The 1,153,433-nt window shown below is 45.2% G+C and overlaps 1 protein-coding gene across 7 annotated transcripts; it reads right to left on the bottom strand.

Moving 5' to 3' along the window:
- Positions 1 to 547,109: 547,109 nt before the first annotated feature.
- On the bottom strand, positions 547,110 to 1,063,655 carry CYLD (CYLD lysine 63 deubiquitinase). Of its 7 annotated transcripts, none has more exons than XM_086945164.1 (17): positions 1,063,583 to 1,063,655; positions 965,171 to 965,815; positions 901,019 to 901,321; positions 891,665 to 891,770; positions 857,407 to 857,505; positions 824,457 to 824,567; positions 797,127 to 797,506; positions 772,218 to 772,383; positions 739,202 to 739,343; positions 710,329 to 710,451; positions 677,298 to 677,389; positions 631,198 to 631,264; positions 625,519 to 625,651; positions 624,512 to 624,620; positions 596,214 to 596,332; positions 579,608 to 579,824; positions 547,110 to 548,081 (listed from the first exon to the last, which is right to left on the bottom strand). In XM_086945164.1, the coding sequence occupies exons 2-17, from the start codon at positions 965,744 to 965,746 to the stop codon at positions 547,897 to 547,899; spliced, it is 2,928 nt and encodes a 975-aa protein (XP_086801290.1). In that variant the 5' UTR covers positions 965,747 to 965,815; positions 1,063,583 to 1,063,655; the 3' UTR covers positions 547,110 to 547,896. The 7 variants fall into 7 exon arrangements, with proteins under 7 accessions (XP_086801290.1, XP_086801292.1, XP_086801293.1 ...); XM_086945166.1 differs by having other exon boundaries at positions 857,407 to 857,502; positions 1,063,583 to 1,063,646; XM_086945167.1 differs by having other exon boundaries at positions 797,157 to 797,506; positions 857,407 to 857,502; positions 1,063,583 to 1,063,646.
- Positions 1,063,656 to 1,153,433: the final 89,778 nt, after the last annotated feature.

Genomic DNA, 1,153,433 nt, shown 5'->3' with positions numbered 1-1,153,433 from the left:
CAAACACTTTCCCTACTGTTGCACTGACTGGAGTGGGAATAGTGAATTATTTACCCCTCCGCTATCCACCACTTTCCCTACTGTTGCACTCTTTGGAGTGGGAATAGGAATTTTTGACCCTCCGCTATCCAACACTTTCCCTACTGTTGCTCGGACTGGAGTGGGAATAGTCACTTTTACCCCTCAGCTATCCAACACTTTACCTATTGTTGCACTCACTGGAGTTGGAATAGTAAATTTAATTACTCTGCTATCCAACACTTACCCTACTGTTGCACCTGCTGGAGTGTGAATAGTTATTTGTACTCCTATTTTTTAATAGTTTGACATTTTAATTTATTATAGAAGTCTGTTTTTTCATAACTTAAATCATTGATATATATGTTTTTATGTTTCAAATAATTCAAAATTTTTAACATACATTAACAATGTATCAACTGTTTTAAAGTAAATATATATGTATAAATAGTTATGTCTGTTTGTTCTTTTATTATTAAAAGTATTTTTTATATTTTAGTAAAATGTATTTCAAATGTATTTTATTTTGTTAGAATTAAATGCAATATTTAATATATATTATTTTATTTTTATGTAAAACATCAATATTTTATACAGCTATATCTTTTAAATCGATATTTTTTAGTCAATATTTTTGTACTTACCTGTTTAAGTATACGAATCAATATTTTTTACATCGATTTTGTAACAGTGAATCATCAAAGAGGTAAAGAATTGAAGCACTGAGTTATTTAACTCTTAAATAAAAGTGCTCTGAGAATAAAATTATGTTTCTGAATGCTTTTAACTGGGAGAAAATCAAAATGAAAAGTTACATTAATGATTAAATTAACTCCTCATTTTATTTCTCCAATTTCAAAATGTTGCATTTATAAACAGAAAGCCTCTTGCTCCCAGTGGTCAGGAGACACTGTGCCATATTAAGAACTGAATGACACAGTAATTTTTTTAATGGGAGAAAATTAAAGTGAGGAAAATATTTCCATTAAACAATCAAGTCTTAATTGTTTTCCCCCTTTCAATTAAGCCAGTTCCACCTCATTGTTTTAAGAACTAAGGGGTTGATTACGATAGCGGACAGACTGTAGTCTGTCCATCATCGTGATGGAGACCGGGATCCTCCGCAATACATGCGGCGGTCCCGTACGCCAAATCAGGCTGTGACCGCCTCCATGGCGGTCGCATTTTAGCAATGCAGTAGGTGCTGCTGACAGCAGCACCCACAGCGAAGTTAAAATGGCATGTTATGCATTTCACTGCACTACGTGGCAGGCACCACATGGTGCAGTGAAATGTAGGGGTTACCATAGGTAACCCCCTAGTGCACCCACACCTCCCCCCAACACAAGGGCGGCTTGCAACGAGCTCCTGAAACCAATCTCTACAAGCCTTTTAATGACGGTTTACTCGCCATGGAAAGGCTGTCTGGAGACAGCACCGTGATCTGGCGGACAGTGCCTGCTAGGCACCACCACCATTTCAGTGATGCAAACCGCTCTGCCAGGCAATCGCAATGATTGCCTGTGGCGGGTGCATGGTGGACGGTCTTTCTGTCCGCCGCGGGCCAAAAATGATTCCCTCCCCCATGGTAATGTGGCGGGGGAAAATCACAGTACGATTGCGGATTGACTGCCACCGCATGACTGGTGGTGACGGGCCTTCTGCAATCGTAATCGGCCCCTATGTTTCTCCACTTTAAATTCCTCCCATTTAAACAAATGGCCATATTTGACTGTTAGAAATATGCCACTGTGTCTACAGGGCACTGTGAGTAAGATACCTGCTGTTTGTAAATGTGGCACTTGCAAATAGGAGAAAATATAAATGATGAGTTTTAAGGAACCCACGTAAACATAAAGTTAACTCTTCCGTTAAATGTTCTACCTGTGTTGCCTTTACACACAGCGGGCATCTTGCTCCCAGTGACTGCTGGACACAGTGCCATATTTACAGCTGAAAAGTACAGCCATTATTTTTAGTGAGGCAATTTAAAGAGCAGAAACATTTTCTACATTCTGAAGATTTTTGCAGAACATTTTTCTGCACTTTCAATTCCTACCATTTAAAAAAATGTTTGTATTGTACATGTAATTGTGGCACATTTGGTCCTGTACCACAAGTACATACAACACCGGCTTTCAGTCACCCATACACCTATATCCCATTCATACACACACATGTTTATATATCCCTAAAAACCACGTTCTCACTGACACATATGGCATCTATGTCATAGTGTCCCAGTCAAAGTATTTTGTTCAAATCATAGGATCTGGCTCAAGGGGCATTAGCTTGAAGACAATGAAGCTTGTTGTGTGTGTGGTAACAATTCATGGGTTTCTTACTCTTCCGTAGCTCACAATGACTTCACTGATCAGAAGTAGCTCTCAATTCTATTCAATTCAATTAGTTTATTTGTTACAGCACTCCAACGGAGGTCCACAAAAATACACCAATACAATAAAAAAGACATACTTTATAACAAATACAATTCTTAAGAAATATCCAGGAATGTTTTAAAAAATTGAAATATTCTATAATAAGTCATTTCATTTGGAGGGGACAACACAAAAGATTGTGCCTCCTGAGCAGAATGAATATTACATTTAATAAATAAGGGTCTCAAAAACGTTCGCCTTGCCCTTAGAAGTTCTAGGCACGCAAATAACACATGATTAAGATCCTGTATTTGGGAACAACAAAGTTCACAGATTCTCTCCTCTCTGGGAATTTTTTCCCAAGTGCCCGTTACTCCTCTCAAGGGCAGCAAGTTAGTTCTTAAAAGTAGTATTAGCCTTCTAATTCCATGTGGGATATTCCATGAGAGATAGGACTGAGGTCTGCTCCCCAGCTCTCACCACAGAAAATATTGGGGATCTCTGGTCTAACGTGTACCTTTCGTGTATTCTGTGTATAAACATGTTGTGTATTATGATTTTTAAAATCATACTGTAATAGACCCTCCTCTGATGACGATTTAAATCATCATTTTATCTACCATATCATATCTCATCACAGATTACTGGTGTGTTGTCTTTAACCTCTTTCTTCTACTCTACTCTAAAACATTTATTTAGAAAATTTGCCTTCTGCATCCTCCATTTCAAGATCAGCTCTTGTTCTTTTCACACAATGATTTTTACGCTTTTTATATCTGGATAATTTGATTGACAATATCAGCAGCATTATGCACAGAGAGATCACCACTACAGGTATCAAAATGGAAATCACTAATCCATTTCCTAAATTTCCCAACCAGCTGGAAACACTTGACAATCTCTTACCTATGGTTTCCCAGACAGCATTTGTTTTTAAATCGTTCAGGTCTTTGTTCAAATCTGTAATGTTTGTAATATAACGTTGCAAGTCTTTGTTCCTTGCAGGTATGTTCATACAACAGTGTTGGACTTTCAATATTCGGCAGTGTCCACCCACCTTCACAAGAAGGATATCAAGTGTAATTTGGTTTATTTTGAATCACCATTGATCTTACCAATATCATCTCTTCATTCACAACAAAAAAACATCCAGCTGTACTGGTGGCAAATGTATCAACAATAGTAGACCTGAGAGTTATACTACTCCTTTTGAAGGTATCATAACTCTAAATATATCACCTGCTATTTCAATTGCACTAGCACTTCTCTTTGTTACCTCCTTTCTATAAACTCTTCCTTAATCCTTTTAACATGATACATTTTAGGAAAATCTATTCCCATTTTACACCTTCGACACCATCTTTTTGGTAACTTATAGTAGCCACTCCTCCCCCCAAACTTAATATATTCCAAGAAAAATGGGATCTATTCCTTCAAACTATCTTCCCCAGGTTTCATACAATTCACATCTGTGTTTGTATTCAATAAATCCTACAAATACAATGTTTGATTTCTTTCGATATATACAAAGTTTGAATTTGTGTTGCCAATCTAAAGCTTATGACACCATTCCCTCCATGATTTAGTTTTCTTCTTTTTGTAGACTCCGAGGAGGTAATTTAGACTATATACTAATATTGCTCATTGTATGGCTTCGTCTACTTTCCAGTAAATCTATACAGTTATTTTCAGTTCTCACTAATTTTTGTGTCAGGTTATTTCTAAGTCCATAGGCCATATCTAAAGATTGTGTCAGTCTGAATATGTAACCCATAGTTTAAATTATTGAAACATCAGGATGCGGATTTAAATGTCAAAGCACAGAAATTTCAGAGAAGATCTGATATTGATTTGAGTAATAATATTGATTTGAGTAATAATTGTATTGTATTGTATTGTATGTTGGATTTATATAGCGCTTATCACCCAGGGGTCTCTAAGCGCTTGCCTTGGGAACCCGTCCTGGCTTTTCCCTGTGAGATAGCCCCTACAGGGCATCCCCAAGGTGAAAGCCAGGCATCCCGCTGCGGGGGCCGTTGTGGAGATTAAGCAAGCTTAATGCCCAGAGTTGCAGAGTGTGAACCCTTGATTAGGTCAGACACCGAAGCGAGAATTATCGAGTCCGTGGACATTTGAGCTCAAGACCCTGCCGCGTCGGGAATTGAACCCTGGTCCCGGGTCTGACGTCTGCTTCAGGGTCTGCCTGCTCTAACCTGTGAGCCACACTGTTGATCAGCACCGTAAAACAAGCTAGCAAACACACTGCCCAAAATTCCATATGTTAGAGATAAGCTATGGTAGGTTACACCCTCAGTAACTGATGAATGTATTTGCATACAAACGTAGCAATCACTAACATCCATAGTATCTACATACTAATTGTGAAAAACAGCATAAACATTTTAACTAAAACCTATTTTCAAGGCATTATTGTTTAAAGAATTGTCATTCCTGTCATCAGAATCTGAAACATTTCTTTTAGTAGCTCCAGAAGAAATAGTACATTTTAAGCCTTTCACGGAAACATTGTGGCAGATTTAACTCAAGATTCAGACCTTTTAACTAAAGAAAATAGCAGCAGTGGTTTGAGCAATTCCGCAGGGTCGTGGCACTAAAAGGTTTTATGTCAAAGGTAGAAATCTTCTCATGTAAGGAGAAACTCTCATATCAGTTTTGTTAAAGAATAAAGTCAGGAAAAACTTCCAGTCCATTAGTTGGTACATCCAGGTTATAATTCAAATCAGTAACACTGTTTGCTTCAGGGAGGTTCAGGTGGACAGGTATTGTTAGCAAAAAACTTGTACATCTCATGTTCCCACTCATTAGCAGCCAAATAAGTCCATCCAGGAGATATGTACCTTTAACTTGGTACTTTTGCTCTTTTTCATCTCCTCACAGCTATTTCCTCATCATTTATGTCACTTTAATCTGATGACTCACAGCTTCAAGGAATAGTTGGTGGCATATGTCCTGATGTCAGGCAGCTTCTCAGAATGTCACCTCTTTTAGGGCAGTAGTCTCCAGGCATGAATCGAATTCTTACTGTACTATGCCCTTTGTTTGAGTTTGTACCTCTCCTAGTCAACTCTCTCGACTGTGACCCTTCGGTACTTCCAGTTGACTGTCTAGAACCCACCCTCAGACTAAACAAGAGCTGTCCCAGTAGCTTGTTGGTTCCCAACAGCTTGGCTAACCTGATCCCTCGGTCACTGTTACCATCAGCACATCAGGAACAGGTGCTGTTGCATCATTCAGGGGACTTGGGACTGTGCAAGTGTGTGCTGCATGCACCCACTTTGGGAGTCCTCACACTTAACAGCAGTGTTGGTGACTAGGATTACATGGATAGGACCCTTCCAGCACGGCTCCACGTTCCTCGTGCATGCTTTTTCACCATTACCCAGTCACCCGGACTGACGTCATGGCACTCCGTCTTGTCTTCCCATATGAATTGGGCTATTGCCATCCATATTGTTCCAAACTGTATCCTATGATTGAGATATATAATTGTTTATTCTATGTACTTTTATGTATATATATCAGAAAGTATTTTTATGATTTTATCTTGAATTTATTAAATTGAATACTTTTGCTACTTTCAGTGCATATATTGTTTCTTTCACTCACATTGCCTTCTTTAAATATTTTGCCTGGGCCTGTTACTTCACACAAACTGCTCCTGTTAGACCACAAAGGCAGCTTTTCCAACCTGGTGAGAGACAGAACATACCATGTCAGCGAGGCCCTTGCCATAGTCCAATATAAAATCATCTGTAATTTTGACTAATGCATTAGCGGTAACAGCTGGCAGCCTCATCACACGTCCCATGATCACTTCCTGAGTCGACAATCCTGTCCTCCTATCTGGAGTACTTCTGAAGCTCATCAACACAAGCGGCAGTGCATCTGGCCACTTCAGAGATGTAGAAGCAAACACTGTTGCCAATCTGGATTTCAATGTGCCATTATCTTGTTCCACCAACCCGGAAGGCTCCGGTCGGTAACTAAAATGAAGCTTCTGCTCAACCTGTTGTGCAGCACTCAGCAGTCAGTCAGTCAGTCAGTCAAGTAATCTTTATTCGATTTAGTTAAAAATCATACAAAGAGCATAAAAAAAACATTTATGTACAAGTAAAATACAATTAAACAATTTAATTTCAATCGAATTCATGTGACGAGGTATATCAATTAAAACAAGATTAAAAAGAGAATATAAAAGACAGTTCATAGGGGAAGTTTTATAGTATCTTGCGTGATCTTGATCTAGCCGCCGCCACTAAAAAGTTAGCCATACAGAATGTGATGTGAATGTTACTCAGTGATTGAAGATAAAACATGGCTGGTCTCACCTGGGAGAAACCAGCTTCCCTTAGGACCGGTAACAATTTATTTCCTCTGTTCAGAAAAGAAATCACAAAACATAATAAAGTGCATGGTGTCTTGTACAGAAATATTATCGCAAGTACAGGACGGTGCTGACTCTGGTTTCACCCAAGTGTTGAAACTTCCCAAATAAAAATGGATAAGAATAAATCTAAATTTAGTTAAAAGGAACCTGTGAAATGGCTTGGTGACAAAACATGAATAGGGTTCTAGTGCAATTGAGTTTACTAACAAATAGTGTTGTCTTACTGTAGGTTTAAGCAGTTCCTTTTCCTCTCGGCACATTCTTGCCCTTAGCATAAATTGTTTTTTAATGGTAACTACGTCTTGATTTGTTATGCCAGAGGGGTCTATAAAGAGCTCCGGCCGGCCCAGATCCGTAAAGGACTTCTTCAAGTAGGCCAGCCACGTAATTCTACTGCTATAATCCAAAGACATGACTTCCTTCATTATCAAATGGTTACGAGATAATTCTGTGTTCAGCCATGTCTTAAGCCAATAGATTAAGGGCGCCAAATTTAACCTGTCATAAACATAATCCATGCCCACCTCTGCATGTATGGAAAAGGTTGGTGTTGACTTGGGTTACGGACAAGAGGGAGCGTAAGAATCTATTTTCCGCCTTTTTAATGTTTTCCAAACATACATAACCCCATAAAGGTGCGCCATACAGTGCCACAGAAAAACATTTGCTATTGTAAACCTTTAAAAGGGCTTCCATCGGTCTATGACCCAACCTTTTAGCAAAGCTCAAAAGGGCCATTGATGTCCTGGTCACCGCCAGGCTTTTGGCCCTTACCTGCGGGCCCCAGGTACCCCTATTGTCGAAAAGCCCCCCTAGGTAGGGAAAAACGGAAACACTAGACACAACATCTCTCTTACATCTGAAGGTTTTTACCTTGGCCATTTTCTTCTGGGGACCAACAACCATGGTGTGGGACTTGTTTGAGTTGACCTTCAAGTCTAGTTGGTCCATCAAGGTACCAAATGCGTCCAAGAGCTGTTGGAGACAGACGCCGGTGCAAGCTATCAGCAACGCGTCGTCCGCGTAAAGGAGAGCGGGGATCTTAACTTCTCCTACACGCGGAACGTCTTTGGCAGCTCCGTCTAGATGGGTGCCTAGGCCATTGATATAGATTGTGAAAAGCAGGGGGGCCAATATGCAACCCTGCCTAACCCCTCGCATAGATTTAAAACGGGACGTGCATCTACCTTCTTTTGTGACCCGCACCACTGCAAAAAGCTCTTGATGAAGTGAGGCCATGAACCTAACCAGTGCCTCATCGATCCCAATCTTTAGGAGGATGTCCCAGAGCTTGGACCTATTCACCAGGTCGAATGCCGAGGAGAGGTCCATGAACGCTAGGTACAGAGACCCCTCCTTGGCCACCGTGTACTTTGATATCAGCAGGTGTAGATTGGAGAACTGCTCTATTGTGCCTCTCTTCTCTCTAAAACCGTATTGAATGTCGGCCAAACCACCACAGCTCTTCAGACTGTCCCTTAACCTAGCCAAGAGGACTCTGCCTAGGATCTTAATAGCAGAGTCCAAAAGGGATATAGGCCTGTAACACCCTGGATCATCCCGTTGCCCCTTCTTAAATATGGGGACTATTGTGGAGGTTGCCCATGTGGTTGGGGGGGGTTGATGTTTGCAGCTGTAAATACATTGGCTAGGATGCCTGCCCATATCTCTGGAGAGTGTATGTAAAAATCAGCCGGCACCCCGTCTGGCCCAGGGGCTTTGTTCCTAGTAGTAGCCCGAATAGCTTTTTCAACCTCGGCCCTGTTAAAACACATGGGGATAGCCTTGGGGACAGTCATATTGAGTGGCTGAATAACCGTTCCATTATCTCCATAAACGGAGCTGAAATGTGCCAACCACTTATCATCCGGGATGACGCAGTCCGTGTCTAGGTTAGGCGAATCAGAGAAGTAAGGCTGGTTAATTACGGCCCAGAATTGCCTACTGTCCCGCAAGATATCAATAGAGAGTAGGTTCTCCCAAGCCTCATTTTTGATTTTATCCTGTCTAATCTTGATGGCTCGTTTATAATCTTTTCTTAGGATTGCGATATCTGTCCTAACCCTTGGGTTAGCTTTAAGCGCCATTTTTAAAGATTTATGGGCTTTTGAACATGGGGCATCAAACCATCGACAGTGTTTATTTTCCCCCTTCCTCAGTTTTACCGTGAGGTTTGAGGAAATTTTACTACATATGGTTTGGAAGGCGTCCATTATTTCGCTGCCTTGGGAAACTGGGTTCTGACAGATCGTAACCTGGTCCTCAATTTGCGGGCAAATGTCAGCATAGAAATTGTTAGGGACCACATTTGCCCACTTAAGCCTTCTTCCCATATCTATTGTGCGTAGAGCAGGCCCTGTGATGGCCTGCCCCGGCATCGGGCCCATAAAATCCCCCCACGCCACCTCCTGGAGGACAGGATTGTGGTCACTAAGGGGAGAAGGGACTGTGTAGTAAGAAGTAACACAGTTGAGAATGACTGGGGTCACAAATATATAGTCAATTATAGTACCCGGGACTGACCCCTTCAAGGTAGGTGTTCTGGACTCCCCCTCCATATTCGTTGGTTCAAAAAAGTTAAAGTTGGCCAAAAGTTCTTCTAGATCTTCACCTGATTTGGTATGCTCAAAGTGGGGCCCCTCCTGTCCCGTGGACACCATAGGATCAGTTAAACCACACCCAGATTCACAGGGATGAATATTAACATCGCCCATGAGTACATATTCATAATTTTTGTGAATATTGTGACTGACTAAATTTAAGAAGGAATCGAGGGCGACAATGTTATCGCCACAACCATCCCTATTACCTGAATTATAAAAATGTATAAACAGGGTACTCTTAGTGGGACTAATTTCCCTTTCAACAATTAAGAAATTCGGGGAATCATATTCAATCTGCCTAAAGGCGCTTTAAGGTCAAGTGAGAATAGGGTCAGAAGACCTCCCCTAGCTCTGCCTGCATTACTAGGGGTTGCGGCTACAGCGAAACCTGCAAACCCATCCAGGCAAAAGCAGGATGAGGTATCCCAGGTTTCCGGAAGGGCAATAACTTTGTGTTCGGAGACAAATCTAACCCAATCAGTGTCGCCAATTTTAGATCTAATTCCTGCGACATTCCAACAGAGGATTTTACATGCTGCAGCCTCATTTGGCTTGCTACTCCCCACAGTCGGTGTTGTTGCTGTGTTTAGTGGTCAATCTGAGTCGTCTAAGCCAGACAGGGGGGCATAATGGTTACTCATAACCAGCCCACCATCCTCTACCAAACCCTGTGGAGCCTGGGGGCGGATTGTCAGCGGGGCACTGGAGTCCATAACGAAATGTGTCTTTATACTGTCTTGGACTTTGACCGCCCCGATGCTACCCTCAGGCCCTGCCATCTAGCTTGGTAGTTGGTTGTGTGTTTAGTGCGGGATGGGGGTTGGTAAAAAAAGCCCAAGGGAACGGGTCTCAGGTGGTCCCTACTAGAAATCACTGAGCCGTCCCAAAACAGCCTATCGGCTAAGTCGGCCCTACAAAAAATTATTACCACGCAATCCCCATGCGTAGTTTTCGGTTGTTTGCCAATCCAGCCCATCCTCTTTGCATGGATAATCATATCTGCAATGTTCTCCCCACAACATTTCTCAGAGCACCACTTGTACACCTTAGCCATAAGATCCCGGGTTGATTCCCTCTCCTCCTCCATAAGTGGTGGGACCCCAATAAACACTGCTACCAGAGGGGACGCCTCTGGGGGTAGATTAAGTTTGTAAGTGCTTGGGGTACCCTTCCTTTCGGGGGTGGGCTCTTCTGGGGTAGGGAGGATGTCAGGTCCCCCATGTTGGAAACACAAGCCATCAAGCGGGGGGGCAGGTTTAGGCACCTGCGGGCTAACATCCTCATTCATAGCCCTACTTGGGGGGAGTGTAATTATCGTGTTGCCTGCTGATATCAAGCTCCCTACACCATACCCAGTCAAGCCCTTACTAAGTAAAGCAATATTGGGGGGAAAAGAGTTTACAAGTCTATCTATGAGAGAGCATTTCTTTAAAAGGCCTTCCAGGCAGGTGTTTAAAGTGTCCACGATGTCTTTAGCAATTCCCACCAAAAGGGGTTCAATCCTGGCCACAAACAGTTCCTCAAGTTTTTCTCCTAATAAGTCCGCATTTTCACTAGTGGTGATCGTCGTATTGGTACTTTTCCCCTTCTTCCGTCTAGCTGGTTCAGATCCCATCTTGGGGTTCAGTCTAATGGGATTTGTAGGCAAGGCAGGGGTGATATCTTTGCTCATTTGACCCGAAGGGGGGGGGGGATTAACTATGGTGACAACAGGATCCAGGGGAAGTGCGGGTATGTTAGTAGAGCCTGAAACATCGTCCACCAAAGGTTGGGATGGTACAGTATTGAGGGGGAAGGAAGATGAGATGCCCAGTTCATGCTCAGCATTAGCAATCTCATTAGTTAGGGCCCCCACAGCAGAGGAGAGGTAGGTCATAATAGAGTTGGAGTGTCTTGGTACTTTAGCGTTTTTTCTGCCCTCCTCCATAGTCAGATTTTTCTTTCTCTTACCCATTTGTAGCAGCAGATGTTAGCGGAGTGGCCCTGCCCTGCCTCTTCCTGCCCCTGACGGCCACAGACGGCTTGTCCTCTGCCCGGGCTCCACCCGGCACCGCCCGCGCGCGTCCGCGACACGGAGGAAGCGTCCGTTGTTTAAGCATCTCAGGGCGCGTTGCAGGGCGGAAGTGGGCGGTGCAGTGTTGTTGCCTGGGAGCTGTAGTCTCCCCCTGCAGCGGCCGTTCTGCGGTGTTCGAAACGGCGGCAGGGAGACCAACAGCGTGTGCAGCCCAGGGGATAGGTCCAGCAGGTAAGGGTGTGCTCCGCTAGCTGCCCCGTCAAGATATGGCCCCCGCTCCACCGAGGGAGCGTCCGTTGTTTAAGCACCTCCGGGCGCGTTGCAGGGCCGAAGTGGGCGGTGCAGTGTTGTTGCCTGGGAGCTGTAGTCTCCCCCTGCAGCAGCCGTTCTGCGGTGTTCGAGACGGCGGCAGGGAGACCAACAGCGTGTGCAGCCCAGGGGATAGATCCAGCAGGTAAGGGTGTGCTCCGCTAGCTGCCCCGTCAAGATATGGCCCCCCACTCAGCATTTTTAGGACCTCATTCTTAAAATGAGTTCCGCGGTCTGACTTAAGAGAAGCAGCAAAACCAAATCTCAAAATCAGTTCCCTTAACAGCAGTTTTGCCACTGTAGAACTAATTTTTCTGCGAGTAGGATAAGCTTAAACTCATTTTGAGAAAATGCACACAATAACCACAACATATCTTAGACCATTGCAAAGGGGCATCCCTATGAAGTTCCTATGCATCCGGTTGAAAGGACCTGCAGACTTACCAATGTGACTCATGACAACCTGGTGGATTTTGTTGCTGACATATTACTCAACAATGGCATAGTGTCTCTGCACTTGCTATAAATCTGGGATTGTACCACACCTGTTGGAAAAGGTGAATTTTTGCATCTCTCACAACATGCGCAGGACCATGGCAGCGCCTTGCCATTGATGACAATAAGCTTTCAGGCAATACCGGTCTGCCATCAGCATAAATCCAGACATCATCGTCCCTCATGGTACAGCCTGCTCGTACCCAGCGCTGCCATTCTGCTTCTGTAACCTCATCCTGTAATTTCCTAACCTCCCCCATGTGTCTTAGGCTGACAACATCATAGTACAATCTGTACCGTCAGATGATTTTTTCAAGATCTCTTCATTAAATGTGTGGCAATTCAAGGCACAATATCGTGCCTCTTCATCTGTATAATGTTTGCTGACTGTGACATAGTCAGTACCTTGTTGATATGCAACACATTTCACAACAGCAATTTGGGCAGGCAATTGTAGGGATGGCAAAAGGTTCCTCATGCATTCCCCATTTCTAATGGACGAACCTGAGGGTGTCATGAATCCATCCTGTGACTAAAATTGTCCAAAGTCATATACGTCTCCACAGCCATACTGACTATCAATGTATATTGTCACTCAAAGCTAATCTGAAATGGCTCTGCAACTTGGGCAGAAGATACTCCTTGATACCATGGTGCTTCCACAACACCTCCAACAGCATACGCAGCTTTCAGATTAACTTCATTGTCTCTAACACAGGAACCATAACAAAAAACACATGACAAGATTCAGGCAGTGGTTCATCAGAGATATCAGGTCAGGGCTTGGTACACAAATCAGTCATCTCTAAGCAATCATGCTCGACTTCATCCACTACTCTCTCATTTCCAGGCAAGGGCATCAATGTAGCTGGATTAATCACAGTACATCTCTTTAGACTCACATTGTCTGCACCCAACAATACTTGCTCATACTTTGGAAGATGACTATTGGTCAGATACTTTGTTTGCGTTCAAGTGAACAGTATCTACACTGAATGGGGCATGAACACTGACAGTGGATGACCCATTAAAATACTTTCACACTGCTCAAGACTCACACACGTAGACGCAGCCACTTTCAGAAATCCAAGCAAGGCAGTCGCAACAAGATCAAGTGTTGCTGATAAGCAGGCAATAGGCCTAGGGTTGCTTCCTTGCATTCGTGTCAACACTGAAAGAGCGCAACCTTCTATCTCACTTCAAAATAACACAAAGCTCTTATTGTAATCAGGCATTCCCAAAGCTGGTGCCCTGCAAAGGCATCCTCGCAGCACTGCGAAGGCACACATGCAATCGTCATCCCAGGGTACATGATCCGACATGTCTTTGTGGGTCAACCTCCGAAGAGGTTTTGCTGTCAAAGAGAAATTTGGAATCCACTGTCTGCAATAGCCCATCAATCCTAAGAACATACAGACTTCCTTTTGGGTATCTGGACTATTAATTTTAAGAATTGTAGAGATTCTTTCTTGCAACACGTTCCTTGCTTCTTTCTCAATGTGCCGTCCTAAGTAAAGGACTTATGCAAGCTGTAAATTTGTTGGGGAAACTTGATGTCTGTTTTCTTACAGATGATTTACCAATGCAATAGCATCAACCCTGCAACCTCTCTCGTAGTTGATGCCACCAGTAGGTCATAAATGTACTGCACATACACTGAATTATTCAGCATTTTCAAAGATTTGAGATTCTTTTTGAGTATCTGGTAAAATATTAAAAGGCTTTCCGTATACCTCTGTGGGACTCTGCATCATGCCAAGACATGACTGCTGAAATGCAAAGCGAATACATATTGGCTATCTTTATGCAATGGAATTGATAAGAAAGCCTGCCACAAGTCAATAACTGAAAACCATTCAGCCTCACATGGAATTGGAAATAAAATCACAGCAAGATGTGGTACCACAGAACAACATTGGCATTCACCTTGCACAAATCCTGCACAATGTGATACTTGCCATTCAGCTTTTGCAAGTGCATAATGGGAGAGTTACATGGACTTCCCATTATCTCTTTCAGAATCCCTTGCTTGATCATTGAGTCAATTACAGGCTTATGCTTTTATGGTTTTAATGTTAACCGAATAAAATACTTTTGACTGACTGACTGAGTCAACTACAGGAGTAATTCCAGCAATGGTTTCTGAAGGAAAATTGGATTGTGGGATTCTTGGGACTCTGCATTTGGTTTGATTGTGATTTTGACTGGATCAACACCTTTGATTAGTCTGATAACTTTACCTGAAAAGTCCCAGACTTCATGTAGAATAGGTGTCTCTCCGTTCTTTGGGCAATTCCTCACAACAGGAGAGGATACATTCTCACATTTGATTTCTGTTGGGCAAGCTTGTAAACAATATCCTCACCATTCATATGGAATTAAATTCATCTGAGTGTACAATAGATTAAACAGTTCACTTTACAAAGGAAATCACATTCAAGCAGGTCACACACCACATAACGATGTCCATCCTCAAAGGAACCTATTTTAACAATCACTGGTTCTGAAACGGGGGTAGACATTTTTCTGTTTGTAACTCCAATAACTTGGATACTTTCTCTCGAATGGTGTAGGTTTGGATCCTCTGCTGTTCTTACAGTAGAACGGGTAGCACCAGTGTCGACAAGAAATGAGATAGGATTCCCATCCACTTCTCCAGACACATACAGACCACTCTGGACTACCACTAGGGCTGCGCCAAGCATGCAGTCCTAATCCCCCCTCAGGCAGCATGATGCAGTGGAATCTTGGTCACTACATCCAATTCAATAAAATATTGCTGTGCTACATTTTGATTTTGGTAGGTATTTTGATTCACATTGTATCTTTGCACCTGAACATTCTGTTGTGGCATAGGAGCTTGTGGCATCTGCATTTGGTGTGTTACATTTGAATTCTGCATTCTCTGTCAGTGCATCTGCTGAGTCTGTCCCAGATTATTCCCTTGAGACTGTGCGTAATACACATAATAATATTAAAAACAGACACACTCACATCTCCAATGTCCAAGCTTTCTGCACATTTGACAAGGATTTGTCTTTTTCATAAGCAACACCTCAATACCCATTGTAGGTCCCACAGGATTAGCATGAACTCTACCTTGCAATGGGAAATTCTGCTGTTGAAAACCATTAACACCCACATCATTGTAACCTGATTCTAACCTTTCTGTACCTGTCCTGAATTCTCAAATCCCATCTGATTTTGGCCTTTCTGCACTGCCTTTATTTTAGTAATCAATATTTTTCCTTGAGTTTCCTTTGCCTCAGGTCAATATCGTCTGCGCAATATTTAGCAAAATGCAATATTTCATCCACTGATTTACTCTGCCTACAAAGTATCTGCTGTTGAATCCTTTAAATAAATCTCATGTCTCAAACATATGACAAACTTATAAACGAATTGTCGCACCTCTCTTTCCACAATAGTAGGTGGTCTGATTTACTACTTGAAAATCTGTACTAACCTCTCATAAAAAGCATGCGCTGACTCTTTCAGCTCTTGGTTGTCCTGTCAATCTGCATCCGATCAATTTCTTTAGGGGAAACCTTAGTCTTCAGGTGAGTTATCACCTGACAATATTTCCTCATTACCTCTGGAGATGGTGCACCTGTTCTAGAACCCTAGGAGGTTCTCCCTCTGGCCAATCCACAGCAATTTTACATTCGGCCCACAAATCCGGTGGACCCATAATTTGAAACAAAGTATTTAAATTAATCCGCAGACCTTCAAGATTTTCACAAATCGTTCGGCCTGTCTGTACCATTCCACTGGCTTCTCTCTCAATCCAGGGAACTCATTTGTAATTGACAAAATATCATGAATATCTTGTCTATTCCATGATACATGAACATACCCTCCTCCAGGTACTTCCCTCATAGGGAGCATTTGCACATCCCCTTTACTGCCACCATAACAATCAGGTAGTGACTGCACTTGACCTCGCTTTGTTTCTTTCTTTTTCGAACATCTGTCTTCCCATTATTCTCTGTCAACCCATTTTCTGATTAATGCCTTTACCTCTTTTATCTGCAATCTTCTTCCTGGTTCTCTTATGTTCTCATTGTCTTTGTTGGTAAAATTCAACCTATAAGGTCTCTGCAAACCCTTTGAAGTTTGAATATCTACATCACTTGTCTGAGCCAATGTAAACAATCTCTCATAAGTCACATTTGCTCGCCGAGTAACATTTTTACAGGGAAACAATAGTTCCACCTCTATATTAGTCTCTAATCTAACAGGGCTAAGTGTCCATACAATCATTTATTCTAGTTCAATGTTTAATCTGCTCACATCCATGAGCTTTTTTTCCTGAACTGAATTTTGAGCTGAACTTGGACCTGCAGCCACATCTGAAATATGGGCTGAACTAGAAACTGAAGGTTGAGATTAAACAGAATTCATAGTTGGAGCTGGAACTGAAACAGGAACCACTGCAGAACTCTGATTTTTTGAGGTACTATATCCCTTAAGCCGTTCATCACATTACTGAGAAGTAATCCCTTAGTGCTCTGCTGTATTTAAATTTAAACTTCCACTAGCAAAATTTACATTTGTTCCAGGTTGTACATTTAGTACAGATGAATCTGGAAATGAAACACCCATTGGCCACAGTCATGTTGGTCTCGGACAATAAAAAGATGGAAACCTCTGAAACATTCTTTGTGTCACATCAGCTTGCATCTGATTAGGGACAATATTCATAGCAGCAGCATTAATAGCCTGCATCGAAACATGTGAATCAGTGATTTCACTCTCATATCTAAGGAACTTCAAAGTACTGCACTTACTTGAGTAGGTACAGCCAAATTATGAATAGTATTTACCTGTACCCAAGACCTATAAAGGGGCACAGCAGCTCCAATAATAATGGAAACAGTAAAAGTATCTGGAGTATTTGAATCAATCAGGTTTATTGGAGCTGAAATTTCTCTCCTCCCACTGATAGGAGAAATAAACATTGATTCCATTTGGTATTTCAGGCATCAAAGAAGCATTAGGTCCCTCTGGTGTATTCATTTGCATCAGGGATCTATTCAGCAACTCGCGGGTGACTTAGTGATAAATCATTCAAAAGTTCACCATCTATGTCACTCTCTTTGCACTCTTTCCCTGTTTCAGGTTTGTCTATCTATAAATGCTTCTTGTTCTCCTTTCTCTTGCCCCCAACTCCTTCCTCAGCCTCTAACACCAGATACAATTGTGTTACGTGTATTATATCTGCTCTCCACATTTTCTGTTGAGTATCCCATTTAGCTTCTGCATAATGATCCATTGTTCTCCTCTATCTTCATTGGTATTTCTCTCTCTCTTTCTGTTGAGCAATATGCTCCCAGGTATTTGGTCTCAAAGGCTCTTTCCTTTTGTATATTCTTTACCTTAAATTCTCCAAAATCCTCAAATTAAATGTCCCATGATAAGGGAACTGTAAGTCCTCATCCTTCTCAGTATGTGTGTGCCAAAACTCGAGCCACAGACATGGATGTAACCCTTTGTCTGTCATATTTTTTCCCGGTGTACCCTCGGGTGGTACCTCTACCTTCGTTTTGGTGAGCGCGGTCCCATCTTTCTTTACTAGTTTTTGCAATGACAGGAAAAAATTTAATTATAATCAATTCTGTATTCACAAAAGACTTCAGTAAATTCATGAAATGTTACTCTCCCACAATCCGCATGTTCTGCATCCTCAACCAATAATAGCGCAGCTCTTATGATGTAGCCAACCAATCCCAGCATGGCTTTACACCAACCAACTTATCACAGCGCGGCACACTGTGACATCAATCTCGCTCTTCGCAGCAGCTCACCCTACTTCACAATTTCTTCTGCATGTTTTTCTCAAGACAAAATCTGACAATAGAATTCAAGCAACAAATAAAACTGCCTGCTCCACTAAAGGATATCCATACACACAAGGTAACTAAACTTTCTATACTCATTCACTGTACTGAAACCTTGACCAACACATTTTCACCCTTGATATAGTTAGTCCATGTGCACCTGACATCAACCATACCAATCGTTTACCATTAACACACGGAGAGAACATTTACAATGGGGTTTTTGACGAGGACCCATGATCAACACCACAACCCAGGCGACAACTTACTAAGTGTCTTTTACACTGAGACAACCCATTGGCAAATATCTCGAGATCTTAGGCCATGAAGGACCCCTATACACTTCATCTTTGCTCAAAAGCGCAACATTCATACATTGACCTTAACCATGTGAACTTTAAACACTTAGCTACGCTCAAAAGCACACTTCTTATTTGCTCAACAAGTACTCCTGCACACAAGTTACCTTTTTCTTAGTAAAAGCCTTCAAATTCAGAAAAACACTGCAAAGACACAATGGCATAACTCATGGCTATCTAGAGTATCATCAGTAGGCATTGTGTTTGTCCCTCATTATGAGTGGCCCGCTAAGTCCAATGGGCCCCGTGACTGGAGTTACTGCGCAAAAAGTGTGGGCCAAGCACATAAGACACATTAATCTATAACTCATCACATGCTACCCATAAAACAGAAAGCAAAACAAACCTCACGGCATTGCGGAGTACTGCACCTTAATACCAATGAAGAATTAAAACAGTTCATATTTAGGCAATTGCTCTTAAACTTAAACCTTAGAATTTAAGAACTTTTTCAGCTTCACCATACATATCAGAGTCCACAACATACAACTAAAATGCATTTCCATAGCATTAGGCACAGACCAAGAGCACCATTAAAAAAAGTATTTATAAGTAAATTGCTATCAGTCTTGAGATCTATCCCATCACATTTTATAACTAAAACGACCCAACAAAAACACTAGGATATAGCAATAAACGGTTTACATAAAATTTTACATACACAAAAATGGGCAATTCTCATTGTCTGACAAAACTTTAGGAGGCGATCAGCATGTAACAGACAGCTTCTACGTGCCTTTCCTGTTTCATAAAGAAAAAAGAATAGATTGCAATGAGGATTGGGAGTAGATTGGGAAAGTACAAACCACAAACAATCTGGAAAAAGAATGCATGCTTACTTTACCATATGTCCACTCGCAACTGGACCCTGTCTTTGTAATACAAAGTTTGAAAAATAGACATGATCCCAGAAGAATTGTCCCAATCTTGCAAGTTTATCTATAGTGGCACTTGCATCTATAAATATGAAAAGTAAACAACCTTAGGTCCCCAAATTCAAAGAGCTATTGCTGAGAAGGCAGGACTGACTGGAAGTCACCCTTATGACTAAGGGTTGGCGGCGCAGGTGTTGTGTCTCTACGCAAAGTTCCAATGGAGTTGGAAAACAACTCTGTGGAACTTCACTCTGCACCCTCCCAAAGTAATTATAAAGTAATACAAAAGGCTCTTACCTGCTGTGGCTGCCTCCTCCTCGCCATGGCCGCTCTCCTTCATTGTCCTCACCGTCCTTCTTCTTAGATAACCCCTACATTGTACGTCTTGCGTGGAGTAGACAAAACTACGGAAACTACGCTGGCAGAGCATAGTTACCCACCAGGGCTTACTTATGACAGTGAGGCCAGGTGGCACCTCTGTGCACCATGTCATAAGACCCTCCACGAAATAGGCCCACCAAAACATCTGACCTGCATACCTTAACTCCTTCCATGCTGATGACGAACCCCAGCCATCATGCACTACGGTGCTCGTGTGCTGATGACGGCTGGGGTTCGTCACGGCCAGCCCCTGTTCGTGTTGTTTACAGCACACCAGGGGAATCGCGGCCGCATGGAAGGGGTTAACCACTCTTCTCCTTCTACACTCCTACCAGACACCACCGCTTTGTCAACCTGGCCCTGGCCACTATTCCACAGATCCACAAGACCACAGCCAGAGGAAGATCCCTTCTCCTACCACGCTGCAAAGACCTTGAACTCTGTTCCTCTACAGCTCAGGCAATCACCCTCACTGCCTCAATTCAGGAAGGACCTCAAGACCTGGCTCTTTGACTGAACTGGCTCTACAACTAAACTGCAGAACACCCCCCCCCCCCCCCCCCCCCCCCCAGCGCCTTGAGACCCTAATGGGTTATTAACCGTGCTCTACAAAAACCCTGATTGAAGGGTCCACTTTAAGCTAGTCTTTGTTTGTGGGCCAGCAGCACTAACATGTGTGTTTGGTGTTTGGGTATTAACTCTAGAATGATGTTTTAAGTCCTTTCAGAGTATTTAATCCTCATTCGCTTAAAATCATTCACAGGATATTTAAAGAATACCTTTGAAACAGCAAACGTATTTGATCTGTAATGAGTTGGTTTCCTCATTTAGATCACAGATGTAATGCTATGGCAGCATTCACGTCAAAAGTAGTCTCCAATGAGGGAAGTTCTCTCTGTTTTTTTTTATGTTAAACCTTTATTGAGCAGCTCTTTTGTTAATTACCGTTGCTACACGCTGCGATATTGAAGTGCCCAGCTCTGAAACATATTCTTATTTATTCTGGCCCTTTTTTCCAGGTAATGAAATGTCACAGGCCTACTTTTTCGGGTTTTGTAGTATGTTGATCAAAGTGACCTTTGCTTTGCGGCAGACACAAATCAATATACAGCTCTGCAGCGTTTGACAGATAAAGGTGTTACATACAATAAATGACAATCGCCGACAAGGAGAGCAAGGAAACACCTGACAGCTCCTGTTCACGGTGGCAATATTCAGGCAATGCACTGTTATGTTCCAAGTCAAATGCATTTGTCTATCTAATAACAGAGATGGGGATATTAAATGACTCCTTTTTGTTCAGAACTGCTTCATATGAAAACAATAATTCAGAACACAGTCAGGTTCCACACTGGTTGGCTGAGAGTAAAGTTATTACTTTTTGAAAAGAGGTTAAAAGAGCAATTTTTCCCTAGTGTGGGAGAATACACTTGTAAAAGGAAAGCATGAGATACATTTCTTAGGCAGGATAATGACGTTTTAAGATGTTACTGTACTGACTGCAAAGATGCCTTTTCTGATCTTGCTCCTTGTTTTTTTAGGTTTGGTGGATAGCAACCAATCAGAAAGAGAAATCAAATGATGGATGCGGTTGAATTGTTCCAATATATAGTATAAAACATGTATTCATATATAATTTAATATGTTTAATGATCTGTAGAAAATGTGAATTACCTTCTAATGTTTTTGTACAAATTCCAAAGACATTGCCAGGATATAATTTCCAGGATTTTTGCAACATTTTTAGGGAGGTGAGGGATGAGTTTTTTGTATACCTGCATTTTTTGTCCTTTTTCCTATTTTGTTATAGTTATGTGAATAGTTAAAATGATTTGGAACATAAGTTTAGGGAATAAAAGCACTGACGTTCTTAAAAATGAAGTAAAGCAAGCATTGTCAAAGCCAATAGCTCAGGACTTGCCAAACTGGAAAGATGAGTAATCTTATTATTTTGTATTGCAACATATGTTATAAAAATACACAAAAGAAAACAAAGAAAACTTTGCTGCTTCCCAAAGTAGCATTCATATGCTTGGAATGAAACAACTATGATAACATCTTCTCAGTTTATTGTTTATTGCTTTTAGTTAATAAAAACCATCACAATACAAATACAACTTAAATACATGTTAAAAGGATTTTACTCGATTTTCATTAAAACGTTAATAAATATTGGTATAACACAATAATATCATAGATTTGCAAAAATAGAATATTATAAGATACATTCAGTACATAATTGCAGGGGCTTTTCAGTTTTCACCAGATTATTCATGTGGGGTATGCATCTGTTGTAGCAAACAGGATTCGTCAGTTCAAGATATCGTCATCCTGCTACAATTTTGTCCTCCTAACAGTGTCATACAGTCTTGTAACTTGTGGTGTTAAATACTACTTGCAAGCCTGTTTTACTGCTCTGTCATGAGATTGCAAAAACTTCACAAGTTTACAATTTGGCTGAGGGTCTGTAGAATTCAAGCTTCTCATGATGGCTGTTCTGCAAGTGCGGATCCCTCGCTCATTAAATAAGTACTTTAAATATAATCGACACGCATTGTTAATTTCGGGGCATATACAAACCAAATGCACAAAGTCCTCATCTGGGGCATCACATAGTCTGCACATTTTTGGCCCTTTGTAGCGCCAAAGTGGGTTGTCTGACAGAGACGGCAGATCACCTAGGCGCATGACCAATAGTTGTTTCTTGAAGTGCACCGGATAGGTTAGCTGAAGGTAAGTTGCAGGTTGCAATGTGGCATACGTTTGGATTGTCATCCATGCATGACCTCATTGCGAAAAAATTTTTTTATCATCTATTAGCGAGTTAATTTTTGCCGCTTTGTTAATGGCCTGGCAAAACGTGGGATGTGACAAGTTCAAGTCCCACAGATCACCCTCATTAGTTAATTGTAATGATGAAAACAAGTATTTATTGTAAGTTGAATTGTCATAGTTGACCAATAACTACATTTAAATATGAATTAACCATGGCATAACATTTTAATAGAACATTACAGGTATTTCCTGGTTGGGCAGATGTTCTTAGAACAGGTATACGAACCTTCTTCAATTTTAATGCCCATGACAGAAAAATATTGAGTGACTTAAAAACATTTAAAAAGATAAAGAATGGAAAGAATAAAGCATTTGCTAAGTAAGGTATTGCTCCACTAGCCGTGGCACTGGAGGTCACTTCTTAGGCTGTTGTGTTTTCAAGAAAAAATCCTGTTCCTCCCAACTAAAGTCACCTGACCCCTTGCCCTATGGTGTGCTTCTGGATGTCAGAAGCAACATATGAATAACGGCTCTAAAGACCAATGGAAGAGTGCTGACCAAATCATGTGGAAGGCGAGCAAGCTAAAGCTGTTTCTAGATCAGATCTAAACAAGTACTTGCAAAGCTCGTAGATATCGGTAGTGAGACCTATTGGCTTCAGTAAAGTTTTATTTGGCTTAGACAGGCACAGGAATTGGCATACAATGACAGTCGCCATCTTGCAATGTGTTATAAAACATCACAAATGTGTAAAAGGTAGCCACCGCAGATGTGCGCCTATCCATAGCGCCCATTTTTTAATGCATTTGTAATGTTTTAACAAATGCCTCTCTAAGATGGCTGTCAAAGAAAGACAAGCATCCAGGGAAGTCATTTTCTGATGCATTTGTAATGTTTTAATAAATGCTATTCACAGAAGGCCACTGTAGAAATATGCACATCCACGGCAGCCACCTTTGAATGGAATGTATTAAATAACAACAAACTAATTCATATGTGCCTGCAATCCATCTGTGCTCAAAGTACGGGCTCCCATCTTGAAATGTTCAAAAACAATTTTAGGATGGCTGGCTGCTAATAATGTGTTGAGAGGCAAAAAGGGAATATAAAATAGGTAAAAAGAACAACATGGTTGGGGATCCTGGGTTCACTGGCTGGTGGGTGAGATGGGGAGACAGAGAGGGAGGGTGAAGCAAGGAAAGAAAATAGTCCCTCTCAGCCACTAAAGAGCAAAGTATGACATTAGCAGTTTAAGTAAACATCATTCAATCAGAGCCCTATGAGACTGAAATGATCCTGGGTGGGACGAACACAAGAAGAAACTCATCAAATCAGGAACTGGTTATTGATATAGAGAACAAAGCAGACAGAGCATGAGGCTCACCTAAAGCCAACTCTAAGTATACGTACTGTGTTGGAAATAGTAAATGTTGCCAACATACAGCTAGAGCTGTCTGAGGCCAATACCTAAAAGGATTATGCAGCTGATTATGCTTTCAAAAGTCTTGCCCTGCCGCAAATACCGTGCCAAAGGCACATCATGGGAAACCCCAGTAGGAAGGTTCTGAGGTGCAGGGGTACCACCAGCACATTTGCTACCCCAGACTCAGCAACATTAGGCTCGCTATAAAGGAGACCATTCACCCAGTAAATCAAATGTGACCTGGCCTCTTTGCCAGCTGCCTGGTCCTCAGCCTGCTGCCTAAGACACACACGAGTAGGGCATGCCTTCTGCTCACGCAGAACTTTTGCCTGGTTCAATCCCCTTCTTGCTGCCAATGGGTCAACTCAGACAAGGCTCCCGTTCAGCTACCTTTTCCCCTGTACGTATTGAGGGGTCCACATCATTTTCAGCCTCCTCCAGGTCCATGAGAATTTCTGGCAGACACCTGGGGCACTGCTTTAGTGTCTAGGTTTTCTTGATTTACTCTGGATTGCCATGAACTGTGTGGTCATGTAGGCCCACTCAGGCAACCCTAACATCTCCAAGTGCAACCTGAGCTCTGCCTCCTTCCAGGCAGAATGCTCCAGGTCATTCCCCAGCAAACAATCCACAGGCATGGATGGGCTCACTGCTACTCTCAAGTAACCTGAGACTCCCCCTCCAGTCAAAGGGAACCTAAGCCACTGTATAGAAGTGCTCACTATTGTCTACTGCCACAACTTGGTGAAGTACATCACAGACCACGTGCTCTTCAGACACCAGGTGACACCTGACAGTATTCACACGGGCTTCTATGTCTCTCAGAGCCTCTACCCTCTGTACATTTTAGTGTTATCTGGCCTTATGTTTCTCTGGACCATCTCACTGTCCCCTAGTGAGACATGGGTCATATAAGCTAGGTCCCCACACCCTCCTGGGACCAACTCTTCCCCAAGCTCTACATTAGCCATCACCTGTGACTTCCCACTGATGGGGGCTGTGCCCACTTGGGACACTTGGGGACTCCTCTCATGTGACTCTCCTGATCATAAGCACAACATTTCCTGGGACCCCTCTCTCCAGGCTTCCCTGAAGAGTTCCATGCTTTTTATCACTTGAGGGATGGGAATCTTTACCCTGGGCACTAGTTTGGGGCCCTTTAGAGAACCTCTGCCGTTACTCTTGTCCCTCGCACTAAGCATGGGCGGAAAATCCGTTTCGCTCGCGGATTTTGCGGATTTTCGGTAAATTCGCAATCCGCGAGATACGCGAATCTCCCGCAAAATCCGCAAATCCGCGAGCAGCGGATTTTGCTCGCACAGTTCGCGTGAGTTCGCGGCTTGCCAGTACAACTTCGCACCCCGCGAGTAAGTGCTAAATTGCAGAAATACGATTTTAGCAAAACTGAAACTACTTACCAGGTTCAAAAGTTCAGGCTCATCATTAGTAGCCATTTCCTGTAGTGCTTCCTGAGGGGCCCCTCCAGAGTTCAGTTGCCAGTTGCAACTATTATGTGACCCTGCTCTGAACCTCAGAATAGTTACACATATGCCACAAAGGTCCTGAATTACAGCTAAGGGAGACAAGCAGGAGCCAGGCTGGAAGTTAAAATCCATTAATCAGCCCCTAATTCATTATTGTCAGTTGGGGCAGGGCAGGTGTTGTAACTAATTTTGCAACAATGAAAGCACTTAGCAAGTGCAAAAGATCACTAATCAGGAAGCACTAAGGAAGCAGGTGCCAGCTAAAAAAATATTCTGTGACACATTAATCAGCCCCAAATTAATTCAGGTCACTTGAGGCAGGGAAGGTGTGCTTTGCTTTGCCGAAAATAATGTACACTGGACAACCAGAGGGTGTGGTGATGAAACAGAGGGTGGCATGGGTGGGCCAGAGGGTGGCATGAGTAGTCAGAGAGTGGCAGTGGTGACAGAGAGTGGCAGTGATGAAGAAGAGTGTCCCAAACAGGCTGGACACGTAGAAACAACAAGTTCGCAAAACTTGCGACCCGACAGGTAAGTTCGCAAATTGCGAAATTGTAAAAACCCTCGCGAACTGGCAGAAACACGCGCGAACACAAAAAAAATAATCCGCAAATTCGCGGGAATTCACGGATTTTGCGGATTGCGAGTTCGCAAATCCGCAAAATTCGCGAACGCGAGATTCGCAAAATTCGCCCATGCTTACCTCGCACTCTCCTGTTAGGGACCCTTCCCAACCTTGGCAGAGTCTTCCATGTACAACCTTTTTTTGGACCCTGGTGGTGAGCTAGCAGTACACCTCATTGGCAAGCTGCCTGGGGTCAGTAAGCTTGCTATCAATCAGGTGCTGGTGCAAATCGGGAAAACAACGTTTTGGACAAGTATTCCCATACAATGAAATTGTAGAGCCCTTGATAATATGTTACCCCACTGCCCTTCACCCAACCATCCAGTGCTCTGCAGTAGAAATCCACATACTCAACCCACGTTTGTGAACCAAATTTAGTACTCTCCCTAAACTTTACCCTGTAACTCTCTGGGGTGAGACCACACCTCCTGACCAAGGCTTCCTTCATCTCATGGTACCTCATCTGATCCTCTAGGACAAAGGCCAACAATGTGTCACTCCCCTCAACAGTGAAGTGGTTCCACTGACCTTTCCCCACCTATCTCTCTAAAGGACTCTGTGTGCATGTAAAACTACCTCATAGCCCCTAACCAACTGGTCAGTGTCATACCCCACAATATAATCCTTCACTACCCCCTTGGGTATATGTATCTTTCCCTCTGAATCTACTGAAGAAACGCTGCCACAACGGTGCTGGACTTGGACTACAAATCCAGCTCCCTTAGATCCAATTATTGATCCAAAATAATCTTTTTCTCTTCTATTTTAAGCGTGGCGCCCTCCAACTGGAGCTCCCTTTCCAATTTGAGCTTGTTCAGCTCCAACTCATGCCTTGGCCTCCAACCTGTCATCCACCTCCTCTAGGGACAGACCCTTAGATGAGACACTGATTCCTGCACTGGAGGGCACCTTCCCCCCAGGCAGATGATGAGTCATCAGTACGTCCTCATGCAAGCTTTCTTCTTCCACCTCCCCAACAGGCTCCTCAGAGCACCCACTGGCTTTCAGCGCCTTTTGTAGAACCTCCTTTTTGGGGATGGCTTTGAAATGGACCTTCCGGTCCCTGCAACTTTGCTTAAACTGCTGCATATTGTAGAACTTCAACCTGTCCTCCTCAAAAATTAAATCTGCAGGGGCAACTAATGATTTTCTAGACTGAGACACGCTTGTGGTAGAAAGCTCAAAATGTATGCAAACTCAACGAGGTAAAAGTAAAAACAGCATGTGTTTGCGTAATGGTCTGCACTCCGGTAGTAGCGTACACCAATCAGTTTATGCACAAACACAAGTCCTATCTTCACCGCTGAACACCAATGTTAGCAATGGGCACCTCTAGTTGGCAGTGGCTTGCACCCTGTCCAAGTATGGACCCTTATTCTAGTCAGGATAAGGGAGTTACACACCTAAGATAACCACTGCTCACCCCCTTATTTGCTTGACATGGCAGTCAGGCTTATCTCAGAGGCATGTGTGAAGCATTTGCCCATAAACAAACAGTTACACAGTGAAAACTCTTCAAATGAACACTACACCAGTTTAGAAAAATTACCAATCTTTATCTGAATGAAACAAGACCAATATGACAAAAAAAATTCAACATATGCAAGCAAAGATATCACTTTTAAAAGGTTCAAAACAGTTCAGCACATAGGAATCTATGGATGCGTCACTTTTAAAAAAAAGTTCCTGGAATGCGTCAAAATCAAAGATGAAAACCGACGCGGTGGAGATGAAGCGCTCGAAAACTAAGCAATGCATCAATTTCTTACTGTCAGGGGAGGTGATGCGTCGATTCCTTACTGTCAGGGGATGTGATGTGTTGATTTCTAACTGCAACATAGGGGAGGTGATGCGTTGATTCCTTAATGCCAAGGGAGGTGATGCGTTGATTCCATACTGCGACAGGAGGTGATGAGTCGGTTTCCATACACACGCCCTTGGTTCTTTACTGCTGGACTATGTTGATGAACAACTTGGCGCACAGGTGCGATGCGTTTAAAATCCAGATGCGCTGGGGTCGATATGGTGAAATAGACGCTGCATCTAATTTCCAGCCACGAGTAGCCGATGGGTCAATTTCTTCCGCTGTTCAGCAGGGCCTGCGTCGGAGTCAGTGCGGGTGCTTCAGTCTTTGGAGACACAGTGCTCAGGACTCGTGCTGCAGTGATCTTTTCAGATGCACAAATGCAAAAAGAACAATTGATGGACAGAATGTTGAACAATGTCAAACATTTACCCCAGTACAGAGATCTGGGTCCCCTGGGACTGGTTTCGAGGTTTCACCCCTCATCAGCCATGCTAGCTTGACTCCAGTGGCATGGAGAGCACATGACCTACATCTGGGCATATCCGTCCCATTCAGGGTGACAAATGCACAAAGAACAATTGACGGACAGAATGTTGAACAATGTCAAACATTCACACCAGTGTGGAAATCTGGGCCTAAATCCATTGTTTGCTTGCTCCCCATTTCATTCCAGTTTAAACCCAGTCATATGCAAATCAGTCTTGACCTTGCTCCCCATGGGAACAGTCCAGCCCGAACCGCCAGGCCAGGTCTTCCCTGGACTGAAAACAAGCATCCTGGGGCCAGTTTCGGGGTTTCACCCCTCATCATTCGTCAAGCTATCCTGGCTGATATGGGGTAATACCCCCAAACCGGTCCAAGGATGTTTGTTTCCCATAGAGGGCACATTTATTGTACCTATTAGTCCGTAGTAGAGTGCACTTCATGTGCCCAGGGCCTGTAATGTAATGTTACTGGTGGGCCTGCAGCACTGATTGTGCAACCCACACAAGTAGCCCTTTAAACATGTCTCATGCCTGCCACTGCAAAAGCTGTGTGTGCAGTGTACACTGCCATGTCAACTTGGCATTTAAAACCTTTTTGTAGCTTTAAACACTACTTTTCTTTCATATAGGTCACCACTAAGGTAGGCCCTAGGTAGCCCATAGGGCAGGGTGCTGTGAAATCAAAAGGGAGGCCATGCACTTTTACATTTTGCATGTCCTAATAGTGAAAAACATCCAAATTTGTTTTCACTAATCATAGGTTAACATTTGCAATTCCTTATTACACTTTGTTAGAACTGGGGGTCTCTAGTTGGCAGAGGTAGGTACCAATGTCCAAATAGGGACCCTTGCTTCTAGTCAGGACGAGGAGATAACCCTCTTAGATAACCCCTGCTCGCCCTCAAGGTAGCTTGGCCTGAGCAGTCTAGGCTAACCAGAGGCAATGCGTCAAGTATTTGTACCAACACTCACAGTAACACAGTGAAAACACCACAAACTGATTCCACAACAGTTTAGGAAAATAAAGATATTTATTCTAAACTAGACAAGACCAAAACGGCAGAAATCCAACATACACAATGCAAGGTTATGGTTTCAAATGAGTTCTTCAGGTTGTAATCAAAGTTCTTTAAGTTACGATCAAATAATCCACAGATGTGTGAAAAGTTCACAGTTGCGTCACGTCGACTCACAGTACCTTTTAGATGCAACAAAGTTCCACAAGCAGGAAGCTGGTGCGGTGGAAACAAGCGATGCGTTACTCCTGAGACCCTGGGGAGGCGATGCGACAGCCCCGCTGCAGCAGCGGGTGTGCGGCGACGAATCCGCTCTGTAAGGGGAGGAAGGCAGCTTGCGTAGATTCCGGTGCGTAGGTTGCGTGGGAAGTCTGTTCTAGCAAAGGCACGATGCGATCTCGTGGGGGCTGCGACGATGTCCGGGGCGGCGATGCGCAGTCCAGCGGTGACCCTCTCTCTCGCAGCTCCTCGATGGGATGTTTCTGCGACGATGTTCGCAGCGACGTGATGCGGTCCGCAAGCAAGCGGTGCGGTGATCTCACCCAGGCGACAGGCTCTGCGACGACACTCGCAGCGATGTTCGATTCCCCTGCACCGGCCTGGTGCGTCCCGCAAACGAAGGGTGCGACGGCCTCGGCAGCGATGTCAGGTGCTGCGCCGATCTTGACCTTCGTAGCGGCGGGGAACTTCTCGCACTGTCGGGGTTGCGCTCCGCAAGCAAGCGATGCAACACTTTTCAGCTTCACAAGTTTCTCAGCTTAGTCTCAAGCTTCCCAGCTCAGGTTCGACTTCTAGAGGCCCCACAACTGGATCAAGCACTCTACGAAGGACAGAACTCTCTCAGCAGAGTTCAGGGAGACTGGGGGTGAAGTCCTTTTGTTCCTGGGACTTCGGAAACAGGGAGCCAGCTCTTCTCAGGCCCTTGGAGATTCCTTACAAGACAGGGGACACAGCTCACAGCAAAGTCCTTCCCCTCTCCTTGGCAGCAAAGCAACAGCAGGTCAGTCCAGCAGAGCAACAGCAGGACAGTCTTCCTTCTTCCACGTCAGCTTTCTCCTCGGCAGAGGTTCCTTCTTGATTTCCAGGATGATCTAATTTTCTGTTGTCAGGGGTCCTGTACTTATACCCCTAAAGTCTTTGTTCTCTCGGTGCATGTGGGCCCTGAGCCCGGTCTGAACCAGTTCTGGGTGGATCCTGAGCACCTTGATGTGCTGGCTGCATCTTTCCTTTCAGAGTGAGGGGCAGAGTCCTCAGCCGCCCAGCAGGAGGTGGAGCCAGCCTTGTGGCAGGCAGGCACAGCCCTATTCAGCCCAGGTGCTAACTCCTTCCACCACTCAGGTAGCAATTGCTCCACTCAGCCTAGTGCTGACTCATCCAGCCTCTGGGGCATTCCCCAGCCCCTGTCACTCACAAACCAGACAGTCAATACACAAACAGTCTCAGGCACACAGAAGGGTCCGACAACAGAACAGCAACTTTCTAAAAGTGCTGTTCTCAAACACAGGATCTAAAAACCACCTTTCCTAAAAGATGCGTTATTAAATTCTGAGTTCAGGGATACTAGATACTTATGTCCTATCTTGTTCCTATGGGAAGAAATGCCGTTAACCACTGTAGCCAGCATCCCCCATGTTAACCTATGGAGCAAGATAGCCTTACAATAGTGAAAAACGAAAATGGCTGTAATTCACTACCAGAGCATGTCACCTGCACCAGTACATGCTCTACCTTTCACATACACGGCACCCTGCCCAGGGGGGTACCTTGGGCCTTCCATAGGGGTGACTGATGTGCACGAAAAGGGAAGGGTTAGGCTTGGTCAGCGGGGACGCGGACCAGGAGGACATGGCAGTTCTAAACTGCCCGTAGGCGCTGCAGTGGCAGGCCCGAGACACCATGTTAGGGCTACTCCTGTGGGTGGCACAATCAGTGCTGCAGGCCCACGAGTAGCATTTGTCATCACCGGCCCTGGCACACCCAGTGCACTTTACGAGGGACTTCATGGTGATACAAATATGCCAAACATGTATATCCAATCAGAATAACAATTTATATAGGGAGCACTTACACTCTGGCACTGATCAGCAGTGGCAGAGTGTCCAAAGCATCTAAACCAGCAAAAACGAATCCAGCACAGCATCGAAAAATACAGGAGGCAGAGGCAAAAAGATAGGGGTAATCACGCCAAAAGATGTCAGGTCTAACACGTGTCCCCTCCAGCTGAAAGTGGGGAGAACTACCCACCCTCTTGGGAGTTCTCTTCACTAAGGCGGAAAAACCTGGACAGACCATCAGCGTTGGCGTGTTCTGTACCAGGGCGGTGTTCCACCGTAAAGCCCATTCCCTGTAGGGAGATGGACCACCTCAACAGTTTTGGATTTTCACCCCTCATGTGCATTAACCACCTGAGGGGCCTGTGGTCGGTCTGAACACGAAAGTGAGTCCCAAACAGGTAGGGCCTCAACTTTTTCAGAGCCCAGACCACAGCAAAAGCCTCCCTTTCAATCGCACTCCACTTCTGTTCCCTGGGGAGTAGCCTCCGACTAATGAAAGCTACTGGCTGGTCTCCATTCTCCTCAGTGGCTTGTGAGAGTACTGCTCCCACACCATGCTCTGAAGCGTCCGTCTGAACTATGAACTCACTGGAAAAGTCAGGTGCCTTGAGCACCGGTGCTGTGCACATCGCAGTCTTCAGGGCCTCAAAATCAGTTTGGCAGGCGTCAGTCCAGTCAACTCTTTTGGGCAACTTCTTGGAAGTGAGTTCTGTCAAGGGGGCGACAATGGTGCCATATCCCTTGACAAACCGTCTGTAATACCCGGTGAGTCCTAAAAAGGCTCTCACCTCTGTCTGGGTCTTGGGGGGCTCCCAAGCCAGAATGGTATCAATCTTTGCCTGTAGGGGCGCCACCTGGCCGCTCCCCACCTGGTGTCCCAAATACACCACAGATCCCTGCCCTATCTGGCACTTACTGGCCTTGATAGTGAGGCCTGCCTTCTGCAGAGCCTTCAACACTTCGCAGAGGTGTTGCAAGTGTTCTTCCCACGTGGAGCTGAACACCGCAATGTCATCCAGGTATGCGGCGCTGAATTCCTCCAGCCCGGACAGTACCTGGTTAACCAGTCTCTGGAACGTGGCAGGGGCATTCTTCAACCCAAAGGGCATGACACGGAACTGGAAGTGCCCCTCTGGCGTTGAAAATGCTGACCTCTCTTTGGCCCCGTCAGTTAAGGCAATCTGCCAGTACCCCGAAGTCAAATCAAACGTACTGAGGTACTTGGCAGCTCCCAACCGATCCACGAGCTCATCAGCTCTGGGGATAGGGTGTGCGTCAGTCTTCGTGACCGCATTGAGCCCACGGTAGTCCACGCCAATCCGGAGTTCTGGCGGGCCACCGGGGGTAGCAGCTTTCTTGGGGACCAAGACCACTGGGCTAGCCCAGGGGCTGCTGGAGGGCTCAATCACCCCTAGCTCCAGCATCTTGGAAACCTCTTCCTTGATGCTGGCCCTGACCTTGTCAGCTACCCTGTAAAACTTTTGCTTCACAGGCAGACTGTCTCCAGTGTCCACGTCATGGACGCACCAGTTGGTGACTCCTGGGGTCAGGGAGAACAGAGAGGAGAACTAACCCAACACTTGGCGACAGTCATTCTGCTGTTCTGGGGTCAGGGTGGGCGAGAGGACCACACCATCCACTGACCCATCGTGCTCCTTAACTGACAGGAGGTCAGGGAGAGGATCGCTATCCTCTTCCATCCCTGCATCTGTAGCCATAAGCATGGTTACTTCAGACCTCTCAAAGTGTGGTTTGAGGCGGTTCACCTGCAAAACTCTCAGGGGCTGCCTGGGAGTCTTCAGGTTAACCAGGTAGGTTACCTCACTCTTCCTTTCCACCACCTCGTATGGCCCAGACCACTTGTCTTGGAGCGTGCAAGGCTCCACTGGTGCCATCACCCACACTTTCTGCCCAGGTTGAAACTCGACCAGAGTGGTATTCTGGTCGTACCATCTTTTCATTTCTTCCTGGCTTGCTTCCAGGTTCGCCTGAGCGAGTTTCCTGAAGCGTTGTGTCTGGTTGCGGATGGCCAGCACATAGCTGAACACATCCTTGGGGGTTTTCCCACGGGACTTTTCCCAACCCTCCTTCACCAGCGAGAGAGGTTCTCTGACAGGGTGGCCATACAGGAGTTCGAAGGGACTGAACCCTAAGGACTTCTGAGGCAACTCCCTGTAGGCAAACAAAAGACATGGTAACAAGACGTCCCACTTCCGTCTCATGGGCTCCGCGAGGCCCATAATCATACCTTTCAGGGTCCGGTTGAACCTTTCAACCAGCCCATTTCCTTGGGGGTGGTAAGGAGTGGTGAACTTATAAGTTACTCCACACTCCTCCCACAGAGACTTCATGTACCTAGAGATGAAGTTGGTACCCCGGTCGGAGACCACCTCTCTGGGGAACCCCACACGGGAAAAGATCCCCATCAATGCACGGCCCACCACGGGTGCTGTGATTGTCCTGAGAGGGACTGCTTCCGGGTACCGGGAGGCATGGTCCACCAAGACCAGGATGAACCTGTTGCCTAAGGCTGTCTTGGGGTCCAGGGGCCCTACGATATCGATGCCCACCCGCTCGAAAGGGGTGCTCACCACTGGGAAGGGTTGAAGGGGGGCCTTCAACTTCATTCCAGTCTTGCCACTAGCTTGACAGGTTTGGCAAGATCTGCAAAAGGAACCGACGTGCTTCCTCATCTGGGGCCAGTGGAAGTGGGTGACAAGCCGGTTTAGGGTCTTGTCTTGCCCCAGATGTCCTGCGAGAGGCACGTCATGAGCCAGACCCATCAGGAAGTTTCTGAAGCGCTCGGGTACCACCAGCACACGGGCTGCACCGGGCTCAGCAAACTTAGGCTCGCTATAGAGTAGGTCACCTTCCCAGTAGACATAGTGATCTTTGACTGCTCCACCTGCTGCCTGATCTACAGCCTGTTGCCGCAGACCAATGAGGGAAGGGCATTCCTTCTGCGCCTGGCAGAACTCCTCCCTGGAGGGACCACCCTCTTGCTGCCAATGGGTCAGCTCAGGTAGGTCTCCCAGTTCGGCTACCTGTTCCCCTGTAGGTTCCAGGGCATCCCCCTCAGGTTCTGCTTCCTCCTGGACCGTGGGAACGGCTGGGGCTGGTTTCCCGCGCCCTCTGCCTCTTCCTCTCCTGGCAGTTCTCTGGGCCACTGTTTCAGGCTCCAGTTCTGCTGATTCACCCTTACTGGCTGCCATAGCACGCGTGGTCACGCAGATCCACGCAGGCAGACCCAACATCTCCAAGTGAGTTCGGTGTTCTATGTCCTTCCATGGAGAACTCTCCAGGTCGTTACCTAACAGACAGTCCACAGGCAAGGCATCACTGACAACTACCTCCAAAAGACCAGAGACTCCTCCCCATTCAAAGGAAACCTTCGCTAACTTGCAGAGGCGCACTGAGCTGTCAGCGGCCACTACAGGGCGGAGCACGCCAGGGATGATTTGCTCGTCAGACACCCACTGACACCTCACGGATGTCACACTGGCTCCGGTGTCTCTCAGTGCTTCAACCTCCCTCCCATTGATGGTCACCTTCTGCCCATATTTCTTAGTGTTTGAGGGCAGTAAGGTTTCCGGGACCATCTCTCGGTCTCCTAGCGAGACAAGGGTCATGACCGCTAGCTCTCCCCAATCACTAGAAACCAAATCCCCACCCAAAGCTACACTAGCTAACGCTGGGGCGGGAGCACCAGTGGGTGCGGGCTTCTTCTTGGGACATTTCGGAGCAATATGGCCCACCTCGTTGCAGTGATAGCAGGTAGGGGGACCCTGGTTATTTCTCTTGTCCCGCCTACCCTTAGAGGGCCATGGCTGTTTAGGCTTGGGGGTTTGGGAATCCTTTTCCGGGGAACTACTTTGGGGCCCTTGCGAGAACTCCTTTTGGTTACCCTTGTCCCCCCCACTCTTCTGCTGGGGACCCTGCCCACCTTTGGCTGTGGTACCCACAATTCCTTTGTGGACCCTGGTACTGGTCCAGCGGTCCGCCTCCTTAGCAAGCTCAATGGGGTCGGTCAGCTTGCTGTCTAAAAGATGCTGGCGCAGCTCTGGAACACAAAGACTACTCAAGTGCTCCCAACTGATTAAATGCAACAACCCCTTCAAATCAGTTACTTTACTGCCCTTCATCCAACCGCCCAGTGCACGCGAGTCCCCATTCACACACTCCATCCAAGTCTCAGACTCTTTCTTCTTGGAGTTTCTAAACTGCAGTCTGTACTGCTCTGGAGTAAGGCCATACCTGAGACATAAGGCCTCCTTCATATTGGGGTAGGTCATGGCACCTGTCAACTCTAAGGGCTCTAGAGCACTCCTCCCAGACGCCTCAAAATGTTTCCACAGGCCCGCCCCCCAATACTTGTCAGGCACATCATTCATCTTCAATGCAATTTCATACGAAGTGAACCAGGCATAAATATCCTCACTCCTATGGTAATTCTGTACCAGGTCTTTGGGAATATATACTTTACCCCCATGCACTGGCTGCGCGCTGCCACCATTTGAGCTGGCATCCGCCTCCTTGTTTTTCAGATCCAGCTCTCTCATTCTCAACTCGTGAGCCAAAAGCAATTTCTTCTCCTCTAAGGCACGGGCATTCTTGCTCTCCTCCGCCGCCTTCTCGACTTCCAATTGCTTCATTTTCATTTTCATGACCTCCAGGTCATATTCTCTTATTCTTTGATTTTCCTGTAACTCTTCTGGGGTGAGGCCCCTACTGGAGTGGTTGCTGCCAGCTCCTGAGCCTACTCTGCCCACTGGCAGGTCTTTGCCTTGAAAAGCACTGTCTACATCCACTACCTCATTTCCTTCCTGTGCTTCCCAATAGGTTTTCAAGATTTTCTGCAGCTCCTCCTTCCTGTAGGCGCTCTTTATGGGGCACTCAAACTGCTGGCAGAAGTACCTAAGATGCTTTACCGGGTAGGAGTACAGATCTTCAATCGAGAATTCCAAATCTAGCTCTGCCTCCCCACTGGGCGCTTTCCCATTCAGAGACATGATGCTTTCCGAAGAGTTAATCAACAACAGAATGCAAAAACTCAAACCAGTAGTATGCGGTGGCGTAATGGTCTGCACTCACTAGTGATGTACACCAATTACTGTGGGTCAAGTACAAATACAAGTTCAAATCCCACCGCCTGACCACCAATGTTAGAACTGGGGGTCTCTAGTTGGCAGAGGTAGGTACCAATGTCCAAATAGGGACCCTTGCTTCTAGTCAGGACGAGGAGATAACCCTCTTAGATAACCCCTGCTCGCCCTCAAGGTAGCTTGGCCTGAGCAGTCTAGGCTAACCAGAGGCAATGCGTTAAGTATTTGTACCAACACTCACAGTAACACAGTGAAAACACCACAAACTGATTCCACAACAGTTTAGGAAAATAAAGATATTTATTCTAAACTACACAAGACCAAAACGGCAGAAATGCAACATACACAATGCAAGGTTATGGTTTCAAATGAGTTCTTCAGGTTGTAATCAAAGTTCTTTAAGTTACGATCAAATAATCCACAGATGTGTGAAAAGTTCACAGTTGCGTCACGTCGACTCACAGTACCTTTTAGATGCAACAAAGTTCCACAAGCAGGAAGCTGGTGCGGTGGAAACAAGCGATGCGTTACTCCTGAGACCCTGGGGAGGCGATGCGACAGCCCGGCTGCTGCAGCGGGCGTGCGGCGACGAATCCGGTCTGTAAGGGGAGGAAGGCAGCTTGCGTAGATTCCGGTGCGTAGGTTCCGTGGGAAGTCTGTTCTCGCAAAGGCACTGTAGAAAAAGGTAGGGCTAGGACCTTTCTCAAGATTTGCCCGGCGCTAACCGCCCTTGTACCATTCAAATTACCAAGCAATGAGGCAGGCGCCAGAGACCAGAAGGCAGGAAACAGAAGTTTATTCCGACGGAGCAGAACACATCAGATCGGACAACAAGGTATCGTCTCGAGGTGCTCTAACAGCCTCTCGGAGGCCTGGCCTCTTATACACTGGTTTATGGCATGTGACCTTTCTTTATTACAATCAGAACATTGTGAACAACAAGGAAAGACACATCCCCGTAATCCTCGTGTCAATCCCACCCCCATATACCTTCACAATAGAGGTCCTCAACCTGCTGATAAGAGGAGGGGGGGTCATCATGCAGCTGAGTGTTTCGCCAAGTCTTAGGATGTGTGTGCCTGATCATATCCCAGGGGGTGGGGAGGCCCTGATCAACAGTGTGTCCTTTGAAGAGGGGCGATTCCATACAATAAGGGGCAGTAAATGATATCTCCCGGCTTAGGCGATGGCCTCGGACCTGTGTGGACAGCTGGACACGGGGTGAGGGGTCATCAAAGGAGCGGTATTCATGCCGCGTGGACAATCCAGTGTGGAGGGAAGGGTTATCAACAGAGGGGCATTCATGGGAGGAGAGGAGGTGCTGGTCAGGCGCTGGCGTGACTCCCAGGGACAGGGCCATGCGGAAGGGTCATGCTCATGAGAGGGAGGGAGGGGGAGTCAGGGTGCGCGGAGGATGCTTGCTGGGTCAGAGGGGCGCGCTGGCAACCGATCGTGGACAGGGAGACCGTGATACCTAAAGTGGTTGTCGTGCACGTTGTACATAGGTGACAAGCTGGCGCAGATGATGTTCAGTTCGTAAACTAAAATTCCACAGTCCTCCCTTTTAACATGTCTCGCCAACTTGTCAGTTCGGATTTATCCCCATAAGGCCACGTACTTCTACTTCATAGAGGGGACTCATGTGCTCCTTTCGGAAGTCCAAAGTCTTTGGGCACATACAGTTAGAAACAAGGCCGCACAAAGATGGCAGACATTGGATACCTAAGCAACACCCACATAATATCACAACAGGTATCAGCACGAAGGAAAACAACTTCCAACCCCATCCCTTCAAAGTGTCCCAAAACCAACTTCCAAGCGACCATCCTTCTTGTTCTTGGTGAACCTCCGAGGAAAGTCTGTGGAGGTGTTCAATGGCTTTGTAGACTGAAGGCGAGTTGTCAGGCACGTTTGTGCAGCAGCTGGATCCGATGATGCGGCATGCTCCTCCTCGGTCGGCTAGGACCACGTCTAAGACAAGGCGGTTTTGAAGGGTCACAAGGCGGACCGCCTGAAGCTCAGCCGTGTTGTTGGCGAGGATGCCAGCCGTGATGTTGATCGTTGTTTCCACTGCCTGGGTCAGGTGTTGGATAGCGCGGCTGTTTGCCATTGGGCCCCACAGGGGAACAAGTCCTTTTGCTGCATCTAGGAACTGTGCTCCGGTGGAGTCGGTTTGTCCAATGTCATCTGCACGCCTCTGCCGGTGATGGTTGGCAGGGGCTACATATGTGGGTGGAAGAACGAAGGCAATGTAACAGGCGCCCTTCCAACCTCTCGGGAGCCAGGTGTAAGCTTTGGTGCCACACACAAAGTACATATTCGGAGAAGCAACAAAGGAAGGGGGGTCAACTGAGTCCAATGTTCTGGTGATTCGGCAGGCACTGTGACCCACCAGCTGCGTTCCATGGCCTTCGAGACACACAAGACCTGTGACATTGATAACAGACAGGGCCACAGTCAGAGTAGCTGTAGTTTGTTTTTGCAGATGAGAGAAGGTGGTCCTGGCTGGATTGTGGAGCACCTGTACTTCGACTCGTTCTTTGGCTGGAATGTCTTTAAGGAAGGTGGCGCCCGTTAGCGCAGGACACAGGGCAGCAGAAGTCTTTCCGGTTTTGTTCAGCCAGAAACCAGAGTAGAAGTGTGACACCGTCTGGCTGGAGGTGGCGTTGTCCTTGTGGCTCTCTTGCATGAGGATCAACCAGGCGAGGCAGGAGCCGTGAACTGAGAAAGGAGAAGGGATGAAGGGGATGGAGTGTCCAGTGGCATGCGGGAGCAACCCGTAGATCCAGCAGTTCGTAGCATTTGCAGCAAGGTTGTGTTGGTGCAACAGTTGCACGAAAGAATTGTTCCAGAATTCTCTGCGCCTCTCTCGGAGCTGAGGTGACAGAGAGATTAGGTGATGCTCTTTCAGGGGTGTTGGCTGTGCAGTAGGGAGCAATGCCTCATGAGCCGGTGTACTTTCCTCCAGAATCCAGAAGGAGGTCATGAGGAGGAGGCAGAAGAGGAAGACGATGAAGAGTGCGATTGTCCTTGATTTGTGCAAGTTGTCAGTCTTGGGATTTCTATACTGGGTATTTCCTGTTGCTTCCATCATCTTCTTATCTGGCGCTTCCATCATCTTCTTATCTGGCGCTTCCATCACCTTCAAGGGGGCTCGGTAGCGGGCAGAACCACAGACTTCGTTTAGCTTCTCTCCCGGTAACTCTTGATTGTGCTTAGGTCACCGTTCTGAGATTCAACTTAGTCCGTGGCCTACTTAGCCGAAACTCCCTCCTTTCGACGCAGGAAATACCCTTCTCTGGATGGCACAGTGGGATCAGAGAATTTTGCAAGTTCGAGTGCCTCAGTATCGGGATAACAGTCCAATATCGGTCGGTCTTTGCTCAGGAGCTCTTCTTGGGTGCTGACGTTTTCTGTCGTGGCCAGGTTCGCAGAGACCTTCCGACAATGATGCGCGTGCAGCCAGTGCTTCTTCCCCTCCACTCGAAGCGCCGTTCGGGTGGTAATCAGCACTTGCCAGGGGCCCGTCCACCGCGGTTCCAGACTCTTGGTCCGCTGGAAATTTCATATCAACACGAAATCTCCCGGTTGGATGTCATGGCCGGGGCCCCTGGAAGCATCGGGGATGGCCTGCTGCACCTGTTGATGAATGACAGACAACGTTTTAGTTAACTTGCACAAATAATCAGATAGTAGGACGTCTGGGACGTCATGAATGGAGGTAGGTTTGGGAGCAGTCCAGAGGTTCATCGGTCGCCCGAATATGACCTCATATGGGGTCAAATGGTGCTTGGTGGGAGTGGAGCGCATTGATAACAAGGCCAGTGGGAGGGCATCCGGCCAGTTAAGTCCGGTGGTGGCCACTATTTTTGACAATTTCAGCTTCAGTGTGGCATTATGGCGTTCCACCAGACCGGCGGATTGGGGGTGGAAGACCGCATGAAACCTTTGCTTCACCCCCAACCCCTTTAGGATTAGTTGGATAACCTCAGCTATGAAGTGGGGACCATTGTCGCTCCATAAAATTCGACAAAGGCCATAGCGAGGGAAGAATTCTTTCAGTAGTACTTTGGCAGTAGTCATGGCAGTGTTGTCACGGGTTGGATAGGCCTCTACCCATTTGCTGAAGGCACATACGATGACTAGTACATACTTCAGGTTTTGGCATCTCTCTAGTTGGATGTAGTCCATCTGAAGGACCTCAAAGGGGTGATTGGGGGTCCCAAACCCTCCCCGGGGTACCACAGTTCCTTTCCCGGGGTTGTGTTGCAGACAGATAAGGCACTGCTGAACTAGGCGTCTGGCTGAGTCGGGGATTTTGTCATTGTGCCAGACTTTGGAAATGAGTTCGATCATGGGTGCAGATCCTATGTGTGCGGGGGAATGTGCCATTGTCAGTATGGGGATCAGATATGAGTCGGGCAGCAACCACTTGTTTGCATCCTTCGTTCGCCAGCAACCCTCTTTGTCCTTCAAACCCACCCTTGCCCACTTAGTCAGTTCGTGAGGGGTGCTGGCCGACTGTATGTCTCTGATCATTTCCCTTGTGTCACTCCATTTTTCTGCTTGTGACCTGGTCACATATATGCGTGTCACCGTCCTATTCTCAGCTGTGGTTCGTGCAGTGATGTCGGCCAATGCATTCCCTTGTCCGACTAAGTCTGTCACCCTTTTGTGTGCCTGACATTTGATCACCGCTAATCGTTTGGGGAGGAGAACTGCCTCAATCAGAGCGGATACTAAATCTCCGTGGAGGATTGGGGTGCCGTGGGACGTCAGGAATCCCCTCTCCCTCCACAGGAGCCCAAAATGGTGGACCACTCCGAAGGCATACTGGCTGTCCGTATATACGTTCGCGGTGGTCCCTGCGGCTATGATGCATGCTCGGGTGAGGGCTATCAGCTCTGCTGCCTGGGCAGATCGTTGTGTGATGCGGGCTGTCTCAACTACTGTTCGGGCTGTCGTTACGGCATAGGCAGCTGAAGTGGTGCCATCTGGGAGTTTGATGCATGAGCCGTCTACCCATAGCTCTCCATCGGGGTCAGTAAAAGCAGTGTCTCGGAGGTCAACCCTACTCCTAGTTTGTTCGTCCGTGAGGGTCACACAGTCGTGGATGGGAGGAACGTCGGGGTCATTTTCAGGCAGGGGCAACAATGTGGCAGGATTCAAAGTTGTGCATCTCTTTAGTGTGATGTGGGGTGCAAGTAGCGTCAGTTCGTACCCTGTCAGTCGTGCGCTAGTCAGGTGTTGAGTCTTGGTTTGGTTCAGGAGGGTGTCGACAGCATGGGGTACTAGTACAGTGAGGGAGTTGGAAAGCACGATTCCCTCGCTCTGACGGATAGAGACAGCAGCGGCAGCTACTGCTCGAAGGCAGGCAGGTAAAGCTCTGGCTACAGGATCAAGAGTGGCGGAGAAGTAGGCACAAGGGCGCTGCTTAGGACCAATCGATTGAGTTAGGACAGACAATGCGCATCCCTCCCTTTCGTGGGTGAAGAGGGAGAAGGGTTTGGAGTAATCCGGCGTTCCGAGGACGGGTGCTGAGCAGAGTGCATCCCGTAATTCCTTAAAGGAGGCTTGACACTCAGTGGTCCAAGGAAGCGGGGAGGGGACATCTTTGGTCAGCAGGGCAAGTAATGGTTTCACAATGAGGCTGTAATTAGGCAACCACTGTCTGCAAAAAGAGGTTAGGCCAACCAAAGAGCGGACCTGTTTTTGTGTTTTTGGGATGGGGGTGTCTAGGATGGTTTGGATTCGGTCGGGTGTAAGTTTCCTCCCTTCTTTGGACAGAAGATGGCCTAGGTAAGTCACTTGTGGCTGGCAGAACTGTAACTTCTTTTTGGAGACTTTATGGCCATTTTCTGCAAGAAAGTGTAGGAGTTGGACGGTGGCTGTCGTTGCAAGCGGGGTGGTGTCGGCCGCCAAAAGGATATCATCCACATATTGGATCAACACCACTCCATCTGGTAGCTGGAAGGCATCCAGCTGTCTTTTGAGGGCCTGGCTGTAAATGCTGGGACTTTCAGTGTACCCCTGGGGAGCTCTACAAAATCGGTACGAGCGGGATTTTAAAGTGAAGCCGAAGAGATAACGGCTGTCTGGATGAATGGGGATAGAGAAAAACGCGTTCTTAAGGTCGATAACAGTGAAGGTGGTGGCAGTGGACGGGATGAGGGTCAGAATGGTGGTGATATCAGAGACACAGGATATTGGGGTACAACCACTTTGTTAATCTCTCGCAAGTCGATGATGAAGCGGTACGCTTTCTCATCTCCTTCACCTTGCTTCTTAACAATAGGTAGGATTGGGCTGTTGCAGACGTTGCTAACCACCTCTTCAACCACTCCTGCATCTACCAGAGACTGAATGATCGCTACCAGTGCCTTCTCACCCTCTGGGGATATCCGATATTGCGGGAGTTTCGGGAGCATAGCGTCCTGTCGTACAGTTATGTGAATAGGATCAATCATCATTCGCCCCACATCAGAGTCATTTCTGGCCCACAGGTACGGAGGCAGGGTGTCAAGCAAGGACATGTCCGCGTCAGTTATGGAGCACATGTGTTGTGGGGGACGGGATCTGGGCATGTCTGGGTTGTCGTACAGGATGACTCGTATTCCATCTGGGGAACACCTAATGGTAGCTCGAAAATGTTTCAGTAAGTCAATGCCCATAATGGCGTCAGGGGAGTTGGAGGAGAGCAGAAATGTCGCGTCAGTGGTGTTGTTTTCTAGATCAAAGGAAATAGGCACGGACAGGGGGTTAGTGGAGGGCGTTCCATCGAAACCTATCGACGTTATGTGTGAGCCAGACAAGGGTGCCCTTGGAATCAGTCGTTTTGATAACACACTACGTGTCGCCCCAGTGTCTACCAAGAATGGAGACTCTGTACCCAGGACCTTAGCGGTGACATAAGGACCTTGCTGGTCAACACAGAGCTCGACTGGATCCCTCCCTTGCCCCTGGCAGTCCTATGCAAAGTCGGGGGCACTTTCACCTTTGGACAGCTGATATTGGTTCTGTCGAGGACGGTCAAATGTGTTCAGTCTCCCTGATCTGTCATTGTTGGTGTCGTTGGTGTGCCCTCGTCCTCTATTTTTCGGACCACCTGCCACATCCCTGGAGTCCCTATTTCTATTCATCTCTAGCATAACCGGACACTGGAATTTCCAATGGCCGAACCCTTTGCAGAAGGCGCATTGGTCATTGCTAATGTCTCTACGTCCAGGGTGGGGTGTGGGAGTGTGATCTTTAGGAGGTAGATCTCTGGGGGTGGTTGATTGGTAGTTCCCCCTTTAATGTTCCCGTCCTATCGTTATACCTTGTATCTGGGCTATCATTACCCTTTCTTTTAAATCTTTCTTCTTTTTCTCGGACGCCCTATCATTCTCATTCTTTTGGTGCTCGTAATACTGAGCCATCTGAAGGATAGCTGCAGGTTTGGAGGCCCCCCAACTACTCTCACTCGTCTGCAGCTTTTGGGAGACCTCTTGTGTTAGGCCTTTTGCGTAATTTTGTACAAACAGGTGCTGTCCGGTTGCGGTGGTCATGTCTTGGCCACTGTAGTCGGAGAACACTGTCTCGAACCGGGAGAAGTATTCTGACACATCTTCTTGGGGTTTCTGTCGACAGGCCGTGACTATCGACCAGTCTACCTTTCTTTCTGGGATCAGTGTCTTTAATTTCTGAACTATTTTGTCTGGGAGTTCTAGTATGTCTTTCACTGGTTTCCTTCCAGGTTCTCGTTGTCTATCTAATTTACCGAGTTGGTCCCAGGTATGTCCAAACAGATCCGTGTGGTCAGCCTTCCGGATTTGCTTCCACACGTCAGCTGGCAGGCATAACCCGAAGAACAAGTCAATGTCTGCTAAAGTCATTATCGTCGAACCCTAGGCTGTGCCTAATTCGGTATATAATGCTGTCGGGTTCTTTCTTAAATCGGGCAGAGTTTGCTTAAAGGTTAGGATATCTTGTCGGTCCCATGGTTGGTAAACCCAATTGTACACAACCCTCCCTTTTGCATTTTCATTATTGATATCATCGCTTGTTCCCTGGCCCCGTGGCGGGATCCAGTAAGGGGCCGCCTCTCTGATGGGCATCATAGTATTGGCTACTGCTACCGAGGTCGTTTCAGGGACTGTAACCTTGGTTTCTGGTTTTTGTTCCGTGAGGTGGCGGAAGACCTCAAGTATCTGCATGAAGAGTTCCGTCGCCTCACATTCAGTCCCATCTCCAACATCAATCTTCCTATACAGCGTTGTTAGTTTAGCGGGGCCCTTACTTCGATACCTATCTTCATATGCGTTCAGGGTGTGGTAGCTGAATCGCAAAATGAAATGCCGCCTGTGGCTGTCGGCATGTGAATTATATATGTTCATTGTGTACTCTTCGCTCTCCCTTCGTTCTACTAAGGTCTTTGCTATTTTGTCGATCCCATCCCGCTCATCTTTGCTCAACCTATTTGGTCTGGCTGGCGGTTGTTTGCTAGCCTCAGGGTCGTCTGACGATGTTGTTAATGTGGCTGGTGCGGAGGCCGTGAGGGCCGGTGCACTAGCACTAAGATCGCTTTCGCTCACACTCGGAGCGTGAAAGCTTTGTCGGCAGGGGGCATATGGAGGGGGCATGTAGATGATTGGGGGACCTAGCAGTAACTCATCGTTCGCCCGTTGTTTGGAGGGCAATTCAGGGTAGAGCGCAGAGGGGGTCCTAACAGGACATTGGCCTGTCGACCCTGATTCTTGGTTTCGCGTGGTTTCCTTTCTTTCTTTTATTTCTTCTTCTAGTTGCTTTGCGGCTAGGTGGGCTGCCTTTCGTAATTCTTTCCCTATTTTTGCTTCTTCTCTTTTCTTTCGTTGTTCCGTTTCTTTGCGCCACATGCCGATACTATCGAGCATAGTGGGCGTAGTCTTATTTTCCTGTAGCGCTATTTCTAATGTTTTTATTTTATGATCGTCAAAGGAACCTATCAGTGGCCACTGACTTTCAGGGTTCTTCTTTGTATATTTATGCCATAACTTAGTATAAGCTATAGCGACTAGTCCATGCTTAGTGAACATGTCCTTATTAGGGGTGCCCTCCAGTGGAGCTGGATGGTTCATCTCTAATAAGCGGTCCGGGCTAAACAGGCTACCAACCAGTGGGGAGAAGATAGGCATGACGGATTACAACGGGGACAAAAGTTTGCACTACCTATCTTATCACGGCAGACAAAGACTAGACAGAATATTTCTATTCTACGTTGTTTGGAGGCCGTGAATACCTCAAAAGAACCAATACCGAATAATCGGTCAATCAAACAATCCAGTGGGGAGAATAAGTGGGCACGAAAAGTTATTGTTACCCACTCTTTCTCTACCTGGAAAGAGAGACCTTGTTCTTCCCTGTTTGCAGACAAAGAATCTCCAGACAATAATCCACGAACGACAGTTCGGGAAACAGTGGGGGAGGAAGATAGGCACGACGGATTACAACGGGGACAAAAGTCTGCGTTACCTATCCTTCACTGCTTGCAAAGAGAGAGCCTGTTTGTTTTTCCCCGTTTGCAGACAGTGAATCTCCAGAGGTTTCAACAAAGCGTAATACTAGTATTATCCAAACAAAACAATATATTTTTTTTTTTCAATTGTAGAAAAAGGTAGGGCTAGGACCTTTCTCAAGATTTGCCCGGCGCTAACCGCCCTTGTACCATTCAAATTACCAAGCAATGAGGCAGGCGCCAGAGACCAGAAGGCAGGAAACAGAAGTTTATTCCGACGGAGCAGAACACATCAGATCGGACAACAAGGTATCGTCTCGAGGTGCTCTAACAGCCTCTCGGAGGCCTGGCCTCTTATACACTGGTTTATGGCATGTGACCTTTCTTTATTACAATCAGAACATTGTGAACAACAAGGAAAGACACATCCCCGTAATCCTCGTGTCAATCCCACCCCCATATACCTTCACAATAGAGGTCCTCAACCTGCTGATAAGAGGAGGGGGGTCATCATGCAGCTGAGTGTTTCGCCAAGTCTTAGGATGTGTGCGCCTGATCATATCCCAGGGGGTGGGGAGGCCCTGATCAACAGTGTGCCCTTTGAAGAGGGGCGATTCCATACAATAAGGGGCAGTAAATGATATCTCCCGGCTTAGGCGATGGCCTCGGACCTGTGTGGACAGCTGGACACGGGGTGAGGGGTCATCAAAGGAGCGGTATTCATGCCGTGTGGACAATCCAGTGTGGAGGGAAGGGTTATCAACAGAGGGGCATTCATGGGAGGAGAGGAGGTGCTGGTCAGGCGCTGGCGTGACTCCCAGGGACAGGGCCATGCGGAAGGGTCATGCTCATGAGAGGGAGGGAGGGGGAGTCAGGGTGCGCGGAGGATGCTTGCTGGGTCAGAGGGGCGCGCTGGCAACCGATCGTGGACAGGGAGACCGTGATACCTAAAGTGGTTGTCGTGCACGTTGTACATAGGTGACAAGCTGGCGCAGATGATGTTCAGTTCGTAAACTAAAATTCCACAGCACGATGCGATCTCATGGGGGCTGCGACGATCTCTGGGGCGACGATACGCAGTCCAGCGGTGACCCTCTCTCTCGCAGCTCCTCGATGGGATGTTTCTGCGACGATGTTCGCAGCGACGTGATGCGGTCCGCAAGCAAGCGGTGCGGTGATCTCGCCCAGGCGACAGGCTCTGCGACGACACTCGCAGCGATGTTCGATTCCCCTGCACCGGCCTGGTGCGTCCCGCAAACGAAGGGTGCGACGGCCTCGGCAGCGATGTCAGGTGCTGCGCCGATCTCGACCTTCGTAGCGGCGGGGAACTTCTCGCACTGTCGGGGTTGCGCTCCGCAAGCGAGCGATGCAACACTTTTCAGCTTCACAAGTTTCTCAGCTTAGTCTCAAGCTTCCCAGCTCAGGTTCGACTTCTAGAGGCCCCACAACTGGATCAAGCACTCTACGAAGGACAGAACTCTCTCAGCAGAGTTCAGGGAGACTGGGGGTGAAGTCCTTTTGTTCCTGGGACTTCGGAAACAGGGAGCCAGCTCTTCTCAGGCCCTTGGAGATTGCTTGCAAGACAGGGGACACAGCTCACAGCAAAGTCCTTCCCCTCTCCTTGGCAGCAAAGCAACAGCAGGTCAGTCCAGCAGAGCAACAGCAGGACAGTCTTCCTTCTTCCACGTCAGCTTTCTCCTCGGCAGAGGTTCCTTCTTGATTTCCAGGATGATCTAATTTTCTGTTGTCAGGGGTCCTGTACTTATACCCCTAAAGTCTTTGTTCTCTCGGTGCATGTGGGCCCTGAGCCCGGTCTGAACCAGTTCTGGGTGGATCCTGAGCACCTTGATGTGCTGGCTGCATCTTTCCTTTCAGAGTGAGGGGCAGAGTCCTCAGCCGCCCAGCAGGAGGTGGAGCCAGCCTTGTGGCAGGCAGGCACAGCCCTATTCAGCCCAGGTGCTAACTCCTCCCACCACTCAGGTAGCAATTGCTCCACTCAGCCTAGTGCTGACTCATCCAGCCTCTGGGGCATTCCCCAGCCCCTGTCACTCACAAACCAGACAGTCAATACACAAACAGTCTCAGGCACACAGAAGGGTCCGACAAGAGAACAGCAACTTTCTAAAAGTGCTGTTCTCAAACACAGGATCTAAAAACCACCTTTCCTAAAAGATGCGTTATTAAATTCTGAGTTCAGGGATACTAGATACTTATGTCCTATCTTGTTCCTATGGGAAGAAATGCCGTTAACCACTGTAGCCAGCATCCCCCATGTTAACCTATGGAGCAAGATAGCCTTACAATAGTGAAAAACGAAAATGGCTGTAATTCACTACCAGAGCATGTCACCTGCACCAGTACATGCTCTACCTTTCACATACACGGCACCCTGCCCAGGGGGGTACCTTGGGCCTTCCATAGGGGTGACTGATGTGCACGAAAAGGGAAGGGTTAGGCCTGGTCAGCGGGGACGCGGACCAGGAGGACATGGCAGTTCTAAACTGCCCGTAGGCGCTGCAGTGGCAGGCCCGAGACACCATTTTAGGGCTACTCCTGTGGGTGGCACAATCAGTGCTGCAGGCCCACGAGTAGCATTTGTCATCACCGGCCCTGGCACACCCAGTGCACTTTACGAGGGACTTCATGGTGATACAAATATGCCAAACATGTATATCCAATCAGAATAACAATTTATATAGGGAGCACTTACACTCTGGCACTGATCAGCAGTGGCAGAGTGTCCAAAGCATCTAAACCAGCAAAAACGAATCCAGCACAGCATCGAAAAATACAGGAGGCAGAGGCAAAAAGATAGGGGTAATCACGCCAAAAGATGTCAGGTCTAACACACTTTATAAGCTGTAATTGCTGATTTAAAAGGATTATTAAGTTTTATATCATTGGAATGGTAATGATAAATCCTCTTTACTGGTAAAGTCAAATTTATCATTAACCTTTTAAAAATGCCACTTTTTGAAAGATGATACAAAAGGGGATGATGAACGGAGCGTTCGAAAGATGGCATTTTTCAGCTCTTAGGTCTTTGTGCCTTCAGCCTGTCTGCAAGATACTTCTGTGGTGGTTGACAGCTAAACCTTGTGCTTTCCCTCTAGACAGCCAAACGCAAAGGGAGTTTAGGTGTAGCAGAGTGGCCATCCACATCCTGAGGGGTCAACCTGGGCAGGATGGGAGGGAGGAGCTAACACATCTGAATGGGTTATGTCCTGTTCCCACACAAAGAGCTGCATACCCCCATGCTGCTTGCTACCCTCTGTCCTAACTGAGAAAGGACTGGATCCATCCCACTTGAACCCAAGGGCATGCTGGCTTGCCCCCTGTTCTAAGTTTCAGGGACATGAAATACTTCACCTCATCCTGCAGCAGTACCTGGACTTTGCTTGCTGCAAGTCCTGCTCTGCCAAGTAAGGCTAAACCAGTCCTGGGCCCCCATGGAAGTGAGTATAAAGTGCTGCTACAACCAGAACCCATGCATTGACGCCATTGCACCAATAGGAACCAGTGCCTCTCCCTCAACGCTGATTCATCACCTCTGATGCGAAGACCATGAACACTGCATCGTCAACTGTACGGCACATTGTCTCCAGTTTCCAATGCATATATGACTCTGTGTGGCTCAGCGCCAACCCATCGCCTTCAATCCTGTGCTTCAACGATAATGCATCACCTTTTGCTTCCCGCATTCTGCTCCGTCTGTGACACATGTAATGTGCTTTTTAGCGGGCCAATGCTGGTCCCGGTATCCAACCCATGCTCCATGATGGTCGGCCTGAACTTTTGGATTCACCCCAGTCTAACATGACCAGATAGCCCCGGTAGATGCTTTAAACTTCTAACACTACAGATTTATTTAATCTTTAATACTTCATAATTCTGATTATACTTATTGGATTGTTGTAGCTTTGGTCTTGTTTTGTTCATAAAAATATAAACTTTTTCTCTAAACTAGTGTGGAGATCTTTTGTGGTGTTTTCATTGTGTTACTGTTTGATGTATTGCACAAATACTTTACATATTGCCTCTTAAGTTAAGCATGACAGCTCTGTGCTAAGCTACCAGAGGGTGAGCACAGGCCATCCCCCAAGGATACAAGATCTACAGGAAGGACCGCCCCACCCACCCAGGAGGAGGAATCGCCATCGTCCACAAATCCAGCCTCCGCCTGAGCACACTCCCTGACGAGTCCACTTCACTTCAAGATACTGGCCAGCCCCACTGCCGCCCTCCAAGGAACCCTCATCTACCGACCCCCTGGACCCCGCGGACCCTTCGCCAACTTCATCACGGACATTACCTCCCCACAGGCCATCGCATCCACCAACTACACCCTGCTGGGAGACCTCAACTACCACCTCGACAATCAACTGGACCCCAACACCACATGCCTCCCGGACAACCTCCACAACATTGGACTCTGCCAGATCGTGACCGAGCCCACACACTCAGCAGGACACACCCTCGGCCCCCTCTTCCCTACAGGAAACTCCATCACCTTCAGCCACACCACTGAACTCCCATGGACCGACCATCGCTGCGTCCACTTCACCTTCAGAACACCCACCATCCACAGACATCAGCACCTGCTTCCACAAAGAAACTGGACCAAAATCACCGACGACCAGCTCATCTCCTCACTCAACAACTCCACCCCAACCATCGCGGAAAACGACGATCCCAACACCGCAGCCCGAACTCTGCATAGATGGATCTCAGACAGCACCAACACCATAGCCCCCCTCAAGAAAAAAACAATACCCTTGCCAAGAAAGCCAGATGGTTTACCACTGAACTTCGAGAGTCCAGGCGCACATGCCGCTGCCTCCAAAAGGCCTGGAGAAACACCAAATCCACAGAAGCCTACAACAACTTCAGAGCCGCCACCAACGCTCACCATCAACTCATCAGAGAAACGAGGAAAAAAGCGATTGAAGACAGAATCTCCACCCACGCACACAACAGCAAGGAACTCTTCAGCATCATCAAGGAGTTCGCCCAACCCACCAGCGAGTCTACCGACATCCCTCCCTCACAAGACCTCTGCAACAAACTCAGCACCTTTTTCCACCACAAAATCAAGAGCATCTACGACAACTTCGACAAAGACAACCAACACACTGAACCCTCACCAACCACCCCCGATACCCGGAAACCAGCGATTGATGACTGGACAGCCCTCACCACCAAAAAGACACTGAAGACAATGAAGTCAATCCACTCAGGAGCCCCCACGGACCCCTGCCCCTACCACATCTTCAACAGAGCCGCTGACACCATCGCACCCACTCCCTGGCGACCGCCTCGTTCCCCGACGACTGGAAACACGCCAAGGTCAACCCCCTCCTGAAGAAACCCTCAGTGGACCCCACTGACCTCAAAAACTACAGACCCATCTCCCTGCTCCCTTTCCCAGCGAAAGTCATCGAGAAAGCCATCAACAGCCAACTCGCCACATTCATTGAAGAACACAACATTCTTGATTCCTCCCAATCCGGCTTCAGAAAAAAACACAGTACGGAAACCGCCCTCCTAACCGCAACAGACGACATCCGCACCCTACTGGACAAAGGAGAAACAGTAGCCCTCATCCTCCTAGACCTATCAGCGGCGTTCGACACAGTCTCCCACCGCACCCTAATACGCAGACTCTACGACGCAGGAATCCAGGACAAGGCCCTCGACTGGATCTGCTCATTCCTCTCCGACAGGACGCAACGGGTCAGACTTAAGCATGGGCGAATTTTGCGAATCTGGCGTTCGCGAATTTGCGTATTTGCGAACTCGCAATCCACAAAATCCGCGAATTCTCGCAAATTTGCAGATTTTTTTTGTGTTTGCAAGGGTTTCTGCAAGTTCGCGAGGGTTTTATACCAGTTCGCAATTGCGAACTTACTTGTCGGCTCGCAGCGGTCGCGACTATGTTGTTTCTACGTCTGGTTCATCATCACAGGTTCCCAGCACCCTCTGTTTCACCACTGTTTCACCACTGCCACCCTCTGTTTCACCCATGCCACCCTCTGGTACATCAATGCCACCCTCTAGTTCATCATCATTGTAGATCATGGGGGGGAAAAGAAAGCACACCTGCCCTGCTTCAACTGACATGAATTAATTTGGGGTTGATTTATTAATGTGTCACTGTTTTAAAATTCCAGTCTGGCACCTGCTTCCTTATCTGCAATTTGCTTTCTGCTGCAGTGCAATTTTTTTTCCAGGGCCTTTGTGGCCTACTTGTAGCTATTCTATGAGCCTGCTGTGAGGGTCAGAGCAGGGTCATACAATTGTTGCAACTAGCAACTGAACTCTGGAGGGGCCCCAGTCAGGAAGCACTACAGGGAATGGTTACTAATGATGAGTTTGAAGTTGAACTTTTGCACCTGCTGAGTGCTTTGAGTTTTGCAAAACTTGTTTTTCTGCAGAACAGCAACTGTAATGCCCCAAACAAACATAGGCAACTGAACTCTGGAGGGGCCCCTCAGGAAGTACTACAGGGAATGGTTACTAATGATGAGTGAACTTTTGCACCTGCTGAGTGCTTTCAGTTTTGCAAAACTTGTTTTTCTGCAGAACAGCAACTGTAATGCCCCAAACAAACTTACTTGTGAAAGTTGATTTCTAATCCAAAAGTGATCCAAAGAAAGTCAAAAGGCCTCAAATCCAAAAAAGTGCAGGCAAATGTCAACCTGAGGAGTTATTCTGATAAAAATCATCATTTTCAGAAGGTCTATGCTGCTTGCTAGTGGATTTCTTGTGCAGAATTGCACATTTTGTAATTTCGCGAGTGCGAGATTGTTGCTGCCCGCCGCACCAACATGTTCGCAATTGCGAACTCTCGCGATGCATCGCCAAACTCCCGCGGGATCCCGCAGCAAGATCCAAAATGGCTCAGCACTCGCAAAATATCGAGAAAAACAACTCGGCAAACGCTGAAGTGAACGCCGCATGCTGTAATATTGTATCACCAAGAAAAAAAAATCTGCTGCGTGCGAATTTGCGGATTTTGCGGGAAATTCGCGGATTGCGCATTTACCGAAAATCCGCAAAATCCACGAGTGGAACGGATTTTCCGCCCATGCTTAGTCAGACTCCCCCCTTTCCTCTCAGACCCCACACCTACCACCTGCGGAGTCCCCCAGGGCTCCTCCGTCAGCCCGACGCTCTTCAACGTCTACATGGCTCCACTTGCCTCCATCGTCAGAACCTACGGACTCAACATCGTGTCATACGCAGACGACACCCAGCTCATCCTCTCCCTATCCAACGAGCCCAACACCGCCAGACGCAACTTTTGAGAAGGCATGGAAGCCGTTGCCAAATGGATGAAAAACAGCTGCCTACAACTAAACACCAACAAAACAGAAGTACTCATCATGGGCCCAAACCCCGACGCCTGGAGCGACACCTGGTGGCCCGCCGCCCTAGGAAACCCGCCAACCCCCACAGACCACGCACGCAACCTGGGAATCATCCTGGACTCCGAGCTCAAAATGGACCGCCAGATCAACTCTGTCTCATCTTCCTGCTTCCACAACCTCCGCCTTCTTCGTAAGACCTTCAAATGGATCCCCCTCGAACACCGAAAGACAGTCACTCACGCCCTGGTCACCAGCAGACTCGACTACGGCAACGCACTCTACGCCGGAATAAACAAAAACCTCATCCGCAAGCTACAGAACATCCAGAACGCCGCCGCAAGACTGGTCCTCAACCTGCCATAACACTGCCACATCTCCCAGCACCTGCGCACACTCCACTGGCTCCCCGTCGAGGCGAGAATCACCTTTAAGATGCTCACCCACGCACACAAGGCCCTCCACGGCACCGGACCAGCATACCTGAACAGCCGGCTCAAATTCCACGCAAGCCAAAGGACCCTACGATCAGCCCAGCTCTCCTACGCCGAGGTCCCCCACACCAGAAAGACCAGATCAGGAGGCCGCTCCTTCTCCTTCCTCATGGCCAAAGCATGGAACGCCCTTCCGCTCCACCTCAGACAGATAACATCGCTCCCCATCTTCGCAAGAAACCTCAAAACCTGGCTCTTCGACAGACCCCCTCCTTGATGGAATGGAACCTGCTCCCCCCCCACCCCTAGCACCTTGAGACCCTTACGGGTGAGTAGTTGCGCTTTAACAAACTCCTGATTGATTGATTGATAATTTATGGTGTGTTGTTTTTTTACGCTGTTTCGGACTGTGGTTCCTCCGTGGATGAGGTCCATACCTCAGCCACCAGAAACCCAATTTCTAATACTTCTGAAATGTTAATGGTACGGGTTGTATGCTCAGGCTGAGAGGGGTATATTTTGATGAGGGGATTAGGATTTGTGAATAAAATAGGGCTATCTTCACTTGCCACTGACAAAAGATGTAGTCAATGGTTTTTAACCTTGAACTCTGTAAGCAAATAGGACCTAACCGTGATTTCAATGTTTCTTTCCATGCACGCATAGACATTGTTATATATTTTGTATTCACTAAAACAAAAGAATCTCTAAAGAATAAAAACATTTTATTTGCAAAACCTTTAAACCTAGGTGCTGGTGTTTTTACAACCCAACTTACTTTGTCTCGAATATTTTTTCCAATAGACATCTTTCTTTGTAAGCTTATTTTATTGGCATTTTATTGTACCTGTATCCTTGAACTCCCAGTCCATTTCCTCCTCACAAATTGTTGAAATTATTGCAAGCATCACTTACACTTTTTATGCAAGTACGGTATGCTTCATTCATTGCCGTATTTCAAATTATTTCCATTTAATTAGTATTGTATTTATCACTGATTGTCCACAATTCAAAGAAGGTGCCTTGCTCTTTGTCACACATTCCCAAAGGAGACAAGTAGTTTAGTGACTTTGGAAACCTCTTTGTACAGCTATGTCAAATCTGTCAGATACAAAAATACTGGCGTTTGTGTGCCAGATATCCCTCCTGGGTCTTGTATTTATACAGAAGGCCAGAAAATCTTGCTGCAGGGAAGGAAGATCCATAGGTAAAGCACTCACTGGAGAAATCAATGTTTATTCCATTGAGCATAACAAGGGTCAACTCAGCCTTATATATTTTGAAGTAAATAAAAGGAGACATATATCAAGAATGGACACTCTTATTTATGTGGTGCATTCATTAATACATATATTATATTTTTTATAGGGTCTAGTTTGTAGTTCCAATATGCCTCTAGGATTTCATTCTCAAGAAAACATGTCAATAGGAAATTGATATGACCTGAAGTGCACTAAATACTCAGGGGCTTATTACGATGGCATTCGCTTTAAATTCTGACTAGCTGATTATGAATTGGCCAGTCGGAACTGAAAACAGACAGTCATTCCAACTGGCTTACGATGGGCTCAAGGAGCCCATCAGCCAGTAGGAGGCCGTCCCTTAATCCCAAAGGGCGGCCTTTTCGCCCTTGGGATTATGATACTCAGTCTCTGACAGGCTTTCCATGCCGGGCTTTCCGACATGGAAAGCCTGTCGGAGAGCAGTTATGGAGGCCCCTAGCAGGGCCCTCTTTTCTTGGCGGCCTTTGGTTGGTGATCTGCTAATCCCTGCACCCTGTGGCAGACACCTAGAGAGGCCTGCCATGGGGTGCAGGGATTAACACCACCTCACATTTCTCTATGGGAGCATGTACTATGGCTGGTATTTTTTTTTAGGTTCTTGTAGTTAGTAGGAGTAGCTATTCTGCACCTGCAGATAAACATCATAAATTCATGTGAATCAGTTAGAGCTCAGTTACAAATCATCAATTTCATTATATATTTTTGTAACTCTTTTTATTATAGACAGAAAGCAGAGCTGCAGCATTTAATTTTTACAGGTGGACAACCATGGCAATACTAAATAACAATTGGCAGGAATTAGGCTCTGCCATCTCCACACAGAGTCATTCCTCTTCCTGCTTAGTTGGTACCTGGACGGGGGGGACACATCATCCCTCTGTCAGTAATACAGTCTCCCCAGACTTTGGAACACTTGTGGAGGCACCCCCTACTCTCATTGAAAACCCGCTCCTCTTGCATACACCTATCCATATTCTCTTCCCAGTCCCTCAGGATTGGTTTAGAATCTGTACCTCATTTTCTTGCTAAATTGCGTTTCGCGACCATCAATCAATCAATCAATCAATCATAGCATTTGTAAAGCGCACTACTTACCCATGAGGGTCTCAAGGCACTGGGGGGTGGGGAATGCTGCTACTGCATGAATAGCCAGGTCTTGAGGAGTCTTCTGAAGGTCAGCAGGTCTTGGGTCTGCCGTAGGTGAATGGGGAGGGTGTTCCAGGTCTTGGCGGCGAGGTGGGAGACCGATCTGCAAGCGGAGGTCACTCTTTGGATGTGGCAAGGGCAAGGTTGGTGGAGCGGAGCTGGTGTGTGGGGGTGTAGAAGCTGAGTCGTCTGTTGAGGTACGCTGGTCCGGTGTTGTGGAGTGCCAGTGCAGGTCTCTCAGGTGGGGTGTGATGTGGCTGTAGCAAGGGATGTTGAGGATCAGGCGAGCAGAGGCGTTCTGGATTTGTTGAAGCTGTTTCAGGAGTTTGGACGAGGCTCCTGCATAGAGGGCTTTTCCGTAGTCCAACCTGCTGCTGACGAGGACCTGGGCGACCGTTCTTCTCATTTTGGTGGGGATCCACTTGTAGATCTTGCAGAGCATGCGGAGGGTGTTGTAGCAGGAAGAAGAAACGGCGTTGACCTGCTTGGTCATGGAGAGGGTGGAGTCAAGGATGACCCCTAGGTTGCGTGCGTGGTTGGTGAGTGTTGGAGCTGTTCCCAGTGCAGTCGGCCACCAGGAGTCGTCCCAGGCAGAAGGGGTGGATCCGAGGATGAGGACCTCCGTCTTGTCCGAATTCAGCTTCAGTCGGCTGTTCCTTATTCATTTGCGACGGCCTTCATTCCTTCATGGAGGTTGGTTTTGGTGGTGTGAGGGTCCTTGGTGAGGTAGAGGATCAGCTGGGTGTCATCGGCATAAGAGATGATGTTGAGGTTGTGCTGTCGGGTGACGTGGGCAAGCGGTCCCATGTAGATGTTAAACAGCTTTGGGCTGAGGGATGAGCCCTGGGGTACTTGGCAGAAGATCTCAGTGGCATCGGAGCCGAAGGGGGGAAGGCGGACGCTCTGTGTTCTGCCGGTGAGAAAGGAGGTGGTCCAGTCCAGGGCCTTCTCTTGGATCCCAGCATCGTGGAGACGTGTTCTTAGTGTGTGGTGGCAGACCTTGTCAAAGGTGGCTGACAGGTCTAGGAGGATAAGGGCCGCGGTTTCTCCGTTGTCTAGCAGGGTTCTGATGTCATCGGTGGTGGCGATGAGGGCAGTTTCGGTGCTCTGGTTGCTGCGTAACCCAGACTGGCCGTGTCCAGGATGCTGTTCTCCTCGAGGTAGCAGGTAATTTCTTTGTTGACGGTCTTCTTGATGACCTTCGCCGGGAACGGGAGCAGGGAGATGGTCCGGAAGTTCTTGAGGTCCTTGGGGTCTGCCTTGGGTTTCTTGAGTAAGGCGTTGATGTAAGCGTGCTACCAGTCTCCGGGAAGGTAGCTGTCTCTAAGGAAATGTTGATGGTTTTCAGGAGATTAGGTGCGATGGCGGTGCTGGCTTTGTTGAAGATGTTGTGTGGGCATGGGTCTGACGGAGATCCTGAACGGATGGTGTTCATGATCTTGATTGTGTTATCGTTGTTGATGTTGGTCCAGGAGAGCAGGCAGTTGGTGCAGATAGCGGTCGTGGGGGCGGAGGTCTCAGTGATTGTTGGGTCTGTCCTGGCGTTGAAGCTGTCATAAATGTCTGCGATCTTCTGATGGAAGAAGGTGGCCAGAGAGTCGCACAGGTCTTGGGAAGGTGGGATGTCATTGGTGTTGGAGCTGGGGTTGGAGAGTTCCTTCACGATGTTGAAGAGCTCTTTGCTGTTGTGTGCGTTGTTGTCTAGGCGGTCTTTGAAGGAGGCCCTTTTGGTGGATCTGGTGGGGTGATGGTGTCTGTGGGTGGCGTTCTTGTGGAATGCGTAGCTGTCCGGTCTTCGTTCATGGAGCCAGTTCTTCTCTAGCTTTCGGCTGGTTTGCTTGGAGGCCTGGAGGTCATCAGTGAACCAGCTGGCTTTCTTGCTGGTCTGACTGTTGGAGGGTTTCTTGAACGGGCGAGGACGATGTTGCAGTCGTCGATCCACTGTCTCAGGTTGCGGGCAGCAGTGTCCGGGTCGGTGGGGGCGGCGGGTTGGCTCTGGGCGAGGGTGTGGTTAGCTGGTCTTCCGCGGCTTGGCTCCTGCAGCGGTGAGGAATGTGTTGGGTGGGGTCTTGCCTGGGGGTTTTTTGGAAGGTGAAGTGGATGCAGCGATGGTCGGTCCAGTAGAGTTTGGTGATGTGGTTGAAGGAGACGTGGGGGCTTGCAGAGAAGATAGGGTCAAGCGTGTGGCCGGTGGAGTGGGTGGGTGTTGTGACGAGTTGTCTGAGTCTGAGGTTTGGCTAGGTTGTGGATCAGGGTGGTGGAGTTGGTGTTGTTGTGGTTCTCGAGTCGGAAGCTCAGCGATCCTAGATGCTATTAATTTATATAATTCAATGGGAGGGTCATTGGGGCCCATTGCTTTACCTGAGTTCAAGGATCTGATGGCCTGCGTCACTTCGTCCTAGGTGAGGTCTGATTCAAGTAGGGCCCTGTCTTCCAGTGTAACGTTGGGAGATTGAGGGTGGTCAATAGTTCAAAAGCTGAGTCTGCCTTTACGCTTGGTGAGGGTATATATAATTCCGCACAGTATGCCACAAAGTTGTCTGCTATGCCCTGCCTGTTCTGAGTAGGAGTTCCCTCTTTCATGGAAATTTCAAGTATCCACCTAGGCGCTGCCTCCCGCTTGTCTAACCAGGCTAGCAGCTTTCCTTATTTAGCTCCCACTTCATATAGGCAATGCAGGGTTGCTTTATATCTGAGTTTCGCTGCATCCTCAAGAGTGTCCCTGTATTCTTTCCTTTTGATACTTAGATTATGTCTAACTGCCTGCGGATCTGTAGCTATCAGGTCAGATTCAAGGCAGTGGAGTTCCTTCTCTAGTTCCTCCAAGCGCGCCACCTTTTCTTTTTTGAGACCTGCAATTGAAGCAATGAACTGACCTCATAGCACCGCCTTAAAGGCCTCCCAGGGGATTTGAGTTGACTCCACAGTACCTTCGATTTCCCAAAAGTATTGCTCTGTGGTCTTTTCTAAGTCAGTTCTTATGAGCTTATATCTTTAGGAACTAAGGATCAAGCTGGACAACGAGGCCCAAATGGGCCCAATCTCTCACCAGAGACCGCCAATATGGGGGAATGATCCGAGATTCCCTGTTGTGGGGGACCAGACCACTAAACGATTGAGATTACTCTGCCAGTCCGAATATATAGTCTATGTGCGAGAGACTACTGTGTGCTCCAGAGTGGAAAGTAAATGGTATAATGCTTTGGTTGTGTGTTAGCCAAATGTATATAAGGTCAAGTGCTGCTAATAATTTCCCTGAGGGATCACAGTCCCGAGCAGGCCATCTATCACTCTCCCCATCGATTGCTGCATTGCAGTCACCTCCAATGACTAGGTCCCTCTGCAGCAGTTTAACAATAGGTGAACGCATATCTTCCAATGCCGCTGCATTGTGTCCAGGGGGATGTAAAGAGAAATAATGTTAAATAGACGCACCTCCCAGTATCCAGAGATCACCACGAAACGTCCCTGTGGGTCATGTGTGATGTGTTGAATAATAAAGGGGAATGTGTTTCGGAGGAGGATGCCCACTTCCCTCAACCCTCTAGTATAGCCTGTGTGTGTGACTAGATAGCATCCCTGTCTGTTCAGCACACCATATGATGTCCCCTGCCAATGAGTCTCCTGTAGATAGATTATGTCCGGTAGTTGTCGTTTCAAGTAGTGTAGTACCATCCCTCTCTTAATCTTATCACCCAATATGTTCAAATCCGAGGTCAAAATTCTGAAACTGGGAGTGTTCTGATGTGAAGTCATTAAGTATCTGTTCTATTTTTAATTATGGCACAACTGGGCAGGGCCACGCTGCTCAGCGCAAGGGGTGTGTGCTTACATCACCAGGGGACTCCTCACCGGCTACATCGTCTGGTAGCATGTACCACAATGCCACCTGTCAACGTAAGGTATTGCGACCTGTGTGCTGTATCATGCTCACTAGCCCACAACAACATACATGCCAGTACTGATACTTATTCACTCATCGCTTCATAAGATCACATGTGACACTCAAGTTGATCAAACTTTTTTTTAATTGAATTTCTTTTAATTTAAGAATTTAATTTTAGTAGAAACTCCATTTTTGAGGGTTTCAACGGTTTACACAAAAACACCATATCGGACACATTTTTGATGGTCCACACACAAAATTTGACACATATTACATGTATTTCACATCCTAAATATAGGACAACACCAAACATGAAGTAGACAACAAATTCAACATTTCAAATGTAAAAGCTCGAGTTCGCTCAAGTTCAGTGCTTCAAAAAGTGTAAACACATAGAAAAACTGAAAGAATAATAAGTGAAACAGAAATATGGAGCCCAAATAGATTGATGCTTTTTAACCCCTTCGATGCTCATGACGAGCTCAGCTCGTCATGAGGTACACCTCTCGTGTGCTCATGACGAGCTGAGCTCGTCATGTAAAAGGGCATTCTGAAATTTTCAGCACAGGAGGGAAATATGCTTAGCAGCCAAGGTGTTAATCTGAATTTCATTTCTTCTTTTTCATTTTTTTACAACCTTGGTATGGGCAGAGACCAGAGAGTGTACTTTTCAGTGTACCTAACAAATTTAACAATGTTTCTCAAAAATTTCAAAAAAAGAGAGGGGGTTAGCCTGATAGTGTACTTTCACACACTTGTATGGTCATATTGTGGTCAACGCGTTTCGAACCCAAATGTGATTTGATAGGGTTCTCATCAGGATCTAGAACTCATAAAAAGCTTTTATCGAGATCCACCAATCTCTGCCATCGAATGACTCCTAAATCAGTCCTAATGGCCCTTATTTATGAGGCCTTGCGTCAGTTTTGCGCCGCCAGTGCGTCACTTTTTATGACGCACCAGCGGCGTAAAATATGCGCCTTGTTGCGCCATATTTAAAAAGTGACGCATCTAGGTAGATGCGTCACTTTTTAAACCCCTGCGCCACATTTTACCTGCGTCAGGTATAATGTATGCAGAGGGGGCGTTCCTCGGCAAAAAGCCTTGTAATAGTGACGCAGTGAAATCTATGAGATTTCACTGCGTCACTTTTAGGATGCTGTTGCGTCAAAATCTTGCGCCTGCCTCACAGCAGGCGTAAGACTGACGCAAGCCCTTTCACATGGGGCTTTCCCCATGTGAAAAGACGCATTGCTGGAGTTGCGTCACTTTTGTGACACACTCCAGCAATGTGTCACTTTTGCGCTTACAGATACGTCAGAAATACTGACGTATCTGTAAGTCCTTGCGACATGATGCGTCATACATTAAATATGACGCATCATTTGTGTTGCAAGGAGTGCGCAGTGAAAAGTGACGCATCACTGTTTTCACGCAGCGATGCGTCACTTTTCATAAATGAGGCCCAATGTTTTTAGTTCAAATATTGTGTGATGAGAGATGATCTTTTGTTGTCTATTATCCTGGGCAAGATGTCAACTTTGTCTTGGGCAATTGAGTTGGTTATATGGTGTCAATACGAGGGGAGCTGCTCTTTTGTTGGTTTTTGGATGGCTTTATCAGTAAGTCTTTTTGAGAGAGTGGGCGCAACTTTTTCATCCTGCATTATCCCTTGATTATCCTTTGTTGTGCTGCCACGCCCTGGTCCGTTCGGTATAAAGCTCACAGCCATTTCTACAAACTACAGCAGTAAACATTTTCAAAGCAACAAAGTGTTGAAATATCCACTTCCCCCCACCCCCCTCCCTGCCTCCCTGCATTGTGGACTCAGCACCGCCCACCCTCCTAAATGCAAAAGACACAAAATTGATGGATGGAATGCAGAATAAATCAAAACATTCACCCCCAGTCAAGAGATCTGGGTTAAATCCGTCATTCTTTTGCTGAAATGAGCAGAGTGCCTGTGTACCCCATTCCCAACAACCCATTATGGGGGGAAAAACAAAAGGCGACCCAGCCTGTGGTGGCCACCCTCCTCCCCCTTCAGATCAATCAGTTCTTTATATCGCATGAAACCAAATTAGCTAGGCTCTTTGGGATCTCAGGTCCACAGACTAATATAGTTGGGCTGAGATGAGTCAAGCTTTAGTTGCACCAGCTTCACAGTTTCTAGGAAGCTGCAGTCTTGGAGGAATTGTGTTCCGTCGTCTTGGCCCTCGGGTTTTGATGTGGTTCAGTATTTGCAGGGTCTTTATCATTTCTCCGATAATCTGTTTGCGTTTTCCGGTTCCCAACTTTGCACCACCCCTCCAACCAGGCCCATGTATCATCAGGAGTCTTAGACAAACAGGTCTTGTCCTCTGCCGCCACTCGGAGCCTGTCAGGGAATAGCATGGCATATTTCTATTCGCTTTCCCTTAGGGCCATCGTAACTTCTTTAAATGAGCGTCGCAACTTCTGTACTTTAATTTTAAAGTCCGGAAAAAAGGTTGATCATTCCATTTTCGAACTTGAGAGGTCTGTAGTATGTCTCTATCCCTATAATGGAACATGTGTGCCACTATTGAGAGGGGCGGGGGACTAGGCTTCAGAGCCCCCCCAGGACCTGATGTGCCCTCTCCACTGTGAAGAAGGCAGAAAGACGACGGGGGTTAAGCTGCTTAGTGATTAGGTCATTCATGAAGAGATCAACTGCCTGTCCCTTCGCCTGCTCCAGCACCTCCACAATTCTGATGTTGTTTCTCCTGGAACACCCTTCGAAATCCTCTACTCTAGCTTCCAGTGCAGCCATAGTGGCTAGCAGAGTGTGGACCTGCCCTTCCAATGTTTTGTTAGAGGTCTGCAAGGTGACTATGGAATCTTCAGCAGATTTGATGCGGGAGCCAAGGTTTCGAAGATCTGCGTGCATCAGGGGGACTTCTGATGCTACTTTATCTATTTTTGCCTCCAGCGCTTTGCGAACCCTGGACAGCTGTCATTATATCCTGCAACGTAGGGGTATCAACGGGGTCTGGAGAAGGTGCCATCTGTTCCTCTGGTGATGTTCCCTGGGGGTCTGACTTAGCATGGGCAAACATGTCTAGCTGTGATTAGTGCGTAGCGTGCGCACCTTTGCTCCCCGACATCTTCTTGCTGGATTGGTTACCCTTTAACCTTAGGGAAGGGTGAGGCCCTCGGCCCGGGGGGGGAGACGATGCTGGTATTCGTACCCTGTGGACTGGGCCCAATCTTAAAGACACAAAGGATGTGGACAAATTGAGGCTTCACTTTCAAATGTCCCAGACACACTCTGAAGTGCAAGCCAGGGCCAGCTCCTGCCTCAATGTTTCAATTGGGGAGGCCCTTTAGGTGAGTCAGGCACCCAGGGGAGAGAACAGGACAGGGGAAAGTCCAGGCCGCGGCCAAGGCCCCAGCCAGGAAGAGAGACAATGATATTATTCAGGCTGTGTGGGCTGGGTTGGCTCTTGAGGCACAAAGAACATATCGGTGTTGAGGCTTCACCCCTATCCACCCCAAATATGCTCCAGGGTGCAACTCAGGGCGAGTCTTTGCCTCATTCCAACAATTGAGGCTGTCTCACAGATGAATCAAGCATCCAGGGGAGAGGAAAGAGCATGGGGATCCAAGCCTGATGACTAAGCAGCACCTCAAATCGGCCTCATTGTCCTGAAAAAGCCACTTATTGCCTCGAGTTTAGGGTCTCCCCCATCCAGTACCTTCAAGTCATGTTAGGAGGTCACCGCCACCCTCTTCCTCTCAGCAGTGCCCCTCTCAATCGCTCAGGTACCTTTCAGGCGAGCAGTGGTTCGTCTCATCTCACTGCAGCTGACTCTCCCACCTCCGCGCCTGCCTCCGTTGCAGAGCCGCTCCCTCACCAGAGACTTATCCAGAGCTCCCGAGCCAAAGCAGCTATTTCGGTCTTCTCGCTTGTTCCCTCATCACCAGGCCTTGCCAGGGAGCAGCCCACGCATGCAGGCCTCACCTCGTCGCTACTGCCTTCGGTGCCTATCTCGCACCATAAGGCTAGTATCTCCTCACAGTCAGTTGTTGGCCATGCCCTCCCATCAATTTTATTATTGGTCTTTGAATCTCTCTATATTACTATATGTTCCACAGATCATCTTGGTTAAAAATAGAAGACCCTTCATTGAAACTCTTCAGTGTCAATGGTTCTAAATCCACCAGACCATCTCAATCCACCAGACTGCTCTTTACAATAAGTAGTATTCATAATTGCATATCTTTTCTTGCTTTCTACCCTGATTGCTGTTTTCCCTCTTCATTCCCCTGCCTTAATCTCCATTCTTTTGCCTGAACTCCACAGAGCTTCCAGCTGGTCCTTTGCTTCCCATGCCCCTCCTTCTCTCTTTAATCTCTTAAAAAATTCCTCCTGCTCTATTGTTCTCCCATTCATCCCTGCTTGGAATACTCTCCACTTTATGTATTTACATATATATTCTGCATGTAGGAAAGTAACCTTTGTGAATGATCACCTCCCCCCCCTCCCACCCCATTGAAAAACTGCAGGAGTAACCCTGGGCATAGGACTACGCTACGCTTGCGGAGCGTGCGTAGTTTGAGCTACTATGCACTACGCGAATTGCACAGTGCAAAAATGCGCAGCGTAACTGGCATTTCTTGCTTGCTCGCGGTCCTCAAAGCCAATTTGGCGACGGCGAGCGAGTGAAATCAACATCCCGGCAAGTCTTTTTCCTCGTTCGCGATTAGCAATGTCAAGTTGCCAATCGTAAGCGTGGAAACTAAACCTCCCGGCGAGATTCTAAACGCAGGGAGGTCAAGTTTCTCATTGAGAGTGGTTGCGTATGCTCGCGACCGCTCGTGTTGAGAAACTAACAGTACGCGTTGAGAAAGCTGCTGCTCGAGTACAAATCTACTCGAGCGGCAGAAAATAACCACTTGCACTGTGCATGATGCTGTTTACAATGATTGCACAGTGCGGACAAGCATCCGGCACTATGCAATCAGTTCGAACAGCATTTCCCCTACCCCCACTTTGCAGTTGGCGTAGCTTGCGTAGTGCGAAGTGCAGTTCGCGTAGCTACGCGTAGCGCTTCTACGCATACTACGCCCAGGGTTATGCAGGAGCAGGGTAAACTGCCCAAATTCTACTTTGCCCTCACCATGTATGGCAAAGTCAATGCACTATTTCTGATATGTGCCAGTTACTCCTAAGGAAGGCCTCCTAAAGCCCATGAGCTAGGGTGTCTTATATCAAAGATGTTTAAATGTAAGTGCAAGCTTATATGACCCTACAGTGCCCTATGCCATTAAAGGAAATTATAAGTGATAAGAGACTCGTCATAGGTTATCTCTCAGTTCCCAAATACAGAGGGACCCCTGTGGAAGCCTGAAGCACCCTCGGACTCCCCTCAACTAGTGGGACTAGTCCTCTGCAGACTGCAGGTAAACCATCGCTCCAGATTTGAAGAATCGCTGCCTATTCAGGCCTCAGAGGGATGAACCAAATCCAGATGGTATTGTGCATTGTGGAAACTGTAGTCCTGCCTTCCATATAGTTAAAGGCAGCTACTGCGTCCCCCTGGAACACTGGACGTCGAAGTTACTTTCTGCACCACTTTCCGCTGAAAAGGCTTGTTGCTTGCCAATCCAGCAATGACCCTACATTCAAAGCTGCACCCAGAAGGTTCAACTGACATCAACAGTGGCCCCATTGTTGTGTTTTTGCATCTTTATCCCTTGCAGAACCGCTTCTGCAGTAAAATCAGCTCCTCTATGGCTCCCATTCAACACAAGAGACAACCAGGACTACTCTGCAGTGGGCTCCACAGGCCAAGTAAAATTTAAATTACTTCTCATGGCTTGGTCCTGGGACCCGCATCACCTTTACCCAACAAGGTTACAAAGTAACTCGACTTGCAAGTGACCAATTGTCACTAGTGTTTTTTTCCATTTACCACAATGTTACACTTTCACTGTATTATTTGGCACTGATTTTATATTACTTCAAAAATCTATAACTCCGGTTATATGTATGCTATACTGTTAATTTTGATCTCTAAATTAAGATAAAATACACTCTGTGAACATAAATTGATATTAGATTTCTTTTAATTGTCTCAATTACTTACTGTCGATGTTGGTACTCTGAAATGCTTAACACATGTTCCTTTAGTAAAGCCTGACTGCTCTTTTCTATTCTAGCAGGACTGAGCTAAAGATTTAGTAGTGTGAATCCAAGGATCATCTTTGGGGTATTCTGATAGTATTACATGGTGAGGTCTAACCACCACACCACATTATACTCCGCTTTCCTACACTGCACTACCCGCTGGCTTCCATCTTAAAATGTTTCTGCCTATTTGGAGAGAGCCGCCTGCAAGACTGCATGCAGATGCAAGGGAAGAGTTACCTCTAAATGCGTCTGTATTATTTTAACCCCATTCGAAGCCCTTCAAAGATGAATGCCACAGATGCCCTTGCATCACTGGTGGCCTTCTTGAATGAGTTTGTTAAAATGAGAATGAAAATATTATGCATACAAGTAGGTGGTCCCCCAGCTTAACTAGGATGTGACTGCCACCACGGCGATTGCAGTGTCTTTTTTTGAATTGCGGTGGGTGCTGCGGTCTGCAACACACGCTGCTGTACAAAAAATGGACATTCCACATACCCCGACCTTTGTAGCAGGCACCCTGCCACATGGTGCAGGGATACGTAGGGGTGCACCACCATCTATACCCGAAACTGCGGGCTAGGGAGCAAGGGGGGCCCGCTACAGGCCCCCAATGTCCCTTTCCACCAGCCTTGAAACACCCAGAGGGGAGGAACATCATAATCCCTAAATCGGTACCTGGTAGGCACCGCCAACATTGTAGGGATTGAAATTCCCTCCAATGGTCCGAAGGGGCTCCCTGAGACCGTTGGATCTGTGACAATCGGTCTCTCCAATGACCCACTCATCCGCCCGCCATCTTAATATGTCAGGTGGGAATCTTCATTACGATGGCGGTGGGAACACCATCGATGGGCTGTCTGTGGCAGTTCCACCATCATCGTAAGTAGGCACTTGGTTCCAATAGGACCACCGCAGATGTGTGTGCATTCAAGGCGTCTATGATAGAACATTTCTTTCGAGATATATAATCTTCTTTATATGAATTTCAATATTTAGGCCTTGATATAAAGTTTGGTTAGATGTGTTCTCTGTCACAAATGTGATGGATATCCCATCCATCTTATTACAAGTGTGTTACATTGTGATAAATTTGTAATAAGGCAGATCAGAAATCCATCACGTTTGTTATGGAGTCCCCACCCACCAAACTCTAAATCAGGGCCTTAGTCATGTTACTGAGCATTTTAAGTCAGCAACACATAGCAGAAAATGCAGACACATACAATCACTAGATATATCCCCATGTAATTTGTCACGTACCTCTGGTGGATCTCATGCATTAGTTATCCCCACAACGAGAAGCCACATATAACAAAGCAACAGAAAGACCTCCTTTTGGGTGGACATTTGATGGGCAATGATGTACTCTTCTTAAAGAAATGAATAAGTAGGGAAATGTAATAATATAACAAATAAATATATCTAGGCATGGATGTCACTGTGCTAATCCAATGCTTAAATACTTTGATCGAAAAGCAGGGGTACACGGTCTCCCCTGGGACCACCATCTCCCCGGGGCTCTGCTTTAAAATAAAAAATATGTGTGTGGGGGGAAGATGCCCCACACGCACCGGGGACCACCACCACCCCGGGGCACTTAGAATTGAAATTCGGGTGTCCGTTATGGACCCTCAAGCCCCAGGGACCACCCCCGGCCCGGAGCTTAAGAAAGGTTGAAAGGGGGCCTGCGCTGCCCCCCTCCTGGAGCCCATTGTGGCCCTGGGGACCTCCACCCACCAGGGCCAGGTCCTGCAATGTTCAGGGGTGCCCACCCCCGGGACTCTGCTATCGGCTATGGCATAGCGAGAGCCGCATGGCTCACTCCCCTTCCATAGCAAACTCTGCTTTGCTTCATTGAATCAATAGCAGGGAAATCTGCTCTTGCTTCAATGAAGGAAAACAGGATTGTTTTTCCATAAGGGGAACTGCATGTCAGCAGCTTCCCTTGTGGAAAAGCAATGCCGGCTCCCGCAGGAGGCAGGGAGCCGGCAGGACTGTGGGGGCATTAGGGTTCCCCTCACAGTCTCCAATGAGTTGCCATGCCCCGGGTGATGGGGTCCCCGGGGTCAAAATGGCCCAGGAGGGGGGCCACTCGGCCCCACTCCTTTTTTAAAACAAGTAAAACATTTGGGGATGTCCTGGGGATGGGGTCCCCGGGGCGAATATAAATTAATGGAAGTAAACAATTATTTTTCACCAAAGTTTGGAGTCGTGACCCGAGCGTGGCGCTCAGCGTGGCCCCCCAGTGTGAGCGTGATAGATGCATGGCTTCAAGCAAAAATAATTACGTTTTTTTTTTAAAGCTTGGTTAAATGTTGGGTTATTGGGTGACTCTAAAAACAGCCCTTGTTTTTATTGGGAGATTGTTGTAACTACATGTAAATGCGAATGCAGAGCTTCAGGTTGTTGAGAAACATTCTGTGACTTGATCAGTGAAGTGTACTCCATTACTTCTGTAGATGCCATCCATATGGAAACATAGATTGTTGTTATAGATGGAGCCCATCCTATGGTCTCTGAGGTAAGCAGAAACAGCTTTATTGACATTTTTTTTAGCTTTCTCAATCTGAGGACACCATTAATTGGACCCATTCCATTTCTGTCTTTGGCATATGTTAGAGTATACAAAGACAGTTTGGGGGAAAAGCAACATCAATTCTGCAAAGGTCTCCTTCATTAGCATTTCCAGACCTACCCCAATCTATGTGTGTAGGTCATTGCCACCACAGTGCACAATCATGAGGTCAGGGGGTTGGGGATGTAAAAGGGTTTTAACCAAAGGCATTGATTGATGCCACGGTAATCCTCTCTGTCCAATCCATTTAATGTCTACATTTTGCAAAGCTAGGTCTTTGTCAATACCTCTGCTTTCAGCATACCTTTTGTACCCGAAAACATAGCCGAGCCCAACAATTCACACTGAAAGCATCTTGAAGGGATGACTGGAAGTATGGAAAAGATGTCTGTAGCTGAAGTGGTCAGTTAGTAGAATGAGAGGTATCTAAAAGGGTAAACCAGATGCTGTTTTTAAGAAAGTAGAGAATTGATTGGCTGTTTAAGGACTTTGCACATTCAAAAATAGTGTGCATTTTACTTTCTTTAAAAACAGGTTTCTTATTGGTTAGTAAAAAATGTTTGAAAGGTACAGTAGAAAGGACAAGGTCATATTTTGCAAAGTCAACCACACCTGCTGTTTGCATTTGCAAAATTGTGTGGTGAACTTGAAAATATGGTGAACTTGTTACCTGTCAGTTTAGTTGAATGTTCCATGAACTGTTACTAAGGAAACTGGCATTAAACAGGATGGGGGTAGAAGTCAGTTGGTAAGGGTCATTATGTGTAACCAATAGATGTGCTCCTGCCTAATAGTTCAGACAAAGGAGCGTTCAACCCTAATGTTAGTTTGCCATCTGCTTGTATTCAGGCAATGTGATGTGGCTTGTTCGGGGTGGGGTAGGATGTGTGCGACTTTGGGATTCATGTTTGCCATCTCTTGCATGTGGCAAATGTGCTGCATCACTGTGTGTTACGTGGTACAAAAGGGGGTGGTAATGGACAGAGCATCTGAACCAATCAAACACTCACACCCAGTCAAAAGATCTGGGTTTAATCCATCACCTCCTTTTGTACCGCTTTTGGCCGCCAGAAGTGTGGCAGGGTATGCTCAGACGTGAGTCTCTTGCTCACTTTGCCACTGGATTCAAGCAAGCCGGGCTGAAGACGGCTGGAATGCCAGAAACCGGTACTCAGAAGGTTGTTTCTGGTCCAGGGAAGACATGGCTTGGCAGTTCGGGCTGGACTGTTCACATGAGGCACAGGGTCAGACTGATTTGCATATAGCCATGTCTGAACTGGGGTGGCAGAGTGGGCTAAAGAACGGTGATGGATTAAACCCAGATCTTTTGACTGGGTATGAGTGTTTGATTGGTTCAGATGCTCCGTCCATTACCACCCCCATTTGTACCGTGAGTATGGCTAGGCATGTGGCTCATGCTGCAGCAACACACAACACTTGGCATGTATGAGCCAAGACCCCGAGCGGTCTTGCGCTCCTTCATTTCTCCGTTAGTGCGAGCCCGCCTTTCGGGTGCATGCTACATTGCAACATTGTCGATTGTGTTCCAGGCAGCGCCAACACTAAAACACAGACACATGCATTAGTTACTTCCTTGTCGAGTCCAGAACTGAACCAAAGCCAGAGCCCTGGGCAAATTCTGCACACCCCGACACTGTACTGGCGTATGCTGGCTCTGCCCACTCAGCTTACACTTACAGGGGGGGGGGAAAGCTACACAACCAAGGTCTTCGCCACTGCCAGAGGTAACATGGTTGCGTTTGCTGTCCACAGCACAATGTAATGTGGTAGGGCCCGGGGCCATCATGCATACATAATGAACCCACAGAGACAGTTAGATAGAGAGTGGAACTGGCTACGGTCACGTGCGCCTGGCCCCTTTTTATTACCAGAATCACATGTCCAGTGACACCTGTGCTGGATGCGTGTGGGGTGAGTTTAAGCCAGCCGTCAGGGAATGGTTGGTGCAGGTAACAACTACAACAGTGATCTTTGGATTACACACAGAGCTTCTATCATAAAGGGTCCATGACTTGTGGTACACTAAGGTAGGGGCACCTGATCTGAAATCACAGACAAAAGATTCTATCATAAAGGGTCCATGACGTGTGGTGCATTGAGGAAGGGGCACTAGAGATGAGAGTGCTCATGTGAAGCAAATGGTAATGTCCCTCCGGGATATTTCTGCTGCCTGAAGTGACATTGTTGCACCCGGTGTCTACAGCACAAAAGTCAATCATAAAGGGTTCATGAGTTGTGATGCACATAGTTAGTGGCACCTGAAGAGGTGAGCGTGTTTGCAGCCAGAGATGATCGCGTGTTCTTGCAAGTGAGGATTGGATTGGATACGTGTGAGGCCTGCTGACCGCAGTGTAGGCCAGAGGCAGCAGTCAGCAAGGGCCCACAACCATATATCGTTGACTTGAGCTGCACAGAGTTGGTGACAGCTGAAGCACTCAGTGTGTGCGGAGCCAGTGATGATGCATCGTCTGGGCGGGCCACACTGGATGCCATGTCTGAAAATAGCATGTATGACACACAAAGCCATGCATCACAATGCACCTAGCTACCTGGCACAGAAATTGACGATCTCTGGTGGGATCAGATCCTCAAGAAGTGCAGAAAACCCACTATTGAAGCCACAAAAATTCAATAAGAAAATAACGTATAACCGAACTTTCACTGGAATGGTGCCTAGAATATGGAATGCCTTACCACCAGGAACCAGACTTAACCCCTCCACTGTTTCTTGTACAAAGTAAGTAAAATCGATTCTCATGGCCAAATTCACATAAGTATGGTCTATACAAATCTCGAGACGAACCGCAACTTGACTTTGATAAAGAACCATTTAAGCAACCTAGAAATTATTTTGTCCTTCTGTCTCACTCTACGAGATAGATTTTATGTGGCATCTTACTATGTTGATTTTTGCGATACGTTTTATATATGTGCTTTGATTTGCTTTTATTTGTTGCATAAGTAACTTTACTGACTGTATAGCGCTTTGATATCCCCCAGGATCTTGTTCACACTCTATAAAACTTTCAAAATAAAATTAATAAATGAACTACAAATATTCCTTGGGAAAATAGATTGATGTGATACAATACACATGAAATGGAAATCTTGCTTGTCAGTACAGTATAGTAAAGAATCTGAAATCCCCAAACTTGGGACATCTTTACTTAAATATGTGATGCACTGTACTACATAGTAGTTGATAACATTTAAGGACCACGTGCTAACAATCCAGCTGTACTGTGAGTACACCAATATTTGCCATTGTAGGAAAAGAGGGTTGAACTCAAATAAACCAGCAATCACAAATGCCTTTTATGTGTAAAACTCTAGTGAGGCAATGTTTCAGTAGCTTTCTTTTTATATATTTTTCTGTTTTATTGTGGTCGTTGCTGTCATTATAAATGTAATTATTGTACCCTCACTGTTTACATATATTCCCTGGTGATTGATGGTAACAGACTAAGGGAGACATTCCTTTGTAAAATTGTCTTTTAGAGGGTTAAGGTGCTGGGGGGTTAAAGCAGTTTGACTGAGGAACTGAATGAAAAATCAGCACTCGGTACTTACTAGAGTTTCCAGAAGAGATTGAAAGAAGGTGATATATGAGAAATCACATGTATAACATTAAAAGTACAGAATTTGAGGAAAAATTATGTTAAAATGCAATCATTCACAAATTCATATTTATGACAATAATCATGCTGCTATTGGAATTAAATTGAAAAAATGTCAGAGGAGCATCATCTCACTGGAGACTCCTGCCTGAAACAAATTTGGCATTGCTTCTTTGTTTCAGTGAGGCTGTAGGGGGCTGAAAATTGTCCTAACATTTAAACAAGCAATACATTAGATGTGAGCTTTATGGATTGGTTGAGATCTGCATGGAGAATGTGCAAATTGTTGGACTCTCACTAGTAAATGGGGGGGTTTATGAAAGCTACAGATTGCAAAAGTGCTTTTAAATATCTGTGGACCAAACTTTGTGACCTGTAAGGCATAGTATAAAAAATAAAAATACAATAAACTCCACACGGTCACCCATTAAAGGCATCCTCCAAGTCACAGCAAGTCTCCTTGAGGGCCTGAGGAAATATGATCACACCACCCCCATCCTGATGAAACTCCATTGGCTCCCCTTGCTGTTGAGTACCATTTTCAAAATGAGCTGCTTCATTTTTAAAACCGATTCAGAAAAGGGGGTGGTGATGAACAGAGTGTCTGAATTAAGCAGACCACTCTTACCCAGTCCAAAGATCAGGGCTTGATCCATCACCGTTTTTTAGCTCACTGCACCATCCCAGCTCAGAACTTGGCTATATGCAAATTAGTCTGACCCTAGCCCAGTGCATCATGGGAACAGGGCAGACCAAACTACCAAGCCAATTCTTATACTGGGAAGAAAACAAGCTACCGGGGACCGGTTTCTGGCATTTCAGCCGTCTTCGGCCCGGCTTACTTGAATCCTGATCGTGCAATGAGCAAGGGACTCACATCTGAGTATACCCTTCCACGCTTATGGTGGACTAAAATGATTCAGAAAAGGGGGTGGTGATGAACAGAGTGTCTGAATTAAGCAGACCACTCTTACCCAGTCCAAAGATCAGGGCTTGATCCATCACCGTTTTTTAGCTCACTGCACCATCCCAGCTCAGAACTTGGCTATATGCTAATTAGTCTGACCCTGGCCCAGTGCATCATGGGAATAGGGCAGACCAAACTACCAAGCCAATTCTTATACTGGGAAGGAAACAAGCTACCGGGGACCGGTTTCTGGCATTTCAGCCGTCTTCGGCCCGGCTTGCTTGAATCCTGATGGTGCAATGAGCTAGGGACTCACATCTGAGTATACCCTTCCACGCTTATGGTGGACTAAAATGATTCAGAAAAGGGGGATGGTGCAGTGAGATAAATAACGGTGATGGATCAAGCCCTGATCTTTGGACTGGGTAAGAGTGGTCTGCTTAATTCAGATACTCTGTTCATCACCACCCCCTTTTCTGAATCGTTTTTGGCCACTATAGGTGTGGCAGGGTATACTCAGACATGAGTCCCTTTCTCACTGCACCATCAGGATTCAAGCAAGCCGGGCCGAAGACGGCTGAAATGCCAGAAACTGGTCCCCGGTAGCTTGTCTCCTTTCTGGTGAAGAATTGGCTTGGTAGTTTGGTCTGCCCTGTTCCCATGATGCACTGGGCCAGGGACAGACTGATTTGCATATAGCCAGGTTCTGAGCTGGGATGGTGCAGTGAGATAAATAACGGTGATGGATCAAGCCCTGATCTTTGGACTGGGTAAGAGTGGTCTGCTTAATTCAGACACTCTGTTCATCACCACCCCCTTTTCTGAATCGTTTTTGGCCACTATAGTTGTGGCAGGGTATACTCAGACATGAGTCCCTTTCTCACTGCACCATCAGGATTCAAGCAAGCCGGGCCGAAGACGGCTGAAATGCCAGAAACCGGTCCCCGGTAGCTTGTCTCCTTTCTGGTGAAGAATTGGCTTGGTAGTTTGGTCTGCCCTGCTCCCATGATGCACTGGGCCAGGGACAGACTGATTTGCAAATAGCCAGGTTCTGAGCTGGGATGGTGCAGTGAGATAAATAACGGTGATGGATCAAGCCCTGATCTTTGGACTGGGTAAGAGTGGTCTGCTTAATTCAGACACTCTGTTCATCACCACCCCCTTTTCTGAATCGTTTTTGGCCACTATAGGTGTGGCAGGGTATACTCAGACATGAGTCCCTTTCTCACTGCACCATCAGGATTCAAGCAAGCCGGGCCGAAGACGGCTGAAATGCCAGAAACCGGTCCCCGGTAGCTTGTCTCCTTTCTGGTGAAGAATTGGCTTGGTAGTTTGGTCTGCCCTGTTCCCATGATGCACTGGGCCAGGGACAGACTGATTTGCATATAGCCAGGTTCTGAGCTGGGATGGTGCAGTGAGATAAATAACGGTGATGGATCAAGCCCTGATCTTTGGACTGGGTAAGAGTGGTCTGCTTAATTCAGACACTCTGTTCATCACCACCCCCTTTTCTGAATCGTTTTTGGCCACTATAGGTGTGGCAGTGTATACTCAGACATGAGTCCCTTTCTCACTGCACCATCAGGATTCAAGCAAGCCGGGCCGAAGACGGCTGAAATGCCAGAAACCGGTCCCCGGTAGCTTGTCTCCTTTCTGGTGAAGAATTGGCTTGGTAGTTTGGTCTGCCCTGTTCCCATGATGCACTGGGCCAGGGACAGACTGATTTGCATATAGCCAGGTTCTGAGCTGGGATGGTGCAGTGAGATAAATAACGGTGATGGATCAAGCCCTGATCTTTGGACTGGGTAAGAGTGGTCTGCTTAATTCAGACACTCTGTTCATCACCACCCCCTTTTCTGAATAATTTTTAAAACCATCACAACCAGCGTTTCAGGAACATATCAGAAATAGTGCATTGACTTTGCCATACATGGTGAGGGCAAAGTAGAGTTTGGGCAGTTTACCCTGCTCCTGCATAACCCTGGGCGTAGTATGCGTAGAAGTGCTACGCATAGCTACGCGAAGTGCACTTCGCACTACGCAAGCTATGCCAACTGCATAGTGCGGTAGGGAAAATGCTGTTTGAACTGATTGCACAGTGCCGGATGCTTGTCCGCACTGTGCAATCATTGTAAACAGCATCATGCACAGTGCAAGTGGTTATTTTCTGCTGCTCGAGTAGATTTGTACTCGAGCAGCAGCTTTCTCAATGCCAGGATGGCTACACCTAGTGATTATGTACTTATTTAGATATTAGATAATATTCAACAACATGGCTGTCACGTTTTGTTATAAGTGTACGTATTTAAACAGTACAGTTCCTCTATGCATTTTCTCTCCATAATTGATTAAATCCACCACTACGTCTTGGGATCAATATGATCAGTACCTTCTTGTGTATCCGATGTACATACCGGAAAAATACAATGATATTTGAAAATCTAACATGTAGAGACTTTGTACGCCACACACCACCCTTACATTTGTGATGTAGGCAATTGATGATTCTTTACTCCACAGGATAATTTTGACTGTACTCTGTATGCTTAGATTGCCTGTGATTTGCAGCTGGTCACAATTTTGAACACCAACCATGTAGAGGCACTGCATGCCACATACCAGCCATACTTTAGCAATGTAAACAATTGATGATTTGTATTTTTCGTGCTTTCTCCCTTTCATTCCTCAGGACACATTCAAATGTATTTTGAGTCATTGCAGCATATGTCTCACCTTTCTTGTAATCACCTTCTCTAAAAGCCTATGAGGTACACAGGACTTTTGCTCAGCAGCTTGTTCCTTAAAACTCTGTTGTCTATCTTCTACATTTATAAACTCAATCTCTTCCTGACGCAAACTACGAGGTAGATTATTACGATCTGCATATACAGTATGTATTGTTTTAGTTGAGTGGAAAAATTCTCCTATATACTCAGCATTTTTCGAACTATTTACTCTGTTCATATTTTTTCTAATCAATACTTCAGAAAATACTAAATCATAACTCGAGTCGAAGTACAGCAGATTTCCCTTCTCATAGATCAAACTTGTTAGTACACTACATGAAACGCCATATGTTAAAGGAAGGTGATGATAAGTCACCCCCTCAGACACAGATGAAGGTAATTGCCTGCACACATAACAATCTCTCACATCCATACTGTCACCATACTCATATAACAATTTTGTAAAAACATTTAACGAAAAATCATTAATTGAGTTGTCCGGGTGATATATATCATCACCAGTTATTTTATCAATATTAGTTTGTGGTTCTTCTTTAAGATTTTCCACATCTACTTTTTTAATCAACACACTATTAGTAACATTATTTTTAGTAGGGTAGGTAAAATAAGGCACAACAACAATTAGCGTTACCAAACAATCATAAGTTACACTTATAAAGCAAGCATTAATACATCTACGTTTAAAACTTTGGTTTTGATATCCAGTCTCTGATAAATCTGCTTTTGCCATTTTCTATCGTAAGAATCAAAAATAACAAAACTTTGAAAACAAAATTAGAGCAAAACCTTTAAAAAACACTTTTTTTCACAACAAAATACACTGGTATAGTGTATTCATCCAAGCACTTCTTTTAAGCCTTCTTGCTTCACCCCTTCTTTTGTTTATCTTCACAGCCTTTGACTCAATTCCATCTTTGGTTTTCTGCACTCCTCAGAGTTATTTTTCAATTTTCTGCAACCTTATTTTAACACAGTTTACCTAGGGTGGTTCATAACAGGTTCTATGACTCGATTCTGCAACAGTCTTATATTCATCCTGATCTGTGTGTTCAGCTTCTTCAGTCACCACATATGTCCATTCAGGTGCTAAATATTTCTTGTTCGGAACTCTTGCTCCTTTTGTTCTCTGAACTGTAACCTCTTTAGAGTATCTTTGTTCAGTTTGGCTCGATACTTCTATTATTGTGTTTGGAACTTGTCAGTCTTTTCACACCCTTTGGCCATATCTCTCATTTTCTTCCCTTTTTCACTTGCCCAGTTTCACCAGATTCAAGACTAAGTTCTTTTGTTTGCTTCTTTTCTTGCTTGTACTAGTTCTTCAATCAAACTTTCTCCATCATTAGTATTGACAACAGTCTCTTGAGACCCAGTAGCTGGTGCCTACTTTATTTGCCTTTGCTCAGACTCAGGCACATCCTTCCCATCATTCTCAGCGTGTTCTTGCTCTTGCTCTTCTTCTTCTGGTATTTCTAGTGGACGTGGGACTTTTCTTGTATGGCTAGCATGAAATCATTTAGGCAAGCCACAACACTTCACTGCTGTTATTGTCACCAGTATCACTTGATATGGCCAATCCAACATGGTTCTAAACACGACTTTCTCACATGTTTGTTCACCAGATTCCACTCTCCTGGACTTAGGTCATAAGCTTTTAATTGCTGTGTTGTGGTTGTGACTTTTCCAACCTGATGAGGCACAGAACGCACCACATCAGTCAATCCTTTGCAATAGCGAGCACTAGATCATCGGTTATATTCATCATTTGATTTCATGGGACTATTGGCTGCCTCATTGCTCTCTCCATAATCACTTCATGGGGCGACAATCCAGTCTTTTTTATCAGGAATACTTCTCAGACTCATCAAAACCACATGTAAAGCATCTGGCCATTTCAGTGCTGTGGATGCACATACTTTTGACAACCTCGACTTAATAATGCCATTAATTTGCTAGACCACGCCTGAAGCTTCTGGTTGATAGGCACAGTGTCGTTTTTGCTCAATTTGCAATGCTGCACAAATCATCCAAATTATTTCATTATTGAAAGGAGTTCCTCTATCTGTTTCTAAAAAGACTGGTAACCAAACCTAGGTATTATCTCTCTTAGTAGCAATTTAGCAACTGTTAGACTATCATTTAGTCTTGTTGGATATGCTTCTATCCAACGAGATAACAAACAAATCACAACTAACATATATTTCAGACCATTACATAGGGGCAACTCTATAAAATCTGCTTGTAGTTGGGTAAATGGACCTGTTGCTTTCCTAAATCGTCCCCAACTGACAACTGTCCTTCTCCATGCATTTTGCTGCTGGCGGCAAGTTATACACCTCTGGCAAAGACTTTCTGCAATGACCCTGAACTTTGGGTTAAACCAAGACTGCTTAAAAAGCCTGATCATAGTATCTCTCCCGACATGTGTTAAGCCATGATACAGTTTTTCCATCTATAATAGCAGGCTATCTGCCATTAATGGTCTCCCATCTGTGTACACCCACACCTCATCCTCTGCTCTTCGTGTACAGCCTGCTTTAATCCACGTTTCTTTTTCTTCCTCTGTAGCTTCTTCTGGCAACTGTCTAACTTCTTCCCATGTCTCAACAGAAGAGAACACTAGATGACAATTTGTATCAGATTTTTGTGTTTCTTTGTTTATTGAGATTGAATTTTGAGCACAAAATCGTGCAGCATGGTCAGTGTATGTTCCCACACATAATATAGTTGTTTCCAGATTTATGTGCCGAGCATTTAACCACTGCAATTTCTTTGGGCAATTGTAGTGCAACTAACAACTCCTTCACGCTTTTACTGTTTCTAATTGGTGAACTTGATGATGTTAAGAATCTACGTTTCATTCACAATTGTCCAAAATCATGCACCAACCCGAAACCATTTTGACTATCAGTGAATATGGTTATTCCTAGATTTTTGCCAGTTAAACATTCTCTGGTCAAAGGAACCAGCTCAGAAATCTGGGTGGAAGTTATCCCCTCTAAGCATAAAGCTTCAAGTACCATAGCCACTGTAGAAACTCCATAGGAAACACGAAGAGTGCCCTTCTCATCTCTCAAGCAAGATCCACCCACAAATATCACACAATAAGATTCTGACAATGGTGTGTCTTTTATATCTGGCCTTGATTTTGTACACAGTTCAGTCACATCCAAACAATCATGATCAGCTATGCCCACCACTTCCTCACAATTTGGACTTGGTAGCAATGTAGCTGGATTCAGATGTGTACATCTTGTCACAGTCACCTTCTCTGCTCCCAGTATTAATCATTCATACCATGTCAATCGACTACTTGTAAGATGCTGAGTTCAAGTTTGTGTCAACAAAATCTCAACAGAATGTGGCACATACGCTCTCAATTGTCCCATCACAATCAATTCAATCTGCTCCAAACTCGGGCAAGTAGCAGCCACTGATTTGATATAGCCTAGTAATGCTGCAGCCACTGAATCCAAAGTGGCAGAGAAGTATGCCACTGGACAGCATGCTATTCCATGTGTTTGCGTTAGGACCGAAAGTGCACAACCATCTTTTTCACAACAGACTAGTGCAAAGTCCTTACTGTAGTCTGGCATTCCTAGTGTAGGTGCTTGACAAAGGCTGTCTTGCAACACTACAAATGCCTTCATACATTCTTTATCCAACTCAATTGGATCAACCACATCCTTATGTGTCAACCTCTGTAATGGCTTGGCTGTCTGTGAAAAGCTACTGATCCATTGTCTGCAGTATCTGACCATCCCAGGACATCCAAACTTCTTTATGTGTTCTGGGAGTACCCATTTGCAGGATCACAGCTATTCGATCTTGTGATACTTTCCTGACTCATTTTTCAAATTTGGGTCCCAAACATTGAATTTCTTTTTGACAAAATTGCAATTTAGAAGGTGGCACTTTATGCCCACATTAATTTCTCTTTCAACTTCTTGTGTCTTGATTCAATATCATCACTACAATATTTTGCTTATCATAGTATTTCATTTACACTTTTATTTTGCCAACAAAGCAAATGCTGTTGAATCACTTTACTAATTTCTGCTTTCAAACCAAACACAAACTTATATACAAAATGTCCCATATCTTTGTCAGTTATGCTCTCAAAACCACTATACTGTTTAAACACCTGTAAAAGCTTTTCATAATAAGCATGTAGTGATTATTTTTTCTTCTGAGATGGTCTATCAATGTTTAACCAATCTGTCTCTTTTGGTGAAATCTTTCCCTTCAAGTAGGTAATTACTTGATTATACTTATTCATCACGTCATCTGACGGGGCTCCAGTCTTTGCATCTCTTGGATATTCCTCTTTTGGCCAATCTATTGCAATCTTAACTCCAGTCCACAAATCAGCTGGACCCACAGTATCAAACAACCTATCCAAGTATTTCAACAAAACTTTTGAAACTTTTACAAACCTCTCTTCTTGTATCTACCATTCAATTGGTTTTTCTCTCAGTGTGGGAAACTCATTTGTAAAAGACAATATATCCTGTCTTGACCCTGGAACATGAACCTATCCACCTCCTGGTAGCTCTCTCATTGGATATATCATTTCAGTCATTACTGACCCTGTCCCTGTCTCCCTCACAGGATACATAGGTGATGCCCCTTTATTTGCAAGCATTTCTTCTTAGAGCATCAGCGTTTCTCACTTTCTATACTAATTTTCTAGGTTCTATCTGTACATTTCGCTTTGGGGTTTCCACTGCTCTCTCTGTAATATCAATCAACGTTCCTGTCTCATTTACTTCAGTACCACCATTAACTCTATCATTATTAATCAGTACCATCAAAGTATGCACTTGTAAAATATTTTGTCCTTCACTATATAATGGAACTATGGGACCAATTGTCACTGGAACTAATAAAGATTCTGCATTTAAATTCAACTGAGTAATCCATTGTGTCAAATATCTTTCGCTTTACACATTTCATTTGTATTTCTCATTTGGGAAGGCTGAGGAACCTCAATTTGAGGGAGCATTTGGAGTAGTTCTTTCCTGACACGATGATGGTCTGTTTAACAATTACTCATCTAATAACTCATCATCAATTTCATTTTGATCTGGATCTGTACATTCTAAATTATTCTTTTTCTCCTTACATTTTCCTCAAGTCTGATCTCAACTATAACAACCGGATATAAACCTTCACCTCCTGCGATCACATCTCTTCTCCATCTTATCATCTGAGCATCTAATTTTGCCTCAGAAGATCTACTCACAGTATTTCTATATTTGTTTGCAGATCTGTCTCTTTCTCTCTTATACACTTCATGTTCCCAATGCTCAAGTGCTTCATACTGCATAGGTCTAATATTTGGTCTCAACTGGTTCATCTGATATCTCAAGTTCTCTAAAATCCTCACATTAAAAGTACCATATTCTGGAAATACCATATTCCCATCTCATTCTAATTCTGTCACTACGGTAAAAAAAACTCAAAGAAACCCAGAGAAAACTATTCCTTATTTCTACACACACTATTCGTTCACACTGCCCAATACCAGTGCGACTCACACCAACCAACCAATAGTAACACAGCACCTATTCATGATGATTCACACTAGCTGACCAATGTCAGTGCAGTTTTCCGTGACGTCAGTAAAACTCCTACTACTGACCCTCCCTTTACAAAATATTTTGGCAGTAGATGACCAAAAAAACCTTTTTCAAAAGGGAAACCTGATCATAAATAACATCAAACAAACCGGCTTTGTCTGCCCCACTAAAAAAGAGATAGATTTAATCAGAAAAAGAAATTCTTCCTTTACTAGCGGAATGTTGACCAGTGTTACTCCACTTTCAATCCAGTGAAAAATTTGCGGGACTTCTCCAGCTGCGCTTTCTAAAGGTACCCAAATAAATCTCTACCTTTCTAGCTTCAGCGTTCCCTATGCAATATTAACAACCTCTTTCCTTGCTTAATATCACACCAGCAGACAATGCAATACTTAGTATATGCCACACTATTCCTTGCCCATTAGGCTAATACCATCCCAGGATCCTAGGCCACTCCGTGCCCGTCTTTTCTTAAGGTCAACGACGGACCACTACATTTAACAATAGCACGATATGTTAATAACCAAAATTAATTATTCTAGCCTATTAATTTACCAAATTGATTATTCTAACCATCTGGTCTTCTACCAAACACTGATCCAGCATTTCAGGAACTAACAAATGTTATCTTCTGGACCCAAATTCAATACCGTACAATCCTTTTCATGCAGGGTTAGTTTAAACCAAACTTACCAATTGGTTCATCATTGATTGTCCTTTTCATTCGGCGATGAGATCTTTATAAATTAATCAGGGTTTGGCAAAATAATATTAGAATCACAAAATAACCATTGAATCAATATCACTAATAATGACAACCTCATTTGCGAATCAATATGCTTTATACAAATAATGTAATTGCTCATAAAGTACATCACAGCTTGAATCATAGATCACCACACAAGAGAAACATTAGCAAATGAAAAAAATGTACAACTCAAATGTCAGTGAAATGAGTGAGTGGATAGGTGTAGAGACAAAAGAATAAAGAATAAGACACTTGCAAATAAGTTATGCAAATTCAGAATATTACACTAACCAATCTCACAAGGTTTAAGAAATCTGAAAAGCTACACTCAAGCCATGAAACTAAACTAGGCTCCTCAAGAAGAATTAAGGAGCAAAGTCAAAGAGTCAGGATCAGCGGAACATCAGCCAGCTCATACAATTTAGGAAACAGCAGAATAGCTCTCGCAAAGTAAGAAACGCGTCTTGCTAACCCCACCCTTTAGTAGTATAAGTTTTACCTCAAATTCACTAAAAGTCCAACCCTCATTGTGTCAGCTCACACAAATTCGCACTTTGTGACTGGTGAAAAACAAGGGGTGTTAAATCACACCACTCACAATGTGCCTATCTTTATAATGTCCTATTATTTTATCTTCACACACTATAATCAGTTCCAGCATAGGAAACTCTAGTATCGGGCTTCCGTGTTTGTATGTTTCTCCATCTCACTCATGTAACTTTTTATTATAACAAATGTCCTCATGCTCTGCTCGGCAAGGAAGTTTCACTTCTTTTTTATTATCGAGTCCTTCTCTGCACAGCCTTGGTCATCATTCACTTTCTCCCTTTCTGCATTTCTAGTATCCTGTGTTAACTCGAAAATGTCTCTCAACCTTTTTCTGCAGGGCAGCAGACAACACTTCTACGAAACACAAATATATGCATTAATTATCACTTTATAAAACTCTACTATCAAACGCACTTTAATGCTTTACGTGCTATACATGTATTTTCTAACTGTTAGTGAAAATAAACTCTCGACAGTTTACTTTTTTTCTATATTAGTCATGTGCATTTGCGGCCTTCGCTAACACTCCCAGCATGCTCTTGTGGAGTTTTCATCTTTCCCCTTTAGTCTTGTTTTATTAGTTTCACACGTCTTTTGATTAAAATTTAAGACATTGAAGCAGTCAATCCAAGCAGGTTTTATTTTCCAGAAAACCCTGCTCATCAATACAGTAGACTAAGAAGTGCAAAAAAGGAAAAACATGACAACAGGCCTTTTCCACCTATGCACCCAGGATCTGGAACAACAACCCCATGTCCATCAGAACCATGGCAACTGTGCTACAATTTAGGAAGGAGTAGAATACTCCCCCTTTAAAGAGCACTACTTCACAATGCAATAACTGTCCACAACTCAGCTTCCTCTACTCTTACTCATTGACATTAAGGTTGTCTTTGACCATGTACATTGCTCTGCTGCCTTCTGACTGGGTTTACACAGAGACATACCACATACATACATACATAAATCTGGGGCCTACAATTACCACAAGGCCAATGACTATCTGTGACATACGGGGAGACTCAGCTGCCCTTATCACAGTTTGCAGGAGTGGGCAACTTTTTGTGCTACATCATTGCTTCACCCAACTGCAGTCCCTAAGTGCGAAGCAAATTCAAAGCAAATCCCAACAAAGACATGACACTAAGGGGCTGATTACGATATGACCAGTAAAGGCGGGAGGAGCCTTTAGGGATGCGTAGTAATGTGTCGCTCGGTTTCCTTTCCCACTGCCTAATTATGTTGGAGGCAGTAGGCAAGGAAACTGGACGGTCATTCTGGCTGACTTCCGACAGGCGCGGAAAGCCAGTCCGCCAGCCATAAACTGGCAAGTAATCTCAAGGCTAGGTCTTTCCGCCCTTGAGATTACAATCCTGGTTTCCGACATGGTCTCCATGCCGGTCTGTCCGACATAGAAACCACGTCAGAAAGCATGTTTGGGGGACCCTAGCAGGGCCCCCTTTGGTGTACAGCCTCCGGTTGAGAGGGCACCATAGTGCCCCTTGTTGATCCCTGCACCTTGTGGCAGGCACCTTGAGGTGCCTGCACAGGGTGCAGGGATGAACCGCATCTCCCATTTCACTATGGGAGTATGCATTACAACCGTCTTACAGTTTTAGTGCATGCTCCCTTAGTAAAATATAGGAATGCAACAGAACAGTGTTCGGTCACTTCCTAATGAGGCGGTCTGGGCCGCCACCCAGGTGTCCGTTGGTCCCAGGACTTGGTCCCGCCCGACATCATAAGGAGCCCCTAAATGTAGCTTCTATGAAAAGGACACGCTTTTACATTATTGCCTGGGTTGCAAAGATATATACCTACAATGTGCTTTCTGCGCGGCATTCATTTTTTTTCTTTCTGTATATGGAAACTGCATGCCATTCCAAGCCGCGCGCAGCCGGTCTTTAAAATGACATAATTAATTGCCTGGATAGTGACATTTCCCATACTATAGACAATTGTGAATTATGAGTTCAGCTGTTAGCCTTCTCATTCACCGAAATCGGTTGACAAATATGTTTATTTGGGGTCAGCCTGGCCTCATCCATTAGAAATATTGTTTTTTTCTAAACATAGCATTGATTTAATTTAACTCCAATCAATTGGAATTGTTCTGACAATTAACAAAAGCTTCAAATATGACCTTAGCGTAATAGGATTCATTAGCTATGTTTAGGGTTAAACTTTTCCTAATAGGGCTATTTTTCTTCTCGGGGCATTTGTTGAGCTGACCGGTGGTCAGTCAAAGTGAAATCAATTATTATAAATTATACAGTTTAAGTTGATTATGTAGTGCTTGCTAATTTGGATAATTAACGACCTGAAACAAAAGAGGAAATTTATTAATAAGCACCAGTATATCCGCGGTATGTATCACACTTTATGTTACAGCTGCGGGGTCATCTGTTCGCCGCAAAGTATTACATTCAGAGCTGCCAGACATGTATGTTAATTAAACTCGTAATTAATTGTAACAGTTATAGTTAAAGTCAAAACGCTGACAGCCTCTGCGCCCTGTTATTCACGGTAATCAACTCATTCAAAAGGCAAATCTAATCAGCGATTCATATGCTGGCCTAGGGATCATAATACAGCCAAAATACCCCTGACAGCTGGCACCCAGAGAGTTTGTGAAACAATAGGAAATGCAAGCCTGGGGAGCCATAACGCTGCTGCGCGAGGAGCTCTTTTGTGCGGTGTCATGGGCACAGCTAATATTTAACTTCAGAATGGAGCTGTAACGGAGAACAAATTCTCATCACAAAGGCGCCCCCTCCCCTCTGCCCCCTTCCGGGGCGAAACATGGATCTCTCCGGGCTTTGCTGAAAAGCCTCAAATCTTCCGCATTAATCTACTGTAGCTGTTATGACAAGCCTGTGGCGGCCATTGTTCGCCACAGACTTGAGGCCTTTGCCTCGCGCGGTTCTTTCCCAGAAGCCTCTATGGCTGGTGAGGGGAGCTGTTTGAAGTGCGGCACATTGAGCCCTGGCAAAGCAGGTCCTGGAGGCATCTTCAATTAGCAGAAGAACAACATCTATTTTAGAAAATGGACGCATGAAATATTTACGCATTGTAAATAATCAGCTGGTATCCGATGGCCCTCCATAATTCATGTTTCCGCTCGATTTTATCAACTCACAGTGGAGTGTTGTTTAATATTCAGACGGCCCTTCCCAAACACTTCTTGGTTTCACTCGGCTCTTTTGGGCCAGTGGGCAGTCTGACCAACTTTGCTGATTATGGATAAGGCTACACGTTTTCTGTGTTTACTGATTTTCACAGATATACACTGACAGAAAGCCATCAGCTTCCCTGGCTGTTTTTAATTTTTAAATATGGCTATAAACAGAAACAAATTAATTATTTTCACTGCTGTCAGCTAATAATGACAAGCTAATATCTGTGCAGACTGATTCGTAAGGGGGGTTAACAATGAAGAAAGTTATCTAATGAATTTAAAAGCTGCACACGATGCATCATGTACGTGGTAATTGAGACCAAGAGGAGGCTGTCTTTCTCTTGTATCAAGACGTGATCAAGTTGAGGAGTCAATTTTCTGTAAAAAAAAAAAAAGTAAACCTATTACCTAAGGGTCCTTCTTTTTCATCCTAGTCCTTACTTTAAAGGGGAATCAAATCTCTGAGACAAGAACTTTGGGCTAAAATACATTATACTGCTATTGCAAACCCAGGTTCCTCCTGTTTTTCCTGTCTTCGTTAGGAGGAAGGCTATTTGGTCACTGGTTTCTGTAAGGCAGCTATCTCTATGCCTACCCTTAAAGTACCACTTTCTGTGCTGACACAGATGACCCAACTGAGAGCATAAATATGGAATCACTCCACCACTGCAGAGTAGCTCATATATTTGGCACAGAGCCTGAGATCCCGTGCAGCACTGTGCCATGGGACCCGGTATTCAGGCAAGACCATAAGAATGGCTTTTCCCAGACATATATGTGATTGAGCAGACCGTAAGGAGGATGAGCCTCTTCTTTTTGATTCTAGTTTATGACTTTCATGTCTCACTGAGGTACTCTGCAGCTCTGTATTGGCTGTACAGGCCTCCAAGTTGGGAGGAGAAGTGTCCTTGTGTAATGGTCAGTTCTCTTGTCATGTTTCTGCTTCCTTGACTAACGGAACTGGGTCAAAGGCAGGAATCAAGGTTCCCCGCGCATAGCTGCAGACACACATTCAGTTATCAGCAGGCAGTCAGAGCCCAAGACACATTTTTTATTTCATTTGTAAGTCCCAAAGGAGGCAGGTAAGGCTAATTTCACTGGCGTTTATGAAACATGTAGGTGGTCACGGTGGGCAGTCCTTACTAAAAAATTGCTGAGAAAAAAAATGTAAAGAAGACTTCCTTTACACTTTCTCTTCTCCTTTGTCTACCAAATAAGAACAATCATTGTCAATGCCAATAGGTCTGACATACAAGTGAAAGTGCCTCTTCGGTCACTGGTGAGTTTAAGAACTCAATAACTCATCAGGCATGCCCTCTCACTTATGCTTGCAATCATGCACCAATTCATTCACCCACTGACTCATTCTTCCAATCTCCCAATCACCCTTCCACAATAAAACACACACAAACACAACAAGCATATGCTAGATATATTAAAAGTAGAATTGTGAAAAGACGGCACAGCATAAATAAAAACTATGAGCTTGCAATGGAGAGTAAGTAAAAAAAATTAAACACAGCAGTGACACTCTTTGTTGAAATGCTTGTGCATAGTGTGTCATTGTTTAAAGTTCCAAGATGTTTGACACATTTGAAAGCATTGTGTTTGACTTCTTGAAAGTAAACAACGTTAGAGGCTTTAATATAGTGAAATAGCAATGCACCCCTTAAGGTCTATTGCTTTTTACTGCCTTTATAATTAGTTTATGTAATAAAGAGATCAAATCTGTGGCATCTGCCATAACGTTTTACCTCTGCCCACCAAATAGTCCAAAAATTGCACATATATAAACATGACAGTTGGTAATATAGTTTACAACCCCTCCTAATATCGCAAATCTTATACTCCTAGTATTTGTGAATAGTGAAAACCAACACAAAAAATCTTGTCTATAGCCTGTACCAATTGCTTGTGACTATGAACAACGTAGGGCCTGATTTACATCTTGGAGGAGGGGTTACTCCCTTACAACAATGACGTATATGCCGTCCACCGAAATATAAATCCAGTTATATCCTATGGGATTTATATTTCGGCAGACAGGATATCTGTCACCGTTCTGACGAAGTAACCTGTCCGCCAAGATCTAAATAAAACTCTTGGTCCTACTGTGATAATAAGCTTTTCCACATGGCAACCATCAGGCGTACAGTCATAACATTATTAATATGTGCAGAATTACTGCTGCTGCACTACTCCTGCATGTAAAGCCACAAGCACACATCTCCTCTGTCTTGAGGGCCCTAAACTGGTCAACAATTGCCAGAAGATCCATTTTCAAGATGCTTTGTATTATCCACAATGCAATACATGGCAAAGAACCACTTTTCGACCAGAGAGAAAAACACCAAATCCATAAAACAAAGGAGCCTACACTCTATAATAGTACACCAACTCAAAATTCCAGCATTCACGAACACAACATGGGTGATTCTCTCCTCAAACAGACCCATTACAGAACTTGCCACCTGCAAACATAAGATCCACTAACAGTCATCTCGGATTCAGAAGATTAGACAAGAGTTGGCTGTTACCTACATGATCCATTATACTCACAATACAATAGTATGTCCAAAACATTAAAACTCTGTTTTATGCATGTGTGTGTGTGTATAACATGTGAGTGTGTTCAAATGTGTGTATACCTCTGTTTCGACCCAGCCATACACAAATCAGTCTTGCCACTGCAACATGAACAGTCCAGCCTGAACTGCCAGGTCAGGTCCTCCCTGGTCCGATGTAGCAGGCCAAAAATACCCGTGCACAGATTAAACCCGGGTATCGTTTGGCCAAGGCCAGACTATACCCAGGGTGCTAAAGTGTCCCTGTCTAAAGTATACCCAGGGGTCTAAAATACACTGGGCCAGACCATACTCCACCAGACCAGAATATGCCCCATCTGAAAGATGATGCAGAGCACCATACCCTTTAATTATAATTACACTTTTAATTATAATTAATTGCTCCATGACAATTATCAATACAGAGAACAGCTGACTTTTGGTAAGGCTGTATACTTTGGAAGTACAAGTAATCTTGGCCAACCACGGCATGTATATAAAACCAAAGGTGATGGAAACTGCTACTACTGGGCCATCAGCTACATCTTGACAGGATCAGAAAACAACCACTCCCTTCTCAGAGCTAAAGTCATCCACCAAATGAAGACTGCTTTGAAAAAAGAACTACAGGACTACTTGAACCAAGATTTGAATAAAAATGTAAACACATCTGGCTTCTCTGGTGATAGAGTCTGGGAAACGGATGCCGAGATCATGGCCACAGCAATTCTTTTGAGCTGTGACATCGTCATTCACACAAAAGTCGGTGACTTCATGGATTGGTTGACCTATCTTGCAAGCTTCAATCTGCATTCAACAAAACATCTTGCAAACAAGCATGTTCATTTTGATGTTGTTATCAGCGTTGAACTTTGAACATTTACACTAGAGCGAGCATTATAGAGTGTTAGATATGTGCTTTTATTTTAATGTGTTTACACTACAGAGAAGTATGGTACTAATCTTTTATCTTTGTGGAAGTTTAGTATTTTTTCTGATTAAAGTTTTTCTAGTTGAAGCAATCAAATTCTATGTGTTTACAGTTTTAAATAAAAGGTTGAAAAATGTAGTAATTCATGTGTATATCGCTCAACACTATTGATATAATGGGGTTATAATTTGGCCTAGAGGTGTATGTTTTGGCCTAGGCCATAATATACCCCAGCGTATAAATTGACCCAGGCCATAATATACCCGGGTATATTCTAGTGTAGGCCGTTTTAACCCTGGCTATACTCCGGCCTGGGAGTATACTACGGCCTGTTACACCAGAACAAAAGCAAATCAGGACCAATTTTATTAGAGCTCATCAGTCAGGTAAAGCTTGATTCCAGTGGCACAGTGTGTATGGGACCCATGCCTGGACATACTCATCATGACACACTAAAGTATACAAAAAAGTGATGAATGGATTGCTTGAGTTAATCTCAGCTGAGAGGGGTCTCAGAAAAAGGGGGGTCCTCCACCCCTTTTTCCCATTAATTTCCATATGATATATGACAACAATACAGGAAAAATGACTGAGCAGAATTAAATCAAATTTTGCTTTACTCAGAAAGCATGCTTTTTTGTGAGTTAGTGTAATTCAGGGCAGCCGTTATAGATACATTAATGTTCAAAATCTGTAAAGATCTGTTGCTGATAGACTCCCGCTGGAAGCCCGCGCCAAGAAACGTCAAAACACACATGCTAATTGGTTGGGTCTATGAGACTTCCACGGAACAGAACAATCTGAATCCCTGCGTCCTGTGTTGGCACCCACAATATTTTTCTTCATGCTGCGGCCTCCATTACAAAGCTCAGGGACCACAACCAGTTCCCACACTAGGGTGACCAGGTTTTGAGAAGGAAAAACTAGGACTGACGAGATTATAGCCTTCAACCTTACTTTTATGTCTGACCTTTCCTGATATTGTGTAATGGTGTAAAAACACACATACGAATGCACATGCACACACACAAATAGATAGATCAATAGTAAATTTGTGTGTGTGTATATATGCCACACATTTACAAGCTACACATAAATAAGATTAGCTATGGTACCGCCTCTACCCTGAGCATCTCTGCTCTCCATCCCCACTATCTCCCTAGCTGCTGCAGTTGTGCTGCCTGGAAGAAAGAAACAATTTACTTAAGAACATACTTTTCAGTTCTCATTTCAGGATGAACTGACCTTTGTTCCAAAAATTGGGAGATGGGTTTAAAATAAGGAAAACGTCAGGACACTGAGACAGGCTTTTGAAAATCAGGAATGTCTGTGGAAATCCAGGACATCTGGTACCTCTACCCCACACTCCAGCTGACAAGCACACAACTTCAGCTAAGAGTGCTTTAAAAATTATGGTAAGGTCTCCTGTGGTCCTGCATTCAATGATCCAGGAGACTTAAGGTGTTTTTTTCAAATATTTCTGGGTGCTGCTGTGCTCTTTGCAGTTCCCTACAGCACTTTCAGGAATCATTGGTGGTCCCCCAACCCCTCCATGGTGCACCACAAGAACTAGAGAATTTTAAACAAAGCTGTTGCAGGGCATTATGCAGTGCTGCTAAGAGGGAGCGATGACTATTAAATGAGGGGCCTCGCCACGTCTATACTGAAGCAGCAAGGTCACAAGAAAATGTCTTTATTTGTTTAATATGGGATTCCCAGTTCCACCTGCGGGACCCACAACATTAGCAAATATTTGGGGTTATTTAGGAAGGCTAAAGGTCACCACATCCATTCCGTCTTTCCAGCCAGTATTCATCTTGTGTGCTGGTGGGAACCAGCTATGTTGTTTGTGTGAATGGAAGCACTAGTCCCTCCCAGGGCACCCACTACATTAGCAAATGTTGAGGACTGGGGAAGCTCATGGCCTCCTCAACCCTGCCAGCTCCCCAGCCAGCACCCATCCCTGCTGCCAGAGGGAGCTGGGCTTGTTATGTTTTGTGGGTGAGTGTTCCAAGCTCACCAGGAGCACCTACACCATTTCCAAAGATGGAAGCCACAGGAGTGATATTGGGACCAACATTGGCCTGCTGTAAGGTACCTTGGTTGCTTCGTTGTCCAAGATGAGATGTGGAGTGCGGGCAAAGCGATGTTTTGTTGTCGAACACGAGATGTGAGGTGCAGTTGAGGTGATGTGTTACTGTTGATCCACCAAGTGAGGTGAGGCGTCGGTTCCGGGCCACGCAGCGATGAGTATGCATTGAGAATGGAGTTAAAGCCCCACGCAGTCTGTAATGCATCAGAGGCGATCCTCACAATGGCAGCAGTGAGTCCGTAGCAGAGGAGTTGTGCAAGTTCAGACTCCTTTGCATCAACTGCAGTGCATGATTTCTGCTGGAGCAGCACCTCAAAGCCACTTCCAAGACTCCAGGACTGGATTGGCACCACTTGGCAGGGCAGTGTTTAGGTGCTGTAGCAGGTGAGTTGAAAGTTTTTTATGTCCCTGAGACTTCAATCAGGAGGCAAGCCAGCAAGCTAGCAAGCCCTTGGAGTCACACTGGTTCTGGGTTCAAGTGATGGGGTCCAGTCCTTCTCACCCAGGCAAGGAAGGCAGCAGGTCAGCACAGCAAGAAAGAAGTTCTTCCTGAGCAGCAGTGCAGAAGAGTGGCAGTCCTTCAGCAGCACAGCAGCCCTTCTTCCTGGTAGAGTTTCCACAGGTCCAGAAGTGTACTGAAGTGGTAGGGTTAGAAATCTAGTTCTTATTTCCAGTGTTGCCTTTGAAGTTGGGGTAACGTCAAAGAAGGGCTTTGAAGTGCAGAGGTCCTCCCTCCTTGCCCTGTCCAGACTCACTACAGGAGGTTAAGCAGTCATTTGTGTTGGGACAGGACACAGCCTATTCAGTTGTAACTGTGAGGTTGTGTCCAGCTCCTTCCTCCCATCCTGCCCTGGAAGGCCTATCAGGATGTGGAAGGCCCATCAGGCCCATCAAGTCACACCTAAGCTCCCTTTGTGTGTGACTGTCTAGAAGGAATGCACAAAGCCCAGCTGTCACCTACCCAAGACATGTATTGGAGACAGGCTGCAGGCACACAGGGCTAAGAGCAGAAAAATGCAGTATTTCTAAAAGTGACACTTTCAGAATTGTAATGATGAATTCGACTTTACCAGTATAGAGGATTTAGCATTACAATTGAACAGGTACTAAACATGATAGCCCTACCACCTTCAAATTGGGAATTAGGGCGTATTAGTTGTAACAAGGAATCCCCAGTGAAAAACACATTTTGGAGTTTTTTACTACCAGGACATGTAATGCTTAAAAGTACATGTCCGCCCTTTTAATTACACAGCACCCTGCCATATGGGCTACCCTGGGCCCACCTTAGGGGTGAAATATAATTAAAAGGGAAGTTTAAGGCTTGGCAAGGTTTTTTTAATGCCAAGTCTACATTGCAGTGTAAACTGCACATTAAGGTTTTGCAGTTGCAGGCCTGAGACATGTTTAAAATGCTTCTTAAGTGGGTGGCACAATCAGTGCTGCAGGCCCACTAGTAGAATTTAATTTACAGGCCCTGGGTAGATGTAGTGCACTTAATTTGGAATTTATAGGTAAATTAGGTATGCCAATTGTGGATAATCCAATCAAGCCATGTTTAGGGGAGAGAGCACCATCACTTTAGCACTGGTCAGCTGTGGTAAAGTGCATAGAGTCCTAAGGCTAAAAAAACGAGATCACCAAAATTAGACACAAGCAGGCAGCTTCAGGGAAGACCACTCTATTGCTCTCAGGTCTAAAAATCACTGTCTACCTCACTCTTACACCCCCTGCATTTTCAAAAACAGAGCAGGAGAATGATCCTTTCTCTACATTGCACCCAAAATATGGAACAACGTCCCCCAGCACATTAGGGCCTATTTGTCACTTCTTGAGTTCCGCAAGAGGCTGAAGATTTGGCTCTTCAGATAACTCAGCAGAGATCATTCCCCCACTCATCTGCCTAAGTGCCTAATGAAGTGTTCACTGCCCTGCTCTTAGATGGGATCCCTGGGAGGGACACTGTTCTGCATGGAGTCCCCAGGATGCGGTCCCTCGAACTATAGTAGGGATCAGGGAGGGGGGCCCCATACCGGTCTTACAAAAATACACAATGTGGCGTGCACTGTGCAATAGGGTCCCCAGGGCCATAAGATCACTTAGGGAGGAGGGACCCATGTCCCCATCCCCCCAAAAAAACAATGCAAGAGGTCCCAAAAGATGGGGTATATGGGGTATTAAGTGGCTTGTGGGGGGCACGCTCTGTCCAAAATGTTTTTTAAAAAAGAATTCAGTTATCCCTGGGCCTGGACCCCCCTCAGAGATACTAAGTGAAAAGGACGGTGACCCACCGTTTAAAAAAAAACTAATTTTACAATGGTATGGCAATACTACTGCGGTACAACAGTGCCACTTAAAAAAATATTTTTGTGGCCTCAGGACTTAAGGAGTCGGAGTACCCCTACCCTACTCCCTATATATTATTTTTCTTTTTTCAGGACATCGGGACTGTGTCTGCAAGTCCTAAAATAGCTGCAAAACATCTGTTGATGTGAGGTAGCCAATCAGATTTTTTGTTTTGATCTGCAGGTCCCCCGTTACTACAGCGTCATTAGATAGCTATACCTTTTGAACCTTAGTTTCTCGAAAATGAATTAACTGATTTATGGCAAATCACAAAAAGCTCACTTTCAGGGCACAGATGTAGCTTTCTGCCAAATTTGGTGTCATTCTGTCAGTCATTTTGGCTGCAGCTGTGTTTATAGCTCTTATGGGAAATTGCATGGTGAAATACATTTTGACGCCCACCTCATTTCTAAGCCTCCACTTGATGATCTCTCCCGAAACTTTCCTGGAAGAAGCTAGGTAGATGAAGCTTTTTTTAGGAAAGTTTTGCAAATATTTGTAAATGGCACCAAAGTTAATAGCAAACCGAAAACTCCATTCCCTTTGGAAACCTGTTCATAACCATAACTAAACATCATATTTTACTATGTTTAAACATGGCAAAATATGCATGTCAAGGTATGGAGGTGAGTTTGTCATTATGCATGTGTCCATGTACCCACAGCTATGCTTCTATTTATAAGCAAAGTAGAAACATTAATATACTGGGTGGAAAAAACCTTTGTAAAGTTATCCAAAACATTCATGCATAGATAGACCATGTAAATATTGCTGCTTCTATGTACATATTGTTGTGTACATGGACAAGCCTATGCCTGGTACTAAAACGTTGCTAAGTGGCATGTGCATTTATGTATATGCATGCATGAAAATCAGAACATATTTAGGTGTGTGGGTATGTTGTTATACATATATATGTTAAATTCAGTTATTTGTTAAAATGAAATTGAAAAAAATAAAAAAGTGTAGATTTCTTCAACCTTTACCCCATCCCTTCTCTCTGACTTATCTCAAAACCTTTGGACTACTATGAACTACCAAACATATTTTTCAAACTTCTCCCTCCTTTTCATACAATTCACCCAGCAAGCAGGCACATATGTTCTACTACTCCAATAATAACACACAACTTCACCTTTCTAATCTACTTCCATTATTGTATCCCTATTAAAAATACTACTAAACTCATGAGAACTTGAGAGCACAAATGTACCACAACTATTGTAACCATATGTGCGTCACGTCTGTATGCTGTTGTCAGACAGTTCTGGTGGAGCTAGAGAGCAGAACGAGTAGAGTGAGCAGAGTGCAGCCAGGAGGAGGAGCGGCGGAGGTGGCGGCGGTGAACGCGAACGCGAGCCAGCAAAGCGCCGAAGCCTCGGGAAAAAGCCGCGAAAAAGCAGCAAATACCCAAAACACCCACCACCTAAATACAAGAATCAGCAGTGAAGTGGCGATGAAGAGCCGCGGAGAGAGTGGAGGGAGAGAGGACGAGGGACCTGGTGAATTCGGGCAGTTCCGGACGCTTTGGGAGACGCCGTTATTCCAACCATCGTTGTACCTGTGCCTGTCCCGTGCCAGTCCCATGCCTGTCCCGTGCCTGTCCCGTGCCCTATGATCCTCAGGGGCGGACAAGCTTCCCAAGTTTTTTTTGTTTCTGCCTCGCCTCACCTCACCTTTTCTGACAAGCATGTTAGTAACCAAGCAGGCAACCAGGCAGGCAGGAGCCCAGAGTCCAGAAGCGAGGTGCACGGGACAGAGCATAGAGAGGAGAGGAGAGCTGCTTCAAGCCTGCCTGCCCGTACAGTGAGAGAGCACGAGCAAAGACGTGGTCGCTGTGGACACTGTGGACGTTCTGGACACGTGCCACAGAGTCGAGGCACTGTGGCACCATGGCCCCCGACCAATCTTTGGCCTCGATAACCGCTTCACAGTTGAACCACAGTTGAACCATTCAACCGTCTCCACCCCAGCATCGCGGGACTGCCTGTTCTGTAAGTGTTACGCAACGCAACACAACGCAGCGCAGCACAGCGCTTAAAGCATAAAAAGCACAAAAGCACAAGTGACGTTCTTTAAAGGTCGCAAAATCACAGTCGTGAATAACTGGCATTTGCACATCGGGTGAGGGGCATCGGAGGGGTGATCTCCATTGAAAAGACAGAGCAGGGTTTACTGGACCCCCTCGCCCCTCTTGGCTGACATCAGCTTTCTAGCTATCATGAGATCAAGCAAAGAAAGAAGAAGCATTTCTACAGTAGTGAGTAACCGGAAGAAGAAAAATAAGTTACTTAACGCCTCCTCTGACAGCCATGAAAAATTAACAAGGCCAACAAAATCTGGTACAAGCACAGAGGACAACACTTTAGTTACCCTTGAGCATGAAGCAGTGGGTTCAGTTCTAGGTCAAACAGATCAACAAATTTATAACCAACAAAATTTAAAAAAACCTCTTGTACAACCTAAAATTTTCTCCAAGTGTGCCTTTGTGAAAGATGCTGGGGCCGTGCTAAACCATATGAGCCCCACTCAGAAGGGCCTTCCCTCCCCTTTGCTTCCGGAAATATTCATCTTAACAAAACACGACGTCGCAGACTCGGCAAGAGCCTTAGAACCGGCATCGGTATCGGCGAGTCATTTGGTCCATGAAAGTCCACCTAAACCTTACAGAGACTCAACGCCCACCTCAATTACAGTAGCAAACAGTTTTCAATGTTCTGAAACCGATGGAAATAACCCCAGGTGGCAAACTAAAAGTTTTGAAGCGAACAAGGACGAAAGCGTGATAAGAGAACATAGACTAGACGAGCCAGCAGGTGAGTCCGACGATCAAGCAAAAGAGCGTTCTCTCAATGAGTACTTAGAACATCCATCATCTCCAAACTACTCATTCCACTCCATCTCAGCAAAAAAATCACATCGGGAGTCTCCTGATCTGGCTTCGGAGTTAAATAGCTTACACCAAACAAATCAACCTGGTCCAAATATGACCCACCATGTGCTAGCAAGATCTGCACACGCCGCTGCTTTGGAGTCAAACATCTCACCCAGAGTCAGACCTTCAGTTTCAACCATTAGTCAGCACTCAGGGTCAGCATTAGTAAACAGCGCATTCCCCTTGACAACTGAAGAATGGGAGAAAGAGGCGGACATACCTGCCCATGGAAAAGGTATCACACTATCTCATGACACAGAAATCAAAACGGTTGATTCCCCAAAGACTCTAAACAGAGAAGAGAGCGGTCTCTGGGCATCACTGTTAAACACCATGAACCTGACGACAAAAGCAATGGAATACCACTCAGACAAGATGGATATCCAATTAAATCTGCTAACCCGCTTAACGACCCACGTCATCAACATCGACACCAAGCTATTAGACTTGAACGAGTTGATCAAAAAAGTTCAATCAAAACCCACAATCAACCCACCAAACTGCACTTGTTACTCAATCATTGATAAATTAACATCTTTACCAGATGTAATGAGTGAGCTCTTAACTGACATAAAATCTGCAAATAACTCCCACAGAGCAGCATGGGCAGAAGCAAGCAAGGAAAGAAAAAACCCAGATTGCGAGATAACGGAAAAAATTCAATCGGTGGTTATTCCCAATGTCATAATGGCCTCAAACCACTTACCTAATTACCCTAAGCAATCGAACGAACAGAACTCACAAAAAAAGGGAGGGGCACCCAATCTCCGGCACGATGAAAACCAGCAGACTTCAACCAGAGAGCCGTCCGCCATTCCAGAAAGCGGGGAATATACATGTAACAAACAACAGACTGCTAAACAAAGAAGGAAAATGAAGAGAAAAGGGAGAAACAAGTTGGGCTCTATAAGAACATGCTTCCCACAAGCAAGCAAATTGCTGCCAGAACTAGAGAAAGAACAAAAAGGCACTAAGGATGATCCAAGCAAAAGGTCAAGGGAAAGCCCTCCAATCTCCCCTGCTCTTATAAGCTCAGAGGCAATATCTGCCAAGAATAAAGCAACAGATGCTGATTTTATAAGGGGATCAGCCGAAGAAGCTTGTGAACAAGAAGACTTGGGGGAGATAAGCAAGTGTATAAAAAAACCCTGTTATATCAAGTCAATGAGGCTACAAACTGCGGACAACCTGGTGGTACAATCGACTGGAGGAACTAATCCTTGGAATTCCGCCATCTGTATCTCCTCATTAGAAAGAAAAAATGAACCCAACACAAATTTGGACAAGGAACCCCTGATCCAGGGAGAGCACAACCCAGGATCAACCCTAAGCACAGCCCTAGAATTAACACCGGGCCAAAGGCAGGAAAACAACAAGCACGAACCCCGTGACCCAAATGCCAACTTGGGTCAACTGAGGCAAAGTGATCAAGCTCCCTTAGACTACAGCAATTACAAGAATACAGCACGGGTACCAAAAGCTAACTCGGGTCCGCCTACCCAAAGAGAGCTAAACTCTCAAGAAAGCTCTCAAGAATACAGCAACTGCAAGAGCATAGAATGGGCATTAAATCCCGAACATCGGCAGGAGGCCACCAACCACGAGGAGCCCAAAACAATACTTTTCTTTCCAGACTACAGATCCAAAGGCCGCGAGGATATTTTAAATCGAAGGAATATCTTACGAGTTCTGAACTCTATTACATCTTTAGCTACGCTTACTACTCAAGGTTTGGAGGCTGTCGAATTCGTCACTCTCAAACATCTATCAGAGCAGGAAATAATAAAACCAATCTGGAACTCTGGAGAATCGGCGAAAAAAATCTTAAGAGAGGAAAACCAATTAAAAGCATGAGAGATTCGAATCAAACCATTCCTCAACCCAGGCTACCCATCTCCATTACTTCGCAATCTCCAAGAAAATGCTAACTTGATTTTGAGCAAACGCCATCCAGATATTCCCATAAAATCTATACTGAGAGGAGCACGAGGAAGCTCAATTGAACGAAAGGTCGGTACACCCCCTCTGCAAAAAATCAATGGTCTTCCGACCCAAAATCAAGAATGGGACTGGATCGCAAAAACAATTAACTTCAAACAGTGCAGCCAATGACAATCTGCAGAGCGAATCGGTACCCCCTCAAACACAAATCGGTCGCTTAAATTGTGTTCTTGGAACATAAACAGACTAAGAGCAAAAACTACCAACAAGGATCTATTATTTTATTTTCAGCAGTATGACTTAATACTGTTACAAGAAACCTAGTCAGCAGAACCGTTCCATCTTCAAGGCTTTAAAACATACCACCATATGAAAATCGAAGTCCAGACAAAGACAGACTGAAAAAAGATCAGGGACACTCCCAATCTGTACCTTATCGCTGAGGATACTAAACCCCTTTTGACTGGAAATACTGAAACAGATTACAATAACTTCTGTAAATGGGTCACAGAATTCTGTGGGCCAGTGGATTCAAGTAAAGCGAGCAAAAAGCGGAACAAAAGGTCCGCTCCTTGGTTCTCCCTCCCCTTAAAGGAAAAACAAAAAGAGGTTAGAACCCTGGAAAGGAAATGGTGTCGTACCTATGAAAAAGAAGAACTCAACATCTATAAAACATCTAGGAGACAGTACCATACAATGATTAAAACTGCTAAAAAAGACTACTTTCTGGAAGCTATAAACTCCTCTAACATCAAACAGAAAGAAATCTTTAAAATAGTTGATGACTTTATGAATCCTAAGATTCTTAGACAAGAGATCCCTCCTTCGCTTTCACTATGTAACTCAATAGCGAACTACTTTGAACAGAAAATAACCGATCTTACCAAAGATTTTCCTGACCCACCAGAGTCCCCCCTCGCAGAAACCATAAGACCCAACAATGATAAAATTCAGTTAAATGAATTTACTCCAGTTAGTCTGGAAGAAACCCGTCAGGCTATCCTATCCAGCAAATCCGGTTCCCCATTCGATCCCTGTCCTCCTCTGCTGCTACATACTCTTGTGGACACCGTAAACCCGAGTATTAATGCCATCATTAATTCATCCCTGGCCACTGTCGCCATTCCATCTGAATGGAAACTAGCCGCTGTCAAACCTCTGCAAAAGAAACCCCTAGCAGACCCCACTACGCTTTCAAACCTCCGCCCTATTTCGCTGCTCCCAATTCTTCTCAAACTTACGGAAACAGCAGTGAACTAACAATTGACGAGGTATTTGGAGGAAAACGAAATCCTACATCCCAACCAAGCGGGCTTCAGAGCCAAACACTCCACGGAGTCAGCACTATTACACACGGTGGAGACACTGAAGACTGCTGTGAACCAAGGTAAAAAGGCTGTTCTGGTTCTGCTCGATCTATCGGCGGCCTTTGATACGGTTTCGCACTCCGTATTAATTGGCCGCCTAGCAGAATCAGGAATAGCAGGAGTTGCTCTTGAATGGCTGGAAAACATTCTCAGCCACAGGAAGCAAGTCACGATACTAGGGAACCACTGCTCAGAGGAAAAAGCATTGAAAACAGGGGTACCACAGGGCTCCAGTTTGAGCCCACTACTCTTTAATCTTTATATGACCCCTCTGATAGAACTCATCACATCTTTCCACATCAGCACTATATCTTATGCTGATGATACTCAGCTCATCCTCGTATTGGACAACAACACAACAAAGGCAGAGGAAAATCTGAGAGATTGTCTTACCTCCACATTTGACTGGATGAGAAAACACCATCTCAAATGCAACTCAGGCAAGACTGAAATCCTTCCATTTGGACAACAAAACCTTTTCTCCCCAAAATCATGGTGGCCTCAAGATGCTGAAGTCCCCCCAAACACCATTACGACGGCCCGCAACCTTGGGATTAGGTTTGACGAGACTTTGTCATTCAGACAACAAGCAGGCACTGTGGCAGGGTCCTGCTTTAGTATAATCAAGGGCCTCAGAAGGTTCTTTGACCTTCTCCCTCTGACAGCCAGAAAGACGGTAGCGGTGGCTCTCATTACTTCCCGTCTGGACTACTGCAACAGTCTATATGCAGGCTCCAGTAAAGCAGTACTGCATAGACTGCAGATGGTCCAGAACGCCACCGCCCGCCTCGTGCTGAGATGGCCCAGGAAGTCATCTGCATCAGCAGCACTTAAGATCCTGCACTGGCTGCCCATCCACAAGAGGGTGTTGTTTAAAATCCTAGTAATCAATTTCAGGGCCTACCATCAGCTGGGCCCCAACTACCTGTCAAAAAGGTTTGGAAGATATGCTCCCTCTCGCTCACTCAGATCCTTCAACCTAAACCTACTGGTGACCCCCAAATTCAGACTAGCTACAAAAGGAGGAAAATCCCTTGGAGTGCTAGGTGCCAGAGCCTGGAATAAACTCCCACTCCAACTGTGTCAGATTCCATCAGAGAACCTCTTTCGGAAGGCTCTAAAAACATGGATTTTTAAACTCACAGATACAGCCTGTTTAGCCCTAGTCTAAACCCTATCCCCAGAGACACCAGACACTATCCCACTGAGACCTCACTGGCTCACTGGTTTAACACCTCTTGGACACAAGTGGTCAGCGCCAAGATGCTCTGTGAAAGGTAAGTTGTGCTTTATAAAAATAAAATTACATTACATTACATTACCTCCCAGCAAGGAGAACCTCAAAATTCGGCCATGAGAAAGGTGGTTTACACCATACACCCGATACAAACAATAAACCATGTAAAAGAACTGCTAAATAAAAATATTTCGGGAACTGAAAACGGGATCACTGCAGTCCAGCTGGAAATATCAACACCGGGATCCAATAGGCAAGAACTTATCCTGGTTAATACCTATTTGCACCCAAAGGGAAAAAAAAAACGGAGCCACCGCCCTGGTGACAGAACTGAACAAACTAATAACGGAAGTGGACAATCCGAACCTTATTGTGTCAGGAGACTTTAACATGTTCCTTTCGAAATCACCAGGGAAGAACTATCCAATGGAAGATTACTTGTATGTCAGGGGGATCCCACCTCTGGAAGTGAGCCCTTGGGGCAAACAAACACATTTATCAAAAAGCTTAACAGAAGACCTAACTAATTTGGATCTGATTTCGGCAAATGGGCGATCGCTGGGGGATCGTCCCCAAGCAGCAACCTTCCACAATTCAATCACATCATCGGCGATCGACTACACCTTCTTGTCTTTTTCACTGTTTGCATTAGTACAAGACTTCAAAATCGGAATATCTGACTGTAGCGACCACCTCCCGCAAGAACTGTCATTGAGGGCACAAGGGACAGCGCTAACATTTCTAGCAAATGGCCCAAAACTAACCACCTCAGCAAAATGCAATAGAATTAAGTGCAACACTAACGACCCAGTTCGATTAATGCAAGAAGCAAAGATGTGCTGGGAAAGTGCTGCTGAGCTGAACGATAACAAAATACACGCCTGGGAGTCCTTCATGATATCCTTTGGCCTAAAGAACACTAAGCTCAATGTCGCTAAAGAAACTGACGCACGGACATGTCAAAATAAAACATCGTCTAGCCCGATAAGCAACCCAAAAAACTACCCTCAATCCTCTCTAATGCCTAATTTAAGGGCAGTAAAAACAGCCATCAACAGAACACTTCGCGAGCTGCGGAAAGATGGGAGTGACGGCCCTAAAACCCCTAGCTGAGGACACCAACTTCCCAAGTTCGATTGAACAACTGAAGGGACGAATTGCGAAAGGACGGAAGGAGGGAGCCCCAGGCCCAAATGGAATCCCTCACATTGTCTATAAACAAGATCCAACCTATTGGGCCGAGCAACTCCTCCCTCTCTTTGCAGAAACCTGGAAGGCTGAACAATTTCCGTCCTCCTGGAGGGGTTCAAAATTAGCTCCAATCTATAAAAAAGGCAACAAGAATGAGGCCAAGAACTCCAGACTCATAGCTCTTATAGATATAGATGCAAAATATTTTTCAGGGCTACTCTTGGAAGAACTAACCTCCTGGGCATCAAATAAAAAATGAATCCCTATCAACCAGACTAGATTCCAAGAAAATCTAGGTGCCTCGACAAACATCCTAGCCCTCTCCCTGCTGATAGATGCTGCCATTAAACATAAAAAAACATTATATGCGTGCTACATCGACTTCTCAGCCGCTTTTGATAGCATTGACAGAGGGAAACTGTGGTCAAAACTTTTAAAGTGGGAGGTGGACACCAAACTGCTCAACCTATTGATCCTGCTACATTCAGACACCTGGATCCAAATAAAACTGGGGGCCGGCAATTGTTTATCAAAAGAAATTCCGACCACAAAAGGGCTGAAACAGGGGTGCGTCCTCGCACCGACCCTGTTCAGCCTTTTTATGTCTGATCTTTCTAAAGATCTGGACAACTGCAACCATCATGCCCCAAAGCTAGGGGGTCTTGCACTGTCGAACTTATTATATGCATACGATCTGATACTAATCAGCCACACCCCAGTAGGCCTGCAACATCTTATTAACACAACAAGTACATTCTCCGATAAAAAAGGCCTGACCATAAACATGGAAAAATCAAAGGTGATGGTTTTTAACCAAAAATCAAAAAAGCACACATTTCAATGGTCTCTGCATGACCTCAAAATGGAAACAGTTAAAGAATACAAATATCTGGGGATAATTTTTTATTCCAACGGCTCATTCCAGTGATATGTAACAACAATAAAAAACAGAGGGATTTCACTGGCCATCGCTTTAAAAAATATCAAGAACAAAACAGCGGGCCCAAACTTAATCCCCTTGCTGGACATATTTCGCGCAAAACTGCTACCATCAATAACATATGGCAGTGAATGCATGAGGTGGAGAGACGAGGACACTCTAGATAATGTGGTCAGTAAAACACTCCGAATACTCTTCTCACTCCCTCCCTACACCTCCCCAGCACAGTTAAGGCTGGAGTTTGGTTTACAGAAGCAACAAATCGCACGTAAAGGCGCATATGCAAAATGCTGGCACAAAATAAAGAATGCTGAACCAGACTCCTTGAACGCCTACCTTTGGAAAGAGCAGGAGACAAACAAGGGATCCCCTGCAACGGTCTACCTTCAAGCAGCTATAAAATCCCTTGCATTAAAAGACCTTTGGCACTAGAGCTATTCACACAAGTGCTTCAAGCGCCTTGTCAACAAGTCAGTGAAAATTCTTTTCATGGAAGAAGACAAAGCAGCACTAACCAGGAGATCACACGGGTGGTTCGTGATCCAAGGCTACACTAGCGCCCTACTTCAGCCATACCTCAGTACCAGCTTCTCAAGGAAAGTGAAGGAAGATGGGGGTAATTCCGTCCAAAGTACATCTTCCCCCATGGAAACGCCTGGAATCGAATTCCAATTGCAGGCTTTGCGATAACCCAAAGGAGGACGTTCTGCACTTGTTATGCAGCTGCAAAGCTCTAGACCGTGCCCGAAGGGGCCAACTATCACAACTCTGGAATCAAAATGGTGTGCGAACCCGCAGACAAGCCCTGTTGATTAGCTTCAAGGGAGAAGATATCCAATTAGCCTGCAGTCTAGTGCGCTTCATGAAAACAGTTAACACGATCCAAAATCCAGAGGCCAGCGATTGCACTTGACTCAAAAAGACCTGCTTTTGCATCTTAAGAAAACTCTCTTTTGACTAACAAAGACTCAGTAAATCTTACACTGCTCTTTTTTTTTTTACAAACATAATGTATTCCATCAGTTTGCACGGATCTTTCGTCCATATTTTTAACTCTCTTTTATTGTTTTTACTGTTTGTAAAACTCTTGATCATGTATCTACTCCAATGTTTTTTAAAGAGTCATTGCAAAGATTTTTATTAATCACGCAATAAAGTTTATTATTATTATTATTAACAACTATTCCACAAGGAAACCAGGAAGCACATATCACTAATCTACTAGCTATTTGACTCTAATCTTTGGTTGTGGAGTAGCTTTTTACTCGTTGAAAAGCAATTAAACTCCTCACCAGGGGGACTAAGCACTATAGAAATACAATCTACAATTGCAATGACAAAATTACACTTGACAAAACAATAAACAGTCTATCATACGAGGACCTAAGAAAGATGATGTTCTAGCCCTAGGGTTTGCCAGAGGGGGTAACCAACACCCAAACTCTTCCTACTACAGTGATCTGTGAGATGTAACAACATGCCTGTTTATAGGCTTTAATATAGTACAACAATAATTAACCTTGGCTTTCACTTATACTTTTCATAATTAATGAGTTAGTCCTTCCATGTTTTCCATAACGTTTAATCATAAAGATTTCGACTTATGGTTTCTGATGTAACGTTTCTTACTAAAGCATGCAGGACTATAGACTCTATGATCAGCTTGTGACCAACCAACTCAAGCTGAATGCATTAAGCATACACTTTCTCAATAAGGCAGCTAATAAGCACGCAGTCATAAAAATATAAATATATGAAAACTACAGATTGAAAAGCAATGTTCAACTCTTCTTAAAAGGGCTTAACAAGGATGATCTTAGCACAATGTACCTTCCCCTATGGTGGCCAGAAGGGAAAACCAACACCAAGAGCCTTGCTCACTATGGTATTCTGTCAAAATCCATATATCAAAATACATATCCACAGCTTTTCACCCTGTGTAATAGGAATCCACCCTTATCATCTACTGACTTTGACCTATGCTATTAACAATATATTAGTCAAGCTTAACTCCGCTGTCATAATGTTTCATAATACATGGATCAGATCTATGAGATCTGACATATGGCTTTAATGATTGTCACCATAACAAACTCAGGCCTACCTTATTGAGCATAAGCTCGCCAAGGGATATTGTGAGCAAAAAATTGACAATAGCATTAGGCTCTGCTATAACGTGCTGCACCCTGCACTCTCACAGGCACAGAGCTCATCCTGCACTCACACTGGCAGAGTCGTTTACCTCTGGTTCACTCAAATGAAGAACAGAAACTATGAAAGATTGCCTGTGTGATCTGGTGCAATGGAATATTGGTACAATCACGATTGCATAAGAGAAATGAAGCTTATGAAAGGGCACATAGGGCTGAGGCAGAGAACTGAGATACTGGGGCATGTGCTTTGTGCACCATGCAAAATATACTAAGCAATATCTGTTTATTCACCTATAACTTATGGAGGATTTCAACCTGTGATTTAACAGAGGAGGGCTCAACTAAATTAATTCACAGTCATGGCAGCTACATTTTGTACAATCTGAAGGCGACAGACAATATATTTAGGTAATTGAAGCAAGACTTTATTTCCATAACCCTAACAGGAGGAGATAGCTGCCAGGAACATCAACCTTCTACCTAAAGCTCAGAGACAAGCAAGAATTTCCAGTAAGATCTTCAATAGACGTTAACAAGTAGCAGAGATCTTATTGACATGCAGACACGTGCTAATAACAGTGCAGATAGTAATACCAAGATTTTTGAACATAGTGGCAGGGTGATTGCCAGTAGCAAGAAACAGTGACTGTCAAGCGCAATCTAGGTCTAAGGATAATCACCTAGAACCAACACCTCCAATTTATCTGCCGTGCATTTCAAAAGTATAATAGTCACCAATCTTGGCTGAAAGTAGGCAACCCTGAAGTCAAAGGGGAAAGTCTGAGCTACTATCTGTTTGTTGGAAAAGGAATTGAAAATCAACAGTGTAGTTTAAACAAGTAAAGCCAAAAAACGAATTAAAATACTAAAGGAGTCAAACCAAAAAGATATCAGTCGTCTGTTTTAATGTTTGTAGAAAAATTGCCATTTCTGCAGGGTCACTGTGAATTGTTTGCCTTTTTGCTGAATCCTGCTCCCAGTTTCAAAATGGCCAGATTGGCTTACAAATGATTGGTATATTTATTTTACCTTAAAGTCCCTAGTATATAGTACAAAGCGTACCCAGGGCCTGTAAGTTAAATGTCACCAGTGGACTGCAGCTTCCAATGTGCCACTCACTGCAGTGACAGTGCAAACATGACCACAGGACTATCATGTGTAGGCTTGCTTGGCAGTGTTTAAACTGCAAATTTGTCTTACTAGGGCTGAATGCTATTCCCTCCAGGAACATAAATATAGTTGCATGTTGCCCTCAAATCGATGGAGAAGTGAATGAACACACAGTTGATACCTTTTTCAACAAGTCCTTTGTCCATCACCTGGAAGACAACCGCAAAATTCTTGCTGATTGGGAATTAGAAAACTTATCAAAGACCTTTCTAAATATCCTACCATCTCCGCAAACATCTCCCCATTTTCCATGGACATTATTGCAAGGTGGGCGCACCATTTATACATGCAACAGTGCAACTTCTTCTATATGATATAGTGCCAAAGGTACATATATAGGGAGTCATGGTGAAGCCTTGCCTCCTTCACTGGGACATCAAGGACATCCTTCTCTTAAAATTTACAATAGACAGGAATGGAGAAGGGAAAGCTAAGTTTTTGTTTATTTGTAATGCCTACCTGAATCCTAGCCAAGTAAAAAAAGAACATAATGTGGGGCTTTAACTCCAATTTCCTTTCTATGTCTACACCAGTTGGCATAACATGGTAACCAATATTGAAGCCTACCTCAGAAAATCATAAGGTTTCAGAAGAGGGACAAAAAGGGTGAAGCTCTTGCTTGTAACCTAAAACACCTAGGACTGCATCCGATCACCTAGCTGCTGACACACACTTTTCTGCCCAGCATCTGGCCACCCTTGATCGCACCTGGGCTGCAATCTCTGACTTCCATTGCTTGATGGATTTCACAATTGTTCTCACAGTTGAAAGTAATCATACTTTCCAGGAAATAACCCTATCCAGTAGCGTGGAGTGTCTTCACAGCCACACCTTATTGTTTCAGAATATTGGGAAAGTCGAATTGCATTTATAGGGCTCAGACTGTGTGACTGAGGCAGTGAAGCAAAATAAGAAGAAAAACTACTCCCTCATCAACAATAACGTATCCTTCACAGCTCATTGGCTCGCCTCTTTGGAAGGCTTGGTTATGATATTTATCGAGGAGTCCTCTATAAAAACCTAGTCTCATGGAACATCTGGGAATGTTAACCAGCAGCGCACATGAATAAAGAGCTGATTTCCCTAACAACCGCTTCAACAGATTATTATGAGGAAGAAGACACCATCAGGGTAACTCAGCTTTAAAAGTGGATCTCTCTAAAATAAGAGCTCATTATAGGATAAACCTCAGGGAACTCCAGAAAGAACAAGAAGACAAATATTGGGTTCTACTACATAAGGTTGCCGAACTTAAAGACCCTCTTCTTCTAGCCATATCTCTTTATAATTTGCCCTCCACACAACCGTACTTAACACAACCAATGACAACTGAGAAAAAGAAGAAGTTAATGAGATTTAGGCAGCGCCTGATTTCTCCTGGAGCCTATTGGTATAAAAAAATTGGTAGCAACAACAATAATCATGTAAAGTCTCTGTGGAGACCCTGCTACACATTGTCTGCATCTGTCTCAAACTGGCATTGAGATAATTTTGGCTTAAACCACTTTTTAGAGTATTGAATATCCACTCTTGCAAGGCCACATTGGAAATGTGCCTAAGATGTCAATGTAGTCAGATGATGGCTTAATTCTTAAATTCTATGAAGCAAGTAACATATGAGCTGTGTAGGGTTGACCGTGGAGAAGCGTTTTAAAAATATTAAGAAAATGTCCATTAATATGCAAAGCTAATGAGATTTAAAACACAAATTTAATGTAAAAATCACAATAGGCAATCATACTTAAATCTGCTAGGCCTAATACGCTGAAGCACTGCCATATTGAAGTTAACTGAACTAAATAATTTGAAAATTCAGCATTAAAACTTGAACTTAAACTTTTTAAAGGACTTTTTTTTCCAATTAATCATTGCTGTGGAAAAGTGTTTTTCAAGGACACAGTCAAAAGCATAATAAAAGTCCAATCTGTACTTAGTGATACAAGATGGAAGGCTTCCTTCCTTTGAACATAAGAGGAGCCTGGCCAAGCCTGCACTGGCAGACACTTTGTACACTTTGTACTTTATCAACTTTATCAACTTGTCTTGGAAAGAGTGCAGACATTGTCACTCTGATACCACCATTTTCTGTACCAAGACAATGCTTTAACACATGTATATGTAAGTCCACTGTAATGGCGCCAGCCCACTTTGTTTTTGAAAATTGCTCATAAAAACTGACTTTTACTTCTTCTGGATTTTAAATGAATTAATCATACGCTAAAGTTATCTATCTATCTAGCTATCAATCTATGAGGAAATGCATCTTTTTGCATGTTCACCCCCGCTTTTTGGGATTGATTCTGCTGGTTTTGCAACTCTGAGAGTGCACTGAGGCCTGCCAACCAGACCTCCGTGTCAGTGTTTAACTCAAGTCAAAATGTTGGGGGTTGGGGAGGCAGCCCCTTGGCCCCAGAAGCCTCTGCCAGCTCCTAAGCTGGTGCCCATCATGGTGACAGGTGGGAGCAGACTATAACTTCACTGTGGATGCCCTGGTGCCACACCAAGGGGACCCACATGCTTCTTGCCAAACAGGTGGGGCTTCGGGACAGGCCCCAAGGCGCCCACTGGCTCCTCAACCAGCAACCATCGTGGTTCTGGCAGTAGCCGACTCCATTACTTTGCTCCTGCCGAGGCGGGAGCAGCATTTTTCAAAGTTGTGTTTCCTGCCCAGGAGAGTGTGGGCAGGTATGTCTGCACTCTTCCAGGCAGGAAAAAGCGGTGCCTCAGGGGATGGCGTCCTCAGGACACAGCTTGGATCAGGTCCCGAGGGTTGGGGTCGCTGGGGGTAGTCTGTGGCTCAGGGAGTTGGACCCAATGCCCCCTCCCCCTATAATAAACTGGCCTCAGAGAATGGGATTCTGTAGCATCCCAGAGGCTTGGGGATGGGCATTGCATGCCAGGGGATGGGGTCCTGAGGGTCTCATAGACCCACGTCCACCCCCCAAAAATACTAAACTGAGCTGACTCCCAAGCCCCTGGGCAAAGGCCCGCCACAGGGATTTTTATTCAGACTGGATGAGAGCCCGCCATTTTTTTTATCACGTCAGCAGATCTGTGAATCCTCCAGAAATCAAAAATATACATTTTTGGCCCCAACCAGGCCTATGTTCCCAGGGTACCCCTACTTTGCCACCCTATATGTTTTTTAAATTAATTTTAGGACAGGGACTGAGTACTCATCCTAAAATGCTGGCGCAGCACCTTTGTTGATGTGAAGTAAGCCAATCAGGTCTTATCTCAAGATTTGTTGATTTTGCTGGTCCTCTGAGGATTGAACTATTCATACATTTTGAGCCTTAAATTCTTAAAAGCTACTGAATAGATTTACACGAAACACTTTCTGGACCAAGATCTAGCTTTCTGCCAAATTTGGTGTAATTTCGTTCAACTGTTTTGACTTTAGCTGTGTCTACTTTTTCTGTAGAAAATTGCATGGGGAATAAGCAATTTTCCACCCCCTCACACTTTTTCTCAGCCTCATCTTGATGGTTTACCTAGAAACCTTTCAGGAAGGAGCTGCGTTAGATGAGACTTTTTTATTGAAAATGTTCATGCCATGCAGCGCCATATTTATAAGAAAACACAAAAATCTGTTTCCTATGGAAACATGGTCCTAACTATAACTACCCAGTGGCGTTGTATATGTATAATCAAGTTGTAAGTGAGGTCTTCGGCTGTCAATTTTATTGTACACCAAAAAAAGGTAAACATTCATTAGTACGCGGCTGTTACGCTGTGTACCATTATTTCACAAGCGTTACAACGCATGCGATGTTACAAAGGTAACCTTTACTACACAACGCAAGTTGATATATCGCATGCATTGTAACCTTGTGAAGTAAAGGCTATCCAAATAGTTATTTGGAAACGGATGACGATGACGCAGGACGCTGGAGAAGACAGGAACCGAGGGGAGAGAGGTAAGAGGGGCTGTGCAGTATTTAAGGGTTTAGGGTAGGGGAGGATCGTGCAGGGAATAGTCTTTTTGGTTTAAGGGAATTGTAGTTGTGTTTCTGTAGTGTAGAGTAGTGTATTTGGAATTAGGGTAGTGTTTGGGAGTAGGGACAGGAATGGGGGTAGGGGCAGTGTCATGATGGAGATAGTGTTTTAGGGTTTAGGGTAGTGTTGTAGTGTTAGTGTAGTGTAGTGTTTTAGGGGTAGGGAAGTGTTGTGGTGTTAGTGTAGTGTAGGGTAGTGCTTTAGGGTTTAGGGTAGTGTTGTGGTATTAGTGTAGGGTAGTGTTTTAGGGTTTAGGGTAAAAGCTAAAACATGGCTCCTCCCGAAGATTTAATACATGTTGTAGTGTGGCCTCGTAGTGCGTATTTCTGAAAGGTTTAGCGCCAGGATGCCTGCAAGGTGACAGATGCGCTTTAGAAGTACAATAAATAAATAAATAAATAAATATGGTAGTGTCGGGTGTTGTGCAGGGTAGTGTTTAAGTGTAGGGACAGCCTTGGGTGTAGGGGCAGGGTCATGATGGGGTAGTGCTTTAAGATTTAGGGTAGTGTCAGGAGGTCGTGCAGGGTTGTGTTTCAGTGTAGGGACCATCTTGTGGGTAGGGTCAGGGTCGTGCTAGAGGTAGTGTTTTAGGGTTTAGGGCAGTGTTCTGGTTTTTGTGTAGTGTAAGGTAGTGTTTTAGGGTTTAGGGTAGTGTTGGGGTGCGTGCAGGGTAGTGTTTGGGAGTAGGGACAGGAATGGGGGTAGGGGCAGTGTCTTGCTGGGGGTAGTGATTTTGGCTTTAGGGTAGTGTTGTGGTATTTGTGTAGTGTAGGGTAGTGTTTTAGGGTTTAGGGTGGTGTTGGGGGTGCGTACAGGGTAGTGTGTGAGTGTAGGTAGTGGGCTGGGGAAGGGAGAGGGTCGTCCGGGGGGTAGTGATTTATGATTTAGGGTAGTGTAGTGGTGTTTGAGTAGGGTAGGGTAGTGTAGTGTTTGATGGTTTGGGTAGTCTTTTAGGGTTTGTGATGTGTAGGGTAGTGTATTTGTATTTAGTATTTAGTGTTGTGTTGTTTTTTTTTACATTCGTCTGTTTTTATTTCTAGGCAAGTTTTGTTTTGCATACATTAACACTTGCAATGTAAAGGTATGCGAACTAAAAACTTGCGAAGTAACGGTATTTGCTAAGTAAAAATATCGCAGTAAAAAGCTGCGAAGTAATGGTATGCGAAATAACGAGTCATATCCCAAAAAAAGGGTTTGCCAGATGACTCCAGGTCAGCAGGTAGGCAAACGAGTTTCCGGTAGTGAACTTCATCCAGCAAGCTACTGCATTTTGAGAGTAGTAGTCTTTGTTGGCGTCAATGGATCTCCTTGAATTAAATAAGTAGTTGGCAGTGATTAATTAAACAGCAGTGTTTGACTGTGCTAATTAGAAACCCTAGCTGCAAAATATCAATTATGAGTATGATTTATCCAAACTTTTTTGCCACAGGCGTTGGAAGGAACAGTAGCCGATAAAAACGTAAATAATGTGTTCAGCTAATCGCCCCTTTTTTCACCGTTGTCGAATTCCTCCACGGTTCCTCATTGACAGCAAAACCCTGTTTGAACAGTGCAGCCAGTAGGCAGTTTTCTGTCTGGATTTGTATCATTGAGCTTTACGTCAACAAGGGAGCCCGAGGCCTCACAGCCACAGATAATACCCTCATGTGTGTCTCCTAAGTGCTCAGCCTTGCTGCCAAACCGTTCAAACAACAAGTCTTTACCAATACAATTAAAGAGACAAGTGGGACTCTTGGACTGGGTCTTCACTGTATTGTAATGCTATAATTACCACCACCCTATTAATGCCAAGGCCCTCGCTGAATCTACAAACACGCGCAGTTTGCCAGGCCCCAAGCGAAGGCCTTTGTCTTCCAATAAGGTGCTCTTTCAATTCTGAAGACTAATAAACTAAAATGCCTGAAATCACCCAACAGCCTCTCCACCTCCCTCCTTTCTCAGGTTACCGAGCTGAAGTTAATGACTGGCTGAAGAGTGTTTGTCAACACAGCAGCTGGCAAGCAACATTTTTTCTCTCTGTTTTATTTCGAAGCATATGCCAGCCACTCAGAACATGTGATAATTCAACTGGAGCTTGTACTACAAAAGCAGATGGGTGCCAGCATTGTTATTCTCACTCCAGCAAGCAGGCCTTGGGGGATCACTAAATAAAATCCAAGCAGATGGACTCTTACAAGTTCATTTGTGTTCACTGCAAGCACCTCTCCCCTACCTGTGCATGCAATATAGGACGCCCTTTCAAGACATGACGTGTGCGGTGGCATGACATAATGAAAACAGCACCAGGGATGGTAAATGAATACATTAAAAACATGATACAGATTCATTTATTTTAGTACTTTTTGCTTTGTTACTGCTTTTGCTGGGAAGCACAGAGGTATCGTATGGTTTGCAGCTCGTGGGAAGTCAAAATTGCATTTATTTTTTTACATTCAGTACTTGCCTTCCAAAGTGCTCTCTGGCGCCTAAATATTAACTTAAATTGTTCTGCTGCTTTGTCCTTTATCTAAATGTAGCATACACTCTATTGTCTCTGTCACCCCCTTAAGTCCCCTCATCTTCAGAATTTGCATTATTCTGCACTGCACATATCTGGTGTGTGAACTGTTACTGTTTGCAAACACCAAATACCACTGCTTTATTTAAGTCAAGAAAAAGACAGTTTAAGGTCTAACAAGACCTGTTATCACCACTTGATGACAACATACATGTAGAGAAAGTGGATTTGGCTCAGTCCTCGTGATCCTTCGGCATTTTTTTAATGATTCCCTCTCACGAATGGATTCAATGAATATGCATCCCAAAAAAGAAAACCATCAAGGTAACAAAAAGTTTTTATGACCGGAAAATGCATTTCAGTTGTATTTCTAACAAAGCACAACAAGGGTGCTGCATTAAGAAATGGAGTTTGTGCATGTCTGTGCATTTTTATGTAAGCTTATGAAAGTCAAATCATTTGGCTTTGCCCATGCTTGTTTTAAGTTTGTGTTTTAGGTCCTGTTTGCCCGTGGCATTCTTACAGTTTGTGTACATTTTAGAGTGATCTGGGTTTACAAATGTATAAAATGTCCAATGTTTCTTCTTAAGTAGAAAATGGAATGAGTGGTGTCCTTTGAGTTCAGAAATAATGCTAAATGTATCTATTTGTTAGATATGCTTCTTTTTCCCTTTTTAAACACATGGATTACAGTTGCACAATTAATATTTCACAAAGTCGCAGATTTCAGCCGAGAATTGAATAAAACTTCAACCATTAAATTACCTCCGGCAACAACAAGTAATACATGATATCATGCAATTTGCTGCTAATGACAAACACTGCCATCTACCATTGACAAATTCAAACGCAACTGTTGTAAAAATGCTCTTTTTACAGGGTCATCTCAGAATTTGTTTCGCATTTTGCTGGACTCTATAATTGTTGGCAGTAATACTCTGTATACTTTACACCTGCTAAAAAGTGGTAAAGTGTGTGTACTCCTTTTCAACATGATGAAAATGGCATACCCTTTATTGGTATATTTAACTTACCTGTACATCTCCAGTATATGGTGTAAAGTGTACACAGGGTCTGTACATTGAATGTCTCAAGTAGACTGCAGCACCCATTGTGCCTTACCCTACAGTACTAGGGTAAACATGGCTTAAGGCCTGCGATTTACAACTTGACGGTGCAGGTTTAAAATACACATTTGTTCTGTTAAAGTAACCCCTTTTGAGAGGCCTAAACCATCCTTTAATATATTAACAAGTGACCCGTAAGTAGGTCTTACTGCCCATATGGCAGAATGCATGATATTTAAAAGTAGGACATGTAATAATGTAATGGTAACAATTTCCTCACAGTGAAAATGCCCTCAACGCTATTTTCACAGTGTTGGTTGTTTCATGGGAAATCATCAGGGTCCAATATTACATTTAATATTGTTATCTCCAGCTAGAAACCAGCTAACAAGTTACATTTTTTATTATTTGAAATATTTCTTACGAGTGCAATTCATTTGTGAAGTCGGAGTTGTATTAAATATTTTGGAAAAGGTACTTTTAGAAAGTTATCTATTCCCTACTCAAAGCCTCTGGAGGTCCATTTGTATGAGCTTCAGATGCCACCTTGGAGATGACTAGCCCTCTTGATGAGGTGTAAACTGGAACCCAGAGCTGATACAAAGGCCTTTTGTGAGGGTAGGTATTCTGCTCCTCTTGCAAGGTGACCACCTGAGCTGTACCCAGAAACTTAATTAACTTCAAAGAGGCCTATCCTATCACAGACAAATGTTAGGACACTCTTTTGCCCTATTGTTCCCCCAGCCAGACAATCTTTAATCCCAAAACCCGATTTGAGTGACCACAAAATGGGTTGCTCATTTCCCTGTCCACACCTCTTGGGTGGGCACACAGGCTCTGCACAAGGAGAGAAGAGGGCCATCAACTTGGATTTAGGCAGGGGAGGAACCGTGGGATGTTTGCAGTAGGGCACACAGGAAGTGCTACAAAAGTAGGTAGGGTTGCTCCATAGAACTTATACCCTATTGGTTAGAGAGGGGCCTGAAGTCACCCCAACCACAGGGTGGTGCCAGGCATAAATGTGGCACCCACAGTACCCTCCTCAGAACACTTTCTGTACCTGTGAAAAAACAGAAAAGGACTGGACCTGCTGTCTGTGACCTGAGAAGAGCCTAAAAGTCTGGACTTGCTCTCCCTCTTTTAACCAAACATGTGGCCTACAAGTGCCATAAGGCTGACCGCTTGTTCATGCTACAGGGACACAACAAGCTTCAACTGGCCTTTTCTGCAACTTCCAAGTCCACCAGTTCCAAATGGACCAGCCATGGCGCATGCTGCTGGTCTCTGTTGAATTGAGTCTTGACCTCCACATACTGTCTTCAAGGTCCTGGTCCCTTGGCTGTAGTCAAAGTATACTCCTCCTTTTTTCCTGAAGCCTGGTACTTTGAAACATTTTAGCTAAAATGGCCTCCAGAGGACCAGGACCAACCTGCCAAGCTGATCTGATGAAGGGGTGATGCCTCTGGGCCAAAGATTCAGGTTGCTCCTGCTTGGAGCTTTTTCACAGCAGCAAATCCAATTCAGCAGGATGTCGTGGAGAATGTATCCAGCCTTGTGGATTCTTCCTCAGTGACAGTCTGAAACATTGCCCCACTGGATGATTCCAAGCTCCAAAAAAGTGACTGACAGTAGAAATCTTCACCGGATGAAAGCACAAAAATTATTCCGTTGTCAAGAGCCCTTCTCTGGGTGTGAAATTCAAATTTGTCCCACTCAGAGCTTTCCCCCAAAAAGTCAACGGCTTCACCAAGACCTTGTGCAGCTACTATCGAAATGACAGAGTCCTCTTCAGTCACAGGTAGTTGCATTGCAACAGTGAGGGTTTTTGAATTCTAATTCAGAGACTAAGGGACAGATTAACTGAAAAGTCATGCAAAACAGCACAGCAAGACAACTTGCTGCACTGCAGCGCGTGACAGGTAGAGGGTAGGAATGTGCCACATCTACTAAGCTATAGCGCATTTCTGTTCTCTCTCTGCACTGGTGCACTGAGTTCAGCCTAGTCCCAACTCAGGCCCCCTTGCACCATCGTGCAAGGGTGCATGAGTTACAGCAGTATTGGTTTTGTGCAGCAAGAGACACCTTCCAGCACAAAAGCAATCCCCTGAGGCTTTTAGCTCTTTCTATGTGTGCTGCAGAATACAGCAAACAGAGAAAGAGGAATGCCTCGCCTGGTAAGGCGTAGCATTTTGTTTGTCCTCATTTGTGCAATAAAAGGTCAATAGAGCTCACTTTCCGAAAATACAAGTTATCATCTCCCACCTCTCACCGGAAAAGGAGAAGAAAGAGCCCATGCGCCTCATAAGCAACCTTATCACCAAATGGAGATTCCTGCATAGTTTCGCCAAAGAGCTCCCATTTAAGGTTTATTGTTTGAATGCATAATCACTGGACAAATGCTTTCCACAATTTCATGATCACACTTGTTATTTTGTCGCAATGTATGCCATTGGTTCCATATATCCCATAGTGTTTCCTCTTGATTATGAGACAACTACGATCCAATCTATTAATCCTTTGAACTGATGCTAACCATTTCCATACCACCGGGGGCATTGAAGAACCCACTTCAAACATATCTCTTGTCATGCCAACAGTATCAGTACAAAAAGTAAGTACTTTTGTTTTTATTCAGTTTAATCAGTTGCCCTTCACAATGTGTGACCCTAAAACTCACCAGTGCTAAGCTTTCCTTAACTTCTTGACCCTTGACGCCTGGTACCACCGTACCAACTTCTTGTCAGTAGTTCTGGATCTGGGCAAGGCGTAGCATTTTGACACATAACCAAGTTTACTAGTCTTAGTAAATCTGAGAATGCACCAAAATCCATTGGTAGGTGTATGGAAACACCCATGCTCCACCCCTGGAACGCCTTCCTAGGGCAGAGTAACGCTAGGCAGTGATTTGCTCTGCCTTGTGTGACTCCAGATTTACAAAGCCAAGAAGAGCCACACAAGGTGGCTTTACATGGCTCAGTAAATCTCACTGAAGCCCTTGTGTTGCATGCACCACCTTTCATGACACAATGACAACGCAAGGGCTGTGCACTACATAAATACTTTCCACATTGCCTCTATGTTTAATACTGTGTGCTCTGTGCCACAGTTACCAGGTGGCGGAGCACGGGTTGATTAACAGGTAGATTCATCAAGCATTTTTGCGAGCGCAAACAGTGCGAATCGCAAAATTCAGGCGTTTGCGCCCGCAAAAATGGCATTTGAGATTCATCAATGGTTCATGAACTCGCAATTTGAAAAATCGCAAATATTTGCGATTTCCCAAATTGCGATTGCATTAAGGGAATCGCAATTTGCGATTCCTTAAATGCAATTCATTAACCATTCTAAAATTGCGAATTCGCAATCTGGGGCCGCTATTTACCGAGAAGTCAAACCTCGTGGTAAATAGCGGAAACTTCGAAAAATGCACTTAAGTGATTTTTCTAAGTTGTATGTTACACACACACATGTCCTTGGGACATGTGTGTGCGTAACACCAGCATCCAATATCATTTCAGGGGTGCAACAGGGTGTCCTTTGGACACCCCTGCACCCTTGAAATCGCAAACTCAAAATGTGAATCGCTTATAGCGATTCGCACATTGATATGTCTTTTCATTCATTCCTATGGGTCTTTAGGCCCATAGGATTGAATGGGGAGTTATTCCTTATTTGCGATTAGCAATTAGCTAATCACAAATAAGGAAGCTGTAGGAATTGCAATAAATATTGCCATTTCTACATAAATCCCGTTTTGCGAGTCTGTAATAGCGATTCCTTAATAATCGCTATTACAGACTCGCAAAACATGCCGATGATGAATCTATGTCTTAGTGACTTATGGGTTCATCCTGAGAAGGGTTATGCTTATTACTTTAAGTTGGTAATCTTCCTCTCAACTAATACCCCAATTTCTTAGAACAGCCAACAACGTGTTTTTGAGATCAGGGCGACACTCTGCCAAGATTATCTTTATAAATACATTTCCTTTCAGGTGGTCGCACATCACTTCGTATGATAAAAACCACTACCACATTATATCACACTAGCTGACACACCAACATTCATTTGGTCTCGGGTCCAGTACAATCACTACAGTGTTTCTACAATGGTGCATTGGATGATTAATTTGATTTTTTTTAAATTGTTTCTCCAGTTCCGTTATTTTAAACAGCTGTGACAATCGCCTTTTGGCCACTCAAGAAGACTAAGATAGACGTATACATTAAGTTAGGGCAATGTGGCCATACATAGTAGAACGAATATGAGCAGAGCTATCAAGCTTCCTTGTGCATGAGTGTCTCATCTTGTCTATGTGTTTTTTTTAGCTCTGCATTTTAGAACTTGTTGTCCTGTTCATCACATTATGAAATCAGACTACAAGTCCCAGAATGCAATGGGGAAACATCTCCACTGGATTAGATACTCAGACTTAGGAATCTTGGGAGCTCTATATGAGGACTTGATTAGATACGTAGCAGCAAACAGGCACTATGTCATGATGGGGACTTTTAGCCAGCCGTTCATTTTAATTCGACAGCACTAACCATGCTAAGATTTACTGATGCACGTTTGCCATTATAAACATGTGTGAAAACGTCCCAGAACGACAGATCATATCTCTTGGTATGTGTGGCTACGTGGCAGCTATATTTATGAAGTCATGGTTGCCAGGTCACCACATATCAGCTGGACACCACTCTTTCTTGATCTTTCATTTAACAAACTAGTGTGTAGAAAGACCCGCAAGCAGGCCAGGGGGCTGGTCGGACATTGTGTGGACGTGAGATGCGGCTTACTTCACGCAGTGCCAAGGCAGAGGGTTTCTCAGCTGCAAACTAGTTTCAAAGCGAATCACCCCAGGTAATGTTTGATGCCTTTTAGAAAAAAAAACGTTTCTATTAGGCATTTCTGTTGCAAGCTTTATAAACAGAATCCATGCAGCATTTAAAGCATCATAAAAAGTAAGAGACACTAAAATGCTTGATACCTCAGTATTAGTAGTAAGGCAATCCCAAGGACATTTTCAGAGAAAGAATAACGGAAAATAGAAAAGGGAAACAAAAGTTAAAACAAATTAATACTTTTGTATTGTATACAAAAATGTAAAGGTATTGTTTGAATAACAAACCAGAATTGGAAAAATACCCTAAAAATGTTTATGTGTTCTGCACAAGTCCAACCATCAACTAAAGGACAAAAGCAGCGAACCATACAGACTGCACCTGACCTGTGTTCCAAAAGTACAACACAACACAATTACATACAAATTTGTGCACACAATACAAGCGCCTGCTGCCAAGGTGCATGCTCCAACACAGGTTTCAAATTACAATATAGAGCGTAGAGGTGCACCACAACTATAACCCAAACAAGGATGCAGTTCTTTTCTTTGTTTTCTTTTCTTTAAAAAAGCATCACACATATGGAGTGAAGAAAGCCAACAGACGAAACGTGTTGGTTGTCTTCACTGCATAGGTCCACCTATCACCTCAAATCCTCAAGTGGTTGATCAACACAGTCCCATTCAAGCAGACAGTTGATCCTGGTCAAGATTTATACCTTTGCACTTTAAAGTATTTTTAAAGTTAAAACGTGATGTGTAGCAGTCCTGGTGGATGCACCATGGCTGGGCTAAAGGGATGTTGAATTAGCCATGTGAGTACTCAGTAGGCCCAGTGGAATTTAAATTATGCTGGAGTAACTGGAGTAATTTCAGCAGTACAGTATTACTCTTTTGATTTTCGGGGGCATTTTGATCTAAGACAATAGACCTAAATGCTGCGAGTACATTCAGGGAAAATCATACCCCAAGAGCACATTTGAGGAGTGAAAGCTCGCTCTCGCTATTTGTGTTCCATTGCATTATGTACTACCATTGCATTATGCACTATTTCCTAGCGCAAAATACATTCTTGTGCTCATTTTGGTGGCAAACGGGCCTTTTTTTGTGCATAGCTTTGCTAACTCACTTCATTCTTATGGAATCAAAAAAACATTACTTTTATTCCACAAACCAGAAATGTGCTCAAAATCATTTTAAGATAAAGCAATAAGTTTCTAAAATTGATAGACTCTTCTGGATTCAGGCCCTCCATAATTTTCAAATCAGTTGTTGGGGAATCCCTCCAGGGGTGCTGATTTTACACTGTCTCAACAGCAACAATCCAGTTAACTAGTGACCATTAAAATTGCAGAGTGCTCTCTGGATCATTAGAGACTTGTTATGCCTTCAGGTATTCTAACATGGGCTGGACTAAAAAGACATGAGGACCAGGTCAGGATAGTGGTTTTCCTAGATCTTGGAATCAGATCTTAGAGCGCAAACATTCAAGAAATTGTATGAACTTCTCTACCTGCACAAAAGGTATGGGAAGTCTTTTCTTTTTAAGTCTGGTTTAGAAGTGCCAGTGGTCTAAGCTGGAGTTTTATTGTGAGGAACTATAGAGGCAGAGGTAGATGATCCTGAACCAAAGGCTAACATTTTCATCAATTGGACACTCCAGCCCTTACTATAAAGTGATGTAGTTCCTTTTTTGGGAGTGTGTCTAGTGGCTCCCAAGTTCTCCTTGCATCCTTATATATAAATGCAATTTTTGCAGGGCTGTCTATTATAGCGAGATCTCTGCTTTGACCTGTCTCCACCCATCATAAATTAATTCTGCCCGTTTTACTTCACAAATATTCAAGCATTTTCTAACGCACTATTCTATGGTGCCTGCAGAGAAAATACAGGTTGGCCCATCCCTGAAAGGGTCAATGTGATAACATTGACATTTATTAACATATGCCCAGACAGCAAATGCCACAACTCCCTCCTGCACCCTCTCTGTAATGGCCCCTTCCTGCACCCCCTGCGTAGTGGTCAGGGCTCATTTTGTCTTACCCCTGTGGTGCTTTATGGCATGCTATGACACCATGAATGTTGTTCCCCAAGGTCCATAATTCCATTGCGCTTGAATCCCTGCAAGAATCCCACAAAATTCCTGAATCCAGATTGTCTGTGCCTCCTGTTACTAAGGCCTTGGTGTGGTTTTCCATTGAATCCCTGCAAGCTTCCCCCTGAATCCTGTGACCCACTGGCAAGCCTTGCTCCTGCTGTTACTGGGGCCTTAGTGTTGTTTTCCATTATGAACGTTCAAGCGATAACAATACATTTATTTCCTGTTATTTAGTACCGACCATCAAGTTGCACCTGCCCATTCTGTAAGGTCAAAGCAAGTGTACTTACATGTATTTTGTTTGAGGTTTGAGAACCTTCCAGACAGCCATGTGCCCCAAGTGATCTAGCGACATCCGTTGGGCCTTCATGAGGGTATATAAACCCCACCCAACCTCTAGTCCTGGCTTGGCCTCGCTCCCTGCTGGACAAGCTTCACCCTCTCCGCTCACCTCAAGATTCCTGCCAGAACCGCGAAGTGCTTCCATAGCCTTCAAGTCCAAGATAACTAGTGGTTCCTGTGGTTCCAGCTCCCTTAACGTCTCCCTCTTCGTGCCCTCCAACACAGCTACTCAGGACCCTCCGGCGACTCCCTTAGTCAAAGCTTTGAGACCTTCATTAACTTCAGTCAAGTCGAAGAACTAGGCTAAGTACTTGATATCAGGTTAGTGAGTACTAATCCTCCTATAGTATTAATCAGGACCGAGTACCAGTGTTTTCAAATACTATAGATTCTTTCTCCATGCCCTCTCTGTGAATTACTCCAGCGCTTCTAGTGTGTTTATATTCCGGACCCTTCCTGCAACCATTGCGCCAGAACTGACACGGCACAAGAATTAAAGACTTTAGCTCCGAATTTCTATGATGAACAGTAGTGCCAAGAGAAAGCACTTTTGAGTATTTGATCCAAGCAGAGCATGTACGAAGGATACACGGACCCTTGGCGAATGTGTGACTACAGGGTGTGGTCCCCACAATAATCCCGGGTTTGGAGATTATTTTAAGAAACTCGGATATTAAATTAGCATCAGGTAACCTTCTTGTGTAAAAAGAAGCTAAACTAGAGGAACTCTGAAAGCATTATTGTTACAGGCACTTATTGCAGTGCAGCAACTCGGGCCCGGAGGTGTATCTCGGCACTTTGCTACTCCAAGCCGTGTAATGCAATTAGAACAACCATGTCTTTAGGAGTCTTTTGAACATGGCAGTTTCTGAGCACATACACATTTGCAGAAGAAGTTTCTTCCAGTGCAGTGGGGCAAGATATGAGAAGGATCTACCTCCGAATATGGAAGTCCAAATGTGATGGATCCTTAAAAAAGTTTTGATTGTGGACCTGAACAGTCTAGTGGGCTGGTGATGGCATAGTCTGGAGTGCAGATAGATGGTGACAAGCTGATTAGCCCATTGTGAGTCAAAGCGGCACAGCTTAAAGATTGCCTGGCAGCCGGTGCAAGGCTTTCAAGAAGGGTGCAGAAGAGGAGTGGTACGAGATATGGCAAGTTATCTTAGCTGCCGTATTCTGCACATCTTGAAGCTTAGACAGCAGAGTGTAATTTGATGCCACCAGCAGTGCATTCCCATAGCCCAGGTGATTTGTGATCAAGGCCTGGAATTTGTTTTTTTTTAGGTAGAGGGGAGCCATGGAAAGGCCTATATTAGAAGGCACATTGTGGTAAAGCAAGAGCCACAGGTTGGGCTAACCTGATCTTTCATTGATAGAGTCTGATCCAGTTTGATGCCGAAGTTTTTTGCCGTCTGTTTTGGACATGGGGCTGGGCCTAATTCAACCGGCCATTAGTTCAACAACCAGAGCTCCTAACCCTTTCCAAATAGAACTATTTTGGTCTTATCACCATTTAATTGAGATGTTACATTAACCTGGCCCTTTCCAAAGGAGATGATGAGTAGGGTATCGTCGGTGTACGATGCGATCTTGAATACGCACATCTGACGATTTACACAAGAGGGACCACATAGATATTAAATAGTGTCAGGCTCAGGGAAAAACGCTGCAGGGCTCCATTGTTGACAAGCGTCATTCTTGAAGAAGTCTAGAGAGGTTGTATGGCTTCAGTGTTCAAGAAAGTCCATGAGCCAGTGTAGCGCTTTGCCATATTTGCCTGCATCATACAGTCTGTGGTTAAGGTTGTATGAGAGACAGTATCTATAGATCCAGTAATACCAACATGACCAATGTGCCAGCATCTAGTGACAGTCTGATTGTGTCAGTGACTTTCACTAGTGCGGTCTCAGTACCAAGCATCACTCTAAAATCTGATTTTGAGGAGTCTAGGATCTTATGCTCTCCAAGAAACATGGCGAGTTGTTTATTTATGTGGCTTTATGAGCTTTTTCTAACAAAGAAAAAGTGAAATAGGTTGATAGTTGGAAAGAATTTCTGGGTTGGCAGTGTGCATTTTTAGGATTGGAGACACGTAGACAGATTTCCACTCTGCAGGAGGTTTAGCTGAATCCAAAGAGAGGTTGTATAGAGCCGCAACTGAGGGTGCAGTGGCATTGGATAGGCAGGAAGTGATCCTAGGGGGGCAGTGGGGAGCCTGATGTGGCGCATGCCATCATCTCCTGTACCTGCTCAAGGGAGTATGGCTCAAATTTGTCTAAAGCAAAACTCTGAAGCCTTTATCCTCCATCTGTCTGTGGTTGATAGGAAATACATTTGAATAAACTGTAAAGCACACTTCTTCCAAAGTTCAACAAAATGATTTTGCTAAACCAGGGTTGAGGAAGATGAGCAACTCTGAGTCCCGACTTTTTGGATAAAGCCATCATGGACATCCGAAAAGCAATCCAGTCGCTTAAAATACAAAAAGCACCAGGCCCAGGTGGCTAATTTAAGGATATATTCATACTTCCTAAGACCCAAGCTGACAAACCTATTTTAAATCTTCACAGACTTTGGAATGATTTCAACTTCAATGACAGATACCACTATATCTGATAAAACCCATTGTACTGCTCCTCCTAAAGGCCCATTGTTTTACTAAACATTAATGCCAAACTATACGCTAAAATTCGGACCTCTGGGCTTGAACAAAAACTCTTAGGGGCAGATGCATCAAGGCAGGCTTTTGCGTTTCCTTAATTGCGATTATTAAGACATTGCAAAAGCCTATGCATGTAGGAATCGCTAAAAAAAAGCGATTCCTAAACATTTCCTAATTGTGACCCACAAACTGCGAGTCACAATTAAGGAATGGCTTCCCATTCATTCCTATGGGCCTACAGGCCCATAGGAATGAATGGAAATTGCATGTGCACTTTGCGAGTACCCAATAGGTACTCGCAAATTGTGCATGCAATTTCAAGAGTGCAAGAGTGCCAAAAGGACACCCTGTTGCAACCCTGAAATTGTAATGTGAACACAAGGGCATGTGTGTGTACCCTGGAACCTTGAAAAATTCACTTTTTCCATTTTCTATCCCTCCACTATCCTTCTCACTCCAAATTACTGACTAATATCCACCACTCAAATTACTTTCATATTTTACTATACCAATTCAACACTAATACTTTATGGGTTCCAGAGTAGCGTGCTACACACCAAAACGATATTTGACACCTCTTCAGGGATAGTAAGCGCTATATAAATGCAAATACAATACAATAAAAAGACCCGAAGTCTCACCATTTGTTTTCGCTACTATTATGCAACCTTATTGCTGGTGATAGAGAAATGGTTCTAAGTAGAAACAGATAAATTAAGTGCTCATATGGAGAGGGTATTTATCAATATTAGGATGTGGAATGTACACTAGATAAAGAAGAGACTTTGATCCAAGAATGTTTATTAAAGTACCACATTCTGCACAATGCTAGAAATCTGGGATAAATTAGCTTATAAAGGGGGTGACATTTCCCCACCCCTTTAACTCAGTTACTTTAAATGGAGGATTCACACTGGCTTAAGTAGCTGGAACATGTGATAAATGGTGAGAGCGTTTGTAGAACAATCTCAGACATATTTGAATCCATAGAAATAGCATTTTTTAACAATGTAAGATTAGTTTATAGTAGACAAAAGATAGCAACCACGTTGTATTCCGCTTAGGCACTTGGTCCTATATCTGTCCATAAATGAGGAGGCTAACATGGGTAATACAGACTTCAAAACATTTCTGCTAGTTACAGATATTACTGAACCTCTTGGTTATAATATATGTGCCATTGTATCATAGCTAGAGGGTTCATTCACCTGGTTGTACATGGGGAACTGTGACAAGACTCTAGTTGGTAGAATGGAGAAACAGGAATTGAAACAAATCTGGAGGGACGGTGAAGAGTTCATATATTTTCAAAACAGGGAAATACATTATAAGATACTTTCAAACTAGTACTATATACCTGCTAAGTTGCAAAACAGTGCCAAACAAGAATCCAAACTGCGGGAGAGTGTAGTCGGAATGGAGAAATACTTCACATTTAGGTACACTGCCACAAATTAACGTTCTTTTGAAAGGATATTAAGTACCATAAATACATTGTAGGCCACCCCATTCCAACAACCCAGGGACAGCAGTCTTTAGCTAAAGGCTAGATGGAGACCATAGTATTCACAGAAGGTCCATGATCTTGATCTAGCATTGCTTTGGTGCATCAAAAAAGAATATTGCCCTTAATTGGAGAGGGAGACCCCTCCCCATCTAGTGTACCTTGGTTCTCTAGATTTTGGAACATTTTGGCAATGGAAAGGTTGGTTAGTAATATGTTATGTTATGTAATGTAATGTTATGTTATGTTATGTTATGTAATGTAATGTTATGTTATGTTATGTTATGTTATGTTATGTTATGTTATGTTATGTTATGGTATGGTATGGTATGGTATGGTATGGTATGTTATGTTAAAATGGTTTTATAAAGTGCTCATACACCAGTTGGTTTCTTGGCTCTAATACTAGGAGGTGCCGAACCGGAGCAGTCATTCATAGACTTGGGTGAACAGCCAAGTTTTAAGAGATTTCCTGAATCTCAGTAGATCAGTGATTTCCAGGGGGATGGAATTCCACAATCTGGGTGCCAGAATTTCGAACCTACAGCCCCCTTTCAACTTGAAAGTTGGGACAGTCAGAAGTTGAAGATGAGCCGAGCGGATGTTGTGTGAGGGGGTGCAGCGAGAAATGAGGCTGTCTATGAATTTGGGTCACCGGCCATTCAGGGATTTAAACACCAGGCAGCCGATTTTGAAGGCACAGCTTTGGGAAATAGGAAGCCAGTGCAGCTTCCTTAAGAGACGGGAGGCATGTTGGCATCTGGGTTGTTTGTGAATCAATCCTGTTGCTTGGTTCTGCGCCAGCTGTAGCCATTTTGTAAGGCAAAGTGGCATACCAAGATAGATTGCATTGGCGTTGTCTAGTCGTGATAAGACCATGGATATCACAACTTGGATCATAGCTGCTTGTGTGAGTAGCCTGCTTATCATCCTAATTTTACGCAGCTGAGAGAAGCAGGTAGAGCTCACAGAGCCAACATGAGTTTTTATGGTGAGGTCATTGTTTATAGTGACCCCTAAGCTTTTTACTGAGGAGGAAGGAATTGGGAGGGGGTTCTAAATCATTTGGCCAGTAGTGTGGGCCCCACAAATTGCGACTGCCACCTGTCAGGACTTGTTCTGTATTGCCTGGATTTAATTTTAGGTGGTTGTGCTCCATCAAGTGACGAATGAATTGCATGGTAGACTGAAACTCAGATATTGACAGGGGAGAGTTTTCAATTGTGTACAATAGTTACAGGTCATCAGCATAGTTAAAGGTGACCACTTTCCTGTCCTTTAAGGATCTAATCAGCGGGAGAAGGTAAAGGTTAAACAGGTGCGGGGAAAGCGAAGAGCCCTGTGGGACCCTAAACGTAGTTTATAATTTAGGGGCCGTAAACTGGCCACTCCGGACTGTCAGGGAGCGGTCGTTCAGGAAAGAGTAGATCCAGATAAGGACTGGGCCCTGAATGCCTACCTCTCTGACACAGTCGACCAATATACCGTGGCCAACTATGTCAAAGGCAGCTGAGAGGTCTAACAGCACAAAGGCCTGGGGAGTACCTATGTCAGCCTTTTCACATAGAGAGTCCAGTACTGCTAGGATCACCGTTTCTCTGGAGTGAGCTGGACGAAATCCAGCTTGCAGTGGATCAAGGAATTTGGATTGTTTCAAGAAGCTGGACAGACATTTCACCACATGGGTCTCCAGCACCTTGGCTAAGTATGGGAGCAGGGAGATGGGGCAATAGTTTGACAGTGTTTGGGATCAGCCCCAGGTTTCTTCAATAGGGGGACCACTATTGCCTCTTTGAAGGCTTTAAGGACACTACCCTGGGGTAAGGAATTGTTCAAGAGGGCAAGAATAGGTTCCGGTGAGGTGGTGAAAGCAGCTTTTAGAAGGTGTGGGGGACAGTGATCCAAGGGAGATCCAGATCTGACTTTAGATAGCAAATCATGAAAGGTATTGGTGTTGATGGGCGGGAAATATTCAAGGGAGTAGGGATTTGTGGGCATCGGAGGAAAGATTTCTTGAAGAGTATGTGTGCGAATGCTGTCTGTAACTGAGGTGATTTTATCAATGAAGAAATGGTTCAGAGGGTCGCAGAGGGCCTGAGACGGTGTGGGCTTACTTAGGTCTCTATCTGGGTTAGACACTTCATCTACAATTGCAAATATTTCCTTGGTTTTGTTGTTAGAGGTTAAGATTCTGGAGGTGAAATTAGCTTCTTTAGCTGTGAGAATCGCCTTTTTATATTCCCTCATAGCCGTTAGGTATGTGGTTTTCTCTTCTTGTGAGTAATTCCGTTTCCACTTTCTTTCCAATAGACTGAGGTGAGTTTTTGTTGTTTTAATTCAGGAGAGAACCACCTCTGTGCCTCGAAACAGCGGTTTAGTCTACGTTTTTCAAGTGGGGTGTGTTTATTGACATTGGATGTGGAGCTGGGAGCTATGTTTGCCAGTGTGGTATGGAAGTCATTTGTATCAATAGAATTAAATTTTCTCACAAGTACCCCCCTATTGGTGGGAATTTTACTGGTGATAGGGTTCTTTAAGATGAATTTTAGCAGGTGGTGGTCTGACCATAAACAAGGTGAGATGGACATTGCGGATACCACCAAGTTGATGGACCAGATTTGGTTGAGAATATGCCCTTTTATATGTGTGGCTGAGGAGACCTGTTGAGTGAAGATTATGTTGTTCAATAACTCAGTCAGCTTCAGCAGAAGACGGCCCTCCTTGAGTGCTGTGAGCCCAGTAATTGAAGTTGCTTACCAGCAGGATTCTGGCATGATTAGTTACCAGGTTTGCTACTTGTTCCCCCAACAAGTGAGGAAATAGGGGCATGTGCTGTGGGGGCCTATAAAGTAGAACAAATATGAAGGGGGCCAGGTCAGACTCAAGTTTTATTGCAACGTTATCTACTGTGGGGAGGCAGAGTGGGATAAGAGCAATACATTTAAGATCCTGGTGGATGATGGCCGCAACTCCGCCACTCATTTTGCCTGGTGGGCGATTAGTTTGTAGAATATAATATTCATTGGGTAGTGCCGCCAGGTTGTCGGGTGAGGATTCGAGAGTAAGCCAGGTTTCTGTGAGCAAGAGAATGTCAGGCTTTTCTGAGTCTAAGAGAGTAAAACTTTCTAACTGATGTCTGACTAAGGATCGTGTATTAAGATAGAAAATTTTGGGTTGGTTGGTTGATATGCTTTATTTCGATACATAAAAATATCTTAAAAGCAGTGCATACAATAAATATTTAAAAAAGGCATTCACCAAATGTACATAACAATGCATCCAAAGAGATAAAAAGGACAATAAAACATTAGTATATGTACAGTTAAAAAAGAATTAAATTGGTATGTACAGTTAAAAATGAATTAAATTGATACAGAAAGCCCATTTGATCGAATCAACCAAGACCATTTTAAAAATTTTGAGATGCCACAAACTACAAGGGGGGAAGTGTCTGTTAGTAGAATGCGTAGGGCCACTGAATATTGGCGGCGCCAAATGATCTGCACACAGGTTTGAGCCAACGCTTTCTTGGGTTACAATAGTCTGGACATTCAAAAAGGATGTGGGCAACCGTCTCCACCCTCGAAGAACATAGGGCACAATAGGGGAAGTGCTGGGAGGTCGATTTCCATCTCGATATCAAATAGCCTACTGGTAGGGTACCCACCCTAAACCTAAAGTACAAAGCCCTATCAACTGCGATGGAAACCAAGTCAAGATAGGGTTCGTAAGCCACCACGTCTTTGATTCGTAAGAAAGCTGCAGTGGAATTGCAGTGTCATGGGTTGCTAATGAGTTTGAAAGAGACCCAGTCCCAGTACAGTTTCTTCAGGGTGGCTTTGGGTGGGGCAGAGCGAGTAACCCATGCTTCGCCCAATCCCAACTCCCCCAAAAGGCTTTTGACATCCCTCAACCACTTTATCCCATGCCAACCCCCCATGGCCATCACCTCGGACAGGCCCTCAGCGTATGAGGCGAGTTCTGGGATGCTCCACAAACGAGCCCACAGCAACAGGGGCCGTAGTCGTGCCTGATCCGCGATCGATCTACATCCCAGATCCAGTAGTACAGGGACTGTGGGTGTGCTTAAGGGGAGAGCCATTAGGTCTTTCAAAAATTTGCTCTCCACTTTGGCTAATACCTCCAAATTACAAGAGCCCCACAGCTCAGCCCCATATAGTGCAGCGGTGACCCCTCTAGCTTTATAAATATCAACCAGCAGCCCGCCCCGACCTTGTCCGGGAGCAATCAGGCTTTCCCGACCCCCGCCCGCCCCGACATAGCAGCCCGTCCCGAAATGAGTGTTCAGGGACCCCGCCCGCCCCGTCCCCCGCCATGAGTGTTCAGGGTTAATATGCGGGGCCCAGCTCATGGAGTCACTAAGCCGGATTCCCAGGTAGTCAAACTCTGCTACCTTCTCCAGTGGACAGTTATTCAGGACCGGTGGACGCCCTCGTTTCCTGGGGGGATTCATGACCAGATATTTGGTCTTATCGATATTGATCACCAGTCCCATCAGGGAGCAGAACTCCTGGAAGCGGTCGAGAAGCTTTTGCAGACCTTGGGGGGTCTTTGAAATGAGGAGAGTATCATCCGCAAAAAGCAGAGTAGGGATTCGGATGACCGCCAGGGAGGGTACATCGGCCGGTTCTTGTCGTAAGTACTCCACCACCCCATTCACATACAAAGAGAATAAGGTGGGGGCTAGCACACATCCCTGGCGGACTCCCCTACACACCGGGATCCTGTTGGTCTTTTCCCCCCCTGTGCCCCACCGCACCTGTGCATAGTTCCCTGAGTGTAGTTTAATTAGGAACGACAAAAGGTAGGGGGGCAACCCCATGTTCTGCAGGACCCTCCACAATTCCTCCCCAGGTACCAGGTCAAAGGCAGTCTTCAGGTCTATGAAGGCCAAGTAAAGACTGCCCTTGCCCAGCACCACCACCTTCCAGTGCAGGAGCATTAATCTAAAGGCCTGTTCAATAGTTCCAGTTCCTGACCGGAAGCCTGCCTGGAGGTCTGACAGAATCTTATTATCATCTACCCATTGGAGAAGCCTCCCCAGGATCGCCTTCCCTGCCACCTTCTGGGAGGAGTCAATGAGACTTATGGGCCTATAGTTGGCGGGGCTGTCCCGACATCCCTTTTTGAATATCGGGACAACCTCCGCCCCTTTCCAGGAATCTGGTACAGGACCTCAACCCATCCTTTTGCTGTTGCTGAGTGGAGTGGAATGTGGGCTGGATGACTTCAGGGAATGATTTCCGAGGCTGGAGTATGATACTGTTGTGCAAGCTTGCAATAGTTGATGGGTTAAGATTAAATGAGGCCGAGTGGAGCAGTCTAAATTCACGGGAGAAATATTTGCAAAAATGGGCATGGTGACTGGCCCCTGGGCACGGCCGGGTGCAGACTGGCTTGCCTTAGGCGCGCCTTCGGCGTGCCCGCTGAGCGCGTCCGCTGCGCTCCCACTCTACAGCTGGCAATTGTGCCTAGAGCTGACTAAGCTCCTCCCCCGACTAGCGTGATTGGCCTCCCCAGAGTGGAGCGACCAGGAGACAGGGAGTAGCTGCAGCACCTGAGACTGCGAGTGCATGGTACGTTGCTGTGGTTAATCACACAGATTCAAATTCATACAATTGTCAAAGTTTTAAAATATTAAAAAAGTTAAGAAGGTCCGTTGCAGTGAAGAATTCACTGCTACCGGGTAGTGGCCTCTTCCTAGATTGCCTGCTCCCGCACTACAGCCAGCATTTGTGCCTGGAATTGACTACGCTCCTCCCCCCCACTATCGCGATTGGCAGCCCCAAAGGGGAGAGACAAGGAGGCAGGGAGCAGCTGCAGCGCCTGAGGCTGTGAGTGCGCGGTACATTGCTGTAGTGTAGGAGAGTAGGGTCTGCTATCCTATGGTCACCCCAATTTTTGCTTTTTGCTTCACTGGTTTTCGACTTAATGTGGCTGTGGGCCTGCTAATCAGACCCACAGCCTTCTGTTCTCTCTCTAAATTCACAGACATGTACTATAGGTACATAACCAAATTGGTACTGGACACCTTGTCAGCCCCTGTACAGTGTACCATAGGTGCCAAGGGCATAGGTGCATCCAAGGCCTACCCGGGGCTGCAGCATAGCTTTGCCACCCCTGGCTGGTTCTTAAATTGACACAACTGGCTGATCACTCAGCTGTGGCATGTTGGTGTAATCACCTCTTGCTTAGATATAGCATACCTATATCTAAACCTATATCTGGACACATAATAACCTATAAGTCACTACTATGGCAGGCCTTATCAATCCTGGAGGCAGAGGGCTTGGTTTAACGTGAGATGGTGCTCGAGCATGATCTGAGCCTGTCTGCAGCTGTCGGGAACAACTCCCTAAACTGTTCCGGGATAATGCCATACCATATACTCTTAAGTGCATTATAATCCATTGCGGTTATGTGCTAACTTTGGTTTGGCTTTATCAAAACATGTCGTGTAAGGTGTCATACGATTTGGAATACTATCCCCTCAACAGTCCTGTCGACTGGGATGGCATTCCACCCTTCTAGAGGGAGAAAACATGTCACTTTACTGAAACGCGGTTAATCCTAACCAGAGCCTCAGCATCACAAAATGGAGAATGTCTGACATAATATCGACAGACAGAATATCGAAATGCAAAAATATCAGAGCAAAAATATCGACAGCAAAAATATCGGAATCCTATCTTCATTAAGGTAAGTACAAAAATATCGAAAAAATAATATCGTAGTACAAAAATATCGGAATCAAAAATATCGTTTTTTTAAATGTATTAATAATAATGTAAAAATAATTTTAAAATACATATAATTTTACAAATATTAAATAAAAATATTAAAACAAAATTAAAACTAATACATATACATTTAAAATAAATAAAACACTTAATAATTTAATGTAATTTTAATTTTTATCATGTAATTTATTTGATTTAATGTAATATTTTTTTGTTTTTACCCTGTACGCCTGTACCCCAAAAACCCAAAACTGACCCTGAACCCTAAAAATATCCCTGTACCCCAAAAACCCAAAACTGACCCTGAAACCTAAAAATACCCCTTTACCCATGAACTGAAAACTGACCCAGAACCCTAAAAATACCCCTTTACCCAAAAACTGAAAACTGACCCAGAACCCTAAAAATACCCCTTTACCCAAAAACTGAAAACTGACCCAGAACCCTAAAAATACCCCTTTACCGAAAAACTGAAAACTGACCCTGAACCCTAAAAATACCCCTTTACCCATGAACTGAAAACTGACCCAGAACCCTAAAAATATCCCTTTACCCAAAAACTGAAAACTGACCCTGAACCCTAAAAATACTCCTTTACCCAAAATTAATTAATATAATTTAATTACCAATTAATTATTAATTAACAATAACAATAAAGTAAATATATTAGCACATTTGCTGTAATTAATTTAATGTAATAATTAATATTATTTTTCCCAATTAATTAATTAATAATAACAATAAATTATATATTAAAAAAATACTATAATTAATGTAATGAAATAATTAATATTAATTATTTACCAACTAATTAATAATTATAAATATGTACAAAATTATATTAATTATTTAACTAATTAATAGAAATTAATTACCAATTAATTATTAATTAAAATATGTACAAACATATATCAATTAATTAATTATTATTAAATTACTTCCCACCCTATTCCCCTATAAACCCATAACCCGCTACAGAACATATTTATCAATTAATCAATTAATTAAAAATAATTAAAAATTATTTCTCAATTAATTAATTAATAATTCCTATTAATTAAAAATTAATTTAACATAATTAAATTACTTCCCACCCTATTCCCCCATAAACCCACAACCCGCTACAGTAGTAAAAGACAATATTTAATTAAATTACATTAAAAATAAATAATAAAACATAATAAATACAATATAATATACACTAAATGTATTTAAAAATTGATATTAGTAACATCGAAGTTATTAATTTCGATATTATTGACATCGATATTTACAACTTCGATATTACTGATATCATACCAATATCGATATTAAGACTGTCGATATTACTTACCTTCGATATTTTGTCCCATCGATATTTAAACTTCGATATTTTTGTATATCGATATTTAAAAATCGATATTTTGTCTGTGTACCCAAAATGGATGCTGCTACCACCGATACAAGTCTGACCTCCTGCTGCTGACCGAAACTTGGCAGAGGAGGCCTGGACAAAGGGTTTCCTGTCGTGGGGAGGTGCTACACCACCCCAGACAGGAGATAGTGTATTGGGGCAGGGAGGGCAGAAAGAAATTAGACAGTGCCTGGGGCACACAAGGCTTTCCCTTGCATAATCCGGTCAAACCGGTTCTGTGGCACACCAGCCCCAGTCCCAGCGCGACCCTGGACAAAGGGAAAGGGGTGTAACCACCCCCTTCCTGGGTCCCACCCATAGGAGGGACCTAGCAGGTAATTCAGCCCCCATAAGAACCCATACTTGATAGGGCCTTCCTTTGAGGACTATATGAATGAAGTATATTTGCCAAAAATAACGTAATGCATTTAGCACAATTGAATTGTCACAGGTATTATTTACTATGGTTTTGCTTGGGTGCTCACAAAACCACAACACAGTGCACCAAATGACTTCTCATTAGTGCAAAACTCTGCAGCATCAAACAAACACCCTTTAGTTAATAACCACTAAAGTTTCAAGCTCAGCAGTGGTGAATTTTGGCGAAGGGGAATGGACATTTCTTTATATTTACATGAAGAGGTGTTTAATGGAAACTGAACTTCTACCTGATGAGTCACAGAGGAATCTGCTTGTATAATTATATGCACAAATAATACAAATTGTTGTAATAAAATCATTCTAAAGGTTTTTGAATTTGAATTTTGTATTCAGTGTTATATCATATATATGCTATTGATTCTATATTTCTAACAGTTTGTGGCCTAGTCACAAAGGTAAATTTGATTGTAAATGTATGTTTATAACCAAATGTAATGTACTTATGCCTGCAAGTAATTCACAAAGGGATATCTGGCAGACATATGCCTGTTCATGGATGCATAGATCTTCACATCCCTATATCCCCCTCAAAGGGTGAATATCAGGTATCTCGCAAAGTTACGGACAATCAGGACAAAAGCTGTGTTCAGGACAAGACAAGGTAATGGGGTGCTTGCACTATGCAGCGACAAAGGCTATTCTAGAGAAGAGGTTACTTATAAACAAAAGAGTACCAGAAGGCTAGGAGGGATGTAGGACTGAAGCAGATTGGAACAGGTAGTGCATAGGGAATTGGATGCCTGAAGGGGAAACTATGAAGCTAACACAAGTACAAATCAACAGGAAGGTAAAAGCAGGGAAAAATATTGACAAACTATCCTAAATCATATGGTGATCTCTCTGTGAGGTGATATCCCTGTGAGGTGAAAAGCATCTTGCAAGAAGGCAAGGAGAAAATTAATCTCAGAGTTCAGAGAGAGTCCCAGCAGCTCCTATGGAGAAGGAGCGCTGGGTGGTTCTCTGCCCCAAAGGCACAAGCCTTGGATTCTGCCTGCCACTCATATAAGCAATGACAATCATGATAAACATATAAAGGCACAAGACAAAGGAGAACAGTGAATGGTACACAAAAACAGGAACTGGGCTCAGGGAAAATCTGGACTGGAATAAGGGTCAGGAATATGACTGGAACACACAAAACTGAATAAACTGAGAACACACAAACTAGGGCAGGAAAATGCAGTCAGAACAGGACCGCAGGAAAAAAAGACAAGGAATTTGCATATACAAGACACATATGTTGTGTGTAGTCAGAACTAGAAACAAGGCCACACAGGAACAAAGAGGCAGGATAAACAAGAGGAAGGCAACAGACACAATGACTAATAGGAACTTGGAATCAAATATCAATTAAAAACAGAAATCAAATGGCAAGCCCAAAGTATAGATGCAAGATCAAACATATAGCAATGAGTCTCAGCAGCAAGGTGAGTTGTGAGCCACTGTACTCTCAACTCACCAGGCAGAAATAGCAGGAGGCTCAGGGGAGGAGCACAGGTGCAGGGATGGAGCCAGGTTCAATGAATTAACTGGGTGCTAGAAATCAGGGAAACAGCAATGAAGAGAAGGCAGAACTGGAACTTGGAAAAGGGAAACCAGGGAAGCCAGTAGACACAAGACAGGACATGGGAATTCCAGGAACAGAGTACAGGTCGTCGCCAAGAGAATTGATAGTCCAGACTTAGGTATAATGTCAGAAGAACTGTGGGACCCAGGCATCAAGAAGGAGAGTAGAGCACTGCCACCAGGACATGATCAGGGCAGAGTTTGGAGACAGAAAGGACTACGGAGACCATGATGCATCAGGAAAGTGTATCTGGGAAAGTAAGGTGTAGAAGTGCACGTAATCTTATTCAGGAATAAAGGCAGGACCCAAGAGCGCCTTTTGTAAGTATCTCCTAATGGCTGGATGGTAAAATAATAACAGCCTAATGTAGAATGTTTCTGCCCATTTCAAGGGCTAGTTAGCCTTGAATGTTTGTGAAAGCCCCAAACAGCTGTTGTTCTCATGTTTCTGTTTCCACGCTCAGAAGGATCATATAAAGGACTGGTGTTAATCCCTTTTACACAGTGGAAAGGACAATACATCAACCCATAAATTGTTGGGGGCATATGGGAAGGGGTTTCTCCTTGCAGAATTTTTTTTTCCTTGTGGAACAATTTTCCCTTTTAAAAATGTTCATTTGCACAGGGGTTTTTACCTTGCAGTTTTCACCCCATGGTGATCTCCATACAGGGGAAATGGACTCCTCATTTGGAAATTATGTGATACTTCAAGGAATCCATATGAAAACTTGTGTCAGGCGAAAGCTTTCCACATGAAATCCGTGGGAGAATTTGAAATTCCAAAAGTAATAAATACACGGAAATGTAGATGAAACTTTCTTATTGTATATTTGCTACTTTCTTTGTGAAACAGTGCCTTAATTTAAAGTTTCTATTCATTTTCTACTTCATAATGGGTACTGATGTTATCCCCATTTTCATTTGTCTCCATAGTATTTTAATTGAATTGCATTTGCATTTATTTATTTTCACTTCACTTTTCATCGTTTTCAATGATGAACATAACTTGAGACCAGGTCAGACCAGCCACCCGATACCTCTTTTATTGATAAGGTTGAAAAACCTTTTTGGTAACATTATTTTGAGCTTTTCCTAAAAGAAACGTTTTCAATTTAAAAGTAATATTTTAAGCATGAGCCTGTATTTTAATGTGTGACCTGTGCAACTGTGCAGTTTTAATTAGAAATACATTTGGAGAAGGTGGTTAGGTCTAATATTTATTTCGATTCCTGAATTTCACATAAGTTGCTCCTTGTGTCGGAAGCAGTGACAAAGTACATTTGGGAATAACTTTAGTGCATTATAATTGTTCATCTAAAATGTATTGCAGGGAGGGGAACTCAACCTGTCATCAACTGAACCACCCCTCTTCCTTCATTGACAAATGTTTGCTTCCTGCACAGTATTTGATATGTTCAGTTGAATTATTCAGAGAGTGTATTACACCATTATTTTTTATTTTATCGCAGTAGCTATGCAAAAGTATTTGGCCCTCATTAAAAGCAGCCCGGTTAATTGCTGTATGTGTGAAAACTGCTGTTGCTGCATGCACCTCAGTTGTGTGCTTTGTCATAAATAGTCGCAGGTCAAACTTGCTGATATATCTATGGAGGTGGTAAACCCAAGATTTAACAGAGCATGCAGATTTTGGTGGGTGGGCATCAAAATCTGTTATGTTATTGCCCCAAAACATGTAGTTGGGTGGTATGTATGGCACCTAATAAATTCCGATTCAGTGGCACACATTTACAGGAATCACCGCTTGTCCTGCCTCAAAACCAAACCATGAAAATACCAACATATTTCCTTAGTGCCCTTTTAGAGTATTCTTTTCAGACCCATGGCTTTTTCATAAATCATATATTTAAGCGAATGTGTGCTGTAAAATACACTTTTTGACCCCCTTTTGTAAGGGGAACTCACCCAAAATATATAAGGGAAGGAGAGCTTGCTTGACTCGGTCGCTACAATGCAGGTCAGGGATCACACCCCACCACTTTCAAAGATGACGAGCTGCCACTGGTGCAGCATACTAGATTTCGTTTACCGCAGCAGAGCCTGCGGGCGCCTCGTGGGTTGATTCTTGTCCGATTTGAAAGGTATTTGTCTGTTGTTTGATCTAACAGTACAACATTCAGACTCTAAGCTAAACATTAGCCCCCCATGCCACATATACCCTTGGCCCCCATCTGCCTTCACCCACCCACATACAGAAGGCTTCAGCAAGACGGTGCCTTGCGGGTGCAGACTGTACCAGTCAGTGGTGGGAGTGAGCCACAGCAGTGGTGGGAGTGAGCAGTGACCTCCTAAGAAAAAGAACGGGCATTGGGACTTATGCTTTTTTTTCAAATGAAACGCTGCTCAGAACCTATGATTATTTATGAAACGCTGCCCTGCCTACGAGTGTCCACAGCCCCATGTCTGTGTTTTTCCCGTCCCTGTGCCTGGTCTCGTCTTTCCTTTATTTGTGACTTTCTGACCGTGATGCCTTCGCCATTCCATAAGATGCGCTTATCTTAGGTGACGAGGTTAACAAGGCGAACAATGCTCATCGTTTGTTAGGGTGTGGCCTAACGGCTAGAGCGGTTGACCTCGAAGCTGGGAAACTGGTTCGAGTCTCGGCAGGGACGCTCAACATCCTGTGATTCTCGGCAAATCCCTTAATCTCCCCGTGCCTAGCAAAATGAATGGGTTCGTCTGTAACACAACTGGTGATGGTGTAAAGTGCTCTGATACCTTCGAGTCAAGTTCGTGCCATACAACCCCCCCCCCCCAAAAAAAAGTCCCCAGCATTAATTTTTCTAGAAAATCTGCAGAAGTTCTAGAAATTTTAATGATCTTAAAACTGCAGTTGACGAACAATTTTTAAAACAATGAGGTAGATAAAATAAATATGATTATCTTAAAATATGACGGCTCTCTGCTTCAAGTTGACATCGAGTAACAAACTCCTGGCTTTTAAGTATTCTGCGGAACATCACAGACGAGCTGAGAGCCACATGAGCTAGACTGAAGAGAAGTATTAATTAGAGCTCAGATTTAATGCATTGTAAATCAGCAGTGTGAATCCATATGATCTCTCGGTTTCATTTGCATGTATACCAGCTGTTTGTTTTTCCAAGCAGAATTGTCACCTGGCTGCAAAGGGGAGAGAAGCCTGCTCACCTTTTGGGCAAATAACTCTGCATTCATCAGTTCATCTCACATAGCCTCATACTGTATATCTCCTGACACGTTATTGCCTCAATTCTCATTAATATATTATAATATATTTTTGAAGCCAAGATTAGGCATGCAAATAAAGTGCGCATCTTAAAAATGCTGCATAGCAACTCAAATATTTTAAGATCAGAACAATATATGGTAATCTTGTATGCTGTTTTCTTAATTTCTATGTAGCAATTTAGAATACTGGATCTAATTAGCAGCACAACAAATGACATAATACTTTTTTAACACGAAATTATTGTAAAGAATATTAAACTGGTTTATACGTTACATTTTATCAGCAACTTATTCAGTTGATTTAGAGCTTCGATGGATAAAAATGTATGCTTTTGGGGGAAAATATAAATCCGGGGGGGGCACCATGTTGTGCATTCCTTTCTGTGCCGGAACTGGGGGTGCAAAAATACAAGAGGGTACAACATGTCCCCACCGGCAATCACCCCGTGCACAGGGGCAAGAGGGGGCCCTATAGAGCCCCCTTTCTTTTCTCTCTGCCAGCAGTTTCGTGGAGGAAGAACCTCCATGAGACCGCTGCGGTGACAAAAGTCTTAATATGCTTGGCAGTTCCTCAGGGCACCACCAAGTATATTGCGGCCCTCAGACAACTGCGCCACTGCCATGGATGTTTGATCCCTGGCGGTTGCAGCAGGGCAATGGCTGTCCAACTGCCCTAGTCATGGTAGGGTGGTTGGACCACCCATGCGCCGGTGACCGGACCTTTATCGCGATCCGTGGAGCGCCAGGCTCATTATCAGGCCCTAATCAGTGAGGAACAGCCTAGTCCGCACACTAAGGGGAGTTTGCACACAGATTGTGTTTTCTTGTTGTGTAGAATGCACCTCACATGCAATGTTTTTCTTAGACATGTTTCACCAGGGTAAAACGTAGCAGAATGGATCCTTGGAAAATGCCCGGATGAAAGTTGTGCCCCTCAACAGGCACAGAGGTGGAAGGCACTTTCTGGTACCACAATCACTTGGGATATAGATGTCAGTTCGGTACCAAGCATAAATGGAATCCTAAACCCCTAAATTGGTTGGAACAGATTTCTATTGAAATTGGCTAGGTGGCAGGGAGACATGGCGATTGGTCGAGTCCATTAGCAAAATATTAACTATGCATTATGGGAAATTGAGGTCAGTTGGAAGCAGAACCTGACTGTCTCCCAGGGACCTTCTGTAGGGGGGGGGAGGGGCTCAATTTCATTTTCACCCGTGTGGAAAGAGAGAGTGTCCTGTTCTACATGGTGTTAGACTAATCAGAGCACTTGTGATGGCGGACCATGACCCTGAGACTTTCAAACATTGTTTACATCAAGCTACCCAAGAAAATTGCTGACATTAGAGAATGCAAAATAGGGCAGATAGAAAATGCATAGCCTGCCACAAGCAAGATGCTCCCCATGAATTCAAGAATTATGTATAATTCACAAAGCATAGTGAATAAAGTCCCTTGCTGCTTAAGTAAACCAGTATCCCATAGTATGCCATCCAGAGGCCGTGTTATACATACAACACATATTCCTTCATTGCGCTGGGTGCAACTTTTAAAAGGTGTGCCCAGCGCAATAAAAGAAAATGTATCTTATTATGGTAAATGCGCTGCCCCCAGGGCAGCTGCGTACTTATGCTGCCCTCAGGGCAGCGCATTCATGTGAAAAACAGAGCAGCTACTTTGATGCCGCTCTGTGTTTACGCAGTGTAGCCAGCAACCTGCCTGCATTTTTAAAGGGGATTAGAGATCCCATTGCAAGTGGGTCCAGTCAGTTACTGCACCTGCCGGCAAGAGGATGTCTGGGGGGTCCATGGGAGCCCCTTCACCAACTCCAGATGGCTGCCATCAGGGAGCGCACTGACAGTGTGCCTTCTGAGAGCTTCTTTCCCTCTGTGCCCACATCTGTAATGTGGCACAGAGGCAAAGGGATTCCCTCATTTTCATGGGGCACGCCCTTGTCCAAATGAGGGAACGCCCTCCGAAGATAGCTTTGGCGCTTCATGTGTGCCATGCTATCAATATTACAGAAGGGGCCACATAAGCGTCTGCGTCCCTTATGTAATACCAAAGTGCCGCTGGGGCGCGCAAAGAGGACGTAAACGTCCATTGAGTATCTGAGGCACTTGTATAATATGGCCCCAGGAGTCCGCTCAGACATATCGAACCTGAATGGGGGTCAAAAGATGGAACACAGAAGACAGTCCCTAATAACTGACTAACTTTGAAACCTAACATGAAAACTCAACATAACAAATTGCAGTTCAGAAACTCAATAAAGCAGAGTTGTTTCAATAGACGTTTAGCTAAGTTCTAACACATCGATGATAGTAATCAAAGAATACCAGATAAGAGATCCTTCTTGTACTTGATTAGACTCTAAATATCCTCAGGTAGTTTTCTTTTAGGATCGAAATCCCAGTGCTTTCGGGTAACTGTGAGGACATGATGAAATTTTTATATAAAATTAGTATTAAATAAGCACCTGGGACCCAATTTACAAACTGTATTTTGTAAAATGTAAAATCGTACTATAGTACGATTACTCACATATTACAAAATGCAATTCCCAAACCCAAAGGAAATAATTACTAAAAAACATAGGAGAGGCTTAGAGAAATTTAAGGAAAGATTTGAGAGGGACATGCTAATACAAAAGATACAACCACAAAAGGGTAAGACCATTGTAATTCACAAGATATACTCCAAAAGATACTAGAGCCCTAAGGGTCAAATGTATGCCAGCCCAGCCTTTGAGTAAGTTATGCACCACACAGGGCCAACCACTTGTATTGCAAAACACTCCCATAGGAAACAGTAGACTCAGGAAAATAAAATAACACCTCATAGGAACTAAAGTTAAATAAACTTTTTTGTGAACTTTTTAAACATTTTAAACAATTTTTAAACTAACGAAGCATATGAATTTTAATCAAGTTTATTAAATATGAAAAAGCTCTTAGTGAGTGTGTGTATTTTAAAAATATCCTTTGGAAAATAATGTATACACTTTAGATTGTTTTTAGATTATTCCAGTATTTATTTTACTATTTAATACACATTTAATTTGATGAGTTAAAATGCTGTAAAAGTATATTTTATTATAGCCAGGTTAACAATCAATATTTTAAATGAATGTGCATTTATATTACACATTAAAATATGTGTATTTCTTTTTCCCATAAATAATATACTTTATTAGTTTACCTTAAGCTTTCAAACAGCTAGAGGACCACTTTTGGTGAAGATCTCCACCAACAGGTGAAAAGCTACTATTCGTAACTTTACCTTTGTAAATTCAACTGTATGAGACTCACTTTGAGGAGGCGGTGACATATAAGTCTACATTTAGGTATTAGTTACTACTCACAAATGGCGGATATCCAAAAGTACAGATTTATGACTAGGGGCCTGATTACGATTTGGAAAGCCTCTGACTGACAGTCGGAATCTCCTGGACCGTGTTGAAATCCATCCGCCTCACTCGGTCGGAAACATTTCTCACAGTAAGAAAGGGAACCGGTTGGTCATTCTGAATTGGTTCCGACCGGCATTCGGAGAATCCGAGTTGGTCTGAGCTGATTCACACAGCTCAATAGATAGTGCTTCCGACCAACAGATTACGAAGTCAGATTCCGACAACCTTTCCGACTCGGTCTGTCAGACACGAAAAGGCTGTCAGAAACTGACTTTGGGAGCCTCTAGGAGGCCCCCTTCATCCTGAGTCTTCCGATTTGGGTTTGAGTGGGTATCCAAGGGACCCTCCTGTAAAACCATGCACAGTGTGGCAGGCCCCAAAGAGTGCTAGCCACAGAGTGCAAAGTTTTCCACAGATACCCATTTTCCCCACAGGAGCCTGTGCTCTCAGTCGGAACACATCTCACATAGGAATCATTGGAAGTCCTTCCGAACGGTACTCGGAAGTATCATAATCGGTCGGGAGGAACAGCGAACGGTGAGTCGGTCAGAAACGAATCAGACAAGGAGTCGTGTGGTTTAGTTTCCAACCAACATTGTAATGAGGCCCTAAGTGTAGTAGTAAATGTACAAGAGTAAAGAATCATGTGTTTATTTACCTTTTAAAACCAGGTCTCTGATTATTTTAGCTATTGTACACAAGTATACACTGAAATGGATGGATGATAGTCCTGATCCATAAGCTGGTGGCAATGCCTGAAGGTAGCACTGTTTAACAAAGTTGTTGTAATAGTAATGGATAAAGAAGAACTGCTATAAGCCTTTCCACACAACAGCATTCGCAGTATTGTAACAGTGGAAGAGAACTTTGTGGTCAACAGTTTAGCGAATGATGGGTATCAGTGTTCAGGCCAAACATGAACAGTTCCTCATGAAAATGTTTTAAAAGTCTGTAGGTGATGAGTCTATGAGTAGAATGGGCAATTTTATTGATGAAGTCCACGTCTTTGAAGGCTGTTTGTAGGGTACATCAGTTGGAAGGTCAATGAGCCTCTGGGTTTAGGGCGCTGCAGTGTTTAACAGAAGCATTTGTCTTATCTTGAGGTGCCTGAAGAGGAACTCCCAGGTCTTCTGAAATGGGAGTCAAGAATATCTATGTCTGAGTTATTTTCCTATGACACTACAGATGAGTTCCTTGGGGAGTTATCCATGTTACAGAAAAGAGTTCAAAGTAGAACTACTGAGATGTCTTTGTGATATTAAAAATGGATAAAGTCTACACCTTTATTTAGGAGTAATTAAGATTTCAATCACTGCATTTCCAGTGCTCAGCAACCACTTTTCGCATTGCAAAGCTAAACCATGAACAATATATTTGACAGCACTTTTTAGATTGTTTTGGGTTTATCATTTTGTCCAATAGCTGCATCACAATGAGATCTAGATGCAAGTCAAATTCCACTAGGAAACTATCCAGAGAACAATTAATAATTGAATGAATATTTTTGACGCCGTTTATCCATCAAATTTACATTTACCTCCAATTTGCAATACCTCAGCTGGCTCCTTTTTTCCCTCTAAAGATCCAACGGCACTCTAGATTAATCATGGAAAGACATGAAAGGGGTTGTAGCTCAGATTCCAACAGAGAGACAGAAAACAAAAGAAAAATGAGACCTAACAATAAAGGTCTGTCAGGAATTTTAAGCTGGCACTTTCAGTCATTAGAGTTGTTACACATTTGGTCAGCATGTCCATAGAAAAGGGATTTTTAGCTTTGTTATTACCTTTGGTGTTGTTCAACAAATCTGCATGACACTTTCCAAGAAGAGTTCATTCACTTTGGCTCATACATGTAAAGTATGGTGCTGATGCATCAATTTTCCATTTGAATTCCCATAGGAAAGTTTGTTCTCCAATGCAGAAAAATGTATGCCATAGTTAAAGCAAATTTAGCACAAAGTTAGAACTTTATTTTAAAAAATATGCACTTTTCATTATTTGGTGTAAATTGGTTCAGCAGCTTAAAACAAATGTGCATTTAAAGACACGCTCAGGTTGAGAATCAAGTAATTAATCTCCAGAAAAGGCTAGTGGTATACGAACCATTAGTGTCCAGATAGGCTTTGACTGGTCAATATAAAAAGGATTGGTCAATCCATATTGGCTGGCCAAACCAAGAACTATTTGTTGTGGCAGCCATGACATGAGTGGGGAGCATAGTGTCTGCACCCTGAAACGGAATAAACAAAAATATAAGGGGCAAGGTGAGCACACGCTGACCACCAGGGGCAAGTGGGGGATCTCAAAGGGATCCCCTTGATTGGCTGGCTGCAGCATGGACATGTTGTAGCGGGCATAGCAGGACTTGTGGATATTGTCCCCATTGGAATGCATTCAAGTTGAAGACTGATTTTGAAGGTCACCAAAAGTAACATAGGATTTTAGTCACAATATAAATCGTTTCTTGGTGGTACCATGCTACTAATTTTAGGAATTGTGGTGTGTTCTAAGGTGATTTTACCATACAGAACTGCTGATCCTCTGCTGTGTTTTGATGAACCTTGTTTGAGAGAAAACAGTTTTTAATCATGCTTTTCTCGTAGAGGTTATGTGAGGAGCACCACAAAACGAAATGAGAATACTTTTTCTATAAGCACTCATTATCTTCATCAGCCATGTGGCAAAACAGTTTTGATATTCTGAGTAAAACCTGAATGTCCAACAGCAGTAGTAGGCTTTTCAGCTGATTCTCCAGTGTTTGACTGCTGTCTCACGTTAATAGTCCAATGAACAACTAGAGCACTAACATAATGTATTTATGGCAAAAGTGTGGGTCACGGCTGAATGCCATCTTGATTGAATCAAAGCTGTAAATCTGACAGCGTTTTCTTTAGAAATAATTAAATAAGGGGATTCATTTTGTCATAGAATTATGGGTAATGATCTAAAACGCAAAAATGAGGGCACATTCTCTATAAATTCTCTATCTTCCTCATCAATTTCAGAAAAAAATATGGTATGCTGAGTGAAACCTGTTACTTCCACCACCAGCAGCAGCCTGTCAGATGATTTCCCAGAAATCTACTACAGCTTCACCACAGTGAAAATGCATGTGTGCAATATTGCTGCTCCTGCTATTGCCCATGAGTCAGAATCAGCCGCTATAAAAAAAATCCCGAAAAAGCTGTTATTCATCAGGACTTTTAAACATTTTGTGTAGTGCAGAAAATGTTGCAGTACCAATGATAGAGCTCTTTACACAACATGCCTGTCAGCAATGCCCGATTGACTAACACATTGCCATTTGTTCTGTGCAACAGGGTCGCCGACTAGCAGCTGGAAGCTCCATCTCTATTTCAGTGATTTAATGTGGGATTGTTCTGTTTTCTCTCTCCTCTGTGCTTGGTCTCACAGGGAATAAAAATGGCCATGCCTAACTAGAAAGGGAAACGTTGGAAAAATGATTTTTTCCTATGTGCTATAGTTCCCCTGTTCTTATGCAGTCATCCAAACTCCTTTCAGTATCCTCAGCCTTCCTCCCACCCTCAATAATGAAATGTCTCTCTGCACCTCCTTTTGGTGTCTAAGAACCCCTTTGATTGGTGACAGTGCTTGGACCCTCCCAGTACTCTAGCCATGAATAACTAGTGGCTATTGCACCCAACCTTCCCTTCTGGGTCTCAGTTCAGCCATGTTCTCCTTTCACTTTGATCTTGGGAATTAGAGAATGCTGTATTTTTTCTGAGATAAGTGTACAGAGGTTCCCTCTGACATTTGTTGGTCTATTAGTTCCTCAAAGCTGGACATTGTCTCTCTGCTCCGTGCCTATCCTCTGCCCTCCCTGGTGGGTGGACTATTCACAATGTCTCCATTGGGTGCTGTTGCTGCTTTCCTCATTCACCATGGGTTCCCAGAAGCAAGGGACAATTCTAATGCTGCTGGTTTCTTCTTAGCTCTATGTTACCAACGGCTTACAGATAAGGCTAGCCTCTGTCTTACTCCTCCAGGACCGGCTCCTAGTTCAATGTCACAGCTACCCTTTAAACTGCTCCCAAGCGATTGGTGCCAGCCTCACATCAGTGGAAAGTCAAATTCTCACCAGAAGTATGAAATAATGGCAATCTCAGCCTCATTTTGAGATTGTTTCCAGTGATATTAGCAAATCCTTTTAACATAATCTTATTTGGTGAATTCCTGTGGTCACCAATTCACTGTTGGGACCTCATAACAAGGTCTGAGGAAATTAGTATATGCATGCAAACTCCCATTTACACCTAAATTGAGATTAAAAGAGTTGAGTGTACAACCCATCAGAGTTTTGGCAACTGAATATTGACCCCAAAGTGACGAAATATTGGGGGTTTGAATATCCATTGTAGGTATATATTTTTGTTTGTAGAGAATCTAGAAGTTTAAAATATAGTATATTAAAATTTAATTATGTAAAATATCATTTTTATGCATTATGGGCCAGATGTAGGAACCCTAATACCGGTCGGTAACGGCTGAAATTACCGAATTTCGGCCGTTGCCGACCGGTATTAGGCATTTGGGATGCAAGGCCCAGATGTAGGTAAATCCCATTTACCGAATTAGAAATACCGAATTTTACCGATTCGGTATTTCAAAATCGGTAAATGGGATGTAGATCCCAACATCTGGATATGTTACCGATTCGTTGCAAATTCGGTATTTACCGATTCGGTAAATACCGAATCGGTATTTGCTATTGAATCCTATGGGCCTCTAAAGCCCATAGGATTCAATTCAAATACCGATTCGGTAATTACCGAATCGGTAAATACCGAATTTGTCAAGGTTGCAGGGGGTGTCACTTTGACACCCTCTAGCACCCCAAAACGGGCATGTGTGCAATGTGGCACACAGACATGCCCTAAGGGCACGTCTGTCTGTCACATGGCACATGTGTACATGCACAGATGTGCATGTACACAGGAATCGGTATTTTACCATGGATTTGTATTCCATGGTAAAATACCGATTCTGTAAGCCATGTGGTGATGGTACATTGCCTACCTACATTCCATTTTCGGTAATTTTACCGAATCGGTAAATATTACCGAATCTGTAAAATTACCGAATCGGTAATAATACCGATTCGGTAAAATTACCGAATGTGCCCCTACATCTCCATAGCCCTTTACAGATCGGAAACGGCCGAAAATCGGTATTTTCGGCCAATTCCAATCGGTAAAGGGCTACCTACATCTGGCCCCAAGTGGCTACATTTTAGATTCGGTAATTTACCGAATCGGTATTTAAGAATTCGGTAAATTACCGAATTCTTAAATACCGATTCAGTAAATTACCGAATCTGAAATGTAGGAAGCACTCAAGTGAGTGCTTTTCACCTGTAAGGATTCGCTATTTACCACCAACTACAAGTTGGTGGTAAATTACGAAAACCCTAAAAAAAGCAATTTTTTGCATTTAATAACAGTGCCATGTGGCAGGCATGTATGTGTGCCACATGTGCACCCATGCACAATTCAGGGGTGCAACAGGGTGTCAAAGTGACACCCTGCCACCCTTGAATGTTTCCCCCCGTAATTCCCATTCATTCCTATTGGCCTACAGGCCCATAGGAATAAATGGGAATTACCGAATCGGTATTTACCGATTCAGTAAATACCGAATCCTACCGATTCAGTAATACTTACCGAGTAATTACCTACATAGCATTTACCGATTCTAAAATACCAAATCGGTAAAATTCGGTATTTTAGATTCGGTAAATGTAGTTTACCTACATCTAGCCCCATATTCTTTGTCTATTTGGAAAAAATGTATATATCAATATATGTTAAATCATTCTTTAATTTTGTATCTTTTTGCAATTTTAATTTGATTTAGGTTGTTTGGTTTATTGGGAGTTTGGCTGGTTAGTATTTCATTTTCAAATGGTGTTTACATATAATCCATATTAATTACATTTAAGCACTACTCACTCAATACCCCAGGAAACCCCATAACCAAATATAAATACAGAAAAATAAAAAATATTATTGATAACAAATTTAAATATATTAAATTTGTTATCAATAATATTTTTTATTTTTCTGTATTTATATTTGGTTATGGCGTTTCCTGGGGTATTGAGTGAGTAGTGCTTAAATGTAATGATATAATAAAACCATCAACCTAATAATTATTAAATATTTTAATGTATGTGATTATATTTCATTTAAAATTTAAACATTCATTATAAAATTATTTAAATAAATATCAAGTTTCATTATTTCTTTATATAAAATGGAAAAAGAAAATAACAAAACAGATTTCATTTTTCTGTTTTTTGAGTAGTCGTTATTTATTAGGGAAATTCTTTTTTTAACTTTTAATCTTTTTATTGAAAAGCATTTTCACAGATCAACATAGCGATCAAGACATGAGAATTGTTCAGGCATATTGACATCAATCTCATTGCAAGTAAGAATCCAGAGGAATAGAAGTCCTGTAATAAGCAGATAAATGTGCAACAGTTTATCCCACAAGTATGACAAAAAAGAGCAATAGTATAACTGAACAGCAAATAATAAAATACAAACAACAGAATGTAAATAGTCAAGTAGGTTAGATGTATAAAGGCCCGTGGTCAGGGAGGTCCCATTTCTGCATGAAAAGTTAGGAGTTTATAGGTTAGGGTCAGTTGACAAGAGTGGGGGGGAGGACAAAAAGGAAGCAAAAGTCATACCCATCCCTCCAGGATTGCACCTTATCCAACCCAGGCTCACTCAATCAAAGAGCTGGAGGGCCTTAAGCTTGGTGGGGTTGAAGCAAGTCTATTCCAAGCCCATGAAATAATTGATCACAGGTTGCCAGATACAGAAAAAATTTGCATCGGTGTGTGCAATTCTATGGGTCAAAAGCTCCATGACCATAACGTGCCACAATTGATTGACCATAAATTCACAGGCGGGGCGGTTGGCTGTTTCCAGTGAAGGGCAAATCCCTGTTTAGTTGCACCCAGCATTTGGCCTGCTCTGCATCAAACCATGTGTGTCATGGCCTCAATCTTCGTAGGTCATCTACTCAAGATAATGGTGATTTAAGAAGCAGGTAGGGGAAAGCCCAGCACACCCTTGATATGGCCCAGAATTTCTTTCCAATAAATGGAAATAACCAACTATGACCACCATATGTGTTGGAAATCGCCTGGATCTGCAATACAGCACCAGCAAAGATCAGATGTGGTTTGATAAATAGTACAAAAGCGGAACTGTGTATAGTACCACCTTGTCATCATTTTATATGCCGTCTCAGGCTGTTGCCTACTGTGATGTATTTAGGTGGTATCTCGTCAGAGCATCTCCCACTGCTTCTGTGAGATACCCTCAGTGGTGTCTGCTTGCAATTTTGATTGAATTGTATGTAGACGTGTTGGACAAGAATGTTGAAGGACCTTATTGGGTCAGGAGATCAGACCTCTTGTGCCATCATAAGCCCAGATTAGCGCTTCAAAAGGAGTAAATTGCCTGGTATCTCCCTGAGTGTTTGAGGGGTTTAGTGCCCAGTGGTGTAACTGACAATATAGCAATCAAGACATTTTGGGTAGTTGGAATTCCTATTTAGAGAGATCGAATGTCGAAATGGAAGTGCAGATGAACAGATCACACAAAGTATGACAATCTCCCATCTCCCAACTATGGAATGAGTGAGGCTCCAGAGCCAGAGTAAACTCTGGGTTGTGAGCCAAAGGGGTGTTATGGAGAGGGGGAACATGATAAGTCCACGTTTAAGCGCAATATTGTACCAGATCTCAAGCACAGTCCTAGTGGGGGATGCGAGGTAGGCACTCCATGGTCGTGCATGCTTAGGGAGCCAAGCGAGGTCCCAAAGAGGCCTGCAAGTGACATCCTGATCCATATGGAACCTGTGCTTCTTGCTTTCCCATTACCCACTCGGATGTCAAGCGAAGGTGCGACGCCCAATAATATTCCAGGAGATTGGGACATGCCTGGCCTGCCCGATCCCTAGGGAGCATAAGAAAAGAGTTTGAGAACCTGGGACGCCTCCTCCCATAAAAAGGTGCAAATGTCTCGCGGGAGGTGTATGATATCCTTATGTGGAATGGAGGTGGGGAGAGTTTGGAACAAATGTAAAATCCTGGAGCGCATGAACATTTTGACAGCATTAAGCTATCCAAGCCAAGACACATGCAAAGTCTGCCATTGACGAAGGTCATTTAAGATAGATTTTCGATATGGCGCCCAATTAGCTCTTGTCCAAATTGATAGGGTAGGGGTCAACTTGAGTCCCAAATTTTAGATTTTGTGTGGGGCCCATTGAAAGGGGGACAGAGCCTGTATGGCAGGGAGATCCTGTTTGGGTATTGTAAGATTTAAGGCTTGGGCCTTGGACATGTAGACCCTAAAGTCAGCCGAAAACCCGTTGAAGGGCCATCTGAGCAAAAACGACTGCTGGGAGAGAAGTCGTTAGGTGAGTGAGTGTGAGCAGAAGATCATCTGCGAACATACTTAATTTGTGGGCATGGCCGCCAAAGGGTATGCCAGCGATAGAGCCTGTCTGCCATACAGTGATTGCCAGGGGTTCTACTGCTAGGTCAAACAGTAGGGGTGAGAGGAGGCATCCGTTGGGAGTACCTCTCATACGACATATTGGCCTTGTATGAAGGTCATTAATATGAATGGCAGTGGTGGGAGCAAGATAGGAAGCCATGATTCAGGATATCATGCCCTGTCCAAGACCAATCTTCACAAGCACCGTTCTGAGTAATGAGCAGCTGACCCAGCCAAAAGCCTTCTCTGCGTCAAATGAGAGAAGGCAGGAGGGGTTACCATGGCACTGGGATTTCTCCAGTAGATGTGTGACCCAACTTAAATTATCTGCCCCTTGCCGATTATGGATGAATCCAACCTGGTCAGGATTGATCAAGCCAGGGAGATATGGTTACAGGTGGTTTACCAGGATCTTGGTGTAAAGCTTGGCATCCATGTTCAAAAGTACAATGAGGCGATAAATAGCACACAGAGAAGGGTCCTTGTCAGGCTTAGGGATGAGAGCAATCTCTGCCATTGCTATTGTCTGTGTAAGGACAGAATCAGAGGTGAATACATTAAAAGGCCCCAGAAGACAATTCTGAATAAGAGGGAGAAAGGCTCGGTAGAAAGCAACCGGAAGCTCATCAGGTCCAGGTGTCTTACACATAGGCAGGTTCTTTAGAGCCCACTATAGTTCAACAAGAGTGATAGGGGCCTCTTGGAGCTCCGCATGTTTCGGGTCTATGGGGGTTCCAAGGACAAGAGCCAAGATAAGAGTCTATGAGCATGCTAGGAAGCCTGTCCCCTGAGTAAGGAGCCTGTTAAAAGCATAAAAGGCCTTTTGCTTTGCCGTCTCCATAGTGGCCCAGTCTCCAGTGTCAGTCTTAATCTTGGCTATATGTGAGCGGGCATGCTGTTGGAGCAGTCTACATGCTCAGAGTGCTCCAACCTTATCCCACCCCCGTAGTAACTCTGTTTTAAAGCAAGTAAGGCACTTTCAGCTTTGTTCATTCTATGCATGCATAACTGGCCTTGCAACATAGCCAGCTGTCTTTAATTGCATCCGAGGGGGTAGACTGGTCAAGACGCTGAAGAGTTTCAATCTCTGTGGTTAAACCTGTCTCCACCAGCCAGGATTCTCGTGCGTGGACAATTGCGATGGAGGATCTGGCTCCCCCGCTAGTGGCCTTGAAACCACCCCAGAGAGTATGACCGAAAGACCCTTGAAGATCATTAAGCTCAAAATAATTGGTGTTTTCCTTTCATAAGGATCCAAGTCCTGTTTCCGCAGGAGTGCCAGGAACCAAAGCTAAGCCCAACCAGTCCCCCCCACACCTCTTGTGTCTATCAAACTCTAGAACACAATGGTGACAAGGAGGGAAAGGAGGGAACAAAACAAGGAACGAAAGGGGAAAAACTCTTTGGACAGGATACTCCAGAAGGTTGGACACAGGTGCTAAAAGGAAAGATATTGGTCAAAAAACAACAAGAGAAATATCACAACAAACTAATATGTGATTTATGTGTATTTATCTAAGGAAGCTCTTGAAGTCTCCTACAAGTCTGGTAACTAAGAGTACTCCCCGGTGCGTGCAAAAGACTGGACCACAACCACACCGACCCTTTAGCAGCCTATATGGGTGACGACAAAAATGTATACTAGGTGTGCCTATTCAATGCTACTTGAACTAGAGCTACAGTATTACTCTTACCCTATCTTGATCTGCTTTGTCAGAGGAGGTTGTAAGATCCTAGTATGGGTCTGCAAGCCTGTAGGTTCTAAAACATATTAACACAAATCAACATACCGCGGTCTTCATCTAGACTTAAATAGGAAGATAGCGCAAAGCGCTTTTACCAGTTCTTCAAGCCTTCCAGTCTGTGATGCGTGCCAGGAGCCAATACCCAATGGATGTCCAAAAAATGGTTCGTAAATGAATAGGGGAGAATAAAAGGACCCAGGCGGACCACAACTACCACAATGCCCCTGGAGAGTTAGACCACCCGTCCAACCCAAGTCCGGCCGACCGACGAAACGTGAAGTCCGGCCTGCGGGCGGAACCGGGAGTAACAGACAGTTCAACCCCAGTGAGCAGAGGAGAGGATAGCCGGCGCTGAGTCTCCAAGAGGAGGGGAATCTTCGAGTCCGCCCAGAGGGCAAACGACGGAGGCGAAGAGATGGAGTGACAAGGCTCTAACGTAAAAGAGAGTGACACTCGAGGGGCAGGGTGCTCTAAGGGGGCTCAGAACGGGAGACAGAACCGGTCCCGTAAATTGTTGCATAAATATACCGGAATGTAAGGAGCTCTGTAGAAACAGTGAGGAAATGCGGCTAGGCACAAGTGACGCGAAGCAAAGGCCAAAACACTAGAGCGCGAAGAACCGCTCTCAGGGGAAGTCTGGCTTTTGACTGTTGCCTGACCTCCTTGCACATGCGCGATGCGGGGCGGCCATCTTTGGTGGTAAACGCGACCTGGCAGGCGTGACAATTTCATCCACATCTACTGGATCTCAGAGGAGGTGCAGGGGAAATTGCCAATGTGCCAACGTGGCTGAATCTGACGCGAATGATCGTCCCAGCGCCAAAAGACAGGCACCACAGCTCCCAAAATGGCAGTCCTCCCAGTCCGGTGCATCTGGAGTGAAAGGAGCATTGCACCATTGCTCCAGACATAGGGGAAAGCCTGAGCGCTGTCACAGGCCCCCCGGGATCTGGAGGGTCCGGTGTATACCAGGTGCAGTGTGTGTGTCTGATGGGGCTGATATCATCCCATGGGTCAAGATGGCAGAGCTGGCAACACCGCCAAGGCCGACTCCAACTCAGCACAGCAGCCCCAAAGGGCAGCCCTGGGGCCATCAGCACACCCTTGCAGGCAGAAGCAAAGTTTTGCTCCCCCTACAAAATCTAGACTGTGTTGGGCTGGTTCTGATGCTTTAAAAAGCATATGAAATGTCACGGTAGTCCGGAGATGCAACAGAGCATATCCTAATCCATACGCTCCCAGGCGACGCCCCCTATGGAATTCCATTTACATATATGATGGGGGATTTTTTGATAATCTTTAAATTCCGTTCAATATTGTAATTATAACAAGTTAATATCACATCTGCCACTTTGCTGCACATTTCCATGTGGCATGTAAGGATCAAAATCATAAATTCTGCTCAACTGAAACATTCACTGACAAAAGGCCCCAGTGCACAAGATGGCAGAATACACAATGAGACAATATTATTCTACAACCCAATATTGATCTATGTATCATCAATAAATCTTAATTTGATAATGCTGTAACATTTCTTCTGTTGGATGTTGAAAGTCAAGAACATGCTTTCAAGGTATAGTAAAGCCACAGTGGGCACCCACCTTCCTCTATGAAATTTTCAATGGAGAACTGATGCTGAGTAGCCACATGTGACGCCCTTCTATAAAAGCAAGGTGAGGAGAAAGGTATTTCACTACCTCACGGTTACTCACATAAAAATCATATAAAAGAAACAAAGAATATTATTTAACCCCAATCAAAATGAATAGTATTGTGCATGATATGTGGTGCTACTATGACAGGTGAGACAGAAATAAAAATCTCACTGACCTACAGGGTCTGGGTGTCCCATCAGTTGTACATCATGAGTCCTTACTGTGTGCTCACTGCCAGGTGGGTGATATTTGGGACAGGCTGAATCGTTTGACTAAGTGTGAATACCAGCAACTATTACACCAGGAGCGTGACAAATCCGGGAGACAGTTGGTGTGGTTGCTGAAGCAGGAACTCCCTCCCCCTCTCATATTAGTGTTCAAACTTCCTAACAGGATGGAGGCTACCACCCAGGGCAGCATTAACACTTGGTTGCAAGACCATTTAGCAGAGGATTATAAAAAGGGCCCATAAATTGACTAAACTGTGATTGAGAGTTATTTGAATGACATGCGGACCCCGCGCCTCACTGACGCACAGAGTGGGGGTCACAGAGAGGCACTCATACATACAGGAAGTTGTGACAAGCAAGGCCAATTGCAGGGCCCTGGGCCAAGATGGTATCCTGGTCGAGGTATATCATGCATTTACTCACCCCTTGTTGCCTCACCTATTGGAGGCCCTACGGGAGGAAAAACAAATGGGTTTTTTACCACGTTTCATTCGAGACTCCCAGATTGTCATGTTCCCTATGCCCGGTAAACATCCACTGGATCCCAGCTCCTTCCATCCCTTGGGAGTGGACACTAAAATATTGGCTAAGATCTTGGCGATGCACCTAGGCAGTGGTGGAAGCCATCTGGTCCATCAAGACCAATGTGGGTTTATACCAGGCAGAAGGAACATATGAATCTGAGGCGACTTTCCCACATCGTTCACCGGATGCCAGTTGTCAGTATGCTGGTGGCCATGGACGCCTTACACATCAAAAAAGCATTTGATACTCTAAGCTGGGACTACCTTCGGGAGGTTCTGAAGTGGATGAGACTGCCACCTAGGTTCAACTACATTATGACAAATCGAAATGGAGCCACTGGCGATACGGTTGCGCCGTAATATGGCCTGGTGGGGCGTCTCCTGGGAGATGTACTCATGTTGTCTCCATACATGCCTTTGGGATGGTCTCAGACTTACTTATCAACTGTCATAAGTCAATTCTCTTACCGCAGGTGGGACTGGTCAGGGTGGATGTTGCTGCTCTCTCTATGATAGATGTGAGTGAGAACACTTTCAATATATGGGTTTGCACTACAGGTCACCTGTACAGCAGAGGCTAATTATACACTAAACATGGGAGCGGTCATTACAGATCTACACGCCTCAGTCTGATTCTGGAACAACCACCCCCTTTCTAGTATGGGGAGAGTGGCCCTCAGCAAAATGGTTCTACTTCTGCTTTGCCTCTATGTCCTTCAAAACTCCCTTTGCTACATTCTGCGTACTTCACAGCTTTGACTAGTCTCCTGATTTCTTTGGTCTGGGGACCAGGCAGCACGATAGGGTGAAGTTGGAGGTGCTGAAACTGGACATGGAGTCTGGAGGGCTGGGTCTACCAGACCTTCACTTCTATTATTTTGCAGGATTATTACAGTATGTGGCACATTGATATGCTGAGGGTCCAAATACTGAGAAAGCCTTGTGGGCGGAATGGGGAGAGAGGCCAGACCTCTCGAGATGTTTGATGATGGGATCAAAGGTCTCCCATGATTACCCCTTCATAGTCCAAGTCGTGGGTTTTTGGGTGCAGGCAGTTAGTTTGGTGCTCCGCATTGCTCCGCACGCTCGGAAGCTTCCCCTTGAGTGGCTACGCAGTTTCTGTTAGATACAGGACGTGATGGATATTATGCAGTGGTATGCTTGGGGATGCTTCACAGCTGGGGATTTGTATAACAATGGCCCCTTCCTCTCATTTGAAGGTAGCTCCCACCTAGTTAATTCCTTCAATATGAAAAGGTTTCCCGCACCACCCTCAAACTGTGGATGACTTTCCCAGATGAGCCCGAAAAATCGCAAACATTGCAGTTATTGCTTGTCTTGGGTTCCTACAGGGGCCTGATTCCCGCATATATAAAGCTCTCAAGGCAGACTGCACAGACGACGTGACGGAGATCTGTGACAGATGGTTGACAGACCTACCACTTGCCCTCACAGACGGGGAGCTGCAGCAAGCATTTTGCGCAGGTCAGTGAGGTCATCAGCAATGCCCACTTTGAGCTCCCACAGTTCCATTGTCTGCATTGCACCTATCTTACACCTCAGCAATTGCTTTGTTTCAATGCGGTGCACACTTCAATGTGCTCTCGGTGTGGTCAGGATCCAATGACGCTCTTTCATATGTCCTGGACCAGCCTGAGACTACAGGATTATTGGACTGAGGTATTTTGGAGGCTGCGGGAGGTTACAGAGATCCATATTGAGCCTTTAATTAAGCGCTGTCTTATGAGTGTACTTCCAAACCCAAAAACTGGACCACGAATGTGACATAGATTTGCCCTGCTGGGGCTTGTATTAGCCATATGCTGCATTGTAAAACATTGGACACAACTCTGCTTCCCCCAGCCAGATAAGTGGAGGGCTGACTTGAGTGAATGGGGAATCAATAAGTAGCAATGATTCCACCAGGTTCGCACTGATGAGAATGCAGAACATGACTTAGAGGTCTGGGGGGACATCTTGGGTAGACAATGATGCATGAAGATCCAGGGGCTACGCCATATGCTCACTCTCAGTGTGTGGAATACACCACACCTCTGACATCACTTGAGATTGTTTCCCCAAATGTTAAATAGTAGAGTTTTTAGGTGTAGAGTATGTGAGGAGAAAGGGGTTACCCACAAAGGTAATGCAGGCAGGTACACCAGCACTCCCCCTCTGGTTCGGGGGAGACACACGCTGGATGGGATGGCTTCCTGTGGTTGTGGGGCCCACTTGATTCTAGACGAATGGTAAGTTTGTGAAAAACGGTTGGGCCCTACATCTCTGGCCCCCTGTTCCTCTGCCCCCACCATGTAATGCTGTTTCACTTTTTGTTCTGGCTACTGCAATGGATGTTCACGACCCTCAATGTTTGCTGTCACCACTGTAGATGGAGTTTACGTTTCTCTTTGTGTGGTTCCATCCCAGATATAATGCACTGTCTGTTTCTAAGCTGTTGTGACAGTGTACATCTTATTTCATGATCCTATTGAATTGGGATCCCTGATATGTAACATTGGTCCAAAGCAGGGCTCTTAGACATTAAATTGCTGAATACTACATGTCCCTTATTACTGTACAGTTAGCATATTTCATAGTATGTAATGTACAATAGTGCACATTCTTAATAAAAACAAGTTGGGAAAAAAACAAATGCTGAGAATATTCTTTGAGCAGTGTTGTTTGGCGCTATGTTAGAGATAGATAAAGAAAATAAACATTCTCTGATGTGATATCTCCCATGCAGTAAGCCCAAGAGTTGAAATAATTGTAGGCCTAAATGATTTCTTCCCAGGAACTGATTTCTTTGGATGTTTCCTCATGTCTTTTGTCTATCTTTGTGATTGTATCCATAAGCAACTTTGTATCAACCAATTTTGAGTATGAGTTCTGCCTAAACACATTAACTGTCTATTTTTGCTTTTTAGCCTAAATACATATATAATTTATGCATAATATCCCCTTTGGAGTGCCAACACTTTTTTTCTTCTGAGGAGTTTGATTCAAATTAATATTTAATATCCTATTTATATTATTTTTAAATAAAAAACATATGATATTTGATACAACTGATGTCTAAATATTTAACACATGGTTGATATGCTTGGCAGTATATTTATCTAAATGTGTTAAACTGTCCTAATTTTGACTTAAGACAGTGAATCAGACCACCATCCTCCCAAAAGTAGAATAATATGTGTGATTCCATCTACCTCCACTAAGGGGCTGATTCCGATCTCGCTGGGAGAAGGCTCCGTCTGTCTCGGATCCGGAGGGCTTTACGACCGACTCGTGCCCTGGGGTGCAGAGCGCCTGAGTACGATGCAAACAAGCACTGACTGACATGGGTCACTCGAAGCCCCATTGAACTCAATGAGAGCCTGTTGTACGACGCGTACATAGGCGCCCATTGATGAAAAGGGTACATTGTGCACAAGGGGGCCCCCTGTAATGGGGTCACATCTGTGCCACCCGCACATGCATGTGTAGGGGGGACCCGTGGGTCCCCCCCGGTGATCGACTCGTATGACTATGGAGGAAGTGGGGTCCGGCGCGGACCCCCAAAGTCCGCTTCCTGGAGCGTTTACATGTCGGAGGCTCCGACTCGATCTGGGTGTCCGAATCGTGCATTATACTGGCTTGATCGGAAATCGCCTCCATTGCACAGCACGGTTTGCTTACGGACGAGACATACGAAGTGGTTTGGACCCTGAAACAATTCGGTAGGCTATTTTGCAGTTGGTTGGAAAACACACGTATGGCTCGTACTTTTTCCGGTTGGATCACATTCGGAGCCCTTCTGAGCGAGATCGAAATCGGCCCCTAAATATATGCATTTCCCCAATGCTAATAGGACTGCAACTAGAACAGTAAATCACTCCCCACCCCAATATGTCCATTTTGCCTAAAGGTTACAGGATTTGAGTTAGGATGGTAAGCATGGCCCACATTAATATATGCCTGTTGGACTTGGCCCTTTTTGCAGGGTCATCCCTGAAATGTTTGCCTTCCTCCTGTATTTTGTCTGACCTGTTTTTGTTGGTTTTATGACTCTAGGCACTTTACCACTGCTGATCAGGGCGAAAGTGCATATGCTCTCCCTATTGTAAATTGATGTATGGATTAGTGATTCCATGATTGGCTGGTTTGGTTTACCTGCCAGACCCTAGTACAGTGCACCAGGAGTACCCAGGGCTGGTAATCCAAATGCTGCCAGTGAGCTTGAAGCACTGGTTGTGCCACCCACAGAAGCAGCCTGTAAAAATGTGTTTAAGGCCTTCCATTGCAGAGCCTGTGTGCAGTCTGGTACTGCCATGCTGACTGAGCAAGTGCACCCACTTGCCAGTCCCTAAACCTTCCCTTTTCTTCAGATCAGACACCCCTATGGTAGGCCCAAGAGCAGGGTGCATTGTAAGTATAAGGTAGGACATGCCCTGGTGTGTGTGGCATGTCCTAATAGTGAATTCCAGCCATTTTCGTGTTTCACTGTTGCAAGGCTACCTGTTCTCCATTGATCAGAATAGTGGGCAGTTAGATGATTACATTTTATAATCCTAATTGACTCAGGGAACATGGTAGAAATTCGAGTTCAGTATGCCTGAACTCAGAATGAAAAAATACATCTTTTAGTGAAGTTGATTTTAACATTCTGTGTTTGAAAATACTACTTTCAGAAAGTAGGTATTTTCTTGTCTAACTATCCAAGCCTGACTCTGCTAGGTTGTGTATTCCTTGTCTGGAGTTTGAGTGACAGGGCTGGGTCGATTCCAGGAGAGAGGACGAGTCAGCCCAGTGGTGAATAGAGAGATCTGCCTCTATATGGGAGGGAGGAGTTGCACCTGGGACCTGAATAGGGCTGTGCCTGCCTTCCACAATGCCGGCTCCACCCCATGTGGTGTGTCTGATGTCTCTGCCCTGCACTGTGAAAGGAGAGAAGGAATCATGTCAACAGAGTGCTCCAGGGCTGTGCCTTTCGTCCACAATGCTGGATCCACCTCGTGTGGGGCGTCTGATGTTTCTGCCCTGCACTGTGAATGGAAAGCATGTAAACTGAGTGCTCCAGAACTGGTTTGGACTGGGCAAAGGCCCCTCTGCCCTCCGAGGACAGAGGATTTTGGGGTATAAGTATTGGGACCTTGATCCCAAGAATTTAGATCACTTTTGGACTACAAGAAGAAACCTTTGCTGAGGAGAGACTATCCCTAAGCTGAAGTGCTGCTTGGGGCATTGGCCTGCAGTGGTTGCCTGACTGCCAAAGAAAGGAGAAAGGAGTTTGTGTGCACTGTATTCAACTTGCGGAGGATCTCCAAGGGCTTGAGAAAAGACCTTGCCTCCTGCTGAAGTCTCAGGGACATCAGACTTCAACCCCCAGCTCCCCAAGAGTTATTTGGAAGTGCCTGCTGGTGTTTGGGGCCTTCTGAGGGACTGCGTGTCGCAAGGAGTTGGAAGAGCGACTCAAGAGAAAGAAGCGTGTCGCCGCTGCAGCCACTGCCATTGCATCTCTGAACAAGGGTGTCGCCGCTGTAGCTGACGCATTGCACTGCATCGAGAGAAGCGTTTTGTGCCCAAGAAGAAGCATGTCGCAGCTGCTGCATTTCTGAACAAGGATGTCGCCCCTTTAGCTAACGCATTACACCGTATCGAGAAAAGTGCCTCGCATCCACAGAGAAGCGTGCCGCCGTCGGAGCCGCTGTCATCGCATCTCTGAACAAGGGTGTCACCACTGCAGAAGACACATCGAGCCGAGACTTCTCGCATCGAGGGAGAAGAGTGTCGCCGCCAAAGCCGCTGTCATCCCATCTCTGAACAAGGGTCTTGCCGCAGCAGCTGACGCATCGAGCCGAGAATTCCCGCAACATCGGAGAAGCGTGCCGCATCAGGAAGAACTTGACGTCTTTATTTCTTTGCACCGGATTTTGTCGCATTTCAACCGTTGCAACACTTTCGTTGCCCTGTGTGTCGCATCTTAAGGTACATTGACTCAAAGTGTTGCATTTTAAGAACTAAAGAGAACTAAGCTAAAACTACAGTTTTAAGTACAGTATTGTTGATTTTTGTCGTTTGTGGTCTTGTGTTAAATCTATACAAAGAATACTGGTTTTTGATATAAAACCTGTGTGGTGTCCAACTGTAGTGTTGTCACTTGATTACTGTATGTGTTCACAAATGCTTTACACACTGCCTCTGAGAAAAAAGCCTGTATGCTCATGCCAAGCTACCAAGGGGGTGAGCAGGGATTATTTTAGGAGTTTACCCCTCACCCTGACTAGAGGCAAGGGTCCCTATTTGTCACAAGTACCTGCCTGTGCCAACTAGAGACCCCCAAATCTAACAATGCCTATCCCCAATGTTTGTGGATTTGTAGTTAGAACATTGATATTACCTTCATGGCTTCTTTCTTTGCCCGCCTGGGTCTGTATTACAGAGAATGCCCTGGGGCCGCAATGGGCATGTATGCCCACTGTGTGTGACCCCGAGGCACAGAAGGGGTTGCAGGTGCCTGTGCAGCTCCTTCTGTAATACAGGTAGCCTTGGGGGCGTGGCTTGGACACCGATCGGGATGGCGGCGTGAGCTCGCAGCTCCGCGCGGAATCCCGCTAATTCTCCTGTTTTCGGTACCCTGGGCGGCCCGGAGGCGACGCACCTGCCCTCTGAAGTGTAAGGGGACAGCCGGGCACGATCGGCGAGTCGCTGGGGGACTGCTGGCCCCGAGGAGATTGAGTTGAGGAGACGGCCGAGGTGTTGCCGAGAGTGAGAAGAAAATGGCGGCAATGAGGCCGGGCGGCCCCGGACTTCAGTGTTGAGCCGAGCTGTCGCCGACTGGCAGGAGATCCTGCAACTGATAGACCGGGACACTAGGGACAACGGTGCTGTGTCCAAAGACCAGGGGACGTTGACCCGTCCCGCCCAGTCCTTGGGAATCCTCGCTGGCCGCCGTCCCGAGATCTCTCCTTCCCCCTCAGGCTCCCGAGGGGGTCGGTTGAACAGGGCTCGCCAAGCTGGTCATTGCTCCTGAGGGCATCGGCGGCGACATTGGACACTACCCGGTGCCGGGGATCCGGCACGGACCACGAGCGCAGACACTAGACGGGCACTTGGGCCTGTGACGCAGCACCCTGGAATGGCGGCGATCGGAGGGCTGATGGTCGAGGAGCGCGCTGAGGGGGACCCGGCGACATCGACTCGGATGGGTGAGATTCCTTCGTCGGAGTTGGACCAGGAGCAGCGTCTGAATCGACGTTTGGATGCCATACTAGATGCGATCACCTCGACCAAGGAGGCGCTGCATCAAGATATCACCAAAGTGGCCACGGGCCTGGGGCTACTACGAGCGGATCACGCAAAGCTGGCGGACAGGGTCAAGGACCATGACCAACTGTTGCTGGACCTGAAGCCGTCGGTGGTGACGGCGGAGCACAGGATCACGGATATTTTGGCCCGGCTGGACTCGCTGGAACGACGGGCGGAGGATGCCGAAGGCCGCAATAGACGGAACAACGTACGGGTCGTAGGCCTGCCGGAACGGATTGAGGGGGATGATGCGGTGGCCTACATGGAGAACTGCTTCCGCACAGTGGTGGCACCGGAGGGGCTTACTCCTTTCTTCACTCTGGAACGAGCTCACCGGGTGCCTGCTCGCCCGCCGGGGCTTGGCCGCCCCCCCCCGACCGATGGTGGTGCGGCTCCTCCACTACAAGGACCGGGATCTCCTCATCCAGCGGGCTAGGATGTCGGGCCCATATGAGGTGGAGAACAGTAAGGTCACAATTTTCCCGGACTACACCCAAGCGGTCCAGAAGAACAGGGCGTCGTTCCTAGTGGTGAAGAAGGAGCTCCGGGAGGAGGGCATCCAATACTCCCTGCTCTACCCGGCCAAGCTGCGGATCATACTGGATGGCACTACGCACTTTTTTCAGACTCCGGACGAAGTTTGGCAATGGCTGGAGTCGTACAGAGCGGGGACAGACAGGTCGCATAAAAGTAGGCGAGATCAGCCTAAGCCGCCCCGGATCAGGCAATCGCAGCGCATCAGGTCCCGCAACAGGCGCCAGCGGGAGAAGCGAGAGGCTCAAATCGAGGCGGAGAAGAGGGATGCACTCGCAGCGACGGCGGCCATTACAGGGTCGCAACAGACTAGTGAACTGGCAGAATCGGACTCGGGCGGGGAAGGCAGCAGGACGGGAGAAGAACTCTCAGAGGCGGAAAGCTTGAAGGGGCCGATAGTGACCCCACAAACATCGGATGGAATATTTTGCGGCTGAGAATGTTTTGGGACTTGAACGATACTTCATGGTAGGGTGGTATCCTGTTGGTGAAGAGCGGGTTGCTGGGTGTGGGGGCTGAGTGACTGGCAGGGAATGAAGGCGCGGGACGCGGGCTCCGCTAGCTGGGGTCGGCGGTGACTCACCCCCCTTGGGCCCTTAAGGCCTGCTGTGGTGGAGACCACAGGGTAAGAGTGTGGGAAGTTGGTTCAAGGTTTGGATGGGGGCGGCCATTGGGTTCGTGTGCTCTGTCCTGGGGAGTGGGGTTTGGGGAGTTTTTCTGTTCCGGGTGTGTTTGGGGGGGGGGGCAACTGCATTGGGGGAGTTATGAACCTTTATTATTTGAATCGGACTGGTCGATGTTGGAATGGGGACATTACCTAATTTGAAATGCCTGACGTGGAATGTCCGGGGGCTGCGTACTATGGTGAAACGTCACAAAGTTCATGCATACCTGGTGCGTAGGGGGGTTCAGATCGCTATGCTACAGGAGACTCATCTCACCAAAAAAGAGTGCGCTGCATTGCAAAAAAGATGGCGGGCCTGGTAATTGGCACCACTTACTCAGCGTATGCCAGGGGGGTGTTGATCTGGGTGAGGGCGGGGATACCCTTTCAAGTGCTGAACCAAGTGGTGGACCCGGATGGCCGGTTCGTGGCGGTGGAGGAGAGGTTGTATGGAAGGGATGTGGTTCTCTGCTGTGTGTATGCACCGAACACTGATCAAGCTCGATACTTTGATGGCCTCTCGGGGTCCTTGGCCTCTTTCCTGGCAGGCCCGATAGTGTTAGGGGGGGACTTCAATTCAATCACGGATGTCGCTCTGGATAGGTCCCATCCCCCCCTGGTGGACTCCCCGGTACGCAGGTTGGCCTTGCACAGGACGGACTGGCAGGATAGATGGGGGTTGTTGGATGTTTGGCGGGAACAGCACAGAGACGCCAGGGATTACTCCTTTTACTCTGCTCTCCACGATCTGCATGTCAGGATAGATTCGGTGCTCTGCGGAGGGTCCCTAGCCCCCTTGATTTCTCATACGGAGTACCTGGCTAGGACCATCTCGGATCATAACCCCCTACTGGTGCACATTCAGTGGCAGCGGGAGCGCTCAGCGATACCAACATGGCTGCTTCGGCCGGAGACGCTAGAGGATTCTGTGTTCAGAGACGCGGTCCAGCAAGGCATTGATAGTTATTTCGGCGTGAATGAGGGCACGGCTACGAGTAGGTCCATGGAATGGGATGCAATGAAAGTGGTGGTGAGAGGGGTGTGTCTGGGTAGGTTCTCGAATGCTCGCACGACTGTGTTGAATGCGCTCATGAAAGCGGAGGAGACTTTGAGGGACTTGGAGCGCCGTAGGCCGGCTAGGCCGGACTTGCAGACCCAGTTATTGGAGGCGAAGGAAGTGGTTGCCACCGAGACAGAACGTTTGAGGTGTTACGATTACAGGCAGTATATCGTCAGAGCACATGCGGAACGGGACAAGGTGGGCACCCTCTTGGCCAGATTAGCTAACCCGGAACTTAGGGGCTGCCCGGTCCTCAGCATTAGTACTGCGCGGGGGGAGATGGTGCACTCCCAGGCAGCGGTGTTGGAATGTTTCAGGGTGTACTATGAGGGTTTATACCAGAGTCAGCTGGGAGTGGAGGTTCAGGACATTGCAGACTACCTGGGGGAGAGGCAGCTTCCGGTCCTGGACGAAGAGGACGCGAAGGAGCTGGGTGGCCCGATCACGCTCACTGGAATACGGGTGGCCATTAAACACATGGCCCGTAATAAAACACCCGGGGTGGACGGATTGCCAATTGAATTTTACCAACAATATGTCGACAGTTTGGCTCCCAGGCTTCTGGTGGTGTATACGGAAGCTTTTAAGGCCGGGGAACTGCCTGGATCCATGCGAGAGGCCTTGATTATACCGCTCCTAAAGCCTGGCAGGGATGCGGCGGATGTACGGTCCTATCGCCCGCTATCCATGTTGACGGTGGATTATAAGATTCTGAGCCGAATCCTAGCCACCAGACTGGCCCCGCACATGACGAGCTTGGTGCACAGGGATCAGGCCGGGTTTATACCCACGAGGAGCACGGCGCTGAACATTCGCCACCTGGTGGGTATAATGGACGCCATCTTGGACGGGGAAGGAGCCCCGGCGGTCCTATCCGTGGACATCGAGAAGGCTTTTGATAGTTTAGAATGGTCTTTTCTGGATGGAGTGTTAGAGAGGTTTGGCATGGGAGAGGGGTTCCGCCAGTGGACAAAGGTCTTATATGCCTCGGCGACGGCGAGGGTGCGCTTGGGCGGTCTGGTGTCAGCGGCATACCCAGTGGGTAGGGGCACGCGACAGGGGTGCTCCCATTCCCCCCTATTGTTTGCTCTGGCGATGGAACCTTTGGCGGTCCATGCGAGGTCGGGCGACAGATACGCAGGGATAGCCAGCGGTGAGCAGCGGCATTATATATCGTTATATGCGGATGACCTCCTCCTGTACCTCGACAACACGGCGCGGGCCCTGGACGGAGCGATGGACCTGTTGTCGGAGTTTGGCCAGCTATCGGGCCTTAAGGTCAATTGGGCAAAGACTTGTTTCCGCTTAGAGCGGGATCGCCCGACCCTGGTAGCGATCTGGGTGTGGTCTGGGAGCCATCTTGTTTCACCTATCTAGGAGTCCGCATCTACCACGCGACTGCGGACCTATTGGAGGGCAACATTGGCCGATGTGTCCGGGCACTGAGGGGCAGCTTGTCCTTCTGGTCGACCCTCCCGCTGACGGTTCTGGGTAGGATCGCGCTTTTAAAAATGGTGGCGCTCCCCCGCTTTCTCTACTACTTCCGGACGTTGCCTGTCTGGATTCCTCAGGGGATCTTCAAAGACCTGAGGACAATGATCATTGGCTTCCTATGGGGGCATGGTCGCCGTAGAGTGGCGTTGAGCACGCTACTTCGCCCCAAGATAGAGGGGGGCATGGCTGTGCCCGATTTTGAGCTGTATTATTTAGCGGCGCAGTTACAGGTCCTCACGCAGAACGTGGCTAGGGTGTTCAGGGGCCCGGAGGAGGACCGGAACCGGGGGATACCACGCCATGTGCTATCCTATATTATCATGCAACAGAGGCTCGAGTTGCGAGGCCTCACTATGGAGGAGCGGACGCTCTGGCTGTGCTGGCAGAGGAGCCTTCGGAGAGCGAAGGCGACGTGGCCTTATGCACCGGAGATCCCGATCGGCATGCTGACGGCCTTGCCGCACGGAGGAGATTGGTCCCCATTGCTGGACTGGGAGGAGGCGGGCCTACAGGTAGTGGGCGACCTATACATAGATGGGGCCTTAGCACCGTTTGATGCGCTCCGGGAGCAGTTTGGGTTGCCCGACGGGGGGTTCCTTCTGCACGCGGCAGTGGTGGCTGCTATACAGAAGCACTGGAAAGGGGGGCTCATAGAACCGACGACGACTATGGCGTGCCAGTATGTGGTGATGGCGGCGGGTACGTTCAAGGCAGTGACATGCCTCCATAATAGGATGCTGAATGAGGGACTGGAACCGCTCCAGAGGCTCAAGACTAAATGGGAGGAGAGTGTGGGCCGGCCCATACCGGACACGGCATGGGGCCACATCTTGCGGCGCACGTGGAAAGGCACGAGAAATGCGCGCTTCCAGCAAGTGCATTTCTACGTGCTTCATAGGGCCTACTTAACCCCTGAGAAAATACAGCGGCACTTTCAGGTACCGGATGCCCGATGCCCACGGTGCTCGTCTCCGGGAGCGGACATGGACCATTTGTTCTGGGTGTGCTCGCACTTGGAGGCCTACTGGGCGGAGGTGGGGGACCTCCTAAACGAAGTGACTGACAGGGAGGTGGACTTCGATATGGCGGCATGCCTGTTGCTCTGGTTCCCGCACACCAAACACACCAAGGTGACGAGCAAATTTATTGATCTGGGCCTGATACTGGCGCAAAGGGAAATATCGTGGCACTGGAAGTCCAGGGGGGGACCCTCACTTACTAGGTGGAAGAATGAATTGCTGCGGTGGTCAGACTGCAAGAGTGTGCTCCGGATGAAACAGGCTGTCAAGACTGGGAATGAGAAGGCTTTGGACACGGCGCGTGCATGGGAGTTAGTGGTGCAGGCCTTGCGTGATTCTTTGGTGGAGGATGAGGACGGTGGGAATTAGGCCAGCGGACACTGCGGGGCGAACACAACAGACTTATAATCCGCACTGTAGTGGATCCATCCAACACGTCGGAACGAGGCATACACCTTTCGCAGTTGCCAGGGGGGGGGGTTTCGGGGGGGGGTTGGTTAATGGGAGTTTGGGGTGGGTCGGAAGCCAAATAGATGGCTGCCCAATAGGGCACCTAGATTCCAATAGGATGGCGGAGTACTGTGCGGAGTGAGGAATGGCTGGGGGGCGCGGCCAGGCATGATAGACCTACAGGGTTCGGGGCGGGACCCGACATGGGCGGTACCACCGATAACCACTGGGAAGGCTGACGGAGTGTTGTTGAGGGTGGGGGGGTAAAAGCAGATACGTAAAACGATATATCAACCTTGGTCCCTATGGGACGTGCACAGTGATGTTTTCCTATTGAGTGGAGTATCATGCCGCCCGGCCTCCGGGATGCGGGCTGAATGGCTGTGTACGATATGTGTTCTACTATTGACCGGGGGGAGGTCACGAGTGCACTGGCTGACTACTTGTATTCTGTGGTTTCTAACTCTGCAATAAAAATATATTTAAAAAAAAAATAAAATACAGTTAGCCTTAGTGCACATGCAGCACCAACGCTGTTATTAGAGGGTGTTTGCTCATTTTGCGGGGGCGTGGCAAATGAGAGAATCACTTTGCTTCTGCACCTGCACTTTATTATGCATGCAGGCGCACATGCCTTTAGGAGGTGAACTGAAAGTGTGCCACAAAAAGGTGATGCACTTTCATTGTGTCTCTTAAAGGTAGCCCTCTGGAGGGGAGAAATGGGGTCCCATGGATGCCCCGCACATCCCCTTGCAGGTGGGTGCAGTCACTCACTGCACATGCCTGCAAGGGGATGCTTCTCTCCCATATTCAAAGCACAGGTGGCATGCCAACTGCATTGTGAATCACAGAACAGCTTTGAAGAAGCCACTCCATATTCCACTTGAATGCATGCCATCCAGGGCAGCACAAGTGTGTGGCTGTCCCATGGGGGCTGTACATTCACAGTAATACAGCGCACTTTCCCTGTTTTTGCACTGCACGCCTATGTGAAGGTGAGCCGTGCACAAAGAGGGAAAGTGCCCCGTACATGTAATACGACCCCGTATTGTTTCGTTTTTTAATGTTTGTTCAATTGGAATTAGTATATTACGTGAATACCCTTTAATTTTATTTTTTATTGTATCTGACTTATCAGCTCAATTTTTACAATTATTTATTATATGTTTGTAAAACTAGTCAACAATGTTTAATGTGATGAGAAATTATTTAAAAAAATATTTCAAAATCTATAAATGTTTAGAGAAATGCAAATGTAAACATTTTACAAATATTATATCTGTACACTTCTTTTCCTGGTGCAAGCTCCCCCTGCAACACTTCTGTTCAACTTGCTCTCTACCTGCTGCCCTGTGTTTGTGCCTCCTCTGCTCATTTCTTGCTCTGTTTTGCCTTTCTGCTCGTTTTCTGCTCTCTGTGTTGCCTTTTCTGATATTTTTTCTGCCCTTTGTTTTGCCTTTCTGGTTTGTTTTTCTGCCCTCTGGTTTGCCTTTTGTGCTCATTTGTCTGCCCACTGGTTTACCCTCTTCTGCTCTGTTTTGCCTTTTCTTCTCTCTGTTTTCTCTTTATGCTCGTTGTTCTGCCCTCAGTTTTGCCCTCATCTGCTCTGTTTTTCCTGTTCTGCTTGGTTTTCTATCCTCTGTGTTGCCTTTTCTGCAAATTTTTCTGCCTTCTGTTTTGCATTTTTCTGCTTTTTCCTTCCTTCTTCCCGCTGTTTCCTCAAGACCTGGCTTTTCGACTGAGACCTCACACCCCAGTGCCCAGATACCCACAGGAGTGACAGTGCAGCTCTCTACAAATGCTGATTCATTGATTTTTATTAAATGAGTTACTTAAATTGTAATTTTGTGTTCCTTTTTTCAAAAGGCAGTGTATATATATTGTAGATCTATTTTTGACTTTATTCATTATCTATTGTAATATAAATTACTTTCTTTTAATGTGATTGCAATATAGCAGTTTACAATGTTACACATTTAGATATTTAAATATAATGTATTTATATATGTATTTATGTTTTTTATTGTTTCTTTCATTCAAAGTAGTGCAGCAGCCAAAAATGCTGCACTGCATTGGGTAAGAAGGAGTAAGCAGTAGAGCGCTATTTTTACAGTGAAATGGCTCCCTCCTCCCCTCTCACTAGTGCTGACGCAGACTTTTGCTGTTGAGTGCAACGACATAGTGCAAGGGTTTGTGCATGGGCCTTACAGTAAAAACAATATGCCTAGACAACTATTAAAATGTTCCCTACTTTGTATGTGTGTTGTACAGAGCAGCAAACATGCTAAGTCCGAAAAAAAGGAGAAGTGAAAGCATTTCTGCTTTAGGCTCCTGCTTTCAAGTGCTGTTAATTTTTTATGCAAAACCCTATCTCAAATGTTTGATAGATAGTGTTTTCCATCAAACAGCATGGGTGGTTGCAGGGGAAAGCCCATGTAACGCACCTTTGATGCAAAGTAAGGCAAAGCAGGACTTTTTCCTGCTTTGCCTTTCTTTTAGGCAACTTTCCAGCTCTTAACAAAGTTTGGACTAGAAAGTAAATAACCCAAAAAATAATTGTGCTGGTTTGCATTCCATTTGTGACAGAAACACAGCACAACATTTTTGTAAATCTGGCCTTACAAGTCAATATTTTGGCCTATGATATTTGTAACACTATATTATTATATTGCAATATTTCAAAAGTTGATATTCCTGCATGCCACACACGTGTGACAATAACCATCAACTTTTGTCCCTCATTATGAAAGGCCTGGAATTTCTGATCTTAACAGCCACACTAGAAATCTGAAGTAATTCAGAATTAGCACACCTGGTATTCAAGGGCACTGTGATCCCACATTTTTATTACCAAGGACCAAACCACCTGTTTATACCTGAACTGCCTTGTCCTTAGACTGATTTCCTACTTTATTTTCCATTCCATACAGTTACAGACCAAGGCCCATATTTTTCTAGGTTTTGCGTCATCCTTGTGCCACACGAAGGATGGCAAAACCAAAATGAGATTTATCAAACTACACAAGGCCACCTTGCATGGCCCTTCCTGGCTTGATACATCTAGAGTAACGCAAGGCACTGTAAATTGCTACCCTGAGTTTCTCTACTGCAGGGAGGCATGCCATGGTTGGAGCATGGGTGTTCCCACCAGTAGTTACCAACACATACAAAACGTAGTGGCAGAGCGCGCAGGGGAGCATAATAAAAAAGAAAAAACAAACCTTCAGTTGCTGGCCACGTCACGCCGGGTGTTTCCTCTTTTGTGTCCCAACAGGCACTGGGGCTGCATCAGACTCCCTGTCCAAGACTGGCCTGAGCAGGCTGCAAAGACGCTCCGCTCAGGGAGTCTGCATGCTCATGCAGCCAGGCTGAAGAAACCTAAGTGCGCATGTGTGTTTTGGTCAGCCTGAACCGGCCGGACAAACACATATGCACATTTAGAAAGTGCACATAGCACTCCTCCTACTCCCTCCCAATGCCCCAGCCCTTCCCCCTCCCTGCACACGCTGGATGAGCCAGCTGCTCAAAAATAAAATGACAATCAAATATCGTTTGTTTTTTTTTAGCTTCCCGTGGCTCGAAACTTCTCTGACAATGTGGAGGAGTCGCCCCTGATTCCCACGCATCCACCTGTGCATTCTGATACTTTCCCACATTTACCAACACTAATAGACCTGGGAATGTGTCAGAGTTGTAAGCCTCCCCACCAGATGCACAAGGAGGAAAAATATCTTAATTTCTCCTTGTTGTTTCCCCTTCCTAAGTGCACTCCATTCTGCAGGACATTTAAAAAGAGAAAAAAGTGTCCCCGCCTACACAAAAACAACCCTGAAAACAAAGTAGGCACCCTTGCACGATGGTGTGTACACAAGCAGAGAACTGGTATGAAACTATGAAAGTGATTTGTAAGGCGTAGGGCTACTCCTGGCATTGTCCCGCTGCTGTGTCAAAGGACACCTGCCAACCGTAGCAAGAATATTGCTCTTGTTGGAAAAGCCAGGTTTCTAACTTTTTCCTAAAAGCAATGCACCATACAATGTAAAATATGGCGCACTCCTGTCCTCTTTCTTTCACGCACCGCAGCATGGTGCTGGCTGCGTTGCGCTTTATATCGATAATTATGGCCCCAAGTATTTACCCATTATGCCCAGTATCAGCATCACAGATTGAAGCATAAATATCCTTAAATTTCAGGTGAGACGTACTGAGGATGTTTGTGAGATAAAACGTGATGAAATGTGCATAGAGAAACTCGCTCAGTTTTAGTGTACAAACACCAATTCCTCTTCTCCATTGTTCCTTCAGTCCCGGCCATCCTGTTTTATTTTTTGCTCTTGTTTTTCGGAATGCTATGCCGCTGCAATTTGTTGCTGGTCCTTTTCGTAATACATATTCTGCTTGTCTACAATTTAATGTTTTGTATTTACCACTCAAAGAGGGAAGTCAATCAACTTGGAATGGTAAATTAAAAGTAGAGCATACGGCTCCCACCTCATCGTGATGAATAGGTGCGCATGTGTGATGAATAGTCATCCCACTGTGAATATAATTTTCTTTTTTTTGCTTTTTATTGCCAATGCTGTTCAGTATTGTCAACAAGCATTGGCACAGCTAAATGCAAATGGCAAGACCGACTTATTTATTTATACAGGATTTATAATGCGCATGGCTGCCTCAGCGACGATGCTTTTACCAACGCTAATATTTATGAGGAGACAGTCCTATGTAAGGGCAAACACTGTGGGGCATATTCACAAGCCCCTATCGCTGCCACAACGTCACTGTCAGTGACACTGTGGTGCCAATAGGGGCCTCACCTTATTCACAAGTCAGCGGTAAGCCACTTAGCGTGGCTTAACGCTGCCTTGTGAATATGCCCCCTTTCATGCTGAGTTTAGCGTGAAAGGGGGCTGCAGTGGGTGTTGTGGTGGGCGTTCCACCACAACACCCATTGATATTTACGCTGCACCCTATTCACAAGATTCAGAAAAGGGGGGTGGTGATGGACAGAGTATCTGAATTAAGCAGAACACTCCTACCCAGTCAAGAGATCAGGGCTTGATCCATCACCGTTTTTTAGCTCACTGCACCATCCCAGCTCAGAACCTGGCTACATGCAAATTAGTCTGTCCCTGGCCCAGTGCATCATGGGAACAGGGCAGACCAAACTACCAAGACAATTCTTTTACTGGAAAGGAAACAAGCTTCCGGGGACCGGTTTCTGGCATTACAGCCATCTTTGGCCCGGCTTGCTTGAATCCTGATGGTGCAGTGAGCAAGGGACTCACATCTGAGCATACCCTTCCAAGCTTATGGTGGACAAAAGGATTCAGAAAAGGGGGGTGGTGATGGACAGAGTATCTGAATTAAGCAGAACACTCCTACCCAGTCAAGAGATCAGGGCTTGATCCATCACCGCTTTTTAGCTCACTGCACCATCCCAGCTCAGAACCTGGCTACATGCAAATTAGTCTGTCCCTGGCCCAGTGCATCATGGGAACAGGGCAGACCAAACTACCAAGCCAATTCTTTTACTGGAAAGGAAACAAGCTTCCGGGGACCGGTTTCTGGCATTACAGCCGTCTTTGGCCCGTCTTGCTTGAATCCTGATGGTGCAGTGAGCAAGGGACTCACATCTGAGCATACCCTTCCACGCTTATGGTGGACAAAACGATTCAGAAAAGGGGGGTGGTGATGGACAGAGTATCTGAAATAAGCAGAACACTCCTACCCAGTCAACAGATCAGGGCTTGATCCATCACCGTTTTTTAGCTCACTGCACCATCCCAGCTCAGAACCTGGCTACATGCAAATTAGTCTGTCCCTGGCCCGGTGCATCATGGGAACAGGGCAGACCAAACTACCAAGCCAATTCTTTTACTGGAAAGGAAACAAGCTTCCGGGGACCGGTTTCTGGCATTACAGCCGTCTTCAGCCCGACTTGCTTGAATCCTGATGGTGCAGTGAGCAAGGGACTCACATCTGAGCATACCCTTCCACGCTTATGGTGGACAAAAGGATTCAGAAAAGGGGGGTGGTGATGGACAGAGTATCTGAATTAAGCAGAACACTCCTGCCCAGTCAAGAGATCAGGGCTTGATCCATCACCGTTTTTTAGCTCACTGCACCATCCCAGCTCAGAACCTGGCTACATGCAAATTAGTCTGTCCCTGGCCCAGTGCATCATGGTAACAGGGCAGACCAAACTACCAAGCCAATTCTTTTACTGGAAGGGAAACAAGCTTCCGGGGACCGGTTTCTGGCATTACAGCCGTCTTCAGCCCGGCTTGCTTGAATCCTGATGGTGCAGTGAGCAAGGGACTCACATCTGAGCATACCCTTCCACGCTTATGGTGGACAAAACGATTCAGAAAAGGGGGGTGGTGATGGACAGAGTATCTGAATTAAGCAGAACACTCCGACCCAGCCAACAGATCAGGGCTTGATCCATCACCGTTTTTTAGCTCACTGCACCATCCCAGCTCAGAACCTGGCTACATGCAAATTAGTCTGTCCCTGGCCCAGTGCATCATGGGAACAGGGCAGACCAAACTACCAAGCCATTTCTTTTACTGGAAAGGAAACAAGCTTCCGGGGACCGGTTTCTGGCATTGCAGACATCTTCGGCCCGGCTTGCTTGAATCCTGATGGTGCAGTGAGCAAGGGACTCACATCTGAGCATACCCTTCCATGCTTATGGGGGACAAAACGATTCAGAAAAGGGGGGTGGTGATGGACAGAGTATCTGAATTAAGCAGAACACTCCTACCCAGTCAACAGATCAGGGCCTGATCCATCACCGTTTTTTAGCTCACTGCACCATCCCAGCTCAGAACCTGGCTACATGCAAATTAGTCTGTCCCTGGCCCAGTGCATCATGGGAACAGGGCAGACCAAACCACCAAGCCCATTTTTTTACTGGAAAGGAAACAAGCTTCCGGGGACCGGTTTCTGGCATTACAGCCGTCTTCGGCCCGGCTTGCTTGAATCCTGATGATGCAGTGAGCAAGGGACTCACATCTGAGCATACCCTTCCACGCTTATGGTGGACAAAACGATTCAGAAAAGGGGGGTGGTGATGGTCAGAGTATCTGAATTAAGCAGAACACTCCTACCCAGTCAACAGATCAGGGCTTGATCCATCACCGTTTTTTAGCTCACTGCACCATCCCAGCTCAGAACCTGGCTACATGCAAATTAGTCTGTCCCTGGCCCAGTGCATCATGGGAACAGGGCAGACCAAACTACCAAGCAAATTCTTTTACTGGAAAGGAAACAAGCTTCCAGGGACCGGTTTCTGGCATTACAGCCGTCTTCGGCCCGGCTTGCTTGAATCCTGATGGTGCAGTGAGCAAGGGACTCACATCTGAGCATACCCTTCCACGCTTACGGTGGACAAATGATTCAGAAAAGGGGGGTGGTGATGGACAGAGTATCTGAATTAAGCAGAACACTCCTACCCAGTCAACAGGGCAGACCAAACTACCAAGTCATGATGCAAACGATTCAGAAAAGGGGGTGGTCCATCACCACCCCCTTTTCTGATTCGTTTTGTCCACCACAAGTGTGGAAGGGTATGCTCAGACATGAGTCCCTTGCTCACTGCACCATCAGGATTCAAGCAAGCCGGGCCGAAGACGGCTGTAATGCCAGAAACCGGTCCTCGGAAGCTTGCTTCCTTTCCAGTAAAAGAATTGGCTTGGTAGTTTGGTCTGCCCTGTTCCCATGATGCACTGGGCCAGGCACAGACTAATTTGCATGTAGCCAGGTTCTGAGCTGGGATGGTGCAGTGAGCTAAAAAACAGTGATGATCAAGCCCTGATCTGTTGACTGGGTAGGAGTGTTCTGCTTAATTCAGATACTCTGTCCATCACCACCCCCTTTTCTGAATCCCTATTCACAAGGGCAGTATAAATAGGAGCTAACGCCACACTTAAGACCAGGAAAACCCTGGTGTTAAGTTGGCGATGCGAGGAGAAATGCTTTATTTTGCCTCGTTTTTGTATTTTCTATGTGTGCTGCTTGTGCTGCACACATGGAAAATGCAAAATGCCATGGTTTATTTATGTACAGGAAGGTGTACCTTCCTGTACATAAACAAACCTTTTTTTCCAACTGCGTTTTGTAAATTGCATGTGTATTGCATGAAACCGTGCACATGTAAGTTACAAACTCACACTTTGGGTTTGTTTATTTGCAGGAAGGGACACCTTCCTGTAGATAAACAAACCTCCCAGTTTGCAGACACCCTTGCACTCTGGTGCAAGGGTGCCTGCGTTGGCGCTAAGTTGTGAAACTTAGCGCCATTGCAGGGGGAAAAGCAAGGCTGCACCATGTCCTTGTGAATATGGTGCAGCCTTGCATTTCTGAAGTGGTGGAGAGAGGCTTTAAGCCAAGAAGGCTACCGGCTCTCTCCGCCACTTCCTTGTGAATATCCCCCTGTGTTAAATTGCTAGGCGCTATTTGTAGGTAACTTTGCACAGCATCCTAAACGGTGCTATAATTACTTGACATTGTGCAGTCCCTTCTACAGGCTTATGCTGTTCTACTGTGTGCAAATACTGCCACGGGACAACCTGTTCCATGAGATTATCCACTCAGTAGACAGCTGAATCCCAATTACATGTCAATTATGGTTTTAATGTCATGTTTAATATTTGCTAGTTACATAGCAATTACAAGAGCTATTTCATGGGTCATAGATAAACTTTAGGATCTCATCTATTTGCAGTTGGCAAGGCATCCTATTTTTCACAAACGCGGTGAAGTATAATTTTTCTCTACACTTGGGCGCATTCTTGCTTTTCCAATCAAATCAGTGTCTAAATGATCGTTTTTTGTTTTTTTAGAACTGGATTGTGCTTGTCACATGGACAATTCCCCTACTTTGTGACACATTCTTTAAGGGAAAATCCCAGAGGCTCCTGATCTTTTTCGACAGCCACTTATTGAAACCACCACGGTATTTATTTGTTCTTATATGTATGCCTGACTTTATTTATTTGCAAAGTTGACAGCATTTTAAAGTTTGGAATAGGTGTGCTGGGCGCTTGTTTTCATAATGTGTATGTTAATCACCTGAGCCAATGAAATATTTGTCCTCTACACAAATATTAGTAGTTATGGTCTGATCAATATGTTTAGTTCCAAATTACAAAAAAAGAATACTTTTAATGCCAGTGTTTTTATGTTTGAGCAAGGAACTTGAGCATCCTTCTGAAAATTAGAACTCCCCGACATCACTAATGATTACGTTTGCGCTTAATATTGTATTAGATTTGGAGAACACTTGCCCTTCTGTCTAATATTTTAATATTAGAACATGCCCGTAGGTCCTCCAAGGAAATCCGAAATTTGTTAAAACAAAAATGTCGGACTCTGTTTATGAGAGATTTGAGGCAGCTTCTAAGGATTTCTAGGGTTGAAGGTGTGAGGAAATCTTACTTTAAATGTAGTGGAAGGTAAGATTTAAATGAAAATGATTTTCGATGGAAAGGAAAAAAAGATAAAGAAAGATATTCCGAAAATGTGTAATTTACCAATCCTGCGGGTTTGTGTAAATGCTAACTGATGCCCGGATTTAGCTGCTAATTTGCTGATTAAAAGGAGGACGGAAATGGGCTCTCTGCTAAAAACTGGTGCCAATGCTGTGCCCCTCTTAGGCATTTCTCTGGCTTTTTTCGAGGGCACTCTACAGATGTGTAATCGAGGCTGAGCAATTACTGTCTCCATCAGTAACATCATGTGGTTGGTGTGTAGACCCTGCTAGACATGGGGTCAGATTAGGCTGGTCAGTCAGCACCATTTGCAGCAGCTACTCAAAGAAGTGGGTTATAGAAACATTATTGGCCTTTCTTCGAATAGTCTACAAGTGGCTTGGCTTATCAAGGGCACTTGGACCATGGCATGGTTGTTGAATGTTGTGAAGACTGTTATTTAAAACGTCTGCCAGCTTTGGAAAGCGTGAAGCTGGTGCAGTATTTTAAAAACACAGTTGAGAAAAAAAGGGAGCCATACATAGTAAAAGTATGACCATGCTTCTTTTCTGTTCCTTGATCTCAGAAGTTCCATGGGATATGGCAACAAAGAAGATAGTGCAGCCATCAAATTCATGCAGTGTGATGCCTTGCCATGTTGGGTGGGACATTTAGGGTGCAGCAGTTGTCAGACTTCTTTAAGCGCAAAATTATTCGAATTCGGACATGATTTGCATGGCCCTTTAAAATGTAGCTTCTCTTTTGCTGGTACTATTCAATTCCCGCACATGCAGGCTACAATTTTGCTGTGTCACATGTGAACACTCCAATTACTGCCCAGGAGTTTTTCCTGAGTGATTGCTTCAATCATGGCACCCGAGCTGCCTTAGTGGGAAATCCCCTCCTACTATTAAGCATGAAAAACCTCCTCAATGTATAGATGAATGAGGAATATCTAGGGCACAACTTTCACCCACAAAGGAATCTTGGTGCTTTACAGATTCAAAACCAGGAAAACAGAAGTAATTGAGAGGTGGCAAAATGAACAATTAACAAGAAAATATGGAATTTTAAGGCTGTTCTAGAGTTCAGGTGGGAACACTGATCAAGAGTGTGGTCCATAACTGAAGGTTGCATACAGACAGTGATCTACCACCTATCTAGAATCTCCTAAATGTGGGCTCTCAGAAGAGCCTAAAACTGCCTTCCTTTGCCTGAGTAGAGGATGGAGGGCATCTACAGCACATTCGGCGATTGAAAGCCTGCTGTACCAACCTTAAAACAAGCCCATAGACCTAAGTCTAATATTAACATGGTTGCACAAACTGCCAGGTCCTCTAATTGCAACAGAGTGGAGTTGGGGATTCTTTCAACTAGATGGAAGAATTGCCGAATTCGTCAGTAGCCTGCTTGACTCCCACCATAATGGAATGTGGAAACAATACTGGTTTCCCAAAACCAGCATTGACAAGTGATCAGGTAAGATGGCAGTGGAGAGGGGGTGAGATTCATTACCTCTGACCTTATAGTAGCCTCCATTTCTTATGCCATGCAGCTGAAGGAGTACCTAGGCTATCCCTCTTGCCTGGTATGCATTGCACTTCAGGCCCTACTCCTTGCATTGCACAGAAGTTATATCTCTACTACAATGCGGTAAAGCACAGTCATTTGGCAAACGGAGTATCCCGCGAGTTTCTTTTTTAATATTTCGATCCATTAATTACTCTGTCTCTTATTCTCAGAAGATTAATTTAAAAAATGTGTTTCAAGACCTTATGTTAATTTATTAAATTAGGATAAACATTTAATCAAAATATTTGCTTTAATGCAATGTTTATTTCACTTTTTTTAACCATAAATGGAAGTGTTGTCATTCGTTAGTAACATTACTTCTGACACTAGGAGAAGACTCACATTGGGAGGTTTTTTTTCAGAAAACAAAAAAAAAATTCTGAGTGACTGCCTATCACGTAGCAGCTACTTTCCAGACTTTTAGTGGCTTTCACAGGAGCTGACATGGTGACAGCTGCTCTGAAGTCATTAAGATCTCTGCAGAGCCAGTGATAGTTTTGAAATATGATGGACAGCAGTTCAGTCAGTGTGGTGGTGAAAAGGACCAGTGCCACCCTGACAGACAGAGGGTGGACATCATCACAGGTGATTAGCATGCTCTACAACTTAGCATACTTAAAATGGGATTTTTAAATTTTTCTTTCAGGATTTTGGATTCATGGATAAATCACCTGGAACCCCAGATCCAGGACAACCTTCGTTGTGGATTCCTCTCCAGATTCCAGGATCAGCAGATTCAAAAATTAAACAAAAATAATAAGAAGGGTTTGGTCATAGGCCCAACCCTGCGGCCAATCAGTGTTGCACACAACCAAAGATCATGGTCATAGTTGAATGGCTACAAACTGAGGGGTGGGTGCAGGATCTGACTAGAGCTCAGGCCCTTCTTCAAAATCCTGCTTTGCAGAACAGAAGAACTTCAGTGTTATCAGCATTCTGGAGAAAATTCTCCATCATTCAGTAGGAGAGAGCTCGCATACCGTCTGCAAAGAACTGTTTTGTCGCCACCGTATTATTATCGAACGAAAGAAGTAGTGTATCATCCACATATGAAAAGGAAACAAAGCTATGATCTCAGATGATATTTGCAAGCGGGGCCACATATATGTTAAATAATGTAGGACTGAGGCATGTGCCCTGAGGAACCCCCGTCATAAGGGATTTACCACCAGAGCGAAAGGGACCCAAATTGACGATTTGTGTGTGCTGCCCTCAAAAGCTAAAAAACCATTGAAGAGCCAGCCCCACCATACCAATTTCCATCTGTCTTTGCAGTAGCCCATAATGGGCTACAGTATCAAAGTCCAGCAGCACTAATGATACTGCCTTGTTATTATCTAGTGAAAGTTTAATGAAGTCCGTAGCATCTACAAGGGTAGTTTTGGTAGAGTATCTTGGTCTAAAACCAGTCTGTGAGAGGCCAAGACATGCTTGGGATTCAATATGTTCCATAAACTGTGAGTTGATATATCGCTCCAAAAGTTTGCTCATGAGCAGAAGGAGCGAAATAGGATGGTAATTAGATAGCTCTTTAGAAGGCATGTTAACCTTTTTACAATTTGGAAGACTTTGAGCAGATTTCCAAACCAGGGCCACTTTCCTCTTGCATAAGGAGTGGTTAAATAAAGTGTATATTGAAGGGGCAAGATGCTTTGCTAATAGGGCAAATAGTCTGGCTGGCATGATATCAGTAGGGGAACCTGATTTAGCCGTTCTTAACATCTCTTCTACTTTAGAAACCTGCAGGGGTGGAAAACCTGCTAAGATGATCTCTTTCTTTCTGGAAGCTGTAGAAGAAGGAATGGGAGGTGTCTAAGGTACAATGAGATGTTGTCAATTTTTTCATCTAAAAAATTGGAGATATTATCACATAAAATCTGAGAGACAGGGATAATATTAGAGCAGACAGTTGGAGATGTAAATCATTTAAGAATCTTATAGAGTTCCTTTGTAGAATTGCCTGCTACTCTTAATTGTGCATAAATATGTCCTTTCCATGTTAACTTAATGTTTTTATGGTAGGAAGTTACAGCCAATTTGAATATTTCTTTCTCTGCCTGTGGTTGAGTTTTACGCCATATTTTTTCCAACTTTTTACTCTAAGATATCTCCCAACGTAGATCTGGAGTGAACCAGACTGCATGCTTTCTTTGGGATTTGGGATGTTGTATCTTCAGTGGCGCCAAAATGTCTAAGGCTCCCACTATAGCTTGATGGAGTTCATTAAGTTTAATATTGATATCCCCGGGCTTGACAAAAGTAGTGTAAGTGTGTATGTGGATATATTGATATGTGCCAGGGTGTGTCAGTGACGGTGTTGGTTTGTGAATGAAGTATCAGGCTCTGTATCAGAGTGTGGCTGGGTGTGTCAGTAGCTGTAGCAGTGAGTGCCTAGGTGTGTCAGTGTCTAACAATGTGTACCTGGAAGTGTCACGTACTGTATCAGTGTGTGGCTGAGTGTGTCTGTAGACTTATTGTGAGTTGCTATTTGAGAAGCTGTATCAGTGTTTGGGTGGGTATATCAATAGCTGTTTTGATGTGCAGTTGGGTGTGGCAGTGCCTGTATTGATGTGTGCCTGGTTGTGTGAGTGGCTGTATTAGTGTTTATCTGGGTGTTTACCCTGAGGAGGCAATCTTATGAAACAGTGCTGAAAAACATCATTAGTAAAATATATTATTCCAAAAGATGATGCAATACATCTGTATGAAAAGAAAATAAACACACATATTAGTTAGTATCAAAATTTATAAAATGACACAATATAGTTACAATTTTAATAATGTATAATTTCATAATAAACAAATTACTACTAATTTTGTGTGCTGTCATGCTATGTTACATTAAAATTAATCATTTAATTTTCCCTTTTTTACTGTTCTCAATTTCATTACATAAACACCATAAATGATGCACTACTGAAAGAGTCATCATTGAACAGTGGGGAAAAAAACGATTATAAAGATTGTAGAAAAAACTGCACACTATGTAACTACAATTAAGGTACAGTGTACATTGCACTCCATTTAATATTGTTAAACGTTTGCTTTATCTGCGCTTGCACTACTAGTTTCAGAAATATTGTGCTGAAAATGAGACCCTCATTATCAGAAATACTAATAGATATTTAAGGGACACCAGCATATGGTAAGCCTTATAAGGACATCACCCCTGGTTGGCTGAATGATGTAATAAATACTGATAATAGATGTAGAACAAATACAGTAATACCACTTTCAATACTCTAACCCTCCTTTGAACTTCGGTTCCAAAATCAAAAGATAAGAATTTAGTACCTTAAATGGCAGATTTCGGTTGAATTTGAGGTTGCTATCATTACATTCTGCCCATTCACTTTTACTTTTTATATTGACAATGTTGTGACCAGATGTAACAGTAACTCCTTCATGAAATATGATAGCCATATTAGTATATATTCCTCCAGAAATAGATATATGTCCTGCTTTGAAATTTTCAATTTCTCTTTCCATTTTACTTCCATGTGCTCTGCATCGCTGTAGTATTCAAATAAGATATTTCCCACTTCTTCAAGCACATCATGTTGACATGACATCTGATCAACAATTTGGGGAGGTATTGCTTTGTGTAGCTTGTTTGAACAATCTGTCAAAAGACACGGTTTTGCAATCTGGTAGTATTAAATGAAGAAATCTTTTTTCTGTACTTGATGTGAATGAGCAATCTTCACACTGATGGTTCCTTGAATAAGTAAGTCCAAAGAACTCATCAATACATATTTCTTCTTCTTCTTATAATAATTCAAAGATCAACATTATAATCTCCTGTACATCCAGTCACATGTTTGGAGTAAACTGTACAGATCCACTACATATATCTATAGGGTCTCGAATGTGTGAAGTACAATGTTTTATAGTCCTATCAGTAAGTAAACATTGCAACAAAGCACACAGTGCAGAACACAATATCTTCTGTGGTCTCTGTTCAATTACATACACAAGATAAGGAATTTGAGAGAGTACATTTAGAACAACATTTGACACCAGTGGCGTTTGACACCTGTTAACCAAGAATATCTCCTTCATTGTCATTTCCTTTTCCTAACAACTTGTTTCTTCTCTATCATTTTTTTCTTTCCAACTTCATCACTACACTCTTTTGGAAGCTTTCCCTTTGCTATTAATTTGATCTGATCAAAGTTAATTGCTAGGTACTCTATCTCACTCCTGTTACGAAAACTAATGAAATCAATAATTTTACCCATAGCACCATTAACTAATCCTTCCTCAACATTTACATTTTGACGCAAATTACTCTACAGATTTTGCAAATAATTAAACATTTCTCCAATCCTGCAGTTTTTAAAACAGATTTTTCCTACAAATACAATTTTGTTTGCAATCTTTAATTTAGGAATACTGTGACATCCTGGTGTTTTATTTTGTCTATGGGCATCAGTTCCAAAATTTCTTCTTTCCCCAATTGCAGCAATTCTTTGTTTAAAGAGGAGCACTCCACTAGCATCGGCATTAGGCACACAATTGGTTTCCCTTCTTGAATGAAATTGAACATTACCTCTATTGCTGTCCTGTTTGTTGGAAACCCTTTTTTAAGAAGACGACTTTCTAGCAGATGCTCCCCTCTTTAGAAAAACACCTACTCTAATATCCTTTATAGGTGACCCTTCTTCCCCGGAGTACCTGTGCAGACGTGGGATCCTGCTGGGACGCCTCTGACCTCCGTGGACTGCTCGCCGCTCCCGCTGCGCGGGAGCCGCTTCGCATGTGGGTGGACCCACCAACGCGAACCTAACTTTGCCTGGCTGCTGGCTGCCGAGGGAGACCGTCAACTGAGGAGGCTACAGGGGTAAGCGCAGCAGGGACTCGCTATCCCAGGAGTCCCTGCATGACCACGAGTCATCGGTCAGCGCCCCCCTGCGTGCCCCGCCCCCACCGCCACTCTACAAGATCAGAGGAGAGCCCGTCTTGCGGGACGCAAGCGGGACGCCGGGCGAAGCCCGGGCAAAGGGCGGGCCGTCTGTGGCCGTCCGGGGCCGGTAGAGGCTGGGCTGGGCCACCCCCTTTCCATCGAATCCTACGGCTCCAATCCCTCTGAGCCCAACTGTAGGTCTTGAACCCATTATGTCCACCAGATCTGGTAAAGCCCTGAGGGGCGGCGGAGCAAGCACTTTAGGGGCTTCCACGATGATTGGCACCATGGACAAATTTATCACTCGGGTGGCTAACGTCATTGAAAAGGAGATCGCAATGACGGAACGCCGCCTCTTACTTGACCTCCTTCCATCCAAGCGCTCATCCTTGGGTGCTGCGGCACACGCCTTGTCGCCGCCTACTTCCATTTCCAACTCACTTCCGCCTGGGCCCCCATCCGACGAGCAACACATTGTAGCGCTAGAGGCAGGATTAGATAGGATAGAAAGCCTCATATTACTCCCTTCCCCAAGCAGTCGCTGTACTGAGGCTATAGCTTCTGGACCATCCCACTGCTCAGTCAGCTTTCCTGATAACAGGTCTCATTCGGATCCTATTGTCCCCTCACCTGACCCACAACTATTTCCCCAGACTAGACCTTCACGGGCACATAGGAAAAGGAAAAGAGGGTTTAACATTCGGAGGGGAAATCACTCCATGCTCTACAAGCGCTCTAGGACTCAGCTCCATAGGGGTACCACACACACAGACGCTGGAGAGCTGGAACTCCCCAGGATTTCTAGCTCCCCCCAGCACGCAGCTGAGTCCCGGATACCGTCCCCCCTGCCTCCAGCAACACCGGCCCTACCAAAACAGGGTACCTCTCTCGAGTCTCTCGAGAAACTGGTAAGATCTCTGTTTAATCCACTACTCGACCAAGTTAAGAACCTGGGGGTCAGACTGGACAACTTTGAACAGGCCACCAGGGACAACTTTTTTTCCCTGAAAACCCTGTTGAAAGTGTATCCTAAGCCTAGTGAGATCAACCCAGATAGGAATGTTGCTAAAGAGGTCCCAGTAAGCCAAACAACCAGAGTTCAGTCGTCATTGCCGGCCAAAACACTGGCTACAGGGAAAGCTTCTACCCCAGCCCCTCTAGCCAGTGCGAAGCAGGTAAGGCCGAGTGATCCCACTCATGTCGTTCAGGTGCACGGCATTCCCCCCACAGCAGTGACGGCATTCGCGCCGAACCCTGCTCAAAAGATTTCCCAGAAGAAAGGGGCTGGTCCAAATGTGCATTCGGCTTCCGCTGCGCCTGTTAAAACCAATGGAGCAGCACCAATCTCTAGGGCTACCCATTCCACCTCTTTGCCTAAAAATTCCCCTTTGTCTAAAAATTCCTCCTTGCCAAAAACCCCCCCCCCAGTGGCCACCCAGCAGATTCCGCCACGCAAGTGCCCCCCGGTAAATCTCCCTCCCGAATGCCACCCGTATGTTGTTGTCCTCACCAAAGTCCCCCCCCTAAAAGAATCACAGCAGGAAACCCATCAGGCGCTAAAAAACAAAGTCATCCACTGGATGAAAACCAATAGACCACTTCCATTGGGTGTAGATGGCCTGATCCTTGGGGTGCGTAGGGTGGGTTGGATTGGGCATGGGAAGAAACCTTTCGAGGGAGATTGCGTAGTGGTCAACTTCCAAGATATAAGAGCCGCCCACTCAATATGTTCCCAAGGCCGAACGGCCGGCACGGGGGTCGATGCTGTCGACCTAACTTTTTTCTATCCAAGGCCGGTACTGACCACCCCGCTCTGCCTTGCCGGGCCCCCTCCTCTAAACACAGTCCATGGTCATCTTTCCCCGGGAATCTTCCCACAGCAGTTATACCCAGCTCCAGTTACGCAGAATTGGGGTCCCTGGGGTCGCTGACTCTGTGACGCTTCCGGGGAGGCCCTTGTGGTTTTGAGTCCCGCTGCCGAGCCTACCCCCTTATCTAAAATCCGTAGCCCCTCGATTACACCACAAAGCCAGGCCACTGCCGAGTTTGTCAGGGAGCAAGGGGAGACTAGGGCATCGCCTGACCCACTGGTTAGCCTCCCTGGTGTGGGTGTTGTGGACACGCTGCCTCCTGTCGAGAATCGTAGCATTGCGGCTGTGACGGACCCCTCGTTTAGGGTTTTCAGCTGGAATGTGGCGGGCCTCGAGAGGAAGCTAGCGCTGCCGGACTGGAACTCGCTAGTGGAGCAACACTCCATATGCCTGTTCCAGGAAACCTGGAGCAGGGTGCCCCTGCACAAGGCAGGATAGTCCACCCATTTTTTGCCAGCAGTCCATAGTGTAACTGGCAGGGGCCGCCCCTCGGGTGGCCTCTTAATTTGGGTGGCTTCAGAACTTAATTGTAGGGTGGTGGAGCGGGATACCAAATGCCCGGATCTCCTTAATATATTGCTGAAAAACCCCCAGGGCCGAGTTATCCTAAATATTTTTAACATTTACGCCCGAGGCACAAAGGGGGGTAGAGAATCCCCAGTAATATCTTGCTTAGAAGCCCAGCTTCGCTCGTCACCTCACAGGTTTTGCACCTTGGTGGCGGGCGATCTCAATTGTACATTCGAGCCCCTGGACCTCGAAATTCTAACTGACCAAGAGGAACACGACTCTAGGTGGGGGATTCCGTCCCTTGAACTGAGTCCTATTAAAAAGTGGACGGAAGTGGCCCTCCAGATCAACTCAATAGCAATGGAGTTTGGTCTGAGGGCTGCCAATGGCAGGACTGGGTCCGACAAAGCAGGGGTCCATACCTACAACAGGCCAGGGCATACGTCACGAATTGATTACTTTCTCCTTAACGTACACCTGTGGAGTATGGTTGAGGACATGGTGATTATACCATCTGTTGAGAGTGACCACAACCTCCTCTCTCTCACCTTGTCTCACAGATGGTTAACTAGCACTGCGACCAGAACTTCTCGTAACCCCGCCCCGGACCTGTCAGCAGTCTCCAACTGTGGACGGCGGCTAAAGTGGGCGAAGTTGTCACTTTCAGAGGAAAAAACTTCAGCCCTAGTCAATCTCGACCCCCAAGAGGATGGGTTGCTGGAGGTGGCCTCTAGGTTCTGCATCATAACCCAGGCTATCAGTGACCTCTTTGTAGTCCCAGCTAATTCGAATAGAAGGAAACCAAGCTCACGAGCCAGACAGGGCTGGTACAATCAGAAGTGTAGGGAGGCGAAGTCACTTCTCATTGAAGCAGTCAAGTCTAAACTACCATCCAGGACTAGGGTGGCCAGGAGGCACTACGCACTCTGCCAAAAAAACGCCAAGATGGAGTGGGAGGATAACTTCTGGCAGGACCTCCTGGCTGCCAGTCGTGGGAAAGATGCCAAAGGTTTTTGGGACTTGGTGGGCAATAGGAACCGTCCCGACGACACTCTGAGGACCTGTACCATCAATGCCCAGACATGGTTCTCCCACTTCCAAAAACTCTATTCTGCCGCGGAAGGCCCACTAAATGATCCTTTCAACCTCCCGCCCTATACCCCAGTTCAAGACCTGGAACTCTTTTCTGTTTTGGAGGTCACAAAGTAGATTAAAACCTTGGTACCATTAAAAGCAGCTGGTCCGGATGGCCTACCAGGCGATATCCTCCGAGCATATCCGGAAGAATGGGGGGTACTAATCTCCGCACTCCTTAATGCAATCGCTGTGGGAGGCCCTGTGCCAGATTTCTGGAGAGGTGCGGAGGTAGTCCCCATCTACAAAAAGGGCAGCCGGGATCTACCTGGGAATTATAGGCCCATAAGCCTAATAGATTTGAGCCAGAAACTGGCGGGGAAAGCCATTTTGGGGAGGATCTCACAATGGGTGGACGAAAACCACATCCTGTCCGATATGCAAGCCGGGTTCCGTTCAGGCACCGGAACTATCGAACAGGTCTTTAGGCTCCTGCTATTGCACTGGAAGGTGGTGGAGCTAGGCAAAGGCAGTCTCTACTTGGCCTTTATTGACCTAAAGGCTGCCTTTGACCTGGTTCCTAGGGAGGAACTTTGGAGGGTGCTACACGGTCTAGGGATGCCCCCGTATTTACTAAACCTCCTTATTAAACTGCATTATAACACCTATGCCCAGGTTAGATGGGGGTTGAACGGGGAAAAGACCGACAAGATCAGGGTCGAGAGGGGAGTAAGGCAGGGCTGTGTCCTGGCCCCCACCCTATTCTCCCTCTATATCAATGGGGTGGTAGACCATCTACTCGGCGAACCAGCAGACGCTCCCACTCTGGGAGGCGTAAAAATTCCAACTTTGCTGTTCGCCGACGACACCCTCCTCATCTCTAAAACCCCCCAAGGTCTCCAGACACTACTGAATCGCTTCCAGGACTTTTGCACCACCAGGGGACTTGTCATCAATGTGGAAAAAACCAAGTACCTAGTTATGCACCCACCCCGCAAACTTGGCCGCCCTCCAATTCTGAACTCTACACCCCTTGAAAGAGTGGCAGAATTCGACTACTTGGGAATTCGACTTAACGACGCGATGAGCTGGACCGCCCACATCAATAAAATGACAATGGCCCACAAAAGGGTGGGGGGGGGCCCTCCTTAAGGAGTTTAACAACTCAACAAAACATTGCGTTGCCCCTCTACTAGATATATATAAAGCACGTGCGGTCTCTGCGTCACTTTACGGAGCCGAATTGTGGGGCCTGGGCAAAGTGGATTTACTGAGCAAGGCTGAAAACAAATTCATCAAAGACCTCCTTGCCATCCCATCGAGTAGTCCGAGTATCCCAGTGCTCATGGATGCTGGCTGTAAAGCAATAGGGGATCAGGCTCGTCTTCGACCCCTCTTGCTCTGGGCTCGCCTGTGGAGGGTACCAGAGCTAAAACCTTATGCTGATGGCCTAGCTGAGGTGATGCATTCCGACGGTTGGCATAGCATTAAATGGCTAAAGGACATTAAACATCTCTTAGGGGACCTAGGCCTGGACTCCTGCTGGCATAGCCAATCCGCTCCCCCGAAGGAGACCTTAAAAAAACTTTTTTGGGAGTGGGTTCGTGTGAAGCGCATCAGTAATCAGCAGCACTGCAAAACCACCGCAGCCTTTCTGCTGATAAAAGATGTCGTCGCCTACGAGCCGTACATGGACATAATAACAATCGCCATGGACAGGTCCTTGTACATCAAATTCCGGTTGGGAACCCTACCCTTGGCCGACCGATGCTCCAGGTGGACTAAATCCCAGTCCTCACCACGCTATTGTGCCCTTTGTCCGGATAAACCTGAGACGGTGCCACACTTTCTTTTCGAATGCCCGGACTACAGTCGCCCCAGATCACGTTGGCTTGGACCTATCTGCAGAGAATTGGGTACCCGCCAGTACTCTGTTGCCCTTCGGATTCTTTTAACCAGCACAGCCCCCCCTATTGTCTGTGCTATTGCCAAGTTTTTAAAATGGGCTTGGTTGTTTAGACTTAGAAGACTGTCCATATCAATTTAATTCTCTTTTTAATTAATTTATGCTGATCAAATGTATTTTACTCTTTTATCTAATGTACAGTCACACTTTTTTCGACATGCTGTTTTTATCTTTTGTACCGCTTTTATGATATATGCATATCGAAATAAAGCAATCAACCAACAGTATTCCCGTAGTCAATGTCAGATGCTAGACGAATATTCCTAAGTATGTCTTTGCATTGGAAGTTTAACCAAATATTGACATTTCCAATGCTTCCCAAAGAATTCAGAGTTTCATCACAGAGCAGTGTTTTGAACACAGGCTGTCCATTTTACAGGTTTAAGTTTCAGTAGAGCTCGAAAAACAATCAAGTGATTTCCTGAAAATAGGACATTGCAGTCTGTTTTTAGAATCTGATGCTTTCTTAAATGCACAAGGGCAAGCATTAAGTTTGAGACCATGCTCACCTCATGAAAGAATGAAATCTATAACTTTTTTAGTTCTCTCGACACTTCATGGCAAGCTTCACTAGATAATTTTTGATTTTCTACTTTGCTCTATCTTCCGGCAACAAGAAGCACCAAATACGGTCATAATAAGGGAGGCCTAGCAACAGACAGCTCCATAAGCAGCATTTATGCCGCAGAACTATTGCCATACAACCTAGTTCCACCCAATGCAATGCAAGTAATTTGTATTACTTTACAGGGAAAGACAAATAAAGAGTATGTAATACTTGTAAACCTTTATCTGCACCCACGTGATAAAACCAGATGGAGCCAACAACTAAAGGAAGAACTGGTAAAAATGATAACAGAAGAGAAAGTAAACAGCTGGATAATCACAGAGGACTTTAATCTAAACATGCTCAGCAAAAGAGCTGAGGACACCCATTCAGAAGAGGATCCATTTGTATGGGAGAAAATACCTCTAGATAACAACACAGATGGAAGACCCACAAAAACCTCAAAAAAGCTATTGGCGTTTCTAGAGCAACTGGGCTCTCGTGCACTAAACTGTAGATTTCCCGGATATCACCCACTGGCAGCAACATTTAACAATGCAGTAGCAAGGTCAACAATTGACTATACTTTCTGCTCTTGATGTATGTTCTCAAAAGTAAAGGACTACCGCATTGGGAGAATGGATTCTAGCGACCACCTTCCCAGGAAATCACGATTCAAGAGCTATCAACATGCAAATTGCCCCCAGCAAATACACTCTGCTCAAAATTTACCAATAATGAGAAAAGACTAAAATGCAGAACCAACGACCCCGAAGGCCTCCATTCCTTTGCAAAACAACTCCTGGTAGAAGCAGAAGTAGCCGACCCAGATAAAATAGCAGGATGGGAGGTGTTTAAAAAACCCTACGGAACAGCTATAGAGACACAAAGGAACGCTCTCCAAATAGGAGAACAACTTGCCCCCAAAATCAACGGTCAGACTACAACCTATGGAACAACGACAAAATAAAAAAGTTAAAAGCACTGATAAATCAAACACTAAGGAAGCTGAAGAAAGACCCCACAGCATTGCAAGAATTGAGGCAACTAAAAGCCACCGGCAAAAAACTAATTTGGCAAAACAAAAAGGAAGCAGAAGAATCTCTTAGGGCTAGACTCCTGCATGACATTAAAAACAACAATAGCGCACAATTTTGGAAGAAGATTAATGCTCTGTCTAATCCGCAAGGCAAGCGCATCAACTCCAACGTCACAGAAGAGGCTCGGACAACTTATCTTGAATTACACTTTAATGAAGAACAGGCCCCCAAATCTCCTTAACTAACCTTTCGTCCACCCTGGAAACTCAATCACCCCAATTTAACTCTAATGCAGAACTGGGACAGGATCTCATAATTACTAACACACGAGTTCATAAAAGAATCTTGAAAGGCAGACGTGAGGGAGCTCCTGGCCCAAACGGGATCCCGGCCATATTATTTAAACAAGATCCAGAATTTTGGGCTTCACTTCTAAAACCGAACTTCGACACAATTCTTCAAACGTCAACTGTACTACCATCTTGGAGGGGCTCGATAATTTCTCCCATCTATAAAAAAAGCAAAAGGCTGGTAGCTCTTCTGAACAATGAAGCCAAATATTATGCCGGTGTACTCCTCCAAGAACTAACAACATGGGCCACAGATATCAAAGCAATACCTTACAATCAAACCGGTTTCTGTAAAGATATGGGCAATGTCTGCTACTAACATCACCGCCCTCTCATTAATGATAGATGCTGCACTTGTAATTAGACAGCCCTTGTACATGTGCTTCATTGATTACAGCTCAACGTTTGACTATATAAACAGAAATATTCTGTGGCAAAACTAAAAAGGCTAAGTATTTCAACACTGCTCCTAAAACAACTAATTGCGTTGCATAGTAACACCTGGGTACAAGTAAGGTTGGGGGCTGGAGACCATCCAACGAAAAACACAACCTCAGGTTTAAAACAAGGCTGTGTGCTTGCCCCTATACTTTTTAATCTCTTCATGGCCAAGCTTTCAGTTCAACTCAATGGAAGCAACTCGCAGGCCTCAAACCTAGAAGGCCGTCAGCTATCCAATCTCCTATACGTAGATCATCTGGTACTCATCAGCTGGACACCTATAGGTCTACAAAGCTTGCTTGACATCACATCTCAATACTCGGAGTCCAACAAATTAAGTATTAATCAAGAAAAAATAAAAGTCATGTGTGTAAATTACCAGAAAACAAAAACAAAGTACAACTGGCACCTGGCAAAAGTCAAGCTGGAAGTTGTACAAGACTACAAATACTTGGGAGTCGTGATCGATAACAAAGGTCACTACAAAGCGTAATGTGAGGCAATAAAAAAGAGGGGACTAATGACAGCGGTGGCATTAAGAAATCTGAAAAAACATGACTGCTGGACCAAGCTTACTCCCCCTGACCAGGGTGATACAGGCTAAATTAATTCCATCAATCACCTATGGAAGTGAAGCCATGAGAGGAAGAGACACAGAAACATTGAATGGCCTTATTTCAAGAGCCCTGAGAATAAAATATGGGTTGCCTTGACATACATCTCCGGTTCAAATGAGGCTTGAAATTGGGATGCAAAGACAAGAGCTGGCCCGTAAAGGAGCTATCATTAAAACCTGGTATAAAATCAAAAAAGGGAAGCCAGAAATGTTAAACTTCTACTTGTGGAGGGAACTAGAAGCCTCAGAGATCTGTCCAGCTAGACAATTTTTGGACAGTGCACTGGACCAGCTGGGGTTACAGAAACTCTGGAAATCGTCAGGGTCCATGGCAAGCTTCAAAAAAATCGTAAACAACACTGTCAAAAATTAATCTATTATACAAGACAAAGCGGTCTTGACAGAACGCGCACATGGCTGGCTCACTGTACAGTCCTACAGCAAAGCGACCCCTCAAGCATTCCTCCTATTTAACTTCTCCACAACCACCAAAGAGAAGTTTCTGAAATTTCGGTTAGGCTTACTGCCGTCTGCTTTTCACCTGCTGCCATGGTTATACCCTCCGAAGCCAGCATTTTGCCGTCTCTATGGGGAAGGAGAGGAGGACATAGTCCACATCATAACCATATGCTGAGAACTGATGCAGGAGCGCCGGTCACTACTTAGACCAATCTTTAACAAGTAACAAATACGGTTGTGCAGACAAGTGGTGCTCGCAAGTTTCTCCGGTGAAGATATACAGCTAAGCTGCTGCCTGGTAACATTTTTAACTGCTTCGGGTCTCAGACTAAAACGGATATCGCTAGATCATCAAAGAAGTAGCACTGGAACCGGGACGGAGCCGGCCCGCTAACCGATCATGTAATAGCCTTAACAGCACTTTTTACATCAAGCACTAAGTATTTCTGTGCAGCCAAGCCTCAAGGAAAAGCATCAACAGGATAACCTCAGCCTTTTTCTGTATTCAGCAACAAAAGTTGATGCAGCACCATGCACTTCAAACTGGTACCCATTCGCCCACACTAATTTTGCAGCCAAGACCCTGACCGGGGGAGCAATCCTACCTCGCGAACTGCTGCTAAATTTGTGCAAACAAAAAAGACATTAACTGGACTATGGGTAACCAAGGCCGGAGGAGCGGTCCTCTTTTTTAATTTTAAGTGTGTTCTTAACTGTGGCTAATTACCTTTTAAATTGATGTTTTACTGTTTTATAAAAGATGGCCAACTTTTGTAAAGGTTTTAATTAATTGTACAATAAACATACATTACATACTTTGTTTTCATGGTTGACAGGCAGCATCAAAAGTCATTGCAAAGTATTCCTTTGATATTATGTGCAGCTAATCCAGTGGGTGTTATTATTACACATGACAAATTACACTCTGCAGTCTTCTGTGGGAACCAGTGAGAACTTGTATTCGAAAGCTTTTGCCGGTGCCAGCTTGACCACTGACAAACAACAGTATAGGCTTAAATGACATGCATACACACTCTTTCTTGTCAAGGGGGGATCTATGCACAACTTTGTATTTCAGCTCCATATATACTTCTTTTTGCTCGTCATTTAGTTGTGGAATGAACTCTTCCACATCTACAGTTTCCATCTTGCTAGTTGCTTTGCAATCTTCACCTCATTCATTCAAATGGCATCTTCCTTTTCAATTATTGGCTGGCCAAGAGGATCTTGACTTAGAGGACCTGAGCATTGGCAGCTTTGTGAAATTCCTTAGCTATCTTAGCAGCAATTGTTTCTTCCTGTTCAATTTCATCATGTAACATGTTCAAATAGCTAGGAAATAACAAACACTCAATGCTATCCTCTGCAGCATTGAAAGAGGTTTTGTAGCATTCAAACTCTCCTAGTAATTCTGATTCAGAACGCCAAGTCTTAAAGAGCTGTAGAAGTGCAGTTTTCTATGATTGATTAGATTTCCTTTGCTATCTCATACCAAGCAACCATCACAATCCACTACTGCACACTTACTGTCCTCTACCTTTTTTGTCATGTTGCTTCTTTATCTGTAGTTTTGACGCATTTTGTAAAAACATCCATTTTTAAAATATGGACTCCTTTTTTGGATAGTAGGTGTCCAGCATGTTTGTTTTGACAATAGCTGCACTTTCTGGGTCAAATTCTGCAAGGAACTCAATTTCAGGAAAATACTTCAACACTCTATTTTGCATGTATGCTAGGCCTAGCCTCACCCCAACAACTCCTCTCAACGTAGAGTATAAACAGCTGAACTCAACTAATCACAGCATTCATAAGATCCAATTTCCCTGTGTGAAAGCATCTTTAAACTGAAGCTGTATTTTTTTTTATTTAAGACTTTTCAGCAGAAATCTCTCCTCACACATCTCCATCTTTTCAGATTTAGTTATGTATGAAGTAACATAACGTGAACAGCTATGGAGCTGTCTGCCACAAACTGAATATCCATATCAGCATTCCACATTTTAAGAATGACAAGATTGTAGTCATTGAAATATTTTGAACTTTCTGTTCTAGTCAGGTTATAGGTGTTTTGGGGTGATGTTCCAGTAAGTGCATGTTTGACTGCAGACAAAAAGCTATCTGCTCCAAAACAACATTTAGTGTAAAATATTCCTTTTGCTCTGTACTTCCGCTGACAGCACTTCCCACATCTTTGAGATTGAAAATGCAGGACTTGCTGTTTTTTAGCCTTTTTCATCACTGTATTTTGGTATGGTACATGTAACATAGCACTGTATGAAAGAAAGTACAGACTCAGCTGTGTCTTTTACAAATGTTGGTGCATCTTTAATCCACAACAATTTATGAATATGAGGAGCACCTCTTGCTTGGTAGTCTTTATGCCAAAACAAATCAGTGACTTCTCCAAGAGGTGTATATTTTTTGATGAAGGCTAGCATGGCTTCTAATGTGTTGTTAAAGTGCATACACGCATTTGCAGGATGCAAAGAGCAAAGTACTCCTGGGGCCTTCAGATTGATACTCTTACTATTATAGTTTGCTTCTCTCAAAACGTCATGTGAGTCGTCCCATGCGTACTCTACACACCTGAAGGTCACAAACAAAGTTTGTGCACCTACAGTTCATAATAAACATTTTAGTTCACAATGACAACAATCCCCATATTTTTTGGCATGCCATTAAATTTTACAAGTTCATATTTTCCATAAATTTTTTTGACAAAGTCTCTTGCGGACATATTTTGGAGATTAACTACTGTTTTAAGAATAAGTTTAACAGCGTATGATAGTCCAGACAAATTACTTTCAAATAACAGATGGATATATATGGAATACCTTGATGAAATCTAGGGTCCTCTGAATATAATCTGGTTGATCTATACTCAGCTGCTGGTATTTGTACTGGGCGGGCATCATACAAACTACCTACCCCACTTGAAAATAGTTATAGAAAACAGTGCACTTCTAAACATTTCTCACAGACACTCAATGTAACTCCTATAGCTTGTGTCAACTGGTACAGTTCAATGTCATCCCCATTAACCGCCCAAAATAATTACGGGAACCGCTGGGCTGAACCTAATCGGTCCGGAGCGGCACAAGAAACTATGCAAAATTAACCGGGCAAATGACACCTGTGGCCCACTGGAGGGCAACATTCTAACTTTAAAAAAAATAATTCTACAAACTCACCGGACTATGCACAGCCCACGATAGGGATAAACAAACCCCACTGGAGGGGGACAAAAGACACTAAAGCTCCCGGCGTGCAACTCACCAGGGAGTGCGTGTCAAAGGGAAAACAACAGCTGCAGCGTTTCCTGTGCTGGTTTCATGAAATCCCCATGAAGAAGGAGCAGCTACTCCGAAACGCATCAGGAAAGTATTAATTGGATGGCGTATGTGCCGGTTTTCAATAAAGAGTCAGAGGAATCGTTGCCTAGGGAGTAGCGTCCTAAATGATCTGGGACAAACTTGGAATCACGTTTTACACGGCACAGTCCTTTGCCGTGATGGATGCACCGCCCAAAATAATTACGGGAATCCCTGGGCTGAACCTAATCGGTCCGGAGCGGCACAAGCAACTATGCAAAATTAACCAGGCAAATGACATCTGTGGCACTCTGGAGGGCAACTGACATTCTAACTTCAGATTCAGATCTGGGACAAACTTGGAAATATAAATATATAGTTACAGGGACATTATAGTTAGGCCCAGATTTCACTCATACAAATCCATAAAAATTCAACAGCTATACTTACCTGAGCTAACTATAACTTACGCCCCCACAATTTACTGCTTATGACTTCACATATTAAATCACTCATGATGGTCAATGTTGGAAATGGCCCTTTTTTCAGGGTTATTCCCAAACTTTTTTCTTCTTCCTCTGTTGTTTTTCCTGACCTGTGGTTGTTGGCAATAGGACTCTGGGCACTTTACCACTGCTGATCAGTAATAAAGTGCATATGCTCTCTGTATACATTTGTTATTGTGATTGGTTGTCCATGATTGGCATATTTGTTTTACCAGGAAGTCCCTAGTAAAATGCACCTAGTGTGCCAGGGCTGGTGATTGAAATGCTACTAGTGGGGCTGCAGCACTGATTGTGCCACCCACAGGAGTAGCCCAAAAATGGTGTGTCAGGCCTGCCACCGCAGTGCCTGTGTGCAGTTGCTGACTGCCATGCTGACCTGACCAGTTTCCACACTGGCCAGGCATAACCCTTCCCTTTCTGTACACATTGGACACCCCTATGGAAGGCCCTAGGTACCCCCCTGGGCAGGGTGCAATGTATGTGAAAGGTAGAGCATGTACTAATGTGGGTGACATGCTCTAATAGTGAAATACTGCCAATTTCGTTGTCCACTATTGAAAGGCTATCTTGCCCATAGGCCATAATGGGGAATGCTGTGTATAATATTTACCTCATATCTTCCCATAGGAGCAAGATAGAAAATCAAAGTCTGTTATCCCTGAACTTAGATTTTAATAAAACATCTTTTATGAAGGATGTTTTTTAAATCCTGTGTTTGAAAACCGCACTTTTAGAGTTGCTTTGTTCTTGTCTGACTTTTCTGTGTGCCTTTGCCTGTTTGTGAATTGACTGTCTGGTTTGTGAGTGCCAGGGGCTGGGGTGGCACCAGGAAGCTGGCTGGGTCAGCCAGGGCTGAATAGCTCCATCTGCATCTTGAGTGGTGGGAAGAAATAGCACCTGGGCCTGAATAGGGCTGTGCCAGCCTTCCACAATGCTGGCTCCACCTCCTGCTGGGCGGCTGACGACCCTGCCCCTCTCTCTGAAAGGAAAGAAGAAGTCAAGTAAAAAACGTGCTCCAGGGCTGACCAGAACTGGTTGGGACAAAGGTCTGTCTGCCTTCAGAGACCAAAGGAAATATGATTATAAAAAGGGATACCCAGACCTCTGAACTTTAGATCATCCTGGAATCAAGAAGGAACCTCTGCCAAGGAGAAAGCTGGAAGACTAAGGAGGAAGGACTGTCCTGCTGTGTGCTTGTTGACTGACCTGCAGTTGCTTTGCTGCCAAGGAGAGGGGAACGACTTTGCTGTGTGCTGTGTCCCCTTGCTTTAAGACATCTCTAAGGGCCTGAGCAGAGCTGGCCTCCTGTTAAGAAGTCCCAGGAACAAAAGGACTTCACCCCCAGCTTCCCCCCTGAACTCTGGTGAGGGAGTTCTGCCCTTTCTAGAGTGCTTGATCCAATTGTGGGGCATCTGAAAGTTGTTGACTGCTGTTTGGGAAGATGGAAAAGGAGAAAAGAAGACAATCTGCTATTTTAATGCATTGCTTGCTTGCAGAGCGCATCGTCGACAGAGCGAGGAAATTCCCGTTGCCGCGAGGATCGAGATTGTCACAGCGCCTGTTGCCTCTGTGAGAACCGACGCATCTTTCGCTTGCGGAACGCATCATCCCGGTGTGGGAAGATTCCTGTTGCTGCGAGTATCGTTGCAGAGCCTCTCGTCGCTGGGTGAGATCGCCGCACCGCTTGCTTGTGGACTGCATCACGTAGCTGTGAATATCGTGGCAGAGCCATCGCATCGAGGGGCCGCGGGAGGAGAAGATCGGCACTGCGCCGCGAATCGCCGCCGCACCTGAGATCGTTGCCATCCCGAATATCGTCGCATCGTGTCTGTGCAAGCCGCTTTCTAGCGAACCTGCGCACCGGAATCCATACAAGGTATCGCATCCCTTCCCATACAGACTGGATTGGTTGCAACACGCCCGCTGCGTGCAGCAGGGCTGTCACATTGCCTCCCCAGGGTCTCAGGAGTGACACATCGCTTGTTTTTCAACGCTGAAGCTTCCATTTGGAACTTTTGTCGCATCTACAGGTACTTTCACACACCCACACATCCACTCACATACCCACTCATTGACCCATACCGGTACTCACACACCAACCCACTCCTTCATAGACCCATTAACTCACACACCCAGTTGTTCACTCAAACAGCCACTCACACAACAATTCACTCACCCATAGAGCCATTCATACATTCAGTCACTCACCCACACAGCCACTCACACAGCCATACACTCACACCCACAGACCTCTTCACCTATAAATTCACTCACCCAACCACTCACTCACCCATACAGTCACTTGCATACCCACTTAGCCACCCTAACCGCTACTCATATACCTACTTACACAACCAGGCACACATCCACACAGCCACTCCCACACCCACACCCACAAAACCACTCACACACTCACTCCCATACCGATACAACCACTCTGATACCTACTCACACACCCATACAACCACTAACACAACCACTCACACACATACCAACCTAGTCAGAAATCCACTCACTCACCCATACAGTCACTAATGCATGCAGCCCCCCTCCCAGCCCCCCAGCCAGCCATGAATCCTGGGTGCCCTCAGGGCATCCAGTGTGCTACAGCACTACGAGGAAAGCCTGAAGGCCCGCACAGTTCCAGCCCGCTCCCCACCTCCTTTGGGAGCTGGCATTGCTTTCAGACACAGGGAACTGCTAAATATGCAGCTCCCTGAGTCTGAAAGCTATTCTTCTGTTACCCTGCTCACTTGTCACTGGGCAGGGAAAAAGACGAATTCTCCGCTTCCAGCAAGTGAAAGCATTTCCCCGCTCTCGCTTGCTGGAAATGGAGTGTTTGCTGTGGCTTGGTGGGAGCGGTTAAAGCTCCTGCCAAGCCACAGCAAACAGCTATGTACCGGGGGGAGGGCACTGGTCAATCAGTAATTCACCACGCTTTCTTCCCTGGTGAACAATGTGATCACACAGGGTTAAAACCGGAAGCCTTCAATTCTCTCAGCAGTCACAGTGAAAGAAAGGCACTGCTCAGCAAGTTATCGCCTAATCTCAAATCTACAGCCTATAATATAAGAGAGAGTTTGTTCAGTTTTGAGATAAAGGTGTGCTTCATGCCTGACATAAGGATATCTAATAAAAGGGCCTTATGGAAAGCGAGATCTCTGCGTTGCACATGTATCACGAAGCGCTACTGCCTTCTATTGGTGGTATTTACCACTGTTACTTTCAAACTCAGCAATTATGGACCTGAGCCAAGGGTTAAGAATCTGAACCAGAGGAAAATGCAACTAACAGCAGTTAATTCTAGTCAGCGTATGGGCAATAACACTATCCCCGTGTCACGCCTCGATGCACAAGCACTGTCCCTGCCTTGGTCATGTGCCTTCTTCACACTTCATTCAGAATGGAGGCAAACAGTACATAAAGCCTTTTTCTAAGCAGTCTGATTGGCTGATGCAATTTCAGCAATCCATAATGGGTACTGATCACAATTTGCAATGAAAGAAAATGATATATTTCTTTCAGAGGAGGGATATACAATAGAGCCCCCTCGCAAATTTAATTAACCAAAATATTGCAAAATGCAGGAACAAATTTTCCTTATGGACAACTAACTCAACAAACTCCCACTGTAGTTTGCCACAATTTGTTATCATGGTTGCGCATTATTTATTTTAGAAACGACTACATTTCTAATATTAGATTGTAATAAAAAGTTGTTGTTCGGTTCAAAATCTTGAGGAAATATGGATGTGATTCTCTCTTTTTCTTGGCCTTCATCCTCAGTTATGACTGATAATGCAATGCAGTATCGAGTGTTCAGAAATTCACATATCTCTCGGTTCCTGGGGCAGTGACCTGCTGCTGTACTCTCTTCACACAAAAAACACAATCCATTCCACTGGAAAGGAGAAGCCCCAGGGGCCATTATTGCATGCTTAATGATGAGTAACAATGTTGAGCCTGTGCAAAGCGTGAGATCTGTCTGAACGCAAATTAATTTGGTATGATCTATCTGTGCTCAATGGGCACACTGCGCAATAATTGGGCAATTAAAGTGCTTCCATAGAAGCGATGCAGTGCTTTAATAGCCCATTATGTACACTAAAGCGTTCCAGAAACATCTCAATATTATGAGAAGTCTATCTCTTCCTTGTAGCAGTGACTACTGCCCTCCCAATAATGGCAGAATTACGTATTAAATGAACTCATTTAGTTACTCTTTAATTGAGGGTTTAATTACATTTATTAAATAGCCACTCAACAGATTCACTCCAGAGTAAGCAACTGCTTGATCATACCCTGGAAATAAAGATTATATTGAGATTCAAGCAATTATTAGCTAAAGAGAATCTTTGCTCATTTGGGAACATTTAATTATTATTAACAGGGTTTATTTCTAACTCAAATGGCGCCAACTGAACTTTAGACATACAAGAAACAGGGCGAGAGTGATTTATTTAATTTTCAACTGCGTTTATGAAAGAGGTGGGATTTTGGCTTAGCCTGTAATGCTTTAGACTCTACTTTTTCAAGCCATGATCTCAAAGGCCATGAAGGCAGTAAAGGGGATCTTTAAAGTCTATTGTAACTGTTATTTTGGGGTTTTACGTCCAACTAGTCCATAGCATCCCAATAGCAGATAAGAGACTGTTGTAGGGCTAATCGAGGAGTAAGGGGTCAACCCCGCAATGTTATTGGTGGTCAAAGAACACATGATGCCACTTTAGGCAAGTTGGTGAATCAACCACTATCAGAAGAAGCAATGGCAGTGCCAACCTTCTCATTCAGGTTAACCTTCCAGTGGTTGTTGCAAATGAATAATTCCAGGTGGGTGCATACCTGTTGAGTTCCCATGCTGTAAGTGGGCAGAGGGAGAGGAGACACAAAGGGGCCGATTATGATAGCAGGTGGACTGACCGCTGCCTGCTATCATGGTAGTTAGCCCGACAGGCAGGCAGTGGTCCAACCACCCATTTACGATTTGACCACTGTGCTGGTTGCCAGAAAAGTGATCGTTAACCCTGCGGCTTGTGCTGAAGGCCAGGTAAAGGGCCGCAGCACAAGCCACAGTGTAAAAAATCACTTTGTGCACATCCATGCCCAGTGTGCCATGCAGCACGTGCTGCATGGCACACCTTGCATGGATGTGCGTGGGGGCACTCCATGAGCCCCCTGGGCAACTTTGCGGTGGCCCACGAGGGATGGGACCCTGTTTCGGGCCCCCAAAGTCCCTTACCGATGGCCTTTTCATGGCAGTGGGACCGCCATGAAAAGGCTGTCGGAAAGGGACATTGTAACCCCAACAGTGGTGCCTACCTTGGCACCACCTCTTGTCAGAACTACGATTCCGATCACCACCCTATCGAGATCAGATGATCCTGCCAGAGGTGGCAGTCTTTCCCCGTGACCTCTGAGGTCCTCCCGCCTGCAATGTAATGCGGAGGTCAGACCAATGGCCTGTCTGTCGGGCGGACCTGTTGGTGGCGGTCCACCCGATATTGTAATCAGGCCCAAAGTTGCGAATTACTGTACAATTTATTTGTAGTCTGGAAATAAAGCAATAATGCCTTATGGTAAGGGGAAGGTTAGATATTGTATCTAGGTGTTAATTTTCTGATGGTACTCTTTCTTATTGAGTATACACAGTTATGAAAATTTCGGTATTTCCGAAGTCTCTATTCAGAGTTCCTTTTTTTTCTTCAGGAATGTCTTCCAGAATTTAGCTTTCTTTGAACATCTGTTGTGAGTTGACTGTTGAAATCACAGACTGACTGAATGCAACGATCTGCATACTCGGACAGCATTTGTGGTGAATATTTTAAGTTGATATGGAACATCAAGGATCTTGATATTGCAGCAAGACCTGAGTCCTATTTCAGGAGTGACTCGCTATTACCAAACAGTGAGACAGCTGTACAATACTACATGAAGATTTAGGGAAGTACCCCAGAACTGAGGATCCGCTACCCCAAATAGCTATAGGTGTTCACCGCAACCTTAAAAAAAAGAGCCTGATTTACAGCACAGGGGTTTACATTTTTATGACTGCGAACACTGTAGAGAATGAATTTGTAGAGCCTTCATTTTTAATGCTGGACAAAGTGAACTGATGAGTGTTCAACTTACATACATTTCGAGTGAAACAGATTTTCAGTTGCCCGGTTGCCTTTTAAAACTTTATCAACATTGGATGTTGCATGGATTTGCTTGTTTTAACTTATGGAAGATACATTCATATATTAGTCGTGAAGAAGGGAGATTCTATCAATTACTCCGCCGTAATGCATCAATGAACTATATAAACACAGATATGCAGCCTCTGGTTGTCATTATATTCAGTTAATTAAAATTAATGGACACTCAATGATACACACAGTAGAGGTGTACAAATTAGAAGACAGATTGCTTTATGTTAGAATTATATTTCTTGGTTTTGTGATATGTGGTATATGTTTTTTAGATATCTATATGTGATTTTAAGTATTTTTAATCACATCTCAAGAATAAAGGTGTTTCTAAGCTTTTGTGGTATTCAATGTTGCCATGTTTGTGAGTATGTGTTCATGGATATGATTGATGTGATATTGAACGTTTGTGGAGTACTGATTGCGTTATGTTTTACTAGCCACTAAGGGGAGCATTTAGTAATTTGGTTTATACAACCCAGTCCCCTTGGTTTGAGGTGTTATTCTCTATTTTGTTTGGGTTAGAGGCCGCCGCCCTCCCCTCCTTGGCTCATCACCCACCCATTAGGCTGCGGCAGGGTAAGATGCTCATCTCTAATGTCAGAAGGTTTCTCTCCCTGCTTTGGTGGACCTTTATTGGGTTCAGATTTGGGTGATTTCTGTGTGGTCTTCCTTTGCTGGACCTTGGGTCCCAGCCTCCTCCTCGGGTGATTGTTTTCTACTAGTCTCTGGGCTAGGCCTTTCCCAGTACAGTCATCCTTTGCTGGGTTTCAGCTTGTGCTTCTTAGATGGTCCTCTGCTGGGATCTGGACTGGGTAGCACCTGGTACAATCATTCATACTCTGCTGGGCTGTGAACTGGGCTATGACTGGTGCAATCAGTCATCTTCTCCAGTCTGGGCTACTCCAGAGGCAATTCTCATCTGCATGGCTGTGTTTCATGCTATTCAAGGTGCCGCAGTGCTCTTCTCCAGGGCTTTGGTCCTGGAAGTACCTGTTACAGTCATTCTCTTCCTCTGGGATCCTGGTTTGAGCTGTGACTGAAGTTTAGATTAAACATGTATTGGGCAGCACCTCGGGCAATACTTCAGTCAGTTCTTCCAGGGCATCTCTTTACATCATCCATATGAAATCACTGATAAGAGGTTACACAGTTATTTTTCCCTAAACCAATTGAGTGTTTGCAGGTGTCTTTGGAATACCTAGGTCTAGCAGCTTGAAAGATGCAAGCCCTTGCTCCTGATTCTTGTCTTCTCCTGTCAGATACCTTCTGACAGTGGTGAGTTTTTGGATACCGAGGCAGTAGCCTCATTACTCCATATTCATTTAGAATTTTGTAGTCGCTGTTTAGGTTGTCTTATTGGTGTGTGACGCTTTGTCACAGTTGAGGTTGTATCACATGGTCAGCTCAGTGATGGGCTGCTCTTCTTGATTTAATGGCTTCAAGAGATTCTTTTGTTTTTCATTGAGGATGTTTCCTACATTGATTGTGGCTGTCTGCACACCATGTCGATGCACATAGGAAGGTCACACAACAGGGTGATGCTCACCAAAAGGCCAATTAAAAACACTTGTCTGTAAGTGCTCAACACTGTTAAAAATTCCAATTTCACAATTTTATTCAACCATTTGTAACCGATAGCCAAAACAATATGCATATGTCAGTTTTTCATACTTTTTACTGTGTGGGTGTGTGTAAAGCTCATAGACATCATTAATTTCACTGATCATTATCAGGCCCTATAGGGCTGACAAAGGTCTTGGGTTGGTTGAGGTACCATTCAGAGGGGAATTGGCAGGGCAGCTTGGATAGACTGTTATAGGGATGGACTATTCCTACTGGAGTAGGATGAAATGTTATTTACATGAGGTTGATCCCTGTACGATGTGCATTGTGGGTGAAAAACAATCGATGGGAATGTAGCCACATGCCATTATAAATAGCTGAGACTTTCGTTAGATTCCACCATGCCGAGACCAAAATGGGGTGGGTATGCCTAGGATGTGTCCTGGTCTCATTGTGTCACAGGACTCAGGTTATGAACGAACTACAGTTGCTATTTAAATGGTTGAATTAATTATTCTTTATGAAGTATAAGATGTACAAACTGTACAATACATCTTTTTGAAGCAGACATACACCTTCTGGGGGGGGATTAGAAAACATGCAGTTTAATCTGTTCCCTCATTTAGTGCTTTGCGGGCCTGGGCGGAAAACTACGCTACGCTCGGGTAGTTTGCATAGTTTTCACATCTACGCGCTACGCGAATTGTATGTAGCACAGTGCAAAAACGAGTAGCGGGCATTTTTTGGTTGCCCGCGGTCCTCAATGTCAAGTTGGCGACCGTGAGCGAGCAAAATGACATCCCGGCGAGATGTTTTCCTCGTTCGCGATCAATAACATCAAGTTGCTGATTGCGAGAGTGGAAAAAAACCTCCCGGCGAGATTCTCAACGCAGGGAGGTCAGGTTTCTCATTGCGAGTGGTCGCGTATACTCGCGACCGCTAGCGATGAGAAATCTCCAGTCTGCGTTGAGAAAACTGCCGCTCGAGTACAAATCTACTCAAGCCACAGAAAACGACTGCTTGCAATGTGCAATATGCCGTTTGCAATGATTGCACAGTGCGGACAAGCATCCGGCACTGAGCAATCATTGCGAACAGCATTTCCTACCACACTACGCAGTTCGCATAGTGCTACCCGTAGCTCACGTAGTGCGAAGTGCACTTCGCGGAGCTACGCGTAGTGCCACTACGCAAACTACGCCCAGGGTTAGTGACCTCTGAATGAGGATGTAAAACATCCATACTGCAGTATTGATATCTAGGGTTTAGAGGGGTTTTTCAAGCTTCTCCAGCCTCTTTGCATGCTTCCATTTAGCCCTCAGGTCCTTATCAATGAATTGAGAGACATTTGATAACTTTGATTTTTGATTGTGGCAGTGCCTTTTACAAGGTTTTACTCATCTATCAATCTTGATTAGAGAAGCAGGTTCAGAACAGGTTTGACCTTCAGTTGGAAGAAGAGCTACCCAGTGTCTGTGCTGCCTGCTCACTACACTGGTTCCAGCAGAATGTAGGATGAACTTTAAGTTCCCCATTTTGGTAGCATATGCTTTTAAGGATCACCATGAGATTCTGCAGAGATAAAAGGATACCTGCATCAACCATGCTAGTGCTCATGGTCAGAAGCAGAGGTTCCCCTGACAGGCCTTATAACCAGATGATGGTCCAGAAGTGGCAGCAAGTTCTCGGTATTAGCAATTCATTTATGGAACTCATAATGGGACTTCTAGATTTCAGGGAGACAGTTAATGCCCTGGTTTAAGTACATTACTTTCTTGTTGCCAATGAAGTTTGTGGTTCGGTAGCACCTGGGTGTGATTCAGTTTGTGGTTCCACACTTCACAAATAATATTTTTTATTGAGCTACTTTAATATTTCAGAACACACGCACCAGTCTATCAAAACTCTCTCATCACATAGTGCTCATGCACTCACATACCTGTCAACTTGAAGAACAATATCACTGTGTGAGGAAAGGGCGGGGCCTTGAAGGGGCGGGGCCTCGTGCCGAGAAGGACCTACGTCCTGGGGTGTTTTCACACCTCTTAATGGACTTGGGCAGTTCAATGTCTCGGAAAACGAGCTGGAATCCGCTATATACAGTGGTTTTCAGCTCATTTCCCTGCCACCGTGTGATATCAGCTCCTCACCAGGAGACGATGTTACGGATCCGATATCGTGTGTCACACAGTGGCACCATGTGAGTTGGCAGGTATGCACTCACCATGGTCCAAATTACACATAGTGCCCCGTTGACGAACAGGAACTGGTGCCCTTTTGTGTACCCTTGAGGGACTTTTGTTTTACAGAAGGCAATGCAGATGCTTGGTTCAATATGTGCCTGGTGAGCCCTCACACAAAACAGGGTATGGGTAACTTAACACTGGCTTACAGATTCAGCTGCAGGAGCAAAAATTGTCAGGAAGCAGACAGACTGTGGCCACATAGGAGTCATATTATGGCACGAGGACGTCCCAGGTATCCCCCGCAGACGGGTGCAGACACACTCTGCACCCACCTGTGGAAAGGATCCCTGTCTTGCACTTCACCCCACCGAAGCTGAGGCCAAATCTGACACCTACAGTACAAGGCAGACTCGTGAGTTCAAACAGTCAGGCCGCCGTGCAGTAATGCTCTTTCCCAGGGCAGGGTCGAGTTTGTACCTGCACTGGGAGCATTACATTTTTTGAAACTGGTCTAAAGTTGCAGCCTCCACAAGGCGTGAGCCATATTTTCTTCTTTTACATAACAAGTCAAACGTGCTGAGATATTTATTAACCCTTTCATCATCTACGAGTCATACATTGCAATCTGCCTGTACAGTCTTTGGAGAGGGTATATTTCCCATTTAAAAAGAAAATAAAAAATGAAAATATAAGAAAAACAAACCAGGATTGGTCAATGGTGTTATGCTGCTCCCCTTTTAGTTTGAAAGATTTCTGAACACACATGTGAAGATCAATTTAAATGAAGTGACACACATTTAGTATATCAGAAACAAATGTATGTAGATGAGCCTTGGTTTCACATCGTTAGTAGGCCTTTAAAACAAAATGTCAGTTTAGTTCATTAAACTTTATTCGATTTTATGGTAAAATCATAAATGTGTACAGCACATACAACAGTAGATCTAAAAAATAGACAGCTCAGTGTATAGCAGCAACAGTACCTAATAAAACCTCAGATAAATATAATCAAATGTTAATTGATCTAACATAGTTTCAATCAATCAATCAATCACGTCATTTGTATAGCGCACTACTCACCCGGGAGAGTCTCAAGGCGCTGGGGGAGGGGAAAGTTACTGCTCGAACAGCCAGGTCTTGAGCTGCTTCCTGAAGGCGAGATGGTCTTGGGTTCGCCGAAGGTGGGTGGGGAGGGAGTTCCATGTCTTGGCTGCCAGGTAGGAGAATGATCTTCCTCCGGCGGTGGCTCTGCGGATGAGTGGTACGGTGGCGAGTGCGTGGCCGGTCGATCGTAGCTAGCGGGTGGACGTGTAGAAGGTCATGCGGTCGTTGAGGTACCTGGGGCCCAGGTCGTGGAGAGCCTTGTGTGCGTGGGTGAGGAGTCTGAGCGTGACTCTCTTGCTGATGGGGAGCCAGTGCAGGTCTCTCAGATGTCCGGTGATGTGGCTGTGTCGGGGGATGTCGAGGATGAGTAGAGCGGAGGCGTTATGGATGCGTTGGAGTCTTTTTTGAAGTTTCGCTGTGGTTCCGGCGTAGAGGGTGTTCCCGTAGTCCAGTCGGCTGGTGAGGAGTGCCTGGGTGACGGTCTTCCTGGTTTCCGTGGGGATCCATCTGAAGATCTTGCGGAGCATGCGCAGGGTGTTGAAGCACGAGGATGAGACGGCGTTGACTTGTCTGGTCATTGACAGGGAGGAGTCCAGGATGAAGCCCAGGTTGCGTGCGTGGTCCGTCTGTTTGGGAGCGGTGCCCAGGGCCGGGGGCACCAGGAGTCGTCCCAGGCGGAGGGTGATGATCCCAGGATGAGGACTTCCATCTTGTCCGAGATCAGTTTAAGATGGCTGTTCCTCATCCAGTCGGCGACGTCTTTCATCCCTTCGTGTAGGTTGGCTCTGGCAGTAGTGGGGTCGCTGGTGAGGGAGAGGATGAGCTGGGTGTCGTCGGCGTAGGAGATGATGTTGAGGTTGTGCTGGCGTGCGATGGCTGCGAGGGGACTCATGTAGACGTTGAAGAGGGTTGGGCTGAGTGAAGATCCTTGTGGTATGCCACAGATGACTTTGGAGGCCTCGGATCTGAACGGAGGGAGTAGGACTCTCTAGGTTCTTCCGGTGAGGAATGAGATGATCCACTCCAGCGCTTTTTCTCGAATTCCGATGTTGCTGAGGCGCTTCACTAGAGTTCGGTGGCAGACGGTGTCGAATGCCGCAGAGAGGTCCAGGAGGATGAGGGCCGCTGTTTCCCCGTTGTCGATCAGGGTTCTGATGTCGTCGGTGGCTGCGATCAGGGCGGTCTCGGTGCTGTGGTTGGCCTGAAACCCGGACTGCGAGGGGTCGAGGGATCCGTTCGTCTCGAGGAAGGCGGCCAGCTGTTTGTTGACGGTCTTCTCGATGACTTTGGCCGGAAAAGGAAGGAGCGAGATGGGACGGTAGTTCTTGAGGTCGGTGGGGTCCACCGTTGGTTTCTTCAGGAGGGCGGTCAGCTCGGCGTGCTTCCAGCTCTCCGGGAAGGTGGTGGTGTGGAAGGAGGAGTTGATGGTGTCTCGGAGATGGGGTGCAATGGTGGCGTCGGCTTTGTTGAAGACGTGGTGTGGGCACGGGTCGGTTGGTGATCAGGAGTGGATGGAGTTCATCGTGCAGGTGGTGTCTTCGGTGCTGATCGGGGTCCAGTTGCAGAGGGTGGTGGTAGCGGGTGTTGGTTCGGTGGTAGGGTGTGTGGTCTGTGCGTCGAAGCTGTTGTGTATGTCGGCGATCTTGCGGTGGAAGAACGAGGCGAGTGAGTTGCAGAGGTCTTGCGAGGGAGTGATGTCGTTGTTTCCGGCGCTGGGGTTGGAGAACTCTTTGACGATGCTGAAGAGTTCCTTGCTGTCGTGGGTGTTGTTGTCCAGTCGTTCTTTGAGTGCCGTCTTCTTGGTGGCGCGGATCAGCTGATGGTGTTTGCGGATGGCGTGCTTGAGGGCGGTCCTGTTGTCTGTGGTGTGGTCGAGCCGCCAGGCTTTTTCGAGGGTGCGGCAGTTCTTCTTGGATTCCTTGAGTTCGTCGGTGAACCAGGGGGTTTTCTTGCTGCAGTGTCTGCTGGGAGGGTTCTTTAGTGGTGCGAGGTCATCGGCACAGGCGGTCAGCCACTTGGTGAGGTTGCTGGCTGCTTCGTTGGGGTCCGTTGTGCTGGTGGGAGTGTTCTGGCTGAGGGAAGCGGTGAGCTGCTCGGCGGTGATCTTGCTCCAGCATCGGCGGGGGACCTGTTGCGGGTGGTGTTAAACACAGTTAAGATATATAGAGCTTAAAGAACCTGCATTATCCCAATGATAGCTAACTCCGTATATTGCAGACTTATTGGGTAATCGAGAGGACACCAGAAAGGCAACAAGAAACAAAGAAACATACCTTTTGTGTCCCTAGCAGCTATAAATAAAGATATACTGGTCTGATTTGCCTAAAGTGCGCTGGAACCAACAGAGGCCTGATATACTTGTGACATAAATTGGAAAACATGGACACACAAGTACAATATGCATGGAGTCACAGATCAAAATATTATCACAACTACAAACACGCAGATTGGGCAATCTATACCAGGCCCCCTTTGGGAGCAAAAGCTAGTGAAAGATACCCAGCCTTAAAAATGTGAGAAGGAGTTGTTGCTTATCAGACATAGTCAAGAGGAGCAAGAGCCATAATCCACTTACAGATTTAACCATGAATGCTTTGTCAAGGCAAAATTTCTCCCTTTCAGTAGTGACCTTTTGGAAAAAGTCTGTTTAACCCATGCAAGGTCCTTTTTTGTTATTCCTCTAGCGTTAGAATATAGACCTGGACTTCCTAATTCCTCAAAATTTTTTTTAGATATTGTAACCATGTAATATGAGCCTTATTGTCTAAAAGCAAACAATCCTGGAATATACTCCTATTAAAATGCAAATATTCTTTATACCAAACACCACATTAAAAGAGGGCGAACCCAAATAAAATCCGCAATATATGGAATACCTAACTCTTCATGTGCAATTTCGGCAGGGATTCCTTGACCAATAGCTAGTAAGTTTCTCAGGAATTTGATCTCTATCACCTGAATGCATTCAGTATTGGCATACCCCCAAATTTCACCGCCAAAGGTAGTCATTGGTACACATTTAGCCATATATTCATCAAGTAATAATTATATGCTCATTGCACCTTGTAGACCCTTGAAGCCCAGAAATCCCATATGGCTGAGATACCCGCCACCCCCTCTCAACACAATCCCCAAGAATTGGGAAACCGGAAACAGTTCTTGAACTTTTGGAAGGCGGGAAGGGAGTTACCCTTCCCGGCCGTATTTATTAAAATATGAAACAAAATAAAAACATTAAAATAACAGTTTCATATTATGTACAATTTCATTTCCACATTACGATGTTTGGCTAACCTTAACAGATCTCTAATACAAAGGTTCTCCTAGCCGAACTAACATCCTACAAAACATTTGACTTGAAATTGTACATCCTAACGTTAAGGGCCAACGGCAAGGTCGTAACCGGTGTCAGATCCCTAAACCAGAAATACCCCCCTCACTTGTGAGAGGAGCGACCGCACAGAGGCGTACCTCAAGTGCATCTACCAATTTCCCTTTGTACTTGACGGGGGCCCCAATAAACTCGACGCCATTTAACGGTCGTTCGAGGACTCGTGTGAGGTGTCTAAAAGGTAGCGTAAACCCCCTCCCGCACCCCACACAACTTACCCATCTGCCGTCGCAGATGTCCTGGCCCCGGGAAATTCCCCAGGAAGGGCCGTAGCCCCTCCTATCCAGGAAGGGGCCTTGACCACCTTTCCTTTCCTTCCGGCGGCCTCTCCTTAGACGGGACCGCCTCCCCGTTGAGGGGCCAATTGGCCACCTCCCCCGAGCGCTCCCATCCGTAATGGGTGACGCCCCCTCATAGGGATCTTCCAACTACTGCTCACCGATCATGACCTTACCGCCACAGGCCGGATAGTTGACCGGCTATCCGGACCCCCCACAAAACTCCTACCTAAAGGTCATGCTGTAAACTCCTTAACCAGGCTACAAAGTCTCCTATGAGTAGCTCATTCCCCACCCGGGACAAATGAACCCCTTCCCCCAAATACATACTGTCCCCTTTGATACAACCATGCGAAACAGAATGTAGTGTATTTGAACGAAACAATCTACTCACTTTGTTATTTATCTTCCTTACTGAATGATTCAGAGCAGTAACCGAAATAGCCCCCCGCCACACTTTCCGTGGGATCATATGGGACCATGCAATTGTGCACCCTGGAACTCTTCTTGCCAACCAACTTACTGTGGAAAGCATTGCCTCAAGAAGAAGTCGTCTACCAGTGGCCACCAGATCGTTACCCCCAAGATGGACTATGATTATAGACGGCGGTGACCTTGTCCGCTCTAACAAACCCTCAAAAAAGAATTGAAACTGGTCAACACAGAGCCCGCCCTTTCCGTAGAAGGACACCCTGTACCCGTATTCCCCAGCCACGTGAATCATATCACCTACGTCCGCGGCACGCCTCACATATGAGTGGCCAACGACCCACACCTCCTTATTCGCAGACGGTGATTTCTGACCGCTGGTCCCCAGGAGTCGGGTCGACTGTACAGTCCGCCCCGCTTCGTAAGCTTGCGTAACTGAAAATCAAACAGAAACAAAAAGCGTGAGTATATCATTACAGCTTCACAACATGTGCAACCGCACATACCTTTTATAACAGTTCGAGGACCAACGCCCCACACGTTTTACTTGTTCCACACTCAGACCCCTGGCTGTAGCCTCAGTAGAAGCCCCTATCCGAAAGGAATGGGTCCCGAACTCGCCGGGGTTCAAGCCCGCGGCCGAAATCGACATCGCAAGCACCCTCTGGAACTGAAACCTCGTCAGTGGGGTGGCGTCAGCGTGTCTCAAGAAGGTCCCCCCCCATGCTGCAACCCTCTGTGCCAAATATTCCTCTACGCATACCACAGGGCACATGGAAGACCCGGGGATCCTCTGAATGATTACGCAGTCCCCGATTGCTCCTTGATCGGATTTGGACCTAACAAATGAGACCGTCATCGTCTCCCCCCTGACCTGAATGTGCTCCCGGCACAATCCCCCCATCGTATCCCGCTTGTTCTTTGCCACTAATTCGCTTACCCGCATAGCCCCATGGAATGCTAGTGCAAATGCGGCTCGGAACAACACTGCTTCATACTGGGATGAACACGTTGCCGGGAGCACAGACAATAACCGGGTCAGCCTGTCCAAACCTATCGGGTGCCTCTCATCTACTCTGCGACCCTCAAGGCGTTGCCACCCACGTAGCGCTTTCTGCACAACGAAAGACGCTGTCGGGTCCTGGATCCCATGAGCCTTTGCCATAAAGGAAATGGCAGCCCGATGCCTCTGGGCCGTAGCTACTGATTTGCCTGCCTGATGTAAAGAGAGCAGAAATTTCACTACAAACTCTTCCTGACCCCAAAGCTCCCCCCTAGCAGTACCCAAAAAGGCCCAATAGGAACGGAACGCCCCTTCATATGCCTTCCTCGTCCTGGGTGCTAAACTCTCTCCCACGAGGTTTTGTAGTTCGGGGCACCGAGAGACCAGAGAGCTTCGGGAAAGGGTGCCGCCACCGGGTCCGCTGGGGGCAGAAAACCCCAGAAGGCCTGCATACGGAAACGAGAAAGCGCATCAGCCGCTTGGTTCATCACCCCCGGCACATGTCTTGCCCTAAACAGTACATTCAGTTGCATGCATAACAACACAATTTCCTTGAGCAGTCTCAGAATCAATATGCATCGTGCTGCCTGACTATTGATACACTCAACCACGGTCATGTTATCAGACCAGAACACCACAGAGTGATCACGGAAACCCCCGGGCCACGTTTTCAGGGCCACCAAAATAGGAAAAAGTTCGAGAAAAGCAATGTTACTTGTCAACCCGCACTCATGCCACCATGACGGCCATTTTTGAGCCGACCATTGTGTACCAAATATGGCACCAAAACCTATACTCCCCGCCGAATCTGTCCAAAGCCCCAGCTCCTCGGAGGACACCGCTGGTTTGTTCCAGACAATTCGACCATTGAAATCCGCCAGAAATGCCAACCAAATGCGCATGTCCTGGCGAACCTCTGCCGAGAGTCTCGTGCGGTGATGTCCTTCCTTCAGGCCGACCATGGCTTGTGCAATCGAGCGGGAAAAGGGGCGCGCCATTGGTATCACTCTTAGGGCAAAATTCAACTGACCCACCACCTGTTGCAATTTATGCAGGTTTACTTTTGTTGCACGAATACATGTCTCAAGGGATAACCTGAATTTCAACACTTTTTCCTTGGGTAATCGAAAACAACCTTCTACCGAGTCGAGCACGATCCCCAGAAACTCGATCAAGGTCGAGGGACCCACAGTCTTACCTGGCGCCAATGGCACACCAAATCGATTCATTAAGACACAAAATTCATGTAAAGCCTGTCCACACTCAGGATCCCCGGCTGCCCCCAAAAACAGAAAGTCATCGAGATAGTGCATAACATGTTGAAAACCTGTCTTCCTTGTGAATACCCACTGCAGAAAACAACTGAACTTCTCGAAATAGGCACATGAAATCGAGCACCCCATTGGCATACATCTATCCATGTAATAGCGACCCTGAAACATGAAACCAAGAAGACGCTGATCGTCTGGGTGTACCGGGAGCAACCGGAACGCTGACTCGATGTCTGATTTTGCCATCAGCGCCCCGGGCCCCAGGCGATTCAACATGGCTACGGCCTCATCGAAAGATGCGTACCGCACTGAACACACTTCCGGGTCTATCGCGTCATTCACGGAAAGACCACGTGGGGCTGACAAGTTATGTATCAGCCGAAACTCACCCGGGTCCTTCTTGGGGACCACCCCTAGAGGGGAACAAACAAAGTTAGCAACCGGTGGCAAATCGAATGGACCGGCAACACGACCTCGAGTCACCTCCTTCCCAATCTTTACCTGTACCACCGCCGCGTGCTGCAAGACCGACAGTTGATTTTTACAGTTTGCTACACCCTGAAAATCCCCCACTGGGATGCGGAAACCATATGAGAACCCGTTTCGCAACACCCCAGCGGAAGCATGATCCGGGTATTCGTTGAGCCAAGGAATCATTGCCATGGTATCAATCGGGGTAGGTAAAGGCGCCCCTCGGACTATATCAGCCCTGTTTGGTGCCTCCCTTACCACCGTTATCACCCGTTTTGGCTCTGCACAAGGACTCAGGATGGGATGGCTGCCCACACCCCCCACACTCATGTCTGAATTTGCATGACCCCTGGGGCCTCGTACATTTCCCTCTGTTAAAATTCCAACAGATCCCCCTTTTCCCTGTGTTGCCACTCGGCTTCGAGTGGTACTCGTTACCTGCAACCGTCCGAAAGGGTGCCCCAGAGTTTTGGCGGGAAGATTCCCCTCCGTTACTCCCTACTAATGGTACCTTCAACATTCCTGTACTCTCCATTTTTTGCCATGACACGGAGTCGTAACAATCCCAAGTCAACAATGGGTCGTGTTCCTTAGCTTTTCTAAAAAGATTGTCATAGCAGAACCACTGATTGCCCCCATATGCCACAGAATACTCCATAATACGTGACTGATAAATAGGTAACTCGGTCAGCAACTCTGGCCTGCGCTCGCCCATGATGGAGGTAAATATGCCCCACGCTCTGCCCCAAGTACCAATGTTCTCGTCAACCTTAAAGGCGGCCATTTTTGCGCGCCAAACACTCGGATGCATGAGCTCCTTTTGGCTCTTCACATGCTCTATCTCGTAATGGTCGGTAAGCAATGAAAACATGTTTACATACTTATCCGCCCAAATCAATTCCTTAATTTCTAGTGGAACATGCTGGGCAATCTTCTCCCTTCGAGAAGGTACAGACCCCTCCCCCGCAATCGGCAATGGCCGCTTACCTGAAGTAGACCCTGCGCTTGTCGCCGAACTTGGGCCTGCTGCACTTTCAGCCGCCGGAACCTGTGGGGGAACAGAAGATGTTGCCTTCGCAGCCTCCCTAGATTCCCGCAATTGCCTCATTACTGCCCGGGCGTCGTCAGCCGTGGCGCCCTCGCTATCTTTTCCCAACCACGCTGCCAATTGTGCCGCTAACTCGGGGGCATATCCTCCCTGTTCACGGGGGTGACCACCACAGGGATTGGATTCCCCTCTTTCGGCACCGGGATTGGCTCCTCACGTGGGGTATCGGGAACCGGGGTGTCCCCCCCTAGTGCCCCCCTTCTGGGCCTCTTGCTTCTTCCACCGGGGACTGCTCCCTGCAAAGGCCGTTTCGGTCCTCCCTCCCCGTCCTTAGACTCCACCTTTTTCTTCAAATCGGCTATCTCCTTCATGAGCATGCGGAGCATCTGCTCGGTACCGACCCGCTTTCCGACTTTCTTGGGCATTCTCAGACGGGATATCTGTAAGACAAAAGAAAGATTAGAACGCTCAAAATTGGCTCTTCGTTCCGTCTCGAGCTCACGTGCAGCGGGGAGGTGCAGCTTCAGAGCACAGGAACAAGAGGATGCTTTCTTGGCTTCCGCTCCTTTTATCCGTCTTCAGGGCGGGCGTAAACCCGCCCCCGCCTGCCTCCGAGGGCGTGGCCGGCCGCGTCAGTGTCTAGGACAGCCCATTCTAGGGCGGGAAAAAGGCGCGCCCCGGCTACGCCGCTTCGGGCATACCAGCCGAGACTCGCCTCCCGCCCAAGATGGCTTCCCGGGGGGATCGTGGTACTCCACCATACGTTCGGGGGGACCGAATGGTCGCCCCTTTCCACATTTGAGGGTCCCTCTCTTTTCAGATAAAAGAGATTTCCAGCTGAGGCCTGAATCGAGGAGTAAACCCAGGTAGGAGAAATGTTTCACCCTGTATAAAACCTGACCCTTAGCTGAGGGGGTTACAGCATTTGACATTCCTGGGACCCAACACCATAGAGTGCGATTTTTAAAAATATGTGGATAGGTCCAATCTACATACAAAATTAGCAAATGCATCTAGTAAATGTTGCAGGCTCCTTGATGTATGGCCAATTAAAAACGCATTGTTGGCTTATAATAAAACTTATATGGCGCTGCCCCCTGCTTTAGGGAAGTCAGCTTCAATTTCAATTAAGACCTCCTCTAGAGGATTAGTATACATAATAAACTAGAGGGCTGAAAGAATACAGCCCTGACCAACTCCTTTACTTATTTTAACTGGCTGAGTAAATTCCCAATGTCAGCCAAATTTAACCACCCCTATGAGCTCTCTGTGTAATACAGAGAGTGGGGTCCACCCCAAGGGACTTCAGCTTAGCAACAGCCTACAGCCTGTTTCTATTGACACAGTCAAAGGCTAGGTTGAGATCCTTGAAGGCTAGATAAAAAGCATATGTATATTGATACTTATTGACTTACTATAGATTATTTTGGGTTTCACCTGAGCTACCGTCCCAGAGCATGTCCCTACTGACTCAGAAGAATACCCTCCCTGAAGCATATGTAAGCATAGGCTTTAAGCAATACAGACATCTTCAAAATCCCTTGCCAATGTAAAATGAAATAACGTACTATGGGTAATCCAAAATGTGCAAGTCTATTATTTGTGCCCCAGAAAAGTTATAGATGTGAATACAAGTGATATGCAAATGTGTAGCATTGTAAAAACGCATAGACTCTATAATTGTGGTTTTTAACTTAAGTATCAGTCATGACCATTCGAAGGAGGGTTTCAGGGTAGCTGTCATAGAAATTATGCGCAAGCGTGCTGAGCACTCATTCATTTCTAAATTAGTTAGGTTCACAAACATCAGCACGTTTCTTTACATATATGTTACACCTGAGAAATGCAGGTGTAGGTTTAGCAACAAATGTTGGAGTGCACCACGTAACACAGTCAACACAGTCTTCACAGAGCAGTGGCGGGATAATCAGGTTGAGGAAAAAAGTTACACCTGTAAAGAAAAGAATAAAAAGTTAAGAGGGAAGATGTTCACGTTTTAAAAACTTAGGTTGGGAAAGCCAATGCGAATGTAACTACAGGAAAAGATGGCTAAATGAAATTTAACTGTGATCTGATTCCAAATAACTTAGACTACAGAAAGTTTTGTGAGTTAAGTTGACAGATGTAACTTATCACCATGCGTAGGTGAAACTTATATATGTTGTACGTTACATCTATTTTAAGATAGGCATCAACCTGTTCACTTTTAAAAATTGACTTACTGCATTCCTAATTGTATAATTCCTATAGCTGGAATGATACAATCATTAAGCCATGTATCATAGCTAATACTAGCTTTCCACTACTTTACAAGTTTTATATTAACACCTGTTAGTCGAATCTTACAAACATATTCCGATGTTTACAGTTGCATTCTGAACATTTCACTAGGCATATCTCTTTAAAATTAAATCCTTATTTGAAACATGTATGTTGACTGTACGATTGTTAGAAATTGGGTTTCTGGTTGACTGGGGTATACGCCCTGGTCAAGCAGTAACCACACTCCTAGTCAGAGTAGGGCACAAGCACACCCTAAATTAACCTGTGCTCACCCTTTGGAAGCTAGGCACAGAGCTGTCAGGCCTAACGTTAGAGGCAATAATTAAAGTATTTCTGCAACACTTCAAACAGTAAAACAGTGAAGAAATCCCACACAAAAAATCCCACACCATGTTAGAAAGATAGAGCTTACATTCATGAACAAAACAAGACAAAAATGACAATAATCCAATAAATAAAACCAGGGTTAGGAATTTGTAAATAGAGTGCTGTAGTTATTCCCTTTCTGGGCCCACTTTGGTTCTCCTTTGGTTACACCTATTAGCATCTTTAGGCTGCCTTTGCTTTGCGCAGTCACACATAATATACCTGTTTTTTTTACATTACATTATTTTAGCAAGCTGTGCAAATTATTTGTTATTCTGTGACTTTTCCTAGGATTTAGCCTGAACATTTCGTACAAGGTCAACAGCATTATGTCCTGTGCCCTGTAAGGAACATCTCCTAACGTTTTTAGACACACCATGGAAGCACACCTGCAGGTTTTCCAACACAACAGTTTCTATAATATAGATTTTATCTCAATCCCTTGGAGGTTAGAGGAGAGAATTCCAGTAGAAGGATCAGTCTTGAAACAGAGGCAGCAGCCTTGAGAAAAATGAGTTGACACCCATGACACGGACAACCTAACTGCACACACCAGGTATGGGGTTCGGCGCTAATCCCAGTGATCACTAATATATACCCTATGCTCACATACTAAAAATAGGCTAAGATAGATATATTAGTTGCCATGGTCGGGCTGTTCATAGTTGACAGTCTGGTAGTAATGTTAACCCTTTCGCTGCTAGGCCTTCCACCCCCTGGTGTTAAGCCTCTTATTAGCTACTTGCGGTAGTTTGCACTTAGGCCCCATAACATTTTGTCCACATGGGAAACATCCATTACAACGCAGTCATTACATCGCACTGCATTTACAATGCACCTGTTACAAAGCAACTACCTTTACATTGCATGCCATTTCAAAGCATGCCATTACAACGCATGTCACTACAATGCATGCCTTTACAACACATACCATTACAACACATGTCATTACATCACATTATAAGGTAAGTAATAGAGATTGTTTACTTTTAGGGTGGGTATGGGCTTTGGGTTAGATGGGACTAGTAATTTTTACCCCTACACTATCCAACACTTACCCTACTGTTGCACTCACTGTAGTAGGAATAGTAATTTTTACCCCTACACTATCCAATACTTACCCTACTGTTGCACTCACTGGAGTGGAAATAGTAAAGTTTACCCCTACGCTATCCAACCCCTACCCTACTGTTGCCCTAAAAGTATTATGCGTTGTAATGGTGTGCGTTGTAATGGTATGCATTGTAATAGAATGTATTGCAATGGTAGTTTTTAAAAATGTGTTGTAGTGGCATGCGTTGTAAAATCATGCGATGTAAAGGTACTTGCAATGTAAAAACTGCATTATAAAAGCATGCATTGTAATTGTTTGCGTTGTATCATCATGCGTCCTGTTCTTCCAACATCCTGAGGTTTCTAAAGATACCCAGGGTTTTTGGATTACATTAGAGGGGACCGAGAAATTAGACGAAATACAGCTAAATTTAGTTTTGAGGGGAAACATTTCTGCAGAAGAAAGCATGTTTTTTCCTTGTAAACAGTATCAACACTGGCATTTCGGTGCTAAAATCACCATCTTCCAGCTTTCAGGCAGACTTTTGTCAGAAAACCAAAATTTCTACACAGTTTTGGCATTTTACTGGGACATAGCCTATTTTTCCTGTGTTGTTGTACTTTCAACCTCCTTTCAGTTAGTGGTAGAAATGGGCATGAAACCAATATTGGATCCTGGGAAGCTATACATTTGTGAAAAGTAGACAAAATTCTTTGTTTAGCAAGAGTTTAGCAAGAGGTCATTTATGTAGATGCTTCAAGGTTTTCATATAGAAAGTAACAGTTACAATAAAAAAAAATATTGAAATCGAGTTGAAAACCCCCTTTTTGTGCCTACGTTTTCACTTTTAAATTCTTCTAAGTATGGCAGATGTTTGAAAACAATATAGTGTTACATTTGCTGGACCCTTCTGGTTTCAGGGATATATAGGACTTGTAGGTGCACCAAGAACCCGAGGTACCCAGAGCCAATAACTGAGCTGCGCCTTACAAAGGTTTTTAATTGTGTACAGAGTATTCACCAATTCATTTGGTAAAATATAAAGAGTGAAAAATAGGTATCAAGGAAACCTATGAATTTCTGACATTGAAACAACATATGGATTTTAGAAGCATTGGTTATTTGCACATCTCAAAATTTGTGGGTACCCATTAACCCTGGGCAGAGTTCCGCTACGTAGGCTTCACAGGAGGAAGATGGATGGACTTTTACTGGAAGCAGAGAAATTCCTTGCTTCTAACTATCATATTATATAGTCATGGTGCAAAAACACCTTGTTCTAAGAAGCTTTACCTTTTGATGAAATCCTAAGAGCTTTCTACAGTTTATTGATTTCTATGGATTTGACCACTTTATTATGGTTGGATCCCTCCCCCCTTTTTCAAGGATTGGAGTTGAAACTCTTGTCTGCTGTAAATAGGCTACACTTGGTCGCTGATCCTGTCTGGCTAGGCCACCTCACCAACATTAGACCTTCTCTTCCTGGATATCTGGGGGAAGTTGCTCCTGCTTTATTCAGGTCCATACAGGAGCGTATTGGTCCTTTGAAGAGGCTCTCCGATCTTAACAGCAACAAATTTTACCTACTTTTGCCGACATTTGTTCTACAGTGCACTCTTATTTGGGACACTTTGTCTGCCCTGAGGAAGTTCCCTATATGGGAATGAAACGCGTTGGCTGGATTGTCTGAAAACTCAATGTTTTTTAAGAGGAATATTTTGTGAATAAAGAAGTTCTCTTTCTGCCTACATTGGGCCAGTGGACTTCTCGAAGCTGTGCACCCCCAATTTGTTATATGATTCTTTGATCTGGAGCACAGTGACACCACTCAACGGCTGGTGTAGGGGTAGTCTACACAGCGATTGTATACTTAGGCACTGGCACGAGGTGCGGCATAGGAGGTCCGCCGTTGTTGCTTCGGAACTCTAATTCCGCTACGTGGAACTTCGCTATGTGACAAAAACTCTGCAAACTACGCGGAGTTCCACGAGCGGAGGAGTGGGTTACCTTGCACAGTTTGCCTGATTTTTAGTGTAAGGTGCAAGCGAGGCAGAGTTCACCGCTCAGGCTTAGTAGCCATACTAGCAGGTGAATTAGAGGACATTTATCAAAATGACTTCTTTTTTACACACTGTCTCAAATTTGGAAGGCAGAAATGCATAGAAAGTCAATTGATAATAAGACTTCTACTACTATTCTGTGTACCTCTAAGACTCCCAATAAAAATGGCACCTCAATTGTGTGGGTAGGCTTAATGCTCCAAACAGGAAATAGCCCAAAAAGCAACGTGGACACATCACATTTTTCCGATCAAAACTGCACCTTTTTTTACAATCTGCCCAGCTGTGGATTTGGGACCCTAGCTCAGCCAGGACCTAATTTTATTTATTTATTTATTTTAGCGATTTGTAAAGCACCTGGTGACCCGAGGGCATCCCCGCGCTATAATATTTATGGAAACCAGAGGACAAAAAAAGGAGGGGCTTTATTTAGGGAACAACAGCGTTTTTAGTTTTTTCCTAAAAATCAAATGATTGGGTTCCAGCCGAAGGGTGCGGGGGAGTGCATTCCATCTGGTGGATGCTTTAACAGAAAAGCGACGGCCGCCAGTACGTGTCTTCCTGTGTCTGGGGACATTGGCCAGGTTCTCAATCTCCGAACGAAGGGACCTGGGAGCTTTGTAGGGAGTAACCAGGTCTCTCAGAATAGCAGGACCAGAGCCATTAAGCAGTTTGTGTGCAGTGCACAGGGCCTTAAATTCGACCCTTTGGCGTATTGGAAGCCAGTGTAGAGCCTGAATTGCTGGTTTGGCTGATACTCTGGAAGGGAGATTGAAAAGTAACCGGGCGGCTGCGTTCTGCGTGCGTTGGAGTTTAGCCATGGTAGCTTCTGGAGCTCCGAGGTAAACCATGTTGCTGTAGTCCAGCCGCGCAAGTACCAGGCCCTGGACCAGGAGTTTCCTGGATAGGGGCGGAAGTAGAGGGAGGATCTTCCGAATGGAGCGCATTAGGCAAAAGCAGGTCCCTGCTGTCTTGGTAGCTTGAGTTTTCATCGACAGCTCGGGTTCTAGCCATACTCCTAAGGTTTTAATTTCTTGTTTCGGGGCGGGGATTTCCCCGAATACGTCTGGCCAGACCGATGGAGGGATGGTGGTCCATTGCTTGCCCAGAAGCATGACTTCAGTCTTTGAGCCATTTAATTTGAGCGATGACTCACACATCCAGTTGTGGATATTTTTTAGGCAGTTTTGTAGATTGTCCGGGTGTTTATCCAGTTGGGAAAGTGAGACGACTAATTGGGTGTCTTCCGCGTAGCTTACTATTTTAATCCCGAAGGGGGTAACCACGTCTTCGAGAGGAGCCATGTAAGCATTAAATAGAGTTGGGCTTAATGATGACCCCTGGGGGACCCCACTCATGAGGGGGAGGGTGGCAGAATGGAAATTACCATCCCACACCTGGAACGAGCGCCCTGAGAGGAAAGATTCTATCCACCTGAGCGCCGAACCTGCAATCCCTGCCGCAGCCAGCCGATGGAGTAAGACACCATGGTTGACTGTGTCAAAGGCTGCGCTTAGATCCAGGAGGATCACTGCCACTGATCCTCCTGAATCCAGGATGCACCTAGCCTCCTCAATGACGGCGAGAAGGGCGGAGTCCGTGCTATGGCCCAGGCGGAACCCAGTCTGGGACTGCCGTAAGATGTTGTTGGCTTCTAGATACTGTGACAGTTGGCCATTGACCAAATTCTCGGCCATTTTACTGATACAAGGGAGGAGTGAGATTGGCCGGTAGTTCGCTATGTCGGCTGGGTCCAGCTGGGGTTTCTTTAGGTGTGCTTTTACGACTGCACTTTTCCAGCTGGGGGGGACCGAACCTTGAGAGAGCGATATGTTTATGAGCTCCGTGATTGTGGGCACGATGACCGGGCTACAGTTTTAAGGAATCTGATAGGGGCGGGATCTAAAGGGGAGCCGCTTTTCATTTTGGCCATAGTAGTGTCTACCTCGTTCCTTGTTACTGCTCTAAAGGTATTGAGCTGAGGAAGCGAACTGCTTCCTTTGTGATTAGTGGATGCCTCATTGTCCCTATGGTTCGACAGGCTGGGAGGGGGCAGAGAAGTTAAGATGAGGTCGATTTTAGCATTAAAATAGTTGGCCAGCTCGTTGCTTCTGTCCGCCGGGGGTGTGTTGGATGATGGTGGAGCAGGTATTTTCAATAACTCTTTTAAGATGAGAAAAGATTCCCTTGCCGAGTTAGTGGAGTTTTTAATTCTTGTGTCATAATGAGAGGCTTTCGCAAGCTTCAGGGTAGATTTGTATATCCTCACCGACCGCTGATAGGCCTCTTTGCTGGCGTGCTGCCAGTCTTTCCTCCATAGCCGTTCTGCTTTCTTGCAGTGTTTACGGAGAGTCCGGAGTTCCGGAGTGTACCATGGGGCAGATCCTAAGGAAACCTAGCACACCTGTACATTTTTGAAAGCTAGATATGCAGGGGAATCCAGGATGGGGTGACTTGTGGGGCTCTCACCAGGTTCTGTTACCCAGAATCCCATGCAAACCTCAAACTTTGTAAAAGAAAAAGAAAAAAACAATTCCTCATATTTCTTTGATGGAAAGTTTTGGAATCTGTGGAGAGCCACAAACTTAGACCCAGCCGCAATTTCCTCAAGTCTCTCGATACAAATGGTACCTCACTTGTGTAGGTAGGCCTAGGTGTCCTAGACTGGAAACGGCCCAAAACGCAACTAGGACACATCCCATTTTCCCACTGAATAGACATCCCCCCTCAATCCCTACATATATTTGTCCCTTCCTTGTCACAGGCACTTGGCCACCTCATTTAACTTGGGAGACCAGAGGGAATGCTGGGTGGTAGGAAACGTGTGCAGGTGCAGTAATCCCACACAGAAATATGAAGAAATATGATTTCTTTAAGCTAATTATGAGGTTTGCATGGGATTCTGGGTGGTATGTTTTGGCCCTTCCCTGTGGCGGGCACTTGGCCCACCCACATAAATGAGATAGCATTTTTAGCGGGAGACCTGAGGGAACAGTAGGTAGTGGGAAATTTGTGCAAGCCTGGTGATCCCACATATTTCCCACACAGTAATGTGAGGAAAAAGTTTTTTTTGCTAGCTGTTAGGTTTGTGTATTCTGGGTAAGAAAACGTTGAGGGATCCACACAAACCACATCCCTCTGGACTTTCCCAGGTGTCTCATTTCCAGAAATGTCTCGGTGTGGTAGGTTTCCCTAGATGGCCTCAGAGCCCGGGACCAAAAATGCAGGTGTCCCCCTTGCAAAACCTGGTTGGTTTGTGATCAATACTTTTGATGCCTTCACAATACATTTGGGGCCCTTCCCTGTTGCAGGCACTTGGCCCACCGACCCAAGTGATGCAGCATTTTTATTGGGAGACCTGGGGGAACACTGGATGGTAGGAAATTTGTGGTTTCTTTCTGATTCTGGAAGAATTTGGCACAGTAATACAAGGAAAATATGTGACTTTAGTCACATTTTGAGGTTTGCAAGGCATTGTAGGGATCCACAAGGGGCACACCACTCTGTACTCCCCTGGGTGTTTAGTTTATGAACATATCTAGAGTTATTGACTTTCCCTTGAGACAATGTACACCTTGGCAGAGAAAGACAGAACATACTATTATTACTGCACAACCATCTATTCCTCAAGTACACACACATACTGGCTGGATTCGGCCTGAGGGTGACAGAAAGTCTCAAAATGTATGTTTTAATAACAAGAGATTTCACTAAAATGAAATGCACTGTTAATCATCCAACAGTCAAAAAAATTAACCAATGACACACAGCTTGTGAGCTGTAAAGCTGTGACAAGGCATCGATCCCTTTACAGGCCATTCACATACCTTTCATACCGGTCACACACAAGACCATTCATGCTGGCAGCTGCGGGCCCAGCACATTACAAACTCACATCAACAGACAACGCTATTTAAGGGCCCTTCACTTTCGTACTCTCACTGGCTGATGGAGTGTGTGGACAGGTATTTGGCTAGCAGTGTGTGTAGTGACCAGCAGCAAGTCACTACTTATTTGGCTGTCAATCAATACACACCATGAGCCAAGCACCAGTCCACACACACTGCCAGCCAAGCACCAGTCCATGCACACTGCCAGCCAAGTGCCAGTCAAAACACACTGACAGCCATGTACCAGTCGACGCACACTGCCAGCCAAGCACCAGTCCACACACACCACCAGCCAAGTGCTTGTCCACGCACACTGCAAGCCAATAGCCAGTCAAGCGCTAGACCATGCACACCGCCATAACATTTTGTTTTACAAAAAAGAAAACTACAGACACAAAAGCTCTAACTAAATACATCACACTAATGCCAATCGTAAAAATGAACAAAAAATATAACACAATACAGACCAGGAAGTTCACTTTTACACTCATGGTTGCTCCCGATAACTCTTTTGCCTTTGGTACATTCTAAAACATGCAGGCACACACAGCACAGGTTTAGAAGGACACTCAGGCAGTACATACAAGTCTCCTTCCATGCACCTCTTCACATACATATTCAACATCTCCAACTGAGAAAGTCTTTTTTGGCCGTGGGAGGAATGTGATCAGCAACGTGGTGATTTTCAATCTAGCCACATCCTCTACCACTCCAACTCTAGGAACATTTGCATGCCTCATTACAAGAAGTCTGCTTTTCACAGACTCCTGAAACTTAACAAATGTGGTATTTTGCTCTGGTGAAATTCCTAAAATACAACAAAAGCATTAAAGGATGCTGAGTGGAAAAGATGGATAGGCAACTTTGTATACCAAATATAAACCTTACAAAGAGTAGTGCAAGGTTCCAACCTCTGATCTACTCTATCAAATCACCCAGGTGGCTATAAAAGTCTAAATTGCACACAGATGTGCGTACTTCTGTAACCAGACCCCAAACAGTCAGAGGTGAAGTACTTTAATCATGAATGGTAGTCAACATGTAGATATCTCTCCTGTCAGAAAATGTAACAGTTAGAAGTTCATCTCTATGCAAAGCACTACGTTGTCTCTTCTCAAGTTTTTTTTACAAACAAGCTCTTTTGGGTAACCTTTACGGTTAGAGAGGACTGTGCCACAAGCAACAGTGTCCATTTTGACCAATTCCTTGAACAATTGCACACCAGTGTAGAGGTTATCTATATGTAAATGGTGACCTTTTAAAAAAAATCTTCTTCGAAGTTCTCACACAATTTTCTCACTAACTCCGAAAGTGGACAGACAACCAGGGGGGGCAATACTGGAATCCTTACCTGTGTTCACACTGGAATTATAGACATACCCAGTCCTACTCTCAGACAGCATAGACATCTTAATTCTTAATTCCAAAATGTGCCCTCATGCTAGGAATGCACTGCCTAAAATTCAAATGACCCTTGAACAGGACCAAAGACTCATCCACAACTATTTCTTTTCCTGGAACATAGATCTCTTAAAACTGATCTTAAAAGTAATCAAGGATAGGGAGAATCGTAAAAAGATGGTCTCAATCAGGGTGATCTCATGGCAACGCTAAACCATTATCTACAAAATGTAACATCCAAAGCAGAAGCAAATTCTGAATATGACTCATGACTAGGAAATATAGCTGTTGCAATCAAGACAAAAAACTAGACCAATATGAAGACAGCGACAGCTTCCTTATCAAGCCATTCAAAAAGGTTAAACCCCAAAACTTCTTCAACTCAGCCAGATTTATGGGAGTCCACTGCCTAGCTCTAGAGTGGAGCTCAAGTCTGGCACTGTGGCCCTCAAATACTGTTCGGCATACACATTAAGTCTGCTCAACAATCTTATCCAAAAATACATCATTTATAAGCAAATAAAAAAAAATGTATAGGCAAAACTTGTTAGTATTCACGATATACTCTGTGATACCAGTGAGAGTGGCTTCATCATCAGATGATTCCTCTTGGACAGAAAATTCACTGACAGAACCTTTAACTCCCTCCTCTACCTCAGATGCAAAGTTAGTCTCAAAATCTTGGTCCGAGGAAGACTTCAAAAGCATACCAACAACCTGCTGATCAGTTATCCTGCAGCTAGTCATAATCCTTACTATGAAAAGCAACTTCACAAACAAGTCAACAACACTCAACACTGTGTAAAGTAAGTAATAAATACAGTGTGGCTTTAGTACAAGATCTGTATACTCAGAAACAATACTAATCACTTGCCAGACGCAGCTAGACTCACCAGGACCTACTCTGCACAGACACAGTAAAAACAAATGATATCCCTCTCGAAAGAAAAAAGAATACTCAAAAGACAACACAATACAAATCATGCACAAATGCAAAAATATTTTTCACACATTTAACAGAAGTGAAACATGCTGCAATAACATGTTGTTATTACACCATTTACAAAAAAACGCATTCATACAGGGAAATTATACTCATTTAAAGTAAATAGTACAAAAAACGTGTTCTTACTAAGCACATGCAACTGCACAAATGGCATAACTAATAGTGATGAAACCGCAAGCAGGAATAACAGCAAAAAAAAGCAAAAGCTTTTAACTAGAATAAAAAGGAGAAATAAAACAAAACAGTACAATCACTGCAAATGACAAAAAATAAAACAGATGACATTATAAAACACTATGTCACTATCCAAATGCCAGTCCATACATACCGCCAGCCAAGCAATATTCAAACACACCACCAGCCTAACTCCACCCACACAAAACTTTCCATGGAGTCTAGTGGTTTTACACGACCCTAAAAATATGCTAGTAGGTTTCCTTGCCCAAGGTACTGCCCCTAAACATAAATTGACAATAACCCTGGTGAGCCCCCGAGGGGCATCAAACGGGGTTGGTCCGCCCTGGGGATGCAGAAAATGGCCAAAAGTGATTTAAAAACGTATATTCCCAATGTGTCCGATCCTTGCTGATGGGACTGCTCCTAAAACATAATATAATAATATCTCTGGTGCTAGTGGGCTTTCTGTAACCCCTGGGGGAAGAAGGGTCTCCACATCCGATCAATCTGCCCCCGGGAGGCAAAAAATTGGCCAAACAAATTTCCCAAGTTTGGAATTGACCCTTGCCAAAGCGGTCGCGTCCATCATCAAAAACAATTCCCTGGTGCTAGTGGCGGCATTCCTGCTGTGCCAACGTCATTGGATTGCCGAGTGGGGGGGTTGGGTTAGGGGGAAGCAGAAGTGCTTCCTCTGCCATCCTTGTTTGGGGTGGTTGCATGGATGGCCCATTGGGGGAGCGCCAGCACTTCTCCCATGGGCTGATGCGAGGACGGAACGGTTCGACCCTCAGCACATACCCACTGTGGCCGAGGTCGGAACTGTTCCGTCCTCAGCATGGAAGGGGTTAATTACTTAAATCTACTTCAAATTAGACTTCAATGGTTTCAATAAATATATTGTAAACTTCCACTGTTTCTTTCTTCTGCTTACAAGGGACATGCATGAGTGAGAATGAAAAGGGATGATCTGTTTCCAGGGCTCCCTTGGGTACCAGAGGTTCATGTTCTAGGTTTACCAAAATCACCTGTTACTCTGGAAGTTTAAGAGTTCAGATGAGGCACTGTGGGCTAGTTGGATTTGGACCTACAGTTACTGAGGTACTAGTGAAACTCAGTCCCTACAATTTGACATACTTAATCAGCTGTAACAGTGCTTAAAAGCATAAGGATCCAACCATGGATATCTGGTTGCATCAGACTAGGTCACGGAGGTCCATGGAGGTCCCCAACTCCATGGACCTCCGTGTAGTGCCTCTCCGCCAGCTCCGCCCAGGGTTACCTTTCAGGAGCACAGCAGTCCTCCTTCCTGGCAGAGTATCCACAGGTCGAGAATTGTACTGAAGTGATTTTGTCGGAGGACCAGTACTTATACTCAGTTGTGCCTTTGAAGTGGGATTGACTTCAAAGAGATGCTGTGAAGCACACAGAGACCCTGCCCGTCCTGCCCTGGCTCTAAACTCACTATAGGGGGTTATGCAGCCCTGTAGGGGGGACATAACACAGCCTATTTAGGTGTAAGTGTGACTGTGTCTAGCGTCTCCCTCCCTTTCTGCCCAGGATGGCCCATAAGGACACAGATGGGCCATCAAGTTACACCTAAGCTCCTTTTCTGTGTGGCTATCTAGAGTGAATACAAAGCCCAGTTTTCACCCACCCCAGACAAATGATCAGAGGCAGGCAGCTGGCACCAAATGACGAAGGCAAGCTAAGGCCAATTTTTTAAAAGTGGCATTTTCAGAACTGTAATTTAAAATCCATCTCCATTATAAGTTAGGATTTCAATGTAGGAGTCCAGAGACGCCAAACATGGACCACTTCTATTTTTTCATTTGGAATTTACACTTATAAAATGTAAAAAGGTCATCTCAATGTTATTATATGGGAGACATAGGCCTAGAAGTAGGAAAAAACAAATTTGAGAGTTTTTCACTACCAGGACATATGAAACCTAAAAGCACATGTCAACATTTGTAAGTACATTGCACCCTGCACTCCGGGTTGTCCAGGGCCTACCCTAAGGGTAACTTACATGTTTTTAAAAGGAAAGTCTGGGCTTGGCAAGAAGTTCAACTTTCCAAGGCGACATGGCAGTTTAAATCTGCATGGCAGGCCCAAGACATGGTTAAGGGGCTACTTAATTGGGTGGCACAATCAGTGCTGCAGACCCACTAAATGGTCTAAATGAACTTTCTGAGATTTATAAATTAAACTGACAACACATCGTGTATAATCATGCCCCCCACAAATACCAAGATTTGAAATACACCTTGAGACTCCCTATAGAATGACAACACAGTCAAGTGCTTAGAACTGATCAGAACAATTTTAGTGTGCCCAACAATTTCCATCAGTGCACCAGCTCTACTTTTAAACCATAACCAGGATTTCAATGTAGGAGTCCAGAGACGCCAAACATGGACCACTTCTATTTTTTCATTTGGAATTTACACTTATAAAATGTAAAAAGGTCATCTCAATGTTATTATATGGGAGACATAGGCCTAGAAGTAGGAAAAAACAAATTTGAGAGTTTTTCACTACCAGGACATATGAAACCTAAAAGCACATGTCAACATTTGTAAGTACATTGCACCCTGCACTCCGGGTTGTCCAGGGCCTACCCTAAGGGTAACTTACATGTTTTTAAAAGGAAAGTCTGGGCTTGGCAAGAAGTTCAACTTTCCAAGGCGACATGGCAGTTTAAATCTGCATGGCAGGCCCAAGACATGGTTAAGGGGCTACTTAATTGGGTGGCACAATCAGTGCTGCAGACCCACTAAATGGTCTAAATGAACTTTCTGAGATTTATAAATTAAACTGACAACACATCGTGTATAATCATGCCCCCCACAAATACCAAGATTTGAAATACACCTTGAGACTCCCTATAGAATGACAACACAGTCAAGTGCTTAGAACTGATCAGAACAATTTTAGTGTGCCCAACAATTTCCATCAGTGCACCAGCACTACTTTTAAACCATAACCAGGAATAGGACCTATCTTTTTACTAATACTAACGTATGGTCTGTTCATCACTCGGAATTGACAGCAAAAACTACTAAACAACAGTGATGTCCCAAACTACAATTCCCAGATATCACTCCAAACCAGAAAGTAATGCATGTGATGAAGCGCACTTTCAGAATAAGTTTGGAATTAAAGCGCGTTGAATTAAAACTCCCATAATTTGAATCCACTAATGAATGTTGCATGTTTTTGTATACTGATTCAACCTAGAATAATGTGCACCTACACGAACACGCGGATTTAATTATATGTGCTCTTGTCATGTTTGTCATTCTGTTTTAAATAATACATTTACTTTGTCTTTCGTTTTCTCAAACATTAATTTGCGGCTGATTCAAATAATAGCATGTGCATTCTTTAAAATGTGCTTTTGTTTATGTTGTGTCTTTTTATGTGACTGTGCTATGTTTGTCTTTTGTATGCAAAGCTAGGTAACATAGACTAATGGGTTAATATTAGCAAAGGGGTTGGGTAACAGAATAATTATCATTTCCTGAATTAATTATTGTCTTGTGTTTCCTAGCATACTAGAGTCTTGCTAAAAGAAGCCTGTGGCCTATTTCTAAAATGGATGTCCGAAGTCCTGTCAAAGTTGGGCCTTTCACAGCAGCGTTTGAAAAGGAAAATATTTTCTGCAATAATTCTTTGAAAGTCGCTCGTAAAAGCAAGGCTGTGTGGAAGTGATGAATGTTCTTTTAACAAAGCTTTCATGGTCAAGGACAGGATGTGCAGCGGCGGAAAAGCTTTGACGGAGGAAGCATTGGATAACTTTACCTAATGTTGCGAGTCACGGAAGTGCCTGTGACACTCTTAGTCTATGAACAATGCCGCTCTTGAAGAAACGTGGTTTTTGCTATGTGAAAGGCAAATGACTTCATCGGACGACATTTCTCGTCCAATCATACTTCGTGTTGCTCGAATACTTGTATTCTTTTAGTTAGTTTTAGATAGGAAAATTGTATAAAAATTGCCCCCTTCGAAAGAGCACTGCTGGCTCGTTCCTGTGCTCCAGAGATGCTGACGGACTTTCGTTTCACGTAAGATCCAATTGAAGCTTTACTTTGTCCCTTTAGGCTCTCTTTAGTTTAAGTTAGGGAAATAGGATTTAGGGAATTTTCCTAAATGTTTGAGCACTTCTCATGCCGATTTTGATTTGAGCTGACAGTCAAATGTGCCTTTCTAATAAATAATTTTGTTTAATAAAATTGCTAATAAAGAATTTATGCTTCAAAATGCATTCTGCTCTATAATAAAGTTAATAAAATAGATTTTGAAATGATAAGCTGGTCTTGTTTGTTTCCTTGAGTTACCATTAGTTAATCCATTGCCTATGATACTGACTTAATTAAATGTATTATAAAGTGTATCTGATTAATTAGGTTATATGATTCAGTTGGTCAAATCATGTCTCAGTCATTTATGGGCCTAGTGTTAGATTTATTAAATATGGTGAGTATCGTGGTGTGAAGTAGTTCAAATGAGACCGAATTTCTCTTGGCCCGCTGGATCAAATCCTTGGTAGCAGAGGATGGTTACTATGGTAACTGACATGTTACATGGTAATTACATAGGATGCATGTTTAACACATGTTAAGTTTTGTCTAGTTGTTATTTTGTTGTCGAAAGTTTTTTCCAGCAGTGTAAAAATCCTATGTGCCGGCAGAATAGTGTGACAGGTGAAGTTACACATTTCATTTGTTCTGTTTCAAATTAGTGGTACTGAAATATCACTAAGTGTGTAGACGTACAACACAGGTTTAGGGATTTTAGGTATGACAGGTTGCATGAATAGTGAGGTTTGCCTATGAAATCGTACCTCTGAGTATAGGGACTAGGATCCCGTTTTAAAACTCATTGCGAAAAGAGTAGTAGGATTTTTCCGAGCTTGTGTGAAGGGTGAGGTAGCGTTGTCTATTCTTACTGGCGTTTCTGGATTTCTATTGGTTGGTTAAAGTCCTGCCGAAGATTTCATGTATGCATGAATAGGTTTCCATATGAGAGTTGTAAAACTGTTATTGTGAAAATAGCGTTGTCTATTTCACGAAAGTGGATTCTTGAATGTCTGGTAAAACTATCACTTTATTAGCGAAACGGACAAATGGTTTGTTTTTCTGTAGTTATTAACTGAAATCCATTGAAAAGAATTGTTTTAAAATGGCGCTATGAAAATATTTTGTAAAGGAGTGGTGAGTTTACGGTGTGACACTGACACGCGCAGCTTCGCTGCAGCGGCAGTATACATCACAGGGTCCGCGCTGCGATTGGTTGACATACGTCACAGCGAGCGCGTTGATTGGTTCACGTGACCAAAACGAGCTGTTAGCTGATTGGTCATTTCTGAAAACTGGTTTCTCATTGGTTGAGCAAGGTGGTGACGTGGCTTAACCTGATTGGCTTGTTGGTGAGTTTCGCTCACGGATTGGTCAGAGTAGCGGAACAACAGAAAAATATTTATGATCTTTTCTAAATTGTACGGAATAGTTTAAAAACATGAGTTATTGGAATAAAGAAGAGAAAAAGCCTTCATGGTTTCAGAAAATTAAAAATGTATTCAACCCTGATAAGAATATTGAAGCGCGTGGTGGAAAATTACTTCATAAGTACAAAACGCCAGCAGCATATGTGGAAGGAGAATATGGTTATCATGCTGTTCTCTGGTTTGAAAATTGGATGCAATATACTAAAAATTATGGTGTTTTAGCCTGGCCAGAAGATGGATCGTTTAATGTTAAAGTTTTAAGAAACTTAAGAGATTAAATGATGGCTCTTTCACCAAGACCCAGACCCACTCAATTTGAAGCTTTAGTTGAATGGGAAGTTGAAATGATGGAACTTGAGCGAGAAAATTGGGGAAAACCGAGAGGCATAGATAGGGAAACCCACCAAGATAAAGTGCGTCGTTGGAGGAAAGGAGACATGTATGAAGGATTATATCCGGTTTTAGAAATGGTTATAGAAACAAGTCAAAACAATTCTCAGAAAAAAGGTCATCTTGATCAAGAATTAGATGATGCAGTTTTAGAGGATATGTTAAATAGTCCTCCACCTTATCAGCCAGGTTGTTCAGATTCTACCCCAAGGAGTCTTTCAGGTGTTTCTCCTAGTGCACCTAGGGAGGTTGAAGATTCACCCAGATTTATGAGATTACCTGATAGGGCGAGATCAAGAAGCTAAACAAATACCCCAAGAGAAAGTTCTAATTCGAGAAATAATTTCCAGAGAAATGATAAAAGGACAGAGTTGCCTGGAGATATACCAAATATTACAGAATATTTCAAAGCAAAGGGAGAATTAATTCAACAGTTAACAAAAGGCATGGAAGCAGTAACAGTTCCAGTCACAATTGGTCCTGTTGTACCAGTTTTTGACCAGAATGAAAATAGACATTCTGTTATAGCAAACCCCTTAAATGCAGAAATTCAAAAAGTGGCTGAAAATTTTTATTCCGAGTTAACAGAAATCCACAAAGATAAGACAATGCCGAATTTAACTTTAAATCAAGGTTTGTCAAATGTCACACCATCAGCTGCAGAATCAGATTCTGGTTCCATAAATAGAACAGATTTAACACAAGTTCCTGAGTCTAAACAACTTGATGTTGCAAAATTAAAAGCAGATTTAGAAGAATGAATTATTGGCACAATTGGTACTGACTGTTTAAAGCAATATCAGGATGATGAATTGCTATTCATTTGCAAGAGCATTCAGTGGAAAACTAAAAATAAATATGAACAGTTTGAAGAGGTGGCTGCTGAATTGCAAATAGATTTGACTCGCCAGAAACAATTGCAAAAGCATTACAGAGTGGGTTTTTCTGAGAAAGATATAGAGAACCTAAATACCACAGGCAGAATAACCCATATAAAAGAATTAACTGTGTTTCTAAAAAGATTGGGTGATTTAAGTACATTGAGAGTTAAGTGGACAAAGAAAAGAGAAGAAGAAAAGAGAGACAGAGGAGAAGTCTTTGGTGAATTTCCTATGAGGGAAATAGCTGGTGGGGGTTATGTTCACGTTCCATGGACAAGACAGGATATCCTACTCTTTACAAATGATTTTCCTCGGCTGAGAGAAAAGCCGGTGGAATGGTATCGTCAAGTTGACAGATTCATTAAAGTTTCAAAAGTTCTGTGGATTGATCTTGATGGTTTCTTTGATATTGTTGTCCCGTCAGATCTTTGGACAGAATGTAAAATTTCTGTTAGTTGGCCTAAAGAGGAACCGCCTCGACATAAAGTAACAGGCGCTCCTTCAGATATTGTCATGGATTTCTATGACAAAGTAATTGTCTGGCTGAAAGATAAGATTCCTGCAAAAGAAGTAGATTGGGTTAAAATAGACAGAACAAATCAAGAACCAAAAGAATCAGTTCATTCCTATTATGAAAGGTTACTCCTAGTATTTAAACAATACAGTGGCTATGAAAAATTAAGTGAAAGTGACATGAGTCACTTCATTTACAGGTTTGTTTATGGCCTGAGACCTGAGATTGGGGATATGATTAGAACTGGAATAGTCGGTTGGCAATCACTCTCAGTTGATGACATCCTGAGAAAGGCAAAATACTGCAGTGATGAGTTAGATGCAAAACAGAAGAAACTCAAGGAAAAGGCAATGTGGGCACAAGTGAAGGTAGCTGAGCAGCAGATAGCAACATTGGAAAATAAAAATTTTCAGCGGAATCCAGGGAAGTTCAAAGGGAACTTTGCAAATAAGCCAAAATGTAATATAAATATTGAAGAGCTAAAACAAAAGCTACCTTATTTTAATTGCGGCGAAATTGGACACTGAAAGCGTGAGTGTAAAAATCCACCCAGAAATTAAAAAAATTCATCATTGAATCGACAGATGCAGAGTGAGGTAAATCAGCAGCTACAGCTACAGCGACAGTTAAATTAAATAAGTCAGCAGCAACAGCTACAGCGACAGTTAGTGAATCAGCAGAACCAATTGATTCAGCAGAAACAAATTCCACAGCCACCCTTGCCAAATTGCATGAATACACAAAGATACAGTCCAGAGACGGGTTTCTGTGGAGCTGAACAGGTAAAAAGATCGCAAAAAGTAAATGTATCAAATGTCTCTCAGCAATTTTGGCTAAAAGAAAATGGGAGCAGTGACTCAGAGGATTTCTCATGACGGTGCCTGAAGGAGGAAGAAGAGTGCGTGCTTTGAGACACACTTGAGGTAGATCAGTCTGGTCCATTTGTAAATGGTAAAGTGAACGATAAAGGTGATAGCGGATAAAAATGAGGACCTTGAAGCAAGGTCCAGAAGAAACAATGTGCGCATCCTAGGCCTGGCAGAATCAACCAACACAGGCCACATGGAAGACTTTGTTGACAAAACTGGTTGTGGACCTCTTCGGGCGCGACTCTTTCTCGGCGCACCTCATAGTGTAGCGGGCACATAGATCCTTGGCAGCCAGACCCCCACCGGGAGCGCCACCCAGGCCCATTACAGCACGCTTTTTAAACTACAGAGACCGAGACGCTGTGCTACGTTTAGCCTGGGAAAAGAGACAAATACCTTACGAAAACACAACGCTGGCGTTCTTTCCTGATTTTACACCGGCAGTACAAGAGGCAAGGCGCAACTTTGCTACAGTGAAAAAGAAACTCCAGACACAGGAAATCCCCTACGCTATGCTTTATCCTGCCAAACTAAAGATAACACATCGTGGGAAGCAGTACTTCTTTACCACCACGCAGCAGGTGGAAGACTACCTTAAGCGGCATAGGAGAGCATCCTCCAAAGAAAGAGCGTCCAGGGAACGCTCAAGATCGCATTCTCCGCTCTCCCAACAGGACTGATGCAGATTGAAAGAAGACGCAACAAAGAGACAACGTGCACTCAAGTCATGAACTGGCACACTGACTTTCACCGTTGATGTATAAAAATGTTTTGGACTTGTTTTTGTTATGCAATTATACCCTGCTCGACTACCCAAATTCGTCCCACACTTGCTTGACCTGCTTCACAGCAGGGGCGCTTGTGGGTGCAAGTAGGGAGGTGTATGGGCGGGTCCACTGCCCCTAGCGATTCCTTCCCCTAAAGGGCGATTCCCCCTATCTCCATTCCCTGTTGGGAGTGGGCTTTTGTTTTTCTGTCATAAGGATTTACGGAATGGGTGGGACTTTAATACCCGGCAAGTTGGGGTCACCGGTGTGGGTGAGGGGACACTGTGCTATTGCATATCTGATATTTTATGTCGAAGAGACAATGGTACCTATCCAATATGTGATGTTTGGCATACACTGTAATGGGTTCTGTAGGTGAGCAGCAGCCAATCCGCGCCATTAAGGCGTCACATGGAATGTCAGGGGCCTAAATGACCCGAGGAAACGCAGGCAGATACTGGGCAACCTTGACAGACATGGCATAGCCATCGCCCTCCTACAGGAGACGCATTTGGCACCCAACACCACTTTGAATTTTGCATCTAAGTGGGCCTCATGCCGAACCTTCTCGTCCTACTTCAATTATTCTAGGGGTGTCACTATTTTGGTCAAATGAGGGGTGGCTTTTACACCTAAAGGAATGGACTCAGACTTAGAGGGCAGATTCTGCTTGCTATGGGGACGCCTACTCACTCAGGAGATGTTATTTGCAAACTATTATGGCCCCAATACTGATAGCCCTAATGCTCTGCTCTTACTGTGGGGGGGTAGATGCAGACGCTAGGCATCGCATATGTTGTCCTAGGGGGAGACGTCAACACTGTGCTGCGACCACAGATAGATCGGTCCCGGACTCTCCCAGCACACTATACGACCACACAAAGGACTTTATACGACATAGTAGACAGTAACGGTTTGATAGACGCTTGGAGACATGTACACCCCACGCTTAGGGAAGGCACGCACTACTCAAATCAAATCAAATCAAAATAAGTCGTTATTCCGACTACAAGTCATAAAAGACACCAAATTTAAAAACCGAACATAGAATAAAGATAAAACACAGCATTGAATCCATAGTGCGGCAAAGGAAGATTCTTTCATCTGCTATTTTACAGGATCTAAAGGATGTTCATATTTACACTACTGAATTAATCCAGTTCACTGATTATTCCATACACATTAATTAAGAAACTAAATATTAAAAAAATAGAATTAAAAACACACTATTTCAATACATTTCCACTTTTATGCAATCAAAATTTAAAACCGGATTAAATTGATGGAGTATTCAATAATTTTTTTATTTATTCCTGCGAATTACCCACGTCCATTTAAAAAAATGTGGCCATGGCGATTACCAAGCTTTCAGAACCATCTGTTCTTAGTATCCTTAGCGCTTCAGTACCTCTTTTGATGCCTTTCTGTATACATATTGGCCTCAGCCATTTGGAGCGTGGAAATTTGTACTCAGGGCATATGAAAAGGACGTGGCCAGGCTTTCCGGTTGTGTAGTGCAGAAGGGGCACAGAACATCATTGTTGTTAGTTGTCCATTTACTGGTAAATGTGTTGATTGGGAGAGTTCCCACCCTGTACTGATTGAACAATTTCCTATCATCAGAGATGGTAATAACATCCCAATATGGTTCGTAGACCGGTATATGTTTATGCTCCAAGAAATCCCTGGTTATTGAGGGGGCAATACATTTTTGGAAGTCTCTTTGAATTACCATATCCCAGTAGAGCTCTTTTAGGGTCTTGCTTGGCGGGAAATAATTTTGTGATGGGTTATCCCATGAATCCCCCAGTCCCATAGCTTTGTAAATCAGCCTGACTTCTCTGAACCAGGGTATTCTACTCCCTTTGTCCATGTCTCTAGTTTCTAATAGAGCTTGAGCATAGTGAGAAAGTTCAGGGGTGACCCAGATCCTCCGCCAGTATGCGATCGATCTGAATCGTGCAACATTCCTGAATTCTCTGACAGCCCAGGTCTAGGTAGAGGGGTATCAACGGTGTGGATGGGGGAAGCCTCACAAGGCCCCTCATGAACTTATTCTGAGCTATTGTCAGGGCCGAGATGTTAAATGCCCCCATAATTCTTCCCCATATAGCACAGAGGCCCGATTGAGGCCACGCCCCTTTTGTGAGGCCACGCCCCCTTCACTACATCTCCCGCCACTATAAATTATGTGCATATTCCGGAGGCGCAGCGGACGGGCGCAGCGGGAGCGCCGTTTGCGCGCCGAAGGCGCGCCTAAGGCAAGCCCGTCTGCGCCCGTCCGCGACGGGACCGCGACCAGCGCCAGCCACGCTGCAGGTAAGAGTAGGGACGCTACGCGGATCGTTTGGTCTAGGTCTGCATTATTAGCTCTGAATTCAGACAATCACTGTCATGCGGTCAGGTATGACCTGGCCAACGATACACCACCGCGATCATGTCCGGTGTGCTACAAGACACTTCGCGACGCTCCACCCCCTAAAACAGCATTTTTAAATTCCAAAACAGGCTCCCCGATCAACCACCCTGATATCACTATTAAAGCCGCCCTACTTAATTGCAGATCCCTCCCTAGGCATGCGGATGATATCTGGCTGCTACTGGAGGACTCCGATTGGGACGCCCTATTTCTTACAGAAACATGGCTGTCTGTGGATAGTGTAGCTTCTATCTCACTGGCTGTCCCACCAGGCTACAAAATGAGCTTCTCAAACAGAGAAAATGAAAAAAAGGGCGGTGGGGTAGCGATTATTTTTAAGGACAAATATACGCTGTCATCCTCAACGCCTACCACCATCCCAGGCATTGAGGGGCTTCATTTCTGCTTTCAAATAAACCCCCATTTGTCCCTAGCCGGCCTGATTATCTATCGGCCTCCGGACTGCCATACCAACTATACCTCCGAACTGATGGACCTTATAGTCCAAAGCTCAATAGTTCACCCCCATTTTATTGCAGTTGGCGATTTTAATGTTCACGTTGACAGTCCAGACTGCCCCCTAGCCACCCAACTTATTTCTACACTGGAAGCTGCGAACCTATTCCAAATTATCTCGCAACCAACGCACAAGGCAGGCCACACGTTGGACCTGATATTTTCCAATATTCCAGACTGGTCAGCTAAAACCGCACAACCATTGCTTTGGACGGATCACTTTTTAATCCCTTTTTCTCTCTCCCTCCCCTCCCACCACCAGACAAAAGGGAGACGATCCTATGTCCGCAGAAACTGGGCTAATATATCAGCAGAGACTCTCTGCCCTGCTCTCTCAGCTACTACTCCAGCTCTGTCACTAGATGTGAACACAGACGCTGTAGCTCTAAATCTTTGGATAGGTAATACGTTGGATACCATCGCGCCTGCAAAAATCGCTACATCACGCAGAGAATCCCCTTCGGCCCCATGGTTCTCGACTGAGCTACTGGCTGAAAAAAGTCATTGCAAAAAACTAGAGCGTCTCTGGCGGATAAACTATTCCATATCAGCAAAAATTCGCTATAAAGAAGCGCTGCGTGTTTTCCACAAATCCATAAAAAAAGCAAAACAATTGTTCTTTGTGTCCTCCATTCAGCAAGCTGAGCAATCTAGCAAAGAAGTTTTTAAAATTGTTCAATCCTTCTTTAAACCTCGGGCAATCGAAACTGAAGTGACTCCGTCGGAGAAACTCTGCGAGGACATCTCGGTCTTTTTTGATAAAAAGATCGAGAAAGTCTACGACACCTTCACCAGTCCCGAGCCCACTATCATGTCCGACACAAATGATAATGTGGCACCCCTCCCCGTCTTAGCTCAATTCCATCTTATTTCCCTCGCCGAGGCCAAAAGGGAACTACAAAAATGTAAATCAGGGGCTCCTGACGACCCATGCCCGCCCAAGCTCTGGAAAATGATGTTGGACTCAATTACCACCTCACTGTTACATATCTGGAACACATCCATTGCAACAGGTCTATTCCCCGAATGTTGGAAACATGCCACACTCCTGCCTTTAAAAAAGAAACCAAACGGTGCCCCGGATGATCTTAGCAATCTCCGCCCAATCTCCCTGTTGGCAGCCCCCGGCAAGATGCTCGAAAAACTGATACAACGCCAACTAAACAGGTTCATAGAAGAAAGAGACATACTGCATGAAACCCAGTCAGGTTTCAGGGCGGGCTTTAGCACCGAGACCGCTCTGATAGAAGTGGCTGAGTCGATCAGGTGGTCCTTAGATTCAGGAGCATCGGCTATGTTGGTGCTCCTGGATCTATCTGCCGCTTTCGATACTGTGGATCATGGGAGGCTACTGTTAAGGCTAAAAAACACAGGCCTGGAAGATAAGGCTTTGGGCTGGCTACAGTCTTATCTCACTGATCGTACCCAGAAAGTAGCCTTGGGCCCCCTTTCCTCAAAACCCAAACCCCTCTGGTGTGGTGTCCCTCAGGGCTCGGCCCTCAGTCCATTACTTTTTAATATTTATCTGGCCCCACTCTTTTCTCTTATTGCTAAATGGGGCGTCAAGGCGATTTCATACGCCGATGACACGCAACTAATTTTTCCCTTCTCGGATGTTTCAGAGGCAGCCTTCAGCAATATGAAGGGATGCTTGCGAGATGTTGCCAATTGGATGAATGCAAACAAACTCAAACTGAATGCGAGTAAGACGGAGGTCGTCTTCTTTGGCAAACATACTCGGCCCCCCCCAAGCCTGTGGTGGCCCTCCGAAATGGGTTCCCCTCCTCTACCCAGCACCAATGCGAAAAATCTGGGAGTAAGGTGGGATGAGAGTCTTTCCTTCTCTTCACATATACAGCAGGTCTCTGCGTGCTGTCTCCATAAACTAAGAAACCTACGCAAATTTCTGTCCCTTCTGCCTGAAGACTGTCGCAAGACGGTGGTCCATGCTACAGTCACTTCCAGACTGGATTACGCAAACGGCCTCTACCTTGGCCTACCCAAATATCTGGTGCAACGATTGCAGATCGTGCAGAATGCGGCTGCGAGACTGCTAAAAAACATCCCTTTTAAACAGCATGTCTCTCCGCACCTGCGCGATCTGCATTGGCTCCCTGTAGCCTGCAGAATCAAGTTTAAAGCCCTAACTCTGGCGTTTAGAGCTCAAAAGGGGACCTGTCCCTACTATTTAAAGCTCAGACTCCCCAGATACTATCAGGAGAGATGCTTGCGCTCTAATTCACGACACCTGCTTTCTATCCCCCGCGCCAGGAGAGCCAGACTTGGAGGCAGGTCCTTCTCTGCCTGCACGGCGACACTCTGGAACGCCTTACCGGCCAACATCCAATTGGCTCCAACGGAAGCCAGCTTTAAGAGGCAGCTAAAGACCTGGCTCTTTTCCCAGAATAACTAAGCACTCCCTCCCCTTTTTCTGCCCATTCTGCCTGGAAAAATGATCACTCAGCGCCGGGACACCTCCTTGCGAGGTAGCTGTTCGCGCTATATAAATATCGGTATTATTTTGGTGTCATATATTTTTAGGGCCGGAGCTATTGGTTGTGTAGGCGAGGATCGTAGTTCTCTTAGGAGGACTCCTGCCAGCTCTGCATGTTTAGTAGATAAATAATTCATATGAGGTTTCCATTCCAGTCTGGACCCCAGGGTGATTCCAAGATAGCTAAAACATTGGTTCTGTTCAAGGAGCTCTCCATTCATTAACACCCTGCCTTTCATGGTCTTGTGTCTGTGCATAACCATAAATTTTGTTTTTGATACATTAATGGTTAAGTCATAATCTGTACAGAAGGCCTCAAAACACCCTATTGCTCTCTCGAGCCCTTGTTGTGTTTTAGAAATTAAAAGGGTGTCGTCGGCGAACATCAGCAGAGGTATCGGGACTCCATTTAGCTTAGGAGCATCAGTAGGTGAGTCTTTATAGTATTCAATAACCCTGTTGATGTAGAGTGTAAACAATGTCGGTGCCAAGACACACCTTTGTCTTACTCCTCTCTCAGTTGGGAATTTGTCAGTGACCCGGCCTAACTCCTCCCATCTAACCTGAGGGTAATTGTTTTCGTGGAATTTTACTCGAACATCCATTCGTCTTGGGCTCTTCTTGACTATATTTTTGTGTCAGCGGGTATGGCACACTGGTTAACACAGGCGACCCACTTAGCCCGTACATTTTCAGACCATTCCCCGGTCACCATTAGCCTCCAGATTCCACTAGACTGCTCCCCATATCTGGGCTGGCGGCTTAACCCCTCTCACCTCAGAGATACTGTGTTTAAGGCAGAACTGGAGCAAGACATTCAAGACTTCTTTGACCATAACTTGTCATCAGTATCTAGCATCACAACAGTATGGGAGGCATTCAAAATCACGATAAGAGGTTGGTGTATAGCTAAGGGAGGAGGTATACTCAAATCTATGTGGAATGACCTCCACATGCTAGAGACTGAATTGCGCACACTAGAGACTACTCTCAACCTTAGCCCGAATGACAATGCGACCAAGTCCCACATGCGCGACAAATTAACTGAATATGAAGTAGTCGCTGATAGAGAGTGCACATTTTGGGGGAAATAACTGACAGGGCGCGTCTACGGGAGGGTGACCGTCCAGGGATGGCATTAGCAAACGCAATCAAATCCCCTAAATTCGCCAATTACCTCATTGAAATACAAGACACTCAGGGGAACAGGCACAGAAATCTACCGGACCAGCTCCGCATCTTTCAAGAACACTATAGCACACTTTACTCCTCACACAGAGCAGAGCCTCTAGATCTGGCCACTTATCTCGAGGATGTAGCACTAGCGTGGCTAGTTGACACCCAACAAAAATTCCTTCATTTAGAACTAGAACTAGACGAGATCACGGAAGCTATCATGACGATGAAATCTGGTAAAGCCCCGGGATGTGAAGGCCTCCCGATCGAATTCTACAAAACCTTTGCTTCCCTACTGGCCCCCATATTAAAGAAGGTTTTCTATGCAGTAAGGGAGGAGGGATGCCTCCCTACCACCATGCGCGAGGCTCTTATAACCTCCCTCCTCAAACCTGGCAAACCCCCCACCCAATGCGATTGCTATCGCCCCCTATCACTGTTAAACTGTGATACAAAAATATTAGCTAACAGTGAAGCAGTGGCGGTATTTCTGGACGCCACAAAAGCTTTTGATTCCCTGGAGTGGGACTACCTGCTGGGTAGGCTGGAACACATGGGAATGCCTTTCAGCTTCCTAGATTGGATACGTTTGTTATAGAGCCAACCAACGGTGACGGTGTTGTTAAATGGCTCTAGGTCCACTCCGTTTAATATTCAAAGGGGTATGCGTCAGGGTTGTCCCCTATCCCCCATCCTTTTTGCGATCGCTATTGAACCCCTAGCTGCGAAGCTCCGACAGCGTCATAACCACAGCGCCATCATTTACCCTGCCCGCCAACTGCTCATCTCGCTTTACGTGGATGACATGACGCTGTATATTAAGAAGCCCCAAGATAACCTTAATCCAGTGTTACGCGAGATTACGAAATTTGAAGGGATCGCTGGAGTGCAGATAAATTGGGCCAAATCCGTGATATTCCCGCTGACGGACAAAACACAGCCGCACCAGCTGCACTATCCCCTTGAGAACTTGACAAACTGCAATACCTGGGGATACGAATCACTAGGCAGAAGAAAACCCTTATGAGAGCTTACTATGGGACGGTGATAGACAAAATTACTGACAGCATCACCAAATGGCTACGCCTCCCTATGTCAATGGTTGGACGAATCGCCCTCATTAAGATGGTGCTGCTACCAAAGTTGCTGTACCTCTTTATTAATATCCCGTACCACCCGGGGAGCTTCTTCTTTCGCACACTGAGAACCCAGTTAATGAGACTCATATGGGGGGGTAAACAAGCAAGACTTAGCCTCAACACACTCATGCTGCCATACCACCAGGGTAGATTTGAAGTTCCTAACTTCGAACGATACTTTGACTGCGCACAGGCCCACTATGCCTTATTTTGGTTTCACCCACCACCATACATGGCGCATTTGTCGGTAGAAGACGGTTACATGGCCCCCGTGGTCAAGTCTGGCTATATACATATGCAAGTGGGAGCCAGGGAACGCGACCCGTCCACAGTAGACTGTACGGTAGCGGCTTGGAACCGCATAGCTCGTACCATGGACAGCCCATTCCTATACTCGCCCAAGATGTCATTGTTGAATGATCCCAGACTACAGGTCACATGCAAGGAAATTGGACGCAAAATGCTGGCTGGGCTCAGGTACAACCTGTGGGGGGACCTATATATACAGGGACAGTTTCGCACCAAGGAGCAGTTCTTTGGGGACCATGCACCCACTATAATGGACACCTTCTTATACACTCGTGTGCGGCAGAGCGTCCGTGCTATTGCCCCTACATTCTCTGATGAACCTGACACCCTTGCACCCTTGCATGCAATGCTGCAGACAGAGGTCCCGCATCATGTTATCTCGCTAATCTATAAACATGTACAAAACGCGCCGCTAACAGCCACCTTGCGAGCTAAGCTAGACTGGGAACAAGATCTAGACACACCGCTTACAGACGAACAATGGGAAATTAGCTGCACACAGACGAACGCTATCACAAGTAATAACAGGTCACGTCTTATACACTATAAATTTCTGCACCAACTGTATCACACCCCTGCCAGGCTGCATAGATTTCACCTTCGCGAGACGGACTGCTGCCTTCGCTGTGGAACGGCTGGGGCAGACTTCATACACCTCGCTTGGACTTGCCCCAGAGTCGCTGACTACTGAACACTAGTCTTTGCAGGAATTTCTGACATGCTGGGCACAGTTATAGATTCATGCCAACTGATGGCGCTACTGGGACTGACGCAAAGTACTATAACTATACCCAAAACATTTTTGGCAATGGGCTTATTGCCAGCCAAGAGATTAGTAGCATGCAGGTGGGGAAGAGGTCGGGCCCCCAAGTACAAAGAATGAATACAGACCATGACCACATGGCAAGACCAATTACATACATATGCGGAGCTCTTACCAATGCAATCACGGCCGAAAGACATCTGGGGCCCTTTCACATCTTACCTCCTGCGGCAACAGGCAAGGGAGGAGGAGGACAGAGAAGAAGGGGAGGGAGAGGGAAGAGATAATCCTGAATCTACTGACTAGTAATACTGCTATAGATTGGAACAATGTGCTACCTCCTATGAACTGCTTGAATCACATAAGCTTAGTTGAGGGCGCGGCTTCCACGAGAAGCACAGGTGGTGCTCGACTGAAATTGTGACTCCGAAGAGAAATGCTGTAGAGACCTACCAGATGCGGCGGAGCATCACACGTGTCATATTGAACTGAGCGGGCTGCTACACAAGACTTTGTCACAATGAATACCATGGTTGATAACTTGAGATCTGGAACTAACTGCGGCAAGTTATGCGAAGAGCACAGTGGGCGGGTGGGGAGGGAGTTAATGTTTCTTTTTTCTTTCAATTTCACTGTATATGTTCTAATCGACAACATGTACACCATAAGGCATGGGAAGGTGCTAATGATCTGCATGACTACTTAATGTGGTATGGCCCGATTCTATTGCACTGATGTACAGTGCTCTATACGAAATAAAGGTTTTTGAAACTTTAAAAAAAAACAACATTGTGATTTTTATGTTTACATCTGGTTTGAAAGTAGTCAATGTGGGAGCATCTTCCGGGCCGTATTGAGATTCATTATGGATATTCTGGGGGGTTACCAGACTCACAGAAGAGCCTGCTTTCATCGAATACAGTGCCCGGAAGTGCTCCATCCATCTCTCGGGTGCTATACTCAGATCAACTGCTACATATCCGTAACTGCTGCCAGTTCTCACAATTGCTCAAAACTCCTGCATATTCCTATTGCCCAGGGCGCTTTTTATACTGTCCCATCTATTGTTTTCCCATTGTTGCTTGGCCTCTGCAATAGCCTGCTTGCATTCCTGTCTCCTCAATTTTACTAGGCTCCTGGCTGGGGCTCTAATTGACTCAATTAAAAGTGACTTTGCTATTTTACATTTATCATCAAACCATGACTGAGTCTTGTGGTTTGGCCTATGTCTAGTCACTACTGGATTAAGTAAATCAGCCAATACTGCCACCAACCCCAGATGTAGCTTAGCGATTTGATTTGCCACCTCTTCTTGTCCGAGCTCGATACAACCACTAATCTCCATAAAGATCTTCTAGACAGCTGAATACAAGGCATTCATTTTATCTAAAGATTGATTGACCACAGGCCATTTAAGCCTTCTTCTATTGTTGCAAAGATTCAGCTCACTATTCTGGCTTGGTTTACTCCCGTCGTAAATGCCTGTGTCAGGTAGTCTCAGATTTAGGACCAAAGCGTTATGGTCACTATCATATCCGGATAAGATAAAAGATCCACAATCGGGGCAAGGAGTTTTGTTGGTTAGGCCTGCCACGTTCCAGGACAGAATTTTAATTTTTTTCTCCTGCAGAATTTCCCTCCCCGGAGAATCCAAATTGGCAGGGGCTAAAGCAACATAGGTAGACATGTGAGAACCACCAGATTTGTGTGGCCTCTCACATAGGAGAGTGTCCTGTTGTTGTAACTCCATACCCTCCCCCATACGTACTAGAGCCTGTCTATGGACCTGGATTAGACCAGACAAAGGTTCGGATGCCCACCATCCAGATTTACGATTATTAAAAGCTTCCGGGCCTCTCAGTCAGTCTACATCCTCCAGAGGGGTGAACTGATTGGACACCGGGGTATTAAATATGGACAGAACGTTGGGGGGAGTCATGTAAGAGTCCTTAAGCTAACTGACACAGACCGGGGGAAATAAACTTCATCAGCGTTTCAGGAAGAGGGGTAAAAAGAGTCCAAAGGGAGTGCTCTAATGGCAGTTTGTTGGCCCAAAAAGCGGGAGGGATGGGTTATCAGTCTAAGGACAGCTTCAGGGTACTTAAAATTAATAATCACACAGTCCCCAGGGATTGTTTTTTTTGTGGGACCCACCCAAGCCACCCTGCGCACCATCAAGATCTCACCAGCCCTATTATAGGGGAATTGTTTATATGTAGCCAACCAGAACAGTATCTTATTTCTGAGATCTAGGTGAGACTCATTTTGGCCATATTTAAGTTCAGGAATTCCAGCCAAGATAAGTACATATGGCGCTGCCGCTGGAGGTAGATTGATAGTTGGAAGGGACAATTTTTGTGTTTCCCTATGTGGGAGGGTCCCCCCTCTATTCCCCTCTGTAGAGGTGTTACCCATTTCCACTTTACAAGTTGGCTTTGCCCCTATACACTGATTTTGTTTTCGGACCTCCCTCCCTATTTTAGAATGGGACTCTATCGGGGCATACTCAGCCAACTGAGGAATAGACTTATCTACTGTTTCAGTAGTAGAGGCTGCCTTTTTAGAATTTGCCAAAGCCGGGCCAAAATAATTTCTGGATAGGATTGAATTTGTTGGGTCTCAGAAGGATTCTTGTGGATCTCAGCCCTTATTTGATGTCTAGATAGTGGGTTGGTATTAACGCTCTGTTGCAAGGTGGCCTGGATTTTGCCCACACTAGCTACTAGGTTTTGAATATGATCAAAAAGTGGGGCAATCTCTTCCTTCACAATATTTCTACATTGGGTGACGAGATATGATAATAATGTTTGGGCCAAAGGTGGATATGGGTGGGATACCAAAGACACATGATTATTGCCTAAACAAATCTCTGGTCTGGGACCATTTAAAGTGCCTTTTGCATTGCCATCCCCTGCCTTTTTCCCCTTAGACCCCCTAATTTTGCCCTTCCTTCTCTTCCTGTCTCTCTTAGATGTTTTGACAATACCCTCTCTAGCAGGTTCTGCTTTAGGTGAGAGAGTAAGCACAGAGTCTTGCAAAGGGGGTATAGCGTGGGGGTGGGAGGGTACTCGATGTTGTCAGTGGGCTGCTCAAGAACAGGCTGGACACTGGTTCTGCGTAAAGAGGGCTTTATTCGGATAAATGTTTTTCTGGTGCGCAAGGTCAAACGTTCACGTGCGAACTCTGCTCGGTCCGTATTGGCGTCCGTTGTGAGTGGGGATGGTACTGCCTTTCCTCTGTTGGTGGCGACGTCGTGGGACGCTTCGGTCTGGTCAGCTCCGGAAAGAGAAAAACCAACAGAGAGGAAACCGGTCAGGAAATCGGTCTGATACGAGTTGCACCGGGGACCAAGTGAGTGTGAGGGTTCACCTGTGCTAGGTACTTGAAGACAGTGCTCAGTGGTTCTAGGGGTGAGTGAGGGTCGGAAGGGTCAGAAAGGAGGGTAAAGGGGGGGTCTGGAAAGCGGGGGACGGAATGCGAGAGGATACTATATACACTATTACACACGGGCCCCTTTACTCCCGACCCAAGCTGCCCAATACCGCCATACCTGGGAAAGCCACACTCCTCCCTTGGGAGTGTGGCACGGCAGTTCACCGGGTCGTTGGCCTCCTGGCTCTCCACTGCCGTCTTCTGCAGGTTTTCTTCTGTCCTCTCCTCGCACGACGTCAGCCTCGCGTTCCACCTTCTCGTCCTCGCTTCCTTCTTCCCGGGTGTCGACACACCCCCAGTAAAGGGCTTCCGCTCCTTTGGCCAGTCGGGATCCTCCTACGTCATGCGGGGGCGTGGCCACATCACAGTGAAGATCCCAATGAAAGGCGCCTTCCTCTAATTCTTCTTCGTCGTTCGAAAGCAGGGGACGGGTGTCCCAGTATGACTGGAGTGAAGGAGGGGAAGTAGAATTAGGTTTCCACCAGTCACTAGGGGCTTCCGCTCCCACCCCGTTACAGGGAGGCATTCAAGTACAGATGATTCAGAGAGGTTTACAGCGTTAGATGGAGTCAATGCTACCAGGGGGGGAAAGTCCGGGGTAATTGATAGACTTCTTTCCGTAAGTTCAATTTCCGTGGTAACTACCCCAATCGCCTTTTGTAACATTAAGTCAATTGCTGTAGGCAGGGTAACTGTGGAGGTGTCTGGGTAAGTACGAGGCCCTTTAACAGTACATATGCACTTTCTTTGAGTACGAACAGGAGCATTAGTTGTAGGCACCGTAAGAAAGTTACCTTACTCCCAAGAAACGAAGCCAAGAGGCGTGGCCCAGCCCAGCCACCTCTGGTCAGTGACGGGCAAGGACGGGCTCGCCCTTGGCCTGGGCTTCGCCCGGGCACACCTGCGCGCTTGCTGCGCCGCAGGCGCCCTACCGTTCTTTTAGGCGCCTCCTGGCGCTGTCCTCGGCCGTCAGCCTAATGAGAACGAAGCAAGTGTCAGGGGTTGCTTTTATTCATTTCAGGTTGGCTTGGATGGTATTTTACCAATCCAAAGATGTAATGTTGTGCCTCGAGTGGTAAAAGGCTTTCGCCATTTTACATCTCTGCATGGCTCTATACTAGAGCAGCTTTCCACCTAATCTTGAGAACTACCCTGAGTTCTCTGCTTCTTTTTTGTATATATATATATATATATATATATATATATATATATATATATATATATATATATATATATATATATATATTACCTACTGGCGGTCGCCAGTAGGTATATATAGTCAGGATTTTTTTGAATAGGGATTTCTGAAAATTCTATGTTGAATAACTTTGGCGTTGATGGACGGAATTGGCTGAAATTTTCAGGAAAAAGGCACATTTTGTTTCTGAGCGTCCCCTTAAAGTTTAGGGGGGTTTCGTCAAGCGGGGGCTGAGAAAAAAGGGGGGTCCCAAAACGTGTTTTTAACATTGAGTTTTCCATAGGGCGGTTGGACTAACTTTTAGCCCGAACGGCTGAATGGATTTCCACCAAACTTGGCAAAATTGTAGGGACTGGTACCCCGATGTGCCTTTGCTATGTCTCAAGATATATGCTCCAGTGGTTTTTCCGAAAATTAACTTTGAAAAATATATATTGGGCTACATTGGGCTATATATATGTTAGAGCCCAAATGTAGCCCAATGTAGCCCAATGTAGCCCAAAGATGGCCACCAGAGACAAAAAAACAAATGTAGCCCAAATATCAGCCAGATGTAGCCCAACTATAGCCCAATGACAGAATGTCCCAGAGTGTCCTAAAGAATAACTAGAGCGCTAACAGTCTTACTTATGACAAAAGTATGGCACACCTGAAGTCATCTTGATTGGAATAAAGTGTTAACACTTAAAACATTTAATTTGCAAAGGAACAAAATGAGGGAGTTCATTTTGTCATAGAAATTATGATTATTGCTCAAGAAAGAAAAATTAGGGCACATTTTGAGTGACTTCTTAAATCCTCTTATATTTCATTAAAAAAATTCTGATATGCAGTCTCCCAAGATGGCCACCAGAGACAAAAGAGCCCAAATGTAGCCCAAATATCAGCCAGATGTAGCCCAACTATAGCCCAATGACAGAATGTCCCAGAGTGTTCTAAAGAACAACTAGAACGCTAACAGTCTTACTTATGACAAAAGTATGGCACACCTGAAGTCATCTTGATTGGAATAAAGTGGTAACACTTAATACATTTAATATGAAAAGGAACAAAATGAGGGGTTTAATTTTGCCATAGAAATGATATATATATATATATTCACTGAAAAAAACATAGGTTATAGACCATATATAGTTAGGAATTAGCATTTACAAAACCTTGAAAATTCACTGAAAAAATCATAGGTTATAGACCATATATAGTTAGGAATTAGCATTTACAAAACCTTATTTTACTCACACAAAACCATTGAAATTCGCATATATAGTTAGTTGCACTAACTATATATCGCGCACCCGCAATCCACTGCTGATGATGTCACATATTACATCATTCATGGCATGGTCAGTGACATCACTGATGACATCACTGATGACATCTCATCTTAATTTGTCTTAAGAAATCACTTGTGTCGCGAACAAATGATGGAAGTGCTTGTACCAAAGGTTGTAGAAAATAGTCTACGTATTTGGACGTATTTTCTAAAGCACTTCCACAAGAAGATACTATTGGCCTTCCCGGAGGCTTTTTGGCATCTTTATGTAACTTTGGCAGCAAGTACATTACAGGGAGTTTGGGATATTTACACGCCAAGTATGAAAACTCGTCAATACTTAATATGCCACAATCCCTCCATTCAGTGATTTGGTTAGCTACACCTTGCATTGCTTGGTCATACTCGCTTCTAGTGGTTTTGCAGTACCTATTGGTGTCAGATAGTTGTGAGTGTCCTTCTAGTTTGTACATTTCTATCGGCCAAATAACAACATTTCCCCATTTATCACTTTGTTTAATAACAAATTCATGATTAGATTCTAATGCCATGAGTGCTTTCCGTTGTTGAGTAGTTAAATTGTTTCTAATCAGTTTTTTGTTTGATTTGAGTCTCTTAAGCTCATTAATCATGCCTTTTTCAAAACAATTTATTGCTTCGCAATTCACTTGGGGTAGAAAAACCGATTTGGGTTTAAATGGGGTAGGAGCCATCAAATCAGTGTTGGCCAAGTTATCAATCACACTCCATCGAAAATGCACCGCGACCAATGCAACTTTGGAAGCCACGAGCTTCCACCACCAATCATTGATATCAAGCATCCCCTATGGGGAATTTCTTCGCTTAAGAAGAATTTGCAGCGAAGAAACTGAGTGGTACAAACAGAGCAAGAACTCAATGAAACGGTTCCAAAAAAGGAAATATAACAATCATATTGTACAACAATGCTGGGAGAAGGCAAATCAAACAACAAGAATTGATTGTTTGAAGAAGAAACAAGTTCCACCCTCCACAGCGGAAGAACCAATCAGGTTAATTTTGAACTATAGCCAAGAATCCAAGCAAATAAATCAGATCTTGAGAAAAAACTGGAAAATCTTACAATTAGACCCAATCATAGGCCAAAAAATGGGCAAACACCCCGTAATAACATACAGAAGGGCCAGAAATTTGCAGGACCAACTGGTTCATAGTCACTTTCAAAAAACTGCCAAAAAGAAACAATGGTTGCAAACGAAAGGCTTCATAAAATGCTACAACTGCAAAGTGTGCGACATTGCCAAACCAACAACAGAAATAACTATGCCCAACAAAAAGATCTGGCAAATTAAAGAATGCATAACATGTAACAGCAAATATACTATATACATGATCGAATGCCCTTACAAATTAAGATATATTGGCAGCACCATTTGCGAGCTAAAAAAGCGTATTTTGGAACATGTACGTGCAACGGTACACAAGGACAGGGGCAATGCCGTTGCCACACATATGGAAGCCAACCACAGTGGTGACTGGAAACAACTACGTTTCTGGGGTCTGGAAACAATGAGCCTATCAGATAGGGGTGGTCACAATGAAAAACTTTTAAGGCGCAAAGAGTCCAGACACATATTGAATTTCAGAACAATGACTCCGTATGGATTAAATCAATTGGAAGAACTGTACATACATCTCTGAGAAACTGAAATGACTATTGACTAATACCTGATTTCCTTATACCATCCCGTTTGACATTTTATTTAAATTGTTCACCCATTATGTTCATTCCTCTCACTTTTCTCACTTTTGATAAAATTATGCTCACACTCCGCCTACATCGTGATGTCATGAGTGATGTCACTGACCATGTCATGAGTGATGTAATATGTGACATCATCAGTAGTGCATTGCACGCGCAAGTTATAGTGAGTTCAACTAACTATAACGTGGGAATTTCAATGGTTTTATGAGAGTAAAATTTCCACCTAACTATAACTGGTGTGAAACCTATGTTTTTTTCAGTGAATATATATATATATAGATATACCTCTTATGTTAGCAACTTTGGCAAAAAAAAGAAAATTACCATATAGAGCACTCTCAACACCAGCAACACTCTTAATTTGCTCACCTGAAATGTCTGCTTTTCTATCAAAGTCTTTGAGCGTAGAATTAGCACAGTGCCCTCCACGCCGAGATAGTCTGGACAAAGCTATACCTCTCTGAAGTGCTCTTATGAGACTGAAACACGTGTTGGGGTTGCTTTTATTCATTTCAGGTTGGCTTTGAGGGTCTTTTACCAATCCAAAGCTGTAATATTGTGCCCGAAGTGGTAAAAGGCTTTGGGCATTTAACAGTTCGGCATGGCTCTATCCTGGAGCTGCTTACCGCCTAATCTTGAGAACTACCCAGAGTTCTCTACTTCATTTTGTTGCATATACATATATATATTTAAATAATATTTAAAAATATATATACATATATACTTATTTAAACAAACACACATATAAATGTATGTATGTATGTATGTATGTATGTTTGTTGATATGCACCTAAAACATGTAAAACTATTTTAAAAAGCATTATTTTACAGTTATTTTGTAATTTTCAATTTTTTTCAAAGTTAGTAATATAAGAAGCATATATATATATATAGGCCAAGTGTGAAAACAAAACCAGACAGGAACTCATATTCCCTCCCAAAGACAAGAATAGTCCTGTAATAAAGGAACAACAGCCACCAAGGCTAATAACAGGATACAACAGGTATCACGCAAATCTCCGCAAAATTCTCAGGAGACATTGGCCACTAGTACACAACGATCCTACCATTGGCCAGTTGGTGGGTAAAAGTCCCCTGGTAACCTATAGAAAAGCCAAATCCATGCGCAGTGAACTGGTATGCAATGCCCCAGCAATCATAAAACAGAAAAATTGGTTACAGAACCAAAAAGGCTTCAAAAAATGCAGTAAATGCAAAGCCTGCAACCACGGGATAAATACCACTACAGTCAGTATACCATTCAGACACAAACCATACACCATAAGAGCACAACACTCGTGCAAAACCGAATTTGCGGTGTATGTGCTGACATGTGTCTGTGGCAAGAGATATGTAGGTTCCACCATCCACCCAGCACATGTCAGAATATTGCAGCACTTGAGGGCAATAGTGAACAAAGACCCTACTTACCCGGTAGCAAGGCACATCAACCAGCTACATGAAGGTAATGCCCAGAATCTCACTTACTATGTCATTGATAGTGTACCTAAAAATGCGAGAGGAGGCAACCGTATTATAGCCCTACGCCGACTGGAGTCCAGATATATAATCCTTCTGAACTCCAAAATCCCGTTCGGATTGAACGCGGATGAAGCCCTGAACGTACACTTATGAATCAGTATGTACTCTTCCCATCCCTCTAAACCCATTCTTTAACATCTGCTGTTCTACTACTACTTAGAACTGTTTTTAAACCACAAGCACAGTAACAAAGTCACCTTCCACGTAACTAATCACAAGTAGCCCTAGTTATCACCTTTAATTTGTGAACCTTTTATTACCCCACTAATCACACTAAAACAAGTCACAAGCCATTACTCCACTTGGAGAAGAGAGAAAGCCAACTTGTTAAGTACTGCATTAATGAGCTGCGCCGGCATGTATATGTTTAACATGAATAACATATAGCACTTGACTTAGCTGACGCTATAGTTGGGAAATGAATATTTGTAATTGACAGAGTAATTACTGCTGTACATATATATCATCAAACGTATAATACCTTAAGTATGGCACATGCACTAGGGAGCAGCATAACCTACCTGGGTCTGTACTCCTCATATTGGTCCTACAAGCATGTCCATCCACGGGTGGTCACGGAGGGATAATTCCAGCATCACCATCACTAATCGCTAGCGCAACCATCAGTTACCACTAAAACTAATGGCAAACTTATGGCAGACAGTGCACGTGTGCATAAGACTTGTAATAAGTGTGGACGCACGTTTATTTAATTTACTTTATTTCATTTATTTATTTTATGAAATGTAATTTAAAGTGTTCTCAAATTCATGAATTATACAAGTGTGAAGTTAACACATGTAACAATGAATATAAGGGACCTTTTAGTATTGTGGTTCAATTGAGCGTTACCAAGTTGCATAAACATAGGTGAAAGACTGACATGATGTTTCACATGCAAGTCATGAAACTTTTCTATGTCCACACATGAGGGTTAAACATGTAACCATACCAACCCTGGGCCAATGAAAACGTGTAACACATCAAACGCCTCAGCAACCATGTAACATTCATGTATATTTAAAGTGTAACATAATGACAATGCAGATGTAGTGAGCAAGGCGGGGCAAGCCGCCGAAACGCGTCTATGCAGCAAATGAGCCATTAAAAATCGTTTGGATTTTGATTCACGGAGTCAGCGCCTTATTTTGATGGAAAGTTTGGTTTGGTGTCGATATATATATATATATATATATATATATATACTTCTTATATTAGTAACTTTGGAAAAAAATGGAAAATTACAAAATAAATTTAAAATAATACTTTTTTAAAATAGTTTTACATGATTTAGGTGCATATCAACAAACATACATACATACATTTATATGTGTGTTTGTTTAAATAAGTAAATATGTATATATATTTTTAAATATTATTCAAACATATTTCATTTAGATTATATTAATGTTGTACGATAACATATTTAAGATTTATAATGTTTAACTATATATAGGTTAAAAAACAATATTTTGTATATTTTCTTTTTGATATTAGTGTAAAACAATAGTTTTTCAAATATTTTTATACGTATCACTATATGTAGAGCAAACTGATATTTTGTGTTCGATTTTTTGACATATTTCTGAAGCATAATATTTATGGTTTCAATATTATGTCAGTGAACGGGCATTTCAATGTTAATGGAGATGCATAAATATGAAATGCAATTCTGGGTCAAATCTTAGTCTGTCTTTGGACAGGAAGTGGGCACACTGCCAGTGATAGAGCGCACAGTTCACCCGTGTCACCTGATTCACCAATTACCTACACGCACTGGGCCCTGGCGTGCATAAGATTTAATATACCATTGACATTTGGGGTGAACTGGGTGATGGCATTCGCTGCCCGCTTCTATGAGTAATTAAGGTTTGGGTTACACCTCTGCTTACCATGTACCTGACTTACCACAGGCACAAATTTCCGACGGACCTGGAGCTATAAGGGAAAATAGTAGACAGGGAACCTAGATAAAATATATTCTTTATACTTCAATACATACTTATCCACAATTTCTGTAAAATGACCACAAACACCTGATGAAGTTTAAAACTTTATAAGAGTTCAAAGAGAAGATGTCAAGACAATAAGCGATATGCAGAATAATATATCAAACATCAAAATCAACACCAGTAAGTAACTTTGTATTAGAATTATAACCATTAGAATATATGGGAAGACTAAGGTATGGATTTTAGAACAGGACTAGTCACTGCAACTTTATACTAGGAACAATAGGACGGGGATGGGACCTAGAACAAGTACTTAACCTAAGTGCTTAAACTATTCTTACTAAATTCACTGCAATCAGCTAAAGGAAAGGGAAACATTGGAACACACTAATACAATATAACAGTTTGGCAATTTCCTAAAGGTGGGGAGAGAAATGGAACAATTCTACAACAATTGCATATAACTTGTTCTCAAGGTGATGGAGCAATATCACAGGCAAGAGTGCTTTATTAAGAGAAATAGAGAAAAAGAGAGAGAGAGAGAGAGAGACGCAAACCCACAGGTTTATATTTACCTAGGTCTGAGAGAAGACTAACCCTGGCCACGGGTCAGTTAGAAGGACGGGGACAAGGACCCTCAGGAAGGAATGCCAGAATGTGAGCAGGTACAGCTCACGGACAGTAAGGACAGGATACCCCTCAGGATTTGGATCAGGACTGGGCTCACCAAGGTACGACCAACACCCACAGCTTCGGACAGCAACGCCAGCGTTACCCCTTTCTGCAAGTAATCCGCCAGTAACCCCGCTTGGGCTTTCGAATTTCCCAGCAAAGTGCTTCACCAGCACTTAGGATTTTTCCACCCCTTAGGAGTTTGTGGAAAGTATGGACAGAGTGCTCCGCAGCACTTCAGATTGAGCACCTATAGAGTTCGTAGGGTCAGTGACAGGTCTGCTACTCGGACAAGTCGGACAATTTTCCTAAGCTAAACTGGGGCAATTATACCATTCTGGGGTCCCTCAGACCACCCACTAATGTTGCAAGTGACAGTTTCCCACATTTTGATTGGTCAGGAGAGGTGGTGCGGTCATTACCACCTCCTAAAATTCAACGTTCCCACCATGGAATTTAAATTTTTCTATCCGCCCATTAGGTTCATGTTCCCATCCATAGAATACAATAGAAAATCTGAGTGCACAGGACATCGCAACAAAGTCAGTTATTCTCAAGGTGAGTGTCCTCATCATGTGCTGGTTTTCTCAGGCGCATTTGGCTTCGGGAGCCAGCTGGCTGATTTCAGCTTCTGCGCAGTTGGGTTTCTCCCAGGTCACATGGAAATACCCAGAGGAGCTTCAAAGATGGCGTAGCTTACGCACTCCCAGCCCCCAGAGACGCGGTACATGGAAAGTAAGCGAGAACAAATTAAAATCACATATAAAATGATCACACTGTATACCATGATAAAATCTAACCAACCCTTATCCTATAATGACTATAGCATTATTGTTTAGTGCGAAAAGACAGATAGGCTGAAGCAGCAGTAGCAAGCGGAGAGCGTGGTGAGAGTCAAGCGGCCATTTTTGCAACAGTGCGCATGAGCACAAACTCCCTCCAGAATGCGAGTGCGTCACATCACATGGGTATGACCGACGCATGCGCAGACTGAATTTCAGCGAGGCAGCCGATTCTTTAGTGCAAGCTTCGTTAATATGGAAAAAGACATACGAGCAAGCATCCTGGGGACACCCGCGTATATGGGAAAACGTATAATAAATGACAAACAACAGTGTTAATATGATTATACAGTTTAGGCAAGGGTTTTGTTTACGAGCAGGGCGCTTTACATGCGAATCCCTGCTCCATCAATCCCCTCTTTGATGATATTTACTATCATCACTACATAGAAGGAAACAGATGCCAACTTTTCTCATTCATCCACATCACTCATCTCAATTTCAACGAATTTATTGTTGAGTTTCCTTTCAGCTTCTCTATGAGAGTGGTGATTTTTCGCCTTTTTGTAAATTGCACTTTTTAATTCTTCTAATTCTAGTTCATCAATGTTTCTTTTCACCCCCCTCTGATTCACTGTATACTTCTTTTTGCACTTCTGGCATTTGCAGCAGATAAAAATGATCAATACAATTATACCTATTACAACTATTGGCATCAGTATTTTTCACAAAAGATTTCTACCTAGGTTAGTAAACCAACTACCGATAGAGGAGAGACCTCCAGTCAGTCTCGTCCAGGCACTGTCAACCTCCAATGGTTTGAGTTCTTTTTCCAAATTGGTTATATTTTTCACATATTGTTTTAGTTCGATACTTTTATCGGGAATGTAAGTGCAACAATGTTGCGCTTTCAGCATTCTACAGACTCCGCCCTCTTTTGCTAATAGGGTGTCAAGGGCAAGACGGTTTTGTAAAACCATTGATCTGATCGCAACCATTTCGGTATTGACCATCAGGAATCCAGCAGCAGTGTCCGTTGAGAGCCGGTCCACTACTGTAGACAATTTGCAGATTCTATGGGTGTTCAGAACTACCCCCATTCCAGGTATCAGTGCACTAAAAATATCACCTATAATTTCACCTACACTTTCGCGTTTACTACGCACTAAGCCATTAGTTTCTTCATCGCTTCCAGCTGCATTATTCACATGGTATATTTTCGGGAAAACAATGCCAAAGTAGCAGCTTCCATACCAGTGATCCGGCAATTTGAAATAAGCCTTGTTCCCACATATATAATATATTCCGGGAAACACAGGTTCTGACCCATTTTTGAAACCCCAACCTCCAATTACCTTGTAATTATGTTCACACTCGCTGGAACCGATGAATACATTGTTATAGTACTCTGTCTTTTCCCTATGGATACAAAGTTTCCCCTTTCGTTCAAAATCCAGCAACAAGGCAGGACTAGCTTCGCTTTGCGAGGTGTTATCCATGTGCTCAGCCCACCTAGGGACTCTATCCTTTTCGTCATTTGCCTTTTTCTGGAACTTTTCTCTCCTTCTGTCTGCCATCTTTATAAACATCTTTTCCTGCTCTTGCAGAGAACAGGTCAGATTAGATTGTCTAGCTTCGTCTAAATCTATGTTCCCTATAGTCAGAAAATATTCTCCCATATAACGGGTCACGTCACTGGTAGTATGTACACGGTTCAAATGTCCTCTAATAGGAAGTTCAGAAAATACTACGTCATCATTTGAATAATAGTACTGCAAAGTGCTTCTATAGAACAAGCTAGCTAATATACTACAGGAGATTCCATATGTTAAAGGTAGATGATGGTATGTCACGCCTTCAGCCACTGAGGTAGGTAGCTTCATGCAGACATAACAGTCTTCTATTTCCATAGCTTCTACGTAATGCACCAACAAGTTAGCAAACACATTCAAATGCGTCCTGTTTCTCATTTTGTGAAAGTGTAGTCCATCCTCATCTGATGCTTCTAAATTAGGTCGTGTGTGAGTCAAGCCTACTTGTTTGTCGCGTCTTTCTTAATTTTCTTGGTGTTTCTACAGTCTGTACAACCCCTACGTCTACTGCTTCTGGTTCAGTAGGGGACAAATTTGGATTTTTGCTTATCATAAAAGGTAGGAAAACTGTTAGTGCTATCCACATTATTATTAGCATGGCTATACTACACAAGCATATTTTACAGCAGGTTTTAAGACACCCACATCTGGACCTTCCAGAGACACTCGGATCAGACATTTTTAGCTTACAGGTGGCTTTTGCTACCCCTCTTCGTTTCTTTGCACCAAAGGCTCACTTCGAGATTCTCTCAAGGAGGGTCTTCGTCAGAACTCCGATCAGCGATGGACTCTTCGTCACTGTTGCCACTGTGGTGTGGTTCGTCTATTTCCTCCAACACAAAGTAAGTCCACTCAGGGCTTCGATACAGTCGGTTCTGTTTCTTTAGTCTGTCGCTTTTTCTCAGCGATTTTCCTTGGGCCGCCCTTCTTTCACTTTCAGCCCTTTTTCGGTCTTTCAGTTTTTCTTCGACTGTCTTTAGTCTGAGCCTTAGTCTCTTGACGTATCGGGGTGCACTTCTCCCTCCTTTCCTCCCAGTAGTTGAGGAGACTTGGCCTTCTTCGTGCACTCTCTTTACTTTTTGTTGTGGCACCTCTGTTTTCCTGCCTGTCTGACTAGTTCCAGGTCTTTCATCTACTTCTTCTGCCTGGTCCCTATTCTGACCCTGCTCAGATTCAAATCGCACTTGCTTTTTATTTCCGGTTACTGTCGTTTCCGTTGTCTGAGCACTTTGATCTAGTTCTATCTGTTCCTGTTCATGCTCTTCGATCTCTTCGCTTTCTTCTGCATGAACGTCAGCTCCAGTTTCTAACTGTCCCTCTCCACTTTCTGGAGTCTCAGGAGGAGTTTCGGTGTCCTTATCTGACCCTACTTGGCCTAATTCCTGATCAGGTGTGATGTGATTCTCGTTGACCTGATCTGCTTCGTCTATTTCTAGCTCACCTGGACTATCCCACTCACTGTCTAAGTAGGAATATTTCCTGGTTCGTATTGGATCATGAACCTGGTCGTCGGCAGGGAACCACTCAACGTCTCGACTTGTGCTCGGCAGTTCGATGTCAGCTAGTTCTGGACTCTCCTCCTCTGGAGCTTCCTCAGCTGCGCTGCCTTCAGCTTCAGTCGCGTTTTCTCCAGTTACCCGCTTGGTGTGGCTGGCGTGGATCCACTTCGGTACGCCCGCACACTTTACAGCAGTTGTAGTGACGAGGATCACTTGTCGTGGCTTTCCCCACCTGGGTTTCAGGCAACTGCTCCGGGTGTGTTTCTTTAACGCCACCCAATCTCCTGGTTGCAGTTTGTGTGCTGGAGTCTTTGGCCACTCGTCTTCTGTCTCTCCAATCTGCTGAGAGAGAGAACGCACTTGGTCACCCAGCTGCTTGCAGTATTCTAGCACCATATCATCAGAAATGCTTAGCAGTTTGTGTCCGGGTACCCATGCCTGTCGCATCACTCTTCCCATCAACTCTTCATGGGGGCTCAGGCCAGTCTTTCTGTTCGGGATACTTCTCAAACTCATCAGCACAAGGGGTAAAGCCTCTATCCAGTTCATTTTTGTGGAATCACACATTTTGGCCAATCTGGATTTCAGGGTGCCATTTATTTGTTCCACTACTCCAGAAGCCTCTGGATGGTAGGCACAATGCAGTCTTTGCTTCATTTTGAATGCCTTACAGAGTTCCTCTAGGACATCGTTGGCAAAATGCCCACCTTGGTCCGTTTCGATTGTCTCTGGGATTCCATACCTAGGTATCAACTCCCTGAGTAACAATTTTGCAGTAGTTATGGCATCATTTTTCTTAGCGGGATAAGCTTCCACCCACCGGGAAAATAGGCAAACTATGACTAAAATGTATCTATACCCCTTGCACCTAGGCATGGTTACAAAGTCTGCCTGCATTCTGACAAAGGGACCTACTGCCTTTCCAACCGTACTTTGTTCTACCACAGTCTTTTTCCCTGCATTGAACTGCTGACACACTAGGCACCTCTGGCAAAGCCTTTCCGCCTGGTTCCTGAATTTTGAATTACAGAACACCTTGTCAAACACTCGACACATCGCGTCTCTTCCCATATGTGTTGGTTCATGTATCATTCTGATCATGGGGTCGATCAAGCTATCAGGCAGTACAGGCACCCCAGTCGGATTTACCACCACACCATCATCTCTCAACTTGCACCCATTTGCGGCCCACCTTCCTTTTTCTTGTCTGTCTGTTGCCTGTTGCAAATCTTTTAATTCTTCCCACGTTGACACATTCTCAAACAACATAAGTTGGCAGCTGGTTCCACTCCACAACGCAATTTGGAGTGACATGTGATGTCGGGCACAGAACTGGGCAATTTGGTCAGCGTACCTATTACCGGCAGTCACATCATCATTTCCAGATCTGTGAGCCGCGCATTTGACCACAGCCAATTCTTTGGGCAATTGGATAGCTTCCAGTAAGTTATGCACCACCTTTCCGTTTCTGATAGGGGTGCCTGAGGAAGTCATGAATTCTCTTTGCAACCACAATTGGCCGAAGTCATGAACAACCCCAAAACAATACTGGCTATCTGTGTAAACAGTTATTCTCTTGTTCTTACCCCTCTTACATGCTCTAGTTAACGCGATGAGCTCTGCCACTTGTGCAGATTTCACCTCGCTCAGGTAAGATGCTTCTATGGTTTCTGTCAACGTAACCACAGCATAGGCAGCACTCAGGCCCCCACTCTCATGTCTCAAACACGAGCCATCCACAAACATTGTCCTGTCCCCATCAAGTAGTGCTATTTCACGAATGTCTGGACGGGGCTTTGTACTGAACTCAGTCAAATCGATGCAATTATGTTCCCCTTCCTCTTCTAGTTCTACATCCAGAGGGACAGGCAACAGTGTCGCTGGGTTTAAGACATTGCACCGGGAAATGGTTACGTTTTCAGCACCAATCAAAATTCTTTCATACTTAGTCAGCCGACTAGGTGTGAGGTACTGGGTCTTGGTTCTAGTCAGCAGGATTACAACAGAGTGAGGAACATATACAGTGACGTGATGTCCCATGACAATGTTCTCACTCTGTTCCAGACTGACGCAAGTAGCAGCAACTGCTTTCAGACACCCCGGTAATCCAGCAGCCACCGGATCTAGGGTGGCTGAAAAATAGGCCACCGGTCTTCTAATGGATCCGTGCTCCTGGGTCAGGACTGAAAGAGCACAATTTTCTCTTGTGTCACAGAAAAGCTCAAAAGACTTTGAGTAATCAGGCATACCCAATGCAGGAGCAGTACATAGACAGTTTCTCAATGTTACCCAAGCATTCATGCTTTCACTGTCCCAGCTGACGGGGTCTTCCACTCCTTTCTTGGTCATTTTTATCAGGGGTCTTGCTAGCGCGGCAAATCCTACAATCCATTGTCTGCAGTAGCCCACTACCCCTAAGAACATTCTCACTTCTTTCTGAGTTCTGGGCAGTTCCATGGCTTTAATGATTTTGATCCTTTCGGTAGTGACTCTCCTGATTCCTTTTTCTATCTGGTGCCCCAGATACTTCACAGAATTTTTGCAAAATTGTAACTTGTCAGGTGACACTTTATGTCCTCCCTTTCCTAGGTGATTCAGCAAGGCAATGGTGTCGGTGACACAGTCTGTCTGGGTCTTAGATGCCACCAATAGGTCATCTATGTACTGCACCAGGACAGATTCTCTCGGCAGCACCAGAGTTTCAAGGCACTTCTTTAGTATCTGGTTGAAAATCGATGGACTTTCGGTGTACCCCTGGGGGACACGATTCCAGACATAGATATGGCTGTCAAATTCAAAACTGAAAAGGAACTTGCTTTCTGGATGCAACGGGATGGAAAAGAATGCATGACACAGATCGATGACAGTGAACCATTCTGCATTCCAGGGAATCTGATATAGTATCACTGCAGGGTTGGGCACAATAGGACAGCAAGGCACGACAATCTGGTTTACCTTGCGCAAATCTTGCACTACCCGGTACTTTCCACTAGGCTTTTTGATCCCAATGATAGGCGAATTACAGGGGCTGCTCATCACTTCTTCTATTATTTCCGCTTCGAGCAGCCTGGTAATTTCAGTCGCTACTCCTGCTTTCACTTCTGCACTCATTTTGTACTGTCTGGTTTTGGGGTATACAGCATTCGTTTTTATCGTTATTTTAACTGGGTCTACATTCGCCATCAAGCCTACATCTTTTCCTGTGAAATCCCACACTTCTGGAACTACCCTTAACTGGAGTTCTTCAAGTAAATCCTCAACTGTTAACGGCTTGATATCTGCATCTTGTCTGACCAGCATCAATTTGTACAGGCCATCTTCATCGGGGGTCTGAATTTCGACGCCTTTTGGTGTGCAATAGATGGTACAATGCATCTTGCACAACAAATCACGTCCTAGCAGGTTCACAGGACTAGAATCACAGACCACAAATCTGTGCATTTCCTTGAAATTACCTATGGAGATTTCCATTGGTTCAGTTACTGGGGTACTTATTATTTGATTTGAGACGCCCACTACTTGGATCGCTTCTCCCGAGAGAGGTAGGTTAGGAACATCCACTGTTCTTACAGTAGATCTGGTAGCACCAGTGTCCAACAGAAAGGTGACGTCTTTTCCCTCAACCTTTCCTTCAATGTATGGTCCAGTCTGGTCTACCGGTAAGGAGGCGCCAAGTACGCACCCCTCATCCTCCCCTCTCAGGCCCCGTCAATCTTGATCTTCACAGAGGAAGGTATCATTTAACAAATACTGTGGAATGACTGCGTTTCTTTCACTCTCGACTTCCCATACTTCCGCCCTCTCATTCTGCTGACCCTGACTCTTAAAATTCTGTCTTGGAGCGCGAGGCACTGGAGGTAATTTTACCTGTTGCTGGTTCTTTCTCGTCCCTTCTTTCGGCACCTGTGGATTTAAACCATTTACAGGGGCATTACCGGCCTGCAGGTGTGGACACTCGTCTCTCCAATGCCCTATCTGGCCGCACCCGTGGCAAGGGAATTTTTTCATAGCCTCTTCTCTACTCATTTTAGTTCGGGGCTTTCCTCCTCCCCCACTAGTGGTATTCGGTGAGTTCTTATTAGAATTCAAGTTACTTAACTGCTGTTCTTGTTGTTCAGCCAACTTCACCTGAGCCCACATTACCTTTTCCTTGAGGGCCTTCCTTTTGTTTTCGATTTCATCTTCACAGTATTTTGCGTATTTCAGGACATCATCTATTGGTTTTCCCTGCCAACTGATTTTATTGTCTCTAATCCATTGGGAGATTTCGGGCCTTAATCCTAGCACAAATCTGTAACTGAAATGTGTCATGTCTTTCATGTCCACATTATCTATTCCGCTGTACGTTTTAAACACTTGCAGTAACCTTTCATAATAGGAGTGAACAGTTTCATCACGTTCTTGGGTGGTTCTATCTATTCGGGTCCAATCTGTTTCTTTTGCGGGAACCTTTTTCTTGAGATATTGTATGACTTGCTCATACTTTCTCATTACTTCAGGTGCAGGCGCTCCTGTTTTCTCATCTCTGGGAAATTCCTCACTGGGCCAGTCAATTTCAATTTTACAGTCGGTCCACAGATCTACAGGGACCACAATGTCGAAAAACCCATCCAGGTCTTTCAGCAGACATTTCTGAACTTTTATGAAGCGTTCTACCTGCCTGTACCAATCAACAGGCTTCTCCCGTAATTTCGGGAAGTCATTTGTAAATGACACAATATCTTGTCGGGACCAAGGGACATGGACATATTTCCCTCCCGGGACCTCTCTCATGGGACACAATTTTTCTGCGGGTTTTACTTCTTTCAGCATATATTCTGACGTTTGTGATTTCGCTCTACTGTCTTCCTTTTTCTTTGCCCACCGGGTTCTCCATTTTCCCACCTCTCCCCACTTTTGCAAAAGTTTTAACAACTCCTTTACTTGGATCTGTTTTCCTATCACATTCAGGTTTTCTAAATCTTTGTCTGAAAAGTCTACTCTGTAGGGTTTCTGAAGAATTTTGGAGCGACTAACATCAATTCCCATTTCTGTGGCTGTATCCATTATCCTTTCATGGAGCATTCTAGCATTTCGGGTAAGATTTTTACTGATAAACAATAATTCCTCTTCATTGTATGAGCTTAGGCGCTCAACTCCTACATTTCCAGCCATCATTTCTTCTATCTCTATTCTCAATTTATATATCTCTAATGCTTTGGGTTGGGGAGTGGTCTCTTTCTCCAGTTCCTTGGTCCATCTGTCTAATTCTTCTGGGGATACTACAGTAGCACTCCTAACCCCAGATGCACCTTCAATCAACACCTCTTTGGGTCTAGTCTGACTTTTTGCCCCCGCTGTACTAGCCCTAGGCTCTCTAATGGGCAAATCCATCAACACCACAGATTCACATTCACTTTCTTGATCTTCATCTATGAATACTTCTTTCCTCGGGGAAGGGACGCTAGGAGTAGGCAGCACTGGGGTGATAACAGGAGGACGGGGACTAGTCAGGTCATTTCTATACAGTGGAATAGCTGGGCCAATAGTTACTGGAATAGTCAGAGAATCAGGATGGGGATGTATCTGGGCAATAGTTCGAACCAAATCCTCTCGCTGTCTAGCCAGGGCTTCCTTTTCCTTTTCTCTTAGAGCCTTTTCTGCAGAATTGTCGTGCAATACCTGAGGTACCAAGGGAGGGTAAATACTTGGAGCAGTCGGAGTGACCAATCGGGGTGGACCTTCTCCGAACGGCTGATAATTTGGGACCGCAGATTTAGGTCTGCAAAACCCATCCCTGTCACTGGTTTTACTGTCTGTACCTGTTCCATCTGTATCACTATCCCTCCTACATCGGGGATATTTTGAAAAAGGGTTTGGAGAATGCACAGGTTCTGACTCTGCAACATAGGGAGGTGGATTTTTCATTAACAAGTCTTCCAGGTGCTCATCTTCTGAGTCCCCTGCGGGCATTATGTGATGGGTCTTTTCTTTACATTTTCCTTTCTTTTCTTCTAATACCCCCATCATGGGAAATAATCCTTCAGTCAACATAGATTGCCTCCACTGTTTCATTTTCTGCTCTTTGGTTGGCGTTGGAAGCCTGGGATACCATTTACTCACTCCCTTATCCATCCGGGGTTTATCTCGCTCTGCAGCCTCAATCTCCCATTCCTCCAGGGCTTCGTACTGGGTCAGCCTAGGTCTAGGGTGTAATTCATTCATGCGGGTCCTTAAGTTAAACAAAATCCGACCATTAAATGTACCTTCAACAGGGAATGCTAAGACTCCGTCCTCGGCAGTATACTTTGCCCAATTTTCTAACCAGACACAAGTGTGATACCCTTTATCAAACAACATGAAAGAAGCAGGGGTGTTTGGCGGGGGAATGAGAACGCCTTCCCTCGTTCTAATGGGCTTGTCAGTTTTGAAAAAATTCTTTATTTTATCAGAGAATGACATTTTCCTCTTTACTCCATACATCATGTGCGGTCTACCTCGTATAAGCTGATCCTTATGAAATCCTAGGTACTTTGGATTCGGTATGAAATCTGGATACCACATGCAACTCTCCAGACTCGCTTCTAACTCGGCTTGATTAATTTTGTTTACCTTTGTGCTTCCAATGCTAGCGCGACTTATATTTCGCACTACCCAATCAGGTCAGATATTACAAACAATCCTTAGCCAATGGGTGCGCGGCCTTTTCGCGAGACAGCGTCTCACGCTTCGGCACTCACCCCTCCTTCACAAATTCAGCTCCGCTACACACCCGCTGTCTTGACCAATACCAGCGCGGCACGGAGTGACGTCAGAGCAGCTCTCCGACTGACTCCCTCCTTCACAAGGTAACGGAAACTTTTTATCTCTCTAAAGTGCAAACGTAAAACTTGGTTACTAACACACAACGTCTGCCACTATGTCTGAGCGTTCTAAAGAGATAGAAAAACTTCCTTTCACTGCAAGTAAACCACTTCTGTCTACTTCTCATTCACTCTGGATAGACTTCTTTGCCTAACCTCACACGCGAGTAATATAGAACCCGTTATTCTTCCGACTCATCCACTTTCGTCAGGGATATGTACCGAGCCGGGATTTCACCAGTGAACTATTTTACTTACCAGTCAAGCCTCGGAGACCCTACTACTCCTTCCGTATGCGACCCTTACTAGGTGATATCGCAATGAAAGTTTTATACCGGACTCGTAGCTATCATTTACTCAGATGCAACAAAAGATCCTAATTAGTGCTTCCAGTTATTCTTAACCCTGCACTAATGACTCAAACCCTAGTGACTTCAACAGCTAACCGGATTCTGCTCACCGTTAGCCAAATACTTCCCCGGGGATTCGGACTACACTGAACACTTACAAACAGTTCTAGGTTAATCCAACATGCAATATCTATAGCAGCAATGCAAAATCATATACATTTACATATAAATCTTAAAACATTTCAAAAGCATTTAAACCAATACAGAAAAAAAAATCAGCAGCACATTTTGTTTTTACGGTTTGTTTATCAATTATCCTGTCTACCTAATCTAACTAGTCCAAACCATCCTCTGGTTGCCAGAAAATTACTGATAGAGCGCACAGTTCACCCGTGTCACCTGATTCACCAATTACCTACACGCACTGGGCCCTGGCGTGCATAAGATTTAATATACCATTGACATTTGGGGTGAACTGGGTGATGGCATTCGCTGCCCGCTTCTATGAGTAATTAAGGTTTGGGTTACACCTCTGCTTACCATGTACCTGACTTACCACAGGCACAAATTTCCGACGGACCTGGAGCTATAAGGGAAAATAGTAGACAGGGAACCTAGATAAAATATATTCTTTATACTTCAATACATACTTATCCACAATTTCTGTAAAATGACCACAAACACCTGATGAAGTTTAAAACTTTATAAGAGTTCAAAGAGAAGATGTCAAGACAATAAGCGATATGCAGAATAATATATCAAACATCAAAATCAACACCAGTAAGTAACTTTGTATTAGAATTATAACCATTAGAATATATGGGAAGACTAAGGTATGGATTTTAGAACAGGACTAGTCACTGCAACTTTATACTAGGAACAATAGGACGGGGATGGGACCTAGAACAAGTACTTAACCTAAGTGCTTAAACTATTCTTACTAAATTCACTGCAATCAGCTAAAGGAAAGGGAAAAATTGGAACACACTAATACAATATAACAGTTTGGCAATTTCCTAAAGGTGGGGAGAGAAATGGAACAATTCTACAACAATTGCATATAACTTGTTCTCAAGGTGATGGAGCAATATCACAGGCAAGAGTGCTTTATTAAGAGAAATAGAGAAAAAGAGAGAGAGAGAGAGAGAGACGCAAACCCACAGGTTTATATTTACCTAGGTCTGAGAGAAGACTAACCCTGGCCACGGGTCAGTTAGAAGGACGGGGACAAGGACCCTCAGGAAGGAATGCCAGAATGTGAGCAGGTACAGCTCACGGACAGTAAGGACAGGATACCCCTCAGGATTTGGATCAGGACTGGGCTCACCAAGGTACGACCAACACCCACAGCTTCGGAGAGCAACGCCAGCGTTACCCCTTTCTGCAAGTAATCCGCCAGTAACCCCGCTTGGGCTTTCGAATTTCCCAGCAAAGTGCTTCACCAGCACTTAGGATTTTTCCACCCCTTAGGAGTTTGTGGAAAGTATGGACAGAGTGCTCCGCAGCACTTCAGATTGAGCACCTATAGAGTTCGTAGGGTCAGTGACAGGTCTGCTACTCGGACAAGTCGGACAATTTTCCTAAGCTAAACTGGGGCAATTATACCATTCTGGGGTCCCTCAGACCACCCACTAATGTTGCAAGTGACAGTTTCCCACATTTTGATTGGTCAGGAGAGGTGGTGCGGTCATTACCACCTCCTAAAATTCAACGTTCCCACCATGGAATTTAAATTTTTCTATCCGCCCATTAGGTTCATGTTCCCATCCATAGAATACAATAGAAAATCTGAGTGCACAGGACATCGCAACAAAGTCAGTTATTCTCAAGGTGAGTGTCCTCATCATGTGCTGGTTTTCTCAGGCGCATTTGGCTTCGGGAGCCAGCTGGCTGATTTCAGCTTCTGCGCAGTTGGGTTTCTCCCAGGTCACATGGAAATACCCAGAGGAGCTTCAAAGATGGCGTAGCTTACGCACTCCCAGCCCCCAGAGACGCGGTACATGGAAAGTAAGCGAGAACAAATTAAAATCACATATAAAATTATCACACTGTATACCATGATAAAATCTAACCAACCCTTATCCTATAATGACTATAGCATTATTGTTTAGTGCGAAAAGACAGATAGGCTGAAGCAGCAGTAGCAAGCGGAGAGCGTGGTGAGAGTCAAGCGGCCATTTTTGCAACAGTGCGCATGAGCACAAACTCCCTCCAGAATGCGAGTGCGTCACATCACATGGGTATGACCGACGCATGCGCAGACTGAATTTCAGCGAGGCAGCCGATTCTTTAGTGCAAGCTTCGTTAATATGGAAAAAGACATACGAGCAAGCATCCTGGGGACACCCGCGTATATGGGAAAACGTATAATAAATGACAAACAACAGTGTTAATATGATTGTACAGTTTAGGCAAGGGTTTTGTTTACGAGCAGGGCGCTTTACATGCGAATCCCTGCTCCATCACCAGTGATAGTTCTATTTTTGAAGGTGTGCAATTGAAAAGTGCATACATCAAGACAGCACAATAAACCAGAGAAGTTTTGTGGAAAATGTTTGTAAATATAAAGTTGAGTGCACGCAAGGAACATTGTTCCATTACTGTAGGAACTAGGTCAAATGAGATTGCCTTGTTGGGTAAATGAACATCACATAGCTACGCATTATCATACTCCTCTGTGCATAACATGTGTTCAAGGCTGAAATTTAGATTCTTCACCTGGTACATAGGCTCCTGGGTTGTGGATGTACAGCTGTTGGCGAGAACACTTTCCAGATTCACTATCAATAATTGACTGTCCCTAAACTGATACACCATGAATATTTTTCAAAATACAGCCCAAAAGGGTCAATATCTTTGAGACCTCATTTTACAGAGACCAATTAGAGAAATGAACTACCATACACAGACCTTTCATCCACAGAAAAAAAGTGTGAGAAGGAAAGAAGGCAACTCACGGTAGCAACACCAAAGGGGAAAACTGACTGGTACTCGCCAGAAACCCACCTATCAGCATTGGTTACCTTCTTTCCGGCAATGAAATGTGCAAGTGTATTAAGACAAAACCTCAGACCAATGAAAACAAACAGAAGAAACCTAAATGTGAGTGTACTTTCTATGTGTATAAGAATCATCAACGTGTTCAAGGATCCCGTGAGAACAAAAACATAATCCTCATCAATAAAAATTGGTAAAGCTTACTTGCTACTGATACTCTTTATTCCTTGCTGAAGCTTTTCCACATTAAAACATGACTCCTATCAAGTCATAATCAAATAACAACTAGCCAAAGAACACTTTCCAGCCAAAACAATACATGGCGGCTGTCACCAGGGTCGGCTTTAGCGATGCAGGCGCCCAGTGTGACAATATTATTTAGCACCCCTCCCCCCCAAAGAACACCTCCTCAGATTCCCTCAGTAACACCAGGCAAAAGGGTCCCTCATCTCTTCATAGCCCCTCTTTGGCCTGCATTTAATTTTGCTAGTAAAGGCTGGATTTTCTAATCTTATCAGCTGTCCACTTTAAATACCGGCAAGCTAGTTCAAAACTGCCACTAGACAAAACTCTCAGTTCTCTCTCTACCAGGAACATTAATCACAAGAGTTATCTCGACATTTTTATTGGTGACTGAAATCTGAGCGCACAATGAACTCTGCATCAGTTGTTTTTTTTGTGGTTTTTTTGTGCATCAGTTGTTTTTAATACACAGCGCCCCCACTTCAGTTAAGCACCCTCCTCCAGGTCAGTGGCCAGTGTGGCCGCACCTGTCGCACTACCCTAAATCCGGCCCTGGCTGTCACCGAGGAATTTAAGAGATAGTGTATTCTGTACCGAAATTCATCAAGAAATACTGAGCTATTTTAAATACAATGCTGGCAGTGTGCCAGACGTGGACACTGTTTGGGAAGCATTCTTGGTGGTCCAGGGACTATGCATTACAAAACACAATGGTGTGCTCAAATCCACAAGAGAAACCACATAAAATCTGTTGAACAAAATATTAAAGATCTTGAGGTCAAAGTTATATCTTAGAGTGACTCTGCGGTGTTAGCAAATGTTCAAGTGACAATCACTGAAATTAGGAGGTATTGGAATGAGAGATTAATTTCCTAGGAAAATGTGCCGCAGTACGAAAGTTTGGGGAGGGAGACGTCTTTAGCAAGTCCTTAGATAACCTCATAAAACTGACAACCTTATAAAACCATATAAAATGTGCCCCGACTTCTTCCTGATTGCCAACATCACTAACCCAATCCCAGAATCAAGCCTGGCTCTGCAACTTAAACCTATGAGGATTCACTCCCCAGCTGACAGGCAATGCAAATTCTTTGGGATTCGCAATTGGCACCAAGTTTATGTTCAAGCAACACATTACAAGAAAGATCAAGACTACTTGGTTCCAACTCTCCCTCTTGAAGAAAGTGCTGCTGGTTCTTCCAGAAGATGACTTCATAACAACTGCACAAGTAGTTGTCCACTCCTATCGGGAAATAGTCAGTGCCCTGCTCAGGCTCTCCCTGATGCCACCCTGGCACCCTTGAAAGGTATCCTAGACCATCAGCATAGCTCATCAAGGGCTTAAGGAAACCTGTCCACATCACTCCCAAATGAAAAGACCTCCATTGCCTCCCCCTTCCTACCCGGATCATTTTCTAGACGAGCTGCATCATAAAGTCCTCAACAAGAAGACCCCGGCTTAACTGGCAAACAAGCTAGCCACATCTTGCAGCAATGCCAGGCTAAAAACGCCAATATCGCCAGACTGAAGACAAAACTTTGCAAGAATGAAAAAAATTAGAAGACAAGCCTTCACTTTTTGTGCTCCGGCATCTGGGAAAGCATCTCTATCGCCATCAAATCAGCACCAGCTCTCCTACAATTCAGAATAAAGCTGAAGGCACACCTGTGATTCTGGGCAAATCACTTAATCTCCCAGTGCCTAACAAAAATGAATGTGTCCTCATGTAATGCAACTGGTGCTATGTAAAGATCTCTGATACCCGATTCGGGTCAAGTTTGCTCTATATAAAACTCAGTAAAAATAAAAAATAAAACACTACCTCTGACCGGACAGTCTACCATTGAGCTACCCCTGACTTCCTTCTATAATAGTATCTTCCTGGGCCCATAGACTTTGGCCAGCTCTCCATTGCAGTCTCTACGTTCACAATCTACAAATACCAACATACATATACATACATGCCAATTTGTGGAAGGCACATTTTATAAAATATTCTCCACCATGAAAAAACAAATTTTTCATCATATTTACAGTATGCATAAAAGAATAGCACCATTAGAGGCGTGGTCTTTCTTCAGGGACAATTCGAACATAATTTTGTGCTCCTTTCCATATTTGATCAGCAACGTGTAAAATTCTGATCGATCAGAAATACTGAAAGAACCTTGAGCCTGCATTTCTTCATTCCAGGTATTCAACATTTACAGGTGAAGGCTTTTGGTCCAGTGGATGTCAGAATAAATAACATGTACAAAGTATGAAGGGGACCTGGACTGTTATCTTCAAACAATACACATTTCCAATACCTTCTGCGTTCATAGCTAAGATAATAGGAGTGAATAATGCATTTTCGGGTGAAATGAACGTATGCAAAGCAGCCAATTAACACGTATATTAATTAGATTCTATTTGCTAATTTCTTTTAATTGCTGGGGGTTTTCGTACAGAGATGGAGGCAGGTAAGAATTTGAGAAAATCAAGCCTCAAGCTGTTCAAAAACAAACTATTCCTCTCCATTTTCCTTGGAATGTTTTATCACCTTTACATCCACCCCTCCCCCGACCTCATTCACTTCATCTTCACTTTCTTCCTTCTCTAATCAGTTATAAAATGATGAAGCTATTTGCAGAAAGTTGCAACGTCTGTTATAGCAGGGAGCCACTTAAATTCTAAAAGGCAAAAATGTCGTGAATATTGCTAAGAGCATAATATTGGCACTTTTACCCAATATGCAATATCACCCAATAAATGACCAATTCTTTTTATGGGTGCAACTGTTCGTTGAGTGCCCGTTATAGTAATGTATGGCTCCAACATGTGCAATAGGGCTACGCTATGTGTATGGAGAGTACCAGCACATCCCAGCAATGGCACTATAGTTTAGTCAATCAATCAATCATTGTTTATAAAGTGCTGCAAATCACCTGGGTGGGTCTCAAGCTGCTGGAGTTGCAAGCTGCTGCGTGGAGATCTGATCATACGAGCCAACAAGCTTTGAACTCAATCTAAATTGCTGGAGCGATGAGGCAGGGGCAGGTTATTCCAAACTTTGGCCGCCAGATGTGAGAAAGAGCCTCCTCCGCTGTTGGCTCAGCGGATCCGAGAGATATCTGCAAAAAACAGGTAGGTGAATCATATGTGTCTGGTTGGTTGGTGGAAGATCATGCATTTGTTGATGTATGCTGGTCTTTCATTGTGCAGGGCTTTGTATGCTTGAGTCAACATTCCTGAACTGGCATCTCTTCTTAATGTGGAGCCAGTGTAGTGGGACAGTGCCAGCACTTCTCAGCAGTGGTCCTACCCTACATGTGCAATACAGTGTGCAGCACTAGGGCTGCCCTACAGGTAAGACTAGTACCAGCACATCTCAGCAGAGGTGGGATAACTTAATGGGATAGTACCAGTGCGTCTCAGCAAACTGCCATACCACAAAAGGATGGTAACGCCACCTATCATCAGGACTTGCGTAGGACAAAAAGACAATGCCAATACTTCTCAGCAGGAATCCTTTACTTCTAGAGGCATTCTACCAACAGTTATATGCAGGACTGTTGTGCTTTTAGGTGGAAAACAGTATACTTCTTCAGGGTAGTTATATTTTAGTGTGATAGTACTGGCACTTTTCTGTTATGACTGCCACACTACAGTACTACAGTACCTGTGCTTCTGAGCAGAACTGCCCCTCTTTAATGGCACCGTAGCAGGAACCATTTGGTGATAACTTATTTTGTCTCTGCACCCTATTTTAAATACATGTAATGGTTAAACATAAACAAATAATGACAATCTTCTTTGAATCAAAAACTAATACAGCATGGTTGCATTGGAGACCCCACCAGTTTTAAGAAAACCTGCAATACAATATTCTTGTGATTCCTTCTGTGAAAAAATGAGAACACAGAAGATTCAAAATATGGCCCATATTTATTATATTTTCATGCAGTGCAATGCAGCAAGCCACCTTGTTGTGCTGAGTGAAAGGGAAAGGGCAGGCATGCACCATATTTAACATCATATGTTATGTTATGTTATTTTATTTTGTATAGCGCACAGATGCCGCAGCCAAGAGGCGTCCCGGCGCTTTGGAGATGAAACACACAACACAACAGAGAGGACCAGGTAACACTGAAGCTAAGCAGAGGAGAATAAATGAGTTTTTAATGATTTCCTGAACTGAAACAAATCAGGGATGGAACGAAGTGATGCAGGCAAAGAGTTCCATAGTGTAGCCGCCATCACCGAAAAGGAACGTCCACCCATTCTGGACTTTTTAAAGCGAGGAATAATGGCTAAATTAGACCCTGCAGACCGAAGGGCTCTTGAGGGGACATAGTGGAGAATAGTCTGGGTGAGAATAGGAGGGGAGGCCAAATTGAGAATTTTGAAAGTAAGGCACAAAGCCTTGAACTTAATTCTTTGGCCTACTGGGAGCCAGTGGAGGTCGTAAATAGTGCGGCGAGCAGAAACAAATTTAGGGAGGCCGACCAGCATCCTGGCCGCCGCGTTTTGTACCCGCTGAAGGCGGGCTAGCTCAGCTTGATTCACACCCAGAAACAGGGAGCTGGCATAGTCCAATCTGGTCAATACCAGAGCTTGGACTATGATCTGCCTGGTGTCCGCGTCAAAGAATTTAAAAATAGGCCGTAGGCACTGTAGAGCGCCAAAACAAGTTCCAGCGACACGCTTGATGTGAGGAATAAAAGACAGTTGATCATCAAGCCATATGCCCAGATTTCTGACTTCGGCTACAGGGGTGGGAGCAGGACCCAATTCAGAAGGCCACCATTGGTCTCCCCAGAGCCCGCTGTCCCTACCGAAGATAATGACCTCCGTCTTGGTGGCGTTAAGCTGTAAACGATTATTCGCCATCCAGCCGGCCACAGCTTTGAGGGCTGCCTGAAAGGTGGGGGCGTTCATATTGGAGTCGTCATTAAGTGACACAGCCAACTGTGTGTCATCGGCGTATGACACCATTGTAAGACCAAAACTGGCAGTTACCTGCGCCAGCAGTGCAACATACAAATTAAAAAGGGTGGGGCTAAGAGCCAAACCCTGTGGGACTCCCTGCAGAATGGGGCGTGGGGCAGAAATATAGGGAGGTGTGGAAACTTTAAAGGTTCGATCGGTAAGAAATGATCGAAACCATTCAAGTGCTTGTTCTCCAACTCCTGCCTCCACGAGGCGGTGTAAAAGAATCTGGTGAGAGACCGTGTCGAAGGCGGCACTTAGATCCAATAGGATCAGTGCCGCCGTCTGACCTTGCTCTAATATTTTCCTGATGTGTTCCACCACCGCCAAGAGGGCGGTCTCGGTACTATGGCCGGCTCGAAACCCATTCTGGGAGTTGTCCAGTATGTTTGCTTCTTGCAGGTGGGAGGATAAAATCCTATTGGCGTGAGCTTTGGCTATTTTAGCCATCCAAGGAAGGAGGGAAATAGGTCGGTAATGCTCTGATTTGGAAGGGTCAAGAGAAGGTTTTTTAAGGATTGGTATAATAGTAGCCTGCTTCCAAGCAGTAGGAACACTACCAGTTCTGAAAGAAAGATCAATTAAGCTCTGCATCGCCGGGTAACAGCAATCGGCGAAATCGCGGAATTGCATGGGTCTCATAGGGTCATCCGGAGAACCAGATTTAACTTTGATCGTCAGAGTTAGAAACTCCTCTTGGGTGGGACCTGGAATGGCTAACAGGGATTTGGAGACCAGAGGGACACTGTTAATTTCCCTGACAAAAGGCAGAGCAAACGACCTGTATATGGCCTCCACTTTTTCAACGAAGAACGAGGCCAGATCTTCGCAGTGTGTCATAGAAGCAATGAACGTGGAGGCAGTTCTTTTATTAGTGAGGTCTTTGCACACCCTAAAGATGGTCTTGGTAGGGTTCGTACTGTTTTTTATCTCCTGTGAATAAAAAGCGCCCTAGCTGAACATATGGCCCTATGGTACGTCCTGGTGCAGGATCTGTAGGCTGCTTTAAGATCAGTATCATAGTTTCTGCGCCAAGCACGTTCTGCTTTTTTACAAGATGATTTCAATAACCTAAGGGATTCATCATACCAGGGACTGGGGGAGCTAGACATGGCCTTGCTCCACCTAGCTGGTATAAGGGTATCCAGAGACTGCTCAAGCCATTTGCAAAAGTCGTCATAACCACGGGAAACCTCCTCAGGAGGTTGGGGATGATGCTGCAACAAAAGATGGTGAAAGTGCTCTAGGTTCAAGTTTCTCCAAGGACGCTTGAGAATCTTAGGCAAGTTATTATTGGCTGGAGGGATATTGATAGTAATGTACGTTTCGATCAGATAGTGATCAGTCCAGGCCATAGGCTTTGGCTGGAGCACTTCAATATTAGGGGAGATGTTCGTCAGAAAAGGATCCAACAGGTGTCCGCCGATATGGGTCGGGAGATCAACCAGTTGGACTAATTGAAAAGCCTCGAGATCAAAGAGCAAGCTTTGGACTGAGTTGGAAAGTGGAACATCCATGTGAAGGTTAAGATCACCAATGATCGTAAAATTATTGTTTTTCAAAACTAAAGAGGAGACCACTTCCGGAAGACTCCATCGGGACCAGGAGGTCTATAGATTAAGAGTCCCGCAAAAGTGAAATGGGGACTGACAGTGATGTTGAAGTGCGCACTCTCGCATCCAGCTATAGTGGTGGGAGACCAGGCACACGAATAACAAGTTTTTACCGCGACTGAGATGCCTCCACCTCTACCATGACGATGGGATGAGTGCATGGTGTAGCCTACTGGTAGGGCTAAGTTAATCACAGCCATAGAATTGTCATGAAGCCACGTTTCGGTAAAAAAGAAAATGTCTGGATTTTCATCAGTAATCAGTGAGAAAACTTCTTGCGAGTGGCAGGCCAATGACCTTACATTCAAATGAAAAATTTTAAGAGGCGAACTGATACCTGAGCCCCGTACAGAGCCAGAGATACGAGCTCATTACTGATATAGCTCATTACTGTTCTTTCCTAGTGCTGTTGCACTTTTGACTGTCTAGTGCCACATCCACCACACTTGTGTCATGGTGCAAGGGTGCCTGTGTTGTAGGCAAGATTGTTTTTGTGCAGGAAGGAACACTTTCCTGCACAGAAACAATCCTGAGAGGCATGTTCCTCTTTCTATGTGTGCTGCAGAATGCAGCATGCATAGAAGGAGGAAAAACAAGGCGAAATAAACATACTTCTCATTATGCCTCACCTGGGGAGGAGTAGCATTTTGACGCATTCCCATATCTACCACTAATGATAAAATTGGAAATGCATCGAAATGGGAACACCCACGCTCCACCCTTGGAAGGCCACCCTGGGCCAGATTAACGCAAAGCAGAGATTCGTGCTGCCTTGCGTTACTCTACATTTATCAAGCCACGTGGGGCCAGGCACGGTAGCCTTGCATGACTTAATATATCTGACTTAGGTTTTGCATCTCCTTTGCGCTCCCTTGCATGGTGCAAAGATGGCTTAAAACCTTCATAGATATGCCCCTCTTTGTCTTGAGATATTGTTATGACTTCAGCCTAAAAACGAAAAATACCACTAATGCCAATAAATGCCTCACACAGAAGCAAAGTAATGGGCCGTGTCACCCACGTCAAACTCGGAAGGTCACATTATCACATGTCAGTGATCAGGTGTGAATTAAAAAAATAAGAATTTCTCCATTACAAAATGTCTGGGAGATGGCTTTTACATGATTAGGTGGATATACAGTTAATCAGTCCAAAACTGAGTTGCTTCTGTTTAATTTTATGGATTCCCAGTTGCCAGCGGGTATACGGAGTCTACCACAATAGCCTATACGATATTTAGGTATTTCTTTAACAAACAATTATAAACAATTGTTCCAATTAAATTATGGGAATACCCTTATAAAGGTAAAAAGGTTATTAGACAAGTGGACTTTATTACCTTTATCATTAGTGGGATGCGTCGCTTTAGTTTAAATGTCAATACTCCCCTTGTTTGTATTCTTGTTCTTGAACTTACCTTTGGAAGAGCATAACTCCTACTTTAGTGAATTAGATAAGGTTATTCATGATTTTATATGGGCCAAAAAACAATCTTGGGTAAAATTATCTACCCTTAAACTAGACACAGAACAGGGGGTGGGGGGTTAGCAGTTTTTCGCCCTAGGATGAGGATGACCATGACATTTACATAGAGTGTGTTCATGCTATTATGTGTGTCATGTGCAGGGATATTTCTAAGAATCCTCAAACATAATAAATGAGGCTAGCTTCCAAGAAAATGATCAACATTTATTCAGCACATAACTGGGTATAAGGTCAGTGTTGGAACCGTTATGCAGAGCAAGGTAGGGCAAATGTAGGTAAAAGGTTGTGTAGCTACCTAGGCCTAGATTGAGGTACATTGGGGTACATAACACCTTTGCTGTTTTACCTTCTAGCCCTTTTGTTTTCTCTGAGGCACAGTGCTGTTTGATGTAGCCACTTCTGCATGCATTAAGTTTCTAGTTAGTGCACATCGGATGTGATTAGATGAGGGCACGCCTGGATGCTCCAATTTCTGTCTGGGCCCCAATTGCCAAACAAGGCATCAAGGACTTAAACATGATATTATGGCAATTGCATTCAAAATGGCCAGTGAGACTTGCTGTTCTTGTGAGAGTTCATATTCTATGAGAAAATCAACTTCCAGCAATATCTTGAGAGAAGCCTCCATGACTCCACATCCATGCCCGTGAGCTAATCATCCACAATCCAGCCCCTCTAAGAACATGCAGTGAATTCCATTTGGTATCCTTGGGATTGTGTGCAGAAATCAGGCATTTGCCACATACCCTGACAGCAGATGTGAGCCAAGATGAGGTACGCACAGAATGACAGTGTACACCATGTGTAAGTGGTGGAGGCAATGTGCTGCTGGAAGTGGGGACCTACAGTGGACAATTGCAGTGAACTGATACTGCAGGTGTAGGACATGCTATGAGCAGGAGGGCATATCTGTGAATACTAATAGGATGGGTTTGAATGAATGATCAGCAGACGTGTTGAGGGCAGCTGGATTCCATGCAGCCTATAATCTTACTTTGAAGATGACAGGAAGGATACAAAAAGTGATAAGAAGGATATCTTGTAAGGCCAATAAGCCAGCTTCTCAGTTGAGAATAGTGGAGTGCTGTCCACGAGAAAGCTGTGACAAAATCAGTATTGGTGTAGGCTGGATATATTGAATCCCCAATATCGATGGGACAGTATATCATTCCAACAATATTGAGGCACAAGGTACCGAAAAGTCAATTTCTATGTGTAATAACGAAGAATCAGGCACCAGTAAGGTTTATGTAAGAGGTCTTTGTTATACAACCTCATCCAACAGCCAACAGAGGTAACTACCAAAGTTAGAACATTCATTATAGAACTTAACACTGACCTGGTTCTATGTTGGAACACTCCTCATAGAACCAAGTCACATCATCACACTCCTTCCCCTTTACATTTCAAAAGATACATCTGAATAAATGACAAGATAAAAGGATACACATCAGGTTGTAGTGCAGCAAAGAATTAGAAAGAAGGTTATATACTACTTTCTCACGTAATCATGCAAGTAACTAGGAGGTTTGCTAACTCTCACACTCCTGCGTGAGAACTCAGGTTTCAAACCAGCAACTGGAGACAACTCACTAGAAATTACTTGGTCCGGGTCAGACCCATTCCCACCCCCATAATGTACAACACGACTATGGTTCCAAATACGACCATCATTTGTTTTTAAAGCATTCTTAAACAGTTTAACAGTTTTAGGTGAAGTAAATTTAGACCAATTCTGGCATCCAACAGGAGCCTTAATATTGACCATATCACCAACCTTGAAGTGTGAAACTTTACTTGACCTATGAAGATCAACATAAACTTTTCTCTTCTTCTGAAGCGCTAACTCTTTATCTCTCCATTCCCCAATGGCATTATTTTTCAAACCCTTGTCTAAACTCATCCACCCAGGACACAAACTTGTGATACCTGACCTCCCTTTAAACAGTTCAAAAGGAGATTTAACCATGGAAGAATGAGGAGTGAATCTATAGGCCGTAATACGATTCTGCAGCTCTTTCCTCCTATCTAGAGAGTTAACTTTTGCTAACTGAATACTCTCTTTCAAAGTTTTGTTGAGTCTCTCCAAAGCACCATTGGCCTCAGGGTGATACAAATAATTTTTTTTATGAACACCACCACACTTAAGTAGATAGTCTTCCATCACCCCTGAACAGTACCCGGGGGCCATTATCCGAAAGAATAGAATTCGGAAAGGTTTCATGTTTAAAAACAGAATCCAAAAATGTAATAACAGATTGGGCCATGATTTCCCTTACAGAACTAACTTCCACCCACCGAGAGTACAAATCCAACGACACAATTAAATAAGGTGTTTGTTGTTCACCGTGCAAAGGTCCTACAATGTCACTGGCTATCTCATCGCAAGGACATTTTGGAAGATTCCTGCAAACCATTGGTGGATTCCTAGGTTTAAGCACCTTATCACTTAACTGACAAGACACACACTCACGCACAGCACGTTCCACCATTAAATCTAAACCTGGCCACCAAAAATCCTGTTGGATGCGTGCTTTTGTTTTTGAAATTCCCAAGTAGCCTTCATGTGCCAAATCAACTAATTTTTTCCTTAAACTCACCAGTGGAACCATTCTTGTACCCCTGACAAGTACATGATCAACAATGGCTAATTCATGCGCAATTAAGTACCATGGTTTACTCAGATTTTGAGACTTATTTTGAGTTAATGAACTCATGACCTCCAATAACTCTTCATCCTTGTTTACTTCCTCTCTCCAAACATCCTCTTTTATAGCCCCTAAAGTTACTTCACAAACTTTTACCTCTAACTCATCCTCATACTGACCATCCTCATGACAATTGTCAGTGACTACTACATCTACTAAGCGTGACAAACAATCTGCTGACACGTTCATACTTCCAGGAATGTATTAAAATTTAAAATTAATCTCTTGTAAGGAAATGTCCCATCTTCTTATTCTGGAGGAGATAGCATCAAGACCTTTTCTTTAAAAAATCTCCTGAAGCGGTTTATGATCTGACTTAACAACAAAGGAGGCACCCCACACACATTTTCTAAATTTGTTGACCGCCCAGAAGATTGCCAATGCCTCCTTCTCGATCACAGAATAATTTGTTTCTGCACCCCTTAAACATCTCAAAGCACAAGCATTTAATTCATCATGGCCATTATTAACCTGGTAAAGAAAAGCTCCTAGTCCCTTCATACTCGCATCTGTGACTATGAAAGTGGCATTCCCTGGTATAAAAGCCTGCAAATTAGGTGCATTTTTTAAATCATTCTTAATTTGTTTGAACTCCTCAGTACATTCATCAGACCAGAGAAACTCTGAATTCTTACACATTAAATTTCGTAGATGAAAAGTTTTGTCTGCAAAATTCTTAACAAACTTATTATAAAACTCTGCCATGCCCAAAAATGAAGAAACTTCTTCTTTTGAACATGGTTCTTTTAACATTTCAATGGTTTCAACAAGTTCTTTTTTTGGACTAACACCTTGTCTAGAAATATGATGACCTAAATAATCAAGTTCAGTAACAGCAAACTTGCACTTATCACGATGTAAAGACAAACCAGCTTCAAGCATTCTTTTAAGAACACGAGTAACTCTTTCATCATGCTCTTTTACATCCTTCCCAAAAATTAACACATCATCCTGATAGCATCTTACACCTGGAATACCTTTCAACAGATCATTCATGATTCTTTGGAACACCGATGCTGCAGAAAGCAGCCCAAATGGCATCCTCAAAAACTTGAATGCACCCATGGGTGTTATAAAAGCTGTCAATTCTTGGGAATCTTTGCTGAGTGGAACCTGATGATAAGCTGACGCCATGTCCAAAGTGGTGAAATACCTGGCACAATCCAGTGATGACACTAATTCCTCAATATTAGGAAGAGGGAATTTATCAACAACCACCTCTTTGTTTAGCGCCCTGAGATCCACACACAAACAAATTTCATTATTGGGCTTCCACGCTACAACAATTGGAGCCAACCATTCTGTTGCTTCCACGGGCTGAATGACTCCAGTGGATAACAATTTGTCAATTTCCTTTTGCACCGCCTCTTGAACACAATGGGAATACGTCTAACTTTACCTGCAACTGGTATCGCACCAAGTTTTAATTTAATGTGGTGATTATAACCCTTTAAACAACCCAACTTGTCACTGAACAGCCCTCCAAATTTCTCCACAAATTGACTCTCACCACCCCCTACTGACTGTACTTGTACTGAAGGTTCTGCATTGGGATTAAGAATGATACCTAAATGTGCTTGATGAGTCCAGCTTAACAAATTATCACCCCTTGCTTCAACATAAATTTTTGCATCCGTAAATCTTCCATTACATTCTATACAATCAACAAAATAACCTAACAACTTAATGGGTAAACCACCATTACCCGTGGGACGAATATCTGGTTTAAACAATTTAGTCTGGTTCGAAAACTCTTTTTTAAACATTTCTTAATAAATAAAAGTAATGTGAGGGCAAGAGTCGAATTTCATTTTAACACCAACATCACCCACTTTGACCCATTTAGAAGGATGTTCCACCTCACTTTCATTCACCTGAAAACGAACTTCTTTTGTTTCAGTCCCAACATCTCTTCTGTTCCGTAATCAGCAATTCTTCCCATAATGTCCTCTCTTACCACAAACACTGCAAATGACTTTGAGTACCGGACATTCTTTCGCATTTGCCATATGCCCAAACCTGCCACATCTGTAATAATTACCTTGAAAGGACATCATGCTTTTCCTCCCTTGTTGTGAGTTAGAAGCCTTATTATCTTCCTCAACAGTTCTCCCTTGAGTTTTCTCTTCACTTTTCTCTTTTGTTCCCAACTTTTTGTACAACCTGACACTCAGCTTCCTCTACCTTACTACTGGAAGAATTTTCTTTAACCGCCTTGCTCAACTGTCCCACACACTTTAACATATGTTAAACCTCATCCAAAGGTGGCTCATCTTTCAGCCAGGGTTCCTCTCTAATCTTATCACTAGAACACCTCAAAACAAATTGGTCTCTTATCCTCTCCTCTACCAACTCACCAAATTTACAACTTGATGCTAGTTTGCGTAAGGAAGTAATAAACTCTTCAACACTCTCTTCCTTGCCTTGTTCCCGAAGTCCAAAATAATACCTCTCCATAATGGTACTAACTTTAGGTAAGTAGTGTAAATCTAACTGTTTAATACAAATTTCATATTCATTAAGTCCCCTTTGAACTGCCTGCGCAAGTTGTGGCAAATTCTCCAGCACTTCCTGACCTTTGCCACCTAAGCAATGTAGTAAAAGTGCCCGTTTCCTTTCTGCACTCAGATTAGTCCCACACACCCTTGCATAATTTTCAAAAATCTTTTTCCATTTTTTCCCTTTAATTTGTTGGCTCTCCTGGGTCAAACCAAAAAAAATGGAGGAGATGTTACATTTTGCATTTTTGACATTACTCTTAAAAAAACAATCCCAGAGAATCCACCTACAATCTAAACTAAAAATGGAAACAACACCAAAGTAAGTAAAATATGAAGAAACCCTTTTCTGCAACTTAGAGAACAGGTGTGCTTGTCACCGTGTAATCAAGCACTTCAAAAGATGAAGAATAAATAAACAAAATTAAAACAGTTATCACACCATGCCTATTGACAGTTTCTAATATGTCAAATCTTGTATTATTGCCACTTAAACGACTTGCAACTGCCAACTTTAATGGTGTGCTTGTCACCGAAACAACAAGCTCAAATTGTCTTTTAAATCCAAGGTGACTGCTCCATGTTATCCACCAAAAATTAAGCCTCTGTGATCTCGAGCACCTTCAGTCTTAAAAGTACTCCTTTAATAATCACCAAAGGTGTGATTCTCACCGTGAGGATGAAACTTCAAAAGACATCTTGAATGACTTCTTCTCCTTTGAATGACGATTTTAAACAGCCTTCCTTTACAGAGAAAACAGCTCAGTTCGTTCTCATTTTTTTCATCTAAAATGGCCGACGCGTGACGACAACAAACAATTGAATCTGTTTCCTTAGAAGATTGGGCTTGTTTTCTATAAGACACTCTTCTTCACACCTAAGATGGCCGCCAAGTGACATCAACAAAACAATAGAGTCTATTACTTTGGGCGAATGGGCATGTTCTCACCATACGAGTGTTTTTCACACCTAAGACGGCCGCCACGTAATGTCACAAACACACGGTGCTATTTCCTAAAGCGATTGAGCTTACTTTCCAGCAAACAGTGTTTTTTTCTAAAGGAGCGTACTGCTTGTTTTTCCTTTCTCACAGCAGTGGAACGCAGACGGGCCTTTTGCGATTCACGACATACCTCCACTACACAAACGAGCCGCTCAAAGCACTTCACCGCTCCTACAGCGCTCCGCTACTTATTAACTCTCCGATACGCTGTTTTCTGCTCAGAGCCCTCCGTCGTGCATCCAACACCACACGCTGATTACCACTGCCAGGTAATACCTCTTTTGATGCCCTTTGATTTCCAATCTGTTGTTGTTGAGGTTGTAATCCAATGCGAGTCCGCCTCTCCACCAAGCGTCGCCAGTGTTTAAAAACGAAGACTACGTGAGTGGCCCCGCCCACTATGACGCCCAGGTAAATATAAGTGCAGGAAACACGGTTTGGTGTTTGACATATACTTGTGCCATTGAGGAAGGGAAATTGGCTTTCCCGAAACGCGTCTGGCTGGCTGAGATATGAAGAGGTGCACGGACTTTGCCTTTTGCCTGCTCGATAGCTGTCACCATTAAAGAATCGATAATCAACGTTGCTGTTGGCTGTTCTTCATTGGGGCTTTCCTGTTGTGATGAATGTTTAGCGGCTGTGGCCCAGCCCCGAGGAACAGCCCACTGCATAGAAGCGGGTCCGTGTTGGAACTATGAAGGTTTCATCGACATGACGGAAGCAGCGCTCGAGGTGGCAGCTTGGAATAGTAGCAGACTTGTGAGCATGCTGATGGACCACCCCACTTGGGAAATATTTGTCTTATAAGTTGCACACTGAACCGGCTCACTTGAATATTTTAAAAGTTTGCACTTCCGGGACCAGAAGGCTACATGAGTGGCCCCACCCACTATGACGCTCAGGGAAATATAAGTGCAGGAAACACGGTTTGGTCTTTGACATGAACTTGTGCCATTGAGGAAGGGAAATTGGCTTTCCCGAAACGCGTCTGGCTGGCTGAGATAGGAAGAGGTGCACGGACTTTGCCTTTTGCCTGCTCGATAGCTGTCACCAATAAAGAATCGATAATCAACGTTGCTGTTGGCTGTTCTTCATTGGGGTTTTCCTGTTGTGATGAATATATATATATATATATATATATATATATATATATATATATATATATATATATATATATATATATATTACCTACTGGCGGTCGCCAGTAGGTAGTTATAGTTAGGATATTTTTCAATGCAAAATCTCAACATTCTATTGGGAATAACTTTGGCGCCGGTTGAGGAATCTGCCTAAAATTTGGGGGGGATTCGTCAAGCGGGGGCCGAGATAAAAGGGGAGTCCGAAAACGTGTTTTCCCCATGTTAATTTCCATAGGGCGGTCGACCTCACTTTTAGCCCGAACGGCTGAATGGATTTCCACCGAACTTGGCAAAATTGTAGGGACTGGTAGCCCAATGTGCCTTTGCTATGTCTCAAGATATGTGCTCCAGTGGTTTTTGAGTAATTTAGGTTAAAAAAAATATATATATCTATAGGCGCGCCCAGGTACGCGCATCGGGGAGCGCACCGGACGTGCTATGCAACTTGCGCGGAAAGCTGATTGGCTCTCGGGTGTCTGTAAACATTCGAAACAGTCCGGAGCGGCCGCCATCTTGTGTCTCGGTAAGATCGAGACACAAGAGGTGACATAAACAAAGGGGGAAATGACCATAAGGGGGCAGAGTAGACCCCCCTGACTCCCTAGGTATGATGTGGGGGCTATAAAAGGGCCCCGCGCGAAAAGAAAAAAAAATTTGATTTGCGCGGGGGGAGCGCCGGTACGCGCACCGGAGAGCGGGCCGGGGAACGTAGCATGGGGAAAACCCAGTTTATTCACTGCGTCATTTCTACGACTCTTTCTTGCATCAATACGCCCCTTTTGCATACATTACACCTGTCGTAGGTATAATGTGGCGCAGGGGTTTACAAAGTGACGCATCTACCTAGATGCGTCACTTTGTAAATATAACTCAATAAGGTGCATGTTTTACGCTGCTGATGCGTCACAAAAAGTGACATGCAGGTGGCGTAAAAGTGACGCATGGCCTCATAAATGAGGCCTTCAGTCTTCTAGTCATGCGTCATATTAAATATATGACGTATTATGTCGGAAGTACTTACAGATACGTCAGTATTTCAGACGTATCTGTAAGCGCAAAAGTGCTGCATTGCTGGAGTGTGTCACAAAAATGATGCAACTCCAGCAATGCATACTTTCACATGGGGCCAGGCCCCATGTGAAAGGGCCTGCATCAGTCTTACGCCTGCTGTGATACAGGTGCAAGATTTGGACGCAACAGCGTCATAAAAGTGACGCAGTGATATCTCATAGATTTCACTGCGTCACCTCTACGACCCTTTCTTGCGTCAATACGTCCCTTTTGCATACATTACACCTGATGTAGGTATAATGTGGCGCAGGGGCTTACAAAGTGACGCATCTATCTAGATGCGTCACTTTGTAAATATGACTGAATAAGGTGCATTTTTTACAGCACTGGTGCGTCACAAAAAAATATATGACGTATTATGTCGGAAGTACTTATAGATACGTCAGTATTTCAGACGTATCTGTAAGCGCTAAAGTGATGCATTGCTGGAGTGTGTCACAAAAATGATGCAACTCCAGCAATGCATCCTTTCACATGGGGCCAGGCCCCATGTGAAAGGGCCTGCATCAGTCTTACACCTGCTGTGATACAGGAGCAAGATTTGGACGCAACAGCCGTCTCAACTATAAGATGGTCTGCTTGTTTATTGTTTGTCGGTCTAAACCTGTACTAAGGTTCGACAGGAAGTTCCTATCGATTAAACCGACTCATATGGACTTCAAAGGACACTGTTTAAACCGTTTGTCAGTCTCGAATTGGACTTTTAGTGATCCATAGAATTGTAAAATGTTTCAAAATTGTTGTTTTACAAACGATTCAGTTTCCAATTGTTATCAAAAACTGCCTATCCCAGAATGCACCGTTATATGCTGATGGGCGGTAAGGTATATAAATTAAAAAGAGAAAATGGACTAGTGGCAACACTGTGAACAGGACCTGTGGTCGAAACGCGTAGGTGAAGGGGCTGTATGTGAGTCTCTGGTTTAATAAACCCAAACTAACGTACTGAGCGGGTGCGGACAATAACTTATTTTGTTGGTCAATTAAATAGTAGGGGGACGTTCATCCCTACTGTCTGGCACCAACCGTGCAAAGTGTGCACCTCCCGGTGAACAAATTGGTGGATATATATATAAATATTCACTGAAAAAACCATAGGTTATAGACCATATATAGTTAGGAATTAGCATTTACAAAACCTTAATTTACTCGCACAAAACCATAGAAATTCGAATATATAGTTAGTTGCAATAACTATATATCGCCCACCCGCAATCCACTGCTGATGATGTCACATATTACATCATTCATGACATGGTCAGTGACATCACTGATGACATCTCAAATGACATCACTGATGACATCTCAAATGACATCACTGATGACATCACTGATGACAACATCCAGTGACTGTATGTTTCTGTAAAGTTAAAATATGTCTTACATATTGGAGAATGAGTGAATGTATAAGTGTCTGGATGAAGGATTTAGTAGGTGCATGACTGACTGTATGAGTGAGTGATTAAATGTGTCTCACTGAGTGCATGGGTTAGTGACTAAACTGTCTTAATTTGTGCATCTTTATATCTGTTGTTCTGTAAACTGCTGCATGTGTTGATCAGTAGCTATATGAGTAACTATATGGGTTATTGATTGGTTGCCCAAATATTTGTATGGGAGAGTGAGTGTGTGTGTGGGGGTGGCTGGGAGGTATGTGACTCTGTGCATAGATGTGTGAGCAGTTGATTTAGTAGATGTATGGGTTCAAAAGTGCATGTATAAACAGCTGTATGGGCGGATGACTGTCTGCATGAGTGTATTGGTGAGTGATTGGATTTCTCAGTGCTACATGTCAAAGTAAGTACATATGTAAAACACAGTACATGTAAGAGTTGACATATATAAATAACTGTGCATAAGAGCCAGTGAATGTGTGAGTGGCTGTATGGATCATTGTGAACTTGTATCACTGATTGTATAAGAGAGTAAATATGTGTTAGTATATGTTTGATTAAGTAAGGTGTGTATAACTGTATGTTGAGGAAATGGAGGTGTGATTGATTCTTTGCATGACTGACTAGGTGTGTGAGTAACTCCATGGATGAGTGACAGTCTGTGAGTGTCTGTTTACACTGATTGTATCTAAGGTTATATTAGAGTCTGAAGAGGTTCATCGTATTATCACATGAATGATATCATCAGTGATGTGATCAGTAATGTCAAATGAGATGTTATCAGTGATGTCATCAGTGATGTCATTTGAGATGTCATCAGTGATGTCATTTGAGATGTCATCAGTGATGTCATTTGAGATGTCGTCAGTGATGTCATCAGTGATGTCACTGACCATGTCATGAATGATGTAATATGTGACATCATCAGCAGTGGATTGCGGGTGCGCGATATATAGTTATTGCAACTAACTATATATTCGAATTTCTATGGTTTTGTGCGAGTAAATTAAGGTTTTGTAAATGCTAATTCCTAACTATATATGGTCTATAACCTATGGTTTTTTCAGTGAATTTTCTAGGTTTTGTAAATGCTAATTCCTAACTATATATGGTCTATAACCTATGGTTTTTTCAGTGAATTTCAATGGTTTTTTAATAGCAAATATCAAAAGCTGTCAAATGTCAAGTACGTGATAGGTAAAAACATTTTCGTGTTTATGCACGCTGATGTGCTTTGAACGCTGCCCCCCTCCCCCCCGCTTTTCTCTTAGGAGTACTCTCTCTTTGCAGATAGTGAAGGGTAGTTAACGCAGGCCTTTGCCCCCGTTGTAATCCGTCGTGCCTGCTTCTCTCTCCATTTGATTGATTGTTATCCAAGCATTAGTTTTAGAATTGGTTCTCTTTGGTTCATTCTCTATTTACAAACAAGCACAGAGTCGCAATACTCTGTTTAGTCTTTGCAGATAGTGAAAAATCGTTTAAAAAAACAAAAGGAATCGAGCAAAATCAGTAGGCCACTAATGGGATCTCTTTTTGACCTCGCTAAAATAGAAACATTATGAACAACCCCTCATGAGAAATACGAAACTAGTGAGATGAACTGAGCTCCACACGATGATGGCTGCAAGACAGCTCGGCTCCGCCACCCACACCACCCAAAATAACGACAAACCCTATGCAAATATTATAAATATATACAACACACCAGCAAAGTAACAGGGTAAAACATTTTATTAAATAACTATTTACATAACTATTTTATACTTTTAGTTGCCCGATCCGGCTAGCTCAATCGATCGAGCATGAGACTCATGCACTCTGATCTCCTTGGCCTCAGTCAAGCATCAATAGTAAGATTTTCATACATGAGTGTATGTTCATGGTTTTGGTCCCTGAGTTGCTTCGATGTCACTGCCTTGCACAAATGGCATAAGTCCTGGATGTTGGGTGCCATAGTTCAGAGTTCTGAGCAGCGCTTGTAACACTGTCTAAAGCTTATTTTCACCTGCTGCAGCTTCACTATTCTCAAAGTAAGTGGGGGCCGTTTGTGGACCTGACAGCATTTGAAAACAATGTGATACGTTACCTCCCTAAACCGCTTGACGGAGGCCCCCGAGGGGCGGTGAGATGGCGCGGACTCGGAGAAGGCGCTTGGCTCCGACCCCCTCCCCAAGTCTTGTTACCCTGGTGTGGCCTGAGATCGCACCCGACATAGGCGGCCGGCTCCCGGGGTCAAGCAGAACTTTTTGCCTTTTGGTGACTCTTCCATTCTGAACATTGTCCCACAATCCGTTTGACCTGAAACGATTACACAAATAAAACATTTGTGAGTTTTAAATTTCCGGAGAAGTATAATTCACCAATACCTTTCTCTGTAGATCTTTTTCCAATAACAATCCCAGTTCCATCACCCGCCCAGGATATCACTACTGTTAGTTGTCATTGTTGTTTCTGTTTTAATAAAAAATGTTTTAAGATGTTTACTGTTTTTGTTGCGATGTATATATTTATAAGTTATTAAAGTGTTATAATCCTACTAATTTTTTATCGATTATTGCTCTTTGAGATATTCCCTGTCTACAAACAGAGAAGAATAGGAATATTCTGTCTCCCTTTGCAGATAGTGAAGAATAGGTAATGCGGACTTTTGTCCCCCGTTGTAATCTGTCATGCCTGTTTTTCTCCCCACTGATTGATTGATTGGCTGGACATTTATTGTTCAAGGAATAGTTCTCTCGAGGTATTCTCTGTTTGCAAATAACGTGGAATAGAAATATTCTGTCTAGTCTTTGCAAGTAGTGAAGGGTGCGTAATGCGGACCTTTGTCCCCCGTTTTAATCTGTCATGCCCATCTACTCCCCACTGATTGAGAAACTAGTTCCACCCGGACCATTTATTAGAGGTACATCATCTGGCTCAACCGGAGAGTACCCCTAATAAAGAAGACATATGTAAAAAACGAAGTAATCACTGTATCCTGTTAAACAGAAACTTTAGCATGAAACACACTTGAAAAGGAAGGGAAAGAAATCGAACAAAATCAGTAGGCCACTGATGAGTTTTTGACTTCGCTAGAAATAAGAAACATGAAAGTAGTGAAAGAAGCCAAGCTTGACGTTACGGCAGCCACGAGGTAGCTAAGCTCTGCCACCTCCCCACTGCTCCAAGCATGTCTGTCCCACCGCCCGCCACGCCCATTAACGGTAACATGAAATAGATACAAATCAGCAGATACCTACCCCCATTCCGGAAACTCCCGAAGTGCAACAGGGCCACGGTTACGCCCATCCGGAAAATGAGGCCTCGACACGTGCAGGGCGGGGCCCAGCTAACCGCCATCAGCCGTGGCGTGGATGGCCCGAAATGTACTGGTCTCCCAATTCCCTTCTTCTGCCGCCTTGCAGGCCACGGGGGGGATGTCTTGACTCTGCCTCCGACCCCCCCCTTCTTATCGCCTGGTCCGGACATCACGGATATCAACGCCAGGTGTCGGCGTGGGGTGCCCTGGGAGGGAGAGGCGGCGCGAACGAGCCTCTCCCACCCCCCCAGGTGGCGGCCCCTCAGCTGCACCCCCAACGCTCCACTCACCCAACAAAAGGGTCGTCGCGTAAGGTGCACCAGGAGAGGAGCCGAGGCCGACGGTATCTTCTTCTTTCTTCAATAATGGCTGCAACAACACTGGGGGGGATGTCTTGCACATGCCACCGACCCCCCCCCTCTTATCGCCTGGTCCGGACATCACGGATATCAACGCCAGGTGTCGGCGTGGGGTGCGCTGGGAGGGAGAGGCGGCGCCAACGAGCCTCTCCCACCGCCCCTCAGCTGCACCCCCAACGCTCCACTCACCCGACAAGGGTTCCTCCACTCTTGCGATGCAGCGGCGCTGCACTCACCCGACAAAAGGTCTCGTCCACTATTGCGAGGCAATGATGCTCCGCTAACCCAGCGGGGGTCTCGTCCACTGTTGCGGTGCAACGACGCTTCTGAGTTCAACTAGAAAATGAGTCCTGCGTCCAGAAACGTTTTCCTCAACTTTGAAGATTATATAAGAGCCACGGGGGCCCCCGACCCCCGCAGACACCCCCGATGGGAAATGACTGCCATGATCACCCACGGAACGACCACGACGTAGCCGCGGGACGTCGGCGCGCTTATGCCAGCGCCGGCATCAGTCTTGAAATGACCAAAATCCTGCAAGACTACCAACTTGATCAGTTCCGGTGGTACACCAGTATGACCCGGTAGGAGAGATTGTTGCCTCCCACCCCACTTTGACTGATGGTTCATGTCGGCAGTCCCCTCTGCTACCCTTCAACGAAAACTTTTGGACTGCCGAAAGAGGTCCCGGTCCAACCACGAGTTGGTGGAGACATTTTGACTATACTTGGACCTTCCTGACCTCACCCAAAATAGCGCTGGTACAAATGAAACTCTCAACTCCTTGTTGTGCCCCGATTGCTCAGCCTTGATATCATGAGATATGTATGCAGTTTTTAGCACATGAATTGATATGGAATAAGACTGATTATATGTTCGGACAATGAATTGATCCAGGATGGGTATTGATTATACGTTCGAACAATGAATTGACATGGGACGGGTACTGATTACACGTTCGAACAATGAATTGATATTAAGTTCTAATGCATCATTGATTACTGTATTTATTATTGAAGGTTCGAATTGTCGACACTTTTGGTACTTGCTCACAATGAATTATCGATATGATTTTATTACACTTGTCGCACTTTTTACTATGAAATCAACGACCACTGACTCTCTGTTATGTTTTCCACAAATAAATACCCCCCCCCCCCATTTACAGTTCCAGCCTGCTCCGTGGCCGGCCCACGGGGTTGTAGGCCCGTATTTGGGCACCAACATTTTTATTAAAGGTTTTTGAAAAAGCAAACGTAGTTGTAACGCGTAGATTGGTAAGTTTCGAATAAATGGCCACTGTTTCCGATTTTTTTTTTTTTTTAAAAAGCAGGTGAAATGAAGCAGCTCAATCAGTTAAGGGTTAAAAAGTATAGTACGCAGAAACATTGAAAATATGAATGGTCCAGGTTTGTTGTATGTGTTTTTCATTTTTGTACAGCATAAAGCAATCGATAAAGATCCTGGTATTTAGCCTCTACTTTATATGCTACCTGTATCAGGGAAGTTGTTTTAAATGCCCCTAAGCCACCCCGAACGAATGTCACCTGGCCCCCGTAGTACGAACGAAAACGACCCAGTACCACTGTAGGTTATCTCTCTTCCTCAAAAATGACAAAAATTACTTTCTAGGACGTTTTGGACATTGATGATTTTCATATGATCTATTTAATAAAGTTATACTCATCTCTCCGCATGAAATTAATTTTCCACATGCTACACAAGTCAATCTCATCTGCCTAAAGTTCTTTTACAGATTTGGGACCGTTTCCCTTGCCTCTGACTCACTTATTGCTAAGTCATTGGTGGATGTTTTTGCCGGTCGGGGATTATCCACCAAATCTCGAAGTTGTGCTTTAGAATAATTAAGAGGGTGCCACCTCTCCATGTGCCGATGCATGGTATGATTACCATAGCTATATTTTTTTTCGGTCCCTCTCGAGAGTTTTTTTTTTGCAGATGAGGCAGGTAACGAACCTGGCATTAACTTTCTTTTCATGAGAAGGAAAAGAAAAAAATTGCCAGATAAAATTCACTTTCACATGGGACGTTCTTGGCATTTCTTTCAGAAACTTTTACATCACTGTGTCATTTCTTTGTCTATCCTGGTTAAAGCAATGTCATGTAAATAGTTCTTTAAAAAGTTTTTTTTTAACGTGTTTACTTTGTTGGAGCGTTGTATATATTTATAAGTTATTAAAGTGTTATAATACTACTACTTTGTTGGAGTGCTATATATTTGTAATGTGACACATAATTGTGAAGACTTTGATGTACAAAAAGGCATCCCTGGAATCTTCCGCTTCAGGCTCGGTCCCACACACCCTTACAGTGAGAATCCCCTCCCCAATCACAATACAGGATCGTTATCAGATAGTAGGAACGCGTGTGGTGTGACGGATCTCATGAGGTGGGGGCCTTGATCTACTGTAACTCCTTTGAACAGGGGTGATTCTTTACAGTTGGGGCCATAAACTACATCCGCAGGGCTAGGTGATAGCCTGGGACCGGCCTGGACAATCAGACACAAAGGAAGAGGAATGTCAGAGGGTGCGGTAGTGAATAGGGTGAAAGGGTGGTGTCGGGCGGGCACAGGGTGTGATTCTCAGGGAAGAGCAGCGCAGATGGGGGGAGGTTTATGGCCCATGCATAAGACAGAGAGCGGGGGTGACCAGTGCGTGGGGGAGATGCTTGCGAGGGTGGGGAGCCATGCTGAGGATCGGCGGCGTGCTGAGAGTGGGTCTGGTCAAGGCATCTAAAATGGCTGCCGTGCACGACAAAAGTGTGGCATTGGAAAAAAAGCAAGATGGCGCAGACAATGTTTATCAATACGAATTAATTTATAACAATTATATTTAACAATATATTTACTCGCAGTGTCAAAATGGCGGTCACACTTCCTGATTTCCTTCTAATCGAACGTTAACAGAAGTCAAGCGGCAAAAAAAAAAAACAAAACGCTCACGCGCAACCGCCGGAAGACAAGTATCAACATATATGAGCCTCCTCAACCACCCTCAGAAAACATAGGGGGTCAGGATACGTCTCCCATACCCCCTTATACCCAATACTCACATTGCTTTTCCTCCATCTTGTAATTTAATTAAATCGAAACACAAAATGACAAAATTCCCGTTTCGCTACCAGTTTGCGACCCGGTTCGCGAACCGATAAGCGCTTCTACCGCGAAAAATCTAATTTTTTTTATTTGCCCCACGGGACCCTTTAATAACCCCAACATCATTCCTAGGGGGTCAAGAGGAGACTACCTTGCCCCCTTTCATTAAATTCCCCCTTCGTTTTTCTCCTCCTCTTGTCTCTCGATCCTACCGAGAGACAAGATGGCGGCCGCACCGGACTGTTTAGAATGTTGACAGACACCGGAGAGCCAATCAGCTTTGCTTCGCAAAGCTCCGTTACGCGAAAAGTACGCGATCTGGAGCGATATCCGGGACGCTGTCACAGATATATCTGTTTATTTAAACGTTAATTTCTCAAAATCCACTGGAGCACATATATTGAGACCCAGCAAAGGCACATCGGGCTAACAGTCCCTACAATTTTGCCAAGTTTTGTGTAAATCCATTCAGCCGTTCGAGCTAAAAGTGAGGCTAAACGCCCTATGGAAAAATGAATGGGAAAAACGTGTTTTGGGACCCCCCTTTTTTCTCGGCCCCCCCTTAACGAAACCCCCCCAAATTTTCAGGGGCTGCTCAGAAACAAAATGTGCCATTTTCCTGAAAATTTCAGCCGATGCCGTCCACAAACGCCAAAGTAATTAGACATAGAATTTTCAAAAGTTCCATAGAGAAAAAATCCTAACTATATATATATACTGGCGACCGCCAGTAGGTAATATATATATATATATACATATATATATATATATATATATATATATATATATATATATATATATATATATATATATATATATATATATATATCCTTCACGGTGCAAGCAGCCACCGCACCTCGCTATGACCCCTCCACTTGCAACAGCGGTCCGTACTGGTCAGCGAGCCCAAATTATCAAAAGTGTTCACACTCCCGTCCTAAGCTCCAAGGACAGTATGAAGTACGGACTCCAAATGGCGTATTTCAAAGATTCATTTATTTAGCGTTTTTGGCAGCAAAACATTAGTCACTCAACGCATTTCGGGGCTCCTCCCCTTAGTCACGAGTCAGTGAATGCTTATTGGTATACACATGATATAGTCATAGTCACATGGTTTTAAATAAAAATAAACAAAATACTTATCGTGCTGTGAGCACGAACAAACTTTCAAACCTTCAAAGTGGACGGGATACATTTCATTAGCTGACAACAAGAGAAAAATCATGCTTATTCTCTTGAACCGTTTTAAAACAATATAAATCAGCGAGTGTTAAACTCATGGGTTGCACTTCATCATTGTCGGACATAAAAATAAATGACAGACTCAAGACTCATTGCATTCTCATGTCGTCGGACCATCCCAAATTATGTACATTAACTGAATCATATTAATTCAAGCCCCAGTGGGCAAATCAATCTTATAATGCATTGCAATTCATGAATTGAATTAAATGAAATCATTCCCATGTGGGCAAAGTACATTCTATTATCCCAACATCAGCTGTTATATGTTGTATTAATTGAATCACATAAATGACAAATCACGCCGAAAGTGGGCCAATAGATGCAATCACATGTACTAACTCTATACTTGATGCATATTAGCCATAAGGTCCTTTTGGTGGTCAAGTTCAATACTCCGGCTACAACTTATCCGGACTGGAACTTCCATCCGGTGTGAAGTAAATTCAGCTTTTGAAATGAATCGTCCCTATAAACAAAAGAAAATGTGCAAACCTGTGACTATCAATTTAGAAAATTCTAAAACCATTCACATCTCAACAGTAAAGACATGAGAAGTTAAAAACAATTAGGGCAATAACTATGTATAATTTACCAAAGTTGATTCCCAGTAGACTACAACTGCGATAGCTCATCTAAAACTGGAAACATATAACTCTGCTCATACATCATCCTAGGTGTACTTCCATTTCTTCATCACAATTATGCCCTCCCGGGGTCATGGTTTTGTGCTGAATAATCATTCTGGATTCTAATCTGCGTAGGTTTTGCAAACGGTTTCTGCCTCTCTCATTGAATTTCACTGTACATAAAAAACAAAAACTTAATAGGTTCGCATTTTGGTAATGATGACTGTGAAAATGGCGAGCTATAGGATATGTCTTATCCATATTACTAATAGCACGTAAATGCTCGAGCACCCTTAGTTTTGCCTGCTTGATGGTACTGCCTATATAGGCCTTGTTATATATATATATACATATATATATATACATATATATATATATATATATATATATATATATATATATATATATATGTGTGTGAAGGTAGTTATAGTTAGGACCTATTTTCTATAGGAAATCCGCAACATTCTATTTGGAATAACTTTGGTGCCAGTTGACGAATCTTCATGAAATTTTCAAAACTGGCAAGGCACTCCGGTCCACTCCTATCCTGAAAGTCCTGAGGTGATTCATTGTTAACATTCGATACCAGGAATTGTTGGCAGCCATTCTGTGCCTCGGAAGAAGCGAGGATCTAGAAAATAGTGGGACAAGTGTTCAAAAGGTATAAGGGGGGACTGAGAAATGTGCATTGGGTGCATGGATCCACCGTAATAAAAATTAAAATGAAGCGGGGTCTCCTGTACTTGTTTAAGTACTTGCTACCTAGGAGGGCTCAAATCCCGGGGCTAAAATATTACATTTGATGGGGGTCCAGAGGGGCCCTGAAACCCAGGGACCGCTATTCCTTGGTGCTGCAAAATAAATGGGCGAGGGAGCTCAAAGGTCCGTCTAAGCACCGGGGATTACCACCTTCTGGGGTTTTTTATATTTTGGGAGGGGGGCCGCGTGGTCTTCATTTTGGAGCAGTTGAAAGCCTTGGGAAACACACCCCCCAGGAGCGGTTCCTGCTGTATCTCGGAGTGTCTACCCCCGGGACACTGCTGTTTGCTATGGCACAGCGGGAGTCGAGGTTCCCGCTCTGCCATAGCAAATTTAAGGGCATATTAACAAGTGCCATTTCGCCCGCAATTTTTGTAAAAAGGCCAAATATGCAGTGAAAATTATATTGCCCTATTTACTAGGTGAAGCTAAGATGCATTAATGCATGTTAGCAGCCGGTTAGCTAAGGGCTCGCCTCGTATCTCCAATGAGTTGCAATGTAGGTGTTCTCAGTGGGAAGTTAGGTGTTTCTATGAGAATATAAAAAGGAAGAGGTAGTTATGACAATAGCGTTGTATTTACAAGGTGGCCCTGGATTTGAGGACCGATAGGAAAACTCTCACTAATTGCGGTTTATGTCGGATCCTAACATCTATTCTGAAGTAGACTTAAGCATGTTTAATATGCAAGGTGGCAGATTTACAAGTTCCTTATGTCACTATTGCATCACTTTTAACATGGGAAAAGTGGCACGAAAGTGGTGCAAGGGGCTTGTAAATCTGCTAAACAGTGTTCTGTCTTAGTTAGCTTTCCTTTCTGTCATGTAGAGGATCCTGGGTAAATACAAATGTTTCTGTACAGCCAGTACCTTTCAACCTTACCTCCAAACTGCTTACTGCCTGTTACCATAGTAACAGTTCATGGAACACTTAAGTGAGCACACAGGCTACAGGTTCACCACACAATGTTGCTAATTGAAACAGTTACTGTGCTGGAGTTTTTAAAATTTTCCAAAGGAACCGTTAATCCCAGGTACAGACTCTGGTAAAGAGCTGGTAAAGAGTTAGCCTCAGTAATATACTTCTAGTTATAAACATAATTTCTATTTTAATTGTTTAATGGTTTGTAAGCATATGATTGTCATACTAAATAGCAGTGAAATGTTGTCAGAAAAAGAAGACGTATATACTTTTTTTAATTGACTTTTATTAAAACTACAATAAATAACTAGAAACATAACTTTAAAATAACAATATAATAAATAACTAGAAACATAACTTTAACATAACAATATAATAAACAAAATGTTTGATGGACTCCAATGCAAGGAGGGTAGGTAACCTGAAAAACAAAAATGAAAATAAGTGTTTAAAATTAGATTGATGTGACTGAATGAGGTCAAAGATCACAAATTAAGGTAACACTTGGCAATATTTGTTAATTTGCACGTCTGTAGTGTGCCTGATACATTCCACCTCTCTTATAGGCCCACGTTTAAGAGGTGTCCGTACAGAAGTGCCTACTACGTCAGAGTTACAGTATGGACCAACAGGTCTTTAAAATGATTCAGAGATGAGACAGAATTAGGTGAGAGATCACGTCATTATGCAGGACAATATTCTTTATTTGGAACGCATTTAATCGGAGGCATTGGGTATCTATGCCGCTCTGCTTACCTTGTGTAAACACTGTGGCGAACAGAGTTCACAACTTGAACTCAGCTTTGGTTCTTTACTGCAGACTGTATTAAATTCAGCCTTGATTTTTTTATCGGCAGAGTGGACAGCGGCGTCCATAACTTTAAAAGGGAAAGAGAAACAATGTGAGAGAGAGTGAGAGAGAGAAAGAAAGAAAGAAAAAAAAAAAAACATTAAAAGTGTGAGAGAGGGAAAGTAATAGATGGAGCAGTTAATACTGGAGAAAATCTTTGTAGCTCACCGTTTTGCCTCCGTTGTGTGTTCAAGCATGTGCTGGTTCATAGTGCACCCTCCAGTTTAGTGATCTGAAAGATAGTATAGAGTTAGTAATAGCATAGTACATACAACTGCACAAGCATATTTTTGCTTTATGTCTTTGTACACTCAGGATACTGTATTTCATCAGCATCCACTGCTTTTGATCCCACGTTAAAATCGCTGTACTTTGCCCAGCTTAAGTCCTACCACAGAGCTATTTGTCAAACCCGGGCCGCATACTATGCAGCTGAGTTTTCCAACAGCCCCAACCCCTCTAAGTTAATCTTCAAGGTACTTAAAGACCTGATGGGGAAACGGGCCACCTCGCAAGAAATCTGTACGGACTCGCACTGTGAAAGCTTGGCATCCTTTTTCGTGGAGAAAGTGCAGAAAATCTACCGAGGATTCACACCAGCTGCCCCCGGGGATGCTCTTAGCGATGTAGAGGTCTTGGTGTCCGAAACCCTGTCAACCCTGCCGACCATGTCTAATGAGGTATTCGACACTCTGAGCCTCAAAATTAAATCAGGCTCCCCCTTAGACCCTCTGAAGCCGGAGCTTTTCGCCTCTCTCCCACCTCTCTGTCGTGAGCCCATTTTGGAGTTGATCAATCTCTCCCTCAGTGAGGGCATGGTCCCGCCATCCTGGAAGCAAGCTGTGGTCAAGCCCATTTTGAAGAAATCTAATTCTGACCCCTTGCTCCCGGAGAACTATCGGCCCATCTCCCTCCTACCTTGGACCACCAAGGTCATGGAGGCGCACGTGAACACCATTCTGTCTGCCCACCTCTCGCGTAATAATATTCTTGACGAGAGTCAAAATGGGTTTCGCGCTCAACACAGCACTGAAACTGCTCTGCTCTTTATGATCGAGCATTTGCGGTCAGTGCTAGATGCGGGGCAGACCGCGGCGCTCCTATTGTTAGACCTGAGCGCCGCGTTTGACACGGTGTCTCATGACATTTTGCTGCGGCGTCTGGAGGAAGTGGGGATCATAGGGAAGGCTCTTCAGTGGTTCCGCTCATTCCTCTCGGACCGGTTTTTTAAAGTAGCCATTCCACCTGGCCAGTCCTCGTACCATTCTCAGGAACTGGGAGTCCCTCAGGGTTCTGCCCTTAGCCCCACATTATTTAACTTGTATGTGAAACCGCTGGCTGCCGTCGTCAGGCAATATGGCCTTACTATGACATCGTATGCCGACGACACGCAGCTGGCGGTGACACTCAGTGGGGACCCTGAGGTGACTGCGCCCAGATTCCGGGCAGGACTCATAGCTGTGGCTAGCTGGATGCGTAACAACTGCCTACAGCTTAATGCCAAGAAAACCGAGGTCCTGATTGTAGGGAAGCAGGCGGAACTCTGGGGAGACCAGTGGTGGCCTCTCGAATTGGGGGCGATGCCCATTCCAGTGGCCGAAGTCAAAAATCTGGGGGTATGGCTGGATTCCAATCTTTCTTTTACCAGCCACACAAAGAAGACAGCAGCTACCTGCTATGGTATTCTGCGAGGACTCAGGCCAGTACTCAAATTTTTCGACCCTCCCACGCGACAACTGGTGGTTCAGGCCTCTATCCTCTCCCGGATAGACTACGGGAGTGCCTTGCTCCTTGGAGTCAACCAGGCTGAGGCGACTAGGCTTCAGAGGGTGCAGAACGCTGCTGCATGGGCCATTGTAGGTCTTCCGAGACGATGTTCTGTCTCTCCTGTCCTGGCCTCTCTGCACTGGCTTCCGGTCAGACAGAGAATCAAATTTAAGGCTCTCTGTCTGACATTCAAGATTCTGAAGCTTTCTTCTCCCCCGGCCTTGACGGGCCTTATTTCTTCGTATGTCCCCACGCGGTCCCTCAGATCCGAAGCTCAGCATCTGGCGAACAAACCTAGGTTCAGGCTTAGCAGGATGGGAGGACGTTCCTTCCGTGTTCTGGCGGCGGATCTATGGAATTCCCTTCCTGTTCAGACGGGCCATCAAAACCCACCTGTTCATCTCTGCTATCTAATGTCCCCACTTCTCAGCTCTGATCTGTTGTGTTGTACATGTGATCAGGCGCCAGGACGCCCCTTCGCTGGGGCAGCTGTTGCGCCTAATAAATGTTATTAACATAACATAACATAACTGCAAGGAGGTGTTTGTGCGATGTTTTCTTCCCAAGTACTATACCCCATGCACTCCCTCTGCATAGCGGTGAGTTCTCATTACTGCGTACCCAGACTATTGCACCCCATTGACTCCCAGAGTCCAGAGGTAAGTGCTTCTTCTTGCGCACTCAGGGGCAGATTTATAACCTCCCATGTTAAAAGTGATGCAAAAGTGGCGCAAGGGGCTTGTAAATCTGCCGCTCAGACTGTTGCAACCTATACACTCCCACTGCCTGGAGGTTATTGTACATTTGTACGGAGTCAAGCTGCTGCACACTACCCACTCTCTCCGCCCACAGGTGACTTCTTGTTGCTTCGGAAACAAGCTTTGCTCACCTCATGCCATTGGTGTGATTCAAAGAGGGTGTACCACGTGTTGAAGCAACCTTCTCAGACGTTGTTTCGATGCCCACGCATCATTGCAGAATGCTCGAACGTTGAGCTTTGGAGGTGTTGGGGGAGGGACGCCAATTTGTGAAACACAATCTGTAGGATAAAAAGGAAGTTAATATTGTACGTCATTTCATTATCAAATGAGTGGGGAAGTGAAAGAGTGACTGAAAAGAATATTCACAGCTCACCTTTCTGTCACCGGTGTGTCATTCACCACGTGCCGGGACATAATGCACCCTGAAGCTTTACATCCAAAAGATAGTAAAAGAAAGATGTTATGATTGGTAATTGTTACCATCTTAATGTGGAGTAGAATTACATCGCCCTTTCACACACCTTCCCTCCCGCATTTAAAAAAAACTATTTATACAGTTCCAACTTGTTTAAAAGGCTTTGATTTTTGTAACATTACTAAGTAGTAATGTTTTTTATCTGGTTGTGAAAGCAAGTGGTGCACAGTGATACACGTGCTTTCAATCATCACAAGCGACAGACATTTGACCGATCATAAATACTTTCCTGTTATTGGAAAAAAATGCATTAAGATTCAGTATATACGACTGCGTATGCCTAAATCGCTGTTTCGCCTTTTTGTATCCAGTCTGCTGCACCCCATCTACTCCCTCCGCTGTACACTCAGGCCTGACTGCTCACCTTTTCGTGCACAGGGCAAATTCTACATCATGCAGTCCCGCTCTGCTACCAAGAAGTCTCACATATGGTGCTGAGTGTTGATTTCGCTATGGCTAAGGACATACTTGTTCTCCCATCATCATCGCAGGTTACTCACATACTCAGTTCTTGCGGTACCACTAACTCAGTGACCAAAGAGGCCACGCACGTAGTGGTGGGCCCCCCTGCTCTGTGGTTCGGGCCTACATGAGGCGTCTGAACCACTAGGACGGCCCATCACAGCGCTTGCGATGGTAGCAACACAAAAATGGTGTAGAGCACGTACGCCCCATATTTTTTATTGGTAAGGTCACGTGTGTAGTGACGTATGTGCTGGATGGATGTGGTGTGGGTGTATACCAGCCATGAGGGAGTGTGTGTGTGCCGTTCTGACAACTAGACCTGGAAGTAAGAAATCACTACAATGGAAATCTGGGCCATGTACGTACCGTTGCTGGGTTTTCCTGGAAGCGTAAGCAGAGTGGGCTGGACTAACATATGCTAGTGCTGCGCGAGGCTGTGAATGATGACCCCGGAGCTATGGGCGTGGTTCAGTTGTGAGCTATATGAAAAATCTACTGATTTGGGTGTCTGTGTTGTAGTGCTGCCGTCACCCAGGTCTTACATGCAAATGTGTCAATATGTCTGTAAAGTCCCACAATATGGCTAACATGGAAGGTACGGGGTATCACTGACCCTATATTCATCCATAGTTGCAAACGTAAAAGATGGTGGACATGACGCATTTCTGCAATTATGAATGTTTGTTGTACATTCAGTGGAATGTTGTAGCTGTAGTAATACAGGGCTGTGAGAGGTTTAGATTGCAGTTTTTGGCACATGAAGGACAGATAATATATATACATATGTGGTCATTCAGGTTTACTGTTGAACTTGGTGCTGGAAAGCATTGTGCGAGGTTCGGAGTCGCGTCCACATCCTGTAATTGTACAGTAATGACGTAATCAATGCGTGCCTGAAAATATACTGTAAATACGATGCTCATGTAAATTGTTGATATAGTTTTAGGTCAACTTTGTGCTATATAAATATGCTAAAAAAAAAAAACAAGAAATAGAACACATTTATAAATTGACTGTACAGTTTCTTTGCAGTATTGTAATGATCCAATTTGTACGTTCGTATTTGTAGAATGAGCGAGAGAAAGTTATATAATCAAATTTTTGTGTTACTGCCAGAGGTAAGATGGTTGCAAACTTTATTTACAGCACAATATAATGTGGTAGAGCGCAGGAGCAGCATTTTACAAACATAATAAGTACACAAACACAGATAGATAGTTGAAGTGGGTACAGTCACGTGTGCTCGACTCCATTTTATTACGTTGCTGTTGGTAACAAGTAGAATAGTAATCATGAAATCATACACAGATATTCAATCATAAACGGTTTATGCTGTACAAAGGTAGGAGCAGTATATGTGAAATTATACACAGAAGATTCTATCGTAAAGGGTTCATGATTTGTGTTGCACTGAGGTAGGGGCGGTTTGTGTGGAGTCTCCGATGGTGTGTGGATGGTGTGTGTGGCAGAGCGCACTGGTAAGAATGTCTTTTGGCAAAAGAAATTTGCCTTAATAAGGCCACCTGGCGATAATTTATGGTGCACTGAGTTAGTGGTACATATGGTGCTCAGTGTGTTGCCTTCTGGGCTGCATCATTTGTAATCAGGATTGAAATAAAAGATTAAACATGTATGGAATACATTGTCGAAATATGTATGTTTCAGGGTCATTACAGTTCAAGTTGTGGCCTGTGGTGTCCGCAGTGTAAACTACCATTGAGTGTGCCTTTGCACTTGCAGAGTGAATTTTGTTTTTCAACTAAACCTAGGACTGATATAAAAGAAGTTTTCGAAGGAAGGCTACTAAAGGGATATTGTACAGGGTTTGATAGACATTTTACTTTGTTTGGTACTGCACTCTGTAAATAATGAATGAAGAGTCCGTTGAATTCTGCCTAAATACGGCCATGTGGTGATGAATTATGGTGCACTGAGCTAGTAGTACCTTTGGGACTGAGCGTGTACGTAACCTACGATGATGCATGGTCTGGGCAGGCCGCACTGGGGGTAATGTTTTTTGACTACTGCATTTTGCCTTAATAAAGCCTTGTGGCGATTAATTATGGTGTACTGAGTTAGTGGTACGTCTGGTGTTTAGCGTGTGCTCACCCTGCGATGATGCATGGCTAAACGGGCTGCACTCAAAGCATTGACTGTTGCATACTGGATTGCATGTACTTTCAGGAGATAAAAAAAAGTACCATCAATGGTTATCGATTCTTCAGCAACAAAATGATCAGAATCAGATGATTCTTTCAGTGGTGTAGCTGTTTTTGTCTCCAAAAAAGAAATTCAGGTTTCCAATGAAGAAAAAGTGAGGTTCAAATTGTGATCTGTGCTGTCAGCAGTATAGATTGCCATTAAGTGTGCCTTTGCACTTGCAGCGTGAATTTTATTATTCAACTAAATCTATAACTGATATAAAAGAAGTTTTTGAAGGAAGCATACTAAAGGGATATTGTATTGGTTTGATAGGTGTTATACTTAGTTTGGTATTGTACTCAGCAAATAATGAATAAATAGTCTATTTAATTGTGAGTTCTGATGACCGCAGCGTAGGCAAGAGGCAGCGGTTAGCAAGAGCCCACGCCCATGTGGCGTTGAGTAGAGCTGCACAGTATTGGTAATTTAGCATGTGTGCAACCAGCAATGATAAGTGGTACACAAAGTTAGTGACACCTGAAGCAACACTGTTAATAATATCAAGTGTTCTTATAAATACTTTTTTTCCTTTTACAGGACTAAGTTGCAGTAGATCTCCAAAAACTATGATATGTTTTTCTATAAATAAGACATCTGAGTCAATGGCTATAGTATAGATTCAAAGCTGAATTGAAGTTGTGAACCCTGCTGTCCACACTGTAGATCGAAAGCAGTAGTCAGCAGAGATATCGACGAATGATTTTTGTCACTTATTTTAACAAAATCAGAACACATACAGTACAATTGTCTTTGCATTAAATAAATCAAGGTTGAATTCCCTACTGTACGTAGTGTACATGCAAAGCTGAATTCAAGTTGTGAACCCTGCTGCTCGCACTGTATATGGAAAGCAGAAGTCAGCACAGATATCGATGAATGATTATTGTAACTTATTTTAACAAAATTTAAATACATACAGTACAATTGTCTCTGCCTTAAATAAATCAAGGCTGAATTTTCTACTGTCCATAGTCTAGATGCAAAGCTGAATTCAAGTTGTGAACCCTGCTGTTCGTAGTGTAGATTTTAGGCTGCACCTCATTATCTGTAATGTACTCCATATATTGACCGTTGCATACGGGACTGCATGAAATGGTATCAAGTGGTGAACTCTGTTGATCGCAGTGTACATTTGAAGGCAGTACTCAGTACAGACATTGAGAAATGTTTTTTGTCAGATCATTTAACAAAATTGTCTCTGCATTACATAAATCAAGGCTAACTTCAATGCTGTCCGTAGTGTAGATGCAAAGCTGAATTCAAGTTGTGAACCTTGCTGTCCGCAGTGTAGAACGAAGGCAGTAGTCAGCAGTTATAGACAAATGCTTTTTGTCACATCCTTTTACAAAATCGGAAGACTAGAGTACAATTGTCTCTACCTCAAATAAAGCAAGGCTTAATTCAATGCTGTCCGTAGTGTAGATGGAAAGCTAAATTCAAGTTGTGAACCCTGCTGTCTGCAGTGTAGATCGAAGGCAGTAGTTGACATAGACATTGAGGAGTGCTTTTTTTGTCGCATACTTTAACAAAATCGGAGGACTTAGTACAATTGTCTCTGCCTTAAATAAATCCAGACTGAATTCAATGTTGTCTGTAGTGCTAATGCGCCACTGGTATCAAGTTGTAAACACTACTGACCGCATTGTCGATCGAAGGCAGTAGTCAGCACAGATATCGACGAATAATTGTTATCACTTATTTTAACAAAGTCTGAGGACATAGAATAGAATTGTCTCTGCCTTACATAAATCAAGGATAACTTCAATGCTGTGCGTAGTGTAGATGCAAAGCTAAATTCAAGTTGTGAACCCTGCTGTCCGCGGTGTAGATCGGAGGCAGTAGTCGATACAGACATAAGTCTACGGTGCTGTGGCGTTGAATTTGGAATGGGCCTGTATCGAGGAGGGACATGGTCATTGCGGAAGCCATGTGGCAGGGTGAGGACCTTTGCTGTGCCAGAGTCTTTTCTCTTTGCAGAAGAGAACCACGCCCAAGGTGTAGGCTAATTATTTATACTCTTATGCTGGAGTTGCGAAAGGTTGGACCAGCCCACTCCGCTTCTGCTTGAAAGGGGGGGAGACAACACAGCTACATGATCGAGATCTTCCCCAGTGTCTGAGGTAATATGGTTGCGTCCACTGTGCAGTACACTACAGGTATCAATACTATATTTTCACATGGAACAGTTTTTTGTTTCTATAGTGAGTTGTGTATAGCATATCAACAGTACACTTGGGATTCTGTAAATTATTGTTGATGTGCAAATTTACTCCCTTATACATAGTTGGTTGCCACATCTCTGAAAATTCAGCTATGGTGTGTTTGAGAGGTTTTGGTATCTTGGGAAGGTCCGTTGTCCTGTTTTGCGTTGCCTCTGAGGTAGTAGGGGGGAGTGGTCCGGGGGGTGGTTGAAGTGATTGTTGAAGTGATTGGGTGTTTTGATTTTGTTGGGTGTCGGAGTTGCATGTTAGTATGTCTATCACATATTCGTCTTTAAATATGGGTGTGAGTTGGGTGTAATTTACGCAGTAGATATTCGATGTCCTTACACTAGTTTAATGTTGATATTAATTTGTTAGTGGTAAATGGAACTATCGCCTGTTTTTTCGTGGTTTGTGGCCATTTTGTTGGCGGAAGGAATCAATTGAAGAGGGGTGATATTTGCAGTTTTTACTTGGTTAAGATTGGGATGATAATTAAAAAAGATAGAAAAAAACAGATATGCTTAATCAACATTATAATTAAGAATTATCATTTAAAAAACCTTTGAAATTCACTGAAAAAACCCATAGATTTCAAGCAGGTTATAATTAGGAATTATCATTTTAAAAACTTTGAAATTCACAGTAAAAACCATAGGTTTCAGGCAGGTTATAGTTAGGAATTCTCATTTAAAAAACCTGAGAAATTCATTGAAAAAACCTTAGGTTTAAGGGGTGTTATAGTTAGCTGGATATTTCACTCATACAAAGCCATTGAAATTCCACCGTTATAGTTAGTTGTACTAACTGTAACTCTTGTGCCCGCAATCCACTGGCGATGATGTCACATATTACATCATTCATGACATAGTCAGTGACATCACTGATGACATCACTGATGACATCTCAAATGACATCACTGATGATTTGTTTTTGCACAGTTTGATTGGAAATTCTGCAAGTAGGAACGTGATCAGTGGGTCACCAGCAAAAAAACTGACCCCCACAGCAGTGAAACCAGCCCCACCCTGCCAGCCCTCTGAAACGTCCGGTAGCCAGTCCGGACTTGGCCCCTGGAAATCTGCATCTAAAAACATATGCAAAAGACCAGGTTTGGCTATAAAGAAAATATTGGAGACACTGGCAACCAGAGCAGGAGGGATAGTGACAAACTGATTCTTAGTAACCAAAATATTTGCCTTTAAGGAGAGCACAAAATCCTCTACAGCAGCCCAGGTTGTTTTAAAAGATTGTCAGAGCTCTACTTTGGTTGCTTTATTTCAGCATTAAGGGAAAGGGGATCTGTTGATGAATACATTTAGGTTGGGAAATCTGATATCCATAGGGTCTAGTCAAAATTGATTTGCACCAGCTGGTACACTTTGCACAAACACTACTGGGCAAAAACATGGAAATGAAGAATCCTCAATCTAAAATTCAGATTTTTTACTAGAGGCCCAAAGGCTGTAAAAGAAGAAATTAGTCTAATACTAGATAAACCTAGACACCAGGAGCTGAGATGATTGATCTCTTATGCAGGAGCTAAGAAGAAACATTTTGTAGAAGCAGGCCAATGAACCATAATGTTCTCTGATGTATGGTACAAGACCTTGCAGACAAGGCAGTCTACAGTATGAGTAATGAAGGAATTTGAAAAGATGGAGATCCAGGCACTCGGAAAAATGAAGGGTTGCACAAGGGGAAGATATTTATGACCACACAGTGCAACTGGGTTACCTGGTGGAGGTAACAAAAAAATCACAAAAACGACACAATAGAAAACTATGAGTTTCAAATGGATCTACTTGTTTGTTGTCCTGTGTCTGTTTACTTATTCAGGCTTCCACATACTAACCTCCTGAACAGTTAAGAAGACAGAGCAGTGGAGATTGAGAGGCTTACTCAGTGGGCGGTTTCCTTATCTAGCAGGAGATGCCATCCCATGTTCTCCCTTGATTTGTTCGACAATGATAATTAGAAGAAATGGTTCTGTATGTTAAGATGAGGCTTTCATTATATATACGGGGTTGAATACAAATTCTGGAAAATCTGCTCACAAGATGTATGCTATTCTTTCCTTTCTTCTAAATAAAATATGTGGGACCTCATTTATGAGGCCATGCGTCACTTTTACTCTGCCGGAGCGTCACTTTTTGTGATGCACCAGCAGTGTAAAAAATGTGCCTTGTTGCACGATATTTACAAAGTGACGCATCTAGGTAGATGCGTCACTTTGTAAACCCCTGCGCTACATTATACCTATGCCAGGTATAATGTATGCAGGGGGGGCGTTCTGACGCAAGAAAGGGTCATGGAAGTGATGCAGTAAAATCTATAAGATTTCACTGCGCCACTTCTAGGACACAAATGCGTGAGGCAGGCGTAAGACTGACACAGGCCATGTGAAAGGATACAGTGCTGAAGTTGTGTCATTTTTGTAACACACTCCAGCAATGCGTCACTTTTACGCCATACAGATACATCAGAAATACTGAAGTATCTGTAACTCCTTGCGCCATGATGCGTCATACTGTTAATATGACACATCATTGGTGTCGCAAGGAGGACGCAGTGAAAAGTGACACATTGCTGTTTTCACGCAGAGATGCTTCACTTTTCATAAATGAGGCCCGTGTTTTTTATCCACTATACCTCTTTGGTTTCTTTGTGTATATGTAGGTCAGAGTCAAGATATTCTCCAGATGTGACATGGAAACTGAGGCCCAGATTTATCAAACTATTGCGTTACCCTTGTGTCCCGCAAGTTAACACAAGGGCAACACAATCCATAAGTCAGATTTACCAAGTCATGCAAGGCCATCTCGCATGGCCCTGCATTGCTTGATAAATCTCGAGTAGTGCAAGTCAACGCAAGTCACTGCCGGGATGTAATTCCATGTGTGGAGTGTGGGAATCCTCATGCATGCTCACATGCTTTTTGGAGCATTCCCAGGTCTACCAAGACAAGTAAACCTGGGAATCTGTCAAAATTGAATGCCATCCCGATAGAGGTGCAACAAAGATCTTTATTTCTCCTCGTTGTTTCTTCCAAGGATTGTTTTGTACAGGAAAGTTTCCCTTCCTGCCCAAAACAATCCTGTCTGTAATGAAGGCACCCTTGCACCAGGGTGCAGGGGAGCCTGCATTGGAGTTAGGCAGCACACAGTGCACCAGTGCAGTGAGAGAGCAGGAATCAATCAATCAATCATAACACTTGTAAAGCGCACTACTCACCCGGAAGGGTCTCAAGGCGCTTGGGGGAAGGGGTCCGCTACTGAACCATATCTTGGTATACATGGCACATTCCTGGCCTCTACATTTGATGTAGAACAGCGCCTAGACACCTGCGGGTATTAGTGCGCTTTAGAAATCTTCATTTCATTTAATTTCATTTCAAGTTGTCTTGCTGTGCTGTACTGTACTGCGTCAAATACCGTGAAATATGGCCCTGAATACAGTTAATGTGGAAAGAAGCAACAATCCAGAAGCAAGTGAGGTGGCAGGTGACTCGAATTTTTTCAACACATATTTTGCATCTAATTTCTTGCTTTTCCCAACCATCCGATGCTTGTTCAAACTGCAATACTGCAACCACATAACCACCCTAGGCAACGGAAGCTGGTGTGAGAAGCATTTATTATTAAAATCGGAACGTGTCTGTCCACACCAGTTTAAGAGCCATGTCAAGCTGTGGAAAACATGTTTTATCACCCCAATGCGTCTGAAAGACAACAGACAACGAACTGACATCCATGGCTAACACAACATGTCACTTCATAATTCCATGTTCATGTTGTTGTCAGTCAAAGCCGAACCCTGGATATATAGGTTCACCTAGGTCACACAAGCAGGAAAGTCAGAACTGCAGTTATTGAAACTCGTTTTGCCTGGGAAGCGATGCACCCGAGGAAAAGTTACTTGTTTCATTTTGAGTTTATCATACACAATTAATTTCGCGCAGTGCATATATATATATTTTTTTTTAAAGTGTTGGGGTCCAAAGCTTTTCTATGGAGCCCGACGTCAGAACAAACTAATGCTGGGATTGGGGAACTCTAAGGCTGAATAGTTTGAAACCATTATCCCCACATCTTGTCCTCCTCGTCTCAGTCCTTACTTTGTGATGTGGCTCTGCCTCCAACAGAAAGTGAACCATGCCTGGGGTCTACCTCCCTGCTGTTAGTATATTTAATTGATATCTAATGATGCACTATAAATGCTCCTCTCCCCACACCTCCTTCCGTGTTTTCTCTGTTCTCGCGGATGAAAGGTAAGCCATGCAGATGTGTATGCATTTTAAACCTTTATCGCTGGGCGCATATGAAACAAGCATTGGCATAGCCAAAAGGTCCCGGCAATGACCGAGGTATTGCTGGTGCCACTGTATGTTAGCCCTGTATACACATTTTCGTTTCAAATACACAATTTATTTTTTTAATTTTGGTATACATATAGTAATTCAACCAAACAAAAGCTTTTAATTTAGTACACTGGACTCCACATAGAAAAGCTACTGAAAGGTGGGTAGCTGGAGAGCTACCAGTAGCTCACGAACTACTGGGAAAAACCTGAAACAGACTGTTTCCTACAGCGAAACTCGAAGAAATGCATGCAGACTTCTTCTACAACGCATCGGAAAATGAACGTTGGACAGCGCTTTCATGGTTAGAAGCCATTTTCAATCAATAACAAAAAGTAGTGTCTGGGTTGAAGACCGGCTCACCTGGTAATGTTACTATTGCATACATACCTAGTCACAAAAGAAAATGTCACTTTCGGCTCCGTAAATGAAAATAACATGTAGTGCAAGGTACACCAAGTGCATATAGGCACAGGGCGCGGCGCAGTAGCCCCAGAACTCCGCAGCAATCACTCTCCAATGTCAGAGACATGCAGACGAATCCGGGAAACGGTGATGGGGATCATAATGCAATGTCCAGAACACCATAGAGCAGCTGCGAGCCTGCAGGGTCAAGGCAGTGACCAGCACTAACCTCTGTGAAGCACCGATACCCAGATCAGGGTGCAAAAAAAGAACTTTAATCCCCATAATAGTCAACACTACAACCCTGCATGCAACAGGTGATTTACGTGAGACTAAGCCACGTGACATCCACTTTCACGCCCCTTTACATACTAAAGCATTGGCACAGGAGCCCTAGTTGTTCACTGGAAAGTCCAGGGGTCTCATTTATGAGGCTGTGCGTCACTTTTACGCTGCAGGTGCGTCACTTTTTGTAACGCACCAGTGGCGTAAAAAAATGCACCATGTTGCGCCATATTTACAAAGTGACACATTTAGATGCGTCACTTTGTAAATCCCTGCGCCACATTATATCTGCGCCAGGTATAATGTATGCAAGGGGGTTCAGACGCAAGAAAGGCTCATAGAAGTGACGCAGTGACATCTAAAAGATTTCACTGCGCCACTTCTAGGACACAAATGCGTCAATTTCTTACGCCTGCCTCACAGCGGCGTCAGCAGGCGTAAGACTGACGCAGGCCCTTTCACATGGGGCTTGCCCCATGTGAAAGGACACATTGCGATGGATTGAAATGATTGTGACATCTGACAAAGAACAAAGACTAGTCTCATACCAGTGACCTAAAAGACATACTTAATAGAATTTAAAAAAAAATGTTTTTTTAGAGGAAGTGCACTTTGCGATATTGGTCAATATTTTGTAAGAAGCTCTATTGCCTCAAAAATGCCCAATATTGTTCTTTCAAATCAATTGCATTACCAGCAGAACACTGGTTGTGTATTAACACAAGAAGTGACATGTCATGGGTTTTTGAGTTTCTCAAAGTAAACTGCAAGGGGTCGGTCATGATAGTCCAATTGAAACATATACCAAGCATTATCTATCCCGGTCACCATCTTAAAGTGGGGCACTTTTCAAAATAGCAGGCCTGCTAGAACAGTTTTCATCTAAGTCGGCACATCAAATTCCACTCATTATATGATGTAAGTAATACATTTAGTAATTACTGTTCCAGTCTAACTAAAATTATTTACATCTTTACCAGACTGCATGCCTGAGTTCTATCAAACACATGCTTAGGCTCAGCAGGTCATAAGTACTAGATATTACAATCCCTGTTATTTTCCATACCTTGGCGAGGTTTCTGAAGTTAAAACACTTGTATTATCCTCGCTCAAGGTTTTATTTGAAGTAGAAATGACCCGCCTTTTCTGAGTTATTGGAAGCAGGTTGTGTGTACTTCTCAGAGATTTAACAAGGTACAGAAAGAGGAACCCTCACCAACAATTAAGTCATGGGAAGTAGCATGGTGTATTCGCTATGGTGCATGGAGAATCTGCGCGAGTGCTTATGCACAAAGCGAAGTAGTGATGATTTTTGGGGGTTGGGGAAATGTAGCTTGGAGCGCTGGTAAAGAAGCTCAAAGCAAGTTGACATCCTGGCAAAAAAATAACCAAAACAAGCACTATTCCTCACAATGACAACAAGAGTTATACAAAAATACACAGACACATCGATTATTCAGCGTGATCTAGAAAATGTCAAGGAGCAATCTTGCAAAACCTAGACACCATTTAATGTGGAAAAGAACCAGAAGAGAAATCTACCTGACTGTTCCAAGTTGTAAATGCAAATAAAGGGACCGGAGTCACGTTAAAGTGGTAAGGGCTCATTTTCAAGGGCATATTAATATTAGTGTGAACGTAATGCAACTTGCATAAAAATAATCTACTGCTTTGCATGCTGCCTGGGTGACGACATAGAGAGTGGGAAGTCAAATCATCTTTGTGTCAATTCTAGGAGGGGAATAAATGAAATTAAAAGGCTATTAATATGTCTGTGGTGTATGCAATCGCTGCCTCCCAAATCTGTCAACTGGCACTTTGGGACCCTAGCTCTCTACTTGATCACCACTGCCCCACTTCAGTAAATGATGTAAGAAACATGAATGTGGACAGCAATTTTAACCCAAACCTATGTTACACTGTCAGTGGGTGTTAAAATGCTCCATAAATACTATTATTGCAACCCCATACTCACCTGTTTGTGATTGGTAATTGCCATACTGTAATATGTACACCCTTAAATGCACCAATATGATGTTGCATACAATTGGCAACCCTCGTATTGGGCTATACATTATCTACCACAATGTAATTTACATAGAAAAGGTAGTGTGCAATTTTCAGCCATCCCAATAACTGCTACATACCATTCGCACCCCAAAGAAAATACAGTGGTCGACCTTGGTCAATCAAAGTCACCTTTGCATATCAATGTTCGGTAAGCACCTTGTTCTGAGCCCTTCATCAATTCTAAATACCTTGACCTGGCCACTCACAGATTTGAAACACCTTGGTTGTGTGGAGTCCCACAGGGATTCTAATCAAAACACCTTGTCCTAATCCCTTCAGGAAATCCATATACCTTATTCTAAGCCCTTCAGTAGTTCCCCCTTTCTTGTTCTAAGATCTTCAGGGATTAAACAAGACCTTATCATGAGCAGTTCATCAACTCTAAACACCTTGTCCTGAGCCATTCACAATTCCACATTCATTGTCCTTAGCCCTTCATCGATTCTAAACACCTTGTCCTGAACCCTTCATCGATTCCAAACACCTTGTTCTGAGCCCTTCATGGATTCCAAACACCTTCTTCTAAGCCGCTCACAGATTCTAAACACCTTGTGCTGAGCCCCACAGTGATTTTAAACACCTTTCCTAATCTCTTCAGGAATTCCACACACCTTGTCCTTAGCCCCTTCAGGTATTCCGCACACCTTGTCCCGAGCCCTTCAGGAATTCCAAATACTTTGAACTGAGCCCATCATCGATTCTAAACACCTTGTCCTAATGCCTTAATCAACCCTAGACACCTTGTTCTAAGCCCTTCGTCGATTCTAAACACCTTATCCTTAGCCCTTCAGGGACTCCAAACACCTTGACTTGAGCCCTAATGGGATTTCAAACACCTTGACCTGAGCAGTTCAGGGATTCTAAACACCATGTCTTGAGCCCTTCGGGGATTTCAAACACCTTGACTTGAGCCCTAAAGAGATTCTAAACACCATGTCCTCAGCCCTTCAGAGATTCCAAACACATTGTACGGAGCCATTCAGGGATTCCAAACACCTTGACCTGAGCCCTTCAGGGATTCCAAACACCTTGTCCCTAGCCCTTCATAGGTTCTAAACACCATGTCCTGAGCCCTTCAGGGATTCCAAACACATTGTCCAGAGCACTTCAGGGATTCCAAACACTATGTCTTGAGCCCTTCAGGGATTCCAAACACCTTGACTTGAGCCCTAAAGAGATTCTAAACACCATGTCCTCAGCCCTTCAGAGATTCCAAACACATTGTACTGAGCCATTCAGGGATTCCAAACACTATGTCTTGAGCCCTTCAGGGATTCCAAACACCTTGACTTGAGCCCTAAAGAGATTCTAAACACCATGTCCTCAGCCCTTCAGAGATTCCAAACACATTGTACTGAGCCATTCAGGGATTCCAAACACCTTGACCTGAGCCCTTCAGGGATTCCAAACACTTTGTTCCTAGCCCTTCATAGGTTCTAAACACCATCTCCTGAGCCCTTTAGGGATTCCAAACACATTGTCCAGAGCACTTCAGGGATTCCAAACACTATGTCTTGAGCCCTTCAGGGATTCCAAACACCTTGACTTGAGCCCTAAAGGGATTCTAAACACCATGTCCTCAGCCCTTCAGAGATTCCAAACACATTGTACTGAGCCATTCAGGGATTCCAAACACTATGTCTTGAGCCCTTCAGGGATTCCAAACACCTTGACTTGAGCCCTAAAGAGATTCTAAACACCATGTCCTCAGCCCTTTAGAGATTCCAAACACATTGTACTGAGCCATTCAGGGATTCCAAACACCTTGGCCTGAGCCCTTCAGGGATCCCAAATACCTTGTCATAAGGCCTTCAGGGATTCCAAATACCTTGTCATAAGCCCTTCAGGGATTCCAAATACCTTGTCATAAGCCCTTCAGGGATTTCAAATGCCTTGTCACAAGTCCTACAGGGATTCAAATTAAAAATACATGCATTATTTGTGTAGACTTCTAATTCCTTCAGCCAGGAATTATACCTTTCGAGTGTCCCACTCCCATTTCTTTGAATTTGTGTGTTTCAATAACACTGGATGAGCACTGATTCAAGTACATGCCATATTCAACAAAATACTTTTAATGTTATGCATGGGTTCTGTTGTGTTTCACTGTTCTTCCAACTGTGAAGCTATTTTCGGTATTTCTTAGGAATAGCTTGATGAGCTGAACATTTATGCTTTGAACAATGTGTTGACCACCAGTCAAGAGATCGGATCTTTGGATTTTGACTCTTCTGAAGATCAGAAAATGGCGTGCCATGAATTGTTATTTTCAGAGCATGAAGAGCTGTACAAATTACAAGTTATTGCTATATGCAGATTATTAGGAGTCACTGACATTTTTCATCTGAAACTGCAGCTCAGAAATGTTTTTACCCAATAGCAAGGCAGGTTGAGTTATTCAACGCATCCAATGATTATCAAATGTGTTAAATACCTACCAGGTGTGCAACACCCATTGATCATAACGAGCTTCAGCCCTCCACCCCGTCACCTGCCGTCGGCTGGGCTGCACGGGCTGGAGTTGGTGCCTGTCAGCCTGACCTTCAAGCAGGGTGACCAACCGTCTGTAAATTTCACTGATCGTCCCTGATTTGGATCTCACGTCCGTTGTCCATGATGATCCCTTTTATGGACGCCTTTTGGCCGTAATTTTGAGCATTGCAGGGAGCAGTGCTGTTCGCCTGTGAGAAGCCTCAGCTCCCTGCTGGTGCCGCCTCACTCTCATCGTCTGAGCACAACAGCAGCTGCACCCCACCGATTGTCTTTCTATATGCAGCTGATGAGTGCCACATACAGAATGATAATGGGCCAGTCTGGGCTGTTAAAGAATGTGGTGAGTCTCCTCCTGTCTTGGTCTAGGGCAGGGCATTCAGTTTAAACAGTACATATAGAAAAATGTTGCACCTCACCAGATGGAAGACATGTACAGAACCCACTTCATGAAAAGAAGCCAGCGAAAGAAGTTAAAAAGAAAAGGTTATAGTTCTTTTGCAGTCTCATCATTTCAGAACTGGAGCATTTTCACTATTATATACAACAAAGCCTTAGTTGCTCCTTTTTTATTTCATGCAGGTAACAACCATTGACAAAGCCAATAGCCCTGGCTTGTTGAAGGTGTAATGTTACTTTTTGCATTATATATCTGGATGCAATAACAGAAGTAGCAGAATACCAATCGGGCAGCACACTATGCTTAGCACAGATTTTTAGCTTCTGTGTTTTAAGCCCAGCCCTTAATTACATCGGACATGCCATTTGGAGAGACCACCAAGTTTTTCAACCCACTTAAAGCCCTGGAAACTACACCATGTCACAGTCACCTCACATCCTGGCACTGTGAATCATGCAAGACTCGTGACTTCCAAGTTTTAAGATTGCATATTTGCAGGGGCATAGTGAATGCTCCCTACCCCATCCCTTGCTTTAGGAACTACTGTGAGGGTGGAGCTCTTGATGCGCTTCTTCTGTCTGCAACTCTGCAGATGAAGTCTCAGCTCATAATTAATGTGAAAAGGGGGTGAGTACATAAGTGAAGGAATAGGTGAATGGCTGGATAGATTAGTGAAGGGATGAATGAATGAGTGAAAGGGTGAGTGGATGGATAATAAGAGAAATGATTGACGGATGAGTGGGTAGAAGGATGCATGAGAGAAAGGGTTAACAAATAGATGTATGGGTGGAATGGTGGATATATGGGTGAAATGGTGGATGTATGGGTAAAAGGGTGAATGGATGGGCAAAAAGGTGAATGGATGGGGAAAAGGGTAAACAGAGGGGTAAAAGGGTGGATGGATGAGTGAAAGGATGGATAGATGAGTGAAAGGGTGGATGATGGATGAGTGAATGGGTGGATGCATGAGTGAAATGATGGATGGATGGATTGATGAATTGATAAGTGAGAGGGTGAATGGATTGATGAGTGAAAGGGTGGATGTGAGGATGGATGTGTAGTGTAGTTCCTATATTCCCAATAGGCTATGCGCATTGGAATAATATATCCTACAGATTTGACGAAGGACTTATGTGATCTAGGTCTCTATCAAATATACAAATTTTAATTGTAAGTGCCAGCTAGCTCAGAGGTCACTAGAAACTTTCTCGAATCCACAAGAAGGAATTAGTTTCTCACAACCGCATAAACATGACAACTTTGTTTCCCCCAGAATAAACGTATCTTCGGAGTCGTGGAAACAATAGATAAATATTCTACTCAGTCAATCGTGCATGCTTCGTTTCATCAGAGGTGCAGAGATATAGAGAGACTGGCGTTTTCAATAAAAGGATTTATTGAACAGTCTTCTTTCTCATGCATGTAAAGTGAACTGCTACAATCATAATGCAGGTTGCAAAGTATTACACGTACAGCGAGAATGGAATTATAAAATAATACTGTAAAAGCATTGTATGGTTTCTAAACCATGTATAAATGCATACATAAATAACAAAGGCTAAAAGTACTCAACTGATGCTTCTAAAATACGCCTACCCCAATGTACCTAACCTAAGTCTAGTACGAGGGAAGATGTAAGTGTGGTGTAGCATAGGTTTAGTTTTCTTTGCCAAGAATCTATCCAAGATTTCTCTCAGGGTCTAATCAGCTCCATACCTTAGTTTAGAATGAAGGAGGTCTGGTATCTCTGTCTCTGGACACGATTTCCCAACACCCCGCAAGGGGAACTTGGAAACACTGGAGCTGGATTCTCAGTGAGAGAAAGGACAGCTTCTCGATCAGTGCGTCAGCTGGAGGGTCGGCTTCCTTCGGCACTTGCTGTAGCGAACTGCGTTGGGCAAGTAGAAAGTCGAACTGCTCTGAACCACTGTGTCTTGCTAGAGCAAGTGAAGGCCTATTTATACCTTGAAGGTGCCTAGTTTGACATAGTCAGGCATAATAACGTCAGTAAAGAAACCCAAGGGAATGGTAGTTCTTTGTAAACTCCAGGAGTTCTTGGACAAATCAATATTCAAGCAAGGGGAGGTCCCTGACTGCTTAAGCCGATTTGCCAAGAAATCGTTGTGACGTTTTGGTTACGGGTGGAAGTAGCCATGCCTGTATTTGGACTGCATGGGCTATATATATATATATATAGTGGAGAAGTGTGGCTCAATGCTTAGAGCGGCAGACCTTGATGCAGAACGCTGGCCAGGGACCAGGGTTCGATTCCTGCCTCGGCGGGTTTCGGGCTTAAATTCCTCTGACCTGGTATTCTCGCCTCAGTGCCGATTCTAAGCATGGGTCCCACGCTGCAACTCTGGGCAATAGCTTGCTTAGTCTCCACAAAGGCCCCCTGATACACAAGGGATGCCTGGTTTCACCATGGGATGCCCAGGAGTGGACACCCCACAAGGAAAAGCCAGGAGGGGTTCCCTTGTGGTAGGAGCACAAGCGCCGGGATGCCTCCGGGTCACTGTTCGCGCTATACAAATATGCCACATTTACATTTACACATTATATCTAAATATGGGTATGATTTCCATGCCTATATTAGGGCAATGTGAATTGTACCTATATAAGGGCATAAATCGGGAAATGTTGCTTGGATCCTAAAACGCCTTACAACAGATGAGTGAGTGAAAGGGTGGATGGATGACCACCACAAATGTTTTCCGTATGCTTCACAAGATGATGCATAACGACGAGAAATATGTTCATGTCTCCTCATTGGTTCTTCTTTCTATGTGTGGTGCAGAATGCAGCACACATAGGAAAAGGAAAACACCTATTAGCATTGTTTTTTATGAAGGAGGGTACCCCTTCATTCATAAAAACAATCCTGCATGCAACAGAGGCACCCTTACACCATGGTGCAAGAGTGCCTGTGTTGGCGCTAGGCTGCAGAAACGGCAACAGTGTAGGGTGAAAGGACAGGAATGCACCATTTTGCAAAAATATGATTCATTCCTCCTGCCCTTTCACTTTGTCTTAGGCAGCACAGCAAGGCATCTTGTTCCACTTCCCTATGTCAGAAATCGCACAAATAAGCCACTAAGAGGCAAGACAGTTGTCAAGTGTGGCCTAGATTCTTATTATGCATTTAGAAGCATTATAGACTATTAAATCAAATGCAAGACGTTTTTATGCAGTGCTCACCTATTTCAAGGTACTGCCATGTGCAATAATAAAAGGAGGTATGGTGAAATTAATTTTTGCCTAGGATGACACCATTTAGTCAAGCAAGGAAGATAGGATTGAACTCAGTTTTTCTTCTTTCTCATTGTGAATTTCAGACACTAGATGGCTATTACCTTTGCCTGGTTTACATCACAGATCAATGTTTTCTTTCTAATTCTTGCTGCATCAGGTTAGAGTGTGAGTAGCAGTAGCAGTGAAAAGCCTCAAGAAAATTGTCTCTTTTTGGTCTTGAGAGTCTTAGAGGACCTCAAGGTGAGAAAGAGCAACGCATCTGTCTGAAGCCTGGCTTGAACCTTCAGTCACTCAACAAACTCCAAAGCATGCCGAACATGGATTTGAATTTGAATTCCAACAAAGACATCTTACCTTTTCATCCATCTGGGATTGATAAAATAGCTAACCCAATCCTCCAAAACTATAAAATATCCTGAAGCCTGTGTAATGTAGAACACAAATGTATATATTTGTATACTAGAACCCCTATAAATAAAAGTCTCAAAAGTACACAAGGGCATTAGTTATGTTGCTTTTTTTAAATCATGGCACTTGCAGATATCTTAATTAGGTTGTATGCTGTGGACAATGGCAGTGCGTCCATTGGCGCGTTGGGGTTTGCCCCATTAATGCCACGGCCTCATTCATTGTCTTAATAAATTACGAATAACAAACTGTTTTTTCTTCTTCTGACGCTAATTCCAATCAGGACTCCTGATTGGAATTAGCGCCAGAAGTAGAAAGAGGAACGCTGAAGGGGGTGGGGCTGCAGTAGCACTCAGGGTTTGAGTGGCAGTGCATTGGACAGCAATAGTGCGCATGTTCTGTTTTCGGCTGGTCATTTTTAAGACCAGCCCAAACATGCGCACTAGCCTTCCCCTTAGGAGAGCGAGGGTTGCTTCATGCCGCAGCCCCCGGTCTCCTAATGGGCGGGGAGTATCCCTGCTCAAGCCAATCCTGGTGCTGCTGGAGCAAGGTCTAGATTGGCTGAGAGGGGTTGCCAGCCACTCCTGTGACTCAGAAGACATTGAAGGCGCCAACGCCGGACCCCAGCAGCAGAGGAGGCGTGGGTCAGGTAAGTTTTCTTACTTTATTTTTTTAATCCCCTCTCCCCGCGCAAACCACCGGAGGTATTGCGAACCACGACTGCCTTTAATTGTTTCTGGTAACGCTCCGTTCTGTGCTTCGATGCTACAAAATGTTGGCTCTTGGTTTCCACATTTGTGACCTTGGATGTACTTTCGTTAGCACAAACCGTATATGGAATTTTGGCCTGCTGCAGCCGGCATCTCACCAGTGTGAATCCCAGTTTGCCTGGCACATACATTCCACAGCTGGTACCCCGGTCCATTAGTGGGGGGATGGGAAGCTGTGGCGTTTGCAGCTTTACGATGCTGCCGGATTGGGTGCCAAAGATGGCTCTACCAAGCAAATACACCAATCTTCAAAGTCCTATGGAAATGAGTGAAAAGCCAATATTCCGTCACCACATGGACCCCACCGTCCGCAGGCAAATATTTATGTAGGCCCTTATGCATAGCGCTTTGAGGCAGCTGACAGCAGCTGCTGCGCTTTACAAAGAAAAGCTGTTCCAGTTGTCCCATGGCATGAGTGTTAAAACACCCTTCCAAAAATATGACAGCCTGGGTTGCCACTGTCAGACCCTGCTTGCCACAGCTATAGCCCCACCTCGGACCCTCTTTTGCTGCCACCCGTTGCTCTTTGTAAAGGGATTTAAAAAATATAATGTAAAGAGCATGTTACTACCACTCAAATAATGGGATAGAAAAGAGGCAATCAATATCAGTTTCTGTTATTGGTCCAATTTTCGCCGTCACCATCTGTTTGTAGCTGATGGCTACTCAAAGGGCATAAATTGAGCGAGCGCAGTTTGCATCAACTTGCAAAAGGAACAAAGCGCTGACGTAGGCTCCAAAATAGTCCATGTCTGCATTTTGCACAGTGCTCTGGGACCTAAAAGCGTCTCCATGTCCTGTCTTAGAGACACCGCCATTGCAATGGTTTGTTTTTTTACAAAGAATCCCTGTTAGAAACACAACTTTAAATAGTTACTCTCTTTTTATATGGTGTTTAGGTGAAGGCAAATGTACCAAACGTGTACGGAGAAACTATCACTTAATTAACAACTAATTATTTAAAATCAGCTTTAAAAATCCAAGAAGGTGAGCTCTTTTTTACAAACTGTCTCTGGTGAGCGTTTTTTACACACTGCCTTTGGTTCGCCAGTGCTAGTTTCCCCCCCAAAAAAATTTGAAATAAAAAAAAATAAACGCTGCTGCTTTTGTGTGAAGATTTGTTATTGAGCTGGAAACAGGTAATAGACAGCTGGCGCAATTTAAGGGGGGCGGACAGTGCAATGGCTGAAGACGGGGATTCGGGAAGGGCACAGGTTCAGTCGTGCAGAGGTGTGCACAGGAGGGCGTACATCCAGGCGTGCTGAAAAGAGGGTGCAGAGCTTTTGGAGTGCATGAGGAGTCAGGATTCATGGAGTACGAGGAGAAGGCCATAGACACTGCTCAGCAGAGAGCGCACAGCACAGGTTCAGGGGTGTAGAAGAGAGGGCCCGGGTGCAGTGGTGACGATCGGGTACCAAGGCGAGAAGATGCGGGCAGTCCAGTGTGTGTGTGTAGTAGTGTATAAGAAGAGAGAGGTACCCCTTAAACAAGTCAAGGGAAATGAGGTTATCCAACCACAATGTTAGAAATTCCCTTGAGGCAACATTAAAAACAGGTGTACATAAATATATCACCCAAATATCACAAATACAATATCATACAACAAAGAAATTGAAAATGTAAAAATTCATTTTATTTTTGAATAAACTCTAAAAAAGACAATTATAGGGCTGACTAATCTAGATCCCTAGTCTAAAAACATCAAATAAAACAATGCAATCAATTGCGGCCTGCACAATTGCAAAAAAAGGGACAGGACAAGTACAATATAAAATTTGGTGAATACAAATTGTACATTCGGGCTCCGTTGTTGTTACACCGATATTATGTTGCTAAATTGTCAGCACATCAACTTTGGTGTTGGAGACTTAAATTATACCAGAAGGGGCGTCAACGCGTTTCGGTGGGTTCTCGTGATACTAACCACCTCTGTCAAGACATACATTTATCTGTCACAATCAGGGGGTATTTCAAATTGCCCTGTAAATAGATTATATACAAACAATTAAAATCATTCTTATCTATTAATCAGTAGGTCATGCACTACACATCAATTATTAACTTTAATCACTCATTTGCTCTCTTTTTCGGACACTTACCGGCTCCAGGAGGGGCCGTTTCACTTCACTCTTGCAGCGCCTCTGGGTCCCTGACGTTGTGGCCGCCCCCGCCGCTGTGCAGCGCCATCGCACGGCCGCGGAGCGGAGCGGACCACAACTCCCAGCGTGCTCTGGGAAATCCACCGCCCACTTTCTGCTGAAGCGCGCCAGGAGGCGCAACAAAAGGCGGCAGCACCCGGAGAGCGGGGCTCTCTTTTTCGGACACTTACCGGCTCCAGGAGGGGCCGTTTCACTTCACTCTTGCAGCGCCTCTGGGTCCCTGACGTTGTGGCCGCCCCCGCCGCTGTGCAGCGCCATCGCACGGCCGCGGAGCGGAGCGGACCACAACTCCCAGCGTGCTCTGGGAAATCCACCGCCCACTTTCTGCTGAAGCGCGCCAGGAGGCGCAACAAAAGGCGGCAGCACCCGGAGAGCGGGGCTCTCTTTTTCGGACACTTACCGGCTCCAGGAGGGGCCGTTTCACTTCACTCTTGCAGCGCCTCTGGGTCCCTGACGTTGTGGCCGCCCCCGCCGCTGTGCAGCGCCATCGCACGGCCGCGGAGCGGAGCGGACCACAACTCCCAGCGTGCTCTGGGAAATCCACCGCCCACTTTCTGCTGAAGCGCGCCAGGAGGCGCAACAAAAGGCGGCAGCACCCGGAGAGCGGGGCTCTCTTTTTCGGACACTTACCGGCTCCAGGAGGGGCCGTTTCACTTCACTCTTGCAGCGCCTCTGGGTCCCTGACGTTGTGGCCGCCCCCGCCGCTGTGCAGCGCCATCGCACGGCCGCGGAGCGGAGCGGACCACAACTCCCAGCGTGCTCTGGGAAATCCACCGCCCACTTTCTGCTGAAGCGCGCCAGGAGGCGCAACAAAAGGCGGCAGCACCCGGAGAGCGGGGCTCTCTTTTTCGGACACTTACCGGCTCCAGGAGGGGCCGTTTCACTTCACTCTTGCAGCGCCTCTGGGTCCCTGACGTTGTGGCCGCCCCCGCCGCTGTGCAGCGCCATCGCACGGCCGCGGAGCGGAGCGGACCACAACTCCCAGCGTGCTCTGGGAAATCCACCGCCCACTTTCTGCTGAAGCGCGCCAGGAGGCGCAACAAAAGGCGACAGCCCCCTCCGCCTCGCGGACGCGCGCGGGCGGTGCCGGGCGGAGCCCGGGCAGAGGGCGGGCCGTCTGTGGCCGTCCGTGGACGACTGTGGTCGGGCGGGCCACCCCCCTAAGATCTCCTCAACCGTAAGTGTCATACCCAAGCACAAACATGGGCGATTCCACTACTATAAACACCCATATTGATATATCTTCCCAGGGTGCTGATACCTCTGCCTCAGTCTCTCTTATTACATCTTTTGAAACACTAATTGAAACTGCCTTCAATGAAATTGTAGAGACGGAGAGGAGGTTTTCAATGGGCTCTTATACTACTACTAACAACATATCGAGTGCTCCTGGAAACATCCATATTATCCCCGAGATTACTGTGGTTAAGCCACCACTTCCATCTGTAGATGTGCCCATTGTTTTGGAAGATGAAAACACTGTTACATACATAGCTACAGATTCTGTCCTTTTAAGAACGGCGGCTGCTAGCCAACTGGTACCTCCGTCCAAAGAAACCATCCCTATTAGCATACCTGTTTCCCAGGGGGAAGTCATTACCCTGGATGTTACGGAGTCTTGCAGTAACAAACCAGGAGGGGGAAAAAGGAAAAGAGGCATTATTAAGCAAAGCGCTAATAAAAGAAAACAACCCTCACTAAACAAGAGTCAGCCTACTCCCCAAAGCCTGTGGAATAAACAAAAATCTTCGGGGGTGGTAACCGTACCTATGGAGGAAAAAGACTCAGTGGATATAGATAGCACTTCTTTTTTGCCCATAATTCACCCTGGTGGGAACTGTAACACTGTTTGGACCCAAACAACACTAATGGGAGATAATTATAACTTTTCCAAACAGAATGGGAACCTTATCGAAACTATAGTAGACACTATTTTTAACCGAGTGGAGAAACTTATGATCAACCAATTTAATAATGTTTTTAAAAGATTGGACAGATTAGACAACCTGGTTAAAAATGTTGAAGCCAAAAGGAAGGGGTCTATTAGTCTGGACCAAATTAGAGCCAACCGTCTTTTAAAGGATCTCGAATCCTTAAGCAACACTTTGCCATCTAAAATACAGGCCGCTTGCACTGCATTGAATAAGGGAACGAAAAATCTGGAATCGTCATCATCATCGCCCATTACACAACCTTTAATCCAACCGCGAACTGTTAATGCAGGGGCTAAGTGTGCAAAATCTAGTACAGCTGTTAAAACCATCCCAACCCCTGCACCAAGGAAAACTACCCCTCTGGCCACTACTAACAAAAGCGCAACCAGCGCAACCAGTAAGGATGACCGCCTTACTCAACCCATTACAACTACAACATCAGCTGTAAATGATAACATAGGTTCTACCCAAGTAAGGTTAAATAAGCCCCGCAAAAACGAAGGGCCGGCGCGTCCTCTACACTTACCACCGGATGCCTGCCCGTTTGTTTTGATTTTGGCAGGAGTACCAGTGTTGAGGGAGGATCAGGGGGAAACCTGGGTTCAATTACGAAACAAATGTATAGACTGGCTAACTAAACATAAAGGGGTTGGATATGACATATCAAGAGAAATCATATCAGCCCGCAGGGTGCCTTGGATTGGACCACTACCTAAAGACAAGGATGGAGATTGTGTAGTTCTTAATTTCAAAAATCCTGGAACTGTAAGACATTTGCTTAATATAAGTGGTAACTGCTCAACTATTCCCACGGTCGCAACTATGCTACCTCTAAGCTACTTTTACAGACAGCCACCTATGCAATTCCAACCGCCTTTAATGCATTTTTACCCTCCACCCAGGTACTCTCAGCCACCAGCTATGCATTTCCAGCCAGTTGCTTTCCCTTTCAATACATTCAATAGATTTGCACCCTTGTCAGGTTTGGACATGTTGGATTGACCCTCTCTAATTAAACCAGCCAACTCAGTTGTTTCCTTATCATCTGTCACCAACGGAAACCAGGTAGATATAAATTCCCTGATAGGGACTCCTGGAAGAGGCCAATCTATGAATCATAAGTCCTCGGATTTTGTACTTTCTGTTGTGAGTTGGAACATAGCGGGTCTTAATTCCAAATTGAAAATCAAAGAATGGCTTGACTGGGTGAATACTAATTGTGACTTATTGTTGCTCCAGGAAACTTGGTGTTTAACTAACCCCATAATGGAGGGCTTCTGCTGTTATAACTCAAAGGCCTTAGCCTCATCCATGGGACGGCCAAGCGGGGGGCTATCTATTTGGTCCAAGATAAAACCTGGGGCACAAATCAAATTGATCCCAACACCAGGCAAATGTTTTATGGCTGTAAAATACATTATTAGGATGATTTTATGTATAATTAATTTTTATAATAATGATTTTGTTAATCATCCCAACGGAAACTTTTTGTCTTTGTTTAGCTTTATTGATGATATCGTTGAGGGGTTGAAGTATGGACATTATGATGGTATTTGTATAGGGGGAGATTTTAATGCTCATATGTATCGCACTAGTGCTCCGTGTCAAAATGGCGAGGAATTGAAGAACATACTAGCCTCACGTAACCTAGTGAATGCTATGGAAATCGCTGGAACTAGTGCTGAAACTAAATTTGCACCCACCTATATAGGCCAAGGCTGCGCCTCCACGATTGATTATATATTTCTTTGTCCATCTCTGTGCAACATAATTCGGAAAGCTGAGGTTATCTGTAGTGCATATAGTGACCATTATCCGCTTAGAATACATCTAGACCATCCTCAGACAAGAAAGGCTGCATCAAAGACTGAGAGTGGGCCACAAAATTTGGTATTGTCTACCGATAGACTAAGACTAATATGGAAAGGGGCGGACAACAAAGCTATTCTAGCCAAGGTAATCAGAAAGCATCCAATGTTAATAGACATCTGTCTGTCTCCTGAGAGTACTGATGAAGTATTGATTGGGGCATTTAGTAATCTCTGTGGGGCAGTGAGAAGGGAATCCTCTAAACCATCTAGGCCCAATACAGACCACAGCCCACGCTGGTTTGATTCCGCGTGTTCTAAAGCCAATAGGGAACTGAGGGCGGCCTTACAACTAAACCCTAGGGATTTTAACCTAGTGAGAGAATTAAGAGCTAAATATAAACTCGCCCTACGGACAAGAACTGAGGCTTTAGTGGTTAATCATTGGGAGTCACTAACGCGGACTGTCTTATTAAAAGACACCGCGGGGTTCTGGAGAGAAGTCAAATCACTCAGGTCTTTTGGTTCTAACATCCAACCAATTAACTGTAACATAAATGGAGAGGACTGGGTGGAGCACTTCTCCAAAATTTACAATATAGCTGCCCCTAGCATAGATCCTATATTGTCTTTAAATAATACTGATCAACTGAACTTCTCCATATCCGAGGTGGAGGATGCAATTTCTGACAGTGCCAGCAATAAAGCCCCTGGCCCTGATGGTCTATCTATCGACCAGATCAAATCGGAAACTAACTTCTGGGCCCCCCTATTATGTAACTTATTTAATCATTTGACCGACAGCTCCATCCCCGAAACCTGGTCGAACAGCGTTATCGTACCAATATTTAAGAAAGGTGACAGGGCCGATCCGGCCTGTTACCGTCCGATCTCGCTGATCGACAATACACTAAAAGTCCTTGGTAGGGTACTATTTAAGAGAATAAGGGATTGGGCTGAGGATAATAATGTGTTACACTGTAGCCAATTGGGGTTTAGAAGCCATGTGGGTACGGTTGAGCAGTGTCTCAACTTGAACCTAATCATGGCTAAATATATCATCGTCAAAAAGTCCCCACTTTATTTAGGTTTTATGGATCTGAGTTCCGCTTTTGATTTTGTTAACCGCTCTAGGTTATGGTCACAATTGCTGGAATATGGTTTAGATGATTCATTAGTATATTTTCTTTCATATTTACACAGGGATCTTAAGGCAAAAGTACGCATCAATAATGAAGGTGAACTATCTGGTGACATTTCCATCCAAAGAGGAGTCCGGCAGGGCTGTGTACTCGCCCCTCTACTTTTTATTTTATATATTAATGGGCTGAGCCCTGCCCTGAGCAAGAACACCAAGGATGTTCCAATTATTAATGGTTCCCCTATCACCACCTTACTCTATGCGGATGACGCTGTATTGATGGGGCGTACCCCAAATGCGTTGCGCTCATTAATTACAGGGTTTGTTGTTTTTATGTCTGATTTAGGTTTAAATACCAATTTTAAAAAATCATTTATCATGAATTGTGGTTTAAAAAGATACAACATTCTTTCAATTAAAAGTGGCGAAAATGAATTAAAATGCACAAGCACTTTCCCCTATTTAGGGTTATTATTCTCCAATACTGGCTCGTGGCAACATCACACTGCCCACGCAAGAAATAAGATTGGCAAATCAATTAATTCAATTTTATCTCTTCGCCAACCGAGAACGGCAGATGTGATCACCCCCTTGTTAAATATTTATCGTACCCAATGTCTGCCAACTGGGACATATGGATCCGAAGTGTGGGGTTATTGTAATAGCCTGCCTTTGCAGCTAGAGGAAAATAGATTTTGCAGGAAGGTATTGGGTGGTATTTCTTGCACGCCCATCTTTATTTGCCACCAAGAACTTAAGTTGCCATATATAGCTGATTTTATAAGGTCAAGGCCTACGCTTTTCTGGTTAAAAACCTGGACAAATCCAGCGGCTTCCTTGACCCGTAGCATAATCTTAGATTGTTTATCTCATGAACGATCCAACCTCATACCTTGGCTTAATGCGGTCAGGAATAGCCTAATTAGTGTTGGTCATGGTTCCCTGTTTAGCTCCCCAAACACCATTGTGCCCGCCCATAAGAATAATGTAAAACGGGCATTGTATGAGTTATACAAAGAGGAACGCATGAGAATTGAAATAATGAAACCAGCTATTACTAAATATCTTCCACTAACTGTGACTAGTAATGCTGTTTTTAATGAACCCTACAAACCCTGTAGATATCTGTCATTACCGATAGGAAGATGGAACCGGAGCCTCTTATTTAGGTTCCGCGATGGCAGTATTGTAAATTTACTGAGCTTCCCACTCGGCTATAATAAGAATCTAGAAGAGCTTGAATGCCCGTGTTCTGTCGGTGGGAAACAAAGTTTACTGCATTATTTTATCTTCTGTGGCCACTATAAATTGTACATCCATCACTACCTATTGCCAATTTTCAGAAAATACAATTTAAGAGACTTTAAACTGGCATTGAAATTCTTACAAATGTTACCAACCGATGATGTTATATTCACCATAAGCTGCTTTATAAAAGCCTGTGTAAAATCGAGGGCAAGTATGGAACATGCATAATGGTCTCTGGATGCATAACGCACTTTAAACTCTAAATATAAATTGTATAGAGGTTTAATTATCTGTTGGAAACATTGTTACTAGTATTATCTAAACAGAAATTTACGAATGCTTTCCTAAACTGTTTATGATACTACATCATGTAATATGCACTTTATGCCATATATGCTGCTCATGTCTAATTGGGATGTATTTTAACTCTTAACTTTTAATTTTTGTATATGTTTTTATGTATTTTAAATGATTCATCCTGTATGTACTTTTATGGATTTTTTCAGAATCCGAATAAAGATCATTTCATTTCATTCATTTCATTTCATAATCACTCATATAAGCCTAGGATCCCATGGTTAGGGTGACATATCTAACAATACTAGTGTTCTAGTCCTCCACATGCTACATTCTGGTATACATGCTCAGTTTTTTGAAACAGTAAAATTACGTACACACATTTGTTTCAATGTCTAGATGATAAAAGGAATCTTCAAAGAAAACATTTGTACCATATTACTCACAAGTTGCTATATGTAAGTTATCACATCTCCACATTAGATTCCAATTTTATTCAACTCTAAATATTCACAGTTAATACCCTCTCCTTTATTGGTGTAATACTCTTTGTCCACCACTCTCTATACGTACGGTGTAAGAGAGCTTGTAGTAAGGCGGACATCTATAATAAAGCTTGTGTGCTCAGTTTCTATCCTAATGTATGTTAGAGTAAATCTTATAAAAAACGGGTCATGTTCCTTGCTAAATGACTACCCAAGCATTTCCAAATCAAAAATATTTGGTGGGAGTTGTCGCAAAGTACCCAATAATATATATTCAACATTCTTTGTGCTATAGAGCTAAGATATGTGGCTGCTCCCCCCCCCCCACAAAGCTGTTCACTATACTAACATCATATTCATAAAATGACATAAAAGTATTGTGTGCAGGTAAATGAAGCATGAACAGAGCAGTAACTAAATAAATGGTCTTAAACTGCATTTGCTTCCAATTTTTAAAGCCTTCCTTTGGTGGAAGGATGCTGAAATATCTTGTAAAAGTCTTTTTTTAAGACTAGGTAGGTTGACACAACTGGTCCAGAGTGTTTGGAGTGTACGATTTTACCAAGACTGTGATTTAAAATAGAATCTGGTGTTTCACATTGAACCAGGTTTACTGGCCTAATGTGTATTAACATAGAACTTTTGTCATTCACTGTGCTAAAACTCCTTGAGAATCCCAAAATCATGTTACGCCGAGAATAATCCATCTGATTTAAAATGCACCATTTGCCACATGTAGTCTCAAAGACTAACTTGATGTTATTTACAGGCTACATCGGAAAAGCGAAGGGAGCCCCCCACACATAATTTTGATTGTGCTCTTAAGATGTCTGATGGAAATGACAGGAGCCACACTCTGAAAACCACTGGCTGCAATCAGGAGCAGAAGCCATAGTCCAGCTATAGGCATAATTGGCTACTAGCAGCATGGCAAGCACAGGGATTCTAACTCAAAGCCAGCCAGGGAATAGGTTCCTCGCTGAAAACGTCAGAGATGCAGCATCTGACTTCACATAATAGACGAGATGCAGAAGAACAATGTATAATACATTCCAAGCAACCTGGCTGCCTATGATCGAACACAGACCACCTAAATTTAGCAAAATAATACGCCTAACACGACTGCGGGTGAGCATCTAACCGGAGGTGTCGTCACACATGTATAATGGAAATGCAAAATGGTATTAACATGTCTGATTTTAAAGAAAAACATGTCAGTTTTGTCTGTTTCCTGAACTGAGCAAAAGATAACCACACAATATGGCCATTACATTAATCAGTAACGAATCAGTTACTTGTGCGATAACTAGAACATATAGTTCAGATACCTTTAAAAAACAAAACTTAAGACGAAAACAGGACTTCTTAAAATAAGGTTTTATATGAGAGGGGGGATACCTTGATATTTAAGGTGTGTTTAGGTTTGAAATGTTGTAATGAATGTGCAGGTTCTCCATGAAACAATTAGCTTACAACTCAGTAACTTAAAACGTTCCAACCACTCCCATCTTTAGCGGCGTCTCGCGTAAGGAATAAAATAAATGTGTCATTAGTCTGTTTATAGATCTCTGCTCATCACAGCAAAGTATATTCCCTCAAAAACACGCGCGGGATTAGTTGCTTCGCCGAGTGAGTCAAATCAATAAGGTAATGATCTCAAACAGCAGCATTGAGCAAGCTTCTCCACACGATGGCGATGCATGATAAGTTTAGCAATTGATGTTTAAAACAGGCACCTCACTAAAGAGAAATCTATTTAAAACGCGGTTTGACAGTGTAAATGGTCACAAACGTTGCCAGACATCACTTTCATCATAAACATTTTCAAATGCGCAGCATGTACAAACCGTTTCTTATTGAAATGGATTGTACTATGGTGGCGGAAGTGTGTGGTACCACACACAACAAAGTCGCATCTCTAAAGATAGGGCTTGATGCACAAATGGACATATACATGCGTATATTACTCACGAGTGAATTTATTCCTACACGAAGTCGTAACTCTCCACTTTTTTGATACTCACCAATTCAGAGTGGATATTTACACCTAGTTATAGACGTACATGTCTCAATCCCAAACAGAATATACAAGTGTAAAGTCACTATTTGTAACTTGTCACCTGTTGGTGGAACTGTTAGCCACTGGGGTCGAACTCGCCTACGAGAAAGCATAGTGAAATTGAATTAACTTTAATGCTAAAATGGGCATTTTTCAAGAAAGTCGCAAATTACCACCAACTTTAAGTTGGTGGTAATTTGCGATTCCTTAAGGAAAATTAGCAAATTGTTTTTGCTTCATACATTGCATTTAAGGAATCGCAAATTTTGAGATTCCTTATTTTGCACTGAAATTTGCAACATACATGCGAATTTCAGCGTTTGCGAACCCATTTCAGCTTCATACTTCTAGTCCCAATATATATATATATATATATATATATATTTTTTTTTTTTTTACATATTACGGAGCTGCCTTGTGTAGTAATAGTTAGGCCCTAGTTACCATAGGAAGACAATTTTTTGATTTGCTAATAACTTTGCCATTGTTTGATTAAGCCCCCCAAAAAGAGTTCACCCACCTCTGCTCCCTCCTGGAAGTTTTTGGGGTGATCTGTCAAGTGGCAGCTGAGAAAATAGGAGGATCCCAAAATGCAATTTCCCCCTGCAGTTTTCCATAGGAAAATTTAACAGTGTTACAGCAAAATCGGCTGAATGAAATTACACAAAATTTGGCAGAAAGCTTGATCTTGGTTCAGAAAGTGTGCTTTTCGTGAATTGTGTAAATTCGATCAGTAGTTTTTGAGAAATTAAGGTTCAAACACGTTGTATATCTGGACGGTTGGGTTTGCGGGAGCCTCACTCAGAGAGTCTTGCAATCATTGCCTGGGAGATTTTTTTCCCTGTCAGCCACCTCACTTGTGAGAGCAAAAGACTCCTGCGATCTCCCAAGGGAGCTCCTGCTCTAATTTACTAGCATGAAGAGAATTGTTGCAGCCACCATTTCAGGACATGGGGACTAGGTAACTGTGTCCTGAAAATAAGAAAAGAACAAAGTATAATGGGGCTGGGTAGGGGTACCCTGACCCCCTAAACCTTGTAGGGAAGTCCCAGAGGGAGTTATTTCAAGTAACTATAAATCGCACCATCGTTATGCAGTGCTTATGACCTCACATATTACAGTACTCATGGCATGTCCTGTGACATCATTGATAAAATTACTGATGAGAGCTTAACTGACATCATTGAGGACAACACTGTGAATGGCAGTGGTATTCGTTTTAGGTACTTCAAATAACTATAAATGTTGAATTTCAGTGTTTATTTTAGATGTTCACCTAATTATAACCTCACTTTAACCTTTCACCTTTTTGTGAATATATAGATATACATTCACTGTTAGAAATGGGGGTCTCTAGTTGGCAATGGTTTGCACCTTAGTCCAAGTAGGGACCCTTCTTCCAGTCACTGTAAAGGGGATACACTTCTAAAATAAGCCCTGCTCACCCCCTTTGGTACCTTGGCACAAGCAAGCAGGCAGGCTTACCTCAGAGACAGTGTGTAAAGCATTTGTACATGCATACAGTAACACAGGGAAAGCACTACAAATGGACACCACACCAGTTTAGAAAAATAAGCAAACTTTACCCAAACCAACAAGACCAAATACGACAAAAATCCAACATACAATACCGTAAAAATTGTTTTTTTGCAAGATAAACTTTAAATTGCAGAAATATCTCAAAAACACTGTTCTTCTGAGTTGATAACTCTGTCTGGGGCTACCACGATGCTGAAAACGACAGAGTCTAACAATTCAAGCTGACCGTGTCGGTACGGGCCAGCTAAATCATTGACAGACTCATAGACAGTACCTTTGTCGTTGCAGCCGATCATGTTGGTACGAGTCGATCGGGGCAACCATCGCAGTTACGATGTGAAGTGGAAGCGGTGCGGCGTACAGTGCTCTCACGGCATTGTGCAGGCAGCGGCGTGGTGATGGTCGTCCAATAGCATTGGTGAGACCAAGGCTTACAATGCGGAGTGAGGCTGTGCTCCATGGGGTGCTGGCAGGTCACGGTGCAGGCAACAGAGCCAATCGATGTTCAGGTCGGGCAGCGACGTGTCGTTGACGTCTGGGCAGAGTCAAAGAGAGGCGGTGCGGAGTGCGGTGCCCAAGGACGTGGTGCAAGCAACGGCTTGGTTACGGTCACCCAGTGGTGTCGTGAGACCAAAGATGCGGTGCAAAGTGCGGCGGTGCCTTCTACAGTGCCTTCAGGGCAGGGAACCAGTGACGGACTCAGTGACACAGTCGGCTGCTCTTTTCTTCTGCAGCAACTGAAACCACGGTTCCAGAGATGGGTCGAAGAAGGAGGGCGAAGTCTTTGCTGTTCCTGAGACTTCTTAAACAGGGGGCAGGCTCTACCTCAAGCCCTTGGAGCTACATTGCCAAGCAGGATACACACTCAGTTCCTCTCCTTGGCAGAAACAGCTACTGCAGACTAACCCCAGACAGCACGCAGCAAAGGGGTAGTACATCTCCTCCAGCTTCTTCCAGCTCTCTCCTTGGCAGAGGTTCCACTTGAAGTCCAAAAGTGATCTGAAGTTCAGTAGTCTGGGTCCCACTTTTTATAGCACAAATTCCTTTGTTCTCTGGTGGCAGAAAAGCTCTTTGCCCAGCCAAAACCAGTTCTGTCCTCTCTGGTGCAGATGCCTGGCAGGAGGAGGAAACAGCATTGCCCAAGGCAGACCAGGCCCACTCAGGTGTGAAAGAAATCTCCTCCCCCTACTCTGAATGCAACCCAGGTCTATTCAGCCCAGCCATGACTCACCCTGGAAAGGCAGGACACATCTCACCCCCCAAGTGGCTGTCTGAACAGAATGCACATCGCCGCCTCTCTTACTCTAAAGCCAGACAGCCAATACACAAACCTAGAAGAGGCACACTGGAAGGCTAAGCAAGAAAATATCTACTTTCTAAAAGTTTTTTTTTCAAACCCAGAATGTCAAAAGCACTCTTCCTAAAAGATGCATCTTTATATTCTGAGTTCAGGGGTACTAAACTAAATGTTTCCATCTTGTTCCCATGGGCAGTTATACTTAGAAGATGTTATAAGTAAACTCCCCATTCTATCCTTGGAACAGTAAGCCTTTCAATAGTGAAAAACAAAATTGGCAGTATTTCACCATCAGCACTTGCCAGGTCAATATGGCAGTAATAGCCTGCACACAGACACTGCAGTGGCAGGTCTGAGTTACATTTAAAGGCTGCTCATGTGGGTGGCACAATAAGTGCTGCAGGCCCACTAGCTAAAGAACAACACAAATGCCAGTACTGGACATTACTTATATGTATTTTTGCCGACCTATTATGAAGAAAGCATAACGGTCCGTTTTTTACTTACGTCACTAGTTTATTGATTCATTTTTTCACTAGCGGAACATTATTTTAATAAACAAATCGACAAAATGTTTTTGTGCATGTACAAATATACAATATTACATTACATCAAAGTCACGATGAACAATACAATTTACAAATTTACAACACATCCAACTCACACACTGGCCAATACATTCACCCTTTTCCTAACATACCAAAATACACACTTAGGTCCTAATGTCAATAGTGAATTCTCATTAAATGTCAAGCTCTAGTTGTTGAGGTTACTCAGAATAATCTGTCTCAAGTATTTCTTTAACAAAAATATCTACACCCCGGCAGCAGCATCCACCCCGTTCAGACCCCCTTCCACTTTCACACCCAGCTCATATTGAATGAGCAAGAAGATATTAGCCTACGAAAAAATTGTCCTGCAGGAAACCATGGAGCTGATGGAGGAAAAAAGATTCCTGAGTCAACCAGAGAGTGACTTTCTAAACAGAAAAGAAGCCAGGATTCCAACAATATACACTCTGCCCAAAATACACAAGCGCCTGGAGGAACCACCCAGTAGACCCATCGTATCTGGTTGTGGGTCGATCTTGGAACCCCTCAATCAGTTTATAGATCACTTCTTACAATCATGGATACCAGAAACCAAGTCATTTGTGCGAGATACCATGCACATTATCCAACTACTTGAAGGACAACCATATGACATCCACACCCAATTATTGGTCACACTAGACGTGTCCTCACTCTATACTTCCATTCCCCAGGGCAAGGCTATGGATGTCATCAGAACTACGTTGGACAAAAGGACGAGGCCACATTGGATCCCTACCGATTTCTTAATCGACCTTTTGGAAATCGCAATGAAGCATAACTACTTCGGTTTCAGGAAGAAATTCTACTACTAGTGCAAAGGCGTCGCAATGGGAGCCACCTACGCACCTAGTCTGGCGAATATCTTTATGGACGCATATAAGGAGAAACACCTATATAGCCACAACAATCCCATCACTCACGCAGCCTGAGGGATAACCTACCATATGGTCAGTACCTGAGACTTAGAAGGAACTGTACCAAAAGAACAGAAACGGATACCCTTACCACCCACCTGAGAGAAAGAGGCTATCCAACGGGTCTGTTGAAACACGCACGCAAACAGGCTTGGTATTACCCACGGGACCAACTGCTACAAGTAAAAGAAAAAACTGCAAAAACTGAGAACATCGTGTGTGTGACGACATTTAACACCAAAAGTAACGACATCAAAAAGATTGTGAAGAAATATTGGAACCTGATCTCTAGTGAACGCCATACCACAGAGGACACACTTTTCGCTTTCAAAAGGGGCAGGAGTATAAAAGACAATGTGGTCAAAGCATACCTTGAACCGCCCAAACCCCCGGATTTGAGAAACCAACTGGGCCTACCACCTAGAACCGTTCACCGCAAGTGTGGTCAAATCAAAGCCTGCTCACTGACTGTTGAAGGCTCTACTTTCGGACATAGTAACAGAACATATAAATCACTGTGCTTCACGAACTGCAACAGCAATAGCCTAATATATGACATTCGCTGTCCCTGTAATTTACTTTACGTGGGTCAGTCCACCCAAAAAAATCAAGGCCAAAATATTACAACACATGAGCTGCATTGGATGTAAAGTCCGGAGTGCCCCAGTAGTTGACCATTTCCTGTCAAAGAACCACGAGCCAGAGAATCTGAAATGGTGGGTGGCTGAGAAGGTTTACCCTGCTCCGCGAGGTGGTCCCATCTGTATGGCACTTAACCGAAAGGAATGCAGGGATTAAATTAATTCGAAGAAACATCTAGACAAATGGGCTAATTGTATTTTCTGTCTGCTGAAATCCCCTGTCACCACACCCACTGAAGCACTTAGGATTCTATTGCTGCCCTCATTAATGTTAATATGGATATATAATACTACCGGGACATGTAGTCTGAGTATCACCAAATGAAGCATCCCCATCACCTTATGTACCCTGTTTTCATTGAGGTCCTCCTCAACCATAATCAGTGTATACAACACTATTGTAAATTTTAATTTAGTCAAATGAAGCAATCCCATCGCCTCATGTACCCTGATTCATGGATGTTTACACTCACTGTATATATTTTTCAGCAAAATAACCACGGGTATAATTGAGTTATCCGCTCCTCGTTAAACGATGTATACATTAATATATTGTACCTAACGAATTGCAATTGGCAACTGTATGCAATGATCTATGTTGTCACAACCTGACACTGTAAATATGCACGTTTATTTTCATGTTTGATTATTGCTCACTATCTGAGATGCGTAAAACATTGTCTTAACTTGCCCTTGCCTTGGTAATGACTGCACCTCTGTAAATACAGCGATGGTCATCACAACCCATGGTGGAGGCTAACGTAAAAATGGCTGAGTTGGTTGCTCCCCAACTTAGCAGGATGAGCTTTGATGTTAACTTCAAACAACATATGTGGTCTCACTAACATGCACCTCCTGATGCGTGCGCCGCATCAACATCGGTTGCCACGCAACGACCACTGCGGACATCTAGCTGCTGCACGCGACACGTCAGTACCAGGCGTGCATGTTGATGGCCCCAAGTGCGCTCACTGCCTTATCTACTGCAGGTCAGCCTGAGACTTTGCCGCTGGCCACGCGACACGGAGGTGAGCATGGGCGAGACAGCGTCTTAGTCCCATACGTCGCGCGAGAGGAGCCTGCAGCGCGCCAACCTGCCCCCCCCCCGTGAGCCGCCCTCCTCGCCAACGGCCAATGGGAGGGCTCTTCTAGGGATGGGGGCGTTCCCGGGGGTATACAGCAGGCCCAACAACTTTGCTCGGCCTCTCCTTCCCGCGTCGGTTCCTTGGGCTGCTCTGCGCTGTTAGTTTCGTCGTGGCGTATCTCGTCTGCTAAAACCAGGTATGTGCCGCTCTCTTCTCTCCCCCCCAGCCTTGTCCCTGGGCATGACCAGGTTGTACGAGGCCCCGGTGTTGAACATATGGGGGGAGGAAGAGGTGGCCACGCTGATTGTGCGTGCGGGCGTGCGCACCGTTGGAGAGCACGGGGCGGTGGGGGGAGGTTCAGTTATCCCGGGCTAGCATGCAAGGCCTCGCACGTGGTCGGGACGCCGTGTGGCTGAGTGGAGGGCCAGCTTATCTATAGGCTTCTTTCATTGCAGGGTGTGAGTGTTTGCTCGGGCTTTTGTCCCGGCGTTCACTGGTCTCCGTGACAACGGGCCCCGTTCTAAGCGTTGTTGTACAGTTAAAAGTTGCACAGGTGTTCCTGGAGATTGCGTGGGGGAACCCTGCGGGAAAACGTCTGCATTCTCAGCGGTTTCTCCTCTCATCATAGCGTCGGTTTGTCCGTTCGCGGGACGCTGTCTCCACCGCCCAGCCGGTGCTTGGAAGCCCGAGTCCCCAGGCGCTACACAGGCCCTCGTCTTCTCCGCCAGTCACTCACCGCACCTGCTTGGGTCACTATCAGCGGATGGGGGTTGTTTGGCTTTGGGCAGGGGCGGCAGCGAGGAGGGCTGTGTGTTCAACGAGCAGGGCATGTTTGGGTCCTATCGGGCCGATCCGGTCTTTCATTCTTCCGAAGTCCACAGAACTGGCCGTAATGGGTTGCTTGCGGAAGGACCTATTTAAGTGCTTTAAAAGAGCGAATATTGTTAGGTATGCACTCACGTACCACAGAATAATGTGTGTAAAAATGTTTCTTGTGTGTGCCGCATAATGGGATGCTTTATTGGTGCCTCTGTGCATGGACACCTTGGCACCCGGTGAATTGAGTTTCAACCGTTGTTCGCGCCATGGCGACCCCTACAGGTCTCATAGGGCTCTGTGAACAGGCGCCTCCCTGCTCCGAAGCGCCAAGAAGCCTTTGTGCCCCGTTCATTTCCAGGCACTTCTACCCGTCGTGCAAGCCTCCATGTTGTTTGCTCCTGGGGAGGCCTCGGGCTCTCACCATAAACCATAGATCGCGACTCAGTTTAAATGTGCATTCGGCAGCCAGCAGTGCAAAGATATAAAGTATACGTTTAAAGTGACGTTTCTTATCCTCGTCATAACCTGAGAGTGGGGTTTCCTGCTCGAAGTCTCGCTTTCATTGAGTGTCCAACACAAGCATAGCGTCAAGGCAACCTTATACAATAAGCGAAGATAAATAAATAGAACACAAAACATAAGCACCACTTAACATATAGCAAATGTGTTATTGATGCGCGTGTGCACCGCGAAGCATTTTAAAAATGAAGAATGTATGAAATATGCATTGAGCCCAAACGAGAGGGATTCACTCTGTGTTTACACTTAATACCCTCACACATGGGAGCCCGGCCGCAGGGACCAGGATTAGAACTATATATATCTGTGAATTCAACTTCGGAATGATCCCTGGGGTTGAGTCCGAGTGACGCTCTGTGCCAAAGTCCCCAGTTATCACTGTAAACCTATGAGTGCCACCGGGGTTGGCACCACCCAGGGTGTGTCCTACTGAAAACAGACAAACTCTGCCCACGTGTCCGCCACCAGCTGCTGCCAGGCCCTTTCCTGAGCTCGCAGGTTTCACATTCTGTGCATGAGTTTTTTTTTTGTTTTTTTTTTAAATATGTATTTTTATTAGAAATGAGGTAGCCCCTGTCACCGCTGTACATTCCATCCTACATTTTTATATCCTTTTTTTGTATTTTCATTCATTCACTCACACTCCTTTACATTAACTTAGCCATAGCTATAGTGTAGAGTTGCTATAAAAGCGTATGCTATAGCATAATGTGCACTTTTTTCTTTCAATAATCACTCCACTACAAACAACAAGCATTTACAATGCAATAGGTCTCGTAGTATTAAAGTTTGAGTTACTGGCATTGTAAATGACAATGCTTTGCATTATTTATTTTTTTTAATTTGCAATTGGTATATCAACATTGTTTGTATTTTGTAGTAACTTCTATGTCGTTTCCGCTCGGTGCCTTGTAAATACTTATGCGATTTAGTTAGAATATTCGAGGCACTTGGTAGTCAGTAACTGTACCCCCCCCCCCCTGCTAAACACTGCTCTGTTGTGTGGAGTCTGCTTCGGCGGGAGTGAAAGCGGCTCAAAACAAAAGGGGCAATGAAAGAGACGGAAGATCGTTATTGCCGCTGTAAATATTCCTCCTGTGCAGCGACCGGCCCAGGCAAAATGTTTGTTATGCCGACACAACTTTGCAGAGTTTCTGTAAATGTGTGTTCCACGTTGTGATGCAAAATTTCATAATTAAGACAGCACCAATAAGTGGTGTTGAATTTTGCATAATAAACCATAATTCTGTCGCATTTCACCGCAATTTCTCATAATTGCGTAAATGCAGATCGCGAGACGTCCAAGCATTCCTTACTGTGGGTTCCAACCCCTTACTTCTACATGACGCATTTGAGTTCCAGTCTTACTTCCCCAAGGTTGCCTTATGACTGGGAGCAAGCGAGTACAATACCTCCATGCTTTCCACGGGAAAGGGTGTGTCGCATTGTGTTTCAGACATTGGAAGCCCCTGGATTCAAAGTTTCTATACGTTCGTAAAGCGCGCTTTCACTCAAATGGGGTGACAGAGGGGGATGTTTTCAGCGACTATGATACGATACGGGTTTGTATATTTATTTAATGCGATTTTATATAGCGCGAACATTACTCGAAGGTGTCAGAGCCCTTTACAAAAGAACCAGTTGTAATACTATGCTCCCTCCTCGCTTCTTTTGTTAAGAGTTCTCGAAGTAACCTACTGTATTCTGCAGCGCGTTCAATGGGGGTTAACTAGGGCTCCCTCCGCGCTTCTGTTGGTAATACTATGCTCCCTCCTCGCTTCTTTTGTTAAGAGTTCTCGAAGTAACCTACTGTATTCTGCAGCGCGTTCAATGGGGGTTAACTAGGGCTCCCTCCGCGCTTCTTTTGGTAATACTATGCTCCCTCCTCGCTTCTTTTGTTAAGAGTTCTCGAAGTAACCTACTGTATTCTGCAGCGCGTTCAATGGGGGTTAACTAGGGCTCCCTCCGCGCTTCTTTTGGTAATACTATGCTCCCTCCTCGCTTCTTTTGTTAAGAGTTCTCGAAGTAACCTACTGTATTCTGCAGCGCGTTCAATGGGGGTTAACTAGGGCTCCCTCCGCGCTTCTTTTGTTAGGAGATCTCAAGTCTTGCGATCTCTACCTGCATGAGGAATCGATAGAGATGCTAATGCGTCGCACTTTGTGCGCCTGGCGGTGTGGTGGTTTGGAAGAATGGGACTGCAGTGGAAGTGGATGGAGCGAGACAGGACTGCCGAACACCCGCCATCCTTTGAAAAGGGAAGGGCCGCATCCGCCTGCCTCCATTGGCCTATTCGAATCTGCTTCGGCCAATCCTAATTGCGTGATTTCCCTTGCGTACCAAGCCTTTGTGCACCTAGTTTAGTTCTGCACAGGGTTAAACTACTGCTCGAATAGCAGCTGCCGCAAAATGCTTTAAAAGCAACAGGGCGCCATGGCTTCGGATTGCTTCGCTAAATTACGGGCCCCAGGCCAGATATGCACTCGGGCACATTGGGCGCGTTTGGGCAAACGAGACCTGGCTAATCCTACAGGCGGTTAACTCCATCCAGTCCCCCGGCTAAGCACGTTACCCATCTCTAAGGGGGGATTAGGCCCTCGTACACCACTATTCATAGTAAGTGGGTAGTAGAGCGGCAATTGCAGAACTAACTTGATCAGCTCTGTTTGCCTGACCTGCAAACAATGAGCCTGGTCCTACAAAGCAAATCACGGGATAGCCGCCATTGGCTGAACGCCACCACCGTGTAAACGATCTCATCGCGGCTTTTGCGCACACATGCGAAGCTTAGGTGCACACGTGACTTTGAGAATCAGACCCCACACCTGTTTCTTATAGGAAGAAACTCCCTCACTGAGACAGGCATAAACAGGAGCGTAGCTTCCTTGGGTGCAGCGGGTGCAGTGGCACCGAGGACACTAGAACCCTGATTGTTGCTGTAGTTGATCATTGCTGTATTTTATCATTCTAACACCATCCCGGGGCCCATTTCCTTTCTTGAAATAGTGCCTATGACACACTAACTACACTATTAGGCGTGCACTCCGCACCCACACCTTGCGATTCCCGCTCAAAGTAAACAAGGCAAAACGCAGCTATAGATCATGCTGCACTCCGGGCAATGTTACAAAAAGCAACCAGACGTCTTGGAAACGCACGACTACTCCAATTTGATAATTTTGTCTTGCAACTGACACGCAGGTATTCTCAAAGGAAACTCCAGTATCGTTTTATGTTCATTATTTTAAAGTACTTACGTTATAACTTGGTTCAATTTACCACAAAAGAGGTCATTATCTATCTTACTAAATAGGCACGACTGCCGAACTGCCGGTCTCTATTCAGTCAGACATTTATATGTCACACGTAAAAAGACTGGATATATGGCTATGTCACACATACCTAGTCTCAAACTTTGACAGCTATGTATAGGTCACTGCAATTACTCCAGTAAGCTAAACAAGAGGCATGCTATTCTTTGGAATACCAGGGGTTAACTTGATTCGCAGTTAAAATAAATATTGTGTATGTGTGTGAATGATGGGTGAATATGCAAGCCTACAAACGGTGTATACGCTATGGCACAAGTCATAATGATCAGATAAATACGATCCCTTGCTGAGCAGCTGCTGTTTCCCTCGCCTTCATTGCTTGATTTTACGTACGAGAAAGCGTCACTCATAGCTATTGAACTGTCACTCATAATTACACTCAAATTATAAAATGTCACACATAGCAACCTGAAACCTTGGCAGTATGCGGACTGGCGTAGACACCCCTGAATCGGAGTTAGGATTAATGCTAAACAAGTGAGTGTTCATGTAAATAAGCCAATGCCATATTGAACTGCCTTGGCGTGTCCCTGTAGACAAAGTTAGCGCTAGCAAAGGTGTATTGTTTCCAAATGTTTTGTTTACATACTAACCAACCAATTTCTTTCAACATATAATCTACTAGAACTGTAGGCAGACACTTCCCCCTGGGACGAAAACAGCTACCCAGGCTGTACTTAAGCACACAATGGGTGGGTATGATTTTCCTGACCTCAACACATATCAAATCCGCTTTATCAATCACCAGGCTAAGCACTGTGTTACACCAGAGAATTCTGAATGGATCCACAATAAAGACTCCTACCCCAATTATATATCATTCCAAATAAGCCTTTATACCAACAAAATCAAACCAAAATCATCCCCGTTAGACATGATCACAAATGCCAGACGATTTTTAGTGGTGTGGCAAAACACAGTCTACTTCTGAGAAGAACCAGAAAGCGAATTTCTGAGGGTTAAATTTCAAACTGGGGTAATCATAAATGTTTAGAACCCCGGGAGTTGACAGTACCCCTATTATTTTAGGCAGGCGAAGGAAGCGCAGCAAAATCGATTATGCCATGCATGGTCGGCAAACACGTCACCCTGAGTGGGGCTCAATAGGTACAGAAAATGAGGGGCAAGAAACTTTGCAGTAAATGACAGGGGAAAACCTACAAAAACAGACAAGTTACATGAGGTAAGACTGACAATTGTGAGTAAATGAACTGCAGGAGGTAGCAAACAGTACAACAGTGTGCAGGTTGCAAGGGAACATACAGTATAATTAGAGGTATAGTACGCAATACATACCAGACACCCAGGCACAAGAACAAACGTTACGTAGGCAATGATGGCACTTGTGCAAGTGCAAAGGTAAGCAACACGTGAGAAATAGCAAACAGTGTGTTTTAAGAGAGAAGTGGCATGGCATGCACCACAGAGTACCAAACACAGGTACAAGGAGAGCACTGCAATAATGGCAAACACTTTAAACTGAGAACTGGGAATGACATTGACGGTTACGGGCATCTGCTAATTGGCTCTAACCAATCGCAAATAATGATCTTGCAGTGATTTTCCAGGACAATCACTGTCATGATTATTGCAGCACTGTGCCCACGCAGCAAGTAAATGATTTGACTACAGGTTAACTGTCATAATCCCACCTCTTTGCGGGGACGAATATCACTGGTTTTCCATTCTCAGCAAATACAATAACGCAAATAGTCACTTGCCGATCCCCCGTATAATATGTCCGGACAGTGACTAAGGGGTGAGGCTCATGTAACTAAGGGCGTGTCCTAAGACCCGTTCTAAGAAATATCCATAAGTGGTGTGGCCTATGTAATTGAGAGCATGACCTGAGAACCATAGCAAGAAATCTTCATTGGCAGGTACCAATACGGAGAGAAAACGGAAGGGTACTATGATAAAGGTGCACTAAACAGCGACCGAAAGTAGCTAGGTGGTGGGGGGCTCTGTCATCGACGGGGGCCTCCTCCAGAGCTGTGGCGGAGTACAGGGCGATCTGGAAGCAGATAGACAGTAGGGGTTCCTCTGCGGCAGAAGGATACAGTCTAAATACCTCTGCCTGGCACAGTAAGGGTGCCTGAGCCAAGAACCTGGAGCCGAGGGGGTTCCAGGAAACAGCGTCGGCGCCCCGTTAGTCCTTCGGGTGGTCAGGGGGCCTGAACCGACCCGGGGTGTGCCTCATCACTCCGCCCTGACAGGGGGGGCGGGAGTATAACGAAATAAAGTGATAATTTACTGCACTGTCAGAGCATCGACTCGCCATGCAAGATGGCTCCTTAGGCATGCGGGTCAGCGAGGGGCTGCCGCATTGGATCGCCTGTAAGATGACCCACCTTATCAGCTACTTGTTGTACGTAATAAACCTGCACCACTGCTTTCCCACAAATATGTCTCATGAGTCTCCTTGGTATATAAGTGTTAACGTGCGCAATGCGGAGCGAGCACTGGCGGTGTGGGCACTAGCAGACCGACTTTCAGCGGTAACGTGACAGGAGGATCGACAACCTGCATACAGACTATCTCAGATTTGTTCCACTTTTTCGAAAAGGTTGAGCTTGACATGGCCGCATGGTACATACCCCCCCCCCCCCTTCCCCCCCTCATTCAGACTTATTGAGCGCTATTAACCAGCACTCATAAATCTTGATTACAGGCACCCGTGAACACTTGCTTCCGGATTTGACTCATAATGACAACTGCCCCAGTGAGCATTCTCTATGTATTATTTGTTTTAAAGGGATGCCCGTTTATCACAGCCAGTATGTAGATTTTCACTAAGCCAGCCATTCACTCACCATATGGTCTTTCGCATGGCATGCGCCTGCCGCCTGCGTGTGTTTTTGGAAATCTTTTTAACTACCTAGACGTTTCACTCACACTAGTTTCAACACATGGGCCACTTTGAGATGGCAGTTTCTTTCCATTTCGTTGGCTCTCTTTACTTAGATAGGGTAAGGCGGTATCCTCACGACTCATGACTAAAATGCGCAACTACTTTGTTGGCGGGGTTTGTCACTACAATATGGGGCACTGTTGCAAACCACGAGGCCCGTGGTATTGAGGTAGTACCACATAGAATAGCTACAGAGTCTCACCTTTTTAATCACCTTTGGGCTGCTCCTCACATTGCCAGTAATGCACGTACCTGTCAGTACACCAGCAATGAGTTTCCCTATCAGTAGGCCGTGACTGCATGAACAACCCAATTTGTCACCAGCAGTTCACGATTTTGACAAGTAACTTTTCACCCCCAGATTGTGACCAGATGGGCCATCCTACCCTGACTTGAGCTTTACCTTCATCGCTCTGGTTATTGTTAGGTGAGTTTTCACCACCTTTACTTTCGTGACCTGAAGAACACATGACACCTTTAGAAATGTAGACATTAACGTGCGCTTTAATTAACCCTACAGGCTGCCACTCCCCAACTCCAGTCCTGATGAAGACCCGCCTGACTCTTTAATACCGCGCATATAGGGTCAAAACGTCAATGATCTCCTGGTCCAGTTCAAGGCCTTGCTTGCAAAACATTGAAAGCAATTATAGCAAGAGGGCTATTGTTTTGGTGTTTACCCTGGCCTCTCACAAACCTGTACATATCTTAACCACCTTGTATATATTACACACTCACGTTGCCCCTGCTCAGGCAATGTCACTTGATCACAATTCACTTTGATTTTCACACCGTTGGCAGCCTTGGGTGGCATAATTATCTTGTATATATGTGAAAACAAAATGTTGGAATTAGCATAAAACATGCAAACCTAATTCAATTGTGGTTTTTGAATCCTGTTGAATACTTTTTGCACTAAATAACTTATCTTTGAAATTAAATTGTGATGAAAAGAAATGTTTGTGGTTATACTGGATTCAAGCTAGCATGGCTGATGAAGGGTGTTACCCAGAAACCGGTCCCAGGTTTGGACGTTCGGCTGGACTGTTCTCATGAGGCACAGATTCAAAGACTGATTTGCATATAGCTGGGTCTGAACTGAGGTGGCGAAGTGAACTAATGAATGCCGATGGATTCAACCCATATCTTTGACTGAGGGTGAGTGTCTGAAAGGTTTCGGGGCTCAGTCCATCATCTCCTAGTGTTTGTCCAGCCCAGACTGTGACAAGTGTGAATGGCCCAGGTAGAGTGTTAAATTCTCCAGTCAGAATATGCATCCACAGGCTGCAATGATCAACAACGGCCCATGAAAGTTACAAGGATCAATGACACCACAGTACTTAGGGCGAAGCTTGGCTTGTCTGGTAGGATGGATTCTGAGGCAATGACATTTATGTGTCGTACACAGCTGTCATGGCCCATTATTTGCAAACATTTTAGGCCTCAAGGAGCGCCTTACCCAGTCTGAGCAACATCACTCATGCCCAAGTACTGTTGTGCATCGTGTGACTGCCCACTGTGTAAGGCAATAGTGGGCACTGACACTTGCCAAATCTTTTCATTGTGAGCTTAGTTGGAACCTCTGTCTACCGTGCAGCAACTTCAATGGCACTCTCCCATGACCACGGAATGCAGTAAGAAGAAACAACAGATTGCAGTCTATTATACACAGACTTTCTAGAGAAATACTGGATAGGTGGCCAGTGCTGCTGCACTGTACACAGAACACATGGAACACTCTCTCTCTTATATCAACTGTACCAATGTATGTCAGTACATAATGAATGTTATATAAAACAACCAACAGTTACAACACACAATTGCATTATGGGGACTGATCAGCATGTGAATAACACAACAGCCAGTGGCTTTAAGAAGATGGTCTATTTACACTCTTTCTGATTAATGATGTTGTAAGCTCTTGGACAAAGCTAAAACCTTGTGACACAGATAAAGCTGTCTATATCCAGGCCCCTTAGACACCAACGCAAGAACCTAGTTGGCAGAACCTGGTTTCAGAAAACAGCATTTTTGTGTAAGAAAATCCCCAGTTTGAAAACCAAATTCATTGTGTGCTGTATTTCTCCCATGCCTGGACTAGGAACAAACATGTAGTTCTGTTTTCAGCCCTCATCTACACAGCTCACCTAAATATTCACCTTTTTGATTTCCCAGGTATGTACGCAGAACACTTATGAAACAAAGGTCTCTGAATTTATATTTTGGAAATGCAGGCCGAAGAATGCCAAGATATCTTTGGAGTCCAATGGTCTGTGGGTTGAGAAGAGGGGGAGTCAGAGATGATCATTTTTATTAAACAATGACATGCTCATTGCAACTTGACAATCCTCTCATATATGACTTGCACAGCAGCAAGGTTGTAGTTTGTGCTGACTGGACATCATAAGAGGCTCCCGCATAATAAAAAAAGAACCACACATTTCTAGTTTCTGATCCCCAATTAACACATTCATTGCCCAGTCATTGATCTTGTTTGACAGATAACTATCCTGGTTTTAATTCTCACTACACGCAGCGTTAACTTTGTTTTCAGGGCTCTTGTTATTAATACAGCAAATGTTAGTATAAAGAGGCGCATCCAGAGAGTGGGCTTGAAGTTAGCCCCCTTCAACCACTGGCTTTCATGAATTTTTCACGCATCGACATTGCTTGGATAAGCTGTCCATCAAAGCCGTTGCACATTGAGGATGGTTACATTTTCCCATTTGTGCTTCCGTTACATTGAAAATCTGGAATCTTGTATTTGTATTTGTATTTGTATTTGGATATTTGTAGAGCGCAACCGATCGCTCCGAAAGGAGCATCTTGGCGCTATGCAGATGTGTCCCGTAACGATGAATATCTAGATTGCTGCCATTGCGATACTGTCTGGTAAATTATAAACCCAGGTTTTAAGATGTTTCCTGAAAGCACTTTCTTTGTCGAGCATTCTGAGGTCCTTGGGCATAGTGTTCCATGCCCTCGAAGCCAGTACCGTAAGTGTTTTACCTCCCTTAGTTTTGTACTTGTATCTGGGAATGTTAATTAGGTTGCCTCTGGAAGATCTCAGGCAACGTGGAGGGTCATAGCGTACAAAACGCTTCCTGAGGTATTTTGGGCCAATGTTATTAAGAGCTCTGAAAGAGGTCAGTAAAAGTTTGTACAAGATCCTCTTATGAAGAGGTAACCAGTGTAAGGTCTGAAGAGCGGCAGAGTCCTTTTATTAAGCTGCAGATGAAACATGCCATGTAGCTTGAATCTGAGGCCCTGATATCATCTTTGATGCATTTACTTCGCTGGCACCACATGTAGATCAACTGATTAATATCTTTACTGCCTGCTGCTCGGATGCCTAATCATATCATAAAATAATGGCCCTATATAATAATCATCCTTGTGCTTTTGTTTCACATTGCTGTCAGGATAACGTTGTTGCATCTAAAGCATTTTTGGTTCTTAGAGTAAAGATGTGCAGGCAGGCTTTCTAAAGATACCACAGAAATACTGGCACTTTGTCAAAAATATCTATCATGCAATATTTTAAGGTGTATGCCTGTTATGTTCAACTCTTTCAACGCAAATATCTTCTGTCTCGCTGTCATAACACTTACTTGTGGATTGTCCTTAACTGTGTTAATGAAGCCTGTTCAGCTTTGGCTGTCTTTTGTAGACCCATAGCTTGCACTACATTACATATACTTAGAGTCAGTGCTTAATTTGTGAACGAAAGAGAGACAGTGCTTGAAGCCCTGCTCAGAAGCCGGTGGCAAGTGAAACTAAACTTCAGCACTGAATACCTAGGCCAGTAGGCTTTCATCTGCTTCCAATCACTCCCCGTCCCTTATTCTCGCTCTTGCTTTCTGTTTGTGACGGTTTTGCAGTCTTTTTCTTCCTCCATCTTCCCAATCCATGTGTTTTTTCGTCTCAAGCACTCGGAAAAATAAATGCTGTGCAACCACCGGCTCAAATGAAACACTGCTTAGATTGGGCTCTGGGTCAACCCTCTTCTCCTGATTTGATGGGTTTGCTGTCTACCTTTGATCTCTGCTGCTTATTTGATGGCTCACCTGTCTATTCATATGTTTGCCCAGCCCAGAAGAAATGTGGGTATTGCAGAGTTTAGATCTTTTGATTTGTATCCTTCCACTATTGGTGTTGCTTATAATCAGGGAACTACTTTCTCTTTTTGTTTCAACACTCTACAGGAGTGCACTTTTCCTTACTTTCTCGAGTGCAGTTTCTAAGTGCCACCTTTGAAACCTTCCCTTCAGCTCACATCAAGTTGCTTTCTTTCACCTTCTCCCTTTCCCCATTACTCTGTACCCTTGCTCATTTTTACAAGCATTTGCAATGCAATAGATCTTGCATTACTAAAAGTTTGATGTATTGGCATTGCATTATTATTTGCAGCGCCAATAGGTCAAACTTTCAGTAATGCGAGACCTATTGCATTGCAAATGCTTGTTTAATCTTGTCTAATCTTGATCTTACCTCCAGGATCACATGACATTCTTGAGCAAGCCAGTGGCCTGTAGAAAAGGGCATAAATGTTTCCCCTCCAGATGACCACATGGATGGACCCTGCTTTGCTTGTGACAGGAGGAGGGAGGGGGTATGCCAGCGAGGAGACAAGGGATGGCCAGAGCTGGCCAACCAAAAGAATCAATTGGTGATATCCGCTGTGAGGAAACCAAGCACTGAAAGGCGGGCCAGATGCACAATATTAACCAACCAGAGAAAAGTATTTTTAAAAAGCAGCCCAACTAAACAATCAAAAGTGGTGGGCGTGTCCAAAGTCCCCGGTAGTCCATATACCGAATACAGCATGCGTCTCAGAGCAGCGCATGCGCTGCCCATGTTCGACCTAAAAATGTTCCTATCCCTCCTCCATGCTATTCGTATTGCATTCCATAGCCCCACTCTTTTTTCACACTTCCCCAACCACTCATCCAACAACTGCTCCATTGCTGTTCCGTGCCCGGCTCCTTCTCGTGTTGGCCATTTGCCCTCAGCTTCCCAGTTGACATTATGCTCTTCAGTCACTCTGGGGTACACTGAAGTGCGCCTTTCTGAGGAAAACTGTGTGTCCTGGTGTCAGTGGTGGCTGGTAAGTACAACTGAAGGGGTGCACAAACACACACTCACAACCATGAAGACACACGCACACACAACCATTCACAACACTCACTCACAAATACACATACATTCATTAATACACGCATGCATGTACCAGTCAACACAAAACAACACTTACCTGCTGTAGCTCTCGAGGAGAGAAGTCTCCCACGTTGCCAAGAGGGTTGAGACTGCTGCCTGCCCTCATTGGCTGACCTTAGGTCAGCCAATGAGGACAGGCAGCAGTCCCTACCTCGTCAGAGTAGGATGAGATTAGAGAGACTGCTGACCCCACCCACTCTTAGATCAGGTGTCAGTGATAGACACTCGCCCTGGGCACTTCAGAGTCTAAAACTGAAGTGCCCAGGTATGAGGATATCATTGATGCTCCCACTCGTCATGAGGGGGAGGGCCTCTGGGACCTTTGCCGAGCTGCGGCGGTCATGCCCACAGGAGCTGCGACATCCTCAGCACAGTAAAGTTTAGCTCAGGCAGCCAGGAGCCTGCGCATTTAGAGCATCCCTAGCTCCTGGCTGCCTGACCTGAAAATAGAGTGTGTCTATCAGGCCGACCATTGCTCAGCCTAACAGACACTCTTCGTGTCCAAAAGGTACAGACGTGACCTCTCCGCCCTTAAGGATGGGCTGCCGACTCCCGACATAGAGTATCAGTACCTGTGAGCGACTATGTCCCATACAAAGGGTACCCATGTCTCTTGCAGAAGAAGTCTCACCATAAGCAACGTAGCAAATGCAGTCACATACAGGCAACGAAATACATGTTCATACACTTGGGTACACTTATTCAGTCACATACAGATGCATAAGCACATAGGATAGAGGTATGCTCAGAGGCACACACAGGTTTAGAGAACACTCACAGAGATGCATACAGAAACATACAAGTACTTATAAAAAGACAAACAATCACAAGCTCAGGCACATACATGTACACCATGACACGGTACATGTGCACGCATGCACACGGGTACACGTTAAGACAACCGTCCAGACACTTCAGCACACATAGGCACAGGCACATGGATACATGTAGAAGACGCAAGGCACACAGAAAGCAACATTTTAAATACACACTCTGACCTTTCCATAAACCAACTACCCACCCACAAATGCATACAAGCACAAAAGCCTCAAATGCACACACAAGCTTGCTCACAAGCGCATGAAGACAGACTCAGTCACATGGAGGCGCACACTTATACAGACACCTACAGGCATATATCCTAACATTTATGCAGCCACGCACTCCAGCAGCCACCTATGCTCATACTTAAACATAAAGGTATATAAACATACACAGTCACAGACACATGGTAAGACACGCACTTAACGCGCATGGATACATCCAAATATCCAAACAGACAAAGTCCCCACACAAGCGCATACAGATACATTTAGTCACACAGAAACAGAAATGGCAAAACATCCGCACACACAGACACTACAGACCAATGCAAATAATGCTGGATTCAGTGAAGTAATAAACGTAAAAAGGTGTTGCTTCGTCCAGCAGTTTCCTCTATTTGTGTGAAAGAAGTCATGAGTTCAAAGGCACAAGATAGATCCGTGGAAAGTTCAGGAAGAGGTTTCCATTCAAAAAAGTTTTCTCTAATCACGGCAAGTCCCCCTCAGAACCATGGTTCTCAGAGCGTCTAAGAACTCAGAAAAAGCTGTGTAGGAAAATGGAGCGAATCTGGAGATTTAAGTAGGACTCACGAGATAGAGGTATACAAACAATAAAATGCAGAATTCAATAAAGGAGTTTTTCTACATCGTGAAAAATCTAGCAAAATTGCTTGTGCCTAGCAACAGTAGTTGCAGTCAGATGTTTTGCAATACTCTAGCAAAAATTTTCCAGAAAAAAGTAAAGGAAGTCTTTGAGACTTTCATATCCAAAAAACCAACAATGTTTATACCTTTGATGAATATAACACTATTCTCACCTAATATGTTTGATAAGTTCTTCTCACTTACACAGATCAAGTTTTAAACTTAATTGGATGTATCAAATCAGGATCCCCATTAGATATATGCCCTCTAAAAAATGTCACCTTGACCCTGACCTCTTTAGGACTCAACTGACTATGATTTTTAATAAAATCATCAGTACAGGATATCTTCTTTTGGAGTGGAAGAAAGTCTCCATTCTACCTTTGCTGAAGAAAAATGACTTGGATCCTCAAGAGCCCAGTAGTTACTGACCCATCTTCAGACAGCATTTCCTAGCTAAACTATTAGAGAAGGCTTTGGATATGGAGCTCATGCCATTCATTGACAGTAACAGCCTTCTGGATTCTACCAAGATGGTTTTAGGAAAGCACACAGTACTTAGACAGCACTGATAGTCCCAGAGGAACTGAAGCTCATATTAGATAGAGGAGGTCAGGCTGCATTGATATTATTAGATCTCTCAGCGGCCTTTGATACAGTCAACCACAATATCTTAATTGACCGACTCGCTGAGCACAGAATAAGCTGCCTTGCCGTCAAGTTGTTAACCTCCTTTCTATGGATAGAACAAACATGTTGCTAAAGGCAATTTCATCTCTGAACAGTTGTTTGCCATGTGGGTTACCCCAGGCCTCATTATTGAGCCCTACTCTTTTTAACCTGTACGTTACCTCACTGGCAGGACTGATAACATCTTTTCGCTTTTTGGTGCTGTCTTACACTGATGATACCCAAATAGTGGTATCCATCTCAAGCAACCATGAGAACACAGTACAAAAGTTCAGCTCTTATGTGTCCCAGGTAAACTGCTGGATGGGTTTAAAATTGCATGAAGCTCAACTCTAGGAAGAAAGAGGTTTGTCTTTTTGGCAAAGACAATTCCTTTTGGTCACCAAGTTGGTGGCCAACAACATGGTGGCTCCACCCTCACCAGTGCGGAAAGTGAAGAACTTAGGAATCCTGTTTGATGATCAAGTCAATTTGGAAGACCAGGTCAACACTCTTGCCTCTTCAGTATACTTTACTTTAAGAATAAAAAGAAAGATCTGTCCTTTCAACCCCTCTGACCTTCAAAACTGTGCAGTTACCACTTTAGTACTTGCCAACTTGGATTAGAAAAATGTCCTTTTCATAGGCATCCAGAAAAAATCCCTTTTTGTTCAAAAAAACTTTATTTTGGTTAGTTTTAACCATAAAAGCACATAAAAATACATGTACAGTTTTTGAGGAATTCATTGGTATTTTTATGTACAAAAATACATCATCTAAAATATCAGAGGGGAGGAGACAGTATATTAAAACCATAAAACTTTAAATAATTTCCAAATATTTAAAAAATTTAAGAATAACATTTGTTGATCCACTTAGTTCCCTAGTCTCTAGAGATGTTACATATGTGCCATCCTTAGCTAAGCAATTTCCTTTGAATAATCCACATAGAGAATAAAAACTTAGTTACAACGGACAATATCACTGGATTTGTATCAGACTTCAAAATTCTGAAGAAAGCTAGATAGTTCCTAATGCCCAGGTTATTGCATAGCTGTATTATCCATATTTTCCGTATAGATGAGTAGGCCGGACAGAAAAGAATAACGTGAAGAATCGTTTCAACTTCCGTTCTACAGCCTGAGCAAGGGGGAAACAACCGTTACAACGCAACTATTACAACGCACACCGTTACAATGCACACCATTACAATGCAGGATCCGTTACATCGCATGGCTTTACAACGCATGACATTACATAGCAGATGCTATTACAACGCATGCCATTACAACGTAAGTATAGGTAAGTAATTTATTTTATTTAACCTTTTTTTAATTCCTAAAATATTTAAAATAAATAAAATAATTTAATTTAAGTAATTTTATATATATAGTTTGGATTTTGGGGTACAGGGGTATTTTTAGGTTTTAGGGCTGGGTTTGGGTTTTGGGGTACAGGGGTATTTTTAGGCTTTAGGGCTGGGTGTGGGTTTTGGGGTACAGGGGTATTTTTAGGTTTTAGGGCTGGGTTTGGGTTTTGGGGTACAGGGGTATTTTTAGGTTTTAGGGGTGGGTTTGGGTTTTGGGGTACAGGGGTATTTTTAGATTTTAGGGCTGGGTTTGGGTTTAGGGGTACAGGGGTATTTTTAGGTTTTAGGGGTGGGTTTGGGTTTTGGGGTACAGGGGTATTTTTAGGTTTTAGGGATGGGTTTGGGTTTAGGGGTACAGGGTTTTTTTAGGTTTTAGGGCTGGGTTTGGGTTTAGGGGTGCAGGGGTATTTTTAGGTTTTAGGGCTGGGTTTGGGTTTTGGGGTACAGAGGTATTTTTAGGTTTTAGGGCTGGGTTTGGGTTTTGGGGTACAGGGGTATTTTTAGGTTTTAGGGTTGGGTTTGGGTTTAGGGGTACAGGGGTATTTTTAGGGTTCAGGGCTGGGTTTGAGTTTTGGGGTACAGGGGTATTTTTAGGGTTCAGGGTTGGGTTTTGTGTTTTGGGGTACAGGGGTATTTTTAGGGTTCAGGGTTGGGTTTGGATTTTGGGGTACAGGGGTATTGTTAGGGTTCAGGGTTGGGTTTGGGTTTTGGGGTACAGGGGTATTTTTAGGGTTCAGGGCTGGGTTTGGGTTTTGGGGTACAGGGGTATTTTTAGGGTTCAGGGTTGGGTTTGGGTTTTGGGGTACAGGGGTATTTTTAGGGTTCAGGGTTGGGTTTTGGGGTACAGGGGTATTTTTAGGGTTCTGTTTTTAAATAAATAATTTTAAATAATTAAAAACAAATATTTGATTAATTTTATTATTTATTAATTATGGTTCTTTAATAATAATAGTTCTTTAAAAAAAAAACTATTTTTTAAAATATATATATATAAGTACAAATTAATTATTTAAAAATAATTTATTTTGGAGGACTTCAGGCAAGATGGCTGCCGACAGTCCGTAGGGGGTAGCAGCACCCGGCAACTCTCCTGCAATTATGGTTTCTTGTATTCAAACCCATACTGGTCTGGCTCAGTTTTGATCAAAAACCTCAGCAATTGATTTTCGAGAGGCTGGAGGACTCCCTGGGCGGCCTATACACAGTGGAATATATATGGAATATAGATCGGAATATACATCGGCTTGGTTGGTTGTGGCAGAGGAGGCAGAGACACTCACATGGTATAGCTGGAAGCTAGAGTGGAGTTTGCTAGGCACATCAAGCACAACAAGCACATTAAGTACACCAAGAGGTATTTGGCGGGCTGTGCTGTCTAAAGCACTGTCTAATGCGCTCTCAGACGTCAAGGAGAGGTTAACTTCGTGTCAAGCGATTTGGAGGGCTTTCAAAGAATACCCAGAAGCAGGAAGAGTTGGAAACACTTAGCGACCCTGATACACCAACATCGAAGCTGAAAACAAAGGCACAGCAAAGGGCACAGACTCGGAGAGAAGCAGCTAAAAAACGTGAAGAGGAGCGCCTCCTGGCTAGTCAGAAGAGGAGAGAGAGAGGAGCGACGCAAAGACTTACCTGCACTGGATCTTGCCACGGAAGCAATTCTGCGTCAGCCTCTGATCTTCGAGTCATTCCAGGCAAGGGGGTCGTCACCATCTACATTATCATCAACGGCAAAAGGTTTGCAGAGTGCTGAAATGGAGCCAGCTGTGTCGAGCGGCGAGACGGGAGCAGAAGCGGGACAAGTGCAGAGGGGGCAAGGATGCTGCTCTGCTATAGTTGATGGCGTAGGGGCTGGCGTAGGGGCCGGCCCACTGTCCCAGCAACTGCTAGAAGTCGGAGCAATTGTCGGAGAAACAGTGGTGATCCCGGAGTTTAGAAGACATGCTGGTGCGGCGGAATTGGAGGAGGAGTTGGTGTCTGCGGGGCGCATATCGAGTGAGGAAAGGGGAGTGACTCGGGAGCCTGGAGCCGCGGTTGCAGAGGCAGAGGATTTCTCTGAGCGTCCTGCTCTGACGGAGGTTACAGAGCGTCTGCTCCAAGAGGCTTTAGTAGGCGGAAAGCCTGGTGGGGGCGGAGAGCCTGGAGGGGGCGGGGCCAAACTCATGGAGGCAAAGAATGCGGATGCGAGCCCTCGTGAGGAAGGAGGAGGAGCTGGAGTTGGAGACACTGACACAGGTACAGCAAGAAGTGCAACGCCATGTACTGGGGGAGAAGGGCATCCGCGTGCAGATAGCGCATATAGTGCTAACAATGGAATGGAACCAAAAGGGGGCAATGTCGATAATTCTATATTGGAAGACAGTGGCAGCAAGAGAAATGGAGAGAAAGATATACAAATTGTAACGATTACGGATATTCATGAGATAGGCATGTTCCCTAAAATCACGGCTATGGAAACGAATGGGGTTCTGGGATCAGGCACTCTACAGGGGGACAACTTATCCGTGGGGCAGGATCAGCGGTATTTGCAACACACTCTCACAAAGGAGATAGAAATATCTACGCAAATAGGTGCTCTGGCTGATGATCTAAGCAAAAACTTAAATGAATCTATATTGGTGACCAAAGCTGTAAAAGGTGGAGATACAGGCGCAAATACATGTGCTGTTGCTGAGACTACTATTAGTACAGAAGAAGGACTGAATAGCCTCAATACAGTTAACCCACAAGGGGCAATAGTAGTCGCAGAGTCTGGAGCTAAGAAAGCACCATTACCTAATCAAGGAGCAATTCCTAAGAATAAGGATAAGGACAGAAGCAAGAGTGAAATAAAAACTGTATCTCTGTCTAAAAGCCCACTGTACAGGAGGATAGTGACTATAGTGAGTTGTTGGAGGAGGAGGAGGAGGATGAGGATGAGGAGAGAGAGGGGTCGGAATCATCACCCATTTCTTCTGTAGAGCTGGAGGATTCTTCAATTAGTGATGCCCAAGAGTCTGAGGCTGACTCTCTACGCCCAAAAAAGACGAAAGAGAAAAGCAACTTGAAATCAAAAATTAAAGGTAAAACTCACAAGGTTAGGGGTAAATCTCAAGGAAGATCTCGAATAAGCAATAATAAGAGCAAGAGTAAGAGCAGGAGCAAGAAGGGAACGATTGCGCAAAAAGAAATATCAAACATACCGGAGGGGGCCGAAGCTGACCCGCACAAGGATAAATTCGACCTTTTACTCGCTACAATGAAACAAATACAAGGAGAAGCACGGCTGGAAAGCCAAAGAGCCAAGCGGGCTAATAAAAAAATACAGAAATCTCTCCATAATTTACAGGACATGTACTCTGAAGTAACAGGCAGATTGTCAGAGGTAGAACAGAGAACTGGCAAAATGGCGGATGAGATGGCAGAGATTCAGGAATTTAGGCAGACCCAGGGAAAAACTGAATCTGACATATTATGGAAGCTGGAAGATTTTGAAAATCGCCAGAGGAGAAATAATATAAGACTGTTAGGAGTGGAAGAAGGCAAAGAAGGGGGAGATACAAGAGCCTTTGTCGTAGAACTGTTAAAAGGTGCGTTCCCAGAGATGGGTGCATGGGATTGGGATAAGGAAGTGCAACGAGCGCACCGTTTTCCCCTCGTACAGAAAAAAGGCAATGCGGGCGCAAGATCAAGGGCAATTCTTGTTTATGTAGGAAACTATCTGCTAAGGGAGGAAGTGATAATGAAAGCTAAACCTACGAAGAAACGCACATACAAAGACATCACTTTCTTTGCCCGTCCAGACTTTTGTCATACAACAGTCGAGAGAAGATGGCGGATGCGGCAACTTATAGTACCATTTCAGAATTTAGGTTGCGAAGTCTACTTGCTGTTTCCTTCCCGTCTCAAAGTGGGCTTCAATAGGCAGTTCAGAATCTTCTTTTCTGAAATCGTCGCACAAGAATACCTGACTTATCTTCGAGAAGAGAGAAGACATAGGGACCGAAATGGACAATCGGATCGCACAGAGAGTATAAAACAAGTAGCTTCTATCACAAAGAGATAACTGAGCCTTTCTTGTTCTTCTTCATCTTTTTTTTTTTTTTTTTGGAGTAAATGGGATTATATTTTCAAAATGTTGTAACATGGGGAGTGGCTGGGGAAAACTCCCCTGGGAGGGCGCGGCTGTCACATATAGGTCAGGATTGACCTATTTGCCAGTAAGGGAAAGGGGGGGAGGGAGGGGAAAGAGAAGGGGGTATGGGGTGGGATGTACAGGGGGAACAGGGCACGGCACGACAAATAATAGAGAGAGGGAGCTTAAAAAAGACATCTTCTAGTCAAAGGGAACAGGTGGGGTTGAGAAAAAGTAAAGGACGCAACGCAAGAAACAACGTTAATCTAGTGATAATGAAATTTTGGATTACTAAATGGTTAATTGACAGAAGAGAGCGTAGGAGGGAAATGAGACTCGAGAATGAGGATGATGGGGGTTAGAGTTGCAACTTGGAATGTTTGTGGGCTAAATGATCCCCAAAAGAGAGCAAAAATAGCATTAATGCTGAAACAAATGAATCTGGACTTTGCATACCTTCAGGAAACTCATATTATGATATCACAAGCTTACGCTCTGTCGCAGTTAGGATTTAAGGTACTAGTTCACTCAAGTCAAGGGGTTAAAAAAAGAGGGGTAGCTGTTCTAGCCAGGAAAAATAATATAATAACCAGAAAGAAAGCACAAGACAAATGGGGAAGATGGGCTATGATTGAGTGTTTTATTGATGGAGAGTGGATATCATTGGTAAACGTATACGGCTCAACAGAGGACGACCCTGATATTTTTCAATTTTTAGACGTTGAGTTAGCAACATGGGCACCAAAAATTATACTGGGAGGTGATTTCAATATTAATGGAGCAGATGGATTAGGACTGGGTTCTTTTGGAAAGTATAATGGCAGGGAAAAAAAAGTATTTCAGGCATTACATAGTCTGGTGTTAAACAATGCTCTCTCAGATGTATGGGGGAAAAAGAGAATGGACAATAAAGGTTTCACATACTATTCTGCCCCGCACCAAACATGTGCAAGATTAGATTATTTTTTTATTTCAAGTACTAATATCTCTAGCTCAAAGATCGAAAGGCTGCCACGGATCCTTAGTGATCATAACCCTCTAGTACTAACTATAACAACGAAAACAAGTACTAGACAGCATACAAACTGGACCTTTGAAAGAGAGTTATTGAAAGATGAAAAGTATATAGAACACATGAATAAATGGATTATTGATTTTTTTTCTTTTAATAGAGATACAGCAGAAATGGGAGTGGTTTGGGACACCTTTAAAGCTGGAATACGAGGGGAAACAAAGAGTTTTAATTCTTATAAAAGGAAACAAATCCAACTGAGGAATTCAGAATTAGCTCTGAATGTTCTGAAGGCAGAAGAAAGCTTAGAAAATAGCGTGGTGTCGGGGCGGGATCTGGAAAAGGCTTGGTTAGAGTTAGTCAAAGCTAAAGGTGAGGCAGAGGGTGAAATTGCTAGTAAAGCAGCAAAAATGTATAATACTAAAAGAGAGAAGTGCTATGAGCTGAGCGAGTCAGTAGGCAGGATATTGGCTACGCAAACAAGGCAACAAGAAGCCGCAGGTATAGTGAGAGAAATCAGGGATACTTCGGGCACGGTTCATTCAGAGTCGAATAAAATAAGAGAAGTCTTTAGGATATTCTACGAGAAGCTATACGACGATGAATTACAGGGTCATGATCCTCAAAAAGATAAGGAAGAAATGATGGAGTATCTCCGAGGGACTCCTATAGACCTAATAGAGGAAGAGGAAGCAGATGGGTTAGAGGGAGAGCTGCAGCTAGAAGAAATTAAGGAGGCAATGTGGAATCTACCTTCTGGTAAAGCAGCAGGCCCTGATCAGATACCTATAGAATTCTACAAAGTATTCTGGGATTGTTTGAGAGAAGAAATGATAGAGGTGATGCAAGGGGCACAGCTGGGCAAAAAACCACCTAAGTCATGGGGGGGCGCAGAGGTGGTTGTAATACTAAAAAAAGGGAAAAATCCGGAAGAACCAGGTTCGTATAGGCCTATAACTCTACTTAATGCGGACGTAAAAGCCTTTTCTAAAGCATTGGCATCAAGGCTGGCAAAAGTTATAGATAAAATTGTCAGTAGTAGCCAACATGGTTTTATACCAGGGAGAGGAACCACCCACCATATACGGAAAGCAATAACGTTGTTTGATGTATCGTCAGTCACAGGAGACCCGATTGCAGTGATGTTACTTGATGCAGAAAAAGCATTCGACCGGGTCTCCTGGGGCTACCTCTGGTATGCTTTAGCTAGAACAGGAATAAAACATGGCTTTATTAAAGCTTTACAAACTCTCTACCTAGAACCAGTAGCGACTCTACGAGTGAATGGTGGAAACACAGGTCAATTCCATATAAAAAGAGGGACTAGACAGGGGTGCCCTTGCTCACCTTTATTGTTCGCTATATATATGGACCCACTTATACGTAGAATAGAGGCATCTGAGATGATAACTCCGGTAACAACAGTCATTGGGCAGTGTAAAATCTTAGCCTACGCGGATGATATCGCTGTTATCTCTCCAAATCCATCTGAAACCATAGAACATCTTGAACTTGAGGCGCTGAACTTTGGAAAGATATCGGGATATAAACTAAACACATCAAAAACACAGATAATAAAAAATTCATACACCCCATGTTTAGACAATCGAGTGGTGCAAGAAGGCATATATCTAGGGGTGATCATAATGGCAGAGTTGGATATCTTAGTGGAAAGGAATATTACCCCTTTAATCAAGAAAGTGGAGAAAGACTTGGATAGATGGGATAATCTGCACCTGTCAATAGTGGGAAGGTCTAATATAGTAAAAATGATCATTCTTCCAAAATTTTTATATTTATTTAGGGCAATACCGCTATTTTTTGATGGTAAAATATTTAAAAAACTTGAGAGTATACTAAATAGATTCATCTGGGCAAAGGGGAAAACGAGAAGGGCCCTTAGATTTATGACATTGCCGAGAGAAAGGGGGGGCTGGGGAGTCGCAGATTTAAAATCTTATTATTGGGCGGCGGCTTTACAGAACATGACTGGTTTAATGGGAGGTGAACAGTGTCGTGGATCAGAGGAGTGGAGCAAATTCGGATCATTGGCAATCTATGGAGTAACTTTGGGAAGGGAAGCGAAGGATGTTCTCCTGACATTTACAGAGGCTAGTTATTATAAGAGGACAAAGTTTAAGACAATAATAGCAGCATTTGAAATTTGGAAAAGTTTTGCTAAAAAAATTGGCCTAGGAAAATATAACTCATATACAAGACTTTTACACAACCCATCCCTCCCACAAGATATTTTCTCGGGACCTATAATTGCAGAGTGGGAAAACAGAGGAATTAGAACTATTGGAGATATAAAGGGGGATCAGGGTGTTCTCCAATTTAAAGATTTACAAGACAGATTCAACCTAGAAACTAGGCAATTCTTTAAATATCTCCAAATTAGGAGTTTTCTCCTGAACAAAAAAGGCGGCGTTCTAGGATTTAGGCGCAACGCTATTATGGAGATTATCCAAAGGGGGCAAGATTGCACAATCAAAAGATTATACGCTGAACTGATTAAAGTAAAACAAGATGATCACCAAAAATGGAGTGAAAAATGGAAGGATAATCTTAATATCAGCTCTGAAAGTTTTGGTATCTCCTTAGAAAAGGGGGATTCATTGCTATGTTCAGCACCATTACAGGCTCAACACTACAAAACACTCTATCATCTGTATTATACACTGGCTAAAATAGCACAATGGGGAGGCTTAGTGGGCATTACGTGCTATAGGTGTGGAAGTTCGGATGCTGATTTACAACATGTATTTGCTCTATGCCCCCGTCTAGATTTATTAAAAAAAGAAATTGAAAGTTTTATAAACAAAATTTTAGAAATCGAGATTGTATTAACCCCTGGAACTATTCTACTAGGAGTCAATGTGGAGGATGTACGACCTTTTTGTGGGAGGGAATTTTTGTTTGTCGCTATGTCTATTATGAGATTATGTATAGCCTCTGCATGGTTAGATCCCGTACCACCTACTTTTCACAAATGGTTGGCTAAGTTACTAATAATACATAAAGTGGAGAAAGAGATATATGCAAGGAAGGGAAAAAGAGGAAGGAAGGTAGGTAAGATAATATGGGATCCCATTACACGATGGAAGGAGGAATAACTGTATGAAATGTAGGCTTGCCTAAAGATAAGGAAATAATAACTCGGTGTAATTATAATAATGTTGTCACACAGTATGGAAGAATACTATGCCCCAATGTATTCTATATTTGTGCTCTAAAATGTTTGTTGCAATATCTACCTCGCCTATTGATGACTCATTGATTGGTTTTTACTTCGGTTTATGAATGTTTTGTATATACTTTTTCCTTTGCTCTATCTGTATTAATGATGCCGTGCCTTGTATATAATTGCAAAATACTTTAATAAAAAAATATCAAAAAAAATAAATAAATAATTTATTTTATTTAATTAATTAAATTTTATTAAATTACATTTTTAAATAAAATAATATACTTACCTATACTTACGTTGTAATGGCATGCGTTGTAATAGCATCTGCTATGTAATGTCTTGCGTTGTAAAGGTATTCGTTGTAAATGTATCTGCGTTGTAAAAATTGCGTTGTAACGGTGTGCGGTGCAAAAGTTCGCGTTGTAACGTCATACATCCGGGCAAGGATGTACAGAACCCCCCTTCCACCTGTCGGTCATAGAGTAAAGGGGTAGTGTTCCGTATGTAAACTGAAGGTACAGCTTCTTCGCTAGGGTGGGTTGAATTGCATCGATTTCATGTTCAAAGCTATAGAATGACTTATAATTCAGGAAGGCACCAGTCAAGCTCTTTGGAGCAACTGAACAAAATGTCCTCCTGAGGTTAAAGTCCTTTATAGTGTTTGACAAAGATTTTTTAGAAATAGCTGAACAAGATGCCTCGGGGTTTGACCATAGATTTTCAAGTCCGATCAGAGCGAAGGACTGCCTTACAAAACACAGCCATGGAATCCTGCCAGCTCCTAAGGAAGCCAGCACCACCTTTAATTCCTCCTTATAACATTCCAACTCAGGAGTACTCCATAACCTCCTCCAATAAAGGAGTGGGCGGGAGGCGATGGCATTAGCAATAGGGCTGATATCCAACCTGAGTGGAACAAGTGGGGTGTTCCTGGGCAAAGATAAAATTTGCCTAATAAAATTGTTTTTTGTAGTGTTTAATTCGGGTGAGGGAACATGCCCCCAAAGTTCCACCCCGTAAAGGGAGGATGACCTTGCTTGAACTTTAAAAATCTCAAGTGGGGCACTAACTATTTTATAAGTGCAATTCTTTTGAACTTTTAAGATCCCCCCAGTAGTCTGAATTAATTTTAAGTTGGCCTTGGCCATTTGGGCGCCCCACTTAATTCTGTCGTTAAGAGTGAAACCTCTCAACATCTTCACTAATAAGGAATCTTTAGGCACATCAGGATTAGTCTGGCAAAACAATCACATCAAATATCTAGGTATAGAATTTGGAAGCTCCATCATAGAGACCTTACAGCACAATGAAAAACTCACGCTAGAAAAAATAAAAACCCACCTAGACAGATGGTCACCCCGTTTCATTACTTGGTGGGGCAGGCTAGATACCATCAAGAAGATGATTACACCGCTAGTAAATTACCTAATTACCATGCTCCCCTTGTTACTGTCCCAAGATTTCCATAACAGATTAGATAAAATGATTAACAACTTCATCTGGAAAGGGAAAAAAGCACGCATCAGCCTACAAAACCTGAGATTGGATAAATCCATTGGTGGAGTCAATCTCCCCGACTTTAAGAGATATCAAATAGCCTTTTTAGCGAAACAAGGATCCTATTGGCTGTCCCCACCTGTGGACTATTCACTGGTGTGGCTGGACATCGAAAAGGCGCTCCTGGACGGCATTCCTCCCATCTCGATCCTATCAATGAAAGCAAATCAGCTCCCAGGTTCTAAGCCCATATTTATCAACACCAAGATAGCTTTGCTAAAAATAGATAAACTGCTAGACTCATCAATAAGAAAATCTAGGTGGGAAGTGATTTGGAAAAATCCCTCAATCACTTACAAAGGTAAACCACTATTCAACCCAACTTGGATCAAGAAGGGAATTGTTTTCCCCCACCAATTCTACGATAATGGCTACCCTCTGTCCTTTACAAAGTTCCAATCGTCCTTTGGGTTAGATAGTTCCGACTTTTACATATTCCTTAACATTAAAACAGCCCTTACTAAAGCAGATTTGTCATCCAAACAACCGGCTCTTCCTTCCCTCCTCTCCTCCCTAAACAAAATTGGTCACCAGGTCTCAAGGCTGTACAAACTGCTGAGCCCGCAATCATCCACATTAAATACCAACACATCACAGTTCTGGTCGTCAATTGCCTCCTTCTCCATATCAGAGCTGGAGTGGTCCACGGCGTGGAGATCTTGCACGAGCCATAAAATAAGCCCTACCTTATCACAAGCCAAGTTCTGGCTCATGCATAAAGTCTTCTGGACGCCGGCTCGCCTATACGCACACAAACTCAGCCCTGACGCATTTTGCTGGAACTGTAAGAGGGCGGATGGAGATCTGGACCACCTCATCCTCCAATGTGACTGCGTCTCAACGTTTTGGGATAGGGTATTTGACTTCATCCACAAAGTATTTAATATCTCACCTGCCAAAGAACTTCCCTACCTAATTTTCGGTTTTACAAAAGAAACCCAAATCCCGGAAACAGACAGGGCCCTACTTGACCCCCTACTCACGGCGGCTGTGAAAGTCGTTCTAAACAACTGGAAAGATACAAAAAAGACAAGCTATGCCTGTTGGCTAAACTGGGTGATTAACCTACGAGGTGCAGATAACATTTCTCTACAAAACACACCAGAGCGACCCTCACAAAGGAAACTTTGGAACTCACTGGATATCTACTTCAAAACCCATAAACCCCCGTGATCACCCACAGCCTGAACTGCTATGCCACATCAAGGTGTCCCATATATCATCTAACATAATACATATATCATCTAACATAATACATATCACATCTCGCATCTCACCTCTTACCTCTATACTTTGCTCTCTCTTTCTACTCTTTTCCTCTTCCTCCTACCTACTTCGATCCTCTCCACCTCCTTGTGATATCTATCCTCTCATGAGCCCAGCCTAGAAAGGCTTCATGGCTGATTACCACATTACCTTCGTGACCGTACCGAACAACATGTATACCATCATGGGACTTAATGCCTTTCCCTGCACAATTCATGTCTTATCCTCTTTTGAATGATGTATAATCACATGTATTGGTTTTATATACATTGCAACTTCTGATTTCTTATGCTACATAACCCTGAAATTTCCAATAAAAACTTTTGAAATAAAAAAAAAAGAGTTAGGCCTAAATAGTCAAATGCTGGGACTCTTTCTAGTGGTCTTCCTTCCATCATAGGATGGGGACAGTTAGTGGTATAGGCATTAAATACCATGTACTTGGTTTTATCAATGTTAACTACCAGGTTTCTTTGGTTGCAGAATTTGATGAACTGATTTAAGACCCTCAGCATGCCTATGGGGGATTTTGAGAGCAGCAGGGTGTCGTCCGCAAACATTAGTGCGGGGAATCGCTGGGAGGCCAATTTCAGGGAGTTGATGTCTTTTATGGATAGTAGATCTTCTATTAGCCCATTGAGAAAGAGGGAAAAGAGGGTTGGGGCGAGCACACAACCCTGTCTAACCCCCTTCTCAACTGGGAAGGGCCCCGTTAGTTGGCCATGCTTTCCATAACGTACTCTGGCAAACGTGCCATCGTGGAGGAGTTTGAATTGGTGACATAGGTATGGTGGAACCCCCATGGATAATAGAATAGACCAAAGTTGGTTTCGATCCACCAAGTCAAATGCTGACTTTAGGTCCACGAACGTTAGGTATAAGCTTCCCCGATCCAACACAACGTGCTTCCAGTAGAGAACCTGGAGCCGAAATAGTTGGTCGGTTGTGGACGTTTTGGCCCTAAACCCTTAGAGGAGTAGCCTTGCGTAGATTTTCTAGCTAACATCGATAAGGCTGATCGGCCTATAATTTGAGGATTCAAGCGGAGAACCCTTCTTATAAATGGGTATAATCTCCGCTCCCAGCCAAGTACTTGGGAGAGGTAGGCCCTGCAGGATTGCGTTATATAGTAGTAATAAATAAGGGGCCCAAACAACCGGTTCTTCTTTAAAAAGATCGCCTGGAATCCTATCTAGCCCGGGGGCTTAATTGGAATGCAAGCCATGCACAGCAAATTAGTACCTCATCCATAGTAAATATCGGTGTAGACCACATAGGGTCCATGGCAAACAGGGTTGGGTGGACTGCGCTTTTTAGCGTTGGGGCGATAGAGTAGAGTTCTTTAAAATGGAGAGACCATGATTCTTCAGGAATATTTGGATCAATCGAGGTACTGCCTTCTGGTTTCCCTGTATGAACAAGGTTCCAGAAGGTCGGAGAATCTATAGCCTTGAGTGCAAATCTGATGGCGAGCCTTCGTTCTTCTTCCCACTCTGTTTTTGCGTTAAAAATCATATGTTTATATGCGTGCCTGGCTTCAATTACTGCCACCTGCGTGCCTTCTTTCAATGCCCTAAGCAATGCGTGCTTCAAGACTCTACAACCTCCATTAAACCAAGGATGTTTGACAACCTGTGTCTTGGGTCTGATGGGGGCTATTTTATAAAAGGAATTCGCCAATAGTGCAGTAAGTTCCTCATGTAATCCTAACAGGAGCCTTTGCGCACTATCTTTGAATGGGAGAGCCATGATAGAATTTGCCCTTTCTAGCAGAGGAATTAAACTCAGATACAGGTTACCCATATCTTCGATAGATTTCTTCAGGTTTGCCCATAGGATTCGCCTCCCACCTTGGATAATTCTAAGGTCACTGTTTTCATACAATTCACTGCCCTCAGTAGCCAAATTAAAGTTCAACTCTATTGACAAGGGGTTGTGGTCGCTTTCCATGCGACTGGAAATATGAAAGTTATGGATCTTAGACCAAAGGGACATACTAACCATAAAGTAGTCGATTACATAGATGCGCCCCATTCCACTATAGGTTAAGTGCCCTGGGCTAACCCCCTAGAATCGCCCATTGCACGCTCTTATGGAAAAGGAATAGGTAATGGAGATTAACTGGAGTACCAGGGGTGACTAATGCTTAGCTGGATATATATTCGGGTAGGGAACTAGCCAGGCTTCATCCTCTTCAGTTGAGAGCTGAGAAGCACCAATGAGAGGCTCGTAGTGACAATTAAAGTCACCACCAATCATCAGTGCAACATCTCCCGGGAGAGAGTGAAGAGGGTGGTCAAATAATTCTTTGACCACCCTCTTCACTCTCCTGAGTGAAGAGGGTGGTCAGCTGGTTGTGAACTAATTTTGATGAGTGCCAGTTTAGGTGTTCGAGTATGTGACAGTAGAATACATGTAAAATCGGGGCTATTGGTGTCTATTCTTTTCATAGTGAACCCAAGGTAAGCACCTACCCATATACACAGTCCCCCCGATGGTCTGCCTCTGGGTCCCTTCGTAGCTGGCTCCATATAGGTAACATAACCCAATCTGTGTTTGGGAGTGAGGGCCCATGTTTCCTGGAATAAGCAAATCCCGTGAAGGTCTACAAATGCTCACCAATCGGAAATTACTAGATTGGTAGCGAGACCCGCTACATTCCAGGATAAGATTTTTAGAGTTACGTTTTGGTTGGAATTCCTAAGGCCGAATTGCCGCAGATAACCAAACTATTAGACCCCCAGGAGCTTTGGAAAGCCTGTGTTGGGCTGGGGCGGGTTGTAGAGGCGGACATTGGGCAGATGGTACAGTGGAATGTACGATAGTACAGGGGATTGTTGAGATGGCTACAGTTATCCTCTGCAATAGACCCCATCAAAGGGAAAATCTTCATTAGATGGTAGCGATTCGATAGGACCTACTACCCCCTTCTCCCCTGCCCTCCCATGATCTGCTATAGATAACTGACTAGAAGCCTAGCCTGCCCGCCTTAATATATCCACCACTTTTCCCAGGGCTATACTGTTCTGGAATAGGCTTTGGGATGCATACAGTCAGTCACAGTCACCCAGTCCTGACAAGGCGTCGAATCTATTGAACAGCCTAATATTTCCCAAAGAACATAGGTTTGGTGCTTCTCCCAATGTAGAAGTTGCAGACATTATGAAATGCGGGGGTCCATAAAAGTAGGATAGGGGCAGTGTATGAATTCCGGGCAACAGATCGTTTTGGGGCCAATTACAGATAAAATAGACACACCTCTGATCTCTAAACTTGATTATGACACAGTCCCCCACCATGGATTTAGTACTCCTGCCTATCCAGTCCACTCTCCTAGCGAACAGAATTTCTGCTCGTATATAAGTTGGCAGTGCTCGATACTCGTTGAGCCAGAAGGTGCACTTATTTTTTAGATCTGTATATGTCTCCCATTTTCCCTGTGCCAAAGGGGGGACCCCCACCAAAACTACCACGTAAGGGGCTGATTCTGGTGGGAGATCAATAGTGGGCAGGGTAGCTACACTGTGAGCTTGAGTCGTCACAAGCGATTTTTGACGTGTAGCTACAGATCTACTAGCAATTACTTGATGAGCCCTGTCCCTTGGAACTGTGTTTATACCCACTGGAAGATTAGAAGTCAAAGTAATGTCTGTGGGCAAAGTAGGAGCTTTTTGAATAGGGGCAGAACATTCATTTGATGCGTCAGCAATGTTGGAATCAGCAGTGATTTGTCCTGTGGGTTTTATCTGCTTGCAAGTTGGATCGCTTTTCCAAGTCCCCACCTGTTTCTGGACTGATGCGAGAGAGAGAGAGAGACACACCAGTCTATTCTCGATTGAGTCCAGCCGGTCGGAAATTGGGTTACATAACTTTTTAAAAGTGCTTTCCAGTTTCTTCCAAAACCAAGGGCCCAAGACGGGTTGTACGTCTCCCCCCACAGTAGAGTTGTGGCTACTCTGGCCCTCTGTAGGATTTACTTTGGGATGTGCAGAACAAGGAGGGGGCCTAATGGCTAGATCTTCATTTGGCACAACCGTTTTGCCAGTTTTAGCCTTTTTACCCAGTGCAAGTGAATGGGCCCCAGTATACTTTCTTTTGGCTGTTGCTCCCACCTCCCTCTGGACAGGACCTGTTTTTGCATGAGAGGCTGAACGGGTTTTAATATTAGGAGAGGGAACCCTCCTTGCAGCATTATGTGCGACTGTCCCATTGGGGGAGTTCAAGCTTATTTCAAGGGTGGCAGCTGGCTGCGACAGAAGGGTTCTCTCCTCAACTCCCGAAGGGGGCACCATGTTCTGGGAGTCAACCTGGTGGTAAATTGGGGATCTAACCCTCGCCAGGCGCCCCAGTGAGGATCTTTTATCGAATGGGATATCCAAGGATAGTCTCTGCTCTGTAAGTTTGATATCCTTAGCCAATGCTGATATAACCATGACAAGAAAATTGTCCAGGATGCCCATTATTGATCCTCCTGTGGACTTCCTAGCGTTCACTCCTTCAGTTGGTACAGTAAACATGTTTACTATGTAGAGCTGAGGTTCTGTGACAATTGTAAGCAGTGTTTTCGACTCGCACGAATATGGTCGAGTCTGGTATTTATGAACCACAAATGACGAGTTTAGTGGGTGTACGCAGTTTCGCTGTGCTAACCTAAACCGTTCGTCTGTTACGTGGGATTTTTCTATCTGTACCCACGGGTTCCATCTTAGATACGGCATCCATTTTGTCTCTTGCCCTCAAGTAGCCAGCGAACGGACGTTGTCCGTTTCGCGACCCTGGGATTCCCAAGATATCTGCGGAAGACACGTGTCCTTTGAAAGTGTCTTTATGACGAGGGGGATGATATTGTAAGGCAGATGGCCCCGCACGAGGCTCATCTTACCGTGCCAGTTTATTGTCTCAGCCGTGCATCTCATTAGGCACGTCCCTTTGATGCCTGTAGCTCGTGTTTCCCGATACCTCCCCTTTTACACCCTTTCCGATTCCACCACTGTCTCCATCTTCCTCTGCACCTGTCCTTGTTCCTTCTTCGATCTGTTTTACTGCTGATTGGAATGTACTAATGGTGGGAAGATGGGTTTTTACAGTTGGGAACCACCAAATGTTTCCGTACTTATGTTCCGGACCTCGAATGTATCAAAGTGACCAAAGCGACCCCTCTCGGGGATAATTATGGGAACCGAGTCGTAAACCTTTGTGTACCATGTAAACCTATGGGAGAAATATGTATAAAAGGAGCGATCCACAGTAGCAATTTGAAGCAGTCTCCCCAAGTTGCATGTGTTGTACTTGCTGTGACTTCTGTGTTCCCTGCAGTAATAAAACTCGAATCTTTGACGCCGAAGGAAGTGTCCCGTGTCTCTGTCATTCGTACGCCGGAGCAGGTTACCCACGAAGGTTTCAGGTGTTGTCCCCTGGCACCGCTGGGTCTTAAATAACCAAGTCCTTCAGTTGGCGCCCAACGTGGGGCTGCATCAGTGGTACCGGTCCAAGCCCGACGATCGTGAGGAACTTCGTGTGAAATCTCCGAGGGAAGGTGCACTCCGCTTCATCGATCCTGTTGTCGAAACAAGTGGCCCGAAGACTTTTCCCGCGAAGATTCCCGCCTCCTGACGGCTGCGACGGACTGCTGCCCTGACTGTAGACCTGTTTTGGCGCCTGGCGTAGACCTTGGTATAGCGAGACGATTGACGGGCCTTCCTGGTGACGCCATCGATCTTTGAGTTAAGTATTTGTGGGTCGCTCCCAGAGTTCTTGGTTGTGGTTACTTAGTTGTTGCATGGTTCCATTGCATTTGTGGTTCTTGGTATTTTGTTGTGATATTTGACGACTGCAGCCGCCAAAAACCGAGGGTTTTTGCTCTTTGCTGGGACTTGGTAAATCCCGTAACCCTTGACCTTTGTGAAACTCGGCTAGTGTGCAAGATGCCTGGTCGCAGTACTTTGTTTAGTTGTTTCAGACGTTGTGGTACGGATTCCCGACTGGAGGACTCGTGTCCGATACCTCCGGTTGGAACTCCCACTTATGAGCTCTACAGCAAACACGGGCTAGGCCCGATTACTTTCAATGAATATTGTATTCGTTACACTAAAAAGGATGGTGTCCTTAGTTGGCCACCTCATGGTAGCTTTGAGACTCCGATCTTAGATAATCTAGAGGCTAAATTGTTTGCGAAAAAGTCAAGGCCGGCCATGTTTGATGCCTTTCGGTTGTGGCGTAAAGAAGCCCGACAGAAAGAGATCAGACAGACTAAACGTAATCAGAGAGATGGTGTTGCTGCCATTGTAAAGAAAGCAGAGCAGTTTCAGCGTGATAAGGAGGAAAAGAAAAAGGAAGTGTTTGATAGGCTACAGCGTATGTCCATAGATAAATGCTATCCTGCTTTGCCTACGGAATCGGATAAGAAGGAAGAATCAGTTGAGGACCCCTTAATGTCTTATCTCATGAAGTCGCCACCTCCGTATGTACAGGGTACCGCAGTTCCTGTGGTTCCCCCTGTACCTGCTCCTGTACCTGCTCCTCAACCTGTTCCTCAACCTGCACCCATTCTTCCGACTGTTCCTGCTCCCTTGCCTATTGCTATTCCTAATGCTCCTCCGCTTCCACATACTCCTGCTCCCGCTACTGCTCCTGCTCTATTAACTCCTGTTGTTGCTTCTGTCTCTACTCCTTCTCTTGTTAGTCCCTTGTGCTATAATTCTCCATCTACTCGTAGTCGTACTTCTCCTGTTGTGGCTAGTTTCTTTCATTCTCTCGGACCTGTTCTTGGGTCCGCTGGTTTAGATGGTCCTCAGAGACGTAGTCAGCTTCCCGGTAACAGGGAACGTGCTTCGCTATACAATATGGCGATGGGTTGGATGACGCATCCTCTTAGAAATCCTCCACGCGCTGTACTTGATACGATCTGTCAATTCAATGTACCGACACAAAGATTTGTGTTCGAAGAAATGTGCAAGGTTTTGCGCGATCAGATATCGGCCGATGCACCTGACGAGGTGTTGACCGCTTTGTCTGATCTACAGCTTCAGTTCTCGAACGGACTGATAGTGGATACTAACGTTCGACGTGCTGTTGAGCGGTTGTTATCTTTCCGTCCCACTCCTATACCTCAAGCCTTGTTTGTTGAGGACGTTGAGAGGCAGTTAGATGCGTCTGGTCAGTTTCCCATGCGGGAAGTTCCACCAGTGTGGATGCCAGGCGATCCTAATGCTAACCACATTATTCCACCCTATTTCCAGAGAGTGTGGATACATCTCCCATGGAAACGATCAGAAGTGTTACAGGTGAAGCAATCTTTGCCTGACCCCCGCAAAAATCCTGCAGGGTATTATAAAGAATTGTCGCAGCTTGTAGATGCTACGGTGATGAATCTTGCCGACATTGATATGCTGTTTGGTAATGTCGTACCGCAACCGGTATGGGCTAAGATTCGTCAGGAAAACCATCCAAATGAATTAGGTGGTGATTGGGCTGCCATTATAGCGGCGGATGGGTTGCAAACTGGTGGTGCTAAACCCGAGCAGTTGATTGCTGCTCTCCCTCAGAGAATAATTACGCTAATGAAAACTCTTATGCCTGCTATGAGGGTAAATTGGGACAAATTGTCAGCTTGTAAGCAGAAAAAGGATGAGAGTGTCTCTGATTTCTTTACGAGATTTGAGGAGGCATTCATCGATCATAGTGGGCAGGATATGGGCACTGAGGGTGGTCAACGGTTGTTCGTGGACAAATTTGTCTCTAACTTATTGCCTGACTTGAGCAATAAGTTGAAAAACTCTGAAAGTGCGTGGGCCGTTTCTACCTCGGCTCAAATATTGGCTACGGCACAGTATTATGAAAACAGAGAAAAAGAGGAGAACGACCGCGCTGATAAAAAGATGAAAGAACTTAAAACTAAAGTGTTGTTACAGCAAGCGTATCCTCCGCGTTCGAATCAGAATACTTCACAGCAAAATAGGTCGCAGCCACAATCGAATAGATCACAATCTCGAAATGACTCCTCTTCTCAAAGATCTTCGTTAGGGTACAATCAGTGTGCCTATTGTAGACAGGAGGGTCATTTAAAATTCAATTGTCCTGTTCTAAACGATCGTAATAGTGGTAATTCATCTAGAGGAGGTTGTGGTGGTTCGCAGCAGACATCACGCGGTAGAGGTCGTGGTGCTCAAAATGACCGATCAGATAACTCATCAAATTCCAATAATTGTTTCGATCAGCGTGGATCATCGCAAGGACGATCTGCGCAGTACAATGTAGACGATTATTACGTCGATCAGGGAACTGACGACAGTAATTACTAGGACAGCCGTAGACAAGGAGAGGGAGTGGTATCAGTTCCGGTTGATCAGAGAGGGCCTTACGTCGCAGTTGCTACATCGGGCATCGTTGAGCCTTTTCTGTTGGACACTGGTGCAGCGAAAAGTTCCATAATGCATTCGAAACTCCCTGGCGCACCTTTGTCTGGCTTAACAAATGTTTCCGTTGGATTCTCTGGCGCCCCCGTTAGCAATCCAGTTTCACGCCCTTTGCCCCTTACAATTGGGCCACGTGAGCTTGAAGCTCCGTTGATTTTGACTACTGGTTGTGGTGAAAATCTTTTGGGCCTGGATTTGCTAAAACGTTTATATGCAACTCTGTATTGTTCTCCTGCGGGTGTAAAGCTTACGTTAGGAGAGAGGGTTGTCTCTCCTATGTACTTGTCTCTCGATAAGCTTCCACCGGAATTGAGTTCTCTTCCTGCATCTCTGTGGGCAACAGGTCCCAATGATGTGGGCCTGCTTGACATCTCCCCTTACGTTGTTCAGCTGAAATCTAATGTGCGATTGCCACGTATTCCGCAGTATCGTATCTCTCTTGATGGTGAACGAGCACTGTTAGCGATCATCTATGATTTGATCGAGAAAGACGTTATTGAAGAAACGCGGGGAAACGTGTGCAACAGCCCTGTATTGCCCATTCTAAAACATACTGATCCTTCGAAGCCGCCTGTTTATCGTTTTGTTATCGATTTACGGGAGGTAAATAAAATTGTGATTCCTCAGTTCCCCGTTGTGCCTGACATCACGGCGCTACTGACTCTGATTCCAGCTTCTGCATCTTGGTTTTCGGTGATCGATCTGAAGAATGCGTTCTTCAGCATTCCAATTGCAGAAGAGAGCAGAGACCTTTTCGGTTTCTCTCTTGGTGGACGTAGCTTCCGGTTTAAACGCGCTCCTCAGGGCTACTGTGAGAGTCCATCGATTTACAGTCAAGCCTTGAAGGGTCAACTGGATGCGTTTACGTTGCCGGCTGGTGCGGCTTTAATCCAATATGTCGATGACTTATTGGTAGCTGCAGATACTCAGGACATTTGCAAAATTGCTACGGTGTCGTTGCTGCAACATCTCTGTGACTTACATCACAAGGTGTCCCCTTCTAAACTCCAATATTGCTGTCAAGAAGTAACCTACCTAGGTCACTTATTGTCAAAGGAGGGAAGGCGGTTGACCCCAGAGAGAATTGCAGCAATTGCGCGAATGACTGTGCCAACAACCCAAAGAGATGTGCGTGCCTTTTTAGGTATCACGTCATACTGCAGGCAATGGATTCCAAATTTTTCATTGCTAGCGAAACCATTGGTGGCTCTTACGTGCAAGGATGTTTCAACTCCCTTACCATGGACGGAAGAATGTCAGAAGAGTTTTTCTGAATTGCGTGATTCATTGTGTTCGGCTCCTGTGTTAGGTATTCCTGACTACAGTAAGCCGTTCACATTATATGTTCACGAGAGGGAAGGTTGTGCTTTGAGTGTTTTAACGCAACCTTTTGGTGGTAAGCAACGTCCATGTGCATATTTTTCCTCGACCTTGGACCCGGTAGCTAGAGCATTGCCGAGTTGTTTGAGAGCAACAGCTGCGGTGTCCATCCGACAATCAGCAGGATTCGTCATGGATAATATGCTTACGGTGATGGTTCCGCATGCAGTCGACACTCTTTTAAATCGTACGAAAACTCAGCACTTGACGAGTGCGAGGTTGTCTGGTTATGAGCTAACGCTGTTGGCAAGTCATATTCAGATAAAACGTTGCAATGTTCTGAACCCGGCAACTTTGTTACCAATTAGCATGGAGTCAGATGAAATAGCAGAACATGACTGGTATTTGAGGACTGAAGAGGAAACGAAAGGTCGTGTGGACCTTAAAAACACTCCTTTAGAAAATCCGGATGGAACTTTGTATGTGGATGGTTCATGTTTTAAATTGCCGAATGGTGATGTGACTACTGCATATGCTGTTGTAACGTTGAATACTGTTGTTGAAGCTGCAAGATTGAATCAGAATTCTGCCCAGGCTGCGGAACTGATTGCTCTCACTAGAGCATGTGTGTTAGCGAAAGGGAAACGTGTGAATGTGTTTACCGACAGCCAATATGCATTTGGCGTCGCCCATAGTTTTGGACGGTTGTGGAGAGAGAGAGGTTTTATGACATCGCATGGTACGAAGATTCAGCATGGTCAGCTTGTGAATGATCTTTTGGATGCACTTACGTTGCCTAAGCAGGTAGCGATTGTCAAATGTAGTGCGCATCGTAAGGTGACGGATGATGTTGGACGTGGTAATGCGTTTGCAGATGAGACTGCTAAGGAGACTGCCCGGAACCTTAGCACTCGAATGTATGTGACGAGTTCGGTTAGGTGGCCTACAGAGTCTAGTATGTGTGAGGACACTATCGAGAGTGTGAAAGCAATTCAGAATGAGGCCACCGAGACTGAAAAGACGAAGTGGAAAGAAAGTACGGGAAAGTTGGATGCGAATGGTTGTTGGGTTGATTTGTCGGAACATAAGAGATGGATGTTGCCAGATGCGTATGTGCTGGCTGTTGTGACAATGGCACATGGGTTAGCACATATTAGTGTGAAAGGTATTTGTAAGTTGCTGTCCCCTGTGTGGAAGAATGATGGTATCACGAAATGTGCAGAACGTTTGGTTAAGAATTGTATGGTATGTATGTTGTACAATCCTGGTAAGGGAACCCCAACTCCTCCTGGTAGTTTTGCTCCCCCTTCATGTCCCTTTGAGGTGATTCAATTAGACTTCATCCATATGGAGCGATGCAATAACCTGAAATACGTTTTAGTTGTGGTTTGCGCGTTCTCTCGATGGATTGAAGCCTATCCTCTCAAAGACAACACTGCTTTGTCAACTGCGAAAATACTACTGAAGGAATACTTTCCTCGGTACGGAATGCCTCGGGTTGTATGGTCTGATAACGGAAGTGAGTTTGTGGGGAGTGTGATGAAGAGTGTGTGCAAAGGCCTTGGAATTAATCAAAAATTCCACAGCGCCAATCATCCCCAGTCAGCTGGTTTGGTTGAAGGGTATAACGGCACCCTTAAACTAAAGCTAGCGAAGATTCAGGCTACGACTGGTCTTTCGTGGCCTGACGCCTTACCCTTAGCTTTACGGTCAACAAGGGCAACCGTACACTCCCGAGTAGGGCTTAGCCCCTATGAAATAGTGTTCGGTCGTCCTGCGAATGTTTGGGGGGTCCCTAGACCGGGTGTGTTCTGCGATCTTGAGTACCCAATGTTGATTGACTATCTTCATGATCTGACTGCTAAACTGAGGTTAATTCACCAACAGGTTTACGAAGCATTGCCGACGCAGACGGAGGGTCCAGGCCACCAGCTCCAGCCCGGAGACTGGGTGGTAACCAGAAACTTTGCCCGTAAGAAGAATTTGGAGCCCAGGTTCACTGGACCCTACCAGGTCCTCCTTGCCACGAGAACTGCCATTCGTCTAGAGGGCCGGAAAAATTGGGTGCATGCCACCCATACGAAGAAAGTTCCTATACCGTTACTGGCAGACTCGTGGGTGAGGAGGGGCATTGCTTCAGCTGAATCCGAAGGATTGCCGGCGTTTGTACCTTTTAGCGACGCACAACCTGTCGGAGAATCCTCAGTGCAGCAGAAAGACACTGTTGAACATTTGTTACCAAAGGACTCAAGACCAGAACATTCGACTGATCAACAGAACTCTGTTCCTTCAACGGATCCTTTGTTTGACGAACAGACACGTCCTGGGAAAACTCGATACTTTTTGCGATCCAGCACTAAGGACAAATAAAAAGATTTCGTTCTGTCCCTTGACAATTGCATTATCCCGTTTTCCACAATCAGTCTGAACACCCGTATCATTGTAATTATTTCTGTATATATTGAGTTTCGTTCTACATGCATTTTTGCTTCCACAGCTGAGAGATATTTTTGCATATAAATAAAGGCCGTAGGGCCGCGCGTGTACTTCCTTCTGGTTAGTAGGTCTTGACGCTAGGTTAAAGACCGTCGGTTCCTGGGAACTCCTAGGGATTGACTACTGCTACACAGAACGAAGTGCGTCAAGAAACGTTGCGGACGGTCGTAGGGGATGGCGTTTTCAAAGCTGATGGACTTGGAAGAAGCTCAGGCGCAAAGGTTTAAGCTACAACAACTTAGTCGTACCAAACGTTTTATGTTTCAAATATTTGTATTGCTTTTGACTGTTTCTGCACTATTGGCGGGTGGGGTGTATTACACGATGTCTTACTTCTTACCTTCTGCCATACCTACTCCTACTTCTGACCCTAAACTTACCTCCACTGCATCTCCCCATTCTTTCCATATCTTACCCGAACACGAGCAGGCTAGACGTGCAGAATTCCGCAATAATTCCTTTATTCAGCTCCTTCACCAGCACCAATTAGTGGTTAACACTACTAATTGTTGGGTGTGTGGGTTGATGCCACATACCACGGATAAGGGAATTCCATATCTGGTTTTACCGTATAGTTCCCAGGGTTCCGCTCGAGCATTTCAAACAATGTTTCGAAGCGCACTAGATTCTTACCCCAGTCGAGAGCCACGTTCTCCCTACTTTGGCCCTGGCTCGTATCACAAGCATTTGTCAATAGCGATAGAAGACTTAGATAGAGATATCTATGAGCCGTCGCTCATCCCAGAGGAAGAGGTACAAGCCTATAGGGTCCTGAGTAAGGTCGAGTATAGTGCGCTCACGAGTGATAAACAGCTTAAGAGCTCGCCTCCGATATGGGTCGTACCCCACATTGGTAATTTTTGTTTAATGGGTCGTGGCCGAAGATCGAAAGCCCGACTTGGAGAGAGTGCTTGCACTGAAAATTACATTCTGCCAATGGTCTCGTCCCCTGTGTTCCTGGCTGCCAAGGGTACATACTTTGTCTGCCATGATCGTGCGTATGCATGGTTGCCTTCCGACTTTGTGGGCTCATGTTTTATCGCAAATCTGTTGCCTTTGATGTTCACTGTAGACGCAGACTATCACAAGACTAGAGTTGTGAGAGGCGTAATTAGCGAAGAGGACACTGCCGGTCAAGAGGCAGGAGACTTTTTCAAGGGTTTCCTCCCGTTTTGGGGGCCTATGGCTAATAGTAGGAACCTGAGACAGTTGACTCGAGTGGTAGAATCGACAGCTAATATTACTGCCAGTGCCCTTGGTAATATCACCACAGAACTTCAGGCGGATAGACTTATGACGTTACAAAACCGTATGGTTTTAGACGTGATCTTAGCAGATCGAGGTGGGGTATGTAAGGTGATCCATTCGAGCTGCTGTATTTTCATTCCAGATAACGCTCCGACTGTCTATCAAGCCATCTCAAAGTTGCATAAGATCTCTGAGTCCATACACGTGGACGTAGGGGATTGGACGCTACTTGGGTGGTTTTGGGGCCTGATGTCGACTTGGGGTTGGAAGATTCTGATGATTATCGGAGTTGTCGTGGCGTTCCTGTTCACGTGTTGCCTTTGTGTGCAGTGTGGTCCTGCCTTATGTGGCCTCTGTGCTACAACGTGTATAAGACAGCCGCCTGTTACCAAAGGAGCTCGATTGGACAGAGCTATGTTACAGCAACATCTCGATGGTCTGATGAATATCGAGTATGATTCCGACTAGTGCTTGCCTACATGAGGGCAAAAGGAGCGTCTGAGGTTCTGTGACAATTGTAAGCGGTGTTTTCGACTCGCACGAATATGGTCAAGTCTGGTATTTATGAACCACAAATGACGAGTTTAGTGGGTGTACGCAGTTTCGCTGTGCTAACCTAAACCGTTCGTCTGTTACGTGGGTTTTTCTATCTGTACCCACGGGTTCCATCTTAGATACGGCATCCATTTTGTCTCTTGCCCTCAAGTAGCCAGCGAACGGACGTTGTCCGTTTCGCGACCCTGGGATTCCCAAGATATCTGCGGAAGACACGTGTCCTTTGAAAGTGTCTTTATGACGAGGGGGATGATATTGTAAGGCAGATGGCCCCGCACGAGGCTCATCTTACCGTGCCAGTTTATTGTCTCAGCCGTGCATCTCATTAGGCACGTCCCTTTGATGCCTGTAGCTCGTGTTTCCCGATACCTCCCCTTTTACACCCTTTCCGATTCCACCACTGTCTCCATCTTCCTCTGCACCTGTCCTTGTTCCTTCTTCGATCTGTTTTACTGCTGATTGGAATGTACTAATGGTGGGAAGATGGGTTTTTACAGTTGGGAACCACCAAATGTTTTCGTACTTATGTTCCGGACCTCGAATGTATCAAAGTGACCAAAGCGACCCCTCTCGGGGATAATTATGGGAACCGAGTCGTAAACCTTTGTGTACCATGTAAACCTATGGGAGAAATATGTATAAAAGGAGCGATCCACAGTAGCAATTTGAAGCAGACTCCCCAAGTTGCACGTGTTGTACTTGCTGTGACTTCTGTGTTCCCTGCAGTAATAAAACTCGAATCTTTGACGCCGAAGGAAGTGTCCCGTGTCTCTGTCATTCGTACGCAGGAGCAGGTTACCCACGAAGGTTTCAGGTGTTGTCCCCTGGCACCGCTGGGTCTTAAATAACCCAGTCCTTCAGAGCCTGTCTCTTGTCCACCTCTATTGCAGATTGTAACACAGCCAAACGACGGAGAATGACACTAACCTTTTGGCATTGTGGCAGATGTTAGGGGGGTGGCCCGTCCCGTCCTTGGCCGGTCTTGAACGGGCTTAAATGGGCCCGCCCTTGTCCCGGGCTTGTCCCGGGACGCTCCCGCGTCGCGGAAGCTCAGCCTGGCTTTCTAGCGCCTCCGGGCACGGAAGTGGGCATGTGCACATGCGCCAGAGCGCAGGGAATCCTAGTGCCTGTGGTCCCCCCTCTCAGCGGCAGTGCAGGTGTCAGAAGCAGCGGCAGCGGAGGGGACCAACAGGTGATGCTGCCGTGTAGTGGGGGAAGCCTGGGGCAAAGTTCGAAATCCCCGCGATGTTGCCTTTATTCCTAGTAAGCCTTGTTCAGTTCAAAAAGCACCCTCACGAAATTCGGTGTTGCTTTACAGGGAGCCCCGCTCCACCGAAGCTCAGCCTGGCTTTCTAGCGCCTCCGGGTGCGGAAGTGGGAGTGTGCGCCTGCGCCACAGCGCAGGGAATCCTGGTGCCTGTGGTCCCCCCTCTCAGCGGCCGTGCAGGTGTCAGAAGCAGCAGCAGCAGAGGGGACCAACAGGTGATGCTGCCGTGTAGTGGGAGAAGCCTGGGGCAAAGTTCGAAATCCCTGCGATGTTGCCTTTATTCCTAGTAATCCTTGTTCAGTTCATAAAGCACCCTCACGAAATTCGGTGTTGCTTTACAGGGAGCCCTGAGCCACCGAAGCTCAGCCTGGCTTTCTAGCGACCTCCAGGCACGGAAGTGGGCTTGTGCGCCTGCGCCAGAGTGCAGGGAATCCTGGTGCCTGTGGTCCCCCCTCTCAGCGGCCGTGCAGGTGTCAGAAGCAGCGGCGGCGGAAGGGACCAACAGGTGACGCTACCGTGTAGTGGGTGAAGCCTGGGGCAAAGTTCGCAATCCCCGGGATGTTGCCTTTATTCCTAGTAAGCCTAAAAATCCCTTTTTATAATCAAGATGCTGCAAAATGCCTCAGCTAGGCTTTTCACTGGAATACCAAAATACCAATCAGACTCACAGGCCTGATTAAGCTACATTGGGTTCCTATAGCAAAAAGGATTGAATTTAAGGTGACCTATGTTGCCTTTAAGGCACTACATATTATTGGTCCATAGCATCTTTTTGAGAAATGTGTCTGGTACAAACCTCCTAGGAGACTGGGATCCTCAGAAGCAAAATACTTAGTAATGCCCAAAGTTAAACAAGCTGCAATGAGAGGCAGGATTTTTGCTTGGAAAGCCGCAAAATTATGGAACTGCTGCCCCATGAATTTAAGGAACAACCCAGATCTGATGTCCTTTACAAAACTCCCGAAGACTTGACTCTTCAAGCAGTAGAGTAGCACTTTATCTCCCTGGTTTTATTCCTCGTTCTTTCGCTCATGATTGTAGCAGCATCAAGACGCCCATTCGAGCGCTACATAAACTTAAAAATTTATCAAATAAGCAAATTTAAGTAAGTGTTCCTGAGCGTCGTTTAAGAAATGCTGTTTAATTCACAATTAAGTTGGACAATTCCCGTATTTCCCAGATCAATACTGATTTTCATGTTTCCTCGTTGAGATGAACAGAACACTCTATTCATTGCTTCTTTCTGCCTTCTTTCGACCTTCACATGTTGACTATGTGCAATACAATATTTCACACCTCATACTGCTTTTTCACCAATAACTTTAACACTGGGGATGTTGAAATATATGGGCAGATTTATGACCCACTTTGCGCAACGTGGTACATGTGAAATGCAAACCTTAAGTAGGATTTATGAAGCCATGCAAGGACACTTTGCGTGGCCCGGAGTGGTTCCTTAAATCTAGAGTAAAGCAACGCAGTACAAATCACCACGTTGTCTTACTTGCCCTTGCAATGCATTCCATGGGCGTTGCACGCTTGTTCCTACGCAACTCCCATGGATTTTGACGCATTCCCAGATTTACCAGAATTGGTAAACCTGGAAATACACCAAAAAGATAGGCCTTCCTATGGGAGACAAACCTAGGAGAAATATCTTTATTTTTCCTTGTTACATCCTCTTTCTATGTGCGCTGCAAACTGCCTCTCAGTATTGTTTTTATGCAGGGAGGCGCCCCTTTCTGCACACAAACAATCCTGCATACAACGGAGGCACCCTTGCACCATGGTGCAAGGGTGGCTTCATTAACGCTTGGCTGTCAAAAGGGTGCCAGCACAGGGGAACAGGCAGAAATGCCCGGTCTTGACTTAAATATGGCACGATCCAGCCCTCTCCCTTTCACACAGTGCAGCGCAGCAAGGTGACTTGCTGCGCTGCACTGTGACAAGTTCGCAAATCTACCCCATTATGTATTTAACATAGTTAGAATGTAATATCTCTAAGTTGCACTTTATGGACTTTTCATTTCTATTAAAAAAAAGTGAAAACTGTAGTTTAGAACATTCCCGTGTGTTAACAGGTGGAGGTTTTGTAAAAAAAAAATAGCAAGTTACGCCCATGGGGCCACGAGTAGCCGCTTAAGGGACTGCACCCTTCTAGAGATAGGACTTGTGTCTAAGTCCTGGAGACTCAGGTAACAGCAAGAGGATCTAGGGACTGCATTAGAGAAGTGCTAACTCCAACTTTTGAAGGGTATGAAAATGGGAATGCTATTTTTTTCTTTAAAAATAGCACAGCATTTTGGCTTTTCTAATGCTTTCTTACTCTGCTTGTAACTGAATAATTGATCGCTATGCTCTAATCGGATTCAATTCTAAAGCCATGTTGTTATCATGAGATAATAGTTCCACAATGTTCGAAGCCAGTATGTTATATTTAAACAAAATCAGAAAATCAATAAAATGTGGTTTTGAAATATAAACAAGAGGAGGGCGTGACCGGACCACCCGCAAGATGGCCACCAAAGTTTATAGAGTTCCTGGACCCTCTGGGCTGATAAACACCATCATTATTATTTTTTCCTCACCTCTGACCACGAGACCGGGCAGTGGCAGCACCAGAATCCTTGAGGAGCAGACTTGTGAGTTTCTAGACCTGTGTGCATTTTATGGAGCTTATTTCAACAGTGCACCACCATTCCAAATATTGAGCTGCCCCAGCTGCCATATTAGGCCTCGAAGTGCTCCTGCATCTATTGACGTGAACAATACATTCTTTTAAGTCCTGAGGAAGCATCCCCACTGAGAACTTTTCCTGCAGAAAGCACCACACCTCACTTTGTGCCACCTGGGAATCATTACAATTTTATGATACATTATCCTGTGAGCAATATGAGGACTGTCATCTCTTCTTTATAAATAGGTTTTCATTTCCTTCAGTCAGCCTGACGTGTTTTAGTTTAGCTCTTAGGGCACCCAGTCAAGACACCCACACCTTAGAAAGGAACCCTCACTATTTTCCTTACTCTTTATATTTACATAGAGGGTCCTGCTGAAGCCCTTGTGTTTTATTTTCAATGTATGCTTATTGACGTTTTCTTGCTGAGTGGGATATTACTTCTCAGGTAGTGATATATCCTGCATTCCTCCGGTACTCCTCTTAGAAACAACGCTCACTCACTACCCAGAACTTCGGATAACCTCTAGCACAGAAATAGATTTTCACTGCATGAGGAAGAGTATTGCTCTGTTCTACTCTTTTGAAGCTTCAAATAGATCAACCTAACTTACCTTACAAAAGTGTTCAAACCTGTCAAATCTGAAATCTATCAACTCAACCACAACTCTGCTAACTTCTCGTAAAGAACCAACAGATAATGTGAAGAAACAAATAAAAAGGACCCAGTGCATCCGCAAAAACTCCTCTTCTGCTAACCTTGGAAGATTTAAAGGATGAAATCAAGATCCTAAAATCTTTTGTTGAAGAACCAAACACCACCCTCTAAAGGATTGAAGCAAAATAGCAAAATCTTGACTCTAGAGTTTCTGAGATGTAACAACGACTAAGCGATGTTCTGGATGTGGTGAATAAAATTGAGTCAATGTCCAAGAAAATGTATTTTCTTAAGCAACATACAGAAGATATGGAAAATTGCCACTTGCGCAACAACTTGAGAATTCATGGAATCCCTGTGGGTGCAGAGGGTCCGGATATGGTCTCCTTCCTCAAACTGAACATCCCTACGATCGTAGGCCTTAAGGAGTGCCTCGGTCTTAATTTACAAGAAGCTCATCATGTGGGCACTAGGCCTTCAGCAATGTCGTCTTCAGCCTGACCTTGTGGTATTATGGTCCTCTTTCTTCAATATTCCTATCTCATGAAGGTATTGTCAACAGCCATACAATAGAAACAAATGTTGTGGTGAGGCCAACAGTGTTTCTTTTCACAGGATGTGGCTAGAGTGACAGCTAAGGAAGGAGTTTCATGCACTATGTCCTACGTTAAGATCCATGAATGGTAATTATGGCCTTATTCATCCTTTAAGGTCACAGGTTCATATATATTCACAAAGTAGAGGAGATGGACCTTGGCAAAACGTGAAATTTGTTTTTTTATTTGTATGCTATTTATTTTATTTTGGATTGTTGTAATTATTTCATCTTCATACATTTTTTCAAGATTTTTATTCTATTGTTCTCAGATTTAACAGGAGTCATGTGTGCTATCAACTTGGAACCCTGCCCCCACATGTTGCCATTTTGCCCATTTTCCTTTACCAAGCATTCCTTAGAGTAGGTTTCTTCAGTGTTGGTAAGTATTTTCATTTACAGTCCCCTCAGTGCATTGTTGGTATTATTCTCTGCATTGTTTTAGTTCTTTCTTTTTTCTTGTCATATGTAGCTTCAGATGCTTTTTCTTCAAATGATCTCCATCTCTATGTTTCATCGGCTCTCTATTACACTGCAGCTTTCCATTTTGTTTCCCTGCACCATCGTTAAAGCTTTCTGTGCTTTTACCATCGCCTCTTTTCCTCATAGTAAGTTTTCTCTTTTTCCTTTCTCTATCTGTTCTTTGTCTTTGTACTTTTTTTTAATAACTTTCTCTATTGCGTTACTATATGTTTTCTTCAGATGCTGTCCTGGTTCATTATCTGTCCCTTTCCATAGTCTAAATTCTATCTACGTTACTATCCTTTTAATCATTTCAATACATGATGAATAATCTTCGTATTGTCTAATTGACCATCAAAGGTTTATGTAATTCTATTAAAATAGTGTTCTCGCACATCTTTCCAGGTTAAAATGTCAAGTCGCACTAATGCAGAAAACTCATCTGATGGACAAAGAACTTAACTCTCTTTAACAAAATAAAAAACGGTATTGGGCATGATTTTTGTTTTTCAGCAAAGAATCGTAAGAATGGTGTCATTGTCGAATTCCACAAGTCCAAGTCCCTCAATTTGGGTATTGAGAAGGAAACTACAGATGAGGAGAGTAAGATGGCTTTTCCTCCAACTTACCATTAATAATAATGGTCCCTCTTGTGTGGCTGTTCATTTCTGGGAACATATCTCTACTGGCCTAATGCAATGTCCTGATGCAAACTTATTGTTGGAGGAGATTGTAATCAACTCATTTACCACTTTCTAGATACTAGTACTATAGTTAAATATGTACCTGATAAAATGTGAAAAGCTTAAAAAAAATCTATACTTCCTAGAGGGTTAATTGATGTATGGAGACCTATTAAATCAGATGGACTGCAATATACTACTCTCCTGTTCACCATTCCAACTCGAGCAATGATTATGTTTTTTTGACTCATAATCTACTAAAATCCTGAATCAAAGCTGACTTAGGGACAATTTTAATTTCCGACCATGCACCAGTTATTCCAATAGATACCATTTTAATAATAGTTTAAGTGCTATGTTTTTTTTGGAAAAGTTCAAACAGTTCTAAAGGATTTTTTTACAATACTAATATACTTTCAGATACTAGTTTTAATTTTGTGTGGGAGGCATTAATAGCAACTGTCAGAGGTTATATTATTGATTATGTTGCAGTTAAAAAAGGAGAGTACATGTGAAATCTTCCACTTTCTTGAATTCTATCAAAAAGCATGAGCATGAATACTACACTTCCACACAAGAAACCACTTTCAGGTGGCCCCTTCAGGCAAAACTAGACTACAATAAGAAGTGTATCGAAAGTGACTTTGGTACATTATTAAAAATGAAAGTGAAATACTAAGGAGGTCACTATAAGGCAGGTAAACACTATTTGAAAGTAAAGAAAGAGAAATCAAACATTGACTTTATAAGGGATCAAGTGGGCAAAAAGCACTATACAAATTCTGTAATCTCCCTTGATATCTCAGTGCAAATGTTGGACCTTACAAAGGACATTTTAATCCCCATGAGATTATACAAATTAGGTTTGGTTGCTTCAAACCCTTATTGGTACTGATGCTGTAGGACCACCTCCTTTTCTACTGCAGATACTCTTGTTCCTTTTGGGACCAGCATGAGTGCACTTTAAACTCAATTTTCCATATCACCCTTAACCTTAATTTTATACCAGTTGCATTGGGTCCCTCAACAATTGTACCATATCTCCCCCTCAACAAATGGGGATTTGATTTATTAGACTTTTTTCTCATACTTGGCATAAAAACCATCCTTTGAGGTTGGAACAATCACAACAATGTTGTGCATCATGCATGGTGAGCTTGGGCTTGCTATGTGAGGAAAATATAATGTGTAATAACAAGTTTAACATGTCTTCCTGAAGGTCCCTTTAGAACCACCTGGATGTGTAACTGCAAAAACAATCAACCCCCCATGACCATTGTTTACATGTTTTAATTAATCAGTATTCAGTATGCTTCCAAGTTTGCTAAATTTAGCTTGCGATTCCACCTTTGTGAGCATTCCCCATTTCTCTATATCTCTCACTATCTACTGTCTTTATATCTCACTGTTTACTGTTGTTTTCCCTAAATTCTCTTCCATGTTATATCAGTGCCATCTGTTTTGCTTACATCAGAATAATAAAATAATTATATGCATGTATCTGGCCATGCACTTTCTTCCCGGTTTATTTTGTTCTTAATAAATGTTAATAAAAAAAGTACTGAAATAAAAAAAGATAAGCTGAAAATACATCCTGGATGTTTATATACCATTATTATCTGCTGATTTAATTGTTACTAGAGGTGTTAAACTATTGTCTAAATATACCATTATGTATACACTAAAGGGTTCTTTGTAGGACAAAACTTATGCCAACTGATGTTCTTTGATGTGGCTACAACTTTAATCAAAGAACCAGATTAAATAAACATAGGACAACAAGAAAGAAAAGTGAATCAACTTCATTTGGTATGCAACTTAAATATTAAAATATTGAAGATGGTGTGCAGCTCTCCGGTGTTAATATTAAGGACTGAGTTGCATCACATCTGTGGGCAAAATGAATGCATGTAGCCTCAATTAATAAACACAATGTTTGGAAACTTGCAAGCATATTTATTAGAGCTGACTAGTGTGCAAAGAAATTACATCATTGTGGCACTGGTTTAATGTGTAGCGATGCATTTTGGAAACCTGATTTAAAATTGGTGTTATTGAGAGTCAGTCAACCTGATTTGAGGGTTTTGTTGATTTTATTTAAGTGTAATAATCTGCAATGACAAGTGAGTTGAGTGGTCAGTAGGTTAAATACATCTGTGAGCATTAGTGTGTTTCTGTTTACCAATACAATACCAAACTCACCTTCAAAGCTAAGGCAGGTAGGGGTTGCAACCTAAAGCTTTGGATGCCTTGTAGGTTAGGATGGCTTCTGGCTGAAATTAGATTGCCTACTTCGTCACTACTTCCACTGACTTATGCACTCATTGCTATTAAGAAGGCATTATTTTGCAGAAGTGGATTGATCATGTATCCTTTAGCTAGGCTTCTATAATGGTCAGGATGTTAAGTTGCAGGTTGAAGCTAAGATCAAACAAACTCTCAAAGAGAATTCATCCACTCTTGACACTCAGCAAAGATCTCTGTATGAAGATGGTTTCTATGTGTCTGGCTCAAAGCTAGCAGTCCCCTTGCCAAGCGCAAGGGCAAGATCTTTCAATAATATTAACTGTCCCAAATGTATGTATGTGGGATGGTTTAGAATGAATGTAGCTGAAGGGCATTGGAGTTTTGTTGTGGGTCAATGGCAAAGATAAGATCAGCAACTGATTGTAGGGGTCTTGCTAGTCATTTGATTAATTTTGTTTATCATCTTGTTGCCCTTGTCAATACATTTTGATGGGTGATGACCTTCTAAGACGCGGACACCCCGCCTAGCAGAGGGACATATACTGCACACAATCAGATGTAGTTTAGGAGTTAGGTTGACCTTGGATCCAAATAACCTGGGTTATAGCTTTCTGTCAGCATTTTGTGATTCTTAGTTAATTATACAATATTGCTGTCCCTCAGTGACCCTAACTTCCAAAAGTGGGAGTACTTAGAAACAAACTAAATGGTAATATTTAGCTCCATATAACACCAAATGAATTGGTATAATCTGTCGCACATCTGTCTATAAATACATAGCAGTGCAGCTATGATATGACAACTGGGTTGGTGCAAAATGTGCATACTTTGCTTCTACATAATTATGCACAATTTCAGGGAAATTTCGCAAAATGAAAACCCATCATTAAGGGCTACATTTTAGCATGGAATGGGTCCTCTCTCAACAAAAGCACAGTGACCACCAGCCGCTTATGTTCCGTTGTGCCCGTGCCTTTTCAGCAAATGTTTAATGAAAAAAGTAGTAAAATGGCCTAAACTCCACGAGCAAAGCCACACACACCGTACCAGAGCAAGCGCAACCACGAGTGCCTTAACCATGCATATGCCTTGACCATGCATATGCGTGCTTAAGGCAAGGTGAGATCTAGATGCTGAGATGGGTGGGCCCAGGAACAGGAAGGATCAGGGAAGGACACAGTAAGGTAAGAGGGGTTGGGCCCGGGGGGTGATTTTTAAGGTTTGGGTAGTTTTTACAGCTCAGGATTAGGGCTGGGAGGGCAAGGTTGTTTTTAAGGGTGGGGTCGGGGTTGCTTTTAGGGCTCATGGAGGGTCAGGGTCATTTTTAGGGTTTAAGGGGGTCAGGGTAGCTCTTAGGGTTTGGAGGAATTGGGGTGATTTGTAGGGCTCAGGGTAGTTTTTAGAGGTCAGAGTGAGGTTCAGGTACTTTTTAAGGGTTGGGGTTAGGGCGAGTCGGGGTAGTTTTAAGGGCTCGGTGGTCGGAGACGTTTCTAGGGCTTGGGGGATGGGTTAGTTTTAAGGGCTCACAGTGGTGGGGTAATTTGTAGGGGTTGGGGTAGTTGTTAGGGCTAAGGGCAGGTGGCATAGGGTGTGATCTTTACCACACATCCCTATATTAGTCATGCCGTTGCCACAAAATTGTACAGTAAACAAATGCGTTGTTCAGGGGCATTCATGGTTTAGGCAGTGTAGTAGAGGCATGAGTGGTTTGCCATGGACGCCTCTGTCATACAACCCAAATGGCATGCTCACAGTAAATGTTTATAACGAATAGTGTGCAATTAAGCAAAGTGGCATGATGGCAGAATACTGTGTATCAAGTGTAACATGAAATTCCCAAAGTTATGCTGGCATATTCTAAATTTCGGCCACGCCTAATCACGGCTATACAGTTACCACAATAATGAAAGAGTAGTCAGTTATCAAAAGCAGTAACGGAATGACAGAAGAGAGGAGTTGGCCTAATGCTTGGGAGGTCAACCTTGAATCTGGGGAACTGGGTTTGAGTCTCGGCAATGATGCTGAACATCCTGTGATTCCGGGCAAATCACTTAATCTACACGTGCCTAACAAAAATGAATGTGTCCTTGTGTAATGCAACTGATGCTATGTAAAGCGTTCTAATACCCGATGCGGGTCAAGTTCGCGCTAAATAGAACTCTGTAAAAAAGAAAATTACATTATTCCGCTTATAGAAGAATCTTTTTGGCTGATCCTTTTCTCTTTATAAAATATGGGATTAAACATCTTTTTCATTTTTTGTTTTACACAGGTATTGCTAATGTAAAGTTTTAAAATATAACGGAGGGTAATGTAAATATTTTTAATGTTATTTGCACTGCAGATCATGGGAATTGCTAGTCGTATGTCCTCCTTGAGTGTTTGCAAGTTCATTTTTGGAAGATCTAAATGTTGAGGGTGTGCTCTGCAACATGCTCCAGGACCCTAGATATGTCCACGTTCCCTCCCCTCCCCTCTATTTCCTCCTTCTCCTATTTCTCAGTCTTTCCCTCTCATTCCCCCCTTCTATTATTTTCTGATGTTTGATCTCCCGCTGTATCAACTGTTTAAACCATACCACCCTAACACAGTGTGTGTATGTAAGCCATTTTGTTTATTCTCAATGATGTATCACACCCCCCTTTTAGTGATTGGGTTTGTTATTTTGATTGGTCCTTGCTTGAGGTTCATGTGCATATCTCCATCATGGGGCTGCAATGGTATTGGAGATCACTTGTATTTGTATTTCTCTCACAAATATAAATAACGATTAAAAAAAATTAAGGGAGAAATTTTCTCCCAAGAATAGCAGGCTCGACGGGCCATTAAAAACCTGCTCCAGCATTAAAGGCCTGAGCCGAAGGCAAGGGCCTTTAACCAGGGAGTGGGCATTTAATGCCAGTAGCTAAGGCTATTAGAACATTCCGCTCCTAGAGGGCAGAATGTTTTAATTTGGAAAAACAAGGCCTCACGATGCCTGAGTGTGTTGAAATCCTATTGGGCACCGTGAGACCTTTGTTCCCCAGCAACAGCTGTGAACAAACATTGGAATGTTGATGCCCCGGGCTTCTACTAGCCATAAGAAGCCTGAAGCACTCCATTTGTTGTTTGCTATAGGTACCCTAATATAGGCCTACATTACCTCCCCTACACTACACAGTAACGTTCCTTTTTAGGATTGAACCTTTTACCTAGTTCTAGTCCTGGGTGCAGAAGGAGGGCTTCTCCTGAACAATAAAGTCCTATAACTTAATCAATAGACTTGCACAGTATGAATGAATATAAATAAGAAATCCTAGAAACCAGGCTTGGGCTACACCACCTTCCTTCCCATATCTACGTACACGGTTCATCCCATATGTCATCCTCAAATCTAACAATGGCTAATACAATTAACAAGGGACAAGGGAACCATAGATACTTTCGGTATAAATACAGCACCTCTTGCTAGTGTTAGACACAGGGAACCGAGACTTCCAGGCCAACACACTGACCAGAGACGATTAGGCTCCTGCATGCAGATGCTCCAGCTGACAGTGGTCTGAACATCCCTAGCGGGGTGTCCAACTCGAGACCAAGAAGGGTTTCTACATTCTCACATTTGAGGTAATGGGGTTCGACTAAATCCTAGAGGGATTCTTGGCTTCACACCTACTTACATACTAGGTACACTTAGGTACATCTAGATAGGCATCGTAGGAGTCGGCGCACTTTTACCATGCATTTTATATTCATGGATTTATTCATGATTATTGCAAGATGATAGAACTGTACTATCCTTTTATATTCACTGTACTGCTAATCATATATCTCTGCTACTGTCTAATAGTTGTTGCAGCTCATATATTTTATACAAGAGTAACAACTGTTAAATAAACCCTTATTAAAACACCCAAACTGTTTATTCTGTGTATCGCTGAGATAAACTAAATGAGCACGAGTGACTGAGCGAAAAGTAGTACATTGTTTCCACAATCCTGAGGGGTCAAGGTTGTCATGTTCTAAGGTTGCCAGAAACCAATCTCTCCCCAATAAGAGGAGACACTAGTGGCACTGTAAGCTAGCTAAATGCAAATAGGTTAACATTTCTCAGTGGGGGTGTATGGAACCAGTCAGCCACCAATCTCACAGTTTATATTATCCAAACGCACAGGTCCTGCATGGGTACTATAGGAACTACACGACATGGCTCCGCCAACATTGGTTTGGTACGTATTTAACCATAGCATCTGAGTAGTTCAGTCATGCTTAATCTCAGAGACCCAACTCACAAACACCAGAGACGTCTGGAGTGGGTGGGCACAAACTCCGCCACAGCTGAGTAGGTGAAATATCCTATTTATTGTCTGCTGGTTAATCAAGCTTGAAGGAGATAGTGTTCCTAAATTGTGCGTAACACCTTATCTTAGTTCCCTTGAACAAACGTCTTTGTTTCAAAATGACAGACGTACTATCACCCTGAAACTACTAAAACATTGTTTATCGTCTAGGGGTGGCTTAGTAGCCTTTGTAATTGAGGCTATCAAATCAAACAAAACAGAGGTATTCTATTTGTGGGTTACATTCCCAGAAGCAGATGCTAGAACACACACATTTCACTCTTACACAGAGGGAGATGCAACAGAGGGAGATGCACCAGTGGAATATGGCCCTTGTGAGGACATAGAAGTTTCACTCATGTACCAGGTACTTTTTTACAGGTTTAAAGGCTCCCTACCCCACTTAAGACACAGAGTAAGATTAGGCCCGCTAGGAGGAGACGGGGCAACATGGCCGATATTAGCGGCCTACACACCACATCCTGACATTGATACAATGCCACAACCAGAATTACTCATACAACACAAAGATTGAATTAGAATCTACAGAAACCTGATGCAATTTGTCATGAGAACGTTTACAGTCCAGCCAACAACAGTTGCAACAAATGGTACTCAATCCCAAGGTACAGCAACTAAAACAACTCCACAAACATTACACGCGGTAATGGGCAAAATGCCCATGAAACTTGAACAGATACCATTCTGGGTAGCTCAGAAAATAACTCAGCTTGAGGCAGTATTCCCGGATACTGCTCCATTTGAAAAACACAGAATGTTAATAATCTGTTTGCCCATGGGGATAACACCACAATTAGAGGATTGTACCACTTGTGGTACAGTCTTTGCTGCCATATATACCAGAACACATGGTATTCCTTCATTAGCGGTGATACCCAATTTTTGAGACAAATACAGAATGAGTATGGGGCAGAGCCTGCTCTAAACTTGGGGATGAAGTTATGAATAACTACAACCAGGTATCAGCCATTATACTAGCTAATTTTAAAGGGGAAGCAGCGTCAGTGGCAATCAGCCAACGCCTAAGGGGGTTCGTTCTATTGGATCAACAACACAAACTACCCAAAATAATTGAAACTGCGTACGCAGAATAAGGCAGAGACAGTTTGGGTGGGAAAGGTTTAAAATCACAACTGATGATACCTTGCTCTTCTTCTAAAAAGAAGTCTGATAATAAAAACAACATAGCTCTACAGAAAAAAATCTCAATCCAGTGTTAGATCTCCTGCACATGAGCACTCTGAAAATAGGTATAATCTCAGGAATAGGGATAACATTAGGAAACCTGGCCGGTATCAGGATACTGATACTCATTCCTCTTGTTTCTTTCAGGGCTCAACAAAAACCTCAGAGAGAGAAGGATGGTCAGAACACATGGAAGAGACTATACGTCCAAAAAAGAAGACAAACCAAAATTAAAACCTCAATTTAAGAAAATGAAAGTTGAAGGTCTGAAGATCAGACATGCCCAGAATACTGAGGCCGCAGCATATGAACGGGGAATGGGCTCCGACAATGCTAGACAGTGCAGCAGAAGTAGCAATAGCTCGCCAGAACCTGATGGAATTTCTGGTGACAGTGGACTTGAATGATAACATCACAGTGGAAATACCAGACCCAAGGGTGAGCATCCCACATAAGTTTCACAAGATAAAACTCCAAATGTAGGGGGAAAAACCAGGAAAGTTAAGGGTCTCTTTTGGGAAAATCTGTCATCTGGGTATGACATCCTATTAGCAGAACAAGATTGGCCGCGAGCATTCGTTATGGAGTGCCCTAGGGGGAAAACGTAATTTTTCCAGTATTCTCCGACCTCGTTTCCATACACTTTAAACATACATATGCATGGAAGTGGGCAGTAGCCCTGGCTCCAGCATTGTATAAAAACCATGCAGGGTGCGATTAGTCAACCCACCGTGTAATCCAGTTAAAAGTTTCACCAAATGCACAAAGGCAATATCCTATAAATTAAGAAGCTAAAAAACAGGTCAGGGAGATCTTAGATCAACCTGAATACCAAGGGGTGATTGAAAATTGCAACTCACCAATGAACAATCCTTTTTTCCCCTATCAAAACCAGATAATTCATATTGTCTAGTTTTAGATTACAGACATTTAAACACTTGCACAAAGACATTTGCTGTCCAAAGCGCACACAGTGCTGCATTAATGAATAACATTGTGCAGAAAAAATACAAAACTACAATTGATATCTCAAATGGATTTTTCTGCTAAAATATAGCACCTGAAAGCAGGTATTTGACTGCATTCTCGGCGTTTGGGTTCCAGAGACAAATTTGTTGTCTCCCTCAAGGGTATAAGAACAACCCGGGGTATTTTCAGCAAGGGTAACTGAGTTACTCCAAAAGTTTGATGAAGAAGCTATGTGGATGATATTTATCTAACGGATGATGACTTAAAGAGGCACTTGACCAGGGTGAGCACTATTATTATGGGATTTGCCTCTGAGGGCTACAAATTTAACTTTAAAAAGTCAAAAATAGCCCACCTGAGCATCCTGTTTTTAGGATATGAGCTTTCAAGTGAAGGAAAAAGCCTGGCAGCTAACTTTTTAGAAAAGTGTGTGCTGCTCCAAACTCCAAAAACATTAAAAAATGTACAAGTAATACTCGGATTTCCTAAATTTGGTAGAACATAAATTTTGGATTACGCAGCAAGAGTAAAACCTTTCTACGACTTAATAAAACCTGACTTTTCAGTTAGACATTAGACATAGGAACACTACAACATCTACGTTCATTACAAGAAGACATGATTGCTTCCAAACACTTACAGACACAAGTAAATGTATGCAACTTGGTGATCCATGTAAAAGCGGGTCAATGCAGGTACACTTACCTAACCTTCAATGAAGGCGAAACAGTACCAATCACATACAAATCACACCTGTACGCAAACGCAGAAATGCGTTTCACTTCAACAGAAAAAATCCTGACAGAACTTCAGACCGCTGTAGCAAGAGAAAGAGCACTGGTTCGGGGGAAACGCATAATTGTTGGAACCCTGGTACCGGTTTTAGAAGCCATTACTAAGGCTAGTATTCCAAATGCAAAAGCCTTACATCCGGGATGGATACAATGGGCTGATTCTCTTACTGCAACGGACGTTGAATACAGATTTGATCCAAGTCTAAAAACACAAGCATTCCTGCAATACGAACAAGAATATCCTCTACCAAATTAACTCTTGCCTCTAGATCAGTATAAATATATTATTTACACTGACGAATCTGCTCAACCGGCCATAGGGAGAAGGCAACAATACAGCACGGCATGTGCTATCATGAAAGGTTGCATGCAGGATGGAAAGTTCCATCCAAGTTGTACTAAACGCAATCTCTAGGAGACTGCACGGCTCAATTGGCAGAACTAAAAGCACTTATACTGGCACTTGTAAATACGGATCATGAATTCCCCACACTAATTGTGTGTGACTCCTTTTACTGTGTACAGTCTTACAATGAGCACTTACATCATTGGGAACTAAACACGTTTAAAGATGCGAATGGTGGCACATTTAAGCATAAAATGCTATGGGAACATGTAGTTGAGTTGAAAAAGAAACTACCACGGGCTCACTTGATACACACATTGAGTTATCAGTGTGATGGCATTTGCATTGAAGGGAATTCATTGGCTGATGAAGCTGCAAAGGGGGCTGTACGAGCGGCTTCCGTAGCTCCAATCACTCTCTCTAAAACGAGAATAGAAGGTGATATTATGGTGGCTGTCATTGCTTCCCACAAAGGCAGCTCAGCAGTACCTAAATGTTTCCACTCAAGTACTCCTACAAGTTAGATGCACACAACATTCCATATGCTCAGATTCCTGGAGCGGGGGATAAAGTAATACCAAATATGAATCGTAGGCAATGTTTAATACTAGCAGCACACAAGGGTTTGGGCTCTGCGCACACAGGCCTTACAGCAACTATTTCTTTATTGAAACAGAGCTATTGGTGGCCAGGTCTAACAAAACAAACTAAGGACTATGGCCCAGATGTAGGTCGCCAAATAACGGTCAGTAACGGATGATTTTGGCCATTACCGACCGGTATTTGACATGTAGGTGGCCTTATATTTACAGAATCAGTGTATTTACCGATTCGGTAAATTTACCGATTCTGTAAAATACCGAATCGGTAAATTTGCCGAATCGGTAAATCTAGATGTAGGTGGCACTTCAAACAGTGCCACAGGCCATTACCGATTCGTTATTTACTATGTAATACTATTGCATGGTAAATAACGAATTCCTGTGTACATGCACATCTGTGCATGTACACCTGTGCCAAGTGGCACACATACATGCCCTAAGGGCATGTATGCGTGTCACATGGCACACAAGCCAAAATCAGGGGTGCAACAGGGTGTCAAAGTAACACCCTGTCCCCCTTGTAAATTCGGTAATTTTACCGAATCGATATTTACCAAATCGGTAAATATCGATTCGGTAATTAACCGAATGTTACAGATTCGGTAAACAAATCGGTAAAAATACCTACATAGCATTTACCGATTTGTACATACCGAATCGGTAAAATTCGGTATTTACGAATCGGTAAATGCCATTTTCCTACATCTGGCCCTATGTCTTGAAATGCGACATCTGTCAGTCAGATGAAGGGGTCGACCATAACAAACCTGGCACAGACACACACCACTATTAAAATCAGACAAACCTCTTGCATTTGTGTATTTGGATCACTGCGACCCCTTACAATCTGATGGGGCTAAAAAGTAAATCATGGTTGCAGTGGAGTCATGCTCCAGATTGCTATGGGTTTGGCCTCAGCGCTTGGCTGATGCTCGAACTGTTATGAAAGATGTGCGTGTATTTATAGGGACATATGCAGTTGGCACGTTACATTCTGACTGTGGCCTCGCGTTTAGCTCTCGGGCCTACAAAGAGGCCATGGAAAGTATGGGTGTGCATTGCGGTACTCCTTTCTGTACCATCCTGAGGGAAATTCAGTTTTGAAGAGAAAAAACTGAGACTTAAAGCAATCTTTAACTGCTAGGGTACTAGGCAAGGGTGGTAGTTGGGTCACTCACTTATATGGGGTACAGAGAGCCCATAATAACCAGCCAGGAAATTCTCTAGGGGGTGTCACTACATATGCGGTCCTATTTGGGACCAGAATGTGGGTACCTGATCTTGATTGTAAAGGCACAGTGCTGGATGGAAAACCATTTGATATACATGATCGTTTGGCTGTTTTACAGGATCTAAATGAATCCAGGCTGGGACAAAGTAACGTCCTTACAAAACAGACCGCCACTGGGGAAGTCAAGGCAGTCACCGCAAGACCTCTCTGGATCCCAAAGGTCGGGATCTGGTCAGAGAGAAAATAGTGGACAAAAAAGAATTCAGGCCATCCTACAGAAAGCCTGTACCGGTCCTAGCAGTACAAGGAACAAGAACGGTGCTGCTCTCACCTCTTGACGGAAAAAAGGAGAAAATATTTGTCTCAATTGCCTTAATCAAACCACACTATGTAGGTCTCATGGACTCCACAGTAGCAGATGCTCTCCTCTTGCTACAATCCAAGATGTTCAAACAGAAAGACTCATCAAGTTTGAATAGCCACCTGTACAGAATAAAGGACTATGCAACAATACTATGGAACGTGTTCCCCTTGAACCCATAGTTCAACTTCAAACTCAAAGCAACACCCAAGTTGCAATTAGACCAAATACAGATGTCTACATCAACATGCCTCGACAAGAGCAAAATACAATTAAAAATAATCCAGATGCAATTCCAACAATTGATCGAACTGCTGCTGGCTACTTCATGAACTTTGATAAATTTTCTTTGGATCCAAGTGAACCGGAAATGATACCAGCTAAACAATCACTCACGCAACAAATCTAGAACTTTCTTCACTTTCTTCAAAAGACATACCTGGTATCGCCTTGGGTAGAGCTCTGGGTAATTACTGGAATACCTTTTTTTCTTTTTTGGCTAGGCTTTGTTATAACTTTTAGCATGCTTATCAATGGAAGATACCTTCAGCAAGGCACTACAGCCCAAAAGGTAAACTTGATTTTGTTGTGTAGCGTTTTAGGACCCTAGTGTAATTTTCCTGATTCATGCCCATATATAGGTATATATCACCCTATCCTTATATAGGCATAGACATCATAACCATATTTAGACTTAGCCTATGTAGTCCAAATACGGCATGGCTACTTCCACTAGTTCCGAAAATCCACAACAATTTCTTGGAAAAACCTGCCTTCAGCAGTCAGGGACTTCCCCTTGGTTGAATATTAATTTATCCAAGAAATCATGGAGTTTTTGATGACGTCATTATGTCCAACCTTACGTCAATCTCGGCACCTTTAAGGTATAAATATGCCCACATTTGCCCAGGCAAACACACAGTGGTTTGGAGCAGTTCAACTATCTACTTGCCCGCGCATCTCCCCTTAGCAAGACCCTCCAGCAGACGCACTGAGAGAGATGCTGTCTTTTGTCTTTTCTCTTGCCGAGAAATCCAGCTCCAGTGTCTCCAGGCTACCCTTGCGGGTTGCTGGGAAATCGAGTCCTGCGAAACAGATACAAGACCTCCTTCATTCTAAAACCAAGGTACGTAGATGATTAGACCCTTAGAGAATTCTTGGATAGATTCTTGGCAAAAAATACTAAACTTAAGCTACACCTCACTTACTTCTCCCCTCGTACTAGACCTAGGTTAGGTACACCGGGGTAGGCGTATTTTACAAGCACCAGTTGAGTACTTTTAGTCTTTATTTATTAATGTTGTATTATATGTACTTTATGGCTTAGAAACCATATCATGCTTTTAAAGTATTATTTTATAATACTCTTCATACTGTACGCATTGTACTTTGCAACTAGTATTACGATTGTGGCAGTTCATTTTTTCTGCATGAGAAAGAAGACTGTTCAATAAATACTTTTTATTGAAAACGCCCGTCTCTCTATTTCTCTGCACCTCTTGTGAAACGAAGCATGCACGATTGACTGAGTAAAATAACTATCTATTGTTTCCACGACTCTAGAGATACATTTCTTATTCTTGGGAAACAAAGTTGTCATGTTTATTCGGTTATCAGAAAACGAATCCCTTCTTGTGTATTCGAGAAAGTTTCTAGTGATCTCTGAGCTAGCTGGCAATCACAATTAAGTCTATCATATTCGATAGAGACCCAGTTGACCTCAGTCCTACGTCTAATCTATAGTATATGTTATTCCAATGTGCAGAACCTATTGGGAATATAGGAACTACACTACATGGCGCCCAATGTTTGGTAAGGCGATAATTTAACGCTAGATAATAGAGTAACTCAGTCGAACTTTTCACACAGACCCCTTTTTCCCGTAAAAAACTCCAATAGACGTCTGGAGTGGGTAAAAGGTTAATATCTGCCAAAACTGAGTAGGAAGGAAAATCCTATGTATTAGTTTTTGGTTTGTTCAACGTTGAAGGATACAGTGTTCCAAAAATATCATGCACCTAATCTTTGTTTGCTTGATACTTGCTCTGCAAACTTTCAGTCAAAAAAATGACAGAGAGTGACGACGAAAGGGAGAGAGCTGCAGCAGCAGCTCAGGCAGTTTTAGATGACACAAGTCTCCAACAAAATAACCCGGATGCTATACTCATCCCGATAAATGTAAGAAAAACTATAACTATAAAACTTATAGAAAATGTCCTATCACCCAGAGGTGGTAGAGTTATATTTGTCATAGAGGCACATGAATATCGGCAGACAGAGGTCTTCTATTCATGGATTACTTTTCCACAAGCAAATCCAACAACACATGAGATCCACTACTACAAAGTAGAGGAACCTCCAGCGGAATACGTTCCTTTCGAGGACATTGAAATTCCACTAACTTACCAAGAGTATGTACTCTGGTTTAAAGGCACCCTACAACATCAAAATCACATTACCAGGCTCGGTCCACTAGGTAGACCAGGAGCAACATGGCCGGTACTAGCCAGCTATACAACACATCCTGTTAGCTCAGCTAAAACAGCTAATTAAAATACATAGACAGTTGGTTCAATATGTAATGCGGACTTATAACAGTCCAACCTGCTGTAAGGATTCCACAGCACACCCCTCACCAGGGGAACACAAGCAAAATTACACCACAGACTATACAATCAGTCATTGGTAAAATGCCTGCAAAGAGGGAACAAATTCCGTTCTGGTTAGCTCAAAAAATTACTCAAATAGAGGCAGTATGGCGGTAATACCAGACGTTCTAAGACAGATTCAAAATGAATATGGACCTGAACCTGCTTTAAATCTTTGAATGAAATAACTAAAAGATTTCAAACAGGTTTCGGCTATACTATTAGCTAACATAAAAGGTGAAGCAGCGTCCATGGCAATCCGCCAAAAACTAAAAGAAACTGATATAACAGAGCAACCGTATGAACTTGCAAGAATTATTGAAAAATCATAGGTAGAGATAGTTTGGGTGGGAAACCAGTAAAGCCCCAACTAACTTAAAATTCTGAAAAAGTTTTTATTAAAAATAATCTCACCACTCCTAAAAAGAAGTGGGATAAAACTAAATAGACACTACATAAAGAGAAGCGCTCTAAGTCCCGAGGTAGGTCTCCCCAACAGGAGCCCTCTGAAAAGAGGTATAAGCTCAGAAATAGGGATAATTTGAAAAAACCTGATAGATATCAAGATACTGACACACGTTCCTCTTGTACCTTTAAGACTTCCTCGCAGAAATCCGAAAGAAGAGGACAATCAGAACAAAAGGAAGAACGCGTGAAGTCCAAAGACGAACAGCACGTTTCAAAAAATAAGAAAACTCAATTCACCAAAAAGAAGGCAGCAAGTGTAAAGATCAGACATGCCGAGGATCTTGAGGACACAACTCAAGAATGGGGAGTGGGCCCAGACAATGCTAGACAGCGCAGCAAAGGTCACCATAGCTCGCAAGATCCTGAAGGATCGTCTGGAGACAGTGGACTTGAATGAATGCATTCAAGTTGAAACTGCCGACCCCAGGGTTAGTGTACCACATAAGTTATATGAAGTAATACTCCGGATAGAGGGGGACATAACTAGAAAAATAAAAGCACTCTTTTGGGAGAAGCTATCAAAAGGTTATGACATTCTTCTAGCTGAACAAGACTGGCCACCTGAATTTGTCAGGGAGTGCCCACATGGCGAAGAAATCCTTATGCCAGCCTTCTCAAATCACATTCCAAATCATAAAAAATATACCTATGCCAGAATATGGGCTTGTAGACCAGGCTCCAGCATTATATAAAAATCATGTGGGATGGGATGAGGATTCTCCTCACCATAAAATCCAGTTAAAAGCTCAACCTAGTATGCTATATCCTGTTAAACAGGAAGTTAGAAAACAGGTCAGGGAGATTCTAAATCAACTTGAATATCAAGGGGAAATTGAAACAAGCACCTCATCTATGAACAATCCTTTGTTTCCGGTCTTCAAGCCAGACAATACATATCGTCTAGTTTTGGACTACAGACACTTAAACTCTTGTTGCAAAAGTTATGCAGTACAAAATGCACACAAAATATAAAACCACATTAGATATTTCTAACGGTTTCTTCTGTCAAAATATTGCACCAGAAAGCAGGTACTTGACCGCTTTCTCAATTATGGGGACACAGCGACAATGTTGCCTTCTCCCCCAGGGATTCAAGAATAGTCCAGGGTTATTTTCAGCCAGAGTAACTGAGTTACTACAAACGTACGATAATGAGGCATTATCATATGTTGATGATATCTATCTTACAGATGACGATTTGGACGTGCACTTGAAAAGAGTGAACATCATAATACTTGGGTTAGCTTCTGAAGAGTATAAATTCAATTTTAAGAAATCACGAATTGCCCACCTCAACGTCCTATTCTTAAGCTACGAGTTATCAAGTGAAGGCAAAAGCCTTGCAGTTAACTTTCTAGAGAAATGTGCGCTTCTCCAACCTCCAAAAACGCTGAAAAACTTACAGTCAATTCTAGGTTTCCTGAATTTTGGAAGAACTTACATTCTAAATTACGCAGAAAGGGTTAAACCTCTCTACAAACGAATCAAACCTGATTTCAAACCAACCAATTGGACTCAAACATATACAGAAATTTTGCGTTCAGTACAAACAGACATATTAGCAAAAACACAATTACAAACACGCGACAAAGTGCCCAACCTTGTGATCCGAATCATCCCAGGTAGATGCAGATTCACATACCTAACCTTTAATGAAGGTGAAAAGGTACCAATAGCATACAAATCACACTTGTACACAAAAGCTGAAATTAAATTCACTTCTACAGAAAAGATTCTGACCGCGGTTCAAACTGCAGTACCAAAAGAAAGAGCCCTCGCTCAGGGAAAACGCATAATGATCGTTACACCTGTAAGTGAAGTAGTGTGGCTCACTGGTTAGAGGCGGCAGACCCGAGAGCAGAGGACGGCCCGGGACCAGGGTTCGATTCCCGGCGCGGCAGGTTTCTGGACCAGGGTCAGCGGACTCGATAATTCTCTTGCCTCGGTGCCCACTCTGATCAGCGATCACACTCGGCAACTCTGGGCATTAGCTTGCCTCATCTTCACTAACGGCCCCACCAGACCGCCGGGGATGCCTGGTCTCACCCTGGAGATACCCATTAAGGGACCATCCCTCAGGGAAACCAGGAAGGGTTTCGCAGCGGTCGAAGCGCCTTGGGACCCTACGGGTAAGTAGTGCGCTATATAAATGCCTATACATTTACAAAAATGCCTATACATTTACCTGCCTTAGAGGCAGTGACAAAAGCGAGCATTCAGAATGCAAAAGCTTTACATCCGAGATGGACAATGGGTTAATTCTCTTGCTGCAACAGACGTTGAATAAGTCTTTGACCCCTACTTGAAAACACAAGAATTTCTACAATACGAATGTCCTCTGCCGACCGAGATTCTACCTCTAGAACATTACAGCTGTATAATCTATACAGACGGATCAGCACAGCCCGCAATTGGGGGTAAACAAGCCTATAGTGCTGCATGCGTGATTGTTAAAGGTCGCTGGCATGAAGGTATATTTAGACCTATGGTCACTAAAACTCAATCACTCGGAGACTGTAACGCTCAGCGAGCTGAACTCAAAGGTTTGAAGATGGCGCTTGAAAATTCCGATCGCGAATTCCCCACACTCATAGTGTGCAATTCATACTGCTGCGTCCAGTCTTACAATGAATATCTGCAGAACTGGGTTCAAAACGGTTTCAAAGACGCAAAAGGGGGCACAATTAAGCATAAAATGCTTTGGGGAAAAGTAGTTCTTTTGCAAAAAGAACTACAAAAGACTCATGTGATCCATACACTGAGTCATCAGTGTGACGGCGTTCACGTTGCAGGGAATTCATTGGCTGATGAAGCCTCAAAGGCTGCTGTGCAAACGGCTTCCATAGCTACAATCACTTGTTCAAAAAGAGTAATAGACGGAGAAACCTTGCTAGCAGTAAAAGCCTCAATGAAAGGTAGCTATGCAGCATTACCTCTAAACTATCCACTCACATATACCCACATAATAGATGCAAACTCCGTCCCTTTTGCTCCAATCCCTGGAGTGGGGGACAGAGTAATTCCAAACAGGAACCAGAGAGGAGCTTTGGTTCACAAAGCACATATGGGAGAGGGTCTGACACATCATGGGATCTTAAAATCACTAATAGAATTAGAAGAGGTGTACTCATGGCTAGGAATGAGCGTCGCAGTTTACAAATTCGGTATTAACTGTGATACCTGTTACAGAGATCACAGCTTTGAAAGCCACCATGTACCTGACTACAGTGTAGCCAGCCCAGTACAGACACCATTGTTAGACAGCATTATACTTTATACACCAGACGTCACCATGGACAGATGCGGTCCCACAACTATTAGGACAAGATTCATTTGGATGTGGCCTCAGTGCTCGGCTGACACCCGAACTGTTATATAAGATTTCTGAGTCTTTATCGGCACATACGCAATCGGCACGCTACATTCTGACCAGGGTCTTGCATTTAGCTCTTGGGCTTACAAGGAGTCCATGGCCAGTTTGGGCGTTGCATTGTGGTACTCGAGTCCATTCCATCCTGAGGGAAATGCGGTAATGGAAAGAAAAAACTGTGACATAAAGAAATCTATAACAGCTAGGGTATTAGGTTTGGGTGGGTCAAACATCTAATAAGTGTCCAACGTAGTCTTAATAGTCTGCCAAGAAATTGTCTGGGTGGAATCACTCCATGTGAAATACTCTTTGGTACTAGAATGCTCTTCCAGGATCTTGATTGTCAAACTTCAGTGGTGGAACAAAAACCCTTTGATATCAAAGATCGTTTGGCTGTTTTACAGGACTTAAATGAAACAAGAAGAAGTCTGAGTAACACAATACAGAAGCAAATGACCACTGAAGAAAAACCACCTGCCCCAGCAAGACCTGCCTGAATTCCAAAGATTGGGGATCTGGTCAGGGAAAAGATCGCGGTGAAGAAGGAATTTGGCCCTTTTACAGAAAAGCAGTACCTGTCTTAGCTATCCACAGAACAAGATAAATGGTGCTACCGTCCCTTGCTGGTAAAAACGAGAACCGAGTCGTGTCCATCGACCTGGTAAAACCACATTATGTGGCCGATAATAAGTAGTAGGCCCAGTGGACTCCCAAGATGTAGCAGATGACCGAATCTGGCTACAATCCAAGAGGTTCAAACTGAAAGACTTATCACCTTTGATAAACCGACAGTGAGAAAGGAAGGACTATGCAACAAAGCCATGGAACTTTTGCCTCTTGAAACCCAAATAACAGTTCGTCAAGAAACACCTGTCTACAATGATATAGCCTCTGACTATACTGATATGACAAAGGAAGAAAAAGCCCCAGCGATTTCAAACAATCCTGATGCTATTCCAACAATTGACAGAACCGCCACAGGCTATTTTATCAACTTTGATACATTTTCTGAGGATCCCAGTGAACCTGAAACTATGCCAGCAAATAAAACTTTCAAAGAAAAAATCACAGAGATCATTCATCAGCTTGAACATACATATCTGGTTTCACCATAGGTTGAATTTTGGATTGTATTCGGTGTACTTTTTTATCCTACTCTGGCTCATTCTTGTTTTAAGTTTGGGAAAAATGATAGATGGAAAACACAGTACAATGGGCACAGCAAGTAAGAACATCAACTTGCTTCTGAAACCTCACAAATCTCATCGTGAGCAAAGAGACCTGTCATCAGTAAACATCACAGCCATTCCTATACCTCGTGGTATAGCATGGGACACAACTGATTATGACATTTATGGCCCGGTGGAACTGTTTAGGATTCCACACCAGTTTAAGGTTTCTTTGAGTGACTTTGTTTCACCCAGCACATTTTCTGATGATTGGGACATTGAAACTGTTAATAATATGCTGACAGATTTAGAAATGTCAGCTAAATTCACAAAACATGAATATTTAGAAGGTTCATCAGATTATGAACAAATGTATTGTTTTATTCATTATGGTCACCATTATTTGCACAAATCGGCAAATCCTAGAAATGTTTTTAGTTAAAATCAATGGAAACATTGTCCAACGGCACCAAAGGGCAGCTCGAAAAAATTTTATGAAAAGTTTCCATACTTCCCAGGTTCTAATGTCACAAATCCAGAAACGTTTTATTACAAAAATTTAAATAAGACAGGAATGAAAAACATGTTGACCAATACTAAACAAATGTATTCTGCAAACATTTATGCTCAGCTGTCTACATTAGGTTTTAACTTTTGGAAGGACAACATTGAGACAAAAATGAGCTGGGGCACAAAAGATTGGCAGGTGCAAGGTTTAGAAGTCTTATTCAGAGCCTGCATTATCCCAGAACAAATAATGTTTTTAAATGATACAATTCAACAAACATCTTGTCTTGGCTTGGCTAAGATAAAAGATTTAAACAAACCGTCCATACCTAAGCCCTCACCTAACGGTAATAACACTGCGGATGAGGAGGTAGACGTATCCCATGTTTTAAAACAGAACAGAACTAATCCTGATTGGAAAAAATAGTTAATCTGGCCCACAGACGCGAATCACTGTCAAGATATATTCCTGAACAAAACACAAGGGTTCAAAGTGAATAGGCCAGATCCAAGATATTCCCAGAGACAACATCCAGGGATTGTAACAACTTATAGTGTAGGAAAGCTATGCCTTGAGTGGCTACAGAAATACACACTTCCAGAAATTAAACAACACTAAACTTGACTTAAAGAAGGTGTTGATTTACGAGACTTCTTACTTGGACCTCGTAAACTGCATCAAAAACGTTTCATATACGCGGGTATATACGCTGCTTACAAAGAAGCATGGAAAGTCAAGCAAATGGAAACTGCAGAAAGAATACGAGAAAGTGATCGTATTAATTTAGAGAAAGCTCTCTCTGTAGTGGACAATGGGTTAACGACTCTGTCCTCCAGAAAATATTCTTTAGGCGACATTGTTTCTTCTGTGCTATAGACATCCTAGAATAAGATTTGGCTATATTACAACACGGGCAATCTCTATTACATTCTATCATGTTATTGAGCTGGACGCTGCAATCATTGTGTGCAGGCTTTGTGCTTTGGTGTTTTATAAACAGTACGTCTCTGTTTTCTGAATATAATCTTACAGATAAAGAGGTTGAAATGGCATAAAGGGGAGCTAAATATACAATGCTGTGTATTAAAAAGCTGGACCGACTACCATTTACAGTAGCGGAGGCTCTGTCTACTGAGTGGCTTATCCATGACCACATAACTCTACCAGTCAAGGATTACATTAAGGAATCCTGGGATTTACCATATAGATTTTGATGCCGGAGTGGGGATCTAGAAGTGTTTCTGGTGGTACAAACTTCAAGAACGCTTTGAGCGGTTCTCTCATGTGCCAGGACATTTCATTGCACGGGGCTTGTAATGGGTCAGTAGCAAACTTGTCCTGCCACTTGAAAGGGGCTTCAGCTGCAGTGAATAAACCGGTGTTCGAGCTGCTCTTGAATGGGAGTTACTTGATGCTGAACGATCAAGGTTGCTCTGGTATGCTTTCGGGCATTGCCTATCTGGTCACTGTGAACTCCAGGGTCACTTGCTGTATGCAAGTATTGCTTCCCCCGACAAGTACAGCCAGAGAGGCCCGTTATGGCCTTCGTTGAATGTTTCTTTTATACATTTTGATGCTTTGAGCAGACCGAAAGCCATGCTTTTACAGCAAACAGTACCCTTAACCTCTGCTCGAGAGACCTTTGATCTTCAAATCGCAAAGACTTCGACTGAGATACAGGCAATTATACGTACAAACTGCCCCATTCATTTCGTAGAAATGGTGGGTTGAATATATTTATTTGTCAAAAGTGTGTTTATTAGCATTTTTAGAATTTAAAAAAAAACATGCGACAATCCCGCACAACTTCCCATGCAGGGCGCAGATGAGGAACCCAGACCATATATAGTTCATGACCTCTAGAGGTAACCTAGGACAAGGCCAGTGGTGGCCATGGCGCAGAGGGAACCACGGAGTGTGGCACGGCCCCAACTTCGATTAGTCAATCAGCAGCGTTTAAGCATCATTAGAAATGTGGCTCGTCGCTGAACAATGGTCTCAAGGGGCCTGGTCTGTCCTGCCCCTCACGTTAACAATAGAATCACAGCGGCAGTGTCGGAACGTCATTGAAACATAACTAGAAAAATCGCCCCCTTGGGGTAACCCCCAATCTACCCCCCCCACCTCCCAGTGGTGGTAGCACTTCCTGTGGGTAGGATCCAGTCTGGATAGAGCATTAATCACAGTTGGAACAAATGGAGAGATCGAACATTGGGTGGGCACACCGCAGACAGTAGCCCGGAGGAAAGAAACCGAACCAGTGGGCCCCAGTGAAATTCAAAATTTTTAAAATCATCTAAGAAGATGTCAGCCATTCTCTCCACACTCAACAAGCGCCAGAGTCTCGCATGCCATAGGGAGATCGCTGGGGCATCTTTCTGTTTCCAAGCCGCAGCCAGGGTCGTCTTGGCTGCCCCTATTCAGAGCCACAGTATCTTCTTATCTGCTTTGGTCTGGAACTCAAGGGCCGGGTCTCTAAGGCCCAGCAGGATATGCGCCATGAATCCGCTATCGGGTAGCCCAAAATCTCTTTGGTGTGAGATAATATCTCATCCCAGTATGGACGGATAACAGGGCAGGCCCACCAAATGTGACGGAAGTCCCCCAGCAGGCCGCATCCCCTCCAACACCTGTCGGTAGAACCATGGAAGATCCGCTGTAGCTTGGCTGGGTACATGTACCAGTCCATCATCGTTTTGAGATGGGCCTCCCGGAGTTCCACCGAGTGGTTGTGTTTTGCTATGTCAGACCACAGGTGAGACCACTCAGAGTCAGTGATATCTCGGACCAGTAACCCCTCCCATAAGGACATGTAGCGAGGTCTAGGGGATATGGCAGTAGACAGGAGGAGACCATAGATAAAGGAAATGACTCCTCACATCGCAGAGGTCTTTTACAAGAAGGTTTCAAAAGGCGTGGGGGGGCCTAGTAGCTAAGTCTCTCACCAAAGGGGACAAAGCCCAGTGCAGGAGCTGGGTATGGCGGAATTGTTCAGTCCTCTGTACCCCATAGTCCCTCATACAATTATCAAAAGTAAGTGGGGCAGAGCCATGAAAAAAGCGCGTAAGCGCTAGGCAGCCCCCTATCTCCAAGCATCAAAGGGGCCCTCGAGCGCAGCGGGTGTGAAAGCAGGGTTAAAATGTATAGGTGTAAAAGGGGAAGGGAATGTTGTCCATCGATCATCACCTGAAATCGAGTCCCAGACTCTCAGGGTAGTGCTAGTGGGGGTACTAATGTAGGCGTTCTTGGGCCTGTCCCCTTTGGGCTTCCATACTAAGTCCCAGATTGCCCTCCCCGCTACACTCCTGTCCATATGAAGCCAGTCCTTTTCCGAGGCGGGCTGGGACCATTCTACTAAGACTCGTAGTTGAGCCGCCTTATAATATAGATGCATGTCGGGTAAGCCGAACCCGCCCTCTCTCCTCGGACGTTGTAATGTGGTAAAGGAGAACCGCGCTCGACCCCCCTTGCCAAATGAAGCAGAGCAACATCGTTTTAACTCGCCGAAAAAATTCCCCTTCAAGGGTAATGGGTAAGGCCTGAAAGAGGTAAGTAGCTTGGGGAGTATAGTCATCTTGATTGCGTTGATCCGACCCAACCAAGAGATGAACATTGGCTTCCATCGGGCCAGAGATCGTTGAATTTCGGCGAGCAGCGGGGGGAAATTTGCAGAGTACAATTTACCCAACATGGGGGTTAGCTGGATTCCTAGGTATTTTATAGAAGAGAGGGACCACGGTAAGGGTGTGAGCGGCTGGAGGCGGGCGACGTCGGCCAAGGGAAGAGTAAGATTAAGGACAAAAGATTTCTCATAATTGATCTTAAATCCCGCCACCCCTTCGAATCGTTCCAGAGTTGCCTGCATTCGAGGAAGAGAGCGAGCAGGGTCTGCAAGCGAGAGTAGGACGTCGTCCGCAAACAAGGTGACTTTGTGCTCCTCCCCAGTGAAGGGGATCCCTCTAATATCCGGGTCTTCCCTTATTGCCACAGCTAGCGGCTCGATGCTCAGGGCAAAAAGCAAGGGGGAGAGGGGGCAACCCTGTCGCGTGCCCCGGGAGTGCAGAAAGAAAGCGGAGAAATGCCCATTGACCGCTACTCTGGACCGGGGGGAGCTGTAGTTGGCTTTGAGCATTGTCAAAAATTTGGCTGAGAAGCCGAATGCTGTTAAGGTCCGGAACAGAAACCCCCAATCAACCCTGTCGAATGCCTTCCCGGCATCTAGGCCTACAAGCACCGCCGGGATTTTGAATCTGTTGGCCTTCTTAATCAGGTGTACAATTCTTCTGGTGTTGTTGTGTGTCTGTCTGCCCTTTATAAACCCGGACTGGTCCGGGTGTATAAGCATTGGCATTAAATCTTTGAGCCTGGTGGCAAGGATGGACGAGTAGAGTTTAGTGTGAAGATTGAGCAGGGCAATTGGCCTGTACGAGGAGCATTTAGATGGGTCTCCCGGGCTTGGGAATGACCGATATGGTAGCCTCTGCAATGGAAACCGAGGTCACTCCTTCCTCTGCCATGCTATTAAATAGTTGTGATAGAAAGCCAACCAATTCAGAGGCTAAGGTCTTGTGAAATATGGCTGTATAGCCATCCGCCCCGGGGGCATTGTGGGGTTTCAAGGCCTTAATGGCAGCAAGGACCTCCTCTCTAGTGAAGGGGGCAGTGAGTGTCTCGTTCCATTCCTTAGATACCTCGGGTAGCGGTGGCGAGGACATGTAGTCCCCTTGTACCTCGTTATTCAGGGCGTCTCCCACGTACAGTGCCTCGTAGAAGTCATAAAAGAGGCCCGCTTTGGCCTCATCATTCTGCGTTAGAACCCCAGCTGCGTTCTTTATCCCCCCGATATATTCCCTCTCCCTTTTGTCCCGAAGTTGTCGGGCCAAGTGTTTCCCTACTTTGTTCCCTTGGGAGTAAGAGAGGCGTCGTAATTTCAGTAGTGTGTATTCTGCCCTATTGTTGTAGTGAGCCCTGAGTTTGCCCCGTACCACCGTTAGTTGCAGGAAGATCAGCCTGGAGGGGGTTTGCTTATGAGCCTACTCAATGGGTAGAAAGCTCCTCTTCCAATCTCTCCCTTTCTTGGCTTCGTAGTTTGTTAAGGGCTACATTAAGCGCTATACAGCTGCCGCGTATGGAAGCCTTGAAGGCGTCCCATGTGTTGAGTACCGAGGTATCGCCAGTGGGATTGAGGTCGAAGAATTCACTGATGGTCTTTCGGAGGTCGATGCATGAGGCCTGTCTCGGACCAGGGGGGCCGGAAAATACCATCTATGGTGGATCGTGGTGGCTATCTCCCATTGTAGGCAGATAGCGAGCAGACTATGGTCAGAGACCGATGAGGGAAAGATTTTGGCCTCACGGAGGTCTCCCCTAAGAGATTGGCTCAGGAAAAAATGATCCAGGCGCGAGTAAGCATGGTGGACATGGGAGAAAAAGGTATAGTTCCGTGAATGTGGGTAGAGAGAGCGCCAACCATCTATTAGCCCCATATCTGCCATCATCTGCCGTGTATCGGCGGAAAACAGGCCTGTGTCGGACCTCTGGTGAGGAGTACAGTCTATGTCCTTATTCCAAACCAGGTTGAAATCTCCCATTGCTATCAGTGGCCCCTCGACAAAGTCTAACACTGTCCTCAACACTCCCTGGAGAAACCCATTCTGACCCACATTGGGAGCATACAGAACCAGGAATGTGCACATCTTGCCCCGTAGCTTGCCTTTAACCATGAGCCAACGACCCTCTTTATCACCCCCATACCTCTAGAGGCTGGAAATGTAGGGTTGAGCGGAACAGAAGGGCAACTCCTTTGTGTTTTGTAGTGGCTGAGGATTTGTAAATAAGGGGAAATTGCTTATGTTTAAGGCGAGATTCTTCCGATCTTGCTAGGTGAGTCTCCTGCAGCCCCACTATGTCTAGGTGGTGGCCAAGTATGTATTTCCAGACCTTCTGGCGCTTATGGGGGGAGTTCAATCCTTTCACTTTCCGGGACCCCAGTGTGATTGACATCATAGACAGAACAACAGGTCCTGCTCAGCAGTGGGGCATTCTCCAGCTCCCCTCTCAATCGCTGACCAATCCTGCCCCTCTCCAGTCATGCCCCGCCCCAGTGTGTGTGCCCCATATTGGCAAGCGTTCAGCCCCTCCATCAGCCAAACAGAATTTTCTCCGTACGCATGTCTAACTCTCATACATGGCCTCATCCATTCATCAAGGAGTGTTTGTAAACAATCCTCCGCTACCACCACTGCCCTCCCTCCCCCTCCCTTCCCCCTAAACTGCACTCTCCACCCCCTCCCCCTCCCCAACTCCCAGCAAACTCAGGCATAGCCAGAAAAAGCAAATGAAAACAACATAAGGACCCCCAGAAGGGGAATCCGAGTGCGACCATAAGGGTTGAAGTCTGTGGATGTGGTCAATGTCCACCCATATCCCGCCCTGGGGTCCCTCCTCCGGGAAGGGCATAGACCACCTGTGATGTCCAGTGGGGTTGCGACCCTCCGGCGCCTGCGGTATCCCCTCCTAGGGACTCAATCAGCAGGAGGATCATCTTGCTTTGCCGCCTCTGTCACCAGTGCTAAAGAGGCCACTGCTGACCCCATCTCATGAAGGCTAGTAGACGGGTCTGGCCTCTTCGTTGCCTTGGTCAGGCCCACCCTCTGCCAGGCCGGAGAGCGCTGTCGTCGCCTCTCAGGGGAGCGCTCGTCTATAGGTGCTGCAGTAGACTCTTCTAGGACGAGGATGTCCATGGTCGCTGCGAGGGATCTGACTTACACCAGCTTGTTCGTCAAGCAAGAGATAATGCGAAAGGGGTGGCCCCAAGAGTAGGCCACATTCTGGTCACGTAGGAAATTGGTGACTGTCCGGAGCTCTCTACGTTTTTGCAGAGTCGAAGCTGCTAGGGCATGGAATAGCTGAGGATGATGGTCTCGAAACTGCAAGGGGCCGGCATCATGCGCCTTCTTGAGTATTCGCTCTTTCAGTTGGAAGTCAAGGACGCAGACCAATATGTCGGGGGGAGGTGCCTTCGAGCCCCGTGGCAGACCAACTCGGTGGACCCTGTCCATGCGTATCTCTCGGAGGTCTTCCTCGCCCAAGACTTGTTTAAAGAGGGCTTCCACATACCCTCTTAGGTCCTTGCCTTCTCCGGCCCAAGGCACCGCCCAATTTCTAATGTTGTTGCGGCGCGACCGGTTTTCCAGGTCTTCAGCATGGGCCTGGAGGTCTAGGTTCTGCTCCGTGAGTCGGATGACATCCTGTTGCAGTTGATGAACGTCCTCTGCCATTCCCACGTCGTGCTCCTCTAGTGTCGCCACACGTTCTCCCACTTCGTCCATATCTCTCCTCACCTTGCGTAGATCTGACGTCAGCTGCGATCTGAGTTCCGATATGTCTTCCTTAATTGCCTTGAACAGTTCGACCATGAAGGCCTTAGTGGCCGGTACGTCATCATCTCCCCGTGGAGGCGATATGCTGGGCCCAGGTGGCGGCGTCGGTGGTGCTCCTTTAGGCAGGCCCTCCTTGCTGGGTTTGTCCTTACGTAGTTTACCGCCATGCTTTCAGCCCCAGAGCCCCCGGGATCCGGGCCAGGCAACGTGGTACCTTTCTGTCTGGCTTGGTTTCTCTGTGACTTAGACAAGATCTTCTCTGGCCCACCACAGCCGCACAGTCTCCTCCCCCATCTACGCAGTTCGAGGGGGTCTCCCGCCTGGTCGCTGCCCCATCGCGTCGACTCCAATCTCTGTCGCTCTGTCTGCATATTGCCCATCAGGGGGAGCTGTAGGACGAGACCCTGCTAGGCCCAGGAGCTCCGGGCTCGCTTCTGCGAGAGGACAGGTGTAACGGTGCGCCCTGGGTGTCCGCTCCTCTCCACTGTAATCGAATCTTAGAATCGACCCGGGGTCAGTCCCCCATATGAGGGTATTTCTGAGCCGAAGTCTATGGCTTCTCTCCGGCCGGGAGAAGGGCAATCCCAGCAAGATGAACCGTGGCGTAGATCCGTTCTAAGTGGGCCACCGCCGCCGCTCCGCTCCTCTCTAGCGCTCCCGGCTCCTTACCGCTTTTTACCACCACGGACGCCCCTTCAGGCCAGCACAGGAGTCAGGGGAGGACGACGCCTCCCAAGTTCCAGCCACGGGCACCACCTCGCTCCCCCTCCTCAGCGGAACCGGGCAGCTGCATTGGATCCGTGCAAGGGTGCTTCCCCCACTCGTTTAGAAGAGCCCCACTCCATACCGCTGGGCCAGGATGCCTCTCCATGGCAGTGGAACTGCCTCATAGTATTTGCCCCCTCCGGCTGCACTGTCGGGCAGGGGGGGGGGGGCTCACGCTGGGCCTGTCGACTCGTCCCGAGGTGCAGATCCCAGGCCTCGCGAGTCCGCTACTCGCTCCTGCCCCCGCAGTCTTCTCAGGCTCCTCGTCTGTTCTCTGCGGGCCAGGGCCCGCCATCACTACGGCTCGCGGGTCACTGTCCACAGGCAGGGGTGGCGAGGGCGGCCGTTCCACGGCCGCCATGTCCGGAGCCTCCAAGCTGTATGATCGGAGCTTCTACGCTGCGGCATCTGCTTACATCAGTGGTCCCGGCCTTGGCACTCACTTTAGCGCCCGGTTTCTCCAGGCCTCTTCGCGCCGCGGGCCCTCCAGTCGTTGGGAGTGGGAACAGCGCTCCAGTAGGACAGCGAGAGCCCCTAAATGCCCCCACTCGCTTCAGGGCCACGTCCGGCGGAGCTCTCGGCCTGCTCCAAGTATTATGCCAGGTAGTTCGGGACTCCCTCTCAGCTATCCTGTTCCTTCCGCCACTTTCGCGGTGCAGACTTCACGAGTCACCGGCCCTCCTTCGCCTCACCAGGGCCCACAGTTGCCGCTAGCAGGGACTGGGCCGCAGGAGCTCCTCCCGCTTTGCCGGGACACCAGGCCCACCCAGGCCCCAGAGCCCCGTCCTCAAGTGGGCCACTCAGCTGGCTCGCCCCTCCCTGCGTCCGGATCCTGCTCACAGTGCCTCAGGTCGGCGGGCACCAGGGGTCACCGCAATCTCACGACCCGGCACCTCCTCCGGCCGCGCGGGGTATGCCAAGGCTCCGACCCCGCCGGCTCTTCCGCCTGACGGCTCTTCCGCCGCTCCGCCTCCCCTGTCTCAGGCACTCCTGCTACTGGGGCACACTCCGCACTCCAGCGCCCGGCTTCTGGCGCGCTTTAGGCCGCTCCTACAGCCACGGCGAAATGGTGCCCCGATGGGCGAAACCGGACTTCCAGCTGATCCGCCGCTGCAACGGGGTGTCCGGAGGCCAATAATCCCCGCTGGGGGTGAGTCCTAAGAAGGTGCTAAACAAAGCTACAGAACTTGTGGCGCCGGAGGGACCAAGGACACGTCCTACTCCACCGCAATCTCGGCCACGCCCCTGGGTCGTATCTTTAATATGTCTAGTACGAGTGGTATTGTACACTTATTGAGGACCATAGGGTCTGGATTTCCTAGCACCTTTTACAAAATCCTAAGAGTTATTCCGAACTTTGTACACTCCGGATTTGGAAGCCTTTTTGGAGGTCTAACTCTAATCCTGCTGTCAATAGCAGGAATCCTGATTGTCATTTACCTACTACGCAATGGCTGGCCCAATCAGCAACAAGATGGCAAAAGTGCTCCTGGAGTGGAGATAGTGTGAACGCATGGTACAGCATCTGGGGACACCTCGCCTACGGGAACTGAGTGCCTCTTGGTTCCTATTGGTTAGACCAGTCTGGATGAACTGCATCTTACCTGTTCTTCGATGCCTGTTTTGCGGTGATGTATGCGTGTTGGACCTCTGTCTGACACTTGCAACTGACACACCTGCGGGCTTAAACCCTTGAGGTCTCATGCTCGGCAATATCCCCAGCGTATTCCTACATTGATTAATGCATTCCTTGAGAATCTGCAGGTGCCTTTTACAACTGGGGTGAGCTTTAGCTCCACCACTAGCACCCAGGTATCAACTACAGCACCGGCTGCCTCTACACCAGTTATTGGCAGTACTGAATATCATCTATGCTCGATTGAGGTACTCTGCGAGGTGTTACAAGGACCGTCCCCTGCAACAGCAAGTAGCGATGATGTTGCGTCTCCCCGCCAGGACATTTAATCTATAATTGGGTCATCGTGTGCTGGGAAAGGATTTGGATTTTCCCTTTTTCTAAACTTAATTAACTTTGGAACATTCCCTTCAAATTTACACTTTCTCGTTGAAAAAGCATGGCCTTTTTGACGCTTGTAGAAATTCAACTTATATAAACGAACTCAATTAGGACTGTGGTCTAAGAGGCAATTCAAACAAACTAATTTCGTAGGAAAATTATTTTTTCTCCCACCTATTCTTTTTTATTTTTAAATGATTTCAAAAAATTATTTTACGAACCTCATTGAAAAATGTTTTATGCACTACTATCTAGTACAGAGAATAGTTCACTAGCATTTTTATCATTGTTAACTGTTCAGAAGAGGAGTGGGTGTTATGTTTCATATAGGTACCCTAGTATAGGCCCAGGTAACATCATACACCTTCATCTACATTACCTCCCCTACACTACACAATATCAAGCCTTTTTAGGATTGAACCTTTTACCTAGTTCTAGTCCTGGGTGCAGAAGGAGGGTTTCTCCTAAACAATAGAGTCCTATAACTCCATCAATACACTCACACAGTATGAATGAATATTCATAAGAGTTCCTAGAAACCAGGCTGGGGCTACACCACCTTCCTCCCCATATCTACGTTCCCGGTTCATCCGGTACATCATCCTCAAATCCAACAAAGGCTAATACAAGTAACAAGGGACAAAGGAGCCTTAGATACTTTTGCTAGTAATAGACAGAGGAAACAGAGACTTCCAGATGACACTCTGACCAGAGACGATGAAGCTCCTGCATGCAGACGCTCCAGCTTACAGTGGTATGAACATCCCTTACGGGGTGTCCAACTTGAGACCAAGAAGGGCTTCTACGTTCTCACACTTCAGGTAATGGGGTTCAACTAAATCTTAGAGGGATTCTTGACTTCACACCTACTCCCATGCTAGGTACACTTAGGTATATCTAGATAGGCATCATAGGAGTATGCACACTTTTATCATGCATTTTATATTCATGTATGTATTCATGCTTATTGCAAGATGATAGAACTGTACTATCCTTTTATATTCACTGTACTGCTAATAATATATCTCTGCTACTGTCTAATGGTTGTTGTGCAAAATATATGAGCTGCAAGAGTAAAGACTGTTCATTAAACCCTTATTGAAATGCCCAGACTGTTTATTCTGTGCATCTCTTTGATAAACTAAAGCGAGAATGACTGTGCGAAAAGTAGTGCATTGTTTCCACGATCCTGAGGGGTCAAGGTTGTCATGTTCTGAGGTTGCCATAAAGAAATCTCTCCCCGATAAGAGGAGACACTAGTGGCACTGTGAGCTAGCTAAATGCAAATAGGCTAACATTTCTCGGAGGGGATGTACGGAACCAGTCTGCTACCAATCCCACACTTTATATTATCCAAACGCACAGGTCCTGCATGGGTACTACAGGAACTACATGACACATTGTCTTAGTGAAGTTCTCAACATTACAATGTTCTAATACAGGTTAATCATTGTGTGATATGTAGAATATGAACTTGTCATTTTTTTTACTTAATGGAAAGAAACATGGATGATACAAGCTGAGAGCACATAATAAATACATGCATAAGAACAGGAAGGATAACCACAAGCAAAGAGGTAAACCAGAGCGTCACTATAGCACTACCAGAGGAGCCAAGGGTTCCGGGCCTGGAGTGAATCCAGCAGGAGGGATCTGTGCAAGCATCATGGTGATGTGTCAGGGCCCAGGAAGAAGATGACAGATGACCCGTTTAGCCCCTGGACACCTAGAGTGGGGGATTGATCAGTGGGGGGGTCGGGTGGAGAGAAGGATTCCCTTGGAGCGGGTTCCAAGGAGGGGTGGGAAATGGGGGAAAAGTGAGGCAAGTACCGAAATGACAGTCCGTTGGGGCATCAAGAAGTCGGGGGCGCCATGCAGCCCAGGGAAATTCCAAGCATCCCACATCAAGACAACCCATCAGTCGGGCGGGGCTGCAATAAGTCTGTACGATCCAGCAAAGCATCCAAGGCACTACCCCTGCATGGTATCCCCTCAATGATCACCCCAGGGAGTGGGCATGGAGATGTTGAGGAAATGAGGCAGGACAGGTGGCTTGAGTGTTGGGCCAGGAGGGCGACCGTGGATGAGGGGGCCAAGACAATGGAGATGGTGAGAGTCAGGGATCTTGGAAAAAGGTTTCCCTTGTGTCCAGGAATCTATCATATTGGTCAATGAGTCTAGCAATTATCCCTTCAAAAGCATCCACTTTAAACAATTATTTCAGCCAATCCTCTGGCATCAGACAGACTGGAGATCTCTAGAGTCTCATGATGCAGATCTTGGCGGTGGCAAGAGCCGAGGCCAGCTCCCTGGACTGCTGGTTCAAGATTGCTGGAGATTGGGCAAAGTCATGGAGGAGGGCAGTCTGTACTTTCAACACACCAGTGAAAGGCACTGTCTGTTTAATTGTCATAGCGACATAGTGCCAGTAGGTTGACAGACTACGGCAGTCCCGGAGGTGAACAATGTCCCCTTCTTTCAGCCACACCTCCAACACATTGCATACAGAAGGAAGGGCCTATGGAACCGAAGAGGCAACCAATGCCAGCGATGCAATACACTGAAATAGCTGAATTTGTGATGTACCTCCCTGAGGCACCGATTATGGTCGGCAAACAGATGTCCCCAGTCGGCCTCAGAGTATGCAACCACCAGCCTGTCCATCCGTCCACCAGTACCGCAGAGAGCGAGCCAGCGGAATAGAGTATAGACGGTCCACCAAGATCCCCTACAATCCATATACCATCCCTTTATAGGTGTCCCACTTCCATAGATAGTCTATCAGTGGTGAGGAAAGTAGGTCTAGCGGGAACGGCCCAAAGCGAGACGAAGGCATTGCTGCAGGTGTTGATTGTCTCAAAAGCTGCTCACGAGGAGGCCATACAGTTTGAGACTCTGCAAAAGTTTGTAGTCCTCAGAGAGGTGGCAGAGACCCTTGGAAACAAACATTGGCCAGTTGGGCTTCGATTTTCTCCCGATAAACAAAGAGCTGTTACACCACAAAGTGTCCTAGGCATAAACGGTGGGGCTGATCTTCCATAACAGATATGGGTTCTGCCATACCTGGATTGTGGTAGCAAGAACAAGATGGGATACAAGCAGTCCAGGTGTGGATCTAGTGTGCAACATTTTAACATCCCTCAGATGTCACAAGAGTGATGACTCCAGTTGAACCCAACAGGGTGTGTCCTGAGAGGAGTGTATAATGTATTTAAGGGTCCCCAAGTGGCAACCCAGCCGAGTACCCCTGCAGACCACAAAGGGGCAGAGACATGGCCGTTGCAGGTAACTATGGCTGCTGATGATAATACAGCCTCCAGATCCGTTTCAGAAACACCGGCACCATCCCAAAGCAATTAGGAGGCTATGGGGCGACTGTAGCTTTTTTGGACTCTGCTTGTTGGGCGTGCTTCTGTCCTAGTAAGTCTTACCACTCAATTGAGCTAAATATCAGCTTGAATGGAGAGGGACTGGAGGAATAGTGTTCGACATATTGGTGCCAGAATCTGCCCCACGGCCTTAGGATGAAACGGTTTCTTTGGGTGCGTGGCGGACTTCCTTTTTATTGTTGATTTTATTGACCCAGCCATCTTTACGCTCCTTCTTGCTGTTCTCTCTGCCTTTCACCCTCAAATTGGCAGACGCCTGTGCTACTGTGCTACACCTTTACCTTAGCAATGGAGCGAGGACTTGGCCACCACTACTCATGGAAATAAAGATAGGACTACTAATAGGTGGTCATCTTGTAGCATTGTCTTTGAGCTTCCTTTGAACAGAGCATTCTGAGGTAAAGGGCTGCTCTTAGGTTTTTTTTTTATGTATTTATTGGCATTTTCTTAATTGCATTACAAAAACAATATTCAGCATTAGAGCACATAAGCTTTTTCATTATAGCGTCAACATTATAGCAGTTAGCAGTGGCAGTGGCAAACGGGCAAATAGCAGTACTATGGTCCTAGATATCACCGTGGGCCCCTTCCCTTCCCTTCCCTTCCCTCCTCCCCCTTCTCCAACACCCCCCTTGGGAGATCATTGTGAGTCAACGAACGTGAGTCCGTAGTGTGTGAGCCACAGCTTCCATATTTTCCAGAACTTTTTAGGACAGCCCGTGCTTTATAAGTCGTGTTCTCTCCCAACATATACATATCCATACTTTTTTCCCACTTGGCCAGAGATGGACACGGCACAGCCCCGCATGCCTTAGCCAGGTCGCGCTTTGGCACCACTAAGCCTAATTGAAGTAGGGTTAACTGTTCTGGGGAGGTCAATTTCTGTGGATATTCCTAACAGAACAGACAGGGGACTCAATGGAATCGTCTCCTCCAAGATAGCTCCCAAATCCTCCAACAGGGTTGCCCAGTACATTTGAATCTGTGAACACTCCCAAACTGTGTGGAAAAATGTACTCTCTGTCGCGTTACATCGGCAACAGTTGGGTGTTTCCGTCCTCCCTATGAGGTGCAGTCGAGCTCTGTCATAGTATGCTCCTTGCAGGTATTTGAATTGAATCAATCTAAGTCGTGACTTGATGGCCACCTCCCGGGGATGCATCAACGCCATTTCCCAATCCAGATCCTCGATCTCTCCCAACTCTGGCTCCCTTTTCGCCCTCAAATTCTGCAGGGAATCTGGCTTATTATTGATTATTGTTCTATATGTCCAGGAAACTGCCTTTTCCCCGATCTCCCATTCAGGAGTCGTCCCTCTAAAGGTGCATATTTAGGGATGTCACTAGAGTCTATGTGTTGTGCTCGCCACCCATGCGCCAACTGTACTTTTAGCATTGGGTTTGATTCATGTCATACTCAGTCTGGAGATGCGAGAAAGTAAACAGCTCCTTACGATACAATATGTCTGTACGTTGTGAGAAGCCCCACAGATCCCGTTTCCAGAAACCTTGCAGTTTAGTGATTTCTTTAAGCCGATTACCCACCCAGAGCGGGGGTTTCCCTGGTCACCCGGACATCCCATTTCATCTGCCTTTTTCCATGCCGCTATAAAGATCTGTGTGGCTTTTAGGAGCTGCGCCTCCCTCCTCCTCCCATAGATGTAGTGAGTACAGTGCTTAATTTGAGCAGGTGCTTTCAGGTGCTCAGCACTTGCACTTCTTTCACAAGGCCAGGGCTACAATTTCTGAACCTGCAGGTGGTGGTCTCGATATTAATTGTTCAATTCAAAATAAAAAGAATAACATACATTGCATGGTGACTGGATGGTAAATGTTCATAGGCATGCCGGCATACACTTGTCCAGGCAGGCATGATTGTGTACCACCACGTTAGTGATGATGTCATCATACTGATCACAAATCCTAGAAGTCATCGACAAACTATGGCATGCATTCTATTCATCTAGTCTGCTGCACCCTGCCACTGCCTGAGCCTAAACCTCCAATTGAATAATTGTAGCTGAGGCAAGGAAGCTGCAAGAGCGCATTTGGAACTTGGGAGTGAGGACTCTTGGAGAAGACTAAATGAAAGTAAGTGTGGACTTTCCACTTGTTGCGTAGCCATAGTAGCATATCCGGCAGCCCTGCATTGCTGCTATCCTCAATGTGCTTGATGCGGCTGTGGCCAACACAACTTTTGTGCGACATGGCGTCACCAGTAGAATCTGTGCGCTGCACCCCAGCATGGTAATTGCTTAGCGTGAGTGAGTCCAGTAGGCATCAGAGCCATACTTACCGGCATTTGCAGCATTACTGCTGGGGACAATGCCTGTGCTGTAGCAGGCACGTTCACAGCAAGCTGAGCAGTGGATGCTGATGCCATTGCCATCCCTGGACCTACTAATTACAGGCAGCACTAGCAGTGACATTACCTGCTGTGCTCAAGCAGCCGGCTGTTCCACAATAAACCCAGTCATACCACACTGATTAATATATGCAAAAAAGCATTTTCATTTGGTGTACATTTTGTTTTTGCACTCAGTGTAGGTAAGAAAGTAAAATACGTAATCTTCCACTTCTTTAGGAATGACAACAGGAAAACACAGAGTTCAAAATAGCAGAGTCATGTACAGGCTGACGACAGGGGTCACAGGCAGCAGCAGTGTTCGAGATGAGGGACAGCAAGAGTTATGAGGAGAAGAAACAACAAGAGAGAAGAGAGATAAAATGGAGCAAAGTAGAAGAAAAGGAGGGGAGCAACTCTGATACAAAGAGAAAGCAGCCATGATGTGAAGAATAGAGCATTAAGAAGAGAGAAGATAGCATGAAAGGATGTGGAGCACAGGACAGAGGAAAAAAAGCAGACAAATGATAAAATGGAGACATAGCTAATCACTGCTTCCCTCTCCCTTATACTTCCCTTTCCCTCTCCCCCCTCCCCTTTCTCTATTCACCCTCTTTTTAATTTCAGGTTGGGATTGTTTGAATTGTTTTAATTTTGATAGGGGACCTTCTGCCTACTAGCTAATCTTTGACAACAGCAGCTCGAGGGCCCAACCATCGGATAGCCTAGTTAAGGCCAGTAGATCCGATAGGGGGGTGGCTGGAGGGACAGGGAGCAGCTTGAAGAGGCAGGTTTGGGGGTGGGCCAGAGACCTCTCCAATCTGATCATGACACAGTTGGTCCTGTTGGCCCTCAGAGGCAGTTGTTTGGAGACTGGGAGAGTGTGGGGGGGGGCAGGATGGGGGGTTGGGGTCATTACACAGTTACGTGGCATTATACAAAGAAAACAGGCATTATGAGACTACAGAAACTGCAGCAGTGGGGTTGGGAAGGCGGTCCTGATAACAGGACGGGCACATCACATCAATAGAATGGCTACACCTAATCAAGGGACGTACTCTGTCCTCTCCTGAAATGTGAATGTGATGGGAAATAAGGTTAAGAGGGTACTGGTGGCCGCATATTTCAAAAGACTAAAGCCAGATGTCATCCTTCTGCAGGAGACACAATTAAAGGGCACACATTGCGGGTTTTTAGGCTGAGGAGCATTTAAGACACTAGCCCATGCCAGGTTCTCCACCTGGGCGAGGGGTGTGGCAATACTAATCAGGGAAAGTCCACCTTTCAGACTAGAGCGCACATGGATAGATCCCAATGGTACATATGTCGTGGTTAAGGAAGTGTGGGACAGATAAAACATTACTTTTCAGTGTATATGCACCCCTCAGGTGACGGGCCGGCTCTGACATACGCATTATTGGGGGAGACTTCAATTACGTAAAGGACCCCACGCTGTACCGTACGACTGTCCTAACGGGAGGCCCCAAAGAGACACCGCTTAAACAGTTTGCAGACACACTGACACTCACGGACATATGGCATAGGCAACATTCCCAAACTAGAGCTTATTCCTTTTACTCAGGTGCCTGCAAAGCCTTTTTTTACAGATAGATTACCTACTGACCTCAGTGGGAGAACTAGGGGAGATACAAAAGGTAGAATACCTGGTGAGAGGCCTTTCGGATCACTCGCCCTTGTGGTTCACAGCGGGTACACGTACAAAAAGCCAGGCCGGGGAATGGAAGCTCAACTCGTGGGACCGAAGGGACCCACAGGTTGCTAAGGAAATCAGGGTGGACACTGAACTATATTTTAATGATTCAGTGGAATCCCCCATCACCTTATGGGAGGCATACAAACCCGTACTGCGAGATAGGGCCAGAACATTATAGACCATAAAAAACGGAAAGAAAGTGAGGAGATTTCAGGACTTGAATCTACACTATTGCAGATAGAAGCACAAGCCATTACGAGTAATGATCCCTCCTTGCTGCGCATCTTGCAACTCCTATGACCGGAATACTTTGCGCTGGCCAAAAAAGACGCACAACACGCGCTACAAGCCATGCACTGACGTTTGTACGAAGCAGGTAACAAGACAGGTAGACTGCTTACATGGCTTAGCAAAAAAGAGCTTTTCAGTAGGTGGGTGGCTCAGATACATACGGAGGACGGTCAGACCCATGTAACTCCTGTTGCAATAGCTAACGCTTTCGCAGAATATTATGAGACCTTCTACATGCAACTTGCTCTGGCAGAGCCGCCACAGATCCAGGCCTATTTTCAGACAATACAGTTCCCCAAGTTGACATCTAGCGAGTCACAGACATTAGACAACAAGATTATGAAGGAGGAAATTATAGCAGCCATTGGTCAGTGGAAAACTGGGGCGGTCTCTGGTCCTAAGGGGCTCCCTCCTGAATTTATTAAACAAAACGTGATGCTATTTAGCCCCCACCTCCTCTAACTATATTTGGAGGCACACGAGGTGGGCAGTCTCCCCAGAGAACTGCGGACAGCCACGATTGTGGTAATTCCCAAGAAGGACAGACCACCACAGAACTGTAGCTCGTACTGACCTATCTCCCTTATCAACATGGAGACCAAAATATTGGCCAGAATAGTAGCCAACAGGCTCACAGTGGTAAATACTGGTCTTATCCATCAAGATCAGTCCGGCTTTATGCCAAAGAGGTCGACGAGGCACAACCTTCGGAGATTGTATAATTGGTTAGAGGTGGTGACCAGGAAAATGAAGTACAAATGGGGAAACAGAACACGTGGATTGACATGAAGTACTCTGTCAGTCCACTGCCTCTGTGACTCTCCAGGCCGATTATCGCTCATCATTCTTTGTCTGCATGCTGAGTCCGAGTGTCCGTGCCACTCTCAATGCATGCCCCTCCCAAGTTTTCCAGGAGATTGATGTTTTGCAAAAATGGGTGATCTTCCTCTGAATCCGTTGTAATGTCCTGATCGGTGCAGTCCGCCGAGCGCTGTGTAGCAGATTCCTCCGTCCGCTCTATGCCTCTAGGTCTATCCGTGCAATGTGTGCTTGCAGGGTCCGAGGCTCGTGGCGTGGACCCTGCCACTCTCCTGCTCCGATATGGTGTTGGCCTTAGTGTTGCGCTCGTCGCAGTCTCAGTTTTTCTCCATTTAAGTTGTTGTGATCTGGGTCTATTACTGCGTGTTGACGCTGCTTTGCCAGAGTGCTGCCGAGCCCCGGGACGCTCTCAGGAGAGGGCTCTCCTCCAGCCAATGCCAGGCCTCCTGTGGAGTATTAAAAACCAGTGTCTTGGCTCGATAGATCACCTTAAGCTTGGCAAGAAATAGGAGCATGTACGTGATTTGCAACTGTCGTAGTTTATCTTTCACAGAATCAAAAGTTTTGGTTGCTTCTGTACCTCTCCGGACCAGTCCGGAAACACCATGATCTTCGCATTGTCCATCTGGATTTCCCCCTTTTGCCGGAATACCCTGAGGATTAGGTCTCTGTCCTGGTAGTTGAGGAACCTTGTGATCGGCGGGCGTGGCGGGGCTCCTATTGGAGGTCAGGTCCCCGGTATTCTATGTGTTCTCTCGATAACAAAGCTTGGCGAGTAGTGGGCATCTGGGAATGAATCTAGCAGCCACTTCCGCAGGTAGGCACCCACGTCTGTTCCTTCAAGGGTCTCCGGAAAGTCCAGAAAGCGAATATTGTTTCTTCAGGCTCGGTTTTTTGCATCATCCAGAGCACATCTTTCCTGGCTACCGTTAGGGCCGTGACCTCACCCCGAAGCATATGAGGGGTGTTCTCAACTTCCGATATACGGTGCTCCGCTTGCGTGACTTTCTCAGAGACATTCTGCAGGTCCTGGCGGAGCAGGTTAACATCAATTTTGGTTTCATAAATTTTACTCTCCAACACCTCTCTGGAGGACTGGATCGCTTGAAGGATGACATTATTATCGGGTGCATCTGCTGCGGCGGAGGCGGGGGTCCTCCACAGACAATGGTTTGGCAAATTTGTCCATCTTCCCCTGTCTCTATGGTTTGGGGTCCTTGTCCCGTGCCATCTGTTGCCACCACCCATGTGGGCAGCAAGAAGCTAGTATCCAAAGAACCGCGGGGCCACCCGCCTCCGCAGGCCGTTCACCCTTTGCATCCCTCTCCCCTCGGCTAATTCAGCGATGGTGTCCTGCAAGAGCTTTCCTCCCAAGGGGAGGTCATAAGCCCCACCTAGATCGTCGGTGATGGGGGGAGTCCAACTGCCACAAGACTATTGTGTTGCTGATGCACCACTTTGATGATTGTTGCCCCCACTCTATGGTCGCCTTCCGTTAGGCAAGATCCTTACAGTTCCTGCCCTGTCCCACTGAGATATGCATGTCAGGCCCAGGCAATCTGTTGTGTCAGGCACCTCAATGTTCTGCCCCTGTGGTCAGGCGGGGTCCTCCTGCCGTGCTTTTTGTCCGATTTGACCGCCTCCAGAGCGCGGGGGTGCTCCAGCAGCCCTCAGTCACTTCTTTGTCGTGCTCCCCGACCCCACACCGGCTCACCTGACGTTCTTGCCGCCTCCAGTCTGTGGTCCTAAAGCGATCACCGACTCGTCCCGGTTCGGACGGGCTGCGCGGTGTCTCTTGCCCTTTATTGATCAGCCTCTGGGCTCAGCACAAGTCTGGGCCCCTCCTCATGGCTGCACCCAACACGATGCAGCCGGGCTCATTTCCTTGTCCGTGGGCAAATCTACTGCCTTGTGGGCAGCCAAGCAATGCAGGAGCCCCTCGATCTCTCCGGGTCCCGGCCAACAGTTCTCGTGTTGGCGCCGGAGGCTCCCCCAGGTTACAGCCTCTGCAACGGTGTACCCGTGTCCTTGGGCACACCAGTCACGGCTCCACCAGTCCTCCCGCCGATCACTCTCTCTGGTGGGCAGAAAACACAACTGCGGGCGCTGACAACGCCCTGTATTCACTCTCGACTCAAGGGCAGCCCGCATCCCCCCGGCGACGCCTCCTTCACTGCTCGGAGCTCAGACCGTCGACATTTTGATCACGGCTTGGCCTACGCTTCTCATTGCGTTTATGGCCGTAACAGGTCATTATTCGACAAAACAAACTGATCTGGGCACAGAGAATGTCTTCTGACACTCAGCCTGCGATTTTGGCACAGGGTCATACCGGTGAGCAGAGGATTAAAGCAGGATCAGTTATCCGCCATCGGAGCTCCGGTCAGACACGTCTAGTCTGCCATGCTGCTGGCCCGCCCCCCTGCTGGTTTTTGACCCAAACCACTTTCTACGTTATAGAAAACAAAGGTGCCTAGCTTATTCAACATAAATGCAATACAGTATACGAACACAATGGAATACTATACGATTTAAGGTTTCCTGACCCAGCCGGGAAAGGAATTTATTCTCATGAAACAATGTCCAATATACAATACAAATGAAATAACATGACACAAGCCTGTGCCGTACCAAAAGAGGAAAAGGAAAAATAGAAGTAGGGTGAAAGGGGTGCTTTTCAGGCAAAGGAAGGGAGCAAGAACAGGGCACTGTAGATAAATTAAAGATCAATGGCAGTGTCGCCTGGAGTGGAGTGTACACAATCTAATTTGACAATATTGTGAGTGTAAACCCACTCATGGGTGTCGACGTTTCGATCCCTATTGCTCAACTAAATACATGGGATCATCATCAGGACTTTAACAATAAACAAAGCATGCCTGAATGAAAATAAAGCCTGTTAGGAGAAACAAAAAGATAAAGATTTTTAAGAAAGAAACCACTAAGGAGTAGTTTACACATGTCTGCCAACGTTGTAACACAGTCGAAATCGCAGTGTGTGAACAGGTGCAGGGTGTTTGTGTCAGGTACGAGAACACAACAATGCTATTTTGACAGTACTCGGAATCGCAGTGGCATGCGTGATAAGCTGCGTTAGCGGGCTGTGCAGTGATTGTGATTGTTCCAGTTCGTCTCATGATGTGATAGTGAGATGGGGTGATAGTGCATGTTTTCAATCGTTGCGATTGTTAAGTGGCTACAAGTGGAAAAGTGGCTGGGGGTGACTCTATGAGCCCTTTTATTGGACTGGTCAAAAATTGGTTCATACCTCTGTTGTTCGAGGTAAGAAGCCTCACATGGGAGGTTTCCTGCACTTCTAGGTTTTGGCGGAAGGTGTCGCGCCAGGCTGGGGGTACAATCAAAAGTCAGGAATTTTAGTTGCGAATCCACCTGTTTATTTAAGTAGTGAAAAGTGAGCTGTACATACTAAAAACATACCACGGGGTTGTATGTCCTGGAGGTCCTTGTTAGGTTCCAGTCGCAATGTTAGTTTTTAACAATTGAAAATAAAGACTCGTTGACCGTTTTCGGTTTTGTCTGGTGGCCGCACTGAAAACAATTTAGAAGGGAAATCCTTGTAAGTGTTTTAAGGGTTGGGTTTAATTCAAATTGTTAAAACCAGGGCCGGGAGGCTCCGAACAATAGTAGTAGGGTGTGGAGGGACCTACCTTTCTCCACTCCGCGTGAGAGCGAGGTACGGGATTTAAGTGTAGGCATCAATGGCCATACACGCAGGGCGCCAACAATGTGGCGTTCAGGCGCTGAAAAGAATAAGGGAGGTCAAATCAGTGCGCGGCTCCAAAAAGGGGTCATGACTAGAAACAGCTCTCTAGTTCATGAGTACTTACTCAGTCTGAATGACGACTCGCCTCTGCCGGGGGTGCTCGGTCAATGCCGGTTTCCATACAGCGACCAGTGTTTGGGAGCGGATTGTATACTCCCTCACCGGTCACGTGATTACTGCTGCGGAGGCCATCTTGGAAAGGCCAAAATACATTGGTAGCAGCCATCTTGGAGTGGATTGCTAAGCGGGCTGACCATAGGGGTGTGGGGGTGCAGGCGCATATTAAAAGTGATAGTGAAAATGTGACAGTAAAAAAGTGACTGGTGTTAAAACAAACATTAAAATAGTTTCGCCCCAAATGTCCAGTTCCATTTTTTCTTTTTACATTTCAGTTATCTCTTCATCATGCTGCAACCATTTAAGGATTTCGTCTTAACGCATTTGGTTTTTGTAACAAAACAGTTTTTACCATAACGACAGCTCTCTCTCTGTTTCGGGATAATGTTTCCATAGATCATTAGTTCAATAACAGTAGTGTAGTCCAGTCCTCACTCCGATTGAGACCTGTATGGATGGTGTTGAATTGTATAATGGATTTCAATTCCTCCCGGTTTAGCAGTTGTTGCAAATTGCCACCTCTCTGTGGTAATTTGACGGACTTCAGGATGGTCCACTTCAGGTCATCTGCTGTGTGATTCATGCTGGCAAAATGTTCAACCAAGGGGGCGTTAAGGGTTCCACATCTTATGCGGCTCCGATGTTGGCTTATCCTTGTCTTTATTTTCTGTGTCGTTTGCCCCACATACATACGAGGGCATGGGCAGAGAATCGCAAAAATTACATTGCAACTGTTGCAGTTCGTTAAATCTTTCATGTGGATTGTGATGTTATTGTGACTGAAAGTGCGCCCCTCTAGTGTCAAATCACACACAATACATTGTCCACATTTAACATGACCTCTCAACGGTGGCAACCCCCAGTTTGACTCAATTGTATTGTTTGGAGGTGGGGCTGGTAGGGCAGCCCGAACAAGATGGTCTTTTATGTTTTTACTTTTTTTGAAAGCAAACAAGGGTTTGTCAAACGTTAGTTGACCTGAATTCAAGGTTGACCAGTGCCGCAGAATTGTTTTTCGGATTTTATTTGAGATTGGAGAGAAGGTTGTGACACAGGCTATTCTCTCTGAGCGTGGCCTAGTCTTTGGTTCGAGCAGGGCCTCCCTAGGACAGTACCATGCTCGTTTTGAGGCGTTTCTTACTATTCTGCTAGGATATCCTCGTGTTTTAAGTTTTGAACACAGGATACCTGCCTCCCTGAAATAATCAGTTTTTGAAGAGCAATTCCGTCTGATCCGGAGGAACTGCGAGTAGGGGAGTGAGTCTTTGAGAGCTTTGGGGTGGTTACTGTCATATCTGAGTAAGGTATTGCGTTCAGTTGGTTTCCTATATAGGCAAGTTAGTAACTCGCCCGCCTCATGATAAATCGTGAGATCCAGAAATGGTATCTCAGTTTTGTGATGTGAGAGAGTGAACTGTAGGTTGTCACAGTTATTGTTCAGCCAATGTAGGAATGAATTTAGAATTTCTCTGTCTGAGTTCCAAATTAGAAAGATGTCATCTATATAACGGCGCCAAATCCCGATGCTGGTTCTAAATGGGTTGGTGTCAGCTAGGATTGTGCCCGTCTCTAGTGCATCCATGTACAGAATGGCCAGATGGGGAGCAAAAATCGCTCCCATCGAAGTGCCTTTTATCTGCTGGAAGAACGCTCCGTCAAAGACAAAATAATTTTTTGTGAGACATAGTTCTAGTAATTGTAGTATGAACATTGTCGGTACTCTGTGTGGTCGTGGTCTAGAGTCAAGTATTCCCTCAATGACCCGTAGAGCCGCTCCCTGGGGTATATTAGTGTAGAGCGACTCTACATCAAGTGTACAGAGTGTTTGAGTGTTGGGGTCAAAGGGCTGATGTTCGACAAGATTGATCATTTCCATGCTGTCACGGACATAACAGCACGTGGAAGGCACAAAGTCCTTAATGAAAAAATCCACATAGGACCCTAATGGTTCCAAAATTGAACCACACGCCGATAATATCGGTCGGCCTGGCGGGTTCTCAATGCTCTTATGAACTTTTGGGAGGGTGTAGATAACCGGGAGCCGTGGACACTTAACATTAAGGAAGTTGCATTCCTTTTTGCTGAGGAAACCCTCGTCTCTGGCATCTGTGGTGATTTTTTTAATTAGAGTTTGGATTTCAATCGTTGGATTGCGGCCCAGTCTCAGGTAATGTTCCCTGTTACTCAACTGGCGGTTGATTTCATCTTTGTATGTGTCAATATTTTTCAAACCGATGCCACCACCAGGCGACACTGCCATTGATCTTTAATTTATCTACAGTGCCCTGTTCTTTAATTTATCTACAGTGCCCTGTTCTTGCTCCCTTCCTTTGCCTGAAAAGCACCCCTTTCACCCTACTTCTATTTTTCCTTTTCCTCTTTTGGTACGGCACAGGCTTGTGTCATGTTATTTCATTTGTATTGTATATTGGACATTGTTTCATGAGAATAAATTCCTTTCCCGGCTGGGTCAGGAAACCTTAAATCGTATAGTATTCCATTGTGTTCCTATACTGTATTGCATTTATGTTGAATAAGCTAGGCACCTTTGTTTTCTATAACGCAGTTATAAACCCATGGTCCTTAGCTATCCGTTGGGTCCCCCTTGTTTCTAAAAAACGCCAAACCACTTTCTAGGCATTCTTTTAGTTTGATCCTCTTGTACCTCTTAGTTGGAACTTCCTTTGTTTTCGCATTGTCTTTCTTGATGACTGTCTATATTTAGTTGTGAAAGCTGAGTTTTCTATTTGTAGGGCATGCTCTGGTTTGTACCTTTGCCTGACTTGACAGACTCTGTTTGCTGGTAATTTCGGTCCAAGCGAAGGATCCCTTCGAAATTCTGCTATTTTTCCGTGACTACCATGTGAGTGATTTTTATATTTTTTACACTTACCCAAACATGCCTGGAACTAACTTGACACCAGCAGGTACCAACCCTTACTCCATAACATACCCCTCCAACCTTTCCTGGACGGCAGCCAGAAACTTCAAACACAACTTAGTAAGGCACTGATCTCGGATCTTTCCTTCAACCTTAATGATCTGATATTTTATATCAAAAAAATTACAAAATGCCATGACCAAAATATTCAACACACGAGAAATGAGAAACATTCCTTATGGTACTAAAATCTGTGTCATTCCTTCAAAATGATTAGGAGCTGATCTATCTATTACCACCTACAAAAATGGCACAGTTCTTTTTCAAGCTTCCAATAATGACTTGAAGAAATTAGATAACTGCTTTTCCACCCTAAAAGATAACATGCTCAACAACCCTATCACTAGATCTGCTATTATACAAATGGTCCCTCAGCCCATCAAACTGCCAACCAGGACAGACCTTTCTATCTTGGAAGAGTGCCAGCAGCCTTACCCTACCCCCAAGTTACTTCGGTACACCCGACAGTAGCCATCACTACATTTTAGCTCAAGCACTACAACACGCTAATTGCTATCCCTCACTTATCCCCATTTATGGGCCCAATATGGTTCTCCCTAAATTGATCACTCCCCACACTGCCCATATACCTTCCTCAAAGGCTCCTCACTCGCCCCTTCGACGAAGGAAAGAAACTAACAACGGAGCGATATCTGATCCTTCTCACATTGATCCTGAGCTACCTAACTCTCCGAAACCAGGGTTTTCGTACTACCCCTTTCCATCGGAATCTCTTCTTATTTTTACAGATATACTTAAATCACAAACCGACAGTTTAGCTCAAGACTTTCAAAAAGCTCTAATTTAATTGAAGAAAATTATTCATCTCACAGAAAACTCTCACTCCAAAATCAAGCTTTTTCAAGAATCTGTTACTAATAGGCTTCATTGCCCACGCAATCAGCTTAAATATCTTTCGGATGATGAAACTCAAGCCTTATTACTCTCCTATGAATCGGTATTTAGTCTCCTCAGCACTGGAGATGGAACAATTAGATCCGCCCCAATCAATTCTAATAGAACCTTGGCTCCAAATAATGGAAAGCTCAACTTTAATAATCTAAAAAGAGTTACTTTAACCTGCTGCAATAAAGACACATACCATGGCAATACTATAAAACCACTAATATGCCTGTTAAGCAATTGTCGCTCAGCTGTGAAACATGCCTCTGACATTGCTGATCTCATCACTAACGATGAGGTTGATGTGGAAATTCTAAGCGAATCTTGCTTACAAATTGTCTTCCCCTTGCATGGATCTACTTGTCCCTCATAAATACTACATCTTAAGGCTTGATGGGTTAAACAAAAAAGCGGGAGGTATTGCCTAAATGTATTTCTCTGACCTCTATGTTATGTCTTTCCATTAGAACTGCTGACAATCAAAATTGCAAACTACATGTATTTTACCATTACCCTGGAAGGAACTCTCAATTCATGGACCATTTAATGGAGATGATTACAGCTAATTTGTCCCTTCATTCTAATAATATTTTCCTTGGTGACTTCATTACATTGGGATGATTCTAATGATAATCTAATCAATGTCGTTAAATATTTCCTGGAATACCTATACTTTACAAAAGTTTACTCTCTCCCAACTCATGTAAATGGTGGTACTTTAGACTGGAACATCACCAGAGACAATGTTGGTAAAATAAGCTCAATTGATCCTTGCAATTGTCGCTCAGCTGTGAAACATGCCTCTGACATTGCTGATCTCATCATTAACCATGTGGCTGATGTGGCAATTATAACCGAATCTTTCTTACAAATTGTCTTCCCCTTGCATGGATCTACTTGTCCCCCCCAACTACTACATTGTAAGGCTTCACAGGTTAAACATAATAGGGGGAGGTATTGCCTGCAATTATTGCTCTGACCTCTATGTTATTTCTTTACATATCAACCCTCTCGACTCTTGTGAATACCTCTGTCTTTCCAGTAAAACTGCTGACAATCAAAATTGCAAACTACATGTACTTTATCATTCCCCTGGAAGGAAATCTCGGATCATGGACAATTTAATGGAGATGATTACAGCTAATTTGTCCCTTCATTCTAATGATATTTTCCTTGGTGACTTCACCTTACAGTGCGATGATTCTAATGAGATTCTAATCAATGTCGTTAAAGATTTCCTGGAAGCCCTATACTTTACAAAAGTTCACTCTCTCCCAACTCATGTAAAAGGTGCTACCTTAGAATGGAACATCGCCAGAGACAATGTTCTTAAAATAAACTCGATCCTTGCAATTGGTCGAACCACCACATCATAACCTTCCAAATGTCGTTTATAAAAAAGAAAAAACCTTGTAACCCATCATAATCAAACACCGTGTACGGGACACGAAAAGTGGAAACAATGAGAATCTAGTTGCACACTGTGAGAGGGAGCTACACCCTCCAATCAATTAAGGTAATGGGAGTGATCTTACTGATCACTATAACTAAACCATGACAAACATAATCAATTCAATTGTGCCTTTAACACTGAAAAAGAACTCAGGATAAAGATAAAAATCTTTGGCTCAATGGATCACTAAACAATGGAAAGCAAAACCTGAGACTAGCTGAAAGGAGATGATACAACACCCCACATCCTCCCAGTTACAGCTATCAAGAAAGACTAGAAGCGCTTACAGCAAAATTCAATAGATCACTAAACAATGGAAGGCAAAACCTGAGACTAGCTTAAAGGAGATGATACAACACCCCACATCCTCCCAGTCACAGCTACCAAGAAAGACTAGAAACGCTTACAGCAAAAGCATTCACAGATCAAAAAATATTTTATTAGCACCAACTCGATAATGCCAAAAACAGAAAGCATAAACTCTTTGAATTGATAAAACAACAAGCTAACAGACTGGCCAAAACCTCACCTGAATCAACAAGAGCCCAACTAAGCTGCGAGGTATTCTCCACCTTTTTTACATTCAAAGCCAACTCCTTGGAAAGTGAGCTCTTGACAGCCGCTTATTCACTCACTAACCCACGGATATTCCAACCTGGACCATTACACTCCCAATTGGCAAAGCCTAAAAATAAAGCACAATGGTTGGATTTTAAGCTATATGTCCACCCTTTCGGCTATATATATCGAAATATTCACTACAATGATCCTCTCCCTTCTAAATGCCTTCCTTTAGTCTACCAATGAATCATCACAATTTGGACTAGCATAATCAATGCTTCCTTGTCTCAAGGTTCCTTACCTGACTGCCTCAAAACAGGACAAGTCCTTCCCATATTAATAAAACCGACAGAGAAGCCGGATAACCAAAATAACCTTTAGCTAACGTACTAGAAAAAAATGTGCAACAACAGTTGAGCCAACACAGTCTGAAATGTAATTTTCTTGACAACTGTCAATCTGGGTTTAGACCAGGTCACAATACCAAATCTCCAATTCTTCATATAGTGGATGATGCTCTACAGGCACTGGATGAAAATGAAACCGGTCTACTAGCACTTCTTGACTTGTCATCTGCATTTGACACTGTGAACCATAAAAAACTGCTTGCTCGACTTGAAACAGAACAAGATTATTGGGTACAGTACTAGATTGGTTTAAATCCTTCTTGCTGAACAGAACCCAAAGATCTTTGGTTAACCATGATGTGTCATTGCCTTCCACTATTTTGACTGGAGTTCTTCAAGGCTCAACTTTGTCCCCTTCACTTTTTAACTTTTATGTCAAACCACTAACTGAAATTCTACAGCACACTAACACTTCTTTCCACATGTACACTGATGATACTCAGATATATATGATGATCTCATCACTGGAGGAGATTGTGCCAATGAATGATGCCTTAAAGTTGACCTTACAATGGCTAACCTGCAATCATCTTAAGCTCAATCTGCAAAAAAACAGAATTCCTTTTAATTGCTATGCCCAAAAGCTCATCTGATGGTTAGGAATGGTCCAAGTCTATCACTGCTCTAAATTGTACCCCTGTCCTGTACCCCTGTCCTGGTTGACTCATCGAAATAACTTCAAATTACTCTTGATAAGAACCTAAGCACTCAATCTCAAATCAACTCATGGCAAAAAGATCCTGCTTTCACTTGAGCTACCTAAGGCAACTGAAACCTTTCATTTCAACTACAGACCTTAAATTGGCAGTACATGCCTTAGTCATTTCTAGGATTGAATATGGATGCTCAACTCTATCAGGCTTACTCAAGATCTCCACAGCCCCACTAAAAACATGTCTTAATGCTGCATCAAGACTCTTAACAGGGTCTAAAAAATGTTACGAGGGGGGCCTGGACAAGATGGTGGCGGAGTAGGACGTGGTTTCAATCCCTCCGACGCCACAATTCACATTGCCTTGTAAAGCACCCTCTTTCGGGCCCATCCATCTGTAATCCTACATTGCATGGTACCCTGTGACGATCTGGAGCCGATTGCGGGCTTCAGTTTTGACTGGGGTGGCGATCCACCGCAGACTGTGGTGCGGCCTACACACGGACGGCCCCTGGGGCCCAGCGCGAGGTCTAGTGGCAAGACTGAGTACGATCGGAGCGGTGACTGGAGCGGTCACTGCCCTCTGACTTGACAGCGCTTGGAGACCCGGTCGAGGACCGGCGGTGGGTGCACCGTTGTCCGCTGAGTGCCAGACGGGGCAAAAAGTATGATAGGGTGAAGGTACCTTCAAGGGATTTTAGTAAACAAAAGAGTTTTAAAGTCACTTAGAGAATGAAATCACGTGGGCTTACTAATTTGAACCCACTAATGCTGGTTATGCAACAACAGATATTATATGAATTCAAAACTGTCACTTACTAGTGATCAGTAAAGGGAGAGAGCAAAATAGAGATTAAAAGAAGGGTGTATATAGAAAAAAAGTAAACATTGAATCTTTTTTCAAATCAAGTTAAAATGTTGGTGGGTACATGATAAACAACAATGACGTAGAAGGGTAAATACAATAATCTATACAGCCCTTACTACATCAATTGGTTAAGCTTTTCTACCTATAACAAAATCAATTATGCATTCAATGGTAGATAAAGCCACAGTCGACGTTTTGGTCTCTATTCTTTCGTGTAGGAGACCATCCTCAGGACATGGATTTCATATCTTGAGTACCCTCGTTCATATAAGCGCCCGGATCAAAGACTCGGTTGCCTAGCGCCGCAGCTGGTTAAATGATTAGCGTTTTTCGGTGGAGTAACCTTTTGGGAGCCAAAAGGTGTCCCAGACAGGTAGATTGATTTGCACCACAGGGAATAAAAGTTCCCGTAAGGTCACCTGTTTAGTCGATGGCTTTCAAAGACCACAGGTTTAAAAAGGTCCTCAGTAATTTTGGAGGGCTCCCTTTCAAATTAGAAGGTATAACGCCTTCTTGCCAGTGTTTCTCGGTCAAGCAGTATGCTCTGAATTCAATAAATCAGAGCCGATCCTCACGCTATAGTTACTTCAGCAGCAGATGCAAGAAGAACAACCGAAAAACTCCATTGAATGCATAATTGAATTTGTTATAGGTAGAAAAGCTTGACCAATTGATGTAGTAAGGGCTGTATAGATTATTGTATTTACCCTTCTACGTCATTGTTGTTTATCATGTACACACCAACACCCGTCTTTTAATCTCTTTTTGCTCTCTCCCTTTACTGATCACTAGTAGGTGACAGTTTTGAATTCATATAATATCTGTTGTTGCATAACCAGCATTAGTGGGTTCAAATTAGTAAGCCCACATGATTTCATTCTCTAAGTGACTTTAAAACTCTTTTGTTTACTAAAATCCCTTGAAGGTACCTTCACCCTATCATACTTTTTGCCCAAACCCTCAAGGGTATACTGGGTTGCCCACTATCAATTACCATAACTGAGAGCGGGGCATTGTGGCCTGATCGAAGCCTGGAGAGGGACGTGTCCCGTGGCTCCCTGGATGAGCTGCTGTCACCGCCGGCGGTTACTGGTGAAGAGCGGTAAGAATTGCCGGCAGCGGGAGCGGCGGAGAGGAGGTGGCGGAGAGCGAGTCCTGACCCCCCACGGTGGAGAGACACGAAGGCGACTAAGAGGCCTGGACTTGAGTGCCTGTCAGTGGACTGAGCTGGAGTGGGGTGCGGCCTAGTGAAGCGCAGCGGCTGAGGAAGGGAAGCTTGCCCGGCCTCACCGAGGCCCAACTGCAGGGGCGGTTGTGATCAGCGGTCCACGACGCAGTGGGCAGTGCTCGCCCGGTGCGTGGGGCAGAGAGTGAGGTGTCGGCCCCAGCCATCCCCCAGATACAGCAGGCCTTGCGTCACAAATTGAGTGCGGATCCAGCCAAACACTGATGGCCCAGGGGGTCATAAGAAGCACTGGATCTCCACGCCGCTTCAGGAGTGTCCCCTACCTGCAACGTACGTGCAGTAAAGGATTCTGTCTGATATACCAGAGTTGATGTGTGAGCAGCTGACCGGGTGAGGCCTCAGAGTGGTTATACAGGGCCTAGCTGTTTCCAGCGTTCTTGTGTGGTGAGCGAGGCGACATTGAGCTGGTGTGGTGCCCTCCCTTGTCCCCCACTGTGCTGTAGCGTCAGTACATTAGGATGACGACAACTAGACAGAGGAAAGATAAACCCGTAAAGGATGGGACCCATAAAGGGACGGCGCAGCCAGCTTCTCCGATGTCGGATACGTCCCTGTGGTGGGGCAAGAAAGAGGAGTCAGCAATCAAGGCCTTCATGATTGAGCTCTTTGCGACCATTAAGGAAGACATTTTGGAACTGCGCTCCCAATTGGCCTCTGACCTGCGTGAGGTGCGGAGAGATGTCGACGGAGTGGGGGAGCGCGTCGCGACGCTGGAGGAGCATGACCTGGGGACGGAGGAGGACATCCATCGGCTTCAGCAAGGTGTGATTCGTTTGACGGAGCAGAACCTGGACCTACAAGCGCATGCCGAGGACCTGGAGAATAGGTCCTGGTGCAACAACATTAGGATTCGAGCGGTGACCTGGAAAAGTGAGGGGGCGGACTTGAGGGAGTATGTGGAGGCCCTTTTCTGGCACGTCCTCAATGAAGAAGACCTGCAAGAAATTCTGATGGACCGTGTACACCGAGTCGGTTTGCCGCGGGGTCCCAAGGCCCCCCCGCCTGATGTATTGCTCTGCGTACATGATTTTCAGTTGAAAGAGCGGATCCTCCGTAAAGCACGCAACTTTCATCCCCTTCAGTTTCGGGATCACCGCCCCCTGCTATTTCAGGACCTAGCGGCTTCCACACTGCTGAAACGACAAGAATTCAAGTTTGTCACCGCCCATCTACGTGAGAAAAATGTGCCCTACTCCTGGGGGCACCAGTTTCGGCTCATCTTCAGAAGGCAGAATAAGTTGGTCCAAGTACGGTCCCTGGAAGTGGCCCTGGACCTTTTGGGCCTGGAACGGCCTGACTCACCTTCCGGCAGTGGCGATTCCTCTACCAGAAGGCGGTGCCGCTCGGCAGACTGGCAGAGAGTGGACAGGCCAGCGCCTGCAAGGAAGCCCGACTTGTCCGCAAGTCTGCAGGAGAGAAGAGCTGCGGTGGCTTCCGTGGCGTTGGTGACTGAAGCAACGCCGGTAGTGGGCGATGCAGGCGAGTGAGGTCCTGAGTGGGCTACTGGCTGGCATCGGATGGGGCTGCCCCAATGAGGTAACACTTGAAATTTATGACCGTGCCCGCGAGGGAGTCCTGTATCAGGAACTGTAAGACTGGTGAATGGTGCCATGTCCCCTTGCCTTTGGGGCCTATCTTACGAACTGTTATTTGTTGCTTTCTCTTTGTCCAATTATGTTTAAGTTGTGGGGTTTTTGTTGCTTGTTCCTGGAGGATGGGTGGGTTAGGAGGGTGGGGGTGGGACTCCACGTCAGCTGCAGAAGGTTGTCTGATGAGGCCATGAAGAAGACGTTCTTCCCCCGCCATGGTGAGGATGGGATGCTGAGGGTTACGCCGGCCTGTCATAAGGGGAATGCTGGGGGCAGATTCGATCTCCTGGTACTGAGTGTGTTATTCTGTTTGATTCTAGCGGAGACTGGTGCAATCGCCTTCCCCCCTGTGTGGTGTGCAATGCCTAGGGAATTGAAGGTAGTGAAACTTAACGTTCGTGGGCTCAATAATCCTGTAAAGCGAGCTGCAGTTTTGCCCCTTCTTGAGAACACAAACAGCGATGTGTGCATTTTGCAAGAAACCCATCTTCTTGCTAGGGATACATGGCGCATGCAAGACAAGCGTTTTCCCTTACAGCTCTGGTCCTCGGGCCCGAACAAGAAAAATGGTGTAGCGCTGCTGTTTAGCTGTTGAATACGCTGTAAGGTCTTGGCCCACGTGGTAGATATCAGAGGGAGGTTCCTGGCGGTGCGAGTTCAGTGGGAGGACACCATTTTTACGATAGGATCACTGTATGCCCCGAATGCACAGCAAGAACCCTTCCTACGCACTGCATTGGCGCAGGTTATGGCATCCCCTGACGCGTTAATCTTGGTGGGTGGGGACTTTAATCTTGTGATGGATGGGGGGTTAGACAGGTCGGCACACAGGACGCCCCAAGCAGGTGCATGGACGCGGGAGGGGAAGCAATGACTAGCTGAAGGTGGGCTTCATGATGTGTGGCATGTACAACATCCACAAGAGCGTGACTTTACCTATAATTCTGCTGCGCATCTCTCTGAAGCAGACATTACACCACGCTCTCTCTCCGACCATGCCCTCATATCAGTGAAGTTCTCCCTGACTGGCGCCTGGCCGCCTTCAGCCGGCTGGCGGCTTAGGGACTCTATTTGCACTCTGACTCTGTGGTTACGAAGATCCGGGACATAATCACTCACTACCTAGTTGAAAATATGGTAGAAGACACTGTGCTAGCGTCAATATGGGAGGCCCTGAAGTTAGTGGTCAGAGGGGAGTTCATAGCGCTTGCGGCTGCATACTCCTGGTTGCTCAGGGAGAAGCGAGAGGAATTGGAGGGAGAAGTGCGAGGCTTAGAAGCGATACATAAAAGGACGGGTGCGCCTAGGGTATGGAGAGAGCTGGAAACAAAGAGATACATGCTCAAGCACCTGGACCTAGACATAGCAGCTTATGCCCTACTGCGCCTCAAACACAAATTTTACTTATACGTAGACAAAGGGGGTAAGATGCTGGCACACAGGTTGCGGGCACGGGCTCAGGCTTATGCAGTCACCGAAATCAATGACAATGGGCTACTATATAGTTCACAGTCCCTTGTCCAGCCGGACAGGGAATTTTTTATTGATTTGGTAGGTTGTTTGATATAAAGATACAGCACATAACCAAAACAATAGGGTTACAGTAGGGCACAGTCCTGTGCCGTACGTAGGGAGGAAGTGAAAGGGACAGTAAGTGAAAGGAATATCCGGCAAACAGGGTGAGCTTGCAGGTCACTGATGTGAATTTAAATTGGCAGTGTATCCTGGAGTTAATCATACATACAATAATACAGTAGGGTCACATGTATGGATTACTCAAAAAGGAGTCGACGTTTCGATCCCAAGCTCGGTTATAAGGGGATCATCTTCAGGACTTGAAAATAATTTTGCCTGAATAAAGCTTTTTAACCGCCTGTTAGAAAAAAGCAAGGGAGAAAACAAAAACATACTCAATTTAGACATAAAACAGGCAATGGTCAGCACTAGCTTTTCAATTACAGTATTCAGAATCGCAGTGAAGGGTGTAGCCATAAGGCGTGGGCATTCTGTGCAATCCTTTTGGAAAATCATACTGCTGTAGAGATAAACAATATGTGAGCATTCACATGTTTTAACAGCTTTTTGTGGTGGCGGCAGTTTTTAGGTTAGGATAGGCACGTGCAGGGGATCCAGGTTCTAATATTCTACGCAGAGGTAGTGAGGCGTGATGCCGTGGTAAGGATGTGAAACGAAGTGAATGTGAAGGTTTAGTGAAGGGGCATGGTGGGGTAGTTGCCGTAATTTAGGTGCATCAATCGACCCTGATATTAGATTTGTGAGCAGTAGCTGGGAGGACCTACCAAGTATGCGTCCGTGATTGAAGTCTCTTCAATTGGAATGGCCTCAATGCTAGAACTGCAAAGCAGTGCCCTGTAGGGAATGAGGGATTATTTTAATAATCATTATATTGACAACAACAGGGTTGAGGGAAGGGGTTAGGCCAAGGCATCTCATTTTACCATGTCTGAGGTGTCCCTCTAGTATGGGGCAATATTAAAGGCGATGCTTGCGAGCACTGTGCAGGTACAGAGGTTTGGTCTGCAGTAAGGGCGTTACTGTTGATACAAAATGATACAGAAATGACTGAGTCACTCATGGACAAGGGGAATTTTTTGGTATAATACGTACGTTGAAAATTTCGCATTAACCTTTAATTTGCTTGAAAAAATGGTAAATGGCACATCAGAGTCGATGCTTGCGTGCACTATGTCAGTGCCACGGTGCGGCACGCGTTCATTGCGTCGCTGTTGGTACAAAATAGACTGTATCAGTCATGGACAGGGGGAAAAAAGGGGTTTCTTTTGTGAGGTAACAATTCCGCATTACCGTATGGTTTAAAGGATGGTAACTTGGTGAATTGCGTCCTCGACAGATGCGCTATTTCTGAGGGATGACTGGTGCCTTATAGTTGTGAATTCTTGGGCTGCAAGATGCCGGATGGCATCGCTGTGAGAGTGATTTAAAAGGCAGAATTAAAATTGGGATATTGAGGAGTTATGACAGGGGGTACAGTGGGGCAAAAACTGTTTTACCGTGAGGTTTTTGGTTGGAATGATGAAGTTCCGATTTCAGCCGTGGTTATGGGCGCCGTCTAGGTCGCGGTCTAAGAGGTGAATAATCTCTGTGGGGGAAAGGGGCCGAGATTAGTCAAGAATTAAGAGAAAGTGAGCAAGCGAGAGGTGAACGTTACTTTACCGGATTGTTTTCTTTCGGTCAGGGGAAATCCAGTGATTCGGCGTAATCAATGGCGCCGTGTGAGCTTTGCGGCCAGAATGGTGACTGATCCGCTGCGGAGCAAAAATAGGCAAAAAGGGGGTTAGGGAGCAAGTTAGGATTGTACTGGTTCAAAGGGCAGTGGTGTGGCGAACTTACCGAGGAGTTTGAGGATACTCTGGATAAGCTGGTAACCGTCTGTGTCTGGCAGGATCGCTTCCGTGTTGTGGAACATGGAGCTAGTTATTGGCTATACGGAAGTCACGTGACAAGGGACTAGTGCGGTCCCGAGCGGCTTCACTTTTTCGGGGCAGCCATTTTGGAATGGTCTAAGATAGCGCTATGACTAGGAGGAAATATTGCAAATCAAAGTTATGGGGATGAACTTCATATACCCCCGAGTGAAGGATGCTGCTGCATGTATTTAGAGCTGGGGCATGACATTAGTAATCGGAATAGGAGTGCAGTTAAAAGTGCTTGAATTGTGATCATGTGCAGGAAACAAGGTGACAGCAACTCACAATTACATGTAAACTTCATGAACTTTCAACACAGGAATACATCAAGATTACAAAGGAAAGGAAAAACCTTAGAAATGATGCAACTATGTTTGGAGCCAAGTTTTTGATTTTTGGACAACCTGTAGTAGGGAAGTAACGCCAATGTTTTGTCCAGTATAGTAGAGGGTTGTCCAATCCTCACTTCTGTTCAGTCCTGTGTGGATAGTGTTAAATTGAATGATTGTCTTTAGTTCCTCTCGGTTGAGTAGTTGGGCCAGGTTGCCTCCTCTTTGTGGGAGTTTCACAGTCTTTAGAATTGTCCATTTATTATCATCAGCAGTGTGTTTCAGTTCTGCAAAATGTTCGACAAGAGGAGCGTTAGGAGTCCCACATCTGATGCGACTTCGGTGCTGGCATATGCGAGTCTTTGCTTTTTGAGTGGTCTGGCCAACGTACATTTTTGGGCAAGGGCACAGGATAGCGTAGATGACATTATGGCTATTACAATTAGTAAAGCTTTCCATTGCCACTGTCACACCATTATGGCTGAAATTCCGTGCCTCAATCGTAAACTCACACACCGTGCAACAGCCACACTTAACGTGCCCCAGGATAGGTGGGAGGCCCCAGTTGGATTCAATTGTTGTCATGGTAGCAGGGGCAGGTAAGGCCGCTCTGACTAGATGGTCCCTTAAGTTCTTACTTTTCTTAAAAGCAAAAACTGGTCTTTCTAGGTGTATTGGGCCTGCATTTAGTGTGGGCCAATGTTTGAGAATGGATTTGCGGATTTTGTTGGATATGGGGGAGAAGGTGGTTACACACGCTATTCTCTCAGTTTTGTCCCTTGTCTTTGGTGTCAGAAGGGCTTCACGAGGGCAATACCAAGCCCTTTTGGAGGCCATTTTGATTAGTTTTCTAGGGTAGCCACGAGCTTTTAGTTTATTGGCAAGTACGTCAGCTTCCCTGAAGTAGTCTGCTTTAGCTGAACAGTTCCTCCCGATTCTCAGGAACTGAGAGTATGGTAAAGAATCTTTTAGAGCCCTGGGATGATTACTATCATAGCTCAAGAGAGTATTACGTTCCGTGGACTTCCTATAAAGGCGTGTTAGTAATTCATTGTCATGATGAAAGATTGTCAGGTCTAGGAAAGCTATTTGATTTTTGTCATAGACAAGAGTAAAATTCAGGTCAGTGCAATTGTTGTTTAGCCAATGATTGAAGGAGTGCAATGTAGGAATATCAAGGATCCAAATGAGGAAAATGTCGTCTATGTAGCGACGCCATAGGGAAATTCCTGCATAGAAAGGATTACTTTCTGTTAAGATGTTGCCAGTTTCAAGGGCATCCATGAATAAAATTCCCAGGTTGGGGGGCAAAAATAGCCCCCATGGAAGTGCCCTTTATTTGTTGGTAATAGATGTTATCAAACACAAAATAATTCCTGGTGAGGTACAGTTCAAGGAGCTGTAGGATGAAGATGGTGGGAACCCTGTGTGGGCGTGGTCGTGAGTCTAGGGTTATCTGAATGACCAAAAGAGCCGCTGTCTGTGGGATATTTGTATAGAGCGACTCTACGTCCATAGTACATAGGGTGTGGGATGCAGGGTCAAAGGGGTAATGTTCCACTAGATTGATCATCTCCATACTGTCCCTCACGTAGCAGTTTGTGGATGGTACAAATTCCTTAATGAAGAAGTCCACAAATGCTCCCAGAGGCTCAAGGATAGAGCCACAGGCAGAGACTATTGGTCTACCTGGGGGAGTGTTGATGTTCTTATGAACCTTTGGGAGGGTGTAGATAACTGGCTGACATGGGCTTTTTACATTGAGGAATAGATGTTCCTTTTTGCTCAGAAAGCCTTCAGAGACGGCATCTGTTGTGAGTTTTAATATAGTCTATACTTTTGGTGGGATTCCCTGGTAATCTTTGGTAGTGATTTGTGTTTCCTAGCTGACGTTGGATTTCAGTTTTGTATGAACCAATATCCTGGAGGACAATTCCTCCCCGCTTATCGGCACTTTTTATGACAAGTGAGGGGTTATTTTTAAGAGAGTTAATGACGTCTTTTTCAACTCGTGAGATATTGTAAGGAACATAAAGTTTTTTCTTTTCAAGATCACAGAGGTCTTTACGTACCAGTTTTTCAAAGGTTCTTATCTCCGAAGGGATCATACTGGCAGATGGAAGGAATGTGGAGGGTGGTCGAAATGGGGTGTTTGCATTGGTTATGGAAGGAGGGTGAAGTTGAAAGAAAGCTTTCAGACGAATTAGTCTGAAAAATCTGAGTAGTTCAGTTTGTAACCCCATAAAGTTAGGACGAATGGTGGGTACAAAAGAAAGGCCTTTCTTTAATAATGCTATTTCAGGGTCCTGTAGTAAATGTTGGTATAAATTGAAAATCGGTATTAGCTCGGGCGGCATGTTTGAGGTGGTAGAGGGGAGCGAGGAGTCAATCACATCAGTGTAGCTTACCACTGGTAAAAGTTGTTCCTGATCTTGCGCTCGCCTGGGGCATTGAACCATCGTTGTGGTTTCTTTACACGTCCCCTTTGGGGAGTGCCTGGTTGGCCCCTGGATAAAAAATTGGACTGGGCCCCTCCTCCTCGTCTTTGATTGCTAGCTCCTTCGCCTGGGTCCGAGCTGTCGGAAGATTCCTCTGACGTGTCAGAGAAACCAACTATGTTCTGACGTCTATTGTATCTGCCCCAAGGTCTACTATTGGGGTTGAATTAGGGCCTATTGGTGTAAAAGTCTTTGTGAAGGTAGGGGTAGGTATTCTCAACGTTCTAGTTTTTGATATCTTTTTTGATTTTGTTGGATTTCTTGTTCTGTTCGATGCGATGGAATTCGGCTACCGTTTTTTCTACCTGGTCAAGTAACTTTTTGCACTCTGCGGTAGGGTCCGAGTCATTAATTTGTTTTAATAGGTCACTGATTTCTATTTCTAGTGATTTAAGGGTTTCACTGGCTATATCAATACCGGGCGCCAGCCAGTGTCTAGAGCACGTAGTGCCTATGTAGCTGAAGTTAGAAAATATACTTAGGATTATCTGTGAAAATGCCAGGAATGTTACGGACCTGTAGTCCAACTGGTATGACATCAGCCTTTAAATAGTCTGTCAACATTAAAACCATAAGCTGTAGTCGAACCTGTTTCTTTTTAAGTTTTTCTAATTGTTCGGGTAAAGAGGAGTTGGTGACTGTTGGTACATCAGGAGTGTCGGATAGTAAGGAGGGTCCAGAACAAAGTTGTTTTAGGTATTCTGCAGTATATAAAGGAGCATGGGCTGACATTACTTTTAGAAGTAAAAGATAAAGATGGAAGAGAAAAGATAACAGTACAGTGGCACTAGGGTGGCCGACCTCGTAAAACGAGGGTTAAGGTTTAAAGAAAACCCCTGCAATTGTGCGATTGCGCTAAGTTCTTTGAAGAAAGACAAGGGGAACCCAGTAAATGGCTCAGGACCATGGGTATCAAGTATTTATCAAGGAAACAAGTGGTCCTTAGCATATAAGAATAAGGGTAAACGAAGATATTATATAGACCACAATGGGCTACTATATAGTTCACAGTCCCTTGTCCAGACGGACAGGGAATTTTTTATTGATTTGGTAGGTTGTTTGATATAAAGATACAGCACATAACCTAAACAATAGGGTTACAGTAGGGCACAGTCCAGTGCCGTACGTAGGGAGGAAGTGAAAGGAACAGTAAGTGAATGGAATCTCAGGCAAACAGGGTGAGCTTGCAGGTCACTGATGTGAATTTAAATTGGCAGTGTATCCTGGAGTTAATCATACATACAATAATACAGTAGGGTCACATGTATGGATTACTCAAAAAGGAGTCGACGTTTCGATCCCAAGCTCGTTTATAAGGGGATCATCTTCAGGACTTGAAAATAATTTTGCCTGAATAAAGCTTTTTAACCGCCTGTTACAAAAAAGCAAGGGAGAAAACAAAAACATACGTGCAGTCAATTTAGACATAAAACAGGCAATGGTCAGCACTAGCTTTTCAATTACAGTATTCGGAATCGCAGTGAAGGGTGTAGCCATAAGGCGTGGGCATTCTGTGCAATCCTTTTGGAAAATCATACTGCTGTAGAGATAAACAATATGTGAGCATTCACATGTTTTAACAGCTTTTTGTGGCGGCGGCAGTTTTTAGGCTAGGAGTGGCATGTGCAGGGGATCCAGGTTCTAATATTCTATGCAGAGGTAGTGAGGCGTGATGCCGATATTCCTTTCGCTTACTGTTCCTTTCACTTCCTCCCTACGTACGGCACAGGACTGTGCCCTACTGTAACCCTATTGTTTTGGTTATGTGCTCTATATTTATATCAAACAACCTACCAAATCAATAAAAAATTCCCTGTCCGGCTGGACAAGGGACTGTGAACTATATAGTAGCCCATTGTGTTCTATATAATATCTTTGTTTACCCTTATTCTTATATGCTAAGGACCACTTGTTTCCTTGATAAATACTTGATACCCATGGTCCTGAGCCATTTACTGGGTTCCCCTTGTCTTTCTTCAAAGTCACCAAAATCAAGGCTCATCGAGCGACACCCCATACCAATGATGCGGACATTGTTAAGTCCTTCCGCCATTTTTATCAATCTCTGTACACAAGGGAGGGTGCGTCCCCTGAAGATATAACACAATACCTTGCGCAGGCCAACATCACACCTATCCTTCCTGAATCGGCTGAGACGCTGGATGCGGAGATTCGAGTGGAGGAGGTAATCTCTGCCATCTCCAGACTCAATTTAGCTAAGTCGCCCGGACCAGACGGGTTCTCCGCCATCTTTTATAAGACTTTCTGTCCAAAACTAGCCCCATTTTTAACACAGCTCTTCAATTCCTTCCTTGACACTGGAGCGGTCACCCCCTCCATGTCAGAAGCGGCAATTACAGACATTCTTAAACCTGGTACTGAATGCGGCTCTTATAGGCCGATCTCGCTCCTTAACATAGATGCTAAACTGTTCGCAGGGATACTTGCAGCACGGCTTAGTCCTCTAATGAATGGCGTGATCGACCCTGATCAGGCGGGTTTAATCCACACCAGAGAGGGGGCAGACAACATTAAGAGGTAGCTTCATCTGCTTGATCTGGTACATCGCTCTAAGACACAGGCCTTTCTGCTGTCTATTGACGCGGAGAAAGCATTTGATCGTGTAGACTGGGGCTTCCTTTTTGCGGTGCTGAGGGCTTTGGCATGGGTGACAACTTTTTGCTCTGGGTACGGTGCCTTTATGCAGCTCCCTCAGCGGTGGTTAGATTTAATGGACGCAAATCGGCCCCCTTCCCCATCACTAGGGGGACACGGCAAGGGTGCCCCCTTTCGCCGCTCCTTTTTGCGTTATATATGGAGCAGTTTGCCCAGCGTGTCAGGCCTCACCCCGATATATCGGGTATCCGCTTTGGTGCTGATGTGCATAAAATAAGCATATACGCGGATGATGTCATTCTGGTGCTGCAGGATCCCTGCTCCTCCCTACGGTGCTTGTCGTCAGAGCTGCGTGCTTTTCATGCGGCAGCGGGATTTAAAGTCAATTTTTCTAAATCTCAAAACCTCAACATTTCGATCCCATCCGCTGACGTAGCAGATTTGAGGAGGGTCTTTGAGTATCAATGGGTGCAGTCGGACATCACGTACCTTGGTGTACGTCTTGCCTCGACCCTGCCCAGAATGCTATCCGTGAATTATACTGTGCTAAAGGAACAGGTTACTAAGTCCCTTTCGGACTGGTCCCGCCTCCACTTAGCATGGTTTGGTAGGCTGGCCGCCATTAAGATGACCATCCTTCCTAGAATACTCTACCTGTTTCAGATGTTGCCCCTAACGCCACCACTTGGCATGCTGAAGAAACTCCAGGGGATGCTTAACATATTCCTATGGAACAACAAAAGACCACGCGCCCCGTTCACTACGACCACCTCACCGAAGGCTGTTGGGGGTTTGGGTTTCCCTCACCTTTCGGCTTATTTTCAGGCTTCCTGTCTACGATATATTGTGGAGTAAGGACTGGTTTTTCATGGACTAATCTGTTGCAGGATGTAACATCTGGCGAGAGCTTTGGTTGCCGCGTAAATGCAGAGCATGGGGCTTGTACTCCTACCCGGTGACATCTCCAAAGCTGAAAGCCTGGGATCAATTGGCGCTTCGTAAGGAGTGGACCTCCATCCCTTCTCCGATGACGCCGATAGTAGACAACCCAGACTTCCCTCCAGGTTGTTCTTCGCCGATCTTCCATCGCTGGAGAGGGAAAGGCTGCAAGAGGGTGGGTATGCTCTTTGACTTAGACGGGCAAATCCCATTCCCGAGTTGCGGGCGGACTATTACCCCCTAGCTGAGGAGGATGCATTCCATCATGCTCAAGTAGCACACTGGGTGACCCGTCCAACCAATGTGGCCCTTATGTCACGACCGCTTATGACTTTTGAACGGTGGCTCCTTGGTAAAAAGGATGATCGAAGCCTAATATCGGAGCTGTATGCCATGATCCTAGGTTGCTCCCGGAAGCAGCGCACGAAAGCGCAGGTTCGTTGGGAGGTAGACCTAGGACGTCCCCTCTCGACTAAAGAATGGGAGCAAGTGTTCTACCGAGCGCACCACACGACTTCTAACACAGCGGGAACTGAGTCAGTATATAAAACGGCGACGTATTGGTATTATACTCCAGCGCGGGTTGCACGTTGGGATAAGGCTAAATCAGGCCTCTGTTGGCGGGGTTGTGGGATGTCTGGGAACCTGACACAAGTACTTTGGCGCTGCCCGAAGTTAGAACGCTATTGGACGACGGTGCTCGACGAGTGAGACGCGGCATTTCAGATCACACTGCCTCGGCTTCCTGAACACACCTTATTGGGACTTCCCATCCTAAATTCTTTCCCTTGCGCTGGCTACCTGGCAGGCAAATTGTGCTGGCCCTACTAGCAGCGAGGCAAGTGCTTTTAGCGCAGTGGGGCTCCCCAGCGACTCCTGAATTCCAGGACTCACTCCAACGTCTGTGGCACACCCTCGCTATGGAGCGACTTTCCCTTGGCATGGATGGGAAGGGTTCGGAATATGCTACCCTATGGGCACCTTTCCTTAGGCTTCGGTCTAAAGACCTCCAGGAGGTGACATGCCCGAAGTTGTTACAAATTCTATAACTTATTCCTCTAGAACCGGTAGGGGCCACGCAACGTACCTGAGACTTAGAGGGTCTTCATTCAAAGAGGCGGGCGACACCAGGGATCAGGGGGTGTCAGACAGAGCGTATACGGAGTGGGGTAAGGGTAGGGGTGGGCGGGAAAGGGTGGGAGGTTGGGGGGAGTGGGGAGGGTAGGGGGGGTTGCATTGTTTTCACTGTTTCCTTGTTTGTCTGGACTCTCTTTCACTTAAATGGCGTTTGTGTTGCACCCGGTGGGGTGGCAGTGCTGTCACGAATACGCGGGGTCGACCTCCGGTTTGTAGACCCATACGCTGTGTATGATTAACATTGTCCTGCGCCCTGCCAGCGAGTAGATGTAGGCAGCTGGGCTGTGTATAAAGGTGTTTGGTCCGCTTAATAAAAATATTTGATTCTAAAAAATGTTACAACATCCTTCCTCATTTGAAGGCTTTTAACTGGCTGCCGTTTGAAGCCAGAATTCAACTCAAACTGGCATATATCACACACAAAGCACTCCACCACAAAACACTGATGTATCATGCTAACCAAATTGAGCTTTCTGGGAGAGGCAGATCATTTTGGAGTGCCAGGGACCTGGTGCAGCAACCGCACATCTTCAAGAAGACGAAAACCTAGGGCAGAGTCATCTCCAGTGCTGCCCGAGAATGGTGAGTCTCCAAGCATAGTGTAATGAGAATCAAGATTTCATTAAAGATTTGTAGACTAACGCTATGCCAAACAAATTTTAATGGCACTCCAGCAGCACCTTTAAAGAATCCACAACAGTTAAAACACTAGAACACACAAGTCCATGAATATTCTTTCCTCCAAATACTCGTCTTTTAATGCAGTGAACCGTATCCTCTTCCGAAAATTCTTCTTCTTAAATATTCCAAAAACTTCTTCCTCTTAACCGGCATCAAAACAGAACAAAAGAACCATAAATCTGACCACTTTTTTAATTACCTTTTTCCAACGTTCCATAATCTTGCTATTCACTTAACAACAATAATTCTATCATGTATATAATATTAACTGTAACCATACAAAAAATGACTCCCTCCACTCCTACCCAAACTGGGCTGCGGAGTGCAGGATAATATTAGCCTCTGAGTCTTTAATGAAATCTTTACTCTCATTGCAATATGCTTGGAGAATCACAATTTCATTATAAAACGGGAGGCTACCATTATGCATGTTCAAAGCCGTTGAACACTTGAAACATGTCTACTGGGTCTAAAGTAATGCCTGGCAAAAAGTTCCTGCATGTGTCCAGTCTGCCGCGTTTAAAATTTCCTCCAAGCGACCTCCTGACAAATGCATCTTACTTGCCATTGCACCACTTATAGAGTGAGATTTAAATCTGTCCACATCAACCCCACTCTCTCTCATCACGTTTTTGACCCACCTTGCAATCGTAGCTGTGCTTACTGCATGAAAGGGTTTTACAAATGAAATCAGCAATTGATAATCTCCATCTCTCCTATCGTCCAACACTCTGCTCTCATATTCTTGTATACAATTTACTACACATTATTTATTTTCCTCACTACAGATAGGATAAAAGACAGACGTAAACATGGTCTTTGTCCTTTTTCAAATCTCAAAATGCACTCCTTCTGGTCTTATGGTCTTATTAATTTTTCACTCATCTCCAAATCCGAAATCCTTTTACATGAAACTAGGCATAACAAACATGCTAATTTCTCAGAAAGTTTTCAAGTCCAAATACCTATATGGAAGGCATTGCAAAAAAAAAAACAATAGCATGGAATTCACTTCCCACAGCACACTATAACAAGCTTTTGGAGGGTTCCTCATCCTTATACTCTTTATAATCCTACACACCATAACATTCCTTCCTACAGATCTACCATCTATCTGAGAATTCCCTGCTGAGATTGCCAACCTGTAACAATTCAGTGTTCGATTTTCCAAACCCTCTTGAAATTTCTCTGCCAAAAAATTAACCACTTCCACTACAGAAGCCTCCACCGGATCCAAACTCCTTTCCAGGCACCAACCAGACTATATTCTCTAAGGGGCATATGTATCAAACGATTTTTAATTCGCAAACTCTGCGATTCGAAAAATACAGCGTTTGCGAATGAAAAATCATTAAACGCTATGTATGACCTGTTTTCTTATCGCAAAATTAAGGAATCGCAAACTTTGCCATTCCTTAATTTTGCGTAAGCATTTAAGGAATCGCAAATTGCAATTCCTTAAATGCTATGTATCAAGCACCCAAGTTGTGCGATTTCTCATTAAGAAATCGCAAATTACCATCAACTTCAAGTTGGTGGTAATTTGCGATTTCTTTCACAAATGCACTTTTTTGCATTTGTAATGGTGCCGTATGGCGCACACATGTTCATTTGAGGGGTGCATCAGGGTGTCCTTATGACACTCTTGCACCCTTGAAATTATTCTCAATTTGAGATTCTCAAATTGCGAATCGCAAATTGAGAATTACTTCATATTCATTCCTATGGGCCTCCTGTCCTGTAGGAATGAATGGGAAAGTATTCCTTAATTGCGATTTCGCAATTTGCGAATCGTAATTAAGGAAAACTAAGAAATCGCAAAAAAATGCGATTTTCTACATACATCCCTTTTTGCAATTCTCAAAAAATCGCTATTTGAGAATCGCAAATGGGGATTTTCATACATATGCCCCCAAATACCTTAGTACCCACTCCAGGTTCCTGAAGCCCAGGACTTGTCCAGTAATTCAGCAGCCCTTGGCGAAAGTCCTTTGAACCGACAGATCTCCTGACACTTTCCAAACAAGAATGTTCAAAACTTGGTTTAGTACTAAAGGATGTTCCTCCTACTCTGCATTCCTGAGAAGACCTTCTCTTGCAGGAATCAAAAAAGGTTCTGCACATGCTTATTCCTTTACTGACGGGAACCAGACCTGCGAGACCCAAAAAGGTGTCACTACCAATTTCTGATTCCTCTCCTGTCTCAACTTCATCAGTACTCTCTGTATCATAGCGAAAGGAGGAAAAGCATAATCTTTTCTCCCCTTCCACACCTGCCGGAATGCGTCCACTGCAGCCGCCATAGGATCTGCTCTCCAGCTGAAAAACTCCGTTAACTGGTACGTTACTTGACTTGCAAGAACATCCACCTTTAGAGGACACCACACATTGTCTATCTTGCAAAAACATTTCCTGGCCAATTTCCAATCACTGAAATCCCTCAAATGTCTCAAATTCCAACCCACAGTTACATTCAATACCCCAGGTAAGTACTTCCCTTTCACCACCACCTTGTGTTCTAAACAAAAATTCCAAAAATCCTTTGCTAGATCTACTAACTTTTAAGATTTTGTTCCCCCTTATTTATATATATATAGGTCACTACTGAAACCTTTCCATCCTCATCAGGACAGTCTGTCCCTTTAGATTCTTCCTGAAACTCTGCAAAGCATATAAACCTGCTGTTATTTTAAGCAATTTATCTGACCTAACTTCGCCTTTCTTGTCCATACACCACCTGTTTTTACTTTTCCTAAACGTACTCCCCAGCCAATCAAACTCACATCCGTCTCCAACACAAAGTCTGGTGTTTCTCCAAATATCGCTCTCCCATTGTCATGATCTAGGAAGTTACTAGAGAGAGCATGCAAAACTCCAATGATCGGGACACAAAGCATTGGACCCTCTGATCTAAAAGCAAATATTAAAGATACTATGCCAAATAATAGTATAACTCCACTTTGGATTATGATAAGAAAAGACACTTGTTATGATGATTCAATAAGAACAAACTAGTTGAACTAGAGAACAACTCATTAGGGAACATGGTATCTTGTTGCTCTCAAAACATTGTGTGTTGAAAAATGACAGTGCGCTTTTAACCCCTTCGCTGCGGCGGCTATTCCGCCACAGCGCTAAGGGGGTGGGGTGGCCGCGCGGCGGCCGCATGCTGGTGATGGAGCCGCTCCGTCACCAGCCTCAGTTGAGCTGTGCTGATGACGGAGCGGTTCCGTCATGGCCCACCCCGCTCAATAGAACGTTCAGCGCAGGCGAAATTTGCGCCGCGCATGAGCAGCGAGTTGGCCATGACGGAACCGCTCCGTCATCAGCACAGCGCACCCGCAGCTGATGACGGAGCGGTTCCGTCATCAGCGTGCAAGGGGTTAAGCTGTCAGGACACTCAAAGCTATGTGCACTGTCCTTTGCAATACGTTTTGTACCTAACCATGTCCTTACCTAGTTGCAGGTCTTTCCGTGGTAAAAGATGTCAGTCGCTGCAGCTCTATAAAAACAGCCAAGCCCTCTTCTGACAGGCAGATTATTCTCACTATCGGAGCAGCAGGAGTTATCGAACCTTCATTGGAGTTAAGCTACTTCAGAAGGTTTGCCAGCATTTTGCCACGTTTATTCTATGCAGGTAGGAGATTCTGATTCTTCCTCTTAGCTGAAGCCAGTCAAGAACTACTATTACAGTGTAGTAATTTTTAAAGTGGAAATCCACGATTTGAAATGACAGTTGAGGATTGTTTGCCTTGATTAAAACCCGGAAATTGTTTACGATTTTTGAAATAAGCATTGAAAACCCGAAGATGCAGTAAAGACTGTAGGTGTAGTGGAACACTTGTGTTATTTGAAACTCTATAGTGAAACTTTCGAACCTTTTTGAAATTTGGAATGGAACAATACCTGAACTAAAACATAACTTAAACTTGAAAAATTCCTGCTTACTATTTGATTATATATATATATATATTACCTACTGGCGGTCGCCAGTAGGTAGTTATAGTTAGGACCTATTATCCATAGGAAAACCGCAACATTCTATTGGCAATAACTTTGGCGTCGATTGATGAATCTTCTCAGAATTTTCCAAACTTCTGAACAGCTCAGTCCGCTCCTTCCCTAACAATTTTGGGGTGATTGGTCAAGCGGGGGCTGAGAAAAAAGGGGGGTCCCAAAACATGTTTTCCCCATGCAATTTCCCAGAGGACCTTTAGCCACTGCTACAGCCCGAACAGCTAAACGGAATTACACCAAATTTGGCAGAGCGGTAGTCCTCAGTTCCGACTTGTGCCTTTGGCTTATCTGGTGTCAATCTGTACAGTAGTTTTTGAGAAAATTAGGGTTCATGTCATTTATATATCTATGGGCGCGACGGATCCGCGGATTGTACGAGTATTGTCATCATAGCATAAGCGCACTGTCCTGATCACGCGCTCCATTCTAATTGGCTGTCAAGCGGTTATAAACATTCGAAACCAGGAACTGTTGGCAGCCATTCTGTGCAGTGATAGAAGCGAGGGTGAAGAAGTCTGTGAAATATGTGCTGAAAACGTGAACAGTGCTAGGGTAGACACACCCTGACTCCCTAGGCTATTTCAGGGGGTCTCATAAGGACCCGTAGGGCAAATAAAGTACACATTTATTTTACAAAAAAAAGTCGCGGGATGCAGTTAGGATCCGCGCATTTCGCCGCTGAAAAAAAGGAAGCATGTATTTTTGAGATATATATCATGCTTATGTGTATAGATGTTGGGTGGCTTTAAAAGGAGCCCTTGTGTTAATAGAGAGATTTTAGTACCACAAGTAAGTACCGATGCAGAGTCTAAAGTTTATGAGGAAAACTCTTTTACCCTCATCTGTAAAATGTGCATCATCTCTTCTATAGATGCCATGCATATTGAAACGCAGATTGTTCTGGTATATGGACACCATTCTATAGTTTCGTAGAAAAGTAGAAACAGATTTATTCACATGTTTCCTAGCTTTCTCAATTTGTGGACAAAATTTATTGAACTAGTTGCATTTCTGGCCTTGGCATATGTTAGAATAGTTATAGGGAGTTTGGGGGAAAAGTGAAATTAAAACAGAAAATAAATGATTGGTTGTTTGACAACATTCTACACAGAATACTACGGTGCATGTTTCTGTTTTTTAAAAACATGATTCTTATTGGTTATCATAATGTGCTTGAAAATAATATTATGTAGGATAAGGTTGTATATTGAGAAGTCGAGCACACTTGCTGTTTTATTTAGCAACATTGTGTGATGAACTTTTCAGAATTTTTTTCGGGAGCCGGCATTGCTTTTTTGCATGGGGAGGTGCTAATTTGTATGTGGAAATGCAATCTGCTTTGGATTTTGAAAGTGAGAACAGATTTCACTGCTCTGTCTTTCAAAATGCAAACTAAGTTTGCTAGGGGAGGGCTGGAGTCATGAGAGTTTCGCACAGTGAAAACAAACAGCAGTATACCAGAGGTAGGCTCCTCGGGACACTGCAGGAACCAGTTGTGGTAGTTCCCAGGAACTTGGAGGGCACCAGACAGAGGGTCATGCAGTCTGCCTCCCGTAATACACAAACAGATTGAGGGGGGTCTTTGAGGCCCACATACTTGTAATTTTGTAAGGGGGGTTGGATGCGAAAGTGGTGCAAGGAGGTTTTAAATCTGGTACACAGTGTTTTGTTTTACTTTGTTTTCCTTTCTGTCATGTAGAGGATCCTGGGTAAATATAACGGTTTTTGTACAGCCGTAACTTTTAACCCTACCCCCAAACGGCGTACTGCCTGTTACCATAGTAACAGTTCATGGAACACTTACGTGAGCAGAGAGGTTAGAGGTTCACCACACTATGTTGCTAATGGCATTGTAGTTTAAAAACTTTTGAATTGGAACCATTAGTTGTAGGTATAGACTCTGGTAAAGATCTGGTAAAGAATTAGCCTTAGAATTATACTAATTATTATAATTAGTTGCCCGCAGGATTCTGTTTAAAATCCTAGTGCTGGCGTATCGAGCAATCCATCACACTGGGCCTGTCTACCTGAGAAATAGGTTCTCCCTGTATATTCCCAATCGCCCTTTGCGCTCGGCCAATTTGTGCCAAATGACTGTCCCCAAATTTAAATATTGCAGACTTGGCGGTCAATCGATCTCAGTGAGAGCAGCGAAATCCTGGAATACTTTACCTCTTCATCTAAAAACTGCACCGACTCTTTTTTTCTTTAAGAAGAGTCTTAAAACCCATCTTTTTAATATTATAGCCTAAACCTCCTCACTCCCTGTATTCCTAGCTATTTACGCTCACCTAGTCTGCTCTGCCCTCACCGCGCCAGGATACTATTTTTTTAGTAATAGAGCGCGATATAAAAGCCTTTAATAATAATAATAATAAATATTTCAATTGACGACTGCTACCCCCACAAAAAAAAGACGTATGTACTTTTTTAATTAGCTTTTATTAAAACAATAAATAACTGGAAAAATAACTAATGATAACAATACAATACATAACTAGAACCATAACATTAACAAAACAATATAATAAATAACATATAATATGAACTCCAATAGATGTACTGTAGTTAATGTGAAAAAACAAAAAAGAAAATTAGTGTTTAAAATTAGATCGATGTGACTAAATGAGATCAAAGATTACAAGTCAAAGTAACACTTGACGATATTTACTGTTTTTTAATGTGTGCAGTGTGCCTGATAGATTTCACTTATCTTATAGGCTTGTTTTCAAACGGTGTCTGTACAGAAGTGCCTACTGCGTCATATTTATATTACAGATGAACAGTTCTTTAAAATGATTCAGAGATGAGACAGAATTAGGTGAGAGATCAAGTCATAATGCAGGACAATATTTTTTAGGGCTTATTTACAAAACTCTTGTGCCAATTTTGTGTTAATTTTCTCATGTTGAAAGTGACGCAAAAGTGGCGCAAGTTGTTTGTAAATAAGCTCTTATTTCTAATGCATTTAATCGGAGGCATTGTATATCTAGGCTGCTCTGCTTACTTTGCGGAAACACTGTGAACAGTAGAGTTCACAACTTCAACTCAGCTTTGCTTCTACACGTCAGAGTGGACAGCAGTGTCCATAACTTTAAAAAAGAAAGAGAAACAATGTGAGAGAGAGAAAGAGAGAGAAAACGGAATTAAAACTGTGAGAGAGAGAAAGTTATAGATGGAGCAGATTTACAAACCCAGTCTACACCACCCATGGACCTTCCGCCCCGTCGTTGCCAACTCCTTTGCTATGCCTTATCAATCAAATCTCTTCACTTGTCCTTGGATGTACTCGCTCTCAAAACACTTCCACTGGCCATTGCACATGCAGACTTTGGTCCATCCTTTTTATCCATTTTTGCACTTTTAGATATAATGTCCTACTTCTTTATCTCCTACTTTCTCCTTTCAAATTCTCTTGGAAAGATCTTTTCAAGCCTTCAAGAGAAAAAGTAAGAAGGCTGGGAAACCATTTTGTATGTGAGTTTTGTATGCCATCCTAATACCCAATCATATAATTTCATTCTTACTACCTTTGTGTAATGCACTTCAGTTGCAGTGTTCATTCTTATCTGGCTGTGTGCATTATGACAATTAAAGGTACCATTTTTCTGCATATTTTTAATAAAGCATTTGACACAATGCATAGTGACACCGTATTTATTGAATGTTTTGAAATTAATTTCCACAAGTCTTAAAAAAAGGTGAATGCAAGAAAAGTTACTTGCCGCATATGCAAGACTGCTTTCAAGAGGAGACCCCAATAAAGAGTACTGGTGTGGAAGTGCAAGTATGCAGAAGCACTTGCAGACTAAGAATCTGGTCAACCTTGCTAGGGAAGAGTAAAGAAGATTGAGAGAGGCCCCTTCTGCTTCATGAGAAGGCCCAATTACCAGTAGAGCAACACCGTCAACCTCTACTGCACAGCCTAATATTCGTCCCCAATTTGGAACCTTTTAATAGAACAAGTAAGAAGTTTGGGAGCTCTGTATGCCATTCTAATACCTAAGTGTCTATTAGTTATATAGAGATCAACCCTGTATCAGACCCCTCCATTCAAGTGTGAATTGGAGATTATCTGCTACCAAAAACCCCTGAAGTACTTATATCCGTTGCTTTTTAACTTCGTCGACTAGTCATATTGAGAGTATTTACCTTAACGTTATCCGCTAAAAAATTGGTGAATCTTTCTGGTTTCATACAACTAATTCATGCCATATTTGAGACATCGGTTTTATGAACTGGAACAGGAGGATATACTTTCTTCAATGTCGGTAACATGCTGCTGACTTGTGTAACATTATGCTAACTGAAAAAAGAGTTCAAAATGTATATGTTGTACATATGTCCAAGGTTAATTTTAATGTTCATAAAAACAATTGTTCTCAATAGGATTGGGGATGAAAAGCAATCATCAGAGGTTATATTTGGGCAGCAAAATAGGAAATAGCAGTGCATTATACAAATGTTAGGCCGAGATTGGTCACTCACTTCATTCACAAACTCCTGGGCTTGATCCGATGGAACCCTTTTTGGACTTCCATGATCTAGAAATTGAGAAATAAACATCAAGGAAAATTAAAAGACACGTTTTCAAATAAAAAAATTCAAAAGAACATTTTCACTTTGTATCTGAAGTACAGGCTGAAAACGTGTAACGAGCATTTAAATGAGAAATGGGTTTCAGAAACAAACGTCTACAAGACTATCACAATGGAGATTTATATTTTATAAAAATATTTATATAAGCAAGAAAAATTATAACTCATACATTGATCTATTTTAAGTGACATATTTGGCCAAGAAAATCAGGAGGACATGCTTTTTTACGTTTGGTTGATTTCAGAATGCCTACTAATTCTAGTAAAACATGACAATAACACAGTTATCTGTCTGCAAACACATGAAATACACAAATGCTTATCTCAGAATTCTATTCTATCATGAAATGTTGAAGTCAAACCTGATAACTCCATTAGGTCCATTGCAATTTTCAGCTGATAACATATGGAGAGCAGTCAGTGGATCTGGTGTATAGGCAGGAATAAACAGCTTGTGGCAACCAGTACGTCTCATGGTTAAGATATCTGTATAATGAGATAGAACAGGGGGCAAATCAAGTTTAAGGTTATTAAAAAACATGGAGAGCCTGCTAAAATACAATATTGGCCAATCGATTACATTTGCATTACATGGGGAGGAAGCAACACGTGGCGCACTATTTAAAAAATTAAAGGCGGCAAGATTATGTGATTTGCCCAGAAACAGCAGCCACCAAGGTAAGTTAATTGACATATAAAAGCTGGAAATCCTGTTAAACTACACTATTGGTGAAAACATTACTTTTGCAAAGCATGGGGCAAGTGAAGCACTACTTACATGAGAAAAACGACATCACAATAACTTGAACATCACGTAGCACACTGCTGCGGGAACGGCCACGTGGCGCTTGGCAAATTAAACAAACGCACCAGGATTACATGATTTGCACAGAACAAAGGATAAGGAATCAAGTTTAACGTTATTAAAAAACACGGAGAGCGTGCTAAAATACAACATTGACCAATCGATTACCTGTGCAGTGCATGGGGAGGAAGCAGCACGTGGTGTACTACTTAAATAATGAAAGGCGGCAGGATTAAGTGATTTGCCCAGAAACAAAGTTTTGCTTACTTAAGCAGGACACTTGGGCGAAAGCTGTGAATGTTTGGCAGCGGAGTGAGGGACTCGTTAATCTGCAACACCGCCCTCCTGTAAGAACTCGGTGAGCATGGTTGGGAATAGGGCAGACACAGCCCAGTGCATGGGGAGGAAGCAGCACGTGGCGCACTACTTAGAAAAATTATATGCGGCAGGAATAAGTGATTTGCCCAGAAACATCGCCTACCAAGGCAAGATATTTGAGGTATAAGAGCTGGAAACCGTGCTAAAACACAGTATTGCAGAAAACATTACTTTAACAATGCATAGGGAACGTGACGCACTACTTACACGAGAAAAACTACATGGCATTAACCTGAACAGCACGTGGCACACTGCTGCGGGAACGGCCACGTGGCGCTTGCAAATTAAAGAAACACAGCAGGATTACGTGATTTGCACAGAAGAAAGGATAGCAAATTAAGTTTAACGACATTAAAAAACATGGAGATTGTGCTAAAATACAACATTGACCAACATTGACCAAATCGATTACCTGTGCAGTGCATGGGGAGGAAGCAGCACGTGGTGCACTACTTAAATAATGAAAGGCGGCAGGATTAAGTGATTTGCCCAGAAACAAAGTTTTGCTTACTTAAGAAGGACACTTGGGCGAAAGCTGTGAATGTTTGGCAGCGTAGTGAGGGACACGTTAATCTGCAACACCGCCCTCCCGTAAGAACTCGGTGAGCATGGGTGGGAATAGGGCAGACACAGCCCACTGGGGACTGCACTGGCGCATGGATGTCTGCTCCGTGAGAATCCATTTCGGGTTTTCATTTCCACCATGCTACTTTCACCTGGAGGGTCCTGTCTAATCGTAGCAGGACTACTGAATTTAAATGAGGGCGGGAGACTCACCTGGGCTAGAACCTCGGCAGCACTGATGAAGTTTGAAATAAACGAAATACGCCTGCATATGCTAAAAACAAAGGGTTTTGTGTGCTGATTTCCCTGGAGTCCAGCTGGTGTTCCTCTCTTTGATTATTAAGGGGGATTGGACTTGATGTTTAGGGTACTGCCACGAATACCCTTTGGAACACCCATTCCACAAGGCGTCCCATTTTAATTGGTGGCAACTCTTTTTGGTTCACTACAGAACTCTGTGGTAAAAATGGGACACTCCGTTCGTTCACAACTCGTCTTGACACATCTTGTGCACAGAAACACTACGTGGGAGAAGTTTTGCTTACTTAAGCAGGACACTTGGGCGAAAGCTGTGAATGTTTGGAGGCAGAGTGAGGGACACGTTAATCTGCAACACTGCCCTCCTGTAAGAACTCGGTGAGCATGGTTGGGACTAGGGAAGACACAGCCCACTGGGGACTGCACTGGCGCATGGATATCTGCTCCGTGAGAATCCATTTCGGGTTTTCATTTCCACCATGCTACTATCACCTGGAGGGTCCTGTCCAATCGTAGCAGGACTACGGACTTTAAACGAGGGCGGGAGACTAACATGGGCTAGAACCTTGGCAGCACTGATGAAGTTTGGAATAAACAAAACGTGTCTGCACATGCCGGAAACAAAGGGTTTGGTGTGCTGATTTCCCTAGTGTTCCTCTCCTTGATTATTCAGGGGGATTGGACTTGATAGATATATATATATATATATATATATATATATATATATATATATATATATATATATATATATATATATTCACTGAAAAAACCATAGGTTTTACACAGGTTATAGTTAGGAAGTAGCATTTAAAAAACCTATGAAATTCACTGAAAAAACCATAGGTTTGACACCAGTTATAGTTAGCTGGAAATTTTACTGACATAAAACCAATGAAATTCCACGTTATAGTTAGTTGGACTCACTATAACTTGCGCGTGTAATGCACTGCTGATGACATTACATATTACATCACTCATGACATGGTCAGTGACATCACTTATGACATCACTGATGACAGACCTCCTTTAAGTGTAATGTAACCCTTAAAACACATATTGGAAAACAGAAATTAACATTTTCCAAAAAATGGAGATACCCATACCAGTTACAGCAACCAATTCAGTAATTCCACCATCTATATACACATTCTGTCATTCACCAACAGTTCTATATAGTCACTCATACATATACTCACTCATCATATGTAGTGATACACCTATACATTCTGTTACACACCGACAGTCATCGAAAAGTTACTCACACACATACTCACACATGCAAATAAACTATTGAACATCCATTTATTTGCATATACAACTATACACACACTACCACGTTACTTCTAAGGAAACTTATACATACTTACTCTCTTAAACAATCACTTATAGAAACACATACTTATTTAAACAGAAACTCTTTCAATCTCTCACTCTCACATATACTCACTTATATACATCAATAATCACATATACTAGATTAAAACATATGTAGTTACTGATAAACACAATAATAAGACAGTCATTTACTTACTAAAACAAACATATACACACTCATCCACCCATACAGTCCTGCACATATGTTGTCTTCAAAAAACATAGAAACAGTGAGTCAGTCATTGATAGATCTATATCATAAGTAACACCCCCACCAAACCATAGAGACACTCATACAGATACTAGAAAAACATCTAATACCCCATATACACACATGTAGGTACTCATCAACCCATGCAGCCACTTAATCACAAAGTGAAACACTGATACATATATTGAAATATTTAAACATTACTCGCTAATATATGTATTCAGTAAGATACACTTAATAAGCCAGTTATCCAATCATTTCTTTTAAATAAAAACATTCATTAAGACAATAATTTAAACATTTATTCTTCCCTCCACCTTTACATATACATATATAAAACATATTTATTTGTTAGAAAGACACACATTCACTGGATGGTGTCATAGGTGATGTCACTGACCATGTCATGAGTGATGTAATATGTAATGTCATCAGCAGTGCATTACACGCGCAAGTTATAGTGAGTCCAACTAACTATAACGTGGAATTTCATTGGTTTTATGCCAGTAAAATTTCCAGCTAACTATAACTGGTGTCAAACCTATGGTTTTTTCAGTGAATTTCATAGGTTTTTTAAATGCTACTTCCTAACTATAACCTGTGTAAAACCTATGGTTTTTTCAGTGAATTTCAAAGGTTTTTTGAATGCTAGTTCCTAAGTATGAAATCACGTTCGTAACTAGATAGTGTCACCGCCTACACGTCCTAAGAAGCGCATGTAAAGTCATGTGACTTGAAAACAACACTTGCAATTGGTTCTTAGTAGTTTCTGTTCTGGAATTTACACGAAGCACTCCACCCACTTTCCTCACAATCTTTTCTACTCTGAAGAGACAACAATGTTGAGCATCTTCCGGAAAACTTTGATGAAATGGCTGCCCTTCCGCATTCATCTTCCGAATCTGAAGGAAATGAGCGACCACCGTTAAGAAGAAAAAAGGAATCTTTCATTTGGCAATTTTTTACTTATCCTGAAGATCAAAAGAAAGTGAATGCGCCAAAAGTAACCTGCACGATATGCAATTCGGAGCTCTCAAGGGGAAATCCAAATAAAAAATATTCCTTTTCTATACACACCACAGCGGCATGTTAAACAAAGGCATCCTGAGCATTATGCAAAAGCATCGACAAGAGCCCTGGCCACGCTATTACCATCAGAGGTGGCCAGCACATCTTCTGGTGGACAACCTGTATCCCCATCGAGTGCTGAGATGGACTTGAGACCATATCTTGCGTAGGTGCATATGAAATGCAACGAGTGTGGAGAAATTCTTTTGTATGCAGAGCCTCATTCTTATTAAACTCAAAATTGAAAGTCACAAATGCCCCAAGAAAAGATAAATTTCTTCACTTCATTTTCATAGTACTACATACTGAAAAATGTAGTAGCAACTTTAAGAAATCGAAAGCATCATAACACTTCTTTCCAAACTAACTCTTTCTACCAAAACGTGCTCCAAGAGCATATTATGAGATGTTTTTTCGCCGCTTTATTTTAGTACGAGACCGGGTGCGCGCACCCTCCTATCGCGTACAGGACCTGACACTTGCATGTGAAGTCATGTGACTTCTAAACAACACTTCTAATTGGTTCTTGGTAGTTTCTATTCTGGAATTTACACGCAGCACTCCACCCACTTCCATCACTTTCTTTTCTACTCTCAAGAGAGAACAACGTCGAACATCTTCCCGAAGACTTCGCTGCAATGGCTACTGTTCCGCATTCATCTTCCGAATCTGAAGGAAATGAGCGACCACCTTTGACAAGAAAAACGGAGGCCACGCTATTACCATCAGAAGTAACCAGCACATCTTCCGGTGGACGACCTGTATCTCCATCGAGTGCTGAAATGGACTTGAAACCATGTCTGGCGAACGTGCACATAAAATGCAACAACTGTGGAGAAGTTCTTGTATACGGAGAGCAAAGCTTTACTCTAATTAAACACAAAATTGAGAGTCATAAACGCTCCAAGAAAAGTTAAATTTCTTCACTTTATTTGGATAGTATAATATACTGAAAAATGTCGTAGCAACTTTAAGAAATCAAAAGCATCATAACACTTGTTTCCAAAAAAAAAAAAAAAAAAAGTTCTTTTCAGAACTAACTCTTTCTACCAGAACGTGCTTCAAGAGCATATTATGAGATATTTTTTCGCCGCTTTCTTATAGTGCGCGACCGGATGCGCGCACCCACCCATCGCGTACAGGCGTCGAGACACGCATGTGCAGTCATGTGACTTTAAAACAACACTTCCAATTGGTTCTTACTAGTTTCTATTCTGCAATTTACACGGAACACTCCACCCACTTTCCTAGAAAACCAGTTTATCGAAAAACTTTTAAAGCCTCCTCTTATGAAATATTCGACATCAATCACATAGCAGAGTACTAAATAGCACTATATACACTCCGTCCCTTAATTATAAGAGACTTATTGCTATGTAAAAGCAACTTTTGTTTTCACGCGATAATGTGAAATGCTGAGCCTGTTACACAATTTGCTTTCACATATATGTTACTATTCTCCTTCGAGCACTAACACCGTAGAAAATACCACCAATAGCGGTGATATTTTTTACACCGAGAACGGGCGATTTGTATCGCTTAGAGCCCTTACAATTATAAAGTTTTATTTCCTAAGTCTCTGATCTCCAACTGTGCAACGTAGCTCCCCTGTGTGTCGTAATAAGGTCCATAAACAAAAACTACAGGGCCAGCATTATAAACATGCACAGAACCACAAAACGACAAGAGCCACCATGTTGATATATATCCTTAATATAATAAACCTCTGAGAATAAATACATATTTCCGTGGCACCCCATAACACAAATGTGGCGTCCTCTGACTCTGCTCCATTACCAAACACCGTAACTCCCCGCCCCCCTCACTTTTCACTAAACTCCGCACTCCACCCCACCCGGACCCCCTATTACAAACCCCCAACCTACCCTCCCTGCCCAAACCCACCATGAACTTCAAACCGCCCCTAGAAAACTTATAAGACACAGGATTACTAAAACTCAAAGAATACGCAACAGGCAGATAATGTAAATAGTACATAAAGGCACATATTTTTTCCATAATACTATTTAAAAACATGTTCTATTTTTTATAAATCTATCATGCATCTGACCCTCTAGAACTGCTTTCAAAACGTGAACTATAAACCTCTACTTTTCATTTTCAAACCTTACACTTTCATCTGACCCTCTAGAACTGCTTTCAAAACGTGAACTATAAACCTCTACTTTTCATTTTCAAACCATACACTTTCAATTACATTATTTTTTTTTTCACAATTCATGTAATGTTACACACCTTTTCTAAAATACACCAGTCCCTATCATTTATAAGGATTTATTTTCAGTCTTCATCAGTGACACTTTCTTAACATATAATAGAAATCACTGTAACTTTTTAAACGACAATGCTAACGCGGTAAAAATAACCCTTCATTTGCTTTCCTTTAAGAATGCAGACTATGTACCCCACGCATGCGTTTCTTGATCTTTGTATTTGGCAGCGAATACCGACCTTGAATCGGAAGACATGAACAAGACCGCCATTGTCACATTTAAAACTGAACGTTGCATCTGCTCACACACATATCTTTCACTAAGCTAACATTCACAGAAAACAGCATTGATGTAAAAAAAAATTGACCTTGCTTTACAACTCCCTCAAATCACTCCCTTATTTTTTAACGCATCCTCCAGTTAAAAAAAAGCTACTTTTTTGATAACTACTAAGCAATATATAAGTGACTAGACTCCTAGAAAATGTGTCAAGTCATTCTGCGCCTCTCCACTGCATAGCCGGCGACCTAATTCTGTGGAGTTGCTATACAACCAGCGGTGCTGCGCCGTTTCCTTTACCATCTTGGGAAATTCAAAATGGATGTCCCTCCTGCCTTCGCAAACGAGCCGGGCCACTTAGAACTATTTCGACAGAGAATGCTTCTGTACTACGGCACCTTACCACTCTCAACTTTGAATACTTCATATCGATTATCATTTCGATATTCGTATTTCACCTGTGTGCAGCCTGTATTTCATTGCCTGAGCTGTGATTTCACGTGGGCCCTGGATTTATGTCTCTGCAATTTGGTACCTCCTGAACCGAATTACAATCACCTCATGAATCCGTTACTTGATCATGAACAGCTTTGTTACAACGGAGGGTTTATGGCCTTTGCAGCGATACAAGGAGTTCTGGGTCATTGGAATATATTCGCAGCGGCGCAAGATTTCCTAACAGAGAGCTACATCGAAAACCCACTGAGCTGCCCAATGATGGTAAAAGACGCTCCAATAATGACAGATCATGAATGCTCCTTTGATCTTCTCAATTGGATGGCTGACATGTTTTCAGATGATAACAATGATTTCCTGTTAGAAGCACTTGCTGCATACTTTGCCTACACAATGGACGGTTAACTCTTTCCTAACAGCGAGCTACATCGAAAACCCACCGACCTGCACTCTGATGGTAAAAGAGGCTCCGATTATAACAGATTATCAGTACTGCTTTACTCTTTTCCATTGGATAGCTGACATACTTTCAAATGATAAAACTGATTTCCTGTTACAAGCAGAAGCTACCTATTTTGCCTAAACAATGCTTCAATAACTCTCATACAAGCCATTGACGTCCTCATTTCCTTTTGGTTTTCTATATTCTTCACGTTCTTTTCCATATTTTCTTTTGAAGAACAGACCTATTTGTTTTACTAACAGTGGACATTATGATTTTGTGTTGTTTGACAGCTGATTCATAAAGTAATGATGTATAACCACTTGCATTTTCATATATCGTTCCTAAACTGAAAGGCCAGAGACCTCCTTCCATTTATTAAAATATAATATACTTCCTTATAAAAGTGTACAATGTTTTTTTCCAACTATATTCATTTTTCTTCAACTATAGCGTTTGTATTCCATGTACTACTGACAATACCAATTACTGTGTTTTTTGCAATTTCTGTACTCATATTACATAATGATTTGCCTTTAAAACAGTACATTTCTAAATAAACATTTCAAATATTCACGGTTTCTCTTTTAATCCATAATCTCAACTGAAATGATTTCATATTGAAAAACTATTCATGGGCTCCACATAACCTTAACTGCAGACACTGAAGACCTTATTCATAAAGACCTTCCGCCGCCAGTGCCTCATTTTTTAAAATGGGAAAAAGTAACGCACCGGTGGCACAAGGCCTTCATAAATAAAGTCCTGAATGTTTTCTTTTCTCGACCTCACTTACTGATACTAGAACCTGCAAGCCGATTACGGCCCGTGAACTCTTTCTTAGTAGGTCGCGCACCGTAAAGACAGTTATACCACTGTTAACATTTTTTTTTTACTGTTACTAAGTACCGACACAGTTCCGCTTTACTCAGAGTTAATCACTGCTCCCACGCTTCTACAGGCCAGACGCTATGTCGTATTTCTCTCCTTATCACCCTTTCATCTCCACAATAACAAACAGTTCTCCGCCTGCCACCAGAGAACGGACTCAGATGCAGAGGCACCAAAGAGTGAACCCATCACCAACTGCCATCTCCGGCTGTTTCCATGGTTACACCTCATTCTGCACCTTGCTGAAGGCACAGGTCAAAAGTTCATGTCTTAACGTTCTACAACAAACTAAGAACACTATTTTCCCTCCAGAAACACCTGCCAATACACAGCTCTGTTACATATCTTGTTTTTTCACACCCAATAGTACTTTTCGTTTAACAAAAACATTAACATGGAACGTACTGTTCAATCTCCACTTGTTACAATCAACCAATCATTTTTATTTTTTAAACCACACCCAGCCTCTTCCTTTTTCTTTATTTAGAATTTCAACTTCTAACTACCATTCCACTTCCAGAACCGATCGGAGGACGACTACAAATCCCTTGAAAATGAAGGTCTGGCTAATAGGACACAGTTATATTCACTGGAGTGAAAAATATGCAGTAAGCAGACGAATTTGCAACCTCGGCTTACCAAATGTACACATAACATGGATTGCCAAAAGAGCATTGAAATGTCACCAATTGATTCCATTGGTGAAAACTTTTATGCATCTCCCAGAACCAGACCTTATAATTGTGCACTGTGGTGGGAACGATCTAGGCACAATCACTGGGGTAGGTCTGGAAATGCTTCTAAAAGACACCTTTCGACAATTGATGACACTTTTTCCTGCCTTGGTATATTCCAATATATGCCAAAGACAGAAATGGAATTGGTCCAATCAACTTTGTGCACAATTTGAGAAAGCAAGGAGACATGTAAATAAATCTGTTTCTGCGTTCCTCAGAGATTATAGCATGGGTTCTATTTACCACAACAACTTGTGATACCACATGCAAGACGTCTATAGGAGAGACGGTGTTCATTTCACGAATGAGGGAAACAGAATCTTCCTCTGCAACATCAGGCTCTGCATCGGTACTTACTTATAAATGCAGAAAACACTCAATTAACACAAGGGCTCTTTTCAGAGCCACCTTATATCTAAGCACTCAAACTTCTGATTTATCTCCATTTTCACACTCTTGTGAATAGGTGTGCGCGACCGGGTGCGCGCACCCCGTTATTTTTTTCCCGAAAAAAATATATCTTTTCGCGTTTAAGGGCCTTACTGCACACCCCGAGAAAACCTACGCAGCAAGACAATCTCTACCTTCTCCCCTTTCCATGTTTCAACGCTTTGAAATGAACAATATATTTACTCGCAGTGACAAAACGGCAGACAAAACTTCCTGATTGCCTTCGAATCGAACGTTAACAGACATCACGCAACAACAAAAAAATTCCGCTCACGCGCAACCGCTTGGGTGCGCGCCTATAGATATATAATTGACTTTAACTTTAATTTTCTCAACAACTACTGAACGGATTTTCACCATTCCAAAAAAAGCGTAATCTGCGAACAAGACTCTCTAGTTTGGCAAATTTCTTATAAATCCATTCAGCCGTTCGACCTGTAGCCGAGTCTAAAGGTCCTATGGAAAATAACATGGAGAAAACACGTTTTGGGACCCCCCTTATATCTCAGCCCCCACTTGACCAATCCCCCCCAAACTTTCAGGGAAGGAGCGCAGCGGACCGAGCCATCTTCTTTGAGAAATTCGCAAAGACTCATCCACCAGGGCCAAAGTTATTCCAAATAGAATGTTGAGGATTTCCTATGGAAAGTAGGTCCTAACTATAACTACCTACTGGCGACCGCCAGTAGGTAATATATATATATATATATATATATATATATATATATATATATATATATATATATATATATACCTACTGGCGGTCGCCAGTAGGTATATATAGTTAGGATTTTTTCTCTATGGGATTTATGAAAATTCTATGTCTAATAACTTTGGCGTTTGTGGGCGGAATTGGCTGAAATTTTCAGGAAAATGGAACATTTTGTTCCTGAGCAGCCCCTGACAATTTGGGGGGGTTTCATCAAGGGGGGGCCGAGAAAAAAGAAGGGTCTCAAAACGCTTTTTTCCCATGTTAATTTCCATAGGGCGGTTGGCCTCACTTTTAGCTCGAACGGCTGAATGGATTTGCACGAAACTTGGCAAAATTGTAGGGACTGTTAGCCCGATGTGCCTTTGCTAGGTCTCAATATATGTGCTCCAGTGGATTTTGAGTAATTTAGGTTCAAAAAAGATATATATCTGGGCGGAGCCTAACCACACATCTGATCTGATTGGCTGTCAGCACTTCATCCAAGAAGTGTTGGCAGCCATCTTGGGACCAATATACATGATAGCACCTCATTAAAAAGCATTGTAGTTAATAGAGGGTTTTAGGACTTTAGTTACATTATAAATCATTTGTTGGTGGTACCATACTCGTTTTAGGAATTGTGGTGGGTTCTAAGGTGATTTTACCATGTGAAAAAACCTTCTGCTGTGATATCATGAATATTGTTTGAAAGAAAACTAATATCTCATGATTTTCCCACAGTGGTTTGGAAGGGGATCTATAAGCTAAACTGAAAGCATATTTTCTGTAAATTCACATTATCTTTCTCAGTCATGTGAAAATGAAGTCTGACATTCTCAGTAAAACATGTACATCCAACAAGGACAGAGACTGCCAGTTGATTCCTTTGTGTTCTACTGCAGCCTCCTAGAGTGTTCTAAAGAAAAACTAGAGCGCTAACAGTCCTACTTATTACAAAGGTATGGCACACCTGAAGCCATCTTGATTGGAATAAAGTGGTAACTCTTATAACATTTAATTTAAAAAGAAACAACATGAGGGGGTATATTTTGCCACAGAAAGTATGATTAGTGCTGCAGAATGAAAAATTAGGGCACATTTTGAGTGACTTCTCAAATCCTTTTCTATTTCATTAAAACATTCTGACATGCAGTCTCCCAAAATGGCCACCAGAGACAAAAGAGCCCAAATGTAGCCCAAATATCACCCAGATGTAGCCCAAGTATAGCCCAATGACAGAATGTCCCAGAGTGTTCTAAAGAACAACTAGAGCGCTAACAGTCCTACTTATTACAAAGGTATAGCACACCTGGAGCCATCGTGATGGGAATAAAGTGGTAACTCTTAAAACATTTCATTTAAAAAGGAACAAAATGAGGGGGTATATTATGCAATAGAAGGTATTATTAGTGCTGCAGAAAGAAAAATTAGGGCACATTTTGAGTGACTTTTCAAATCCTCTTCTATTTCATTAAAAAATTCTGACATGCAGTCTCCCAAAATGGCCACCAGAGACAAAAGAGCCCAAATCTAGCCCAAATATCACCCAGATGTAGCCCAAGTATAGCCCAATGACAGAATGTCCCAGAGTGTTCTAAAGAACAACTAGAGCGCTAACAGTCCTACTTATTACAAAGGTATGGCACACCTGAAGCCATCTTGATTGGAATAAAGTGGTAACTCTTAAAACATTTAATTTAAAAAGGAACAAAATGAGGGGGTATATTTTGCCATATGAATTATGATTAGTGCTGCAGAAAGAAAAATTAGGGCACATTTTGAGTGACTTCTCAAACCCTCTTCAATTTCATTAAACAATTCTGACATACAGTCTCCCAAGATGGCCACCAGAGACAAAAGAGCCTAAATGTAGCCCAAATATCACCCAGATGTACCCCAAGTATAGCCCAATGACAGAATGTCCCAGAGTGTTCTAAAGAACAACTAGAGCGCTAACAGTCTTACTTATGACAAAAGTATGGCACACCAGAAGCCATCTTGATTGGAATTAAGTGGTAAGTCTGAAAACATTCAATTTAAAAAGGAACAACATGAGGGGGTTAATTTTGCCATAGAAAGTATGATTAGTGCTTCAGAAAGAAAAATTAGGGATCATTTTGAGTGACTTCCCAAATCCTCTTCTATTTCATTAAAAAAATTCTGACATGCAGACTGAAACATGCACTTTGAATACCAGCAGCAGACGTCCCTGGTGAGCAGTAGCTTTACTACATTGATCTAATGTGCAACTAGAGTGCTAACATTCAGAATTTATGGCAAATGTGTGACACATCTGAATGCCTTCTTGATGGAACCAAAGTAAACAAGCATTGAAAATGCAATAGATCTCGCCCTCGTTTAAGTTAAAGCCATTCTGTTTGTAATGAGGTGGCTTTTTAGCTTTGCTTTTATTAGTGTTTTTTCAACTTTCATGTAAATAACATGCATCTGTATGCATATAAGTATATGTATGCATGCATTTATGTTTGTATTTATATAGACATACAGATGATATATGTTTATATATGTATGTATATATATATATTCACTGAAAAAACCATAGGCTATAGACCATATATAGTTAGGAATTAGCATTTACAAAACCTTGAAAATTCACTGAAAAAACCATAGGTTATAGACCATATATAGTTAGGAATTAGCATTTACAAAACCTTGAAAATTCACTGAAAAAACCATAGGTTATAGACCATATATAGTTAGGAATTCGCATTTACAAAACCTTATTTTACTCACACAAAACCATTGAAATTCCATATATAGTTAGTTGCACTAACTATATATCGCGCACCCGCAATCCACTGCTGATGATGTCACATATTACATCATTCATGACATGGTCAGTGACATCACTGATGACATCACTGATGACATCTCAAATGACATCACTGATGACAACATCCAGTGACTGTATGTTTCTGTAAAGTTAAAATATGTCTTACATATTGAAGAATGAGTGGATGTATAAGTGTCTGGATGAAGGATTTAGTAGGTGCATGACTGACTGTATGAGTGAGTGATTAAATGTGTCCCACTGAGTGCATGGGTTAGTGACTAAACTGTCTTAATTTGTGTATCATTATGTCTGTTGTTCTGTAAACTGTTGCATGTGTTGATAAGTAGCTATATGAGTAACTATATGGGTTATTGATTGGTTGCCCAAGTATTTGTATGGGAGACTGAGTGTGTGTGTGGGTGGCTGGGAGGTGTATGACTCTGTGCATAGATGTGTGAGCAGTTGATTCACTATATGTATGGTTTCAAAAGTGCATGTGGAAACAGCTGTATGGGCGGTTGACTGTGTGCATGAGTGTATTGGTGAGTGAATGGATATCTCAGTGCTACATGTCAAAGTAAGTACATATGTAAAACACAGTACATGTGAGAGTTGACATATATAAATAACTGTGCATAAGAGCCAGTGAATGTGTGAGTGGCTGTATGGATCATTGTGAACTTGTATCAGGGATTGTATAAGAGAGTAAATATGTGTTAGTATATGTTTGAATAAGTAAAGTTTGTATAACTGTATAGTTGAGGAAATGGAGGTGTGATTGATTCTTTGCATGACTGACTAGGTGTGTGAGTAACTCCATGGATGAGTGACAGTCTGTGAGTGTCTGTTTACACTGATTGTATCTAAGGTTATATTAGAGTCTGAAGAGGTTCATCGTATTATCACATGAATGATATCATCAGTGATGTGATCAGTAACGTCAAATGAGATGTCATCAGTGATGTCATCAGTGATGTCATTTGAGATGTCATCAGTGATGTCATTTGAGATGTCATCAGTGATGTCATCAGTGATGTCACTGACCATGTCATGAATGATGTAATATGTGACATCATCAGCAGTGGATTGCGGGTGCGCGATATATAGTTAGTGCAACTAACTATATATGGAATTTCAATGGTTTTGTGTGAGTAAAATAAGGTTTTGTAAATGCGAATTCCTAACTATATATGGTCTATAACCTATGGTTTTTTCAGTGAATATATATATATATATATATATATATATATATATATATATATATATATATATATATATATATATATATATATATCGCTGCACGTTCCTCCTCTCACCCGTTGTTTAGGAAAGAATACGGCTGGCACTCTGGTATCCGTTTCAAAAATGTATTATACCAAACCCCCCTCAACCCAAACAGACGCGTTTCGCCTTTGCAGGCTTCGTCAGTGTTACGTTTGTGCCACGTATGAGTCACCATTTTAAACCTTTAGCCAGTCTGACATAATCATGGAGCCAGTCTGACATAATCATGGACATAGAAGACGGCTACTGACATTCAAAAAGATGGTGGCCATCTTGTAACGTGCAAATTGCATTGAAATATACATGGCTTTAAATGGTGACATTGAATAAGGTGCGTAGTGCTCATTTAAAAACATATAACACAAAACTTTCATTAAAAAAGTTTGTAAACACAGTACATTCTGTAAATGCAATCATTTCAACTATTTCATATATCTATATAAATTCTATTTTTGGCATCTTTCATAGATATTTACCAATAAAGTGCAGAATTGATAGGATAAGTCTTTCCTATAATGCATTACATTAGTTGTGCAGCCCTGAATGGGCGATTGTGTTACAGCACAAGTTCCCAAAGGGGAATCCTGGTTCAGCAGAGGAGTATTGTTATTATCCCTAGGGTATGTTAGATGGATACATTTGACCCTGGTGCCCCATGTGTCAGACTATATGTGAACTAAAGGTGAACCCACAGTTCTTCATTGTTATTGAGGCCCCACGGAGTCATGGTTTTGAGACTGATGATGCACTTTGACTCAAGAATGCGTAGGGCCTTGTCTCTGTCCCGTCCCCGTTCCAATTTGGGGGCCTGATCTATACAGTAAAAACTAAGTTTCTCCCAGTCACTTTGATGGTGTTCGGCAAAGTGGCGGGCAACGGGATATGTCTTGTCGTTATTAGTAATTGCCCGCATATGCTCCAGGACTCTTAGTTTGGCAGGTTTCATGGTGCTGCTGATGTATCGCAGCTTACAGGGGCAGGTTAAACAATAAATGGTGTATTCTGAGTTGCAATTTAGCAACTGTTTGATTTTTATGTTGGGTTTCTTTTCACCAGTATGGTTAGGATAGTCCGACACTTTGCTGCTGAATCTACATGCCTTGCATTTTAGACATGGAAAAAAGCCCATTGATTTAGACAGTTTGATGGGTTGGACCATTGTTCTGAAATGGCTGCGGACTAGATGATCGGCCAGAGACGGACATCTTTTATATGTAATTAATGGCCGCTGTGTCATGTGGTTTTTTAATGTTTTGTCTGTGGTATGTGCCAGTGCTTCTTAAAGATGTTCACAATTTCCCCCGATTTTATATTAAATTCGGTAATCATTCTCACCTCATCAGGCACATCTACTTTTAATTTTGGTGTCAGGAGATCCCTCCTGTTGATGCCTGAGGCTTTCACACTGGCCTGTTGTAAGATGTTCTTATTGTACCCTCTTGTCTCAAACCTCTTTGGCATCCTTGCTGGCCTGCATGTAGTCTTGTTCTAAGGAACAATTCGTCTTTAGGCGGAGAAATTCGCCGTAGGGCACGTTCTTCACCAGGCTCTCAAGGTGGTAAGAGCCAGCATGCAGTATCGCATTGCCCGCCGTCGGCTTTCTATATAGGCGGGTTTGTAAGGTGTTATTGTGTACAAATATTTCAAGATCTAAATAGTTGATGCTGCTAGCACTAATGGTGCTGGTGAATCTTAGATTGAGGTTATTTGTATTGAGGGTGGCATTGTAATTTTCCGCAGACAGACGATCACCATGCCAGATAATAAACAAATCGTCTATATATCTGGTCCACATTAAAATTCTTTCAAAAAAAAAAAAACAAATATATATATATATATATATATATATATATATATATATATATATATATATATATATATATATATATATATATATATATATATATATATATATATATATATATATATATATATATATATATATATATATATATATATATATATATATATATATATATATATATATATAATGTATGGCGACCACAATATATCATGGATGATGCAAGCACCCGACTGGGTGGAATCTTCCTAATTTGATGGATTAGGCATGAGAGATTTAACATGAGATATTTTGATAAAAGAATGATCTATTGGTTAAATGAACTGAAAAGTTTGTATATATGTATATAGTGTATATATTACAAACCAAATGAATTGTGCATCTTCCAATGGATTGGTATATGAAGAACTTCTAAATATGACCCACTAAGATGGCCGCCACAGTTACTTGAGAAAAACAGGCATTAAGCTCCTCATTTATGTTGCCATTCGAAAGAATTGTGTAGTCCTCTCTTGATTATTACGATCTTGTTAATATGTTTTTGTATAAAGTTCCATCACTGTGAATTGAAACTTTATGAGATTGAGGAAGGCGTAGCCGAAACGCATCTGTCTGAGCGAGTAACGATTAAACATTTCTAAAACTTACGCTGTTAGTGCGCGCCTCAATTGGTGGCCTGGAGAATTGGTCACACGCTGGGAATGGATTTCACATTTCACAACACCGAGGAAAAAGCACCCATGCTGTGTGGAGCAACCGAAGGTGAACGGGCAGGAATTGGATATTTCGGTCTGCCCCGCAATGCGCTGTGTTTGTGTGGAAACTACGAACGCCATCTGGAGTAAAGAACTAACAAGGAAAGCGGAAGGACTGTATGAACTGCTGGAGGACGCCGGAAGCTTCAGTCAGAGGACGCAGAGCGATCGACGGAGCCCCGCCGGTGAGTACATGCCCATGAAGAAATCCTGTTAAACTTTTGCGCAATAAGTGGCAGGCACGTAAACAGGCACAAAGTGAAAATTACCGAGTTACCAGATTGCTAGAAATATCGAGTGATGTTTACAGATCGAGAGAGAGAGGAGGCAGCAGAGGGGCTATTTGCAATGTGAACACTGAACCAAAGGGAGCCTCTGGAAGCTCTGCAACAGACAACAATTTAAAAAGTCTACATAACAAGTTGGAAAAAACGTAAAAAATTTTATTCACAGGTGAACTGTTTCAACAACGCAGGGTACCGCAATGGGAACGTGCTTCGCCCCCAGTTACGCGAACTTGTTTGTTGGCTGGTGGGAGAAGCACGTGGCCTGGGCGGGGGAAAACGAAGTCTGGTTAAACAAAGTGATCCTATGGTCAAAATACATTGACGACCTCTTCATAGTTTGGAGAGGGTCAATGGAGGAAGCCAGAGAATGCATAACTGACTTAAACAACGAGGTCAACCTGAAATTTATAGAATGTATAAGTAAAAATAGTGTGCCTTACCTAGACTTAATGGTGTTCATCAAAAATAATAAAATTAAGACAACATTGTATAGGAAGCCCACAGCGGGAAATAGTATTATTCACGCAAACAATTTCCACCCCCAAAGTGTAATCAATGGAATCCCCTATGGGGAATCAATTAGACTGAGACAGAACTGTTCACTTGACGAAGACTTTAAAAATGAGAACATTAAAGCATTCGATCGCTTTACTAAGAGAGGATATAAGAGAGGAATCCTCCAGAAAGCCAGTGACAAAATGAAGCAGGTAGTGAGGGAAACCCTTATTTCCTCTACTAATGACACTAAGGAGAGAGAAGGTGCAGGACAAATAAGGATGATTACTGAATATTCAACAGGGCCCACTGAGTTGTTTAAGATATTCCTGAGAAATTGGAAAGTCTTGAGGGCAGACCATACCATAGGATCACTTATTCAAGAACCCCCCTTAATCACTTACAGGAGAGGCCCAGCATTTAAAGAGCAGCTGGTGATAAGCCTTTTTTCTAAAACAGCAAGAAAAAAGGACATGGTCACTGGTTTCTATCTCTGTATGGCCTGCAAGGCATGCAAGAATAGCGCTAAAGTAAAATAATTTGCAGTACCATGGAGAATTAAAATTAATAAAATCAACAAACTCATGAATTGCAATTCAGACTACAACGTGTACTGTCTCATATGTCCCTGCAACAAGAAATATGTGGGGACTACTATTAATCCCACCAAAAAAAGGATTTTGGAACATATGCACGCTATAAAAAATCATGATGCAGCATATCCCGTGGCGAGGCATTTCGAAGAACAACACAAATCGAATGCCAATCTACTGAAATTTGTCTGTCTTGACCAGGTCATCAAAAATGAAAGGGGAAGGGATAGAGTTAAAGCACTACGCAAACTCGAATCCCGTTATATTGTTGAGTTGCAAACTAAAGCCCCGCGGGGCCTAAATAACGATGAAGAGCTCTGGGTTACCTAGAGTAAAGGTAAATTAATAATTCATACAGTACTAAGAAAATGATAAGAGGTCCCCTTAAGTGTCTGTGATCACAATAGCCCATTCAGGTCACAATTATGTAAGGCGACCACCATAAATCATGGATGATGCAAGCACCCGACTGGGTGGAATCTTCCTAATTTGATGGATTAGGCATGTGAGATTTAACATGAAATATTTTGATAAAAGAATGATCTATTGGTTAAATGAATTGAATTTTTTTTATATGTATATAGTGTATATTGTGCATCTTCCAATGGATTGGTATATGAAGAACTTCTAAATAAGACCCACTAAGATGGCCGCCACAGTTACTTGAGAAAAAAAGGCATTAAGCCGTTCATTTATGTTGTCATTCGAAGAATTGTGTAGTCCTCTCTTGAGTATTATGATTTTGTTAATATGTTTTTGGATAAAGTTCCATCACTGTGAATTGAATATATGACATTGAGGGAAGCGTAGACTAAACGAGTCTGTCTGAGCGAGTAACGATTAAAAATGTCTAAAACTTGCGGTGTTAGTGTGCGCCTCAATTGGTGGCCAGGAGAATTAGTCACAAGCTGGGAATATATATATATATATATATATATATATATATATATATATATATATATATTTATATCATGCTAGAGGTTGCCCAACAGTAGGAAAGCACTCTGACAACAGTGCGATGCTGTAACCTTTTTATAAGGTACGAATGTCATGGCGCGCTGGATTGTCCCGGTATCTTGGCCTAACGCGTTTCAAAGTGTGTGACTTCTTCATCAGAGGCATACCGGAAACAAGCCTTTCATCCGGCACACCCTCTTCTTCATACAATCCAATTGTCCGCCCACAGATGGGCCACTCCCAAGAGACAAGGCATTATGGGAGTTGTAGTGCCGAACATAGGCCAATGCAAAGTCCTCAGATGGACCCCAGCGGGTCGTTCCATCCATAATCCTGCGGCCATCGGACTTCACAACTTGACTTGAACTCTTCTTCTATACGTCAAAGTATATTCAATACGTTGCAGAGAATTCCATTACGGCTGCTCGATAGGCCGTGATTGCTTCTAAAGGATGTTTGGTGAAGGAAACAACGGGACATTTTGATTAATCATCGTAAACTGAGTTGCGAAACTACTGCCAAGAGTGAATTTTAATATGGTTTTTAATATTCCGTACTTATACTGTTGCAGCCCATTGAGTCTCAGAGTTTGGAGTTGAGAGTTTTTCTTGAAAAGTCGGACGCAGATTTACAAGCTCCTTGCGTCACTTTCCCCATGTTAAAAGTGATAGAAAAGTGGCGTAATAAGGTTGTAGATCTGTTTGTCAGACTGTTGTAACCTATCTGTTGGTTGTCACTTGTCGGAGGTAATTATACATTTCTACACTGTGAAGCTGCTGCAGACTACCAAGACTTTCCTTTCACAAATAATTTGTTGTTGTTTTGGAAAGAAAGGGCCATATTATCAAGCAAGGGCGATACATTATCGCCTCTTTTATCGGGAGGAAACTGTCGATAAAGCGGCAATAATGGGCTTGGTGATAAGCCCTTGTGAATTCTCATAGCAGCCCAGGTTAACACAAGATTCTGGGCTGCTATGGGAATCCACAAGGGCATAATATCAAGCCCATTATCGCCGCTTTATCTGCAGTTTCCTGACAATAAAAGTGGCGATAATGTATCACCATTGCTTGATAATATGGCCCTCAATTCTTTGTTACCTAGTGCCATCGGGGTGATTGAAAGATGGTGCTGTACGTGTGGAAGAAGTATTCACTTTAATCAAGATAGTTAACTACTTGAATTCAGATAAGGTTGTATACAGCAGAGTGGAGATAATATCGTCGAAAACTTTAAAAAAGGAAGAGAAAAAATGCGAGAGAGTAAGAAAGAGAAAGAGAAAAAAGGACTTCAAAACGTGAGAGACACACACACGACAGGGGGGTGTACGTGAAGCCAGAGGCGCAACCACAGTCAAAATTCGCGGGGGCTTAAGTTCAAACAAAAAGAAGAGTGGAGCTGCAGGTGCTGTAATCGGGGGGAGATCATCAAAGCCTCATTAACAAGCAAAATGTCTTTAAAAGACCTGTGACGTACTCGGGTGCGACTGTGTGTGGGCGCAGGAAGGTATGTCATTCTGACAGGGGGGTGTACGTGAAGCCAGAGGCGCAACCACAGTCAAAATTTTCGTGGGGGGGCTTAAGTTCAAACAAAAAGAAGAGTGGAGCTGAAGGGGCTGTAAGTGGGGGGATCATCAAAGCCTCATTAACAAGCAAAATGTCTTTAAAAGACCTGTGACGTAATTGGGTGCAACTGTGTGTGGGCGCAGGAAGGTATGTCATCCTAGCTGAAGACTCGTTAGTTCAATGTGTGTTTTGCGCCTGCTGCGTACCATAGATTGTCTCCTTTTACAGATAAGTTGTTGTTTCGGAAACAAGCTTCCTTGCTCACCTTGTGCTATAGCCATCGTCATTGTTACATGATCCATTGTGAAGTTGTACATCTAAAAGGAATTAAAAGAAAGATGTTATGATTTATAATTGTTGCTAAATTAATTTTGAGTTAGATAATATCACGATTTTATAGACGTTCATTTTCATATTTGTATGTACCAGGGGGCATATTAAAGAGAACCGGTGATAAAATTATCTCTGTTTTATCGGCAAGAAACTGCTGATCAAATGTCGACAATGGGCTTGATAATTCGCCCTTGTTAATTCCCATAGAAGCCCATGTTCTGGTGTTAACATGGGCTTCTATGGGAATTAACAAGGGCAAATTATCAAGCCGATTATTGCCATTTTATTGGCAGTTTCCTGCCAATAAAACGGCGATAACTTTAACAGCGGTTCTTGATAATATGTCCCTGTTTGTATTGTGAATATATTCCGGACATTTCAGCGATTATAAAAACGTTAGTGCTATTGCGAAAAAAAATTATACATGTAAATTAATACATTATATAGGAGTGGGTTCGTCTAAAACATTAAGTCGCATTTTTGTATGTAGTCAGCTACAACCCTTTGACTCGTTCTGATGCGTACTCAAGTGTCACTGCTCACCTTTTGGGGAAACAACAGTTTCTTCATGATGTAGTCACGATCTCCACCAAAGACGTCTCATATATGGTGCAGAGTCTTGATATCTCTATGGCTAACGACATACTCGTGCTCCCATCATCATCGCAGGTTCTTGACCCGCTCAGTGCTTCGGGCACTACTAACTCAGTGACCAAAGAGGCCACGCATGTAGTAGTGGGCCCCTAGTTCGGTGCTTTGGGAACAACTCTAAAATGCGTACAGCACGTGCGCTCCGTATTTTTTATAGATAGGGTCACGTGTGTAGGGACGAATGCGCTGGATGGGTGTTGTATGGGTGTATACCAGCCATGAGGGAGTGTGTGTGTCGATCTGACAACTAGACCTGCAACTAAGAAATCACTACAATGGAAGTTTGGGACTTGTACTTTTGTTGTGTTTTCCTAGTACTGTAAGAGTGGCCTTCTTTTTTTATGTGACGGTATAGAGTCAGCATGTATGTAGCCTATTTTGTGACGCATTTTATTGTACAATGCATTTCAAAAACTAGTTGTGGTAGGGTGCTTTTAAATTAAACTGTGTACTCTGCTTACGAGTTTGTTGAGTGTAGAAGTATATATTTTTTTCTATTTTGTATTCTATCATAATTGTGATGATTTTTCTGCTTTAGTGTGCAGTACTATATTATTTTATAAATAAGAAACTGTTGAAATCATGTTTGAAATTAGAATTGAAGCATGTAAGCTGCTCTCTGTGAGGAATAGCAATGTCGGCTCCCGCAGAAAGTGGGGAGCCGGCTGGGATCGTGGAGGCCTTGGGGCTGTTTCCACGATCCGAAACCTTAGATTTGAGCCCCGGGAGATGGGGTTCTCAGGAATTATAGAAAATTAGCGATAAAGGCTATTTTTTTATATGGTAGATTTATCTTACGCGTACCAAGCACGTATGGACGACGTTCAGCTGGAATATTGGAAGTCGTCCAGTAAGCGTACGTAAGAAATAAAAATAAAAATCATTGTAGATATTTATCAAGTTTATGTTTTAAACACTGGGTGGCTCTAAAAAGAGCCCTTGTGTTTATTGGGAGATTTTAGTACCTACAAGTAAGTGCCGATGCAGAGTCTTAAGTTTATGAGGAAGACTCTGTTCCACTCATCTGTAAAATGTACACCATCTCTCCTATAGATTTCATGCATATTGAAACGCACAATGTTGTGGTAGATGGACCCCATTCGATAGTCTCGGAGAAAGGCAGAAACAGATTTATTCACATGTTTCCTAGCTTTTTCAATCTGTGGACAATAATGGTTGGACTAGTTCCATTTCTGCCTTTGGCATATATTAGAATAGAGAAAGGCAGTTTGGGGGAAAAGTGCCATCAATTCTCTAAAGGTGTCCTTCATAAGCATTTCCAGACCTACCCCAGTCAAAGTGCCTAGGTCATTGCCACCACAGTGCACAATTATGAGGTCAGGGTGTTGGAGATATAAAAAGGATTTCACCAATAGCATCAATTGATGCCTTTAATCCTCTCTGTCCAATCCATTTAATGTCTACATTTGGTAAACGTAGGTCTTTGTGGATTATTTTCTGTTGTGCGTGACTCCAGAAAATATAGCTGTGTCTCACAATCCACACTGTAAGCATTTTGAGAGGTCTGGATGCACTCTGATGGTCTCTGTAAATGAAATGGCAGTTTGAAAAGTAACATTTTTCTAAAATGGTGGACAACATGCAGTTTTGAAAAAAGAAAAGAAATGATTGGTTGTTTGACAACATTTTACAGAAAACTAGGGTGCATATTTCTGTTTTTTAAAAGCCTTATTTTAATTGGTTAAGAAAAACTGATAGAACAGAATGTTACATAAGATAAGCTGGTATATTCTCAAGTCAAGCATACTTGCTGTTTTAATTTGCAACAATGTATTATGAACTTTTCACCTGTGTGCTGAGTTAGGTGTTCCCTGAAGTGTTTCTTTGGTAACTGGCATATTGTGGAATGGTCGAAGGGTTGAAAGTTTTGTCAGTTGGAAAGGGTTCAAAAGTTCAAGCAATATAAAGTGTGTTTCTTTTTTAATTTAATGTGGGAATAAATGTGATTTTTTATTTATTTGTATACGTGTGTAGGTTGAGTGTGTAGATTGATCGGGAAAGTTTGCTATTTGCTATAGGACTTTCTGATCCCGTAGGACTGCTTAGGGGAATTTACAATGATCCCCAAGGTCAAAATCTTTGATGGCCTTTGTTGAGCCTTTGATGCAGGGCACGGAACAAAATTAATTTTATTAATTTAATTGTTTACTTACCTGCAATCATTCAGATTCCGTTGTTTTTCACCCCCACCCTGACCCTCCCCCGCCCCGCCTGCCTGCCCCACCGCAACTCCCTGCACGGGCCACTGCTGAAAGACGCGGTAGCGATCTCGTCATTTAACAGAGACTTGTGGGGAATCCTTGGTGATGCGTGCGCTCACTAACGAGTGCGCACTTCACCGAAGACGTTCCGGAGTTCAAACTCATTTTCAATTGCTACTTAGACATTCCTGAAGAGAAAGTGCAAATATTTCTGAGAGAGTTAAAGAACGTTGTATGACAAGTTAGTGAGTAAGTAAACTTACCTGACATTATAGACAATATTGAAAGTATTCAGTCAATGTATTTTCTATAACTTAAAACAAGAAACGATAACATTCATGTTAAGCAAGGTCTTAAGGGAAAAGAACACATTGATTAAGGAATACTAGACAGACTTTTGAATTAAGAAGGAACATTAGTGAAAAGCACAAGATATTCAAGGATTGATAGAATAGATAACAAGCAACTGCATAAAGAAAGGTTAGTAGAAGAACACAAGGAATTTAATAGTATAAAAATTAGACAATAAACTGAGAGGGCTAGGTTAATGAATGTTAGGTAATTATAGGTTATAAGCAGTGAGAAAAATAAAGAACCACAGCTACAAGGTTGCAGATAAATATTAGAGGGGAGGCTAGTTCGAAAGTGGAAGGGGTAGATAATTAGTAGGTTTAGACTAAGTTATAGATGAGGAATAGAGATAAAGTAAACACATGAAGTATTCACAAAGAAGTGTGATACTGAGGTCTAAATATACACAGATACACAGTGTTATTCTGGACAATGAATTTTGCATTTTAGTAAAACATGTTTAGTGTTTTGGAATGGGTAAGGTGAATAGACATATTCTACATTTTTTAGTTGTGTATTTTACTATAACAGCCTCAGTCTTTTCCTATAGTCATAAGGAGTGACTTGTTTCAAAATTTAAGAAAAGCTAAGAACAGGTTATCCTTATAAGTAATTATATTTATATAACTTTGCAAAGGACTAAAACTCTACCAATTGAATGTTATTAGATAATAGTATTTATATAGTATTTTTTGGACACCAAAATAGGTGAAAACTGTAGTTTTGTATTATATATTACGAAAAGTGATAAAGTTAACTGTTTATATTTTTATACAAGGAGCGAGAACATAAAGGAAAAATTATGGGAAGAGAACAGCCTCATACTGAGGACATTTTGGATATTTCCTTCAGTATAATTGAAGAACTAATCATATCTGTCACAGGCAATGAGAGTAAAGAAGGGGAAATTAGTGCTGGAGACATGAGGTGTGATTTCGAAGAGGAAAGCTTGGATGGAGAACTTCTGGAAGTATTAAATTATGTCAAAAGTTTAGAACAAATTAATTCAGAAACTGCTAACGAGGGAATTGATCTGTATGACATATCTGATGAACTTCTATTGGAATGTGTGTTAAATTATGAGATGTTAATATAATAAATGTATTGTTTAAAAATAATGAAGGTTTGAGCACTATCTACTAATGTATTTATTGTACTAAAAGTGAAGCACTTACAGATTCAGTTATATATTCTTTAAATGTTTGTATTGATTAAAAATATGCAAAGAGGGTCTGAGGGTATGGATTGCTTAAAATCCGTATGGAGTATACATGCAGTCTTGTATGCACCTGTAAACTTGTGTTTTATGCCTTCAATTCCCCAGTCTGTATCCTTAGACTTCCAAACACTCTGACACTGCTGTTTTAGTATTGTAGTGAGCCAGTCAGTAGTATGTTCTTTTCCATTGTACCGTGGTAAAACTGAAGCTGTAATAAATTTAGTGAGGAACTTTCTTTGCAGAAGTGTAATGATCCAGTCAGTATCTAGATACTCATGGATTAAAAGAGGCCTTAGTTCATAGGCTGTTTTAAACCTCTATAGATTGTGCATGCATTGTTCTATGCACCAGCAAACTTATGTTTTATACATTCAATTCCTCACTGTGTATCCTTATACTTCCAGCAAACATTCTCACACTTTTGTTTCCATATTGTAGTGAGCCATTCAGCAGTATGTGTTTATCTGTATACTGTGGTAAAACTGAGGCTGTTATAAATTCAATCAGATTCTTTCCTTGCAAAACTGTAATCATCCAGTCATTACCTAAGTAGTCATGCATTAAAATAGGCCCTAGGGCATAGACTGCTTCAAACCCTTATAGACGATGTATGCCGTCTTCTATGTACTTGCAAATTTGTCTTTTATACGTTCAAATTACCAGTTTGTATCCTTACACTTCCACTAAACACTCTGTCACTGTTGTTTTAGTTTTGTAGTGACTCATTCATCGGTATGTAGTAATCCATTCACTACATTAAAACACTAATGGGCACATATACAATAACAGGAATATGTCAGTTATTGTGCTCCTTGACACCACCACCACCATGGATGTGCTGTATTTACAATGCGGTGTACCATGGGACAAAAATGGCACATATATGTGATGTATCTGTCCTGTAAAGGTGGTGCTTTGTTTGAGCTATGTTGCAAGTGGAACGTATCTCCAGCAATGCTCTGGGGGCCCTATGCTCAGACTCATGTGTCAATCCTTACACCTGCTTCAAGGTAGTGCAGGGTTTTGACACAGTATGAGCCCAAAAGTGACAAAGTGAAATCAGTGATGTCATGAGTGATGTCACTGACCATGTCATGAGTGATGTAATATGTGACGTCATCAGCAGTGCATTGCGGGCGCGTGACTTATAGTTAGCTGAACTAACTATAACGGAGGAATTTCAATGGTTTTGTATGAGAGAAATGTGCAGCTAACTATAACATGGGTGAAACCTATGTTTTTTTCAGTGAATTTCTAAGGTTTTTTAAATGCTAATTCCTAACTATAACGTGGCTGAAACCTATGTTTTTTTCCCCCGATTTGATATTAAATTCGGTAATCATTCTCACCTCATCAGGCACATCTACTTTTAATTTTGGTGTCAGGAGATCCCTCCTGTTGATGCCTGAGGCTTTCACACTGGCCTGTTGTAAGATGTTCTTATTGTACCCTCTTGTCTCAAACCTCTCTTTGGCATCCTTGCTGGCCTGCATGTAGTCTTGTTCTAAGGAACAATTCCTCTTTAGGCGGAGAAATTCGCCGTAGGGCACGTTCTTCACCAGGCTCTTAAGGTGGTAAGAGCCAGCATGCAGTATCGCATTGCCCGCCGTCGGCTTTCTATATAGGCGGGTTTGTAAGGTGTTATTGTGTACAAATATTTCAAGATCTAAATAGTTGATGCTGCTAGCACTAATGGTGCTGGTGAATCTTAGATTGAGGTTATTTGTATTGAGGGTGGCAATGTAATTTTCCGCAGACAGACGATCACCATGCCAGATAATAAACAAATCGTCTATATATCTGGTCCACATTAAAATTCTTTCAAAAAAAAATATATATATATATATATATATATATATATATATATATATATATATATATATATATATATATATATCTACAGTACTTAGTTGGGGAATCCTGTACCTTTATTTTACAGGGCCATTTTGGTCAGAAACAGTAACCTTAAGTTTGATATAGTTTTATGTAAGGTAAATATTCATTAGAAGCTTGAACCTTGTGAATTTCTAGTTCAAATCTTCCTCCCCGCAGGACTGTCCCTAATTTCCCTTCCCCTCATCTGGCCATTCTGATTCTCTGTGTTTACATCATCAGAGTCGGAGCTACCAGAAGGTGGGTCTCTTGAGGGTACTGCTCCTGAAGAACATTGTGGATCGTGACACCTATTCCATGCCTCCATATTGTCCAACCACCAAAGAAGTTCATCTCTTGCTTCTGTATTCCAGGCTATGTTGTCTCCATCCCATAAGTCCCCTTGTAATGCCTCTCCTGTCTATCTCTGTAATGCATGGTAATGGAGAGGTCCTGGGAAATTAGCCTGAATGAAAGAAGACAAAAGCCCTATAATCTTTGCCAATTGTCTCAATGTTACAAACTCTCTTTTCAAACTTTGCTGAATCTCCCACATGATCATATTTATCTTCTTCTCTGGAAGATGCAAAAGAGAATCTACCATATCCACCTGAAATCCCCAAAGTGCCAATCTTTCTGTTGGTTCCAAAATGGATCCTTATTCAAATTAAATCTCAACTCTTCAAACTTGTGCACCACATCCTGCATCTCCCTCTTCAAATCCTCCTGATTGTGTAGCAATATCAGAGTATCGTCTAAGTAGACAATCATCCTTATCCCTGTCTGTTGAAAAAAGGCCACAACCACTCTCATTACCTTTGTGAAACACAAAGGTACTAAGGATAGGCCGAAAGGTAAACAACAAAATTGGTATATTCTTGCCCTCCATCTGAATTGCCAATCTTTGGCAGTCAACAAATCCCTTAGGTAATGAATGCCCTCCATTGTGAAGTGTTGATAAACTAAAAATCTGTTTAATTCCCTGAGATTTATGACTGTACGCCAACCTTTGTCCTTTTTCCCCCAGTAGAAACAAATTGTTCACAAAAACGTTTGCTGACTCTTCCACTTCTTTTTTTTTTCTTTTCCCCTCGAAAAGGGCTTTATTTTGTTCCCCGGCCCTGGAATACTTGTTTACAATGTTTTCATGACAAACAAAAACATAAATAAAAATACCTGCTGTTTTTCATTTATCGGCTCATGATAAAATGTGGGTGTGAAACTGTCCTACAGAGATGAGACCCTGGAAGCTGGGGATAGACTTGTGTGCCCTGAATGGCTTTCTAACAAAACTATGAGCCAGTAGTCTTATTGTCTTCACCTGAATGTTCCAATAAGTGTTGAATATAATTTACTATTCATATGATTTTTATCACAAAATCATTTGTTTCTGGAGGAAAAAAATATTACTTTGCAATTCTCAGAAAGTTGAAAAAAATCCAACAAGTCTATTTTTTTGTGAATCAGACCTGTCTTGGTATTGTATGAGAGATGTCAATTGACCTCTCATACAATAACTTTCTTTCTGTGGGTTTTTTCTCTTTCCGCACAACAAATCAAATAATTTTACACATAGTACAAACACTCATCTGAGATTAAAAAAATATAATCAAACTCAATAAGAAGGGATTAACATAAATTCAATTCAATATTTTACACATTCTCCGTTCTAACTCATGATAGGTTCCCAGATGCGTTTCCCAAGAATCCTGCCCTTTTTACCCTTCCTGTCATAAATCCCTTTTTATAAATTATACACAGAAAGAAACCTAGCCAACCACTGATGGAAGGTTGGGTCTACCTTATCTAGCCATGCTGTTGCCACACACATTCGCAGAACCGACATGGCCATAAATAGAAAATAATGTAGCGTGCATTGCTCATCCCCCTGCTAGCCCAGAGGATAATCCAAGCTGGCGTAAGGTTAACGCTAATTCCTAAAGCTTTGTCCAGAAAGGATTGAATAGCTCTATGTAGTGACTGAAATTCAGGACAGGATGCAAAGATATGGATTACGTCAGCCTCTACACTATCGCACCCGGAACACATAGTACATGCGGTCCCCCTCACCACTGAGCTATCCTAGCTGGTGTATGATACAAAGAGTAGATCGATTTAAATTGTTGGGCCTGTAGCCCTGCAGAGGAAAGTATAGTGCGTCCCAACTCAAGAGAGTCTTGAAAACAATCCTGGTCCACCCCGAGCTTATCCGCCCACTTCCTCCCATATTTTTCCAAATCATCGCACTTTGAAGCAGAAAGCTCAGAGTAAAACCTTCTAATAGAACACTCTGCACCAACCTCAATGATATCAAGTATCCTGTTCTTACAAAACCCGGTAGAGCCTCCCTGTTTGTTTTCTAAATACCTCCGGAACTGTAGAAACTTAAAGAAATTATTTTTATCAATACCATACGCCCCCGGATATCAGAGAACTGAAGGACTCCGTTAGCTCCCATCAGATCACCAAATTTCCGGAGTCTCCGTCGTCCCCAATCAGCCATAACAGAATCTGCAAATATTTTGCCCAGGAGAGAAACATTCCTATCAATCCGAGTATAAGCATTGAATCTGCCCAGCCCAAATTTTTTACAAAATGACGCCCGGATTTTATAAGCTGCCGTCAGTGTCTTAAATCTAGTTCTTTTAAAAACACTGGGATCAGTATATTTAAGAAAACAATTCTCTGCCTCCTCACCGATAAGTATCTCATACATATCGGTAGTGCCTAACTTAACCTGTGGATCGGAGGCATCTCCCCCCAGCAGCCCACCCATATACTGGAGGGCTGCTGCCCAGTAGTACATCTTAAAATCAGGAACCGCCCACCCTCCCCTGTCCCTAGAAAGAGTCATAAAAGGAAGGACCCTCCTGGTCTTCCCGTGCGCCCAAATAAATCTATTAAGTAAGTGCTACAATGCCATAAACCATTTAACATCAAAAATCAAAGAAATTGTCCTAAATAAATAAAGAAACTTGGGCAAAATGATCATTTTCACAACATTGGAGCACTCTACTTAGGAAAGATGAAGATTGTACATTCTGTCAAGGTCTTTTTTGGCTTTGACAATTGCAGGTTCGATATTTCTTTCAACGATCTTATCCAGATCTGCCGATATTCTAATCCCCAAGTACACAGTGGAGTTAACGACATGTACATCGTCACATACCACTTGAATATTCTTAATATTCTGGGTCTTAGGACCATATAATGCATAGCCTGAGATACGGCCAAATGTCGCAGCCTCCCGTTCCACTTCCAGTATAGCGCTAGTAGGAGAGAGTCACTATCGCCACGTCGTCCATATATGCCAGGGTTTTAAAAACTTGGCCCTGAACCCTTACGGGAGGGATCTTATCATTTGCCTCCAATGTGCGGATCAGCGGGTCAATATATACCGCAAGTAACAGGGGCGAACACAGACACCCTTGGCGAATGCAACTATTGATCTGCAAAGCCGACGTATACCCTCCATCAATTCTAAGTTGGGCTGTTGGGATTGATAAAGAGCCTGGGTCACTTTAATAAATTCCACCCCAATACCGCACCAAGTCAGGGCCATCCAGAGATAGTCCCAGGAGACCCGATCGAATGCTTTTTCTGCATCCAAAAGCATGACCACCATAGGGTCTCCTGAGACTTCCATGGCGTCGAAGAGGGTGATAATCTTACGAACATGCTCTGCAGCATCCCTCCCTGGGATGAAACCATGTTGAGTAGGATTAACCAACTGCCCTATAATCTTACACAACCTAAGAGCCATTGCCTTAGAAAAAATCTTTCAATCAATCAATGACATTTATAGAGCGCGCTACATACCCGTAGGGTCTCAAGGCGCTGGGGGGGGGGGCGCTACTGCTCGAACAGCCAGGTCTTCAGCTTCTTCCTGAAGGAGAGGTGGTCTTGGGTCAGGCGCAGGTCGGGAGGGAGGGAGTTCCAGGTCTTGGCGGCCAGGTGGGAGAAGGACCTTCCTCCTGTAGTCGCTCTTCGGATGCGGGGGACGGCGGCGAGGGCGTAGTTGGCTGATCGGAGGTGGCGTTTGGGAGCGTAGAAGTTGATCCGGCTGTTGAGGTAGCGCGGGCCTTGGTCGTGTAGGGCTTTGTGTGCGTGGGTGAGGAGGCGGAAGGTGATTCTTTTGTTGACGGGGAGCCAGTGAAGGTCTCTCAGATGTCGGGTGATGTGGCTGGTTCGTGGGATGTCGAGGATGAGTCTGGCTGAGGCATTCTGGATCCGCTGGAGTCTCTTCTGGAGCTTGGCGGTGGTACCGGCGTAGAGGGCGTTGCCGTAGACCAGTCGGCTGGTGACGAGGGCCTGGGTGACGGTCTTCCTGGTCTCGGTGGGGATCCACCGGAAGATCTTCCGTAGCATGCGTAGGATGTTGAAGCACGCCGAGGAGACGTTGTTGACCTGCCTGGTCATGGAGAGGGAGGAGTCCAGGATGAAGCCCAGGTTGCGTGCATGGTCTGTCGGTTTGGGTGCGGTGCCCAGGGCGGGAGGCCACCAGGAGTTGTCCCAGGCGGAGGGGGAAGAGCCCAGGATGAGGACCTCCGTCTTGTCTGAGTTCAGTTTCAGGCGGCTGGTCGTCATCCACTCGGCTACCTCTTTCATCCCTTCGTGCAGGTTGGCTCTGGCGGAGGCGGGTCGTTGGTCAGGGAGAGGATCAGCTGGGTGTCGTCGGCGTAGGAGATTATGCTGAGGTTGTGTTTGCGTACGATGGCCGCGAGGGGGCTCATGTAGACGTTGAAGAGGGTGGGGCTCAGAGATGATCCTTGAGGGACGCCGCAGATGACTTCGGAGGCCTCTGACTTGTACGGTGGTAGGCGGACTCTCTGTGTTCTTCCGTCGAGGAAGGAGGTGATCCATTCCAGCGCCTTGTCCTGAATTCCGATGTTGCTGAGGCGCTGTACTAGGGTGCGGTGGCAGACCGTGTCGAATGCCGCGGAGAGGTCTAGGAGGATGAGGGCCGCTGTTTCTCCATTGTCCATCATGGCTCGGATGTCATCGGTGGCGGCGATGAGGGCGGTCTCGGTGCTGTGATTGGCTCGGAAGCCGGACTGTGAGGGGTCGAGGGATCCGTTCGTCTCGAGGAAGGCGGCCATCTGCTTGTTGACGGTCTTCTCGATGACTTTGGCTGGAAACGGGAGGAGCGAGATGGGGCGGTAGTTCTTGAGTTCGGTGGGGTCCGCTGTTGGTTTCTTGAGTAGAGCGCTGAGTTCGGCGTGTTTCCAGCTCTCAGGGGAGGTGGCGGTGTCGAAGGATGTGTTGATGATGTCTCGCAGGTGGGGAGCGATGACAGCGTCGGCCTTGTTGAAGACGTGGTGAGGGCAGGGGTCGGTCGGTGATCCGGAGTGGATGGAGTTCATCGTGCGGATGGTGTCTTCGGTGCTGATCGGGGTCCAGGCGTGGAGGGTGGTGGTGGGGGGTGATTGTTCGGTCATGGTGTGCGTTGGTTGGTTGTTGAAGCTGTTGTGTATGTCCGCAATCTTGTTGTGGAAGTATGAAGCGAGTGAGTTGCAGAGGTCTTGCGATGGGGTGATGTCGTTGTTTCCTGCGCTGGGGTTGGAAAGCTCTTTCACGATGTTGAAGAGTTCCTTGCAGTTGTGTGCGTTGTTGTCCAGCCGTTCCTTGAATGCTGTTTTCTTGGCGGCGCGGATCAGCTGGTGGTGCTTCCGGGTGGCAAGCTTGAAGGAGGTCCTGTTGTCCGGTGTAGGTTCCCTTCTCCAGACTTTCTCGAGGGCTCGGCAGTTCTTCTTGGAGCTCTTGAGTTCGTCGGTGAACCATGGGGCTTTCTTGCTGCCGGGTCTGCTGGGCGGGGTCCTCAGCGGGGCGAGCTCATCCGCGCAGCTGCTGATCCACTTTGTGAGGTTGTCGGCGGCCTGGCTGGGGTCCTCTGAGCTGGCAGGAGGGTGCTGGCTCAGGGAGGTGGCGAGCTGGTCTGCTGTGACCTTGTTCCAGCTTCTGCGGGCGGTCTGTTGCTGGTGGTGGTGGGTCGTCGTTCTCTTGAAGGTGAAGTGGACGCAGCTGTGGTCCGTCCATTGAAGCTCTGTGGCGTGGCTGAAGTCGATGTCTGTGCTGGAAGAGAAGACTGCGTCGAGTGTGTGTCTGGCGAGGTGGGTGGGGGTGCTCACCAGCTGCTTGAGTCCAAGGTTGGCGAGGTTGTCCAGCTGGGTGCTGGTGTTGCGGTCGTTGTTGTTCTCCAGGTGGAAGTTGAGGTCCCCCAGGAGGATGTAGTCAGAGGAGGGGAGGGCAAGCGGGCTGACGAAGTCGGCGATGTCCTCGCTGAATTGTGTGCGTGGTCCAGGGGGTCGGTAGAAACAACAACGGTCCCATGCCTAAGAAATATATGTGAAGCAATGAATGTAGACAAAATCAATTCTATATTTGGAGCGACATGTCCAGCCGGACAGAGGTCTTCAATATTTACTCAATTGAAAGTTTTATATACAAAAGGAATACCTTCAACAAATCACCAGTGTGGGGCACAAGCCTGTACCCAGACGCAATCAGACAAGTACAGAAGGTTGACAGAAAACAAAACAGGGCTTTTTAAGGCAAAAGCAGCGATTTCTGTAAAAATGTGAGTTTACAGAAATATCAGGCGAGCACCATTTTATAGTAAGATAGAGAATAATTTGCAGAGCAACAATATGTACATCTGAAAAGCCAGGAGCAGAGGGTTGAGGTTAAGCAACCAATTGTTCAGTGAGTCAGAAATTAAATCAGGGTGGTCCAGTCCTCTTGAAGGTTGAGTCAAGAGTTTAGGCTGTCCGTTTTTAATATCCATTTAAGCTCTTCCTTGTTGAGCATCCGTGAGTTTAGGCTGTCCGTTTTTAATATCCATTGAAGCTTTTCCTCGTTGAGCATCCGTGTCAGGTCACCACCTCTTGGTGGTATGATCACTTGACTAATAACAGTCCAACATATTTCATTTTCTGTATGTCCTTTGTTGGGGAAATGTTCGACTAAGGGGGCACTGGGTGTACCACAACAAATCTGGCTCCGGTGTTGGGAGATTCGTAGTTTGATTTTTTGTTTGGTCTGGCCCACGTAAATTAGATCATAAGGACAAAAGATTGCATAAATAACGTTACAGCTATTGCAATTAGTGAAAGTCTTCAGTTTATTTTTCACATCTTTGAACACAAACTCCTTACAATCAATGGAAAAGTCACAAACAACACATGACCCACACTTAGAGTGGCCTCGCAGGGGTGGTAATGACCAATGATCATTAAATGTGGTGCTATCTCTGGCTGAGGACGGGAGGGCTGCCCTGACAAACTGGTCCTTGAGGTTTTTGCTTTTTTTTTAAAGCAAATAGAGGGGATTCCCACTGCAGCTGTCCAGAGTTCAATATGTGCCAGTTCTTTCTTATACTTTGTTTAACACGATTGGAAATGGTTGAGAAAGTAGTGACACAAACCGTTTTATCAGTTGTTTGTTCGGGTTTGGGCTCCAATAGAGTCTCACGAGGGCAGTACCATGCCCTTTTCATTGAGTTCTTAACTAGGCGCTGTGGGTAGCCTCTGGTTCTTAATTTAGCTGAGAGGATGTTGGCCTCAACAAAATAATCTTCTTTTTGGAAGCAGTTTCTCCTAAGTCTTAGGAATTGGGAGTATGGTAAGCTGTCTCTCAGGGCCCTGGGATGACAACTCCCATAGCTTAGTAACATATTTCTTTTGGTGGGCTTGCGGAACAGGGATGTGTAGAGTAACCCATCATTCTGTTGGATAGTTAAGTCAAGAAATGGGACGTGAGTCTTGCTATGGGTCAGAGTGAATGTGAGGCCTTTACAGTTGTTATTGAGCCAGTGTAGGAGGGCCGGAAATGCATCAGACGAGCCACCCCATATGAGGAAAATTTCGTCAATATAACGTTTCCATGTGAGCAACCCCAGGTGGAACGGGTTACAATCTGTGAGAATGGTATTGCATTCTAGCCAATCCATGTATAGAATGGCTAGTCGGTGCGAAAATAGCACCCATGGATGTGCCACAGACCTGTTGGTAATACTGGGTGTCAAACATAAAGAAGTTCTGGGTGAGGCAGATCTCAAGGAGTTGTACTATAAATAAGGTGGGTACTATGTGAGGGCATGATCTAGTATTTAGTATGGTCTCCATAACTAGAAGCGATTCTCTCGGGGGTATATTTGTATAGAGAGACTCTACGTCCAGGGTACATAGAGTCTCATTTTCGGGATTGAAGGGGTGGTTCTCAATCAGATAGATCATATGCATGCTGTCTCGGATAAAGCACTAAATTTCAGGCACAAAATCTTTTAAGAAAAAATTGACATAGTGTCCTAAAGGTTCTAAGACAGAACCGCAACCAGACACAATCGATCTACCTCAGGAATTGTCCAGTCGTTTATGAATCTTGGGGAGGGTATAAATGACTGGAGTTCTTGGGTTGGTCATGTTCAGAAAATTAAATTCGTGTTTACTCAGATAGGCACTTTAGAGGGCATCCGTGGTAAGTTGTTTAATCAATGTCTGTAAGCCTTTGGTTGGATTACAGGGGAGTCTGCAATAATGGTCGGTATTTGAGACTTGGCGTAGTAGCTCATCTTTGTAGCTTTCAATATTTTGTAACACTATTCCACCCCCCTTATCCGCTGGTTTATTAATCAGGTTGGTGTTGTTTTTTAAGGAGGAGATGGCAGATTTTTCTTCCAGGGAGATATTGTATGGTATAAACAGGTGTGTTTTTGCCAAGTCTGAGGTCTCTTTAAGGATGACCTTTTCAAAGGCAACAATCTCTTTGGGGATCATGTTCGAATTTGGCGAAAAGGTGGATGGGGGTCTGAAAGGTGTAACTACTGTTTTAAGCTCCGAGGGGTTAAGTTAAAAAAATGCCCGGAGTCTGATTTTGCGGAAAAAACCCATCAATTCAGACTGGAGATCAAGGAAGTTTGCATAGGTGCTTGGGACAAACGACAAGCCTTTACTCAGGATAGAGATTTCTTGGCTGGACAGGGTGTGATTGGATATATTAAACACAGGGATGGTCTCTGTGTTGACACTTTCAGCTACCATTGGTAAAACTTGTGTCTGGTTTTCCTCTCTCCTGGAGGGTTGTACCATCTCGGTTGCTGTTTCACTCGTCCTCTCTTTGAAGGTTCAGAGTTGCCTCCGGCTAAAAAATGATTATTCTGATTACGTGTGGGGCCACTTGATCCTTCACCAGGGTCTGAACTGTCAGATGATTCAGCCGAGGAATCGGTGAAACCCACCATAGTGTTTCTTTTATTAAAACGGCCCCAAGGTCTCGGGGTCTGTTGATGGGGGTTGAAGTTACGGTTGGTATAGAAGTCTTTTTGCAGATATGGGTAGGTACTTTCAAGAGTGAAAGATTTGATGTCTTTCTTTACTTTGTTTGCCTTTTTGTTTTGTTCGATACGGTGGAATTCTTGCACCGTTTTCTCAACTTTATCAAGGAGTTTTTTACTGTCAGGCACTGTGTTGTTATCAGTTATTTGTTTCTCGAGGTCTTTAATGGTGTCACCCAGTTTTTTTAGTTCTTCACTTGCAGTTTCTATTCCTAGGACTAACCAGTGCCTAGAGCAAGTGGTTCCTATACTACTAAATCCTGTAATGTACTTGGGATTATCAGTGAATACCCCAGGGATATTCCTGACTTGTAATCCTAATGGAATGGTGTTAGATTTCAGGTATTGGGTGAGCATGAGAGTCATTAATTCTAGTCGGACATATTTTTTCTTTTGCTTTTCTAAATCATCGGATAAACTCGAGCTTCCAGTTGTGGTGTGCTCTTCTTGGTCGGTGAACAAAGAGGGACCTTCACAAATCTTTTTAATGTACTCAACTGAATATAAGGGGGCAGAGTCAGACATAACAATGTGTCGCCAAGTGTGGGGGATAAGAGGGAGAGGGTGTATAACTGTGTACGAACCCAAAGACTGACCCGGTAAGTCAAGCAGCGCTTGCACCGTGGAAACCTTCTCTTCCAAATGTAATATTTTCCCTGCTTCCCTCATTGCCCTAACCACCCGCTTTCCCTTGCAGGTAAACTCCTGGCACCTCGTAATTATTCTATTGTAACGCGGTCATATAGAATTGCTCCCGATACTGGTAAGAGTCCTCCCGCGCTCGCACAACACACCATCTGTGATATGGCCCCCTTTTTAACGCTGGTCTCCTCCCTCCTTCATTCACAGGGCAGCTTCGCCTTCATTAGGCATCCTCCCATCCCGCTCGCAGCAAGAGCCTACCGGGGCAATTCCCCCTCGGTAAGCCTTCCTTAAGCTTCCCCCACTGCGCCGTGAATCTCCACACTTGCCCCCATTTAAAATTTCGCCGATAACCCGAATGTACTGGTTTAATTCACAGCATGTTTAATTTGTCACTCCGGATTCCGTTTTAGTGCGCCGCCTATACTATTGGTTCTTCAATAGCATAGGAACCTAGACACAGGTGATTACTGCCCTGTCACTCCTCGCTGTACCAACGTAGAACCAAGTATTAAACTCCACCCCTACAGGAATTCTCCTGGTCCTCTGGTTCTGGCTTTTTCCAACTCACCCAGAGGTAGAATTGAGTAGCAAACTCTACTCCTACAGGATACCTTATTCACCACTTTGTATCTGGGATTTTGAGATACACAGTCCACCCACCTTCATAATTAACCACCAGATGCCACCCACACCTTGTTGTGCATTTTTTAATCTTAGTTAGGTTCACCTTTCACTTAGCCACTTATAAAACAATGTAAACATTGCTATGTATATGTCCACAACTAAATGTATGTATGCCTTCTCTCTTCCTCCCTTCCTTAGGCATTAGAGGCTTATAACCTTAAGGCATTTACTAAATGTCCTGATGATGGTCCCCATGATTAAGTAGTGGGACCGAATCGCCGTCGACCTGTTGTGCACCTTATACAAAAACTTGATTTATATGTTATGTATATGTAATGGTGCTCGCCTGATATTTCTGTACACTCGAATTTTTACAGATATCGACGCTTTTGCCTTAAAAAGCCCTGTTTTGTCTTCTGTCAACCTTCTGTACTGATCTGATTGTGTCTGGGTACAGGCTTGTGCCCCACACTGGTGATTTGTTGAAGGTATTCCTTTTGTATATAAAACTTTCAATTGAGGAAAAATTGAAGACCTCTGTCCGGCTGGACATGTCGCTCCAAATATAGAATTGATTTAGTCTATATTCATTGCTTCGCATATATTTCTTATGCATGGGACCGTTGTTGTTTTACAAAGTATGCTCCCCGAGGTCCTATGCTGACTCACTTGGGGCCCCTTGTTGACCTTAATATTAGAAAAAATCTTAGCATCCGAGTTCATAAGGGTTATAGGTCTGAAAGACCCTGGTTCTAAAGGTGGTTTACCTTTTTTCTGTATCACCACAATATCAGCGCTTGCCCAAGAACTTGGCACAGAATTTCCTGATTGGGCCTGTAAAATTGTATCCACAAGTTCAGAGCAAATTACCCCTTGAAATGTTTTATAACATTCAATGGGGATCTGATCAGGTCCCGCAGCTTTACCCGGTGGAAGACTATTGAATGCTGTAGAAATCTCTTCGGGGGTCAAGGGTGCATCGAGTGCCTCCCTGTCCCCTTCGGATAGTAAAGGAGCAGAGATATCCCTGAGATATCCTTGAATATCTAAGCGGTCCCCTGGCTGATCCTCCCTATATAACCTGGCATAAAACGGTCTCAGAATTCACAACCGTGCCTCCCTTGCCATCCGAGATCTCTTTAATTTCTTCTGAAGCCGATCTCTTTCTTGTACCGACCGCAAGTATATGTCCTATGCGCTTGCTCAGTTTGTGACATTGCTCCCTTTTTGTTAAATAGGTTGCAGCCACCTTAATAGCAATGCTTTCATTCACCTCTGCTTTGGCACATATAATTTTCCAAGTGCCTGATCCAGAGAGGCCCTGGAGAGGATTGCCAAATTCAGTTCTTCCTCTTCGTCCGAAACTGCTTTAAACAGCTTTTTGACTCTAATCTCCTCTTGTTTTTGTTTGTGTAGACTAAAGCTAAGTGTCTTCGCCTGAATGCATCCCAAATTACCAGAGGAAGTACTACCTCGATTAATCTCCCAAAAGGTTACTATCCAGTCATTCATGCGCTTAAGATAGCCATCATCCTTAAGTGACCCTCTTTCAAAGTCCATATCCGCTCCCGCCTGCCCACTCCTGTGATTTTTAATGTTAACACCAGCGGATTATGGTCAGAGACAATCCGAAGAAATTTCACAATCTGACTTTTTGACAATAAAGAATTTGAGATGAAAAAAGAATCCAATCTGACACAGACCTTGTGTGGAGCAGAATAGTAAGTGACACCATCATCAGATGAGCTCTACGTGCCCACACATCCACTAAAGAATTATAACGAGCCAGTTGGACTATTGCTCGACATGTTTTTTTTTTTACGGCCCCCAACCCCGTTTATATTAAAATCCCCTCACAAGATGACCGGCTCGGGCCAGGGGGCCAACTCCAAGTCTAAAAATGCAAAAATATCTGTATCATCCTCGGGAGACCCATATACCGATCCTATGGTAAATACTTCATCATTAATTATGCATTCCAAAAGGATCCATCTACCCCATTTCTCTTATATCTTTAACATTGTTTCTTTTAGACAGTATAGCCACCCCTCTAGTCTTAGTCCCCAGTTTTGAGTGAGCAAGCAGAGAAAAACCCAACTGCTCCGATAAATAGCCCTTTGTCCCTTCTACATGTGTCTCTTGTAGACAAACAAAATCGAGGCGCATTGATCTCTGGGTGGCCGCGACACGTTGCCTTTTCAGATGATCATTCGGCCCGCACACATTGACAGAAGCAATCCTTACACTCATTAGAACACATCGAATACATGTCCCATCCAATTAACCAATACGTCAATATGCAATTTTCTCATCCCTTCTAGAAATCTTTCTTTTATTTCTACACCTCAAATGACTACCCAACCATCTCAGATGTTGTGCTGTGCTATACTGTGTGAACCCCCCCACCTCACAGTTAAAACTACCGCCCCTCCCCGGTCCTCCCCACCCCCCTTACAGGCAAATAGTTCACTCATGACCTATTTTTGATAGCTTAGACCGCAGCAGTCACATCCCCCCTTCCCAATACTTCCACCCTTTGTGTCCCTTTATACAACATGATCCTGGGGAATCTAGATAGGGAGATCCCCTCTAACAAAAGCAAGCATCCCGAAAAAACAGACCTCCCCTTATCCTCCCTTCTGCTCCTTCAATTCTGCCAAATGCTGTTGTGCCTTAGTTTCTGAAAAGATCATTCTAACATGCCCTTTAACTATAACCTTAAGCCGTGCTGGATACAGTAGGTAGGCCTCACACCTGAGGCTCTTAAAAGGAGCAATCAACTGCCTTAGCCTCCACCTTCTTTCCACCGTGGCGTGGCAGAAGTTTGGACGGGCAAAGAATGTAACCCCGTCAAATGTACATCTGGCCTCTGGTTTTGCTTCATACATAATTTCCTGCCTAAGAAGAAAATTACCAACATAGACAAGAATTGCCCGGGGTCTTGCAACCTGAGATGCCCCATAAATGTTTTTTGGGTCAAAGGGAATCGGTGAGCTCTCTGCACCTCACTCTCCCAGCTCTAGGACGTCATCTCAGGAAAGGCCCCCTTCAACAAGTTAATAAACAGCCGAACATCCTACCCTTCGGCCCCCTCCGCAACCCCCAAAAGTCTTATGTTAATCTGCCTCTGGCGGTTCTCAAAATCCTCCAAATTCCATTGGACATCCTCTGCCGCCTTCTTCTGTGCCTCCTTGAATGAGTGCCACCTACGGACGTCATCTTCCAATCTTCCAGTTCTTTCCTCAACATGGGCAACCCTAACTGCCATGACTTCATACAACTTGTTCATTTTTCTCATAGAGGCCTGCATCTTCTTTGCTGCCTGCTTTGCTCTCTGGCTCTCTGACCTGGCTTCACCCTGCATTAGCTTCAGGGTGGTGTAAAGGAGATCCAGTGAGGGGGCCTGAGGTGGGCTGCTTGAGTTGTTCTGCCCCAACTGCGCATCAGTTCCCCCACCCTCCTGATAAAGTTGCGATGTGGCAGAATAGTCCCAGGGAAGTTTCCTGTTGGCCCCAGTATTTGATGGACTGAGTGGGGGTTTAGATTTTGATTTAGTCCATTTCTTCTGCTGAAAGACCCTATGAGGCGCGGGCGCCTTCTACACTGATGAATTCACCACTGAATCAGAGTCAGAGCTACTGGATAGACTTCCTTCACTGGATAAAAGGGAGTCCGAATCATCTTGGTGAGCCTAGATTTCCCTTATCCTGGGTTAGCCTGTGTGCCTGTCTTGTAGCCCCCACATCAACAGTTGCAGAAGAGGTTGCAAGGGTGGTCTTTACAAGGCTATTCCTGTTATCACTCGGTAAAGCATCTCCCTCCCCCCCTCCCCGGCGGCTTCCCCAGCTATCTCGGGGTTAGAACAATCAGCTTCAGTCACCACCTCCATCGTGATCAAACTCATGTCCCCACCAGCAGACTTTCCTTCCTCCGTGATCCGTGTCTCCTGAACACTGACTAATGGCCCCGTAAGCACAGAGTTCAGCTTGCTTTGCATCTCGCCGGGAAGTACCGGCAACATTGTTTCCGTTTGTTACCCAGCAACAACACTTCCAGCGTCGTCAGGCCGCACAGCTCCAGACCCATTTTCGACCGTCCCTGCCGCCTACGTGAAAAAAGACTCCTGTAAGGTAGGCTGCCGAAATACAGATTCTTTGGGTTCCTTAGACTTAGCCCCATCTGTCCCAGCTTTCGCCACTGCAGATTCTGGAGTGGATCCAGTCGGATCTTTACTACCGCTGGTCACCGCGGATCCACCACCGCCATTACCGTGCGGCTCATCAGGTTTTTTTGTGGTTATTCTGCACGGCTGTGTCATGCCACGCTGGGTAGGAGCCGGAGCTGCCGGGTCCTTAGAAGTTTCCTTCACGCTTCCACTCTCCTTTTGCCCTTTCTGGTCATTCAGGGCTTTTGGCTGCTTGGGCCTCCTTGGTGCCATGCTGTGCTTGCCTCTCAGCCACTGTAGCCACCTAGACTGCCAATCAGGGTTGTGATGTGCCAAAGATGCCGCTATCTGCCGCAGATAGAAATCCCGAGCCCAGGCAGCCAACCGATAATTTACTTGAAAAGGGACCTCCAGCATTCCTTACAGCTCAATTAGAGCATAGGAAGGGGAGAGAGAACTGCGACCTTTCGCTGCAGTCAGTCAGCGGCCATCTTGCCTCTTCCACTTCTTCTATTGCATTTGTTAGAATCAGAGAAACTATTTCTGAATCTACGACTTCTTCCTGCTCTTTTGACATCTTTATCTCCCTTTGTTGTTATTTTTTAAATGGACAACTTAAGAATTCTATTGTATATCCTTGAACTGTGTCTAAGACCCAAGGATCCCAGTCAAATGTTCCCATTCTTTTTTTTAAAAACTTCTATCATCAACCTTCTCCTGAGAAGAACCAAAAATAATCCCCCTACTCACCTTGTCCTCCATTACTGAGCAGACCCTATCATCTCAAATATCTCCTGCCTTGTCTTCCTGTCCTTCCTCTGCTACGGTAAAATCATACATTGGCTTGATAACCTCTTCCTCTATGCTTTATTCCATATTGCGAGTTGTATTGCGTTCCATATTGGGACCTCTGCAATCCACGGCCAGTATAGGATCCCCTTCTACAAGCCCTTCCAAAAACTTCAAACACCTTTCTCATATTTCCTTGTGCCTTATCTAATGCCCAAATGTATTTATATATTTTTCAATTCCTTTCACTAATCCTTCCTCAAACAGTAATCTTTTTGTATCCTCAACTGTCTCTTTCTGAGCCATATTTCATAACTTCAGGTTTATTTTCATAAGTATAGAATGTCTTCTCTCTTGTAATAACCCTGCATTTGCATTTCCTAAGAGTACCACAGCCCCTTAGCTCCCTCCTCTTAACAATTTTAAATCTACTTGCTCTTCATTTGCATATGCTTCTGCCATATCCAAAATTCTTCCCAGGGGGCCTAATACATCTAGGGCCCAATGTAGGTGGCCCAAATACCGGTCAGTAAGGGTGAACATCTGTAAATTTCACCGTTACCGACCGGTATTTAGGAATTTGTGATATAGGGATGGACTCGGTATTAAGGAATAGGTAAATACCGATTCCTTAATACCGATTCCTAATTGGCCTTGCATTTAAGGAATCGGTAATACTGATTCCTTAAATGCAATGTAGAAAGCACATAAAAGAGTGCTATTGGGCCTTAAGGTATCAGTAATTACCACCAACTTCAAGTTTGTGGTAATTACCGAATTCCTTTTAAAAAAAGCATTTTCTTGCTTATTTTTATGTGCCATGTGGTACACATCCATGCCCTTAGGGCATGCATGTATGCCACATGTGCATACATGCACATTTCACGGACACCCTGTCACCCTTGAAATACCTCCCGGTAATACCGAATCGGTAATACCGAATCGGTAATATCGAATGTCTTCACATTCATTCCTATGGGCCTCCAAGCCCATAGGAATTAATGGGAAGGTATTCGTCATTACCGAATCTCAATTACCGATTCAGAAATAAAGAATATTAAGATTTCGGTATTTTTTACCAAATTCTTACCTACATCTGAAATACCGATTTCTAAATACCAAATCGGTAAAATGCAGTATTTAGAATTCGGAATTTCACTATTACCTACATCGGGCCCTTAGTAATTTGTCTTGGCAAATCTTGAAGGAACTTTCTAAACCTTTCCTTGGGTCTTTTCCCATGTGAAATAAGTAACTTATCAGATCCGGGTCCAAATTAGGAGTAGCGAAAACATTCTCTTCAATTCTAGGTCTTGCGCATTCTGCCCACATCAGTCTACTCATTTCCCTATCCAAAGGTTTCTTTATACAAGTCTTTATAAATGTTGCCATGTGTTCCATTGGCCACCACACTCCACTTCTAGGATGTTTAATATTAAGTGAAGTAAACATATCTCCCGGGAAAAGGATCCCTAATAATTTCATTTGAAAGATCCACCTCCATCTCTTCCAAATCATCATACTCATCGTCCTCCTGCAAGTCCAATACATATTCATCTATATTTTCCAAATTCTTTCCAGACATTACATTTTCTATATGATTCTCAAAATACTCCTCCTGCTCTTACGTGCTGCCAAGGGCATCCTTTCCATGTGTGCCGCCAAGGACACCCGTTCTACTTGTGCCACCAGGGACACCTTCCTTCAAGGTTGCCTTCTGGTCAACCTTATTATTTTTTGACATATCAACCTGCTTAATTTGTTAACTATATCTTCGTTTGCTACATTAGCGGTAACCTGAAAATCACCAACCTATTCATCCTCCAGATCTTAATATCCTTTAAAAATCCAATTTCTAATCAAAAAAGCACAAACTTCTGTAATACAATCCCATTACTCCACAAACAATCCTCTCTTCAATTGATTCTGAGCTCCCCCAACATAAATTGTATTAATTTGTTTGACTTTGTCACCACCCTAGGGGATTCGAATGACTTCGATAAAACAGCAGGTATCTGGCCTGAGGGTGTTTTTAATGCTAAGTTGTTCCATGAAGTCTCTGCTGTCCAAAGGCCTAGCAGTAGAAGTCAAACCTGCCATAGGTGTGTTGAGCTTATGGAGCATTTGCAAACCTATGATTTGAGTAATGTTATGGACATTGCTGCTGTTACTAATAATGATAATCTATCTGAACCAACATTCAGAGGCATAGGCAGTGCTACTACAATTGATTACATTTTAATCACCTCTGGGTTAGAGGACTTTTTGTTGTAAACTGAGGCTGTTCTCACACACCAGGCGATCATAATCCGATGAAAGTGGTGTTGAGATTGTCGCCCTGGCCCGTGTATAAAACAGAATGCGGTATTATGAACTTGGAACCTTCAACAGACAAACTAAAACTGGTTTGGCGAGGGATTAATGGTTCAGACTTGTTTTTAAGGGTGGTGAAGGAAAATCTAAGACTGTGATTTCTGCTTGATAGAGCAGGAACCTAATCCTGAGGTAATTTATGCATTTATTAAACTTTGTGAAGCCATAAAATCTGCATTATAGAAACCAACTGCCACCACACCTCATGGGCCCTGATGGTTTAATAGGGAGTGTTCAGCGATAAATAGTCAGTTACACAAGGCCCTTTCAACAAAACTGAGGTTTCATCTCTCAGTCTAGTTGTTAAGAAAGAAGTATAAGTTAGCTATCTAGAAGAATTATTAAATGAACCATGGGATGCACTCGCTACTGACGCTAGTTTAAAGAATAGAAAAATGTTTTGGGTCGCTGTTAAAGACATGAGAGCAATGGGACAAACATTATGATCAGCTGCAATATAACCAATGAGGCGTGGGAAGCTCACTTTTCTACAATATATAAAGCCCCCACACATGATAACTTTTTGTCTGAGTTCCCAGCCCCTACAGGAATATCAATATCCCTGTCCGAAGTTGAGGAAGCTAAACATCAGAGACCGGGCAATAAAGGCCCAGGCCCTGATGGATTACCTATTGACCTCATTAAGAACAAACCAGACTTTTGGGCCTTGCTTTTGTTAAATGTTTTTAATAACCAATGCCCATTACCAAGCACCTGGTCAACCAGTATTATCGTCCCTATTTTTAAAAAGGGCGACAGTTCTCAGCCTGGTAGTTACAGACCCATCTCCCTGATTGACATCACATTGAAAATTCTAGGGAGGGTTTTATACAACAAGATTAAAATCTGGACAGAAGAGAACTCTATTTTACAACCCCATCAACTTGGTTTTAGGAGTAAGGTAGGAACTATGGAACAATGCCTAAACCGTAACCTAATAATCGGTCACCAATATACTTGGCTTTTATGGACTTGACTTTAGCCTTTGATTATGTTAATCAGTCTCGACCGTGGTCCATTTTATTGGAATATGGGTTGGATGAGGTTTTAGTAAATTTTTAGCATATCTGCATAGGGATCTGAAAGCTCGGGTCAGAAGTCTGCAGATGGTCAGACAGGGATGTGTTTTGGCCCTGATACTTCATATTTTATATATTAACCCCTTCGCTGCTAGGCCGTTTCCCCTCCTGTGCTAAGCCCTTTTTTGGCGATTTGGGGTAGTGCGCGCTTAGGCCCTTGTAACTTTTTGACCACATGAGGTATCCACGCCAAATTTGCGTCCTTTTCTTCCAACATCAGGTGGATTCTAAAGGCGCCCAGGGTTTGTGGATTCCCTTGGAGGGGTCCCGGAAATTAACCAAAATATAGTGTTTTTTTTTTTTTTTCAGAAAAATGGGGAAAACGGGCTGCAAATGAAAGCCTCTGGGTTTTTCCCTGAAAATGTTATCAAAAAAGGGTTTGTGGGGCTGAAATCTCCATTTTCTCAGCTTTTAGGAAATGACAGTCTTTTGTCAGAGAACCGACATTTTTCACACAGTTATGGCATTTTTCTGGGACATAGCCTATTTTTGCTATTTTTAGAGCTTTCCACCTCCTTCCAGTTAATGGTAGAAATGAGTTTGAAAGCAATAATGGATCCTAGAAAGCTGTACATTTTCAAAAAGTAGACAAAATTCTGAATTCAGAAAGGGGTCATTTGTCTAAATCCATGAAGGTTTCTTTATAGAAACTAACAGTTAAATATTGGAATAATTGAAAATTTGTTGAAAAAAATAGTCTTTTGTCTCAACGTTTTCACCTATAACTTTTTCTAATTTTGACAGCTCTTGGAAAGCAATATACCGTTACATCCGTTAGACCTTCCTGGTTGTGGGGATATATAGGACTTGTAGTTTTAACAAGAGCCCGACGAACCCTGATCCAAAAACTGAGCAGCAACTTGCAATGGTATTTTTTCATTTACTGGGTATAGAGCACTTTGTCTTGGAAAATGTATACATGGAAAAATCTGTATGAAAGACACCTATGTATTTCTGAATTGGGTACAAATTATAGAGTTCAGAAACAGTATATAATTGCTGATTTTCAAAATTGGGAATACTCATACTAGCATGAGAATTATTGGTCATTTTTCAATTTTTTTTTTTTTTACACAATGTCTTTCATTGAAAGGGAGAAATGCGCGAAAGCTCAATTGGTAATAACAGTTGATTTACAAATATGAATTACCCCAAGTCTCCCAATAAAAACGGTACCTCACTTGTGTGGGTCGGCCTTGTGCCTGCGACAGGACACGGCGCAAACTGCAACGTGGTGACACCTAAATTTTGCAGTTACAAATTGACCCTTTTTTAGCAAAGTGCCTACCTGTAGTTTTTGCACCCTAGCTCTGCCGGCACCTAGGGAAACCTAGCAAACCTATACATTTTTGAAAAGTAGACACCCAGGGGAATTCAGGATGGGGTGACTCAACTGCCTAGCACCAGGTCTTGTTACCCAGAATCCCTTGCAAAGCTAAAAATTTGACAAAAAAACACATTTTCCTCACATTTCTGTGGAGGAAAGTTCTGGAATCTGCGTGGATCAACAAATTTCCACCCACCCAGTGTTTCCCCAGGTCTCCCGAAAAAAATGGTACCTCACTTGCCTGGGTAGGCATAGTGGCTGAGACACGAAACAGCGCAAAACGCAACGTGGTTGCACCTCAATTTCCCAGTGAAATCTTGCGCTCTTTGGACAAAGAGACTACCTTTTGTTTTTGTGCCCTAGCTCTGCCAGCACCTAGGGAAACCTAGCAAACCTATACATTTTTGAAAACTAGACACACAGGGGAATTCAGGATGGGGTGACTCGTCTGCCTACCCCCAGGTTTTGTTACCCAGAATCCCTTGCAAAGCTAAGATTTTGACAAAAAAACACATTTTCCTCACATTTCTGTGGAGGAAAGTTCTGGAATCTGCGTGGATCAACAAATTTCCACCCACCCAGTGTTTCCCCAGGTCTCCCAAAAAAAATGGTACCTCACTTGCCTGGGTAGGCATAGTGGCTGCGACACGAAACAGCGCAAAACGCAACGTGGTTGCACGTCAATTTCCCAGTGAAATCTTGCGCTCTTTGGACAAAGAGACTACCTTTTGTTTTTGCGCCCTACCTCTGCCAGCACCTAGGGAAACCTAGCAAACCTATACATTTTTGAAAAGTAGACACCCAGGGGAATTCAGGATGGGGTGACTCCTCTGCCTACCCTCAGGTTTTGTTACCCAGAATCCCTTGCAAAGCTAAGATTTTGACCAAAAAAACACATTTTCCTAACATTTCTGTGGTGGAAAGTTCTGGAATCTGTGTGGATCAACAAATTTCCACCCACCTAGCGTTCCCCCAGGTCTCCCGGAAAAAATGGTACCTCACTTGCGTGGGTAGGCATAGTGGCTGCGACATGAAACAGCGCAAACCGCAACATGGTCGCACCTCAATTTCCCAGTAAAATTATGCACTTTTTGGACAAAAAGACTACCTTTTGTTTTTGCGCCCTAGCTCTGCCAGCACCTAAGGAAACCTAGCAAGCCTATACCTTTTTGAAAAGTAGACACCCAGGGGAATTCAGGATGGGGTGACTCCTCTGCCTACCCTCAGGTTTTGTTACCCAGAATCCCTTTCAAAGCTAAGATTTTGACCAAAAAAACACATTTTCCTAACATTTCTGTGGTGGAAAGTTCTGGAATCTGCGTGGATCAACAAATTTCCACCCACCCAGCGTTCCCCCAGGTCTCCCGGAAAAAATGTTACCTCACTTGCGTGGGTAGGCATAGTGGCTGCGACATGAAACAGCGCAAAACACAACATGGTCGCACCTCAATTTCCCAGTAAAATTTTGCACTTTTTGGACAAAAAGACTACCTTTTGTTTTTGCGCCCTAGCTCTGCCAGCACCTAAGGAAACCTAGCAAACCTATACCTTTTTGAAAAGTAGACACCCAGGGGAATTCAGGATGGGGTGACTCCTCTGCCTACCCTCAGGTTTTGTTACCCAGAATCCCTTGCAAAGCTAAGATTTTGACAAAAAAAACACATTTTCCTAACATTTCTGTGGTGGAAAGTTCTGGAATCTGCGTGGATCAACAAATTTCCACCCACCTAGCGTTCCCCCAGGTCTCCCGAAAAAAATGGTACCTCACTTGCGTGGGTAGGCATAGTAGCTGCAACAGGAAACGGTCCAAATCGTACGGTGGAGAATTAAATTTGCAATTTGAGAGCGTGTGATTCAAGGAAATTGTGACAGACAATTTCAAGTTTGCAGGAGATTCTGAATAAAAATCAACAATAGAATTCACCAGAAAGACATGACCATATACTTCCATGGTTTAACAATAATAACTACATTTAGTAAGTTATTTATAGCTATAATGTACACCGTAACAGAGTTACTCAAAAGTCAAACATTCAAGGCACGGCTAACTATTCCTCAAAGACACACACATACAGGTTGGATTTGGCACGAGGGCGAGTGATGGTTCAGTACATAAAATTTTATTAACAAGATATTTCAAAAAATGAAATGCTCTGTCAATAAATAAATGTATAAAAACCGAACCAGTGACTCGCAACTCGTGAGCTGTAAAGCCACGACAAGGCACCAACCATTTTACAGGCCATTCACGCGCCTTTCATACCGGATACAAACCAGACCATTGACACCATCCGGAAAGAACAGCAACACATTACAACAATCACAATAAGGGACAAGGTACACCCTACTTCAGAAAGAGATAAAAGACAAACATTACTGCACAGCCATCTAATCCGCAAGCACACACACATTCTGGTTGGATTTGGCACAAGGGTGAGTGATGATTCAGTACATACAATTGTATTCGCAAGTAATTTCAAAAAAATGAAATACACTGCGTATAATTGAAAGTATGATAAACTGAACCACTGACTCACAGCTCGTGAGCTGTAAAGCCACGTCAAGGCACCAACCTCTTTACAGGCCATTCATACACCTTTCGTACGTGTGACACATACAAAACATTCACACTGCCAGCCGCGGACCCATCACATTTCAACACTCACACCAGCAGACAGCGCCATTCAAGGGCCCATCACTTTCAAACGCCCACATTTCTGACATTGCAACAACACAAAATGATGGACTGCGTGGAGTGTCACTCACCTAGCAGTGTGTGTAGTGACCAACAGAAAGTAACTACTCACACACCGCCAGCCGAGCGCCAGTCCACCGACACCACCATCCAAGCACCAGACCATGCACACCACTAGCCAAACACCACTCAGCGCACACCGACAGCCAAGTACCACTCCACACACACCACCAGCCAAGCAACACTCCACGCACACTGCAAGCCAAGCGGCACTCCACACACAACGCCAGCCAAGCACCACTCCGTGCACAGACAGCCAAGTACCACTCCACACACACCGCCAGCCAAGCGCCACTCCACGCGCACCACCATCCAAGCACCGGACCATGCACACCGACAGCCAAACACCACTCAGCGCACACCGACAGGCAAGTACCACTCCACACACACCACCAGCCAAGCACCACTCCACGCACACCCCAAGCCAAGTGCCACTCCACAAACACCGCCAGGCAAGCACCACTCCGTGCACAGACAGCCAAGTAGCACTCCACGCACACCACCAGCCAAGCGCCACTCCACACACACCACCAGCCAAGCGCCACTCCACACACACCACCAGCCAAGCGCCACTCCACACACACCGCCAGCCAAGCACCACTTCGTGCACAGACAGCCAAGTATCACTCCACGCACACCACCAGCCAAGCGCCACTCCACGCACACCACCAGCCAAGGACAAATCCAAACACAACACCAGGCAAGCGCAAGAGCACGCACACGGCCAACAAAACACCAGACCACGCACACCGCCAGCCAAGCACCAGTCCACAGACACCGCCAGACAAGCACCAGTCCACAGACACCGGCAGCCAAGCGCCAAACCATGCACACCGTCAGACAATGGACACTACACGCAAACCAACATCATACTTTAGTTTTTTTTTAAAATAAACGAAAAACAAAAACAAATTGCAAATTGATACAAATCTACTAACTCAACAACTACACTAAAAAGACTACACAAATGCAAACTTTGAAACTGAACAATAAGACCAACCAGTTCACTTTACCACTCATTGATACTCCCAAAAATTCTTTTGCGTGTGGTACAATCTAAAACAAGCAGGTACACACAGCCTGGGGTTTGAAGGGCAGTCAGGGCAGTACAAACAAACCTCCTTCCGCAAACCTCTTCGCCAACAGACTCTACATCTCCGACTGGGAAAGTCTTTTGAGGTTGTAAGAGGAATTTGACCAGGAAAGTGGTGATCTTTCAATCTGGCAATATCCTCCACCACTCCAACTCTAGGAACACTTGCCTGTTGCACTAAAACAAGGCTGCCTATTACAGACTCCTGAAACTTTTCAAAAGACAACTTTGACTGGGGACAAGATTTCTGGAACACAACAAAAGCATTAAAGGTTGCCAAGTGGAAAAGATGGATAGCCAACTTCTTGTACCAAATGTAAGACTTACGAAGAGCAGCATACGGTTCCAACCTCTGATCTACTCTGTCAACACCACCCATGTACATATTGTAGTGCATTATGCACACAGGTTTGCGCACTTCTGCAACCTGACCCCAAACAGTCACCGGTTCAGTGCTTTCATCATGTATTGTAGTCAACATGTAGACATCTCTCCTGTCTGAAAACTTCACAGCTAGAAGCTCCTCACAACGCAATGCACTACACTGTCCCCGAGCAAGCTTCTGACACACAAGTTCTTTTGGGAAACCTTTACGGTTTGAGCGGATTGTGCCACAAGCAACAGAGTCCACTTTGCCCAATTCCCTGAACAGCCGCACACCAGTGTAGAAGTTATCGACATACAAATGATGGCCTTTGTTAAAAAATCCACGACCAAGTTCCCACACAATTTTCTCAGTCACTCCAAAAGTCGACGGACAACCAGGGGGGTTAATCCTGGATTCGTTACCAGTGTACACCCTGAAATTAGAGACATATCCAGTCTCACTGTCACACAGCATATACAGTTTGATTCCATAGCGTGCCCTCCTACTAGGAATGTATTGCCGAAATACCAAGCGGCCTTTGAACAACAGCAAAGACTCGTCCACTGCAATTTCTTTCCCAGGATAAAAGATCTCAGAAAATCGATCAACGAAATGATCAATGACAGGCCGAATCTTGAAAAGACGGTCACAATCAGGGTGATCTCGTGGCAAAGCAAGACTATTGTCAACAAAATGCATCATCCGAAGCAGAAGCAAATACCGATCACGACTCATGACTGCCGGAAATATAGCTGTTGCCATCAAGGGACTAGTAGACCAATATGAAGCCATTGATGGTTTCCTAAGCAAGCCCATCAAAAAAGTTAAACCCAAAATCTTTTTCATCTCCTCCAAATTTGTGGGAGTCCACCGGGTAGCTCTAGCGTGGGGCTTAAGGTTGGCACTGTTCACCCTCAAAAAAATTTCAGCATACAAATTAGTCTGCTCTACAATCTCTGCCACAAACACATCATCCATAAACAACTTGAAAAAATCAATAGGCAAAAAGTTTTCAGTGTTCACCCTACACCCTGGAACACCAGTAAATTCAGGCAATGCCGGCTGCACCATGCCTGGTGCAACCCAGAGGTCAGAACTTTCAACATCAAGTCTTGCAGCCACAGGCTGCCGCCCAGCTTCCTCTCGTCTCACTGCACCAACTGGAAGACAAGCAACCCCAGGCTGCAGCCCAGATGTCTCTTGCCAAACTATTGGCACAGGAATGTCCTCCGCAACCACAGGCACAACAATGTCCTCTGCAACCACAGGCGCAGCAATGTCCTCCACAGGCACATCATCCACACCAAAAGTAGCTTCATCAGCACTCAGAGTGTCTTCATCATCAGATGAAGCCATGTGTAGAGAAAACTCACTACCTGAATCTTCACCTCCCATCTCTGGATCAGAATCAGAGTCAGACTCGGGACCATGGTCAGAGGAAGAATCAAAAAGCAATCCAACAACTTGCTGAGCAGTAATCCGGCGGCTAGCCATTATCCTTACAAATAAAGGAGTCTGCACAAACAACTCAACAACCCCAACACTGCGCAAAGTAAGATAAAAAATGTAAGCCTTTTTCAAAAAAAACTAATTTAGAAAATATATACAATTCACTTACAAGACACAACTACACTCACCAGCACCTACTCTGCAAAGACACAGCAAAGAGGCAACGATATCCCACTAGAAAGAAGAAGAAAAAAAACTTACATCTACAGAAGGACACATCAAAAACAAATGCAAAGCATGTTTTACAATCACAACAAACAGAAACCAAACATACTCGTATTTTACTACACACTTTGCAAAAAAATACAATTACAGTACAATTGAACAAAAAAGAGGTCTCTTACCAAACACATACAACTACAGAAACAGCAGAACAACAGAACCACCAGTAACGGAACCGCACACTGCAACACTCTAAAGAGAAAAAAAACAATACACATTAGAAGAAACAAAAACAACACACATTACAACAGGCTATGTCACAAATGGGGGGTCTGTCCCCAAGGGGGGAAGATTATAAATCATTATAAACGTGGGCCCCCTGGAAGCAACCCTACGGAGGGCAGAGAGCCCAAATACAAACACGGCAGAACATACTTTTGAAATGGGCACAAGGAAGCAACCCTTGGCCAAGAGGTCGCTCCCTATAAAAAAAAAACCCTGAAGTCTAGTGGGCTTTTCTATCCCCCCCCCCTGGGTCCAGAAACGGTAAAAAACAGTCGAGGGTGGGCAGAACAGTCTACAATATTTATAATGCCCCCAGGAAGCGACCCTTCCCCAAGGGGTCACTTCCTTTTCAAAATACAAACAAATCCCTGGTGACTAGTGGGCTTTTCTGCCCCCCCCCCCCTGGGTGCAGATCGGCCAAAAAACAGCCAATCTGCCCCAGGGGGGGGGGCAGAAAAGTCTGAAAAAATATGTTATCCCCTAAGGAAGCGACCCTTGCCCAAGGGGTCGCTTCCTTTATAAATATAACCCAATCCCTGGTGTCTAGTGGGCTTTTCTGCCCCCCCCCGGGTCCAGATGCAGCCCAAAAAACAGCCAATCTGCCCCCAAGGGGGGCAGAAAAGTCTAAAAAAATATTAGGGCCACTAGGAAGCGACCCTTCCCCAAGGGGTCGCTTCCTTTTCAAATCAAAACAAATCCCTGGTGACTAGTGGGCTTTTCTGCTCCCCCTGGGTGCAGATCGGCTGAAAAAAACAGCCGATCTGCCCCAGGGGGGGGCAGAAAAGTCTAAAAATTATTGAATGCCCCTAAGGAAGCGACCCTTGCCCAAGGGGTCGCTTCCTTTATAAATAAAAATCAATCCCTGGTGTCTAGTGGGCTTTTCTGCCCCCCCCCCCCCTGGGTCCAGATGCAGCCCAAAAAACGGCCGATCTGCCCCAGGGGGGGCAGAAAAGTCTGAAACATTATTTGCCCCCAAAAGGAAGCGACCCTTGCCCAAGGGGTCGCTTCTGATTTCAAACAAAAAAATAATCCCTGGCTCTAGTGGGCTTTTCTGCCCACCCTGGGTGTAGATCGGCCAAAAAAACGGCCGATCTGCCCCAGGGGGGGCAGAAAAGTCTAAAACATGATTAGGCCCCCAAAGGAAGCGACCCTTGCCCAAGGGGTCGTTCCTGCACACACACACACAATCCCTGGTGTCTAGTGGGGCATTCCTGGTGCACGATCTCGACGCTGTGCGCGATCGTGCACCGGGAATGCCCTGCATTGGGACATCAGGGGAGAGGAAACACCGTTTCCTCCCCCCGATGCCTCAAGGCACCGAAAACCGCCCCCCCGCCCCAAACACGCACCTTGCTCCTGGACGCGCTGGAAACAAATGGCTTCCAGCGCGTCCAGCGCTTCCTGATGACGTCGGCGCGCGCTGTGCGCGCTGACGTCACCAGGAAGCGTGGGGGGGCCAGGGGGTGGCAGCGGAAAGTCTTCCGCTGCCACCCCTGCTAAAGGGACCACGATCGATGCTCCCCCCCAGGGCTGTACTGATGACGGAACGGTTCCGTCATCAGCACAGCTCACCCGTAGCTGATGACGGAACCGCTCCGTCATCAGCACGCAAGGGGTTAACAACCTACACACATCCCTAAGAGAGCTTACTAAACACATCCCTAGAGTTAACGGTTATACACTCCCAGCTCTGCTTTACGCTGACGACGCAGTTTTAATTGGTCGTACACTTAACGCACTGCGCCTTTTGATGCGGGGCTTTGTTGATTTTATGGCTTCTTTAGACCTATGCACTAATTAAAATATATATTTTAAAGTGGCTTGCGGGCAGAGAAAGCGCCTTTTTTAAATATTATCTCTGTGGGTAGCCAACGTTTACAATACACTAGCACTTTTCCCTACTTGGGGCTGGTCTTTGCTGCTAATGGTTCATGGTATGAACACCAAAATACAAACGTCCTAGTGTTCAAGGCAGTTCGCGTCTAATGATCTACAGACATCACTAGTTGTACATGAATTACAACAGACCTCTCTTCTTACAGAGATTTAGAGTAGGGGATGTCTCAGTCTGCTGCCGTTATTAAAAACAGCCCAACTCTGATCAACAAACTTAGACAAACACAAAACCCACATACACCTAAAATGACAACAGAAAAAGGTGAGAAAGGCGAGATGGCACCTCACGGGCGCACCACCAATGGGACCCCTGGCTGGTACTCACCCGGATGGCCCTGTTCTCATCATTGGTGCCATCAAGCCGTAACGGAAACGTGTCCTAAACCCAAAGAAAAGACAGTGAGTGGTGCAGTGAACACAAATTATATGTAACAAAACGTACAACACTTAACACTTAACATATAATCCACTGTGCAACCAGGACAAAAACTTTACTAGTGTTCCTTTCTTGTTGCATACAGTACACATATAAACAATAAAAAGAAGGATGTGAATACGACCAATCGATTCACACCCTACTTACAGCCGACATGTTTCATTGCCTTGGTTTCTATCAGGCAATTTCCTCAGGGCAAACCAATTTAAATGCCACTGCAAAGGACACTGGGCTTTGCTTGCCTTCAGTTAGCCTTGCCTCTCATACCAGCCAAGAGGAATTTAAAAGGAATACAGCCCCCATAGGTGAGCTGGGTCCAGTCTCCCTTCGTTTCTGTTGCGGTGGAGAATAACTGTCCGGCGTCTTCTCAGCACTTGAACCGAGTGCTGAGAAGACGCCGGACAGTTATTCTCCGGACAGTTATTCTCCACCGCAACAGAAACGAAGGGAGACTGGACCCAGCTCACCTATGGGGGCTGTATTCCTTTTAAATTCCTCTCGGACTGGACACACTACACTACATTTTGTATTATTCTGCAAGTTTCATGTATAGTACACCAAGTTGTTTTTATTCCCTTTTTTAAAAAAAACACTCACTTGTTGATTTTGAGGTAGCATATAGGAATTTCTTGAACTTAGAAGAAGATGAATTAGTATTTCACGTGGGTGCTTTCTTTAAAACTTCAGTTCGCTCACGCAACATGATGTGCAATTTATAAATAACATCTTCATTGCATTGGTTTTATATAATGGTATTATGATCAATGAAAATGTGTCTATTTTATGTACTATGTGCAAACTGCTCTTGTATGGATATGTTTTTATACAAATAAAGTAATTGAATTGATTGAGTCTGGGCGTTAATACCAGAAAATACAGTAGACAGTTAAACCTTTTATTGCACTTGCACATTTCCTATTCAAACTAATCTCCATTAGCCCAATTTAAAATTGCCACCTCTCTCTTGCGAGATTTAACATCAAATAACTCGTTCTCCTGACCCAGTGCGGCACCTTCGATCTCCTTCTGGAGTGCCCACGAGGTGTAGAACACTTAAAACCATAAGCCCTCAATGACGCTTAGAGGAAATGTCACAATGCAAAATGCCCATGTGAGCACGCATCAAAGAAAGAACCTTTTTTCAAAATTCAATAAAAATGAAAAGCTATAGTTTTGAACTACAAATGCATTTCACTCAAAGAACAACTTTTAACTCGCACTTATTTTCTCCCTACAACACAGTATGTTCAAGTATATATCCATTCCCATTTTTTTGTAAGGTTTTCCCACTCAAACTACACTTAAACCTCCCAAATCATTAACTCTAGAGCATGCTTCCATAAATTAGAAGCTAGCTCCCTGCATATAAATAACCTCATATACAAATAAAACTCCTCAAACCAAAATCACTCACAGATATAAATTATGAACTTATCTGTACAGGAGCAGCAATTAAAAGAAGAGGAATGTTTTGAGGATAGAATATTCATGGACTTGTGTGTTCTAGTTCTAGTGTGTTAACTGTTGTGGATTCTTTAAAGGTGATGCAGGAGTAGCATTAAAAGTTTTTATGCATAAGGGTAGCCTCCGGTCTTGTAATGAAATCTGGAATTCACTTCTTCCCTACATTAGAAGAATTCAGTCTACTTCTTCCTTCAAGAAGAAAGCTAAGAACTTCCTTAAGAGCAAATTCATACCATAGCTGACGGCTGTTTAACATAAGTTGCCCTCCATCCCTGGTTATGGAATCTCCTCTCTTTATCTAGTGCTACCATAACTACATTGTTCCTTGTTTTAGAGCATAACAAAAATTACTATCTTGCTGAGAGTTTTCACACAATGACCACTCTGATCTATTTGCCTATGATGTCCTCAATGTTGTTTATCATTTCTAAGTACATCTTAATGACTTTGTTGTTATTATCTACATTGTTGTCAACATGTCTCTTGGTGACAGTTGTGTTTTTTGTATTTGTTTTTTTACTCAGACTACTCAAGCTATTTGTTTTGTGATGTGTTGATGCCTCGCTCTTGTACTGTCGTACATTTGGTACTATGTAATTGTTAAGCGCTTTGATACCCTTTGGGTCATGTTCATGCTATATAAAACCCTGAATAAATAAATGGAAATCATCATGTCGAACTATCAAGAGATTCACAGTAAGAAACTTTATTGCATGATTTAAAAAACCTTTGCAAGTTACAAAAGATTAAAATGTACATATTAAAAAGAAAGTGGAAGCCCAAGTCCTTGTAGTAAAAGACCCCGCACCCCCTCTTTTTTGTCCTAGAGTAGTCCAGCCTGGGTGCCGGGCCCCTTTAGTCAGTTGGTATAATGGCTCTAACAGGTTGACCTTTTCTGAGTGACTGCAGGGGGACTTGCCAAATTATTGTTCTGATGAAGGATCCTATTCTTGGATCCCCTCCCCTAGTTTTTTACGGCTCGATCCATAAACCTTACTACAGCACAGTTTAAATTGGTGTTCCATGGGTCAAAGTAGGCCAATACTGCGGCTCTGCATGATCTGACCTCATTGAAGTTCCAGCCTTTCCGTAAGAGGGACCGTCTTTCCTTCAACAGGTTTGGACAAAGGCATAGGATATGTATTATGTCTTCCTTATGGTTTCCACAAAGTTGACAATGTTCCTGGCCATGGTCTCTTTTCCATTTAGGCAGATGACACAACAAGTTGTTAACTCCCATTCTCTATTTTAAAAAACTTAATTTGGTACGTGCGGTAAACGGCAGGGTTAGGTACCTCTGAGGTGTCAGCTGGACGTATGATAACAGGGTCATCCAGCCGTGGCTTTTTTTTGCTAGAAGTGTCTTCCAGTGAAAATAATTTTTTTACGCTTATTTTTGCTAGCCGTTTAAATTCGTTATGGCTGACTTGAAGGTTCCAAACTTCATTCAAGCCTAGAGTTTTTAGACCTCTTTTCCAGTATTCGTGCCCTGCTCGCCATAGTTTCGTGTTAAGGCAAGACCAAAGGTGTTGCGCTAGGCTGCCTTCCTTCGACGACCTTAATTTGCGACAGCACATTAAGGAACTTATTGATCCGGCCAGTGATTTGTTACAAATGCCCAGTTCCAGCCTGATTTGGGCTGGTGACGTTTGTGTAGGTAACTTGAACACTGTTCGATAGATTTTTGCAATAATTTTGTCTAAATGGCCACATTCCAATCTTTTTAGGACCTCACTTCCATAAGTTAATGTAGGAATGACTTTTGCCTGTGCTGCTTGCAGTGTTGGAGCAAATGAAGGGCCGAGTAACTTCTTATGAATAGAACTAATTGCAAAAGCTAGCGCTGCACCCTTCTTTTTTGTTCTTCAAAGTGAGTTTTGTATCTTCCGTTGTTGTTGAAGAGAACACCTAGATACTTGTGGCAATTGGATTCTGCAATGCTTTCACTATTTAGGACCCCAGCCAACTTCTTTGGCCTTCCTGGACGTACCGCCAAGATTTTTGTTTTCTTGTTATTTATCAGGAGCTCGTTCTTCTTTGAGTATTCTGAGGTAGCGTCCATGAGTCTTTGCAGGCCAATCTTTGTTTTACTTAGAAGAACCACGTCATCGGCGTAAAAAAGATTTGACAGCGGGAACCCAGCTAGTTTGGGAGTATGAGAGTTTACCTTGTTTAAGGCTTCAGGAAAGTCTGATAAAAATAAGTTAAAAAGTGTGGGTGCCAGGACGCATCCTTGTTTGAGACCTTTCGTCGTTAGGATTGGGCGTGACAGTCTGGAGCCGTCCCCGATCTTGATCCTGACCCATGTGTCCTGATGCAGGAGCTGTATGGCTCTTAAAAGGCCATTTGGGATGTTCAATTTGGAAAGCTTCTGCCAGAGCTTGGCCCTATTGATGTTGTCAAATGCGACTTTATAGTCTATGAATCCCATGTAGAACAAGCTAGTACTAATCTCTGCCTTACCTATCAAGCAGGAGAGAGTCATGAGATTGACCGAGGTGCCAGTGTCGCTTATAAAACCGGTTTGATTTTGAGGAATTACGGAGTGGTCATCAGCCCATGCCCGAAGTGAGTTCAGCAATATCCCGGCAAAATACTTTGCATCATTGTCAATAAGGGCAATTAGGCGGTAATTCCCAGGAGATTTTTTGTCCCCACCTTTGAAAATTGGTGCAAGAATCTATCCCTGCCAAGAGAGTGGAATGATATTATTTTGTAGGATAAGAGTTGAAAAGTGGAGATAGTTTAGAAGCCCAAAAGGCTGAATCCTCCTTGAACAAAGCCTGAGGGATGCCTCCTGGACCTGGGGAACCATCCTTCCGACCCTTTTTGATCTGGTTTTCAATTTGGTACTTCTGGACTGTTCTATGTTCGATACTGCTTTAATGGATTAGGCTCTCTGTTAGTTTTTCACTTGTTTGGCATGTGTTGGGAAATTCATCCTTTGTGAGTGTTTTAAAATTTCGATCTGAGGGCCAAAATGCCTCTTTTTGAGCATTGCTGGCTTCTTCGCTGATGTTCTGATAAGAAATATTATCTTGATGGTCATTGAAATGAATTTGCAGAAAAGGAACCCACTCAGGCTCCAGTATATTTGACGACGCAACTTTCGGGACACGCCCTCCAAGGCTATTGATGGTATGCCAGAACCTCACGGAATTATTTGTTTTATGTCTTGGTGTAATTTTGCCTAGAAGGAGTTCCAGTGAGCTCTGCGTTGTTCTCTTTTTACCTTCTTCAGGTGGCTGCGGGCCGCTCTCAGTTTTGCTATTATTGGAGGGTCCATTGTTTTTTTTTTTTTTTATTCCCGCCATAGCCGATTCATAGTTCTTTTTGCAGATTGTATCACGGAATTCCAGGAGGTTGGCTGTTGTGCCCCGTTTGGGTGTGCATACATTATTGGTTTTGCGTGTCGGTCTGTCAATTTAGTTGCGAATGTTGTCCAGTTGGCAATATGGTCGTCAGTAGACCAACTTTTGTTTTGCCTCTATTGCAACTTGTTGCAGATTACTAACCGAGCACTTGATTCGTTTTAAATTGATCGTGTAGCTGTCAGATGCCGGTGCCCTTACTTCTTCGTGTTGCGTTAGTCTGGTGCTAAGTGATATTTCTTTGGGACTATGATCGCTTTCTGTTCTATTTCCGAGTTCAAAACCTGATATTTGGTGCAGGAGAGAGAGGCTGACAAAGGTGTAGTCGATCAGGGAAGCACTTGTGTCAAACAAGGGCTCCCTGTTTACGTAAAGTATAAACAACACCCCTAGGTCAGGGAAATTACACAATGGAAGAAACAACCTAGGCGGAAGTTTTTAAATTGCCTACACAATGGTCACAGGACAACAAAATGGAGACGAACAGTTTCCCAAAAAAGAGTATGAACTTTTTTTGTAAAAAGTATACTGAATACATTTATTATAAAGAGAGACAATCAAAAATTCATTTATCATAGAACAAAATGAGAATACATTTCAAAATCATAAATTACATTAAAAAAAACACATTTTGGTTCCTTTCACAAAATTTAAAATTAGGGGAGTGGTGTATCAAGTTGTGTGTCGACGCGTTTCGGCGGCCAGCGCCTTTCTCAAGACAGGGGACAACTTTCTAAAAAATATAGAAACATATTTTAGTACAACATTTAAAAACAGTGGTTACTTCATATAAGAATAGAAAAAGTTCACATTCTCCTATTTGTATAGTTAGCATATCAGTTGTTAAAGCCAGGGAAACTGAGCAAACACAAATTTTATCCTGTTTTATAAGGCAATATAAATGCTCAGGAGATAAGAGCAGGAATCAAAAGTCGCCTCTACTGTAGCTCAATGATTCAAACAATCAGTATTGCACAACGAAAAGGCAATCTGCAAAATATATTATTCCGGAATGCATAATTATATTGACGAGTTCAGATACAAATGTACCACTCTTAGGAGCTGATGCTTTGAAGTGCATAGGGCCCATCTAATACGGATCATTGATTTCATGTTTCTGACAATTGCATAGAGTATAAACAATGTCCATTTGTTTCCAATCAGAAGAGCACAATTTGTGGATTATGTAATAATTATACACTGTTGGCTCGACACAAAATAATGTACATAGATAAACGGGTTTCAAATGTACATTTTCTGCTTTATACCTAATAACATAGAACTTATAAAGTCTAAAACATGATGCGGGAGGAATTGATTTATTAAATAATTCGAAACAATGTACAGAGTAAAACAAGGGAAAGTAGAAACAGAAATAAAGGATCTATAAATTCTGCAAGAAGGAGTCATATTCTAAATGACTGAAAGAAGTGACAAGGGGGGATAAGAACGAAAAGAGGAAAAAGAGGAATAGATCAGCGAATGATAGGAAACAGGAGTTGAAATAAGTGATAAATGAATATTCTTTGTATTTTAAGGCATTGTTTGCATCTTAATCTTCTTAAAAGACAGAGGATTGTACTAGTTTTTATTGGTTCCCAAACGCATTAGTGCTTGAAAACTGTAATAACGGTTATTTATAGAGCTATTATCACTTACCTACAAATACACGCTCTTATCGGCGAAGCACTTCTATACAGATCTTTAGGCGGTAGAAGGAATCACTGTAATTGCATAGCTATTGAGCACGGGGATTCTGCAGAGTATAATATTAAAACAGAAAGGATTGTTGTCAAACTCTATATTTATTTACTAATACGGAGAGTCTAAAGTAGTGATTTGAAAGTAACGTACCTATTCACAATATTATTTCACTTATTATATATAGCTGATGTAAATTTTCATTTCATTTTTTAATTCAGTATCTGATAATTAAAGCAACCTTTGAGGGGTACATAAGAGGGAGATATTATGAAAACTCTTCACTAATTTACTCTCCTTATGCTATGCAAGTAGCTTGTTTTAAGCTTATAAATTACCTGTTTTTAATTGAAGTGTTGCATCGCCTCCACGGGGTATGATGATTAAAATTGCAGCGCAATGAAAGATGGCTTCGCGGATTAAAAACAATTCCTACATTAAATAAACACATTATTCACTTATTTTTGTTTAGATATATGCCGATTCCTATCATTCGCTGATCTATTCCTATTTTTCCTCTTTTCGTTCTTATCCCCCCCTTGTCACTTCTTTCAGTCATTAAGAATATGACTCCTTCTTGCAGAATTTATAGATCCTTTATTTCTGTTTCTACTTTCCCTTGTTTTACTCTGTACATTGTTTCGAATTATTTAATAAATCAATTCCTCCCGCATCATGTTTTAGACTTTATAAGTTCTATGTTATTAGGTATAAAGCAGAAAATGTACATTTGAAACCCGTTTATCTATGTACATTATTTTGTGTCGAGCCAACAGTGTATAATTATTACATAATCCACAAATTGTGCTCTTCTGATTGGAAACAAATGGACATTGTTTATACTCTATGCAATTGTCAGAAACATGAAATCAATGATCCGTATTAGATGGGCCCTATGCACTTCAAAGCATCAGCTCCTAAGAGTGGTACATTTGTATCTGAACTCGTCAATATAATTATGCATTCCGGAATAATATATTTTGCAGATTGCCTTATCGTTGTGCAATACTGATTGTTTGAATCATTGAGCTACAGTAGAGGCGACTTTTGATTCCTGCTCTTATCTCCTGAGCATTTATATTGCCTTATAAAACAGGATAAAATTTGTGTTTGCTCAGTTTCCCTGGCTTTAACAACTGATATGCTAACTATACAAATAGGAGAATGTGAACTTTTTCTATTCTTATATGAAGTAACCAATGTTTTTAAATGTTGTACTAAAATATGTTTCTATATTTTTTAGAAAGTTGTCCCCTGTCTTGAGAAAGGCGCTGGCCGCCGAAACGCGTCGACACACAACTTGATACACCACTCCCCTAATTTTAAATTTTGTGAAAGGAACCAAAATGTGTTTTTTTTAATGTAATTTATGATTTTGAAATGTATTCTCATTTTGTTCTATGATAAATGAATTTTTGATTGTCTCTCTTTATAATAAATTTATTCAGTATACTTTTTACAAAAAAAGTTCATACTCTTTTTTGGGAAACTGTTCGTCTCCATTTTGTTGTCCTGTGACCATTGTGTAGGCAATTTAAAAACTTCTGCCTAGGTTTTTTCTTCCATTGTGTCGATCAGGGAAGCGCCATTTTTCGATAGGTATGAAAGGCCGGGTGGCTTGTCTGGGAAAAAACGCCCATTTAGGGCTCTAAGGCCTAGATGTTCAAGGTTGCCTTGTAAGTAGCGTCCCTTCGGGTCTTCCTTGTGCCATCCTGGAGGCTCCTGCGGTGGTATGACCCAAATGCTTTCCTGTGATTTGGTCACCTCGTTTTTATGTAGGTCAGACATTAGCCACATGTTGAAGTCGCCAGATAGTATTAGATCTACGTTCGGGGATCTAGATTTCGTTCTTAATACTGTCGCTGTCACCTCTTCTGAGAAGGATTGCCTAGACACTAAATTTGGGCGAACATAGGCGTTCATGATGGACCTGGGCTGTCCTTTGTTTGTGGTAAAGAAGATTCCCACGGACTGGAGGAAGTGTGATGAGCTCACTAAATCCCATGAAGCAATTGCGTTATTTTTTGATATATATATATTGCTAAGCCGCCACTGCCTCTTCCCAAAGATTTCAGTTTCTGGTTTGGAATATGGTGAGTTTTGAAACCTTCTATTTGCTGCGGCTCCACAAGCCATGTCTCTTGTAGTAGTATTATCTTGAACGATCGAAAATAAGAGATTAATGCTTTGTCCTCCAGTTTGTTTGTTAGCCCATTGATGCTCCAGGAGCAAATCCTTAAGGGGCACTTGTTATTTCCCTTTTCGCTGTTGTGATGTCAGCGTAGTAGCCGGGTTGAGTTTAAGGAGCCCGCCAGCCATGACCATGTTCCGGCCACTTCCCGATCCCTGTTTAGTGTGATCCGGTCATCTCTTACTTTTCTTGCTTTAGGGTCGAAAGTGGGATTTTTATTGCAAGCACTCCTCAGGACTGAATATACTGCTCCTTTCTTTGCACGTGTGCGCTCAGTGCCTCGACTTGTCTGCAGAACATGTGTAGCCTGATTCCCTTCCGGGTAGAATAAGTATGCCGCACTGCTTGAAGGTTTCTGTATGCCCTAGGATGTTGCTCATTGCCTCTTTCGAGCTCCAAGTGACCTTTGTGGTTTCATTTATTTGGCCCTGGCCCGGTGCGATAAATTCTATTGATGAGATGTCTTGTGAGGTTATAACGTTTGACAGGCTTATCGCTTTTATCAATTTTATGATGTTCCCGCGATTTAATATATCGCAGCTGCCTTTAGACTTGTACTCTGGGTAGAAAAGCATAAAGGTTGGATCACCATGAGAAGGGGCCATTGTCGGCCTTGAATTTGGCTCTAGACTTAGTAGTATTTGATCTATTCCTGTTGAAGGTCCTAATGTATGTTCATTTATTGCTATGTGAATGGGTGTATTAGGAGCCTCGTTCCGTGCACTGGGGCTCTTCTGTTTTTTTTCCGCGGGCTATTGGTGCTTCGGCTCCTTTGTCCTTCGCCGGTGTTTTTAAAACTGGCCGGATGATTTCGAACTGTGCTGCTGGTATGTGCCTGGTTGAATGAGTTGGTGCTGCCGAGCAGGTTGATGGACCCGCTGGAACTTTGACCCTCTGCGTTTTGCAGAGGAGTTGGCCAGAAAGAGCTATTTGAGTGATAGTAGTTGGCTCAGTTTTCCCCCTGTATGCCCGGTGGGCCTTCGCTGCCCCTGCTACATACTTTTCTGTTGCTGGTAGCGGAGTGCTATTCTTCTTTTGTTTGCTGCTTTCCAGCAAGGTTAGTTGGTCCTCTGATTGCATTTTTGGGTCGTCGGTTCTTTTTGAGTCGTAGCACTCTAACTGCTGGTCGTCTAAAGGTGTTAAACATCGGGTAGGTCAGGTCTTGTTTGCGCCTACCCATCTTGTTGCGGCCTTTTCGCTTCCTTTGTCTTTTCCCCTTGCCTACCTGGTCTTCCATGTCTTGTTCGGTTGAGGGTGGTAGAGTGGACTTTGCTCTGCCTGCAGTAGGTGATTTTTGTTGATCACTCACTGGACTGCCGGTGGCCGATGAGTCCTGGGGTAAAGCGAGTCGTTTACCTCAGCCCCTCGTGTCCCTGAGTTTACTACAACTTTAGCTTTGTTTCTGTGACTTGAGTCGCTGTCTCTATCTTTTGCAGGGAAAGACTTTGTGTTTGTGATTTCTTTTAAGTCTACCATTAGTTTTTCCATCATCACTGGGAGCGTGCTGAGTTTCTCGACTATTGATGTGCAATCACATCCTTATTGCGGGCGGTCTGCTGGCGCTTGGGCCCGTCTAATCAAACTGTTCAGATTTGCGATCTTATTGTCTATTTTGACTGCATACACAGCCAGTCTGTTCAGGAGGCTGATTTGTATGTCCATTTGTTGGCTTGATAAGTCATTGCATCGGCTGACCTTTTGTAGAATGTCCAGGGCTGTAGCCCATGCCTTCTCTTGCGTGAAATCCTCCTCTTTCTCCTCCATTGGGGAAGATGATGGCCGAGGGTGGCCTGGGGCGTCATTGCCATATGAAAACAGAATTGTTTCCCATTCCTTTGACTCTAGAAAGGAAAGATCTTTTTCTGTTGATATCGTGGGCGCAGACCCTCTTGGGGCGTGTTGCACCCGTTGGGCAGATTCTATTCCTCTGTCCCCCAAAGGAGGTGAGTGCTCTCGTAGTACAGATGGTGTAAGGGCTAAGGTGTCTACTTCCTCCTCCTTCATTTTGATTGGGCTGTCCTTTTCGGAAGGTTTTGCTGATTGTCCATTTTGATTGCACAATATGTTCAGGCTGGCGTCGTGAGGGACAGAGTTAGTCGCTGCAGGGTCGCTCGTTGTCACTCTGTTAGATTCTATTAAGGGATCGATGTTGTTAAGATATAATTTGGTCTAGCGATGGGAGTGGCTATGAAGTTACACCAGTACACTAAATGAGTTGGAGAGGGCTTTGTGTTTGGACTTCCCAAAGTCGTAGCTGCGGGAACCCCTATGTTACTCTGCGTGGAGGGGTTTCCCACCTGTGTTGGAGTTGGCTCTTCAAATTTGCTGGTGACTAACATTTGGTTGCTTTGGGATTTGCCTATCTCATTGTTGCCGCCTGAGCTTCCCTTAGTGATATTCACTATGGGGTTCAAAGGAATGGGCAGACCCACAATCTTCATATTGCTTGAAGTTGAGTTGAGTTGCGGAATGAGTTTCGGTCCACCGGGTCTGATCCCTTCAAGAGTAATTGGGACATGCTGGCTGTGGTGCTTCCTAAATCACTTGGCGACAGGTTTAGTATCTGGTCAGTGTCCACGGTTGGCCAGGTAACAGAAAGGCAAAGAGGGGAGAGGAGTGCGTTTAAAGAGATTGAAGTAGAATTGAAATGAAATTGAGATGGAAATCGCGGCTCCTTGCTTTGCCCAAATTTGCCCAGCACATTTGAGATGACCACACTCTCTTATTCTTTCTCTTTTTCACTTTGCCTGTTGTGGTGTCTTTGGTAATTTCTTTCCTCTTTGCGTTATCATCCCAAACCCTGGTGTCCCAAATGCTAATGCAAATCTGCCTCTTGGCTGCCACTAGTGTGAATTCAGGTTGTGAATGGTGACTGAGTTGAAGCGGGCCGTAGCAGGACTGCCTGTGGCACCCTGTAGCTGGCCACTCCACTCCTGTGTGCTCTCTGCTTTCCAGTAAGGTTATATGGTCGCCATCGTCTCCGCCACACGTGGGCACCAAACTCCAGCTCCAAGGTGGACAGCAAGCACTCAGCGTCCGACCCCAGAAAGACAATGTGCAGACCAGGACCAAGAACCAAGGACCTCCAATGGACCTCCAATTGGTGGCGGGTGTGAGAGTGAGCTTGGAGTGGTTAAAGCCCTGAAGCCCTGATGTCCTGATAAGCTAACGGGAGGTCAATAAGAAGGGTGAAGCAGACGCTCAACTTCCCTTGGCTCCTTTGACCCCCCCAGATATCAATGTCAGATGGCGATTTGCTAACTGTGCAAGTCTCGCAAACCTTGTTGCTCACCATCACCAGCAAACGCAAACTCCACCCCGCAGCGCTCACCTCCTCATTCCCACCAGCTTTCCTGGCACTCCGGACCAGGCTGCTCCAGTTGGGAATTTGTTTTGTGTTCCGTGGCAAGACTGCAGCCCAGGTTACACGGCGACCTGCGGGGGCCTGGCAGCGCCTGACCGAAGCTGCAACAAGAGCAGCAGGCACACTGGAAAACCAGGGGGCTCAAGACTCAAGTGGTGGACCGCCTTCCGCAAGCAGCACCAGCAACAACTGCGATGAGAGCAGCTTTGGCGATACGGGACTCCTCCTCTTTACTTTGCCAGAATGCGGTTCCTGCCGCGTTGGGCACTACCGCGGTGCGGGGATCCGGTGCTGCTGGCAAGGGGAGGGGAGGGTGGAGTCTCCTGTCTCGTCTCACGTCCTGCGGCTACCGTTGCAGCACAGTGTTTTCGGCTCGGCGTTCGCGGCCGACCCAGCTCGCAGCTGCTCACAACTCTGTTCAGTCCCTCCTTCCAAACATGAACTATCTAGAGATGTGTAACAGAATATGAAGGAAGGACATCGACGTTTGATGAGGGACAAACCCAACTTGGTCCTTTAGTAATGAGGAGATTACCCACTAAGCCTATTAGATAACTGTTGGACTTGGCCCTTTGTGCAGGGTCATCCCTGAACTTTTTGTCTTCCTCCTAGCCTTTTTCTCTGACATGGTGTTGGTGGTTTTAGATCTCTGGGCACTTTAGCACTGCTGTCCAGTGTAAAGTGTGTGTGCTCTCTGTGGTGTACACGGTAAGATTGGTCTACACTGGTTTGGCATATTTAATTTACCTGTCAGTCCCTTGTAAAGTGGTATCTCAGATACCCAGGGCCGGTAAATTAAGTGCTACTGGAGGCCTTGCAGCGCTGATTGCGCCACCCACCAAAGTAGCCTTTCAAACCAGTCTCAGGCCTCTGCCATTGCAGGGCCTGTGCGCACAGTGTTACTGTCGCTGTGACTTGACACCTAATTCCGGATATGAGAGGAGCAGCGTGGTCAAGTTTGGTGTGTTTGGAATACTGATAATAAATGCTACGCAATGTTGTGGGCAGATTTATTATACCTATTTTAGAAATGCCACTTCTAGTAATTGGTATTTCTGTGTGCTATGTGTCTGCCTGCCTGATGTGGATTGCATGTCTGGCTTTGGAGTGACAGAGGCTGTGCAGTGTATGTGGCTCCAGGGAGGGCAGTGTGAGTCAGCGCTAGGCTGAATGGGAAATCTGCATTTGGAGTCGTGGGAGGAGTAGTCCCCTGACCCTGAATAGGTCTGTGCCTGCCTAGGTGAATGCTGGCTCTGCCCCCTGTGATGTGTCTGATAACAGAGCCCCAACCTGACAAAGGAGGGTGGGAGCCCTGTAAACTAAGTGCTCCACACCCCCAAGAACCAGCTGAGGCAGGATTTCCCCAAGTCCTGTGACAGGGCAAAGAAAAAGTGGTGTATAAATATTGGGGCTGTGACCCCATTAAAGTGTGACTTGGGGGGGTCCTGCTGCTGCTGGGCCTCAGAAGGAACCGCCACAAGGTACTTTCTCCCTGCTGGAGGGCCCTGTGAGCTGCCCTGCCTCGGCCCAGCCTTGTCTCCCTGAAACTTTGGGATCCAAAGTGCTCATGAGTGCTGCCCAGTTTTCCTTCTGGAGCCCCAAGACAAGGAGGGTGCTGGGGCTTCGCAGCACTGAGTTTCCCATCGTTGAGAGGGAATTCCCGGCATAGGGATTCCCCAATGCTTAGGAGAGAAGTGGGAGCCCACCCTGCATTTGTATTTATTTAGAGCGGGAGCCTACCACGCATTGCCGACACCAGGAGAATCCGCCTAGATCTACGAGAGTCACAGAGGTCGGTGACCCGGAAGCCAGGTGGCAGTGCCTGGTTGGGGTTGTGGCCAGCCAGCAGAGAGGAAGGTAGGTCGAGAAGTCGGGCACCAATGTACAATGGGAGCTCCACGTGTTGCCGCAGAGTCTGCATATTGGCGGAAGCCCACCCCTCCTTTGTGGATGCTGGAGAGAGAGGCGCAAGTTACTACTTGTGTAACGATATATCTGTAAGAGACATTAGTTAGTGATAGATTCCTTACCTTAGAATATCCCCAGGCGTCAGACAGGATCTGGAAACTTTTGCGTAGAAGTACCCTTGCGCGTCGGTAGGCATCGTGGGCACCGTGATGACGTCGTCGGAGTACTTAGACGCCGCCTCCACGTGCTGACGTCAGTTCTTAGACACAGCTTTTCCGCGCCAGAAGTGCAGAGCCATGCCAAAAAACAACACTGGTGCCATGAAACTAGGGCCCTGAAAGGGGATGACCTTAACCCTAGATATTGGTTCGCAGAACGGGGAGGATGGGTGGGTAGGTAAGGAATCTATCACTAACTAATGTCTCTTACAGATATATTGTTACACAAGTAGTAACTTGTACATCTGAAAGAGACACAGTGATAGATTCCTTACCTTAGAATAGATACCCCAGCAATACCATCCCCATGGTGGTGGGTCTGCGAACCAATAATCACACCAGAAAGTCCTGGAGGACGGAACGGCCAAAGTAGCCGTCCCTCCGGACTTGACTGTCCAGGCAATAGTGTCTTGCAAACGTGTGCAGCGAGGCCCACGTAACCGCCTGGCAAATGTCCTGCAAGGGCACACCTCGGCCCAAGGCAGTTGTAGTGGCCGTGGCTCGAGTGGAATGAGCCCTCAGCCAAACAGGGGGTTCCTTCTTAGCCAAGGAGTAACACGCCTGGATGCACAAGATAATCCACCGGGAGATGGTCCGCTTGTGCACCCCTTTCCCTTTCTTAGCGCCCGCGTATCCAACGAAGAGTTGATCATCCACCCGGAACTGTTGTGTGCGATTCAGATAAAATGAGAGCGCACGTTTTGGGTCCAGACGGTGGAGCCTCTCTTCCTCTCTCTCGGGGTGCGGAGGTGGAAAGAAGGTGAGCAACGTGATGGATTGCCCAATGTGGAAGGCCGTGACTACCTTGGGAAGGAAGGAGGGCCTTGTCCGTAACACAACCTTGTCCGGGTGGACTGCCAGGAGGCTTACAAGATAGAGCCTGGAGCTCACTCACTCTCCTGGCAGAGGTGATGGCTACCAGGAAGGCAGTCTTCAAAGAAAGAAGGCGAAGAGGACAGTTGTGAAGTGGCTCAAAGGGAGCGCACATCAGAAACGTAAGAACCAGGTTCAAGTCCCACTGGGGCATCACGAAGGGAAAAGGAGGAAAGGTATGAGTGATGCCCTTCAGGAATCGATTAACGATAGGGGACTTGAACAAAGAAGGTTGTTCAGCCAGCCTCAGAAAGGCTGAAAGAGCTGAAAGATAGCCCTTGACAGTGCCCAGAGCAGAGCCCTGCTGGGCAAGAGAGAGAAGAAAGAGGAGAACCTCAGAAAGAGGGGCATTGAGGGGATCCACAGCCTTTGCTGTGCACCATGCCAAAAATCTGTTCCACCTGCAGGCGTATACCGACTTTGTGGAGGGACACCCGGCTGCCAGAATGATGTTACAGACTTCAGGAGGGAAGTCAAATGGCCTCAACTGTCGCCGCTCAATCTCCAAGCATGGAGGTGGAGACTGGACAGGTTCGGGTGGAGGACCGCCCCCTGCTGCTGCGACAGAAGGTCCTCCTGAAGAGGCAGACGAACTGGGGGATCGACTGACATACTGAGTAGCTCGGGATACCAGTACCTTCGTGCCCAGTCTGGAGCCACAAGGATGACTTGTGCCCGGTCGCGCTTGATCTCCTTCAGCACTCTGGGCAGAAGTGGTATAGGCGGAAAGGCGTACAACAGACCGCAGCTCCACTGGCGCCGAAAAGCGTCTCCGAGCGAGTGCCGCCTTGGAAATTCCAACGCGCAGAACTGATGACATTGCGCGTTCTCTTCAGTGGCGAATAGATCTAACCAAGGCTCTCCCCACTGCTAAAAGAGGCCTTGCGCCACGTCCGAGTACAGACGCCATTTGTGATCCATCGAGCACCGTCGGCTGAGTTCGTCAGCCCTGGCGTTCAGAGAACCTGCCAGGTGTTGAACCATCAGAGTCACGCCCTGATGTTCCAGCCATTGCCAGAGGCGCAGAGCCTCCTGGCAGAGGGTCCACGACCCCACCCTGCCCTGTTTGTTGCAGTACCACATGGCGGTGGTGTTGTCCGTGAACACTTGCACTACACTCCCTCGGACAGACGGGGGGAATGCCTTCAGTGCTAGACGAATCGCCCGCAGCTCCAACAGGTTGATATGGAGCCGGGACTCCGCCGAAGACCAGAGGCCTCTGATCTCCGCCTCTCCCAAGTGGCCTCCAAAGTCCTGGAGGGACGCGTCCGTCACAACTACGTGCTCCGGTTGGGGAAGGGAGAGGGATCTGCCGTTGACCCAATCGCGGTCCGTGAGCCACCACTGCAGCTGTCTCGTAGTGCCCTCCGAGATCAGGACATGGTCGGACAGGTTGCCCTGATGCTGGGCCCACTGAAACTTCAGGTCCTACTGCAGAGCCCGCATCCGCCACCGTGCGTGATGCACCAGAAGGATGCAGGAGGCCATCAGCCCCAGAAGCCGCAGCGTCAACCTGACCGAAAGCCGGGATAAAGGCCGGAAGATCGGAATCAGAGCCTGTATATCCCGAACCCGCTGTTCGGGCGGGTAAACCCGAAACTGCGCCGAGTCGAGAACCGCTCCGATGAACAGGAGCTTCTGAGAGGGGCACAGGTGTGACTTCGGCACATTGATGGAAAATCCTAGCTGGCGCAGGAGATCCGCCGTAGTCTGGAGTTGGCTGACGAGTCGACTGCCTGGGGCGAGCCCGCCTTCAACAACCAGTCGTCTAGGTAGGGGAAGACTGACACCCCTAACCTGCGCAGATGAGCTGAGACCACCGCCATCACCTTCGTGAACACCCGTGGGGCGCTGGTAAGGCCGAAGGGGAGCACGGTAAACTGAAAGTGCTCGTGGCCTACCGTGAACCGCAGGTAACGCCAGTGGGCCGGCAGGACGGGGATGTGGAAATATGCGTCCTGCAAATCCAACGCTACCATCCAGTCTCCTGGGTCTAGGGCAGCTAAGACCTGAGCCAGAGTCAGCATTTGGAACTTCTCCTTCCGGAGAAAGCCGTTGACGTTCCTCAGATCCAAGATAGGGCGTAGGCCCCCTTTGCCCTTCTTGGGTACCAGAAAGTAGTGGGAGTAGCAACCACGTCCTACTTCTGGCCCAGGAACGCGCTCGATGGCCCCCTTGGCCAAGAGGGCCGAAACTTCCTCCTGCAGGAGCCCCAAATGATCCCCCGATACGCGGTGGTGTTGCGGTGGCATGGCTTGCGGAGTCGTCTCGAAGAGGAGGGAGTAGCCCATCCGGATGATCTGCAGCACCCACCTGTCCGAAGTGACAGTGCGCCAGTGAGAGTGGTGATGGCGAACCCTGCCTCCCACTGGCGTCACATGGGCCGAAAAGCACGGACTAGGAGGGTTTAGAGGTGGATGCCGCGGGGGTAGGTGTGGACTGACTCCGCCTGGTTCCCCGACCGCCACCGCGGAGGTTTCCACGTCCGCCGCCGCGCTGGACGACAGTCTGCGCCGAGTGGCTGGCGGCATGTGTGGGGGCGCCCCTTCCCTGGCCACGAAAGGAGCGAAAGGCACCCGTTTGCTGGCGCGGGCCGAGAGGCCCAAGGACTTGGCCGTAGCCCTGGAGTCCTTAAAGCGCTAAAGCGCGTGGTCTGCCTTGTCGCCAAAGAGGCGACGGCCATCAAACGGCATGTCCATAAGAGTGTTCTGGACATCTGCCGAAAAATTGGCGGATCTCAGCCAGGTGTGGCATCTCACCGCCACTGTCATAGCCATCGCTCTGCCCAGTGAGTCGGTAGTATCCAGCCCACACGTGATGGATTACTTGGCTGCGTCCCGGCCCTCCACAAGGGCTTGGCCGAGTTTGGCCCGTACCTCCAACTGGCACTCTGGCAGCACTTCCGCCACCGTCTCCCACAGAGAGTGGGTGTAGCGGCCCAAGAGGCATGCAGTGTTGGAAAACCGCAGTCCCAAACTAAGGGATGAGAATATCTTTTTTCCATAATTCTCATACCTCTTGGATTCCCTGTCCGGCGGGGCCGGCGGGAATGCGGTCTGGGAATTAGAGGCCTGGATGACCAGACTCTCGGGGGGTGGGTGGGAGGACAGGAAGCATGGGTCGCCCGGAGCCGGGCGGTGGCGTCTGGCCACGTTCCTATCTACGGGCGAACCCGTAGCGGGCCTGGACCAAGTGCCCAAAAGAACGCCCGTCAAGGCCTCATTAAACGGCAGCAGAGGCTCCATTGAGCATGACTGCGGCTTAAGGACCTCTGTGAGGAGGTTAGTCCTCACGGCCGCGACGGGGAGCTCAAGGCCCAAGGCCTTGGCCGCCCTCATCAACACCACACCATAGGTAGCCCCCTCCTCCGAAGCCACGGTAGGAGGAGAGACAAATCCAGTGTCTGGAGAGGTGTCCAGGCCACTGGCCTCCCCAAGGTCTCCTGCCCAGTCCATATTAGACTGACACTCCTTGGTCAGAGGGTCCTCAGACCCCTCCCAATCCTCCTCATCACCCATCTCCTGAGATTCAGGGTTGTAATTGTATGAGGTCGGTTCATAGAAGTAAAAATCTCCAAACGGTGTTGGGTCCCGATGTCGGAACCGAAGCAAAGGAGGTATTGGGGACGGCGCCGCCCGAGGACGGCGCCGGGGGTGACACCACACGGACCGACGCCGGGGGGGTCGTAAGGTCCACCGGTGACGATCGAGAGCCCGAGGAAGGCCCAGCGGCGCCCTGCGGCGCCGGTGCCGCTGTTCCCTGCGGCGCCGGGCCCGAGGGCACCGGGCCCGAGGGCACCGGCGGTGTCGGGATCGTGGGGCCCTGCGGCGTCGGGGCCGAAGCACCCAACGGAGTTGGGGTCGAAGCCCCAGACCCACTAGGGCCCCCAGACGCGTTCGCGCTGGGCCCGAAGGCGCCGCAGAGCACGTCGGAGGAGAAAGGGACCTCATGGCCATGAGGAAACGCTCAATCTCCTCCGGCGTCGCGTTCAGCCCAGGGACCGGAGGGTATGGGGCCGGATGCGGCGCCCACGACTCCCGAGGAGCCGCGTGGGCGGTGTCACCCGAACCCCCGGCCGCATCGCACGAGCGTCGGGGGGAGTCAGAAGAGCGATGATGCCTCTTCGACTTCTTGTGTTTCTTACCTGACGAATTGGACCCGGAGGATTGGTGCCGACTCCCGGAGCTGTGACGGCTCTGTCCCCGCGACCTGTCCCTCGACCTCCCGCGGGACCGGGACCTCATGCGGCGCGCGGCCGACTACCGGAGTTCGAGCCGCCTGCGGGACCACTCCCGCCTGGCTTTCCTCGAAAGGGCCCGACAGTCGGGGCAGGCCTCGTCGTCATGGTCGACGCCCAAACATGTCAGGCACAAGCGGTGAGGATCCGTGACCGACATGGTGCGGTTACACTCGTCGCAATGCTTGAAGCCGGGCATCCCTACGGCACCGTCGGAGTCGTACAAGACTTCGAAAGGATCAAAAAGATCACTAAAAACTTAGTCAAAAATTGACTAGGGTAACTGCTCTTTCCAGATCTGCGCTGGCTGGCACGGAAAAAAGAAGAACTGACGTCAGCACGCGGAGGCGGCGTCTAAGTACTCCGACAACGTCATCACGGCGCCCACGACGCCGACGACGGACCCGGAGCCGCAGACGACACCTACTTACGCGCAAGTGTACTGCTACGCAAATGTTTCCGGATCCAGTCTGACGCCTGGGGATATTCTAAGGTAAGGAATCTATCACTAACGTGTCTCTTTCAGATCTGGTAGCGCGGCCGCACTGTGCCTATTAGATGCAGGGCTCCTGTGTGGTGAGGAGAGGCCCGTGTGCAGCCTAGATCGTGCCAGAGCCTCGTAGCCTCACCAGACAACAAGGAGCTGAGTCCCCGAATGAGCCTCGTGAGTGGCGCTCTCTGATGCATTGCGGGTGCCTATTTGGGGGCATAGGAGTCCTGTGAAAAGGTAGCCCTGGAAAGGAGGGGCTCCCGAAGGACCATGAGTGCCGATTGCTTTTTGTTGAGCATTGCGGTGGTGAAAGGAGGCACCAGGAGAAGTCCAGTGAAACGGGGCTCCCCAGGCACGGTGGTGCCAGTGTTTGTTGACCCAGCTGCACTGCCTTTTGGAGAGCAGCTGCAATGTTGGGGCCAATTTTGTGAGTAGAGTCCCCGAGTGGGACTCTCCCAGGCCCAGTGGTGTCAGCGCCAATTTCCCCAGCTGCACCGCGAGAGCGAAGGGCAGCTGCAAAGTGGGGGACAGTTCTTTTAGGTGAGATGCTCCCCTCGGCCCCCAGTGCCTGACGCACATCTTTTCCGTTGCATTGGCAGCCAGAGGGCCATTGGGAAGGTCAGATCATTTAGAGCCCTGACATTTAGGACAGAGGGCATTGGAGCCCCAGAGAAGGCCAGTTGGCCCGGGGTCATTTCTGTGTGTATGCTAAGGTGCTGTGTACACTTTATCTGGGGTACTGGGATGCAGTACTCATGTTTTAGGCATAATGTGTTTATTCCTAATGTGGTTTATTCCTAATGTGTCTATGCCTACTGTGATGCCTTTGACATGATGTGTTTATGTTTAGGATGTTTATTCATAATGTGTTTAAGCCTAAAGAGACTGCATAATACGGTTAAGCTGAGTACAGTGTTTTGCCAGTTGCGATATTTTGACTACTTGTGCTTGTAATATTTCCGACAGAGGCCGGATTGGCCCTGTCATGTATATAATGCCCTGTGAATATTGCCCACTGCCAGTTGGCACAGTGCATATGTGTGATTATGATTCTAATGTGTTTTGGATAATACAAAAGCTATTTTTATGTAACCTTGTGTGGAGTTTCTTTTGTGGTGTGCCTAGTGTGTTGCTGCTGTGTGTGTTGCACACACGCTTTACACATTGCCTTTGGGATAAGCCGGACTGCTCGTGACAAGCTACCAAGGGGGTGAGCAGGGGTTATCTTCAGTGCTTAACTTCCTTGCCCTGACTAGAGTGGTGGTTTCTGCCTGGCCCTGGTGTTTGCCCTAGCCAACCAGAAATCCCATTTCTAACACGAACACTTTACCTAGTATACTCATGTCAATGTTTAAAAAAGAGATCGGGCAGTAGATGAAAGAATTAAACAGATCTTTGCCTGGTTTAGGAAGAGGGTAGTCGAATCCCTGTTAGCTTCAGTAAGGGCAATGTGTAGAGTACACCTTGCAAAGCAGGAAACCAGCATGTTCTTGTGTTTCTTACAGTATTCAGACGGGCAACCATCCAACCGTACCATAAGGCAAACCTTCAATCTCCTCAAGGCTTTCTTCCACGATGATTTCGGCATCTAACGCCAGACTCTGATCAGCTGAGACGCTCTGGGTCACATTGCGAGTCAGAAAGGTTGCAATGTCTTCAGGGGCCATGCAGTGTTCGGGGAGTAAGGGTCTCATAATAAGTCCCGCAGGACTCTAACATGTCCAATGAGTGGGTGAGAAGCTGGCCATGATTTCATTGAATTGCCGGTATAACACAGTCCTGCTGCAGCACCAAAAGGCGGCCTACCTTCAACCCACACACGTAATGACCCTGCTTAATATGGGACAGAGACGTTTCCGCCTTAAGAGGTTTACAATGTGTTATGTTCGAGTTTGACCTGCTCCGAGGCCCACAGCATAGCCTGCTAGTGGGACTGGGAATATTGGGTAGTGAGAGAGAAAATGCCAGGTCTCCTGGAGCCACCTTATAGCGCCTTGCCACTGACCTTGAAATAGCAGGGGCAGACATCGGCTTCTGCCATACTTCCAAAATAGGATCAATGAGAGCCTCGTTGAAAGAGAGCAAAGGCTCTACTGCAGACAAAGGAGATTGCAGCACCTCTGTCAAGATCATAGATTTGACCACTGCCGTTGGTAACTAAGTCCAGGAGGTCAGCAGCCTTTCTAATGACCAATTGATAAGAGATTGGTGTGGCAGGGTATACTCAGACATGAGTCCCTTGCTCACTGCATCATCAGGATTCAAACAAGCTGGGCTGACGACGGCTGAAATGCCAGAAACCGGTCCCCGGAAGCTTGTCTCCTTTCTGGTGAAGAATTGGCTTGGTAGTTTAGTCTGCCCTGTTCCCAAGATGCACTGGGCCAGGGACAGACTGGTTTGCATATAGCCAGGTTCTGAGCTGGGATGGTGCAGTGAGCTAAATAACGGTGATGGATCAAGCCCTGATCTTTGGACTGGGTAAGAGTGGTCTGCTTAATTCAGACACTCTGTTCATCACCACCCCCTTTTCTGAATCGTTTTTGGCCACTATAGGTGTGGCAGGGTATACTCAGACATGAGTCCCTTACTCACTGCATTATCAGGATTCAAGCAAGCCGGGCTGACGACGGCTGAAATGCCAGAAACCGGTCCCCGGAAGCTTGTCTCCTTTCTTGTGAAGAATTGGCTTGGTAGTTTAGTCTGCCCTGTTCCCATGATGCACTGGGCCAGGGACAGACTGATTTGCATATAGCCAGGTTCTGAGCTGGGATGGTGCAGTGAGCAAAATAACGGTGATGGATCAAGCCCTGATCTTTGGACTGGGTAAGAGTGGTCTGCTTAATTCAGACACTCTGTTCATCACCACCCCCTTTTCTGAATCGTTTTTGGCCACTATAGGTGTGGCAGAGTATACTCAGACATGGGAGTCCCTTGCTCACTGCATCATCAGGATACAAGCAAGCCGGGCCGACGACGGCTGAAATGCCAGAAACCGGTCCCCGGAAGCTTGTCTCCTTTCTGGTGAAGAATTGGCTTGGTAGTTTAGTCTGCCCTGTTCCCATGATGCACTGGGCCAGGGACAGACTGATTTGCATATAGCCAGGTTCTGAGCTGGGATGGTGCAGTGAGCTAAATAACGGTGATGGATCACGCCCTGATCTTTGGACTGGGTAAGAGTGGTCTGCTTAATTCAGACTCTCTGTTCATCACCACCCCTTTTTCTGAATCAATTGATAAGAGGACACATCTTGAGAGGGAGGAGCGTTTGGGAGGAGAGCTCCCACTCTGAGGAAGTATCAAACCCACTGGCTTCCTGCAGTCTTGCAAAGTCATCCATGGTGTTTAAAATTTCCCCTTCCTCAACCTGCTCATGTTGCTCCTGATATTGGTCTTCTCCAGGAGTCTCAGGACCTCTCCTCTCGATCGAATATTCGGAGTTGGTGTCGGCTGAGCCAAACGCGTTGCTGGAGACCTCCGAGCCGGCGTCGACGGAGAAACTTCCGAAGCGGCTCTGACCAAAGTCGAGAAGGCACAGGAGAATAGTCCATCCTTCCCTCCTGAGAAGGCATCGGCGTCGGGAGAAGCCAAGACAGTCATTGGCATTAATGGAGCCTGAGCATAATGTTGGGGAACATCCAAATTAAATTAAAGCGGACACACGAGCCAGCTGGCACGATGGATGGGTTAGCCGCTCTGGCAAACATGCCATACATCGCATTAAGGAAATGCGACGGATACGCCACTGGAGTCGGATCCGCCTGACCTGAGGAAGATCGAGGTTGTGGAACAGACTCTGCTTGCGGCGCCGGCGGATCTGGGATTGGAGTGTCAATTGGTGCAGGCGACTCTCCTCGGGCGTCGGAGTCCCTTGTCATTGGAGAGCCCCTCAGTGTCAATGTGCGCACAGGAGACACTTGCAACGAAGGAGAAACATCATCTTTCCTATGGCGACATCGGACCGTGGACACCGGCTTCGACAAACTCTTCTTTGAGGAACGATGCTTAGAACCATGCATTCTCTTTTTCTTATGCTTCTTAGATGACCTCAAGGTGTGTGGATTTGACTACATCGACTTGGTCCTTTTCCGACCCCTCGTCTCCTTCTTCGCTCGGGCCATGAACAACTTAGCCTGCATTTCCTTTAGCGCCTTTGATTCATCCAACTGCACGAATAACACTCTTCGGCATCATGGTCCGACGACAAACACCAAAGGCAGCCTTCATGGGGGCCTGTAAACGACATATGGCCCCAAATTCCCTAAAGGGTTTAAAGCCAGGCTTCTGAGTAGCCATGATCAAAGAAGCAGTTTCTGGAAAACTGCAACAAAGTAGTCTACAAAGAAATGTAGAGACCTAGAAAACAAACGTTAAGCGTTGACAGAACGAAAAAGGGAACTGATGTCAGCATGCCGACGAGGTCTTCTTATGGCTCCGATGATGTCATACGGAGTAGCGAGCTGAGTCTTGCTATTGTGACGCCCTCGTTGACGTGGGAGAGATGAGGAAAAACTTTCAGTGAAATGCAGGCGCAGGGGTAATTCAAAAGGTGAGGAATCCATAGGCAAATGTATCCATCAGAAAGAGCGTTACCAAAAGGAAATAACTTGTTCTTCTGAAGGATACTTATATTTGAAGATTTATCACCTTGTGAATAGATACTAAAGCAGTACCTACCACAGTGTGGCTCTGTGGAATGGTTCAGGCCAAAAGGTCCTGGAGGACCGATTGGGCAAAATTTCCATCCGGACAGACCAGACTGTAAAGGCAATAATGTTTCATGAACATGCACATTGATGCCCACATAGCAGTCTGACAGATATCCGGACAGAGCATTCAGATGGTTGTTTCTTAGCTAGTGAAGATCAGATTTTAATGCAGAGGAGTTTCCATATGGATGGTTCTTTTGTGCTATGCCTTTCCTTCCTCCTGAGAATCCCACAAAGAGTTGATCAGTCACCCGAAGGTCCATGATACAATCAATGTAGAATCTGAGTGTTCTTGTGGGGAACAACCAATAGAGTCTCTCCTAGTCTTCCGAGGAAAGAGGCAGGGCAAATGATGCTGGAAGAGTTATAGCCTGCCTGACATAGAAGGATGTTACTATTTTGGCAGAAATGCAGCTCGCGTTCTCAACACCAGTTTGTATAAATGTTGGGTAAGGCAGTTGGACTGAGAGTACCTGCAGCTCAGTAACCCGACGAGCTGACGTTATCAAAACAGAAAGGCTGTATTCAGGGTCAAGAGACATACAGGACAACTATGCAGTAGCTGAAAATAGCTACACAATAGAAAAGTGAGAACCAATGTCAAGTCCCTCTCTGGCATCACAAGAATGTTAGCTGAAACATAAGTTGTAAACTTTTACGACATCTCATCACAATAGGAGATTTAAACAAAGAAGGTTGATTTGGCAATCTTAAAAAGCTGAAAGAACTTCAAATAGCCTTTAACAGTGCTCAATGCAAATCACTGCTGGGCCAATGACAAAACAAACAATACTTCACACAGTGTAGCTTGTAGCCGTCAAACTAGCGAGTGCCGCACCAAGCCATAAACTTGTCCCAGTAACCGTGGAACACTCAGTTCGTAGATGGGCAACTAGCTCCAGAATAACATCAATGACCTCAGAATGAAGATCAAAGGAAACTAGATGTTATCGCTCAATATCCTCGCATGGAGGTAAAGATTGTGACAGCATAATTACAGCAGCTTTCTCATGTCTGCTTACAGCACTAACTGAATGTGACCACAGTTATATTTTGAGTAGCCTGGTGTTTACCTTACTCTATCACCTTGCAAAGTACTAGCTCTGGAATCACCCGTCCCTGCCACAGCGAGAATACACTCAAAAACAGTTGAATTCTGCAACTGTTAGCAGCAGTCTTTATTACTGTAAACCAGCATGCTGTATCCAGAAATGCTAAATCACCCAACGCGTTTAAAAGCTGCTTGCTTCTTTTTCAAGGGCATATGCGTGTGACTGAGGCAGAGACAAACTGAGATACAAGTCACTTACTTAATCCTTTTTAATCACCCTCTGGTGGGCTGGCCATGTGATAACAACAGTCATTCTGGGTCTCGCAGTTTCTTTGTTTGATAATTAAAGCCCATCGGTGGGTTCCGCCTCAGTGACATTTCATTTGCGCAAATTAAAACTCTCAAGTGAGCCTCTAGATAACCAAGCTCCGGTTTAATTCCATTAGTACTGTTTTTCTTTCTTTATTCTTTATTTCGGTTAAAAACAAACCATAAAAGATATACACATATTTTCAGTACATATTGGATGACAAAATATAGAGGAACCTAATCTATGCCCATTTTTTTCACCGTTAATTAATGCTACTTAATTAGAAGTCAATCAAAGGTATTCGCGTAAATAAAATCATAAATACATTCATAATTAATTAAACGATTGAGAATAATAAAATCATTTATCTTACAATTTAAAAATTCATATTTAAAACATAATTAATATAAGTGGAATTACTACAGTATCATAGGACTACTTAGCTTATACCAATTGTAAACAGTATTGACACCAATTTTTATACTCCCTCCCCTTGCTCCAACAAATACAATAAAACAGATGATCGAAATATACCCCCATAGTATTAGAGTCTAAGACCCTGTCTCCTTCGTACTATCCCCCCAGAGAGTAGATATCTACGTACATTAAAAACAATGCATTGTGTAGTTTCGCTTCTTAGAACTCTCTCGGCTTCACTGAGATATCTAAATCCCAGGAGCCGGCAGATAGGTTTTATCCATTTGTTCCTTTGGTGTGTATATGCAGAGCAAAGGTGATGGTGATATTGAACTAACTTTTACTACGCACGGTTGGAAGAAGATACAAGATCCACGTTCATTTTTAGAATACTATTCGAGATTGGATACTCACCATTTCAACTTCATATGGATATGAGAATTTATGATGAATTGCCCTGAGGAAGTCCGTGGTTGATTGAACACAGGACGAAACACGTGTTGGCTAGTGGCACCTAATTCTGTTTCTCTGACGAAGTACACAAATCGTTGGAATAAAGTAGAAATTGTTGAAGATCATCTTGTCTCTATGAACTTTTTACTTGGAATTTGAGCTCAGGATATACCCTATGTCGTATCTACCAGATGCATTGTTACCGAAGGTGAGTAACTCGTACATTGCAAGCATCAAATCAACTGGCTTTGCCAATGCCAAGAGTTAATTTGAGGGATTATCCTTTATTTTATTAGAAATATAGGGCCTCATTAGGATGTCGGTCGGACCGCCACCGACAAACCATCAGTGGCATTCCGAACGACATCAAGCAGAGTGGTCCAAGCCCTGCAATATGATGCAGTCGGTCAGACAGCATCAGTCTGAGGGACCAACTGATGCTTCTGACAGGCTCAGGGAGCCCGTCGGTTGGATCGTATTCCCTACAATATGGGCCATGCCTGCTCAGGCTCTGCCGTAGGAATTCCGAGGTCCCTTTACGGCACCCCTTCCATGGCAGTCCGACTGCCACAGGAGGGCTGTCGGAGAGGGACTTTGAGGACCCATAGCAGGACCCTCTTGGTCCTCGGCTATGAGGCCTGGGGGACAGTTGTGTTGCCCACAAACATACAGGCAAATGGTGCTTGGAAGATGGTGCATGGATATTTCAAAACATCACTTCTTCCATTGCGGCTTGTGTTGTGGCCCTTTTTCGGCTGCAGCATAAGCCGCAATGGAAAATACCATGATTGCGACTGCCTTCCGTGGCAGTCGCTTCATAATTTGGTGGCTGGAACTGCCGACTAATTGTTGGTCAATCCTAATCCCGCTGCAATGGTGGTCGGACGCTGGTCCGACTGCCATCATAATTGGACCCATAGTTAAAATTTGTAGTTGTTGCTCAAATGATAGCCTTGTGCTGCACAGTGAATAGCTAAGAGTCTTTTTTTTGGTGCTCAATTTAGAGCAGAAATGTTTGGTAACAACATGGCATACATGGAGTCCTGGGGAATCTTTTTCCAAATCCTAATAAGAGCAGAAGGAATGAGGTAGACTGGAGTGGAAGGAAGAAAACAGGATGAGAAAAACAATGATGTTTGGTGAAACTAACTTAAATGAGGTAGAGTTGCATGCATATTGATTTAAGGAAGGTGCAATAATATCAAACCTGTAAACATTAACATGTATAAGACAGTTAGTTAACACCTAAGATGTCCACATTTCCACGCTGGCTTCACATCAATGTCTACTACAATTCTTCAAATCAAACCTTTAAATTACCAAGACAATGAGATGTGCTGTGACAACTATAGCAGGCGCACAATGAGTACTGTTACTTTAAATTATGAAGGGGCAGCACAGACATTATAACTAATAAAGAACATAGATTACAGAAAACATTTTAAATTATTTATCATGCTTCAGTAAAATCTTTAGCTGTTAGCCCAATATTTTATTGCTGGATTAATCAAGGTGAGTGCCTGAATAGATGCAAAAAATAAGACCTCTTCCTTTGCAGAATTTGTGAAGAACAGAAGCATGACGTAGTGCAAGAGGTACAATATATCAAATGTCAATTGAACTTTAAATGGTGAGGGAGAGTGATCTCAAAATATTTCCTTAATAATACTCATGGTTCCGCTGGTCTACAACACAAGTAAAACCAAATGCAAGCTGTGTAACTGTTTATTAGCACTGCTGCAGTAAATGTGACATCATTTTCCATCCTTCAGTAGGTTCTCTTCTGACCCAGTCTTTCATGCCAAATCTTACACAGGATTACCATGAAACAAGAAATGGCTCAATAAACTTTAATTCAAGTTTAAAAGGCACACAACTAGTAAACAATTAGCCAGCATCAAAATTTCAAGGACCACACAACGCAAAAGACACTCACTATGTACATATATTTTACATTGCCAATAAGCTGAACAGGTTTTTAAATGCTTTGTGATTTAATCAAAAATGAAAAATGTTAACAATGCACTTTAATACTTAAAGCGTCAGCATTTTTCATGTCATGGTTTATGCAATGTATGATTAGAGCAAACAATATTTTTCAGAATGCAAAAATGCTTCTTAATAAATAATTCAACCACAGAGCTGAATACATAATTTTATAAACTGCATTAAGAAAATGCAACATTAAACGGCTTCCTAGTATAGTAGAAATGTGAATCCAGAGTCTTGTCTCCCTCATTGGCGAACATGGTTCACTTGTACAAGCTCATAGTTGGGCTCTGATACATACACATGTATGCATCACAGAGGAGTCTCCGTGCAAAGCCTTGAATATTTCGAGAGTCTAGTGCATGAAGTTCTTCTGGAGACATTCGCAGGTATTCTCCAACTTCTGGACAAGGGGTAACCTGAGGGATGTTAAACCCATTCTGACCGCCTGGTGGGAACAAACATACAATTTAGTTTTTAGTTTTTCCTACTTTACAAATTCATCCATATCCGACAATGATATGAAAACATATGCCAAATGGTCTATTCATGTGTTACAGTTAGAAGGTGAACCCGGTAGTCAAGGGACCTGGGTAATCATGTGTTATATGAGAGGTGGTCCCAGACCATAGAGTTAGTCATACATTTACACAATTCATTAAACCAATTCTTTTTAGAAACACTATTGTTTATTCAGAATAGTGTATGTACGTTTTTACTGTATTTTTCTTTTAAAGTGCATATATACATGTAGTAGATCAAAACGTATTATAGCAGTGCCCACTTTACAAGGGAAGGACGGGAGTGCAGTGTGGGGAAAGTGTAGGTACAGGTGACAAGACAAATCAATTGTAAATTATTACTAACAATTGAAAGATGGCTTCACAAGGGAGCCTAAGCTGAATTAATCTCTAAGCTCAAAATCAACATTATTGCCGCATCACAAAATGACAGGTGCCCATTAATCGCACTCAAGTCATATGCTGTAGTGGGTGTTCGGTCGACGTTTCGACCCTAATTGTAGGGAGTGTTACCCCTTACATGGCGGGTCTTCTTCAGGACAAGGGGAGGGGGTGGGCGGTTCCTGGGTATAGCGATTGTTAAGTTCTATAGGGAACGGTCCTTAGTTAGATGATACCTGATAACCAGTCCTGACATAGGGCAGTTCCGTGGTGTTGTTCGATCTCGGTCGGAGGCCCGCAATATCTCATAGGCTGGTAATCTGCCGTGGGGCTGGTCGAAACACGGGGGTTTGTCTCTGTTTATATTGGTTCGCTGTGTAAGGGAGGGTTAGTCATTGCTCCGTATGTTAGCCAGGAACCTCGTGGGCTGGCAATCTGTAGTCGGGCTTAACCGAAAGGGACACGGGGGTGGCTCTCCGTTTCTACTGGATCGCTCAGGGCATGGGTCTGAATCCTACATGCACCGGCTCCATCGAAATCCGTGCATGTAGGATTCAGACCCATGCCCTGAGCGATCCAGTAGAAACTGATTTGTCTTGTCACCTGTGCCTACACTTTCCCCACACTGCACTCCCTTCCTTCCCTTGTAAAGTGGGCACTGCTATAATACGTTTTGATCTACTACATGTATATATGCACTTTAAAAGAAAAATACAGTAAAAACGTACATACACTATTCTGAATAAACAATAGTGTTTCTAAAAAGAATTGGTTTAATGAATTGTGTAAATGTATGAGTAACTCTATGGTCTGGGACCACCTCTCATATAACAAATGGTCTATTCAAGCACCTAATTAAATGAGAAATCTTTGTCAGTGTACATACAATCAACCTCGACATCATCATGCATGCTGAAGAAAGTTTATATACTAATGGGACCAGAAATTCCCCCTATATGATAAAGAAGGTGTACCCCTGCCTTGATTAATCCAACTACAAGTTAATCTGGTACCCTGACTTTAATTTGGCCTCCGTACATGCAAATTCTTGTGTGCATGCTGCAGGTCTTAAACAAAAACTGACACAGTGTCACGTCGCACTGTAAGGGCACCCGGTGAACACTGCAGAGACATGCAGATATGGAGCGCATACTCTGATATGGCACAGACTACTTTACCGATGAGTCCACAGGTACCCGACATCCGTAACGTCATCACGTTCACGGAGGCGTTGTGGAGAAAAGCACTTCCAGGGCACCGGCTTGGTGCAGCTTACTTTTAGAGCTGAGCCTGTTCCCGCGACGAGAGGAGGTCCGGTAAGGTTGCTTCATGCACAAACGAGTCCTTGTCCTTTTGGTTGGTTGCCCGTTTGCTCTGGCTTAGCCTGTTGTGGCTCCTACTTTCTTGAGCGCTGTATTTACTTTCTCGATTGCTCCGTTGGGTGAACCATCCATTTCGGTTCTTTGTGGAGCAATCCTCGAACAGCAAACCTCCTGTAACTGCGTTAAGCTGATTTATTGGGAGAACTCTTGGTTGGAACACCGTAAAGGGGTGTCAGCTGCCATCCTGTTTTCCTCTGCCTACGCCCTTGTGCAAGTGCAGCCCGCTGTTGATAAGAGTTGGCTGTCTAATTGTCTGAACAGTTCTTTTGTGGTGTTCTCTCGTGTTGGAGAGCTGAGACGCAGCTCATGCTGAGAGAACACACAGCTGACTTTTTCTCCGGCTATTTACAATAGCAAGGAGCATTGCTATCCCCATCTTTTCTGTGGTATATCGCAGTGTTTTGTTTAGAACATTAGAACATGATCATTTATAGGCATGAGGATATCTGACCAAGGTTTCATGTTGCCCTCAGTCAGCGGGATATCTTGGAGGTAATGGAGTAGAAACTCCATGTTTATGTGAGACGTGTATTCCAGCAACGTTCCAAGACTTATTGTGATATGTGCATGGATTCTTTGTGTGCCCCTTTTTCCTGTGGAAAGATCTAATCTCTATCCCTTAACTTTCATGAGCTGTGGTCAATTGTTTTGTTTCCTTGTGTTTTCACAACAGGGGTATTGAGAGCACAGGAGGACGGCTCTTTCCCCGTGTTCAAGCCCTCACATGAAAACTATTGGGAGGTCTGGTTTTCTAGAGAGATAGAGTCCTTGTTGGAAGAAGGTAGTTCATGAAAGGTTACTGATTATGCTGTCTCAACTTTGGATCATGGTGGAGCCATACCACATGCACAATTGTCGTCACGAAGATTTTTTGTCTTTTACAGGTATTGTCACACATAATAGTAGGGTAGTCTGTGGGGGTCATTGTATATGTACAGATGTATATATAGGACTGCTGTTTTCTCAACATTCTTGTTCTCATTACAGGTCTCCTTCACCGCTGTCCGCATCCTTCCCTTCCCCCACTTGATCACTCCATTAAGTCTCTTTATACCATCAGACTGTGGGGGTATCACAAGGTGGACCATATAGAGCAACGTACGATCCTGAGGATTCAAGGCCATGACACACGGACTTAGAGACTGCTACGAGGTAATGGAGGAATGCTAAAGTATACCTTTGGCTGGGCACAAGGTCTGTCGATGCTATGGACCCTTCTGTGAGGGGTAATGGCAGAGTATGTGTTTTAGCAGTCAGTAACTGAACAGACTTTTTATCTGCTTAGGTATAGGAGCAAGATGCCGACAGGCCCGTTCAATTAAAGTTCCACTAACTTACCATGGCCAGACCCCGCGCAAGACTTACCTGTGTGACTGTTGAGCGAGCATGCATGTATGGTGTGTAGCAGCAGAACTTCATATGGTTTGCGAGTGTGCATGTATGCTATTATCAGTGAGATGCATTTTAAATGGCCCCTGGTTTGACATGGCACAAGATGAAGGAAGTGAACCAGCTGCCAGACGGTGCAACTGTATTGCCTTTATTTGTGAGGAGGAAGGGGTAACTTTAGACACAGAAGTGTGGAGGGATGGAGACAAAACTGCCTTTACAAATTCCATAATTTTTTGGAAGCGATTGCTGAGAGTGTATTGATGTAAATCAGCAGAGACAGATGCTAATGAAAGAAGTTACTGAGGAGAACCTCAAACCTATTTTTGCACTTAAGTGGCCGTTCCTGGAAGGTTGATATAATTCAGAGGGCAGACCTACATAGTTATTGTGCTTATGCTGTGAGTACTCCTGCTTGGAGCTAGCACTGTCACTACCTGCTATAAGGAGCCATCCATCACCTTGCACAAAGAACATGTCTGCGCTGCAGATGAAAAATGAGCTATGAAGAGAAATCATACCAAAACAGTTACTAAACCCAGAGAGGGGATCCACATCCTTAGTTTGAAAATACCATATTAAACTGGGCCCCATGCGTTCCCACTTTATTCCAGATTGAGCTGTTTCACTGCCCAATGAGTTCTGCTGTGTTTTGGGACTGGTATTGCTGATGGCCAGTTTCCTGAAGGTAAGGGCACATTTCAAACCTTGCTGAAAGTAACAGCGGTTCTGCCAGTGACTCTGGGAGATTCCAGTCTGCTAGAAGGGGAGAGTAGAGACCCTTATCCTACAGAAGTCTGCCTGCTTGTGGAGGATAACCCATCAGTGGAGCAGGGGGTAAGAGCGGAATGAACATAAGAAGAACGGTAAATATCCCAGTGTCCCTCATTTTTCCTGCCCAACTGAAATTATGTCCAACTTGCCAGTGTAACAGCAAAGACAGCCCAGGAAGGAGACCGCTGCTGAGACAGATTCGGACATCCTGTACTAAGTCTACCTTTCAGGAAGGTCAGTGAGTACACCAATGTCTTGTACCAAAGAAGTAAGATCCATACACAGCAACTGATAAGCAAACTACTGGAATTGTCTTCATGGACCCGCTGCCAAGCTAGCTGGCTAATCATGGAGAGGAGTGGTTACCCGAACAAGCCCTGGAGAGTACGGCTGCTAGCCACTTGCGTCCACTGGCAAACCCTGGCTTGGAAATTTGGATTTTGCCCCACATAAGGTAATTCTATTTGCCTGAAAAATACCAACTGAGAACTTTTGGTTAACATAGTTGGGAGGGATAATTTATCAAACAGTGCTATCTCAATACAAGAATTGGAATAGTCATGTACTACGGGTTGACCTACAGGTCACAGAACGCTAGGAAGATGTTCCACTTTGTGCATATTGAGCGTGCACCAGAGCTTTTATTGACATTTCTTCCATGCCTTCATTCTGAAGAGAACCACGTAAAGCCCATAGTGAATCCTGCAGAACTGCTATGTACCGGAGCAGTTTCTGATGTGATTAAATTACTTTTTTTCTCCTAAAACTATTGTGTTGGACATTATATTATACCACCTGCTCTGTGAGTGTATTCCTTTGGAATCTCTACACCCCAGACTACCACCCAGAGACGCCTTGGACTGCCCATCCTTGCTACTCAGAGTCAAGTGTGGAAAGGATGCACTTGGCTCAGACAGCAGTCACACCCCAGGACATCAGTGGAAAATTATATATATGCATACATTTTGAACTTTAATTTCTCAAAAACTATTAATGGATTTACACTGAATCACATGAAGTATGGTTTTCTGGATCAATATCTAACTTTCTGTTAAATTTGGTGTAAATGCATTCACTTGCGGCTGTAGTACTGTTCAAAACCCATATGTGAAACTACATGGAGAAAACTTATTTTGGGACCCTCCAGTTTTCTCAGCCTCCCTCCGCTTGGCAGATTATCTGAAACGTTCCAAGGAAGAGCTGAGTTGAAGTAACCTTTTTTTGTGGAAGGTCCTGTGAAAATTTGTCAAACGGCACCAAAGTAATTTGGGAATCAGAAACCCCTGTCCTAATTATATCCTGCGACGACTGTAATCTGTAATATATATGCACAGCAACCTGAACAATAAATTGCATCCCGCCAGGGTTGGATTGGGCTAACAATTAGGCCCAGGCACTCCCAAAAAAGTGGCTCACATTACCAAGTCGATATTATTTTTTTGGGTACTTTAATATAGTGTGAACTTGGCCCAAAGGCACTGGAGCAAATACCATGATCACCAGCTTCACTGCAATGATTTTATGCAATTCAAAAGATTCATTTTTATTTTAGTTAGTGAGATTAAATGATTTGCCACGAATCACTGGATGTTGAGCTGATGGCAGAACTCAAACGTACTTCCCTAGTTCCAATGTCAGCAGCTTTGAGACCATAACGCTACATTCAGTTTTTTGTTTTTTTCTGGAAAAGTTGACCTCACAGTGAGGGCTTTGCAAACAATCCCCCACCCCTTCACCAAGGTTTAAAAGACACTGGGACTGAGGTGGCAACACCTGGCCCAAAGCAAGGCCACTTCTCTCACTCACCCCCATCCCAGCCCTAGGGTATGACCTGGCAGGGGAGGGGTCGTGTAAAGCACATGGCTCCAGGAAGGCTTAGGTGAGAATGGCCCCTCTGCCAGGCCCCTGTATACTACCACCCTATGGCCTGAAAGTGATGGATCGGCGGGTGAAGGACACTGCTTCTGGGCTGGGCCGGTCACACAAGGCAGGGGCTGAGGTAAAAAATGCCATAAGGGCCAGAACAACCCCTGACCACCAGCCTCAGTTAGATAGATAGATAGATAGATAGATAGATAGATAGATAGATAGATAGATAGATAGATAGATAGATAGATAGATAGATAGATAGATAGATAGATGGAGACAGTCAGAAATGGTGCGTTTGTGGCACAAAATAGTGTTATTAAAAAAATTATTTTCATAGGGAACCTTGAAATATGGAAAATGTTCATGGTTCCCTGTGAAATACTCATTTCCTTAACAAAACAGCCCTCAAATCACCATGGAGACCTTTAGTACAAATTAGGGTTATTAGGATTCAGTATTCTGGAGGACTAAATTATGCAGCAAGGTTCTCTAAATTATGCAGCAAAAAATATAAATTACGTAGCATATTCTCCAGTAGAATTATTTTCATCATTTGAGATACACTTTTTTTTCATTCTGCAAATTTTGTGTCAAATGCAGGAAATCCATAATTATGTGGTGAAACACTGCACTTCAGAATCACAATAATCCACTGACCCTTGCCATAATCTATTGATTTATGAACAATTCTTTCATGAAAGCTGAACAAAACCTAACCATTCTGATTACAATCAGCGACCACTGTTAGCTCCACTTTGGGGAAAAAGGCATTTGCATGCGAACGACCCCGAAATAAATATGTAATATAAATAATACTTGATCGGTAATATCAATTATATGGTCCTATTGGTAAAATAGTTCAATATTGCCATCTCAGGATTACAAACCCCTGGGCCTTCAGCCTTTTTATTTATGGTGTCCCTAAAACACCTTGAATGCAATATTGTACCATTTCACAGCTACCCATTATGTATCTTCTCTCTCTCTCTCTCTCTCTCTCTCTCTCATTCTCTCTCTCCACTGAAAAAGCAGTTTTGGTTTCCTTAATAACTTTGACAGTTTGACGAATTTGCACTAAACTTAAAAAGAAAAACACGACTAACTTTATTTTCATCAAGTTTTTTTCAGATTCGTCAAGTTAGGACAAAATGAAGTGGGGAATGAGGAGCCAAGATGGCCACCTGAGCGGATTTATCCTACTGTCTCTCTCACAGAGCAGTGCCTTAGACCCCCCCCCCCGCCCAGTCTATGGTTTGCCTTGATTTGCAGCATGACAGAGTGCGGAGGCACTTGTGACACCGATTTACACCTGCCCCCCTCATTTGTCAAAGTAACGGCCTGAGAATTGTGCTCTACGGCCCTGATGTGCAGTGGTGGGCTTGAATGGCATCATTGGAGGATTCACCCGCGCCCCATCAGAGGCCGTCATCCTGGCTGGGCAGCGTAGTTGTGTCGGATCCTTGACGGAGGCTATGAGGCCATAGGAGGCGAAGGGCAGAGGGCGCTTGAGTGGAGACAGCAGCCAGGCCGAGATGCTGCTGGGAGAGGAGTGAAGCCTCGGGTTGGTGGTGGTGAGTGAACAGGCTGCACGACCCCCCTACAGCTGGTAGCTTAATGGAGGAGACAGTCAAGGTTACTTTGTGGGGCCTAAATGATCAGTGAGCTTTTTCAGGAAAGTCTGCACATAGAGGTAGTTCTTTGATGCTTGTAAAGAGTTTGGGAGCATAGGGTGGATCTGGGCTACATTGGAGACTAGGCGGAGCTAGGCCCAACCTGAGAGGAGTGGGACATTGGGCTGTGGCAGTGAGTGGACAGGCGGTGAAGGCCTCTGCAGTTAGAATAATATACAGGGGCACACTGCAAAGGGAGTCCGGCTGGGTTGAGAGAGCCGGCACAGAGAGGGGACTCTTTCCTGTTCGCACAGAGTTGAGGTGTGTAGCGGTGACCTGAACTGACTTGGGGGACAGCTGATGCTGGGTTCAGCCAAAACATTAGCAGGACAATCCTCTGGTACTTCCAAGACCAGATACACCGGATAGCGCCTAAGGCATAGGGAGGCCTGGGCGCAATCTTGAAACATAATCGAGGAAGGCATTGCAAAGATGTCACAGAGTACAGTCTCTAACGATGGGCCTCAGCCCAGAGACACAGAGCCACCCTTCATGCTGGAACTGAAACAACTGATATTGGAAGGCAATAGGCTGATTACAGAAACGATAGATGGTATGATGATTACTGTGGCACTATTGTGGCAAGATGGGGACAAGATCAGAAACCTAGTCAAGGAGCTGATTACCAGAGAGGATGATACCACTGAGAAACCACTGCTGTCAACTAGCGAACCAGGAGTGACTATTACAGTTTCAGGAGGAGAAACTAGCGGAATTGGAAGGCAGGTCCCGACGCAATAATGTCTATATACTGGGTCTCCCAGAGGGAACAGACCAGGCAGGAGGCCTATGCAGGGGTCACCACCACGGATGACTAATGCAGCATTATAAAGATACATTAAAATGTTGACGGCGACCCGTCAGCATGGCTTAACTGAGTATAATTTAAAAAAATCTCCATTTATCCCGACTTTGGCATCAAAACCCCAAAAAATAAGAAAGACATTTGTTGAAGTGAAAAAGAAACTAAGGGATCACAACTGGTCTTATGTCCTGCTGCCTACAGCACAGTTAAGGTTAGATATTCAAGGGAAGCAATATTTCTTTGATCACGCAGATGAAGCTATGCAATTTGTGGAAAGCTGCTGACCACGCTATGCAGTGAGTGCTCCTAAACAGATGACAGGAATAAGGAGACGCCGATGGCACATGGCAAAGAACCGAGAGAGGGTGAATTACAGGAGAACTGAGAATATATCATACATTGGACTTGATGTGAGAGGCATCAATATATAGCTGTATTAACAGTTTTCCCTGTGAATAGGAACTACTGGTTGCGGGGGCCATGGAGACCCTTCACTGGAGCCGCTCGAGCAGTCCACTATGGGGACTTGTTATGGCATGTTTGGTCCGGGGAGGGGTGATACAGAATGTGTCGATTGTGAAGACCAGGTTGGGATTGGCCACACAGGAGGAGGGCTTGGGATGAGGTTAAGTTGGGATTTTCAGGAACGGACTCACAAATCCAGTAAACACAGAGACCACAATCATGTGAAGGGCCCTGGGGGACGTTCGCATGTAACAAGTACGAATGTGTGTGAAAGCTTGATCTTGGAACATTAACGGAATCCAAAACTCAGTTAATCGTAGGTGGATAAAGTCATATCAAATAACAGCAGGCACGTGTAGTAATGCTGCAGGAAACACATTTACTACCCAAGGAACATAAGACTTATCAGGCAAGATGGGTGGGGGGACACAAAAGAGACCCATGATGGGATTCTGGGGGAACATGGGGGCTGGCAGGCATCACTGGTCGGTTTCTCTACCTGCTCCATGGCATCCACGATACAACCCGCGATGGTGAGACTGTAGCTGTAGTGTCCTACGTGTTCTAGGAGTAAAGAGTTCCAGCGTGAATCACGTCTGCATTTTTCACATGCAAGGGGGTGCATAATGGCTTATCTCCTCCAGTGTGAAACCTGGGATTTCTCGGTGGCCGCTTCTGGCCATAGCTCTGTGTGCGGAAGCCACGTCATGCCTTGTCAGAGGCCGGCGGTGGGCAGTGAGGATTAGTTTCCGGGGCATCACCGGCAGTGTCATTGAGGGAGCCTGCAATTTCTTGCCGCCTCATCAACCTATCGCTGAAAAAACACTGAGGTCAATGCTGGCATCAAAGTGTCCATGAGTTCAGCAAAAAAGAAGATTGGGTAAGTATTCGCCCACGTGGAGCCTCCTCTGACACAGGCACAAAAGTCAAAGGTAACAAACAAGGGGTGACAGTGGTAGGAGGAGGACAAACAGAATCTGTTTCAAGCATGTTAGACTTGTAACCCAACACATACACATTGAGGAACAGACACATTTGGGAGGCAGGAGAGCCAGGGACCTTTTCTCATATAATAACTATACATTCATCAAAATAACTTCCTGTTTATCAAGGAAAACAAAGGTGAGCTCTCTCCCCCAGCCTCCGCACACTTAAACCCCAGAAACGCACCGATGAACAACCAGTATTAAAAGCAGCAGGGAGGAAAGGGGCCAAGATAGTGGGTTGTGTCCTATTTTAGGGTCCAGTCAAAAGGGGAACAGCTTGTCCCTCTCTCAGCTTCTCATCCCCCCCACTCTTTGCAGGATCATAGTTTGAGAGCTGAACTGGAACCACAAGGAAGTACGGACAAAATAGAGGATACTGGGACTAGAAATCAAATGCCAGGGGCTAAGGAGACTTTGAAACTGAAAACAGAATACAAGCTTTAGCTGGAGCTAGTGACCAAGAGAAGGAACAGGCATGGGTCCCAGCCTCCAACCCAAGTCCTTGGCACTTAATGCTCAGATAAAGAAAACTAATTAGGAGTAGAAAGGATGCTCTCTACTCGGCTAGATCAGGTCAGAGACAAATTTGCAGTATCTGAAAGGATTTAGCAAAATATTCAGGGAACACGTGAGGCCTTAGATGTTAAGATGAACTCCTTAATGGACAGAGTCGGTGTAATGGAAATGTCCCTTTTAGAACTCACTAGGGAGGTACAAGGAAATCAAAAAGAGATTCAGCTGTTGAAAACCACAGATAAGGACGTCCGGGACAAATTAGAAGCAATTGAGAACAACACAAGAAGGAACAACATTAGGACACTGATTGTACCATAAAGGTGGAGCATATTAAAAGCTTTATGACCAAATTACTGAAGGACTTTATTCCCAATACTGATGTAGCTACTGTAGAGGAGGACATACAACGGATCCACAGAAACACATCCTCTAGAGGGCCAGCTATGAAGACACCAAGAAGAATTATGGTTAACTTTAAAACATACTCCCGTAAGGATAAAATCCTCTCAGAGGCTCTCAAGCAGGAAGTTGCACGAAAAGTGATTAGTCCTTCCGAACCTGGTCGGATAATTCCAGAGCCAAACAAAACAGACAGTGGGGAGTAGGAAAAGACATCCCAGAACTTAGAGAATTTTGAGCCACAACACACATAGACTTCCCTGCTTTTATTAGAATTAAGTGGAATAATAAAATGCACAACATCAGTGAACCTAAGGAAGTAGGAACACTAATTGAGCAGTTCAAAGCGCACCCGAAATGATTGGTTTGTCAATGCCATGGAGTAAAAGAGAGCTTAAATGGGTAGATTTTTTAGAATGCCCATAGTTGTTAAGGAGGGTTCCCTGGGATGGGGAGTGTAGGGTGAAACACAAAAAAGTGTTACTTTTTATAATCACTAGGTGTGGGAACATGTGTGTGTGTGTGTGGGGGGGGGAGATTAAATGGGTGAGCCAGGCATACAGCCGTATCTAACTCAATCCATTCTATCAAACTTAATTTATAGTAGAGCCGTTGAATTATAGACCATTAAGGGTACAAACATGGATGCCAATGGCCTCAGAGTCAGCACCAGAAGGAGAAGAATGTTAGAGTATTTCAGACTTTCGGATTCTGAGGTTATAATTATACAAGAATCTCACCTGTTAAAAGAGGAATGGGAAGATATCTTAAAAGGTCAAAGATGGATATAAGAATGTATATACACTAACCAGTCATGTTATGTAAAGGGGGTGTAAGGCTCTCCTTTTCAAGAAGTCCATCAAAGACATCTTGGGTGATTGTATGGTTGATCCCGGAGGGAGATGGGCAATAACAAAGGCAAAAATACATGGCACTTGGATGGCGTTTGAAGTTTACTACAGGCCAAACAGAGATGACCCCCGAGGTTTATACAATCAGTTTCTAGATGTTAATCTCCCTATCATATTCGGAGGGGACTTTAATGTGATAATAGATCCTGTCAAATATAAATCTACCTCTAGAGAAATGGCCAACTCTCCCATTATGAGAGTCCTGGTGAAACAGTTAATGGGAGACCTAGGCCTTATTCACATCTGGAGGAAAAGGGAAGTAAAGGGAGAAGGTTCACATTTCATAATAAGAAACACGGGCACTGGCCTAGAATAGACTTTTTTTCTTGTAGATAAAATAGGTAAAAATACTAGCAAAGTGGAACATGAGGCTGACACCTGTTTGACGACTTTGCAGTGAGCTCAGAGATTACAATAGGCCTGCATCCTAGAGATGGACTGCAAGCCGAATCCTACTCTTCCACAAATAATAGAGAGTTTGAAGGAAGCTACAAACACGTTGTTCATCCTAAATAAGGCATCACCACTCCCTCCACATATCATATGGGACACCTATGAGGCCTTTTTAAAGGGTACCTTAATGGGTCTAACAGCAATAATAAAATCAAATGGAAAACAGGATCTAAGCAACCTCGATTTCTCTATACAGACCTTTATGAGAGAGATAGGAAATGCTCCTGTGACTCAAACCTGGACACTTATAAAGGAACAGCAACAGAGGGCAAACTATTTAGGGGCAATAGCAAGGAGAAAATGGTAAGCTAGCAAACTCGCCCACTACAAGTATGGCGAGGGGTGTGGGAAGCTATTGTCCCGCCACTGTTTCAGGGTTATGAAGGTCTGGAACATACATCTGGACTTTAAATAGGACCAGCTGGCCAAGAATCTTCTAGGCATATTACCTAATGCTCTATGGGCTCCATACAAGTGATCGACCCAAGTACGACCTGAACCTAATACTCTACCTGTTAAAGACTGCTCTTAGTCACTTTTTTTTGCTTTCCACTATTGAATTTCCATCCGGATGAGGGGGTATGGGGGGGTTGAAGAGGAGGGGAGGTTATAATGGACAGCAACACCCAGGGTGGCCATGGTATTCTGTTAAGCCCTAGATGCAAATGCTGGGCCTGGTCCGAGTGGAATGCTGCTACTACATATGTCCCGATAAAAACGTACTCATCTTTTTTAACAGTTCATGTGCCAGTCGATAGCTGTGGCCATTCCCACAGAAATCTAGAACATGAATCCACTGCCAATAGATTAAGTTAAAACGAACCATCCAAATTTACAGGTCCGCAGTGTTCCAGATAGATACATGTCAAGGGTTTGTTTGAACTAAGAGAGGTGTCTATGGTGGGCGAGTTGAGGTGGAACTTTTAATTTGCTGACAAATGTCAGAACTGAGGGCATATTGCTTAGTCTGTAAAGATCATGCCACCAATAGCATTTTTGTAGTAGGTAAACTGTAACCGCTAAAACTGCATGGGCAAACGCTAACCCCTCATAAGCAGCTATGCGGTCTTGATCTGGTATAACTAGATCCCCTACTCTGGGAGTGCGAGCAAAACAAATGTTTTGGGCATTCAGTAGATAGGAGTATTTTGCTGGAAAATGTTCAGGTAATTGTTTGCAACTGCGTGAAGCGCTAACAGCAACCATGATTTCACCATCCACTTGTGTGTGAACGAGTAATTGCAGCTACTACAGCAGTCTGAACCGCTGCTTTTGCGGCTTGATCAGTAGTGAATTCCCTGAAACGTATATTCCAAAGCCCCGATGACTCAGTGTATGAAATACATGAGCGCGTGGCAAACAGTCTTTAACATGTGCCAACTTTCCCCAAAGTAAATTATGTTCAATGGCGTTTCCTTTTGAATATCTGAATTCATTCCAGCGCCAATAATGTAAAAGAGCATTATAAGACTGTTCTCAGTAATACGCATCACACACGGAGTGTGGGAAATTCAGGATCTGTATCCTCTAGTGCCACAGATAAAGCTTTGATTTCAGCCAGCTGAGCGGTACCATTTCTTCAGTCTGAGCTAGGGTTTTTGTTGTGAAAGTTTCTCTTCCTTTTTTATGATAATGCCAGTTGAGTGTTGTGTCCTTTCTCGATTACATGCACCCTCTTGCCTGCACTCCGGTCGTCCCCCTCTCCCCAACCGTTTGTCAGCTGAGTGCTGAAAGGAACAAGAAGGATGTGTTTCAGAATACTGATACCCATCAGGCTGTTTAAGTGAGCCACAAGCTTATATAACTTGGAAAGTTTTCAGTATACTTGTTTTTTCTTTGTTTTTCTGTTTGTCCCAGCATTTTCTTTAGAAAACTCAAGTGACTGTTTGGTGTTATCTTTTTCAGAATTACTCTTTAAGTTGTGGCTTATCTGGTTTGGCTCCCAAATGATCATGACCTATAGATGTATATGTTTCAGCAATAATTCTTGGTAATCCGCGCTCTTACGATGCTGCCTATCCTATAATATTACTAGAGGCAACTGTGGCAAAATTGCCAATTAATTACATTAACAAATCCAGGGCAGGAGGCAGCACTGTATTCATTTTGAATCTGTTTTAGCACTTCAGGCAAACTAGTTACAGATGGTGTACCATGTGTTATGGTATAGATGGCAGTAAAGACTGTGTCCCAGGTGGTACATATATCCACTGGGGAAACGATCCCTAGTGGTAGGCACATTGTGAGAATTCTATGTTTGTCTTGGGGTACCGTATAGGGCAACACTACTTCAAGTCAATCAATCAAAAACCAAGTTTATTTAGACTCCATAGTCCCTAAACACAAACAACAGCATAAATACAATACATAGCAAAAAAAAAATCATAAACTCAACATCTTAAAATTCATGATTTAAAATACTATATCATATTTTCAGGCCTAGTAGTTCACTTTACATAGCTTCAAATGGTTTGCTTTATGTGCAAACCTGGACAGAATTTCCTCTCGTCTGGTGGGAATTTTAAGCATAATTGTGTTACTGTTCTAATTGCAGGCACAACTAAATGTGGCTGCTCAGATTGAACAGCCCTCGCTAGGGTTGCATAATGGAGGTCTGCAACATTTAATAGTGCTAATGTTGGGTATGTAGCATAGCTGGCTAGGACTGGCCAGGCCACTTCTTTATTGCTGAAGAGACCTTGTTTTTGCAGTGATGGATGTGGTAGGTCGGCCTTGGAACGAATTCTGAAGTTTCCGAAAAGTGAATTGTACTTCTAAATCTTCATAAGTCATATATTGGACTGGTAATGCTGCTAGAGTGTATGTATGAAATGTTTGTGTATTGGCATCTTCTACAGGAAAAGTGACCACTGAATAGACTGCGTCTGTTTGGTATGTTTCATTACCTCTGTGGTTAAGGCCCACATCTCCCCCTGTAAGAGGGAGCCCTTGTTATAATAGTGCTGTAACAGTTTGTCTGCAATTAATAGGAATAATTGCTGCTTGCAACATATTTAATGATTGGTATTCAAAGAAAGGAAAAATACTATTGTAGGGTGATCCTTTTAAAAGGCTTAATGTAGAACAACTTTTAAAAATCAAACACAACAACACATTTACTAATTGAAGACAATAAAGCTGAAAGTACACTGGGAACACGTTAGACACAGTGATACCAGAAAATGAGACAAAAGTAGTAGAAGGAGTAGTTTCTTACTTGTAACTCCAGCTCTGTAGTAGGGTATCTCTGTCATAGTCATAATCTAGTGAATAGTCCTGCCCATGTGCGTGGACCCCAGAGCAAGCAAAATAGTCTCTTAAGTTGTCTTCTTCTGCAGTCCTGTATAGACACTTAAGAGAAAATCAAAGACAAATAATGCAGCCTAAAACCACAAGGCTACACTGGTCAGCACTTCATCTTGATGTGAAAAAGATTTATACACTTTGTAAAGTTTCACACCTAGAGAAACTTCCCTTCACAAAAATCCCTTGTCATGATAGAGAGGAAGGGTTGGACAGACAAGCCCCATAGGCTGCCATTATGTTTCTGTAAAAGGGATACCGTGCCTTTAAGGAATTCTCCCGAGACCCTCAGTATCCCAGGATGCACAGCCAAAGGCCTTTTACTTTCAGTTCTTTTTGAAGGTGTATAAAGCTAGGCCTGTAGCATTCAGTACATTATCACCTTCAAGCCCTTTGTCAGTCCTTACCTTCCAGCTCGCTCTCTTCGTTCCTCATCTCACCATCTTTTTAATGTACCCAGGTTCAAACTTACCAGAATGGGAGGTAGTTCCTTTTCGAACTTAGGACACAGACTGTGGAATTCACTTCCACTGACCATACGGATGGAAAATAGTCACACGCGATTTCGCAGAGCAGTAAAGACCTGGCTCTTTGAACTCTAATTCTTCCGTCTCATGTTGTCGGTCTGTCTCTTAGCGCCGGGAAACCCTTACGGGTAGCTGTCGCGCTCAACAAAATCAATTAATAAATAAATAAATAAATAATCATTTCATCCACCGGGGAGGAGGGCGGGAGCTTATGACTATAACAGAGATACCCCTTCTACAGAACTGGAGTTACCGGTAAGATACTTCTCTTTCTGTAGTAGGGGATCTCTGTGTATAGTCATAATCTAGTGAATAGAATGGCAGGCCCATCCCAACAAACCAAACCAGTGGTGGAGGAAACAGATACAACTATTACTGTGCAAACAGATTTCTCAACGAAGCCTGCCCAACCTGAGCGTCTGCTCTGGCATCAGAGTCCAGGCAGTAGTGTTTGGCAAAGGTATGGACCGACTTCCAAGTGGCAGCACTGCAGATATCTGCAATGGGAACATTACGTAGCAAAGCCGTTGTAGCTGCTTTGCCCCTGGTGGAATGGGCCTTAGGCTTTCCCCCTAAGGTCTTGTTAGCCTTTTGGTAACACAATTGGATACAGGACACTATCCATCTAGAAATGGACTGTTTAGAAGTGGCAAGACCAGTCCTGACCGAACCATAATTGACAAACAATTGGTCTGACCTACTAATGTGCTTAGTCTTATCTAAGTAGAACTTCAACACCCTTCTTACATCCAGCAAATGAAGAGACCTCTCCGCCGGAGAGGAAGGATGTTGAAACAACATTGGCAAAGTTATAGTCTGATTGACATGAAAATCAGAAATCACTTTAGGCAGGAACTTAGGATGAGTCCTCATGACAACCTTAGAAGCATGAAAACACTGTATAAGGCTCGTTGCAACACAAGGCCTGAATCTCACTCACCCTGCGGGCCGATGTTATAGCCACAAGGAAGGCCGCCTTCCAGGAAAGATGCTGCAGAGAAGCCTTATGAATGGGTTCAAAAGGTTCCTTCATCAACCGAGACAGCACCACATTCAGTTCCCATGAAGGCGACGGACGCCTAACAGGAGGAAACACTTTCTTCAATCATTCCCGAAAAAAAACTTAATTACAGGAATCTGGAAGAAGGATGTTTGTGAAGGGCATATCCTATACGCAGTTAATGCTGCAAGGTGAACTTTAATAGAATGGAAATTAAGGCCAGATTGAGCCAAATGCAAGAGATAAGGAAGGATGACATCTTCCTTGCAAGAGGTAGGATCAGCATTCTTGGACGTGCACCAGATGCATAACCTCTTCCACTTATAGTCATAGGAAGTCCTGGTGGAAGGTTCAAGTGTCCATACTGTACTATCTCAGGAGCCATGTCGCCAAACTCAACGTTGAGAGGTTGGGGTGCACCATCTGCCCCCCGAACCTCGTTAGAAGGTCCGGCGACATGGAAGCCGCAGGTGGGGTTGAAGAGACCAGTGGAGCAGGTCTGTGAACCACCACTGTCGAGGTCACTCCAGAGCAATGAGGATCATTCGCGCCCTGGACAGACTGCTTGATGAGCACTGCCGGAAAGGGGGGAATGGGTGGAAAAGCATACAGAAAGCTGTTCGACCAGCTGATCCATAGCGCATTTCCCAGAGTCCCGGGTTGGTAAAACCTGGAGGCGAAGTCTCGGCATTTGCTGTTTTCGGTGGTGGCGAAAAGATCTATGTCTTGAGTGCCCCATCTTTCGAAGATGTTTCCTAGCACCTCGTCGTTTAAGACCCACTCGTGGTACTCCTGAACGAGCCTCCTGAGTGCGTCCGCATGAGCATTCTGCACACCTGGTAGGTGGTTTGCGGTTATCGTCAGTCCTCTGAGTAACAGCCTGTGCCAGATCGCCTGCGCTTCTTGGGACAGTGTGCGCGATCTCGAGCCCCCCTGCTTGTTGAGGTAATACATTGTGGTCGTATTGTCAGTCTGTACAAGCAAGGAGTTGGTCTGGAAGGACGGATGAAAGGCTTTCAGCGCCAAATGAACAGCTATGAGTTCCAGAAAGTTGATGTGGTACGTGGATTCCGCCTGGGACCAGGATACCTGGATCTGAAGATGGTCTGAATGCGCTCCCCAGCCATGGAGAGACGCATCCGCCACAATAGTCTGTGTGGGAATGTCCTTGTGGAAAGGGACCCCCTTGAGGAGATTCTCTGCCGAACACCACCTTCTCAGACTGTTGAGCGTGTAAAGATAGTTGGATCCTGTCGTCCCGGCTCCCTCGTTTCTGGTCCCATTGATCCTCCAAACATTCCTGCAGCGGTCTTATGTGAAGGCGTGCATGTGGTGTGAAGAAGATGCAAGAGGCCTTCGACCCCAGAAGAGAAGACACCGTCCTTACTGTTGTTGATGGAACCAACAGGAGAGCCTGAGCCTTCCGAAGGATCGATAAGCGTCGCTCCTCCGAAGGAGACACACTTGCTCTGATAGCATTGATGGAGGCTCCCAAGTACTGAAGGTACTGAACAGCAGTCGGAACAGACTTGGATATGTTGATGTGCAAACCCAGCTGATTCAACAGAACGGCCATCCCGTTGAAATGCAATTGAGCTTCCTGGAAGGTGGAGGCTTTGGTCACCCAGTCATCCAAGTACGGGTAGACAAACACCTTGTTCTTTCTCAGGTGCGCTGCCACCACTGCCATGCATTTTGAGAAAGTCATGGGTGCAGACTTCAGTCCAAACCGTAGTACGGTGTACTGATAGCGATTGGTGCCGACTAGGAATCGCAGGAACTTCCGGTGATTCCGTGCAATGGGAACATGGAAGTACGCATCCTGTAGATATATTGCGCAAAGCCAGTCTCCTCGCTGCAGCTGAGGATAAATCTGGTGCAAGGACAGCATGCAAACTTTCTCCCTCCGAATCCATTTGTTTGCTTATCGCAAATCCAGAATCGGCCTGAACTCGTTCTTGTCCTTTTTGCGTACCAGAAAGCAACATGAGTATAGACCCTTTCCTCTTTGAGACAAAGGGACGTCTTCTATCACCCTTTTTCTTAACAGGGTATCGGCCTCCGTTTGGAGTTCTCGCAGCTGGTAGTGCGAAGGAACCGGTGGAATAGCTGGAGGAGGGCTGACAAACCGAAGACTGTATCCATTGCAAATAATATTCAGCACCCACTTGTCCTGAGTAATTTTACTCCACTCTGCCAAGTAATTCTGTATGCTTCCCCCCACTGGAGCGGGTAACGGCGAGGGGGAAGTAACTCCTCAGGGCTTAGACCCGGCCGGGCCCTCTTTCGCCGAGGACTGCTGTCCACCTCTGCCCCTCTGACGTTTCTGGGAGGGTTGTCGCTGGTATTGCTGTTGTTGCTGCTGTTGGCCTGCTTGGGGACCTTGCCCTTGTTGATACCTCTAGGAAGAGTAACGCCTCTGGAAGGGACGGTACGACTTCCGCTGAGCCTTCAGTTTCTCTAAACCTACAGCCTTCAGCGTTTCCACTTCCGCCTTCATGATGGCCATCTCCTCGTCCGCATGAGCCCCAAAGAGAGTGGATCCTAAAAAAGGGCAAATTAGCAATCCGCTGTTGTGCCTCAGGCTTAAGCGAGGTAAGGCGCAACCAGGAATGTCTCCTCAAGTTAATGCCACAGTAGTACCCATGCGGGGCCAGGAGAGAGGCATCCGCCGTCGAACTGATGACCTGATTTGAGACCATCATGCCCTCATTCAGAATCTCCGGGAAGTCTTCCCTCCTGTCTCTTAGGACAATGAATTGTTGCAGGGACTCCCACAACGAGCGATCATATCTGCCCAAAAGTCCTGATGCACTAGCGGCCTTCATCGAAGTGGCAGCCGTACTACAGACTTTCCTTCCTGTCGAATCCATGTGCCTGCTCTCCTTGTCCAGAGAAACCGTAGATGACGGGGAAGTAGAATGCTGTTTCTTGGCGGCTGTCACAATGACAGAATCTGGTACAGGATCTGCTCTCAAGAATGCTCGATCAGAATCCGGGGGCCTGTACGTCTTTTGAAGTCTCAATGGTGCTGACTTCACCGAGGCTAGCGTCAGAAACAGCTCAATGGCCGGTTCTTCCAGTCCTGGCACCAAAGGCAGCAAAGAGTGAGAGAGGTGTCTGCGCTCCAATGTTTCAAAGCTCACGGAAGTGGTAGGGGTGGGCATAGTCAATGAGATCCCAAACTTCGCTGCCCCCCTCAGCAGCACATCTTGGAAAGTCACAATTTCATCAACTAGGGACACTCTCGTTGGGGAAGAGTCCGACAAAGTGGGAGAACATCTCCTGTCACTGGATGAGTCCGTATACCTGGACCGCGACCTGTCCCTCCGCCAACGATGGCGTGACCTTGTTGAGGATCGACTCCCACTGCGAGAGCGATGCCTCCCTCTGGATCTTGACCATGGCTTTCTGGGCCTTGCAGGAACCACAGGCCCCGGGGGCTGCAGAAGCAGAACAGGTAGTGCCGGAACCACAGGGCTTGGTAGTGGAGGCCGAGGCAGTGGTGGAAGAGGAGGAGGTGGTGGTGGAGGCGGCGGAGGAGGATGAAGAGGAGGAGCAGGAGGAGGAGGCGGAGGAAGCTGCAGAAGAGGAGAAGGAGGAGTAGGGGCTTTGAGGGCGAGTAGGTCCGGGAGTAATCAGAACTCTGTGACCTAAGGACTCGTCTCTTCTGGCGAGCAGGCCTCGGGGAGGACACTCTGGAGGCCGACCTTTCTCTCATCGGCGTCAATCTATGTGTCGACGTTGATTGCGAACGGCGGTGTCGCCTCGCCGGCAAGCGCCTACCTGTTTGGGATTCATCACGACGTCAATGGTGTGTTGACGCTGGTGAACTCCTCGAAGTCGACCTTGTCCCAGGTCTTGTTGTCCTACCCCTAGACGCCGAACGACGATGTCGCTTCGAGCCAGAACCCTGGGTCGACGGGGAGCAGATGGTAGTCATACCTCTCGACGTCGAAGCCATCGACCTCGACCGAGACCGGTGCCTTTTCTGGGCCTTTTCTTGACTGGGGAGCCCTCCAGAGGCCGATGCACAGGCAGAGGATGAAGATCGAGTTCCTCAATGCCCAGATGTCCCACCTGTTTCTTGAAGTCTCCTCTGCTCCAGGCATTGGAGACTAATCTTCTCCCTGTCACGCAGGGTCCTCCCGGAGTATAGTGACAAATATCACAGGAGACAGGGACATGGCTAGAAGGGAGACAGAGTATACACACTCTGTGGGGGCCAGATTTAGCCTTCTTCCTACCACACTCAGGGCACTTGTTGAATAAAGCTGGCATTTCGACAATATAGAGGTGACAAAACTGGTAAAAAAACACAGCAACTGGAAGAGGAAGACCCCAGACGTCGAGTGAAACACTGAAAATACTGGAAAAGTTCAAAAAATTGAAGATATACCCAAAAAGGTAGAGCTCAATGCTCCAGGCTCCTGCTAGCAGGAGCCGGAAAAAAGAACTGAAAGTAAAAGGCCTTTGGCTGTGCATCCTAGGATACCGAGGGTCTCTGGAGTGTTCCTTAAATGCACGGTATCCCTTTTCCAGACCCATAATGGCAGCCTATGGGGCTTGTCTGTCCTCTCTATCATGACAAAGGATTGTTGTGAAGGGGAGTTTCTCTAGGTGTGAAACTTTACAAAGTGTATAAAATGTAATAATATTTGGCTATCTTTTTCACTTCAAGCTGAAGTGCTGGCCAGTGTAGCCTTGTAGTTTCAGGCTGCATTATTTGTATTTGATTTTCTCTTAAGTGTCTATGCAGGACTGCAGAAGAAGACAACTTAAGAGACAATTTGGATTGCTCCGGGGTCCACGCACGTGGGCGTGACTATTCACTAGATTATGACTATACACAAAGATTCCCTACTACAGAAGCACCATAAAAGCATGGTTTTAAAGAAGATGAATAAAACTGGCATACAAGGTAATACTAATACATATAAATGAGTTGCACTAATAAGAGTTCTTGTGAAAATGTTGTTTATTAAAGTTTACTGATGCAATTAAAATGGCCTAGGGTTTCTAATGCTTTCTGTTGAGAATGCACATTTCAGAAAAGTCGGTGCAAAAATGCGTAGTAACACGATTAGATCTGAAGAGTTTGCATTGTAATACTAGACCTTCTATAATTTATGAAAAATGCTAAACTAATTTTGTAATGTGAACTTAGAAAATTATATACACATGAATGTTCAGACCATTTGTGGTAGTAGGGTATGTCTAAAGTTAGTTACTTTCATGTAATAATGACTTGTGAAAGTTCTATATATTCTTTACTTTATTTAATTACATTATATTTGATGTTGGTTTTCATTTAATCACGGGATGCTACCTAAAGGCCTTTTCAAATTGCTTTTTTTCTAGTCCTGACCTTTCCCCCGACTTAATACAATAGTTCATTTTCCACTAGTGAAATGTTGCTTTATTTTTCCTGTTCATGTGTACACCCCAACATTCCTCAATGTTTCTTTAACGTTCAGAGTGAAATATTTTTGTGGGAACAGAATTTCAGCTATTGCTATAGATGATTACTTTGTATCTTTCTTTCACCAATATTAGGCCTATGTGGACTCTCAATCTTTTTTTTCTCTTGACCAGTATGGGAAACTATCTCACTGTTGCAAGTGCTGTGTGTGACATTAAGTGAATGTCATCATACAATTGTCTTTTATTGGTGGAATGATTCCACATCACTGTAAGTTGCTGGAGACTTTATAAGGAATATGCTACTTACCAGTATGCATCTGTTCTTGGCATAGAGGGCTGCAGAGTGGTACATTATGAATAGATCGCCATCTGGTGTTGGGCTCGGATGATTGCACTTTGTTTTTCTCTTGGAGAGTCTTTTGTATCTTGGTGACTCCTCCCTTAGTTGGTAGTGCGCATGGGCATCGGCTCCATCCTTAGATTGTTTTGCCATAGTAGGGTTAGATGGAGTAGTGTAGTAGAATACAGATAAGAATGCCCATGTAAGTGTATCTAAATAAGAATAATGTTGGAACAGACACATGTTTCCGGGGAGGCTGGGAGGGCATGTACCACTCTGCAGCCCTCTATGCCAAGAACAGATGCATACTGGTAAGTAGCATATTCCGTTCGCGGCATATGGGCTGCAGATGGTACATTATGAATAGACTATACAGCAGTTCTCTCCCTAGCGGTGGTCGCCAGTGTCTGTTGCAACTGTCTGAAATAAAGTTTTTAATACTGCTTGTCCCACTCTAGCTTGTTGTGTTGTGTGCACATCTACACAATAGTGTTTTGTGAAGGTGTGTGGTGTAACCCAGGTAGCTGCTTTGCATATGTCATCTAGTGGGATGTTTCCCAAAAATGCCATAGATGCTCCTAGTTTACGTGTAGAGTGAGCTCTAGGAGGAACAGTTAATGTTTTCTTTGCTTTTAAGTAGCATATTTGAATGCATTTTACAATCCATCTTGCAATGCCCGCCTTAGAGATGGGATTGCCTTTGTGTGTTGGAGAAAACGCAACAAATAGCTATTTAGTCTTTCTGAAAGTTTGTGTTCTTTCTATATAGTACAATATGGCCCTTCTAACATCTAATGTATGTAGGGCTCTTTCTGCTACTGTTTGTGGTTTTGGAAAGAAAACCGGTAATTCCACTGACTGATTGATGTGGAATGCTGAAATTACTTTTGGTAAGAATTTTGGGTTTGTTCTAAGAACCACCTTATTTTGGTGTAACTGCATAAATGGTTCTTGAATTGTAAAAGCCTGCAGCTCACTTACTCTTCTAAGTGACGTGATAGCTATGAGGAAGGCCACCTTCCATGTGAGGAATTGTATTTCACACCTATGCATAGGTTCAAAGGGTGGCCCCATTAGTCTGGTAAGTACTATGTTGAGATTCCAGACTGGGGAAGGTGGTCTTCTTGGTGGAATGACTCTTTTGAGTCCTTCCATGAAAGCTTTAATTGCTGGTACTTTAAACAGGGAAAGATGTTGCCTGTTTTGTAGGTACGCCGCTATAGCTGCGAGATGAACTCTTATAGAGGTATATGCTAAGTTACATTGCTGTAAGTGTAGTAAATAGCAAATGATTTGTTTAGTGGATGCGTCCAAAGGGTTGATTTGCTTACTGTTACAGTGTATAGCAAACCTTTTCCATTTTGCTGCGTAGCATGCTCTGGTGGTAGGACGTCTTGCTTGTTTAAGGATTTCCATACATTCTGGTGGTAGATCTAAATATCCAAACTCTATGACCTCAGGAGCCAGATCGCTAGGTTCAGTTGTTTGGGATCTGGGTGCATTATTTCTCCATGGTTCTGTGTAAGATGCATGGGTAATAATCTTAGCTTTTGATGTGGTACTTGTGAGAGTTGTAGCAGTGTGGTGAACCACGGCTGTCTTGCCCACGTGGGTGCCACTAGTATCATTGTCATTGAGTGTTGCTGCAGCTTCCGAACCAGTAACGGAATTAGTGGTAGCGGAGGGAACGCGTAAGCAAATTTGTTGGACCAATTTATCCATAGTGCATTGCCCTGGGACCGTTGGTGTGGGTACCTGGATGCGAAGTTTTTGCATTTTGCGTTCTGATGATTGGCAAACAGATCTATCTCTGGTTGCCCCCATTTTTGGAAGAATGGCTGCAGTATTTGGTCGTGCAGCTCCCATTCGTGTACTTGCTCTGACTGTCTGCTTAGGATGTCTGCTATCTGATTTTGAACTCCTGGTAGGTGTTCTGCTAACAGATAGATCTTTTGAGGAATGGCCCATCTCCAGATGTCCTGTGCTAGTTTGGATAGTTGGAGAGAGTGTGTCCCCCCCTGTTTTTGAATATAATACATTGCAGTCATGTTGTCTGTTCTGATCAGGACTGCCTTGCCTGTTATTTGCATTTGGAAAGCTTTTAGTGCTAGAAACACTGCTAATAGTTCCAGGTAGTTGCTGTGCAGTTTCTTTTGCTGCACACTCCACTTCCCCTGCACTGTGTATTTGTCCATATGCGCTCCCCATCCTGAGAGCGATGCGTCCGCTGTTATTATTACTTGTGGAATTGGCTCTAGGAACGACCGTCCCTTGGAAATGTTTTCTGTGTTCCACCACTTCAGAGAGCGGTACGTCCGGTCGTTTACCAACACCAGATCTGTAATCTGACCTTGAGCCTGATTCCACTGTGTCGCTAGACACTCCTGTAGTGGACGCATTTGAAGTCTGGCATGTGGTATTAGCAGTATGCATGAGGACATCATGCCTAATAGTTGCATAAACACTCGTGCTGGTAGTGAGTGTTGTGGTTGAAATCTTTGTATTAACCCGACCATTGTTTGTATCCTGACTGGGTTGGGGTATGCTATTGCTTTTTCTGTGTCTACTGTAGCCCCCAGGTATTGCTGAATTTGGTTTGGTTGCAGGTGCGATTTTTTGTAGTTCACCGTGAACCCTAGGTGGTGCAGCAATTGAATTGTCTTCTGTGTGTTGTGAAGACATTCTTCTTTTGACTTGGCCTTTATTAGCCAATCGTCCAAGTATGGGAAGACATGTATTTGTTGTCTTCTTAGGTGTGCTGCCACCACAGCTAGACATTTTGTGAAAACTCTTGGTGCTGTTGTGACACCGAACGGAAGGACTTTGAACTGATAGTGTTGTCCTTCTAACACAAACCTTAGGTATTTTCTGTGGGCTTTGTGAATTGGGATATGAAAGTAAGCGTCTTTTAGATCCAGTGTAGAAAGAAAGTCCCCTTTCTTCAGTAAAGGGAGTACTTGTTGAAGCGTGACCATGTGGAAATGCTCCGAATTTATGTAAGCATTGAGAGGTCTGAGGTCTAATATTGGTCTTAGGGACCCGTCCTTTTTGGGGATCAGGAAGTATAGAGAGTATACTCCTGTTCCTTTTTGATCTTTTGGGACCTTCTCTATTGCATGCTTTTGTAGAAGTGCTAGAACTTCTTCTCTTAATAATGTCAGATGATCTTGGCTCATTGGACGCTGTTTGGGGGGGATGTTTGGTGGGGTAGCTGTGAGTTCTAGGCAATAACCATGTTGGATAATTTGTCTCACCCACTTGTCTGATGTGATGTTTTCCCAGACAGGTAGGAACTGTGATAGACGTCCCCCGACCGGTGTTATGTGGTCTGGGGGGAGTTCTATGAAGTCACTGTTTTGGTGTTGAGGCGTTGCGGTTGTTATTATTTCCGCGGCCTCTACCCTTGTTGTTGTTACCTCTGTAACTGCCTCTTGAATTACCTCTGGGTGATGTTGGTGTGAAAGAGGTGGATTGCTGATTTGTTCCTGTGTTCTTTGAGCCCCCTCTATAGGTGGATCTACGAAAGGAACCTCTGTGTGTTGGCTGTTGCAATGCTCCCATTGACTTAGCCGTTTCTGTATCTTTCTTCATTTTTTCTAAGGTCTCGTCTGTGCTTGAACCAAACAGTGTCTTCTGATCAAATGGTTTGTTCAGTAGGGCTGATTGTACTTCTTGTTTGAATCCTGAGATTCTAAGCCATGCATGTCTTCTTAGCATGACACTGGTGTTAATAGATCTTGCTGCAGTGTCTGCTGCGTCTAGTGCGCACTTAATGGAAGTATTAGTTATTATTTTACCTTCCTGTATTAATTGATCTGCCTTTTTCTGATGTTCTTTGGGGAGATGTGTGATAAGTTTCTCTAACTCATCATAATGTGCCCTGTCATAACGTGCGAGTAGTGCTTGTGTATTGGCTATACGCCAGCTATTCGCTGCCTGTGATGCTACTCTTTTGCCTGATGAATCTATTAACTTTGACTCTTTATCTGGTGGAGGAGCCTCTCCTGTAGATAATGAGTTTGCTCTTTTACGAGCGTTTGAGACCACCAGCGAGTCTAGAGGTACATGCCCTTTAATAAATATTGGGTCCTTTGGAGCCGCTTTATATTTTTTATCAATTCTTGGGTTTAACACCCTGGCTCTCACTGGGTTTTCGAATATTTCCTCTGTGTGACTAAGAAGACCCTTCAACATAGGAAGAGTACCTGATGTTCTCTGTGCATTAGGTAGAGTCTCTAACAAGAAATCCTCTATTTGAGGTTCTGTATGCATATCTAGTTTGTGATATTTTGCTGCCCTATTAATGAGCTGCACAAAACCTGTGTTATCATCAGGTGGTGAAGGCTTTGAGGGATATAGCTCTGGGTCGTTGTCCTCATCTGACCCTACATCATAATTTTCCCATGGGTCCTCCTCATCTGGGATAGTTTCGTCATCCCCTTGAGGTTCTCCCTCCCCTAGATCACTGTCTACATCTGACTGAGGTGTAGCTGGTCTTGGTGTGGAAGGTGTAGGAATATTTGGCCTATTGTGAGGAATAGGAGAAGAGGGTGTGACTTTAGGTCGAGGAGAAGCAGGAGGAGTTATATTTGTCCCCATTGTTCTCTTTTTTGAAGGAAGAGGTTTATCTTCTGACTGTTCACTCTTTCTCTTCTTCGTGACCACTTTCCCAGTTTGCGGATCAATAAACAAGATCTTTTGTTTGGGATCTGTCTGTTGCTCCTGAATCGGTACCGAAGGTCCTGGTTCCGGGAGGTGCTTTTGTTTTCGATCGTCAGATCTTGTTGTTTTCGACACCGAATGTCTGCTCGATTCCGACTTTCTGGGTATCGAGTGTATCTTGGACGATAAATCATATTTATGTTTCGACATGGAATGTTTCGATACCGAGCTTTCCCTTGTATGTAGCCTCGGTGCCGAAGTCGATGTCGCCCTTTTCTCGGATCCGACATGGTGGGGGTCCGAGTGTTTCGGTTTCAGTTTCAGTTTCGTTGCCGGGCCCGAGGGCGGGGCGTCGGAAACTTTTTTCTGCGGTTTGACCGGGCCCGAGGGCGGGGTCGTTACCGCACGGGGTCGGTTTTTCGGTAAGGGGACGTCGTCACTCACGGTTTGTTGCTCGATGAGTTCTTCAACCTCCGACTGGTCCCCTTCCGACCCCGACTGGTCCTCTTCTTCCTCGATTTGCTCGTCTCCGAACAGCTCCGGGATCGCCTCCGCCTGCATTCTGGAAACCTCGTGTCTTCGAGCTCGACGATTTCTAATCGTTAGCTTGGAGGAGAATGCTGCACAGGCTTCGCAGTCCCTGGATTCGTGTTCAGGCGATAGACAGAGGTTGCACACCTCGTGTAGGTCCTTGTGTGGGAACTTAGCACCACACGTTGGACATTTTTTGAATGGAGTCCTTTCCATGGACTCCGGGCTTGACTGCGTCGAGAAAGGCCTCCTGTTCTTCGACGTAGATCCAAGTTTTTCTCTTCGATTTTGAATTTGCAACGCGTCGGAATGGAAATGAAACGCGTTCGATAACAATACCGTCGAATTGGAAAGGGAATACGCGCCGATAAATCACTTTCTTCTGAAGTTGATCTGGAGCGTCTCGATCCTCATCCGAACCCGATGGCGGAAAAAAACAATCTAAGGATGGAGCCGATGCCCATGCGCACTACCAACTAAGGGAGGAGTCACCAAGATACAAAAGACTCTCCAAGAGAAAAACAAAGTGCAATCATCCGAGCCCAACACCAGATGGCGATCTATTCATAATGTACCATCTGCAGCCCATATGCCTCGAACAAGAAGAAACCCAAAGATGGGGAAACACCATTCTGATTTTTCCTACTCTGAGAACCGGATACTATGCTGATCAATTCTTTAATAACTTTTCTCTTACTTTTGGACTGCCTTGCTGAAGCTGCAGTTGGAGCTGATGTACTGAAACCTTCCTTGCCAAACCATTTCCATTTTGTTTTAGTTCCTTTTATTTCCTTGCTATGCTAATAGACTTGCCCTTAACAGACTTTACATTTGAACCCTTTCCCCCATTTTCATAGGATTCAGGCTCGCAGACAACAAACTATCCTTCTTCCTTAATGGTGGTGGGACTCAGTAACTCAGTAAGGTGATTTTTATTATAACCCTTTGGGAGCACCAGCTTAAATGTTTGTAACTGTTATAAAAGCTGTGATATGTTTAACTGAACTTCTCAAGAAATTGCTTGTGGCAATGAATTTTGAATCTTTAATAAAATAACCAAATTAATCAAAATATCTGTCCCAGTCTCTTTATTGAGTCCTATTGGGTATTTCATTCAAACTGTGCTTTTTACTAATGACTTAATGTGTTGTAGGGAGAATCAGCTAGGTCTGACAGAACATCAGGTGTTACTTCTTTTGTTTTGATTTGCTGTTGCAGAGCTTTTGGTCTGCATGATCCTAACTCGACTCGAGGAGAAATATTTGTCAGAGTATCATAGCCTCTGTGGTAAATGGAAATGCTGCAGGTTGTCTAATCGTAAAGGGTCCAGTACAGTTAGGGTAGTAAAGGAGAGTAAATGTATTAAACATTTTACCATGCTTACGCTACAACAGGTTTAAGCTTGAACTACCTTCAGACAGAAATATGGGTTTCCAATTTAGTTGAGGATTAATCTTCAAGACCTCAGACATCTCCCTATAAGGTGAATAAGTGCCTTGGGCACAGGCAAGACCTACTTTGGAGGCCTATTAAAAAAGTACCTGAACTAGAATGTTGGTGGTGCCATGTCATATGGTTTCTACGAATAAAATAGGAGTGTGTATCCAGACAACATAACTGTCAGAATAGGGGGACTGAGTCCACACGCTTTAGAATATGTTGACCTAATTCCAAGCTAGCTCAAAGTGCCCCATCTGAACTCCTATCAGGGTTCCAAATAGTATATGCAACCTCAGAACATGACCACTCTAATTTCCCAAGGAAATCATGGCAACAGATCTAGCCTTTCATTGTTACCCTGGAAATCCCAAAGGAGACAAAAAAAATACGAATTGGTTCAAACATTTATTGAAACAATCGTATTCTTATATAAAAGCGTGAGCTTCAATTATTACTAGGATGAAACTTAGCTTTGTAACCAGCATTACGAGACTGGCAAAAAATATATAAACAGTTCAACCATCATAACATTATCTTGTCATATATAATTATATTTCTAGTCCTATCTAATACTACCTGCTCTAGCGAGAGCAGTGCAGGTGGTGGGAGTACCATATGCCAGATCTCTTGGGAAAACCCAACCCCCTATACCTGTGTATGATGTATCAAGAAGCTTATCTGGTGTAGCACAGGCTCTCGTCCTTTACAGGAGGAAGGTTAGAGTAAACTGGGTTGCATCTCAGTCACTGTGCACAGCATTCCAGGATAATCCCAGCAGAACTGCTCCTCTACCGAATTCTCACAGAGGCAGTTTATATAATAAACGTGCTGTTCCAATGGCACTGTGTCTAAGGTGCACAGCTGATATGAATGTTTGTCTTGAGACTTGGAGCTGTCTCCAACCAGACAACCGAATGTAAGGGTGTTGTGTTCAATGTTCCTAGCTTAGAGAGAGTGTACAGGCAACCTGATAACATGCCCATCATGAAATGTACTGCATGCAAAATTATTTCTAAACATTTTATTGTGTATGTGCAAAGCATGTAGAAAGTCACCATTAGAAAAAGATGTCAAGTTAAAAAGTGTGGTTTAAAATGGTGACTTTAGTACGGGTCCTGTTGAACCTTACAAAACCCCCTGCTGTGCACAGTGAAAGACCTTGCGCAGGGGTGGGAGGTTGCATGCAGAGTTAGACACTGACCCTTGTTGCCTGTGGCCATTCCCCATTGAGTAAGGCCAAAGTGCATGTTTCGACAGGTTTGTGTGCTGAGTCTAGATGAAGGCCACATATTGCAGTGCATTCCCATATTCACTGCAAAGGACCTGTGCAGCAGAGGGTTGGGCAAAGGGCCTGGCTGCCAGTCAGTCATTGTGGGCCATCTTACTGTATACAAAGCAGGGTTGGTTGCTCGTGGTTGGTTGGGCACAAGGAACTGGTGTATGTGGTGTATGTTTAAAAAAACATAAATCATAGAAAAATATTTTAAAAAATTAAGTTTAGTTATTGTTGGCTTTGGTTACACCATGTTAAGATATGTTTAAACAAAATCTTAGAAAATGACTTTAAAACCACAGTAAAGTGCAATTAAGGTTACAAATAAAACTGAAAAAGCAGTTATTTACAAGTTATGAAAATAAGACCACAATCCACAACTAGCAAAACAGCCATGGAAACAATAACACGCACATCAAAATCAACCAGGAATTCATGGATGACCCTCATGATAGCACCACCACCAGAGTTCAGGAATTATGGCTTGGGACAAGACTGTAGACTCAAAACTATCAAACCTATCTGACTCTAGTCTCCAGTCTAGGTTAGTTTCCTTTTTGCTGCTATGAATAAAGTTTAGTTGATGAAATGTTGTTGATTTTACAGATTTTCTTTCTTGGTGGGAAACGAGGAATCTACATAGCTGCACAAACATATAAGGTTAAGTACAGAGAGGAGAGGACTTACAAAGTTAAATATAATCACATTTTGGTTTGTTGGCAAAGAAATAAACTATTATATAATAGAAGATTGCTAAAAATGATAAGATTAGGTGTAGCAATTGAACCTTTCAGTAGTCTTCTTGGATCATCAGTGAAATAAGGCTAGTTTTAGGAGGCAGATTTATTACAGCCAAATACAAATACGACAAAATCATAAATTCATTTAGGAGAGAACATTATGTATTTCAACCATTTCTGTCTAGGAAGTAAAATAATGAAAGAGATAAATACCATCTCGATCTGCCATGCTGTCAAAAAATAACCAAGCGCCATCTTCTTTCCCATACTTTACAAAAGCTACATAGTGGCTTGTTTCTATGCAGAGTACAGCAAATAAGTCCATCTTCTGGCAAGGCATACAGCCACGTCTCCAGTCACGCTCGGAGAGATCTTTTGGAAGGGACACTGGGTTGTACTTGTGACTCTGCCTTTTAGGATGTAGGTGAACCTATATAAAAGCAAAGACGGATACGTTACGAGAAACCATCTACACCATCTCTAAGCAGTTTCATCTGTATTAACTTTTATATTTAACAAAAAAGATGTGTTGGAGTCACTATTGTAGCTGAGCTTCTGATCTGCAATGTCATATCTACAGTCTCAAATCGGCACACTGTTTCAATAAGGAAAATATATTTAGAACAGAATACATAAACGCAATCTAGTTAACTATGGTCAGCAAGACAGAAAATTAAAATTTCTAATGTTGAATAATAACTACGCAAAATTCATTCAGTTTTAGAAACACCTCTAAGTAATAGAACAAGTTACTTAACTTCATTAGTACATTTTCTGTGACATACTACATATTCCCAGATATTTCTCGTCTTTAAATTTCCTCTCCAGGAGTCAGACTGCATCCACACTTTTTCCTAACTCCCTTATGGTGCTAGGTGTTGCAAATATGACTTGAGCTACACACATATTCTGTTGCATTGTATGTGATTCTCAAATCTCTAAATGCACCAGCTGTGCCCCTGGCATCAGTTCCCTCCAGTCTTCCAAGCAGCACAGAAGCAACAGGGAAGTATAAAGGGAGAAAACAGGACATCATTGCTATTTATTTATTAATGTAATTTTATTTGCTAGTTTTTACCATATTCGCTTCCCAAAGACTTGGAAATTCAGGACAATGAGAAATCTGTGGGCAGAGACAGTATCCACTAGAAAAAGGCTGACAGAACGTAACTTCTCTTTTGGTGGATAGTTATTCACAGATTCCTCATTTTTTAATTACTCTGATTCCAATGTCAATGTCCAGAGGCAAGTCTGAGGGAAACGCCACCCTTTCACATGAGAACAATTTGCAGAACAGCCTTTTTCCTTTCCTTGGTCAAATATCCAACACTACCACTACCTTTAGCCAGTGACAATACTGCAGCCTTGCTCATCAATCAATCAATCAATCAGGGTTTGTAAAGCGTGGCTACTTGAGTGTCTCAAGGCGCTGGGGGTAGAGGAGGACTGCTGTACCATCTGTGCCAGTTCTTGTGATCCTTTGTGAATAGGGCCAGCAATGGGGATTGCCCGAGGTGGAGAGAGGCAGGGTGTTCCAGGTCTTGGCTGCGAGGTAGGAGAAGGATCTTCCTCTGGTTCGAGTCTTGTGGATTTGAGGGGCGGGGGCCAGGGTCCGCTGGGCAGAGCGGAGGTGTCTAGGGAGTACGTGGAATGAGAGGTGATGGTTCAGGTATGCTTGTCCTGTGTTGTGGAGGGCTTTGTAGGCATGTGTGAGGAGCTTGAAAGTAATTCTATCATTGACTGGGAGCCAGTGGAGTTCTCGGAGGTGTTTGGTGATACTGGAGATGTCAAGAACCATTCTGGCTGCGGCATTTTGAATGTTCTGTAGTTTCCTAAGGAGTTTCTGGGTGACGCTCATGGTATAATGTGCTTTACATATAATCAGGTGGTTCTTTTTGCTGGGGGTTTGTGAATCTTACAGCAAAGGGCTATAATATGCAACAATGTATGCCTGTTTTCTTGCCTTCTTTTTGCCGAACAATAGGTCTCCAATCCTAAAGAAGAAAACTACTTCTTGTCGGTATTGATCATTATTGTGGATACTGTAGCTAGCTGCAAACACCTCAACTTTGAATATTTCCAGGCACCAGACTTGATCTGAAAACCTTTTTATTGCTCTCTTGGCATTGTATGGGGTGCTTGCTCGAACTCACGCCGGTAGCAATGCCACAGTCATGTCAAAAGAGCTTTAAAGAGTCCATCACTGTGCAACAACATTACTTGCTGATCTATTTTGCCTGTGCCCTAAGTGGCAGAGACAAGGAAACAGCATCAATTGTGGCAGTTCAATGCAGCAATCTAGAACAGAACATTTTTAAGTGGACTACAGCAATCTTTCAGAAAGGGGAGGCAGTAGGTATGGTCAGGAATCTGCTGGTAGAGTATCCACCAGAGAGACTCATCAAAAGCATTTTCTTTTCTTCTGATAAATATTCCTACCTGCAGGTTCATCACTTGTTGAATAGATTCCAAAGTACAACTCCTAGTGGTGGGTCTAAAGGAAATCATGTAGGACAGAGCGTGGGATATGGTCATCCTTTCTCACCTCTGAATCCAAACAATATTTGGAGGAAGTGTGAAGGTAATCCCAGGTTTCCACAGGACAAATCTCAGCCACAGGAACCAACTGTGACTAGCACTGAGGTGAAATATGTCTCTGATGGAGCAAGGATTTGCATGTAATGCAACTTGCTTGTAATCAGTCCTCTCGACATAACGTTAATATACTAATCAACATGTTTGTTTTATTAATATCGCATTACACGACATTTGAGGGAAACTTGCATATGTGCTTTTACTAATGTTAATCCGCTTGCAATAAAATGGTTGCTGCTATGCGGGATTTCTTGCTGCGCATGCGTCTGTCACACTCACGTGATATGACGTATCTATCGCTTGGAGGGAAACTTTTGCTTCTGCGGATTAAAACTAAGGTGGCTGCTCTGTGTTACAGCATGCATGAAGCTTGCACTGCTGCTTTTGCTAAGCTGTTCGTTCTGCTTTACACTAAGGCAATAGTTAAAAATAAAGTAATGGGAATAGAGTAGAGATAAGTGGTATACAGTGCATTCATTTATTCTGTGTTCTAAAACTGTTACTTTTCTACTTTTCATGTATCGTAATCTTTGGACCCGGGAGGTGCCATTACTCCATCTTGAAAACTCACATCGCGCATGTCTGACTCTAAAGAGAACTGAAGTCATCTAACCTTGAAGCAATGCCAAGCTACTGCGCACTGGAAGATGTGAATGAGAAAGCAAACTTTTGAACTTAAACGGAAGAGAACTTGTTAATATGTTATAAAAATGTATTTGTTAAAAGAACATTCATTGTCGGGTGGAATAAAACATACGTGGGAAAGTAATTTGATGGGCAGGAACGGTAATTTTAATATCATCAAGAAAAGTTTCATTTTGGTATGCTGTGATGACCTCTCCTTATTCTTTGTCCAATCAAAATTGGGGATCCTTACACTTGCAGCATTGGGGGTTGGTACAATGACCTGGAAAATAGCATAACTAGGGTAGGCGTTGCAAGTTAATTTGTCCGACTTGTCCGAATAGCTGACCTGTCACTGACCCAATGCACTCAATAGGTGACCAAGAACAGAGGGCTGCGGAGCACTCTGTCAGAAGATTTGCTGACCCAATCGGGGTTCCGGGAGCTGAAGTGCTGGCGAAGCACTTTGCCGGGAAAATCGATAACCCAATCGGGGTTGTGGCTGTTAGCTGCAGAGTGAGAGTAGCGCAGGCGTTGCAACTTAACTGCGGGTGCCCGTCTTAACCTTTGGTGGTCCTGTCCTGATCCAATTTGGCTTTACCTGTCCTGAATTTTGGTCTGCACCTGCTTTCCTTGCTGGCGCCTTTTTTTTCGGGGTTCTGTCCTTTGTCCAGCCCGTGGCCAGGGTTTGGTCTTCACACTATTCTAGGTAATTATAAATCCGTGTGGGTTGGTCAATGTATTATTTCCTTCTCTTTACCCTTCCTACCGTTAAAAGTTTGAAATATGTTGCCTTTCTTACCCTCCCTATTGTTGAGATCATGTGCCAGTTTTGATGACGTATTTCTTTTTTCCTTACACTCCCTTTTGTCAAATGCCCAAAATCATTTGATCACATATCATGTTCTTTTTCTTTACCCCCCTTACTGCAAACAGTTCGAAAACAGTTTAATACATCTTTTGCATAGTTACATATTGATTCTGATCTTCACAATTGAAAGTCTGCTGGTGTTTAATCTTTGGATCATGACCATTTAAAAACGTAGATAAAGATTTTAAAACTTTCCGAGTCTGTGGTTATTATATGAGTGCAAATGTTATTTTCCTATTATTCTAACACCCTTGATCCATTAGGACTTTAGGTACCGACTACAAGGATTGGTAAGTCAATGGTTTAGGTCCTAAATGAAATTCATAAATCACTGATTAGAGTGAGCGCACAGGTTATCTGATTAAACCCACAAGTATATTTTGTGTTGTTTTATGGGCACAGGTGAGTATGGTAAAACCGAGTCGGGTGACCTGCGCACTCTATCAGTATTTCTTTTGGTAGCAGCAAGATGGTTAGGGTTTAGTTAAGATAGGTAGTTAGTTAGCTATGTATTCATTATTGACCGATCAAATCTGATTTTACATTGATTATATTGATGCTGCATTGAATGTATGTATTAACCAAAATTGTTCGTACCTGTTATATGTTTTGTCTGGAATCCCCGGGGCAGAATAGCGGGTGGTAAATCGAAGCCACACTGCAGTGAGGTCACTTACCTGGAGGAAATAAGTGCATGGTTAGGTAAAACCAGAAGCACTTCTTAGGGATTTTTCTGTATAAATGAGTGATAAATGATAGCAAAGAGTTTGCTGGCAAAACTTTTTGTGTGATATCACCTAGAAAGGGTCATACGGAAGGAGTAGCAGGTTCTTCTGAGCTTGATTGATAGCAAAAGGGTCCGCTGGTGAAACTTTGGCCTTAGTATATCCCGGAGTAGATAAGTCTGAAGGAGTAGCAGGTTCTCTTATGCTTGCGTGCAGGGTAGACGGAAGGAATCTACTCAGAGTATATGAAAAGTAAGCGGAAGGGATTTACTTGTAGTGAGTGAAATGTAACTTTCCTTTGATTTAGTCACTCGGGTACAGTGGTGTATGTTTTTACGTTGTTGAATAATAAACATCTGCATTAAAAGTGAAAGAAATTAAGTTTTGTATTACCTTGCAAAGGAGGGAATCAGTTGCAGAGCTGCGGTGACGTCACTCAGAGCCGATCTGGTATTGGTCGAGACAGCGGGTGTGTAGCTGCGGTAAATTATTGTAAAGGAGGGGTGAGCACAGGAGCGTGAGAACTAGTCTCACGAGAGAAGCCGCGCAACTATTGGTTGAATTTATTTGAATTCTAAATGAGGCATTGTAGGAATGGGAAACTGAGGCTTTTGAGCGAGATAGACCCAGAAGTAATGGTAATTTGAGTAGGTTTTATCTCCGATTTCCAAAAGATACAAGAGATAAATTAATGAAACAATGGAGAGGTCTATGTTACTGGAAGGATTGTATCCTGTATTAACTTTAGAAGAGCCCACTGGAAGTAAAAAGAATGAGAAAACAAAACATTTAATAACTAGTGGTGAGTCAGATGATGATTATTTGGAGGATTTATTGATTAAAAATCCACCACCTTATAATGAGGAACCAAGCACAGTTAATCCAAATGCTCCGTTTCTGAAACAACCTCTGATTCTGCAAGTGCTACATGAGACTTTGTTAGAAAGAGTATTACAAGTCAGGGAAAGAGAAGTATTAAATAAACATAGAAGTATTAAATAAACATAGAAGTGAGTTGATTCAGAAAATTTCCCAATTAAATACAAGTCCTAAAGCCCTAACAATTCCAGTAACTATTGGCCCAGTTGTACCTTTGTACGCAGATAAGCAAGCTAGTCCTAAGACTCCCGTTCTGACTACACCTATAGTTCAGCCAAGAAAAGAACCCTTAATAGCTGATGATCAAGCAAGTGAATGTGAGTCAGTGATTTCCCTGATGTATTTGCCAATAAGAGAACCAGTGAGTGACTCGGTCAGAAAAAACACTCCTGTAAATTCGAAAGAAGTACAAATGGAGACCTCCTCAAGTGCAAGAAATGCCACAGTAGTAACCCCAGAAGAAATAGATGAACAAGTTACTTACCTTCGGTAACGCTTTTTCTGGTGGATACAGTATCTGCCTGTGGATTTCTCACCTTGTGAATATCCCCTGCGCAGCAGCTAATTGGAAACTTTTGTAGCTCTCCACGCCAGCGAGGTCATGGACAACGTCACAGAGGGTACGACTCCGCTCGCGACCCCGGTGACGCCACTGGATCCATAATAGGGCCTCGTCAGCGTGATGACATCAGTTCCGCCCTTTTTTCCGGGCCCCCGAGGCACACAGACGGACCAACATAAATAGGCACAGTATACATAGTACACAGTATTCAAACCAACACACATAGTGTGAAATCAATGCAATAAGCAAGAACAATTAAACATTTCCACTGAAAATTACAAATATACACCTATCAGGTATATAAGAGTGGACAACGGGGAGGCAGTGGGTCAGTGAGGAATCCACAGGCAGATACTGTATCCACCAGAAAAAGCGTTACCGAAGGTAAGTAACTTGTTCTTCTGATGGATACATCTGCCAGTGGATTCCTCACCTTGTGAATAGAATTCCACAGCAGTCCCCATTCCCGGAGGAGGGTGTCCACTCTCCTATACCAGAAAATCTTAGAGGACAGAACGCGCAAAGTGGCCGTCCCTCCTCACTTCCGAATCTAAGCAGTAATGCTTCGCGAAAGTGTGGAGGGAGGCCCAAGTTGCTGCTCTAAAAATGTCCTCTACAGGTACACCCCTAGACAAAGCAGATGTAGAAGACTTTGCTCTAGTAGAGTGAGCTCTTATACCCTCTGGAGGTTCCTTACCAGCCAGGGCGTAGCAGATCTTAATGCACAGGATAATCCACCTCGATAGCGTGCGCCTGTGCACCGCTTTTCCTTTCTTGCAGCCAGCAAATCCAACAAAGAGCTGGTCATCCACGTGATAGTCTTTAGTTCTATCAAGGTAGAAGCACACCGCCCTCTTAGGGTCCAGGCGATGAAGCTGTTCCTCCTCCTTGGAAGGGTGAGTGGGAGGATAGAAGGTAGGAAGGGTAACGGACTGCACCAGATTGAAGGGAATTTCCAACTTAGGTAGAAAAGCAGCTCTGGTCCTAAGTACCATTCTTTCAGCATGAATGGTCAAGAATGGGGGTTTCGAACTAAGAGCTTGAAGCTCACTTACCCTTCTTGCCGAGGTAATTGCTACAAGAAAAACAGTCTTAAAAGACAGAAGTCTCATGGGACACTTGTGTAAAGGTTGAAAAGGTGAACCCATCAAATAGGTTAAAACAAGATTCAAGTCCCATTGAGGCACAATAAATGGAGTAGGAGGGAATTTGTTGGTAAGAACCTTTATAAAACGTAACCCAATAGGTGACTTAAACAAAGACGGCTGGTCCGGCAAACAAAGGAATGCGGACAAGGCCGATGAATAACCTTTTACATTTGCAACAGCAAAACTCTGCTGGGCCAAAGAAAGAGCATACTGAAGTATGTTGGATAAACAAGCCCTTAAGGGGTCAATAGATTTCGCTCCACACTACGAAACAAATTTGGACCATCTATAAGAATAGATTGACTTGGTGGAAAGACGTCTGGCTGAAAGAATACCATCCACCACGTCAGGTGGGAGAGAAAAATAATTCAGGTTTCCCCGTTCAATCTCCAGGCATGAAGGTGTAAGCTCTGGAGGTGGGGGTGTAGAACTTGCCCCTGCAACTGTGAGAGGAGATCTGCCCTGAACGGCAGACGGAGCGGAGGGCACGAGGAGAGGTGGAGAAGATCTGTGTACCACACCCTTCTTGGCCATTCCGGGGCGATCAATATGACTTGGACTCTGTCTTGGCGAATCTTCCTCAGAACCCGAGGAATCAAGGGAATGGGAGAAAATGCGTAAAGGAGTTGTGAGCCCCATCTCAACTGAAACACGTCCCCCAAAGCTCCCTGCATCGGATACTGGAGACTGCAGAATGACAGGCAGTGAGCATTCTCGTGAGTGGCAAACAGATCCATCTGAGGAGTTCCCCCACGTCCGAAAGACGTGACGAACTACCACTGGATGAAGCCTCCACTCGTGGTCGGCTGAGAACTGCCGACTGGGACTGTCTGCACGTACGTTCAGAACACCGGCCAGATTATTTGCCATCAGACAAATCTGGTGGACATGAACCCAGGAACAGAGTCGCAGAGTCTCTCTGCAGAGACACTGCGAAACCACTCCTCACCCACTCCTCCCTGCTTGTTGACATTCCACATCGCGGTCGTGTTGTCCGTTAGGACCTGAACCGACTGACCGCGAAGGGAAGGAAGGAAGGCCTTGAGTGTAAAACGTATCGCCCGCAACTCTAGAAAGTTGATGTGAAGCAACCTTTCCTCTGGAGACCAAAGACCCTTGACCTCCAGATCCCCCAGATGAGCACCTCACCGTAGGGAGGATGCATCCGTTATCACTGTGGCAACCGATGGAGGCGGATGGAAGGGCTTTCCTTGAGACAGATTGCCCTCCACACTCCACCAAGACAGATCTGCTGCAGTTTCTCTGGAGATCTTGACTGACTCCCTGTGATCTCCATTGTGTTGATACCACTGCCTGCGGAGCGCTTGTAGGAGAGTAGGGTCTGCTATTCTATGGTCACCCCAAATTTTTGCTTTTTTTGCTTCACTGGTTTATGACTTAATGTGGATGTGGGCCTGCTAATCAGACCCACAGCCTGCTGTTCTCTCTCTAAATTACTGCCAATGCACCCTAGGTGCATTACGAATTGGAACTGGTTCACCTTATTGGCCCCTGTAACAGTGTACCCTAGGTACCCAGGGCATAGGTGTTTCCAAGGCCTACCAGGGGCTGCAGCATGTATTGTGCCACCCCTGGCCTGGCCTCCATATTTGACACAACTGGCTGATCACTCAGCTGGGGTAAGTGGTGTAATCACCTCTTACTTAGATATAGTATCCCTATATCTAACCTTAAACTTGACACATATGTTCCTATCAGCCACTCCTATGGAAGGCCTCCTCAATCCTGGAGGCAGAGTGCTTGGAAATATGTGAGATGGTGCTCTAGCATGAGCTGAGCCTGTCTGCAGCAGTCGGGAACCACTCCCTTAGCTGTTCCGGGATATTGCCATACCATATACTCTTAAGTGCATTATAATCCTCGCGGTTATATGCTAACTTTGGTTTAGCTTTATCAAAACATGTCGAGTAAGGTGTCATACGATTTGGAATACTATCCCCTCGACAGTTCTGTCGACAGGGATAGCATTCCACCCTTCTCGAGGGACACGAGTAGCCTTAACCCCGGTTAAAGTTAACCAGAGCCTCAGCGTCACAAAATGGACGCTGCCACCACAGACACAAGTCTGACCTCCTGCTGCTGGGAGTCCTTCCAGCGAGGGAGGCTTGGACAAAGGGTTTCCTGCCTTGGGAGGTGCGAGCACCACCCCAGACAGGATTTTGTGTATTGGGTAGGACAGGGCTGAATAGATTGAGACATGCCCGGGGCACACAAGGTGTCCCCGTGCATAAGCCAGTCCAAACCGGTCCTGGGACTTTCCAGCCCCAGGCCTGACGAGGAGCTGGACAAAGGAAAGGGGGTGTAACCGCCCCCCTTCCTGGTCCCACCCAGAGGAGGGACCTAGCAGGTGATCCACCCCTCAGTATGGGAATAAGAGTGGGAGCAGTGCCAGAGCACCTCAGATCATCCTGAATCAACTTTAAACGAAGAAGACGACTGGACTTCGACATTCTGCTGCACAGAAGACTGAAGAGCATCTCCCTTGTGGCCTAGGAGTGGCCACCCTGTGAACACAGGTACCAACCAGCAACTCGACGTCTGCTTTGCCGCCGCCTCCCGCCGGAGCCCGAGCCCAGAGCCTGACAAGACCCAGACTCCCAGACTTCTCCCAGCCCGATCCACAGTCCCTGCAAAGAAGGGACCCGAGGAGGCACCGAGAGACGTGGGACCGGACCTCTTGAAAGACACCCGAAGAGCTGACTGCGCAGCATCCGAGGCACCCTCGACGTAGTGCTTTTGGGACTGAGAAGCCCCACCACCGAGCAGCCCTTGCACCGAAGATCAGCCCCCCAGCATCTCCACGATCTGCGTGGGGCACTTTTGCATTGTGCCACTCGACGCGCCATCCAGGGCACTCGCCCCGTGGTCAGCGGCCATCTTGGCGACGACAGACTTGCCCTCGCTCCTGTAAAAGGGAGCACCTGCTCTGACCTTGCTGGTCCGAGTGATAAGCCTTTTTCGATTCCTGCGTAGCTTGCATTAGCCAAGGTCTGTTTGCTCCAATCAAGTTGCCGACACCGCCAACAGCGAGAAGCCTGCGTGGGACTCCTGGACGTCCTCGACCTCTTCGTGTCCAAGTGGCTGCAGAGAGAAGCTACACCTCATCGCCTGTTTGCACCCGACATCGCCTGGTTCCAATCTGGTTCCACGGTAGTCACTGGCTAGTGACTTTGAACATTGTCCCCTCTGCTTTCAGGTCCTCACAACTTCAGATCCACCCTTGGATCCACCGGAACTCTTCACATCGAGCCGCCTGCAGCATCTTCAGCTCCAAGCACCATCGACCAGCGTGACGAAACCCGACACTACTTCGACCCTATGCACCCGCTTCCTGTGGGTGAGGTAACTCCGCAACGCCGGTGTTCCCACACTGGTACACACCTCTAGGGCCTGTGTCTTAAGTTTCAGCTTTCTAGGTCACTCGGAAGGTTCCTAACTAACTACCTTTGTAACTTTTACGCACCATAGACATTGCATTGGTGAGTGCGTGCACTTTAAACACTACACCCGAGTCCCGCGGGCCTTTCCCGACTTAGTCACAGCTAGTCCCGAACAGCTCCAGCGATTCCCAAGGCCCTAGGCCTGTTTCCTTTTCGATTGGTATCTCTTATACCACTTTCTTAGTATATGGTTTAGGTGGCCCCTAGGGCTCATCCATATTGTGCAACTTTTGTGTATTTTAAACTGTGTTTTGTTTAACGCTTGTGCTTCTGTGCTCATAAAGAGTTCAGGGGATATTTGTAGTTAATAAATATATATATATATATATTTTCAATATATATCTGTGTGGTGTCCTTTCATGTGGTATTCAAGGGGGTTGTGTATGGTAATACAGCTGGCTTCACATGCCTTTCAGAGTTTAGCCTAAGACTGCTTTGTCCACGTTACCACTAGGATAACTGGTCTATAAGGTTGACTTAGAACCGATCATTATAAGGGTTGTTTGGCATGGTACAAGGTGATCACTAGAATTAGTGAGCATCACATACCAGGCCAACTTATCACAGCGCTCTCAACAGAATGCAGAAGGCAAACAGACCGAGCAGGCGAAGGACCTTCAGGACTGGAACGACCGCTCCATTGTAAAACAAGGGAATCATTTCCTGAATGTCGAAAATCCTTTGGGGTGGAGGGAATGCTCAACAAACAGTAGTGTCCATTACTGCCCCTATAAACAGGTTGCGCTGTGAGGGCACCATGTGAGATTTGGGCACATTTATCGAAAACACCAACTTGTACAACAACTGGGTTGTCTCCTGCAGATGATGACACACCTTCCCTGGTGACTCCGCTTTGATCAGGCAGTCGTCCAGATAGGGGAAAACATGAATCCCCGACCTTCTGAGATGGGCTGCCACCACTGCCCTCACCTTGGTGAAGACTCGAGGTGCAGTAGTAAGTCCAAACGGGAGAACCGCAAACTGATAATGTTGCAAACCCACCGAGAAACGGGGATACTTCCTGTGCGACTTCAGGATGGGAATATGAAAATACGCATCCTGCAAGTTGATCAAAACCATCCAATCTTCTTCCAACAGCGCCTGAAGGACCTGCGCAAGGGTGAACATCGTGAACTTCTCTTGTTTCAGATAAAGATTCAAGATCCTGAGATCCAGGATTGGACGTAACCTGCCATCCTTCTTGGGAATCAGGAAGTACCGGGAGTAGCATCCCCGACCCCTTTCCTGCTCTGGAACCACCTCTATTGCACCTTTTTTCAACAAGGTCAGAAATTCCTCCTGTAGGTGATGGAGATGTTCTTCCGAGCAAGCCCCTTGACAAGGAGGGTAATTTGGAAAGAATTCCCGAAAGGGAAGGGCATACCCATTTGCTACAAGATTGAGAACCCATTGGTCTGTAGTGACCGATTCCCAATCCTGCAGAAAATGAGTAAGCAGACCCCCACAGGACCAACGTGAATCGCAATGGGGAATCTAGGGCTGCTTTGCTGCGGTGATAGGAAGGGAGGTAGAGGAAGAGGAGGAGTAGGGTTGACGACCTCGTGGACGGCCTCTATTTGTTCCCCTATACGACTTGTACAGCGTATTTTGTTGTTGTTGTTGCTGCTGCTGACGAGGCTGTCCATATGAACGAAAGGATGATTTTCCAAATCCTCTGTACCTACGAAAGGATCCTCTAGATTGAGTCTGCAAGCCAAGTGATTTTGCTGTGGCCTTGCTATCTTTGAATCTTTCAAGAGCGGCATCCGCTTTCTTACCAAACAGTCCTGAACCATCGAATGGTAAGTCCAACAGAGTAGCCTGCACATCTGATGAAAAGTCTGTAGACTTTAACCAAGCACCCCTTCTCGTAGCTACTGCAGAGCCCATAATCCTTGCCACCGAGTCAGCCGTATCGAGACCGCTCTGAATGACTTGACGTGCAGCAGCCTGGGTATCGTCCAAAACCTCTTGAAAGTTCTTCCTGTCTTCATCAGACAGTTTAGGCAGCAACTGTTTAGAGGAATCCATCAAGCCATGGATATACCACCCAATCCAGCAGGTTGCATTCGTTGATTTCAGCGCCATGCTCGCACCAAGCTCAACCAACACCTGCAGAGGCTCAAAGGGAGAAACCATCAATAAAGTCAACAAAAGGATCACAATCCCATTGTGTCATAACTAATGTGGTAGGAGGAAACAAATTAACCAGTCCCTTTAAAGACTCCTCATGATGTGAGATCTGTTCAGGGATGGCTGTTCTGTGAAGCAGAGAAATGCCAACAAGGCTTTAATGTATGCCTTGACTGTGTCCATCGTACATCCCTGCTAGGTTAGCATGAAATTGCAAAACGAAGGTCCTCCATCAAGCAAGTCTTCAAGTGATTCACGTAATTTATAGCACACCAGGCAACACACTTATTTAATCCTGCTTAGTAGATAGTCTTGATAGGGGGTCGCAAACTGACAATATCACGTCAACCACCAATGGTGGCATTTGGAAGGAGCTCAGGTAATCAGGCTCATTCTCCAGGCATGAAGGTGGAGACTCTGGAGATTGGGGTGCTGTACGTACCCCACCAACTGGGAGAGGAGGACCACTCTGAGAGGAAGACAGGGTGTAGGACACATGGAGAAATGCAGAGGTCTGCATATCACACTTTTCTCTGCTAGTCGGAGGCGCTGAAGATGACTTGGGCTGGTCTTGGCGACTCTTCCTCGGAAGCAGACAAATGAAAGGTAGATGAGCAAAGTGGAAAGATCCACCTCAACTGAAACACATCCCCCAAAGGTCCCCACACTGTATACTGGATAGCACAGAACTGCTGACAATGGGTATTGTGGCAAAGATATCCATCTGGGCAAAAACATATTGTGCACCCTACAGATGGAGAAGCCACTAGTGGTCAGCAAGATGAAATTGACTGAGACTGTTGAGCCTGGTGTTCAGAAAGCCTGCTAGAAGGGGCCAAATAGCCATATCTCATGTTCGCCAGGCCCCACCAAGAGCCTGAGCGCTCCTTGACAGAGGAGGCATTACCCCACTCCTCCCTGGGTGTTCAAATCCCACATCGTGGTTGTACTAGCCGCAAAGATCTGGACAGAATGATCGTGATGGGAAGAATGAGGTCCTGGAGCTCCATTCTGATTGCCCTCAGTTCCACCTGGCAGATGTGCAGTACCTGCTTCTCAGGAAACTAGAGATCTGATCTCCAGGTCTTACAGATGAGCATCCTGTCAGAGGTTAGATGTATCCGTCACTACCATACACACGGCTGGTGGAGAGCAGAAGGACATTTCTTGAGGCAGGTGATCCTCCACTGACCACTATTCTAAATTATCTGCAGTATCTCTGGAGATCACAAGGGTGTCCCACAGATATCCCGTGTTAGAACTACTGCAAGCGGAGGGCCCATTGGAAGCCCTTAGGCGTCTGCCTGCGTACATGACTAGGAGGATGCAGGAACCTGACACACCCACCAGAATAGAGAATCATTGAGGCTGAGACTTGAGCCCCCCTCCCTAAACATCAGTCCTCTGAGGAGGACTGAAGGCTTGCATAGATGTGAACAGGAGGCGCTGGTGGAGCTCAAGGTGAGGTTTGGGCACGTTGATGCAGAAGCACAAGTCTAACAAAAGGGATACGGTTTGCGGCAGGTGATTCAATACCATCTGCAATGAACCACCTTTGAGCAAAGAGTCATTCAGCTAAGGGAATACAGAAACCCCTCACCTCTTGAGATGAAATGCGACCACCACTAGCAAATTTGTGAAGGCTCAAGATGCTGATGTCAATCCACACAGGACTGCAAACCGGTAGTAAGTTGACCCTACCATGAACGCCAGTCTCCTCTTGTGCAACTGCAGGATCATATATGAAAATAAAATTCCTGCAAGTCGAGGGAAACCATTCAGTCTTCCCCTTCTAATGTCAAAAAAACCTTAGACAGGGACAGCATTTTTTACTTTTTCTTGCAGAGGTAAACGTCAGGAGCATGTGTTCAAGGAACGGACAAAGACCTCCATCCTTAGGAAGCAGCAAGTACCGAAAAAAACAGCCCTGCCCAATGTCCTGCTTTGGAACCAGCTCCACTGCTCCTTTCTGTAGCAGGGCTACCAACTCCTGCTGCAGAACTGGGACTGAAAGGACTCAGGGGCAGGGGTTGTGGGGAAAAGTCTTCTGGAAGGGTAGGGCATAGCCCTTTCTACAATCTGAAGAACACAGTGGTTCGATGTTATGAACTTCCTGGCAGGTAGAAAGGCGGATAGAAGTCCCCACACTGACTGCACATCCTCCTTTGAGTAGAAACTAAAGCAGCCATTCAGCTGTTGCTGAAGAGGAGAAGGGGACGGTTGAGGCTGTTGGCCTCTACCCATGCCTCTGCTTTTGTACAATTAAATAATTTGGCTCTGTTGCTCTGAAAGCTGGAAGAGCTGATCCTGATGAAACCTGAAGCCCCTGAAGAAGTCTTGAAATTTCCTGAACTGGGCATAGTCTTTTGTCGGTGACCCAAGATGTGGGTTGTTGCTCAGCCTGCCTTGAACTTCTCCAGCATTATGATCATCTTTGTACTCAAAAGGTTTTGCCCCAACAAACAGCATGACCATTAACGCTGCTTGGACGTCACCGGATAAGCTAGTCGACCTGAGCCAGACAAGTCTTTAAAGGGCCACAGGGAGTTCTGGCCACTGAACCTGCTGCATCCAAGTTGGCTCTAATGACCTGTATAGAGACCTCCTGTCCAATACAAACCACCTTCGTCCTTGGGTTAATGCAGAAGATTTGGCATTACCAACTGATCCATATCTCTAAAGTAAAGGGAATGTCTGCATTTAGTTATCAGATTACCACACAGCCTCCAGTTTCTTTGAAGAATACAGAAAGCACTCCCTAATGTCCTTGGCTTGCATGCAGCCACACTTTTCACATGACAAGTAATAAAGTTTGGGCCCCAGGCACCACAGACAGACAATGTGGGGGTCAGAGAATTCCGTCTGTTGTCGAAATTATATTTCGTGAATTCTGAAAGTTTTGGAAAGACATTTATGACATACTGCTGAAAATCCAACCTGAATGGAAAAATGTCTGCATCCGTTTTGAAGGTAGTGGGAAAAAAAATAAACTGACTTTGAAGCTGTGGTGCATCTTTTTGGCACAAAAGACCTTTTGTAAGTTTCTGGATCAAATCTGGCACTAAGAGGGGATTCAACAGGTGAGGAATGTGCAGGTAAAAGTATCCATCAGAAGCAGATGATCCTTCTGGAGGACAAGATGTTCCTTCAAGAGCCAGGTCTTCAGTTCTTTCTAGAAGTCAGCATTATGTTCCACTTGTGAGCTTTCTTTTAACAACCTAATGCACTGTGGCAATTGTAGTCTTAGACTATAGTAACATATTGCAAAGCTTTATTAAAAGAAATGCCACAACAGGAATAGTGTCCCAGTTGACATATGATGGTGCCATATTGCTGAGATGAGAATTGTTCGATCCTGTGCTTATTTTCTAAAACAAGGTGGATGAACGTGCAAAGTATAAACTTGTTAATTGGTGTGGTATTTTAAAGAATAGGAGACATAAATGAAAAACCTGTTTTTAAAGCATTGATAATTTCTATTGCACAAATATCCCACCTTTAGAGTAAAGAAAAGCCCCAGAGACATTAGAAAGCGAGACGTTTCATAAAAATGCTCTGTATTATTTATTTCAACACAACTGACATAGTGGTGCTTGGCTCTGTAAGCTAAAAGTACTACTATGGTAGTACAGTACATATATCTAAGGTTCTTACGCTCACACATCACGGCAAACACGGTCATACCATAGCAAGGGATGGAATAATCAAGGGACAATAACAGCAGTTCATTACCTTATTTATCTATGCAAATTAATATAGCCTCTACAACCCATGGTACTCCCAGCTAGCCTTACAAACCATTTTAAATAAATGGGACATACCTGAGTGTTGCAGGTTTTACAGAACTGCTTGATTTTTCCAGTAGAAATGTCATTGTCATCATAGCACTCTCGACACTCAAATACTGCAAGTCCTCCACATATGCGGCACTGCCTAGGGGCTAAAGGATAGTTATGCTGTAAATATTTTCAGAGCATTGCCAAAAAGCAATAATAATGCTTTCAGTAGCAAATGTGTGAAAGGAACGTTTATATTGGCAGCACACAACAAAATTGGTGAACTTTTACAAAACTCTTGAAATGACCATGCAATAGTGGCAGAGGTAAAATGTCTGAAGGGATAGTGACATGATATCAGTGTTTGTCTTCGGCAAAACATTTCACTTCATGGTAGAGAGGAAAAGTAAAGAGTACTTTGTTCTTTCTCTAAAATATTAGTGGCACAAATGTATATACAAATACTTGAATTATTGCATTTAGATCTTCGACCAACTGTACACTGTATTCTGCGCCCATCAACAGCTACATTGGTGCAGCAAATACTGACAAATTGAACATGCCAGTGAGTGTAATTTCCAAGCTCCAATATGATCACTGTCAGTGAATTCAGACACATGGGCCACATTTTAGATGTGTGCCAAGTGAAGACCTCTACTTACCGAAAGGCCTTAACTCGCCCTTCTCTCTGATTAGGACTTCATCAAAGGAGCCTGAATTGCATCTCCTAGTTAAGAGTACTGAATAGCAGGCAGTGGGGTTCAGTTTCTTTGGGTGGATACCACCGTAACTCTACAAACTATGATTTTATTGAATGATGCATAATGCATTCAACTGTAATTGACAACAGCTTTCTGCCAACTCGTGCGGAAAACCTTCCAGCTGTGCCAGAACAGGTTGAAGGTTGTTTACCATTTAGATCTAACAAGGAGACCCATATTATATTGTTACAAAAACTTTGTAAAGTCTACATAACTCACCACAGTGGCAGAAATTTACTCTACTAGATAAATATTCTGGTATTATTTTATCAAAAAAAGATGGATTACTGATTCAACAAGGCCCAACTGGGTATTCTTCACAAAATGTCTCCCTGATTAACCGCATCGCTGCTGCGGTAATTTTTGCGCTACGCTGCTTTTTTCAAAAAGCCGCGTTAGATGAAGAGCTCAGCTCGTCATCCGCACACGCCCCCCGTGGCTGATGACGAGCTGAGCTCGTCACCAGCATCGAAGGGGTTAAAGAGGTAACTAAAGAGTTTAAGAAAGTGACAATGGAAGTCCATATGGAAGAATCACCTTTCAATGATTATCTAGAGAAACAGAATGTTGAACCGGAGTCGTCATTCTGAGAAAGACAGGATGTTTTTTATCAGATAGAAGAGCTTCAAAGAAACAGTTTCAAACAACTGAACATGTTTTTCCCTTTAGGTAAGTTTCCTCAACTGTGGTTGCAATTCAGCACAGAATTCCTGAATGTATACAAACTTCAATAAAAAGAATGCAGCAAATAAAAATGTCTTCTTCGGTGCTTAAAATGAGCCTTCTGTAACACATCCCCCAAAACAATAGTTTTAATTGTTTACCAAGAGGGGGGAATATGAATTGAGAAATATGTGGGGTGGGGGTCTAGATATCTTTGTTGCCTCAGGGTAACATTAATTGTGAGTAGAAGCAGTAGATAAAGAAAAAAAGAAAAAAAATATTTTTAGCTTATGCATGGAAGACGATGGTGAGAGGCTTCAATGTCATCTCTGATAACATGCGGTTTCCCAAATCTGAACGGAAGTTATTGGTGGCAAAAAACAATTGAAAAAGCACTGTCGGTCTGTGGGATTTTGCACAACTGCTTTTTTTTAATGTTGCTAAGAATAGAGACATGAGTCAAGAAAGATCCAGTCCCTTTTCTTACAAGTAGCAGTAGTACTTTGCATGAGTAAACAAGAAGCAGCCATTGGTAAAGCCCAGAACAAACGGAGAAATTTTGCAAAACTGTCATTTTCAAAATACAGATTTTGCCAATCAAACAAAATGAAGGTGGCTCCATGTCTGAATTCAGCAAACATTCTCACCAAAAAGCTTCTCAAAGTTCGCCGTAAAAGGGTTCTACATATTCTTTATCAGTTGGATCCCTAAATATGTTGCCTCATTTGCCACCACAAAGGACTCAGTTGACTAGGCCCCTTGTAGTAGCAAGCCTCAGCCAGGCCTACCAGTCCAAGGGATTCGCCCTTATCTGCTCAGAGTCCTTAGACCAATAAAAGGAAGTTGGCACAGAAGCTGGAATAGAAAAGACCGAGTTTATTAAACCTCATGAGGTGGAACTACATTCACACAACACCCTTTGGTAGTGTATGAGGTAGCGCACTGACTGGAAGGAGCTTGGTCCTTTTGTACCCACACAGGGGCTTAAAAGAAGGCGGTACAAGGTACAGAATGCTGGTTTCAAATACATACAAGGCTATACAGAGAGTGTGCTAGCAACAAGTGGGAAGGGCTGACAGTAAGCTAATTCTGGTGGACACATCCTGACAGTTACAAGTTAGGGACAGCTGTAAGCTCTACTGGGCATGTGCAAAGCATAAGAGGATAAGAAAACAAGTTACTTACCTGTAACTTCAGTTATCCAGTATTGGTATCTTTCATAGATTCACATGCCTGAATCATTCCCCGTCGTCGAGGCGGGAGTCCCACGGTAAATAAAAAAGCAGTGCCAAAAGCACTTTGTAGTAGTAGGCCCTAGAAAAGGCCTGAGGCCTATATTATAGTAGCCTATCTACATCATTATGCTAAAAAGAGCAAAGTCTTTGCTCCAACCAATCAGCTTACAGCACCCTCTAGAACCTTCCCTGCAGAGCCAGCTCTCCTCAGATTTTCATAGCACAAGTGGGAACAAGTATCCCGAACTTAGAGAACTGACTCTCCGGGGAGGAGGGTGGGTGCATGTGAATCTATGAAAGATACCAATACTGGATAACTGAAGTTACAGGTAAGTAACTTGTTTTCTTATCCAGTATTGGGGTATCTTTCATAGATTCACATGCCTGAATCAGAATAGCAAGCAGTATACCAAGTATACAGTCTGTTGCGGATGGTGGGAGACGTGTACTGATAACCTCCCAGTTGCATCCATTATTTGTTACCAGAGGCTTGAGAATGCAAACCTTCAAAGTTAAAACATGAGTTATAAGAACTAAAGAGACATGCATAGTAAAGTCCAAACATGGATATGTAAATCTCATACACATCCAATATATCTACTAAAGTACATATAAATATAACATGTTAAAATCGCAAAAACTTCATGCATATCATGAATAAAGGCAAGCATAGATAATATTTAAAAAGCCAAAGGGTAACAGAAACTGGTATTAACGAAAAAAGGTAGCGTAGGACCACCTGTCCAAGTGCCGAACCCTCTTGACATGTAGACTAAAGGCAGTAATGTCTCGTGAACGTGTGGACATTTTTCCATGTCACAGATCTACATATCTTCTGGAATTACTCCAGCCTGCAAAGCTGTGAATGTTGATACTGTTCTAGTCGGAAAGAGCTTTGACCTTCCTCTGCAAAGGTTTGTTAGTCTTGTCATGGCAGAAAAGATGCTAATCATCTGGCTATTCTTGCCTTTGTTACAGCCGTTCTAAGAGTAGCTTGACCATAAGCCACGAACAGCTGGCTGGATCATCTGATATCCCTAGTTTTCTGTAGTTAGAATCTTAAACAGCGTTAAATCTCCAGCGAGTGTATTACTCTTTCAGCTGGAGGAGACGGATCCGGAAAGAATGTCTTTAATCTTACCGGTTCGTTAGAGTGAAATTGTGTTGGTACCCTAGGAATGGACCTGGGATTTGTCCAAAGGGTTAAATAGTTCAGAGGAAAATGTAAAATTGAGGGGTTCCTTTATAGTGAAAGCTTGGATCTCACGAACCCTTTTCTCCAGAGGTAAGAGCCAGTAAAAGGGTAATTTTCCAGGTGAGGAATTTGAGATCTGGTTAATGGATCAGCTCAAATGTACACTGCATTAACTGCGCTAGCAATGCCGAGTTCCCACTCTGGGAGGGTGCTCGCACTGGAGAGAAGGCTCGGAAAAGCCCTTTCATAAACTGTTTGGCAAGTGCCGAAGAGCAGAAAAAAGAAAACTTTTAACATTTCCTAAATCTGGAAGACGCATTTTGTTCGATGAAAAAACTAAGCCCACACTTGGCTAGAAGAGCAGATAATGGAGAACTTGTTCTGCAGTAACTAATTGAGTGAATGGCATTCACCTCACACCAACCGCAAAATCGCTTCCATTTGAGGCGATAAGCCCTGATTGTGCCTTGGGTACGAGATTTGGCCAAAGTTTCACAACAGTTCTTTGAAACGTTGATGCCCTTGAACTCTAACAAATGATAAGCTGTGCGTGCAATTGTAGTGACTGTGGGTCCGGACGAACCACTTGGCCTCCGTCCCCTCGTAGGCTCAGGCCGTAGCCGAATGGGCTTGCCTGTAAACAACAGCAGAAGTTCCGAGAACCAATATCGGCCAACGGGGCGCAATCGGAATCAGATGGTAACCTTCCAGCTTCATCTTGCAGAACACTTTCGGAACCAATGGCATTGGGGGAAAAGCGTACGCACAAACTCCTGACCATAGCATGGGCAGGGCATTCCCTCTTGATCCCTGTTAAGGGAACCTGCTGGCATAATATCGGCCTTCCTTGTTCTCTCTGAATGCAAATAGATCCCGTGCCGGCTTAACCCAAACTTTGGAACACTGGGTTCACCTGTCCCTTTCCCGGCTTCCACTCGTGACAGTCCGACTGAGACATGTTCAGAGCATTGTGGAGAGCCCTGACGTGTTCAGCTCTCGAAATCTTGTGAATTGCGACACCTCACAATTCCTGAACCTCTTGCGAGAGTGTAGCCGATTCAGTTCCTCCTTGTTTATTGATATAATACAGAGGAACCCTCAATCCTCAGGAGGATTGCTTGGGGGAACAGAACAGCGTTGTGGAGATCAAGCCTGTTGATCTGCTGTTGTCTTTGTCTTTGAGACCATTTTCCTTGAATTCTGCAAATCCTGCCGATGACCTCCCCATCCTTTCATGGAGGCATCAGTCGTTAAAACTAACCTTGGAATGGTTTGCAGGAACGTGCGACCCTGGGTTATATTCTCTGTCTGCGACCAGCAATATACATAATTTATCATGCACGGCGTAACTTTGATGGTATCGTCGAACGAACCCATTGTTTGTCTTCCTGAAAAGGTCTCATTTTGAGCCATGCTAAGTGTATGAGATGTATCACTGAAGAGCACATCTTCAGGAACGAAGCAAACATTTGAACTGAGACTGCAATTTTCTGTCGTTTAGAATCCGCCCCAGAGAAAAGACGAGATGGGTACATCTACTGTGGCAATCTTGGTTTCGTGTTCTGAAGGACCTCTGAGCAGTCATTCGTCTAGATAGGGGAATACTTGCATTCCTCAAGATCTCAATGCTGCTGCCACTGGTACCAAGTACTTCATGAAAGGCTCTTGGTGACGATCTCAGCCCAAACGGGAGCACTCCACACCTATAATGGGCGCCAGCCACGTGAAAACGAAAATATTTGTGCTGTTTGGGGTAGACAGGTATGTAGAAATTTGCATCCTCTCCATCCAGAGAGGCCATAAAATATTCGTTTAAATAACTTATTTGTTGTGAAAACGAGGGGGACCCCTGGGCGGAGTAGTATATGGTTGTTTGATAAATTCCAGGGAGTGGCCATTGGTTACTAGGTATAGAACCCATTGGTCTGACATAGTTCCCTGTCACTTGTAAACAAAAACCTGAAATCTTCGGGCCCACGCGAGAAAAGGGTAAAATAATTGGAGGCCTGTGGGGATCATGGCTTCCTGTTAGCGTCTCAGCCTTGATACTTAAATCTCTTTCGACCACCCTGACGGGAGAAACTAGATAGACTATCTACAGCAAGATGCCTGGCTGCAAGGCTGTCTTGAGATTGATACTGCTCCTCCTCTTGATGAAAACCTCTTCATCTCCCTCCTCAGAAAGATCCGCGCCCATATTGAAGGGTGCTTAATGATCGTGCAGTATCAGAGCCAGGTTTTATAACTAAAAGGGCTTCTTTAAAATGTTTACCCAACCAAAAACTCTTCATCATAGGCCATGCCAAGAATCTTTGCTCAGGGTTTAAGGTAGCGGCTTTAAGCCATCCCTGGCGTCTAAGCCCTGCCTCTCCTGCTAAGTGACGGAGGTTGGTGCTGCCGATGTTCAAGGTGCAATCTAAAGTTTTAATGCGGCATGTTCACCTTCCAACAGAATCTTTCCTGCATCCCGCCTTCGGTCCTCAGTAATGAGGTCATTGAAACTCGTATTGTCCAACCATATTTGACGGTCATAACAACCAATCATGGATAAAGGATTGCCAGCTCTACTAGAGGCCGCTGCCAAAGTAGAGAATTTTTTCCCCATAAGGTCCAGACGACATCCTTCTTTGTCAGGCGGTGTGGTAATGGGCATTGCAGGATTTTAGATCGCTGTTGAGCGGGCTGTGAAATTACTGAATTTGGTCGAACAGTTGCCTATCAGACCGGATGGGCTGCTAGTAGGTACACATCATTTCTGTTCTATGCGCAGAAACACTGGAATAGACTTAGTCTATTATAGGTACTACTCTCGTAAACTTCCTGCATACCTTCTCAAAACCATGAAGGAGATATTCTGTTTGCTCGCCTGTAGCTGGCAGTCAAAATCTAGCTGCTGCCCACTACATTAAAAATATATATATAATGCTGTTACCGCTGAAGCCATCGCAGCCAATCGCATCATAGACTTTGTCGTAGACATGGTTATGTAGGCCAGGTTAATGCAGACTAGAACGACGTCATAGATAACCGTCATGAGCAACCATCCTAGACGAGGCTGTCATAAACGACAGCCATATACAATGCCATCGAAGATGAGGCAATCATAAGTGAGGGCATCCGTAGATGAGGGTAACACAAATGTGAGACCATTGGTAGAACAGGCCATCAGTAGATGAGGCCATTGGTAGATCAGGCCATCGGTGGATGAGGCCATTGGTAGATCAGGCCATTGGCAGATGAGGCCATTGGTAGACGAGGCCATTGAAAGACAAGGCATTTGATATACAAGGCCATTGTTAGAGTAGGCCATTGATAGACAAAGCCATTGGTAGACTAGGCCATTGATAGACGAAGCCATTGGTAGATTAGGCCATTGGTAAACGAGGCTATTGGTAAACGAGGCCATTGGTAAACGAGGCCATTGGTAAACGAGGCCATTGGTAAACGAGGCCATTGGTAGACTCGGCCATTGGTAGACTCGGCCATTGGTAGACTCGGCCATTGGTAGACTCGGCCATTGGTAGACTAGGCCATTGGTAGACTAGGCCATTGGTAGACTAGGCCATTGGTAGACTAGGCCATTGGTAGACTAGGCCATTGGTAGACTAGGCCATTGTTAGAGTAGGCCATTGCTAGAGAATGATGCTGTCATAGAAGACAGTCATAGCAATACCATCATAGATGAGGTTAACATAAGTGATATCATCCGTAGATGAGGCACTCATAGATGAGGCAATAGAATGATGGCCAGCCATACATGATACTATTCATAGATGGTGCCATGTGTAGTATAGGCCATTCACAAATGAGGTCATATGTATATGAGGCTACCTTGATAAGGCAGTCATAGACGACCGTCGTAGCTAGGCATTGCCATTGTAGATGACACTATCAAAGATCAGGCATAGGCGATCACCTTAGATGAGGCCGTCGTCAACGACCGTCCGTCGTAGACGAATTTTGTCATCGTCGACGACCGTCGAAGACGAGGCCCGCCGTCAACGACCGTCGAAGACGAGGCCCGTCGTCGACGACCGTCGTAGACGAGGTCCGTCGTCGACGACCGTCGTAGACGAGGCCCGTCGTCGATGACCGTCATAGACGAGGCCCGTCGTCGACGACCGTCGTAGACGAGGCCCGTCGTCGACAACCGTCATAGACGAGGCCCGTCGTCGACGACCGTCATAGACGAGGCCCGTCGTCGAAGACCGTCGCAGACGAGGCCGTCGATGACGACCGTCGCAGACGAGGCCGTCGACGACGAAGTCGCCGTCGTAGACCGTCGTAGACGAGGCCGTCGTCGACAACCACCGTAGATGAGGCGGTCGTCGACGACCATCGTAGATGAGGCCATCTCGTAGAAGAGGTCATCGTAGACGACCATCGAACATAAGGCCGTCGTCGACGATCATAATAGATGAGGATTATAAAGGTAAGGCAGTAATAGTAGACATGGAGTTAAGTTATATACTCCTAATGTCAGGTCAAGTGGACTTCCCTGATGCCGTGTCAGGGAAGAAAAGGGAGTTGAATCCTCTGCAAGAAGTGCCTATAAAGACTCAAGGCGAATCTTATGGCTTTTATGCGCGCCCTCAGAAGGCTCCTGGCGCGACTTCTCCCTTTGACCTCTCATCATCCTCATCAGAAGTGGCAGGTTGAAGTCTCTGACCCATAATAGCCTCATCTCTCAGAACGTGAGAGTTATTGAGGAAAAGGTTAGACATAAATTATAGTCTATCACCTTGTTTACTGCCATTCTGCCATATTACTGCCTTAACAGGGTCAGAGAAATGAAGTATGATCTTGAATTCCAAAAAGAAGTAAAACTGAAGAAAAAACTGAGCAGAGCTCAGGGAGACTCCCTTCACCCACGACGTGCGGTGAAAATCTGAGGAGAGCTGGCTCTGCAGGGAAGGTTCTAGAGGGTGCTGTAAGCTGATTGGTTGGAGCAAAGACTTTGGTATTTTTAGCATAATGATGTAGATAGGCTACTATAACATAGGCCTCAGGCCTTTTCTAGGGCCTACTACTACAAAGTGCTTTTGGCACTGCTTTTTTATTTACCGTGGGACTCCCGCCTCGACGACGGGGAATGATTCAGGCATGTGAATCTATGAAAGATACCCCAATACTGGATAAATATATCTCGTCTCTAGGCAGATTCCAAGAGCAGTTAACAGGAAGGTAGGACAGAGCACATGGTGAGCACATGGCAAAAAATATGGCTGCAAGAAATACAAAATGGATTCCGCAAAATGGACAAGATAGTCTCTAAATACTAGATGTCTTCTGCTAATGCTTAATCTAATCGATTCTAAATTACAACACCCTTTGACCAGAAGTTTCCTAGTTTCCCTGGCATAGTGTGTAACCTGAAAGAAAGTGATATTGTAGCAGCTAAACAGTAGCTGTGATGACATTTACACTATCACTATGACTACCGTTGGAGGTAACATGAAATGGTTATGTACAAAGAAATTCAGGCTGTGGAAGTTTCTGCTGGCTCGTGTTTTTTCCTCACTTAAAGAACAGAAGATTGGGTTTCCATAGGAGTCCTTTAGTAATTGTGAATAATGAGGTTACTGTGAAAAGGAAATAATAAGTTGATCATCCAATGAATTACAAAAGAGAAAAGTTCAGTGGGCTTTTGTAGCAAAACGTACATGAAAAAAACTTCCTTTAGTAATCTTAACTCTTTTATCAAGCCAATAATATTTGGAGGGTGTAGAATGGTGTCAATGTAGACATATATTGACACAAAATAAAACAGTGAAAAAAAAGTGGTGCAGTGACCAATGTGACAAAAGTGAGGTAAAAAGAATTGAAAAATAAACACAGAAAAAAAAATCCCAATAGTTCAGATAATCTAAGACTGTTATGGATAGATATTATCAACCGATAATCTGACAGGGTTGATGTTTCAACCCCACATTTTCATTTTATGACAGGATCATCATCAGAAGGCCTTCAAAGAAACTGCATTAAGATGACTGTGCTCATCGAGTCCCAGATATGGGTTCACCTATGGGCTAACTTGAGCTTAAAATACATGTGGAGAGCTTAACAAATCTTCACATACAGCTTGATGGGACTTATTTCAGTGCATCAATTGTTATCTTACTATGTAGACTTCACACTTGTTATCAGAACACAATATTTTTTCAGTGATGAAAGGAGTAACCCGGCCTAATCGTCCTGATGCTGACCCCACCAAAAAAATGGACATATGCGTCAAAACGTTGGCTTGTTATTGTACTAAGCACAGACTCTCGGGGACCCACATAACCACTATAGAAATTTGCTCCCTATAATTATGCATGATTCCTCCTCTCTGCCACTAATGTCCAGTAGCAGATTGCTGGTTTCAAATATGCTTAGATTTTGTTTCTATTATTGTGCTGCAGTCATGTGGAACACATTTCCTGTGACAATATGGTAGCCCATTAATCATCTCTCTTTCCACAAAGAACAGAAGATCCATTTCTTTGCGTTATAGGTCTCTTCTGTCATCTCTTCTACAAGCAGAAACATCAATTAATTAATCAATCAATCATGAATGGAGCTTTGCTGGTCCAGAATATATGTTTACTATACAGTATTGGACTGAATAAAATTTAGGCAGAAGAGAAAGGGTAAACAGAATGAAAACAGAACATTGGCATTCTATTCAGATTGCACAAATCAAGCACATTTGTTAAAATCTTGCTGTGCTAATTTGGGGGGGATTAGGTAACATGGAAGCAGTTTAAAAGCAGTGCTTATTTAATAGCCCTGAATCAAATTGGGCACCTAGACTATATTCAGGTTTTCATGTTATAATGTATTGTGCAAGAAAAGCTGATTGACTGAAGGCCCGCCTCTATGGATTTCTTATAAGTGCTAATAACCAACAGTTTCTTTCGTTCATGGTTTACTTAGAAGGATAGAACACTTGAGTTATTACAAAGCTTTTTTTTCTAGAAAAATCTAAATAATCGTTTTTACTGATGATCTACAGCTATGAAATCATCATGCTAATTTCCAGTAGTAAACCGTTGCATGGTTTTACAGATGTGATAACTTAAAAAGAAATATGCCAAGCCACACTGCATACCTCTTCTTTTAATTAGCTGGGTATCTTGCTGTGTTTTTTAGGGATATGTTAGTCATGTGCGACTTTATGAATGAATATTCAGGCATAGGCTAAAACAAATGTAATCACACAATGGATATTCATCGATGCAAGTGAAAACAGCTAATTTACAGTGACTTAACAGAAGTTTGAGACTTAATAAACTCTGCACTCCTTGGGTTTTTAACCCTAAATTTAAAAGTATAGACACAATTAACCCATTTATCCATGTTAATTAACGTGGATCATGATGATTCTGTCCATCATGCACTTGGGCAACCATGGATTTAAGCATAAGGGATTCAATCCGAGAGCCTCAATAAAATGATGTGGTAATAACACATGGGGAATTATACGTGAGCGCAGTTTGTTTTTCCTGAGTGTCTTATTACCGCATAATTCTGAATTGTGCAGTTTATAATGGGTCCTAACAGGATATAATTGTGCATATGTGAATACAGACATCAGTATATTCATGTTATAAAATAATATAGAAACTGAAATTTCAATAGAACCAAGCACAGTCAAACGTCCAGCGCAAGAAATTCATGTATTATTCTTTTCCATTGATTCTCAGTACGATATTCAAAGAGCTTGACAAAGGGTTCAGCGAAAGCATATTTCACTATTTAATGGCCAGTAGACATAGAGCTTTCGTAAGGCTTCTGGATTTTAAACGGAGGTGGTGCAAAAATTGGAATGCAGTTAAATCAGTATGAAGTCTCCTGCTATAATAGCAGATCTTTACCCTCATTCTGAACTACAAATCGTAGACTACTGCTGTCTGAAATGAGATCATTTTGGTTGATCGTAGGCGACTCGACTGGTTGCCTGCAACCAAAAGGCTCTCCATTAAAGCACTTTATACAGTACACTGGGTTGAATCTCTCCGGGCTGCAGCATTACAGCATCATTACAAGTTCTGCAGGTCCGAATGGGGAACAACGTGAAAGCACCCCATTCAGACCTGCGAATCGTTTAATACTACAATTTTTCTTTGCCCTAACTTCACCAGATTTACCTTGAAATTGTTGTACGAGGAAAAATGTGGAAGCTGTGCAACGTTTGAGCACAGCTCATAATCCAGTTTCGGGCACAAAGGATTAGTTACTTACCTGTAATCCTAGTTCTCTTCCAGGGGTATCCTCATCAAAGTCATAAGCATTAGAATATTCCCGCCCATGTGCGGGACCCCGGAAACACTATATTGTATGTGCCCCACATATATATACACATATATATATATAACCAATATATATATATAAAACAAGCAATAGCAGCCAAATCACATTAGAGCTGAAATATGCTGTGAAGAATTTCCACCATACATGAAAAATAAGCATTAGAAACAGGAGAAAACAACACCAAAGTTTGTTTAAGAATTGTTTTAATGCTCAAAAAGCAGTAGAAATTCTCAGAACTCACTGGAAGCATAGGAAGCTCCCAGGCTGCATTGCAAACACACAGTCTAACAAGACTGAAAAGCTAACCTGTAGCTCAATAGCAAAAAACTGACACTGTGCCTTTAAGGCACTCATGACCCCCTGTATCCCATCATGCCTCAGGAGTGGCAGTTAGGTCAGTTGTTCTTTTCGGAGACTGAAAACCAAACTCAAAAACACATAGGTTAACAATATCTCCTTATTAAAGAGTATCCTTTGCCCGGGGAGGCAGGAGGGTTGCTTATGACTTTGATGAGGATACCCCTGGAAGAGAACTAGGATTACAGGTAAGTAACTAATCCTTCTCTTCCAGGGGATCCTCATCAATAGTCATAAGCATTAGAATAGAATAGCGAGCCTCTCCTCATCCCTGCGGGCAAAGGAAAGATAAGACAGAAATCTCATCAATAAGCGTGAGTAGACAAAAAACAGACTACCCAAACAGATTCCTCAAGGAGGCTTGCCCCACTTGAGTGTCAGTCCTGGAATCAGAGTCGAGGCAGTAATGCCTCGTAAAGGTATGTACTGATTTCCAGGTCGCGGCCTTGCATATTTCGGACATGGGAACGTCATGCAAGAAAGCCACTGTAGCCGCCTTCCCTCTAGTGGAATGCGCCTTTGGAGACATCAACAAAGGTTTTCCTGCCAGTTGATAGGCCAACTTAATGCAAGAGACAATCCACCTGGAAATGGACCTCTTTGCTGCTGGAAAGCCAGTTCTCATTGCCCCATAGTTCACAAACAGTTGGTCCGTTTTCCTAATCCCTTTAGTCTTTTCCAAATAAAACTTAAGCACTCTTTTAAAATCTAAGGAGTGAAGGGACCGCTCAGCCGGGGTCGCAGGATTTGGAAAAAAGGAAGGAAGGGAAATAGACTGATTTATATGAAAATCAGAGATGACCTTAGGTAAGAAGGAAGGGTGAGCCCTCAGAACAACCCTGTTATGGTGGAATACAGTATAAGGTTCCTTTGCACAGAGCGCTTGTATCTCACTGACTCTGCGCGCAGAGGTAATTGCCACCAAAAAAGCTGCCTTCCAAGAGAGATGTTGTAAGGAAGCCTTGTGGATGGGCTCGAAAGGCGGAGCCATTAACCTTGATAGAACTAGGTTTAATTCCCACGGGGGAGAAGGATTTCGTACAGGGGGATACACCTTCTTCAAACCCTGAAGGAAATCCTTGACCACAGGAACCTGAAAGAAAGACACCTGGTCAGGGGACTTCCTATAGGCCACAATAGCTGACAAATGTACTCTAATGGAAGCGTACTTTAAACCAGCTGTTGCGAGGGAGAGGAGGTATGGTAGGATGACGTCCTCCTGCCCTTTAACAGGATCCAAATGATGATCCCTACACCACAAGTAAAACCTTTTCCACTTGAAGGCGTAGGATGCTCTCGTGGACGGCCTCTTAGCCTCCCTCAAAATGCTCATGCAGTCTGGAGGCAGGTTCAAATGACCGTATTGCAGGACCTCAGGAGCCATGCTGTTAGGTTCAATGATGGGAGGTTGGGATGCATTATCCTCCCGTTCATTTTGCTCAACAGGTCTGACCTGCAAGGGAGTCGTTTGTGTGGACACACAGATAGATGTAGAAGGTCCGGATACCACCACTGCCGAGGCCAGTCTGGGGCAATCAGGATCATGTCCATGTTCGTCCTGAGGAGCTTGGAAACCACCCTCGGGATCAGAGCTAGGGGAGGAAACGCGTACGCGAACATTCCTGCCCAATCCAGCAGAAGAGCGTTCCCCTGCGTCCCTGGCCTGTGGAACCTGGACGCGAAGGCGTGGCACTTGGCGTTTTCGTCGTCTGCAAACAAGTCTATGGACGGACGTCCCCAACAACGAAAAAGCTCTTCCACCACTTCGTCGTTTAGCACCCAGTCTGGCTGATCTTCGAAGTGCCTGCTAAGTGCGTCTGCTTTGACGTTCAACTCTCCCGGAAGATGCACCGCCACCACTGTGAGACCTCGAGCGAGGAGCCAATGCCATATTGTCTGAGCCTCTCGAGACAGTGGGCGAGATTTTGTGCCTCCTTGTTTGTTCCGATAGAACATGGTTGTTGTATTGTCCGTCTGAACCAGGACAGAGTTGGAGTTGATCGCTGGCAGGAAAGCCTTGAGAGCCAGGAACACCGCTCTGAGCTCCAGCATGTTGATGTGGTAAGTCTGCTCCTGTGCAGACCACCGGCCTTGAATCTGAAGCGGACCCATGTGTGCTCCCCAGCCGTGCAGGGAGGCATCTGTCACTATAGATTGCGACGGAATGGGCTGATGAAAGGGTACTCCCACCATCACATTGTGTCTCCGAGTGCACCATCTGATGGACTCTTTTGTCGCTTGGGAAAGATGGATACGGTCCTCCCAGTGACCTGTAGCCTGGTCCCACTGGTCCTCCAGGGTCTGTTGCAGAGGACGCATTCTCAGCCTGGCGTGCGGGATGAGAAAAATGCAGGACGCCATGGAACCCAGCAGGGACGCCACCTGTCGCGCCGTTGGGGGCCGAGACTCTAGCAGAACCCCACATTTCAGGTGCATGGAAGAAAGTCTCTCCTCCGAAGGAAACGCTCTTCCCACGCTTGTGTCCAGAACGGAGCCTAGGTAGTGGATGGATTGCGTAGGTCGCAGGACCGACTTCTCCAGGTTCACATGGAGGCCGAGACCGTGAAGCTGTTGCAGGCACAGATGCAGATCTTGCGCTACCCGCACCGGAGATGGACCCTTCAGGAGCCAGTCGTCCAGATATGGATAAACGAAGAGACCCTTCTTGTGAAGAAAAGCCGCCACCACTGCCATGCATTTGGTGAAGACTCGTGGTGCGGACTTGAGACCGAAGGGTAACACCTTGTACTGGTAGTGTTTGTTCCCCACGACAAACCTCAGGTACTTTCGATGTTGCTGCGCAATCGGGATGTGAAAGTACGCATCTTGTAGATCCACCGAACACATCCAATCTCCGGCTTGAAGATGAGGACATATTTGGTGAAGCGCCAACATGCGGAACTTTTCCTTGACGATAACCTTGTTTAGTAGTCGTAGGTCGAGTATGGGCCTGAACTTGTCCTCCTGATTTTTTTGGGGACAAGGAAATATCTGGAGTAGACCCCTTTGCCTCTGAGAGCGCGAGGAACTTCTTCTATCGCTCTTTTCTGCAGCAGGATTGCCACCTCTCGTCGGAGCAAGCTCAGTTGGTGAGGGCAAGAGCTTTTCGGAGGGATGCTCTTCGGAAGAGCACGGAAACGTATCCTGTATCCATTTCGCAGTATATTCAGCACCCACTGATCTTTTGTGATGCTGACCCACTCTGCCAGGTGTTGCGAAGCACTTCCTCCCACTGGAGTGGGCAACGGCGTCAGAGGAAGCCACAGTTCAGGCCTTCCCTCCTCTCGTGGTGCTGGAGGACTGCTGGTGACCCCCTCTGTCCCTGCTGGGCTTACCACGAAACTGGGGTTTTCCCTGGGCTTTGTTCTGGGACCACTGAGGGGTTTGAACCCTCTGCTGGGCACCTCTCCCCCTGTTGGACTTGAAGCGGCGCTTGAATTCCTTTTTCTTCTCCAAGCCCACCGCCTTCACCGTGTCCAGCTCAGTCTTCATTCGGGTCATCTCCTCATCCGCGTGTTCCCCGAAGAGAGTGGAACCCGAAAAGGGGAGATTCAGAATCCGATGTTGAGCATCCGGTTTTAGACCTGTGAGGCGCAACCAGGCCGATCTTCTGGCGCAAACTCCATGGGAATAGGAGTGAGCCGAAAGCACTGCCCCATCCGCGGCCGTGCTAATCATCTGGTTAGCCACCAGACACCCCTCCGTAACAGTTTCCTCAAAGTCCTGCTGGTCCTCTTTCGGCAGCTTGGATTTGAATCTGTCCATCGAGTCCCACAAGGCTCTGTCATACCGACCCAGGAGCGCAGCCGCACTGGCGACCTTAAGAGTGGAAGCCGCAGAGTTGCAAACCTTCCGACCCCAGGAGTCTTGGGTCTTGCTGTCCTTATCCGGTGGGACTGAAGACGAACCAGCCACCGCATGTGTCTTCCTCGCCGCTGCCACGATAACAGAGTCCGCCGGAGGGTCACAAACACCGGGTCAGAAGCCGCCGGTTTGTACTTCTTGGTAATGCGCGCTGGCCCTGCTCGGATTGCTGCTGGGGTTAGGAAAAATTCCTTGACAGGGTCCATAATCCCCGGAACCAACGGCAGCAGAGGTCTGGAGATGGCTTTTTTGTGCAAGGTTTCGAAAATGACTGTCGTCGTCACTTGAGGGACAGACATCTCGATGTTCAGCTTAAGCGCACCCCTCTGCAGAACGTCCAGGTACGTGCCAATATCATCCACTGGGGAGGACCTGGACGTAGGACTGTCCGTCAAAGTCGGTGAGTAGTCCCTCTTGGACGATCTGGTAGATGAAGTGGATGAGGTAGACGGGGTACGTCTATGTCGATGGTGAGAACTGCGTCTCCGCTCCCTCGACCTCCTGGAGCGCTCTTCCCGTCTAGGAGAGTGAGATCTGACCCGATCTCTTGCCCGATGTTCTCTTCTAGGGGATCGGGACGCCCTGGGGGATTTGGCCGGTGACCGCACAGGAGATCTGCCCCGGTTTCGACCTTCCAGTCTAGGATCCTTTGCAGGTGTTCTAGATCTTTCCCGATCATCCCGCCTAGCTTTCTTTGCCGGCGAACGGGACCTTCTCGGTGTCTTGGTGGGCAGCTTCGTGGGCGAGGAGCGCCTGGGAGGGCTGCACCTGTCCATCTCCTCCACCAGGTTCTGGAGGGGTGACCTGTGGTGCGGGCTGGCATACTCCTGCATCCGCCTGGTAGCCCCATCGTCTCGCCAATGGTCCAGGGATCTGTACCATCTAGGCGACAGTCTGATGCGCCCCGCTGAAGGATCTGGACGGCGTTCAGGAGTCCTGTGTATCGGGCTCCTGGATCTTGAATGTGCAGTAGAGGATCCCGAGGACCGATGAGATGAATGGTGAGAAGCTGATTCTGTCACCATGATCGTATCCGAGTGCCTCGACGTCGAGCGCTCACTTCTAGCAGCTGACCGCTTCCGAGGAGTCGGAGGGTCATACAACCTCGACCTCGAATGTCCATGAGAGTGTGTCGACGTCGAGCGGCAATGAGCAACCGTCGACGATGTCCTGTCGCCGACGCCTGCTTCTCCCTCGACGTCGAACGCCTATGCCCTGTCGTCGACAGGGCCTCCTGCCTCGACGTCGAGCGACGATGGTCAGTCGCCGACGTAGAGCCGTGTCTCGACGTCGAACGTCTGTGCGACGACGGCGGAGGGGTATTGGGCACCCTCGACGCCGAGCGCTGCTGCCGCACCGACGGAGACCGCGTCTTCGACGCCGATCGACGAGCCACCGTCGACGGCGGAGGAGTCACCCTACTTGACGCCGGTCGTCGCCCGGTTGACGACGGCGAGGTGACGTCCCTCGACGCCGGTCGTCGCCTGGTTGACGACGGCGGAGGGGTAATGGATCTCGACGCCGGCCGTCGCCCGGTTGACGGCGGCGGAGTAGCCTTCCTCGACGGCGATCGCCGCCCGGTTGACGATGGCGGCCTCGATGTCGTCGACGTACCTGGCCTTCCTCTAGACGGCGAGCCCGCCGTCGACGGCAGCTTCGAAGAGGAAAATTCCACCTGTGGATCTTTTCTCAGCGCCAAGCTCGACGCTGAAGTAGAAGGGTGTGAAGACTTCTTCTTTGAAGAGGAATGGGCCTTCTTGGAGCCCTTCTTCACTGGAGATCTCCCTCTCGAAGCTCTGTGAGCCAGGCCATAAATCCGAATCCTCTCTCTGTCCTTGAGAGTCCTTCCTGACAGGTGCTCACAATGAGGACAGGTCTCTGGATCATGGTCTTCAGGCAGGCAAACAATACAGACCTCATGGCTGTCTGTCTTGGCCTTCTTGCTGTTACAAGAAGGACATTTATCAAAGAGAGAAGGCATTTTTCTGAGGAAAATGCACTCCAAACTGCTCAAAACAAGTAGTATCTTACTTGACTAGATAAAAGACGTCGAAGTAAGAGCAAAAGTTGTCAAAAAAAAGCAATTTTTCTGTAAAAAAACAGAAAAAGTAGTGGAGCTGTGTACCAGGGTCCTTCACTGAAGGAGCCGGAAAGAACAACTGACCTAACTGCCACTCCTGAGGCATGATGGGATACAGGGGGTCATGAGTGCCTTAAAGGCACAGTGTCAGTTTTTTGCTATTTAGCTACAGGTTAGCTTTTCAGTCTTGTTAGACTGTGTGTTTGCAATGCAGCCTGGGAGCTTCCTATGCTTCCAGTGAGTTCTGAGAATTTCTACTGCTTTTTGAGCATTAAAACAATTCTTAAACAAACTTTGGTGTTGTTTTCTCCTGTTTCTAATGCTTATTTTTCATGTATGGTGGAAATTCTTCACAGCATATTTCAGCTCTAATGTGATTTGGCTGCTATTGCTTGTTTTTTATATATATATTGGTTATATATATATGTGTATATATATGTGGGGCACATATAATATAGTGTTTCCGGGGTCCCGCACATGGGCGGGAATATTCTAATGCTTATGACTATTGATGAGGATCCCCTGGAAGAGAACTCTTGTTATCAGGCAAATTGGGATCACTATTGTACCCAGAAAGAGGAACTAAGAATGGTCCCATATGCCCTTGAAATGAACACAAATTATCAGGACTGAATATAATGAGTTTTCAGCTAGATTAAAAAACAGCAGAGATATGTTTTACATTATAGTAATTTTAAGGTCTCAGCCTCTTGTCATGACCTTTACGAAACTTCCCAAGCAATAACTGTTTGATAGTTGGCAAGAGGCATAATCACGGATTATCAAAATCTTCTATTGCATTGCTTATATCGCTCATCGCCTGTCCACCCTTTGGTCGGTTTCACTAATATTTCCAATCTACAACCTTGCACTGAGTGACAGGAGAGGCTTTTTTCTTGAAACCTTGAATCTTGACAAACGTTGCGACCACTGTACCAAACTATGCTCCCTTGTTACCTTAGTCCCTCTATACCATGCGTTAGTCTCAATTTATGACTTTGTCTGCGTCAAACACACATCTGCTAATCTGTGACAAGGTATATTTAGCACAAAGGCAAGGTTTATTTTGCACAAGGGGGGCGCTAGAGGGCGTGCAAGCGGAATGGCTGCCTAACTGAGTAGCTCCCGTTCCTTGGCCTGTTATCCTACAAATATCCTCTACCACAGGCGAGAAAATCGTTAATGCCACCTACCATCTGATGCAGTAGGTCGCCCTCCACACTCGACCCGAAGCTTGGGCCTTTGGCGACATCCAAAGCGGCGGAAACAGCATTGCAAAGTTAGCCGGCGGTGCCACCGGAGACAGCGCGTTGGGGAGGCCGGCCACGAAGGACTACTTGAGACCGGTGCTTGCCACGAGGCGACAGGCCCAAACCGTGCCCGTGGTCTCGGCGCCCGAGACGTGCCTGGCTCTGATCCCCTACGCCGGCACGGGCTGCGAACATTGCAGAGAACTGCTCACTCCTTGCGGGGGCTTGACCCGTGTGCCAGGCCCTCTCTCGGCGAGCCTAGCGCCTGGGAGGCGCTGCCTCTATCCTTGCACGGACCGGCGTGCGGGCCGGCCCTCGGAAAAAACGCTGCGACTGCCGCCACGACTCTCGTTGGCACCGGGTGGAGTCGGACACCGGCGGCGCCCGCCGCTGCGCTGCGGAATGTGAGGAGTGCCCGAAACTGATAGCGGTCACTTGATTCCTGATTACCAGAAGGCGGTGGGGGGGTCGAGCCGAGACGCAGTTCCCTGGGACTATTGCTGCTAGGGACTTCGACAAGATACCGGACCTGCATGCTATCCGACCCATGGTACACACAGCGGCTCTTGGACACAATGATCCACCGGTCACCCTAAACTGTGATCGCCGCAGAGGCCCCCTGCTGCTGCTGCCTACCGGGGTTGGAGCTGATTTATATGCAAACTAAAATTACTCTTTTACTCGTGTGGTGTACTTTGCAGCGCCTACCTCTGACCTATATCATTGCCATGAACTCGTAGCCTATGCTCACACATAACATCGCTGGGATCGGAGCCACCTGCACGCGAAGTGCCTATAGACGAAAACCACTGTCAACGACTGCCTGTGCCCACCCTCTTCACGTTTTTGGCAGCGCAAGCGACGGCCGGTGATTCATGTCCCCCATGGTGTGGCTCTCGATTGCTGTGGGGATTGCTACCACCATCAACCAAAGTTAAGTGCGGGGTGGAGGGACTACGGCCTTGTGAGGTGCCAGCTGTTGCCGCCTTACCACCCCACACGTGGAGCCTAGCGGGGCTACAGTGGTGGACCAAGGAGCGGCGGGATAGAAATGATCAGAGACCATGATGGTGCGCCCCGGAAACCGCCAGACAAAAATTAGCTTTGACGGCGCTAAAAAAGGCACGAAATAGGGGCCTGCTGAACCAGGGCCCAGTGATACTAATTCGGCGGCCATTGCTTCTCCCACTAAGGAACTTGACTTGCACCGCCTGTTCCAAGAAATGAGGCAGGGATTTGCCACTGTAGTGGAAAAGGTAGACGGGATGACATCTAGGCTCGACGCCCTGGTTCACAAGGTTGACCGTCACGAAGAAAGGATAACGTCCACTGAGCAGCGAATCTCAGACAATGACGATATCACCTCGATCCATACCACACAATTGGCCCGCATGGACAACCTGCTCCGGATCATAGCAGCCAAGAACGAGGACTTGAAAGCCCGTAGCCGACGCAACAACATACGCGTCACGGGCATTCCGGAATCCACAGACACGGGCAAAATGGAACTATATGTCGAGAAGCTCCTCAAAGGATCGATAGGAGCGGATGCTTTTTCGCCTCAATTTATTATTGAGAGGGCGCACCGATCATTGGCTCCTGTCCCCAAGCCCGGATTGCCGCCTAGGCCGATCATTGCTAAATTACTGAATTACCGCGACCAGGATGTCGCGCTACGAGCAGCCCGGACTCAACAAACCCTGCAATTCAATGGTCTTACTTTCTCCATATAACCTGACTTTACCCCTCTAGTGCAAGAGGAGAGACGAAAGTTCATTCCTGTGAAAAAGAAACTGCGGGAAGCCCAGCTGGAATATGCCCTACTCTACCCGGCGAAGCTACGAGTCACACATCAGGGGAAGCATCGTTTTTTCACAAATCCCCAAAAAGCTGAAGATTTTTTGAAGACAATCCGCAAGGCTCGGAGAGGTGGCCGCAATGCTGAGGTGGACCCGGAAGATGAAGATTAATCCTCGGCAGCGGATGAGCATTGATCACATGAACTTGGCATGCCTTGATTTTTTATAGCTTTGAACTCTTATATTTGGCCCTTGCTTCGGGAACGCGAGGGACGTAAACTCACGCTGCAGAACAGAATTGCCTGCTCTCTCCAGTGGTAACATACTCCAAGGACCACAATCCCTGCCCTGGCCTCCTCCGAGGGCGGCATAATATGGGAGGCCATCGGCGGGAGAAGTGGCTGTGCGCCCTTGATGTTGTTTCCCTCACGGGTGCTCCCCATGCTAAATGTTAAGATGTTTAAGTTGAGGGGAGGGGGGAGAAGAGGGGAGGGAAAAGTGGCTGCTGGCATGATTGGGATGCTGTAGTGGGAGATTTGAGGAGGGAGGATTTACACACGGAGTGGATGGTCGAGTCACAAAGTCCTATGTTAAACTGTATCGTCTGGGTGGAGCAGTAATCGCAGCATTCCTAATACTAGGATGGGATAAATTTATACCTCGCAACCTATGGCGGTCTTAGGAACTGATGCACAATTGAATTGCATGTCATGGAATGTTAGAGGGCTTAACAATGCAAAAAGATTTCGAAATGTGATTGCTTATCTCAACAGACACCATATCCATGTTGCCATGCTACAGGAAACTCATCTGTCACCGCAAGTGCGGGCCACCTTTGCAAGTAAATGGGCTGGTGTCCGTACATTCTCCTTTTATTCCACATATGCGAGGGGAGTTACCATCCTCCTTAAACGCACAGTACCATTCCACAAGTACGGAGACGCGATAGACAGTGAAGGACGTTACGCCCTGCTGTGGGGGCGGCTGGGCCGCGACACATTTACCTTCATTAATTGCTATGCTCCTAACCTAGACATGCCCGCTTTCTTTACTACACTCTGGGGAAAAATCATGGATGTAGGATCCCGCCATGTTGTCGGGGGGGGGGGGGGGGGGACTTTAATTTGGCATCGATACATCACTTAGATAGAGCTGACGGAGCGAGCCACAACAAACCCAGGGCCAGAGAGGCATTGGAGGGCATCATCACTGAGGGCGGACTGGTGGACATATGGCGGCACCTGCACCCTAAGGTGAGGGAGGGCACAAATTTCACCCCACTGACGGGCACATGGGCACGATTGGATTACTTCCTCGTCACCACAGAGATCACTCCTGGGGTCCTGGGAGTTACACACTTGCCAAGAACATGCTCTGACCACAGCCCTGTCCTGCTGCATAAACGTATTCCTGGATGGGATAGCCCTAGGCCACAATGGAGATTACAACTAGCGGCATTATTAGATACCCTTTTCCGAGTTGGGAGAGGAAATTGCTGCTTTCTTTCCCAGGAACAAAGGGTCAGTAGACTCGGTCGAACATATCTGGGAGGCCTTCAAAGTCAGCATAAGAGGGTACTGCATATCTAAAAGTTTTGGGGTTCTACGGGACATACAGAACACTATTCATACTTTGCACAGGGAACTGAGAGCTCTGGAACTCCGAATGGTGGAAGACGACAGTCCTGATATACATGCAGAGTTCAGAGACAAATTGTCCAAATATGAGGAGGCTAATAGGGAAGCAAAATTCCGAGGTAAACATTGGCAAGACAGAAAGTATTGCGAGGGTGACAGACCAGGGAGGGCGCTTGCGGTACTGACGCGCGCCTCACTTGACCACAACACCATCCTGGAACTTACTGACGATCAGGGGCACACAATCAGGGACTCAGATGCACTGCTCGATGCCTTTACTTCTCACTACCATACACTCTACACCACTGATACTACAGCCGATACACCTTACGCGGACTTTCTGGCTGATGTAGCGCCCTGCTGGCTCAGCGATGGCGACAGAGCCTTCCTAGCGGCCCCCTTCGAGCTAGATGAGGTCCGAGAGGCCATCATATCACTGAAGAACGGCAAGGCGCCTGGACTGGATGGCATCCCCGCCGAGTTCTATAAAGCTTATATAGACATCATGGCTCCTGTCCTCCGAGAGGTATATGAAGAGTCGCTTGGCGATGGCATCCTCCCTTGCTCTATGCGGGAGGTAGTCATTACCTCGCTCTTGAAACCTTGCAAGGACCCCAGCTCTTGTAGCTCTTACCGCCCACTTTCCCTTTTAAATTGCGACGTCAAGATCCTTGCGAAAGTCCTGGCCAATCGGCTTTCCCTTCTCATGACCAGGATTGTATTGCCTGATCAATCTGGTTTTGTCTCGGGTCGATCTACCTCTCATAACCTACGCACCCTGTTCTCTCTACTTCGCACGGTTCACCCCAACTTACCAGTGGCGGCTGTCTTTCTAGACGCCACCAAGGCATTCGACTCTGTCGAATGGCCATACTTATTTTCAGTTCTGTCGAACATGGGATTCCCGAAACTCTTCATCTCCTGGGTCCAGCTACTCTACACACAACCAACAGCAAAGGTCCTCATCAACGGTCGTCTTTCACACTCCATCAATATCACCAGGGGTACGAGTCAGGGTTGTCCTTTATCCCCCCTATTGTTCACGATTGTGGTTGAGTTCCTAGCCTGCAGGCTTCGTCAGTTGCATCGAGATGGTGCGATACAGCGCCAAATTGATGTGTCCTTATATGCTGACGATATCACACTCTATGTCAAATACCCTGACCTGCACCTAAATCCCCTATTAAGAGAATTTGTAGTATTCGGCAGGATGTCGGGGTGCACATAAATTGGTCCAAGTCGCAATTCTTCCCCCTTACTGATGCGTTCACCAACTTCCCCCTTGACTGGTGTCGGACGGATCTCCGCTACCTGGGTATACAGATATCGCGCAACAAAGATGAAACACTCCGCTCCAATTATGGAGTAGCAATCATGAAACTCACGGCTGCAGTGGATCGCTGGATCACCCTACCGCTCTCCATGGCGGGTAGAGCGTCCCTTATCAAAATGGTGGTTCTACCCAAATTCCTATACCTCTTCCTCAATATCCCATACTATCCGGGTGCTTTTTTCTTTCAAACCTTAAAATCAGAACTCTGTTGATTATTCTGGGGAGGCAAAAATCCACGGTTGAAGTGGTCCACGTTGATCCAGCCTTATGATAAAGGTGGCTTCGATGTCCCTGACCTCGAGGCTTATTACCAATGCGCGCAGGTGCATTATGCATATCGGCTCCCACGCCCTTCATGCCTCAGCTTGCAGTAGAAGACTGGATTGTGCATCATATTCCGCTTAATGGCCTGCTCCAATGCCCGGAGTCATTAATTCAGAGGCTGAATACTTCTGTCTCCTGCACACTGGATGCATGGCGCCGTATAGCCACGAGGATGTCCTGCTGTTTGCCATACTCTCCTAAACTGCCACTGGCGTTTCACCCTAACCTTGCCCTGCTACAGGAACGAGGCTTTCGTATGCTTTGTGAACGACTGCAGGATAGCTTGCTGGGGCGACCTATTCGCGACCGGGAAATTTAAATCCGCAGAGTTGTTCTTTACCTCCTATGATCGCACCCTGCTAGATGTCTTTTACTACCTACGCCAAGAAATGAAGGACATCCTGCCTGAGTTCCCTGATGAACCTGAAACCCTTCTCCCACTCCACTTTTTGTTATGCTCGCAAGAAGGGGCACACTTAGTCTCTGGTCTTTATCGCCAGCTTAGGTCGGCAGCCACGATGCCTGAGGCGGGAGCTCGAGCGCAATGGAGCGCTGACCTGGTCATTGAACTCACTGACGAACAATGGCAATACTGCTGCGCCCTTACGGCTCGTATATCAGCCAGTAGTAGACTTAAGATAATACACTACAAATTCTTGCAGCGATTGTATTATACCCCGGTAAAAAAACACATGTTCCGGTTGGCTGACAACGGCAGATGTGAGCGCTGCCATGTCGAGCACGCGGGCTTCCTGCACTTAGATTGGGAGTGCCCTCCTGTTCATCTATACTGGCAGCAGGTATCTGACGCTCTCACTGCTATGACAAAGGAACCTATTTCTGTAGAGCCGTTACTCAAGCTACTCGGGCACACGCAGCACATCCCGAAATCCTGCAGAAAATTTGTAGATACCGCATTACTCTTGGCGAGGCGACTAGTTGCATGTCGTTGGGGCCGAGGCAGAGCACCTAAATTCAAAGATTGGTTGGCTGACATGACGTACTGTCAGGAACAACACATCACCTTTACTGAATTGTTACCGCTCCCTACCCGGCCTAAGGATATTTGGGGCCCGCTGGTCAGCTATCTGCTTGCCCAGGCAGATGATAGCGATGTTCCAGAGGGCGGACATGTTAGCGATTAGCTAAACTGATAACACTTAGAAACGTACAACAATGCCAGCTGGCGCATACACAACTCACTTCTAACTGTCCCGGTATGCTCCCACACAGGTTACATTATGGGTCACTACCTTGCACAGTACTCCCCCACATGCTGTCAATAGACACTGTATACGCAGACATTGCCGCTAGGCCCTCACTCACTATGGAGGTCCTTCCGCCTTGCCGACTCCATACACCCTAATCACCATACTTGACGATTTCCCGCAGTGACGCACATAGCCCTTATCCACCAGATGAATACATACCACCGTGACTACTACTATACCAATTGTAACAATGAAAGTCCATCGATACATAAGACGCTCTGTTGACCCGGAATTCCACTCCCAAGTGTGTCTGAGTGACCTCACAGTTTTGTTTAATGTTGGAAACTGATAAAAATGAAAAACTTGTTCTACTGCAGTGTATTCTTAGACGTATATTTTTGCACTATATACAGGACATTTACCGACTGCTGCTATTGTACGCCACCGGGCCTCCGGAATGCCAGTTAAAAGGCTGTGTTATACCAACTAAAACTTCCTTATTGATTTGCACGTAACGCTGCCGGCCTCAGGGTTATAGGCGCATAAAGCAGTGTACTGTATAAACCATGCAATAAAGCAGTTTGAACACCAAAAAAAAAAAAAAAAAAGGTTTATTTTGCACAACACGATATGCAGGACTTGGAAGTGAATTGTTATTGTGCCTTAAGGGGCTTCAAGAGTGTGCAGTGTTTGAAACAAACAAGTATGATTTTCTTCATGTATCCACACAATTAACAGTGCAGTGCCTTGCCCAATCACTGGCGATTTTAATCCCTATGAAATAGAATAGCAAAACAGCATAATAGTGTTGTATATTTAACATTTATTATGCAAATACTATACTATGTACATGTATCTATACAAGAAGTAACTAATCATTATTTCAATGGCTTACTGCTTATTTTATGTGCACCAGTCGGGTTGACTGTTTGAAAGACAAGTAAGGTTATAACACATATTCGACATTTAAACCTATAACCAACTCAATGATACCTGTAGACAAATGAATATCAGTGAAATACATACAACGGTCTTCATACCCTAGTGTGAGAAAGTGAATGTAGGGTTACAATAATACAACAATTCAGGTATCTAGTAGAGGGAGATTGAAAAATGGAAGAAATCAGTGGAAGAGGCATCTGAATAATTATGGAGATGCATTTTAAATGGGTGGATACTTTTGTTCTAGATGGGAAAACTTGCAACAGAAATACAAAAGAATCAAGCATTACTTGCAGGTCTTTGTTTTCAAATTGTCTCTAGGCTCACTGAAAAGACATAAATATCTTGACATTTGAAAGTATGCTCTCTGGGATGACCTTTTTTTGGCAGACTGTATAATAAGATTATACTCACAGACATCACGTCATTGTTATTTGTGATTATTTGTTGGCCTAACAAAAATCTTGAAGTGAGCTTTGATGAATTAAAAAACACACCATGCCTCCAAGGCCTTTCCTCTGCAGCTATGGTTAAGATGGGTTTATATTCGATGGAGGTTTGGGGCTAGTACTGACATTTGAAGCAATAAACAGACCCCGAAAAGGAAAACCTCTAACAACCCTGTGAGAACAATTTTACTTTGGCCAAACAGTAGAACCATTTATAGATTAGAGTTGTACTTTATCCATGAATACCGCCACCATTCAGCCGTGGTCTTTTCCCTACTAAGTCCACCCATCAAGTGCCTGGAAGCAAATCTTTCACTACTTAAATGAGCAATTTACTTCTGAAGCAAGATATGAAAACTGAGGAAGAAAGAAGAATAACGAAGAAGCAGGAAAGTCGCCCTACCTCTATCAGTGTACCTCAACCTAACTTAATTTTGAATTAAATGTTTAATTCATTCAAATATATTAAATTAAATAAACAATTTTGAAAAATTCTTGATAATCACTTCTAGCAAAGCCCCTGATCTATTTACCACACTTCTGACATGCTCTGTTCAAAAGGAGGAGCATACACTCAGCTGGTACTTCTGGTAACAGCGTTCAGCTTCTCTAGAGCTCTAGTTCTGCCATATATAGCAGCCCATGCTTCTAATGTTGAAAATGATTTTTGACACTAGTCTTAAAATTTCTCCCCAAAAAGTATTTAGCCATAGTTTAGTCAATGGTACCCATGGGCTCAAGTCATGATGGCACTGTAGAAATATAGAGCAGACAGTGCTCCAAGTGATGACATATCCACTACTCTTGGCGTTTTAGTAAAACAACATCCCTATGATGATGGTCGAAAGACAGTGATAGCAATATTGCCTCATATTGCCTAACTACCAAGTAGTGAAATATAAGTAAGAAATATTCTCGATAATGAAGGGAAGAATAACGTATACTTACTGTCTTCCAGTAAATCAGTAATGTTCAACTCCAAAGAAGGGAAAATCTTGTTGAACATTTTGAAATCTTTCCCAAATCGTGGCATCTGAATTATTAGACAAGAAGGTGCCTATGAAATCCAAAGAGAATAAGTATCAATAATGCCATTTATTATTCCATCTCTTCTCAGTATGACGGATGCCATGCTTTTGTGACCTTGATTAGAAATTGTAAAGTGCCAAAGAAATTATTGCTTTACTACAGGTCACCCACAATTAACCAATTGTCTCACAGTTCAATTGTAGTTAATGATACCAGATATTTAATTGAAAGGATGGTTTGGGAACTGAAGGCATGCTCAGTGATGACGAAAGCACTGGACAGGGAAGGGTTGCCGTAGACAAATGGTAGACATATCAAGTGGGGTATGGGAAGCAGAGGAGTTTGTAGACTCTCTTGAGCCCCCCTCCACCCACCACCACCACCACCACCACTCCTTCTCCCCCAGCACCTGCCCAGAGAAACTACATCTTTTATGATGTAATTAAATAGGTATGGCTCTCAAAAATCAGAATATTAAAAAGGGAACATTTATAAAGAAAAGTGTAGAATTAAATGAAATTTAGAAGTGACAAGGTAATAGCTAAATGGACGCATCACAGGGAAACATGAAATATCAACTTGCGGCGTTTGTAATGGTCTCAACCCCTAGGAATACAATTAGTTGCACCATTTTTTTTAACTGTATTGTGTTTAAGATATGCAAGGACGGAAGTGCAGCTCCACTCTGCAAAAGGCTCTGCATTAATCCAGAAACCAATGGCTGAAGAGACTCACCATGGTGGAAGCAGCACCATTTAACACCATCATTTGATTACATCTTCCATGCAGGGAGTTTCGAGAAGGGAATAACTACAATCGGCAATAGCAACACTACACTACAATGTACTTACGAGAAGTAAGTAGACTATTCGTTCACATCCTGTATTCTTGCAAGTTTTCATAAAGGCACTTTCATGATCACTAACCTCTGCAAATTTCAAGCTGCTGTTTATAAAAGACCACTCAAGCAACTGCTGAATTGTAGGGACTCCGATGTTCTCATTTTTCTCCATGAAGATTTGGTAGAAATAACAATCTTGAACTTTTTGACCTGCTGACCTAAAAAGAAAGAATTCCAAATGAATGAATGAGGGTAAACTAGCTTTGTTCCCATTTCACTCGTGCTTAACATTAGGAACTCATCTGTTGGTTCCTATTTTGTACCTAGAACCAGCCACAATAGTTCATCCAATCCTTATGACGATAAAGAAAAGTCACTTTAGTTTGAAAAGGCATAAACAAATTAATTTAGCCATCTTTCACTGTGGTTGGGTACAAGTTTTCTTTTTTGTGTTTTGCAAACCAACTTATACAAATTGCCAGTGAGATATAAGTGAATTAAACACTCACTGCTCATAACTTTGACTCTCAGCTTTTCAAGGTCAACGACAAACAAAACCACATCGCGCAATAATGATTGTGTTAGTATGCAGCGTTATGAAAATGCAAAACTGTGGTATAAGGTTCTATATGAATGACAAGTCAGTATCGAGCCAACTACACATTTGTTTTTGGGAAACAGCTTTAACAATGCAGGCTGAGCCATGCGTGCTGTTTCCCCCTAAGCCGAACCACACTTGCCTTAACCACACCACACATATGCTTTAAGGCAGTTCGCGGTCTAGATGCTGTAATGGGGATGCAGGAACAGGAAGGATAGGGAGATGACATGGTGAGGTAAGTGGGGTTGGGACCGGGTTTTGGAGAGTGGGGGGCATTTTTTGGGGGGTTGTAGGTCGTATTTATGGCTCATGAGGGGTTAGGTACTGTTTACATGGCCGGGAGCCAGGTTTTAGGGCTCAGGGTGGTGGTGGTGGGCGGGGGGTTGGGGGGGTGTTGGAGTAGTATATAGGGTGTAGGGTCAGTTTTCAGGGCTTAGGAAGGGATAGTTTTCAGGGTTGTGGGCAGTTTTAGGCCTAGGAGGATGGGGAGACTGCGTCGGGCAAGTGGTCAATTTTTAGGTCTTAGGGCAAGGAGGCTGCGTCAGGGGTAGCTTTTAGGGCATGGGGACAGTTTTTAGGGTCCAGAGAAAAGGGAAAGTTTTCAGGGCTGGGACAGATTTAGGCTACGGGCGGGCTGGGGGTCTGTGAGAGGGATCGTGTTTAGGGCATGGGGCCAATTTTTAGGGCTTAGGGAGGGGTGGGGGTAAAGGGACAGTTTTCAGGGCTGGGGCAGGGGGTAATCTTTACCACACGTCCTTTACCCAAATAATGTCTTTACCATGAAATTGTGTGGTAAAGACACGTCGTGGTTGAGTCTGCATGATTCAAGCATGCATTTTTGAGGCATGTGTTATACTACCATACAACGTTTTATTTCATGGGGAAATTCCCCAGGGGGCTGAAGCTGATGGAGGCAGGTTTTGAAAGCAGAGGGTCACTGTTGCTTCCTCTGTCACTTTCTCCAGCTCCCACCCGTCCTTAGTTAACAGCAGCAGGTATAGCAGGTGCTTTAGTATATAGATATGAAGGAGAGGGAGGAAGAAAAAGAGATGAGAAAGGAAGTAGGGCAGGTTTGACTATTTTGCCAGAGCTGATTTTGGTTCACAATCCATCTCTGGGCACAATTATAATTGTGATCAACCAAATGGTGTTGTAGCACCTAGTTATATAACTAGAGTGCATCTGCTCTGGGCTCATACTTAGACTACGTACAAGTTACTGGCTTGAGTTAGCCATTATTTATTAGGTCATGTTTGCCAGAGTAAGAAGCCAACACCAAGCAAGGTGCCAAGTTCTGTCCCCTGTCAGGGAAAAGTACATTTTCCTTTTTTTGGTCCAGTTTTCCTGGATGTCTGTACTAGGAAGCCCAAAACTAATCCAGATTCACATGGCCAAGACGCTTATTGATCTAAGCCAGGCAGAGCCCCCACAGAAAGTCACCACTCTATAGCGACCACTTCAAACTCAACGAGAGGAGAAATGGAGAAGCTTCAAGCCAAGCAAAGGACATCTCAATGAGCAAAGGAGGATGGAAAGTTTTTCTCCACTGAGATGTAAAGACTGGTTTGAGGGTATGGTTCCTGACTACAGGACACTTTGACTGTCTTTCACACTGCAAAATGAGGAAATCGCAATGAAAACAGCATTGTGTGCTCCCATGAACACACTGTTCAAATGAACTCCACTAGTCACTCAGTTAAAATACAACCACATACACACACACAAACTCCTCCACACACTTAATCACCAGGGCAGGCAAAAGGGATCAAGATGTATCAGGGTAACAGGGAAAAATAGTCTGCCTTTTCCCAACAGGGGTACAGTTGAAAGGGTCTGCACTCCTGGTTTCCAATTATGTTGCCATCACCAATGACCTCAATGCTACTAATGAGGGAATTGTTGACAACCTCACTCAGTTTGGGTGCTCACTTTGAGTAACCACCTTCTGTTGGATTTGAAGCCTCCTGAGTTAACAGGAGGCAGAACGATGGGGCAGGCCAGAAAAGAAACACACACAGGGCAGGCTGTCACAGCTTTTCACAGCCATGCAGTGGAACATCGCCAAAAACAATGCCCTGTTGCCTTCCGGTTAAGGTATGGCTGTCGGCTGTGGGATAGTGGGCAGAGTGTGCAAGATTTTTAAAGCTGGGTAGTCTCAGAGTAATTAAAAAGGTTCTGGTAAAAAGACTTGGACATAAAATGGTATTGTTACTGGACCAGAACAATAGCAAGCAGGGCAAAGGGTTAGCTGGAGCAATTACAGCCTGAAATTGTGCTGTAAAGCAGGAAGTAATGACAGAGATGAGCCCTACAAGAATTAGAAGCAGGGTCCGTGGAACCAGGTTTCAACTTTAAGTTGATCAGAACAGAATCTGACAGCAAGAGGCAGAGCAGCATGAGGATGAACTGGCCTCCTGAAAAGATGTGGATCTCGTCGCTCTTGGTAAGCAGTTCAGACAATAAAAAAAACTGTGGATTAAAAGGGTTAGATGAACACAAACCTCAACAGTACTTCTTCCTTTGGGTATGTGGGTAAAGCCTGGTGTCAGACTCATCACCTTTGCAAATCTGCTAAGGCAGATGAAGTTGGGGTTCATGCACTCTGTCTGTGGGAGCAGCCCTTAAAGCATAGTCCTCTAACATGCGAGGCCCTAGCCAATTAGGTTGTCCTTGTCCTCCGTTCTTACATCTATGGATGCCTAAGGGCTATCTGACTTCCTTATACTACAACAACTAAAGAGTGACTGTAACTGTGAATATTAAGAAAAATCTATTTTTTAAGTAAGCTACACAGTGTTCAAGGTGAGAAAAGCAAAGACACAGTTACAGTCACTCTTTAGTTGTTGTAGTATAATTGATAGGGGTGGAAGAGTGACTTCATAACCCTGACTCTCTTGTTGGTTAGATATATCTGACTTCCTTCACAGCTCTCATGCTGCAAAGCACTAAGTACCAGAGCTCTCCTCCTCTAGCTGCAAAGAGGAAAACTGGAAGAAAAGCCATTACTCTCCACTTTCGTGGTTATAGTGTTCATAGTGGCTGTGACTGTTCGCTGTGTTGCACTATCAAAATAATCTTCTCCGATTTTAGGGTGTCCCCATGCCTACAAACACCGAAAGATACATCACATTTAGATCATACACAATGTAGCAGACCCTGCACCTAGTTTATTTTACCAGAAAATTGAATGAGTAGTAATGAAGACCGCTTTATGGAAGGTACAACAGTCCCTATCACTCCTATTCAGGTTAGCCTCTGAACCTTTCCCAAAAGGAGGCTGCCTGAGTAACAGCTGGTCATTATAGGGCCACTGTGAATGGTATCTGTGGTGTATTATCAAAAGTACCACAGACTTTTGTTCGGTGTGAATACAATGATGGAATAAGCTTACCTTGATGCAACGTTGGACATACCTGAGTCAAGACAAGGTCAGGGAGGTGACACGGGATAAGTGTTTAGTCTGGAAATTGTTCTTGCCTTGAAAGACTTAAAGCAGTGGTTGACTAGCTCTGCTCCTTGATGGAATCCCTCTCTCAACAGCGAAAGGCACCCCCCCACCCCCCCAACACATACACACACGCGTACACACACACACGAGCAGGACTCATCAACCTCTCAGGATGACTTGCATCACCAACATCTGATGAAGAGGTAAGCTTTAATAATGCAGCAGCTGACTTGTACAGCACTGTCCATATAGTGAGTTAATTGTGTGGGGCAAGAAAAAGGCGTTCTCCATGATTTACTGCAGTTCCCACCTGGCAAATGTTCCCTCATCGGACTGTTAGGCACGATTAGGCACTACTTTCCTTGCTGAATCCCACCACAAGAAATTGTTAGGCACCAGTGTGTCTTACTAATGTCAAATAAATCTTGGCACTGAATAGTGGCTAGCTTCCACTTTGCCACTGAGAAGCTTATTACCCCCACACAGTACGAGTATATGTATTTTTGTGACGGTTCTTTCGCAAACAAAAGGCAATCTCCCTCTGCAAATGTGAGAGGGGTTCATCAGAGACCAGACTGTTTTAATAACATACAGCGCAAGAAAAGGCTACTGTAAGCTACTTGTGACAGAATGCACAAGGCTTGAACCCAGAACATTGCAAGATAATTTGAACAAAAAGAAGACAGGAGGGAAAAGAGATGAAAAACAACTAGAACTGGAAGAGTGGACCCAAGACAGGGTTGGTGGGCACTGGAGAAGCAGGTAAGGAAAAAGAGAAGAAGCAAGGATTCGCACCTGTTTGAGGGAAAGCTATGTAGCCGAGTTCTGTGAGCATAAATATATATACGTGGTAGCAACCATGAAACTCTTTTGTCATAAACTTGAAAATGTGTTTCCAGTTCTTCAACAGAGTGGCAGGCGGGGTAGGATTAGGGCATGTTAAACAATCGGTTTCAAATAAGCTACCAGCCAACTTATTTTCAATTGGTTTCCTGAGAGAAAATATTAGCTCTATGTGTTAAACAAGAGCATTTAAATTCCATCGCAAGAATATTGAAGACATTCTATGTCACTCTGAAATTAGTATTGTTCTGTTAACAATTAATCTAAATGTAATTTGTTGACAATTTTTATTTTACACTGACAGCGCAATTTAAAGTGGCAATTAATGTGAGCTAGTATCTTTTCAATTTTTTTATCTTGATAAAAGATGGGGAAATCACTATGCCCTGCAACATTAACAACCATCCATGTCGCCAATCCATCAATCTTTCACTACCACTTCGCCCTCCATTACTACTACGTCACTTAATTTTAAACAAAAGACATTCATCGAAGGTATTACCCCACTCAACCTAGTTAGTTGCATTAGACCTAATTGAGTGTTTAATTACCTGAAATTGACTAATCACGTATCACCTATTGTACAAGTATGATGATGCTGATCTGTAGCAGAATAATCTGCTGTGAATGTTATAAGAGTCTTCCTATAACAATAAAAAGTTTCACTAATGTGTACATAACATCACTGCATTGTTGTCTACAAAATGTTGTGTGTATTCAGGCCAACATGCAAGTTCCTTTAACAAAATGTTTAGTTCTCAACAATGTTATGTCTAGTATCATGCAACACAAATTGCATCCATAAATGACAAAGATCGCACACTGCTGCATCCAACATGTTTGAAGTACAATAATAAAAGTAGAGAGATTACCTTATTCGTAAAAGTGGATCCACTCTTAAAATATGATGAAACAATATGTTCAAAAACTCTTCTGGATCTAAAGATTAATACAAAAAGAATTATTGAGGATTTAATGGGAAACGATTGTTTGAGTAACTTGTTATTGCAGCCTGAACCAGCCCCTACACTTTACCTATTGCCCCTAAAGCAGAAAGGAAGACATGTAAGCCAAACAAGACATATATACTAGTTTCCTGATGTGTCCCTATTACTAAAGTGAGCTTGTACATACCCACGTGATAAAGGGTAAAGGACTATAACAAAAGAAATATCTACCACTATCCTACCAGCCACTAACTTTTTCTTTAACAAAATGGATGACAAGGTTGTCAGCAAGTAGTGAGCAAGTAAGAAAAAAATAAATAGTTTCTAACCTCTAGGTATAGTTTTGTAGGATTCACATGCAGTGCATTATTCTGCCATCTAGTGGTTGTGTCTGGAAGTCTCCTGTTTTTTTGTAGTCCTCATTTCTTTCTCTCTTTTTAGGTCGAGGACCGTAGGCTGCGCTTGCGCAGTCTCTGTCAGAGATTTAATGTTTTGTAGAGTGGGGCTTGAACCCGCCCCTCTTCTCCATTGGCTGGCCTCGTAAATGTTGGCCAGCCATTGGAGGAGAGGGGCGTCACTCCCTTTAGCCCTCTCTTTTTCCGATTCGGGGGTGTTTTTTTCTATTCTTTCTCTCCCTGACATCATCGGGAGAGAGCACGCCCCTCATCACGCTGCCTGCACGCTTAAGTCAGCTCTCTGATTGGTGTACCTTATTAACCAATCAGAGGGCCGACTGGCGGGTGCAGGCAGCGTGAGTAGACTCTGCTCCCAGACCCTTGGCCGGGCTCGTCCACGTCTACTTTTGATGAGGAGGCTTGACTGCAGCAGGGCAAAGCAGGAACACATACGGTCAGATTCCACAAGAATGGAACTCACTCTTAGATGTGACTTGACTTGGTTTTGACACGTAACAATATGTGGCTGGGGATGGTGTTCAATTTGATGAACGAGGGACTGCAGCTGATGCTTATGCAGGAGAGTTACTTCCCGTAGATCTATTTGACGCCTCCTGACTGTTTTCGGCAAGAGAGAGGCTTCTGGGCCCGCGAAAACGCCTCCCCCAGAACTGGGCTGAGGCAGCCTGGATAAAACCTCCATAAACAAGGGGGTGAGCTGGCGGTACTGCCGTGCGGGAAGGGCCATCGGGGTGACGAGGAATCTACTTCCCGATAACAGGAAGTCTTTTTTAATGTTTGAACTGTTCACACTGGACTCATTCACAGGTGGGCCTTGGGGGAGGGGCGGTGTTAGGGTCTGCCGAGACCAGACTTGGAGACTGAGCAGAAAGCACCGTATTTTCGGATGTTCACTGGACGCGAGATTGTATGTTCGAGGATCATTTGTATGTGGATTTGGTGCTCGTGAAAGATGCTATCTTTAGCATTAGAGATGCAGTGCTCCAGTAGTAGGTCTTCGCACTCAGCCCACCTCTGCTCTCCACCCTAAACTCCGAAGTCAACAGAGGCTGTACTCCGGTATGCAACCTTACACCGTAAAGCCCTTCTGTTCCATAAATGTTACGCTGACCCTTTTGAACATAGCGGAAACGGTACAGCTAGGCAGAGGATGTAAACAAATAATACTGAAAATGGTTCAGTTCTCGTTAGTGGTTAGCTCTGTATAGCGCTGAAAAAAAAGTTCTCGCCGACATGCTTTCCAGTCTTTACCATCCGGGCTGCTCTGCTCCCTTCTGTCCCCACCCACCATCACCCTCCCCGGTTTTCTGTTTACTTCTTCCATGTTGAACTCCCGACAGCTTCACTTTCTGTTTCGGAGAGGGTGAGGGCTGGGAGAACAGTCACAAAGGACACAGCTGGCTGCACGCACTTTTCATGGCCCTGTTTGATCTCTTCCAGGTGTCCAGAGACTGGACCCTGCTCCAGGACAGCAAGGAGGACGAGAGGCGACAGGAAGATGCTCGGGGGCCACATGTATCTGCCTAGGGGAATGGGGGTGAGGAGAGGTGGGGATTTCGTGGCGGGCAGGAGCTCTCGGCCAGCTGAGCTGCTGCCAGGGGGCATGGAGGACGCCCGCCCGCAGGCCTGGCTGTGTTTCTGGGATTGCAGCATGTATGTACATTGTAGAATAAGCCTTTAAATGTATATGTTTATGTTCCTGGTGCAACTGAAATGTAACACTATACACATTTAAAAGGAATTTGCGTTTGCTATGGGTTAGATTTCGAGTTGTTCTCTTCCATAATTATCGTAAAGCTTCATCTGGCTTGATTCTGAGAAATAAGCAGGGTCTGTGTGCAACCCTTTAGAAGCAGAGCCGCCTTCCAGTTACCACAGCTGGTTCCAACCTGTCAGCACCACCGCGCCATCCTTCCACAGCACCACCGCGCCATCCTTCCACAGCACCACCGCGCCATCCTTCCACAGCACCACCGCTCCATCCTTCCACAGCACCACCGCTCCATCCTTCTACAGCACCACCACGCCATCCTTCTACAGCACCACCGCGCCATCCTTCTACAGCACCACTGCGCCATCCTTCTACAGCACCACCGCGCCATCCTTCTACAGCACCACCGCGCCATCCTTTTACAGCACCACCGCGCCATCCTTTTACAGCACCACCACGCCATCCTTCTACAGCACCACTGCGTCATCCTTCTACAGCACCACTCCCCCAAGCTTCCACAGCACCACTCCCCCATGATTCCACAGCACCACCACTCCATGGTTCCATAGCACCACCACTCTATCCTTCCACAGCACAATCCTTCCACAGCACCACCTCTCCATCCTTCCACAGCACCATCACATCATCCTTTCACAGCACCACCTTTCCATCCTTCCACAGCACCACTGCGCAATCCTTGTACAGCACCACCATGCCATCCTTCCACAGCACCACCGCGCCATCCTTCCACAGCACCACCGCGCCATCCTTCCACAGCACCACCGCACCATCCTTCCACAGCACCACCGCACCATCCTACCACAGTCTGTGTGTGTGCGTGGCTCTGTCTGTGTGTGTGCATAGCTGGGCGTGTCTCTGTCTGTGTATGTGTGGCTCTGTCTGCGTGTGTGCGTGTCTCTGTGTGTGTGTGTGTGTGTGTGTGCGTGGCTCTGTCTGTGTGTGTGTGACTCTGTGTGTGTGCGTGGCTCTGTGTGTGTGTGGCTCTGTGTGTGTGCGTGGCTCTGTGTGTGTGTGTGTGTGCGCGGCTCTGTCTGTGTGTGCGTGGTTCTGTCTGTGTGTGTGCGCGGCTCTGTCTGTGTGTGCATGGTTCTGTCTATGTGTGTGCGTGGCTCTGTGTGTGTGCGTGGCTCTGTGTATGTGTGCGCGGCTCTGTCTGTGTGTGTGCGTGTGTGCGGCTCTGTCTGTGTGTGCGTGGCTCTGTCTGTGTGTGTGTGCGCGGCTCTGTCTGTGTGTGCGTGTGTGTGTGGCTCTGTGTGTGTGTGTGCGTGGTTCTGTCTGTGTGTGTGTACGTGGTTCTGTCTGTGTGTGTGTGCGTGTCTCTGTATGTGTGTGTGGGTGGCTTTGTGTGTGTGGCTCTGTGTATGGGTGCAAATGCAATAGGTCTCGCATTTGCGAGTGATTAAGCTATTGGCATTGTAAATGACAATGCCATTTATTTATATGTTTTAAAAACAAAAACATAAATAAAAATAATGTCATGAGCAATGCCAATAGTTCTAACTTAAAAAATGCCGAGACCATTGCATTGTAAATGCTTGTTCGGTTTTGAGCGTCGACAAACCCACCATTTGGTGTCCTATCCAGCCTCTTCTGATGTCAAACGCCTCAGCGGAAGTTACTCCCATCTTCAAGGGGAGGTGGGCGGGTCACCTGTGAATCCAGAAAATTCTTCAAGCATCAAAAGTTTGCAGATTGGTAAGAAGCTATTTTGTTTTGCAGCATAAGTCTTTTCTGGATTCACATGCTGTGCGCTTATTTTGTAGCAGTTTATTAAACTTGTGGATGGTTATATGTAGAGGAGTTTGAATTTGTAAATTGGTGTTATATTATTTATTATCCCGCTTGAGCTTACTTCTTCATTTGAATAGCTACACAATAATGTTTCATAAAGGTGTGCACTGATGACTAAGTTGCTGCCACGGAAATGGCTTGCACAGGTATATTTGCTAGAAAGGCTATTGTTGCTCATTTCTTGCTTGTATAGTGTGCTTTTGGTTTGGAATCTAACTGTACTCCTGCATTTGAGTGACACAGTTGTGTTGTTTTTAAAATCAATTTAGACATTGTACCCCGTCACAGTTTTCCCTATATTGTTGTCTGTAAATGACACAAATAACTACTTTGTCTGTCTTCCTACTTGCTTTTGTTTTTTCCATATAGTACATGATGGCTCTTCTTGCATGCAGAGTATGTTAAGCCCTTTCCGGTTGATCTTAGGTTCCAGGGGTGAAAACAAGGTATTTGAATCAACTGATTTATGTGGAAATGTCAAATGACTTTGGGTAGAAATGGAGGATCTGTCCTCATGACAATTCTGTCCCTGTGGATTTGTATGACTCTTTGATTGTAAGTGCCTGCAGTTCACTCACCCTGCGAAGAGATGTCACTGCAATCAGGAATGCTGTTTTCAGGGTGAGCATCTTTAGTTAGGCCTTGTGTAACGCTAAAAAGTTTTTCTCAATAGCTGTGATGATACCAAGTTTAAAGTTCCATATAAGTGCTGGCACCAGTTTAGGTGGAGCTATCCTTTTTGCTCCCTTTGGGAACCTTTTTATTACAGATGTTCTGAAGAAGCATCTTCCTAAATTACATCTTGTGTAGGCCACTAGTGCTGCTAATTGTACCTTTAATGAAGAATATGTAAGTTTTCAGGCTATGAGGTGTGTAAGCTACTTAAGGACTGTTGTGGTCCTAGTGCTGTCCTGTAATAGCCCTTTATTTTGGCACCACTTTGAGTAGCTTTCCATTTGGCTATGTATCACTTCCTTGTTCTTGGCTTTCCTGATTCTCTGAAAATGGACATTGTGTTCTCTGGTGAACCTAAGTGACCAAATTCTATCTCTACCGGATCCATGCTGTTAAGCTGAAACTTTCTGGTTGTAGATGTAGCACTCCTCCTCTGTCTGTTGACAGCAGGTCTTATTGTCTTGGTAACTTCCGAATGTTGCCTTGTGCCATTTGTATTAGATCTGAGTCCCAAGTTTGTCCCATCCATTGAGAGGCAATGAGTATTAATGTCATCTTGGAATATTTGCATGTGTTGATTACCCTGTGTAACAGAGGGATCGGGGGAAATTTGTATACAAATATCCCCGACCAGTTTATTGACAGAGCACTCTCTTGGGATTAGTGGTGTCGATGTCTGGATGCAAAGCACTGCCATTTTGCATTTGCTGGTGTTGCGAATAGATCTATTTCTGGTGTCCTCTATTGTTTGAATACCTCTTTGAGTACTGCTTGGTTGAGTTCAGACTCATGTGAGGATGAGGCCTGTTTTCGCTTCGCTTGTTCGCACCGACATTAATTTTCTCGGGATGATGAATCGCTGATAAGTTTATTTGTCTCTGATATGCCCACTTCGGATTTCCTGAGCTAGTCTTGATAGAACCAGGGATTGTGTACCCCGCTGCTTGTTGAGATAAAACATTTGTAGTTGTGTTGTCTGTTTGAACTATAGTTTTTCCTGAAAGGCTTTTAAAACTAGGAACACTGTCCTTAGTTCCAGAACACTGATATGCTGTACTGCTTCCAGCTCCTTCCAAAACCCTCTGACCTTGAGTACCCATATGCGCCCTCCAACCCATATGTGAGGAGTCTGTGGTAATGGTTACTGTAGGAGTTAGTTGTAAAAAATGGCTTTCCGCAGGTAAATGTGATCTCTATCACCACGCCATTTCCTCCTGGACTCTGCATGACAACCATTAGATCTTCCCAACTTCCATTGGCTTTGTACGCATTTTTGGATCAGTCTCATAAGTAGCTTCGCATATGAAATGAGCGGGATGCATGAGGCCATCTTCCCCAGTGTTTTCCCCACAGTCCTTGCTGTCAGAGACTTCCCCTTTCAGTAGAGGCAAGTTGCCTGAATTATGGATGCTATTCTCTTCCTGCAAGGGCAAGCCTTTCCCTCTGTTGAGTTTACTCTTGCTCCTAGAAAGATTTTTTCCTTGTCTGGTAATGTTGAGGATTTTTCCACATTTACTGAAAACCCCATTCTGTGTACCGTTGCTAACACCCTCTGTGTGCCCTTTTGACATTTGCTGAAATAGTTTGCTCCTATTAACCAACTGTCTAAGTAAGGATATGTGTGTATCCCTTGTTTTCTTAAGTTTGCTGCCACTGCTTTTAAGCACTTTGTAAACACCCCTGGTGCAGACTTTATCCTGAAGGCTAGTACCTTGAATTGATAGGGTGTGTTGCTGACTACAAAGTACAAGTATTTCTTGTGTCTGTGATTCATTTACATGTGCAAGCGAGAATATTTTAGGTCTATAGTTACCATGTAATCTAGCTTTGGTAACGGTGAGATGACTTCTTGCAGTGTTGTCATATTGAATTTTTGAGTCTCTTTTAACTTGATTATGAAATGGAGGTCAAGTACTGGACGTAGAGTTCTGTCCTGTTTTAGAATTAGGAAATATGTTGAGTAATTTCCTTGACTGATCTTTTTCTTGGGCACCCTTTCTATTGCCCTCTTTCCTAGAAATTCCTCTACTTCGAGTCAACAGGATGTTTCCTCTTATGAGTGGACGATTTCATTTGGTCCCTTTGCGGGCGGTGTTTTGATCAGTTCTATGCACTATCCAAATTTTATGATGTGTAGAATCCAATTGTCTGATGTCGATGTCCTCCACTACTGTAGGCAGTTCTTTATTCTGCGTGAGAGGGTTGATAAGCCACTTCTCAGAGCAAGCTGCTCCTTCTCTTTGTGGCTGCGCTCTTCTTTATGTACGTCCCCAAAAGGTTTGACGTCTTTGTGCCTGGTACTGACAGTGCTGTGAAGGTGCCTGACCTTGGCTTGTGCTGTGAAAACTCTGATGAGAGTTTGTTCCAGAGAGATGTCCTCTTTCTGCCGGTCTTTGGACAGGTAGTGTGTTTATCTCCATAGGCTTCCTTTGATTGCAAAGCTCCCATTGCAAAGCTCCCACTCGCTACAGAACAGTTGCTCCCCACTGAATGGTGCATTAACAATGTTCACCTGAAGTTCTGGCTTGAACCCAGATATTCTTAAAAAAGCACTGCATCTTAGTGTTGTTCCAGCCATCATTTGTCGGCTTGCAGTGTCAGCTGAATCTAGTGCTCATCTGAGGCATGTATTCGCAATGTTTTTCCCCTCTTCTGCAAGGAAAGAATCTCTTTTGTGGTACTATTCAGGCAGGTGCTTCATTAGCTCTGCCATCTCATGCCAGTGTTGGTATGAATATCTTTTGAGGAGAACGTTAGAGTTGGCTATTCTACACTGGGTAGTCGCCCCTCTCTCAAGTTTTCTGCCCACCAAATCCATTTTCTTGCTAACCTTTGTCTAGTTGTGATCCCGATGATGTCCTCTTCCTGGCTGAAGCTGCAATAACAGAATCCTCTGGGTTTGTTCCTGTACAGAGGATCCTTCCAAGAAAGCTTGTATTTTTTTATATTCCCTCTGTGTGAAAGCTCTGCACACTGCAGCTTCCCTGAAGGCCTCATTCCCTTGATCCAGAATGCTGGGCAACAGTGGCAAGAACGGCTTCTTGTTTTGAGAAGTCTGGAATATTTCAAGGAGGAAGCAGGATTGTGATTTCTTCTCCTCTAATTGAACTCCACATTTACATGCCGCCCTTTTAATTAGCTGACCATACATTGTAATATCTTCCAGAGGTGATGGATGTGTCAATTCCATCTTCTGGGGAATCTTTCTTGCCACTGTGTTTCCACATACTCGGATTTCTCAGAGTCCTGGAACATGCCCATGTCCACTGTATCGGCCCCCTCTATCTCGAGGAAGAATTCATGTTCTTCCTTCTCCTCCTGTGGCTCTGGTGTCAAAGGGGCGGGGAGGGGGGTCTAAATCTGTTACTTCCTTCTCCACCTGTTCAATGGGCATCGAGAGCTTTTGTGGGATTCAAAATTCCTAAAGAGATGCATCAAAATATTTTTTCTTTTGTATTAGTGCAGCCATTTCTGCTTCAAGACATCTCTTCTTTCTTTTGATTTCGGTGGGTTGTTCGTTAAGGTGAGCATTGTTGAAGATTTTTTTTTCAACATCGAAGTATCCTTCGACAAAGTTTTGCACACTGTCTTTTGGTTGTTCCCCGACTTTTGTCTTCTTTCGACATAGAAAGTCTTGACTCCCCATCGTCTTTCGTTTTTATTGTCTGTTCGGGTTTTGGGCTTCCTGCGATCTCCCTGGTGTGGGACCCGAGGGGTTCTTTTTGTGCCTTCTGGCATTTCGTCTGCGAATTTCTCAGCGCCGAGGTAACTTTCGGAGTTCTAAGGTCTGTACTTTTAGACTCTCGCCCTGAGGTTTTTTCGGAGTTACCGGTGTATTTCTTTCTTTTGACTTCCGATGTTTCCCTCTAGATGTTGATCATTCACATCACTGCATTCAAGCCTTCTCCTTCGGTCTCTATGGCAATGTTACCCTCGTCGTCACTCGACAAACCCAGGTCTTTAAGCAATAGAGTCTGCTTCTGCCCATGCATGGCATAGTGTGCCTTCCTCGGTCTGTCTCTTGCTCTCAGCGTCTTTGGCTTGAAAGGACACCAAATGGTGGTTTCATCAATGATCAAAAGAAAAGAAGAAAAGAAAAAAGAAAGAAAGGAAGGACTACAAAGAACAGATGCTTACTGGGATAAGTAACATAATCCATTTGAGGCATGTGTGCTGTAAATACACATGCTTTGGGGAGCATCCAGAACAACGAGGCTAGAGCCACAAGTTCCGGAGGTCCGCAAGCTGAACAATGACTTGCCTGAACAACGACTTTGCCTTAACCACGCATGTGTGATTAAGGCAAAGTCGGTCTAGTGTTCAGGATGGGCAGGGAGAGAGGAGTGTCAGAAAGAGAACAGGACAGGTAAGATGGCTTCAGGGTAGTTTTAAGGGGGTGGGGGTTCGGGTTAGTTTTTAGGAGGTGGGGGATTGGGCTAGTTTTTAAGGGGTGGGGGTTTGGATAGTTTTTAAGGGTTTGACGTCATATTTAGGGGGTAGGTAGTTTTTAGAGGGTGGGAGGGTTTGGGGTAGTATTTAGGGGTGGAGGTTCGGGGTAGTTTTTAGGAGGTGGGGATAGGAGTAGTTTTTAGGGAGTATGGGGGTTCAGGTAGTTTTTAGGAGCATAGGGGTGTATTTAGGGCTCAGAGGGAGGGGGTGGTAAGCTTAGCCATGGATAGCTGTTTACCATGCATGCCTTTACCAGAAAAAAAGTTGTGGTAAAGTAATTTGTGGTTAAAACACAGTTGTAAAGACTGCGTTGTTAAGGTAGACATTGTACAGGAACTCATTGTTCCAACATACAACCACATGCTTGGCATAGGGTATATAGCAATAATCTCCCAAAGCGGTGGCTAACCGGTAGGTGATGCAGTTGTTTGAAAAAGTGTCTTTAGCACTGCTTGCCCTACATTGGCTTGTTCATGAGCTAACACATCCACACAATAGTGCTTGGTAAATGTGTGTAGTTGGACCATGTTGCTGCCTTACAAATGTCAGCTATAGGAATGTTACCTAAAAAGGCCATAGACTCTCCAATTTTACGAGTAGAATGTGCTCTAGGAGGTATAAAGTTCTTTTAGCTTTAGCATAGCAAGTCTGAATGCATTTAACAATCCATCTTGAAATTCCAGATTTAGAGATAGTATTGCCTTTGTGAGGAGTAGCAAATGCAACTAACAGCTGTTTTGTCCTTTCAATATAGTACAATAAAGCTATTCTGACATCATGTGTGTGAGAGCTCTTTCTGCTCCTGAATTAGGTTGAGGGAAGAACACAGGTAACTCAACTGACTGGTTAATATGAAAAGCAGAAACCACTTTTGGAATGAATTTTTGGTTGGTGCGAAGAACTATTCTATCTCTATGAAGCTGAAAGAAGGGTTCTTCTAAGGTTAATGCTTTTAGCTCACCAACTCTCCTTAATGAAGTGATAGAAATGAAAAAGTCAACCTTCCATGAAAGAAACTGTAATGGAAAATTGTGTATTCAATCAATCAACAGCATTTGTAAAGCGCGCTACTCACCCGTTAGGGTCTCAAGGCGCTGAGGAGGGGGAGGGGGGGGGGGGGGGTTGTTACTGCTCAAACAGCCATGTCTTGAGTTGTTTCATGAAGGAGAGGTGGTCCAGGGTCAGCCGTATGTGAGTGGGGAGAGAGTTTCATGTCTTGGCTGCCAGGTAGGAGAAGGATCTTCCTCCGACGGATTCGTGGGACGGAGGCGAGGGCAAGGCTGGCAGATCGGAGCTGGATGTGTAGAATGTGAGGCGGTTGTTGAGGTACTTCGGGCCCGTGTCGTGGAGAGCCTTGTGTGCGTGGGTGAGGAGTCTGAACGTGATCCTCTTGTTAACAGGGAGCCAGTGAAGGTCTTTCAGGTGAGCAGAGATGTGGCTGTGGCGAGGGATGTCCAGGATGAGTCGTGCTGAGGCGTTCTGAATGCGCTGGAGTCTTTTCTGGAGTTTGGCTGTGGTTCCAGCGTAGAAGGTGTTCCCGTAGTCCAGACGGCTGGTGACGAGGGCCTGGGTGACCGTCTTCCTGGTTTCGGTGGGGATCCATCGGAAGATCTTTCGGAGCATGCGCAGGGTGTTGAAGCAGGATGACAAGACGGCGTTGACTTGCTTGGTCATCATGAGGGAGGAGTCCAGGATGAAGCCCAGGTTGCATGCGTGGTCCGTTGGCTTGGGTACGGTGCCCAGGGCAGGGGGCCACCAGGAGTCGTCCCAGGCGGAGGGAGATGGTCCGAGGATGAGGACTTCCGTCTTGTCTGAGTTCAGTTTCAGAAGGGTGATCTTCATCCATTCCGCAACGTTTTCATTCCTTCCTGGAGGTTGGTTTTGGCAGTGGCGGGGTCGTTGGCGAGGGAGAGGATCAGCTGGGTGTCGTCGGCGTATGAGATGATGTTGAGGTTGTGTTGGCGTGCGATGGCTGCGAGAGGGCACATGTAGATGTTGAAGAGGGTGGGGCTGAGTGGGGATCCTTGTGGAACGCCGCAGATGACTTCGGTGGATGCTGATCGGAACGGGGGGAGGCGGACTCTCTGGGTACTTCCGTCAAGGAACGAGATGATCCATTCCAGGGCCCCTTCCTGGATTCCGGTGTTGCAGAGGCGCTGTATCAGGGTGCGGTGGCATACGGTGTCGAAGGCTGCTGAGAGGTCCAGGAGGATGAGGGCCGCAGTTTCCCCGTTGTCGAGTAGGGACCTGATGTCGTCGGTGGCTGCGATGAGGGCGGTCTCGGTGCTGTGTTTTGCTCGGAACCCGGACTGTGAGGGGTCGAGGGACCCGTTGGTCTCGAGGAAGGCGGAGAGTTGTCTGTGTACTGTCTTCTGATTGACTTTGGCTGGGAAGGGGAGGAGCGAGATGGGGCGGAAGTTCTTCAGGTCCGTGGGGTCGCAGTGGGTTTCTTCAGGAGGGCGATCAACTCGGCGTGTTTCCAGCTCTCCAGGAAGGTGGCGGATGCGAAGGAGCTGTTGATGATGTCCCGGAGTTGGGGTGCGATGATGGAGTCGGCTTTGTTGAAGATGTGGTGTGGGCAGGGGTCGGATGGTGTTCATCAGGCGGGTGGTGTCTTCGATGCTGATCGGGGTCCAGGTGCAGAGGGTGGTGGTGGGGGGTGCTGGTGCGGTGGTTGGGTCCATGGTCAGCGCACTGAAGCTGTTGTGTATGTCGGCGATCTTGCGGTGGAAGAATGAGGCGAGTGAGTCGCTTAAAAGGTGGACCCATGAGTCTTGGAAGCACAATGTTCAGATTCCAAACTCGTGCAGGAGGTACTCTGGGTGGTATTACTCTTTTAAGGCCCTCCATAAAGGCTTTAAAACTGGAACCTTGAACAAAGATAAATGTTGTCTGGTTTGCAAATATACGGATACTGCCGTAAGGTACAATCGAATGGATGTGTAGGCTCGATCAGCGCGCTGTAGATGCACAAGGTAACAAATATTATTTTGGATAGAGGCATCTAGCGGATCAATATTGCTGTTGTTACAATATACAACAAATCTTTTCCATTTTGCTGCATAACGTGCTCTGGTGGTAGGCTTTCTTGCTTCTTTAGGAATAGTCATACAATCTGGTGGCAAATTTAAAGAATCCAAACTCTATGACTTCAGGAGCCAAATCGCTAGATTGAGCTCCTTGGGGTTTGGGTGTCTGATTACTCCATGGTTTTGAGTGAGAAGTGTGGAATTGAGATGCAGCTATTGATTTGGAACCACTGACTGTTCCAAAAGTGTGGTGAACCACAGTTGATGGGCCCATATAGAGCCACTAAAATCAGTGTGAGGGATGCTTGCCTGAACTTCTGAACCAGAAATGGAAGGAGAGGGAGATGCGGAAAAGTGTAGGCAAACATCCCTGACCAATTCATTCATAGGGCATTGCCTTTGAATAAAGAGTGTGGGAACCTGGAGGTGAAGCTTGGGCATTTTGAGTTGTCCACTGTGGCGAACAGATCTATTTGTGGAAATCCCCATTGTTGCAATTATGGAAGGAGAGCTTGGGGATGAAGTTCCCACTTATGTATTTTTTGCTGCATCATGCTGAGGAGGTCAGCAATTTGATTGTTCACTCCTGGGAGCTGCTCTGCCAGATAAATTATGTGATGGATTACCCAACCCCAAATGATCTGAGAGAGGTGTGACAGTTGCAGAGAGTGTGTCCCCCCTTTTTTGTACATAGTACAAGCTGTCATATTGTCCATGCAGACTAAGAAAAGTTTCCCTTTGAGGTGTGACTAAAAAGCTTTCAGTGCTAGATACACAACTGGAAGCTTAGACAGTTGATGTGAAGACTTTTGCACATGTTGTCCCTGAATTGTCAAATTGTGGAGATGGGCACCCTAACCTGTGAGAGATGAGTCTACTGTTAGCACGATCTGTGGAACAGGGTCAATGAAGGGCCGCCCTTTTGTTAACTTTTGTATGTTCCATCACTGCAGAGAGCGATTGGTAAGGCTGTCTACCAACACTAGATCTGTCAATTGACCTTGAGACTGATTCCACTGACGTGCTAAGCATTCTTGTAGGGGACGCATGTGAGCATGGAGCGAGATGGGGAGGAAGTTCTTCAGGTCTGTGGGGTCCACGGTGGGTTTCTTCAGGAGGGCGCTCAACTCGGCGTGTTTCCAGCTCTCCGGGAAGGTGGCGGATGCGAAGGAGCTGTTGATGATGTTCCGGAGTTGGGGTGCGATGATGGAGTCGGCTTTGTCGAAGATGTGGTGTGGGCAGGGGTCAGTAAGGGAGCCGGAGTGGATGGTGTTCATTAGACGGGTGGTGTCTTCGATGCTGATCGGGGTCCAGGTGCAGAGGGTGGTGGTGGGGGGTGCTGGTGCGGTGGTTGGGTCCATGGTCAGCGCGCCGAAGCTGTTGTGTATGTCGGCGATCTTGCGGTGGAAGAATGAGGAGAGTGAGTCGCTCAAAAGGTGGACCCATGAGTCTTGGAAGCACAATGTTCAGATTCCAAACTCGTGCAGGAGGTACTCTGGGTGGTATTACTCTTTTAAGGCCCTCCATAAAGGCTTTAATCACTGGAACCTTAACAAAGATAAATGTTGTCTGGTTTGCAAATATACGGATACTGCCGCAAGGTGCAATCGAATGGATGTGTAGGCTTGATCAGCGCGCTGTAGATGCACAAGGTAACAAATATTATTTTGGATAGAGGCATCTAGCGGATCAATATTGCTGTTGTTACAATATACAACAAATCTTTTCCATTTTGCTGCATAACTTGCTCTGGTGGTAGGCTTTCTTGCTTCTTTAAGAATAGTCATACAATCTGGTGGCAAATTTAAGAATCCAAGCTCTATGACTTAAGGAGCCAAATCGCTAGATTGAGCTCCTTGGGGTTTGGGTGTCTGATTACTCCATGGTTTTGAGTGAGACGTGTGGAATTGAGATGCAGCTATTGATGTGGAACCACTGAAAGTTCCAAAAGTGTGGTGAACCACAGTTGACGGGCCCATGTAGAGCACTAAAATCAGTGTGAGGGATGTTTGCCTGAACTTCTGAACCAGAAATGGAAGGAGAGGGAGAGGCGGAAAAGTGTAGGCACACATCCCTGACCAATTCATTCATAGGGCATTGCCTTTGAATAAAGAGTGTGGGAACCTGGAGGTGAAGCTTGGACATTTTGAGTTGTCCACTGTGGCGAACAGATCTATTTGTGGAAATCCCCATTGTTGCAATTATGGAAGGAGAGCTTGGGGATGAAGTTCCCACTTATGTATGTTTTACTGCATCATGCTGAGGAGGTCAGCAATTTGATTGTTCACTCCTGGGAGGTGCTCTGCCAGAAGATGAATTCTGTGATGGATTGCCCAACCCCAAATGATCTGAGAGTGGTGTGACAGTTGCAGAGAGTGTGTGTCCCCCCTTTTTTGTACATAGTACAAGCTGTCATATTGTCCATGCAGACTAAGAAAAGTTTCCCTTTGAGGTGTGACTAAAAAGCTTTCAGTGCTAGATACACAACTGGAAGCTTAGATAGTTGATGTGAAGACTTTTGCGCCCGTTGTCCCTGAATCGTCAAATTGTGGAGATGGGCACCTCCAACCTGTGAGAGGTGAGTCTACTGTTAGCACAATCTGTGGAACAGGGTCAATGAAGGGCCGCCTTTTTGTTAAGTTTTGTTGGTTCCATCACTGCAGAGAGCGATGGGTGCGGCTGTCTACCAACACTAGATCTGTCAATTGACCCCGAGACTGATTCCACTGACGTGCTAAGCATTCTTGTAGGGGACGCATGTGTAAACTTGCATGAGGGACTATTGCAATGCAAGATGCCATCATTCCTAACAGTTGCATGAAAGTCCTGACTGCTAAGTATTGGTTGATCTGAAACTGTAGTTAAAGGAGTATGAATATTTTGGATTCTGGCTGCATTGGGAGAGCCTAGAACTGTGAGAGTGTTTAGAGTCGCTCCCAGACAGGACTGCATATGTGAAGGCTGAAGATGAGACTTGCGTATTGACCATAAAACCCAATTGGTGGAGTAGGGCTAATGTAGTCGGAGTGTGCTGTAAAATATTTTGGTGTGTGCTGCCTTTGACAAGCCAATCCTCTAGGATTGGAAATACATGAATCTGTTGTCTTCTGAGATGCGCTGCCACTACTGCTAGACATTTTGTGAAGAATCCGGGAGCAGTAGTTACTCCAAATTGGAGTACCTTGATCTGATAGTGTTTTCCTGTTCTCACAAATCTGAGATATTTGCAATGTGCCGGGTGAACCGGAATGTGAAATTATGCGTCTTAAGTCTAGTGTCAACATAAAATCGCTTTGTTGCAAAAGTGGAAGCACTTGAAGCATAGCCATATGAAATGTTTGACAGTTTGTACAGGTTTAAGATCCAAAATTGGCCATATGGACCCGTCCTGTTTGGGGATTAGAAAGTACAGAGTAAACCCCTGAACCTTGGTACTGTAATGAAACTGGTTCTAAGGCTCCCTTTGTTAAAAGAGCTAGCACCTCTTGCTTGAGGAGCTGTAGGTGCTCTAACGAGAGCTTGTGAGTGTGAGGTGGAAAATTGGGAGGATTGCTGGCAAACTCCAGGCAATAACCATGTTAGATAATGTCTAGTGTCCATTTGCATGTTATGGATTGCCAAATGTGGAGAAATTGTGAAAGTCTTCCCCCGACAGGTGTGAAATGATTTGGCGGAAATGTAGGCAAGTCGATGCTTATTGGGAGAAGGGGAGTTAACCGTTGGCGTACTCTTACCCCTACCCTAAAAACTATTTCCTCTGTACCCACCCATATAGAAGCCTCTAGAGGGAGAGGGTTGTGTGTTTGACTTATAGGAGGAAGCTTTAGGGTCTGAGGATGTACTTTTGGACCCTCCCCTATAAAATGAGCGGCAAAAGGAGCCTCTGTTTGATGGGGACTGAAGCACTCCCATGGACTTCGCCATGTCTGGGTTATTCTTCATCTTTTCTAAGGCCTCATCTACTTGAGGTCCGAAGAGATGTTGCTTTTCAAAAGAGGTGTTTAAAATAGACTGCTGGACCTCAGGTTTATAACCTGAAATTCTAATCCAAACATGTCGATGTAGACAAATGCTAGTGGTATCTCCCCTCGCTGAAGTGTCATCCGCCTCTAAAGCACATCTATTGGAGCAATTAGATAGGAGCTTGTCTTCTTGAACTAACTCTTGTGCTTTCTTTTTGTACTCTTCTGGGAGGTGTTGAAGGAGGTCGTCCATCTCGTTCCAGTGTGCCCTGTCATACCTAGCTAGTAGGCCCGGCGTGTTGGCAATGCGTCAGTGGTTAGCGGCTAGAGCGCTACCATTTTACCAAATGCGTTGATCAATTTAGACTCTTTGTAGGGGGGAGGTGCATCTGCAGAGGTCTGGGAGTTTGCTATCTCACGAGCATTAGAGACTACTAGTGAGTCGAAGGGTAGCTGTCCTTTAATAAAAATAGGCTCAGATGGTGGGGGTTTGTGTTTTTTGTCAACCCTAGGTGTTAAAATGCAGGCACACACAGGGTCCTTAAATCTCTCATCTGCATGTCTCATCATTCCTTTTAACATGGGTAGACTCTGACTAGTCTTGTGTAAAGAGCCTAGTGTCTCAAATAAAAAGTATTCATCTAAAGACTATGTAGTGTAACTCCATGATAAATTGCTGCCTTTGAAATTAGCTCTTGATAAGCTACATTATCAACTGGAGATGATAGCTTTGCAGGTTATAAATCTGGACCATTATCCATGGGTGGATCAATATTATAGTCATCCCATGGATCTGTTGGTAAATGACCATTGTCATCGTCATCATCATCATCATCTCCAAAATCAGTCTGTGTATGAGGAGACCCCTGATTTGTTGTGTATTGGATCTGAGCCTGGCAGTAGTGGTAACGGTGAAGATGATGGAGCTTGGAGAGGATGGCAAACTAGGGAGAATGGGACTTGTAGCCATGTCGTCCCTTTTCTTGAGAAGAATCTTATAACCAGTGTCCTCTGAACTGAATTTTCTTTTGGAGGGTGTGTTAGCTAAAATGTGTCCAGTATCTGAATTAATTTATATCTTCTTCTGTTTAGGGTCTAATCTTTCTTTCATAAATTCTAAGATTGGTTCCGGGGACTTTAGAAGATCTGCTTTTCAATTTCGGCATCAAAAGGTTTCGGTGTCGAAACAGGCTTGTCCTTTTTGTCCTTCGAGGGGGAAGGTTTCGGCTCATAACTGGACTTGTGTTTCAAAGCGGAAGATTTCAATTCCGAATCAGACTTGTTTTCTGGAGCGGAATAACCGGATCTGAAGAGGATCTGTTTCGACTCCATCCCGAGCCGAAAACCTTGACCGCTTGTCTCGGTTCCGGGCCCGGTGCTGACCACAGCCCGCAGAACAGTAGGACATCAGTGGCATACATTCCAATGGTCTCCTGTGGGAGTTATCACTCTCTGTTAGGATCACTTGTGGGATAAGTTTACCCTTGTGGAAGGGGGCAGGCCTCACACACGAGTGGCTTGTATGACTCAAGCACTTTGCTACAGTGAGGGAAAGCGTTGGGATCCTCGCAGTACAACTTCTGTTGTACAGTTGGATGATACATGCAGCTGGTAGTCTGGTACCAGAGAACCAGTTACACATGAAATGCTACAAACACTACTGGATCTGAGTAGTGTCAGAAAGCAACTATTTATTTATTTTAGGAGTTTTATATAGAGCTGGCTGGAACCGAGGGTATTGGAGTGCTTCACAGCAAGTAACTTATGTGCAAATGGGCAGTACAGAGAATATAGAGGAACATAGCGAATCGGACACAAGAGTATTAAATGTTATCAGATCATGCAAACAACGAATATAATATACGTTCCTTTACAGAGACATAGAACAATTGTCACAGTATAAAAAAAAAACTCCCAAAAGCGTCTGAGCATGTTATAGTTCTTGTTGTTGGGAATATCTTCCTCTTGGCTGGAGTTGCCGATAGTACTGGTAAGGTCGTTGTGGCTGTGCGCCTCCCTATTGGCGACTCTGGTACCATGAGGAAGTGTGTCCTCTTGGAGACGGAAATGTCGCTGATAAGGCCGGAAAGATTTTCTCCACCTAGGTCTTTCTAGGCCAACAGCCTTAAGGGTCAACATTCCTTCATCAAGCAATCATGATGATACAATGTTGTAAACAGTAACACATGAGGAATACATGGAAGGGTACATCTAGCCAGTGAACAGAGAGAGGGAAGGATAGTGGCATACATACCAAATTATTTCCAGCAATGATCATTTCAAACATATTCTGTTTAATCACTCACATTGCAGTGACCCGGGTGCATTTAAATCTGCATAAAATCCTTCGACTGACACTAGACGTGTATCAGGTTTGCTTGGTTGTATCAGGGTAGAACGCTGTGTGGTCATACCAGAAAATAAGATGCTTCTGGAGGCAGGTCACAAACAGGCTTTGTTGAGAAGAATATTTAACTAAAGTTTTAAAATGGTATTTCAATATTTTGATGGGGAGAGTATGCGGGTAGGAATACAACCACTAAGGAGTTGTATAATGGACGGATTCTGCTTTCATTGAAGTGTATGAAAAATATTGATTTTTGGCACCCTTTAGGTTGTAATGCAATAGATTATGTAGAACGAAGCTGAATTAGAATTAGCCTGCATTATTAACATTGTGTTTTCCTTGGAGCACCCATTGTGCCATTCTCAGTAATAATTTGTGAACTTGTCAAAGAATATAACAAGTGATATAAAGAACAATATATAGCATATAGGATTGGGACAAAGTCAGAGGTAATTTGTACACATTTTTCTAAACAACCCACCATTAGATAAATGTTAGTTTAATCTTCACAAAGTGTCTCACATTGACTTGAGTTCATCTTTCTTAAATGCGTGATGTGCCTCACAAAGTGATTAACACGTAGTGTACTCACATTTCTAGAAATAGGCTATAGTAACTCTTTCACAAAATGACTATAATCTTTACTTATTAAAATTGTGTAAGAACTATGTTAATAAACAATCTGCAGTAACTTTCTCTGACTCTTCAGTGAGTTCAGCTGAAGACTTCAATGCAGGAGAAGGGCCTAGTTCTGGACCTCATTTTTTAGACCAGCGGGACCGGGGCAGGGGCAAAGTAAAGACCAGGCTTCAACAATGGAACTTTCAGTCAGGGGAAAGACAACCCAGCAGGAAATTTTACCAGTGGGATCCAACCAGTCCGTAAATATTGAAGAGAATGAAGTGAGTTCTTCGATTCCGATTTTAATCCGTCTAATCATGTGTTGTCCTCAGCAGAAACAACATTACTAAAGAAAGGACTAAGTCTTGTACCCCCTGAAGTGACAGATTTTTACCACATTCAAATGGAACTATTGCAATTTTTTCACAAATTGAGACTTATGGCTTTTTACCGTGATGAGTTTTTAAAAAAAACTTTTAACCCTTCTCGATTAAGCTCACCCTCTTGCTTTAACCCTCTTATTAGTTGTATGCCAGTTGAATTACTGGCATTTGAGACTATAGTGATCAATGATGTGAATATATTAAAGGATAAATTCCAATATATCCCTTACAACATTTCTTTTGAGGAACAACAATCTCTGACAACATTAAAGAAAAAGAAAAACTTGACCATCAGACCCGCTGATAAAGAGGAAGGTATTGTAATTCAACAAACCTTATCTTATAAGGCTGAGATCCAGAGGCAACTGTCGAACAGTAATCATTACAAGGTGTTGAGATCCAATTATTTGACTGAAATCCAAAAATGTATACTTGATGTGACCTCACAGGCAAAACCTCTTGGCTTTTTAACTCCTCATGAATTTGATTTCCTAAATAATAAGACTCCTAAGACCCCTGTCCTTTATACTTTACCGAAAATGCATAAGAGCTTAACAAGCCTGCCGGTAGACCGATCGTGTCTGGCGGTGGTTCAGTTCTTGAGCCTTTATGTTAATGCATTGATTTCACCAACAACACTTGCAGTTATGTACGAGACAGTGGAGACATGATGCCCAAATTGAAGACATTAGTTTCGATCCCGTGACACAATTATTGGTGTGTTTGGATATTGAATCCTTATACACCAATATTCCTCAAGTCGAAGAAATTGCAGTGATAACGGATATTTAGGACAGTAGATCAGGCCCGGTATCTGTTCCTATTGAAGTTTTGAATCCGATCTTAACAATTTAATTGACCCAAAATGATTTTGAGTTTGGAGTTTGACGGCCAATATGATCTGCAAATAAAGGGGACTTCAATGGGTGCTTCGTATGCCCCAAATTCTGCAATGCTGTTTGTAGATTATTTTGAAAAAAAGTACATCTATGATAATTTGGTCAATCCATTCTTCGATAACGTATGCCAGTGAAGTAGTGTGGCTCACTGGTTAGAGGCGGCAGACCCGAGAGCAGAGGACGGCCCGGGACCAGGGTTCGATTCCCGGCGCGGCAGGTTTCTGGACCAGGGTCAGCGGACTCGATAATTCTCTCGCCTCGGTGCCCACTCTGATCAGCGATCACACTCGGCAACTCTGGGCATTAGCTTGCCTCATCTTCACTAACGGCCCCACCAGACCGCCGGGGATGCCTGGTCTCACCCTGGAGATACCCATTAAGGGACCATCTCTCAGGGAAGCCAGGAAGGGTTTCGCAGCGGCCGAAGCGCCTTGGGACCCTACGGGTAAGTAGTGCGCTATATAAATGCCTATACATTGGCGTTATATTGATGATATCGTTTTCATTTGGCAAGAGAATGTGACATTCCTATTGGATTTTATTGGATTGTTAAACTTCTGCTCAATCGCTTTACAGTTTTCCTTCAACTATGATAAAGAATCCATTGCTTTTTGTACCTTACCATCATGTCGCCTGAGGGCAAATTGGCAACTAAACTGTATACCAACCCAACTGCTTGGAATACCTTGCTTCAATAACAAAGTAATCATCACAAAGGTTTGAAGGATGGGTTGCCTTTTGGACAGTTTCTTCGGATCAGAATTGTAAACTTAAAAACTATTATTTTAGTGAAGCTAGGATTCTAGCAAAGACATTGGAGGCCATTGGTTATCCACTGTGCTTAATAAAGTGTTTAAAAAAGAGAGCATGGTATAATTATCGGGAATTTTTAGTCACCCAACACGCTAAAAAAACTGTTGAAAGTGTGGTCTGTGTTACTATGTTTTGCACCCCGAGTAATGCAATAACTAAAATGGTCAAGAAACACTGGCCTTTGGTTAAATCGAGTGGCATTTCAGATGATCTGCCATTATTTTCTTTCAAAAGAGGTCGCAATATACAAGACCATTTGGTATGTGCAGCTATACCAAGAACAAGCTCCCCTGATTTAGCATCTGTATGGGGGCTTAATAAAATTGTCGGACACTAAATGTGGTAGTTGCAGTGCCTGTGAGTCTAAGATAAATGCTATACTATTTTCACATGCCAATATTGTTCACAATTTGAGGGATCACACAAATTGTAATTCACAAAATGTGATTTACGCTATTTGGTGTCTGTGTCATTTATGTGGGCCTGACATCATAAAAGACCAAAATGAAAATATCACAACATAAGAGCCTCATTCGATGTCGTACTTTGAATGCCACACTAGTTTCCCACTTTCTTGAATGTAACCATCATGAGGATGAGCTCAGATGACAGGTCATTGAACATGTGAAAAATCAGTAAGAGGGGGAAAACATGCAGATGCTACTGAATCGATTAGTGCTGATGGATCTTAAAATGTGACACCATTAACAGAGCTTTGAGTACACTGGAAAAGTGCAGCTCTATTGTTTATAACAAATTTTGTACTGCACATTATATGCCATTGCCAATTCTATCTTTGTTTTCCTCCGATGTTCCATTGGGATTTATTTGTTGTAAATCACTGTTGCATAATAATTCTCATACACAATGTGGAAGTTATGGATTGCCTTTGATTTGTTGATATGAACCATCTATTGTCCGGGCTTACCAAATTTTTTGTAATCGGTTGTTTGCCTTAACCTTCCTGCCAGGCACACAATTTTTACGGGAGTCCTCCATTTTGTGTATCGGTAGAATTGAGACACAAGATGGAGGACAAACAATGTTCGGAATGGGTAGAAGGGGGCACCGTAGACACTTTGTGACCCTCTAGGTTTTCTGAGGGGGGCTTAGGACGCTGATATATGCAAAAATAAAAAAAATAAAAATCTCAAATTGTGGTAAAAATTGGTTGGACCACTTCCATTTCTGTCTTTGGCATATATTGGAATATACCAAGGCAGTTTGGGGAAAAAGTGTCATCAATTGATGAAAGGTGTTCCTTTTTTTTTTTTTTTTGCGTAAGACCTTTATTCACACAAAGCAAATTACACAACATGAGCCTACAACCCTGGGGCCGGCTCGCCACAATACGTTGGATATCCAATAAGCAACAAATTAGCCATGAAGAATAGCGTAGAAGCTGCCGGCAGAGCCGTCCTTCACCCCCACCGTAGGACTCTTAGCAGACAGTCAGTATGAGTCTTACATTTTGTCATTTTATAAAGAAAGGAAATTCAACATACCCCAACTTAAGACCTTACATTGCTCTCACACACAACCTAGACAGTAAGTGACACAGTGTCCCCGGTTCCCTCCTAGGGCAGCCTCCAACAGACATGGACTCGTGCACCAAATATTACATATGCCAGTATTAAACAGAAGATAAGCTAGTCCTCCTCCCTCTCCTGCAGTGAGCTTAGGTAATCCGTTAAGAAACACCATATGTCCTTCGGTCTGGATTTCGCTGGTAAGTGCTTCTCATATGTTTGCAGTTTATCCCGGCAGGTGGACATGTCATGAAGCCACACATTTTTCGTCGGTACCTTACGGCTGTGCCAACATTGCGCCACCTGCCTTTTTGCTAACAATAAAGCGATTGCACAGAACTTGCGCTTTAGCGCTCTGAATTGGGGCACAATACCCAGCAAACAGACTTGAGGTGTGCACTGCACCTCCTCCTCCAACATGATCGTGAGTGTGGCGGTGATCTCCTCCCAGTACCCTGCTACCCTCGCACAGGCCCAGGCCAGATGTACAAAGTCCGCACCCTCCCTGCTACACCTCTTGCACCTGTCCTCCTGCAACCCAAATTTAAGCAGTTTTGTCGGTGTGTAGTAGGCTTGGTGAATAAATTTGAAATGGATAATTCTCAGATTTCCGTTTGGCGTCAGTATCTGCGTTAATGCACAAGAGCTATGCCATTCCTCATCTGTTAATGGAGTGTCCAATAGCGCATCCCACCGCCCCTTAGCCTTAAGTGTGTGCCCCGCTATTTCCGATTGTGCAGCAGTATACAGTCTGGACACCAAGTGTGATAGATCCCGTGTAGTGATCAGTAGTTGTAGAGGTGCAAGGCATTCTGGTTCCATAGGGAATGTCGGGTAATGTTCCCTCAACGCTCTGGTTAACCTATAGTACGTGAAGCGGAACATAGGAGTCTGGTTTTGGATATAAGTCAATTGGTCGAGGCCTAAAAATGTGCCGTCTTGAAACACGTCACCCAACTTGTCAATCCCAGCTCGACTCAGTAAAGACATCCCCACCTTTTCATTAGTGACGGATAGTGCCTGATGATATTGCAGTGGCATGTCCGGTGCATATAACGGGGTTTTGCGAGCCAACTGCCCAAGCTTGTTCCATGCTTTAATCGTGGTGTCTACAGTGTTTATGTCCCTTGCATGTAGTGGTGGTCTGGTGTGCGATAAGATCGCAGATAGGGGGACAGGATGGGCATCATCCTCTTCAATGGCCGCGTGGGTGAGATAGGGGACCTCATGGTACCAATACGCTGCATACTGTGCCTGGGCACAGAGGTAGTATAGGAGAAAATCAGGCACACCGAAGCCGCCCTGCGCAAACGGGAGCGTTAGTGTCTGCAGATCAACACGAGCTTGTTTACCTGCCCATATCAGGGTCAGCACCAGGGACTTTATGCGGCGGAAGACTTCGCGCGCTGGTGTGATTGGTATGTTATTAAAAAGGTATAGTAACTTGGGCAGCATGTTCATTTTGACGATCGCGATTCTATCAGCTAGTGATAGAGGTAAATGAATCCAACGGCGGATCTTGTCTTCCAACTTAGAGAGTACCACCCCATAGTTTGCCTGCATGACTTCCTCTGGATCCCTGTGAAACATGACCCCTAGGTAGCGAATCGGATCCTGCTGCCATTCCAGCGGGTAATCGACTTCAAAGGGAGTCGTAGCATCCGTGAGAGGTATGATGGAGGATTTGGACCAATTAATCGCTAACCCCGAGTGTCCTCCGAATCGGATGTACTCTCTAAGCAGCAGGTTTAGATGAACAACAGGATCACGAACGTATAGCAGCATATCGTCTGCGTAGAGCGATATGCGGAGCGGCCTGGCCATAAATTGCAGCGCCGATTCCTTGTAGTTTTGTCGCACTATGCACGCTAGGGGCTCTAACGCCAGCGCAAATAACAGGGGTGATAGGGGGCAGCCCTGCCGTGTGCCCCGCTCGATGCCAAACGGAGCTGAAACATAGCCATTGATCCGGACCCTGGCACACGGTTGCGTATATAGCAAGGAAATCCACTGAACAAACCGTTTAGGGAAACCCATCCTATTTAGGACGGTGAGCATATAACGCCATTCAATGGAGTCGAATGCTTTCGCGGCGTCAAGCATGACAGCCACCGCTTTAACCGAGGGTCGCAGGTAGTGAGAGAGTGCAAACAGGGATCTGGTATTATGTGAGGTGGACCTAGTGGGAACAAACCCTGATTGATCCGGCAGGACCAGGCGAGTCATCAAAGGGGATAGCCGAACCGCTAGCAGTTTAGCGAGGATTTTCGAGTCTACGTTTATTAGGGACAGAGGTCTGTAGGACTCGCATTCCTCCGGATCCTTGGATGGTTTTAGGAGTGCAATGACCAGTGCTACCCGCAGTGTAGGGGGGAGCAACGATTTCTCAAAGGAAGTACCATACATGTCCACTAAATAGGGGGCAATAACATCTACGAACTGTTTATAAAATTCAGACGTGTACCCGTCAGGGCCCGGTGCCTTGCCATTTGGCAGCGAGGCGATAATCTCAGTTACTTCCTCCACCGTGATGGGCCTAGCCAAGTATTCCCTTTGTGCATCCGATAGCCAGCCAATCGCCACATCATGCAAGTATTCATACGTTTCCTCCGCTGTAGCCGAGGGTTGAGACTGATATAGCGTGCTAAAGGAGTCCACAAAGCATTTCAATATGTCCGTGGAGTGTGTTCGTAAGATGCCCCCCCCGGATTTGACCCGGAGTATCGTCGATTGTCCCCGCCCCTCACATATTTTCCGCGCCAGTACGCCCCCTGGTCTACCCCCCTCTCCAAAGGCTCTAGCTACACGTTTGCGGTCTAAGTATTTAAATTCGGACTCCAAAAATTCTGCATGCTCAGTGTGTAAGTCGCGCAACTTAGGCAACAGCGAGACATCCTGCGTCGTCTCATAGAGCAGTTCTAATTCCCTCATTTGCAACTCGCAGCGGCGAATCTGACACTTGATGTCTCTGTGGACCCCTATGGTAGTGCCAATGCAGACACCTCTGATCGAGGCCTTGAATGCTTCCCAGAGGAGACATGGGTCTTCCGTAGTCTGTGAATTAATATCGAAGTAGTCTTTTATCGCCTTTGTTAAGGTATCCACATAGACTGAGTCCGTGAGGGCCTGGGAATTAAACCGCCATTGGAATGGGGGGGGGGTGTAATGCGGAAGGTCTATCTGCAACAGGACCGGGTTGTGGTCCGACAATGTGCGCGGTAGTATTTGCAACTTACGAACCCATAGAGCCATGTCTTTAGAGCCTAGCCAGTAGTCCAGCCTGGACCAACTATTGTGAGCTGCGGCTATGTGTGTGGCGCCTGGCGCGTCAGTGTGTTGTAGCCTCCAAAGATCCGCTAAGGCCAGATCTCCTATCATGTGACCTATCATCAGTCTTGACTGCTTGTGCTGCTCCAATGAATGAGAGGAGCGGTCCAGTCCGTCCTGTAATGTCACGTTCCAGTCCCCCCACATAACATGTGCGTGTTTGTATGTTTCTGCAAATGCCCCCAGATGTCCCGAAAGAATTCTGGTGCGTCAGTGTTTGGTCCATATACATTAAGGAGTGTAACATGTTGGCCCCTTAGTGTACCCGTCACCATCACGTACCTGCCAGAGGGATCATGCGTCACGTGCTGCGCCTCAAAGTTGACCCCTTTCTTAATCAAAATAAGCACCCCACGGGAATAGGAGGAGTAGGAGGCCCTGTATGACGACCCTGCCCATCTCGACCCCAATGTTGCGTGAGTGTTTGGTGCGAGGTGTGATTCCTGCAGGAATGCTATATCCACGTTCCATCTGGTAAGGCTAGCAAAAACCTGTCGAACTTTTTGAGGGTGTGAGAACCCCCTTATGTTCCAGGTAAGAACGTTTAAGCACAGTCCGCCATCATTTCTAGAACCTGGTGTCCTCAAATAATGCAATGCAACTCATCCCTGCACACTCCAGTGCCATATGTGGTGCTTGTCTATACACAGTACAATGAACATACGCAATAATGTCAGTCCCTCTCAGTGGAGAACCTAAGAAGTTGTGCATATGCAATGCTTTCGGTCTTGGTAAACATTCAAACATCCCCCCTCCCCAAACTCCACCCACTCCAGCAACCCCAACCTGCCGAAGCCATATCCCCTCAGAGCACAAATCCCACAACCACATAACCAACAACTCAGTGCCCATTCTAAGAACTCGTGGTGGGTATTACCCTCATGGAGGACCGCCAGGAGCACAACCCTTCACCCGGTGGACGGGTGCAGGCGATACTAGGAAAACTGAACATATTCGCAATACATGTGTCCACTGAACCACAATCCCCCCATCCCCACTACGACTCCTCAAACTCGCTCAAGTAGTGGCGCAGTTATAGGGGAAACGTAGCTACACCCTGATGTCATCAGATGTTTATGCTAGGGACCAGTCCCATATCGGCCCATGTCCAGCTCGCCTCACACACGGCAAGCTCGCGGTCTCAAGCAGTTAGTTAAACGGAGGCGGGCAGGTGTGAGCTCCCCTCTACAAGTCTACACCCCGTAACGTGGTTAGGAGCGCAGTGTTAAAAGCTCCCCCGCCCCACTACCTCAGTGCTCCCGACAGGAGGGTTAGCGAGCTTATGAATGGGGAAGGGTCTGACCAGTCACCCCCAGCATCAGGGAACGTGACAGTCTGATGTAGTCTTGCGACCAAACACTCCGTGGGGAGAATGTGGTAGCGAGGGTCAGTCACGGGTGTCGGCCATAGTTCAGAATAGGAGTGTATTCCAGCTCTTGCCACCCCAACGGTTCCCAACCCCTTTAATGCACCAAGTTGAGTAAAAGTGCCAAAGCCCTCCCTTTAGGAGTCTTGTATCAGGCGGATCAACCCAGCCCGGCTTAGAGCAGCCATGCAACAGTCTATTTCAGCCATCCGTATAGCAAAACTCACCGCTGTTCAACGAGGGATATCGCCAGTTGCATCAGTCCGAGTCTCTGTGCTGATCATTCTGGGACTCCGACCTCGATTCCCGCTGTATCTTTTTGACAAAGTCTTGGGCCGCTTTGGGTGTCGCCAGCACAATCGTCTTCTCCTTCCATACCACTCGAAGTCGGGCAGGATATAACATAGAGTAGCCAATGTTCAAATCACGCAGCTTAGCCTTCACAGCGGTGTATTCCTTACGTGCTTGTTGAACAGCGACCGTGTGATCCGGGTAAAACTCCAGGGAGTTGCCCTGATGGGTGATTTTGCCCTTCTCCCTTGCGAGTCTGAGGATCGTGTCCCTGTCCCGATAATTGAGTATCCGTGCCACAATCGGCCTAGGCGTTGCACCGGGCGGTGGCTTGGGGGCTAATGCCCTATGGGCCCTCTCCACTATGAAGATCGGCGACAGGGCCTCCGGTCCAAAGAGATCTTTACATAGACTTTCGACGTAGTGTTCCATTCGTCCAGTGTTGGTCGACTCCGGCAGGCCCGTGATTCTAACGTTATTGCGCCTCGAGCGCGCTTCCAAATCCTCCTCCTTTGCTTTAATCACCTCCATGATTCGTTCCATTCCCGCGCATTTGGTGGTGGAGGTTCGCGCTTCGTCTTCAACGGCCGATATTCTCGTTTCCGCCTCATCCAAACGTTCGCCATGTTTTTCCTGCCGAGCGGTCATGCTATCCATCCTGCACGTCAGGTTGTCCAGCTTACCGTTTATGTCCTGCAGATTTGATTGAATTGCCAATAGAATCTTCTCCATGTTGCTAGTCGGCAGTGGCTCAGAAGAGCCGCCGGCCTCCGCCATATCTTCTGCAGGCTTCGTCGCCTTTCTGTTGTCAAAGGAAAGTTTTGGTTGCTGCTTATCAGGTTTCCCCATTGTGGCGGCCGGCGAAGACACTTTCCGTGATGCGGGCCCAGATGCCCTTGTAATTCTGACCGCCGTCGCCGTGATTCCCGGCAATGGTAGCGATCAGCTACACGTGGTATCAACTCTGCGAATGGTCAAGTTGTCGCCAGGAGCCCTCCGTCAGGTCGTGTGGGCTATGGGAGGGACGTGGTCAGATGACGCCAGCAGCAGCGCTAACTTAGATGATAGGGTGCGCCTTTACCTCCGGGGGGGGGCCCCACTGCAGTCAGTAAGACATGGGAGAGTGACCTCCCTTGTGCGATCTACCGCTGCAGAAGCCTCCTGTGAGTCCAGGTATCCTCCCGCCGGTTCCTCAGGTCGGGTGGTGGCAGGGCCCTGGTAGAGAGTAGGCCACGAGTCCCCACGCCATGCTGTGACACATCCAGTGGCTCCCCACACTTATCCGCCGGTCGGCGAGCCCAGCACAGCCCAGCTCGTCCTTACTGGCGCGAAAGCGATGGTTCCGTTACCTCCGCAAGAAGCGCCGCCATATTGTCAGGCGCGCGGTACGGGGTGATGGTAGACGCAATCGATAGCTCCCGGGGGTGAAAGCAACTCACAACAGTCATTTGGGGCCAGGTGGTATTTTCTTACCCCTGGACTGCGAACACTGTGCTAGGAGGTCGATCTCACGCTGAAATCGCTGTGCATGTCCGAGGTCCGCAACTCGCTGTCGGCCAAGTTGTCAGGCGGGCCGGTGCTCAACACAATTGTCGCGGCTACGATCCAAAAAGCAGGGGTAGAGATCGCGTCTCCTCATGTCCGCCGATGCCCCACATCTTCTCCCACACGTCAATGTTCGTGAAACGTGGGTTGGCGGGGTTGAAGCGGCAATGGATCACATTGTGGGTGATCGCCCGGCGGAGCTGCAGTTCAGGCAGCCATTCCGCTCCCTAGCGCCTCCCCCAAAGGTGTTCTTTAAAAGCATTTCCAGACCAACCCCAGTCATAGTGCCCAAATCATTTCCACCACAGTGCACTATTAAGATGTCAGGGTTTGGCAGATGCATACATTTTTTTTATTAAAAACATAAAATATATTTTTCATTTAAAAGAATAATACATTTTACAGCTTTTGATATTTGCTATTAAAAAAACATTGAAATTCACTGAAAAAACCATAGGTTATAGACCATATATAGTTAGGAATTAGCATTTACAAAACCTTGAAAATTCACTGAAAAAACCATAGGTTATAGACCATATATAGTTAGGGATTAGCATTTACAAAACCTTATTTTACTCACACAAAACCATTGAAATTCGCATATATAGTTAGTTGCACTAACTATATATCGCGCACCCGCAATCCACTGCTGATGATGTCACATATTACATCATTCATGACATGGTCAGTGACATCACTGATGACATCACTGATGACAACTCAAATGACATCACTGACAACATCACAGATGACATCACGCCGCCATCCTCAACGCACTCAACGCCGGCCGACTCCCGGGCTGCTACCGAGCCACCCCGAGACGCACCCACGGACCCTTCTGCTGCAACTCCTGCAAGTTCACCTGCATCCGGACCAGCACTACTCCAGCACCAACCAAGACCAAGACGAGCAACAGCAGCAGCCACCTGAAATGCATCCTGCTCAACACCTGCTCCGTCCACAGGCACGCCATCGAGATCTGGAACCTGCTCGACACCACAGCCCCAGACGTCGCCTTTTTCACGGAAACCTGGATGAACGCCTCTTCAGCGCCCGACATCGTCATCCCAGACAGCTACAAGATCATCCGAAGGGACCGAATCAACCACACCGGAGGAGGCATCGCCATCGTCCACAGGAACACCATCCGCATCACGACCAACACCGACAACACCCTCACAACCGCCGAACACCTGCACTTCCAGATCCACACCGACCCCAAGACCACCCTCAGAGGCACCCTCATCTACAGACCCCCGGGACAACGCACACAATTCAGCGAAGACATTGCCGACTTCATCAGCCCGCACGCCCTCTGCTCCGCTGACTACATCCTCCTAGGGGACCTCAACTTCCACCTGGAGAACAACAACAACCGCAACACCACCACCCTGCTGGACAACCTCGCCAACCTGGGACTCAAGCAGCTGGTCACCTCCCCCACCCACTACGCCGGACACACACTCGGCCCCGTCTTCTCATCCAGCAAGGACATCGCCTTCAGAAACGCCACCGGACTCCACTGGACGGACCACAGCTGCGTCCACTTCAGCTTCGGAAGGACCACGATCCACCACCACCAGCAACAGGTTGCACGCAGGAGCTGGAACAAGATCACAGCCGACCAGCTCGCGACCTCCCTGAGCATGAACCCCCCCACCAGCACAACGAACCCAAGCCAGGCGGCCACCAACCACACAAAGTGGATCAGCGACTGCGCAGAGGAGCTCGCCCCCCTGAGGACCCCGCCTAGCAGACCCGGTAGCAAGAAAGCCCCATGGTTCACCGACAAACTCAAGAGCTCCAAGAAGAACTGCCGAGCCCTCGAGAGAACCTGGCGCAGAGACCCAACTCCGGACAATATGGCTGCCCTCAAGCTCGCCACCCGAAAGCACCACCAACTCATCCACGCCACCAAGAAAACCATTCAAGGAACGACTGGACAACAACGCACACAACAGCAAGGAACACTTCAACATCGTCAAAGAGCTCTCCAACCCCAACGCCGGAAACAACGACATCACCCCTTCGCAAGACCTCTGCAACTCCCTAGCCTCCTACTTCCACAACAAGATCGCGGACATACACAACAGCTTCAGCACTCAACCGACGCACGCCACGACCGAACCACCGCCCCCCCACCACCACCCTCCGCACCTGGACTCCGATCAGCACCGAAGGCACCGTCCACACGATGAACTCCATCCACTCCGGATCTCCGACCGACCCCTGCCCTCACCACGTCTTCAACAAGGCCGACGCTGTCATCGCACCCCACCTGCGGGACATCATCAACACCTCCTTCGACACCGCTACCTTCCCGGAGAGCTGCAAGCACGCCAAACTCAGCGCCCTACTCAAGAAGCCATCGGCCGACCCCACCGACCTCAAGAACTACCGCCCCATCTCGCTGCTCCCGTTTCCTGCAAAAGTCATCGAGAAGACTGTCAACAAGCAGCTGGCCGCCTTCCTCGAGACAAACGGATCCCTCGACCCCTCGCAGTCTGGCTTCCGGGCCAACCACAGCACCGAGACCGCCCTGATCGCAGCCACCGATGACATCCGAGCGCTGCTCGACAAGGGAGAAACAGCGGCCCTCATCCTCCTCGACCTCTCCGCGGCCTTCGACACTGTCTGCCACCGTACCCTAGAACAACGCCTCAGCAACGTCGGAGTCCAGGAGAAGGCACTGGAGTGGATCATCTCCTTCCTCGCCGGAAGGACACAGAGTCCGCCTCCCCCCGTTCAGATCTGAAGCCACCGAAGTCATCTGCGGCGTTCCTCAAGGCTCCTCGCTCAGCCCAACCCTCTTCAATGTCTACATGAGCCCCCTCGCAGACATCGCACGCCAGCACAACCTCAACATCATCTCCTACGCCGACGACACCCAGCTGATCCTCTCCCTCACCAACGACCCCGCCACCGCCAGAGCCAACCTTCACGAAGGGATGAAAGAGGTAGCCGAATGGATGAAGAACAGCCGCCTGAAACTGAACTCGGACAAGACGGAAGTCCTCATCCTGGGATCCTCACCCTCCGCTTGGGACGACTCCTGGTGGCCCCCCGCCCTAGGCAGCGCACCCAAACCAACAGACCACGCACGCAACCTGGGCTTCATCCTGGACTCCTCCCTCTCCATGACCAGACAAGTCAACGCCGTCTCCTCGTCGTGCTTCAACATCCTGCGCATGCTACGTAAGATCTTCCGGTGGATCCCCACCGAGACCAGGAAGACGGTCACCCAGGCCCTCGTCACCAGCCGTCTGGACTACGGCAACTCCCTCTACGCCGGAACCACCGCCAAACTCCAGAAGAGACTCCAGCGGATCCAGAACGCCTCAGCACGACTCATCCTGGACATCCCCCGTCGCAGCCACATCTCCGGACACCTGAGAGACCTGCACTGGCTCCCGGTCAACAAGAGAATCACCTTCCGTCTCCTCACCCACGCACACAAAGCCCTAAACAACCAAGGCCCAGGATACCTCAACAGCCGCCTCAACTTCTACGCTCCCAAACGCCAGCTTCGATCGACCGGCCACGCCCTCGCCGCCGTCCCCCGCATCCGAAGAGCCACCACAGGGAGACTGTCCTTCTCCTACCTCGCCGCCAAGACATGGAACTCCCTCCCGACTCACCTCCGCCTGACCCAGGACCACCTCGCCTTCGGGAAGCAACTCAAGACCTGGCTGTTCGAGCAGTAGCGGAGCCCCCTTCCCCCAGCGGCTTGAGACCCTCTGGGTGAGTAGTGCGCTATATAAATGCGATGATTGATTGATTCATGTGTTAATACGATGAACCTCTACAGACTCTGATATAACCTTAGATACACTCAGTGAAAACAGACACTCACAGATTGTCATTCATCCATGGAGTTACTCATACACCTAGACAGTCATGCAAAGAATCAATCACACCTCCATTTCCTCAACTATACAGTTATACACACCTTACTTATTGAAACATATTCTAACACATATTTACTCTCTTATACAATCACTGATACAAGTTTTCAATGATCCATGCACCCACTCACACATTCACTGGCTCTTAAACACAGTTATTTATATATGTCAACTCTCACATGTACTGTGTTTTACATATGTACTTACTTTGACATGTAGCATTGAGATATCCATTCACTCACCAATACACTCATGCACACAGTCAACCACCCATACAGCTGTTTCCACATGCAGTTTTGAACCTATACATCTAGTGAATCAACTGTTCACACATCTATGCACAGAGTCACACACCTCCCAGCCACCCTCACACACACACTCACTCTCCCATACAAATACTTGGGCAACCAATCAATAACCCATATAGTTACTCATATAGCTACTGATCAACACATGCAGCAGTTTACAGAACAGATATAATGATGCACAAATTAAGACAGTTTAATCACTAACCCATGCACTCAGTGAGACACATTTAATCACTCTCTCATACAATCAGTCATGCACCTATTAAATCCTTCATCCAGACATTTATACGTCCACTCATTCTTCAATATGTAAGACATATTTTAACTTTACAGAAACATACAGTCACTGGATGTTGTCATCAGTGATGTCATCAGTGATGTCACTGACCATGTCATGAATGATGTAATATGTGACATCATCAGCTTTGGATTGCGGGTGCGCGATATATAGTTAGTGCAACTAACTATATATGCGAATTTCAATGGTTTTGTGTGAGCAAAATAAGGTTTTGTAAATGCTAATTCCTAACTATATATGGTCTATAACCTATGGTTTTTTCAGTGAATGAATATATATATATATATATATATATATATATATATATATATATATATATATATATTCACTGAAAAGACCCTACGCCCGAGAATCCAGGAAGCGGTAGGAACAAAATCCGGAACGCCAAGCGATACCAGCGCCGAAAGGCCAGTTCAAGAAGAAAAAAACAAGCAGAAAAAGAAAAAGAGCACCAAGAGATGGAACAGGAAGTGAGCAGTGATTCAACAACTACAGGTACTGCCCCCTCAGTCATCAACCTTACTGACATGAAGTTGTCTCAGTCTGAATTGCGCATCCTTTCGATGGGTCTTACATTTTGTCCTCCCTGTGATTTTAATTATGTGGACACAAGGATTGATCTGTATAAGTTTGTCCGCAAAATTAAATTGCAGAAACACTTTGCGGGTGCTAAAATACGGAACACCCCTTCGAGGGCAGATACATCCAACGAGGGACTTCTAGCACGAGATGCCCCATGCTTAGAGGCTTTGGAACATCTGGGATTGGAGCAGTCTTTATCTCAGGAAGTCCCAGCGCAGACTACACGTAAGGTAGGGGGTTGGACATCTTTTAAACCACGCTCCACATATACTCCTGTGATGTTATATGACAACATAGACATCTTCCACGATGCAGCTGTAAAAGAGATCAAGGTGCTACACTCTAAATTGCTCAACTCGAAACGTAGGAAATATACTCAGAATGATCAATACTTGAAATTAATCCAAAAGATCCAACAAAATGAAAATATCATTGTTAGGCAATCAGATAAGGGAGGAAATATAGTTTTATGGCCACGGAAACTATATTTAGAAGAAGCCCTCTCCCAGCTGAATAATCCTGATTGCTATAGACACAGTGACGTGACCCTGATCAAGAAAGCACAGGCCGATTTTTATTCTTTACTGATGGGGTGGAAATCGTTTGGATTACTAAGTATGGATGAGCTCAAGTATCTGAAAAATGACAACCCGATCATGCCAGTCCTATACCTAATCCCAAAGGTTCACAAGAACCCGGTCAACCACCCGGGTAGGCCGATCATAGCAGCTTGCGGTGGACTGCTAGAGAAGACAACCATCTACGTAGACTCATTCTTGCAAGAATTTGTACAAAGCCTTCCATCTTTTGTTCAGGACTGCAATGACTTTGTGCGTAAGATTGAGGGCATAAAGTGGGATCCAGAACTATGGCTTATTACATTAGAGGTCATGTCTTTATACACTAGTATAAATCATCAAGATGGCCTATGAGCTACAGAGTTCTTCTTGGGAATGAGACCGATTATTATGGCAGATCATAACCGCATGTTGTTATCTATGATTTCATTCTGTTTACACCACAATTTCTTTATGTTTAACAACAGATATTATCAGCAAGTCAGGGGTGTAGCCATGGGGGCCTGTTTCTCTCCAAGTTATGCCTGCCTTCACATGGGCTATTGGGAGAGACAGGTCCTCTTTGGCGAACACTCTGACATTGCCATGAGATCTATTGTTTGTTGGTATCGTTTCATAGACTATGTGTTTCTTGTTTGGAGGGGAACCCGTCAAGAAGCTGAGCAATTCATTGAGACTCTTAACTGCAATAATTATGATAAACAGTTTACTTCTGACATCAGTAGGGAACAGGCACATTTCCTAGACATGACAGTATCAGCCGGACAGGACAAACTTGAAACTAGGTTATACAGAAAGCCCACGGCGGGCAATATAATACTCCATGCCAGAAGCCACCATCCGGCCCATCTTATACGCAGCATCCCCTATGGGGAGATGCTGCGTATCAGAAGGTTGAGTAGCACTGAAGCTCAATGCCACCTAGCCCAGCAGGCTAGTAAAACCAGATTCCTGGCAAGAGGATATAATCCTGGTTTGATTGACAAAGCTATCACTAAGGCCAATGCATTGTCACGCAGTGAAACTTTGCAAAGCAAGACCACTGACGTGTCAACTACCTCCCAAAATCAGCCTATCAGATTGATCTGGGCCTACAATAGGCAGCACAGGGTGCTCAGTAAGATCATTTCCAAGCACTGGGGTTTAATCAAATGTGACCCGGTCATAGGTGACACATTTCCATCCACACATCTATCACCTATAGAAAAGCATATTCGATGCAAGATGCACTGGTCAAATCAAGCCCAGAGGTTTTGTCTAGCAAGAACTGGCTTGATAAGAGCAAAGGCTTCAGGAAATGCTCTTCCTGTAAAGCGTGCCAACATGGGCTAAACGAAACAGAATATGCAATCCCGTTTACCCCCAGTCCTCGCAAGATCAAGAAACAACTGACTTGCAAGAGTGAATATGTGGTTTATGTGCTGGAGTGTCCGTGTGCCCTGCGGTATGTGGGTAGTACCAAGCTGCAGGTGCACAAGAGGATACTCCAGCACATAAGGGCCATCAACACGAGTGACCCGGCGTATCTGGTGGCCCGCCACTTCAAGGAGCACCACAACAATGACAGCACCCTGTTACGTTATTATGCTGTAGATAGTGTGGGCCCACTGAGAAGAGGAGGAGACAGGGAGGGAGCCTTAGGAGGTTGGAGACCAGGTATATACTAGAAATGGACAGCAGAGCCCCGGGGGGGGGGGGTTGAACTCCACTGAAGACTTTTACACCTGTCTCTAATATTCAAAAGTGATGAGTTTTGTCTCTGCTCTGGTTCTCCCATTCCTATTCTAGCTAGTCATAGAGTGTATCCAAGTTTGTGCCTAACCAGATATGTAAGTATGATACTTCCAGCTTTTCCTAATGTTTGGGACATGTCTAGTTATGCTTATGGCCCATTAGAGTACTGTAGCCTAGGCTTAGGCTACAATAACTGTTCAATAATGCCAAGTAGTACTCACAAAAGAAAGAAAGTATGATAAAACCAATTGAAGGCAAAAATATACAAAAAAACTACATAAGTGTTAGAAAAAAACAAAAAATTGATTCACACCTTTCACTTCACGATATAAGCCATATTCTTGTCCAACCATCAATGGAGGCATGCGACAATGGAGATAAATGGGAAGGGAGGCTGCGACATTTCTGGACCTTTCGGAATAGGATGTCTCCTCTCCTTCATTTTCTCCAAGTACACAGACTACTAAGAAGCTTGTGCATATAATCTAAAGACAGGATGCTGCGATCTTGAGGATGATTTAGTGTTTTCATGCACTTAAGTACTCGGATTACCTGAGATCTCATCTTGTGTATATAGTGTATATTCAATGTATATATATTAACTATTTATGTTTGTATATATATTTATTACACATTTATATTTTAACATTATGTTATATATGATGGTTATTTATTGAAATTCATTATATTTATATGACACTGTTTGCACTTTCCAGCGTCTGTTGCACATTGCCTAATTTTGCACTAGCTTCGTAATTCGTTACTGGGATTCATCCCGAGACTGGAAAATTGTAATGTACATGAAAAACAGCACTTTAATTTGGACTGTATTTACATCTGGTACATTACATTTCAAATACTTTGTGATCAAGGGACTTTCCCGTAATGTTAGCAGCTATAAACGCTACAATGTTGTCTGTGTCTATGAATGTGACCATCATGCATGTGACCATATTCCACCAATGGTTGGACAATGAAATAAGCATTTGCACTTTAAATACTGCCCCCTCCCCTGCTTGCGTCATGTGACCAAGGCCTCTGTGAAGGCCGAAACGTTATGCTGAGGTGTGCCGCTTTTTTAATTGAATAAAACACTGCTCACCTGCATTCTGGGTCTCCTCTCTTCATCTGCGCCGAAGGTATCCAGGACTGGGCTCCGGGCGAGAGATAGCAGAGACTGTTCCATATATATATATATATATATATATATATATATATATATATATAAAGAAAGAGTTGCCGAAACGCGCCTGGCAGGAAAGGGACTCTGTTCGCAGCTCGCGCCCTTGCGCTGGCATCAATTCCTACCTGTAAGTGCATGCCTACCTAGCCGCAACTCTATATATTCACTGAAAAAACCATAGGTTTCACACCAGTTATAGTTAGGAATTAACATTTAAAAAACCTAAGAAATTCACTGAAAATACCATAGGTTTCACACCAGTTATAGTTACCTGGAAATTTTACTGACATAAAACCATTGAAATTCCAAGTTATAGTTAGTTGGACTCACTATAACTTGCGCGTGTAATGCACTGCTGATGACATCACATATTACATCACTCATGACATGGTCAGTGACATCACTCATGACATCACTGATGACACCATCCAATGAATGTGTATCTTTCTGAAAAATAAATATTTTTTATATATGTATATGTAAAGGTCGATGGAAGAATAAATGTTTAAATAAATGTTTTAATGAATGTTTTAAAAAAAAAATTGATTGGTTAACTGGCTTATTATTAAGTGTATCTTAGTGAATACATATACTAGCGAGTAATTTATAAATATTTAAATATATGTATCAGTGTTTCACTTTGTGTATAATTGGCTACATGGGTTGGTGAGTAGCTGCATGTGTGTGTATATGGGTTATTAGATGTTTTTTTAGTATCTTTATATTTGTCGGTTTGATTTGGTGGGGGTGTTACTTAGCACCATTAATGACTGACTCACTGTTTGTATGTGTTTTGAAGACAGCATGTGTGCCGGACTGTATGGGTGAATGAGTGTGTACATGTATGTGTTATTAAGTGAATGACTGTCTCACTAGTGTCTTTATCAGTAGCTACATATGTTTTAATCTAGTATATGTGAGTATTGATGTATATGTGAGAGTGAGAGATTGAAAGAGTTCTTGTTTTAATAAGTATGTGTTTCTATAAGTGATTGTTTAAGAGAGTAAGTATGTGTAAGTTTCCTTAGAAGTAAGGTGGTAGTGTGTGTATAGCTGTATATGCAAATAAATGGATGTTCAATAGTTTATTAGCATGTGTGAGTATGTGTGTTAGCAACTTTTGGAAGACTGTCGGTGTGTTAGCGGATGTAAAGGTGTCTCACTACATATGATAAGTGAGTATATGTATGAATGACTATATAGAACTGTTGGTGAATGAGTGGATGTGTATATAGATGGTGGAATTACTGAATTGGTTGTTGTAACTGGTATAGGTATCTCCACTTTTTTGTAAATGTTAGTTTCTATTTTTGAATATGTGTTTCAAGGGTTACTTTACAGTGAAAGGAGGTCAGTCACTCTGTCACAAGGATGGTGTCATCAGGGATGTCATGAGTGATGTCACTGACCATGTCGTGAGTGATGTAATATGTGATGTCATCAGCAGTGCATTACACGCGCAAGTTATAGTGAGTCCAACTAACTATAACGTGGAATTTCAATGGTTTTATGTCAGTAAAATTTCCAGGTAACTATAACTGGTGTGAAACCGATGGTTTTTTCAGTGAATTTCTTCGGTTTTTTTAAATGCTAATTCCTAACTATAACTGGTGTGAAACCTATGGTTTTTTCAGTGAATTTCATAGGTTTTTTAAATGCTAATACCTAACTAGAAGCCTCACTTTATAAGTAAGACTGTTAACTCTCTAGTTGTTCTTTAGAACACTCTGGTACATTCTATCATTGGGCTATAGTTGGGCTACATATGGCTGATATTTGGGCTACATTTGTTTTTTTTTGTCTCTGGTGGCCATCTTTGGGCTACATTGGGCTACATTTGGGCTACATTTGGGCTCTAACATATATATAGCCCAATGTAGCACAATATATATGTTTTTCAAAGTTAATTTTCGTAAAAACCACTTGTGTATAGCAAAGGCACATCGGGCTACCAGTCCCTACAATGTTTCCCTTTTTTTTTGTTTAAATTTTTTTTTTTTGCCTTGGAGTGCTCCCGGTGCGCGCCCCGGTGAGTGCCCCGGAGAGCGTACTCATTTGAAGCGCCCCGGTGTGCGAACCGGGGAGCGTCCCGTTAGCGCCAATGTCGCAAACGAAAACATGATCGTGACGTATTGCGTAGGCGCGTCCGGGTGATACGCACGGCGTAAACGCACCCGGAAGCATTCGACGCGCTTACGCGACGTGCCCCTGGGTGCGCCCCGGGGCGCGTAGCGTAAGCGCGTCGGGTCATGTGACCTGAAAATAACACTTTTGATAGGTTCACAACAGTTTTGTTTTCCAAATGATGAAAGACTCCACCTTTTTTCCTCATTTTCACTTTGTTGTTTGAGTGAAGAAGACTGTGCAAAATGGCTTCAGTAGTAGCAGCTGCAGGTGCATCTGGACCACCACCACCTCCACCACCACCACAAAGACCACCACAAGACAACATTGGTGGTCATGAAGAAGAGGAGGACGAAGAGGAGCAGGAGGAGAGGCAATATCTGCCTGAGGACACTCCCCCATACAAACCCAAAGATCATTTTATTTGGGAGTTTTTCAAAATGCCAAGGGGTGCCAAAAAAGTTAATGCAGCAAAGGTCACTTGCCTCATCTGTGACCAAGAACTGTCATGAGGGAACCCAAACAGGAAATATTCGTTTGGGAACCACACGATGATAAGGCAAATGCAGAGGAAGCACCCAAACAATTATTCAAGAGCTGAAGTCAGGCAACTTAGCAAGAACCCTCCCCATCCTTCAACTTCAGGCACCTCCAACCAACCCACTCCATCGGGTGCAGAGGCTAGGGAGATGGTCCCTAATGTTCAAACAAAATTTTCCAAATTTAAATTTGTTTGCATATATTGCAACAAAACTATATCTTATGGTGAGCAGAGCATCACTTTACTTAATAGAGCTGCAGACAACCATCACTGCAGCAAGCAACCTTAATTTTTTTCTATTTTTTTGCTCCAGTTGAGCTGTTTGCAATTCCCTGTCTTTTGTTTCACCCCAGAAAAACTACAAAAAAATATAAAATTGTTCTGAAAATCCCCCCCAAAAAATGTTCCAAAAATCAAAAAAAATATAAAACAACAAAAAGAAAAAAAAACAGTTCTTTTCAGAACTACCTCCCATTTATATAAAATGACTTACATTTTTAAACTCTGCCATTCTCTTTTTTCCCTGGTGCGCTCCCCGGTGCTCCCCCGCGCAAATCGAAAAAAGAATGTTTTTTTTTGCCCAGCGTGTCCCTTTTATAGCCCCCACATCAAACCTAGGGGGTCAGGGGGGGGGGGGGTCTACCCTGCCCCCTTGGTCAATTCCCCCTTTGTTTTGGCCACCTCTTGTGTCTCGATCCTACCGAGACACAAGATGGCGGCCGCTCCGGACTGTTTCGAATGTTTACAGACACCCGAGAGCCAATCAGCTTTCCGCGTGCTGGTTCGCGCCCCGGTACGGGCACCGGGGAGCTTACAGATATATATATTTTTTTGAACCTAAATTACTCAAAATCCACTGGAGGACATATCTTGAGACATAGCAAAGGCACATCGGGCTACCAGTCCCTACAATTTTGCCAAGTTTGGTGGAAATCCATTCAGCCGTTCGGGCTAAAAGTGAGGTCGACCGCCCTATGAAAATTAACATGGGGAAAACGCGTTTTGGGACCCCCCTTTTATCTCGGCCCCCGCTTGACGAATCCCCCCCCAAACTTTCAGGGAAGGACCGGAGCTCAAATAGGCCATTTTGAGGAAATTTTCAGGCAGATTCGTCAACCGGCGCCAAAGGTATTCCAAATAGAATTTTGAGATTTAACATTGAAAAAAATCCTAACTATAACTACCTACTGTAGGATATATATATATATAGATATATATATATATATATATATATATATATATCTCCATCGCTCAGGAAGCACCAAACAGAGGAAATCCACAGGAAGCGCAGATAAAAAGGTATTCTTTTATTTGAGCAGGCAGTCACCTCACTCAGAAACCAGCATCCCTTGTAAAGCCAAACGTGTTTCAGGAACATATATATATTTAGTGATTTACTACCTTTTCCTTCTTTATCATTGACTCATTTAAAAGTATTTTTCCCAACATCGGCAGCAAGGCTTTAAGAAACAACGGCTTTTCTAACTCCCCAATTGTTTGAATTATTGATGCGCATTCCATACTGGGTTTGGTCAACTCTTTTCTTTTCATTGTTGGTTTTGTTGGATGTGTTATGGGAGCATATAAGCATATGTGTGGTTTATAAATCTTTCACTACCTTTGGAGAGAACATGGGGCGCTGTCTTCAGCTATGTGTCTGCGTACCAGAGAGGACTTCACGATTGACACAACTGCACGACCGTCAAGATTCTGTAATTGGGTACCTTTTCTAATATTACTCTTTTACCTTGCAATCCCAATTTAGCAGTGGCATTATTAAATGTTGCCTTTTGGCCCTCAAATATGGAAATTAGAGGCAATGAGTTTCCAAAGAAATTTGCTTGGTTTTTAAAGTAATTTAGGTCATTCCTTTCATTTTGAATTGCCACTAGTGCTCATTAAAACATGCACTACTGAACGTCGACACTCACGTAATTTGGAGTGCACTGACGAGAAGAGTGGACTGTGACACAGGTACTTGTGCATCTCTTGGATTATTTGTAGTGATTTTTTGTTAAATAAAGCTAATTTGGTTATGTTTTAATCTTTGGTCCAGTTTAGATTTGGAATTTCTTTTCTTTGTTGACAGTAATCTCAACTATACCTACAGATTGAATTCGGGAGGCACCACTTAATTTGTGACTTCGTTAGCCCTCAAGCCACACTAAATCCTCAGTGGTTTTGTGTATATTGTAAGTGACTAAGGATCTTTCGGACTTTGTATAGATTCTGTTCAAAAATTAATGGACAGAATTGATGGTTGCTCTCTACCTGTTTTTGCCCTGATGATGACCTGCTAAATTAATAAGGGCAAAAAACATAAGAGGAAATATTAAGTGTATCATGTCTTTGTGATCCCACAACATTTTTTGTTGTATATAATATTCCCTTTTTGCCATTTTTTTTCTCACTATAGTTTGTGCTCTGTTAGTTTTATTTTTTTGTGCAATCATGTGAGCACCTTATGTAATAATGTATATTTGAATTCTTCATTAATGAAAAAATATTTTTGATAACTGTTTGAGGGTACTTTATTTGATTTTTCAAAATGAATCTTTTTAAGTTATAAATGTTTTTTCATTGAACTACGAACCTGAACCACTGTAGCGCCCATATAGAACTATGTTCTTGGGTCACCACAGATCAACCTGCTTAGCTTTAGAAAGCACCAAAATAATTTGCTGTTCCCTGCGGTTTCTTAAGTAGCTCCTTCTTCATTAGTTTCTATGGGACTCTGTTTCTAGATGTGAGTCCCTTGCTCACTGCACCATCAGGATTCAAGCAAGTCGGGCCGAAGACGGCTGTAATGCCAGAAACCGGTCCCTGGAAGCTTGTTTCCTTTCCAGTATATGAATTGGCTTTGTAGTTTGGTCTGCCCTGTTCCCATGATGCACTGGGCCAGGGACAGACTAATTTGCATGTAGCCAGGTTCTGAGCTGGGATGGTGCAGTGAGCTAAAAAACGGTGATGGATCAAGCCCTGATCTGTTGACTGGGTATGAGTGTTCTGTTAAATCCAGATACTCTGTCCATCACCACCCCCTTTTCTGAATCGTTTTGTCCACCATAAGCGTGGAAGGGTATACTCAGATGTGAGTCCCTTGCTCATTGCACCATCAGGATTCAAGCAAGCCGGGCCGAAGACGGCTGTAATGCCAGAAACCGGTCCCCGGAAGCTTGTTTCCTTCCCAGTATAAGAATTGGCTTGGTAGTTTGGTCTGCCCTGTTCCCATGATGCACTGGGCCAGGGACAGACTAATTTGCAAGTAGCCAGGTTCTGAGCTGGGATGGTGCAGTGAGCTAAAAAACGGTGATGGATCAAGCCCTGATCTGTTGACTGGGTATGAGTGTTCTGTTTAATTCAGATACTCTGTCCATCACCACCCCCTTTTCTGAATCGTTTTGTCCACCATAAGCGTGGAAGCGTATACTCAGATGTGAGTTCCTTGCTCATTGCACCATCAGGATTTAGCAAACAAGGCCGAAGACGGCTGTAATGCCAGAAACCGGTCCCCGGAAGCTTGTTTCCTTCCCAGTATAAGAATTGGCTTGGTAGTTTGGTCTGCCCTGTTCCCATGATGCACTGGGCCAGGGACAGACTAATTTGCATGTAGCCAGGTTCTGAGCTGGGATGGTGCAGTGAGCTAAAAAACGGTGATGGATCAAGCCCTGATCTGTTGACTGGGTATGAGTGTTCCGTTTAATTCAGATACTCTGTCCATCACCACCCCCTTTTCTGAATCGTTTAGTCCACCATAAGCGTGGAAGGGTATACTCAGATGCGAGTCCCTCGCTCATTGCACCATCAGGATTCAAGCAAGCCGGGCCGAAGATGGCTGTAATGCCAGAAACCAGTCCCCGGAAGATTGTTTCCTTCCCAGTATAAGAATTGGCTTGGTAGTTTGGTCTGCCCTGTTCCCATGATGCACTGGGCCAGGGACAGACTAATTTGCATGTAGCCTGGTTCTGAGCTGGGATGGTGCAGTGAGCTAAAAAACGGTGATGGATCAAGCCCTGATCTGTTGACTGGGTATGAGTGTTCTGTTTAATTCAGATACTCTGTCCATCACCACCCCCTTTTCTGAATCGTTTTGTCCACCATAAGCGTGGAAGGGTATACTCAGATGCGAGTCCCTCGCTCATTGCACCATCAGGATTCAAGCAAGCCGGGCCGAAGATCGCTGTAATGCCAGAAACCAGTCCCCGGAAGATTGTTTCCTTCCCAGTATAAGAATTGGCTTGGTAGTTTGGTCTGCCCTGTTCCCATGATGCACTGGGCCAGGGACAGACTAATTTGCATGTAGCCAGGTTCTGAGCTGGGATGGGGCAGTGAGCTCAAAAACGGTGATGGATCAAGCCCTGATCTGTTGACTGGGTATGAGTATTCTGTTTAATTCAGATACTCCGTCCATCACCACCCCCTTTTCTGAACTGTTTCTAGACACAGCGCCAAGACGACTTGTTGGGTATATATGGGCACGCTACAAAATGTATTAACATAACAGGGCGAAACACCTGTTGGCTATATATCACCCTACCTCAACTATACAAGAATAAAGGCAACCATCTCCCTATCTTGTAGTACCTGTATTTGTTTTATGTTAATAACATTAAACATGTGTGATATGGAGAACCGTGTACAGGCTGATTGTACCATTTCCAAACATCGTTAAACATTATTAATCTTTGCGGGGAAATGAGGTCTTACCACTATTTTGGAAATGTGTGAAACCATTCTGGTTTGATTGGCCACAGGAAGTTCTATTGATTCCAGGGGGCCCACCACTAATACAGGCTTGGTTGGGAAATCATAAACTTGAGCTTTCCCAAGAAGGTCTTTTTCCACAACAAAAGGGTTGGGTTTAGAGGAAAGAATGGACTAGTGGGTTGGAGTTTGTTGTTATTTGGCTTATGAGTGTGTTCAAAGTATATTTGACCTGCGATTTATACTCTTATTCAATAATTCAATTTTTGTACCAAAAAAATAAGAATTGTTGAAAAAAAACGATGTTGGAAGGGACAAAAGTAGTTAATACACAATCTTTAAAAGCCTTGAAAGTCAAATGTAAGACACAAGTTTTACTTTAACTATAAACCCACCATGTACTATCTATAATTTAACACATGGCTTCAAACATACTATAACATAAATTACATCAACAGGGTTCTCATTAATGCTGCCAATTGTGACAACTGAAATCCCACTTTAAACAGAAAATATATTAAAACCACATTGTACAATGCAAAGCATAAAATTATACAGTGCAATGAAGGGGCAACTAAATGGCACAGTGTGGCACATAGTACATCAACAAACGTCTGCACCCTATATTAAAAGTCACACATTTTACAGTGACAAACAACCGTTACTTGCAGAAGATACTATGCTTTGAGTCACCCTTATCTATGGTTGTTTTCCAGGAACTTTTATAAAAAAAATCAACATAAAACAAGACTCACTTTTGTGTATCAATATTTGCTACAAGTGGATTCAACAATCCACATTCTATTGAAAAAGGAAATGTGAGTACTCTAATATCTAGAAATACACTTCAACTTTATTTGGTTTCCTTGATTACAATGTGTTCGCATAGTCACCTTTTTCTTCAGATGTGAATCCTGATGCAGCCTCCACTTTCTCTAGGATTTTTCTAAGCTTCATGATTTTTGTAGCACATACATATCCATATCTAAAGAGCAAGACAAATTTCTCTGTGAATTTCGGATCTTAAATCGCTTCATATAGCATAATTCACAGAGGTAGAATTTTTCCCCACTCCGTGCGAGACAATCTTTCTATAACAACACTTGGATATAAAATGTTATACACGGTAACAACAAGGGTGGAAAAGATACATTACGAGCGGATGATTAGTCTTTGCTACCGGTTCAAAAAACAGGTTATAAATTTGTATCACTCATTCCCTTTCCCGACTCCCTAACACCAGTCCAAATTTTGAGTGAAAGTTATGTTCTAAATATGGTTTGTAAAAAATGCTTATTCTGACGTCACCCTAAACTACAATTTTGCAAGGTGCCCTATGATGAGTGGTGATGTATGGAGACAACGGGCAGCTTTCAAGAAGAGAAATAAGACAGCAACGTTACTGTGCAGGATTAAGACAGTCCTGCATTGCTCTAAACGATAGTACGATTATTCATGTAAAGCTTCCCCCGTCATACATTTCAGAGCAATTGCAAGCTACCAAGGAGTTCTGTGGCTTTATGGTGAAACAAGGCCAAGTTCCTCTATAAGGTCATGAAATTCCAAGTTGACTTTGCCTTTCATCTTAGCTGCTCGCACTGAAAGCAGGAATTATGCCGGGACAGCTAAACTGTAAGATGGTACAACGGTTGAGCAGGTTTATAGTTAATTTGCATGTGACTGTAATAAGGAATATGGAGAAAGGTTTCTCTACTAGGACTACAGACTCAGTGTTGGCTAGGCCTGCTTCTCTTGTCTTCTCTCATAGCAGTATGGCTTTACTGAGCGGGAGTCTTCAAAAACGTTTTTACACCATCAAACAGTGATATTTCCAGGAAACCATACTGTTTACACCACTGACCAAATAAGGGAGGTAGGGAAATCCATAATAACACCTCCAATCTTTCTTTCAACGAGTTTCTGAGGGAGTTCATTACGACGATGTTGGTTTCAACATCAATACAAAATATTGAAAGACAGAAAAAAACTTACAGAAACTAAAATGTAAAAGAATTTAATATGTGGTTGAAATTGGGGAAACTAAGGAAAGCATAGCAATACCTATGTCCGTACTTTGTGGAAAAACGTAACAGTCTATAGATATCTAAGTCAGATGGAAGGCTTGATTCATTTCCAATCAGAGGGTACTGGAAACATTTGCTTCTCAAACAAGAGCCTAACAGACTCCTGTAAAGAAGCAAAACTCTTAATATCACTACACAAAGGGAGCCCATGAAGATGAAAGAGGTTTCACAGGTACCAATGCAATCTCATTGGTGTATTGAAAAGAGTTCAAATGAGGATGTACAATTCATTTTATGCTATTGTAAGGTATGGTAGTGTTTAGATGGTCTGTCCTTCACTTGGTAAAAGAAAAATAAAATAAGTCTATTCTCACAACAAATGGGAACTCCTTGTAGAAACAGAATTTTGTAGTATAGTACACATGCACAGTAGATCTGGAAATCATCCAGTTATTTCTTTTTTTTTGGAAGGCTTTAAGGTTATTTGTGCTTTTTACCGAATCAACAAAACAGCGATGCTATAAATGTTCTATATTCCACATATATCTCCTTGCCACCGCCAAAGCATTGGTAGTAGACTTGTTTGAATGGCTCACTAAGTCCAGAAGTTGTCCACATAGAGGGCAGTACTCTTGTTATCCTCATACAAATGTCATAGTTGACAAAAATTCACGAGGGCAGAGAGAAAGTATGTTATAGAGCGCATTATCATATTATAATTGTCCCTCACTAGGTTATGTGCTAGTAGGCAAGGGTGACAGTGCGTAACAAAGAAAAGGAAGAGTTTATTTTCAATAATATCCTTTAGACCATCCATTTATGGTATTACAGAACACCCACCATGGAAGGAGAGGTGTAGAAAGTATTGAGGTATTAGTTTAAAAATGTAGAATGAGTGTTGTAGTCTACATATTAGTTCTAGATATCATTCTTGCAGGCACACACCTGGAGAAAATTGCTGATGGGGTCTTAACTATATATGAGTGTGCTCAGACTACAAATAAAAGATCTGGCCTTCGCAGAAAATAAGTGGCAGGATGGTCTCAGCCAAAACTCACACCAAACATTATAAAACGTTGTTCTTGAGAAAGCACATAGCTCCAGTATTATTCAAGTAGAAAAAAAACACATTTAGGGCATCAAGTATTTGGAGCGCACTTCCAGCCAATTTAGAGTGTGGATGTAGAAACAGACTGGAACAAAATATTTAGGTCAACAACATGAGAACAAATGTGGAACAAGTCCTTCACACAAACATGTGTATTTGGCTTTCTGTGCCCTGATTTACCACTGAGGGCATCCAGGAAAGAAGCTGCATGATAAATGAGACCCTTATGTTCAAGGGCTTGTGCATTAGTTTGGTCAAGGCCAGTTTACGCTCAAACTGACATAAGACCCCTGGCAGGCGGAAAGAGGTGCAGCAAGCTAGTAAGATAAAGCCTGACCACCTTGTTAGTTGTAATGCAGAACCGTTTTATGTCTATTCCTCTAGGTCCAGTGTTCCCAAGTACATTTGACTAGTTTTCACCCTGACATACAGTACTACTAGAGGCTTACTGGTAGAGGACTACAGTCCAACCAGCAAATTAATTAGTTTATGTTCTTTGCAAGCACCAATTGAAGAACCACAGCAGTTTTCTCTTGTGCTGCTTTATGGTGAAGCAGAAACAGTTACTTATCTTTGGTAACAATCTTACTGGTGGATCCTACATCAATTCCTCACCTTTAGAACTTCCTCAGGCGTCAGAGTGGATAATAAAACTTTCAGACAGTACTGCTCCCGCTTGCCAGGAAGAATGCTTTGACTTTGTTACATCCGAAAGTGATTAACGGACCTGGATTAAGCACCACACTTGCATGCTGACAGAGTGCAAGTGTGCAAATCTCTAGCTTGGAGTAATTTTAAATTGAAAAAGGACCATTTTACAGAATGTGTAAGAAGGAGAGCACTGATGAATCTGCGATTTGATAGATTATCCACCAGAAAGATTGTTATCATATAGGTAAGTAATCTGCTCCTCTGATGGATATTTCTAACTAGAGATTCCTCACCTTTAGAATAGATATCAAAGCAGTCTCTCCCAAGGTGGAGGGTCTGTGGAATGCGCATAGACCAGAAAGTCCTGCAGGGGTGGATAGGCAATGTCGCAGCTTGACAAATGTAGAGAACAGGCACTCCTAGAGTCAACAAAATGGTAGCAGCCTTGGTCCTATTGGAATGAGCCCTCCGTCATTCCAGATGCTTCTTCTTGGCCAATGAGTAGCAGATCTTGATAGAGAGACTATCCACCTTTACAAAGTCCTTTTCTGCACTTTGCCTTATCTTGTCTTTTGGCAAAGGCTGCCTTAGTCCTCAACACCTGTTTGTCTGGGGGAAAAAAGGTGGTTATGAAAGCTGCACAGAGAGCTTTAAGCACACATGTGATGAGCTGAACTAATTGCGACAAGAAACTCAGTCCTCAGTCAGAAGACGCAGTGAGAAGGTGTACGTCCGTTCAAAGGGAATAAATGTGAGGACATTTGTGTCCTTATATAGAACCCACTGGGACATCACAAAGGTGCAAAAGAACAAATAGATCTGAGTTGTAGGTGGTGAAGTATCTATCAACAGATTCAGAAGGGAAGCAGGTGTATGGGGGTGGAAGGTACCTCACAAATAAAACAAAAGCTGCAATGACCACAGGGCAAATAGCGGAAGAGGGTAAGTCGGTGTTTGCCGCATAGTGAAATGTCTTCAAATTGTTGTAGAGGTGTGCCCTGCAGCAAGGATAACATCTACAACCTCAGGAGGGAGATAGAACGCAGTAACCTGGCACCAACCCTTCTCCATGCATTAAGATGTAGATTTTGCAGGCCCGGGAAAAGAATTTTGCCCAGCCGCTGCAACAGAAGATGCTTCTAAAGAGAAAGCATGCTCATGGTACAGATGCTTATGTATGGAGGTTTTCCAGGTACCTCACTCACATGGAACAATTTGGAGCAACTGGGATGACTGGGACCAGGTTGTTCCTGATCTTCAGAACTTGGGGCAGGAGAGGTAGGGACGGAAAGGTGTATACGAGTCCCGTGGGCCACTCTGGCTGGAACTGAATCCCAGAAGGAGCCATTGTGGACCCTCCAGCACACAAATCAGTGGCACTGCACGTTCTCAGCGGTAGTGAAAAGATCTAGCCAGGGTTGTCTCAGATGCTGGACCATGCTGTGTGCAACCGTCATTCGTAATTTGCTACGCACTGTTGGCCAAGTTTCTACACCCTGGTATTCAAAGATCCTGTAAGGTAGTTCACGGCCAAGGAAATTCCCTGATGTCCCAGCCAACGTCAGAGTAGAACAGACTCTTGGCACAGGAGCCTGGACCAGTCACCTTGCTTGTTGCAGTACAATATGACAGTGGTATGAGCCTACCTTTGATGGACAGGAGGAAAGCCTTAAGAACCAGGCAAATGGCCAGCAACTCCAGCAGATTGAAATGAAGTCAGGTTTCCGCTGGAGATCAGAGTTCTCCGATTTCCAAGTCTACCAGATGACCTCTCAAACTCCGAAGCGATGCATCTGTCACCACTGTCAGCTCTGGGTGAGGGAGCGAGAGTGGTCTGCCTGCATTCCAATAGTATTCATGCAGCCACCTCTGCAAATTGTTTGCTGTCTCCTCTGAAACCTGGATGGACTCCGACAGGTTCCCTCGGTTCGGGGCCCGCAAAAAATTCAGATTTCACTGCAAAGACCACATGTCACTTGGTATAGTCGATGAGCAGGACGCTGGAGACCAAGCAGCCTCAGAGCCCCTTTCAGTGAGACCCACGACCAAAAGCACTGGACCCGTTGTGGAGGAAGGAAGGCCCAGAACTCAACGGTATCCAAGATTACACCAACGAAAGGGAGCCTCTGCAAAAGAGTCTGATGCGACTTCGGCACAATGACTGTGAACCCTAATGATGTCAGGGGGTTCATAGTCATCTGGTAGTGGTCTCTGACTGACTTCAACAGTCAGTCTTTGAGATAGTGGAAAACTGGCATCCCCAAACTCCGAAGGTGTGCAGCGACCACGATAGGGGCACTAATGAGGCCCTATGGGACCATTGAAACTGCTCTTGGTCTATCTTGAACCGCAGGTACTGCAGGACAGGTGTATGAAATTAATGGCCCTGAAGGCACAGGGCTACGATCCAGTTGTCCAGATCCAGAGCAAACTGTCCCCGTGCCAGAGAAAACATCTTGAATGTGTTCTTCTGGAGAAAGGCGTTCAGAGGGTGAAATTCTAAAATAGGATAAAGGTGACCGTCCTTTTTCGGCATGTGGAATTAGCAGGAGTAACAACCAGTCCCTATTTCCGAGGCAATTGCACTCTATGCCCCCTTTGGACAAGGGAGCCTGTATCTCCTGTAACAAAATGACCAGGTGCTGCTCTGAAAGCGGCTATGATGTGGGTGAAAGATGTGGCAGATCAGAAAGGAATGGAAGCCTGTAGTCCCAATGAATGATCCGAAGAATACATCAGTCTGAAGTGATTTTTTTTGCCACCCTTCAAAAAAAATGATGGATCGAGCCTCCTACACCCAGAGGTCTTGTGCCACTAAGGACAAGCTTGGAGGCTGATGCTGCAGGGTTGGGGGACTGGGACAATTGTTACCCCTGGAGACCTCCATGTTGCCTGCCCAAACCCCACCCTGACCCCAAAAGGACTTAGGTGCCTGCTAAGGGGCAGGGTGGGTCTGGTGCTGCCTCTATGCAAATCTTTTGGCGTACCCTTGAAAATGAAACAGCCCGGCAGGCACTAAATGATCCAAGGAACACGCTGTGGCCGAATCTGCCTCCTCGTCAAATAGGTTAGACCTGTCAAAAGGTATATATATGTAGATTAGCGCCAGTCACTAGACTGTGAAGACCAGATTAAAGTCATCATTCAGGAGATTGCCGTTGGTTACAGACTTGACTCGCAGCTGCACCATTCTGAACCGGTATGGAGTTATCAAGACAAAATATGGCATGTCTATCTTTTAGAAACTGGAAATGTTGGTCTGTCTTGGCAAGTAGCATATATATTTTTTTTTTGGCCTGGACAGTCATGAGTTCTTCTGTTTTTTCTTTTTTAAGATGGTAGCCTTTTCTTTCTTTTGTCCTCTTGAAGCTGCACTCACCTCTCTCTTAATTTAGGCTTGGTCTGAAGATTCTGGGATGGCCCATGATAGTTTAAGCATCATGTTAATATCAGCATATATATTCCTGCCATTTGGAACACTGACATTCATTATACAAATACCCATTAATAGTACCACTTTCTATTGGCCTTCCTATCTGGTCCCCACAGGGACAACACTGAAGCTGGTCGCCAGCTTGTACCCATCTGATGTCTTGCTGGAAGTGCAATAGAAACTGGACTTTATTACTGTTATTGTGAAGAAATTTCTGCTTGTTACTTTACAAGACATATGATCTATACTGGATGTGTTTGCGCTTATCAATATCTATTACTGCTTTGGTTAAAACAACTGCTTAAGCGGGTGCTGGGTGCAGTTCGATCAAATGCTTAATCAGTGACAACTTGACACAAAGAAGTGAGTCATAGATCAAAGGCTTCTGTAAAGTGTTTAATCAGTGCATACACAATACAAAAAGTGACATGAAAAACAATGAAATTCCTCATACAATTTTAAGATAATATGAAAATTTAAATACAAGATCAAAACAACAGAAATTAAATAAAGATTTAGGTGAAAATAACGCCAAAAAGCAAAGAGCACCAGTGATTGCCTGTGGAAGAGGAAGACTGAGAACTAGGCATGGTTGAAGGCAGACTTCGATGGAGCCCTGATCAAGTGCATTGGTTTTGGTGAAAGTCTGGAAGTCAAAGTTACAAAATGCTTCAAAGCCCTACACCAAAAAGGAACTTTGTCATTTTTTTTTAAAGAAGAGGTTGTTTCCCTGTGAGACAAGTCTGAAATTGTAGCCGCTGACGAGGAACTGCCAGGCTGATACTTGCTGCAGGTTGGTCCTTTTGGCTCTTTTGAGGTTTTTTGTTTTTGCTTGAAAATAGGGACTTTCTAACTTCATTCAGCGATGTTTGTACTTTTCGGTGGGACTAATCTAAAATTCTATATGATGCAGTGGAATGGCCGGTCCAGTACTTATCACAGTAGACCCCTTACCTCTGGGGCAAAAGTTTCTTCAGGGCATTAACTTGAGTCTCTCAGGGTGCCAGGCAGAGACCACCAGCAAAGTCCAGTCCAAGTTCCAGTTGTTAATGGGCAGCTTGGAATTGTAGGATAAAGGCTTGCAGCTTTTTGTGTCCCTGTAGCCATACAGGAGTCGGGTAACTTACCCATGTGAGTCCACTTCTTTGTCCTTAGTACAAGGGGGTGCAGGTCCAGATGTTCAGAGCTCTTCACAGATCAGACCGCAGGTCCCCATCTTTTTAGGGCTCGCCTATTATATCCCGCAGGGATTAATAGGCGAGTTTATAGCAGTTGAAAAAACTCTTGAAACCAAGGGCTTTGGCAGGCCGATTACTGACAGTGCATGTTCCCGTGCACGCGCTCTTGCCATTTGCTCCCCCAAACCCCCTCAGCCGCCTCGCATCATCGCATCAGACCCGCCGAGAGCTTCAGACTTCAAAGGAATGCTCTGCCCCCCTCTGCCACTTCACGCGCTCCACATAATCAGCCCTCCTCCCAGCGCTGCCTGTCCTTCAAAAGCAATTCATGGCAACTTGTTTTGTGAGACATTGACTGTAAAGCCCTTCGATTTCTTATGACCTCTGCAATTTCATATTTCACCAGATGTTGAATGGGGTGTATTGCGACAGGGTTTCTTTTTAATGAACAGCACCACATTTTGCATGTTTACACCTTGTCTAAGCTTGTTTTATCAAAAGGAGTACATATTATGTCTGTCTGAAACGCTCAAAGGGCTGTCAGTGGATGGTACATTGTTTGCATTTTAGTATACTGTATACTTTGCTCAAAATTTGCAAAAGGCTAGTATAATTATGGCATTTTACTCCACATAAAGCAGAACTTGTTGTGCCACTGACGTTGTGCCAGCCCTTTCAGCTTTTCACACGTAATATCACGGTATCTCCTCCATTTGCTAAAGGGCCATTTGGATACTGTGATTTATTTTAAATATATGTTTGTGAAAGTGCTTAGCTGACAGGATTGAGGTTTCTAAATGTATTTATATTGTAGAATTACACATGCCCAACCATTGGAATTTTTATATAAGAAACGATTTTTGGAAATAAACACACACTGCTGATTGCATTTACAGTTTATTTTTAATACATACTTCGGACTTGCTTAGGTGGCATGATAGTGTGATAGGAATTTATTTATAATTAAGAATAAAACGTACGCAGGCAATGGAATACTTACAGGAGAAAAACACCATTTTTTACTAGGATCGTCTTTGTTTATTGAATTAGAACTTGCTGGGCTACTTAACAGTGTCTCAGCCCTTACAGCTTAAACACATTGGCTAAACCAATAACTGTAGCTAAACACTTTTTAGGCCCCAAATGCGAGACTTATTGGCTTTGCGTGCAGCACCTTTTCATTGTGTGTCTGTGTAGGTGGGGGCACAGTTTTTAGTCTCGACATTTATGGCTAAAGCGGACTAAGCAGTTTCTTTCCATCTCTCTTATAAGTGAGTTAGTAATTAGCACATTAAAAGGCAGAATGCTTCATCTTGGAGGCAAGGTTTTTCAGTGTAAGACACACAACCTTGGCCCCGTGCTCACCGCCCACCTCCTCTTCCCCAGTCACACTTCAGACGTGGTACATTTAGCTCGCATGCAGCCGGTCAGTCGCAAGAGCTGCACACGAGCCGCCCAGTGTGCACCCTCCTGTGTTCATTGTCCTGTGTGCACAGGCTTGTGTGCAACAATATGTGTGCATCGTCCTGTGTACCTTCCTGTGTGCATGGTCCTGCGTGCACTACCCCGAATGCACCACCTCTGAACACTGTCGCATGTGTACTGCCCTGTGTGCACGTCCCGTGTGCACTGCCCTGGATACACCACCTCTGTGCACTGTCCTACGTGTCCTGTCCTGTGTGCACTTTCCCCACTGATAACAAAGCCTCGCGATTGTGTTCAATCTCGGGGGTGCTACTGTGGCTAGTCGATGCTCGAGGCTACCGTCTGTGATACTCCCTGCCCCCACAGCTGGCAGCACTCCACAGGCACTTACAATATGTCCAACATACAACAACGCACACACAACCACACACACACAACCACACACATACAACCACACACATACAACCACACACAACCACACACAACCACACACACAAACACACACACAACCACACCCACAACCACACACACCCACACACACACAACCACACACCCACACAACCACACACACACCACCACACCCACACCACCACACCCACATCCACACCCACAACCAGACACATAACCACACAACCACACAATTTCACCAGACACAGACACCATCAGTCGTCATTGCACGCTTCCACCAGGCGCACAGCAGCAGACGTCAATGCACGCTTTCACCAGGCAAACACACACCACCAGCCGTCAGGGCACGCTTTCACCAGGCACACCCCACCAGCCGTCAGTGCACGCTTTCACCAGGCACACACCGCCAGCCGTCAGTGCACACTTCCACCAGGCACACACCACCAGCTGTCAGTGTACGCTTCCACCAGGCACACACACCACCAGCCGGCAGTGCACTATTTCGACAGGCACACACACCACCAGACATCAGTGCACACATCAATTGTTAACGCATCCACAATTAACTATTGAAGCGATCGCAGTATGACACATTTTACTTTTAAACATATTCATCTGAAGTGCAGCATGCCACCATTGCTACAAAAATAAATACACTTTTTGTGGCCTACAAATTATAGACTTTTGTTGCAATTGGTGTTGCAATATTTAGCAGTGCCAATAGCTCAAACTTAATTAATGCGAGACCTATTGCTTTGCAAATGCTTGTCTGTTCTTTCACGCATATAGACAGTGTTTTGAGAAAGGCTGAGTGACTGTACACCAGCCTGTGGGTGTGGAAAACTCCTGGGCACTCCCTTAACAATATGGCAAAAGTTCCCGTTGGCAACTCTCCCTACTTTTTCAGTAGTTCCTGTTTGCCCTACAGCAAACAATCTCACAGTGCACATCACCTTCAAAAATCGAAGATGGGGAACCCCTTCTCTCCTTGTGCAGAGCAGTGTGCCTACCAAGGGCCGTGGCCACTGTAATGAGCAGTCTCCTCTTTGGTCACTCAAAACCAGTAAAGGGGGTAGCTTTCCTCCCACAGTGGTTGATTCCAGTATGAATGGGAAAGGGGTGTGCAGGCAGAAGTTGGGGCTTCCCTGGTGTCACATAACATTTATTTGTGGCAAGTAAGGCACTTCTGGAGTAAATTAAGTTCCTGTCCCCACCCAACTTGTGTTCCTGCAGTTTGAAGAAAACACCTCCCCAATCCCAGACCATTGTCTCTACTCTAGAAGCAGTTTTCACACCTCCGTCACATCTAATTCCGGCCGAAGACAGGCTGTACAGTTTCTGGAGAGCAAATAAGTCTCCATAAGCTACCAGCCGGTTTAAGGTAACTTTCTAAAAGTTACAGATCCAATATATTTAATAAAATGAGACTTTACAGATTGGATAATCTATTCTCTCACTTTTTCCTATGTGCCAACTACCGCTTGATCAGTGACAATGCCATTCTGCAGCATCAATCTTTTCTGGATTCACATGCTGTGCATTATTCCACTATTTAATGACTAGGATTAGAATTCTCCTCATGTAGTCCTTTTTTTCTTCCTCTTTTTTTTCCTCATTTGTTGGTCATCTGATTTCAATTGCTGACTAGCCCATCCCTCTTCTGAAGTCAGACACTTGCCTCGGAAGCCCCCTGTGATTGGTCTCTCTCTTCAGATTCTTTTTTTCTGCCATTGGGTCTGGCAGATACTGTTGAAAGGTAAAGAGGCGGATCGTCAAACAAATCAAAAGTTTACCACCTACAATCAACGCTGTAGAGCAAAGAAGAGGAGGATAAATGATAAACACTGAGGTATCCATCATGGAAACAGCGACGAAGTAGGTGGGGCTCATGGGCGGCCAAGTAAGGGTCGGAGAACACACAATCTAAGGACCACTTCCACTGTGGGCTATGGAGAACATGCCCTTTAGATCCTCCCTAGAGTGCCATCACAAGTTTGCCTAGAGGGATGACCACCAGGCTTGTAATCTCTGCTTGCTGAGGAACCATACACCGATGACTGCAAAGTGTGTGCTGAATTCAAACTGAAGACACTCAGGGCTATAGAGGAGCAAAGCCAGGCACACTACACTGTGAAGGCCCAGAAGAACAGCTTGTCACTGAGGGTCTTCGATCTGTCAAGCAAGGAAGAAGATAACATCACCAATGGGGCCGAAAGACAGGACACTGAGGCAGAGGTTGAGATCTTCGACAGCGATCGGGAACACGCGCAGAAAAAAACACAAATAGAAACACAGGCAGGTAACGCATAAAACAATGGTTAATCAAGCCGAGGCCTTTGGACTCAAAACCTTCATAGACTGGGTAGACGTTGAATTAGATGTTGACCAAAGGTAAGTAGAAGAAAAACCCCTCTGCCCCACAAGTAGAATGCAGGAAGGCGCTTCTCTGAAAATCCATTGCGTCTGCCCACCACAGAGTAGGAGAGAGCAAAGAAGCTGGCAACTGAAACACCAGCACCGAAAAAAAGTCACTCAAGTGGGCTCAACACTGAAGAGAGCACTCAAGGTCTAGTGGAAAAAGAGGCAGTTCAAGGCAGAAATTACTGCAATCATCAACAAACTGATTTGGATGCGTCCCTTTCGAAATTTCAAATTCAGCCAAAACCTTCAATTGAAAAGCACCACGAAGAGGGAGAGATGGCTGACCTGGAATAACCAATGACACCAGAACCCCAAGAGAAGGAAGAAAATGCTCCCTCTTTCTCATCCAAACCATACTTCAGAAAAGCAGGGCTTCCTTAAGGCGCTATCATCTCACCCATGCTTTTCAACATCTACATGAAGTCCTTACCGGCAATGATCAATAAATGTCAGCTCACATCGTATAACTATGCAGATGACACATAAATACTTAAACTGGAAAGCCCCAAAGACATTGGAAACTCAAAAATCTTCAGTTGCCTCAGAACCATTTATCAGCTGATGACATTGAGCCACCTCAAATTGAATACCTACAAAACTGAAAAAAATCACATGTGGCAATTTAAAAATCAAGACACACTCCCTGCCTGATGATATAGGAGCACCTCCTAAAGTATCTAAGGAGGTAAGAAACCTTGGAATTACCATGGACTACAAATCACCAATGAATGACCAAGTGGATAAATTAGCAAGAACACGCGTCATTACTATAAAAACTCTGCAGCGCATCTTCCCGCACCTAGATTTTCCACAAAAAGTCCAAGTTACTATCTCTCTTATAACGTCTAAACTTGATTACCCCAATGGCCTCTACCATAGATCAACTTTATCAACTATGAAAAAACTACAACAAATTCAGAACTCTGCTACCAGACTACCCCTACATGTTAAGCCACAAGCCCAAGTCTGTCCTGCCTGGAGGGCTCTACATTGGTTACCGGATGCCAGAAGATCCACCATCAATCTGCTTTGTATCACCCACAAAGCAATACATGGTACAGGACCACTTATTATCAGGAAAATAAATACCAAGTACATCGAACAAAGGAACCATTGCTCAAGATTGGCATCTCATCTCAAAACCACAATATGCAAGAAAAGAAAACAAGGGTGGTACATCTTTCTCTGTTCTCTGTATACTGAAATACCACTAATCCATTGGGTTCCGGGGTAGCGTGCTACTCGCCGAAAAGCTTTCAATGGCTAGTCAGGGGTAGTAAGTGATATATGAATATATGCATACAATTACAATATCAATAGGGATGCCTGGAACATTCCCAGAGAGATGCGTCCATCTCATCCAAGGCCACACCTAATGACTAATTTGGTCACATCTTGACTATCCTAAGAGGTATGAGCCAGGGAGGCCAGCACGTCTTCAAGGACTGCTGACAAGATCTTGCTCCCCAGAGGGTGCGAGTATAACACCCAAGTAGGCAACTGGAACAGACAATCCTCAAGGCTAGGCTGGCCAATGAGAACATATGTTTCTGAATGCCTCAAATCTCTTTGACTCTCTATTGTTGTGGGAATTTAACTGGGGTTCACCTTGATGATGGAAGCTTGAACCACCAGAATGTTTGGAGTCAAACATTGAGTCAGAAGATTAGGGGCGACTGATGCTGATGTGACACCTGGCAACCTGACTATTCACTGGAGGGCAAGAACAAGGTTTCACCCAAGTATTTATCAATGTCAGTGAGGGTTTTGTTGAATGGCAGCAAAGGCTCAGAGGAAGCCTGCCGAGGTTATAATACCTCTGTGGGTACATTAGTCTTTACCTCCATAGAAGTGAGTCTTAGGTTAAAAACCTATGATGCACAACTTATCACCACAGCAAAGGAGCACCATCATTTTAATCAACTTAACTCGACCATATATCGTCAAAGGCAAATTGTTCATTTCATCAAGTGGTTGTTTAATTTTCCCCGCTATCCTGTCAAGATTCGTTTTCTGTATTTTCCCTAGTTCATCAAGCAACCCTTATCACTAAATATCGAATGGATGACTTTTATTTAAGAAAATTCGCCTCACTTTTGAAAAGAAGGCAATAAAGAAGATCCCAGTCGAGATAAGGAGTTTTATCTCAAAAGGAGTTCGAATAGCCTGGAAGAAGCTAAGGAGGAAACAAACCAAGGGGGGTTTAGGTCTACCTGATATTCAGCATTACTGATATATATATATATATATATATATATATAGTAACAGGTGCTGTATGAATGCAAACCTTTCTTACCTTTCTATCCCTCCACTATCCTTCTCACTCCAAATAACTGACTAATATCCACCACTCAAATTACTCTCATATTTAACCATACTAATTCACAACAAATCCTTTATGTGTTTCCGGAGTAGCGTGCTTCAACACCCCATCAGGTGTAACAAGCGCTATATAAATGCAAACCTTTTTTTCCTCTTCTATCCTTCTGAATCCAAATAACTGACTAACCTATCCACCACTTAAAATGTACTTTCATGTTTCACTATACTAATTTAACACTAATCCACTATGGGTCCCGGAGTAGCGTGCTACTAGTCGAAAAAGAGCTTTGACGCCTCGTCAGGGTTAGTAAGCGCTTTACAAATGAATGCAATTAAATTACTATATATATATCTATCAATATATATCAATATATATATATATATATCTCTATATATGCAACAAAAGAGTGTCCTCCTGTGAAGACGCACTTGAAGTAACAGGATGAGACTGCTCATTTTAAAAAGCTTCATTTCTTTATTTCATTACCGGACATCTCAGCGCTTGATTGTTTAAACAAAGCCCTACGCGTTTCAGAGCTCCCTGCTCCTTGTTCACGGGCTGGAGGCGATGTCATCTGGCTGGAGGGGAAGAGAAGCCAAGTCTTGCCGCTTTTTCATACTTGATCGACCACAGGTGGGTCACGCCCTCCAGTGGGCTCGTTCATGTAGACAGATTGCTGGGACTTGTAGTTTTCTCTTCCTGCAAAACTCGCATTTTAAATCCTTCAGTGGATTTCCAGTGTCCATTTAACATCCGTTTATGCCTTATTCATTCCTCTCTGGTGAGGCACAAGTTCTGGACTCCGGTGTTTTTTTCTTTACTGTTGACGACCTGCGTGCGCTAAGCAGATAGTCTGTGCGCGCAGCCCTCCATAATTTCAGAGGGAGTGCAGGCCTCTCGGCCAGGACAGGCCGAAATATATGCAACAAAAGAGTGTCCTCCTGTGAAGACGCACGCAGGTCGTCAACAGTAAAGAAAAAAACATATATATATATATATCTCTTCCAAAAGGTAACTTCTATCCAAGAAACCCAGAAGGACACAGCGGGGATTAAAAGGAAAATCGCTTTATTGCTGATTAAATGCGGCATAATGCATTTCGACGTGAGTCTTCATCAGATGCCTTCGCAAATGGAAACAAGGCATCACCTTGATTTAAACCTTCATGGCTCCTCCCAAAGCGTTGGAGTACAGCTGGCCCTAATTAACAACACAGAGTTTCTGTTGCGTAGTGCGATGTCAGAGACTACCAATCCCAGAAGACATCAGATTGAGAACTTGCTTCAGTGGAGCTCTTTTGCATGTTCGCGCTGTCAGTGCCATTTTAGAGGTAAGATGTGCTGCCAAATTAATGTCCTTGTTTAAAAAGTCGGTCTCCCTTGGGTCCCCTGACGCTCTGCCTCAAAGTGCTTTCACCAGCAGGGTCACGGAACAGTAGCTCAGTGTCTGTGCTCCCCCGTCAGATCCGGGTTGCTTCCTTGCAATAACCTTTTGCTGGGATGATCTGTGAGACGGTCCGAGGTTAAGACCAAGTTCTTTGGGAAACAAAATTTGCCAGACATACCTCGGACTCTTACGAGCGGGTCCTTCGACGCGTGACTGGCTTGTGCATTAAAACTACTTCCAAAAGGTAACTTCTATCCAAGAAACCCAAAAGGACACAGCGGGGATTAAAGGGAAAATCGCTTTATTGCTGATTAAATGCGGCATAATGCATTTCGACGTGAGTCTTCATCAGATGCGTTCACAAATGGAAACGAGGCAGCACCTTGATTTAAACCTTCATGGCTCCTCCCAAAGCGTTGGAGTACAGCTGACCCCATTTAACAACACAGAGTTTCTGTTATATATATATATATATATACAAACATTTGAATGCTGTTCATTTGACATCTGGGAAAGCAATTCTGTTAGAGAGCACTGCATACATAAAACCCCAAGCCTTATTCTGAGAAGACTCCTTGATGTGCTTCATTTTATAAAGTGAAATCCCTTTCCAGGGGTGTTGTTTAATGTGTATTGTTTTGTCATGTTTAAGCCACCGTGTGGGAGGGTGGTATTCTGTATTATCTGGGAGTACGAAGCAAGATGGGGATGGGGGCGGTTCGCCTCTCTGGGAACTGGAGGTGGCGGTAGTGGTGGGTTTGGGTAGAGGGCTGGTGGGGAGGGGAGTGGGGGAGTACTTTGGTTCATTTGAACAGAGCACTTTTTGTATTATCTATGATAATCCGATCCAGAGTAATTTTGAGCATGGTAAAATAAAAATGGCTATCTTGGAACAGAAGCATATTTATAGATATTGTCCATCTCAACATGCATGGTGGAGGAGGGTCTAGTGGATTCTATGTTAGTATGGTACTAATTAGAAACAGTGGCAGTACTAATGGGCAGCTGCATATACTAAGCTAGAATGTTAATGGGATTATGGCGCCACAGAATTGAATATTTGGCATGTGAAGAATTGAACATACTTAAGACCACAAATTATTTACCTGCAAGAGACGCACCTGTTGGAGACGGAATTCTTAAGAGAACTTGGTTACCAGGTTCTCTCCATCTTTTGTTTTACCTCTGCTCAGAGAGGGGTGGCACTCCTGGCACAGGATAGCACCTGGCTGGTTCTACGACAAATGACGGACCTGGGTGGGGGTAGAGAGTGGGGTGGATTTGTGGTGGGGGGGGGGGGGGGTGGGGTTCTTGGGAGGGGTGCAATGGCAGGTGCAACTATCCAGAAGGACAGGGATCGCTTGACTATCTGTGTAGTGTACGAACCAAATCCGGATGAACAAAAGATATTCGACTTACTACTGTCCAAGTTGTATCTTTGGGCTTCACCTCACATTGTATGTGCAGATTTTAACGGGACAATGTGTCCTATCAGGGAATCTATGTCTCAGTTCACACCCCACCTCGTGTATTCTGACCTGTTTAACAGTGATCCAGCCAGTTGCGGAGAGTACAGGCCCTGGGGGGCGGTATATCAGTTAATTTTCTCATATGCCCTGGCCGATATCTACTGCTCTCAACTCTCTAAAGAACCTGGATTTATATTCTATTCTGGTCCTCGTGAAGCCTTGTCAGGCTGGATATGTTTCTGGTCAGTAATAGTTTAGTCTCCTCTTCAAAGGTTTTACATTAACCTACAGGTTTTATCGGATCACAATTCAGTGTTGTTACTTATCCTATCTGGTGAGCCTACCCAGAAATCATGCTCCCGGGGCTGGACATTTGAGCACAGACTACTTCTAGAACCTGACTTTGTGGGTGTAATGAATACTCATTTGAGCGAATTTCTAGAATTTAATATTGGATCAGCACAGCTTCTTGTGGGTTGGGATGCCCTTAAGGCATCTGGTCGTGGACAGACCCTTCAATTTGCTTTGTGAAAGATGGTCTATTTTGAAAACAGTGAAGAAATGGGACCTATCCTTTCTTTTAAGGTTAGAGATAGAGCTAGTTACAATACTATCCAGCAGATCAGGAATGTGAATGGTGTTTTTACTACCGATACAACCTCAAAATGTGATGCCTTTCATCATTTCTACTGGGACCTTTTTTTTTTTTTTTTTTTTAGAGAGGATTGCTCCGCTTTCATCAAGATCTCTCGATATATCAGTGAAAATTCTGACCAAAAGGTGACTTAGTCAGCGGTCTAAATTGGAGGTACCAATCACTCTCTTGGGAGGTTAAAAATGCCATTCATTCTTTGTCGGGTGGGAAGGCATCTGGCCCTGACCAGTTTCCACTAGAGTTATATTCCATCTTTGCGGACATCTAGGTTCTGGTTTTAAGGGAGCTGTTTAATTCCTATGAGTCTTCTGACGGGGTTCCGGAGTTGTGGAGAGAGACTAATATTGTTATTTTCCCAAAAAAGGTGAACAACCCCACACTCTGTGGATCATACCGTCCAATCTCCTTAATCGGTGCCAATGCAAAAATCACACACATGTTCTGGCAAATCAGCTATCAGGGATTATCTTGGGGTTGGTCGACTCAAACCAGCATGGTTTCATCCCAGGCTGGGACACAACATGGCATGTCAATACAGCAATTTCAGCTCTGGAGGTTGCTTCTTCAGGTGGGGGTAAAGTCGGTATGATTTGCCTGGATGCAGAGAAGTAAGTTACTTAGCTTCGGTAACATAATATCTGGTAGAGACACAGTCTAACTACAAATTCCTTAACTTTTGAATTCTCCCCAGGAGCCAGTCTGTATCCGGACATTTTTCTGCAGTACCTCTGCGCGCCGGGGAACGTTGTCGTACAGCTCAGTGATGACGACGAATCCGGTCATGGCGTCAGTAGAGCCATAGAAGTCCCTTCCGGCGCACGGACATCAGTTTCCTCTGTGAAACCTTCCGCGTCAGAACTCGGAGCTACTATAAAAACTGGCTGCGGAAACAGTGTGCCAAAAAGATAAAAAATCTTTGAAACATTCATAAATAGGAAACATCAAATAGTATGTTATTACCAGGCATGGATTTTAAAGGAAACTCCAAAATATTTAACGAAACACAGGACTACATGAAACCATGCACCCTGGTGAATAACCATCATGTAAAGGAAGAAAACCTTACATTCTATAGAGCATTCATCAATGGTAATGAATGGCATGGTAATAGCAAAACTAAACCTATAAAAACAACACAAAGCTGTTTATTGAATCACAACATTACATCCCATAGTGATAGTGACAATAAGAGGTGTAATGATACCAAACAAAGACTTTCAAAGGAAGAACAAATAAATCAATACTGCTTACTAGTGTCTGCTCCAGTTTGAAAGAGAAGACACACCCACCCACCCTACAGACCACAAACATTTGGAAATGTATGGTGAGGCAACATCTAAACAAAACCTATGTGGCCAGACCAAGTGGTCTGTTGAGTCCCAACATAAGTTGAGACAGGGATCACCAGTATATAAAACCAGGACTGAAAAAGGGTATAACCCTTACCTCATAGGTCGTTTGCAGACTGGGGAATATGGCAGGGCATGAGAAATCTGTGGCTAGACTGTGTCTCTACCAGATGTTACATTACTGAAGGTAAGCAAGTTTAACATCTGATAGAGACATCTAGCCGCAGATTCCTTAACCTTTGAATTTAATAACATAGCTATACCCCCCCTGAAGGAGGATCAACCAACTAATACTACGAAAATGGGCTATGAAATCTTAAGACTAAGCTGCTCACCAGAGTAACATAAAAAAACAATCGGCTACACAGCTGCAAAGACAATCCGGAGATTAAAATAGCCAAATCTGAAGGCAAACACTCTTGCAGTAAGAAAAAAGTAGTGCTTAATACTTCAACACCACAAGTGCACCAACAGCAGAGGCAGAATGTAAATCCTCAAACCTAAAGATCCACGACTGTGGCTATATAAAAGATAAGCAAAAGACCTGATAAGGTCAAACTACAAGTGACCAGCCATGAGGCGTTTTATTGCTGAATCTGCTTGGCTGTCAAATAAACAAACACCATCAAAGGACATATCTTTCAACCTGAACATTATCGAGGAACTTCGACTCAAGCAACCAAGCATGTCTACGGAGAAAAACAGATTGAGACATAGCTCTGCCAATAGAACCAGTGGTGTCCATTACCGACTTAATATTAAAATTTGCCATCTCACGCCAATCTTGTACAAGCTGAAAGAGTTCAGCCCTTACCTCCTTCAGAAAGGAAGAAAGCAGATGGGTGACAGATTCCCATAAAGCATATGAAGTCCTTCCCAAGACAGGTTTAACGACCTTAAAGCTGAACTAGCCGGTCGAGAAAGGTAAGCAGGGTCATCCGGAGGAGGACAATGGTAAATGGCACGATCAAGGGAGACACCTGACACCAGCATTGCCTGAGTTACCAGAATATCACAAAGAGACTCTTCATAAGGTAGTAAAGGTTTAACACCTGTGACACCCTGGTGAAGCAGAACCAATAAGGGATCAGATGATAAAGTCATTGAACAAAGCTGCAAATCGAGGACCTCAGCAGCTCTCTTTATAAACTCAGCAAAAGCTGCACTAGCCTCTGTTGCCATACGTGGCGGAGAAAGCAGATCATAAACAGGAGAGGGTTGCAGACTACTATCCTCACCTAATGCAGCCCCAGAACCTCCATGGGCGGTCCCTCCGGCGTCGACCAACGTCAGGCGTCGTCTTATCCACCTCCAGAACCACCTCATCAGATGCCACTGCGTCACAACTGGAAGCTGCACTGGGCTGTGAACCAACACTGTAATGACTCTAGGCACGGAGTCGAGGTCTTCAACCGGCACGGAGGGTAACCTATCTGCGTGTTTCCAGTCAGCCATGTGCGGATACCTGTTTGTGGGAGTAATCGCGTCTCAATAGTTTTCCGATATAATCCTGCAGGATATCCTCGCCGTCCCATCACAAAATTGTCTACTCTATAGGCTGGATCTCCCTTGTCTGCGAAAACCCAGTCGTTTATCGCAACCATCTGGGTTAGCCAGGCCCCCCTCATAGACACTCCTCTGGAGTTTACACAATACTATCCTGGAGCTAACCCCGTCCCATAAAAACTTTCACAGACCACAGTCTACTTTGTAAAATCAAGTCGATCGTAATTTGTAGGGGGTATTCTTTAGGGCATATAACATATGTGGCAGTGTCATCATTTTGAAGTGGACGACCGTCCCCACCAAAGATACCAACAGTCGCCTCCAATGTGTCACGTCGCTTCTCAACCTTTCCAGCTGTGGTAGCAGTTTATCAGCCAGGAAGTCGCTCATTCCTTGAGATGTATATACCGAGGCATTTAAATTTGTAGGTATTCCGCTAGCTGACAGGGACGGGCCCTGTCCGTAAGGTTAGACATGAGGGACTTATCCCAGTTAACCTGGTAGCCTGAATAGCTGCAGAAGAGCTGGAATATGTGGAGTAGCCTGTGAAATGAGATCGTGTGGAGTATAGCAAACATCGTCGGCATATAAAGACACTAACGGGTCCCGCCTAATCCATACAGCTAAGGGTTCAAGAGCAAGTACAACAAGCATTTACAATGCAACGTCTCGCCTTTGCCAAAGTTAAAGCTATTGGCATTGTTAATGACAACATTTTTATTTATGTGTTGGTTTTGAAAACAGATAAATAAATGGCATTGTCATTTACAATGCCAATAGCTTACTCTCGCAAATGCGAGACCTATTGCATTTGCACACACACACAAACACACACCCACACACACACACACACACACACACACACACACACAGAGCCACACACACACACACCCTATCACCCCAAAGAAGGCACTGAGAGCTAGTGCGTGGAGACAGTAGTTTGAATGTACACTTTAGAACACAGCGGTCTCCTAAAGCACGGACTTGTGTATTAATACTGCAATTTCTCGTTTCAGTACTTACTGGACACGCAGGATGTTTAATGAATATTTTAGTTTCAGAGGCGTTCAGCAAAAACAGTTTCACTGCTAACATCCCAGAAATACTCAATAAGGTCACCCAATTTCTATCAACCACAGCTACTGCCAAATACTTGAAAAATATTCTGGTTTCTTCGCACTATTAGTCTCCGTCAAATGAAGTTTAAATCGGCTTAGCCTATTGAAGTTTTCAGTGCTCAAGCAAATGCCAAGTCTCGCAAGAGCCCCTACCTCTGCTATGGATCGACAATCAGCAGTAGGTAATTAGTGTGTTTTATCTCACGGTATCTGATCTCCACCCAGCGACAAAAGCTTCGGGCTAATCGATGCAATGGTGTCGGTCTAGTTCCCCCACAGTCTGGTGTAAGAATTCTGGGAGGATTCCAGTCCCACATCACAACAAGCATTACCTGTGATATCAAGCAAGGCTGCAACCCAGCCTACGAAAGTGCAACTTTCCCAGCAACTGCTGGGCTTATCGGGACCCACGTCTTCCCACTGCAAGACAGGTTAGATAACACTGTGCCGCGGAGAGGCCTGTGTGCTGGGGTGCAGAGTGTTATTAAAAAAAAACACAACACCGCAGCCAGTGCAGATAGCCTCAAAAGTCAAATACCACCACGCAGCACCTTACTGTGAGAAGCTGGTGCAACAGACCGTGAGGTGCCCAGGCAAAGCCTACTGTACAAAAACAAGATCTACAAGCATGTGTAGTCAGATTCAAGGACCAGGGTATCTGGTACTAATAATTACAGTGCTTCAAAACACCCTGGTACAGAAGATGCAGTTTCTATTGAGTGACTGACAGTGCCCACTCCCTTCGCTCCCCCCCCCCTCGCCCCCATTTTACAAAGAGCCTCAACTAATGTGAACACTGCTGCCTTAACACGTGACACCTGCCAGTTATTTTCTATCCAACTGCTCTTGTTCTTTTAATCAAGTACGAGATGATGCTATTGAAAGTAATTTGCATTTAAAAGTAATAAGTCTTTTGACATTATAGGATTGGCAAAATTAAAAGCCATATCAACCAATTGTTGCGTGTAATTGCAGCTTGCTTTTAAGCTCGCAGTTACCAAAAGATTGTCAGGGGAGCTTAACTTTGCAAACACGTTGCCTACTGAAAATCAAACTGTGGCCCAGGAGCCGTACAAACAGAAACCACAACTGCAGCGGGTAAAAAAAAAAAAAACAGGTAAGCTTGTCCACAAACCACCAAAAAAAAAAAGAGAGGAGGAGGGGGGGTTGTCTTGTTTGAGGAAGTAGTTGCATGGAATGGGTAGATGGGTGGGATGCATGTAGAGTGGAGGGGCCGGGGGCAAGGACACAGCAAATGGCAGAAGCGGAGAGGACGGGGGCGCCCGTGGGGAAGGTGCCAGACTCCGCACGGCAGAGCGTGTGGGCAGGCTTCACGCATGGGGTGTGGCTGTGGCCTCCGTGCACCACGGTGGGTGCGAACTGGGTGCGGGGTGCTGAGTGGGCACGTGGTGTGGGGGTGATCAGTGTGCCCTTGGCGTGGACTTGGCGGGCAACGGTGTGCACAGAAGCGTGGGCGGAGTCCTTTGTTGGAAGTGCGGGATGGGCTTGTTGTACTGGGTGTGACACCTGTGTGTGAAGGTGCTGTCATTGTGCAGCATGTTGGAGGCGACAATTGTGCAGTGTGAGGGCCCTAGTCTTCGTGCTATTGGCCTTTCGTCCGACTGAGGCCGGGGGGATCGGGGGCAGTGCGGGGTCGGATGTGGTGGAGCTCTGTTTCCTGACGGTTCCACGGATCCTCGTGTGCTGTGCGAGAGGGGTGGGTTGCAGCGCTTCAATGAGCGGGACTTGGGCGGTGACTGCATCGCACGAGCGGGGTGGTTGGTGTGCTGCGGGGGGACCACACAGGAATGGTCACGCATCCCAATTACAATGGTGATCTTAGGAAATCCGGTAAAAGACGTAAACAGTTCTCAATATATCGATACGGCGAAAGCGGGAAAAAAAAATATTTGCGCATATGAGCGGGCGCGTTCTTCTGTGAGGATAGGGTCGTTTTTTTCCGCGCTCTGGGGATGGCGCCCTCTGCCCGGGCCCCAGCGTGCCCCGCCACTTCAGAGACGCATATGTGGAGGGCCCTCGGGCGAGTGCATTGGGGGCAACTGCAGCGCCGACTGCACAGGAAGAGCCCCATAGGGGGAGGGCTGCATCTTCCTGCATGTTGTGTAGGGGGGACCTGAAGAAAAGTGCAGGAGGCAGCAGCTGCCCGGGGGAGGGAGAGAGCAAGCTGTCTGTCAAGCACTCTGGGAGAGTCCCTTACCACATGGCTGGAGGTGGAAGACGCGCCTGGTAGCTGCCATCCTTGCTGCTGTCTCGAGTTACCGCCTTACACCATCGTCAGACTCGGAGGCTGCAGTGTCCTTCCTGCCTCCGGCGGGTGCCCGTCCACACTGAGAGCCTCCCTTGCAGTCTGGAGCAGCACCACCGAAGGCAGGTTGAGGCCACACGGCCGGGACACACCCCGAGCCCCCGCCCTGGTCCTAGCGCCGCCCGCTTCCTCCCCGAGCCGGGAGGAGGAAGGCAGACAATGCAGCATTCATGCCCACCCCCTGTGCGAACAGCATCCAGCCACTAACGCGGCGGGCCCGACCCCTCACTTCAACCCGAATACTGTGTACTAATGCCCAAAACATCCATGCGTTCTGACAGACGAGGCTAGAAGTGCCACAGATGCAAATCCACACTGATGTAGCCTTTCTCTTCCCCCGATTTCCTTCTGCTGTGAAAGGTTTCAAATCTTTATGGGGCAGGCCCCATAAAGATAACAAATCTTTTACAGCAGAAGGAAGAACTTCAATATGACCTGTTCTCCAATGGCTGGCCACCGTTTAGGACGCCAGCCAATGGAGAAGAGGGGCAGGGCTTAACCCCGCTAGTGAAAGCTCCTCTATCTCATCAAGTCTCGCCAGCTCGACCGCACATGTGCACAGTCTTTCGCAGGCTGGGACCTAAAAAGCATCGGGTATAATGGGCACCCTAGCTGCATACCTTTATTACGAGTGATTGGGCGGGAGATGGCACCATTCACTCGTACCCTTACCAGGGGTTTTGTGTATAGAAGCTTTACCCAAGCACAGATTCGTGGGCCAGAACCAAACCTCTCCAGTGCAGGGAATAGGTAATGCAACTCAATGCTATTGAATGCTATTTGGGCATCTAGCAATAGCAAAACTGCTTCCTCCTCCTTCCTAGTCCTGCTGAAGTGCATCTGGCCACATAGGCATCACAAGTTTAGCCTAGTGCTTCTATGAGGCATAAACCAGGACTTATTAGGGTGTACTATAGACGTTATAATTATCGTGGAGCCTGGTCGCAAGGGCTTTTACCAATATCTTGGCCTCTATATTTAGCAGGGAAATTGGAACAATAGGAGCTGCAATCTTAGGGTGTTTTACCTGCTTTAGGAACAACCACTATTGTGATGATCCCTTGGTCCCCTGGAAGGGAGCCCACTGTTTTTGCCTCCTGAAACATGTTGAGCATAGGTTGCGCCGCCACATCTACTGTGCCCTTGTATACCTCGGCCGGTAGCCATTGGGACCCACGGCCTTGCTGGTTTGTAAGTCTTGGATGGCTACTACTATTTCCTCAACTGTGAAATCAAGTTCCAACTCATTTTTTTTTATCATCGTTCGCTAGAGTGGGAAGCTGGTCTTCCTTAAGGTGGTCAACATAGTCCTCCCCAGTTCTAGTGGGGGTAGACGTATAGTGTTTCAATAATCGTCAAGCGCTGCCGTGATTTCCTCCCCAGTTTTATGTATGCACACCCCAGACTCAAGGATTTCCAACCCCCACTTCCGTTCCCTATTCCTCTTCTCCAACCAGACTATCATCCTGTTGGCCTTATCATACAGTCGACTCTGCGACACACACGTGTGCTGTCCACTAGGTCCCTCATCTCCTGCTGCTTGAGACGGGCCTGGTGCTCACAGTAGGGTCAGACTCCCCATCACTCAGTGCCGCTGCCTCCAGCCGAATAACCTAATCCCCAAGGGCCTCATATTTCAATCGTTGCTCGTTCCTCTTCCCTCAGTCAGGGCCTGAGCATGTCCCCTAATAACACATTTAAATGTCTCCCACAGGTCACACACTGAGTCAACCGTCCCTACATTGTCCTGAAAGTATTGTTCCGTCCTCTCTCTAATCTTGCTTGTGAATTGTTTATCCTTAAAAACCCAAGGATCTATTCTGGGTGGAAGCGTGATATCCTTGACCGGACCCTGCAGCAGTACCTCTACTGGGGAGTGGTCAGAAATTCCCTGAGCCTTATGGACCACATTACGAAACAACCTCCCAATTGTAGTATGCGTCAGAACATGGTCTAATTGTGAATAGCTACCATGTACTGCTGAGTAAAATGTAAACTGCCTCGCCATGGGGTTGTGCTCCCACCACAGTCCCATGGTCTCCATAAATGCCCGTAGGGGGCTCCAGTCTCATCCCCCAAATGGACCTCAATACCCCTGTCTCTCTCTGGGTTCATGGTAACATTCAGATACCCTTCCATCAGCAGTAGGCCAAGTGGCAGCTCAAGTAGTAGGGTACTTAGTGTTGATAAAATATCTGCATGAAGGTTCGGCGTTATGCAAACCGAACACTTATTGTGGACCTGGCCATCCCACATGCCTGACAGGGCCACGTATCTACAGAGGGGATCATGCCAGACCCTATCCACAACCAGAAGGAGGGGGAAGCTCTTACCAATATCCCCACTCTTCTAGAGCCCGCAGTGGATCCCGCATGGGTGAGGAGTGTGTACCTGTATCATTCTATGTATTTATATTTACTGCCTTTCAGAGGACTCTCTTACAGCAATACTATGTCTGGGGCATGCCTAAGAAGGAACTGCAAAACTACTGTTCACTTTATCCGGTTGCCTAACCCTTTTACGTTCCATGATCTGTCTCGAAGGATGGGGCCTCTCTGGAATACTATGTGGTTTGGTCTGTATGTGGCAGGCCATAGCAGTCTATTTACATTAGACTCGGATTGTTGCATTTCTGTACTATGGTTGGAGAGGGGACCCCCATCCTCTGCTCCCTCGGCACCAAGATTTTCATCTTTGGGTTCACTGCAGCTGAGCTAAGCAAAAAGCAATCCAACAGGTTCGGACTCTACAGTAAAAATCCCGATGATATAACTCCCCCCAATCTGCAACCCTGCTCTGTGGGTTCTTAACCGCCTACCACCTCAACTTGCAGAGCACGTGTTGTCCCTGAAACAACAATAACATTAGTAGGGTGAGTCAGTGCCATCAAGAAAGTCAAGCCGAAGGTGCGCCAAAGGCAAGCCTGTCTGCGCCCGTCCGCGCCCGTCCGCCGCCAGCCGCCAGGGAATGCCGCCAGTTCCACAGCAGGGTCTCTTGGGGAGACGAATCTCCTATACACGAGATACTCTTTTGGCCTACAGCTACCCATTATCATGCATCAGGGATAAAGAGCTTCGAGCAGATGATGGTAAGAGGGCTATAACGATGGACAGGTGCAACAACAGTGGGTGGGCCCTGGTTACACACTTACCCTCCTTTCCCATCCCTCAGTTTGGGATACATCGCAATCAACCACAATAGGGGTCGCATTGTAACAACTGGGGGTAGACTAGAGGGATTGGACAGAATAGACAGAGCCTTGGCATGCAGGGATTATATTTGAATGCCAGATCTATCCCTAAGCATGTAACTGAGACATGGGACTTATTAGAGGACCGAAAAACCCGATATATGCCTTTTTACCGAAACGTGGCTCAATAATGAGGCCACCCCAGCTCTTGCAGTGGCCTTCCCGGATGACTACGCAGTCACTAGAATGGATAGGCCCGGTAAACGAGGCAGGGGATTAGCCATCGCTGCCCGACTCCCTTACTATATCAGGACGGTGGATAGAGTGTCTTCTGCCAATATGGAGCTTTTAATATTTGGAGCAGAGTGTGACCAGGTCAGAGAATGGACAGGTGCTTTGGTATATCATCCGCCTGGTGGCAGTAATAAGAAATTCTGTACCATATTACTAGACAGACTGGCACCCCATGTCCTGATTTCGGATTCCGCCAGCCTTATTGCAACAATGGAATCCCTTGGGCTATCACTGAGAGTCACCAGCCCCACTCATAGTGCAGGCCATACATTAGACGCCATCTTTTCTAATATACCGGACTTGGTAGTTGAGCCTTCGCAAGTACTTGGCTGGACGGAACATATGGCACTAAGCTTCTCGGTGTCGCCTGCTCATCCAGTACAGAGGGCGCAAGGTCAGAAGAGTTTTCGAAGACCCTGGGGGAGAGTAACCGCCTCTGCTTTTAGCCAGGCTTATAGGGACCCCTCGTTTAAGGGGGATGTGGACCCTAACTCGGCCTTGGAAAGACTGGAGGGAGCAATTCAGGTAGGCTTAGATACCTTAGCTCCCCTGAAAAGGGTTAATATTCAGGAGAGGGCAGCTCCTGCCCCCTGGTATTCGGATATTCTCAGAAAGGAGAAGTCTAAGTGCAGGGTTCTGGAGAGGAGATGGAGGAAGTCAAAGGGAAAGTCAGATGAATTATTATATCGAAAAACACACAGAGCCTACCTGAACAGCTGTAATGCAGCAAGAAGGACATCTGGGTTTACGCATTACAGAGGCCAGAATTTCCTCCAGGGAACTATATAGGATCTTGAGGGAATTTACAAACCCTAAGGCTGATAATGCGGCACCCCCTCCTAAACAGGAACTATGTGAAGATCTAGCCAGATACTTTACCAACAAGATTGACCTGATCTATCAGTCCTTTGACACGGCAATAGAGGAACAGGTGGAGGAAGACGTACTTAGAAACCCGCCAGTCTTAGCAGACGCGCTTTCTAAAATATATAACATCTCGCTGGAGACGGCTATATTGCCGAATAAGTGGAAACACGCGTGGGTCAAGCCACTGCTAAAGAAGGCGTCAGCGGACCCGCTTGAGCTGCAGAACTTTAGGCCAATCTCGCTTCTCCCTTGTTGTTCTAAAGTTCTGGAAACCCTGGTGAACCAACAGCTATCCCTCTATCTGGAACAAAATCACCTTCTAGACCCCTCGCAGTCCGGATTCCGTGCATCACATAGCACGGAGGCCGCACTGTTAGAAGTGACCGATACCATCAGGATGACATTAGATAGAGGGACCCCAGTGATCCTGGTCCTCCTTGATATGTCAGCAGCGTTCAATACTATTTCACATTGGATGCTGGTAGACAGATTGAGGGGAATTGGGGTGAAGGGTAGGGCTCTTGAGTGGATTCAGAGTTCTCTATCGGGTCGTACCCAGAGCATCCAGTTGGGTTCATTTGTTCCGCAGACTACAGGGGTGGACAGGGGCGTTCTGTGCTGAGTCCTACCCTGTTTAATGCATTTGTGACACCCCTGGCAGATATCATCAGAGGCCATGGCTTTGAGACCATCTCATACGCAGATGACACGCAGCTAATTGTTCCCATTGAGGAAGACATCATGTCAACTCAGCGGAAATTCAGGAGCTGCATGTCTAGCATCGCCATCTGGATGAGGAGGAATTTTTTACAACTCAATTCCTCAAAAACGGAAATTCTGCTATTTGGGAAGGCCGAGGAAATCTGATCCCCGGAGTGGCGGACGGCTGAGTTGGGTGAAGCCCCTCCTCCAAGGAGTTGGGCTAAGAATTTGGGCATTAGGATAGATGACAAACTATGGAGGAGCAGGTCAAGACAGTGTCAGGCACGTGTTTTGGCACAATGAGGATGCTCAGGAAGATCTTTCCCTGGATCCCCTTGTCAATGAGGAAAACCCTTGTCCAGTCACTACTGGTGAGGCAGCTGATTATGGTAATTCGCTGCTGGTGGGTGCCAGAGAGGATCTATTATCACGGCTCCAGGTAGTGCAGAACACTGCACCCCACCTGGCCCTCAACAAGCCGGCACGCACCCAGTCGGCCCCTTTGCTGAACCAACTACATTGGCTGCCGGTGAGAAAACAAGCTATTTTTAAGATGCTCTGTGTGGGCTTCAAATCACTACAGGGGAAAGGCCCTGTCTAGCTCAGTAATAAACTCAGGCGGTTTCAACCAGCTCGGCAACTAAGGTATAGCAACGCCAACCGTCTGTGTATCCAGAAGATACAGAGGGTAAGGAAAGGCGGTAGAGCCTTCTGTTATCTGGCGGCGAGCCACTGGAATAAACTGCCACAAAACATCAGGGCCTGCACTGAGCTAATCAGCTTTAAGAAGCTTCTAAAGACATGGCTGTTTTAGACGTGTGGACCCTAAATTACCTTCTCCCACAGTGCCGAGAGATCCCCTTGGGAAGGATTCGTCCGCGCTTTATAAGCCCACAAATGTAAATGTAATCCATTATTGCTTGCCTCTTCTCACCACATTATACCAGCTGTTCTTTAGTTCCTGCTAGTGTTCCTGTTTGTCCAAGCCCATCCCCCACGCACGGCCTCCCACACTGACAGCATGAAAATCAGATCATAAAGGATACATTCAAGTACCTGATTGTCCAGCTGAACAAGAGCAGTCTCTTAGGGCAGTCTACTGGTATCATAATAGTATAGGTGTAGTGTAACCGCGCTTAGTCTCCCACGGCAGTCCCTTCTCCTTCCTGTGAGGCTGTAATTCCTTTCGTAGTTTCTTCCTGACGACCTCTCAGACGTCCTTGTCGTTGGTCTCAGGGAGCTAAACAGCAAACAGTGCGCCAGCCCTCAAGCCACTCCCATGCCTCCTATGGAGTACTGAAGTTCCAAGATTTCACCTCCGACACCACTTGTAGCCAGGCCGGGTATAGCATGTATTTGACTTCTTGGCTCCGTAGCTCCCGCTTCACCGCCTCGAAGCTCTGGCGTTGGACCTGTGACGTGAATTCTGGACCAAAACATATCACTGCCCTCTCATATAGGTGGTTCCAATGTGAGCGCGCTGTCTGTAGAATTGCGTCCCTATCATGATAATTCAAGATCCTTGCTTTAATCGTCCTGGGCGGTGCCCCCGACTTCTGCTTGTAGATTGGGGACTTATGTGTGCATTCAATTGTGAAGAAATTCAAGGCACTAGGGTCAGAGGTGATTAAGTATTAAGTCTTCAAGGAAAAGGTCCATGCTCGGACCTTCGGACCCTTCTGAGACCCCCACCACTCTGATGTTATTCCTTCATGCACGGCCCTCCTGGCCCTCCAGCCGAGTTGCCATGTCCGCCTGCACCTTCGTGAGGAGCTGCACCTTTTCTTCTAGCTGCTTTGATGAAGACTGCAGCTGATTGACATTAGTTGCCGCCATGTTATGAAGGTCAGCTCTGATGAGATTCACATCCATCGTTACAGCATCCAACTCGGGTTCAATAGTTCCTTGGAGGTCATTTATGGCTGCCATTATAGCACTGAGTGACGCTTTGCTGCCTCCACCTGTTTCAGCTGCTGTCCAGGGGCCCTTGGCACTGTCCTCGCCACCGCATATTTGTCCATTTTGTTAGTTTGGGTAGACGCCAATCCCTTAGGCTTTATCTTACACTCTAGGATATGGTTAAGTGGGATAGCCAGCCAGACTTCAATTCACACCTGGCCCTGTTTCGTCTCCTTTCCGCCAGGGGGAACTCTCCTAGTCCTCAATGGGTGTAGTGTAGGGAATCGGGCACTACCCCCCAACCTCAGCACTGTTCAAATTCTACCAGTGCTTCTTATGCGGAGGGGGGGCAGCACTCCTGCCAATTGAGTCCTAAGGGTGGAGGCGTCTGATGGACTTTCAGGTAGTCTGTGTGTGTGGCTGTTCTAGTATGCGGCATTGATCTCTCTGCGAGGCTCCCGCTCACTAGCGGTCCCCGCTGTAATATTTTATTCTTGCCTATCAATTGGGGGAAAACTGCCTCATGTCTCGCCTCTTGTTCCCTCAGGGTCAGTAGATGCACTGACAGGCAAGTTTCCCCCGCCCTCTGCACAGCCCTGCAGGGGCAAGAAGTTTCTCGGCCGAGGCGCGCTCAAACCACAGCGCCTCCCAGCAGTTCCAACTCACTGTGGACTTCTGGTCACTCCTCTGTCCTCAGACATTCGGGAGGCCGTCCTCTGCCCAACTCTTCCAGTGTAGCCCACCAGTTCGGGGTTGTCTCTGGGCTCCCTCACCACGTAGAGCCCCGGCCCGGGCTTTCTCTCATTGGGCCGCTTGCCCAGGATCACAGATCCTTCCATCAGGAGTCCAGCTGTGCACAAGGCCCGAGCTCTTCCGGTACCGCCGTGGAACCCGATCCCGTCCAGATCACTCTTCCGGTAGGTCAGCAGGGGGAGGAGACTCGTCGCCCCCCCTGTCCCGGCCGTTCTCCCGGTCCACAGGTATGTGCGGCTTCACTGAAGTGTGTTGCGGTTGTCACGGCCCATAGGCCCGCTGTCCAGCCTGGCGCTTCATTCTTGATCAGGCTCTCGAACATGCTATTTTGGGTAAACAAGCCACCAATGTCTCATATATCGGTCTCCCCAACACCGTCAATAGGGTGCAATGCAAGAAGGAACGGATTTATGAGCAGATATAAGGGGCTTTTTGATGATCGAAGCTCAGAGCTTAGCTAGTGTGGGCCATCTCAATTGAGCTCAAGTCACACCCCCCACCACCTATTTTTCATTATTTAATACATGATGGTTTATTCTTCTCTTTTTTTCGCTTCTATTTCTGGGAAGGATAATTTTTTTTTGGTTAGACAATTGGTCACTCTATGGGTCAGTGCATTACTTTTCGCTTTGTCATGGACTGTGTTCTCATAGTTATATTTTTTGTATATTGTATTTGGTCCCCTATCTCTGCAATGTTGTCGTTTTCTTGTTCAGCTGGTAAAAAATGTAATTTATTTAAAAAAAAGGAAGAGGGAGAAAAAGTTGAAGATATATGGCAGTAAAGTAGGCACTGTGCCGAGGGTCAGACTATTTATTGGCGTAGGAACTATTGATTAGTAAGGGCACCAACAAAGTTTAGGGAGTGTGTGTGCACATGGAGACATGTGTTACTGAAGTCAAGGTTAGGTATGAATGCAGGGTTAGTCCTTTTTTGTATTACTTTTTGGGAAGGAAATGTGTGTAGGGTGCACTAATAGTTCTACTGTTTTCTTAGGTACTTTTAGGTACTAGCATTTCATTCTTTGTATAAAGCCTTGCCTATGTTCCAAGAGAACCCTATTCCATGGAGGTCCAGCATGACAATTTAAATGAGTCAAGACCAAGGTCTGGGGCTGTCGTGGAACAAAGCACAACAAAATAGATTCTTATTATACAATTCTTTCTCCTTTGCATATTTTGAAGAAACCGCATATAAGAGGGACCAGAAACCGAGCCGACAGTGTCGACAATATAAAATATAATTTCCTCTGAAAAACCTCCGCCCCCTACCTCCAATCATCTCCCCTTAAATAGGTTTATTTCCCAGCTCATCTCCAATTCGCCATACCCAGCTGCGTAGCCACACACTAGCTCAGTGAGTTTGCACAAATTTAGACAGTTTTTCACATGGCTGATCAGTAGTCTTAGCATTTTAGTTACAAAGATCTTGATACATACATTCGAAGAGGATTGACAATCTCGGTTCTGAGAAGGGACTGGGTCTCACTGTAGTATTCAACGTCACTTTTTTCTTTGGGTCTAAGCAGAACTGTATCAAGAACAGAACTGAAAGAAAACAAGCTGGAAGACACAAAAATAATTTAGAATCTATTCCTCTCCGACTTGCTAAAATTATTACTGTTTTCAGAAGCATAAGCACATTTTCAATGTTTTGAGCAACTAGTAAATACGCACATAATTAGGTCATCAAGACTGAAAAGACAAGCAATTGAAAATCCAAACAGTCTCGCCTTTAGAATGTAAATGGTAGTATATTAAATTTGCCAATGTTTGTTTGGAAAGCATTGTTTAAAAAACACAGTAATACAAAAAAACATTTCAAAATGTTGCAGAAAAATCAGATATCTCATAAGGCATCTTGAAACTGTTTACTGAATCCAATATTTTCAATCTTTATAAACAGCTTAGTTCATTTTTTAATTACACTAAGTGCGGGAAACTAAAAAGAGAAATTAAAAAGAATATGGACGTATCGGACTGGCTTGCACAAGCATCATTCTATTTCCACATGATTTATCTAATCATGATGCGATGTACTGCGAGCATGGGACAAATTATAAAGGGAAAAGCGTGCAACCTAACCATGCGGAGAAGGGCTATAATGTGATGACAGTATGTTATAATTCAACATGAAATACCTCCATATAAAGATAGGAGCCGCTTCGAACTTTCCTGCTACTGCTGGCGGATCTTTGGACCAACGAGGGACTCCAAGTCCCAGGAGCCTGAGTGCCTCTTCTCAACCGCCCTCACCTGTGCCTGCACATTACATCTCACCGCTCCCACTTTGTGGAACGCGCACGCCGGGCAAAGCCTGGGTCAAGGGCGGGCCCGTCTGAGCCCATCGGAGACCGGACAAGACTGGGTAGGGCACCCCTCTACACTCACTTACGGCGCAAGGCTAGTCTTGTTAAATTTAATATTTTCAATATCCGTTACCTGCTAACCCTTGTTGACTGCAGGCTTAAACATCAACGATGAGTAAGCGTGATGGAAGGAGGCTAGACACACCTAATGGCGGCAGTATAGCGGGGACACTAGATCAGTTTATAATAAGGGCAACCTCTGTGCTTGAAAAGGAGATAGCGATAACAGAGTGCCGTTTGTCCCTGGATCCACAATTAACCAAAAGATCATCTTTTTGTCTAATTGCTACAGCTCTTTCTCTGGTCAATTCTGCTGTAAATACAACGACGCCCACGATTAACAATGAAGATAGAGGTTCTGTGTCTACATCAGTGGGCTTATTGGAGGGCATAGCAAAATCTCCAGCACCCATAACAAACACTGCTACCAGTATGCCTCTACGTATGTCAGTCAGGTCTTTGCAAAAAAACAAAAATAACATTAACCAATCTATTCCTGACCCTGCAGTCAAAAGGTAAAGAGGAGGTGGCCCTCAGAGGCCTATAACAGCGAAAGCGCGCAGGATTAATAAAACGGAAGGCACGCCCTAGCAGATGAGCAAAGTATATTAGGCAATCAAGCTTCGATTCCCCGGATTTTGATTTTGTAGCTATGGGTGGCCATAGTACGAATTCTAATGAGGAAATGTGTCAACCTTACTATCTCCTATTACTTATAGACTGAGCCGGATCGAAGATCGCCTAACTACTGCTGAATCCCAGGCCAAGTCCAGCATTTCAGCTCTTGAGGGTCTTTCTGACCAACTGAAGCCCACTTCTGTGACCTTAACTAGCAAACCAGGGAATACAGTGCCAGTCGTGGTTACAGCAAAATCCAAGCCCTTAAGTCTTCAAGCAATCACACATTCAGCTCTTGGGCCTCAAATAGATTTAGCTGCAGTAACTCAGAAAAACTCAGTCCCTCTGGACAAGCAGGACGCAGTATATTAGGGAACTTGCGAGTTTGCCCAATCGATTTTGAGCCCTTCTGGTGATGGCAGAGTGGAGGCAGAAACCGCTCTAAACAAAGACTCTAATTGTGGAACCTGTCCTTTAGCTAGTCAATCTACCCTATCTACTTGCATAAAAGGATCTGGTGGCTCGGGACATAACGCTCTGCAAGCCAATCCCCGGACTCTCCATCTTCCCCCGGCAGCTGCCCCCCAAGTGGTTGTTTTGGCGAACGTCCCACCGCTACGGGCAATGCAGACTGAAACGACAGACCAACTTCTGCTAAAAACTTTGCACTGGTTTAACAACCGACTCAAGGATGTTGGGATCTGGGAGGAGGGTGTTGTTAAGCATATGATTATGGCCAGACGAACCTTGTGGATTGGCTATTAGAGGAAGGAAGGGAATGGTGATTGTGTAATTGTTAATTTTAATAATGTACATATAACTAGATTTCTATTGCACCCACTGCCTGATTTAGATCTATGTGATTGACTTCTCCCTTCCACTCTGACCTGGGACAAGCATTCCGATAGTTCTCCTACTCCCCCTCTAAGTACAATAAAGGGTCTACAACATGCAGAAGCTGAGTACCCGGCTAGCTTGGAATCTGTACCCTGTGCTGCAAAACCTAAGGGTATAACTCCCCCCAAATCTCTCGGCTATCTTGGAACATCGCCGGTCTATTGTCAAAAACTCTGTCATCTGATTGGTCATGTTTTATTGAGGGGTATGATTTAATTGCCCTTCAAGAGACCTGGTCAGTAGATACGATCCATCAACCAGGCTATCTGACTTTTGGCAAAGCGGCAATCGCAAATAGAAAGGGGAGACCAAGCGGGGATTGATTATATGGGCCAAGCAACAGACATTGTTCCAAGTAGAGGAATTGCCAATAGATAGCCCAGATATTCTTGCCATCAAAGTTCGTGTTGAGGGAGAGCTTGATTTTATATTCTTCAACATATATGCAAGAGGGATGGTGGGAGGGAAAGCATCACCAACCATCGCCCTGGATACAATTATAAACGATTTAGATGGCCCAAATGTCCTGGTGATTGCAGGTGATCTCAACTGCACATTCGAGCCCCTAGGTTTAGACGACTATTGCCTTACAATGGAGGAAGATCAGAGTTGGGGTATACCATCCCTATCGCTGCCACCAATTAACAAATGGACTGAGGCGGCGTTACAATTAAAAAGCATGTCCCTTGGGAGGGGCATAAGGGCTGTAAATGGAAGATCCCCCTCAGATATGGAAGGCATTAATACTTTTTCTAATGGGATTAGAAGCAGCAGAATAGACTACCTTCTCATTAGTTTAAAGCGTTGGCCTAGACTCGTGGATATGCTGGAACACCAAAGACCGGAGAGTGATCACGATACGCTGGTACTAACATTGGTTAGGAAGGGATTGGATCCCACAATGGCAGCTATGGAAATGTAAATGTAAATGTATGTGTAAATGTATAGGCATTTATATAGCGCACTACTTACCCGGAGGGTCTCAAGGCGCTTCGACCGTTGCGAAACCCTTCCTGGCTTCCCTAAAAGTTGGTCCCTTAATGGGTATCTCCAGGGTGAGACCAGGCATCCCCGGCGGTCTGGTGGGGCCGTTAGTGAGGATGAGGCAAGCTAATGCCCAGAGTTGCCGAGTGTGATCGCTGATCAGAGTGGGCACCGAGGCGAGAGAATTATCGAGTCCGCTGACCCTGGTCCAGAAACCTGCCGCGCCGGGAATCGAACCCTGGTCCCGGGCCGTCCTCTGCTCTCGGGTCTGCCGCCTCTAACCAGTGAGCCACACTACCTCAATGGCAGGAGAAGTGATCATGTCTCAAGATTGTCGACGGCTGAAATGGGCAGTGATTTCAGAAGATGAAGCCACTGTAGCACAGATTAAGGCAATGGTGGAAGAAACAATATTACTTTGGCTATTAGATCCCTCTGATAATTGTTCTATGGCTCACAAAAAGGCGCATGAAGAGCTATTTGTAAAACTCAAAACCCTGTTCACAAAAAACAAGAGACCAGTTAGACACACTATAAAAAAAAAATCGGCCAAATGGTACAATAAGGCTTGTAAAGCTGCATTTAAGCAACTTTCGACTGCAATCAGGGATGGGACTTTCCAAGAGGTCAAACTAGCAAGGGTAAACTTTAAAAAAGTACAACTAAAGGCAAAGAAGTATTTTGATGAGGAAAATGGGTGTCCTTAACTAATGCTAGTAACAGGAAAAACTGGACTCAATTTTGGCAATTAGTAAAGTGGGACTCTGGTACGATTGGGCCCACTCCAGTGAACAATGTACCTACTGAACTTTGGGTGGAATACTACCACACCCAATTTGCTTCCTCGCTGAGCGGCGTAATTGTTTATCCTAAGGTTATTACTGAGGCAGTTTTAACATTTAAAAGGGGGAGACAGAAAGGGTGCTGGAAGGGGTTCCAGCGGGGAGGGCTGCGGGCCCGGACTCTGTCCTGGCTGATATCTTTAAAGAAGATGAGAGGAACTGGACCGAGTATATTTTTATCATTATAAATGCCATTGCCAGGGGTGCGCAGTTACCGGATACCTGGCGTAGGGCGGAAATAATTCCCATATATAAAAAGGTGATCGTGCCAATCCTAGCAACTATAGGTCAATAGGCCTAATTGACACCATGCAGAAAATAGTTTCTAGACTTGTGCTAGGTAGAATTAACAAATGGATAGTGGACTAAGATGTATTATCTACCTATTAAGCGGGTTTTCGACCCGACGTCAGTACCTTTGACCAGGTCTTCAGATCCATGCTGATATATTAGAGTACAGTGATTCTTACGGGGGAACTCTCTACGCAGCATTTGTTGACCTAAAATCAACATTTGACTTGGTCCCCCGCCATAAGCTGTGGGACACACTAATGGAGGCTGGGATGCTCCCTGAAATCTTAAGCTTTGTGATTCGACTGCATGAGGCAAATTATGCCCATTTAGGTGGGGACAGCAGGGTGAATTGACTGATCGTTTCCTAGTAAATAAGGGTGTGCGGCAAGGATGTGTCCTTGCCCCTACCCTATTCTCCTTGTTTATAAATAAGGTATTATACCAACTTTCCTACAGAAGCTCCAACTCTTGCCGGTTCAAGGGTTCCTCTTTTAATGTTTGCAGACAACACTCTAATTTTACCTAAAACTAAATCTGGTCTGCAACGGGACCTTGACAGATTTGAGTTCTGCAACGACCATGAACTTGTAGTAAATGTCGACAAAACCAAGTTCATGGTGCTGCATAAATACAAACTCACCAAAAGCAGAGTAGTAATGAATGAAGTGCTTTTGGAGCAAACGGATACCTTTACTTATCTAGGAGTGACTATGGGTAAGAAGATGAACTGGACCCCACAGATAGACGTTCTAGGGCTCAGGCACAACCAGTTAGCAGGAGCCCCACTTAAAGAATATAGACTTTCAAATACTAAACCGGTGGGGCCGGCCTTATCAATTTATAACGGGAAGATCAGAACTTCTATAATATATGGTGCAGAACTATGGGGGTCTGAAAATGTATCACCCCTAGTCCTTGCTCAAAATAAGTTTCTAAGCTCCAATCAACCCCCATCAAGCCCCTGTTGTCAGATTTAGGCTGTCTTTCTATAGATGAGGTTGCGGTATTCAGACCCCTAGCCAACTGGAGGAGGATCTGGACCACACCAGATTTGGCGTCTTACGCCAATGCCCTTATGTATATTAGACAAGCCGACCTGTTCTCAAAGATTAAATGGTTGCAGAAGATCGAGAGTAATTTGTTTGATATGGGGCTCCACCTCTTGTGGAAAGATCCAATGGGGAATTTATTTCCCTGTAAAAATGAGTATAAAGAACTCTATTGGGTTATGATAACTAGGAAGACCCTGTCGACGGTGAGCAGTAGTTCGCTTACAGGCATCTTCCTGGAGCATAAACTTGTGACGGAAGCAGAAGCCTACTGGAACTTGATTACAAAACCTGGTGATAGGAAACTATACCACCAATTTAGAGTAGGCACTCTACTGTTAAGACCTATTACTGCAAAATGGAATAAGGCTTTAGATATCAATTGCCCTTCGTGCCAATTACATGAAGAGTCATTAACCCATGTACTATTTGTGTGTCCAGCTTACAGGGGCCCTCGTCGCAGGTGGCTTAAGCCACTGTGTTCCAATCTTAGTATCAGATCGTGTATGACAGCCTTGCATATTCTGGTATCGAACACCCGTACAGACATCGTTATCGCTGTGGTGAAATTTCTTAGTTCGTCTTGGGCATTGAGAAGGAAAAGCCAGGAGGCTGGTTCGGGAATTGCATGTGTTGCATGATTATGCTCCTGGCAAAGAAGGCTCCCCTGGCCGTATTTTATGAAATGGTTTTAAGGGTGTATAATATATTAGATTTATTCATATACTTCATATTGCTAGGAACATTCGATAATGTTGATATTAAATTTGCGAGTAATGCATATTTTTAGGATGATATTTTTTTTTATATTACACTTTTATGTTATATTGTGACTTTTATGATTGGAATTATCGAATAAAGACTAATTGAACTGAAGAACAATTATTACTTACCTGTAAACAGGGGGTTCTCCAGTATTAGTGTCTTTCATAGATTCACATGCTTGAATATTCCCTGTCGTCGAAGTAGGAGTCCCACAGTAAATAAAATAGCAATAAAAAGAATCCCAATAAAGTATGTATATAAAAACATATCACATAAATTGCAACACCAGAAATACTTATAAGTACCTGGTTAGCATAACCACATAGAAATATATGGAGAAAAGAAAAAACCTGTATAACCATATATCCATGTCATTATGTTAGTCCAAACTACGGCCAATCAGGCGCAAGCACCCCTCCAGAACCTTCTCCCCAGAGGCTCAGGCCCTCAGATTTTTGTAGCACAGGAGTGACAAAAGAGTCTAGGAGGAGAACAGAGACTCTGAGGGGAGGCGGGTGGGTCGCATGTGAATCTATGAAAGACACCAATACTGGAGAACCACCTGTTTATAGGTAAGTAACAATTGTTCTTCAGTATTAGGGTGTCTTTCATAGATTCACATGCTTGAATAGAATAGAGAGCAGCAACATCTGTCTGTAAGTGCAAATCAGCAATGCATAGTTATGAAAAATGCAAAGATAGCATAACATAGCCAGATAGCGATGTTAAAAGATAACAATAATAACAATATCATCACATAAACCATATAGGTGGAGGGAAAAAAGCAGAGGCTCACCTTAGATAAAAAGATTGCGAAGCACCGCTTGGCATACTGACGTATCGGCTTCGTTGATCGTTTCAAGGCAGAAATGTCTCGTGAAAGTGTTCCTACTGGACCACGTAGCTGCTCAGCATATTTGGTGAATCAGCACACCAGAAAACAGGGCAGTAGAGGATGACATCTCCCTGGTGGAATGAGCTCTCACTGATGATTGAAAAGGCTTGCCAGCTTTTTAATGACAGAAGGAAATTGCTGAAGAAATCCAACGAGCAATAGTTGGCTTGGTAACAGCACGCCCCTTGCGCATGCGTCCGTAAGCAACGAACAGCTGATCAGATTTGCGAAAGGGTGCCGTCCTGTCGATGTAAAATTTCAGGCATCGTTTAACGTCCAGTGAATGCAAACGTTGCTCCGCTGGAGATTAAGGATTAGGAAAGGAAGTCTTTAAGAAAACAGGTTCATTGAGGTGAAAGTCCGTGGGCACCTTAGGCATGAAAGCCGGGTTGGTGCAAAGCACAACACAGTCCGATTTAAATTGGATGAAAGGAGGTTTAATGGTAAAGGCGAGATTATCGCTGATGCAACGTGAAGATGTTAAAGCAAGGAGAAGAGCCACCTTGCAAGTCAAAAACTTTAAATCCGCTTTGTGGATAGGCTCGAATGGCACTTTCATCAATTGCGCCAAAACAATATTGAGATGCAAGGTAGGAGGACGCAGAATAGGCGGGAACTTCCTGAACAGTCCCTTGAAAAATTGACGAATGATTCTGGAGGAACATAGAGAGGAGGAGCCATCCTGCCGGAAGCGAGAGATGGCCGCCAAGAAAACCTTCAAAATGGAGTGGGAAAGTCCTGATTGTGCCAGTTGTAGAAAGAACTGCAGTAACTGAGCCGGAGTGGAATGAACTGGATGGATGTTGGCAGCTGCGCACCAGTGACAGAATCTTTTCCACTTTAGCTTGTAGGTTTTTATTGTGGACGGAGCCCTGGCATTGGCAATAATGTCCCAGCATGCTGGTGAAATGTTCAAATGGGCAAATTCAAGGTGCTCAGGTTCCAGGCCGCTAATTTGAGAGAGGAGGGGTACTGATGAAAGATCAGACCCTCGTCAATTGTGAGGAGATCCGCTCGAGGATGAAAGAGAATGGGTTCACACTGTGAGAGAAGCAGCAGTTCCGAGAACCACGCTTGGCGAGGCCACCTGGGAGCGATCAGGAGAATGTGGCGAGACTGTCTTGGCATCTTCCATAACACTCAAGGAACTAGTGGAATCGGCGGAAAAGCGTAGGCGAATAGCTCGCACCAGTCCATCAAAAGGACATTCCCGGACGATTCTGGATGGGGAAGCCAGCTTGCAAAGGACGGGCATATCCGGTTCACATGGTTCGCAAAGAGATCCATGTGCGGATAACCCAACGGCGAAAGATGAAGTCCAGAGTCCGCTGATGCAGCTCCCACTCGTGAGTCGAGGATGCGGACCTGCTGAGGGAATCCGCCAGGATGTTGGAGACGCCTGGTAGGTGAACTGCTGTCAGGGTAATGTGGTGCCGAAGTGCCAAGTCCCAAATACTCTATGCCAGACGAGACAGGAGAGGAGATTTGGTGCCACCCTGCTTGTTCACATAGTGCATACTGGTGTATTGTCGGTTTGGATGAGCACTGATTCTCCTTGAATCAGAAGATGGAATGATTTGAGCGCCAGGAAGATGGCCATTAACTCCAGCCTGTTGATGTGCCAGGAGCGTTGAGACAGAGTCCACTTGCCCTTTATGGACAGCCATTGAAGGTGTGCGCCCCATCCTTCCAAGGAGGAGTCCGTCGTCAGAATGAGGTCCGGAGCGGTGGTGAGGAAAGAACTCCCGGCGGCGACGTTGGGCAATTGCGCCCACCACTGGAGAGCCGACCTCATCCGGGCGGTCACTAGGACCAGATCATTGAAAGAGCCGGTGACCTGACACTGTCTGTCCAATTCTTCCTGACTGGGGCGACTCTTGAGCCTGCAATTTGGAAACAGAGAGATGCAGGAGGACGCCATCCTAGAAATGACTTCAATAGACAAACTGAAAAGGACTCTTTTGAACAGATAAGAGCCACCAAGTGTAGAATCCGTAGCTGACGCTCGTGCGATACGAATGCCTTGGCTAGTGACGTATCCAGAGTGGCGCCTAGAAACGTTCTGCAAGGAGCTGGGTCGACCTGAGACTTCTCGGTGTTGATGGAAAGACCGAGGGAGCGAAATAAGGTCTGACAGAGTCGAGTGTCCTGGGACAGCTGATTGCGAGATTGAGACTTGATTAGACAATCGTCCATGTATGGAAAAATTTGCACTCCTTGTAGACGGAGGTAAGCCACCACTGGAGCCAAGACCTTTGTGAAGACGCGAGGGGCAGAGCGCAGGCCGAAAGGCAGCACTCTGAACTGAAAGTCTCTCTGCCCTACCCGGAAGCGCAAGTACTTCCGGTGCCGTAGAAGAATTGGCACGTGAAAATAAGCGTCCTGGAGGACGATGGTAGTCATGAAGTCGTCCTTGGAGAGAAGACGTAAGATCTCCACGAGCGTGAGCATGCAGAACGATTGGCACTTTAGATATTTGTTCAGTGCCCGTAAATCGAGGATTGGACGCCAGCCGCCTTTCTTTTTGAGGATGAGGAAAAATCAGGAATAGAATCCCATCCCTTTCTGAGACTTCGGAACCACTTCGATGGCACCTTTTTGGATCATGATGCAAATCTGTTGGAAAAGTTCTTTGAGGTGCGCTGGAGGCGGACCAGTCGGAGGAGTGTGAAGAGGAATCTTGACGAACTCCAGGGCATGGCCCCTTGATACAATGTCCAGCACCCAACGGTCCGAGGTGATTGGGGATCCTTGAAAAAAGAACAGGGAGATTCGACCTCCAACTCTCAGCGGGGATGGCAAGCCATTGTCTCTTGGAAACAGAGCCTCTATAGGAAGCCTTTCCTCGGTACGATCTGGAATACTGCTTGCGAGAGGACTGTTGCGACTGTGAGGAGTACCGCTGATTTCCTTGACTGTAGGAACGGTACTGATTGGATCCGCCGCTAAAAGAGGAAGAGGTGGTGCCGCGTCCGCACGCACCACGAAAAGGCTGTTTGCGGAACTGTAAAGTTCCTAAGGAACGAGCTGTTTCTGTATTCTTTTTTATTGTCTGCAATGCTGACCGAAGAGCAATTCGCCGCAGGATTTTTGCCTGAACCTCCTGGCGAAAAGAGGTTGAACAAAGCCAGCCCAGACGCCGCAGAACAGCTGCCCCTGCGAGCTGACGTAAGCCAGTGCAGGCGATATTCACCGAGCAGTCAATGATCTCTTCTGACGCTCTCTACCCTCCTGAAGAATTTTTAGAGCCTCTGCTCTGAAGGACTCAGGAATGAGAGCAACAAAGGCAGACATGTCAGACCACATCTGGCGGTCGTAGCGTCCTAGTATGACCAGAGAATTTGCAGCCCTCACAGTAGTGGAAGCCATAGTAGAAAATGTTCGCCCAATGGCATGAAGGCGACAACCTTCGCGATCAGCAGGACACGTAATTGGAGAAGAGGAGTTTCTGGAAAGGTGCTGGGCAGCCTGTGTGACCACGGAATCTGGTTTAGGCTGCGCAACCAGGCAAGCTGGAGAACCATGGGGCGCCTTATACTTCTTCTCCAAACGAGGTAACTGTGCCGGGATGGAATTCGGCGTTTGCATCAACTTGACATCCTCGTTCCAAATAAAATTGATGATGGGGACTGTCCGGACCTGTTTGAAAGGTTGACTTTTAAAGTCGTAAAGAAAACAGCCTTCGTCCTTTTGGACCATAGGAAGCTTAAAGCGGAGCACCACTCTATCCATCAGCTGGTGAAAACCTGCGATGTCAACAGGAGGGGAATCTCCTGGAGTCGCAGGAAGCGGAGACGGTGTTTGGATCTGGTAATCGTCCCAATCTGCCATATTGCCATCATCATCGCCATCCTGAACCTCGCCGTCTTCTCTCTCTGGACGAGCATCATCATCATCATCCTCATACACTGTAGCGTGGACCTGAATAGAGGTCGCAACCGGAACAGATGGCGCTGCTGGTGGTGGTTGCGGAGCAGCAGCAGGAGCTGCTGCAGGAGCGGGTGCTGTAAGCAAAGGAGAGCCATGGCAAGATGGGGGAAAACGCCTGTTGTAATCTTCAAACATATATTGGAGATTGGAAAGGAGGGAAAGTGGTAGTGCCGCTGTAGGAACCTGAGTAGAAGGTTCCTCCTCTTGTAAATACGAACCATCCTGATCATCCCCATATTCTTGACTTTTTTTTACAAGTTCAGAAGGGCTTCGTGCTGCCCGGAAGTGTTCGTCCTCGTCCTCCTCAGAACTAGAGTCCTGTTCAGAACCTGTGGCAAACAGGGGTGATGGAGGCTGTGTGTCACTTGGAATATTGAGCTGGTCCAAAGGCACCTGGTGACGTTAATGCAGAGGGTCAACAGTGGAAGAACCAGATCCAGATAAAGAAAATGGCACCAAAGGCAAAGATGCGAAGGATGATGGCACCACCGTCGACGGGGTCGTCGTCGTCGACGACGACAGAACAGACGTCGGCGGAGCCACGGTCGACGGAGCACTCATCGACGGAGCCACCGACGACGAGGAGGCACTCTTCACAACCTTCGTCAACGAAGATCCTGACGACAACGATAGACTCTTCTTCGACGTTGAGGCGATCGGAATCATCGACGAGACAGTTTTAAAAATCGATGCAGACAACATCAACGCAGCCACCGTCGACGAGCTAGAAGCAGAAGTCGTCGTCACTGTCGTAGTCGACAAGCCGGAGACGGCAGATCTCGTAGTTGGGACGATCATCAATGCTCCCGTTGACGATTTTGAAAGTTTTTGACAGAAACATGCTTTGAAGAAGCCGAAGACGCCTGAGAGTCAGATCTCGGGGGCGTAGGAGGAGGAGGTAGACACACCACAGGAGCCTTCATGAGAGAAAGTTTCTTTTTCTTCACGAAGGGGGAAGGCAGATCCTTCACACTGCTACGCTTAGAAGCGGCTTTAGAAGTACCTGACGCCAGGCTTTCTGCGTCCTTGTCTTTCAATCTTTGCAACCAAAGAAGGAGACAACCCTCCCTATCTTTAAGGGTTTTTGTGGAAAAAGTCCTGCAGATTTTACATTTGCCTACCTCATGGTCAGGATAGAGGCAGTATATACACTTCTTGTGGGGGTCCTCAGAGCAGAGCCACAACTTCCCACAAGAAGAACAAGGTCTAAACAAAGACTTCTTACTTGAAGACATAGTTGAAACACTGGAAAACCAGAAGAAAGCAGAAAACTGAGCAGAGCTCAGGGAGACTCCCTTCACACGACGTGCGGTAGAAAATCTGAGGGCCTGAGCCTCTGAGGAGAAGGTTCTGGAGGGGTGTTTGCACCTGATTGGCTGTAGTTTGGACTAACATAATGACATGGATATTTTATACAGTTTTTTTCTTTTCTCCATGTATTTCTATGTGGTTATGCTAACCAGGTACTTGTAAGTATTTCTGGTGTTGCAATGTATGTGATATGTTTTTATATACATACTTTATTGGGATTCTTTTTATTGCTATTTTATTTACCGTGGGACTCCCACTTCGACGACAGGGAATATTCAAGCATGTGAATCTATGAAAGCCACCCTAATACTGGAGAACTGATGCTATGTACTGCGTACACCTTTTGTTTTTAAGACCAGCGGAGTGAATGAAGAAGGCAAGAAGTCTGTCCTTCGCCCAGCCCAACAAGTGCTTCCTTGGTGTTCCAAGGTCTGAGCTTTGATGCAAAACCCAGAAAATTATAATTGTTGCTCTGCTTTTACACAGGGGTTGCGAGGGCATAAACTGCACATGGGAGAAAATGCATACACTCCCTCTGAGTGCTCAAAGATAAAAAAAACTATGTGAGCCAGAATGATACAATCATCCAATCAAAGGATAGCAAATAACTATGTTCTGGGTTAGGGGACAAAGAGAAGAAGAGGAAGAAATGCCAAGGCATAAGAAAGAAAATCGGATTAACAAAATAGCCAGCAAATGAGAAGCGATGGGCTGACCCAAAAGCCCATCCTAAGATGGGTATTGTACACTGTAGGTCTTCGACAACACATAGCTAAAACGGTCTGTAGGTGAGATGTAATAACTACCTAATTGAAGGTATGCTTAGGCCAAGTCACTGTATTACACCAAACCCACTTTATCCTAAACTGGTAATGTGTAGACTGATTTAGGAATGTAAGGCATTTAGTTAGTGAGGCTTAACATTTGCAAGAATATAGCTTTTTTATTAAATGCTTGTTATTGCATGGTTTACATGAATAACATTCTCACCTGCCAGAGAGAAAGAACGATAAAATGCAAGCAATTTCAAGCAACAAATGTTTGCATTTAATGACGATAAATACATTTTAATCATCAGCACGAGGGATGCTGGAATGTGATCATTTAGTAGAGTTTTTATTAGTAGCGTTTCTCCAGTATGTGTGGCTTTATATTAAAAACAGTATGCATTCCATCATTTTCAGAATATTCTTTTAAGTCTTTAAATTATGGAAGGGCTCAGTCCAAATCAACTTATATGTAACCTTTTTACTTAGTTTATTTAGACTGACCCGTAACTGTACTCTTGCTAGCGCTGCGGCTCTGGTTTTCTTGGGAGATAGGTGAAATATTTTGGATATGGGCTGCCTTGGCTAACAAGCTTTAGGAATCAATATGTTCTCCTCACTTTACTCTAATCAAACCTTGCCTGTTATTTGATTGGCCCCTCACAGGTGTGTTTCAGGTTTCTCTCTTCATGCCCACCCAATTCATTTTCATACTTTTACCCTGTACCCAATCTAACGTCTGCTCTTCTTTGGGCACCTAGCCTGGGAATCCAGGTAAAGGGTGGACAGGTTATCTGTAACTCCTGCATGACTTCTGTGTTTGGACCTGTTAAGGGCAGACCAAGCCAAGGACCACAAATTCCCCTTCTCTACATTCCTTGCTCACTAAAACTTACATTCACATTGGTTTTTCCCAAATACAGTAATTATGAACTACAGTATCTCTTTTCTACCTTAATCTCCCTCTCATCCTTCCGGCACCAGAGTTACTTCAAAATCCTGTTGCACCATCCAAACAGAAGAGTGTCAGACTGACAGTTACCTGGAGCACTTCAGATACACCCATCAGTCCCCACTACGTACCGGATAGCATCTATGGGTAAGCCCACTGAATTAAATGTGTGTTGCGTATTGGCTTTCCTGGGTTGCACCTATACTGCTTAGTGGCAGTCCAGAAAAGGGTACTATTATGCTGTTTACATTTTTTTCCTGTGTAGTGTCTTACTCATAAAACCCAACCTGCCTATCCTGCATTCCTAATAGATAAGCTTATGTTGCATCAGTTTGAGTTACTGGGGCCAACCTCTAAACAACATCACTATACCAAACAGCCTACTCTCTTTTAGCAAGATCTTGCCGAATCTCCCGGAGAACCTCAGGGTCTTTTTGGACAAAGGGATACATAATGGTCAGGATGCTGCAAAGTATGTGTTCCTACCTGGCCAGAAACAACTTGAAGGATAACATACAAGGGAAAACATTTCTTTAGCAAACAAAAGCACCAAGAGGAAAGAAAACCGAAATAGTTCTGGCTGCATTACCATATCTAAGAAAGGAACGCAGCCCCTTCCATCTTAACCTCCCCCTATTTTAACCTCCCTGTTCCTCTCTAATATACTAATTTACCCACCAACAACAGAGCCCCAATGAATCCCATCAAAACTGTTAAAGGCAATCCTTTGGTGCACTCCTTCCCCCAACCCACACTCTAACAGCATCTAGCGCCTCTTCTTTCATTAAAACCACAAAATTGTCTAACCATCTCACACTTCATCCTCAATGCTTCCAAATCTTGTCCGATTTTGTATTACACTCTCTTTACAAATCTCAGAAGCAGATCGACAATGACTTTCCCCTTACTACCACTAACTTAGGTCCCTATTAGTAAAATATGGCACATACGGTGTACACCCGGAGACCTAACATACTCACCTAACTACTCAACCCTGCCAAAGACCCTTAACTACCTTCACTCACTCATTTCTTCTCCTTGCCTTCTAAAGACCGTCTTGCCTCAAGAAAAATCTAACACTGGGCATTGCTACATACCTCTTATGACACATCGATCTGAGTTGGAAACTGAGTAATATCTACATGAAGCACCAGATCTATCAACTACTTCACAACCAACTAAGAAACTTAAAAGTAAATCAACATCCCTTCTATACAACAAAAAGCTGGCCAAAACCTTGGTAAATGGCAACATCGACCAGAGAAATGTAAAAAAATAACAGCAACATCTATCCACTGAAACATTCTGACAATTAGTTGCTATCAAAATATTTCAATATCTTTCCAATACCCTGAATAATATGGCAATAGCTGGCCTATATTTCAGCAGCTAGACCAATCATTAGTTAAATACAACGAAACTGATAGAGTAACTGTCTCCGGCCATAATAACTAGCTACTGACGTGTTATAATTGCTCACAGCTCCCTAACCAAAAACAGAAACAACATATTTGATTTACTAACAGATCGTAAACCAGATCTCCCTTTCAAAGCATAAGCCTAAATGGGTGACGATGCAGTCACAGAAATTTACCAAATGGGAAAACTGGACGAGGGCTGGCTGTGGCACACAAAAACACAGTACCCTCATCCTTCACCATTCCAGAATGCGAAACGATGCACTGTGTTCCTCTCAATCTGACAATTTCTCAGCCTCCTTCCTCTAAATACACCAATCCCATCCACAAAACTTCGATTTTGCAGAGGCAACAGTGAACTCTATAGAGGACTTCTCAAAAGAGAACAAAAACCTGTGACCTCAACATCTGTTTCAGTAAACCTGAACTATGCCAGACATCTAGCCTACTGTGCATAAATTAAGACTTACATCAGGCGCTTGACCAAACATTTGGCAGGCCATACTCTTGATGCTATAACTGCTCCGAGAAGCCCGATGTCAATCACAGGAAGCAACCATCAAATCACCCAATTTACATTTAACCTGCCTTTGAGATCTCAAGCTCCCTCTGAATCTATTATAACCAGAGCAGCTAGACTCAAAGAGAATAGAAATTTGCCTACCCTTGGAGCTGGTAAGTTCCAATTCTATTAAGGACTCAGAGGCGAGGATTATGCCTTCTTCCTTTGCTTTATTCTTACACACAGCAGCAAGAAACAACAATAACAAACTACATTCCCCATGAACACTTGGGAAAGCGAAACAGTCTCATCGGGAGTCCTTCGTCTGTGACTGCACTCTTGCCAGCTCCCATCATGCACTGCTGCTGTTTCCTCTTCCTCTTTCTTCGCGCGAAGCCCATGTCTCTGCATTCTCAAACATCCTGTTTGGGACCGTCGTTTCCAGCAAAAGAGGCAGCACCTCAACCAGCAAAATATGTTGCATGGAGAGAAAACAGTGCAAACCATCAATAGTCATAAATAAGCAGAAAAAAAAACCCCATGAATGGTTTACTCCGAGTCCTTAATAGAATTGGAACTTACCAGCACCAAGGCTAGGCAAATTTCCATTCTATTGCAGGACTGGAGGCTTCGGATTATGCCAGTTCAAAGCTTGTTGACAACTAGCCTTGCCACGTCTAACACCGGCTTGAAATAGAACCTCAAAGGTGGAATCCGAGGAACAATCGGCCGCCCGCATCAGATCCTCCAGACGTGCCCCTAGGGCAAAAGCTTTAGAGGCCATCGCCCCTCTGGCAGAATGAGCACCGAATTGCTTAGTATCAATCCCCGCCTCCTGCATAACCCAACGCATTCAACTGGCTATGGTTGGGGAGGAAACTGCTTTGTACGGCCTGCGCAACGCAATGAGCAGTTGTCTTTCGCCCAGAGGGCAGGAGTCATCAGTAATTTCATCATAAGCACGAAGGCATTGCACTACACACAATTTCAGGGAGTCCGGAAAAGCCGGATAAGAGATAACCCTTGTATGGGATTTAGTTCTTATACTTACTGTGAAGGACACTCCGTCCGGTGTGAACACTCTGGCAGAGATATCTAATGCTCGCACATCTGAAACACGCCTGCAGGATACCAGGCACAGCAGTATTGCCAATTTGGCCGTTATTTCCTTCCGAGAAAGAAACCTATTCGGTTGCCATGACAGAATAAGTTTCTAAACTCTGTTCACATCCAAAAGGACTGAATAACGTGGCTCCGGGGGAAGCTAAAGGCGAATTCCTCCTAGGAGCCTGCACACCAAGGGGTGCTCCACTACCGGGGAACCCTGCACCACCATGTGACCAGCCGAGATCGCCGAACGGAAGGTAATAATAGACCTATACGCCAGACCCTCCACAGCCAAACTCGCCAGAAAATTAAGGATGTGGACTATATCTGCCCCCACGGGATCAAAACCCCGTCGCACACACGAACTACGCCATCGATGCCAGGCTGACCTATATCTCCTCGTCGTGCTATCCGCCCATGCTTTGGAGAGCAGGTCCTCAGTCTTTCCCGAAAGTCCTGTGAGCATCCAGCGACACCGGAGATCCTCCAGGCCTTCAGCCTCAGAGATCCCTCCTGGACCAGCCGATGGGGAACCAGGTCGGGATTGAGCAGAATGGGAGGAGAGTGGGGGAATAGGATTGAAAAATCCCAAGAAAGTTCCATAAGAACCGGAAACCAAACGAGACCTCCACCATGGCGTGATCAACAGCACTTCCGCCGACTGGCGCCTCAAGAGCGCCGACACTCGCGTTATCATGGAGAACGGGGGAAACGCATACCTCTGTTCCCCCGACTACTGCTGCAGGAAAGCATCTGTTGCTTCCGTCAAGGGATCCGGGCATCAGATGAAGAACCTCGGAAGTTGATGGCCCAGGCGCGACGCAAACAGGTCCACTGAGAAGGGCCCCCATTTCTCCGACAGCAGGAAGAACACCTGAGGATCCAACTTCCACACACTGGCATCCAGAAGGTGACGGGCCACCTTGTTATCCTTCCCCGGTAGCTACTCCACTGTGACTGATACCTGGTGATCCAGACAAAAGTGCCAGAACTCCCTTGCCAGATTCGCCAGCATTCTGGATTTGGTACCCCCCAGGTGGTTGATATATTGTCCATCCTGAGGAAGACACACAACTGCACCCTGTCTTTCATCCAGCATTGCACAGCAAAGGACCCCGCAAGAAACTCCAAGCAATTGATGTGTAAAGACTGCTCGTGAGTGGACCAGGCACCACCAGTGGAAAACTCTCCGCATCTGGCCCCCAACTGGAATGACTGGCATCCGACTCTATCACAATGTCTGGGGCCGAACCGAATATCGCACGGCCATTCCAGGCCTCCATGTGCGTAAGCCACCATCTCATTTTGTCCCTCATCTCCTCCGACAGTGGAATCAGTTGAGAGTACGTTAGGCTTTGCCTGAGGTGGTACGCTTTCAGGCATTGAATGGCTCGGTAATGCAAGGGTCCTGGGAATATGGCCTGAATCGATGATGAAAGCAGGCCGACCAACCGTGCCAACTGCCGGAGAGATATTTGAGGCTTTGCCAGGGTCTAACGTAGCTCGTGCCTGATCTTTGCTATTTTCTTGGCGGGAAGACTCAGGGTGGAGGCCATGGAGTCTATATTGAACCCCAAAAAGGTTGCACATTGAACCGGAACTAGGAGGGACTTCTTCTCGTTGATAACAAACCCCAACCCCTGAAGGAGGTTGACAGCCGTGTGAAACTGAAACGAAAGCCGTTCGGGACATTGGTCCAAAAACAGCATGTCGTCCAGGTAAACAATCATCCTTCCACCCGCGCCCGCAGAAACTCCACTTCCGGCCGCAGGACCTTTGTGAAGCACCACGGAGCGAAGGAGAGCCCAAGAGGGAGTGTGGTGAACTCGAAAACCTGACCGTCCCATTTGAATTGCAGAAAACGCCAATGGGGGGGAAATATAGGACCTGTCAGGTATGCGTCCTTCAGGTCGAGTCTGACCATCCAGTCTGACAGACGCAACACATCCCGAAGAAGGTGTATGCCCTCCATTTTAAAATGGCGGTACACCAGCCACTCGTTGAATTCTGTTAAATTGATGACTGGCGGACGGCCACCGTCGACCTTGTCGACCAAGAAGAGATTGCTGAGGAAACCACCTGGGTGCTCGCACGCGCAACAAATCGCCCCTTTTTGGAGGAGGGAGAAGTCCTCTTCGTGCACTAAGTCTGCATCTCGCTGCGAGTAAGAAATGGGGCCGGGGCGCTGAGGTTGAAATGGGCGGCCATGAAACTCCAACTGGAAGCCCTGGACCATCTGCAACACCCAAGCATCGTTTGTGAGGGAAACGCAAGCCGGGAAGTACTGCGCCAAGCGCCTCCCCCACCTGCAAACTCGCTGAGGGCAGAACACTCACCTCTTCCAGCACCTTACTGCTGGCCTCTCTGGCCTCCTCGGCCACGGAACCTCTGTCCTCTTGTCGGGTAGAAGCTATTGAAGCGGGCATTATCCTGGAACTACCCACGGCCAGAGCCTTACCCCCGATCGGAGCTGTTGCCACGGCCGAACGAGCGGCCCCTGCCACGTCCAGACCTTTCGAAAATACGAAGGGTAAAGACCTTTTTGATATTGGACTATTGGACTGCGCCCTGTCAAGGGAGGTAAAAGTTGCCACAAACTTGCCGAGTTCCTTGACGAAGGGGTCCCCAAAAAGGCCCCCTTGCGCCACAGCACCAGCCTCCGAAGAAACGCGCAGCAGTTGGAATTCCAGAGGAACACAATCGCCCTCTGCGCCCAGTTAGAGAGAACCTCCGCGGATATAAGATCCCCCAACACCTTGGCTTTTTCAGCCATGTCCAATATCTTGGTCATTGGCCCTACAGCGTCTAGCAATTTATCTTGGCAGTTACGCCATGAGCGATCTATTCCCTTCTTAGGGTCCCTGATAAATTTTGCTAGAAAAGTCACCATCTTCTGATCTATGTCAGGCTTCAACGACACTTAGCCTTATAAGGTGGGGCGTAGGCACTCCGCCCTAAGGCGGTTGCAAGCGTTCTTATCAACAGGCTTATGCAGGCAGCTCGCAACATAGTGGGTTACCTTGTCCCCGGGGACCCAGTCCAAAGACCGAGGGTGGACAATGTCATCCGGGTCCAACAAATCAGACGTCCCAGCAGGGGCTGGAGTTGAAGCTGGGAGCCAAGACCTAGAGGAACATGCTTCCTCACCCGTATCTGGAGAGTCTCCATCGTCCGGAGGGTCAGGAGAAGCGGTCCTAGGAGTAGGAGAGAAAATGTCAACTGGGGGCAACTGAGCCGGCTGGGGAGGCTCTTGCGCCGCAAACGCGCTTTTTAAAAGCGCAAATGCCTCAACATCAATCCCTTCAGAGCAGGGCTTCTTGCTAGGAAGAGAAGAGGGAGGGGGGTGGGGGAGGGGGCCTGAGAGGGAATAAGGGCCACCAACTTCACATAAGCCTCATCCAAACGTGCTGTGAGGCGCTGCTCCAGGGGGGACCATGGCCTCATCTACCGCTTTATAAATAGAATCGTCCACCGCTTGATAAAAGTCGTCATCCCAGGGATGTGATCAAGAGGGTCCTCCTCTTGGTACTGGCCCTGCTCTCCCTGCATAATGAGGTAACTTAGGCTCAGCAGGTACTCAAGAGCTCCAGGCAGTGGAATTTAAATGAGCCCTAACAGGCACAAAATTAACGCTGGGAGGGAGCCCAGACCAATGTGGGTAGCTCACAGACGCACAATGTATGGGCAAAAGCCCTGGGGACACTCCAGCCTTTCCCAATTTTAGGGCAACCACCCGGGACAGTGTCCCACAACACCCCTGAAGGTAGCACAAATTGCGACACCGCAGGGTGTCAGGCGATCACAATACAGACCCACCAGGACGTTCAACTGTGCGAAAAACGGGCAAACCGACCCCTCAGGGTGTCACACCGGGTGGCAGAAGGCAGCACAGCTCCCTGAGGGCAGCGAGCTCGAAAAATCGCGCCTTTCTGTGGTGAAACTCGCGCTGACCAGAGAGATCGAAGTCTCCCCTAGCGGCAGGAGGACCACACCGCGCTGCTTGCTGGGGTCAAAATCGCGTTAGGCACGCATAAAGCGTCCCGCAATTACCAGGGAATCTGAAAGTAAAGGCACACACAAGCGCTCAACCCTAACAGAGCAATGAAGCATAGAAAATCCCCAAAACGCCAGGAGAAAGGCAAAAATCGACTTAACTTGCTGCTGAGCAGCGAATAAAGAGGAAGAGGAAACAGCAGCAGTGCATGATGGGAGCTGGCCAGAGTGCAGTCACAGACGAAGGACTCCCGATAAGATTGTTTTGCTTTCCCAAGTGTTCATGGGAAATGTAATTTGTTATTGTTGTTTCTTGCTGCTGTGCGTAAGAATAAAGCGAAGGAAGAAGGCATAATCCGAAGCCTCTGGTCCTGCCATAGAATTCTGAACTAAACTCACTACAAGCAAAGCTCTACTTCCTTTCCCTCTGAAATGATAACACCAGTAAAATTGTTTCACATTTGGCTAACCGAAGCTTCTGATACGGCGATACCTTTAAAAACACAACTATAAGCCCACAAAAGGAAGGCTGTATGGTACAACAATGATGCAAAAGAGAGAGAAACTTGGTGCCTGGAAAGAAAGACGGAAAATACACACCCTTCATGATAAAAAGCAACTCCAAAGGCAATACAAAATCGACAGAAGTTTGCTCCAAAAGGCAAAACGACATTATTCACACTACATGCACTAACGACCAAAGAGCTCTTCAAAATATTCAAAGAATTTCGTACCAAGGCTAAAATGAGCAAAATACGCTCCAGAACTGTCATATATTTGCAACACACTCCCCCGAAAAAGATGCTGCGATTGAATTATACTTCAACTCAAAGGCAAGCGCAATTTCCAGTTAGTACTTCTACAACTAAGCTGTATACCCAGAATACACAACCCCTACTGTGCATATTTATCCCAGTAGCTGAAAAGTAATTTAGCGAACCAATCAAAGGCACAATCTTGTCAGGTTCCTTAAAAAGTTGCATGTCCTCCAAACCAATCAAAGACATTTATAGAGCGCGCTACCTACCCGTAGGGTCTCGAGGCACTTTGGGGGGGGGGGGGGGGGGGGGGTGCCGCTACTGCTCGAACAGCCAGGTCTTGAGCTTCTTCCTGAAGGAGAGGTGGTCTTGGGTCAGGCGCAGGTCGGCCGGGAGGGAGTTCCAGGTCTTGGCGGCCAGGTAGGAGAAGGACCTTCCTCCTGTAGTGGCTCTGCGGATGCGTGGGACGGCGGCGAGGGCGTGGCTGGCGGATCGGAGTTGGCGTTTGGGAGCGTAGAAGTTGATTCGGTTGTTGAGGTAGCTCGGGCCTTGGTCGTGGAGAGCTTTGTGTGCGTGGGTAAGGAGGCGGAAGGTGATTCTCTTGTTGACCGGGAGCCAGTGCAGGTCTCTTAGGTGTCCGGAGATGTGGCTGTGTCGTGGGATGTCGAGGATGAGTCTGGCTGAGGCGTTCTGGATGCGCTGGAGCCTCTTCTGGATCTTGGCGGGGGTTCCGGCGTAGAGTGCGTTGCCGTAGTCCAGTCGGCTGGTGACGAGGGCCTGGGTGACGGTCTTCCTGGTCTCTGTGGGGATCCACCAGAAGATCTTCCGCAGCATGCGCAGGATGTTGAAGCATGACGAGGAGACGGCGTTGACTTGCCTGGTCATGGAGAGGGAGGAGTCCAGGATGAAACCCAGGTTGCGTGCGTGGTCCGTCGGTTTGGGTGCGGTGCCCAGGGCGGGGGGCCACCAGGAGTTGTCCCAGGCGGAGGGCGAGGAGCCCAGGATGAGGACCATCGTCTTATCTGTGTTCAGCTTCAGGCGGCTCGTCGTCATCCACTCGGCTACCTCTCTCATCCCTTCGTGCAGGTTGGCTCTGGCGGTGGCGGGGTCGTTGGTCAGGGAGAGGATCAGCTGGGTGTCGTCGGCGTAGGAGATTATGTTGAGGTTGTGTTGGCGTGCGATGGCCGCGAGGGGGCTCATGTAGACGTTGAAGAGAGTCGGGCTCAGTGAGGATCCTTGAGGGACGCCGCAGATGACTTTGGTGGCCTCTGACTTGTACGGTGGTAGGCGGACTCTTTGTGTTCTTCCGTCGAGAAAGGAGACGATCCATTCCAGCGCCTTCTCCTGGATTCCGACGTTGCTGAGGCGCTGCACTAGGGTGCGGTGGCAGACCGTGTCGAAAGCCGCGGAGAGGTCTAGGAGGATGAGGGCCGCTGTTTCCCCGTTGTCCATCAGGGCTCGGATGTCGTCGGTGGCGGCGATGAGGGCGGTCTCGGTGCTGTGGTTGGCACGGAAACCGGACTGCGATGGGTCGAGGGATCCATTCGTCTCGAGGAAGGTGGCCAGCTGTTTGTTGACGGTCTTCTCGATGACTTTGGCTGGAAACGGGAGGAGCGAGATGGGGCGGTAATTCTTGAGTTCGGTGGGGTCTGCTGTAGGTTTCTTCAGTAGAGCGCTGAGTTCGGCGTGCTTCCAGCTCTCGGGGAAGGTGGCGGTGTCGAATGAGGTGTTGATGATGTCCCGCAGGTGGGGTGCGATGACAGCGTCGGCTTTGTTGAAGACGTGGTGAGGGCAGGGGTCGGTTGGGGATCCGGAGTGGACGGAGTTCATCGTGTGGACGGTGTCTTCGGTGTTGACCGGGGTCCAGGCGCGGAGGGTGGTGGTGGGTGGAGGTCCTGCGGTCGTGGCGTGCGTCGGTTGAGTGCTGAAGCTGTCGTGTATGTCTGCGATCTTGTTGTGGAAGTAGGAAGCGAGGGAGTTGCAGAGGTCTTGCGAAGGGGTGATGTCGTTGTTTCCATCGTTGGGGTTGGAGAGCTCTTTCACGATGTTGAAGAGTTCCTTGCAGTTGTGTGCGTTGTTGTCTAGTCGGTTTTTGAAAGCCGTTTTCTTGGCGATGCGGATCAGTTGGTGGTGTTTCCGGGTGGCGAGCTTGAGGGTGGTCCTGTTGTCCGGCGTGGGTTCCCTTCTCCAGGCTTTCTCGAGGGCTCGGCAGTTCTTCTTGGAGCTCTTGAGTTCGTCTGTGAACCATGGGGCTCTCTTACTGCCGGGTCTGCTGGGTGGGGTCCTTAGTGGGGCGAGTTCGTCTGCGCAGTTGCTGATCCACTTCGTGAGGTTGTCGGCGGCCTGGCTGGGGTTCGCTGAGCTGGCCGGAGGGTGCTGGCTCAGGGAGGCGGCGAGCTGGTCGGCTGTGATCTTGTTCCAGCTTCTTCGGGCAACCTGTTGCTGGTGGTGGTGGGTCGTCGTTCTTCTGAAGGTGAAGTGGATGCATCTGTGATCCGTCCAGTGGAGTTCTGTGGCGTGGCTGAAGGCGATGTCTTTGCTGGATGAGAAGATGGCGTCGAGTGTGTGTCCGGCGAGGTGGGTGGGGGAGGACACCAGCTGCTTGAGTCCAAGGTTGGCGAGGTTGTCGAGCAGGGTGCTGGTGTTGCAGTCGTTGTTGTTCTCCAGGTGGAAGTTGAAGTCCCCCAGGAGGATGTAGTCAGCGGAGGGGAGGGCGTGCGGGCTGACGAAGTCGGCGATGTCCTCGCTGAATTGAGTGCGTGGTCCCGGAGGTCGGTAGATCAGGGTGCCTCTGAGGGTGGTCTTCGGGTCGGTGTGGATCTGGAAGTGCAGATGTTCGGCGGAGGGTGGGGTGTTGTCGGTGCTGGTCGTGATGCGGATGGTGTTCTTGTGGATGATGGCGATGCCTCCTCCCACCTGGTTGGTGTTGCGGTCCGTCCGGGTGATCTTGCATCCTTCTGGGATGGCGATGGCGATGTCGGGCGCTGAGGAGGCGTTCATCCAGGTCTCCGTGATGAAGGCAACGTCAGGGGCTGTGGTGTCGAGGAGGTTCCAGAGTTCGATGGCGTGTCTGTGGACGGAGCGGGTGTTGGGCAGGATGCACTTGAGGTGGTTGCTGCTGGTGCTCGGCTTGGCGGGTGCTGGTGTCCGGCAGGTCCTGATGCAGGTGAACTTGCAGGTGTTGCAGCTGAAGGGTCCGTGGATGCGTCGTGGGGTGGCTCGGCAGCATCCCGGGACTCGGCCGGTGTTGAGTGCGGTGAGGGTGGCGGCGGTGTACGTCAGGCGGGTCGGTCGGGGTCCTCGTGGGCCAGGGGTCCTGACACTAGGCGCGGTCCAGGCGCGGACGGGCATAGACGGGCTTACCTTTGGCGCGCCTTCGGCGCACAATCGGCACGCCCGCTGCGCGTGACCGCTGCGCGTTCGCACGGTCACCATATAAGGCGAAGTGCGCGGGTGGGCGGAGCAGCTGGGAGGCGGGAGCGGGGAGGGAACAGAAGGGAAAAAGGGGCGGGGTCAGCGGTGGTGGCGGGAGCGGGGAGCGGGGAGGGAAGGCGGAGGGCGGCGAGGTAGGCGGGCAAACAGGAAGGAAAACGCTAACACGGGCACAAAAAGATTAAAATACAGGCACAAATGGAGAACACAACGCTAACACGGGCAGAAAATATAACAGAAAAACAGGCACAAATGGCGAACAAAACAAGGCAAAAACCAAAACAAACAACAGCCGAGACAACCGGCAGCGAGGCAGGCAGCGAGGCAGAGGGCAAGGCGATGGGGCACACGCAGCAGCTGGTGGCCGTGCGGCGCGGGGGTGTCCCACAAGTGGGTCACACTCACCTGCGTCGCACGGTCGCCATATAAGGCCAAGTGCGCGGGTGGGGGGAGCAGCTGGGAGGCGGGAGCGGGGAGGGAACAGAAGGAAAAAAGGGGCGGGGTCAGCGGTGGTGGCGGGAGAGCGGGGAGCGGGGAGGGAAGGCGGAGGGCGGCGAGGTAGGCGGGCAAACAGGAAGGAAAACGCTAACACGGGCACAAAAAGATTAAAATACAGGCACAAATGGAGAACACAACGCTAACACAGGCAGAAAATATAACAGAAAAACAGGCACAAATGGCGAACAAAACAAGGCAAAAACCAAAACAAACAACAGCCGAGACAACCGGCAGCGAGGCAGGCAGCGAGGCAGAGGGCAAGGCGATGGGGCACACGCAGCAGCTGGTGGCCGTGCGGCGCGGGGGTGTCCCACAAGTCTTCATAGCAAGTCTCGTACAATCACCTGTTGCTATTCCAGCATGGGAGATCATTATTCCCCTGTAAACAGCAAATTGAAAACATCTTTAATTAAACCTGTGCTAAAGAAACAAAGACTTGACCAGGCTAAACCAGCAAGCTACAGAACAATAACAAATAGACATTTCTTGGGTAAACATATTGAAATTGGAGCCTTCTCCCAGACCACATACTTCTAACTACCCAGCGTAATATTCCATCAACAGAATGGCTTCGGGGATGGAAAAAACACAGATTCTGGACTAATATCTATTTGGGACAACCTCAAGTAATCGGTTTTAATTTCTAGAGGGGCAGCTTTACTTCTGACCACCAAATTCTAACCACAAGGGACTGGCTGATATATGTATTTCTGGAATTTTGCAGAAATAGATATGACTTTAATGATAAATATCGAATGTGTCCTTACCATTGTTTAAGCCCCAATCCAACAACACACAAGTAAGCGTCCCACATAGAACAACAATTTCTGCCCTACTTTTCAATGAATGCCCAGCTCCTCCTCCTGATCTTTTGAAATCATTTAATATCACTTGCTAGAACTATGCTAATGATCCTCAGTTCTCCTTCTATGTGTAAACCCTTCTCACATCAACAAATCTGGCTTGAGCAAATATCTAATAGTGATTGAACAAAGGATGCTACTGAGCCACCTCAAAGTAAACTCCTCGAAAAGTGAAATTCTCAACTGCGAACTGTGGCAAACTCATAACTCCATATCTTACTGGCCCCTCAAAAACAGACAGCTGCTAAAATGTCAAGCAGAGTCAAAAACCTTGGAGTGATCAGGGAGTCAAAGCTTTGTCTTGAATCTCAAATCAATAAAGCGAACAGAGACATTTTCAATGCAATGAGAATATATATTGGTATCTTCACAGGCAGGTCTACAGCACAGGATACATGCTTATTTACCACTAGTGATATTCCACTTTAGACTATAAAAATGGAGCCTCCAACTGCACCCCATAGAAAACAAATTTGCAAGTTATAAAGAATCGAGAACACACAGCCAAACAAGTCAATAAATGAAATAGACAAGAACACATTACTACAGCCCTCAAAGCTCTTCATTTGTTAGCAGTAGGGAGAAGATTATTGTTCAAAGCTCTGTCCATTGCACATTGGACAATCCATTGGAAGGGGCATAACTTCACACAATCCAAACCCAGTTTATATAATCTAAGGAGAAACCTTAGATAATGTATAACTCCTTAACTGACAATCCTACCTACAACACACTCCACTTACATGATCGCTCCTTTGTGGTACAGACATGCAAACTGTAGAATACAAGAAGAACAAAGCCTATCAACAATCTGGAGGTCAGAAGAGAAATAAAGAACTGGCTTTTCACAAGTGCTAGACTCAAAGAAACCCTACACCACCATAGCAGATTGGTTTGTACATACACTGCATAAGACCCCATATTCACTTTCCTTTGCTTACAACTACAAGTCTTATTGATGGATACTTGCCACCACACCATATCTGCCGGACACCCGTCGTGCCTAACATATGACACCAAATATGAAAACTAGCAGATATCGCTGCTAACAACTCCCTTACTTCCATCAAGGCACTACAAATGTTTCCACTCTTCCTAAATACTGGACCTAACTAAACCCTTGTTGCAACTCTAATTAGTTTCCACATACTGCTTGTGTTCCTATCCTCACACCCCTTTGCAGTCACCACAAGCTTATGTCATTCTTACATGCTGCTCCAAACACTCCAAGCCTAACAAACTACACCAGAACTCTCAGTTCAATGTGAGGTACAGAGAGAAACTCCAATAAAATGTCCTTATTTTAGCACTATTGAACTAATGCTATCAGAATTTCCTTTTTCTTGGAACGTGAATCTAATGGAATCTATCTACCTGTCGGTATTAGAGCTTTCAGCGCACAAATTTCGTAGCACTGGATTTGCATTGCACTTGTGCATTGGGCACTCGCTAGTACTTGACACCCCTGCCTCCCTGGCCCTCAATACTGGTCTAGTTACAAATGGGTGGTATCAAGAAGTTTAATTGGCTTTCCAACAGCTAATCAAAATGATTTGAGCACAGGGACCAATTTTCTGTGGTTGAAGGGCGACTATACGAGTTGAACCTATTGTTAGGTCCGCAAATCTGAATAGCCCCATTTTCACCAATCATAATTTTTATATAAGTTAAAACCATGCAGGTTCAGTGCAGGGGGCTAATTAGAAAGCTGCGGCAGCACTTTCCTGGATGCTTTATAGTCCATAAAAGTGTATGTTGTCCTGTGTGGACCTGTGGGGAATATGGAAATCCATAGTTGTCTGTGCCTCCTGCAGAATTGTACGTGCAGGTTGACAACCCTTTCACTGCTACATATGTGGTTGCAAAGTCCAGAAACGTTTAATATGCTCATGTAAACAGAAATAAATGTGGGTTACATCCACCTCTACCAGTAAATACAGGTGGGAATGTGCCTAAATCATTCAGTGCACATGTAAATCACCATGAAACCTTTCCATTGAAACCTCGGCCTACCCCTCCTCCAACTCATATAAAAACTGTTAAGGATCACGTTTTTTATGTTAACTTACCAAAACAAAGTAGAATCTAGGTAACACGAGTTGTAGTGACCCTGAATTCCTTTCTTCTTTCCTATCATTACCTCCAAACCATCCTTTTCCATTCTTGGGGGTGTATTGTCTTCTACCACTTCACTTAAGTATCCTCCAAATGCTGTAAAGATAAGTTAATTAAAGTTACTTGTTTGAATTATTCAGAATTTTTACTTTCATGGTTGTATTCCAAAGCAAAAGAATATTTGTGGTCACAAACTAAAATTAATGACATGCACTCCATGTCAGAAAATGTAATATCACCTCTCCCAAATACTACCAAACTAACTGTTTCTTTTAAAATTATTATTATAAGAAAGAGAGTAATCTGTAGTGTTCGCGTACTTAGAACTGTAATTCATCCTCATTAGTTCAGTTTTTTGTCTTGGGCACATCAATATCATTAAGTAGAATTAGCCATATTATGATTTATTTGCTTTAAGCAGAACTAGCAAATCTACACAACTTTAGCATCAGTCGGACGAAATGAGAATGCTGTAAACACGACAAAGCTCCTCTGTCAAAATGCCAGAACAAAGAGGTATAGGCCAGTGCAGAAAAACCCCACTGTCCAGATATGGGGTTAAGTTGCAAAATATGAGATTCGGTTATTGGTATATTAATCAATTAACTAAAAAGCTCTAATCAAATAGATTGAGGGAGTCTGGAGAAGATACAAAATATCACTTAACCCCCAACTGTACAAGAGTATTTCTATATCCAAACATAAAACCATATTCTCAAAAAGGAAAATTTACTTTGTTACAAACTCAGTAATAATGTTGCTCAACCCCCTCCAATCAAACTTATTTACAATCATTTAAACCACACTTGCTGCAAATTTACAGCATAAAAAATTAAACTCATCCATTACGATTTTCTTCACCAAAAAATGACCACAAAAACTCAGTTTGACATGAAACGATCAGCACTCATGTTGTACTCGAGTGCGTCAATATCTACTCCTGTCAGATCACTTGTTTGAGTTCTGCAAAACTGATCTGTAGTCCGTGCTTATCACCTTTTCTTTTCACGCCATCATGACTTTTCACAAGAACCTTCTCTACAGTCAAACAAGGACAACACTAGACTATCCACACATCAACAAAAAGCAAAACCAATTATCAAGCTCTAGAAGGACAACAATTGTAGTGTACCTGTCATGACCACCAATTTCACTGCATAACTTCAGTTATAGGTAAGCTCCTATCTGCATAGTTATTATAATTAAACAATTATTAAGCGTGGTTTCTTTGTCCATCTAAATTGATTGAACTTGCTACCAGTTTCACATTACTGCCACAGAATGTTCATGATGTTTTTCTTCCTCCCGGGCCAATGGAGACTATATTAATTTTGTTTTCTAAATATAATTTTAGTCATCTTTCTTTAAGTATTTACTGTATTTATATTTATTTTTATTTATTGGGTTTTTGTAATGTGCTGCAAACCACTTGGAGGTCTTTTAGGTAGACAAATGGTAAGAAGTGATCAAAGTTATAATGTTGGAGAACAATCAAAGAACCAGCAAGCAATGGTGATTGCTGGTGTGGTCCCGGGTCCAGAAGCCTTAAGTAATTCAGCGATGTCCAGTCCTAGGATGATGAAGGTTAAAGTCAGTCTTATATGCATGTGACCAGAAGGCAACAGGGTCAGGTAGAGAAACATCTAGAAATCAAAAGAGGCTGAAAATCAAAGGTAATATTTAACAAATGGGTATTTAAGGATTTTCTAAACGTGAGAAAATCATTTTCATGTTTGAATTGATAATTAAGGACCCCCAAAGTGAGCAGGCTTAAACATGAAGGGATCTTTCACCAATTTGTTATAGTGCTATCCAAATAACAAGTCGATTTTGACAGCAAGAATGAGTTGTTGTGGCAATATTTTGAGCCACCATGCAAGGCTTTGTGAACAAAGCATAAGATTTAGAAACAAGGAATCTCTATTAGGGACCAAGTAAAAGAACATCAGTGTTGTTGTAGAGTAAACATAGAATGTTAGTCCAAAAAGGACATAACCTGCTCACTTCTGAATACACTGAAGTATTGGGTTTGATTTTTATTCGGGAGCCAAATAGAGAGGCGGTTTCAATACTGAAGATCGGACATAACAGCAGCAACAATTGGATGATTTTTCTGAGACGGGTAAGACATTTAAAAAGATTTCTTGAAACAAGTGTACTAGGAGGCTGATTTGGACACTGCATTGATTTGGAGACTGACAGGGAGACTGCTGTAAAATAAAGCGAGCACAGGGTTGTTCAACTGCATTAAATAGTCTCCACAGATTTTCACCTGAAAATTGGCAGTGAAGCTACTTTGACGGTAAAGAACCCTTTAACAAAATGTTAGTTATTTCACAGTGGAAACAGTCATTTTTTCTGAATCCAATGTGAATTAGGAACAGGCAATTAAACATATTAGGTACACAACAGCACAAGATGGGCCGGTCTATAACTAGAAACTGTGAGAATCAAGATCAGATTTCTTTATAATCGGAGTACTAATCACGTTTAAGGACCAGAGGAAAGACTCCAATGGTGAGAAAAGCACAGAAAAGCCTTGTGAAGACTAACGCAAAAGGTGTGAGATCAAAGTTAGAGACTTAATCGTTGGAGATATCTCAAGATGGGAAACATTGTTGGAGGTGTGGCTTGGAGGCAGTGTACAATTGGGGATTCGCTAGGAGGCTCAAGGCTGGGAGGATGATGTGGAGATTTGCTGCATTACTGAAATAATGGCACACCATAAGGAATGAAATGCTAGCTGCAACTGATCCCACAAGCACTCAACTGCAGTGATGACAGCCCAGCTGACTCGAGGAGATAAAGATACTGAGGGGGACACCTAGCCATATCCCACTTGCAATGCAACTTAACTCCTTCCACAGCAGCATACTGCTGACCCAGCGCTGATGGTCAAGTATGGACTGCTAGAGCACAAGCAACCTCATACGGGAGGCAGCAGTTGGGTAGGCAGGATGACTTCAGTGATCCCGGCCTATATCAAATTGGTAGCAGGACACATGGGAGCACCTGCTGCAGTGTGGCTGACTTCTTCCTTGGCATTGTTTTAGTGGTGTCTGCCAGATTTCAGTCAGGCTGGGATGCTTAAGCACATGGAGAAGGGCAAACAGGAGCACCAATCGCAGAGTAAGCACCATCGTGAGGTCGGACAACCTACATCAGTTACTGTTTTAGTAGTGGCATCCATATATGAGTCAGAGAGGTGTGGGCAGGGGTGCTGGGAGAGTGACAGCTTACAATAGGGGCTGCATGTCTGAAATTATGGGTAAAGGTAACAATATGGTTCACACTTTTGGACTACCCCTAATTCCCAGCACTAAATTCTGCAGATCACTGCTGAACCTCCTTGCTGTTCGTGAATAAACGTTATACAGGTTTCATCACCTTCCAAAAATATAAGCTTAGAAATTCTTCTAAAAATGTAAAACACTACAGAGGGGATGAATGTAAACCTGCACATGCTGAATAAAGACATCAAGAAACCGTCAATGATGGTAAATAAGACTGAGGGCTACTCCAGATAAAACCTTATAAGATCATTTTTGTGGATCTTTGAGGCATAAGATATTAGGCAACTGAACAGCAAGCTGATAAACAAAAAATGAGAACGATTAGCTGTACTGAACCAGTGGAGAACCACGACAGCATTCTGCCTCCAGATACTTTGATTGCCATAAGGGAAAGAGAAATCAGATTTTAAGGGATTTCTGGAAAAGCTTTTGGAGGCAACTGGGAGAAATACAACAAGGTTCCCCCAATTGGATATTTTAATTGCCTTAAATTTAGATTAAAAAATAGAGGATATAAGGAAGAATATTTAGGAGGCTGATGATCCTTGTCCGGCTCAAAGATAAACTGGCAGACATGTTTAACTGAAAGAGGAAAGAGAAGAGGCCCTCATGAATAGGTTACCTAAGTTCGGTAACACTCTTTGTGGAGGGTCAGGCCTCAAAACATCATAAAAATGTTGCCAGACAAATAGGTCTAGTGAATTTAATAATCTACTCGACTTAACGGTAATGTACTTGACCCATAAACTGGTCTCAAATTGTATGATCCTATGCAAATATGTTATTTTAAAGAGTAATCTTTTTCTTCATTACCACATAAAAGAGCACCTTCAAATATATATTGTTCGATTTATTAGACTTCTTACCCACATATAGGGTACACATTGCCCCTGGCTTGCCTCTTAGATCACTAACAGCATTGTCATCAGGGATGAGGCAGTAATGTTTCTCAGTTCATGTTCGAATACCTATTTTTAATAAATATATTACCAAGCATGATGTAGTAGCACACTGTCATATACAAACAGCACATTTTCCATTGAAATAGCAACAAACGTTCCCACTAACATGCAGTTTTACTGATATAGTGTATAAACAATAATGTGTGGAAATTGGGTTTCACCAAACATATTTATCATTTGCACATCCCCAAGTAAAGTGTTTTGATTTATTTTCATCCTAATAAAACTGTTTTACATCACACAAAAATACAAACAAATGTGCTTTCCTAACTACTGAACTAAATTGTGAAATATTTGTAGAGGTCATTTACAAGCTATTTAAATATTGTGCGTTAGGAAAACAAAACTGAGATCCTACAGGCTTCCATTTCACATTCGTTGTACAATTCACTTTAAAAAAGCCTCTAACTGTACAGTCGAAGAAAGAAAAGTAAATACAATCTCCAGGATAAAGTAAGCGGCAAAGAAGACATACGCTGACATTTGACGACTATCTTTGAACCCAGAGGTAATGTGACAAAATAATAACAAGATTTAAATAAATCTTTATTGCTTATTCATTTTCTGAGTGAACGGAACACCTGTTCTTTGTCATCTCAACAAAACGGACCAGTAGTCCCCAAAAATAACTTGCCCTTTTTACAAATTGTATTTTTTCCGTGCAGGTATAGATCACAAAAGAAAAAGCAGGTGAATACATGGGAAAGAATACATTTTTCCTTCCCACCAGAATGAACCAGATAAAATTGAGTGTTACATAATGTCATTCATAAATACATACTGAGCGAAGTTATAATCTGAGATGTAAGAAATATTAAAGATAAATTCATGTAATTTACACAGGGTTACCAAATCAATTAAGTACAAAAAATCTTAAAAACATAAACAGAAGCTTCTAAAGCCTCTTTCTTAATTAATTAACTACTTAACAGGCCCCCTTAAGCTCCACAAAGACCCTAGAAGGATCAAACCCCCAAGTAAATAAAGACCATTCATCAAGTACTAATCCACCAGGATTCCCCCTACCATGCTCTCTGAAATTTCAGAGCTGCCCCAAGTCGCAAACCATAGAATTCTTCTCGTGCTTTAACCTGACGCATCTTGGATAACCATTGCTCTAAAGAGGGAACTTCTCTTGATTTCCATTTTTGTAAAACCAGAGATTTGGACAACAAGGACGCAATAAAACAGAGCTGTTTCTCATGAGTCAGCAGGTTAATGAGATTGCATATCTCAAAAAGAACTCCCATAGGTTTCGGTGCCTCTGGGATCCTAAGCTTTGTCCCTAACCACTGAAATGCCCTACTTCAAAAAACGCAAAGTACTGGGCATGTAAAGTTTTTGTGAAGCCAGTCGCCCATCTCAGCCTCGCATCTAAAACAGGTTCCTGACACAGATGGAAACATCTTCTGCAGTTTGCTAGCATATAGTTTAGCATTCATATTGTATAGAAAGCCATCCGCTTAAAATTAGCTCCTCTGATTGCTTTGTGAGCCCATGGGTTATATGAATTCCAGGCTGAGGGCTCAATTCGGCAGCCAGTACATGTCGCAGTTTTCTCTAATGCAGCAGGCACTATCCTGGGGTACAGTTGTTTCAAAAGGATGTCATACCATTTACCCTCTCCAACAAGCCCTGCAACATAGAACTCCTAGATTACAGAAGGTGGTGGATCATCCCAGGGCTGGCTTTCATGAAGGTAATATAATTGAGAATATGAGAAAAACATCAGATTCGAAATTGCCGAATTGTTTTTCTGAAGCTGCCTCCAGGATCTCATAGTTCCTGCCACTAGTAAATCTTTGAGGTGTTTGATTCCTGGTATATCCCAACTCTGAATACACACTTTTCCTACATGTACACCTAGCCCTCACAATCCTTCAATGGCAGATCTGGATAAAACGGAGGGAAAACATATGCTTCCTTCAGAAGGCTAAATCTCCAGGCGCCTGTCATTGGAAATTTACACCTAGAAGGTTACAGCAGTTTTGAGATTTTGAGAAAGGGGGAAAGCTTAATAACCACTTCATTTAGCATACAATTCAAATAAAGGTTATTCACGTAGGTTTTAGAGGAAGCTGCCCGCACACACCATTCTAAAACAGAGGCCTGAAAATACTTCTTAAAAGGAAGAGTTGCTAATCCACCACCGTCAATTGATAGCAGTAGACTTTTGAGCTTCGTACGGGGCTTTTTGCCAGCCCAAATAAAATGATGCAACATATGATCAATTTCAACAAAACATTTCTGAGGGACTTTTATGATCACATTAGAAAAAAGAAAAAGAGGTAAAATCATCATTTTAATTAATGCTATTTGCTCAATAATGGATGGAGAGGGAGCTGCAGTAGTTTCTGGGCTTTCGCTAACGTGGGGAAATAAATAAGATGATAAAGATTGGAAAAGTTGTGGGATATAAAAATACCTAAATATCTAATGGGATCGAGATGCATAGATCTGAGACAGTAATTCGCTTGGAAATACATTGTTGGGGCTATTAAATAACAACATATATAATTTAGAGTGGTTACTTCTATACCCTCCACCCCCAATTCAGAAAAAAATTAGATTTTATCAAAAGCTCTTTAATGTTGGGCTGATCAGCATGCAGAAACACAGTCAAGTTGTCTACAAGTAATTCCAATGTTGGAGCACCTGCAATAGGAGGTACAATATGAAGACAATGTCGAAGAGATAAGGCCAGCGGCTCAATAAAAAGTGCAAAAGCAACAGCTAGATCGGACAACCTTGGCAAGTGCCCAGACTGCCTAATATAGTTCCTGCCAAGCGTGAGTTTATCATGACCTAAGCTTGGGCATGGTCATAAAGATTGACTAAGCATTTTCACCAGCTTCAATGGAAACCCAAATCTAGTCAGGGTAGCAAACAGGAACTCCCAGTGAACTAGATCAAATGCTTTTTCCGCGTCTATCATTATAATAGCTGCCTTAGTTTTGCTATTTGCACAGAAGCCTATCGCTCGAAGGAGAAAGTTGGGATTTGTAGAAATAGTCCACCCTGGTCAAAATCCCGATTGATCCAAATAGACTATTTCTTGAGCGAGAGGAGTTATTCTGCAAGAAATTATCCTGGCCAAGATCTTATAATTGTTATTTAGAAGGCTGATGGGGCATTAAGAGCCAGGCTGATCAGGGGGTTTACCCTTTTTCAAAAAACGATGTATTGCTACCTAAAAAAAACACTAGGAACTTCCCAGCCCTCAAATGCACAAGTTAGTACTTGTGTAACGATATATCTGTAAGAGACATTAGTTAGTGATAGATTCCTTACCTTAGAATATCCCCAGGCGTCAGACTGGGTCCGGAAAGTTTTGCGTAGCAGTACCCTTGCGCGTCGGTAGGCGTCGTCTGCAGCTCCGAGGCCGTCGTCGGCGTCGTGGGCGCCGTGATGACGTCGTCGGAGTACTTAGACGCAGCCTCCGCGTGCTGACGTCAGTTCTTAGCCACAGCTTTTCCGTGCCAGAAGCGCAGAGCCATGACAAAAACCGGCCAAAGTAGCCATCCCTCCGGACATGACTGTCCAGGCAGTAGTGCCTAGCAAACGTGTGCAACGAGGCCCACGTAGCTGCCTGACAAATGTCCTGCAAGGGCACACCTCGGCCCAGGGCAGATGTAGTGGCCGTGGCTCGAGTGGAATGAGCCCTCAGCCCAACAAAGGGGTTCCTTCTTAGCCAAGGAGTAACACGCCTGGATGCACATGATAATCCATCGAGAGATGGTCCTCTTGTGCACCGCTTTCCCTTTCTTAGCGCCCGCGTACCCAACAAAGAGTTGATGATCCACCCGGAACTGACGTGTGCGATCCAAATAGAACGAGAGCGCACGTTTTGGGCCCAGACGGTGGAGCCTCTCCTCCTCCCTCGAGGGGTGCGGAGGCGGAAAGAAGGTGGGCAATGTGATGGACTGCCCAATGTGGAAGGCCGTGACCACCTTAGGCAAGAAGGAGGGCCTAGTCCTCAAAACAACCTTGTCCGGATGGACTGAAAGGAAAGGAGGCTTACAAGAGAGAGCCTGGAGCTCACTCACTTTCCTGGCAGAGGTGATGGCTACCAGGAATGGCAGTCTTCCGAGAAAGAAGGCGAAGCGGACAGTTATGAAGTGGCTCAAAGGGAGCGCACATCAGAAATGTTAGAACCAGGTTCAAGTCCCACTGAGGCATCACGAAAGGAACAGGAGGAAAGGTATGAGTGATGCCCTTCAGGAATCTGTTTACCATAGGGGACTTGAACAAAGAAGGCTGGTCAGGCAGCCTCAGAAAGGCTGAAAGAGCCGAAAGATAGCCCTTGATAGTGCCCAGAGCAGAGCCCTGCTGGGCAAGAGAAAGAAGGAATAGAAGAACCTCAGAGAGAGGGGCATTGAGGGGATCCACAGCCTTTGCTGTGCACCATGCCACAAATCTGTTACACCTGCAGGCGTATACCGTTTTTGTGGAGGGACGCCTGGCTGCCAGAATGATGTTGCAAACCTCAGGAGGCAAGTCAAATGGCCTCAACTGTCGTCGCTCAATCTCCAAGCATGGAGGTGGAGACTGGACAGGTTCGGGTGGAGGACCGTCCCCTGCTGCTGCGACAGAAGGTCCTCCTGAAGAGGCAGACGAATCGGGGGATCGACTGACATGCTGAGTAGCTCGGGATACCATTACCTTCGTGCCCAGTCCGGAGCCACAAGGATGACTTGTGCCCGGTCGCGCTTGATCTTCTTCAGCACTCTGGGCAGAAGAGCTATAGGCGGAAAGGCGTACAAAAGACCGCAGCTCCACTCGCGACGAAAAGCGTCTCCGAGCGAGTGCCGCCTTGGAAATTCCAACGCGCAGAACTGATGACATTGCGCGTTCTCTTCGGTGGCGAATAGATCTAACCAAGGCTCTCCCCATCGCAGAAAGAGGCCTTGCGCCACGTCCGAGTGCAGACGCCATTCGTGATCCGTCGAGCACCGACGGCTGAGTTCGTCCGCCCTGGCGTTCAGAGAACCTGCCAGGTGTTGAACCACCAGAGTCACACCCTGATGTTCCAGCCATTGCCAGAGACGCAGAGCCTCCTGGCAAAGGGTCCACGACCCCACCCCGCCCTGTTTGTTGCAGTACCACATGGCGGTGGTGTTGTCTGTGAACACCTGCACTGCACTCCCTCGGACAGACGGGAGGAATGCTTTCAGTGCCAGACGAATCGCCCGCAGCTCCAACAGATTGATATGGAGCCGGGACTCCGCCGGAGACCAGAGTCCTCTGATCTCCGCCTCTCCCAAGTGGCCTCCCCAGGCCTGGAGGGACGCGTCCGTCACAACTACGTGCTCCGGTTGGGGAAGGGAGAGGGATCTGCCGTTGACCCAATCGCGGTCCGTGAGCCACCACTCCAGCTGTCTCGCAGTGCCCTCCGAGATGAGGACATGGTCGGACAGGTTGCCCCGGTGCTGGGCCCACTGAAACTTCAGGTCCCACTGCAGAGCCCGCATCCGCCACCGTGCGTGATGCACCAGAAGGATGCAGGAGGCCATCAGCCCCAGAAGCCGTAGCGTCAACCTGACCGAAACCCGGGATAACGGCCGGAAGACCGGAATCAGAGCCTGTATATCCCGGACCCGCTGTTCGGGCGGGTAAACCCGAAACTGCGCAGAGTCGAGAACCGCTCCGATGAAAAGGAGCTTCTGAGAAGGGCACAGGTGTGACTTCGCCACATTGATGGAAAATCCCAGCTGGTGCAGGAGATCCGCCGTAGTCTGGAGGTGGCTGACGACTGCCTGGGGCGAGCCCGCCTTCAACAACCAGTCGTCTAGGTAGGGGAAGACTGATACCCCTAACCTGCGCAGGTGAGCTGCGACCACCGCCATCACCTTCGTGAACACCCGTGGGGCGCTGGTAAGGCCGAAGGGGAGCACGGTAAACTGAAAGTGCTCGAGGCCTACCGTGAACCGCAGGTAACGCCGGTGGGCCGGCAGGACGGGGATGTGGAAATATGCGTCCTGCAAGTCCAACGCTACCATCCAGTCTCCTGGGTCTAGGGCAGCCAAGACCTGACCAAGTGTCAGCATTTTGAACTTCCCCTTCCGGAGGAAGCCGTTGACGTTCCTCAGATCCAAGATAGGGCGTAGGCCCCCTTTGCCCTTCTTGGGTACCAGGAAGTAGTGGGAGTAGCAACCATGACCTACTTCTGGCCCAGGAACGCGCTCGATGGCCCCCTTGGCCAAGAGGGCCGAAACTTCCTCCTGCAGGAGCCGCAAGTGATCCCCCGATACGCGGTGGTGTTGCGGTGGCATGGCTTGAGGGGTCGTCTCGAAGGGGAGGGAGTAGCCCCTTCGGACGATCTGCAGCACCCACCTGTCCGAAGTGACTGTGCGCCAGTGAGAGTGGTGATGGCGAACCCTGCCTCCCACTGGCATCACATGGGCCGAAAAGCACGGACTAGGAGGGTTTAGAGGCGGATGCTGCGGGGGCAGGTGTGGACTGGCTCCGCTTGTTCCCCCGACCGCCTCCACGGCGGTTTCCACGGCCGCCGCCGCGCTGGACGACAGTTTGCGGTGAGTGGCTGGCGGCACGTGTGGGGACGCCCCTTCCTTGGCCACGAAAGGAGCGAAAGGCACCCATTTGCTGGCGCGGGGCCGAGAGGCCCAAGGACTTGGCCGTAGCCCTGGAGTCCTTAAAGCGCTCAAGCGCGTGGTCTGCCTTGTCGCCAAAGAGGCGACGGCCATCGAACGGCATGTCCATGAGTGTATTCTGGATGTCTGCCGAGAAGTTGGCGGATCTCAGCCAGGCGTGGCGTCGTATCGCCACCGTCGTAGCCATCGCTCTGCCCAGCGAGTCAGTAGTATCCAGTCCGCACCTGATTGAATACTTCGCTGCGTCCCGGCCCTCCACTAGGGCTTGGCCGAGTTTGGCCCGTACCTCCAACGGACACTCTGGCAGCACTTCCGCCACCGTTTCCCACAGAGAGTGGGTGTAACGGCCCAAGAGGCATGCAGTGTTAGTAGACCGCAGTCCTAAGCTGAGGGACGAGAAGACCTTCTTGCCGTAGGCCTCGTACCTCTTGGATTCCCGATCGGGGGGAGCCGTCGGGAATGCGGTCCGGGAGTTAGAGGCCTGGATAACCAGACTCTCGGGGGTGGGGTGGGTGGACAGGAAACTGGGGTCGCCCGGTGCCGGGCGGTGGCGTCTGGCCACGTTCCTATCTACGGGCGAACCTGTAGCGGGCCAGGACCAAGTGCCCAAAAGAACGTCCGTCAAGGCCTCATTAAACGGCAGCAGAGGCTCCGCGGAGCATGATTGCGGCTTAAGGACCTCAGTGAGGAGGTTAGTCCTCACGGCCGCGACGGGGAGCTCAAGGCCCGAGGCCTTGGCAGCCCTCATCAACACCACACCATAAGTCACACCCTCCTCCGAAGCCACGGTAGGAGGAGAGACAAATCCAGTTTCTGGAGAGGTTTCCAGGCCACTGGCCTCCCCAAGATCTCCTGTCCAGTCCATGTTAGACTGACACTCCCTTGTCAGAGGGTCCTCAGACCCCTCCCAATACTCCTCTTCCCCCATCTCCTGAGATTCAGGGTCATAAGCGAATGAGGACGGTTCATAGAGATGAAAATCTCCGAACGGCGTCGAGAGCGGCGCCGATAGGCGTCGTCCCGACGTCGGAACCGATTGAGAGGAGGCATCGGAGACGGCGCCGGCCGAGGCCGACGCCGGAGGGGACACCATACGGACCGACGCCGGGGAGGTCGTAAGGTCCACCGGTGACGATCCATCGCCCGAGGAGGGCCCAGCAGTGCCCTGCGGCGCCGAGCCCGAAGGCGCAGACGACGCTGGGACCGCTGCACCCTGCGGCGCCGGGCCCGAGGGCGCCGGCGGTGTCGGGATCATGGAGCCCTGCGGCGCCGGGCCCGAAGGCGCCGGCGGAGTCGAGGCCGAAGCACCCGACGGCGTCGGGGTCGTAGCCCCCGACCCACTAGGGCCCCCAGACGGGTTCGCTGGGCCCGAAGGCGCCGTGGAACCCGTCGGAGAAGAAAGGGACCTCATGGCCATGAGGAAACGCTCAATCTCCTCCGGCGTCGCGTTCAGCCCAGGGACCGGGGGGTATGGGGCCGAACGCGGCGCCCGCGACTCTCGAGGAGCCGCGTGGGCGGTGTCACCCGAAAGCCCGGCCGCGTCGCGCGAGCGTCGGGGGGAGTCAGAAGAGCGATGATGTCTCTTCGACTTCTTGTGTTTCTTACCTGATGACTTGGACCCAGAGGAGTGGCGCCAACTCCCGGAGCTGTGATGGTTCCGTCCCCGCGACCTGTCCCTCAACCTCCCGTGGGACCGGGACCTCACACGGCGCGGGGCTGACTTGCGGATCTCGAGTCGCCTGCGGGACCGCTCCCGCCTGGCCTTCCTCGACAGGGCCCGACAGTGGGAGCAGGCCTGGTCGTCATGGTCGACGCCCAAACACATCAGGCACAAGCGGTGGGGATCCGTGACCGACATGGTACGGTCGCACTCGTCGCAATGCTTGAAGCCGGGCATCCCTAACGGCACTGTCGGAGTCGTTATAAGACTTCGAAAGGGGATCAAAAGATCACAAAAGTTTAGTCAAAAAGTGACTAGGGAACTGCTCTTTCCAGATCTGCGCTGGCTGGCGTGGAAAAAAGAAGAACTGACGTCAGCACGCGGAGGCGGCGTCTAAGTACTCCGACGATGTCATCACGGCGCCCACGACGGACGCGGAGCCGCAGACGACGCCTACCGACGCGCAAGGGTACTGCTACGCAAAACTTTCCGGATCCAGTCTGTCGCCTGGGGATATTCTAAGGTAAGGAATCTATCACTAACGTGTCTCTTTCAGATATTTCATTACAGAGAATAACTAAAAAAGGGGCAAGCTGTTTCTTGAAGATTTTATACAGTTCCACAGGTAAGCCATCAGTCCCTCATCTTTCCCATTCAGGGAGCTCTTAATTGCTTCTTGAACTTCTATAATCGTAATGGGAGTCACTGGACTAGCCTGCTGTACTTGGCATATCAATACCATTAAAAAACGTGTTGATCACCCCAGGCCTAGTGGAGGATGAGGATTTATAAAGTTATGTATAATGTGTTTAAAAAAACTTTTCCTATCTCCTCTGTATGCGATGCCTTTTGGCCGCTGGTTCCATGACAGATTGAGTTATTCTGTGTCTTTTTTTTTACTGACCATGCTAAGAATGGTCCGGCCTGCTCGATTTTTTTGTAGAGTTGTTGAAAGCTGGATTTCCGATTCATGGTTAATTTATAGACCCAGGTGGCTTGATACAGTTCAACCTGGAGAGCATGCTTTCTCTCTCTTCTCAATTTCAGCACTTGAGATTTAAATGCAATAGCTGCCCCCATAAAAATGCTTTACAAGCCTCCCATACAAAGAAAGAGGGGCCAAGCTTTTATTTATCTTGAAACAATCCACAAGGTTCGAGGTCATAACTTCCACCCACCCTATATTGGTCAACAGTGATTTATCAAAGACCCATCTCAGTCTTTATACCTTATAAAAATTGACATTGAGTTCAATTAACGGAACTGAGGGATCTGAGAAGGATTTAGTCCATATGCCCGCGTTCCTCCTAGCCCATAAAAACAAGAGAAAAAAGAAATCAGAGAGGCTGTATTAAATCTTTTGGGAAATTAGGTAAATTCCTGGGTATGAGGATTATCTGGGCACTAAGGCTTAACTAGGGCTAAATCCCTAGCCAATTTGGCTAAAAAGTTCACTGCTGTGGAACTATTCTGGGCCTTGTTTAAATGGGACAAGTCCAATCTAACGTCCTTCAAAATTTTAAAATCGCCCCCATTCACCAGCAGGCCAGAAAAGCCCTGATTGCATAATATATCTCATGAAGGTCTACTATGTTGGCTTCCAATTGACCATAATAGCTGACTAAACACAAAAGCTGAGCTCCGATCACCACCTTTAGGATAATCCATCTTGTTCTAGGATCTCTGAACGCTGCTAAGATTTCCCTCTTTAAAACTGTGATAATAGGATTGTCACCCCTTTGATTACTGCACCAGCCAAAGCAAAAAATGCTTGGGAGATATAACTCTGTAATTTAGGTACTGTGGATTGAGCTTTAAGGTGTGCTTGTTGTAACAGAATAACCTGCATGTGGGCTGCTGCCAGACATTCAATGGTTGAGTAAAATTTTACCTGCTTTTTAGCCCCATTGATACTGCACAGTGCTATTTTGATAAACTTATTAATCATCATAGCAAATGGATAAAACGTTTTCGGCTCAAATAAGGGACTCAATTCTCTTTGTAAAAATACGGAACAGAACTCTCACCTTTTGGAAATCTTGTTTTTAAGAAAATTCATACATACAACAAAGCTCAACTCCTGCGTGCTCTTTTACTCCATGCCACCCTTCATGACCCTTGGCCTACCCCCTCCCCTCCCTATTCTCCTGTCCCTGAGGCCCCACCCATCCTAAGCCTCACTCAGGAGTTCCCCACCACCCCATCCTCCTTTCCTGAACCACCCCTCTCACTACCAGTGTGCTTTGTCATGGCACTTTTGAACCCACCATCAGAAAGGTCACACCCCGAGAAGGTCCCCACATTGCCAACCCTTATGTAGGACACACAAAACAAGAAGGAACCTCATAAAATAGCACACAAAATACAATCCAATCAGCTCAGACATGAAAATCTAAATAGACAAATGTCTTAGGAACTGCAATTTCATGGCCCAGTTGCTCCTTGATTTTGTTTAATAGAGTACAAAAGAGTTCTAGCCGCATCAACAGAAGGAAAAAAATGGGCATGCACGTGAAAAAAAACCTTACGCTTCAAGAGCTGGACAATGCCAGCCAGGGCTCCATGTCATTTAAAGTCATCAATTAAAGCAATAAATTATTTGCAACACTGCGCAGCTAAGATAGGTATGTCAGAAAAAATACGAAGCGTAAAGTTATCAGAAACAGTAAATGATTTTGGTCTTATTGCGCAAGATAAGATTCTTTCTTTTATATGGATGTTTGCCAAAGTTGGCTAGAATCGCTCTAGGATATTTAACAGTTACAGGACAAATCGCAGAAACTCAATGGGCGCAGTTGATGGTTAAATCTGTTCCTTGAGACTCTTTATCTGTAAGAACATATTTAGAAATCAGCTCTGAAATAAGTGCCGTAACAGGTTGGGCAGCCTCTCTATCCTCCGGAATTCCTATAAATCTTAGATTTTCCCATCTGGATCTATTCTCAGCATCATCCAGCTTGAGTTGCAGTTCCTCTAGATCAGATTGCACTTTTAGGGTGGTTCCAGTATGATCGTTGCTTGAGTTTTCCAAAATGGCTGCTCTTTGCTCCACCTGTGTCATACGGAGGCGAGTAGTTGTACACGGTCGGAAATCTGGCTCAGCTGTTCGCTATTTTTCCTGCTAGCATCTTCCTGAGAATGTTTCATCTGACAAAATTTCACTTAAGATTAAATTCAGGGTTTTTTCCAGAGATGCTGAGTATGCAAGAAAGGACACCTCATCATAGGAGCTTGAAGAAAAGTGAGGGGTTGCATCTGTCTGTATAGAGCTTCCATTTGGTGAGAGAGCGACCTCACCAGTATCATTGCTATGTTCTCCTTAGATTGCACCTAGTGTTTCATTTTCGTGCTCATTCTGAGTCACCTTGGAGCCAGCCATAACAAACAAGGGGGGAGAGGGTTTCACAGATTTCACTGGAGTTTCTTACTTTTTTCCCTGTTCACTGGAGACATCCATAAGCTGAACAGGTAACTGAGAGGACAACACATAGCTTCTCAACTGGAAGGGATTCATGATAGACTAATTGGAAGACTTCAGCAACAAAGATGTAGATAGGGATTTTTCTTCCGATATCGGGGTTTGCTGCATGCCTGCTGGAGAAGAGTCACTCTTCCCTGTCACTGAAGCAAGTAACTCCCAAAGCTGGCCAGCTTTGGAGCTTTTTGCAGCACAACTTTCCATGGAAGAGTCCTGTGAAATGTGTTTCATTGAGACTTTCTAATATATTTATCATCAATTTCCATAAAAAAAATCTTTCAGCATGAATTACCCTTTGTACTTTTCTTGTCAGCTTTACTTTGCTTTGTGGAATGACCTAAGGTGCCGGATACTTGCAGGAGACCACAAGCCGCATCTGTACTATACAGACAGACTGCATCTGTAATCATACCCGCTACTCATCCTCCCTCACCTAAAGTGCCTCCATAGGTAAGACCTTCTTAATTTGGGTGCCACAAGTAGCTAGTAGTGCTGGTAATACAGGTGCTAATACAGGTGCTATTCAGACTAGATGTTAGACCATCTACTAAGATTTGGGGTCAGATGCCAGATTGGCGTGGCCACATCTTCCCCCGCCCCACAGTGAACCGGCTTCAGATGTCCAATACAGTACAGTGCCACAGCCCACAAGCCTCAGATCTCAAGCCAGAGAGTTTACCACAAAATTACCAACTAAGCTGTCCGGCTGGAAAAGAATGAGAGGAGGGAGAGCACTTGTTGCACGTTAGCCATCCAGCGTAGTCCTCTGTCCGCATCAACTTCTATTCCGATGACACAGCTCAGACTTCAGGGTTGCAGACCTTACACCTCATACTCGCCGGCAAGCCTACGGTTGCGGCTCTTTGGACGTTGCTTCAGAGTCTTGCTACGACAAAGAGCAGCTCGCTGGCAGAGCAACCATCCTTGAGTGCGTCCTCACCCGGAAGCAGATTCAGCCACGGAGCATGAGGGGAGCTCCCACACGGCCTTCGAACCTAGATAAAAAATACCTTACTTACTTTGCTTTGATAAAAGGGGACTCCTCATAGCGAGTGGATGAGTATATTTTGCGAGGCCTGCAGGGCACCCTATCTAATACCAGCTTCTTCACCTTTGCAATATTTCCCATGCACACGAATGGATCCGGACGTTTTCACAGCAATGCTCCCACTTGCTGCAAGGAGTTATTCTGGGAAAAGAACGCTGGGAGGCTGATGGCTTGCAACATCACAAAATAAAGTGATGGACAGTGTTGAAACGTTTCAAACACTCACCCTCACTCATAGATCTGGGTTTAATGTATCATTATTTTGCTTGCCACGTCACCCAAGTTTGGAGCTAGCCACATGAAAATCTGTCTTGACCCTGCTCTCCATTGGAACAGTACTCCCTGGACCGGAAACAAGCATTCTGGGACTGGTTTCAGGGTAAAACCAAAGGGGATGATTGACGGAGTGTTGAACATTGCAAGCACTCACCCCCAGTCAACTGATCTGGTTTTAATCCATCATCATTCTTTAGCTCACTCTTCCACCCCAGTTCAGACATGGCCATATGCAAATGTGAGCTAAAGAATGATGATGGATTACCCAGATCAGTTGACTGCGGGTGAGTGCTTGCAATGTTCAACACTCCCTCCATCATCGCCTTTGGTTTTGCTTTGTTCGCCCTAAGTTGGCAGGGTATGTCCAGACTTGGGTCCCTTGCTCACTTTGCCACTGGCGTCAAGCTAGCCTGGCTCATGACGGCTGATTAGCCAGATACCGGTCCCAGGATGCTTGTTTCTGGTCCAGGGAAGACATGGCTTGGCAGTTCGGGCTGGACTGTTCCCATGAGGCACAGGGTCAGCCTGATTTGCATATGGCCATGTCTGAACTGGGGTCGCGGAATGTGCTAAAGAATGATGATGGATTAAACCCAGATCAGTTGACTGGGAGTGATTGCTTGCAATGTTCAACACTCTGTCCATCATCCCCTTTGGTTTTACTGATTTCAGGGTATCATTACTCATCAGCCAGGCTAGCCTGAATCCAGTAGCGCAACGAGCAAGAGACACACATCTGGGCATACCCTTAGCCACCTAGTGCGCACATAGCAACATCACAAAATAAAATGATGGACTGAGTGCTGAAACTTCTCAAACACTCACCCCCAGTCACAGATCTGGGTTTAAACTATTGTTATTCTGCTTGCAAGTCACCCCAGTTTGGACTCAGCCAAATACAAATCAGTATTGGCCCTGCGCCCCATGCGTGATGGATTGCACAATATGAAAAGATGTGACTACTTTAGGCAAAAAGGGTAGTGATCACTGTGATATCAGCTTGATCTCATACCAGCTATGAAAGGACTGCGGTGACTGCTGCAGTGGTGGCAGGTCTGGTCGTGTCTGTAGGCCAACCTTCTGGAGTAGCCTCAGAAGCCTTGAGACGGATGGGAAAACTGTTGAGCAGGGGTGGGATGGCCCAAGGAACTATAGTTCTGCTTCCTCTAGAGCATTCAAGAGCAGAATCAATCTTTTTGCTAAATAGGCAGGACCCATCAAAAGGTAAATCCATATGTAGTGCCTGCATTCCACCAAAAAAGTCATTTAATTGTGTCCACACATGGCAACAAAGCACCACACTAGTGCCCACTGCAAGGCCCAAGCAATCAGTTTTATCCAGGCCAGAACTAATTACATACGTTGCTGCATCCAGGCCATTCAGAAAGGTTTGAGCCAAGATGAGGCTGGTCCAGGCTGCAAAGCCTCAGTTAGAAAATTTGGCTTAATTTCAACTGAAGTCAGCTGTAGATTTAGCACCTCAGCTGCACATCTAATTGCGATGAAGAAGAGGCTAGTGCAAGTCCTGGCGAAATTTAAGTCAGCATCGGAGTCGGTGTGGAAACCAAGGAAGGTTTCAGGGGCTCAGACTGATTCACCAGCAGAAACCAGACTGGAGGCACCTGCGGATGCTTGGGGACTGAAGATGTGGCAGAGGGAGAGGGCCACAAATACACAGTCTGGCCTCCTTAAAAGGTCTCGACCTGCTGCTGCGATGCTGATGGCTTGGGAAATTCAGGGCCCCAACTGGGGGATTGGGAGTGAGATCAGTTGCTACCTTGATACCTTCCCAAATTCTTCGGATAGAGGGTGGCATGATGGGGTTGAGTTCCAATTTCCCTTTGGGCAGAAAGTAGAAGAATGGGGTTGAGTGCAGCTTTGATTTCTTTTGCTTCATATTTAACTTTGACTTACAGCCTTGAGAATAGGACTGGGCCCGCCCCATCAACTTGAAAGACTTGCGCGACTTCTTGCAGTGTTTAGAAATATACAGATTTACTTCACGGTCCCACATCGCCTTTGTGTGCAGGAGGGTACATTCTTTGCATGACCTGGAGTTGTGCCCTTAGCCTACATACCAGCAGCACACCTCAGATGGGTCTGTCATCGGCATCTGTTTGCGACAGTCATGGCACACTTTGTGCCCTTAGTCTTTGGTGAGTGCATCATTTCCTTGCACACTAAAAAAATTATTTGAAATAATTTGTCAACTGATGAAAAGGGAGCGGAGATTTTAAAGGCACAGACAGAAAGAAAAGGACGTTGATACACGGGGTGGAGCTTATATGTAGCTCTGCTCCATCACTTCTGAGGTGGAACAAGACTAACAAGGACCCATAGGTCACCAAATACTCCTACAAAAACTTCAAGATCCAATCTGCGACCTGCAGAACATTCTAAAGGTGAGGAATCCGTGATTAGGGAAAACCATCAGAAATGTCAAGGAAGGGAGAAGCGGAGAATAGGGGAAAGGAAAGAATGGCAATGAAGAAAGTGCTCTTTTAGCTAAAGCATATTTAGCACAGGTGTAATGTCCAGTGATAAGTAATTAAGAACATTAGTTACTTACCTGTAAACTGTGGTTCTCCAGTATTGGTGTCTTTCATAGATTCACATGCTTGAATATTCCCCGCCGTCGAAGTGGGAGTCCCACCGTACATAAAATAGTAGTAATAGTATATATATATATACACACATATAGAAAATTATATAATTATACATATATACAAAATGTAATACTTATAAAATATAAAACATAAAGTTAAAAGTACCATAGAACTAAAGACAGGCCCATAGAAGCCTTAAAGGGAGAATTCACTTTAGTAACATATCATAGTCATTATAATGGTCCACATTCCAGCCAATCAGGCAACAGCACCCTCTAGAACCTTCTCCTCAGAAGCTCAAGCCCTCAGATTTTCTTAGCACCAAAGTGACCATAAGTGCATGAGGAGAAGAGAGTCTCTGAGGGGAGGAAGGGTGGATTGTATGTGAATCTATGAAAGACACCAATACTGGAGAACCACAGTTTACAGGTCAGTAACTAATGTTCCTCTCCAGTATTAGGGGTGTCGTTCATAGATTCACATGCTTGAATAAGAGTAGAAAGCAGTAAAGTAACATATGAGTCATAAAAGGCAGATCAAAACAGAAAGTAACACTATAGTATTATTAAAAAAGCATACAGTGAAACACAATTTAAAACCTTTTATGACAGGAGGCGGGAAGCAACAGAGGCTCACCTTAGTTAAAAAGATTTCGTAGCACAGCTTGGCCCACAGCAGCATCCGCGGCGTCAGCTGACTCCAGACAATAGTGCCTCGTAAACGTGTGTCTGCTCGACCACGTTGCAGCTCTGCAGATCTGGCGCAGAGGCACTGCAGCAAAGAGGGCGGTAGATGATGCCACAGCCCTTGTCGAATGTGCTCTCACCTGAGCAGAGAGAGGCTTTCCTGCCCGGCAATGGCAGAAAGAAATGGCAGAAGAGATCCATCTTGTGATAGATTATTTAGTGACTGCCTGTCCTTTACAAACTCGGCCATAAGCTACAAAGAGTTGGTCTGACTTTCGAAACGGAGCGGTGCGCTGGATGTAGAATTTCAGGCAACGTTTTAAATCCAAGGAGTGGAGAGAACGCTCAGCAGGAGACTGAGGGTTAGGGAAGAAAGTTCTGAGAATGACGGGCTCATTCAGGTGGAAATCCGAAGGAACTTTGGGAATGAATTTTGGATTTGTCCGTAAAGTAACAGTATCTTTAGTGAATTGAAGAAATGGAGGTTGTATCGTGAATGCTTGGATGTCACTTACTCGCCTTGATGACGTAAGCGCAAGTAAAAGAGCTATCTTCCACGTAAGGAATTTTAAGTCCGCTGAATGGATGGGCTCAAAAGGAGGTAGAAAGAGCTGAGATAAAATCAGATTGAGGCGCCAAGAAGGCAGCGGACGACGTATGGGCGGATACATTCGAAAGAGCCTCTGAAGAACTGTCGAATGACCTGAGAGGAATACAGAGAGGTGGTGCCATCATGCCGAAAGCGGGAAATCGCTGCTAGAAAGACTTTAAGAGTGGAATGAGAAAGTCCTGACTTTGAAAGAGATAAGAAGAAAGGCAGGATTTGCTCCGGCTTGGCATACAGTGGATCAAGAGCTTCCTTGTGACACCAGACACAAAAACGCTTCCATTTCAATTGATAAGTTTTGATGGTGGAGGGAGCACGTGCATGACCCAGCACTTTCCTGCACTCTGGAGTGATATTCAGACCTGAGAACTCATTGTGTTCAGGTTCCAAGCATGCAGTTGGAGATAAGCCGGAACAGAATGGCAAATCCAACCTTCGTTCATGGTGAGCAGGTGAGGCAGAGGGCGAAGAGGTATCGGATCGCATGTGACAACAGAAGGAGGTCCGAGAACCACGGGCGACGTGGCCACCTGGGCGCAATCAGAATGACGTGGCATGGTTGGATCTTTATCCTGTGCAGGAGGTGCGGAACGAGAGGGAGCGGGGGAAAAGCGTAGATGAATTCGCTCGGCCAATTGATCGAAAACGCATTCCCGCTCGACTCTCTGTGGGGATGCCGACTTGCAAACCATAGGCATTTGTTGTTGGTTGGAGTCGCAAACAGGTCCATCTGTGGATGTACCCACTGGCAAAAGATGTACTCCAGAGTGGGTTGATGGAGTTCCCACTCGTGATTGTCCGCCTGAGACCTGCTGAGACAGTCGGCAAGAGTGTTAGAAACGCCCGGCACGAGAACTGAAGTCAGGTGAACCTGGTGTTGAATCGCCCAATTCCAGATTTCTTGCACCTGTTTGGAAAGAAGGAGAGACCTTTACCTCCCTGTTTGTTGAGGTAGTGCATGCAGATGGTGTTGTCTGTCCGCACCAGCAGCGATTGGCCTTGTATCAGAATCCGGAAAGACTTCAGGGCAAGGAAGATGGCCAAGAGTTCTAGACGATTTATATGCCATCTGCGTTGAGTTGTCGTCCACTTGCCCTTGACTGACATGCCTTCGAGGTGTGCCCCCCAACCCTCTAAGGAAGCATCCGTCGTGAGGATGAGTGAAGGAGGTGTTTTCTGGAAGGGCCGACCCGAAGCGATATTTGGAAGATGAGCCCACCATTTCAAAGCTGATTGAATGCGGGGGGTCAGGAAGAGTTTGTCGTTGAACGACCCTGAAACTGGTTTCCATTGTATGTCCACCTCCTCCTGTATGACTCATGTGAAGTCTGCAGTGTGGGATCAGATGTATGCAAGAGGAGGCCATGCCCAGAAAAGATTTCAAGATCCGGACAGAAACAGACTTTTTTGATTTGAGAAAAGCGATCATCTTGAGTATGCGAAGTTGTCGCTCCTGGGACACAAACACCTGCGCCAGACGAGAATTGATTAAGGCTCCTAGAAAGATTCTCTGTTGTGTTGGGCGAAGATGGGACTTCTCGTGATTCACGGAGAGGCCTAATTCGTGAAAAAGTGACAGACAGGTCTGAGTATGCTGTCTTGCTGTTCGACGTGTCTGAACTTTTATTAGACAGTCGTCTAGATAAGGGTAAAATTGAACGCCTTGTAGGCGAAGGAAAGCCGCGACTGGAGCCATGATCTTCGTGAAGCCTCTCGGCGCTGATCGAAGGCCGAAAGGCAACACCCTGAACTGGAAGTGCTTCGATCTGACAGTGAAGCGAAGATATTTCCTGTGTTTGTGATGTATTGGCCCATTGAAATATGCATCTTGGAGGTCGATAGTGGAGAGGAACTCTCCGGGATTGACGTATTGCAAAATTTCCAGGAGGGTCAACATTCGTAAAGTTTGTGATTTGATGAATTTGTTGAGGGCTCGTAAGTCCAGAATGGGGCGCCATTCTCCCGATATCTTCCTGATTAAAAAGAAGCGGGAATAAAAGTACCTGCCCTGTTGAGCTCGAGGAACCACTTTGTCAGACCCTTTTAAAATCATGATCTTGACTTGAGCCAACAGATCTTTGAAATGAGGTGGTGGGGGACCAGAAGGTCGACGGGTGGGAGGAAATTTTGTAAACTCAAGAACATGTCCTTTCGAGATGACGTCAGGGACCCAACGATCCGAGGTGATATGAGACCAGTTGGAGAAGTTTTGGGAGATTCGACCTCCAATTTTCAGAGTTGGAGAACACTTGTTGGGGAAATCACTGCTTTTTGGAGGTGTTCCCTCCTCTGTAATTATTTTTCCTCCGATAAGGCCTTGAATCGGACTGGCGATTTTGAGCCTGATAGGTGTACCTTTGTTTGTTGTCGCTATAGGAGCGATACTGGGTGGAGCCACTAAAATTTGAGGAGCCACCTCTGCCACGTACTTCACGAAAAGGCTGTTTCCTGTACTGGAGGCTTCCTAGGGAACGAGCTGTATCAGTGTCCTTTTTAATGGATTCAAGAGCGTCATCAACATGCTTGCCAAAGAGTGAATCCCCATCATATGGCAAATCAAGTATTCTCGCCTGCACCTCGGGCCGAAAAGCTGTTGATTTGAGCCATCCCTGGCGTCGTAAAACGGCGGCTCCAGCAAGTTGTCTGAAGCCCGTTGACGAGATGTCGACAGCACAGTCTATAATTTCTGCGGAGATTTTTTCCCCCTCCTGGACTATCGTCTGGGCCTCGGCGGTCATATCTCCCGAGGATGGCCAGGGAGTTCGCCGCTCTGACCGTTGTGGCAGCCATGGTGGTAAACTTCATACCAATAGAGTCCAACCGGCGTCTCTCCTGGTCTGGAGGGGAGGTGAGAGGAGTGGCCGGATTCCTTGAATGTTTCTGGGCAGCCTGCGTTACAACGTAGTCCGCCTTGGGGTGAGACACAAGGCATACTGGAGAGTCTGCAGGCGCCTTGTACTTTTTGTCTAAACATGGCAACACAGCTGGGATGGAGTTTGGACGTGCCATAAGTTTAAGGCCTTCCTGCCAAATAAAGTCAATGATTGGGATGGTATGAGTCTGTTTAAGAGGCTGATCTTTGAAGTCGTAGAGGAAGCAATCCGTTTGCTGCATCTCTAAAGTTAAATGGAAGCATTTGGCTCCACGAACCATTAAGTTATGGAAGCCTCCAATGTCCACCGGCGGGGACGGCAAAGGCGATGTAGGTGGTGTAGATGGTGTTTGAGCTCTATAGTCGTCCCAATCCACGAGGACATCATCTTGATCTGTGTCTTGATTGACATCAGCGTCATCATCAGTATCTTGTTGTTGTTGGACTGGCGACTGCGGCATCTCCGTATGTACGGGTGTTGGCGCCGCAGGTTGAAGAGTTGGTCGCAGATGGAGGGAACCTGCGATTATAATCGTCCAACATATTTTGCAAGTTGGCCACCAGAGAAGACGGTATTTGAGTCATACCATGCACATGCGGTGCCTCAGAATGAGCAACATGGAAAGGAAAGAGAGCACCTCCTTCCTCCTCATACTCCTCATCTTCCTCCTGACACTTGATATTGAGTTCAGATGGACTATTTGCAGGACGAAAAACCTCATTGACATAGGAACCGTCATCAGAATCGTCTTCTGCAGACTCAAATAGTTTCGTTGGCAGAGTTTCCATCATAGGACTCAAAGGTACAGGCCGTTTCACCACTGAAGCTGTAACCACTGTGAAAGAAGTCGCTGTAGCGAGTGAATGTTGCGTCGTCGACGGTCCCGTCGACGAGATGGCTGCAGATGGCAATGGAGCCCTCAACGGAGATAATATCTTCTCTTAGTCGACATAGATTTCTGTGCCGTCGACAGAGTCGTCAACGAAGATGAAGCCGTCGACATAGGAGAAATCGTCGGCGTAGACGGCACCGTCAACGAGGATATTGCCGTCAATGTAATCGTCGACGAGGGTGTAGCCGTCGACGATGTCTTGGCCGTCGACGATGTCTTGGCCGTCGACGATGTCTTGGCCGTCGACGATGACTTGGCCGTCGACGAGGTCTTGGCTGTCGACTATGTCTTGGCCGTCGACTATGTCTTGGCCGTCGACTATGTCTTGGCCGTCGACTATGTCTTGGCCGTCGACTATGTCTTGGCCGTCGACTATGTCTTGGCCGTCGACTATGTCTTGGCCGTCGACTATGTCTTGGCCGTCGACGAGGTCTTGGCCGTCGACGAGGTCTTGGCCGTCGACGATGTCTTGGCCGTCGACTATGTCTTGGCCGTCGACTATGTCTTGGCCGTCGACGAGGTCTTGGCCGTCGACGAGGTCTTGGCCGTCGACGAGGTCTTGGCCGTCGACGAGGTCTTGGCCGTCGACGAGGTCTTGGCCGTCGACGAGGTCTTGGCCGTCGACGAGGTCTTGGCCGTCGACGAGGTCTTGGACGTCGACGAAGAGGTGGACGTCGACGAAGAGGTGGATGTCGACGAAGAGGTGGATGTCGACGAAGAGGTGGGCGTCGACGAAGAAGATGCCGTCGACTAAGAAGATGCCGTCGACGAAGAAGATGCCGTCGACGAAGAAGATGCCGTCGACGAAGAAGATGCCGTCGACGAAGAAGATGCCGTCGACGGAGGACGCGTCGACGGGGTCTTCCCCGATGAATGCTTCAGCACAATCGTCGATGAGACAGGTTTGACGGCCGTCGACGAAATCTTAAGAATAGATGTAATAGGCCTCACCTCTGGGAGCGTCGACGACGAGGAAGACGTCGTCGTCGTAGTCCTCGTAGACTTAGACTCGTAGTCTTAGACCCACTAACGACAGCACGTGCAATTATGTTCATGACTTAGACAGACCTTTCACTAGCTGTACACTCTGTCACCCAGTCCAGCTACAACTCACCAATCCACCCGTCTCACACCCTGGTCTTAAATTAGCCGCACTGAATTGCAGGTCACTTCCTATGCATGCTCTGCTTATTAACCACCTAATAGTAGACCACGACCTCGACATTCTGTTCCTTATGGAAACGTGGCTCACTGACCACTCGGACTCGGACGTGGTCTTAGCCCTTCCCCCGGGCTTTCTCATCCAGTCCCAACCACGCCCCTCTGAAAGAGGAGGCGGACTAGCCATTCTCCACCGGGATCACTTCTCCTGTAGAACGAACGATGCCCACATCGTGGACTCAGAAAGCTGTCATTTTACCATCCAACTGGCGCCGACAAGTTCACTGTCAGGCCTCCTAGTATATCGGCCTCCCGGCCATTTTGGCCCTTTCGCTAGCGCCCTTCTAGAATCAATATCATCCCTGGCCCTTTCTACTTCCAACTTCTCTATAATAGGAGACCTCAACATCCATTTTGACGACCCCCTAGACACAGGGGCAGCCAATTTGATCCTAGACCTGGCGGCCTACGGCCTCCAACTGACCAACTCCGGAGCCACCCACATCAAGGTTCACCTGCTAGACCCTGTGTTTACCAATATCCACACCCTTCAACCCAAAGCGTCCCTTCCCCTCCCGTGGACGGACCATTTTTTGGTCCCTCTCTTCTTGCCAGGGACATTCAGGAAGCCCCACAAGCCCGCCACCTACACCAGGGACAGGGCATGGTCCAGACTCTCTGCAGAGGACTGGGCCAGAGCCTTGAACGCTACGACCCCTAGCCTATCGGAGAACCCTGTCACAGCGGACAGAAAGTTCAGGGAGTGGATCTCCACCTCTCTCGATTCTATCCTCCCCATAAAAACCCGTGAGGATAAAAACGGGAAGATAGGATCAGCCCCATGGTTCAGCACGGAACTCAGAACTCTCCGCAAAGAATGCAAAAAAGCGGAGCGATTGTGGAGAAAGGACTGGCTTCACGCCAGCAAGGACGCCTTTCGTAGGTCGGTGAGAACGTATAAAACCACCCTGAAACTCACTAAAGCCTCATACTACGATGCCAGAATTAAAAATGCCACCAACTCGGCGAGAGAATCCTACCTCATAGCCAAAGAGCTTCTGAAAATACCAGCACCCCCCTCTTCCAATATGTCCCCTCCGGACAGAAGTGATGAACTGGCAACCTACTTTGACTCCAAAATCTCCCGTATCCTAGCCTCACTCCCACCTCCCAGTCTGTCTAACTATACGGACACTGATGCACCTGTTAACCACACAGGAAACACCCCACATCCACAGTTGACCGCATTTAGGGCGGTATCTCTGGACGAAGTAGGAAGGACTCTGGCCAAGATGAAAAGCGGCTCCCCCCGTGACCCCGCTCCCATCAGATTCCTGAAAACAGTGGCCTCTGCCATCGTGCCCACTATCACGGAGCTGATGAACATCTCGCTGTCCCAAGGCTCTGTCCCTCCGAGCTGGAAGAGTGCAGTAGTCAAAGCTCTTCTTAAAAAACCTCAACTGGACCCCATCGATCTGTCAAACTACAGGCCAATCTCGCTCCTCCCAGGCATTGGCAAAATGGCCGAGAAACTGGTCAATGTCCAACTGTCCCAGTTCTTCGAATCCAACAACCTTCTGCGTCGGTCCCAAACTGGGTTTCGTCCCGGCCACGGCACGGACACCGCCCTCCTCGCTGTCATCGAGGAGGCAAGGTGCATTTTGGATTCAGGAGGGTCAGTGGCAGTGATCCTCCTGGACCTTAGTGCAGCCGTTGACACGGTGAACCACCGTGTTTTACTCCACTGGTTGGCCGGGGCAGGACTCGGGGGCTCTGCGCTCGCCTGGATAGACTCTTTTCTATCAGGCCGCTCGTTCCAGGTATGGGACGGCAACTCCCGCTCAACCCCTCTCCCCCTCTCTAGCGGAGTCCCCCAAGGGTCTTCGCTAAATCCCACTTTGTTTAATGCCTATATGGCCCCTCTGGAGGATGTAGTTGCCCCATTCGGGATCAAGATAGTGAGCTACGTGGATGACACGCAATTGGTCGTCTCACTCTCACATCTTGACAACCACCCAGACAATCTGTTGAACTGCCTCCAGGAAATCCATCACTGGATGTGCGAGTCATCACTTAAGCTCAACGGATCTAAAACCGAAGTCATGCTCTTGGGCAAGAAATGGACTACCATCCCTCTATCGGTTTGGCCCGATGTTTTCGGCGAAGTGCCCACCCCGAAGAAGGAAATCAAGACTTTGGGAGTCTGGCTTGAACCTGAGCTGTCCATGAAGACCCAGGCAGCCAAAACAGCAGGAACCTGCTTCGGACTCATGCGTTCCATCCGCAAGATCCTTCCTCTACTCCCTCCCCTATCTAGGAAACTCTTGGTTCAAGGTCTGATCCTTGCTCGGCTGGACTATAGCAACGCTGTTTATCTAGGAGCCCCCGAATCTACCCTGGCAAAACTTCAGCGCACCCAAAATGCGGCTGCCCGGCTCCTTATGAATCTCCCCTCCAGAGCCTCTGCCAGACCAGCGCTCAAGGCCCTACACTGGCTTCCAGTGCGACAGAGGATTGAATTTAAGGCTTTGTGTACTGCCCACAAACTCCTCAACGGCCTAGGCCCTTCTATCTTGAGAGACATGGTCACCCCATACAAAGCTCCCAGACTCTTGCGCTCGGATAATGAGCGTTTGGCCAATGTCCCTAGATTCAGGAAGGTGCGCACTGGCGGTCGACGCTTCGCAGTAAAAGCCTCCTCAGGATGGAACTCGCTCCCCCGCTGCCTGCGGTTGGAACCCTGCCACCTCCTCTTCCGCAAAAAAACTGAAAACTCTCCTTTTCCCTAAATAGTCCCTCCTCCTCCTTGGTCACTACAAGTTCTTATAGCGCGGGGATGCCTCCGGGTCACCAGGCGCTCTACTAATCGTTAAAAAGAAAAAAAGACATTGAACATGTCGTCGTCAACGTTGCCACAGCATCGACAGATCTCGTGGTCGTTGACGGACGACGGTCCCGTCGACGAGCTGTCGCCCAACTTAGATGACTAGGGCACAGCTTGGGATTGCGACGCCAGAGAACCAGGTCCCGTAGGCATGGAGAATTGCAAATCCCGTGGGGAGAAAGATTTTGAAGCGTCAACGAGCTTCTTTCTCTTCAGAAAAGGAGATGGAATCTCAGTCTCTGACCCACGCTTGAGAGAGGCTTTGAAATGGAAAGAAGACACTCTTTCCACGTCAGAAACAGGGTCCTCGGAAGGCTTCAACTTCTGTAGCTACAGAAGGAGACGGGCCTCTCTATCCTTCAGTGTCTTACCAGAGAAGGTCCTACAGAACTTGCAGTTCTTAACTTCATGGTCCGGATAAAGACAGTAAATACACTTACTGTGAGAATCTTCATGAAAAAGGCAAAGCTTTCCACAGGTTGAACAAGGTCTAAATAAAGATTTTTTTAGTAGTAGACCTCTTCAGAGATGAAGTAAGCAAAAGAGTTGAAGAAACTGAGCAGAGCTCAGGAAGACTCCCTTCACACGACGTGCAGTAGAAAATCTGAGGGCTTGAGCTTCTGAGGAGAAGGTTCTAGAGGGTGCTGTTGCCTGATTGGCTGGAATGTGGACCATTAGGGGAACATCCTTTACAACGCGGATGTTACACCGCAGTTCCCTTACGACGCAACTTTTACAACGCAAGTTGTAACAACGAATTGCGCTGGGGGCGCTCCAGGATAGTAAATAGTTTAATTTACTATCCAACTCCTTCCCTACTATCCACGGGGACTGGAGTTGGAATAGTAAATTAAACTATTCACTATCCAGACCCCAACAACGCAAGTCGTGGTAACGACTTGCGTTGTAAAACATGAGTTGTAAAGTACTGCGATGTAAAACATCGCGTTGTAACAACATACATCCGGACCATTATAATGACTATATGTTACTAAAGTGAATTCTCCCTTTAAAGCTTCTATGGGCCTGTCTTTGGTTCTATGGTACTTTTAACTTGATGTTTTATATTTTATAAGTATTACATTTTGTATATATGTATAATTATATAATTTTATATATATATATATATATATATATATATATATATATATTTTACTACTATTTTATGTACCGTGGGACTCCCACTTCGACGACGTTGAATATTCATGCATGTGAATCTATGAAAGACACCCCTAATACTGGAGAATTATAAATTGTTTCTTCTCATTTACATGGTGTGTGTGGCTGGTCTGCTTCTCTTGAGCGTTCCTTTAAATATGGTATGTTTGTGTTTAACAGTAAATGTTTCCCCTGTTATCCAGTCTATATTGAGCTTCTTCTTTAGAGAACGAGTAGCCATTAGTCCTTAAATTTGCTTCCACGGCTGATGTGAGTTCCTTTTCTTTAAGTGATTGTGATCACACTGAATTTGAATACCCTGATATTATCAGGTGGATTGTTTTTTCTAGGATTACATCAGTCTAAATAACGTCATTGTAGATTCAATATGGATTGGTATAGAAATTAACATACTCAATCGACACTCGGGTGCAGTCCAAGTGTCAGAATTTCTTCAGTGGAATCAGCACCAACTTTAGCACAGATTAAAGGAATATTTTCTCTAAATCAGCAGACAATAATTACTACTCCCTTTAACATTTGACCCTGTTTCCAACTGACATAGAAACATAACATAACGTGTATTTGTAAAGCGCACGTTCACCCGTGGGCATCTTGGTGCTGAATAACAGATGCTTACTGCTACCCAACTCAATGGTACTCATGTAGGCATAGATAATGTGAAAAGTCTTATTTCTAGGTGGCCTCAATCCCAGTTTCACTTATAACGTCCTACTTTCGCAAAACACAAGCTCTACGATTTGATTAGAGAACAGGAAGACATTCTTGTTCCCACAGAAACGTCCCCTGTACTGGGGTATCAAATGTTCTTTCCTCCAACCTTCCAGTATATTTAGTTTTCCATTTTCATTGCCTGTGTCTGCAGTCTCCCCTGGGCTGCCTATTTGAGAATGTATTCAGTTGCAATGTTACAGCTGGACTGAATACCAATGAACAGCTCTGCTGTTCTATCCCTTCTACCCCTTTCCCATTCATGCTGATATCACCTAAAATACTGTTTACCTCACACAAAACTGCATCCATAAAAAAGCCACAAACTGTGACAAGACAAAACAATGATTCTTGCGCTCATACAACTGAAAATACTCCGGTCTCCTGAACCATGGTAGCTTGAATAGATAGAGGACGAATAGCATGGAATCTGTCTGTAGAACACTTTTCAAATGCCCATCTACAAAAACTAGCTGTAGGGAGAATTTTTTTTTTCAGAATTCACCGTGCACCCACTCCTCTTAGCCAGGAGTTCACAGTGGTAATTCATCCCTATACAACTGGATTTTTTCATCAACGTAAATGCTCACTGCTTGCCATTGCATATTCATTCTTTAAGATCATTCCCCACCTCCCAACAAAAAAGACGACTCCTTCACAAATGTATTCGGTTACAGGTACAAACGTGTGGCAAGAAACAAGCAGCTATACAGTACAAGCTGTATCTTTACATTTACTTTTCATTTTTGAACTGTAGACTAGCATTGTGTTATACTGTATTTACGTAACGTGTAGGGCCAAGCTACTTCTAAACTTTGTTTACCATACAAGGAATAAGTCATGTAAAAACATACCCTTGTGAACATCAGTAATACCACCCCCCCCCCCCCCCCCCCCCCCCACTGCGGGCAAATAAAGGAGACTGCGGACTACACGATTAAAATAACAACGGCTGTTGGGGATGGCTAGAATCAACCGTAATATTGTCCTTGTTGAACCCACTACATAATAATTCCTCTGCATTTTGCACAGGGAAAGCCTGCACAAGGAACAGCACGGTAGAAAGGATAAGAAGTAGGGGTGAAAGTGGCACACAGTTTTCTTTGATGGTGCTTGTGAAATGAACATGAAATGAAGAGAACATTTTGATTAAGTGTTAGGTAACATTCTTTTAAAAATCTGTGTGTTCCCTGTTGCTGTAAAGTCACCTACATAACAACTCTTTGCTCCAGCAAACACATTAGCTTTGCCTTACAATGTTGGACAATTTCAGCCTCACTATAGGTGCCCTGTAATTCCTATTGGAGGGGCCCCTACGAAATTATGAGAGCAATTGGAGCAAAGATAATCTGGTCTTTTCCACTCTAGAAAGCAGCAAAAAATCTCTAGAGGAAACTTCGTGAGAATGAGAAATAAGCATGGGACTTTGGTGTCATATGGAAAATTCCCCGTTACCCCGCAGCTTCTCAGGTAGAAACTTGTGGTTGATTGGTATTTTGTAATCCTTATCACAGTCTAGCCAAGAGCCCTGGTATCCATGAAGAAGGTGGAGTGGGGTAGAGAGATACCTGGCTAATTTACAGCCATCTTGTCCCTTTGTAATTTTTCAGCCATCTTGTCCCATTGTAATTTTTCTGACTGTAATATGTGAATGTAATTGCATTTATATATCGCCTACTACACCGGATGTGGCGCTGGAGTGCTTTTATGTGAAACTGTGAAATGTAAAACTGCCATAAGACACCACAGTTGAAATAATGTATAAAACCTTTGTACACATGAGCTGTATGCTTTCACATTTGTAGGATGGATGGTCTTTCAACAATAAATAGAACAACCGGGCGCATTATTTTAACTATGTCTTTACATTGGTGAGTAATACCCATAATAATCGTGGGTATTTTATGTTTGACTTAAGGGGAAAAAAATCGAAAAAAATATGAATAAATAAAGGGAATATGTAGATGGAATGACAGCTGGTTAAGGTGAAACTGTGTGTTGAGACAAACTGCACCTAAAAATCTCTACAGAACAATTGCTTACCTAGAGAGTTGCAACGTTCAATCTGGTTGGAAACTGGCTGCAGAGATGCAAACCTGGAATCAGGTCTGCAGCTTTTGAGCTTCACAAACAGAGCCTTCTTAGGGGCGCAGGTAAAGAAACGAGTTCCTTTAAATGTGCCATCTGTACATCCCGCACACTCGTCTTCCTAAAAGAGGGCACAGAGAAAGTAATATGATTTTTCTGACCAGTAAAAAAAAAAAAAAAAAAAAAAGAACTATATACCCATGAAGTCATAACACTAAAAATGCCCAAATTCCTTCTAAAAGAATGAAGGGGGATGTCAGGTGTTGTGGCGCTCAAGAAGCCGAATGGTGATTCGAAACTGGGCTGCTGCTTATCCTTTGCAGGTAGAGCAATCTAAATTACCAGGGTACCATGTGTTAAATTCGATTAATCATGCTGAGGTTAATCGCGGGCTAATGAATTTCAAAATCCTATCTTTAAATGTATTTTCTCCCCAAATATAAATAATTAGGTTATCACACATTATATATATATATATATATATCTATATATATATATATATATATATATATATATACATATATACAAGGGCTCTGGTAGCCCGCAACGCGTCTTACGTGAGTTGTGGTGAAATGAATTAAAAGAAACAACTTGCCTGAATAACTACTGGGGTCCGAGTCTCCTTCTTTGCCGCTGTTGAGGTTTGGAAGTGGCGGGAGTTTTGCTGTGGAGAATATATGTATATAAAGTTTCTCCTCCTCCAAGAAGACACGAAGACCACAACGCAGGATACTTCTGGATGCTTAAATAGTTTTATTAGGCAAAAAGTGGAAGCTGCCTACCGACACGTTTCACCAGTTACGGCTTGGTCACGGTAAAGCTGTTATCGTGAAGGTGCTATTTACATACAAGTTCATAAACATGGAAATAGGGCTAGGTTCCGCGGTCAATGTGATAATGGGAGACATGTTAAGCTAGTTCTTATCATATATTCAGCTGATAATCAACTTTACACTGCCTTTGCTTCACAAAAATCAATGTAATATATGCTACATCAATAACAAGCATTTGCAATACAATAGGTCTCGCATTAGTAAAGTTAGAGGTATTAGTATTGTAAATGACAAATGTTTTATTTAGGTTTTTGTTTTGAAAATAGCGAAATTAATAACTTTCTCATTTACAATGCTAATAGTGTTAACTTTTGCAAACGTGACACCTATAGCATTTGTAGTGCAATATGTGTTGTATTTACATGACTTAGATGTATTAATATTAAAAATAACAATGGGTTGTATTTTTTTCAATAATTAATACTTAAATAAAAGTTATTGTAATTTATAATGTCAATAGCTTAAACTTTTGCAAATAACTTTTTGGAAGATTATGTTTAGTGTATTTTATTCTGATGGAAATACAAGAACAGAAGTGAAATATTAACTTTTTTTGTGACATTTGTAATAAAGTTTGAAACATTGAGAGATCATATTTGAATCAGTTGTTGTTGAATGGTTGCACAGATTGATGCTGTGGTGGCTCTGAATGATGTTGTGGCGGCGACGAGTAATGCTGGGGCGTTCAGTGATGCTGTGGTAGCGCATAGTGATGTTGTGGTGCCCCTGAGTGATGCTGTGGTGATGCGATGGAGAGTGAGGATGATAGATATATAGAGGGAGGGCGAAAGATAGAGGGAGGGCGAGAGATAGAGGCAGGGTGAGAGATAGAGGCAGGGCAAGAGGGCGAGGGTTGGAGTGTGGGCGAGGGATGGAGTGTGGGTGGGGGAGGGATGGAGTGTTGGCGGAGGAGGGATGGAGTGTGGGCAGGGGAGGGATGGAGTTTGGGGCAGGGGAGGGATGGAGTGTGGGGCAGGGGAGGGATGGAGTGTGGGGCGGGGGAGGGATGGAGTGTGGGGCGGGGGAGGGATGGAGTGTGGGGCGGGGGAGGGATGGAGTGTGGGGCGGGGGAGGGATGGAGTGTGGGGCGGGGGAGGGATGGAGTGTGGGGCAGGGGAGGGATGGAGTGTGGGGCGGGGGAGGGATGGAGTGTGGGGCAGGGGAGGGATGGAGTGTGGGGCAGGGGAGGGATGGAGTGTGGGGCAGGGGAGGGATGGAGTGTGGGGCAGGGGAGGGATGGAGTGTGGGACAGGGGAGGGATGGAGTGTGGGGCAGGGGGATGGATGGAGTGTGGGGCAGGGGGATGGATGGATGGATGGATGGATGGATTGAGTGCGGGATGGATGGATGGAGTGCAGGGATGGATGGATGGAGTGGGGGGGATGGATGGATGGAGTGGGGGGGATGGATGGATGGAGTGGGGGGGATGGCTAGAAGGAGTGGGGGGAATGGATAGAAGGAGTGGGGGGATGGATGGATGGAGTGGGGGGATGGATGGATGGAGTGGGGGGATGGATGGATGGAGTGGGGGATGGATGGATGGATGGAGTGGGGTGATGGATGGATGGAGTGGGGGATGGATGGAGTGGAAGAATGGATGGATGGCGTGGGGGGATGGATGGATGGATGGAGTGAGATGGAGTGAGATGGATGGATGGAGTGGGGGGATGGATGGATGGAGTGAGATGGATGGATGGAGTGAGGGGGATGGATGGAGTGAGGGGGATGGATGGAGTGAGGGGGATGGATGGAGTGGGGGGGATGGATGGAGTGGGGGGATGGATGGAGTGGGGGGGATGGATGGAGTGGGGGGGATGGATGGAGTGGGGTCGATGGATGGATGGAGTGGGGGTGGATGGATGGATGGAGTGGGGGTGGATGGATGGATGGAGTGGGGGTGGATGGATGGATGGAGTGGGGGGATGGATGGAGTGGGGGGATGGATGGATGGAGTGGGGGGATGGATGGAGTGGGGGGATGGATGGATGGAGTGGGGGGATGGATGGATGGATGGATGGAGTGGGGGGATGGATGGAGTGGGGGGATGGATGGATGGATGGAGTGGGGGGATGGATGGATGGAGTGGAGGGATGGATGGATGGATGGAGTGGGGGGATGGATGGATGGAGTGGGGGGATGGAGTGGGGGAGCCGAAGGCAAGAAAAAACGAGTACAATCAGGGAAGCAGAAGGCAAGAAAACGAGGGCTATCAGGGGAGCAGAATGCAAGAAAAAACGAGTGCAATCGGGGAAGCAGAAGGCACGAAAAACGAGTACAATCAGAGGAGAAGAAGGCACAAAAAATGCTTGTTAAGCTATGTGACCCAACCTGTGCCTTAGAAGAAAAGGGAGCGTTTGGTGTACCCAACAATTGGAGAGCTTTTAATTGTGGATTAAATCGATAGAAAGACCTTAATGTTTTAGTTAAAAGTGTGGTGTTTTCAATATTTCAAGTTTAGAAGGCTGAGGGACTGAGTTGGTGCAAATAGCAATGTAGGCAACTTGTGCCTGAAGCAAAGTACTATGTTTTCATTGTGTAGTTTGCATGAAGGTGCGTGAGGACATGTCCAGTGCGCCCCAGGCATACATGCACTTTGCGATGCTCACTGCATGAAGGTACGTGCAGACACCGTCACACCAAGAGGCAGTGGAGTCGACAATACACTGCACCACCACTGATCCCTATAGCCATCAGCATGAGAGTCGAGTCCCGTGACTACTATCACACAACACTAACTTTGCGCTCTTGCACTAGCACCAAGAACTTGGGCCGGCTGTACAATTAACAACCAATGAGCACTGGCACCTGTGGCACATGCCAGAGACAACAAGGAGCTCAAAACAATAAAAATAACAAGGGGTGGGGGGGAATAGAAGGAAAATAGAGGGGTTAGAGAGAAAACGAGAGGAGGGAAAGAATAAAATGGACAGCAAGACAAAGAAAAGAGAGGCCGCAAGAAGGAGACAGAGAGGGGGCTCAGGGTGAAGTAAATGGGGAGGGAACGAAAGAGCGAGAGAACGAGGAGGAAGAGAGATAAGCGACAGAGGAGATTACAAAGAGCAAAAAAGTCTATGAAGTGCCAGATCAGAAACCAATTATATTTTTACCTTCATTGAGCATGCTCTGAAGTCCACACACTACCGGGAAAGCGTTCTGAACCGGATGCAGTCAGACACGTACCTTGATGCAGTCAGACACGTCCGTGCCAAGTCTATGAGAACTAGAACGTGCACCTTGATTGTCGGATGAGGTGAGAAATGCAATAACGGTCACATGTTGTGCTCGTTGTGTGTATTTTGGGAAAAAACACTGTTTATGATGTGTGATCCCGTGACAGTATACCTGGACCCTCAACCAATGTGCAGGCTATCCTCAAGGAATCGAGAGTGAAGGACAAAACTAGAAAACAGATTTTAAAAAATGATAGGTACAGAGGAATAAGAGATGGGATCATGTTTGACGGTGAAGTTTCAAGACACACAAAAAACATAGTAAAAGAGGAATTCTATAAGGAAAACTTACGAACGAGGCTGTCACCAAAAATATAAGCGGCGACCAGCAAAAACGGGTCAAAAGGAAAGCAAAACAAGTTTAATACACGTGGAGGAGAAATGCGAGACACGGCGTGGCGGCCGTGAAAGTGAAAGTACTGCCGGCCGTGGGCAGTGAATAATTAGGGGAGGAGAAATGCCTGAGGCCGAGCGCACGCTGGGGGAAGCAACAGATGGCTGGCTTTGATGTGGTGAAGCGAGGCAAGCAGGCAGGCGGATAGAAGCGCGTGCACGGGACACATAGACTTCTTGAAATCTGCATTTTTGAGAGCTTAGTTTAGCCCCAATAGTCTCGTCCTATTCATTCCTTGCGGAATGGAATAGGACGAGACCTAAAAAGGATATTATTTACATTTTGTAAGAATTTTTTAACATTCTTATTACTTCAATTCTGCTGTAACGCGAAATATACATTAGTTACTAATCTATGATTCTGTACTTCTACTTCAACATCAAGGAATACCACCTTGGGCTAGACTGCAATGGATTACAAGAACGGAATAAGTTTAGTAAATATATGTACTGCCAAATATGATGAACGTGTGCATGTAAATTTCGCGTTACAGCAGAATTGAAGTAATAAGAATGTTCAAAAATTCTTACAAAATGTAAATAATATCCTTTTTATTGATGTAGCATATATTACATTGATTGTTGTAAAGCAAAGGCAGTGTAAAGTTGATTATCAGCTGAATGTATGATAAGAACTAGCCTAACATGTCTGCCATTATCACATTGGCCGCGGAGCCTAGCCCTATTTCCATGTTTATGAACTTGTATGTAAATAGCACCTTCACGATAACAGCTTTACCGTGACCAAACCGTAACTGGTGAAACGCGTCGGTAGGCAGCTTCCACTTTTTTCCTAATAAAACTATTTAAGCATCCAGAAGTATCCTGCGTTGTTGTCTTCTTGGAGGAGGAGAAACTTCGAATATAATTGCAGGATCGCAGCTAATTCAGAGGCCAGGAGCAACCGGACAATTGTGGTGATATATATATATATATATATCTCTTAGACTCTCCTCACCTTGTCCTTCACGATGGAAGTCACGGCACAGCATAATGTGTCACTTCAACTGGACAATCCCAGCGCTTGTTTTCCATGATTTTTACATTTTGTAAAATATTATAATTTTACAAAAAATAATTGCAAGATATCTGTCAAATGATATGTAAATATTGAAAACCAAACTACCTTTGCTCCATTTATATGTGTAACATCTATTGTTTGGAAAACAGACTATCTAGGTCGGTCAAATGTAGTGTGTTCTCAGTTTTTACTCTTTTATCACATGGTGTTGCAAATGAGAAAAAAACACTAATTGAATTCGTGCAGTGTACTGTTTAAAAGGGATGTCTTTTCATTTACCTGACGATCTGTGAGAAAGGGCGGACGCCCGAAACGCGTCAGATTCGGTAAACTTTCCTTGCTAATAAATCTGCCGAATGAAGATTGGGACTCGCGTGGTTTTTCCTATTTTCTGCCTGCCTGGTAGTTACGTGGTGAGAGACTTCTGTTCCTGTATGTATGTATGTATGTATGTATGTGTATATATATATATATATATATATATATATATATATATATATATATATATATATATATATATATATATATCCGCCATTTACCAGAAAATAAAGCCTCCAACTGTTTTCCCCTCGGGTCTCTGCTCTTTTTCTTCGGGAAGGAGATTGCCTGCATATTCCTATGCGTCAGCCAGTGACGCACTACAGAGTACCCCTGCTTCATTCTGGGCTTGGACTTCACTGGCATGAACTGTTCCGGTTCTCTGTGTCGCCAAAGTTGTTTGGATGGTCCTATGTCCGCCAAGGAGCCCGGGAAGAAATTTGGTAGTTGCGAGGGTATTCCAATCTCGCTCTGGGCAGCGTGCACCGTCACTGCAGTCCCTGCCGCAAGTATCCCTGGACTCTGTGGCTGAAGCGGTATAGGGGAGCTGAGGAGGCGTTTTTTTGGACTGCAAAGCCGCTTTGTTAAAAAATCAACACACCTTGGTTTTTTATTTTTGAGGGCACACTTGGCTTCCCGCACGAACGCACAAGAAGAAAATTATTTTTTCACCCCCCCAGCAACATCGCCAAGGAACCTACCACCGGGAATCCTGAGACTTGTAGTTTCCCCCTATCATCTGGGTGCTACACAGGTGTGCTGCGGACCTGTAACCACGGGTTCAAAAGGGGCAGGACTTACCAACACAGTGTTGCATCTCCTGAGGAGGCTTTTGGGCGCTGACGAAGGCTATTACCATACTATACACAATAAACTTAGGGGTCTAAGAGCTGAACCCGATATGTATTCGCTACTGTAAGTCCTACGTCTAACAAGTACTATAGGAATACAAAAAAATGAATGACAGACCAAATCGCCAAAATATGAAACACCTGTAACCGTGAGTCACCCCAGTTGTTTGGATTCCCATCAAAGTCTTGTAAGATCAATATTATCATTTGGTAGTCCTTAACGGGTATTGTGTCTCTTGATCATTGAGATCACATGCATACCCTCTCGGATGGTTCGGGGTAGCGACCACAATCACACAGATATCTCAAATGATGTAGATTCGATGGGAAAAGTGCAGTGCGAGAAAAGTAAAAGTGGTGGTTTAAAATAGGATAGGGAACTAACAAAAAACTTTTAATGGGCGTTGGCCGCTTCCTGGTTAAAAACAAGAACAGTTTGGCAAAATCGTCGCAGTGATAACAAATAACTGCGAAGAGACCAACATGTTTCAGCCCCGGAGGAAGATGCCTCAGGCTTTCGTCAGGGTCTCTGTTCTTAGATAAGCTACTGCCTATGTATGTGTATTAACGTGTGTGAAAAATTATACAAAAAAACACACAAGTGGAAAACAACAGAAAAGGATATGTGCTTCCGGGGAGTGGACCTCACCTCTTCCTGGACCTGGCTCAGGATATGTCCCCCCTGACTCAGTCACAGCTGGAGACAACGACGGACAGAGCGGGGTCTCACATATCCTGAGCCAGGTCCAGGAAGAGGTGAGGTCCACTCCCCGGAAGCACTGGTAACAAAGTACCAGCTTCCGAAGAGGAGTCCGCACAGATGAAGGAACACTATATCCTTTTCTGTTGTTTTCCACTTGTGTGTTTTTTTGTATAATTTTTCACACACGTTAATACACATACATAGGCAGTAGCTTATCTAAGAACAGAGACCCTGACGAAAGCCTGAGGCATCTTCCTCCGGGGCTGAAACATGCTGGTCTCTTCGCAGTTATTTGTTATCACTGCGACGATTTTGCCAAACTGTTCTTGTTTTTAACCAGGAAGGGGCCAACGCCCATTAAAAGTTTTTTGTTAGTTCCCTATCCTATTTTAAACCACCACTTTTACTTTTCCGCACTGCACTTTTCCCATCGAATCTACATCATTTGAGATATCTGTGTGATTGTGGTCGCTACCCCGAACCATCCGAGAGGGTATGCATGTGATCTCAATGATCAAGAGACACAATACCCGTTAAGGGCTACCAAATGATAATATTGATCTTACAAGACTTTGATGGGAATCCAAACAACTGGGGTGACTCACGGTTACAGGTGTTTCATATTTTGGCGATTTGGTCTGTCATTCATTTTTTTGTATTCCTATAGTACTTGTTAGACGTAGGACTTACAGTAGCGAATACATATCGGGTTCAGCTCTTAGACCCCTAAGTTTATTGTGTATAGTTTAGTCCTCTGGGGGACATTACTTAGGCACTGGTCTTTAAACGTCCCTCTAGCCCTAAAATACTGGTTGTTTTTTCATGAAGGCTATTACCAGCCAGAAATGCATCTGCCATTTACCAGAAAGTAAAGCCTCCAACTGTTTTCCCCTCGGGTCTCTGCTCTTTTTCATCGGGAAGGAGAATATATATATATATATATATATATATATATAGATATATCTATCTATCTATCTATCTATCTATCTATATATATATATATATATATATATATATATATATATATATATATATATATCTTAGACTCTCCTCACACCTTGTCCTTCACGATGGAAGTCACGGCACAGCAAACAGGTAGAATTTTACAAAAGTTTTTTATTTACACACCATGTGCAAAATAACGTGCATTGATTAGGACGGCCTAAGCGTTTCGGCTTCTGCTATCCTTCCACTGGACCATAGAGTCCCTGGAGTCTAGACGATTTTTAAAGTGCTAAGTGCAATACAAAAACCTCTTTTCCATTTCCATTATATGTCTAGACTGTCAACCTTGCTTGCAGGTAATGGCATAATGGTGCTCGCCATTTCTTAGGTGTTTTGTAATTCATTATGTTTATAGAAAATACATATTAAATTCACAGTGAAGTACTCATTGTAAATAATTTACAGTGTATATAATCTACACCTATATATTTACAAACTATATACATATTCCGACAAATTGGAGAGGGTGTTTTCCCAACTAGATGTTATTCTATTATAGTGAAGTACTCATAATTCATGACCCTCTGCGGTGTTGATCCCACTTTTCTTACCCATTCAGTTTGATGCTATTTACAAGTACAATTACACTTGTTCTATCCATTTTTTACAGTGACTTAAATGTCCACAGGACTTTCCTTCTTGTATTATCATTGCATTTGGCCATGGTAAAGTTGTACACTTCAAAGTAAGTATTTACAATTCGATATTCTCATGGACTCTGTATGTTCAGTCTGTAAAGTACTTCTATATACAATATAGGTTCCTGGATATTGCTCAGTATATATATATATATCTATCTATCTATCTCATGGGGCGAGAGAGGGGAGACTTCAGAAACCCGCCACTCCGTTTAACCTAAGACCGTACCTCAACCTATACTTTAAGGGATTCCTTTTCCCATAATTTAACCATAGCTCTCACCCATTTCCTCAGTTACGAAATGGAGTAAAATGATGACGTCGCCTCACAAGTGGTCCTGAAAAAGAACAGCATTCTCTGTAGGTGTACAATTACATTGCTAGGCTGTGGTCATCACCTCCAAAGTTCCCCACCATTTCTCTCTTAGAAGATGCTGGAACCAGATGGCTGGGCATGGCAGGGTTACAATAATTCTGCTCTTTATTGTTCTTGTTCTCTTTATTCAGTGTAGAGGATTGAAACTGAAATAGAACATTTATGTCCTATATAGCAACTTTTTTAGGAAGGTCCAAGATGCCCACTTCAAGATTCCAAGACCTTGCTGGTCCCAACGTTGCTCTTTTATTGTTTACCACGTCTGCTGCTGCTGCCAAGGCTTATTGGTGTTCCCACCGGACAAAGACCCAGGTACTCGACTTCCGACGTGGGACAACTCATGAATGGCTCCTGGTCTTCCACAGCGTCGGCTGGACCTCACAGCTGCAGCAACAAGGTCACCGTCATCACTCCGCATCTTCTGTCATCGGTGGTCATTGCTCTTCAGTACCTCCGGGTCACAACCTTCTGTCTTCCATGGGGTTTCTTCAGGGTCAACTGGGAAGGGTCTTCTTCTAGAAAACTACAACCATGCCTTTCCCATTGACTAGCATTGAGTATGTGGCTGTGTTTCCCCCCTGTACACAGCCTCCATAGGGTTCCTGGGTACTTACCTCGAGTGGTTCTTTGTGTCGCCAGCTCTTATGAGTCTCCTGGTCCAAGTCCCGACTTCGGTTGCAGTTTGCATTCCGCTTCTTTAGTATGTGGTTTGGTGAGACCACTGGGTGCATTTGTGCTTACTTCCCCGTTTACAATTGAAGTATTGGGTTGATTTTTCTGGGTAGGAGCTATAGCAATGTGTTAGTAACTGTGTATAATAAATATACTTATTTTTATAATTACACTGTGTGGTTCTTTTTTGTTTAACCTACACTATATGATAAGTTCTAGTAAAACAAGCTGCTTAACACTCCTTCTGGACTAAGCCTGAAGGCTGCTCTCCACAGCTACCACTTAGAGGGCTTTCTATGATTGTCTAAGACCTCTAAAATCACTATAAGGGTTGTCTGGATTAGTGCAGGGTGCTTCACTTAAATAAGTGTGCACCATATACTAAGCCAGCCTCCTACATTGGGCAAATGTAGAAAAGTAGAATTGGCTGATAAAATTGGCTGATAACATTTTTTTTACACTGCCCCGCAAAGCATTAGTGAGTCAAAGACAAAGCAAAGAAAAGGACATCCAATGGTACACAATGTACAGTGGTCTGCTAAAGGACAAACTGCCATCGGTCAGCCATCACTGCACATCTTCTGCAATCTGCTTTGAGACTTGGATGGCCAGGATGCTGGCCCCCACTGGGATTTCAGGTTCCACTGCAGGGCTCATAGGGGCCACTTGGCACAGCTGACAAGGAGAATTCATGAAGCTTAGAGACCAAGAAGACTCCGGACCACCCTCACCAGAAGCAAGCCTGAAACACTGGGACCATTGCCAGAATGTCTCTGACTCATTAAGGCAGAGAAAAAACCTTGAACTCCAATGTGTCCAGGATTGCCCTAATGAGTGGAAGCTTCTTTAATGAAGTCAGGTGGGATTTTGGCTCATTTTGGTGAACAACCAAGATGTTAAGTGCTCTGCCTTTGTTTGGAGATGGTCGACTATTGACTGCGGAAAGACAGTCTTCAGCAGCCAGTCATCGAGGTACGGGGTTACCCAATTCCTAACTTCCAAAGATGGGCAGGGGTGAAGTCAAATGGGAGCATGGTCTTATCCCACTTTGAACCACCAGTAACACAGTTGAGACTGTAGAGCAGGTATATGAAAATATTTGCCCTGCAAGTCCCAGGACACATCCATCTCCCGAGTCCAGAGCAGAATGGATCTAAGCCAATACAAGTATTTTGAACTTGTCCTTCTGCAGGAAGGCATTCAGAGCTTAAATGTCCAGGATAGGCCTCAAGAAGACGCCGTCCTTTTTTTCAGAATGAGGAAAGAGTAGGAATAACGTGCCTTTCTCCGAATCCGGTACCCGATGTAAGGCACCCTTGGACAGTAAAATACGTACCTCCTCCAGCAGGATGGAGAGATAATCCTCTGAAATTCCATCTGGTGTGGAAGGAATATGGGGTGGGAAGCAGAGGAAAGGTAGGGCGTAGCCATTTTGAACAATCTGGGAGAGCCATCTGTCTGATGTGATGGACTGTTAACTTGGGAGGATGTGCTAAATTCTGCCTCCCGAAACATAGGAGTCAGCCGCCTGGGACAAACTAAAGTAACTTTTTGGCTGTTGTAGCAGGGCAAGAGGCGCTCAAGAACTGGTGAGTGATGTATGCCACTACTGCATCCACTGCCCCCAAATAAGTGGGTTGTAGGCTGCATCATTGGCTGGTAAGACTGTTGATACCTATAGGTCAATAGCCCCTAAATTGGTGGCACTGATGTGGAAATTGGGTCACAGAGGTCAACAGCAAAAGGAAAGCAATTTGGTCTTATTTTCCTTTAAGCATTCTGCAACAGAGCCCGCCTTCTCTACGGAGAGGTGAGACCCAGCAAAGGGCATGTTCATCAGTGATGCCTGCACATCACCAGAAAATATTTGATCCAGAAATCTATCTAGGCCCACACGGATGTCTACTTCACTATGTCCTGCCCATCATGGATTGTCTGAGCCAAAGAAGCCATAAGGTGTTCCACAATCTTACTGACCATGTCCCATAGGTCATGAATATATCGATCCAGACAGACTGGGTTTCTGGATCTCTGTGGCAGCCTGACAGAGGAAAACATTTGCTTGCCAAAGGATTCAATCTATTGGGATTCCCTATCCGAGGGACAGGTCAGAAATTAATTAGTATTCAGTGAGCTGGTCCAAGTCTGTACAAGACTCTTGGATTATTGTGTTTGCAGAGAATGTCGCCTTGCCACCTGTTGACTAACAAATGAGCAAGAACATGTTTTTCACCAGGTGGCCATCAAGGTATCCATACGTTCCTCAGTGAACGGAAGGAAGGATTCAGAATTTGCAGGACGAGAGTGCAAAATCTCAGTCAAAACATTCAGGTTTGCCTCAATGAAGGACAGCTGAAATTCTAGTACATCGAGATGCCCTCTGAACCAGCAATGCAAATGGAGCATTTTTTTCTGTTGTTGGCCCATGTGGCGAGTAACGCTCTGTTTCAGGAGAGAAGTCAAGCCGACTGGTGTTGTATAAACCAAGGCATCATTAGTATAATGGGAAGGGAACAGGGTATCTTCCTCATTATCGCCATCAGTGTCCTGCTGTGCAACTTCTTCTTGCATAGAATAGAGGTGAGAACTAAAAAGAAAATGGAGCTTCTGTTTATACATGTGTTGCTGCAGAGGTACTAGATTAGAATCAGGCTGCATGACAACTGGTTGCTGTTTTAGGATTACAGAGGATGACATAGGTCGAGCTCAGGCAGACATAATCTCAGGGCCTTACATGGGTGTCGGCACAGGGTCATCAACTGGTGCTGGTTGCATCATGGGGCGGCAGAGACTGGTGTGGATTTTGGGCCCATAGTGAAAGTCTATACCGAGTTAGGAGAGGCCTAGTAATGGGTTCCACAGGGAAAATGGTTCTACATGAGGGCCTGGTGGTGGTAAACCAACTGGAGGCCAAAGGTGTACAAGAGGAATCCGAAAAGACACAGATTTGCATCTTGACCTCCTTGAAAACCTTGATATGCTGCAGGGGTTGACGATGGCCCAGGGAACTCGGGGGACATCTGAATCAACTGAGAAATTGGTTCTGTGTATAGTGATCGAACAGGAGTGTCTCGGATCTTGATGGCATTTCACCTTTTCCCTGACATCAGGGTGGCAATGGGGTTGACTCCGCTTTGCTTTCTTATGCTTGGAATTCGAATTTCCTTAAGAATTCAAGTGTGGATTGGAGTAACTACGACTTAGAACAGGAGCGAGATGAGACCATATTTTCTTATGTTCTACGATGTACAAATTCATCTCCTGGTCTCAAAATGTCTTCGGGTGCATAAAGGCATATTTGTCACATGACTTAGAGTTGTGGCTGGAAGCCAAGGCACCAAGGACACACCTCATGAAGGTCTGTGACCATATCTGCTTGCGACAAATGCATCTTAGCTTGAATCATGTCTTTTTCAGTGATGACTCAGTTCACTGGCAAATTGTCAAATAAGTACTAGGAGTCGCAGGAAGATGGACAAATATGGGAGCAAAGCTACGTATCTATGCCAGAAGGCACGGAATGTAAACATGCAGTGGTAGCGCTTATATGAGAATCATCTCTGTCACTTCTGTAATGCTTTTTCTGGTGGATACAGAATATGCCTGTGGATTCCGCACCATTTGAATGACCCATCGCGCAGCATTCCACGGAAATCTTTTGTCATAGCTCTCCCATGTTAACAAGGACGTCACAATGGCACGGCTCCACTCGTGACTCCAAAAGAAAACCTTGTTGGCGTGCTGACGTCAGTTCCACCCATTTTTTCCATGCCTTTGATGCGAACGGGTGAACCGACAATATTTCACAAGTATACACAGTATACACAATTTGCACATGCTATTTAAGAAGAAAGGAAAACTGGAAGTTCTAAAACATAGACATTTCCAAGCGACAAGCATCATGTAATTCCAATGCAAACAAATACAAGACTGTTATACCCAAAATTATTTTCAGTATAAGTAGGCAGATAATGGGGAGGCGGTTGGGTCAGTGAGGAATCCACAGGCAGATACTGTATCCGCCAGAAAAAGCATTACCAAAGGTAAGTAACTTGTTCTTCTGATGGATACATCTGCCTGTGGATTCCTCACCTTTTGAATTGAATCCCCAAGTAGTCCCGCTTCCAGAAGAGGGTGTCCACCTACCTATACCAAAAAGTCCTGCAGCACAGAACGTGCAAAATGGCCGTCCTTCCTCACCTTCGAATCTAAGCAGTAATGCTTTGCAAAAGCGTGGGGGTAGGCCCAACTTGCCACCTCGCAGATGTCTACCACAGGGACACCTCTAGCCAAACAGAAGACTACTTAGGTTTGCTGGAATGAGCTTGAATACCTTTAGGAGGCTCCTTCTTGACAAAGTCATAGCAGATCTTGATGCATACTATGATCCACCTAGACAGTGTTCGCTTGTAGACAGCCTTGCCCTTAATTTTTCCCATGTCCCCAATGAAGAGTTGGTCATTCAGCCTGAAGTCTTGAGACCTATCCAGGTAGAAGCTGACCACCCTCGTAGGGTCCAGGCTGTGAAGTATCTCCTCCTCCTTAGAAGGCTGAGGGGGAGGATAGAAGGTGGGTAGAGTGATTGATTGCCCTAGGTGGAAATGAGTGACCCTTACAAAGGAAAGCATCTCTGGTCCTAAGAACCATCTTATTTCCATGCATAGATGTGAAAGGAGGCTTAGAACTAAGAGCATGCAGCTCACTAACCCTCCTAGGTAATGGAAACCAGAAAAATTGTCTTCAATGACAGGAGCCTCGACAGACAACTGTGCAGAGGCTCAAAGGGAGACCCCATCAGGAAAGTAAGAACTACATTTAAATCCCACTGAGGCATGATAAATGGAGTGCGAGGAAACCTGTTAATGAGACGCTTAAGAATCTCATGACTATAGGAGACTTAAACAAAGAGGGCTGGTCTGGTAAGCAAAGAAAGTGTGAAAAAGTAGACAAGTAGCCCTTAACAGTTGCTACAGCACAACCCTGTTGAGCCAAAGAAAGAGTGAAACTCAGAATATCAGATAAATGGGCCTGCAATGGATCAACTGACCTCACTCCACACCATCTAACAAACTTGACCCACCTACCAGAATAGACAGATTTGGTAGAGTGTCTTCTGACCGATAAAATAACAGCCACCACATCCGGTGAAAGAAAAAACTCAGGTTTCCCCGTTCAATCTACAGGCATGAAGATGAGGACTCTGGAGGTGGGGGTACAGAACTTGCCACTGCGATTGCAAGAGGAGGTCTGCCCTGAGAGGGAAACGGAGCAGAGGGTGCGATGAGAGGTGAAGGAGGTCTGTGTACCACACCCTTCTTGGCCAATCCGGGGCGATCAATATGACTTGGGCAATGTCTTGGCGAATCTTCCTCAGAACCAGAGGAATCAAGGGTAGAGAAGGGAACGCTACCTGCATCAGATACTGGAGACTGCAGAATGACGGGCAATGCGTGTTCTCGTGAGTGGCAAACGAGTCCAACTGAGGAAATACCCTCATCCAGAAAATTTGATGGACCACCTCCTGAAGAAGACGCCACTCATGATCGGCCGAGTATTGACGACTGAGAGTCTCCATATGCACATTCAGCACCCTGGCCAAATGATTTGCAATCACGCAAATCTAATGGTTCTGAGCCCAGGACCTGAGTCGCAGAGCCTCTCTGCAGAGACGATATGACCCTACTCCTCCTTGTTTGTTGATGTACCACATCGCGGTAGTGTTGTCCGTAAGGACCAGAACTGGCTGGCAGTGAAGATAGGCTTTGAGAGCAAAACGTATCACCCGCAATTCCAGAAGATTGATGTGAAGCAATCCCTCCTCTGGAGACCAATGACCTTGATCTCAAGATCCCCCAGATCAGCATCCCACCCCAGAGTGGAAGCATCTGTTATCACTGTGGCTACCGGACAAAGGACATTAAAACGGCTTCCCTTGAGAGAGGTTGCTTGAAACACTCCACCATAACAGATCCGCTGCAGTGTCTCTGGAGATTCTGACCACCTCCCTGAGATCTCCGCATGGGTTGAAACCACTGCCTGCGGAGGCACCACTGGAGTGCCCTCATGTGCCATCTTGCATTGTTGACCAACAGTATGAAGGAAGCGAACAGACCCAGCAGGCGCAAAACCTTCATGACTGGACAGCCGCCCAATCTTGAAACATTGGGATGATAAGCTTGGATGTCTAGAATTCTCAAGGAGGCGGGAAAGCACGACTCCGAGTAGTATTCAGTATTGCCCCTATGAACAGGTTGCGCTGAGAAGGCATCAAGTGATATTTGGGTACATTTATCGAAAAACCCAAGTCGAATAACAGTTGAGTTGTTACCTGCAGTTGATGCAGCACCATCTCTGGGGACTTTACCTTGAGCAGACAGTCGTCTAGATAGGGGAAAATAGGAATCCACAACCTTCTGATATGCGCTGCTACCACCGCCATCACCTTTGTGAAGACATGTGGTGCGGATGTAAGACCGAACAAAAGTACCACAAACTGATAATGTTGAGACCCCACGGTAAAACAGAGATACTCCGGATGCAACATCAGGATGGGAATGTGAAAATACACATCCTGTAAATCGATGGACACCATCCAGTCTTCCTGCTACAGCGCCAGGAGAACCTAAGCTAGGGTCAACATCTTAAACTTCTCCTGCTTGAGGTAAAAATTCAAGATTCTGAGGTCTAGGATCGGCCTCAATCGCCTGTTGTTTTTGAGGATCAGGAAATACCGGGAGTAGCATTCCTGAACCCTTTACTGCTCCGGAACAACCTCTGTCGCTCCTTTCTGTAACAAAGACTGGACCTCTTGCTGTAGAAGCAACAGATGGTCCTCCGAACACCAGCTCTGGCGAGGAGGGAATGGAGGGGGAAACTCTCGGAAAGGAAGGGCGTACCCATTTTCTACATGATTTAAAACCCAAAGATCTGACTTAACAGATTTCCAACTTTGTAGAAAATAGGACACCGGACTTCTCACGGGTCCAACATGCTCTAAAATGGGGGATCTAGAGCTGCTTTCCTGTGGAGCCAGTTTGGGTGGCAGGAGAGGTAGAGGAATGGAGACTTGTTGGCGAGCAGCTCCCCACAGACGACCTCTACCCTTCCCTCTGAATGTTCTGTACAGGGGGTTCATCTGCTAATGCTGCTGCCGGGCACCAAAAGGAGGCTAATTCCCAAAACCCCAAAATCTTAGGCATCCAAAGCCCCTAGGCTGAGATTGCAAACCTAGAGACTAGCGGTAGCTCTGCTGTCTTTAAAAAGCTGTAGCGCTGAGTCCGCCTTGTGAGAACAATGTTGAGATTCCATAGTAGAGCAGTGGTATTACCCTTTTTTAAGCCTTCCACGAAGGTCTCGATTACTGGGATGGATCGCTAAATTCAGTTCCTTGGGATTTGGGTGTCTGATTTCTCCATGGCTATGTGTGAGGAGACTGTAGTTTAGGAGTAGTTTCTGATGTGGAACTAGTGACAGCTCCAACAGGGTGGTGTACCATGGTTGACAAGCCTAAGTGGGAGCTACCAGAATTCGTGTGAGAGATGTTTGCCTGAGCTTCCGAACAACCCAGGGACTGAGCGGGAGAGACAGAAAAGCATAGGCAAAGGCCAGGAAGCAGAGGTGCTGCCGAAGCCTTATGTTTTTTCAAAGTAGTTTGTGGCGGCAAAGGATCTTCGGTACTTAAGTCACTTTGACCATGCAGCAGTGCTTCGGCGTCAAGGTCAACCTCAAGTTCTGAGCCTGAATCTTGTTCAGAAAAGGCTTCCTCCTCCTCTGCCCACGATGCCTCTACATCTTCTTGGCTGGTGTCTTCACCGAAGATGTCTGGTATGTCGTTGATGCTTTGACGCTGCACTTCCCGAAGTCAAGACTGATCGATCGCGAAGAGTCTTCTTTGATCGAAAAGATCTGCAAACGTCACAATTTTCTTCCTTGTGCTCGGGTGACAAGCACAAGTTGCACACTTCATGTGAGTCGGTGCGCGGATACTTCATATGGCACCAAGGACAGAATTTAAACGGAGTCCGATCCATCGACGGAGAGCTAACCGAGCATGGTTAGGCCTTGAAGGCCGCCCACAGTGCTTTCCAAGAGAAAGTAGATTCCGATGTCGAAAACGATACGCAGAGAAGTGGGAACACGTAGGGAAGCAATACCTTCGAGGTAGGGAGGATTGCGTGTCGAGAGGAACCTGAAAAACGGTTTCGAACCGGAGCACAGTAATATACATCCGAACCCGATGGTGGAAAAAAAATATCTAAAAATGGAGTCGATGATCATGCGCACTATCACCGAAAGGAGGAGTCACCTTACCTCGGGACTAGAGTAGACTTCTTCGAAGAAAAACAACTTGCAAATACCCAGACCCAACACTAGATGGCAGGAGTATGCAAAGCATGTTTATCTGCAGCACACATGCCTCGAAATATTTATATATTTTCCATCCGCAAACATACTCCAACTTGGCAGAAGGATGCCTGGCTGCCAAAATAATATTACAGACTTCGAGAGGAAGGTCAAATGCTGTCAACTGCCACCCCTGAATCTCCACGCAGGAAATAGAAGATTCTCAAGATGGGGAAGCCTGAATAGAGGATTGATGCTCAGTTGGAGAAACTCGGTACTCCGTGCAGAGTCTGGGGGCCACAGGGATGAATTGGGCCTGGTCGGTCCCGATCTTCTTGAGAACTCTGGGCAGGAGTGGTATGGGCAGAAAGGCGTACAGAAGGCTCGAGCTCCACTTGAGATGAAAAGAGTATCCAAGCTAGAGGCATCTTGGTAACTCCAGCGCGCAAAACTGGTGACATTGTGCATTCTTGCCAGAGGCTAACCGATATAACCAAGGCTCTACCCATTGTTGAAAGAGACCTTGCCCCAACTCCAGATGAGATGCCACTCGTGATTAGCTTGGAATTGACAGCTGAGTTTGTCCTCTCTGGCATTCAGCGAACCTGCCAGATGTTGAACCACCAGGGATATCACCTGGTTTTTCAGCCAAGTCCGGAGACGCAGAGCCTCTTGACAAAGAGTCCACAACCCCACCCTGCCCTGTTTGTTGCATTATCACATGGTGGTGGTTTTGTCTGTGAACACTTGTACTAGTCTCCCATTGATGGAAGAAAGAAAGGTTTTTAATGCCAAATAAATCACTCGTAGCACCAGCAGGTTGAATGTCGAGTCAGGATTCCGCCCGAGATCAGAGTCCTCCGATCTCCACCTCTCCCAGGTTGCCGCCACATCCCAGGAGTGACGCATCTTTCATTACTGTGAGGTCTGCTTGGGGAAGGGAGAGGAGTCTGCCTGTGACCCAATCGTGATTTGTAAGCAACCACTGCAAATCCTGCGTAGTTCCCTATGCAATATAGACCATGTTGAAGAGGTTTCCCTGATGCTGCGCCCAATGGAACTTCAGGTCCCGTCGCATTTGCCATCTGGCATTCAGGATGGAGTAGGCCATGAGGCCCAGAAGCCACAGAGTCATTCTCACTGATTCCAGGATACAGACAGAAACATCAGTATCTTAGCCAGAATATCCTGGACTTGCCACTTAGGAGGACAGGCCCGAAATTGCACTTTGTCCAGAACAGCTTTGATGGCAGCCTGGGGTGAGTCCACCTTCAACAGCCTGTCGTTGAGATAGGGGAAGACTGATATCCCTGATCAGCGCAGATGAGCTACAACCACTGCCATCACCTTGGTGAACATCCGAGGGGCGCTGGTAAGGTCATAGGGGAGCAGGGTGAAATGAAACTGCTCGTGGTCTACCATAAACCGCCGGTAGCGCCAATAAGCAGGCAGTGTGGGAATATGGAAATAAGAGTCTTGCAAGTCCAACGCTACCATCCAGTCTCCCAGTTTCAGGGAAGACGGGACCTGAGCCATTGTGAGCATATTGAACTTTTCCTTTTTGAGGAAGTAGTTGAGGGCTCCTAGATCTAGGATAGGATGAAGGCCCTCGTCCAGTTTCAGTAGCACAAAGAAGCAGGAATAACAACCACACAGTCTACTTCATGTGCCGGAACCCTCTATATAGCTCCCTTGGCCAAGAAACGCATGAATTCCTCTTGAAGCAAAATAAGATGATCCTGTGTCAGCCGGTCATAAGATGATGGGAGGGGCAGTCTTGAAGGGGAAGAAGTAGCCCCTTCGGACTATCAGGAGGACTCACTTGTCCGGTGTGATATCGAGCCAGCGGTGGAGGTCATCTTGAAGGGCAAGACTAGGAGGGTGTGGAGGCTGAGGCTGCAGGGGGGGTGATGAACTGACCCCCTCTGGCTGCCCAACCCACTGGGATGGAACAAGCCACACCCTCGGCTGCGCTGAGGTTGCTGAACCTGTGCGGTCTTGTGGCTGAGATAGAGCTGGCACAGCAGAAAACCCTTCTGTAGCCACGAAAGTAGCGAAAGGCAGACTGGAGATGAGTGGTCACTGAGAGGCCCAAGTACTTGGCCGTAACCCACAAGTCCTTATACCGTTCCACGGTCATGTCTGCCTTTTTAACCAGGGTGGCGTCGAGCAGTCGCTCTGCCTAGTGAGTTGGTCGTGACAAGACCACAATGGACGGCAAACTTTGATGTGTTCCTCCCGTCTGATACTGCTTGGGAGAGGATTGCCAAGGACTCCTCCTGGACCTGTGGCAGCACTTAAACAACAGTTTCCAACAGGGTATGAGAATAGCGGCCCAAAAGCATTGGGTGATCACCGAGTGCATTGCCAGGCTGGCAGAAGAAAAAAGTTCCTTACCCCAACTGTCCAGTCTCCTGAATTCCCTATCTGGGGGAGCTGAAGGGAATGCACCATGGGGAGGAGAGGCTTGGACTACCAAGTGCTTCAGGGTAGGGTGGGTAGTGAGGAAGTTTGGATTGCCGAAGCAGGGCGATGGAGGTGGGCAACTGTTTTGCTGGGCTTCATCCAGGTTGCCAGTAGAACATCTGTAAAGGCCTTGTTAAAAGGCAGCAAGGCTTCCGAAGCGGAGAGACAGGGCTGTTGGACCTCTGTCAAGATATCAGTCTTGACTGCCAAAGAAGGGAGCTGGAAGACCCGCCCGCTCAATCTTCTATTTCTAACCCTTCAGAAAAAGGCAGAGGAAACGACCTAGGACCTGTAGGTTTTGTCTGCCTCAGTAGGAGCCAACCAGGCTCCAGGTAATCTGAAATTAGATGGTGCAGGGGAAAGTCTCAATGGCACGACTGGCATTGGTCTGGATCCATGAGGGGAGGGGTCTTCGGGGCTGGAGCTGCCGGAGCGGAACACAATTGAGCCCTCTCTAACACTGCAGGGAACAAAGGTGCACCGGTAGGGTCCGGCCATCCAAATAGGAGGCACATGGCATCATAAAATTCTTTAAGTTGGGCGGGTGTCGCCCGGACTACAGGAAAAGCGGGGAAGAACGGAGCTGCCTCGGGAGCAGGTTCAGAAGAATGAGACCTTGAGAGTGGGGGGGGGCGGGATTTGGGACTCCCCGAGCAGTGCCAGGACCTTCCTCTCAACCAGGACCGTGAACGAGACCTCATAGGAATCGTAAGATGTGGTGCCGAGTGCCGGGCCGCAAGTAGCTTTAGGGGTCATTCCTTCAAAGCTATCTGAGCCAAGGCGAGGCAGTCGGAGGACGACTTCAAGTTGTGCTTGAGCTCCAGGCACCAGGGGCAAAACAGGTGTGGCTCCTTCACCTACATGGCGCAGTGACAGGCATAAGACAGCTTGAATCCAGAAGTTTTCTTAGATATGATGGAAAAAAGTCTACTCGCCATAAAGGGGAGGGGGGGGGGTATGTCTTCAAAACATAAAAAAAAAGTCTGTCAAAAAGTGACAGAAGGTAGCTCTCTTCACGGATCAGCGCTTGACTTGTGCTGAAAGATAAGAACTGACGTTATGGAGCCTATATAGGAGATGTGGGCATCACTACGGCGACGACATCATCATGTAGAGCCAACTGACACCACATACAGGCGCGCAGGAGTGTTGCTTCGAAGAAAAATCTGGGAAATTCAAAGGTAAGGAATCTGCGGCTAGATGTCTCTTTCAGATGTATTATTTAAAGCAAGTATTCTCCAACACATGTCTTTGCCCTTTGAATACTATTTATTTTCAGAAACTAGGCCTCTTCATCAATGAAGTGCAAAGGCAAAATGTAAAAGTCCCAAATAAAACCTAGAACGTTACAAACCTGGAAACCATTCTCTGGATCATTTTGTCTTCTGTAGATGGAGCAGGCCTTAGCACATGTTTTTCGGGTCCTTTTTGTTTTCTACAGACCAATGAAGGCTGGTTGTTTTGATGAGTAATTCATCGGACAAACAGGAGAACACTCAACTCACACATTCACATACGCACACACACACACTGAAACCCATTCATTCACAAGCACACATGCACGCACATGCACCCACTCATTTATTCACAAGTACACACAGGCACACCTACTCTCAGCTATCCATTCACAAAGACACACATGCATATACTCACACCCATCCATTCAAACACAGCCATTCACAGCACTCACACGCAAATACATATACATTCATAATCACACACAAACACATACACATATATACCAAAACATTCAGAAAAGCAGTTACTGGGTTGCATGCATGAAAGTGGATTAATGGGTGGCAGGACAGAGCAGGAGGCTTCAGAAAGGGAAGAAGCAAAGAGAAGATTCCACCACCTTCTCTTATTGGCTAACCTTGCTACGAGACCGCCAATGACAGGATGACCTTTCCTAACTAGTCAAAGAGTGTGGTGGGATCACTGAGACTTGCTTATCCTACCCCACTCAGTGACGAGTTGGGAAAGAGTGGTGTAAGGAGTCATTGATAGACATTCAACCCTGGGCACTTCAAGGCTTAAACCTGAGTCACCCATGGCTGACTAGAAGTGCAGCTCCCACTTGTCATGAGGGAGGAGGTTCCTTGTAGGGCTGTGGTTGTCAAAGCCCTCATTGCTGATATATCTGAAGCCTGGCTAACCATGGCTCAGTCTGCCAGTCACTTCAGCATTAGTACATGTAAAGAGCCTCGATACTCTGACATAATGAGTGTCTGTAAGGCTGCCCTTTGTTTAGCTTCACAGACACTTGTCGTGCTTTGGGGGAAAGAGGTCTGGAGCCCCAGCACCCTTACTGACGGGCCACAACTACTGCAGACTGTAGGCATAAATATTAACCTAATAACATAAAATACCTCAAGATAACATCATAGTGAGTCATTCAAAACATTGCATTTGTAGACAAACTCAAATTACAATTTGAGAAAAGCAGTTAACTTGTTGCACACAAGTTCACAACAATTGTAATATGCATAATTTAATTTTGCCTGCCATCCTTATGTACTTCGGGTACATTCTACATAATTTATTTAACTTTGTCACCTTTAATTATTGATCGACTAGCAGTCTTGGAAAATGGTTTAATGTATCTGTTGCTGATGTCAGGGCTTTAGTGGCATATATGTATTTTTTTTCACATTATTGTCTGTAAAACAGAGCAACAAAAAATGTTTGCAACATTGTTGCATAAGACCTATTGAGGTAAGGTAAACTACCAACACGGGAATCATTCTAAAAAAGAAATTATAACATTTAAGTTAGTTGCGGATGTCCTTGGGTGACATCGTAGATAAATTGATATAAATTTGAAACAGTAAGGAGTTGAATGAATCACAAAGACCGGCGTAGATGCGTTTTAAATTTAGCAAATTATATTAGATTCAAACAGATAATAAATGATGGAACGCCAAGATAATGATAACATAGATAATACATTGACAATGTGTTGTCCAACAAAGTTTCATACTGTTGCTCCTTCACATTTGTCAATGTACTGAAGACCCACACTAGTGAAAACACAAGATTGTCCGTCTTTGTATTAAAACAAAACTTGGAAAGGTAAAAAAATAGCCCAAAGGAGAGATATTATTATTATTATTATTATTATTATGTATATTGTAGACCGGGCGGCTTTGTGCAGCTAAGATGTGTACAAGAATTGCCAAACCTTTTCGAGACAAAGAAAAAAACAGTCTCACAATTGTGCCCGACAAGAGATATGTCTGTCTTTGTGATTCATTAGACACTTTACTGTTTCAAATTTATTACAACTTCTATACAATATCACCCAAGGACATCCGCAACTAAATTAAATGTTATCATTTTGATTTTTGTATTGATTCCTTTGTTGGCAATTTTCCTCATCTAATTTTCGATAGCCAAGCCCACATAGGAATATGGAGTTACCCTTTTGCACACTATACAGACCTATTGAGGGCACACCAAGAACTTACAAGGGTTTATAACCTGCCCATTCCCTACTATTGATTGGCTTAATTGTCACTCTTATTTTCTTGCTTCATATTTAATGGCTTTTTTTGACCAAACCTGTCCATCTTGTGTTTGTCCGTGCCCCACAGCATAGACTCTTTATCATCTCTGTGACTTACTGGCTTCTATCCTTCGCTGATCAAATTTAGGAAGCTTCTGTTTTGCAATTATTTGATTAAAGACACTGGAATTTAGAAGTCTCTCTTACAAACAGTGTGAAATGTCTAGCCTAGCCATGAAGATGGCCATGGAGCACAGCCAGAAAAGATGTTGTTGGGTCTTTGTCTATCTGAATAATATAAAACAAGTTTATTGAAGAAGAAACTCTGTACTTTTGAAATGTGATTCTATGTTTATAGGCAGAGTGCATCTTCAAACGATCTTCATATCGAATTGCTCAACCACTGGATGTAGCATGCTTAAGAACTATCAATATTAGCACATATAAAACATAAAAGATACTAGAAATTTCAAATGAAGAACAGTTTCACATGTCATTTATATTAATTACCAGTTCCAGGCCCGCCAATACTTCATTTACCCCAGGTGGTTGACCAATCCAGCGAATCACTCCATAGAAGGGTGGGTTCTCTTTAACTTCAGCCAATGAGCCCACTTCTAAACCATGCAAGTTTGTGAGAGGCACAGGAGCTACCAGACTATCCTGGATTGAGGCATTGCCCAATTCCCCAATGACAGACTGAACAGATAAGGAAAGAGGTGTATGCCCCATTGTTCCATTTGTGCCTGACATTTTGGATAGACTGAAAGGGAGAGAATGGAATCGGTTTTCACTGGATATACTGTTTGATGTAGTTGGATGCAGAGGAGGCGAACTGTGACTGAATCCTGGAGATGTGTCTACAATAGATTTTGAAGGCTCATCAGCAACTATAAAAACAAACAAAAACAGAACATGAATGTTGGGATATTGCCAAAGAAACCACAATTATGGTTGTAACATTAGACCTTTAGAGTACATAGGGACTTTCGTATCATCTTCCATTCAAAATGCACTGTCAATGTATTATTAATTAGAAGTGCATGGTTTCAATGTACTGATAAAGCAACTGCCACAACAATTTATGTATTTATTTATTTATTTATTATGAAGTTTTATATAGCCAGACCCGGAGGTATTGGAGCGCTTCACAACCATTCAAATGCAAAGACCAAACAGACATTCACAGTAAGTGCAGTGCAGATATCGGCACAAGTGTCAAGAGTCCCGAAACAATATCAGGTATACACTTTGCGCATTGGAGGGAAAGTCAATAGTGTCAATGCATACTCGTAGTACCTTATCAAGGTGACCGTACAATTGGTATCCCACCCCCATCAGTGGGTATTGTCAATATCTCTTCTGTGTCTCCTGCCCTTTTGCTAGGGACCACTCAAGGAAAAGATTTTTGAGTTGCTCTTTGAATTTTGCGAAGGAGGAGATAGTTCTTATATGACGGGGGATAGCGTTCCACTTTTTGGGCGCGTTTCCCGCGAAGGAGTGGGCAACGGTTTTTTGTTTGCATGCTTTCATTGGGATGAGTAGTAGTGTGTTTGAGCTCCGGAGGGCCCTGGTTTGTCTGGCTTTTTTTTAATTTGGAGGCCAAGTATTCGGGTTTGCCTGTGTGAAGGGTTATGTGGGTGAGACAGGTTGTTCTGAAACTGGCACGCATTTCAACTGGGAGCCATTTTAGTTCTCTGAGTTCGGGTGAGATATGGTCAAATTTCTTCACTCCTGTGACCATTCTAGCTGCTGCGTTTAGTGTTGTTTTAAGGGATGCCAGGTGAGCCTTTGCTGCGCCTGACAATTTTGCGATCTCATAGTCCAATCTGGATAACACCAGTGATTGGGTAACTTGTTTAAGGTCCTTGGCTGGGATGAAAGGTTTTATTTTGTTCAATAGCTTTAAGTTCAGGAAGGCGCTCTTTGCCGAGATCTTAATGTGTTTTGTCATGTTCAGTTTCGGGTCTAAAGTGATGCCTAGTGATTTCACAGAATCCGTCAGGGTGATGTTACCGTCGAGTGTATCGATTGCAGATAACCATTCTGTAATTTGAGGGTTCTCTTCTTTGTTTGAGATGAGGAGTATTTCAGTCTTGTCTTGATTGAGTTTTAGGTGGTTCCTTGATAGCCAGTGTTGGACTTCTCTAAGCGTGTCATTGAGTCTCTGAATGTCGTCAATGGATGTGGTTCCCAGGTAGATCTGTGTGTCATCGTCATAAAGGTGAAAGGGGATGTTAGCTTTTCTGAGTAAGGTTGTGAGTGGTTCCATGTAAATGTTAAAAAGTTGTGGGGAAAGCACTGATCCTTGGGGAACTCCCTTGCTAACTTGATGTAGGTCAGACGAGCAGTTTTTGATTTTTATTCTTTGAGTGCGGTTGTGGAGGAAGGAGGAGAACCAGTGTAAGATCACCTCATCTAGACCTGCCCTTTCTTGAAGAGTCTTAATGAGGAGGATGTGATCAACCGTGTCAAAAGCTGCTGATAGATCTAGGAGGATGGGAAGGCAGCATTTGTCCGCATCCAATGATTTGTGCATGTCATCAATGACGACGAGGATCGCGGTTTCCGTGCTACATCCCTTTCTAAAGCCCGATTGGTTGGTGTCGAGTAGGTTGATGCTATCCAGGTGTTGGGTAAATTGCAAGAGCACGCATCTTTCTAGGATTTTAGCTAGAAGAGGTAGGTTTGAGACTGGTCTGTAGTTGTTCAGATCTTTTTTGTCTAGGTCTGTTTTGTTTAGCAGTGGCGTGACTTGCCCCTGTTTGAGGCATTCCGGGATGATGCCGGATTGCAGTGAACTGTTAATGATCTTCACCACAGCGGGGCAAGGGAGAGTTTAAGCTTTTTGGTCAATTGAGGCTGCAAAGGATCTAGAGCGTGTGAGGTAGGCTTAGATGTGGAGATCAGGTTGACTATCTCATCTGCATGTATAGGGCTGAAAGATTTCCACGATTTTGAAGGAGGTTTGTATGGGGCGTCCTGATCTCGGGCTGGGGGATCTTGCAGAGGGTATTGATGTTGATCTCAAGGGAAAGTTCAATTTTGTTGATTTTTTCCTCAAAGAAGATTGCAAAGTTATCACAATTCTTTGGAAGCTTGCATTGCGGAGGTAGCAGGCTAGGAGATTTGTGTCTAATGATGCTAAAGAGTTTTCTAGGCCTGTTTTTTGCGTTATCTAGTGTTATGAAGATTCTGTAAACCTTCCAAGGCAGCCAGTCAAAAGAAAAATCCTTTGATAGGCATTGTCATTAAACAGATCCAATTGGTTGCCACAAAACATCCCAGTCACCACTTGAAAAATACCATTCAGTTAGTTCTGGAAGCCATTTTCTAACTAACCAAATGTACTACTAGCTAATTCTACATATATACAGAATCCCATAACAGAATAGGACATAAACGCCCAAATAAACACAGTTCAATCAAATGCACATATTCTAGTCCTGTCTTGAAATAAAAGGAAGAAACTGAGAGTTATGCAATTACATTATTACAGTTTAAGGTATATTCAAGTAATTGAACAAAATAGACCGTTGTATGTAGCAAATGGAAAAATGCTTATTTTAAACACTTGTCAATAAGCCAACAACAATAAGAATCTTTAAATCTACCCGGCGGCGAAGAGCAATATAGCAAGAAACTGGGGATCTGGGGTGCTACCCACGCAGTTACAATGGGAGAATGATATGGACACAGCTATGGTAGCTGAAAAAGCAGTTTACACCCATCGGGGATGCCCCAAAAAATGGACGAGTATATGGGGGAAATGGAATGAATCCCGGGAGAATGTTTGTGAACCACCATGTACGTCTTTGACCCCTGAAAGTAGCACTTGACCTGAGGGGAGACCTTCTACTAAGCCTATACCGGTTAATACAAGGGTGAGGATGGGGTGATGTGAGGGAGGGATGTTTTTACTAAGGAACTAGAGATTGGAATGTATTGAGCAACCTTGTTATGTGTGTAGTGTCCGAAGATTGTATTGTACCATTGCAAATGGAGACGACTGTAGTTAATAGATGTATGTAAAATCCTGACAATGAAATGAAAATAAAAAAAAAAACATTATAAAAAAAAAAAAAGAAATTTAAATCTACCCGGTTTGAAAAGGGTCTCTAAATCTTATTAAAAAAGCAGACTATCATGCCGTTTAGTGCAGAAATCGATAAGCCACTGGGATTTTAGCGATGGGCTGGGATAACAGTATTATTAAATGCAAGCCAGAAAAAAATAATAACATGAACATAAAGAGGTACAACGAACCACAGGTAAACAAACATCAAATAAGGAATGCTAGGTTTGTCAAAAAAATAGAAGAGAAATAAAAAAACATTGAGACGGGGAAGGAAAGAAAAAAGGCAAGTGGAAAAATCTTTTTTCAAACACTTCCACAGTGGAAAATGTGAAAACCCATTTCTCCAATTGAAGCAATATATCCAACAGAGCTTGTTAATTCATGAGCAGAGATTACAGAATTAACATTCAGCAACTGGATTCAAAGAAACATCTGCTGCACTGGAAGTTTGAACATTTCAAAAGTTGCCAACCAAAACAGCCGAAGGTATGTGGAAAACCAAATTTAGCATGGTGAAATTGGATCACCAATATAAGCTAAGCATTTATTTGTAGGAAACTATCTTTCTTGCTTCGTGAATAACAATGCAATAAATGCATGCAACATTTCACTGAACTAACCCAACACTATAGTCTAGGACTTTTTGTAGTGAAGTGCCCCTACAAATACACTAGGAGAGTTTCCTAAAATCCAAGAAGGCAAAATAAAGTGATTTAACCTGCGATACTGATGCTCGCAAAAGAAAATATATATACACAAGATTTAATGTAATGTAAAGAATATTTGTAGAGCGCACTTCAACCCGCCGGGTATCCTGGCGCTGAGAGACTGAAAAGCCTGTTGCAGAGGGCAGAAATGGCATTATACTCTGGGAAAGAGCCAAGTTTTCATTTTCTTTCTGAACGGCAGAAGAGCTCCGTGGGTAGGTTATTCCAGAGCCTTGCAGCAGCAAAACTAAAAGCTTCCCCCCCCCCCATCCCCCACCCCGCCCCAGTTTAGCTCTTCTGACCATAGGTACATTCACCCAGTTAGCTGAGGAGCACCGAAGACAGCAAGTGGGAGCATACCAGCTGAATTTATTCTGCACCGGTATTGGCCCTAGACCGTGCAGTGCCTTAAACACAACACAGAGGGATCTGAAGTGAACCCTCTGCAGAATTGAGAGCCAATGAAGCTCCACAAGGGCCTGGGAGGAGGAGGACTGATGAGGCCTCATCAAAACCAGCTTGGCCGCTGCATTCTGGATTCTCTGCAGTATCCCAATTAGATATTTGGGGGACTCCAGCAGCAAGGCATTGCAGTAATCTAACCTGCTCATGATGACACTTCTTACTACCAGTGCCTGAGTATGTATAGGAAGCATAGGGAGGATTTTCTTGAGGGCCCTAATAAGGGAAAAACAGCTCCCAACGGTCTTATTAACTTGTTTTTCCAAAGTCAACTTCTCATTAAAACAGATTCTCAAATTGCAAACCGACCTAGAAGGTGCCAGCGGGGGATCGGCAGAAGTAGGCCAGAAGTCGGCTGGGAGAGGATATGACACTCTCCCACCTACAATATAAAGGAGCTCTGTTTTATCTGCGTTAAATTGCAGGGAGTATACCACGCTCTGCATACATGGAAGTTCTCCACAGTGGATGACTGTCCTCCCTCCAAGGAGAGAATAAGCTGGGTGTCATCCGCATAATTTACCAGGCCTATGCCGTGGGATTTAATGACATCCACCAAGGGGCGCATATAGGCATTAAATAGAATAGGGCTGATCGCAGAAACCTGTGGTACACCATGATGTATCTTGGTGAACTTAGACTGAAAAGGGGAAAGTGTCACAGCCTGACATATGTCAGACAGATAGGAATGAAGCCACTTCTGAGCCAGGCCCACTACCCCCACTCCTCCCAATCATTCTAGGAGAACCTTGTGATTGAATGTGTTGAATGTGGCGGACAGGTCCAACAAGATCAATATAGGAGAATGACCCTTGTCTGCACACAGACAAAGATCGTCCAACACAGTCAGCAAGGCAGTTTCTGTCCCATGTCCTGGGCAGAAGCTGAATTACACGTCATCCAGTAAATTAATTACCTCCAGAAACTGGGGGAGTGCCCTGCTTACAAGGCGCTCAATGATCTTCACCGGGTATGGAAGGAGTGAGGTAGGCCTGCAATTTTTAAGACAGGCTGGGCCAAGCGACGTTTTTTGTAATAAGGGGGTTACCACTGCTTGCTTCCTACAGGAAGGGACCATCCCACTACCCAGGGATTGATCACATAGCTGTCTTAGCAGAGGGAACAGCTTGGAGCCTAATGCTTTCCAGATCCTATAGGGAAGAGGGTCCAGTGATGAACGGGATGAGATCCCTAGAGCCATCCGATTAAAGTCCTCCATCGAGGGAAAATCAAAATGATCTAAGAGAGGCCACTGATCCGAAGCTTTACTCAGTCCCTTCCAGTCCTCCTTCTTATCCTGTGGGGGACCACTAGCCCCATCAACTGTGCTATCACCTTCCAACCCTTCAATGATTTTGCAGATCTTATCTTTAAAAAAGGCAGCCAGACTATCACAAAGTTCCTGCGTAGGGAGGATCTTATTTTTAGTGCAAGCGGGGCTGGCGATATCATTTATTATTTTGAATACGCTTTTGGAGCTGTTGGGTCTGCAAAATGATGAATGCAATGAAAGAGTGCATGCAAACCTGCAGCGCTATTATGTAAAAAGACTGTGTAAGATGGCTTCTGAGGTGGTCCCTTCTCAGACAAAGCAGAATGCTCACATCGTAAACTGAATGTAGTGGGCAAAGTGGCATTTGCAGAAGGATAATGAGCTATGCACAAACAATATGAAACATTTTGTACAACTGTGGAGCAGTCCTACTACAAGCCAGAGTCAATTAAAAGGAAAATACAATATTAGACCATAATCCAATTAATTAGTTCAGGAAGTACAGGTCAGCGTGGACCCCCCTGAATCAAGGATGGAATGATGCTATAGCTGCTGCAACGTAATTAACAAAACTAAAAAGAAGAAGGTAAAACATAACTTCTCTGATGAACACCACAAGGTGTTTCCTGTGAGAATATCGATTGTGTTAAGTATTTTGAGCACAATTTGCCCACTTGTTTCTTCAGCTCTCTAACAAAAGAAGCATGCAGACCACTGGAACCTTTAGAAAATGTTTCAAAAGTCGCTGGTGATTATCTGCTAAATATTCTAAAATATGTGTTGAAACTTAATATATAAAGGAATTGTCAGCAGTGAATATAAAACTATGGCCCTTATCCATTTCTCTAACTGTCATCTCCTTAATACCATTACATGGCTTCTGGTCTTTTCCATGGTAAATGTGACAATAATTTGCTTAAAAAAACAAAGCAATACTTAGTGATACTTACCGCTCTTCAACCTCTCTCCTACATTCAGATGATCAGCTGTGTCTTATCAAACAGCTCTCTTTGCATGGACTTCAGCAGAATGGCCAGTTAATGGCTATAGGCTACCAGTCTTAAACAACACTCAACAACAAGGCAAAAGATTTTGATTTTGGTGACAGGCAGGCTTGCTCTTCTGCAGGATATAGTACTGTCTTGTACAGGATACAAGTTTATATTATCAGAGTAGTAACATGAGGGAATCTGTATCAGAACCTCTAATGAAGCACTGTTAATGCTTACGCTCTATGAAGAGAGTGGACATCAGAACCCTTGAGCTATATTATTATTACCTCACACCTGTAGAACTATACATTACATTACAATTCTAACATAATAGGTTCTCAGTCTAGAGCGCTCTTTTCACACAGTAAGGCAAATTCTGTCTTGTTAAGTTGGTGTAGAAACATAGAGGATAACAGAGGAGATCCAATTACCAGAAATACAATATTAGATGAGCCTCTTACTTTTAAATATTCTATGGACTCCAACTCGGATCGGCTAATAAAAAGAAGAAAAAAAACTGACAGTCATTTTAAGGTGCGTGCATACAAAATGAAGTGGCTGGCTTTGACATTGGCTTTTTTTCTTTTCAGCCATGCAGCACAGCATCAAGGAATCCTGTACAACATGGCTAAAAACACTGACAAAGTTAATAGGTTTCCTATGCAAGACCTACTGCTTTGATAATGCTTGTTTATCTTGTGCATTCCTGTAGTGTCTGCTCTCTTTTGATCTAGTAAAAGCATTCCAACTGGGTAGCTGTAGTAAAGAGGCTGGAGGCTTCTTTATGGCAAAATGCTTGAAGTTTATTCACAATTTAACAGCACCCATAACCAGACGCCCCCGCTGTGCATCAGGACTCCAGACAACTGACTAACGTTGTCAGAACCCTGGGACACACCGAGCAGGGTCCAATTATGGAACCCTCTTTAACTATACACGAGTGGCATGGGACATCTGAATGGCACGGGACATCCTTGCGCCGAACCCCAGCGCAAGGATGGAGTAAGTACACACTACAACTTCTCCCTTTCCATAAGGAACAAAATGAAAAGTGCAAAAACATAAGGCAAGAATAACAATGTGAAGTGTAACTACTTCTCCCTTTCCATAAGGAACAAAATGAAAAGTGCAAAAACATAAGGCAAGAATAACAATGTGAAGTGTAACTACTTCTCCCTTTCCATAAGGAACAAAATGAAAAGGGCAAAAACAAAGAAAGAACAAAATGTGAAGTGTAACCAAAAACTATAAGAGAAAATTAAACAAATAAAATATGATATCAATATAATGAAATATAAAATCATGACAAAACATAATCATTCAATTTGGAAGGTAATTTTATACAACGAACTCCCAATTCCGGTGGTAAGGAATAGGCGTCAGCAGTGATCACAGCAGTGTTAGAGGCAGAAGGACCTAATGGACTGGAATGTGTAACTGGAGTCCAGGAAGTGGAGGCACTTTCCATGCTGGAGTGTGCAACAGGAATGCAAGATGGGGAAGAACTTTCAATATAGGATGTTGGAGCTTGTAACCAAAAAGACCAGTCACAATGCTTAAACTCCTTTTTGGTTAAGTTAAGTAAGGAGCGAGCCTGTAAAACAGAAAGATGTACCAAAGACCTTTTGTTCCACCATCCTTTAACACCAAGTAGGGCTGAACCTCTGCTGACAACGGTGACTTGTACCGGTGGGGAAAATTTTGACAAACCCTTAGTTACTTTTTTGGGAGTTTTGATGAGAACCCAATCACCAACCTTCAATTCAAGTACGTTCAAGTTTTTAGCAGAGTCATGCACAGACTTCATAAGATTTTGTTTTTGTAAAACTTTGGATGCCAATTCTTGATTGCCATCAGTGCTCTTGTTGTTCTTGTTAAGTAACCAATTGGGACACAAACTGGTGTGAGCAGACCTGCTTCTTAAAAAGGAAAATGGAGAAACACCTGTGGTACAATTAGGGGAAATATTTTAAGACCACAGCTTGGCTTCAAGGAAATCTTGTACATCTTGGTGAGAAGAAATGGCTGCTTGAATGGCATCTTTAACCAACCTGTTTGCCCTTTCTACTAAACCATTCGAGGTCGGTGAATATAGAGAGACCTTATAATGTTTGACATCACGTTCAACTAGGAATGAACTGAACTTCTCAGAAATTAAATGGGTGCTGTTGTCTTTAACAATAACAGAAGGTGAACCTTATACCGAAAATATTTTCTAAAGAACTTAATAGCATTGGTGGAATTTGCTGAATCACAGAACACATGGTAAACCCATTTGGATTGATAATCAATTAACAAAATAAGATATTTTTGGTCATGAGAAAGGAGATCATAGGGTCCAGAGAAGTCTAAACCAACTTTTTCCCACGGTTTATTGGGAAAAGGAGCAGGAAGTAAAGGTGTGTTCATAACTTTCCATTTGTTGTCAGATAAGAGCCACTCAGGGCATGAGTCAATATGAAACTCAACTTGAGATTCAAGGGATGGCCACGAATAGTGAGACTTGATGAGCTATGAAGTCTTTGAAATTCCAAGATGACCTTGGTGTGCAAATTGAATGATGTCATTTCTGATACTGGAGGGAGGTACAAAAGAATCATATCTCTTCACCATGCCATTAACCAAGGATAATTCAGATGCAACCATGGCAAAGGCTTTCAACTCATACAAAGTTTCCTATTTTCTGGCCAACCCGTAACAATATATTCAGTTACGAGTTTTAGACTTTCATCCTTGTTATTTGCTTCCAGCCAGGAATGTTCAGTAATGTAGGGACATTATTTAATGCCATCAAGAGCAGCGACCACACACTCAGTGTCTTCTACATCCTCAATTTCAGAGGAATCCTGAAAAGCCATGCGTGAGAGGCAATCTGCTCTAAAATGTCTTCCCCTTGAAACATGTTTTATGGAGAAATGAAACTCCTGTAACTTGGAAAGGAGTCTAACAAGTATGGCTGAGGCTTTACCAAGCCCATTTCCATTGAGTAACTGCGTGAGGGGTTTGTGATCATTGAACAGATCAAAATCATGCCCCCAAATGTAATTTTTTTAAAAAAACATATTTTATTGCAGAAAAACATTACAGTACATAAGCAGACTGTGCATCCCCCTGACGGAATTGTGACAAGATAGAATGCAGATCCACGAGGAGACCTAGACATGAATTACATTTTAGTACCTTGATTTTGAGGGCAGTACATCATGCATAAATCAGACATATCGTCCAGTTGTATTGTGACCATATATCAGTGCTCAATTAACGTATAAGGAACATAAAAAGGGAACAAAACCCAACCCCCACCCCCCAGGCTCATCCTACTTATAAATGGACAACAAAACATGTAGCAGTGTCGACCTTATTTCTCTGTGCGCATCTGCGTTAGGCACCCAAATAAAGGAAATACATTCCTGTCCAACAAAAATCTTGTTCAAAGAGCCCATCTCATGGCGCAGGGCTCTGCACTCCAGAGGTCACTGCCACAGAAATATATGAAGCTCAAGCGGGCCTTGGGCTTAACAGAGAAACAGGTTCCTCCACCAGAGAACTGAGTCAGGCGAGCCAATTAACCTACACCCGCCCTCTGGGCCACCCACCCCAGATTGCGCTTATGACCACCCAGCTCAATGCATGAAATACCAATGAATCATACGTAGCAAGCCACATCTATACAGAGGAGCACCCGGAACAGAGTCCTCCCCCTGGCCCCGCGCCTCTCTGGAGCACACACGCCAAGCAGGACCTAACCCTACAGACAGTCCCTCTCACAACAATCACCAGAGGGATAATTCGACTCACCCGGGGGATCCAGCCACAATCCTCTATAGTCCGCCCACCTCTTCCATATTTTATATTGCTTCCGCGGACAGCCACGTACAACGAAGATGGGCTGTTCAAGCCCCATGTTAAAATCTAGACCATTCCTCAATGCAGAGAGCGGGGGCCCACGATCATTCTTCCAGCTCCTGGCGATGTCCCGTTTAGCTAGGGTAAGGCCCAGGAGCAGCAGATGCCGTTTATAGAGGTTGCCACCTATCCCATCCATCACATGGAGAAGGGCCAACCGCGGGGTGCGCGGGAACATCCACCCCAACACTTCCGACATGCAAGCGAAAACCCCTTGCCAAAAGCGGTCCAGAGCAGTGCATGACCATACCGTATGGAAAAAGGTGCCTTCCTCCTGACCGCATCGGAGACACCCTGGGGAGGCGATCAGACCCGCCCGCCACAACCGGGCCCGAGTAAAATAGACGCGACGCAGAAATTTAAATTGAATGAGCCGTAGACGCATGGCTATCGCGGCCCCCCGTGGGGCTGCAAGGGCCTCCCTCCAGTCTTCTTCTTCAAGAGCGCCAACGTCCTCCTCCCACACTCCTCGCAATCTGTCCGTCGACTGAGCACTATGAGGGACCAGGGTCTGGTATATACTCGAAATCTTTTTAATCTCCAAATCTCCCATAAAAACTTTGGCCTCCAGGGGGCTAAACTCCGGAACCGCCTTAATGCCCACCAAGCTTGGGGAAAGGGCATGACGGAGCTGCAAGTAGCGGAAGAATTGAGATCGAGGCATGTGGAATTCTTTCTGCAGGTCCGTAAAGGACTTAAGCGTACCATTCCGCACTACATCCCCCAGGGTCGAGATCCCAATGGCATCCCAATCCCGAAAGCCCTGTAACGTTGCGAGCTCCAGCAAGTGCCCGTTGTGCCACAAAGAGGTCTCATCCGTCAACTTATTCCACCACCCCATGCGCTTCAAGGAGTGTCGCCGGACAATAAAGACTAGTTTCGTAACCGGCGGCAGATCCCTCCGCAATGGCGCCGAATACAGCAACGTATGTAGGGTGTGCGGCTCCATCAAGCGCCGCTCCAGTGCGTACGCCAGACCTCCTCTGTCCCCATACCATCACTCATTGAAGATCAGGAGATGGGAGGCTTGGTAATAGGAGAGAATATCGGAAGTCGCCAATCCCTCACAGTATGTGGACAGAAAGCACGTACGAATCGCTACCCGTACCGTCTTACCCCCCCCCCCCACAGAAACTGACGCAGTGCAGAATTTACCCGCGCGAACAATCTGGTCGCAATCGAATATGGGTGGTTTTGCAGCTGGTAGATCAACCGTGGTAGTGAGACCATCTTAAAGATTGCCGAAAGGCCATAGATCGTGAGGGGCATTACGGGACCAGAGTTTCATGTCCGATCGCGTGCGCTCCCAAACCGGTGCCAGGTTCCTTTCCCATGACACCACGGGCGCATCTGTGAGGAACACTCCCAGGTATTTGAGCCCTCCATCCGCCCTCTGCAGAAAACTTTCATGACCTCCAGTATTCTCGGCCCGACCTGTTAAAGTCCGTCAGAAAAAAGAGGACATCGTCAGCGTACAACGCAATTCTATCAGAGGCCCCTCGAGCCCACTCAAATCCCTTTAACTGCGTATCCATACGGACCCTTGCCGCTAGCGGCTCCATCGCCACGGCGAAACGGTACGGGAATAAGGGGCAGCCCTGCCTCGTGCCACGCCGCACCGAGAAGCGGGAGGACACTGCCCCGGACACCCTCACTGACGCGGTCAGCTCGGTATACAGGAGGCGAATAGATGACAAGAAGCGTGGGCCAAAATTGAGTCTGCGCAGGAGGGCGAAGAGGTAGACCCAACTGAGGGAGTCAAATGCCCTATCTATGTCCGCCAGGAGAAGAGCAGCCGGAGTCCCGGACCGTCTAATCGCCGCCAGTGCCACATGCGCCCGCCTGATGTTGTGGCGCGTCGCCCTTTGAGGCATAAAGCCCGCCTGGTCTGGGTGTACCAGGGCCGATATATGTGGCATGAGACGGTTAGCCAACGCTTTGGCCAACACCTTGACCTCCACATTCAGGAGTGAGATCGGGCGGTAGGAGGCATGTTGCTCCGGGAGCCGACCTGGCTTCAGAAACACCACCACCTTCGCATGAAGCCAGCCGGGGGAAGCCTCCCGGTCTCCCTGGATTCCTCTACTACCGCACGATAATGCGAGGCCAATTGGAGATGGTATCGCTTGAATAATTCACTCGGAAACCCGTTAGAGCCTGCCGCCTTCCTGGAATTAAGCCCCCCCCCCAGGGCCCCAGCCAGTTCTTCATCCGACAGTGGTAAGTCCAGCTGTTGCTGCGTCTCATCAGACACAGCCTTTGGTGGGAGGACCCCAATGAATCTCTCCACCCACTCTTCAGTCAGGCATTCCCGCGGGGCATAGAGGTCAGCATAGTACTCAGCGAAGCTATCCGCTATCGGTTGGGGGTTCACCAGTGGTGAGCCATTCCCGTCCAGTATACCCGGAAGGGCATGTGGGCGAAGGGTCCCCTGGCAGAGCCTATGTAGCATTTTGCTAGATTTATCTCCCCATTGACAAACTCTGCTACGAGTAGCCAACCATGCCTGTCTGGCCTCATCTAACAGAAGAGAGGCATACGACCGCTGAGCCTGCAGCAGGCGTCGTACCCCCACACCACAAGTGTCCACCCTACTTTGACGCTCCAGTCTTTCCACCTCCGCCTCTGCCTCAACCAAAGCTTCCCTGCGCCGTTTACGTGCAGCCGCGCACCAAGCAATGTCTGCCCCTCTAAGGGTGGGCTTCAATGCCTCCCATAAGGTCGCAGTGTCCGAGACCGAACCCAAGTTCATGGTCAAGTAATCCGCCATCGGAACTGAGGCAGCGCCCCGCCAACTGCAAGTCGATGTACCCTGAGGAATGGTCCGATAACCCTCTAGGGTGAATACCAGCCAACACCGCCCTCGAGACCACCCCCCTAGGGACAAACAGAAGGACAACATCCACCCGACCCCCTTGGCCTGTCGTAAGACCGCCCGCTTGATTTTCTCTAGGAGCCCACCTACATTCCAGCTCACCACCCGAAGGGCGCCCGGGGATCCCTGGACTGTTGTCAAGCCACTAGACATCTAGGGGCAGATTGTGTGTGGGCCTTGAACAATAGTTGTAGCAAAGTGTAAATACTGCATGTGATGCTCGGTGTGACAGCGCAATCTAACCCCCAAACCAAACCCCCACCCCATACCTCATGAAACATTGAAGTACCTGTCGCGGTCGGATAGGAGCCAGGCCCCCAACAGCAAAGTACAGTACACATGGTCCAATTATGAGGGTTCACCAGTACTATCTCCCTCAGCCGGGACTGAGGGTCCAATCTTCGGTGTCTGGGGCGCTGCATATCTTCTGACCCCCGAGCTGCAGGATTGTGATCGCCTCTGAGATCGGGGCATCCGAGAGCCCCGCCGGCGTTGTCTCTGTGAAGCCTGCTGCGCCCCTTCACTCAATGACGAATCGGAGTGCCGACCTGGGGGGGTATGGGCCCTCACCCGCACAGTCTCATCCGTCCATTTGAAGACGTCTTCCGGAGAGTCAAAGAAAAAAGTCAGCGACTAGAACACCACACGAAGGCGCGCCGGAAACAACAGGGCATACTGTAGCTTAAGTTCTCTTTGCCGGGCCTTAGCTGCCTGGAACGACTGGCGCTGTTGCTGTACCAGGCGTGTGTAATCCGGGAACACCATGATCCGGTTATTGTCAAACATGAGAGGCACTTTCGCTCTGGCCTGTTTCAGGATGGCATCCCAGTCAAAGTAGTTTAGTAGCCTTGCGATTACTAGACGGGGCCGGGCCCCCACCGGTGGCTTCTGCACTAATGCCCTGTGAGCCCGTTCGATGATAAAGCAGCGGGAGAGAGCGTCTGGAGGCATCCAGCCCTCGATCCACTGCGTAAGGAAACACTCCATGCCCCCCGACTCACACCCCTCCGAGAAGCCCACGAAGTGCAGGTTGTTTCGACGGGCCTGCCCTTCCGCATCCTCCGCGCGCAGCGCCAGGCCTTTCTGGGTACTTTCCAACTTTGCCACCTTCTGCTTGAGGGCCTGGATTGGGTTATGGCGGCCAGCAGCGTCGCATTATCTGGCGGGCCCTCCTGTGAGTGTCTGGTAGTTCCACTCGCCGCCCCGGGGCCCGTGAACTTATCAATGGGCTCGTGTGTAGTAGGGCCACGGCTTCCCTTACCTCTAGTCATGGCAATGCACTCCTCACAGCCCCCCCCCCCCCAAGGGGGGAGCCCGCCAGCCGTATCGTCCCTTGGGGCCCCCACTGGGTGTACCGCCACTAGTGTCCGCCGGTAAAATCGCCCTCAGCAGGAGGCCGGCATGTGTCGGGGCCAAGCAGAGCCCAGTGGACCGAAATCCACGTGGGCAGGGCCAAAGTCAATGGGCACAGGTTTGTGGCAATTCGCCCCACATTGCCAAGGCCCAGTCGCCACTCAGGCCGTAGCGCAGGCTCGGGCCCCCTCCAGCCGCCACGCGGGCTCTCCCAATGCCCGGTCTGTAATCACCGCTCCACTACTCCCCTCGTGCGACCCAGCCCGGCCGGCCGCCGATCTCCTTGGGGGGATGGAGGGCCCCACACCGCCACACCAACTATCCAGTCTGCCTTCCAAAATACGGGGGGGCCCGGAACGTCGAACCACGACCAAGCCGCTGATGGAGCAGGGAGGGGGGGGGGCAAACAGCGTCCACTGTGTAGGGCCGCTTCAAGGCCAGTCACGGCCCCAAGGAGGGCAGGCCACCCCCTGTTGTCTCCTCACGGGGAGCCCACAGCCAATGTTGTCCTCGGGCCCATCTATTCTACCCACAGTCCTGGTTCCGGTCGGAGAGCCTTCACTGTGCCGAGGCCCACCGCTGTCAGCTGCGTAGCCCCGGGCACGCCAAAATCGAGGTCCCGGCTTCCTGGACTTTCGCTAGGCCGCAGCACGCCGGGCCAGCCACCTCCGTCCACCGGCACCGCAGTCTTTCCGCCGGGGCACCGGACCAACTCCGCCGGCTTCCAGGGCAAGGATATCCCCTCAAGGACCGCTGAAGCGTCCGAGGGAGCAGGATAATCGCCGGATCAAAGCTGGGCTGGACGGAGCTATCTAGCACACGTCCATCATGATGGCCTGCTTAGCCACGCCCCCCCACAAATGTAATTTTTAAACTTATTGATAGCCCAAACACAGGCGAGAGATTGGCGTTCAATGGTGCTATAATGTGTTTCAGATGGTTTAAGCATTCTTGAAGAAAAAGCTATGGTGTGCTCCCTTCCTGAGATTCATTGGCCAAGGACAACCCCCAATCCCGTAAGACTGGCATCCACCATTATGAAACACTTAGAGGAGTCCTGAAAGGGATGCAGGCCGGTGCTTCAACAATGAGCTTTTTGACTTGATCAAATGAAGCAGCTATCTCTTCTGACCAATCAAATGAAAGAGCAAAAGAGCACGCAATGGCTCAACCGTTTGAGCGTATCCTTTTACAAAACAGGCGTAGTATTCAGCTAGGTCCAAGAATGATCGAAGTGAGTCTTCGTCTTTGGGAGGGGTGGCATGGCTGATGGCTTTAAAAAGTGACACTTTCGGTTTGATTCTTTCTGGAGATAAAGTATGACCCAAATAATCCAATTGCTGTGTGCCAAATTTACACTTGCCAGCTCTAATTGTCATGCCCACCTCATCTAACTTAGTCAAAACGGAGGATAAATTTGACAAATGTGATTCCCACTAATCAGAAAAGACCAAAACATCATATTGGTAGGCCTGGACCCCGGGCATGTTCTGAAAAAGATTATCCACGATCTTCTGGAAAAAACACTGGCCAGAGAGGCCAGGCCAAAGGGAAATCTGAAGTACTTGTAAACCCCGAAAGGTGTAATGATATTGGTGAACTCTAGTGAATCCGCAGTTAAAGGTACCTGGTGGTAGGCTGAACGCAAGTCAATGATTGAAAAGAATTTAGCTCCAAACAAGTTGGCAAGAAGTTCATGAATTTTGGGGAGAGGGTGACAGTCAATCAAGATGTTTTTATTTAATGTGCGCAAGTCCGCGCATAATCGGACCTCTCCAGATTTCTTTCGGACAATAACGATGGGAGAAACTCACTCTGAAGAATCGGAAGGGGCGATAACACCATCCTCACACAGGGATTTGAGAACAGATTTGAGTTCATCCTTCGCACTAAGGGGCAAGGGACGCACCTTGTGGACAAAGGATTGGGCTTGTGGCTTATGTCTAATAAGTTCCCAACTTATTTGAAAGAGTTTGGGAAATATATCCAAAGCCTTTTTAAGGTCAGAAGTGTGATCAGTGAGACATAAGCAATCAGTTTTAGGGTGTGGAACATTTCTAGACCCAGCAGGTGTATAGCCTTGAGGGGGGTTACCAAGGATGATTGGGTTTTCGGAACCTGGAACCAAATATAAACCCATTTTGGCAAGGTCTTGCCAACCAATGATGTTGCGTCCCCTGACTGCAACATATACCTTTGTAAATATAGATCTTTCTAAACATTCTACTCTAGAATTGAAATAGCCAAGCATGTCTATTTCAAACTCACCAAAAGCTTTTGGGTTGACATCAGTTTGAAATAAAGAAATTGATCCCTGCCATTTCTCCAGAAACATGACATCTGATAATATTGTTATTGGGGATCCAGAATCAGCCATGATGGGAATCTCTATGTCCCCAACAAAATCCAGTTCCTAAGGGACCTTTGACCAAATGTGGGGTAAAAACAGAGTTACATTCAATTGATACAACCATATACTGAAAATGATCAACAGTTTCAGAACATTCAATACTGTTGATTCTTGTAGGTCTTTTAACAGATCTACATGATTCTTGGAAATGCCCTATTTTTTTACATAGTACACATCGTTTCCCAAGGGCAGGACACATGGGATTATTTCCCAGGTGTAATTTAGATCCACACCTGTAACAGTGTTAGTTTTTTTCAACACTTGTCTGAAAGGTCTGTTAGCAATAAAAGCATTAACCGAATTAGCAATGTCTTGTGAAGGAGTTTTAAAAGAGTTGTGAGGTTGATCATTTTGAAGAACTTTGGAGGTGATGATAGACCTCTCAATACTCTTGGCGATATCTATAGTTTCTTGTAGTGTAGGTTTCCTACAACTAAGTAGGCATTCTTGTATTTTCCTATAATAGCAAGCAAAGACAAATTGATCCAGAATGTAAATGTCTGGATTTGCCTCAAATTCACAAGTCGAAGCTAAAACTCGCAGTTGCGCAATATATTCTTCCACTGTTCATCTTCGCGTTGCTTTCTCCTAAAGAAATAGTGTCTTTCAAGCATTATATTTGATTCTTCGTCGTAATGTCTTGCAAGACAAGATAATGCTTCATTATAAGAATTCCAATGCTCTGCGTCACCTGCCTCTCCACTAGGAGCAGGAATTGTGGGTGTTTTTAAATACATGCTGTGCTGCTAGACCTAGGCAACCATACAAAATTGCAACTTTGCGTTCTGAGAAAATTTGACGGCATCAATGGCGACAATATGGTTCTCAAAAGCCTATATCCATTGAAGCCATGGAATACTTGGTTTTCTAGGATGCTGTAAGAAGGGAGGGGGTTGTGCAAATTGTTGTTAGGTAGCCATAGATGAAAGGGTTATAAAGTAAATATGAAGAAAAACAAAAGTAAAGTTAAATTAACAATGACATTTTTTAAATATTGAAATAGTAATAATCAATAAATGGCTGAATGGTTGAAAAGTATGGTGAGCCTATCACTGAATGGGAGTCTCAGAGATTAACAACAGGTGCAAACTTAAATTAAAACGAAAGGTGTGCCTGTCAATGTTAAATTGTGCAGGCTGAATGATGTACAAGGGTCTTAAGTTCTTGATAAAAATAAAATGAAGAAGGTGTGCCTGTCACCGCAGAAGCGTGCAGGCTAGATCCTACCTTCAAGTACATGTGTCTTTTCCAGCGTTGGTAAATGGAGAAACTTGAAGCGATGGGTTGCTAAGCAGCAAAATGAAGCTAAAATGGCTGCTTGCGTGGAGACGCTTACGTGGAGATCTTGGGACATGATTAGGCTGCGTCAGAGAGCGTTGCGGAGTCGTGCTCCCGTTGCTTGGGAGACAAATCACAAACTGCCTGACGTCATCTTGCAGCTTACTAAACTCCCAAATTGTCGGAGAAATGTGGCGAAAGAAAGGCGAGCTGACTTAGAAGTTCTGCTCGACGAGGAGGTGTCGGCGAGGCAGGAGCGAAGATCAAAGAGGAGGTGCAGAAGGAAAAAAGCTTGGCTGGTGGGTGCTGGACGCTTGGTTTCTTCGTCCTCTCGTTGCCAAATGTAGTGAAGCGGCTGTAGGCTTCTTTATGGCAAAATGCTTGAAGTTTATTCACAATTTAACAGCACCCACAACCAGAGCTCCCGCTGCGCACCAGGACTCCAGACAACTGACTAACTTTGTCAGAACCCTGGGACACACCTAGCAGTGTCCGATTATGGAACCCTCTTTAAACATACACATGAGTGGCACGGAACATCTGAATGGCACGGGACATCCTCACGCCGTACCCCAGCGCGAGGATGGATAAGTTACTTACCTGTAATCCTAGTTCTCTTCGAGGGGTATACTCATGAAAGTCATAAGCACTGAATTATCTCCGCCCATATGCGGGAACTCGGAACATATATATGTGTAAAATATATAAAAAGAGTACATAGTACTAAATAATTATACACATATACATGTATAAACCAATAATATGCAGCCCTAAACCTATCCAATAGGCTAAGCAAACCATAATTACATGCCTCTCTGTAGTATGAAAATAACTCATAACATATACAGTAAGAAAAAGACATGAACATTAGTTACATTCTGCAGAAAAACACCTTTTATTTTCATCAAAGAAAACAGGTAATGAAAGGCAATTAGCCTAAGCAGGCTGCATAAGCAAATAACATCCCTGTACAGAAAAGGGAACTGGCACCTCGCCTTTAAGGCCTCAGAGAATCTGAACACTTTCCCTTTAAGGCCTCCAAGAGAGCCCTGCTGCCATCATGCCCCACAGGTCAGTTTTTTTGTACGGTATAAGAACCTGTAGGAACCTGCATACCAAATGCAACAGTAACTTATCAAACAACTGCTACTGCTTGCCCGGGGAGGTGGGAGGGTGCTTATGACTTTGAAGAGTATACCCCTGGAAAAGAACTAGGATTACAGGTAAGTAACTTATCCTTCTCTTCCAAGGGATACTCATCAATAGTCATAAGCACTGAATTGAGTAGCAAGCTCATACCCACTTCCAAGCGGGAGAGCAGAAAAAACACTTTGACACATACATATTAGCTAGTATTAGCAAACAAGTTTCTCAGTGAAGCTTGCCCAACCTGAGCATCTGCTGTGTGTCCGAATCAAGACAATGGCGAGTAAAAGTATGAACTGAATGCCATGTAGCTGCTTTACAAATTTCTGCCATGGGAACATTCCTTAGGAGAGCTGTGGAAGAAGCTTTTCCCCTAGTAGAATGAGCCTTTGGCCTCCCTGACAAAGATCTGTTGGCTAACTGGTAGGCCAGAAGAATACAAGAAACAATCCATCTAGAAATGGATCTTTTGGTAGCTGCAGACCCCGTATTAATAGGACCATAGTTAACAAACAAACGGTCTGGCTTCCTCAATGTCTTTTTTCTGTCCAAGTAAAACTTGAGAACCCTCTTCAGATCTAAAGAAGGGAAAAATCTTTCTAGAGGATTCGCAGGATTGGGAAAGAAAGTCGGTAAAGTTATAGTTTGATTAATGTGAAAGTCCGATACTACTTTAGGCAGAAAACTAGGATGCGTTCCGAGAACCACCCTGTTAGCATGGAACACAGTGAAAGGTTCCTTACACAAAGAGCCTGGATTTCGCTCACCCTGCGAGCCGAGGTAATGGCCACCAGGAACACAACTTTCCAAGTTAAATGTTGTAAGGAAGCTTTATGAATAGGCTCGAAAGAAGCCCCCATTAATTTAGTCAACACAATGTTAAGCTCCCATGGAGGAGAAGGAGATCTGGCTGAAGGGTACACCTTTCTTAAGGCTTCCAGAAAGTCTTTCACTAAAGGAATCCTAAAGAAAAAAGTCTGGTTAGGTGACTTTCTATAGGCAGTGATTGCTGCAAGATGAACTTTAAAAGAAGTAAACTGAAGCCCAGACTTCGCCAAATGCATCAAATAAGGCAAAATAACCTGTTCTTGACCTTGGATGGGATCATGTCCATTGTCTACACACCATAGGAAGAATCGCTTCCACTTGAAAATATATGACTTCCTTGTGGAAGGATGTTTAGCTTCTTTAAGTATCTCCATACAGTCTGAATTAAATTGTAAGTGACCATATTGGCTGACTTCAGGAGCCATGCTGCCAACCGAAGGGAGGACAAGTTGGGGTGGAATACTCTCCCCGTCTGCTTGGATAGAAGATCCGGGCAACATGGCAATCTCCTGTGTGGCACTTCCGATAACTGAAGGAGGTCTGGAAACCACCATTGGCGAGGCCATTCCGGGCTATTAGAATCATCCTGGAGTTGGCTCTGTATAACTTGTTGATCACTGCTGGAATTAATGGGATTGGTAGAAAAGCGTACAGTAAGTTCTGACACCATTCTATCAAAAGGGCATTCCATTGAGATCCATTCTGGGGAAACCTGGATGCGAAGACGGGGCATTTTGCGTTTCCCGCGTCTGCAAACAGGTCGATGTCTGGAGTTCCCTATGCTTGAAAGATGTTGTATGCGACCTCGTCGTTGAGAACCCAATCGTGAGCTTTGACGAAGTCTCTGCTGAGGAAATCTGCCTGAGAATTGAGGAAACCTGGCAGATGAACAGCTACTATTGACAAGTCTCTTGCCAGAAGCCAGTTCCATATGGTTAGAGATATTTGCATCCATTGGTCCTCCAAACACTGATGCAGTGGACACATGTGCAATCTTGCGTTTGGTACTATAAAGATGCACGAGGCCATTGACCCCAGAAGAGATGGCACTTGACGAACTGTTGGGAAGCTTGTATGAAGAAGAGTTTGGCATTTTACTCAAATTGATAAACAACTCTCCTCCGAAGGACACACGTTTACTTTTTCTGTGTCCAGGAAGGAATCCAGATAGTAAATCCTTTGTGTTGGGTTCAGTATGGACTTTTTTTGAAATAGACATGAAGTCCCAGTTTGTGCAACAGTTGAAGGCAGCTTGACAGATGATCCTGCAGTAGAGCTGGAGATGAGCTTTTCAGGAGCCAGTGGTCCAAGTAAGGGTAAATGAATATCCTCTGCATCCGAAGGAAGGCGGCCACCAACGCCATACATTTGGAGAATGTTCGGGGAGCTGACTTTAGCCTGAATGGAAGAACTGCATACTGGTAATGCTGAACAGACATTCGAACCCTCAGAAATGTTAGATGTCTCCTTGAAATTGGTACATGAATGTATGTGTCCTGTAGATCGATTGAACACACCCAATCCCCTTGGTGAAGTTGAGGTAAAATTTGATGAAGCGCCAACATCCAAAATTTCTCTCTTCGAATGAATCTGTTCAACAATCTCAAATCCAGTATAGGTCTGTACTCTGCGGTGGGACCTTTCTTTTGTACAAGAAAGAAACGAGAATAGAGCCCTTGATTTCTTTGTGGAGTTGGAACTTTCTCTATGGCTCTTTTGTTTAATAAGGTGTTCACTTCCTTTAGCAACACAATTTGGTCTTGATGAAAAACTCCTTTTGGAACTATGGAGGGGGGGGCTTCTTGAATTAGAGAAGATATCCATTCTGAACGATGTCAATGACCCATTTGTCTTTTGTTAAACGCCTCTACTCGTCCAGATATACTGCAATACTTCCTCCTACCGGAGTGGACAACAGCTTTGGAGGAAGATCCTTTTCATGGTTTCTGTGGCTGTTTTGGTGCTGTCGACTGTTGTCTGCTACCACCTCTGCCTCGTCCAGGTCTGCGTTGTTGAAACTGCGACCTTTGTTGAGATTGGCCCTGGTTCTGCGATGACCAGTTCGATGTTTGCCCTCGCTGTTGAAACGACCGCTTGTCGTAGGGACGAAAGCGACAACAAAATTCTTTCTTTTTCTCAGGGCCAACAGCATTTTAGCCATTTCGTCACCTGCATGCTCTCCAGACAACGACGATCCATTAAAAGGCAAATGAACAATTTTCCTCTGAGCATCAGGTTTGAGGCCCGTGAGACGGAGCCAGGCTCACCTCCTCGAACAGATGCTGTGGGCATATCCATGAGCGGCTAAATCAGCAGAGTCGGCGGCCGTACCGATGATCTGGTTAGCCACCAAGCCCCCTTCTTGTACAATCCCCAAGAAATCTTTCTGATCTTCCTTGGGTAATTTTTCTGCAAATCTTGTCAAGGAATCCCATAACGATCGGTTGTATCGTATGTCGTATGTGGAGAAGTGTGGCTCAATGATTAGAGCGGCAGACCTTGATGCAGAGGTCTAGCCCGGGACCAGGGTTCAATTCCCTGCCTCGGCGGGTCTTGGGCTCAAAATTCCACAGGCCTGATAATTCTCGCCTCTGTGCCTATTCCAATCATGGAGTCCCACTCTGCAACTCTGGGCAATAGCATGCTTAATCTCCACAACGGCCCCCACAACGCTAAGGATGCCTGGCCTCCACCATGGGGGTGCCCAGGAGTGGACGCCTCACAGGGAAAGCCAGGATGGGTTCCACAGCGGTATTCGTACAAGCGCCTTGAGACCCTTGCGGGTGAGTAGTGCGCTATACAAGTATCAATTTTTTATCGCCCTAATAGAGCGGCTGCACTAGCCACTCTCATCACAGACCCTGACGTATTACACATTCTCCTTCCCACGGAGTCCGTGTTCTTGCTATCCTTTTCTGGTGGAGCAGATGAAATGGACATAGCAAAATGTGCTTTCCTAGCAGCAGCGACTATACGAGAATCCGGTGGAGGGTTCGTACGTAGAAATAAGGGGTCCTGATCTGGGGCCTTCTATTTCTTTGCAATCCTGGAGAGCCCCGAGTCCACTGTGGCAGGTGTCAAGAAAGTCTTTATTGCAGGTTCCAGTAATTCCTGCCACTAAAGGCAATAGAGGTCTTGTCGAAGACTTATGATGCTAGGTCTCAAATATGACTGATGAAGTAACTTGGGGTACAGACATAGGTATGTTAAACTTGTTAGCCCCTCTACATAACACCCCACTGAAAGTCCCAAGATCATCACAGGAGATACTCTGGAAGGTGGAGTAGAAGAGATCGTAGGAGAATAGTCTCTGTAGGATGACCTTGTTGACGTGGTCGTTGCAGGAGACCTCTGTCTTCTCCGTGGTGTAGGAGACCGGTGTGATCTGGGGCGTTCTCTTGAGTGTGAACGTCGTTTCAATTGAGACCTGGAACGTCTCGGGGACCTACTGGCAGGAGGTCTTGAGCATTCCAAGGCAAGAGGCTTTTCGTTAGATCTGGGCTGCATCTGCCAATGTTGAATGCTTTCCAGCCATCTAGGGGACATGTTGGCCTGAGGTGATTTGCGCACCGGCGAGCCCTCCGGTGAAACTTGAATAATCTCTATTCCCATTGAAGATGAAGTACTCCTCGTTGAATGTGGAGATCTAGAAGCTGGTCTATTCACTTCTGACACAGGAATCAACTGTCTGTCCCTCGACGTCGAATGCCTCGACGTCGAATCAGAATGAGCCACCATCGACGACGATCGAGGAGGTGAGGCTCTGGTAGATGGGGATCTAATGGACGAAGCCCTCGACGCCAGTCCCTTCGACGTCGACCGCTGATGATCAGACGGTGTCCTCGACGTCGGCTCGGACCTCGACAAAGACCTATTACGGGTCCGAGAGGCTGATCTTGAGTGCCTTGATGCCGACCTAGAAACAGGTGGCGGAGATCTCAACGTCGACTAGTCTCTTTGACGCTGATTTTGATGTTCCATGCCTCGAGCCCGAAGCATGCCTCAACGTCGACCTATGTCTCTACGGTGATCTTGATCTCGACCTCATGCGCTTCTCAGGTCTCAAAGTCGATCTCACTGCAGTTGACATCACAGGCCTCAACGTTGATTTGCTTTTCGACTGTGATCTTCCTTTTTCTCGACGTCTACTTACTTTTTAAAGGTGATGTCTTCTATGACAATTTCACTTTTTCCACTGGCCTTGATGTCAACTGCGCCGACGGCAATCTAGACTTAGACGTCAATCTTGCTTTTTCAACTGGTCTCGATGTCGACGATACGCCATGAAGCTTTTTCTTACTCCTAGCCTCAGGAGAAGCAGATCTTCGACGTTTTCTGTGAAAGGAGGGCCCTCCAGATGAAAGATGACTTCCTGGGCCCTTTTCATGATGTTTTCCTCTCTCCATAAGACCAAGAAGTCTGATTTTCTCTCTCTCCTTCAAAGTTCTTCTGGAAAGCTGAAGGTAGTGGTAACATGTCTCTGAGTTGTGAGAAGAAGGTAAACACACCACACAGACCGAATGGGGATCGGTTTTAGACATCTTTTTCCCACAGGAAGGACAAATATAAAATAAAGGTGGCATATCTGACTAAAAAATAGCAACCAATTAGTCAGAAAAGATTGAAAAATACCACCAATGATAAGAAATATCGAAAAAAGTAGGAAATAACAAAATTCTGACTGAAAAAAGTCAAAATCTGTCGAGCTCAAGTCCCAGGTTCTTCTCAGAAAGAGACGGAAAAAAAGAACTGACCTAACTGTCACCTGTGGGGCATGATGGGAGCAGGGCTCTCCTAGAGGCCTTAAAGGGAAAGTGTTTAGATTCTCTGAGGCTTTAAAGGTGAGGTGCCAATTTCCTTTTCTGTACAGGGATTTTATTTGCTTATGCAGCCTGTTTAGGCTAATTGCCTTTCATTACCCGTTTTCTTTGATAAAAATAAAAGGTATTTTTCTGCAGAATGTACTAATGTTCATGTCTTTTTCTTACTGTATATGTTATGAGTTATTTTCATACTACAGAAAGGCATGTAATTATTGCTTGCTTAGCCTATTGGATAGGTTTAGGGCTGCATATATTTTACACATATATATGTATTAGGCTATATGTTCCGGGTTCCCGCATATGGGCGGAGATAATTCAGTGCTTATGACTATTGATGAGTATCCCCTGGAAGAGAAGGAATAAGTACACACTACAGTAGCCAGGCACCCTGTTGCCCTAGTGTCACAATAATTTGGTTTCAGCCAAAATACAATAGTCTACAGACCAAATCACATCTATCCAAACTAGAGTGAGCACATATCACTCATGCTATGCGGAGGTATTCAACAGGGCTGTCCTACTTCACCACTCATCATTAGCGTATTACTAGAGCCTGTGACCCAAGCAATGAGTAAAAATACACATTTAAATGTGTGTCATTAGCATATCTTTCTGTAACAGCAAAGTGTGAGGAGTTTAAAAACACCAATCCCATGTTAAAAAACATAAGCTGCAATTTGTCATCAGCCATAGCCTGAAATTTGACCTCTGATCTTTGAAGCACAGCAAATATGACAAAATAAATACAGTATTTGAAGGCATCTTTATTAATTGCTTGGACATCCACGACCCACCCATAACCGTCTCATGACCCGAACTTTGACCGAAAAGGCTGTTCTAACGTATGACTGATGACAGTAACATTAGAAGGCAGAATCTATTTTGTAATCCCAGGTCTAGAAGGGTTCTCCTAACAGGTGACTTGCGAACCAACAAATATTACACTTTTAACCTTGGTGTAGTGTTTGCCCTTTATTATATGTGATCAGACTTGCTGTGTTTTCTTTTTAAGGCTTTGAATTCTTTTTTGTTATATCTTGGCATAACGTTGTCCATGTATCTAAAGTGTTGAGTTGGTACTTCACACTGTTGACAAATTGATGACACAGATTTTAATGATTTCTTTGTCCCTGTCTCACTATAGTTGTCTACAGGGACAATGTCTCAATGAATAAACCATGATGATGTTCTCTACGTACATGGACATAAAAAATAAAAACCTAATAAAGTTTGCCCAAAAAAACTTCATGCACCCAACCCCAGATTCAGCAACCCTAGTTTGATGGGCTCGCCAGACCTCTGCTGCACTCACTGCAATAAAGTCATACTGTTTAACGGCACAATAGAACAACAGGTGAATTTTAGAGAACAAAAAGAACAATGGTAACTAAAGAGGGCCCGATGAGAAAAGGTAAACTTACACTTTTCTGTAAGTTTACTACTTTCAGTATTCACAAAGGTTAAGTTGGACCAAAAATCTCATTTTACTACTTTCGGAAAATTAGTAACTTCCCACTATGTAATAAAGACATCCTTGGTATGAAAACAGCGTGTAAAGGTGAATCTTTGCAATAAAGTGGCAGCATTAAAAGACTGCAAAATGTTAATCATTACACTGACCAAGTAAATTAAAGTCCTCAAGATTTTATTAAATCCACTATGCATGTTAAATGTAATATTACAGCTATGAATTTTAAAAAAATGGCTACCTTCGTCAATGTACCAAGGACTTTTTGACTTGGGTTGAGAATCACTCGATGTCCCATTCAAGGTGTAAAAATATTCTGATCTGCTCCGCCTTCCAAGCTCAGGGGTTGTTGCTGTGAATAAAAATGTTGTTAGTTCAGAACTAAATATTTTAAACATTCAATCAAGTTGAAATCTATACATTGGTGGGCAAGTCCTATTAAGCAAGGAGCTTGCACAATTTTAAAAGCGAACTTAAAAAAAAGTTGATGACTCTTGCCAGCAGCTATTGTTTTTTTTTTTTTACCTTAGCTGGTCCAAGACAGAAACAATTTTCTTCTCTGCATCACATGCGTGTTCCGCTTGTAATCAGGCATTCTATATCATTTCTTCGCTGAACCAATCTCCTAATGTGTAATATAGTCTTTTACTGACATACAACAAGTGAAACATATAAACATCTCCCTTTTATAATCTACTGAGCTTACACTACAAACTCCGGTTTTCGCTGTCTTCACTGCTGATGTTTTCTTTACATTCTTCGTAAATACTCACCTCACCCTTCCTCGATTTCTCACTTTGCTGTTCTTTTGCTTTGGTCTTGGTATATTACACTCACATAAACCACTCGCACACCGCAATTATGTTCATTACTATTTGTTTAAAATTTCAGTTTAATTTTCAGGGATTAGCTTTTGAGAGCATACTTGTTTTTTCATACATTTCGAAATATTTTATTTCATTTCAAAACTGAAAACAAAACAAAGCTGTACAGGGATTTTAAAAAGTTAAAACGCAACATAATGACATCAGATAGAAAATAAGTATATCTTCTCATGCAAAGATATTCTACATACCTAACAAAACATTGCGACAATCATTAACTTACAGACTATATTGAGGAAAGCAATGCAAGCCTGATAGTTATGATGTGACGTTGTACTTGTGAGGGTGTAACATTTAAGCCAATATTAGCTGATTTTTTTTGTTAGATATATGTTTATGTGCTGTAATAAAGAATATAACACATAATAAACAACCAAACCAAACTAGAATAAACAAGCATTGGCAAATTAAATGAAATCAAATGTGTAGAGAACACTAAACCCAAAGGTGTTTAGGCACTGAGCCAGAAAAAAAGATAAAAATAGATCAAAGAAGAACTAAGAGTGATACCTATCAAAAGAAAAGCCCTGTTTTAAGTCGTTTTTTAAACAAACAAAACAAGCATTGGCATAGCCAATAGGTCTCGCTTTTGGGACCTTATAAGTGTTTAGCCATGCAACTGTTGATGTTGTTGCACCAAGGATATTGTGCTGCATTACTAAATACTTATAAGGTCCCAAAAGCGAGACCTATTGGCTATGCCAATGCTTCTTTTAGGAGTTGAGAGTGACATCCTAGAGACGGCTGCGCCTTGGCACTTGTTATCTAGTGGGTGTCAATCATATGGAACTGTCTCAAAGATGTGTGACATCCTAAACAACTATAGCTTAGCACTTATCTATTGGATGTCAATCAAAACCTCATGGTGAAAACATCCATAATTCACGGAGATCCACCTTTCATTCTAAGTATCATGTGTTTCCCCCTTTGCGATGTGGACACCGTCGAGCCAAACATTCACCCCTGTATGATATTCATGAGCTATATCCAATAAAGAACAGCTTTCAACTCAAGTCTCGGTTAAACCATGACATAAGGGACCGAGGGTCCGCCGCTGTTATAGGGTGTAATGTTTACACTGTTCGAGTGCCTCTGATTTCTCAGATTTGGGGCTAATCAGTGCACTTCCAGCTCAGTGACAAATACTTGTGAACAGCCTGCCAATGGTGCAGGCAGAGTTCACGGAGATACAAAGTGGGGCGGGGCTTCGTGATGAGATACAGTGATATTCGATAAAGCGACTGATGACAGGTCAGTGACAAATGCTTCTGTGGCGCAGTAGGGGGGGCATCTACCTGCTGCCAGTGACACTGCGCCCAGTACTGCGGCAGTAGTGCTTAGTGAAGCAATTTGTGGATCAGGAGCAGCACAACTGGGAGAGACGAAGGAGCTATGTGATGTGCAGTGGTACAAACACTTGGCAAGGCAAACAGGAAGTATATAAGTAAGCAGTAAGTGAGAAACGAGAGAGATGTGCAGTGATGAGGGAAGTGGATTGTGGAGGTGAGGTATAGTCACTGAGGTGGCACAGAGCAGAGTAACAAATAGAAACTGTCAGTGGAACAGGAAGAGGAACGGTGTGATGGTTGATAGGTGTAGAGGCATTGGGGCGGTAAAGTGGAAAGATGAGTGGTAGTGTGAGCAACGAGCGGTCCAGTGTGAAAGGGAGGGATAGATGGCTGGGAGAAGGAAGCACAATTCCGCCGAGCTGAAGTCAGGAAGCATATCCCTGTCATTTGCTAGAAATAAGGCTGTGGAGGTAGTCGAAGCCTCATTACAGGGCCCTTGCATCCTTCCTGAAGAACATCAAACCGGGAAACGTGTCCAACAAGACGAACAATTCTTATTGCCGTAAATAGCCAAAGAGAAAGAGATCACTGCAGTTTTCTTCAGAAAGCTTAGCTTTCATATTTGATGCCATGAAAATGGGAAAGCAGCTTTCAGAAGCTTTTTTATGACAGAGGATTCACTTTCTTCAAAGTGTAGGAGATGACAGAGTGGCAGAAGCTGCAGGATAGAGTGCAAGATCGTGCAGTACCACAGACAAAGGGAACAAGCATTGGCTGGGCGGCCGTAAAAGTAACCCAGCGCGGCCGTGAAAGTGGTCGCGATCACGGTGAAAGCGAAAGTGATCGCGATGACGCGCTCTTTGCTAAGCACGCGAGGGATGGACGCGCAGCATTGGAGGCGCAGCGAGGCGCGCACGCTTGTGCGCGTAACAGCAAGCTGGTGGCCGGAAAACGTCTGTGGATAGCACTTTGAAAATCAGCTTACTAAATGTCTCGCCATACAGCGCATGCGCTGGCTTAGGCTAGACCTAAAAAGGAAGCTGCTTCTGAGTTGTGAGCAGGCGGAACAACCAACTGTTCAGGCAAGCAGATTTGTAGAAGCAAATTAGAACCCAATGTGTGGTATACAAATAATAGCAAACCAATTAACATAACAAACTGAGTATACACCTGCTTTGTTTTTTTTCAACTATGATGTGGCAGCTGCAAGAACGATTTGAATGTTCTTAAAGTAATTTACTGAGTTAAAAGGTTAGCTCTAAATATACCGGAACACTCACAAAAGCACCATGGGGAGCTTCAATTTCCAAGTAACTAGCGGCAAATTGATAACTGAATAAAACACCTTTTATCAGCTTTTCATCTGCGCGCCGTGGTTTCTGTGTCCTGTTCTTCATGGCAGCTGATCCGAAGCCGCTCACAGGGAAGAATTGCAGACATCAGTATGCGTCTTGTAGTCTACTGGATCAATTTTCTAGTATCAGTGCCTAATCCTATGAAATGTATGCAGTAATGTAGTGATTAAGTGTCATGGAAAAAAGACATATGATGTTTTGAGAGAATAAGAGGGTATTATTAATAGAGGTTTGCAGTGTACCCCCTTCTGCTGGAAGCAGTCAGAGACCCAAATGAACACCCCTGTCAGCACAACATACTGTCTTATAACTAAAGATACCTTGACTTTCAGTGTATACTATTGCTCAAGTAGAATATAATAATAGGTGTAAGCTACATACAATGGGACACCAGAGCACTAGCTGTGAGTAGGAACAGGCTCATAAGACACTGTGGGTGGCAACAAAGAATGGTGTGGTAATGCCTGCATGTACCTACAAAAGAATGTGGCCCTTGTTTATTATAACTTTTCAACATGCTGCACAGCAGCCACGCTTCTCTACTACATAGCTTAAAAACAAAGGCCAAGCCAAAACATCTGGCTAAGCACTTATAAGGTCCCAAAGGCAAGACCTATTGGCTATGCCAATGCTTGTTTAAACTTTCAGCCGTTTTGTACAGCAGCTGGCATGGATGGCTGCAGCATCATAGCTGCGCTGCTGTGTAACATGGCTAAAAAATATCAACAGAGCTTATAGAGCTCGCATCAGCAACACATATTGACTGTACCAATGCTCCGCCCCCCCCCCCCCCCCCAAATATACAATAGGTCGTCATGCAACAGTCCATGTACGCTGCCTCGGGTTTGACTAAATGGAGATATTGGACTTCAATTGAACTTTCGAATTTTACATATATGTATTTGTTTAGTGATGCGTCAACAATACAGATTTTGGGGCATGACTGCCACCAAGATGGCCACACACTTGTGAGGCTACGGCCCGGCAGCCTCTCTTCTGCTGCTCACCACTGCCGAAACCCGCATCCCACAATATGAAGACTCGGCTGAGATAGCGGAGGATCTAAAACCTTTGGTGCTGATGTCCAGCGGCAAATCCCGATGCGGATTTCGAGGGGGAGGGCTGGGGAGGTAAACTCGCATGACCTGCAAGTCTTGGAGGCCCAGCGGCAATAGGGGCCGCGGGCGAGCCTAAGGCAGAGGATCGCAGCGCTTCCTCCCCTCCCCCCTCCGTGCTATATGAGCGGGCGATCCCATTTCGCACTCCCTGTGGGGCACATTAAGAGCTGCTGCAGCCCGTAAGGGAGGCACGAGCAGCAAAGGATTGAACCTAGTCTGGATATGTAGAGCACCAGATATGGGCCGGACAGACAAAGTTGCTGAGGCGTGTTTCCTGCGGGCGCGATCAGCTGTGGAAGTCCTCTGCGCGCCTTGAGTCGGCGATGAGAGGCAGGAGTGAGTGATTTATCAGCCCGGCATATCCCCTGTGTGTGTGCGCCACTGCGCTGTCTAGTACGATAGAGACCGCCATTAGGACCTGGGCACTCTGCAACAATCTTCTACATATGTGGGCCCCAGGGCAGGGAAGTAACATATGGCAGTATATGACCATCTGTTGTAAACCTGTGGGCCCGGCACCCTGCTCTGTGCCCTATATATTTTACCCATGCACCACCTGCTTCTTCTACGAGCCACTCTCCAAGCAGGACTAAAATGCCCCTACATTGCATGGAATTCTGACCACCATTTGGGAGGCGCCTCCCGTGCATAAGGAAACCTGGGTCGGCGGCCTAGTCTCCCGTTTCCTATCTGAAACTGGGAGGAGGAGCACGGAGCACATCACCATTTCCACTGCTGGAGCACTACTACATTGGGATTCCATCATGGGCCGCACTGACCCGAACCAGAGAAGGCTTACATTTGACCGTATCAGCCCTACCGGGAGCTGTTGCTCCCAGTCCAACTCTGAGGACGCCACCAATCGAGACGCTACAGGGAGTCCCCCTTTGTGACATTGCTGCCGGCATCGCTGAATTGCGGGCTGGCTTTGGCGCCATGGAGGCATGCTTCGATACCTTAGCAGGCCGCATGGACAAGATGGGCGTGCAAATGGACAGACGGGAGCCTGGATTGATACCGTGGAAGAAAGACCCTCCATCATAGAAGATAACACTGCCACAATGCAAAAACGCTAGGAGAAAATGGAGCGGATACTAAAGCAGGTGGTGATCAAGAATGAAGACTCGGAGGAGCGCCATCTAAGGAATAACATTCTTATCTCTGGCATTGAGGAGACAACGAACATGGGCAACCCATGTGGACTTTGTGGGGCAACTCTTAATAACGGTCTTTGATCGCTCTAGCTTCTTGGCGAGCTTTGCAGTGGAACGGGCAAATCAATCCTTGTGCCAGCAGCCTTCGAGGGCCCTCCACCACAATACATCTCTGTCATCTCACCTATAGAGATAGACACACCGTGCTCAGGATGGTGCGGTAGAAGGGGTCTTTGAAAGACCAGGGCTCAAAGCTCTCATTGTTCTCAGACTTTACTCCAACTGTACAAAGAAGTTAGAAAGAAATACATCAACGTCAGAAACGCACTCCTTAAGTTGGGTGTGGGGTACTCCATGCTCTACCCGACTCATCTGCCGGTGAAGTACCGGGGACGCGTACAAATTCTGGCTATACCAGCGGTGGAGGAGGCCTTTTTCAAATTTGTTAGCGCTGGATCACCAGGGGCGGGCCGTTCGACCCCGGACTGTGACGGGACGGGGAAGGGAGAGCCTGTCTTGGAACTCCCGAGATGTCTCTACATGAAATCCCTGTTCTTAACCAGAGAAGTGGGAACTGACAAAGCTAGGGCAGATTTGTAAGAAACAGCTGATTATGACAATGGCACTCATTCCACAATGCAATACAGCACATCAGTAACTGCATTAAAATAGAGTATATTACTGTTCTTATGAGACTGCAGTTGACTGAGTAGTCGCCACACCTTCATGGTGCTCACCAACCTTTATTTCTTGGGGTTTCGTTTTTGTTTCTTGCACTGGTTAAATGGGATCCGCCGGATGTCTCTAAATCTGGTGTGGGTGGAATATTGTTGGGGGCTTTCTTTGTGGGGGTTGAATTGTTTTTTATGACACTGCACGTCGTTTATATATGCATGATACTCACAAGACCACACATTAAATAGGCTTAACGCTTGAGCAGCCCCTTCTCATCTCTGTTGCACAGCATGGCTAACATAGTAGCTGTGTCTACCATTTCGTGGGATATACGTGGTATTAATAACCCTCACAAGGGGAAACAAGTATTGTCCTACCCTAATAGGCACTTCATCAAAGTCTTCCTTCAAGAAACACTCCCACCTCCTGAGCAGGTATTTGCCAAAAATTGGGGCACACACCGCTATTTCTCCTGCTAAAGCTCATACTCATGAGGCACCTGTATCCTGATCTATTGGACAGTGCCCTTTATATGTCACTCTTACCACTCTGACCCAGGAGGTCGAAACCTGGTGGCGCAAGGAACACTTGGGGTTAAAAGTATGTTACTGGTAAACGTCTACGCCCCAAATATCGATGACCCAGATTTCTTTTGAGATCTCTACACCGGACTACACAGTTATGAGGCAGACCATCTACTTATAGGCGATGACCTCAACATGCCACACTGCCTGCAAATCGACACCACCAGTTTGCATCCTTCAGATAAAACATGAGCCAGGGAGATATTTTGGCATATCACTGACACCTATACACTGCGTGACGTGTGGATGACATGATCACCCCACTGATCCCGGTTTCACATTCTATTTGGCACCACACGCGGTTTGGTCAAGGTTGGATTATTGGTTTATGTCAGCTGCTGCATACATCTGGGTGTCTGAGATCACCGTACTCTCGTGAACACTTTCGGACCAAAACCGTGTCCTCTTGACGCTTCTGGTGCAGCATGGCTGTGGCCTTGAACACTGTTGGAGGTTCCATGGCGAGGCACTGCGGGACCAGTGAGCTATAAAGCTCTGTCCTTGAGTACTTTAAGATAAACACTGGAACGGTGTCTATGCAGGCCACGTCATGGGAGGCCTTTAAGGTGTACATTAGGGGAGTGTGCATCTCCAAGCAGGTCGGGATCATGCAGGATATCTGCACACATCTGGGCTTGGTGGTGAGAGAGATACGGGATTGGAGCTTAAATCAATAGGACCACTGGTTGCATAGGCAGGAGGAGCTCCTGGCTGAATACTGAGACCTTGCAGAGAGGGAAACGGGGTAAATATGCCCAGGCATGCCGCTATGGAGATGGGGAGAGACCCTTGCACATCTGCTGCTCCCCAATATATCACAGAACTACGTGGCTGAGCTCTGAACTGAGGGCGGGGAGACTATAACGGGCGGGGACTGAATCATGGCTAGCTTTTAGGCATGCTACCAGAACCTATACACCTCTCATAACCCTCATGACCCGGATGCAATATCTTCATATCTCGCAGAGGTTGCGAAGGAATGGCTTCCGGATGGACCTAGGCAATTTATGTGAGAACTGCTAATCTTGGAGGAAGTGACTCAGACCATCGATGTCCTAGATGGAACTAGGGCCCCTGGCCTTGATCGACTGACAGGGGCCTTCTATAAAACCTTCAAACAGCAGCTCGCTCCACACCTTTTGGCTTTATACAACGAGGCTACAGAGACTGGCATCCTACACCCTACACTTCATGAGGCAGTACTGACACTGCTGTTGAAACTGGTTAAGGACCCTAGACACTGTACTTCATATCGCTCCCTATCATTACTTAACTTAGATAATAAAATCTTGGCAAAGGCACTGGTGACCCGATTGGCATTGCTAATGGAGCAGCTTATCTCATCAGACAATCTGGGGTTGTTCCGAACGCACAAGTTACTACTTGTGTAACGATATATCTGTAAGAGACATTAGTTAGTGATAGATTCCTTACCTTAGAATATCCCCAGGCGTCAGACTGGATCCGGAAAGTTTTGCGTAGCAATACCCTTGCGCGCTGGTAGGCGTCGTCTGCGGCTCCGCGTCCGTCGTCGGCGTCGTGAGCGCCGGGATGACGTCGTCGGAGTATTTAGACGGCGCCCATGCGCGCTGACGTCAGTTCTGATAACACAGCTTTTCCGCGCCAGATACGCAGAGCCATGATAGAACTAACACTGGTGCCATGAAACTAGGGCCCTGAAAGGGGATGACCTTAACCCTAAATATCGGTTCGCAGAACGGGGAGGATGGGTGGGCGGTAAGGAATCTATCACTAACTAATGTCTCTTACAGATATATCGTTACACAAGTAGTAACTTGTGCATCTGAAAGAGACACGTTAGTGATAGATTCCTTACCTTAGAATAGATACCCCAGCAATACCAACCCCGGTGGTGGGTCTGCGAACCAATATCACACCAGAAAGTCCTGGAGGACGGAACGGCCAAAGAAGCCATCCCTCCGGACTTGACTGTCCAGGCAGTAGTGTCTTGCGAACGTGTGCAGCGAGGCCCACGTGGCTGCCTGACAGATGTCCAGCAGGGGGACACCGCGGCCCAGGGCAGTTGTCGTCGCCGTGGCCCGAGTGGAGTGAGCCCGCAATCCAGCCGGGGGCTCTTTCCTCGCCATGGAGTAACATGCTTGGATACACAAGATGATCCACCTGGAGATGGTCCTCTTGTGAACAGCCTTTCCCTTCTTCGCGCCCACGTAACCAACGAAGAGTTGGTCATCCACCCGGAATTGGCGTGTGCGATCTAGGTAGTAGGAGAGCGCACGTTTTGGATCCAGACGGTGGAGCCTCTCCTCCTCTTTCGAGGGAAGCGGAGGCGGAAAGAAGGTGGGCAAAGTGATGGACTGCCCGATGTGGAAGGCCGTGACAACCTTGGGCAGAAAGGAAGGTCGCGTACGCAACACCACCTTATCAGGATGAACAGACAGGAAAGGTGGAGAAGACGAAAGAGCCTGGAGCTCACTCACCCTCCTGGCAGAGGTGATGGCAACCAGGAAGGCCGTCTTCAGAGTAAGGAGACGAAGAGGACAGTTATGGAGCGGCTCAAAGGGAGCGCACATCAGATAGGTGAGAACCAGATTCAAGTCCCACTGGGGCATCACGAAGGGAACAGGAGGAAACATGTGCGTGATGCCCTTCAGAAATCTACTCACAATAGGGGACTTGAACAAAGAAGGCTGATCTGGTAGCCTCAAGAAGGCTGAAAGAGCAGAAAGGTACCCTTTAAGGGTGCCCAGAGCAGAGCCCTGCCGGGCAAGGGAAAGAAGAAAGAGCAGCACTTCCGAAAGGGGTGCAGAGAGGGGATCCACAGCCTTTGCTGCGCACCATGCCACAAATTTGTTCCACCGGCAGGCGTATACCGATTTAGTGGAGGGACGCCTGGCTGCCAGAATGATGTCACAGACTTCGGGAGGCAAGTCAAATGGCCTCAACTGCCGCCGCTCAATCTCCAAGCTTGAAGGTGGAGACTGGACAGGTTCGGGTGCAGGACCGTCCCCTGCTGCTGCGACAGAAGGTCCTCCCGAAGAGGCAGACGAATCGGGGGATCGACTGACATGCTGAGTAGCTCGGGATACCAGTATCTTCGTGCCCAGTCCGGAGCCACAAGGATGACCTGGGCCCGGTCGCGCCTGATCTTCTTCAGCACTCTGGGCAGAAGTGGTATAGGCGGAAAGGCGTACAACAGACCGCAGCTCCACTCGCGACGAAAAGCGTCTCCGAGCGAGTGCCGCCTTGGAAACTCCAACGCGCAGAACTGCTGACATTGCGCGTTCTCTTCTGTGGCGAATAGATCTAACCAAGGCTCTCCCCACTGTCGAAAGAGACCTTGCGCCACGTCCGAGTTCAGACGCCATTCGTGATCCATCATGCACCGGCGGCTGAGTTCGTCCGCCCTGGCATTCAGAGATCCTGCCAGGTGTTGAACCACCAGGGTCACGCCCTGATGTTCCAGCCACTGCCAGAGGCGCAGAGCCTCCTGGCAAAGGGTCCACGACCCCACACCGCCCTGTTTGTTGCAGTACCACATGGCGGTGGTGTTGTCGGTGAACACTTGCACCACGCTCCCCCTGACAGAGGGGAGGAATGCCTTCAGTGCAAGACGAATCGCCCGCAGCTCCAGAAGGTTGATGTGGAGCCGGGACTCCGCCGGAGACCAGAGGCCTCTGATCTCCGCCTCTCCCATGTGGCCCCCCCCAGCCCTGGAGGGACGCGTCCGTCACAACTACGTGCTCCGGCTGGGGTAGGGAGAGGGGTCTGCCACTGACCCATTCGCGGTCCGTGAGCCACCACTGCAGTTGTTTCGCAGTGCCCTCCGAGATCAGGACATGATCGGACAGGTTGCCCTGATGCTGGGCCCACTGAAACTTCAGGTCCCACTGCAGAGCCCGCATCCGCCACCTGGCGTGACGCACCAGAAGGATGCAGGAGGCCATCAGTCCCAGAAGCCGCAGCGTCAACCTGACCGAGACCCGGGATAACGGTCTGAAGACAGGAATCAGAGCCTGAATATCCCGGACCCGCTGCTCGGGTGGGTAAACCCGAAACTGCGCCGAGTCGAGAACCGCTCCGATGAAAAGGAGCTTCTGAGAGGGACACAGGTGTGACTTCGGCACATTGATGGAGAACCCCAGCAAGTGCAGGAGGTCGGCCGTAGTCTGGAGGTGGCTGACGACTGTCTGGGGCGAGCCCGCCTTCAACAACCAGTCGTCGAGGTAGGGGAAGACTGATACCCCCTGCCTGCGCAGATGGGCTGCGACCACCGCCATCACCTTCGTGAACACCCGTGGGGCGCTGGTAAGGCCGAAGGGGAGCACGGTAAACTGAAAGTGCTCTAGGCCTACCGTGAACCGTAGGTAACGCCGGTGGGCCGGCAGGACGGGGATGTGGAAATAGGCGTCCTGCAAGTCCAACGCTACCATCCAGTCTCCTGGGTCCAGGGCAGCCAGGACCTGAGCCAAAGTGAGCATCTTGAACTTCTCCGTCCGGAGGAAGCCGTTGACGTTCCGCAGATCCAAGATAGGGCGTAGGCCCCCTTTGCCCTTCTTGGGTACCAGAAAGTAGTGGGAGTAGCAACCACGTCCTACTTCTGGCCCAGGAACGCGCTCGATGGCCCTCTTGGCCAAGAGGGCCGAAACCTCCTCTTGCAGAAGTTGCAAGTGATCCCCCGACACACGGTGGTATTGAGGTGGCATGGATGGAGGGGAAGACTCGAAGGGGAGGGAGAAACCCCTTCGGACAATTTGCAGCACCCACCTGTCCGAAGTGACTGTATGCCAGTGGGAGAGGTGATGGCGAACCCTGCCTCCCACAGGCGTCACATGGGCCTGAAAACTCGGACTAGGAAGGTTTTGAGGCGGGGGCTGCTGAGGGAGGTGTGGACTGGCCTCGCCGTTGGCCCCGACCACCGCCACGGCGGTTCCCACGGCCGCCACCGCGTTGCTGAGTATTCTGCGGTGCGTGGCTGACGGTCCGTGGTGGGGCGCCCCTTCCGTGGCCACGAAAGGAGCGAAAGGCACCCGATTGCTGGCGTGGGGCCGTAAGGCCCAAGGACTTGGCCGTGGCCCTGGAGTCCTTGAAACGTTCCAGCGCATGGTCTGCCTTGTCGCCGAAGAGGCGACGGCCATCAAACGGCATGTCCAGGAGGGTGGCCTGGACATCGGCCGAGAAGTTGGCGGACCTCAACCAGGCGTGGCGTCGAACCGCCACCGTCGTTGCCATCGCCCTGCCCAGTGAGTCCGTGGTATCCAGCCCACACCGGATAGAGAAACGTGCCGCATCTCGGCCGTCCGCAAGGGTTTGGCTGAGTTTAGCCCTGACCTCCTCAGGGCATTGTGGCAGCACCTCCGCAACCGTGTCCCACAGGGTGTGGGTGTAGCGGCCCAAGAGACAGTTGGTATTCACAGACCGTAGCCCTAGGCTCACAGACGAGAAGGCCTTCTTCCCGAACTGCTCATATCTCTTGGATTCCCTGTCGGGCGGGGCCGACGGGAATGCGGATTGGGAGGTAGAGGCCTGGATGACCAGGCTCTCGGGGGTGGGATGGGTGGACAAAAAGCATGGGTCGCCCGGCGCCGGGCGGTAGCGTCTGGCCACGTTCCTGTCCACAGGGGGGCCTGTGGCGGGCTTGGACCAAGTGCCCAGCAGAACGTCACACAAGGCCTCATTGAACGGCAGAAGGGGCTCCGTGGAACCGGACTGCTGTTTGAGGACCTCAGTGAGGAGATTAGTCCTCACGGCCGCGACGGGGAGCTGAAGGTTTAAGGCCTTAGCTGCCTTCGTCAACACTACGCTGTAAGCAGAACCCGCCTCCGAAGCCACAGTCGGGGGCGACGTAAATCCAGTGTCTGGCGAGGTGTCAATACCACTGGCCTCCCCAAGCTCATATGTCCAGTCCTGATGCGACTGGCAATCACGTGCCAGAGGGTCCTCGGACTCCTCCCATTGCTCCTCGTCACCTGGCTCCTGGAGACCAGGATTAACAGCCAGGGCCTCCTCGTGGAGATAGAATTCTCCGAAGGCCGACGGAATCGGCGCCCAGCGGCGCCCCTCCGACACCTGAGTAGGACCGTAGGAAGCATTGGGGTCGGCAACCACATCGGCTGCCGAGGACGACACCTGAAGGGACGGCGCCGGCGAGGTCGTAAGGTCGACCGGCGAGGTCCCGGATCCGGAGCCGGATCCAGCGAGGTCGCGCGGCGCCGGGACCGAAGTCGCCAGCGGCGCCGGGCCCGAAGCACCCGACGGCGTCGGGGCCGAAGCGCCCGACCCGGAAGGACCTCCAGACGGAACCGATCGGCCCGAAGGCGCCACGGGAACCGACTGAGGAGGGAGGGCCCTCATGGCCATGAGGTACCTCTCGACCTCCTCCTGCGACGCGCCGTGCCCAGGGACCCGAAGGTGTGGGGCAGGCGGCGACGCCTGCGACTCCCGCGGAGCCGCGTGGGCGGTGTCGCCCGAGTCCCCGGCCGCATCGAGCGAGCGTCGGGGCGGGTCGGAGGATCGATGGTGTCGCTCCGACCTCTCATGCCTCTTACCTGAGGACTTGGAACCAGACGATCGGTGTCCACTCCCGGAACGTCGATGACTCCGACCTCGCGACCTGTCCCTCGACCTCCCGTGGGACCGGGACCGGGACCTGGAGCGGCGCGGGGCCGAGTGCCTCAGCTCGAGACGCTTGCGGGACCGCTCCCGCCTAGCCTTCGACGTCAGAGCCCGGCAGTCGACGCAAGTCCGATCGTCGTGGTCGAGGCCTAAGCACTTCAGGCACCGGCGATGGGGGTCCGTGACCGACATGAGCCGGCCGCACTTCGAGCAAGGCTTGAACCCGGGCATCCCTGGCACCGATAGTCGGGAATCGACTAAAGAAAGGATCAAAAAGATCAAAAAGTTTTCAGTCAAAAAGTGACTGGGGGTAGAGCTTCTTCCGGATCTGCGCTAGCTGGCGCGGAAAAAAGAAGAACTGACGTCAGCGCGCATGGGCGCCGTCTAAATACTCCGACGACGTCATCCCGGCGCTCACGACGCCGACGACGGACGCGGAGCCGCAGACGACGCCTACCAGCGCGCAGGGGTATTGCTACGCAAAACTTTCCGGATCCAGTCTGACGCCTGGGGATATTCTAAGGTAAGGAATCTATCACTAACGTGTCTCTTTCAGATAGGTCCACCTCACTCAACCTCAGAACAGTCTTCGCAGTACTCAACAATATCTCCCCTGCGGCAGTGGCCCTGTTGGATGCAGAAAAGGCCTATGACTCTCTTGAGTGGGCTTTCCTTCGGGCTTTCATAGGTAAAGTCGGTATTCCCTCCCCCATTTATCGCATTGGTGAGGCTCCTATACTCTAGCCCAGTGACCCAGTTACAAGTAAATGGTGCCTTGTCAGATGCCTTCCCGACCCTAGATGACACTAGATAGGGATGTCTGTAGGCCCGCCTCTCCTATTCATTATAGCAATGAATCTATTGGTCAGGGCGTTACAAGAGTCTCATCTGCATCGTGGATTACAGCTTACGCATGGCGCTCTTTTTTGTCATTATAGGCAGACGACATCCTATTATTTATCCGGAACCCACACCTCAACCTATGCAGGAGATAGCAAGATTTCGGGAGCTTTCTGGCCTTCGCGTAAACTGGGCTAAGTCCGAGCTGTTCTTACTGACTGGGGCGACCAACCCACCACCGGCAGAATTCCCTCTTAAGTGGGCCGTGGATGATACTAAGTACTTGGGCATAGAAATCCACAGAGATAAGGAATAAGTCATACAACAAAACTATGGCCCAGTACTAGCTGGTCTTGAGGTGCATGTTGACCGCTAGATTAGACTCCCCCTATCCATGGTGGGTCGAGTGGCTATAATAAAAAATGTAGTTCTGGGGGCGTGGCTTGCAGCCAATCAAGATGGCCGTAGCTTAGAGAAGCTCTGAGGGAGGCGTAGATTCCCCAGACTATCCGCTCATTTATCCTGCCTCAAACGGCATTCCTAGAGACAGTGGGGCATCGCCAAAGGTCCTTTCCAGGCGATAAAGACTGTCAGCGCACCGAGGAGTGCGGGGAAACGGAGCGGCCTAGCCACGTGGCCGCAGCCGGGGACTAGCCTGCAATTAAGGCACAGCGGGAGAGCACAAGACCCGGCGAACAACAATCCATTAGGCGGGGGCCTCGGAAGATACTACCAGCCAGAAGCGGGTGTCGCATATCTCCTTCAGACACCACCCGACAGCCACCTTGACTCCCCGATGCTAAGTACGGTGAGCGGAGCGCAGGGGACGCATATGGTGTCGGCTCCCGCCTGATTTAACGCGCAGCACGCCCCGGGGCAGGCTGAGGAAGGGGCGGCCGGAATAATAGACTGAAGCCAAATAACAAAAACGGAAGGGAAAACGAATAAAGAAGAGGCAGTTTTGTGCGTCCTGGTGTGAGGAGCCACCTGGGTGCCCAGAAGAAGCCGGGGCCTCCATTAGTATTAAGACCCGCCTGAGGCGACTAGAAGCCGGGGGTTGGAAGCGCACACCATTGCGGCCTCGTAGCGGAGGAAGGTTTTGGCGCCGGACTTTCAAAATGGACGTGGGGAGTGAATCAACGCCCGGGGTAGCACTGAGCAACGGCCTACAGACGTAGGAGGACAGACTTCTGCCCCAAGGGGACCCTACTGACTCTGCTCCCGGCAGCAGTACTGCTTTCTTGAACAACATTCCCCAGGCTGCGGTTTCGTATGAGCACGGGTACGCTGGTCGAAGATACCAAGAATTGAACTGGGGACGCTTGAGCTGGCAGGGTGCCCGTGGTGAATAAGTGCACCTTTGCTGTGCGGGCAGTGTTGGACCGGTGCCCCACTACCTACAAGTTTCTGGCGCGGCGGGAAAACCGACAGGCCGCGCGTGGAGTGAGGTCCTACGGCAGGTGGCGGCGACTACCAGCCAACGCTATATTATTCAGACAAGGATGGGGGGCAGAGGTCCACGCACGACCTCTCAGGTTAAGCTGGATAAATATGCATATGCAAGGGACTTTCCTGCTCTGCCGTAGCGCAACGAAGTATCGGACAAGGCACCAGAAGGGGAGGGAGGGGGTAAAGTGACGCTGGAAGAGATCATGACTGCTCTCACTAATGTGCAATCGACGGTAGGCTCCATTTCCACTGACGTCTCCTTCCTGAGGGCTGACTTTCAAAAGTTGACCGCCAGGGTAACGGAGGTGGAACACGTAACAAAATCCCTATCTAAAGACACGGCCACACTGCTTAAAAAAGTTAGCCAATTAGAAGCAGAAAATAGACTCATGGTGGCGAAGCTGGATGACCAGGAGGGGTGCTCTCGCCTCAATAAAGTCAGAATCACGGGCATTCCGGAAAGTGAGGGAGTCCAGCCATGGATCTCTATGTCGAGGACCTCATAAAAACTAGACTTCAACCCAGAGGACTCGCCACCTTTTTGTCAGTGGGAAGGCCAAACAGGGTGCCAGGGGGTAAACCCAAGCCTGGGGAGCCCCGCAGACTCGTCCTGGCCCGCATTTTTAACTTCTGCTACAGAGATGCTATACTGCAATCAGCAAGAGTGGCTCCGCCGCTACGCATTCAAAACTCGGTGGTGTCCTTTTTCCCAGATTACACGGCGGCAGTTACTAAGCCTCGCAGGAGCTTTCTTGAGGTGAAAAAAGAACTTAGACGCAGGGAACTACCTTACTCCATGTTGTTTCCGGTGAAACTCCGAGTAGTGGCAGATGGAAAAACCTGTTTTTTTTTTAAAAGCTGGAGGAGGCCCACGACTGGCTCGAAGGGTGGCGGTGAGTGGAGAGATCCAGACGGTCGGAGAGACGCCGGCAGCAGTGGAGGGAGGAAGATGACCCCATGGATCAAAGAAAAGAGCAGGAGGAAGACTGAGGTTCTGTAATTCTCGAGACTGACTCCATTTTATATTGTGCCACCATTTTGTGTTGCCCTCACGTAGGCCTGTGAAGTTATCCTGCGAATAAAGTGGCCTGGCCTTCTTAGTCCATGTATACATTAACTAAGGTTTCTTTTTGACTCTGAAATGAACTGTAAGAAACTGACCATTTCACCTGAACTGATCTCGCAAAGCCAACCCAATTTCCCTGATTGATCTTTGTCTGAGATTTCAATCAATGTTCAGGACATCGTTAACTTTTAGTTTCCTTGCACATGCCTTATCTTGTTCATCATCTGTTACTGTTTCTTTTTATGTTTCTTCATTACATGGGTTATGCTTTCAATTAAAGGTTTGTCCGGCTTTTGGAGGTTGAGTACATGACACCTCACCGCTATGTTCTTTGATCAATACGTCGCTCACATCCGGCGTAGTCCCACTGAAGTGGAAACAAGCCATGGTTCGTCCTATCCTTAAGAAACCTAACTTGGATGGTAGCAAGCCCGAAAGTTATCGGCCAATCTCACTCCTACCGTGGCCTGCTAAGGTGACTGAGGCGCATGTCAACGCGGTCCTCTCGGAACATCTACTTCATGCTGACGTCCTCGATGTGACGCAGAATGGGTTCAGGGCTGGTCACAGCACGGAGACGGCTCTGCTGTATATGGTGGAGCATCTTCGCTCCGTGCTCGATGCGGGGCAAACGGCGGCGCTGGTGCTATTAGACCTGAGCGCCGCCTTTGATACCGTATCGCACCCGATCCTTCTGCGTCGCTTAGAGGAGGTTGGTGTCATCGGCATTGCTCTCCAATGCTTCCGGTCCTTTTTAGCCAATCGGGCCTTTAGCGTGACCGTCCCGCCTTACCAGTCCAAATACCATCCGCTGGGCCTGGGGGTCCCCCAAGGCTCCTCGCTGAGTCCTACGTTGTTCAATCTATACGTAAGGCCGCTAGCTGAGGTTGTCAGGCAATGGGGTATGACAATGGTGTCATACGCCGATGACACCCAGCTAGCGGTTACGATCAGCGGGGATGCCGATGTCGATGCCCCCAGGTTCCAACAAGGACTGCGGGCGGTCGCCGGCTGGATGACGTCCAACTGTCTCCAGCTGAACGCTAGTAAGACCGAGGTCATGATTTTTGGCAAACAACCGGAACTTTGGGGAGAGAGATTGTGGCCAGGGGATCTGGGTCCTACTCCCATCCCAGTTGCCGAGCTTAAAAACCTCGGGGTCTGGCTGGACCCTTCCCTTACGTTTGCTTGTCATACCAAACGTACGGCGGCTTGTTGCTTTGGCATCCTGCGCGGGCTCCGTCCAGTGCTCAAGTTTTTTGATGCCCCCACTAGGCAACTCATGATCCAAGCCACTGTCATCTCTAGGCTGGATTATGCGAGCTCCCTATTGGTAGGCCTGAACCAGGCAGATATTGGGCGCCTACAACGGATCCAGAATGCCGCAGCAAGATCGGTGGTAGGATTACCTAGATCGTGCCCCACCTCTAGTACTCTGCGTTTATTGCACTGGCTCCCGGTGGCCCAGCGGATCCAGTTTAAGGTCCTCTGTGTCGCCTATAAGATTCTGAAGGGGTCCCCAGCTATGATTCTTGCCACACTTCTGGCCCATTACATTCCAGCCCGAGCTTTAAGATCTGCTGATTTAGAACTGGCTGTTGTCCCGCGCTTTAAGCGGAGCAGGGCCGGCGGGCGCTCCTTTCAAGTGCGTGCGGCGGTTCTTTGGAACTCCCTTCCCCCGGCGATCCGTGCCCTTGGGGATCTGCTCTCCTTTCGCCGTGCGGTGAAAACTTTTTTATTCCCTTAGTTTAAATTTGTCTGATTTATTGTTTCGTTGTGTTGTGCAGCTGCCTTGTCGGGCGCCAGGACGCTCCTTGGCTGGAGCATCTGTGCGCCTAATAAAAACGCATAACATAACATAACATATGGGACATTCTTAATGATTACCTTTTGGGTTGGGATACTGTACATGTAGTCATGCCATGCCCTGCAGTGCCATCTAAATCAGATTAACCTTTGTGAACTATGTAATTATAATGTTTTGCCGATATCCTGCTAAAACCCTGAAGGCTACTCCCCTGCTGACCCTCCAGATTTTCCATTTGTTTAGGAATGTAATGGGTACAACTCCCTTACATGCCTGGGCAGGCTAAAGAGTATATAACACGTGAAGTAAGACCATTCTAACAGACTGCCTCATTCAGTTGCTAAGGCTTCTGTGTGACGTAGTCTCACTCATTTGAGGTTAATAAAAATGTACTTTTATATTCCAGCTTCTGTGTCAAGTTCTCCTTTGTGAGTTAAAAAGGACTAAGTATCAGTGGAACCCCTGAGAAGTGGATTTTTGATTTCTACAAGACTGTACGCAGCAGTCTGAGGCTGAGAATGATGAAAGTTGGCATTGCACAATTGGAACTCGTCTGAACCAAGTGACGTTTACACGGTTTGAGAATAAGTGAGGAGAGGACTCATTGAGAACAGGGAATTGGTTAACCTGTTCTTCCCCCCTTATTGGGGGCAAACCAAAGGCCTCAGCAGCAGGATTTGTTGAGAAGATGCAGCAGGACTCTGTTGATTGTCTTTGAGGAGAGAGTAGACTAAGGCACTACATGGACTTCTCACCCCCTACACACAAGTAGTTATTGGGATTGGATATTAATCCCTTCGATGCTCATGACGAGCTCAGCTCAGGGAGTCCCCCTTTGTGACATTGCTGCCGGCATCGCTGAATTGCGGGCTGGCTTTGGCGCCATGGAGGCATGCTTCGATACCTTAGCAGGCCGCATGGACAAGATGGGCGTGCAAATGGACAGACGGGAGCCTGGATTGATACCGTGGAAGAAAGACCCTCCATCATAGAAGATAACACTGCCACAATGCAAAAACGCTAGGAGAAAATGGAGCGGATACTAAAGCAGGTGGTGATCAAGAATGAAGACTCGGAGGAGCGCCATCTAAGGAATAACATTCTTATCTCTGGCATTGAGGAGACAACGAACATGGGCAACCCATGTGGACTTTGTGGGGCAACTCTTAATAACGGTCTTTGATCGCTCTAGCTTCTTGGCGAGCTTTGCAGTGGAACGGGCAAATCAATCCTTGTGCCAGCAGCCTTCGAGGGCCCTCCACCACAATACATCTCTGTCATCTCACCTATAGAGATAGACACACCGTGCTCAGGATGGTGCGGTAGAAGGGGTCTTTGAAAGACCAGGGCTCAAAGCTCTCATTGTTCTCAGACTTTACTCCAACTGTACAAAGAGGTTAGAAAGAAATACATCAACGTCAGAAACGCACTCCTTAAGTTGGGTGTGGGGTACTCCATGCTCTACCCGGCTCATCTGCCGGTGAAGTACCGGGGACGCGTACAAATTCTGGCTATACCAGCGGTGGAGGAGGCCTTTTTCAAATTTGTTAGCGCTGGATCACCAGGGGCGGGCCGTTCGACCCCGGACTGTGACGGGACGGGGAAGGGAGAGCCTGTCTTGGAACTCCCGAGATGTCTCTACATGAAATCCCTGTTCTTAACCAGAGAAGTGGGAACTGACAAAGCTAGGGCAGATTTGTAAGAAACAGCTGATTATGACAATGGCACTCATTCCACAATGCAATACAGCACATCAGTAACTGCATTAAAATAGAGTATATTACTGTTCTTATGAGACTGCAGTTGACTGAGTAGTCGCCACACCTTCATGGTGCTCACCAACCTTTATTTCTTGGGGTTTCGTTTTTGTTTCTTGCACTGGTTAAATGGGATCCGCCGGATGTCTCTAAATCTGGTGTGGGTGGAATATTGTTGGGGGCTTTCTTTGTGGGGGTTGAATTGTTTTTTATGACACTGCACGTCGTTTATATATGCATGATACTCACAAGACCACACATTACATAGGCTTAACGCTTGAGCAGCCCCTTCTCATCTCTGTTGCACAGCATGGCTAACATAGTAGCTGTGTCTACCATTTCGTGGGATATACGTGGTATTAATAACCCTCACAAGGGGAAACAAGTATTGTCCTACCCTAATAGGCACTTCATCAAAGTCTTCCTTCAAGAAACACTCCCACCTCCTGAGCAGGTATTTGCCAAAAATTGGGGCACACACCGCTATTTCTCCTGCTAAAGCTCATACTCATGAGGCACCTGTATCCTGATCTATTGGACAGTGCCCTTTATATGTCACTCTTACCACTCTGACCCAGGAGGTCGAAACCTGGTGGCGCAAGGAACACTTGGGGTTAAAAGTATGTTACTGGTAAATGTCTACGCCCCAAATATCGATGACCCAGATTTCTTTTGAGATCTCTACACCGGACTACACAGTTATGAGGCAGACCATCTACTTATAGGCGATGACCTCAACATGCCACACTGCCTGCAAATCGACACCACCAGTTTGCATCCTTCAGATAAAACATGAGCCAGGGAGATATTTTGGCATATCACTGACACCTATACACTGCGTGACGTGTGGATGACATGATCACCCCACTGATCCCGGTTTCACATTCTATTTGGCACCACACGCGGTTTGGTCAAGGTTGGATTATTGGTTTATGTCAGCTGCTGCATACATCTGGGTGTCTGAGATCACCGTACTCTCGTGAACACTTTCGGACCAAAACCGTGTCCTCTTGACGCTTCTGGTGCAGCATGGCTGTGGCCTTGAACACTGTTGGAGGTTCCATGGCGAGGCACTGCGGGACCAGTGAGCTATAAAGCTCTGTCCTTGAGTACTTTAAGATAAACACTGGAACGGTGTCTATGCAGGCCACGTCATGGGAGGCCTTTAAGGTGTACATTAGGGGAGTGTGCATCTCCAAGCAGGTCGGGATCATGCAGGATATCTGCACACATCTGGGCTTGGTGGTGAGAGAGATACAGGATTGGAGCTTAAATCAATAGGACCACTGGTTGCATAGGCAGGAGGAGCTCCTGGCTGAATACTGAGACCTTGCAGAGAGGGAAACGGGGTAAATATGCCCAGGCATGCCGCTATGGAGATGGGGAGAGACCCTTGCACATCTGCTGCTCCCCAATATATCACAGAACTACGTGGCTGAGCTCTGAACTGAGGGCGGGGAGACTATAACGGGCGGGGACTGAATCATGGCTAGCTTTTAGGCATGCTACCAGAACCTATACACCTCTCATAACCCTCATGACCCGGATGCAATATCTTCATATCTCGCAGAGGTTGCGAAGGAATGGCTTCCGGATGGACCTAGGCAATTTATGTGAGAACTGCTAATCTTGGAGGAAGTGACTCAGACCATCGATGTCCTAGATGGAACTAGGGCCCCTGGCCTTGATCGACTGACAGGGGCCTTCTATAAAACCTTCAAACAGCAGCTCGCTCCACACCTTTTGGCTTTATACAACGAGGCTACAGAGACTGGCATCCTACACCCTACACTTCATGAGGCAGTACTGACACTGCTGTTGAAACTGGTTAAGGACCCTAGACACTGTACTTCATATCACTCCCTATCATTACTTAACTTAGATAATAAAATCTTGGCAAAGGCACTGGTGACCCGATTGGCATTGCTAATGGAGCAGCTTATCTCATCAGACAATCTGGGGTTGTTCCGAACAGGTCCACCTCACTCAACCTCAGAACAGTCTTCGCAGTACTCAACAATATCTCCCCTGCGGCAGTGGCCCTGTTGGATGCAGAAAAGGCCTATGACTCTCTTGAGTGGGCTTTCCTTCGGGCTTTCATAGGTAAAGTCGGTATTCCCTCCCCCATTTATCGCATTGGTGAGGCTCCTATACTCTAGCCCAGTGACCCAGTTACAAGTAAATGGTGCCTTGTCAGATGCCTTCCCGACCCTAGATGACACTAGACAGGGATGTCTGTAGGCCCGCCTCTCCTATTCATTATAGCAATGAATCTATTGGTCAGGGCGTTACAAGAGTCTCATCTGCATCGTGGATTACAGCTTACGCATGGCGCTCTTTTTTGTCATTATAGGCAGACGACATCCTAATATTTATCCGGAACCCACACCTCAACCTATGCAGGAGATAGCAAGATTTCGGGAGCTTTCTGGCCTTCGCGTAAACTGGGCTAAGTCCGAGCTGTTCTTACTGACTGGGGCGACCAACCCACCACCGGCAGAATTCCCTCTTAAGTGGGCCGTGGATGATACTAAGTACTTGGGCATAGAAATCCACAGAGATAAGGAATAAGTCATACAACAAAACTATGGCCCAGTACTAGCTGGTCTTGAGGTGCATGTTGACCGCTAGATTAGACTCCCCCTATCCATGGTGGGTCGAGTGGCTATAATAAAAAATGTAGTTCTGGGGGCGTGGCTTGCAGCCAATCAAGATGGCCGTAGCTTAGAGAAGCTCTGAGGGAGGCGTAGATTCCCCAGACTATCCGCTCATTTATCCTGCCTCAAACGGCATTCCTAGAGACAGTGGGGCATCGCCAAAGGTCCTTTCCAGGCGATAAAGACTGTCAGCGCACCGAGGAGTGTGGGGAAACGGAGCGGCCTAGCCACGTGGCCGCAGCCGGGGACTAGCCTGCAATTAAGGCACAGCGGGAGAGCACAAGACCCGGCGAACAACAATCCATTAGGCGGGGGCCTCGGAAGATACTACCAGCCAGAAGCGGGTGTCGCATATCTCCTTCAGACACCACCCGACAGCCACCTTGACTCCCCGATGCTAAGTACGGTGAGCGGAGCGCAGGGGACGCATATGGTGTCGGCTCCCGCCTGATTTAACGCGCAGCACGCCCCGGGGCAGGCTGAGGAAGGGGCGGCCGGAATAATAGACTGAAGCCAAATAACAAAAACGGAAGGGAAAACGAATAAAGAAGAGGCAGTTTTGTGCGTCCTGGTGTGAGGAGCCACCTGGGTGCCCAGAAGAAGCCGGGGCCTCCATTAGTATTAAGACCCGCCTGAGGCGACTAGAAGCCGGGGGTTGGAAGCGCACACCATTGCGGCCTCGTAGCGGAGGAAGGTTTTGGCGCCGGACTTTCAAAATGGACGTGGGGAGTGAATCAACGCCCGGGGTAGCACTGAGCAACGGCCTACAGACGTAGGAGGACAGACTTCTGCCCCAAGGGGACCCTACTGACTCTGCTCCCGGCAGCAGTACTGCTTTCTTGAACAACATTCCCCAGGCTGCGGTTTCGTATGAGCACGGGTACGCTGGTCGAAGATACCAAGAATTGAACAGGGGACGCTTGAGCTGGCAGGGTGCCCGTGGTGAATAAGTGCACCTTTGCTGTGCGGGCAGTGTTGGACCGGTGCCCCACTACCTACAAGTTTCTGGCGCGGCGGGAAAACCGACAGGCCGCGCGTGGAGTGAGGTCCTACGGCAGGTGGCGGCGACTACCAGCCAACGCTATATTATTCAGACAAGGATGGGGGGCAGAGGTCCACGCACGACCTCTCAGGTTAAGCTGGATAAATATGCATATGCAAGGGACTTTCCTGTTCTGCCGTAGCGCAACGAAGTATCGGACAAGGCACCAGAAGGGGAGGGAGGGGGTAAAGTGACGCTGGAAGAGATCATGACTGCTCTCACTAATGTGCAATCGACGGTAGGCTCCATTTCCACTGACGTCTCCTTCCTGAGGGCTGACTTTCAAAAGTTGACCGCCAGGGTAACGGAGGTGGAACACGTAACAAAATCCCTATCTAAAGACACGGCCACACTGCTTAAAAAAGTTAGCCAATTAGAAGCAGAAAATAGACTCATGGTGGCGAAGCTGGATGACCAGGAGGGGTGCTCTCGCCTCAATAAAGTCAGAATCACGGGCATTCCGGAAAGTGAGGGAGTCCAGCCATGGATCTCTATGTCGAGGACCTCATAAAAACTAGACTTCAACCCAGAGGACTCGCCACCTTTTTGTCAGTGGGAAGGCCAAACAGGGTGCCAGGGGGTAAACCCAAGCCTGGGGAGCCCCGCAGACTCGTCCTGGCCCGCATTTTTAACTTCTGCTACAGAGATGCTATACTGCAATCAGCAAGAGTGGCTCCGCCGCTACGCATTCAAAACTCGGTGGTGTCCTTTTTCCCAGATTACACGGCGGCAGTTACTAAGCCTCGCAGGAGCTTTCTTGAGGTGAAAAAAGAACTTAGACGCAGGGAACTACCTTACTCCATGTTGTTTCCGGTGAAACTCCGAGTAGTGGCAGATGGAAAAACCTGTTTTTTTTTTAAAAGCTGGAGGAGGCCCACGACTGGCTCGAAGGGTGGCGGTGAGTGGAGAGATCCAGACGGTCGGAGAGACGCCGGCAGCAGTGGAGGGAGGAAGATGACCCCATGGATCAAAGAAAAGAGCAGGAGGAAGACTGAGGTTCTGTAATTCTCGAGACTGACTCCATTTTATATTGTGCCACCATTTTGTGTTGCCCTCACGTAGGCCTGTGAAGTTATCCTGCGAATAAAGTGGCCTGGCCTTCTTAGTCCATGTATACATTAACTAAGGTTTCTTTTTGACTCTGAAATGAACTGTAAGAAACTGACCATTTCACCTGAACTGATCTCGCAAAGCCAACCCAATTTCCCTGATTGATCTTTGTCTGAGATTTCAATCAATGTTCAGGACATCGTTAACTTTTAGTTTCCTTGCACATGCCTTATCTTGTTCATCATCTGTTACTGTTTCTTTTTATGTTTCTTCATTACATGGGTTATGCTTTCAATTAAAGGTTTGTCCGGCTTTTGGAGGTTGAGTACATGACACCTCACCGCTATGTTCTTTGATCAATACGTCGCTCACATCCGGCGTAGTCCCACTGAAGTGGAAACAAGCCATGGTTCGTCCTATCCTTAAGAAACCTAACTTGGATGGTAGCAAGCCCGAAAGTTATCGGCCAATCTCACTCCTACCGTGGCCTGCTAAGGTGACTGAGGCGCATGTCAACGCGGTCCTCTCGGAACATCTACTTCATGCTGACGTCCTCGATGTGACGCAGAATGGGTTCAGGGCTGGTCACAGCACGGAGACGGCTCTGCTGTATATGGTGGAGCATCTTCGCTCCGTGCTCGATGCGGGGCAAACGGCGGCGCTGGTGCTATTAGACCTGAGCGCCGCCTTTGATACCGTATCGCACCCGATCCTTCTGCGTCGCTTAGAGGAGGTTGGTGTCATCGGCATTGCTCTCCAATGCTTCCGGTCCTTTTTAGCCAATCGGGCCTTTAGCGTGACCGTCCCGCCTTACCAGTCCAAATACCATCGGCTGGGCCTGGGGGTCCCCCAAGGCTCCTTGCTGAGTCCTACGTTGTTCAATCTATACGTAAGGCCGCTAGCTGAGGTTGTCAGGCAATGGGGTATGACAATGGTGTCATACGCCGATGACACCCAGCTAGCGGTTACGATCAGCGGGGATGCCGATGTCGATGCCCCCAGGTTCCAACAAGGACTGCGGGCGGTCGCCGGCTGGATGACGTCCAACTGTCTCCAGCTGAACGCTAGTAAGACCGAGGTCATGATTTTTGGCAAACAACCGGAACTTTGGGGAGAGAGATTGTGGCCAGGGGATCTGGGTCCTACTCCCATCCCAGTTGCCGAGCTTAAAAACCTCGGGGTCTGGCTGGACCCTTCCCTTACGTTTGCTTGTCATACCAAACGTACGGCGGCTTGTTGCTTTGGCATCCTGCGCGGGCTCCGTCCAGTGCTCAAGTTTTTTGATGCCCCCACTAGGCAACTCATGATCCAAGCCACTGTCATCTCTAGGCTGGATTATGCGAGCTCCCTATTGATAGGCCTGAACCAGGCAGATATTGGGCGCCTACAACGGATCCAGAATGCCGCAGCAAGATCGGTGGTAGGATTACCTAGATCGTGCCCCACCTCTAGTACTCTGCGTTTATTGCACTGGCTCCCGGTGGCCCAGCGGATCCAGTTTAAGGTCCTCTGTGTCGCCTATAAGATTCTGAAGGGGTCCCCAGCTATGATTCTTGCCACACTTCTGGCCCATTACATTCCAGCCCGAGCTTTAAGATCTGCTGATTTAGAACTGGCTGTTGTCCCGCGCTTTAAGCGGAGCAGGGCCGGCGGGCGCTCCTTTCAAGTGCGTGCGGCGGTTCTTTGGAACTCCCTTCCCCCGGCGATCCGTGCCCTTGGGGATCTGCTCTCCTTTCGCCGTGCGGTGAAAACTTTTTTATTCCCTTAGTTTAAATTTGTCTGATTTATTGTTTCGTTGTGTTGTGCAGCTGCCTTGTCGGGCGCCAGGACGCTCCTTGGCTGGAGCATCTGTGCGCCTAATAAAAACGCATAACATAACATAACATATGGGACATTCTTAATGATTACCTTTTGGGTTGGGATACTGTACATGTAGTCATGCCATGCCCTGCAGTGCCATCTAAATCAGATTAACCTTTGTGAACTATGTAATTATAATGTTTTGCCGATATCCTGCTAAAACCCTGAAGGCTACTCCCCTGCTGACCCTCCAGATTTTCCATTTGTTTAGGAATGTAATGGGTACAACTCCCTTACATGCCTGGGCAGGCTAAAGAGTATATAACACGTGAAGTAAGACCATTCTAACAGACTGCCTCATTCAGTTGCTAAGGCTTCTGTGTGACGTAGTCTCACTCATTTGAGGTTAATAAAAATGTACTTTTATATTCCAGCTTCTGTGTCAAGTTCTCCTTTGTGAGTTAAAAAGGACTAAGTATCAGTGGAACCCCTGAGAAGTGGATTTTTGATTTCTACAAGACTGTACGCAGCAGTCTGAGGCTGAGAATGATGAAAGTTGGCATTGCACAATTGGAACTCGTCTGAACCAAGTGACGTTTACACGGTTTGAGAATAAGTGAGGAGAGGACTCATTGAGAACAGGGAATTGGTTAACCTGTTCTTCCCCCCTTATTGGGGGCAAACCAAAGGCCTCAGCAGCAGGATTTGTTGAGAAGATGCAGCAGGACTCTGTTGATTGTCTTTGAGGAGAGAGTAGACTAAGGCACTACATGGACTTCTCACCCCCTACACACAAGTAGTTATTGGGATTGGGTATTAATCCCTTCGATTCTCATGACGAGCTCAGCTCGTCATGAGGCACGGTTGAGCTGTGCTGATGACGAGCTGAGCTCGTCATGAACAATGAGAACTCTGTGATTTCAGCACAGGGGGGGAAAACCTCTAGCAGCCAAGAGGTTAAGAGATCTGCAACGTTGGGGTGGCAGGTAGTTTTGATTCAGTCTAGCAGGGAGGCAGGGCGGGGTGGAGGGAGTGGGATTGTTAATATGGTTATGTTTTTTCTTTATTACAGTTACCAAAAAGGCACGCATGTATTAAACATTCTCGGACATTGGTCAACAAGTACATTGCACACATGACTCCGTGACACTAGGCCCCTTCATGCCTACTTACTGACAACTGAGCAAAATATACCTGAGGGAGATCACACTAGTTAGAAACACTGTGTTGACTGCTGCCCTGTGTGAAGGGCACACGTGTTTCCTAGACTACCACCTCTACAGCCTAGCAGTCCATATATATTAGAAATGCAAACTTGGATATAAAACACTTGCTATTGGACTTATTGGTGATGTGATCATGTCCATGTTTTCTTCTATTCCTTGAATGACGTGATGAGCCGTGGTTGTTAATCTTGAAACACAGTAAAGAAATTTGCACACAAAAAAAATAATACATACAGGTTTTGGAAATATTTTTAGTTCATACATTGTACTTGAATTTAAAGCACGGTGGATAACGGAGTTATAGTTACGCGAGTGATTGTCATACCCAGGTGCACTGACCAGTTACACAGTGGACCAGTAGTAACTCGATGTTTCGCACTGTGCTTGCCTTGTGTGCTGTCACATACTCACCAGTTGTACTGCTCTACGAAGGTACTTTTGGGAACATTCTATTGTAAACTAAGAAGAACTGTATGTTGCAGCTTTAAAACTTAAAGCAGAAATTCTGATACTTAACCCGCATGGTGATGATCCTCCATCCCTCGAAAGCTGGTAATTTTTTAGGTTGAGCCAAGCACAGGGCGCTTGCGCTGCTCTAGGAGAGGGCCTCTTGGAATCACTCCAGCTTTTCTGAAAACTGTGTGTTTCGATTTTCCACACATTGTATTGGCCTTTGTGTGTGGCTTTCAAAAATGAAAGCACGCAATTGGCCAAAGGCGGTGCATGTCCCACCTTTTCCAGTAAATGTTTCCTCCCACGACATCCAGCGTGAGGGACCGAGCAGGGGTGCGCAGGGTGCCATCTGTTTTGGATCATGTTACGGTTGATTTCACTTTCGCTGCTGTGCCTTTTCGCTTGTCTCAAATACTTTTGTTCCCACCTTGCTGCAGTGTGTTTGGTGTTTGTACAGTGGTGCTACCCTGATCCGCATGCAGTTGAAATGACTTTGGCAGTTCTTACTTGGTAATTATCTGTCACTTTCTCCCTTCAGTGCTTTTTGCAGTCTGGTGCTCAGTCTGTTTTTTGTGCACTCTGGAGTAGTGATCAGTCACTCCTGCTGCTGGTGCCGCGTGCATGAATCATGTGACACGCTCTTACTCCTCCTTCATGCAATCTGTAGTGCACACCAGTCACTTGTTCTCAGTTTCCTTTGTTCAGTCTGCAGTAATAAGCGGTCAGTCTCACTCCCTTCCATTCGCTGTCAGTCTGACTCTGCCGTTAATCACTCTGCAGTAATAACCATCCAGTGATTCCTGTTCTTCAACTGGTCAGCGGCCATGATAGGACAGTTGTGCTCTCCTCTGTCCATGCTAGGTAATGATGCTGTAGCTTCTTCTATCCTTACCGATATTACCACTCAACTTATGTTACTCCTTTCCCTTCCGCATAAAATCTCGAGTCTTCATCCTCTAAAATCACCATTCCTCCCCCTTCACTCTCCCGGTCACTCATATTTTCTATTTCTTAATTAGCCCAACAGTTCCCTGCTGGATCTTGAAACCACAGTGAAAGTTGTTGGTGGATACAGGGGGTCTAGGCAAATCAGGGCATGACATTGCTTCTGAAAGGCCGATGGGGCTGAGGAAGAGCAAGTCAGAGTTCGGGGTTTTGAGACAGTTATTATTTTTAGATTTTGATATTCTTATTTTTCACGGTGTTTAATATGGTGCTTTGATTTTGTAACCACCTGTGCTTTTTTTTTGAGTAGGTGGATATCAGGACGCACCCCAGCATTTAAATAACACTGGCACTTACACAGCAAACTGGACCTACAAATATTGGAATTCTTTTTATGAGCATAACTTAAGGGCAAAAGTGGAGGTTAAGTGATTTGCCCAGGATCACAGGATGTTGGGCCAATGTCAAAACTCAAACTTTGTTCCCTGGCGTCGAAGTCTGCACCTTTCAGTGCTATGTTATAGCTTTTCCCTAATGGCATTTGCCTTTCCTAAACTGTTACTTTTTCTATAGTAGTGCCTAATTTGAGCAGGTGCTTACCGGAACTCACCACAGTACTTAATTATAAACACTGGTACTTATAGCATAAACTGGACCCAGCGTTTCTGGACTGCTTTTTATAAGCAATACTTAAGGACATATTACTTTATGGAACAGACACTTATTTTTATAAATACCATTTAAGGGCATAAGAATTTTTGGTTCAAACATGGAAATTCAGTAATTTGCCCAGGATCACAGGATGTTGATCCAAGGCCAAGACTTGAACTTTGTTCCCGAGCTCTAAAGTCGGCATCTTTGCCTGTTACATGATAGCTTTCACCAATGACATCTGCTTCTCCTAATCTGTTCCTTTTTTTTTTATAGTAGTGCTAATTTGAACCGGTGTTTTCCTTCACTTCCCACCGCATTTAATTGTCAACACCGGCGCTTACAATGCAAACTGAACCCAAAGGTTTTGGAGTGCTTTTTATAAGCACCATTTAAAGATATATTAAAAAGCATTATAACATGCACAAGTAAAACTCATTTCGGATATATTTTTTATTTATAAACTGCGATGTTGTTTTGTGCGCAATGTTTTACATGCTCTTTGGCTTTTATTACACGCACAAGTAAAACGCATTTCTGATATAGCTTTTATTTACAGACTGGAATGCTGTTATTGTTTGTGCTGTTTTAATAAGCGTTTTTCATTTTGTAACCTACAGTGCTTAATTTGAGCTGGTGGTTTCCTGGACTCACCAAGGCACTTAATTATTAATACCGACGCTTATAGAGCAAACCTAACCTATGATACTTCAGTTGTATATAATGTTTTTTTAGGTTATATATAAGGTGCCAGAAATGGTTAGAACACGTTTTTATTATAAAATAACTTTTAAACATGCAGTACAACATTCACAATACTATCCAACACATATTAAAAATGTTAACAAAGGTCATAGCTCTGTCAAAACACTGATAATGCCCCAAAGACGAGACCTAATGGCTACGTCAATGCTTGTTTAGGTATGGGAAGACATGACCATAAAGTCTAATGGGTAATGTAACTGGTGCTCATATAAAGTTCTCAAATACCTTCTTGGTGGAATCGAGTCCTTGCTATATAAAACTGCAATAAGTAAATAAATTGTACCTCAATCAAAGCGTGAGCAGCAGACAGACATTCATTATGGCTAGTCAGTTTGCACTTGCTCAATAAGCCACAGAAAGTAAAGGAAGTGGCACTGTAAGTGGTGTGGTGCCTTGAATGTGCTGCCGAATTAGAGGGCAGCAAAGAAGAGCAAAATGAATGCCAACAAATGTAATTAATGGGCCGGATAAAAGCCCCTATTTAGAGTTTTTTTGATACAATAGGTTGCCAAGCGACAGCGCATGTGATTTTCCTGCAAGCTCGACCTAAAAATCCTGTTCTAAACAGTTGTAAAACTTTGCAACTCCTGAGAAGCTTGGCACCTATTTGACGATGAAAACAAAGACTATTAGAGGTTTGCGGTTTGTTACCTCTTTTGGGTCAATTTGCACCTCATCGGTGATGAGACAAAACCCATGAACTAGATAGTAGTAGCATAGATTTGCCAAATACTCAATTATAAGTGAAGGGTTTCCAACATTGTATCATCATGTAGTGAATATGTACTTGGAGTGAATTATTTCTGTAACAACAATGCTGTTGGATACTCTACCTACAGACACATTTCACATCTCAAGATTCCAAACCAGGCTCGACCAACCAAGTGGAAATAACTCACTTACACAAGTAGGTGGTGTCAAGGCTCTAACTTGACTCCAGTGCCTCCCCAGATGTGACATCAGAGAGATTAGTTGAATTCATTATGGATTATGCATATGGCGGCCCCCTCGCCGTGCTCTCATGTTGAAAAAACAAATCAAGGGTCTAGTATGAAGTTTCACTGATGGGAAAATCAAATAATACTTTGCCTAAGCTGACGTAAAAACATGCATCATCACCATCCAAGCAGCAACATCCAACGGTACACAATATCGGCCTGAAAAACGTCAACACTCCCTAGGAAGCTAAAACATCACTCGATTTGAAATCAGGATATGCGAAGCATTCCACCACTTTTATTACAGTAAGGGGGTGAAAAAAATCTATTCAAGGAGTGACTGACCCTCCCCCTCCCACATTTTAGGTCTAACTTTAAAAAAAGGCCTACTCCACATTATTCTGAATTTAACACTAGTATTGCAGCACTCTTTAGGTCATTAGCTTGGTCTGTGCTGTATCAGTAATAAAATATAAATCAAAACATAAAAAAAGCAAAAAAAGCCTTGAGAAGTAGTAGATGGTCAACAGAAAGAGAGGAAAAGAGGAAAGGAAGCTACAAGGCTTTTTGAAAAGAATGCATATCTGTAATTTGGTGGACGTAGAGGCGGAAACTGAAGACACAACTAAAACAGAGCTACTGATAAGAGTTTCACGGGACTTCCCAGGAAAGTAAAATGGCTCTCAAAGGAAGGATAGGAAGTCACAAACAGAGCAATAGAGAGAGTGAACACAGACATGGAGAGATAATGGGCTCAAGTATGTTATTTTACGGGGATGACCAACAAAGAAGCATCAGCAATAGGAAACCAGTAACCTACCAGGAAAAGATAGCTCAGGACAAAAATATTTGCAGTACCTTTCTCAGGCAAAGAGCTGCTGAGAACATCACATTCACACACCGGAGGAAGGTAGGCTAGTATGTGAAGATTTAAAAAGAGGCAGGGCTAAGAGGGACTGCAGCCAATCACAAGTGCGGAAAGGAGACTAGGAGGGGTAGACGCCTGTATAATGCCGAAACTCCTCAGTAAAGGGGTTATATCGTTTTATCACATTCGATATATATGATTTTGCCAATATGGACATCATTTACCTGAGGCCTTTGGTTTACTATGATTGGATAATCCCTTTTCACTGCCACTTCTGGATGGAAAAGCAAGTTTCAGCGGCCTCCTTTCCTGTGACACTGCTTCTGAAACATTTCAGAATGTAAGTTAACTGTTTGTAGAAAAATCACCTTTCTTTATAACTTTTGCTAAAAGTATTAGAGAATAATCAAAATTAGATACCTGTCAAATTTGAACAACGAGCTACTAGTAGAGGAAAACTACCCCACTGTAAACAACGTATCAACATAAATATGCAGCTTTTCTTAAAAGGGGAAATGCTTTAAAGGCCACAGCAGAAGTGGACAAAATGGACAGAAGACAGTTTGGTACTTCGCAAAATAGGACAATGAAAGGTTGTTATTTTGTCGGAAACCTATAGTTTTAACTCATAAATGGCAGGTTGCCAATGAATAAATGAATTACAGTATTGGAAAGATTTACGCTACTAGCTAAAAGGTATCTTATCTAATTCTCCAAAAAAAAAAGTATGATTTTAGCACCATTCTAAAGCGATGCAGAAAAAATAGGAGCTGCAGAGGGAGAGAATCCCCCAAAATAAGGGTAAAAGAATAAAACTACAGGGATACTAATTAAGTTCCCATAATCTTCATGAAATGCGTTACTTACCTGTAACTGCAGCTATCCAGTATTGGTATCTTTCATAGATTCACATGCCTGAATCATTCCCAGTCGTCGGGATGGAAGTCCCCAGTACATAAATAAAGTAATATCTTGTTAGACATATAGAGTAATAGGCTAAGAGCCTTACATTAGTAACATATCCATGTACTTTTGTAAAAAGGACTAACTCTAGAAAAGAACCAATCAGCAATCACCACCCTCTGGAACCTTCCTGGAAGGAGTTCTGGTGCCTCAGATTTTCGTAAGCACAGTGCTAAGTAGGTGTATCACTGAGACAACTAGGTGAGCACTTCCAGGGGAGGTGGGTGGGTTGCATGTGCATGTATGAAAGATACCAATACTGGATAACTGCAGTTACAGGTAGGTAACGCATTTCTTATCCAGTATTAGGGTATCTTTCATAGATTCACGTGCCTGAATCAGAGTAGTAAGCATTGATAAGCACATTTCGGATGGTACAGCATATACAAATTCACTAGATAATACCATATCAAAGTGACACATAGAAAGTACCAAACTGCAATCAAAGAAACATTAAAGAACACAATAAAGAAATGTGCGTATGAAAGCGAGGATGGTGGGATGAAAAGAAGGCTCACCTCTATTGAAATAGGTGACGTAGGACCGCCTGTCCCACTGCAGCATCCTTCATGAGTTCCGTATCCAAGCAATAATGCTTGGTACATGTATGCGTTACAAAGGTAGGGTCAACCCAAAGGAAGTCACTGGGACCTGGGTATACAGTATTATAGTAAGAGGGGTCCCAGAACGGGAGGACCGCTAAAAACACATGTCAAAAGAGATTCAGAGATATCCGTAAAGTTAGGAGTACAATGGTATTTATTCATAGAGTACTCAACCACACATTGGTATACATTGCATGAAACTTATCAATTGGTAAATAGTTGTGCCCAAAAGGGGGAGGGGTGGGATGGAAGAGGTGAAGTGGTAGGAAGTGGTGTAGGATGGGGAACGTGGTGCAGGTCAAGCATACTTATTTACAGACAGACAAAGTTATTATTGGCTTCCCACGGGAGCCAAACAGGAGTAGACTTTGCAAACAACCAAGCTTCTGAGGTCAGTAGTGTAAGTCTTGCTAGGGGTAGAAACTGGTACGGGGGTAGTAGTCTACGTTTAGACCCTGACAGGTGTAGGGTGGATGTTCCCTTACAAACGGGTCTTCATCAAGACAGGAAAGGAGGGGTTGGGCAGAGTTCCTAGAGGACGGCATCAAAACAAAATTAGAAGGGTCCTAATGAGATCCCAGAGAAATAGGTGGACTGCAGAGGACCGTTTTGCACAGAGGACCATTACATGATTGTTGCATAATTGCCAAGTTATTTTGAGATACGGCTGGACTAGCACAAATAGACAGTCCTAGCTATACTAAGAACATAAATGAATCACAGGTTAAATCCATTTCTGCTGGGGGCTAAGCACGAGAGAACTTACTGCTTGCAAAAAGAAGAAGAAGCTTCACGGTAAGTAATCGGGCTGTCAGGAAGCATTCGTAAATTAACGCTGTCCTCTAGACGGGTAAATAAACCTCATGTTAGTTAGGCAAAGATTTGAGGTTAGAAGATTGATACCTTGCTGTCCCCTGTAAGCTGTAGATGGGGATTTTCGCGCAGTCAAAGCCACCGTCTATGAGGCAGTCGTCTATGAGATGGAACCAGGCTTCTTAAAAATGTGTAGAACCTCCTGTGGAGAAACCTTTGCTGGTAAAGCCTTAAGGTGTGCCTCTGAAGACTTTCTGTGCGTCTTCTTTTGAGAGGGCTGAGACGAAGGTCCTGGAGCAGTAACTCTGGGCCTTTCTTGAGAGGATCCTGAAGATTTGGAGGAGCCCTCACTCTCTTCAGAAGACCAAGCTTGGTCTTTGTCCTTAAGTGTCTGCAGCCAAATTAAAAGGTGTCCCTCCCGGGCTTTGAGGGTCTTAGAAGAAAAGGTATGATATACCTTACAGTCCTTTGAGGAATGATCCGGGTAAAGACAGTAGAGGCAGTCTTTTTGTAGATCGTCAACATGAAGCCTCTTTTTACCACAGGAAGAACAGGGCCTAAAAAGGCCTTTCTTAGGAGTATCTGCCATAAAGATATTGGGAACTTCACACTGAAGAAGGAATGCTGAATGAAAAATCACTAGAAATCCAGAAACAAGGAAAAACTGAGCAGAGCTCAATGAAGACTCCCTTAGCACGACGTGCAGTAGAAAATCTGAGGGACCAAAGCTACTTCCAGGAAGCTTCCAGAGGGTGGTGATAGCGGATTGGTTTTTAGAGTTTGGTCCTTTTTACAAAAGGACATGGATATGTTACTAATGTAAGGCTTTGACCTATTACTCTATATGTCTAATGAGATATTACTAACGTTGCCTTCCAAAATGGATTAGAATCGGAGACACAACAAGGAATGGATGGCCTACCGAAAAGCACCTCTGATCGAATACAAAACTCAAGAAAGAACAAAAAATTGTTGAATCACGAATTAATGGAAGAATTAATATAAAGTCAAGCCTCCTGATGCCAGCAAGATAACTCCGTCAAAGACTTTGTTTGGGATTGTCCAAATAAGAAAAAGGAACTATATAATAACAAAGTTCAAATACTCATGCTCTTAATAGGACTGACAACTGAACCAAGCGACCCTTCAGCCTTTGATAGCGCATTTGTGCATCTTCATAGCTACTAGAGGATACCCTGCGTCCACAAAATAAGGAAGCAAGCTTTTTTCTGTCGCGGTCCTGAGGAAGGTGGTGCAAGCCCACCGAAACTCGCGTCGACCTGGCATGGAAATTCACATTACAATCTGTGTTACCTTAGCCACAGAAGAAAGATTGTTCTGGATGAGAAGTGATGTGTTGTTGTCGTATGTATGAGCAGTGTGCAAGTGTGTATAGGTGTGTGGGATGTAGGGTATCTTGTTTGATCTGTATATAAAATTTGACAAATATACACGATTTGTACTTTTACTATTTTTATGAATGGACTAAAAGAATATAATGAATTCAAAAGGAAAATATATACCATAAAAAAGTGGAAAATAGTTTTTGATATAAAAAAAAGGTTAATAAATTATTGTAAACAGAATCGAAGAAAGTGTCTTTGTCATGCCTTGAAGGACTTTCGTAAAATATGAGAACTATGTCATAACATGAAAAGTATTTAGGCCACGAGGGAACCTTGTTTTGTTGTATTACTTTATTTATGTACCGGGGACTTCCATCCCGACGACGGGGAATGATTCAGGCATGTGAATCTATGGAAGATACCCTAATATTGGATAATTACAAGTTTCCTTTCTTGTTCAAGAACTAGCACTTTAGCTAAGTCAGTTATCTATAGAGCACGTTTTTGTAAGTATCTTTCACATGCTCATCAGTTCAAGTTTATCAGTCATTGGTTGGTTGTAACGGTCATTCATAACCTACGAAGTTTTGGCATTGTAAGAACATCCGCCCATTGCAGTGAGCCGCAGTGACATTGCTCTGCCAATCCAGTGCTGCAATGGAATGCTTTTAACAGGAAAAGTGGCTATCCGTAGGACTGGAATCATCCTGATGCTCTTACTGCAAATGGCCTTCCCCATCTTGACTTCCACTGGTAGCCGGAGCAATCTGTGGCATAAGAATTTGAGTTGTTCCGATCAAAACTGACAGTGCAAGAGGTGCAAGCAAAGCACTCAGATGCATGGAGCCACTGCTTTTCTGACCCTTCCATTCTCAGACGTGCACCTTCCACTTTTTGACCATCTGACACACCCTATTCTCCTTCCACACACTCCTAAACCTTTATCCCATTCTGCTTGCGGTCTCCTCATGGTGCTCATTCTTCATAGTGTTCTGCTTGCACTGCATAAAGCTTGGTCAGATGGTACTCTTTCCCGGTCTACTGCCCTAGAAACAGAAAGGATAAGTTACTTACTTGTAATCCTAGTTCTCTTCCAGGGGTATACTAATCAAAGTCATAAGCACTGAATTATCTCTGCCCGCGAGCGGGAACCTGGAGCATGTACAGAAAAATACATATATATCTGTATGTTTTATAAAAGTAGTTCATACTACTAAATAAACACACACATATATAAATGTATAACATAAAAATATGCAGCCCTATGCATATCCAATAGGCTAAGAAGCCAAAGTTACATGTATTTCTCTAGTATGAAAATAACACATACACATATAACGTAAGAGAAGGACATGCACAGTAACAGAATTCCGCAATAATCGTTTAATTTTAAAAACGAAAACAGGTAATAGCAAGTAATTAGCCTTAAAAATGCTGCATGAATAAATAACATCCTTGTACAGAAAAGAAAACTGGCACCTCGCCTTTAAGGCCTCAGAGACCCTGAGCACTTTGCCTTTAAGGCCTCCAGGAGCCCTCTTCTCCTATCATGCACCGCAGGTGACAGTTAAGTCAGTTCTTTTGTACGGTAAAGGAAACCTGTAGGAACCCGCATCTAAAATGCAACAATACTGTATAAACTGTTAATGCTCGTCCGGGGAGGCAGGAGGGTTGCTTATGACTTTGATGAGTATACCCCTGGAAGAGAACTAGGATTACAGGTATGTAACTTATCCTTCTCTTCCAGGGGATACTCATCAATAGTCATAAGCACGTAATAGAGTAGCAAGCCCATACCCACTTCCTCGCGGACAAGCAAAAACCAGCAAACAAAATTGGCATGCACATGTTAAAAGGTATTAGCATACAAGTTTCTCAGCGAGGCCTGCCCAACCTGAGCATCTGCCTGCGAGTCAGCATCTAAACGGTAGTGGCGAGTAAACGTATGAACTGATCGCCATGTAGCCGCTTTACACATTTCTGCCATGGGGACATTCCTCAGCAGAGCCGTGGAAGAAGCTTTCCCTCTAGTGGAATGGGCCTTAGGTTTCCCAAGAAGGAATTTGTTGGCCAACTGCTATGACAGTATAATATAAGAAACTATCCATCTCGAGATGGATCTTTAGGAGGCTGCAGAACCTGTGTTAACAGGCCCATAGTTAATAAACAAACGTTCTGATTTCCTCAGGGCCTTTGATTTGTCTAGGTAAAACTTCAGAAACCTCTTGAGATCTAGGTAGGGGAGAGATCATTCAGGAGGATTCGAAGGTTTCAGAAAAAAGGTAGGTAAAGTGATAGTCTGGTTAATATGAAAGTTAGAGACTACTGTAGGCAAAAAACTAGGATGTGTTCTGAGAACTACTCTGTTTACGTGAAACACAGTGTAAGGTTCTTTACAGCAGAGAGCTTGGATCTCACTCACCCTGTGAGCAGATGTAATAGCCACCAAAAAAGAGGCCAAGAGGCTCAAAAGAGGCTCCCATCAACTTTGTTAATACAATGTTAAGCTCCCATGGAGGAGAAGGAGACCTGACTTGTGGATAAACCTTTCTCAAGCCCTCTAGAAAATCCTTTACCACAGGAATTCTAAACAAAGAAGTCTGATTGGGGGACTTCTTATAGGCTGTGGTACTTTGAGAGAAGTGCACTGAAGACCAGATCTAGCCAAATGCAGCAAGTATGATAAAATCACCTGTTCCTGCCCTGTCCATTGTCCACACACCATAGGAAGAAACTCTTCCACATCAAGGCATACGATTTCCTCGTGGAAGGTCTTTTCGCTTCTTTGAGAATAGCCATACAGTCTGGATTCAATTGTAGGTGTCCATATTGTATGACTTCAGGAGCCATGCTGTCAACCGGAGGGAGGAGAGGTTGGGGTGGAATACTCTCCCTGTCTGTTTGGATAGGAGATCTGGACAGCATGGCAACCTCCTGTGTGGCACTTCCGATAGTTGAAGGAGGTCCGGAAACCACCACTGGCGAGGCACTTCTGGGGCTATTAGGATCATCCTGGCGTTGGTCCTCTACAGCTTGTTGATTACAATTGGGATCAACGGAATCAGTGGAAAAGCGTACAGTAAGCTCTGAGACCATTCGATCAAAAGGGCATTCCCTTGAGATTCTTGTTCGGGAAATCTGGATGCGTTTACCGCGTCTGCAAAAAGGTCGATGTCTGGCATTCCCCATTCTCGAAAAATGCTGTGACCGACCTCGTTGTTGAGACCCAATCATGGGCCTCGACAAAGTCTCTGCTGAGGAAGTCCGCCTTGGAGTTGAGAGAGCCTGGTCGATGAATGGCCACTATTGACAAGTCTCTCGCTAGAAGCCAGTTCCATATGGTTTGAGACTCTATGGAGAGTGTTTTTGATCGGGTGCCGCCCTGTTTGTTCAAATAATACATCGTCTTTGTATTGTCCGTTTGGATTAGAATGGACCGAGACTTGAACGACGGGAATAGTGACTTGAGTGCTAGGTGTACGGCTCTCAGCTCTACCCCCTTTGCTGACACCTACTTCTCACCGGTCAATGGATCCCTGAACACTGATATCATATTCCACACCACTCTATAACTTACTGTATGTATATGTTTCCCTGCACACTCTTACATTTGGGCTTTGCTGATTGATCACTAGTACTACTCTTGCACCGTGTAACCTACTGTATGTATTTGTTTTTCCTGCACATGTGTACCACTATACTGCTTTCCCCCATTCCCTCCTAAACCATCATCGCAACATGGACCCTATCGACAATCACACATATAAAATCAACTACCCACTGTCACTCACCAAAAAAGCCGCTAAAAGCTTTAAACACAACTTCCTTAGGTCACACCCTGAAACCCCCTTTGCTGACACCTACTTCTCACCGGTCAATGGATCCCTGAACACTGATATCATATTCCACACCACTCGCAGAGCTCAATGGAGAAATGCGTTCCTCACCCTACTCACCGTCTCCTCCACCAGGAAACCCGCTCACAGCCTAACTCTCTCCATTACACCATCCCAATTCTTTCCAGGCAGAGCCACCATCACCATTTACAATAACGGGATTGTCCTAGCTCAATCCACAGACAGCAACCTGTTCCCCACCTTCAAAGAGCACCTCTCATATTCGCGGTCCAACACTCCTATCCCCTCCAGTTCCACCAACCATGACCTCACAGCTACATACTCCTCAATCAGGGACACACCTACCACCCCTGATCGCCCATCTCCCACCCACAACCCCTCTATCCCAGTTCAGCACCATGCAGTTGTAACACACGCCTCAAACACAGACACAGATCGCTCCCCCTCATACACCACTCACACCCCCACCCCCTCTACCAACCCCCAGACCTCCACACACACCATCAACACTCCTCTCACACCTACAGCGGGCATCAACACTCCGCTCACCCCTGACAGCACAGCTCTCACCCACAACACACCTAACCTAGTCCAGCACCAGAACAACACGCACTTCGACAAATCCCCCCCTTCATCCCCCCCCATTCTCAGTCCCCATTACCCTCTAACCAACCACGCAGAAAACACCTCCTCTCTTAATTTAACTCCCCCTCCCCACAACAGGACCATCCCCTATCCCATTTCCCCTCCTACTCTCAGCCCCCATTACCCTTCCTGCTCCCCCACCACGACTATCAGTCTCCCAGCCTACACACTGTCCCCCCCGCCTACCACCAATGCCCTCACTCATACCACCAACCCCCTCCCTACCTCATCCACACCCCTCCCGCCCAAAACCTCTCTCCTCCCTAACACCTTCCCGTACACCAACACAACGCATACCTCCTCGAACTCCAGGCCACGCTCCCACCTGCACAGGAATTGCCTGGTCAGCCATTCACCTCTGACTGCCGCCCCCACCTCCACCACCTACCCCACGATGGACAACATCATGGCCACCCTCAATCAGATCAAAGAAGACATACACAACATCAAGGAACTACTCGCCACCCACCCCATACACCCCTCACCCACCTCCCCTCCCAACTTGTCCCCTACCCCTCCAACAGACTCCCTCACTCAACACGCCCCAAACCGGGCGTCAATCCCTGCTCATAGGCGCAGCAACTGCCCTCGTCCCCCTCGTCGTCCCTACAACCCATCACACAACTACACCTCCCCGCCCAATGGGTCCCCCACCCTTCCGACTAACTCTCTCACTCAACTCTCCCCCAACCTGACCTCACTCCCAGCTAGCAATCGCAACAACCGCCCTCGTCGCACCCACAACTCTACTTCTGACCGCGACACACTCACCCTTCTCCGCTCCTACGACCCAGCCCCCCAAAATCACACAACCACCCCACACCTCAACATTCCCACGATACACTCAAATCCCCTTAGACCCCCCACACTAAACAGCAGATTCTCCATCCCCAATAACCTTAAAAAGTCCCTCTCTCTCTAGAACCGTCTACCACCCTCATCACACCCCGTCTCAAATGCACTCTCCTCAACTGCAGATCGGCCTCGAAACATTCTGCCGCTATTGCTGATCTCCTCTTATCAATGGACCTTGACCTAATCATCCTGACCGAAACCTGGCTAACTGAATCTTCGACACCTATAATGGACATTCTGGTTCCTCCCAACTACCACATTATCAGGCTAGACAGAGCAGGCAAATTAGGTGGTGGAATCGCATGCATCTACAGGAATTACCTCTCTGTTCAGAAAGTCAATACGACCTCCCTACCATCCCCAACATCCTGGGAATACATCTGCCTTGACATCTTCAGTGAGGGCAAACCGATATGCTCTCTTCACAGCATCTACCACCCACCCAGGGACAACTTCACCTTTTCCCAACAAATCGTGGATATGATCTCAACCAATTCCGGTCGGCAGCTCACCCAAATATACCTTGGTGACTTCAACCTACACTGGAACGATTGCAAGGACGCGGTGGTAAATAGTCTTAAAAACTTCCTCGATGCCCTCAACCTCACCCAAATATGCAACAGCCCGACCCACGAGAAAGGTTCTATCCTCGACCTGATCATCTCCAAAGAGGAGTCTATCCAACTCGAGTCCATCCAACCCTGCGACTGGTCAGATCATCATACTGTCACATTCTATATCAATGAAAAAGTTAAAGTTAACCCGGCTCAATTATCCAAACCCAAAATCTGGAAAAGAGACATGAAAAAACTCAACCCAGGCTCTTTGCCCCCTAACAGGTGCAATCTCCTACTGCCACCAACAGGCGATACGGACGTTCAAACACTGACTGACCACTATCTCAACGCTATGACCTCCATAATTAATGAGACTGCTCCTATGCAGTTAAAAAGAGCCTCTACTAAAGTCTCCAATCCATGGTACGACGGGAGACTCAATGAAGATAGACGAGACATGCGAATGGCAGAGCGTACCTGGAGATCAGCTCCCTCAGCAATGCACCTAAAAGATCTGAAGAAAAAGAGAAACGCCTACTTCAGGAAAATAAAACGCTCAAAATCAGACTTCTTCAGCCTCCAGCTCGACCAAGCAAAAAACCGCCCGAGAAAACTGTTTGAGCTAATCAGATCACAATCCGAGGATCAACCCCAACCACTCAACACTGCGCGTGAGGCACCCTCCTCTGAAGACTTCGCTGCTTTCTTTACCCAAAAAACTGACAACATAAAGAGCGATCTCCTCATTGACGCAAGCCTCTACTCCATACCCCAGTGCCTAGCAGCCACTGAACCAAAAAACAATGCCACATGGTCAACCTTTGGCATATACTCAGAAGAAGAAATTGGCAAACTGCTCAGCACCCTGAAACCATCCAATCACCTCTCGGACCCCCTTCCTGCTGCAGCAGTAAAAGACTTTACCCCCTTGCTTATCCCTCTCTGGACTAAAATTATCAACAGCTCCCTCCAACAAGGAAGCATACCTGACTCCCTCAAAGTTGGTCAGGTCACGCCTCTTCTAAAGAAACCTACCGCCGACCCCTCTGATCTCAACAATTACCGACCCATTACCAATATTCCCACTCTCGCCAAACTGCTGGAAAAATGCGCACAACTGCAATTGACTAATCACATTGAACAATTTGATCTCCTCAACCCTCACCAGTCAGGCTTCCGAGCAGGGCACAGTACAGAAACTGCTATGACTCACATAATTGACGACGCACTTCAAATGCTAGACCAAAACGACACCTGCCTCCTCATCCTCCTGGATCTCTCTTCAGCATTCGATACCGTTAAACATGAGAATTTACTAGAGCTTCTAAACACAAGAATGGGTTTATCTGGAACTGTTCTCAAGTGGTTCACCTCCTTTCTTCACAACAGGTCGCAGAAATTCAAGAGCAACAACCTGATGTCCTCGCCAATACCCGTAACGCTAGGTGTCCCCCAAAGATCCTCTCTATCCCCAACTCTGTCAACCTAGTCATGGAACCTCTCACCACCTTGCTACAAGCATCCAATGTACACTTTCACATGTACGCAGATGACACCCAACTTTATCTCAAATTACAGTCCCCCAAGGACATCTTGCTCCTGAACTCAACGATCAGATGCACCCAATCCTGGCTTGCCGATAATCATCTCAAACTCAATGCCCTGAAAACAGAGTTCCTTCTGATCTCACCTCCAGCGAAGGTCTCCACCACTCAAATTTGGCTTAAAGACCTAACCGCACTCAATGTCCAACCCACCATCGTGGACTCAGCAAAATCCCTAGGCATAACACTAGACACCAATCTGAACATGCAGCAACATATCAGCAAGGCAACAAAGGGAGCAAACTTCCAGATCAACACTCTGAGGAAACTTAAAAACTACCTCCCAGCCAAAGACTTCCAAACCGCAGTACAAGCACTAGTCATCCCACGAATTGAATACGGCAGCATCGCCCTCTGTGGACTCCCCCTAACTACAACCGTACCCCTAAGAGCTTCTCTAAACGCTGCAGCGAGACTCATCACTGGGTCAAAAAAACACTCCCATATTACCCCTGACTTGAAATCCCTGAACTGGCTGCCTTTTGAAGCTAGAATACATCTGAAAATCGCCTGCATGACACACAAGGCGGTACATCTAAACTCACCCGGATACCTCGCTCAGAAACTGACAATCTCCGGAGGAGCTAGAAACACCAGAGGCACAAACAATCTTCTGTTGAAACCTCGAAGATTCCGGAAGGAAAAAACATATAAGCGCTCCTTCTCAGGAATGGCGCCTAGGATCTGGAACTCTCTCCCGCTGGAAACCAGGCTGATCTCTTCCACCACACTCTTTAAAAATGAAGTAAAAGCTATCCTCATGGCTAAATACACCTGAACTACTATCTCGAACACTGTTAGTACTCTGCACCGATCTATACTACATGTCTGACCCTTTTGATTATTTGTATTAACTGTCTTATTACTCACATGTTGGGCTTTGTAGCCACCTATTTGTACTATTTTGTACTCATGTATGGCTTTGTTGCCACCTATTTGTACTATTTGACCTATTGATTTATCTGTCTAACTATGCTCCCTCATGTACTTCTCTTTGTAAAGCGCTCTGATATCTGCAAGGATCTTGTCCGCGCTATATAAAACTTTTAAAATAAATAAATAAAAAACTATTTTCTGAGTCGGACCATAGACCTTTTACTTGTAGAGGACCCACATGAGCACCCCATCCCTGGAGAGAGGTATCCGTGACTATTGTCTGGGTTGGAGGGTCCTTGTGAAAAGGGACTCCCTTCATCAGGTGCCATCGCTTCATCCACCACCGATGGAGTCTCTGGCTGATTGGTGGAGAATTACATGATCCTCCCAGCACCCTGATACCTGCATCCACTGTTCTTCCAAGCATTGCTGTGATGAACGCATGTGCAATCGTGCATTTGGTAGTATAAAGATGCATGAAGACATCGAGCCCAGTAGTGATGACACCTGTCTAACTGTCAGGAGATGCCTGTGAAGGAGGTTCAGGCATTTTTCTTGGATTGAGGACAACCTCTCCTCAGAAAGACACACGCTTGCTTTTTTGGTATCCAGGAAGGAGCCTAGGTAATGTATCTTTTGCGTTGGATTTAGTATGGATTTCTTGAAATTGACATGAAGGCTCAAGGTATTGAGAAGCTGAAGGCAGCATGACAGGTGATCCAGCAGCAGTGTGGGAGATGAACTCTTCAGGAGCCAGTTGTCCAGGTAAGGATATATGAAAATTTTCTGCTTGCGGAGAAAAGCGGCCACCACAGCCATACATTTGGAGAATGTTCGGGGGGCTGATTTGAGCCTGAACAGGAGAACTGAGTATTGGTTATGTTGGAATGACACTTGAAACCGTAGAAATTTGCGATGTTTCTTTCATACTGGCACGTGGAAGTATGCGTTTTGTTGATGAAGCACATCCAATCCCCTTGATGAAGCTGTGGGAATATTTGATGGAGTGCTAACATTCGAAATTTCTCTCTACGAATATATCTGTTCAACAGTCTCAAGTCCAGTATCGGTCTGTATTCTGTGGTGGGGCCTCTTTTCTGCACAAGGAAGTAGCAAGAGTAGACTCCCTGATTTCTTTGAGGGACGGGAACTTTCTCTATAGCTCCTTTCCTTAATAAGGTGTTTACCTCAGTTTGCAACAATCGATGGTCGCGGTGAGAAATAGATGGAGGAAGAGTTCGAAACCTGAGAAGATAGCCATTTTGTACAATATTGATGACCCATTTGTCTTTTGTTATACGTTTCCACTCCTCCAGATGTAACAAACCCCCCCCACCGGAGTGGACAACAGCTTTGGAGGAAGACACACCTCATCACATTTGTGGCTGATTTTGTGCTGTTGACTGTTGTTTGTTCGCAACTCTACCTCGTCCCGGTCTACGTTGTTGAAATTGGGATTTTTGTTGCGTCTTTCCTGGGTCTGCGAGGTACAGTTAGGGGTTTGAACCCGCTGCTGGAAAGGGCGTTTGTCATAAGAACAGAACCGACGGCGGAATTCCTTCTTCTGTTCGAGGCTTACAGCCTTGAGGGTATCCAACTCAGTTTTCATTTTTGAATTGTGACATCAATGAAAGATAGTCAATCTGCCCTTTAATGGCTCGTCCAGCCATCATAGGGCAGATTGACTAACTTTCTTTGAGCATCGGGCTTGAGACCATGGAGTTGAAGCCCTGCTGATCTTCTAGAGCACATACCATGTGGTATCCATGGGCTGCTAAGTCTGCAGAATCGCCGCTGTACTAATGATCTAGCTTGCTGCCAACCCACCTTCCTGTAAAATCTCTTGGAAATCCCGTTGGTCGTCTTTGGGTAATTTTTCTGTAAATCTTGTTGAAGAGTCCCATAAAGACCGGTCATATTGTCCCAGTAGAGTGGCTGTGCTAGCCACTCTCAGGACAGATCCAGAAGTATTGCACATTCTCCTTCCTAAAGAGTCCATGCCTTTGCTGCCCTTCTCTGGAGGAGCAGATGAGATGGAAGTATTGGAATGAGCCTTTCTGACGGTGGCAACTATAAGGGAGTCTGGTGGCGGGTCAGACCGAAGAAACAAATGATCTTGGTCTGGGGCCTTGTACTTTTTTTAAATTCTTGCGGGATCAGAGCCCACTGTGGCAGGTGTCAAAAAGGTTTTCATTGCATGCTCTAACAATCCTGGCATCAAAGAGAGAAGAGGCTTTGCGGCAGCTTGATAGTGCAGAGTTTCAAATATGATAGAAGTAGTCACCTGAGGAACAGGCATGTTCATATTCAACTTGCTGGCACCTCTACACAGCACCTTGTTGAATGTCCCAATATCATTAACAGGGGAAACCCTGGATGGTGACATTGACAAGATAGTTGGTGAGTAGTCTCTATACGAAGACCTTGTTGATAGGGTCGTTGTAGGTGACCGCCGTCTTATCCTTGGTGTATGCAATCGGCGGGATCTTGTGCGCTCTTTTGAGCGTGAACGGCTTCTTAATGGAGATCTGGATCGCTTCAGGGACCTACCAGCAGAAGGTTGTGAAGATTCCGTGGGAGGAGGCCTCTCAGGAGGCTGGGGTTGGATTACCCAGTGACTAATGTCATCCAACCATCTTGGTGACATGTTGATAGGAGGAGACGTATTCCTGGTAGTCGGAGAGCCCTCCGGTGTAATCTGTATAATAGTGATAACAGGCGAGAAAGAAGTTTCCCTCAACGTCGAGTGTCGTGATCTCGACGTAGTCTTTCTGTGTCTTCAGCAGGAACAAATTGTCTGTCGAAGATGCAGCATGTACACCAGTGTTACGACGACGATCAACGTGGAACCGGAGTGAACCACCATCGACGACAACCGTGGCGGCGACACTCTTGACGGTGGAGACCTATGAGAAGAAGCCCTCGACATCGGTCTCTTCGATGTCGACCGCTGGTGTACATGCGGCATCTTCGACGTCGACTTTGTCAAAGGCGATCGTGACCTCAACATAGACCGCTGATGGGTCTGAGAGGGTGATCTGCAGTGTCTCGACGCCGACCTTAGAGAAGGAGGCAGAGATCTCGACGTCGACCTCTGACTTGATGTCAACGGGTGCTTTGACGTCGACTGAGGTCTATCATGCTTCGAGCCCGAACCATGTCTCAACGTCCACTTACTTCTCAACTGTGATCTTGTCTTTGACGTTGATCTTACTTGCGTCGTTGGTCTTGACGTCGACTTACTTCTCGACAGTGATCTTGTCTTCGACATCGATCTTACTTGTGTCGTTGGTCTCAACGTTGATGTCATTTTTTCTTACTTCTACCGCCTGGTGATGTAGATCTTTGCCGTTTTTTCCTGAGAGGAGGGCTCTTTAGAGGTATGCTGACTCTCTGGGCCGCTTTTCCGATGTTTACCTCTCTCCATCAAACCGAGAAGTCTGATCTTCTCTCTATCTTTCAATGTTCTTCTTGAAAGTTGAAGACAGTGGTAGCAAATCTCTGTGTCGTGAGAAGAAGGTAGACACACGACAAAGAGATTTGGACATCTTCTTCTAACATGAAGGACATTTAGAAAGTAAAGGTGGCATTTCTAACTAAAAAGAATGACCAATTTGTCAGAAAAAGACTGGTAAATAAAGCCAGTAACAAGGAAAGTCGAATAAAGTAGTTAGAAAATAAATTCTGACTGGAAAAAGTAAAAATCAGTTAAGCTCAAGCTACAGGTTCCTCACAGAAGGTGCCGGAAAAAAGAACTGACCTAACTGTCACCTGTTGTGCATGATGGGAGCAGCGGGCTCCTGAAGGCCTTACAGGCAAAGTACTCGGGGTCTCTGAGGCCTTAAAGGCAAGGGGCCAGTTTTCTTTTCTATACAAGGATGTTATTTATTTATGCAGCCTTTTTTAGGCTAATTGCCTGCTATTACAGTTTTTTTAAATGAAAATAAAAGGTTACTGCGGAACGCTATTACTGTGCATGTCCTTCTCTTACATTATATGTATAGGTGTTATTTTCATACTAGAGAAATACATGCAACTTAGGCTTCTTAGCCTATTGGATATGTATGGGGCTGCATATTTGTATGTTATACATAAATCTTTGTGTGTTTATTTAGTACTATCGACTTCTTTTATAAAACATACACATATATATGTATTTTTTTGTATATGATCCAGGTTATCGCTTGTGGGCGGAGATAATTCAGTGCTTATGACTATTGATGAGTATTCCCCGGAAGAGAAGAGTGCCTGTACACTTTTTAGGTCTCGCCTAGAGTTGCACCACATGCGCTGCTCGCTCGGCGAGTCATATAGTGAGAGTGGAGATTTCAGAAGGGGATCTGAAGCCCCACACATCATTTCATTGGGTCGTGTCAGCGTTTATGCTAAAAGCTGGCTTCCAATTGAAAAGAATGCTTTTTGGACACTGCCCTTTCTCCCTTAAGTCAGTCCCATCCGAACTGGATCGGCTGCTTCACGGCTCTCCTGAAGCAATTTCTTATCTTTATAGGGGCCATCTGTTTCTAATTAGCGTAGCATTAGCGCGGTCACGCACCCGGCTCACAGCACACAATGGAGTTGCTAGGCCTGCCCTGCTCTCTCCACACCCATCCCTCTCCTCACACTAGCTTTCTTAACCCAGGCTGCTGCAGGCACAGATTTGCCCTACACCTTACACTCTCCTAAGTCCATAACATATCATATATACCCTCAAAGATATTAGCAACTAGCTGAACTTTGCTTTGAATATACATACCCGGTACTGCTTAACACCAGCTGTAAAGCCACTTATAAAGGATTCAGTGACAGCTATTTATACACCCATGGAATTTCGGTTGTTTCGTATCGTTATAGTGCGGCTCCTTCAACCTTCTCCCAGGGCGAGCATCAGACAACACGACCTCGCACAATACGTGTCAGCAAGATATATTCCACACCCATTAAGGATATGACACCAGATCATTATCACCCTGCTGTTGCTGCTCGTATCCCGGGTCTAGGTTCTCCCCCTCGGCAAGTCTTTTGGTCGCGGCCACCTCGCTCCTGGGAACGCTTACGGGCCCAGGGTTCCTTGTCCCGGTGTTTGTGTTTCTTGTATTTGCGATGTCATTCTTCACCATCTTTGCGGTGCTTCTTAGAGGAGCCCATGAAAGCTTTGAGGTTAACTCCTCTCATGCCGGGTGTTGATGCACCTACGTTGTGTTGACCTTTCAACTTTGAGGAAACTGAAGGAGGACAATCGCCTGCATGCGTAGTTCAAACAAATAATGTGCACAGTTTGCATCCATCTTAGGATCAGGCCCCGCAATTTTCAGGTCAATCAGAGCAAAATAACAGATTTATTTACTGATCAGTAGCATCATGGCACCTTTCAAAGTCTCAACTTTCATTTTTTATCACTTTAGCTTTTTAATTAAATCTTTATTAAGGCATTTAAGAAAAATAGATTAGGTGTCATTAAATGGAGTTGCTCAGCCTGCCCTGCTCTCTCCACCTCCCCTCCCTCTCCTCACACTGGCTCTCATAACCCGGGCTGCTGCAGGCACAGATTTGTCAGAGCCATTCAGTTGAGACTGATTATGATGATGTCCCTGTATAAAAACTATTCCTTTAGAAATAAGCAACATGTGAAATGTGGGGACAAGCAGTCTCCCTCACCGGATGGGTCATCAATCAGGCAGCCGTCTTTTCCCCTGATGAAAAGCCCCACTCCACGGGCCCCTGGACTGCTCCTTTATCGATCTCTTCCTGTTGCTGCAGGAGCCGACACAGCCGCGCCGAGCCACAGCCACCGAAATCATTGCACCTCCACCATCCTGAAGTCAAGCGCAGCGCAGCCTCAGGGCTCTGGTGCTCCGTTCTCCCCGACAAGCTTCCAGCTACTCTGGACATGTAAGTGGAGGCCCATTGTGCCAAGTACTTGAGAAGAAGTCACCCTCCCTGGATACAGGTGAGGAGACCAAATCTCAGTTTGCCTCACTAACTTTTCCAATTCTTTACAGGCGACAATTGAGAATAGAAGCAATATCTAGTCGGTAAGCGGAGATCATTGCGACAAATAAATAGACAAATAAATAGATGGAGGCTTTTTCACCTAGTGTCTGCATATACCATCAGTCCCCACTGATTCACTCAGCTCTAACGCTAAACAAATGCAAGACCTACGCATTGTAAATGCAATAGATTTCGCAGTTATAAAAAAGTTAGCTATGGCCATTTTGCATAAGAGCATTTTCTTTGTTTTTTAGAAATGAAAAAAAAATAAAAAACAATGTCATTTAAAGAGCATTTTCTTTGTTTTTTTAGAAATGAAAACAAAAATGTAATTTACAATGCCAATAGCTCAAAATAATGTAATTGCGAGACCTATTGCATTGTAAATGCTTATTCTGATAGTAAGAGAAGTGTTCTCCTATTTCCCACACCAATGACTCACCTGGAGAGAAGAGATCTAGCAGCAGTGGGGAATTATTTTTTGCACAGCTGTTTTTGTGCCCCACTGATACCTTTTCTCCAACCCACCCTCACCAGGTGTCCTTTCCTCAAATCATCCCCTGCGGGTTTACTACAATGCCAGGATGGACTGCAAAGAGGACTGAGGTAAAAAAAATAGCTACGCTATTAGCAGAGGCATAATCTCTATTCCAGTGTGAACTGGAGGTGGGTGGGTCAGAAGGACATGCATTGCAAAGTTGCTTCCAACTTGTTTTTAGTGCTTGTAATGATGCACCATTTGGGGGACTGTGCTGTTGTGCTGGAGTACAGCAATTCAAGCTCTTTTCTCATGGAGCTGTGTCGCTACATCATACGCTGCTGGTCCATATGGCATAGCTGAAAATTGCAAAGGCAGCTTGTATCAGCTTCCCCACTTTTGCTCATTTACCTAAAGAGCCAGCAGTGAGGCCTATACTTAAACTGTCAGTCTTATCTGCTGAGATAATGACCCCATTCCACACACAGCCCCACATATTTCTGTAATTCAGGCAGGAAACACATTTTTTAACATTGCTGATCCTTTTCACAGGACCAATCTCATCAGAAACCCTGGTCGCCACAATCTCAATCAAGGTAGTTAAGAAGTTAACACCACATTAAGTATCATCATTACAGTTGTGAATCATATTTTAACATTTTCAGGGAAAAGGTCAGAAAGTTTATAGACTGGTATGCAGATGGTTTAGTAGAGTAGTGAAGGGCAAAATATATTAAAGAATGATCCAAATCAAGCTTAGTCTGATCTTTACTCACTGCATGCAACACACTGTTTTCATGTGGAGTCTTCTAGGTATTTGTACCACAGTCATGATGGCCCTTAAAAAAAAGTATAAGGTTCTAAAATAAGGGGGAGTGGCCTGACGCGCGGCAAGATGGCTGCACAGTAGTGTTGGTCTGTCCGCCATCACTAACATCCTGCTGAATATCCTACTCCTGGGTGATCATCTGCGCATTCCTGGAATCTGAGGGGACAGATGTCACTAAGCGTTGCATTTTGATCTGATTTTGGGCCGCAGAAGTGGGCTGAAACCGTATGGAGACGGCATCGAGAAACTGAGGAGCACTGCTCGACACCACAGCCCCAGACGTCGCCTTCCTCACGGAAACCTGGATGAATGCCTCCTCAGCGCCCGACATCGCCATCGCCATCACCATCCCGGACGGCTACAAGATCATCCGGAGGGACCGCGTCAACCAGACAGGAGGAGGCATCGCCATCATCCACAGGAACACCATCCGCATCACGACCAACACCGACGACACCCTCGCACCCGCCGAACACCTGCACTTCCAGATTTACATCAACCCCAAGACCACCCTCAGAGGCACCCTCATCTACAGACCCCCGGGACCATGCACACAATTCAGCGAAGACATCGCCGACTTCATCAGCCCGCACGCCCTCCTCTCCGCTGACTACATCCTCCTCGGGGACCTCAACTTCCACCTGGAGAACAACAACGACCGCAACACCACCACCCTGCTGGACAACCTCGCCAACCTCTGTCTCAAGCAGCTGGTGACCACCCCCACCCACTACGCTGGACACACACTCGACCCCGTGTTCTCATCCAGCAAGGACATCACCTTCAGCCACGCCACCGGTCTCCACTGGACGGACCACAGCTGCGTCCACTTCAGCTTCAGAAGGACCACGATCCACCACCACCAGCAACAGGTTGCACGCAGAAGCTGGAACAAGATCACAGCCGACCAGCTCGCGACTTCCCCGAGCATGAACCCTCCCACCAGCACAACGAACCCAAGCCAGGCGGCCACCAACCTCGCAAAGTGGATCAGCAACTGCGCAGACGACCTCGCCCCTCTGAAGACCCCGCCTAGCAGACCCGGCAGCGAGAAAGCCCCATGGTTCACCGACGAACTCAAGAGCTCGAAGAAGAACTGCAGAGCCCTCGAGAAAGCCTGGCGCAGAGACCCAACACCGAACAACATGGCTGCCCTCAAGCTCGCCACCCGAAAACACCACCAACTGATCCACGCCACCAAGAAAACTGCATTCAAGGAACGACTGGACAACAACGCACACAACAGCAAGGAACTCTTCAACATCGTTAAAGAGCTCTCCAACGCCGGAAACAACGACATCACCCCTTCACAAGACCTCTGCAACTCCCTCGCCTCCTACTTCCACAACAAGATCGCGGACATACACAACAGCTTCAGCACTCAACCGACGCACGCCACGACTGAACCACCGCCCCCCACCACCACCCTCCGCGCCTGGACCCCGATCAGCACCGAAGACACCATCCGCACGATGAACTCCATCCACTCCGGATCTCCGACCCACCCCTGCCCTCACCACGTCTTCAACAAGGCCGACGCTGTCATCGCACCCCACCTGCGGGACATCATCAACACCTCCTTCGACACGCTACCTTACCGGAGAGCTGGAAGCACGCCGAACTCAGCGCCCTACTAAAGAAGCCATCAGCCGACCCCACCGACCTCGAACTACCGCCCCATCTCGCTGCTCCCGTTTCCTGCAAAAGTCATCGAGAAGACAGTTAACAAGCAGCTGGCCGCCTTCCTCGAGACGGACGGATCCCTCGACCTCTCGCAGTCTGGCTTCCGGGCCAACCACAGAACGAGACCGCCCTGATCGCAGCCACCGATGACATCCGAGCCCTGCTCGACAACGGAGAAACAGCGGCCCCCATCCTCCTAGACCTCTCCGCGGCCTTCGACACTGTCTGCCACCGTACCCTAGTGCAGCGCCTCAGCAACGTCGCAATCCAGGAGAAGGCACTGGAATGGATCATCTCGTTCCTCGCCGGAAGGACACAGAGAGTCCGCCTCCCCCCGTTCAGATCCGAGGCCACCGAAGTCATCTGCGGCGTTCCACAAGGATCTTCACTCAGCCCCACCCTCTTCAACGTGTATATGAGCCCCCTCGCAGCCATCGCACGCCAACACAACCTCAACATCATCTCCTACGCCAACGACACCCAGCTGATCCTCTCCCTCACCAACGACCCCGCCACCGCCAGAGCCAACCTACACGAAGGGATGACAGAAGTAGCCAAGTGGATGATGAACAGCCGCTTAAAACTGAACTCGGACAAGACGGAAGTCCTCATCCTGGGATCCTCACCCTCCGCCTGGGACGACTCCTGGTGGCCACCCACCCTGGGCAGCGCACCCAAACCAAAGGACCACGCACGCAACCTGGGCTTCATCCTGGACTCCTCCCTCTCCATGACCAGACAAGTCAACGCCGTCTCCTCGACGTGCTTCAACATCCTGCGCATGCTACGTAAGATCTTCCGGTAGATCACCACCGAGACCAGGAAGACGGTCACCCAGGCCCTCGTCACCAGCCGACTGGACTACGGCAACTCCCTCTACGCCGGAACCACCACCAAACTCCAGAAGAGACTCCAGCGGATTCAGAACGCCTCAGCACGACTCATCCTGGACATCCCCCGTCGCAGCCACATCTCCGGACACCTGAGAGATCTGCACTGGCTCTCGGTCAACAAGAGAATCACCTTCCGTCTCCTCACCCACGCACACAAAGCCCTACACAACCAAGGCCCAGGATACCTCAACAGCCGCCTCAACTTCTACGCTCCCACACGCCAGCTTCGATCGACCGGCCACACCCTCGCAGCCGTCCCCCGTATCCGAAGAGCCACCACAGGAGGAAGGTCCTTCTCCTACCTGGCCGCCAAGACTTGGAACTCCCTCCCGACCCACCTCCGCCTGACCCAGGACCACCTTGCCTTCAGGAAGCAGCTCAAGACCTGGCTGTTCGAGCAGTAGCAGACCCCCCCCCCCCTCCCCTAGCGCCTTGAGACCCTCCGGGTGAGTAGTGCGCTATATAAATGCTATGATTGATTGATTGACTAAGATGGCAGCCGCGAGGATATAGCGTGGTTGTGGCCGAGCTGCAGACTGTTTCGGCTCAGGAGGCATGTAAGAGCTAACCGCGGGACACGACACGGCCGTGGGTGCGCCCTTTATAGAAGCTGGTATCTGCTGGGCAGCCCCCCCCCCCCCCAAGCGCGAGGCGAGATCGGTGACTGCTCTGGGGGCTGTGGGATCTACGCGAGGGCCCGGATCTGCACCGCAAGCTAGGCCCTGTACTACATTTTGGCAGCTGAATCTCCCGGGCTGTGTGAGTTGTATACTGCTCCTCAACCTGCCCATTCTCTCACATCACTGGGAAGGCGTGCCAGGCAAGAGGCCCCGGTGAGCTGCTGCGGCCTGGGTGCGGCGTTGGAGGTGTGCACCGCATTTGATTTGCGCAACCGTCAGCGGCATTGGGACTGTGGTTATTGCCTATATCGGAAAGCAACTCCGGTATCTTTAGAATTGAAGGCTTCGTTGAATTACTGCGGCCCGGGCGTTGTGCTGGGTGTGTGCACTGCATCTGATCTACGTGGCCATCAGTGACCTTGAGTCAGAGTTTTTGCCTATATCGGCGCGTAACACCAGTATCATTTAAATTGGTGGTTCTGACTTTCAAGGAGCTTACCCATGGCTGGGCACTACTGTACGGAGCTGGTGGTGAGTGAAGCATACTGCGCCTTTGCGACTGCACTCAGGGGACTTCATAATCACTGATCTCTGGGACGACTCGGAGACATGCCTGTATTCAGCTGCAAAACGTTGATAACTCCCCCCCACTTCTCTTATATCAACGTGGCTCGGATACTGGGTGCAATAGGAAACCTGAGAAAAATCAACCCCGACTCACGTTTGAGCGCAAGGGTGGAAAGTCGACACAAAATGCTGCATCAGACTCTGAGCTTGAGTCCGTGGCGCAGCCACCAACGGCACTGGAAACTATGCTGGCAGTCATTCAGGCCAGCTTACAATCAATCGATGGCAAAATTGAGGCGCTGAATGGCAGAATGGACCATATATCGTCCAAGCTCGATAAACATGCACTTCGCTTTGGTGAAGCGGAGCAGAGAATATCAGACACTGAGGACGGTCTATAACAACTGGCCTCAAAAACATCTGACATTGTCAAGATACTGGCGCTCATAAAGAAAAAATTAGGACATTGAAGCGCGCTCTTGGCGCAATAACATGTGTATTTTGGGCCCGCCAGAGTCGACCAACGTGGGCAGGCTGGAGGACTTTGTTGAAACACTGCTGGGTGAGGTATGCTGGGCTGACAATCTCTCAAACATGCTGGTGGTGGAGAGAGCCCATAGATCACTGGCTGCCTGCCCCCCCCCCAGGTGCCCCTCTGAGGCCCATAATTTCCAGATTGCTGAATTTCTGCGATCGAGACACTGTCCTCCGCATTGCACGCCAGAAGGGTACCATCTCACAACAGGGCAACACATTATCGTTCTATCCAGATTTCACGGCTGCAGTGCAGGCAGCCAGAAAAGAATTTCAAGGAGTCAAGAAGATGTTGGCGAAGGAACAGGTGCCCTACGCGATGCTGTTTCCAGCCTGCCTGCGGATAGGGGTCGATGACAAGGCCACGATTTTTGCCAAGCCGAAGCAGGCCATGGAGTACGCCAAGACACTCAGGCGCCAGAAACATCTTGCAAGTGCAACGTCAGACATTCATAAGATTGATGCCTATGTGGGCTGTTCTATTCTGCCTTAGGTAATAGATGACCACTGTTCATATTGGGGTAACACACGGTTGGTTATCTCAACTGCGTAGCTGGGGGACATTGCTAGCACAATCGTTCTTTGCTGGTACGCCCAGGGCCCTGATACACTCCAGTCCTGTTCACTTTTAAGATTATGTTTATGCCACACAATTTACTGGTTAACTGACAGCAGTGCTTGCTGTCTAATTAAGTTGACACCCCCCCTGGCAACAGCGGTAGATATTATTATGCATTGTGGGCTGCTTTAAGCTGGTCCAGGTAATAGATAAGGAAAATGCTACTTACCAGTATGCATCTGTTCTTGGCATGTAGAGCTGCAGAGTTGTACACTTAGCATTATATCGCCACCTGGTGTTGGGCTCGGATGATTGCATGTTGTTGTCGTCTTGGAAGAAGTCTTTTGCAGTCACGAGGTAGGTGACTCCTCCCTTGGACGATAGTGAGCATGGGCATCGGCTCCATCCTTAGATTGTTTTTCACCATGATGGGAAATAATGAAGTTAGTAGAAATAAAGAAGGGATGGCCATGTGTTTATCTAATTAAGATGAAACTGGAACAGATACAGGACCCAGGGAGGCAGGAGGGTGTGTACAACTCTGCAGCTCTACATGCCAAGAACAGATGCATACTGGTAAGTAGCATTTTCCGTTTGAGTCATATGAGCTGCAGATTGTACACTTAGCATAGATTGTGCAGCAGTGTCTCCCCTAGCGGTGGTTGCCTATATCTGTTGCAGTATTTTGAAAGAGAGTTTTTAGAACATCTTGGCCTACTGCAGCTTGCTGCTTGGCTTGCACATCAACACAGTAGTGTTTAGTGAAGGTGTGTTTTGTAGACCATGTTGCTGCCTTGCAGATGTATTCTAGGGGAATGTTCCCTAAGAAAGCCATAGAGGCTCCTAGTTTGCGTGTGCAGTGCGCTCTAGGAGGAACTGTTAATGTACGTTTTGCTTTTTGATAGCATATTTGTATACATTTTACAATCTACCTTGCAATTCCAGCTTTAGAGATGAAGTTGCCCTTATGTGGTGGAGAGAAAGCTACAAACAATTGCTCTGTTTTGTGAAAGGATTTGGTCCTATCTATATAATAGAGAGGAGCTCTTTTAACATCTGGTGTGTGCAGAGCTCTTTCTGCTACAGAGTCTGGGTTTTGGAAAAATACCGGTAACTCTACAGATTGGTTTAAATGAAACTGAGTAATGACTTTTGGAAGGAATTTAGGATTTGTTCAGAGAACCACTTTATTATGGTGTAATTGTAAAAATGGTTTTTGGTGTGGAACTAGGGATAGTTCTATAAGTGTTGTATACCACGGTTGGCGTGCCCATGTGGGAGCTACTAAAATCAGTTTGAGAGGCTGTTGTCGTAGCTTGCGCACTATTAGTGGTATTAGTGGTAGTGGGGGAAAAGCGTACGCAAATCTGCCTGACCAGTTCATCCATATCGCATTGCCATTGGACAGCGGGTGTGGAAACCTGGCGGCGAAGGTTGGGCATTTTGCTTTTTCGTGTGTGGCGAACAGATCTATGTCTGTATGGACCCACTTGTGAAAGAATGGTAGAAGAACTTGCAGATGTAGTTCCCATTCGTGAATTTGTTGTGTCTGTCGACTTAACAGATCTGCTATCTGCTTGTGAACTCCTGGAAGGTGTTCTGCTAACAGATATATGTTTTGTGGAATGGCCCAGCTCCAAATGTTCTGTGCAAGCTGGGAGAGCTGTAGAGAGTGTGTCCTCCCCTCTTTTTGTATATAGTACATGGCTGTCATGTTGTCCGCCCGGATTAAAACAGTTTTGTTTTGTACTTGGAATGTTTTGAGCGCTAAGAATATGGCTAGCAGCTCTAGGTGGTGGATATGGAACAATCTTTGTTGAATGGTCCATTGCCCTTGAGTTGTATGATGTAGGAGATGGGCTCCCCATCCTATGAGAGATTAGTCTGCTGTAAGCATTATTTGTGGAACAGGTTCGAGAAACGGCTGCCCTTTTGTCAAGTTTTTGGTGTTCCACCACTGCAGAGAGCGATGTGTGCGGCTGTTTACCAACACCAGGTCTGTTAGTTGTCCTTGAGCCTGATTCCACTATTGTGCTAGACATTCCTGTAACGGACGCATTTGCAGTCTTGCATATGGTACAATAAAGATGCAAGATGCCATAATTTATATTAGTCTCATGAACACTGTGGCTGGGAGAAAGTGTTGATGTTGAAACTTTGTGACTAAGGCTTGAATGCTCTGTATCCTTGCTGGACTGAGATATGCTAGAGCAGTAGACATGTTTATTGTAGCGCCTAAATATTGATGTACATGAGAGCGCTGTAGGTGCGACTTGGTGTAGTTGATTGTGAACCCTAAGTCGTGCAATGTTTGAATTGTCTGATGTGTGTGTTGGACGCACTGTTTGAACGACTTGGCTTTTATGTGCCAATCGTCTAGATATGGGAAGACATGTATTTGTTGTCTTCTGAGATGTTGTGCTACTACTGCTAGGCACTTTGTGAACACTCTTGGTGCAGTTGTTACCCCGAATGGAAGGACTTTTAATTGATAATGCTGTCCTTCCAGTACAAACATCAGATACTTCCTGTGAGAAGGATGTATGGGAATGTGGAAGTAGGCGTCCTTTAGATCTAGGGCTGTAAGGAAGTCACCTTGTTGCAGCAATGGGAGCACTTGTTGTAAAGTGATCATATGAAAATGATCTGAGTGTATATATTGATTGAGGGGCCTGAGGTCGAGAATTGGTCTTAGTGTCCCGTCCTTTTTGGGTATTAGAAAATACAGCGAATAAACCCGTGTTCCTTGATGTTGTAAAGGAGCTATATCTATTGCGTTCTTTTGAAGAAGTGATAGGACTTCTTGTTTGAGCAGTATAAGATGTTCTGCAGGCATTGGACGCTGCCTGGGTGGTATGTGTGGAGGGGTAACTGTAAGTTCGAGGCAGTAGCCATACTGGATAATTTGTCTTACCCACTTGTCGGTTGTGATGGAATTCCAGACAGGTAGGAACTGTGTTAGTCTGCCCCCCACAGGAGTGGAGTGCTGTTGGGGGAGCAGAGGGAAGCCACTGTTTTGTGGTGGAAGAGGTTCGATTATTGTTGTTACCTCAACCTCTTCCTTTATTGTTGTTGCCTCTATAGCCTCCTCTAAAATATCCTTTACTGGAGGATGTCTGTGTATTGGATTTGAAGGAAGATGTATTGTCTGCTCCAGTCTATTTGGAGCCTCCTTTATAGAAGGAGCGACGAAAAGAGCTTCTAGCTTGTGTGGACTGCAACGTTCCCATAGATTTGGCTGTATCGGTATCTTTCTTTATTTTCTCAAGTGCTGGGTCTACCTCTGGTCCAAACAATTGATGTTTGTAGAATGGCTGATGTAAGATGGCAGTTTGCACTTCCTGCTTAAATCCTGAAATGCGTAGCCACTCATGATGTCTAAGTAGGACACTAGTGTTTACAGCTCTAGATGCAGTGTCTTCTACATCAAGTGCGCACTTGATTGAGGCATTTGAAATTAATTTGCCTTCTTGTATAAGGTCGTTTGCCTGCGCCTTATATTGGTCAGGTAGATGTTGTAGTAATGTCTCTAACTGATCATAGTGAGCCCTATCATATCTTGCAAGGAGGGCTTGTGTGTTATCAATACACCACGTATTGGTAGCTTGTGCAGCTATTCTTTTGCCTGAAGCATCTATTACCTTAGATTCTTTATCAGGAGGTGGTGCTTCACCTGATGTCTGTGAGTTTGCTCTTTTTCTAGCATTTGACACGACTAGGGAATCTAAGGGTAGCTGTCCTTTAATGTAGGCAGGATCCCCAGGAGCAGGCCTGTACTTTTTATCAATTCTAGGGTTTAGAATCCTTGCACCTACAGGATCTTTAAATACTTCTGGAACATGTTTGATGACTCCTTTAATCATAGGAAGAATTTGAACAGACCTTTCTGATTGTTCAAACTTATCTAATAAAAAGTCTTCCTATGCCTCATCTGAATGCATGGTAACCCCATGATAGATGGAAGCCCTATTCAGTAAGTGCCCAAAACCAATGTTGTCTTCTGGGGGAGAAGGTTTTGATGGATATGAATGTGGGTCAGGAATATCTGGCACATCTTGTGGGTTTCGGTACTCCCAATTTGGATCATCAACAGGGTAGGGAAAAGGCTCATCGGGGTCTACCCCTCCCCCTATGCTATACTCATCATCAATTGGAGGTGTATGATGTGAAGAATGAGGAGGAGAGTTTTCAGGAGAATTTTGAGGTGAAATGTTAAGAGGAACAGGAGATTAAGGAGAAGGAGTATAGGAGTAGAAGGGTGCATAGGAGATGTGGCAGAGTCCTTCTTCTTGACAAGCACTGCAGGTGTAGGTGCTGTGTCTGATTTCCTCTTCCTGTGTGGTGTAGTGGATACATGACCTGTCTTTGAGTCAATGCAGACCTTCTTTTGTAGAGGATCAGGTTGGAAATGGTCTTCTCCTTGCGGAACCTTTGCCGGCGCCGATTTTTCCGATTCCGGGCGTGGTTGGTGCTTGTCTTTAGCCTTAGGAGTTGTTACTGTGTCCTTTGGCGTAGATTTCGGCACCAAAGGTATTGTTTTCGGAGTTGTAGGCTGTTTCGAGGGCTTGAGCGCATCGGAATCAGGCCTTGTAGGTTTCAGTACTGAAGATATTTGCTTCGGAGTGGACGCTGGTCTCCTCGGCCTCGAGGCGTCGGACGCTGGCTTCTTATTTTTGTCTTTAGAAGTCCACGGTTTCGGAGCCGGGACTTCTTTCGGTTTCGGTGCAGGGGGAGCTGGTGGGATCGGCACGTGCGGCTTGCTCGGTAAGGAGCTACCGGAAGGCTTGAGTATTTTCTTCGGAGGCGGGCTCGATGGCGGGACTTTAGAAGTATTTTTTCGGTCGCGACTGGGCCCCAGAGGCTGAGTCTTGACCTTTGCCTTCGATTTGGGTGGGGGGTATGGGGCAGGGGCAGTAGTACTCACGCGCTGACCCAATGGTATGGAGTCATCGGAGTCGTCTGCCTCGGTTTGGAGATGGTCTGGATTTTCTTCGGGAACGAGCGGAACTTCTTCATCGAAGATATCCACTGGTTCTGGAGCCCATCTCTGCATGACGTGTCGACAGGCCCTCCGATCTCGAATTGTCTTCTTGGATCGAAAGGACGCACAGGCTGTGCAGCTGGATTTGTCGTGTTCTGGTGATAAGCACAGGTTACAGACCTCGTGATGGTCATTGTGTGGAAACTTTGCTCCACACTTGGGGCATCTTTTTGAATGGCGTCCTTTCCATGAGGTGTAGGCCTCACAGCGTGGATAGGCCCAACGGCCCGCGTCGACGACCGGAATCGAGCTGATGGAGTAGAGTCGACGTTTATCGATATCGAAAGTAGTTTGGTGTAGTTTGAATAAGTTTTTACACGTCGAAGTACTTGAAAAATAGATTTCGAACCGGAGCGGAAAAGTTTCATCCGAACCCAGAGGTGGAAAAATAACTATTTAAGGATGAAGCTGATGCCCAAGTGCACTATCGTCCAAGGGAGGAGTCACCTATCTCGTGACTACAAAAGACTTCTTCCAAGACGACAACAACATGCAATCATCCAAGCCCAACACCAGGTGGTGATCTAATGCTAAGGGTACAATCCGCAGCTCATATGCCTTGAACACACTGTTCCTATGGTAGTTACACATCGTTGGTTCTTTCTTCTGAGCGGTTGGTGGATATTGCTAGGATATTGCTAGCACAGTCTTTACTGGCCGGTCCACCTTCGGTTCTGACACGCTCCAATTCTGTTGAAATTTCGGATTATGTATCTGTTACACGATATACCTGTTCATGGTCGGTGGTGCCCGTTGTCTCAGTGTACTGGCACCAACCTCCCTCGATAGAAGTGGTAGATTTTATTAAGTATTGTGGTGCTAACAATGCTACAGGGCACTGTTTCATTCCCTCCTTTCTTTGCCGGATGGTGCCATTTTGGAGTGCCTTATATATCTGTTGTGATGGCTCCCTCTCCAACACAGCGGAGAGTGGTTGGTGCCACTACGTCCCCACCATGGGTATACCCCATCAAGACATTGTTGTTTTGGGTTTGTACTTTGGGTTGTTGACTACCGGGAGACATGGCTTTGGCGAAATTGGGTTGCCAAAGTGGGTGGGGGTGTGTGTGTGTGGGGGGGGGGGGGGGGGGGTCACTGTATTTCACTGTTACATGTGCAGAGAGGACTAACAGATTTGTGATAGCAGGAATGGTTCTTGATATGAATGTGGCCGAGCTGATCTGTACTTCTGGCTGGAGCCTGAGTTTCCTAAATGCAAACAGGTGAAAAATATAACTGTATAACATGGAATATTCGAGGGCTAAACACTCCAAAAGAGATTCGTCAAGTACTGGCCTATCTAGATCATCACAAAGTGCACATTGCCCTCCTGCAAGAATCACACTTAAGTACACATAAGGAAGGTAACATTGCCACCAGATGGGCGGGATATAGATTGGTGTCCCCCTTCCTAAACTATGCCAGGGGGTCCTTACTTTGGTTAAGAGAGGCATCTCCTTTCTACCGATTTTATCCCACACAGACACTGAGGGTCGATGGGCCCTGGTGCAGGGTAGGCTGGGGATCACTATGGTCACTATCATTAATGTGTATGGCCCGGTTGTAGATGACCCCACAGTCTTTGTCCAACTCCTTGAAATGTTACGTACATGGCCGGAAACTGCTATAATTTGGGGGGGGGGATTTTAATACGCATCTTGATCCATCCCTTGATAATTCTAACAAACAGGGGGCGCGCACTGTTAGGATTGCGCAATGTGTTCACGACGCCATATTGGAAATGGGTCTAGTAGATGTCTGGCGGATCGGCAATGCTGCTGACAGGGCTGGCACGCATGTCACACCAGCTTAAAATAGTTGGTCCTGATTGGAGTACTGGCTGGCTAATGAAGAAGCGAGCGGTTGGATTTAACATGTGCACATTCTTCCACGCACCCTCTCAGATCATAGCCCGGCATTGTTGAATATCCAAATCCCTGCAAACATCCATCTCCCTTTCACATGGCGTTTCCGAGCGGAGGCTCTCCTTGATCCGATATTTGAACACACCCTTAGACAAGCCATCATACAATACTTCGAAACAAATGTAGGGTCAGTGGACAGCGCAGCTGTGCTCTGGGAGGCCTTCAAGGTCACAATACAGGGGGTCTGCATAGGTACATCTTAGGGCATCTTTAAAGACATTAAAGGTCAGATTGATAAGAATAGAGACAAAGCTTAAGGAATGTGAAAAACAATACCTGGTTGACCAGACACCGACCTGTCTGGCTGAAATACAGGGATTACTTAGGGAATATGACACCATGGCGGAATCAGAGGCTGGTTACAGGTCACGTCGACATGTAGCTAGGGCTTATGGTGAAGCTGGTCGCCCAGGTAGAAAACTAGCCACTACACTTCGTTTTAGATCTGACCAGAACCACATTACCAAAATAATAGACAATCACGGGGTGGAACATTATAAGACACAGGACATAGTGGAACAATTTTGTGTTTTTTATGGGGACCTATATGCAACACGGGGTGTGGGGAGGATGCGGCCCTGAATTAATATCTTGCGGACATCGCTTGTGTTTGGCTATCTGATGGGCATAGGGAATACCTCAGTCAACCCATTGAGAAAAACAATGTCAAGGAGGCGATTATGTCCCTACCCAACAACAAGGCTCCAGGCCCAGATGAGCTCACAGCCCACTTTTATGAACAATATGCCGAGCTCATTACTCCTCATCTACTCTAAATGTATGCGGAAGCCCACGACACAAGTGTTCTTCCACCCTCCCTGTGACAGGCCCTTATCATTACATTACTGAAAAACGATAAATCCCCAGACTTCTGCGAGTCATATCGCCCCTTATCACTTCTAAACCTGGACGCCAAGATATTGGAGAAAATAATTGCCATCAAACTACAACCCTTATTACCTACTATAGTCCTACCGGACCAATCCGGTTTTATTCCAGACCGATCCACTACCAACAACTTACGTACGATATTTACTGTTTCATATCCTGAATCCTGACCTTCCAGCGGCAGCAGTCTTGCTTGACGCTGCCAAGGCATTCGACTCCATTGAATGGAGCTACAAGTTTTTTATTCTTCGCAGAATGGGATTCCCTGATATCCTGTTGGAGTGGTTGCGGGTTCTTTATGGTGATACATCGGCCAGAGTGAGGGTGGGTGGATTGACATCTGAGTCCCTTAACATAAGGTGTGGCACCCATCAGGGGTGCCCCTTGCCTCCCGTGCTTTTCGCTATACTTCAGGCCACACGCATTCACCCCGTATGTCGCTGTGGAGGAAGGTGACGCATATCCGACGCCATTGACAGGAATTATCACACACACACACACACATAGGGGGAACCCACATCTAGAAATAATCACTATTGATACCACAGTGGCTGCATGGTAAGCGATTGGTAAATTAGCAGACAAGACCCCTCTATATGCGCCGGCTCTACCGCTGGCGGGACACGATGCGCTGTCCGTCATCTGTGAGTCTGAATCACTGAAGGCACCGCGCAAGGTAGGGATAACACACATGCAGGACTTATTCCCAGGTGGCACATACTTAGATGAAAATTACATGGGATTTGTCGCTAATCCTACCCCGCTCTTCCTGTACAACGGATTACAATTAAAAAGGGCAGTCAAAAGCCACTACCCATCCTTTCCTGATGAACCCCCGACCCTCAAATTGCTACAGCTCCTGATTATAGCCTCCTCTAAGAAAAGCTCATTACTAAATTGTACAGGTTGGTTCAGGAGGATATGGTGAGGAGGGAGTATAAAAGCTTAGAACGTTGGAACTCCATATTAGACCCCCCACCATCACGCTGGTTGACTGGGAACATATAAGCATGCTGACAGGCAGGCTATCGCTGAATGGCAACTTGCAGATTTTACATTTCAAGTTTCTCCACCAAACAGATCATACACCTGCTAAATTACGCAAATTGGGGCTGAGAGACTTGGCTCTATGCAGGAGATGAGGTCATGGGGAGGCGGACTTTCTCCATCTTGCTTGGGGCTGTGGATCAGTGTTACAATTCTGGGGTGAGGTGATTAACAAATTACATGTCATGACGGAGGTCCTACTGCCATGCACACCTCTTACATGTCTACTCCATCATGTACCCACATTGAAGGGCATGCAGGCCAGATTTGTACGAATAGCCTTGCTACTTGCAAAGAGACATGTAGCGATTGAATGAGACAGTAAACTCTCTCCTAAAATAGATATGTGGGTCAAAGATTTGGTGTACTGTTAGGAAACCTTAGAACTATATGCTGAAGAATTGCCTACAACTTCTTGCCCTAATGACATCTGGGAGCCGTTGAGAGACTACCTGTTGCATCAGGCATGTAACTCTGATACATCTCCCTGAATCAGTATTGCATTGCTACCTATATATGTGTAATGTGTACAATTGCAGACAGAGTCGGGCCAGACTTTTTTTTATGCATCATTTCACCTATAGATCAAGAGCTATATATTTCCAGCTGTTCACCTGTGCATGTATTGTTCTTTTTTACTTTTATTGTTTTACAGTCTGTTCAAGACGTGTATCAGATTGTTTTTTTCCTTCGTGTAGTGCTTGCTGTTGCACATGCTACAAACCCTTAATAAAGAAATGTAAAAAAAAAAAGGTTCTACAATAAGTATCAAATGCTTTGCAAACACGCATGTAATGCCTTTAAGACTTAGGGTTGAGGTTTGTTTCACGGAAAGTCCTCTAATTTGTGGTGAAAGTGCCAAATCATACCTTGAAGGATTCAACGCTGTTGGACTATCTCCAGTAGAATTGAAACTGCAACTGGAATAGCATGGTTGAAGAAATTCCTGCTTCACATTATCCACAGAAGTATCAATTTCCAGTGGAGTACTGAGTACTTGTTTGAACTTTTTATTAGCATCAACACACATCTAAGTAGAATCCTCCAAATGAGGACTAAGCAATTCTTTCACAAAACTGAAGATTTTCTATTACCCAGAAGTTCTAAATCAGGCCCTTAATGTGGAAAAACTGGCTTAGAAAATCCTAAAATACTAGGGAGGATTTTGCTTTGGAGCTAGTGGCATGCATTTAAAAATAAAATCCTGCTTATCTGTCAGTACACAAACATTATCTGAATTAATTCCAACTTACCACTGTTGAATTTCCCAAACAACTGCCAGTGACATTTTAAAGAATCCTACCTGGGATAATATCATTTATGTGAAGCAGGAGGGTACTTTCAACACTGGCAAAACTACAAAGTTGAATTCCATTATATCGTCCATCCCAATTTCCAATTGGATTATCCTGAAATGGAAAATCAAAGTTTTACAAAGATATTAAAGTGTTTTTCACATATTCTTCCTAATCAAACGCATGGTATATTCATGTTTAAAGTTTTCCAACACTGTAGAAATGTACATCATCCCCCAAATGACAACTAAAGCTATTTGACTGGAAGAAAATAGAAGGGAGGATCTTTGCATAGATGTTGTCCCTTGTTCGCTTTCATTCTTGCCATCGCCCAGCTGCATTTCTACATTTAGCCTTTGAATATGCTGTTCCCAAACCTACTCGTAAAGCTTCAGTTCTTCATTCAGTTCCATCACAGCCTTGCTCTCACTTCCCCCATCACTACTTTAATGTTACTGTTTCCCTCTCTTTTGTTCCATCTTCTTCATGCCTCTCTTCATAGTGTTACCTCCCACCCCCGGGCCACAAACCATGGTGTTTACACTCCCTCTATTTTTCTGTGTTGCCCAACGAAATCACTCTCGCTTTGTTCCTCTAAATCTTGTTGTTGTTCTTAAACACTCTTTTAATGTCCCCTCATGTCTGTGTCACCTGTTGAGCTTCTTTCCTTTTCTTTATATCTTAACTCTATCAATCTTCATCTGATCTTCAAGGCCACCCCCCCACCCTGGTCTCTGTGTTTCTGTGGGATGTAGCATTCTCCAAATATGTTGGCTAAGGAACTTGTTATTAATTTGTTTTTAAGTTGGAGGAGGAGGGATACTGTGTGCTTTAGTACACTAACTGAAAGGATTCTCTGCCTTTGTGTGTTTGTATGGCGGACTGGGTCTGCCTAGTTGCTTAATATTCAAAGTGATCTGATAGTGAGGGTGGTAGCTTGATGTATCTCTGTCGATGCATGCTGTTGGTTGTAGAGAGATCCAATGAGTGGTAGTGTGACAAGGAAAAGACCTGTTTGTTCATCCTGGAAGTGGAAAGGATAAGGTTCTATCCTTGTGAGTTGTGAGGCTGAGATTAGAGAGGCATCTTCTTGTATGCAACTTAATGGGAAGGAGGAAACGTATTTAAAAATGTAGGCTTTGCCTATACCCCTGTTAAATAATGTTCCAATTTATCGCTGCCTTCATCAACTCCGAGATGAAGCTCATCCTTGAAATTGCCTCCCTCCTATACACATGACAATTTCAAGGAAAATAAAAACAAAAAATGATCACTTTCTCCATCTTTATGTCATCTTCCTTACATTATGAGGATATATTATGTACAGGAAACAAACAATTATGCTGTGCCTTTAAGTTTAACTCATATTTTAATCTCTACCCCTTGCCACGAGGACATAAACGTCACCCTTCAAACTGACACACTTTGTTCTTTTTTCTACCCTGAGTAGGGTTGGACACCTGATGCTGCTTTATATCTAGCACAGCTACAATTCTTTATTTATATAGAAGTTTGTATTGTTTGGGATGTTTTTGTTCAAATCCGAAACAGTAATGATTTCTTTACGATTGCATACCTTTGTGTGTTTTCATATGTTTGTACTTAAAAGTAAAAAGGGGCTAAACTGAACAGATACCATGCTGTCAGTGACGACCTAAACTGATTGGTCCACAAATGATTTAATTTTAAGCGTTAGCTGCACACCAAATACAAAAGATCTAAAGGCCAATGTCTTAGAACACTTATGGACCCAAGAACAATGTTTGATGCTTCTTTTCATGTTGCCTTGTTATTCTTTGTCTTGTTGCTTTTGTGCACTTGTACCACAGCCAACCCCAGTTTCTTCAAAAGCCAGGAGGTCTCTCCTGGATGATCTATTGGCTTTGTCAATGCTTTTTGCATTTTCTATTTATGTTTACTGATCTAACATGGCAGACACTGTGACACCGGCACCATTTTCCTTTCTTTTTAATTTAACAATCCAGAATGGCACATGTGGATCGGTAAAGGAAAAAAGGGAAAAACAAGCACCGGCAATAGGTCTCACCATTAGGCTGTGAGTGCCAAACTGTTGGTTTTGCAAATGTGTGTAAAGTATCTTTCAAAAGATAAAATAAAAAAACGTTTCAAAAGCAAACACATATCTGACGATACTCAAAACTGTCAATTTGATTCAATGTTTTCAATCTTTATATACAATATGTTTTTTTCCAAACACTTTTCACTCAGGAAACTCTATACAGGATTTAAAAAGAAGAAAGAAGCCTCATAATTTAAGGGGAAATGTTTGCCAAGGCCCAATTTACTTTCTACAAGATTCATTCATTCATTTGGTCTTGTGCAGTAGCCCAGAGAACAAACTTCTACGCCAGATGGCCCTTCCCAAGAGCTATAAACGCCTTTGTGTGCCTAATCTTGTGCACTCATGCAATATGTGGAATGCAGTAGATAAGGCATTACTGAAGGTAAGTAACTTGTTTTATCTGGTAGAGACTCTATCTAGCCGGAGAGTCCTCACCTTAGAATCCCCAGGCATCAGACTGGATCCGAAATTTTTTGTGAGCAATACACCTGCACACCGGTCGTAGGTGTTGTTTGCCTCCGCGTGGAGTCATCCGTGCCGTAAATTACATTGGTGGTGCCTATATAGGTGGCACACTGGTGTCAGTTATTATACGTGACTTTCTACCCCAGAAGTGCGGTGCCTCGGAGTACACTGACCCCTGGTGTGGAAAACTATGGCACTGGAATTAGAAAGCCCTGTCCTTAGACATCAGTTTGCAGTGCATGGAATACGGGTGGGTCTGTAAGGAATATGCGCCTTGATAGTCTCTACCAGATAAGGTGTACCAGAAGGTTAGTAAGGATTAGGTACTTACCTGTAATCCTAGTTCTCTTCCAGGGGTATACTCATCAAAGTCATAAGCACTGAATAGTCCCGCCCTCTTGCGGGACCCCGGAGCAATAGCCAATAATATGCATATATCTACATATATATATATATATATATATATATATATATATATATATATATATTCACTGAAAAAACCATAGGTTTCACACCAGTTATAGTTAGGTGGAAATTTTACTCGCATAAAACCATTGAAATTCCCAGGTTATAGTTAGTTGGACTCACTATAACTTGCGCGTGCAATGCACTGCTGATGACGTCACATATTACATCACTCATGACATGGTCAATGACATCACTCATGACATCACTGATGACATCTCAAATGACATCACGTAGGTAGGATCAGTAGGCGCGGACTTGTGTTTCTTCTCAACCCTAGGGTTTATCACCCTCGCCCTGGTAGGTTCTTTAAAGATCTCAGCAGCATGCTTTAAAACACCTTTCAGCATAGGCAGAGTTTTTACAGTTTTTTCTGATACTGAGAAGGTATCAAAAAGGAAATCGACATCCACAGGGTCAGCATGGAGCTGTAGGTTGTGATTGTTAGCTGCCCGCTCAATGAGGGCATTGAAAGCTGCAGAGTCTTCTGTAGGGGACGTTATTGCAGAAAAAAGTTGAGGGTCTTGTCCTGATTGAGGATCCCCTGGGTCACCACCAGCTGCCCAGGGTTCGTTGGTATCCTCAGGGTCTGTATAGACAGGATAACTGTACTCATCCTCATCATCCCCCTCTCCAGCGTCCACATCCGAGTAAGTGGGCGAAACATTATGAGTCTGTGGGGAAAGTGGTTCCACCAAGGCTGGAGTGGAAGCAGAGTCCTTCTTTTTCTTGAGAGGGATTTTGTAAGACTCCATTGGGCGTTCTGGGGCTATTTTCCGCTTGTGGAGGGAAAGCTTGCCTGTTTCGGCATCGATGAAGTGTTCCTGATGCTCGTCCACTGAAGGTCGTCGAGGTCGCGGGCCGGGGACCACCGCTGACGACTTCGGCACCGAGGAGATCTTTTCGGGCACACCGGCGACTGCCTTAGGAGCGAAAGCCTTCGGAGCCGTCTTCGGCGGCAACGTGAAATGGATGGGCGTGGACGCCTTAAGTGGTTTCTCCACCGGTTTCGTAGGCGGAGGATCCTTCGGACCGACTGACGCGGTCCCGTCCCTGATGTGCTGCAGGGAGTCAGTCACCGTCTTGGTGAACGCGGCGGATGGGCACGCCGGTTCAACGGAATCCCTCGAGGTCACACCTGGAGTCGACTCTCGGGGCGCAGTGCCCTTGGCCTTGTCCTGCTGACGCGGAGGCGCGAGAACCTTCGGGTCATCCAGCCACTTCTTCGGGTCACCGAGAGTTTTCTTTGGGTCGCCGACAGCTTTCTTCGGGTCGCTTATGTTTTTACCGGCGTCGACCGTCTTCGGTGCCGACCCGCTCGGCTCGACCACCTTCACTTTAGTCTTCGGCGCGGCAGACTTTGTCTCGACGCCGTTGACTTGAGCCTTCGGCTCGACAGCCACCTTCGGCTTCTTCGGCGCCGAGGTCTCCGAGTCCTTGGAGCCAACCAAAGCGATGCGCACTTTCGGTTTCGAGGACGGCACCTGCGCAGTATCCGGAGTCGAGGCCGTAGGTTTCGCTTTCGGTTTCGTTTTGCCAGGGAGTGGCTCGACAGTTATGTCCGTGGCCGAGCCCAAGGGCGGGGCCGTAGAACCCATAGTGAGATCTTGGGTAAGGCCCCAAGGCGATCCCTCGACCTGAGCCTTATACGTTGGCAAGGCCCCAGAGTCAGTTTAAGGAAGCTCCTCATCTGAGCTATCCTCCATGGCCCCGAGAGCCCCGTCGTCGTACCCTACCTCGTCGACGACTTCTTCGGCCTCGAACATCTCTGCATCCGCGTCGTAGTCGTAGTCGACGTCCGACACGGGGTTCGATTCAGAAATGTCCCGGATAGATTCGTCCTCGACATCCCCTGCATCGAAGATGTCCACAGGCGCCGGTGCAGCATGCTGGGCCTCCTAGCGCGCAGCTCGTCGAAGCTTAAGCGTCTTCTTGGACCTAAAGCGTGAACAAGCCATACACTTGTCTTCATCGTGGTCCGGCGACAGACACTTGTTGCACACCGGGTGGACGTCGATGTGGGGATACTTCGAGTTGCAGACGGGACATCTCTTGAATGGACTACGTTCCATGATGGACGGTCGATAGGTCTGGAGCGTCGACTGGGCCTTCCGCGCCGAGAGCACGCGGCTGTAGAGAATCCGGCTCGGAACCGAGCTGGAAGAACTAAGACCGAACGCAAGACTATACCGACGTATTGGACTAAAGACCTTTTGGTCTCAAGAAAGTTTTCTATCGATTCCGACAAGAGGGAATTCAAAGACATCCGAACCCAATGGCGGAAAAAAACAATCTGAGGATGGAGTCGATGCCCATGCGCACTGTAGTCCAGGGGAGGAGCCACCTATCTCGTGATACTTCGAAGACTCTTCCAGGGCAACAATGTGCAATCATCCGGACCCAACACTAGGCGGCGATCTATGCACAGATATGAATTCAGCAGCCCACATGCCTCGAACTTGGCTTTTTGGTGACCTGTTGGTTAAGGGGGTGAGAAAATCGCTCCGTACATTTACAGCACTGGATAAGGCAAGGAGCTCTATGAGAAAGGCTTTAAGGCCATATTGGTTTGGGAAGGCCAGAAGTGGCAGGCGGATTTTGCCCAGCTAATAATAAGACCAAGGTCCTGCAGAAGTACCTAGGAGTCAGCAAAGGCATATAAGGGAAGGATCAGAAGAGGTTTGAAATGTATTCTCGTCAATCATTGGAATGAATTGAGGGAGAATCACGAGAAACTCAAACCATGGAGTTCGAGCCAAATATTTAAGCAAGCCTGATTTATCCTTCCTAGGTACAATTGGGCAAATTAATAAGAAAACTCTTTCACAACAGCCAGCTTCTGATAAGGAAAGCATGGATACAGCAGACTAAATAATTTACCTTGACTACATGATTACCAAGTACCAGGACCTGCTCACCCTTCAAGAACGAATATCAGTTGTTAACTAGCAGGCTGTGGGAAAAATGACAATGCATAACACAACATTTTTACCTTTACAACAAATTTAATTACAATGTTGTACTTTTACTACATGAAACTACTGGCATTAATAGAGATGTATATATACATAAATATATATTTTTTCTCTTTTCCATTGCTTAAATGGTGGGAATCCCATTTTTATATAAATAAATATATATTTCCTTTTAAAATGGGGGAGCAGCCATACAATCTACCTATCTAGTTATATCCATCCATAAAATGTAAACCCCACTAACCATCCCTAAATCCTAAAAAAAAAAATTAATACCTCACAACCTATTACCCTCTACCTACCCATAATTTAAAAACTCCTTACCCAACTATAAATCCTAAACACACCTTAAGGCTATCCATTACTAAACCCAAAAACACCTTACCCAACCCTGAACCTTAAAAACTCATTACTGTCCATCACCCCAAACCAATCCTGAACCCTAAAAAATCCTTTGCTAACCATTATCTCTGACCATCACAGAATCCTAAAAAACCCTCACCAACTTCTTACCCTAGCCATCCCTGAACCCTCAACACCCCTTACCCATACCCATCCTTGAACCCTAAAACATCCTCACTATCCCTTACTCTACTGATCCCTAAACCCTAAAAATCATGTACTACCCCTTATCCTTACCAAACCCTGAACCCTAAAAACCCCTTATTACCCCTATTTAAGTGACTTAAGCAATTTCTATATAAGTATGTGTGTATATATATTTTATCTATACACATAAAAATATATATTTACATATACCTATATTGACCATTTTAAATGTGTGTTTATATAAGTATACATAATCACACACAAACGCACACACTTGCTTTTGTCACTTTAAAAAACATGATTTACCTGCATAATGAGATACTTGGAAATGGCCTGTATGGTACTTACCGGCGTTGTCAAGACTGTGTTAAAAAGTACCAAGTGAGAAAGGCTGCATGGTAAAGTTAACATACCTTCAGCAAGATGTGAAGATGGCCATGGATTTTCTTCAGTGCCTGGGGTTATGATCAACATAAACAATTCAGATTGAAAAGACCAGTTTCCTGTGGGGCCTTTCAGAGTTCGAGGTTACATCTGTGAAAGAACTCACTAATTCAGAGTTGGTGGCCTTTTCAGAGGAAGCAAAAATAAACATTTATTGATAGCTAGACCACATGCATACCTGCAATGGCAAGGCAATCTTCCCATCACTCTAATGGCGTCTGGTGTAATCAGGCTGAGTGATGGCCTTTTGTAGGGATGTTTAAACTGCTGGATGGTCTACATATTACACACATGAGAACATTTTCTCACTTTGCAATTGTGCTGCTGACTACTATTGCAATGGTCATGATCATTTCAGCGTTAAATTAGGTTTCTGCTTAGATCATGCTGCGATGTAAAGCCTCTGAGTCAGCCTCTAGCTTTTCCAGGGTGCATGAGAATAGATGAGGATTTTCTTGGGTGGGCATTAGACCATTGCATAGTTTGGAAGCGTCCCTTTGTGTACCTAGCAACGGACCACACAGCTGGTGTCCATACCTTAGACAAAATGTCATACACTGCATGCATTATAGAATCATGTTCCTAGATTTCTTGAATGAGGATCAGTACCAAGCGCTTGCCTTACTTACTAGATGAACATTATCCATGCACCTATGTTAACTAGTACTGAGACATAGTTGACCACTATTCAGTTTAGAAGGAACTATATTTCACTAGTCTTTTATAATAAAGAAGAGTGGATGGAGGTAGTTGATCTAATTAGGAGTAACAATCTTTCACAGGATGAGAAGAAGCAGACATAAAATTATTTATAATTTTGTAGGTTGTATTGTTCACTCAGGTCTTGATTTACTAACATTCTGGCCTCTTTTTTGGCATGGTTACTTTCAGGTTCGGAAAGAAATAGTTGGATTACTAATTTCATTTCTGCTGTAGCTTTTATTTTGCAAAAAGAACTATTGATGGACAGAATGCAGAACTATGTCATACATTCTCTCCAGTACAGAGATCTAGGCCTAAATCCATCGTTCTTTTGCTCACCATGTCATTCCAGTTTGGACCCAGCCATATGCAAATCAGTCTTGACCCTGCGTCCAATGGGAACAGTCCAGCCCGAACTGCCAGGCCAGGTCCTTCCTGGCCTGGAAACAAGCATCCTAGGACCGGTTTCGGGCGTTCACCCCTCTTCAGCCAGGATAGCCTGAATCCAGTGGCATGTAGAGCACAGGACTCACCTCTGAGCATACAATTACAAAAATAACTATTGATGGACAGAATGCGGAACAATGTCATACATTCACCCCAGTACAGAGATCTGGGCCGAAATCCCCTGGATTCAAGCTAGCCTGCCTGATGACAGCTGATTAGCCAGAATCCGGTCCCAGGATGCTTGTTTCCGGTCCAGGGAAGACATGTCTTGGCAGTTCGGGCTAGACTGTTCCCATGAGGCACAGGGTCAGACTGATTTGCATATGGCCATGTCTGAACTGGGGTGGCGGAGTGAGCTAAGGAATGATGTTGGATTAAACCCAGATCAGTTAACGGGGGGTGAGTGCTTGCAATGTTCAACACTCCGTCCATCATCCTCTTTGGTGTTGATTTTATTTTGAACATGTTCAATTAAGAAAGTGTTACCCATTCAACATCTGTTCTTAAAGAGGTGTTGTATTATTTAAAAAAAATAATAATTCTGGGCTGGTGCACATTCTTTTAAATTGCTAACTGCGTGTAACACTAAGCAAATGACCCATCAATGAACATAAAGAGACCATATTATTACGGTAGTGTGTGACAAGATGTCTTTCTTGGATTATAAACTCTAACTTAAAATTTTCTTTAAATGTTTGCATCTCTTAAAACATCCATTTTTTAATATCAGCCTCTACCCAAACTAAAATGTGTCGTTTTGGAAAGAGCATTTTTTATTGGACTTGAAAACGGACAGGATGTGGTTACACACAGGAGGGAGACAGTCTAGTCTATTTTCTGTTTTGCTCGATTTCTACGTGACTGAGGCACGTGCTGGAAAAAGTGGGTTTTCTACTCACCTTTGACTTGCAAAAATCTCCTCTGCCTTGGGCAAAATAACACAATGTACATTCCCCTCAAAGCAAAAAGAGGTCTGGTATGACACTGTAAACAGTACAAATTAACCTTCAAACAAATAAACTTCAAGACCCCATTTGTTTAAAACTAAGTACACGGGCCTCTCTTACACCTACTGAAACAAGGGAAGGCTTCACTGACTTCAGAAATATTGGGAGCCAAAACCTCCTTTTTCATTCACGTGCAACTTTATGGGTTGGGAGCAGAATTTTTAAACGCCTTCACACGTATTGTTTGCAAACAAAGGCAAAAGAAAAAAAATGAAAGTGTCTCACCATATCCACTCCGACGAAGAATCCCAAACTTTCCTTTCCAGGTAAGACGTCACAGAAAATGACTGTGCCAAATTCCATTCCTTCTCCAATTTTCAAAGAAACCCTGGAGTTGATATCCAAAGGTGGTACTTCGGCCTGTAAAGGGTCTATGGGGGATGCATAGTCAATCTCCAGGTCATCATCTTCTTCGTCATACAACTCAAGTTTGTCCAATGCAACAAAAACTCCACACTCTTCGTCGCACTTGAAAAGCTGTTTACTTTGGTAAGAACCATCAGTGAAGCCTTGACCACGGCCTTCATCCTAAAAAAATAAATTAATTAATTAACTCAAGGTCTATTCTCCCACCGATGGTACCTACTGTCATTAGGTTGTGACATAAACCTGGAAATCAAATTGATTAAGAAGCATAAGTGGGATATAGAAGTAATGTCCAGTGAAAACACCGTATAGTATTGCAAAAACATATTAAAATGTAAATATAAGATGACTGCACAGTCAAAACATGCGTTAAATGTAAATAATGTGTGTTCAATAATAAAAGCCGCATTAATATAAAATCAATTAAGTTGGAATTGTTTATACTTGCAACTAAAATGGGGTCTTACATTATATTAATGTTGTATTTTCATTAAAAAAAAACATTGTTTCTATATCAGGATCGGAGGCGAGGATTATGCCTTAACTTTCTTCACCTTTTTCACATTTTTCAGCTGCCATTATCAAAACCTTTTAACAGGACTTAATTTCCCATGAAACCTTAGGAAAAAGTCAAACAGTAAATTGTCCAATCCATAACCAGGGATCCATTTATAGTTCATTGTCCCTCTTGCTGCCTCCTCTTTTTCGCTGCTCCAGCAGCCAAGATAAGTCCCTTCGGCCTCAGGGCCATGTTATCGCTTGTTTTTAATGCATGTTGACAGAGTTATTGCCTTTGCCGTGTATATTATTACTGCCAATTGCTTGTTTTCTTCCAGCGTGACCGTGGGATCGTTTGTCACTCCTCGGCAGCCAGTTCTTGCCTTGATTTGGCGCTGCATGGTGAGGGCCACACGCTATGTGGTCCTCCAGCCACAAGAGGGTGACGTGTGGCTCAGGATATGCGCATTTAGTGCATAGCTACTCCCAACTGGCTCGCTCATTCCATTACAGAGCTGGACAAGAGCACAGTAGCCGGAGTCTTGCGAGTGAAGTGTTGCCCCTCAGGCCTGGAGCGTAGAAGACTGATGGGGGTCCACAATTACACATTTGCTGGGCTCTTGGCAAGTGCGCTATATTAAGCGCTCAATTATTACGCGGGACACTGGTCCAGGTCGGCCTTTACTCTGCATATAATTGGGTGTGTGGTGTCCTGGGAGGTTAGCACTGTGTCACATTGGCCTTAGAGACCATCATAACTGCTTGGGAGACCCCAACTTTTACATTGCGCTCTCATAGCATGGACAAGTCCCTATAAATACATCGGGAGATCCTCAATAAGACAACTGCCGGCCTATTCATCTGGGCACCATGAAATGAAATTAAATGAAATTAAATGAAAATTACATTTATATAGCGCATATACTACCCTGAGGCCTTGCAGCGCTAGTATCTGAATCAGAAGAGTACAGGGATTCGTGCTAGCAGAATGTACCAAATAGGTGGGTTTTTGAGAGCTTTATGAATGCCAGCAAGTTATCGGTCCTTCTAAGCGAGAGGGGGAGGGAGTTCCACAGCTTTACAACATTGAATGTAAATGAGCGGCCTCCCCAACGGGCTTTGTTTATCTTGTTCGAGGTGGCCAAGTGGAATGAACTGGAGCACAAGGCTCTGTGGGGGAGGCAAGGGGTAATCAAAGGGTGCATTATGGTAGGACCGGTCCTCCAGATTGCTTTCTGCGTAAGACACATAGCCTTGAACTGAATCCTTGCTGTTATAGGTAACCAGTGTAACTTCTTAAGAGCAGGCTTAGCAGATTGCCTCCGTGGGATTTGGTAGAGCAATCGGGCGGCACAATTCTGTGTGACCTGAAGTTTATTAATTGTGGCCTTTGGAGCTCCCAGATAGAGAGCATTGCCGTAATCCAGGCGAGAGAGTATCAGGGCCTGAACCATGACTCTCCTCGCCTGGAACGGAAGAAGAGGGAGGATCTTACGGGGCATCCTCATCAGACCGTAACAGGTAGATGAGGTCTTAGTGGCCTGGACCATAAAATCCAGGGAGCTATCTAGCCAGACTCCCAGGCTTTTTATCTGTGTTTTTGGGGAGGGAGGGGGTCCCATACATTCCGGCCACAAAGGGACCAGAATGTTGGGTGCGGGATTACCTAATAACATAATTTCCGTTTTTTCCCTGTTGAGTCTGAGGCAGGAGAGCTCCATCCACTTGGCGACTGCCTCAAGACAGGGGCCCAGGGTGCTAGACGACCCCCCAGCCTGGTTTAATGAAACCACAAGCTGGGTGTCTGCATAGGTGACAATTTTGACGCTAAAACGATGGACCACCTCCGCCAGAGGTCTCATGTAAATATTAAAAAGTGTGGGGCTCAGGGCAGAGCCCTGAGGCACCCCACACATAAGTGGCTGCTTAGTGGAAACAATGTCTCCCTCAAAGACCTGGAAGAAACGCTCCTCCAGGAAGGTCAGCCATGTCAGTGCCACGCCCGACACCCCCATGCCACTAAGACGATGTAGTAAAATGGCATGGGGGACACTGAGGAGTTATATGGGGAGATCGCATGACCTATCTCCCCATAGGGGATCATTTTTGTGAGATGATGAATGCCTCTATTCTGAATGCAGTGACCCACGCAGTAGCACGACTAGTGCAGAAATTACTGAGTATTGTGAAACACTACTTAAATCCCCTCCCTTCGAGGGAAGACACATGGGGACCTTGCTCCCGCTACCTGCCACTGGATACAAAACGCAAACAGGAACAGGTTCCCAGCATCGCCCTGGAAGCATTTGCAAGATTGAAACGGGCCTTCGTGGGCCATCCCCAGCCTCTGCCCACTGACCCGACCCTGGTGCCCACGCCCGGTCCCTCAAATCCCCAACCTACCAATACAGACCCCTCCTAGACTACCTACTCCCCTAGAAGGGATAGACTCCCCCTCTGGCACCATTGCAGAACCTGATACTTGCTCTAGGCCATGGCGTCTCTCACCTAACCCTAAACTGCCCAGTGGCAAGATGCCGGGGAGTGATACCCCCAGGAGTCACCATCATATATGCCAGACCCAAAGAACTACTGCATCCCCACTCTGAGGAGTGGATTCCAGTCAACAAGGTTGTGGCCTACGTAGCAGGGAGATTGCGCAAACCTTTAGACAAGTAAGTCTGTAGCCACCTACAAGCAGATGTCCGTCATCTATCTCTGGGCAATAAGGAGGCATTAACACCAGAAAATGATGTCCATATGGCCACCATTCTGGCCAAGTATATTAAAGATACAAATAAAGACATTGATAGGTTGAGGCGGGCTTGCCAGGTAAACTTCTGGACCTCTCCGGCAAACTGACACGAATTCTGGATATGGCGGAAGATGCAAAGGTGTCCGGAAGCCTAATATCTCCAAAGGTGCTATTGGGGTGGGCCCAAAGGGCCATTATTTTTTAGGGCAATGCGAACTATACACTATCAACTGGGAGGCGCAGTTCACTACTTATAAACAATTAACCCAAGTTGGGGGAACTCGCTACCTCAGAGGTGGGCCTAATAGCGCAGGAAGGGCTCATTGGCGACTTATTTATCCGGGAACCGGGTAAATTCGTGGAGACTTTCAACTTCATGAACAGGGCTAAGGTCTCTATTACAAGGATCTTTACACCCCGGGTTTTCACCGGGCCTAGTCGAGGCAGGGGACACTCGGCAGGCCAAACACAGACGCAGGCTCCCAGTAGAGGCTATGGTGGTGGTCAAGGAAAATGGCAGGATCTCTCCCCCTTCAGTAGTTTCTACCCTAACAGAGGGTACACACAATATAGAGGTTCCAGAGGAGGCCACAGAGAGGGGGCAACCACAAATTTCATCAAGGTGAGTTTTCTTGTGTGCACCTGAGGGGTAGACTGCAAAACTTTATACACTAATGGCCAATAATCATCTCAGACTTATGGGTTCTTGAAAAAGTACAGGGTTTTCATATGGAATACTATGGTTCACCGTCCCAACTGGTTCCGCCTACCTCGCTGCTATTCTTGGCAACAGATGCCGAGCTGGTAGACACGGATGTGGCAGAACTGATAACCAAAACCACCACTGTAGAAGCGTCTCCCCATCCCTACAGTTTCCTCCCCTCCTCAGCAATCTATTCCTCATGGAAAAGAGGGTTGTCTGACAGTGCCCTGTCATCATCCTAAAGGAGTTCAACATGGTTGGTCCGATACTTCAAAATAGTGGGCATCCACCTCCTAAGAGATCTCCTTAAACCAAATGACTTAATGGTACATTTCGATCTAAAGGACCCATACCTCACGATCCCTATCCTCCCACCATATCACCATTTCCTCAAATTCCAATGGCAGGGCAAACTTTGGAGTTCACAACCCTCCCCATAGGACTGTTGTCATATCATGGTGTTTCATCAAGGTGATGCGCCTGTGGACGAGTATCTCAGAGCCCAGGGAATACAACTTATTGTGTTTAAGGACGACACCCTTCTCCTAGACCAGTGTCCACAGACTATCGCCGTACACCTCCAGATGGCGGTCTCCCTTTTTGGGGTCCCTGGGCTTCATTATCAACCCAACAAAGTCGGTTCTGGTTCCCACATAAAAGCTAGTGCTTCTTGGATTTGTGGTGAATTCAGTTCAAGCTAATCTCAGCCTTCTTTTTCGGAAATTCAACAAGATCAGGCACAAACTACAACAGATGGTATCCAAGCGGTACACCTATCTCAGAAAATTGCCCAGGTAGTGGGACTACTATTGTCCTCAATCAAGGCCAAATTCCAGGGGCCTCTTCACTATCAAGCACTTCAGCAGCTCAAAGCCTTCCTCCTTTGGAAGGGACTTACATACTCTCAAGTACCTCTGTCAGAGGACGCCAAAGAGGAACTTCAGTGTTGGTTAGCCCACATGGAGGCATGGAACGGTTGGGGGATATTCGTCTCTCTTCAGGACAGTGATAGAGTCCGATGCCAGCTGCATGGGCTGAGACGCCAGGTGTGATGAATTCTCCACAGGAGGACAACGGTATTCTCAAGAAAAGTCCATTCACATGAACTGCCTAAAACTTTTGGCAGGCTTGTTCGAAGTCAAATGTTTGACCAAGGATTTGGCGCAATGCTGCGTTTTGCAGAAAATGGACAACATAGCAGCGTTATGCTTTATTTTAGTTTTTTTAGTTTTTTTTATCATCAACACAAAAGTAGAACAAAAGATCAAAGATACAATATAAATGAACTGAATCATGGTGATCAGGACTTCTACATTCCGCAAAAGCAATCAATTATAAAGTTAAATTATTTACTTGTGGAGAGCAGTAAAATAAATGAAAGAACCAAATGCTTTTCATATATCATAAATTAAAGTTTAGAACAATAGTCCCCAAATTTGGTTGAATTTACGCTTAGAGTGGGCTCCCTTGGATTTTGCTAGTGCTTCCTCCATACCATTTATTTGTCTAACTAACATCCACCAATTCATTACTGTGGGAGATTTTAATGATATCCAGACCCGGGCTATTGTCAGTCTTGCACAGATAATTAGGATGGTTAATAGGTCTTCAATGTCAGATCTCGAGTTCCTTCTTCCCATCATTATTTCCATAATCGTTAAAGGTATTTCGATCCCCAGCTTTTGAGATAAGATCTGAGCCACCTTCTGCCAGAATAGAGACAGTTCTGGACATGCGACGAACATATGTTTAATGTCCGCTGCATGAAGACCACACCTAGGGCATTTTGTCCGATCATTAGCCTGATTTTTAGGTGACCATTTTACTATCCGATCCAGAGTGTAATATAATAAACATATTGTACGGAACTGTTGCATTCACAGATTGGAAGAGTGTACTACTCTAGCTATTGTGCTAAGTGCGTGTGATAAATTATTAGCAGAGCTAAAAATCCCATCTAGACGTTTAAAAAAAAGAGATGGTCACCCGCAACGGGATAGACTAAACAAATAAAGAAATTTTGGCAAGATCTTCATGTTTATATTGTTTATACGCCCAATAATGCCTATAGGTAGTTTGTGCCAACTCTTGAGTGACTTGGCTGTCTCCTTCAGCAGTGTTTCATAATTTAGAGGAATTATTCTTTCAATCTGTGCCGCCATCTTAACACTCAGAGATATAGAAGTCGAACAAACCCCCCTGAACTGGGGACGCTGATGTATGGTTCAAAAGAACCTGGGATTTATTAATATTTAATTTATACCCAGAAATTAGCCCGAACTCCCGTGCTTCTTTTGTTATTACTTGCAATGCACCCCCCGGATCCGTTGAGAACACTGCTATGTCGTCAGCATATGCGATGACTTTAAGAGAATTATCCCCTAAAAGAAAAGGGCAAATTAGCTGCTGGTTTTGGAGTCTTGAATAAAAGGCTCTATATAGCGAGCAAATAAAGGTGGTGATGAGGGGCACCCATGACGGGTGCCCCGAAGAATCGGAAAGATGATTGATGCAGTCCGGCATACATTATTTGGCACTAGGTTTGTCATATAAGGCTTGTATCCAAGTTATAAATTGCCCTTTAATACCAAAAGCTGTTAGTATGGCCCACAGAAAATTCTACCCCACTTGGTCGAATGCTTTTTCAGCATCTAACAAAATCATACCAAGTGGGGAAGATCGTACTTTTGCCACATAAAAAGCAGAGACAGCCATATTTACATGTGCAGTTGTGTCTCGCCCTTGGATGAAGCCATGTTGATGCGGCGACACCAGACTAGGTAGTATGGGAGAAATATGGTTCGCAAGAATCTTTGCAAAAAATTTTGCATCAGCATTTATGAGTGATATCGGTCGATACAACCCACACTCATCCGCCGATTTGTTTTTTTTTAAAGAAAAAAATTATTTGTGTTACCTTCCACGAATCAGGGGTCATACTTTCTTCTCCAATAGAAATCTTATAAAATTCCAAAGGGACAGTGTCATCTCCTGATGCTTTACATGTTGGTAAAGAACGAATTGCCAGTTTTATTTCTTCTGTTGTAATATCTCTTGCTAGAGAGTTAGATGTTTCATCCTCCACACTTATCAGAGGTTTTACCGTGTATGTAATTAAATATATCCTCTTGTTTTGGCTGATTTTCTGGAGTATATAACTCTTGATAGTAAGCCATAAATTGTTCCATTATCTGGTGTGGACGTTCGTATAGTTTATTATTGGTCCCTCCGATACTCTTAATAGTAGTCTTAGCCCTGTCATCTGCGACCTTGAATACCAAAATCTTACCTATTTTTCCACCACCCTCATATTGTGAGAGTCGATATTTGCTAAGTTTCATAATACTTCTCTCCCTAAATGTCCTCTTCAATTTTGATCTAAGATCAACTAGGGTATCACCTAGTTCTTCCATATTTTGAAGACCTCTGGTAACTGCCTCAATATGTTGGTTTTCTGTCGAACAAATAGCTGCGATAGTTGCTTCCATTGTCTTTTTCCGCTCCTTATTTTGCCTCCAAATATATTTATTTTGAAAAACTCCTTAAGATATGCCCTAGTCTGAATCACAAATTATTCTTCAATTAATAGATACCTAGGAAAAGAAAAGGATCTTAAGCTTTTGTACTCTGAGGAGATCTTAAATGAAAGGAGAATGAGATTGTGCACTGAGGTAACCCGTGGGCAGATTTCCATGGTAGTAGACCATAGGATATTATCTGACACCCAAGCCATGTCAATTCTACAGTGAAGCTTATGAGGAGCGGAGTAATACGTATAACCTGCTAGATTGGGGTAAAGAGTTCTCCAGACATCCTTAATTACATGCAACCAGCCCAACTCCCCTATTGCAGCCCGGGTACTCCAAATCCTCTGAAAGGCCCCTCTCCTTGTAGTGTCTATCCCATAGTTCATTATACAATTGAAGTCTCCCATCACCAGCCGTTCCCCCTCCCAATTTAGTAGTTCCAAAGTCACAACCTCTATTATAGCGGGGTCATCTGTATTAGGGCCATACAGCGAACAGAAAACATGCATTTTACCCTCAAACTGAGCTATAGCCCATCTGCCTACGTTATTAGACAGTGTCCTGCATGTTTCCGCCCTAAATCGTTTATTCTTCAAGATGGCTACTCCATGAATAGATTCAGTTTGAGCTTACTACCACTTCAAATCCTAATTGTCTTAAAAAATCTCTATCTTTATAGGAAATGTGTGTTTCCGATAGCATGACTATGTGGGTTTGTACATTTTTAATTCTTGAGCAACTAATTGTCCCTTGATCCTGTTATTGAGACCAGCCACATTCCAGGCTAAACATTTGATCTCACCCATCTCAAATATACCTCTCTGCTGCCTTTTCTTCTTTTTAACTCAATCACTTCATACCAGTGAATATGCTTTTTCCCCTTTATCCCTACAGTTGTTTGACTTTTTCCCCTTTTACCCACCCCGTGACCCCCCCACCTCCTACACCCTTATACCCTCGACCCACCCCCGCAATCTAAAAGGAGGAATCATCCCCGTCTCACTGCTACCGGTGGAATGGCAGCTACTGGAACCCTAACTCCACGGTGGCTACTCAGAGATCTTGACCCCCATACCCGCTACCAGAGAGAAAATAATTGCATACATAGAGAAAGAAAAGAAAAAAAATAGGGGCTGCTCCGTTCTCCCTAGCCAACTTAGACTTTTAGCATGAGAGCTACTAGTTTCATTTTTGCCTTAATCGGCCCAATCTTTCTGCCATTTATATAATATTTCCTTTGCTTCTAATTCAGAAGAGAAAGAAAACGTTTGGCCACCTCTTAAGATCTTCAAACGGGCAGGTTCTTGCAGGAATGCTTGTGCACCCGCTGCCTTTAGTGGGTCAATTACCTGTCTCAATCGCCATCTCCTGTCCATGGTTGCCTTACAGAAATCAGAACGAATAAAATTAAAAAAGACTCCACGGCAACCGGTGTTCGTGGGATCGCTTTTAAAGAAACTGCTTGTCGCAACAGGTAGTTCCCAAAGTAAATCAAAAACTATCTCGGATAGCGATCCTCTTTACGGCGCAGCACCAAAGGGAATCTGTGAACCCTCTGGATCTGGGAATCCCTGTCCCAATCTATAAGGTCCGGGAAGGCATTCTGCATCACTTGCACACCAAAAATTCTAGAATCTGAGCCCTCTTGCCTTTCAGGAATTCCAAACAACTTTAAGTTTTGTCTTCTATGCCTGTTTTCCAAATCTTCACATTTAAGTTTCATGCTTGCAATCTGATCATCATCTTGCTGTGATAAGTTTACCACTTTGGTAGTGACCTCCTCTGTTGAGATCACTCTCTGCTGCAAATCTGTTATCTCACAAGACATTACCCAGACTTTCCCGGTTACCTCCTTCAGGGATTGTTGAATACTGTGATTGTCTGCTCTAATTTATGTGAACAGCTCTTGTGTCTCTTCCCTCTGGTCTTTTAAAGCTTGTAATATCAGTGACAGTATTGGAGTATCATCAAGAGTATAATTTTCCTCAATACTCCTTTTTTGAGAGTCCTCTGCCATACTTGACAAGTAGGGTAATTGAAGAGGGTCAACTGCGATAGATGCTGAAGGTAAACCATTATGACTTGTGTCACAGGATCTCTCCGGTGTTGTGCCCGATTCGGACTCTAAATCAGTTTCTGAGCAGCTTGCTCCCCTTACGATCTTGCCTACACTAGTACCTTCATCTGTTAGGCCTATATTCGCCAATCTGGATAACACAGTCCTTATCCCTCCTTTTGATTGAACCCATCTATGCATGGGGCTGCAAGCTGACAAACCTTTAATTTGTAACTTTGTCTTGCTAACTGACCCCTCACTAGGTATAATCGGAGTCCTCTTTGTAGCCTTAAAATTTTTCGTTTTCGGGCTCTTTCTTTTTTGATGTTACAGGGGAGCCCGTTGATTCTTCCCTTTTTTTGCCTGGAGTTGGCGCCTCGTTCGTAAGTCCTCAGGACTCTGATTTTGGTCTTGACCTTCCTCCTTCCTGAGCTGCAATGAAGTGAGGCATCATATTATAAGGAGTAGTAGCAATGGTAGCAGTGTCATCAGTGTTCGAATTAAAACTAAAATTCTCAGAGACCGAGTTTTTTGCAGATACCGTATCGGAAGTGCACGCTCCTCCAAACACGATATCATTCTGACGTATTTCAATAGAGCGCCTGCTTAAGGGCAGGAAAGCTCCTTGTGTCTTTGCAGGCTTAACTTTGGTTACCGATTCGCCTACCGCATGGGGCTGATCCGACTTAATAGTTTGATCTGTAGCACCGTTCCTGCTTTCCCCTAAAACTCCTGAAGTGTCCGCATTATCCGAGATTTTTATCCCCCCCCCAGTCTCAGCAGACACTAGCAGCTCCGATCTCCCAACAGTTTTTTAGGCATAGCTCATCTTGATTCAATTGCTCGAGGGAAACATTGCCAGTGCCAGTGCTAACTTGCTCCATACAAATTGACTTGGTAATTATTTCAACCAACTTGTTACTAGCTGTAGTTTCGATGTTGGCATCAACCTCAAACAACTCAGCTGACCGCCTTGAATACAGGTATCACAACACCGGTTTTCCGAGTCCTACTGCCAGTTTAGCATCCTCTGTTCTAACCACGTTGACCTTCCATGCCGCCCGCTCGCCCCCCGGCGTCTCCAAACTCACCGGCATATGGATTGCTACCCGGGTCCCTCTGGCTGGATTCTTTTGCGGGGCCATTTCAGGAAGCGCCCGTGTTCGGGATGCAGGTCCTGAGCCAAAGCAGTTAGAGGAGCGCCGAACTGCAAGGCGCACAGCCACGGATACAAATAGTCAACGCGGCGAGCACCTGAATCCGGTCCTCACGATCACCTGCATCCGGAGCTGTAGGCAGTTAGCGGAGCTGCAATCAGAACGAGTCGGGATTTCCGAAGTGGTTTCCAGAGCTCTCAAGTAGCACCGGAGGGATAAACGCTGCAGAGCTCTCTTTTTCTTCCTCTCTCCAAATTTCAGTATCTCATTATTGTCAATTCTCAATTTTCCCGCGTTCTCCTCCTGCTTAGCATGCCATAGAAAAGAAGTAAGGGAGTCACAGTGATTTCGGGAGCCGTGCCGTGTACAGGTTCATAGAATCAGCGTTCTAATCTTGCTCCTCCTTCCACCGCAGCGTTATGCTATATCAGTCACTCTGGGGGCACAAGTTTGAAAGCCCTCTCAGATGTGGCCAGGAACTTCTAGGACTATTGTCTCAAGAACCAAATTTCTTTAATCGCAGAACATCTCCCTGGGAAATCCATTCAAGTAGCCTTTGGAAACTGAACTCTCCTCAGTCTTTCAGGCTCTTCAAGCGAGATGGGGCTTGTTCTCAGCGGACCTCTTCGCGTCCCGCCTGGATCTCCAGTTACCTAGATACTTCAGCTGGAGACCAGACACCGGTGCGACAGCGACCAAGGCTTTTGTCCAGAATTGGTATCAGAAGAGAGGGTACGCGTTTCCCCCATTTTAAATGATCATGTGTCTTTCCGCCCAGATGCAGAGATAACAGGTGGACTTATGAGTAGTGACCTCAGTTTGGAGATCGCAAGTTTTGTATCCGATTCTTCTGGAACTTTCTTGGGATTTTCTAATGTGTATACCCCTATTTCCGGATTTCCTTTGCGATCCAGAGGGGAATCAGCATAATCTGATCCTGGAAGGGTGTCAACATCTCATGGCATTGAAGATTATCGGGAAAATTGGAAAGTCCCAGGATTTTCATCACAAGCTGCGTCCCTCCTCTCAAAAGCATGGGCTGACAGTACCATTAAACAATACCAATCTGCTTGGTCTTGAAACCTGGGCTGGTGTCACCAAAGATGCTTGAATACAGTGGGGACTGATGTTCTCCATGTCTTGAATTTTCCCGCTTCATTAGCCTCTGGAGGTCTGGCTTATAAGTCAATCAATACGTTTAGATCGATAATCTCGGCTGGCAATGCCCATGTTGGTGATCATCCTGTAGGAGAACAACCACCTGGTTCACAATCTACTACAGGGCATTAGGCTGTTCCTTCCGCCAGATCCCACATACTCAGCCTTTGGGGACATCAATAAGGTTTAGACACTATTCCTGCCCTGGCAATCCAACAAATGCCTCTCAAGGAAACAGTAATCAGTCAAGTTGGCTAACGTGATATGTTTCCTCTCATGCAGACGAGTCTTGGACTTTAGAGCTCTATATTTAACAGGTGCAGTATTCACCCTAGTGGGTTACTTTCCATATTTCACGAAGAACAAAATGTAATTCACGAGTGGTGTCTTATTGTTCCTTTGCAGTTTCGTCCAAGTTGCGCGTGGTCAGATGCATCAAAGAGTATGAGTATATGACAGCGGAACTCTGCACACATGGAGAACGACAACTCTTAATTTCCCTCAAGAAGCCACATAAGGCAGCCTCATCTTCCCCCATTGCTAGGTGGGTTAAATGATCCATGCAGGAAGCTGGCATTGATACAAATACATTTGGTGTTCACTCAGTAAGAGGAGCCATGACATCGAAAGCATTTTTCCTGGTGGTACGGTAAGAGAATATCCTCAAAGCCGCAGACTGGTCTTTGGATTCTTCTTTTAAAAGATTTTACGTTAAGCCAGTCCCTAATATCACCTCATTGGTGAGTGATAAGCTTTTAACTAGCATAAGCCACGCTTCCGGTCCGGACAGAGAATGAAATATTTCCTAGCGGAAGTAACAAAAAGTTGCAATTTGATTAAGGACACTGAGGCGAGGATTATCCCTCCCAAGAATCTGAAACATATTCCTGCCTAGGACGGTAGAACATTCCTTCGAAAAGGTGGGTATATAATTCAGTCATAACTGATGTACCATGATAATGCTTTGGTTAGGTTTACGGTATTGTTTATGCACTCTGTGCCCTCAGAATTCATTTAAGAGTTTTACAGTACATCTCTTTCCATAGGAACTGATTCATATAAACAATATTGAGGACTTTGGTGAACGGCTTGTGTTGCATGATGGAAGAAGAGATAGCAAGAGGGACGATGGAGTATAAATTTGCTGTTTGGCTTTAACCCAAGGCTTCATGGGAAATTAAATCCTGTTATGTGGTTCTGAAAATGGCCGCTGAAAAATAAAGTGAAGAAAGTTAAAGCATAATCCTCACATCCGTGCCCTAATAGAACTTACACCTTCCGGTACTTTAGCTAGGACATTTTTCCTTATATTCTCTGAAGCAAGTACTGCAAAACGCAAACAAAATCTTAATTTTTAAAAAAAGATGTTTCGAAACCTCTTCTTTCCTCAATCTCTTTAGCCATTATTTCTTTGGCTGGTCTGTCTCCCATCCTTGATTTCTCCCTTAATGCTCAAGATGTGCTCCCAAACTCATTTGTCACCTGCCTCGACCATTTTAGTGCTCAAACTGACCCTTTCCTCACCTTACTGTTGGTTCTCAGTACTCTTTCCTTTTGTGTGGGTGTGCCTCATTTAGAGTCTTGGTGTTTTCCCCCTTATGCAATCATCACTCTTAGGTTTTGCCTTTGGTTCATATTTGACCCTGGCCAAACAAAATGGTGCCCACAGGAATCCAAGCACCCAGCACTCCCAATTCCACTGCTCCAAGCTCTTTGACTAATATTTATCACATGGTTCTTTACGCACTTAAAGCAGCTTGAGATTCAGCTGATGTTTCTGAGTTCCACTAATCACTCAAAATGTAGATATGCCCACCATTCTTTTTTAGGGGACAATATATCCTATTTTATTTTTCAAATCCAATACCTTGATCTGAATGGACATATTAATTAAATGTTTTGAGTACATAGTACATTCATTAAAAGCATTAAGAAAGCCAGTAGATATGTAGTTGCGAAACTGAAAGGTTTTGGTGAGTCGAGTGTGAAGATGTGGTGTCATGTCAAGTTCCAAAACGTTTATTCAAAGAGGGTACTTTCACTTGTTGGTAGTAAAACAGAGAAGGCATAGGATGAAATACAAATGGGAGCTGAACTCAATTTTGCCCTCATGGGGGTTGAGGGGGGGCTCAAATGCACAGAGTTAAGTATGAGACACTGGCTACTCTTCTCTGGAGGCTGCTTTACATTTAATGTGGCAGTTACAAAACTAGCCAACAATTGTGACGTGAATAGTTCTTAGAAAATATGCAGCACTTGAGGAGTGGCTTATTCTAAACTGAAAAGAACAAGTGGCTCTCAGCAGGGTTGTTGGAAGATTAAGGAGTCTTAGATGGCTCGTTTTATTTTATTGAAGCAATGGGCACCACCTGCTCGTTGGCACTTAACATGGCACAATGTTAATACCCATTTCATTATGTCAGACCTGGCTAATCCACCATGTTTTGTTTCTTTACGATATAGTACTTTCAGTTCTATAAATAGAGTAAAAGTATCATAATGCACAGAAATAAGATGACAAAACATAAATCTATTGGCAGAGTTTGGCTCTAAATAATAAAACTACTTTGAGCGAAAGGAAGGCCTGACCACCACACTACCTCTCACAACACAACATACAAAGCATAAGACGGTGTGGTGAATAAGTTTCCAAAAAGGGAGACTCATGTTCCTAGCTATTTGTCCTTAGGTTTCCAGGCCCCTTCTGGGCCTGAGAAAGATTTGGATGAGGTGCTCTCACCCACGTGTTGTGGTATGCTTCATCATTGTACACCTCATCCTGCCCAGGTAAGAAGATGCTACCAGGTTGGACTCAATCCCAATCGTTGGGAGGAGTTCTTGAGATGTAGTATTTCTCTGGATAATACTGGGATCCAGCTGTTAGGTTAAAAATACCTTAAAGTATAGCACAAAGGTCTCCTTTATTCGGTGGTACCTTAAGTATGATTGAAAACAGATTTTTGGGATGTCCGGGGGACCCTTCATCCCTGGAAGGTGCAAACATGTTTCTGTCAACTCATTGTTCCAGTTAGCTGGTCTGGAGCATTCTTCAGGGCTGTCAGCGGATACCTAGTTCGAATAGAGTAGCATGTTGCTAGTTAGTGTTTGATGAAAAAAAGTTATTCCCTATCTCTCCTTGTGTAAGCTCTTCCAGACCTATTTACGGTTTTGTATTACTTCATGGCCTGGCGGGGCTGGGCTGTACATGCAGTCACACATTCATCAAGGTACACAGCCCGCTTAGGTACATATATTTTCCCTCCGTCCGAGCAAACGCTACCCACAAAATCATGTAGTTTAGATGGTGATTTGCAAAATTGAAAAAGGTACCCTACATGTGTGGATGGGCCTATGACACAGGACAGGACATAGTCAAATACAAAAGATTTCAACATCAAAGATTTTTTACTTGAATGACACAGAGTGCTGTGATGGAGAAGATGTTGTATTTCGGTACTGGGTTGGCCAACACAGACAGCAAATTCCGAACCCCAGACTAGAATGCTGGGGAGTGCAGAGTGGTGTGGCTTGCGTAGATCCTACTCCATTTTCTTACCAAGATTACCCTGCAAATATCAAACTATTAAAAAATGACATATTTACAACAAGGGGTGGTGAGGGACAGAGTCTCTGAATTAAGCAGAAAACTCTCACCCAGTCAAGAGATCAGGGCTAGATCCAACACCGTTTTTTAGCTCACTGCACCATCCCAGTTTCAGAACCTGGCTGTATGCAAATTAGTCTGTTCCTGTCCCAGTGCATGATGGGAACAGGGCAAACCAAACTACAAAAGCCAATTCTTACACTGGGAAGGAAACAAGCTCCGGGGACCGGTTTCTGGCATTACAGCCGTCTTCGGCCCGGTTTGCTTGAATCCTGATGGTGTAATGAGCAAGGGACTCATGTCTGAGTATACCCTTCCACGCTTAGGGTGGACAAAAATATTTACAACAAGGGGTGGTGAGGGACAGAGTCTCTGAATTAAGCAGAAAACTCTCACCCAGTCAAGAGATCAGGGCTAGATCCAACACCGTTTTTTAGCTCACTGCACCATCCCAGTTTCAGAACCTGGCTGTATGCAAATTAGTCTGTTCCTGTCCCAGTGCATGATGGGAACAGGGCAAACCAAACTACAAAAGCCAATTCTTACACTGGGAAGGAAACAAGCTCCGGGGACCGGTTTCTGGCATTACAGCCGTCTTCGGCCCGGTTTGCTTGAATCCTGATGGTGCAATGAGCAAGGGACTCATGTCTGAGTATACCCTTCCACGCTTAGGGTGGACAAAAATATTTACAACAAGGGGTGGTGAGGGACAGAGTCTCTGAATTAAGCAGAAAACTCTCACCCAGTCAAGAGATCAGGGCTAGATCCAACACCGTTTTATAGCTCACTGCACCATCCCAGTTTCAGAACCTGGCTGTATGCAAATTAGTCTGTTCCTGTCCCAGTGCATGATGGGAACAGGGCAAACCAAACTACAAAAGCCAATTCTTACACTGGGAAGGAAACAAGCTCCGGGGACCGGTTTCTGGCATTACAGCCGTCTTCGGCCCGGTTTGCTTGAATCCTGATGGTGCAATGAGCAAGAGACTCATGTCTGAGTATACCCTTCCACGCTTAGGGTGGACAAAAATATTTACAACAAGGGGTGGTGAGGGACTGAGTCTCTGAATGAAGCAGAAAACTCTCACCCAGTCAAGAGATCAGGGCTAGATCCAACACCGTTTTTTAGCTCACTGCACCATCCCAGTTTCAGAACCTGGCTGTATGCAAATTAGTCTGTTCCTGTCCCAGTGCATGATGGGAACAGGGCAAACCCTATCTTTTGACTGGGTGAGAGCTTTCTGCTTAATTCAGAGACTCTGTCCTTCACCACCCCTTGTTGTAAATAATTTTGTCCACCCTTAGCGTGGAAGGGTATTCTCAGATGTGAGACCCTTGCTCATTGCACCATCAGGATTCAAGCAAACCGGGCCGAAGACGGCTGTAATGCCAGAAACCGGTCCCCGGGAGCTTGTTTCCTTCCCAGTGTAAGAATTGGCTTTTGTAGTTTGGTTTGCCCTGTTCCCATCATGCACTGGGACAGGAACAGACTAATTTGCATACAGCCAGGTTCTGAAACTGGGATGGTGCAGTGAGCTAAAAAACGGTGTTGGATCTAGCCCTGATCTTTTGACTGGGTGAGAGCTTTCTGCTTAATTCAGAGACTCTGTCCTTCACCACCCCTTGTTGTAAATAATTTTGTCCACCCTAAGCGTGGAAGGGTATTCTCAGATGTGAGACCCTTGCTCATTGTACCATCAGGATTCAAGCAAACCGGGCCGAAGACGGCTGTAATGCCAGAAACCGGTCCCCGGGAGCTTGTTTCCTTCCCAGTGTAAGAATTGGCTTTTGTAGTTTGGTTTGCCCTGTTCCCATCATGCACTGGGACAGGAACAGACTAATTTGCATACAGCCAGGTTCTGAAACTGGGATGGTGCAGTGAGCTAAAAAACGGTGTTGGATCTAGCCCTGATCTTTTGACTGGGTGAGAGCTTTCTGCTTAATTCAGAGACTCTGTCCTTCACCACCCCTTGTTGTAAATATATTAAAAAATGACAACATTTTCATATGTTTCTCTGAGGGAAAGTTCCAGACTCTGCAAGGATTCACAAAAGCGATAACATCCAGTGTTCCCACATTTATAATTAAAAAAGATACCTCACTTGTGTGTGGGGGGCTAACATCCACAACAGGAAAAGCCCCAACATGGAAAGTGTTGAGATTTCTCCTTTGAATTTCTATCTTTCTGGGAGGTACACAGCCACAGTGTTTGGGTCATAGGGCAGCCAGCATAAACGGAAACCTACCAACCCAAGATATTTTATTAAACTAGATACCCAGTTTAGGCCACATTATTGTGGACTATGGGGTTCCTACCACATTTTCTTAACCAGAATGCCCTGAAAACATAAAGGTTAGCAAAAAGAACAGATTTTCTCACATTTCTGTGAGGGAAAGATTGAATTCTACGAGGATCAACAAAATTCCTACCAACCACTTCTCCGGTTAAAAATGGCATCCCGCATTTGTGGTTGGGGCTACCGGACCAGACACAAATTTGTCAAAACTTGTACTGTGTGAAGTCAACGTGGTGTTAATGTGGCCTTCATATGGTTACAGTTTTAAACCATTCCTATCACCGGCTTTAGACCCACCAACAAATGTGTGATGTCCCTTTTCCCTGAAGAGGAGTAGTAAAGCAGCATGGCAAGACTTGCCATAGGAGGATCTACCTGAGATTTCGGTTACATAAAAGTGGGGAACATTTTTTTCTGACTCATTCTTTGACATTTGTAGGGCATTCTTGGCAAGAAAACATGCTGGGGCAAATGCAGACAGCAGCACCCTAGGTCTTTAGGTTTCAGACGTGTCCCGGGTTGGCAGGTTTGCCTGAGTTCCGGTGAACCCAGAGCGTGAATACAGCAGCCATCCTCCATAGTAAAAGAGAGGAAAGGGATTTCTTAGGTGTAATTTTGACATATGAACCGGCAGAAGGGATTAACCCCGAGATCGTCCCCCAAACCCGATATGCATGCCCCTGAGAGCAGAAATACTGTCAGGGCCCAATACCATACTATGTCAGCTCCCCACTGACGTTTCTAAGTCTTTTCCCTGGTGTCTCGTGAGCTGATGCTTAAACCTTTTCACACAAGAGCAGGCAGCATGGGCTAAATCCCTCAATGAGTGGGGGACTCCAGAGGTGGGAGGAGGGGTTGGGGGCATTAACATTGTCTAGGCTATAAGTTCAGCGGTTCGGCCTGTAAGTATGGGCCAGTCCGCCACCCCATTCTTTTTGAAAAACAACAAACCCTGGTGCCTCATGGGCTTTCTGCCGCTCTTGTGAGTCAGACTGGGGTTAAACTACCACTCTACCTCCCAGGGGGTCAGAAGGCCTGTTGGGAGTATTTGGTGGGAGCGCAATCAAAAGGCCATGATTTAGGGTGAAGACTGCTTCCCTTCCTTGATGGTCCAGTGGGAAGAATCCCTGCTTGGGGATTGCACTGGAGGGGTGAGGATGGGCAGTGACTGTTGGTCAGGCAAGGTGGGATGCAAGTACAAAACAGTGCAAGCATCAACACTCATTTCATGGTAACATATTTTGGCTCTTTGATGTGAATCGTGGTCATAAAGAGCAAGTTTTCAATGTGAAGTGATCTAGGAGTAAAACAATCCCAACCCTGCAAGTGCTTTGGTGCACGCGTACATGAGTGATCATATATCCCCACCAACATACACACAAAGGCAAACTCCTAACAGTGATACACACTCAAAGACATGCACAACTCAGGAAGAATACAACAATTTCTAGTTTAGCAGCTGATGTAGAATAGTTTTCTTAAGTGATACAAAAATACATCTGTTCTGATCACCCACCCACTCATTGACACTGCGGAGGTATTTCTCAGACAGTTTTTGCTGTGTTTGACTACAAGAGTAGAGTTATTTTCATACAGCAAATATAAGATACATTACACCTGCCAGTCTGTTGAACAAGCTAGCAATTGAAATTGCTAGGTAAAGCAATATGCTTGTTGCTTACACACACACTGAGGAGTCAAGGCAATACATTATTTTTGCTGTCCCCGCTAGCAGGCTGCAATGCACATAAAGCAATAAAGAAATGTTAAATGTCTTTTATTGCAAAAATAAAATTCCAATTTTTACTTATGGTGCTAACATGAGACCACGTGGAAGAGGTCAGCGACCTGCTGATGTATCAATAAGGATGCTTATGAAGAGGAGATACATGAAGCAAATAAAACTAAGTGGTAACCTTCATGGAAATTGAACGAAGCAGACTCATAAGTAATACTTCATATCATTTTGTTAAAGTGAAGTCCGTGTGCTTAGATATGACATCCCACCACCAAAAGACCAGGTGGTTCAAATCTTGGCAGTCAAAGATAGAACGAAGAACAAAACCTCATTAGTTACCTAGCAATCAGGCACTGGGATTTAACAAATGGAATACCATTCACAGCATATTATTTACCAGAAGTAGAAACTGCAGTAGAGATCCACCTTGCAAGGAACATATTTGTTATAAAGTAAAAGAGAACTGAACAAAAATGGGACATATTTTGGAAATGAGGGACACCAGAAGTAGATTAGGCCTCAAAAACAGAAAACATCACCTCCATCTCGTTGCCTTGTAACGGTGTTGCAGGGATTCTGCACACACAGAACTATGCACAGGAAAACCGGACCTCGTGTGCCTCACTACCGAAAATCCCAGAACCGACTAGCTATAGTGTCTCATTCGTTCTCCTACATAATCACGAAGCTACAAATGATTAGACAACCCAAAACACAACACTTCTGACTCTCTCAGGAATCGCAGTAGCAAAACAAACCCTTTCGCTCACTCACTCGTACTTGCCCACAAAAAGAATAGACAGAGTCACAGTTATAGTTCAACATGCTTATTTTAACTACAGTGCTCTATAATCCAGTATATGAGCCACAACCAGTAGCAAAACGCATACACCTAAAACAGTTAGCATTGTAGCAAGTCCAAAGACTATGAAAGGTGATATCATCTTATGCAGACAGTGGATAAAGGACTAGAAGGCCTAACCACACCCTCCCCTTGGAAAGAAGTTTTATTATATAAAGGAAGATATCTGGGCTTTGTCAGCAGAAACCATACCTTAGTGCCTAGATGGTAGTTTTTACATCATAGGAACAGCATAGCTCTTATCCCCGGAAAGGTCCCTCTCCAAGTGTGTGTTAAACCAACATGCAATCCCACAATATCGAAGCACGGGTCTCCAGCAGTGCGCAGCTGTGTAGCATGTTTTGTCTAAGTGCTAGGGACTGACCAGAAGAGAATAACAAGGGGCATTGTTGATCAACTTTGCACATCTTGTTTAGACTAAACTCCAGAAACAGGCAGAGAACGCAGAATGCAGATAGTTCCCATGTGAAAGGCACAAACGGAGTCTTGCGAAATAAAGTCATGTAGTAACGTGCGCAAAGCAGCGTCATGGCGGCAGAGCTCATGCTAACTTTGCAATGTCGACAATGTCCCCAACAGCCATACTACAAGGGGTTTGAAAGCAAGCACTTTTAATGAATGGTAAGAATATTTGCATATACTTTCAGATAAATAACAAGATACACATAGTTCACATAGCAATAGACATGGTTAGAAGACTAGCTGGGATGCTTGTTGTGAAAGCTTTGTAAATTATGCATCTGATTTTGAAGATGCTGTTGGGTCAGCAAGGGAAGCCAATGGAGTTACATCAGGATGTGGGTTTAATATTTCCTAAGGCTTTGGATAAAAAGTGCTGCGGCATGTAGGATGCCCCTAAGAGGTGTCATGGTAGAGTCTGGGAGTCCATGGAGTAAGGCATTACCACCATCTAGATACAAGACTATGAGAACCCGAAGAGCAGTCCCAAAGTCACTTTCTGGAAGAAACAGTTTGACCTACTTTAGAAGAGAAAGTTGGTACCAAGAGGTCTTTCTTTGTTGGCAATGTGGTCCTCAAGAGTAAGGTTTGTGTACAGGGTGAATCCAAATGGCTTGGCACTCAGTGAAAATTAGCGTTTGGAACCTTAATGGTTCATGTCATTGAGACAGGTTTGCAATGTATCTTGTTAACAGTTTTTGCCAAATAACAGGAATTTGGTCTTGCTTGGGTTGAGCTACAGTTAGGTGCTGGACATCCAAGCCTGAATGAAGTGCAAGCAGTGTTTGAGGCATTGGATGACTGAGGAAGAGGAGCCTTCCAGTATAATTCTGTGAGAGCGCTATATTGGTTCATCTTGATGCTGTTATCTGTGATCAAAGCATGAAACGGCATCTTGCAAAGGTTGAAGATGACGGGGGACAGTATAGAACCCTACTCCACAAGGTGAGAGGGATCTTTTGTGACCTGGAGGTGCCCATATGAACAAACTGATGTTGGTTGGAAAGGTAGGAGGAGACTCAGTGAAGGACATTGCCAGTGATCCCCAGCTGAGTCTCCAGAGTGCATACAAGGGTGGGATGGTCAGGAGTGTAGAAGGCAGCTGAGAGGTACAGCAATATTCTGAGACAGGGGTCATCTTCAACTGTGGTAAAGAGGGCATCATTTACAATTTCTGAGATTGCGATGTCCATGCTGCACTATGATCTGAAACCAGACTGGCAGCCATGCAGGAGATTGTTAGCATGGATGTGATCTTGGAGTTGAACATAGAATGGTTTTTCAATGATCTTGCCAATGAATGGTAGGTAAGTAATGGCCCGATTGTTGCAGAGGTCGTCAGGGTCTAGAGTAGGTTTCTGTAAAAGAGGGGAGGATCTAGTCTGTATTGAAGACTTCTGGGAAGATGCCTTGGATGAGGGAGGCCTTCACAATGATAAGTCGGGGTAAGGAAGCATCTCCATGAAGAGCTTTGATGAAGGGCAATGGTAAGAAGTCACCTTCATAAGAAGTGGCTTTGAAGGAGTTGAGTATGTCAGTCAGATCTGGGAGACACAGGGCTTTGAAGGCTGAAAATTGCAGATTTCTACAGGAAGGAGTGGGTCTAAGAAGTGAAGCATGCTTGGTGCTGTTGATGTGTTGTCAAATATTTAGTATTTTTTCACTAAAGAGGCAGAAAGCATTGCACTTTTCTGCTCGGTGAGGAGTATGTGGGTCCAGCAGGAGGTTGTTGCAGTGCTTGAACAGCATTCTGCCTCTGTTGTTGACTTCACTGAAGGTATTATCAGAGTACTTTGCTTTGGCTGTTGTGATAAGATGTTGTAGTGAAAGAGTCACTCTTGTGGTTTGGCACCCTTCGACTACAATCTTTTTAATTGACTTTAGTGTGTTATTTTACCCTAGCCTGGATATGAGATGGCCCTGCACATGCCTGCTTCTCTTCTCTCTTGTAATCTTGTTGTCTTTCAGTGGGAGCTGTCACGGAGTAGAATAGTCTTGCCAAGAATAGAAGGTGTGGGATGTGCATTTGAAAGCGTGAGAGGGAGAGAGAGGTGTAGAATGTGCTTTTTGGTTTCGAAGAGCAAAGTTTTGAGCGGCGTTGCACACGTGCTAGGTGTTGTACATTGAGTGATAAAGTATGTGATGTTATAGGACATTGAGAGAAAGTATGTGATGCTATAAGCAGTTGTGCAGAAATATGCATTTTGTTGTACAGTTATGAGAATTAGGAGTTCTTATGGCCTCATGTCATCTTGTTTTCTGACTTTGCCTTGCTTCAGATTTTGTGCGTGCACAATAGTGCTTGCAAGTCGTTTGGGTTATGAGAATTATGAAGTGCTTACTATTGGCTTTGACATGGCCTTATGTCATCTTGTTTTCTGACTTTGCCTTGCTGCAGTTTTTCTGTGTGCACAGCAGTGCTTGCAAGTTGTTTGGGTTGTGAGAATGTTGCTTACTATTGGCTTTGACATGACCTCATGTCATCCTTTTTACTGACTCCATTTTCTGAACTGACGCCTTTTTCTGTGCTCGCACGTAGCCTTATGTCATCTTGTTTTCTGACTTTGCCTTGCTGCAGTTTTTCTGTGTGCACAGCAGTGCTTGAAGGCTGACAATTGCAGAATTCTACAGGAAGGAGTGGGTCTAAGAAGTGAAGCATGCTTGGTGCTGTTGATGTGTTGTCAAATATTTAGTATTTTTTCACTAAAGAGGCAGAAAGCATTGCACCGTGTCGAAAGCGGCACTTAGGTCTAGAAGAATCACTGCCACTGATCCCCCTGCGTCCAAGGTGGATCTCGCTTCTTCGACCACTGCTATGAGAGTGGTGTGCGTTCCCTGTCCTGGTCTGAATCCTGTCTGGGAAAGACACAGAAGGCCGTTGGATTCGAGGAAGGTGGAGAGCTGTTGATTAACAGATTTCTCCGCCATCTTGCTGATTCCAGGTAAAAGGGAGATTGGTCGATAGTTGGCCATGTCTGAGGGGTCAAGATGAGGTTTTTTTAACAATGCTCTGCGGCCTTTTTCCAATTGGGAGGGACGATGCCTTGACCAAGAGATTAGTTTATTAGGTTAATGAAGAGGGGGGTCACAGTGGGGGTTACCAATTTAAGTTTATTAATGGGAGCCGGGTTGGTCGGAGAACCACTCTTGATAGAATTTAAAATTGTGAGAAAATTCTCCTTGGTTAGCTGGGAAAAGGAGTCAAGGCAAGGAGTGTCTGGTGCGGGGACAGGGGAAGGTATGTCAAAGGAGTGATACCGGTTGGGAGTGTTTTTAGGATGGTAGGATGGTAAGGATCTTCGTGGAGAAGAATTCGGCCAGCTGATTGCATCTTAGGCCAGAGGGATCGGCAATCGGTTGAGGGTCTGGAATTTTCATCAGAGATCTGATGATACAATACGTTTCCTTTGAGGAATTGGCAGCAGTTGAATTTTTTCTTCAAAGAAGGCGGCTTGGGTGCTTTTTAGGCTGGCTTTGTAGGACCTCAAGGTTAATTTATAATCACTTTTGATCTTAATAGACCAGTCCTTTCTCCATAAACGTTCCAGTTTTTTTACATTGTTTTCTTAGGTCACGCAACTCTGGCGTAAACCAGGGGGATTTGAATGTTAAATTTTTTGGGGGGAGAGTTTTTTGGGCAGGACTAGGTCTAAGCATTTTTCGATCCAGGTGGCAAGTTGATGGTCGGCTAGGACAGGATCCGAGTCTAGGGCTGGTATGGTGGCTTCGCGATTCTGTGTCCAGTCTTCTATATCTAATTTCGGCCATGGACGGGATGGGGGTTGGGGGGGTGTCTGCCTGGGATTTCAAAATGGATTTGATACTTGAAAGGGATAAGATAGTGGTCTGACCAGGGGACAGGGAGGGGCTCGTCTGAGTCTAATTCAGGAATGTTTTAAAAATCGAGGTCCAAAAGATAGCCTTTGACGTGAGTAGGCCGGCGGTTTTTTAGATGAAGGTTGTAGGAGGCAAGGTCTAGCATTAAATCTTCAGCCACTTTGTCTGTTGGATCATCAAAGTGGACGTTTAGATCTCCCAGTATGGTAAAATTAGGGTACACACAGGCATAGGAGATGGTGGCTTCCAGCAGAGCTACAAAACTGACCTTGTGCTCCTGGGGGGGTGGTAGACAAGGATACCCGAAAAAGATTTTAACGGGGAAAGCTGGATGGAGAAGTATATGTTTTCACAGTCCTGGACAGGGCTGTCTGCAAAGCGGCAGGACAGGTGATCTTTATAGATGATCGCAACGCCCCCTCCTATTCCTGAGGGTCTGTCGTGTCGTTGAATTAGGTAGCCTGGTGGGAGTGCTTGAACTAAGTCAGGTTCTGAAACTGAGGACAACCAAGTTTCTGTCAAAAATAGGCCCTATCTCAGAGTCTTGTAGGAGCAACTTTATTTCTATACCATGTTTGGGTAGGGACCTGCAGTTGATCAGGGCCATCTTAACCCAATATTTCTTAGGTGTAGTAACTAATGTTAGGGTATAAGCACAGTGAGAGCAGTTTGTTTGCCGCTCCTCTAGGGAGATCAAGTGCAAACATGGTTTGGTAGTCGTATGTCTGAGCTGAAGAAGGGTGTCTCGTGCATAAATAATAAGGGCTGTGGGGGGTAGTGTATAAGGTCTGGGCCCCTGGCCCGGTCTGGCGCAGACGGGCTTTTCTTTGGCGCGCCGTCGGCGCGCCCGCTGCGCTCGAAAGCTGCGCGTCCTGGAGACTGTGGCCATTTATGCGGATGAATTTGGCAGGAGGGGCGAGCAAGTTGTCTGCCGACCCACTCCTCAGCCAAGATGTCGATCACCCACCTGACTACAGCACCTACTCGGCTGCGTCGGTGGAATAAGGCCCGTGAGTCGCGTGAGGGTAAGTGCAGGCACAAAACACACTAGGGGATTTCACAAAATCAATTTAAAATCAGTTTTTAAAATTACGATTAAAATTTTATAAACACGAACAGCGTTACCTCCCCGGCTTCCACCTCAGGGATATCTAACTGGCGAGTCTTGCGCGTGAATGTCATTGCGGCTTTTATGCGGGTGAATTTGGCGGGAGGGGCGAGCAAGTAGTCTGCCGACCCACTCCTCAGCCAAGATGGCGATCACCCACCTGACTACAGCACCTACTCGGCTGCGTCGGTGGAATAAGGCGCGTGAGGCGCGTGAGGGTAAGTGCAGTCACAAAATACACTAGGGGGTTTCACAAATCAATTTAAAATCAGTTTTAAAAATGACGATTCAAATTTTATAAACACGAACAGCGTTACCTCCCTGGCTTCCGCCTCAAGGGATATCTAACTGAAGAGTCTTGCGCGTGAATGTCAGCGCTGCTTTTATGTGGGTGAATTTGGCAGGAGGGGCGAGCAAGTACTCTGCCGACCCACTCCTCAGCTAAGATGGCGATCACCCACCTGACTACAGCACCTACTTGGCTGAGTCGGTGGAATAAGGTGCGTGAGGTGCATGAGTCGCTTGAGGGTAAGTGCAGGCACAAACGACACTAGGGAGTTTCAAAAAATTAATTTTAAATCAGTTTTAAAAATTACGATTCAAATTTTATAAGCACGAACAGCGTTACCTCTCCGGCTTCTGCCTCAGGGATATCTAAGTGTTGTTTTTCTTCTGTTTTCTTTCCTAAATGCAGATGGATCATTATTATCAGCAAGGTATTTAGAGTACCGGGGTCCTGAACGATTTGGCTTGCACTTGTGTGTGTTTTAATTGGGGCGTGGGTGTTCCTATTGGACGTAGAGTTGATAGGGTGAGAGATGCGTTCTATCATTAGGTTGACTATGGTGAAGACTTTGATGGATCTGAATGTGTTGTCTTTTCTTTTGTATTGATATTTATTTGTTGATAGGATGCAAAGCATGGAGATAGGTTTGTCAAAATGGTTGGTTTAGTCCATTAGTATGGATGATTGGCATTGGATAGTTGGTGATGTTGAGAGGACAAGTTAGAGGATGTGGCCTTTGAAGTGTGTTGTCTACATGACATGCTGTACCATGCAGAGTATATTGACGAGGCTGAAGAGGATGTCTCTTCTTTTTGTGTTGTCTGGGAGGTTAAATCACCTAAAAGAGCACATTTCTGGTGGACAGGTTGGGGAGGAGATCTGAGAATTCATCGATGAAGTCCTTCTTTTCCCTGGGAGCCCTGTAAGGAGATGGAAGGTAGCGGGTTGAGTTATAAAGAGTGGGAAATGGCGGGTCAGTAGCTCCATGGATTTAAGTGTCACTTGCTTGCCTACAGTGCAAGAACAGGATGACTTATGGAAGACAGTGAATCGTCCTTTTTAATGTGTCCATTCCACATAATGGATGCTGCAACCTGTGGGAAGAAAGATGTTTCGGATGTGGGAAGAGGTGGGTGTTAACAATGTTTCTGTGACAAAGAGGGCTTCCAGCTTGTGATTGGTGGTGAAGTCTGCGATGTCTGGTGCATGGAGTACTGTTGAGCGAGTACTGAATTGTTATGTATGTTCTGTAGTTTGACAGTGTGTGGTAGTTAGTGGCATGTGTATAAGACTGGGTCTATGTGTTGTGCGAATACCATGTGAGTGTCTGGGTCGTCTACATCTAGGAGTGATTGTTTGGACTGGCAGTATGGAATGCAGGGTGATGGACATTATTTTATATCACATTGTAAGTTTCAGTGGATCAGTGAAAGTGCACTGCAGTTATGGTAGCACTTGTATCAACATGTTCATGTTATAAAATCTTGTCTTTATGGTTTATTAATGCAAAGTCTTTATTAATAGGGTAAACGCTCCAATTAAATGCGGTCAGCTCAGTTGGCACTACTGACAGTGGTTCCTGTATAATAAATATGTGAACATGTTGACAAAGTTTAACAAATTAAGATGACCTATAATTCTTCCGGAATGTTCTCTGAATAGATGTAAATGCTTGCGGAAGCTTGAAAGCATTATCGAGGAGTCTTTGTTTTCAAAATAAAATGTAGACAAAAAGTAGCAATTAGAACTATTAAAACATTTTGCGAAACTGTGCAATTTTAGGCATCGTTTAGTAAAACATATTTGACAGATGCTAAAAATTCCAAAATTAATAATGGAAAATCCGCATGAAACCATTTATGAAAAACATCAAAATAAACAAGCACTGTCAAGGACACTAGGTCTACCAGTGGATGCTGGCCCTTTGGCTTTGTGAGTTATTTTAACATGATCGAAAAGGTCTTGGCTAACGCCAGACAGAATTAGGAGCCCAAATTATTAAATAAATTCACATAAGTGCATCTTCTATATATGTACTTCCATTAATGCACTTGCAATAATGTAGATTGACGACTTTCATGAATTCACAAGAATTAGAGAACAAGGTCTGGGAACAGTACTCTTAGAACATTTGAGCATGATCACATATGCGTTTGCAAGTTCACTTTCCCTACAACCTCTGTTTACCCATCCTAGAATAGGTTTTACTTCTGCCCTTGTCAGGAGTAAACTTCAAACCTTTTCCCGTATGGGAAGAGATTAGGGAATATGTGGTACATAAATGACGATGCGTAGTCCAGGTGTAGTAGTGGATCCCTCTTTATTAGCAGGTAGATAGGTGGCAAGTTATAAGGTAAGAAGATACAAAGGAGAAAACCCCACCAGGAGCGAGCTACCAGCTGCTCAGCCTGAGATGGCTAACTGCCAATCCAGTCACAGAAACGCACTCAACATTCTATGATGTCACAGGACATTCTGAAGGAGAAGTACTGAGGGAAAAGATAGAGAGCTCATTTACCTCACATCCTCCTTTGTTAGGGAACAACAACAGGAAAGATGTGAAGTCCGAATATAAGCACTCAGAGTAAGCTATAAACACAAGAGCATAGGATAGAAACAAAAGTGTGAAACCAAAAGCAAAAGAAATAAGAGAGGCATGTAGAAAAATATATATAAAATGCACAAATGGTGAGAAACACAAGAATGCAAATGACAATCTTACATGCCCATCCACCCTCCTTAGTAAAACAAGGTAACAACCCTGGTTGTCCAAAGAGGGTATGACGACCAAGTGATGAAGTGTGCAGATGGAAGAAGGCACAATGAAAATGAACAGCAGAATTAAAACTAAACCAACACACACTCTTCAAGCATGAGGATGCACCCAAAAATATTTTGGCAACGGTGCAATCAAAAGACAACTCCCTTTTCCCAAAAATATTTTGGCAACGGTGCAATCAAAAGACAACTCCCCAAGGGAGGGTACACCAGAGAATACTAACGCCCCTGGAACAAAGAACACAGTAGCCACACACTGACAACTGTGGCGCAACTTCTCCAAGAGGTAGCGCTGACCCCGCACCCCGCCTACCCAAATAGAGTGATGCAACTTTGACAATCACTGACAACCTCCCATAACAAAAGGGTACACAAAGGAACAATGTGAAAATTGTTCAACGCAATTTCACCTAAAGGTGGAACAACACAAAAATAGAGTGATGCGACTTCCTGACCATCACTGACAACCTCCTCTAACAAAAGGGTACACCATGTAACAATGTAATAATTGTTCAACACAAGTTCACCTAATGATGGCGCTGACAACGCACACCACCACCAAACCATGGAGCTTCAGAACATAGACCCATGGAATTTCAGAACATAGTAGTTACATACGGACAACCTCCCCTAATAAAAGGGTACACCACGTAAAAAGTGAGACGTAACATCTTCAAAGGGTAAGAACATGACCCTAGCAAAGCAATCTTTGGATTGACTGACAACACAACCTCCCCACAATAAGGGTACACCGTAGGGTACTAACCCTGAGTACTTGAATGGGGCATTGATTAAACACAAACAACCTAGCTCACCAAGCAGGATTAAACACAGGAAACACCCCCTGTAAAACCAAGACGGCAACATCCCCTAAGAATATAAAGGGTACACCATGAGGTAACAAGACCCTAGGAACCAATAATTTGGCATAGACTGGCACCACATCCTCCCCTAAGTAAGGGTACACCGTAGGGTTAACATGTTGCCTTAGAAAATCAATACAACATAAAATACAAGACACATTAGAGAGAGTTCGGTAAAACTCAAGCTGTAGTTTAATGTAACGCAGAATTGACCCACACACAACATGCACAGTGATGCTAAGAAATTCAAGTATAAACAAATAAATTAACAAAAGATAATAGCTCCAGTGAGCGATCTCTCAACCGGGTTCCTGTAAGCAGCTCCTCTTGGAAGTAGCAGGTCTCAAATGCACCGAGCAATTCAGAGAAAGCTTGAAACCATCCGAATGCAAATGCTGAATAACGTCATAAAAGTCACGAAATAAGAACTATTCTCGGTAGAACTCCGTAGACATACACTCCTCATATTCTACTTTTCGCTGAAACAGTTATGGGACTGGCACCGCATGGCAAGCTGGAGCGGACCAGGAGACAAACAGTAAAGCTCTTAGACCAGTGGCAGCACCAGACGGACCCCTACACACTACGCAGACTTGCGCAGTGAAAGCAATCAAAATGGAGGCACGTCGTCACGTCGGCGCCGGAAGGCTCACGGCGAAGATGTGCTGTCCGGACTCGCAAAGGAGAAGGCAGTGGCAGAGGGACAGACGTCACAAAGGGCATGATGCAGGCTCCATGAGACGGGTAAGATTGTGTGCGCGCCATGGCAGATGTCTTGTTCAAAATGTAGAGGCTCAACCGCCACAAAGTAGATCGCATGCTGAAAGCACACAAAAACACCTCAAAAATGTCCCCCACTCACCGCTAAAATACAACTAGGCATCCACAAGGACGAGCGTCAGGTCACGCTGAATGTCTTCAAATTGTGAGCAGTCACAGGAAGGCAGAGGAAACACCACACTGTGGGAGTACACACCCAATACACAAAGGCCACAACAGAGCTTGACAAAACAGATGATGGGTGGCTGCCGTGATGGAGAGAGTTGAGACACAACAGCACGACAACACAGATACTGACCGTTGTGAGGGAGAGGGTACTGCTAGCGTCGGGGCACCTCCAGAAGAGCAAATACAGCAAGCACTCGCTGGAGGAGAAGTGCCCCCACTGTGGGAAAAGACACCAGTTCCACAGTGGTTGAGGGCGAGCTGTCAAGGCGTAAAAGGCAGTCGGAAAAGGCAGCAGGGTGATCAGGCCCGCTGAATCTCAGACGCTTTTGTGGCTGGAGGCAGTCAATGTCCAGAAGACAGCAAGATGGCAGTTGGCTCCTTCACAAAACAAATGCCCAGGGTATAGGCTGTCCAAGATGAAAAGGACACTGGTGGGGTTTACTGGGCGTTTCTCCGATTCCTTGAAATGATTAGTTTTCTTCTGTTTTCACTTTAACTGAGTCCCAGAACAGTCCTTGGTTTCCTTAATGCTGAGTTTCAATCCTCTTTCCTTGCAGCGTAGGTTAGTCCAAGAAACGTCGCCAGACTGTGGTACATAAATGATGATGCGTAGTCCAGGTGTAGTAGTAGTAGATCCCTCTTTATTGGCAGGTAGATAGGTGGCAAGTTATAAGGTAAGAAGATACAAAGGAGAAAACCCCACCAGGAGCGAGCTACCAGCTGCTCAGCCTGAGATGGCTAACTGACAATCCAGTCACAGAAAGGCACTCAACATTCTATGATGTCACAGGACATTCTGATGGCGAGGTACTGAGGGAAAAGACAGAGTTCATTTACCACAGAATACTTGATGAAAGGCATTCATGTTTTTTTCTGTTTATTTGACAATTGAAGCTGGATCAGCAACAAAGAAAAAAGAAGCCATGTAATTTTGAATGTGAGCACATGCATTGTACCCCTCCCCGGGCCAATTATAGCCCGAGCGACCCCATCCCCGGGAGCCGGGAATTTTTTTTATAGGGGTGGGACACCCTGTGGCACCCTCTCTGGGCCAATTTCATCCCTGGAGACCCCTATCCCCGGGCCTGGCCGGTTTATGCCGAGTGCCCTGGAGCCCACCTAAGACACCCAGTCTGCTGCACTGGGGACCACTGAGGGGAGCCTAAATGCCCCCACGGTCCCTCGCCTACAGCAGGAGCCGGCCTTGCTCCCACACATAGGGAACAGTAAAAAAAAAGCTGCATACTACATGTAGGAGCAATTTCCTGCTCACTCGACAGCGAGCAGGAAAACAAATGCATACTCTACTCCCAGCGGAAGGAACAGTTTTCCTGCTCCTGCTTACTGGAAGATGATTTACTGTTTGCTCTCGCTTAGCGCAAACTGTCAAAGCCACAGCCAAGTGAAAGCAAACCGCTATGTTCTGCGGTAAGGCACACCGGGACATAGAGAGCTGGCCCGGGGAGGAGGGGTGTGGGGGGGGGGGGATTGAGGGTGGCGGTCCCCCAAGACCTTTGGGGGCCCCAGGAGGGGGCCGTGCACCCTCCTCTTTGGTTTGCACAGGGCCAGACCCAGGGCGGTGGTGGACCCCGGGGCAGTGAACAGTAGGAGGGCTGTGTGGTCCCTCTCCCACATTCTATTTGGCCAAACCCCGGGAAGGTGGCCCAGGAGCAGGCCCACACACCCCTCCCCTTTTTTCAATTCTTTTGTGCCCCAAGGAGGTGGCGGCCCTCGGAACAATTAGGAAGTAGGAGGGAGGACCACGCGGCCCCCATTCTTTTGAAATCCGTAAGCTCCAAGGAGGTGGTGGTCCCCCGGGCTTTTAAGGCCTGATGAAAGAGTCCGCGCTCCCCTCTCCTATATTAAAAAGGAACCCTGTGGAGGTGGTGGTCCCGGGGGTAAAACACACTCTCCAATTTTTACTACCTGAATCATGCCTCTGGAACAAGCGCGGGTAACCATCCTTTTTTTTAAACATTATTTCTGCGAATGCATAAAAATGTTTGCTACAAAACAAATTACAATGCTTTTTGGGCCTGGCAGGGTCCCTGGGCAACCCCAACCCCAAGCCTAGGGGGTCAGGGTGCTCCTACCCTGCCCACCTTCTCTTTTTTTCACCTTTTTGTTTGGGACTCGGCTGAGAGTGAAGGAAAAAAGAAATATAAGTACCAAGGGACGCAAAAACTCAGCTGATCCAACAGATCTCAAAATTAGATAGAATTGGCTGCTTACACTTCAACAAAATCTTCAACAGAAAGGGTCCTAGGGAATCAATTTTTAAAGACCAGGCAGTATCATGTCCCCAGACTATGACTGAAAAAAACACAAAGAAACTACCGGTCTAGTAACAATGAGACAGCAAGTCAGAAACTACAATGTCTGGATGAAGAAAAAATACATACTCATAAAGTGAGATAAGAATCTAATCAGCCCACCATAGCGGGCGAAAATCGTCATCTGGGACAAGTCCAAGTCTCAAGAAAAAAGGCAATAAATAAATAAGGGGTGGGGTTGGAATACCCTGACCCTCTAGGCCTGGTGGGTTTTTTTCCCACAAATTCACTGAGGATTCTCAGATACACAGCAAAAATACACAAATGTTAAAAATAACAGGGCTGTTTTTAAATTTCTCCTCCTGCCTGGGTGGGCCAGGTACCGGGTGGAACAGGTTTTATAAAATTAGGGAGTGGGTCGCCACCCAACCCCCCTCCACCCCCCACTGGGGCACACAAGCTGATTTTGGCCCCTTTATATATAAGGAGGGGGCACACAGCTCCACCAAGCCGACTTCGGCCCCAGGGATCACCACAACCTGGGTCCCGATGAAACAGTTAGGGGGGAGGGGCCACATGACCACCATCCACGGACCATTTTCGGTCCCTGGGCCACAAACCCTGGGGCCCTGGCCGTGCTAGAAAAGGGGAGGAAGCCAGGCAGCCCCCATCCACCAGGGCCAGGCTCCGCTATGCCCCAGGGTGTCGACATAGCGCTTTACCTGCCCGCACTTTGCATGAAGGGAAACCTCTGTTTGCTCTAGCTCAGTGGGAGCAATTTTAAGGCTCCCACAAAGGGAGAGCAAACACTATGCTCCCGTCTGCTAGGAGCGTAATTTCCATCTGTTTCCCTGCCTGCTGTGAAGGGGGAAAGGAAACAGAAGAAAAACCTGCTCCCACAGGCAGAGAGCGTAAGGTTTTGCTGCTCCCTAAACTGTTGTCTGCCTTAGCCGAGGCTGCTGACTCTTAGCACACATTGATGGTGAAGCTGTCAATGGTAGGAGGCCGCCGACTCATCACAAATATGTAGAGGGGCCTAAGCGCTGACAGGAGGTTGCTGCTGGTTCATTTGGAGGACTAGCAGGTGGTCTGCGACGACCCAATAACCCTGAAGGACTGGTCAAAGATTCATGCGGGGGTATGTAGGGTATTAATCTGTGCCAGATTCAAGCAAATCCAGTATGTTATAGTACATATGGCATATATGTCCCCTAATAGATTACACTCCACCTCTGTGGATAGAGGGCTCTCTTGTCTCCATTGCACTGTCATAGCAGCGGATTTTTTCCAAGTAAAATGGCGCTATACAACTCTCATGCCCTTTTGGATGAAGGTTCTGTCCTATATCAAACATGGTACTGGCAGACGGATTCTTAGTTGCTTGCCGGGACGCCTCCCTTATAAAACTCTGAGTACGAGGTATGTGTAGCTGGGGCTCATTGTGGCAAAGCGGATAACAGCGATCCATTGGATTAGGGACCAGCCCCCAAAAATAGAGGCTAGGCCGAAAAGTCACACGTGAAAAAACACCCGCAGAGAAGAGAAGGCTGCTGAAGCTTTGTTGGGCTGGCGCACTATGACACAAATGCTACTGTAATCCTCAGATGAATCGGACATCTTGGAGATTATTGAGACGGATGGGTCAGGGACTCGCATACTCCAGGACTCTGTTCCATGACTAGCCAAGGCTACTTGCAATTAATTGACTTAGTGGTACAACACGTTTTTACTGAGCACTTGTCCCAATCTTCCATTTCTATATATGATCGGAAGCTGGGGGAATGGGGTGGATGAAGGTGAAATGGAGGGGGGTTGTTATAATGAGATATATGGGCTTCAAGATGTGCATGGGGAACCGCTTTTAATGGTGAGAAAGCCATTCGAACATCGGGCAGCGAACGGAACAGTGTCCGTAGTGCTTGCTTGTTTGCCACTTTATCCTACATAGTCAGGCGGAAATATGCTGAGCAGAGAGGTAAACTTAGAGGTGTTGGTCCTTGTAGAGCGTTTTTAAAGGAGAAACAAGAGCATGCGCGGGGTGGTAGGTGCGTGAAAGAGGGTGAGGCATGCAGGTGGAGGAGCCGCCTTGCAACGGTTCGATAAGGAAGGGTCAGACGAAGTGAAAACTACAGCGAGCCTGCGTATACACTGGTGGGTGGAACGGTGGCATTGACCTGGTGCTGGGTTTGTGCATCTCTGGGCTAGGGTCGTGCTTGGGGAACATATGCTTTCTAAGAGAAGCTTCCAGGAGAACTACCTCCTACAAATATCTCTCCGGTTGTTAAAAACACAGAAGCTCCTCTTGTGCTGCCTAAAGTGCTTACCGGGGGTCAGGAGAGGTTAGCCGCAAGCGAGCAGGCATTGGGGTAGATACCTTGGCAAATCGACCAGGAGTTCTAACCCATTCAGCCAGTCTACCTTGCAGGTGGAATCTTGTGCCAATGGGGAGGCCAGAGACTGGCACTTTCGGAAGAAGAATGCTAGTCAGTGCTTCGGTACCCCTGTGATACTAATACCAAGGCCTGTCAGCTACCAGACCTCCTGATACTACCAGCCATATCTCCAAGACAACCTAATCAGAATGCACTCAATCTCTGTTCACTTTATGAGCCTTTTCTCTGGTAAAGTTTTGTGGAATACTACACATTTACACTATCCTACCACCTCCCTTTACTTTCTTTCTAGGATCCTGTTTTCCATCTCTCCAGCTCCACCGAGGCATGCTTGCGGTTCTTCAAGCATTATATAAATAAGCAACAGAAAACAAAATGGGTTATGATGGCTGGGGAAATTGGCACACTCTACCAAATGCATGTACACAGAATTTCAAAGTCTAATAAGATCAATGTCCAAGTGTTCTGCATACTCGCTTCTGTTACTCTCGGCGGACACGTTACTTGAGGAAGTTTACATACCAATATTACCGACTACATCAATATATTATCACTTTATACATCAATACTACTTCATCCAAATGAAAAAGGTTCTGTTAAAGAGACAGAATATTTGCCCTTAGGAAGTCTGCTATGACAAGAACATCTTGAGACGAAACATGTGTTGGAAAGGGGCTCGTATATTTACAAAGAAATAAAAGAACCATTGAAACCACAACCTCCATTTAAATTACATTTTTGTTGATTCTGGAATAAATATGCAACAGGACAAAGGGAAATAGGAGGAGAGGCTCAGTTTGTTAAACGGTAGTAGCTGACAGAAGCATTCTCCGTCTAGCCATAACATGACTGTAGGAGAGTAGGGTCTGCAATCCTATGATCACCCAGATTTTTTGCTTTTGTTTCACTGGTTTACGACTTTCTCTGGCTGTAGGCCTGCCAATCAGACCCACAGCCTATCTGTTCTCTCACTAAATTGACATGTGTACCTTAGGTGCATCATCCAATTGGGACTGGGCCACCTTATCAGACCCTGTAACTCAGGGCCTAGGTGTACCCAGGGCCTACCAGGGGCTGCAGCATGTATTATGCCACCCCTGGATGGCCATCTAAATCTGACACAACTGGCCGCACGACAGCTGGGGCAAGGTGGTGTAATCACCCTTTGCTTTAGATATAGTATACCTATATCTAACCCTAAAAATGGACACACAGATTCCTATCAGTCACTCCTATGGCAGGCCTTGACAATCCTGAAGGCAGAGTGCTTGGAATCGTGTGAAATGGTGCTCTGGCATGAGCTGAGCCCGTTTGCAGCTTGCGGAACCAAGTCCTAATAGCTGTTCCATGATAACGCATACCATATACTCTTAAGTGCATTATAATTCTCGCGGTTAAATGCTATCTCTGGTATTGCTTTATCAAAACATGTCGAGTAAGGTGTCGTACGAATTGGAATACTAACCCCTCGCCAATTCTGGCGACGGGGTTAGCATTCCACCCTTCTAGAGGGACACGACATGTATGTAACTGTGAACCCCGGTTAAAGTTAAACGAAGCCTCAGCTCCACAAAATGGATGCTGCCACCACAGACACGAGTCTGACCTCCTGCTGCTGGGAGTCCTTCCAGCGAGGAGAGCTTGGACAAAGGGTTTCCTGTCAGGGGCGGTGCTAGCACCATCCCAGACAGGGTTTTCATCCCAGACAGGGTTTTGTGTATCCTGGGTAGGCAGGGCTTTACAGGAAGGTGACTGCTGAGTGGCACCCCGGTGCTCACTACGCATCTGCCAGCTAGAACCAGTTCCAGGGGCACACCAGCCCCTGGCCTGGGGAAAGTCCGGCATGGGAGAGGGGTGTAACCACCCCCCTTCCTGGTCCCACCCCTAGGGCAGGACCTAGTCGCGTACCCACCCCTTTCTTTAGGATAAAGGCAGGAGCGGGGACCCTTCCAAATTAGATCATCTTTGAATCCTGAAACTACTTTCTACGAAAGGAACTCAAGACTTCTCAAGATTTCTCCCTTGTGGCTAAGGAGTAGTCACCCTGCATCCGCAGGCACCATCTAAGAACTCTGCGGTTTGCTGCACGTCCTTCCTCAGGAATCCGACCGACCAGCACGACGAGACCCGGCTTCCCTGGCACCTCTGACCTCTACCTACCTCTACTGCTAAGCTGAGAACCGTAGGTGCGACGAGACCTCGAGGGACCGGCCATCATCAGAACTGCACGACTTCTGTCCAGCACGACTGCCGAGGGATCCTCTGGTGAGTGCTTTGGGGTCCGAGAAGCCCCGACCCTGAGCAGCTCCAGCACCGAAGTCCAGCCTCCCAGCATCTCCACGATCTGCGTGGGGCCCTTCTGCTTTTTGCTGCTCACCGCGTTGTTTGGCTACTAGCCCGCTGGCTTGTGGCCTTCTTAACGACGCCCGACGACATCACTGCTGCTGGTCTGGTTGCTCCAGACTGGCCCTTGCTCCCTTCCAAAAGAGGAGCACCCCGGACCCTCCTGGTCCACTCCAGACGCCATTTTGAGTCCACCGCGTGGGCTTGAATTTGCCAAGACTTGTTGCCCCAATCCTGGGTCCAGCGCCGTCGACAGCATCATCCATCGTGGGACAGCTCGCACCTCCATCCTGGTCGCCGACAACGCCTCCTGGTCCGTGAGATCTGCAGAGCACAGCGTCGCCCACTCACCTAGTCGAGGTGACTACCATCCGGTGCCCTCCTGGTGCCACCTGACTACTGGCTAGTAGTCACGAACTTGGTCCCCTCTGCTTTCAGGTGTCATCCATCTTCGATCCAGGCTTGGATCACTCAAACTATCTTCACTGGTCGCCTGCCAGCAACTTCTTTCTTCAGGCTCCTGGTTCGTCTACGAGGATTCCCGACGTCTTTTGAGACATATGCAGCTGCAGCCCCTGGGCTAGGTAACTTCGGCATTTCGGTGCCCCAGCATAGCCTCACTATCCAAGGGTCAGGATCCATTGTCGTTTTCGATCTACCTAGTCGGGTCCGCCCGAGAACACTAACTTTGTGAAATCTAGCTACCATAGACTTTGTCCCGCATCCCGCGTGAGAGTGCACACTCTGCACCCGAGTCCCCTAGGCCTCCTACTAGTAATCTGAAGGTTCAGTAACGTAGTCCTAGCGATTCCAAAGCCTATTAGTACAGTACTTACTTGCTAGTAATTTCGCATTCCACTTCCATAGTATATGGTTTTTCGTGCCCCTCGGGCATTTGTGTAAATTGTGCAACTTGAAGTATTTTCATAAGAGTTTTGTTGTGTGCTTAGTACCCTGTCCTCATAAAGAGTACAGGGCTGTTGTGATTCTAATAAATACACTGTTTATTTTCATAACACTTGTGTGGTGTCCTTTCACTTGGTATTCAAGGGGTATATGTGATGGTATAACAGCTGGCTTAACATGCCCTTTAGAGTTTAGCCCGAAGACTGCTCGTATCCACGCTACTAGGATAGCTGGTCTATAAGGTTGACTTACAACCAATCACCATAAGGGTTGTTTGGACTGATGCATAGTGATCACTAGAATAGTGAGCACTGCATATCAGGCCAACTTCTCACATTGGTGAGGAGCGGTTGGGATTTGAGCTTGCTGTTGTTTTACCAAACGTATCCTAAGAATATCTTGTGAAAGATCACATAAGTACTTCAGGTACATATAACTTAGCTTAGAATACTCTGAGTTCTACTGAACCAGCTGTTGTAGCTCCTCAAGGCTTAGCACACCTTGGCTACAACTCTTAGCAAGGGATCAGTAGGCAAACATATAGTGTAGGTAGGTGCATCACTTACACCACACTAGAATCAGCATGTCAGACAAAGGAGGAAACACTGAGTCTCCCCTTGTGTCAGTAGACCTTCCACAGGTCACTTCCAGATATGCTGTTCTTAGCTTCCAGGAGATGAGACAAGTGTGTACCTCCAGGAAGCTAAAACAGGGGTCTAACCCCACAATCCCATTCCTGATTGGTCTCTTAGAGACTTATGATGCCAGGAGGGCTGGTAACCCAGACCCTTCTAATCCAGATGGGAACATGCCTCCCCTAGAGGGAACCTTGGGTGACCCTGACCTTATCCATCTCTCTGCAGAAGGTGAAGAGGAGGATGAGGATCTAGAGCCATCTGAGGATGAGGCAGACAAAGGTCCAGAAGTAGTTAGCCAGCTAACTAGGGACAACTTAAGCAGGCATGAGAATGGTACTAGGAGACCCCTGGGGCCCCTCTCAGGCCAGCTTAACATTGGGAATGGACGAGTTAGGTCTCTATCCAGAGGCTCTAACAGATCCATTCGAACCAATGGCTCTCAGGCCTCTTCTCACAGAGGGATGACATCCCCTCAGAGGAGAGTATATGAAGCCAAAGTAAGGGAAGTCAATCTGAGGATTGAAAGGGAAGAACTTGCCCTGGCCAAAGAGAGACTTGCCTTTGCTAGAGAGCAAGAATTGAGTGGGACACATCCCACTGGAGGCAGCATTCCCCCAAGGGAAAACAGGAGTTTAGACACTAGGCACCTGAGTAAGATAGTGCCCCCCTTTAAACAAGGGGATGACATCCACAAATGGATTACTGCTTTGGAGAGGGCCTGCACTGTACAGTGTGTCCCCCAGAGTCAGTGGGCAGCTATCTTGTGGCTCTCCTTTGAAGGTAAAGGTAGAGATAAGCTCCTCACTACTAGAGCTGAGGATGCTAACAATTACCAAGTCCTGAAAAATACACTGATTGATGGGTTTGGCCTAACCACTGAGCAGTACAGGTTGCTGTTCAGGGATACCCAGAAAACTCAGTCTCAGGATTGGTCTGACTTTGTAGATTGTGCCACTAAGGCTTTGGAGGGCTGGTTGCTGGGCAGTAAGGTTACTGATTACACCGGATTGTATAATTTGATCATGAGAGAACAAATTTTAAACAATTGTCAGAACCAGTTGTTGCATCAGCATCTTGTTGACTCAGATCTGACCTCTCCCCAAGAATTGGGAAAGAAGGCAGACAGATGGGTCAGAACAAGAGTTAAGCAGAACCAGGGCCAGAACCAGGGTGGTCAGGAGAAAGCAGACCAGAAGGGTAAAGATTCTAAGGGTGAACAAAATGACCAGAAGTCTTCAACAGGTCCCCAACAACCCAAAGAGGGTGGGGGCCAGGCTTCCCAGAAGAAGAAGAAGAATCAAGAAGGCCAATCAAAAAGGTGGTGCCAATACTGTAAAAGTAAAACTCACTGGTTTAGTGAGTGCACCAAGAAAGGAGGGCAGACTCCTGCTACTGCAGCCCCTAAGGCACCTGTGCCCCCTAGTACAGCCAGCAGTAGTAGTGCACCTCCCAAGGGTTTAGTTGGGTTAACCTTGGGTTCTGAGGGGTAAGACAACTTAGTTGGCACACTCACTCAGGCTGTCCTTGTCTGTACAGGGGATATGGATATATCCCCTGATGTCAGTCCCAATACTTTGGGCAAATACAGGCAGACACCTTTAATCAATGGAAGAATGGCTCAGGCCTATAGGGACACTTGTGCCAGTGTCACAATGGTGACACCTAACTTTGTGGACCCTGGACAGATAATGCCAGGTACAGATTTCCTGGTGACCAATGCAAGCAATGTCACTACCAGTCATAGTATGGCAATTGTTGCTTTCTCCTGGGGAGGGGTAAATGGCCAAAATAAGGTTGTTGTTAGTTCAGACCTCCCAGTGGATTGTTTGTTGGGCAATGATTTGGAGTCATCACAATGGTCAGAAGTGGAGCAGAGGACTCACATGGAGATGTTAGGCTTGCCAGCACATGTGCTTGCTGTGACTAGGTCACAGGCCAGAAAATGCCCCACTGAACAGGTGCTGGATCCTGGAACAATGGACCAGACACCTTCCAAGAAGAAGAGCAGTAGGGTTAAGGCATTGCCTTCCCCCTTGCCCCAGGTTGAGGATCAGGTCTCAGAGGAGGCTGACCTACAGGAATTGAGGGAAACTGAGCCTAAAGAATTTGAACTTGATCAAGTTGAATTTCTGGGCTCAGGGGGACCCTCAAGAGAAGACCTGGGGAAGGAACAATTAGACTGCCCTTCCCTTGAACCCCTCAGACAGCAGGCTGCTGCTGAGGCTGCTGGGAACGCCACAGGTACCCACAAGGTATACTGGGATGATGGACTCCTGTACACTGAGGCAAGAGACCCCAAACCTGGCATGACCAGGAGGCTGGTTATCCCCTTGACTCAGAGAGGTTTCCTTCTCACCTTGGCCCATGAGATTCCCTTAGCAGGTCACTTAGGCCAGACAAAGACTTGGGACAGGCTTGTCTCACACTTTCACTGGCCTCACATGAATGAGGATACCAAGGAGTTTTGTCGCTCCTGTGTCACTTGCCAAGCCAGTGGTAAGTCAGGTGGCACAACAAAGGCCCCCCTTATACCAATGCCTGTGGTGGGGGTGCCCTTTGAAAGAGTGGGGATTGACATTGTTGGTCCAATGGAACCCCAGACAGCATCAGGGCACAAGTTTATACTGGTGGTAGTGGATCATGCCACCAGGTATCCTGAAGCTATTCCCCTTAGGACCACTACAGCACCTGTTGTGGCAAGAGCCCTAGTTGGAGTGTTCTCCAGAGTGGGCTTCCCTAAGGAGGTTGTCTCTGACAGAGGTGCAAACTTCATGTCAAGCTACTTAACTGCTATGTGGAAGGAATGTGGTGTCAACTACAAGTTCACTACACCCTATCATCCACAATGCAATGGGCTTGTTGAAAGGTTCAACAGGACCCTAAAAGGGATGATTCATGGACTACCTGAAAAGCTCAGGCGTAGATGGGATGTCCTGATACCCTGCCTTCTGTTTGCTTACAGAGAGGTCCCACAAAAGGGGGTTGGCTACAGCCCTTTTGAACTTTTGTATGGGCATCCTGTAAGAGGCCCCCTGTGTTTGGTGAAGGAAGGATGGGAGAGACCTCTCAAAAAGCCTGCAACCAACATAGTCGACTATGTACTTGATCTCCGCTCCAGGATGGCTGAGTATATGGAGAAGGCATCTGAAAACCTTAAGGCCAGCCAAGAACTACAAAAAGCTTGGCATGACCAAAAGGCTGTCTTGACTGTTTATCAGCCTGGACAGAAGGTGTGGGTGTTGGAGCCAGTGGCCCCAGCAGCACTCAAAGACAAATGGTCTGGGCCCCACACAATTCTTGAGCAAAAGGGAGAGGTCACCTACCTGGTGGACCTTGGAACTCCCAGGAGCCCCCACAGGGTGCTCCATGTTAACAGGCTCAAAGCATATGTCGACAGGAAGGACATGAGCTTGCTCATGGCCATAGATGAGGGACAGGAGGAAGAGAGTGACCCTCTCCCAGACCTGCTCACTCAGAATCCTGATGATGGAGCAGTAGATGGTGTTGTCTTTTGTGGCAGCCTCTCTGAACATCAACAGAAGGATTGCAAACAAGTTCTTCAATCCTTCAGACATATGTTCTCTCTAACACCCAGTCAGACCAATTGGTGTACCCATGAGGTTGACACTGGTGACAGCTTGCCAGTCAAGAGTAAAATCTACAGGCAGCCTTATCATGTTAGAGACTGCATCAAAACTGAAGTTCAGAAAATGTTGGAGTTGGGAGTCATTGAACCCTCAGATAGCCCTTGGGCTAGTCCAGTAGTTCTAGTGCCAAAGCCTCACACCCAGGGTGGTAAGAAAGAGATGAGGTTCTGCGTAGACTACAGGGGTCTCAATGCAGTCACTAAGACTGATGCCCACCCAATACCAAGGGCAGATGAACTTATAGATAGATTGGCTTCTGCCAACTACTTAAGTACATTTGACCTGACAGCTGGGTATTGGCAAATCAGGTTAGCTGAGGATGCCAAGCCCAAGACAGCATTTTCTACCCCTGGTGGGCATTATCAATTTGTGGTAATGCCCTTTGGTTTGAAAAATGCACCTGCCACCTTCCAAAGGTTGGTGAATCATGTTCTCACTGGGCTGGATGACTTCTGTGCAGCATATCTAGATGATATTGCTGTCTTTAGCTCCACCTGGGAGGATCACCTGGTCCACCTGAGGAAAGTGTTAGAGGCACTGCAAGCAGCAGGTCTCACTATCAAGGCCACCAAGTGCCAGATAGGCAGACACAGGTTGTATACTTGGGCCACCTTGTAGGTGGAGGCCAAGTTCAGCCACTGGAGAGCAAAATACAGTCAATCAGGGACTGGGCTCCTCCAACCACCCAGACTCAGGTTCGAGCTTTCTTGGGCCTGACTGGTTACTACAGAAAGTTTGTCAGGAATTATGGATCAATTGTGACTCCACTTAATGAACTGACAAGTAAGAAAATGCCAAAAAACGTTCAGTGGACAGCAGGCTGTCAAAAAGCATTCGATGACCTAAAGCAGGCCATGTGCACAGCACCTATCCTCAAGAGTCCAGACTACTCCAAACCATTCATTGTCCAAACAGATGCTTCTGAGTTGGGTGTGGGAGCTGTTCTATCTCAACTGAATTTTGATGGTCAAGACCAGCCCATTGCTTTTATAAGCAGAAGGCTGACCCCCAGAGAGAAAAATTGGTCAGCTATTGAGAGGGAGGCCTTTGCTGTGGTTTGGGCCCTGAAGAAACTGAGGTCATACTTGTTTGGCACTCATTTCAAGATTCAGACCGACCATAAGCCCCTCTTATGGCTAAATCAGATGAAGGGTGAAAACCCCAAGCTGCTTAGGTGGTCCATTTCCCTACAGGGGATGGATTTTACAGTGGAGCATAGACCTGGCACTGATCATGGCAATGCAGATGGGCTCTCCAGGTATTTCCACTTAGAGCAAGAAGACTCACCTGGTCAAGGTTAGTTTATTGTCCCAAAGTTTGGGGGGGGTCATGTAGGAGAGTAGGGTCTGCAATCCTATGATCACCCAGATTGTTTGCTTTTGTTTCACTGGTTTACGACTTTCTCTGGCTGTGGGCCTGCCAATCAGACCCACAGCCTAGCTGTTCTCTCACTAAATTGACATGTGTACCTTAGGTGCATCATCCAATTGGGACTGGGCCACCTTATCAGACCCTGTAACTCAGGGCCTAGGTGTACCCAGGGCCTACCAGGGGCTGCAGCATGTATTATGCCACCCCTGGATGGCCATCTAAATCTGACACAACTGGCTGCACGACAGCTGGGGCAAGGTGGTGTAATCACCCTTTGCTTTAGATATAGTATACCTATATCTAACCCTAAAAATGGACACACAGATTCCTATCAGTCACTCCTATGGCAGGCCTTGACAATCCTGAAGGCAGAGTGCTTGGAATCGTGTGAAATGGTGCTCTGGCATGAGCTGAGCCTGTTTGCAGCTTGCAGAACCAAGTCCTAATAGCTGTTCCATGATAACGCATACCATATACTCTTAAGTGCATTATAATTCTCGCGGTTAAATGCTATCTCTGGTATTGCTTTATCAAAACATGTTGAGTAAGGTGTCATACGAATTGGAATACTAACCCCTCGCCAATTCTGGCGACGGGGTTAGCATTCCACCCTTCTAGAGGGACACGACATATATGTAACTGTGAACCCCGGTTAAAGTTAAACGAAGCCTCAGCTCCACAAAATGGATGCTGCCACCACAGACACGAGTCTGACCTCCTGCTGCTGGGAGTCCTTCCAGCGAGGAGAGCTTGGACAAAGGGTTTCCTGTCGGGGGCAGTGCTAGCACCATCCCAGACAGGGTTTTGTGTATCCTGGGTAGGCAGGGCTTTACAGGAAGGTGACTGCTGAGTGGCACCCCGGTGCTCACTACGCATCTGCCGGCTAGAACCAGTTCCAGGGGCACACCAGCCCCTGGCCTGGGGAAAGTCCGGCATGGGAGAGGGGTGTAACCACCCCCCTTCCTGGTCCCACCCCTAGGGCAGGACCTAGTCGCGTACCCACCCCTTTCTTTAGGATAAAGGCAGGAGCGGGGACCCTTCCAAATTAGATCATCTTTGAATCCTGAAACTACTTTCTACGAAAGGAACTCAAGACTTCTTCTCAAGATTTCTCCCTTGTGGCTAAGGAGTAGTCACCCTGCATCCGCAGGCACCATCTAAGAACTCTGCGGTTTGCTGCACGTCCTTCCTCAGGAATCCGACCGACCAGCACGACGAGACCCGGCTTCCCTGGCACCTCTGACCTCTACCTACCTCTACAGCTAAGCTGAGAACCGTAGGTGCGACGAGACCTTGAGGGACCGGCCATCATCAGAACTGCACGACTTCTGTCCAGCACGACCGCCGAGGGATCCTCTGGTGAGTGCTTTGGGGTCCGAGAAGCCCCGACCCTGAGCAGCTCCAGCACCGAAGTCCAGCCTCCCAGCATCTCCACGATCTGCGTGGGGCCCTTCTGCTTTTGCTGCTCACTGCGTTGTTTGGCTACTAGCCCGCTGGCTTGTGGCCTTCTTAACGACGCCCGACGACATCACTGCTGCTGGTCTGGTTGCTCCAGACTGGCCCTTGCTCCCTTCCAAAAGAGGAGCACCCCGGACCCTCCTGGTCCACTCCAGACGCCATTTTGAGTCCACCGCGTGGGCTTGAATTTGCCAAGACTTGTTGCCCCAATCCTGGGACCAGCGCCGTCGACAGCATCATCCATCGTGGGACAGCTCGCACCTCCATCCTGGTCGCCGACAACGCCTCCTGGTCCGTGAGATCTGCAGAGCACAGCGTCGCCCACTCACCTAGTCGAGGTGACTACCATCCGGTGCCCTCCTGGTGCCACCTGACTACTGGCTAGTAGTCACGAACTTGGTCCCCTCTGCTTTCAGGTGTCATCCATCTTCGATCCAGGCTTGGATCACTCAAACTATCTTCACTGGTCGCCTGCAAGCAACTTCTTTCTTCAGGCTCCTGGTTCGTCTACGAGGATTTCCGACGTCTTTTGAGACATATGCAGCTGCAGCCCCTGGGCTAGGTAACTTCGGCATTTCGGTGCCCCAGCATAGCCTCACTATCCAAGGGTCAGGATCCATTGTCGGTTTCGATCTACCTGGTCGGGTCCGCCCGAGAACACTAACTTTGTGAAATCTAGCTACCATAGACTTTGTCCCGCATCCCGCGTGAGAGTGCACACTCTGCACCCGAGTCCCCTAGGCCTCCTACTAGTAATCTGAAGGTTCAGTAACGTAGTCCTAGCGATTCCAAAGCCTATTAGTACAGTACCTACCTGCTAGTAATTTTGCATTCCACTTCCATAGTATATGGTTTTTCGTGCCCCTCGGGCATTTGTGTAAATTGTGCAACTTGAAGTATTTTCATAAGAGTTTTGTTGTGTGCTTAGTACCCTGTCCTCATAAAGAGTACAGGGCTGTTGTGATTCTAATAAATACACTGTTTATTTTCATAACACTTGTGTGGTGTCCTTTCACTTGGTGTTCAAGGGGTATATGTGATGGTATAACAGCTGGCTTAACACGCCCTCTAGAGTTTAGCCCGAAGACTGCTCGTATCCACGCTACTAGGATAGCTGGTCTATAAGGTTGACTTACAACCAATCACCATAAGGGTTGTTTGGACTGATGCATAGTGATCACTAGAATAGTGAGCACGGCATATCAGGCCAACTTCTCACAATGAACCCCCACATACATTGGTTGAAAATGGGAAAGAACCAGAACGTAAGAGTACAAACCTTACATTGATCAGAATAGACCTTGAAACAATGTAGATCTCATGTGGAAAGGTGGCAATGTGCAGATTCGAGTCCGTGTTGGGCAATGCACATTGTTTAAAGAGATATGAAAGAATATGGAAGTACTCATGGACTCGACAAATGAGCAGATGTATGTACAGATACATAAGGTAACAAAGGGTAATTGAGAACAAAACTGTGCACAAGTACATGCGATGCAAAGCTAAGTGCAATACACTATCAGATCTACATACAGAAGAAATGGCCAGAAGATATACAATGTTCAACGGCAAGAGATTTAAGAAAGAAAACCTGTCGCTTAAAGGGAACATGACCGGGGAAACAATAAGGTAGAGTTATGCCGAGGAGGTGTGATTGAAAATAAGGTGAGCAGACCAGATGTGTGTGTATATATACACACACACACATCTGCTTATCTATATAAATACATGCATACATATATGCATACATATGCATGTTATGTACATTAAAGTTTGAAAAACACTAATAAAAGCAAAGCTAAAAAACCACCTAACTACAAACAGAATAGATTTAACTTAAACGAGGGCGAGACCTATTGAATTTTCAATGCTTGTTCAATGTAAGTCAATGGGGAAAATACAATTCACAGATTTTTTTTTCAATATCGCCCGCTTAAAAGTTCAGAATATTGGCATGTACTGTACATTGGACCACTGAGGGCAGGAGGAATGGAACAGGGACATGGACTCTGACAACAGAGGGCTGGAGCGAGGTGGGTTGGGGCACGAAACTAACCTTACAGGGTGGCGGCCTGGTTTGCAGCAGCCCAGTACACCACAAAGAGCAAGCAGGAGGTTAGAGCAGCACAAAGAACCATGTAGGAGCCGAGAAGCCGCGGGACTTGGCAGAAAGGTAAGTTTAATTTTATTTATTCATGTTCTAAAACATTTCCTCACAACCCGCCCGACACCCCAATGAATCCACCCACCCGTGAGCAATGCCGGCCGTTACTTGCAATAGTGATGGGGCATAGGTACGCCACGGACCATGAATGGCAGGAGAGAGGGGGAAGGGGACCTCACATGTCAAACGAAGGGCAGGGAAGGAGCAGCAAGCTGACCTTGAAGGCCAGGTAGGATGGGCACTGGAAGCACAACACACCATGGAAGGTAACAGGGAGACTATAGTGGCATACACACAGACAACAGAGAGATGGTGGTATGGGGTCAGGGGCAGAAATTTGACCACACAGGGCAGGAAGGAGGGGCAGTGTCAGCACAAGACCATGCATGGCAAGCAGGAGGGTTAGTGGCAGCAGAACAACCATGGTGGGCAAGAGAAAGGGGGCAGGGCCATGCACAAAAAACCATGGAGGGTGGAAGGGAGAGGTAGGGGCTGGACACAGAAAAGAGAGGGCAGCAAAAGGAGGCAGTGGCTTCACAATAAACCACGCAGGAGGAGCAGTTTCAGCACAACAAAGTATGGGATGGCAGAAGGGAGTGGCAGCAAAATGGACTATGGAGGACAGGAGGGGGACAGAAGCTTGGAACTCAAACAATGGAAGGCAAGGTGGTGGAGACAGGGACAGGCGGACGCCATACGACTATGCTGGGAAGACGGTAGAGCCCGTGGCAGCTCAGCAGAACATTCAGAGTAGATAGGAGGGGCAGTGGCAGGTCCAAGGAACATGGAGGGTAAAAGGAAGGGAGCAGGGGCATGCACACAGACATTGGAGAATAGGGGCAGCAAGTTTAACAGGAGGGCAATGATAGAGGCATAGACTCCAGCAATTGAGGGCAGGAGGAGAAGGCAGGAACATCAAGCTAACTGTAGGGCAATGTCAGCACATCGGACTATGCAGTGCAGGGGGAAGGGGGTTAGGTGCATAGACTCCGACAACAGAGGGCAGGGACGAATTGGGTAGGGGCAGCAAGCTAACTGTCCAAGGCAGGCAGAAGGTGCAGTGGCAGAACAATGTCCACACAAGGCTAGAAAAGGGGGCAGAAATATGACTTGGACAATGGACAGTAAGGAGGAGGGAGGGCAGGGCAGTACACTTGGATGGGGGCAGCACAACAGACAATATCAGGCCAGGCCCTGTGTCCAGTCCCCCCTCAGTACATTACAATGGACATCATACTTTACATTTTTTTTTTATTCCTGGAACAAACAAAGGTTGTAGTGATGTTATAGTTGGGAATTAGAAGAATATGTAACTTTACACTAAAATAAACCTTAGAAACTCACTGAAAATACAAAGGTTAAAGGGATGTTATGGTTAGGGGAAAATGTAATGTAGAACATACCATTTGAAACTAACAAAACCACTGAAATTCACCAGCTATTATTATCTCAAGCATCTATAACTTGAACCCTAAAATAACAAACTTGTGACTCTCACCCTGCACTGCTTTTACACCCTTAAATCACTCATGATATATTCATTGACAACGGTTATAACATCCCTAATCACTTTCGAAATGCCATCATTGCTAATAATACTTAGCATGGTGAGGGAACGAGTTATAGTTACTTTAGGGTACAAGTTCTAGTTACTGCAGCAAAACTCACAACTTCAGACTTAGAAAAGGTGCCAACAAGAGACACCACAGGAGACTCTGATTCTGGTCAAGATACAATCTCCACACTAGACTCTTGTCAGAGAATGAGGCTACCACATGTCACCCCAAGGATGGCAGATGACCTTGGCTGATGCACCTGGTTTCCCTTATTGGAGGGGCTGGGGGTGAGAATGAGGGTAGTTATGATGATCAGACTAAAAAAGCTGACACGGCCAGATGGTGAGTGGTACTGCCAGCCCCCCCCCCCTCCTAGGACTAACTCCACCCATTTGTGTAAGTGAACATTGTTGCCTACTGGACTGTTGTTTTCCTATGTAATGTTTGGATGGGGAGGACTCTGCCTTTCTGTTCTGTGAATGGGGAGTTGGGATTCATGGTTCAGGGTTGTCAATATCTCACATCTACAGTACACCTACTGGGATATGGTTGCCATGACAGGCAGAATCGTGGTAACACACGGGGAAAGTATTGCATAAGGTGACAGGGAGGGCACACACTGCCTGCAGGGCCATGTAGTTAGAAGTTCCAAAGAATAAATGTAGTCACCGGTACCACAATAACCAGTGAGGCCCTCTTTGTGGTCACATGGTACCTGTTCTCAGAACCACCCAAAAACAATTTAAATTAGAAATGTCTGATCATAGACCAGACCGTGTGGCCAACCACAATTTTGCTGGCCATGTGCAGTGGATGTTGAGTGCTTGAAGTGGGTTTGATGCAAGGTCAACCCACCACTGTGCACAACCGAAGGCTGTGTGCAGCAGGAGAGTGGGAGCATGCGGGGTTGGGAATTTGTTGGGAGACTGGTACATGGCCTGGCTGGATGACCGTCCAAAGCAGAGGGTTCGCCACCTGGGAGGGCTGGGTGCACAGGTCAAGCTCTGTGGATAACCCCTGCTGAGCAAGGCCAAACGCTATGCGCGCAGTAGGGTTAGGCTCTCCTGTGCGCTGTCAGGCCTTGTGGCCAACGTTTGCTACGCATAGCCAAATGTCATACAAGACAAGGGTTACCTGCTCACAGGGAGTGAGAGCCGATGTGGGTGGAAAAACGTTGCCTGAGGGATTTCAGAGCAAGCTCAACTTTAAATATGATTTTTTTTCATAAAAACACAAAAATTAAATGAAAAAAAACTAAAAACTATGTTTAAAGCGAAGTTAAAGTTAGGTAAGGAAATGAGCATGAGTTAAAAATATTTCATTAAAAATATCTACTCAGATTCCTATCCATCTATCTATCTGTATAGATAGAATTTAATCATCAGGGCAGCTATATTGTCTGAACACAGGAAGCCACAATAAAAACACTGATCTACTTTTAAAAGTAGAGAGGAAATAAACATCCCAAAATTTGTCAAGCAATATTCTCTTGTTCTGCATAAATCTAAATAATGCCACTGAGGATGTCAAGAAGAAAGTGGCAGTTACTATTAAAATACAATTGACTTTAGCATTAACAAACATTGACAAACACAATATAATACAGATTATTATTATTATTATAAAGGCTTTTGTAGCGCGCTCTGTTACTAAAAAATAGTATCCAGGCGCGAAAGGGATGAGAGGCTGGGCAGAGGGGACTCTATACAGTGATGTTGAAAAGGTGGGTCTTCAGTCCCTTCTTGAACAGAGTGATGGATGGGGCTGTTCTTAGCTGCTGTGGAAGGGTGTTCCATGCTCTCGCCGCTCTGACTGAGATGGATTGGCCTCCAAGCCTACTGAATTTGAATTTTGGGACAGTCATTTGATGCAGGTTAGATGATCTGAGGGGGCGGTTGGGAACATATAGAGAGAATCTTTTTCTCAGGTAGGCTGGTCCAGCTTGGTGGACTGCTCGGTAGGCGAGGACAAGGATTTTAAATTGAATCCTGTGGGCAACTGGGAGCCAGTGTAGGGAACGAAGAGGTTGCCGGACACTTAAACTCTTTGGGATATTAAACAGAAGCCGGACAGCGGCATTTTGTATGACTTGGAGGCGATGGATCAGGTAGGCAGGAAGGCCGCAAAAGAGGCCATTTGCGTAATCCAGTCTGGATAAGATGAGGGCATGGATGACGGTTTCTTTGGCCACTCTCGGGAGGAGTGGAAAGAACCTGCGTAAAGTTTTAAGTGTAGCAAAGCAGATCCCGGTAAGTTTTTTTAAGTGATCCTCGAATCTGAGGTCATTGTTGAACCAGACTCCAAGGTTTTTGGCAGGGCCTCCGATGGATATGGGGCATGGAAGATCGGCCGGCCAAAGAGAGTTGCCGAAGTTGTCTGGGAAAGAGCCATATAACAAGATTTCAGATTTGCTTTCGTTGCATTTTAGTTGGGCGAGGGCAAGCCAGCGAAAGACAGATGACAAGCAAGTTTGGGCTCCGGATGTATCCAGGTTGTTTTTGGGCCACGTGAACAGGAGCTGAGTATCGTCAGCGTAGGCCATTATTTTTGCTCCCAATTGTTCAGCAAGGTAAATGAGCGGGGTTAGATATATATTAAAAAGCAGGGGGCTGAGGGTGGAGCCCTGAGGTACACCTGTTGCAAGTTTCTTGGGGGAGGAGGCAAAAGGCGGCATCCAGACTTGTTGGAATCTATTGTCTAAAAAAGACGTTAGCCAGTCAAGGGCGGAGCCCGTAATGCCTATGGCCGCTAATCTGGTAAGCAGAAGGGAGTGAGGGACAGTATCGAAGGCGGCAGAGAGGTCTAATAATATCAGAGCCGCTCTGCCACCTTCGTCCAAACATTCCCGGATGGCCTCAGATATTTCCACCAGCGCCGTCTCCGTACTGTAGGCTGCTCTAAAGCCTGACTGCGCAGGATGAAGAGCCGGGGAGTTTTCGACGAATTTGTCTAGCTGAGTGAAAGCGACCTTTTCACACACTTTTGCTAGAGCCGGCAGCAGTGATATGGGCCGGAAGTTAGCGGGGATAGCAGGATCTAATCCATTTTTCTTTAGAAGTGGAAGCAGTTTAGCTTGCTTCCAGCAGGCCGGGACCGTGGCAGTGAGGAGAGAGCGGTTGATAATATGCGTTACCTCGTTGCCGATTGTGTCTGCGAGACGAGCAAGCACTCTGGCAGGACAGGGGTCAGAGGGAGATCCTGATTGTAGGGAGGCGAGGATGCTAACAATGTCCGTGTTTTCTGCTGGGGTGAACTGGTAATACCGTTCCGTGGGGGTAGGTAGTACAGGAGACGGAATGGCCAGTGTGGGTGGAAAACTGTTGCATACAGTAAGTAGATCATCCTGGATTTTGGTGATTTTGTCAACGAAGAAAGCGGAAAGTTCTTCGCACCATTTCACAGAGGAGGCAAGTATGGGTTGGGCAGCGCAGGGTGAGGTGAAGCTTTTCACTATGGCAAAGATTTCTTTGCTATTATTATTGGCCTTGGTTATGCGCCCTTCGAAATATTGGCCTTTTGCGGATCTGATCGCCACATAATATTTCTTTTGCGCCATTCTTAGGTTCTTTTTTGCCTCGGGGAGATAGGCTTGTCTCCATGTCCGTTCAAGTTTTTTACAGCCTGACTTAAGATCACGGAGGGTAGAGGTGAACCAGGGGGTGGAAGAGGTGCTACGCAGTCTGCAAACCCAGCCTGTTTTTATAGATGCGGCCAATCCTCCTTCAATCCAGGAATTGAATGTGCTAGCGGCTGACTCAATTTCCATAGGTAGGGTGGGACGGGAAGTGTCAAGGTGTTCAGCCATGGTCTCTACATTAATTTTTTGTTTATGAGTGGTTGGGTCATTAGTCTTGGCCGGGCGTGTCAGAGTCCAAGAAAATCTGATCAGCATGTGGTCGGACCAGGGCACAATTTCGGGATTAGTTAGATTAATATCGAAATTGGTGCAGACCAGGTCGAGGACATGTCCACCTGAGTGGGTGGGAGTTTTAACCCATTGTTTGAGCTGGGCCATAGCAAGAGCTTCACTTAAGCGGGACGTGTCAGGGAGGTCCAAAATGTCCACATGTATATTGAAGTCCCCCAGAAGAAGGTATCTGGAGTATCTCAACACCCGTGGGACTACTGTGTCCTCCAATGTACCTAGGAATCTACCGACATGACCTGGTGGTCGGTAGACCAGGGTACCCCCTAAGGTGAAGTGCGCCCCAAGTGAAAGTGAAAAGTGCAGTATCTCAGCATCAGCTGGGGGGCCTTGGGGTTCTAGAGAGAAAGTCCATTGGTCTCTGAATAGAACTGCTAATATATATAATATAACATATAATTACTTTAGCCTACTTCTAGCTTATTGAAGGAACATCCCTTTTATTTGAGTGAAGTGGAAGTGACTGAAGGACTTTAGCCTTGAGTGGCTCCTTGTGAGCAATTAAATACACCCTTCCTGCAGGGAATGGTAGCCGTGCATGGTAATCATGATGGGAAAGCTTGGAAGGCACAACAAGCACAAAAACTAACAAGTCTTGCCTCTGGGACCTACTGGCTTTTAACCATGCGTGCCGCCTTCTCAATGCTGGGAAGCAAAGCTAAAGAAAATCAACAAAAAATCAACAACAAAATGGTACTACGACACAGCGGGTGCATCATTTCATGGGTGAGTACGCCTGCAAAATAACACAAGTGTTATTTATTTACAGAATGGAATTAGCAAATTTAAAATTTAAAAAAAACAGTAGAGAGTAAGCCTTTTTGTGCTGGAGTGGGGGAGGCAACATGGTGGGTGAAGGTGGGGGGGGGGGCGTTCCAAAGGGCGAAGATGAGGAATACACCTGGGAAGGCGCCGGTGCTGGGAAGCAACATAGAAAGGGGGTGGGGGGAGATGGGTTAGAGAGAGCAATATGGAGCAGGCATTGAAGAAGCAAACAAGGAAGAAAGCAACAAGGGAAAGACGTATGTGAGGGAGAGCTCAACATGACAAGGGCGAGGAGAAAAACACCCGTAGAAAAGAGCAACAGGGAGTGCGAGAGGTGAATAACAAGAGGGAGAGAGCTGGAAATGTCATGGAGTGCTTAAACCAAAAGGATAAGGTAGTGCATGAAATGCAAACAGTGGAAGTACACAAGTAATTAATCCATTCTCTAGGGGTGGAAAAAACAGAAGAGGAAAGAGAGCCCACAAAAGCTAACAAATATAAACCAACCAAATAAGAGTTACAGCAAAGCCCACCATTGGTAACCAATGGATGGGCTCTTAGCCCACTATAAGCTGATAAGGTCTTTTTGCCAACAAACCGCTTGCGCTGTTTGGAGGGCGAGACCTAAAAATAGCACACCAAATGGAACTCAACACAATTCAATTTTGATATCTGTAGCAGAAGACACTGCCTTGGTGACAATAAACATCTTCTATTGTGAACAGTGAAGAAAATCCCCCTTAACATCTTTCAAACACATCCATTTCCAAATTTGATATTAATATAGGTTTTTTCTGCATAGGTATATGACCCAACACCAAGACTGCAGAATGAACGAAAAGAGGGGGGGGGGTAGGGGGGGGGGGGGGGGGCATGGCCGGCAGCATGGCGGGGTGAGACGTGTGTCTGCACAGCTCCGGTGCAGAGAATTGATGCGACATATGTTCCGAGGCCCTGGTGTAGAGGGCCTGAGGAGGCCGCCTGCCTGGAAGGAGGGGGTCCCTTTCGCCATCCTGTGGGGACCGGATGTGTCTGGTCCCCCCCTGATTTGTGGAGCGCACTCAGGAATGGCCCAAGAACACTGCCAGAGGAAGATACGAGGGGCACAGCTCTGGAGGGAGGCGAGGTCCGGGCACGCTGGTGAACTGCTGCTCAGAGTTGTGAGACGCCTGGGGCAGACTAGTGGAACCAGTAGTGGCGACAGGCTTATCCTGGCAAGTCATCTGACAGAGGATCACCCAGGGTCGCATGGGCTGTGAGAGACCTGGCAAGTAAGTGTGGGGACAGCGTTGTGCGATTTCGCCCTGGCCCTGTGGATTTGACCGACTGAGTGCCCGGCCGGCTGGCCTGCCCCCACCCCTCCCCACCCATTCTAGCTCCCACCTGGGTTGAAACGCTGAAGGAGAGTGCTTGCTGGAGGTAGAACGCTGACAAGTGGTAGCAGAGCGACTGCCCGGTGGGGGTCCTAGAGGCGGCAGAGCAGAGCACTGGGCTGGACAACGCCCAGACAGACCAGTCCTTAAAGGTGTGTGACAGGTCACAGCGCACTATGGGCAGGATAAAGGACAGGGACCCTAAACCTCCCCGGCAAGGCACACTGGACCGATATACCAAGTCAGCCGCCCCGCCGGATGAAGACTCTGCGGCTCCTAGTTCGTACACAGCCCTGCTGATGAACGCCATCCAGGCCTCCTGCGAGGCCCTTGAGAATAAGATCGGAACGGTGGGCACGAAAGTAACGCTCCTACGGCAGGATCTTAGAAATCTGGCTGACAGAGTGAAGGAATTTGAAAGGAGACTGGGGGAGGCCGAAGACACAATACAGGAAGTGAGAAAAGGTATGGTGGAGCTTCAGTCGTCGCATAAGCAGCTGCTATGGAAGGTGGACGATGCAAAAAACAGGGCAAGATGCAACAACCTCCGATTCGTAGGTTTTAGGGAAGGAATTGAAGGCACAGACATGGCGGATTTCCTGCACTCTTGGCTTCTGCGTACTTTCCCAAAGGATAAATTCTCTACCTGTTTCATCATAGAAAGGGCTCACCGAGCGCTGTTGGCCAAACCACCGGCTGGAGCGAGACCTCGGCCAGTCATTGCTCGTGTCCTGAATTTTTTGGACAGAGACATGATCTCAGGGAAGCTAGAAAGCGCGGGGAGATCTGGCTAGACAATGCCCAAATAATGATTTTACCAGACTACAGCCAGGAAGTGCAGAGACAGCGACGCTCTTATGACTTGATAAAAGCAAAATTAAGAAGCCTCCAAATTTTGTACATGTTATTGTTCCTGGACAAATTAAAAGTGATCTACAAGGACAGGACACATTTTTTTTCAGAACCCGGAAGAGGCTTGGCAGTGGCTGGAGGAACGACCCCCGTTGGCGCGACCCAAGACTGGTGCTCAAAAGACACTTGCAGTAGAGAGGCCCCTAGGAGGCCCCAGAGGAGCGCCCAAATCGCAGAGGTTGAGACAGAGCCGTGGAGAGCGTCCTCAAGGTGCGACCCCATACCCCAAATCAGGATCTGAACAATGGAAACGGCGAAGCGACGGATCCCTTGGCCTTAGCCGGTTGTCGGGGTCTCGGTTTTCTTGCCTGGCGGAGAAGTCACGCTCAGATGTGGAGGGAGAGCCTCAGGGTTCCTCACCGGAGGAGGAAGAGTCGGACAGGCAATCCCTGCATCCCTTGGCAGTTTAAATCAATGAGATAGAACAGGAGAAGCTGTGGTGTCGCAGGGGGACCTCCAGGACTCTAACTCGTGAAGAGGGGACCGAAGTGGCTACCCAAGTCTAGATAGTTTCTCGCCGCGAGCATGCAAGTTGGACACCACCCCCCTTGATTGGATTGTTTATCTGGTCTTTATCTATTTTAGTTCTTGCTTGCTCTTGTTTACACCTTTGCATGTGGTTACTTTGAAGGTTTAGGGCTGACCTCATTTCTTTTGGGTGATTGGGATTGGGTGGGCGACAGACCTCCATCACCTGATCAGCTTAATCGCTGCCGATTGGTGGAAGATGGGACAGAGGGGGAGAGGGGAGATTGCGGGGGGAGAGGGGAAGGGGGGCTACACGTTGGTTGGGGCTGACTGTTAAGTTTTTTAGGCATGTCAAAGTTGGGATCACTCCATACACCTGTATATTAAACACCGACTTCTGCTACCACACACATGTTTTACACCTGATGTCTTCTACAACGGTGGGTAGCACCCAGTCGGCTGTGCAAGTTAGTGGCTGTGCCAAGATCCTTACATGGAACGTGAACGGCCTGGGCAATAAAGTGAAGAGGGGGTTGGTCCTGTCATACGTGAAGAGGGTAGGGTCGGATATGGTCCTATTGCAGGAGACTCACCTTCAGGGCACTCGGTGAGGGTTCCTGGCAAGAGAACCGTATAAAGTTTTGGCCATGCTGGTTACAAGACAGGCTCCAGAGGGGTTGCTATTCTGATCAAGAAATCACCCCCCTTTGTAGCTACTCAGACATGGACGGACCCACAGGGGACCGACATGGGGATAACGGGAACCTGGGGGCGCCAGAGATTCACGATAATCTAAGTATATGCACCACCAAAACTACAGGCTAGAGCCCTATCTGGTGTAAATGATATCCTCCTGAACACACCAGATACCTTACAGGTGGTGGGCGGGAACTTTAATGATGTTATGTCATCTCTGCAGGACAGGTCAAGGAATCGGCTTGGTGACTCCACGATAACCTCCCCCTAGCTAAGACCATCTCTACACTTGGTCTAATAGATGTCTGGCTGTGGCTGCATCCGGACGCCAAAAAGTACTCATATTTCTCAGGGGCTCACATGGTGTATTCCAGGTTGGATGATGTCTTCCTGCCGCGTCGTACCCTTAGCGTGAAGGATGTGGCAGAGTATCAAGCACAAGGTATCTCGGATCATTCACCTCTTCTGGTGCGGCTGGGGGAGGGGGATGACGTCTGCCGGCGTGGGACCTGCAGAACAAGGAATTGGTGAGGGGACTCAGGGCAGATGTAAAGGTATTCTTCGCAGAAAACATAGGATCGGTCTCGTCAGGTGCAGTCATCTGGGAAGCTTTTAAGATAGCTATGCAAGACAGGGCCCAGAATAGGATAGCCTGGGAAAAAAGAATAGTGCAGGACGAGCTGAATACTTTGGAAACTCATATCCTGGAGCTAGAGAATAAGCATGCGATAGACCGGGAGACACAGACTCTTAGACTTCTAGTGGACAAACAACAGCAATACAAGGCCCTAGTGACCAATGAAGCCAAAAAGCAGGCACTGGCGACCCTTCACAGACTATATGATGTAGGGGATAAGTCTGGAAAGCTCCTGACATGGTTAAACCGGAGAGAGCAGGATGCTCGCTGGGTGGAACAGGTGCTTGACAGGCAGGGGAAAATTAGGCGGAACGACGTCCAGATAGTTCAAGCATTCGCCGCGTACTATGAGGATTTTTACAAAGCTAGGGATCTGGGAGCGCTAGCAAATGTACTGACATACATTGACAGCATAGAGACCCGCGTTTTAACGGAAGAGGATCAGTTGAGCCTTGAGGGAGAGATAACAATCACGGAGATTAAAGAGGCCTTGGCCAAACTCCACCCTGGGAAATCTCCCGGCCTGAACGGCTTTCCCGCTGAATTATTTTTTTAAACTGCGGATCTACTTGGTGGCCACCTGTTGGCCCTGTTCGAGGAGGCAGTCCAAGAGGGCATCTTACCGCCTGATCTTCGTATGGCCACAATGATTCCGATCTATAAACAGGGTAAACCCCCCAAAGAATGTGCGTCTTATCGCCTCATATCACTGCTGAATGTGGAGGTTAAACTCTGGGCGTCAATTTTGGCCCTTCGACTAAGACGGGTAATTCCCGACCTGGTCCATTTGGATCAGACATGTTTCTTGCCAGACAGGGCGACCAGGTTAAATCTCAGGAGAACCCATAACTGGCTGATGGAGGTGCACAATCGTCAAGATCCCCATGTGTTTTTATCTTTGGATGCTGAAAAAGCGTTTGACGCTGTGTATTGGCACTTCCTTGAGGGAGTGTTAATCAAGTTTGGTTTTGGCCCCAAGTTCCGGAACTGGGTGAAACTCCTCTATACAGACCCGTGAGCCAGGGTAAAAGTAAATGGGGTGATGTCAGAGGACTTCCTCATAAGGAGAGGGACCCGGCAGGGATGTTCCCTGTCCGCGTTGCTCTTTGCCCTTTCTATAGGGATAGCGGCATGTGAAATTAGGCAGGAAAAAGAAATAAGAGGGTTTAAAATTGAGCAGACTGACACGTATGAGGAAAAAATATCACTATATGCGGATGATGTCCTCTTGTATGTCACCCACCCAGCGACTACAATCCCAGTGCTTTTTACCCTGTTGAGCCGCTATGGCGCCCATGCAGGATATAAGATTAATTGGCATAAGTCGATCTTATATACCCCAGACGGGGAGAGGACTGGCCCCATTTGCCCGATGCTCTTAGGGTCACGGGTGAAGGGTTTACATTTCTTGGGGTATATATATATATATATATATATATATAACCATGGATAGAAACCTCTCATACCAGAGAAACGTCAAGCGGGTGCTCGCAAACTTTGCTGATGACTCTACTAGGTGGAAGACACTCCCCCTCACGATTTTAGGGCGTGCTGTAATGTTCAAAATGATAATGTTACCGCGATTCCTTTATGCCCTACAAAATGAATATTTCCCACTCCCCCGGCAGGTTTTTAAAGATATAAATGCTGAGCTCCGGTCATTGCTCAGGTTGGGGAGACAATCCAGGATAGCCCTAGGCACATTGCAAAGGAACCAGTACAATTGGGCGATCTCCCTACCGGATATCGAAGCTTATTATTGGGCTGAACACTTATCAACGATTGGCTTCACGCTCCAGCAGATCACCCCACATATAACTTAGAGAGAAGGACAATGGCACAGCGCACCTGTTTACATTATATATACTGGGGTAGAGGGAAAGAAAGACTGCACTCAGCAACGCGTGTTACAATGGAGGTATGGGCGAGAGCGACCAGAACGATTGGATAGACTCACAAACCAACGAAACAGACCCCGATATGGCACTGCGAGTGGTTAAAGGAATTGAATAAGCTGAGGGGGTTTAAAGGATGGATGACATTGGAATTTCCGTACTGTGGGATCGGGTGAAAAGGGGAGACCTGAAGTCATTCCAGACCTTGAGAGCGGAATACGGACTACACCGCACTCAGTATCTGAAATATGAGCAACAGCGTCACGCTTGGCGGGCGGAGAGGGCGGATAGGGCCCTGCATCTTCTTTGCCAGAGTATGCCCCGCTTAAGGGTAGTTTACTGCAGGAGCGCATCCTGTGCAAATTAGTTCCCTGACTTGTACAACTCTGATTAATAATACACCAGACGGGCTAGTGAAGCTTAAAGAGACGTGGGAGCAAAATTTGGGGGCGAGGTAAACAGTGGACTTGGACCAAAAACAAAGAGAGGTCCCCTACTAGATCCAATAAGGGACAGTGGACTTGGAGACAGCCCTGGTGCATCCAAGGGAAATCGCAATTAAGTCCCGTCTCCAGCTCATCCAATATAAAATCCTGCATAGGATATATTACGACAGACTGCGGCTGCACCGTATGGGGCGCGCTAGTGACATTAACTGCCTGAGATATGGTCAGGAGCAGGGGAACTTCACAGCCAGATAATATGATAAATATTATCTGGCTGTACCCTATAATTCAGACATACTGGGCTACGAGTCTGAAGGAATTAAGTGAGGTGCTGGAGGTGGTTCTCCCGGTGGACCCCAAACTGGTGCTGCTGGGCATAACAAATGATGTGGACTTGTATCGCCCACTCCTGATATTTGTAGCACTGGCTCTGGTGGTGGCTAAGAGGGACGTGGCCCGGGTGTGGTGTGCTCCCATGAATCCTCGGATAGACGATTGGAGAAGGGGCATGGATATGTATATGGCAGTCTTTGGCTCCCACGTTGCCTGCTCGCTATGCAGACTGGAGGACGCAGCCTTCATGTACATGTCCTGGGATTGTCCACTGCTCCAAGGATGCTGGGGAGTGATAATGGCCAAATTGACAGAGGTAATGGAGAGGGACCTGCAAAGTACTCCAGCGGTGTGCCTGTTGCACTGGTTTCCCCACACTGCCTGCAACAAAACCACCAGCAGGGTCCTGGATTTGGGGTTGGTCCAAGCCAAGCGCGAAATCAGTAGCCATTGGAAGGCGGCTGCAGCCCCCAGTGCGGCGCGCTTGCTCAGAGACTTTATCAAGTGGGCGGACTGTGAGGGGACCCTCCGGATCCAACTAGCACGGAGAACTGACAATGACAAATCATGGGAAACAGCGAGAGCCTGGGTGGCGCTGACAGATTTGCTTAAGCACCCGACTGACGATGAGGACTGATCCTTCCGGCCTTGCACAACCCCTTGGCTACATGGGACCTTAGCCACAGATAGCGGGGCGAGCAAGTAGGTGGAGAGGTCACTTAAGTGGGCGCATCCTCCCGGGTGGGACATGGGCTACTGCCATAGGAATCAATTGGAGTGTGCAGAATACATTCTGAATAATATGCATGATGTTAGGGAAACAGCATGTCTGAGGGGAGGAGGGAGGTGGGGCCGGAAGAAGAGGAGGGGAGGGGGGAGGAGCGCAGGGAGGGGGGGGGGGGAAATCGAGTTGAGGGGGGGTTGATTTCCCTGTTGCCTGATCCGATGAATGGATGTGGACAGTGCTTGTATGAGCGTGTAGCAATCTGATTGAGCCCTGCGGGGGTATGCCGCATGGCAACTAAGTTCTGATTCTCGACCCACGAAAGGCTGTACTCCACACGCTGAAAGTGCAGATGGGGTAGATTAACCAATATGAGGCAAGGCAATGTTATGTTGTGTCCACAATTATTGATTGGGCTTTGTAGTTTTGCTGTATATTACACGATCACATATATGAGGCGTATGATCTCAGTATGACAAAATTAATCAAATCTGTTTTTTAAAAAAAATGGATATGTATATGGCAGCAGAGAGGGTCACATACAAATCAAGGGGTTGCCCTAAGAAATTCAATAGAGTATGGGGGAAATGGAGACTATCCATGGCCTAGACGGGGGACTGTGAACTGGAGAGGAAGAGGTACCCGGTTAACCAGGTTGCATGAGGGGCGGCTTCGTAACGATCTTTGCACTTTACAGAGTTATGGGGCACTAGTATATAGCCCTGGCGTGATGATATTGGGAGTGTGGGTCTGGCGGGATGAAGGAGGAGGGTGGAGGGGAGAAGGGGTATGGGAAATGGTTATGTGTGACATGCCTGTTATGGTTATGCACTTTACAAAGGCAAATAAAAATATATTTTTTTTTAAATTAATAATTCTGAAAAACTGCAGAATGAAACTCAGTAATGATGGTAAAAGTTAAGCCTCAAACAAGATTAAAGGGTATCTCCGACTAAGAACCATTCAGGGCTTACCAAATATAATGTTATGTTATGCTATGTTATGTTATGTTATGTTATGTTAATTCCACTTGTAGCGTGCACGGATACTCATGAGTGTCCCGGCGCGAAGCCTGAGAGGGTGTACAAGAGGAGATTAGCAAACAAAAAGGTAAGTCTTAAGTTTCTATTTGAATGTGGCAGGGTTCTGAATGGACCGCAGGGAGAGGGGGAGGGTATTTCAGGTTGCACTGGCCTTCACAGTGAGGGAGCTGCCACCCATCCTCTGAAGCCTAAAGCGAGGCACCCGAGCAAGGCATTGGATCGCAGATCGAAGAGCACGAGCCGGGAAGTAAAAGGAAAACCGCTTCTGAAGATAGAGAGGACCAAGGCCATGGAGGGCACGGTGGGCCAACACTAGAGATTTGAACCTGATCCTATCGGAAATAGGAAGCCAATGAAGAGAGCGTAATAGAAGGGTCACGCTATTCCATGCCGAGATGCCCAATAGCAACCTAGCTGCCATGTTCTGGACTACCTGAAGGTTTTTAAGCAGATATCCAGGGGACCCAACAATGAGAGCGCTGGCGTAGTCCAGGCGAGAGAGGATCAGAGCGCAGGTGACAGTTTCTCTAGCCGCTTGAGGAAGAAGCGGGAAAAAAGTCAGCCGAGACTTAATGAGACCGAAGCAACAGCCAGCCAGTTTCTTAATATGAGCGGAAAAGGAGAGGCTTTCATCGAACCAGACTCACAGGTTTTTTGTCGGCTGTCCCGATACCAAGGGGAGCTGGGAGTCAAGGGGCCACAGCTGCTCACAGAAGTCAGCGGGAAATCTGCCAAACAGTAGAATTTCGGATTTTTGTTCATTACACTTCAGCTGCGCCTCAGCCAGCCATTTAAAGATGGAAACTAGGCACTGTTGAGCTGCTGAGGCGGAGCTGGAGGTCTTATCCCAGGTGAACAGCAGCTGCGTATCATCGGCAAAGGCCATCATCTTAGCCCCAAGCTCCTCTGCCAGGTATAAGAGAGGCGTAACGTAAATGTTAAAGAGGAGCGGGCTGAGGGACTCCAGTGGTGACCATAATAACAATCTATCGTACCTGGCAAAGAAAAGAGTAAGGAAAAGGGTAAGCTAAACTGGAGATGCATAAAATTAGAGACACACAAAACCAAAGCTGTGATTCAGAAGGAAGCCTCACTCTTATTTGCAGGCGTACTCGTGTTTTGGTACCATCAGCTTGACGCCAGTGTTTCCACAAGTTAAGATACTAAGAGCAGGGCGAAAGGATCTGATAATTGCATAATGAGCTCTTAAGGTATCCATAAACCAGATTCTGGGAGATAAACCATTTATAATGCACTAGCCTTTATATCTTATTTTGAATCTCAGTAGATGCAAATGTCCGAAATAAGTCAGAATTGCCAAAGATATGAAATACAAGATTACTGGTATACCTTCACAAAATGACATTGTCTCCTATCACACCAATCTCTTATTAAAACATATTTGACTCACCACCAGCTCGACTCCAAACCATATTCCCATCAGCGATCTATCCTGCAACAAAGGTCCTTTGTAGCGCACAATTCCAGGAAACTGTTCATCCCCTGTTCTAAGTTGCACCCTCACTGGCGCTCCCACTTCTATTTGAAGACCTCTGCTTAATCTTGATTTGTTTTTAAATAAACTGTATCGTTCTTCACAGTTTGTAACAGCCAAAAGCAACTCTGCTAATTTTTCACCGACTTCAACAACTTCTTTCTCATCGACAAACAGAAGGGCATGAGGCTGTTCCAGCAGTTTTATTCCAATTTGCATTTTCTTGCTCTTAGATGACGGGATACTTCTAGCATGTCCCACACAAGGTCTATCTTGTACAAGCTGTCCAACGCTGCCCTTAGGGACTTTGACAAGCTTTTGAGTTTGTTTGTCTATGACGCTGCATTCTTGAATCAGGACGTAGAAAACACGCTCTTCCCAGAGGGCTTGACTAGATTTTTCTTGACTCCATAATCCTGCGTTCATCGTGGTAACAAAAGACGAAGAGGACTTCACGAAATCAGTATGATGAAACGGCGTCCTAGAAAGCATCTCCCAAAAAACCAGACAGGGTTCTCTGAAGATATTGTCTCCATGTTGTCAAGGAAGAAATTCAGAAACCTAAAACACACAAGAGTTAGAAACATGAGGTCTTAATGAACTTGTAACATAGGATATAACACTTCACTCGCATGTTCAGTGGTCTCCAATCATGCATACAAAAAAACTTTTAATTTTATTTGAAACCTTTCTTTTTTGAATTTTTGACGAGTTGAACCTACGATGGCAGTGCCTGGAACTTCCACTCAACATATACAAATGGGGAAGACAAAAGGGCAAGTTTTAAAACCCCATGCACAACTAAAACAAGCTTGCACCTTCTTTTTTTTAATCAAAATTCACAACTAATGAAACGTTTACTGGTTTTATAACATTCCATCCATCAATTGCAATATGTGTACCAACCTAACTGCTCAATAGCACTACATTCTTCCCTTTAATTTCATACACACTTTTACCTTCCATACCTCGTACACATATCGCCCAAAATTAATCTCTCATACAGACACCTGCCCGATCTTATCACACATCTCCCCCCTTTTATACGCAAAAACAAATTCACACACTAACTTTTGCTCAAACTAACTTAATAACAAAGCAAATGAAACAAGCATTGAAAATGCAATAGGTCTCGCCTTTGATTAAGTTAAAGCCATTTGCTTTGCTAATGGTAATGTATAGCAAAGCAAATCGCTTTAACTTAATGAAAGGCGAAACCTATTGCACTTTTAATTCCAGAGACCAGACCAGAGTGAGCTGTGAAAACTGACATTTCATGTTGCAGCGTCTGAGAACAGGCTGGGCAGGGTACAGAGTGGACAGCCCATGCGACGGACTAGGTTTCAGGCGAGAAGGTCCCGGTGACAGTGCGGACACTTGGTGTGATCCTGGGCAGCTTGCTAACAATGTTGATCTGTGTTACCTTTACCTGCCAAGTGATAGGAACTGTGCAATCTGAGGGGCTGTTCTGCAGCATTAATCCCTGGATTGTCGGATCTGCTGTTGATTTCTGGAACCGTGGGATAGCTCAGCTGTCTGGGGCCTCCTCGTGTAACTTCTGAGAGCCCTAGGGTTTCGCTATGGATGGGGAAGCCTGGACTTGGATTTGTGTGGAATGAGCGATAGCTGTGCTGTTGGAGGCTTAACCCTGTATGGTCTCGAGGCTAACTCTACTTTCTTGAGCCAACACCTGCAATGTTTTTGTTACTTGAGAGATAGTTCTCCAGTCTGAAGTTATAGCCTTTGAGCTCTGTTACAAGCGCGATAGCTCTGATGTCTTATGCAGACTCTATTGCTCTGTGTCCTGCATGGTAGCTCTGCCTTTTTAGGCCTGTGTGTATGGGATAGCTGTGCCTTCTGGAACGTGAACTTGTAGTTTCCATGTCACGAGGAATAGCTTTACTCTGTGAAGACTAGGCCTGTAAACTTTCTCTAACTTAAGCGATAGTTCTGTTGTCTGAGGCATGAGCCGGTTTGGTTATCACCAGAGGGATAGTTCTGCTGTGTGAGGCCTGCATTTTTAATTGTTGTGTAACCTGAGGGATAGCTTTGCTGTGTGAGGACAAGTCTTTAACTTCTGTGTAACCTGATGGAGAGCCTGACTGTTTAAGGCCTGACTATTTAAGTTATGTGTAGATCTTTGTGGAATGGCTGGTGCTGTAAGTTTAGTTTACAGAGAAATCGCATTGCGGTCTTAAGTTAGAGCCTATGTGCCCTTCTGAATGTTTAGAATGCATCTGTTATCAGGCTTAAGCATGTAAACGTATTCCCACCCTATTCCATCTATTATTTAAATGGCAGGACCCCCTTAATTTTTGTGCCGCAACCAATACGATTCTTTTGATCTAACACACCTCCGTGTGTTCAGCAGTGGAGCGCACATGCCCCAGCTACAGACACAGGCCTCGTGTCGGCATTACAGAGCCCTGGCCAGAGTGCACGGTTTCAAAGATACAGACTTAATTCACTGCACGGGCATCACCGACCCTTCTGGAGGAGGGCACTTTGTCATGGGCACAGTCCTGCAGCCTTGTGTTGGCATTGCAGAGCCCTGGGCAGAGGGAGACAGCAATGTGGCTTTGCGATGACATTAATGACACTGGTACATTGGGAGACGTGCATACTGCGGGGAGGGGATGGATAAGGGGGAACGGGATATCATTTCGCTATTCGCACTGCATCCCAGATATGGATTTATGGCTCTGCTGACATGAGAATACACAGGCCTGGCACTGCCCTCAGCACACAGCATGATGTCCAAGTTAACTCGGCTGGGCTACTTGTTTAGGCCAGCCTTGACCCGGAGACAGCACTGAAACAATGATGTGCCCTTCCCGGATTGCACAATACTGGCAAATCCCGTTCTGCCTCAGAGCGCAGCGAGCATCTGCAGTGGAGCTGGGAGCTGTGTTTGCCTATTTCAATCATGCGAAGAATGCAATGTGTACTTAGTTTAAACGCTGTGCTTCCTGGAGCGATTGCCTTGTATGTGGGCATTGTTGAATCCACGGCAGAGATCACAGAGGGCAGCTGCCTGCTCCAGGAAGTGCGTAGTAATTATTGAAGAGATGGCTCGGACGTAACCCAGAATACAGTGCTTTTAGCAATCTGTGCCACACAGTGCCCGATCCTGAAAGAAAGACGAGCGATGACTTTCAGGAAACCGCAGGAGTCTCCGAAGTACTCCTGGGAACCAATCACCAGCATCGAACTCTTGTCTTTATGGGGCCATGTGTTTTTAGAAACACATGGCCCCATATAAATAAGAAACTGTTTTGTTCTGTTTTGTTCTGTTGATGTCTGGGCACCCTATTTGAACCATTTATTTAATATAGTTGCGGCAGGTGACCACACTCAGGACACATGGAATGGCGCAGAAATCATTACTATTTTTAAAAAGGGGGACCGTGGCGATCCAGCCAATTATCGTCCCATCAGCCTTTTAGACATAACACAGAAGATATATGCCAGGCATATTTTAAATCGAATAAATTCATGGTTGGAGGATGAGTCAGTTTTATCTAAATATCAGGCGGGATTTAGGAATAAAACGGGTACCATTGACCAGGTACTTAGGCTATGCTGCTTGTATTGGAAATACGTCATTATCCGCAAAGGTCACTTGTATGTGACCTTCGGAGACCTACGAGCAGCATTTGACCTAATTCCTCGTGACCTACTTTGGAAAACTCTGAATAGGCAGGGGCTGCCAGGTGAATTGCTAAAACTTGTGATGGGCTTGCATCAGGAAAATTACGCCAAGGTTAGGTGGGGCCCAAATGGGGAACTCACAGACCCAATCCCCATAAAAAGGGGAGTGCGCCAAGGATGCGTACTGGCCCCCACACTTTTCTCCCTTTCCGTAAATGATATTGCAGCCTATATGGAAAACTGTGACAATGACTCGCCCAAATTGGGGGGGGGGACGTGTTGCGTCCCTCCTCTTCGCGGACAACACAATTTTAATTTCGCAAAAGCCACGTGGCCTACAGACCCTACTAGACAGGTTCCAACAGTATTGCACTTCAAAAGGACTAGAAATCAATATAAAAAAAACAAAATACATGGCACTAAACCCGCATAAAACTTTTAAAAGGAACTTAATGTTAAACGGTCAAAAACTAGATTATGAGCATAGTTTTACTTACCTGGGGGTCCTGCTAGACTCGTTAATGGGATGGGGCCCACAGCTAGAGAAATCAAAACTGGTGTTTAAACAAAACTGTTTTCCAATATTACAGAGATACAATAAAAGTGTGAATAAGGCAGTTACCCCAGCATTAGAGCTCTTTAGATATAAGGTTCAATCTGCCGCCCTGTACGGGGCGGAAATCTGGGGGCCAGTATGCAAGAAAACCTTTGAAACACTGGAGAACAAATTTATCAGGGGACTCTTAAAAGTTCCCACCAATACCCCATTGATACCCCTATTTCTTGATTTAAACATCAAACACACTGATCATCATGCAGTGCTGAGACCAGTACTGTTGTGGGTCAGACTATGGACAACTTTTGAACTATCCGACTATAAAAATTGCTTGAAAGAAGTTCTTGACCTTGACAGTGGCAAAAAAAAATTTGGGTTCAAACATGTAAAAACCTGGTTAATTAAGCTCGGATTAACACATTTTTGGAAAGAGCCAGAATCCCTAAATTCAGCCTCCAAGAAAATAGTCAAACTGTCCTTTTGGTCATATGTGAGCCATGATTCTGTGTATATAAGAACGCACGGTCCTCTTACCGAAAAATTCCTTATGGAAAAAAATGAAGCATCTTTTGAACAATTTCTCGATGAAATCCAGCCACCATTGGCCAAATCATTGTATTTAAAATTCAGATATGGAACCCTGAGGACAAAGGTAACTGAGAAAAGATGGGGGAAGACAGATAATGATTATTGCACTTTGTGCACCAGCAATCAAAGGGAGGATGTTCTACATATATTGTTTTTCTGCCCTAGCTATGGTAAGGAAAGGAAAAAATGGATAGTCCCCTTGTGCCGCAATATTGGCTCTACTTCCCATAAGGAAGCTGGCAGGATTTTAAGTACGGATACCAGTCAAGTAATTGTGTTCGGAATCAGCAAATTTTTACTGGCCGTAAATTTTATTAGACGGAAAGTAATTCTTTCATTTTAAATAAAAAAAATTAAAAAAATAAAAATGCTTATCCTGGACTTGTTCAAACCACGAACCATGTTTAGCTAGTTGTGTCATTTCAAATTCCTGGCTGTTATAAACCAATTTAATGTTTTTTTAACTCGATTTTTAAATATTTTAAATATTTATTCAACTTCTGTGATAAATTCCAACCACAATATTGTGTCCAAATATGATGAAATGTAGATTTTATAACAGGGTGCTCAATTATAATGAATTGTAGTTTTGATTATTGTTTCGAGTATTATCTTGTCTTGTATTTTATTGTTATCTTTTATGTTGCAATGCAACAAAATAAAGATTGAACTATGAAGAAACTGTTTTGCGACAGCAGCAAAGCAGGCCACCAAGTCCGGCTGAGAGGCGAAAGGGCGTCAACCAAAAACCCACATTTCCAATGGCAGGCCAACGTTTAGCATAAACGGTGACGCCAGCCAATGGAAGTGAGGGGCGGGGCTTAAAGACCTCTTCTGAAAGTCCTTGTTAACAATAAATCTCGTGAGCAGTACATGCGCTGCCACGCCACGCAAGACTTAAAAAGCAGAAGGCTTATCCAACAAAGAAACCATTAAATCTACTTGGAAACGCCTGTCAACCTTCTCATGACAGGCTGAACATTTCTGACAAGTGGCAGACATTCCCCACTATTCGAGCAACTCCCCACACTGTGACTATGTACACTTCACCAGCAACTCTTCTTCCAGACTTGACTTGTCTCAACTGTACTGAATACCTACACTTCGATCTAAAACACGTATGAACTTATCTCAGAGCATCCCTATTTTAGGTCCATGTCCAAAGCCTTACGACAGACCAACAACAAACCAAGATTTTATATTTCTTGTCTTCCAGCACATAAAAGCACCTCTACAACCTACCTTGGTATCTAGCATTTATTTTCTTTGCTATCACACCTTGGCAATCTTATTCATGTTAATGGCCCAATCGTACATTGTGGGCTTTGGTCTTGACCCCTTCTGTAATCCATATAAACCATCTTGTCAGAACACTTCTAGACCTTCACTTTAAGTCTTATAACACTCAGACTTTAGTCTTCCACTTCACTGCAACCACTGTGGAACTAGCTTAGAACCTTACTTATGCCCACTCAACAATCAAACATTACACAATTGCCAGTGAATGTGGTGCAGATCTAAAAGACCACAACACAGCTTGAAAAGCTTTCCTCCAACAAATTCCTTGTTCACTGGCCAACTGAAGAGATTTCGTATATACTTGATTGATCCTTTCCACTCATGATGGTATGATGTTGCCTTTTTATGCTAGATGATTCAGAAAAGGGGGTGGTGATGGACAGAGTATCTGAATTAAGCAGAACACTCGTACCCAGTCAAGAGATCAGGGCTTGATCCATTTTTTAGCTCACTGCACCATCAAATCAGAACCTGGCTACATGCAAATTAGTCTGTCCCTGGCCCAGTGCATCATGGGAACAGGGCAGACCAAACTACCAAGCCAATTCTTTTACTGGAAAGGAAACAAGCTTCCGGGGACAGGTTTCTGGCATTACAGCCGTCTTCGGTTAGTGAAGTAGCGTGGCTCACTGGTTAGAGGCGGCAGACCCGAGAGCAGAGGACGCCCCGGGACCAGGGTTCGATTCCCGGCGCGGCAGGTTTCTGGACCAGGGTCAGCGGACTCGATAATTCTCTCGCCTCGGTGCCCACTCTGATCAGCGATCACACTCGGCAACTCAGGGCATTAGCTTGCCTCATCTTCACTAACGGCCCCACCAGACCGCCCGGGATGCCTGGTCTCACCCTGGAGATACCCATTAAGGGACCATCTCTCAGGGAAACCAGGAAGGGTTTCGCAGCGGTCGAAGCGCCTTGGGACCCTCCGGGTAAGTTGTGCGCTATATAAATGCCTATACATTTACATTCGGCCCGGCTTGCTTGAATCCTGATGGTGCAGTGAGCAAGGGACTCATGTCTGAGCATACCCTTCCACGCTTATGGTGGACAAAACGATTCAGAAAAGGGGGTGGTGATGGACAGAGTATCTGAATTAAGCAGAACACTCGTACCCAGTCAAGAGGTCAGGGCTTGATCCATCACCGTTTTTTAGCTCACTGCACCATCCCAGCTCAGAACCTGGCTACATGCAAATTAGTCTGTCCCTGGCCCAGTGCATCATGGGAACAGGGCAGACCAAACTACCAAGCCAATTCTTTTACTGGAAAGGAAACAAGCTTCTGGGGACCGGTTTCTGGCAATACAGCAGTCTTCGGCCCGGCTTGCTTGTATCCTGATGGTGCAGTGAGCAAGGGACTCATGTCTGAGCATACCCTTCCACGCTTATGGTGGACAAAACGATTCAGAAAAGGGGGTGGTGATGGACAGAGTATCTGAATTAAGCAGAACACTCGTACCCAGTCAAGAGATCAGGGCTTGATCCATTTTTTAGCTCACTGCACCATCAAATCAGAACCTGGCTACATGCAAATTAGTCTGTCCCTGGCCCAGTGCATCATGGGAACAGGGCAGACCAAACTACCAAGCCAATTCTTTTACTGGAAAGGAAACAAGCTTCCGGGGACAGGTTTCTGGCATTACAGCCATCTTCGGTTAGTGAAGTAGCGTGGCTCACTGGTTAGAGGCGGCAGACCCGAGAGCAGAGGACGCCCCGGGACCAGGGTTCGATTCCCGGCGCGGCAGGTTTCTGGACCAGGGTCAGCGGACTCGATAATTCTCTCGCCTCGGTGCCCACTCTGATCAGCGATCACACTCGGCAACTCAGGGCATTAGCTTGCCTCATCTTCACTAACGGCCCCACCAGACCGCCCGGTGCCTGGTCTCACCCTGGAGATACCCATTAAGGGACCATCTCTCAGGGAAGCCAGGAAGGGTTTCGCAGCGGTCGAAGCGCCTTGGGACCCTCCGGGTAAGTTGTGCGCTATATAAATGCCTATACATTTACATTCGGCCCGGCTTGCTTGAATCCTGATGGTGCAGTGAGCAAGGGACTCATGTCTGAGCATACCCTTCCACGCTTATGGTGGACAAAACGATTCAGAAAAGGGGGTGGTGATGGACAGAGTATCTGAATTAAGCAGAACACTCGTACCCAGTCAAGAGATCAGGGCTTGATCCATCACCGTTTTTTAGCTCACTGCACCATCCCAGCTCAGAACCTGCCTACATGCAAATTAGTCTGTCCCTGGCCCAGTGCATCATGGGAACAGGGCAGACCAAATTACCAAGCCAATTCTTTTACTGGAAAGGAAACAAGCTTCCGGGGACCGGTTTCTGGCATTACAGCCGTCTTCAGCCCGGCTTGCTTGAATCCTGATGGTGCAGTGAGCAAGGGACTCATGTCTGAGCATACCCTTTCACACTTATGGTGGACAAAACGATTCTGAATTATTTTTATGCTAGAAGCCACACCCATTAAAATGCATTCCTTTGCCCTCTTCACCGAGTGCCGTAATATGATATTTACTCCTCAAGTAACTTCTTTCTACAAAATCTACAAATGTATACCATTACAGAATACGATGTGACTTTTCGAATCAAGCACACACCCTGCCACTTTGAAAAATAGCTATGTAGAAGAGAATGATTCACTCCTGGCTATCACTGCAAACAGGCCTAAAACATCAACTGCAATTTTCCTTCTTAATCCAAACAGAGCAATTATCTTGTCTTCTTGCACAAATACTATATCCTCTAACACCAACTCTGTGTATGTTTAAGAAAGCTCCAACTTCTCCGACTAATGTCTGTTTGTCTGGCCACCCGACCTGAAGATTTAAAAAAAGCATCCATTACAGCATCACCCTTTATCTCCAAATCATAATCCGTTTCTCATCACTCGCAGCGTAAATCAGATCTTTATTATACACAACTTTACACGTTTTCTACTCTCTCATCACCTTACCTGCTTCTATGAAAGGAAACCAATATATGCAATCAACATGTGCATTACATTGTCCTAGGACATACTTGTGTTTGAATTTTTATGATTGATATTTAGTAGTTAACTTTTCTAAGCTAGCTTTAAGGACCCTTCCACCTCCTGTAGCAAACATATTAACCCAGCTCCCTCTCAATAACAGAGTAACTGTGCAACTTGAGCGTTATAAGACTACTCACTTTTAGTCTGTTCTAATACCGGCAGTCCCATTCCACAACTGTTAGTATCAGGGGTAACAAACTCCTTCCCAGCTTGGAAAGGTTTTAAACAAGGTGAATGCACAATTTCTTGTTTCAGTGCTCCAAACACTTCCCTTTAATTTTCTCCCCGCTCCAATTTGGCATTCTTAATAAGAAGTGTTTTTAATGGTTCAGCCTTATTGCTCCACCCCTAAACAACCTCTACTTAATACTCAATCACACCCAGAGAAGAAACCAAAATATTTTATTTTTATATCCGCTTCTGTTACATGCATTTTTTTTACTTTTGGTTAAATCCTTCCCTTGATACATTAAGTCCAAGGTATTAATACCTGCCCGTGTCCAGTCTTCGTGTCAAATCTTTCTCTTCCAGAAGCTGTAAGATATTTTTCAAATTACAACTCTATTCCTGTTGAGTTCTACCATAGACTAGAATGCCACCTTGGAAGTGGGAAATAAAATAATTAACTAAAAGAGCAAAGGTAATAACCATTGTCTAAAAGCATGTGCCTGAAGTATTTAACTCCAGCAACAGCCTCAGCACTAACCACTGTAAACACAATCTTGAATAAACCCAATAATAGCATGCCCCAATAACAATCTTATTTTGTCATTCCTGAGGATCTGTTTACTGTAGAAAAGATAATAAATCATGAAGGAGAAAAGTAATGGCCACCTACATTCCGCTCACCACAAAGAAGTAAAGACCATCTGTCAAATAATTCCCTAAATCCCACCCTAGTTTTCCGACCCATCTAGAAACCCTCTGTACTAATTAGCCCTCAGCAAATTAACCCACTGAGCCCGTTCTAAATATACAACCCTGCCAATAATAGGCATACAGGTCGGTGGTAATTCAGCGACACAAAGGAGCTAAATCAACAGCTCAAACAGGGTGGCTATACTTACTGCTATTGGTTTCAGTTTAAAATATGTTTGAGGAACCTACAGGAACTGTGACAGATATATGTATGTATATGAGAGGAATATTTTTTTTTTCACTGATCATCCCAACTTACCTGTGTTTTATCTTTTGCTTACGGTGCACGTTTGAAAAACAATCTCTGGGAGACTGATCACTGCTGATAACGGCAGTCAGTTTCAAAATACATCCCTATATGCTGACATTTTTCAGGCCCTCAGGACTCTACTGATTTTTATGAAGGATATTTAATGGCAGATGGAAATCTGACTTCTTGATAGTCACATTGGATGTCACTCTACCATAAGCTAGTATCTGTCTCACCGATGGCTTAAGGCCTGTAAACACTTTCTTCAATCCAGAGCATTAAGATTAAAGAGGTACACAAAACCGCTTATGGAGAGTGTAGAGTGGTGCCTGGAGAAAAATAACCTACACTTCAGTAATCTACTGTGTTGTCAACTCAGGGGAACTGAGATGGGCACCTGCTTCGTACACAAGGCAGCAGCTCTAGCCGTTAGGCCACATATCCTCCCATGTATCATATCATATTATATATTTATATTACCCAGTGGCAGTCACCAATGGGTAGTTATTATTAGCACCATGTTTCCATAGTAAATAGATTTTTTGGTTTGCTGATAAGATTGGCACAGTTTGACAAATCTTCACAAAACGTTTCCAAAACAAATAATAAACATATCAATCTCACCTCCTACCTGGAACGTTTTAGGGTGATCCATCAAGTTGGACAGAGAAAAAAAAGGGGGGCGGGGCCAAAACATGTTTTCACAGTGCAGTTTTCGAAGAAAAGTTAAACGGTGATACAGAAAAAACAGATAAACGCAATAACTTCACATTTTGCAGAGAGGTGGATCTTTAACAAGAAGGTGTGCTTTTCTGTGATTTGGTTAAATCCGTTCAGTACTTTTTAAGAAATGAAGGTTCAAATGTATGTATATTTCAAGCAGTGTAGGATCAGTGGAGCTGACAGAAAAGATTAAATCTGATTGGCTACTGTCAACATCGACAAAGATGCCTCAGCCATGCACAGTGTTATCATCAATTATATAATTTCAGTTGTCATCAGTGATGTTATCAATCTTGACAGAGAACATGTCATGATTGTTGTAATATGTGAAGTCATAAGCAGTGCATGAAGAGGGCACAAGTTATATTTACTTGAGATAACTATAATTGATGAATTTCAGTGTTTTTTTTAGTTTACAATGTTACATTTTAACTGATATTTTCACCCAACTATAATGAGACTTGAATCTTTGCTCTTTCAATCTATATCTATACTACTATTATAAAGAGAGAACTGTGTCCTTTGAGCCAGGTAAACTCGAAAAGTACACCACCAATCAAAACACCCAAGACATCTTTGAAAACCTCAGGGCAAGCAGAAGGACATAGGCTATTAAAAATAAAAAATATACGTTGTTTAAAAAATTTAGAAACAAAAATAAAGTAGTCCCTTGCAAGTAGCGCCGGCCGCGACGTCTGCGTGATGATATCATTTGCGCTCCCAACACTTACTGAATACTTCCTGAAATTGCGGCGAAGATCACGACCTGCTGGGAGGACTGCCGCAGCCCTGATTGCTGCTGGGCGAACTGGCGGTCTGTGCGGGCGGGGCGCCTGGATCGGGACCCGCGGCCGAGGTAAGGATCAGGCGACACGGGCGGGAGGGGGCCGGGCCGGGGCGGGCCGGGCCGGGGGAGGGGGAGGGGGGCGGGAGGTTGAGCGCAGGCTCCGGGACACAGACAATGTCGTGGCGGGCGGGGACCGGGGCGGGCTGCACGCAAGCCTCAAATGCTGCCTCTAACCCCTTTCTGTCCCAGGCAACGCTGGGGCGGGCTGCTAGTAACTATATATAATTGATAAGATATAGGATGTGTTCAGGCTGGCGTTGCATTGATATAGTTTGCAAACACATTATAGTCGCACTCAGTCACAAATTAATATAGGACAGCTACCGATTGTATGGTGACTGAAGGTTTCAAGTTTTGGCTGTCCATTTTCTTGCAATGCACTAAGCCAGGAGAAACATGTTCTGAGGAATAACTCACTTTTTTCCACATACACCCAGTAAGCAGAGTTCATGAGCAGATGGGGGGGGTGAGTTAAGAGACCTGATCTAGAAGAGGGCTGAGTGGCGGTGCCCAATAACACAATAATTAAAATTGTAAATATTTTGGTTACGAAAGTTTGAGATTGGAAATTAAACATTGCTAAGAACAGTGGTCTACAGAGTGTATGAATAGCTTTCGTCTGTATATTACTCTGCTAAAGACTAGTGCCCTTTTCCACCCCACATCTTTCTGAAATCCTCCACCTGCTTCTCTCACGTCATCTTCCCTCTTCAGCACTGTCTTTTCACTCTCTCCTCCTGCATGTACATCCCTACATCTCTCCACTTCTCCAGTCCTTAAATACACAACCCACCAACTCCCCTTTAAGCATTGCATTTTCCTTTCCATTGGTGGTGTCAATATTTCTAGAGCTCGGACTTTCATGCATTTTTACTCATATAGTAACATATGTGACCATTTCTCTATGCGCTCTACCCAGAGGCCAAGGATTGGAAGTGCATGTAGCCTGAACACGTTTCTGACTAACTGGCAGGAACTGTGTTGCACTGCCTTCAGTCTCCGCTGCAGAGCTCTCGATCATTCCCACTGTCATAAGCAGTCACCCACAATCTGGCCTTGCCCTGGCACCTGAAGTCTTATTACAAAAAACAGTGGACCCTAGTAGTTTGGGGGATCAGAGTAAGAATAGACACAAACTGGAATAGTATTTATGTCCTTTGTCCAGCCGGACAGGAATTTATTTGGCGATGCACACAATCAGAAAGTAATGTCAAGCGGGCACAGCCCGTGACCTACAGTGAACAAGACAAAACAACAAGTATAGGCAAGAGCGAGCAAAATCGGTCTGTATACTTATAATCAGTGAACAGACTTGATTGTAGTTTGAGTGACCATTGTACATAGCATTCACAAGCATATTCAGTACATATGATCCTATTGTGTCGACGACGTTTCGATGCCGAAAAACAAGACATCTTCAGGACAAATATATAAATCATGTTTGTCTTGGAATTATAAACAATTGCCTTTCATGCAAGGCAGATCCTTAGGCGGGGAGGTAGTACAGGTCGAGAGGAGTGGTTCAATTAGGACCAATGATAGCGTGGATTTCAGGATATCCCGCTTTTGAGTCAATTAGACCGTCCAGATCACGGCTCGAGTTGTGCTTGATGCAGAATCGCAGCACGCGGCATCTCTGGCAGGGATTGCTCACAGAATGCGCCATAAAAGCGTTTCATGCCACATTAAAAACAAAAGTACAGAAGAAGGGAATGCAAGATGAAGTATAGCATTTGAAATACTAACAGGGGCTTCACTATTGAGAAATTGGTCAGCGTTTGGCCTGTTAAGTCAAGGACGTTAATATGGGTCTGACAGGGACCTGTTTCAAAGTCAGTGTTTTACTATTGCCATTTCCAGTTTCTCCATATTATGCTGCTTTTGGAATAGCGAAACACCTATTTTTTTTTTTTTATCGTCTGAGATCCGTTCGTGGGCAAAGTGCATTACAGTTACGTTAAGTACATAGTTCTAGTTACCATACCGGCAATTCTGGCAACATTTTAAAGATTTTTCATGGGCAGATAAATTTTGATAACAGCAATATATGATGTATTGAGTATACCCAGTAAAACAAGGGAATGAAAGAAAAATAACAAAGGCGACGACAGAGATGAAAGGGTAGGGTTATTTAGTCACATGAATTGGTTTATCAACTCGGATAACTCTTAGTAGGTATTTTTAGGTATTTTAAGGTCGAGAAAGGGAAATGTTACAAATATGTACCATAAGAGCCACTCAAACTACAGTGGTACCATCGCAATGGATCTGTGAAAAGTAAATTTTGTTTTGGAACATGGGATGCAGCTAGATGTTTTACTTTTTGATTGAAGTTTTCAAGACCATTCAGAACTTGAGAACTTTAGAGGAGTGATATGGGAGCGCTGAGATGTAAATCTCAATGTGCATCATACATCAGCAGAGAGTAATTTGAGAAGAGCAAGAGCAGGTGGGATAACTATTTTTTGTGCTGGCCAGGGATCTCTCATCGGCATACCGGAACGGTATCAGTGGAGCTCGTCTGCTGTTTTTGGGACTAATGGGGAAGGGTGAGCTATAAAGATGAAAAAAATGACCAGAGCTTCCATTGCTAACTTTAAACTGCAAGCAAAGCGGTCACGTTTTCGGTCTTTTAGTTGTTGGGGCTAAATCAATAAAGAAGTAGAGCGCCGCCATCCGTGACTTTGTTTGAAACATTGAAAATAATGCAATTTACTACAAATAGTCTGAAACTAATCCACAGTTGTTTCCATCTCACCTGCAAGAGACCTAGCCTGGTAGTTTGGGCTTAACTGTTCCTACTAGAGCATACCCAAGTATAATTTTGTTCCTGATAATTGGAGTTCCTGGGGCGATTCAGGATTTTCTTTATGAAAATTCAATCTCTCTCACGGTTGTTAGAATCTTTCAAATTAAATTTGTTGTCAACCGCTGCGTCCTACATACATTCTGGCATTCTGACAAACATTTTGAAAAAAATATGAACGTGTCAGAGGCTGACTTTGCTAGATTTCAAAAATACATGTATGGAGGAATTCTTTTTGAAGGGCGCTTGTAATTGAGTTTCGTGCGCTCTTTTTTTTTAATCTTGCAAATAACTCTTGAGGCCCCTCACCAACCACGATTTTCAAGTGGTGTCTGAAGCGGTATTATTGATGAGGACTGAGAACAAAAAGTATGGAGGCACAATAGTGCTAGGCAACTCTTTTTTCCTCTCTTCCATAAAATATCAGTCAGTCAATCAGCTTTATTTCGATAGTAAAAGTATCATAAAAGCGTTACATAAAAACAATACAATAAAACCATGTTACTTAAAATCCAATAACTGTCAGATAAAAATAATACACTTTCCAATAAATTAGATAAGAAGGTCCGATACGTGACCGCAATTAAACAATACATTTTAGCCTTTTACATCTGATTGGCCAGGCCCAGCCTAGGTATTTGGCCATACCACAAACATACAGTGGCCGGGTGTCCGACCTCAAAATTCGTAATGAGACAATGTGGTGTCTGGTACCCAGCGCCCTGCATACGGGTTTGAGCCACAAAGATCTAGGGGAGTTGTAGGGCGGGCATTCGAATAAGAAGTGGGCCACAGACTCCACTCTAAGGGAATAAAATATACAAAAAGGAGAGGTTTGTGCAGGAATGTTCCAACGGGCAGTCAATTCTCTCAAAGGAAGTAGGCCCAACCTGAATTTAAAATACAATGCACGGTCGAAGGATTTAGAAATCAGGTCCATAAAGGGTTCGCACAGGGGAACATCCTTAATCCTAAGGAACTCAATGGATGTCCTGCTGAGCTTGGGATTCGAGTCTAGTTTGCTAGCTACCCACTGCCAATACATGGATTTAAGAACTTGTTTGGGGGGGGGCGCTCCTAGATACCCAAGCATCTCCCAGACCCAAATTGTCAAGCAGTGAATTAACATTGGTAAACCACCCAATCTTAGACCACCCGGGCATTGACAATATTTCCATTAGCCCCTCTGCATAGCTAGCGAGTTCGGAAACTCTCCATAGTCGAGCCCACAATAAAAGTGGGCGCAATTTGACCTGGTCACCTATTGAACGACAACCCATATCCAACAACAATGGGAGCGTTGGGATGCTCTGGGGAAGGGACATTAGGTCCTTCAAGAATTTATTTTCAGACTTTAAAAGGTGGTCAATAGTACCTAGTCCCCAAAGTTCGGCCCCATAGAGCGCTGCACTAACTCCCCTTGCTTTATAAATGTCTAGGACTGGGGCAATAGGCCTAGAAGAGGTTAAGCGTTGCTCTTTGATCAGTGTCAATACAACCCTTTTGTGTACCAACAACATTTTTTGAAGATGGGGGCCCCACTGCATTGAGTCAGATAGGCGGATGCCCAGATAATCAAATTCCTTGACCCTTTCCAGGGGTATAAGATTTAAAGAAGGAGGGCGACCAAGCTCCCTGGGGGGATTCAGTACTAGATACTTGGTTTTGTCAGTATTGATCTTGATGCCCCTGCTAATACAAAAAGATTGAAAGTTGTCCAGAAGGTTCTGTAAGCCCATCAGGGTCTTCGAGATGAGCAGGGTATCGTCAGCGAATAGGAGCGTGTCTTCTGACCCTGGAGGCCCCACCTCACCTGCGCATAGTTCCCATCATGCAGCTTAACCAACAGGGACAGAATGTAAGCAGGAATCCCCAGGTCAAGAAGTATCCCCCACAAGCGGTCCCGAGGCAAAAGGTCAAAGGCAGTCTTTAGATCGATAAAAGCGAGGTAAAGACTGCCCTTGCCAAGTACTACCACCTTCCAATAAATGAGCATCAGTCTAAAGACCTGCTCAATAGTCCCTGTGCCAGACCTAAAACCTGCTTGAAATTCTGAGAGAATTTTGTTCTCGGTCTCCCACTGGAGAACTCTCTCCAGAACAACCTTTCCGGCTACCTTCTGTGTGGAGTCTATAAGACTGATAGGGCGATAATTCGCTGGGTCGTCCCGACAACCCTTTTTGAAGATCGGGACGACCTCAGCCCCTTCCATGAGACTGGAATCGCCGCACCATGCATAATAGCATTGAGTAAGGTTGCTATGAACTTACCCCAATATTTTGGGTGCTGGCGAAGTAGGTCCCCCGGTAGCCCGTCAGGGCCTGCTGCTTTATTAGGCACCTGGGAATTAATCACGGCTTCCACCTCTTTCGGTGAGAAGGATAGCAGGTCACTTGTCTCAGCAAAGCCCAAAACAGGGGATGATGTCGGTCCCAACCTCTCCACAGGGGGAGTAGAGTAAAGAGATGAAAAGTGATCATACCATGCTTGCTCAGTGATGTTACAAGTAATAAGAGTACAATCTGGCCTGTTCCTGGTCCTTACAAGGTTCCAGAAACCTCCAGCATCCCCCTTTGCACTAGCAGCCTTTAGGTCGCACCAGAACTGATCGTCCCCATCCCTCCTAGCTTCCCTGATGGCAAGTCTATAGTTCTTTCTAGTGAACCGAATCAACACGGGATCTTTTCGCTTAACAGCCTTCACCAGGGCAGTTTTCAGCATCCGACACTTTTTAGTAAACCACCCCGGATTATGTTTCAATTTCTGGGCCGCCCTATCGTAGGAATCCCTTCATGGTTTAGTAAGTAGGCTTCCCAGGGCTTCGGTGGTGTCACACAAGAGGCCAAGGACCTCAGACGGGGCCAAAGTGGAGGAGTCCAGCCTCGATACTGCCTCTTCAATGAAGGCCCATAAATTTTGCACCAGCCCATCATCAAGGACAACCGCACACCATTTGAGGTGCCTTCCCCCATTCGATGGACAAACATCTGACGTTATTCTTGCTTGTGGTTGGGGAACAACGTGTGGGGATGACCACAAAGACTTTAAGCTCAAAGATAGGGGATTATGGTCACTGTCCGCGGTTGGCAGGACCTCCATATCTCTCAAATAACTCCAGAGCTTTAGGTCAAGTAAAATGCAGTCTATCCGAGAGGAATGGTCTACCCTATTGTAAGTCTGGGCACCTGAAGGGTCTGAAGATGTTCTCCCATTCACTGCCCTCAAGCCAAATTCTAGAGTCAAGATCTTAAGCTGGATGGACCGTTGGGACCATCTCTTAATTGGTGGAATGGTAAGGGCTGGGATGCCTCTTCTACCATCCTTATCACTGATGCCCAAAATGTCATAGTCCGCCAGGGGTTCGAAGGTACAATTCAAATCCCCTGCGACCAAGACGTTTGCGTGCTTGCTACATTTACTGAGCTCCATAAAATATGTTTTTCAGATATCTGGACTGCCATGAGCGGCAGTTTGGAAAAGAACGCTTAATTTAAGCGTTCAGCCCATATCACTCTTATTTTGGTAACACTAGAGAGCATATGTTATGCCCTGCGCTGTTGCCCCTCCCCCCTACACACACACACACACACACAAACACATTATACTCCCCCAAACTAACTTAACTATGCCTTGGCGCTGCAATCTAGGTTCACACAATTATAGTTAGAATTACCTCAAGGATTTTGGGAATTTTTAACGATATTCGCAAACAAGTTAATACATTTTAGGTAAACGTACATAGTATTGTGAAGTGATGCAGTGAATTTAGTTTAAGGGCTCACATATTTCCTGGAGGGAAAAAAACTGTTCTATATTATTATTGACATTTAATAAACATTTTTATAAACTTGGATGATTAATAAGGATGTTCAAACTTCTGCAGTACATTTTTTCAGAGCGGTTTCCTTATTGCCGTCCTCTTATTCGTGCTATATCCTCATGTTTTGTCGCGATAAGCCACCGGTCAAAGCAAAGGAGCTCTCGAACAGCTGAGAATCAAAATTTGCCTAGCTTTGTAATGGTAAGTTTCAATTCTATTAAGGACACGGAAGCGAGGATTATGCTTTTCCTTCTTCGCTGTTTATTACAATCACAAACACAGCAGCCCAGAAAAGCACTGAAATGTAGATAAAATGACTGTATAATCCCAAAACAAAGGGATTAAGAACATGTATCATCCAAAATCCATGGAGAAAAAACTGCATATCCCATCAAGTCCATTAGTAACCATACAACAATAGTCCTTTCATAGTGTCCATCGCACAAAGATAGGGCGTCCATCTTGTGTCCCCTTCCTCTTTCTCTTTCTCTTTCTCTTTCTCTTTCTCTTTCTCTTTCTCTTTCTTCGCGCGAGTCACGCCAAAACATCAACGGTCCTGTTTCGAACCTTCATTACCTAACGGAAAAAACAACAACAGCGTAAGCGTTGCAAAGCCAAATAAGCCAATTAGAAACATCCATCATCAACTTTCCGTAAGGGAGAAACACAGTAATACCACTAACGATCAAGAAAGTAAACCTGTTTACTTACAGCCATACGGGTGGGATCTCCTCCGAAGGACTGGGAGGGTTAATCCTCGCCTCCATGTCCTTAATAGAATTGAAACTTACCGTTACAAAGCTAGGCAAATTTCGATTCTATGTCAGGACCGGAGGCTTCAGATAATGCTCGTTCAAAGCTTACCTCAAAAAGCTCAATATCCACCACCGGTTTGAAATAAAACCTTTTAAAGGTGGAATCCGAGGACCAATCGGCCGCACGCATCAAATCCTCCAATCGCGCACCCAACAAGAAAGCTTTCGAGGCCATGGCCCCCCTAGCCGAATGAGCGCCAAACATTTTAGTATCAATGCCAGCTTCCTGTAACACCCACCGCACCCATCTGGCTATGGTGGGGGAAGATACAGCCTTGTGCGGTTTACGCAAGGCAATGAGCAACTGCCTTTCACCCGGAAGGCAAAGTTCAAGAGTGACATCTTCATATGTCTTAAGGCACTGAACCACACAGAGCTTGGGAACATCCGCGAATGCCGGATAAGAAACCCATCTCGTCGCAGACTTAGTGCAGCGACCCACCGTAAATGTCACACCTTACGGGGAAAAAATTCTCGCCGAGATGTCCAGGGCTCGCACATCCGAAACCCTACAGGACGACACCAAACATAGGAGCATAGCCAATTTTGACACAACTCCTTCAGAGAAAGTTACTTGTGTTGCCAAGAAAGAAAAAAATTCAGCACAACATTAACCTCCCACAGGACGGAATAACGCGGTTCCGGAGGCCGAGACAGCCTCACTCCCCTTAGGAGCTTACAAACAAAGGGATGTTCCCCCACCGGGCCTCCATCCACAGGCTCATGAGCTGCTGAAATTGCCAACCGCATCGTGTTAATGGTGCGGTACGCTAAGCCCTCCGCCGCTAGTTCTGCCAAGAAATTCAAGATGGGAAGAACTCCTGCGACCAGGGTATCCAGGTCTCGTCGAAGACACTAACGAACCCACCTGGTCCAAGCGGATCGGTACCTGTTTGCAGTACTGGTAGCCCAGGCTTTAGACAAAAGGTTCTGAGCCGACTCCGAAAGGCCTGGGAGCGACCAGCGTCTCCGGAAAGCTGCCATGCCATGAGGCGGAGAGAATCCTGCATTATGAGATTGTGTGGATCCCCGTTCGGATTGAGAAGAAGATGAGGGAGCCGGGGGAGTAGGGTTGGAGAATCCCAGGAAAGTTCCAGAAGAACCGGAAACCAAACTTGAGACCTCCAAAAAGGTGTCACCAAAATCAGCTCTGCCTTCTGGCAGCGGAGCTGGGCTGCCGCACGCAGCACCATCGAGAAAGGGAGAAAAGCATAGGGCCGTTCCCGACTCCAGTCCTGGAGGAATGCATCCGTGGCCTCCGCAAGCGGATCCGGCCTCCAACTGTAAAATCTCCCTAGCTGGAAATCCAGACGGGACGCAAACAGATCCACAGAGAATGGACCCCACAGGTTGTTCAGCCACTGGAACACGTGGGCGTCCAGCTTCCAAAGGCTGGAGTCCCGCAGGTACCTCGAATGCCAGTCTGCGACCTGGTTGTCCTGGCCCGGAAGGTATTCCGCCGTCACCGAGACTCGATGGGATAGACAATCCCAAAAATCCTTCGCCAGATCTGCCAGTGCTCGGGACCCAGGACTGCCCAGATGGTTGACATATCGAACCGCTGAGACGTTTTCCATCCGTAAAAGGACACATGACTTTGCCAAGTCTCTGATCCAACAGAGGATCGCAAAGGACCCAGCCAGCAGCTTTAAACAGTTGATGTGGAGCTTTTGTTCCTCGGACGACCAACCGCCGCCTGTGGAGAAATCCCTGCAGCTGGCGCCCCAGTCGGACCTGCTGGCGTCCAAATCTATGACTAAATCCGGAACTGACCCAAAAATTGCTCGGCTGTTCCACGCCTCCATATGGGAGAGCCACCAAGCCATCTCCCCTTTTACCTCCTGCGACAGAGGAACCAGCTGGTCGTAAGACAAACCCTTCCTGAGGTGATACGCCTTGAGGCGCTGAAGGGCACGATAATGCAGGGGCCCCGGGAAGATTGCCTGAATGGAGGAGGAGAGGAGTCCTACCACCCTGGCAATCTGCCGCAGGGAGGTGTGAGATTTGGAAATAGTCTGTTTCAGTATGTGACGAATCTTGGCCATCTTCCGAGAAGGGAGGCTGAGCGTGGCTTGCACGGAATCTACTACGAAACCTAAGAATACCATCCTCTGTGATGGAGAAATAACCGACTTGTCCTTGTTAATGATGAACCAGAGTCCTTGCAACAAGGAAATTGTTTGATTGAACTGGAGAACCTACTTGTCTGGACACTGTCCCATCAGAAGGATGTCGTCCAAGTAGACGATCATCCGGATCCCCTGACTCCGAAGGACCTCCAGCGCCCGGTGCAACAGTTTGGTGAAGCACCAGGGGGCCGATAAAAGCCCGAACGGAAGGGCGGTGAACTCGAAGACCTGATCCTTCCAGAGAAATTGAAGGAACCGACGGTGGGGAGGGTGAATAGGTACAACCAGGTATGCATCTTTGCGGTCCAGCCGAACCATCCAGTCGTTCGGAAGCAAAACGCCCCGGAGCAGATGGATTCCCTCCATCTTGAAATGATGGTACACCAACCACCCGTTGAAATCTCGGAGGTTGATCACGGGCCTGTTTCCTCCGTCCGTCTTCTCCACCAGGAAGAGGTTGCTGAGGAAACCATAGGGGTGCAGCGTTGACCGGCAAATGGCCCCATTGCGTAATAATGCGGAGACCTCTTCGTCGATCAAACTTGCATCTGCCTGCGAAAAAACGATAGGGCGTGGCGCCCGTAGCTGACAGGGCCAAACGTAAAACTCTATGTGGAAACTTCGCACGGTCTACAGAACCCATGCGTCCGCTGTAATCGCTGCCCAAACGTCTGGAAAACCCGCCAGCCGGCCCCCAATCTGTACCTGACTTGCAGGTATCACACTTACCATGGGAACTGTTGCCACAGGCGTCGTTCCGGAAACCGCCGCCGCGCCCCCTGAAGCGCTGGCCTCTCGTCGGATAGAAGTTGTTGTAGTTTGCCGACGTGTTGTATTGGCCTTTGCTGGAGCCTTGCCCTTTGTTGGGTAAATTTTGACCGCCACGGCCAGTCGCGTGGCCCCTACCACGAACGGCCCCTCAGGAAAAACTTTGCTGGAACACCCTCTTTATGCTGAACTGGGCCTTGTCCAGGGAGGTGAATGTATTGACGAACTTGCCGAGCTCCTTAATGAATGGATCCCCAAACAAGCCGCCCTGCACTACCGCACCCGCCTCCTAAGATGCCAAGTCTCCTAACTTGGGATCTATCTTAATCAACAGAGACCGGTGACGTTCAGTCGAGACGGCGCAGTTGGCGTTCCCCAAAATATGATCACCCTCTGCGCCCAGCTCGATAGCACGTCTGGGGATATGGGGGCGCCAGAAACCTTGGCCTCCTTGGCCATATCCAAAATCTTCGTAATGGGGCCTATGGCGTCCAGCAGTTTATCCTGACAGGAACGCCAGGAGCGGTCAATCCCCTTACGGGGGTCCCTGACAAATTAATGTGTCCATCTTGCCATCCAATTCTGGTGTCATGGCGACTTTCCCCTGCAGGGTAGGACGTGGACATTCTCCCCTCAGACAACTCCGTTCCTTCTCCAGTGGTTTGAGGAGGCGTCCCGCCACAAACTTCGCGACCTTGTCCCCAGGAGCCCAGGCCGCTGACCGCGGATGAACAATTTCGTCCGGGTCCAGCATGCCTGAGCTATCCTGTGGCAACTCTGCCGCGGAGCTGGACGGTCGCCACGAGCGCACCGAATAGTCGTCGTCTGTGTCCGCCGGGGAGATCCCTCCCGGGGAGGGAGGGGCTGTCTCAGCCCGCCCTGAAGGTCCCGGGGCGGCGCAGGGGTAGGGTCGGTTGCCTTTGCCAAAAAAGCTTCCCTCAGGCACTCAAAGGCACCCCTGTCTACACCCTACGGACTCCCGGAACCCCGTCCCTACAAACCTTCTTAGGCGCAGGAGGTACCCCTTCCGAGGATGCCGGGTTGCCTCCAGAGGTCCCTAAATGCGCTTGTCCCAGTTACGCGCACTCTTCTACAATGCGCGCGGAGAGTCTGTCCTCCATGGGACCCACGACCTCCTGCACACACCTATAGATGGAACTATCTACAGAGTCGAAGAACTCATCATCATACAGGTACTGATGAGATTCTTCTTCCTCTGCGTAATACCCCTCTGCCATGACTGGCTACCCCCTGTCAGGAATGAAAAAAGGTGGGCACTGGCGCACAGGTAAAACGCAGTACCCAGGTATTGGCCAGCCGGAGGCTAGCAGGTATGTTGGGCTGGGGACCAGACCTATTGAGGCAGCACCCGCCTCCAAGCGCGCAGACCCTCTCAAAGGACCGGGTCCACGCCGCCCCCCCCTGCGCGGTTACAACTTAAGGGCCAAACTAGGTCAGGCCAAACTCGTGATTGGAGCAACGCGGTGGGTAAACGCGGTTAAAACCGCTATGGTGCCGTGGTACAACCCGCAGGCGTTCGTTGCAGTAACCCGCCAATACAGACCCTGTCGGGCGTAAATAATGAAAACTGTGGCAAATACAGCCCGAAAACGGGCGTCAGGGTGGAGGCAGCAAGGTGAGGCTCCGGCGCGGCTCTCTCTCCTCAGCGCGGCTCCCGTCAGCGAGAGGAACCGCGCCGAGGAGAACGAGAAACGATGGCTCCCTCTAGCGGCTTATTCAGAACCGCTACAATTACGGGGACATCGAGTGAGAGTCGAAAACGTCCCGCGATACGAAAAAAGGGACTCTGGAAAAGGAAAAACAGAATATGAACCACACAGAGCCCTCCAATAGCATTACAAAGCATCCAATAGTGAAACGAAGGCCAAAACATGCAACTAAAACTCTACCCAAAGCCAAATTGGTGAGAGAACAGAGCAATGGACTTAACTGGCTGCGAAGCAGCGGAGAAAGAGGAGGGGACACAAGATGGACGCCCTATCTTCGTGCGATGGACACTATGAAAGGACTATTGTTGTATGGTTACTCATGGACTTGATGGGATATGTAGTTTTTAGGTTGCGCCTGGCGTCCGCTGTGCAGCAGCGTTGGCGCAGGCGAAAACTTTTGAGAAGCAGTCTGGGGCTTTGTCCCGCCTCTCTGTTCCATTGGCTAGCTCCATAAATGGAGGCTAGCCATTGGAACAGAGATGCGTCACTCATTCCCCGAGCAGATTCGTGGGCGTTCCGGCGATTTTTACTCATCCCGCCCCTTTTTTTGCAGTCACAAACAGGTGGGCCCATTGTGGGTGTTTACTTTTTTTTTTGCCTGATGTTTGGGCTGCCATTTTTTCATGGAGCTGGAGCTGAGTGGATGCTCGAGAATCGCACTTCTACCGTCCGTCTTGTCCTTAAAATGGGAGGTAATATCAGCTCTGATCTCAGGCGAGTCATTTTCTGCTTAGAAGAAATCAGTTTAATTTGTTGTTTACATTTATTAAAATACCATGACATATTTACAGTGGTACATTCAAGAGCTGGCCCCGGCACAGATCTAAGCGGAAATACAATTCATTTCAAGTAGAGTCGAGCCTGGCAGGTAGCTCGGTGGGTCCGTGCGGCTGCGGCGGAGTCTGCGTGAAACATGTGAATATTTTTGTGAAATGTTTGAATTGAATACATTTTTTCAATCTAACACATCTGTAACCCAACTGGTGCTCATGTAAAGCGCTCTGATACCTCCGGTTAGCGCTATATAAAACTCTCCCCCCACCCCGCCCAAAAAATACAATCTATTCCAAATCTATTCCAAATACAATCATCTTTGTTAATTAAATGACTTCCTGATAATGTATGCCAACTAATCCTCCAATGGATCACATAAACACTGGTCTCCTTCTGAGTCCAGTCGGGACTCTCAAAAAAGCATAGTTTCTGCTTAATTTACTGACACTTCCTGAGTTTGTCGCGACAAAACCGGGGCGCCTGGTGAATGTGTAAATAAGTAAATCATTCATGTATGGCGTCACTGGCACTCTCTTGCAATGTCTCAACAAGAGTTGCTGCCTAATGTAAACCGTACTCTTTTACCGACCTCAGATGGATGAATGGCGAAGTGGTTTTCGTCAAGACTCGAAACTGAAATCTGCTCAAGAGCTGGCCCCGGCACAGATCTGAGCCGAAATGCGATTCATTTCAAGTAGTGTCAAGCGCGTGCACCAGCGTGGCAGGTAGCTCGGTGGGTCCGTGCTGCTGCGGCAGAGTCTGCGTGAAACATGTGAATATTTTTGTGAAATGTTTGAATTGAATACATTTTTTCAATCTAACACATCTGTAACCCAACTGGTGCTCATGTAAAGCGCTCTGATACTTCCGGTCGAGTTAGCGCTATATAAAACTCTCCCCCACCCCCGCCCAAAAAATACAATCTATTCCAAATACAATCATCTTTGTTAATTAAATGACTTCCTGATAACGTATGCCAACTAATCCTCCAATGGATCACATAAACACTGGTCTCCTTTTGAGTCAAAAAAGCATAGTTTCTGCTTAATTTACTGACACTTCCTGAGTTTGTCGCGGCAAAACCGGGGCGCCTGGTGAATGTGTAAATAAGTAAATCATTCATGTATGGCGTCACTGGCACTCTCTTGCAATGTCTCAACAAGAGTTGCTGCCTCATGTAAACGGTACTCTTTTACCGACCTCGGAAGGATGAATGGCGAAGTGGTTTTCGTCAAGACTCGAAACTGAAATCTGGAGGCAACATTCACGTTTGTACAAATAGAGTGTGTGGCATATTATGCTAAATACATAACATACCTAACAGTAGTTTATTGCAGGCTTGATAGTACCTTTAAATAACAATTAAATGATGTGTTATGTTACAAAAACAATAACATACCACTATATATCTAGCAATACCTTTTAACGGTTTTAATGTAATATATTTAGGCACAGTGAAAGGATAGGACAAGACAGGTGTTTCTACTCAAACTTGAAGAATTTGGTTAAAAGGCAAATTTAAAGAGAGCTCCTGTCGAGATGATGATTAATATTGGGAAGGTAACAGAGCTGCTGAACTTGTGAGACTATTGTACCAGGCGTGGACACCAACCACACTCAGCATTCCCATTAACAGGATCCAGAAGCGATGGTTTTATACCAGTGTCAAATATCCAACCGTCGATCAGGCCACTTCTAGCAAGATCGGCATCGAGCGAACCTTCCTGTGTGGGGTCTGCTTGAGCTGCGGAAAAAGCAAGATGTGTTGGGTCTGCTGGGTTCAGTTCACAGGGCGGAAAATCAAGCTGACATCAAGGAAGAACAGTAGAGTACAAATGCGTATTGTAAACATTCGATATATTTCTTTAGAGGTTCCTAGCGGAGAGGTCTGGCACAGTTCGGAAAGGGGGTGGCGGGCCGCAAGCTGTGTCTGTGATTAAGTACTCCTCCCCCACACATGACTTTATTAAAAGCTAGAATAGTGGATTTCTATCCCGCAGCTGGGTCTCTCCAGAGGTGTGTGATTTGGGGGGCCCAGAGGAGTTGGACCCCCCACAAACGGGGTTCCAGATTGAACAGACAAGCCCTGCATTCCTTCTCCGCCAAAGTGGGGAATTATAACACGGGACACCCGCGTGCTGCACGGAAATGAAAAGGTCAGCCCCCGCCGAGTTCTTATTTCAACCCACCCACCCAGTCTTTAATAAATCCTGTAGCTTCTGCAGGGTTAACCGGTCTGGTGCGCAAAATCTGATCTGTCAGCTGCTTACCAATGGGTAAAACGTGATGACCATATATATCCTTGAGAAGCTTATGACAGACCTGTCGGTTACAGACCGTGTAGCGCTCGGAGATAACATAAGGTGTCTTTGTAAAGAGCACGTTCACACATGGGTGCTAAATAATGGATGTTTGTTTCCCCCCCCCCTCAGTGGTACTCATTTTATCGACCTCCAGAAGGATGAAAGGCTGAGAGGGTCTGTTGGGATTTGAACATGTGACCATTACGTGGCACACAGGTCCCTGCAGTGGACGCAATAGTCCCCACAGCCACCAGACCTCCAGGGGCGCGAGTTGCAGAAGATCGTACGTGTATACTACTCTCTACTACTCACTCTCTACTCACTCTCTACTCCTCACTCTCTACTACTCTCTACTCACTTTGTACTACTCTACTACTCACTCTCTACTCTCTACTACTCACGCTCTACTCTCTACTAGTAAATTCTTTATTGTTCCGTTAATTAAAACCATTACAATTTATAGCATTCTACAACATTTAAAACAAACTTTTAAAACTTTGACAAGGAAATAAATAAGAAAAGGTGAGGGAAAGGAGATAAAAGAAAAAAAAGTTTGTGTTGCAAGAAGTCTAACCGGTCACAGCAAAATTTACTGCGGTACAGATTTATCTATCAACAATGTTCTTAAGTCTCAATGGGGATCCGGCAAGTGGCAGCGTGCCTTGTTTTTTCCACGAAACTATCCAGGAATTTTACTAGTCTACAGATCAGCTGGGCGTCCGCTGAACATAAGGTCTGGACTATCGCGGACCGGCAGGTGCGGACTCCTAGCTCGTTGAGTTTATCCTTAAGCCAGTGCCGCCGTCCGTGATACATAGCTGGGCAAATACAGACTATATGTATAAAGTCTTGGTTACCTGCACCACAAAGATCACATTCCGTTGTTAATTGTGGTCTCCATCTAGGTTGGTCTAGTCGTGTAGGTAAAATGCCCAGCCTTAAGTGGAGGAATTTACGTTTAAGGTTCAACGAGAATGCTGTGTCTAAATAAGGTGCTGGTGCGGGCTTTATGTACGATTTAATAGTCATCCAAGCGAGAGTCCGGGTACTAAAAACTATTTTGTCGTTGAGGAACGAGTGTTTCTTAGCAATCCTTTTGACTACCTGGTTAAACGAAGGGACTGGCAGCTTTGTTTCCCACAGTGCTCTCTCTCTACTCTCTTCCTCTCTACCTCTCTAATACTACTCTACCTCTCACTACCTCTACGCGCACACATATGCACATATATATGTATATATATATATTGATTATAAAAAAACGCAATGCGTATAAATTTAATCGTGACAAGTTGGACTACCAAAATGGAAATGTTTTCACCTTCGCAAGGAAATACAAGGGTGTAAGAGCTAAGCTGGTGTGGCTAAACAAACAAATACGAGTGCTTTAAGTGATAACACCATTGCTTCCACATCGGGTTCAGATTTAAGCACCGCCACAGAAAGTGGAACTGATGGGGAAGGTGGTCGAGTACAACGAGTGGCAAAAGCAGGGGCTTTAAAATTATCCCTGGCACAGGAGGTGGACTGCCTGTGCCAGGACAGGAGAGAAACCTTGAGATCCCGAAATCGTCAACTGCCACAAAAAACAAGCGGGCAAACGCAAAACGTAGCGCCAGGAGGAGGTGCAGCAACCAGCGCAGCCGTGAACAAGCCTCCGAACAAGCAGAAAGAAGACAATATATACGTAAAGAGGCAGTTGCAGACTGGAGAGACGCTTAGAAAAAGACGGACATAGAAGAGAGAAAGGGATAAGCGGGAAGAGAACAAGACAATGGATGAGCTAAGGGTTCTACTGATGGAAAGGAAATGCAAAAATGTGCATGAGAGGATACACACAAGCAGGGTTAGATAGAGAGCTGGGTTAAATGGGAAAGAGCAGCGGGCATAGACAAGGAGAGAGGGAAGAGATGGAGAGGACATGCATGTGGTGAGTGAGAAAGACAGATAGATACAGAGTGAGGCAGAGAGCAAGACAGGAAGCTGAGGTGTAGCGAGAGGAGCGCAGGGAGAGAGGCAGGAGGCGGAGAACGCAAGAGGCCGGTAAGGAGGGACAAATGCTGCTAGTGGCACTGTGCTTGCAATATGCAGTCTTGCCTGGGGTTGTATGCAGAAAGTGTGTAGTTTGAGCAGGGCCTGATTAGGTTGCAAGTGATGCACAAGAAGGATGTGGAGCAGGCGCTGTACATCAAGATCTGGCTGCACTTCTGCATGGCAAAAAAACGTTTATCTTGTTAATCAACAAAAACACACTTAATGAGCATCACAAAACTCCCCCTTCAAAACTATTATAACATGCAGAAAGTTGAGTGAACCCAACCCGAAGGTCTTATAGCACTTTGATAGAGCACTTGGTACATGACAAATGGTCATATACATCGTCTACAACCTACGTGCCTCATGTTACAAGGTAATTTGCATATCAGTCGCTGACTTCTGCATGGTAAAAATACTTTGGGCCTGTTAGTCAATTTAAACTATTCCGTTGGTAAATCTATGCCGCAGCCTCGGCTCAAAGTCATGTGCAAGAGTCTTGTGGAAGACTCCTGGCATGAGCGCGATCAAGAATTGCCTAGCATCACAAGCTGTGATTTACCCAACACAGAAATTTTTCTTTTAGTGCCAAATCAACTCAAAAGGTATAGGAGCGCTGTACGTGTATTTCCACTGACGAACCGATTAATCTGTGCCGTGCTCACTGCTACCGTGCTGATCAAAGGTGCCTGGAAATGGAACATGGCATTTTGCTGAGGAAATGAAAGTAAAGTTATGAGTGCATGCGTGCTGAAATCTGGAGTGCAGGACCGTGGATGGCATTTACCACAGTTAATTATGCAAGAATTAAATATTGAAATGAAAACACGACGAGAGGTTGCAGAAAGTAAAACAAGCAACTACTCAGGAAACAAGAACAGCGAAAGTAAATGCCGTGCCGCAAAGCGTGTGCAGCCTGGAAGAGTCAGATTCCGACACGCGCCTCTTGCCTGTTTATCAGCGCCGACGCGATCCGGTCTGCATTGGCATGCCGTGGAGACAAGACCTGGCCGCGCGCACAACGTTATCCTATGGGGAAACGCTGCGCACGGCCAGGTCTTGTCTCACTTCGTCGGTCTCAGACTGCTGAGACGACGACTATAGTTCTCGCTTGTGAGAACGCGCTTTCATCGCGTTCGTCGTAGGCGAGACCTAAAAAAGCAATGAGAGGGAGGTGGCAGGCAAATAGACCCTTAAACAGCAGCCAACACGGTGATCAACTTGTCCGATGTAACCTTAAATAAAGCAGAGACACAGATTCTTGCACTTGGTCTATCCTTTAGCCCTGAGACGAGTTTTAATTATTCTGAGACTCGAATGGATGTCTACAGATTTATTCGAAAACTAAAACTGCAGAATTTTCATAAACTCAAGGCAAAAAAGTGACTGTGAACGTTCCTAACATTGCATTGAGTCCTCCCTTACTTTCAGCTGGGGATGTTAATCTTTTTCAGGACCTTCAACAATTGCAGGATGAACAAAGTGCGAGTATGAGTGATTTGGGACTGGAGGGCGTGGATTTAGGTGGGACAATCAGAACGCCTTTCAAACCCAAATCAGTGTTTCAACCTATAATGCTCTATGACAATCTTGAGATCTCTTCCATGAGCAAGTGACCTCTGACTTGAAAGAACTTTATAAGTCAACCAACCTTGAAAGTGTCCAACTGAGTCATCATCAGCGTTGTAACATCGAGCTGATGAAAAAACTGCAAGACAATGAAAACCTCATTATAAAACAATCAGATAAGGGGGGAATATAGTCTTGTGGCCACGATCATTATATATGGAAGAGGCCTATTTACAATTGAATAATGTCTCATGCTATAAACACAGCAATTTACAAATTGTAAAAGCTTCCTGGTTGAATTACTATGGTAGATTGGTTGCATGGAAAAGTGGTGGATTACTATAGTAATGATGAATATCTTTTTTTAAGGAATGACCATCCGATAATTCCATCCCTATACTTTCTGCCAAAGGTTCATAAAAATAATCAGGAGACACCCGGACGGCCGATCATTTCTGCAATAGGTAGTATTACAGAAAACACATCAAAATATGTGGATTACTTCCTGTAGGAATGGGTCACATCTCTACTGTCCTATCTAAGGGATACCTCAGATTTTTTGCGTAAAATTCAGGACATATCGTGGGGAAGTGATTTAATTCTTATCACCATGGATGTTACCTCCCTATATACTTCTATTGGACATCTTGACGGGGTCAAAGCAGTTGAACACTATTTAAACCGCAGACCTGCATGTTTTTCATTGCACAATAAGATGCTTATTGATATGGTTAAAATGTGTCTAGAACACAATTATTTTTGCTTTGATAACACTATCTATTAACAGATAAGGGGAGTTGCTATGGGGGCCTGCTTTTCCCCCAACTATGCTTGTTTGCATATGGGGCTGTGGAAAGAGCAGGTCCTCAAACGGCAACATGAGGACATCTTAAATAGGCATGATCCCCTATGGCTAAGGTATATAGACGACCTTTTCATTATTTGGAGGGGATCGGAAGAACTAGCTAAACAATTTATCGAGCAGTTGAATGTTAACCATTTGAACCTTGAATTCACCGCTCATATGAGTAAGTAATCAGTTGTCTTTTTAGATAGGGAGGTTTTAATATCTAATGGTGCCCTATCTACCAGACTTTATCGCAAGCCCACTGCTGGTATTTCATTGCTGCATGCATTTAGTCACCATCCACAGCACTTGATCCAGAGCATCCCCTATGGGGAGATGCTCAGGGTAAAACGCATTTGCAGCAGTGACAATGAATGTAAACTAGCTCAGGAAGCTTGCAAAAAGAGATTCCTTTTGAGAGGATATAAATCATCAGTTATTGAGAAGGCTATTAACAAGACTAGATCCCTTACTAGAGAACAGGCGTTAATCCTGAAAGAAGCAAATCCCGGCAATATAGAATTAGAGTCATCTAAAGTTAGAGTCATCCTGACCCTTAATAAACAACATGGGGCAATCAGGAAGATTCTTAAACGACATTGGAATTTGCTCCTAAGGGATCCAATAATCGGTGAGGACCTAATCAAGCATAATCGCTTGCCCCAGTTGACCTTTAGAAAAGCTAGGTCTATGGGAAAGTGTCTTGTTAGAAGTAGTCCCGAGATTAAATTGCCATCAAACTGGTAATCCAAGCAAAAGGGATTTTATAAATGCCTTATTTGTAAAGCGTGCAAACATGCAAAAAACGTAAAAATGTACAGTACTCCATTTTTACCTGAGTTAGTAAAAATGAATAAAAGAATCACCTGCAAAACGGAATATGTAGTATATGTTTTAGAATGTCCATGTGCACTACGTTATGTGGGCAGCACAAAACTGTCTGTGCACAGAAGAGTCCTTCAACATATAGGGGCAATTGTCAACAAAGATCAAGCATATCCTGTTGCAAGGCACTTTGAAGCAGTCCATGGCAGTGACCCGACTCATTTAAGTTATTTTGCTATAGACTGCATACCGTTGTCCCGTAGAGGGGGCAATCGGGAGAGTGCACTCTGTATACTTGAGACCAAGTACACATTAGAGCTAAATACTAAATCCCCTTTTGGATTGAATGCAACTGAGGATTTATATACATGTTTATGAATAGGTTTTTAATCAATGATTATTTGTAATTTTAGCTCTGATGAATTTTGACCGCTATACAATCATGATCTCCTTTTATGAAATTTGATAATAACTGTGCACTATGAACTTATAAGATTTTAACTTGATATTGTGGTTTTCCTTTTCACTTGGGTGTCACTTTAATATAATTTTATTTATCTTTAGCAAATTCTACTCTTGCCTTTGGTTAAGGGTTGTATTTGCAAGAAGTTCGGCCAGTGCTTTTGAAAGGCCAGACTTGGCACGCTGTGCTTGCCCACTTGGGCACTATTGAGAGTTCTTGAAAGGATATGGTTATTTCCAATCTTCGATAGATTGCAATTGCAAATGAATGCTTGGCAAATTCAAAACGTGGTTAAATGTGAATACTTGGCGGAATGTCGGTTGGTGTCTCTATTTTGAGGCACTCAGCCTTTGATATTTCTCATGTTACTGTGCATACATATTTGAGAATTTTCAAATTGAACATCACCTAGTTTTACCGCTTGTACATTCTAATAGTGGAAATACGTGTTTATTTAACCAATAATTTTATAAATATTCTCATTAATATTTATAATTTTAAACACACATATATTCCTGTTTTATATTTATCTACCACGTTTTTTGCCGGATATTATGCATTTTAAGCAAATATTTATTAATGTTGTTATAACTATTTGTATACATGAATTTAAAATGTAATGTTATTGAGCATTTGTGCCGATATTACACATGTATAGTCTGTTTTCTAGTACAATCATGGCACTGCACAGCTGAATGTAATTTGAGTTGCACTAGCACTTTAAAAAGCCTTTCACCTGCACGTAACGAGTCATGTGATCAAGGTCCAGGTGGGACCGAAACGCGTCATGGCGGCTTTGATGCAGGGTGTTTGAAACAAACGGCACGAAGAACTTTGGGTCCGAGTGTTCATCCTTTTTAGGTTTAGACTGGCCGAAAGCTGCGCACTGCGCAGCTTTTTGGCGCAGCCGAAATCTTATGTCTAGAGTATGTGGCTTGGGAATCCGCCCTCTGTTCCATTGGCTAGCTCCATAAATGGAGGCTAGCCATTGGAACAGAGATCTGTTCGTCAATTGCGGAGCAGATTCGGGGGCGTTCCCGAGAATTTTAGACTTTCTGCTCACGTCATGCGGCGGTGGGCGGGTTTTTTTTTGGGGGGGGGGGGGAGTTTGCTGTGCTCATTTTTCCGAAGATGGCGGCTGGCGGCGCACAGCAGAAGAGAAGGCTACTGCCTGCCTGCACTTTCGGCTGCACCTCGTGCCACAGCCAGGGGAGTCATTACCATGCAGGGCTGCGGAGCACTGACGCAGAGCAGGCGGCCGTGGAAGGAGCATGCTCGCCCTGCAGCTCTGCTTCACAAGAGGATGTGATCTGGCCGAGACCCGGAGACATGGCCCTGGACCCCCTGCTGCAGAGATTACAGGTTGTTTACGAAGGCAAAGGTAGGAGGAGCCGCAGGGCTTTAATAATCCTCTTTAATGTGCAGCGCGGCCATGTGTCTAAGGCATTTAATGAAATAATTGCTTGTTTCACTTTCTCGTTGCGTATGATTGCGTGAGAGAAAGTCCTCGCTCAAAAACTTCTTTCAGCGGAGCCTGTGAACTGGATGTTTCCCATTGCAGTGCGTGACCCCAGTGGTTACTTGCGTTCAACTGGGAGAGAGGGAGGGCGGAGCTTCGCAACAAGCACACAGCTATAATCCTGGAAACTGCCTGAGGCGAATGACATTTCTACACAATGAACAAACACAAAAAAAAGAAAAGCAATCTCGTCTGTAGTCATAGCTGAGCTGAAACTGGCGAGAGGAATAACTTTTGGAAAGGCTGTGCTAACTTGGCAGGCAGAAAGTGTCCCTTCGCCCAATGGACACTCCTGAAAGTCTGTAAGATCTTAATAGCAAGGAGTCGTTTATTTTCCAGGTGTTAAAGCCATGCTGATTGAGTGCTGCAATATTTTCCTTTTGAATGCGTGGGGCAGGTTGCAAAACACAGGGTGAAGGACGTGGCAGGTGTAAACTCAATCTATAGAGGCACTGCTTGAATGAAGGTTTAGACACACCCTTCAAAACAGCAAAGAATATACAAATACTAAAACGTAGTTGTAAAAAATTTGCCTGCTTTCATTGCCTTTACAATACAGGCGGGTCCTCATTAGCAGTTGTGCATCCTTCCCCGCTACAAGGCCTCAAACTCAAAATGGCGCAGTAATTGCACAACTTCCTACAGGCGTGCAGTTTCCATGTGTGCCTAACTTGTAATGAAGGTTTCAGAGTTTCTACTCCGTTTGCCCTTGAATTGAGTGATATTTCATCTTTTTGAGCGAAACATGACAAATTGTAAGTCCACTGGAAGGGCTTCAAGTTTGTCCTCATGTTTGGAACTAGAGTCGAAGCTCAACGGTTATGGGGTGGATCATTTTTAGTGCTATCTACAGGACTGAGTTATCCCCACAATATACCTTATCTTCTGATGGTGATGTTCATAGTGTGAAGCTATAGGCCGTACCGTGCCCCACATTCTGACGCTTTCTGTTATCTCCCCAATTGCAGCAGTGGGCATGACAAAAACTGGGAGGTCAACATTACTATTCTAACTCTAGTCCTAGAATATTTTAGGAAAGTGCAATTTTCCACAAAATGGTGCATGAGGCTTATTTACTCTTTTAAATCGAATCCTGGAATATTTTTGAGGAAGTAAAACATTCCCCAAAGATTTTAAGCAAGAGTTAAAAAGTGGTAATTTTTTAGTGATCAAACTTCTGTCTTAAGAGTGCTGCTAGTGGCAAACAAATATGAATACTGTGGTGCTGTGACCAACCACATCATGCCTTGCGCACTGGAGCTGGAAAGCAGGCTGCTTTTACAGAGCCGGAGGGCAGAGCAATGCATGTGACCTCTTGAAAGCTGGGTCACTTTGGGAGGAATTGTTTACACAGCCGTCCTGCCGTGAAGAGGAGCACCGTCCCCTGCAGGTAATGAATTGAGAGCCTGCAGGGTGATGCTGATTATGTCGAACTGTTCGGAAATGAAAAGCACGTTGCTCGATATGCAATAATGAAACCTGCATGAAAGCTTCTAACCTTACTTAAAGGAATAATGTTGCAAAAATGACTACAAAGCATTTGAACTGACCCCTGAACAGACTCAATAGTCCAACATGCACCAGAAAAATGTTTGCAATATTGCGCCAATCAAATGTGAGCATGTTAATTAAACAAAGTATGAACCAATCAGGGGCGAGCTGAATGCTTTGTTACTGCGAGCCCATGCAGAAGCGGTGAGGATGCCGTGAAACGCGTTGGCAATTTAAACAGACTGTGAAGAGGAGCACCGTCCCCTGCAGGTAATGAATTGAGAGCCTGAAGGGTGATGCTGATTATGTCGAACTGTTCGGAAATGAAAAGCACGTTGCTCGATATGCAATAATGAAACCTGCCTGAAAGCTTCTAACCTTACTTAAAGGAATAATGTTGCAAAAATGACTACAAAGCATTTGAACTGACCCCTGAACAGACTCAATAGTCCAACATGCACCAGAAAAATGTTTGCAATATTGCGCCAATCAAATGCGAGCATGTTAATTAAATAAAGTAAAGTATGAACCAATCAGGGGCAAGCTGAATGCTTTGTTACTGCGAGCTCATGAAGAAGCGGCGAGGATGCCGTGAAACGAGTTGGCAATTTAAACAGACTGTGGAGCTGGAAAGCAGGCTGCTTTTACAGAGCCGGAGGGCAGAGCAATGCGTGTGACTCTTGAAAGCTGGGGCACTTTGGGAGGAATTGTTTACACGGCCGTCCTGCCGTGAAGAGGAGCACCGTCCCCTGCAGGTAATGAATTGAGAGCCTGCAGGGTGATACTGATTATGTCGAACTGTTCGGAAATGAAAAGCACGTTGCTCGATATGCAATAATGAAACCTGCCTGAAAGCTTCTAACCTTACTTAAAGGAATAATGTTGCAAAAATGACTACAAAGCATTTGAACTGACCCCTGAACAGACTCAATAGTCCAACATGCACCAGAAAAATGTTTGCAATATTGCGCCAATCAAATGTGAGCATGTTAATTAAACAAAGTATGAACCAATCAGGGGCGAGCTGAATGCTTTGTTACTGCGAGCCCATGCAGAAGCGGTGAGGATGCCGTGAAACGCGTTGGCAATTTAAACAGACTGTGGAGCTGGAAAGCAGGCTGCTTTTACAGAGCCGGAGGGCAGAGCAATGCGTGTGACCTCTTGAAAGCTGGGGCACTTTGGGAGGAATATATGTGCCACCTTTCATTTATGTTTTGCTTTTTTAAACAAAAATAAAATGCAGTTATTTTTAATGTCAATAGCCCAAACTCGCGTAAATAGGTCTCGCATTTGCAAGAGATTAAGCTATTGGCATTGTAAATGACAATGCCATTTATTTATCGGTTTTCAAAACCAACACATAAATAAAAGTTTTGGCATTTACAATGCCAATAGCTCAAACGTTTGCAAAGGCGAGACCGTTTCATTGAGAAAATGCTTGTTTCTCCATGGATTTTGGATGATACATGTTCTTAATCCCTTTGTTTTGGGATTATACAGTCATTTTTTCTACATTTCAGTGCTTTTCTCTGCTGCTGTGTTTGTGATTGTAATAAACAGCGAAGAAGGAAAAGCATAATCTGAAGCCTCCGTTCCTGACATAGAATCTCTGGGAGATGGAAGATTTTTAGATCTCGACTGTTGTCTCTATTTATGGCAAGGAACAATCGCAAAATGGCTGTGGCTCTGAAATTACAGAAAACCGTGGGATAGCCTTTAGAAAGTTGCAAACTAAATGAAGTCTCTGGGGGCTGCAGAACTAGTGAATGTAGGGACTGCATGGGCCTTTTTTTCACGTGTAGCTTTTCTTGAATCTATACTACTAGTGCCCCATTTCATTATTATAACATCACTACCGAACAAAAAGCTTTGACTCCTTCTGGAAATGTTTCTCTGGGCTGTAATTACACCCCCCAGATGTCCTTCATTTTAAGGGCTCATTTAACAATGAAGCACCCACGCAGGATTGCTACTTTTCAACCTCTCGCAAGCATAAACTACTGTTAGAAATGGTGAGTCATGTAAGAAAATGACTCGCCTACGCATAATTGATTTTGCATAACGGATAGATTTTACTTCTGTTTCTCTGCGTGATGGCTGGCCAGGATGTAGGAGTAATTAGCACACTGGGCTACAATACGAGCAGCGGATTTTGAACATTACATGCATACTCAACGAGGGACAATGTAACAGGTACTTTACACGAATTTCATGCAGCTGGTTCACAATGTTAGAACCGACTTTTCAAAGGTACAGAAAATCAGGGATATCATCAAAAGCTTCCTGCACATACAATTCAGAAACGGGCTCCTAATTTCTATAGGCTGGGGCAGAAATTACAGTTTGTTAGCAACTTGCCACATGTGCTCATTACCCATTATTAGGAGTGGTCAGTGAAATGGGCTGGTATAAAGCCTTTACTGAACACCCACAACACTATAATCAGTTTTTTTATTTAAATAAAACGCATCCTACTTCAATCCATTTTCTTCAGAGAGAGTGCTAGGGCCAATGTATTCACATGCAGGAATACCACATACACGGTGCTAACAAGAGTTTTATACATTTGTCGTGTGCTATCTTGGAAATTATGGAAACATGGAAAGAGTGTTTACTGTTTATTTTCGGTACATCGATTTAAGTTTATTGTTTAGTTAATTAAAACCATAACAATATTACTAAAACAAGAGCATTAAAAAAAAAGACAATAAAACCACTGAGGGTATCATAAGACAGTACTACAATGGTGATAAAAATATTGGTGGATTAAAAAGAAAACATTGATCCTGTACCCTAACTCATAACTAGATGAGAAATATAAAAGTATTATACAGTCAGTTATTCCTATCTGGACAAAATAAAAATGTGTATACCACCCAGTGAATTTTAGGACAATTATACTGTAATAATACTAAGCCAGGTAGATTATAATGAATAGTTCTATGAAATGACAGGCGACGTAATAAAAAGGATAGAATCCAGAGTTTAAATGCAGTTAATTCGTCTCTCAACATCATAACGGATAATTCTATGAAATGACGTGTGACGTCATAAAAAAGATAGAATCCCAGTTTAAATGCTGTCAAGTTGTCATCTCAACCAAGCCGATATATGCATTTGTTAAACGTATACAACTAAAATTAAAAAAATTACAAAATCATTACTAACCTTTTTTTATGTTTTATTAAGCAATTATCATTTTCTGTACAAATACAATTCATGTTACAGCACAGATCATTAATTCTACAGAGTCACAAAAATGCACTATATACCTACAATAGGGCTAAAAGAACAAACAAAAATGACATAAGGAATACAAATAAACCAAGAAAAAAAACTAAGCTGGGACACGAGGAGCTTTTATACCTTATATAACAATCGCCAAGGCAACCTCCGCCTGCCCTTCACCAGCCCTACCATTTTTCCAGCTGGTTATAGGTTGCCATATCTTCCGCCCTAATATCTTAGCTCTTTGACCCTTCCTCTCATATATTGCTTTTTTCCAGGTTATACATAGCGAGAAGGCTTGCAATCCATGTTTGGAACGAGGGGGGAACCTTTTCCAGCCAAGTCCTTGCTATGCAAATACGATAAACTGCCACAGAGACAAACAAGAATTCCACTGGCAATCCCTCTACACCTTCCCCCACCCCCAAGATTATTAGTTCATCTGTAAGATTTATCTTAATCTTTAATGAAATTTCCAAAAATTCCTCAATCGCGTTTTTTAAGGTGTACAGCTGTGGGCATTGTGCAAACATATGTACAATATCTGCATCATTAGAATTGCAGCGAGGACATATTATTCCGGACGTGGCGACCCATTGTGCAAATCTAGCCGGGGTATGATACAGTGAGTAACTAGTCTTATAATGTTGAGATTGTAATGTGGCTGAACAGAGCACAGTTCGACCCAGATCAATAGATGCCTGAAAACCTTCTGAGTCGCTCCCCAATTTTCCTATCCATTTTAGGGCATATTTCTCCCTGTCGTCGCCTTTAATTGCACTGAGTTCTGCATAGAGCTGCCTAATTTTGCAAAGTTTGGAACGTTCTATATACTCCATTACTTTACTCTAACCAAGACCTAATGGGCCACCCTGCTTTTGTAAAAGAAAGCTTCTTATTTGTAAATACTTAAAGAAGCTGCGGCCTTCAAGCCCAAATTTAGCTTGCAGCTCCCCAAACTGTAGTATACCCCCCTGATTATCCAGGAGATTACCAACCTTAACAATTCCCTTGTTATTCCAGTCCCTCATGATTGTATCCCTAAAAATGTCTCCCGGTAATTAACTATTCGTGTAAAGCCGTGTACAGTTATTACATCTCCCTAGCCCAAGTTTTTTGGAGATCGCTTTCCAGATCATATAAGCCGCCCTTAATGTCTTAAAACGTGTATGTTTAAAGTAACTGAAATCAATTGTATTTAAAAATCCATTCTCCGCCCCCTCCCCCAATAGTGCAGTATATACATTAGTGAATCCCAACCTACCCTCAGTTTGCCCTAGACCACCACCCCCTATCAGCCCCTGAAAATACTGTAAGGCAGCTGCCCAATAATAAAGCCTGAAAACTGGTGCCCCCCAACCCCCCTTCTCTCTAGAGAACGTGAGATACCGATAGGCTCTCCTTGTCTTCCCCTGTGCCCATATATGCCTGTTTAATATCCCTGTTTAATACCCCATCTAATTTATTAAACCATGTATGGTCAAAATATAATGGGATAGCTCTGAAAAGATACAGAAACTTCGGGAAGGTTACCATCTTGATTACGTTAATACGGCCCATCAAGGTCAGATGTAAATTATGAATCCTTTCGGTGTTTTCTTTCACTTTTGCCAGCAGTGGACCCATATTCAACTCTACCAATCTGTCTAGGTCAGCTGTGACTTATATTCCTAAATATACCGCTTCTGCGGCCACTCTTGTGTCCTGATATGTTAGAAAATTGTTCTGTACAATCTGTGTCTTCCCTTTATTTATTGAATAGCCTGATACTCTACCAAAGTTTGCTGCTTCCTGCTCTATTTCTATTATTGCTCTTCCTGGGTTCGGTGTAATGATCGCTACGTCGTCTGCATACGTGAATATCTTATGCTCCTGCCCGTGGAGTTTGACGGGAAGGATATTGATATTTTCCTGCAGCCTTCGCAGCAAGGGGTCCAGATATAGCCTAAAGAGAAGCGGCGAGGCCGGGCAACCCTGCCGTGTACCACGCCTTATCCGCACTGCGGAGGTATATCCTTTATTAATCCTAACTCTTGCCGTTGGTTCCGCATATAGAGCCTGAATAGCCTTGATAAATCCTGCACCAAAACCAAACCATTCCAAAACTTTCCACAGAGAGCCCAAGGAGACCCTGTCAAAGGCCTTCTCTGCATCCAAGAATACAGCAGCGACAGGGTCTCCTGCAGCTCCTGCGGCGTCCAAGATGGTAACCATTTGTCTTGTGTGCTGCGTGGCCCCTTTCCCTGGAATAAATCCGTGCTGTGCAGTATTCACTAGTCTCTCAATTATCTTACTTAACCTCTGTGCCAACGCTTTAGAGTAGATTTTTGTGTCCGCGTTCATGAGCGTTATCGGTCTGTAAGACCCCGGCTCCTTAGGCGGCTTGTTCTTTTTAAGGATTACAATGATATCTGCCCCCGCCCAGGTCTGCGGGATAGTTTCCCCCATCTGTGCTTGTCTTAATATCTCCAGCATATCTATCCCCAGGATATCCCAGAAGGTTTTATAAAATTCAGCTGGGATTTGGTCAGGACCTGTTGCTTTCCCTGAGGGGAGCTTATTTACTGCATTTTGAACTTCCTGCATTGTGAACAGCCTCTCTAATGCCTCATTTCCTTCATCTTTTAGCTTTATATGTGGAATGCCTGCCAAGTATTCCTCTGTTTCAAAATCTCTATTACTAAGGTCACAATCATACAAAGTTGCATAAAATTCCCTAAAAACTTCTCGTACCTCCTCTACCTTATTTACGACCCTTCCCCTACCATCGTTAATTTCTTTTATTTCGCCAGCTGCCATGTTTTGTCTGGTTCAAACTGCTAGAAGATGGCCTACTCTCTCGTTGAATTCATAACATTTTTCCTTTTTGGCTAAATAATTACCTGCAGCTTTCCTTGCAATACTCTCGCTAGCCTCTGATTTCTTTAGCTCTATCCTCAATAAAATCTCCTCCAAGGGCTCTTGACTAATGATGGCACAAATAAGTTGATCTTCCAACTCTGTCAGATCACTTAGCCTTCTGTTTAATGCTAGTTTCTCATTTTTACCCCTATGGAGTGTTTAGCTTAATGTTTCTCCCCGCACCCCGGCTTTGAAGGCATCCCAGACCAATCCCGCTGCTGCCGTTCCTCTATTAATTTCCCAAAACTGCCTGATCCAAACCCTCATCTTATTAACATAATCTTCTTCCCTTAATAACCCTCTCTCAAACGTCCAGTTATACTCTTTTCGATCTCCCCTAGTAGCCTGGGGGGTAGTTAGTACAAGAGGGTTAGGATCTGAAAATACGCGGGGGAGCCTTTCAATCTGGGTACCAGCGACCAGGGAGATGGAGATAAAGAAATAATCTAATCTAGCGATCATCCTATGTGGCGCTGAATAGAAGGTGCTACCTGTCCCTGGCGGGTTGTTAATTGTCCAGACATCCACAAGTGCATTATGATGTGCTAGATTACAAATGGCCCTGCGTGATTTCCTTTTGCGATCCCCCTGAGCCCCCCCGCCCGTCATACCCAACCCTGTCAGTCCATTTACATTGAAATCCCCGCAACAGATCACAGGTTCTGGCCAGAGAGCTAATTCCATATCTAGGAAATCAAACACTTCAGGTTCATCCTCGTTCGAACCATATACAGAAGCAATTGTGTAGCAGCCAGAGCCTGTTTCTCCTTCGATCAGGACCCATCTCCCCCCTGATCCTCCTTCCTCTTCTTCACCTTCATTACTCCCCTTTTAGCTATTATAGCCACCCCTCTTGTCTTAGAATCCTGCTGTGTATGTGCAAGGACCTCAAACCCAAGTTGTTCCAGGAGGTATTTACTCTTGCCCTCAATATGTGTCTCCTGGAGGCATATCAAGTCTAATTTCAGGAACCTTAACATTGCCCCTACCTTCTGTCTTTTCCCTCCCTCGTTTAGCCCACAGATATTAATAGAGGCAATCTTTAACGCCATCTGTACTCAATGTTATTTCCCTTCTACAATAATCAATCCTTTCGCCCTCCTCCTAGTACAACTAGTACCAACATATATCCATGTGTCTTCCTCTTTTGTGCTGTAGTTACCCACCATCCATCACCGTCCCCTCGTGCACCCCCCGATCCAGCCGCTCCCCCCCTCCCCGTGCCTGCCCCACCCCCCCTGCTACAGGCAAATGGGTCAAGCATGACCTATATGTGACTGCTCTTTGTTGTAGTGCTGCCTCCCCCTCCTTTCCCATCTCCTCATGTTTGCAGAAACAATCTTCTTCAAGGGTCTAGCCATAAATCATAAATCTGCCCAGAGTATGTTCCTATGTTACTATGTTACCTTGGCTAGCTCGGTGCCTCTGTTATTTCTACCCCTACCATTCTCCGTGATTTCCGCTAGGTATTCGCCTGCCTTAATTTCTAAAAAGAACATTCTGGTTTGACCCCCCATGAGGACTTTTAGTTTCGCAGGAAACATTAAATACGCCTCAGAGCCCTGTTGCTGAAAAGGAGTGATCAATTGCCTAAGTTTCCACCTCCTTTCAACTGTCACATGACAGAAGTCAGGTCTTGCAAAAAAAGTAGATCCATCATATGTTTTCCTAGTATCAGGCCTGGCCTTTTCCATTATTTCTTGCCTCGCAAGAAAGTTTCCTAGAAAGACTAGCATAGCCCTTGGCAAGGTATCCTGATTACCACCTCTTCTCTTTTTCTGCGTAAGTGGACATCTGTGGGCTCCCTGGACCTCAGTCTCCCATTGCCACTGTGCCTCTGGGAATGCGCCTTTCAACAGTTTGACCACATACCCTCTTGCGTCCTGCCCTTCCACCCCCTCCTCCAGTCCAAGAAGTCTCACATTATTGCGTCTCTGACAATTCTCAAAATCTTCTAGCTTCCATTGTAAATCTTCAACAAACTTCCACTGCTCCATTTTATAGGTCTGCCAGTCTGTGAACTCATCCTCAAGCCTGCCAGTCCTTTCCTCTACTTGAACCACTCTCTCTTCTACTTCTTCATATTTTTTATTCATTTTCCTAATGCTTGCTTGAATTTTCTTCGTGTCTTGTCTGGCTCTCCGGCTCTCCGTCCTAGCCTCTGCATGCATCTGCTTCAGCATGTTAAACTTTGTATCTAATGTTACATTCGGCGTTGAGCCCACCTTGTTTGCGGCCCCCTCTTCTAGATAGTTTTCTTGGTAGACTCTGGAGGTATCACTGTAGTCCCATAGTAGTTTCTTATTAGCACTAGATGAGCCGTCCCTGTCCCGCCTTATTACTGATCTTCTTTTCTTTTGCATACCTTTGCTCTTGGAAGCGCTAGTGTGGGTTTCCTCTGAGTCTGTTGATAACTCTGTAGTACAACCCCCTCCCTGCATGCTCAATTGGGAGGAATCAGAGCCTTCATTTAATGAGTAAAACTTGTCCCCCTCTGGGGAGCGGGCTCTCCCACCCTTGATTTCCCCTCGCTCTTGCTGTGAGCCTTGGCTTGCTAAACTTTTCAGGCTGCCCCAGGTTGCGTCTTGTAGCTGCCTATGCTTACCCTCGGTGGGGAGTCCTTCTTCGACCTGTAAGAGGGCATCCATCATTGGAGAGTTATTGTACTTCTCCATGTCTCCCAAGCCCTCGGGAGCCGCCTCTATTCCTCCCCTGCTCACCGCCGTTACTGTCTCCATGCCTCTGCCTTCGGGAGCCGCTTCCGCGGGAGGCGTGTGCTCCGGGAGCTCCTGTTTCTGGGCAACCTCAGCGCTTGCGTCCTCGAGGACGGCGGGCGCTACACCAGCGTTTGCCGTGACGGGCAGGCTTTTGGACGATGCCACTGTTGCCCCAGTTGCTGCTATGCCCGCAAATGCTTCGGACATGGTAACTGCCAAAGATCTTTTGCTGCAGAGGGGTTTGATTGCTGTGAGCCCCTGGCCTCTTTTGATTGTGCGCCGCCGCCCTGTTGTAATCCCCGCTGCTGCGCTCTGCTCCCGGGCGTGTTTATGGGTTTTGCCGCTTTTGACTCAGCTTTCTTCTCCTTCTCTTTGTCAGCCTTGTCCGCTTTCTTAGTTATCTGCACTCTTGAGGCAGTATTGTTTGTTGGGGGGTTGATCGTTTACTTGTGCTTGAGCTCGGCATCTTCGGTATTGCCCCAGAGCGATGTGCCATCTTCAGTGAGTCTCGGAGACCGGTGTAAAATCTCCGCCAGTGCCTACCAAGTATCACTAATGCTGTTGAGACTGATTTCAATACTGCCTTCACTGCTTGGGGCTCAGCGCCAGTGTATACTCCTTCCTGGTTCTTGGCTAGCCCTTGAAGAAGCAGCATATCCATTAGTCCCCCGGCAGCATTCTTGGGACAGGAGAGGGAGTAAGTGCGACTACCCTCTACAACAGCTCAGCGGCCATCTTGCCAAATCCTTACTAACCTAGTTGTGTGTTGATCCTTGCAAATATAAAATACTGGCACCCAGTATACAGCATGCATGCATACATAGCCAATTGTTCCCCATTACCCTTTAGTTCTCTGATCCTGGTGGTTTATATTGCTTTATCATGCTGCTGTAGGCATTTAATGAGTTTGCAGTTCAGTTTAGGTTCTGACGGATCAAGGCCTTTTATTATTGCAGCCAGGCAGGTGCGCATGCCTTCATGGTTGTAGTGATTGTTTTAGCAAAACACATGAACAAAGTCATCCTTTAATGAACCACAGTGACTACATGCTGTGGAGTCGATATTTATCAAGAGCGGTTAATGCGCCAATGAGGGGAGTTGACCTAGACCAACCGCCATCAACTTTCTCTTTAGGTGCACAGCAGGGTGACCAACTGGCATAGGTGCAAATTCAGGACGGTGAGTGTAAAAATTCAGGACAAAAGGTCAAAATTCAGGACAAAACATCGGGATAAAAGGTAAGTTTTACAGATACGTCAGAGGTTGTCGCGCGATAGTATATATGTAAGTAAGTAGACAACCATCTAAGTACAAGTCAAAATAGGTTTATATTAGGTTGAGACAATCTTGCACTTCCTCGGTGCCTACTCTAATCATGGGTCCCACTCTGCAACTCTGGGCAATAGCTTGCTTAATCTCTTCAACAGCCCCAACAGCGCTGGGATGCCTGGCTTCACCTTGGGGTTGCCCAGGAGGGGGCATCTCACAGGGATAGCCAGGAAGGGTTCCAAAGCGGTATACTGCGCCAGGATGCCCCGAGATGGGGCGGCAGTGCGCTTTACAAGTATACACACATTTATTTACTTCACGGTTTTTCAGTATGGCTGCAGCTTGCTGCCTTAGACAATTCAAAATTCGCATCTCACTCCAGCAGGTACATTAATCACCAGACAATGGTGAACCACACCTGAATATAAGTGAAGCCGCTTTTATTGTTGATTGAAAACTACTGGATATATAAGGAACTTTGGAGTACCAACCCCCCTTCCAGCCTCCCAGGGAAACACCTGATGCCCAGTCCGGCCAGTCCTGCCTTGCTATCACCCTTCATTAGTGCCCCTCATCTTCACTTAGACCGTCTCTCATGTGTATTTAATTTCTCTTATAGTGTTACTCATCCCAATTATGTAGGGCAGGGTGTCGGAGTGCGTTACATCACACACATTAAAATAGAGACAGTGACTCATATTAACCTGAACGACAATGTATAGGAAATGCTACTTAAGATAATGGGTGCTTCAAGGTGTAATCATTCTTTTATCTATTATTCAGTCTTTCACCATTCATTCTGTCCTTTCATCTATGTACCAATTTATATCCAAACATATTCAACCATTTGCAAACCTATCCACCATATATCCTTCCATCCATCATTACACTTATCCATCCCTCCATCCACCCTTTCAGTCATCCATCCATTATTCATCTAACCACTCTTTCACCCCATACATCCTTACAATCATCCATCCACTCTTTCAGCCATCCATCTATTCCCTCATCCATCCAGCCATTTACCCTTTCAGCCATTAATTCATTCACTTACTCATCCATCCACCCAGTCACTTATCCTTCCACCCATTCACCCTTTCAGTCATCCTCCCTTTCTCTCTCCATCCCTCTTTCACTTATCCATCCATCATCCACCCATCCATCCATCTACTCATCCATTCATTTATTCCATCCATGGATCCTATTACTCATCCATCCTTTCACTCATCCATCCATCTGTTCCTCTCATCCATCCTCCCTTTCACTTCTTCACTCATCTATTCATCCTTTTGTCCTCTACCGCTTTCACTCATCCATCCATACATTCACCCTTTCACTTATCAATTCAATCCATCCATCCTTTCACTCATCTATCCACCCATTCACTCGCCCATCATCTAAGCTTTCACTCATCCATCCATCCTTTCATACACCCATCCACCCTTTTACCCATCCATCTACCCTTCCACCCATACATCCATCTATTTACCTTTTCCCTCATCCATACTTCCACTCATCCATCCTTTCTTTTATCTATCCATTCATCCTTTCATCCATCCATTCATCCATCCATCCAGCCATTCACACATTCCTTCACTTTTTTACTCACCCACCTTTTCACATTATGAGCTGATGCTTTGTCTACAGAGTTGCAGACAGAAGAGGCCCATCAAGAACTGCACCTTGCTGTAGTTCCTAAAGCAATGGGTGTGGTGAGGGAAAGTTCACTATGCCCCTGCACATAGGCAGTCTGAAAACGTAGAAGTCATGAGTCACGCATGATGCACAGTGCCATGATGAGAGGTGACTGTGACATGGTGTTGTTTCCAGGGCTTTAAGTGGTGTAAAAAACTGGTGGGTCTCTTCAAAGGGGGTTTTCGATGTAATTAAGGGCGTAGTTTAAACACCTAGGTTAAAATCAGCGCTAGCGTAGTGTTCCTCCCGACTGGTATTATGTTGTTTATGTCTTTGCATCTGTGTGTGTGTATATATATATATATATATATATATATATATATAATACAGCAAGTATCATTACACCAACAAAAACCAGGACTATTGGCTTTGTCAATGGTTGTTAGTTGCTTAAAATAAAAAAAAAGCAGCAACCAAGGCTTTGTTGGATATAATATTGAAAATACTTCAGTTAAAAAATGAGGAGACAGTGAAAGAATGATAACCCGTTCTTTTTAACTTATTTTACAGGCTTCTTTATATACACTGTTTTCTCACGTTGCTGAAGTTGCAGCATTAGCGTTTTGCCTTTTATTTTGCAGAACGCCCTGCTCGCCACACGATATACCAGCCCAGACTGCCCAATTGACATTCTGTATGTGGCAATCATCAGCCCCATACAGAATGACAATGGGCGGGGACGGGCTGCTCTTTTGCTCAAGGAGGAGCGCCAGGCGCCCCATCAGGAAGGTGAGGCCTCTCACAGGGGAGCAGTGCTACTCCCTGTGATGGCCAAAATTACGGACAAAAGGCGTCCGTAAAAGGTTTCCCAACGGACGTGAGGCCCAAATTACAGACTGTCCGTGAAATTTACGGACGGTTGGTCACCCTAGTGCACAGAATATGTTTGGCATAAATTTGGGGCTGGTGTCATACGATCACAGCATTCAAGGACGATCCACTTCTATGAACAAATGCCAAAGGTATTTTTATCGATCAGGAATTCATGCAATTTTACTTTATTTACTGAAACTAAAACAAGGCAATGATTTATTCCAGAGTTCAAATGTATAGGTCACGTGTAATGCTTGATGGAGGTATTCATGGTATATCAGAGTGAGGGTCATTTTCCATAGCCACCCATAGCGCATTGTTTAATATTGAACTTTCTATGTTTGAGCTTATTTTGTACCAGCTTTTTATTGCAGTGTACATTCTAACAGTTCATTCAAAATCCCAAATTCTAGATGTACTTGTGCAGGGGAGGCATTTTGTGGAAGGCCAAATAACTGCTTGAAAGTACTCACTTGCTGACTGTTTAGAAGGGTAGCATCCTTTCCATGCAAAGAGACACTTCCATAAGCCATAGTCTCTAGCATTTTGCGGCTATTACTGATGTAGTAGCCTAAAAGACGGGCTATCGTCCTTCTTGGTGAGAATGCGGAATGCAAATGGCAGAGCACAGCCTTTGGCTGTCGTATACTACTTGTGCGCCTGATTATTTAATTTGGAGTCTATGTGAACGCCCAAATATTTGTACGTTTTGACATCTTCTAATGTTGTATTAAGCCGTATTTTAAATAATGGGCCTGGTCGATTCGTAATGATCAGTGTTTTTGTTTTAGCAGTGTTCATTTCCAGCTGATTATCTTTTGAACTGCAGGTCAGCTCAGCCAACAGTCTTTGTAGTCCCACTTTTGTTAAGCGGAGCGTTAGACCTGGCATCTGTTGACGTGTTTCCTCTGTCTTTTTGCTTTCTGACCTCTTGCTTTTGACTCCGTTTTTGCTAGTTTACTGTCTCTGCGCACGTTCTCACTGCTGATCAGTGTTAAAGTGCTCCTACTGTAATTTGTGTTTATGCATTGGTGTTTAAACAGTTGGCTTATTTGATTTAACATTAAGTCTCAAGTACAGTGTGTGCCCAGGGCCTGTAAATCAAATGCTGCTAGTGGGCCTGCAGCACTGGTTGTGCCACCCACACAAGCAGCCCTTCAAAGGGTTCCAAGACCTGCCCTTCAGTGTCTGCGCGCAGTTGTCACTGCCATGTCAACCTGGCAAGTGCTTCCACTTGCCAGGCCCCACACTGTAATTTTTCGTACATGTAAAGCACCCCCAGGTAAGCTCAGGGTACACAGGTACACCCATGGGTAGTGTGCAGTGTAGGAGAAAGGTGGGACATGTACTGGTGAGTGTGACATGTCCTGATAGTGAACTACAGGGAATTTCGATTTTTCACTACTGAAAGGCTATCTGTTCCATAGGACAGAATGGAAGCTTATTTATAACATCTTATAAATATAACTTCCCATTGGGACAAGATAGGAAGGTACAGTTATTATGCACACATTTAGAATCTAAAGATTCTTTTTTTTAGTAAGGATGATTCTTACATTCTGGGTTTGAAAATAGCACTTTTAGAAAGTAGGAATTTTCTTGCTTAGCCACCTTGTGTGCCTCTGCCGGTTTGTGGATAGACTGTCCGGCTTTGGAGTGACAGGGGATGTGCATTCACTGTAGACAGCCACTGTTGGGGGGGGTGAGGTGTGTCCTGCCTTTCCAGGGTGAGTCAGAGCTAGGATGAACAGACCTGGGCTGCATTTAGAGTAGGGGAGGAGAATTCAATTGCACCTGAATGTGCCTGGTCTGCCCTACACAATTCTGTCTTCACCTCCTACCGGGAAGCTGTACCAGAGAGGACAGAACTGGTTTTGACTGAGCAGAGAGCCTCTCTGACATCGGAGAACAAAGAGAAATTGAATGTAAACATTGGGACCCAGACTTCAAAACTTTAAATTACTTCTGGAATTCAGGAGGATCCTCAGACAAGGAAAAGAGCTGGGAAAACTGAATGAGAAGTACTGCTCCTTTGCTGTGTGCTATCTGGGGTTGGCCTGCAGTAACTGTTTATGCCAAAGAGAGGATAAAGACTTTGCTGTGTGCTGTGTCTCCTGCTTTAAGAAGATCTCCAAGGGCTTGAAGTAGAGCTAGCCTCCTATTTTGAAGTCTCGGGGATACAAAGACTTCACCACCAGCTCCCCTGAACTTCATGCTGGGAGTTCTGACCTGCTAAGAGGTGCCTGTTGCTGAGTTGAGCCTCTGGAGGTTGCTCCTGCTGTTGGGAGCTGGAGAGGACACTCAACTAAGAGAAGAGCAACGCATCCACACCTGTTTCCGACGCAGCGCCGAAGAACCTGATGCAGCCCCTGCCTGGGGCTGGAGAAAATCGCTACACACCGAATACCATGCACTGATCACCGAAGTTCGAGATCACTAAACCGATTCTGACGCAGGCCCTACTGTGCAGCGGCAAGTACCAATCCATCGTGAGACAGCGGCTGGAGAAACTAATGCAGGGCAGTTCCTGCCACCATCCCTGATCCCCACGCATCTCATCAGGCGACAAGTCTACAAGGAGACCGGGGCATAGTAATAAACTGGACTTATCACCATCCAGCACAGTAAGAAACCGATGAATCACCACTCTGCGTGGCAGTAAGGAACCAGGGCATCACCCCACCCCCTGGAGTAAGGAACCAACGCATCACTTTCCCTGCACCTAAGAAACCGATGCATCACCTTCCCTGCAGCTGTTTTTGTTTGCGATCGGGAAGCATCCAAGGAACTTTGTGTTATAAGTGTTGCATCTATAGTTTGCTATGGACAGAACTGTTTCCACCTTCTAAGAAGTACATTTTGATTACTCAATTGTGGATTTTTGTCATATTGCTCTTGCTCAGTTTAGATAAAGATTACTTATTTTTCTAAACTGGTGTGGTGTCCATTTGCAGTCTTTTCATTGTATTACTGTATGTGTGCACAAATGCTTTACAAACTGCCTCTGAGATAGCCTGTCTGCTCGTGCCAAGCTACCAAGGGGGTGAGCAAGGGATAGTTTAGAAGTGTATCCCACTATCCTGGACTAGGAAGAAGGGTCCCTACTTGGACAAAGGTGCAAACCACTGCCAACTAGAGACCCCCATTTCTTACAGGGGTTTATACCCAATGTTAGTTATTAAGAGTGATCACTTAGTGTTGTAAATTCAATTGAATATGACAGTAAATATGACATCATTGAGTGGGGTTAAACTGTGTAGTCTATAACTGATCATGCAGTGGCACTGTGGAATATGTATTTTGGCGGGGTATCTTGGTTTGTTTGACCGTTTATGGGGAATTCTTTTAATACTTTCAGTTGCGAGACGCTAGAGAGCCCAGCCGCAAGATGGCTGTCACTCTGTGAGGCTCCACTGACCCGGGCAAATTATCAAAAGTTATCTGCCTCAAAAGTTGGCATTGGAGCCAGCCGAATGAGAAATATGTGTCTGCAGCCCTGCTGGACCCCGACGCTGGATTTGGAGTAAGGCATAGGCAATTGCCTATGGCGGCACCACAACGGCAATTGCCATGAGGAGCTGAGCACCCTTATGTGGGCTCGAGGGCGTGCGAGCCATGTGTGCCTTGGCAGAGTGGCTTGGGACCAGGGTCACTGTGCGGAGATCGATAGGAAGGGGGACTGTAGGGGACCCGGTGTGCTGATGAGGAGAGAAGAGAATTGCTGGTGGCCCGCAAGCGGATACCCTCTGCTGAGCCTCTCTGCTGGTGAGGCGCCAGGGCCCATCCGGGCTTGGACGCGCTGGTTCTGGTGTGCGATGGAAGCTTGAGGGCCCTCAGCGGCTGTCTGAGCTGCGACAGGAGTGGCTTGTGGGTGAACAGGGGAGTATTGTTCCCAACTGAACCACACATGTGGAGGTGAGGTGGTGGGGCTGTCCTGGGTCTAAAGATGGGTTCATAGGCGTGAGGGCTTTAAGCGCCCTGGATGGGCTCAGCCTGGACTCTGCCTGGATTTTGCCTGGGCCCTGTGCGGAACATGGTGGCTTGCGCAGGGCTTAGGCTTCACAGTGCAGCACTGACCTGCTTGCCAGGGCTGTGGCTGCAAGGGGCCTTCTGGCTGCAAGACTGGCTCGCTCCTGGTTGCATGAACCTGCGCTCCCATTTATGTGCTATTCATTGCCTTTTTTAGTTGCAGGCTGGGCCCCTAAGGTTCTGTAGATCACCATACGTGGGGGCTGCTGGCGGCCTGCTCATGCTACTGGCTTGTGCGGGGTGTGGTGGGCCCGCCTCTCACTAGGCTCGGATCAATCTGTGCTTGTTACGGGGGGTGCCTTCTTGGCTGACCAGCCCGCAGCTGTGGCCAGGGTCCTTCTTGTGGCTGCACGGTCTGCTCATGCCCTCCTGGAGTTGTTAACGGGGGTATGGCGGGACCTGACTGGGACTTGGCGCAGGGGCTGATCCAACACTCGCCAAATCACCTTTGGTGGACACAAACACTTTGCTGTGCTTCTGGCCTTTAGAATGGGGAAGGACGCAATACAATCTAAGCTTTGATCAACGTCAGCAAATACATACTACATAACCATTCATGGCGGACCATCAACCAGGCCTGGGAGGTGGTGAGAGCGCCTTCCAGTAGGCAGATATACGTGCAATTCTCCTTAACCTCAAGCACAGCCTTACGGCCATCAATAACAAGATAGATTTGTTGGCGGACCAATTCGATTGACTTAAGGAAAGGGTTGATGAACATGGTGAATGCATTTCTCTACTTGGAAGCTGCACATCTACTATTGAGGATGTCGGTGCTAATGTGAGCAAGAAAATGCTGTAGAAGGAAAAAGTGCTGGAGGTCATCCAATAAAAATGAAGACCTAGAGGCACGCTCACGACAAGGTAACCTGAGGATCCTTGGTGTTCCTGAATCCATCGCACTGGGTCGCATGGAAGATTGTATAAAAACAATGCTGCGCAAACTGTTTGGGGAGTCGCTCTCTGCAATGCTGACAGTGAAGAGGGCACATCGGTCCCTGGGTCCGCGATCTACATCCAGAACTTCAGCTAGCCCCATCATTGACCAATTATTAAACTATAGAGATAAAGACTGTGCAATACTTGCTAGAGATAAACAAAACACTCACATACCCATACCAATGCATATCTATGTCCTTCTATCCGGACTTTACCATCCCTGTTCTGGCAGCTAGGAGGGCCTTCATGCCTATTAAACTCTACCTTCAAAAAAACAGATGCTAAATACTCTCTGCCCTACCCAGCCAAATTGCGACTCTTCCACGCCGGCAAGACTACTTACTTACTTCACTGATCCGAAGGCGGACGCCATGTTAAGTCATCCCGCTGGCTGCGTCCCTGCCACAAACAGAATCTACCAATTCCAAACAGGGTCGTCTTAGCAAGAATGATTAAGCTCATATATACTCCATTCCCTCTCGTTCCATGAGAGACTGCCCTATGACACCTTATTTAGCCAAGAGCTCCTGCACTGAAAGCCTTTCGATAGTGGGCGATAATTGCCCTAATGACTAACCCTGTCACACATCTTTCAAATTGGAATGAGACCCTGGCTATCTATTTGCTCCGGGCCTCTGGAAGGGATATGTTTGGCCCAATTGGGGTCCTGAAGTGGGTGTCGGGTGGGCCTCCAGTGGGGGGATTGTTTTGATTGTAATGCTCCTGTTATTTTCTTCTCCCTTCCTCTTTTGTCTACTGTCAGAGCATATTCCTTCCCTCAGCGCCGCAACTAACTGCATGCGTACCTGCAAGGGTTACGTTCCCTTGAGTGTGTTCCTGATTGGAAGAGCTCCTCCCTGGACTTCAACCATTGAGCTTTTCGTGCTGGATGATTATCATGGTACCGTCCATTACTGGCTAATATGTACCAATGTGTGACAGGCAACATTGTCTTTGCTTACTGGATTAACTGGATTTCATTTAAGCTGCTACATTGTGCACTTTATTCCATTGATGTTAAACTCGCACTGAATACGTTCCCTTTCCATTACTTCCCTTGAAGATTTATTATTGAGATGCATTTCATGCTGCCATGCTCCACGCTCTACCTCACTGGTGCAAAACTTGACCCCCTTTAAACGAGTCCAAATTGTCTAAACTCAGCACCTATTGAATGACATGTCATCCGGTACTGATGATGACCTAAATTCAAATAGGAATAAACGCCGTACACCACTCAACGTATTCTGTGGCGTTTTTCTGCTTCTTAACATGTTCTCCATTAATTGTATTCTCATTGCCTATGTTTTATTACCATTTTAAATATCACTGCGCCTTTTCGCCTGCACTTTTATCACATGTTTACTTACGCACTTCACTTTCAAAGGAGCACTTATGTGTACACCTATTCTCTGATTACATCTGCATACAATGTAATAGTGATATAACCAATACTAATTGTATCTGCAGTTCCTAATACAGACTTCCTTTTTCCAAAAATTGTTCTCTTTCCATTCGGTCGCAACTTATTTTGCACTCTATGAAATTGCCTTGAAATATCAACTGTTGAGACACTGTTGTTTGTTACATTAGTTCACCCAAGTCTCAACTGGGTTATAGGTTAGCTGCTGTGTATTTTCCTGCCTTCCCCGTGATAGCATATTGTTACTGCTCGCTCGGTGTGCAAGGCTGCAGCTAAGGTGCCACGAACATGCGCAACATAGAATGTCTGCTGCAAATTGAATTACAGGTGTAAGGCTCGTCCAGTACATGGCATGGATATTTGTTTACTTCAGGAGCTGCACCCTACGGAACACACACTGGTATGCCCGGGAACTGGTTGGATTGGGGTGCGCTATATAGCACACTACTCTATGTGTGCAGGTTTGCTATTCTCCTTCGGAAGGGCCTGCCTTGGCATATGTGCCAAACCCTCTGTGACAGGGCCACTCGCTCTAACTCCTCTCTATCTACGGTTCAAATGTAGATGACCCCAAGTTCTTTGCAGAAGTTTGGGAGATTAGCAAGAACTATGGGCCCCAGGGCAATATTATGGGGTGGAGAATTTAATGATGTACATGGCAGTTCAGTAATTAGATCAAGTGATTCTCAACCTCGCACGGCTAATTTACTGCACTCCCTTGTGGTGGATAATGTACTCACTGACTTCTGGAGGGCCAGTCATGGAGACAAGGGGGAGGGAACATGCATTGCACCGTCCCATCTTGCTTGCTCGTGGATAGATTTCTGGCCGGCAACGCAGGATTTCGCTGTGGGGACCTGTGAGGTCCCTCAACATGCCCTGCACTCTGTCAGACAACTCCCCCGTGATGCTCTGGATTTCTCCTCTGGATTTTCAGGCACACGCTTGCTCGTGGAGTCTTCTATCAGAGGAACTGTGGGACCAGGTATTTCGGGAAAAGGTTCGGACAGCAATTATCGAGTACTTCACACACAACAAAGGAACTGTGGATTCTTGCTGCACCCTTAGGAGGTGTTTAAAACTGTAATTCGCAGTGTATCTATTGCCAAGCAGTCTGGAGTCCTATGCACCCTGCGAGGAGACCCTCCGGACCTACTGGCGGAGATCCGAGCCCTAGAGCTTCCGTTGTTTTGTTAACAAAAGCGTTTAAAAGCGGTTCCATGCGGGCTTTTATTGACAGTAAATTAAATGATTTCAATGAAGCCGCACAGAGATGAAGGCATCACCTAGGCAAGGATGCTCGTGCTAGGAGATTCGGCGAGGGCGACCGAACACGCAAGACACTGGCGGGTATGATACATAGGCCCTGGATTAACAAGTGTATCGTAGAACTGAGAACCGAAGATGGAGGGTAGCTGTCGGGAGAGCAGCAGTGCAGGAGGAAATGACCAACTTTTATTCCGCCTTATACTGGACTGCTCAGGGAGCCGCCTCTACCAACTTCAATTCCTTTTCTGATCCATTACAATTGTTGCGGAAGAGCACCGCATATACCTCGATGAACTGTTCACAGTAGAGGAAGTCATGCAGGCGATTGACGCATTCCCAGTGGACAGGCCCCAGGTCTAGATGGACTCACTGCTGAATTTGATAAAGAATGTGCTCCCCTCTTTGCCCCGCACCTCCTTGCCATTTACAAACATTCCTGAACTAACGGTGTGCTGCCCTCCTCCCTTCGAGAGCCACTAACAGCCACTATTCTGAAACCTGACAAACACACATCAGTGTGAGTCTTACAGTCCGTCAAAGATTAACATGGATAATAGGATCCTCGTCAAATTGATAGACTCCCAGTTACTTTGCTACTACCAATCTTAGCTAGACCGGTCAGTCCGGATTTGTCCCTTGTTGCTCTACCTCTTGTGATCTCTGGACCTTTTTTCACCACTGCACACCATTGAACCAAGACTCCGTGCTGCTGCGATTTTCCTTAGATGCCACTAAGGCGTTTGAATAGCTAAAATGGGCGTATCAATTCGCGCTATTGGCTTGGCTCAGCATCAGCCCCAAATTCATTCAACTTATTCGGCTCTTCTACGCACAGCTGGTAGACCGCCTTCACATGAATGGACCGATTACCCCTTCATTCCCAATCTACTGTGGCCCACGCTAGGGATGTCCCCTATGCCCTAAACAGCTGCGCAGAATTGCACCAAATTTGATAAAAAGTCAGAACTTCACTCAGAAAGCATGCGTTTGTTATTTGGTGTAAATCCATTTGCGAATTTAATAAAGAAGTGTGCGGGTGGTCCTGAAGGGGTTAGAAAGTTTGGTCCCCCAGAAGTCCTACATTACCTCAATTTTTTTTTTTTTTGAAGGGGGGGCTCTGACTGGCTGAAGAAGCTTTTCCTCCAGCTGAAATGTTCAGTACCAAGAGACCAGTAACGGCAATGTGGTACAAAGAGATTTGATTGGCTGCCCGCATCCCAGAGAAAACTGTTGCAGATAAGGAAATTGGGTCTTGGTGACAGTCATTAAAAACAAAAATCAAAAAAGAATATCAGAGGTTTTGCTGCCCTCGAGGTGAACAGGGCAGGGCCTGGCCGGTGACCTTGTCATATGGCCAGCATCCCGCTGCAAAAAGGCTGAACGGAGCATGGGCTAGGCTGCCTACGGCAGGGTCAGAAGTTAGTACCTGCTGCCAACACTCCCATGTGCACAGCTGAAAGCCATGCTTAGCGGGGAGTTCGCCGAATATGATTTTCTTCAAAACAGAAATTCACTGAAAAGTTTGGTATAAAAAATTGTTAACAATGGTTAAAGTGACGTTTTAGTTAGGCATTGTAATAAAAGCTTAGCTTACGTTTACAAACCCTATAAAATCATTGGAAAAAATCAGTGGTTAAAGTGACTTTATAGTTAGATGTTAAACAAAACACAAAAACTAACTTTAAAAACCAAAACACTGAACTCTGCCAATTATAATTCATTGAGCAAAAAAAATACTGTGCCCCGCTTGCTGACTTCACATGTTGCATTACTCATAACATGTTAAATAATATCAATGATTACATTTCAAAACGCACCATTGATAGTATCATTGATAATATCATCCAACCTACTGATACTGAAAGTACCTTTCAAACATCCAGATCATTTAAAAACAAAAACAAAAAAAACTGAGTAGTAAAGGTCCTACAAACATATATAACACAGAGCAGAGGTATTCAATCTGTGGGGCGCCACCCACAGGGGGGCCCTGGAGTCATGGAAAGGGGGTCGCACAATTCCAGGCCTCACTTCTGCCTGGAATCCAAAATGTGCATTTCCTTTTGGAAAATGAGAACGTCTGGCGCTTCATTCTGATCGGTAAAATGCTTCTGCTGGAGTTAGTTGCTGAAGTGAATTGAGTCTCCTGTGCTGTGAAAAAAAGAGGCCGGGAAGACAGGTAAAACAATCCTTCACACCAGGCTTGGCTGAATGAAATGCAAATGCAGCTATGAGTGAAGCTGAAAACGTAAAGGGTGCTTGGGAGCGGTAATCACTCCAAGCATTGTGATTGCAAAGATTTGGGGGGTTTTCAGTGGTAGTAGGAAGAGTTAATACCTGTGCTGTGAAGTCATGCTTTAAATTGTAACTGTATTTACGCAGCGCTTAGTACTCCTGAGGAGGGTTAAAGGGACAGTTATGCAAAAGAAACAAATTGCATTATGTAATGGTATTACTAAAATCTACATTTTGCAAGATCCATTTTAACCTAAAATATTATTTTAAAAATGACTTGCGCATTCATAGTGCTTTCTGTCACAGGCTGTGACCTCGTAACACAAAAAACTACACAAATCACTATTCTCCACTCCACCAACCAGAAGTAAATCTGTGGCTCTCTGGTTACAGACACAGACCTCTGCAGTGCATTAACTAATAGAGGTGTTACGTACTACAGTGCATTTCTCACTGAGTAATATCTTTTTCAAATGTATTTTTCATTTAAGCAATCCATTATTTTACATGCAGCAACCTAGTTGATAAAGTTCTAAAAACAAACAAAATATTTTGGGGCTTATTTATGAGACGCTTGTGCCTCTGGAGCATCACTTTATGAAGCTCCGGCTGCCCAAGCGTCTCAATTATATCTATGTGGTGACGCAAAGTCACCCAGCGTTGCTTTGCATGGCCTCATAAATATGGAGTAAGACACAGCAGTGCAAGTTGCTGCATTGCCTCACTCTGTGTCAAGTAGGCCTTCCATGGGTATTCCCACGCAACGCCAATGGATTTTGACGATGCCCAAGATATTAAAAAAATTTAAACCTGGAGCAGTGCCAAAACCTTATGCCTCCACATAGCAGGTATGTCGGGGGGTCTCGACATCAAAAAGTTTGACGACCTCTGGCATAGAGGAATTATACTTACATGGAAGAAATAGAAACAGCGTAGTACTGGAGACAAGTCTGATGGACTAAGTATTATATTCGTTTTTGCTGTAGGAGGAGGCAAAATTTCCTTTGAGGTCGAAACTAGGAATACACTTTTTCACCTCTCCCCCAGCTTTTATCTCCCTGCACAGAATTGCACAAAAGTGGTGTGTCAAACCACAGCTGAAAATGCTAACCCTATTGCCAATTTTAGTGCAGATCTGTCCATGGAGGCAAACATTCTTATGGAATCACAACCTGCCTTTTTACTGGAAGGTGCGGCAGAACAATAGCTACAGAGTGGTTTGGGATATATCTATTTTATAGTTTTTGAGATATAAGTCTTTAAAATAAGTTTCTAGGCAGTCTTTCACGGGTTAACACTTTTGTATATCTCTCCCGTTTGAAGTCATGACTTGGAAATCATGTCAATCACATTTCGTAACTATTCAAAAAACGTAATTGGCTGAATTAAGGCTGAAAATTGTTCTTATTTAGTTATTTATTTGAAAGGTTTTTTATATAGCTGGCTCGGCCCAAGGGTATCAGAGCGCTTTACATGAGCACAAAAGTTACAATAAAAAGAGCAGTTGTTCAATAGCAAAAAGTACAGATAGGCAGGATTCAAACAAAATAATAAACAAATGATCAAAGAGCAATATACACGAAAAAGCGATCAAGGAAGGCTATTATAAACTATAACAAGAAGCGCAGGTAGAAGTTCAGTATAGAGTGAAAGAGGAGTAAAAATTCTGGGAGGGACTACGGGTGAAGAATCATTAGGTAAAAATAGGTGGGTGAGAACCAAATTGAGGAAGAGGAGGAAGAATAGACAGATTTTAGGAGGAGATGGGTATGGGTATGAGACGGAGGAAAGGGGAGCGAGGGGGTAGGGAGAGATTAAACAGGGTGATAAATAAAATGGAGGGGGAGAGGTGAGAGATAGGAGTGAAGTAAAGGAGAATCAGAACGGGAAGCAGAGTGTAGGGTCAAAGGCGAGGTTATGGACCCCAATACTTGCAGAGAAGGTGATGTTTGAGGTCTTTTTTAAAGCTGAGGTAGGAGGGGTTACATCGCAGGTTCCTGGGGAAAGCATTCCAGATATTCAGGGCAATTCCGGAGATAGCCAATTAAGGGCTTTAAGGGCTGGGGAGATGTGGTCACAACGTTTAAAGTCCGTGATCAGCCTAGCCGCTAGGTTGAGCACTGATCTGAGGGGGGCAAGGTGTACTTTAGGGGTTCCTGTGAGGATAGCGTTACCATAGTTAATTTATTTTCAAGAGGACTAATTATTGGACAATCCATTTTAAGTCGTCAGCTGGAATGAAGGGTTTAATTTTCTTGAGATGTCGGAGAGTGAAGAGAGCTCCTTTAGCCGAGTTTTTTATGTGGTCGTTAAGAGTTAGGTTTTTGTCAATAATGATACTAAGTGATTTCACTGAATTGGATAAGGAGAGCGAACAATTGAGGGCGTTAAGGTCAGAGATCCAGGATTGGATAGAGAGCCTGTTGTTTTTTAGAGAGAAGAGAATGATTTTAGTTTTTGTAGGGTTTAGTTTGAAGTGATTGGAGTGGAACCAGGATTGGATCTATCTTAGGGTATTGAGATGTAGTACATCAGAGAGGGATCGAATCTTATAGTAAAGTTTGGCGTCATCAGCATAAAGGTGATAGTTGATTCCATCTTGTTTAAGAATGAGGGTAAGGGGATCGATAAAGAAGTTAGAGAGGGGTAGAGAATAGAGCCCTGAGGGACACCTAGGGAGACAGGTGAAGGGTTTGAAAGGCAATCGTTGATTTTGATTTGTTGCGTTCTGTGTTGGAGAAAAGAGGTGAGCCCTTTGAAGACAAGACCCTTAAGGCCAAAGTGATGTTTTGAGTGAGTTAAGTAGGGAGAGTGGTTAACTGTATCAAAGGAGGTAGAGAGGTCAAGGAGAATAAGTAGGCAGGTCTCACCATTGTCAAGGGAACAATGGAGGTCATCCACTATGTTAAGCATGGCGGTTTCAGTGCTGCAGCCTTTTCTGAAGCCGGATTGCAAGGAGTAAAGTAAATTGAAATTGCTAATGTGTTTATCCAATTGGAGCAGAGCACATTTTCCAAGGGCTTTGAAAAGAAATAGGAGGTTAGAGATCGGGCGGATATTGTTCGGGTCATTAGGGTCACCAGTGAGGTTTTTAAGAATGGAAGTGATTTGTCTGAGTTGGAGGGAGTCAGGGACGCATCCAGTGGCAAGGGAGGTGTTGATGATGGTAGTCCATTAAGGGGCAATTATGTGGTTTAGATCTTGGACAAGGTTAGAGGGGAGAGGGTCTTTGGTGTGTGAAGTCGGCTTTAGTTTGGCAATGTTGTTAATGACTTCGAGCTCAGTCACGGGGTGGAAATTATGCCAGGATGACTTGTTTTTCAGCTGTAAGTTGGGAAGGCTGGATACAGGAGGGGTTGTAACATGTCGGTGAGAGGAAGAATCAAGAGGTAGAGTCAGCAAGGGAGGAGTGTCTAAGGTAACGTCAGCAACAAATAGGGGGCTGGTGGGACCTGAGTTGAATGGAAAGATTGATCTATTTTAGCGATTTTATCCAAGATGTTCTCCGCCATGTCGAATCTAGATTCGCAGATGAAAAGAATTATAATAATTCCACCGTCTGTGGGAAAGGCGTCGGGCCCAAATGGCTTGCCCATTGAAATGTATAAGCTAGCCTTGAGTAAGATTGCACCCTATCTCACTGGAAGGTTTCGGGAGAGCAGAAAGGAGGGATTGCTTCATATTGACCAGAGGTTGGCTATGATTGTGGTAATTCATAAATGTGGCACACTGAAGAATCTGTGCGTGTCATACAGGCCGATATCGCTGCTCAAGGCGAAAGTCCTAGCCACTCGTTTAATAAGCATCATAACACAACTGGTACACCCGGACCAACTGGGCATTATGCCAGCCAGGAATATTTCTCTGAACTTGCGAAGACTACAGGGAGTGTTGGACCACGCCAACACGATTGCCGAAGACGCAGTGGTAGTTTCCCTGGACACGGCCATGGCGTTCGACACAAAGAATGGTCCTACATGTTTGTAGTTTTAAGAAGCTGGGATTTGGCCCGAGCTATTTGGGATGGGTCTGCCTCCTTTATCACGAACCGCTTGCTCAAATAGTGGTCAATAATAGAAAGTCTACTGTGTTCAAACTCTGTAGGGGTACCAGGCAAGGCTATCCCCTCTCCCCGCTACTCTTCGCCTTTGTGCTTGAGCCACAGGTGATATGGATACAGAAGGATCCCGTCGTCACAGGGCTCAAATGAGCGGAGGGCTGGGAAGACCGCATTTCGTTATACACCGAGGAAATTCTATTGTATTTGGCATCCCCCTCGGCCTCCTAAATAGAGTCCTCCATATTTTCATGGTATTCTGAAGGTTCGCTGGTTACACAATTAATTGGTCCAAATAAGCCATCTATATACTTAGTGGAGGGCTGCCTTCCCTGCCCAGGGGTTTCAGCATAACAGAAGCAGAGACGGGGTTTAAATATTTGGGGATCCAAGTCTCGAAAGACCCGACTCACTTCTATGATCACAATCTCCTACCCCCGTTGCAGAGACTTAAAGTTATGTCCAGCACTGGAGGTCGCTCCCATTGACCCTGCTGGGGCATGCAGCCTTATTTAAAATGATGTCCCTTCCACAGTTTTTGTATGTCTTACAGAACACGCCGTACCCAGTGGGGGCTGACTACTTTAGAACCATAGATGGTGCCGCGAGAGAACAATTGTCATGCAGAAGATTACACAAGGGTGGTATGATGGGGGAATTGAGACATTAAGAAATATTATTGGGCGGCCCAATTAGCCACTATAAATCAGTGCACATACAAATCACAGGGATATCCTGGATTTCACATAGACAGGTGGCTGCTCCCGGGAGGAAGTTTTGCAGGGGCACTATATACTTATCCTACCAGAAAGAGATTGTCAGGACCTACTGGACACGCGATCCAAGTGTGGCGAGCTGCTACAAGGATCCTGGGATGGGATGGTAAGATCTCGCTGACCACCCCACTCTGGGATACTGACCTCCTTGGCAATTTGCGGCACACCCGTGGATACAACCGCAGCAACTTAATAGGTATCTCTAAGGTTGGGGATCTATGGAGGCAGGAAGAATCATTCCCTTTGCCCAACTGCAAGTGGAGTATGAATTGGCCAATACAGAGTGTTTTAGGTATCTACAGATCCAACATGCGCTACTCGCAGCGATAACAAAGGGGAAAGACACCCCCAGACTCCACCCCACTAGAAGATAGAGTCCTAGACGGGAATGTCCCGGAAAAAGCCATGTCATTAATATATGTTGAAAACTTGTCAATAACATGACATTCCCTCTTCTTCAGCTAAGAGTTAAGTGGGACTATGATGTCGCTGGCCTGGAGGATGACGAATGGCTAGAGCCCTTGGCCTCTACTAGAGAAACTGCCATATCCTCCAGGCTCAGGCTCGTGCAGCTGAAAATACTCCATAGAATATACCTAGCGGGACCTACGTTAGTAAAGATGGGAAATAGCGAAGAGGCAGGATGCATGAGGGGATGTGGGCAAGAAGGCACTTTTATACATACTCTCTGGGAATGCACAATAAATCGAGAGATACTGGTCGTCCTTGAAGAAGTGTATGGAACGTGTAATGGGCCACATGATAGACTGTAATATTAAACTATGTTTCCTAAATATCTGGTGCCCTACTGACCTACGCACTAAGAAAGGATATGGGTGACACTTCGGATGGTAATTGCCAAGAGGAATATAATTAGACGGTGGAGGGCTAAGGAACCACCAACACTGGTTAAATGGCGTAAAGACAGGGACTGGTGTATGGTAACAGAGAAAACTGTATGAATCCAGTGGATGTCCTACCAAATGGACATAGATTTGGGGAAAATGGAATAACTACAGGGGAGGAATATGTGATCCCCGGAGCCTGAGAGGAATCTTGCCCCAAATAAAAAGTTTTATTTAAAAAATAATAATAATAATAATAATAATAATAATAATAATAATTCTACTGTCATTGGAGGGGTGGGGGTGGCAATTCTAGAGGCAACAGAATACAGGGTAGTGGTCAGGAATACCTGGACCCCTGGTAAATATAAGACACCCCTGAAAAAAAGTAGCTAAAATGTATGCTTGGCTCGCTCTCCAGAAGCCATTTTAGGAGCTGAATTTTATTTCCATTTTGTGCCCGACTAGCAAGTTGCTTCTGATTCCAGAGTTTCAGGCAATGTTAAAAAAAAATACACAAGCAAAACTAAAAGGCAAATTGAGTGTCTGGTTTTGCTTGGAAGGCAGAAACAAACACGCAGGCCCGACTGGTTGCGCAACTCTTGCTGTGAAGAGCCTGCTGCAGGTGATTTGAAGAGTTTTGCCGAAGGTTGTACACAAAGGAGGTTGCTTCTTTGCAGCAGGTTGGGTTCTGGTACCCAACTACTACAATATATAGACGAGTGCCATGTACAGAGGGAGTTGGACTTGCATGGTTGTTTGGCCCTACAGCAAACCCTGCTGCACTTGGCCAATGGTTGGTCACTGAGCCTGGCCACAAGCCAAGCACTAACCCAATCGCAGCCAAAGACCTTGATCAGAGGGTGATATGCGCCCACACTACTTGCATGGTTGTTTGGCCCTACAGCAAACCCTGCTGCACTTGGCCAATGGTTGGTCACTGAGCCTGGCCACAAGCCAAGCACTAACCCAATCGCAGCCAAAGACCTTGATCAGAGGGTGATATGCGCCCACACTCCACTGAGCATGGGTGTGGTTTGCCACTAAGTCACAGTCGCAATTTTCAGTCAATGTGTAAAAAACCTCAAACCAGGCTGCACAGCATCAGCTGCAGTTTGGGCACAGGGCCGACGTGCAGCTGATTGGGCTAAGGTAGCGCAGCAAAAAATATTTGTGACAATGAAGGGATTTGTGACCATGGGAGAGGCTGAACAAGGGGCCTTCGGCTGTGCGTAGTAGGGGTTAGAGAGGCTGGGTGAAGGCCTCTAGTCAGGCCCTGCTGCCAACTCCAGCTGCACACTGTCAAATGCTAGGAACAACAGGGATATGCGCCCAACTCCACTGCGCACAGTCAAAGGTTGTGCGCAATGAGGGTTGGAAATTAAGAACATCATTAAAAAAAATGATGCAATTCACTGGTGAAAAAAAGTAATTATAATTCTGATGCAAACACATAAAGCCAATGAAATTTGTGTAAATATTATTTATAAATGTATCCAACATACTCCATAACTTGAGCCATCCGCCCTGCACATAACACCAATTTACCAATTCTACATAAACAAAGAAACGGGCAAGACACCAACATGGCAGGCGCATGAGTTATGGTGTGTGTTAGGTACGTTCATAACCATTTCTGTAAAAATGGCAGTAATTTTACACGTTTGAGCCAGAACCACAATCCAGGAGGTGGAGGAGGGGGGGGGGGAGAAGAGAGAGAGAGAGAGAGAGAGAGAGAGATTTTTACATATCAACTTGTTTGCAAGCTCAGCAACAGAGGGCTTAAGTGTAAAGTACAAAGATGAAAATAAGGCAGCATTATAAGATTCAAATAGTTTGTTTCGCCATTCCATCACCTTGTCCAAGCTATTCTAAACAGTGGTGATTAAACATGTCTGAGTATTTTTGACGAAGATGACTAATAAACTCAAAATGTACGCTCTTATTAGCACACCAAATGTGTCATGCGCTTTATATGGAGAAGCATGCTCACTTGCATTGCCCTTGGGAGGGAGAAGATCATGCGAGTTCAGCGGCCATTCTCAGGTAACACTTTCCCTATTAGAAGCATAGTGGTTTACCAGAACGTTTTACAGTAACGCATTTGTCTCTAAAATCGCCAAAAAGGAATGTACACAGATTTCAAGCAAATCCTCGGTTTTCCATATTTACAGATGCCATCACATTCAGCTAAATGTCACAAGCAGAGTCAACTGCCTGTTATCTCTATCGCCATAACACTTCCCTGTATTTTCGCCCAAAATAGATGGTGAAGGTCATCTTACAAATAAAGCACCCTGACTCATGTAGTCTGAGCAACAAGGAAGTAGCATCACAAAATCATTTTGGACAAATGGTTTTTACTTTTCAGAGCAACTATTCAGTCTTACAACGGCAACGGCACACTGACTGAGAAAGAAAACATTTGATTAGGGACTGACCTCCATGCCCGCTTACAGTCTCAGGGAGGGGCTGTCCTTCAAATATAATTATTAATACAGTGGTACAATTAGTTATAGCAATCACATGCTATTTTCATATGTCCAGAGGGTATGTTATAATGTTAACTATCTGAACAATGTTTTCTTCTTTTCAGAGATTCCCAAATTGCTTGAATTACTGTTCTCTGGTTTTCCCCTTAACTTATGTCTTATATTACCCTCTTACTTCTCCTATATCACTGGATTTAGCTTCCCTCACCTCCTTCTCCTCCCTACTGTTGTACATTGGCTTGCTCCTTACAATGTTCATTCTAAACTATGAACTCGTCAGATGGATTCTTCTTCTACTTAGCAAGTTTCTTTCTCCAATCTTCTAAATACTACAATATGTTTATCTGTTGCTTAATCTCTGGATGAAGGGAAAATATTCCTAGCCGACATAAGGAAAACTTTTCAATTCTTTTAAGGACATGGAGGCGAGGATAATGAGTCTCTCTTTCCTTATATTTACTAGAATAATTGACACTGCAGCCCTCATCAAACAACAATACATTACATTTCCACGTAGGCATGGGGAAAAAGGTAGTCCATAACAGCCAATAGCATATTCTCATCTCATATTGTCGCAGGGTTTCCGTTCTCTCACAGAACTGTGCACAGAGATCTAGAACCTGGGTGAGTTAGGGTGACCCACAACTCACCTTTGTTTCAGAAATCCCCTTACCAAGCTAGCTACAGTGTCGCATCGGTAGTAAATACTTCCCAATGACTTAGACAATCCAGAACATGAACTTAGAATACCTCAGGTATCGTGGAACACATGAACACTCTTTCGTTATATTATCATTCCAAACCGAAACTGGGAGGCAAAGAAAACACGTGCAAGTTTGAAATGTTTATTTTTCAATGCAGCATTCTCAAACGCAGTATCTTGTATAATATCAACATACATATCATAAAAATCAGAGTCAGCAGCATAGTCACTAATCCATAGTAAGCAAAAGGTGATAACATGTTATGATGCAAAAATCTATAGAATTCTGTATCATCTATATTTCGCGCACCCTAATTAGCATATTATATTATATCTAAGAAGGTCTCATCTGGGTTCTTAGCAGGGCGGACCCATACCTCTAATTCTCAGTAGGAGGAGATCACATCAACAGCTACCAGCTCTCAGCATGCTCAGCATCAAGTGTGTTTTCTCATTCCCTGTAACTGTATCTTAAACTCACGTAGAGCCAAATGTTGGCACAAACATTATTTGTGTTATGACTAACGTGGTGCGAGGATCAGGCCTGCAGCAAACCTTGTGTTAGGTTATCCGGAGAGTGTGCAGTTCTCAGTGTGCAGACAGTTGTACCAAGTGTACCAGGCACGACTGATACCAGTGCAATAACATATTATTCTCAAATAAATCACATCTTTCGTCTAGGTTAAAAGCTGCAATAACAATTAGGTGTCGAGTGCCGCACGAAGCAGAAAGAAAATATGGCGTTTAAACATTTAATAAGCACATGCTAACTTAACACAATATATAGAAACGTAATAACCATATGACAATATCTCATATCTCATATCTCATATTCTCTCTCTATCTCTCTCTCTCTCTCTCTCTCTCTCTCCCTCTCTCTTTCTCCCTCTCTCTCTCTCTCTTCCTCTCTCTCTCTCTTCCTCTCTCTCTTTCTTCCTCTCTCTCTTTCTTCCTCTCTCTCTCTCTTCCTCTCTCTCTCTCTTCCTCTCTCTCTCTTCCTCTCTCTCTCTTCCTCTCTCTCTCTTCCTCTCTCTCTCTTCCTCTCTCTCTCTTCCTCTCTCTCTCTCTCTTCCTTCTTGTTTAGGCTCCTACACTCTTTCTATCTGCAAACTCAGTTTTCATATAAGTATAAAGTAGTAGTTAGTAGTTAATACATCTCTTAAACTTCTTATAACAATACATGTTTACCTTACAGAATAGCATTATTTGAATGTATGAGTTGCTTCTCGGAGCAATAAACCTTGAGGTTTGCGCTGTTAAATATAAAGGTTCACTTAAGAACTGTTTCAAGGCATTTGGAGACCAAAGGTATTTAAAAACTACTTTTGGAAATCTGGCATTTGATCCCCGGGTGTACCTTGAACATATCAGATCATTCACTGAGGTTCCTGATTCTTCAGTCTTGGGTGTATTTTCATTAATTGAGACATACTTGTATTTCATTGGATTTCCAATTTGTCTGTTCAAAATATTCCAAACGCTATAATGCAATTTGCACATGAGGAACAAATTTTCATTAATCTATAGGACTTTAAAGCTTTTTTAGGTCTCGTCCTATTAATCCCGCAAGGGATAATAGGACAAGAGTATTGAGGGCAAACCAAGCTCTGAAACCACCAGGCGGATTACGACGAGTGCATGTGCTCGTGCACGCGCTTGCCATTTGCTACCCGAGCCGCCTGCCTCCGAGAGCTTCACTTCAAAGGGATCCGCTCCCCCGCCCGCTGCTTCACACTTCAAAGGAATGCGCCCAGCCCACGCAATGCCGAGAGCCAGCGCTTCCCTCCCACTCGCTCACTCCCCTTCTCCCCCGCCCCCCACCCCATCTGACTTGTTTCTTCTTCATATTAAGTACTGCTCCCTCTAACCTGGTAATAATGGATTCTTTAGCACATTAAACCCAGACCTACTAGCTTTGCCAATGCTTATTCTACTTGCCCTTCCATTACTGATGTTTTTTTGCCTTTTTCTTACTTTTGAAAGTAAAGTTTGTCATCTCTCCAGCCGCTTTTATAGTGCATCACTGGCAGTGCATCTGTCCCGCGCTGCATCCATAACGCCACCAGCAGGTGGAATCTGTGAAATAACTGCCTTCGTAGCACTAAGAAAGGAAGACCTCCAGCTGGAGCACAGAACAGTTGGGACTGCCTGTAGTACTGAAAAGTTCAAGACCGTAACTAAATAACGCAGTTTATGCCTGAATAACTAGGTGCTATATCCTCTGTAGCGCTAAGAAGCGGGTGCTTTCTAGATTGCTACGCCGACACTGCTTCTACCACCAAGACACCGATGCCGTTCTTGGCGAAGGAAAGCTGGGGTTTGCAGCACTGGATTTCTATAACCTTAAAAACTTATAACGGGATTGAAAAGATGAAAAACATGTTTGGTGCCGCGAGCCACACATTGCACGCGCTCACCCATGCACTTTACGCTATTTGCTTTCTTCGCCGCACTAAGAAACTTTCACACAAGTCCCGGTTTCCTGGTGCACTTGACGCTTCTGAGCTTTTAATTATGCAGACGAAGCGCCCAGTTTTTGATTCTCTCCAAGTTTCTCGACTTTGAGTTCAACAGTGATTTTTTTTTCTACGCTCTTCAAAAAAACGTCAACACACCGCAAGTAATGTTGACACTAATTCAATCCAGCCGAGATGCAAGTAAAATCACTGCGGTGGCCATTCTCTTAGGAGGCTGCTGGCGGGGCGGAGGCACAGGGGAGCAATATCAGGCTACCGCGGTTTGATTCCATCACCCTACACTTCCCGCAATCTCACGCTTGTGGATTCTTTAAAATGCTTGATTTTCTTCCTGCGTCACTGTTTTCCTATCTTTCTCTTCCTTCTTTCTTGCCTGGGTAAAAGCCTGAAGGAGACAAAATCCCTGTCCCCGGATGAGCGGTGGTGCTTCCGGATTGCAGGTGAGATCCTCGCCTCATCTGGCAACCATCGAGGCAGGTGCTGTTGGGCAAAGTCCATCTAAAGCAGGTCTTCAAACTGGGGGGGGGGTGTGGAAGCCCTTAAAGGGGGGGGGGGGGGGGTTGAGGCTCTAACAAAGAGAAGCATCATGCTTTGTTTTAAGTGGTAAAAAATGAGCAGTACTTGGTGAAGGGCCATCACTAACATATTTGTCATTTATATTTATTTATTTATTTGTTAAGCTTGTAGAGCGCGACAGCTACCCCGAAGGGTTTACCGGCGCTGAAAGAGACAGAGAGCCGCAAGACACAGAATGCTAAGGAATTATTGATTAAATAGCCAGGTTTTAATGGCTTTACAGAAGCGGACGTAACAATTCTCAGAACGGATGACAAAAGGGAGGGAATTCCAGAGTCTGGGGCCTAAAAAGGAAAAAGACCTGCCGCCCATTCTTGACAGTCTGTATTTGGGCACGCAGAAAAGAACTTGTGATGAAGAACGGCGAGAACGTGCAGGAGAATAGGGTTTGATAACAGATTGCAAGTAGCAAGGTGCACTCCCAGTCTTGATTTTGTGTATGTAACTCAAGGCTTTAAATGTAACTCGACTCTCCACTTTAAGCCAGTGAAGGTATCGGAGGCGCCCCGTGATGTGATCAGTTTTATGACAGCCGCAGAGCAAGCGTGCAGCAGCATTTTGAACTAATTGGAGGCGTCTCATGACTGCCTTGGTAGCCCCAGGTAAAGTATGTTTCCATAGTCCAACTGAGAGGTTATCAAAGCGTTTATTACAGACCTCTGGGTGTCAGTTGGCAACATCCAAAAGATTTTCCTCAGCCAGCGCAGAATAGTGAATCAAATAGCAGCCACTTTGTTAGCCTGACATTGAATTGTTAGACCATTATCTATAGTCACTCCCAGGTTGCGAACGTGCTCAGATGGAGAAGGAAGGGGGCCCAATTCAGAAGACCAATGCTTAGAACTCCAAAAGTCATTTTTTTGCCCAAGGACCAAGACTTCAGTCTTCCCTCCATTCAGTTTAAGCAGGTTAAGGTTCATCCAATTGGATATTTCCTTGAGACCAGACTGAAGGAGGGAGGTGGAGGCCTGGTCAGATTGTGATAGGGAAAAGACAATTTGAGAGTCGTCGGCATAGGTAAACAAAGTAAGCCCTGCACGTTCCGCAATATATGCCAAAGGAGTGACAGAGATTGAAAAGGAGAGGGCTGAGAATCGAGCCCTGGGGTACTCCGTAGGGTGACGAATAGATTTTAGAGGTAGTCGAATGAGAAAAAATCTGAAAGGTCTGGTCAGTCAGGAAAGATATATTAAACAACAGGAGAGTGTTAGTAAAAGTAACAAACACAGTAGGCAAAAATGCGAATCTATTTACATCACTGCTGAACCTTAGAAAAGAATATTATTTTCGGTAGGAAATAAGAGTGCACGTGCTCAGAGATCTAGCTAAAAGAACCCTCAGGCCCCAGTGAAACACTGGTAGCCAGTTGTCTTCATTGGGTTCTCTTATATAGCTAGGGAAAGTGAAAGTGAGTTAAAAAGAGTATGGACTACTCCTCAAAATTAATTTAATAGGAGGGTAGCTCTAACTCTATTAAAACCAGTGTTTAGAAAACGTGATTATTTTCCAGGACTACAGAAAGGTTGTGCAAGTTTGAACCAATTAGTCCCTTGATAAGGTGAAAGAAGGAAAATTAATAAAAATGGTCAACATGTTTCTGCTTTATGAGCAACACCTCAGCTCAGCATTCGTCAGGACCAAGAGTAGGATACAATACCGCTCACTGGTCGGAGCACGCTAAAGCGCTCAAACTCAGTAGTGGTTATACGGAACAATACGACCTGTAGTTGTCGAAGCTCCTTTTAGGAAAATCTTCCTCAATTAGTGTTTACTCCTTATTATAGGAGAAACGGTAGTGATCTGTAGGGGTGAATAAAAAACACAAAAAAACTATTTTCAAATTATGAACCCTTACAAATATGCATCTACGTTGGTAGGTCATGAACATGTGCACACATATATTGGGATCAATTTAACGAACTAGAAGAGGTTATTATCCTTTTTAAGTTCAGAAAAGGAAACTGGTAGTCCTAAATGTGTTAAACATTTTAGTGTTTCAAACAACGTTTTGTCATTATCTATTGCGCATTGAATATCTATATGGAGTAAATAATTGCCTAAAAACAGTACTCAATGAACCAAATCAATGGCTTGAAATTTGAAGTGATGACTCCAAAAAAACCTTTGCAAGAAGCGTGTGGGGCACAGTGAACTACCAAAGAGGAGAAAAATAGCCAAACACTTACATAGTATCGTAAGTTGATAAGCCTCATGGGCATAGCGGCAGGAGGAAATCTTCACGTTTGGGTTCTGACGTGAAAACAAACGAAACAGATTACAGAGCGTTCTAAATACCGCTATTTCCTAAATTGGGCTTTAGTTGTGTCTAAAGCGGGACTTACTTGTCTCCAAACGGCTCCCCGCTAGATAACCTACAAGCGGCCACGTCCGCCGCCGGTATCGACAGACGCGGTAATGCAACCGCGGGTGATATAAACAAAAGAGAACGCCAAATGCGTATGACGCGGTACTGCCGGTCACGTGGCTGACTTAATCGCGTCTCAATCTTAAAGGCGCCCATTTGTTTATTTTGGAGCGATTGAGGCGATAAGTTGAACCTATGAGAGAAATACCTCAAAAAGTATAATGATTAGAAGCCAAAAGTGATAAATGGCTCAGATTGTGCAACGGTATAAAATCACGAGGTATTATACTTTGTTCATGGAGGATGATGTATTAGAAATATTTGGGTCACATCATAAATAATCAATCCAGACGTTTTGTGTGTGTAAGGGGAGTTGCATCAGTTCTTATATCTGTATTCCTAAGATAGAGACACACGGGCAAAAGGGGGGACAGTTAACCCGGTGGGTCAGTGGTCTATCTACGCATGACTGATCCCCATGGGATAACGTCGTTTAGGCCATGTTTATGGGTAGACAGACGATATATCCATCGTTGCTCTTTTACATACAGTGCACCTTCATCCATGGAACTCAACTGTTCAATTATAACCCATTTTACATCGTTTGGGCAATGGCCTTGCTCAAGAAAATGAGTAGTCATTTTTGTAGTGTTTCTGCCACACCGAATATTGCTGCGATGTTCTCCTATTCGTGTTTTAATTTTTCTGGTGGTCATCCCTACATATCTAAGACCACACGGGCATGTAATCAAGTAGATAACGTTACTTGAATTACAATTGGTGTGACATCGTAAGTGCCATGTTTTGCCCTCTTCTAGTTGTAGTGTTTTAGTAGACGATGTTAGGTGACATACACTACACCCCCCACAGGGAAAGTGGCCAGTAATAGAGGGCAAACCCCAGACATTCAAAACTGTGGCATCATGTTTAGGTTGGTTAATTCTAGGGCGAGTGTGTACCAATGCATCTTGTAAACTCCTCTCTTTTTATATGAGAAGAGCGGTTTCTGCCAATTTCTTCCATTACTGGTCAGGATTTCCCAGTGTTTTCCAATGCAGCGACTTACAGAGTTAGAAATGTTACTATAGGTGGTCACACAAGTCAAAGGGACCTCAGATTCACTTTCTTTCACATTGTCTTCCAATAGAGCTTCTCTGTTGTTATTTCTCGCTCTTTTCCGACTTTTTTGTAGGATTTTTCTGGGATAACCTCTTTGTTCCAGTTTAGTTGTTAGGTCATCCGCTTGTTTGTTAAAGTCCGCAAGATTGCTACAATTTCTACGTACCCGTAGATATTGGCCGAAAGGGAGATTTTCGCGTAATGAACGCGGGTGAAAACTAGAGAAATGAAGGAGGTTGTTCCTACTTGTGGGTTTATAATAGGTTTTGCTCGTTAATCTATTCCCAGTTTTTGTGAGTGTGACATCTAGGAAGACAATGGATTTGGAATCATATTGGTGTGTGAATCTTAAATGAGGGTCACAGGTATTGACCCAATCAAAAAAGGAATGTAAGCTTTCCTCAGACCCCTTCCAGATTAAAAGCACATCATCAATGTACCTCTGCCACAGGATAACATTGAGAGCATAAGGGTTTGAATTTGCTAGGATGTGCGTTTTCTCGAAGTTGTAAACATACAACCCCGCATACAACCCCGATATACTGGGGGCAAAAGTACTGGCCATCGAGGTGCCAGTCTTCTGTAAGTAAAAAGTGTCCTTGTATTGGAAGTTCCGTTTTAGTGCCAGGGTGGCGCAATCTATGACAAAGGTTTTAGAGGTGTTATATGACCATGTTGTTTGGTCCAAGAGTCTGGGAGTGTGGCTGGAGACAGATCTCACCTTCAGGACACAGGCGAGAAAGACGGCCGGCATATGCTACGGACTACTCAGATCTTGCAGGAAGGTAATTTCCCTACTGCCATTCCAGTCGCGTCTCTTGCTGATCCAAGGCCTAATTTTATCCAGGCTGGACTATAGCAACGCAATTTATCTGGGAGCTCCGGAATCCACTCTCCAAACTTTGCAAAAAGCCCAGAATGCCGCAGCCCGACTTCTGACGAACACCCCAGCCAGAACATCAGCCAAGCCTGCACTGAGGAAGCTGCATTGGCTCCCAATCAGGGAAAGGGTAACTTTCAAGGCCCTTTGTCTGGCCCACAAGGTACTGAACAACACAGGCCCCCCAATCCTCAACAACTGGATCACACCCAACAGACCCACGAGAGCGCTCCGATCCGAACATGGAAACTTCATCATGATCCCCAGGGTGAAGAAGGCCCGTGCAAGTGGCCGCCGATTCTCAGTCAATACGGGAAAAAAATGGAACGCACTCCCCTCGAGCAGAACCAAATCTCCTACGGTTCAGGAAGTCTCTTAAAACCCTACTCTTCCCTTGAGCCGTCATCATTCCCGACCTTCATCCCTTGGGAGCACGAGGTTCAGCGCTGGGATACCCGTTGGGTGACTACGCGCTCTAGAAAAACCTAAAATAAATAAATAAATAAAAAATAAATAAAAATAAATAAGATGTCTGCCAAAACTTTTAGAGTTGCATCCTGAGGGATACAAGTATACAGACTTTCAATGTCTAAGGACACTCGGTAACATGGTTCCTCAGGAAGTTGTACATTAAGTAACATTGAAAGAAGGCTTTTTGTATCCTTGATGTAAGTGCTTGTGGCTTGTATTAAAGGTTTGAAGAAAAAATCACAATACTTGGAGAGTGGTTCCAACTGGGACCCAATCCCTGACACTATCGGTCTTCCCGGAGGTGGTGTGCGGTTCTTATGAGTTTTGGGAAGAGTGTAAAAATAGGGGACTTTCTCTTCTGAGTTGGTAAGGAAATCAGCTTCTTGTTTACTGATATATCCATCTCTTTCCGCGGTGGAAACAAGTTCCAGGATTTCATCTTTAAGGAAAGGCGAGGGGTCTTGTTGGAGCACGGTATAGCTGATAGTATCACCTAGGAGCCGTTTGCACTCGGCATCATAAGCCGTGGCATCCTGGATCACTATGCCTCCCCCCTTGTCAGCGCTTTTGATTACAATTTCTTGATTCTCTTGCAAAGATTTTATAGCCTTAAATTCTCCTGCTGTCAAGTTCTTGAAGGAGGTAAGTTCAATCAGAGCCTCTACTTCCCGAGATACTGCCTGTTCAAAAGCTATGATATCAGCCGGTATCAGGCGAGTTGGAGGAGTAAAATTGGATTTCTTTTTAAATTGTGTGTCACTCAATGTAGCAGGGAGTTGTGTGTCTTGTTGTTCAAAAAAAGATTTTAATCTGAGTTTCCGAAAGAACTCACCCAGTTCGCATTTCAATTTAAAACGATCCAAGCGAGGACTGGGTATGAAACCAAGTCCCTTTTCTAACACTGCAGTTTCATCTGCAGTTAAGACAACTTTGGATAAGTTAGTTATCAGACTTATTGGTTGCTCAGTCCTGCTCTCTGCTCCTGAGCCTTGCTCCGTGTGTTGTCCCCCACTGTTTCTGTAGACCCCCAGTGTACCTGATTGCCTGATTCCAAATCCATTGTCTTTCTAGATGTCACACTCACAAAAACTGGGAATAGATTAACGAGCAAAACCTATTATAAACCCACAAGTAGGAACAACCTCCTTCATTTCTCTAGTTTTCACCCGCGTTCATTACGCGAAAATCTCCCTTTCGGCCAATATCTACGGGTACGTAGAAATTGTAGCAATCTTGCGGACTTTAACAAACAAGCGGATGACCTAACAACTAAACTGGAACAAAGAGGTTATCCCAGAAAAATCCTACAAAAAAGTCGGAAAAGAGCGAGAAATAACAACAGAGAAGCTCTATTGGAAGACAATGTGAAAGAAAGTGAATCTGAGGTCCCTTTGACTTGTGTGACCACCTATAGTAACATTTCTAACTCTGTAAGTCGCTGCATTGGAAAACACTGGCAAATCCTGACCAGTAATGGAAGAAATTGGCAGAAACCGCTCTTCTCATATAAAAAAGAGAGGAGTTTACAAGATGCATTGGTACACACTCGCCCTAGAATTAACCAACCTAAACATGATGCCACAGTTTTGAATGTCTGGGGTTTGCCCTCTATTACTGGCCACTTTCCCTGTGGGGGGTGTAGTGTATGTCACCTAACATCGTCTACTAAAACACTACAACTAGAAGAGGGCAAAACATGGCACTTACGATGTCACACCAATTGTAATTCAAGTAACGTTATCTACTTGATTACATGCCCGTGTGGTCTTAGATATGTAGGGATGACCACCAGAAAAATTAAAACACGAATAGGAGAACATCGCAGCAATATTCGGTGTGGCAGAAACACTACAAAAATGACTACTCATTTTCTTGAGCAAGGCCATTGCCCAAACGATGTAAAATGGGTTATAATTGAACAGTTGAGTTCCATGGATGAAGGTGCACTGTATGTAAAAGAGCAACGATGGATATATCGTCTGTCTACCCCTAAACATGGCCTAAACGACGATATCCCATGGGGATCAGTCATGCGTAGATAGGCCACTGACCCACCGGGTTAACTGTCCCCCATTTTGCCCGTGTGTCTCTATCTTAGGAATACAGATATAAGAACTGATGCAACTCCCCTTACACACACAAAACGTCTGGATTGATTATTTATGATGTGACCCAAATATTTCTAATACATCATCCTCCATGAACAAAGTATAATACCTTGTGATTTTATACCGTTGCACAATCTGAGCCATTTATCACTTTTGGCTTCTAATCATTATACTTTTTGAGGTATTTCTCTCATAGGTTCAACTTATCGCCTCAATCGCTCCAAAATAAACAAATGGGCGCCTTGAAGATTGAGACGCGATTACGTCAGCCACGTGACCGGCAGTACCGCGTCATACGCATTTGGCGTTCTCTTTTGTTTATATCACCCGCGGTTGCATTACCGCGTCTGTCGATACGGGCGGCGGACGTGGCCGCTTGTAGGTTATCTAGCGGGGAGCCGTTTGGAGACAAGTAAGTCCCGCTTTAGACACAACTAAAGCCCAATTTAGGAAATAGCGGTATTTAGAACGCTCTGTAATCTGTTTCGTTTGTTTTCACGTCAGAACCCAAACGTGAAGATTTCCTCCTGCCGCTATGCCCATGAGGCTTATCAACTTACGATACTATGTAAGTGTTTGGCTATTTTTCTCCTCTTTGGTAGTTCACTGTGCCCCACACGCTTCTTGCAAAGGTTTTTTTGGAGTCATCACTTCAAATTTCAAGCCATTGATTTGGTTCATTGAGTACTGTTTTTAGGCAATTATTTACTCCATATAGATATTCAATGCGCAATAGATAATGACAAAATGTTGTTTGAAACACTAAAATGTTTAACACATTTAGGACTACCAGTTTCCTTTTTTGAACTTAAAAAGGATAATAACCTCTTCTAGTTCGTTAAATTGATCCCAATATATGTGTGCACATGTTCATGACCTACCAACGTAGATGCATATTTGTAAGGGTTCATAATTTGAAAATAGTTTTTTCGTGTTTTTTATTCACCCCTACAGATCACTACCGTTTCTCCTATAATAAGGAGTAAACACTAATTGAGGAAGATTTTCCTAAAAAGAGCTTCGACAACTACAGGTCGTATTGTTCCGTATAACCACTACTAGGTTTGAGCGCTTTAGCGTGCTCCGACCAGTGAGCGGTATTGTATCCTACTCTTGGTCCTGACGAATGCTGAGCTGAGTTGTTGCTCATAAAGCAGAAACATGTTGACCATTTTTATTAATTTTCCTTCTTTCACCTTATCAAGGGACTAATTGGTTCAAACTTGCACAACCTTTCAGTAGTCCTGGAAAATAATCACGTTTTCTAAACACTGGTTTTAATAGAGTTAGAGCTACCCTCCTATTAAATTAATTTTGAGGAGTAGTCCATACTCTTTTTAACTCACTTTCACTTTCCCTAGCTATATAAGAGAACCCAATGAAGACAACTGGCTACCAGTGTTTCACTGGGGCCTGAGGGTTCTTTTAGCTAGATCTCTGAGCACGTGCACTCTATTATTTCCTACTGAAAATAATATTATTTTCTAAGGTTCAGCAGTGATGTAAATAGATTCGCATTTTTGCCTACTGTGTTTGTTACTTTTACTAACACTCTCCTGTTGTTTAATATATGGATTTATGAGGGGCATGGGAGTGTTTCTTCTGACCCTTACTCTCTTGTTGTTGGAACCAGTCAGGAAAGATGCCAACCATTCAAGGACTTTGCCACCAATGCCCATCGCTGCAAGGGATCTGAGGAGTAAGTTAGGGGAGACAGTATCGAAGGCCGCACTGAGATAGAGTAAGATCAGTACAGCTGTGTCTCCTCTATCTAGCAGATGCCGGAGGTTCTCAGTAACGCCAAGGAGCGTAGTTTCAGTAGAGAAACCGGGGCAAAAACCAGACTGGGAGAAATGCAATAAGTTATTGGTGGCAATGAACTGAGCTAGATAATGATGAATAGGTCTCTCAATGACTTTGGAGAAGGCTGGCAACAAGGAAATAGGACGAAAATTGGAGAGGACTTTGGGGTCAGCAGTGGGCTTTTTCAATAGGGGAGTCATCATAGCATGCTTCCAGCAGGCTGGAACTATGGCATTTTTTAGCGAGAGATTAAGTGTTGTGCAGATCATGGAGAGCTGCGGGGTATCCAGTAATCGGAGTATCGGAATGGGAAGAGGATCAGCAGGTTAACCCAATTTTACATTACATAGAATCTCACGGAGAGTTACAGGATGGAGGTCAGGTCATGAAAGTAGAGGAGCATGAGTAGGGATAGGAAGGTGACTTATATCCCTCAGACTAGCGGCTGGTGTTGGAGAAGAGCTGCCACAGTTCTGACCAGATATATCTTGATAATTTTTTTCAATTTTTGTGGTAAAAAACTGTGCAAGTTCATCACATTGGTTGCTAATAAGGGGCGGGGTTTAGCTATGGTGCGAGAGCCAGCGAGGTCTTTAACCAGACCAAAGAGTACTTTGAATTTATTTGCTGCTTCTGTAATAATTTTATCAACATAGTTGGCCCTAGTTAGGGGACAAGCTTTATGGTAACGCTTCAGCTCACTTTTATAAACGGAACCTGCCTTAGGGGAATAGTCCTTTCTCCAGGTACGTTCTAGTTTTTTACAATTAGACTTGTCCGCTTTCAATAGTTCATTGAACCAAGGTGCGGGTGTTTTATGGGTAGCCAATTTCTTATGGGAGAAAGGAAGGCAGATGTTGATAGCCTAGCCTAAAGAAGCCAAGAATTCGTTTTGGAGGCTGCTATTTCCACATCATCCGACTTGAGCAGGTCAGTGGGAAGAGGTGTATTTAGGACATTCCTAAGGGAAACAATATCAAGATTTTTCCAGTCTCTTTTGCTGATGGTTAGTGGAGCACTAAGACGGGCGCTACGTCAGTAGGAGTAAAATTAAATCTAATAAGAAAATGATCAGGCCAGTGAACAGTTAATGCAGGAAAACAATGTAAATGGGGAAGATTAGAGAAAATGGGGTCTAGAAAATGCCCACCTCTGTGCGTAGGGCCGCATTTATGTATTGTAATATTCATGGCCGCAAGAGCGGCAATTAGATTTTTGCCAGCAGTGTTTGTACAATCTTCCAAATGTGTATTCAAGTCACCCGCAATCAGGAAAAAACTAGAATTCATAAATATGGAAGCAATGCAGTCTATAAATTGTGACGCCCAGGCATTTACAGGGCCGGGAGGGCGATAGACCAATAGTCCCGAAAGGGTGACCTTTGGATGAAGGGCGAGTTTGAATTGTGCTGCCTCACAATTGCCTATAGTAGGTTCGAGCAGACATTGAAAAATGTTCTTAAATATAATGGCAATGCCTCCTCCAATTTTATTAGGTCTATCTTTCCTAACAAAAGCATAGTTGGAGGGCAGCGCTTCGGCAATGTCCGGGCCAGAGCTATCATTAAGCCTTGTTTCTGTAATAAACAAGGCGTCAGGTAGCTCATCAACAAGAAGATCGAAGATCTCTCGTTTATGCTTGGATAAGGAACGGCAGTTTATACTGAGGAACGTGAAAGTAGGCTTTGAAGAATAAATAATACGCAGTGCACAACATTGACACAACTTAGGAACATCCAGGTAGAATGTGCAGTGTGGGCAAGACTAAGGGAATTGCTCGTTCATATCAAAAGTAATGCGGCCCTGCTTCGTTAGAGGTCTGAGCGCATACAATTGATCTGCAGAATATGTAGACCGCGCCATCAGATTTTGACCAGGGGGAATGGCCCTTAGGCCCGTTTGGGCGCGGACGGGCGTGCGCTCGTCCGCTGAGCGGCCGGGTGATGGTAGTCATTTATACAGGACAAGGGCGGGAGAATCCAAACAGCTAGTGCGCAACCCTGAAACTAGCACCAAGATGGCGGCTTACCCCAATACATCCCGCGACAGCGCCTAATCGGCTGCGAGGGATCAATGGTGGAGAAGTGGTAAATAGGCGTAGTGCAAATAACAATTTTAAAACAATTTTAAAAGCAAAGTGAGAAATCAGTGCGCTAGCTTTCCCGGATTCCGCCTTAGGAAAGTGCTCTGTGTCAGATCAGCGTGCGAGAGACAGTGCGCGATTTAAATACCAGCAAGGACGGGAGGGTCCAAACAGCTTGTCCGCAACCCTGAAACTAGCACCAAGATGGCGGCTTACCCCCAATACATCCCGCGACAGCGCCTAATCGGCTGCGAGGGATCAATGGTGGAGAAGCGGTAAATAGGCGTAGTGCAAATAACAATTTTAAAACAATTTTAAAAACAAAATGAGAAATCAGTGCCTAGCTTTCCCGGCATATATATATCCTCACTGGGAGGATGTGTAAAAGGGGTAACAGAACTTAACTTCAATGTTTCAATATGTTTAGACATATTTAAACATTGCCAATTTAACAGAATAATTGTGAAAATTTGAAGGCTGGGGCGATTGTTAGTTTTTTTTTTTTTTAACATCGAGGCACGGCCTCAAAATTGACGACCACTGATCCTGCCAAGGTAATTCACAGTTAACTATTCCCTACTCCACCCATGTGTATCCGCCCTTTCTGCCTCAGTAGCAATTATTGCAAAAATAAAACCAGCAATAACTCTGGCTGCTTACAGCGGGGATGGGTGTCCTGTCACTGTTTGCCTACCACACCACAAAAATAATCTCAGTAGGGGTTCAGACAGTGCCACTTCTGCCCCTTTCTTAATAAAAGATTTTAATTCTCCCCGACCCTTTACACATACGAAAGACACCAACAGGTGCTGGGGCATGAGCACACCCCGCCATAATGAAGCATGCCACCTAGCGTGCGAGAGGTGCTGTGTCCCGGTTTTAAAAAACACTTTATAGATCTCAATATGTGTACATTTACCATCAAAACTGGAAGACCTATACACAAGCGCTTTCACGGCCGTACTTTCACTGCCGCCAGGGCGTGTCTCTTTCAACATCCTCCCCCCTCCCACTTGTTGTGCCTTCTGCCCTCTGTTAGACTCGTTTTTCCCTAGTTTTTTTTGTGCCTTTCTGCCCTCTGTTGGACTCGTTTTTCCCTAGTTTTTTTTGTGCCTTTCTGCACTCTGTTAGACTCGTTTTTTGTGACTTTCTGCCCTCTGTTAGACTCTTTTTTGTGTGCCTTTCTGCCCTCTGCATCACCACATCACTCAGCGCTACCCCAGCATCACTCAGCACCACCACATTATCACTCAGCGCCACCACAGCACCAACACAAAATCACTCATCACCACCACATTATCACTCAGCACCACCACATTATCACTCAGCGCCACCACAGCACCAACACAAAATCACTCATCACCACCACATTATCACTCAGCACCACCACAGCACGAACACAACATCACTCAGCACCACCACATTATCACTCAGCACCACCACATTATCACTCAGCACCACCACATTATCACTCAGCACCACCACATTATCACTCAGCACCACCACATTATCACTCAGCACCACCACATTATCACTCAGCACCACCACATTATCACCAAATTATCACTCAGCACCACCACATTATCACTCAGCACCACCACATTATCACTCAGCACCACCACATTATCACTCAGCACCACCACATTATCACTCAGCACCACCACATTATCACTCAGCACCACCACATTATCACTCAGTACCACCACATTATCACTCAGCACCACCACAGCACCACTCAGCACCACCACAGCACCACTCAGCACCACCACAGCACCACCACATTATCACTCAGCACCACCACATTATCACTCAGCACCACCACATTATCACTCAGCACCACCACATTATCACTCAGCACCACCACATAATCACTCAGCACCACCACATTATCACTCAGCACCACCACATTATCACTCAGCAGCACCACATTATCACTCAGCAGCACCACATTATCACTCAGCAGCACCACATTATCACTCAGCAGCACCACATTATCACTCAGCAGCACCACATTATCACTCAGCAGCACCACATTATCACTCAGCAGCACCACATTATCACTCAGCAGCACCACATTATCACTCAGCAGCACCACATTATCACTCAGCACCACCACATTATCACTCAGCAGCACCACAGCACCACTCAGCACCACCACAGGACCACTCAGCACCACCACAGCACCACCACAGCACCACCACAGCACCACCACAGCACCACCACAGCACCACCACAGCACCACCACAGCACCACCACAGCACCACCACAGCACCACTCTGCACCACCACAGCATCATTCAGCACCACCACATTATCACTCAGCACCACCACATTATCACTCAGCACCACCACATTATCACTCAGCACCACCACATTATCACTCAGCACCACCACATTATCACTCAGCACCACCACATTATCACTCAGCACCACCACATTATCACTCAGCACCACCACATAATCACTCAGCAGCACCACATTATCACTCAGCAGCACCACATTATCACTCAGCAGCACCACATTATCACTCAGCAGCACCACATTATCACTCAGCAGCACCACATTATCACTCAGCAGCACCACATTATCATTCAGCACCACCACGGCACCACCACAGCACCACTCTGCACCACCACAGCATCATTCAGCACCACCACATTATCACTCAGCACCACCACATTATCACTCAGCACCACCACATTATCACTCAGCACCACCACAGTATCACTCAGCACCACCACAGTATCACTCAGCACCACCACAGTATCACTCAGCACCACCACAGTATCACTCAGCACCACCACAGTATCACTCAGCACCACCACAGTATCACTCAGCACCACCACAGTATCACTCAGCACCACCACAGTATCACTCAGCACCACCACATTATCACTCAGCACCATACATTATCACTCAGCACCACTACATTATCACTCAGCACCACCACATTATCACTCAGCACCACCACATTATCACTCAGCACCACCACATTATCACTCAGCACCACCACATTATCACTCAGCACCACCACATTATCACTCAGCACCACCACATTATCACTCTGATTTTTAAGTCTCAGACACAGTTCTTTATTCCCTCTTCTTTTGCTGTAGGCCAATTCAGTTAATTGTCCTGAGGAGCCAACTTAGGGCGAACAAAGCGATACCAAAGGGGATGATGGACGGAGCGTTTGAGCAAATAAAACACTTACCCCCAGTCAACTGATCTGGGTTCAATCCATCACCATTCTTTAGCTCACTCCACCACCCCAGTTCAGACATGGCCATATGCAAATCAGTCTGACCCTGTGCCTCATGGGAACAGTCCAGCCCGAACTGCCAAGCCATGTCTTCCCTGGACCGGAAACAAGCATCCTGGGACCAGTTTTGGATTCATAATCTTCATCAGCCAGGCTATCTTGAATCCAGTGGTAGAGTGAGCAAGGGACCCACGTCCGGGCATACCCTGCCAACTTAGGGCGAACAAAGTGATACCAAAGGGGATGATGGACGGAGCGTTTGAGCAAATCAAACACTCACCCCCAGTCAACTGATCTGGTTTCAATCCATTACCATTCTTTAGCTCACTCCACCACCCCAGTTCAGACATGGCCATATGCAAATCAGTCTGACCCTGTGCCTCATGGGAACAGTCCAGCCTGAACTGCCAAGCCATGTAGAAGTATTACCCATCGGGATATTTCACTCAATCCAATGTCTACCCTTATAACTCCTCTGCAACAGGAGAGTGAGGTGGAGACTTCAATCGATTTGTTTCCTGTTTTACCGTCACATTCCATGACTATCCATCAGTGGAGCTTACAGTTGACATTTCTAATACTGAAATCCATTTGTCTTCTAATGCAGATCAGTCCGCATTTTTTCATCTGGGTGCTAGTGGTTGTTATATGGACAGAAATAACTTTTCTTCTGATTCTTCTTCTTCTTCATCATCACCTACCACTGTGGCCAAGCCTCCAACTCGTATCTGCATGTTCATGTCCGGGCTGGCAGATTTCCTTTTAGGTCGGAAATTGCCTCGCACTAAACGTTTTGTATGTGCTCCATATAATGAGTTCTGGAAACTGTCCCAGATGGAAGCCACTTCCTGCTTACGATAAATTGATCAAGATAGTTTGAAAAAGGTTCTTGACATAGTTGATAATAGCATTAACACTTTGTTTTCTCATATTTACACTTTGGATAATATTGTTTAATCTGTTATTGACATTTCTTACATTGTTGTTGACCAATGCAGAGCTATGGATGTTCTGTACCGCAAAGGTACGAACATGACTGTTCATATGTCTGTAATACAAAACTATACGATGTGAACCGTCAGGTTTCAATATCGGAAAAAAGGATTATTCATTGAAGAAACACAAAGCTCAATCACACACTGTATTCTAACTGGGTAAGACTTTCACTAACTGACACTTTTGCATCATGTTTTATCGGAAACTGGGGTTGGGGTTGGGGCTGTGGTGTAGAACGCAACAGAACTACATGCTCGAGCAAATGTTTGTCCCAACCCGCCTGGTTGCGATAGAACGCTGGAGCAAGGGCTTATATCCACTCCAAAGCATAAGCAACTTTAGTCTCCTCCGGGACATTTTGTGAACAAATCTGGAGAATAACATCCTCCCCTTTGGAGGAAGCAAGAACAAATGGGGGAGGCCAATCCTCCGCCAACAAAACATCACAGGAAGAAGTAAGATTATCTCAAAAGACAGCTTTAATAGTGCGTTTAATCTCACCTTCAATTTGGAGGGCTTTTTCAAACAGCCTATCAAGGGGCTAACTTGAGTTTCAGCTGTTTCCACTGTAATAAAAGTATCAGTTGCTTTCGCCTCCAGACGATGGTGGAGTGTCTGCTTCACTATGGTAACCTCTCCCTCTGTCAAGGAGGGCCACCGCCCAACTCCTGTTCAGGAGCAGGTTTCTCACCTTCTGGGGCATACTTTGCTGTCAAAGCTGCAACTTCTTTTTCTGAAATTAGGCACGATGTGGAGATAGTCCCTCCTGTTTGACCTTCACGTGAAACTGGAGCTTCAGGTCACGTTTGGCTTCTGTAGACTCGCCTTGTATGCGATCCAGACGAACCCCTTCACCGAACTGTTGATCCAACGATTCCTGAAAGGAACGAGGATCAGGGACCTGGAACCTCGGATCAGGGACCTGGAACCTCTCTAGTATTTTAATTTTAGAGCGGTCACGCAAATCATATCTATGTTCAGAAGTGTCAGGTGGAGGCAAACCTGCAAGAGAACTAGCTTCTGTTGTTGCTGCTGCTTATTCCAAGCCTTTTTAGGAAAGCCTGGACGACCCTCCTTTTCAGGAGGAGGCTTAATTTGCACTTGAACAAAAGGTCGAATTCCCAAGCTATTGCGTCCTAAAGATGTATACACACTCGCAATAATAGACAGCAACTGCTGCTGCTAACGATCCACGTCTGCCAATGCGGCTGGGCGCTGGCCCACTTGCAAGCAAACTGCTTCAACTTTAATGTTGGCCAGAATCATTTCGGAGACAATAGGGAACATGCCCACTAATTGCATCCCCAGGTCCAGGGCTGGACCAGCCCTGTGTTCATCCTGAACCTTCTTCAGAATCTTCGGTAGAAGGCTCATGGAGGGGGTGCTGAAGCACATCGTATATACACTGTAGCACACACTGTCCCCCAGGTATTGCAGTCAGCTAAATTAGGAATCAGACAACTCGGCAAATTCATTGTAAGAAACCTGTGTTTCTCAACAGGAGTCGTATGTGGAAAAACAGCCTCTAGTTGCTCAAAATGTTTATGCAAACCAAAATGTTACTTTAAGTCATCTGGATTTTGAGGACATTCGCCCATCACTGAGCTAGTCAGCACGGGACTAATAACCAGACCACCGTGTTAAGGCGGCAGAGGAACGTCTCCTGCCGGAGCCATTTGAAGAGCATGTGACATAAATTGCATGATACTTCTATGTATGTAAGTCAATGTCGTATGTAGCTAATGCAGCTCTGGCAGAGTAACATTCATATAATTAGGATGTGGTGTAAAACCAGTCAAAACCGGCCAAGTGGCCCCATCAATAGACATGGGGTCCAGCCGATCAGCTGTAAAGGGTGAGGAAGGGCACCATTAAACCAAATGGTATGCTCCCAAGCTGTCAACGGAACTTCAAGTAACACATAAGGCTGATAGACACACGGAGCCACAGCTCCAGTGTATTCATGAAACAAATTATTCCCATCCACCGCAGGAAATGTAACCCAAGAGTAGAAGACCACGAAGCGATAAGCAGCGTCCGCTTCGACAACAAAAATATTAGCCCCTGTAACGGGGACCCCATGGCCAGTTTAAGACGCTGTAACCGCAGCACGGTTTAGGTGCCCGAATAGCGACAGGCATGACAGACACAAAGAAGAAAGCAAGAATAACGATAGCGCAACACTGGGTCAAAATAAAGACCTTTTAAAAATCAAGCATGAAAAACCTATAAACATGAAATATTGGAGGCCTAGCCCGCCCACCACGGATGTCTCCGTAAACCGGCAAGAGGGATCGTGGACAAGCACAAGCACTACTCAGGGGTCTTGTGAATGAGTACCAGACCAAATGTTGGTGGCGCCATGTTGCAGGGATTTTGCCCAAGAATAGAACTATGCGAAGGATTATGGGACCTTAGTAAGTAGAGACTGAGCCATCCTACCACCTGAATACCCATAAGCCTAGGACCGACCAGATATATAGTCTCACTTGCTCTTCTAATCACTTGCAGAGAAACAAGTGATTAGACACCCCAGAACACAACACTCCCAGATCTCTCAGGTTTCGCAAGACACACCCTTTCACTCTCATTGTTGTACTTATCCACAAAAAGATGTGACAGAGACACAAGAACAGTTTAAAAGATTTTCTTTAACTAATTTGCCCTAACATGCAGTATACGTGACACAACAAGCAGGAAAATACATATTACAAATACTGTCAGCGTATCAGCTAATCCATATATCATGAAGGGAGAAGTCATAATGAAAAGAGAATAGAGAAAAGACTATAGAGCCTAACCTCCCACCCCTTGCTAAGAAGAAGTATTATTATATATTAGAAGATTGGACTTTGTCAGCAGACCCCATAACTTAGCCTATAAATGGGAAATCTACAAAGTAGGTGCTGTCTCGCACTTCTCCCTGGAAAGGTCCCTCTCCAATTGTGTGCTCCCTATGCATGTGTCCCCATAATATCAAAGTACGAGTTTCAAAACAACAGCTGCACTGGTATGTTTTTCTAGATGCTATGGCCTGACCAGAACAGAATAACAAGGGGCATTGTTTATCGACCTTGCTCACAATTCTCAGACTAAATTCTAGGAACAGAGAACAAACACAGCAGATAGTTCTCATGTGAGAGGCACGAACAAAGTCCTTTGCAAAAATAAAGCCATGTAGTAACCTGCGCAAAGCAGCATAATGGCAGCAGGGCTCGTGCTAACTTAGTGATATCGACTATGTTCCCAGCAGCCATGTGACAGCCTCCCATACTCTTTGTGTGATGATTGAACAGTTACAGTGTACATTAGAGGACGAAAGATATCTACTTTCAACACTAAAGTCCATTAGATTTAAAGACAAGCATTGGAAATGCAATAGGTCTCGCATTTTGTTGAGTTAGAGATACAGGCACTGTAAATGACAATGTCTTTTACCTATGTGTTATGGAGTGTATGTATGTTGTGTGTAGTGGGATTATGTGGGATGGATTGAATGAGTTAGTCGAGGAATTGTGTGGTGTGGTATTGTGGTGAGGAGTGGATTTGTGGAGTGGAATTATATGGCATTGTGTGCAGTGGAATTATGTGGATAGTAATGATGTGGTATTTAATGCATTTGAATTATGTGGAGTGGGATTGTGTGTTATGGAGTGTAATTATGTAAACTAGTGTTTTGTGTTGTGGAGTGGTATGTAGTGGAGTTTAATTAGGTGGTGAGCTGTCAATTTTTGTGCAATTATGTTGAATTCTGTGGTGTGCACTGGATGTGTGTGGTGTGTAACTGTTCTGAATTATGTGGTTTGGGTCGAATTATGTGGTGTGGTTGGGAAATGTGTGGAGTTAAATTGTGTAGAGTGGAACTGTGTGAATAATCAAAGCTACCATGTCAAAACCAGCACTCCGCAGAAGCAACCATGTTAGACAATCACACAAGATGACCTACACCAAACTGCACGTATTGAAGAACACACGCACAAGAAAGTACACATACCACGGGTACAACTCCACTACAATAATGACCCTATCACAGTAGTCCTCATGTTATTGGCGAGTGCATACCTGAACCAAGCAGCAACCCTCAGTCCAGGCAGCACAGAGAACTGCTGCAAAACATATTATAACTATAATGTTGATCAAGTATATTAGCAACAAAGGGCACCCAGAGGGTGCACATATCAGCTGACTTGCCTCTTAGTTCCTATTGGCATAGTTGTCAGGTTGGGGGTAATGAAGGTGTGTAAGTTAATGTTTCAAAGATATCACTTTTATCAAAAATAGTTCTCAGTGCACTGATCTGATGTACTGACCTGAAACGGTTCTGCATGTTTGATTATGAGAGACTTTAGAGTATTTTTACATCTTTGATGCAAGATGTCTTTAAAAATAAAGGTATTCTCACAGTTAAGTGGTGGACACCCTAGTTACTTTGGTTATTTAACTTCAAATAACCTTTGAAGAAACAATTGCTAATTTATTTAACATTTTTAATTTAGTGCTGCGTTGAGTAAACAGAAGCCCAGAGGGGCAGCATGTAAAGGTCAGGAGGGACGCATGTGGCCCGCGGGTCTTACTTTGACTATTACTGCATTAGATTCTAATAAAATATTGGCACACAACTGCTCACATGTAGGAAGGAATATATTTTCCTACAAAGAATGGATTCGATTTTGATATATTATTGTCAAACATTTCGTCAAACAACTTACATACAGTCTGGGACGGTCGGCTCAAGGAACTTCTGCATCCACTTTAGAAAACTGTGTTTGACCTCGTGGCCACCGGTTCAGATCCTAGAGGGTCCACCAAGATGTTCATCCTTTCGAGGTCGATAAAATGAGCACATTTGTTCAACTATAAAAACTGTTATTTTCCATGAAGGTGCACTATAAAACTACGTGCATCATGTTACTTACATTTGTGTAGACAGAAACATATATTCAGACTCGCCCACGCGGGATTAGCAGTAGGTTCTCAAAAGTACTACGTTTTTCAGTCACATTAACTTCACGAGTGTGCACACATGCTTGCTTTTTAGCCTTGGTACACTCTTTATTAAGTATAAACACACACACACATATATAGATACACACAGGTACATACAGACACACAGGCACACACACACAGGCAGGCACACAGATACATACAGACACACACGAGAACACACACAGATACACACAGGCACACACACTAGGGTGACCAACTGGCATGAAAGCAAATTCAGGATGGTGAGTGTAAAGATTCAGGACAAAGGGTCAAAAATCGGGACAAAAGGTAAGTTTTACAGACACATCAGAGGAGGCAGCGCAATAGTATATAGGTGAGTAAATAGGCAATCACTTAAGAGTAATTTTAAATTAGGTTGAGACAAATGTGCACTTCAGGGTTTTTCAGTAAGAACACGGCTTTGAGCAACGGTGCAGGTCTTTTTTTAAATATTTGATATGATAATAATCTATTTATATGGTTACTGCACTGCCTTGTCCAGTCTGATATTTTGTTTACAACTCATGGTCCTGAGCAGGCATGTTTGGTGAGAGAAATGATCAGGAAGATCTGCTCAGATAGAAATTGTGAGATGTAAAGCAGCACACACAGGATGCAGCTAATTGTGACCTGCGGTGTTGGACTAGAGTGCAGTCCTCAGAGTGACCAGCTTAATGTGTTAGATCACTTCAAGCATTCCATTTTTGTTCAGCTGGTGATGACTGGTATAGGGGCTGGTATAGTACTGAATGATGGATAGGACCCATAGCGGAGAGGTCTTGCAGAAGAGTAAGAGCATTAAGCAAGAAAAGGCATTTATTAACCAGCTTGCATAAGCTATAATTGGCTGCACACTGGTAAGTGCTATGGTATTAGTGTGGGTCAGAGGGGTTAGATAGGACTTGACATTACTATATCATGCCCTGGCTTGCCATATATCAACCCTCCTTATTGTGGCTATATACTGGAAATAGTATAATGATTGGGCCGCTTCATTTCTGTGAGCTTTAAACTGCAGATTTTCATTGATGTACAAAAGTGTGCTACAGACTAGAAACTGTATACACTGTTGAGGGATTATTGCAGGGAAGGAGAAGGCACTGTCGTTTACATACAGAACATTTTCTATTGAAACGGAAACAATGCAGTTTTACTGATGAATCTATATAGCACGCAAAAAGTAATGTTTGGAAATGTGGTTTCAGCAAATATATGTCATTTGAACATCACCAAGTAAAGTGTCTTGATTGTTTTGATCCTATTAAAACTCTGTTTCCAGCGCACTTCTGAATTACAAACAAGTGGTCCATTTGTGGTTTCCTAACTGCTGATGTGTTTTGAAAAATGTGCACAGTTTATTTACAGATATTTAAAAGTTGTTGAGTATTACATACAAACTGACAGCTTTCAGCCTTTGTTTTCACACCCCTAAGAAAATTTGAGAAGACCTGGTGCATTCTACAACACATTTGTCATTATATATCAATTGTATTAGCTTCTAAAGCACTGTAAATGGTGACCATAATGTACAACAGGGTATGACAAAGATGGGGCTCTTCAATGTTTCCCTCACTATCACCCTCCATCAGTGTCTCATCTCTTCACAGTCCCTCTCTCACATGTATTTCATTTGTTTTATAGCCCGTCTCGCACCAGTATAAGATGTCGGAGCACTTTACATCACACATACATAGAGAGACAATGAATCATACCTGTGTAAACCAGTGTATAGAACATGTAACGTAAGGCAAAGAGTGCTTGGTCTGAAAAGGCACAAACTCAGGATCCAGAACATTTCACCGTGGTTAGGGTTAACTTTAATGATAAGAATGTATTCCTACCATAAAAAAACTTTTTTAGCAACATCCGGATAATGAAAGACCGGGAAGGAGAAGTAACGTTGTAACCTGTGCCATGCAGCTCTTTGATGGCAGTTCAAAGCTCACTGTGCTAGATTACATATGTAACTTATGAACTGCACAGTAACAATAAAATCTCAGTGACAAAGGCAGTAACCCACTGAGCTCTGCAAATAAAATACTGTAATTTCATATGCATAGTAAACACTATTTGCAGCAGGCATATTAACGCCCTGTGCTACCTTGGATGATTCAAAACTCCCATCTCGCTCCATCAGGTAGATTGGTCACTAGACACTGGTGAACCACACCTGAATATAAGTGAGGCCGCTTTTATTGTTGCCTGAAAACTGCTGGATATACAATATAGAAGGAACTTTGCAGTGCCAGCCCCCAGCAACAACCCTCCACCCATCTTTCCAGCCTCCCAGGGAAACATCTGATGCTAGGTCTGGCCCGTCCGGCCTTGCTACCACCCTCCAATGGAGACTCTCATCTTCACATAGACCCCCACTCATGTTTAGTTAATTTATTTTATAGTGCCACTCATCCCAAGTTTGTAGGGCAGGGTGTCGGAGTGCGTTACATCACACACATATTATATAGAGACAATGACTCATGTAAATGCGAAAGGTAATGTTTAGGAAATGTTACTTAAGATAATGGGGGCTACAAGGTGTAGTCATTCTTTCATCCATCATTCAGTCTTTTGCCATTCATTCTGTCCTACCATCCATGTGCCCATCAAAACATATATTCAACCATTTGCAAACCTATCCATCATGGATCCTTCCATCCATCATTTCACTCATCCATCCTTTCACTCATCCATCCATCCATCATCCATCTATTCGTATACTCATCCATCCACTCTTCCACCCATTTACACTTTCACCCAGCCATTTACACTTTCACCCATCCAACCTTCCTTTCACTTACTCATCCATCCACCCAATCACTCATCCTTCCACCCATTCACACTTTCAGTCATCCATCCATTCTCTCTTTCTCTCTCCATCGACCCTTTCACTTAGCCATCTAATCTTCCTTCCATCACCCTCTCGTCTATCTACTTATTCACTCATGAATCCATCCTTTTTCGCATCCATCCATCCTTTACTTTCATCCATCCACTCTTTCACTCCTTCACTCATGTATCCATACTTTTGTCCGTCTACCCTCCCTTTCACTCACTTATCCATCCTTACATCCACCCTTTCACTCACCCGTCCATCGATTCACCCTTCACTTATCAATCCATCCATCATTTCACTCATCCATCCACCCATTTACTCGTCCATCATCCACCCTTTCATTCATCCACCCTTTCACTTATCCATCATTTCACTCATGTATCCACCCTTTTACCCATCTATTTACCCTTGCATCGATTTACCTTTTCTCTCATCCATCTTTCCACTCACTCATCCATCTATCCATCGATCTTCTCATTATCCATCCAATCACCCTTTCATTCATCCATTCACCCCTTCACTAATCCATCCAGCCATCCACCCATCCCTTGACTTACTCACTCACCCACCTTTTCATATTAATTATGAGATAAGCCTTTGTCAAAAGAGTTGCAGACAGAAGAGGCCCATCAAGAACTCCACCCTTGTTGTAGTTCCCAAAGCCAGGGGTGGGGTGGGGGGATTCACTATGCCTCAATCTGAAAAAGTGGAAGTCATGAGTTTTTCATGATGCACAGTGCCAGGACGTGAGGTGACTGTTACATGGTGTTGTTTCTAGGGCTTAAGTGGGATGAAAAAACTGGGGGACTCTCTAAAGGAGGTGTTCAATGTAATTAAGGGCGTGGCTTGGAACACCTAAGCTAAAAATCTGTGCTTAGCATAGTGTGGCCCCCGACTGATATTCTGCGAATCCAGTAACGTTACACCTACAACAAGCCAGAACTATTGGCTATTGTCAATGGTTGTTAGTTGCATAAAATAAAAAAGCAGCAACCATGGCTTTGTTGAATATAATATTGAAAATGCATCTGTTCTAAAATTATAAGACTATGAAAGTAGTATAACGCATTTCTTTTAACTACTTTCACCACCTTCTTTTGATGAACTGGATTCTCACATAGCAACATGGGCGTTTTTGTACATTTCTTTCCGTTAGACAGAATGCCCTGCCTAGACCAAGGCTGGAGGAGGCCACCACATGCTGTATCAGCCAAGACGCCCATTGTCTTTTTGTATGGGACAATCAGCCGACAGACAGAATGACAATGGGCGGGTGGGGCTTTTCTTGTGCTCCGAGGATAATTGTGAGGCGCCCCATCAGGTGGTGAGGCTTCATTCAAGGAACTGCGTTGCTCCCTGCAATGCCCAAAATTACAGACAAAAGCCGTCTGCAAAAGGGATGATCACAGACAACTGACGTGAGATCCAAATTGCGGACGGTCTGTGAAATTTAGGACGTTGGTCACCCTAACACACACACACACACATAAAGGCACACATCAGTACCGGTCACTGGATCACTGCTGGTTTCCACAAGCGGGTTCTGCACCTTTCTCACTGGTGCACATGAGCGTTTGCCCATACATACCAGCTATTGTCCATCGTATAGTGTCACAGGCCTTTCTTTGCACACAGTAGTATGGAAATGGGCTTCTGTGGGGAGCGTGTTTTCTTCTTTTCAACAATAAGCGTGTCCTGTTTTTTTACTGGAGTAAACATAGCTTAACCCCATGGCTGCTAAGGCAATTCCCCTCCTGTGCTGGAGATTGCTCTATTTCATTGTTTTATGACGAGCTGGGCTCGTCATCAGTGTACGAGGAGGCTACACCATGACGAGCCCAGCTCGTCATGAGTGTGGAAGGGGTTAAGCTCTCCTTTTGTTAGCGTCATGAGAACTCCAGCCTGAGCTTCAGGAGTATGTTTGCTGCAGACAAATAACACACCTGCTTCCTATGTGCTCCATGACAAAGAGTGAAGACTCATGTTGCTGTTCACTGAAACCTCAAAGCATCGCATTACCAGCCATGCCCCTGCTAACAGCGAAGAGAGGCGCTATGTGGGGAGCTACACAGCCAAGATACACAACACCACGTGATCACACTGGCAGGACACTCTTCGGTTGCTTTGAATTCGCGGTTGAAAGTCAAACCAGGCTGCAACCCTCGCCTCTATGCAAGGCACCCGCGGCAACTCTGTGCACACCACAGCCGCTGCCGTTGTGCTTGGCCTGTGCCTCTAAGAGTTCAACGAGGGCAGTACAGGCCTTTTATGTTTGGTTGTACACACTCTTCACTGCCCTCCCTGCACTAACTCCACCCTTCTCCTTCTGGGGCACCTATGCACATAACTTTTTTGATAAATATACTATGTTTTGAACATAATAAATTATATGTTCAACGTGATTAAATATTTTCAATATGCATAAATATTGTTTGCAATTGATTAATGAAGTAATGTTGATGTATATGTAATATTGTGCTTCCACTGGGACCACCCCGCCTTATTGTACCGCAATTCACCCAGGTCCCAGTGACGTGTCTGGGTCAACCCCATTTTGTGTAACTAAAGTAAACTACGAGCGCAGCGTCAGTGAGGAAAGACTAGGCACACGGCAAATGAAGCAAAGTAAACAAAACACAATCACTTCTCACTGCAAGGGAGGCCAACATAAACAAGCTGTTTGGATGTACACACTGTTCACTGCCCTCCCTGCACCAACTAAACCCTTCCCCTTTCTGGGGCACCTATGCACAAACTTTTTTGAAAAATATACTATGTTTCGAACATAATGCAATATATGTTCAACGTGATTAAATATTTTCAATATGCATAAATATTGTTAGAAATTGATTAATGAAGTGATGTTGATGTCTATGTAATATTTTGTTTCATTCAGGTCAGAGTAGCATTAAAATTGAGAGCACTTGAACATAAAAATACATGATGCGCAAGTACTACCATTTTCACATAAGAAATGAATTGTGATTCAGAGCTGCACTATTCACTGCAAGAGCTACTGTGGTAAAATAGCACTATTGTGAATTATCAGCTCCTCTTAAATCATGCGTTGCATTTGAAAACAAAATCTTCATAGAAAAGCAATGTGTAGGAGCCGATCAGCAAGTAACTTCTAGTTATTTTCATCAAGTTGTTGAGAGAAACCAAACTGTACATTTTGGAGATAGGCTTCCAATAAAAGGGAAAAAGTGTAAGCTTGGGAACATCGCTGACAACCCCTTCACAATTACTTGAGCATTACCAGTTAAGTGAAAAAAGACAAGTATCTTCAGAAAAAATGAAAATCTCAACTTATTTTATGATTATAAATAGTGTACACAAATTAACGTACTCCTGAAAGAATGGCTGGCTACTGTACGAATACGGTAATGGGCACATTAAGGGTCTACTCTACAAGGAATACAAATAAAATCACAAGCATGTGGGTACAAAAGACATCTTCCATTACAGCACAGACTGCAGGCAGGTGGAATCGTGTGGCACAGAAAATCAAGTAAGACAGCAGCTTCTGGGCCACGCTCTGTGGTCAAAAAAATAATTATTTAAAGGATTTTTGAGGGAAGGGCAGCTGTTTTCATTAAAGGGAGAGCACGAGTGACTACAGCACGCTTACTCTTTAAGAATGTCCTGCGTATACAATGTTACATAGAAGCATCTTCTTTCCTTAATCGGTATAAACTGCATGAATTTAAAACATTAGTTTTAAAGCGTGGTTTAAAAAAAAAACACCCTTCAAGGAGCTACATTAAGGCTAAAACTATAAATTTTGTTTTAAAAATATATATATATACACACATACACATATATAAATGATAAATACGAGGCTTAACCTTCTTGTAGAGCGTTTTTACTTCTGTGATGAATCAATGTCAAATTTTATTTTTATAGTGCAAAAAGCCCCTATCAACGTTCGGGTTTTCCCTAAACAAGTCACTTACAATAGAGATGTGCGCTCTATCATAATGGTCACATTAAAAAAGTAAAGCATTTTTTCTGGTTTAATTACTTATACTGGCCTGTATATAAAGGACCATCCCCTACAACCAACTGCCTTGGAGAAACCCCTAATGGGATGCCTCACTTAGACATTTCCTCCCGCAAACAACACCTTCCCCATCACATACACTACTTGTCACTCGTCCTCCATACCAAGCAACCCCCCGTCACAAAAACCACTATGCCCACTATGCGAGTACCTCCCCACAGAAACCATTTCATACAGAGATATACCCCATACACATTAACCTTCACTGACACTCTGTCTCCCAGAAGCGATGCCAAATTTCAAATACCATTTCTCAGAGGAGCCTCAGCCTTGACTTGCGTTTAACTTAAAAAGTGGGTGATGTCACCGGTTTGACATGCGTCATCCTGTGTAGAGGGTGCAAACATTGAGGGCATGATGCAGCTGTCACTGGATGCAGGGGACATGAAAGAAAACTGATGTACTTCCATGTCACTCCCCACGAATCGTGTGGCAGGTTTCAAAACGTGGTCCTTACCTTCCGTCTCCCGACGGACGATTTCAAAGATCCGATTTCTTCTACAACGTTTCCGACTCAAACCAACCCAACTTCAATATACGATGCACCGTTGCCAGGTCTAAAATCCAAAACAAGCCCCACTCACCTTCAAAAGAAGCACAAAACAAGAACGCAGGCCCTACCAAAACAAGCCCAATCACCACTGTCCTACGTTTAAGGCTAAATGACTATTATTATTATTTTTGTAAGAGAAGTCGTTTCGAAGTAATAAAATAGCATGTGTTTGAAGTAGGAACGCGAATCTTAAATGAGGCAAAAAAAAACACAGACACAATGTGTAAATAAATATACATTTACATGCAAAGAACTTGATTTTATTAATCTCCTTAAACTTTGACTGCAATTTCTTCAAAAAAAAGAGATATCTTCCGTGACGTTTCATGCTACAAATAGTTAGATATTAATTAAATGCTCCATTTTAAGATGGCCGCCATCTTGAGATGGCATGCTATCCTCTTATAGTGTTGTAGACTGCTACATATGGCACACTACGACATTTTACAAGAAGGGAAGACGCTCTAGCAAGATATGGGAAATAACCTTAAAAAAAAGCTCGCTTTGCGAAGACTGTGCAGGCTATGGGTCATTACGCTAAGGGAAATTCAAACTGTGCTTCCCAAACCAAGCCACAATAAGTTACAATAAAAGTGACTCACCCCAAAAAGATGGTCGAACCAGGCTTGAAAGATGTTGCTCCTACTGCTGCACCGGAAGACATTCAATTGCTCCGGAAACAATAGACCAGCTGCAGGATGTTTGGATGAATAGAATGACAGGGGTGCAGTCTGCAGTCAAAACAGCAACTGAAGAACTCCGCTTGCTGGGGAAAGTTAAGAGCAACACATCAGGAACAAAGGGTTTCCAACAAGCCGTCTTTTTTAGCGTCCTGGCTTGTATGTTTTTTAAGTTCAGGACAGTCTTTTATTTATTTATTGATTTAATGCGATTTTATATAGCGCGAACTTTACCCGAAGGTTTCAGAGCGCATAAGGACTTAGGATTACATGCGTTACATAAAAGATACAAAAAGAAAAAATTGCAAATGTACAAGATATAAAGTCACACAAGAAAGAGATACAAACAGATAGAAATATTGCAAATGTACAAAAAGTAGAGTCACTCAAGTAAGAGATACGAATGGATATACTCTAAGAGTCACATAGGAATGGTAGAGAGTACAAAGGTCTACTGCATATACTAGTAATTAGAGTTACCTCCATATACATAAGGAAGAGATACGAATGGATATGCTCTAAGAGTCACATAGGAATGGTAGAGACTACAAAGGTCTACTGCATATACTTGTGATTAGAGTTATCTCTATATACATAGGGAAGGGATACGAATAGATATGCCCTAAGAGTCACATAGGAATGGTAGAGAGTACAAAGGTCTACTGCATATACTAGTGATTAGAGTTATCTTTATATACATAGGGAAGGGATATGAATGGATATACTCTAAGAGTCACATAGGAATGGTAGAGACTACAAAGGTCTACTGCATATACTAGTGATTAGAGTTATCTCTATATACATATATACACAAAGTGGATTTTCTCAAGTCAAGACCCAAAGGAAAAACAGAAGAGCTGAGTTCCATTAAGTGGGGTCGGAGGGGGGATGCAGTCACAGCACCAAGGGAGGGTGGGAGGGATACAAAGGTATGGAGAAAAGGCAAATCAGAAAAGGGAAGAAACATTTGAGGATCATCAAGGGGGAAACTAGGGAAAAGGGTTAAAGAACGGGGCAATAGACAAGGTGGCGGGTCAGGGTCCAGAGAAAAGTGGCTGCGAGCAGCAGCACAATGGCGGCTAGGACAAAAGAAAAGTAAAGAAGTCCAGGAGAGTCAGTGGGGTAGTTTCTTTCATTCAAATGTGGCTGCAGGGCTGCTGCCTGCATCTGGTGTTTTCAATGCCCGCTGCTTTGTTTTGGGGGAGGGGGGTGTGTGCCCCGAGGGCTCCTCCGCACAGGCCCTCTCTGCTGGCCCAGAATTGCGGGGACTGCTGCAGACGGGGGGCGGCCAGGGGCAACACTCGATAAGCTACTGTGGGGTGGGCTGGTATTAACTCGGGCCCCCTCAGGGCGAGTACCTGCGCTTATTTAATTTGGAAGGGAGAGTACCTGTACTTCTCTACAACCCTGGAATACATGTAATGGGATATTACCAGCACTTCCGAGGATAGTACCTGCCCTCCATAGTTCCATTTCAAGAACTGGACAGAAGCAGTGAAATCCTCTTCCTTTATGCTTCCGCTTAGCGAGGCTGACTGACATCGTATTGCCAAATGTATGACATATTAATGTGGGAGCATCGATTTTTTATCAATAAATGGAGCATCATGAATTGACCTAGCACTAGTTTATGTTAACACCCCCAATCTTGCCTCAACTTCACAATATATCACTTTATATCTGTTGCTGATTCATGTTTTAAATAAACTTGTCTAGTTTTCACTTGAGTGAGCAGAAAGTGTTCTCAGAGAAATGTCCTCATTCTACTGAATCAAGGACGGTTCTCACTATCCCAGGCTTATATTAATCAATGTATCAGCTTAACTGTACAGCCAAGACCGTGAGAATGGTTGAATGTAATACTAGCATGGGAGAATATCTTCGATTGTATTCTGTAGTAAGATGTTTGTTCTAACTTATTTTCAATTGGTCTGCTGGAGTGTTAAACAATTAAATAAAATGGTTTAGCATCTCCATTTCACCCCAACTGGGGTATTTCATCCTCACTCAGGGGATTTTCTCTTGTTTCTCTGTGACAGACCTTTGCCGTCATTTATGAGAAGATCAGGAGCTCTTCATCTGATAAATCAAAATCACAATGCTATTTCTAAGTTCAGTCAATAACAAGATTCAGGTGTCATTTTTAAGGGTTTTATTTTCATTAAAAGTTTAGTTTATCATTCTTTTATTAAATTAAGGTATCAGTCAAATAACATAATTGATCATAAACATATATGATTAGAGCAAATCATAACAAATACTGCATTTATTGTGTTCCATAAAGGAAAGAATCCATATTCAAAAGAATGGGGTGAAAATGGTGTTAGCATAAATAAACCCATAATTGGGTTCAAGTACCAGATGCAAGAGTGAGATAGAGCATAACGCTCACATTCAACTAGTCAAATAATGGCAACATTTCCAATAAAGAAAGGTTAACCAACTCAATTAGTCTCAGCATTAAAGCAAAATAATAATGCTGTAGCAGTGCCAACTGCATTTATCAATCAGGTCGGGGAAGGGTAGCAAAACAGTGTTCAGCTTTCAGCATTAAGCTGTTAGCATTCAGCTTCAGTGTGGACTAGTGGTATAGAGCAAGGGTCTGGAAAAAAAGCATCAACATACCCTAGGAACACATACTAATATAAACAATCAAAAAGAAATGGTGTGATGCACTTTATATTCTCCTACTGGCAAATTGGCTTTTGCTTCTTCTTGAGAACAGATTCTTCTCATCCTTTCCCACATTTAGACACTAAGGGTTCACAAAGGCTTTTCACAAAGTATTAAGCATTATACGTATGAGGCCTTCTCATTTCTTAGACCACCTTTCCCATGAGTAAGATCACATTCTTAATCTTCTAACAAAATAAATTGTATGTTAGCTAAACAATAGATTATATGAATTTAGAAACATCAGCTACGAAGAATATCATTCAGCACTATATTTTTCTGTTATAAAATGAGGAAAATTAATTTAAACAATTAACATTTTCTATTCATGCAGTGCGTTTTGTGTGTGAAACAATATGAAGTCATTCAATGATACAGTGTTTCTAGCAAAGCATTTCAAAACTTTATTATTATTCAGAAGCCTTTTTGTTACATGATGTGAAGCTTTCATAAACATTTTAGGATAAGGTTTGTTTTAAGCATTTTGTGCTCATTTAACTTAGCTGCTGGAAAAATGAAGCTTGTTCTAAACATTTTGAGGCCTAGTACTAATTGATATGGTTATATACTGTGGGTTTGCAAATTTAAATATCAAGTCAATTCAATATCAATTGCACATTAACATTGCACATATCTCTTTAACTGCATTATTTTGCATTTTAATAAAACCTTTCAGGTCCAAACCCTGAGAATCATGTATTCCCACAGAATGTATGAAAGTTTTTGTCTAGAGTCTTATATAAGATTGTAGATTTCTCTAGCAGAGGCACCCCCCTCCATTTCCCACTTTTGAAGGTGAATCTATGCCGGATTTAATTTAGAACTACACTGAGAACTTTGTACTTATTACTGATATGGTTTGCCGCTAAAGTTGCTCATAATACCATTTCAGTAATTTGCATATTCTTTATATAAAGCATTGAAACGAGGATCTTTGTCATTCTTACGAGAAAGTTTCAGCATTTTTGCATGGGGTCAGTTAATTAGAAGAGAGGCAGTTCCAGTCGGGGAGCACCAAAGTTCGTATCGAAACTACGCTGCGCCCCATGAGTTAAAACTAAAAGACAAATTTTGGCGCTGACAAATCTGGTAGCAGAGGTGATGGTTCTGATTGGAGCTCACCCATAGCTTGAAATTAATTGGCTGTAGAACCGACTACACTATCTACTTGGTCCAGACGGTTTGCCCTAAGATTTAAATTGACCAATCCTGATCCGATTCTGATTCCGAAGAGACGAGGTGGCAGAAGGAAAAACAACAACATGAATATCAATAGGGACTGCATGTGAAATAAGGGAATGAAGTAAGTGCTGCTGTGCATGTTGGGAGTTGTATTAAGCATAGAGTAAAGGAATGCAATGGATGATCATTGAGGACAAATTTCATGTGGCTCTGGTTGTTGGAATTATAATTATTGTGGTTCTGATGATGATTTTTAACCTTTGATGAGAAGTACCTCAAGTTGAATATTGAATCTGTAAGCTTGCCTTCTAGGAGAGATGTACTGTGAGGCACAATCAGATACACCACATTCGAAATGTAACTTTCTTGTGTGTGATAGTAACATAGCTCAGTGACGGTCTGTTCCTTAGTTCACAGGGAGTGGATGCACTGAGTAGTGACCTTTGCAGTTTAAGAGCTCACTGTAGTGCGAGAGTAGGTATAATTCTTGGTGCTGTAGAAAACATTTGTGTAGTCAAACCAGGCAAACACAATGAAGATTTAGAAATGACTTAGGATTGATTGGAGTGTTGTGTCAGTGCGACGCCACACAGAGATTGACTGGTGGGTGGTGAGACCACGCTGAGCTAGAGTTACCTTTGACAGATACGCACTGTGATTGGTGAGTGGAAGAAGGCTATTGCCGATGTGAGAAGTGTGGGGGTTTGAACCAGGATTGTTCATGTTCATTGTTATAATGGGGAATAGGTTGTCAAATAGAGAGAAGGATGCAAATAAAGAAGAAACGTTTACTCCCAAAAGCACCCAAGCAAGGGAAATGTTGGCAAAGAAAGTGTTACACACATGCATATGGCTTAACCAATGGCAAAAATATATGTTTAAACATAGGGAGCTTAAATTTCCCTTGAGTGGAACTTTCCAACATCCCCTGAACACAAAAACAGTTGAGAAGAAGCTATGATTTAAAACTGCAGCCTAGACCCACACAATTTGAGGGAATAACACTTTGGGAACAAATGGCGATACATATATAGCTAGGAGGTAGACAGCCTCAGAAGAAATTCATAGTGTCAGACCACTGCCATATATAATGCCACTTCAGTGGACACGCCAAGTGCTACTGCACCAGTGTTGTCCCAGAACACAGTGAATGTAGGATACTTAGTGGAGCCTCGTGCATCCCCAAGTTATATATAGATACCCTTTCCATCCTTTACTCAGACCCCTGTATCAGTCGCAATAAGTACCTTACCCTTGCTTCGTATCAGTCCTGCCTCCTTAGTCGAGACTCCTATTAGCTCTGTTCAGAGACAACCTATTCCAAGTTTACCTCAAGATTCAGCACCCAGCACAGGAAGTAGGGGGAAATATGATCAACAGAGATTGTGGTTCAGACAAGAAGCATGGACTTGTCAGTCTGCTCACAGCATGCATGGCAGACCACCCTGAAGATACATTTAAACAAAGTTTAAGACAGAAATTGAGGAGAGGGCGAAAGGAAATGTGGGAATGGATTAACTATGGTATTACTTAGGAAATGAATTGCTATATATGTGCAAGGAAGCAATAAGAGTGGCTAAGGAGGCTCATGCCGAATTGCAGAAGGTAGCGGCTGAAGATGGTATTAATATAACATAGCTGAAGAAGTTATGGAGGAATAATAAGATGGATACCAGTGAGAAGGAATTGCAGATGTTGAAGTTAAGATGGTTGCAAATCCACATAAATGAACTAATTGAAAGCATTAGAGAATGGGGCGATACTGAGAAGTTCAGATAATTGTGGTCTAATGAAGAGAGGGTTAGTCCCAGTCCCCGTGTGACCCTGGACAAAGTGAAAGGGGTGTAACCACCCCCTTCCTGGGTCCCACCCATAGGAGGGACCTAGAAGGTAATCCAGCCCACTAGATTGGTATAAGAGTGGTAGCAGTGCTAGTGCACACAGATTATCCTGACTGAAACTTATGAAACGAAACTCTGGACCCTTCGACATCCGACTCGACGTAGAAGACTGAAGAATCTCCCTTGTGGTCAAGGAGTGACCACCCTGTGCAAACAGGCACCATCCAGCGCCTCACCGTTTGCTTTGTTGCAGTTCCCACTGGAACTCGAGCGACAGAGATCGACAAGACCCAGTGTTCCTGCCTACAACAGCCCGATCCACAGTCCCAGCGAATCTGAGACCCGTGGAGGCGACCTGAAGCGTGGGGCCGGCCATCTGGGAAAAACCACGAAGTGCTGACCGTGCAGCTCCCGAGGCTCCCTCGACGCTGTGCATTGGGGTTTGAGAAGCCCCAGCCCTGAGCAGCATTTGCACCAAAGCTACCCCCTCCACACTCTCCAAGTGCTGCGTGGGACCCTTCTGCATTTTGCTGCTCAACGCAGTGGTCTGGTCGCTTGCCCATTGGCTAGCGGCCCCAGTACCGACGAACCTTTGAATTTGCTCTGCCAGTCCGGTTGCTCTGGACTGGCCCTCGCTCCCCTGAAAAGGAGCACCCGCTCTGACCTTCCTGGTCCGAGTAAGAAGCGATTTTCGAATCCTGCGTGGGTTGCGCTTGCCAAGGTTTGTTTGCTCCAATCCGGAAGCGGACACCGCCGACAGTGAGAGCCTTTGTGGGACAGCTTGTGGTCCACTCCTGGACATCCTTGGTGCCCCAGAGTCCACGTGGCAGCGGAGACAAGCTTCTCGACAACTACCTGATTGCGCCCGACATTGCCTGGTTCCTTCCTGGTTCCACCCTGGTCACTGCTGAGTGACCCAGACTCTGTCCCCTCTGCTTTCTGGTTCCCTTCAGCTTCGATCCACCCTTGGATCACACCGGACACTTCTCCTCTGGCCTCCTGCAGCATCTTCATCTCCAGGCTCCATAGATCCACACGGCGAAAGCCGACACGACTTTGCACCTGTGCACCCGTTTCCTGTGGGTGAGGTAACTCTTGAACGCCGGTGCTCCTGTATTGGTATACACCTCTAGTGTCTAGGTCTAAAGTTTTGTCCTTCTAGGTCAGTCGGAAGACTCTTAAAACAGTAACTCGATAACTTTTACACACCATTGACTTTGTATTGGTGCATGTGTGTGCTATCAGCGCTGCACCCGAATCCCGCGGGCTTTTCCCGACTTCAGCATTGCTAGTCCCGATTGGTCCCAGCGATTCCCCAGGCCCTAGGTCTGGCCACTGTTCGATTAGTTATACTTATACCACTTTTTTAATATATGGTTTGCGTGACCCCCGGCCTCATCCATAATTGTGCAACTTTTATATGTTTAACTGTGCTTTTGTTTAAACGCTTGTGCCTCTGCACTCATAAAGAGTACAGAGGATTATTCTAGTAATAAATACATATATTTTTATAATATATAACTTTTGTGGTGTCCTTTCATTTGCTATTACAGGATTGTGATTGGTAAAACAGCTTACTTCACATGCCCTCTTGAGTTAAGCCTTTAAGGCTGCTTAGTCCATGCTACCCTTAGGATAGTTTGTCTATAAGGTTGACTTACAACCATCACCATAAGGGATTGTTTGGACTGATACAAGGTGCCCCCAGAATTGGAGACATCATATATCAGGCCAACTTCTCACATTGGTGGCAGCGGTGGGATTTGAGCTTGCTGTTGTTTTACCATTGCAATCTTTTTATCAAATTGAAAGATGACTTCAAGTACCGTAGGTACATATAAACAAAGCTTAGCATATTTAAGTTCAACTGAGATTAGTAGTTGTAGATCAAAGGGCTTAGCACACCCTGCTTACAACTCACTAGCAAGGTACAGTAGGAAAAACACTTAGTGTAGGTAAGTGCACCACTTACACCTCACTAGCAGTCATGTCTGGCACAGGTGAAGCTTCCAGCTCTCTACCTGTGAGGGTTGACCTTACCAAGGCACCCTCCAGCTATGACAACCTCAGCCATAGAGACTTGAGTGCCTTGTGCACTTCAAGGGAGCTGAAAAAGGGTCACAACCCTACCATTCCCATCCTGATAGCCATCCTGGAGAAGGATGATCTTGAGAAAGCTAGTGTAGCTCCCTTAGGATCAGAAGATGGAGTGAATCCCCCAGAGATTGAGAACACCACCCCAGAGGTAAGAGATGGGGAGGTGGACCCTGAATCAGATGGTGAAGAGTCAGATCAAGATCAAGGGGATATCCAGGTACAAGTGGGGAGGCTTAACCAAGCCAACTTGGACCTACTTGGAAATGGAGAGGGCCAGCACCTCCCCAGAGTACATACCAGAATTGTTCCAGGCAATAGAGGATTGAGATCTCCCTCAAGGGATTCTCACATTTCTAGTGCCTCAAAGGAATCTCAAAGGGGAATGACTTCCCCCCAGAGAATTTATTTATTTTATTTATTTCTAAACTTATAAAGCGCAAACAAATACCACGAATGGTGTCTCGGCGCTGAGCATAGAGCATAAGAACATAAGAGCATAAGAGCATAAGACCAGAATGAGGGCTGTCCAACTCCAGATAGAGAGGGAAGAGGTAGCCTTGGCCCAAGCTAAACTTGCTTTGGCAAGGGAACAAAAATTGAGTGGATTAGATTCCACTGGTGGCAGCAACATAATTCCTAGAGAGAAAGACAGGTCCTATGATACTAGAAACCTGACAAAGATTGTGCCCCCCTACAAGGAAGGGGATGACATCCACAAATGGATGACTGCTCTGGAGAGAGCCTGCATGGTACAGCAGGTTCCTGAAGAACAGTGGGCAGCAATCTTATGGTACTCTTTTTCTGAGAAAGAGAGGGATAAGCTCCTCACAGTTAGACCTGAGGATGCTAAAAACGACACTGTCCTGAAGAGTGCTCTAATAGATGGGTTTGGCTTAACCACTGAACAGTACAGGTTAATGTTCAGAGACACCCAGAAGACACAGACACAGGACTGGACTGATTTTGTAGATTGTGCTACTAAGGCTCTGGAAAGTTGGCTACATGGCAGCAAAGTACATGACTATACAGGATTGTATAATTTGATTATGAGGGAGCAGATCCTAAGTAATTGTCAGAACCAGCTTTTACACCAGCACCTGTTGGACTCAGATTTGACCTCTCCCCAAGAAATGGGAAAGAGGGCAGATAAATGGGTCAGAACCAGGATTAGGCCTAGAAATCGGGGTAATGACCAGAAGAAGGAGTCTACCAAACCTCAAGACACGGGTGGGGATAAATCTAAAGAGAAGACTTCCCCAGGGCCCCAAAACTCCAAGAATGGGGTGGGTCCCAAGACACTTCCTCTGCGCAGAAAAAGCCTTATTGCCATGCCTGTAAACAGGTTGGCCATTGGAAAACAGAAAGCTGTCGTCCAAAGAATAGTAATAAGGAAAATATACCTCCAGGTAAAGCTCCAACACCTCCTGTCACTGTTAGCAGTGGTCCCCCAGGTGGTGGGAGCACCCCCAAGAATTTGTCTGGGTTTACATTTGGAACACAGGTGGACTCTGGCCTAACCAGGTCCCCTAACTTAGCTACTCTTGTCTGTGATAATGGCATGGGGTTTGCCAATTTCACTGCTTGCCCAAACACTTTGAGTAAGTACAGGCAGGAGCCCCTCATCAATGGTCTAAAAGTTGAGGCCTTTAGAGACACAGGGGCTAGCATCAACATGGGCTGATTGTCTAGTCCCCTCAAGGCAACTTATACCTGGTGCCACATACCAGGTGACCAATATTGATGGAATAGAAACCAATCATCCCATGGCAGTAGTAAACCTCAGCTGGGGAGGTGTCATTGGCCCAAAGAGAGTGGCAGTGTCACCAAACTTGCCTGTAGATTGTCTACTTGGAAATAATTTGGAAATCTCAGCCTGGGCTGAGGTTGAACAGGAAATTCATTCTAGAATGGTAAATGCCCATGGAAAGGTTAGTGGGGCTGTGTTGGCCACCGCCCCAATCCAAGATGTCCTTCCTGAAAAGGTTGGTAGAGCTGTGCAAGTCTCAGCCCCATCTTTAGCAGAAGCCCTTCCTGAACAAGTTAACAGAGCTGTTATGGTAACAGCCCATACCCAAACGGAGTCTCCTCCTGAAAAGATTGGTGGGGCTGTGATGGCCACAGCCCAAACTCAAACTGATTCATGTGTTGTGAAGCCTGAAATGATGGATCACTCCACACAAACAGAGAGCATTGAGGAGGAAGAGAAATCTCCCTCCCACCAGACATTAGGACAGGATCAGACTCCTCAGGGAACTGATCTTACCCCTGATGAAGGAACTGTCCCCAAGGTTGTTAGGCCTAGCCTGACAGAGCCCCTGATGGCAGTGGACCCTTCTCAGGTGGGACCCAGTCTGGAGCAGGTAACCTGCCCCCCTCTACCTTCCCTTACTCAGCCCAGGGCTGCAGAGGACAAGAAGGACAGTGAACCCCGAAGGGTCCCCTGTCAAATAAAGCACCCCCATCAGCAGATTAGGGGCACCAAAGCTAGCAGCCCTAGCCAGGTGAAAACTTTACAAACTCCTGAGGGATCCCCCTTAAAAGTAGTTAGGGACCTCCCACAGATGGATTCTGTTGGGCACAGCCAAACCTGGGAACCAAAGGGCCCAAACCTGAACTGTCCCTCCAATAAGCCAACAAAAGGGACCCAGCCTCCAGCTTTAGGTAGCCAGAGGTTGACCCTGAGAGCACAGTGCAACTCAGTTGATGAAAGAAAGGCACACATGGTGGAAGATAATTGGAGGAAGATGAGCTCGAAATTAGTGGAGCCTCACTTCAGTACTCCATATCAACACCAGCCTTTTACTTTGCAAAAACACACCCAAGGTAGGGATTCCCTATGGTGGAGACCCTCTGATACCCCTAGGGTGAGGGATTACATGGTGGACCATGACACAGGGGGTAACTATGCCAGTGCAGGTTCCTCCTTATATGGCCACTCAGGTAATATAGGCTTACCTGGCCAAGGATAGCCTTATCTTCTTTCGTTTGGGATGGGGGGGGGGGGTATGTAGGCGGGTGGACACCTGACTATGGTTACCCCGGATTTTTTGCCTTGTGTTTAGCTGGTTTTCGACTTAGATGGCCTGGTTCCCTGCTAATCAGGGCCCCAGGCTATCTGCTCTCTCTGTAAAATGGACTCCATGCACCCTAGGTGCATAACCAATCTGGTACTGGACACCTTATCAGCCCCTGTACAGTGCACTATAGGTACCCAGGGCATAGGTGCATCCAAGGCCTACCAGGGGCTCCAGTATATCTTTCGCCACCCCTGGCTGGACCTTAAATTGACACAACTGGCTGATCACTCAGCTGGGGCAAGGTGGTGTAATCACCCCTTGCTTAGATATAGTATACCTATATCTAAACCTATATCTGGACACATATATACCTATAAGTCACTCCTATGGCAGGCCTTAACAATCCTGGAGGCAGAGTGCTTGGTTTTATGTGAGATGGTGCTCTAGCATGAGCTGAGCCTGTCTGCAACTCTCGGGACCAACTCCCTTAGCTGTTCCGGGATATTGCCATACCATATACTCTTAAGTGCATTATAATCCATTGCGGTTATGTGCTAACTTTGGTTTAGCTTTATCAAAACATGTCGTGTAAGGTGTCTTACGATTTGGAATACTACCCCCTCGCCAGTCCTGGCGACGGGGGTAGCATTCCACCCCTCTAGAGGGAGAAGACATGTTACTTTGCTAAAACGGGGTTAATTCTAACCAGAGCCTCAGCATCACAAAATGGATGCTGCTGCCACCAACACGAGTCTGACCTCCTGCTGCTGACCGAAACTTGGCAGAGGAGGCCTGGACAAAGGGTTTCCTGTCGCAGGGAGTTCTAGGTCTAAAGTTTTGTCCTTCTAGGTCAGTTGGAAGACTCTTAAAACAGTAACTCGATAACTTTTACGCACCATTGACTTTGCATTGGTGCATGTGTGTGCATTCAGCGCTGCACCCGAATACCACAGGCTTTTCCCGACTTCAGCATTGCTAGTCCCGATTAGTCCCAGCGATTCCCCAGGCCCTAGGCCTGACCACTGTTCGATTAGTGATACTTATACCACTTTTTTAATATATGGTTTGCGTGACCCCCCGGCCTCATCCATAATTGTGCAACTTTTATATGTTTAACTGTGCTTTTGTTTAAACGCTTGTGCCTCTGCACTCATAAAGAGTACAGAGGATTATTCTAGTAATAAATACATATATTTTTATAATATATAACTTGTGTGGTGTCCTTTCATTTGCTATTACAGGATTGTGATTGGTAAAACAGCTTATTTCACATGCCCTCTTGAGTTAAGCCTTTAAGGCTGCTTAATCCATGCTACCCTTAGGATAGCATGTCTATAAGGTTGACTTACAACCATCACCATAAGGGATTGTTTGGACTGATACAAGGTGCCTCCAGAATTGGAGACATCATATATCAGGCCAACTTCTCACAACCTATGACTCCCACTATATGACAACGTTCCCCTGAACACACCCCTCGAACTGTACTGCAGTCTCACTTAACCTCCTGACCCTCCCATGAATCGCAAGGGTCATTCAGGGTGTCACAAATAGTGCTGGAATCCCTGGGGACCGCTTTACCAACCATGCCCTGGGTACCGCTGGTACCATATACTATAAGGGGGGTAAAGTCCTTGTCAAGTGAGATTGACAATTTACACATACCAGTTTTAGGGAGAAGGCACTGACACTAAGGCCTAGGCAGCTAGCTCCAGTGCAATTTGAGATTCATAACCATCAGCATTGGAGCAAAATGTGGGGAGTGACCATGCAAAAAATGCACTTTCCTTGAGTATGCCACCCCCTCAGCCAAACCCCACGGTCCCTCAGAATACGACAATGTCACAAAGAAACCCAGTCCCTATGATGTTTGAAACATCCATAGGTCAGGATCAGTGAGAGCGCCTGAGGGGGGAGGACGAGTGTGCACGCCTAAAAGTGGATAAGAGAAGACCTTATGTGGACAGAGAGTTTAATGAGCGATCCCTATCCTTTCTAATAGTCACCGAAGCCACTCGTTCAATGGTTAGAACCGTTGAGGTCCCTAACCGACCCCTCTCTGGAAAGTAAGTCAAAGTTGTAGTCATGAACATTTAGCAGTGTGCTAACCAAGTTACTGCCCCAGTGCCAGTCAAAATAGGAGACATTAAAGAGCAACACCAGTTTGTTATTTGTGATTCCAGTCCTGTAAATTTTCTGGGCAGAGGCATTCTCTTCAAGATCAACTGTATTATATGTTGAACACAGGATGGGGTAGGAGTAGATAGAGATCCAAGCAGCTAACATGGAGGTGAACACAGCCTCATTAAAATGCCAATGGTCTTTTAAAGACCTGTGAAGTGCTTGGGTGCAGCTGTGTGTGTGCGCCTGGAAGCTGTCACAGCCCGGGCACACACAGGCAGGGTGAGGAGGGAGAGCGAGGGAGGGAGGGAGAGCAAGCGAGGGAGGGAGAGCAAGCGAGGGACAATGAGGATGGGAGAGGGAGGGAGGGAGAGCAAGCAAGGGAGAGCGAGGGAGGGAGGGAGAGCAAGCGAGGGAGAGCGAGGGAGGGAGGGAGAGTGAGGGAAGGAGGGAGAGCAAGCGAGAGAGGGATAGTGAGGGAGGGAGAGCGAGGGAGAGCAAGCGAGGGAGGCAGGGAGAGCGAGGGAGAGCGAGTGAGGGAGGGAGAGCAAGCGAGGGAGAGGGAGGGAGGGAGAGCAAGGGAGGGAGAGGGAGGGAGAGGGAGAGCAACGGAGGGAGGGAGAGGGAGCGCGAGGGAGGGAGAGCAAGGGAGGGAGGGAGAACAAGAGAGGGAGGGAGGGAGAGCGAGGGAGGGAGAGGGAGGGAGGGAGAGGGAGCACGAGGGAGCACGAGGAAGGGAGAGCAAACGAAGGAGAGCGAGGGAGGGAGACAGAAGGAGAGAGAGGGAGTCCTCAGAGAGAGGGAGACCTCAGAGTGAGGGGGAGGGAACAAGAGAGAGGGAGACAGAGGGGGGCGACCTCAGAGTGAGGGAGAGGGAAGGAGAGAGAGGGAGACCTCAGAGAGGGAGATAGAAGTAGAGAGAGGGAGACCTCAGAGTGAGGGAGACTTCAAAGTGAGGGAGACCTCAGAGTGAGGGAGACCTCAAAGTGAGGGAGAGGGAAGGAGAGAGAAGGAGGCAGAGGGAATGAGGGAGAGGGAATGAGAAAGTGGGAGACAGAGGGAATGAGGGAGAGGGAAATAGAGTGAGGGAGAGGGAAATAGAGTGAGGGAAATAGAGTGAGGGAGAAGGAAACAGAGAGAGAGGGAGACAGAGGGAATGAGGGAGAGGGTAGGAGAGAGAGGGTGACAGAAGGAAGGAGGGAGAGGGAAGGAGAGAGAGGGAAATAGAGTGAGGGAGAGGGAAATAGAGTGAGGAAGAGGGAAATAGAGTGAGGGAGAAGGAAACAGAGCGAGAGGGAGACAGAGAGAGAGAGAGTGAGACAGTCAGGGCGAGTGAGACAGAGGAAGAGAGGGAGTGAGAGACTCAGAGTGAGTGAGACAGAAGGAGACGGAGAGATGGAGGGAGAGGGAGAAAGAGAGGGAGAGAGAGAGAGAGAGAGAGAGATGTGTGTATGCCGGGTCTGGTGGCTCAGTGGACGAAGGTGTCTGCTGCAGGGACCTGTGATCAACCTCATGGTCACAGTTTTTTTTGCTCTAGCCTTGCCCCCTTTCCCACTGACCCCGCCCCCACCGGTGCGGCCCTCGGACACAAACCACACTGTAAATTTGGCCCCCGAGAGAAAGTTTGTGAGTACCCATGACTTAGATGAACTATGTAACACAGAGGGAGAGACGGTGACCAATATCTTACTGAATACTGTACACACGCTCAATGCGCATTAATTTCTTGCCTGGAAACTTGATCCTAAACTGCTTTGCACTTTATCCCTATCCCTTAGCCCCGGTGACAGCACACAGCACTTTATAGCTGCCCCCCGTACCTGGTCTGGGAGGGAGTGACATACCGCAGCAGCACCTGAAACCGAGCGCAGGAGCGCTTTAAAAGACGCAACCTGAGGCGTGGGGCATGCCCGGGCTCGACCCAGTGTGAAGACCTGGCTAAGACAGCCCTGTCTTATGGTCATAGACCGGACGGGGCCATACCCCTGACATCCGTTCCGGGGACGATAGTTCTGGACTGTGAGTCCCCGCGCTTTTGTTATATCATTTGGAATGCTAGCCGGTTATCAGCTGAAGTAGAACTCGAGCGAACTTGGATTTGGGACTTGTGTGGCCCGCGGGGTGTGCTGGCATTCTTGAAGTACAGTTGATCTGGGCAGGAATTTCGTTATACACTGTTATACACTGTTTGATTGACTTTGGGGCCCTTTGGATCTTCCTTGGTGCCGAGTAGCATCACAATCCCCTTGATGTCTGCGCAACTAGTTTGGGAGATCTTGCGGTGGTGAGCAGTAGCGGCTGGTGACATTTGAAAGTGGTGAGGCGCAAACTGATTTGCATACTGCACCGTAGCGAGCGCAGCGAGCGAGCCCAAACCCCATAAGGGGGGTTTGGGGGCGTTACTCCCCCCCGAGAAAATGTTGAAAAAAGAGAAGAAAATTGTGCATTTTCAAGCAAATTTGAGAAAGCAGGGAGGCTAATAAAGCAATTGTGAAAGTGCAGTTATTACATTAATAGATGGCATAACATAGGTATAACCACAGACCTTCATACATTGTTGGGCCTACACAGTACCACACTTGGGAATGCCAATCTTGCATTTGGGATACTTATTTATTATGTGCAGCCCCTTTATTTTCTTGACACCACACACACGCGTCATTGGATCTGAGGATCTATCCTTATATCCAATGAGTAAGATAACAACCATCACAGTTCTCGCTCGCAACCAGTCATCAAGAGTATTACCCTAGCCTGCGAAGGCAGTAGGTAAGTAAGTCCATTCTCAGGAGAACCACAAATTTTCAAGGAGAGCACAGTGAGCTATGAATGCATGTGCAACCACCTTAAGAAGCAGAAAGGGATTGCAGTATGGAACCCAACGAGTGCTTGCTTATGGAAAGCATGCCCCTGGCTTCGAAAACTAACTCCTGCTGCACAACCTACAGTTCTGGACACTCCATAGTTCTGGCGGAAATGCAGACGTATGTATCAGTACTGTTATTATAAAATAAGTTGGCTGGAGAGAGGTAAAAACACTGTAAGGTGACATAATCATAGGTATACTGCAATGAATAACAATTTCCAACTTTGTATCACCTATTCAGAGAAGAAATAAAAGTTACACTCTGACGTCACATATTCTGTCATTATCTGACAGGATTTTTCGAAGGGTAGTTGTTTTTCCTGCACAGAAGAATACACAAAACATGATACATCACACACTTCCCTTATTACACCCGATAATTCACAACAAAGAACAACACTTGCATCCTTCTTTACATAGGGTAGTGCAGACGGCAGGACACCGTGCACTTCACTCTATACGCAGCACAGTGCACAACAGCCACAGAACACACAGTTATTCTTAAAGCTGCAGGGACCTGAGCTCAGCATGAGATTCTAGATAATCTGAGTCCAGCAATGATTATTGCCATCTCCAGGGTCACAGAACTTGCTAGTAGACTCACTTGCATAGTAGGCTCTTTTCACGGTCACGGACTACACCATAACGGAGTCGAGGTCTCTGAGCTCCAGGTGTCTCTTTAGTGTGAATCACGCATAGCCAAGCTCTCGAATCTCGAAAAGAAGCAAGATAAGGCTGTGAGTGACTGACAAAATTATGTGCCCCGTATTAATTTATTAATATTGGAGTCTGCGGCAGCGACACGCAACAGAAATAAATCCGGACCGCAGCCGAATTATTTCTTCTTCTTTATGCTGCAGCCAGGCCTCCCAAACACCACTGACTCCCGCCCTGGGCCTAGGCTCTTATCACGGTCACGGACTACACCATAAGGGACCGGAGTCGAGGTCTCTGAGCTCCATGTATCTTTAGCGTGAATCACGTATAGCCAAGCTCTCGAGTCTCGAATCTCGAGTCTTGAAAAAGCAAGATATAAGGCTGTGAGTGAATGACAAAATTATGTGCCCCGTATTAATTTATTAAGAGGCTGCGACGCGCAACACAAATAAATCCGGACCGCAGCCGAATTGAAAACATAATGTGCACTGCAGCACGCACCTCAATCAATACTGTCTGTGACTGTGCTGTGACGTGACTTCACTCACTGTTGTGGTGTGGGCCGTCGGACGTCTGCTGGCTGGGCTGGGCTGCTGCTGGCTCTCTGCACGTGGCGACGACACTAATGTGAAAGAGAAAGCTACTGCTCTAACTCAAGATAGAACGTCACAGCGCGCACGTCCCGAATGGCCAATCACTGCATGGCTTCATGCTGAAGTCACACAGTGATTGGCCATGATTATGCAGTGATGAGCAGTGTGCCCCCACCCACGCGCTGCATCCAATAATGGATTTTGCGCGGTAGACCAGCCAATCCTGGCGCTGCATGCAGTGCCAGGATTGGCTAGGGGGGCACACTGAGTACTCGCCCTGGCGCCTTTGTAAACCCCGGGGCCCGGCTGAAGCAGGACCCCCGGCCCCTTCGGACCCTCTCTCACTGCGGAACTTCACTGCACATGCTCGGGCAAGTCACAGCCCTAACATCCTCATGTGCATAGTGCTGCTGGCCTGCTGCAGACTGTCACTCAAGCTGCAACACACCAGCAGTCCCGCCCCCACCCCCTGCGCACTCCGCACCGCATAACATCGCCTGTCCCCGTGTCCCGGTATTGAAGCGCTGTGCTGTGGCGCTTTATTGTGACAATTTATTATATGTATGTGTAATAGCTTCCACGGTGCGTCCAGGCTTAGTGGGGCGACGCCCCTACTCCCCAATGGACGCACCGCGGTGGGTGGTGAGTGGCGAGAAATTTTGTGGTGCCTGTGTTTGTGTGTTGTACTTATCAGGGGGTTAAGCATTTTGTACCGTACTGGTACAGGAGCGATGGGTAAGAGAAAAGTTGAGAGCACAATTGAGGTCGCAGGGGGTCTAAAAATTAATTCATGAAGTATCTTTCGGGACCCATGGAAAAGCAAACACACTCAGTGGAGGAGACTTTAAATCAAGGCATCAAAGTGGGAGACGGACCTGTGGGTTAATTAAATCCTGTGCACCCAGTCTTATGATCTTCACATCCCGAGATCACAAATAATTCAAAGAATACAACCAACATAAATGGGTGTGTGCAGGACATGTCACATCACATCTACGTTTCCGATCAGGAACGTGAGACACAACCACCGTCAAAGCACCCCAGGAACCCTGAGACAACATCAGTGCCCCCAACTAAAGAAACATCAATTCCCAGGCCTAACGCTCTAATTAAAAAACAAAAGAAAAAAAATATTCTGTCTAAAGTTGATAATGGGAGAAAAAGTTTATCATCACCAACTACTTATAGACATACCCACGCTGAGAATTATGATAAACTAAGCCTTAAAATAGACGGTCTGCAAAAAATATTTTCTGATGCCATAACTAACTTAATGACTAGAGTGATATCCATTGAAGACATATCGAGTAAACGTTCAGGAGAATCTCCCAATACTATCACGGCTAATACGCCTATTCTGACAGTAGGCTTACATAATGAACAACTTCCCCTCCAGTCTGACTGTTCACCGAAAGGGTACCACCACCAAGATACACACATTAAGAAAGAGCCATTTGAGAGGAGTGAGAGCAATCAAACAGCTAACAGTCGAAACCATTCTAATACACATGCTAGTAAAAATAAAGGACATATTTATATTAACACAGGGGGTTCGGTCCAAACAGATATCGGGGCTAACCTGCAAACCTACTCATTCCACCTAAGTAACCAAGATACAGAAGGCACCAGGCTGGATTTGTCTTCTGCGGCCACCCCCTACACCATAGTCCTGGCCAATGTCCCTTGTCTATTAATGCAGACGACTGAAACATTGGACTCATTGAGAAACAAGGCCCTCTTTTGACTCGGCACTAAAACTGGACTAACAGAGGCCTTATTTGCCAAATTTAAGATGGTAAGAAGGGTATGGTGGGTTGGGAAAGGTGACAAAATACTTTCAGGCGATTGTATAATCCTGACACCTAGAATGCCGCAGCTGATACAGGAGGTCCTTACTAGTCTTAGCAAAGAACACATCATGACCACGGGCATTAATATATTGCCCATTGACTATTTGTATCCTCCACCTAATCGAATGCAAATTAATACTCGCTGGAGGGGCTCCTGTGGGATCCCCTCGTACATCTATGGCATTACTACGCAGAATCGATTCGAATTACTGACAACGCTAGAGGATATCGATTGACTTGATATACAGGGCATCCACCTAGAACCGCATCAGATCAAGGCGCTACATAATAATACTACTAAGCCTATTCCCCTTGTTGTTGTGGGTTCTTCCATCATTGACTTAAATGCAACCATCAACACAAACATTCCCACTCCCTGTTAATATCTAATGCCACTTGTTGAATTTCACCCTAGTACAGTAACCAACAATGTTAATACAGAGACTAGTGTAATGGCTGGATTTTCTGAGTAGGTGGGATCAGCCCCCAGGGGCCCCTCCAACCCAGCCAGAACGTAATCACCTTCCCTCCTCAGGACCACCTATCCAGGCACCTGGTACCTACCTGAGGATGGGGAACTCGCAATATACAAGCTCATATTATCAAAAACACCACTAAATCTATAGGGATACTAAGAATACTCACTGATTACTAGGGATATCCATACCCTACACCACACTTATTTACATCAGTTGGTCTCGCGGCCACCCTGACCCAGACCGTTCTACCCTAGGGCAGATATTGCGCACAATCCGGTGCGACTACACATGGGCCTGCAGAACCCAATGCTCCCGTTTCCAAACGCTCAACAATCCTGTCGAACTCCACGTCAGTATTCCCCCCTGACGCTCTCACTTATTCAAGCCACAATCCTGTGGGTATCGGCACTGGTAGTCCTCCCCAGTGTTCTCACTAACGCCGCATATCAACGACGACCACATTCCTATGAACACCTATACATATATATATAGTGGGAAGTCTCTTCACTAAGGGTCTGCTACTACAATAATAACTTTGAATATAGTTCCAGATTATATAGTGTACTCCCTGCTCTTGGCATCAAAGGTCCACTCACTCCCTATTTATGTGATCACCACTTACCTGATTGGGATTACTCATCCATTCACATACCTAGTACTCACCTAGGAGATACATTTACCTTCAGTGAACAAGAATAGGGGCTACACACCAGTTTGTTATAAACTGGGGTTATTTTATTACAACAATATAGATACATACACAGATCTGACAAAGACTATAGGTAGAACACTCCGCTGAAAGAGAAAAGATTAGCAATGCAAAAGCCCAGAGAATAAAGATAAGATTAAGATGCAAGTGTAAAGTAAATTAATATAACAGGAACGCCTTCACCTTATTAGTGTGTAGTCTTGTTCTAGCTGTCATCTGGGTTCCTCTCTCGTCTGTGCCTTGGCTCATCTCAGACTCTCTCTCTCTCCTGCACTCTTGGGTACACCTCTGCGCTGATCGCTCTGTCTCTGGACTCCTCTCCCCCACACGAACTCTCTCCACCTTCCAGCTTCAGTCTTAATGGTTCCTGCCGCTCTGATCACCGTTCATTCCACTAGCTTATTCACTCTGTCCCTGCGCCAATGTCCAATTAACTCCATCTGCTTCCATAGGTTAGTCCACGAGCTCTCCTCTATCTCTTCTAAAAGGCATTACTTCAGACTCCAGCTGTTCACACCTCCTCCTGATAAGCAACTGCTTCTGACTGCTTCCTTCAGTTCCAGCTCACTCTTCAACTCAGCTCTTCTCCAGATTGAACCCTCTCTCTCTCTCTGCCAACTCCACTCCACTGCTCTCCACTCCTCCACCTTAACACGACTCTCTGGCTGACTGACTCTCTCCTCGACTCCCTCTGCTCGACTCACTGACTCCGCCTCTGCACTTCACAAATATAGAATGCTGTTTCCTCATGGAAAGTTCCAGCCAGCAGCTTCCTTCCACCAATCCCATGCACCAGGCTCCTTGCGCTAGACGCTCCCACAGTGACCAGTCTGCTTGTTTCGTCTAGAGACCTGAGCCCGGGAACAATTCCTGATTAGATTCAGCTCTGGCCGGTTCTCTCCGGTCCGCTTAGGGCGAACAACAGTTATAACTATAAACTTTACCTTTGCCCTGAAAAGTCTCCCAGCTTCATCAAAATGGAGTCCCTCTAGCTCTAGGCCTGTAGGCCTGAAAGGGGTGAAATGCTCCTTAGCTCTGTCAGAATACCTACATAAACCATACCAATGTGTCTAATATGTCAAAGCCAATAGGCAATAGACAGGTTAAAGTCAAGAATAAAGGCATATTAAGCAGCTATCCTCCTCTAGGTCTGGAAAAAGGGCTTAAAAGGGCCAACACAGGCTAAGAATACCTATACTAGATGCGAGCAAGATTAATGATCTATATCACTTCTAAATAAAGCCAAAAACACTGCCATTACATTGCACCCTAGATCCTTATCTTGCGAGCATCTTATAAACAACAACAACCATCTAAACAAACATCAACATAATCTATCCAACATAGGCTAAAAATACCTATCCTAGATGTGAGCAAGATTAAGATCTATATTACTGCTAAATATCTCTGCCATCCACCCTTAGATCCTTATCTTGCGAACATCTTACAAACAATAACATCTAGATAAACAAACATCAACACAATCCATCAACAAATCAAAACCTAAAAAACTCCCTAAAAACAATGACAACTCAAGGAAATTCCACCTGAAACTCAATTGTAGGGAATAGAAACCTAAAAACAAATCAAAGCACCCTTGACTTGAATGCTGAAACATATCTGAGATAGGATCTGATAACAACAGAAACTAACCAAAGCATCCTCAAACTAAATGTGCCTCAACTTCTAATGATAACTGGTAAAATCTAGTGATGTAGGGACTTATGTGTTGAATGAAAACAGCAAGGGGCCTAAATGGGGCCTACTTCGGACAACTTAAGGCTAAATGAGGCCTACCTACTAATGTCAACTTAAGAACTAAATGTGTTTCAACTTCTAATGAGAAAACAACAAAGGGCCTAAATGAGCCCTACATACTATAGGCAACTTAAGCTAATGATGACTCATGAAACTATTGGTGTAGGGGCTTGTTTGTGGGATGAAAATAACAATGTTCCTAAATGAGGCCTACCTACTGACATTAGTCAATTTAAAGTGAAATCTGAGAAATAAACATGACAAACTGTTGCAAGGTCTGGATAAACATTAACACATAATCATACTAAAAGACACACCACCCAGAACCATCTAAATTTTAAGGTAACCACCCTTTGATCAATCAAGGTGAAAATGCAAGAACAGTAAAAAACAAAAACAACTATAACCCCATTTCTACAAGATAACTAGTGTAACATCAAGCTTAAATCACACAGTGGAGCACATGTGTGCGCCGCCATTCAAAAAAGTCCTTCATTGGCAAAAACTGTTTTGAAGAAAACAGAAAAACTATAATAGGTGACATATTTTTTTTTTTTTTTTTTTTTTCAAAAGTGGGGCCTGCTTGTCCAAGGGATTATGGATCAAGTCCTTTTATAATTCTGTTACAAATAAAACATATTTGTATTATATATTGTTTTTTAAAAGTGGGGCCTGCTCGTAGAGATGTTAACAAAAAGACGCAGGCCAAGGTATTAAATAAGTCAGTCCAAATTCTTCAGTGTAGGCCACCACCCTGCATCTTCGGTATCCAGACACTTCCTCCAATGCGGCCATCCATCACCCTTCCGGTCTGGTCTGGTCTGGTCTGGTTCCATCATCCAAAAACAATAAACTAAAATAAAAACTTGAAAGTAAAAAGCTAAAACAAGAAAAGGAAGTGGAAGGGGGACGGACCCACGCAGAACCACAACCACAGCAATCCTAGGAACAAGAGAACAAGTATCATTATTCTTGCAAAAATAAAATTTTCCATTTAAAAAGCACCCCGGGTGCCTTTCAGTGTTGGGAAAAAAAAACTTAATTAATTAAAAACAGGTTTCTAAAGTCAAGACATAATTAAAATCATATATGTATTATTATTAGTTTGGGCAAAATCTAATTGTTTACATGCACAGGCAGAAGGGCCTATTTCATACACTAATCCTCATGAAGCCAGCCCCTCCCTTCAGAGCAGGAGCCATGCTACAGTATGAAGTAATTTGGATTCCCGCCAAATGATGAGCTCACAGCATCAGCAGGGCACTGCAAGCCTCCCATTTCCCTGGTCAGAGAGGCCCGCCCAGGCTCACTACGACTAACTAACACCAAGGGAAGAGCCAGGTCACCCCGCCCTTAAATAAACAAGCCGTTCGCGGAAGAAAATTGAACTGTAGCCAATCATAACAAACTGGGACGTGATCGAAACTTGCAGAATGAAGGCACAAACCAGCTGGTCTGCCAAGGTCGAAAAACAAATTTCTCATGCCTTATTTTCTAACTAACGGAAGCCAGAATTTAACAAAAAACAATTCTGTTACAGTGTACTGCCAATTAAAAAAGCTCCAGTTTTTTTTTTTTAAAAAGACTTTTGTCCAACTAAGTCAGCTAAAGGCAAGACATTTAAAATATGGGCACTTATTTAGAAAGGGGCAACTACCTTTGGCACACAAGATTATACATTCTGCATTTGAGAAAAAACGAATTAACATGGTCCATTTGTCAAAGAGAAATAATTTGTAAAACAACATAAAATGCAGATACATTTCAACATTGTATTTAATGTAAGGTTTTGCTGACACATTTATAAAAGCATACATTTTAATTCACATTTGGGAAAATAATAATGTTACATTTTAACATTTTTCCTTTCAAAGGCACATGGTTGCATTCCACTAATTAAAAGCACATGTTACCACGCACTGTCGGGCAAGATTTATTATTCTAAACCTATTATTATTGCAACCATCACATTCCTGTCTAGATGGAAACCCCCAAAGAAATAATTAATGAAAACAGCCCGTAGCATGCATTCTAACGGGCCATCTTTTTAACATTTCACTCATTTTAAAAGAACACAGCTCTCTCCGTAATCCGACTTGTAGATTTATAACCACATCAGTTCCAAGGCAAACCCACACAAATTCGTAGACGCATTTCAAAAAGAATGTGAAATGAACAAAACCCTTTGCAAAGCACAAGATGTTACCTTCCCGTCAAGAGGTTGACAAAGCACATAGGCAGACCAAGGAACCAAAACAAGTCAAAATCAAACCATCAAATAATCCACTGACTTTTATAGTCAGGTCAGATAACCATGCATGTTGACAGCATGTAAAAAATAAAGACTGCCATCTCAACTCAAGATATTAACCCTTTGGCAGCTCAAGCACAATCATTTCTTCACGTTCACAGCTAACACGTACACATATTTTCAAAAACGTTATCCCCAAGCACCCGAGAGAGATCCAGCTCTCTCCTGCCAAACGTAATGAGAACATGCCATGTCCAAGCCATGACCACATGGCGCTATTCACAAGCCATATTTACAAGACAAGCCTTTCACAAACAATAAATCCAAGGCGCAATGCACAAGGAACACAGCAGATCAACATGAGGACATGCACCTCATAAGCCACAAAAATATGGCGCTATTCACAAGTCATATTTACAAGACAATAAACAAACTCAAAAAACGACACGCTTTTCACAAGGAATATATCCAAAGCACCATTCACAAGCAACACAGCAGATCAACATGAGAACATGCACCTCACAAGGCACATTAAAATGGCGCTATTCACAAGTCATATTTACAAGGAGCTATATTCAAAAAACTCCACAAATCATATTAAAATGAACACATTTCACATTGCACAGCATAAGCAGATGCAGCAAGCAATTTAATGGGCAATTTAAAAGCATTTTTTACACACATTTATACAATTGGACCATCACAAAAATGTAACTGGCTTCCTCATGTTACGCCATCCTTCAACTCTGACAGTTTAAACACCAAGATGAAAACCATTCCTTCCACCCTGAATAAACCAAATGCCATGATGTAATGCAATCTCCTCACGCTGCCACTGTTCAAGCCTATAGGTCTAACAGGCTACATAAACTGCAACATTACGCCAAATGGAACCAGCGTTCAGGGCACTCCCTCAGAACACATGGGAAACAATCTAAGCACATGGCCAGGCACACAGGCTTCGTAAACTGTCCGACTACGCCAAAATGTAATGGCGTTCATGGCACTCACTCACAACACATGGGAACCTCTCTAAGCACATGGCAAGGCACACAGGCTTCGTAAACTGTCCGACTACGCCAAAATGTAATGGCTGGATTTTCTGAGTAGGTGGGATCAGCCCCCAGGGGCCCCTCCAACCCAGCCAGAACGTAATCACCTTCCCTCCTCAGGACCACCTATCCAGGCACCTGGTACCTACCTGAGGATGGGGAACTCGCAATATACAAGCTCATATTATCAAAAACACCACTAAATCTATAGGGATACTAAGAATACTCACTGATTACTAGGGATATCCATACCCTACACCACACTTATTTACATCAGTTGGTCTCGCGGCCACCCTGACCCAGACCGTTCTACCCTAGGGCAGATATTGCGCACAATCCGGTGCGACTACACATGGGCCTGCAGAACCCAATGCTCCCGTTTCCAAACGCTCAACAATCCTGTCGAACTCCACGTCAGTATTCCCCCCTGACGCTCTCACTTATTCAAGCCACAATCCTGTGGGTATCGGCACTGGTAGTCCTCCCCAGTGTTCTCACTAACGCCGCATATCAACGACGACCACATTCCTATGAACACCTATACATATATATATAGTGGGAAGTCTCTTCACTAAGGGTCTGCTACTACAATAATAACTTTGAATATAGTTCCAGATTATATAGTGTACTCCCTGCTCTTGGCATCAAAGGTCCACTCACTCCCTATTTATGTGATCACCACTTACCTGATTGGGATTACTCATCCATTCACATACCTAGTACTCACCTAGGAGATACATTTACCTTCAGTGAACAAGAATAGGGGCTACACACCAGTTTGTTATAAACTGGGGTTATTTTATTACAACAATATAGATACATACACAGATCTGACAAAGACTATAGGTAGAACACTCCGCTGAAAGAGAAAAGATTAGCAATGCAAAAGCCCAGAGAATAAAGATAAGATTAAGATGCAAGTGTAAAGTAAATTAATATAACAGGAACGCCTTCACCTTATTAGTGTGTAGTCTTGTTCTAGCTGTCATCTGGGTTCCTCTCTCGTCTGTGCCTTGGCTCATCTCAGACTCTCTCTCTCTCCTGCACTCTTGGGTACACCTCTGCGCTGATCGCTCTGTCTCTGGACTCCTCTCCCCCACACGAACTCTCTCCACCTTCCAGCTTCAGTCTTAATGGTTCCTGCCGCTCTGATCACCGTTCATTCCACTAGCTTATTCACTCTGTCCCTGCGCCAATGTCCAATTAACTCCATCTGCTTCCATAGGTTAGTCCACGAGCTCTCCTCTATCTCTTCTAAAAGGCATTACTTCAGACTCCAGCTGTTCACACCTCCTCCTGATAAGCAACTGCTTCTGACTGCTTCCTTCAGTTCCAGCTCACTCTTCAACTCAGCTCTTCTCCAGATTGAACCCTCTCTCTCTCTCTGCCAACTCCACTCCACTGCTCTCCACTCCTCCACCTTAACACGACTCTCTGGCTGACTGATTCTCTCCTCGACTCCCTCTGCTCGACTCACTGACTCCGCCTCTGCACTTCACAAATATAGAATGCTGTTTCCTCATGGAAAGTTCCAGCCAGCAGCTTCCTTCCACCAATCCCATGCACCAGGCTCCTTGCGCTAGACGCTCCCACAGTGACCAGTCTGCTTGTTTCGTCTAGAGACCTGAGCCCGGGAACAATTCCTGATTAGATTCAGCTCTGGCCGGTTCTCTCCGGTCCGCTTAGGGCGAACAACAGTTATAACTATAAACTTTACCTTTGCCCTGAAAAGTCTCCCAGCTTCATCAAAATGGAGTCCCTCTAGCTCTAGGCCTGTAGGCCTGAAAGGGGTGAAATGCTCCTTAGCTCTGTCAGAATACCTACATAAACCATACCAATGTGTCTAATATGTCAAAGCCAATAGGCAATAGACAGGTTAAAGTCAAGAATAAAGGCATATTAAGCAGCTATCCTCCTCTAGGTCTGGAAAAAGGGCTTAAAAGGGCCAACACAGGCTAAGAATACCTATACTAGATGCGAGCAAGATTAATGATCTATATCACTTCTAAATAAAGCCAAAAACACTGCCATTACAACTAGTAACCATGGACAGGGGAGGATATCATCTACCAAAGTATTATTCTGGAACTTGGCAGGTCTGCAAGCAAAACTTTCAAATACCTCATGACCAGACTTTGTCAAAGCTTTTGATCTTTTATGCCTACAGGAAACCTGGGTGGATGATATGGTGCATATTAATGGTTTGAAAACATTTCACACCTCAGTGGTACCAACCTCCCACGGGAGGAAGAAGGGAGGATTATGTATATAGGTTTCTCACAGGTTGGATGTAAAAAAGATAGAATTTATGGTCTCAGATATTTACTACCAGGTCTTGAAATTGCATATCGATAACACACATTGTACTGTCCTTTTTTAATTTTTACAACAATATACCAAAAGATCAGGTTGATGTGGTCTTGAGACGTTTACAGAAGGATATACACAATATGCAGATGTATACCAATAAGGATGTGTGCGTGATTTTGGGGGGGATTTTTTACTCCACACTGTGTCCACACGCCGATAGAGGTATATGAGGCCTAACACCTGAAGCTGGGGTAGAGGAAATCCACTTTTCTCACGCACCGCTTGAGGATCAGTTAAATTCAGTCAAGTTTTCCCCTGATCTGGGGTTTGCTAATGAATTATGTTCCCCCATAGTGCCATTCAGTTGTACTTTCAATGGACGAGGGAAGTGTTCCATTATCAACTATGTATTAGTACCAAATAGACACGCAAGCAGATTACATTATTTCGCCACTCATCCTGTTGCCTATAGTGATCACTTTCCAATAAGTATCACTATAGATCTTCCATCTAACGTGTTAAATATAAGAGGCCACTCCGATCACTTAGTGCAGGATATTGCCCTAAATAAACAAAATGGATATGCAATCAGGTGGTTCAGGATAGATCCATTAGTATTCACCAAGACCCTTGTTAATCAATGCAAATCTGATTTCTCAGTTTGTCTCAATGAGACTGCAGCAGATTCTGATATATTTAATTCATTTTTGAAAATTTCTTCTGAGATAAAGAGGAACTTGCTAGTAGAACATAAAAAACCTCACATTTAAAAAGACGGGTTGGTATGATACAATTTGCACTAAATATCAAACGGCCCTTACAAATGCACTACCAGCTAGAGACCAGCATGAAATTAAGATGGCCAGAAAGGAATACAGAACTGCCCTTAAAGCACGCAAAGAGGCCATAGATTAGAAGCATGGCGGGCCCTTGAAGAAGCCTTGGAACTTAGAGATAATACTGGCTTCTGGAAAGCTTTGAACGCTCCTTTCCTGCCCCCTAAAAATCAACCCACGATAGAGACAACTATCTGTGAGGATCCATGGGTAAAACATTGTTCTAAACTTTACAATGATCATTTTGGTACACTATTGCCGGCAACCAAGCTCCGGGGACTCAGACAGCAAATCTCCTCCCTATCGAGATCGACTGTACGGTGGAGGAAGTTATTTGCGCAGTTAAGGAAAGCGCGGGAGGGAAAGCCCCTGACCCACGGGGTGCCAGTGGATTTATACAAATCGAATCCATTACTTTGGGGCCCATTATTGGCCTCTGTTTTAAAAGTGTGTTGTAAACGGGGTTTATCCCTTCTTGGTCAGAATCAATACTGGTCCCTATTTTTAAAAAGGGAGATTGTGACGATCCTATTTGTTATAGACCGATTTCCCTTTAAGACTCATTTGTAAAAGTGGCTGGTCGAATCATACTAAGCAAACTACAGATGTGAGCTGAGAACATGGGTGGAATATCTGAATTGCAATATGGATTCCGTGAAGGACTGGGTACCATCGAACAAGGCTTAAATCTAAATATAATCTGGGGTAAATATACAAAGTCTAAACGTGGGAATCTTTTTTTGGCATTTGTCGACTTAAGTTCGGCATTTGATTGCATCAGTAACCATAACCTTTGGCACATCTTAGAGGCCATGGGCGTGGAAATTCAACTTGTAAATTTTCTGAAGCAGTTATATCAAGACGCACCGGTCAGTGTTCGATAGGGAGGCTCAGGAGAGTGTAGTTGTACATTCCCTATCTGGAAAGGGGAAAGGCAGGGCTGCATGCTAGCCCCTTTCTTTTTAATCTGTATATAAATTGATTAGGATTCACATTGATCAGTGACTGCCAGGATTTTCCAAATATTGGAAACCACCCAATTGTTATACACGGACGATGCTGTTTTTTATCCCGTACACAGGTAGGATTAGAGAGGGTTGTTTCTAGCTTTGTAACCTTTATGTCTAGTTTAGGCCTCCAAGTAAACACTTTTAAAACATATGTCATGAAGTGTGGTAACAATAGTGTAAAGTGTTGTGGGATATTCATTAATACCAAGCAAGTCGAGTTTGCCAGGTATGTTTTTCATACCTGGGAATTCTTTTTTAAAAAAGGGCCTCTTGGTAAAACTCAATACTATCTAGAAAACTGTTATTCGCAAAAGCGACAGTAGCACTGGTTAATTTAGCAAGAAAATTGGGTAAACAACCAATTGCTGAATTTATAAAGATTTATAAAGCAAAATGTGTGTCTATAGGCATGTAAGGAACCGGCATCTGGGTATATGCCGACTCACAACCTTTACAGCTAGTTGAAAATGTTTTCTTGCGATATTTATTAGTGGTCCCCAATAGCACTGCCACATGTATTTGCCATACGGAGCTTGGTTTGCCATATATATCGGACCAAATTTCAATAAAGCACCAATTTTATCAATTGTAATGCAGATAGCAACAGTGACTATATGCAGGCCTAGGCACGGAAATATTCAGTGGCCCCTCTAATCATAAATGTATTGAATTGTGTTTCAGGATAGAAACGTTTCTCTTGTCTTCAAACGTTTTCGATGTTGAAGCAGATATAAGTTAAACTAACTTACATGTTATTGCTTTTGGATATTAGCGTATTGAGCCCATCTCGTTGTCATTGTCCTATCATTATTTTTCTTGTGATTCAGAGAATGAAAGATACCAGCCATATTATACAGTGATATTCTCATAATGACATCCACGGTATCTCCTCATTTAGGCCGTCTTTATCGAACACTTTGTATCACTAGTGCCTTCTACGTAATAGCTCTACATGACTGTACTTCTTCTGGGACTTAACTTTTTCATATTTCTCTCTTCCGTCTTTTTGGCTTGCAAGTTGCAGCTGCTGAGTCTTTCCTTTTTCATATCCGTTTTCATTCTAGCACACACTAAATTGAACCTATTTCCCCGTTTCACATTCGTGCCTGTTATCATTTTGCTTCACAAACAGAGGACATGTTTTTTCCTGATACTCCACACCCCCCTCGGCACTGCAGAGCGCCGGTGCTCCTGGCTTTGTGACCTTTAACCCAGGAGACGTGCATACAATCGGATTTCAAATTCCGAATTTATTTATTTATTTATGCGTTTTTATATAGCGCGAACTTTACCCGAAGGTGTCAGAGCGCTTTACATAAGAACCAGTTGAGAAACATAAGGATTTAGGATTACATGCGTTACATAAAGGATACAAACAGAAACAATTGCAAATGTACAAGATGTAAAGTCACACAAGGAGGAGATACAAATGGATATACTTTAAGAGTCACATAGGAATGGTAGATAGTACAAAGGTCTACTGCATATACTAGTGATTAGAGTTATCTCTATATACATATGGAAGGGATATGACTGGATATACTCTAAGAGTCACATAGGAATGGTAGATAGTACAAAGGTCTACTGCATATACTAGTGATTAGAGTTATCTATATATACATAAGGAAGGGATACAAATGGATATACTCTAAGAGTCACATAGGAATGGTAGAGAGTATATAGGTCTACTGCATATACTAGTGATTAGAGTAATCTCTATATACATAAGGAAGGGATACAAATGGATATACTCTAAGGGTCACATAGGAATGGTAGAGAGTACAAAGGTCTACTGCATATACTAGTGATTAGAGTTATCTCTATATGCATAAGGAAGGGATACAAATGGATATACTCTAAGGGTCACATAGGAATGGTAGAGAGTACAAAGGTCTACTGCATATACTAGTGATTAGAGTTATCTCTATATACATATGGAAGGGATATGACTGGATATACTCTAAGAGTCACATAGGAATGGTAGATAGTACAAAGGTCTACTGCATATACTAGTGATTAGAGTTATCTATATATACATAAGGAAGGGATACAAATGGATATACTCTAAGAGTCACATAGGAATGGTAGAGAGTATATAGGTCTACTGCATATACTAGTGATTAGAGTAATCTCTATATACATAAGGAAGGGATACAAATGGATATACTCTAAGGGTCACATAGGAATGGTAGAGAGTACAAAGGTCTACTGCATATACTAGTGATTAGAGTTATCTCTATATGCATAAGGAAGGGATACAAATGGATATACTCTAAGGGTCACATAGGAATGGTAGAGAGTACAAAGGTCTACTGCATATACTAGTGATTAGAGTTGTCTCTATATTCATATATATACACACATAGTAGATTTACTCAGGCAGCGTTACATTAAGTGGGGTCAGAGGGGGGACGCAGTCACAGCCCCAAGGGAGGGTGGGAGGGAGACAAGAGTATGGAGAAAAGGCAAAACAGAAAAGGGAAGAAACATTTGAGGATCGTCAAGGGGGAAACGAGGGAGAAGGGTACAAGACAAGGGAATGGACAAGATGGCGGGTCGGGGTCCACAGAAAAATGGCTGAGAGCAGCAGTAACTCTATGATGCCCTCTTTTTTAGAAACAAATCTCTTGAATTATTAGTAACTTTAGGTGCAGAAGTTTAAAACAAGCATTTACAATGCAATAGGTCTCGCATTATTAAAGTTTGAGCTATTTGCATTGTAAATGACAATTCCTTTTATCCATTTGCATCGGTGCGTAAACAAGCACTTTGTACTTATAGTCCATGCTTATGAGAAGCAAGGCTGGCAGTCTCTTTTACTGCCAGCCGTGCTCATCGTAAGCAAGGACTATACGTTCAAAGTGCGTGTTTATGCATCGATCGCAGGTTTTAAAAACAAATGAATAAAATACTTTGTCATTTACAATGCCAATAGCTCAAACTTTAATAATGCGAGCCTCTTGCATTGTAAATGCTTGTTTTAAATGACACCACGTTTTATAGAGTAATGTGAATGGCAGTATAATATATGCGGTCATGTGTGAGGTTATCAGTGATGGATTGTGAAACTTTAACCCTTTAAAGAAAGTTGTTTGCAAAGCCATAGCCTTCAGAAACGGATATCTGCGGACTCCTGTCTTGCATGTTCCCATTACTGAATTTACAAATGTGCACAGTGAAAACCACAGCTGATTCACACAAGTAGGCGCTTTCTGCCTGTTTGTGCAGATCCCTTAGCACAGGGAAGAATTAGAGCATTCTTTGCTGTGCAAAGGGTGAGAGTGTTTATATTACATAGCAATCCATCTAGGGAGGGATGAGACGTATTGGCTAGATCTGATAACCTTGGAACATGTGGGACCAGGATTGATATCTGGCCTTGATTCTACTTCCTCTGATTTTAGGCAAATCACTTAATCTCCCTGCGTCTGAAAATATATATTTAATATAGCCTCGTTTTGTTATAAAGCACTCCAGTGCCCTTGGACCACTTTCACGCTATAACAAACTGAAAAAAAATGCAAGACCTATTGCATTGCAAATGCTTGTTTATATGTACAAGTCTTCATACATTGCTTTTATCGGATGGATTTGGAGAACTTCACAATTAAACAGATTTTGGATCGCGCCCTGGACTCTATTTGTAGTATCTGGACTATACTGTTGTGAGTGCTGCGTTAAAATTATTGCACGTCTGTTAGCGCCAAGTGACTGAACTCTGAGCGTAAAGTTATGTTAATGCTGAAAGTCCTATCACACTTCCGCTAGTGATGACATGTGCAGAGCATGTGTGATTCGCACAGGTGGTAAACATGTGTTTAATGCTGTCACGCAGGGGTGTTTAAGCCAGGTCCGAACAAACTCGGCGAAATTTTCAGTAAGACCCCAGGTGCCTAGGAAAAGTGTTCTGTCTAGATGAAAAGTGTGTAGATATATTTTATGCACATATCTTGAAAATTTGTCATGACGTCGGCAGGGTACAGATGACTGCTTTGTGCACTGTTGAGATGAAATCTAACTCAGAAGTTCTGGGCAGAGGCGGTGTACAGGAGCAGTATTGAGCATTATTCATTCGCGCACACGTGCGCTCTTGGTCGTTTGGTGGCCTCTTACAAGGAGGTGGAGTCCGAACTGGTCCGCGGGATTGTTTCATGGATGCACCGGGCGGGCACCTTAAGCTCGTAAGAACACAAAACTCTGATCTGTATTCCTGTATTAATGTTCTGCATCTACGAAATGTAACCACGCTACCAAATGACCTCATACGAGGCGCTGTCACAAACTTGGGCAGCGGAGTGAAAATACAATTTTACGCAGAGAACTTTACTTTGTGTGTGTACTTACTTTACTTTTAATTCATCTGATAATACAATGCAGGCTATTACAGGTGGAAGTTTTGTCTAATTGGCCCATACAGGCCAGGATAAAATTTAAGGCAATGTGCATAACGCACAAAGCCATGTGGAAAAAAGGCCCTGCAATGATTTGTTCCCTAGTCACCCCGTACCACCCTCCTAGAGCTTTACGCTCCAGTACTACCTTTCTGGCATTAACTAGAAAAATCAAACGAGCTAGATGGGGAGGCCGTTCCTTTTCGTGGAACGCTGCCTCTGACTGGAATTCCCTACCTCTCACCTTGCGCAGCAAACCTGATCTCCTTGAATTTCGCAAAAAATTGAAAACACTTCTCTTTCAGTAATTCTTAGTTGGTAGCACTCCCTCCCACCCGTCCTCAGCGCTACGAGGCCTCCGGGTAGAAATGCGCTTTATAAAACTCCATTCATTTCATCTACGTTTATATTACTCTAATCACAATATGAGGTGTCTACATGAGCTTAAATTGAAGCCGTTAACCATCTCTACACAGCTGAACAACATTTGAAGGATAAAAGTCTGAGCCTGCCTCGCTTGGAAGTACACCTCTGACCCACGGGTTACATACAGATCGCCCCGGGTGGTGCATTGACACACTGCGCAATCAAGCAGTCCTTCTCACTCCCTGTCTGGAAGGCCTCTCGGCCCAGACATGCTGCTGAATGAGCCAGACGCTCCCACAAGAAGTGATGTCAGTATTTTGAGCTGAAGTCCTCAGTATTCATTGTGGCAGGAACAACTTTGTGAGTACCTTGGTGCGCTCTTCGGGGTGTGAGGTCACGGGGGTGCTAATAGCTCAGTGAAGGACACGATTGTCACAGTCACTGAAACGCTACATCAGGCAGCTCAGCCAACCCCATTAAATGTGGATGGAGAAGCTAGTCCAGACACTTTGTGTGTGACTAATTTGAAAAACAATCATTTCACAATGAACATCTCAAATGCAAAGTTCCATGATGGTATGCTTAAAAGAAATCTGACTGGTGAGCTGAAATAGCCCACACATAAAAATCTTTGTTCCTCTTTTTACAGTATTATTTTGTAATTGCATTTATATAGCACTTACTACCCCTGACGAGGAGTTGAAGCGATTTTTCGGCGAGTAGTATGCTACTCCGGAACCCAAGAAGTAGATTGAAAGAAGAACGTGTCCCTCACTTGCTTCCATTGATAATACAGTCTATCTGTGTGTTTGCTAATGGGTGCTGTTGCAGTTATTCACCCTTTCACAGCAGCCATAGCGGGGGTACAACGGCTCTTTTGCATGAGTGTGAAGAATTACGAAAGATGATTATTTTAGCACAAGTCCTCTTTTCACGGATGATTTGATTATGTATTTAGTATTCCAGAATTGGAAGGTTTGCTAAAATGCAATTCTATTTTACGGTTAAAGACCGAAGTGATGACTCCTCGCCTCTGAATCTCCCATCAATCATTAACTTCTCCCGAACGTCTGACCCGGCTCGCGGGCTGCAGCTTAATTAGTCCCATTTTGTGACCACCCGTGTTCGACAGCAGGAGATTTCCATCAGACTTAATGGAATACGAGGGGCAGTGGCAGGCTAAGGGGGTGTTTCTGAGGTCAGTACTAATGGGAGCCCGTGCAGAAATCACAGGCGCACCAAGCAAGTGGAACCTAAACTCAGATTACACCTACAAGAAGCCATGACTATTGGCATTGTCAATTGTTGTTGTCTGCACAAAATAAGTAACAAACAACTATTACTTCGTTGTACAAATATTAAAAATGGTTTATTTCTTGTGGGCAAAGTTGTAGCATAAAAACAAATGTTGCCTACTTTGGGGCTTGCGGGAAGCAAGTTCGAGGCACAGTGCTAGCTCACCATTCTGTGGTTGTGGACAAGCTTGTGATCCCCGTGCCTACTGAAAACAAGCTCTCGGCATTGCTGTGGCGGGCGGGGAGCGCATTCCTTTGAAGTCTGATGCGGGGGCGGGGAGCGGATTCCTTTGGAGTCTGATGCCAAGGCTCATTCATGTGCGATGCAGCTGGCGATGTGCAGGCGCCTGGCTCACATGAACTGTACCCAATCCGCAGTTTGGGTAGACTTTTAAAAGCCTTACTATAAGCTCGACAAACAAGCATTGCTAAAGCAATGCTGTAGTCGAGTCCTAAACATAACAGCACAAATTAAATACCATTTTGAAATCAGCATTGGCAAAGCCACCAGGTGTGGTGTTGGCTGGTAGCCTTTTGGTTTTGTTAATGATCTTGTCATAGATCTGCAAAACGTTATTGTTGGGGCAGCTGCTTAGATCTCGCCACCCCATCCCCCCAAAAACAAATTGGATAAACAGAACAAAATGTTTTTGGGCTAAAAAAACACGCATTGCTATGGTAGTTCTTGGCATTGAGGTCAACTACTTTGTGTGCGGATGTGCTCCTTGTCTAAGGGCTGAGTGCTCTTTCTCACAGTGAAATTAGCAAATGCTTGAAGTGAGCTGAACCACTGCCACAGTTTGCATGCTGAAGTGGGCAGACAAAAAAGTGAATGACACAATAACTGACCAATGGATGAAGTGGGCTGGTCGGAAGGTCGAATAAGTAGGTATCTTATACATATAACCGTAGTAAAACCAAAAGTTTTGGCTAACACCAGACCTTTTTCTTTTGTTTATTTTTTTTTATTTTTGGGGGGAATAGAGAGCAAATAATACATAATAAGAAAGCAAGAAGGGTAGAAATTAAATTAACAAGTTAAGAATCAATAGCATTTCCAGTGCTTAATTTGAGCTGATGGTTTCCCTGCGCTCATCCCAGTGTTATTTGTCAACACTGGGGCTTGTGAAAGTCTGCCACAAGGTGGTGCTGTCTGACCGTTTTAGAGATTACCACAACAATAGGTAAATATTAATTCAATATACATTACAAACATGTATTACTTGCTGCCGAAGTTATTGTTATAGGCTGTGTGGACCTGAAATAGTCTAAACCATGGGTACTCACAAACTTTCTCTTGGGGGCCGAATTTACAGTGTGGTTTGTGGCCGAGGGCCGCACAGATGGAAGCGGGTCAGTGGGGGAGGGGCTAGAGAAAAAAAACCTGTGACCATGAGGTTGAACAGAGGCCCATGCAGCAGACGCCTTCGTCCACTGAGCCAACAGTCCCGGTGAGTCAGATTGGGCACTGAATACATTTAAAAAATCGAAGTTGCAGTGTGCGGCATCCTTTGTTCTAAAATTGATTCTGGCCACTGGTCTGGCCCAACGCCTGCACCCGCTGTTGAGCGACCCTGCAAGCAGACCACATTGCTGTAAAAAAAAAAAATATATATATATACACACATATATATATATATATATATATATATATATATATATATATATATATATATATATATATGTGTGTCTCCCTCTCTTTCTGCCTCCCTCCCTCTGTTTCCTTCCCTCTCTGTCTCCCTCTGTCCGTCTCCCTCTGTCCGTCTCCCTCCATCTCCTTCCCTCCCTCTATCTCCCTCCCTCTGTCTCCCTCCCTCCCTCTGTCTCCCTCCCTCTATCTGTCTCCCTCCCTCTGTCTCCCTCCCTCTGTCTGTCTCCCGCCCTTTGTCTCCCTCCCTCTGTCCCTCCCTGACTCGCTCCCTCTGACTCTTTACCTCCGATTCCCTCTCTCTCTGTCTCCCTCTGTCTCCCTCCCTTGTGTCTCCCTCTCTCTCTGTCTCCCTCTTTCTCTCCCTCCTTCTGTCTCCCTCCCTCTCTCTCCCTCCCCCTCCCTCCCTCTGTCACCCTCTGTCTCCCTTTCTCTCCCTCCGTCTCCCTCGCCGTCTCCCACGCCGTTTCTCTGTCACTCTGCCTCTATCTGTCTGTTCCTGTCCCTGCCTCTATCTGTCTCTGTCTGTTCCTGTCTCTGTCTCCCTCCCTCTGTCTCCGTCTTCGTCTCTCGGTCTCTGCCTGTCTCAGTCTGTCTCAGCCTCTATCTGTCTCTGTCTGTCTCTGCCTCTATCTGTCGCTGTCTGTCTCTGTCTTAATCTGTCCCTGCCTCCATCTCTGTCTCTATCTCTCTCTCTGTGTCTCTCGCTTTCTCTATTGCTGTCTGTCTCTACCTCTATCTTTCTCTGCCTCTATCTCTCTCTGTCAGTCCCTGTCTCTGACCCTATCTAGCTCTATCTGCCCCTGTCTCTATCTGTATCTGCCTCTATCTGTCTCTGTCTCTTTATGTCTCTATCTGCCTCTATCTGTGTCACCTCACCCGGCTCTCACTCCCTGCTACCCTCTGTCACCTCACCCGGCTCTCACTCCCTGCTGCCTCTGTCACCTCACCCTGCTCTCACTCCCTGCAGCTCTCTATCACCTCACCCGGCTCTCACTTCCTGCTGCCCTCCGTCACCTCACCCGGGCTCTCACTCCCTGCTGCCCTCCCACCTCACCCGGGCTCTCACTCCCTGCTAAGGGCTCTCACTTCCTGCTGCCCTCCCACCTCACCTGGGGTCTCACTCCCTGATGCCCTCCCACCTCACTGGGTTCTCACTCCCTGCTGCCCTTCCACCTCACCTGGGCTCTCACTCCCTGCTACCCTCCCACCTCACCCAGGCTCTCACTCCCTGCTGCCCTCCGTCACCTCACCGGGCTCTCACTCCCTGCTGCCCTCCCACTCCACCCGGGTTCACACTCCCTGCTGCCCTCCCACTTCACCCAGGCTCTCACTCCTTGCTGCCCTCCCACCTCACCGGGCTCTCAGTCCCTGCTGTCCTCTGTCACTTCACCCGCTGTCCTTACCCCCGCGTGTGTGTGTGTCAGGTGTCAGCCCGGGCTGACAAAGCTTCCCGGGCACACACACCGCCACACCCTAGTACTTCACAGGTCTTTAAAAGACCATTTACATGTTAATGAGGCTTTGTTCACCTCTTTTTAGCGCCCCTGCAGCTCCACTCTGACTGTGGCTGGAATCGCCCTGCCCCCACAGAGCAGTACTGGCGGTGTTTGCCGACACTTAAAAAAAAAAAAATAATAATAATACAGGTACAATGTCTGTAAGGTCCGCGGGCCGTCAGGAAAGGCTTGCCGGGCCGCTGGTTGTACTATGAGTACCCGTGGTCTAAACTGTTGCGCTTGTAGGAGTGTGCTGGTTAGTAGTTGTGTTGATAGTATCACTGGCAGCATGGCAGGGACAATGTGTGGTGCAAGCTGCAGTAATTTCTAATTTAATTTCTAATTTAAAACATTTATAAAGCGCAGCGTGCACCGAACGGTTTCTTGGCGCTAGTGGAGGGTATTGGCAACTGAGACAAAGTAGGAACCGGTGGTAGAGCCGGGAAGGGAGGTTACACAGGGAAGGCCTGTTTAAAAAGAAACGTTTTTAGTTCCTTGCGGAAGGATACATAATGGGTAGCCGCACGAAGGTGGTCTGGGAGGGAGTTCCAGAAAGTGGGGGCCAAGGTAGAAAAATTGGTCCCACCCCACTTTTTACGTCTGAAACGTGGGATTTGAAGGAGAGACTTGGAGGAGGAACGAAGCTCTCTGGGGGGAACGTATTCTTTTATTAATGAAGAAATAAAGGCGGGGGCAGTGCCTTGACGGGCCTGGAAAACCATGCAGGCGGTTTTAAACAGGGAACGTTCCTTGACAGGAAGCCAGTGGAGCTCCCTGAGGAGAGGTGTGGAGTGGTGGTAGCGTGGGAGACCAAAGACCAACCGGGCAGCTTGGTTTTGGACCATCTGGAGCCTCCTCAGGCTGTATGCTGGTATGCCATTGTAGAGGGCGTTGGCATAGTCCAGCCGTGATATCACTGGTGTGGCCATGATCATTTTGAGTGCCTGCGGGGGAAAAGAAACAAGCGACAGTGCGGATAGTTCGGAGGGTGAGGAAGCAGGAGGAGACTACAGAGCTGATTTGAGAGTGAAGGGTGAGCTGATTATTCATTTTGACCCCAGTGTTTTGACCGTGGTAGAAGGAGTGGGGGCGGGACCAAGGGAGGAGGGCCAGAAGAGAGAGTTCCAGGGACTGGAAGAACCCCCGGTAAGAACCAACTCGGTTTTATCCGGGTTCAACTTGAGATGGTTGTGGTTCATCCAGTCCCTGATGAATGTCATAGTGTACTGGAAGCTAGAGACAGAGAGGGGAGAGGAAGATAAGTCAAAGATGAGCTGGAGGTCATCCGCGTAATTGTACACGGTGACCTCCAGCTGCTGAAGAGCGAAAATGAGGGGAAAGATATAAAGGTTGAATAGTAGGGGAGACAAGGAAGAGCCCTGGGGAACACCACACGTGACGGGGAGTGGGGTGGTTGTGAAGTCTCCTAGCCGGACCGCCTGAGTGCGGTCCCTCAGGAAGGAGGAAAGCCACACCAGGGCTGATCCCTCAATTCCAGCCGCCTTGACATGGGACAGTAAGATGGTATGGTCCACCGTGTCAAATGCGGCGGAGAGATCGAGGAGTACCAGCGCCTGGTGTTTGTTATGATCCATACCCTTCCTGAGGTTGTCCAGGACTGATACCACGACTGATTCAGTCGAGTGCCTTGGTCGAAAGCCAGCCTGGCGGGAAGCCAGTCCCCCATTGGCCTCTACGTGGGTGCTGAATACCGCGGTGACATAGCGCTCCAGCACCTTGCCCAGGTAGGGCAGCAGGGAAATGGGGCGGTAGTTGGCTGAGATGGATGGGTCGATGCCAGGCTTCTTTAAAATGGGCACTATGGTGGCTGATTTGAGCGCAGGGGTCACTACTCCCTGCGCTAGGGAGCTGTTAAGGAAGGTATTAGGGGGTTCAGGACAAGAGGAGTAAATTTGTTTCAGGACTCGCGCCGGACAGATGTCTGCCGGAGAACCTGACTTTACTTTGGGGAGTATCTCCAGGAATACCTCCTCAGTGAGGGGAGGGATGGAGGTAAGAAGATTTTGAATAGTAGGAGGAGAAGGATCAACAAAGGCAGACGAGGGGGGGGATGTTGGCCTTAATGGTAGCGATCTTGTCGAGAAAGTAAGCATTTAGTTGGTTGCATAGAGGCTGGGATGGGGGGATTTGAGGTGAAGCTCTGTCGGAGTAGGCCAGGTCCTGCACTATACCGAAGATCTCCCTGGGTTTATTTTCGGCTTTTATTATTTTTGTTGAAAAATAAGAGGTTTTGGCGGCGAGGATTGCAGTCTTGTAATCGGCAAGTGATGTAAGATAAAGGGTTTTGAGTGAGGGACAGTAATTTTTTCTCCAGTGCCTCTCTGCCTGTCGAACGGACAGTTTTAGTTCTTTTAGGTGGTCATTAAACCACCTATTCGACTCCTTGGGTCGCCGGATGGAAATGCGACGCAGGGGAGCCACTGAGTCACAACCTCTAGCCAACCAAGCTTTAATAGTGCTGGCTTGAGAGTCGGACGGAAGACCAGAGAGGGTCGGAGTGGAGTTCCGAAGGTGAGAGGTCAGTGTGGGAAAGTCAACTCTGTTCCAATTCCGCGCCCAGATATTTTTGGCGTGGGGGACTTTGGATACCGGGTTGAGAGAGATGGAGAAAGAAATAAGGGCATGATCGGACCAAGGACAGGGAGAGACCGTCACCGGGGAAACTGGAAGGTTGAGGGACCAAACCTGGTCGAGTGTATGACCATGAGAGTGAGTGGGGACAGAAATGTGCGACACAAAATTCAGAGATAGGAGAGACTCAGTGAATTCTTTCGAGGCAGTGCACTCAGAAGGGTCCGAGGGCCAATAATTGAAGTCCCCTAACACCAAGACCGATGCGTAGTTGACCACCATGTTGGCCAGTAGGTCTTGAAATGCCGGCAAGAACAGAGGCGAAGACTGGGGAGGACGGTACATTAGGAGACAGGTGATGGGGGGGAGAAGGCGAGGGAGCGGACTGTGAGGAATTCGGTGGGGGGAATGGGGGGAGAGGGAAGGGTTTGAAAATTCAATTCCAACCGAGCGATTAACGCCACACCACCGCCACCCCTACCTGCCGGACGATCGGCGCGTACGGCCACGTAGGAAGGGGGGAGGGTAGCCAAGAGAACGGGAAGGGAAGAATCACAGAACCAGGTTTCGGTCAAGAGCAGTAAGTCAGGCTTCTCAGAATCGAGCAGGACAAAGAGCTCATGATGGTGCTTGACCGCTGACCTGGTGTTAAGTAAGAGAACAGATAATGACGGAATAGAAGGAAGAGGGTCGGGTGGGGGAGGGCATTGTGGCGGAGCGGCGGGCAGAGAGGACGGCAGTGTAGGAGTGGAAGAAGGGACAAGCCCTAATGAGATAATGTGCCTACGGACGGATTCTGAGAGTGGCCAGTGGCCTTGGAGGGTGGTAAGCTCCTCAGAAGAGTATGTAATGAAATTGGCATGGGGTCGTGCCCCTGGTCCCGTCCGGCCGCGGACGGGCGCAGACGGGCTTGCCTTAGGTGTGCCTTCGGCGTGCAAACGGCGCGCCCGCTGCGCACGTCCGCTGCGCGCCCGCTGCGCACGTCCGCTGCGCGTTCTGTGGATGCACATTTGAAATAGGAGGCCTCAAGGGCGGGAAGAGGGCGTGGCCTAGAGGTGGGCGTGGCCAGCGGCGATGGACGCCGGTGCGAGGGGTCACATGAGCGCTAGATCCGCTCCGTGATGCCCTAAAGTGCAAAGTGCTTCACAGAAGTCGAGTACAGTTTTAAAATCACCAAAGATCAATTAATACACAAGCAGCGTCTACTCCCGGCTTTTCGCCTCAGGAGACAAACCCAACCGAGCGCTAGCAAACCGGCGCTTATGAAGGGCGGGAAGAGGGCGTGGCCTAGAGGTGGGCGTGGCCAGCGGCGATGGACGCCGGTGCGAGGGGTCACGTGAGCGCTAGATCCGCTCCGTGATGCCCTAAAGTGAAAAGTGCTTCACAGAAGTCGAGTACAGTTTTAAAATCACCAAAGATCAATTAATACACAAGCAGCGTCTACTCCCGGCTTTTCGCCTCAGGAGACAAACCCAACCGAGCGCTAGCAAACCGGCGCTTATGAAGGGCGGGAAGAGGGCGTGGCCTAGAGGTGGGCGTGGCCAGCGCCGATGGACGCCGGTGCGAGGGGTCACGTGAGAGCTCGATCCGCTCCGTGATGCCCTAAAGTGCAAAGTGCTTCACAGAAGTCGAGTACAGTTTTAAAATCACCAAAGATCAATTAATACACAAGCAGCGTCTACTCCCGGCTTTTCGCCTCAGGAGACAAACCCAACCGAGCGCTAGCAAATCGGTGCTTATGAAGGGCGGGAAGAGGGCGTGGCCTAGAGGTGGGCGTGGCCAGCGGCGATGGACGCCGGTGCGAGGGGTCACGTGAGCGCTAGATCCGCTCCGTGATGCCCTAAAGTGCAAAGTGCTTCACAGAAGTCGAGTACAGTTTTAAAATCACCAAAGATCAATTAATACACAAGCAGCGTCTACTCCCGGCTTTTCGCCTCAGGAGACAAACCCAACCGAGCGCTAGCAAATCGGCGCTTATGAAGGGTGGGAAGAGGGCGTGGCCTAGAGGTGGGCGTGGCCAGCGGCGATGGACGCCGGTGCGAGGGGTCACGTGAGCGCTAGATCCGCTCCGTGATGCCCTAAAGTGCAAAGTGCTTCACAGAAGTCGAGTACAGTTTTAAAATCACCAAAGATCAATGAATACACAAGCAGCGTCTACTCCCGGCTTTTCGCCTCAGGAGACAAACCCAACCGAGCGCTAGCAAATCGGCGCTTATGAAGGGCGGGAAGAGGGCGTGGCCTAGAGGTGGGCGTGGCCAGCGGTGATGGACGCCGGTGCGAGGGGTCACGTGAGCGCTACATCCGCTCCGTGATGCCCTAAAGTGCAAAGTGCTTCACAGAAGTCGAGTACAGTTTTAAAATCACCAAAGATCAATTAATACACAAGCAGCGTCTACTCCCGGCTTTTCGCCTCAGGAGACAAACCCAGTAGCCAGTAGCCTTCTGACGAGAGCCCTGGCACTTATTTTGTTTTTACAAAATAAGCACTGAGCATTTCCAAGACATGCTCAACAGTATTACATTATATCTTGAGGTTCCGTGACGATTTGAACCCGTGTTTTCAACATTGTCGTAAATACATAATTTTGGTATCAGTGAACCGCAAATGATCCATTTAACATATCCTGGTGGTTTCGCTATGCTACGAGCAAGAGCACTCCTGTTATGAACACATTTCTGATCTACCCATGGCATCCATCTTAGATCACGGAAGCCATTTTGTGTTTCTTGCCCTCACGTAGACAATGGACACGCAGTGACCCCTTTTACCTAAGGACACGTAAGCTTTAGCCGGAGATTCACCTTGCTAGTGACACGTGCACCTTAGAACAGAACACGCCATGGCTGCATGACTCGACAAAAGCTGCCTCCTCTGCCCGAGGCCAGTCCTGCTATACTGGTTCTCGTACTCGTTGGCCTGATCATGATTAGGCGGCCGAAGCTGGTAGCCTTGCCCATTTACGACCCACAAACATCTCTTATCCTGCTTTTCTATCTTCTACACCTGGCTCTGCTCCTTTCCTTCTGGGCCTTTATTAGGGGGAGGTAACGAAATTTACGATGAGGCGGTCCGGGTCTTGAATGAAAAGTTGACATGGGATTATGATGGAAAAGTGGGAACCCCTCGTTCGTAATGTTTTGACATCAGATATTGTCGACGATTCCTGTGCAACGCCAAATATTTATTGTTTAGGACACAAAGGTTTGGGAATGTACTAACATGTAAAGAATTTGCCCGAAGCCCAATTTTTAGTATATAAGGAGCAACCCTTTCTGTACAAATCGAACAGGCTCCTAGATACTGCCTGTGTGTAGTTTCTGTGACTTCTGTTTCCCTGCAGTAATAAACCTTTGGTCTTTGACGCCACCATCGAGAAGCCCGTGTTTCTGTTTATTTGTGCACCGAGACAGGTAGAACTCCGGGGTCTTCGGGTGTTATCCCTGACACCTCTGGACGGAACCAAAAAGTCCAGAACTCCAATTGGCGCCCAAAGTGGGGCGACGTCATTCGGTACCGGTCCAAAAGCCTGAAGAGTTCGAGAAGCTTCGTGTGAAGATTCCTGAGGGAGGCGCCCCACTTCATCGATCCCGGCATATCGCAAAAGTGGCCCGACGTTCTCTTCCACGAGGGTTCCCGTTCAGGACGGCTGCAGTGGTCCGTTGCCTTGACCGTCGCCCTGTCTTGGACCCGAGGTGCAGTCCTTAGTACGGCGAGACGTGACGGGTTTCTCCTTGGTGACGTCTTCAGTGCCTCAGTTAAGTATTAAGTGGTTGCTAGTTGGTTACTTCGTAAGGGTTGTTCCTGTTTGGATAAAATCCTTTTCAGTTCTTGGTTTGGTTTGGTTTCGTAAGATTATCACTGGTTGTTCTAGTTACGATAATCTATTGGTTTAGTTTGGGTATCGATACATTCGTTCGCTTTTGGTAGGCCTAAGTTCTTGGTTCGAGTGCACATTTTTGTGTTTTTGTCTGTTCTGTGTTCCGGATTATAAAATGGTAAGTCGGAAAAATTGTATGTTGTCGTGTTTTGGTTGCAACAGTGATTCCCGGTTGGAGGACTCATGTCTGGTTCCCCCGATCGGAACTCCTCTATATGACCTTTATTGTAAGCATGGTGTGGGTCCTATATCTTATAATGAGGTGTGGGTCCGATATACCGAGAAAGACGGTGTCCTTAGTTGGCCATTACATGGTAGTTTTGAACCCGAGGTCCTTGATAATTTAGAAGTGAAATTGTTTAAGAAGAAAGCAATGTTTGATTCTTTCCGTTATTGGCGAAAAGAATCTAAACAGAGAGAAATTAAAAGGTTGAAGAAAGAACAGAAAGAGCAAGAGTTGACTTTAGACCAGGCTGCTAAGCAGCTGCAACTCAACGAGTCTGAGAAAGCAATGGAGGTGGCTGTTAGAGAGCGTAATTTAGCGATAGACAAGTGCTATCCAGCCTTGCCATCGAGTACAGCTAAGACGGTAGAGGACCCCGAAAACGATCCTCTGTTGTCTTACTTGTTACGGTCACCCCCACCGTATGCACAGGGTGCTACGGCTCCACCTTTACCGAATGTTCAATTACCGGTTGCTGGACAACCCGGTATTCCTGCTCCTGCTCCCCTGAATCAAGCTCCTGTACCTCCTGTAGTCAATGTGAATGTTCCTTCGGCACCCCCTCTTCCAGGGTTGCCGGCTTCTTTGCCTATACCTGTATCGCTTACACCTATCGTTTCACAAGCTACTTTGCCTGGCACTCCTACTGTTCCTGTTCTATCTGTTCCAACTGCTACTGTATTTTCTGCTTCTGCTAGTATTATGACTCCACTTTCTGTTCGTCGGAGAATCACTGATTCTGTCTCTAATATTCTGTCTCCCTTCTATAAAACTTTTATTAAGACTCCTACCTCTGACTCTGTTCAGAGACGTAGTCAGCTTCCAAGTACTGAAGAACGGGGAATATTAGATTCCACAGCTCTTAGATGGATTTCAAAAAGTAGAAGATATAGTACTAAGGATGTATTAGATACATTTATGCAATGGAAAGAACCGACACAACGATATGTGTTCGACGAGATGTGCTCTCTTTTACGTGAGGAATTAGAAGAAGATGATTCTGAACCAAATCTAGAAGAATTAATTAATGTTCAGAAAGAGTTCTCTGCTGGTACGATAGTTGGTCAGGATATAAAGGAAGCGATGGAACTAATTTTAAGCTATAGAAATGATCCATCCCTTCGTTCACCGAGAGAGTTAGAGAAACATAGCGCGAAGCAGAATTGCCAATATCCAATGAGGGAGGTTCCTCCAATTTGGCGTGAAGCTGTGCAAGCTAATGCAAACCTTGGTATTGCAGCCGCTCCGGCGCAATTCCAGAGAGTGTGGATACACATTCCGTGGAAGCGAGCCAAAGTGTTAGCAGTAAAACAGGCCTTGCCAGATCCGCGTAAAAATCCAGCCGGATATTATAAGGAGTTAGCACAGACAGTTGAGGCTTGTGTGATGAATTTAGCGGACATTGACATGTTATTTGGGAATGTAGTTCCGCAACCGATTTGGGCTAAAATTCGTAAAGAGAATCATCCCGTTGCCCTAGGTGGTGATTGGGCAGCTATAATTGCAGCAGATGGTCAGCAAATAGGTGGTTCCAAACCCGAACCTCTAATTGCTAATTTGCCAGGTAGAATAATTGACTTAATGAAGACTCTGATGCCAGCATTGCGCGTTAACTGGGACAAGTTGTCCGCATGCAGGCAGAAGAAAGACGAAAGTGTCTCCGACTTTTTCACAAGGTTCGAAGAGACTTTTGTAGATCACAGTGGTCAGGATATGAGCACAGAAGGAGGACAGAGACTGTTTGTTGATAAATTTGTACACAATCTGCTGCCAGAGCTCAGTAATAAATTGAAAGATTCCAAGAGTGCGTGGGCTGTCTCTACAACTGCGCAAATACTTGCAACTGCACAGTATTATGAAAATAGGGATAAAGAGGAGAAGGAAAAGTCAGAGAAGAAAACGAAAGATTTAAAAACTAAAGTTCTTTTACAGCAAGCATATCCGCCTCGCACGAGTCAGACTAATACACAGCAAGGGTCATATCAAAGGACAGAATATAGTTCGCGGAGGCCTCAATATCAGTGGAACCAGTGTGCCTACTGTAAAAAGGAAGGTCATTATAAGAATGACTGCCCGATCTTAGCGCAGAATAATGCTGCAGCTGCTCAGAGAGGTCGTGGTGGTTCCATGCAAAATTCTAGAGGTCGAGGACGAGGTGCTATGCCTCCACAAACGAATGATCGTCCTTCCAATCACTTTGATCAGCGAAATGGTCAGTCTGCCCAACAAAATGGATCGCAACAGTATCATGTTGAAGACTATTGTGAAACTGATGAAGGATTTCAACAAACTGAATACTAGGACAGCCATGGACAAAGAGAGGGAGTAGTATCAGTTCCAGTGGATCAGAGTGGGCCTTATGTCGCAGTAGCAACATCAGGTGTAGTCGAACCGTTTCTGTTGGATACTGGTGCAGCAAAAAGTTCTATCATTCATGCGAAACTCCCTGGCGCACCTTTGTCCGGCTTAACAAATGTTTCTGTAGGTTTCTCAGGCGCCCCTGTTTACAACCCCGTATCTGGTCCTTTGTCTATTTCTGTTGCACCGTGTCAATTGAAAGCACCTTTAATTTTGACAACCGGTTGTAATGAAAATCTGCTTGGTTTACATTTGTTAAAACGACTATATGCGACATTGTACTGTTCTCCGGAAGGAGTACAGCTTACATTGGGTAAAAGAATCACCTCTCCGATGTATTTGTCAATGGATGCACTCCCGCCAGAGCTGCGTTCACTCCCTGATACTCTTTGGGCGACTGGTCCTAACGATGTAGGCCTTTTGGAAATTCCACCATATGTAGTCACTTTGAAAGCAAATGTCAAATTTCCACGAATTCCTCAATACAAGATTTCTAGTGAAGGTGAACGTGCACTTTTATTGATTGTGCAAGATTTGATTAAGGAAGGTGTGGTTGAGGAAACTAGAGGAAATGTCTGTAACAGTCCTGTATTGCCAATTTTGAAACGTACTGATCCTTCAAAGCCTCCAGTATATAGGTTTGTTATCGACCTCAGAGAGGTTAATAAAATTGTGGTTCCGCAGTTTCCTGTGGTTCCAGACATTACTGCATTGTTAACGTTGATTCCTGCTACAGCCACATGGTTTTCAGTTATCGACTTGAAGAATGTCTTTTTCAGCATTCCGATAGCCGAAGAAAGTAGAGATATTTTTGGCTTCACTTTAGGAGGTCGAAGCTTCAGGTTTAAACGTGCTCCACAAGGCTATTGTGAGAGTCCATCCATTTACAGTCAGGCATTAAAAAGTCAGTTAGATTCCTTTGTACTTCCTCCTGGTTCTGCTTTAGTGCAGTATGTAGATGATCTTCTAGTGGCTGCAGATGACAAGGAAACTTGCAAAGCAGCTACAATTTCGTTATTGCATAATTTGTCTAATTTGAATCACAAAGTGTCACCTTCCAAAATGCAATATTGTTGCCAAGAAGTGACCTACCTAGGTCATCTCTTGTCAAAGGAGGGAAGGAAGTTGACCCCAGAAAGAATAAAAGCAATTACGCAGATGAGTGTTCCCCGCACACAGAGAGAAGTACGTGCCTTTTTAGGTATTACCTCATACTGTAGGCAGTGGATCCCAAATTTTTCTCTTTTGGCAAAACCATTGGTAGCTTTGACTGGGAAAGGTGTTCCGAGTCCGGTGCCATGGTCTGCTGAATGTCAGGAGAGTTTTTCTGAGTTACGAAATGCACTATGTTCAGCTCCTGTATTGGGTACACCCGATTACAGTAAGCCATTCACGCTCTATGTTCACGAGAGAGAAGGTTGCGCGTTGAGTGTTCTGACACAGAGATTTGGTGATAAACAACGCCCTTGTGCGTATTTTTCATCAACATTAGATCCAGTAGCTAGAGCATTGCCTAGTTGTTTGAGAGCTACAGCAGCAGCTGCAGCTTCCATTCGACAATCTGCTGGTTTGGTGATGAACAACATGCTAGTGGTCATGGTTCCTCATGCCGTGGATACACTCATGAACAGAACAAAGACACAGCACCTTACCAGTGCTAGATTATCAGGCTATGAGCTGACACTGTTAGCGAGTCATATTCAGATCAAAAGATGCAATGTATTGAATCCAGCAACATTGTTGCCGACTAATCAGGAGTCGAGTGATTCTGAACCCCATGATTGCTGTTTTAGAACCGAGGAAGAGACTAAAGGACGAATTGATTTAAAAGACACTCCGTTGTCAGATCCAGATGGCACGTTGTATGTTGATGGGTCATGCTTTAAATTGGAGAATGGTGATGTGACTGCTGCTTACGCAGTAACGACTTTGAGTACGATCGTGGAGACTGCAAGAGTGAGTCAGAATTCTGCCCAAGCTGCAGAATTAATCGCTCTAACGAGAGCGTGTGTTTTACCTAAGGGAAAGAGAGTGAATGTGTTCACAGATAGTCAGTACGCGTTTGGCGTGGCCCATAGTTTTGGCCGTTTGTGGAAAGAGAGAGGTTTCATTACGTCCCATGGGACTAAGATTCAACATGGTCAGCTAGTTAACGACTTGTTGGAATCTCTAACCTTGCCGACTGAAGTTGCGATTGTGAAATGCAGTGCTCATAAAGCAATCACGGATGATGTTGGTCGTGGGAATGCTTTTGCTGATGAGACCGCTAAACAGACAGCTAGAAATATGATGAGTAGAATGTATGTTGCTACGTCAGCAAGATGGATTTTGGAGTCTGGAATGTGTGAGGACACAGTGGAAAGCGTGAAAGAGATTCAGAAAGAGGCGACTGAGGAAGAAAAGCTTGCATGGAAAGAGAGTACGGGTAAATTGGACTCGAGTGGGTGTTGGATTGATTTGTCGGAACAACAGCGTTGGATGTTGCCTGATGCGTACGTGCTTGCAGTGGTAACGATGGCGCATGGAGCAGCGCACATCAGTTCTAAAGGGATTTGTAAGATGTTGGCTCCAGTCTGGAAGAATGATGGGATTAGTAAGTGTGCAGAGAGAGTGGTGAAAAATTGTATGGTATGCCTGATGCATAATCCTGGCAAGGGAGTCCCCACACCCGCTGGTCACTTCACTCCTCCTTCCTGCCCCTTTGAAGTGATCCAGTTAGACTTCATTCACATGGATCGTTGCAACAATCTAAAATACGTCCTAGTGGTAGTTTGTGCTTTCTCCAGATGGATCGAAGCATATCCACTGAAGGACAACACTGCCCTGTCCACTGCCAACATTCTTCTCAAAGAATACTTCCCTAGGTATGGCATGCCACGGATTGTATGGTCAGATAACGGAAGTGAGTTCGTAGGGAAAGTTATGCAGAGTGTGTGTGCCGGTTTAGGAATCAAGCAGAAATTTCACAGTGCGAACCACCCCCAGTCTGCTGGTTTAGTTGAGGGTTACAATGGCACCCTCAAGCTGAAACTTGCTAAAATACAGGCATCCACGGGTTTGTCCTGGCCAGATGCACTGCCTTTGGCTCTGTTATCCACAAGAGCGACTGTACATTCTCGAGTAGGGCTTAGCCCTTATGAGATTGTATTCGGTCGTCCTGCCAATATTTGGGGGGTGCCTAGGCCAAAAGAGTTCAGACAGCTGGAATATCCAATGTTAATTGATTACCTTTTCGACTTGACTGCTAAATTGAGTCTTATTCACCAACAGGTTTTCGATGCATTGCCAAAGCCACCGGAGAGTCCAGGTCATCAGCTGAAACCTGGGGATCAAGTCGTCATCAGGAATTTTGCAAGAACGAAAAATCTTCAGCCCAGATTCGTCGGCCCCTTCCAGGTGCTGCTAGCGACGAGAACTGCTATTCGTGTGGCCGGAAGGAAAAATTGGATACACACGACACATGTCAAACGTGTGCCCCTGCCACTTCCTTACGATAACTGGGTGAAGAAGGGAATCGGTGCCTCTGAGTTTGAACGAACACCCAGATTTATCCCTTTCAGCGATGCCGAACTAATAACTGACACATCGAACTCTGGCTCTCCTCCTGAAACTGTTCCTTTGAACCCTGAACATTTGTCCTCTGCATCAGAAGAAACTTTGCCATCTGCGAACTTAAACATTGCAACCCCTGCTGAAAATACACTGTTTCCAGATCAAACAGCTCCTGCTAAACTGAGATACAATTTACGATCTCGCAATATGGACAAATAAAGCAGGAAACTGCCTATTTTACACATTTGAAATTTTGACACTTTGCCTCCAGCCAGGAAGTTTACTATTGTTTTATTGTTTTAAAATTGCCTTGCCGTCTGGGTAGCCGTAGGGTCGTGGCTGTGTGCCTAGTTGAATCTGCGGGGGTCAGACACAAGGTCGATCTTTCTGTTAGTTCTGGGAACTCCCAGGGCTGATAGAGGCATTTTCATCTACGTACACATCATCAGTGGTCGCGAGCGGATTGTAGAAGATGGAGCTTCCTGAGCTGCAACGAGAAAATGTAATTTATGTTCACAGAAATAGACTGTACAGAATTCTTCACAGCAAATGCTTTCTAATGCAATGTGCCGTTACGTTTTTGATTGTTTTGATAACGTTGGTGGGTGGAATCGTTTTTGGTGTGCATTTGATTTTTATGCCAGTAACTACAGTACCTCCCCTTGATCTTGCTACTTCTACTATTTCTTCTATGCATTCTTTTCACTCGTTTCCTGAACATGAGCAAGCTCGACGCTCAGAATTCATTAACAACACATTTGTACAGCTCCTACACCAACACCAACTGGTAGTTAACACTACAGACTGCTGGGTGTGTGGCTTGATACCCCACACTATGGATAAAGGCATTCCCTATCTGGTTTTGCCTTTTAGCTATAATGGATCATTTCAGGCCTTTCAGACCATTTTTGCCTATGCCCTTGAGACCTATCCTCTGCGTCCACCACGTTCCACTAAATACAACTCTGCCAATAAAGCTTTGGTTCAGGGAATTATTGACATGATTAGAGACGTCAATAATACTCCGTCTTACCCTAGAGATGAATTACGGGTATATTTAAGTTGGAATTCTACAGAGTATCGCCTTAGTTTGGGAGAAAGCAAGCGTAAAAGCTCAACTCCAATCTGGGTCGTACCTCACCGAGGTCAAGTCTGTTTGCAAGGAAATGGGAGAAATCCGAGAGCTCGGCTAGGGAAGAGTGAGTGCGGTGAGACTTACGTATTTCCGTCTAACTCTTCCCCTGCCTTTCTTACTGCTAGGGGTACCTACTTCATCTGTCAAGACAGAGCGTATACATGGTTGCCTGCTGACTTTTCAGGTTCATGTTATGTTGCTCGATTGTTGCCTCCAACGTACACTGCTTCTCCAGACTATCACAAGACCAGAGTAGCAAGAGGTGTCTTCAGCAAGGAAGATACCGCTGGTCAGGAAGCTGGAGACTTCTTCAAAGGTTTCCTTCCGTTCTGGGGGCCTATGGCCAATAGTAGAAATATACGTCAGCTAACACGGGTAGTTGAATCTACTATTACCGAATCTGCTGGTGCCCTTAGCAACTTAACAGCTGAGCTTCAGGCGGATCGACTCATGACGTTGCAGAACCGTATGGTTCTAGACGTGATACTTGCAGATCGAGGTGGGGTATGCAGAATGATCCAATCGAGCTGCTGTGTTTTTATTCCCAATAATGCTCCAACTGTCTATGAGGCGATCTCTAAGCTACATAAGATTTCCGACTCTATACACGTAGACAAGGGAAACTGGTCCTTCATGGAGTGGTTTTGGACTCTAATATCAGCGTGGGGATGGAAGGTTCTGATGGTCATTGGTGTCATCATAGTATTTCTATTCTCATGCTGCCTGATTATCCAGTGTGGTCCCGCTTTGTGTAGTCTCTGTGCTGCAACATGTTTCAGAAAACCACCTGCGTTTGGAGAAAAGGCGCGAGAAAGAATGATGATGCAGCAACATGTCACTGACCTGATGAGCATAGAGATAGACTCGGACATAGAGTGATTGCCTACGTTAGGGCAAAAGGAGGGTCTGAGGTTCCGTGACGATTTGAACCCGTGTTTTCAACATTGTCGTAAATACATAATTTTGGTATCAGTGAACCGCAAATGATCCATTTAACATATCCTGGTGGTTTCGCTATGCTACGAGCAAGAGCACTCCTGTTATGAACACATTTCTGATCTACCCATGGCATCCATCTTAGATCACGGAAGCCATTTTGTGTTTCTTGCCCTCACGTAGACAATGGACACGCAGTGACCCCTTTTACCTAAGGACACGTAAGCTTTAGCCGGAGATTCACCTTGCTAGTGACACGTGCACCTTAGAACAGAACACGCCATGGCTGCATGACTCGACAAAAGCTGCCTCCTCTGCCCAAGGCCAGTCCTGCTATACTGGTTCTCGTATTCGTTGGCCTGATCATGATTAGGCGGCCGAAGCTGGTAGCCTTGCCCATTTACGACCCACAAACATCTCTTATCCTGCTTTTCTATCTTCTACACCTGGCTCTGCTCCTTTCCTTCTGGGCCTTTATTAGGGGGAGGTAACGAAATTTACGATGAGGCGGTCCGGGTCTTGAATGAAAAGTTGACATGGGATTATGATGGAAAAGTGGGAACCCCTCGTTCGTAATGTTTTGACATCAGATATTGTCGACGATTCCTGTGCAACGCCAAATATTTATTGTTTAGGACACAAAGGTTTGGGAATGTACTAACATGTAAAGAATTTGCCCGAAGCCCAATTTTTAGTATATAAGGAGCAACCCTTTCTGTACAAATCGAACAGGCTCCTAGATACTGCCCGTGTGTAGTTTCTGTGACTTCTGTGTCCCTGCAGTAATAAACCTTTGGTCTTTGACGCCACCATCGAGAAGCCCGTGTTTCTGTTTATTTGTGCACCGAGACAGGTAGAACTCCGGGGTCTTCGGGTGTTATCCCTGACACCTCTGGACGGAACCAAAAAGTCCAGAACTCCAATCTGGTGACGAATATGATCGCAGCCTTACATCAGTTGTAGAAATATGAAGACAAGTGGTTATAGTTAGGAGTAGATCGTGAGCGAATGAAAAGTATATAGGCTGAGGAGCGAATGACGCTAAAATCGGTCTAGAAGACAGTAAGTCAGTGGAGTATACATGTTGCGCATATCTCTGGTGTGATTCTAGTGCAATGTGATGTGAGACGAGGTGAGTGGGTGGACAGAGAGGGGAGGAAGAGTCACATGTATGAGGAAGGAGCTTTAGCACCACCGAGATAGCAGAGGCGCTTCCTTTGGCTGGTGATAAAAGTGAAGGATTTCCCTCTCTGATGGCGAATTACACATAAAGGCATCTAACGTAGCCCAAATACATTAACGTCACGCTAAAACTAGACCTAAACACATTATACGATTCATAGATAACAAGAAACTGATGATTGCTGTGACAATTCACATCAAATCAGTTGCATGTGGTACCATAGTAATTTTATGTTAATACAGCTGTGGCTGTATGGGCCAAGGGAGTTGTCGTGTCTAGCCCCCAAGAACTCAGGCAGACATAATGAGGTATACAGATGGCCTTCTTTATTATTCCGTCCTCTCTCTTCAAATCCCAACAGCTCACTGCCAGCTTCCCTTCCTTTCCCCAGCTCCTCCCTTTCCACCCGCCTTCGTCCCTCAGTTGGGCTGGTCCTAGTGTCCGACCAGTTTGGTCATTGAGCACTTTATCTCAACATCATTACATCTTCCCCCTCTGTGAATAAAAGAAAACAAGTAATGTACACCACAGCAAGATCAGCAAACTGCTTTCTTTAGAATTGTTCAATAAAACGAGACGGTTTCGTGATCACACGTCTGGGGCGTGACTGGAGGTTGGGACTGTCACGCTCGCTCTCATCAGTGGTCTCCATTAATGACTGACTGTGAGTTGGAAGTGTCTCTGGGTCTCCTGGCCCCAGTTTCGGTTCGGTCAATAGCTCTTTGACCTTGGGTCCGCACTTTTTGAAGTACGTCACATTCCTCGTAAGTCTCTTCCCGTCGGTTTCCGCCGTGATCATGGTTCCTTTTTGTTGTACCACTTTGAGTGGAACCTCATGGTACTGGCAATCAGTCTTTCTGTGCTGCTCTTGTCGTGCCAGCACCCAGTCTCCCTCTTGGATCTGAGAGGTAACAGCATGGCGCCGCTCATCGGCGTAGTCCTTCATTCTTTCCTTCTTTATTTTGTCTCGGGCCGCGATCTCCTCATGGTCAGAATGGGAATACAGTTCGTGAGCGGCCATATCCATCATTGGTATTCTGGTGCGCACTGGGCGTCCTAGCATGAGAGTGGCGGGACATTTGCCTGTGGTGGAATGCGGTGTGTTTCGGTATGCCTGCAGTACCTCGTCAAGGGCTGTCTGAAGGCTCTTTCCGGTGAGTTGTGCTTGCTGGATGGTCTTTTTGATCGTGGCCATGAAGCGTTCGATCATTCCGTTGGCCTGTGGCCATGGTGGTGTGATTTTGCGATGTGTGAAGTTGAGGTGCTGGGCAAAATCAGCGAAGTCATGGCTGTTGAATGGAGGTCCCTTGTCTGATTTCACTACTAGGGGAATGCCCCATGTGGCAAAGATCTCTTCTAGGATCGGTATGACGCATGACGCTCTCGTAGATGTGCACAGTTGTGCGATGGGGAATCTGGAGTATTCGTCCATGATGGCCAGGACGTATTGGCTGGATTTGATTGGTCCGAAGAAGTCAATGGCAATGTGTTGCCAGACGCACTCCGGTAGTGGCGACATTTGTAGTGGTGCGGGGGATCCGGATGACTCACCAGTTGACATTGCGGACAGTCTTTCAAGGTCGTCTCCACCATCAGGTCTAGTGTTGGGAACCAGACCCTTTCGCGTAGTGCTCTTTTTTGGCTACTATGCCCCGGTGCCCCTCATGCGCTAGGTTGATGACTCCTTGTCTGAGTTGTTGTGGGATCACTATTCTGGTGTCTTGTAAGACGAGACCATTTTCTGCTATCAACAGTTCTTTGTGAACATGTTTAAATGCCGCCATCTCTTGGTTGTTTTGTCCATTGCTTTGCGTGTGTCTCCAGCTGTTGTTGTGGATCAGCCGTTTCACTTCTCGCAGGGTGTCATCCGTTTGTGTTGCTTCGCAAATGACCTCTAGTGGAACAGCCGGGGGCCTTGCTTTGTTCACTACGAAGTGGATGTATTCATCCGCGATTGATTGTTCTGATTTGTTAGACCTGATGGAGTGTCGGGACATGTAGTCTGCAGGGTTTGCATCTTTTCCTGGCTTGTGGATTATGGTGTGGGTGTATTCTTGGAGCCTTAGGCCCCATCGCTCTATTCTTGGTGGAATTTTTGCTCGCGGGTTTCCAAATATTGTGATCAATGCTTGGTGGTCAGTTATTAGTGTAAAATGTTTCCCAAAAATGAAGATGTGGAAGTGTTCACACGCCCAGACAACAGCCAGGCTTTCTTTTTCCGGCTGTGAATATGCTCTCTCTGTGTCTGTCAGACCTCTGCTGGCATACGCTACTATGTGCCGTTGGTCTCCTTCTTGATCATATTGTGCAAGGATGGCTCCTAGTCCTACAGGGCTGGCGTCTACTGTTATCTCAGTTTTCCTTCTAGGATTGAAGCATGCTAGGTTCTTGGCTGATTCTACGGTTCTCTTGATCTCTCGAAATGCTCCTTCACACTGAGTGGACCACTGGAAAGGCTGTCCTTGTTTTGTGAGTATTCTTAGCGGGTAGCTTAACGTGGCGTAGTCAGGTATGTATCTGGCGCAGTAGCTGGCCATGCCTAAGAATGATCGTACGTCGCCTACATCCTCCGGGCTTGGTGTGTCGTTTAGTGCTGAGACCTTTTCTGGGTCTGGTTTCATGCCACTTCCAGAGAATAAGTGTCCGAAGAATTTTAGCGTTGGTTTGTGAAGTTCACATTTATCTTTGTTGAGTGTTAGGTTCGCGTCCATCAGTGCTTGACAGACTTGATCTAGTGCTTTGTTGTGTTCCTCAGTTGTTGCTCCATAGACGAGGATGTCATCGCTGTAGTTTAGGACCTGTGGGATGTGGTGTATTGTTCTCCTGATGGCCTCTTGGAATATCTCTGCCGCTGACGACACCCCGAAGCTTAGTCTCTTATACCTGAATAGTCCAAGGTGTGTCGAGAATGTGGTGATGTATCTCGACCTTTCATGCAGTTCTAGTTGGTGGTATCCCTTGTTGAGGTCTAGTTTTGAAAATATTTTGGCTCCGTTGAGGGAAGTGATCATGTCACTGATGTGAGGGCCTGGATGTCTCTCTCTCTCTATCGCTGTGTTGGGTGCCCTCATGTCTATACACAGGCGAACTCGGTCGGTTTCTCCTTTCTTTGGGACCACCACGACCGGGGAAACCCATAGAGTTGGTCCATCAGTTCTTTCGATGATGCCCGCTTCCAACAGGTCTTTGAGCTCCTTCTCTACGGCTTCCTGCAGGTGGAACGGTATTTTCCGGTGATGTTGCGCCACTTGTGTGATTTGTTCATTTATGTGCAATTTTATTTGGCAGTTCTTCATTTTTCCCAGGCCTTGAAAGAGCTTGGGGAATTTCTGATGAGTGTTGGTTTGTCAGTGACTCTGAATAGGATGTCCACCAATTTTAATTGCTCGGCGGTAGCCAAACTCAGGAGGCAGTCTGCTTCAGGCCCCTCGATGACATGGATGTAGGCTGGTATTGTTCGACCTTCGTGTGACAGTTCAGTCTCGAACTTCCCTAGACATGTAAGTGGCTCCTTGGCCATCCACGTGTACACTTGTACGTGGGCGCCGATTAGCTTTGGTGGCGGTTTCATGCGTCGGTACTCTGTTACTGGTAGGTAATTCAGCGTTGCTCCACTATCCAGCACGAATTGGGCGGGTGGGAGCCGACTCTGATGTCTAGACGCTGGTACTGCTTTAACTGATCAAGGTCAGCTACGCAATAGAGGTATTCCTTTCGAACTCGGGGTGTGGGTGATGGGGACCGAGATCCTCCTGATGACGATCGCCGAGATTTACATGTTCTGCAGGAGCGGCAGCTAGATTGTGACGACCCAGAGGATGAGTCTCGTCTATCCTGAACTGCCCTGATGTGATGACGACTGCTTGGAGGTGGGTGTTGTCGGTGTCTTCCCCCATGGTCACTCTTCGGTACTGCCCCACACATGCTTTCAAAGTGATTGTCCCGGCCACATTTTCGGCATTGTTGTCCTAGTGCTGGGCATGCATCTGCATGCGGGAAGTCGTATCCACATCGGTAGCATTTAAGTAGTCTGTCCGAGCGTCCCTTCGTGTGACTCGTGTCCTTGTGTCCTTTGTTTGACTGGTGGTGATGTTTCTTTGGTCTGGACGAGCGAGCTCGTCTAGGGGATCGTCTGTGTTCGTGTCGCGACTGCACCCTGAACACTTGTTCCCGTCTCTCACCTTTCCCGGTTTCCATTTTCTTTGCATGTTCGTCAGCTTGTTCATCCACTCTCGTCATCTCTACGATCTCTTCCAGCTTGTAGCTTCTCTTTAGTAGTTTGCGTCTCAGTGGTTCGGAGAGGCAGCCTTCTATGACTCTTAGTCGCAGGGCATCCTCAGTTGAGAATTTGTCAAAATCACAGTGTTTTGCCAGTCATTTCAGACGTGTTACGAATGCTCCCATTTGTTCACCTCTCTCTTGCGTGGCCAAATGGAACGTGTATTGCTCAAAGTCGACGTTCCGTTTGTGTTGGAACTTGCTGTCTAGTGCTTCACACACTTTTGTGTAAGAATTGGAACAGTCTTCTGGCAATTCTTTTATTAATCGTCCACCTTCTCGGCCAATCAGATTTTTGAGAAATAGTAACTTTTCTTCTGGTTCCGACACCTTGGACGCTTTCATGAAATCCTCAAAATCTTCTATCCATTCCTGCCATCGTGGACCCATGCTTCCGCCGGATTCGAGAACAAGGGGCTCTGGGCGGCGCAGGAGAGATGCTCTCATTATGCTTTCTGGTGCTGATTCAGGCATTGTGCGCTTTTCGTTATTGCGACTTTTGCCGTCTTAATTCGCTTTTTTTGTTCTTTTGTGGCACTTGCCAGTGCTTGTTTGGTGTCTTTGTTTCACTCACCAGTGCTTGTTTGGTATCGGTTGCACTTACCAGTGCTTGTTTGTTTGTTTGGTGGCACCCGCCAGTGCTTGTTTGGTATCTGTTGCACTTACCAGTGCTTGTTTGTTTGTTTGGTGGCACTCGCCAGTGCTTGTTTGGTATCTGTTGCACTTACCAGTGCTTGTTTGCTTGTTTGTTGGCACTCGCCAGTGCTTGTTTGTTGTTTGTCAGTGCTTGTTTGCTGTTTAAGGCTCTTTGCCTGACTTCAAAATGGCCGCCGGGAATCTCGTTTTCAGCGAGATTTCAGTTGTTTCTGTTCGTTTCTTCGACCGGAGCCACACATTCACTCGGCGCTTCGATTTTCCACTCACCACTCGTCGTTTTCAGCCGGGATCCACCGCCAGAGTCTCTGCTGCAGGTGAGGTTTCTTTTCTTCGTCTTTTGCCGCCGGAGTGGGCTCCCGGTTGGTTTTTGGTTGTTTATTTGTTTACTCCTCACACGTGGGGCGATCTTCACTGCTTCTGCCGCCGGGTGGGCTCCGGTGGGCACTTTCGCTCGAGCCTCACACGTGGGGCGAGCTTGGCTTCTTCTGCCGCCGGGTGGGCTCCGGTGGGCACTTTCGCTCGAGCCTCACACGTGGGGCGAGCTTGGCTTCTTCTGCTGCCGGGTGAGCTCCTGTGGGCACGCTCGAGCCTCCAGGCACGGGGGCGAGCTCCGCTCTGTCCGCCGCCGAGGTGGGCACTCGGTGGGCATTTTTCTGCAGTGTGCTCAAGCCTCCACACGTGGGGCGAGCTCCGGACCAGTCGGTCTCCGGTTGCTGCTGTCGCTGTTTGCTTGCTCAGGGTTCTTTTACCTTCGTCGCCAGTTGTCGTGTCTGGCCCCCAAGAACTCAGGCAGACACAATGAGGTATACAGATGGCCTTCTTTATTATTCCGTCCTCTCTCTTCAAATCCCAACAGCTCACTGCCAGCTTCCCTTCCTTTCCCCAGCTCCTCCCTTTCCGCCCGCCTTCGTCCCTCAGTTGGGCTGGTCCTAGTGTCCGACCAGTTTGGTCATTGAGCACTTTATCTCAACATCATTACAGGAGTATAGGACATTTATGTAGAGGAATGTATTGAACCTTGATATAGTGCCATTATGTGGTACTAATGCTGCACCTTTTCTGGGCCTGGACATCGTGGAGATCTCATTACTACATTGAGACAAAACATTAGCTGTCCTAGAGTGATTCCTGTTCAGTTAGCGCCGTAGCTGTGCAGCAACAGCTTTCTGCGTGATCTTTTTGGTGAAGTGCAAGTGAGTGACACCCTTGTAATTATAAAAGGTCTGAGATCCTGGGTTGGATTCTTCAGGGACGACATAATGTGTCCTGTTTTGAGTGTGTTGAAAAGGATGCTTTGGGGTACAAAGACATTTACATTACTGAGGGGGACTGAGTGAAATCTTGTATTAGCTGATGGTAGTATGTCCTCTTTGGTGGGATGGCTTTGAAAGCGGTGAGGATCCTGATGAGGTCAGTGTTTGAGAATTCGATGAAGGAGGTGTCATGTGGAGGGACAAGGGCTGTTCTTCTGTTCAGTGTTGTCCATTTCACCTCTGATACAGCTTAATATATCTGGGAAGAAAGGGTTCGCAGTGTTTTATTTGCCCATGGAGTGGGGTGGGGGGTTGTAAATGTGTCATGCTTTCTTGTGTTGAAGAGGGCTTTGCTGTTGTTGGATGCTTTCATGATGGTGGATTTGTAGTAAAACACTTTGGCCGGGTTTTCTAGGTATTTGGCATTTCTGCGTTTTGTTTCTAGTATGTGGATTTTGTATTAGTGACCTCTTCTGAGCATATAGGTTCACGGGATACATTCTGAGCATATAGGTGAACTGGGGATATATTTGGTGCAACTGGCTTTCGTAAGGGCATTGACATCTATCTTGCTTTTCGTGATTTGGTCAGGTAACTAACATTTATTTTCACTTTGCTTTCAAGGTAATATAAGGTAGTATTCACTATCCAGGCGATTCAAAACAACCATGTCAAACATTAGGCCAGAGGTCCAAGCCCGCCATGATAAAATCAATCCTACTCTTGGCATTTCCCCTTTTAAAGGTAATATTTGCTTCAAGATCTGAGGGTGTCCACCCATTACATGAGAGCACTTCGTCCATAGGTAAGTGTGAAGGACAGGACTTGTTGGCCAACCTTTGTACATCTTTTAATTGGTGGTATCTGTAATCATTTAATTCATCTGGCTGATTCTTCCTCCGGGACTATTTCCTAAACAAAATCTATGGATTCATATGTTGTATTAAAATCCCCAGCCATTAAAAGATAGTACTAATTTCTAGAGCTATCCAGAAAACTGGATAGCGTTCATATTGTGTCTGAGGCCCTATGATGACTACTAAAACGGTTATATAAGTTAACAGTGATGTGACCATAATGCATTCGTCCTGAGATTCGCTGGTATCCCAACCTTGACCTCCCAGACAAATCTAGTGTTGTTCCCTGTTGTTACCACTAATAACAACAGGAGAATTAGATGGCCCCAAGTAGCCGCTGATGAGAGGCCGCTTTCTGGTATTTCTACAGAGGTTGTCCAAACACTTACTGCTCTAGGGAATCCTATGCTAAATAATGGAAGCATCATGGCTAGTTTCCTTCTTTTACTAAACAGATTAAAGTGAAACAAATATAAATAGACGTAACGCTGAACTCTAGTACAATGAGTAATGTAGACAAGCTAGGTTTTAGCTAAGTGTGGCTGTAAAGAAGGGTAATAGGAGTGCTATAATAGAGAGAAGAAGAATTTACAAGAAGATGCAGGACGAGGCAAAAAGGAACTGAGAGGTAGAGAACTGGTGCACCCTAGTAGCGGCTTCCAAACTAAAGGACTACCAGTTATTCTGGCACTTACTTTCCAAAAGGGAAATACACCTGGTTAAAGAAGAGGATTTCTACATACAGCCCTATGTATGGGACAACCACTTTCTGAACCTATATTCTGTAGAAGACAGGTAGTCTGAGATTGCACTGGCTGGGAGGGATTGCCTGTTGGAACAGCTGTAGGGGACATAGTCAGTATCACCTTAGAAGAAACTGTGAATGCTATTAGCACACTCCAGTCTGAGAAAGCACTGGGGCTGGATAGAATACCAGGGGATTTAGATTGCACCAAGCCTAATATTTGGGGCCCATTACTACAGTTCATCTTTAATCTTTGTCTTTAATCCCGTAACACAGGGAGGGGATATCCTTGACACCTGGAAGGGTGCAGAAATAATCCCCAAATTCAAGAAAGGGGACAAAGGGGATCCCTCTAACTACAGGCCTATATGGATGTTACTTAGAACGTTTTTAGTAAAACAATCTTGGTACATCTTCAATGTTGGATAGAAGAAAATAGAATTCTCTCTCATTTCCAGGCTGGCTTTAGGGCTCACACAAGCACTCTAGACCAGGTGAACGGCTTCCTTATGCTTATTTGGAAGGAAGTCACAATCAAGAAGGTACACCTGTATGTTATGTTTGTTGATCTTAATTCAGCATTTGATTCTATAAACCATAGTAAGCTATGCGCTGATCTTAAGGATGTAGGGCTACCCAGTGGCTTGCTCCAACTCTTGGTTCGATTGCACAAAAGGAATTATATCAAAGTCAGGTGGAACCCCTGTGGGGACCTGGCTAATAATATAATGGTTTCAAAAGGGTTGCAACAGGGCTGTGGTTTGGCCCCAACCCAGTTTACTCTATAAATGAATGGGCTTATTAATGAATTGTATGATTGTGGTGGTGATGCTTCTAAACCTGCTGGCAAACCTATTCCCTCTTTTTTATTTGCGGATGATACGCTACTTATCTCGAAAATCCCAATAGGGATTCAGAATGTTGTAAATAGGTTTCCTTCAGCCCGTGAGGACAGGGGCCTTAAAATTAATTGTTCTATAACAAAGTTTATGGCTTTTAATCCTCACAAATCCTTCAAGGGGAAACTGAGGCTGGGCGCAAATCATTTAGAACAAGTCAAGGTATTTGATTATCTGAGAGTCAGAATTGCTGGTAATCTGGCATGGTCTTCCAAGATCCAGAATAAGCATGGGCGAATTTTGCGAATCTGGCTTTCGCAAATTTTGCGAATTTGCGAACTCGCAATCCGCAAAATTCGCGAATTCTTGCGAATTTGCAGATTTTTTTTTTGTGATCGCAAGGATTTCTGCCAGTTCGCAAGGATTTCTGACAGTTCGCGAGGGTTTTGTAACAGTTCGCAATTGCGAACTTACATGTCGGCTCGCAACGGTCACGATTATGTTGTTTCTACGTCTGGTTCATCATCACAGGTTCCCAGCACCCTCTGTTTCACCCCTGCCACCCTCTGTTTCACCCATGCCACCCTCTGGTACATCAATGCCTTATGCCACCCTCTGGTTCATCATCACTGTAGATTATGGGGGGAAAAAGCAAGCACACCTGCCTGCTTCAACTGACATGAATTAATTTGGGGTTGATTTATTAATGTGTCACTGTTTTAAAATTCCAGTCTGGCACCTGCTTCCTTATCTGTAATTTGCTTTCTGTTGCAGTGCAATTTATTTTTTCCAGGACCTTTGTGGCCTACTTGTAGCTATTCTATGAGCCTGCTGTGAGGGTCAGAGCAGGGTCATACAATTGTTGCAACTAGCAACTGAACTCTGGAGGGGCCCTTGTCAGGAAGCACTACAGGGAACAGTTACTAATGATGAGTTTGAACTTTTGAACCTGCTTTCACTTTTGCAAAATTCGTTTTTCTGCAGAGCAGCATTACAGCAACTGTAATGCCCCACCAAGCTTATATGAGAAAGTTGATTTCTAATCCAAAAGTTATCCAAAGAAAATCAAAAGGCCTCAAATCCAAAAAAGTGCAGGCAAATGTCAACCTGAGGAGTTATTCTGATAAAAATCATCCTTTTCAGAAGGTCTATGCTGCTTGCTAGTAGATTTCTTGTGCAGAATTGCAATTTTTGTAATTTCGCGAGTGCGAGATTGTTGCTGCCCGCCGCACCTACATGTTCGCAATTGCGAACTTACACAGCAAAGAAAAACAATCCGCTGCGTGCGAATTTGCAGATTTTGCGGGAAATTCGCGAATCTCGCGGATTGCGAATTTACCGAAAATCCGCAAAATCCGCGAGCGTAACGGATTTTCCGCCCATGCTTAATCCAGAAGTCCATACTCACATTCTAGCATGTGGATAGTGCATTAGCAAAGAAAATCTTACGATCTGTCTTCCGTCCAATCTCCCCAGCAATAGAAATAGACCAGGCTAGAGGGTTGGGTGAAGCCCTCTATGGTGCTGAATTATGGGGACTGGAACAACTCAATCAATCAGAGGTTGTTAGTAAAAGAATGTAAGATCATTCCTAAAATTACTAACTAACACAACATTACTATTGTTACACCTTGACATTGGCCTGAAGTCTATTATTATTCATTCTACTGTTCTGAAGGCTCTTGTGTTTTCGGTGAGACTCAGGACTAGCAATTCACAGATGCCGGTCAAAGTAGCAGTGGAAGAATTATAAACTCTCGAAAGACTGGCCAGGCATCCGGGTCGGTTCAGACAGGTCAGGCAGTGGCTCTTTAAACTAAGATTGGCGACTCTGTGGGATGACCCAAAGTCCCTAACCAAAAATAAAATGCTCCCCCAGCCCAAAAAAAACCAAACTGGGACTACATTTTGTTCTCATGTATTAATCCCATAGCACCAGGCACTTTAATTATTAGATTTTTAGAATTCAAAACTTGTTTTCAGTTCGATAAATACATGGATGAAGTTGAAACCCCTCAGGCATGAGCACTTTACATACAATTCAGAACTGGGGTTCTTCCCCTCAAGGCAATAAAAAGCAGTTGGGCAAATTTTTGTGTATCCCCCTGAAACCAGAGAACATTTTATGTTTACTTGCCCTCATTATGCACACAGAAGAAAGAAGTGGCTTTTTCTTGCAAGTCGATTGCTGTCATTTACTTGAACCGCAGATGCATTACGTGCTTCGATCTGAAACAACTAGGTGTCTTGTGTTTACACTATCTAGATACTTGTTGTATGCTTGCTGGCACAGGTCTAAGACATGAGCCATCTATTTGGTTATATGTACGATTAATGTAGAGATGTAGGAGCCAACGTCTAAATTTGGAGCATACTGCAAATACTGATGTTCTTGATCTGAACTTGTGCTTTCATTGGAGGATTTTAAATGATTTTTTTTTAAATAACATTTTTTATCTGGTTATTTTGCAATATTTAGAGGTCACAGCCCCACCATGCCAGAGAAATGTACTTTTAGCGTGTGTTAATAATCATATTTCTGATATATAAAAACACCCACTGATTATGTAGGTGACATAAATGAAAAACTTAGACAGGTTCAGGTCTCCATATTCATACAAGCGGTGTATTCATCATAGTTCCCGTGCTGGTGGAAAAACCTTTGAGGTCTGTGCTACCAAGCACTGGAATAAGCTTCCGCTAGCTCTTCGCACATGCCAGACAGAACCAGTATTTCGTAAATCCCTTAAAACCCTTCTTTTTTCCTCCTAGTTTGGTACCTCCGACCTGTCCCTCTAGTTTTCAGAGTCTTCCAGCGCCGGGATGCCCCGTTGGGGCCGCTGCGCGCTTTACAAAACACACTAATAATAATAATAATAGTTGCCATGTTAAACATATACATAAACATATTTTTGAACTTTCAGTGGGGACATACCAGCACATAAAACAAAGTGTTTCAGTCTCAGGAGTCCGACTCAGGCAAGGTCAATACCACAATATTCTGCCCATCGAGTCCAGATTTTGCGAAGTTTAGCGGGGTATCATCAGGCCTCAAAAACAATAATCTCCGCCCCCATACATTTATCTAGTTCAGATTTCCATTTGCCCAAGGTCGGGGCAATGTTGCCTTCCACATTTGCGCTATACCCCTCTTTGCCACTGTGTTTGCTAAAAACAAGAGGTGCTGCTTATACCTATTCCCCCCAATATCCTCTATGGAATGTAACAAGAAAAGGCGAGGGTCGAGCGGTAGATCCCATGACAGCACCTGAAGGAGACACAAACAAATTCGGTGCCAAAACGGCTGTAACGCAGAGCAGCTCCAAACCGTGTGTAAAAATGACACCTCCTCCCTATGAAACCTCAGGCACACGGGAGACTGAATAAGGCCCATTCCCCATAGACATACCCTAGTGTAATATGCTCGATGTATGTACTTAAATTGGATAAACCGAAAATGCATGGACACCGCCGCACCCCTAGGGCTGGTGATGGCTTCATCCCAATCATTGTTGGTGATTTCAGGTATATCTGCTTGCCATGCAAGCCGTGTCTTGTCCAGTGTGGTGGGTGTATGAGTTGTCAGTATTTGATTTTGTGGGGTCCTAGGTCTCTTGTAAGCAACCAACCCTCTAAGGGTTGAAACTCTGGGAGGAATTATAATGTGTGGATTTGGGGTAGAAGAGCGTATCGGAGTTGAAGGAACTTATAGAATTGTGATTTGTGTAAATCAAAATCATTCTGTAGTTGTTGAAAAGATTTAATTGTGGTGCCCGCATTACATCACCGAGGGTCGAAATCCCGACACGGTCCCTCCCTCTAAACCCTTTTAATGTCGGCACAGATCGGAGGTATGCACCCTGCCATAAGGGAGTAATTTGAATAAGTGTCCCCTGCCAGCCCATCTATTGGGTCTTACCCCCAGTTGTATCACAACTCTGCCAACCAGTGGCAGATGATCGAGACAAACCGAGCTGTATAATAGGTGGAAGAGCGGGACCTGATCCATAGCAGCATGTTCCGCCGAATATGCTGGATCCGTGGGGGAGCTATACCAACATTCATTTATATCAGAATATGGGATGCTACATAATAGGCATAAACATCTGCTGCGGTGATCCCCCCGCAATATGTGGAATGTGTACATGTAGGGCACGCCACTCTGATCGCCCCACCGTTCCACATTAATTTATTTTGTATGGCTTCTACTTGTGCGAACCATGAGCGCAGAATGGGATATGGGTAATTCTGGAGGCGATACAGAATACGGGGCAGCGACACCATTTTAAAAATGGCTGAACGCCCGTATAGGGAGAGAGGGAGAGAGTACCACACAGTGGTTTCGCTGTTAAGGCTAGCCAGTAGCGGAGTGATATTGGATGCCCAGGAGACTTTCGGACATGGGGAAATATATGTACCAAGATATTTGAAGCCCTCCGTCACCCGGGAAAGCTGCAATGCCCAGGCACGCATCCCTGATGCCCGCACACCAGGAATAAAATAGATTTGGCAGGGTTAGCATGGAGGTCCGAAGTGCCCCCCAAAACCTTGAGGATTTCCAATATACGGGGTCCCAAATTCCAGGGATCGTTCATGAAAAAGAGGGCATTGTCCGCATATATAACTAAATGGTCCAAGCGCGACTGGGACCAGTCGAATCCTCTAAGGACCAGGTCACTCCAAACCCACACCGCCAGGGGCTCTATCGCAAGAGCAAACAATAACGGGGACAGGGGGCAACCCTGTCTAGTGCCCCGCTGGATAGAAAAAGGCTGTGAATGGTGTCCCGCAACCCAGACCGGCGTCTGCTTCTGTACAACAGTCGCATGTAAGCCAAGAAGCGAGGCCCCAAGTTTATTGCCTCGAGGAGCTGGAATAAATACACCCAGCTCAGGGAGTTGAACGCCTTATCTATGTCGACAAGAAGCAAGGCGCCCGGCCAGCCCGGCGTCGGAGGTGCCGCCATGGCATTGTGCCCCTGTCGGATATTATGCCGAGTAGCCCTGTGTGGCATAAAGCCCAACTGGTCCGAGCGAATCAATTCACCGAAACAACTCCTCAGGCGATCAGCTAACACCTTCCCCAATAGCTTTGGTTTGAAATTTATATGGGAGATGGGGCGATATGAGGAAGGGTCCTCCGGGGGTCAGCCAGGTCTGTGAAAGAGCACAATTTCTGCATGTCACCAGTCCCTTGCCGAAGATCCTATTGTCCCTGCAGCAGATTTAGGCGAATTACAGGGTCAGGATCGGTATTGAGCTGTGAAGCCAGTGTCGCTTGACGTGACTCTAGAGCCTTGAACTGCTCCCGTCGTGCTCGCTTTTTATTTGTGCAATAACTAATCTCCACCCAGCAAACCGTCAGTCTTAGGGCTTCCCATAGAATAGTCCGAGAGGAAGCTGTGGGGAAATTATTCTCTACATATGTTGTAACTGCTGTGTGGAGCACAGCCTGGTATGCTGGAGGTGCCAATGTGACATCTGCCACCGGAAGGGGGGTTTACGGGAGAAAGATGTGGAACTGTAGTGGAAGCGGAGAGTGATCGGAAAGCCCACGGGTCATAAGGGCTACACGGGAGAACCTGTGAAGATGTATCCGTGGGGCAAATAAATAGTCCAGCCGCAATTGTGATCCATGTCCCGCCGAAAAATAGGTAAAATTAAGTTTGGTGGGATGGTATGCACCTTAGTTTGGCCCTGTGAAGGTGTACTGTCTCGGCTGTGCTGACGGTCCAGTGGTCCCATGGTGTCATTCCAGTCACCCCCCAGTAGGGTCACGTTCTCATGCCCCATGTTGCCACCCATTTGACAATAAATACAGTCCCTAGAGGAGGGGGCGCATATAACTGCCTATAGTGACCCGCTCCCCAGACAATGTGCATGTGATGAAGAGGAACCGGCCTCCCAAATCCGCCTGATGTGTAATGTATTGAAATTGGACCCTGCGATAGATGAGAATAGCCACCCTTCTGGATCCCGATTGAAACCACCGTGGTACACATGATGGAATCCAAATCGAGCTAGGCAGGGCGTCCTAGTGCCTACCAACTGGGTTTCTTGAAATAGTAGGATATCAGCCCCATATCATTTTGCTTGGTGCAAGATTGCACCCTGTTTCCCCTTGTTGAGAAGACCCCTGACGTTTCAGGATACCACAGTTAGATCCCCAACCAGGGTAGCCGCACCTGACATTAACACCACTTGGAATGACAAATACAAAAAGAGAAGGACGGAGAGCATGACCTTAAATTCTATAAAAACCCCCACCGACACTGCCAAGAAATAGGAGTATCTGTCATGGTGTGTGACCGAGGAGACACCAAACTGGGGGGCCCCCGGTATCCACAACAAAGGATCCCTTCCCACCCCACAAACGTACATAACAAAGGGGCACAATGTGCCTGTAGCCACGCAGACCCATGGCCGTACCCCACGTCCACCCAGAGGAGACTAATATGAAAAGGTTACTAAATAGACCAGTCCAAAGTCAACTTGCGGTTCAAGTGTAGACATGGCTTTCAGATTATCAAGGTGGTTGCTCCGGACTCGTCGATCTCCTGCTTGATCCAGAGCCGCGCCTTTTTTTGGTTTTATTTCACCATGGGCGTTGACTGCGTGAACTGCGAGAGGTGTCCGAGTCCACTACAGGTAGAGAGTTAGATCTCCGTTGAGGGCGCTCATCTGTCCACGCAAAAACGGCCTCAGGGGTGTCAAAGAAGAAGGATTTGGAGTTGTAAATCACACACATCCTGGCTTGATATAGCAACATGTATTGCAAGTTCAGCTCGCGTAGCCTGCGCTTCGCTAAATGATTATTTTTAATTGTTTTAGAAGGTCTTTGTTATAATTTGCTGTTGCTAGTGCTGGTTTTGTTTGTCAGGTGTAATCCCACTTCTGTCAGATTCCACATGCCTTTGTGTTTGAATTAGGGTTCCAGGATGATCAGTTGATAGCTGGCCAGTTTGGGATCAAGTTGTACTGACAGAGCTGTGTGGCAAAACTCAATAAAGAAAGCTGATCAAAGCCAGTTACAGCGCCCTGGTTGTTTACTTCAAGTTGGTGACAATCTGGCCAGTCATCACCGTTGGCGTCTGAACTCACAGTGAACCAATGGTTTTCCCGAGTTGGAGAACGATCCTGATCTGCTTTTGTTTTGTCATCGCTAACTTTGTTTTACCCCGGCAAGCTACTAATCTTCCCCCAGCAGCCTCAAAGGGTGGGTCAAGTCGTATTCCATTGACGTGTCGGGCTGCTCCACTTTCGAAAGAGGTTAGCAGTCCAGCTGACACTCCCGTGCATGCCTCCATCTTGTGAGGAGAAACAGACGTCGCACGTCATCACACTGGTGCTGGAACTATCGAGCTGCATTCACCGCCAGAGTGCCAGCACTGCAAGAAACAGCATTCGGCTTTGAAGAAGGCATCTCTGGATCAGGCTCTCCATTTTTCAGGTGACATTTAGCATGGTGACACACACACCCTTTGCATGTTATCCCCTTCTTGGTGATGCGGACACCTCAATCTGTCTCATTTCAGTTGTCAGTGCGCACCGCTTACATTTTTCTACCGGTGATGCACACACCACTTCATTGACAAGTTACATGTGTCACCTCAGTGACACACACACTCTCTTCTTTGGGATTTATGGAGTCCAAGATTGAGTTTGCGGGACGTTACACTAAAGGCAAAGTGTGTATTGCTGAGAGTAGGCCACCTATCCTTGGATGGCTTCCTCCATATGATTTACACATCATTGTTAATCCCAGGGCACCTTCTTAAGTTATGGTCATTAACCAGGAATCTGTTGAAGACATTGTGCTTGCAAATTTGTCAGAGAATACTTAGGCTTGTTGAAGGGTTATGCACACAAGATTATTTTAAAACAGGGGGCCATTCTTGTCTAACATAAGCTTAGGAGGGTCCCTGTAATGGTCCACGGGGAAGTGAAAAGTTTAATCCAAGATATGTTGCAGCAAGGTGTGATAGAACCTGTGGAGGCTTCTAGCTGGGTCTCTCCCATGGTCATCATGCGTAAGTCTGATGTGCGTCTCAGATTCTGCATGGATTTGAGGTCACTTAATCAGAATATTGTTGTGGATACTTACACTCTGCTAAACATTAATGAGATGGTATTGTTGCTCAAGGGGGGAGGTACCTCTCTAAGTTGGACTTGAAGAGCCTCTACCACCAGATAAAGCTCCACCAAGACTCTAAAGCTCTTACCACCTTTGTCACAATGGAAGGTACCTACCAATGTACAAGAATGCCTGTCCATCTCTCATTGGCGGCTAGTGTTTTCCAAAGGATGATCTCTGCTGTTTTTATGGTATTGGAGAATGCCATCTACTTCCAGGATGACATACTTGTCTTTGGGAAATCGGTTCAAGAACGCAATGCAACTTTCCTTGCAGAGGTTTGTGGATGTGGGGCTACTATGAGGAAGGAGAAGTGCTGGAAGCACTTCTCCTTCAAAGAGGAGATCGAATATCTGGGCTACACTTTGTCTGCTTGTGAGATCAGTCCCCAAGAAAGACTTGTTGGAAGCCATGCTTAGCTCCTTCTGCTCAAGACAAGGACCAGCTCAGGTCCTTTATGGGCCTCATTGAGTACTATTCAATGATCGTTTATAATTTCTCTGGACAAGACTGAGTCCATAAGGTTTCTTTTAAAGAAAGGGAAGAGTTTTCAATGGTCGAGTGTGCAGGAGGAATGTTTTCCAAATACTAAGAAGGAAATCTGTGATGCTGGTATTTTGGCTCCCTTCGATATTAAAATCAAGTCAGTGACAACTGTTGATGCTATTGCTTTGGGTCTGGGTGCTGTTCTTTCCCAAAAGCATAAGGATGGTGAGAGAACCGTGGCCTTTGCATCCTGCACACTGTCCGATACTGTAAGGAACTATTTGGTAATCGAAAAGGAGGCCTTAGCCGCCGTTTGGGGGGTCGAGTACTTTCACCCATATTTGTGGGGTACCTAATTTACCTTGAGATCCGACCATAAACCTCTGATCAAAATCCTTCTCCCTGGTGGTACTGGTAAGGATTCAGCCACGTTGGCGCATTTTTCTGCCAGACTTCAGGAGTTTTGTTACACATTAGAGCATATTCAGGGGTGGAGGAATGTCCAAGCGGATTGCCTGTCTAGTTTGCCTTTGCAGAGGCAAGCAGTACGAGGTCTGGCTGTGGAGGATCATGAGGATAAGGGGGCTGTTGCTTCTTTGCAAGATGTTTTGTTGGGGGGTGCAGGTGCTTTCTCTAAAGAAGATTGGTGTCAAGCCATGGATGCTGATCTCACCCTTAAATAGGTCATGCTTTTGGTTGTCTCAGGCAAGCGGAGGGAGTTGTCTTGCTAGTTCTGTCCGTCCGTTTGTCAAGGTTTTGGAAGAACTGACAACTTGCGGTGCCCATATTTTGATGAAAGGTGAAACCTTCTTGCCATTCGTTAATCTTAGGCAGAAGCTTCAGGCTGTGGCATATGCTGGTCATTTAGGTCAAAGTCTCACTCAACAGCGCCTCTAAGCCCAGTTTTGGTGGCTAGGTAAGGACGCTCAGATGGTATATTGGGTGGTTAGATGTAATGTTTGTAAAGAAAGTGAGAAGCGTCTCCAACCTGTTAGCCAATCTGCCATTGGTCACATTGCCAACCCGGGCTTGCCTTGGCACACTGTGTGTTTGGATTTCATTGGTCCGATGTCAGAGGTTCGTTGTGATCTCAGGTTCACCATGGATTCTTATTGTAAGTGGTTGCGTGTAAAGTTCATGGGAGAGATTACCACTAGTGCCACCATTCATGCTTTGAGGGAGCTATTTTTTGAGGAAGGTGTCTCTTTCATCCTGGGGACAGATAATGGTACTCAACTCACTTTTAGAGATATGGAGACATTTTTGTGCAGCAATGGTGTTAAACACCATTGTCCTTGAGCGCCAAGAAACCAATTGGTGTATGAGCGCGGTATTAAATAATTTTTAACATAACATAACACCAGAGTACCTCTTTGTATAATCCTCAAGGCAATGGCATAGTGGAAAGAGTAAGTAGGTTGGTTAAGGTTGTCATTCAAATGGCTTGTGCTTCCAATCTTGAGGTAAAGGAAGCAGTCGATGAGATGGTTTGGGCATATTGTGTCACTATGCAGGAAGCTCTGGGTAAATCTCCCTTTGAAGTCACAAGAAGTCGGGTTCCTGGAGACAAGCTGGTTCCAGGTTGGTTGAAAGAGGGGACCTTGGACCAGGGTGCATCCCTTGAGGAGGTTGTAATGAAGAAGATCATTAAACCTGGAAATTGGGTGAAAGTTAAGTCTGGTAAAGTCTCAAGAGGATTGATCAAGTTTAGACATCCTTGCAAGGCTAAACAGTCATTTAACTTTTATGTTGTATTGGAGAATGGTGAGCATTAGAACAAACGTAGGGTTGCTTTATACCAGAAGGGTGGTGTTTGTTCCAAGTCTGGTGATGAGCCCATCCATGGTTCTTTCTTCATGAAGGATTGCAAGTTTACTGGTGAATCTTCTTTCAGTCATAACCAGGGGGAGGGAGTGAGTTCCCAAAGGGACTTTGTAGATTCTGAGGGTCAGTGTGCTGAGGAATGTACTTATGGCAAAGAGAAAAGCTCTAGCACTCATACGGCTCCTTTGTATTTAAATGACTATGTCTGGTGACCTTTTTGAGCTCTTTGATCTTTTGTATCCATCTTACGATGTTACAATGTTAAATTGTTTTTATGCTTTTGCTCTTGTCTGGATTTCTTCCTTCTCCTTCTCTTTTATGCTTCCCAGTTCCCTCGCTCCCTCCCTGTTCTTTTTCCTGTTGCTGTTGCTAGTGCTTGTTTTGTTCATCATGAGGAATTCGACATCTGTCAGATTCCACATGCCTTTGTGTATGAATTAGGGACCATGCTGGTCAGTTGATTGCTGGCCAGTTTGGAATCGAGTTGTACGGACGCCGCTGTGTGGCTAAACTCAATAAGGAAAGCTGATCAAAGCCACTTACCATGCATGCCCTGGCTGTTTACTTCAGTCTTAATTGATTTTAGTCAGACAAATATTACACATTTTACTACCTAATGATGGTTTAGAACCATAAAGCTTTTATGATAGAAATATTATTGCTTCTTTCAAATGTTTTAAGTGTATGATGTGAACTGTTTTATATGTGAATGATCATTATTGATCGAATAAACGTACTTACTTAATTTTTATAAGGTAGTGAGGTCATGTTGGCAGCTGTTGATAGGGAAGTTTCAAAGGCAGAACGGCCTTGTCTTGTGCACTTAGGTTGGTTGTGGTACGGGTGCTCTGTGATGGAGGCAGATTGATTGAGACATGGGCGGTCCATTCAAGTGGTATCAGCATTTGATTACAGATCTTAGGGTAAATAATTATTAAACATGCACTAGTGCTTTATAAATTGACAAAACAATGCTCCCAAGCAGTACATCCCACTAACACAAAATCCTTGTATACACAGACAAAAGACCTTCGCAAACTCTAACAACCACAAAAGAACACAACGGCCACAAGAGTCATGCAGAAGATAAAGCAGCCGAGGATACATTTTCTGTAGGAAAAGCAAAATTGTACTTTGTGTAACTTGCAACATTTATGAATAGATGCACATTCATTGAGTCAGAGCAACAAAGTAATTTAAGAGAGAGATGGATTTGAAGTAATAGTCGTGCAATGGAGGGGTTGTTGTGGGACCTCTGGTCCCAACCACATATCGGTTATAGTTGTTGCAGTATCAGAATCAAGGCAGAAAAGGTTCGCAGGGGAGTCTGCTGAAAACAAAAGAAGAGACCATAGGCTGAGGTTTGCATTGGAAAAAATACGGACAGCGGAAAGTAAAGCACTGATCTTAGATCCTCCCTTTCAATAATTAAGGTGGAGTGCAATAGACCATATTGACTAAAGCACAAGAGAGCAAGGAAAACGAGCACTGGCGTTTGAAATAAAAAAAATCAGGACAAGTCATTATTAGTTTGTGTTAGCTACACATGTACACATGCACACCAAGCACAAGCAACCTTTTATTTTGCCTTCAATATTAAATTTTGAAGCAATTTGGTAAAAAAAAATTCCATCTGCAGTTAAATTAATGTGAAGAATTCTTGGCTTTTAGTTTATCACTCCACCACATAGGAAGTGCGTCCATTGCAACACTGTACAGGTGGAATCATTATGCATCTGAACAGTGCACTCCGTCATCACACATTCCATTCTTTCTGTCAAACATTCATGGCATATTCAAGTGTGTCTATTATACAATGTTGCCTGCATTTTTGCGATCGTCATGACTGTTAGTTTTATGAATCACAGGCGTTGCATCAAACAAAAATACTTTGTCCAAAGGCCCCCTTAGTTCTTTATTTTAGGCTAAAAGTACACAGGCACTGCTCACTCTCTAACAGATATAACGGGCAAACATGTGCCTCAAAGAGCATGAAAATCCATGGACTCACCTGCAGGTTTCTCCCAATACACACCTAAAGATGGCTTGTAGCAGACAACTGGCACAGCCAAGCAGACTTCCAACTGACAAACACTGCACGTTTTAAACCAATCCTGGGTTTGTAGATGAGCTACAGACAACACAGCTAAGAAACGTGGATGGATGGTTTTTGCTCTGAAAGATGGCGGAATCGTGTGCTCTAACTTGTTGAGCTATTGAGTTAGCAGTGTGTGCACTATTGATAGTGCGATTGTGGAAAAAATGGGTGCATGGCCTCTCCCCTTGATCGAGTGGAACTGGACCAGACACTTTTGCTTGCGGAATTTGAAAGATGCCCTTACAGAGATGATCCTGGCAAAACCCCCGGACCAGATGGATTCTTCCTTGAATCTTACCTGAGATTTTGCCAACTCCTCTAGCCACCCTGTGAGATATGTACAAGGGGGCCATTGAAAAAGGGCAATTTCTGCAGTGCTTAGACCTGGCCACTATAATGGTGTTACATTAACAAGGACTCCCTCATTGAGCAGTGCTCTTCTTCCAACCCATCTCTCTCATAAACACTCAAATTAAGCTCTACATAAAAGTCTTGGCCAAAAGCCCTATTCGGGAGGTACCTACATTGGTACACCCAAAGCAATCAATTAATCAATCAGGGATTTGTGAAGCGCACTACTCACCCGCGAGGGTCTAAAGGCACCGGGGAGGGGCTCGTGCAGCTTTGTCTCATCCAAAGAGCCTGGTCTTGACGCTCTTCCTGAAAGCTTGCATTGTGGGGGTTTGTCTGATGCTGAGTGGGAGTTTGTTCCAGGTCTTGGCTGTGATGTACGAGAAGGATCGCCCCTCGCTCTGCGGATGCATGGAATTTTGGCTTGGGCAAGATTGGCAGATCAGAGGCTTCTCTTTGGTGCGTAAAATGAGATTATTTCATTGAGGTATTGGAGACCGGTGTTGTAGAGGGATTTTTAGGTGTGAGTTAGGACCTTGAAGGTTACTCTATTTTCGAGGGGGAGCCAGTGGAGTTCTCATAGTTGTTGAGTGATGTGGTGTTGTTGTGGGATGGCGAGGACAAGGCAATGTGTTTTTTCCCCCATCGTGGCACCTGGCATTGCATTTGGCGAGTGTATGCCGTGTTAGACAATTGTCTCCTTCTCAGTACCCCTAGCGCACTTTTACTTATTGATTTTGAAAAAGCTTTTGATTCCCTGAACTGGGATTTCCTGATAGGGGGTCCTTTCAAAGTTGGGGTTTGAACCTGGCTTTATGGTGTATGTCCATGTTCTGTATGACCAGACTTGGGCACAGTAGCATATAAATTGTATCCTTTCCTGCTCCAATGAGGTACCAGGAATTTCAGATCATGGACTCATTCACATGTTGGACCTTTTTGGGCAGAACTCAGGTCTCCAAGTAATTTGATCCAAGTTGCTTCTGATCCCCCTCGCGGGTGACAGGGAGGTGGGGGATTGGCAGACTATAATTTCACTTCATAGAATTAGCTTTCAATACTTATGATTTCATGTCTCCTTACTCTCGATCCTTATACGGAGCCTCAATATCTCCGCTTGCTGGCTAAAATGAAAAGGGACCTGACTAGATGGACCACATTGCACTCAATATTCTGGTGAGAACCGCAGTATTTAAAATGATGATCCTACCAAGGTTCCTGTATGTTTTTCAGAATTTCCTGCTGTTGATCCCAAAGGCTTGGCTTAACAGAGTGCAGGCAAAGATATGGGCCTTTCTGTGGGCAAATTACATGCCTTGCATTGCATCCACCATGGGCATCCAGTCTACCAGCGATGGGGCCAGGAGGTGGCAAATTTGCAGCTGGATTACTATGCATCACGGACGCTGGTGATCAGTGCCTGGCTCGATGGGTGATGGGAAAATCCAGCCTCTGTGTTGAGGTTCTCACATGGGGTGTGATCATAGAATGGCAATGCTTTGGGGGATCCCATTCCCTGCTCCCTCCCAGAACTCTCCAGAGTATACACATGACATGGAGTTCAGAGTTGTGCTGGATGGGATGGGACCACAGACTTACCTTAGAGAATCCACTTTGGTAGGGGCATTGGCTTGGGCAGGTGGTGCACACGGTGGTCTTTTGTAAATGGGGATACTTTAGGGACAAACATCCTTTTCAGAGGTCTGGCTTCCCGTGGGATACTAAAACTACATCTCCCAGAATACCTAGCGAGAAAAAGAGGTTTTGCACTCTCCCATGCTGCTAGGGACTGGTCAGGTGACAGGGAGGATTTAAGTCAGCAGCTGCAGTGAATTAATGCTTGGCTTTCCGCGTTTGCTGTTTCTCGCTTCGCTGTCCTGTGTTGGATTCCTGAGTCTTCTTGCTACCTGGCTGAGAATCTGTCGGAGTCTTAGAAGTGGTGTAATTCGTTGTCTCTGCACCTCTTTACCTTTGGAACTTTTGATTCCCTGTCTGCCTGTGTAGTGATCTTGTAACTGGGAAATTGCTAATACTAATTATTTCCTTCCAGTGCGAGGACACACTTTTTACCCGCCCCCAGTATCCAGCCTCGACTTCCCTTCCGTCTCCCCGCCTCGATTCCTCTTCAAGCCCCCCTCGTAGCGAGTGTGATTCACTCCGCTATTACCCACCTTCTACTCGCTGGTTAATTGTAATCGTGAGGAGACGCCTTTTTTATGTGCTTTTTTAGTGTGTTTAAATTACACAGCTGTCAACAGGATTATCGGGTTGCTTTCAACTAAATCCTGTGAGGTATGGACGTCTGTTGGGAAACGCCCGGCCTGCTGTAAATCTCTCCGTTTATTTTTCGTATTCCAGGCCAGAGTTTGTCATATCCAGATTGTGGCTTGCTGGTCTATTTAATTTTGAGAGTTTGCTTCTGTGGAGGCTCGCACTAACTACTCGTGTTGCTTTCTTGTTTCCTGGCCCACAGTCCTCATCCTTTGTGTACAGCGCAGGAGCGCAATTACCTTTGTTTATTATTTGGGACATTGGATTTCTCTTCATAAAACAAAAGACTGTAGGAAACGCCTTCCTTTTGGATTTCTGCTTGCTTCACTATTTATGCAGAGGACTGTGCCAGCTTTTCTTTTCAAGAGAGCATTCATAATAAGACCTACCAGCGCCAATTCACATTTAAGTGTGGAAGAGTGCACAATTGTTAGGATTAGTTCAATAGTATACATTTATTATTGCTACTTGCTATCTTTAATTACATGTGTTGTTGTTTCTTTTATCCATTGTCACAGTTACCTGGAACTGGCCTTCTCCTCGCTGGCTGCGATTGGGACTTCTCTGATGGTTTTCTTGGTCCCTTCATTTTTGGGATATATTAGCTCCCTGTAGTGAATTCTATAACTCGCTGGGGAGTGGTATTTCTGGAAAGGAGGGGACTCTCTCTTCGCTCCTGGGGAACAGTCTGGTGGTGCATGCCCTGGTAACGGCCAACAATCCTCGTGGGTTCATTAGGAAATGGTGATATCTCATGTATTTACAAGTCAATGATCATTAATTCTCTGGATCTCTTTGGCTCCCTGAAGGAGAGGTGGGAGACCTGAGTAGGTCTGCTGGATGAAGATAACTGGAGAGATGTCAAGATGGGCCCACAAGCACTTTTCATATCCTCGTGTCTTCGGGTGATACAATCGAAATACTTGCACCTCACCTACCTAACAGGCTCTGGCAGGCTTTTGTCACCTAGCTGCTTCTGCTATCCTTACGAGATCCTAGATTTTTTCCATATGGTCTGGATTTGTCCTGTAATTGTGCCTTATTGGACTGATGTCTTTTTCACTGTTTCATGGGGGTGGATCGAACTCTAAAGCCCATAACCCGCATTACTCTATTGGGAGGGATCAATTCTTGGATCAATCCTCTTTAATCTATAGACAAACGATATACCCACTGACTTCAAGAAAACAGATCTTACTCTTTACGCCAATGATGTTGCAGTCATCTCCCAATCCATCAGTGAAAAGGAAGTGGCTAAGAAACTCAAAACATCGCTCAGGAGACTCTCCGAATGGTACAGTGACTGGCAGATAACTCTGAACACAAGCAAAACCACAGCAACATTATTCACCAGAAAGCAGAACAGGAAGCACTCAAAGATCCTCCTCAAAGGAGAGGAGATGAAATGGGAAAACAACAGCTCCTACCTAGGGTTGACTCTTGACTCCAAACTCAGCTGGAGAAACCACACAGAGACGACTTGCCAGAAAGCAACAACCAAACTGGCTGCAAAGTACCCACTTCTGAGGTCCAAATCGATGCCTATGCAGAGCAAGGTGCGAGCAATCAATGCAATAATTTGTCCAACAACGATGTACACTTAACCAGTTTGAAGTGGTTGCCATTTGCAGCATTAGAAAGTCTTGCAGAAACTACAGAGCAAGGCCTTACGGATAGCAGCAGGTGCTCCTAGCTTCACAAGAACATCAGACCTCAACAGAAATCTAGACATTGAGATGCTAGACGACCATCTCCGCAAATTCAATGAGAAATTCTACAAAGGATTAGATAAAAAAGAAAGCCCACTGCCTAGTATACTTGCCGACATTTCTGCAAACCCATTTGACCGCTACCCAGGGCCCATCTCAGCGCTGACCGTGCAAACCAACTTCAGCTGCAACAAAGTGTCACAGATCAATAAGAAAACCAAGCCCTGGAGGGTGTCACCAAAAGTTCCATAAAATCTGGGACAAACGGTGGACCCAGTATGGTTTGGAGTAATTGATGCCATGAACTGTGTGATGGGTAATCTAACTGCAATCACTTCACAACATCCAGAGATGTGCGAAAATGCACATTCCTAACAGCACTGGGCGCCCATACCAATTGCGTACCACAAATCTCCATTAAGTAATTTATCAATCGCATTACTGTACAACTCACTTTAGAATATCCTGTATGTTAGCAGCAGGACATGTTTACACTTGCTGAAGCAATACACGCTCTGCAATATATAATGTGGTCAGTTCTTACCTAGTTTACAAGCAAATTAAATCCAAAACTGCTGTGCGGCATACTGTATAAAAAGGAGTTTGCGATTACAGGATCACCTTCCAAAGTAAAGGCACATTTACATCTTATGTCCAGAGGGCCCCCAGATACTGATGTGCGCTATACATGGAGTATGTCCCGGTACTCCAATCTCATCTCCTCCCCTCTACTCCTACCTGCTACTCCCTTTTTTAGTCCACCTCTCCTCCAACCTCCTCCCCCAGCTAACTTTCCTATGCTCCCCTCATTCCTCCCTCTCCCCCTCTTCTCTACCCCCTCCTCCCCTCGCTTTTACCCCGATTTCTCCACAATCCCATTGCATCTCTCTCCTTCCCCCCACTCCGCCAGCAATGCTGTGCTACCCCCTTTCCCCCCTTGGTAACCCTTTCCATCTCCCTCCATCAGGCCCAGCAGAACCATCTCCTTTCTTCAACTTCCCCTTCTCCCAACCCCCCTCACTCTGCCCGATACCTGTTCCCTCACAGCCACCTCTCCTAGCCAACAGGACCTCTCCATCCACCTCCCCTCTTTTCCTCCCAAACATACTACACTCCTATGACACCTCACAGTCCTCCCCTCTCCCTCTCCTTCTACCCCACCGCCTTGATCCGCACCCCTCTCCCCAAAATATGTCCTTAATTCCTTTCCTTCGTGCAACACCAACATAGACAACTCTCCCTTCACCTCTGATACACCAACCCCCGCTCTCCACCTCCACCTTTCCCCACCTATGAACCCTATACCCAACTCTCCTCCTGTCCCCCCACCTCTCCCTGCCTTCCACCACCAATTTCACCCCCTCCTGTTTCCATCGAGACACCCAACCTTCCGTGCTCTGCCCTACTATCTCTTGAAAATAAGCTAGGCTCTCTTATCACCTCCATCTCCCAGCTTGTAGCTTCCATTTCACTTTTAAGCTCCAAGATTTCCACTTCCCCATTCACCGCAACTCCTTTGGAAAACTCTCACCTTCCCCCTCACCCCATCATAGCCAAGCATAACCTGTCTGTAAACATCAATCACTCACACAAGCCCTTGAACGCCACCCTTCTTCAACTTGCATCTCCGAGTAACCCAACTATCTACACTATTCTGACCATCTCTTCTGTCAGAACCAAGCATCCACCTAAACCCTCCCGTCCACCCCCGTATAAGTACAATATCCCTATCACCCTTCTTAGCCCAAGTGCCCCCGTCACCAAAACAGTCTCGACAGACCTGCCTAAAAATATTGACACAGTTTCCCTCTGTTAATCAGCTTTGCTGTCACTTCCAAGGCTAGACCCGAACCGAGATGTTGACGATCTCACCTCCCAATGCCTCTCAGTCCTTGCAGTCGAAATCAATAACGTCGCTCCTCTCCAAAGCAAAAAGAAAAGGCCCATTCGCTCAGCACTTTGGTTCAACAAATCCCTCTATGAAGAAAGGAAGCACCTAAGACTCCTGGAGAAACAATGGAGGCAAGCGCCCTCCACCGATAATTTGGCCTTGCTTCGTTCAGCAAGATCCAAGTACCACAAGCACATCTTCCTTGGGAAAGCATCACACTTCAGAACCCTCCTTGACTCAGCCGAAAATAGACCCAAAAAACTATTTGATCTCATCAAGAATGCTAGCTGCTCACCCCCAACCTCCAAGTTGGAGGATTCTACTAAGAAAGCATCGGATTTCGCTGTATTCTTTGACGAAAAAGTGAACTCACTTGTGGATCAGGTAACTCATCCTACCCCTCCAGAGGAGCGCAAATCACTAGCCATTTGGCAGAACTTCGACCCCATCTCTGAAGATGTCCTCCTCAAGTGTATCCTCGAAACATAGCCCTCCAACCATTCTCTTGACCCCATCCCTAGTGCCATTGCCATTGACCTCTACACCCATTCTCTTCCCTTTTGGACCAATCTGGTCAACCTCTCCCTCTGTCAAGGCTCCCTTCCTGTTCCCTTCAAAACTGGGCAGGTCCCCCCTCTTCTTAAAAAACTCACTGCTGATGCGAAAGACCTCAACAACTTCCGCACCATCACTAACCTACCCTTTCTTGCGAAGATCACAGAAAGATGTGTTGCAAAAGAACTCTCTCGTCATATCAAGGACAATGATCTTTTTGACAATTTTCAGTCCGGCTTCATCCAAAACTGCAGCACTGAAACAGCCCTGCTGTAAGTGATTGATGACGTGCTGCGTTTACTCGATTCAGGGGAGTCTTGTCTCCTAATTCTCCTTGACCTTTCTGCAGCCTTTGACACTGTCAATCACAACACCCTCCTCAACACTCTTCAACAGAGAATGGGCATGGGTGGCTCTGTGCTTAAATGGTTTGCTTCCTTCTTCTCTAATAGATCCCAAATGTTCAAAATAGCGGACAGTCTTTCATCTCCTTTGGTTTCAGTAAAGGTGTTCCTTAAGGCTCTATACTTGCACCCACATTGTTCAATCTCTATTTGGACCACTGGGAAATCTCCTAAGTAAATCCGGGGTCCACTATCATCTCTACGCAGATGACACTCAAATCTACCTCAAGGTTGCCTCCACTCACGATCTCTCCGTCCTAAGCTCTACTCTGGACTCCATTCAATACTTGATGTCAACACATCAACTGATTCTGAATCCCTTGAAAACTGAATTCCTCCTCCTCTCCTCCTCACTTTCTCCTCCCCCAGTTCAATCAAGGATGGACCAGATGAATCTACTGAACAATAAACCTATCATTGTCGACAACGCAAAATCCCTTGGTGTCATACTCGACACAAAACTCAATCCACTCTCCCACATTAATTCAATTGCAAAGTCTGCTCGATACCAACTGCGCCTTCTTTGGGGGATTTGTCGCTTCTTCCCGGAGCATGACCTTAAAACCTTGGTCCAATCGCTGGTCCTCTCCAGACTGGACTACTGCAATTCTCTTCTTACTGGCCTCTCCAAAACCCACCTGTCCCCCCTTAAGTCTGTTCTCCATTCAGCAGCTCGTTTCATTTATGGGGACAAAAGAAGCGACCACATCTCACCCATGTTATCCACCCTCCGCTGGCTTCCCATCGAAGCAAGATCTATCTACAAGACTGCCTGCATCACCCACAAAGCTTTGCACTCCTCCTCTCCTAGCTACCTGGCGAATAAACTGAAACTCTCTGGAGGCTCTAGACCATCACGAAATGCGGAAAATCTACTGCTTGAACCTCCCACTTTCAAGAAGGAAAGATCGATGGCCCAATCCTTTTCAGGCAACGCAGTGAGCATCTGGAACTGACTTCCGCCTCAGCTCCGGACCACCTCCTCCTCCCAGGCCTTCAAAACTGACCTCAAAGTTCTCCTCCTTCAAAGATACTTCTAAATTTAATTCATGCCCTCTGTATTATCTGAAGGAAGACCTTTCATTATAGAAAATGTCTATTCTCCATGACTATGGAAGTGCCTTCCCAGTGTGTTCTTGTGGTTTGAGAGTCTGCCATTTATTGCAGTATTACCCTTTTACATGGGTTTGGTACTCTTTGTAACATGCACACGCCACTTTTCTCTTGTAACACACTGTTTGCTACTTCTTACATTTTGTTTGCTTTCGATACTTGCACAAGTGCCACCATTGCCTACGTAACGTTCGTTCTTGTGTTTGGGTGTCCTCCATTTATTGCAGTATTACACCTTTACTTGTACTCTTTTGTAACCTGCACACATGTCACTTTTTCCTCCTGTAATGCACCGTTTGCTACCTCTTGTATTTTGTTTGCTCACGATTGTCACTTTTGCCTCATGTAATGTAACGTTTGCTTTTGTAATTTGTTCACTTGTAATTGTTCTCATGTATCAGTTCTGTTCCTGTTGTGAAGCGCTCTGACACCTTCGGGTAAAGTCCGCGCTATATAAAAACGCATAAATAAATAAATATATAAATAAATAAATAATTGGAGGGGGGAAGAGGTCACATGGTCAAAACCGCAAACTATAAATGCGCTTTCCCAGCAGACGGTAGCATAAATTGCATCAAGCTTGTGCTTTACTTCAAAAGTATCTAGTGTCCAAAATTCTGAAAAGACAAATACAACAATTAGCAACACAGTCGAACGTTCGTTCAATCCTCAAATTCGAACTCCTTGAAAAAATGATCTGAGGAAGACTTGGTGTTCTGTACTAATCCACAAGAGGGCGCTATGTACAAAGAAGCAGCAGATCATCTTCTTCGAGGTTCTCCTCTGAAGATTATAGACACAATGTACTATATTGGAAGAAGGCACGCAGAATTCAATATATTGAGTGCCTGGCTTTACAAACTTGAAACTGTCACTTAACCCTGCTGTGTACAAGAATGCCTTCTCGATTTCTCCTTTCAACCTCAGTGTTTGCAAAAGTAACTGAATGAATCAATTGTAAACATTTAAATCACTGCCAAGTCAGCGCACAACATACCAGTTCATCAACAACGAGGGCCAATTTGCGCAGTGCTTTTGTGATCACAAAACGATAATTCACAAAATCACAGGTTCTTAGACAGAAAAATCCCAAGTCACAATGTACTAAAAGATTTCTATTAATTAGATTCGTCTTTTCGACTAGCAAAATCCATCTTGCACTGACTCAGTCAGAATGGCAAAGAGCAGGGGGCCTAAAAGTGGAACTTTACTTCTTACTGGGACTCACAATGATATGTACCAATGCTCTGTGACCGCACGTGTTGTAGCAAACAACCAACAGGCACCTGACATGCTGTATAGCGGTATTAACCCAATCGCGAAGTAGAAGCTGCCCCCCTAGGCCAGATTCTTCCTTGTGATTGGTTATAGGCAGTGCTTTAAATGATAAAAAAAGAAGTGCAGGTACTCGCCAAAAATAAACAGGGGACTGGGGGCGGGGCAAGAGGCGGTGTTTGGGGAGGGGCAAAGAGCAGGGCTATGTTTTTTTTTACCTTTCTAAGCTTTGTATGCAAAAAATATGCATGCATTGTAAGAATGTCCAGCCATTGATATAGTACTTACCAATAAGTCCTTAATAGGAACCAAAGTAGCCTTCTTTTTGTTTAGCAACCTTATAATAATAAAATATTGAGGAAATAAACCAGCAAGTTTCCTAATGTTTGCCTTGTAGTTTGATGCAGGATCAGGAATCACTAAACTATATGACAACAATTTTAAGTTGTGACCTGCAGGTAACACAATGTTCTCTGCAGCAAAAACGGTAACCAACAAAGCTCTCTATATAAAAAACAAATCTGTGATCTGCATCAAAAATGTAAATATGTGAAAATACACAGAAGCTTTATAATTTATTTAAAAGCTCAGTTGCTGATAATTAAAGAACAGCACTCAAATTCGAGACCAGGCACAATTGTCTTTTTTCCAGTTTATAGTGTCCAGCCTGGCCCCGTAGGACAAAACCCCTGTGTTTACAATGCTGTGCATTAAAGCAGGCACATTGATCCTCTATGCAATTTTAAGGTCAGTCAAACCTTTGATTCGAAGAATGCACACAGATATTTCAAGCAAGTGCATTAACCACCAGAGTTATTAAAGTGCCATTCTACCCGGGAATTTACTGGATACCAAAGATCTCAATACAGGGCAATATTTTAAAATGCAGTATGTTGTGATGAGTTAGGCAAGGCAGAATACATTTATTATCACATTTGTCTTTTTGTCAAATTCTTTGGGGCAGAGTTAAAAAAAAAAGAATTACGTTCAGACTTTGCTCTTTGCGACTGCGCCCACTTTCTACTGCAAACCCTAGGCCTTTGCCCGATTAATAAACCCAGAGCTGGCCTCATGAGTAGCTATTTTTAAAGTACATTTTCCCAGAGATGTGTGAACCACTTACAGGTCGAGCCAGGCTTGAGCCAGATGCTGGGCTCTGGATCAACTCAAGGTTCTCTGGGAACTTTGAGCCAAAAATGAGCCAACATTTCAAATGGCTTCTGCCTGCTGCACTCTTATACACAAAGTTAAAAACAAAACATTAACATCTGATGTAAAAAGGAGAGATACATAGGTACTCATTTAGTGGCTGATATGTACAAAGTGAAAAAAGAAAACCTGGGATATATCCCAGCTTCTCCACTTAACCAAACTCTGTGATCTTAGGCAAATATTTTATATACAAATCTCCCTTTTTCATTATACCTCAGTATTGCATAATGTGACCTATTATTGACAAAGATTTACCACGTTAAAGAAATATGCTTTTTTATTTTATTTTGAAGAGACTATCCTGTTTTAAGTGATTTTTTTGGATGATTTACATTCATACATTTCCAGGGCTTGGCTCATGCAAGTTCTCTTAGAGCCCATCCAGACCCTGGGCTCGGCTCTCCCTGTAAATTTGTTGGCTTCCCAGCACTACATTTGTCTTCTGAATGGTAAATCTCCTGCATCATTTGTTCACATAGCTGGTATTTTCTTGAAGAGATAAACAACATTTCACAAAATCATCAGAGAACATCATATATATATCACAAAATTATCTCTAGAAAAGATGGAGATGAACTGTTAACACACATTCCCTACATGCAGTCTAGATACATGTGTCCCCTTTCACACACACATTCCCCCTCACACACTTAAAACCCCATTTCATGCTCTCTGAATCACAAGGGGCTCATTATGATTGCGGATTTTCCGCATCCTCCGGGCCGGCGGAAGCCACCGCCGGCCCGGAGGATGCGGAAAATCCGCAGCGGACCCACCAAAGACCCACCGCCACATTAGGATGGCTGGTGGGTCCTGGTTTCCGTCCGCAGCTTTTCCTCCGCGGTTGGCTTACAACCGCGGAGGAAAAGCACTAATCTGGTGACGGTGTCTCTCAGACACCGTCCGCCAGATTAGTATGTGCCCGCAAACATGCTTTTCCGCGGCGGCTTTTCCGCTGTGGAAAAGCATGTGTAACTTCACTGCGGGGGCCCGTTGCGGGCCCCCTAGGTGAAGGGGGGGGGGTGGGGCTGCACATGGGGGGTACCTATGGTACCCCCCTGCATTTGTATGCAGAAAGCGGCAGGCGGTGCCAATGCAATGCAATGCGTGCATTTTGAACATTGCCGCAGGTGCAGCTTGAAGCCGCACCCGCCGCAATGTTAAAAATAGAGGATGTGACCGCCAGGGTGGCGGTCACATCCTAATCACACAGGAGGGGACTCCGCAGCCCATGCCGACGTCCCCTCCTCCTCAATGATCATAATCGGCCCTTTAGTTTCACACTAACACTAACTTTTCATTCTCGCAGTCATACCCATGCTGGCAAACTCACACACTTATTGCTTTACCTTCCTGGCACTCAGACATTCTCTTTCACACGCAGTGCCCGACAGTGGAGGCCTTCAAAAACTTTAACAGGTGCAGCAAAAAGTCGGGGTTTGCATTTTATGTAATGTACATATTCACATATTGAAACCTTTTCTGAGACTGCCACATGTAAGTCTCATTGGAGCACAGATACTTAGGAGGTGATTTGGGTGCTGCAAATCACCTAGGTTTATAGTTATATAACAAATGTTTATAAATGGCGCACTGACGAATCAATACCAGTGCTGCTGTTTTTGGAAAAGTATGAATGCATTGATTTAATCTAGAGGGCAGGGATTTTCTTTTATGCAAATCCCTTTCATTTAAATTGTTGATGGGCGAAGATTCGCAGGTGTTTAACCCCTTCCATGCTGATGACGGCCGGGAGCTGTCATGGCACACAGTGCTCGTGTGCTGATGACGGCTCCCTGCCGTCATGACCGCACCCGCGATCGGAATGTGCCGCACAAGCACAGAATCGCACCCGCGCCCAAGGGATTAAAACAGTGGGCGTGCTAACAGGCTGTATTGCACTGAACAATGTGTCCCACACTCACCCCATTCGGTTTTATGGACACCTTCCCACCCCTCTGAAAGACACCCTGCAGTGACACTCCTCCTCTCTTAACTTCCATGGAGACGCACGCAGCTCTCTGTGATCTACTGAAAAAGAGCTGGGGTCCTGGCGCTTTTGAAGCAGCTCAGCCCAGGCTTCAGCTCGGTTTGGAAGGCGCTTGAAACCGTGCAGAAGGTGCTGCCAAGTTTGGAGCTCTGGAGCGCAGGACCAACTTCAACAAAACAGCGCCTTTATGAGTAGCGTTGCTCTCCTTGTCCGAGGAAAGGTCCCAGTACTCAACGGGAGAAAATGTAAAAGTGCAGGTACTCAGTACCAGTGAGTACCGGAGCATTGAAAGCAATGGTTATTGTAGACTTAAGTGGGAGCAGCCCATGGTTAGGAGGATCACTGCACACTCACCCCATCACCACTGGGATGTGTTGATGAGCATTGCAATTCTTTTTTTTTTACAGTGCTCCCTGTACTTTTAAGGAGCAAGGGCAGTTATAAGAAAAAACAATATGCAGGGAATGGGAATGTACAGATAGAGGTCTGCTGCCCCTGGTAAGCCTGGCATAGACCCTGCATTACCAGAGCGTCATGCAAAATATTTCTTACCTCATACATATTAATGAGGCAAGAGCTTCCTGTTAATATGAACTTTGCTCTGCAATCGATTAGTACATCAGACATCAGTCTTATCACAAAACAAAGGGCACATAGCAAAGTAGTGTGGGTGTGGAAAAAGCCCCAAGCGGGTTGCAAGCTGCATTTGGGCATCGGGCCTAAGATGAGTTTTTGATCTAAAATTGGCAGCCATGTCAGGATGGTCTGGTGTTAGGCAGATGAGTGCTCGGAGAGCAAAAACAATGTAGAGGTGCAAACTGTCACAGTATACAAGCCCCGGCCATTTCACTAGTACCCACAGCGCCACAGGCAGTGCTCTTCTGCAGTAGGACATTGGTATATGGCATCTACGAGAGGCATGGGAGCATTGTAAGAGGCATGGAGGGTACAGAGAAGGGGTATCCAATGTTGGCCTAGGAGAGCATGATACATGTAAGACTTTAGGAATAGTGTGGGAATCATTAAAATACACTTTCCTGAGCTTCCTTTAGTCCTCTTTCTTAGCACCCACGCACTGGACAGCAGAAGTACCAATGCCAGTACAAACCATAAAGAACCTAGAACCCCCCTTGAATCATAACGCTCCATAAGCCTGTACAGTAACAGTGAAAAAGAATCATAACACTCCACAGGCTCATGCAGTGGAATAGTACATTAACCCAGAGCAACATAAGTAAACACATTACTACATATCTTCCTTGTTAAAAAATAAATAAATTAACATTTCTCAACAGGTTGTTAAATTACACATACCCAAACTTCCTACTGCATATTAAAAAATGTAACATCATTTCGTTCTAAATTCTTATTAACCAAATGTTTATACAAATATGTGCCTGATAAAATTGTAAATGGTGACCCTGAGTCAGCCATCACGTCTACCTGTCTTCCCTCAACGCACATCTCTCGTTCC

The sequence above is a fragment of the Lissotriton vulgaris genome, chromosome 12, assembly GCF_964263255.1.
Source record: "Lissotriton vulgaris chromosome 12, aLisVul1.2, whole genome shotgun sequence".
NCBI lineage: Eukaryota > Metazoa > Chordata > Amphibia > Caudata > Salamandridae > Lissotriton > Lissotriton vulgaris.
Note: the sequence above shows the minus strand (reverse complement) of the source record. Positions and strands in the feature narration are given on the sequence as shown.

Excerpts from the sequence above, each read along its gene's own strand:
- CYLD (XM_086945164.1), bottom strand. The coding sequence starts at position 965,746 with ATGCTTTCTAGGACGCCGTTTCATCATACTGATTTCGTGAAGTCCTCT. Across the intron at positions 677,390-710,328 it reads ATTGTCAATCCTCTTCGAAT|ATATGGATATGTATGTGCTA; the intron begins GTATGTATCAAG and ends CTTGCTCTTTAG. Across the intron at positions 625,652-631,197 it reads GATCCACTTTTACGAATAAG|GTCAGCAGGTCAAAAAGTTC; the intron begins GTAATCTCTCTA and ends CTTTCTTTTTAG.